Source organism: Rhodnius prolixus, unplaced genomic scaffold (assembly GCF_049639745.1).
Source record: "Rhodnius prolixus isolate KJV_2025 unplaced genomic scaffold, Rpr scaffold_13, whole genome shotgun sequence".
Classification (NCBI taxonomy): domain Eukaryota; kingdom Metazoa; phylum Arthropoda; class Insecta; order Hemiptera; family Reduviidae; genus Rhodnius; species Rhodnius prolixus.
This window is the reverse complement of record NW_027411583.1, coordinates 6,977,660-8,131,092: the sequence shown is the minus strand read 5'-3', so window position 1 is coordinate 8,131,092 and position 1,153,433 is coordinate 6,977,660. Positions and strand designations below refer to the sequence as shown.

At 35.4% G+C, this 1,153,433-nt stretch overlaps 10 protein-coding genes, 4 long non-coding RNA genes and 3 pseudogenes across 32 annotated transcripts; 9 read left to right on the top strand and 8 right to left on the bottom strand.

Annotated features, from left to right (window-relative positions):
• Positions 1 to 3,926: 3,926 nt before the first annotated feature.
• LOC141448060 (sodium- and chloride-dependent GABA transporter 1-like) lies at positions 3,927 to 49,733 on the top strand. The gene is made up of 12 exons (XM_074116104.1): positions 3,927 to 4,059; positions 35,903 to 36,082; positions 36,174 to 36,308; positions 36,385 to 36,513; positions 39,648 to 39,750; positions 41,224 to 41,356; positions 41,910 to 42,148; positions 42,254 to 42,470; positions 42,568 to 42,720; positions 42,811 to 43,014; positions 44,831 to 44,998; positions 49,456 to 49,733. The coding sequence occupies exons 2-12, from the start codon at positions 35,914 to 35,916 to the stop codon at positions 49,588 to 49,590; spliced, it is 1,785 nt and encodes a 594-aa protein (XP_073972205.1). The 5' UTR covers positions 3,927 to 4,059; positions 35,903 to 35,913; the 3' UTR covers positions 49,591 to 49,733.
• A 17,335-nt stretch (positions 49,734 to 67,068) lies between these two features.
• On the bottom strand, positions 67,069 to 67,197 carry LOC141448287 (U4 spliceosomal RNA; annotated as a pseudogene).
• A 7,775-nt stretch (positions 67,198 to 74,972) lies between these two features.
• LOC141447793 (uncharacterized) lies at positions 74,973 to 79,092 on the top strand. Its single transcript, XR_012454580.1, has 2 exons — positions 74,973 to 75,322; positions 78,756 to 79,092. It is a non-coding gene; the product is annotated as an uncharacterized lncRNA (long non-coding RNA).
• A 9,084-nt stretch (positions 79,093 to 88,176) lies between these two features.
• On the bottom strand, positions 88,177 to 414,353 carry LOC141448055 (uncharacterized). 3 transcript variants are annotated; one of them, XR_012454815.1, is made up of 11 exons: positions 414,170 to 414,353; positions 413,838 to 414,016; positions 412,763 to 413,754; positions 412,601 to 412,683; positions 227,591 to 227,668; positions 139,181 to 139,277; positions 127,639 to 127,725; positions 101,463 to 101,627; positions 100,091 to 100,303; positions 90,783 to 90,881; positions 88,425 to 88,464 (listed from the first exon to the last, which is right to left on the bottom strand). XR_012454815.1 is itself a non-coding variant. In XM_074116095.1 (10 exons), the coding sequence occupies exons 1-10, from the start codon at positions 414,216 to 414,218 to the stop codon at positions 88,305 to 88,307; spliced, it is 1,974 nt and encodes a 657-aa protein (XP_073972196.1). In that variant the 5' UTR covers positions 414,219 to 414,345; the 3' UTR covers positions 88,177 to 88,304. The 3 variants fall into 3 exon arrangements, 2 of the variants coding, with proteins under 2 accessions (XP_073972196.1, XP_073972195.1); XM_074116095.1 differs by lacking the exon at positions 100,091 to 100,303 and having other exon boundaries at positions 88,177 to 88,464; positions 413,838 to 414,001; positions 414,170 to 414,345; XM_074116094.1 differs by lacking the exon at positions 100,091 to 100,303 and having other exon boundaries at positions 88,178 to 88,464.
• LOC141448056 (uncharacterized) lies at positions 159,360 to 410,532 on the top strand. Of its 6 annotated transcripts, none has more exons than XM_074116097.1 (9): positions 159,360 to 159,497; positions 252,020 to 252,099; positions 366,006 to 366,387; positions 379,157 to 379,379; positions 392,112 to 392,245; positions 393,581 to 393,733; positions 402,008 to 402,188; positions 403,341 to 403,480; positions 404,217 to 410,532. In XM_074116097.1, exons 3-9 carry the CDS (start codon positions 366,036 to 366,038, stop codon positions 404,537 to 404,539), a joined length of 1,506 nt encoding a protein of 501 aa, XP_073972198.1. In that variant the 5' UTR covers positions 159,360 to 159,497; positions 252,020 to 252,099; positions 366,006 to 366,035; the 3' UTR covers positions 404,540 to 410,532. The 6 variants fall into 6 exon arrangements, with proteins under 6 accessions (XP_073972198.1, XP_073972202.1, XP_073972197.1 ...); XM_074116101.1 differs by lacking the exons at positions 159,360 to 159,497; positions 252,020 to 252,099 and adding exons at positions 314,741 to 314,869; positions 316,616 to 316,673; XM_074116099.1 differs by lacking the exons at positions 159,360 to 159,497; positions 252,020 to 252,099 and adding exons at positions 350,885 to 351,159; positions 358,150 to 358,397.
• A 193-nt stretch (positions 414,354 to 414,546) lies between the features above and the next one.
• LOC141448057 (uncharacterized) lies at positions 414,547 to 453,153 on the top strand. Its single transcript, XM_074116102.1, has 13 exons — positions 414,547 to 414,705; positions 414,929 to 415,051; positions 416,176 to 416,307; positions 417,472 to 417,609; positions 418,225 to 418,472; positions 418,878 to 423,744; positions 425,507 to 425,636; positions 425,739 to 426,011; positions 435,822 to 435,962; positions 438,380 to 438,542; positions 440,089 to 440,175; positions 445,333 to 445,525; positions 452,478 to 453,153. The coding sequence occupies exons 1-6, from the start codon at positions 414,686 to 414,688 to the stop codon at positions 419,147 to 419,149; spliced, it is 933 nt and encodes a 310-aa protein (XP_073972203.1). The 5' UTR covers positions 414,547 to 414,685; the 3' UTR covers positions 419,150 to 423,744; positions 425,507 to 425,636; positions 425,739 to 426,011; positions 435,822 to 435,962; positions 438,380 to 438,542; positions 440,089 to 440,175; positions 445,333 to 445,525; positions 452,478 to 453,153.
• LOC141448058 (uncharacterized) lies at positions 422,256 to 429,066 on the bottom strand. The gene is made up of 3 exons (XM_074116103.1): positions 428,699 to 429,066; positions 424,481 to 424,600; positions 422,256 to 423,173 (listed from the first exon to the last, which is right to left on the bottom strand). The coding sequence occupies exons 1-3, from the start codon at positions 428,775 to 428,777 to the stop codon at positions 422,794 to 422,796; spliced, it is 579 nt and encodes a 192-aa protein (XP_073972204.1). The 5' UTR covers positions 428,778 to 429,066; the 3' UTR covers positions 422,256 to 422,793.
• A 3,738-nt stretch (positions 453,154 to 456,891) lies between the features above and the next one.
• Positions 456,892 to 463,267, top strand: LOC141448059 (uncharacterized). Of its 2 annotated transcripts, none has more exons than XR_012454817.1 (4): positions 456,892 to 457,182; positions 457,615 to 457,740; positions 458,786 to 458,920; positions 461,567 to 463,267. It is a non-coding gene; the product is annotated as an uncharacterized lncRNA (long non-coding RNA). The 2 variants fall into 2 exon arrangements; XR_012454816.1 differs by having other exon boundaries at positions 456,892 to 457,316.
• Positions 463,268 to 474,433: 11,166 nt separating this feature from the next.
• LOC141448054 (uncharacterized) lies at positions 474,434 to 480,231 on the top strand. Of its 3 annotated transcripts, XR_012454814.1 has the most exons (7): positions 474,434 to 474,709; positions 474,863 to 474,989; positions 476,123 to 476,341; positions 477,285 to 477,420; positions 478,241 to 478,420; positions 479,294 to 479,426; positions 479,983 to 480,231. It is a non-coding gene; the product is annotated as an uncharacterized lncRNA (long non-coding RNA). The 3 variants fall into 3 exon arrangements; XR_012454813.1 differs by lacking the exon at positions 477,285 to 477,420 and having other exon boundaries at positions 474,456 to 474,709; XR_012454812.1 differs by lacking the exons at positions 474,434 to 474,709; positions 474,863 to 474,989; positions 476,123 to 476,341; positions 477,285 to 477,420 and having other exon boundaries at positions 477,830 to 478,420.
• A 21,393-nt stretch (positions 480,232 to 501,624) lies between these two features.
• On the bottom strand, positions 501,625 to 986,774 carry LOC141448053 (uncharacterized). Of its 5 annotated transcripts, none has more exons than XR_012454811.1 (7): positions 986,118 to 986,774; positions 662,111 to 662,473; positions 613,403 to 613,520; positions 596,403 to 596,575; positions 587,885 to 588,112; positions 519,830 to 519,955; positions 501,625 to 505,034 (listed from the first exon to the last, which is right to left on the bottom strand). XR_012454811.1 is itself a non-coding variant. In XM_074116093.1 (6 exons), the coding sequence occupies exons 1-5, from the start codon at positions 986,236 to 986,238 to the stop codon at positions 519,873 to 519,875; spliced, it is 858 nt and encodes a 285-aa protein (XP_073972194.1). In that variant the 5' UTR covers positions 986,239 to 986,742; the 3' UTR covers positions 501,625 to 505,034; positions 519,830 to 519,872. The 5 variants fall into 5 exon arrangements, 1 of the variants encoding a protein (XP_073972194.1); XR_012454808.1 differs by lacking the exon at positions 587,885 to 588,112 and adding an exon at positions 508,233 to 508,454 and having other exon boundaries at positions 986,118 to 986,751; XR_012454809.1 differs by lacking the exon at positions 587,885 to 588,112 and adding an exon at positions 508,344 to 508,454 and having other exon boundaries at positions 986,118 to 986,751.
• An 86,734-nt stretch (positions 986,775 to 1,073,508) lies between these two features.
• LOC141448051 (uncharacterized) lies at positions 1,073,509 to 1,074,105 on the bottom strand (annotated as a pseudogene).
• Positions 1,073,906 to 1,076,510, top strand: LOC141448048 (uncharacterized). The gene is made up of 2 exons (XM_074116090.1): positions 1,073,906 to 1,074,045; positions 1,074,284 to 1,076,510. Exon 2 carries the CDS (start codon positions 1,074,918 to 1,074,920, stop codon positions 1,076,508 to 1,076,510), a length of 1,593 nt encoding a protein of 530 aa, XP_073972191.1. The 5' UTR covers positions 1,073,906 to 1,074,045; positions 1,074,284 to 1,074,917.
• A 3,303-nt stretch (positions 1,076,511 to 1,079,813) lies between these two features.
• Positions 1,079,814 to 1,080,410, bottom strand: LOC141447868 (uncharacterized; annotated as a pseudogene).
• Positions 1,080,411 to 1,101,876: 21,466 nt separating this feature from the next.
• Positions 1,101,877 to 1,106,517, bottom strand: LOC141448050 (G-protein coupled receptor 143-like). The gene is made up of 6 exons (XM_074116092.1): positions 1,106,210 to 1,106,517; positions 1,106,021 to 1,106,132; positions 1,105,121 to 1,105,209; positions 1,104,314 to 1,104,492; positions 1,103,892 to 1,104,225; positions 1,101,877 to 1,103,526 (listed from the first exon to the last, which is right to left on the bottom strand). Exons 1-6 carry the CDS (start codon positions 1,106,357 to 1,106,359, stop codon positions 1,103,392 to 1,103,394), a joined length of 999 nt encoding a protein of 332 aa, XP_073972193.1. The 5' UTR covers positions 1,106,360 to 1,106,517; the 3' UTR covers positions 1,101,877 to 1,103,391.
• On the top strand, positions 1,106,011 to 1,131,749 carry LOC141448047 (kelch-like protein 22). Of its 5 annotated transcripts, none has more exons than XM_074116086.1 (11): positions 1,106,011 to 1,106,149; positions 1,106,839 to 1,106,912; positions 1,116,003 to 1,116,169; positions 1,117,228 to 1,117,473; positions 1,118,786 to 1,119,042; positions 1,122,538 to 1,122,829; positions 1,124,511 to 1,124,854; positions 1,124,945 to 1,125,085; positions 1,125,425 to 1,125,560; positions 1,125,674 to 1,125,836; positions 1,126,740 to 1,131,749. In XM_074116086.1, exons 3-11 carry the CDS (start codon positions 1,116,005 to 1,116,007, stop codon positions 1,126,877 to 1,126,879), a joined length of 1,884 nt encoding a protein of 627 aa, XP_073972187.1. In that variant the 5' UTR covers positions 1,106,011 to 1,106,149; positions 1,106,839 to 1,106,912; positions 1,116,003 to 1,116,004; the 3' UTR covers positions 1,126,880 to 1,131,749. The 5 variants fall into 5 exon arrangements, with proteins under 5 accessions (XP_073972187.1, XP_073972188.1, XP_073972189.1 ...); XM_074116087.1 differs by lacking the exon at positions 1,106,011 to 1,106,149 and adding an exon at positions 1,106,520 to 1,106,626; XM_074116088.1 differs by lacking the exon at positions 1,106,011 to 1,106,149 and adding an exon at positions 1,106,571 to 1,106,638.
• On the bottom strand, positions 1,119,518 to 1,121,233 carry LOC141448049 (uncharacterized). The gene has a single exon (XM_074116091.1). It carries the CDS (start codon positions 1,121,064 to 1,121,066, stop codon positions 1,119,861 to 1,119,863), a length of 1,206 nt encoding a protein of 401 aa, XP_073972192.1. The 5' UTR covers positions 1,121,067 to 1,121,233; the 3' UTR covers positions 1,119,518 to 1,119,860.
• An 867-nt stretch (positions 1,131,750 to 1,132,616) lies between the features above and the next one.
• LOC141448052 (uncharacterized) lies at positions 1,132,617 to 1,136,536 on the top strand. The gene is made up of 3 exons (XR_012454807.1): positions 1,132,617 to 1,133,208; positions 1,134,098 to 1,134,230; positions 1,134,820 to 1,136,536. It is a non-coding gene; the product is annotated as an uncharacterized lncRNA (long non-coding RNA).
• Positions 1,136,537 to 1,153,433: the final 16,897 nt, after the last annotated feature.

The following is a 1,153,433-nucleotide window of genomic DNA, read 5'->3' as shown; positions in this document are numbered from 1 at the left end:
AAAATCTCCTTATCAAAAACTTACAGTTTAAAAAGTTAAGAATGACAGTGTTAACCGCTGGATACTTTCTCTCCAAATGCTCACAGCGCACCATCTACATTTCTACATCATCAACAACAGATTTAATTGGAAATTACAAAATAATTAAAAGGAATCAGCTGTTGCAGCTTCGAACAAAACAAAATATTTTTCAGGAAATACGCCCACATCTGGTGGACGCCAATTCATTAAAAATTAGACAGGAAATAAAACCGTACATTACAGTGTTTTATACATTGAAAAAAAACAAAAAAAAAACAACAAATATTAATCACCAAAGGGGAAAGGATTGCTGCAATATATGGTGGTAATTAATGTTAATTGCAATAAAACGGTATTTTTATTATATTTCAGCTACCTAGAATTACCCATAAAAATCTTTTGTTCATAAAAAGAGTTTCAATCAACGAAGCAATTAACCAAGCTGAAGTATGGGAACAAGCAGATATTGTCCTAATGTTTCAACTTCCGGGCAAGCGGAATTCAATATATTAATTACTAGAATTGTGGTAAAGAAAGTTGTGAGTGTTGTTCAATTAAGTAGAGTAAAGTAATGCCTATTTTTTCAGGCAGACTTTACATCCAATTACCAAATTAGGTGTCGTGGACGGAGGAGACTAGCAAACATACTTTACTATAAATTTCTTATATTAACCATTAAATAAAATCCAAGGGCTAGACTAGTACCGCAATACATCTTAGCTTTGCGGGTCTAGCCTATAACCGCCTAACATAGTTTACTATAAATTTCTTATATTAACCATTAAATAAAATCCAAGGGCTAGACTAGTACCGCAATACATCTTAGCTTTGCGGGTCTAGCCTAATAACCGCCTAACATACTTTTACTATAAATATCTCATATTAATTAATAAATAAAATCCAAGGGGTTAGACTAGTACCGCAATACATCTTAGCTTTGCGGGTCCAGCCTAATAATCGCCTATCATACTTTACTATAAATTTCTCATATTAACCATTAAATAAAATCCAAGGCTTAGACTACTACCGCAATACATCTTAGCTTTGCGGGTCTAGCCTATAACCGTTATAGAGGCGCCTGCTTCTTATATTGTTTAAGCACGCTAATCATAATATTCTAAAGGAATCGATAAAAAATATTTCGAAATTTTTGACGTGGTTGATTAAAAAAAAATTTTAGCCACTCCTGCTTATCGTTTCAACAACTTTGCGATCGACATTTCGATCTAAAAATCGCAATTCTTCCTTTTTGCAAGTTAAAATAAAAAAATAAATAAAAGTTGGTGGTAAACACACCACGAACTTTTATAGAAAGGGGATTAATATAAATGTATAGAGAGAGACTAATAATATCTCCTTAACAAAAACTTACAGTTTAAAAAGTTAAGTATAAGGGTTGATTAAACGCCAAAAGGTACACAAATCAGCAAGTACCCAACATTTCATTAATACTTCATTGATATTATTTAAGTAATTTTACCGCATTAATTTTCATTAATATTTTTTAAGAATTTATTAGATGTCACATACCCTTATGCTGGCCATTTTCATCTACAAAATATTTGTTCAAGTAGCACACCATTTAACTTAGATTGACTGTAATATCTATTTATCTATAATAATCAAACTATTAATTACAGGTGAAAAAGAAAACGTTATAAAAATAAAAAAATATGAGGCTTAAAAATTCAAAAAAATTTTTAAAAAATGCTTACACCAACATACATCAATGATTTTGTTTATTTATTTTTATTTTTAAATAAAAATCGTCGGTTTAAGTTCATTCTTCGATTAAAGTAATTGTTATTTTATGTAGTAGTCAATCTGGCTTTATCGTAAATAATATAGTTGTCTTCAATTACATTCTCCATCTAGGTGTTCTTCCCACAATGTTGTGTATATGTAATATAAAGTAAATAAGATATGCATATTTTTAGGACAGCTAATTATTCCAGTATTTTACTATAAGTAAAATTAGGGGAACTAAATTAAATTACAATTGAGAAATGAATAAATAATTTTGAATAATCTACTTGTTATTAACTGTGTGTAATTGTGCTCACGAATATTTCGGTAAGACGAATTCAAGACTGAAATATTGTTTTAAATCCTCCGTGATTCAAATTTAAACAGTAGCCGACTCTAAATTTGTCTTTTTCTAATTTAACATGCATGTATATGTGACAACTTCAGAATAAAGGGCACATTAAAGAGAAATCAGAAGAATAATTTGGAATAGAGTTAAAATAAAGTACCTATTTATACGAAGATATAATATACATTTTATCACAATTATAACTATTATGAATGAACTGGCCAGCATAAGGGTATGTGACATCTAATAAATTCTTAAAAAATATTAATGAAAATTAATGCGGTAAAATTACTTAAATAATATCAATGAAGTATTAATGAAATGTTGGGTACTTGCTGATTTGTGTACCTTTTGGCGTTTAATCAACCCTTATACTTAACTTTTTAAACTGTAAGTTTTTGTTAAGGAGATTTTTGTACCTTTTGGATAGATTTTCCTTTTTGTCTATTAGCAAAGTTACGCCTGCTTTACAGATTTTTTTAAAATTTGGAATAAGCTATTCTATCATTATAACCTGATAAGGTGTTAAATCGGAACCGTAATTACCACTAGAGAGATCTTTTTAAAGAATGGTTATAGTTGCGGTCCCCAAACCATCCTCAATAACCATTTTTTGGAGAAAGCGTTTTGAATAAAATAGGAAGGTATTTGTACGTAAATAGCAAAATTAAACTGCGATTTCAGTACTTCCTTTTAAGAGGAGCAAGAAAAATAAACTGCGATTACAGTACTTCTCCCTAAAAGGCAAAGATTTTTAATCGAACGACAATTCATTGATGTAAATCGGTTCACTCATTGATAATTTTAACGATTGCAGTGCTTCCTCTTAGTAGGTGTAAGAGCATGATGGCACTTCACAGCCACGTAGAGGAGCTTTAATCACTTCTTCGTGCTAAATTTTATCAAAATCGGACTAAGTTTTGTAGAAATATTGGTAATAATAGTTTTAGAAAGGGCCTTATTTGGGTGGGGCGAACTCCCCTCCTTATGAGGCATAGCGTCGAGACTTTTAAAGTACAAATCTGTACAAAATTTCGATTCGAATGACACTTCATTCATGAAAATCGGTTCACGTGTCGATAATTTGAAACGATTGCTATACTTCCCCTTAACAAGTGTAAGAGCAGATCGTCGCTTTATTGTTAGGTAGGGGAGCCCTAACCCTATCATCCTACCAAATTTTATCAAAATCGGGCCAAGATTTACAGAGTAATTAGTAATAATAATTTTGGAGGGGGCCTTACGTAAAGGGGGCTAACTCCTCTCCCATTCGATGCACAGGGCCGAGACCCCCAAAAGGCACATCTACATAAAATTCCCAATCGAATGACACCTCATTCATGAAAATCGGTTCACGCGTTTAGGCGCTACGTTGTTTACAAAAAAGGTAACAACAAGAACAACAAGAACAACAAGAACAACAAGAAGAAGAAGAACAAGAACAAGAACATTTTTTGAAAAAGCGGTTTTTGCTCATTTTCGGCAACTTTTTTCTCGAAACCTATTAGATCTGGGTGGTTGCAAAAAAATTACAGTTATGAAGGAGGGTTTGGAGTAAGATTTAAAGAAAATTTGGGAATTTTATCTTTTATAGAAAAAGAGAAAAAAATTGTCAAAGTTGGGTGTTTTTCAACGTTACGCTTTTTCGTGCAGTTTTTGATGGTCAACCCTTATACAACTGTCCTACCGGACAGTTTTAATGTGGGCGAATAAGAATTCACTTAGCCAGTAACCTAAACATAACATCTCACACAGGAGGTATTGCATACCTCTAAACTCATCCCCACCACTTAGATCACGTAGCCTTTTAGTTGGAGTGTACGCGACAGAGTTAGTTCAGTTCGCCGGCAACTTGGAGTTACCGCAGTGCATTCCAAACAAGGATGATAGCTAGGACTTCGTAGCAGAAGCAATTATTACAGCCATTTCTTATTTCCAAACAAGTAATTATATTTTTTATCTATAAAAGTTTTATTTAGAATAATTTTAATGTTTAGAATATATGGAGGAATCTTATTAAATAATATTATTAATTGAAAAAATGGATTATTATCAAATTGTATCCTATTTTATTATCGTGCTGAGCTTTTCATATTCTCTCACCAAATAAAAGGAAGTTTAACTATCAAACTTGTAGATTTTCGAGTTCGTTTTTAGCGGAAATACGTAATACTGAATTCCCGTGAATATGAAAAGAATGTTGCTTTATCTTATTATTTGAATAAGAGGAAGTATTGTAATCGTTTCGAAATTGTCAATATCAAGTTTCTTTTTTTATATGATTTAAGGCGCGTCAACATCTATGGTTATTGGCGCCCGGAGTTTTTTTCAGTGCACTGCCGGCCTCCGGACAGTGTTCTCTCGTTACAGACAACACTGTTACATCACCGGACAGTTAGCTGTAAGAAGCTCCTAGGAAGAGAAAATCTAAGGGTCAGCTGCTGGATTCGAACCAGGGACCTCCGCGTGGGTATGACCTTCCAGTATGCTAACCTCATAGCTAATCCCTATCTATGGTTATTGGCGCCCGGAGTTTTTTTCCAGTGCACTGCCGGCCTCCGGACAGTGTTCTCTCGTTACAGACAACACTGTTACATCACCGGACAGTGAGCTGTAAGAAGCTCCTAGGAAGAGAAAAATCTAAGGGTCAGCTGCTGGATTCGAACCAGGGACCTCCGCGTGGGAGTCCAGTATGCTAACAGCATAGCTAATCCCTTCCTTTAATATCAAGTTTCCATCAATAAAGTACCCGTTTTAAGGTCCGCTAAGTCCTCTTCTCCTCCTCCCCCTCTCAAAAAAAGTGGTTATTATAAAATGTTCAGTGTGTGTGTGAGCAAAGTGTCTCAAAAGCAAAAAAATAAAAACCGGAAACTCAAAATTCATAATATGTTTGGGGTTTTATAATGGATTACCCCCCCCAGCTACCGCTACCGGAAGTCGAACTTTCCTAAGAGGGATCTATCATGATTTAACCTAGAGCAAACACACAAAAACAAATACTAAATTTATAAATTTTAGAAAAAATTAGGAAAACACAGCTGTAAAACCCTCTTAGGATTTTCTCTGTCTCAAATGTTGAAAGGCTGAGATAACAGCCGAAAAGTCAAGATCCGGAAAGAAGTGGTTAATCAATATTTTCATATTAAATTCGTACTTAATCTAATCCATATTAAAAATATTAAATTAAATTTACCAAGTTAATGGCGAAAAACTGTATAATCATTCAATATAATCACAACTTCTTCATCAAAAAGGATTTTTACTCCATACTCTCCGCCATCTTCTTGGAAAATACCCTTAATTTTTCTCGTACATTCTGTTAGTAAATGCTACTTCCGCTTAAGCGGGATTTTCCCACCCGTTAACTTACTCTCCAGTCTCCAGAGAGCTGGCAGAAATTGAAATTATGAGCTTATTGCAAATATTTTGTTTTTTTTTTCCTGAGCTAGACAGTTTTACTTACATAAAATAGCATGTATAAAACACCAAACACAACTCATTCAACAAATCACAATTTCTCCACTCAATGGAAAAACAGTTTTTCCAGTACAAAAAAAAGGGAAATTAACTATATCTATAGCAAATATATCTGATGCTAGCAAAGAATATTTATTATGAAATCTGTAAGATTAAAATTTAATTATTTAATTTAGTAAAAACATACATTATATAGCTAATGATTGCAATTCTAAAATTTTAAAATGAGCCACTTCAAAACAATTTAATCTGGCTCAAAGAAGAAAAAAATTTGCCCCTCCATTTCGCTATCATACGATAATTTACTGGGGGTTTTTTTCCCCCAACTTGATAAGGAAAAAAATTATGTATTAAAAAAAATAAATAAATAAAAATAGATACGATTGAAAACCACATTCGCAAATATATGAGTAAAGTTCAAATGTTTTTGTACACCTTTGTGGGTTTTGAAACTGGGAACAGCAAAAATGATTCAATCAAATTAATTAAATCAATTTTTTCTGCTACCATGTAGGGAAGTTCTCATTACTCAATTAAAATCAGCTGTGTAATGCCCAACTTCCTACACTAGTGGGGGGAAATTCCCATTAGTGTCACTTTCCGCACTAGTGTGTGGAAAAACTTTATTGTACTTCCTTGATATAAGAAGTTTTGTTATTAAATATTTTCTGTAAAACTTTAATAAGCTTATTTAACGTAACTAAATAATTAAAAAACGAATATTAAACAATAAAATAAAAATGGAAAGGAATATAGAAATAAAAATAATACTTTAATAAATAATTAGATATTTTTAATTATAACAGTTAAAAAGGTTATAGTGTTACCTTATAGAAATTTAAAATGGATTCTAGTGATGCCTGTTTAGAAAACACTCCTCCATCAATAAAAGAAACAGCAGAAAATGTAATAAGTAATGTAAATACGTAAGTAATGTAAATAATTGTAATATAACAATAAATGTTTATAATAAATAAATTACTTTTTGTAGACTGTAAAAATGAAATTTTTAATTTTATTAGTTAATAAATGGTTGCAGAAAAAATATAATATTTAACTCGAGTGTAAACTATTTTCCTCACACTCGGCAATTTGCACTTGCACTCGCCTCGCTTCGCTCGCTCGTGCGTGCAAACCCTGCCTCGCGTGAGAAAAAGTACTACTTTCCACACTTGTTAAATAAATAACTATTCTTGAAGCTTGATAAATTTTATTATCTATAATTTTCATTTGTAACAACTTAAGGAAAAATTAGTACAAAGGGCATGAAAAAAATTAAGTTAGTTAAGCTTTTCTCAAATAAATACAATTTTTTTTTTAAAATGAAATTTTGTTTTTGGGTGGGACAATTTTCCGTTTTTTCCGGACGTGACAGGCGTAAGCTAACCTTTTTACAAAAATTCCTGTTTAAAAACGTTTTCTTTAAAGGGTGAACCAGTAAGCAATGTCCATAGGCCTACTGTGTGTAGTACATCTAAAAAGGAGTTCAATGACGTATTGGCCAACTTCATATTTTCTACTGTTCTTGAGTGACGTCACTTTAATTTTTTTCCCCCTAAAATCATTACTATTTTTTCCCAATAAAAATGTTATTACTCAGAAAGTTTTAGTCCGAATTCGATTCTGGATGACACGATTAGAAAAACAGATAAATTTTCTAAAAATTGATACCATTTCGAAGCATAAGTTATTCTCCAAACAGCCTCAATCTTCCCCCTGGGAAAATAAAAGTAATCGAAATTTTTGAAGAAAACTCATTCAGCCCTTACGTGATCATTATCAGACCTAGGTGCTGGCCACTTTTTATAAAAGTTTCCTTGTCTAATGGGGCTTTCAAACGGTCATATCATTTTTCTGGATTCCTTTTACCTTCGTACAAGAAATTACGTTTGTTTTACAAGAAAACGTGTTCACGAGCACTCAACAGTGTTAATCAAGTTGTTTAATTCATTGTAAACTCTTTTAGTTGGCTAAGTAGTCAATTTTTAAAGTAGGCTGTCTTAAAATAAGAAAGTCAAAGGTTACAAATTGCCTTTTAAACATTTACTTCTGATCTCAGTGAAGTATTTGAAAAAATGTTAGGAAATATTTTATCTAGGTCTGATAATGATCACATAAGGGCCTAATAAGTTTTCTTAAAAATTTCGATTACTTTTATTTTTCCAGGCTGTTTGGAGAATAACTTATGTTTCGAAATGGTATCAATTTTTAGGAAATTTATCTGTCTTTCTAACCTTGTCATCAGAATCGAATTCGGACTAAAACTTTCTGAGTAATAACATTTTTATTGCAAAAAAGTAATGATTTTAGAAAAAAAAAAAATTAAAGTGACCTCACTCAAGAATAGTGGACAATATGAAGTTGGCCAGTACGTCTTTGAAGTCCACTTTAGATGTACTACACACAGTAGGCCTGAGGATATTACTTACTCGTACTGGTTCGCCCTGTATATGTATGACGTTGGTAAAAAAATATAAATACTAAATTTGGAATTTGGAGGAATAGATTAAGCTAGAACTTCCGAGAATTTTATAAGAGAATCTCCGAGTCAGTGTTTACAATTATTTTTTTTTTAAATTGGTATGCGTAAAAAAAAAAAAAACGGAACTGATTGGCAACTTTTCTGAAAACCGGATATGCTACATGAAGAAGAAGACAAAATTAGGCAAATAGTTTAAATTCGTTTAGATACCACCCTCAAAAAGATCGGAAAATGAAATAATTTTGTACAAAAAAAATCAGTCGCCAATCAGCAGTACCAATGTACCGAGTAAATTTTTGGTACTTCTTTTTTTGAGACTTCATTAAAAATAACGTCAAGAATTGTTCTTTAAATTGGGTACTCACTAAAAGCACTAAGGTTTTAGAAATTCCTTTGAAACTTATTGCAAAAAAAAAAAGTGTTTTTTAGAAGGATTTTGAGTGAATTAATATTATGACGTTTGTCACGTTTAGTTGTAGTGAATTTCTACAAATAATGTGGATTCTGTGATTCTAAAAAACAATTAATGAATTAGATTTTTATTTCTGTTAAATCAACTTCTAATAAACTTTAAATAAATGAAGATAAGTCTACTGAAACTTTCTCTATCCTCAATTAACGTAATTAAAAATTCTCTTTGGAACTTACAATTTGCCCTAAACAAAAGATAGTTTTCGACTTGTTTACATCAACACTGCAGATAAGATGACTCATAACGGAAACTTGACGTCACAGCGTACCATATTTTTTTTTTTTTTAGGCAAAAAAAGCTTCCAAAATAAACTGATAGATAAGCCTAACAAATCGTATATGTCTACTTTCAATATAAATCTTTTTGGCAACTGCTTAGAAAATTACGCAAATCGCAAAAAAATAAAAAGAGTCGCATTTCCGGTCTACCGGTCTTGCTTGCAATTAATCGATTAACTAACAGGTGTTGGAACCGTACAATATATGTCTAAAATGGTCTGTTTAAGGAGTGTTTTAACACTAAACTGTTGTAACTCGCTCAAAATTTACATCGATTAATGTTTAGAGTGATTATAATAGATGTATCTCAAGTTCGCCTGTTTATTTGTATCCTTAAGCGGTTTCGGAGTTTCAGCCATCATCATAGATAGATTAATCAGTTTGCTGTCCTTTAATTACCTTACGTAGTAAAGTGAGAGAAAATCAAAAGTATTTTTGGAGGAGAAAATCAATTTTTTTTTGAAAACGGAAACCCCAACAAGAACTTGATAAACGTGGCGAATCCAGAATGGTTAGAATAAACGATCGCCTTCTTATTAATGGGGCAATCAAATGCTTGAATAATGCGCTTTTATGGCCAATATTCTGTTTAAATTGCCTTGGTTATTCTTTTTTTCAAAGCAATTATTATCCAATTTTACTTAATTTTCTTAGGTTTTATCAGCAAAGTATTTACGTGAGTATTACAAAGCTAAGATGGTGTATTTAAGTAACTTTAAAGCATTCAGAGTAATAATATTTATTGAGTAGAAGTAAATGACTAAGGTATCGATAAGACCAAATGTAACACCTTATTACAGGCTTAACCATCAAGTACATCTGAAGACTAACTCAAAGCTCAGGAATTCAATCTTATCTCACTAAGCCGGGGACGGACAGCCAAATAGTGATACGTCTTATCAGAAATGTAGAAATGTTAATTTTATTGATCTATCCAATTCAAAAGTTAAGTTGTTAAACTTTAAAGAATTAAATTTAAACGAATAAATATTTATTTAAGGTGCACCAACATCTGTGGTCACTCCTCATTGGTTCAGTGCACCGTTGGACAGTGTTCTCTCGTTACAGAAGGCACTCTCCATCACAGTACAGTGAGCTGTAAGAACCCGGGGAACTGGAATCTAGTATAAGCTAAACCGCTGTGCCCTAATTTATATTAGGGTTTGGTCTTGAATACTCAATGTTGCGGCCATATTTGCTGAACTTGGCCAGGATTTATGTCTCTTTATTAAGCATCTCGAAAAATTTAAATACATCCGCCAGCAAAATATGAATTTAGAATCAAATTTAGGACTAATTAATAAGAACTATTTTAGAAAAATATTTTGGGTACACCCAAGGCTTAATAGACTATTATATTCATGAGTAGGGAAGTGATTTACTAATTGGTTAGCGTATTGGATTCCCATGGCTGACTGTAGAATTAATCCGCCAAGGCAGCGGGGCTATTAACCAGGCCACTGCAGGCTCAAAAAACACATGCATCGCATGGGCCTGGCAGATGACAGACTTTGTAGGTTCTGTCAGGAAGAAGAGGAAACGGCACTGCACGTGTTGTATCAGTTTGAGGGGCTTGTCTGGGCTAAGGTTGTTACTTCTCGGGAAGGAAAAAAAACCAAGGCCTGAGAGCTTTACACTAGAAGTTGCTCTCCGGAAGTAAGAGTCTGATTAAAAGGACAGGTGTGGAGGGTGAGCTTTAGAGTGAGGGAAGCCACAATGGATCCAAAGAGGTCTCAGTGGCGTAGGCCTTAAGGGCCGCCTTAATTTAATCTAATCTATTCTATTGGATTCCGTTGATCACTACTCACCATCCGGTGATGGTAAGTGTTGTCTGTAACGAGAGAACAAAGACCCAGAGGCTGGCAGTGCACTGAATAAAGGTTCTGATACAACACTGATACAACACGTGCAGTGCCCGTTTCCTCTTCTTCCTGACAGAACCTACAAAGGCTATCATCTGCCAGGCCCATGCGATGCATATATTTTCTGAGTCTGCAGTGGCCCAGTTAATAAGCCTACAATTATCCTTATAGCCCCGCTGCCTTGAATAAAGCTCAAATGACCTCAAAAAAAAAAAAAATAATAATAATAATGAATGCAAAATGTCGTAACGAAATTGCAGATCGGTAGGATAACAGACCGCCGGAAGTGGCAGTCTCTCCGAACGAACAAGTTGAGAGCCTATTGCTTTGGTTTCTAAGAAACATTTCTCAGGAAATACTGAATTTAAGTGATGTTCTGAGGCAGTTTTGACGTCATACTTCTTCAGTATCATTCTCCAACATATCAGAGTCAATTACACTTCTTTGTTCAAATTCTAAATCTCAAACAAATTTTAATGACTTAAATTGTAGTAAAAAAAGGAAAAAGTCTCTCGACTGTCATTACATCCGATTTTGTTATTACGCAAAGAATGTTTATCCGTGGCTAAAACGGAAACTGTTTTCCCATAAAACAAAATACGAGGGTCGTTTGAAAAGTCCGTGCAAAAATAAAAACTACTTAATTTTTTGGGGTAAACCTTTTTTATTTTTCAACATAGTCTCCTTTTAGGTTTATACACTTCGTCCAACGCTACTCTAGTTTGTTGATCCCTTCCGAATAATAGGATTTGTCCAAGTCTGAAAAATAGCCATTCGTTTCTGCAATCACCTCCTCGTTTGAATAAAATCTTTTTCGCCAGCCATTTCTTCATATTGGGGAACAAATAGTAGTCCGAGGGAGCCAAGTCTGGAGAATAGGGGGGATGTGAAACGAGTTGGAACCCTATTTCCATTAATTTTGCGACCACAACTGCTGAGGTGTGAGCTGGTGCGTTGTCGTGATGGAAAAGGACTTTTTTGTGGGCCAATCGTGGGCGTTTTTCTTGCAGCTCGGTTTTCAAACGGTCCAATAACGATGAATAATATGCACCTGTAATAGTTTTACCCTTTTCCAGATAGTCGATGAGGATTATTCCTTGCGAATCCCAAAAGACAGTCGCCATAATCTTTCCGGCCGAAGGAACGGTCTTCGCCTTTTTTGGCGCAGATTCCCCCTTGGTAACCCATTGTTTAGATTGTTCTTTGGTCTCAGGAGTGTAGTGATGTATCCATGTTTCATCCACAGTGACGAAACGACGCTTAAAGTCCTGCGGATTCTTCTGGAACAGCTGCAAACCGTCCTTGCAACACTTCACACGATTTCGTTTTTGGTCAAGCGTGAGCAATCGCGGCACCCATCTTGCGGATAGCTTTGTCATGTCCAAATGTTGATGCAAAATATTATGTACCCGTTCATTCGAGATGCCCACAGCACTAGCAATCCCACGCACCTTCCACTCTTCTGTCATCCATCACCATATCATGGATTTTATCAATGATTTCTGCAGTAGTAACCTCAACAGGGCGTTCAGAACGTTCAACGGTCACTTGTGCCCATATGGCCACTCCGAAAATTTTGAAACCACTTATAAACTAATTCTAATCGAAGGTGCAGAGTCACCATAATGTTTATCAAGCTTCTCTTTAGTCTCCTGAGGCGTTTTGCCTTTCATAAAGTAGTGTTTAATCAACACACGAAATTCTTTTTCGTCCATTTTTTGAAAATCACTCGACTTTCTCGATTCAAACGAATGCCAAACACAAAGAAATGGACCGATCTGGCTGAAACTTGGTGTGTGTTCTTCCAAGAGATGCTACTAACTAAACATAACCTCGATACGCGCAAGTAGTGCTATCTCTCTGACTTTGCGCGGACTTTTCAAACGACCCTCGTATTTATCATTTCTTATTTAAATAAAAAATAAAAATAAATGGCCCTAACGGCCGCAGCGGTCGATGCGCTTCCCCCCCCCCCCCAATATACAAATTATAAAAAATAAATAAAAACTACCAACTGAAGGTCTTTTTAAATATCCATACTTCCATCGATCTGTATCTCGTTAACCTCAATTATAATAAAGTAAAAAGTTCACGATAATTCTAAGTGTAGCCCCAAAATAAATTAATGCAGCAAAGCATCATTGTTCTAAATCAAAAAGTTTCTTTATTTCTTGAATAGATTTCAAGATATTTTAAATAAGTATCTTAAGTTAAGAGAATATGTAGATTTTCGTATTTGTGAATTTTTAACAGCAGTAACCATTTTAAGGTACCCTGAATCTGAAACTAAATTTGATTTTTAACAGATTTGTCTCAATTCTTTTTTCTGTATCATAAATTTCTGTTACTAGTTGTTAGACTCTGCGTAAAGTATATTTTTTTATTAGCGTAACGACATTGAAATTGATCGATTCAATTGTAAACGTTAAATTCAGGCTATTAATAATTTCGCTCTTTAATTGAAGATCACGTGCTACAGAAATGTGTTTCTATTGTATTGTTTATAATTAAGAAATCTTTTTGGTTTCTAGCCTTAGTAATGACGAAAAATACTATTACTTTAATATGAAAATAGTTTTTCTTTCTACTAATTTGTTTAGTGCCAAATATTTTGCTGGTTATTTTCCATTTTCTTTTTTTTTAATTTCATATTTAACGTCAGCAAAATAATTATTGATTATTTGTACATTATTCAGCACTTTTATTCTTTTTTAATAAGTGTGTATATAAATTATAAAAAAACTGTGTCAAATAATTTTCTTACGTATTTTCTTAAACAAAAAGAAGTGGAATATCCCAAGTGGTAATAACTTTTTTTTTTTTTTGAAGTGACTGTACACTTTTCTAAGGATTCCAATATCTAAGGATGTTCCCTGAATTCCCCGAAGGATTCACAGATTAACATACGAGGGTCGTTTGAAAAGTCCGCGCAAAGTCAGAGAGATAGCACTACTGGCGCGTATCGAGGTTATGTTTAGTTAGTAGCATCTCTTGGAAGAACACACACCAAGTTTCAGCCAGATCGGTCTATTTCTTTGTGTTTGGCATTCGTTTGAATCGAGGAAGTCGAGTGATTTTCAAAAAATGAACGAAAAAGAATTTCGTGTGTTGATTAAACACTACTTTATGAAAGGCAAAACGCCTCAGGAGACTAAAGAGAAGCTTGATAAACATTATGGTGACTCTGCACCTTCGATTAGAACAATTTATAAGTGGTTTCAAAATTTTCGGAGTGGCCATATGGGGCACAAGTGACCGCTGTACGTTCTGGACGCCCTGTTGAGGTTACTACTCCAGAAATCATTGATAAAATCCATGATATGGTGATGGATGACAGAAGAGTGGAAGGTGCGTGGGATTGCTAGTGCTGTGGGCATCTCGAATGAACGGGGTACATAATATTTTGCATCAACATTTGGACATGACAAAGCTATCCGCAAGATGGGTGCCGCGATTGCTCACGCTTGACCAAAAACGAAATCGTGTAAGGACGGTTTGCAGCTGTTCCAGAAGAATCCGCAGGACTTTAAGCGTCGTTTCGTCACTGTGGATGAAACATGAATACATCACTACACTCCTGAGACCAAAGAACAATCTAAACAATGGGTTACCAAGGGGGAATCTGCGCCAAAAAAAGCGAAGACCGTTCCTTCGGCCGGAAAGATTATGGCGACTGTCTTTTTGGATTCGCAAGGAATAATCCTCATCGACTATCTGGAAAAGGGTAAAACTATTACAGGTGCATATTATTCATCGTTATTAGACCGTTTGAAAACCGAGATGCAAGAAAAACGCCCACGATTGGCCCACAAAAAAGTCCTTTTCCATCACGACAACGCACCAGCTCACACCTCAGCAGTTGTGGTCGCAAAATTACATGGAAATAGGGTTCCTACTCGTTTCACATCCCCCCTATTCTCCAGACTTGGCTCCCTCGGACTACTATTTGTTCCCCAATATGAAGAAATGGCTGGCGGGAAAAAGATTTTATTCAAACGAGGAGGTGATTGCAGAAACGAATGGCTATTTTTCAGACTTGGACAAATCCTATTATTCTGAAGGGATCAACAAACTAGAGCAACGTTGGACGAAGTGTATAAGCCTAAAAGGAGACTATGTTGAAAAATAAAAAAGGTTTACCCCAAAAAATTAAGTAGTTTTTATTTTTGCACGGACTTTTCAAACGACCCTCGTATGTTCCAATTTACCTCTCCTTTAGCCGTGCTGTCCTTAATGCCCTTAATGTTTCATACAGCCATCATCACACTCTTTTATTTTATTTTTTAATTTTTATTTAGTACAATAAACGCATTTTGCGTTATAAGCAACAAGGGTAACAATAAGCAACATTCACACATATCAGAGTGGAGAAGTTACCCAGTGGTAACACTCCAATAACATTCTACTGACTCTCTTCATCAGAGAGGAGATCGCCGAGGCCACACTGTCTTTTAAGACTGTTCTAGAAGTGTTGTATGGAAATGTTCTGGAAGATAGATGTTGGTACAAGTGGGATTGTGATGTGTTTGAATGCTAAGATGGAATTTTCTGTATCGTGTTTTCAGCAACTTCTGTTGCACGAAAGAAATGTTCAAGTCTGTGTGCCATGGTTTGATTGGTGTCGTAGAAAGGAAGCGTTTAACTATAGAGCGAAGTATTTTAGACAGCAAGGACTCTGGATCCTTTGCAAGATTTGAGCGTTTGGTTGAATCCCACAGTTCGATTGGCCATTAGCCCAGACTGGCTTTAATATACTTAAATAAACTAGTCTTTTGTTGTCCAGAGTGAGTTTTGTTCTGTTGTCGAATAGTCTTTTCAGTTGTCAGAAACGTCTGTTGAGTTCTGTTCTTCTTAAGTCTGAGTATGAGGGTTCCATGTAAGTCTTCTGTCTTAAGGTAAAGCCAAGGTAGCGGACTACGTTGACTACTGGTAAAGTAGTCAAATCATCACACTCTAAAAAAAAAAATTGCATTCACACGCATGTTGCTATGGTAACCCAGTAATCCTTTCATCTCTGACACTTCCTGACCCAACCCCCCACTAGACGTCTGAGATGACGTTGGTAGACCAATTTTTCTTATTTTTGAGGGGGGGGGGGACTTAAGTCAATAAATATTACTTTTGGAGTCACCGCTACTCCTGCTTCCTATTTACATATTGTAGGCCTATACTTCCGTTAGTTGTAAGTAAAATAAATAAATAAGTAATAAAATAAATGGTTGGTGATTCCATTAATCCAAAAAAAAAAGAGATAGATTATTACCAATTTCAGACATAATACTTTATCATTTGTAATTATGCCAAACTTTCAACCTAAGAACTAGGCCACCTTCATCGTAACCTTCGTCGTATAAACAATCATAATCTGTTTTATATTATGGGTGTTTGCCTTAAAAAGTTTTTTTTTGGTCTTCGGTCTTGATTGTTCAGACACTCTGTATTAATTATTGTATAATTATAATTGTTAATAAGTATAACCTCTGAAGATGATCTTAATCCCATTGGTTGAAACTTTGGCATTAAAACAAATATAATAAAGTTATGCCAATAATTGGCAATAATATCTCTTCCATTATAAGTAAATTTATAAACATTTGTTCTTATTTTTGATCAAAAAAAGAAATTTATGGCAGCCAATTAAAGTAACATTATGTTAGGTGTTAGAGTAATATAAGTAGACCATATAAATTAAATGCGCAAATATGGAAAAGCTAGAAATAGGTTTTATTAGCAAATAATTGATTTTCTACAGGTAATCAAAAAAAAAGAAAAGAATATTAAATGTGTGGAAAAAAACCATTCAATTCATTGAAATTGCGCGTTATTGTTTTAGAAATCTAAAAAAAAAAACCTCCGGAAATGAGTTCATTCACGCCATTGTGACCAATTTTGGAATTTTATCTTCATTTAAACAGTGTTAAGACTATAAATTCTTTTAAAATGGCGAGTTATAGGCAAGTTCCTCCACTTAATATTTTTAAAGAGAAGTACAAATTAACTCAAATGACAGGTTGACATATGAGAAAAGACCCCCTTTAAGGATAGTGTTAGGTTTTTAGGCGCCACGGGTAGCCGAGCGGTTATAGGCTAGACCCGCAAAGCTGAGATGTATTGCGGTACTAGTCTAGCCCTTGGATTTTATTTAATGGTAAATATGAGAAATTTATAGTAAAGTATGTTAGGCGGTTATAGGCTAGACCCGCAAAGCTAAGATGTATTGCGGTACTAGTCTAGCCCTTGGATTTTATTTAATGGTAAATATGAGAAATTTATAGTAAAGTATGTTAGGCGGTTATAGGCTAGACCCGCAAAGCTGAGATGTATTGCGGTACTAGTCTAGCCCTTGGATTTTATTTAATGGTAAATATGAGAAATTTATAGTAAAGTATGTTAGGCGGTTATAGGCTAGACCCGCAAAGCTAAGATGTATTGCGGTACTAGTCTAGCCCTTGGATTTTATTTAATGGTAAATATGAGAAATTTATAGTAAAGTATGTTAGGAGGTTATAGGCTAGACCCGCAAAGCTAAGATGTATTGCGGTACTAGTCTAGCCCTTGGATTTTATTTAATGGTAAATATGAGAAATTTATAGTAAAGTATGTTAGGCGGTTATAGGCTAGACCCGCAAAGCTAAGATGTATTGCGGTACTAGTCTAGCCCTTGGATTTTATTTAATGGTAAATATGAGAAATTTATAGTAAAGTATGTTAGGCGGTTATAGGCTAGACCCGCAAAGCTAAGATGTATTGCGGTACTAGTCTAGCCCTTGGATTTTATTTAATGAATGTAAGGAATTTATAGTTAAGTATGTTTGCTGGTCGCCTCCGTCCACGACACCTAATTTGGTAGTTGGATTGGTAAAGTTTTGGATTGTAAAGGCAGTAGAGATTTAGTTTCCACCAAATGAATACGTATTGCTATTTAAGACACTACTAGGCGGTCACTGTTGGTACTTGCGGTCAAACAGGCATAACCATTACCCCCACAAAAAAACGACAAAGAAAACAATCTTACCTAATAATCAAATAGCAATTCACCGTTTTGTAAGATGGCCGAATTTAATTTAGTACGCAGTGGATTTATGTGTAACATTAGACAATATGTAATATTTAGGAATTATGTTAACTTTTTTCTTTTTTTTTTCTCTCTTTTACATTATTTAACATAATTTTACAACTAATTTAGTATTTGTTAATTTGTGAATGACGTAGTTATTTCTTTTTTTGTAAGGTCATTAACATCTACTGTCTAATCACGAAAATTGTATTTAAGCGCGCAATTTTCTTGGTAGTTTTCTTTGGTTTTGTTTTTTGTTTATTACTATGTTCCTGTTTTAGTCCTGTATCGTGTAGGCGAGAAGCGAGCGAGAAGCTTAAGGGATTTTCAGGAGAAGTGGGAAGCATTTTATAGTACCTCACCGGGGCTACGTATTTTGTCCTCCTAGAATACCTGTCTGCCTTAAATTACCCAGCTGTGATCATTTTCATACTCCTGTATAGACACTCCTATGATGTCTGGGAGCACTAAGAAAACTGTGCGTTTTGTTTACCCATCAAAGAACTAGAGGAACAACCCATGGTGAAGATGCTGAGTGGGTTAATTTCCATCTCAGGCAATACTTTTAATGGGCCACTAATTTGTGAAGTTGGAAATTCAAAACGAAACTTCCCAAAATGTAGGTCCAATAATTTAGCCAATAGTAGATAACTTTAAATTCCGATTTTGGCTTAAGAAAAACCGCCATCAATTATTAGAAAAATTAATTAATGCTGCACGAGAATCGAGACAAATCTCGGTCACGGTGTAAGTAGTTGTCTCCTTTTACACACATTTTTTTTTCTTTATACCAATACCAATATATAAATAAAAATAATTATTAGAAAATAATAACATTTTTTGAAAAGATTATTAATAGCAAACCATTTTTTTATTCATTATGATTGACTCAGATATTGGGTTCATTTTTAATATTTGAAAAAAAATATAAAAAACCGAGATATCTCGACGAGACCAAGACCGAGATTTGAGCGACCGAGATCGAGACAAGGCACTTGTCATACGAGACCGAGGCGAGATCTGCATAAAGTCTCGCCTCGTCTCGGTCTCGTGCAGCACTAAAATTAATGTTGGAATGTGCAATAATGTTTTCTAAAAGGTTTCAAAGTTAAGGACACTTCTTGCTGAGAAGAATTGGTATTCTTCCCTCTTCTAAAGAGCCAATTCGATCCTATTCCAATATCTTATTAAGAAAGGATAATGGTGTTACTAAAAATTCCATATGTAAAGAAAATTCTACAATCGGCAGGACTGTTTTACAGAAGGAAATTTTCCGTTTTTCTTTGAATCATTTTCACAGCGAAATTCTATTTAGGACATTTTGAAGACGAATGTAGAAAGTGAGTTCGTATCAAAGGGTCATTTTATTGCAATTAGAAAGTAACTATCATGAAAATGAAATTAAGAAATTAAACTTAATGAAACCAAGTCTCAAAACATCACCTTCACTCTTCGTCGCATTACTCTTCCTCCAGTCATCTATAACCTGACACCTCTACCAGTAGTGAACGTTGCCGGCTACCTTGGGCTTTACTTAGACCGAAGACTTTCATGGAACCCCACACTAGACTTAAAAGAACAGAACTAAACAGACGCTATCGACTACTTAAAAGACTCTTAGACGATAGATCAAAACTCTCTCGGACAACAAAAGACTAATTTATACTTCTATTTTGAAACCCATCAAAATGGGATAGTGCTGTGGGGTTCAACCAAACGCTCCAATCTCCAAAGGATTCAATCTGTACAATCTAAAATACTTCGAACTATTTGTAAACGCTCCAACCTGGACTATACACACTGACCTTAACATTCCTTTTGTCTCACAAGTCGCTGAAAACACGATACAGAAAACTCCCCACTTCAGCCTGCAATCTCATATGTAAATCCTCTAGCTAAAAATCTTTCTTCTAGAACTGTTCCTGATAACCCGGGGACAAGACGCCTTAAAAGATAGTGGCCTCGTGATCTCCTCTCAAGTGAAGAGAGCGATTAATAGCCTAATGTTTTGGAGTGTTACCACTGGGTAACTTCTACCACTCGTTACTTATCATTAGTTACTCGGTTATCACTGTTACTTATAGCGCTAACGCGCTGATTGTAGCACAAATCGCAAAAAAAAAAAAAAAAAAAATTAAAGTGAAAACATCGTGAATTATAGAAAGAGAAAGGAAACAGCTATTTTATTAATTAATTTTCTATTAATTACGCTGAAAAATTAATTTTCTTTTATTATTTTTTTTTTTGCACAAAGGAAAATCAAGATTAAACTTTGTGGTTACTTGCACTACATTATAATATAAATAATGCAACATTACATTATACTATAATGGTAAAAATGCATCACTACAGTATATTGTAATAATGCAACGCTATATTATTATGTAGATAAAGTTCATTACTCCATTGTTAAAAAATCAGCTCTTCATTGAACAATAGGGTTTTTATTTTTTTTAAGATTATCGAAGAGGGGAACAACGGGGCCATCAACTTGAACACATCAACGCCAGTGACTTCGTTGCTGGTATGAAGTCAAACTGGGTTTTCCCCCTCCACTCACATTAACCATTGTCTTCTTGTTCTTGTTCTTTTTTGTCTGTTCTCTCTGTTCTTGTGTTCGTGTTAGCCAGCAACTTTCATAACAAGAACAATGTAAACCGGTTATCCTGACAGTCTTTCCTGTGCATTATTTATTAACCTCATTAGAAAAATTGCAAAGAGGAAATTATAATTATGGATATTTGCAAAAAAGTTTCTTGCGATTATTTAAATAACGCTACTGCCTCCTAAATCAAGCAATTTGTGTACGATACTTTACGAATGTTTCGCTTTTGGCATCTTTTAAGTGTTCTTAGTTTTGAAACTTTTAATACACGTAAGTGAGCACTTAAGAAGATATGAGATCTGATAAATGAATACTTTCACTAAACCATCAGGTGATGAACTCAGAAAATAGGAAGTGGAAAAAAAAATCGATTCTTTTAATGAGTCTTAAAACAACAGGAAATACTGGACTAGTTCGCTGAGTATAACAGATAAAGAACTAATTACCTTAGCCAGGTTTTTAAAAGATATCTTTGAGTAAAATAATTAATTCACATTATGCGCATGCGTAAGAGAGGTTTTTGAGCTGAGAGAAATAAATACCACTCCTAGGCCTATTTATAAATACGAGTCAGGAGAAATTTTAAATATAGCCAGACAAAATATTGAACAGTATAGAAGAAGAATTGAGGCATTACACAGGATTTACTTAAGTAAGAGGTGTGGCTATTAAATAACGCGAGGCATTTTATTTTAAATTTATACATATTTAGTTATTATCACCTTCAATATACACCCCTCTCCTATCCCTAATAAAACGCTCCATGCGGATTTACCATTGTTCTGAAACAGTGCTGGAAGTCTTTTTCTGTCAGCTCCTGCATGACGCGTGCCGCTTTTTCTTTCACAGCTTCACAACGGACTGAAATCTCGTGTTCCTTTTAATGCAGATTTGACTTTGGGGAACAGATAAAAGTCATATGGGGCGGCCAGGTCAGGCGAATAAGGCGGATGGCCTAAAAAACTGGGATGTTGTACTTGGCTAGAAACGTCTTGACCAGACAATGCAGTGTGAGCCGGCGCGTTGTCTTGATGGAGAACCCTCTGACTTGTTCTTCCACAAATCGGGTCGTTTTTTTCCTTACTCTTTCACGGAGTTAAGCAAGCACCTCACGGTAGCAATGTTGATTAATTATAATCGATATTTTCATCCATTTTGGACGTGGAAGGGCGACCCGGGCGGTTATTATCTCGGCCATCTTGGAAACCGCTTGAACCACTCAAAAACTCTCGCACGTGATACAATATTCATCGCCATAAAGTTCTTTTAATAAAAGATAAGTTTCAGTAGCAGTTTTGACCAAGTTTCATGTAAAATTTCACGACAATTCGTTGCTCTACTACATGTGTAGTATCAAATGTTTTCGGCAAAACGAAACTAACACCTCTTACACAAACGACGGCGTCCGGTCAGACAGATTTCTCTACAAACACTTGAGAGACACTGCAATCGAAAGAGAAGGCTTTACGCTGCTGCACAGCTCGGTCGGTCGTTAGGATTTGGCGCATGCAAGTTTTTCTGTAGCAGCATCAGTCTCGTTATTTAATAGCCACATCTCGTATTGTGACCAGAAACACTGGTGAGTTTTAGTATATAATAAAACGGTACGCGACAGGTGTTCGCATACATCTAAAAATATAACAGCAATAATGATGTCAGACGCTGGCCCTTAGTTTGTTTTACTCTTTCTAGGAGCTACTTACAGTTCACTGTCCGGTGATGAAACAGTGTTGTAACTAGAGTATAGTGACCGGAAGCGCCGGTTGAGTGCGCTGTAACAAGCATCCGCAAAACCCCAATGACCTCAGATGTTGGCATTTTATGTGGGGTCATTAAAATCCGCTAAAAAACAAAAGCGTACATTCTATTGGAGAGATGTAACAGAGTTACAGGGTATACCAAGATCTTTGGTGGAGGAATGAATCGCCTGACAAGAACTGCACAATCTACCTGTTCTTTGAACCGGACAAAAGATCAAGCTGAAGGAAGTTTACTAGTCCTAGTGTTACAGGAAAAAATTGGCTTTTGGAAAAGCGATTTTCGACTATCTGCACTTGTACTGTGACTAGAGGGATGAAACGTCATTACATCTTCTTGGAGAATGTACACATTATGCTTGTAAACACGATTCCTAAGATTGGCGCCTGAAATTCGGAGCTCAAAACTGGGAAATCAAAACGCTCGGCTCTCCTAGTTAATTTTTAAAAAATTTTCTTTGATAGAGGTTAGCGGATGACAAATTCCTAACTTAAAAAGTGCAAAATTTTTTTGCGGAACGTTTACGGCGTCTTCCATTTTTTTTTTTTATAGACTTGTAGCTGCATTTACGTTTGCAGTTATTTTACTTCTATTAAATACTTTTTTAGGTTTTAATTAATAACAACTAAGAACGTGTTATAAAAAATTTGACATGTTTGGAATATTTTTCTTAAACAATAATACGTGTTTGTGGAATCAAATTTGTAATTTGTCAAAGAAATGTCAAATATGTTCTAATATCTTTTTCGATACCTCAAAATAATTACAAACTGTAAATAATACTACTGACCCTCCTTTATAATGCACTCTATTTTTAATACAGTGTTTTATACTACAGATATAGATGGCGTTGTTAAGTTCATTGACTCCACTAAAAATTCTTTCTTTTGTTTTTTATAGTTATTAATAGTTATTAGTATAAAAACTAGTATATAGTTAATATTGTATAGAGTAGAGTTCGCAACTGGTTGCCATGGCACTTTGATGTGAGCACTTCCCTTAGTGGAAAGTGTGCAGTTATTTTTTTAATGGGAAAAAATATTTGCATTTCAAAGGAACGGAAATAACCAGACTTTGGCATGATTTTGATTTACGAGTTGAAAAACAGGAATTTGGTTTATTTATTTTATTTTTTTAATTTAAGACGTACCAACAACTGAGTACATTGGTGCTTAGAGCTTTTTTGAGTACACTGCCGGCCACCAGTCAGATTTCTCACATTACAGGCAAGAAGCTTCTAAGGAGAGAAAATCTAAAGGCCAACAGCTTGGATACGAACCCACGATCTCCGCGTGGGAATCGAATACTTTAACCAACACCTTGCTAATCCCTCCCCCTTTTAAAATATTATTTTCAGGGAATTATTTGCTATCTACATTTTTTTTTTGTTTATTCCCAAAATTAGGATAGCCTCAAAATTTCTGAGAAATTAAATCTAATTTCCCATTGTAAGAAGAGCATTTTCATCAGGGCCGGATTTTCCTATAGGCTAAAACTAGGCTTCAGCCTAGGGCCTTAAGATCAAGAGGGGCCTACATTCAAATTGTTAACAAAATTAAAATTACACTATTCTAAAAACAGTACCAATAAAACAACATGTTTCATTTAACATATTGATATATATCACAGTAGTGATGTATTTTATTATCTCTCATGTAATTTACAAACTTAAAAATGGGAGACAGGTGATGGAGTTTGACGTTTGAGTGTGAAGACTATGTATGTCTTCTTACATCATACACCTACCCCACCAGCCGACACCATGTGCGGTACCTTGGAATGTACCTAGACAAGAGACTTTACCTGGAACCCCCCATTCGAGACTTAAACGTACCGAACTAAATAAACGATACAAACTTCTAGCCAGACTACTTGACAAGCGCTCAAAACTCTCACTACAGAACAAAAACGACGACTCTATACAGCTCTTCTCACCACCAATATGGGACTTACGGACTCGGAACTTTACGGAACAGCTAAAAAATCGCAACATCAATAGACTGTGCAAACACTCCAATCCAAAATACTCCGCCGCATAATAGACGCTCCATTCTACTATGTTAGCAACCACACAATACATACAGATCTCCAAATTCTATTCGATCTCCGAACTTGCCAAAATTCGATATAAACATTTTCATCAAAAACTCTCCATTTCATCCCCAACCCTTTAGCTGCAAACTTGTCTTCAACTACACTACTCTCCAATCATCGCGAAGACGGCTGAGGCGCTGTTGGCCCATCACTGGATGACCGTCATTCACGTCTGCCACGCTATTCATGTACACTTATCGCATTTACTTATTGTACCCTTTAGATACAGGTGTAAATTTCAATAAAAGGATAAATAAATAAAAAAAATGGGAGGTGAAAGGGCCTCCTAAGTGGGAATAGACTAGGGCCTCTTTTTATCTAAATCCGGCCCTGATTTTAGTATTATAAATATTTATCTTTGAAATTTAAATACAATTTTTTGTTGAGATTGACAAGATTGTGTTGTTCGTCTGTAAATGTATATGTGTACATTATTACAAGGTCCAAATATAATTCTATTTCCGTCCCAAACAGAGTATTGGGATATCGGCCAGTTCGCAACGTTTGAATTAGTGTGAAGGACTGTTGTACACATTTATAGCACGAGAATTCTTTTCCCCTACTCTCAAATAATGTATTTTCTTCCAAATTGTCAATTTATTATTTATCTTTCAATAATTTATTTAGTTGAACAGATAAAATCGATTTGTTAGTTTGCCCGAGGTAAAGAAAGAAATATGTATTTTTTGTTTGTTCATGGCTAAATTAAGACAACTGTTTGGCGCCATCTGAAGTCAAAAAAAGACAAAAGACAAACAAAAAAGACAATAATATTGACACAATTACACGTTCACTAGTTACCCAGCGGTAACATCTGGCTACTAGGTAATCTCCAGGAGTAACTACTCTCTCTTCAGAAGAGGAGAGAATATCGTGAGGTGACTGGCCTCGTTTTAATCGCCTAGGAGGATGATCTGGAGGGTGATGAGATGATAAATGGCGGACAAGAGGATTGGATTGTGTTCTGATGAAAGTTTTTCTGGCGAGTTCCAGCAACCAGGACTTACAAACGGGAATTTCTGTGCGGATTTTGAAACGTAAAATGAAGCGTTTTAACGATAGTGCGGAAAATTTTCGGCTGATGAGGTTGAATTCTTTGAAGATTGGAGCGTTCAATTAATTTTTATCACAATACTGATAATAATGGAATATTTTGGGGAATGTTTCTCAGTAATTACATCCGTTGGATAACTTCCTCTTCACTGATAAAAATAGCTGAACAATTTTTTTTTTTATTCTAATATTGAATTTTTACTGTACGATAAGTAATGTGTTATTATTAACTTGCAACGATATTTCTGCGACAAGAAAGACTCGTCTTTCTCTTTCTTATACCCTGAAGTGGATGACATCATACAGAATAGTCCTTCTTAGACCTAATCTCTAAGATGTCAGACCTTCACGAACGCTGAGATAACATGGCCGTTTGATTTTTCTTTATTCCGGTCTAATAAACTCGAACAAGCAATTTGCCACAAATTTTCCGGAACAATGGTTTAGAAAATGAAAAAAAAAAAACCAAAATAAATATATACGAGAATATAACTTTCACTTTTTAGATGTCCTAATTGTTCATCCGGTTGTATTAATTATCAAGTTTACACTTTTCTGTACAGATTTTGTTGGATATCTAGGACAGAAGAACTGAAATGCAGTTCATCTACATACATGATGATTGGCTTCCAATAACAGGATCATTAGAGTCATTTTGCTACTCACTAGCGTCCCTATTTGGCCGAAGATCAGAAGTAACACTCACCAACAAAATACTGAAAGAATGATATCTGCTAAGAAGTGTTATGAACTCGGAATTATGTGGACTAGTCGAGGGTTCCTGTTAGACAAGCGTCTGCTAATCATTTAAGACCCACAAATTCTTTGCCTAAAAACAAACACTTCACCATTAGATTGAATGAAGAGAGAATGATGCTACTGAACGATTCATAATGACCTTTAAAAATATCAAAGATCTTACATTAATTCGCTGCCAAAAATTTTACACTTTATTTTCTGGTCATCTCATCCCGCTTTTGAACATGAACACTATTCTCACTGCATCCAAACTTTAGCTCCAGCATCTTTCACACCCACACTTATTTAAACACTTTGTTTTTATGCTTACTAATCGTCAAAGCGAGCACAAAGTGCAGCTTTAAGATTGCAATACAGTTAGCTTATATTCACTCCTTCTACAAATTAAAGTAATACCTATTCTTGTCTGGTGGCCCATCTACCAAAATTAAGTATCGCATGAACCGAAAGCGATTAGCCAAACTCAATTAAATTTCTCATTAAACCATTATTTATAAAAATCCAACGCCTAGACCAGGGATTCGAATCCTGAACCACAATACTCATTCGTTTTTGCGAGCCATCTCTAATGTGCTATTTCAGTATATAGTACGCTGCTAAAAACTGAATATTTATAGAAGTCTTGAGTTAACTCTTTGCGGCTAGGTGGGTTAAAAACTGTCCCACCTTTTGCTGCATGGTGGGATATATTTTAACCCACCTCGAAAAGTTGAAGTTATTCATACATACAGCTTAATATGTTATTTAAAGATTTTCATTCAGTTGGCAGTGCTATGCATCAATGGTAAATGCGTAAATAAGTGAAATAATTTTTATATTTATTATAAACTTGACCGATAGTAAAAAAAATGGTGGCACCGCATACTGTTCTATTATTTGGATGCAGCTGTTTGTTAATTCATATATTGTTTATAAAAAATTGGATCAAGACATGGAACTTAAACATTTCAAGGAACAGTGCGCTGAAGGACAGTGGCTGTGCTGTCTGCAAAGTTCCGCTTTGTTTTGGTCAAAAAGTTGTGTTTGAATGACCATCATATAAAGCATTAGTTGCATAGTGGTATTATACAATACCAGTGGCCCACACTAAAAAAGGACTATTGAAATGGTATTAATTTTTTCTTTTCTTTTTTTCGTATTTCGAGAGTGATGATTATTTGAGAGGGATGATTACATATGGAAAATAATGGAAATGAATGTTTATTTCCATTTCTTTATAATAAAAGAAATTCTGTGCAACTAGGGCTTTTATTTTCTTTAAAGTCGTGTGCCTCAAAGAGTTAAAATATTAGTTAGAGAAAAAATATCAGTCTATCGGAAATGAAATTGTATTTTAGGGCTTTTTCATTTTTCAGTTTGTTTTTCTATGCAAGTTTAAACAGGTCGTTACCCTTACTTCTTATTACAGAAACCAATAATATTCAAAGTCGTGAGTTTCAATTAAGTAAATAAATTGTAATTAGTGATATTAATTGGTTAGAAAAATTCGTGTGTTGTGACAAGTGGTTTTTCACAGTTAAGTGTTACTTTAATTTATTTTATCTGTACTTCAACTTCAAACTAAGTGCATAAAAAAAAGATGTATTTCCGGTGAGAAGTTTTTAAAAATAACTGCACGATTGCTATACTTCTTTTTATTAGGAGTTAGTAAAAGTAACGTTACTCATTCATTTCTATGTTTCACAACAATACGAGATAGTTAGATAGCATGTTACATTCTAATAAATTCATTCTGTTGTGCTAATAGCAGAGTGGGGGGGCAGAACTTTATCTTAGACAGCGAACACGATTCCAGTTCAACCAGGTGTTGTTGGTTGATTGGGGGGGGGGGGCGCCATGTCCCACCAGAACTGGCTGATGTAATAAGGCTGGTCAGTTGCAGTGCTTAATACCTGCTCTAAGTGTAAGCCAATACCAAGGTTTCTCGCAACAGACAAATCTAAAATAGGTGAAGGTATCTTTTATCTTGACCTACAGCCACGGTCATTACCACTGCATTATAACTGCATGATGCGATAAAGAAGTATATGATTAAAGAGAAAAATAAAATGGTTAAAAAGAAGCGAAATGATATTTACACCGAATTCAGTCTTGCGAGCCGTTTTAGTTTTGCCATAGAGCATTGCCCGGTCTTCACCCCCACCCCCCACCCACCCACATGATGAAATATTCCAAATCTGACAAAACTTAAGCATCCTCTCACCTGTATCGAGGTCATTACCTATGTTATATTTATTACGTCAGAAATCTACTCAAAATATACATACGTATATCTTTTTAATGTTTTAGATAATCAAGCGATATAAAAAAAATTTAGAGAATCAGACAAATATTTTTCCGAAAATTCTAACTTACAAATTTTCTTTTAAAAAAAGAAAATTGAAAAAGGATGACCAGAGTAACAGGTGGTGATAAATTGAAACTAAAGCCTAACTTAAAATACTCCAGGAAAATCTTTTACAAACTGGGCCCCTTTCTTCCAGAAAATCCCTCCCCCCTGATGAGGCTGGTTTTTTCAGGGAGAGGAATTATCTAGGGATACCTAGGAAAGCCTAGGTGGTCACCAGGTAGTAATTGCCTATTTTTTTTTCAGGCGAGGCTTAACGTCCCAACTACCGAATTAGGTGTCGTGGACGGTGGCGACTAGCAAACATACTTTTACTGTAAATTTCTCATATTAACTATTAAATAAAATCCAAGGGGTTAGACTAGTACCGCAATACTTCTTAGCTTTGCGGGTCTAGCCTATAACCGACTAGCAAACATATTTTACTATAAATTTCTCATATTAACCATTAAATAAAATCCAAGAGCTAGACTAGTACCGCAATACATCTTAGCTTTGCGGGTCTAGCCTATCACCGCCTAACATACTTTACTATAAATTTCTCATATTATCCATTAAATATATTCCACAAGGGCTAGACTAGTACAGCAATACATCTTAGCTTTGCGGGTCTAGCCTATCACCGCCTAACATACTTTACTATAAATTTCTCATATTAACCATTAAATAAAATCCAAGGGCTAGACTAGTACCGCAATACATCTTAGCTTTGCGAGTCTAGCCTATCACCGCCTAACACACTTTACTATAAATTTCTCATATTAACCATTAAATAAAATCCAAGAGCTACATTAGTCCCGCAATACATCATAGCTTTGCGGGTCTAGCCTATCACCGCCTAACATACTTTACTATAAATTTCTCATATTAACCATTGTATAAAATCCAAGGGTTAGACTGGGGAATCGAACCCGCTATACCAACAATACATATTAGCTTCGCAGGTCTCGCCTCTAACCTTAGAGGCGCCCTTTAGTCAGCAGGTATTGGAAGGGTTATGGCTTATCTAGCTTCTGTCCACTTTCTTTTCAATTTGGAGGAATCTACTTCAGAATATCTTGACGGAAATGGATATATTAGCTTACTGGATTCCCACAAGAAGATCTCGGTTTCGAAACTACCTCCTAGACTATAGATTCTTGAACTCACTGTGCACTAAGAAAAAAAAGAAGCTCCTATCGATCAGATGTGGTCACGTCTTAAATAAAAAAAAAGGGAGGGAAGACAAAATCTTGGAGGCCGTTGGATGGGAACAATTGACGTCATTGCAGTTTTTTTTTCTCGCACTGTGGCGATGAAGAAGGCCATTTTTTGTGAACTTGAGGTTAAATCATACCAACTAATCGATGGTTATTAAAAAAAAAAAAGTTACGAAATGAACAAAATGATTAATATCACCATAAGCTCTGCTTCTAACATTTTAGACCCAACAGCTAAACAATATTGAGTTGTTCCAGGTCGAGTAATCGATTTTCTACACAAATACGAATCTGCTTCGATTAAAGAGAAAAAGAAGTAGCTGTAAAAGAGAGCGGGTGAGAAATCATAGTGAAAGTGAGAGAGAACTAAGTTTTCTTTGTAACTGAGGGAACCTCAAAAAGTGTACTTTTGAGGGAACCTCAATTTTGACACGTCCTAGAAACTTTCGCCAAAGAGGTTATAGATAATAATTTAGTAATTATTTGAAGATGTTCATTTCGGTGCCAATCAATAATATTCACGCTTTAGAAGGGCCAGTTATTTACGAAAGTAAGAGTTAGGTAAACGGCAATCGGAATTTCTTACACTAGAAATCAAAAAGACGCCGCGAAATTATTTCCTAATAAAATAAAATTCAAATTATTTCTTATTAGCATAAATAATTTGGTATCTCTTTGTTAACTTCAGCCATTATTTCAAATTGTCTACAATTTATTCATCATCGTAGCTTTAAAAGTATAAGTTTATAGTAAAAAAAAAAAAATTGACTTTTACTTGATCTTTGTTTTTTTTGCTTTTAACAAGGAGCTTTCATTGTACTCGTTGAAATCCAACTAGCTCGACAAAATTAGATAATGTTTCCCATTGTGAGAGTGTCGCACGTGTGTTGACGTAATTCTCTAGAAAGTTACAGCATGAGAACCGTTAATCTCTCGCTCATTCTTGATAAAATTTATAAAAAAAAAAAAAAAGAAGTAAAAATAGAAAGAAACAGAAATATCAAGCAAACAGAAAGGAAGTAGTTTAAAGGTTTACCTTGACAACATAAAGCAAAGGTAGGTTAGTTTTTTTTTAATTTTATATCCTTTCTCTTAAGGTCAGAACTATGGGCCAACTTCTTATTTAAAAAAAAAAAAAAAAAAAATGGCTGTGTTCTGTCTCACCACTTACTTTCACTAAAATTTAGAAGATTCGAGCTTAAACGAAACATTTTAGACACAAAGCTAAAAATGATGCTTTAGAAATAAGCCTAGTCTACTCATCCGCTAGAACTGTCCAAAAACCCAATCCCCCCTCCCAAATTACCCTTAATAGAATTTTAATGGAAATATGGTTTAGTTTTATTACAATAAACATAAATATTTTAGCCTATTTTTCGAGAAAAGCTAAAAAAAAAATGACAAGTGAAGTAATTCCTATTTTTTTTTCAGGCAGGCTTTACGTACATCTACCAAATTAGGTGTCGTGGCTCTACAAACTCGTACTTTACTATAAATTTCTCATATTAACTATTAAATAAAATCCAAGGGATATACTAGTACCGCAATACATCTTAGCTTTGCGGGTCTAGCTTATAACAGCCTAACATACTTTACTATAAATTTCTCATATTAACCATTAAATAAAATCCAAGGGTTAGACTAGTACCAGCAATACATCTTAGCTTTGCGGGTCTAGCCTATAACAGCCTAACATACTTTACTATAAATTTCTCATATTAACCATTAATTAAAATCCGTTAGACTAGTACCGCAATACATCTTAGCTTTGCGGGTCTAGCCTATAACAGCCTAACATACTTTACTATAAATTTCTCATATTAACCATTAAATAAAATCCGTTAGACTAGTACCGCAATACATCTTAGCTTTGCGGGTCTAGCCTATAACAGCCTAAACTATAACTTTACTATAAATTCCTCATATTAACCATTAAATAAAATCCAAGACCTAGACCCCGGGAATCGAACCCCACTAAACCAACAATACATCTTAGTTTTGCAGGTCTTGCCTATAACCGCTCGGCTATCGTGGTGCTTTTTTTTTTCTTTTTTTTTTTATAAACGCACCTCAGGAGACCATTATTTGTAAGGACGATGATATTGCCTCTACATAACGTGACAAATCTATTCCGTAAAGTGTTGCTTCCGTTTGTAGAATTATTTGCCAGGTTTGTACCCAATAAAATGGTTACCCAAACAAAATCTTAAAGTTAATGCTTCCTCCAAATTTCACCGCTTATTACACCTACACAATTTTAAGTGTAAAGTGAGGTCATTATCTAAAAATCACTTTTTTTTCAGACTGAGTAGTCCTCAAAATGGATCTCTCCATTTCTTAATGGGAAAATAACTGCATTATAAGATAGTATTTAATTGGTTCAAACCAGTTTTCTTTTTTGGTTTATCACATGTATATTTTGGTTTATGAGTGATTATATAAATACTTGTTATGTATTGCAGAATCTCTCGCCACTCCCTGTTGTTTTTTTATGTGCAAAAAAAAATCATCTTTAATCTTAAGGAGTTAATTTTTTTAAACATAAAAAAAAAGCCAATGTCAAGAGTAAAAATATGCGATGTTTCATAAAAACTGCGAATGAATAATATACTTATTACATTGTTTTGTTGACAAGGAAATGAGAATTAATGTGTAAATGAAAACATAAGAAAAATGAATATTATATAATGTATATAAGAAGAGAAAATTACCACAGCACACTTCCCTCTTAAATATATACACATGACAAATCGTAATAATAAAAATTCGTCAACAAGAATTTGGCGAATTGAGCCAAAGAAAGAGAGAAGAAAATAAAATTATAAGAAGTGCAATAAATAATTAAGGCACCATCAATCTTTTACATACTGTAAATAAAATTATGTTAAGTAAATAGCTAACATTATATAACTACATTGTAAATAGGATAGGATTTGCCTTGACAATGAACAACAAATGTTTTAGTTGAACGGCAGAAATAGGGCCTATTTTTGTGCCCTTAACCAAGAATTCTAAGCAGCTAGGTTTGTTTTTTTTACTGAATCTTTGATGGCACATTGAAGAAACGAAGAGAATGAAGGTAGAAGAAAAAGAAACTTAGATGTTACGGCCCATCTAAGATGGAAGAATGGCTAAAGAGGTCCTAGACTGGGAAGCTGATGGAAGGAGAACAAAAAAGGCTAGACCCAAGGAAAACTAGATAGATGGCGACCGAGAAAGCCTCTATGGTTACAAGAGAAGAAAATTTCCTGGATAGATCCAGGTTGGAAGGCTGAAATTAACAATTTTCAAGCGCCTAAAAGATGATAAAATTCCCACAAAAAATTATTTTAGTCATATATAATAATTCTTACCATCAATAAAAACTTAACAAAGTAAGAGCAAGTAAAAATTCCTAATTATTGTGGCTGGTCAGGTAGAAAAGAAAGTACCGACAACAGGTCAGGTAGGGGTTATACTTCGAAAGATTAGTGGGAGAGCAACGTTAAGGAAAATGCAAGACGATCAGGGAAATGATGCCAGCAAGTTCAGTAGGCTATCTGGTGGCTAGGATTGTCGGTTTAGCCTAAAGGCTACAAAACAATACGAACAATAGCAGTAAAGTGTAATTTGGCAACTATTTCAACTCTAGCTCCCAATCTTGACTCCTGAAATCCACTAAAAATAATTCTACTAAAAAAGTGTAATTTATTAAGTACAATTTGAGAAAATGGTTACAGTGTTCACCCTAAAATCATTTCCCCCCCTTATTCAGTGTTAAAGGAAAAAAATAATAGAGCCAGACAGAAGTCACGGTTTTTGAGCTTCCTAAACTCGAAACTATTGGAAGCCCCAAAGGTTCCCGTAAAGAAACCATACATAAAGGACTTAACTCTCATTATACGCATTGTATACTTGATATCATTGTCACTAACACTTCGTTACGTCAAACAAATGTTATTTTATATGAGAAGCCATAGGAAACATTATGGATTTATGTGAGAATCCTAGGATTTTAGATTTTATAAGATTTAGAAATCGATAGATCGAGCGAGTGATTAGAGCATTCTCGTGGTACTAACTCAAAAACTCTTTTAAACGTCAATTATTTCAATCGTATCTAATTCTAAGTAACATTATATAAACTGTACAGCTGTATTGTAAATCCGTTCACTGCTTAGAAATAAAACGTTAGAGGGAAGAGTGCCACCAAATCCCTCCCCCCTAGCACTGCCTAAAATAAATTTTTCAACTTAATTATTAGAATAGAGGCAGTCATTTTTGTTTTCTAGGGCTTACGTAAGAGAAGCTCTAGACATGAAGATGAATAATAAGAAGATTTTTAAAGAAATAGGAAAAACTCAATATTTATGGGCAAATTTCCTTGTACCTTAATTATAATTAATTAAAGGAAAACTATACTAAGAAAAAGAAATATCGTGACTCCCACTGATTACATTTAATTTTATTTATTCCAGTTTACAGGCATCATCAGGGAATTCATATGTTACCTTACGAGGAAAGAAGTTAAATTTTAAAATGATAGGATTGGTGAAATTAAAACTATATTGTGTAGACTCTACTGTGTTACAATAGCTTCTGTCTGGCGAGTTTGACAGTTCTATTCAGATTCTGGCGTTGATTTCCTCATATGGTAGCCAATAGACTTGGGAAATTTTATGTTTTCCTTGTTGCACGTCACAGTTTAACTGTATTATGTTTATCTGCCCCTGTAAAGTCTAGGTTCGTGGCCCCGGTAACTCCCATATTCGGATACGAGGTGTGGGCTATTAAATAACGAGACTGATGCTGGCTGCTACAGAAGAACTATGCATGCGCCAAATCTGTAACGACCGACAGCTGTGCAGCAGCGTTAAAGCCTTGTCTTTCGATTGCAGCGTCTCACGTGTTTGTAGAGAAATCTGTCTGACAGGAACCGTCCGTTTGTGTAAGAGGTGTTAGTTTCGTTTTGCCGAAAACATGATACTACACATGTTGTACAGCAACGAATTGCCGTGAAATTTCACATCAAAACTTGATAAAACCGCTACTGTAACTTATCTTTTATTAAAACAAGTTCATGGCGATGAATTTTAATCACGTGCGCAAGTTTTTGAGTGGTTTTAAGCGTTTCCAAGATGGCCGAGAAGACGTCGGAGATGATGACCGCCCGGGTCGCCCTTCCACGTCCAAAACGGATAAAAATATCGATTATAATTAATCAACATTACTACCGGTGAGGTGCTAGCTCAACTCCGAGAAAGAGTAAGGAATAAACAACCCGATTTGTGGAAGTACAAGTCATGGGTTCTCCAACATCAAGACAACGCGCCAGCTCACACTCCATTGTCTGGTCAAGACGTTTCTAGCCAAGTACAACATCCTAGTTTTAGGCCATCCGCCTTATTCGCCTGACCCCATCCAGACTTTTATCTGTTCCCCAAAGTCAAATCTGTATTAAAAGGAACACGGATTTCGGTCCGTTGATGGCTGTGAAAGAAAAAGCGGCACGCGTCATGCAGGAGCTCACCAGAAAAAGACTTCCAGCACTGTTTCGAACAATGGTAAATTCGCATGGAGCGTTGTAGGGATAGGGGAGGGGTATTGTATTGAAGGTGATAATAACTAAATATGTATAAATTTAAAATAAAATGTTTTATAACAATAGTCTCGTTATTTAATAGCTCGTACTCTGACGAGGTAGTCGTAACATCAGCTTTGAATAGCCTTGCAATGATTTTTAGATAGCCTAACTAGGCTAACCGAAATTTTAAACCTCGATTCAAACCCCCCCCCGTACACCTCGGCTCCCTCTTCTTCCTTAGTGTTGCAGCCCCGTCCAGTGTGCTTTACTGATATCCGGAAGTAATTCCGTCAAAAATAAGACCAAAATTCGTCTCCAGCTTCTCACCCAGTTTTTGGACCACACCTGCCGCTTTGCTACAGCGGACGGAAGTTTTTTTTCCCCCCTTCAACAGCCTGATAAATACAGCTGTGGCTACAGATGTAGCTATGAAGTGGTGGTAGTTTAAGAAGAGGCTACAAGGCCGTAGCGGTATTCACAGCACCAGTCCATGTTCTTTGCAAACAAGTCCTTGAACTCCACCTGAGTGCTGCAGATATATCTAAGCTGAAGAAGACGGTCTCTTAAAACGTCTGAGCGTTCTTGTATATATATATATATATATATTTTTTTTTTTTTAAATAAATAAAAGAATAAAGAAACAAATGAATTATTAAAGGGTTTTTAGTTCATGCGAATATCAAAATTTACTGTAACGTCATTTAATTTCTAATATCTCTTAGATGAAGTAATCTTTTTGACAAAATTATAATTTCCTTTATTTTATTTTTGTCTCTCTAGCATAACACAAAATGGACAAGTGCGGCTATTGGGAGGAGGAAGTTGAAGTAGCCCAACTAGACAGGAAAGAACGTGGAGGATGGTCAAATAAATTAGATTTCCTATTTTCCTGTATAAGTTTATCAGTTGGTCTAGGAAACGTTTGGAGATTTCCTTATCTCTGCTACAAAAATGGAGGAGGTAGAATTTTCCTTTTTAGTTACTTAAATATAAAAATGCTTGTTTAACAAAAATATAAATAATCTTTAATGTTTCATTTTATGCATTTCAGGAGCATTTCTTGTTACTTATGGAATCGCCATGATCTTCTGTGGTATACCAATGTTTTTCCAAGAGGTTGCCATTGGCCAGTATTTAGGATCCGGTGGAAGTACACTTGTTGGCCAATTATGTCCAATTTTACAAGGTCTGTTATTATTATTCTTTTTATTCTTAATAAATTTTCTAATAATATTTGTATTAATAAATTTCAAATCTTGCAGGTGTTGGTTACGCCACTATGACAATAGTATTTCTACTTGATCTCTACTATTGTATTATTATTGCTTGGACATTGTTCTATTTGATCAGCACTTTTGCTTGGATACCAGAATTGCCCTGGAGTAATTGTGGTAAGTTGTATTGTTTTAGTAAACAATTATTATTTGGGGGGGGGGGGGGAAATATCGAAACTAAATGCATAAAATAATATGAGAAAAGAGCCTGGATGGTGGCGCTCCTAGCGGCAAGAAATGCAGTTAGGTACTTGGTTTCTAAGTTCTAAATATGGCTTTAATAGCTTGTAATTGTTTTTCTTTCTTTTTTCTTCTCTATTTCCCTTTTTCATTCATTGATAAAAAAAAAATAGTCTATGAAGAGAAACAATTCCCCACTCTAATCCAAAGCCCTTTTGGTCTCATTTACTCCAAAGAAAAACAACAAAAACAAATTAATTCAAAAAAATGAACCTAATTTCTTTCTACAGACACCCTAAATCAGTGATGGCGAACCTTTTTGAGACGTGGGTCAAATTTTGTTCATTTTTGTTCTTAGTACTTGCTCTTGGGGTCACTAATGGCCCATTTGCACACAAGAGTTAAGTTTAAAAATTTTAAAAATGAATATTTTCAAAACTAAAAATCTTTAAAATTCAGTTGGCTTAACTGGGTAAAACGGGACCGAAACAAGTGCTATGGAAGTCACTTTTTTACAAACATAACTGAACAAAACCTTACAGAAAGTGTGTTTTATCTGAAGAAAAATCTAAATATGGTTATTTGCTTTGGGTTGTCGATTTTTTTAACAAACAAAATATGAATAAAATTATACATTTTATTTGATATTTTATTAACAATATTACTTTATTTCAAATACTACCAAAGCATTTGTCCGTCATTTGCGTTTTAAAACTGTAATGATCAAACTAAAAGGTTATACGAGGGTCGTTTGAAAAGTCCGTGCAAAGTCAGAGAGATACCACTACTGGCGCGTATCGAGGTTATGTTTAGTTAGTAGCATCTCTAGGAAGAACACACACCAAGTTTCAGCCAGATCGGTCTATTTCTTTGTGAGTTGGCATTCGTTTGAATCGAGGAAGTCGAGTGATTTTCAAAAAAAATGGACGAAAAAGAATTTCGTGTGTTGATTAAACACTACTTTATGAAAGGCAAAACGCCTCAGGAGACTAAAGAGAAGCTTGATAAACATTATGGTGACTCTGCACCTTCGATTAGAACAGTTTATAAGTGGTTTCAAAATTTTCGGAGTGGCCATATGGGGCACAAGTGACGCTGAACGTTCTGGACGCCCTGTTGAGGTTACTACTCCAGAAATCATTGATAAAATCCATGATATGGTGATGGATGACAGAAGAGTGGAAGGTGCGTGAGATTGCTAGTGCTGTGGGCATCTCGAATGAACGGGTACATAATATTTTGCATCAACATTTGGACATGACAAAGCTATCCGCTAGATGGGTGCCGCGATTGCTCACGCTTGACCAAAAACGAAATCTTGTGAAGTGTTGCAAGGACGGTTTGCAGCTGTTCCAGAAGAATCCGCAGGACTTTAAGCGTCGTTTCGTCACTGTGGATGAAACATGGATACATCACTACACTCCTGAGACCAAAGAACAATCTAAACAATGGGTTACCAAGGGGGAATCTGCGCCAAAAAAGGCGAAGACCGTTCCTTCGGCCGGAAAGATTATGGCGACTGTCTTTTGGGATTCGCAAGGAATAATCCTCATCGACTATCTGGAAAAGGGTAAAACTATTACAGGTGCATATTATTCATCGTTATTGGACCGTTTGAAAACCGAGCTACAAGAAAAACGCCCACGATTGGCCCACAAAAAAGTCCTTTTCCATCACGACAACGCACCAGCTCACACCTCAGCAGTTGTGGTCGCAAAATTAATGGAAATAGAGTTCCAACTCGTTTCACATCCCCCCTATTCTCCAGACTTGGCTCCCTCGGACTACTATTTGTTCCCCAATATGAAGAAATGGCTGGCGGGAAAAAGATTTTATTCAAACGAGGAGATGATTGCAAAAACGAATGGCTATTTTTCAGACTTGGACAAATCCTATTATTCGGAAGGGATCAACAAACTAGAGCAGCGTTGGACGAAGTGTATAGGCCTAAAAGGAGAATATGTTGAAAAATAAAAAAGGTTTACCCCAAAAAATTAAGTAGTTTTTATTTTTGCACGGACTTTTCAAACGACCCTCGTAGATAGCATTTAAATTGCTTTTTTGTCAATGCGTGATTAAAAAAAAAAAAAATACAGATAGAATATAAATTATCCACCACAATTAGAAAATCTAAATCAATCCGCGTAAACAAACAAATGGTTGCCTAGCAATTGTGGGTCAGTGGAAAAGCTTGCGCGGGTCAGTGTCTAACCCGCGGGTCATAGGTTCGCCATCCATCACTGCCCTAAATGATTTCTCAAGAAGAAAAAAATGATTGGTTATTGTCCTCTTTCAAGTCCCAATCAACAAAATAATGGTATCTGGAAGCTGGAGAAAAAAATATATGTGTCCAGAGATACTCAAACAGCAGATTTAGGAACGAAAACTAGGGAAAGCCTAATATGGCTAAAACTTGTCTTCCTACTCATTTTCCTTGAGATGCCTAGGCATCCCAGGCCTCAGAACTACATCTTTGGCCAAAGAAACTGTTTCCAGTTAACTTCTATCGCCGATTTTTTGTTGGAAAAAACAAAAAAACGCCAGAGAATCTATAAATACCTACAGAACTGTCTCGAACTATTCGAGCAGATGAAAAGCCTTTTTTTTTTCTTTTTTTTTTTTGAAGCAGTATTCTTCCGAAATACAAACAATAGATATCAGAAAGGATTCTGCAATTGATCTTCCAGTTCAAAATGGATATCTGCTCAAAACTTCCATCCATTCTGGAGTCATTTTTACCATAATAAATCAAAAAATCATTCTAGAAAAGTGCCTAAACAGTAGCGCCCCTAGCGCAATGTAGTAGTACTACTTATTGGTATTTCTTCACCCACATAAATCCAGCTATTTATAAACGTTTATTATTTATTTTTTTAATTTCATTCAAAATTAATTGCTAAATAAATATCTTATTAATAAAAATTTAAATGGTTTCAAAATATTATATATTTTTGAATATATTAGACAGAACCCTGTCATTGATTGTCACAATTCTCTAGAAATTATTAATTATTTGTCTTACAATTTTAGCACTTATTTAAATTAATTTCTATAATTTTTCTACAATACAGATAACTGGTGGAATTCTAAAAGTTGTTTTGTTACTGGAATGAATGCCACTTTAATCCATAATTATACAAATCAAACTAGGACACCTGTTGAAGAATTTTGGCAGTAAGAAATCGTTTGTATTTTATCTACTACTATAAATAACAGTAGTACATATTTACTTCAACAGAAATTTACAAAATTAACTCAAACCAGTATTCCGTTCATTTAGGATCTACTTATTTGGTATTAATCTATGTTCATGTGAATATATTATTGATGTAATAGTTATTATTAGTTATTTTTCTTTCGAACCTAGGGCAGAACAGAGAAATTTAGTTTGAATTATACGACTTTCTATTACATTAATTCTCGAATTTCTGACTTGGAGAACCCAATTTGTCCAGAAAATTATTCAATGGAAAACTTTTGATCTATTTATGAAGATTAAAAAGTCTCAGAAAAGTGAAAAATGCGTTCAGTAAAATTGTAATTCCTGTTTTTAAAAGTGTATGAATACCCAGGGAATTTAAGCAAAATGTTTAATCCCAGAAAATAATACAGAACTGTAAATTATACTAAAATACTATTTTAGAGGTAAGAACACCTATCCAATCACCCAAGAGTCCTCTTGGTTCTGAATGGTCCTGGACGAATTTCAGGATTAAAAAGAAAAAAAAAAAAAAAAAAAGTTGCAAAATGAGGATAAAAATCCTCCAATTTTGCTAGCAACAAAGACTATCTAAGTTCTATCTAAATCTAAATACAAAGCTCTATCTAAATACAAAGTTACAGCTTCTGGCGATAATTAATTTTTGAAATATTTTGTTCAAACACACTCACACACAGACAATTTTTTTTTGGACTCAGAACACTATCTCCAATCGGATATTTAAAATGATCGCTATTCGCAAGGCGCTACAAGAGCCAAGCGGTTTCAGGCCAGACCCGCAAAGCTAAGATGTATTGCGGTACTAGTCTAGCCCCTTGGATTTTATTTAATGGTTAATATGAGAAATTTATAGTAAAGTATGTTAGGCGGTTATAGGCTAGACCCGCAACGCTAAGATGTATTGAGGTACTAGTCTAACCCTTGTATTTTATTTAATGGTTAATATGAGAAATTTATAGTAAAGTATGTTAGGCGGTTATAGGCTAGACCCGCAAAGCTAAGATGTATTGCGGTACTAGTATAGGTCTTGGATCTTATTTAATGGTTAATATGAGAAATTTATAGTAAAGTATGTTAGGCGGTTATAGGCTAGACCCGCAAGGCTAAGATGTATTGCGGTACTAGTCTAGGTCTTGGATTTTATTTAATGGTTAATATGAGAAATTTATAGTAAAGTATGTTTGCTAGTCGCCTCCGTCCACGACACCTAATTTGGTAGTTGGATATAAAATTAGGCATTACTTTACTTTTTACTTTCCTTACTAACTGAAAATGATAATTCTGATCTTTTGGAAATTCTTATAGTCTAATAGCTCAAATTTGATATAAATTAAGATATTGTGTTTCTTATTTTATTTTTTCGGCATTTAATGTAATACGTATTTGTTTTTAACCCGTTTAAAAAAAGACTATTTTGTTTTTAACAGGGAACGAGTTCTTGGCCAAAGTGGAGGAATTGCCGATATTGGAGGTATGAGATGGGAACTACTGGCTTGTCTAGTCATGGGATGGTGCATGGTGTACCTGGTAATCTGCAGGGGCATTCATCAAAGTGGAAAGGTAAAAAATTACCCGCAATCAATTCATGCTTGTCGAGTGATGATGGGAAATTATTTAAATTAAATATTTATTCAGTGATTTTAATTAGGAGTGAATATGAAAGACCCTGCCCAAATTTCTGTATCCCTACTAGATCGGTTAGAAAGGGATGTTGGATACCCTTTCCTGTGTGGTACATCCTTTTTGAAGCCAGTGCGTTTTGCCTTTAATTCTCCTTAAGATCTCTGTATTGAGCGGTTTCCTAGTAGCCATAGCCAACAGGCCAATATTCTAAGAAAGTTTCTGGTCAAAACGGTAGCTTTAAGAAACTCAAGCCTTTGGTTAATCTCACTCTGCTTCTTTGTTACTTAGTACAGGCTAATGTTACGAGGAAAAATTGTTCGTGAGGAAAACGTACAGTGGTCTCTAGATCCTGGCGCGTTGCCTCAAGTAGACGAGACTTAGCTACAATTTTAAGAGATATTTTCTCATAGAATCAGTCTCTTTATTCAATATTTCCTCCCCACCTCTTAAGGTGGTTAATCTTAAACGATTATCCTATTTTTTTCCCCAGGTAATCTGGTTTACTGCAATCTTCCCGTATATAGTACTGTTGATCCTGTTAGTTAGAGGTTTAACACTTCCTGGAGCCGGCGAAGGACTGCTTTACTATGTGACACCCCGTTGGGAGGAATTACTCTCTCCTGTTCCATGGATTGACGGCGCAACACAGATATTCTTCGCATATTCCATTGGTACAGGCGCCCTACCAGCATTAGGATCTTATAATAATTTCAACCATAATTGTTACAGGTATGTGATTTCTAGTTTCCTTTAAAATTGGGACTTTCATTTAAAAAAAAAAAAAAAATCTCTAAATATTCTTAATGTAAAAGATTTTTCCAATTTTTGTTACAGAGATGCTGTGATAACATGTATTATAAATACTATAACAAGTCTATTGGCCGGTTGTGTAACATTTGCCATTTTGGGCAACATAGCACTAGAACAGGGAACTTCAGTGGCCAATGTTGTCAGTTCTGGTCCAGGTTTAGTGTTCTTAACCTATCCAGAAGCAGTATTGAAATTACCAGGTGCTACAGCTTGGGCTGTAATTTTCTTCCTTATGTTGATTGTAAGTTTTCTCAAATTTTTGTCATTTTTCTCACCGAAATGAAAAACTAAAATTATTATTCACTTATTTGTCTAACTTTAGTGTCTAAAATTTACAGACACTCGGCGTGGACAGTGAATTCTGTTTGGTGGAATCATTTGTAACAGGAATGGTTGATAATTGGCCAAAATTATTAAGACCTCATAGGGGTAAATTTACATTTCTCATCTGTCTGCTGTTATGCTTACTCGGAATACCCATGGTTACAAAAGTTAGTAAGCACTAGTTTATTTTAATTTGGGTAACGTTAATAAAAATCAGATTTTTAATCTTCGTCTTTATCTTATTATTATTATTTTAGGGCGGCATCTTTATTTTTCAACTAATGGATTACTATTCAGCTTCTGGAATGTGCCTATTGTGGGTCTGCATATTCCAGACTATAGCCATTTCTTGGGTATTCGGTGGAGAGAAAGTGATCGATTGTATTGACGTTATGATGGGCATAAGGCCAAATAGATTTTGGTATTTCTGTTGGGTCTATCTGTCGCCAGCAGTTATGATTGTAAGTTTTATTTTATTTGCTAAATCTGTGTGGTTATAGACATAATAATACTAATAAGTGTATGACGTCAAGTATTTGAACATAACGTAGCTCTAATTGCCAAATTTATTTTGGATTGAAGGTTGGACAGAATAATAACTAAAAATAAAGCATAATATTTATTTAGGCTTAACTTGCCAAACGATGGTTTATTTATAATTTCCTCTTTATTAAAAGGAAATATACCCGTGTTGTTTTATGATGATGTAATCAGTCAATAATTACTCAATTTCTAAAATGAAAACTTTTTAAAATCCCGTTATTTTTTAATTTTTAATTTCTCTTGTTAAGAAAAGTAAAGTTTTCAAAATACTCTTTATAAGTCACCTGAGTCCCGTAAAGTTTTGTTTAAAGATGACTTGATTAAATGCGAATAAAATTTCTCAAAACCTAGAAAACGTAGAACGCAAATAATTTCATATTTTGATATGTATCTGGAGAGAACATGAACAGAACAAGGTGACGCTTCCTGGGATTAAACACGACAAGAGTGTTATGCCCTAGTTGTGTAAACAAAGAATCAAAGAGATTTTGGGCTTGGACAGAAATTAGATTACCCTGATTACAGGCCTATTCAGAGGGCAGGGTAGATAGATTAGATTTAAACGGGCGGGACGGGACCTATACCCCAAGGCTAAATTTAGTAGGTGAAACCTCCCCTTCTAAGAAGGTTGAAGGCTTTCCCTACCAGTTCCTTCTTTGGTCTCAAAGTCCCAAAGATGTCGTAGCGCAGTCTCTCGATTGCAACGCAATCGAACAACAGGTGAGAGGCCGTTTCTTCCTCTTCCTGGCACAATCTGCACAACGGTTCCGAGCTAATAAGCCCTAATTTGTGCAGATGCTTCCTGAACCTACCATGCCCCGTGTGAATAGGCCTGTGATCAGAGTAATCTGATTCCTGCCCAAGCCCAAAGTCTCTTTGGTTCTTTGTTTACACACCAAGGGCGTGTCACTCTTGCCGTGTTCGACTCCCGGAAGCATCACCCAGTTCTTTTCATGTTCTCTCCAGATCCAATCTCTGAGGGCCTCACGAACTGCACCCTTGGTGATCCCCAGGACAGGCTCCGGGCCAATGAAAGGAGTGTTGGCTCCATTCCTGGCCAGTAGATCGGCTGTCTCATTCCTCTTAATCCCCACATGACCCGGCACCCATTCTAACCGAACTTTATTGTGCCGAGCCAGTAGTTCTAGGGCCTATCTGCATTCCCAGACCAGGGAAGAGGTAGTTCTGAAGGAGACAATGGCCTTCAGCGCGGCCTGGCTGTCCGAAAAGATGCGAACCTCCCTATCCCTAAGATTCATTCGCAGATTTTCCTCAGCACAGGTTTTAATAGCAAAGAGGGCAGGGTAGGTTCAGGAAGCACGGAAGCGTTGTGCAGATTGAGGTCAGGAAGAGGAGGAAACGGCCTCTCACTTGCTGTTCGATTACGCTCTAGTCGAGCGGTTGCGCTACTATCTTCTTTGGCTCTTTCAGACCAAATGAGATAGTAGCGCAAAAGTACTAGAAGGGAAAGTCCTCAACCTCTTTAGAAGGGGAGGTTTCGTCCACTAGATCCAAAAAGGGGAAGGCACAATAAGCCTCTTGTGGCTGCGGTGCCAAGGGGTATGGATCCCGTCCCGTTTTCTATTCTATTTTACGATAATATAATTAAAGAAATGCATGAAACATGAAAAATAATCAATCATTAATTAAATCAATTAAAAACAAACATCGATTGCAAATTTCTTTGAAGTTTAAATGAAGATTTATCTATTTTCATCATAATTTCTGTTTTAGGGCATCTTCATATTTTATGTATTGGAATTTATACCAGTTACATACGGTTCGTATGAATACCCTACATGGGCACAAATAATTGGCATTTGCATCAGTCTTGCGTCCATGTTATGGATACCCGGATATGCTGTTTACTATTTTATCGTAAGCCCGGGATCATTTAAACAGGTTTGTAACATTAGTTTAATTTAAGTGGTTTTGAAAAAAATGTTTTAGCTGATGTTCAAAAATCTGAATATTATCATGCAATAGAATGGTCAGGCTATGTGATAAGAATTCTTTGTTATTATCAGTACTGCAATCAGCCAAAAATGTTGCCCCAGAATACTGGAAAAGACTTCTAAACCGTTTTGTCATAATCAATGCTGTATTTACACGGTCAATTTAGCCATATCCCAAAAACATCAACATTTTGAAGGTTAGAGAGTGCCTACAATCATTCTAGACAAACAATAACAGGTTTGTCTAGAAGGAGAATGAAATGATTATGAAGGATTGGTGAACGAAGCAGATAATTCATGACATCTTTAGTTGACTGTAAAGGAAAACAATTGCAACGTGCGACAATCTGGTCAAAAATGAAAGAGGCCTTGTGTTGATACTTATATATATATATCTCCTTAACAAAAACTTACAGTTTAAAATGTTAAGTATAAGGGTTGATTAAACGCCAAAAGGTACACAAATCAGCGAGTACCCAACATTTCATTAATTTTCATTAATACTTCATTAATATTTAAGTAATTCTACTGCATTAATTTTCATTAATAAGTTATTTTTTAGAATTTATTAGATATCACAGACCCTTATGCTGGCCATTTTCGTCTACAAAATATATGTTCAAGTAGCACTGTAGATTGACTGTAATATCTAGTTATTTATAATAATCAAACTATTAATTACAGGTTAAAAAGAAAAACGTTATAAAAAATAAAATAAAAATATGAGGCTAAAAAATTCAAAACCTTGTTTAAAAAAATGCTTACACCAACAAACATCAATGATTTTGTTTATTTTATTTATTTATTTTTATTTCTTAAATAAAAATCGTCGGTTTAAGTTCATTCTTCGATTAAAGTAATTGTTATTGTATGAAGTAGTCAAACGTTTATAATAATAGGTAATAATTATCTGGCTTTATCGCAAATAATATAGTTTTCTTCAATTACATTCTCCATCTAGGTGTTCTTCCCACAATGTTGTATATATGTAATATAAAGTAAATAAGATATGCATATATTTAGGACAGCTAATTATTCCAGTATTTTACTATAAGTAAAATTAGGGGGACTAAATTAAATTACAATAGAGAAATGAATAATTATTGTTTAATAATCTACTTGTTATTAACTGTGTGTTAATTGTGCTCACGAATATTTCGGTAAGACGAATTCAAGACAGTAGCCTACTCTAACTTTATCTTTACTTTAACATGCATGTACGTATATATGATTTATCATAATTATAACAAAAAAATAATATAAATGAAGTGGCCAGCATAAGGGTCTGTGATATCTAATAAATTCTAAAAAATAACTTATTAATGAAAATTAATGCAGTAGAATTACTTAAATATTAATGAAGTATTAATGAAAATTAATGAAATGTTGGGTACTCGCTGATTTGTGTACCTTTTGGCGTTTAATCAACCCTTATACTTAACATTTTAAACTGTAAGTTTTTGTTAAGGAGATTTTTGTACCTTTTGGATAGATTTTCCTTTTTGTCTATTTTACAAAGTTACATATCTGCTTTACAGATTTTTTTAAAATTTGGAATAAGCAATTCTATCATTATAACCTGATAAGGTGTTAACTACCACTGGAGAGATCTTTTTAAAAAATGATTGTAGTTGCGGCTCCCAAACCATCCTCAATAACAATTTTTTTGAGAAAGCGTTTTGAATAACATAGGAAGGTATTTGTAAGTAAATAGCAAAATTAAACTACGATTTCAGTACTTCCTTTTAAGAGGAGTAAGAAAAATAAACTAGGATTGCAGTACTTCTCCCTAAAAGGCAAAGAGGCAAAGATTTTTTAATCGAACAATTCATTGATTTAAATCGGTTCACTCATTGATAATTTAAACGATTGCAGTACTTCCTCTTAGTAGGAGCAAGAGAATCAGCAACGTAGAGGAGCTTTAACCACTTATTCGAGCTGAATTTTATCAAAATCGGACTAAGCGTTATAGAAATATTGGTAATAATAGTTTTAGAAAGGGCCTTATTTGGGTGGGGCAAACTCCCCTCCTTATGAGGCACGGTGCCGAGACTTTTAAAGTGCAAATCTGTATAAAATTTCGATTCGAATGACACTTCATTCATAAAAATCGGTTCACGTGTCGATAATTTGAAACGATTGCTATACTTCCCCTTAACAAGTGTAAGAGCTGATCGCCGCTTTAATGTTACTTAGGGGAGCCCTAACCCTATCATCCTACCAAATTTTATCAAAATCGGGCCAAGATTTACAGAGTAATTAGTAATAATAATTTTGGAGGGGGCCTTACATAAAGGGGGCTAACTCCTCTCCCATTCGATGTACAGCGTCGGGACCCCCAAAAGGCACATCTACATAAAATATTGAATCGAATGACACCTCATTCATGAAAATCGGTTCACGCGTTTAGGCGCTACGTTGTTTACAAAAAAGGTAACAAGAACAAGAATAAGAATAAGAACAAGAACAAGAACAAGAACAAGAACAAGAACATTTTTTGAAAAAGCCGTTTTTGCTCATTTTCGGCAACTTTTTTCTCGAAATCTATTAGATCTGGGTGGTTGCAAAAAAATTACAGTTATAAAGGAGGGTTTGGAGTAAGATTTAAAGAAAATTTGGGAATTTTATCTTTTATAGAAAAAGAGAAAAAAATTGTCAAAGTTGGGTGTTTTTCAACGTTACGCTTTTTCGTGCAGTTTTTGATGGTCAACCCTTATACAACTGTCCTACCGGACAGTTTTAATAAAAAAAAATTAAATGAATTGAACGTCTAAGTGAAAGCATCAGTTGAAAAGGAGATGCAAAGTGATGAGTCGAAATTGCTAACAGTCACTTTTAAGTAAGAGTCATTAGGGCTTCACATATTGAGGAGTTACGTAAGACTACGAGGTGTGACTATTAAATAACGAGACTGATGCTGCTACAGAAGAACTATGCATGCGCCAAATCCTAACGACCGACAGCTGTGCAGCGTAAAGCCTTCTCTTTCGATTGCAGCGTCTCACGTGTTTGTAGAGAAATCTGTCTGACCAGAACCGTCGTTTGTGTAAAGAGGTGTTAGTTTCGTTTTGCCGAAAACATGATACTACACATGTAGTAGAGCAACGAATTGTCATGAAATTCACATGAAACTGGGTAAAATCGCTACTGAAACTTATCTTTTATTAAAAGAAGTTTATGGCGATAAATGTTTATCACGTGCCCAAGTTTCTGAGTGGTTCAAACGTTTCCAAGATGGCCGAGAAGACGTCGGAGATGATGACCACCCGGGTCGCCCATTTCCACGTCCAAAACGGATGAAAATATCGATTATAATTAATCAAGACGTTTCTAGCCAAGTACAACATCCCAGTTTTATAGGCCATCCGCCTTATTCGCCTGAACTGGCCCCATGTGACTTTTATCTGGTTCCCCAAAGTCAAATCTGCATTAAAAGGATCACGATTTCAGTCCGTTGATGGATGTGAAAGAAAAAGCGGCACGCGTCATGCAGGCGCTCACAGAAAAAGACTTCCAGCACTGTTTCGAACCTATGGTAAATTCACATGGAGCGTTGTAGGGATAGGGGAGGGGTATTGTATTGAAGATGATAATAACTAAATACAGTCGAACCTCGCTTAACGAGCATAATTCGTTCCAGAACCTTACTCGTTACGCGAAATACTCGTTAAGCGAAACAATTTTTTTATATAAATTAAAATAAAAGGGGATAATTGCTAGATCAGCCACACTTACACCATTTTCTCGTTTCTCAATGATTTTACGTTTCAATTCTAACGTTATTTTAATTCTTTTCGAAACCATTTTGTTAGAGGGATAACAAAATAAACACAATAATATTTAAACACAAATGTCACTATATGGACTTCCCCTATACACCACTCATTCGGTGAAGTTCGGTTTCGACTGTATCAATGCATTAGATACGTGGAGAATATGAAACGCATATGCGTTAACAGGAATGACTAATCGAAGAATGCGCAGTTTTCGATGAGTCAGCGAAATGTCATTAGAAAACTATCGTTATGCGAAACTTCGCTCGCTATAAGAATCAATTTGTTTTACTCGTTATGCGAATTACTCGTTAAGAGAGGTGCTCGTTATGCGAGGTTCCACTGTATGTATAAATTTAAAATAAAATGTTTTATAACAATAGTCTCGTTATTTAATAGCCACACCTCGTATAGTTGGGCGTAGTTGATAATGAAAGTGACTTAATCTTCCAATATGGGTAAGAAGGTATAGAATATAGAGTTCTAGGCGGAGGTACGTAAATTTCCAAATTGCCCGTAGATAGACGCGGATAGTACTATTGGTCTACGTGTATACCAAAAAGGAAAAACAATAAATGTATTTTTTGTTTGTATCTATAGTTAAAATTTAATTAATTACTTTTCTTTCCAGCGTCTGAAAGATGGGCTACAACCAAGAGTAAAAGTACGATCGAGAGAAGCTGCTGATGTACCAAAACTTCTTCCAATGTCAGAAAGTAGTGCTGTGTTGCTTAGTAAAACTAATTCATTTGTTGTAAGTCAATGAGGTTTTTTATATGAAACGAAAAGGGTAATAATTACCAAATCAGTATTCAATTAATGCCATTGCCATTGAAATAGTGGAGAGAGGGGGGGAGAGAGAGTGAGAGAGAGAATTATCAAATAAAAAGAGAAAATTAAAATCCGAAAATAATTTATTAATAAAGAATCCGAAAATTTATTAATTTAATGAATGCCTTTTATATTAAAGTTTTTTTTGTAGAAATTGTAAAATATGATTTTTTGAGAATATAATTATTTTATATTATTTTATTTAGTAAAAAACAATTTTAAATTTATGATAAAAATGTAGGCATTGAAAATGTAATTTTTTATTTTTGGTAAATAGTGGCCCCTTTGTTCGATAGTCAAAGAATTTATTGCCTATTTTTATTAGAAAGAGTAGCTGTGATCGATTCTCAATAAGAATTTATTTGGAAAATTTTTGTTTGAGTTCTTACAAAACTTAAATGTCTTAGTAAAGTACAAATAATCTTTTAAGAAAAACTAAAAATCAAGAAAAGATGCAATTTATAATTCTGCAAATTTTTCTGGAATTTAAAGAGTCCATAAATTAATTTTATTGAAGTTTATAAAACTGTAGAGGCATAATTGTAAAACAAGTAAATCGGATGAGATAAGTGAGATTGCCCTTTTAAATGCATCAATACATAGTGAACTACAACGCTGGTGTTGTAATCGTGCGCGGCCAGAGCACCCCAGTTTCACCGAAAGAAACAACTGATGTCTGCCCATAAATGAAAATGCATCTAAAGATGTTGATGGACGAAAAAAAAACTGAATTCAATATGGCAAACATAATCTAATCTTAGTTTATATTTTATGTGTTTTGCTATTAATTATTATTTTGAGATAATTATCATTCATAAACATAACGATAATAAAAAGAGATGAGTCTGTTTCCCGCAAGGATTTGGTTTGCTAGACTTTTAGGTTACAGTGGTGTTCTACTGCAATATTGGATTTAAATAATGAAGTATCTTAAATCACTCGTAACAGAGAAATAATAACAATCACCCTGATCACAGAAACGGAAGCTATAGTTGAAGCTTGAAGAAAGAAAACGTAACAAAAATAAGACCGAACTTACAAAAAAAACAAAAAGAAAAACCGTCAAAAAGAAAATACAATTCAGTATCACTAAGAAAACTTCTGCGTCAAAATATTTAGTATATTTCTAAAGTTTGCTTGTCTTTGAAGAATATTTTGTTTTAGTAAACCCTTGATAAGGGCAAGTTTTAGAAAAAGAAAAGAGAAAAATTAAAGGAAAACTCTATTATGAGGTCCAGCCCTTTAATTCGCCCTTATTCAAATTTAAATCTCCATTTTTTAAAAAAATTAAAAATTAAATTAATTTATAAAAAAAACCTCTACTTATAAAATTTTCTTTTTAATATTTTATTATTATCTCCTTAACAAAAACTTACAGTTTTAAAAGTTAAGTATAAGGGTTGATTAAACGCCAAAAGGTACACAAATCAGCAGTTCCCAACATTTCATTAATACTTCATTGATATAATTTAAGTAATTTTACTGCATTAACTTTTCCTTCACATTTTTTAGAATTTATTAGATGTCACAGACCCTTATGCTGGCCATTTTCGTCTACAAAATATTTACTCAAGTAGCACACCATTTAACTTAGATTGACTGTAATATCTATTTATCTATAATAATCAAACTATTAATCACAGGTGAAAAAGAAAACGTTATAAAAAATATAAAAAAAATAAGAGGCTAAAAAATTCATAAACTTTTTTTACATCAATAATTTTATGCATTTATTTTTATTTTTAAATAAAAATCATTGGTTTAAGTTCATTCTTCGATTAAAGTAATTGTTATTTTATGTTGTAGTCAAACGTTTGTAATAATAAGTAATAAATAATCTGGCTTTATCGCAAATAATATAGTTTTCTTCAATTACATTCTCAATCTAGGTGTTCTTCCCACAATGTTATATATATGTAATATAAAATAAAGAAAATAAAGATATGCATATTTTTAGGACAGCTAATTATTCCAGTATTTTACCATAAGTAAAATTAGGGGGACTAAATTAAATTACAATTGAGAAATGAGTAAATATTGTTGAATAATCTACTTGTTATTAAATGTATGTTATTTGTGCTCACGAATATTTCGGTAAGACGAATTTAAGACTGAAATATTGTTTTGAATCCTCCGTGATTGAAATTTAAAAAGTGGCCGACTCTAACTTTGTTTTTTTCTACTTTAACATGCATGTATATGTGACTACTCAGAATAATTCATCACTCATTTTATCATAATTATAATAAAAAAATATTATGAATGAACTGGCCAGCATAAGGGTCTGTGACATCTAATAAATTCTAAAAAATGTGAAGGAAAAGTTAATGCAGTAAAATTACTTAAATTATATCAATGAAGTATTAATGAAATGTTGGGAACTGCTGATTTGTGTACCTTTTGGCGTTTAATCAACCCTTATACTTAACTTTTAAAACTGTAAGTTTTTGTTAAGGAGATTTTTGTACCTTTTGGATAGATTTTCCTTTTTGTCTATTTGCAAAGTTACGTCTGCTTTACAGATTTTTTAAAATTTGGAATAAGGTATTCTATCATTATAACCTGATAAGGTGTTAAATCGGAACCGTAACTACCACTGGAGAGATCTTTTTAAAGAATGATTATAGTTACGGTCCCCAAACCATCCTCAATAACCATTTTTTTGAGAAAGCGTTTTGAATAAAATAGGAAGGTATTTGTACGTAAATAGCAAAATTAAACTGCGATTTCAGTACTTCCTTTTAAGAGGAGCAAGAAAAATAAACTGCGATTACAGTACTTCTCCCTAAAAGGCAAAGATTTTGAATCGAACGACAATTCATTGATGTAAATCGGTTCACTCATTGATAATTTTAACGATTGCAGTACTTCCTCTTAGTAGGTGTAAGAGCATGATGGCACTTCACAGCCACATAGAGGAGCTTTAATCACTTCTTCGTGCTAAATTTTATCAAAATCGGACTAAGCTTTGTAGAAATATTGGTAATAATAGTTTCAGAAAGGGCCTTATTTGGGTGGGGCGAACTCCCCTCCTTATGAGGCATAGCGTCGAGACTTTTAAAGTACAAATCTGTACAAAATTTCGATTCGAATGACACTTCATTCATGAAAATCGGTTCACGTGTCGATAATTTGAAACGATTGCTATACTTCCCCTTAACAAGTGTAAGAGCAGATCGTCGCTTTATTGTTAGGTAGGGGAGCCCTAACCCTATCATCCTACCAAATTTTATCAAAATCGGGCCAAGATTTACAGAGTAATTAGTAATAATAATTTTGGAGGGGGCCTTACATAAAGGGGGCTAACTCCTCTCCCATTCAATGTACAGGGCCGAGACCCCCAAAAGGCACATCTACATAAAATTCCGAATCGAATGACACCTCATTCATGAAAATCGGTTCACGCGTTTAGGCGCTACGTTGTTTACAAAAAAGGTAACAACAACAAGAAGAAGAAGAAGAACAACAAGAACAAGAACAACAACAATTTTTGAAAAAGCCGTTTTTGCTCATTTTCAGCAACTTTTTTCTCAAAACCTATTAGATCTGGGTTGTTGCAAAAAATTACAGTCATAAAGGAGGATTTGCCCTTTATTTTAAAGAAAATTTGGGAATTTTATCTTTTATAGAAAAAGAGAAAAAAATTGTCAAAGTTGGGTGTTTTTCAACGTTACGCTTTTTCGTGCAGTTTTTGATGGTCAACCCTTATACAACTGTCCTACCGGACAGTTTTAATTAAAAGATTCTTTTGCATATTATAAAAATTTGGTACTTTGAAAAAGAGCAATATTAATCATTAAGGAACGGATTTTTATGTATTTAAAAATGCCAAATATTTAATTAAAATATGCATTTATTTTCGTCAATTATGTGGAAAATATGTGATTTTCTTAAAATATTTTCTGGAGTATTTAAGTAAAATGGACATTTTTTTTTATGAAAATGGAATTTTTTTGGGGGGGGGCAAGTTATAATTATTTATACAAGAAAAGAACATTTTTACAATTATAAATAAGTTTGTGGAAAGGGATATCTGCTCTAACAAAAGCCCGACACAGATCTGTACTCAGAGTAGACTTATTTGATGATGGAGATGTAAGGAAGGCTTGATAGGACGTCCTCTCTTTCTTTCTGTTTTTATTCTCTATGTGCGATCCGGTGGCAATATGTTGGGTGACTTGGGAACGTTGAGAGCAAGAAACGCGCTAGTCACAAGCTGTGCAGTACACAAAATGTTCTCAATCACTTCGAAAAAGTTCTGCTGAAAACTCGCGAAGATATTTAGCAACCAGTTGTTTGTTTGGAGGCCGATGTTCGTGGCATTTCACCCAAAAAAAGAAATACACTAAGTGACCGAACGAAATGAATTGGACACTTCAACGAACGAGCTGAAAGAAACAGACAACGTCAGACAACTTCAAAGAACTAACAAGTGCCCCGTCACTGTTTAGCAGCAGTCTGTGTAAATTACAATAACCATTGTACGCGCTGTGATTCACAGCACTACAGTCTGTGGTTCACAGTTCCTGTCAACCACCTCCCAATTATGAAAATATGCCCAAAAAAGAAAAATATGAAAAAATATGTACATATTTTGATTAAATATGTAGAAATATTTATTTATTTTAATCAAATATTTATAAATATGCGATAACATCCAAATATGTGGAAATATGTGAAATAAAAGTAGACTCAAACGGCTTAAAAAGTGTCAGTATGAATACTTCTAGTTGAAAAACGTCTGTAAATTGTCTAGAAAAAAATATGTAAATACATACGAATCCGTTCCCTACTTATGACCTTACAGTCAAAAATTTGAAGAGAATTTTCATTGAATTAAATAAAATTTAAAAGAATATGTAAGAACATTCCAACTAGTTTAATTTAAAATCAGACCAAAATAAGATCAGAAGGGCCACTAAAAAATAAACCTTTGTTTTATTGAAAACAGCTGTATAATATTTTAGCCCCAAACAGTAACCAAAATTTTATAAAATACTTGAAGATTTTTAAAACAGAAGAATAAAGAAATTTTTAAGTAAAAATATTTTTTAAAGCATGAAGATTTGTTTATTATTTAAAAATTTTTCTTTCATAATTTAATAATAACGTTACAAGTTTTTTATGTTTACAGTTCCTATCTCGTAAATTGAAACACCGAGGCAGTTCGTTTTTGTTTTTTTTTGTAAACAATGTGTCCCGGTTATGGTTGTAATAAAATGAAAAACGGACTTGTAAGTTCTCATGTAAATATACTTAAAACGATATTGAAGTTCATGAAAATTAACTAAGAAATCGTTAGCGCTGGGTTTTTTTTTTGTAAGCGTTTTTTCGTTACAAACAAAATATTGTCAATTAAGGAAAAAAAAAATTTCAGAAAAAATGCTAAGGGAAACATTTTTTTATTCTTACAAAATGAAAATAGCAGTTGGCCATCTATCCCCACTGGGTTGGGTGAGTTGGAGGCTCCAGGGAAGTATAAAAATCTAGATTTGAACTCGGGATCTCCGTGTGGATTCCATTACTTTAATCTTGTGCTAGTCCCTTAAACATTCTAGGTTTGGATCCAAGGAAAAACAATTGGCTATACATGCCTATAGGGCAGAGGTCGGCAACCTACGGCTCGCGAGCCACATGCGGCTCTTTGGATGTGAAGCTGCGGCTCTTTAGTTCCATACGCAAATATTATTTATTTTATATATATATATATATATAAAAAAACATTTAAAAATCGTTCTGAATCGATTAACGAGGATTAGGCACCGATTCTATCTCTCAGCCACTTGTACTCGCTTATCACCGCACCCCTCCCCTGTGTGACGCGTCGTTACTGTAGTCAGTCCGTCGGAAGCTCTCGATTGGCGCCGTCGTCGGATGTTTCTATGTACGTTTTAATTCGCTTTCGACGCAAGACAATTTGGCGTCTTCACCAGTGTTTTGGCTGTGACGTATAGTTTGTTGTTTCAAGTAAAAGAGTTAGAAGCGACTTATCTTCTCAAAGTTATGTAAGTACATACACATACGAGTATATAGGACTGGCGCCATTTTCATTCAAACACAGGTTTAGTTATTATTTATTTGTTTATTTACTTTGCAATATGTGAAAATAAATATATAAAACGTTTAAATGGTATTGAATATCATAAAATAATAATTTGTGAGTACAAATGGTCTACAGAGTTGTTTACATTATCATCCTTGCGGCTCTTGGTAAGAATTATTAAAATTATTTTAGGAGAAACGGCTCTCTTCCTAAAATAGGTTGCCGACCCCTGCTATAGGGAAAACCCATTAACCACAAGAAAACCCATACCATAAACATCAGGCTGTTTTCGCCCTAACCAGAAAGTGGTTTTTATCAGTGGAAAATGAATGTAAATCCATTCTGAACTGTACCAATCTTAGATTTTTCCCTTCTGGCTGCAGAATAACTACTAATGTTGCTTAGATTTATAGTTGGGGGGTCACTCAAACGAAAGGAGCTTTTAAGAGATGTGTGGACGTCCTAGCAACACGTCCTTAATTTAAAATTACATCATAAGGAATATTCTACATGAATGCGATCAGAAAATACCCATTGTAAAGAGCCATTATTACATGAAAAATAAAAAATCGAATGGCAATCCAGAATAGGGACCTTAACCGTTGTTCAATTTTTAACAAAAAAAAAAAAAATATATATATATATATATATACAGGGTGTCCCAAGGTATATGGATAACGACTTTTTCTCGGAAACTAAGATAGCTAGAAAAAAAACTAAAAAATACGTGTTCCCAAAAACACGCCCATCAAATTGCCTATCGAGATATCTCTTTACATGCCTGATGTTATTATATCGACGCGGGGGGAAATTCAGTGACCACCTTGTTCACCGGATTTGACACCTATGGACTATTTCCTTTGGAGATACCTGAAAAACAAGGTGATTCATAACTTTTTTCTTTCTTTTCTTATTTCTGCTCATCTAAAAGCATTTCTAAATCTAGGTGTACCAGGGATTGCATCTGTAGATGAACTAAAGCAGAGAATAATAGATGCCTGTAACTCGGTTAAAGCCGAATCTATTTCTTTGGCAGTAAGGGACAATTGGCAGGAAAGAGCATGCCTATGCATCTCTAATGGTGGAGGCCAGTTCGAACATGATCTGTAATATTAATGAGGGGTAAAATTTATAATAAAATAGTACTTTTCTTCTTATTCAATCAATAAACCGTTATAATATTATCATTTTGAAATTTCTTATAAGAATCATGTTTTCATTCATAACTTCTAAAATATCGCTCACAGAAAAAAACCGTTCAAGTAAATTTTTCTTTAAAAAAATAGAGGAATCTATTTCTGAAATAAAAACCGCACCTCCCCATTTGAAAAAATGAAGTTGGTGCCTGTATCTCGCTTCTGGAAGCACCGAAAAAAATTTACAAAGTAAATTTGGATTCCTAACAAAAAACTAAGGGAACACGTATTTTTTAGTTTTTTTCTAACTATCTTAGTTTCCGAGAAAAAATCGTTATCCATATAGCTTGGGACACCCTGTATATACTAGGGTTTTTCCTCGCTTACTTAAAGTAACTATAAAAATTTCAAATTGCTAATTTTCCGTATTTGTGTCACGCTGATCACAGACAAATCCCAGTATTTAGCTTTTAAAGTGCTGCCTTGGAAAGTTCAAATATGTTGTAAATCAGGATTTAGGTAAAACTCCAAAAAAAAAAAAAAAAAAAATGCTTAGGGTAGTCAGTGGCGAATCCAGCTATCCCAAAGTAGTTTTTCTTTTAAGTAAAAATTGTTGTTTAATTAATATTTATTTTTTATTAGAATCTTAAGTTCCTACTTTATTTTCTTGTGTTATTTTTTTTTTGTAAATGATATGTATATAATCTAAAAAGATTTTATTAATAGAAAAAAAAGCGATTAAATTGGATTACTTTTAATAGCATTAGATTAAAAGAAAATTCTAAAAGAATGTTTGGAAAACTTATATAAAATTTTAATTAAAACTGTCCGGTAGGACATCGTCAAAAACTGCACGTAGTTGATCGTCAAAAACTGCACGAAAAAGTGTAACGTTGAAAAACACCCAACTTTGACAATTTTTTTCTATTTTTCTATAAAAGATAAAATTCCCAAATTTTCTTTAAATTATAGGACAAAACCTCCTTTATAACTGAAATTTTTTTGCAACAACATAGATGTAATAGATTTCGAGAAAAAAGTTGCCGAAAATGAGCAAAAACGGCTGTTTCAAAAATTGTTGTTGTTCTTCTTCTTCTTCTTGTTGTTGTTACCTTTTTTGTAAACCGCGTACCGCCTAAACGCGTGAACCGATTTTCATGAATTAATAATTTAGACTTCATAGTAAATGTTAGTATCTATAAAAAGAAAAGAAGTTAACATTTTATGTGTGAAGCGATAAGATATAAAAAAGTCTTCAAATCAGATTTCAGGAATTTAAATTTTATTATTTTTTAATTTTGGGGTTTCACTCATTTAAAAATGTTTAAATTTCCTTAAGAATTTTTTTTTAAATTGGTATTTTAATAATATTTAGGTAAACATAGTTTGTAAATAAATTATTATGAATAAATAAGACGTCATGAAATTATTAATAAAATAATTATATACATAATCATTTATATTTTAACAAATATTTAATTGTGATTGTTTTTTTCCCTTTGCCAATCGTTGTACTTTGTTAATGATTGAATTAACAAAGAATGAATCAAAATTTTGTGGCAATTGTGTACTTCCAAAAAATTAATAAATGAATTTGTTAATAATAATAATAATAAAACAAAAAGTAATGTTAACTTTTATTTTTTGGTCTTTCATAATTGGTAAAATGTTAATGTTATTGTTAAAGATTTGTTATTATTATTTGGATTATGTATAATAATAATAATAATAATAATAATAATAAAATATATATTGTTATTTTGATAATTATTAACGCTTCTTGTTCCTTACATTTAGATTCTTTCAAGTTAATACGGCTTCGTTAAATAACTGTGGGGAGGGATTGGTGTACCGGATTAGCACAGTGTTAAAGGGGAGCTTCTTCACTGTCTACTGGCGATAGGCAACGTTGCCCAAAAAAGTGAGAACTCTGAGTCTGGAGGCTGGGCGTGAATCAAAAAAGGCACAGATGGTGCAGTGCCTTAAATTAAATTAATAATAATAATAAACTAGAAGGGAGGAAAGGAAATAAGCTGCTTTTACATGAATCGTCCAGTTTCCGTCCTGATTTATGGGTGTTCTAGAATCTAGACACTAAGACTGTGGAGGAACAGCGACTTTCCGTCTTTGAATCTCATTTCGCGCAAGAAATTTGTTGAAAATGAAAAAAAACATTAGTACTGAAGTAATGTATAATACATTTCAACCTTCTTACCAAGTGAGGAACGAGAAAGGTTAAGTGAGTAGGATAGGAACGCTGGGAAAAAAAGGAGAGGAAAAACCTGCAGCTAACTAAAATTTTGAAATTAGTAGAAAATAAGTTAAGAAGGTTAATGGTCGGTTGGCTATATAGAAGTCTATAGGGAAAACCCACTAACCACAAGAAAAATTCAGAAAAAATACTAAGGGAAACATTTTTTTATTCTACAAAATGAAAATAGCAGTTGGCCATCTATATCCCCTCTGGGTTGGGTGAGTTGGAGGCTCCAGGGAAGTGTATAAATCTAGATTTGAACTCGGGATCTCCGTGTGGATTCCATTACTTTAATCTTGAGCTAGTGCCTTAAACATTCCTTGAAAAACGGTTGGATATAGATGCCTACAGGGAAAACCCATTAACCACAAGAAAACCCATACCACAAACATCAGATCGTTTTCGCACTAACTCAGGAAGTGGTTTTTTATCAGTGGAAAATGAATGAAAATCCATTCTGAACTGTTCCAATCTTAGATTTTCCCTTCTGACTACCGGATAACTACCGCATTTCAAAGATCGAGTTGGTTTTTATGGGATACCTGATAATTACTTTAGACTTCTCACATTAAGTTTTGTCATAATGGATAAAAGGAGTCTATTTTTGGGAACGGGAAAGCTCTTGGCCAAGTTTGTCAGCGAAAGGACAATCCTCTTTCAGTCTGAATGAGGTCTATGCTTCTCTTAGCTGAATTTTGGACGAGAGCGAGGAGCTCTATTTTTGGGAACGGGAAAGCTCTTGGCCAAGTTTGTCAGCGAAAGGACAATCCTCTTTCAGTCTGAAAGAGGTCTATGCTTCTCTTAGCTGAATTTTGGACGAGAGCGAGGAGCTCTACTTTAGAAGGGATTTATGGGCCCCAGTAGGGATTTCGGGAAGTGCATGTTTTTGATTCAGGACCAATGAGAAGGAGTAATGCTCTGCCAATTTATCCGATCTGTCTAAACTCCTAGTTATCTGAAATCGCCATTCTACCACATCCACTATCATAGATCACCAATATGCAAGTGAAAACCCAAGATTTCACTTCTTATAACAACGTATCTGAACACTTGGCAAACCGCTTTCAACTGGGATCTATCTGTCCACCTACCATACTACACAGAAGATTTTGGCACTTTCTTAAATAATCTATGTTCACTCTAAAGTTCCTTTTAAGGCACTGAGATAAAGATAAAAAGAAAAAAAGTCACTATTAATGTTGGTGGAGTAAATTAGAGTAGAATTAGAAAGAGGTAAAGGTTGCTAAAATATTCAAGTCATGAGTTCCATTGACTACCATGTATACAGACTGGCACACACTTATGCCTTTTAAGAGTTAAAAGGGCGTCCTGAAAGTTTAAGGGAAATAATTAAGGTCTTATTTTCAGTTGGAGAGTTCCAAATTAGCGATTACCTTGGTCCGAATCTTTCTTTTAACTTTTATACACAGAATCTTGGAACTATCTTGATTCAGTCTAATGTAATTAAAGAAAGTAGAAATGGAACTATTATTGAAAATTATTCAACTATTGTTTAAATAAATAGTCATATTGAGAGGGGTAGAGAAAGAGAGTGAGTGAGGTGGAGGGAGAGAGAAAGAGTGATAGAGGGGGAAAATAAAAGCCAATCAAAATTTTGGGTGCAAATTTTGATTTCAAGGAAATTTGTAATTTAATACTGATTGGCTAAAATCTAAACTAAAATGCTTTGTTGAGCACAAACTTCACAGAAAGGGATAAAGGGAGACTCATTCTTAAAAAACCATTTTTGGTCCACTCAGTTACACAAGACATTTCCAGGTGTTATCTTAATGTCCACCATCTGGCATAACCCCCAATACTTTTTCTCACCTGGTATAGGGTCTGTCAGTTTGTATAAGAGAGATAAATCTAAGAATAACTTTAAAATATCCATCAGTAAAGCAGGAATTGCAATTGACAGATTTTTAATTGAGATTCTCTTGGAGAAGCGATTGGATGAACTTTTCAAATAGAATTCAATTTAAAAGAAAAACATTCTTGCTACTAGCAACAGTTTGTTTCCAAGATTTCAATTAACATTAATGAAACTGAACGGTTTCGTCTTCTAGGGCTTCGAAACTAGATTCAGAAGGACTTTATCAGGCACCAAAAAAAAAAAAAAAAAAAAAAATGGGCAAGAAATAGATAATACGAGGTCTGTAAATTAAGTAATGAGACTGATTTTTAAAAAAAATTACAATTCTATATTGTCACCTTCAAAATAACTTCCTTCTGAAGCCACACAACGCTGGAGACGTTTCTTCCACTCCTCATAGCAGTGCTCGAACTACGATACTGGAATAGCCTTCAGCTGGTTTGAATGTTTTCGACTGTCCCAAAATGAGTTCCCTTGAGGTGATTTTTTTCAACTTCGGGAAGAGAAAAAAAGTCACAAGGACTCAAGTCAGGGGAATAAGGAGGCCCCTAGGAGCCACAGGAATGTTTTTACTGGCCAAAAACTTTGATTTATTGAAATTGCTGCGTGACAAGGAGCATTATCGTGCTGCAACACCCACTTGTTCTTGATGTTTGGTCTCACACGAATGATCCTTTTTCGAAGTTTTTCAAGAACCTCTCGGTTAAAGTGTTGATTGACCGTTTGACCTTGAGGTAGAAACTCTTTGTGGACGATTCCTTCGTGGATATCGAAAAAACAAATCAGCATGCATTTGATCTTCCACTTCGCCATCCTTGCTTTTTTGGGCCTTGTCACACAGCAATTTCAATAAACTGAGTTTTTGGCCAGTAAAAACATTCCTGTGGCTCCTCACAGCCTCCTTATTCGCCTGACTTGAGTCCTTGTGGCTTTTTTTCTCTTCCCGAAGTTGAAAAATCACCTCAAGGGAACTCATTTTGGGACAGTCGACTGCAACCGACCAGCTGAAGGCTATTCCAGTATCGGAGTTCAAGCACTGCTATGAGGAGTGGAAGAAACGTCTCCAGCGCTGTGTGGCTTCAGAAGGAAGTTATTTTGAAGGTGACAATATAGAATTGTAATTCTTTTTTTAATAAAAAAATTTAAAAAAATCAGTCTCATTACTTAATTTACAGACCTCGTATCATCAGAGTGGACTAAAACTCATGAAAATTCAGCCAGATTTTTTCAGAACATCTTTCAAAACTAACTAGACTTCCACCGAGGGTACTATAGTTGTTAACCCTTTTAGTACCGGCGAAAAGAACGTGCCTAAGCGAACAATACCGGGCCGAATCGGCGAATTTGCAGAAGTTTGCGAAAATGCTCGTAAAAACGAAAGTAGAAGTGATATTTACAAAATATAAAAAGCAGCATATTCGGAAATGAAGGGAGAATAAAACGATACGAATTGTGTTTCATTATTTGTTGAAAATCATAAGAATAACATGAACATAAGACTTAACAAAAATCGTACAAAAGTGATTTCTCTTTTTCAAATGGTAATTGCACATAAAAAAAAGTCATCATTTGGTCATAGCTCTGTATACATCTTTTAGTATAATGTATAGACATTATTATTGTCAATAATTCGCACTAATTCTGCGTCACCCATGTTCGTAACAGGGTATAATTTTTTCAAAAAGGTATCAACAAAACTGACAAAATTTTCTACTGCTAATTGTGTCTCTATGAAAACTTTGACGGTTTTTGAATGCTGACTGCACGTTAGAAGGATCAAGAAAGACTGAAAAAGATTTTAGGCTTGCCGAGTCGATGCACGCATGCCACTTGAATACTCCGATAACTATCATAAACATCATAAAGATTGCGATTACGGTCCAGAGAAACTATCCCGTGTCGACGAATATCCGAGGGATATCCCGGGTCCCGTTTCTATCTTATCACTCTAACATATACAGACCCGCGGCACTAATCAGCATAAAATATTGTAGAGAGAGCGGAAACGGGCGAGGACGGCCGTACGCCGAAACGGGGGACCCGCTAGTATAGCCCGAGTCAGTGTGACCTGCGAGCCGGAAGTTCGTCACGGTCGTCCTGGTGTCAACCTGGTTGAGAGAGAGACTATTCTTAGTATGTGTGTAAAGAGTTTTCGTTTATTTGTAATAAAGTTTTGTTTCGTTTACGTTGGTTTCCTTCCGTACCTTCCCCCTCCCTACAATATAACAAAAAGTTAAATCTAATAACCATTTTTTCACTTGTGTTGCATCGAATATGAACCATTTTAACATTTTATAAAGTTATTTTGAAACACCGACCTCTTGTGATGAGTACAATAAGGCCTCAACGGAGGCGCAACGATATATCGTCGTTGGTATTTTTGGCAAGTGCACCGAACGACGATATATCGTCGTTCGGTACTAAAAGGGTTAAATCAGTTCTGGTTAGTGTCGATTGACCAAAATCATTTTCCTCAACTGATAAAAAAAAGAAAAGAAAAGGAAATTGAACTTAGGCTTTTGTTCGATCTACACTAATCGATAGCAATACTATTTACAGTAAGAGAAACACACAACATGCTTATTTAATCAATAGACAATGCTTATATTTGTTAGTGTGCTGGCGTAAAAAAAATAGAATAAATAGGTGTAGGTATGTCTGTGTACAGGAATGTATTTTGTATTTAGCTGGAGTCTGTGTATTTTGTTAATTTTGCCTAGGCCTAAGCCATTTTGTGGAGAGGGGGCTGAAGGGAAGGTGGGATACGAATCCGAAGTTTTATTGGCCCATTAAAACGACCTGCAACAGCGGTACTATATTGTGTCAGTAGCTGTTACTGTCTCCAGGGTACTGTACGGAATGGTACTGGCCACACAGTATCAAAGCTAACTCTTTTAGCACCATTACTAAAACGGAAAATACTTGCGAGTTTATTTCCAAACAGTGGGGGGGGGGGGGTTCTGCAATTTTACCCAGGGACGAGCAGTTTGTTTGTATGTACCTGGTTGTTTTTCTCTTTTATATCTCAACAAGTAAAAGTGGAAAAACAATGAAAATTAATTAATTTTTTAAAATTATTATTAGCCACCACCCTCTCTCCCTAATGAAATATGGGTCAGCTTAATGGGGCTTTCAGACATGGAGAGCTTTTACTCTTTTTTTAAATGTTGAACTTTCTACTTTAATGATACCCTAACAAATAGATTAAAAACAGGTGTACTTTTGATGGGAACATTTTTTAAACAGAAAGTACTGAAGCGCACCTCTGGATCGACAAGAGCGAAAACCACAGCTGGAGAAAAAGGAAGTAGAAGAGAAAAAGATCTCGATGAGGAGGAGCCTTCAATATTTCTGTTATTAAGTGCCTTAAGACTGAAATGGTATGGCCACTTTTGTAGGCTACCAGAAGACAATGTTGGTAACAAGAGTATTTCTAGATCATGGCCAAATGTGATCCTAAAGCCACTTTTGTGCCCTGGAACAAGATTCAGTTATAACCCCAGTTCATTGACTCAGGACTCAGGACTCGTCTCTCAGGTCTATAGCGCCGGGTAAAGAAGAAGAAAACTGATTCTTCCGGATGATGGGATTTTTTTTGAAAACAATAATGACGTCACATCTGCTGGTTGGGCACGATCATAATATTAAGTTGCAGCTTTCTGTGATATTTCGTCACTTTTTTTTTTCAGGGACTCAGGGACTTAAGCGCTTCTGGTAAAATGACGAGTCTAGCTCATCATTGGTATTTCATGCCATACAGCACAATGACGAGCTACACTCGTCATGCCACCAAAGTTACTATTGAATATGATAATTAAGTTGTGAAAGCAACACTTTGTTTATCGTTAGAATCTCTTGGTACAAGTCACGGCCAAATTGTTTTTAGTCTGAAGATTTCATTCCTATAAACATCGGTCAATATATATTGCTAAAGGAAATTCGTGTTGTATAATAAATACCGTAATGGGTAAGAGTACTACAGACTATGAAGATCAAGGTGATAGGAGCGATTATGAAGAACCAGAAGAAATGAGTATACATTTATCTGATACTGATAATGAAAGCAATGAAAGCGAAAACGTGCTAGGAACGATAACTAATTTTTACACTCCCAAAAGTAGTACTGACGAGTCTTTGATGAGATATAATGGTCGATTGAGTTTTGTGTAGTGTATTGCAGCATCCTAGAGAGCAAGATTTGGAATAAAATATTCTAAACTGTGTGAATCAATTAATTAATTTGATTATTTCATGAAAAGTTTTTCATTATTATGTCGTACCGGAAGGGGTTAATAACGGAAAATACAAAATTAACGAATTTTTATTGATACGTTTAAAAGAAACTTGAAAATATTTGTTTCCGGTGAATAATTTATTTTTTATTTTTACTAATATTTTGATTTTTTAAAAATAAATCAGCTGATCTATAATTTTTAACATTTTCTTCCGATTAGGGGAAAGCGGAAGTACAAAAAAAAAAGATTAAGACTAAAAAATGATTCTGCCTAAACTTCCTCTCTAGTGCTGTCATTTCCAGATAATTTACAATGTAAACTCCAGCGAGAGAAAGAAGATCGCCTGGAGAGAAACTTAATACGTAATCCGCTTAAAAGGGTCATCTAAATGACAAATTAGTTTTAACAGAAGAAGCTTCCCTGCGCTTGCGTACATTTACAGGGGTACAGCACACATGGGCAGGCTGGGTTGGAAAAGTTAATCAGAGAGGGGAAACAAATTTAGTTTTTATTTTCTCTTATTTAGGTAAGAAAAAGCACGTGCGTTCACATCAACTTTTCGTAATGAAATTTTCATTAGAAATTTCCGTAAGGTCCTCTGAGTCTGGAAAAACGGCAACACTTCAAAGTGCTCCAAAAATAAGTCATCCCAGCAAAGAAAAAAACCATTCAAATGAAAACCTATGATGAAAATTTAGAAGACATTTTCAAAGACCAAAAAAATAATCTCAGGAAAATGAAAAATCCATTGAGTAATATTGTATATAGTACATTCAGCAGTTTTGAAATTGCCTATGAACTAAGGATTTAATCAAGAAATATATCCACATAAAGCACGCAGAATCGTACATCATACTTGGAAATGGTACTTTAAAGGGAAAGAATAACCACCCACCTTTTCTCTCCCAAGAGCCATTTTCGACCTAATGGACAAGATCCGTCATCAGGGCTGTGGAACATATTTTACTGGTACAGATACAATGTCAATTCTGTTTACTGTAAATTATGTTCTAAAGCTTTAAAAATGACCTGGGGTCTCTTAAGCTCGAAAGCTTGGCCAAAAAAATGTACTCAAAAATTATGCCTCGAAATTGGTAATAATTTTCTATTCATTAATTCATTATCATCCCAATCATAAAGGCCATCTTATATTAAACAATTCTTCGAGATCAAATCATTGATCCATTCCTGTAATACTAGATCACGTTCCTCTGATCTCTAAATTCCCTCACACCGTACCTCATCCTTTGACAAATCCTTCCTAATACGCGCTACCTCTTTCTAGAACTCCTTACCTTCATCTGTCCGCCATGCTTCTACCATTTCCATCTTTAAATCCCTTCTGTTCAATTATCTCGTTTCTATCCAGCTTCCTCCGAAATTATAATTGTATTCTTTTGTTTTATTAATTTTAATTTTCTATTTTTGTAAATACTTATTTTTATTTATAAATATTTAAAAGTTAGGCCAAACCAATAGGGCCTCCAAGAAGTGTATATGTATTTATTCTTAGGGACAATAGTCCCAGGATAATCAATTTATTTACTTCTTCTTCATTATGGAAAACAGTGGAAAATTTGTAAACTTTTCTTTTCTTTTTTTCCAGCAACTCCTAGTGGTGGATTGTCAATTATTATAAAGCTTGATAGCTAATTTTTAAAATGCAATCTTAGGGATGCTCAATTTCAGAGTTTAAGTATACATTTTCCAATGTTATAGCATTTCCATCTAGTTTTCTCAGAGTAATGGTAATTTTGCTTCCATTAATAAGGTCAAAAGTTGGGTATTTTAAAAGCTACATCTGAACGTAGCCATTGAATTCCATCAATTAAAGCTCTTTCTCACAGTTTTGAGCTAGCTTTTTTAAAAATAATTTTTGGTTATTATTCTGGAATTATTTTATGAAGTTTCAATTTGTTTTTCACTATAAATTTCAACTAGCAATAATCGCATCTCAGAAGGCCTTCATTGGTTACGATATTGCCCCTGCGCAAGGTGTCAGGAGAGCCCTCCCATATGCAGTTCATGTAATGAACCATTGACTGTACAACATGTACTTGTGGAGTGTTCAGAATATGATCAATGTAGACAACGTCACAGTATTCCGGACTCAGTAGAAGAAGCCTTGGCAAATGACCCGAATAGAATAGATAATACTCGGATAATAAAGTTTTTAAAAGAAATTAAATTATTTAATAATATGCAGGGTGATCCATTTAAAACGCACCAATCGCTAATAACTTTTTAGGAAAGCGGAATTTCTAAAAAACACACGAAGTAAACTGTATGTTTTTTTTCGGTCTAGTTTTCAAATTTTCCACCCCTGATGCTGTACCTTCATTTTTGGCGGAGTTACGACCAAAAACCCGTTTGGGGTTTCATAAGGACCACTGGTTTTGACAATAATTATGTAAACTACATAGAAAAGTGTGAAAAGTGACGTTAACTCCGGTTTCAATATCCCTAATATTAGTCGAGATATTTAAGATCAAAGTTACAATTTTTTCTATTCGCGAACGGTTTTCAATATTAATTTTCCACCAGAAATACACGTTTTGGGAGGTCCTCTGACTGCGAAAAATGTTATTTGTGGCGCAAAGAACAAAAACAATAATAATTGAAGATTTTAAAGAATGTAGAGAATGTATTATAATTGAGAGAATCAGGATAAATTTGTTTTATCATCAAATAAAAGTAACCATCACATCATTTTAATGTACCCTGTACGCAAGACTTCTTGACCTATGATTACGGTAAGAATATCTTGAAGTCTTGCATACGTGTTGCATTAAAATGGTGTGTTGATTGCTTTTATTTGATGATAAAACAAATTTATCCTGACTCACCCATAACCATTACATTCTCTACGTTCTTTAAAATCTTCAATTATTATTGTTTTTGTTCTTTGCGCCACAAATAACATTTTTTGCAGTCAGAGGACCTCCCAAAACGAGAATTTCTGGTGGAAAATTAATACCGAAAACCGTTCGCGAATAGAAAAAATTGTAACTTTGATCTTAAATATCTCAACAAATATTAGGGATATCAAAACGGGATTAACGTAATTTTTTACAGTTTTTTATGTAGTTTTCATAATCATTGTCAAAACCAGTGGTCCTCATGAAACCCCAATCGGGTTTTTGGCCATAACTCCGCCAAAAATGAAGGTACAGCATCAGGGGTGGAAAATTTGAAATCTAAACAAAAAAGAACATAAATAGTTTACTTTGTGTGTTTTTTAGAAATTCCGCTTTCCTAAAAAGTTATTAGCGATTGGTGCGTTTTAAATGGATCACCCTGTATAAGAAAAGAAGTTAATATATAGAAATCATGTAAATATTTTTTTTAAAAATATATATAGGTATGGATGTACTTTATAGTGTGAATGAATCTTATCTTTAAGTATATAGCTTTAAGAATGGGGTTCCGTAAGTGTGGTTGTGTTAGTAAAAGATTGTGTATGAAGATGGCAAATGCACTGCCACAGAACAGCAAAGGGCATAATAACCACTAGCTTCATTGCCCCCCACCCAAAAAAACCTATAAATTTAATACTATTTCTGTCATAATAATCATAGTAAGTTGTTCTGATATATCGATGTAGAAATTTTTTAAGAGAACAAACACATTTCCGGAAAACCTAAGAACGTTAAGCCCAGGCACAAACAACAGGAATACCAAAAATGATTTTGTGTTTCAACTCGATCAATTAAAGCTGGTAAAACTTTTCATTAAAAAAATATCAAAAATATAATATTAAATACAGACTGACCGACTCTGCTCTACTTGGACTTGAAGTTCCGAAGAAGGACATTAGTAGTGGTCATATTAACGATTAATATAATTCCAATTATAATCATAATATAAAGAAAATATCATGCAAAACATAATTTTATGCTGAATAGCTTTTCCCATTAATAGTAAACTGTGTGTGAAAATTCGATACTAATGGGAAAATTATACATAATAAAACGAAAATATAAATTTAGGTAAATGGAATTATATTATTAAGTGAAATTTTTAAAGATGTTGATAACAAATTCTTAAATTTCGAACTAAGTTACGTAGTTTTTATTCTGAAAACCGGATACTCATAGAAATATGGACCACTACTAAAATCCTCGATTTTACCTTTATAGCAATAGGTTTGGGATATCATCTCTTGACTTGTCCTGCATACCTCCGTAAATCCTCCAAGCACTTGACACTTGACACTTGACACAATTTAAAAATGATAATTTGACGTCAATAAAAAAAACAGTTACGCTTTCTTTATTTATACGAAATTTGGAATACCCGCAATATTTTTGGGTTTATGCGCACAATTTAAAAAAATTGATTTTTTTTTAATGAGGAAATAAACGACCGTTCAAAACACTCCTCGAGATCATTAACACTTCACCGCACTTCCTGAAAAATTGTTACGATAATTAATAATTAATATAAAAAAAAACAGAAATAAGATTAGACAAATAGTCTTACTTAGTAAAGTCTTCATGCTTACAAAGTTTTTGTCTGTAATGCGAAGAGTTAAAGACTATATAAACTGTAGCAATAAAAAATTTAAATAGCCAAAACATGATTATAGTATTATTTATTAGAAAGTGGAGTTGGAGCCAGAGGCATAAAGAGCTAAAAAAAAATCCATGGTGATACATAAAAATTCAGCTCCTTATACAATATGAAAATTGATTAAAACAACCAATTAAATTTGAGAATACTATCAGACCTCTAATCAATCGAATAAGCAACACCTAACTAATAGCGACATCGATAGGATTTTGGAGTTCGTGATCAAGTACGCGACATCTTCATTTAGTAGAGGATTTGTTCCCCCACTTTCCCCATCATCATAAAGTTATAAGTGCGTATTAGTTTAGAAACTCGATAATTGACAAATCAATTGAACCATAAGAGTTAATTGATTAGCAGGGCTAATTTAATCATTTCATTTGACGACCCTCAATGAAATGGAAACAAATATCTTTTGTGTCTCTGGATTCAGACTTTTATTTAAAATATTACCACACGATGGTATTGTTATTTGTCTGTGGGTTGTTCTAATCAAAACCCTTTTAGGCATAAATAAACGTTACCATAAAACAACTCATCAACCCCCGGGGAGTAAATCTAGCAGCAATAAGCAAACAAATCGAAGAATTATCTTAAGGAGAGAAACAGCAGTAAGTCGTTCACGCAAAAGATGCCCCCCTACAAAGTCCTTTATCTCCGTACATCCCAAACAGATGAAGGCATGTTCCCGTAAAAACAAACATAACCAATGAATCTGCAAGAATGGATTAGAGACCTACAACCTCTCAGCATTCAAGTACACTATCCAGTAAGGGGGGATCCAACTATAAGCACTGAGAGATAACCATCGAAAGTTAAAATAGATTTTTTTTTGAATCACCATATTCGGAACACTAATCCGCATTTTAGATTATCGGCAACCCATTGAGCTCATCCAGAATGCTGTCCAAACAGGTTCCCAGAAGTAGCAGTTTCAGGACGAACAAAAAATAAAGGGAGAGATGCTCCTAAATTTGGCCTAATTATTTTTTTCCCTAAAAAATTACCCTCCAGGAACTAGCGACAAGACTAGAATATATATCATTGATAAAATAAACTTTCTAAAGAGATTCAGAATGTTTACTAGCCGATTGCAAAATCCGTTTAGAAGCTGAGTTCTACATCCACTCATACAAAAATTGCAACCAAGATTAGACCCCGGGCTGGAAAATCAGTTTCTTCATTCATCTAATAATGCTGTCACAACTGATCCGCTCGCACAAAGTAGCTTCAAACATTCCGAGACCATATCGTACTCCAGATAATCCAAAGATAACACAAAAGTTCCCCTAGTTATGAAAATTAAGGCTGACTGCAGAATTAATCCGTCAAGGCCACGTGGGGTTATATAAGGATAATTGTAGGCCTATTAACCAGGCCACTGCAGGCTCAGAAAACACATGCATCGCATGGGCGCCTGGCAGATGGCTAGCCTCAGTAGGTTCTGTCAGGAAAAGGAGGGAACGGGCACTGCACGTGTTGCGTCAGTGTGAGGGGCTTGTCTAGGCTAAGGATGTTGAAAAACCAACACCTGAGAAGCTTTACCCAAGAGCCGCTCTCCAGCATTAAGAGTCTGATCAAAAGGACAGGTCTGGAGGGTGAGCTTTAAAGTGAGGGGAGCCACAATAGATCCAAAGGTGTCGCAAAGGTGGCGTAGGCCCTGAGGCCGCCCTAGTCTAATCTAATCTAGTCAAGTTATGAATTTATGGTTACCCGAAGAAGTTGAGTGAAATAAACGCTGGAGTTTAGCTGGTCTTAGTACAAATATCCCATATGCCAGTCAAGTGCAGGCTAGGATATTAATAATAGACATAATATGTCAACCTTGTAATAAAATGCCAGCAGCTAAATGCACAGCTATGCTCAAGTATTTACCTAAGCACAAACAGCACCGTAGGTAAATTAACCACTTGGATCGATACAACCGCCTAAAATAAACAGCAAACTACAAACGTTATATTAACATTTATTTTACCAAAACAGGATTAGCACATATTGTTACTTTATATGTTGCTAATTTAAAATGTGGTGCAACATTATAATTATGTAGAGATCGTTTCTTAAATCGTTGCAAATATAAAAAAAGAAAAGAAAAGTAAGACCACATCTGTTTTGAACCCACACATTTAGTCTTCCTTTTACTGATATTTCCAAAGTTTCAGCTCCTAAATTTCCAATGCCGAAGTTTGAGTCATTATTAATTTAGAAGGGATCATCCCAACTCCTCTCTCTCTCCCCCCCTTCTAAATAACTAATTTAAGTAATCTCTAATTAAATAAATCCTTATTAAGGCATTCTTTGTTAGTACTTTAGCAAAATATTAAGTCTGAACTTTTTGCGATACTTCATTTTCTTGAATTACGTTACATACACAGACCAACTTGTAAAAAAAAATCACTTCTTCATGATCACAGGGGGACCCTCAAAGCAAATATTTCAAGTGAAAATTTAAAATTGAAAACTACATGAAAACAATCATTTTTCTTACTCTGTAAAGTAAGGTGAAATCAGAAAACTTTTTACAATAGACCAGCAAAATTTAATAGTTTCGTTATGCAATCATTTATATAAGCTTCATTATAAGTTTCTTTTCATTTAGTTCTTGAAATAGTTTTTTTTTGGTCCTAAAAATAAGAACCTTTTTCTCAAGAAAAGGAGATAAAAATAATGATTCAGGAATATATAAAACATTACTAAATAATAAGATAAGATTACACAATACAATGGCTACGTAATTTCTAACTGTGAGATTAATTTGTCTTATTTAACACTTTGTCCAAAAGATTCGCTAATTATTATTTTAAAAAAAAAAACGATAATTTTTATTAATGCTTACCAGAATTTTTAATGAATCTTAACAAATAAAAAGTTTAATACTTATTGGAAGTAGTAAGCGAAGTTGCCGATAGGAAGCGTGGACTACTTAATTTGCAATCTATAAAAGTAAGTGTTGGTGACGTGATGGAGCAATTTGAGACACTTGTTCACGTCATCTAAGGCTTAAAAAGGATCTTCACGGCTGTTCTCCTTTTTTTGTTTTAATGCCATGGTTACCAAGAGGTCACAAGAATTTCTGTAAACCCAGCAGTGGTCTTGTCATCTAATTTTTTGATAAAATTGGTGGTGGTTAGGTCTTTCAGTGCTGGGAATTATCTTTAATATTACATGTTCTAGCACGCATGTTTATTGCAGCCCTGTCCGAGGGGGCGGGTTTCGAAGTTTCCATGATCCATGATCAGTGATAGATTAATCAGTTTCGACTTCACTTAATGTTTCTGTCTCACATTATACTTACTGTTGATTGATGTGACTAGTCAGTAAGTGTAATATGAGACAGAAACGTAATGAGCCGTATGAGTGGCTCATGACGGATAAAAACAAAGATAATTTACTGATCTAGAATTAGGACGCCACGGTAGCCGAACGATTAGAGGCGAGAACTGCGAAGCTAATATGTACTGTGGTACTTGGTTCGATTCCCGGTCTTAGGCCTTGGGATTTTATTTAATGGTTTAATATGAGAACTTTATAGTAAAGTATGTTTGCTAGTCGCCTCCGTCCACGACACCTAATTGGCAGTTGGACGTTAAGCCCCGCCTGAAAAAATAGGCGATTACTTTAGTTTTTTACTTTTTTTTTTATAATACCATTCCTGCAACTGTTTTACAATCCCACAAAGAGAAGAGAGAGAGAGAGATGACAAATGGGAATTTACAAAGTCAATAAAATTTCTACTGTATGGAAATGATCCATTGAGCCCTTTAAACGAGTACATTAATAATTTAATCACATTATCACCTAAGTAGACGCAAGCATGAACTAAATACAGTACTCTGTTGCTAGGATACTGTACTGGGAAAAGCGCAGAGAGAGAGACAGGTCAAAGTAGAGTTTAATAATGGCGACTTTCACTTGAATTCATTCTCTAACAATAACGGCAAATATTATCGCGATTATGATTTGATGAAATCATTACTAGAAATACATTAATTAAGATCCTCTGAATATGAAAAAAATATCTGGAAGGGGAAATTTCAAACGACTATGTACGAACATAAAATTGTATCGAAACTTACAATATACATTATAATAAAAATTAGTTCACTACAAGAACATACATGTTCAAAATTTGGTTGGAAGCGCTATATAATAATCATCGCTTTTATACATGGAAGTAAACTTGTTTTTAAATATTTCTGAACGTTCAGAAATATTTAAAACATGAGTTTTCACCATGTGAAGTAAGAGTAATGGAACATATTAATTTGAATACTGAAAACAAAGATCCTCAAGAATTCTTTAGATTATGTTTTTAGATTTAAATATTTTCGGGAAGAATTACGCATACAAAACTACGTGTTTTTATGTGTGTGCTTAGGGTGTGTACCCTTGGATATCTTAAGCTGGGATGGGATGCGATTGCAGAGTTGCAAGATCTCTGAAGAAGTAGCAAGTCCAACTCATGATATTGTTGCAAAAACAATGTGCAATCGAGATGAAAGATTTTATAAATCACTATTCCCTGAAATAGTATTTCATCCCTTTTTTTGGCTCTACAGAGGAAAGTAAAGTGTAGATTAAGCCTTAACTCAGGATCACGTTATTGCAAAGAAATACCTAAACAAAATAGTTGCAACAAGATCTTCCTTGGGAATCCTTCAAGGCTCTTCTAGCTATAGTTAAATTAGTAGTTAGCAATCTATCGATAGAAAATTCTGGTGACCACGGGAATAAGTTATTAAAATTTAATATTTGAACAGAAAGGGTTTTCACTTATTTGCGGATGTGATAATATACATTCTGTATACTGTTCTATTCCAACATATGCTATTTATACTTTATCAATAAATGCACTTTAATTAAACGAGTATAATTTGAACTGAATGTAATTAATAATTTTCAACTTAACAGTTAAATTTGTAGCTACTAATTCACATATAACTCCATTTTAAGGATTTAATTACGGTTACTTTACCTAGAAAATTATTAAAAATGATAACCCTAAAAATCCCAGAAATAAAACTTACTCTAATATTTTAAATTAAGCTCAGACCATTCAAAAATCTGACAGCTAAGACATAAAATGTAGTTTACCATTCAGCTCTGCGTTTTTAAATTTAAAAAAAAGTTGCAAATTGCCATGTTTACAAATTCAAATATAAAGAGCTTATTTTTCAAACTATTTCAACCAATAGTAAGCGGCTTATGGAAGTTAAAAACACTGTTCCTACACAATCGAATAAACTGCCAAACATGGACTTAACAATGGTGGTGCTCCCAACATTGCTAGCAAATGTTGAGAGTTATGTAAAGTTTTTCTACACTTATTTGTATGTTTGTGAAAATAGTTAATGCAATGTAGTGTTACGTGTTCTTTGTTTTTACTTAATTCTTTCATATAAGTTAAAATTTAAAGGTTATTTAAGTTAATAAGTTAAGTTTTAAGAGAAACTTATGTGCTTTTCAATCATTAATCTGGGCCAAGAGTGGAATAACAAAATTGTGACGGGCTTCGTTACCTTGGATTACGGCCAGCCATGATTAATTAAAGGTAAAAATACATCTGTTTCAAGGAATTGAAAAAGTTGGTAATCAATATTGAGCCCATTAATACAGTGAAAAATCAGCTAAAAATTTATGGGATAATCTAAACCGTATTAGCAGAAAGATAATTTGAAGTGCTGCTATTTGAAACACAGACTTGCTGTTAGGTTATCTTTAATTTTTGATACTCATAATGTTAAGTAACTTGTACTTGTTAGTGTTTAAATTAAGGAACACTATTGATTAAGTACTTTAAAAGACATCATATCCAAAAAGAAAGCACAGCCTTGCTATTGTCCTACAGTCTGCTTTGTTTAACATGCATAAAACCTGCATAATTACATCTTTTTTCAATTTAGAGGCTCTCCTTATTTCTTATTTTGCTTATTTGTTTTTTGAAAAAGAACATCTCGAACTACCTGAGTTAATTTACATGTCAAATTATCGTTAAAAAAAAAAAAAAATCAGCGAGGTTTAGGCAATGCTACAAATTTTTGCAAATAACTACAATTTTGGGGGGAGGAATATTCTAGCAAAAAAAATCCTGATTAATTCTATTGATTTTTCTGAACATTTGAGGGAAAATAAAAAGGATAACAAGGAAAACTCTTTGGAAAAGACAAGGGAAGTTCCTCAATAACATATTTAAGAAAAAAAATTGATGTCAATTAGATCAGATAGATTGATACTTTTCCCGTTTCATTTAACTCAAATTTCGTTTTTATGGTTACCTTTAATCTCATTTCAGCTTTCCATTACCTTTAAGATACATTTGTGTAAGTGTAGAATTGTTTTCCCCCTCAAATAACATTCAAGTGAATATTTTCCCATTGATCTAACATAGTACCCATAAAATTTCCCTACTGTAAACAATGTTTACATTTTTCAAAATTAATTGCCAGCTTCGTAAAATTAACAATTTTTATTTGAAGATTTATTTGAAATAAACGATCTTTCGAGCATCCGATCGAGTGAGAAGGTGCGACATAATGGACTCTGTAGTCAGGAAAGGAGTAAACGAAGGTTTAAGGAGAGCCATAGAAAGTCTATACAAAACAACAAGAAACTACGTTCGCACCTCTAACGTCAGGTCGAAAGGAATCCGTCAAGGCTGCAGCCTTAGCCCATTGTTGTTCATAGTTGCCTTAGACGAAGCTCTGCGGCAGTGTCAGCAAAAAATGCGCAGCTTCAATGTTGGATGCTGTAGAATGACTCCTGTGCGTTTGAGCCTCCTCGCGTTTGTAGACGATATCGTCGTGTTTGCAAATAATGATGATAGACTTGGAATACAATATGAATTTATTGCAGGAAGAATTAGGGAAAATTCACATGACGATTAACGTCCATAAATCTAAAACTATGGAGATTAGCCATTGCAGAGATGGACCGCTGAATGTCAACATCAGGAATGTTATGTTGGAGCAAGTCGCAGATTTTAATTATTTGGGAGTTAATATTAATGAACAAGGCCGAATCCACGGAGAAATTAACGGAAGAGTGGCTACGGCAGGTAGAATGTTTAATGCCCTTAAGAAAGGATTTATTAATAAAAGGGAAGTAACGAAGGGCACAAAAATAACGATTTTTTAAAATACCTATCTCCCAATATTAACCTACGGCAGCGAATCGTGGGCTCTAACATCCAAACACAGCAGTCAGGTACAGGCAGCCGAAATGCGTTTCCTCCGAAAAATAGAGGGAAAGACGAGGAGAGATAGAATAAGAAATTCTACAGTAAGTTCTAATCTGGACGCCAGGCCGGTGGAAGAGCCTGCTGAGAGAGAGCACAGGCTAAGATGGTTTTGGACACATGATGAGGATGGACACAAGCCGTATAGCAAGACTTTGCTATGAGGTTAAGATGCAGGGTCAAAGAGGCAGGGGCAGACCGCGCACAACATGGGAAGGGAAAGTGAGGGAGGACTTCGGAAGGAAAAACTTGGATTGGAGAAGAAGGAGAAATTTGACTGAGGATAGTGATAGCTGGAAGTTTTAGTAAAGGCACCTCGACACTGAAAGGTAGACGAGGATTGACTAAGAAGAAGAAGATTTATTTGAAATAAACGATCTTTGATTGTTAGGTAACTAATTGTAAAGATAATGTAAAACGAACAGTATTAGTATAAATTCAAAGACATATGTCAATTTTATGAATCTGGCAATCTTATTTTAAACGTATTTTGGAAATAGAACAATAAAATGAAAAATATCGATAACAGTTTATATTAACAAAGATCATATCAAATTATTCCAAACTTAATGAATGGAACCTAATGAAAGCAAACTAAATTAGAAATATTTTAAAGAATCAATTGTGGAAAGTGTTGTATAAATGTGCTATTAAATTAAATGATCTGTTAAACGTGTTGGTTTCAAAAAAATTCTTTTGTAATAAAATCTTAAAATAAAGAAAAATCCAAAAACGTTCTACCTTTTTTTAAAAGTTGAAGATACGAGCATTTCCATGAGCTTCCAGCAAATTTGAAAAATCAAATGAACTTGTTTTATTGCTAAGCATTCAACTGTGATTTCAATGCCTGCAATTAAAAAAGATGTTATTCAGAAGCTGATAAATTATTAAGTGGTTTACATCATTGAAAATGTTTAATTACTTTCTCGTAGTCATTTTTGTTTTAATTATTTTTATATAAAAATAGCTACAATAATATGAAATTGAGATCGGTATTTGAAAAATAATTATTTAAAGAAAATACTATTTACCTTTTTCGCATTTGAAGATTGAGTTTCCTTAAGATATTTAAAAAAAATGAATCAAATCAATTATTGAACAGCAAAACAGCCAGATAAGGGATTCATTATCAACCTGAAATTATGAAAGTAATATTTATTCAGTCCCTTTATTTGTGCTGCTGAAGTAATTAAGCCTGAATTGTTAAAAGTTTCTGTTTAAAAAAAAATGTTTGCTTACATAAAAATTATAAATATTATCATAAAAAGCAGTTTCAAAATTATAAAATTGTCAATCAATTAACCAGCCATTAAATTCTCTAAAACGTAAATTTAAAACAAAACTATTTAAAATAAAAAAAAGGAAGTTTAAAAATGGACATTACGCCATCTTTGAATTTCAGATGCCCCAATTAAGTATTTAAATTTTCTTCAAGCTCAGTTTCCAAAATTTGTGAAAAAAATATAATGAATCTTACTCATTAAATGATTAGAATTGACAAGAAAAAGTTTTATTATTTTGCTAAAATAATTAATTTATTAATGAAATAGTAAATCTTAAGTTCACAGGAATCCATTACTCACAATATGGGACCACTTTTCTTTGATGTACGTAATAAAGTGAATAATTGTTGGAATTCTTATTACAGCTTTGTGTCTATTCAATTCTAATAAGTTTTCAGAGTAAATCAAGTATCAATATCTTTAATTAAATCTAAACTAGAATTAAATAAAATTTGCTTACTTTACAGGGTGGATGTATCAGCTCAGCAGGAGGTCCAAGGAAATAGGAAGACAAGGCAGTGGATCTAAGATGCAAGATCTTAATTCTGTGTATATATTAAAAAGTAAAATTTAAATTTTGTAAATAATTGTATTAAATTATTAATTTCTATTTATATTATTAATCATTCTAATTGTAACTAATTTCTGTTTAAATTGTCACAAATTATTTATTACAAAAAAAAAAAAGTTCCCAGAAGTAATTAAAAATTAATTTCAATGACTTATTAATTATTTTTTATAATTCATTTTTGTGAAAATTCACATTTTTATGAGAAAAATAAAATTTGATAATTTATTAAAATATGTCACTGCTTTTTTTTTTTTTTAAATCTAGATTTTGATCATATTACGTCACACTTTTCTTTCTTACGCCATATTTTTTTCCCCTTCAATTTAGAGATCTTTTTTTTTTTAAAAAGTTATCATTTAATGATGTATTAAAAAGTAAGGTCATAATTATAGTGAAGAAAATTAAGAATAAAATGTTAAATTATTGGGAATTGTTGGTAAATTCTATTATGTTTCATTTTCCTTATTCTTTTTAAGTTCACCTGCAGCTAAACTACGTTTAAGTTCTGTATAAGTTTGTATATTTCAATTATTTTTCATTCTTAATTCTTATAGTATAGTAAAAGGTTAACTCCTTCTGTAATATGCAACTTTGTATAAATACAGAAATAAATAATAATGGTAAAGAAAGAAGCAGTATATAATAATCATGATGGACCAACTCCAGCATCTTGGTCCATATCAAGTGGTAAGTTTATATTTTAATTATACTGATTAAATGAAAATTGTTCAAAGAATTTTCACTTGCGAAAATCTTTCAATAATATAAAGATATGAAGATACTGTAAAACAATGCTTGTGATTGAAAATTTTCATTAGCAAATAAAGAAAAAAATTAAAATTTTGTATGATGTGCTTTTCTGATTTAAACTTTAATTGAGTTTGAAAAAAGATATTTAGAGTTTTCATTTGTTACAGAAATATGAGAAAATTAATCATTTTATTTAGAAAAAAAAAAAGAAAACAGAAGAGAAGGTCATTGAGTTTTCTTCTTTGGATGAAGTGAAACCAGTAATTTCCTTTTTTTCAGGTAAAATACTCTTGAGCATTACTATTGTAATAAATATTTAAAGTTTTAAAGAAATTTAGTTGGATCCACCATTGCTGGATTTTTACATTAGTTAAGAAAAATAACTTCGCAATGATAATGTCGCATATTATTTCTCAAGTAATGGTAATAAAGGGAGGATTCTATAAAACTATGGCAGATCAGTTACCTAGACAACCATGGTTTATAATGGAACTGTCACTGAATAAATGGTTTGTTACGACAATAAGCAGGCTGAGAGAGCGAACCACACGGCGTGTGCGGATCGTATCTTCACATGATCAAAAAAAGGTCCTCCTCTCCTCTCTGCGTAGATTGCAATGACGAGGAGGATTTCAAACATATAATAATGATATGTCCACGTTATGTGGTAGAAAGGAAACGAATGTTTGACGACATATACAGGTATTTTGATGCACCATTTCGCTACGAAGACATAATGTTCTCCACCAACATCTATGTGCTTAAATCTGTAGCAGAGCTAGCTAAGAAATATGAATGTATTTAAAAGTTATAGCCGATTAGAATGAATGGAAGAAAATGATTAGAGAAGGATTACGGTGATTTTAATTTTGGTTAAGCTATAAGGATGGCAGGAATATAGAGGTACTGAGCCATCCATTAGTTGTAAGTTTGTATGTAAATAGTTGTATACAGGGTGTTCAGCATAAGACTACGGTAACTTCGGGAGGCGATTCTGGGCATCATTTGCAACAAAAAATTTCATATAAACTATGGCTCGATTCGGTTCCGTTTTATAGATATTTTTAATTTTATGTTTAACTCGTTAAACGAAAATCCTTTCTTTTGAAATTGGTACCTAACACTCATTTAACATCATATTCATTTTTCTTCTTTTTATTTTATTTTATTATTTATAATGTAAATTTTATATTTTTGAATATAGTTCTTAATTAAATTAATTATTAAATTACACGTTTGCAAAAAATCGTACTGGATTTGATGATTCTGATCAGTTATATTCTTATGGTAGGTGAATTCCTTTCATAATGCCGACGCTGTTTTGAGGCCTACTTTTTTTGCAATTAATAACAGATTTCTGCGTCAATTTTAAACATAACCTTAATTATTGTATACCGTTCGAAAGGTGATCGTATGTAGATGTTTTTCCTGAATAGTGCACGGTTTTTTTCATATAAAAAGTTTTTGGGAAAATTAAAGTCAAAGTTTTTGGAAAAATTTAGAAACTTGCTATTTCTTATGTTCGGGCTACAAAGTAAAATACTTAATATTATTATTTTGGAATACAAATTAGCTTATTTAAAAGGAAATTTAACCTTCTTTCTAATGAGCTTATTAAAATAGCTGTAGCTTTAATAGTTTGAGAAATATAGACATCTTGTTGCTAAAAAGTAGTAACACCTTGAAAAAACATAAAATTAAAAATATCTATAAAACGGAGCCGAATCGAGCCATAGTTTATATGGAATTTTTTGTTGCAAATGATGCCCAGAATCGCCTCCCGAAGTTACCGTAGTCTTATGCTGAACACCCTGTATAGTAGAGGGATGAATGTGTGAAGCGAATGTATTTATAAGTAAGAATGGAGAGTGAGTGATATTCTAGTGATAAGCATCTAGACGATGCTGGCTGTATGGCGAAAGCCAACGCCAAAAAAAGGGGGGGAAAAATGACAAGAGATTCTACTCGTCGTACAAGAAAAAAAAAAAAATAAAGATTGTAAACTATACTAAGACATTATGGTTAAAAAAAAGAAAGAAGAAATTGTTTGATCTACATTAATTATTTAATATTTTCTTAAAAATATTAAATAAAGAAATAACCATAAAATTACAAGTAAGTAGATTTTTGAATTAATTTTAAGACATCACAAAAGATGAGCTTTAAATTTAAGTAGATTTTGCAATATTTTTTAATCTTATTAAAACTAACAAAGTTATTTATTTCTAATAATTTTGTACATAATATGATCTAACGTGCATTTAAGACAATAAAAATTACACATTATAGGCAAAATTTGTCTTGAAGAAATGACGTTAAAGATAATGTAAAAAAATTTAAATCTTGACGTCTTAAACAGTTTTTTTAAACAGTAATAGTAAAGAAACAAAAAGCATTTAAGATTCACTTAATATTTTATACAGATTTGTCAGTTGTCATGAATTCATTCAAAACCATTTGAACGAAGCATCAAATTATTTATTCTTTTTAAAAAAATGTTAATAATTCAAAGACAGGTGTACTGAGGACAGAGCTTAATTAATGCAAACATCTATAAGTGATTAAATTCATTGTTCAATTGTTAAATTAGTACAGATTCTAACGAATAGCTGCAGCTGCAAAGCCAAGTTTACTGGCCTCTTAAAGTGTCCATTGTATTCATTTATTGTTAAAAATGCATTGTTCAATGGATAAATGGCCACTCATTTTCTTGTTCATTCGATCAAGATTACAGCCTCCTACAGGAAAAAACAGATATTATATCCAACTATTTACACTACGCTTGGATTTAAGACATCAAAATATGGCCATTACATATTTCACTGGATCTCGTTCCTCTTTATATTCCCTCACACCGTACTTAATTCTTTGACAAATCTTTCTTAATACGCGCTACCTCTTTGTGGAACTCCTTACCATCATCTGTCCGCCATGCTTCTACCCTATCAATCTTTAAATCCCTTCTGTTCAATCATCTCCTTTCAACCCAGCTTCCTCAGAAATTATGAATGCATTTATATCCTTAATATATATTATTATTTTTGTAAATACTTGCCTATTTTTTGTTTATAAATATCTGAAACAGGCCAAACCAATAGGGCCTCCAAATTGTACAAGTATTTATTCTTAGGGGACAATAGTCCCAGAATAATAAATTTATTATTTTCTTTCCTACTTATTTGAAGTGCTTCAATGAACAAAAAATTATGTAGTTATTCTTCTTGTTTTAGTGCAAACATTTTTGCAACAATGTACTTAGCTAATTTGACTTAAATTAGCTTCAAAGATGTAAATGGTGCTACATTACTTTACTAAATAGCTCTACAGCTCTGGTAGAGCCTTGGTCTCCCGGACAACCTCGAACCACCTCTCTCTGTCCAGCGCCTTCCTCTTCCAATCAGTCACACCCAGCTTTCGCAAATCAGCCTCCACATCCTGCATCCAACGCCTTCTTGGCCGCCCTCTACCTCTAGTACCCTCAATTTTGCAGAAAAGCAGTTTTTTTTTGGCATCCGATTGTCCCCAGCATTCGCACCACATGGCCCAACCATTCAATTCTTCTCGCCTTTATGAATTGCACTGTCACTTTCCTGATACATCTCATCTCAGCTCATTGTTCCTTCTTATTTTCCACTCTCCCATCACCAATTTTGGCACGTATATCTTTCTTAAAATCTTCCTTTCAAATATTCTTAACTGATTCACAGTCGCCACAAAAAGGGTCCAATGGAGATACATTGAGTTGGAAAAAGATCTATAGTGGCTTCTTTATGACTCAGTTTTAAGTCGTTTAAGCTAAATTTGATTCTGAATTTGAGAGATTTTAAACTCAATAAGCTTTGTGGGTACCAAATGGATAGCTGACCTCAACTTTGCAACCCAATTTGAGTAGGATGAATGTTTGGTGACTTAGTAGTATTATCAGTTGGAAAACAGTTTTGATCCATGAAGAAATGTCGATCCTTATTGCCCTTATTGCTAATAAAAAATATTTTACTGAAGGAATCATAGACATTCTAAACTGGTAGTGTATATATTGGTGAAACATTGTATAATTGTGGTAATTTGGATTAGTAAAGCTTGCTTAAGAGCAAAAAAATTTTCAAAATTCTACACCATAAATTGAGTAATTCGATATGAATTAGATTAGATTTTTAATTGTATCAATAAGAATTCATGAGGAGAAGATCTGACGATTAATAACTAGAGAGAAATCTCTAAGATGACTGAAGATTAACTGCAAAAGAAAAATGAAGGCAAATGAAGTGTAAGCGGTGAATGTTATGGACCGCAAGACCTAGTGGAAGATCTAGGAAACAGATTGGAAGAAGTTTAGCCCAGGAGAAAGGAGTTTTATTAGGGTTAAAGGTCAAAAGATCTAAAAGTAGGGAACTTCTTAACTAGGGAACTGGTCAAGGTTATTAATTTAGAATTATAACAAAAAAATTAAGAACAAGTTTTTGTTTTGTTACCCAAGATGAAGAAACTGTAGACTTCAGAGGCCTGTTTTACTTGATGAATATCATTTAAAAGTCATTTTATGAAGAACTTAAAAGGTAAAATTCTCTGCAAATATAAATTTTTGGTTTTAGTAATACTAACTTGATTAATGTGGTAATTGATATATTTTTAATTACTTAATTCTGTAAGTTCTCTCGATTTGATTAAACTGTGAGATTAAGTTTTGTATGATGTAAGTGTGCTAATAGTTAGTTCTCCTTAATTATGCATAAAGGTGACGTACTCGTATACTTGACAATCATCAATCAATGTTTGAATTATTGATTTAATCTTAGCATTACAAGAATCCTATACTAATCATGCGAAATAATTTTGAACGCAGCTTTAAAATAAGGAATATTGTACACATAAAAACGATAGTGCACATATATTATAGTGATGTTCAAGTGTAGTTCTACTTTATAAAGAAAAAGGACCTGCAATAATAAGAATCTAGTAGGTAGCAAAAAAAGGGGGCTTTAACCCAAACTTGGGTAAAGAAAATACCAAGAAACTACAATATACTTCTTTGCCTTCAAAAAAAAAAAAAAGTAGGTACTAAGTATGTACATCTGGAGATACTTTGTTGTTTTAGTACGTTCTACACATTGTAACAAACATTTCTGTTGTAAATAGGCTTATATTTTTTGGGGGGAGGACGTGAGATTGTAGTGTTGGTTGCAACATGATGCTGTATTGGTAATGTACTCGTACCTCTACGTGTAGACACCGAACGTGTTCTATTTCAGCCATATCTAAACACAGTCTATTTCAAGAAATCATAGGAGAAACAATTCTTCTAAATGGCAGATTTTTGTATGATTTTTGCACATTTTACTGTTACCGTTAACACTATTTCTAACTATAACACACCGTTATAAGTTTTACCTTTAAGGAAATTAGAAATGATTGCCAAATTCAGTATTTTTTTTTCTAACTAGGCTACTTACATCATCTTCCATCTTGATGATGATCTCATAGTCCCCAAAAATAGAAAGCTTGGCTAAAACATGTAAAAAAAATAAGCCCGAAATAGGCAATAATTCCTCGTTCCTCTTGGAAGAACTGATGAATCTTGAATGAGTACCAAAAAAAAGATGTAGTGTAGAAATCTAAAATGATTTTTTTAGGTTTTATAATTTCTTCTTTTGTGGTCACTTTGACTTTTTAAAAAGAAAAATCATTGTTATTTATTTTCTTCTTAGTATTTGATTATTAACTTTTGCAAGATTAAATCAGAGTACAAAGAAAAAAAAAGCAAAGCTATAGCGTTGGTAGTATGGTGTAACGTAATGAACAAAAAGTTGAAATCTGTAATGTAGAACTTAATTATTAAGAATTCACCGATTGAATACTATCTTTAATTATTGCTGGTGAGAGATCGATTATCATAATAATGAATTTTATTTTGCTATAAAAACTAAATGCCCCTGTTAATAGGGTTCGATTTACAAGAAGAAGATTAGATAAGAAAGCAGGACGGGATCTATGCCCCCAAGACACCGCAGCAGCAAGAGATTTATTGTGCCTTCCCTGTTTTTGGATCTAGTAGACGAAACCTCCCCCTACTAAAAAAAGGTCGAAGACTTTCCCTACTAGTTCTTTTTGCACTCCTTTTGTCTCAAATAGCCAAAGGTTTGATAGTACAACCGCTCAATTGCTAAATACCCAGTACCCTGAACAAAGGATTCGATTTACAAAGTACGTAGTCAATTAACACTTCCCAATAAACTGTAAAGAAAGAGATAATTCATTCATTGTAAATGATCTTACCTTAAATGATACAGCAAAAGAAAAGAATTAAATACATTTTTCATTATTATTTATTGATTTGTAAGATACCATAAGTGGTGTAGAAACTATCTTCAAAATGTTTACAATGATCGGAAAACTCCTCATTTTCCTCAAAAGATATTTTGAACAGAAGTTTTAGGTATTTGTACCCATAAATGTTTGTATATTAATAAAACTTAATGTGTATATTTCAAGAAAATTAATTAAAAGCAGGTGGCTATTCCATTTTTAAAAGGGAATAGCGTATGTGCCCTTCAACCTTTAAAGAGTTAGTCATATCTATTTATAGTTTTTCTAGGATAGCTCCCCTATATGCTTTCCATTTTAGAATATACAATTTTTCTAGTGTTCAGATTTTCTATGAATAATGAATTTATATTGGATGTTGTAGAGGAAGATTTATGGTGAGATAGATGTCTGTATGTACCATTGATGAAAGAGAATAAAAATTATTACATCTGAGAAGGAAATTTCATGATCCGGATTTCCAATGTTGGAGCGAAGATATGCAATAGCCGATTATTGCAACACCCAATATCAATGAAACAAGTATCACACTAGTGATACTTGTTTCATTGATATTGGGTGTTGCCTTTCTTACGTCGTTTTTAAGGTATTTAAAAACCCTTGGGTAGTATAGAATTGTAAATCCAAATTTAGTTGCTCCAGTATTAGTTACTTTAAGGCGCCACGGTAGCCGAGTGGTTAAGAGGCGAGACCTTCAAAGCTAAGATGTATTGTGGTACTGGGTTCGATTCCCTGGTCTAGGCCTTGGATTTTATTTAAAGGTTTATAAAAAAAATTTTACAGTAAAGTATGTTTGCTAGTCGCCTCCGTCCACGACACCTAATTGGTAGTTGGACGTAAAGCCCGCCTGAAAAAAATACTTTACTTTTACTATAAGTTACCTTACTTTTGAACATCTGTCAAGTAATAAAGGTTTCTTTACTTTTTGTCGTCAAAGTCTTGTTTGCGGATTAGCGTATTAGTCAATTTATCCATGTAGAGCCCTAGTTACATGACAATCTCGGCGCAAGGAATAGCAGTTTGTTTTAGATAAACTGAAGGGTAAATGGTTAGTCTAAGAGCAAGTGTTATTTTCTTGGCATTTATGAATATTTTACCTTTATTTTCCATTTTCCAAACCAGCAGTCCAGAAAATTTGTTTTACTGCGCTGGTGTAAGTTGATTGTGCTTGGTCAGATAGAGGAGAATGGCAAAATGATGTCTTGAGTAAGTGTACGTTGTTAGGATAAATTAGGGAAGTAGGTAGGAAAGATGGAAAGTGAAGAGTATAGGCCCAAGAATACTGCCTTGGGAAACACCAGCCTGTTCTCGGAGAATAAGGAAGTGTAGGAAGGAAATCCTTTTATTAACCCAGAAGTATAGCTCCTTTCACTTATATGTAATTTACTTCATTCTATTTGGTAGTTTGTTTCTTAAAGAGCCCTAATATGGGTCCTTATTTTCATAAACCCACTAAATAAGTGGAGAAAAACCCTAGCTAAAAGCCCTCCCTTAGCTATAATCTGCCTAATAAACCCATTATAAAATTTCTTTAAACTTTTATTTTACCCAAAAATCCCTTCAAGAATACCGTAGCCTGTTTCTACCATTAGAGCCAATAAATGGGTACCAATAACTACCCGGGTTTCGAAACACCCGTTTTCCCAACTTCTTCATACCTTCAGTTTTGTTGGATACTAAAAACTCTATTTTCAACTATTTTGGCTTAACTGGTAGTAGTCTTTATCTACAATAGTTCAAATCATAGTTTATACTAAAAAAAATGATATTCACCAAGCCTAACTTAACTAATAACAGCTATACTTACAGAAAAATTTAAGCCTTTATTTCTGTGGGCTTAAAACCTTGATTACTTTCATTGTTTTAAACTAAAATTCTGTAAGCGTTATCTTGTTAATTGAGCTTTGAGAAAATAATGAAAGGTAGAAGAGATAATAACTGAGAAATCTCCGATGAATATTTCCATATAAACAGCATCACTTGACGTATAAAAGGGTGACATTCCCAGATGTTCGAGTTCTCCTTGATTCCTAGTTTGAATCTTCTTTTTACTCCATTCTTCTCCAATTGTTGCGACTTCTCCGTTGCGAAATTTCGCTTACCACTTGGTTATTCTTTTGTCAAGAATAGTAGTTGCCATTAAGTTTTGTTAATCTGTTGTCTTTGTTTCAGATTCTTACTTTTTCTTTTTAAAGTATTTATATCAATGAATGGGAAAAAGTTTATGGGCTTAAAAAAGACACACACATTAAATAATATTGTTTATTGAGGAAACATAAATGAAAGTATCATTTAAATGGATGGCAATAATAATTTAAATGAAAATAAGAAGCTAATAAAATACTAGGTTTTCTTAATGGGACACCAGATGACACTAGTAATAACGCCTGAGTATAACAAGAAGTATGAAAGCTGTAACGAGCAATTTAAAGGTGAGTGATTCATGATTATGGTAGGAAGTTAGTGGTCCATTTTTGAATATGTTGTACCATGAATATGATTCACCAATTCTGGAAGTCATGTATAAAGTCCATCTGTAAATAGAAATAACAGGAGGAGAAGCAGTTAATAAATCTTTCAACAGAAATAAAGGGATCAATACAGGAGTATAAACCAAATTCCTGGTCTAAAATTACGGGAACATTATTTCCAGGATTATTTGATGGGCAATATCTTTGCAATAAGAGATTTTTACTCAAGTGCTTGTTGGAAAATGTTTACTTTTCTAGGTATTTTCCAGGTAAAAAAAGAAAAAAAAAACACAGGACGGCTTTTTTCCATTTTCACATCTCCTAGAGTGACAACATAAAATTCTTTTTTATTTAAATTTTTATAAATTCACCATTAATGAGATCGACGTCTCTGAAGCAACTAACTTACACCACGATGATGGTAAAAAGGAAGGATATTTAAAAAAAATCATCATATTTACTGAACTGGGAAATCGCCTTATTAATTATTCATTCTGTTGTCTACTCAAATGTATTTATTTTATTTATTTATTTATTTATTTTTGTGGACATCTTTAATGAAGGCGTTTTGGTGCAGACATCAAGCCATAAATAGATCTGTTTCAAGATAAGCTTATAACAAGAATTGTTGAATGTGACAGATAAAATATCGAACAATTTGATTACATGATTGTAGCTGTCACATTGTTGTAGGCTTGGGGGCAGTAAATGATGGTGATTTGAATTGATTGATTGAAAAGTTTGATTTAATGATGGAGAGTTTATGAAAAAATCTATCAGTGGGTTTGTTTTTTCTTTTATTTTTAACACAGTACAGTAAATTCCTTTTTATTCAGTTAAGCTTTCCGTTTTAATGGGTACATTCACTAAGCTTGAATTCTCTCTTGGAAATGTGGAAGCAAGGAAATCATTGATGGGTTGTACTTGTAACATACATATATCTATGTAACACATAACATATATTTGCAAACAATGTTTACAAAACAGGACGCTTACATTTATTTAGTTGCTTTTTTTTTTACACGGTTAAGCTTCCTTTTAGATAAAGTTTAAACTTTAAAGTTTTTTACGTAATTTAATGTAAAAACAGCCAACAGCAAGATGTGGATTCAAAAAAAAAAAAAAACACTACAGTTTCAGTCTATTGACTCCATGATTGTAGGATGTACAAGGTGATAAAGTCATCAGGAGTCTGAGGAATCAAGAAAATTTGTAGCATCGTGGGGAGTTATAAAGTCAGGACACTGGAGTTAGTGGGGGGGGGGGGGATTGCTTGTGAACATTGTGATAATATCAAAATCATTAGCCAGTTTCATAAATATTTAGAAATAGAAATAGAAAAGAAATTTATTATTCTGGGACAATTGTCCCTAAGAATAAATACAGGTACAAATAGAGGCCTTAACAGTTTGGCCTGTGATTAAAAGAAAATAAATAAATAAATAAGTATTTATTAAGGAAATAAATTAAAACAATTAGAATTTCGGAGGAAGCTGAATAGAAAGGAGATAACTGAATAGACGGGATTTAAAGATAGATAGGGTAGGAGCATGGCGGACAGATGAAGGCAAGGAGTTCCAGAGAGAGGTAGCACGTATTAGGAAGGTTTTTGTCAAAGGATAAAGTACGGTGTGAGGGAATATAGAGATCAGAGGATCAGAGATCTAGTATTTACGGGAATGGATGGAGGATTTAAACTTAAAGAGTTGAAAAATATAGGAAGGCCTTTGAGACTGGATGACTTGAAAAAGGAAAGAAGCCAAAAAATATTGGCGGCGATAGACAGGAAAAAGCCACTTCAACTCATCGTAGCAGTGCGAAATGCGAGAGTCTCTGGGCAATGCTGAAAATAAATCTTATGAAGCAGTTCATGAGGCGCTTGAGCTTAGCTTCAATATCACCAGAAAGACCGCCATACACTAAACAACCATAGTCGAAATGGGGGAATATAAGAGAGGAAACTAAGAGTTGCTAGTATGTATTTACATCCAAATACGTCCATGTATGGATGGAAAATTAATGCCAGTTTCAGTCATTATATATTTTTATTATGCCGAACTTTCGACCTAGGAACTAGGTCCATCTTCAGGGCTGTGGAACTTATTTACTGTGTAGTAACAATAATTATATTACACTTTAAATATGTTCCACAGCTCTGAAGATGGACTTAGTTCCTATAGGTCGAAAGTTCGGCATAACAAAAATATATCATGACTGAAACTGGCAGTTATTTTTTACATCCTATTGAAAGTATGAAACAGTCACCAAAAAATAATGAACAGTAATTACATCCATGTAGTTTAGCATTGAAAATCTTTTATCAGACTTCTTTGCAAAAGTTGAAATCTTTTTACCCTTTGATAAGAAATCTAAGACAATACCTGGAAGCATCTGATTTTGGCTCTGCTCTTCTAAACAACACCGACCAAAATAGATCACAGTTTGGTTTTTGATCCAAATTACACACACCTTCTTCGGCTCTGTGAAAATTAGGAGAAATTAAAAGTGATTACAAAATAAATCTATTTTAAACATACAATAGAATTTAAGAAATAAGATGCTGTATACTGTCAGTGTTTCTACATAGATGTTAGTTTTAGAAATAGAAGGTGGCTGTAAACCACTTGTGGGTTTACTTTTGGCATTTTGGGCAAAACAAACTTGCAATAGGAAAGCCAATTGGTTATTTAAAGTACAACAATTATCAGTGGTTGAAGAAGATTTGGGGAAGATAACATTTAGTTCTGTGATTGGAGGAATGATTTTTATTTTTATTTCTATTTTGTTAAACCTTCTAATCTAGCTATATTGTGATTTAACTGCAACTGTAAATTGAAATTGATCCCAGGTATAGGAAATGTATTATTTAAGTAAGAATCTAAGAAAAACCACTTTGTAATTCGCTTCGTTAAAGAAAGTTTTTTGTCCTGGTAAGATTATCAAAGCGCTTTTGATTGCTTTTGGACAATGAACTAGCCACTCCTTAAGGTTCCAGTCCATCTCTGGAGAATCCTGAATCCTTTATGCAATTATTTATGTTTCACATCCTATTTGGTGAAGCACCTCCAACAGGCTTATCAGATTGCAAGATGTTTTTTTAACACATCCTGTACACGCAACTATTTAAAGAATTGACGTCAACTGGCATACCATTTTCTTTGCATTTTAAGAGCTTTCGTTTAAAGTTATCAAAGTATAAAGTCTTTCATTTCAATTGTTCCCTAAGTGTTGGCAGATTTATTATATTATAAATGAATAGTTTGCAGAATATTTTGTAACTTTGGTTACTGCGTATTCTTCAAATTAAATTATTTCCTAATATATTTACATTTTTGTATTCTTTTAATTGCTAAAAATCATATTATATTTGGTGTATTTGAATTTGTTTATAATTGTAATTGGGTACTACCCGTTTGTATAAATAAATAAGGGTACAAGAAGCAAAAACTTCGAATTGAAATGTGCACTAGAGAAGAGATGCAATGAAAATTTTATTTAAAAAAATAGACAAATGGAGAGATTTAGGATTGAACAAGATCAATGTGTGAAGACAATCCGGAGTTTCAAACCCAATTTATAGGGCTTGAAAAAGCAAAAGCGTGGAGACAAGAAAAGAAAAGTGATTTGAACCGACAGTCGCATCTCTGACTATGCGTGGAATTGCAAAGAATCAAGAAAACTAATCAAAAGTGGTATTCCAAGATTTACTAGTAAGGTGATATTGTTATCCTGTTTGTGAAACAATCTTGGATGGAATTTCGTAAAACCAATCCTTTAAGACATAGTTTCTTGGTATCAAAAAAGGACAGGCTGAAGTGGCTCGGCCATGTTGAACGGATGCCCCATCATCGGGTTCCTAAAAAAGTACTATATGGACAACCGGGGGGGCGCAAGACGTAGAGGTCGTCCCAGGATAAGATGGTTAGATGACGTAGAAAGAGATCTGCGAAAGGTGGGTGTTAGAAGATGGCGCCTAAAAGCCGAGGATAGGGAAGAATGGTACTCTCTCTTGAATGCGGTCCAGGTCCTAATTATAGGACTGTAGCACCACGGGAAGAAGAAGTAGAATCCTTTAAGTAATGCATTGAATAAGTTATCTGTTACTAAAGCTCCCAGGAGGGGAAATGCTAAGTACCATAACTGCGTTTCTAGACAACAATTAACTTTTTTTCAATGATATATTAGGAATTTAATGTCAATTACATTTAAACTTAACTGGAGGCAAGCCGAACAAACAAATCAAATATCTATTTTATGGTAACCAAATTTTGGCTTTTTAAGTTGCCTGTAAATGATAGACAATTAATGTTGTAATTAAAAGTGTTTTCAGCATCAGGACTTTCAGTTATTGTTTTTAGTTCAAATGTTGTTTGATTACAATAATCACCCTTTCAGTTTGTGCATTAAATGTCATTGAATATTAAAATATTGTATTAATTTACTTGCAAATTTCATTTAATCTTTATTGTATTACAATAATTTATGGTATTGCCCATCAGCTGCATTATAGAAATGTAAACTCTTTTTGCAATTTGTCATTGAAAATGCATTCTCTTTGTATTCGTGTTAAAGTTCATTTAAATTTCAACTTCTTGAATTTTTATTAGGCTTACATTTATTTATATTTAAGAATCAGTACAGAAATGGAAATGCAGTCCCTTTTTCTTTTGAAATAAGTCTTTGGAAAATACAGTATTGTATGCATGTCGTCTTAAGCTGTGTATTATTTGATTTTATAATCTGTTGGTTATTTTTTTGAACTTGTCATAAAATGAAGTATTTAGAAAGAAACTATTTAGGAAAACCCAAAAGATTTTTCCATTGAAAATATCATTAACGAAGTGATGGTAAATGGAAAATTATGAAAAATATAAAATATGCTATTTTTCATAATTTATTTAATAGATTATTTTCTAAATGTTATTAATATTGCTTAAAGAGTCAAATTAAGGTATTTTGAAATTTAAATCTTCAAAATAAATGGTTTTTTCGATATTATAATGGTTTTAAATGAGTAAGGTTAGAATTGCTATTTTATTGTCATAGTGGTAGCCCAAACAGGTAGGTCTGTATTCCTTTCACTATATTAGTTATTAAATAGTAAAAAATCAAATAGTTTTATTGTTTTTTAAGTAATAAATTTCATTTTAGTAAACCTTATAATGTAAAAAAGACTATTTAAGCAAAAATAATTAAGTTCTACTGTATTTAAAATATAAAAATGTTTTGAATATTAATAGGTTAATGCCATGAACTTATATAGTTGGCAACTGTGCAGTTCCTATTGGGCATCTAAGTTGTGCAATCTAGCGGAACAAAACTTATGATTTAAATTTCTTAAAATTATTCTTTCAATTCAATATTTAAATTTATAATAGAAGTTATTGTTGAATTGATCTAATAAATCATTTGATTAATACGTGATTGCAGATTACGAATAAGTGGTAGCCATTATTGGTGAAAGAAAAGGTACTTAGTTTTTCAAGTGTCCTCCATTAACATTTCTAATAGTTATTTTATAGATATAAAGAGAGATTATGTTTTATTTTAATGTGATATTTTCAATTTTTCTTGTAAAATAAGTTGTTGAGATTCTTTTACTACTTTTAGTTTTTGAATCATTAACATTCACTTTTAGATTTTGATTCTTTCAACTTATTTCATTCCCAAAATTTATGTCGAGAAATTGAATTCCATTTTTAAAGTTTAAATTAAACATTATCTTGACTAAGTATGATAATGTTAAATTAATGTTAATAATTTTAATAAAAAAAATGTTAAAGTTAATGAAATTATTCAATATAAGTTTTGTTTTTTAACTTTTCAGTTTTGAAATTGAAAATCTTGTGAATGAGAAGGAGAAAAATCACAAAATGAATTCAAAAGAAATTTAAAGTCAGAATATATAAAGAAAGAAAGAAAAGAATTATGCTTTGTTAAAGTCAAACAAACAATTTTAGTGAATAAGGTAAAGCTTGACATTAAATTGATTAACTTTACTTTTTGAATTGAATTAAATGAACACTTGTAATCATTTTTCTTTTAATGAATTACCTTTTAATGAATTTACTTAACTGTTCTTTTTGCTTATTTTGTTTTATCCAGGTTTTACTGATTGTTTTATGGAGAACTTAAAATTTAAAATGAGTTACTGCAACTTTGTGGAGAAGTATCAACAGCTGTATAAGGATGTTCTTCATTTAAGAACTTTTTTGGAATTTCATTAAAAACCAAGTCCCTTGTCTTTCTGCAACAACTTTAGCAACAATAGTGCAACAAGTAAGTCAATTATTTTCACCTAATAAATTCCATATTATTGAATGAAATGTTACTACGATTAATTCTAGTAAATTATGATATTCTTAGCTAAAAAATATATAATAATCTTACGTTAATTATGACTAAAAGTTATGAAGTAAATAGATTTTAGTTCCTTAAGTGAAATTTTCATTTACAAAATAGCTTTTCTTAAAATGATAAAGATTTGAGCAGTAATCTTTGACATGGTTTTACATTCTATTAGAATAAAGTTAAATTATTTGCTTTAATATTTTGATTTAGGGTTATACGAGGGTCGTTTGAAAAGTCCGTGCAAAAATAAAAACTACTTAATTTTTTGGGGTAAACCTTTTTTATTTTTCAACATAGTCTCCTTTTAGGCTTATACACTTCGTCCAACGCTGCTCTAGTTTGTTGATCCCTTCCGAATAATAGGATTTGTCCAAGTCTGAAAAATAGCCATTCGTTTGTGCAAATCACCTCCTCGTTTGAATAAAATCTTTTTCCCGCCAGCCATTTCTTCATATTGGGGAACAAATAGTAGTCCGAGGGAGCCAAGTCTGGAGAATAGGGGGGGGGGGATGTGAAACGAGTTGGAACCCTATTTCCATTAATTTTGCGACCAAAACTGCTGAGGTGTGAGCTGGTGCGTTGACGTGATGGAAAAGGACTTTTTTTGTGGGGCCAATCGTGGGCGTTTTTTCTTGCAGCTCGGTTTTCAAACGGTCCAATAACGATGAATAATATGCACCTGTAATAGTTTTACCCTTTTCCAGATAGTCGATGAGGATTATTCCTTGCGAATCCCAAAAGACAGTCGCCCATAATCTTTCCGGCCGAAGGAACGGTCTTCGCCTTTTTTGGCGCAGATTCCCCCCTTGGTAACCCATTGTTTAGATTGTTCTTTGGTCTCAGGAGTGTAGTGATGTATCCATGTTTCATCCACAGTGACGAAACGACGCTTAAAGTCCTGCGGATTCTTCTGGAACAGCTGCAAACCGTCCGTGCAACACTTTACACGATTTCGTTTTTGCTCAAGCGTGAGCAATCGCGGCACCCATCTTGCGGATTAGCTTTGTCATGTTCAAATGTTCATGGGAAATATTATGTACCCGTTCATTCGAGATGCCCACAGCACTAGCAATCTCACGCACCTTCACTCTTCTGTCATCCATCACCATATCATGGATTTTATCAATGATTTCTGGAGTAGTAACCTCAACAGGGCGTCCACAGAACGTTCAGCGTCACTTGTGCCCATATGGCCACTCGGAAAATTTTGAAACCACTTATAAACTGTTCTAATCGAAGGTGCGGAGTCACCATAATGTTTATCAAGCTTCTCTTTAGTCTCCTGAGGCGTTTTGCCTTTCATAAAGTAGTGTTTAATCAACACACGAAATTCTTTTTCGTCCATTTTTTGAAAATCACTTGATTTCCTCGATTCAAACGAATGCCAAACACAAAGAAATAGACCGATCTGGCTGAAACTTAGTGTGTGTTCAAGAGATGCTACTAACTAAACATAACCTCGATACGCGCCAGTGGTGCTATCTTTCTGACTTTGCACGGACTTTTCAAACGAGACTCGTATATTTCTCCCTTTTCTTTTTTTAGGATCAGTTTTTCTTTTAGCTTTTCCAGAAGCACTTACCAGTGTAATCATGAAAATTAAATTTATGTTTTTTTTTGTCCTCTCTAGAAGTGGTAACCAACCTTTCTATTGGTTGGTTACCAATTTTTCTTTGACCACTTCATCCATAAGAAGAATTCTATTTAGTTCTTAAGGTGTTTTTTTTATTTTATTCAGGAAGTATCAACAACAAAAACTTATTCTTAAGATTTTATTAACTTCTTTCAAATCTGAGAAATAATTATAAAACAACATCGTTGTTGAACGTTTATTATTTGTTTCTTGAAAAATTGAACACCATAATCACAGTTTTTCAAAATACTGCATTTTCACTTTACCAAATGGGCACTTCCGTAAAAGAATTATAATCAATTTTCTCAATCACTTTATAATCCTTTGCCCCAAATTGGTTTCTTCATATAAGATATAAATATTACTTCCTTTTTAGCATCAAACAGTTACCAATATCTCTTTACCAGAATATCTCAACTATAAGTAGTTACACATTGCTTATTAAACACTGCATTTTCTTTGCTCTATTCGGGGGTTCTTGCTTACAAAGGAATTTTTAACCACATTTCCACACATCACAAACAATTTTGTTACCTTAGAGGGACTTCTCTTTCGGTGGTGGTCTTAAAATGCAAAGCTATGAGGTACTCAGTTGGAGTAAAGAAAATGCACTGGTGACCCGGTTGTTTTACACGGTTCTGTTTCTTCATGTTCTTGTTGACCCGGTTAACAAGCAAAATAGCTACTATTAAAGTAGTATTATACTACTACTAGTAGTAGTAGTTGTACTAAAAGTAGTAGTATACTAGTAAAGTTGTAATTTATGCCAACTTAGTACAGCATCAAGTCTGGAACAAGAACAGATTTCCAGAATAAAGAATTGCACTTTTTTTTTTGTATTTTGTTCAACGCTTCTTTGGGAATCGCTGTTTTTTTTAAGCATGCTTTCTTTCATTCCGATCGATCACTGTTTTCTCTGCCAACCAATTCTTCTTTTATTTTACTAGAAAGGCGCCACGATAGCCGAGCGTTCATAGGCTAGACCCGCAAAGCTAAGATGTATTGCGGTTCTAGTCTAGGCTCTTGGATTCTATTTAATGTGTTAATATGAGAAATTTATAATAAAGTAAGTTAGGCGGTTATAGGCTAGACCCGCAAAGCTAAGATGTATTGCGGTACTAGTCTAGCCCTTGGATTTTATTTAATGGTTAATATGAAAAATTTACAGTAAAGTATGTTAGGCGGTTATAGGCTAGACCCGCAAAGCTAAGATGTATTGCGGTACTAGTCTAGCCCTTGTATTTTATTTAATGGTTAATATGAGAAATTTACAGTAAAGTATGTTAGGCGGTTATAGGCTAGACCCGCAAAGCTAAGATGTATTGCGGTACTAGTCTAGCCCTTGGATTTTATTTAATGGTTAATATGAGAAATTTATAATAAAGTAAGTTAGGCGGTTATAGGCTAGACCCGCAAAGCTAAGATGTATTGCGGTACTAGTCTAGCCCTTGGATTTTATTTAATGGTTAATATGAGAAATTTACAGTAAAGTATGTTAGGCGGTTATAGGCTAGACCCGCAAAGCTAAGATGTATTGCGGTACTAGTCTAGCCCTTGGATTTTATTTAATGGTTAATATGAGAAATTTATAATAAAGTAAGTTAGGCGGTTATAGGCTAGACCCGCAAAGCTAAGATGTATTGCGGTACTAGTCTAGCCCTTGGATTTTATTTAATGGTTAATATGAGAAATTTACAGTAAAGTATGTTAGGCGGTTATAGGCTAGACCCGCAAAGCTAAGATGTATTGCGGTACTAGTCTAGCCCTTGGATTTTATTTAATGGTTAATATGAGAAATTTTCAGTAAAGTATGTTAGGCGGTTATAGGCTAGACCCGCAAAGCTAAGATGTATTGCGGTACTAGTCTAGCCCTTGGATTTTATTTAATAGTTAATATGAGAAATTTATAAGTAAAGTATGTTTGCTAGTCGCCTCCGTCCACGACACCTAATTTGGTAGTTGGATGTAAAGCCTGCCTGAAAAAGTAGGCAATTACTTTAGTCTATTATCTTATACGTCCATTGCTTATCCTTCATTCGCATTAAATATCCTAGCCAATACCGCTTGTCTAACTACATTTTTTCCAATATGCTGAACGGCGATCAGTCCCTCCGGTTGCGTTCTTAATTTCTTCAGTATTAGTGTTCATCATCTTGATCTCATTCTGTTTTTATAAAGATCGGATGACTGGAAATATGAATAATGTGATTTTTTTGTTTCTCCAGAGTCTTTGAGATAATGATTTTAAACAACATTAAGAGTTATTATGCACACTCATAAGTATCCCTAATACTTATTTCACTTATTGAAAGTACGGTCAAGTCCGAAGTACTGGACAATATTGCTGACTTTAGCCACACAAGTTTTTTTCTTTTAGAAGCCAGACTAGTTTCGAACTTTCCTCCATCGATTAATTAGTTTGGGGTAGAGAATTGAACTTTAACTGTGTTTCTGCCTTAACTACATTCGCTGATTAAATGTCTATAAGACTTACTACCAAAAAAAAAAGAAAAAAAAGATACGAACTCGAACCCGTCAGCATTTGTCGATCGTGTGCAACCGTGAACGTAGTTGTAGTCAAATTCTTTACAACTAAACGATAAATCAACTTTTGATGATGTATGAAACGCTAGTCAGGGATGCAATAAAACATGCTTGTTACTACGGAAAATCCATCAATAATTATAGGTTTGTAACGTTTTTTCTGTCAGGAAAACTCGTTTCAGTTAGGGGTTTTTTAGTAGACAAAGCTATAATGGTATAGTTTTACTGTAATGTGTCTTATTGATATCTAAAATACAAAGCAAAATTTAGACTCTCAATTTTTTGTAAGTTAACATTTTGAGCAATGACAAAACGTGCGAAACTTCTTTACAGATTACTTGGACGACGCTCCAAATTGCCCTTAGAACTCTAACGTTTAACATACAACACTATTCTCAAACCTATACTTACTGACTTACGGACTAGAGCTTTGGGGTTCAGCCAAACCTCCTTCGACAGATAGCTGACGCTCCTTTCTACGGTGGACTAACCTCACTCTTCAACAACGACCTCAACATTCCCTTCATAGACCAACTCGCCAAGTCTAAATATCAAAAATTCCATACTATCTCTCAACTAGCTCTAATCCTCTTGTACTGTCTCTTGCTTCTTCTGACATCACTAATACTCCTCGCCGACTGAATCGCCAGTGGCCCCGCGACTTCCTTGTAGTCTGAAGGCCTAAACACCATTACTCTCCTCTCTCCTCCTCCTACCACCTCCTCACAATCTCCTCCTCACATTCTCCTCCTCACACTCTCCTTCTCATATTCTCCTCCTCACATTCTCCTCTCTCCTATAGAGAGTGCTACCACTGGGTAGCTTCTCTCCTCCTGCTCTCCTCCCGCACCAGTTCATCATACTCTCCATATTTACTGATTGTATACTGTATACAGATTGTAAATTAAAAAATAAATTATTTAACAGAAAAAACATTTTTGGTGTTTCTTAGGTGAGTGTCCAATCTCGAATTTTTGGATAGGTGAAGTGTGTTTCTTTTAAAATTGAAATTAAGATTTCCATCTTAAGAAATATGCCTATAACCTCCCAAAATAACCATTACATGGAAATAAACATTACAATGACGTATTAATGATGCAATTAAATTTGAAAAATAACTGTTTCAAAAATAATTTTTTTTCAAGTACTTTTTATACTTACATATTTCAGAGAGTTTTAAGATATTTTAGTTTGTCAGTTTCTCTTGTTTTCCTTTTTACCGTATTTGACACTTTGCTTTCCGTTCTGTCTTTATCACACTTCCTCTTGTTGGTATGTTTTTTCTTCTCCACCCTTCACTTAAACTTTTCTCTAAAACTCCTTATTTTCACTTTTTAATTTAGTAGCAAGAAGGTACCGGAACTCTTCTTGAACCTTCCATACAAAGTTTTCCGGTGTTAAATTTTTTCTACTGCAGGTGTTTTTCTATCTTATTTTGTATAAAATTGTTTATATATAATATTATGGCGTGAAAAAAAAACAAATATGGCCTGTACTTGTCTATCTGATATCTTGATGCAATTTTCTTGGACTTATACTTTGTATTAAAAATATTGTTGACTTAAAACTGAAAAAAAGTAAAAACTGTTCCATCCACAAAGTGACCTTTTTGGCGTACCGATATTTTTTTAAAACTTGGCCTTTTCCTTATACTACATTGAATCCCTATTAGTGCAGCCCTACATTGCAATGAAGTAATAGTCTGCAAAGGGCCAAAAACTCTCCCTATTGCTATTCTTTTAAATGCTTCAAACTTAGAGATGGATTGTAAGTACTGAGGGCACACCCATAAGACAAAGAACAATGCTCACTATTCATTGTTCTTTGTCCTCTACCACCTCTACAGGGATACCGGTGCACTAGACAGTAATCCATCCATCCCTTCCAGGTGAAGCTGGAGATTTTGTAGTGTACCTTTATAATAGTGAACTCAGAGGCGGGATAATTTACGGAATATTCAGTCTCGTGTGTGTTTTGGAAGCACTTAGGAGCGTTTGTTTACTTTACCAGACCCAACAATTTTAGGAAGAGAAAGCTTTTTCTTTCCTGGTCCCTCCCAGATCTGGTGCTAGCAAAAGCGCCTCTTCAAAATAGGTTGCAGCTGCACCAAGAGTGATCACAGTTACATATATGATACGCAAAGGTAGCGGATCCAACACCTGGACTCGTTGGCGGATTTGAGCCCTAACAAAATTAACCAACCCCATCCTAGACAATATAATGAATATAATACTATCTTTAAAGCAATTCGAAGCTTTAAATATTAATTTGATGTAAATCCAATTCAGCAAAATGGTACTTTCTTTGGTACCTATTTTTGACTAAAGCTTTCTTGCCACGAGCCACCATTTCAAACAGGAAGGAAATCGTAATTTACAGCCTCCTATATTCTATAAACAAACACTTGTCAGCCAAGGCAAAATAATAAATCTTTTATATGGCAGTGGATTTGCCTTAATAGCTACTCCTTCAAATTATAATCTAAGAATGTTAATACGTAATTCTAAGAAGAAAATTACTAAATTATAATTACCTAGAATGAAACCCTATTATCCTGTATCTTGACTTAGCGTACAACAATGGTACATACAGAATCTGGAATTGTAAATGTTTAACGACTTCACAAGGCTTTGTCATGTTTACTTCTACAGCTTCTAGGTCTTCTTCTTCTTCTTCTACTGCATTGTCTTCATTGTTACTGAAAATGACGGCATAGAATTTAAATTAGGCATATTCATGGTAACTATAATAAGAAATGTAGAGCTTACAAAATGACGACATATGTGTTCACTTAAGTTATTGTGTAAACATAACCTGGTTCTCAGTAAAGAGGAAATTGATTAACCACTTGTTCCAGGATCTTGGTAGCTCTTGCGGGTATCCAAGCCTAACTATACATACCACCATAACATCAACACTTCTGTAAACTCACGGAAACATGTATAGTTGATGTTACTATTTAATTTTTAGCAAACTGTAAGCCTAGTCTTAGAGAATATGTAGCACGGATTGGAGACTTCAGAGGCAGCACGTACTGTTGGAATAGGAAGGATGATTAGGTTATTCCACTTCTTCGTCTTCCCACTCTTCTAGACATCCTAGGCTAGGGGTCTCCCAACTTCGGCCCGCGGGCCATATGCGGCCCCTTGAGGCCACTTATCCGGCCCCCGCCACACTTCCGGAAGGGTACCTCTTTCATTGGTGGTATGTGGCGGCGACGGTCACGTACAGTACTAATTCCGGTGACACAGGACGCACGCGTCACGGTTCCGGTAGCAGTGTGAAATAACAGCAGAAGTAGGTAGAAAGGCAAAACACTATATAACTAAACCGGATATTGACCAGCTCATTAGCCAAAAGCAGGTCCCATAGTTCCCACAGAAATACTGGGCAGTTTTTTGATTTAAATTTACTTGTTCTTCATTTTAAATATTGTATTTGTTCCCGTTTTGTTATTTTACTTTAAAATGAGATATGTGCTGAGAGCGTAGAGATTAGTTCATAGTTTCTTTTATAGTCCGGCCCTCCAACGGTCTGAGGGGCAGTGAATTGGCCCCCTGTGTAAAAAATTTGGGGACCCCTGGACTAGGCAATTACAAGGTGTTAAAGCGGCTCCTCATTTTTTTGTCATAACATGCCTGTTTCTTTGGAATCCCTGACCGGTTTTGGGCGTTTCTCCCTTATCGATATTATCAAGCAATGTAGATCTAACTACATTTACAACCTGATTTTTGTGTTTTCCTAAACATTCTGGATGCTTATCTTGGATTGTATGTATCTGAATGCGCTAATGAAGACCGTTTAATTCTCTGTAAGAGTTTTTTTTTTTTTTAACAGAACTCCATTTCCGTTTCGTATACTTAATGGAAACCTATTCTTTCCTGTTGTCCATCTTAGTTTTCTTTCAGTGAAAAAAGAATTGATGAGACGCTTACGTGCTTTTTTTTTACAACCAAGAGGTGAAATGTATGGCTGTAATCATGTGGTAAAGGTGGGAAATCCGTCTATGCCGGCCAATAGGAATGTTTTATTCGCAAATAATTTACCAACATCGCAGGAAGAGAAATCTGGTTTTAAATAATTGCACGACTTCCTTCCATATAACATTCTTGTCTTTGGGTCAAACTTTCCTAGAATATTTGAATGTTTACTCAAAATTTATTAAAATTTTTTTAACTTATTGTTTGCCATCTTGGGAGTAATGTTCTAGAAAGAGAGGGGAGTCGGTATTAGGGATAATTATTCCAGGGTGTTCTTCGCAGCTCCTGGATACTCCTTCTCGCAATGCCCTTCTTTGAGTTGAAGAGTTTTTAGGATTCCTGAGAGGAACTATCAATTCATCTACAGGCTCTGAATGGAACTTGCAATGTTCGGGGAACCAGTAGATTGGGATTACCACCTCCATGATGCCACTCAGGGCTTCCTCCCCTTAATGGGCTCTTTTTCATATCTTGCTTTCAACTCCATCCAACAGGCTCTTCAAGGAATCCTAGCAGGAGTGGGGGGAGCCAGTAGATTCGGGATAATAACTTACTGTAGCCTAAACTTCCCTTCCCAATCCACGCTAGGGAATTAGGCTGAATTAAAGTTAGCCTAAGGGATTGCTAAAATCAAACAGTTGATCATATCTACGTACTCCCATACTTAGCAGTCTGTCCTATTCTAGCGCCTTAGCGCGTAGAAGAAGTTTTTGGTGAAAGATTTCTTTCATTCGACTACTTTATCGCTCTCATGAATGACCCAAATTGGACTAGGCTAATTGGTGCTTGGAAGTACAGGAGGATGCTCAATAATGAGTGTAACTATTGATATAATACTACGAGGGTCGTTTGAAAAGTCCGTGCAGTCAGAAAGATAGCACTACTGGCGCGTATCGAGGTTATGTTTAGTTAGTAGCATCTCTTGGAAGAACACACACCAAGTTTCAGCCAGATCGGTCTATTTCTTTGTGTTTGGCATTCGTTTGAATCGAGGAAGTCGAGTGATTTTCAAAAAATGGACGAAAAAGAATTTCGTGTGTTGATTAAACACTACTTTATGAAAGGCAAAACGCCTCAGGAGACTAAAGAGAAGCTTGATAAACATTATGGTGACTCTGCACTTTCGATTAGAACAGTTTATAAGTGGTTTCAAAATTTTCGGAGTGGCCATATGGGCACAAGTGACGCTGAACGTTCTGGACGCCCTGTTGAGGTTACTACTCCAGAAATCATTGATAAAATCCATGATATGGTGATGGATGACAGAAGAGTGAAGGTGCGTGAGATTGCTAGTGCTGTGGGCATCTCGAATGAACGGGTACATAATATTTCCCATGAACATTTGGACATGACAAAGCTATCCGCAAGATGGGTGCCGCGATTGCTCACGCTTGACCAAAAACGAAATCGTGTGAAGTGTTGCAAGGACGGTTTGCAGCTGTTCCAGAAGAATCCGCAGGACTTTAAGCGTCGTTTCGTCTCTGTGGATGAAACATGGATACATCACTACACTCCTGAGACCAAAGAACAATCTAAACAATGGGTTACCAAGGGGGAATCTGCGCCAAAAAAGGCGAAGACCGTTCCTTCGGCCGGAAAGATTATGGCGACTGTCTTTTGGGATTCGCAAGGAATAATCCTCATCGACTATCTGGAAAAGGGTAAAACTATTACAGGTGCATATTATTCATCGTTTATTGGACCGTTTGAAAACCGAGCTGCAAGAAAAACGCCCACGATTGGCCCACAAAAAAGTCCTTTTCCATCACGACAACGCACCAGCTCACACCTCAGCAGTTGTGGTCGCAAAATTAATGGAAATAGGGTTCCAACTCGTTTCACATCCCCCCTATTCTCCAGACTTGGCTCCCTCGGACTACTATTTGTTCCCCAATATGAAGAAATGGCTGGCGGGAAAAAGATTTTATTCAAACGAGGAGGTGATTGCAGAAACGAATGGCTATTTTTCAGACTTGGACAAATCCTATTATTCGGAAGAGATCAACAAACTAGAGCAGCGTTGGACGAAGTGTATAAGCCTAAAAGGAGACTATGTTGAAAAATAAAAAAGGTTTACCCCTGAAAATTAAGTAGTTTTTATTTTTGCACGGACTTTTCAAACGACCCTCGTACAACATATAGACCACTTTTTTAAGTACTAATTAGTACTTAAGAAGGATCAATTCCAGTAATGCCACAAAAGGCAAAATTTTGAGCGATTTTATTGATACTTCCTGTTTTAAAGAACATAAAAAATACGCATATTTTGTTTGTTTGTTTTGTAGATCCAAATAAATAAATTAATAAAGAATCACCATGATTACGCTTGGCCCAATCATGATATTTTAAATACAGATATTCATGCAGAGCATAAATAAAATATAGACGTTTGTTGTATATGGCATGTTTTGTTCTCTTTTTGTTCTAGAGTAATAAATCCAGTCAGAGATAGTAGAAGAACCATGAATTATTACCGGAAACACCGTGTATTATTTATTGTGAATTATTCTTTTACATATTTTTGATATTGATGGAATTATTGGGGTTAACTTCCTGCCATTAGTAAGGGGAAGTGTGGAAATTTATTCGAATAAAATTGGAAATTGTGGATACAGGAAACAGTGTTGGCAAGAACATTAAAATGGAAGATAGAAATATATAAAATAAAAAATAACACGACTACAAACATTAAGTAGAATTAATTTATTAATAAATATTATATAAATTATACAAAATTAAATATTTTTTTGATTATTTTTGTTCTCTTTGTTTTAGTGTTAAGTGACTTCGCCATATTTACCTGGATGATCTCATCGAATGGATTAAATTTTTTGGCCAACTTAGAACAGCCATGCTTTAACTGGAATTTGAAACCACCTATGGTTGATGGTTTCATTTTAGAGATAAAAAAAAAACCCGTAGGGAGGAAGTGGACTAGCCACTTCTTCAGGGATCTTGGCGTCCCTGCGGGTATCCTAGCCTAAACAACACGAACAACACGAACACGTTTTCACCTTTGAAATCACACAATCAAAAACACATAGGTTTGCGGCTGGTAGGGGTTTTTTTTGTTTTAGTCTTAATTGAGGCACATCATCAGCTTTGTTGGCAAACGTATGTTAAATTTGTTTTTTTTAAAAAAAAAAAAAAAAAAAAGCCAGGGGAAGCTTTGTGGGCTTATTGTCTTTTTGATCTTCTACTAAGTGGAGGCCCAGAGAAGAAGCTAAACTGTCTGTTGCCCGTAGATCGCCTTTGCTCTGAGAAGGCTTTGAGCATCACTTACTTCCTTTTTTGGCGGGCCTCAAATTCTTCCTTTGGCGGGGTGTTCAGAGAATTAAAAGTTACTAAAACTTCCAAATTTTTGTTTGTTGTTTGAGAATTTCATCCAGAGCTTCTAGGATATGCCCGCGGGAGTTGAAGGGGATTTACTGGAGATTATCTATAGTTCATTGAATACCTATTGAATTAAATAAATAAAACTTTAAGATTGTTCACAATTGGCGCTTTAACTGCTAAGATTATTAGCGCCAATTCATTTATTACGAGAAAGTTAATCCCAACTTTTTTTTTTTCTTTTCCAGATTGTGCGGGAGTGTTCAACTTCCGGGAGTGCTTTGTGACCGGTAGTGTTTTATTTTATTAACAAATAAAATGTGAATTTTTTTAAACTAGTGCGTATGAAAAGTATTTCGGATTTTCCAAATTTTCCTGTAATCAAAAAAAACAAAGCCGTAGTATTATTTGCACACGTTTTTTTTTTCAAATTTTTAAACTGTGTCCAAGTGTCAAGTGCAGCGGATGTCGCTGGCGAGTGCAGCTCATCGATGGATACGTAATGCAAGAGATGATTATGTAATCCCAACCTACAGCTCAATCAGGTAGGATTGGGGAACTTTGGCTGTCCATATTTATGACTTCTTCGCTTCGTTCTTTGCTTCGTACATCGTTTCGTTCTTTGCTTTGTACATCGTTTCGTTCTTTGCTTCGTACATCGTTTCGTTCTTCGCATCGTTCTTCGATTTGTTCTTCGTTTCGTATTTCGCACTACAATCCTCACTTTCATCGTCGGACTTCTCCTCTAAATAAATATTCCAACGATAATTATAATTCCACGTTATTATGCATGCATAATTTATTTAATTATAATAAATGGAATTATGATTATTTCCTAACATTTATATGGACGCCAGAGTATCCTTCTTCGGAACTTCCAGTCCAAGTAGACCAGAGACGGTTAGTCTTTATTTATTTTTATACTTTATTTTATCGTTAACCATTTTTCGCGAGTGGTAAAAAGTGAAAAATGATAATTATTACCAGTTTTTTAAAAGTGTCATCAAGCCCATCTATGCTGCAGACATCGTAGGATGGTAAAAGGTAAAACGTTAGCTTTACAATATGGTTTTAACGATGATTTTAACAGTTTATTAAATGGATTTTTCTCTTTTTTCAGGAAGTGCGGGAGTGTTAAAATTTTCGCGATTATTTTGAAACGGAAATACATTATTTTTTTGGTAGTATTACTAAAAAAAAATTATTTTTCAACTTGTGCGCCAAAATAAGTAACGCGTTTATTTTAAAATTCTTTAAAAACGAGTCATTTTTTTTGATTGAAAATATATATTTTTTTAAATTGTGTCCAATGTCAAATGTGGAGGAAGTTGCAGTAAAAACTGCAGGCGATTTTACAGGTAAACTGCAACAGAGTTTGTTTGTTTGTTTTTTTTCACTTCCTCTTACTAACGGAAGTATTGAAATAAAAATCATCCTTTCTGTGTTTTCACCAGAAACGAGAGTCCTAATATCTTTAGTTTAGGCGTTTGTCTGTCTGTATGTGAAAAAAAAAAATAACCCAAAAAAGTAAAAAGCGGACAATCATTTGGGGTGGGGGAAGGAAGTAGTTGCTTAAGGCTTCCTCTGTAAGGTTACATTTCAGCGTAATGTACGATTAATAACTGCTTAATGTTGGTAAACATGACCCAAACTTTTTACAAGGAAAATTTATGAATTAAAAAACAAGAGAAAGTCGAATAAAGTTAGTGTTGATCATTTTTCGTGAAAAATTTGTTTACTTAATTGGAAACCGGAAGGACTACGAAAAAGAGGTAGTGGTTCCCCCCCCCACCAACTATGTGTGATGTCATGTTCGAATATTTTAAGCATGCGTAGCAAACAGAACATCTTTCCAGAGCATTGCTAAAAGGTTTTCTGCTTGGGAAATTCCTAACTTATAAATTGTTTATAACAATGGGGGAGGGAGGAAAATATCTGAGAGAAAGTTTTATCCTTTTTCATTTCCTCTATAAAAGAAAAGCGTAATGTGTACGTTTCTTTTTGTTACTCCTGTGACATTAACCTTTTTATTTTGTATCATTCTATTGTTTTTTTAATTATAAAAAGTTAATTTCCCTCCACTTCATAATGAATATATATTTTTTCCCCTACGCGAGCACCTTGCTAACATATCTTGTTTATGTACACGTGGCACCTCTACTTAAAATTTAATCTACTTTCAACAAAAACGACATACTGCTTAGAGAGTTACTTAGGGACACTTTGCATCATACAAGTCGCTCTCATCTTGAAGACAAATTGGCCCAACTCCTAGCGGCCTCCCCCCAAAAATGCTCTTAACCAGTTAAACGTGGAATTTAGTTTTAAAAAGCCTCCCACCCACAGTGTACGGAATTAAAATCACTACAATGACGTGTATACAAGTCTCGAACGCAGAGGGCAAAACAACCAAAAGTTTACAATAGTCACTGCAAGCGACTTTTTTCTGCAATCTCTCTGGGGCTTGAGAAGATTACCAGAGCATTCTGTGCTCTTTCGAAATCTTACACCGTCTTCACGTATGCATTGCTCTAGTTAACTAGGGTCGCAAGAGTTTTTTTACAAGAGAAGAAAAGAGCTTTTTGAATTCTCTGTGCAAAATGAAATCATGCTCGTACTGAGGTCTGAACGGTAAAAACGGGCATTGTACAAGGGTTGAGAGCTCCTATTTGTATGCGTAATTCCCCAATCTCTAATGGGAAGACCAAACATGTACCAATCACTTATCATTTGGCTGGCTCCCACCACCCCCCTCCGTATAAAATACTTGGCAGTTCTATTGGTAAGATAAAGGGAAACATCCCACCAAATAATATTCTTATTGTATTTTATTAAAATTTCTAGTTTTTATAGTTAATGGCAATTTTATATTTTCCACAACGAGTATACACGACGAACGCACCGTAACAGAAATTTGGTTTGACGTATTAAAGGAACATTTCTGGTTTAACTTACGAGATTTTATTAGTAACCAATAAAAATATGTTTCTTTAATTCTGTTGTACAAGACACAGTCGTCCACATCAGATGATATTTTTCTGTCTTAACGTAAGCTACCATATTTTGGTGCATTTAAATCTCAACAATTTCCACCCAAGAATTGAGAAATCCTTTTCTTGGTGCCTAGTCTATTTTCTGAGCCATTCCTTAGCCAGTTGAATTTATTACTACTGCAAGCACCCGTAAAATACAATTTAGATAATAAATAATTACAAATTATTTTTTATCTTCAAAATAATTAATATAGTTAATATTTGACAACATATATGCAATATAAACAATTACTTTCAGTTCAATTGAAACATATCACAGTTTGTTATTAAATTAACAGTTAATTACTTAACTGTTAATTACTTAGAAGGGCTTAATTTCACCATCTCACTCTAGAGGGACTCAAGGATAGGGTTTCCTACGAATTTTGTCCTTATTTATTTGTAATTCGAAAATCAGATGTCTCATTTAAATACTTGTCTTCATTTTATGTGATTAAATTTCGGCGCTAAAAATAAAACGATGAAATTCGGTTTAGTAAAGAGCTATTTCCGTTCAGCTGATTTTATTTTTGTTTAAATTTTGAATTTGAACTTATTTGATCATTTTAAAAGGGAAGCTTATCTAACTTTTCCACCGGAATAGTCTTAAGAAGCATTTATCTGCGCAAATTTTTGTAAATAAAAGTGATAGATTCCGTTCCAAGCCGGTCAGAACATTCAAATCCATTTAAATTTTTACGAAACCTGGTTCCGAAAATGGAAAATCAAAATTAATGAGCAAAAATCAGTACACATTAAGTTTACCTTACGAAAATCTGCGAGTCCACCAGTTCAACTGAACGGTGTAACGATTCCTCCAGCTAACGTAGTACATTGACAAGAGACTCACATGGAACCCACATATACTCGACTGAAACGACACAAGACGTGAACAGACGCTACAAGCTACTTACTAGACTATTTGACCGCAGATCCAAATTCGACTTTGACAAGCTGACAATTTACAAGACACTGTTAAGACCGATATGGACATACAGAGCAGAAGTGTAGGGCTCAACCAAACCCTCGTAACTTCAAACGCCTGCAGACACTACAGCCTCAAATCCTACAGGAAAATCCTGAATGCTCCAATACTACATTTCTAATCTTACCATACACTCTGACCTTCACATCCTTTTTGTCTCTGATCTAATAAAGTCTCGCTACCGCAACTTTCACAGCCTCCTAGCTCTCTCCATCCTAATCCTCTTGTACAACAACTCTCCTCTCCTAACCTTCCAGACAATCCTCCTCGTCGCTTGAAGCGGAAGTGGCCTACAGATCCAGTTCTCTAATTAAATCATTGTGAAACAGTTTCACCTGTGGGTGATTGCTCTAACCGTGAAATTACAAGTGAACTGAACCAGTGTGATCAAATTTACTTGTTGTTGTAAATATGGCCATTATGCACATGAGATTAAACAAAAATCGATTGAATCGATTGAAAAATAAATATATCGACTCAGTAAAGTGCATCTTTTCAGTTCAAACTTTTATTACCAGGTTCGTTAGTGGGCTTCCATTCGTACTTCATTGAAAATATCATATTTCAAGTTTTGGTGATCTTTCATGTTGATGATGCTGCTCACACTCATTTACGTACGCACACCCATACACTCACATTTAAAAAAATAAAAACTGTGGCCGTGTGTTGTACGTGAATACGTTTACGTAACAGGTTATATTTTTTATATAAAATATTTTTATTTATGTATTGAGGTTGAAATCAAATTTGCCATTATTTATCGACGTTGATGAAATTAAACTCATTGAGTCGCGATTTAGAGCCCAACAGCGGTGCGATACAGTCCGTGGTCGATATAGAAGCGATTTCATCATCCACTTGCATAATTTCAACCGCCCCAGCTGCAGATGTACTGACACCGTCGTTGATTCGCTCATTCTTTTACGTTCCCGGCACAGCTTGACTCGGTCATATGGTGTTTTATTGTTACCATTCGATTTTTCTTGAGAAGCCCTTTCCAACCGTATACGATCTCTATATTTGGTTTTGGCTTTTCGACGCGTATAGGCCGACATTATATATTTTTGATAATATTTTTTTATTCTAACACCTTATTATATTCACTGTCGCTATTATACACTAATGTTTTATATACAATCGATAGATTGTGACGACAGCTGGCGATTAAAACTTAAACGAACATCGTAGCTTCTCCGAGTCAAAAGTTATACTTAATTGCAAATCTCGATACGCAGCAAAATTATCTCAAAATGGCTCCCCCTTCACCGCGCGCGATGCGTCACAGTCCTCGCTTATCGTATTGAATTCTTTGATCCTTTAGCTATCCAGTGGTCTAATTTAATTTTGGATGTAGAAGATAGATTCGAAACTATTGTATTCCTCGATTTTGTTATCATAAGGTTTTTTGGATTGCCTCCATATGATAGCAAATTTAAAGATGTATTCACGTCAAAAAACCAACACATTTTTGGACACAAATAAACGAACATTTACGACGAAAAATTGAATCTAAAAATGCTTTGACAAAAAAAAAAAAAGCAAATAAATAAAAGAAATGATTTTTGGGTTTCTCTCACTAGGAAAAGCAAATATTTTCGAACATACCAAATTTACGAAATCAAGGTTAACCGGAAATAATCATTTTTAGATCCCCTAAGTCTAGAAAAATGTGTGTGTGTGTGTGCCTGTATTCACAAAATATTACCGGAAGAATAAACTTTACATTTCGATTTGGGCCTGCCAGGATATACGTCAGTCAATTTACGGTCAAAATTGCTTTACCGGAAGTACAATCATTATTCAGTGGATTTTTCATTTTTTTTAAAATGCCTCCTTGATTTGTCTCGTAAATTCGTATATGTATACATTACACAAATGTAGAACAGTTACGAGATTTATTTCAACAATTTTCCCATCAAAATTCTATTTAGGGTAATTTTTTGAAAATAGATTGAAGCCCCACACTAAAGTGCTATTTGCTGGTAAAGTGCAGATATATAATTTGTTTATAAGGTTAATTATTAAATGGGATTTCTCAGTTTGGAGTTTAAAAACAGAAAAATAAAGTAGTTTATAATTCCAATTTTGCTACTTTATGAGCGTAAAAGTATACATTTAAATGAATAACAACTTAGTGGGTGGTTCGATTGAGCAATAATGATACAATTTCGGGAAGACAAGTTTATGCAAGTTGGTTAAATGATAATATACGAGTATACGTACATACGGGAGCCCACTTTATTGTGGTTATATGGTGGCGGATGGTTGGTCAGCCTGGTTATTAAGTAAAAGCTCGGTCAGAGAGTGGCTAGCAGCTAGAGCTTTCTCACAAGCTTGTCAAACAACCACACACCATGTACACCATTATGGGGGTAATAACGCAAGCATGCTAATGGTAACTTATATATTACAGCATTTCCGATATGTATTTTATAATGCATATCCCTTCCGGTGAGTGCAATTTGTTCGGAAATAGCTGACGTTACTAATTGCTGACTTCTGACAATATCTCTTGATCATTAGTTTTATATCTTGACATATAACAAGCCATAATGCTAATGATATTATGGTAATTTTCTTAATTTTTGGTCATGGGGGGGAGACTTGATTCTAAAGTTCCATTTTCGTGTAATGTATGATGTACCAACTAATTGACAGCTGGGCCCTGGTGGCCTACAGAACCAGAGAATTCCAAGTCATATCATAGCCGTGGTTCCACCAATTCCGGACATTCAATTGAATGAATGGGTGAACTAACCACCTATCTTCCCCGTAGGGGGAAGGTGGATTAGCCACTTCTTCAGGGTACTTGGCGTCCTGGCGGGTAACCCAGCCTAACAGCATGAATATGAGCAACATATACTGGGGTTACACCCCAATACATTTACACTGTACACATTGGGCCATAGTCATCTGTACATGGTGGGGGCTTATTAGCTCGGAACCGTTGTGCAGATTTGTGTCAGAGCGAGGAGAAACGGTCCTCTCATTGGCTGTTCGATTGCACTATGAAACCTTTGGATCTTTGAAACCAAAAGGAGATAGAAGCGCAAAAAGAACTAGTAGGGAAAGTCCTCAAAATCTTTAGTAGGGGAGGTTTCATCTATTAAACCAAAAAGGGGCTGGCACAATAAGCCTCTTTTGGCTGCGGTGCCATGGGGCATAGGTCCCACCCCGATAATCTAATCTAATCTCACCTATCTTATTTTCGGCCTGCTATTTCCGTCCTGGTTTTGGCGAATAGCACACTTCTAGGGAATGGCAATTACTTCCATTATGAACAAGATCAACATACACTGGTTACACCCCAATATACAATATATTTACACAGTACACATAGGGCCATAGTCATCTGTACAAGGTGGGAGCTTATTAGCTCGGTACTGTTGTGCAGATTGTGTCAGGACGAGGAGGAAACGGCCTCTCACTGGCTGTTCGATTGCGTTACAATCGAGTGGTTGCGCTATGAAATCTTTGGCCTCTTTGAGACCAAAGGAGATAGTAGCGCAAAAAAAAAAAACTAGTAGGGAAAGTCCTCGACCTTCTCAGTAGGGGGAGGTTTCGTCTACTAGATCCAAAAAAGGGGCTGGCACAATAAGCCTCTTTTGGCTGCGGTGCCATGGGGCATCGAACCCTTCCCGATAATCTAATCTAATCTCTAATCTAGCCACCTAGCTTATTTTTGGCCAGCCATTTCCGTCCTGATTTAGCAAGTAGCACATTTCTAGGGAATGGCAATTACTTCCATTATGAACAAGATCAACATACACTGGTTACACCCCAATATACAATATATTTACACAGTACACATAGGGCCATAGTCATCTGTACAAGGTGGGAGCTTATTAGCTCGGTACTGTTGTGCAGATTGTGTCAGGACGAGGAGGAAACGGCCTCTCACTGGCTGTTCGATTGCGTTACAATCGAGTGGTTGCGCTATGAAATCTTTGGCCTCTTTGAGACCAAAGGAGATAGTAGCGCAAAAAAAAAAAAACTAGTAGGGAAAGTCCTCGACCTTCTCAGTAGGGGGAGGTTTCGTCTACTAGATCCAAAAAAGGGGCTGGCACAATAAGCCTCTTTTGGCTGCGGTGCCATGGGGCATCGAACCCTTCCCGATAATCTAATCTAATCTCTAATCTAGCCACCTAGCTTATTTTTGGCCAGCCATTTCCGTCCTGGTTTAGCAAGTAACACATTTCTAGGGAATGGCAATCAGTTACTTCCATCCTTACAAAGTGGGCCTGCTCCTCTCTATCCTAGTTTCATCATCTTGACTAAATTCAAAAAAAAAAATCCCTAGGAAAAATAGTTTTAGAGCAGTTCTAGTGAGTGATAAGGGATTTCTCTGTTCTCTATAGTAACATTTCGGTAACATAAAAACTTAATGCTTCTTTTTTTGAAATTCGGTGTTTGAAAAAAATACGAAAGTAAAAATCTCGAGAATTAATATTAGTAAGAGGAACTCTTGTCAGTGTTGCCAACCGGACTTTTTTTTATGTATGTACTGACTGTTGCTAGCAACTTTATATTAACTGATGTTTTATTGTTGCAGGGCGTTCTCCAGCAGCCAACATAGGTGAGTCAAGAACTTCGTTCGGCAGTTCTGGAATCTTTATCAATAAATATTATTTATTTATTATTAATGATGTAATAAATATGATGTCATTATTAGTTAAATTTATTTTCATGTTTTTCGTATTGTGTGTGTTTTTTTAAAAAAATTATGCATCATGCTTATGATCCTATCGTTTATATATTAATATTTTTTCCACCCACGGCACATTAAATTCTACATTATGGCAAGCAATAATTTCTTTCGGTTCATTACAAATAGATTTTACAAACTTCAAAGACATGATGAAAATGTGTGGTTAGGTTTGCAGTGTTGGTTAATCTCGGTGATTTTATCCGTGTAGTACGCAGGTTTTATTGTATCCCTGGCCGGAATCAGACATAAATCCATCATCAGTGGTATAGATTAATCAGTTTAGTGGCTCACACCACTCTTGCTGCCAATAGGAATCTCTAAACACCAAGCTGATGATGGATTGAAGTCTGTCCAGGGATACAATTAACATGTGTGCTATGGCGGATCGATTGAGGATATTTAAGAACATTGAATAATTTTTGATTTTGATTTATTTTGTTATTTTTCGTTGACGTGGCATTCTGTTGTAAACTACATTGTGTCGTTTCACAATTATTAGTAAATTCAAAAGTTCCAAAAGAAAGGTTGCTGTGAATAGTTGCTGTTAAGGGCTAAAGCTTCAGGTAGGGCTCAGAACAGTAGAAACTGTCCATCAGGAGTATATAAGGGCAACAGATCACCGCGCGGGACACTCAATCGCATCCAGATATTGTATTCACTCCCTAAGGATTCATTCTTACACTCTCTTCAAGACCTTACTCTACTCTGTCCATTCAGTTTAGGCAATTCTTTTAGAAATAGTTTCTATTTAGAGTATATAAGGACGTCAGACCATCGTTCGGGGTAATGAATCGCATCCAGGCATTGCATTCACTCCCTGAGGATTCATTTGTACACTCTCTCCTCGACCTTACTCTACTCGTCATTCAGTTTAGGCAATTCTTTTAGAAATAGTTTATATTTAGAGTATATAAGGACGCCAGACCACCGCACGGGACACTCAATCGCATCCAGGCATTGCATTCACTCCCTGAGGATTCATTCTTACACTCTCTGCACGACCTTACTCTACTCTGACATTCAGTTTAGACAATTATTTTAGAAATAGTTTCTATTTAGAGTATATAAGGACACCAGACCACCGCTCGGGGCACTCGATCGCATCCAGACATTGCATTCACTCCCTGAGGATTCATTCTTACACTCTCTTCACGACGGCTCTCTAATCGTCATTCAATTTTACTGCCATTGTAATTTAGGCTCGTTCCTGTTATAGTTAATACTAGCCATTCAACTCTTAGCCAGTAATATTATCTTTTGTTCTATTCAGCCCTTCAGCCTCCCTAATCTAATCACAATATTCCGCTCATGCCAATAAATAATTAGCTTCCTAATAATTAGCTCCTTTTCTTGGCTTTACACATCGACATCCACCTCATCTACAGCTAACAACACACTTGCTTTGTCATTTTTGTACAGGACTATTGCAAAAACTGATCCATTAAACACCTATTCATGCGGTAAACTTATCCTGTAGCTCCCCCAGTTGTTGAAACCCCAATTTTTGTGTTATATTCTAATTAGTAATTGTGAATACGAATTAAAAAATAAACATAGATTTAAGAAAATGAAAGGAAATTCATTGCGGTTAAATAAAAATAGTTATCGTTCGGAAAAATACAGAGGAAAATACAATTGGAAATAGAAATAAGAATTTTCTTTTTTTTTTGGCAAAAAAAAAAGTAACGAGTTAAGTTCAACTTATCGCCTAAGTTTGGAATCGAAAACTTTATTACATTAGGACTGGCCAACTTCCTTCTTTTCCCTCAGAGCCACTTGGTTTTTAAGGTCCTAAGGGTAGAACTTAGTACTGAAAGAAAAATGTTTTTCTTTGAATAGGGTGAAGTTTTCCTAGCTGGCTAGTTGTTAAGTAGGGGTATTGTGTGGAAATACTGAAGTAAAGTGGTCTCTATGGTGATGATAAGAAAATGGCGTAAAAATTTTTTGGTTATTCTTTTATTTTAACTTCCGGAAGAGAAGGTTATTTAGTAATCCGGCCAATTTTTACCGGAAATCTCTGCTTTGACGAGCTAAAGGATGCGAATGTGAGGATTTGAGGAACTAACCATAGTTAGTAAAAACCATTTACTGCAAATAGGGAGGGAATATTGTGGATGGTTTGATTGGATAATAATGGATTGTTTAAAAGCGTACAAAGGATTTTGGATTGTTAAGCGACGTCGTATGCGACTGAGGTTAAAAAGGTTTAGTTGAACCACATAGTTGGATGCCGTAATTTATTTATTTAATTTTTTTTGAAACTTGGTATTTTTACAAAATAATTGGAAAAACAAAGTAATTGACTCCAATACGAGGTGTGGCTATTAAATAACGAGACCTTTGCTATAATATATTTTATTTTAAATTTATACATATTTAGTTAATACCACCTTCAATATTATACCCCTCCCCTATCCCTACAACGCTCCATGCGAATTTACCATTGTTCGAAACAGTGCTGGAAGTCTTTTTCTGTGAGCTCTTGCATGACGCGTGCTGCTTTTTCTATCAAAGCTTCAACGCAATGCAATCGTGTTCCTTTTAATGCAGATTTGACTTTGGGGAACAGATAAAAGTCACATGGGGCCCAGGTCAGGCGAATAAGGCGGATGGCCCCTAAAACTGGGATGTTGTACTTGGCTAGAAACGTCTTGACAGACAAAGGCAGTGTGAGCTGCCGCGTTATCTTGATGGAGAACCCCGTGACTTGTTCTGCGGCAGCTCCTGTCATCTATCGCCCATTTTTTGGTTTAAAAAAAAAACAAAAAAAAAACAGGAAGCGTGACGTCATAGCTCGTACAGAAAACCCTTTAAAATCAATTTACTCTTTAAACAGTTACAAAACCAAAAAGTATGATTAGCACAGCATCAGTTCGCAAGTGTTCTTCATTACAGGGTATATCTGGGGGAAACCATAAAATTTATAAAATCAGCCATATTTCTTTAGTTTTTGAGTAGTGAGGAAACAATTTAAATAAGCTTGATTTGTAAATTTAGAATTGTAGCTAGCCCAGCCTCCCAATCCGGTTAGAAAAAGTTTTGTAGAATTTCTTACTTATGTAGCTTTGAATAAACATATTTATAATCCCCCCCTTTCTCTGTGATTCCTGAACCGTTCCCCAGAGAGTTGGTTCGTACTAGGGGAATGCTCTACTTTTCTGAGAAGTTAGTCTCCCCTAGGGGGGCCGATCTGGCTGCGCGCTCTCTTTCTAGCGAGTCTACGAGTTTGTGTGTCTGGTAGGGCGGCGTTTTCTCGGTAATGCGAACACTTAAGGAGGTTTTCTTGTTTAATTTGCATTCTGCCAGGATTACGAGCAAACAATGGTAATTGAAGCAGAGCGTCTGTATTCTAGATTAGGACAACCAGTCTCTCTCTTTCTCTCAGTCTCCTAAACTCTTTCCAACATCCCACACATTCAGTCTCTTCTTACATCTCCTCCCTTAACTACTTACTCTCTTAAGTCCTGTTCAATCTGCCCTTTTATTTTTCTAGTCCATTTACTCTGCTTACTTCTCTACTTTTCCTGTCTAGAATTACAATTACTCCTTACCAAGCAACTTGCTGTTGAGTTTTCCATTAATAGTTTTACTCTTTGAATTTTCTTTTTCTTCGGTGCAAGGAACATGTGTGACGTAATTGTAAATTAATCTTTTTCTTTTTTAGTTCTTCTTCTTGTCAGCAGTTAATTTTGGTAGAATTATTTCTTCAAAGGAGAGAAAGATTATTGTCAGTTTGTCTTAATTTTATATTTATTCATGTTTTGCCTATCGTCAGTTTAATACAAGAAGATATACGCATATATACAGGGTGACCATGGTTACATGCTCCACCCAACTTTTTTTTTAAACGGCGGGAAATTTCGAAAAAATAAAAAACACGTATTTAATCATTTCTAGTCTAGTTTATTTTCAGTGATTGACCCATTTTTTTAAACCCTTGTATCTCGAGATACAGCATCCAACTTTTGTTTTTCAAATGGAACGTTATATTTTTTGTTGCATATTTTTGTAGTATTTGAGCTCCTAAAAACAACAAAAAAATTTTTTTTGAAATCGGTTAGGTTTTTCAAAAGTTATGGTAATTTAAAATATGAAAAACAAATTTCAGTTTACTGTCAAAATTACGTTTTGGGAGTCCAATTATCAGTTAGATATCGGAATCGCATGCTTTACTATTAACATTTTTTGTCTAATAAATAAAAAGTACCCACACGCGAGTAATGTCTAATATCTACACAAATCTGCATTAATCAAACAAGAAAGTGGGAAAGAATTGTGGCAAATTTTTAGTTTCTTGACTACAATTGTTTGTACAACTTACTTTAATGACATAATGGAGGTTTTTTTTTACATCAAAATTAATTAATAATAATTCAAAAATAAAATGGTTATTTTCTTTTTGTTCCTTTCTCCAAAAATTGACTTAAGAGGGAATTAATAATTTGATATCAGTGAAAAGTCGGTTACGTAAACATCCCAGTTTTCTCCATTTACATCCCTCTTTTCGGGGTAGGGTTTTATTAAAAACCAAAAAAACTTCCAAATGGTCTTGAAGCTCAATAAATGCACAACTTTTTCTGTGAGATTGGGTGACTCCTTGATTCATTAATCATTGAAAAAATGACAGTTGAAAATCATCAAAAAAAATCATCGTGAATGAATTTTGTAAACATTAAAGTAAAAATTTCATTGTTTATAAAAAACGTTTTGAGGCTATGGGTTAAGCTGATTTATAGGAAATTTAATGCTCTTTCGTTTAGAATAAGCAGATTTGTTGTAGGATAAAGGATAGAAAAGTTACGACCGTTTTTATGGGTGGAAAAACGCGAATATCAACGGAAAAGTTAAAAAATGCAAATATCTTGGACACTATTGAGTATCGGGCCAAAGTGAAGGAGAATATTTTTTGTTGCATTTGAGCAGCTGAATCACCTGCCGAAGTTTCGACCTCTCTCCACCGTGTTCAGCCTATATACATACAGTATAAATGCCCCTAGAACCCTAGTCAGCAAGTGTAGTGCGAGATGGAAACATAAGTGAAGTCGAAATCTGTAAACCAAACTAAATAATCTACCTCTGGTGATGGATGAAAATCCAAAACCGGTCACCGGATACAATAATTATGCGCGGCTACCATGGATAAAATCAGCGAAATTCTATTATTCGTTATAATAGTTTATTAGATTTTAGTCACGTATTTTGCAACCTTCAATAAACGCGATAAGCTACACTGTGTAGCCTGGATAAGAACCCATTTTAGCTAGAAATTAAGCCTTCCTTGCGGCTAAGGGAGCCCATATAATGGCATAACCTACATACACAGTATTCTTGTCTTTATCTGTCTGTATAAATATGACGTGAATTAGTAAAAGTTTTCCTGATAGCAAACGCGGGCGGATAACTTCATTATTCGGAAGTTCATATCCGCAAAAGTTGGATTCGTAGTTACCAATTTGTGTTACAGCCATACACAAAGGGATTAGACAAAGGGATTTATCCCAGTTTAGAATTATAATTGATATCTTCTGCAAATCCAATTGTTCGGTTAGTACTCTCATGGACAATACATAAGGCAATTTATGGTTGTTTAGAAATCCCTGGATTCTGGATAGAACTAGGGGGGCTAAGCTGGATATGGATCAGTTATTTAGGTGATCAATTGCAGTAATTATTACAACTATTTTTAGGGTTGGCTATAGAAAACAGCGCTATTTGAAAATAAATCCAGACAGCTGTTTGTATAAAAAGATTTGAATAAAAGGTTACCACACATTGAACAAGAAAAGTATTATTCAATTTTAGTTTTCTTTTTTCACAAGTCAAAGTTTCTAGGCGTGAACTTCCGCTGTAACCCTCCAAGGGCTACTCCTTCATCATAGTTTCTTGTTCCTTTCTATAAACAGTTTTGGTTGTACCTGAAGTTGACACGTTAATATTTTAATAAATTTTGCTTTACGTACGTATGAATGTAAGCACGAATTGATGTGATGTTTTTTAAAGTTAACATTAACAATATTATTTTTAATGAATCGCAAAAAAAAAGACCCGATTCGAATTTGTAGAATCCTCAGAAATCCATAAATTCCCCCGTAACATCCAGAAAAAATGGTTAATTTAAAATTAATAGGCGTACAAATAGGTGATGTAAATATTTTTAAGCTTAAAAAAAATATGTAGGGCCGAATTTTCGGTTAACAGTTTTACTCGGGCTGCTCATTTCTTCTGAAATAGTTCTTTAGGGAAATGGCTATGGTTTTCCTTCTCTAAGAAATTCCCCCTCTCGAAATAAAAGTGATAGGTACTTCTTTTCCTGCTGCGGGGGATAAAGCAAACTGGAACATACCAATATTGTGTCCCCTTCAATGCTAGATGATACCACTTTAAACTAAGATCTTAGGATCTAGGGAAGGATCAAGCAGTATATACGAGATGTGGCTATTAAATAACGAGACTGTTGCTGCTACAGAAGAACTATGCCTGCACCTGACAGCTATGCAGCGTAAAGCCTTCTCTTTCGATTGCAGCGTCTCTAACGTGTTTGTAGAGAAATCTGTCTGACCGGAACTGTCGTTTCTGTAAGAGGTGTTAATTTCGTTTTGCCGAAAACATGTTACTACACATGTAGTAGAGCAACGAATTGTCGTGAAATTTCACATGAAACTGGGTAAACCGCTACTGAAACTCACGTGCGCAAGTTTTTGAGTGATTCAAGCGTTTCTAAGATGGCCGAGAAGACGTCGGAGATGATGACCCGCCCGGGTCGCCCTTCCACGTCTATAAAGGATGAAAATATCGATTATAATTAATCAACGTTACTACCGTGAGATGCTTGCTCAACTTCGTGAAAGAGTAAGGAAAAAAACGACCCGATTTGTGGAAGAACAAGTCACGGGGTTCTCCATCAAGACAACGTGCCGGCTCACACTGCATTGTATGGTCAAGACGTTTCTAGCCAAGTACAACATCCCAGTTTTAGGCCATCCGCCTTATTCGCCTGACCTGGCCCCATGTGACTTATATCAGTTCCCCAAAGTCAAATCTGCATTAAAAAGGAACACGATTTCAGTCTGTTGAAGCTGTGAAAGAAAAAGCGGCACGCGTCATGCAGGAGCTCACAGAAAAAGACTTCCAGCACTGTTTCGAACAATAGTAAATTCACATGGAGCGTTGTAGGGTTAGGGGAGTGGTGTATATTGAAGGTGATAATAACTAAATATGTATAAATTTAATATAAATTGTTTTATAGCAATAGTCTCGTTATTTAGTAGCCACACCTCGTGTACATCTTTCTCCCAACACCTGGTAAATGCCCAGGTTCACTAGAGAGGAGCAAGGGAGCCGGCAGTCAGAGATAAACTTGCCCCTAGTGTCAGTACAACTCCCCGTTTCTAAAAAACACTTACGTGATTACTTTAACACACGGAAGTCTCAGAGAAGATCTATTAAAGCTATTTGGAAGGAAATCTAGAGTGTCTAATTCTTTAAAGTCAGTAAAATAAGGGGCGGATTCCCTAGGGAAGGAAGCGTGTCAAAAAGGGAATTCCAAATTCGGCATAAATTAAAGGTGTGCTACTTTTCTTCCTTCCGTGTGCTCTTAAAAAAGAAAAACTTCTGTACTTTTCCTGCAGATAAGATCATTGCAAATATGTCTCTTATTTTCTTTTCAAAAATTTACTAATTCAACCTTTCACTAGCATATATCCATTTTTAAAATCCATTGAATTGGAAAAACAGATTTTGCGGAAAATTGTTTGTGTGAGTCTGAAAGAACGTTTGAAGGAAATATATTCTAGTACAGGAATTTGGAAATTGTAGCAACAGGAAATATCGTGTGAATGTTCAAAACCAGATTTTCTTTTCTTTTCCTTTTAAGATCAAGGAAACTAAACTCATTTCATTTCCTCTGAAAATTCAATCTTTAATATCGCGAACTATACTTTTGGCTTTTCTTTTACCAGGAAGTAAGCTTTAGTGGTGGGTGGCGGGCGGGCGGTCGGAGGGAGAAAAGGAAAAACACCAGGTGCAAACTTGTATTTGATACGTCACGATAAATGTAATAACAGGAAGTGAAAATAACTGATAGAAATCAGTGTGACACTGATAGATAACTATAGTTGACAGTTTACCATCATTCCAGTAATCTCTTTAGGTGGAGATTTTCTTCGCATTGCTTTTTCCTGTCACTTTTCATTATAGTGGCTTTTCCTGTTTTTATTTTTATTTAAAAAAAAAAGAAAAAAGGAAATCGAGAAAGAGAGAGATGGGAATATTTCTCTTGTTCTATTTATTTGGTTCTTTTTATGGAATTGTTGATGATTGAATTGTCAGCTTCTTTTTTCACTTGCTGATAGCCTTTCGAAGTATCTGTGTCTACCTGGGCTGTGAGCAGTTTCATTCCAGATATCATCTACTAACTCTTCTTCAATTCTTTTAAGGGTTAAAACCTCTCGCTGATTAGTAATCAAAAATTAGTCAAAATTAAAAGACAATGAACTCACAATCAGAACGAACAATACCAAAATTTGTATTAGCTATTACTACTACTATTATCTACTGTGACCTATTTGGCCATACGGTATCGAAGTATGGGGGATCGACTAAACCGTTCCAACTCCCTACGCCTCCAGACTTTACTGTCCAAAAATCCTTTGAAAACTTTTTATCGCTCCGTTCTATGTATCTAACCTCAACCTTCCATAATGACCTCAAAATCTCTTTCATTAACCCTTTTAGTACCGGCGAAAAGAACGTGCCTAAGCGAACAATACCGGGCCGAATCGGCGAATTTGCAGAAGTTTGCGAAAATGCTCGTAAAAACGAAAGTAGAAGTGATATTTACAAAATATAAAAAGCAGCATATTCGGAAATGAAGGGAGAATAAAACGATACGAATTGTGTTTCATTATTTGTTGAAAATCATAAGAATAACATGAACATAAGACTTAACAAAAATCGTACAAAAGTGATTTCTCTTTTTCAAATGGTAATTGCACATAAAAAAAAGTCATCATTTGGTCATAGCTCTATATACATCTTTTAGTATAATGTATAGACATTATTATTGTCAATAATTCGCACTAATTCTGCGTCATCCATGTTCGTAACAGGGTATAATTTTTTCAAAAAGGTATCAACCTTTTGCGATTACGGTCCAGAGAAACTATCCCGTGTCGACGAATATCCGAGGGATATCCCGGGTTCCGTTTCTATCTTATCACTCTAACATATACAGACCCGCGGCACTAATCAGCATAAAATATTGTAGAGAGAGCGGAAACGGGCGAGGACGGCCGTACGCCGAAACGGGGGACCCGCTAGTATAGCCCGAGTCAGTGTGACCTGCGAGCCGGAAGTTCGTCACGGTCGTCCTGGTGTCAACCTGGTTGAGAGAGAGACTATTCTTAGTTGCTATTAATACGTATGTGTGTAAAGAGTTTTCGTTTATTTGTAATAAAGTTTTGTTTTGTTTCGTTTACGTTGGTTTCCTTCCGTACCTTCCCCCTCCCTACAATATAACAAAAAGTTAAATCTAATAACCATTTTTTCACTTGTGTTGCATCGAATATGAACCATTTTAACATTTTATAAAGTTATTTTGAAACACAGACCTCTTGTGATGAGTACAATAAGGCCCCAACGGAGGCGCAACGATATATCGTCGTTGGTATTTTTGGCAAGTGCACCGAACGACGATATATCGTCGTTCGGTACTAAATGGGTTAAAGATCTTGTTTCTTAAAATTGCATTCCACTCTACAGCAGCTCATCCTATACCCTCTCATAGAAAAACCTATCTTCTTCCACATTAAAAGAAGATGGCCTCGTGATCTACTCTTATCGTGAGAGCAGTAGGTATAGCAAGAGCACGTTAATGAAGTGACACCACTGGGTGCCTTCTACACTCGTATATTTTATCATGTACCACATTTACTTGTTGCAACAATCTTGTTGCAGTTGCAACAATCTTGTTGCAGTTGTAAATTCCAATAAAAGATTTAAAACAAAAAAAAAAGCTATTAAAGACCGGAAACTAATTATATTTAGAAATCATGTAGCGAGGGAATCGGTCAAAAAAAATAAAACAACTCCATCTTTCCGCCAACTTTTCGGCGGAAATATATTGTTTTAACGCGATCGCAAGACTTACCTTGCTATGTAGGAGGAAGTGATTAACATAAGTAAACTGTAAGAAGCCCCCCTCCTATGCTTTCGGTCCCCCCAAAAAAAACAATTCGCCATACAAAATATTCAGATCAGTGATATCACTTCTTTTCTTTTTTTTATCCCAAAATATAAAATATGCTTAAACCAAATAAATATAAATATGTAAATAATGCTTTTCAACATTTTGATGATGTAGCTTAACATTAAATTCCACAAATTTTACAATACCCTGAAGAAGGGTATTTACCGAAAGGTTGGTATGAAGAATGAAATTTGTGAAGTTATTGACCGCGCCTCAATATTCCACAAAAATAATCGATTAAAAACGATCGAAAACCAAAAACTATCGTATGTAAATAATATTTACTTTAATAAAAAAAAAAAAACGAGCGAAATAGAAAGTATGAATGTTAGCCTGCAGCAAAGCGAGCTCTATGCAGGCGCGGGTATGCTCACTATCTGGAAATCGATATATGGGCCATCAGCCTGCTTCCGTGTCTCGAGGTTTTCCTTCCTTTTACGCCGTCTTATACTTTTTAAAAATTCATTTATCTCACACTTAGTCTATTTCCTTTAATATTTGTTTTTCAAAGTTTACAATACTTTGTATATAAATATTCAAATTTAAATATTTTAATTAATTATAAGTACATCGATAAGTAAAATTGATTAGAAGTCCTTTCCATTGAAAAAAAAAAATGGTCGATTTTGGGTGTTTTCTTTTGGTTTCATAAACGCTTTTTTGTGCAAATTTTTGTCGATCAACTCTTAAACATCTGCTCTAATGGACAGTTTTAATAAATTTAATGATGAAACAAGTCTGTCGCCCTTCAGCCCATCAGCTAGAAGGGAAAAGAGTCATAGGTGCAGAAGAATTCCTAGGGAAATTCTGTAAGAAGTAGGAAACTGTTAAGGGATTTTGAAGTAAGCAGACTGGGCAATAAGTTAAACGCATCTTAGATACCACAAGGGTTAATTAGAGAATCCTGTTTCCAGTTTGTAAAATTGTTGGCTTATAATTCTGAACTCTATAAAATAGATCTTCTGCTGTACCTTATTGTGAAAACGTCCTTAAGCTATGGACGAAAACCTTTGCTTTAAGGCAGTTTTAAGGAGCTTACTTCGCTCTCTCTCCTCGCCTGATCAAAGAATGGGTAAACAACCCTCATATAAAGCCCGCTTCCCACAGCATACAATAACTTTGGGCGCACTGTATCCCTAGGAGCTATCCTAGTAATAAGGCCCCCCCCCCATTAAACCGTTTAAATCTTGTCATTGGCCATTAATTAAGTCAGAACCGGCAGGAAACTGGACACAGAATTCCAGCAGATCCGCATCTCTCTCGAAAGAAAGATAATGTTCTATCTAAGTTGCTGGCGATTCTTCAGTTAATTCTGTGATGGGTTCAGATGAGAGAGAGAGAGAGAGATGTTGGTTGTGGATGTTGACGGATAAATAACACTTTTAGTATCGGTATAAGACTTTATATATTTATATGACTGACTGCCAAGGACTCTATACTTTACACTACAAGAACAGAACAGACTGACTGACGTGGCTAAACGATGTGTACAATTGAAGTGTAATACTTTGAGCAGAATCTTCGAATCTCCGAATTGAATATATATCTCACTGAATTGAATATAATAATTGAATATGAATATGATGATGATTCCTCTTTGACTTTCCTCTTGTTCTTATATACCTTCGCCGAGCCTCCCTTCTCTGTGTCCAAGGGGGCTGTCCCTTTCTCTCTGGCTAGAGTGGGTGAGTGGTGGGCTTAATGGGTTCAGATGAGAGAGAGAGAGAGAGAGATGTTGGTTGTGGATGTTGACGGATAAATAACACTTTTAGTATCGGTATAAGACTTTATATATTTATATGACTGACTGCCAAGGACTCTATACTTTACACTACAAGAACAGAACAGACTGACTGACGTGGCTAAACGATGTGTACAATTGAAGTGTAATACTTTGAGCAGAATCTTCGAATCTCCGAATTGAATATATATCTCACTGAATTGAATATAATAATTGAATATGAATATGATGATGATTCCTCTTTGACTTTCCTCTTGTTCTTATATACCTTCGCCGAGCCTCTCTTCTCTGTGTCCAAGGGGGCTGTCCCTTTCTCTCTGGCTAGAGTGGGTGAGTGGTGGGGTTTCAATACCCCTACGCTAGAGTGGATGAGTTGTGGGGGGTTCACTACCCCTACAATTCATTACCAAGAGGTGTCATCCTTCGCAAAAATTTGTAGCTCCATAAAGAAATAAGGCTAGAATTAGCTAGGCTCTGAAATTATAAAAAACTAGTTGCTTCAAACCAAGGATAGATTTTTTTTCGGCCTTTTCAAAGATCTACATATTTCTGCAGCCATTCCTCGGAGAAAGTTTATGATGTGTTGAGTCGTGTGTGCAACTTGTAATTATTATTATTATATTAATATCATTATTATATTTTTTTTAAACTCGCATACAAACCAAAAACAAGCCAAAAACTCACCTTATACGTGGAACCAAAGCGCCTAATCCATCTTCTATGCCCTCAATTGATACCACCAATTTTAGTAAAGCTTCTTTAATTTTTGTCCTGAAAAGTTCAAAGTTTCCTAAATTATATTTTCTTACAAAAAAATTGTGTAAACAAATAAATGACTTTGATATTCAAATATTTGGATTCCCTTGATTTCCTGTCTAGTCTTTGGATTGATTCGGATATTTATCGTGTTTATTTATTTATTTATTTTTTTTTTTGCGCATCAACAGCTGAGGTCATTAGCGCCCGGAGCTTTTTCCAGTGCACTGCCGGCCTCCAGACAGTGTTCTCTCGTTACAGACAACACTGTCCATCACCGGACAGTGAGCTGTAAGAAGCTCCTAGGAAGAGAAAATCTAAGGGTCAGCTGCTGGATTCGAACCCGGGACCTCCGCGTGGGAATCGTGTTTATTATTAGATAAACGTTTTGGGGAAGTTCGATTATTGTAAGTTATACAATTATGGGAAGAATACTTACACGATTCTCTCTTATCTCAGTTTGTGCAATTAAAATTTTGAAACTTACTTACTTTCGAAACTTAATTTGTATTAAAAAGTGGTTATATTCAATATTATTAAAAAGTATTGCTAAAAACTAACAAAATCTATACAGCGAAACATGTTTAAACCTGTTCCATTTCCCCTCTATTCAGTCTAAGACCTTTTCAGATCTTTTTTTGGTATTGAAACGATGTAATCAAATACAATGAAACCTTTCTTAAAGGGAAAAACTGTGGTAGATGGTAGATAGCCTTAGCTATACGAGACGGGAGGCTGAGAGGAACAAAGAAATATTGGGGTACCTCATATCAGCTGGCTCGGGGCGAATGGGGTGTGGTTTGTAGTCCGGTGATAGTTTGGGTACTTTAGATAAATAAAAAACCCTAATTATCGGTACTAATTTACAATAATCATTAAACCCTTAGTTAATATCAATCACCCATTTAGCAGAAATAGTTCCATAGTTCTTATTGAAGGTTTGGTTAAACGTTTACATCCGGTAAACGTCACAAGACGTTGGAAAGACCCAGTCTTTGCCTCTGATTCTCTTCAACCACCAAGAACTCGTATTCTAAAGTTAAACTACTCGTGTTTTTATTGATCAACCTGTACACGTCTCCAGAACTAATTGTCGTACTAAATACATGAATTTAAGGAGGTAGCCTAAATTTGCCTATTTTCGGCAGGTCACTTGTTTTTTGTTTTGGAATAAAAAAAAAAAGTTATTATTAATTCATAACTCAAATTGTTCCCATAATCGGTAGTCGGCTGCTAGTTTTATTTCTGCCTGGTTCCTGATTCCTTAATATCCTTTTCTTAATAATTAAATTCCTTTACTTTGATAAACTTTAATCTTTTTTTTTATATATTCTCCTTTGATCAGTTAACTCGTCAAAGATGTGTATTCTTAGCTGTTTGAGCGTGGGCGTTGAAGATAGCCTAGATTAAACTATTGTAACATTTTTTTTCTCATTCAGGCTTTTTTCTTCTTCTTTAAAATAACCAATTTATTTATTTTAAATTTATAAAAAGATTTAGTGTGGAAGTTGATGAGAATAAAATATGCATTTTCCATTTTTATTACAACCGCTTTACTTTTAGTAGGCCATCAATTTTAAAATAAATTAAACGCCAAAGAGAGCAATTTAAATCTAATATAACCTATTGACCTTCTTAGCCTTTCACCCTATTGCTCCTGATTCAGGGGGTTCGGGCGTGAAATAACCAAGATTTTTTGCATGGAAAAAGGGAAAAAATTATCTAATCCAATCGTTGGGTAATAAAAAGAAAAAATGAATGAAAATCAAACAGGAAACTGTATGATAATACACGCTGAATACAAAAGTACAAAAAAAACAAAAAGCGTGCTTCTCCAAGCGAAGCATGCAAGAAGATTTTATTAAGGAAACATGAAGTTATGTTCAATAGTTTTCAAGATATAATCAAACAATCTTCGGCTAGCTTAACTTAACCACCTAATAAAAAAAAGAAAAGAAAAAGAGATTTAGATAGACGTTGAAGTGTCACAACGCACTTTTGGAGTGTTCGCCAAATAAGGCACTCCAATACAAACAAGATAATTTTCTCTCGCAGTGTACAGTTAGAAACACCAGTATCTCTTCTTCTTTTTTATCGTCATAATAATCTCCTACTTAGAGGAACGGCCCTAGAAGAAGAAGAAGTACATTGCTACCATTTAGTGAGAGTGGCATCATGCCAAGCAACAGGTCCCCCCCTCTACCAAATGTTCATCTTCTAATTTAAGGGCACTTCTTGTTTTACACAGGAACTACGTAGTCAACTTCTAGTGAAGAGCTTTTTTTTTGTCACTCTCTAGGGACTTAGCATTGTCAGTAATAATAACGCTGATAAGTCCACCAATAATGTTAATTAAATCACAGTTAATTAATCTCGTAAACTACAGTAAAAATAAACCAGAATTACGAAACAGCTGCAACTACTTCCGTTATTACATCGCACGTCTTTTCTTTGTATATTTTATTTTATCCCTCCCCCCCCCCCAATGACGACCTTACTGGCAGAAACTGTGACCAACCCTTGGAGCTTCAAATTTCCTAGCTTTTTGCCGTTAGCTGTCCACTACTTCCTTCCCTTTTTTCTTCAAAAGAATTCAAAGTTACCTTATCAATACTACTAATCGCTGTGTCTTACCTGGTGGTCAGAAATGATGAATAATGTAGGAGTGCTCTAGATGAGAGCCGTCAAGGTGTTGCTGTAAGGTTTTAAGGCGAGACTAACTTGACATCAATATAATAATCTTAGAGCAATAAATATTTCACCACTTAAGATAAGATTCTAATAGGGCGACCCTTAAGGCCTACGCCACTGCGACCCCTTTGGATCTATTGTGGCTCCCCTCACTCTAGAGCTCGTCCTCCAGACCTGTCCGTTTAATCAGACCCTTAATTCTCTTGGGTAAAGCTCACAGGCCTTGGTTTTTCCTCCTCGAGAATTAACATCCTTAGCCACACGAGCCCCTCACACTAACACAACACGAGCAGTGCCCGTTTCCTCCTCTTCCTGACAGAACCTACAGAGGCTATCATCTGCCAGGCCCATGCGATGCACGTGTGTTTTCTAAGCCTGCAGTGGCCTGGTTAATAGGTCTACAATTCTCCTTATAGCCCCACGCAGGCCTTGACGGATTAATTCTACAGTCAGTCTTGGCGAATAGCCCGTTATGAACTCCTTCGTCTTTGTCTGCCCTGCGGCAAGCCACCACTCCTGAGACCTAGTCTGCACCCGTCAGTTTAATGGCCGCAGTCTTAAGACATTTGGAGACCCCAAAATAGGGCTCCGGGCCAACCAAGTGTCCCGCAGAGCCTTTCCTGGCCAATAAATCTGCCGCTTCGTTACCCTTGTGTCCTTTCACCACTTACAAGAAGAAGAAGAAGTAGACGAATAAAAAGAAGGGGTAGAAGAAGAAGGAGAAGAAGACGAAGAAGAAGAAGATGAAGAAAAAGATGAATAAGCAATCGGCAAGAAATACTGTTTCTTTTCATTATCTAAATGATTTTAATTGCTAAAATAATAGCAATAATTACAGAGAAATTTATGGTGCAATTGTCATACTGGATATAAAACCTAAAATGCCCTTGGAAGGTTTGCCAAAGTCAAAGTAGTTGAACGACTTTGATAAGTAAAGCGTTATCGATGTAGTTGAAGCAGGTATCACCTTCCGGAAAGTTAGGGTCCCTAATACCAGCTCTTAGAGAGTTGTTAAGTACTAAACCAAAATTCTGAGCTTCTAGAAAACTGACCTACGATAAGTTGTTGTAGCTCCGTCCAAACGAGTGAGAGAGAGAGAGTTATGATCGTTCAGCTAACTTTTCTTTTTTAGATAGATAAACCAATTTGGGTGCAAAGATTTTTTTTTTTGGGGGGGGGGGGGGTTCGTACCGATAAAGGCACATGTTCGTGAATCGTCCAATAGAGGGTTTATGCATTTAATGGGAAATTCCTGTTTTTGGGCTGTGACGAAATGATAGAAAAGATTCTAAGACTGAACGGCTTGATTTTGGGGGGGGGGTTTATGGCTTGAGATAATTGGCGCTGAGGGTTTTGATTTGCTGTGATTTTTAGAGAAAGATGGGTAGCTAAGTTTGTTTTTCACACCAGATTTTTGAAAAAAAAATTAATTCCTGATTTAGGTAAATTAATTGAAGTTTTTCCAATTAAATATAATTTTCCTTTTAAATTAGACTGATCTATACTTCTATTTTGAAACCCATCTGTGGGCGTATGGAATAGAGCTGTGGGGTTCAACTAAACGCTCCAATCTACAAAGGATTCAATCTCTTCAATCTAAAATACTTTGAACTACACGCTCCATTTTATGTCTCCCAACCTGGGGACTATACACACTGACCTTAACATTCCTTTTGTCACCCAAGTCGCTGAAAACACGATACAGAAAACTCTCCACTTCAGCCTGCAATCTCATATGTAAATCCCTCTAGCTCAAAATCTTTCTTCTAGAACTCTTCCTGATAACCCGGACAAGACGTGTTAAAAGACAGTGTGGCCTCGAGATCTCCTCTCAAGTGAAGAGAGTGGACTAACCACTCTAATGTTTTGGAGTGTTATCACTGGGGGTAACTTCTCCACTCGTGTACCTTATCATTTGTTACTCGGTTATCACTGTTACTTATAGTGCTAACGCTCTGATTGTAGAACAAATAAACGCAAAAAAAACCTTTTAAATTATTTAATTAATGGAAATACTATTTTGAGTTTAACATATTTGCATCTGAAAATATTGAATTAGAAAAAGTTTCCATTAATTAAAAGAGGAAAAAGGAAACCTGTGGAAAATAAATTAATTTGAATATGCAAAGTGCAAGAATGCAGATGCAGAAACTAATTGCATATACTCCTTCCTTTTTCTATTCTTTAATGGGGGTACTTCAGGAAACTTATTTAAACAAAATTTTATTTATTTAAATGAATATATTTAATAAATAAATGCCTGAGCGAGATAGGCGCTTGTATGTAAGTTGAAATTAGTGCAAGCTTCATTAGTTAAGTCCTACTAGAAAAGTGCTACAAAACTTTAAAGCTATTTGATGTTAACCCAAAGTTTATTGCTGCTTGAACAATTAGTATAGTGGGGTGTCTGTCTGGGTGTCTCATGTGCTTAAAGCGTCTGTTTATGTTGAAGGGTGAGCTTTTTCTCTTTTACAAAAAAAAACGGTAGAGGGAATTTTAATTATAAATTCATTACTAACGTACGATATTTTTTGTTTTTTGTTTTTGGAAATGATTTAAACTAGGATTATGTTTTACTTCCTCTTGTTAAACTAGGTGATCGTGTTTAATTGTTACCGGAAGTGTTTCTTTCAGGTGGCCGTTCATATGCTACAAAAAATTGCTGGAAGTTCAAATTTTTTTTCCCCCCTTTTTGACAATATCAGCCAACAGGAAGAGACAACAGGGTTTTTTTAATAGTTTTTTATACTTAATATTCTGGGATAATGGGAGCGGATTAGTGGACTAAAGTGGCATGGAATTCAGTATAGCAGGGATTAAGCTAGGAATGTATACGAACGGTGTGGATTGGTATGGACTGGAGACGTAGTAAAGGAGCCTTTACTATGTTGTTCTTAGGATTCTGGATCGGAGAATTCGGATCCGGATGAGATTGGATCGTTTAGCTGCACGTGAAGTTAGAGTCCATTTGGTTAGTAAGGCATTGGTACAGTTGTCTTTCATTAGTTTTGGCTTAGGTCGTGTTAACATTTAGTGTCCGAAGCTACAGGCTTTCCGATTTAGTCGGGTGTGAGAATTACAAGTGAGCCGTTTGTCCACACAAATAGTCTGAGAAATTAGTATTAATAATAATTATTAATAATTTCTTTTAATTCTGTATAAAAAGAATAGTTTGCACAAGTAAAAGAATTTAAAAAAAAAGATGCAACCCCTCGATCTAATAAATCTTTTAATTTCTAAAAAAAAAAAAAGGGAGAAGCTTTGGTAATTAATTTCGTAGACTCACGCCATCTATTTCCGTCTGCGGGTAAACTTTTTAGACACGCCAATCTGCCAATGTCTAGTCTACAGTTGGAAAGAGTTTAATTTTAAGTATTTGTTGTCTTTAATGGACTACTTAGTGAAATGGGTGAATTAAACGTGAACAGGTGTTAATTTCTGTTCTTTTTAAAGATTTAAAGCAATAAACTGCTTACTAAGACTGCAATTCATAGGAAGCACGTGTTCCCAAAAAAAAATTAAAATAAAAATAAAATGCTCTATATCGGCTTTGGAAGCACCGAGCTTCAATATACGGGAATGAAGAAATCCACAGGGAACTTGGAATTACCCACAATAAAAGACTTTTTATGATACCTAATTCCTGGAGAACCGTTGAATTACCCAGAGGGGCTTGGGGTAACACGACCTATTTCGGTGAGAAAAACAGACAAAACGATAGCTAAAACATAAAAACTATCCACAGTACGTACTTCCGAACTAAACTAACAGCCAATGATAATTTTTTATATTCATACTTTGTGTTTGTATTATCTTGAATTTCATACAGCGGTAAAAATAATATTTATTTACAAAACTTTACATATGTACACAAAAATGAAGGAATACAAGAAGTTGAGGTTTAAAGCTTGGCGCCTGAATACACTCATCAGATAATATTAGTACAGATTTAGAGGAAACATTGTTACAAATTAAGGGGAAAAAATCCCCCCAAAAAAACTTTAGCATGATACGCTACACCGGTAACAAACGGTCTGGAAAGATTTTGGAAAGACGGGGCGGGACCCTATCCCCACGGCACTGCAGCCACACGAGGCTTATTGTGCCTTTAAATCTTAACGGTCTGGAAAAATTAGAAATGGTTTAAAAAAAACTTAGGGTTTACTGCAAATTAACATGATTTATGTTGAAAAGTTGTTGTTGTAGCATGGACTTTTTTTTTGGACATTTTTAGTTAAGTCGAAGCGTTCAATTGAACTTAGTTTACTGTTAAAGCCGCTTGTGATACTGTTGATGCAGCCATTCTATTTCAATCTTCATTATTGAGAATATCACTTTTAAGAATTGGGCGCTAGGATAGTACTTTCAAAACGGAAAATTCTCGGCCAAAACTAATTTCAGTACTAACTTCCTGTAAAATATTTAATTGTAAAAAAATGACTCACGAAAATGCCGAGCTGGATATAGTATATCAGTACAGCGGAAATGGTACTGAACAGATCAACTTTAAGAATAGGGTAGATTCCCTTTAATGCACCATTTTGCCTGAAAGGGAACCGGTATAATGGGAAAAGGGACTTAAATGTGTTGCTCGAATCAAACTCGTCCTCCGGACGAACTTCTATATTTAATGCAGGGATGAGCAACCTTTTTTTTTTTTTTACAACGGGCCAGATACAAATTTTGAAAATTATATAAATTATTATTCTGTAGTTAAAGATTTACGTTCGAGATCCTCCAGCTGAGGTAGTGCGATACTTAGGACTGTACATTGACAAGAGACTAACCTGGAACCCACATACTCGACTGAAACGACAAGACGTGAACAGACACGCTACAAGCTACTTACTAGACTACTTGACCGTAGATCTAAACTCGACTTGAATCACTGATAATTTACAAGACACTGTTAAGACCCATATGGGACATACGGAGCAAAAGTGTGGGGCTCAATCAAACCCTCGTAACTCTAAACGCCTGCAGACACTACAGTCTAAAATCCTACAGGAAAATCCTGAATGCTCCAGACTACATTTCTAACCTTAAAGTTAAAAATTACTATAACTTTTGTATTTATTTAACTATAATTTTTTTTATAGAACTCTTAATGGGTCGCACAAGAAAGTGCGGGATGCTGCGGGTTGCTCATCCCTTATTTAAATGGATAGTTCATTTTCTTCAAAATTGATCCTAGGCTATCCTGTAAACTTCATATTGGTTGGGATAGGCTTATTTGTGTGGTAACATTTCCAGTAATAATGTACGGTTTTACAAGGCGTAATGTTGGTGAGAATTTAATACGGATGCAATAATCCGAGTTTGAAGTATTGACGTATATGATCTTGAGAATTATCAAGCGATTGTTTTACTTCACCAGTTTATTGATTTCTATTTTGTGAAATTTTCTGCGTTTCCGGTAAATCCGAAGACAACAAAATGGTGTAAAATATTTTACTACGCATTCTTTTTTTTGGTCTTTCTTTCTTTTTCTTCAGCCATTGAGAGTAATTGCTTTCTTCCAAGTGACACGATCCTCAGCCTATTCCTCCCTCAGATTAGATTAGATTAGACTAGGGCGGCCACAAGGCCTACGGCCACTGCGACCCCTTTGCGATCTATTATGGCTCCCCTCACTCTAATAAAGCTCACCGTCCAGACCTGTCCTTTTAATCGGGGCTCTTAATTCTGGTAAAGCTCCTCAGGCCTTGGTTTTTTTTCCTCCCCGAGGAGTAAACATCCTTAGCCCGGACAAGCCCCTCACACTGACACAACACGTGCAGTGCCCGTTTCCTCTTTCTCCTGACAGAACCTACAGAGGTTATCATCAGCCAGGCCCATGCGATGCATGTGTTTTCTGAGCCTGCAGTGGTCTGGTTAATAGTCGTACAATTATCTTTATAGCCCCAAGACTTTGGCGGATTAATTCTGCATTCAGCTTCCTCAGACTATATTGTGCCATCAGCTCCTTTACCTGGTCCCTCCATCTACTTCTGGGTCTTCCTCTCTTCTTTCGGCCATCCACCACCTTAGGCACTCTACGGACCCATCCTTCTTTTTATTTAATTAAATTTACGACTAAGCATGGATGGCTTAGATCAATTACTTTATATATCAAAAATAAAGTACTAAAAATAATAAAAAAAATCAATAAATTTATTTAATACCTATAATATATAAATATATATATATATATTCTCTCTCTCTCTCTATATATATATATATATAGAGAGAGAGAGAGAGAGAGAGAGTTAGAGATAGAGAGAGATAGAAAGAGAGGAGAGAGAAGGACGGTATTCAATTACGTTATACAATAAAAATGTAATATCTCTACGCGGCGCGGGATGGATGGAACTAAAGTGGAACGGAAGAGGAAGTGCCCATATAGAGAACCATGTTGCACGCACGGTGACAATATTTATGGTTAGGTCCTCACTATGGCGGCGCTACACTCTCTCTCTGGGAAAATATTATACATGGACGTAGAAGATAGGGGGCAACAATTTTCCCTTGTTGTTTGTTATGGGGACGTTTCTAGGATTCGCTGGAACTACACAATAAGTTCTGCTAACATTCTCGAAATGGTATTACATATACAATATATATTGTATTCTGTATGATTCAAAACAAATGAGTTTAATTACAGTATTTACCATGTGGAAATATGATGGGAAAAGTTCATTAATTTAATCCTTTGCGCCCAATGATTATGCAATAAATTTGGTAATTTTTCCTCAATTTTGTCTGTAATTCAGGTAGTTTTATTTTCTCCGGCTCTAAAGCCGCTTTTCCCCAGAGGTCTCGTACGTAACAGGATAAGCTAACGTTCCATGATTGTTCAAGCTAATGAAAATTCTGGTAGTTGTTTTCCCTAGAAAAAAACTAATTAAAAATTATTTGACATTAATTTGAAAATGGACATCGTTTTTCTTTTTTCATTTTTTTTTGTTTTGAACGCATACGAGTTATTGATTTATTTGCGACCTCATTTTAGTTTTCCTATTTTATGAAAAACATTTATCATTACGTACATTCTGCACCTTTTATGTGAACCATTTTTAGTTCCGTAAAAGTCGATTAAAGATAATTTTGGCAGAGGGTTTTTGAATTGCATCTCGCTATCGTGTCATTTCAGCTATGTGTTCGATTCTATCATTCATATAAGGAGGATAAAGTGTACATTTAATGAAAAGTCGGCGTTTTTAATGTGGAAATTCCTCGAACCCTGTGTAGGTTGTTTTTTTTTCGAAATTGATGCTCATGATTTGGCATGGACTTGATTTCTTGATTATTCAGATTAGATTTTAAAAGCGGGACGGCACTGCAGCCACAAGAGGCTTATTGTACCTTTCCCTTTAAGTCTAGTAGATGAAACCTCCCCTTCTAAAAAGGTTGAGCACTTTCCCCTATCAGTTCCTTCTGCGTACAATCTTCTTTGGCCTCAAAGTTCCAAAGATATCGTAGCGCAGCAAGTGAGAGGCCGTTTCCTCCTCTTCCTGGCACAATCTGCACAACAGATTCCGAGCTGATAAGCCCTTCCTTGTGCAGATGTTTTCTGAACTTGCCATGCTCTGTGAATAGGCCTGCGGTCAGAGTAATCTGATTTCTGCCCAAGCTCAGAGTCTCTTTGGTTCTTTGTTTACACATTCAAGGGCATGACACTCTTGCCGTGTTTGACCCCAGGAAGCATCACCCAGTTACTTTTCATGTTCTCTCCAGATCCAATCTCTGAGAGCCTCACGAAGTGGACCCTTAGTGATCCCCAGGACTCGTTCCGGGCCAATGAAAGGAGTGCTGGTTCCATTCCTGGCCAGTTAATCAGCTAATTGATTCCCCTTAATCCCCTACATGACCTGGCACCCATTCCAGTCGAACTTTATTGTGCCAGGTCAGTTGTTCTAGGGTCTTTTTACATTCCAAAACCAGGGAAGAGGGTCGTTCTGAAGGAAGTAAGGGGCCTTCATTACCGCTTGACTGTCCGAAAAAAAATACAAATCTCCCTATTTCTAAGATACATTTACAGAGTTTCCTTAGCGTAAGTTTAAATAGCAAAGACCTCGGCCTGAAAGACGGTGGTACATCTCCCAAGAGCACTCTCTCACAATGAGTGTCTCAGGTTTAACCCTCCATACACTCCAGCTCCGATCCCACAGGCCATCTTGGAGTCATCCGTGAACCACATGATTTCCTTCCGGCACTGTTCCGTCCAGTTTACGCTCCATTCAGTCCTCGACCTGAGAATCACCTGTAATGGAGCCTCGAAACTGTATCTAGGACAGATACTGTCCCCAAACCATGCCTAAAACCGGCAAAGGGTCTCCATTGATCATTTCTCATTAGTCTATACCAGCCCTTGCCTCCGCCTTCTTGATTACTTAGTGATAGACAGAGCTATAACTTTTAATTCAAACATTGTTCGAGGAATTTTTGGAGGAGGATAAATTGTAGGGCATGAATGGGGGGTGGTTTGTTGCGCTCTGAATTGCCATTTTAGTGTTATACGTACACCTTCTCATCACCTATAATGTTAAGTAGAATTAAAAATGTATTATACACTTCCTTCCAAATTTCATTTAACCGGAAGTACCAATAGATTTTTATAGTTTTTCGCGATTTTCTTTTCTAAATAGTTGCATTTTATATATTGTATTATTTTCGTATGCTTCAAAAATCAAGCGTTTAAAGAATCTGGCTAAGTTAAGACTTTAAAGAATTATTTTAAGGGCAAAGTCGTGTGGGGTGTTCAGAGAAGAATTTATTTATAAAATATAAAATTACTTACTGAACTTTGTCACAGCTGTCCTCTTGGAATGAGCACCGTGTTAACATATCAATACCAAATTCTGTTGGTTTTTCTTTCTGACAGTCGGCACCGACTCCTGTAAAAATATTAAATATTTATTAAATAAAATTTAAAATAGTTTTTTAAGGGGGAGCCATTAAAATAGGTGCCATAAACTTCTACATGAAATCCCGAATCGTTCAAAAACAACAGGGGAACAACAACAATTTCTGAAAATGATGTTGCAAAAAAAAAAAAACACTTTTAACCAGGATATGTCATTTATTTTAAAGAAAATTTGGGTTTTTCATTAGTTAAAAGAAATAGAGAGAAAAAAATGTCAAAATTGGGTGTTTTACTACAGTACGCGTTTTCGTGCAGTTTTTGAGGATCAACTATTTATACAACTATCCTACCGGACAGTTTACATATACAGGGTGATCCATATTCTTACCCTAATCATAGATCAAGAAGTCTTGCATATGAGCTACATTTAAATCAAGTATGGTTCTTCTATTTGATGATAAAACACTTATTTATCCTGATTCTCCCACAACCATTACATTACACTCCATTTTTTAAAATCTTCAATTATTATTATTTCTTTTACTTGGCGTCACAAATAAGTTTTTTTTTGCAATCAAAGGACCTCCCAAAACGTGTATTTCTGGTGGAAAATTAATATTGAATACCGATCAGGAATAAGATAATATTGTTACTTTCATCTTTAAATATCTCAACTAATATTAGGGATATCGAAACGAGGGTCAACGTCATTTTTCACAATTTTTTTTATGAGTTTTCATAATCATTGTCAAAAACAGTGGATCTTATGAGATCTTGATCAGTTTTTTAGCCATAACTCCGTCCAAAATTCGGCATATAGTTTATTTAATGGTTTTTTTTTTCGGTTTTCCGCTTTTCTAAAGGGGATCACCCTGCAATCATTCAGAATTCTGATTGATAAAGATTCTTAAAATGCGGAAAATTTGGCCAGTTTTCTTTTGATTCCCTGCGTAACCCGTGCTCTAACATGTCAAAGTTTGTAAAAGCGTATATTACGCTTGTGAACAGTAAACTTACAGGGAAGTTTTTCCCCAGCTCTTTCCCAGGTGGTAAGGCAGTACTATTACCCGTTATGGTACACTCGAGGAAAGCCTAACCATCCTCTCTCTCCCAGGAGGCCCCTAGATCGAGTTTTCCTGGAAGAAAACAAAAAAAAAAAAAGAAGGGAAACATACAGTATTGGTGGTCCCCTATATTGCACGATCTGGAATAAATATACATCTTGATCTTTCCAAGTTTTTCCATTGGTGGAAGAGAGACAAATAACAATGATGATTGGTTGCTGGCTTTACATAAGAACAGCGGTCTCTCCAGGGAAGAATTGCTGACGAATAGCAATATTCCTGGAGGGTATTTTCTAAGATATTGGTATCCTATAAATTTGGATTCTGCGGTTCAAGTAATTGAACATTTTTATTTAAAAAAAAAAAGAAAAAAAAAGGTAGTAAAATGAAGTTAAAATAATCGCAAAAACTCAGAGTTTAAAAAACATGTAGACAAAGCTGTGGTGGGGCTGAGTTGTGATCTCCAGATGTTAGTGGACCAACGTCAGCAGGTTTCGGGAGGTTAGTGGAGGTGTACAGGTTATAAATGGGATGCGGGTACCACATATGGTGGATAAAAGGTCACGTAGAGGTTAGCTCTAATCTGTGACCTAAAGCCTTACACCAGTGTGAGTATGTGAGCGTATTCCACTCAGACGCCGCCTCATTCTTTTCCTGCCGCCCCCGCCCTCACCACTATAGATGACAATGGCGTTTCTTCTCCTCTTCAAAGTATCCCGATCACTATACAGCCAGTAAAATTTCCTCTGCCTCTTTCCGGCCAATATAACTTGGAACTTCTCAGGGGTAATATTAACTAGGGAGGCCAATATTCCAGGCACTGGAACAACCACACATTCTCTTGTGTACGCCCTATAAACAGGAGCGTACCAAGTCCAAGCCCTTGGAACTGTATTGTTCGAAATAGTTCTTCTACCCTTTTATCATGGCAGTCAATCCCTCTTCCAGCAATATATCCTGGCCAATTCTCTTGCATATAGGTGAACGTGACGGATTTTTATTGTCCCGTTTTTTTTTTTTAATTTCACAGCATCTTTGTCATATATCCAGAGATTTCGCCCTCATCTAACCATTTACTCCTCTCGCTTCTACAGAAAAGAACTTAATACCAACAATTTTGCATTTTATTTCATTTTTATCACAACAACTATTTCTATAAACATAATGTCACCTTCTCATAGATTACGGTATTAAATTTTTTCACCGGAAGAGTTCCTTTATACGTCCCCTGAGTTCGAAAAGTGGACTAATATCATCATGTCTGACGGTACAGTGGGCTATGTGCTCTTCTAAAAGTATACCCCACAATTTCAAAGAGAGTGAATGATCCGTTATCTTTAGAAAGCGGCTATATGCTAGATCCGCAATGCTAAGATGTACGAGGGTCGTTTGAAAAGTCCGTGCAAAAATAAAAACTACTTAATTTTTCGGGGTAAACCTTTTTTATTTTTCAACATAGTCTCCTTTTAGGCTCATACACTTCGTCCAACGCTGCTCTAGTTTGTTGATCCCTACCGAATAATAGGATTTGTCCAAGTCTGAGAAATAGCCATTCGTTTCTGCAATCACCTCCTCGTTTGAATAAAATCTTTTTCCCGCCAACCATTTCTTCATATTGGGGAACAAATAGTAGTCCGAGGGAGCCAAGTCTGGAGAATAGGGGGGGGATGTGAAACGAGTTGGAACCCTATTTCCATTAATTTTGCGACCACAACTGCTGAGGTGTGAGGTGTGAGCGTTGTCGTGATGGAAAAGGACTTTTTTGTGGGCCAATCGTGGGCGTTTTTCTTGCAGCTCGGTTTTCAAACGGTCCAATAACGATGAATAATATGCACCTGTAATAGTTTTACCCTTTTCCAGATAGTCGATGAGGATTATTCCTTGCGAATCCCAAAAGACAGTCGCCATAATCTTTCCGGCCAAAGGAACGGTCTTCGCCTTTTTTTTGGCGCAGATTCCCCCTTGGTAACCCATTGTTTAGATTGTTCTTTGGTCTTAGGAGTGTAGTGATGTATCCATGTTTCATCCACAGTGGCGAAACGACGCTTACAGTCCTGCGGATTCTTCTGGAACAGCTGCAAACCGTCCTTGCAACACTTCACACGATTTCGTTTTTGGTCAAGCGTGAGCAATCGCGGCACCCATCTTGCGGATAGCTTTGTCATGTCCAAATGCTGATGCAAAATATTATGTATCCGTTCATTCGAGATGCCCACAGCACTAGCAATCTCACGCACCTTCACTCTTCTGTCATCCATCACCATATCATGGATTTTATCAATGATTTCTGGAGTAGTAACCTCAACAGGGCGTCCAGAACGTTCAGCGTCACTCGTGCCCATATGGCCACTCCGAAAATTTTGAAACCACTTATAAACTGTTCTAATCGAAGGTGCAGAGTCACCATAATGTTTATCAAGCTTCTCTTTTAGTCTCCTGAGGCGTTTTGCCTTTCATAAAGTAGTGTTTAATCAACACACGAAATTCTTTTTCGTCCATTTTTTGAAAATCACTCGACTTCCTCGATTCAAACGAATGCCAAACACAAAGAAATAGACCGATCTGGCTGAAACTTGGTGTGTGTTCTTCCAAGAGATGCTACTAACTAAACATAACCTCGATACGCGCCAGTAGTGCTATCTCTCTGACTTTGCACGGACTTTTCAAACGACCCCCGTATTGAGGTACTAGTATAGGTCTTGGAGTTAATTTAATGGTTAATATGAGAAATTTATAGTAAAGTATGTTAGGCGGTTCCATCTACTATACAATATCTCTTTCTTCACTATTTGTCATTATTTTGGTTTTATTGTAGTTCGGCTGCAAACCAACAGTGACGCATCTATTAATTAACTCCTTGATCTTCTCATTGAGTTCCTCTCTATCATTAGAAATAAGGACCACATCATCAGCAAACGCCGATCTGTTTAGATATCTTCCATTTATCCGCACTCCGTATGCATTCCATTCCAAACTCCAGAAAACGCTTTCTAATATCAATATGAAAAGGAGAGGCGACAGAGGATCCCCTTGTCTAACGCCTTTTTTTATTGGGAATTCAGGTCCTTGCTGTTCGACTGAAATATACGCAGACATCTCATCATACATTTTCCTGATTATTGTTATATATTTGGATTCCATTCCTATTTGATTAAGAGCTTCGAAAATACAGTGATGAAATACATTATCGAACGCCTTTCTGAAGTCAATAAAACAGAAATACATTGGAATGCTGTACTCCCTCGATTTTTCTATCAATTGATTAATTGTATGCAAATGATCCACAGTTGAGAAATTTTTCCTGAAACCCGCCTGTTCCATCGAGATTGTATTCACTATCTTGGCAGAGAGGCTCTTCAGTGAACACCTTGGCCACTGAAGAACATAGAGATATTGGCCGGTAGTTATCTTGGTTCTTTTTATCCCCTTTTTTATGCAAAAAAAATAATTTTCGCCATTCTCCATCGTTCTGGTAATTCTTTCTTTTCAAGTGACATGTTAAACAGACTGCACATCTCCCGATAGAGAGGTTCTCCTTCCGCATTTAATAATTTGTTTGTAAAACCATCCGGACCTGGACTCTTGTTTAACTTTAAGGTTTTGATTGCTTCCTCAACTTCCGCCAACATTATTTCCGGGACATCATCTTTATTTCTTGTTCGAAGGTTATAGGCAAGACCCGCAAAGCTAAGATGTATTGCGGTACTAGTCTAGCACTTGGAGTTTATTTAAAGGTTAATTTGAGAAATTTATAGTAAAGTATGTTAGGAGGTTATAGGCAAGACCCGCAAAGCTAAGATGTATTGCGGTACTAGTCTAGCCCTTGGAGTTTATTTAAAGGTTAATTTGAGAAATTTATAGTAAAGTATGTTAGGAGGTTATAGGCTAGACCCGCAAAGCTAAGATGTATTGCGGTACTAGTCTAGCCCTTGGAGTTTATTTAAAGGTTAATTTGAGAAATTTATAGTAAAGTATGTTAGGAGGTTATAGGCTAGACCCGCAAAGCTAAGATGTATTGCGGTACTAGTCTAGCCCTTGGATTTTATTTGGCAACTAAAAAACCTAGCGGTTACTGACAAAATTCATTATAAGATAGCAGTTTTAATGGTTAATATGAGAAATTTATAGTAAAGTATGTTAGGCGGTTATAGGCAAGACCCGCAAAGCTAAGATGTATTGCGGTACTAGTCTAGCTCTTGGATTTTTTTTTTTTTACAAAATACATTTTAATTTATAAAAAACTTATTAAAATAAAAAAACTTATTACGGCATGGATATCCGTCTGCCGGGGTTTGGTTTTTAATATAAATCAAATTATATAAATACAAATAAAATTATACCTTTTTAATAATTATAAACAATTTAGTGTTGTTGTGAATAAACAGACCTTCAAATGTTAACTACATTTGGTAGTTGGATGTAAAGCTAGCCTGAAAAAATAGGCATTACTTTACTTTACTTTTTATAAATTAAATGAGTTTCTATATATTCCGCAAAGTGGTTTTTATGTAATAAGCACAATACAATAATTTGAACTAATTTCGGAAACGTTCGGTCTTAAATTAGAAGAAAAAAAACAAAAAAAAACGTGTTATTATCAGTATTAGAGGCTGGACATTGCGCCTTCCGGAAAAAGTAGTAGGGCAATTAGTCCAAATGAATTTCCTATTGGTCGTTAAAATGTTTGCAAGTTGTTATTATACTAAAGGTGAACTTTTGCTGTTTGCTTCACGATATGTTAGCCAGTATGTATGTTACAAGGGTTGGTTAAAGACATTGATTACACTAGGTTAACCCTACCCAACTTATGTTTACCCTTTTTGCTTTGTGGGGAGTGTGCGGGTAGGTTAAGTGAAGAGGAGAACTAATGCTGAAACGGATTAACTTCAAAGTCATTACATTATGTGCCGCTCATTACAATTGATGCTGCCTTAACTGAAAGCTGGTTATTGTTCTCTCACAAATAATGAAAAAAACGATTTTTATTTTGGTTAATTTTAAAAGGGATCAATTTAAAGTTCTCTTATAACTAAGAAAATTAATCTGAGGTGAAAACTCGCATGGCTTTTCCACATCTTTTTTTTTTTACATTGAAATTGTACTTTCCAGAAAAGCTCAAGCACCCCTCTCCTCGGAATATCCAATTATTTGGACTCTTACTCAGTAAACAAGGAAATTCACATGATTACCAACATTCGCTTAAAAAAAAAAATCATTCCTGTTGGAAAGATCTCGTTTTTTTTTTGTTTTTTTTTTTGAAAATCTGTCTCATTTTCTCTTATACGCAAGAGAAATGAGAAAAGTGTGTGGAAAATTTATGCAACCATAACTCATGCTTTGTCTTGACGACAGCAGAAAGTCATCCATTTTGTGACAAATGTTCAGAACAGGAAATGGGGTTTGCGTCCATTATTCATGTTGAAGTAGGCATTGTTGCTCTTTTGTGCGTCTGTATCCATATGTTGTCTTTGTTTTTTTACTTTTTTTTTTTTTTTTATCTTTTTTGTTGTTGTTACTGTTCTACGAATCTCAGGTTTGCTTCGAATGGTTCCTTGGTACAAATTATAATCCACCATCTTATAATTAATTTTCTCTTTCCTCATATTTCTGTTCATCTGGAGGGAGGAACTGTGAAAGAGGATTGTCGGAGAAAGTTTTCATGGTTGTAACTTCAACGTTTGATAGAGAGTGATATCAGCTTAAATTATCCTTCGTCCTTTAATAATAACTTCTTCAAAGTGGTCCATGGCATGTCCTCTTCCACAATCCCCCGACTTCGCCGGGGTCTCGCAATTATCCTTGTACCCACACTTTACTCGTTCAGCTGATCTCTACCCTTCATCCACAAGAAGAGAGAGAAGACAGAAATTATTTCGTACTGGGACAAAATCCTTTAAGTACACGAAAAACTACTTTAAATACCAGAAAATTTAACTTGATAAGCTCACTGTGCTGAACTTATAAAACCTTTACAAATATTATGAACTTAAAAATTCAAATAATGATTTGATTATTAAAATTTATTTAACTATTTAAAATCTGTATAATACATACAATAAGTAAATTAGGAAGTACATAAGATGTGAGTAGATGCGTGAAAAGAAGGAGGTGAGAAACTACCCAGCGGTAGCGCTCTCTACAGGATATGAATGACAATGATGATTATGGTCTTCAGATCTCAAGAAGGTCTCGGAGCCATATTGGCGATTCAGTCGGTGAGGAGATTGTTAGGGATGTCAGAGGAAGCGAGAGACAGTACAAGAGGATTAGAGCTAGTCGAGAGAGTAGTATGGAACTTTTGGTATTTAGTACGAATGAGATGTTGAGGTCGTTGCGAAGAGTGAGGTTAGTCACCGTAGAAAGGAGCGTCAGCTATCTGTCGGCAGGAGTTTTGATTGAAATGTCTGTACAGTCCGTATGTTTGTAGGTTTGGGCTGAACCCCACAGCTCTAGTCCTTATGTTCCCATAGGTTTGAGAATACTATGGTATATTAAGCGTTTGAGTTCTACGTGCAATTCGGAGCGTCGTCCAACTAGGCTGTAAAACAGTTTCGCACGTTTTGTCATTGCTTGTCTTTTAAGTCTAGTGTGGGTGCTACGTGAGACTTTTGTCTATAAAGAGTCCAAGGTAGCGCACCAGATCTGTAGAAGGTAGAGGATTGCTGCTTTAGAAGACAGATGGACAGAAGCCCCGCCGGAGAGTGTAAACTCGGCATGATGGCATTTAAAATAAAATTAAATAATAAGTAAAATAACTGAACTTAGTGTCATCTAATTACAATACACAGACCTGGGGCCTCCATCACCATTTTTTGCCATTCCGATCTATCGCGAACTTTCCATTTGTTCAAATTAAACATTTGACTTAATCGCAATTACATTCCTTACCTTTTATGAAGTAGTACAAAAAAGTATTCCCTGTCCCTTGTACGATGTATAGAAGAGCTGTTCACGTATAAGAAGCATGTAAGAAGCGAGCGATAAGAATTGGAGTTTTTATATTTTATAAGTAAGATTGAGTTATGAAAACGTTACGATATCAAAGTAGTGCATGCTTGTAAGCTCAAACAGTAGCTTCGGTAGAAATAGAAATGTGTGCCAAAAAAATAAAAGAAAGGCAGAAAATAGAAAATAGAGAAGAACTAGCCAAGGTGATGTCATTGTTTTTCCTGTTCTTGTCTTGCTCTCAGCGCTTTCTAAATATCACTACAACTAGTAACATTGTAATCTAGTGGGCTGTGACTTTTCTGTAATGACGTTGAATCAATAAACTAGTCGATATATAGTTAGTGTCGGTGGTCAGCTGGTAATACAGTTTTGTAGGTCTTTTATTTATTTATTTATTTTTTTTGGTACATAAAATTGAAGAAGGGAATTTTTTTTTATTGGCAGATAAATAATAGTAAATGACGAGGTAATAAAAACGTCTACTCTGTATTCTCGAGTATATTACTTCCATGTTTTCGTAATAAAACATATCCTTTTTTATTATTATTGGTTGGTCTTCTTTCTATTTCCTCTTTTTAAGTTCACGTAATATGTCAGTTTGCACTCTTTTACTACGTTTTGTTCGATTTTTCAACATTGAGTTTTGTTTAGAGGGTGTTTTTGATTTTATCCGCTGTAGCGCTGCATGTTTTTATTATAGGCTTGACCGGTTTTGGATTTTCATCCATCATTAGGGGTAGGTTTATTAATTTTAGTGTAAAGATTTTTGACTTTATTTATGTTTCTGATAAAGTCAAATATATTACCCAGCAATGCGCACCTAACCACATTTTTTTTATTATTATTAATTATTTATATTGGATTTCCGTTAATAGTTTCTTTGAATTCTTCGTGAATCCCATTAAAAGTTAAATGCAACCCAATGATTGGTAGCAATCCAAAGCTTGAGGAGAAAAACTGCTGCTTTAGATTGCTACAGAAAGTCGTACGGCATAGTTGGGCGCAAGCTTAAAATACGAGGGTCGTTTGAAAAGTCCGTGCAAAGTCAGAGAGATAGCACTACTGGCGCGTATCGAGGTTATGTTTAGTTAGTAGCATCTCTTGGAAGAACACACACCAAGTTTCAGCCAGATCGGTCTATTTCTTTGTGTTTGGCATTCGTTTGAATCGAGGAAGTCGAGTGATTTTCAAAAAATGGACGAAAAAGAATTTCGTGTGTTGATTAAACACTACTTTATGAAAGGCAAAACGCCTCAGGAGACTAAAAGAGAAGCTTGATAAACATTATGGTGACTCTGCACCTTCGATTAGTACAGTTTATAAGTGGTTTCAAAATTTTCGGAGTGGCCATATGGGCACAAGTGACGCTGAACGTTCTGGACGCCCTGTTGAGGTTACTACTCCAGAAATCATTGATAAAATCCATGATATGGTGATGGATGATAGAAGAGTGAAGGTGCGTGAGATTGCTAGTGCTGTGGGCATCTCGAATGAACGGGTACATAATATTTTGCATCAACATTTGGACATGACAAAGCTATCCGCAAGATGGGTGCCGCGATTGCTCACGCTTGACCAAAAACGAAATCGTGTGAAGTGTTGCAAGGACGGTTTGCAGCTGTTCCAGAAGAATCCGCAGGACTTTAAGCGTCGTTTCGTCACTGTGGATGAAACATGGATACATCACTACACTCCTGAGACCAAAGAACAATCTAAACAATGGGTTACCAAGGGGGAATCTGCGCCAAAAAAAAGGCGAAGACCGTTCCTTCGGCCGGAAAGATTATGGCGACTGTCTTTTGGGATTCGCAAGGAATAATCCTCATCGACTATCTCGAAAAGGGTAAAACTATTACAGGTGCATATTATTCATCGTTATTGGACCGTTTGAAAACCGAGCTGCAAGAAAAACGCCCACGATTGGCCCACAAAAAAGTCCTTTTCCATCACGACAACGCACCAGCTCACACCTCAGCAGTTGTGGTCGCAAAATTAATGGAAATAGGGTTCCAACTCGTTTCACATCCCCCCTATTCTCCAGACTTGGCTCCTTCGGACTACTATTTGTTCACCAATATGAAGAAATAGCTGGCGGGAAAAAGATTTTATTCAAACGAGGAGGTGATTGCAGAAACGAATGGCTATTTTTCAGACTTGGACAAATCCTATTATTCGGAAGGGATCAACAAACTAGAGCAGCGTTGGACGAAGTGTATAAGCCTAAAAGGAGACTATGTTGAAAAATAAAAAAGGTTTACCCCCCAAAAATTAAGTAGTTTTTATTTTTGCACGGACTTTTCAAACGACCCTCGTAGTGAAGTAAAGGCAGCGCGCTTTGACTATTCTTCGGTAAACGGTAAAATGCTTAGAATGACCCGCGTCCATCGAAACATCACTTTTGACAAAGTTTTATGCATTTGAACCCGAAATTATTGCTTGAATTTCAGTTATTTCAAAAATTATGAAGTATTTTTTATGTTGTTCATTCTTTTTTGGTGACTGATTCATAGTTTCAATAGGATGAAAAAATTATTGCCAGTTTTCAGTCGAGATACATTTACTGTCTTCTGTCCATGAACAGACAAGACAGAAGACACACCAACTCTGTAATGTAAAAATATTACTTTGTAAACTAGCCCTGAAGATGACCTAGTCCCTAGGTCGAAAGCTCGGCAGAATAAATGTATCTCGACTGAAATGGCAATTATTTTTTTATCATATTTTTTACGAGTATGTTTATTTTTTTAAAAAAATCTTTTTACATTAATTTTACTTTAATTTTAATTATTTTGTTTTTTTATGTTACAGGTAGGTGTACACCTTTCTGGAAATTAAATAGTTATAGATTTAGTGCGTAATCATAAATTTAATATATAATAAATATCTAAATAATAAATAATTAAAACCAGCCCTTACGCCATTTTTTTTTTCTTTTTGTTAATTTCACTGTGCCGTTCGTGCCCTTTTTTAAGTTCTAATCAAAGTAATTACTTAACGCATTTTTTTATTTTTTTATTGTTGCGTGAGCTTAAGAAATAAGTTTAGTGTACTTCACTGGGGCATTGGAACATGGGTTGGGGGGGGGGGGGAGAATCCAGAAGGAGCAGGCCATCTGCATGCAGCCGGCTGTAAACAAGGTGAGCTTATTAAAATTCATTCTAAAGGTGTTAATTATGTTTAATTGAACTTTTTAAGTCAAAAAAAAAGTTTAATTAAATCTTTATGATTTGAATTTTAATGAAAAATTAATGGTTTTATATTTTTATAATATAATATGTACTATATTTTAGGTACCCGCAAAGCTAAGATGTATTGCGGTACTAGTATAGCCCTTGGATTTTATTTAATGGTTAATATGAGAAATTTATAGTAAAGCATGTTTGGCGGTTATAGGCTAGACCTGCAAAGCTAAGATGTATTGCGGTACTAGTCTAGCCCTTGGATCTTATTTAATGGTTAATATGAGAAATTTACAGTAAAGTATGTTAGGCGGTTATAGGCTAGACCCGCAAAGCTAAGATGTATTGCGGTACTAGTCTAGCCCTTGGATCTTATTTAATGGTTAATATGAGAAATTTACAATAAAGTAATTAGGTAATTGGACGTAAAGTCCGCCTAAAAAAATAGGCAATTACTTTACTTTTACTTACTGAGAATAATTACCGATTTCATCAGCCTTAAAGCAGGTAAAAATTTGTTTTCCTCCTTATGTTGCTTATTTGTCGTTTTCTGATTTCTATATCTGTTTGTTTGTTTTTGTTTTAGTGTCAACTTAATTAGAGATGGCAGTGGCATACTATTTACATACGGTAATTGTTGAAATACAGGTCTATTATTATTACGAACCATTTCCTTTAGCATAATTTTAATTGCTTCCTTTTGCAGTTTGAATAATATCAAGTTGTGACTCCCCCATGTCTTGATTCCAATACCCATTTCCCGAGACAGTTTTTTCTGTCTGGTATATTATTATGATTATTATTGTTGTTGTTTTTTCTTCGTCACGCATCAATGGAATGAAAATATTGTGGGTACTGGATTGAGGGTGGGGACAGATTCACTGCAATGGTTCACGCATTTTGATTAAACTATCGGTGCTTTAAAAGATTTTATTTCCTTTTGCCGCAGTCTTTCAGCTGCAGATCGAAAGCTTTACTTAGTAAATAAGAAAAAAAAAATGACTAGAACTGGCAATAATTTTTATATAATATATCTTTGAAGAAATATTCTGCAATATTAGAACATCAACAAGAATGCTTCAAATAACTGAAGAGCTAAATAATGGTGAAAAACAATGGTTTCATTTCTCAATGGTAAGAAGCTGCAAAAGGAGGCCATCCATCTGAGTCAATCTGCGCATCCTTCACCAATAAATTTACTTTAGAAAATAAGTCGCTGAATATCTCTTGCACGGTCGTTAAAATTCATCTTTAGAAGTAGAAAAAAAAAAGTGGATAACCCTTAACAGCTTAACTCTTAATTAAAGCATATGGTGTGAAGCATCAACATGGATAATGGAAGAGGAATTTTCAACGATCAAAGCATCCCAAAAAGACCATCTGAAAAGGAGTATTCGAGGAAGACTCTAGAAAAAGGATATAATCATGAACGAAGAACTAAGGTAGAAGAACTCGGATGTGGTGGGCTCAAAAATAGCTACAAACGGAAATAGGGTTACCATGCAATCATCATGTTGGATAAGTCGCCATAAAAGCGAATCTTTCTCATGACACAATCATTTCTTTGGCCCATCAAACAGGAATGTTTAAGGCTGAAATCAAGCAAGCTTCTTTCTGCCAAGACGGAAGCCATTGTCCAAAAAAACTTAGAGAACGTTTATGTGGTTTGCAAACCACAATTTTTACTTTACTTTCTTTCATTTTGTTAGGCCTTTTTTTTAAAAAAAGGAAGGCTCTAAAACCAATGATGTTTTTATCGTACTTTATTGTGAATCGGATAAAAGGAAGGAAATAATATATCATATTTAAATTTGATGTATACATGAATAAATTTACGTACAATTTAAGTATAGGGTGTGAGTTTATTTCAAAGTGTTTACATAGTAAGAAGTTACGGAGATAGGTACATTATACATATGTATATATATAAAATAAATTATTATACTATTTATTTATATATATTTCAGAGTTAATAACAGTAATGACTGGGACCTGTCCAAAACTAAATAGCCAACTTTAATTAGTTCACTCATTTACATAAATTCAATAACTCAGAGCCACCTTCCCTCCTCCGGTCCATCACATCTGCTAACCAACCACTTCAAACTCCGTTAACAGTTTTTCTCAAAGAAAATTTTAAATACTCAAGCTTTCAATGGTGGAGTGCTATGTTCTTAATTATTTTCATTGTCTTCATTGTATTTTCTCTCAGTCTTGTTCATTATTATTATTATTTCAACTTCTTGAGGGCCATTTTCTTTTTTTCAACTCACACGACTTCCACTTTTCACGGGTTACACGTAATTATTACTTAGAATTTGTCAAGTAAAGAGTTACTGAATTTTCATTTAACACTGAAGGGTTTTTAGTAACTCATTTTAATTCTCCTTTACACTGAACTATCATCGGAAATATCATCAATAAAGTCAATCAAGCGTTCGTTAACTGACGTCAAACAAATTTTGTTGATTTTTTTCATCGTAGCATGTATTTTTTTTTTTTTTTTTATCCCAGATCATCAGTTTGGTGAATAGAATTTGATTTCACTTCCGCTACCGTCTTGCACAACACTAACTGATTATATTTCCAAAAACATTCAATTAAATAAATCTTTCTCCAACCAATCAATCAATCATTAACAGATTTAGTTGTAAAGCCAATTATTTAGAAGAAGTGACATTAAAAAGTGATATCGATTAAAGATCCCATTGCTATAAAATCGAATTAATTAATCAAACAGACCGCACTATACTGGGTGAAACAGTAAGTATTGTCCATAAGCCTACTGTGTGTACGTAGTACATCTAAAGTGGAGTTTAGATGTATTGGCCAACTTCATATTTTCCACCGTTCTTGAGTGACGTCACTTTAAATTTTTTCCCTAAAATCATTACTTTTTTTGCAATAAAAATGTTATTATTCAGAAAGTTTTAGTCCGAATTCGATTCTGGATGACCCGGTTAGAAAGACAGATAAATTTTCTAAAAATTGACACAATGTCGAAGCATAAGTTATTCTCCAAGCAGCCTCAATCTTCCTCCTGGATACTGGAAAAATAAAAGTAATCGAAATTTTTGAAGAAAACTCATTAGGCTCTTATGTGATCATTATCAGACCTAGGTGCTGGCCACTTTTTATATAAGTTTCCTTGTCTAAAGAGGGCTTTCAAACGGTATATATCATTTTCCAGGATCCTTTTTATCTTCGTAAGAGAAATTACGTTTGTTTTTGCAAGAAAACGTGTTCACTAGCGCTCAACAATGTTGTTTAATTCATTGAAAACTCTTTTAGATAAACCAATAGTCAATTTTAAAGTAGATTGTCTTAAAATAAGGTTAATAAGTCCAAGGTTTCAAAATGCATTTTAAAAATTTACTTCTGATCTCTCTGAAATATTTGAGAAAATTTTAGGAAATATTTTAAACAATTTTATTTATTTTAATGCAAAAAATGTAATGATTTTAGAAAAAAAAATTAAGTGACGTCACTCAAGAACAGTGGAAAATATGAAGTTGGCCAATACGTCATTGAACTCCACTTTACATGTACTACACACAGTAGGCCTAGGGACATTAGTTCTAGGACTAGTTCCACCCTATATATTTGAATATACAAAAAATTTGGTCATCAACGGTGGCAGAGTTAATCCTTGTTTACCATCAATCCCCAATAATCCACAACCTCAATCTCCTTCACTAAGAAGGTTTATCTTACGAGTAAGATTAACCTAGCAGTTTGAAAGAAACTAGTCATAGCTCAGAGCTGGGCTAGCAACAGGTTCGTTCCCCCTCCTTATCACGTTACACCACAACCTGTAGGACTTCCGTTAAATGGACTGAAATAATTTGAAATATTTGCTACCATTTCCGGGGTGATTACGGTGAATTGTAACAAAAGGTGTAGAAGATTCCCTCTTAAACTGCTTTTGTAGGATTTAGATGACCATTGTGTAAGCTTACATGATGAGAGGTGATTTGTTCTCCTGAGATCAGAAGTTTTTTTCTATTTAAGGGAAATCGCATTTTGAAAATAGGGACTAGGAAACAATTTTTATTAATTCATTAGCGGTTATTTATCCCTTTTTTTTTTACTTCAATTTTATTAAGTAATAGGGATATCGATAGCGAGTTATTTTTTTTACAGGTCATTTCCGTTTTGTGTCTTCTGTGTTCAAAAAATGGTTTTTAGAAAAAGTTTCCGTCTTATAACTTGAAAAATTAAAGGAAGTACAAAAACTTATATTATGTTTGGGTACTCTTATTTGACTTGGCAGGAAGTTAGCGATCAAAATTCCTCAGCTGGAAATACCACTTTACCAAAAGAATTAAATAAAAGTTGATCGTCAAAAACTGCACGAAAAAGCTGTAACGTTGAAAAACACCCAACTTTGACAATTTTTTCCTCTTTTTCTATAAAAGATAAAATTCCCAAATTTTCTTTACATTATAGGGCAAACCCTCCTTTATAACTGTAATTTTTTTGGCAACAACCCAGATCTACTTGATTTCGAGAGAAAAAGTTGCCAAAAAAAGAGCAAAAACGGCATTTTCAGAAAATGTTCTTGTTCTTCTTGTTCTTGTTGTTACCTTTTTTGTAAACAACGTATCGCCTAAACGCGCGAACCGAGTTTCATGAATGAAGTGTCATTCGATTCGGAATTTTATGTAGATTTTCCTTTTGGATTTTTGAAAAAATAGCATTTCCGGATAGTAGAAATTCTCTAAATTTTTCTTTTCTTTTCTTCTATTTTCTTCAAATCAAAACGAGCTGAACTGGTTTAAACCGTGATTAAAAACCCTAAATACTCTCATGACCAGATCTTATCCAGCTTCAGCTACGACACTTTTTACGTGAAATTTGATTCCCTGGAAATGTTTTCATAGGTGAGATATTTGAGCTTTTCTACAAAATAGTTTAAATGAAAAGCGATATTTTTTTTCTTAAAAGGGTCGGTTTTCATAGCCTGGTCAAGCCAATATTTGGGTTTCATTAAAAAAAAACATTTTGCATATTAAGACGGAATTATAAAATAATGTTTCACAAACCTAACAATTATTTACAAAATCAGTAAATACTAAATCAATATAATAGTTCCCAAATAAAATCAATAATCAATGATAATTTATTTGATAATAACGTTCTGATCAATAAAAAACAAAATGAAGGGAGACAATACTTCTTAAATAATCAAGTAAACCTCTGACTAGTCTTGCCTTCAAAATACGTGTCGTGAATAAAAAATGGCAAACTATTAATTTTTTATAAATAAAATAAGATGGAGGTTTTAAAAAATTCAGTTAGCTCGAAAAATTAAAAATAAACTTAGTGACGTCTTTATTTTTTCTTTTTTTAAATTTGTTATAAGTGATTATTTGAATCTGAGCTCATGGACGCGCCATGGAACTTAGCTGGTCCATGTTCCGGACAATATTCTCTCGTTACTATAGACAACACTGTTCTTCGCTGAGCTGTAAGAACTGCTCTTAGGGCTAGAAAATCTGAGAGCCCTGTAAGCTGGGTCTTATTTGGGATAATGAATTTTTCTATAATTAATTTTCGCATTGCTGGTGACTTTTCCAAAGGGGGCCGTATCATGACTAGTGCTGCACGAGACCGAGACGAGGCGAGACTTTATGCAGTCTCGATCTCGGCCTCTGTCTCGGTCTCGTCGAGATATCTCGGTCTCGGTCTAGGTTTTTTGAATTTTTGTTTAAGTATTAAAAGAGGTTTGCTATTAATAATCTTTTCAAAAAATGTTATTATTTTCTAATAATTATTTTAATTTATATATTGGTAATGAAAATGTGTGTAAAAGAAAACTACTTACACTTCAATGCATCATATATTACTATTACTGTTATATATCTTTATATAATTTCAAAAAGATGTTAAAAACGCGCCAAATGAAAGACCCAAATGACATATCTGCCTGCTATAACAAGTCGATTCGTGAAATAAAAAATACACCTCCCAACAAACTTCCCGCTCTATTAGTTATGGCTGTTGGTGAAGATAAAGAATCTGAAGATTCACCTTTTGACGACGATGACTGCATCAACATTTTTGCACCATTTGCTCAAAAATCAGCAAATATCACCGAAGCATGGAAGGCAGAAATAATTAATTACACCAAATTAGACCAAGCACCAGTAGACGTTGACATTTTAGAATGGTGGAAAACACTTGAGAATTCCTTCAAAAATTTGTCTAGAATGACAAAAGATATTTTTAGTATCTGTGCAACTTCAGTGCCATCGGAAAGATTATTTTCGCAAGCTGCGATGATAATGACCAATAGAAGATCTTCTCTAACTTCTGACTCAGTAAAAGCTCTTTCATGTATCAATGCTTGGGCAAAGTGTATCTTAAAAACGAAAATTTGTGGCAATATTTTTTAGGTGCATATATAGTCTTTTTTTCAAATTCATTAATTCTAAAATTCTAAAATATAATTCAAATAATATCTAAGTTGAAAGTATTAGATTATTAATAGTGAAATTTATGAAATTGAATGAATGAATGATATGAATATTGAAATTTAGTGAATTTATGTAAAAATTATGTAATTCGAAGGGGGCCGCCACGGTAGCCGAGCGGTGCGAGACCTTCGAAGCTAATGTGTATTGTGGTACTGGGTTCGATTCCCGGTCTTAGGCCTTGGATTTTATTTAATGGTTAATATGAGAAATTTACAGTAAAGTATGTTTGCTAGTCGCCTCCGTCCACGACACCTAATTGGTAGTTGGACGTAAAGCCCAGCCTGAAAAAATAGGCGATTCCTTTACTTTGCTTACTTTACTTATGTAATTCGAAGTCAAATAGATGTAGTAATATTGAACATACATAATAAAATCGTATCTTTTAATAATTAATTCAATACCCGTAATGATTATTTATTAATAAAGAACACAATTTTATAATTTTGTAGCTAAAAATTAATATTTGAAAAACCGAGACGAGACCGAGATTTCTCGACGAGATATATATCATGTCTCGATCTCGGTCTCGGTCTCGGTTGCTCAAGTCTCGTCTCGGTCTCGGTACCGAGATTTGTCTCGTTTCTCGTGCAGCACTAATCATGACGTATCACTTCACTGGAGTGAGCTGAAATAACTTAAATAAAAATGCAAATGTGCAACGATGAAAACTTATTACTATTTTTTTTTCGTTTATTTGTGCTACAATCAGCGCGTTAGCGCTATAAGTAACAGTGATAACCGAGTAACAAATGATAAGGTAACGAACGAGTGGAGAAGTTACCCCCCAGTGATAACACTCCCAAATATTAGATGGTTAGTCCAATCTCTTCACTTGAGAGGAGATCTCGAGGCCACACTGTTTTTTAAGGCGTCTTGTCCCCGGCTGATCAGGAAGAGTTCTAGAAGAAAGATTTTTAGCTAGAGCATTTGTAAGAGATTGCTGGTTGAAGTGGAGTTTTCTGTATCTTGTTTTCAGCGACTTGTGTGACAAAAGGAATGTTGAGGTCAGTGTGTGTGTATAGTCGAGGTTGGAGACACAAAAAGGAGCATGTACAATAGTTCGAAGTATTTTAGATTGTAGAGATTGAATCCTTTGGAGATTGGAGCGTTTGGTTGAACCCCACATCTCTATTCCATACGCCCAGATGGGTTTCAAAATAGTCTTTTGTTGTCCAGAGAGAGTTTTGATCTATCGTCTAAGAGTCTATTAAGTAGTTCTGTTCTTTTAAGTCTAGTGTGGGGGTAAACTTAAATTAAAATTAGAATTTAAAATTGCTTCCAATGAATCAATCAGATGTTTGTAACTTACAGTAGGACTTAAATTGATATTGAAAAACTTATTAAAGATTTAGCTGAGGGTTGGCGGGGCTTTTGCTTTGTTCGGGAAGTAACAACAGCATTTGGAAATTTCGCGGTTTTGTTCTCATTTCGACTACTTTTTTTTTGGGGGAGCAAGCTCGGAGTATTTCAAAACATCGATTACTTGGGGGGGGGAATTAGTCAATTTTGATTTTCAATACTTCCTCATTCCTTACCAACAGGAAATGAAGTATGAACTTTGCATAATATGAACCTACATGCAACCCTTAATTAAAGGGAAGTTTAGATTTATCAACTTGAATCTATACAATGAAGCTATATCTTTGCGTGCGGCTAATCTATTAAATCATGAAAGTCCTTCAAAAAATTAGCCATTAATATTTATTTTTTTGGGGGGGGGGGTTTAATAGCCCTTGAATAACGGTGTCTTGCTTGTTCTTTTTTTGGTTATGGTTATGGCCCTTTTTTTTTTATCTTTGTGGTACTCTTCCGGTTTAAAGGAATCTTGAACGTTAAATTCTTGTCGCTTTTTTTTTTTTTCTAAAACTTAATGTAACGATTTGTTGAGCTTTGTAGTTTAAACTCAAAAACAACGATTGCAATACTTCCTTTAACATCGTACCCAGATCAGATTTCTTCCTACTTCCGGTAAAACTCCTTCCTTTGAACTACAACACCAGACAATAGCCTTAAACTTAGTGGACTCTAGAGAAAGCTGCTGCTGCTGGACCGCATTGGTTGGCCTGGTCTACTGTTCTTATCTTTATGTCTGGAATACGTTTAGAAGTAGAAGTAGAAGAGAGAGAGAGAGAGAGAGAGAGAGAGAGAGAAAGAAAATCAACGGCAACTGTTGCAACTGGTAGGCCTGTTGGTAGCGGGAAATAGGTGCGCACACCAAGCCCTACCCATACCTGGATCGTTCGGACCCAGAGACCCGGCGGAGACGCGTTAAGGATTAGTTGGCAGGTAGTGAAGCGGCATTTTCACTATGTGTATGTGTGTGTGTGTGTGTACGGAGGAAGAGAAGTGTACTTTGGATGGACTAGGGGAGGGTTCCCGGGTTGGAGGCGGCCAGCAACGCAAACTGGTGGAGGTGGCTGGCATTGGGGGGTGGTTAGAGGCGGTAAAAGTTGGCGCTACCAAGTGGTGGGGGCCGTATTGAACGATCTTGCTCTCAGTTTTGTCTGTACCATCGTATCGGTCATTTATAAGTTCAAATTTTCGTTGTTCTCTTTATTTATTTTTGAAAGAACATAAATATGTGAGTAAAATATAATATCCAAAATACTTTTCATTTTTTCTTTTAATTAAAGCAAAAAATATTTTAAAAAAAAATCGTTTTCCCAAAAAAAACAACAAAAAAAATAAAGAAAATTTGTGGAACAACTTTTTGGAAAGAAAATAGAATTATCCCATTCCATATATTATAATTTTCTTTTTTTTTCTTGGGAGGAGCATGCTTCTTTTGATATTTAAGCTTACTACATAAGCATGAACTTATTTATCAATGTTAATCGTGATTCTCCTATTTGATAAAAAAAAAATTTTAAAAATGAAAAATTGAAATACATTTCCTACTTAAGCGCTGAAAATTTCCTAGATCTAGTTTTCTATTTGTCAATGAGGGTGTTTTAATTACCCCTCTCCCTCCAACTGTGACCGTCTTTTCAAATTACATTTCATTGACTTTAAAAAAGAAAACACTCAATATTTAAGGATTATATATTGAGCTATTAATTTTCACTAAATTTAAATTTCCAGCTAACAAATACGAGGGTCGTTTGAAAAGTCCGTGCAAAAATAAAAACGACTTAATTTTTTGAGGGTAAACCTTTTTTATTTTTCAACATAGTCTCCTTTTAGGCTTATACACTTCGTCCAACGCTGCTCTAGTTTGTTGATCCCTTCCGAATAATAGGATTTGTCCAAGTCTGAAAAATAGCCATTCGTTTCTGCAATCACCTCCTCGTTTGAATAAAATCTTTTTCCCGCCAGCCATTTCTTCATATTGGGGAACAAATAGTAGTCCGAGGGAGCCAAGTCTGGAGAATAGGGGGGGGATGTGAAACGAGTTGGAACCCTATTTCCATTAATTTTGCGACCACAACTGCTGAGGTGTAAGCTGGTGTGTTGTCGTGATGGAAAAGGACTTTTTTTGTGGGGCCAATCGTGGGCGTTTTTTCTTGCAGCTCGGTTTTCAAACGGTCCAATAACGATGAATAATATGCACCTGTAATAGTTTTACCCTTTTCCAGATAGTCGATGAGGATTATTCCTTGCGAATCCCAAAAGACAGTCGCCATAATCTTTCCGGCCGAAGGAACGGTCTTCGCCTTTTTTTTTGGCGCAGATTCCCCCCTTGGTAATTCATTGTTTAGATTGTTCTTTGGTCTCAGGAGTGTAGTGATGTATCCATGTTTCATCCACAGTGACGAAACGAAGCTTAAAGTCCTGCGGATTCTTCTGGAACAGCTGCAAACCGTCCTTGCAACACTTCACACGATTTCGTTTTTGGTCAAGCGTGAGCAATCGCGGCACCCATCTTGCGGATAGCTTTGTCATGTCCAAATGTTGATGCAAAATATTATGTACCCGTTCATTCGAGATGCCTACAGCACTAGCAATCCCACGCACTTTCACACTTCTGTCATCCATCACCATATCATGGATTTTATCAATGATTTCTGGAGTAGTAACCTCAACAGGGCGTCCAGAACGTTCAGCGTCACTTGTGCCCGTATGGCCACTCCGAAAATTTTGAAACCACTTATAAACTGTTCTAATCGAAGGTGCAGAGTCACCATAATGTTTATCAAGCTTCTTTTTAGTCTCCTGAGGCGTTTTGCCTTTCATAAAGTAGTGTTTAATCAACACACGAAATTCTTTTTCGTCCATTTTTTTGAAAATCACTCGACTTCCTCGATTCAAACGAATGCCAAACACAAAGAAATAGACCGATCTGGCTGAAACTTGGTGTGTGTTCTTCCAAGAGGTGCTACTAACTAAACATAACCTCGATACGCGCCAGTGGTGCTATCTCTCTGACTTTGCACGGACTTTTCAAACGACCCTCGTATTTTTGAGTTCTTTTCGGACAGAAGGTGGGAAAATCGTAATTAAAAACATAAGACATGGCGCACCTGAAGATTTTTTTTTTTTTACCCAAGTAAAATTGCCGCCCAATTTTAGGGGGGGGTTTCTCTCCCCCCCAAATTGTGGTTTAATTTTAATGCTAGCAGGATTTAAATTTATTGATACTAACCGGAAAATGGTACGGCCAAAATATAAAAGCGATCTACTAACGGAAGTTTAAATTATATTCTAATTTTACTGGTTAAATTGAAGAGAAGATTTTCTTTAAAATTTTCAATGAAAAAATTTGTTTTTGGGTACAAAATTGAGCCAGTAGTGACTGGGGGGGAGACTTCCACAAAAAAATTGTGATAGCCCCCCCCCATTTTCATGATTTAAAAATAGCCTACCTAATTTTTTCTTTGGTCTACTTGATGTAGCTAAATTTAACTTCTCTAAGATAGATTTAATTTTTAAGGTGCTGCGACAAGCTAGAGGGTAGGGGGGAAATACATTAGCATTCAATAAATAGATCGTACCAACCATGTAGACATTAAATAAATATTAATTTCATTTAAAAAACATATTTTGAAAAGTGCACATATGGAGCGCCTTCAAAACCTATGAGGACTCTTTCTCATTACAATTTGACCATGGAAATCTGCTTGAAGGTAGCTTCCGGTGTGCCGTGATGTAAGTTCTTCCCGTCTGGGCTGTTGGGGTTCCGATTATCAACTATACAGTTACAGGGGAGTCTGATTAAATTCCCAGCTAATCACTGAACTATAGAAATCCAATATGTACAGAATGGATTTTCTGAAAAGCTATTTTTGACGAATTTTCTAAAATATTTTGGGATTTTGTATGATCACTGGAGATCCTTTGGGATAAAAAAAAGAAAAGTGGACATTTATCCAAAAAAAATATATCGATAAATTGGAAATAACATTATATTTAGATTGGGTCCAGCAGACAATACTGCAGCTTTGTATCAAAATCTCTAGACCGGAAATTCATTACGGAAGTGATTTTTTTACTTTTCTAGATTTTTTTTTTTTTTTTTTTTGGTTTTGGGTATTACGTTAAAATGTTTCTCAAATCAACCACTCGAGAATTTTAAAAAGATATTTTTTTTTTCTTTTAATATCTCAAAAACGAAACCTCACAGGAGAGCAGAAACTTTGTATATCGCTTTAGTTTCTCGAGCGGGACTTGACTGTAACTTAGGCGTTCAAAATTTATCAACCAAAGATAAAAAGCTAGAACTTCGAGAATCCTAGTAAGTCTTGTGAATAGACACACCAGATTTCTTGTTGGCTTTTTAAGGTTTTTAAACCAATAAAATAACCTCAAGGCCTACGCCACTGCGACCCCTTTGGATAGACCCGTCCTTTTGATCAGACTCTCAATTTCTGGAAACGCTCACAGGCCTTGGCTTTTCCTCATAAATTGAGCTCCAGGTTATTTTCCCCAGAACAGCGGTAGAGTCCCACTTGCTTTTCGTTCACTTCCGACATTTTTGTTCCAACTTCCTGCTTGACGGATATTTCCTACGCTTTCTTCTGCAATATAACATCTTACGATATTCTATGGCAATTTTTGAGTAATCAGCCATTTTTCTTTGAATTATTGTTATTAAATTTACAATTGCCGCAGGGGAGTATACTTGGCCCCGTTCTCTATACAGTACATATACGTACATGTACGAGTACCTGTACAATCCTCTACACTACTCTGTACATATGCAGACGACACAGCCATATTAGCTACAAGTATACATCCTTCATCAGCTTCATACAAGTTACAGACACATTTACACGAAATAGAATCCTGGGCAAAGAAGTGGCGGATTAAAATGAACCCACAGAAATGCCAGCATGCCACGTTTACTCTCCGGCGGGGCTCCTGTCCACCTGTCCTCGTCCTTGTACAGATCTGGTGCGCTACCTTGGGCACTACATAGACAAACGGCTCACTTGGAACTCATAACACTAGACTTAAAAAAACAAGCAAAGACGAAACGTGCTAAACTGCTACTACTTGGGCGATGCTCCAAATTGCCCGTAGAACTTAAACGTTTAATATACAATACAAACTAGAACTGTGGGGTTCAGCCCAAACCTACAAACATACGGTCTCTACAAAACATTCCAATCAAAACTCCTCCGACAGATAGTTGACGATCCTTTCTACGGTGACTAACCTCACTCTTCACAACGACCTCAACATCCCATTCGTACAAGACTAAATATCAAAAGTTCCATACTGTTCTCTCTTCTTGCACAAATCCTCTCATAATGTCAGTCGCCTTCTGTGACATTCCTAACAATCCTCCTCACCGACGATAATAATTATATTTATACTCTTGCATTATTAGTTAATAAATTATGATAATATAATAATTTGGTTATTGTTATAACTACATTATTAGCTTTTTGTAATACATTGTTATGCATACAATTTTATCTACCTTGAATCCATATTATTAGCATGCATTAAACTGCTAATTACACTGATTAGTACTTCGGTATTATAATATTAAACAACATTTTGAAGCCGAAAATGAAGCTGGTAATTTTTTTTTGGCTTCATTACGTGGAAACTCACTTGCTTTATTGTATCCGTCCACCGTCATAATAGAATTGGGTGGGCATTTTAGCTTCCGCTTTTCGTTTTCATTTATAATAAATCGAATTATTTAATATATTTTTAAAAAATAATTAAAATTTAAACGTAAAAAACATGAATTCTTTTGAAGTTTCTGTTGTTTCAAAATTTTACTCAATAATAATGATCAATAAATGAGCATAATCTTTCAACTTTTCCATGCACATTTTCTTTTACTATTCGGTCAAAGGGAAAAAATCCTATAATTTTTCCCGAAAAAAAAAATTATACAGTTTTTGGGGCCTTCAGCGTCTGTACGTTTGGTTGTGAGATCCTTTGTGACTTTGAATTTGGGTTTTTGAAGTCTACAGATATCTTGTACATTTTGGTTGAGAGGTCCTTTTAGATTAGATTAGATTAGACTAGGGCGGCCTCAGGGCCTACGCCACTGCGACCCCTTTGGGTCTATTGTGGCTCCCCTAACTTTAAAGCTCACCCTCCAGACCTGTCCTTTTAATTAGACTCTTAATGCTGGAGAGCGACTCTTGGGTAAAGCTCACAGGCCTTGGTTTTTCCTCCCCGAGAAGTAACATCCTTAGCCACACGAGCCCCTCACACTGACACAACACATGTAGTGCCGTTTCCTCCTCTTCCTTACAGAACCTACAGAGGCTATCATCTGCCAGGCCCATGCGATGCATGTGTTTTCTGAGTCTGCAGTGGCCAGTTAATAGGCCTACAATCATCCTGATAGCCCCACGGCCTTGACGGATTAATTCTGCAGTCAGCCTCGGCGAATAGCCTTTAATAAACTCCTTCGCCTGTCTCTGCCCAGTGGTGGCAAGCCACCACTCCTGAGACCTACTCTGCACCCATAGATTAATGGTCGCAGTCTTAACACACTTCGGAACCCCCAAACAGGGCTCCGGGCCAACGAAGTATCTCGCAGAGCCTTCCCGGGCCAATAAATCTGCCGCTTCGTTACCCTTATGTCCTGAATGACCAGGTACCCAGACCAGAAGAGAGATCCTTTTGAAGGCTGTCAATTTGGTTTTTGAGTTCTACCAGAGTCTGTTCAATTTGGTTAAGAGATCCTTTTGGAGGCTGTCAATTTGGTTTTGATGTCTTTAAAGTTTGTACAGTTGGTTGTGAGATCCTTTGATGAGGCTTTGAATTTTGCTTTTTGAGGTCTTGAGAGTCTTGTAAATTTAGTTGAGAGGTCCTACTGAGGCTGTCAATTTGGTTTTGAGGTCTTCTGATCCTGTAAATTTGTTTGTTTTTTTGAAAATAGGTACGAACGTGCTTAGCGTGGTTAAAAAAACAAATAAATATACAATAAAAACGAAATTGCAAAATCTTCAAGTTTCGCCTAGTTGTCTCTCTTCTTCTTCTTCTTCTTCTTGTTCGGCACTACAGTCCAAGGAAGGACCTTGGCCGCCTCAATAATGTTGTGCCATTCATCCCTCTTCTAGATGTCTCTAAAGAACGAAAATCAGCCAACCGGATGTGACACTTCTTTCTGGTGTACTTCACATTGATGTACATCTATTACTTTTATCTAAAACATTTTCTCAGCATTGTTTTCCATTTTAGTCAGCTGATTTTTCATGGCTCTAACTAGCCATTTTGGAACAATGTACGGATTTATGAATCTCATTAAACTTTGTATATAATATTTATTAGGATTAAGCGAATAAACCGACTTGCTGACTCAACAAGTGTACGAGGGTCGTTTGAAAAGTCCGTGCAAAGTCAGAGAGATAGCACTACTGGCGCGTATCGAGGTTATGTTTAGTTAGTAGCATCTCTTGGAAGAACACACACCGAGTTTCAGCCAGATCGGTCTATTTCTTTGTGTTTGGCATTCGTTTGAATCGAGGAAGTCGAGTGATTTTCAAAAAATGGACGAAAAAGAATTTCGTGTGTTGATTAAACACTACTTTATGAAAGGCAAAACGCCTCAGGAGACTAAAGAGAAGCTTGATAAACATTATGGTGACTCTGCACCTTCGATTAGAACAGTTTATAAGTGGTTTCAAAATTTTCGGAGTGGCCATATGGGCACAAGTGACGCTGAACGTTCTGGACGCCCTGTTGAGGTTACTACTCCAGAAATCATTGATAAAATCCATGATATGGTGGTGGATGACAGAAGAGTGAAGGTGCGTGAGATTGCTAGTGCTGTGGGCATCTCGAATGAACGGGTACATAATATTTTGCATCAACATTTGGACATGACAAAGCTATCCGCAAGATGGGTGCCGCGATTGCTCACGCTTGACCAAAAACGAAATCGTGTGAAGTGTTACAAGGACGGTTTGCAGCTGTTCCAGAAGAATCCGCAGGACTTTAAGCGTCGTTTCGACACTGTGGATGAAACATGGATACATCACTACACTCCTGAGACCAAAGAACAATCTAAACAATGGGTTACCAAGGGAGAATCTGCGCCAAAAAAGGCGAAGACCGTTCCTTCGGCCGGAAAGATTATGGCGACTGTCTTTTGGGATTCGCAAGGAATAATCCTCATCGACTATCTGGAAAAGGGTAAAACTATTACAGGTGCATATTATTCATCGTTATTGGACCGTTAGAAAACCGAGCTGCAAGAAAAATGCCCACGATTGGCCCACAAAAAAGTCCTTTTCCATCACGACAACGCACCAGCTCACACCTCAGCAGTTGTGGTCGCAAAATTAATGGAAATAGGGTTCCAACTCGTTTCACATCCCCCCTATTCTCCAGACTTGGCTCCCTCGGACTACTATTTGTTCCCCAATATGAAGAAATGGCTGGCGGGAAAAAGATTTTATTTAAACGAGGAGGTGATTGCAGAAACGAATGGCTGTTTTTCAGACTTGGACAAATCCTATTGTTCGGAAGGGATCAACAAACTAGAGCAGCGTTGGACGAAGTGTATAAGCCTAAAAGGAGACTATGTTGAAAAATAAAAAAGGTTTACCCCCAAAAAATTAAGTAGTTTTTATTTTTGCACGGACTTTTGCTCACGCTTGACCAAAAACGCTGAGTTACATACTGGGTGAAGACAAAATCTCCGCACTAAACTGATTTAATCATCTCTGATTATGGAGGAAAATTCAAATCGTAGATTTTTATCTAGCATTGTGGAACTTATATCAACTTCACAAAGTATGGAACATATGTTTTACAAAATTGTCACCAATTTCCATGCGTCATATAGTCAATGCTGTTTCCTTTTTATGTATCTATAACGTCATTCTCCACACGCTGAATTCTGCTACTGAACTTTCCGTCCAAACTAGCTACTCTGCCACACAATATTCTGGATGTCTGATGGATGTTCCGGTTTCGTTAAGATCGCAAATTCTTTCCCTTAACGCAGTAAGGGAAAACTTAATTCGCTTTTTTTAACCTTTCCCATTCAGGTTTCTTTTTTTTTTTGGTAGACATTATCATTTAAAAAGGACGACATTCGGTTTAATGATGAAAAAATATACAACGAAATTATAAAGAATGGGAAAAAAAAAGAGTGCATTAAACTGTAAACAGAGAGAGAGATAGATAGACGAAAAGAAAGAAATGAATGTCTGTGGACGCTAAAAACAGGAAGGACAAGTTCCCCCTTTTTCGGCAGGATAGTTGTTAGGTGGGAGGAGATGAGAAGCAAAACCATTCTGAGGTTGCTTGTCAGGTTTGTGTGCACGCGCGCCTGTGTGTGTGAGAGAGAGAGAGTGAAGAGAGAGGAGAGGAAGTTTTGTGGTTAGGCAGATAATGGAGACAGAAGCTCCATTTGTGGGTTATGTGTGTCCCCAGGATAGTATATATTCTTTAAGAATAACACACGAGACCGACAGACACAGATACCCAGTCACACCCAGTATCCTTGTCACACAAACATTACCACCCTTCTCATCACCCTCACCCCTCACCAAGCAATCACTTCCACATTTACTACAATGTTTTGGCGAACTTGTTACCAAAACTTAAATTGTTTATTATAAAGTAACCAGACGGATACTTCGTCACTCTATTTTACGTCACAATGGTTTATTGGAACATTTTGTATAAAAGATTCCATTTTAAAATGTAATTTGTATTTTGTCAGATGGTTAAATTTTCTTTGGCTGTTTTCCTTATCTTGTGTTTTTTTTTCTTTTCCTTCCCAGTTTAGTGAGAGATGGAAAACTTTTCCCTCAAATAAAATGGACGAAACAGAGTTTCCTTTTATTTTCATAAAAGGATAAAAGTAGAATTGTTTAAGGAAAATCCAATTACATTATATTTTGGAGAAATGCTCCAAAATAATAGACTCTCCAAAACGGGAAATCTACTAAGATCGACGCACATTTCGTCATATGACTTTCCTGTTTCTAATTTCAAAGATTTTCCTTTAACTACAATATTTTAGAGCATTATTAATTCTTAGTAACAATAAACAGTCAATAAAATAAATGTTAAATTTTCCATAAGGGGAACTGAGTGTAAATTAGCAACTGAAATCCATGAATTTTTTGGTAGCAACTCTTAACTGGTCCTTTGAGTTGTGGCCAATTCTTTGAGTTGAGTGGTGATAGATAACTAAAAGCCCTTCAGTACTCTGCAGCGGATACTCTACAGCCCTTCTAAGGGCAGTTCTTAGTAAGTTCTACTTCTGACGTAAACCTTCCCAAATAATACTAATAATTCTACCAGTTTATACTCTGGATTCTAGATTTTAGATTTTAGATTCTAGTATTTGGAATTATAGCCCACCATTCGAGTCTAAATGTCCCAAAATGCGAACCATTACCTCATGAACTATTAAAGAAGCAGCTTGGAAATACGTAAGAGATTAAGATTAGAAAAGGGACGAGACCTACGCCCGCAGCTTAAAGAGGCTTATTGTGCCTTCCCCTTCTTGGATCTAGTGGACGAAACCTCCTCCTACTAAAAAGGTTGAGGTCTTTTCCTTCTAGAACTTTTGCGCTACTATCACCTTTGGTCTCAAAGAGCCAAAGAGGTCGTTTCCTCCTTCTTCCTGACCTCAATCTGCACAATAGTTCCAAGCTAATAAGCCCCCACCTTGTACAGTAGCTACCAGAACCTACCATGCTCATGTTGAATAGGCCTGCGATGTGAGTAATCTGATTCCTACCCAATCACAGAGTATCTTTGGCTCTTTGTTTATACAGCCAAGGCAAGCTATAGGTCTTGCTGTGTTTGACCCCAGGACACATCACCCAGTTCTTTTCATGCTCTCTCTCTCTCTCTCCAGATCCAGTCTCTAACTAACTGCATCCTTGGTGATCCCCAGGACAGGTTCCGGGCCAATGATAGGAGTGTTAGCTCCGTTACTGGCCAGTTGATCAGCTAATTCATTCCCCTTGATTCCCCACATGACCTGGCAACCATTCCAGCCGAACTTTATTGTGCCTAGCCAGTTGTCCTAGGGGGTTTTTACATTCCAAAACCAGGGAAGTGGTAGTTCTGAAGGATGTAAAGGCTTTCAGTGCAGCTTGGGGCTGTCCGCTACCAGATGCGAATCTCCCTATTTCTAAGATCCATTCACTAGTTTTCCTCAGCACAGGTTTTCATTTCAAAGCCCTGGGCCTGGAAGACAGTGGGAGTATCTCCCAAGAGAACTCTCAATGAGTAACTCAGGTTTAACCCCCCCATTCACTCCAGCCCCAGTCCCACAGGCTATCTTGGAGCCATCCGTAAACCACATGGCTCCGTTCCGACGTTGATCTGGTCCAATTCACCTTCCATTCCGTGGAAATGCATTGCATTGTTTTTATAAAAGGAATTTCGTTCATCCTTGCAGCTTAATAAGATAAGACAAGCACGATTAAAGTATTTTTAAAGTTTAAAATTGCTTCAAGTTAATTAAAATCTTTCGACTAATTTAATGAAAAACTTAATAAGACAGACTTTGAGATGGGGAGCTTGCTAATGAAAAAAAAAAACACAGACTGTTGCTAAACTTTGAACCTTAGCTATTTATTTTCCGTCGGAAGAAACTATTTACAAAAAAAACACCGTTTCCGCTTGAATGAAATTCAATGAATTTACATTTTAAAATGTTTTTCTTTGCAATTAGTTCAGTAGAATTACAAAAATGTTAACATTTTCTTTGATTTTCTAATTCTCCAGAAAGAGGGAAACAGAAGGTGGGAGAGAGAGAGAGAGAGTGGGAGAATGTGCGTATGTTTGTGTACGTATTCACCATAAGAAGGAAACAAAAATCACAATAAATTCCAATAGGATGTACAGGTTAGGTGCTAAAAGAGGATGGCCACATTAAGGATATCGTCAAAATCAGTGAAACGGAAGTGACACTTCATTTTAATAAACAGTTTTCTCAGTTTTTATACTATTTTCTCAAAGATGGCTTCTACTATTTTTTTTTTTTCTGTACGTAAATACGATATTATAGAAAATCAGTTTTCCGGGAAATTCGATTAAGGTTATATCTAAGAGATAAGTGGGTGGTTAGTTAGGCTTTACTCTAACGTGCCATTACAGTTAATTGTACCATCTCATTGAGCACCTTGATGAAAATCGCCACACCGGAAGTCTGCAATTTTACTGAATAGAATTTCCCATACTTTCAAAGATTTCTTAAGCAAACGGCTCCTAAGATTTTATTTAAACTTTTTTACAGTAATTATTAATACATAAAAAAAAAAAAAACTACTGGGAATATTCGGGATTAAGGGTACTTTTTTTTTTGTGTTAAGGATGTTGGGCTAAATAGATTTCATCTAAAGGGCTAAGATTTTTGAGGCCTTAGGATTGAGCACATTTTGAGGTCAATGTGTAGATTCAGTCGCTGTGTAGATTGTTAGCTATGAGAGTTTCGGGGCGCCCACGGTAGCCGAGGTGTTATTGGCTAGACCCGCAAAGCTAAGATGTATTGCGGTACTAGTCTAGCCCTTGGATTTTATTTAATGGTTAATATGAGAAATTTACAGTAAAGTATGTTAGTCGGTTATAGGCTAGACCCGCAAAGCTAAGATGTATTGCGGTACTAGTCTAGCCCTTGGATTTTATTTAATGGTTAATATGAGAAATTTACAGTAAAGTATGTTAGTCGGTTATAGGCTAGACCCGCAAAGCTAAGATGTATTGCGGTACTAGTCTAGCCCTTGGATTTTATTTAATGGTTAATATGAGAAATTTTCAGTAAAGTATGTTAGTCGGTTATAGGCTAGACCCGCAAAGCTAAGATGTATTGCGGTACTAGTATAGCCCTTGTATTTTATTTAATGGATATGAGATATTTATAGTAAAGTATTTTAGGCGGTTATAGGCTAGACCCGCAAAGCTAAGATGTATTGCGGTACTAGTCTAGCCCTTGTATTTTATTTAATGGTTAATATGAGAAATTTATAGTAAAGTATGTTTGTTAGTCGCCTCCGTCCACGACACCTAATTTGGTAGTTGGACGTTTAGCCCTGCCTGAAAAAATAGGCGATTACCTTACTCTACTTTACTACTATGAGAGTTTCATAAGTTCATCTTATTTGATAAGAATTAAGCATGACTCAAAAGTTTAGAATTTTTTAAGTAAAAGAATGTACTGGACTTATTTCTCAATTTTAGGCAGTAGTTTAATAATTTCATTAGGTTAATAATACATAATTATTATAATTTAAGCCTTTTTTTAAAAAAATACTGTTATTAAAAAAGAAAATAAAGGCTTTTTATGCGAAGCAATAAATATGTAAAGTAACAATGTTAAAATTAAAAGAATTACCATAAAGAAATATTATTATATTCATTAAAATTGAATGCAATTAACCTCCTAAACTTCTGAATATCGATCTTAGTAGGTAATGTTTGGCAAACTTCTAGAGTCCTGACTGAAAAAACTTCTATTTTTTTGTTACATAAATTATTAAATAGTTTCAGCCAGTAGTTTTGGATCGAATTTCAGCACTCTCTTATAGCCTGCTATTGATGGTAATATTGGGGAGTCTCTTCTTAATATACGACATATTATTATTAGGCTTAGGCGCCACGGTAGCCGAGCGGTTAGAGGCGAGACCCGCAAAGCTAAGATGTATTGCGGTACTAGTCTAGCTCTTGGATTTTATTTAATGGTTAATATGAGATATTTATAGTAAAGTATGTTAGGCGGATATAGGCTAGACCCGCAAAGCTAATATGAATTGTGGTACTAGTCTAGCACTTGGGTTTTATTTAATAGTTAATATGAGAAATTTATAGTAAAGTATGTTTGCTAGTCGCCTCCGTCCACGACACCTAATTGGTAGTTGGACGTTAAGCCCCGCCTGAAAAAATAGGCGATTACTTTACTTTACTTACTTATTATTAGGCTATTTATTTAGATTGTCTTTTATTTAATTTTTCATTTATTCCCTGTCTTTTTTCCATCCCTTAAGTGTTATTTCATTTAGAGGATTCAATTTTGTTGTTGTCTTTATTTCTTGAAGATAGAAAATGTTTTGAAAGCTTTGGTTATTATTTAAGTGAATTGAGACATCTAATTCAGCCAATAGGATATTGAAGAGTTAACAGGGATGCGATGGATATCATAAATTAATCGCTGGGTACAGGTGACGTGATATTGTTGTCACGATTTAACCAATTAACTGTTTATGACGCGAAGATATTCGTCATGAAAAAAAGTGTAAAAAGTTTGTGTTATGACGAGTGTATATTCGTCATGCGTTTTCCAGTAGTGACCATCATCGAGCGGTTAATTTTGCAATTTTAGTTAAAACTAACAATATATTCGTAAACTGCAAGAAGTTTGGAATATTTTGAGGCCATCTAGGATATTTATAGGATGAATAAGTCTTCGTAAATGTATCCCTTGTCTTTTATTAGTCAACACTGAATCAAATAACGAATTCAAATATCGGGTTGGCCAATAAGTTCGTTCGGTTTTTTATTTTGGTACAGATTCATTCCGATTTTCTTTTTTTGTTTTCGGCGCAAGCGCAGAACTCGATTGTTCATTTGAAAGATTATGTTAAGCTTAACCTTTCTGTGGATTTCGGTTTAACAAACATTACTATTGGGCTTGCTGCGTAGCTGTAAAGATGGAAGAAAATAAAGTGCATTTTCGTCATATTTTGCTCTATTATTTTAAAAAGGGCAAACGAGCCGCAGAGGCTCATACGTAAAAAGATATGTTGTGTTCTTAAGGTGATGATGCCCTAACAGAACGCGTGTGCCAAAAGTGGTTTGTCAATTTCTGTTCTGGAGATTCTGACATTAATGATGCGCCCCGCTCCGGTCACCCGACCGAAATTAATTCAGGTTATGACAAGGGCGTAATCGATAAAGATCCATGCGAATCGGTGAGAGAGATAGCAATAGCACTTAACATATCATATACGATCTCCAAAAATCATTTGCGCCGGCTGGGATACGTTTCTCGGCTCAATTTTCGGGTACTGCATGAATTAACCGAGGCCAACTTAGCCACTCGCATATCCATTTGCGATTCGTTGCGGAAACGTCAAAAGAAATACCCATTTTTAAAGCGGATGGTAACGGGAGATGAAAAAATGGATCGTCTACGATAATGTAGTGCGTAAAAGATCATGGAAGCACTGCAGTGAGCCGCCGCAAACAAACTCGAAGGCGGAATTGCATCCGAAGAATATGCTCTCCGTATGGTGGGATTATAAAGGTGTCATCTATTACGAGCTGTTACCGTCAGGCGAAACCATTGATTCAATCGCATACTGCTTGCAGTTAACCAAATCGGACCATGCAATCCGCACAAAACGTCCAGAATTGGCAAATCGCAAAGGTGTCGTCTCCCACCATGACAACGCCAGACCGCATACGTCATTGACCACTCGGAATAAACTGCTGGGATGTTTTGCCTCATCCTCCGTATTCACCGGACCTGGCACCTTCTAATTATCATTTATTCTGATAGTTGCAGAACTCCATGAACAGAAAAACTTTCGATAAGGAAAAGACTGTCAAAAAACATTTTGATTGGTTTTTCGACGATAAGCCACAGACGTTCAACGAACGTGGTATAATGAAGTTGGTGGAAAGATGGCTAGAGCTCATCAATAAGAATGGTCCAATATATAATTGATTAAAATTTATTCTGTGTATCTAAAAATAGTTTTTTATTCCACCCTCAAAAACCGAACGAACTTATTTGCCAACCCTAAATATTGTGTTAGGCTAGACTATGGCAGTAAGTGGTGCGCCTGGCCATAAAAAAACGGGATGAGGATCCTTTTGTTCCCCATTTTTACCTGTATTCAAGAGGCGGAGCTTTTTTTGGGGGGCTCATGTGCGGGGTTCAAGATTTAGCGATCATCCAAATTGCTGAGTCGCGGGGATACTAATCTGCCAAGGATATTTCCCTGCATAATTGTTTGTACTTTTATCATCTGGTCCAGGGATTCATTTGCGCAAAATACCAGGTCTGTAATGTTGTGCGACCCTACTCGGGATAATTGCAGCAACCCAATTTCATTTCAAACATACTCAGGGGTTTGACGAATATATTCGTCATCGCTTATTTTTGTACGATGCACGTAGGGGACAGATTTTCCGAACAAGGTCGAAATAGTTAACTGGTTAATTATTTCATTTATTAAAACATATGTTAATATCAAGTTAAATGTTATGTACTAAAAAAATATTGTACAAACTTAAATGTTTATAATTATTAAAAACTAGTCTACTTTTCCGTTAAAATTAAATTAGGTACTCTAATTGTACTTTTAATTTGATTACAAAACTGGGAAACTACATTTATCATGCCGAAGGTTTCCCGGAACTGGAAGAAATAGTCTAGCATCTTTACTAAGGGTTCTTTGGCGGCGTCCCCATGGGCACCCTAATGGAGGAGAAAAAAAAAGAAGCAAACCCTTCATTGGCATTACCTCGTACAAGGGACATTAAGGTCTTGAAGTTAACGAGAACTGGCTGTTGGGATTAGCCGACTCAGACTCTACAAAATTTTTAGCTCATCAACCTCAGGCGTGTACAACTCTTTTTACCTTTTACAAACTCGATCTACATTCTACTTTCAAATACTTCTACTCTCCAAAAATCTAATAGAACTTTCAGATGGTGGTGGGCGGAAATTAGCAACAATAACCTATGTTTATTTCACCTTCATTTCCGTTTACCGTTGTACGTAGTACAAAAAAAAAAAAAGACCATCAAGACCCTATTTTTAAGTTAGATTTCCAAATTAGGGATGTCTTCTTCTGCTTCATCGAGTTCTTCTGCTCGTAAGTCGATTGTTTAGTTAAATCAGGGTGGCCAAAGTAAGAAAACAAAGAAAGTGAATTCATTTATATATAAAAGGTAACTATCTGTAGATAACCTGGTTTAGGATCCGTCCTTTACTTCAAAGAATCACTTCAAAGGCCCCATGTCGTCAGAACATAATCAAAACGTACCCCCTCCTCACGCTATTCTCTACATTCCTTCTTCTAATAAAAAAACCGGAAAAGGGGGAAAAAAATTCCATCTTTTTCACTTACAGTTCCTCATCTTTGGTCTAATCTTCCATCACTGAAATATGGGTGCTCAACACAATATCTGAAAGAAAATAAATCTGATCTTTATGTAACAGTTGGTGTTCTATGTTAGATCAGTCTTTCTCAAATTGGGAGCGATAACGCCCCCTTGTGGGTGCTGGAGGCCTGCAGGGGTGGGGCAGGTAAAGAGCCTAGAGAAAATTTGTGGCTGGAGGTGTTGAAGCGGTTCATGGGGAAAAGCGATGGCTGATTTGTATTTTTTCTAATGTTTTTAAACTAAAATCAAAACCAGCCTACTGCACTACATCGGATTATTTCGTTGTTTTTTTTCGTTTTTACGTTAATTTTGGGCTACAACAGCCAATCCCCGCAGTTGGTACCCCTGGATTATGGTCAACGATTTTTTGATAGCATTCCCATCGTCGTATTTGTGTTGAACGTGGATTTAGTGCTGTGGTAACGCTGCTCAACTAGAAAGAGAAATCGTTTTGCATGTTACCGAACGCAGGTGACTTACGGTTGTTTTTTTTGTTTTTTTAGCAAATTCGAGCCTGATATTAACAAACTTGTTGAATATCATCATATTCATCCTTCACATTACATTAGTTTTAAAATTTAAATTGAAATATGGAATCCCCATATACGAGGGTCGTTTGAAAAGTCCGTGCAAAGTCAGAGAGATAGCACCACTGGCGCGTATCGAGGTTATGTTTAGTTAGTAGCATCTCTTGGAAGAGCACACACCAAGTTACAGCCAGATCGGTCTATTTCTTTGTGTTTGTCATTCGTTTGAATCGAGGAAGTCGAGTGATTTTCAAAAAAATGGACGAAAAAGAATTTCGTGTGTTGATTAAACACTACTTTATGAAAGGCAAAACGCCTCAGGAGACTAAAGAGAAGCTTGATAAACATTATGGTGACTCTGCACCTTCGATTAGTACAGTTTATAAGTGGTTTCAAAATTTTCTGAGTGGCCATATGGGGCACAAGTGACGCTGAACGTTCTGGACGCCCTGTTGAGGTTACTACTCCAGAAATCGTTGATAAAATCCATGATATGGTGGTGGATGACAGAAGAGTGAAGGTGCGTGAGATTGCTAGTGCTGTGCGCATCTCGAATGAACATTTGGACATGACAAAGCTATCCGCAAGATTGGTGCCGCGATTGCTCACGCTTGACCAAAAACGAAATCGTGTGAAGTGTTACAAGGACGGTTTGCAGCTGTTCCAGAAGAACCCGCAGGACTTTAAGCGTCGTTTCGTCACTGTGGATGAAACATGGATACATCACTACACTCCTGAGACCAAAGAACAATCTAAACAATGGGTTACCAAGGGGGAATCTGCGCCAAAAAAAGGCGAAGACCGTTCCTTCGGCCGGAAAGATTATGGCGACTGTCTTTTGGGATTCGCAAGGAATAATCCTCATCGACTATCTGGTAAAGGGTAAAACTATTACAGGTGCATATTATTCATCTTTATTGGACCGTTTGAAAACCGAGCTGCAAGAAAAATGCCCACGATTGGCCCACAAAAAAAGTCCTTTTCCATCACGACAACGCACCAGCTCACACCTCAGCAGTTGTGGCCGCAAAATTAATGGAAATAGGGTTCCAAATCGTTTCACATCCCCCCTATTCTCCAGACTTGGCTCCCTCGGACTACTATTTGTTCCCCAATATGAAGAAATGGCTGGCGGGAAAAAGATTTTATTCAAACGAGGAGATGATTGCAGAAACGAATGGCTATTTTTCAGACTTGGACAAATCCTATTATTCGGAAGGGATCAACAAACTAGAGCAGCGTTGGATGAAGTGTATAAGCCTAAAAGGAGACTATGTTGAAAAATAAAAAAGGTTTACCCCCAAAAAATTAAGTAGTTTTTATTTTTGCACGGACTTTTCAAACGACCCTCGTAAGTTTGTTTCGACTTGCTGTTCCTCCAATTTAGCACCAAAATGGTTTTCAATACTTCATGGGATATAAGCGGATAGCGGTTTTTCCAACAGCACAAGCAATTAGGGACGTGTTTTCGCCAGGTAGAAATATCGCTGCTAAAAAGATCAGGGCCAAGAATTCTTTTCCCTGTGGCTCCCTCACTTTGTTTTTATTTTAATATTAAATTAAATAAAAATTAACCTAATATTTGTTTAAAACTCGAAATAGAACTTAATTAATATGCTGTGTTAAAATATTTTATGCAGGGACGGAAAATAAAATCATTTGAATTATTTGTTTATTTAATTCGTTTTTAATTTTAAAAGCTCAATTTCAATTTTTTTTCCCAAAGGTTTTTTGGAAATGTAAATATTAATTCCAGTAAAAATTATTAGGTTGGACGCTTAATAAAAAATAAATGATTTGGTTTAGATTAAAAGTCCGTATTTTTTCAATTTTTTTCTTTTTTTTTTTAATAAAATAATTACTCTTATTTAATTGGTTAAATAATTAGTAATTAAATTTTATGAGAACAGTATTGATCACCTCAATCAATTAACCTATTTTTTGGGAATCTTAAATGGATTAAGGCTAAAATACATTCCAGTTAATTCGAATTCCCTTCTCTATTTTCTTTAATTATTTGCTTATTAATATTAGTGGTATAATAATCCTCTCGCCGGAAATGGCACGTTATTTAGAAACGCCCTTGATTTAAAATTGTTAGTAAGGAGATTGGGGTACATGCGCATATCGGGTCCACATTTTTTTTGGGATAACGTCTTTAAATTTGAATCATATGGTGGCAATCCAAAAAAAAAAAAACGAATGATAACAAAATCGGGGGATAAAGTTTGGCATTATAGCTTCGAATCTGTCGTCTACATCCAAAATTAAATTAGACCACTGGATAGCTGAAAGGATCAAAGAATTCATTACGATAAGCGAGGACTGTGACGCATCGCGCTCGGTGGAGGGGGAAGCGCCGCCATTTCGAGATTGATATTTGCAAATGGTATAACTTTTGACTCGGAGAGGCTACGAAGTTCGTTTAAGTTTTAATCGTCAGCTGTCGTCACAATCTATCGATTGCATATAAAACATTAGTGTAAAATAGTGACAGTGAATATAATAAGGTGTTAGAATAAAAAAAAATATTCTCAAAAATATATAATGTCGGCTTGTACGCGTCGAAAAGCCAAAACCAAATGCAGAGATCGTATACGGTTGGAAAGGGCTTCTCAAGAACAATCGAATGGTATTAATAAAACACCATATGATCGAGTCAAGCTGTGCCGGGAACGTAAAAGAATGAATGCGGCCGAGCGGATCAACCGAGCGGTGTCCAGTACATCTACAGCTGTGGCGGTTGAAATTATGCAAGTGGATGATGAAATCGCTTCTACATCGACAACGGACTTCATAGGCATAGATTGTGTTCGATCGTCGATTAATGAAGACCCATTGGGCAGCAACTAGTGCACGTTTCACTACGACGTTTGGTCAACAATCCATTCGGACATAATTGTGATGTGTGTGATTGTCTTTGGTTTCTGCGCTCATTGAAGCTAACAAAAGAAAAACACTTACCGCTGCTTAATAATATTATTATATTATAAAAAATATAACGTATTCACGTACTACACACGGCCTTGGCAATGACAGAGCCACAGTTTTTTTTTTTGGAATCCAGTTTAGGCTAAGCCCTTCTCTTTGTCAAGGCTATCCGAAACATTTTTGAAGACGTGCTTCAGGCTTGAGTAGAGAGATCTTTTGCCATCAGATCACAGTGTTGTTTCTTTGCGTACAATGACAAACTCAATGGGCGCACCTGAAGAAGTTTGAATCCTAGAATGCGTTTAGTTTAGACGGAAAACTTTCAGAATCTTTGACTTCTTGGATACCGTTGTTTGATTGGAATGGGAGTGCTTTAGGGACTTGTTCAGTGCTCCAGTAAAGGGACGCCCTAAAAAAAAAAAAATGTTACGGAATTTACAAGGGCCAGTTCAACCTCCTTACGTACCCCCCCCCCCCTTAATCACTGGTGAAAATCAAATTCAAATTCGAGTTTTTTTATTTTTATTATATACAAAACAATGAAAACCATTCTTGGGTTGAAAAGAAAATAGGAAAAGTTTTTCCGAGAATAATATTGTATAATTTACACTTTATTTTTCTTCTTTTTTTCCCAACCTCCGGCTAGAACATAATTGAAAAAGAGAATTGCTATTTCTAAAAAAAAAAGAAGGAAAATGCAGTTCTACTAGACGGGATCTAAACAAAGAACATATTTACCCACACTTTGGACCAGCTAAAACTCGTGGGAGATGATAACGGTAATTTCGAGGGTAAAGGGATAAGATTTTAATATTAAGTACCCGGGAGCTTTGCTTTGTTTTACACTTAAGTTTTGTTAATTTCAGTTAGGGGAAGGTCAAGTAAGAGTGTAGGAGGGCGCAAAACAGATTTTTCTTCAACTTTGCTTGAACCCTTTTCATCGGCTGTGAACCCATTCCTAACCCATTTTTTTTCTTCTACTATTACTATTTTCACCTTAACGAATCGTTTTATACTATCGACTAATGACACACAAGTAACGTTCACCTAGGGTCCACCATAATAGGATCTCGTAGTTGTTCCGATGTAGAGGAAACGACCTGTCCTAGATCTTTCAACTCACACTCCCGTTTATCACCAAGGCAAGAAGAGCCCTAAGGCTCAGTTCCGGACTAACTCGTTAGTATTAGACCCTTCAAGTTTTTAGATCAATAATACCTTTCCACGTCCTACCTTTCCTCAATCCTTGAAGGTACGGTCTATGCCCTTTTCCTCTAATCACTCTCTCTCGTGTTACTTATATTTTCCTTGTCACTTTTCTTCTTCAATAAAAAGAAAATCCTTTTATTGAGACGTTGTTACATACTGCTGGAATTCGTAAAATTAAATTATTTGGAAACGTTACTACTGGAATATTGGTTTCATACTCGGCCCTCTCAACTTTATTATTGTCTCTCTCATCAACTTAGCCACTAAAATTTGACAAGCTATTCTGAGATAGGATTATAAGTAATCATCCACACCTTTTTTAGAGCCAAAAATGATATTCTGTTTCTCTTAATGCTCCTTAGAAGAAAGTATTTTATTCAGTTGATTATAGCTTTTGAAATTTTTACAAAGAGTTTTCGTTCTAAGGTCTTGTAAGTTCGAAAACTGAAAACTGTGAGTTCGACTTTACTGTGAAACTTTTTAACTGAAAACGTTTTTCTTTTTAAATTCGACTAAGAAACATTTCCGGTGACTGGAATGGATAGGCTTTCAGCTTTAAGTAGCTTAAAAATTCCTCTAAGAGAAACTCTAAGAAAAAAAAGTAGCTATACCAAACATATTTTATGCGATTTTTCTTTTAGCGTGATGCTATTGTCACTCTACATCACGTGATATAGTAAAGAAAAATCAAGATATAATGCAAAAGTATAGAGTAAAGCTGATAACTATGTTTTCTCATTCTCCTTCTCTCTTCCTCTCTGCCCTTAAAATAAGGGACTTTGTAAAGTGGATTTTGGGTTATAAAGTTACGAAGATGACACCCTTTCCAACGTCCTTAAATAAGGGATGGAGAATAGTTTTATACTTCCATTCCTAGATGTTTGTTGGATTTAAAGATTTTAAAGAAGACTGGCTTGTGTCTATTGCTTGGCTTTATTTTGGTGCAATTAGGATTTTTACTTGACAAAATTTTATTGGTTTACCAGTAACAGTAGAACGGGAAGTAGGCTCTCTCTCTTTTTGTCGCAAGTTTCTAGCTAGTTCTCTTACAGAGTTAGATAAGTAGTCTGAGAGGGCAGCTAGCTAAGTTCAGGCCAATGTAGTTGTCTCTTAGGCGTTTCAAAATAGGGTGGTACCTAAATATGGCTTTTAATGTTTACTGGGTCATAGGGCTTTTTTGGTGAGGTATGATAGGCTCAATCAAATTCCACAATTTGGTAGGCCAAACCCAAAGTAAGGGTTCCTCAACTTCGACTTCTGCCTCCAGAAGACCAAGAAGTGATGGTGTGCAAAAATGAATGGTGAGAGACACCCGATTGACCTCCAATTGTTTCCTCTACAGTTCTTCTAGTGCCATGGGACGGCAAAATAGTCATTTTGTGGGGGGAGGGGCCTCGTTGTCAGATCAACAGACTCACCCCAAGTTCTTATCTATTTTTTGGATCACCAAGGGACCAATTTTTCTCAATTATTTTACCAGTTGCAATAAAAAAAAAAAAGAAGCTCTACTGTGGCTGTGTCTTGGACACGGCCGTGTGTTGTACGTGAATACGTTTACGTAACAGGTTATATTTTTTATATAAAATATTTTTATTTATGTATTTAGGATGAAATCAAGGAAACAAATAATTACTGTGTTACAATATAACTTTATTAATTGTAGGTCTGTGATAGGAAAAGTACGACACAAATGGCATACAATATACATCGAGATTTCTGGTAAACGTTAAATCAATATAGGTATTACCTAACGTTGTTGGAGAAGTTTCAATATTAGACAAATTGAACTCACAGTCCTCGCTTATCGTAATGAATTCTATCCAGTGGTCTAATTTAATTTTGGATGTAGACGATAGATTCGAAACTATAATGCCAAACTGTATCCCCCGATTTTGTTATCTTTAGATTTTTTGGATTGCCACCATATGATTCAAATTTAAAGACGTATTCTCGTCAAAAAATCATCTCTTCAATTTAATCTCTAAGCTAAAAATTAATTTTAGTAAATGCAATCTAATCCTTGGACTATTCCTGGACATAGAAAGCTCATAATCGATTCAAACTGTTTAGAAGTTAAGACACGTGTCCGAACTTCTCCCTAGACTACTAAATGACCGCTTTAAATTATCACTTGCTAATAAGAGTCTTCTTCTTGTTGGGATCACTATAGATGTAACAAGACTGAAACTGCACTTCGAACTTCTAAAGTTCTAATCTAAAAAAAAAGAAACGTATTAAAATTAATCCAATCAAAAATTCTTCACCAAATTACTAACTCTCCGATCCATGGGTCCAATCTTACTCTCCACAAAGAATCTTGACATTCCTTTCAACACCATACTGGCCAAAAGTTAACAATCTAAGTTAGGCTTTTTAACCATCCTAACAACACCTTTGGGTCCAAGTCTTTGGCTCAAATTCCCCATCTGGATACCGCAAACGATGCGTGAATCTCTGTATTCCTTGCGAGCTGCTAAATAATTAATGACAATCATCACTGGAACATAACAACTCCAATTTAATCAAACAACTAATTTCTCACCAACGGTTTTGTAAAATCCAGTTTCAGTTTTACAAATTTAAGCCTAAAATTTACTAAATTCTTTCTTCGTAACTAAAAAAATATTATTTCCTCATTTTAACTGTATTTCTAAATTGAATGCATCCGTTTTCTGCTCAAAACTCTTTTTACTCCTCAGCTTATTTCATGACCCTTACACTTATTGGCTGCATCAATAATTCTATAAAACAAGGCTTTTAAGGCTTTCCTTCCTTCCTCACTCTCTCTCTCTCTCGACCTCCTAAACCATTCTCTTCTTCATATGAACAGTTTATAGTCTTCCTCCTCCCCAAAAAAAGGTCCCGCTTTCGAACCATTTGCATCTAATCCATCTAAAGTAAAGTAATTGCCTATTTTTTCAGGCAGACTTTACATCCAATTACCAAATTAGGTGTCGTGGACGGAGGCGACTAGCAAACATACTTTACTATAAATTTCTCATATTAACCATTAAATAAAATACAAGGGCTAGACCAGGAATCGAATCACTAACCAACAATACATCTTAGCTTTGCGGGTCTAGCCTATAACCGCCTAACACACTTTATTGTAAATTTCTCATAATAACCATTAAATAAAATCCAAGGGCTAGACTAGTACCGCAATACATCTTAGCTTTGCGGGTCTAGCCTATAACCGCCTAACACACTTTATTGTAAATTTCTCATAATAACCATTAAATAAAATCCAAGGCCTAGACCGGGAATCGAATCCACTAACCAACAATACATCTTAGCTTTGCGGGTCTAGCCTCTAACCGCTCGGCTATCGTGGCGCCTCCAATCCATCTAATTCAATGGAAATCCCTCTTTATAATTAATATGATTCCTTATACTTCAAAAATACTTCAAACTATTCTTAGTTTTAGGCCAAATTATAGAGAAACATTTATTTAAAAAAAGTTATTTCCCCATCTTGAAAATTAAAAAAAAATAATTCCAGACCATCTTTGGAGCGAGCTTTGGTTTCAAGATTTGAGCATCAATATTGAACTACGAAGTTGAAGCTTAAGGATATTTCTAAGCGTTTCATCCTTCTAGGAACCAAATCTTCTACACACAAAGGGACAATGCTCCCTTCTTATATATCCAACCGCACCATTTCTTTTCTGTCTGACGTAACCAAAATCCGCCGTAATAAATAATCTTCCCCAACATATCAGATCATGCTTTTTGGTCTGGTCGCCTCTCTCTTTCCTGACAATTCCTGACGGTCCTTTTCATCCTCAAGATTTGGTGACTGCAACCCACTGTCACTAGCTTCCCTTCTCTCTTTGATTGTTATTTTTACATTAAATCAGCTGTATCGATTGTGTGTGCAACTTCCTCCCCGCAGTAATTATTTTAAAAAAATCTTTGAATTGAAAATTACCACTGTTGCTGAATAAGGGAAAATTCCAATTTTTATAAAAATATTTGTGCCATGTCTTTGAGGATTGCTAGGAGAGACGTGTTTTATTTTACTTTTAAATAAAGAATGAAATTCCAGACACTTTGTTTAAAAATGTATATTTGCCCAGTGATGTTATTTTAGATTCATGACACGTGACCTATACGTCATGAATATGTGTGACGTGTGCATACGTTAACCTTTTGCACTCGTAAATAAATCAGCTCCTTCAACCACCAATCAGCCATGACATCAGCCCCTTTCTTAATTAGGTAATTATGTTTCACAAAGATTTACCTCAATTAACTTCCCCAAAATCTGAAATTCTGCGTTAATTAATGGGAAACATAATCTTAAATTTCCATTCTTGAGGCACTTTTCCCCTTTAATTGTTTCATTCTTCTTCTTCTTCTTCAAAAAAAAACTTACATTGTTCTAGACGATTCTAACAAGTGTATTATCTCAAGCAGGTGGGGGTAATCTTCCCGTGGACCTTTAGAAAGTTAGATCCTTTTTTTTCCCTTATCACAGAACTCTTTCCCTCTCCCCAATCTCCACCTCTTTGTTGAAATAAGATGGGGTCCAGTGAGAAGGCAGAAAAGACAAGGAATTAGATTTAACACCCCTCCCCCCCCAAAAAAAAACGCTTTGGTCGAAGATCAAAAGAGCAACCCACCTGTAGCAGGAAATAGGACTGACATTCTGAAGACATTTCTCTCTCTCTCTTTTCCCCTCTACTCCTCCTCACCCTAGCACACTCTCACTATATCTAAAAAAAAAAAAAATCTTTCGAGGTACCCGAGCATCTTTAAGGAATTCAATAAAGAAACCCCTAGAGGGAAATTTATTCGTCCATCGGTGGTTTTAAATATTCATACCTTTTAATAATTTACCACAACTAGGGCCAAATACAAATATATAAATATATTTAATTCATTTGATTATTTAACGGGAAAAGTTTGCCATAAATAATGTAACATAACTGAGCAATGAACCATAAATAATTTATTTTCGAGGCGCCACGGGTAGCCGAGCGGTTATATAGGCAAGACCCACCCGCAAAGCTAAGATGTATTGCGGTATTAGTCTAGCCCTTGGATTTTATTTAATGGTTAATATAAGAAATTTATGGTAAAGTACGTTTGCTAGTCGCCTCGGTAGCCGAGCGGTTATAGGCTAGACCCGCAAAGCTAAGATGTATTGCGGTACTAGTCTAGCCCTTGGATTTTATTTAATGGTTAATATGAGAAATTTATAGTAAAGTATGTTAGGCGTTTATAGGCTAGACCCGCAAAGCTAAGATGTATTGCGGTACTAGTCTATCCCTTGGATTTTATTTAATGGTTAATATGAGAAATTTATAGTAAAGTATGTTAGGCGGATATAGGCTAGACCCGCAAAGCTAAGATGTATTGCGGTACTAGTCTAGCCCTTGGATTTTATTTAATGGTTAATATGAGAAAATAGTTAAGTATGTTAGGCGGATATAGGCTAGACCCGCAAAGCTAAGATGTATTGCGGTACTAGTCTAGCCCTTGGATTTTATTTAATGGTTAATATGAGAAATTTATAAAGTGTGTTTGTTAGTCGCCTTTGTTCACGACACCTTATTTGGTAGTTTTGGATATAAAGCATGCCTGAAAAAGATAGGCAAAAAAAAACAAAAAAAAAAAAAAAATTCCGGACTAACTACCACATAAACACTCACACATAAGAAAGGCTTACTTAGAAAGGCCTATCCCACATAACGAGGCCATTAGCGTAATCCTAATTAATAACTGGATAATTAGGCTTTGCAATTAAATTGCTTTTTTTTTCTTTTTTCTTTTTTAAAGAAGCTGTGGCCATATGTTAGTTTGGGGAGGTTATTTGGTTGTCGAATATTTAAACATAACCTTGTATCTTATATTTTGTGATTTCCGCTCCAAACTTTTACATCATTGAGAGAGGGTTACACTAATTCTTTTTTAGTTCGTAATGTAGAGGATTATCATTTTTATAGTTTTGATCATTTTATAATCGTATAAATGTAAATATTACCGATTTATATTTTATCTTAAAGATACAGGGTGTCCCAAGCTATATGGATAACGACTTTTTCTCGGAAACTAAGATTGCTAGAAAAAAAAAACTAAAAAATATGAGTTCCCTTAGTTTTTTGTTAGAAATCCCAATTTAATTTGTAAAATTTTTCCAGAAGCGAGATACAGGCACCAACTTCATTTTTTCAAATGGGGAGGTGTGGTTTTTATTTAAGAAATAGATTCTCTACTTTAGTTCATCTACAGATGCAATTCCTGATACACCTAGATTCAGAAATGCTTTTAGATAAGCAGAAATAAGAAAAGAAAGAAAAAAGTTATGAATAATCACCTTGTTTTTCTAGGATACAGGGGTAAAGGTGTTTGTGGGGTATCCCCAAAGGAAATAGTCCATAGGTGTCAAGTCCGGTGAGAGAGGTGGCCACTGAATTCCGCCGTGTCGATATAAAGCCATCAGGCAAGTAAAGAGATATCTCAATAGGCAATTTGATGGGCATGTTATATCGACATGCGATTCAGTGGCCACCTCTCTCACCGGACTTGACACCTATGGACTATTTCCTCTGGGGACACCTGAAAAACAAGGTGATTATTCATAACTTTTTTCTTTCTTTTCTTATTTCTGCTCATCTAAAAGCATTTCTAAATCTAGGTGTACCAGGGATTGCATCTGTAGATGAACTAAAGCAGAGAATAATATGTAGATGCCTGTAACTCGGTTAAATTCGAATCTATTTCTTTGGCAGTAAGGGACAATTGGCAGGAAAGAGCATGTCTATGCATCTCTAATGGTGGAGGCCATTTTGAGCATGATCTGTAATATTAATGAGGAGTAAAATTTATAATAAAATAACACTTTTCGTCTTATTCAATCAAAAAGCAGTTATAATATTATCATTTTGTCATTTCTTGTAAGAATCATGTTTTCATTCATAACTTCTAAAATATCGCTCACAGAAAAAAACCGTTCGAGTAAATTTTTCTTAAAAAAATAAATAGAGGAATCTATTTCTGAAATAAAAACCGCACCTCCCCATTTGAAAAAATGAAGTTGGTGCCTGTATCTCGCTTCTGGAAGCACCGAAAAAAATTTACAAATTAAATTTGGATTCCTAACAAAAAACTAAGGGAACACGTATTTTTTAGTTTTTTTCTAGCTATCTTAGTTTCCGAGAAAAAGTCGTTATCCATATAGCTTGGGACACCCTGTATATTAATTCATAGAATATTAATATTAATCATAGTATATTAATCCAGAGAAATCAACTAGGAATATTTGATAATTTAGTGATTAATCCAGCTGTTAAATTATTTCAAGCCAGTTTATACAATAATCCTTTTCAAGATGGTTCTAGTTCAATGATTCAAAGATGCTGTAGAATTCTGGCCACAATGTCTCTGCTAAAATCACTTCCTCCCCATAATCCTTTCCTGCATTTATTATAAAGCTGAAGATATTATAATGTTTCTCTACTATAAGATACGGAACCTACTGTGATTGGTTCTCAAAACTAAAGGGTTGAAACAACTAAATTTTCTTTTTCATTAATTTTGTTTTTGTTTTTCGATTTTGTGGCTATAAAACTGGTACGACTAAATAAGTGCTGAAGGAAAACTTAGCTTAAGGAAATCATTGTTTAGATCTCGAATAATAATTCGAAGGAAATTCAAGTTAACGGGCATTTCAGTGCCCATCACTGACGTAGACTAATATACACAGTCGAATCCAAAATAAAAACGATGTAATTTGAATGTATTGTAGAAATATTTATATAATATTGTATTCTCGACTACATTGTGGGCATATTATCAAAAATCGGACTTATGTAATAAAAAATAAAATAAAACTTTATCACCATTTCTCTGCTCTATGTGTAATAAAGATTGTAAACAAAGATTAACTACCAAATTTACAAGCCAATGGTAATAAATGCATGAGTAAACGTACAAAATGGGTAGAAAGCCCCATAACTTGCTCACAAAATGCAATAAACTTTTACCTTCATTATTTTTATTATTATTATTATTATTAGGTACCCGTAATAACAGTGACCGTAAAAATGGGCTAATAAAAAATTTAAAAAGAAAAAAAAATTTTTTTGTTCATTACATTTACATACAATTTTTGTTTAATAAGACAAAAAAAACAAAATCAGATTGGACCAGTAAAGTAGGGAAATACAGTTCAGGAAGTGCTTCCTCAATTTGGACCGGTATCCTCTTTCCTTAGATTAGATAAGATTGTAATAGGGCGTCCCTTAAGGCCTACTCCACTGCGACCCCTTCGGATCTATTGTGGCTCGCCCTCCAGACCTGTCCTTTTAATCAGACTCTTAATTCTGGAGAGTGACTCCTGGTGTAAAGCTCCTCAGGCCTTGGTTTTCACCTCCCTGAGAAGTAACATCCTTAGCCCCAGACAAACCCCGTCACACTGACACAACACGTGCAGTGCCCGTTTCCTCCACCTCCTCCTGCTGACAGAACCTACAAAGGCTAGCCATCTGCCAGGCCCATGCGATGCATGTGTTTTCTGAGCCTGCAGTGGGCCTGGTTAATAGACCTACAATTATCCTTATAGCCCCACACGGTCTTGACGGATCCTTTTTTCCCTTGCTTTGTAAAAATTCTTTTTCTTTCGAAGATTTCTTGGATTCTGAGCTGTGATTTAGCTTTATCCCTAAAGTATCAGAGGTGCATTCTATAATATGAATAAAAGTAAAATTCGAAATTTGAATAGAATTGATTAAGCCGTAATACTTTACTTGTGCTTTTTTAGCTATTTGTTTCGTACAAAATTTTTTGGATCGCGCCCGATATTTTAATATATAAAAAATAAATTTATTTGAGTGAGATAGGAATTTAAATTTAATAAATAAATAGAAATAATTGGCCAGGAAATACGAGCGGATGTAATTCATATAAAATAAAAAAAAAATATTCTAAGCCCAACAGATAGTAGTCAGTCCCCTACTACAAGCCGAGGTAAAAAAATGAAAGGTATATATGAGGCTGTGTTGGGAAATTTGCGGAGGCGGTGGTTGGTGGGGCAAAGCCTATGCCATATTTAGTCCAATTAGAAAAGCTTTGGGAAATCTAGTATGTTTTAACAAAATGGAAGATCGCTTTTTCATTTATCTTTTATTTTTAAAAAATAATTTTCCAATTTTTGTTTTTCGTCCAGTGAGGGGCGTACATGTGGTGGTGCTACAAATTTGAGGTTTAAACTTGGACGGAGGATGTTTGTTGATTAGTTCAGTACAAATAACTGCAAATAACTGCCGTAGAATTTCCGTTTTATGTAGAATTATATACAATATATTCAGAGCGTGTATATGTGTTTTTAGTGTAATTTTTTCTCGACGTTGCTCAAGCTTTCGATCGCGTCTGGCACCGGGGATTGCTTGCCAAACTCAAGAGCATCCTACCAACTACATATTTTCTCATCCTTCAATCTTACCTTACTGGACGCTTATTTAGTATCGTCTGTGGAAATTCCTACTCTCCTTGTTACCCAGTTCGAGCAGGTGTTCCCCAGGGAAGTGTCCTTGGGCCTGTACTCTACACCATATACACTGCTGATATTCCTACCAATCCTCGTACCTTCCTTTTTACTTATGCCGATGATACGGCCATCCTCTCTCCTCATAAAGACCCGGTCCTTGCCTACCGCTTCCTCCAATCCCATATAGAATCTCTTGAGCCTTGGCTAAAGAAATGGAGAATTAAAATTAATGAAAATAAATGTAATTACATTACATTCTCCCTAAGGCGAACTATCCTTCCACCCGTTTACCTAAACCTCACTCCTCTTCCCACAACAGATTGTGTTAAGTACCTAGGACTCTTCATGGACAAACGCCTAACCTGGAATCCACATACTAGACACAAACGAAAAGAACCGAACAGACGATACAAACTTCTCTCTAGACTTCTCGACAAGCGATCTAAACTCTCTCTAACAGAATAAACGACTTATCTACACTATGATACTGAAACCTGCCTGGACTTACGGAATGGAACTTTGGGGCTCAGCCAAAGCTTCCAATATCTACAGAATCTAATCCTTCCAGTCAAAAACTCTCCGTCGAATCGCTAATGCTTCTTACTTTGTTTCCAATCATACCTTGCACCGAGATTTCCTTGTTCCCCTATGTTTCAGAAGCTGTAAGATCCCGTTACTTTAAATTCCACACATCAATCACCTCACATCCCAATCCTCTAGTAGCTCAACTTACCACTCTACCAGGATATCCTCCCAGGCGGTTGAAGCGCAGGTGGCCACGCGATCTTCTAAATGAAGTAAGAGCCAATGTTCCAATAGTTGGAACTGTACCACTTTGGGAGTTTCACCAATGGGTGAATTCTCCCCTCATGTATTCATGTATCTATTCCAGTATCATCTTGTATCAGCTTCACTTGACGCAGAATTATTCTGCAGTTGTGAAAATAAATAAATTAAAAAAAAAAAAAAAAGTGTAATTTTATATATCTGTTTCGAGCGAATTTATCTGATACTAAATTACCTGAACAGATTTTATATCTACTTAATTTTATAGGGGGGGGCACACACAAAAAACTAAAATAAATAAAATAAAATAAAAATAAGTGCATTAAGTTTTTGATCACGTAACAGACCAATTTATGTTTATCAAGCCAATGAAAATTGCATGTTATAACAGGTCTTTACTCCGTAATTCAGGTTACATCCGTTTTGTCTCTGCTTCACGTAGTTGTACGCTCTGAAGTCGGAGTAATTTTTGTTACAGGCAATTTAAGATATATCTGAAAGAACAATTCATTATACTGATAAGTTGTATTATCATATCGGTACTGTGTGCCTTCAAAATCTAAAACAGAATTTTCTTCCTCTGTTTATTTTTTACATTTACGATATCTTGGAATAGAATTTTCACCGGAAGTGACCTAACTCAAAAGAGGAAATCGCCGTATCTTAAATCTTGCTGACCCCGCCCCCCTTTCCGCTTTAACTTCATGACAAAATCGGTCAATTAAAAAAAAAATGCGTCTCTACTTTTTTCGCTTCAGTTTTGTTTTTATCGGATTTTGTTGTAAGCTGCTTCGATTAATGTCATTGAACTTCGTGTAACAAAAATTATAATAATAGTTCGTCCCGTGCATGACGTTAAACTGCGTCCTGAGGAGGATCAACCTCGTCAACTGTAGTGAAAGAAATCTGCCAAGACTGTTGATCTGAACAATTTCTTCAGTAACCATGGTAGTTCCTGCCTAAAAAAGGGGTTTTGGAAAGAGGCAATGTCCGTGGGAAAAAAAGACTCATGAGTGGATGAGAGCTCTTCGATTGTTATCATGCCTCGTAGGGAAGGGATTAGCTATGCGGTTAGCGTACTGGACTCCCATGCGGAGGTTCGAATCCAGCTGCTGACCCTTAGATTTTCTCTCTTCCTAGGAGCTTCTTACAGTTCACTGTCCGGTGATTGACAGTGTCGTCTGTAACGAGAGAACACTATCCGGAGGCCGGCAGTGCACTGAAAAAAGCTCCGGGCACCAATAACCTTAGATGTTGACGCGCCTTAAAAAAAATAGAAAAAAGATGCCTCTTAGAAATGAAGTTCAAGTCAAGTACGGCTGCTTGGAATTTGGCATTTCTGGAGCTGGTGATGAAAGTTACAGCATCCTGTACACTGATGAACCGGAAGAAGCTTAGGACCTAGATGTTTTCCAAACTAATCTGCTTGAAGGTCCACATCTAGGCAACATGGTGTGATCAAAAAAAAAAAATTTACAATCTCCAACTTAAGATTAGATACTCCGACTAATACCACGCAAAGAACTTGGCTCAAAGCGGTATATCAAGAATCTGGCGAATTCTCTTTCACCATCCGGTGAGACCTAAAAATACTCTTGCCTACAAAGGAACTGTATTAGAACTTAGTCGATGGCTTGCAACCCCAGCGCATCACAGACCCACTTCATCCGGCAAGGAAAATAATCATCTACGCCTATATTTGAAGAAAAGTACAAACAGGAAGGGAACCATTGAGAAGAATTTTGTGCAGCGAGGATTTCTATCAGCGGAGATCGATACATAAATTCGATAAATGAAAATTTAAATACTATAAATCCATACAATCGATAAACGTTATATTACAATAAAATGAAACTATATAGTATATATACAGGGTGACCAAAGTTATATGCTCCACCCACTTTTTTTTTAACGGCGGGAAATTTCGAAAAAATAAAAAACACGTATTTAATCATTTTTAGTCTAGTTTATTTTTAGTGATTGACCCATTTTTTTAAACCCTTGTATCTCGAGATGCAGCATCCAACTTTTGTTTTTCAAATGGAACGTTATATTTTTTGTTGCATATTTTTGTAGTATTTGAGCTCCTAAAAACAACAAAAAAATGTTTTTTGAAATCGGTTAGGTTTTTCAAAAGTTATGGTAATTTAAAATATGAAAACCAAATTTCAGTTTACTGTCAAAATTACGTTATTTTTTTTAAAGAATCTGTTCAAACTGGGCACAACCAACGGATAGGCAAGCCAAAACTCTGGACTCCCACGCTTTGATTGTAGCAGCACTTATCGTGGCGAAGTCAAGATCTAGGCAGGCTAGAAGTATTCGACGTTCAGGTTGTTTTTTCTACAAACGTTTAGGTGGAGTTATAGGAAATCAACTAATCGGCCCATACTTCTGCAGAGAGAACTTAACTGGTGAAAGGTATCCAACTTTTTTTTCAGAGACATTTTGCCAGTTCTGCTTGAAGATGTTCATCTACAACGTCGGCTAGATATGTATTTTCAACAAGATGGTTGCCCGGCACATAATGCGAGAGTGGTTCGAGGTTACCTGGACAGAAATTTCCATTAAAAGTGCATAAAGGACTCATTGTCCCATCCAATGGCCACCTCGATCTCCGGACTTAACCCAAATGGACTATTTTTTGTGGGGATACCTAAAAGAATAAAGTGTAAAGTATCCTTAATCCCGTGGCTTCAGTCGATGATCTGAAACGTCGAATACTTCTAGCCTGCCTAGATATTGACTTCTCTACCATAAGTGCTGCTACAAACAGAGCGTGGGAGTCTAGAGTTTTGGCTTGCCTATCCGTTGGTTGTGCCCAGTTTGAACAGATTCTTTTAAAAAAAATTACGTAATTTTGACAGTAAACTGAAATTTGTTTTTCATATTTTAAATTACCATAACTTTTGAATAACCTAACCGATTTCAAAAAAAATTTTTTTGTTGTTTTTAGGAGCTCAAATACTACAAAAATATGCAACAAAAAATATAACGTTGCATTTGAAAAACAAAAGTAGGATGCTGTATCTCGAGATACAGGGGTTTAAAAAAATGGGCCAATCACGTTAAAAAAAAAGTGGGTGGAGCATATAACTTTGGTCACCCTGAATATAAGTTTAAATACACCAATATTAATGAAGATTACTACGCAGCATCCTATTCTGCATTACAATACTTATGGAACGTAATTAATACTCGTATAATTAATATAAACTTAATTAATTGGTTCTCTGGAGAATTCCATCCATCTCCAGAGCTACCACCTTACTCGAACTCTTCTCCATTCTTCTCTACCTAGTGCTTTCGACCTCCAGGATAATTTTATGGCCCCCCCCTCTTAAAAAAAGAGACTATTCCAGGAACGCATCATCCCAGAATTCTTTCAGCACAATTTCTCCTACACAAAGAAGAGGAAAGAATTAAGAAAGATCTGCGTTTTTCCTTTAATAAATTTGTAACATTACATTGTTCATGTACTACTAAACATGTCAGCCATTGTAAAAAATAAAAAAAACCGGAAGTACGTAATAAAAAGCAACACTAAATATCTTTCTTTTCATTTTCTTTCGTTTCTTTTTCCGCCAGCTTTTAGTATCTAAAATGAGCCAGGTTTCAGAGTGGAGTATTTTTTACTTTAAACAAAGACAAATATCTTTCTCTTTTACATATAATTTTATTTGTGTTTTTTGTATTATTATTATTTATTAACTATTTATTTCAACTTTTTAATTGAAAAAAAAAAAAATCTAGTGCGACCACTCACACGTACTTTCTCTTACTAAAATCTCAGAGTTTAAACTCATAAATTTTCTCGTAACTCCGCATGTTTGAGTTACATTTAATTCTTATCCCTTTAGAAGGAATTTAGTTCCAATACCAGAAAAAAAAACACCCTTAATCGCATTTCCGTTAAAAAAATTTGTAGGTCTATGTTTGTGAAAGCACAATACAGGATGTACACGGAGGAGAGGTCAAAACTTCGGGTGGAGATGATTCAGCTGCTCAAATGCAACAAAAAATATTCTATTCACTTTGGCCCGATTCTCAATAGTGTCCAAGATATTTTGCATTTTTAATTTTTTCCATCGATATTCGCGTTTTTCCACCCATAAAAACGGCCGTAACTTTTCTATCCTTTATCCTACCACAAATCTGCTTATACCAAACGAAAGAGCATTAAATTTCCTATAAATATGCTAAATCAACAGCCTCAAAACGAATTGAAAAAATATAGTAGAAAATTTTAACAAAAATCATCGAGAATGAATTTTTTTAGATATTAAAGTAAAAATTTTAATTTTTTATAAAAAAACGTATTGAGGCTCTGGGTTAAGTAGATTTATAGGAAATTTAAAGCTCTTTCGTTTGGAATAAGCAGATTTGTTGTAGAATAAAGGATAGAAAAGTTACGGCCGTTTTTATGGGTGGAAAAACGCGAATATCGACCTGAAAAGTTAAAAATGCGAAATATCTTGGACACTATTGAGAATCAGGCCATAGTGAATAGAATTTTTTTTGTTGCATTTCAGCTGCTGAATCATCTCTCCCCCGAAGTTTCGACCTCTCTCCTCTGGGTACACCCTGTACACAGTTTAAAGAAGCCATTTGTGTGTACGTATATCTTAAAATAAGGGAAATCCTATTTGATAAAGCGTTATTACCAGTCAACGAATTTTCATCAAATTTGGAATATCTACGTCACATTGAATTCTTAATCGCGTTATATACGTAGTAAGCAAGTAAACTTAACGGTAATAGCACTTTAGAGCGAAAACTAACCACTTCTCTCTTCCAGAAATGTTCTTGTAAAAGTATGCATAAATGACACAGTAAGTTGGAACAAAATCGTTGGAACGTTTTTTAGGAAATGAAAAATCTATTCCAAGAAGTGATACTTCCGTATGATCGATTTCGACCAAAACCCTATAGTGTCCACCGGAAGCGAAATATCTCACTTGATCTTTCCGCAATACTTCGTTTTTAGGTTATGGTGCATAAAATGGGAACTTGTTTTTTTGAGATTCAGGAAGCCTGAAAACCGGATATTTCCGGTGAAAATATAAAATACAAAATTTGTATTGATCACAATACTGCCCTTAATCGAGTAAGAGAAAGAAAATTTAATTAATGAGTTTCCCTTTTTGAAAATGAAGAATTTCATAATATGCTAGCTTTTCACTGTATTTATTTTATAAACTAAAAGCCTAGGCTTTAGTAATATGAGAAAAGATCTCCTTTTGAAATGTTCCCCTCTCCTAATAGGAGTCACTTTTCCTATCCTTTTTATCCTGTTTAATTCATGCAGACACAGACACACACACACACACACTGACAAACTAAGAAGGGTGTAGATCATAAATTATGTGGCCAACATTTTATTAGTGCTGAAAGATTTGTATCTGTGTGTGTGTGTGTGTGTGTGTGTTATAGGATGGTAAAAGTTCACAGTTCACAGTATTTGTTTTCATTAAATAGGCAATAGACCCCCACGTGTATGTACAGGTACAGGAGGCGCAGTTAGTGGAGCTCAGCTATAAGAGGACATAGAAAATTAAATCCATGTTTATATGGCCAACATCTATGTGCATGTATATATGTATATATGCTATGTATAATGGGGATTCATGAACTCTCCAGAGATTAGTTAAACTGTTCTCTGCTGAACAGTTTCCATCTCTCTCTTCATCTCTCAATGGAATTTCCGGTAAAACTACGTCTGTACATAAGCACACACACACACACACACACACACACACACACACCACATTTTGTAAATAAAGAGATTCAGCCTGTACGATTTCCGGTTGAATAGAAGCGGTGCATTAAATTTGTTTAGCACCCAGAGATAGAGATAGATAGGGAGATAATCCTGTGGGCCACAGATTCCCTTTTTCTCTTCCAATCCATTAAATGTCAACACATTCTGAATAATCATTCCATTTAGAATCCTCTCTATCTCTCTCTCTGTCGTGAGTTCACAAAATCATCTCTTAAATACTCTGCAAAATTTTGCTAATACTAGAATAAAATGAGATGAATGACATTTGAAGAAGATACCTAGTGTATCTTCCTATAATTACTTCCTGCCGTTGGAATTAGTGAAGATGATCATGAAGCCATAGACGTTCAGTCGTCTTGCGGGTAAATTTAGGCTTGAAAGCTGTTTGTACAAGAGGATTGGTGATGTGAGTTGTAGAATCACTTCACATTTAAATCTTCTTGGTAATTAAGTTTGAACTTCTTCAATCATTATTTAACAATTCTAAGTGCAAGAAATCATTTTTAGGCCATTGTGTACTGTAATGGTATTTGAGGAGATGTTGGTTGTAGACGTTGATGGATAAATAACACTTTAGTATCGGTATAAGATTTTATATATTTATATGACTGACTGCCAAGGACTGTCTACTTTACACTACAAGAACAGAACAGACTGACTGACGAGGCTAAAACGATGTGTACAACTCAAGTGTAAGACTTTGAACAGGATTCTTCTTTGACTTTTCCCTCGTTTTTATATACATTCCCGAGCCTCCCCTCTCTGTGTGCCAAGGGGGCTCTGTGTACCAAAAGGGCTGTCTCTCTCTCTCTGGCTAGAGTGGATGAGTGGTGGGGGTTCACTACCCCTACATGTACTCGCCACCTGTAAGTTACCTATTTTTCCGTTCATTTCCACGTCAATAAGACTAAGGTTAGACTAACCCACCCTCAAGTACATATCGGGGAACTTTGATATTTGAGAAAATTAGTTAAGCCTTTTAATGGAACTTGGTTTGATTAAGGATGATGATAGACCAACAGGTATTGGCGGAGGCTCTGCTATTCTCATAGTCATTAGAAAGGTCATAGGGCCTAACTTATGTTTAGCTGCAATTAACCTACAATTTCCCATTAATAATTGCTGCAATTTTCCGCCCTTCCTCTTCCCTAAATACTTGTATGATATTTTATTTGTTCCCATTATTAACTTAAAATGTCTGTAATCGTTCTGTTTGAAACTTTATAATGTCACTAAAAATCGATTTAATTAGAGAAATTATTTAGGTTAGAGAGTTTTAATTTACACCGGAAATTGACGCATCAAAGAACGAAACAATTGATTTTCACAGATCTATATCTGCGTAAGTCTGACTGCATGAATCTAAAAATCGATAAATTACAGAAATTTCCAATTTTGTTATTAATCCAACTGCTGTCTATCACAGGGGACTCCAGGTTCAATTGATAGTGTAATATTACTGAATCGATTTTTCCAAGTTTTTGTGAGAGTTTTTCACCGATTTTCTGGCTTCTTTGTTGATCTATTTTTTTTTTTTTTGTACGTTTTATCTTCGTTTTTGCTCTATATGTCGAACGTTTCGGCACGAATTTTGTAACCTCATCCATAGGCCTGGATGTGGTATAGATGTCTGCTCTCTGAGTGTGAGAGAGATCATAATTATTATAGCATCTTTATTACCTAATTTAAGGCTCGTTAACATCTAAAGATCATTGCCGCCAAAGACCTTTCTTTTTTTAGTGCACTGCAAACCACTGGGCAGGGTTTCTCTCGTAACAGACAACTAGATAAATAAAGTAAAACTAATTAAATTATAGAGCTGTAAGGAATGTGTATTGTGGTACTGGCTTCGATTTCCGGTCTTAGGCCTTGGATTTTATTTAATGGTTAACAAAAGAAATTTACAGTAAAGTATGTTCGCTAGTCGCCATGGTAGCCGAGCGGTTTAGAGGCTAGACCCGCAAAGCTAAGATGTATTGCGGTACTAGTCTAGCCCTTGGATTTTATTTAATGGTTAATATGAGAAATTTATAGTAAAGTTTGTTAGGCGGTTATAGGCTAGACCTGCAAAGCTAAGATGTATCGCGGTACTAGTCTAGCCCTTGGATTTTATTTAATAGTTAATATGAGAAATTTATAGTAAAGTATGCTAGCTAGTCGCCTCCGTCCGCGACCCCTAATTTGGTAGCTGGATGTAAAGACGGCCTGAAAAAAATAGGCAATCACTTTACTACTTTTTATAGAGCTGTAAAGAGCTCCTAGTTAGAGAAAAATCTAAAGCCCAGCAGTTGGATTTGAACCCGAATCTCCGCAAGGGAACATACTGTACTATTAACAATTCCTTTATAGCAAATAAAAAGTCTATACGTGGGATTCGTACTGAGGATCTTTTACTTCGCCCTTAGATTTTCTACAAATCCATGCTCGTAACTAAAGCCACCAACATCCGCTCCTATATTCTTAGTATACAATGAGTAATTAAAACAACGTGATACAGAAAACTGATAAGATTATTGTTACCAGCTGTTTAGGAAGTATCAACTCAAAACATCTTGCTATTTCTAGTGATTTCATTATCACTTGCAGTAAGAGAAAAAAGAAAATGGAGTGAGTGAATAGTAAATGAAAATTTCCATAACATGGTTGTTGTTGTTGTTGTTTAGTTTTGGGGTGAACCGGAAGAAAATCTACCCGGAAGTTTGCACAACATGTCCTAAGATAGAGAAGGCTGGGTGCATTGTTGTTTTAGCCTCTTTGCGGGCCTATCGCACGGCTAGATAGGTCCCTTGGAATAGCTTGGGCCAATATGTTGAATAATATATTCCCCAAGTAATCCGATTTGTAACGTTAACTTGGGCTACCGGCCGCCAAATAACATGCAAAGTTATTTAGTTATAATCAGGTCTGAACTTTCAACCTATACCTACACCACCACTGCCTCCGTAATAATAATAATAATATTATGTTTTTCCCGTAATCTTTTGCCCAAGTGTTTGTGTGTGTGTGTTGTGCTTATGTCTTTTTCGAGTATAAAATTTTCACTTGAATACCAAAATTGTGAATAACCGCTCGGCTACCGTCGTGCCTAATTTTATTTGCACTTTTATTTGAGATCATTATTATTGTTAGCGTGCTTATAATGGATGAAAAAATCTACAGGAAGTAGTCTTTAGTATTGTTATTACAATTTCTCTTCCATCTAAGAAAATTTCTTCTAATCTTTAGCTCTCTTTTAATTTTAGATGAGTTGGATCTGTAACTCCAAGGTTTATATCTAAGTCAATAGCCCTTATAATAAGTTCTACATAGTTGGAAAAAACCTTAAACGATAGTTAATTAGAAATCATGGTATTCCTGCGGGTGATATCTCAGCTTAAAGACACAAACAACAATTACACTAGGCTAATCTCAGCTTAGAGGTTGTCGGATCCACCCTCGGAGATCCCAGATTCTGCCCCATCACACTTCCATCAAACAAAATAGAATTTAAAATATAAACTGAGAATCAACACCCTTATGAACCCACAGAAATGCCACAGCATGCCACGTTTACTCTCCGGCGGGGCTTCTGTCCACCTGTCCTCCACTTCAACAGCAATCCTCTTCCTTGTACACAGATCTGGTGCTAGCTATCTTGGGCTCTACATAGACAAAAACGACTCACGAGGAACCCACAACACTAGACTTAAAAGACAAGCAATGACGAAACGTGCGAAACTGTTTTACAGACTACTTGGACGACTACTCTAAATTACCCATTGAACTCAAACGTTTAATATACAGCACTATCCTCAAACCTATGGTGGACTTACGGACTAGAGCTGTGGGGTTCAGCCAAACCTACAAACAAACGGATTGTATAGGAGATTCCAATCAAAACTCCTCCGACAGATAGCTGACACTCCTTTCTACGGTGACTAATCTCATTCTTCACCACGACCTCAACAATCCCTTCATAGACCAACAAGCCAAGACTAAATACCAAAAATTCCATACTGCTCTTTCGACTAGCTCTAATCCTATTGTACTGTCTCTCGCTTCCTCTGACATCCCTAATACTCCTCGCCGAATGAATCGCCAGTGGCTCCGCGACTTCCTTACAGTCTGAAGAACTAAATCTCTCCTCTCTCCCACTCATATTCTCCTCTTCACATTCTCCTCTCTCCTATAGAGAGTGCTACCGCTGGGTAGTTTCTCTCCTCCTGCTCTTCCCGCTCCTTCCTGCACCTCCTATTTACTTATTGTATACAATGTATACAGATTGTAAATTACAAAATAAATTTTAAAAAAAAGGACGTAGCAAAACCTTCCCCAAAAAGTAATAAAATAATAATAATAATAATAATAAATGCTAGGGAAGGGATTAGCTATGAGGTTAGCATACTGGACTCCCACGCGGAGGTCCCGGGTTCGAATCCAGCAGCTGACCCTTAGATTTTCTCTTCCTAGGAGCTTCTTACAGCTCACTGTCCGGTGATGGACAGTGTTGTCTGTAACGAGAGAACACTGTCCGGAGGCCGGCAGTGCACTGGAAAAAGCTCCGGGCGCTAATGACCTCAGCTGTTGATGCGCCAAAAAAAAAAAAAAAAAAAAAAAAAAAAAAAAAAAAATAATAAATGCTATTAGGCCATCATAATAAAAAATCTATTGACAATCTATGAGAGTGCTGGTAATCTAATATCGCATAAAGTGGGAAATTGTGGAAGTAAGGAGGGGGAGAAAAAAATGAAGTCACAATTTGTCTATGACGTCATGCACTCATATGAATTTAGGTGAAGTAATATCCGGTGATGTGAGCGTTGTGAGTTTTCTAATTTCCTCAATTTATTTTTTCTTTTTCCTTTTCCTGTTTTCTTGTTAATGTTAAAGATTTCATCACCATCTTATGTATGTTAAGGTTTTTCCATTTTCCAATTAAGGGAAATTATTGCTTAAATAAATATTTTCTTAATTACAAGAACTTTTCCCGTTTTTTTTTTTGCTTTTATAGATTTTTTTGGTTCTTCCTTCAGTTATTTAAATTTCCGGAATAGTTTCCTCTTCAGGTACATGGAACTATAACCTCTTTGAGGATAATTTGGACCGTTCTTTTTTTTTTCTTCCATTCGTCAAGATCTTCAACTTTCTTTGTGCTTAAGAAAAAACTGTTTATTCATCCCTATCCAAGTAGCGGTAATGGGAACCTTACAAGAGAAAAACAAACAAACAAAGACACGAAGAAAGGGATACGTTCTATTTTTTCCTGTTTGGGTGCGTTGCTGTTACATAGTTTGTGATGTAGAGACGTAAACTACCTTGTGATGCTGAGCACAAGAAACCTGAAGAACTTAACGAATGGTAGAAAACAACAAAAAGGCTAGACCTAGACTCGCAAAGCTTAAGATGTATTACTGGTTTAGTGGGTTTGATTCTACAGTCTAGGCCTTGGATTTTATTTAACTAGTTAAGCGTGTTTGACGTGTATACACGGTCAAACCAAATCTCTGTTACGGTGCGTTCGACTTGTATACTCGTAAAAAATATAAAATTGCCATTAACTATAAAAACTCGAAATTTTAATAAAATACAATAAGAATATTATTTGGTGGGATGTTTCCTTTATCTTACCAATAGAACTGCCAAGTATTTTATACGGAGGGAGTTGGTGGGAGCCAGCCAAATGATAAGTGATTGGTACATGTTCGGTCTCCGTATTAGAGATTGGGAAATTAGGCACACAAATAGAAGCTCTCAACCCTTGTGCAATGCCCGTTTTTACCTTAGATAGAGGTTCAGACGTCAGTACGAGCATGATTTCATTTTGCACAGAATTCAAAAAGCTCTTTTCTTCCTTGTAAAAGCTCTTGCGTCCTTAGTTAACTAGGAGCAATGCATACGTGAAGCGCTGCAAGAATGTTTGAATGAGCACAGAATGCACTGGTAATCTCAAGCCCCAGAGATATTGCAGAAAAAGTGCTTGCAGTGACTATTACGACGTTGTAAATTTTTGGTTGTTTTGCCCCCTGCGTTCGACGTTTATACACGTCATTGTCGTGATTTTAATTGTAACTGTGGAGGGATTTTTTTAAAACTAAATTCCACGCTTAACTGGTTAATGGTTAATATGAGAAACGTAACGATATTTCAATACAGAACGGATATATCCGGAAGCGCCCTGAATCGACTACAGTACTTCCTCTCACTAGTAGGAATAGCCGGAAGTAACAAAAAAAGGAAAAACAAAAAGGAAGCATTTCCCCTAAGCACATTTATTCTCTTTAAAAGTTTTCTGAAGGAAACAAGAGAAAACGTGGAAATAATAAATACAATGTTTAGGCTAAAATAGAATAAATGGGTACGGAATACATCTCAGGGTAAACATGTCAGGCAGGTAGCAGTTTCTCGCTATATATGGCCACACTGCCCCCTAGACTGGGTAGTTTACAGGAGGACCCCCTCCCTTTATAACTTGATTAGATAAGGCTGAGAGAATTAGGGCGAAGGGTTCCCCATATCCTCTCTTGTCTTCTGTTACAGACAGTCCAGGGTAGGGCAGTGTGTGGAAAGTTTATAACTATAGTTTCAAGATTTATGTTGGCCAGTTATTTATTAGACTGAAGAGTAGTGGATGGTGGTTTGTAGTTTTAGGCCCAAGTCAACTGAGTTGGTTGCTGGGTTTAGATTTGGCCAGGGTTAGATGTTTTGGGTGCTTCAAAACTTGATGTGCTTTTGTGGACTGTAAGCATGAGCTTCTAAACTCTGTCATATGAACTTTATTTCAACTTAGAACCAAAATCAAGTGACTACATTTTAACACAACAATAGCAATAATCAGAATGAATAATTATTTCATAAACCATGTACCATAAACCATAAACCAAACTGAGAAACCTCCGACCCTTGTATCTGTGTGGGGGTGTTTATGAAAGTTCTAAATTTTTAGACTCTCCAACATCACGAACAAGATCCTAGCTTTTTCAGACTAGTCGTTATTTCAGATCATCACCTGTAGATTACGTCTTTACATCACATACAAAGTAACAACAACGCAGTCATACGGGATAAAATAGAACTTATTCTTTTCTATCCTGGGACTACAAGGAAAAATTGCTCTATACTATGGGAATCTCTTTGGAGTTGTTTCCTGGAGATTTTACCCTATGAAATTGCATTCAAATTTGATTGGCTGCTCAGTAGGTCTGAGGAGGGCCCCCAGACCAGCAGAGGCTAGTTGGATGTATTTGTATGTCGTATGTAGACCCTAAGTAACCAGCCCCTACTAGCTCAAAAACAGATTTCAGATCATCACCTGTAGATTACGTCTTTACATCACATACAAAGTAACAACAACGCAGTCATACGGGATAAAATAGAACTTATTCTTTTCTATCCTGGGACTACAAGGAAAAATTGCTCTATACTATGGGAATCTCTTTGGAGTTGTTTCCTGGAGATTTTACCCTATGAAATTGCATTCAAATTTGATTGGCTGCTCAGTAGGTCTGAGGAGGGCCCCCAGACCAGCAGAGGCTAGTTGGATGTATTTGTATGTCGTATGTAGACCCTAAGTAACCAGCCCCTACTAGCTCAAAAGCGCCATACATAGCAGAAATAACACACAATTGACTGATCTTCATCACACCGTTAATGTAAAGACTCATCGACCGCTTAAAAAGCTCGCGGCATTGGCCCCCACCCAACTTAGATAGAAGACTCTAGGATGATCCTAGTCACCACTAGGTTGCAGAGTGGTTATAGACTAGACCCGCAAAGCTAAGATGTATTGCGGTACTAGTCTAGCCCTTGGATTCTCTTTAATGGTTAAAATGAGAAATTTATAGTAAAGTATGTTTGCTAGTCGGTTATAGGCTAGACCCGCAAAGCTAAGATGTATTGCGGTACTAGTCTAGCCCTTGGATTCTATTTAATGGTTAATATGAGAAATTTATTGTAAAATATGTTTATTAGTCGGCTCCGTCAACGACACCTAATTTGGTAGTTGAATGTAAATTCTGCCTGAAAAAGTATGCATTATCTACGTGATTTTCTATCTTTTAGGATGATCCTAATCTGAGGTCGTCCTAGTCCTACGGAAATAGAGGGCAGTGGATTAGCTACTTTCCACAGGGTTCTAGGCATTCCAATAGGTACACAAACAACACGAACAGCAATCAGCCCCATCAATATACTCGTACATAGAAAAGATGTGTAGAATGTAGAGATATTTGTTGCATGCAAGAAAGTGGGTCTTATGGAAAACAACAGGAAAAATATAGCTAAGCTAAATTCAAAAAGTCCATGGGCTGAGTATAATAATGGATAACACCGGAAAGGCCTGTATCAAGAGCCTTGACTGGAAGGGGAGGAGCCTGATAATAGGGGAAAGTAGGGGACTCTTCGTTCCCCTGGGATTTTTCTAAAGATTCTGAGTGGTTTATAATCCTTTTGAAAACTTTAAAGGGCGATATATCCATCCTAGAACTCTCCAATCTTCTTAATTTAGAGTGAAATCTTTACAAATATCTAGGGGGAGGGGCGTTTCTTTGTTTTGGTTTCCTGGTGTTTGAACAAAAAAAAAAAAAAAGAATGGGAGCGGAAACTTGGAATTACGTTTCATTACTACCACAGGACGCTCCGCGTGACTCCGCGATCGAAATCTCTCTACCGGAAGTAAGATGGTAATAAGACTTCTTATTTTGCAAGCTGTAACTTTAGATGTTCAGAGAAACCGATCAAATTTTTATTTATTAAGAGATCTTCAAGTTACTGATTTTTAATCAGAAAATTGAAGGATACGAATGCTGCGGCTGTATCTCACTGAAGAATATGAAAGAAGTATCAAAGGGCTGGGTAAATTGATCAGAAAAGTTTTCTTCTCACTCGCTCGCTTGCGCTCTCTATCTGTCCATAAATTGTCGGCAATTTTGTGGCAGGTTTGTTGGATTATGCAAATTATCGATAATACGAGGGGGTACCCAAAAATAACCGGAATTGCGTTGCCGCGCATGGAGCTTATGTAGTACGCATTTCTGCCGCTAGACGTGTATAGCGCAATTCCTTGCCAGTTCAGTCCTGCCTGTGTTGTCTGCCTGGCTTGTTCTGTTCAGCTGCAGTGATTGTTTTTACCAGCGCTGTTTTGTTCTTTTTTCGTTTTTTATGATGGCAAGTTTAAGTGAACAACGTGCAGCTCTGAAATTTTGTTTTCTACTCGGCAAAAATGCTGCTGAAAGTGTTTTAATGTTGAAAACAGCTTACAAAGATGACGCCATGGGAAAAACTCAAGTATACGAGTGGTTTACTCGGTTTAAAAATGGCGACATGTCGATTGATGACAAACCTCGTTCTGGACGTCCATCAACTGCTCGAATCGACGAAAATGTTGAAAAAATTCGAGAGCTGGTGTTCACAGACCGTCGACAGACAATTGATCAACTGTCAGAGAGTAGTGGGTTATCTTGGAGCTCGGTTCAGCGAATTTTAACGGAAGATTTGGGGATGAAAAGGGTTGCTGCCAAGTTTGTTCCTCGAGTTCTGACTGACAATCAAAAAGAACATCGAGTTGAAACATGTCGTGCTTTGAAACAACAGCTTGAAACTGATCCAGACTTTCTGTCAAAGGTCATTACTGGTGATGAGTCATGGTGCTATGGTTATGACCCAGAAACAAAGCAACAGTCGAGCCAATGGAAGACGTCATCTTCACCCCGACCAAAAAAATGTCGTCAAGTCAAGTCAAACATCAAAACAATGCTGATTTGCTTTTTTGATGCCAAAGTCGTAGTCCATTCAGAGTTTGTCCCCCCCAGGTCAGACCGTCAATCAAACCTTGTATTTGGAAGTTTTGAAAAAATTGCGCAATAGTGTTCGCCAAAAAAAGACCCGATTTGTGGCAAACAGAAGACTGGTTCTTCCACCACGACAATGCACCTGCACACACAGCCATCTTTGTTACACAGTTTTTGGCTAAAAATGGCATGGTTCCGCTGCCCCACGCACCTTACTCGCCTGACCTGGCTCCGTGCGACTTTTTCTCATTTCCACGCATGAAAAAGGGCATGAAAGGTCACCGATTTGACAACATTGAAGAGGTCAAGAAAAAAAACGAAGAAGGAGCTGTCAGCCATTTCTAAAGATGACTACAAAAAATGTTTCGAACAGTGGAAGCACTGGTAGGACAAATGTATTAGTTGCAATGGAGAGTATTTTGAAGGGGATAAGGTTGTTCTGTAAAAAATTTGTAAATAAATAGCTTTTAAAAAATAATTCCGGTTTTTTTGGGTACCCCCTCGTATATTCTTTAGGCGAAATTAACTGATCGTTTTTAGCATCCCTTTCATCAAGTTGGAAACTTTAAACGAACCAGACAAGGGGATATCGATAATAATAATTGAAGTTTTAATCTTAAACAAAAAAAAATGGGACGCGTTGTTGTTGCTGTTGTTGTTATAAATGTTACAATGCAAAAACGGAACAAAAACTAATCTTTTTGTTGTTTTTTTTGAGGTATTGAAATAGTGATTGAGTTCATTTGCTCACGTGAAAACTAACCACAACTGGAAAAACAAAAAATTTTACTATATTTTCCCGCCAAGGCTCTCCAGGCAAGACCAAGGTTTGGCGGGATATCTAGGTGTTGTAAGCTAACATTACTCTGGAAGTTGAAGCGAGTTTATTTCAAGATTTCTCATCCCTATCCCTTTGGGGAAAGTGGGCTAGCCACTTTTACAATGTTCTTGGCGTCCCTCAGGGTATCCCTGTCAAAAAAAACAAAACATAACCACACAACTCGTGTAAACTTCAGCTCATCACCATGCTGCACACATACTCATCCTTTACACATTCCATACCTTACACACTTGCACAATATAAAGGATATCCTGGGAATTCCAAACTATATATAACCATAAAAAAAAAAAAAACCAGGATCAAGTAAGGTTACTAATATTCCCATTTGTCCTGTTTAATTGCTTATGATAATTTTAATCTCTTCGATGCATAACTTGCTCTGCATCAAGATGTGTATTTATACACGCACCATGTATATGATAGTGTTAAACACAATCAAAGTATGTTAGTGTTAATGAAATGTAGGTGATTAGTAGGTTTGTCTGTGTTTGTTCATACGCAAGTGTCGGACAGCGTATTTGCAAGGATGTTAAATTCTCGTAAGTGCTACGCCAACAATAACAAAGACCGACTACAAACACTTCTGCTATCCTGGTATTTTGTTGAATATAAGTTCTAGTAGTTGTTGTTTTAGCTGTTCTATTCAGAAGGCTATAGGAGCTGTGGCTAGCTGACATAACCTCCATTGTTATCTATTGTTAATTGCCAGTTGTGAACATCCTGTTTAGCGACCATTTGTTTGTCCATTTTCTATAATATAAAGCAACAAATATATTTGCTTGATTTATGCCTGTCTCTCTTTCTCTCTAGCTGAGTAAACTTTATCTTTATGTATTTGTATTTCTCTTCGTAATCTACGAGCCTTTATTTTTTTATTAGAATTTTGTTTTAATTCTCTACCGGATACCATGTGTATTTCTCATCCTTCCGTTACAAACCTATGTACTATTTACATCATCTTGAGGAGTAAAAAAAAAAAAGATCATTGCGACAATTCAAATTATTTTACTTTAGATGCTCCTCGTAAATATCTGTTTTAAGATGATCTGAATAAAATAAAAATGGTGGCTGATCGTAACTGGAGTTACATAACTGAAGCTACTTTTTGAAGCAGGCTTTCATCCAACTACCAATTAGGTGTCGTGGACGGAGGCGACTAGCAAACATTCTTTACTGTAAATTTCTCATATAAACCATTAAATAAAATTCAAGAGCTAGACTAGTACCGCAATACATCTTAGCTTTGCGGGTCTAGCCTATAACCGCCAAACATACTTTACTATAAATTTCTCATATTAACCATTAAATAAAACCCAAGGGCTAGACTAGTACCGCAATACATCTAAGCTTGGCGGGTCTAGCATATAACCACCAAACATACTTTACTATAAATTTCTCATATTAACCATTAAATAAAACCCAAGGGCTAGACTAGTACCGCAATACATCTAAGCTTTGCGGGTCTAGCATATAACCACCAAACATACTTTACTATAAATTTCTCATATTAACCATTAAATAAAACCCAAGGGCTAGACTAGTACCGCAATACATCTTAGCTTTGCGGGTCTAGCCCATAGTAGCGCTCTGTAGCAGTCGGCTACAGTGGTGCCTAAATATTTCAATAAACTGAATTATTAAAATAAATAAATAAAATCTTGAAAAGTTGTGAGTGTTTTCACAGAAGACTTTTCCATATTTATTAGCGTGGAAATTCTTTTAATGATATACATGGAAAAGTGGGTTTTACAAATTAAACTGAAAGTATGTATGTGTGTGTGTCTTTGCTTAAATTCCCCTAAAAGACGGAAACTGGTGAACTGTTTCAGAGTTTATATTTCTTTGATAAATTTTCCAGCCTGGTTAGCCTAATCAACCGGCACTGCTTGGAAACTGTATCGATTTTTCTTTTTTTCTTTTTTTTTCTTTCGTTTTTTTGATGAGGTGGGGTTTAAAGGAAACCGTTTAAGATCTTTGATTAGTCTCATTGAAGTAGGAAATCGTAGGTCTGCAATAATCAGCTTAACTTATCCTGCATGTTTTCCTGTATTTTATTTATTAATTTTGTTTGTCAATGCTTAGTTCTTAATTTAATCCATTAAAATAGCTCTTAAATATTTAACCAGTTAAGCGTGTTTGACGTGTATACTCGTTGTGAAAAATATAAAATTGCCATTAACTATAAAAACTTGAAATTTTAATAAAATACAATAAGAATATTATTTGGTGGGATGTTTCCCTTTATCTTACCAATAGAACTGCCAAGTATTTTATACGGAGGGGGGTGGTGGGAGCCAGCCAAATGATAAGTAGTTGGTACATGTTTGGTCTCCGCATTAGAGATTGGGGAATTACGGACACAAATAGAAGCTCTCAACCTTTGTGCAATGCCCGTTTTTGCCTCAGATAGAGGTACAGACCTCAGTACGAGCATGATTCCATTTTGCACAGAATTCAAAGCTCTTTTCTTCCTTGTAAAAGCTCTTGCGTCCCTAGTTAACTAGAGCAATGCATACGTGAAGCGGTGCAAGACGGTTTGAATGAGCACAGAATGCTCTGGTAATCTCAAGCCCCGAGAGAGATTGCAGAAAAAGTTGCTTGCAGTGACTATTATGACGTTGTAAACTTTTGGTTGTTTTGCCCCCTGCGTTCGTCGTGTATTCAAGTCATTGTCGTGATTTTAATTCCGCACACTGTGGGTTTTTTTTTTAAACTTAAATTCCCCCCTTAACTGGTTGAACTGATCCTTTTGATAGTTTCTTTTGAAAAGGATAGCCAAATCTGAGTACAAAATTACAACTCGTTTTTTGGTCAAAGCAGCTACGATGGGATACCCAGAACATTTCACACATTCATAGTAGAATGCATTTTTCTCTCAATGTCTGATAGAAATCGATTAATTGTTCATTAACTTGCACATAGAATCGATTACACACTTTTACATTATGTACACAACTCCAAAATTGTTCAAGTTTGTTTTTACGATATAAACTTATAGAAATTTGTGATCCAGCAAATTTAAGAAAGAAACATTTGTCCCTTTTCCTTAATGCGCTCTCCGCGAGCAGTAAGATGGTATGGGAAGAATGAATCGTCGTCCTACTGGAACTCTAATTTCCAAAAAGCTTTTATAATCTGACCATCCTGATAGAATTTAAGTATCAATTTAATATTCCACTAAACTGCGTCAACATTCTCAATAAAATGGGATTAAGTTCAACCAAGTATTTCCAGTAGGAATCAAATTGCCTTTATTAAAACCCAAGCTTGCCTTTGGTCCCATTTTCACCAAATTAAATCCATTAATTCTATCCTAGTATTGGGGAGGTTTTATTCCTTTATCATTTTCATTGTTTAATTTTATTGCTCGTTTTATTTTAAATTTAATATACATTACGTAAGTTGGGGACTGGAATTTTATTGCTGGAATGAATTAGCTATGTTTAAATGTAAAAAAATCTGGGACTTTTGTTTTGGAAAAATTAGGGTAAATAAAAAAAAGGGGTAAAAAAGTATGGATGGGGCTTATTTAGGAGTCCTATATTTTGAAATTGGAATGGATTCATCCTGGTAGCTAGCTTGATGTTTGGACCTTGATGTCCTAGCCAAAACTTTTAAAGTGAACTTACCAAGGATTAGTTGAATTTCTGGATGACGTTAACTACACGAATCCAGGGATCTTATAGACATGTATTAGGCATTATGGAATATATCAGATTTAAGTCCAACTACCAAATTAGGTGTCGTGGACAGAGGCGACCAGCAAACATACTTTACTATAACTTTCTCATATTAACCATTAAATAAAATCCAAGAGCTAGACTAGTACCGCAATACATCTTAGCTTTGTGGGTCTAGCCTATAACCGCCTAACATACTTTACTATAAAGTTCTCATATTAACCATTAAATAAAATCCAAGGGCTAGACTAGTCCCGCAATACATCTTAGCTTTGCGGGTCTAGCCTATAACCGCTCGGCTATCGTGGCGTCTAATTATTTGATAATTTCACAAGAGAGAAAAAAAAAGAAAAATATAAAATGCAAATTTTATGCTTAAAGTTAATATTAAATTAAAGAATATTAAAAGTTTAATCTTAAATAAAATGACTATATGGCTAGAACTGAATTACCGAAAACATAGATTAATATTCGTAGCATAAACTTTTTGGCAAAATAGCCTTTAAATTTTAATTTCGAAAACATTTACGAAAATTTAATATCACTTACATGTTTTGTTATGTAGCTTATTTGGGAGTTTTATCTCCTTGAGCAATATGGCGGGAGTAATTTCTTTTCTTTTTTCTTTTTTATAACTCTCGCTCAGATGTAACATTTGCTAAGCCTGGTAAGACCTAGACTCCAGCGAGGTAGGACCTAGACTCCAGCGAGTAAAACTGCTCCCTTACTCACTCTTGTCGTATAAATAACTACTTTACTATCTAGAGACTGTAGAAAGAAAATTTAATTCACTAAAATTCATATCTAAACTGGGAAAAACAAAAAAAAGAATATTTTGGTTTTTCGGTCATTCCCGGGTTATAAGGCCCGGAAGTGACAGTGCCTTAATGATCTCACGCAGGTCACGATGGGATTAATGTTCACTGGTTTTTGTTCTACTTTATAGAAATTTTGGTTGGTTTAGATTTTGAGATTTTCTTAAAAACGGGCATTAACAGTTTTCTTTTAACTGATCTTCTGTACACAGAAATCTGTATTTCCAATACGTCTTAAGGCACCTCTCGGAGATGGATTAAGATAGCTTTGGCACTCTTTTCAGTATTATTGTTCGGTTTTTCTAATTCCAACTTATTCGCTCTAATACCTCCATACCGACTTCTAGTCTCCAGTCCCAGAACTCGTATCAAAGATATCTTACATCTGTAGGAGGTGACGCAACACTCCGAACCAAATATGTTCAATTATTTTAAGGTTAAAGAGACTTCATTGGTTAGAATCTTGAGGATGTTAGTTTCAGGAAGTCCGCGAGAGTGTTTTTCTCATCTAGTTCTTCCATTTCCATTCCTAGCGGTCTTGACTCGTATCCTGGAGAGTCTTAAGATAATTTTGTCAAGTTTCTAATTCCAGGTTTTTGTTTTGTATCTTTATTTTATTCCTTTTTTTCTTTTTTTTTTTGTTCTCTTTTTCAAGTTGGTAAAACTGACTAAACAAATATTCCAGCTGTAAAACTAGCAGTAAACATTGAACATGGCGGAAATACAAGAGGAAAAGTGAGAGGGGGTACCATATACAGAGTTAGTAGTCAGTGGTTCCATTTCAGCCAAAGATGGCTGACAGTTTACATTTCATGAATAAATTAAGACCAGTACTGTTATGCGGTCTGGATGTAAAATAGGCAGCATCAAATGTTGTACAGACGGAGGCGGCGGACGAAATGACTGGAGTAGGGTTGGAAGGAAGGGATTACCTCGCCCTTATAAACAAACCTGGTCAACCCTCCCCTATCCAGCCAAAAAGGTAACCCTCTTGTTGAATGTTCTTATAAAGCTTGCTCTTTCACTATTGCACATATTCGTCACAATGTTGTTACAACTGCGAATTTCGTACCAACTTTCCTGGTAATCACATTTGTCATTTCTTTCAACAGGTGTACCCAAAAATATTAATTACGAAGGCAAATTCACGTGTCTTTCTCAATTCTTGAAGTTCTCTTCTAAACTATGGTAAAGACGCGTTTATTTCGAAATAAATGAAATAGATTGATGGTTAAAGAAAGAACTATTTTAGAAGTGAAAAATAATTTGGGGGCCAATGAGGGATGGAGGCTACGGACGTGGAAATCGTTGGACATGCACTTGTGAAAAAACTTCTGGTTTTTTTCCTGGAGCCCCTAAATGTCGTAGAATGTTCGTGGCTGATTCAGAAAATAACCTTTTCATCCTAAGTATCTTGGTAGGTTTTAGGCTGGTAGATACGTAGGTAACTACTTAGGGTAGCATACCCTAACTTCTTCTTAGATCCATCTCACTAGGCAATGTTCCTCTAGGGCAGCGTTTCCCAACCTTTTTTTTAGTTTGCGTACCGCTTGGTAGTTAGTACATCATGCTAAATTGTACCACTTCGTACAAATGATTGTATTTCGTGAAATTTTCTATTCCGAGTGTGTTATTTTATTGTTACTATTATCTTTAATTGTATAGAGAGATACAATGTATCTGTTAAAAAGGAGTTCAAGTTCATGTTCACTTTATAAACTTTGTAAAGTGTAAGATCTTAGTTTTAAATTTTTTTTTTCAAATAATTAAAAATTGCGTACATATTTTTCTCTCTTCAAAAGTATTAATTAATTTACACATTTCTTCTTAGGTTTATTATATTTGTGCCCAAATCTTCTAAATTAATTTCTTTTTAGCATTCAACTACCTGTGAGTACCAATTAAATTTAATGTTGCTTGGATAGAGCTTAATCATTACAATCAGTCTCTTTAATCAGATTATTACATCATTTAGGTTCTGTCACATTATAATTCTATTAAATTTTCTTTATCTTTTATCGACAATGATGTAGCTTTTCCTAAATTTTCTTTATAGAAGGGGTTTTGAAATCCAGTTATCATTTGTGTTTTCGGGTTTTGGGGAAATACTCCATGAAAGACAATTTTAATCCTGCTAAATGTGCTATTATATTTTCTCGTATATCTTGAGACAGACTAACCTTATTACTTATCAACAACTTTACTGTATAATATTATTAATTAAAATAATTTTTATGAATTATAGGAAAAAACGTTTCTTTGATATATTTGTGCTTAAATGTTTTTAAAATATTTTTTATGTCCGCCATTATTGATTATTTTTTGCGTACCACCAACCAGCAACTCGCGTACCACAGGTTGGAAAACACTGCTCTAGAGAGAATCTCGTTGTTTCTTCTCTGGTAACTGGCCACTGGTTACGAAGAAAACTAGCCTTATTTCCACAGGGGTTAGGTTATTTATTGCAAACCCTCTACTAAAGATGAGAAGATAAAACACCCTATATCCTGTTTGATAGCGAAATGAGACCATTGCAGTTCGATCCCAGATTGGAAATGCGATAATTTCACCTACCTCTAAAGAGGCTCGACGAAATAAGCCATTTAGGAACCTATATTGGAACATCCTCTACTCTAATCATTCAACTGTTGCCAACAGTAATTATTATAACGTTAATTAAAGACAGCGCTAATCAAGTTAATAATATGCAGCTACTTTGAATGTTTAATTACTAAATTACTGCCTAGTCAGCCAATCGTATGCTATAGATCGTATAATGCCGTCAAAAATCGACCCTGTTACATCATCCTTCCTGAAAAAAAAGGAAATTATTACGTAGTAAAGGAGAATAAATAATAAAGCTCATTATTTCTTGTGAAATGTTGTTTTTGCCACGGGGGGGGAGAGGTAAGTGTACCCGCAAACTTTCCAGTCAATATAATATTTCTAGTTATCACTGAGATGTAGAATCCTTGGTAATCCCTTAACTTTATTGGGATTATAAGTTGCATCCTTAACTTTCTCTTACGATACTAAGAGGAAGTATTGTAATTGGGTAGATTTTTTTCTTATTTTGACCTTTCACCGAAAATAGTATACATTCAGAGGTCCCCCGTAGAATCTAATAATCCTTAAGGAGTCACTCCTAAAAAATCTTTAAACAAAAAAAGTGCACTCGTCAAGTATCCGGTTGAGTTTTCTTCAAAAATTTTAGCAATAATAATTTTCTTTATATACATTTTTCGTTTTTTCTTTTTCCCGTATCCGAGGGAAAACTATAGTGCGCAAGCTAGTGTTAGTCTATCGATCTATTTGCTCCTTTATCGATAATAAAGGAGGTGGACAAGAAAATCCTTTCTGATCGATCATTAGCGTGATACGAAGACATTCTTTTTTTCACACCTACTAAAGGATTGATTGATAACATGTTTCTTCCTGTCTCTTTTTGCTTCCTGTTTCTGGTATTTATATGTCATTAATGATACCGACAGAGTAGGGGTCTTCTTTTTCTTTTTAGGGCTTGGACGAAATCTGTCTTCAAGTTCTGAGCGCGCTCAGAAAATCTGAGCTCTGTTTAAAGGTGAAGTCGAAAGTGTTCACTCACTTAAAGATTCCTCCTCTGTTGGTAGGGAGTGGACTTAGCAACTTCTTCAGGGATAATGGCGTCCCAGTAAATATAGCATGCTAAAAAACATAAACACTTCCAGTGAAACTGGAAATTAGAAAAACGTCCACAGCGTTGAGCTTCACAAAGGCTCGTCTCAGCAGTGAGCTTTAGGATTGCGTTTTTGCTGTGGAGCCGATGATTTAATATGGGTTAATAGAAGGATGATTTTATTGAAGCTTATAGGTCGCGATGATCGCTCGTTTTGCAAAAACTGCTGCTCTGTTTTTTTTTTTTTTTTTTTTTTAATTTAAGACGCGCCAACATCTAAGATTATTGGCACCCATAGCTTTTTCCAGTACAATGAAAATGTTTAACACCGGACAGTGTGCTTCAAAAAGCTCTTAGAATGTGAAAATCTATGAACCCGGGATCCCAAAGTGGAAATCCTGTTCGCTAGCCGCTGAACTAATCCCTTCCTGCTTCCTCTATTAAGTAATGCCTATTTTTTCAGGCAGACTTTACATCCATCTACCAAATTAGGTGTCGTGGACGGAGGCGACTAGCAAACATACTTTACTATAAATTTCTCATATTAACCATTAAATAAAACCCAAGACCTAGACTAGTACCGCAATACATCTTAGCTTTGCGGGTCTAGCCTATAACCGACTAGCAAACTTTACTGTAAATTTCTCATATTAACCATTAAATAAGATCCAAGAGCTAGACTAGTACCGCAATACATCTTAGCTTTGCGGGTCTAGCCTATCACCGCCTAACATACTTTACTATAAACTCATATTAACCATTAAATAGAATCCAAGATCTAGACTGGGAGTCGAACCCACTAACCAGCAATACATCTTAGCTTTGCGGGTCTAGCCTATCATCGCCCAGCTATCGTGGCGCCTTACTTCTATATAAGATTTTTTTTTCTTTTTTCTCGATATAAAGATTATTCCTTTTCAAATACATAAATTATTATTTATTCAGCCTCTTTTCCTATTTTTCCAAGGAGATAAATTTATGGTTGAAAAAGAAAATATTCACATATGTATAAAGATGAATCTAAGATAGTGTGTGCTGAAATGTATATCGCTTGGGAATATTTACATCAGTGGTAGTAATAAGGTAAAGGTGGAAATTTTGTTAAGAGACCCTAGGTTGGTGGGAAGGTACAGCATACTGGAAGGGCAAGGGAAAAGTTTTTAGGTAAGTGCAATGCACACCTTTTGGGAAAAGTAGTGGAGCGCAAAAACCGGATGTTGTACGGAGAAGTGAAGTACTATACCAGATGGTCTTCTGTACTTACCGTAAGCAACACGGAATATGAAGTGGGCGCGCCACTTGAACTACACCGCCTCTCTCTCTCTCTCTCTCTATACACATCAACTCGGAGGCGGCAGACCCAGGTGTTACTCTACTCAACACTCCATATAGCATATACATGTTTCTTACACTCATTTCAACGGGTCTTAACCTTTGCTTGCTTTCCTGCTCACTACCTCTCTCTCTTCTCCTCTCACCCCACCCAATCTTCACCTTTCCTTCTGACATGTTGCTGTATATGGACATACTCGTAATATACTTCTGCCATAACGCTGTCCGTGCCAATTTGATTCTCCCCACGTTCTACGACGTTATCCCTTTTTCTCTTTTATTCTACTTTTCTGAGTTTCTTTCGCATTACAATTACTTACAGTGATTTCTATTAAACCAAAACAATCTTGCATTTATTTCATATTTCTTTTGTGAATCGAACACAGTAAACAGTGTTGGCAAATTAAAACTGTTTCCGGTAGGACAGTTGTATAAGGGTTGATCGTCAAAAACTGCACGAAAAAGCGTAACGTTGAAAAACACCCAACTTTGACAATTTTTTTCTCTTTTTCTATAAAAGATAAAATTCCCAAATTTTCTTTATAATATAGGGCAAACCCTCCTTTATAACTGTAATTTTTTTGCAACAACCCAGATTAAGTAGATTAATAGTATAACTAAAGTGAAACGTAAGGCAATCGCCATTTTTTTTTTTTTTTTTTCTTCCAGGGCAGGGCTTAACGCCCAGCTATCTATTAGTTGTCCAGGTAAAGTAAGCTAATAAAAGCACCTTTGGGGGGATTTTCAGAAAATCAAACATCTGCCCTGGAAGTTTTTCCAACTTTTAATTAACTGTAAAATTATATTTATTTTTTTTGCTCTAAAATAAAATAAAGAAAATATCTTTTTATTCTTTCTCTAATTAAATTTTACATCGTACATTTGTTAAAAATTCTGTGAAATCTGCAAACCAATTAAAATGATAGGCAATTAAAAAGAAAAGGGGTTGTTTTTCATTAAAGGGAACAATTTTAATTCTACTGAAATATTGATCTTGAATTTACTACACTGTAAATAATATATATATGTGTGTGTGTATATCCGGTGAGAACCGTTCCCACACCCTCTGCTTCATTTTCCAAGCCTCAATTCCATGGCAACCTACTTCTTCTTGTGAGAGAATCGTAAGAGATTGTTGCCAAAGAAATGAACTTTCCCTTTCTTTCTTTCTCTGTGATGATCCTCCTCATATCCCATAAATCCTACTTTCTTCAAATGGCATCCCTCTGGAATCCCTTATCCCTTACCCATGAAAACATCCAATTCATAAAAACTCCCCCTTTTTCTCAGACTTCCTAGATATTTAACAATCTGCGTCACTGCTACAGTACACAATGAACAGTTCTTCCTGTCTGTCCTTCAAGGAATTAAAACTGTTTCCGGTAGGACAGTTGTATAAGGGTTGTTCGTCAAAAAGTGCACGAAAAAGCTGTAACGTTGAAAAACAACCAACTTTGACAATAAATTTCCTTTAAAATATAGGGCAAATCCTCCTTTATAACTGTAAATTTTTTTTTTTTTTTTTGCAACAACCCAGATGAAATGGATTTCGAGAAATACGTTGCTGAAAATGGGCAAAACATTTTCAGAAAATGTTCTTGGTCTTGTTCTTCTTGTTACCTTTTTTTTGTAAACAACGTAGCGCCTAAACGTGTGTACCGCTTTTCATGATTGGGATTTATATAAATTGTACAATTTAAATAATATGTGGCTCTTTTTTTTAAAATTATTCCTTTAATTTGGTACACCTGGACTGAGTCACACTCTTCGGAAAGTTACAAGTGCTTGACTTTTAACGTTTCAACAGTACAATAACTCATTGCTGAGTCTTGGCCTCCTCAACCAATTTCCGCTAGTCATTCCTGTTCTGTGCTGTCGCTCTCCAGTCGGCGATATTCAATATCGTCCTCGCATCACCGTCCCATCCATTGCAGCTTCCCTACTCTCCTCGCACCATGGAGGTGCTCTTTTTTTAGCGTCTACTGAAGAAAACAGTATTTCATCAATATCCAGTATTAAAATCCTCTTGGCTAGGATTCTAGTCTTCTCCAGCAATGGACACCAGTTTCAAGTCCTTATGGCCATTCCTCTTAGAAGAGCCTTTGCAAATTCAGCAGACCCAGCACTGTCCAGTTAAGTCACTTTTCTTTTTCCATTGCTGATCACAGTATCCCATATTTTCATAAGTTTGACTTTTTTGTGTTTGTGTACGACCTTATATTTACTCTGCTCTCTTAATAGTGCAATGTAGTTTTTTCCCCCTAAGTTGCGCAGCCAGGGGTATAATTTTTGTTGGAGAGAAAGCAGAAATAGACTGGGCAATATAAAAAGTGATTGGAAGACGATCGATTTATTTGTAGACTATATCTGCCATTCCAGGCTCTTTAATCGTAATTTCCGGATAAACTGATTCAAATAAAAAAGTTTTACATTTAAAAGTTTACAATCACTGTACGATGAATCGATAAATTTTGAGAAAATTTCAAATACCAAAAAATCGATTCAATATTTTGGCGTTTTGTAATTCAACCAAATTCATGAAAATCGGTTCAAGCGTTTAGGCGCTACGTTGATTACAAAAAAAAAGGTAAGAAGAAGAAGAACAAGGACATTTTCTGAAAATGTCGTTTTTTTCCAGTTTTTACTAACTTTTTTTTTTCCTCGAAATCTATTAGATTTGGGTTGTTGAAAAAAAATTACAGTTATAAAGGAGGATTTGCCCTATATTATAAAGAAAATTTGGGAATTTTATCTTTTAAAGAAAAAGAGAAAAAAATTGTCAAAGTTGGGTGTTTTTCAACGTTACGCTTTTTCGTGCAGTTTTTGACGATCAACCTACCATATATCGTAGACGATTTGTAAAAAATAAAAATAAAAAAAGTTTATCGGTCATAGGAAAGCTCAAAACGGACACGGTGAAAACGTATAATCCAAAATCTGCACAATTACAATGTACGAGTATTTTCTCTTTTAAGTTTAAGAGAAGCTAATTAAGAAATTTCCACTTTTTCTGTGATATTAACAAAAAAAAAAAAGGAATAAATATTTATTCAGTTTGAATTAGATGAAAGAGATAGGGAAAAAGGGGTAGATGAAGGACAGGTTTGGTTAGGGGATTTGGGAATATAAAGCACGTCCCGGAATGAAAGCTTTTGATAACTGGGTATCAGTGTGAATGCTATGTTCAAGGGGCTTTGGATTTGATAGTGTAAGGGTCACGTGATAGGTGTTTGTATCACGCCATTGGTACGTCACCGATAAATACAGAGATTAGCAGCTAGACCGGGATAATGAGTTCGGGTTGAACCCTCTGGGCCAATCCACTGGCCCCACAACCTCTTGTTCTACTTTGCTCTCTTTCTATCAGAACATGACTTTGACTGTTTCCGTGTTCTATCTGGCGTTCTTAAAAAAGGAAAAAAGATTTTAAAAAAAAAACTCTTCTTGATAATTGAAAGATAACTCCCAGCTTAAAGAGGGTTAGTTTTGCATTTATCAGTATTATCGGTTTTGTTTTTTTTTGGAATATTTCCTTCCTTTTTCTGCTGCAAATAAATCTAGGGACAACTCAAATAATTTTGTGTTATCAAGGAGATAGTAAGCCTTTTTCTTAGTAGCAAGAACTTTACAGTGTACAAGATATTTAGTTATTCGTTAGCGTGATGCCAAACACATTTCTGTAATTCTGCAGTCTTCCATTAACAACGGTTTGATCTTCTAATACACGGATCGTCCACGATCTCCATAGAGATGTGTAAATGTGCAAAGTTTTTGTATTTTCCAAAAAAAAAAGGAAACCTGGTCAAGTGGTTTCCACCATCCCCCCGTACAAAGCACGCAAGCTTTCAGCAGCTTTTCCTGCTGCGGCAAAAAGCAAAAAAAAAAAAAAAAAAAAATCAGTTGGCTTTGAAATAATTCTGGTTGTTAAGGGAGTCTAGGACCCAGGATACTCTTTCCTTTCTGTGTGGGTCACACAATGAACCATATTATCTAGAGGCAACCAACTACTTTCCTCCTTGACTTTGTGCGCAAATTATACGGCTTGCATTGTGCAGAAGGAATCACGAAAGGTAGGCTAAAGTTTTACAAACTCGTTCCTTTGTAACTGAACAATTCACAATGGCTGGGTCATGTTACATACTGTAAAGTTCTGCAACATTAAGCCGAATTCTGCAGTCTCTGTCAGGAACGGGTTGATCTTCTAATCTACAAATAAATCGATCGTCTTCCAATCACTTTTTATATTGCTCAGTCTATTTCCGTTTCTTCTCCAACAAAAATTGTACCCCGTCTTTCCAACTGGCTGCGCAACTCTGGGAGGGAAAGAACAACATTGCATGTGATATTCGATCCGATTCTTCGTCATTCATAAAATGTATCTTGTATTCATGGTTATATGTTTTATTGTATATTAAATAATTATATTTTTTAAACTCGTGTCTCAATATAACACACACTCGCAAGAAACCAATCACTTTTAAGTCTCCCCACAAAAAATAAATTATTTCGTGCTGGGGGGAGGGGGAACACTGAACTTTATAAAAATTTAGACTCGAAAAGCTGCCGAATTGCATAATTTCCCTTCTATTTGGGATAAAGTATAAATTTCAGCCATCTTAATAAGGATTAGAACAATAATGAAGAAAACATGAAGGGATGAGATATGATGGGTGCGGAGGAGAGACACTTATCCCTGCAATATGCCCAGAGGAATGGCATTGACATTTTCCCCTTTTTATTTGCATATTTTTCTATCTTGTTTTTGCTGCTCCATTCTTCATTTTACCTTTTTCCTTTATTTTCCATATATTTTTTTGTTATATTACATTTCTTGCTCACTTCTAACCTCACTGGCATACCCAATATTTTTCTACAATGTCAACTCTGTCATCTGTTGGTTTATTTACAGAGAACATTTTTAGATTTATATTCTATGATGTGGTTAGCATTGTTGTTACTTTTTTTTTCTAGTATATTATGTGTCCGATTTTGAACTTACTCTATAGTCTAGGAAATAATGCTTTCCAGAATCAAATAAATGATGAATTTGTTAGGCTTTAATAAATGCTTAAGATAGGCTTATTGTCTGGAATATGGTCTCTCAGCAGTTTGATGTTCTAAAAGGCAAGATACGAGGTGTGGCTATTGCTATAAAACATTTTATTTTAAATTTACACATATTTAGTTATTATCACCTTCAATATACACCACTCCCCTAAAACGCTCCATGCGAATTTACCATTGTTCGAAACAGTGCTGGAAGTCTTTTTCTGGTGAGCTCCTGCATGACGCGTGCCACTTTTTCTTTCACAGCCATCAACGGACTGAAATCATGTTCCTTTTAATGCAGATTTGACTTTGGGGATAACAGATAAAAGTCACATGGGGCCCAGGTCAGGTGAATAAGGCGGATGGCCTAAAACTGGGATGTTGTACGGTTAGAAACGTCGTCTTGACAGTGCAGTGTGAGCCGGCGAGTTGTCTTGATCGAGAACCCCGTGACTTGTTCTTTCACAAATCGACTCGTTTTTCCTTACTCTTTCACGGAATTGAGCAAGCACCTCACGGTAGCAATGTAGATTAATTATAATGGATATTTTTATCCGTTTTGGACGTGGAAGGGTCATCATCTCCGACGTCTTCTCGGCCATCTTGGAAACGCTTGAACCACTCAAAAACTTGCGCACGTGATTAACATTCATCGCCATAAACTTCTTTTAATAAAAGATAAGTTTCAGTAGCGGTTTTATCAAGTTTTGATGTAAAACTTCACGACAATTCGTTGCTCTACTACTTGTGTAGTATCATGTTTTCGGCAAAACGAAACTAACACCTCTTACACTAACGACGGTTCCGGTCAGACAGATTTCTCTAGAAACATGTGAGACGCTGCAATCGAAAGAGAAGGCTGCACAGCTGTCGGTCGTTAGGATTTGGCGCTTGCATAGTTCTTCTGTAACAGCATAAGTCTCGTAATTTAATAGCCACACCTCGTAAATCGTCTAGTTTCGTTTTATTGGATATACTGATGAACTGAGCAAAGAATTATCGAACTGTGTGCGATATAAGAGATTTATGTGCGGTGCATGAAAATGGCGAAACGTCCTGTACTTGCTGGGCCACATCAACTCTTAAAAATCATAAAAGTTCTTCAGAATAATCTTCAGTGCCCTTAAGGTCGTAAACAAACACACAAAAGTCAAAGTGATGAAAATTGTGGGATACTGTGATCAGCAATGGATTGTGGGTGTAGCAGATTGAGATGGACATCTTAGCAGTAAAAAGAAGAAGAAAAGTGTCATAGCTGGACAATGCTGGATCTGCTGAAGATGCAAATGCTCTTCTAAGACGTGAAACTGGTGTCCATTGCTGGAGAAGGCTTGAATCCTAGCCAAGAAGATTTTAATGCTGGATATTGATGAATTATGGTTTTCTTCAGTAGATTCTAAAAACGAGCACCTCCATGGTGCGAGGAGAGTAGGGAGGCAGAAGCTGCAATGGATGGGACGGTGATGCGAGGACGATATTGAATATCGCCGACTGGAGAGCGGCAGCACAGGACAGGAATGACTAATGGAAATTGGTTGAGGAGACCAAAACTCAGCAAAGATTTATTATGCTGTTGAAACGTTAAAAGTCAAGCACTTGTAACTTTCCGAAGAGTGTGGCTCAGTCCTGGTGTACCAAACTAAAGGAATAATTTTTAAAAAAGAGCCACATATTATTTAAATTGTACAATTTATATAAATCCCAATCATGAAAAGCGGTTCACACGTTTAGGCGCTACGTTGTTTACAAAAAAAAGGTAACAGGAAGAACAAGAACATTTTCTGAAAATGTTTTGCCCATTTTCAGCCACGTATTTCTCGAAATCCATTACATCTACGATGTTGCAAAAAAAAAAAAAAAAAAATTACAGTTATAAAAGAGGATTTGCCCTATATTTCGTGCACTTTTTGACACTCAACCCTTATACAACTGTCCTACCGGAAACAGTTTTAATATATTAATTTTTAGAAGTTGAATTTTGTCAAGGAGGCGGAAAATAAAGGCTAGTTCACTTCTAGTTCGTTCTTTCAAAAAATTCGCCATAACTTCGTCAAGTTTAAGCCTTGAATCTGTCTCAGTTCTGGGAAATTTCCAGCTTAGCTCGGCACAGAGATCGTGGCATCGATTTTTCGTCCATCACAGGCGGCATTCGAAATCCTTACAAAGCAGCATAAAAGTTATACTGAACATTGCTGCCTTTATTTGGATAAATCCGAGCAATAAGGATTGCCAACATTCTTTAAAAAATAAATAAAATATTACCCAGGTTCAATTTTTTCCCCTCCTTTCATATATCACCAAGTTTTTGCTTCGCTAACATAAAATCTAGTTTCCCAGTTGTACATTTTCTGTTATAGAAATCCCAATACATGTACAGAATGCTTTGTTGTAAATATATAGGTGGAAATTCTCTAAGGTAGCGTACTTTCAGGATGGAAATAGTTGTCTAGAAAATAGGACGAGTTTTCTTTGAACATATGACTGTATATTGGTAGTTTTTACAATGTTTGGATCATTTCTGTTGCAAAGTAAGTATGACAACCATATTGTTGTTATAAGTTTGTCTGTATGATAAAGGGAGTACTATAAAAAAAGCTTCTTATAAAAGTTACCAGCTGCTTTTTGCTGTGCTTTATCTAAGAACTTGAAATTTCTAAAAATATTTTCATCCATTTATTTTAAATAAAAACTTCTTCAATCAACTTTGCTTTATCTTTCCAAAAATTAGATGAAATCTTAACGTTTTATTTGTAAGAATTTAAGATTAGTTTATTGAAAGAGCTTCATTTCTAAAGTTTCGTACGATATTTGCCCTCTGCTTAATGTGGCCTTCGGATTTTACCGACGGAACTTCCTCCTTATCATTTCTTGGACAGAATGATATGTATCTCGCCTCTCATGTCCGGTCATAACTTCTTATTTCTTAGATCAGGTAATACATTATTTATTCACTTCATGCACAAAACATACTATACATATGCGAAACACGTAAAAGTATCAGCTTAAGCTTTAAAAATAGACTCAAGTTTATGACAAGCGTTCGTTCTTCACTCTTCTGGTGGCCTTAGTCAATTACCCAAGTCATAGTTTCGAATCTCCTCCCAACCAAGTTGGGCTTTTCTGTGTCTACACTTTAATATGGGGGTGAGCAACATGCTAAGTCTAAGTAGTGACTTGATGGTTCGCAATACATGTGTTATATCGGCGAGAAGTCGGTTACCAATGTGAGGAACTTGTTCTACGCTGTTTCCACCCACCAAGCTCCAGGATGGACAGGCTCTGTTGATCTTTTTCCAGTAAGTTCCTGGTCGAGACTGGGGTTCAATATTTGGCCAGTTTCGCGATAGCACTCCATTCAACTTCCACAGGACCATATTCGTTCGAGATTAGAGTTTAATGATAAAGAGTTGGTTGTATATCTTATGATAATTATGGCTCCATAACAAATCCTGGAATAAGTGATGACTAGAGCCTAGATATTGTTCTTGTGCAGAGAGGTTGGTTAGCCTGCCTTGATTTTAACTAATTGGCAGATCTATTTAACCACTTGGTATTTTTCTTGGGTACATTTCTTGGCGTTGTTTTATCTCTCTATTTTTGAAACCATACTGTAGTGAGCTCAATGTTTAAATTGTTAAAGTCTCTGGCACAGAGAATTTAGGACTTTTTTGTATTCTTTTACTACCTTAAGTAACGCTAAATACTAATATTAATATTACTAATCTTTAAACTACAAATTTTCTACCCCGTAGGGGGGAAGTGGACTAGCCACTTCTTCAGGGATCTTGGCGTCCCTGCGGGTACCCCCAGTCTAACAACATGAACAACATTTACACACCCGAAATACAGCCATCTGAAGTGGTCTGTGCTACTACAAAAGATTTAGCGACTACTAATACTATACTATACTATACTATACTATACTACAATACTATCTTTTACAGTCCACAATTCATAGACATCTTGATTTCTGTTGATTTCGTAGAAGATCCGGTGGATATAGATCTAGTAGATTTAGCTTTTATTGGATTCGCACGCTGCTAACGATTTACCCACAGATTGTTCAGTTGATACAAGTGAAAATCTAAATTTATCTTAACAATTGTATTGACTTTTTCCTTTCTCTTATTTATTTTTCAACTCCCCCCTCCCTACACACACCTTCGTATCATATAACTGCCACTGATGAGGGCAAACATCCATGGCTAAAACTTTTGTCAGAGAGACCAGTTAAAAAAAACCTACACCCAACAAAGTAGGCTTTAAAACATTGAACAAAGATAATTATCAATAATTGAGAGAGTTGTCTCAACGAGATGGTACCGAGCGAACCTAATTCTCTTTAGAGAAGAGCCATTCAACGTCGTGCTAGTGATGGTCTTTTAAAGAGTTGAATGAACCCATTAATTCAATTCACAAAATATAATTTAGCACACCTAATTCAATAATCTGTTTAATATTTAAGGTGTTGATGGTACTTTTTTGTTTAATTGAAATGCGCATGCGTGATCAAAATAATCACTAACTTCTCAGCAATAGTTCATAATGATACTTCTCTGTTCAATTCAAATTTTTTTTTTAATGAATATCAAAATTTTAATCATTCATTAATCACAATTCATTCATAAATGAACGGACTTTAAAAAGAATCTCTGTCTTTCAGATAGTACTGTCTATTTTTAGATAGAATAATCTGAATGACTCACCTCTGGTGAAAACCGGCTATTAGTACAATTAAGAAAATCGTTTCCTGCAGCTGATCCATTGAGAGCTCCTTATTACGCAAGATTACGTCTTTAAAAAAAGAAATATACGAGTATAATAAAAAAACAAAGAAAACGATAACATTAAATGCTTTAAACTCGATAGATTTAGCAAAAAACGTTATTCACAAAAAATGTTACTCACCTAAAAACTTTCCACCAAATAAATCTGCACACCATTGTGTGCGATCTATTCACCATTGTGTCTGAACGTGAAATGAACAGAATGAAATGCGCAGTATCGATTGTTTACGTCACAAAATGGAGTGGATGCACATTGTTTGGTGCTTTTTTTTTTTAATCACAATTTCCTTCATTTTCTATTTAAGAATCTAAATTTTCAATTATATTTTATTATCCGGAGAAAAAAAAAGAATATATTTCGTAATTAACCATTACGTAATACTCATCAGCTGTTTGAATAAAATTTACGTAACCTAGATCTTTAAGAGAGGTTATAATGTTCTGATTTCCATATAAAATTTCAATTTTTTATCGTAAGCATATCGATAATTATCGAAAAATTCAATATGACATAAGTTAATAACAACGGATTGCGGCGGAATATTAAAATTATAGGAATATAATGTAGTTACGAAATGAAATCATCTAGTTTTTTAACTAGAATATTAACTAGAACTAGAATATTTTCTATTTTTTTGTTTTTTAAATTAAAATAAATTTAAAAGTTAAATTAATTCAAAATTCTACTAAAAACTAGTTAATGTAAAGTTCGATATTAGGGAAGGTCGATAAAAAAAAAGAAGAGTAATCGATAACAATTAGAGTGTAAAAGGAATGGCTAATCTCCGGCTATGATGTTTAAAGTAATTTTTTTTTTTTTAATCGATAAAAATTATTTGAAAAATCATTCTTAATTTAAAACGAAGAAAAATGTAAGATTTGTGCTTTTTTTGGGGATGAATGGGATAAATGTAATTTTCTATTTATTTTTTTAGGGAAGCTAAGTTAATATTCAGTTAGGAATTGGACAAATAGAGCCAAATTTGTGTCTGATTAAATAAATGTATTTTTTTAGATGTTCTTTCAATTTTTTAATGAAAATAATGTTACCGGAAACATCAATGGACGTTTCCTGTAATTTAAAGTACATTGATATACATTCTCTTTACACCCGTCACAAAAAATAAGAAATCAATAGACTGTATCTAACTAAATGGAGAAGATCGGCAAGGCTCTGATATAGATTTGGTCGTGCGAAAAATTTTTGGTAATTAGAGAAGCCCCCCTCCCTCCAAAGAACATCGTTGGAAGTTTGCTTGAGATGAGTTGTAGACAGAACCAAAATGCAAAACCTAAGCGAGTGGGGATTTTGAAGTAAGGCAGAAGACCCAGGACCGAGCTAGAAGGATGGTTTTGAAAAAAGCTATGTGTGGTTTTTTTTTACTGTCTTTTGAAAGAGGACGCCGAAGATCCTAGCATGCTTGAGAGCAACTACGTCATGCAGAAAGAAAAACCCTCGAAGAAACAATAAATGCATTAATTACAAATGCATTACTTAAAGTTATTTGAAAGACATAAAATTACTTACCGACTGATAAGTGCTTCAATTGGTGCAAATCTTCAGAAGCTCGTTTCGGTTGGTTCACGTACTTCCAACTGTCTTCACCTGGAGCAGGCAATAAATACATAATTAATTTACATCAATATTAATTATATTGAATGATAATTTGCTGCAATTCGGTCTTATAGCCCGTAATTAACTTTTAAGGCTTTTAAGATAACTAATGAAGAAATTTCTTTGGCTCTTGGAATCTACTTTAGGGTTCTAGTAATAGTTACTCTATAAAAGAGTTTTAAAAAAAGTTTTAAGAAAGGTTTAAAGGGTTAAAGCTAGGTAGGGCTCAGAACAGAAGAAGATGTCCAAGTACCAGAGTATATAAGTACGCCAGACCATCGTTCAGGGTAATGAATCGCATCCAGGCATTGCATTCACTCCCTGAGGATTCATTCTTACACTCTCTTCACGACCTTACTCTACTCGTCATTCAGTCTAGGCAATTCTTTTAGAAATAGTTTATATTTAGAGTATATAAGGACACCAGACCACCGCTCGGGACACTCAATTGCATCCAGGCATTGCATTCACTCCCTGAGGATTCATTCCTACACTCTCTTCACGACCTTACTCTACTCTGTCAGTCAGTTTAGGCCAATTCTTTTAGAAATAGTTTATACTTAGAGTATATAAGGACACCAGACCACCGCTCGGGACACTCAATTGCATCCAGGTATTGCATTCACTCCCTGAGGATTCATTCTTACACTCTCTTCACGATCTTACTCTACTCTGTCGTTCAGTTTAGGCCAATTCTTTTAGAAATAGTTTATATTTAGAGTATATCGTATAAGGACACCAGACCACCGCTCGGGACACTCAATTGCATCCAGGCATTGCATTCACTCCCTGAGGATTCATTCTTACACTCTCTTCACGATCTTACTCTACTCTGTCATTCAGTCTAGCCAATTCTTTTAGAATTCTTAGAGCTTAGGCATCATGCTTCACTCCGATACCCACAACATGGCTCTAAGAAGAGAGGATGGCCGGCTGCCCGTTATAATGGTGGATCTCCCTCAAAATGTATCCACAGTTATTGCAGAATTGGCCCCAAAATAAGGAGTTGGTAGAGCACTTTGGTGTGTATAGACTGATAACCAACGCAGGCTCTCTAAATCCCAAGGGATGGGGAACCGGCCGAACAGGGGGTGATAACAACCCCGCTTTCCGTACTCCACCACTTTGTCTAGTAGGACATATCCCAGCTCTATCACCAGGAGACTGCGATGACCACACACCCAGGCTCTCTCTGGAGAACCTCCAGGAAGGGCATAGCTCCTGCAGAGGAAGTTGTTGAAACTGTAGCGAGCCCACTGACTATGACGGTGCATATAGTACATACACTCTATTAACCACACCACTGAGGGAAGCTATAGTAGAGCTTTACAGCCACATTCTCTGGGCATCTGACTAAAACAGGAAATGAAAAAATAATAACGTTGCATGAACTTGACTTTCTCTTAATCAGAAAAGTAATTAGAACAAAATAATTGAATTCCTTTTTCTTTTCTTTTTTGAAGTTATTTAATAATAACTTTAATTATAAAAGCTGTACTTGAATTCGTTGGAAAAAAAAGAAAATGGAAAAAAGAAAAGAGAGATCGTTTCCTAATTTATTATTAACGCAAAGAGGAAAAACTGAGCATCATCTTCAAAGTGGTAAATTAATTAAAAAATAAACGTTAATTTAGAAATCAGTTTTCGCTCGCCTTTTTAACTTATAACATCCGGTGGTATTATTTACACTTCCGTAAACCTCAGATAGTCCAATGAAAAACTTGAAAGCAATTCTATTCTATTTCAATTTTCATTAATATTCTTGAAAAGAAAATTCATAAAACATTTTTTTTAACTAGAGAAATCAAAATAATAATAACAAATCAGGTATTAAATGGAACACGATCTTCTCTTAGTAAACCTCATCCTGAGCAAGAACCAGGACTTTGCATAATGACGGATTTCCTCTCAGATCGATTTAGAAGCTCTAGAACGTGATTGGCTCCTTTAGATTCTGTGGAGAGCTGGAGAAGACTCACTTTACTCTTCAACAGAGGATTTGGAAGATGGTGTAGTTACTGGGTGTTACCGGGTGTAGTATCATTCTTCTACTTATGTTCACAGATTCTAAGAGTCTTTATATATCTTGATGGTTGCTGTAAAGAAATCATCTGGCGTCTGTGTGAATAAGGGGCTGCTTATTCAATTTTTGATCCTTGTACAGTAACAGCTCCTTCATTCGCGCTTCCTTCATTCGCGTTTTCACTATTCGCGGATTAAAAAATTGCGACCCAATTCCTATATTCGCGGATATTCGCGGAAGTAAATTATGATAAAAGGATTCCAATAGGTATCCAACCCAATATCCTTTGTAAATGCCGTCAAAATGGACTAATAAAAAAAAGTAAAACAGATCTTATTACAACTTTGCCTAAAGTATGTTGTTAAATGATATCGCCGAGGACTTTGGCATATGCCGCCTTCGCCGCGATCGGTGTTTTTGAGAATGTAAACGCACAGAATGAAAGCAACCTTATTACTCAATGAATAAAGTATATTTTTAAATGTTGCTGTTCCGTTCTATGGTAAAAGCCGCTTTGCGTGTTCTATTGTTTCGTCTTTCACATTCGTTACAAAAATTGTGATCGAGTAACACGTCTCTACCGCTATTTTTCTAATTTATGTCAACTAAAAAAAAAAATGAGAAACGAGTTTCGACACGAAAAAAAATCTGTTACCGCTTAAAGTGAAAATAGAAATGCTTGATAGTTTACGCCTTGGAGAGTCATTTGCATTCATATCACGCTCATTCAATGTCAACGAAATCAACTGTACGATCGATAAAAAAATCCGAAGATAAAATAAGATCGTCTGTAGCTTCAACTTCACTGTCAGCGAAAATTGTTCGTGATCCAGCAATAGGAAAAATGGAAGTGGCGTTGTCATTATGGATCGAAGACCGCATCCAAAAAAGGGTGCCCCTGAGTGGTCCAATGGTCCGGGAGAAGGCAAAGTATCTTTACGCTCATTTTAAAGAACCTGATGGTAGTTGTAGTGGCAAGTTCAAACTTTGACTGCAAACAAAAGCTTTTAAAAACTGCCAAGCAAGAGGAAATTACAAAATTCTTCAAACCATTGCCTCAGCCTTAAGATAATTAATCAAAATGTTCAAAAACTTCAATTAAATTGATTTTTTTATATATTAGTTTTTTTTTATTTTGTCAGCTAGGAACGTATCCCCTATAATCCCATATAAATTACTATTCCGTATTCACGGTTTCTGTATTCGCAGCATATTTATGGAACATATACCCCGCGAATAAAGAGCTTTTACTGTACTGTACTCTTTCTTCAAAGGCTACGTTTGCAGGTTATTTCGTACTCCTGCAATCGTCGTCTATTGCCCATTACACCGGAAATGTTAGTTTTGGGGCCTCTTATTATCTTCCAGAGAAATACCTCCCATTATTCAGCCTCCCATTTCTTTTTTTGTAGAAAATCTATGGAGAAACCTTCATCTACTTTTGGATTAATTTCTGTTGACAATGAACCAATTGTTAGCAACCAACTTTGGCCAAAAACCAACAATAATTCACCTTTTGCTCGTTGCATATTTCATGGGATACATGCGGGGGAACAGCATCAATTTAAAAATAAATTTATTTATTTTATCCACAATTTGTTGATCTTTAGATTTTTTTTATTTTATTTTGTATTTTTCTTTTTGAGACACGTCAAATTCTGAGATCATTGAGGTCTCCAGAGCTTCAGTGCATTACCGGGACTCTGGATTGTATTCTCTCGTTACAGACAACACTCTCCATCATCGGACAGTGTGCTGTAAGAAGCTACGGGCGCCAATGACCCTAGTTTTTGATGAACCCAAGATCTCGGCGTGGGAATCCCACTGGAACGTGGGTGGGAAGAGGAAGGGAGGATTTCAGGATTGTGTTGACTGGATAGAATTTAGCAATTAAAATTTAAATTATTAAGTAATTTTGAATCTTTTAAACTACTTTTGCTTAATACTAAATTTAAATATAATTCAATTTTTGCCTGTTTAATCGTTAATTATGCTGAAAATTCTATTATTCTTATTTAACATTAATAGCAGGCTAGAGCGTTATTGATTTAATATCTATTGATTTAATAGGTCACCACTATATAATCAAATATTCAATAGTTGTGAACAAACGCTTTTACTTTAGAACAGAGTGCGAAATTATTTCCACCAATCGTTTTTCCCGTAAAGAAGAAGTGGACTAGCCACTTCTTCAGGGATTTTTGGCGTCCCTGCGGGTTTATCCTTAGCCTAAGAATACAAACAATACAAAATACTGACACTTTCAACATACACACTATGCAGAAAGGGTCGGTGGAATTACTTTATGCGTGATTAACTTCAGGATTTAGGATAGGAAGCCTGCAAGGGCAGGCTTTAGTTTACGATCATGCACAACTAACACTAAATTAATGTTTACTTCAATATATAATTTTAATCATATCCTTGTTTTAAATAAGTCATTAGGGCGCCACGGTAGCCGAGCGGTTTTAGGCCAGACCCGCAAAGCTAAGATGTATTGTTGGTTTAGTAGGTTCGATACCCGGTCTAGGTCTTGGATTTTATTTAATGGTTAAAATGAGAATTTATAGTAAAGTATGTTAGGCGTTCATAGGCTAGACCCGCAAAGCTAAGATATATTGCGGTACTAGTCTAGTTCTTGGATTTTATTTAATGGTTAATATGAGAAATTTATAGTAAAGTATGTTTGCTTGTCGCCTCCGTCCACGACACCTAATTTGGTAGTTGGACGTAAAGCCTGCCTGAAAAAATAGGCAATTACTTTACTTTTTACTTTACTTTTACTCTAAAATTTTACAAATGATTTTAAAAAATCTTTTTACGTACAGTTTCTGAACAGAATTCATTCTTTTGGGTTGCAGTTTTGCCGTTTCTCAAGACATCTTGAAACGAAGGAAAAATACCCGAAGCTGACCAATGTTCACAAAATGAACTGTCAAGAAAATGATATTTTGATTATTTTTTTACTGGTTCTGCAGATCATAACTTAAGTGAAATATACTTAAGGTCTTCGGTAATGAATTGAATTCAAATTTACATCCATTTATAATCTATAAAGGATCTCATCTGACCTTTTTTTTTGCAGAAAAGGAAATGGACAATGAGAGAGAGAGAGAGAAGGGAAGTGACAGAGTGAGAGAAAAGGAAAGAAACACTCAAAATTATAAAGAATAAACTTGGGACCGAGGAATTAAAAAACTAAAAATAAATAAATAAAAAATGAAAACAGAATTTTCCTCGCACACATCCACGTATTGTTTTCTGGGAAAATTATTTTCTTTTTAGAAAAAAAAAATCTGATCTAACAATTTTCCACCCAATTATGTTGTGCCTTAAAATCCTAATAATTAACTACAGCCAAATTCACTTCTTTTAAATTGTAATTACAATAATTAATTACAGAGCGGAAGAAGGGATAAGCGGAAGAAGAAGAGGAAAAAAGGGCTATTACAATATCAATGAGCTAGACTGGGTCTTCCTTGAGGAATAAACGAAAGGATAACGCCAAATAGGATATAATGAACGACAGAGACTCAAGGCTATTAGCAATATGGGGGCCGATGAAGTTTCATTGAAAGTAATTGTAATTTAACAGATCATCTCTCAATGGTTTCTTAAAGCAGCGATTATTGAGGCCATGAACCATTAATAAGCTGGTTATAACCATCCTGGAAGGTAGCGAATTGTTTAAAAGATAACCTATTCAATCAATTTTTGTTTTCTCTCTCTCTCTCTCTCTTGTACAAGTTTCCGCTCAATAAATATGGAAGCAGCGACATTATGATTTGAAAACTGATTGGTTTATTTATTTGGAACGATTCTCTTCAATCAATATCATCGCCTGACGATAATCGTTCCAAAAACAGAAGACATACCTCTGAGTTTGTTTAACTTTTTCTTTTTCGCTATATTGACAGAATTATCAAATTTTCCGCTAGCAAATTTAAAGAAAATTATTTCATAAAGAAAAAACTAAAAAAACATCAGTCACATTAGGTATTTGTGCACAGTGTTTCTTACAACCCACAGTTTTTCTTGACACCCAAATTGAAATTTTTCCGATTCACGACAAGGAGACGCCCCCCACAGAGAAGCAACTGAATGGTAGAAGACTTTGTAAAATTTCCATGGCCTCCAGTGAATTCTCCCGCATCTACCCCCCCATTACTTTTACTAGTGAGCCACTGACGTGACACCAATACTAAAAACTTGGACTTATTACCACTACTACCATGTAACGTTTCTACTCATTTTTTATTCCTCTTGCCAGATCTTCTTTCTTGTTTTGTTTTCAAGTCACGCCATTTTCAACTACTTAATTTAATTTCTTTAAATTTCACCATTATTTGATTTTGAATTTTTTTTCATTTCGATTGATTAGATGGAAATGAATTTTTTGGCGCTTTATGTGCAATATTTTTATGGGTAATTTAATTGGACCCAAAAATTTAAGCTAGCATAGTTCTGAAGTGACTTAATCTAAGTATCCAACTGTTGGTATGGTACTCTCCGTGTGGGACCGGCTGAGAATAGTCCCACGGTATCCCCTGCCTGTCGTAAGAGGCGACTAATAGGGGACGTGTACGCGCAATACCTGGAATGGTGTAGTAAGCCCAAGCTGACACCAGGAGGGTGTAGAGAAACCTGTAAGCCATGAGCTGTGCATGGCTGGGAGAGTGACCATTATAGGCCTTCAAAATAGGAGACAGAGTCCCTTTTAAATGGTACCACGGGATCTCGTGTGCCACAACTCGCTGGAGTTCTGTCTCCAGGCTCACCAGAGTTGAGGAAAGGTTTCGTGGTGGTTGTGGTAAAGCAGGGACGATGATAGAGTCCCTGTGGGAGGAGGATGGTCGTTTAGCATTCGGGAATAGTTGCGCCACCTTCTCATTCATCGCGAGAACATGTTACTATGGTACTACGGTTGTATATCATTATATCGTTACCGGATACAAAAAAAAAAGAAAAAAAAAAGCGTTCATGTTTTTCCGGAAACAAAAAAAAACGCAAAGGGTGCAGATCAGCTGTTTGGGGTTTTCTTCTTCCTATGAAAAACGTAAAACTTACTGCAGTGGTTGTAGTTTTCCTATCTCTTACGTATTTCCAATCTTGCGGATTTCCAATTTTATGTTTTCATCGGAAGTATACGTCACTGAGATTTACTTAGTCGGAAAATATGTTGTTGTTTTTTTTTACAAAAAAACTAGTTATAACGAATTCATTTAAAGTTGTTTTCACTAATAATAGATCTGTAAGTTTTCTTTAAAACAATTCTCACGGGAAATTCGATCAAGGAGGCACCTCTGGAAGAAGGGCTGATTAGGGCTCTCTTTTAAAGCGTTTTTACTGTTAATTGTACGATATTAACACCTGTATAGTATGTAACACTTAACTTTTTAAACTGTTAAGTTTTTGTTAAGGAAATTAGCAGTTATAATTTTGGAGGAAGGGCCTTACATAAATGGGGCTAACTCCTCTCTTATTCGATTCACAGCTTTGAGAACCCCCTCCAAAAGATAAAAAGCACATCTACATTAAATTCCGAATCGAATGACACCTCATTCATGGAAATCAGTTCACGCGGTTAGGCGGTACGTTGTTTACAAAAAAAAGGTTACAACGACAGACCGTATTGGCTCATTTTCTGCAACTGTTTTCTCAAAATCTATCAGAAAATCTATCTGGGTTGTTGCACAAAAAAAAAAAAATACAGTTATAAAGGAGGATTTGCCCTATATTATAAAGAAAATTTGGGAATTTAATCTTTTATAGAAAAAGAGAAAAAAAATTGTCAAAGTTAGGTGTTTTTCAACGTTACGCTTTTTTGTGCAGTTTTTTGACGATCAACCCTTATACAACTGTCCTACCGGAAACTAAAATTTCTAAATTTGGGGAGAAATGTCTGCCCGGAAATGCCACTTTCCCATATAGATTTTCTCTTAAACTACTCCTATGATTTTATTGAAACCTTATACGTACCTCGTACAGCGATTACAAATATATAAACTGCGTTTAGTTTTGCCCATTACTATATTTATTTAAATACATTCACAAATACGAGTAAATAATAATAATAAAAAAGGCAAAGTTAGATTGGTTCATAAAAAAAAAAAGGCAAAAGAAGTGTCTTTGTGGAATTAGATTAAGCCCGGCGTAAGGTGATGAAGATTAAGGAAAGCAGTAGTAATGGAAAGAATATTAAGGACATGAAAACTGGCAAAAGATAATAAAGCCGGTGAGGAAGATTAACTGTTGGAAATGTAATAAAGAAGGGGCAGAGAGGAAACGGAATGTCGGCACAGTCAGTGTGGAATTCATAGACGAACAGAAACTGGGCGATGAGATGAACCTTCCCGTTTCTACGTAGAAGAAGTCACACTGACTTTTATTAGTTCATTTCCACACTGAGCTTTTCCTGCACTACTACCACGGACTTCTCTAACTTAACTGGGGAAATGGTTAAATCTAATTTCACTATTTATAAGCCATTATTTTATTTGTAAAGTTTATGCAATTATTTATTTTTTGGGTGTAAATTTACACAATAGGATTTAAAAGAAATAACAAGAACTTAGTCGACTTCCGGCGGCTTGGCATATAATCAGTTTAACCACCATTAATTAAATTCGACTTTAAAAACCATTAGCACAATCAGTCTTAATTAAATACGGATGTAATTAGGGCATGGTGGTAAGGATTTCCATTAATTAGAACTAAAACAATCATTCATGTTAACAAGATTTGTGAGGAAATGGGTCTGGAAGCTGCGCAAAGGAATGCATAATGATCTAACGGAAGTTCGGAGATGCTGGGAAAGATTGTCTTCGCTAATGGTATTTTTTTATTTTTTTTTTTTAAATGAGGATCTTCAAACTGGGGATACATCTTATTTTTGAATGCCCAAAAAAAATTCGTCCTAAATTTGGATTAGAGATCTATTCGTATCCAGTTTGGCGGAAAAAGTAATAAATAGTGAAAATATTGGGCGGAAATTAAGTTATTTGGCGAAAGCTGACTTGTAGGCTTAATCCGTCAAGGCCGTGTGGTTATTAGGATAGTTGTAGGCCTATTAATCAGGCCACTGCAGGCTCAGGAAGCACGTGCAATGCATGGGTCTAGCGGTTGATAGCCTTAGTAGATTCTGTCAGGAGCAGGAGCAGGAGGAAACGGGCACTACACGTGTTGAGTCAGTGCGAAGGGCTTGTCTGGCTAAGGATGTTACTTCCCGGGGAGGAAAAACCAAGGCCTGAGGAGCTTTACACCAGGAGCCGCTCTCCAGAATTAAGAGACTGATTAAAACGGACGGGTCTGGTGGGAGCCACAATAGATCCGTTGGTTTGCGGTGGCGTAGGCCTTTAAGACCGCCCTACTAGAATCTATCTATCTACACAATGGGCCTGGCAGATGATAGCCTTTGTAGGTTCTGTCAGGAAGAAGAGAAAACGTGTTGCACGTGTTGTGTCAGTGTGAGGGGCTTGTTCGGGCTAAGGATGTTACTTCTCAGGGCCTGTGAGCTTTATCCAAGAGTCGCTCTCCAGAATTAAGAGACTGATTAAAACGGACGGGTCTGGTGGGAGCCACAATAGATCCGTTGGTTTGCGGTGGCGTAGGCCTTTAAGACCGCCCTACTAGAATCTATCTATCTACACAATGGGCCTGGCAGATGATAGCCTTTGTAGGTTCTGTCAGGAAGAAGAGAAAACGTGTTGCACGTGTTGTGTCAGTGTGAGGGGCTTGTCCGGGCTAAGGATGTTACTTCTCAGGGCCTGTGAGCTTTATCCAAGAGTCGCTCTCCAGAATTAAGAGACTGATTAAAACGGACGGGTCTGGTGGGAGCCACAATAGATCCATATGGGTCGCGATGGCGTAGGCCTTTAAGGCCACCCTACTACAATCTACCTATCTAAATTCTTTGGCCAAAAATTATCTTTCGAAACCCGTAACCGTTTTTTTTTTTAAAAAAAACGCATTTTCTGCAAGACCACAGGTAAAGAAAAACTAAATGCTTTATTATTTGAATTTATTGCCGAGATTAGCTCAATAGTTAGTGCGTACATCTTACAAACCTGGGTTTCAAGTCTCAGCCTGCTCGAAAGTTTTTCCTATCCTAGGAGCCTCTTAGAGGTAACTGTCCGATGATGGATAGTGTTGTCTGTATTAAGACAATTTCCGGAAGCCATCATTTTATTGCCGTACTATTTATTTTATTGATATTTACAACTGCAACAATTGTTGTAACAAGTAAATGTGGGTACATGGTTACACAATATCTGGAATATTTATTTATTTATTAAATATTGTATTTACAATAATAATATTAAAGTAAATAATTAAAATGGAAAATTGAAACAAAGGAAATGATGTTGAAAATTATTAAGACGCAATAACTTGCGGACACAAGATTATTGCACAGTAAATTGTTTTGGTCATTATTTTTTTTTTAACCGGAAAATACATTTTCCTGAGAGAAATAATTGGCTGTTTGTAAGGGAAAATCATGTTTTCTTTTCTTTTCTTTTAGTCCTTGGGCAAAACACTAATCTTTAGAATCTTGAATGAGCTTTTTAATTTTTCCATTTTCTTCCTCTACCTCTCTCTCACCTTTATGGAAAACTTGATTTTTACTTAGAGCATTAGCTCACTAAGTTGGGAGAGTCCTTGCGTGTTGCATATCCAAGACTGTTGCAGATTGTATTCAAATTGCACCTATGTATATACTGCATATATTTATTAATAATTGATCTGTGGAAATAAAAGATAATAATAAATCTTTCAAATCACAATAAATATTCTTTTAACGGTTTACAATTTTAAACTTTTTTAAAAATTTGTCTGTTTGTACGTGTCTCCCTCTCTTCTCCCTCTCCCACTCCCTCCTCTGGCTGTAAGGTCCTCGAAGGGCCTTGGCCTCCTGTATCAACCTTTCACCAAAAGTAATTCTCATCCATGTCCTTACACCCAGACTTCTGTCTTCCTCTACATCATACAGCCACCTAATCCTCGGTCTTCCTCTTTTTCTCGCGCCCCCCCCCTCCTGGGTGTTCATTCATTATTTCCCCGGGAAATCTGGAATCTTCCATCCTCATTAAATGCCCTAGCCATCTCAATCTTCCCCTCCTTTGATCCATCCTACTAAATCTTGCTCCTGGTACAGCTCTCTTATTTCTCCTGTTCTTCCTAATTCTGTACCTTACCCCCCCTCTTTCACTGGGCCAAAAATTTTCCTTAGAATCCCGGGCATTAAGCAGTACGTGGCTCCCTAAAAACACTTATTATTAAAAAAAAAAAAAAAAAAATTGAGATATTTAGTTCAAATTTTTTTTTATTCCGCTTTGGAGTCATCAGAGGATGGCACCATCAGCATTTCGATCAAAATCGATCGAAAGGAAATACCATTTTTTCATTGAATTGAAGGGAAGAAGGGAAGATGAATTTTTTACAGGGCTAGGAACAATAGTTGGGAGCTTGTGCCCTGTAGACATACGCAGAAACCTTAAAGTACCATCTTGTAGGGTTTTCTATAAGATTTCTGCTGGACCTTTTTTTGACTTCTATGGAGTTTCTAATTTTTTTTTTTTTACATAAATCTCATTTCCTTCCTTTGAATATTGAACACATGCTATGTATTGGTCTACGTCAGAGTGGAAACAAAAAGCTATTCGGAAGATTGCTAAGTTTTTCCGTCTAAAGCATTGAACTCTATTTTGGTTTTAACCCGAAAAGCGAACATGCTTAGTTGGAATTTCAACTGGTTTTAGTCACAGGAAAGACTTGCAACGTAGTCCAAGTATTGTCTTCAAAGTATCTCGATGGTTGTTCACTGCAGCAAAAGACTAGTTTTTTTTTTCTCTTTGCTTACGATGTAACCTATATTTTTCTCACATTATGAAAATATATTATAAATTGTCAAACCTATATAATATAGAAGGCTCACTTTTCCTACTTTTCGTGGATACGATCATTTACTTTTAATAGTTAAAATTTAAACTTCAAAATTAGAATTTGTATTAACTTTTAGTGAGCATAAAAATATTCAATTACCAGTTTAGTTCAATTCAGCTTCCTGTAACTCAATCAAGCCGCTTAGCCACGTCCTGAAGAAGGCAATCAATTTCCCGAAACGTTGGCAAAAAGACGAAGTGTTTTTGTTTTTTTGTTCTGGACCGATTCCTCGCTAATTGAATCCTTAATATTAATAATCAAAATTAGGTTTGTAATAAACGTTTTTAATACTTAAATAAAACGTGATCACATAATCAGATACCTGATAACGGAACATCCCTTTTGGAAAGCCGATGGACCAGTTATGTAAACCTTGTATTCCCAAATCTTGATTAAATCGTAGTTATCAGTTTAACTAATGAATAGTAACTAATGAATAGTACGCCTATTAGGACTAGACAGTAAACAATTTATCCTGGTCCTTCTATAGTTTGGGATTCTGGATCAAAATCCATTTAATTAATCCGCTTATTAATGGATTGTTTTACAATAATAATGTAACAGGACCATAATTGTGGGATATAAGAGGAGAAACCTGCTTTATTAGACATTTCTAGTGGAGTGTAGTTATTGTTATTACAATAATAGTTCAATAGTTGTAATTATTATTTTAATTTTAATTCTAGATAACTTTTTGGGGGGAATATTGAGGGTGGGGCCAATAAATTCACAAACAAACTTTCTTCATACCAACGTTTCGGTAAATATGTTACCTTCTTCAAGGTATTATAAAATTTGTGGAGTTTAATGTTAAGCTACATCATCAGCAATAGAAGGTAATATAGAAGATGGTAATATATTTACCAACATAGTAAAGAGCATTAAGCTGGGAAGACTAAGCTGGTTGGGGCACCTCCACAGAATGGACCAAGGTAGAGCACCTCGCATTGCCTATGAAGGGCATCCCGAAGGCAGAAGGCCTAGAGGGAGGCCAAGACTAAGATGGTTGAACAAGGTGGAGGAGGACCTCTCCAAGTTAAATGCGGGAGGATGGAGAAGGAAAGCGAGTGATAGAACGGCTTGGAGTGAATTGTTGAAGGAGGCCAAGGCCCTACAAGGGCTGTAGAGCCATGGAGTAAGCGAGTAAATATATTTACCGAAACGTTGGTGTGAAGAAGGAAAAATTTGATTGTGAATTTATTGACCGCACCTCAATAATTCCCCAAAATCAACAAATTGACAGTAATCGAAAATCAAAACTAACATTCATAGATAACGTTATCATTTTTGAGAATAGAGTAAGGTTCTGAATCAAGTGGGCGTATCCGGTGGTGCACCTTAATTTTTTACTGTACAAGCTCACTCTGAGGGGAGAATCTGTGCAGAGGTAATTCTCCCCAGTTGTCGAGGTAATTGCTCTGTTCACATGATGAGGTAGTCGGTGTTTTTTAATAGCCTAGGAATGAGAGGTGGTAGGACCAAGGAATCTAGAATGGGAAATGCAAAGATTGGTGGAATGTTTTCTTTTATCAAGGGATCAGAGGGATACTAAATTTTTATGAAAAGGGAAAATTTCAAGATCTTTGTTGATGGAACCAATAGCTCTACATTTTGGACACGTAGGATTTTAGAAATGAAGGGATTATAATCTCTGAAGGTTTGGAAATGTTTGGTTGAACCTAAAAAAGTACAATCCCATGTGTCCAGGTTGGTTTTGAAATATAGTATAGTTTAGGTATAAGTCGTTTGTTGTTCGTTGAGAGACTGGATCTGGGGACAAGTAGTCTTTTCAATTGTCTGTAATGTAAAGTGAACTTTCTTTTTTTTAGTCGTTCCAATTCAGCCTTTTTTCGACAATCAACTGCCCTAAGGTAGCGGATTATATTATTAGTGTGCGAAGTCGGGGATTAAATTGTAGTAAATCCTAGATAGTTTAGGATTTAGTTTCATTGAGCTGAATTTTCCTCATTTATTTTTTTATAAACAATACTTCTAAAGATCTAAAATGGGATTGAAGTTTTCGTCGTGCCATTATTGAATCGCTGCTGCAAATGCGAGAAGGATAGTTTCTGATTGGTTTGGGGCGTACGCTGTTGAGCCTTCAGCTATAAGGCACCTTTAAATTAAATACCAAATTTTAATTTTCCAAATAATCGATTTTTTTTTCAATGATTTTTCGGTTTTTGAATAATGCTGAATACACACCCCCATATGCAGATCGATTTCTAAAACCTTATTTTTCTCAGCATTCCTTCTAAACCGGGTAAACATTTACTCCTCAATACTTAACACTTACTTAGTCTTGTAATGAAAATTAAAGAAGAGAACAAATAATAAAAGTAATTTTACTTCTATCATTAAAATTTTAGGATAAAATTAAGGAAAACACGTAAATGGTTGGCAGTAAGACTGACAAACAAATATTATATTGTTCTAAAGAAGCTTGTTACCACTAATCAGTAAGAAACTAAGTTGAATCCAAACTCTCTCTGGGTAAACTTGTACTGTAGGCTGCAACACACACACACACACAGTTTTAAGCTGTATCAAGCTCAAGCTTAACAATGGGCAAAGTAGTAAGCTGCCTTTTTAGACTTGTTTTCCAGGCATAGTTGAACTTTATTCTTGTTAAAAGGGTAGTGGAAATCTTACCAGATTTTTGGGCATCCCTCCTCCATACAAAGAAAACATGCTCACAATTGAAATGCTTTCCTTATTTTCCGTCTTTTCTACTGATGAAATTTAAATGAAGATGAAAATTAACTTTATTCTAAATGTAGTCATTTACAAAATTCTTCAATTTAAATTCAGAGAAAGAAATATGGCGTTAAATTTTTCTTCACATTAAACCAAAAGTCTAAATTTCGAGTAACAAAAACCAAAAAAATCTTTAATTTCATAAATTAGTCGAAAAAATAACTCGCAGTTGATTTAAATTAAATTAAAACTAATAAATAATTAGTAAAATAGGCTAACTTAACCAGTTAAGCGTGTTTGACTTGTATACAGGGTCAAACCAAATCTCTATTCCAGTGCGTTCGACGTTTATACTCGTTGTGAAAAAATATAAAATTGCCACTAACTATAAAAACTCGTGATTTTAATAAAATACAATAAGCAATATTATTTGGTGGGGTGTTTCCCTTTATCTTACCAATAGAACTGCCAAGTATTTTATACGGAGAGGGATGGTGGGAGTCAGCCAAATGATAAGTGGTTGGAGACATGTTTGTTCTCCACATTAGAGATTGGGGAATAACGCACACAAATAGAAGCTCTCAACCGTTGGTGGAATGCCCGTTTTTACCTTAGAGATTCAGACCTCCAGTACGAGCATGATTTCATTTTCCCCAGAATTCAAAGCTCTTTTCTTCCTTGTAAAAGCTCTTGGCGTCCCTAGTTAACTAGGAGCAATGCATACGTGAGAAGCGGTGCAAGACGGTTTGAATGAGCACAGAATGCTCTGGTAATCTCAAGGCCCCAGAGAGATTGCAGAAAAAGTCGCTTGCAGTGACTATTATGACGTTGTAAACTTTTGGTTGTTTTGCCCCCTGCGTTCGACGTGTATACCACGTCATTGTCTGATTTTAGTTCCGCACACTGTAGGTTTGTTTTTTTTTAAAAAAAAAATAAATTCCACCCTTAACTGGTTCAGTTAGAACAAATCTTTGTGTGGTTCAGATTGTGTTGTAAGTTTGGAGCCCGAAGACATTGGTTGAGAAAGTTACTTTAGACTCTCTTTTATCTATTTGATATTTGGGAAAGCTATGTGATACATAATAAATGCGCATGAACTCTCTCTCTCTCTCTCTCTCTCTCTCTCTCTCTCTCTCTCTCTCTCTTACATGATACAGTCAGTCTACAATATAATACTGGCTTTTATTACGTACTTAATTTATTATAGTGGTAAGCTATGCGCCTATATCATCTAGTTTGAATTACAATATTAAAAGGGGCAGAGCGTAAATGAAATCATTGAGATATTCAATCAGTTCAAGGATTTAAGAAGTTTTCTTCCCAGATTTCAGTTAATGAGAAGCAGAATCTTTGAAACTCTCTCGCAGTAGTAGTGAGAAATAAAAGTCAAAAGACAAGAGATCTGTCAGGAATAAAATAAACATCCACCTTAAGACAACGGATTTAATGATTGACGTGAACTTATTTTTCTCAACAACTTATTGATCAAGACTTCAGGTTATTGACTTACTGAACTCAAGTTCATCGTACACACGCTCAATCGTTTGAGCTCAATGTACAATGTACAGGCGCCTAAGTTCTGTGCACTTAAGATAAAGATTTTTTTTTCTTCTTCTTTTAGGTCATAGGGTTTTTGGCTTGTAATCCAGCATCCATCATCTCTCATCTCTCTGAAAGCCGACCAAATGATATTACAAAATTTATCAGGTTATCATGGAAATCACCTCTTGGTTGTTTTCCAGTGTCTTTATCTTTCTTGTTGAACTTATGTTGTTCATGTAATGGACAGGTAAGTATGATACAGACGTTTAGATCAATAGTTTGTATTTTAATAATTGTACTAAGCAGCTCCCCATGTAAATTTTTATTAAATTTTCAGGTGTACAGAGGGATTTTTAATTAATAAATGTTCCAGTTAACAACCCATTCACAATTATTGTACCTGCAAAATAGGTTTTTATGAAAATTAAAAAAAGAATAAATAAATGCCTGCGGTAGAATACTATTGTTGCGAACAAAATGACGAGGCTATTTTTAAAAATGTTTTGACGTAATAGTTGACATTCTATTATTCATTGGGTCATATTATGGAAGCGGTAAACATACTTTGATTATGTGATTGGACGACTTTGTCAGGAAAAATAAAGTCAGGTATGTAAACGTACACGTACACGAATCATCTCTTACCCATAATTCACAAATTGTCTTCAAAACTTTGAAAGGTTTGAACCATATATTCAAGTCTTTCATTCCAATTCGCTCTTGAAGAACTGCCCTTAAACGAATTTTAAGGGAAATGTTTCTACCTAAATCTGTAGATTTATGTGCCCGTAATCACTATAAATACGAGGTCGTTTGAAAAGTCCGTGCAAAAATAAAAACTACTTAATTTTTGGGGGTAAACCTTTTTTATTTTTCAACATAGTCTCCTTTTAGGCTTATACACTTCGTCCAACGCTGCTCTAGTTTGTTGATCCCTTCCGAATAATAGGATTTGTCCAAGTCTGAAAAATAGCCATTCGTTTCTGCAATCACCTCCTCGTTTGAATAAAATCTTTTTCCCGCCAGCCATTTCTTCATATTGGGGAACAAATAGTAGTCCGAGGGAGCCAAGTCTGGAGAATAGGGGGGATGTGAAACGAGTTGGAACCCTATTTCCATTAATTTTGCGACCACAACTGCTGAGGTGTGAGCTGGTGCGTTGTCGTGATGGAAAAGGACTTTTTTGTGGGCCAATCGTGGGCGTTTTTTCTTGCAGCTCGGTTTTCAAACGGTCCAATAACGATGAATAATATGCACCTGTAATAGTTTTACCCTTTTCCAGATAGTCGATGAGGATTATTCCTTGCGAATCCCAAAAGACAGACGCCATAATCTTTCCGGCCGAAGGAACGGTCTTCGCCTTTTTTGGCGCAGATTCCCCCTTTGTAACCCATTGTTTAGATTGTTCTTTGGTCTCAGGAGTGTAGTGATGTATCCATGTTTCATCCACAGTGACGAAACGACGCTTAAAGTCCTGCGGATTCTTCTGGAACAGCTGCAAACCGTCCTTGCAACACTTCACACGATTTCGTTTTTGGTCAAGCGTGAGCAATCGCGGCACCCATCTTGTGGATAGCTGTGTCATGTCCAAATGTTGATACAAAATATTATGTACCCGTTCATTCGAGATGCCCACAGCACTAGCAATCTCACGCACCTTCACTCTTCTGTCATCCATCACCATATCATGGATTTTATCAATGATTTCTGGAGTAGTAACCTCAACAGGGCGTCCAGAACGTTCAGCGTCACTTGTGCCCATATGGCCACTCCGAAAATTTTGAAACCACTTATAAACTGTTCTAATGGAAGGTGCAGAGTCACCATAATGTTTATCAAGCTTCTCTTTAGTCTCCTTTCATAAAGTAGTGTTTAATCAACACACGAAATTCTTTTTCGTCCATTTTTTGAAAATCACTCGACTTCCTCGATTCAAACGAATGCCAAACACAAAGAAATAGACCGATCTGGCTGAAACTTGGTGTGTGTTCTTCCAAGAGATGCTACTAACTATACATAACCTCGATACGCGCCAGTAGTGCTATCTCTCTGACTTTGCACGGACTTTTCAAATGACCCTCGTAGGTTTCAAGGGAAATCTTTAGCGAGAAAAATCGATAAAGTTTGCAAAAAAAATCTGTTGGTTAAAGAGTGGTACTTTTTTGTTCAACTTTAACTACTAAATTTTATTCTTCTCTATAACTCAGATTTAAAACATTTTCAAAAACAAATCTATTACAGAAAATGGGTGGAAATTTACTCATCCCCAAGAAAAGTTAAAGGAAAATTCTACTTCTCTATACAGTCCTTTAAAATTCATTTAAAAGCATTTTCGGAAAGCCGAGGGGATTTTATTGCACAATAAGCTGACTGAGATTTTATCATAACTACTCTGCTCACCATTTGGCACTTATTGGCATTCAAATAGATCCCATTTGTTCCTGCGACAAGGCATTAATAGCCGAAGCCAATCATATCATCTTGGCCTGCAGGAAGAACAAGAACGGAAGGGATCAGCTATGGAAGACAATATTAAAGACGAACTGCCCACTTCCGGCCAACTTAAACCCTGTACTGATTTTTTTTTTTTTTGGCATTGGCTTTCGCCATATAGCCAGCATCATCTAGGTGCTTACTAACCTCATTCGAACACATTCTCTCAATAAATTACAATCACCCTAATCACTGAAACTACGAGAAGCTATGTACAACTACACAGCACGACCATTTCTACATCTATACATAACATATTTACACTATACATTATACAGATGGGTAGGCCATTATCACTAGAATATCTCTCACACTCCATTCTTACTTATAAATACATTCGCTTCGCACATTCATCCTTCTACTATATACCACTATTTGCATATACTACAGCTAATGGTTGGATCAGTGCTCTATATTCCTGTCATCCTTATAGCTTAACCGAAATTAAAATCACGTAATCCTTCTCTAATCATTTTCTTCCATTCGTTCTAATCAGCTATAACTTTTAAATACATTCATATTTCTCAACTAGCTCTGCTACAGATTTAAGCACATAGATACTGGCTTACCCACACATTTACTAAGGCTTATATGTCTACATAAGGACAAATAAGATTGAAATACGAAGTCTGTCTAAAAAGTATCCGACCTTTATTTTTCCCTCGCAAAATAAAGACGATAGCACGACGCCATGTACTCAGTAAAAGAAGACACCTTCATACGCATGTGTGAATTTTGTGACCGCCTTCCAGCGCGTCAGTCGCCTGTGGGCTGTTTCAAAAATAGCCGCACATCAGCGGAGAGTGACCAGCGTTCTGGCAGGTTCCAGACTGCTCGGAGTGCAGCCGTTGTTGAGACTGTGCGAAATTTGGTGATGGCAGATCGTCGCTTGACCGTGCGGGAGATTACCCAAGAGGTTGGAGTTAGTGCAACTTCAAAACGAAGGTCCTTTCGTTCCGGCGACAACAACTCGGACACTCTCCGCTGATGTGAGTGAGGCTATTCTGAAGCGGTTGAACCACTCCTTAATTTGTGTTTCACCCATCGCTTTGTCTCCAAACACTTGCTGAATCTTACGAATTGTTTCGCTTTGAGAATCACCAAGCTTTTGACAAAATTTTGATGCAGTGCCTTTGCTCAACTCGTTCACAGTCATCTTGAGAGAATCGGATCCGGAAGTTGGAGAATCGGTAATGCGACGAACACGTTGGGTAGCACCTCACTCAGCGACCCACAGGCAGCGACTGACGCGCCGGAAGGCGGTGACAAAATTCACACATGGGCATGAAGGTGTCTTCCTTTACTGAGTACAGTGGCGCCGCGCTATCGTCTTTATTTTGCGAGGGAAAAATAAAGGTCAGATACTTTTTAGACAGACCTCGTATAACTTACACGCAACCCTACGGACAGTGACATTAAAACTATACATACTAACAGACAAACCAACCGCTACTTAAAGACAGACACTGAATGATGGCAAGTTTGTGATCCATAAGGCCAAGAAGTAAAGAGGAAGAAACAATTATTCTTACTAATACTGAATAGGATGTCAAGGTACTACTAATAAATTTTGGGGGTCAGGCAACTGAAAACGGATATACCTGGTGAAACCGACAATCTGCACGTTTTGCAGTACCTTCTCTTACTTAGCAGGAAGAGGAAGTTAAGAGAAGAAAGTAGGGTTGGTCGATGATCTCTTGTAGGCACCAGAGCCTGTAAAGATTTTTTGCTTGTCCTAAAAAGGCAACTACGTAATCTAGTGTGAACATCCGCAGTTATTTTTATTTTTTTTTGTTTCTTACAGTCATACTTCCATTTCGTGTGTATTAACCGTAAGAAATATATACGAGATAGTGAAGTGGCAAAATAACGATCAAATACGCCCCACCACACAACACAATGGCGCCATGATATACATGATCTTCTTGCAATTTAATTGAAAGAGTAACCTTAGCTCCGCCCGCTTGTAATTCTACCATGCTGGCGGTTTTCTGAATGAATAGCCAGATATGGAAGAGGTGGATTTTGTGTGGAACTTTCACTTGATGCTACTGGTATCCTTCCTTTCCTCCAACTCAACAGGGATCACCGAGGCTTTTGGTGTCGGTTTGTAAACTGGGGAAGAGTGGTGTTCTGAGTGTGGAAAATGCGGTATTTGCTACAGCGGGGAGGGGATAATGTTGCCTCCAATAGCCTTTCAGGAAAAGGGAGCATATTCTATCTTTAACAAGGATCAACACCCCACCTTCTCTCGTTCATCAATGTTATTTTATCCTCTCGCACCTGGCCTGACCATATCAATGATAAGAGCAGATACGGGGTAAGGAGGGACAAGTATTCGGCCTGTATCATAGCCTAGATAAAGGAGTTTACCAGAAGAAGCACACTGATCCCTTGTATTAGATGATGGTGCGAATGACAGATCAAAGGGGAAAACCGCTAAGCTTCATTAGAGTTTACCCGCCCCAGCATTCCTCTTGGCCTTCATCTTTTGCAAAAAACTTCGTCTCCTATCTCTCTTTTTATACAGTAAAAAAAAAAAAAATCATATTTCTGCCACAATAATAAGGGAAGAAAGAAGCACGATGAAAAAAGAAAGAATGAAAATTGATGCACCTTGGGTTTTCATTCAAACAGAATTTTCCAACAGCCCTCCTTCCCCCCCCCACCAACCACAAGAATACACGAACATAAAGCTAATGATGACAGAGAATACAAAATTTAAAATTGAAATAAAGAGCTCTCCCTGTCTCTCTTTAGAGAGAATTATTGCTTTCATCAAGCTTTCTTTAACATTATTTTCCACCATGACATCACTTAACAAATATATTACAATTTACGTCAGATATAGATTGATTTTCATTTATCCATAAACCTGTTACAATAATTATATTATACTGGGGACAGGGAAGGGATTAGCTGAGTGGTTTAGGGTATACTGGGGATTCCAACGGGGAGATCTCGGGTTCCAGTCCAGCTGATGGCCCCTTAGATTTCCTCTTCCTAGGAGCTTCTTTACAGTTCACTGTCCGGTAATGGACAGTAACGAGAGAATCCCGTCTGGAGGCCGGTGTGCACTGAAAAAAAGCTCCGGGTTTCAGAGACCTTAGATAGTGACGCGCCTTAATTAGAAAACAAATAACAATATGAAAACTGAATATTCAATTCTATATTGAACATTCGAAAGTAATTATAGATTCAGGAGGGAAGGGATTAGCTGAGTGGTTTAGGGTATACTGAGGATTCCAACGGGGAGATACCGGGTTTCAGTCCAGCTGATAGACCCTTAGATTTGCTCAACAAACTCCATTACATCTGTAGAAGTCATCAGGATTATCTTACTCAACGCCTGCTCTGGCTTGGAACTGCAGACCACATTTCGCAAACTTCAACTTCGTCGTACAAGAATTAGAATCCCTTTAAGCAAAAACCGTCTACTGAATCTCTTATCCTCAAGATCTTAATCCACTCTGCCGCGGAATAGCTATGTTATTCCATACATATTGGTATATTACATTTATAACAATCGTGTTCTCCCAACCAATTTTATTTATTTAGGAGGGGTTAAATAAGACTTTCTAAACTTCCTTTTTAGATATTTTAAGTATTAGGTATTTGAGTATTAACATCTAATCAAACTTCCAAGAAGATAGGAAATAAATACACCAGAAGTGCAATTTTAAAGAAAGGCTTTTTCTGTAATTTACTACGAATTTGCCATTTATAGCTGTTCTAATGGCGTACTTAAGCTTAAATGTCAGTTTGGCTTTTAATTATTTCTCAATCATTAGTTTGGTTCAGAGGGAATGTGTCGCACTCTATCAACATTATTATTAAATTGATCTTTTTATTATGCAATTCTAAGTTACAAGAAAATTCAATTATATTCATAAATTATGGTAAGAAAAAGTCATGAGAGTGTCCATACGAGATTCTTTTCATGAGAAAGTGAAGTGAAACTGTCGGATATTGGCGAAAACTACTCGAAAACAATCTTAAATTAATAACAAATTTCTTGAAAATTGAAAATATTTTTTTTAAAAAATAATTTGATTTTTTTTTCTTAATATCTACCTAAGATTAATATTCTTTCGAAAATAATCAAGAAAAGTTAATAAAATATGAGAAAATAATGAAAAATATAGAGAAATAAGAGATAGGTATTGTAGCACCATTGTTAATACGTTTTGGCCCAACCCATAACTGGTTTTCATTGGAAGGGGCGTGACTACACTAGAGGTGGGCATGTCCCGCCCACCGCATGCAACCGTACTACGCTGTGATTGGCCACTACTTTAAACATTGTAATTTCATAGAAATAATTAATTTAAAAATTTTTTTCCAACATTTCTCCCATAGGTATTTGATAAACTATCGATTTAAGCAAGAAAAAAAAAATCTCCTTTAAAATACGATAAATAATATTTCTTTTGGAATAATACTTCATGTTTTACCTGATTATTGATAACAGAAACAAAAAAGTTCAGAATTTGTGTTGTTTAATCGTGAAATAGTTAAATGAGAAATAGGCAAGTAAGACGCCATTAAATAGGCGTTAAGCTTACTTTACAGTCCAGACGGTGGAGAACTCTAGTGGCAATTTCTGTAAACATAAATGCAGTTACTACAGCTTGGCTATTTCTTGATTTTCTACTCAGTATTTTTTAGGTTTAAAAATTGAATTTGCTCGGAAGGTTTTTTTTTTTTTGTTCAGTTCATGAAATAGTTTCTTAATCATCTTGGTAACTCACAAGACTTTAATAGGTCAACCTTACACTCACATTTAACCATGTTGACGACTCACAACACTTATATAGGTCAACCTTACATTCACAATTAACCATGTTAGTAACTCATAAGACTTCTATAGGTCAACCTTACTCTCACATTTAACAATGTTGGTGACTCTCTAGACTTATATAGGTCAACCTTACACTCACAATTAACCATGTTAGTAACTCATAAGACTTATATAGGTCAACTTTACTCTCACATTTAACCATGTTAGTGACTCATAAGACTTATATAGGTCAACCTTACATTCACATTGAACCATGTTGTCGACTCACTAGACTTAACATATACATATACGATTATCTTACACTCACATTTAACGATGTTGGTGACTCTCTAGACTTATGTAGGACAATCTTGCTCTTATGTTTAACCATGTTACCGACTCACTAGATTTATATAGGGCAACCTTACATTCACATTGAACCATGTTGTCGACCCACTAGACTTAACATATACATATACGATTATCTTACACTCACATTTAACGATGTTGGTGACTCTCTGGACTTATGTAGGACAATCTTGCTCTCATGTTTGACCATGTTGACGACTCACTACTTTTATATAGGACCACCTTACACTCACATTTAATCATGTTAGTAACTCACAAAACTTATATAGTTCTATGTTACACTTATCTTTAACCATGTTGACGACTCACTAGAGTTATATAGATCTATCCTAGACTCAAATTTAACAACGTTGACGACTCATTAGACCCTTACATCACTTCTCTGAAATTTGTATGTTAGGTTTCGGTTCATAACATCTTGCCTTTTGTAGCTGATTTTATTCAAGCTGACTTCCAAAACTTCAATCTAATTTAGATTTTATTTTCTATGTTGCAGATTCTGGATTGTTTTTCTAAATAAATAAAAAAAGTTTCAACACCGCCTCCTGGATAAACAAGGGATATTTTAAAGATCAAGTAAGTTCGAACACTTTGAATTATTGTTTCATTTTTGCTTCTTTTGTATCTATTTTTTTAAGATGTTTTTCACACTCGCCAAAAAGTATTTTCTAAGCGTATTTTCTTAGATCAACTTAGAACAAATAGTTAAATTTTCTTTATAAAATGCAATGTTATATTTGAGAGCTTAATTCTAAATATTTCGAAGCATTTCCTTCTTGATTAATCCATCAGTCACTAATCTTTCTTAAGGTTTGTATTTCTAAAGTACACCGTACGCAAGTATCGTACTTTTTCGAATTTTAAATTACTAATTATTTAGAGTAATTAAGATACGTCATTGATAAGTTATTTACAGGCTCCTTGTACTCAGTTCTGTTTGAGTGTTAACTTAAGTGCAACACGTTTAAATTTAGCTCAAAACAAGTATCCATCTTAGGTTCTTAGAATCTTAGATTCTCCAAATTCATAGTAAAATCTTTGCGACCATTTTATCTAATCAACCAACTTGATTTTGTGGACTTACTTTGCGTGCTTGTTTGTCCTTCTACTGCTTTACTTACTAACAATTCTTTAACCAAAGGTCTTAAAAAAAAGAAAGATAAAAGTAAAGTAATGCCTACTTTTTCAGGCGGGCTTTACATCCAACTACCAAATTAGGTATCGTAGACGGAGGCGACTAGCAAACATGCTTTACTATAAATTTCTCATATTAACCATTAAATAAAATCCATGGGCTAGACTAGTACCGCAATACATCTTAGCTTTGCGGGTCTAGTCTATAACCGCCAAACATACTTTACTATAAATTTCTCATATTAACTTTTAAATAAAATCCAAGGGCTATACTAGTACCGCAATACATCTTAGCTTTGCGGGTCTAGCCTATAACCGCCTAACATACTTTACTATAAATTTCTCATATTAACCATTAAATAAAATCCAAGGGCTAGACTAGTACCGCAATACATCTTAGCTTTGCGGGTCTAGCCTATAACCGCTCGGCTATAGTGGCACCTAGGTCTTTATGTTTTTTAATATTATTGGGTTTTTGAAAGAATTATTTTATTTAATGATAACCATTATTAAAATTGCCTAAAATTAGATTTCATTGTGATAAATATTTCCGCATCTAAGAACAATGTATTGTTTATTATTATGACAAGTAGATGGAAACTTGTTGGCAACAAGAACAACGTCGTAACATATTATGCGTATATGTATAGAAGAAAATGGAAACCTCGTTAGTTACCATGTTGTCTGCGCATGCCCTTTATTTTCATAAGATGTTCATAACTAAACTATAACTAAGAGATAACAAGCCTGACTGTCATTTCACACAAACTTTATGGAAACTTTGAAATGTTATAATCATTAAAAGTGAAATAATTTACAGTATATTTATATTTCTGCTTCAGTTTATTGGTTTTTCTTTTTACTGTCTTTTGTTTTTATTAATAATAAGAAAAGGAACTGTAATTGTGCCGCTTATTTTGTTTTGTTTTTCTATTTTGTACGAAAAAGTGAGTTTGAGTTTCACCGTAACTCATAAATGAAAAATTGCAGTGAAAAAAACATGTATTTTTGAGGAAAATTTAAACCTGTTTGATTACAGTATCTTGTTGCGGGGGGGAGAGGAAATATTTGACAGCGTTTCCCATAGTAATTAATATCTAAATTGTATAAAGTAATTGCATGTTCTTTTTCTAAGGGCTAGGAAAGGTGGAAGAGGTAATAACATGGAATTGTAACCTATTATACAAATTGAAAATAATAAAATTATTATATAACAATATATTTATATATAACAGGGAACCTTACTATATAAAGAAAACCATACAGATATTGAGACTCACTCAAACAGCTATTTCCGGCCAATCTATCAAACTTCCGCCCTTTCAAACTCTCCTCTAAATATACTTCTCCAATTTCTTAAATTAGTCTTTTCTTTACCCAATCATTTAGTTTACCATTTTACCAGCTAGTTTTTCAATTTTCTCTCTTAGTTTGCTCGCTTTTACATTTAGTGAACTTTTTCTTCACCATTTTCACATTAAAGTTATTTTAGTTTTCTTTTTTCTTTTTTAAACTTCGTACTTTTAGGTCATTGGGGTTTTCTTTTTGCTGATTCATTTTTTTTTTATTAACACATTCCAATTTTCCTCTCTTTTACCCTCTATCCAGAGATAAAGTTGCGATTGTTTTCACAAGAAGTTACCCTATTTTTGAGGTAACCTGAGTCCAAAAGGAAGGATGTGATGTATTAACTGATGAGTGTGTTTGGTACAGGTTTGAGTATCCCCAATGAAACCTGACAATGACTTTCGTGTACCTACTGCACACAGATGCTAAACTAAAAAACGTTTATTATTTTTAATTATTGTCCCGGAAGATGTGCGTGTTGGTTATTTGTGCGTGTTTGTAGACCGTTTCTTTATTTCCTTTTCTGTGATTTTAATTATGAAAGAGTCTTTCTCTATTAAAAGGGTCAGCAATGGATTTGAACTTCAAATCTCTGTCCGGAAAACTAATTATTATTGCTTACTTACGATCACCGTACTTCCGCTGTAAGGTGTAAAGAGGAAATTGAAAGTGGTTAAAGTGTTCGTTACCTTTTTTTTTTAAATTAAATATTTGGCACATAAGAAACCATGTAAATTGTACAAAAGATAGAACGAAGGGTGGTGCACAATCGAGAAATCAAGTCTAAGTTAGGTTGTAGGCAAGACTATTATGCCTTGGCTGTGTAAGCAAAGAGCCAAAGATACCCTGTGTTTGGGTAGGAATCAGATTACTCTGATCACAGGCCTATTCACAGGGCATGATAGGTTCAGGAAGCATCTGTAAAAGGTAGGGCTTATTAGCTCGGAACCGTTGTGTGCAGACTGTGTCAGGAAAAGGAGGAGACGGCCTTTCATTTGATGTTCGATTTTGTTGCATTCGAGCGGTTGCGCTATGAAACGTTGAGACCAAAGGAGGTAGTAGCGCAAAAAGAACTAGTAGCGAAAGTTCTCAACCTTTTTAGTAGGGGGAGGTTTCTCGTCTACTAGATCCATAAAAGGGGGCTGGCACAATAAGCCTCTTGTGGCTGCAGTGCCGTAGGTCCCGTCCCGTTTTCTAATCTTAATCTTAATCTTAGGTTGTAGACACACAACAGTCAATGAAGATGATTTGAAGGGTGTGGTGACTAAAGATTTGTTACACTCCTGCTGGAAGTTCTGGAAGTTAAGATTTCAAGTGCGTGCGATGTGTTGGGAAAAAAACTCACTACTTTCAGCCCATTATGCATTAAAGAGTACACTCCCTAGGAGATCTTGAAAGTTCCTTTTCCTGTGTAAAAGATTCTACTAAGATGTTCTTCACATGGAGTTGTACTTCTTTGGGAAAACTCCATTTGACATTCACCCTCTCAGAATCCTCTTTTACACCTTTTCAATGTTTCTACACTAAGAGGAAACTAAGTAGATACTTGGTTTTTCACTATTTGATGAATGTTTGGCTACTTTCTTCCACTTCTTTTGGGATAAATCTTGTTTTAACGTACAAAGTAGATAATTGAAAAGAAAATGGACCTACTCGGCTAAGGTGGTCATTAGTAAAACTTGTTGCAACAAGCAAGAAGAGTAGGGGTAACCGAAGATAGGCGAAGTAGTTGAGAGACAAGCTCCAATCCTTGCCAGAGCCCTGTGTTCTAGCTAAATGCGGTTACTTGCGGTGCATTAATAATTGCAGTAATAAAAATGCATACTAAATGTGACATTGAAATTGAAACCTTTTAAAATATTGAAGTTTTTCCCACCATTTTTGCTGTTATTTTCAAGACTAAAATAATAATAACAAAACTGCACTAACTCCTCAACTAATTTTTAAATTGTAATTCTAATTCTGGGAAAATCGTACGATATTTTCTTGAACAAACTTTTAAAGCTATATTTAAGTAGTCTCTATCTACCGTCTCCGTCCATGTGTAGGCCTATTAACCAGGCCACTGCTAGCTCAGGAAGCACATGCATCGCGCATGGGCCTGGTGGATGATAGCCTTTGCAGGTTCTCTCAGGAAGAGGAGGAGGAAACGGCACTGCACGTGTTGTGGTCAGTGTGAGGGGCTCGTATTGCTAAGGATTGCTTACTTCTCGGGGTGGTGAACACCAAGGCCTGTGAGCTATACCCAAGAGTAGCTCTGCAGCATTAAGAATCTGATTAAAAGGACAGGTCTGGAGGGTGAGCTTTAGAGTGGAGGGGAGCCACAATAGATCGCAAAGGGGTCGCAGTGGCGAAGGCCTTGAGGCCGCCCTAGTTTAATCTATCTATCTATCCATCTACCGTCACTTTTCTACAATTTCCATTACACGTCTTCTATTCTCAATCTACTGAATACTTTAAATGTAAAGAAGTAAACTTGGATAACTGTGACCGGAAAGCACCTGGCGGAAGTACGAGGGTCGTTTGAAAAGTCCGTGCAAAAATAAAAACTACTTAATTTTTTGGGGTAAACCTTTTTTATTTTTCAACATAGTCTCCTTTTAAGCTTATACACTTCGTCCAACTCTGCTCTAGTTTGTTGATCCCTTCCGAATATTAGGATTTGTCCGTCTGAAAAATAGCCATTCGTTTCTGCAATCACCTCCTCGTTTGAATAAAATCTTTTTCCCGCCAGCCATTTCTTCATATTGGGGAACAAATAGTAGTCCGAGGGAGCCAAGTCTGGAGAATAGGGGGGATGTGAAACGAGTTGGAACCCTATTTCCATTAATTTTGCGACCACAACTGCTGAGGTGTGAGCTGGTGCGTTGTCGTGATGGAAAAGGACTTTTTTGTGGGCCAATCGTGGGCGTTTTTCTTGCAGCTCGGTTTTCAAACGGTCCAATAACGATGAATAATATGCACCTGTAATAGTTTTACCCTTTTCCAGATAGTCGATGAGGATTATTCCTTGCGAATCCCAAAAGACAGTCGCCATAATCTTTCCGGCCGAAGGAACGGTCTTCGCCTTTTTTGGCGCAGATTCCCCCCTTGGTAACCCATTGTTTAGATTGTTCTTTGGTCTCAGGAGTGTAGTGATGTGTCCATGTTTCACCCACAGTGACGAAACGACGCTTAAAGTCCTGTGGATTCTTCTGGAACAGCTGCAAACCGTCCTTGCAACACTTCACACGATTTCGTTTTTGGTCAAGCGTGAGCAATCGCGGCACCCATCTTGTGGATAGCTTTGTCATGTCCAAATGTTGATGCAAAATATTATGTACCCGTTCATTCGAGATGCCCACAGCACTAGCAATCTCACGCACCTTCACTCTTCTGTCATCCATCACCATATCATGGATTTTATCAATGATTTCTGGAGTAGTAACCTCAACAGGGCGTCCAGAACGTTCAGCGTCACTTGTGCCCATATGGCCACTCCGAAAATTTTGAAACCACTTATAAACTGTTCTAATGGAAGGTGCAGAGTCACCATAATGTTTATCAAGCTTCTCTTTAGTCTCCTGAGGCGTTTTGCCTTTCATAAAGTAGTGTTTAATCAACACACGAAATTCTTTTTCGTCCATTTTTTGAAAATCACTCGACTTCCTCGATTCAAACGAATGCCAAACACAAAGAAATAGACCGATCTGGCTGAAACTTGGTGTGTGTTCTTCCAAGAGATGCTACTAACTAAACATAACCTCGATACGCGCCAGTGGTGCTATCTCTCTGACTTTGCACGGACTTTTCAAACGACCCTCGTACACATGCGTACATGTTGTTGCACCTGATTTTTGTGATAAAATTTGTGTAAATGTTGCCCCCACAACTAAGTATCTTTTATAAAAAGCATAAAAAAGTAAATAATTGACAATTTAGAATAAATATGTGCTCAGTTTATTTCACAATTGTTCATTATTTGCATATCTTAATTAAATCTAAAATGAAGTAGAACCTTCTCTCTCTCACTCTCTCTCTCTCTCACTCTCTCCCCCCCTCTGGGCTATTTCATTTTTCTATTAAAATGAACAATCAACGCATTTAAATTCAACGCAGGCAATCAACATATATGAACTCTTTTTATTTTTATTGTATTTCAAATTGAAAAACCTTTTTTTTATCGACTACTACTAGAGAGAGGTTAATCGATTGTGCGTTTCGATTTTCGAGTTTGTACCGGAAATATGTGTGTTAAGGGTGGTAGCCTGAGTTATAAAAAATTAGATGGTATCCATAATGTTGAAATCAGTAATATTGTTTAGTAAAAATCCCAAGTTTTAGATTTTAAATTTAATTACGGTGAAAGAAAATCACGTGCGGAGTTTTCCCCCATCATTATCTGATAATTTTCACAATATTATATATAAAAAAAGAAAGAATCTTTTTAAAACGTATTTTCTGGTTTAATTTAATCTCTAAAATTTCAGAGTGGTAGATTATTTATTTTGTAACATTTTTAGACAATAAATCATACTACCATTTAGTTGGGAAATGCCATTTTTTTGGGGGCTCGCTAACTTTGTACCCATAATCTCACCTTTCATCCAATAAATTATACTTTAATCCGACACTTTACAAATTAAAACTAAAAAAAAATTATTATTTATTTATTTTTTAGCTTTTCTAAAGCGGAAAACCATATTTTCTTATTTATAAAGGTTATACACTATGAAAATTTTATTTAGGAAGAATTTGATTTATATAATACTCGTATTTTAAATAATCGTAATTTCACTGTGATTTGCTTCATTTTTCCATTATTAAGTGCAAAGATAAATACCAAAATGTAATTTCTAGATAATAGATAGATATCTAATAGATAGATTAAACTAGGGCTCCCCCCCCCCACTTTAAAGCTCACCCTCCAGACCTGTCCTTTTAACCAGACTCTTGATGCTGGAGAGCGGCTCCTGGTGTAAAGCTCACAGGCTTTGGTTTTTCCTCCCCCCTAGAAGTAACATCCTTCTCTTTATAGGATAGTTCAATCTAGTGCTGGAGCGTAAAAACTGGCGCCCCCCTCCCCGAGGTAATTTCTTGTGGCCGCCCACGATGTACTGAAATAAAATTGAAAATAGAAAAAGTTTTTCTGAAGGAAATAACGCTTATTGGGGGAGGGGGAAGATCGAGAAAATATTGTACCCACAATTCCCCAGTTTCCGGTTAACTACTGAAGACGGAGTATACACGTAGCCCAGGGCCCTTTCCTGCAGGGCCTGTGGGCTTGTAAATAAACGCGGTGACTGTAGTTCCGGCGACGTTTAGAAGCGATATGTCTATGCCACTTTCAACGGAATTCCAGAATCATTTAGTTTTCAAAGACGAAGTAGGAATTTCCCTCAAAATATATTCTTTGTACAAATTTTCTATTATTTTTTTTGGAATACGTTCTTGTTGTGTGAGCAACTATTTCCCGTCCATGAAATTAGACAAAACGGCCTACAGATCAAGATTGACTGGATAAACTGATCTATCTACCTTAATGAAGAAGATTTTCGGTTCTCAGTCTCTGAGAATCCAGATATTCGGAAATATGTTGTGGACCCGCGTGAATCTTGCCTGTTGCACCAAAGTGGCCCGTGATGTAATTGAGTTTAACGCCCCCTTTGCTCCAATAATTGATTCAAAATTTTCTTGATCTTATCGCCACAATGTTTTAGCGAACAAAGATCTATTTTTATACGGCTATCTACAGGATATCTACAGTCCTCTGGGGTGTTCATACTTCCGGACAATTTTTAATGAAACATCGTCCTACCTGCCTCCTAAATCTCCAGGATATTCCATGGATATCTTCCTTTACCAATCTCTCAGCCAGATAGAAAGATGCAGGACTAAATCCCCCAACTGTGGTACAAGTTCTCATAATCTCTCTCTTCGGAAAATTGTCGAAGAGGCTCCCCCCCACGAGATGGAAATCTAATTTTAGATTTTACATTTCCATCTAATAAAATTTTCATTAGCCTAAGAAAAATTTCATACTTGAGTTTAAAAAGAAAATTTTTTAACAATAAATCATTTAGAAATGTTGTCTTCCTGCTACTTGAAACAGGAATGGTATAATTTTTTCTTTTTCCTCCAGAATCCTTAAAAAAAAGAAAATGGAGGTTAAACTTTAGTAACTCTTATTAAAATTTCTATGAAATGCAAATATGTTCCAGAGTATCCTACAGGAGTTTTTTAAAAAAAGAAAGGAACCTCAAGAATTTTTTTTTTCCAGACTTAATTTAATATTTTACTCTGATTTTCTTTATTTCTCCCTCTATCAAGGAGAAAGTTATTTTCCCTGGTACATTTAAGGGATTTTTTTTTAAAATAATTTTTCCCCCTTGTTCAGCATTTATAATTCATCATTCTGAACATGAAAATGGAAAATTTAATTAAAGATTTTTACAAGTAAATATTATTTTTGACATTTTTTCATTAAGTACAAAAAAATTTATGCGATACACTCGTATGATATTTTGTAGTAACATTTATTTTGGAATAATTTTTAAAAACCCTTTTTTCTTTTTAAGTGTTTCGAAATCAGGGATTACTTGCCTTCAAGTAAAATCTCGAGTGTTGCTCATCTTCATAGCACAAGGCTCATTCCTATCATGTCTCTTGAGATACTTCCATGTTAAGATAAGATTCTAATAGGGCGGCCCTTAAGGCCAACTCCACTGCGACCCCTTTGGATCTGTTGTGTGGCTCTCCCCAATTTTAGAGCTCGCCCTCCAAACCTGTCCTTTTAATCAGACTCTTAATTCTGGAGAGCCACTCCTGGTGTAAAGCTCACAGGCCTTGGTTTTTCCTCCCCGAGAAGTAACATCCTTAGCCCAGACAAGCCCCTCACACTGACACAACACGTGCAGTGTACTTGCATGTTACAGCTATCTCAAGATTTCCATAGTTCAAAATTTCTTGATCTTCTTCCGCTTTAATATTTTTAAAGAGCTTTCTCCGTTCAATTTCCTTCACTTCCTTTGCATTTATTGGCGAATTTGTGGTACGCAAATAGTTCTGCTAAAATGTTTGTGTTCCCAAATTTTAACAATTCAAACCAGCTTGGGCGCCTTCATCGTTCTGTTCATCCCTTTTTCTTGGTATTTAACCCATCATAATGCTCAGTACGAGATTGTGATTGCTATATTTCTGATCAGATGTCTTAGATTTTTCAGTCTTCGTGCTTTTTTTTTTTTTTTTTATTTTAAAGTGGGGTATTCAACATAAGCCAGAACTAATCATGCTTACAATGCTTGTTCAAGTGTAATGCTTTTAATTTTCAATGTTCCGAACCACATAACCAAATAGTATAGGTACATTCTTTTTGGTGACTGATTCATAGTTTCAATAGGATGAAAAAATAATTGCCATTTCAGTCGTGATACATTTATTCTGCCGAGCTTTCGACCTAGGGACTAGGTCATCTTCAGGGCTGTGGAACATATTTACAGATTGTTAACAATAATTCTATTAAAACGAAGCTAAAACACCAGACTGAAAAGGACAAACAATCAAATCTTATATACGAACTTGAATGTAAAGATTGTCACAAAATATATATAGGCGAAACATCACATTATTTAAAAAGAAGACTGTACCAACACTCTTACGACACAAAACTAAAAAAGAACACCACAGCACTTTCCTTACACAGCACAGAAAATCATCACACTTTCGATTTCCCAAACACAAAGATACTTAAATCAGAAACCAACACACAGAAAAGGAAAGTGTTATAAATGATATACATATCTAAGACAGAAAACAGTTTCAATTTCAAAACAGACACGAACAATTTAAACAACATATACGCAAACTTACTACAAAATACTTGACAATTGGCAACACTGACTTCCACACAACCTAACACAGGCCGATCACACTCAGTCCATGAACAGAAGGCACACCAACCCTGTAATGTAAAAATATTACTTTGTAAACTAGGTAAATAATTTTTGTAAATTTCGTTACATTATACATATTCATTTTAATAGAATCATTGTTAACCATCTGTAAATATGTTCCACAGCCCTGAAGAAGACCTAGTCCCTAGGTCGAAAGCTCGGCAAAATAAATTTTACTCGACTGAAATGGCAATTATTTTTTCATCCTATTGGTACCTATATATATATTGCGATTTTCCATTGCCGGGAAAACGTCTAGTTTTAAGACCAGAGCATTCCAAGTTATCTCTACGTCTATTTTCCACTGGGCTATTAGCTGAACTTGGTGGTGAGGGAGGCTATTGACTTTTCCATACCCTATAACCTCACAAGATCATGTTTTTTTTTCTTCTTCTGGGAATGGAAGTAGGGCATAGATCTCTGGTTTAGGGTAGTTGATTTGAACCGTTATTAGGCTGAAAGTGTGGATTATTCAGGATGAGGTCACCAGTTCTCGTGAAATCTGGACGTTCTATTTGTCTGGTTCTCTGATATGTCAGTCAGTGTTCATTGGAGTGTAGGCCTCTGTAATTTATTTAATGTATTGATTGGAGGAAGTGAAGTAGCCACTTCCTCAAAGATCTTGGCGGGTTTATTCCATCCTGACAACACAAACAACACTCAGTACTGGCACTCTCTCTCCTCAAAATAACCCATACACGCATACAGGCCTTTGTGCCACTACTTTGTGGGTTTATTGAACTACCCACAGGCAAACTCTAGCTCAACATTTCCTACCTATACTCTCCAACATACACTCTACAGAAGTTTGAATTCTGATTGAAGAAACATTCTGACACTTAAGTGACAGATTTTTTTTGAATCTGCAATGGATGTTGCTTTATAAAACCATTCCCGGTACAAATCTAATCGAATCTAACAGCAAGTGTTTAGTAATCCAAACGGGTTTACACCTAACTTCCTTGCATCTCCTCTTACTCACTCCCTCCACCTATCTCTCTCTTCTTCCTATCTCTTTTTTCTTTTTTTTTTTTGTACGCTTGGGTGGGTATTGACCAGTGGTTTGTACCATTCAGTTAGGGAATGATTTAGTCTACAGATTTAGTTTACAGATCACGTGCTGACATGGAAGAAAAGTAGTCCGAATACCCTGGGCCTGTCCAGAATAGATTGGTATTGCTAACCAGATAGGAACAGTTTTACTGGTGGAGGTAAAAGTTAAACAACATGGAAGAAGATTCTACAAAAATGGTGGCTCCTCCCACTTTTGCTAAAAATTTTACAAAACAAAATGGTTTTACGAATAATATAAAAAGGAAATCAAAACAAATGTAAGTTTTCTGGAAATAACGTTTTCCTTTTTCTTTTCTTTTTTCTGGCGTTCTTATTGAAAATTTTTCATAAAAATCTGAGTTTTTACTTAACATAGTTCTTTTAACTACCACTAGATAGTGTATAGTGAGGATCAAGTGGAATGAAACATCCTATCAACTGGCCAGTAACGGAGCTAACACTCCTTTCATTAATCTGGAACCTGTCCTGGGGATCAGTAAGGGTACGGTTTGTCCGGCTCTCAGAGATTGGATCTGAAGGGAGCACGAGAAGAACTGGGTGATGTGTCCTGGGGTTTAAACACAGCAAAACTATTGCTTGTCTCGCTGGTATAAACAAAGAACCAAAGAGACTCTGTGCTTGGGTAGAAATCAGATTACTCTAATTACAGACCTATTCACAGGAAGCATCTGCAAAAGGTGGGGGCTTATCAGCTTAGAACCGTTGTGGCAGGATTGTGCCAGGAAGAGGAGGAAACAGCCTCTTATCTACTGTTCCATTGTGTTGTAATCGCTATGAAACCTTTGGCTCTTTGACACCAAAGAAGATAGTAGCGCAAAAAGAACGAGTAGGAAAAGTACTTAACCTCTTTAGGAGGTTTCCTCTACTAGATCCAAAAAAAGGGGAAGGCACAATAAGCCTCTTTAGGCTGCAGTGCCGTGAGGTTCCATCCCTTTTCTAATCTATTCCACGTATTTCTATCAAGCATTCTACATTATCCAACTCCAGTTCATGCTTCTTCTTTAAATCGGCCTCTTTCTTGGAAAATTCAACCTTCCAACCTCTTCTAGGGTGTCTAGATCTCTTTCCTTTCTTTTGCTTTGTATTTTAACTTCACAAAAAATAGCCTTGTTCCTCGCCACAGTGCAAAAAAAGGTGCGGTGATGTCAACTGTTCCTTTCCTAAGGCTTGCAAGAATTTTTTCTTTAAATTTAAGGCTGGGTCCTTTGACGCTCGGAGCTTTATCAGTTCAATACCGGGCAGGTGCCCGGAAGTAGGTACTTTTTTTTTTGTGCAAAGAGACACTCTAAGGGGGCAGCCATTCCCATTACGCTATGATTCATTACCAGACACAACTGAAAACTTTAAATAAAAAGGGAAACCAGTAGAAGACATGTATCGGATGTACATTTACGCAATGGACATGAACTCTAAATTACGAAACTTGTAAGTGGTTTGCTCGGACAAAGAAATGGAATTGGTTAAAGTAGAGGAAATAAGGATTGTAATCCTAATTCCCCTTACTCCTACATCCTGAAAACCCTATATTATCCCTTGAATGGATTACGTATAGATGAAATTCAATCTTCTTTTTTTTAACAATAGACCACCCACAATCTATTCTTCAACTATTTTCAATAGCAATACATTTCTAATAGAGTTCTGAGGTTGCCTCTCTATCTCTCTCGCTCTCTCTCGCACATACCCAATCTCACTCACTCCCACCTTTGATCCCAGATAAAATAAAATCTCTTTTGCCGCTTAGAGTTTCCAAGATTTATCAAGATAGGAAAATATTCTTTGGAAAGCGTAAAAAAACTAGGACAGTGGAAATTATTTTACCTGTGGTCGTGCTCAGAAAAGTTTACCAAATGGTTAGGAAAGTGGAAAATTCATTTTCACGAGATAAACTCAAAATTTACTCGGATATCAACAAGCGTACACACATATTAGATTAGATTAGACGGGCGGCTCCACCAAAAAGGGGAACGAACGCAGGCAATCCAAATGCCCATTATTCCCCGCCCACCACTCATCTCACGAGAGATACCGGGGCTTTGGAAACAAATCCGGTTAAAAAGTTGCCAGATGCTAATATAATAAACTAATAAAGTAGTAACAGGACACTAGGGAGCATGGCGACTCAATCGCTACAGTGCACTGGAATAAACCTAGAAAGTTCTGGTAAAGATTACTAGATGCTACAATCTCCGGGTAGGGAGACATTTAACCTCCCAAAGAACAAGGAATCTAGTTTTAGAATAAACTGGACACACCTCTGCAAGTGTCGCACAGACTCATTGGACCCCACCACAGCCAGCGAAGATTGGCAACTGGATAAGGCCGCATTTGAAAAGATGATACTCTAAATTCGCATGTCCACTCAGCCAACCTGAACCTAGCTGGCCGGATCCGGGACCTGCTAAAACCAACCATAGCCGTTTTTGACAGGCAAAGGATTTCTTTAGCCTGACGACGGCAGCCAGCTCCGGGATCTCTACCGTTTCCGATGTTCCTCTACAAAATCCACTGCTCCACCTCTGTTCTACAACAGGTCGATAGGATACAGGGCTGAGGAGACATTGTTATCATCGCAGCTTCTTCCTTTGCTGTTTCATCAGCAAGTTCGTTACCCGGAATCCTGGAATGACCAGGGGGCCAAGCAGAAGGAAACAGTATTCAAAGCTCCTAACAAATTAAGAGCAACGTGGCCAAGAATTGACCGAAATTTCAACTCAAAATCATTAATTGTACTGAGCCAGTTGTTCCAGGGCGTTTTTTTTTTACATGCCCAAACCAGGTAGTTCTGAAGGAAGTAAGAGGCTTTCAGTGCAGCTTGGCTGTACCGAAAAGATGCAAATCTTCCTATTTCTAAGATCCTTTCACTGGTTTTGCTCAGCTCAGGTTTTTCATTGCAAAGTCTAGAAATACGTAAGCCCATCAACTAAGCAGTTCTCTGTAAAGGAGAAGTAAGACGTGCGGCGCCTCCTTTTGTAATCCTCGGCACTGCTAGAGAAGTAGAAAAGGAAGTGAATAAAAAAGATCACAAAAGCACTGCTTTTTTGTTGCCAGTTTAAGCACAAATGGAATACTATTTAGTGTACTTAATAAATAAGTAAATACTAAAAAGCAAAGAATGAAAGTAAGTATAGAAAGCTCGACGTAAAGAAAGACACACAATGTTACTATTTCTTTTATACTCTCAGCTTGATGTACTATGAATGAGATTAAGTCCCTCTTTTCAAGCGCCTTTGCAACGGAAGTCATAAAGCAGTGTAGTGTCACGTGACCGGACTACCGTTTGCTGATACGACTATCTTAGCTTTAAATCGCACCCACAGAAACACACACAGACACACGAATATAACATTGAACTTACAATTTTCTTTTGCTACTTACAATTGCTAAGTATAGTGTGGCGTTTTGCTGTTAGCTAGGAGCTTTTATACTAACACTGAGATCTGTTAACTTTTCCCCTAATCGCAATCTTATCTTCCCCCTTCTCACTCATTCTCATTCAATCTTTTACTCCCTCCTTTAAGCATTACTTTTGGGAATATAGGGGGAAAAAAAACTGTTTTTCCTTCTATGCTACTTTTTCCATTTCTGTATGGACCATATGTGTGTGGGTGTGTAAAAAGAAAAGTGGGGACATTCGTATATAAGTATAAATACGTATCCTTCCTCCCACCAATCCATTTTCCACAGCAGCTTTCCATTTCCCCAATTTTCTGGTAGGAAAATTGTTTTCTTTTATAGCCAATGCTTTTTTTTTTTTTTTAGTGCCGTTAACATTGAAACAAATATAAATTGAGCTAAAGAATTTTAAAAAGAAATTATTTTCAGATATATTTTCCCAAGTAGAAGAAAAATCTAGGGTTTCATATTTTCATCCCGGATGTTTAACTTCCTCTAAGGTAATATCAGACTTCAATGAAGGCGCTATATCTTTAGATTTCACTTCTTAGTCAATGGAAAAATCCATTTTCAAATAATGGTTTTCAGAACTACGAGTATTAGCTCTTTCAGTGTGGTAACGATTGAGGAAAACCTTTAAGCCTTTTTCTGGAAAAGATAAAGAACTAATAGAAAACTAAAAAAAAAAAAACTGACCCAGTAAATTCAGCACTTACTGGGCTGGATGCTGTGAATTATACAAGAAATGAAATCAAAGAACTTGAAGCCTATAGATTCTGCCGAGAACATTTAACAAATCAATCAGCATTCCTGATCGGATTTTAAAGTTAGAAATTTAGTTACAGATAGATTCTTTTCAAATACATTAGTGGCTATCATGTACAGCCAACCATCCCTTCCAGATATACCCAAGGATAATCGAATTCCCCTTTTTATAAAGGTAATTTCTGTGGCCAATAATTTTTTTTTTTTTTTAACACAAATTAGTTCGCTTAAAATAAGTGAGTTACACTGTGATACTGAAACCTGCCTGGACTTACTGGAATGGAAATTTAGGGCTCAGCCAAAACTTCCAAATATCTCCAAGAATTCAATCCTTCCAGTCCAAAAACACTCCCACAGAATCGTTAATGCTCCTTACTATGTCTCTAACTCTATCTTGCACCGAGATTTCCCTTGTTCCCTTATATTTTAGAAGCTATAAGATCCTGTTATATTGAATTCCACACATCAATCACCTCACATCCTAATCCACTGGTGTCCAAACTTACTGCACATTGTCTGGAAATACTCGAAAGACGGTCTTAAGCGCATCTAAATGAAGTAAGTGTCCAGTGCACAATAGTGAACTGTTCCTCTTTAGGAGCTTCAAAAATGGGTGAATTCTCCCCTCATGCTACGTATTCGTGTACTTATCTTTTATCATGTTGTATCAGCTTCACTTATTGCAGAAATATACTGCAGTTGTGAAAATAAATAAAGTAAAAATAAAAATAAAATAAGCGAGTACTTTTTAGAATTACAATGCAACTATTGTAAAATTTAATTGCATTAATTGAACCATTCTACCTTTGAGAAGTAGTTTTGTAATCAACTTAAATACAGTCTCCACCAATCGTCTCACTCTTCTTAGAATCGATTTTAGAGTTAATGTCAAGCCATTGTTACCCTCCACCCTCACACCCCACAAATTGAAAACCATGTAAATAGGAAACAAGCGGAAGGAATTGAAAAAGATTTAATTGAGATGAAAGTATTTGGTTCAATTGATTTGAAAAGTTTTAGTTAAAGGGCAGGGTAAATGGAGGGGGTAGGGTGAATTTTCATTGTCGGTTGTATGGACTGAGAGCTTTTCACAATTACGAAAATTCATTATCAAGTGAAACACTTTAAGCAATGGTTTTGGTTGTATGGATAGTGGGAAATTCCACACAATGTGGGCCTTCCAGTAGGTATTCAAATCGTGGGTCCATTTGGATTGAGATCGTTTTTATTTGGTTTTCTCTCTCTTTCTCTTCCGCTCTCTCTGTTTTCGCGCTTATATTTCCCGCGTTTCTGTGGTTTTTTTTTTTTCTTTTTTTTAGAGATGCACAATTTGTACAAAGATGGAATAAGTAAATAAGAGTTTTGTGAATAGGAGAGAATATAGTAACTACCACTCGCTACAGAACAATGGTCTTTCCGGAAGGAAGTCTCGAAACTGCTGGCGGCTCAGTCAGCATAGAAGGAATAACAGGGATGGTAGGAGAGACTTTGGTGGACTCTACTGTGGTTATTAGTGAAAGTAAAAAGGGCAGACCGGAAAGTGATATTTCGTCTTAGCGAGTTTTACGTAATGGTTGTTGAACTCATTAAGAGAAGAGAAGAGTATGGCCACGTAGATACGAGCATCAGCGATCTCTAGGAGCAACTTAGTTTAGCATGTCTGAACATGTCGTCGAAGTGGCTGAACCCCATAAGTACACATTGGTTTTGTTAGTTTTGGAACGTCTTCCTAGAAGTCGGTGAAGAAGTTTCTTTAGGTTCAGTAATCGCTTGTACTTCTTTCAACTCTTTTGGGTGCATTCTTAGTGAATCGTCAATGCTATCTGAATAGGGGGTATAAAATATCAAAATGAGGTTAGGATCGCAATGCTGGGTTGATATCATTGATTTTATACGTCGTAGCATGCACGTTAATTGTATCCGTGACCGTTTTCTCAGATCTTCATCTATCGTCAGAGGTAGATTTATCTGTTTGGTACGAAGATTTCGACTTCACTTATGTTTCCAGCTGAAATCAACAATATTATCCATCAATGGGGCGCCAAGGTAGCCGAGTGGTGATAGGCTAGACCCGCAAAGCTAAGATGTATTGCGGTACTAGTCTAGCCCTTGGATTTTATTTAATGCTTAATATGAGAAATTTATAGTAAAGTATGTTAGGCGGTTATAGGCTATACCCGCAAAGCTAAGATGTATTGCGGTACTAGTCTAACCCCTTGAATTTTATTTAATGGTTAATATGAGAAATCTATAGTAAAGTATGTTAGGCGGTTATAGGCTAGACCCGCAAAGCTAAGATGTATTGCGGTACTAGTCTAACCCTTGGATTTTACTTAATGGTTAATATGAGATGTAGTAAAGTATGTTAGGCGGTTATAGGCTAGACCCGCAAAGCTAAGATGTATTGCGGTACTAGTCTAACCCCTTGGATTTTATTTAATGTTTAATATGAGAAATCTATAGTAAAGTATGTTAGGCTAGACCCGCAAAGCTAAGATGTATTGCGGTACTAGTCTAGCCCTTGGATTTTTATTTAATAGCTAATAAAAGAAATTTACAGTAAAGTATGTTTGCTAGTCGCCTCCGACCACGACCCCTAATTTGGTAGTTGGACGTTAAGCTCCGCTCGAAAAAATAGGCGATTACTTTACTTTACTTTACTTTTTATCCAACAATGCCAAGCTAACCATTTTTATCAACTTTTTTTTTCAGCTTGTCTGGCTAAACTAAATTAACAATCTTTTCAATAAAAAAGAAATATATAAAGTTAGGAAGCTTCAAACCCTTTTTTTCTGACTCAAAATTTTGGAAACATATTTTTTCTGGCGTTAAAAATAAAAAAAAAAAAACAAATTCTATAAACAAGATTTGCGATTTCTTGCAGAATTACGATAATATTTTAGAATTGTTGTAGATTTACTGCAAAAAAAAATTTTTTTCAACTTAAGGGCAAACTTTTCAGTTTAACCAAATTAATTCATTTATTATTTTTCAATAAATTTTGACAAAATCTTTGTGTGAAGAGTTTCTATTTACGATATTTTAATGTTACCTCTTAATTGTTATGATCGCTAATAAGTCAATTAATAAATTGACATTCTAATTATGATTGGCATATGTACTTAAGTGATATCCTAATAATAGAGAACCCATCTGTCTGAATGTGTTCGCTCATCATCTGCGATCACCAGCATAGTGCATAAATTATGTTGCATTAACTTAAGTGTATGCTGACGGCATTATGTATGTACATATACTCGTATGTTAGATAAAGTGCCCTTACTTGGGGGGGGGCTAATTTATCAAAGTTTATGTTGTTTAACAAAAACAAAGTAATATTCCCTAAGTCCAAGTTAAAGTGGGTTTTTAGTAAATGGGCTTTGGGTACCGTATTTTTTTGTAAGTTTATTTTTTGTTTGAAAATTGATTTGACCAAACCCAGTAGTTTTGCCCTTAATTTAATTATTAGCAACTTAAAATGGTGACCTTTAATCAAATCACGGCTAGCTGCTTATTTCCGCATTCTTCTCTCCTTAGCTGGGACAAATCGATCTGTTGAAAATGGGAATCGATTTAATTTAATTCTGTCCAGTTTCAGTCTTGAATTTAACTACTCAGAATAAGGGTCCTGTGACATCTAAGAATAAATTCTTAAAAAAGTATTCATGAAAAGTTAAATATACAGTATTTCTTAATCAATTCTTTCTGCAAAATTTAATCAAAATCGGACGAAGATTATTTATTAATAATAGTTTAAAAAGGGCCTTACTTAAGGGTGCGGGCAAACTCCCATTCTAATCTTGATCAAGATCCACAATAGCTACATCCACAAAGAATAATATCGTATCGAATGACAATTCATTCGTGTAAATCGGGTCACGCGTCAATAATTTGAACGATTGCAGTACATCCGTTAGCAGGTGTAAGAGCAGAATTACACTTTAATGTCACGTAGAGAAGACCCTAACTTCCTGCCAAAAACTTTATCAAAAATCAGGCTAAGATTTACAGAGTAATTAGTTTTAATAGTTTTAGAAGGAACCTTACATACGGTGGGCTAACGTCTCTCCTTAACTGTGGTGTTCAGTGTCGAGATCGACTAGAGCCATAGCTTTTATTTAAATCTTAACCATCTATATTACAACTAAAACATTGCAACATATACTAATTAAAGAGCTAACTTTTCTCTACAATTCGGTAAAGAATTCAATGAATTCTGAACAATACGAAGAGAGATATAAAGCTTTGAAATTTGAAAATATTTGCAAACCTCCAAAACTTTAACCTTCTATATCTCATAAACTATTACCACTAAAACATCGCTATTTATATCAGTTATAGAGCTAACTTTTCTCTACAATTTGGTGAAGAATTCATTGAATTCCAAGCAATACGAAGAGAGATATAAAGCATTGAAATTTGAAAATATTTGCAAACCTCCAAAACTTTAACCTTCTATATCTCATAAACTATTACCACTAAAACATCGCTATTTATATCAGTTTTAGAGCTAACTTTTCTCTACAATTTGGTGAAGAATTCATTGAATTCCAAGCAATACGAAAAGAGATATAAAGCTTTGAAATTTGAACGAATTTGAAAACCTCCAAAATTTAACCTCCTATATCTCATCAATTATAGCGACTAGAACATTGCAATTTATACTGCCATATGGAGCAGTCATAAAGCAGGATTTGTCCTTGTATTATAAAGAAAATTTGGGAATTTTATCTTTTATAGAAAAAGTGGGGAAAAAAAAAATTGTCAAATTTGGGAGTTTTTCAACGTTACACTTTTTTGACGATCAACCCCTTATACAACTGTCCTACCGGAAACAGTTTTAATTTGATTGATATTCTATTAATAATTGGTGGTGGCTAAAATGGAAATAAAATTTTTTTAAAAAAAACTTTTTTGTTTTAACCAAATTTTACCAACACCTACAGATTTTCCCCAAAGGAACTGTTAAAGTTGAAGACGTGAGCGTTGTACGAGTATACTAACTAAACGTGGCTTCTTATTAGGCAACATTGAATCCAACAATAACTTCCTAACTCCTAACTCAATTATCAGTGAAATGCTTAAAGTTTTACCTCAAAACGATATACTTCATCTAAATTTAATTTTAAACACGACAGCTAACGATTTATGTGAAGTTAAAATTTCATCAAGAGTGTTTAATTTAGTTTACATCAACTTTCACTTACATTGATTGCGCCATTAACTTTTATTACCTCATCGACGACGCATTGTTCTAAAACTTTTCGCTTTTCTTTCCAAATATTTGCCTAAAATAAACATGTGTATTTTTTTCTTTCTTTTCTTTTTAGGAAAATCTGAATCATAATATTCGTACTACTTATAACCAGAACTCTCCTAAAATCTCGTCTAATTAGGTCTAAATCTTTCACTAAGATCTAAATCTTTCACGGATTTAGTTAGTGTGTTTAGAAAGTTAAAAAAAAAGAATTTCATTGGAGCAGATTAAGGATAATAAATTGACAAAACTTTATTTTTGGTGACTCGGCATAATTCATGAGAGTATGTTTCTAATTTATTGAGCACCCCCATTTTCAGTTTGAGCCCAGGTTTATTGAACTATGTTGTTTGGTGGATTTATGGGATGTAGGTCACGTAGTATCTTCAACGCTATATTATCGATCTCCATACCCTTTTGATGAGGGACAAACATTCAACACGAAACTTTTCTTGTTAGATAGCATCCGACGGAAAAAGACAGAAGAAGAACCATGCATTATATTTAATAGACATTTTGAATCATCTTCCCTATATGCCCCAAAAAATTAAGTTTGGTACCAAATTATGTCAATTTTTTTTTTTTTTTTTTTTTTTTTTTTTTTTGTACAGCCAGCATCGTCTAGGTGCTTATCACTAGAATATCACTCACTCTCCATTCTTACCTACAAATACATTCGCTTCACACATTCATCATTCTACTATATACAACTATTTACATAAACTACTGCTAATGGATGGAGCAGCACTCTGTGCTCCTGCCATCCTTATAGCTTAACCAAAATTAAAATCACGTAATCCTTCTCTAAGCATTTTCTTCCATTCATTCTAATTCGGCTATAGCTTTTAAATACATTCATATTTCATTGCTAGCTCTGCTATCGACTTAAGCACATAAATGTTGGTGGAGAATATAATGTCTTCGTAGCGAAATGGTGCATCTAAATACCTGTATATATCGTCAAACATTCGTTTCCTTTCTACCACATAACGTGGACATATCATTATTACATGTTTGAAATCCTCCTCCTCATTGCAATCTACGCAAAGAGGAGAGGACCTTTTGTTGATCCTGTGTAGATACGATCCGCACACCGCGTGGTTCGCTCTCAGCCTGCTTATTGTCGTAACAACCCATTTATTAGTGACAGTTCCCTTAAACCATGGTTGTCTAGGTAACTGATCTGCCATAGTTTTATAGAATCTCCCTTTATTACCATTACTGTAATCTGTCTGCCATTTTTGTAGTGCTGCTTTTGCAATTATACCCTTGATATCGGTGTGTGGTAATTTATAATTAGCCATTTCCCCACTATTGGTGGCTTCCTTTGCAAGTGTATCAACAATTTCATTCTCTTTTATACCACAATGACCCCTTACCCACAAAAAATTAATGCAGACTCCCTTCTCTTTAAAAATGGCAATAGTTTCTACAATCTCTGCGATAATGTGATTCATTCCTGTAGACTGGTTGTGTATATGTGATAATTTACACAACGCACTCTGGCTGTCACTAATAATGGTATATTTTTTCTCCGACAACGAATAAATATATTTTAAAGCCGTTAAAATAGCAATTAGCTCCGCTGTATAGATGGACGCCTCATCTTCTAATTTAATTATCGTAAAATAGTTCCGAACCGGATCATACACAGCACTTCCGACTTTATTATTGATTTTGGACCCATCTGTAAATAAACGATATGAGCCCGGATAATAGGAAGAAATGTAATCTTCGAAGGCCGCGGTTCTCATCTTTTCCGGTACCTTTATCAAGTAACACTTAATTCGCTCAATAAATGTTCGTATTTTAAGTTGTACACATCTAACTTATTATTAGAATATACCTTATCTCTAAAGGTAGAGATTCTAATAAAACTTTCTGTGTAAATGGGGCCTTTCTTTTTTGTCCAATATTTGTGAGTGAGGACTTCGGTATTTAATTGGCTTATTTTATTATAAATTATCCGGTTCGTGGCTAATTTTTTTAAGACATATCGATCGGACAGTACTTCTATTCTATAAGCGAGCGGTAATTCGCCAGCCTCTGCGTACATTACGTCCACAGGTGTGCTGTTCAAGAATCCGAGACACAATCTGATACATTTATTTTGTAGTACGTGAAGGGGTCGCATAACATACTTGCAGGCCTGACCATACAGAAAACACCCGTAATCCATTACCGCTCTTATTGTGGCCCTGTAGAACATTAGGGACACCTCCGGGTCCGCCCCCCCCCACTTCCTATGGGAAAAGGCTCGTAATGTGAAATTATGTCAATAAAAAGTTTACTACTTAAAATTTTCGTAAAAAATTACTAGAATAAAATACACTTTTAGGTATTTTAGTTTTAGAATTCATTTTTTTTTTTAATTAATGTTTTTTGTCAACACTGTTTGGAAAAGGTTATACTAGTGGTTATCCAAAATTTAATCAATGATTTTTTTTTTTCAATCAACTGCGCCATTTTGGAATGATGTGTACTAAATTCATTAAATTTAATTAAAATAAAAATTAATTAGTTTTTTTTTTTATAACTACACACACTACAAAAACTTTAATATTACTTTCCATTGTCTTAAACAATATTTTCATAACTGTTCTAAATGATACGGCACACTAACACAAGCACACATAGATATTCACTTAATTAAGTAAAGCTAGAAATTTCATTAAAATTCTATGTAGTAGAAAAAAAAAAAAAATTAATTAGCATTTGTATACATTTTTTATTTTTTTTATGCTGAAAATCTGGTTAGGTTGGCAGTAGTGGAAAATATATTTGATTTTATCCGTCCGTAGCACGCATGCTTTTATTGAATCTGGTGACCGGATTCAGACTTTCATTGTGTGTAGAATTCGGCTTCACTTACATTACCATCTTGCCTTAAATAATTATAACCCTTCTGAACAGGAAGTACATCATAGGTCCCGTACCTTCACAGCACTTCAGAGGAAGTGCCTACACGTGCTCTTTTACCAGATGTTAATCCCTTAATCGAATTTCCTTAGAAAATTGATTTAATCAATGCCGAGTGTTCATTGATTGATTTTTTAGAAAAAAAAAAAAAATTGTCAACATTATTTACGAGTATATTGAAAACAAAACAATTTTTTTTATGATTTTAGGCTATTTTAGGCTTTGCTAGTAAGTATAGAGCGGTTATGGATGAAGACCCGAAACCGGTCAGTGATGCACAATAAACATGCGTCCCTAAGTCGCATAAAAATCAAAGATCTTTTATTTTTCTATTTCTTCATGGGGATCAAATATCCAAATAATGAGCGCCACGAGTAGCCGAGCGGCTATAGGCTAGACCCGCAACGCTAAGATGTATTGCGGTACTAGTCTAGCCCTTGTGGATTTTATTTAATGGTTAATATGAGAAATTTATAGTAAAGTATGTTTGGCGGTTATAGGCTAGACCCGCAAAGCTAAGATGTATTGCGGTACTAGTCTAGCCCTTGTGGATTTTATTTAATGGTTAATATGAGAAATTTATAGTAAAGTACGTTAGGCGGTTATAGGCTAGACCCGCAACGCTAAGATGTATTGCGGTACTAGTCTAACCCTTGTGGATTTTATTTAATGGTTAATATGAGAAATTTATAGTAAAGTACGTTAGGCGGTTATAGGCTAGACCCGCAAAGCTAAGATGTATTGCGGTACTAGTCTAGCCCTTGTAGATTTTATTTAATGGTTAATATGAGAAATTTACAGTAAAGTATGCTAGCTAGTCGCCTCCGTCCACGACACCTAATTTGGTTGTTGGACATAAAGCCAAATTCCAAATAATTCCAATAAATTTGAAACTTTTTTGGTTACTACAGGTGTAAAATTTGTAAATAATTAACACACATGTATATTTCACACTTTTTGTTTATTTATTCATAAAAATTTTAAGCTTCAAAAAATACTTTTTTTCCTTTTATTGAAAAAAAAAGTGCTCCCAACCTCCCCTTCTAGAATTTACATTTTAAACATTGTTAGTTACCTTGAATATTTTTCAATATGTAAATTTAGAGAATAGGTACATGAAAAACTCATGCAACACTTCTTTTTTTTTTGGTTTTCTGAAAACTAAACGGAAAACACATTCTCTTAAATTTCCCAGCGTTCTAATAGCAAATTTTGCTTGATAAAAATCCGAATTTTAAAACTTATCGTACTTAATTAATTTACAAAAATCATTAACTTTGTGAAAATCGTACATTTGAAGGAGAATTGACCCTTTAAATAGAAACCTATTCCCTTTTCTCAACAGAATCCTGGTGTAACTGAATTTTCATCAAATTTGGAAATTTTTGCAACAAATTTAACTCTTCTTCAACAATATTTTGTAAATTAGACGCAGAACTGTTCATTTTTTATGGAAATCAACATCTCATGGAATCGATCTTTTTTTGGGAACGTTGTTTCTCGTATAAGTTATTGATCGATATGAGTACAATAAGTATATAAAGGGTAGGGATTAGCTATGCGGGAATCCCACGCGGAGGTCCCAGGTTCGAATCCAGCTGCTGACCCTTAGATTTTCTCTTCCTAGGAGCTTCTTACAGCTTATTGTCCAGTGATGGACAGTGTTGTCTGTAAAAAGAGAACACTGTCCGGAGGCCGGCAGTGCACTGAAAAAAGCTCCGGGCGCCAATAACCTTAGATGTTGACGCGCCTTAAATCATAAAAAAAATAAAATAAAAGAAAGAAAGAAAGAAAGAAAGAAAATCCATTGCGTAAATTTATACTTCCGTTTCTGAAATTTCCTTTATAACTATGGATTCTAGCAACTCAGACCATTTTCCAAACAACCACTCTGAGAATATAATGGTACTTTCCGCTGAAAACACGGAATTGAAGATTTGACATGATCGCTGTGGAAAAAATTGAAAAATATTCGGATAAGTTTATTGCGAATGGGAAGTATTAAGAGTATTTATGATCACGGAAAAGCAGGTGTGCTTTTCCTTACATATTATCCATTTCTCCTTCATCTTCTACTTAAGGGAAAGTACTTTTCCTTACTGACCCTACTTTCCTAAGCAACAGACACGCATATTCACTATAACGCCCGCGCACATTTACGGCTCCTTTTTTGCTACTATACGTTCATACTGGCGGGTAATGGAAAGGGTCTTCTATTACGTAAGTGAGCGTCATTGTGAGAATAGTTATCGCTGGTTTTTTTAGAAACTACTTGCTTAATGATATGGCTACTATTATTTTATGCATTTTTGTTCCTCTTTCCCACTTACGCCTATTCCTTGCACAGGCCCTTCACTTTTCTTTTGCATTTACATTTCCCATTTATGTCCAAATTCTTCTGTGTTCATTTCCGCATTCTACCATTTACTCCACAGTATCGTAGTTGAAGCACACATACTCGTATGTACCAATCTTGCAAGTTCTTCAACAATCCCAGATCACCACATTCTTGGGCTACAATCATCTGGAGAATGTGATACGATGCTTATCTTCTATTGCCTCAACACCATAGCTCTCATAGCACTCACTAAGATCATTTTAAACAGGCTGCAATCATGCTCTTAAAAGCTCTACCAGCCACCGATGATTCATTGTACCAACTTCTTATAAAGTCTAGGAGTTATCATTACCTCTCTCTCTCTCTCTCTCTCTCTCTAAAGGAGATCCAGGATTCTCGTGTTGATGCCAGTGGATGGCTTTGCCGTTTACCGTATTTATACCGTTTCCGCTACTTGATAGTCTGTACAGAAACTTTTGAACAGGCATGTGCAACCTTTACAGGACTATGGGCTGGATTGGAAAGTAAAAAGATACGGGAGTACTTCAGGATACATAATATAGCTCTAGCAAAAAAAAATTGTAAAACGACAAATCAATGTATACTTACTAATCGTACTACTATTGGAGAGTCGTTTCCTGTGGGCGTGGCAAGGGGTGGAGCTTTCTATTAATATAAATAAAATGTTATTTAATAAAAGCCATAAGAACCAAATTTTTTTAACTTGTTTGTATAATTGGACTATATGCCTATTTCCTATAAAATACCTATTACCCTTTTAAAATTATTTTTCCCGGACATTATCTTAGGGGTTAGCGGCGCCAGATTCAATGATGTTTGGAGAAGTAGTCGCCGGCCGTATAGAATCACTAGAAGGGCCGGATTTGGCCCTTGGGGCCGTAGATTGCACATGCCTGCTTTAGTCGTCCAAAATTAAGATAGCGTGCAGCTTATATAAGAAATCTATCTGCTCTAAATATAAAAAATACACTTGACACTAAGGTCACGAAAAGAATTTCCTATTAGAAGTCTCGAAGGCGTTAAAAGCCTATTTCCATGTTTAACCCAATTTCTCTCTACATTTTCTGTAAGGCAAAGAATAAGGCCTACTTTCACATCTTCAAAGCTCTCCAAATACTCTTGTGGTAACTTTTCGTCGTAATCTCCATATTATATGAGCAAATCTTTACTTCTTTCTTTGCGTTACTATACGAGCTATCCCATGGTGAACAAAGTTGTCTTCCTTGACTTCCCTGGTTGTGTATCCGTTCCGTTCTTCAGAGGAATGCTTATTTAACGTCTTCAGTTTCTTGGGACCCCCAACTGAATTATAGCTTTTTAATCAATCTTGTTTAATAATGCGACCGAACTTTTATTTGTTGTTTTGGTCTCTTTTCGTACTCGTATATTTAGGGATCAAGAAACCAATTTCAAGAGATTCCTGTTACATAATCAAGCACCGGAACTTTTTACAATTAATCCGGAAACTGAACCGTAAAGTGAGATGGTTTATTAAATTCACTGAAGAGCGCTCTCAGCGCCAAGATGAGCCATAAATTAATAATAGGAAATAACAGGACGGATTAATGCTCTTTCTCGCCCACGAACTGGTTTTAGCAGAAATTAAATCGAATTGTATTATATGGGATGGTGTGGTGTCGTGGGAGCTGGGAGGGGGCCTCTTATATTTTCCTCGATACAGTTTGCTCTCTCTCTCTCGCTCTCGGCCGCAGTCCTACCAATTGTTATACCCAGTTTACCAAACTCTGTGTTGTTGCCCCACCTGCTTCCAGGGCTGGTAACTGGACTGGGGAAAGAACCATCCAATTTCCCACTCCTTTTTCGTTTCCGTTTTATCCAATATAATTGTATAACCACTTCAACCGGATCTCCCTATTTCTGATTTTTTTTTGTACCACATTATTTTATTTCATTTTTTTCTTCAATAGGCATCAGATTTTTTGTTTGAAACAAACAAATGAAAGAATAAAACAAAATGCTGGAATTGTGATTAGGTTGGCAGCGCTGAATAATATCTTAGATTTTATCCGTTGTAGCTAGTGTGTTGTATCCGATTTCAAACTTCCGATTTTCACGAAAAGTATTCCGGGGGGATTTTCATAAAACCTCGTTTACTCATTATACACTTCAGTTATCTGTAACTTTCATCTGAAACATTTTTGGAGGTGAATTCATTTTTAAGGCACTCTGATCAGGGAGATTGGTTTAGCATCCCTGGAAACTGTTATTTTAGTGTAATGAGTGACTTTATTACCTAAGTAATATTGTGGTACTGTGTTCCATTTCCGGTCTAAGCTCTGTATTATAATATTTAATGTTTAATATGAGAAATTTATGGTAAAGTATGTTTGATAGTCGCCTCCGTCCACGACACCTGATTTGGTAGTTGGACGTTAAGCCCCCTGTAAAAGTAGGCATTGCCTAAGTAATGTTAATCAGAAATATCATTCCTAATCACTGCCGAGTGGTCCAACCTAAATTATTCCTATTTTTAGATAGAAATTAATATTGTAGTAATGGAAACATATGGCGAAATTCTCACAGATTTAATACCAATAAGATGGAATAAAATTATTTGTAATTTTTTTGACAGGAAGAAAAACCACTGCTACCAATATACACGCAAAAAAAATTTATACAGAAATATAAAAGATGGAAAAATGTGGAAGAAAAAAAAAACACAAACAATTGGCAATCATCTGTGCAACGTGTCAATGTGATTTTGTCACGCCACTACTACTTGACGACTAAGTTCTGCAAGACATGTAAATTGTAACTTTAGCCACCTAGTCCTAAGTTAGGCTAGTCTTATTATAGTATTATTCAGAATAGTGATAGTAGGAGGTATACTGGAAATTTATAGGCGATTGTGGAAGGATTCCTGCGGGTACAAATCCAACTAACGGGTTCGTAGACTTTTCTCTTCCTAGGAGCTTCTTACAGCTCACTCACTCTAACGAGAGAACAATGTGCTGGGCTGGCAGTGCAAGGGAAAAAGTCCCGGGTGCCAATAAATTCGGATGTTGATGCGCTTTAATTTTTTTTTATTATTATTTATTTATCCTTTTATTGTAATTTACACCTATACCCACAGGGTACAATAGGTAAATGCGATGAGTGTATAAACAATTAACGTGTCAAACGTGAATGACGGCTATCCAGTGATGGCCGCCATTAGTCACCCAGTTGGTCACGGGGCCAACGGCGCCTCAGCCGTCTTCGAGGATTGGAGGGTAGCGTAGTTGTAGACAGGTTTGCAGCTAAAGGGTTGTGATGAAGTGAGAGTTTTTGATGAAAATTTTTATATCGAATTTTGGCAAGTTCAGAGATGAGTGGAATTTGGAGATATGTATGGATTGTGTGGTTACTAACATAGAATGGGAGCGTCTACTATGCGGCGGAGTATTTTGGATTGGAGTGTTTGCAGTCTATTGATGTTTGATTTTTTAGCTGTTCCGTAATGTTCGAGTCCGTAAGTCCATATTGGTGTGAGAAGAGCTGTATAGAGTCGTCGTTTGTTCAGCAGTGAGAGTTTTGAGCGTTTGTCGAATAGTCTGGCTAGAAGTTTGTATCGTTTGTTTAGTTCGGTACGTTTAAGTCTCGTATGGGGGTTCCAGGTAAGTCTCTTGTCTAGGTACATTCCAAGGTACCGCACATGGTCGGCTGGTGGGATAGGTGTATGATGTAAGAAGCTTTAAATTTAAAAACAAAAATTAATAATAATAAATGTTAACTCTTTTAACTTTTAACTTTTTTAACTTTCTTTTAACTTTTAACTAGACTTAAAAGACTAGCAATGACAAAACGTGTGAAACTACTTTACAGACTTCTTGGAAGACGCTCCAAATTACCCATTGAACTCAAACACTCAATATGAAAACACTATCCTCAAACCAATGTGGACTTACAAGGACTAGAGCTGTGGAGTTCAGCCAAACCAACAAACATACGGACTGTACAGGACATTTCAGTCAAAACTCCTGCCGACAGATAGCTGACGCTCCTTTCTACGGTGACTAACCTCACTCTTTACAACGACCTCAACATTCCATTCGTACAAGAACTTGCCTAGACTATTCACCAAAAATTCCATACTACTCTCTCGACTAGCTCTAATCCTCTTGTACTGTCTTTCGCTTCCTCTGACATTCCTAATACTCCTCGCCTTCTGAATCGCCAGTGGCCCCGCGACTTTCTTGTAGGCTGAAGGCCTAAACGCCATTATTCTTCTATCTCTTCTCTCTCCTCCTTGTATTCTTCTCCACCTCACATTCTCCTCTCTCCTGTAGAGAGTGCTACCGCTGGGTAGTTTCTCTCCTCCCGCACCAGTTCATCACACTCTCCATATTTACTGATTGTATACAATGTATGCAGATTGTAAATTACAAAATAAAATAAAAAATAAAATAAAAAAAAAATCTTTCATATTCTTGTTCAAAAATTAAAACACTAATACAACGCTCTACTTGCCGCATACAACTTCACGGAAGTGTAAAAAAAAAAATCGAACAACAATCGACTTCAAACCTTACAGCCTAAAATCCTGAGAACAATAGTTAACGCTCCATTCTAGGTCTCCAATCACACAATACATTCTGATCCAAATATTCCTCTCGTTACTGAAATAGCCCAATCTCGCTGCACAAAACTCCACTCAAATCTAGACAGTCTGAGCGCACATGTCAATCACAACATTTCCTTTAAATCCACATCGCAGGCTAAAGCGACGGTGGCCTGTGCGACCATCTTAACACTTAACGCTCGATCTCCCAGGATGGTTGCTATAAGTAAGCTTGACAACCTGGGCGAACTAATGGCTTCCATCACTGGGATGATCGTCGTTCATTTCACTCACGCCTCTTGGTGCACATGCTTGTGCGCGTGTATGTAGGGTAAAGTCGGGTGAGATGGCCAAGCGGGAGAGATGGCCAACGGCCGAAATTTAACCGAAATGTCGCCCGACGGCGCTGCGTGACCTCTCAAGTGATGAACGTTCATGTCTGACTACAGTGAGCTTATTTTGGTCTGCGTCAAAGCGTTATTAATTAACTCAGAGAATAAAAATATTATCGTCTCAACAAAAAATTTTATGATAGTTGCATATTGCGTGCTGCAGCGAATGCATTTGTCGAAATTTTAGTGTTGTTTTTCTACATATTAGGAAAGTACAGTATACATTAATGAATCCTAACTTCTAAAACTGTCAAAAAGTATGTGTTGAGTTATGTTTATCATGTTGGCCATCTCTCTCTAGCATTCGGGACAGATGGCCATACCAACAGTAGGGAGAGATGGCCAATTATTTTTAATCAAATAACTGTAGCCTGCCTAGATCTTGACTTCGCCACCATAAGTGCTGCTGCAAACAAAGCGTGGGAGTCCAGAGTTTTGGCTTGCCTATCCGTTGATTGTGCCCAGTTTGAACAGATTCTTTAAAAAAAAATCGTAATTTTGACAATAAACTGAAATTTGTTTTTCATATTTTAAATTACTATAACTTTTGAAAAACCTAACCGATTTCAAAAAAATTTTTTTTGTTTTTTTTAGGAGCTCAAGTACTATAAAAATATGCAACAAAAAATATAACGTTCCATTTGAGAAACCAAAGTTGGATGCTGTATCTCGAGATACAGGGGTTTGAAAAAATAGGTCAATCACTGAAAATAAACTAGACTAAAAATGATTAAATACGTGTTTTTTATTTTTTCGAAATTTCCCGCCGTTAAAAAAAAAAGTGGGTGGAGCATATAACTCTGGTCACCCTGTATTTACACTATTTCCTTACCCTCCTCTCTTTTGCTTCTTATACATAGATTACAGTAAATAAACAAATGGAACAAAAAAAAAAATGCTTAAATTAGAAAATTAAGATAAGCATTTTCTTTGATAAAAATAATTTGTTCCATAACCTCATTAACCCTTTCATCGCCAGGTTTTTTTCACATTAATTTACAATTGTTCAAAAAAAAAATACGAAACATAGCGAACGTTTTGTTGTTCCTCTACATTGTTGTTGTTCCTCACCTTCCTCTCTGTAGTTACACAAAATGTTAACAGATAAAAAAAAAAAAGGGCGGTCCACACGCCATTTTCTAATTTGTCCAGCTGAGACCCCCCCTCCTTCTGCCTTTAATCAACCAATGTTAATCAGTTGGATACATTATTTTCAGCTCTACACCATCACCCCTTTACCCTAGATCCGCCATGATACTGTCATGTAATAATTACATTAATGTAGCTTTACGATCTTTTATTATTATCGGAACTTTTTAGTAATCTAGACAATTATTTTGATATACATCCAGCTGAATAAAAATGTGTAGGTTATGAGAATTAGCTGAAAGGAAGTTGGTTTTAGCTTAATTTTATTAAATAATTTTATTGTTAGTTTGCTAATAGAATCGCACACTCAGGGGTAAGTATTATACTGCTATAGAAGTGTTCGTCCAACATGCTGAAGCAATGCTCAGCATAATTCTTAATTAAAGTACCATGTCTGAGAAACTGTAAGCGTTCCTTCGAGTGACGCAGGTCTCACCACTGATGATATATCATGATGGCCTTTTGAGCAGATCAAATGCAGGATGTTAACCAACTGGAAAGAAAAGGAAGTACCTCGAAGATTGGAAACAGAATGATCCATCCTAGAAATAATCTGAGATTCAGCACGCTCTAGCTAGATGGAGGAGAATTGATCATCAGGATGACCAAGAGGAATTTGGATAGGAATTGGCCATCTTTTAACGGTGTACATGGAATTCTTGTCAAGAAATAACAGTTTCAACGGCCGCCAACAGTTACTCTCCACAATAGTTTCTACCCACCCACGATGTTCACGTGGGTGACCCTGTTATGGAAATGGCTTAGCCCTCAACCTTCTGCAGATCCACGAAAGAACCATCACAGCCAGGCCACGGACATCTCCAGCACTCTTGGATGCTCCACCATTTCACTCCAGCTGCGTCTGGATTAGCCGACACCTCTGGAGCGCTGAAATCCATTTCAGTGCAGCGCACATATCCAAGATTTGTCTAAAATGGGTACATGAGTTCAGCACACAAATACCTCCTGCTTTTAAAAAAAAACTCTTCTTCTAACTCCATCATGCTGTATCTATTCCATATTTTATTTAAATTTTGTACGATATACATTACATGTATTCTATAATGATCATATAATTTCTTGTAATTGGGCGCCACGATAACGCGAACGGTTATAGGCTAGACCCCCCCAAGCTAAGATGTATTGCGGTACTAGTCTAGGCCTTGGATTTTATTTAATGGTTAATATGAGAAATTTGCAGTAAAGTATGTTAGGCGGTTATTAGGCTAGACCCGCAAAGCTAAGATGTATTGCGGTACTAGTCTAGCCCTTGGATTTTATTTAATGGTTAATATGAGAAATTTGCAGTCAAGTATGTTAGGCGGTTATTAGGCTAGACCCGCAAAGCTAAAATGTATTGCGGTACTAGTCTAGCCCTTGGATTTTATTTAATGGTTAATATGAGAAATTTATAGTAAAGTATGTTTGCTAGTCGGATATAGGCTAGACCCGCAAAGCTAAGATGTATTGCTGTACTAGTCTAGCTCTTGGATTTTATTTAATGGTTAATATGAGAAATTTGTAGTAAAGTATGTTTGCTAGTCGGATATAGGCTAGACCCGCAAAGCTAAGATGTATTGCTGTACTAGTCTAGCCCTTGGATTTTATTTAATGGTTAATATGAGAAATTTATAGTAAAGTATGTTTGCTAGTCGCCTCCGTCCAAGACACCTAATTTGGCAGTTTTTTTTTTTTTTTTGGCATTGGCTTCCGCCATACAGCCAGCATCGTCTAGGTGCTTATCACTAGAATATCACTCACTCTCCATTCTTACCTACAAATACATTCGCTTCACACATTCATCCCTCTATTATATCCAACTATTTACATAAACTACTGCTAATGGATGGCAGGAGCACAGAGTGCTTAACCAAAATTAAAATCACGTAATCCTTCTCTAAGCATTTTCTTCCATTCATTCTAATTCGGCTATAGCTTTTAAATACATTCATATTTCATTGCTAGCTCTGCTATTCGACTTAAGCACATAAATGTTGGTGGAGAATATAATGTCTTCGTAGCGAAATGGTGCATCTAAATACCTGTATATATCGTCAAACATTCGTTTCCTTTCTACCACATAACGTGGACATATCATTATTACATGTTTGAAATCCTCCTCCTCATTGCAATCTACGCAAAGAGGAGAGGACCTTTTGTTGATCCTGTGTAGATACGATCCACACACCGCGTGGTTCGCTCTCAGCCTGCTTATTGTCGTAACAACCCATTTATTAGTGACAGTTCCCTTAAACCATGGTTGTCTAGGTAACTGATCTGCCATAGTTTTATAGAATCTACCTTTATCACCATTATTGTAATCTGTCTGCCTAATTTGGCAGTTGGTAAAGGAATAATTTCTTGTAATCTCTATTGAGCCATTATTTTAGTATACGTCATCATTTTTACCACTTTTATTTCCGGTCAACACGTTAAAATAGAAAATTTGCACGATTACTATACTTCCTCTTTCTATGAAGAAGAGAAAAACATTATAAAAGGCTGTGTTTAAGCGCCTAGAAAATAATCAGCTATAAATTGAATTATTTGAAAAGTAATCCTGAATAGTTCGAAATGACCAACCAAGTTGTTCTTTCTAAAATAATACGGTTCAAGTATCCAAACCCGATGCGTTCAACTACCTTAATAACCTAATTAATTTCCTGAATTAAAGGTAAACACCAAATTAAATATTTCCACTGAAATATAATTTAAACAATTCATGAATGAGAATTTAGCTATACAAATGGTATTATTAGATGGAAATTTATATTGATTTTGTTTAATCAAAACAGCAGGTGTTCCTTTAATTGTAATCCAAAGGTAAATTTAGCCCCATTTGTGTACGCAAGCTCGCTGGTTTCCCAACCAGCCAACCCCACTTGGTCTGCACAAAATACTTGAGACAGTTTAATCCTTAAGTTAAACGCTCCTGCGTCCATAGTTACAATAGAACAATTATAATAACTTGTCACTATAACTTGTTAAATTTTAGATTATAACAGTTAAACTAATGTTGCATTGCAGAATAGCATAATTAATAAGAATAAGATCAATAGCTTAACTTAATATCCTCCACAACGAATATAAATAATACCCCCATCCGAACCACAAAATACTTCATCATGCACCATGAGACTTCCATCAGAAATAGTTTAGAAGTTAGCAGTAGAATTACTAGTTACTGCATACATCCTGAATTGACAACAGACTTGCGGCGACTTCCGCTGAGTTAGAAACAATTGTAGTACCAACAACTACAGCTGATCAATTTGCATACCAAAACTTCACTAATTACTTGATTAAAACAATTATGGAAATGAATAAATATTCATTCGATGGTGTACAGCTGATTCTAGTTTCTTGTAAGTTTCCATTTTATTTAGTTAAGATTTTCAAATTTAATAGTTTCTAGGATAGTTCTAGTCCCAGCTGGTTAACGATAATGTTGTTTGCCATGTTCGTAAAGTAGTTTCTATAGAATAAATAGCAACATACGAGAGGTTTAGTATATTTTATGATTCTGACTAAAACATTTGTGAAATGGTTTCGTGTAGTGGTTTTGAGTGAAAAAGAATTCCCAACTAGAGTCCTCCCGCAGGTATCTATTGCAAAACTTTTAATAGTAAAACATTAAGAACGGAAATAAGCTAAGTGGTTAGCGAATACTGGATTTCCACACAGAGATCTTGGATTCGAATTCAGCTGCTGGCACTTAGATGCCAACGTGCTTCTTACAGCTCCACCATCCGGTTATGTACGTGTTGTCTCGTACAGTGTTGTCTGTAACAGCAGAACATTCGGCAGTACAACTTGAAAAAGCTTTGGGCTTATAGTAAAGAACGTTACTTTACATGTAATTTAATGAAATGTCCTAAACAACAATTGAAAAGCTATAAGACTTAACGGAAGTAACTCAGCTTAGAACGGCTGTAATTAGCTAGGCTGTTGCCAAAGTTTCAATTTGACCTTGGATTAGACTTACCACTTTGGTTTCTCAGAAATTTCTCAGAGAATTTTTTCGATTTCCGGGGTGGGGGGAAAGGGGATTCTTTAATACTATCTTAGCTTATTTTCACAACACAAGTTTCGAGGAAAACATTTTTCTGGATGGATAGATGGGAAAGCTAATTTAAGATCGTCAAGACATCAGATCTGACTGACCCCTTCTATCAAAATTTTATTCTTTTTGAATGAAAAATCAAGAACTACGAGGTGTGGCTATAAAATAACGAGACTGATGCTGCTACAGAAGAACTATGCATGCGCCAAATCCTAACGACCGCGACAGCTGTGCAGCGTAAAGCCTTCTCTTTCGATTGCAGCGTCTCACGTGTCTGACCGGAACCGTCGTTTGGGTAAGAAGTGTTAGTTTCGTTTTGCCGATAACATCGATACTGCACAAAGTAGTAGGCAGAGCAACGAATTGTCGTGAAATTTCACATGAAACTTGGTAAAACCGCTACTGAAACTCACGTGCGCAAGTTTTTGAGTGATTCAAGCGTTTCTAAGATGGCCGAGAAGACGTCGGAGATGATGACCCGCCCGGGTCGCCCTTCCACGTCTATAAAGGATGAAAATATCGATTATAATTAATCAACATTACTACCGTGAGGTGCTTGCTCAACTTCGTGAAAGAGTAAGGAAAAAACGACCCGATTTGTGGAAGAACAAGTCACGGGGTTCTCCATCAAGGCAACGCGCCGACTCACACTGCATTGTCTGGTCAAGACGTTTCTAGCCAAGTACAACATCCCAGTTTTTTAGGCCACCCGCCTTATTCGCCTGACCTGGCCCCATGTGACTTTTATCTGTTCCCCAAAGTCAAATCTGCATTAAAAGGATCACGATTTTAGTCCGTTGATGCTGTGAAAGAAAAAGCGGAACGTGTCATGTAGGAGCTCACAGAAAAATACTTCCAGCACGGTTTCGAACAATGGTAAATTCGCATGGAGCGTTGTAGGGATAGGGGAGGGGTGTATATTGAAGGTGATAATAACTAAATATGTTTAAATTTAAAATAAAATGAAAAGCTATTTTTCAAGAAAAATGTTTACCCATTTTATGGCAGTAATAAATTAAAAAGAAAGAAAACAGTTTGTTAATTAAATTAAACTTTTTAGACATTCATTAACAAAACTTAATTATTGTTGATTGACATTCAACTTCGTTGTAATAATACTTCATTTATTGTTGCTTGCAATTTAATTAATCAATTAAATTAATTATCTAATTAATTGATTTGTTGAGAGCTTTTCAAGATTAGATATATCAATAGTTCAACAAACAGTTTTGCGTGACCTTTTAACTTTCTAAATATTTCACCTGGTTTTCATTGTGAGAACTAAAAATAGAACTGGTAAAAGATTTTTAGTATAGAAGAACTACTGCGGTTTAGCTGCTCTTTCTTTGACTTCTTAGGATGTATCCGAGCCTCGCATTGATTTGACCTACAGCCTTTGTGACGGACACTGTTAGGAAGAAAAGGAAATGCCATCTCTGGTTGGCCGGATGTTCGTAGGTTGTAGCAAAAAAATCTTTTGTACTCAAGAGATCAGTGAAGATCCATGACTTGGTCTTAGTAAGTAGGAGATGTTTTTGCTACTAGTCCTTTTTAAGCGGTTAGCGCAATAAACCTCTTTTAGGAGGAGTTCCTTTGGGTTCGGGACCCGCCTTATTACCAAATAATGATAGTACTCAACTTAGGCCACTATTCAACCAATTACTTATTTAGGCTGCTTGATTAGCTAAGTTTATCTAGAAACTACTTGATTTCCAGTAGAATCTGGAAAGCTGTGATTAACAGTTTAATTTAGACATTAAATCTGATGGTGAATTCTTCATTTTTTTAAACAAGATGATTTTCTTTATTTGGCTTTCCATTTTGGAGGGGGCAGAAAATATCTTTTGTCCTTCTAAGCTTTTCTTCCGGTTCTTGTGTCATTATACAGAATCCGGAAAAAAGGTAGTGCGTTCTTGAGCTGTACTCCTTTACACTCCGCTTGGGGCCGGGTAAGAATAGTTCCAAGGTATACCCTGACTGTCGTAAGAGGCGACTAATAGGGGACGTGTACGGAATACCATATCTTCACCTGAAATGGTGTAGTAAGTCCAAGCTGACACCAGGAGGGTGCGGAGAAACCGTTGGCCAGTGACCATTCTAGGCCTTTAAGTAGGAGACATAGTCTTTCTACGAAATGGTGCCACGGGATCTCGTGAGTCACAACCCGCTGGAGTTCTGCCTCCAGGCTCACCAGAGTTGAGGAAAGGTTTCGTGGTGGTCGAGGTATTGCAACGATGATGGGTAGAGTCCCTCTGAACTATTTTGTGGGGGTAAGGATGGTTGCTTAGTCTTCGGAAAGAGTTACGCCACCTTCTCATTCACCACGAGAACATGTACTCCTTTACATTTTCTGGACCTAAAATCAATTATATCGTGAAAACTGTAGTGAATTTTATTGGTCTGAACCCACATTTATAATAAGGTTAAAAGGCTTTTCTTTGCAGCCTTCGCTTAGAGAAATATTGGACAGAAATTTTATATACGCAAGAACCATAGAGATATGCTGCATACTAGTAAGTCATCCTCTTTATAACTGGGAGTTGTTACTGAACTGTGGCCCATGAGCCACTATTTCATCTGTCATTTAGATCCTGCTGGATTTTTATAAATTCAACGCCTCCGTAATAAGGATAATCAGTATTATCCTCCGTACTCTCTTTAATCATCTAATACTATTTAACAACTGGGTTGCGAAGAGAAATGTGCGCGGGTTCACACCAGATTTGTTGTTCCTAACCAATGACTTAAACTTAGGCATCATTTACAGAAGTAATTTCTGTAGCGGAATAGATTACGAATACTATATACTATGGAATACTAAAGTAGCAAAGTAGTTTAGTATAAATCGAACACCTACAGAGGGCGGTTATTAAGTAACTAGATAGAAAAGCAGTGGTATGGATACTTGGTATTGTGTATGTATAAAACAAGCTTGCAAAGCAACAGCTTGCTGTATCAGCAGCAATGCTGTTGCCATTCTCTAAGTAACAGTGTGAAGGTTTTGGCAACCAGCTAGCGCGCAATAACCTGCTCGCCTTGTAACAGCATATACAACCTTTGATTTCCCTTGAGCCACGCCAACAGGTATTTCCTCCATTTTAAACCCTTTCCAACAAAGCCAGGAGTTCCGTCTGCTGAAACTTTATACTAAAAGACTGTAGGAATACGTACAAAACTTTCTTCTATGTACAAGCTTACCAACATAATTCTATAAATTCCAAGTTATAAAATTACACATAAAGTAAAACCACCGCATTTATATGCATTACATTCTGCGGATAATATAATTTTGGAAGATAGAAAACAGTAAATGTTACTGAGTAGAAATTATGTAAATATGTAACTTAGTGTACTTAAGGGTTAAAAGTTATGTATTCTGAAATTATTACAACTGAATTACTTTACGCACTGTGTACTTTATTCCTGGACTAATATTTTGCAAGTCCTGGAAACTTTTGTTCAATTCCAATTTTATGTAGGCGTCCGGTTTTAAATTCAGACATTAAGGGTTTAGGACTATGGATTTTAAGACTACATTTAGTAGTAACTAATCAGACTAATTTAGTAGCATTGTGTTTCATTAGTTTCATTGGTTTTCCCAAAAGATGAATTCCAACAATAAGTACAAATTGGATGACATTTTATTAATTATAAATAATTAGGAATTACGTATTCAGTTTGTCTGTAGGTGGCCGTGGGTTTTCAATTTCGTAGGAAGTATAGCAACAGCCCACACAATATTTGCTTCAGATACACCCAACACTAAAATGGGAAGTTGTTTCGAATTAATCATAGAACGTGTTCATTGACAGGATATACGTAAGATTCGGCAGTAAGGCCAAGATCCTTAAAAGCTACCAAGATCTCAATGTATTTCTCACTTTAAAACTCCTTCCACTAGTAACCAATTTTCCCGTAGAAGGAAGTGGGGTAGCCACTTCTTTAGAACCATGCGGGTATCCCAGTCTAGAATTAGAATTAGAAAAGGGATGGGAACTATGCCCTACGGCACCGCAGCCACAAGACTCTTATTGCGCCCATCCCTTTGGATCTAGTAGACGAAACCTCCCCTTCTACGAGGGTCGTTTGAAAAGTCCGTGCAAAAAAAAAAACTACTTAATTTTTTGGGGTAAACCTTTTTTATTTTTCAACATAGTTTCCTTTTAGGCTTATACACTTCGTCCAACGCTGCTCTAGTTTGTTGATCCCTTCCGAATAATAGGATTTGTCCAAGTCTGAAAAATAGCCATTCGTTTCTGCAATCACCTCCTCGTTTGAATAAAATCTTTTTCCCGCCAGCCATTTCTTCATATTGGGGAACAAATAATAGTCCGAGGGAGCCAAGTCTGGAGAATAGGGGGGATGTGAAACGAGTTGGAACCCTGTTTCCATTAATTTTGCGACCACAACTGCTGAGGTGTGAGCTGGTGCGTTGTCGTGATGGAAAAGGACTTTTTTGTGAGCCAATCGTGGGCGTTTTTCTTGTAGCTCGGTTTTCAAACGGTCCAATAACGATGAATAATATGCACCTGTAATAGTTTTACTCTTTTCCAGATAGTCGATGAGGATTATTCCTTGCGAACCCCAAAAGACAGTCGCCATAATCTTTCCGGCCGAAGGAACGGTCTTCGCCTTTTTTGGCGCAGATTCCCCCTTGGTAACCCATTGTGTAGATTGTTCTTTGGTCTCAGGAGTGTAGTGATGTATCCATGTTTCATCCACAGAGACGAAACGACGCTTAAAGTCCTGCGGATTCTTCTGGAACAGCTGCAAACCGTCCTTGCAACACTTCACACGATTTCGTTTTTGGTCAAGCGTGAGCAATCGCGGCACCCATCTTGCGGATAGCTTTGTCATTTCCAAATGTTGATGCAAAATATTATGTACCCGTTCATTCGAGATGCCCACAGCACTAGCAATCTCATGCACCTTCAATCTTCTGCCATCCATCACCATATCATGGATTTTATCAATGATTTCTGGAGTAGTAACCTCAACAGGGCGTTCAGAACGTTCAGCGTCACTTGTGCCCATATGGCCACTCCGAAAATTTTGAAACCACTTATAAACTGTTCTAATCGAAGGTGCAGAGTCACCATAATGTTTATCAAGCTTCTCTTTAGTCTCCTGAGGCGTTTTGCCTTTCATAAAGTAGTGTTTAATCAATACACGAAATTCTTTTTCGTCCATTTTTTGAAAATCACTCGACTTCCTCGATTCAAACGAATGCCAAACACAAAGAAATAGACCGATCTGGCTGAAACTTGGTGTGTGTTCTTCCAAGAGATGCTACTAACTAAACATAACCACAGTAGTGCTATCTCTCTGACTTTGCACGGACTTTTCAAACGACCCTCGTAAAGAGGTTGAAGACTTTCCTTACTAGTTCTCTACTATCTCACCAAGGTTTCTAGCCAAGTACAACATCCCTGGCCATCCGCCTTATTCGCCTGACCTGGCGGCCCCATGTGACTTTTCTCTGTTCCCCCAAAGTCAAATCTGCATTAAAAGGAACACGATTTCAGTCCGTTGATGGCTGTGAAAGAGAAAGTGGCACGCCTCATGCAAGAGCTCACAGAAAAAGACTTCCAGCACTGTTTCGAACAATGGTAAATTCGCATGGAGCGTTGTAGGGATAGGGGAGGGGTGTGTATTGAAGGTGATAATAACTAAATATGTTTAAATTTAAAATTAAATGTTTTACAGCAATAGTCTCGTTATTTAATAGCCACACCTCGTAATTAAGAGCACTCAGGATAAAATGGTGCTAAACCTTATCCCAGATAAGTGACCTGGTATCCTAGAACACTAATACTGAAGCACCTTTAAACTTTACGTCTCCAGCTTCTGAATTAGGACGCTCTAAATTGTTCCCCCCAATATAAGATGAAAAGCTGAATCATGTTCACTACCCAAAAAAAAAACATTTAATCACCAATGTGTACATTTGATATTTTCATTAAAATAAAGAAAACTCGTAAAAGTTTTCCATTTATTAAATTTAATAAATGGAAAACTACCAGTAGTTCGTTGGAGGAGGGAGTAGATAACTTGGTTTACAGATACAGCTGGTCACAGTTGTGTTCGACCAATGAATGTGTACACAGTTGGAATGGTGCCCAAAGGACCATAAAACCATGAAATTCCATTAGGAAATTGAAAACAGAATTGTTTGTCCTTGGGATCAAAATACTCCATTGTTTTGTATATATATATTATATATTTGATTATAACTAAAATATTTTGTATATTTTTTTTTTTTTGAAACTGTCAATACACTAAGGTGCAGGAGAAAAGGGAACAGCCTTTTTTATTGGTTTAATCACTTCTATGGGGCACTACTTATATTTTGAGCCTTGGCAACACTGAGTGTTGTCAGGTGCTATCTGACGTTTCCACTTGAAAGTTTGACATTTTTGACCATAACCTTCTTCAGAACGTTTTGTTATTTGAGCGAGATTTGTGTTGTTTACAGTCACTTGAAAATTGTGTCTCAGCGAAAAAATGGGAATTAACTCATGAACATTTTCGTGCAATGATTTACGTGGATTATCAAGACAGGAGTGCAACTATCAACTTACTTCCACTTTTGGCGATAAAGCCCCCCCCCCATCCTTTACCACTGTGAAACGCTGATATAACGAATTCAATCGTGGTCGGCGACGAAAGTCGTGAAGGTCGTCCAAAATCAGTTGTTGTGTCAGAAAACATTGATGCTGTGCAAAAACTAATAATGCAAGATCGTCATGTGACATACTGTGAGAGATTGAGGCAACCTTAGGCATTAGTTCCACCAGCATATATAAAATATTGCATGATTATTTAGTTCTCGTTGGATCCCACATAATCTGACAAAATCTCAAGAAGATGCTCGTGTCGTTTGGTGCAAACAAATGCTTAAGAAATACAATGGCGGTGTATCAAAAGACGCGTATAAGATTGTAACAGGTGACGAATCATGGATATGTGCGTATGAGCCGGAAACTAAACAGCAGTCGACTGTATGGGTGTTTCAAATCCAACAAAAGTTGGTCGCGCTCGAAGCACTTCGAAACAAATGGTCGCCTGTTTTTTTCGAAAAAAACTGGTCATGTGGCAACAGTGCCTTTAGAGGAACGTAGAACGGTCAATTCTGAATGGTACACAACCATTTGTTTGCCGGAAGTCTTCGATGAAATAAGGAAAACAAACAAGCGCCGTCGGATCATTCTTCATCAAGACAATGCCAGCTGTCACACATCTCGCCTAACAACCGACTATTTGAGCACTCAAAAAATCTAATTAATGGGTCATCCGCCGTACAGTCCTGATTTGGCACCAAACGACTTCTTTTTGTTTCCGAACGTCAAGAATAAATTACTTGGACAACCATTGATGCATTCAAAAACCATGTTTTGGAGGTGTCTCAAGCGGAATGGAAAAAATGTTTTGACAAGTGGTTCGAACGCATGCAGAAGTGTATAGATCATAAAGGAGAATATTTTGAAAAACAATAAAGTCATTTTCAATGACAAATTACTGTTTTTTTTAATTATTAGGCTCAAAATATAAATAGTGCAGATGTGATGAGGTCCAAAATCTTCCAAATAATCAAACATTGATTTTGGGGTAAAACAAAAAATAAACGTTTTCTCTAGTGATTAACTTGAAACCACATACATTGTCCTTTATTTTTTTCCTTATAAATGGTTAAAAATAAATATACATACAAACCGCCCATCTAAAACCGCCACAAAACTTTACTTCCGGTTTACTGGAGTGAAAAGCCCGGGCTGAATGAATAATCAGCCGCGCCCGCTCTCCCTTCCGCTTTTAGTAGAGTTCCTTCTTTTTATTATTCATTGAATGGGAATTAGTGGGGTAACGCTCGGCGGGGATGCAAAATTCCTGTGACAGCGTAGGAGGTTTTCCTCAGAAAGTGCTACTTCTTCATTCTGGAATTGATTTTTTCCTTCTACCTTAAAAGTCAACTAACCTGTGGGAATTCTAAAATATTTGTCCTCCTTGTTTTTTTTTTTCGGCTCCAACTTTATACCTTTTTTTCCATTTGTGGGAAAACCATTTTCTTCAGACTACATTACTGAGTATTAATATTCAAATTAAACAATATTTTTCAATTTTACCTTCTTCTTCAATTAGTAAGAAGTAGATGCAATGCGATCGTGTCGAATTATTAAAATTGAGTTTTCAGTTGGATGAAAATTTAAGAAAAAGCAGCGACCCCCACGGAGAAAAATTTCCCTAACCTAATCAGAAAGGTAGTTCTAACACATATTTTTCGTTCTCGTTTAAATGAACCTTTGACTAGAAAATTATAGAAAACGCGAACAAATTTTTTTGTAAATTCGCACTTCCAGTGTTTGACTGAAATTCTGTTTCAGAATTTCAACTGGATATTTCGAAACCAAAATGTTATACTGATGTTAGAATCGTACAACACCTAAAATGGCACGTTTGGATGACAAGCCTCTTTCTTCAGCCTTCTCTGAGAACCCCGCATTGATGAATTTGCCCCCCCCCCCAAAAAATGTATTATAAGAATTTATTTAGTCTTAAATATATTTAGTACACAGAAATCTATTTTTAATTTCTACATTATGGCCAATATTTCTGACTTTTGACGATCCCTTCAATGATGAGAAAATAATTTTGCTTTTTCTTTACTTGTCCCACGATAAGAATGGACTTTGCATTCTTCTCGAAGCCTTGCTAGTTTCTCCAATTCGTAACTCGAATCACCGATTTCTCATATTAACCATTAAATAAAATCCAAGACCTAGACTAGTACAGCAATACATCTTAGTTTTGCGGGTCTAGCCCCTAACTGCCTAACATACCTTACTGTAAATTCTCTCATATTAACCATTAAATAAAATCCAAAAGCTATACTAGTACCGCAATACATCTTAGCTTTGCGGGTCTAGCCCCTAACTGCCTAACATACTTTACTATAAATTTTTCATATTAACTTATTAACCATTAAATAAAATACAATGGCTAGACTAGTACCGCAATACATCTTAGCTTTGCGGGTCTAGCCTATAACCGCCTAACATACTTTACTATAAATTTCTCATATTAACCATTAAATAAAATACAATGGCTAGACTATTACCGCAATACATCTTAGCTTTGCGGGTCTTGCCTCTAACCGCTCGGCTATCATGGCATCTGAGAGTTTATAGTATCAAAAGGAGACAAAACTAAAAACAAAACAAATATTTATAAACAACTCAATGTTTTTGAAAATGAATAATACATACCACAAGATCTCTCTACATTCATGTATTAGAAAAGAAAACTCGAGATATGAAGATGAATTTTTCAGGAAAAATGAAGCAATGAAGGACATGATCCTAAAAAAAAAAAGAATACAGAGAGAGAGATATTGGATTAGTCGGAGTGTATATTGAAGTTGCAAGGCGGTTGAATCAAGAAGAGAAAAAGCAACACTGAATACATTGCGAACAAGCACAAAGCTCGGTTATTTCATTTTTTTTATCCAACAGAATTTCTTTCTGTTATTTCTTTTTTTAGTTGTATTTCTTCTTCTCATAAAGATGAATACTTTGGTGGCCGTGGCCTGGTCGGATTGAAAGATAAAGAGAGTCCAAGCATAACCCTCCAGTTGAGGTTAGATTTCCGGCGTGTAGTGGCAATGGACCTTTCCCCATTGCTTCCCTCACCAACCGAGAGATAAAACAATTTTATTCAATATCCGCGACGAAAAATGTGACTGAGTTACGGTGATCTACTTTTATTTACTAAGAAGTATTTAGAGTTTTTTTATTTAATTTATTTATATTACCTAGTAATTATTTATTGGCAATTACCTAGTCTGTGTATACATCTCAGTAAAAGTGTACATGCAGAACATAAAATAAAAGTTGTGTCCGCCAAGCTAGCTTAGCCTCACAATCGAAAGGAAGTGATGAGAGATAAACCAGCCAGCGCTGTGGCGTTTCTCTAGTTCTGAAAGAAGAGGTTGGGAAACACAAATTATCAGCATCAGAGAGGGTGTGAATTGATGGTAGAGTCTCAGAGTTATTGGTTTTTCTTTTTTTTTTTAGAAGGGCCAAAATTGGCTCGCTTAACCTTATATACAAAGACATGTTGAGCAAAGTATTACAAGAAAGTGGCCATGTGCCCTATTCTAAACTGTGACATTTTTAGAAGCAGCAGACCAACGGGGGAGTTAAAATGTCACGTGAGATGGTCTGCACGACACTCTTAAAGTATGGAACACGATAAATAGCAACAAATAATCAAGAAAAAGAAAAATGCCAGAATGAAGAATGTAACCTTATTTTTTTTAAGTGAAAAACAATTCTGGATTTTTTTTCAAGAATTCTTACTTCATTTATAACACATTTTTTATTTTTTTACCGACAACACTCCCGAAACATCGGACAATGAGCTTGTAAGAAGCTCCTATAAAGACTATCAGCTTTATCCGAACCACGGATCCCTTGTTGGCAGGAATCCTTGTACTGAACCAATCCCTTTCGCCCTAAGCGCTAATCTAATAAAATCATGTTCTATTTCCGGTGAAAAACCAACTTTGAAACATTTTTTACTAGTAAGAAAATCTATTAGAACTGTAAGAGACTTTTTCTCCAAGACAAAACCTTAGTTGAGAATATAGATCTCTTTTCAATTAGCCTTGGCAAACTCAAATAATTTAATTATCCCTTTTTAACTTAACTTCAAATAGGTCCCAGATGATGCTGAGGGTATTATTCTAGTTATCTTCCATGAATTTCAATTAACCTGGAACATGGAACAAAAGTGGGTGTTCCAGGCAAGGCTGGAGTCTTTATGTAAATTAATTAAATTCATTTTTAATTCATCTAAAGGCACGCATGGAGACTAAGACTGAGTAATTTCTGATGTTCAAAACAGGGACGTAGCAGGAGAAATACCAACAGCTGGGAATGGTGTAAAAAAAAAAAACACTCACACAAACACAAAGAAGGAAATCCAAGAAACTTGCGGAAAATGAAATAGAAAAACAGCCTGAAAAGTGAAAATGTTACAAAGCTTACAGGCAGCAAAAATTCGAGAGCATCAATTGGAATCCCAGGTGAATTTCGTAAAAAATGGATGGTATTAGATGAAAGATTCTGGAGGATTCTTCTCTCTCTCTCTCTTTGTTTGTCTTTACCGGGCTTCAATCCTGGCCAAGTTCTACACTCCTTTCATCTCTTGTCTGTCTGTCTTTATCTGCGTTGCTCCTATCACGCCTTTCCTTTCTCTTGTAATATTAACTCACTAGAAAAAGCATTTATCTTTAACCTCTTTCTGTTTTCTCTTCTTAGAGAAAAGGATTGCAATTGGGTGGTTTTTTTGACCTTTGATTCTTCACCTATTTGAGCACTCATGAATTGTGGGCATTTTTATTGATTCGTCTCTGTGTGTGTGTATTCTCAAAAAAGGCTTGAGATCAAATTAGGTGATATCAATTGAGGGCCTCCAAAATATAAGGTTTTTAATTATGTTCAGTAGTTTTTATAGGCTAGTAGAATTGTTGGTTGAATTTTCGAGCCTTTAATGGGAATATAAGGAAGAATAAAAGAGTTAAGAATCTTGTTACGATTATTTTATTGGTCCATTGTTTGCATATTTGTTTAAAGTGGGTCAAAGAATTCTCAATAAATCTTGCATTTTATCGAAACCTTTATTTAACGGCTAACTGGGAGAGATGAATTTAAACACGCTCTTCTCATTTCAGTAAATAATAAGTAAAGCAATTGCCTATTTTTTCAGGCATGCTTTACATCCAACTACCGAATTAGGTGTCGTGGACGGAGGCGACTAGCGAACATACTTTACTATAAATTTCTCATATTAAATATTAAATAAAATCAAAGGGGTAGACTAGTACCGCAATACATCTTAGCTTTGCGGGTCTAGCCTGTAACCGCTCGGCTACCGTGGCGCCTTAAATAATATTTATGGTACAAATATATGCTAGCCAAAAGTCCGATTAGGAAAACCAGAAATTGGCCGGAAGTGAAACTTGCCTAAAAAAGGCTTTTTCGAAATTACTTTTCTAGACGAGCTGTCGACAGGGTGTGGCGCGAGGGACTACTGTTTAAGCTGAGGGAGATTCTTCCTCATACTTACTACCTCATCCTCAAATCTTACCTAAAAGATCGATATTTCAGAGTCAACTGTGGAGCAGCAGACTCTGATATCCGTCTAGCTCGAGCTGGTGTTCCTCAGGGCAGTGTCCTAGGTCCTATTCTTTACTCCTTGTATACAGCAGACATACCTCAACATCCAAATACTATCCTCTCCACCTTTGCTGACGATACTGCTATCTTATCTCCACATTCCGATCCTCTTATCGCTACACGAACTCTACAAACACACATCAACCACTTACAGGACTGGCTTTTCAAATGGAGAATCAAAACCAACGTTACGAAGTCTAAGTTTATAGTATTTACTCTCAGACGGAAAATCCTACCTCCTGTCATCTTGAACCAAACTCCTATACCAGCTGTGGACAAAGTACGTTACCTTGGACTGCACCTAGACAAACGGTTGACATAGAATCCCCATACTAGACTGAAAAGACAAGAAACTAACCAACGCTACAAACTTCTCGCCAGACTACTTGACAAACGTTCGAAACTTAACCTACATAACAAAAGACTCTTATATCTAATGTTACTGCGACCCATTTGGTCATACGGCATCGAAGTATGGGGATCGACTAAGCGTTCCAACTCACTACGCCTCCAGACATTACAGTCAAAAATACTTCGAAAACTTCTTAACGCTCCGTTCTATGTATCTAACCTCACTATCCATAATGACCTCAAAATTCCTTTCATTACAGATCTTGCTAACACTCGTTTCTTCAAATTTCATTCCTCTACAGCAGCTCATCCTAACCCTCTCATAGATCACCTATCTTCCTCCACATTACCAGGTAATCCTCTAAGGAGATTGAAGAGAAGATGGCCTCGTGATCTTCTCTTATCTTAAGCACGTTACTGGAGTGGCACCACTGGGTGCCTTCTCCAATCATGATTTCCCGTTATTTCTTTTCCCTTTCACCATATTTGCTTGTTGCAACAACTGTTGCAGTGGTAAATTGCAATAAAAGATTAAAAAAAAAACAACAATTTTTCTTAAAATTTATAAAGATTAATGTAGGCTTTCTTTTTTGTAGAGCAAACTTACTCTGCTGAGCTATTACTATAAATTGTAACAATTTATTTCTAAGTAAGGCAACAAAAAATATCTCAACAGTTATATGATTATGTTTACTACAAAATGCCGCGTACAGCATCGCAAATAAGCTTCATGTTGAACAATAGTTTGTATTGTATGTTGCAAGCTTTTATAACATAAATGTGTGATGTATTTTAACGATGTACAACAATGCGTTTTCCATAAATGTAAGCAAATAACTTGTCTAGATCCTTTATTATCTGTTATGTACTTTATGAATTGATTATTCATAATTACAAAGTTTAGGGTTTAAGCGTTCAAGTTTAGTAAAATTGGATAAAACTTCATTATGATGCAACTTTATTATTATTATTATTATTATTACTATTATGTACTGTTACGTAACAGCAGCAAAGACCCTTTCAAAGTTACTTTCAGCTCGTTCTAAAACCTTATTCAGTGTTTTAAAATTCATCATTGAAGTTAAGTTGAACCCATAAAAGCTCCATAAGATTAAAATCTGATTTAGACACCGAAATTCTTGGTCTTATAAGAAATAGTCTTTAACATGCCTCCTCTGACGTTATCTGATCGCCACGAGTGGGCAATCCTCCACTGCGCCAATTCACGGTTAGACACTATAAGCTTTTAGGCTGCACTATCTTGGGGAACTCCCATCCATCCCATCCATCATGACTCCCCCCTCCTCCAAGAGAATAATAAAATTCGATTCGTTATTCCAGTAAATATTTTTTTTGTGAAGTTAATTTTAATTAAGAAATGATGATGAGCTAGAAAATTAAGCAATGAAGGCAAGAACTGTTCAACATGACGTATTGTTGATTTATAATCCCGTTATTCCAGTAAATATTTTTTTTTTGTGAAGTTAATTTTAATTAAGAAATGATGATAAGCTAGAAAATTAAGCAATGAAGGCAAGAACTGTTCAACATGACGTATTGTTGATTTATAATCCCGTTATTCCAGTAAATATTTTTTTTTTTGTGAAGTTAATTTTAATTAAGAAATGATGATAAGCTAGAAAATTAAGCAATGAAGGCAAGAACTGTTCAACATGACGTATTGTTGATTTATAATCCCGTTATTCCAGTAAATATTTTTTTTTGTGAAGTTAATTTTAATTAAGAAATGATGATAAGCTAGAAAATTAAGCAATGAAGGCAAGAACTGTTCAACATGACGTATTGTTGATTTATAATCCCGTTATTCCAGTAAATATTTTTTTTTTGTGAAGTTAATTTTAATTAAGAAATGATGATAAGCTAGAAAATTAAGCAATGAAGGCAAGAACTGTTCAACATGACGTATTGTTGATTTATAATCCCGTTATTCCAGTAAATATTTTTTTTGTGAAGTTAATTTTAATTAAGAAATGATGATAAGCTAGAAAATTAAGCAATGAAGGCAAGAACTGTTCAACATGACGTATTGTTGATTTATAATCCCGTTATTCCAGTAAATATTTTTTTTTGTGAAGTTAATTTTAATTAAGAAATGATGATGAGCTAGAAAATTAGGCAATGAAGGCAAGAACTGTTCAACATGACGTATTGTTGATTTATAATGCCGTCATTCTTGATCAGGTGATGATGTCATGCTGAGAAGTCTACCACCGTGTTTATATACTGGGACTGTTTATTTAGAAAGGTGAGAGAATCGGGGGGGGGGGATGTGTTTGAATATCCTGAGGGACAAAGTGATGAGTCGTAAGGTCTGCCGTGACTAATAGAGAGTAATTGTTGTCCTCACGATCCAGTAATCAATATCGGACACCATCCTAGTAACTGGAGGTCTCACCTTCCAAACAGCCTTTCTATTGATTTTGTATCTAGAACTCTTTGTGCAAATCACTCTCATGATTTCCTCTAAATCCTCGCCGCAATTTGGGTAAATAAAAAATACGTTCAAACTGATTTTATGTAGAAAAAATAAATTTATTAAAAAAAACCTCGTAGAAACTAATCTCCCCCCCCCCCCGTAGGGGAGAGGTGGCTAGGCCAAGATCTTCAGGGATCTTGGCGTCCCTGCGGGTACCCCAGTCTAACAACACGAACAATACTTCCTCTTGCACGCCAAACACATAAAAACAAATATTTAAATAAATAATCAATATAAAACCTCATTTCCGGCTTGTTGTAGTGCTGAGCTGGAAAGTAAAAAAACTAGTTTTTAATTTCCCATAAAACCATTTTTTTTTTAGAGAGAAAATTTAAATTAAAACAAATTTTATAACAGAATAATATAATTTTTAAAAAAGTAAAACATTTGAACTACGTATTCCCGCATTTATTTAGTTCGTGAGAGTAAAAAGTAATGTCTTTTTGTTCAGGCAACTACCAAATTAGGTATCGTGGACGGAGGCGACTAGCAAACTGTACTTTCTGTAAATTTCTCATATAAACCATTAAATAAAATCCAAGGGGTTAGACTAGTACCGCAATACATCTTAGCTTTGCGGGTCTAGCCTATCACCGCCTAACATACTTTACTGTAAATTTCTCATATTAACCATTAAATAAAATCCAAGGGCTAGACTAGTACCGCAATACATCTTAGCTGTGCGGGTATAGCCTATAACCGCCTACCATACTTTACTATAAATTTCTCACATTAACCATTAAATAAAATCCAAGGGCTAGACTAGTACCGCAATACATCTTAGCTGTGCGGGTATAGCCTATAACCGCCTACCATACTTTACTATAAATTTCTCATATTAACCATTAAATAAAATCCAAGGGCTAGACTAGTCCCGCAATACATCTTAGCTTTGCGGGTCTAGCCTATAACCGACTAGCAAACATACTTTACTATAAATTTCTCATGTTAACCATTAAATAAAATCCAAGGGCTAGACTAGTACCGCAATACATCTTAGCTTTGCGGGTCTAGCCTATAACCGCTCGGCTATCGTGGCGCCTTGTTCCTGAGAGTATTAGGCAGTTATTGAAATAAATTGAGATGAGTTTTCCTTCTTTTTCAGGGGATAAAAAAAACAACAGTAAAATGAATTTCATTCAACCTGTTCAATCGAATATATAGATACATTCTTATGTCCCGTACATTATACAGGGTGAACCAGTAAGTAAGAATAATGTCCATATGCCTACTGTGCGTAGTACATCTTTGACTTCCTTATTTTAAGAAAGCCTACTTTAAAAATTGACTACTGGTCCATCTAAAAGAGTTTTCAATGAATTAAACAACTTGATAAGCTAACACTGTTGTGTGCTCGTGAACACGTTTTCTTGCAAAACAAACGTAATTTCTCATACGAAGATAAAAGGAATCCTGGAAAATGATATACCGATTGAAAGCCCATTAGACAAGGAAACTTTTATAAAAAGTGCCAGCACCTAGGTCTGATAATGATCACATAAGGGCCTAATGAGTTTTCTTCAAAAATTTCGATTACTTTTATTTTTCCAGTATTCGGGAGGAAGATTGGGAGAAAGACTTATGCTTCGAAATGGTATCAATTTTTAGAAAATTTGTCTGTCTTTCTAACCGTGTCACCAGAATCGAATTCGGACTAAAACTTTCTAAGTAATAACATTTTTATTGCAAAAAAGTAATGTTTAAAAAAAAGTGTAAAGTGACGTCACTCAAAAACAGTGGAAAATATGAAGTTGGCCAATACGTCATTGAACCCCACTTTAGATGTATTACACACAGTAGGCCTATAGACATTACTTACAGGTTCACCCTGTATATTTATGTCTATACAGGGTGTATACGGAGGAGTGGTCGAAACTTCGGGAGGTGATTCTGCAGCTCAAATGCACCAAAAAATATTCTCTTCACTTTGGCCCGATTCTCAATATTGTCCAAGATATTTGCATTTTTAACTTTTCCGACCATACTCGCGTTTTTCACCATAAAATATTTGATTACATGTTTTTCCGCCCGATTACAAACATATTACACGTATATAATTTATTATATTATCAAAGAACATGCGAACAAATTATTAAACACGACAATTACAAATAAAATTACTACTAGATCAATATCAAATTATTAACCCACATAGAAGTATAATTATTGAATTAACAAAATAAGGGGAATGAAAATTGCGTGCATTTCCAATAAAGGGGTAAGGAAAATTGAGCTTTACTTTTCTTTTTCAGAGGGGGAAAGGAAAGGCCAAATTTTCTAAATTAACTTCTTTTCACCGGAAGAATTTATTTTTTTATATCTGCTGATGAAAATGATTGTTTTTTTAGAAACTAGCCATTAAGTGTTGTGTGTTTCCAAATCTGGAAAAAGGGAAAATTCTTACCAAATTAAAATTAGCCATTTACTTTTGCTAATTTAAAGCACGTCAACGATCATTGGCATCCGGGTACTTGTTGTTGTTTTTTTTTCCAGTGCACTGACTGTCTCCAGACACTCTCCATTACCTGGAACAATGGAGAAGTTTCTAGAAAGTGCATTCTCCCAAGTCTCCTGGGAACATTCCAGCTACAAACTTCCAGCTGACCAGAATTTTAGTACCATCATTTCAGAACTGATTTTATCCCAGTAGATACAAAATCCCTATTTTTTTAGGGGGGGGGGGAAGAGTATTCTGTGAAGTGCTGATAACTATATAAAACGTTCATTCAAATAAAGACGTGCTCTAATCTAAATAAAAACTCGTCCACTCTTCTCTGAAGATGGCCAGTTTTCTGGACGGACCATGGTGATATTATTAAAAAAAGCTAATCTCCTATTTCTCTGGCTATGAATCTGCCAAATTTATGAACGGATGTAAAACTTCTGCTAATCTAACCGGGTTGAACCGGTTTCTAGATTGTACAATTCCCAATGGATACCTAATTCATTTTGTGGTACCCATTTCCGTTCTCTATATTTTAATCTCTTGGTACTGCAATTCCATAAAAGTTGCTCTTTCTTCTTTCAATATTCTCCCCCTCTACCTCTCTTAAGCATCACGCTTTCAAAATAGACCTTTGTGTGATAATTTTTCCCATTATTACTCGTATAAGTCTATTCGTGTTTGTAAAGACTCGAAGTTTTTCAATCGATCGTCACAAGCAGTCTCTTGAGCAGTCGATATCTCTGGTTGAGTTCAAGTCTTTTGAGTCTAGTTTGGAAATTCTACGTGAGAATTATTAAAATTTAAAAAATGAAAATTTCACAGAAATTTATTTGTATTTATTTATTTATTTATTTGAGACTTTAATGTCAAGCAAAAATAACAATAGATAGGTTCAAAAAATAAAGTAAATTTTAGATATTTGTTTTACCAACATTTACAAATTAATCTAAATATGGTGGCTTAACAAAACTCTGTATTTGACAAGTCTTCTGCTAAAATTATTACTTTATAATACAGAACGTTTAATTAATTGAATGTCCAAATATTCAGTTATTAATATTGATTTTGATCATATTCAAAACACAATAAGTTCTGATAAATTTTATATTTTCCTGGCATTACTCTAAACCTCTTTTTCCGGTCACACTTTATTGGCTACAACTACTTGTGACATTTTGTCGTGTTCTAAAGAGTCTTGTAATAAATAACTTAGTTTGAATTATGTACATTATTTATTTAAATTGCACTTCACCAAACGGATGGTCCCTGCCGTTTAGATTATTCATGCTGAAAGCACTATTTCATGTTGCTATTGATAACTATCTGTTCCGGGATTCATATGTTCATGTTTAGAGGACCAGGCACTATTCTACTCCCAAACTTACCAATGATATAGTGTTTGGAGAGCTCCCCATTAATCTCAAATGTCCAGCGATAAACTCCCCCGTAACTTCCATTGTTTTGAACTTCCAATTTTATCTAACTATACATACTAAACCCGCTAAGATGAATTTCCTGGGTTTCCCAGTCTTGGTAGCGCGCCAACGAACACGACACCTAATTTTAATAGCTGGCCTGGGAAAGCGGATGTTACTTCATAATTGGCTTCTAACGTGGTGTATGCGAAAATATTTACTTTAATTTCAATTTTTTTTTCCAGAATTTAAAAAAAAAAAACGATTAAGGGCACTTTTAAGCCAAAAAGGGGGTTAGGTTTCCTTCTTTCTAGATCAGCGGTTCCCAATCTTTTTTCATTAGTGTACCCCTTTACCTGATTGTTTCCTTAGTGTGTACCCCTAACAAATATAGATATACGTATAAAATAAATAATCGTATTCTTGATTTTACGTATTGTAACTTTAAATTAACAGCTAAACAATCTGAATATAATGTGTCTTGTAAAGAACATATACGAGGGTCGTTTGAAAAGTCCGTGCAAAGTCAGAGAGATAGCACCACTGGCGCGTATCGAGTTTATGTTTAGTTAGTAGCATCTCTTGGAAGAACACACACCAAGTTTCAGCCAGATCGGTCTATTTCTTTGTGTTTGGCATTCGTTTGAATCGAGGAAGTCGAGTGATTTTCAAAAAATGGACGAAAAAGTATTTCGTGTGTTGATTAAACACTACTTTATGAAAGGCAAAACGCCTCTGGAGACTAAAGGGAAGCTTGATAAACATTATGGTGACTCTGCACCTTCGATTAGAACAGTTTATAAGTGGTTTCAAAATTTTCGGAGTGGCCATATGGGCACAAGTGACGCTGAACGTTCTGGACGCCCTGTTGAGATTACTACTCCAGAAATCATTGATAAAATCCATGATATGGTGATGGATGACAGAAGAGTGAAGGTGCGTGAGATTGCTAGTGCTGTGGGCATCTCGAATGAACGGGTACATAATATTTTGCATCAACATTTGGACATGACAAAGCTATCCGCAAGATGGGTGCCGCGATTGCTCACGCTTGAAGTGTATAAGCCTAAAAGGAGACTATGTTGAAAAATAAAAAAGGTTTACCCCCAAAAATTAAGTAGTTTTTATTTTTGCACGGACTTTTCAAACGACCCTCGTACATATGATATGTTCCTATTAAGAAAATCATTTATGAATAGGTAAACATTTCAAACCAATAACTATTGCAGGGGTCGTAAATTGAAAGAGCAAAGCGTTAATAAAGGAGAAGTAAATTATATGCGAGCCATGTGTAATATTAGTCAAAACTAAAGCTACATTTTCTCGCAATTTTACATTTTCAGAAAATCATTTAATAATTTTTGATATACAAATATATTTACTTTTAAAAAAAATACTGCAGTATCGAATGAGTTCTTAATTCTTGTCAATTTATATGTTATTCAGTTTTATTATAACAATTTTGTAGTTAAGTTGTAGGAATCATTTATTATATAATAAACCCCAGGTTGTGAACCGCTGGTCGAGAGGGTCATCTTAGGAAAATTTATGACCCTTTCATTGTGTGATAATAACGAAGAAAATTCTGAGTTCAAAAAAATGGATTGACGTAGAAATTAAGATGGATTTTTCTTCTACATTTTTCCGCATTTCTCTTTAAAAATATTTTGGCTTTTTTTTTTTTACCCTAAGTTCAGTAATTGCTCATGCTAAAGGAAATAACTCTTTTCACGGAGGATTCACACATTTAGGGCGGTTCTTATGTGGGCGAAAGTAAGCTGGCCTTCTAAAAGTGTGAGATTTCAAAAAATTGTTAGGTGTTTCAAACAATAGGGAATGTTATCCCAAAAAAAGTGTAGGCTCTCCCGCTAATCTAAGTGCTTCCCAAGGACATACTGACTGGATAGTTACCAGTTAGTTGTAAAGATATGCATCCTTCCTGAAAGGAATTTTATCCCGAATTACTCTCCTGGCTTCCCGTTCTTACCCAAGGGGGACCCTAGGATATTAATTATGTATTAGGATGTGGTCTCACACTATTAACCTTACAACTTCCTAATTTGAGCCACTATCTTTACAAAAATCTAGGTTTAAATTTCCCATAGCACCATAAGAAATAAATGTTCACTCCCCCTGCCAAAAATGAATGCACGATTGGCTAGCACCAATCTACCACAGTTTCTATGTATGCGCAATTTTCAATCGTCCATGATAAGATAAAAATAATAATAATAATAAAATAAACAGAAAAGAGTGGATTTTTATGGGAAATTGAAGCTGTCTAAATACCTATTAAACAGCTGACATGTTCTTGATCTTGCAATAGATAAAAATTTAATTATTTTCGTCAATATCACGTGCAAATAGGAGTTTACTTCTAGCAAAGAAGCAAGAACTTCATTCTATTATCAATAACAGTAAATCGCCAGAATAGTTTTGATGATAAAATAAAAATTGGTGATAAAAGTTTTCTAAGTTTTAATATGAAATCTAACTGTTTATGACGCGAAGATGTTCGTCATGAAAAAAGTGTAAAATTTTGTGTTATGACGAGTGTTTATTCGTCACGAGTTTTCAGTAGTGACCATCGGCAGTTAATTTTGCAATTTTAACAATATATTCATAAACTGCAAGAAGTTTGGAATATTTTGAGGCCATCTCGAAATAAAAAGAACTAATAGATAGATATAGTATGAATTTGTCTTCTTAAATGTATCCTTGTCTTTTAATAGTCATCACTGAATCAAATAACGAATTCATATACGATGTTGTGTTAGGCTAGACTATGCATTAAGTGGCGCGCCTGGTCCTAAAAAACGGGATGAGGATCCTTTTGTTCCCCATTTTTACCTGTATTCAAGAGGCGGAGCTTTTTTTTTTTTTTTTTGGCTCATCTCCGGGGGTTCAAGATTTAGCGATCATCCAAATTGCTGAGTCGCGGGGATACTAACCTGCCAAGATATTTCCCTACATAATTGCTGGTATTTGATCATCTGGTCAGGGATTCATCTAGCATAAATACCAGTCTGTAATGCTGCCACCTACTCGGGATAATTGCAGCAGTGTGCATTCTTTGTAATTTGGTATTTATGCAAGGACAGAGTATTGAGTGAGCTGTTTAGTCGCACCAGGTTTTTCCGAGTTTTGTGATTCTTTGTCGGATTTCCTCCGCAACACTTTATCGTTTGAACGCGTATTTCGAGATAATAAGGTAATTTAGAAAATACTTTTGTCCGATCGAAGAAAGTAAATCAGTGTGTAGCAAGCTGTTACCCAGATCAACTACAATAGTATATTCGAGAGCAACGAAATTTATTTTTGATGTATTTGGTTCCTATTTATGTTAATATAAATAAATGAATAAATGTACATGAAATAAATAACGGGGAAAAAATATAAAAGTAATTTCATTGCAACCCAATTACATATCAAACATACTCTGGGTTTGATGAATAAATTCGTCATCGCTTATTTTTGTACGACGCACATAGTGGGACACATTTCTGAACAAGGTCGAAACAGTTAACTGTGTTTTAGGCGCCACGGTAGCCGAGCCGTTAGTGGCGAGACCAGTAAAGCTAATATGTATTGTGGTACAGGGTTCGATTCCCCTGTCTTTGGCCTTAGATTTTATTTAATGGTTAATATGAGAAATTTATAGTAAAGTATGTTAGGCGGATATAGGCTAGACCCGCAAAGCTAATATGTATTGTGGTACTAGTCTAACCCCTTGGATTTTATTTAATGGTTAATATGAGAAATTTATAGTAAAGTATGTTAGGCGGTTATAGGCTAGACCCGCAAAGCTAAGATGTATTGCGGTACTAGTCTAGTCCTTGGATTTTATTTAATGGTTAATATGAGAAATTTTCAGTAAAGTATGTTAGGCGGATATAGGCTAGACCCGCAAAGCTAATATGTATTGTGGTACTAGTCTAACCCCTTGGATTTTATTTAATGGTTAATATGAGAAATTTATAGTAAAGTATGTTAGGCGGTTATAGGCTAGACCCGCAAAGCTAAGATGTATTGCGGTACTAGTCTAGTCCTTGGATTTTATTTAATGGTTAATATGAGAAATTTTCAGTAAAGTATGTTTGCTAGACGCCTCCGTCCACGACATCTAATTCGGTAGTTGGACGTAAAGCCCGGCTGAAAAAATAGGCAATTACTTTACTTTTTTTTTACAGTCAACTGTGTTAATGTGATGACGTGGGAGTAATAATAATAAAAATTATGTTCTTCCGTTATTAAGTTAATTGAAATGTGTTTTTAGTTACTTTGGTAACTTTATGAGTTTCCAAATTATCGTTGCTCATATTTTTTTCTAACTTAATGGAAATTTTGTTGATGATTTTTAGGATTTTAATAATAATCAATAAGATGGTTAAATCAGCACTGAGCTATTGGATCTCATTAAAGCAACACTCTGGCTAGTCTAGGTTATTGTGGTTATTGTCCAGATTGCCATGAAAATACGGAATCATCGTATTAGATATGAGGTAAAAAAAAAATGGAACTCTTTTATCATTTATGGGCCAATAAGACCCGAAATAGACTCATTGGAGATTCCAATGCTTTGACTAGATGGTAAGGGAAACCCAATTCCTACCCTTACAAGGGATTTACGATTTACATTCTCTAGATAGAATATTTAATTAAATTTCTACCACAAAGATTGTGAGTGTGGGTGTGTTAGAGAGAGAGAGAGAGAATCGACTCTAATCACAATCGATATTAATCAAAACCAAATTTTCAGGAAACTAATATTATTTAGGGTACATTAAATCATTTCTATTTTCTACTGAAATTGTAAATTATTGGGTTTCCAACTTTGGTTTTAGTTGGTTTCAATGTAATGAAACATTTTAATCAAGTTTAGATTTTATTTATTATTGTTCTGAGGTAATTACTTAATGCTTCGAATCAATAACTTGTGGAATCTGTTGGTGAAATGACGCTAAGATCACTTAATTCTCTACCCACCCAAGCTCATCCGTTCCTGAAATCCACTCCTTCTGTTTTCTTTCTGCTTGAGAGAATCGTTCCATTTCCAGCATCCAAAAGCTATGAGATGAAGTTGCAGTGTATGTAGTATCCTTTTCCAAGAAGGATAGAGAGTCGGCAGTTAGTATAACCAAAACAAGTCCCTCTCACTGATCCCCAGACGCCCCCCCCCAAAAAAATCGGTTTCACCAAATTAAGGAAACAGACTATCCAAGGCAGATCTAAGAAAGGACGGGAGCCACTTTCAGCTGTTCTTTTCACCATTTCCGCTAAACCATCCTCATTTTCATATATTCTGAAGATAACCCATAAAAAATTAAGAAACTGGGCTACCAAGTAGGGCATAACCAACCCTGGTAACGTTCCAGCGGCTTTCTAGAGAAGTCTCTGGAAGAGTGGGGGAGCCGGTAGTTTCGGATAACCGACTAAGCAGGATTTCTTGGGAAGTCGAATACCTGCGTTAATCAGGAATGTTCCAGTAGTTTTGTTCTCGATAAAGTTAACCTTTTCCCTCTGGTTTTCTTGGATTGGACTAAGCGAGTGTTTTCTAAATTCGACGCTCATATAAACTAACCTCGGCAGAATTTAAGTATATTAATTTCATTAGACGGCTCACATGGGCGCCACTAGGAGAGTTTATTTAAACCCAGCTGGAGAAGTGGCTAAACTACTTCTCCAGCAAGGTTAAAACAAACTTCCGGAAGTGGTTAACAGCGAAATAAAACTATAAAAGATACTCTTTGATTTCTTAACACGTAAACAATACGAAAAATCTTCTTCTTCTTCTTTCCTGGCTGTACAACCCAGTGATGTGGGTCTTGGCCTCCTCAATATGTTTCCGCCAGTCGTCTCTATCTCTAGCGGCCGCCATCCAGTTACGCAGATCCGAGGATATTCTTCGCGTCCTGGGCAACTCCATCATTCCAACGCAGTCTAGGTCTACCTACCCTCCGTCTTCTATCCGGGGTCCCGCGCAGCTGTTTGGAGGGAATCTCTCATCGGCACTCAGCCTCGCGCCACATGGCCTGCGCCCATCTCAGCCGGTTTAATTTAATCCAGGCTACTACTGGGGGGTCCTTTCATTAGATCATATAACTCTCTATTCACCAGGTCGTGCCTTCACGTACTGGGCCGTAGATACGAAATTACGCGAATTCCTTTTTTAAGTGATTTTATTATCTTCCATGGACATCACTAGAATTCCGGGATGATCTCTTGCTGGGCACCATTAAGGAAGGAGACTTTTTCTGCATTAGAGCAAGGATTTTGATTAAAACAGGCTGATATTAGAATGTTTTAGACTTACTTCCCTTGAAGTTATAATCCAACTAATTCGGACCGCTTTGGCACAAGTTCTGATCTGGATTTCTGTCTTTGACTCGCCTTTAGTTGTTGTTGATGGTTTTTCTATTCATGATAGCTGTATGGAACCAGTAGGACCTTGGGAATTTAGAGCTTTATAGTTCCCTAAGGATAAAGAGAAAGCTGTATGACAAAAATTAAGATTTTCTTTCTCTAATTCTTATCAGCTTTTTTAGTCTTTCTTCCCTTCACATTAGTTTTACTTGAGAAACTTTAAAGATATAATATTTCCTTTTTTTAAGGAAAAAAAAATTGTTGCGTTCAGAGTTTATTTTCATGAAAATTATTATTGATATGAAAAAGAAAGTAGTTTAAATTTTTTTTGTTATATTTTTGTACTTTTTTAACACCTGCCCATATAAATTTGTCTTCACACTTCTTCGTTAAGAAGGCCATCCCTCCACCTTTCCTCCATTCTACTACATCTACTTCTTCTCCGTTATTTGCCGTCCCGTTTTTATATGGATATTCACAAGTTTGCAAGTACCCTTATTCCCTTCACCCATATTCCGCTAGCCGAATTACCCTTCAACTACAACAAAAGACTGCTGCTTCTTCTTCTTCTTCTTCTTTAATGGGAGTTTCTTGTTTACCTACATCTTCATCTATAGTAACACTTTGAAACTCTGTTCGAGCGTGGCCGCTCTCTAGTTTTCTTCCAGTTTGGGAAGCTCTTCTTTACTTTACTTCCTACGCGCCCAAGATAATGGGTAAATTTTACTTGTTTTTTTTTTTTTTCTTTTATTATTATGTATTATTGGAATGGTGAGAAAGTTTATCTAAACTGGTGTAGGCCTATACAACTAACTTTTCATTTAAAACAAAAAAATGCAAAGAAAGAAAAACAAAAAGCACCCCGTCTACCACCAAATATGTCCGATGAAAAATCAAAATTCCCAAAAAATTTTCATGATTAAAATATTTCCCTTAAAAAAAAAATATGACAGCTATATAAAGAAAAAAAAAAGTTATAAATTAAGAAACAGTTTGATGAGAAAAGCTTGGGGGCGGTTGGAAAACTCTTGATGGAAAATTCTGTAACCAACAGCAGCTGGTAAAGAGACAGGAAGTACGAGATGACTGAAGGCAAAGACAAGACTGAATTATTTTATGTCAAAGTATTTTCCCTTTTAACATGAGGATTTTCTTTTGAAGTTTTGAATTATGCCATTGGTTTGGGTTGAGCGGGGGAAAAAAAAATAACATAGTTTTTCCTTTCATTTTTCCATATATTTCAAATAAATATATATAACATATACAAATCATACAAAGCCAATACTGTGTGTCAATAAATAGGCTAGAGTATTAGAAGATGAAACTGAATAAAATAAAGTTTGAAGCATTTTTGTAGGACAAAAATTTACTTTCAACTAGAAGTTTTGGTTAGATATTTCATGCTCATAAATATTATACAAGTTTTAGAACCGTACAATATACTAAACTCCCATTTTAGCCGTATATTGGGTAGTGTATATGTGTTTTTTCCCATTTTTTAGTTTGGATCGAGGTCCAAAGAAGTTGGGCACTTTTCAATCAAGTATGTGGGATTAGTCTAAAGAACAAGGTACAGGATTGTTGCTGAAGACAGGTGAACAGGAGTTGCCGCCAGAGAGTAAACCTAGAAAGTTGAATATTTTGTGGAGAAAAATTTTGATACTGCCCATTATTTCAACATGGTTCTATATGTAAGTGTGATTTTAGTATTTTATGTGAGGTAGATGTGTTTTAGGGTCTTTATTTGTAGTTAACATAGACTGGTTCTGCCTTATTTATGTTTAATTAAAAAAGGGTTTTAGATTAGGCTGAAATACATGCGAGATTATTATTTTACAATCTGAGTAATATTACACATAGACCTAAGCGCTGAAGGCCTTCAACGGAGTAAGTCTTTAGGGAGAAGGGTACCTTCCTTCCGGTTTTCTACTATCTCGTTGTCCCCCTTTCTTACTTCCGTATCCCCAATGTATCCCGTATCTATTCCCTACATATTTATAACTTCCGCTTGTTTTCAACATCTCATCTAGTTGTTCCCCTTCTTATCCACTTTCTCTTCCCATCATCAGGTCCCTTATCCCTACTTCTTAACGTACGTATGCATCCACTGAAATTGCCTGGAGGAAACAACTGTAATTGACAATAACTTCCTGCTGTTTAAAAACGTAACAATTATTTTACTTAATAATAAAAATATAAAGGCAATTTTATTTTCATGATTGTGGCTAGAGTATTTGCCCAAAGAGCTTCATTAGTATAATTACAGTTCAATTTGGGGTTCCTGTAGGAATAAAAAAGAAGAAAAAAAGCTGCAGGTGGTGAGTTAAAAGATAGAAAAAGCTCACTATTCTCTCGCACGCAACTTTGTAATCACGAGCTATAAAATATTGGTATCCCTTGTATGAAACCTTCTTACTCTTGCTACCCACCCTAAGTAAGGTTATACTATTGCTCAGGCTTGTTAAAATACCAAGGGAGGTTTTTTTTTCTTGCAACTTGTTAACAGTTGGAAACTTTAACGTTCTGCAATCTTTGAAATCTCTACAATTGAAAAGAATGTATTCAGTGCGGGCAGTAGTGGCTGCTTTGCAGAATCCCTGTTTAATGAATCCCTAGGTAGTGGATAAATTAGAAAGCGAAAGTTATTATAAATATTCCCTCGGGTGGTTATTTATTATTATACTTTTCTTTCATTAAGCAATATTATTAGCAAGATGATAACTGGAAAAACATAGTGTAACAAGGTTAGAATCTTGCGTGATTTTTATTGAAATGTTATATAATTTTCTTTTTTAACTAAAGATTCAAGATTGGCGAGGAATCGGTCAATTAAAAAAAAAACAACTCGTCTTTTTGCCAACGTTTCGACGAATATATTGCCTTCTTCTTCAGGGCCTGGATATTACAATTATAAAAATACAAACAATTTAGAGAATCAGTAACATAGAAAATCAGTAAAAAAACAGTAATATAAAAATAAAATTAAATATAAAAATTAAATACAATAAATTCTTTATAATTATTGAAAACTTACGTGGGCTATGCGGGTTGGTCTCCAGTTTTGGTTCTTAGTTTTCTGTAACTCAACCAACCCCCATAGCCCACGTAAGTTTTCAATAATTATAAATAGTTATTTATTTAACAAGTGTGGAAAGTAGTACTTTTCCTCACGCGAGGCAGGGTTTGCACGCACGAGCGAGCGAAGCGAGGCTAGTGCAAGTGTAAATTGCCGAGTGTGAGGAAAATACTTGACACTCGAGTTAAATATTATATTTTTTCTGCAACCATTAGATTTATTAACTAAAAAAATTAAAAATTTCATTTTTACAGTCTACAAAAAGTAATTTATTTATTATAAACATTTATTGTTATATTACAATTATTTACATTACTTACGTATTTACATTACTTATTACATTTTCTGCTGTTTCTTTTAGTGATGGAGGAGTGTTTTCTAAACAGGCATCACTAGAATCCATTTTAAATTTCTATAAGGTAACACTATAACCTTTTTAACTGTTATAATTAAAAATATCTAATTATTTATTAAAATATTATTTTTATTTCTATATTCCTTTCAATTTTTATTTTATTTTTTAATATTCGTTTTTTAATTATTTAGTTACGTTAATTAAGCTTATTAAAGTTTTACAGAAAATATTTAATAACAAAACTTCTTATATCAAGGAAGCACAATAAAGTTTTTCCACTCACTAGTGAGGAAAGTGACACTAATGGGAATTTTTCCCCACTAGTGAGGGAAATTGGGCATTACACAGCTGATTTTAATTGAGTAATGAGAACATTCCTACACGGTTGCAGAAAAAAAAATTTATTTTATAAAATGTATTTTATTTTTATTTTTTATGTTACTGATGTTCTATGTTACTGATTCTCTAAATTGTTTGTTTTTTCGTATTTGTAATATCCAGGCCCTGAAGAAGAAAACAATATATTTGTCGAAACGTTGGCGAAAAATACGAGTTGTTGTTTTTAATTATGACCGATTCCTCGCCAATTTTTGAATCCAGGCGAGGCTTAACGTCCAACTACCAATTAGGTGTCGTGGACTAGCAAACATACTTTACTGTAAATTTCTTTTATTAACCATTAAATAAAATCCAAGGCTTAAGACCGGGAATCGAACCTAGTACAACAATACATATCAGCTTTGCAGGTCTCAAATTTTGAATCCTAAGTTCAATAATTTACGGTCACAAAACCCAGATATTCATATTTCTTTTTTTAATAAAGAGGAATATATAGACTGAATTGTTGTAAGACAAACATCTCCCAGTTAATCTACAGGACTCATACGAAATGCTCAAGAAGTAGGGCCTGAATGTTGCCTAAGAGGCGCTTCCTTTTGTACGAATATAGCCTGTTAACGTGAAAGCTTCCAGGTGGGAGTTAAGCTGCCTTAGGTTTTTCTTTCCCAGGGGCCACTTTCCTCAGGAGTGGACGGTGTTGTCCTCAGATGTTGAAGAATCAAAAGACATTACACAGTCCAACTAAAAATTAATTCACTATTCCTCTTTGAATATTCATTGTTAGCCCTTTAAAGTCAGTTTTTCATTCTATATTCCTTTGCAAAGACCGTCCCCGCCCCCCTCCAAACAACAAAGACAGTTAATAAGACGGAAAAAAAGCCTATTCGTTACAACGATTTCCAGCAGAATGTGCTGACATCTACACTACACTTTGCCCACAGTTTTCTCACGGCAAACAACCTTGAGGTTCAAGTTCACTTATGGGCAATAACAGCCCTTAACAGCCTCACTTCTGGTTGCTTTTCTTTGCTCCAGAGAGAGCAACGTTGAGAGAGCAAAAAAAAATTGAACTTCTCTCAACGGTTATCCACATAAAGTTTATTTGAGCAAAAGTTATTCTTCCAAAATGCTTTTTAGGGAAAACCCACAACTTTGATGCTTAGAATTAACTCTATTTCCATTCAATGTGAACTAAACTCTGCTAAAATATGGATTATTTTTCTTATAAGGATTCTTTTATAACATTTATTACTGTAATCTTGAATTCAATAAATAGAACAGCTTTAACTTTGAATGAAATTACGTTAAGAATTTTCTGCCCTCGTTGGGGTCCTCCTTTGGTCTAGTCTCACTGATCTGTGCCCGTTCGTTCGTTAAATTCGCTTCACGCTTGTTTGTCGTCTCTTTCTACGCACTTAGGCTTACAAAAAAAAAAACCTATTTTACGGCTGGCCCATAGTCCCGTAAATTCATAAACATTCTTTTATCAAAGAGACTGTGGGCAGAAATCAGATTACTCTGATTACAGGCCTATTCACTCAGGGCACGGCAGGTTCAGCACCTGTACAAGATGGAGGCTTATTACCTCGAAACTGCTGTGCAGATGGTGTCAGAAAGAGGAGAAAACGACCTCTCACCTGTTGTTCGATTGCGTTGCAATAGAGCGGTTGCGCTACGATATCTTTGGAACACTGAGGCCAGGGAAGATTGTAGCGCAAAAAGAACTAGTAGGGAAAGTCCTCAATCTTTTTAGAAGGGGAAGGTGTCATCTATTAGACATAAAGTGGAAGGCACAATAAGCCTATTGTGGCCGCTTGGGTCCCGTCCCGCTTCTAATCTTAATCTTTATCGTAGAAAGGAAGTGATTAATTTTTTTCTCGGAAAGATCTTACTTTTGTACTACTTATTTCTGAGCATTTAAGCAGGTTACAATTAGTATAACATCTTTTTTAGTACATAATGATAATAACAAGAAACACTAGCGATAAAATGGACAAAACCGTAATAGAATACTAGTAAATATTCTAGTGATTCAGATTGGGGAACATAGAAGGGAATACATTACAAAATCAAGACAGGTAAAATAATATTGATATAGCATTAAAATGTCGTCAACTGTATACAGTTAGCCTAATTAAATGTAAATTTAAGCAATTGTCATGTAGAACATTATAGATTCAGCAACGTATAGATTTATTGGCTGCGCAGTATATGTTGACAGCATGGATATGACATATGGTGGCGAAATTGGTCATTGGTCATAGATTGAATTTTAATTGACTTGTTTCGCTGCTAAGTATAGTTTTTTTTTTTTTCATATCGTAAAATGCTTATCCATGAACAATAGAAAAATAGAAGACAATTCTGAAAAATTCTGTAAAATATACCATTTCTTTACTACTTTACTATAAATTTCTTATATTAGTAGAGGGAAAATGGCGGTTCTGGCGCACCTAAATTGTGCCAGATCCAAACACCTCCAAATCTGACCGGGTAATCATCGAGTTCAACGAAGCTGTAAGCCATACCCATCAGCACCATTCTACCCCCACCTATCATCGAATCTGACGAAGCAGAAACCCGCACCATCACAAAAAAAAAAAGAGGAATCGTTTTAAAAGATCTAAAGATTTAAATCGGTATAGATACACTCAGATCTCAGAACTGTCAAATAATAATTTTGTTCAGAATAATGTTTGAAATAAATAGGTTTATGGCAGAGAAGTTTAAAATAAACAACAGACTAAAGGGTTTTTTTAAGCGTATGCTTATTTTTTTTCGAAAAATGAGTTTAAAAAAGCACTCACACAAAACAAATAAGGTGAATGGACCGGTAATTTAGAGCTTAAGAAAAAATTCGAGTTTCGTTTAGAATATCTTCCGTTATTTTGGCTCCAGGTGTTGGTTGGTACAATTGTGCCGCTCCTTTAAATTGTATTATGTATTCAGTAAATTCGACTTTTATGTCAACCAAAAATTATTACTTTTTTAAAGTATTTTAATGACCCGGTGATTGACATACCCCAATTTCACAGCAAACACATAACCCAAAAAAACTTCAACTCTCTATATCTTCTCAACTAATGGATCTGTACACAAGAAAACTATAGCAAACTACTCAGTAAAACAGAGTGTGTAAGAGCACAAAATTTCATACGAATAATCTGTTGTTTACTGTGGGAATTATAAGGGCCCAATTCACAGAAAAACCATGACCCAAAAAAATTTCAACTCTCTATATCTTCTCAACTAATGGATCTGTACACAAGAAAACTATAGCATACTACTCAGTAAAACAGAGTGTGTAAGAGCACAAAATTTCATACGAATAATCTATTGTTTACTGTGGGAATTATAAGGGCCCAATTCACAGCAAAACCATGATCCAAAAAAATTTCAACTCTCTATATCTTCTCAACTAATGGATCTGTACACAAGAAAACTATAGCATACTACTCAGTAAAACAGAATGTGTAAGAGCACAAAATTTCATACGAATAATCTGTTGTTTACTGTGGGAATTATAAGGGCCCAATTCACAGCAAAACCATGACCCAAAAAAATTTCAACTCTCTATATCTTCTCAACTAATGGATCTGTACACAAGAAAACTATAGCATACTACTCAGTAAAACAGTGTGTAAGAGCACAAAATTTCATACGAATAATCTATTGTTTAAAGTGGGAATTATAAGGGCCCAATTCACAGCAAAACCATGACCCAAAAAAATTTCAACTCTCTATATCTTCTCAACTAATGGATCTGTACACAAGAAAACTATAGCATACTACTCAGTAAAACAGAATGTGTAAGAGCACAAAATTTCATACGAATAATCTGTTGTTTACTGTGGGAATTATAAGGGCCCAATTCTCATCAAAACCATGACCCAAAAAAATTTCAACTCTCTACATCTTCTCAACTAATGGATCTGTACACAAGAAAACTATAGCATACTACTCAGTAAAACAGAGTGTGTAAGAGCACAAAATTTCATACGAATTATCTGTTGTTTACTGTGGGAATTATAAGGGCCCAATTCACAGCAAAACCATGACCCAAAAAAATTCAACTCTCTATATCTTCTCAACTAATGGATCTGTACACAAGAAAACTATAGCATACTACTCAGTAAAACAGAGTGTATAAGAGCACAAAATTTCATACGAATAATCTGTTGTTTACTGTGGGAATTATAAGGGCCCAATTCACAGCAAAACCATGACCCAAAAAAATTTCAACTCTCTATATCTTCTCAACTAATGGATCTGTACACAAGAAAACTATAGCATACTACTCAGTAAAACAGAATGTGTAAGAGCACAAAATTTCATACGAATAATCTGTTGTTTACTGTGGTAATTATAAGGGCCCAATTCACAGCAAAACCATGACCCAAAAAAATTTCAACTCTCTATATCTTCTCAACTAATGGATCTGTACACAAGAAAACTATAGCATACTACTCAGTAAAACAGAATGTGTAAGAGCACAAAATTTCATACGAATAATCTGTTGTTTACTATGGGAATTATAAGGGCCCAATTCACAGCAAAACCATGACCCAAAAAAATTTCAACTCTCTACATCTTCTCAACTAATGGATCTGTACACAAGAAAACTATAGCATACTACTCAGTAAAACAGAGTGTGTAAGAGCACAAAATTTCATACGAATAATCTGTTGTTTACTGTGGGAATTATAAGGGCCCAATTCACAGCAAAACCATGACCCAAAAAAATTTCAACTCTCTATATCTTCTCACCTAATGGATCTGTACACAAGAAAACTATAGCATACTACTCAGTAAAACAGAGTGTATAAAAGCACAAAATTTCATACGAATAATCTATTGTTTACTTTGGGAATTATAAGGGCCCAATTCGCAGCAAAACCATGACCCAAAAAAAATTCAACTCTCTATATCTTCTCAACTAATGGATCTGTACACAAGAAAACTATAGCATACTACTCAGTAAAACAGAATGTGTAAGCGCACAAAATTTCATACGAATAATCTGTTGTTTACTGTGGGAATTATAAGGGCCCAATTCACAGCAAAACCATGACCCAAAAAAAATTCAACTCTCTATATCTTCTCAACTAATGGATCTGTACACAAGAAAACTATAGCATACTACTCAGTAAAACAGAGTGTATAAAAGCACAAAATTTCATACGAATAATCTGTTGTTTACTGTGGGAATTATAAGGGCCCAATTCACAGCAAAACCATGACCCAAAAAAATTTCAACTCTCTATATCTTCTCAACTAATGGATCTGTACACAAGAAAACTATAGATACTACTCAGTAAAACAGAGTGTGTAAGAGCACAAAATTTCATACGAATAATCTATTGTTTACTGTGGGAATTATAAGAGCCCAATTCACAGCAAAACCATGACCCAAAAAAATTTCAACTCTCTACATCTTCTCAACTAATGGATCTGTACCCAAGAAAACTATAGCATACTACTCAGTAAAACAGAGTGTGTAAGAGCACAAAATTTCATACGAAAAATCTGTTGTTTACTGTGGGAATTATAAGGGCCCAATTCACAGCAAAACCATGACCCAAAAAAATTTCAACTCTCTATATCTTCTCAACTAATGGATCTGTACACAAGAAAACTATAGCATACTACTCAGTAAAACAGAGTGTATAAGAGCACAAAATTTCATACGAATAATCTGTTGTTTACTGTGGGAATTATAAGGGACCAATTCACAGCAAAACCATGACCCAAAAAAATTTCAACTCTCTACATCTTCTCAACTAATGGATCTGTACACAAGAAAACTATAGCATACTACTCAGTAAAACAGAGTGTGTAAAAGCACAAAATTTCATACGAATAATCTGTTGTTTACTGTGGGAATTATAAGGGCCCAATTCACAGCAAAACCATGACCCAAAAAAATTTCAACTCTCTATATCTTCTCAACTAATGGATCTGTACACAAGAAAACTATAGCATACTACTCAGTAAAACAGAGTGTATAAGAGCACAAAATTTCATACGAATAATCTATTGTTTACTGTGGGAATTATAAGGGCCCAATTCACAGCAAAACCATGACCCAAAAAAATTTCAACTCTCTATATCTTCTCAACTAATGGATCTGTACACAAGAAAACTATAGCATACTACTCAGTAAAACAGAGTGTGTAAGAGCACAAAATTTCATACGAATAATCTATTGTTTACTGTGGGAATTATAAGGGCCCAATTCACAGCAAAACCATGACCCAAAAAAATTTCAACTCTCTATATCTTCTCAACTAATGGATCTATACACAAGAAAACTATAGCATACTACTCAGTAAAACAGAGTGTGTAAGAGCACAAAATTTCATACGAATAATCTATTGTTTACTGTGGGAATTATAAGGGCCCAATTCACAGCAAAACCATGACCCAAAAAAATTTCAACTCTCTACATCATCTCAACTAATAGATCGGTATCCAAGAAAACTATAGCATACTACTCAGTAAAACAGAGTGTGTAAGAGCACAAAATTTCATACGAATAATCTGTTGTTTACTGTGGGAATTATAAGGGCCCAATTCACAGCAAAACCATGACCCAAAAAAAATTCAACTCTCTATATCTTCTCAACTAATGGATCTGTACACAAGAAAACTATAGCATACTACTCAGTAAAACAGAGTGTATAAGAGCACAAAATTTCATACGAATAATCTGTTGTTTACTGTGGGAATTATAAGGGCCCAATTCACAGCAAAACCATGACCCAAAAAAATTTCAACTCTCTACATCATCTCAACTAATAGATCTGTACCCAAGAAAACTATAGCATACTACTCAGTAAAACAGAGTGTGTAAGAGCACAAAATTTCATACGAATAATCTGTTGTTTACTGTGGGAATTATAAGGGCCCAATTCACAGCAAAACCATGACCCAAAAAAAATTCAACTCTCTATATCTTCTCAACTAATGGATCTGTACACAAGAAAACTATAGCATACTACTCAGTAAAACAGAGTGTGTAAGAGCACAAAATTTCATACGAATAATCTGTTGTTTACTGTGGGAATTATAAGGGCCCAATTCACAGCCAAACCATGACCCAAAAAAAATTCAACTCTCTATATCTTCTCAACTAATGGATCTGTACACAAGAAAACTATAGCATACTACTCAGTAAAACAGAGTGTATAAGAGCACAGAATTTCATACGAATAATCTGTTGTTTACTGTGGGAATTATAAGGGCCCAATTCACAGCAAAACCATGACCCAAAAAAAATTCAACTCTCTATATCTTCTCAACTAATGGATCTGTACACAAGAAAACTATAGCATACTACTCAGTAAAACAGAGTGTATAAAAGCACAAAATTTCATACGAATAATCTGTTGTTTACTGTGGGAATTATAAGGGCCCAATTCACAGCAAAACCATGACCCAAAAAAATTTCAACTCTCTATATCTTCTCAACTAATGGATCTGTACACAAGAAAACTATAGCATACTACTCAGTAAAACAGAGTGTGTAAGAGCACAAAATTTCATACGAATAATCTATTGTTTACTGTGGGAATTATAAGAGCCCAATTCACAGCAAAACCATGACCCAAAAAAATTTCAACTCTCTACATCTTCTCAACTAATGGATCTGTACCCAAGAAAACTATAGCATACTACTCAGTAAAACAGAGTGTGTAAGAGCACAAAATTTCATACGAAAAATCTGTTGTTTACTGTGGGAATTATAAGGGCCCAATTCACAGCAAAACCATGACCCAAAAAAATTTCAACTCTCTATATCTTCTCAACTAATGGATCTGTACACAAGAAAACTATAGCATACTACTCAGTAAAACAGAGTGTATAAGAGCACAAAATTTCATACGAATAATCTGTTGTTTACTGTGGGAATTATAAGGGACCAATTCACAGCAAAACCATGACCCAAAAAAATTTCAACTCTCTACATCTTCTCAACTAATGGATCTGTACACAAGAAAACTATAGCATACTACTCAGTAAAACAGAGTGTGTAAAAGCACAAAATTTCATACGAATAATCTGTTGTTTACTGTGGGAATTATAAGGGCCCAATTCACAGCAAAACCATGACCCAAAAAAATTTCAACTCTCTATATCTTCTCAACTAATGGATCTGTACACAAGAAAACTATAGCATACTACTCAGTAAAACAGAGTGTATAAGAGCACAAAATTTCATACGAATAATCTATTGTTTACTGTGGGAATTATAAGGGCCCAATTCACAGCAAAACCATGACCCAAAAAAAATTCAACTCTCTATATCTTCTCAACTAATGGATCTGTACACAAGAAAACTATAGCATACTACTCAGTAAAACAGAATCTGTAAGAGCACAAAATTTCATACGAATAATCTGTTGTTTACTGTGGGAATTATAAGGGCCTAATTCACAGCAAAACCATGACCCAAAAAAATTTCAACTCTCTATATCTTCTCAACTAATGGATCTGTACACAAGAAAACTATAGCATACTACTCAGTAAAACAGAGTGTGTAAGAGCACAAAATTTCATACGAATAATCTATTGTTTACTGTGGGAATTATAAGGGCCCAATTCACAGCAAAACCATGACCCAAAAAAATTTCAACTCTCTATATCTTCTCAACTAATGGATCTATACACAAGAAAACTATAGCATACTACTCAGTAAAACAGAGTGTGTAAGAGCACAAAATTTCATACGAATAATCTATTGTTTACTGTGGGAATTATAAGGGCCCAATTCACAGCAAAACCATGACCCAAAAAAATTTCAACTCTCTACATCATCTCAACTAATAGATCTGTACCCAAGAAAACTATAGCATACTACTCAGTAAAACAGAGTGTGTAAGAGCACAAAATTTCATACGAATAATCTGTTGTTTACTGTGGGAATTATAAGGGCCCAATTCACAGCAAAACCATGACCCAAAAAAAATTCAACTCTCTATATCTTCTCAACTAATGGATCTGTACACAAGAAAACTATAGCATACTACTCAGTAAAACAGAGTGTGTAAGAGCACAAAATTTCATACGAATAATCTATTGTTTACTGTGGGAATTATAAGAGCCCAATTCACAGCAAAACCATGACCCAAAAAAATTTCAACTCTCTATATCTTCTCAACTAATGGATCTGTACACAAGAAAACTATAGCATACTACTCAGTAAAACAGAATGTGTAAGAGCACAAAATTTCATACGAATAATCTGTTGTTTACTGTGGGAATTATAAGGGCCCAATTCACAGCAAAACCATGACCCAAAAAAATTTCAACTCTCTATATCTTCTCAACTAATGGATCTGTACACAAGAATACTATAGCATACTACTCAGTAAAACAGAGTGTGTAAGAGCACAAAATTTCATACGAATAATCTGTTGTTTACTGTGGGAATTATAAGGGCCCAATTCACAGCAAAACCATGACCAAAAAAAATTTCAACTCTCTATATCTTCTCAACTAATGGATCTATACACAAGAAAACTATAGCATACTACTCAGTAAAACAGAGTGTGTAAGAGCACAAAATTTCATACGAATAATCTATTGTTTACTGTGGGAATTATAAGGGCCCAATTCACAGCAAAACCATGACCCAAAAAAATTTCAACTCTCTACATCTTCTCAACTAATGGATCTGTACCCAAGAAAACTATAGCATACTACTCAGTAAAACAGAGTGTGTAAGAGCACAAAATTTCATACGAATAATCTGTTGTTTACTGTGGGAATTATAAGGGCCCAATTCACAGCAAAACCATGACCCAAAAAAATTTCAACTCTCTATATCTTCTCAACTAATGGATCTGTACACAAGAAAACTATAGCATACTACTCAGTAAAACAGAGTGTATAAGAGCACAAAATTTCATACGAATAATCTGTTGTTTACTGTGGGAATTATAAGGGCCCAATTCACTGCAAAACCATGACCCAAAAAAATTTCAACTCTCTACATCATCTCAACTAATAGATCTGTACCCAAGAAAACTATAGCATACTACTCAGTAAAACAGAGTGTGTAAGAGCACAAAATTTCATACGAATAATCTGTTGTTTACTGTGGGAATTATAAGGGCCCAATTCACAGCAAAACCATGACCCAAAAAAAATTCAACTCTCTATATCTTCTCAACTAATGGATCTGTACACAAGAAAACTATAGCATACTACTCAGTAAAACAGAGTGTGTAAGAGCACAAAATTTCATACGAATAATCTATTGTTTACTGTGGGAATTATAAGAGCCCAATTCACAGCAAAACCATGACCCAAAAAAATTTCAACTCTCTATATCTTCTCAACTAATGGATCTGTACACAAGAAAACTATAGCATACTACTCAGTAAAACAGAATGTGTAAGAGCACAAAATTTCATACGAATAATCTGTTGTTTACTGTGGGAATTATAAGGGCCCAATTCACAGCAAAACCATGACCCAAAAAAATTTCAACTCTCTATATCTTCTCAACTAATGGATCTGTACACAAGAATACTATAGCATACTACTCAGTAAAACAGAGTGTGTAAGAGCACAAAATTTCATACGAATAATCTGTTGTTTACTGTGGGAATTATAAGGGCCCAATTCACAGCAAAACCATGACCAAAAAAAATTTCAACTCTCTATATCTTCTCAACTAATGGATCTATACACAAGAAAACTATAGCATACTACTCAGTAAAACAGAGTGTGTAAGAGCACAAAATTTCATACGAATAATCTATTGTTTACTGTGGGAATTATAAGGGCCCAATTCACAGCAAAACCATGACCCAAAAAAATTTCAACTCTCTACATCTTCTCAACTAATGGATCTGTACCCAAGAAAACTATAGCATACTACTCAGTAAAACAGAGTGTGTAAGAGCACAAAATTTCATACGAATAATCTGTTGTTTACTGTGGGAATTATAAGGGCCCAATTCACAGCAAAACCATGACCCAAAAAAATTTCAACTCTCTATATCTTCTCAACTAATGGATCTGTACACAAGAAAACTATAGCATACTACTCAGTAAAACAGAGTGTATAAGAGCACAAAATTTCATACGAATAATCTGTTGTTTACTGTGGGAATTATAAGGGCCCAATTCACTGCAAAACCATGACCCAAAAAAATTTCAACTCTCTATATCTTCTCAACTAATGGATCTGTACACAAGAAAACTATAGCATACTACTCAGTAAAACAGAGTGTGTACGAGCACAAAATTTCATACGAATAATCTATTGTTTACTGTGGGAATTATAAGGGCCCAATTCACAGCAAAACCATGACCCAAAAAAATTTCAACTCTATATATCTTCTCAACTAATGGATCTGTACACAAGAAAACTATAGCATACTACTCAGTAAAACAGAATGTGTAAGAGCACAAAATTTCATACGAATAATCTGTTGTTTACTGTGGGAATTATAAGGGCCCAATTCGCAGCAAAACCATGACCCATAAAAATTTCAACTCTCTACATCTTCTCAACTAATGGATCTGTACACAAGAAAACTATAGCATACTACTCAGTAAAACAGAGTGTGTAAGAGCACAAAATTTCATACGAATAATCTGTTGTTTACTGTGGGAATTATAAGGGCCCAATTCACAGCAAAACCATGACCCAAAAAAATTTCAACTCTCTATATCTTCTCAACTAATGGATCTGTACACAAGAAAACTATAGCATACTACTCAGTAAAACAGAGTGTGTAAGAGCACAAAATTTCATATGAATAATCTATTGTTTACTGTGGGAATTATTAGGGCCCAATTCACAGCAAAACCATGACTCAAAAAAATTTCAACTCTCTACATCTTCTCAACTAATGGATCTGTACACAAGAAAACTATAGCATACTACTCAGTAAAACAGAGTGTGTAAGAGCACAAAATTTCATACGAATAATCTGTTGTTTACTGTGGGAATTATAAGGGCCCAATTCACAGCAAAACCATGACCCAAAAAAATTTCAACTCTCTATATCTTCTCAACTAATGGATCTGTACACAAGAAAACTATAGCATACTACTCAGTAAAACAGAGTGTGTAAGAGCACAAAATTTCATATGAATAATCTGTTGTTTACTGTGGGAATTATAAGGGCCCAATTCACAGCAAAACCATGACCCAAAAAAATTTCAACTCTCTACATCTTCTCAACTAATGGATCTGTACACAAGAAAACTATAGCATACTACTCAGTAGAACAGAGTGTGTAAGAGCACAAAATTTCATACGAATAATCTATTGTTTACTGTGGGAATTATAAGGGCCCAATTCACAGCAAAACCATGACTCAAAAAAATTTCAACTCTCTATATCTTCTCAACTAATGGATCTGTACATAAGAAAACTATAGCATACTACTCAGTAAAACAGAGTGTGTAAGAGCACAAAATTTCATACGAATAATCTGTTGTTTACTGTGGGAATTATAAGGGCCCAATTCACAGCAAAACCATGACCCAAAAAAATTTCAACTCTCTATATCTTCTCAACTAATGGATCTGTACACAAGAAAACTATAGCATACTACTCAGTAAAACAGAGTGTGTAGGAGCACAAATTTTCATACGAATAATCTATTGTTTACTGTGGGAATTATAAGGGCCTAATTCACAGCAAAACCATGACCCAAAAAAATTTCAACTCTCTATATCTTCTCAACTAATGGATCTGTACACAAGAATACTATAGCATACTACTCAGTAAAACAGGGTGTGTAAGAGCACAAAATTTCATACGAATAATCTGTTGTTTACTGTGGGAATTATAAGGGCCCAATTCACAGCAAAACCATGACCCAAAAAAATTTCAACTCTCTATATCTTCTAAACTAATGGATCTGTACACAAGAAAACTATAGTATACTGCTCAGTAAAACAGAGTGTGTAAGAGCACAAAATTTCATACGAATAACCTTTATTCTGTTGTTTATTTTAAACTTCTCTGCCATAAACCTATTTATTTCAAACATTATTCTGAACAAAATTATTATTTAACAGTTCTGAGATCTGAGTATATCTATACCGATTTAAATCTTTTAAATCTTTAGACATTTTAAAACGATTCCTCTTTTTTTTGTGATGGTGCGGATTTCAGCCTCGTCAAATTCGATGATAGGTGGGGGTAGAATGGTGCTCTGATGGGTATGGCTTACAGCTTCGTTGAACTCGATGATTACCCGGTCAGATTTGAGGTGTTTGGATCTGGCACAATTTAGGTGCGCCAGAACCGCCATTTTCCCTCTACTCATATTAAACATTAAATAAAATCCAAGGTTAAACTAGTACCGTAATACATCTTAGCTTTGTGGGTTTTGCCTAGAACCGCCTAACATACTTTACTATAAATTTCTCATATTAAACATTAAATGGTCTAGACCGGGAATCGAATCCACTAACCAACAATACATCTTAGCTGTGCGGGTCTTGTATATCCGCCTATTATCGTGGCGCCTAGTAAGAATTATCCCTATAACTGTTGAACAATCATAAAAATGAAAGTTTAGCAAGTACTCGTAAATGCTATATTATACTAATTAATATGTATTATAATTGCAAAACCTCAGATCATGTTGAATTGCATTACTAAATTATTAATGTAATTAATAGTGCCTCCTAGTAGTAGTAGGGTGGCCTTAAAGACCTACGTCACCGCGACCCAATGGATCTATTGTGACTCCCACTACTCTAGAGCTCGCCCTCCAGACCTGTCCATTTAACTCTTAATTCTGGAAAGCGGCTGCTGGGAAAAGCTCTCAGGTCTTGGTTTTTTCCCTCCCAGTGGAGTGATATTTCTATCCAGACAAGCCCTTTGCACTGACACTACACTTGCAGTGCCTTTAGTGCCTCCTTAAGGCTAGGATCTGTAAAAACTATTCATGCTCTTGTTCTGACCAATATCATCTTAGGGTTAAATGTGTCCCCTGAAAATCCCGAGTTTTTTCTGAAAAATTTTTAGCTAACATTATGTTTCTTCATCACATCTACAGTGAACATATCATGTCCGTTACGTTGTGGTGGTTAGCTTTTTTACCAAATCACTGTCTCATAAAATATTTTTAAAAAAAGCCTAATTGATTCGGTATCGATACCGACCGTTACAAGCAACTATCTATCCAGGTCAAACGCCCTCCGGAACTTGATTAGCAAGTGAATTCTCTAGAACAGCAATGGAATTTTGGTCACTGAATCAGAGATCTCTCGCCACCTTTGCATAAGTGCCAGAACTAAGCCCTTCAATCTACAAGGACAAGAAGAACCATTACTAGCAAAAACCCAAGGGTGTTTGATGAGATAATATATGATTAAAGATGAAAACACGTAATGATATGATGGAATTAAGTTTAATGACAATATAGGCTAGCGATAAATCTCATTAAACCAAGCTAAACCAATATAAAATTAAAGATATTATAGGAGTTATACGAAACAGGGATTTTGTCAAGTTGGAATTATGGGATGGAATAATTGAGCTTAGTTGCAGGATAATATTTTTTTCTTTGATTGAGGATTGCAATGCAATGGCTGCTTTAACCTTTTCATCACATAATTAATCCTTGCATTGAGCAGAGGCCTTTTCTGCGAAAATATATATACATTTATTATGTATTACACATCATGATTATTACATAAATATCTTGAATTAATAACATAACCCGATTAAATATATTTGTGGGATTTACTTTACCAACAAGTCCGTGAATATCAGGGCTTTAGACATGTTCAATGTGATTTCAATGATGGGTTAGCAATTTTGATTTGTTTTTTTTTGGTATTAATCTACTGCAAAAAATAAAAAAAATGTCTTCAAGAGTGACGTGATAAAGATGTGGATGATTGATTCTCCTTTTGCGTTATTTATTTAGCGACTCTTATCGCCGGAGATATCCCGCATGACTTGAAATCCGGAAAGGTTAAACAAGAAAGGTGGCCAATTCAAGAATTGGGATTTCCATAGTAGTGAGATGAAATCTCTTCACAAATGTTATCTTTAGGTCGCTATAGTTTTTTTTGCCTATTTTTTCATGCGGGCTTTACGTCCAACTTCCAAATTAGGTGTCGTGGACGGAGGCGACTAGCAAACATACTTTACTATAAATTTCTCATATTAACCATTAAATAAAATGCAAGGGCTAGACTAGTACCGCAATACATCTAAGCATTGCGGGTCTTGCCAATACCGCTCGGCTATTGTGGCGTCTTTGTTATAGTTTTATTGGAGCCACAATAACTGGCCTAGAATTTTTTTTTAGATATTAAAGATTTTAGCCGATGTTTACTTCGAATATGCTTGGCTCAATCCCATATTTCGAGTCCGTAAGTCCAGAACGGTTTCAGGGATTTCTGTGAATTAATCAGTGAATTAATGTCTATTTTATTCGTCTGTCCAGATTTTTAAAATTAAACTAAATAATTCATGCATACATTTGGGGTACCAATAATTAAATATTCAGCGCTGGAATCCAGTGAAATTATTAATATTAAATCAGGGCCAGAAATTATCGCTAATTAAAGCTCTTAATGAACGGTAAATTTTTTTTCTAGCGATTTTGTTTTTATTTGTAAAGAGCTTTTTATTAATAATTATAATAATAAAGAATTATAAGAAGCTTTATTTAGAAGTAGTATAGAATATTTAATATGCCTCACGATCAATACAAAAGTAAAGAAAAAAGAATATGTTTTTATAGAGTACTTATTGACATACAGCTGATTTGCAGTTGGGTAAATATCATCTGGTCGTTTAAAAACTTCTGCGAATATGGCTGCAGCGATTTTCTTCAAACTTAGTGCACTAATTGCACTCAAGTTCTACTTCCGTTTGGAAAAAGAAAAAAACTGCTCTGGAAAACCCGACTAAGGGGGGGCACACCTAGGAGAGTAATCAGGTTATCCTGTTTCATTTTTTTATTTTGTATTTATTTTTTAAATTACTCTGGAGCTACTCTATGGGTTAGAGTTCATTCTAAACTATGGGTTAGGAAATTTAAAAAGCTGAATTCGTCGTAATGCTAATTCTTCTTTAAAATATACAATGAATGGTTGAAGAAACGTTTTTGTTGATGGTCGATAGGCTCAATGGGAACTCTCTAATATCTATAAGTGTCACTTTACCTTTTATTCAAATCAATAACTATTCAAACCTTCTGCACTAATTATTCATTAACTTTGTCACTTGAGGGGTGGGGGCTAGATAAAGCACTAATGGAAGTCACCCTCAAGGTGATACACTTAGCGGATATTTAGATAAATTACTATTGTTTTTGTTCACTTTGTCTCAGATCCATTGTGGACTTAATGGATTCTTAGGTTATGTAAAGTAAAGTGAAGCTTACGTGTACTAGGCGGGCTTTACGTCCAACTACCGAATAAGGGGTCGTGGACGGAGGCGACTAGCAAACATACTTTACTATAAATTATAAACCATTAACAATAAAATATTATGCTATATACAATAAACCATTAAATAAAATCCAAGACCTAGACTAGTACCGCAATACATCTTAGCTTTGCGGGTCTAGCCTATAACCGCCTAACATACTTTAGTATAAATTTCTCATATTAACGATTAAATAAAATCTAAGAGCTAGACTAGTACCGCAATACATCTTAGCTTTGCGGGTCTAGCCCCTAACTGCCTAACATACTTTACTATAAATTTCTCATATTAAACATTAAATAAAATCCAAGGTGTTAGACTAGTACCGCAATACATCTGAGCTTTGCGGGTCTAGCCTGTAACCGCCAAACATACTTTACTATAAATTTCTCATATTAACTATTAAATAAAATCCAATACCTAAGACCGGGAATCGAAACTACTAACCAACAATACATCTTTGTTTTGCGGGTCTTGCCTATAACCGGCTAGCAAACATACTTTACTACAAATTTCTCATATTAAACCAGTGGTTTCCAACCTTTTTGTACCTGCGCCCCCTTTAAAAAAAAAAATTGTTGCGCCCCCTTAATTTTTCTAACAATCTAATTTCATAAATACTCAACTGATATTATAATTTATTTAATGGGCTACAAAATAATATACAATATTATGTAAAAATATACATAAAAAATAATTATTTAGGAAATAATAATTTTAAATGTAATAAAAACAAATCTTACAAAAATACAAAAAAAAAAGAATATATAATTAATACAACATTATAAAAATTTAATGCGACGGTTGACCTTGTTTTTCAGCACAAATTTTCTCAAACCGTGGTATCATTGAAGAAATCGCGGTTCTCAGTTCCTTTTCAATCACTAAGCGAGATCGATACTTTGTTTTTAAGACAGCTACTGTAGAAATTTGTATCCAATTAAAGTAGTCCACAAAACTCGTTATCTTGGGCTTATGATTGATAGTAAGTTTACATGGGTCTCACATATAAGAGATATCCGAGAACGCAGCCAAAAAGGCATTAATTTGATGAGAGTTATAGCAGGAATCAAATGGGGAGCCGATAGGGAAATGCTGCTAAAAGTGTATCGAACTATTGTCCGATCAAAGATTGATTATTGTAGTTTTATATATTCCTCCGCGAGGAAATCTACCTTGAGACAGCTCGATACCGTACATAATCAAGGAATTAGGATATCCTTAGGCGCCTTTAAAAGTAGCCCTGTATTAAGCTTATATGTTGAAGCTGGTGAATTCCCGCTGTCTTACAGACGCAGCCAGCTAGCTTTAGGGTATCTGGTAAAATTGCACAGCAAACCCCTCAACCCATGTCATAGAATTGTAAATCATTTACCTCTAGAACGGAAGTATGAAAAGGCAGCAACAACAACCAAACCTTTTGGTATACGAATGAAAATCCTACTAAATGAGTATTCATTCGATATCCCTCCCTTGTTTAGACACCAGCCACAAGCTACTGCACCCTGGTTAACTCCACCAATATTCGTTAACCAATCACTCTTGAGATATCCAAGAAGCACGACCTCCGAACTAGAATATAAGCAATACTTTCAAGAAATATTAAGTAGAGGGCAATTTGTCCAGGTTTTGTATACTGACGGATCTAAAAATGAAACAGGCTGTGGGGCTGCAGTCGTTGTTCAAAATAGAAGATATAAGTTTGGGTTACCGTCGAGAAGCTGCATACATGTTGCAGAACTTTACGCTATTTACATGGCACTAAGTATCATAGGGGGAATCCGGGGTAATGTTATTGATTCACTAGAGCGTGAAATTAGTCGCTGCAATGTGGTTATACGAATCACATATTATAATCGTAGAATTATGATTGTAGAGTATAAAAGTGGGCTAGCCACCTCTTCAGGAATCTTAGTGTTCCTGCGGGTATCCCAGCCAAAGAACACGAAACAACACCTATTAAACTGGCAACCACCCTAAAAACACCTTTACCCAATAAATTTAGAACCTGCAGAGATGATTGATGATTATGATAAGTTAGAATTAATAACACTTTCAGTCTGTTGACGTTATATACTGATAACTATATGATATAGTGGTGTATATGCTAAATTATAATAATTATATTATATTTTTAAAAAAATTTCTTTTTAATAGAAATTATTTTGGTTAAGTTTGGAGTTTTACCGGAAACTCTTCTCCTCCTCCATTACTAATAACGCAACCTAATTGCTTAACAAAAAAAAAAAAATTATATAAGCATGCAAAAAGATAATAGGAGAAGGAAAAATATAAGCAAGTATAACAACCAAACGTAAGCTTAACAAGCCTCAACTTACAAGCTTCTCAACAATGGCGGAATAGATTTAGTTCTTTCAGAGCAGGAAATTGCAAATAATTTATGCAGTACTATTTAAGAAAATTACAACCGTATATTATGCTGTGAACAGCGGCAGGGGCTAAAAGTAAGCGTAGAACGGCTTTTCCATATTAGTAGCCAGTTTTTTATTTATAGCATAATTTTCCATGGCATTATGCTTTCATGCACAAGAAAATTTAAGAAAATTTAAAAAAAAAAATGTTTGTTATAAACCCTTATGCAGAAAATTAGTTTTAAAAAAAACAACAAAATCTGACCTAATTTGTTCTATTTTTTGAGATTCTAATGTGCATATTTTTTTTTTAAACTCAGTACTTTAAAACATATTTATTTTTTACTTACGTAATCCTGATCTTAGAATGGCTAATTATATGGAAATGGGAAATGGTCGGTTTAACTGACCCGCACGCTCTCTCAGAAGAGATCTAAAGTGGGTATCCCTAGCAACAGTATTGGGACAAAACGGATACATCTATTAGCAGTACGCGCCACGGTAGCCGAGTGGTTAGATAGGCTAGACCCGCAAAGCTAATATGCATTGTGGTACTGGGTTCGATTCCCCGGTCTTAGGCCTTGAATTTTATTTAAATGTTTATAAAAGAAATTTACAGTAAAGTATGCTAGCTAGTCGCCTCCTTCCACCGACACCTAATTTTGGTAGGTGGACGTAAAGCCCGCCCGGAAAAAAAAAAGCAATCACTTTACTATTAGTAGTATGAAGTTTAGCGCAATCCGTAGGAGCCATTTCTGGAAAATCACAGAAAACTTTGTGGGGCGGGGGGGGGGGGGAACATTCAGTTCAGTATTACTTCCGGTTGTGGCATTTTTCTTCAAGCTCTACTTTATATTAATAAAACATCTAAACTTCCGCATATTAATTAGCTTCACTGGCTTCCTCCCGCCAAGAATGTGTCCGCTGATATCTCGCGGATCCTTTGTGATAAAAAGTGTGTTATTAAAACCTCTGATATTTATTTTTATTTTTTAAATTTTTTTCCCCATAAAAACATCAATTGCTAAAGGATATAAAATTAATTTGATTTTTTATTAATAAATCTATCCTCGGTTCGTAATAATATTTCCGTTGTACGAATTCCATGTAAAAATTAAAGAAACTGCGTTGACTGCAACTTTTAATGAGTTTGCGACCGGCTCTCTCTCAGGGACGGTATCGTTTTACGGGCGCCAGATAGCCGGAGCTATCAGAGACGACATCTCTAACCAGCCCCAAACAGAAAAATACCCTCTGGCGGGATAGCTCAATCCAAAAGAGATGAGGGAGGGTCCTGTAGACAATCACCCGGGGCGACAGGAAGCAAAATAAAATTCTCTCTGGTGCTAGAATTGTACAAACAAAAGAATACCTTTATTTAAGGATAGATTGTTACAAAGAAAGATTGAGAGATTTATAACAGAACAATTGTAGGTGCGTTCTAAACTAAAGCAAGGTAGAACGAAAAGTATAGTTAGAATAAAAAGAGTAATTATGCTAAATACAAAATAATAATAAGAAAAACTCACAGTGATAATAACGATATTCAAGGCACTGGTCAGGCCGAGCGTACGGGACGGAAGTGAATCTGTTTTAAAAATGTTTTCAGCGGTAAACAGTACGTCTAACGGTCACTCCAAATTAGTAATAATGCGGCAGCTCCTGCCATCTATCGCCCATTTTTAGGTTACAAGTCTTTTTTTTTTTTTTATTTATTTAGTTAAAATGTTATTTTACGTCACTTCCGGGGAAAATGTATGGTTACGCTTTTCTCTCAAAAATTGGAAATTCTGTGGTGTAGTAATTTCAAGAACTATTCGTTTAAAAAGCATTGAAAATCTTTGTACCAGAAGAAAAACATTTTATTAGATCGGTTTTCAAGTTTTCCACTTATTCCTGGGATTACTACAGCTGATTATTTGGAATTTTATACTTTAACTACTCATATAGAAGGATTTAGGTTTGAAACTTCTTGCCAGGAACTTAGTATAGATGAGTTTTACAAGTAGGATGTATTTTGCATAACTTTCTGAAGTGTTAGTTCAGTGAATTGTATAGTTTCACCAACTGAGTAACTGAGTTAATAACTAAGTTTGCTTCGCTAGATATGCATTATTACTGTGAGTTGTTCGCCGTTAATTGGTCTCAATTGGTTAATTGGCATGTTGACCATAAATTCAATTTCTGCAAAATTAAAACCATTCCATTAACCAGAACTAAAGTTAAAACCGTACGAATCATCTGACTCGCAATCTTTGTCCCATACTATACTACCTTCAATGTTTTTTTCCCCCCCTTAAATATCTGTAACTACCCAAAATATCAACCAGTCACGCAGTTCGCCGCAGAATTCAAATTAATGTTACAAACTAATTAAATAATAAACAATGATTTACGTACTAATTAGTGGTTGGTGAATTACCAATCTAGTCAAACTTAGTGTAATCAATAATGTAAACTATACAATGCAATCATGGGGTTATATTCCCTCTCCAGGGGGAGGCCTAAGCTAGATGTTATTTAGTCGTCAGTAGGCAGATAACTGCATAAATTAACAATTCATTGTAGCGTAATTTACACCGCCTGTAATTTATGGTAATTTATTTGGTCTGCCGGGTGGAGTAAATATTGCTTCTTTTTTTTTTATAATTAAATGTGAAACTAACCTAGCTTACTTTTTAGAACTTTTTTGGGGTCGCTAAAGTACGTAACAAGTGCTTCAGCGCATGGTCTAATTGTGACAGAGTGTGTAAAGAATATGTATTAAAGATGAAGGCGCCACGGGTATTCGAGTGGTTATAGGCAAGACCCGCAAAGCTAAGATGTATTGCGGTACTAATATAGCTCTTAGATTTTATTTAATGGTTAATATGAGAACTGTATAGTAATATATGTTAGGCGGTTATAGGCAAGACCCGCAAAGCTAAGATGTGTTGCGGTACTAATATAGCTCTTAGATTTTATTTAATAGTTAATATGAGAAATCTATAGTAAAGTTGGATGTAAAAGCCTGCCCTGAAAAAATAGGCTTTACTATACTTAAATTTTTTGCGTCAAAGACGAATAATGTGCGAAAACTTCTGCCGTAAAACTCCATGACCAAAATCAGCCGGCTAGACTATTTAATAAATTAAATAAAAAGAAATTTTAAAGTTGCCAAAATATAACTGGGCATAATGAAGCAGACATTATTTTAAAAAAAAAAAAAAAAAAAAATGGCTTCATGAGTAGAAACAAAAGGGAGGATGTTGGTCAAGGGGTTGATTCTTTTTCCCTTTGGCCAACCTAGCCGTTATCTCTCCCAAAGAAAGAAGAGTTATATCGTAAATATTTCTTTACACTGTTCTTTAGAGCAGGATATGGATGGAGAAGTATTTAGTAGGCAGGCCTCTTAATCCCTGGAGAGATTGCCTTAATGAGCACCGAGTCCAAGGATAAAAATAGGCTTCTCTCTCCAGTCTATGCCTTTGGGCTTTCTCTCTTCTCTCAGAGTAGAGAACATACATCTCTCAATTAGAGTCCTGAGACCAACTCTTCTGCCCTTTTTCATCCACCTTCTCCTCTTGCAGTACCTTCTCTTTTTACTTCTTCAAATTAATGTAAATACCTTTTCCTTAGCAAACATAACTGGGCAAGCTTTCCCACCTATTTATCCTGCTTAATGTTCTAGGCTAAAGTATATATGTACATTCTCGAAAAAAGTATATATTTACAACTCCTTAGTTATTAAAAACTGTTAATATTACTAACCTAAGGGAGAAGTAACTCTTCTTTAAACCTAATTATAGAATATTAATTATTAACAGTTTTTTTTTAAATTTAAACTTTACTTACGTAAGATACCCCATGAGATTACTAAGAATATTTTTTATTCTTCTAAAATCTTCGAAATATGGAACATAACTCTTAATTATTGTATTAGCATCAGAAACTGTACGAAATGGATCTGGACCTTTCTCATTGTCAGAAACGTTACAAAACGAGTGGTAGGACGGGCTGGCCAAATCGGGACAGAGCGAGAAAACTGAAGATAGAATCGCAGAGAGTCATCTTGTAAGCTTTTTGGGTAGAAATAATGTCTGTTAAAAAAATAAAAAATGGCGATTACTTTACTTCTGATACTTTACTTCAAAGGTGCCTCCTCTGGCTCGAAAGCTATATTAGCCAGAAGGTGATCAACTGCTCTCTGTATCTGAGCAGGCACCTTTGAAGGTACAGTACATGCTTCACAAGTTGAGTAAAGTGCATTATTTGATAAATTAAGGAATAAGTTTGATCCTTTACATGAAAGATATTGATCACTTAAAAATGTGGCAGGAGGTTTCCTATTTTTTTGGTAATTAATCGCAACTCTCCCAAAATTACCAAATAATTATTAAACCTTCTTGTTTGTAACAGATGTAAAATTAATTTTTAGCCATTTTGTGTATGCTTGAAAACATCTAAAGCTCTTAACATTTGAATTTTCCTAGAAAAATCACTCGGGAAAGGACTTATTTCCCGATATTAAGAAAAATACTAGCTTTACTGCCTTGGCAATATTTTTAGTAAAAAGGGGATGAAAAAATACATAAAAATGACCTATCACGTGCTCTTCTTTCTCTTTGATAACAAGTTAAAAAATTGAAATATGATTAATAAATACCAGATTTTGAAATGGCCTAGCACCTTTAATTTTGAAGATATCGAATTGCGGTTTCCGGTTTCTTTCATAACTTTTTATACTCTTTAAAACTGTGTATATGAAAATAGGGGTCAACTGTGAACCATCACTTTTGGTCGCGCGTCAGCCGCGTATGCGGGCAAGAATCTAAAATCAAGTCACATATTCTAAAACTAGAGGTGACGGGCAACAGATTTTTCCTCTACCATTTTTCGCTCAGCTCAACCGTTTAAGAATGAAATGCATTTGAGCCGTCTTAAATTGAACACCCTGTATATATAAAAAAAGAAAAAAAGAATAACAAATATTGCCTAAAAGTGTTTACCTTTTGAAAAGAATAACAAATATTGCCTAAAAGTGTTTACCTTTTGAAAAGAATAACAAATATTGCCTAAAAGTGTTTACCTTTTGCGTTAGGCTATCAGTTATTTCAACTTAAACGAGCTCTATAAGTCGTTTTTATTTTTAAGATGCTTTTTAACTTGAGTGGCCTTAATATTATTTTTTTGCCACAATTCAAGACTTGGTTCCTAACAATGACTAGGCTTTTAGGCATTTTCTCTTCATTTTCTTTATTTGATTTTACTTTGAAGGTAAAAATAAATAATAAAGGAAACCAGATAAGAATTATTTTTAGGAGCAATTTTATGGGATGAATTTAAGGGATAGGAGTTGTAAATATATATTTTTTTCGGGAATATAAATATTATACTTTTGCCTAGAACATGAAGCAAGATAAATAGGTGGGAAACTTGCACAGTTATGTTTGTTAAGGGAAGAGGTATTTACAAGAAGAGATGACTCTGCAAGAGAAGAAGGCTTCATTATACGTGAAGAAGGAGCTTAAAGAAGACAAGAACATCTTTTTCTGTTTAATCAATCTAGAGTGAGTAAAAGGAAAGATCTAAACGAAGTGATTATGAGAATGTAAACTCCACGGATGCTGCGACAAAAGAGTTTTTTTCTCTTTATCTTTGGGTGTTCCCCTTAATTAGTACAAACACCAGGTAGGTACGATATGCACAGGTAACATGAAGGTGGAACAAAAGCTAACAGTTTGTTTAGTTAGCCTCTCCCACCCTCCTCGTCTTTCAAGTTAATTTCCTTTGATTCCCTTGGTGTCTGTGTGTGCAGACTAATTAGCACTCGGTCAGGTGTTTCTGCCTAAACTTTAATTATTTTCACAATTGAAGTTTGCCACTGGAACAGAAAAGAAATGTCCGTATTCTTAATGAATACATGATTTATTACATGAATTGTTTCCTAGGGGGAGAAAAACATGAAAAGCTAATGTATGTATTCATTACATAATTTAGGGAACGCTTAGGATGGGACATGGATAAAAGATGCTGGGAAATAGGAAAGAAAAGTTTGCAGCCAGAGGAGAAAGTTAGAATACGGTATGTTAATTCTTTTGTGACTTTAGGTAATGGCTATGTCGGGCAGCAGAATGGGTTAAGATAGGACAGTCTAGATTGGAGATGAGTTTCAGTAGACATGGTTTTTTGCTGAAGGAATGCACCGGGATCAATGGGAGCTATCTCATGGAGGGAGTCGATTTTAGTAGATCGAGGAGAGTCTGTCGCAAATCTGTGAAATCTGTACTGTATTGTCCTGGAGTTTCTTGATGTTACAATACTACAGGGCAGGCTCCAGGTCGGGCAGAGTGGGTTAGCATGACACTCCTAGAGTAGAGAATAGGGTTTTTTTTTGCTAAAGAAGTGCACCCGGGGATAGCTCAATGGAAGCTACAACATGGAGGGATTCGATTCTAGTTGGATCGAGCAGAATTTTGTTCACAAGTCTGAGAAATTGAAAATAGTGTATATAGTCCTGGGAGTTTCTTGATGTGACTGCTACAGATATATCTATTCGGGAAAAATCAACTCATTGGGCCGTAAAATTTAGGTGTATTTGGTGAATTAAGTGATCAATATTTTAATTAAACAAAAAATACCATAATCTTATTGGTAATTATCTTTTACTAGTTTTAATGATTACCAAACATTAAGTGATAATAAACATGGAAGAGATTCTCAATCTTACATCCGCCCAAGCGCTTACTTAATGGCTCTATCATAAACTCTCAGTAATAAACTTGGGGTTATAGGGTAGTAAACAGGGAGAAAATTACATTTTTATGGATATTTCTCTTGGGGACTAATTAAGAAAATTTAATGTTACTAAAGGCGAAAGATTACTTGAGATTAATCTGTGATAAATATGGTGGTGGGATTTTTATTTATTTAAAAATTATAATAATAATTCTGCAGTGACCACTCACAAGACTTACAACTCTTTAAGATTCTCATGGGTATATTCTCTCACCCCTCCCCAAATCTGAGCCTCAAAACATAAGTACTTCTGGAGTAAAACTGGATACCTCAAAGAAATGTTAATTTAGAATTAGGATAAGTAAGTTTATGTCAGTGGCTGCTGTTTGTTTAACAGGAATTAACAAAAGCGATAGGCCTTTATCTTTATTAGTGGGGGAAGGAAGGAATATCCTCGAGAAATCGAACAAGTAATTCACATTTCTGGTCAAACTTGGAATATATTACAAACATTAATTTTTCATTAACATTAGGCAGATCGTGGTACAACGCTATGACTTTTAGAGAAGGTTGAGTCGAGGGGAAAAAATTTACTTGGAAGAGAGAGAGGCCGTCTATACGATTACCAATTTAATTTACATACATTAACAAAAACTGGCCACTGCAGGCTCAGAAAACACATGCATCGCATGGGCCTGGCAGATGATAGCCTTAGTAGGTTCTGTCAGGAAGAGGAGGAGGAAACTGCACTGCACGTGTTGAGTCAGTGTGAGGGGCTTGTATGGCTAAGGATGTTAGTTCTCGGGGAGGAAAAACCAAGGCCAGTGAGCTTTACCCAAGAGTCGCTCCCCAGGAATTGAGAGTCTGATCAAAAGTACAAGACTGGAGGGAGAGCTTTAAAGTGAGGGGAGCCACAATAGATCCAAAGGGGTCGCAGTGGCGTAGGCCTTGAGGCCGCCCTAATTTAATCTATTCTATTCTACATTAACATAATCAATTTCGAAAAAAACCCGGATAACTGCAAGAAATCTTCTCGGAAGTAGCACTTCTGCTATCAGCATTTATTTCAAAAATCTGAACTTTATCTACTCATTAATGCTTATATATAAGTGATAAGAACATACATTATACGGTAGAGGCTCTTTAGAGGCAATCTTTAATCGACCATCACAAACTTCCGCAAAGTGTAACCGATGGGCTAGCCACATTTTCAGTGGACCCCCTCAGCGGTTAGTCTCTCATTACATAGAACACTCCAAACATTCACACAATTCGCCCAAAGAGCCTGCAGAGATAGTTGATGTGTGCAACTATTTGGGTTTAGCGTACCCACAGGTAAACTCGAGCTCATCATCACACACACACACACACACACACACACACACACACACACACACACACTAACTCACTTACACTTATACATTAAGGGTTTACAGCCATCTACACTTATGCAAAAATATTGATTTATTAATGAGCCATAATAGATCCTTTTTTTAGACTTTAGTATTACTTCCGGTGGAAGGTTTTTTGACAAAACGTTTTGGCATGATAGCTTGGCTACATCCGGAATAACAGATTTGAACTTTTTTTCCACGTTTTTGAGTTTCACTGAACATAGAGACACGTTCACAAACCAATAATGTTTTTCCGGTTTCAGAAGACATGAAAAACACGAGAGTTCAAACGATAAATCAAAAAAATTTGTACGGCTCCAAATACTTCCGTAATTACTTAACGAAAAAGGCAAGACAAAGTGTTTAAAGCTATTTTAAAAGCGTGTCAGTAATATTTTTTAGTTGAACGTTTTTAGCGATTAAATTGTTATATGCCACAGTTAAACCTGCCTTCTTGGTTTAGGGGGCGGCAAGTTGGCGTGACGTAAATTGCAGTTCAATATTATGTGCAATCTGGAGGTGATGACGTCCTTTCCGGAGTGGATTCTTTAACGTAAATTACATCGTAAGAACACATACAGCCTCCTCTTAATTGATCAAATTTGTTATTTTTTTGGCGCAATTTCTGTTTATCAAAGGGTGTAATGTTAATTTTACAATTAAATAATTTTTTATTTTAATTAAATTCGTAAGTTAAATTAGAAAACTGAATTTTTTCCAATAAATCCAGTGTAATAATGGGGGCCCGTTATTAAACGATTGCAGAAAAAAATACGAGGTTCGTTTGAAAAGTCCGTGCAAAAATAAAAACTACTTAATTTTTTGGGGTAAACCTTTTTTATTTTTCAACATAGTCTCCTTTTAGGCTTATACACTTCGTCCAACGCTGCTCTAGTTTGTTGATCCCTTCCGAATAATAGGATTTGTCCAAGTCTGAAAAATAGCCATTCGTTTCTGCAATCACCTCCTCGTTTGAATAAAATCTTTTTCCCGCCAGCCATTTCTTCATATTGGGGAACAAATAGTAGTCCGAGAGAGCCAAGTCTAGAGAATAGGGGGGATGTGAAACGAGTTGGAACCCTATTTCCATTAATTTTGCGACCACAACTGCTGAGGTGTGAGCTGGTGCGTTGTCGTGATGGAAAAGGACTTTTTTTGTGGGCCAATCGTGGGCGTTTTTCTTGCAGCTCGGTTTTCAAACGGTCCAATAACGATCAATAATATGCACCTGTAATAGTTTTACCCTTTTCCAGATAGTCGATGAGGATTATTCCTTGCGAATCCCAAAAAGACAGTCGCCATAATCATTCCGGCCGAAGGAACGGTCTTCGCCTTTTTTGGCGCAGATTCCCCCTTGGTAACCCATTGTTTAGATTGTTCTTTGGTCTCAAGAGTGTAGTGATGTATCCATGTTTCATCCACAGTGTCCTGCGGATTCTTCTGGAACAGCTGCAAACCGTCCTTGCAACACTTCACACGATTTCTTTTTGGTCAAGCGTGAGCAATCGCGGCACCCATCTTGCGGATAGCTTTGTCATGTCCAAAAGTTGATGCAAAATATTATGTACCCGTTCATTCGAGATGCCCACAGCACTAGCAATCTCACGCACCTTCACTCTTCTGTCATCCATCACCATATCATGGATTTTATCAATGATTTCTGGAGTAGTAACCTCAACAGGGCGTCCAGAACGTTCAGCGTCACTTGTGCCCATATGGCCACTCCGAAAATTTTGAAACCACTTATAAACTGTTCTAATCGAAGGTGCAGAGTCACCATAATGTTTATCAAGCTTCTCTTTAGTCTCCTGAGGCGTTTTGCCTTTCATAAAGTAGTGTTTAATCAACACACGAAATTCTTTTTCGTCCATTTTTTGAAAATCATTCGACTTCCTCGATTCAAACGAATGCCAAACACAAAGAAATAGACCGATCTGGCTGAAACTTGGTGGGTGTTCTTCCAAGAGATGCTACTAACTAAACATAACCTCGAAACGCGCCAGTGGTGCTATCTCTCTGACATTGCACGGACTTTTCAAACGACCCTCGTAACATTATACGCAGAATCTTTAAATAAATCTCAGTAACTAGAGAAGCTTTGAATAAATATTCTAGATATTTATTGAAATTTATTATTATGTATTCAAAGAAACATATGTGTAAGCAAATATTTATTGTTTTAAAAAGAAAGAAAGAAGAAATTGGTTGGAAAAATTTTAAAGGGAAATTGGTGTGGAAATTGTATCAAGGTGTTTGGGAATATGGTGTGTATTAGGGAAAGGTTTCAGTGGTATCCGTTTTCATGTTTTCCACCTTCTAACAGACGCTAACCAGGGCAATAAATATTAGGAAAAGTAAGAAAAGCGTGGTGCTGGCAGGGTGTGAATTTCCCTCTCTAGTTTCCATTCAAAGAGCTTAAAAGAAAACCGCTTTTTCCTTTGTTTGCTTAAAAGTAACGAAAATGTAACCATACAAATTACTGAAGGGATATCTTTTTATTTTATTTCTGTTCCCTCCTTTATTAATCAATTCGTAACTGCGTTCAATTACACTGACGCAACAAGCAAATATGATGAATGAACAAGTACAGCATAAAAATAAGACACAATAATAATAACTCGAAGGGATTGAATGAACAAAGACCAATCGTATAGGTCAATAAAATGCAAAATATCGGATAGATTGAATACGAAGGATGCCCAGTTTTTGGTCTTTCGACCAGATGTTCGCGAGGTCATCGGTGCCTCAGGAGGATTTGAAGGAGATGTTAGTGCAGGACAAGTTGCGAGATTAAGGGATTAAAGGATTAAGCGGGACTTGGCAAAGTTGAAAACAAATGGGATTCGCTGGTCAATATGGATGGGGGATGGTTTTGCTCGCTATAAAGCATTAATGATTCGTATGCTTTTCTTGACTGGAGGGTTTGGATCCTGTTTAGGTTTTTGAACGCTTTGCTGCTTCGAACAGTTCCAAGACAAGCAACTAAGGCTAAGTACAGTCATTTCTTGTTCTGTAAGAGGCAGTTTTGATCGCTCTTATCTTTTATTTTAAAAAACAGAACAAACAAATTACAAGAAAGAATCAAATTCATCGCGAGTTTTTTGATGCGAATTCTTCTTTCCTCGTCCCCCCTGTGGTCAAATCATCCAATTAAAAAATTATTAAAAGGATATTTAAAAAAAAATTGTAAATTATTTAGTTCTTTACTATTTTTTGCGAGGTTCTATTAAAATCTTCATGGTACAGGAAGTGGACTAGCCATTTTCTTCAGAGAACTTGGCGCTCCCAAGTGGCTCTACCTCTGGCTAGCAACACAAACTCCAATAATTACTCTCCAACGACATGCACTTTAAGAACCAGGCTAAGTGGTGTACAATAATTGTTTGGGTTTAGCAATCTCAAAGGCTAACTCCAGCCTATCATCACACACACACAGACACCCACACAAACTAATTAACCCATTTTACACTTTACAGCCATGCTGAGCGCTTTATGTGTTCGATTCCATTTCTGAGGCCAGCTTCACTTCCTTTAACAAATAACTTGTTATGACTAATTTCCGGTAGCATAGCTCTATTTACAGTACTTTGAACTTTGACTCTTAGGGAAAACTTAGCCGTTATGGATCCTGGAGGAATAGTGGACGTGACAGGAAGCCAGGGAATTCGACCATCACCTGTTAATTCTATCCAATCTTCAGAAACACAAATTTAAAAACGCACAATCGAAAAATATTTTCTAATAATTTAGAAAATCTAATCATTATTGTAAATAAATTATTTACTCCAACGAGTACATCTTACATAGGCGTACAACTACATTCATTGATTTGACATACTTCTGACATATTATGGCCCATAAAACTTGTGATTTCCTTTATTATGCCGAGCTTTCGACCTGTTGTACTGTTTTACATTATTAGAGGGTTGCTGTGTCTTCTGCCTTGTCTGTTCATGGACTTCAGCCATGTCCATGTAAAACAGTATATTATAAATTAGCCCTGAAGATGATCCTAGTCCCTAGGTCGAAAGCTCGGCCTAATAAAGTTTATCATGACTGAAACTAGCAGTTATTTTTCATCCTATTGAAACTTTGAATCAGCCACCAAAAATAATGAACAGTAACTGTGATTTCCTGTCATATTAATAATTCGAATAAAAAATTTGCCGGAAACCGAGACATTGACCACCTTTTTTCTCGTGTCCCACTCCTCAGATGCGAACATTCGTATTCAGTGCAATATCTAGTAAAATAGTCTAGTCTTAGAGAACTGTCAAAGTTGTGAATGCCGAAAATCGCCTGGACGGAACAAGAAGCTAGAAAGGGCTCAGATCTCAGTAGTCCAGTACTTTTGGACTTATGTCATCATTTTTTGTGTATTCCTTCGTTGATCGTTTTAAGACTAGGTTTTTTCAATAATTGAAATGCTTATTTTGTTACTGAGTAAAGTAATGAACACAGTTTGTATTTCCGGTTTTAAAATAAAGTAGAATTGATTGTAAAAAAATTTTATAATGGTAAATTTGTTCGAAATTTATAACCATTCATTAAGGGAATTATAAAATCAACAATAGACAGGAGTAAGGGGATCAGTTCAGTGGTTAGCGAATACTGGGATCCAACGGGAAGATCCACGGATTAGAATCCAGCAGCTGACCTAATTTCCTCTCCATAGGGAACTCCATACAGCACTCTATCCAGTGATGGACAATGTTGTCTGTAACGAGAGGCCGGAAGTGCACAGAAAAAAAAAAAAAAAAAAGCTCCAGGTGCTAATGACTTCCTAAAAGGAAGAAGGGTCTATCTGCATAAGAAAGAAAGAATAAAGTTTTTTAAGCTGCAGAACCCTAGTTGGTACTAACTGGCCATTAGAAGGGCCAACTTTAATACGTAGCTAGGGACTTTTTTTTTAAGACCTTTGTCAGGACAACTTGAATGGGTGATGTAATTTGAAAGTCACTTCAACTGGATGTGACTTTCAGCTTGGGCTGACTTAACAAGCATCGCTGTACAATCTAAACTTCACTTTACTTGAAAAAAAGAGAAGCACAAATCTTTTTTTCAACAAACCATTCTTTGAACACGAAATCCTGGGCATTCAGTAAAATTTTAGATGCTATAAAACCAAATTGGTATTTTAGTTTATTTATTTATTTTTAAATAAAAAAACGGATCAATATCCAATTTACAGAAACAACAATATTAATAACATAAATAATACAAATAGTTCTCAGTCTATAATTTAGGTTTAATTTATAATTAGGCTTTAGCATTTTATTTTACCTTTTAGAGGTTATTGTACAGATTTATACAATACAAATAGTTCAAAGAAATAGTTGACTTCTGGCTTTATTTAGAAAAATTTTTTATATCAGTGTAAGTAAAAATGATTGGCTGTCCGCATCATACGAAAGATAAGGGAGTAAAAAACGTAATTATGTTTGCAGTATGGTATTAAATGGAGGAGAATGTCGTATAGTTCGGGATGAGATATTAAAAGAAATTAGAGAAAGAAGGTAAGGATAGTCTATTTAAGAATGGAGAAGAATTGCTGAGGAAAGAAAGAGATCATAATAAATTCTTCTGGAGGCAAGTGGAGGAATATTGAGGAGTGAGCTGTAGATCTGAATAGATAATGTTTTCTTCAGGGATTTTCCAACGGCAAGCCACCAACCACCGCGAGAACTTGTCCTGGAACAGCCTCAATAGAAGCCATATCTACCTTAGATTAGATTAGACTAGGGCGTCCTTAAGGCCTACGCCACTGCGACCCCTTTGGATCTATTGTGGCTCCCCCTCAATTTAGAGCTCACCCTCCAGACCTGTCCTTTTAATCGAGACTCTTAAAGCTGGAGAGCGACTCCTGGTGTAAAGCTCCTCAGGCCTTGGTTTTTCCTCCCCCTGAGAAGTAACATCCTTAGCCCAGACAAGCCCTTCACACTGACACAACACGTGCAGTGCCCGTTTCCTCCTCCTCCTCCTGCTGACAGAACCTACAGAGGCTAGCCATCTGCTAGGCCCATGCGATGCATGTGTTTTCTGAGCCTGCAGTGGGCCTGGTTAATAGACCTACAATCATCCTTATAGCCGCACAGCCTTGACGGATTAATTCTGCAGTCAGCCTCGGCGAATAGCCTTTAATAAACTCCTTCGCCTGTCTCTGCCCAGAAGTGACTTCTGAGACCTACTCTGCACCCCTAAGTTAATGGTCGCAGTCTTAACACACTTCGGAACCTCAAAACAGGGCTCCGAGCCAACGAAGTGTCCCGCAGAGCCTTCCTGGGCCAATAAATCTGCCGCTTCGTTTCCCTTATGTCCTGAATGACCAGATACCCAAACCAGAAAGACCTTATTTTGGTCACTAATTTCCTTCAGGGCACCCAGATAGTCCCAAACCAACCTTGAGTTGACCTGATAGGAACTAATTGCCCGCAATGCAGCCTGACTATCCGAGAAAAAATTACGATCTTGGACATATCTACCTTGCAAAACGGACTCCACATTACTGAACCATATTTATACGTATAGTGTTTATTAAATTAAGAATCGATTTCTTCCATTGATTTCTCCTAATCGAAATGATGTTTCACAATCTTTTCAGGGAAGTCTAGGCGAAATAAAATTAAAAAAAAAAAAATGAAAAAATTTACCCGAAAGCAGCACAATGTTACTCTCGTTACAGCCAACACTGTCCATTACCGGAACTATAAGAAGCTCCTAGAAAGAGGAAATGAGGGCCAACAGCTGGATTCGAATCCAGAACGCTATCCCAGCTACAGCTAAAACCCCTATTTATTTATTTATTTTACCACTTTTTCGGCAAACAGAGGCCATTAAAGGCGGCTAAATATTACTGGTGAAATCTCAAAAAACAGAGCAAATAAACTTTTTTTTGGTATATAATTGATATTTCTAACCACCCCCCTCCTACGCCCCCAAGTTCACGCAAAAGACTGGCTGACTAGCATGACGGAGAGTGCGATTGTGCGCGCAAGGCCAACACCAGACACTTTACATCTAGGGAGGAAGTTATGTATATTGGTTGCTTCAGTAGTTGTTCGTAAACTGAGCGTGATTATGAACCGTTAGCGGGCTAAACCAGTGCTACCAAAACCTGTTCGCAAGTTTACTTTTTTATCTCTTAATTTGTTTGTTCACAAAATAATAATAATAATAAAAGAAAATAATCAAGGAAAAAACTTTTTCCGTGATAACTCTTTTTCCAAAATATTAATTTCCGATTAGTTCGTCATTTTCGCCATTTTTTAATTTTGTTTTCTATTTTTGGGGAATACAAACAAGGTAAATAGAATTTCACTTTTATGTAACTTGTTTTATTTTGAATAATTTCTTGATGAAGCTGAAAAAGAAAAAGCTGCGTTTAAGCTTTTACCATTTAAGCTTCACTTTCTTTGTTAACGTTATAAATGTTCAGTACGGTCTACTTTCTGTCATGAGTTAGGTCAAAACTTAAAGACTTGCCGAGAACTGATTCTATGGTATGGCGCCGTGGACTGAAAACCATGGAAAAGTAGCATTCTTCCTGTGCGTCCCCTCTGGCATGACGGGAAACCATGAATGAGAAGCTGTTCAACAGTTGAGAAGTAGTTAATGTCCACTGAACCCACAGTTTTGGTTTAAAGTTTAACACGGGCTTTAAAGCAATGTTGTGAGGAGCTTTGGGGAGAAAAAGTTTGTTTTGCACTGGTGACATGCTTTGGAGGAATCCTTGAACTTTCACTTGGCTACTCCCGATGTTAATAGGATGGCTTAAAAAAATATAATGCAGGAATCCTAGGACTGAACTTATTATTCTCTTCAGTATATATCCTTTCATCTTCAGAACCAAGGATAAGTCCAAAAAAGTCAAATTGTCAAATTCGATGATGGTAACCAAAACAAATATGGACTTTGAATTTATGGAGCTTTTTCGTTTTCGAATTACGCTGACCACAAACTGACAGACAGACGGGCAAACAGGAAGACCCTTTCTATGCGCACAAACAAACCAATTTGGGAACCTAACCACATTTTCAATTAATCTTTATTCTCACGTGGAAATAATGAAAATGATTTTCAATAATTTTTTTTTTTTTACTTTATTTATTTTCACAACTGCAGTATAATTCTGCAACAAGTGATGCTGATACTATATGATAATACAATAAATACATGAATACATGAAGGGAGAATTCACCCATTGGTGAAACTTCCAAAGTGGTACAGTTCACTATTGTACATTGGCATTCGCTTCATTTAGAAGATCGCGTGGCCACCTGTACTTCAATCGCCTGGGAGGATTTCCTGGTAGTTAGGATACTAGTGGATTAGGATGTGAGGTGATTGATGTGTGGAATTTAATGTAACGGGATCTTATAGCTTCTGAAACATAGGGGAACAAGGAAATCTCGGCGCAATGTACAGTTAGAGACATAGTAAGAAGCATTTGCGATTCGACAGAATGTTTTTGACTGGAATGATTGAATTTTGTAGATATTGGAAGCTTTGGCTGGAGCCCCCAAAGTTCCATTCAGTATGTCCAGGTCAGGTTTTAGTATCATTGTGTTGATAAGTCGTTTATTCTGTAATGAGAGTTTAGATCGCTTATCGAGAAGTCTGTTTAGTTCTTTCCGTTTAACTCTGGTATGTGGATTCTCAGGTTAGGCGTTTTTCCATGAAGAGTCCTAGGTACTTACCACAATCTGTTGTGGGAAGAGAAGTGAGGTTTAGGTAAATGGGTCTTAGGGATCGCCTTAGGGAGAATGTGATGTAATTAGATTTGTTTTCATTAATTTTAATTCTCCATTTCTTTAGCCAAGGCTCCAGAGAGTCTATATGGGATTGAAGCGAGCGAAAGGCAAGGACTGAATGAGGAGAGAGGATGGCCGTATCTTCGGCATAAGTAAAAAGGATGGTATGAAGATTGGTAGGAATTTCCAGCAGTGTACATGGTGTAGAGTACAGGCCCAAGGACACCTCCCTGGGGAACACCAGCACGAACTGGGAAACAAGGAGAGTAGTAATTTCCACAGACGACACAATTAAATTTTTTATGATAATTATTGCAAAAACCATATAAACAAATTTCGTAAATTTACATCCGCAATAGTTGATAAAATTTATCTTAATTTTATAAACGTTTGATAGACTTATCGTGTGATAAATATTTCTTTCGGCAACAAAATTTAAACAAATTTATCGGAAACTTGTTCTACATAACTTAGAGATATAATATTTATCATAAAGATAACATCCGCAAATTTAAATTATAATAATGAATACAGCTTCACTAGAAAACGTTTCTTTTAAATGTTACACGCTAGCTTAGTACAATATTCTCCCTCGTTATTCCTGCAAATTGAGTCGATTAAAACATATTAATCAGATTTATATAAAGCCACTGTTTCGAGAAATATAAGACCATTAAAGATATAATATTTAGAAGTAGATTAGAAAAGTGGATGATGGAGCCAGATTTCGAGTTGGGTTCGAATCCAAGATTGATAGATTAAATCGCAAATGAGTTTCTATAGAGCTGATTAATTTGAGCTTGAGTGATTTGGGATACATGGAAGGGATGATTTTTAGTCCTGCCTTAGTTGCGGATTATCTGTTCAACAAAGGAATTAAATGCAAAGTGACAATAATGCGGTGGATGAACAATGCTTTGAATAAGGATTGTTGATAACAAGATTTGAATAAACCAGAGTAAAGATATTCGGAACGATTGTAGTAGAGAGATACTTCTGAAAAAAGGGCAAGCAGGTTTCGAGTTAAGGTTTGGACAGCTTGAAGGTTTAGTTAGGTTACGGTCTAGAGTTAGAGGAATTTCGTTTTAGGCGGAATAACGAGCCATTTTGGAGATTCGCTATTCTAAACTGAAAATCTTGGCACGTAGGTTGAAGTAGGTTATGTATGAACCCATGGGGACAAAAAAACGCATCTCGTATTTACCCAGTATTCGTCTCCTCTTTACACATAACATGCTTTACAAACGTCGCCTATGGCCTGCGGACGATCCTGACACGCTTTCACCAGCCATTAGTAATCCACACAGTTCAGGGGTGAGTTTATAGCCTAACCCACACACCTTTGCCCTATTGTGTTTTTTTTTTATAATCCCAGATAAGCGTAGTAAAAAGTACAATAGGAAATTTGAAAGATGTAATAATCATATAACGCATAGACTGCTAGATAGTCTGTGATGGCATAGAAGTAGGAGCTAGCATAGAGTGTCACTTCTGGAGCTCCAGTGTTATAGCAAGGGGACACTTCACTCACTCAAATTAACCTTTATTAGTGGCAATAGTTGGCCATTATGATATCACAACAATACAGCGTATTATTCCCCCATGGGTGGCCCAAGTATAGTATATATATATACAGGGTGTCCCAAGCTATATGGATAACGACTTTTTCTCGGAAACTAAGATAGCTAGAGAAAAACTAAAAAATACGTGTTCCCTTAGTTTTTTTGTTAGAAATCCAAATTTAATTTGTAAATTTTGTTCGGTGCTTCCAGAAGCGAGATACAGGCACCAACTTCATCTTTTCAAATGGGGAGGTGGGGTTTTTATTTCAGAAATAGATTTACTTGAAGAAATAAATTTATTTCAAGAAAAATTTACTTGAACGGTTTTTTTCTGTGAGCGATATTTTACAAGTTATGAATGAAAACATGATTCTTATAAGAAATGTCAAAATGATAATATTATAACGGTTTATTGATTGAATAAGAAGAAAAGTACTATTTTATTATAAATTTTACTCCTCATTAATATTACAGATTATGTTCGAACTGGCCTCTACCATTAGAGATGCATAGGCATGCTCTTTCCTGCCAATTGTCCCTTACTGCCAAAGAAATAGATTCGGGTTTTAACCGAGTTACAGGCATCTATTGTTCCCTGCTTTTGTTCATCTACAGATGCAATTCCGGCTTGATTCTGATACACCTAGATTTAGAGATGCTTTTAGGTAAGCAGAAATAAGAAAAGAAAGAGAAAAAGTTATGAATAATCACCTTGTTCTTCAGGGATCCCCAAAGGAAATACGTCCATAGTTAAAATAGTTAAATTGTTAAAGAAATAGTCAAATCTAACAAAAAAAAAAAACTAAGGGAACACGTATTTTTTAGTTTTTTTCTAGCTATCTTAGTTTCCGAGAAAAAATCGTTATCCATATAGCTTGGGACACCCTGTATTTTTACTTTCCTTCGGTTCCCCGGAAGAGGTCGTATTGCAACGGTGCCGGGTGCAGTTTTTTTGGGTTTTCATTGATAGTACTAACCTGAAGCAGTAACATCAAGTAGTTCCGGTCAACTCGAAACCAATTCCACAGACTTACGATGATAAACTAAATCCGTGTATTCTGCTTAAATTTGCGCCACCCCTCGTAAAAACTACAATTCTAAAATATTATACACACACTAAACAAACCATTAAACAATTACCAAGAGTTTTCATTATTTTTACAAAATCTTTTACGATTCATAAACATTTTCGGTAACACACATCCATACCATGTAACCTTCCTTAATCATTCAGCAAGTGTAATGCGACATGGAAACAAGTGAAGTTGAAATCTCTACTCTAAATTCAATAATCTACCTCTGATTATGGTTGAAAGTGCGGTACTGTGGGATGCAACAAGCACGCGTGTTACAATAGATAAAATTAGCGACATTATCTAGCAACAACTAGTTCAGCTAGATATACGCGCTCTATTTCTACTGAAAACTTACTCCTTTTACTTTGTAAAATTCTTAAAAAGTGGTTTTAGACAAGAAATAATTGAAAAAAAGCAAAGAAGTAGAATGTTAGAGACTGAAAATTAGCTTCCATTTATATAACCTTAGGTGCTGCACTTCCGCTGGTCAGCGGTTCAGAGAAAGGAAGTGAAGACGTGTGAAAACCGCTCATTAGTCTTCAACTCCCTAGCTAGACGGAAGGCGTTTCCCTCCTTTATCCCTAGAGCTCATTGCTCTATCCTAAACGTCCCAAAACAATTAAATAAGGATTAAATGTCCCAGTACATTGTTAGTTTTGTCTGGAAGATAAGATTCTAGTAGGGCGGCCTTAGTAAGACCTATGCCACTGCGACCCCTTTGGATCTATTGTGGCTCCCCAGCTTTAGAGCTCGCCCTCCAGACGCGTCCGTTTAATTGAGACTCTTAATTCTAGATGAATCTTGGATAGTTCCATTCCATTGGCTTCGATAGGTAGCTCATTATTGTTAATAACATCTGTTTAAATTAAGCAATTTTTTTTTGTGTGTGGGTGTTTTTCTTGGTCTTGTTTCAGGGACTCCAAGTTGTAAAATGGCTTGTGACTATAAGCCAAAGTCACCACAATCTAAAAAAAAACAGATCTTGGGCTAGATTTCGTTGAACCCAAATAGCTGCACGCCAACTATCTCTCTACAAGCTCTATGTTGCTCCCTAGGTAAAGCTCTCAGGCCTTGTTCCACCACCCCCCCCCCCCCCCACACACACAGAAGAGTAACATCCTTATCCAGACAAGCCCCTCGCCCTGACAACAACACGTGCAGTGTCGTTAGTGCCTCCTTAAGGCTAGGATCTGTTAAACTATTCAGGCTCTTTTTTCGTGACCTATTTCATCTTAGGATTAAATGGGCCAGGAAGATGCTTGAGCATTCCTGTTTGAGAAGGAATATAAGATTGGGGCTTTAAATGACGTTAGATGTCGATCGGCTAAAGAAAAAAAAAAAATCGATAGTAGGATAGTCTTCCTAAACTTCCTGAATAATAACTTCTGACCAGTTTTTGTGCTCCTGGGTTGGCCTACATTTGGTCGTGTTCACTTAGAACTTATTACTTAGCGCTTCTGTGCTACCATTTAAACTATAAGTGAGGGGGCGACCTCCAATTCTTTGCCATTCTACCTTAACCATACATTGTGAACTACGCCTTCAATCACATGGAGTGGATTGACTAACGTAAGAAGTAGGGAATACACTTGACCAATCTTGCTGGTAAGGAAGTCAAGTACCCTTTTTAGCCCACTCTATTCCAGCCAATACAAGGCTCTTCAAACCGCTACATCTTCAACCTCCCTTTGCAAACATCTACTTCAATGAAATTGTCGGTTCTTTGGTATAAAAAAAGTTAAAAATGGTTTTGATATTTTTGGTATCAATCTTATTTATAAAAAATAATAATTTTAGTCATTTACTGCCAACAAATTAAATTCCTTCGGGAAACAAGTTTAATATTATGATTAAAAAAAAAAAAAGACCCTATTTTAAAAGATTTACTCTTTAAATAATCTTGTTTCTTCAAAAAATTCAATTAAAGTCAGTCGATTAAAGTAAAAAGAAATAATATTAATATTGAATACAGAATTAATACGGAGAGGGAAAAATGATTTTCCTTTCGGTCGATGTCGTGAAGTCTAATTTATTTCTTTTTTATTTAAAGAAAAAAAAAAATTCATTAAAAATTGATTCATAAAAAAGCAAAACTTACATAAAAACTTTGGGTTTATTTGAATTATTCATTAGAATAAAAATTTTCTTACCATCACCTTCAAAAAATGTATAGATATTTCATTAAAGAGTTCAATTCTTTTTACGTTTTACAATTAAAACTTTAAAAGCCCAAAAAAGAAATTTAAATAAAATAAAAAACCAACAAGATCTGAAACAATTTTTGTTTTAAATTGAAATTGTTGCTAAATTCACTTTACAGTTTTATGTTTACTTTCGTTAAAACTTCTTTTTAAATCCGCTTTTCTGAATTAAAAACCTTTAGAAATAGTTAGCAAAATATAATTTAAAATTGTACCATAATTTGGGGGCAAAAAAAAATAGTTTACTTTTTGTTAAATCTAGCGAGATCTATCCGTACAGTGTGACAACTAATCTGTTAGAACCTAATAATAACATTTCTGGCAATGATATGATAATGAAAAGTCAATTGTACACGAATATGAAAAATTTGATAAAGATGTACAAATTTATAGCCCCACAAAATACTGTAGAAATACTGTGTCGGTAAAGCAAGGAAATTTGTAGTTTGCTATTTTAACGTGGTAAAACTCTCTTGTATTTCAAGTGCTGGTTGTGTTAAGGCATCTGCAGGTAGTGGAACACATGTTTATGCTACGTCATATAAGTGTTTCCCCTATTTGGAATTTGGAGGGAAAGAGAAGAAGTCCTGTTGAAATGGCAAAGCTAGTCTATCCTTGTGTTTATTATAACCTTCTACACTTATTTGATAAAGATTTCTTCTACTTTAATTTTAACCATTATTATTTTGTCTTGTGTCCTCAGGTAATTGATAGTTTTCATCCATAGTAACTAAACCTAGTGCGAGTTTTGTTTCTGAAGTTGTGACAAAGGCTTTTCATTACAACTTAAGAGGTTCATGCTTCAAAGTGGGTTCATTCCCTTTACACCAAGACGAACACGTTTTTTTTAGTTGGAGAATCTGTAAGCTCTGGCATTGTGCTTCCTCTATATTCAAATTCTAAAGTTTCAAGAAATATTTAAGCACGTTAAGTACGCTGAGTAAAAGTCACGTGAGTATTCATTGTAGATTTTTTTCGAGTAAATACAAAAATTTGAGTAAAGAGATGTTGTACAAATTTTAAGAAGAATTAGCCATAAATATGGAGGAGATAATAAGATAATAATGATGAATATTAGGGTGAATGATGAGTAAAAGTGAGCTAGAAAAGTAGGGATGAGTTAATTCTCTTATAAGCACAAAGTATATAATTCTGCAAACTTGGACTCAGACTGAAAATGGAGTCAGAGGATGGAGGAATAGTTAGTTACTTGAGCTTATCTTTATGTTTGGCTGGAATAGAGAAAGATACCTAACAGTAATGAACGGCTCTCTTACCTTGATTATATTATCTAAAGGTAATGTTGCTTTGGAGATAGATAACAAGGTGAGCATAGTCGAACAGGTAGGGAGAGGCTAGAGCTTAAGAAGAGAGGATGGGTAAAATGAGACAAAAAAGGTGGCTCCCCTTACGCTAGCAAGATCCCAAGGGAAAGACTTGCAATTTTATCTCTCTTCCTTCAGTTACTCCCCCACCAATTTCGTTTCTCATTTTTTACATCCTTCTTTTTTGTTTTCTTGCCAAAGCTCATCTTCTAAATTAAACTTACCTCCGGGAATATAATACAGTTGATAAACTTTTGCCTCATTATTTGGTAGATATTTTTAAGCTAAATTCTGTCTGAATACTAAGTAATTTTAATATTGCTTAGTATGAAGCATTTATCAAATTTATTTTTTCTTTTTCTTTTTTTTTAATTTTTGTTGTTACTGTTGATTTTCACTTAACGTTTTATAGTCTTCTGAATTCGAAAAAAATGTTTTAATCGTACGGTCTTTTTGTATGTGAACAGAATATTCAAAAAACGAAAAGTGGTAATAAGCCCTAACTTGCCACTTACAGTTAGTTAGTCAATTTACCTTGGTAGCCTTCCCAAAAACGGAAATTGTACTAGCCCTATTTTTGTTGAAGTCAGGATGTTTCCGATTTTGTTTTGTTTGTTTGTTTTTTTTTCTACTCCTGATGCCACTTTTCTGAGAATTTAGCCACTTGTGCCTCTTTTTTTTGGCAGCTCTTTGCTACCATATTATATTTGATAAATCCCCATTTGTAAAACTCATTAAATCCAATATAACAACAAAAAGATTTCATGAATTCATTCTTCAAAAATCTTAGCGTCTCAGCTTAACAGCTGGGATAACTCCCAGTCTAACAGCATTCACACTTAGCACATCAATCGCTCGTAAAACAACATAGAGCTTGTAGAGATAGTTGGCGTGCAGCTTTTTAAGTTTAACGAAATCTAGCCCAAGATCGGATCTTTTAGATTGTGGTGATTTTGGCTTATAGCCACAAGCCATTTTACAACTAGGAGCCCCTGAAACAAGACCAAGAAAAACACCCACAAACAAAAAAAAATGCTTAATTTAAACAGACGTTATTAACAATAATGAGAAATGCTGCTTATCTAAGTCAATGGAATCGGACTATCCAAGATAGTTCTATAGAACTATCCAAGGACGGGGTCTGAAGTGCTGCGAGCTCTAGAGTAGTGGGAGCCACAATAGATCCATGGGGTCGCGGTGGCGTAGGGGCTTTAAGGCCGCCCTGCTAGAATCTAACTATCTATCCAAGATTCACAGTAGCCAAACTATTCGATTCTACTTCCATTTCACTATTGTCGGCCTATCCTATGACTCGTATTTAATCCACCATAAAGACCTCTACATCCTCTTCGTTATTAACCTAGAGCTCATTATCGCTTCCTTAATATCAGCAATAGATCAGCGATGCTTTACAATCCCACTGCACAAGTCCTTTTCCCGCGAAAAGTCTTAATTTTTTTTTTTTTTTTTTTTTCACGAACACCTCTAAAGATTTCTATTATTATAACCGTTAATTTAATGTAAAACTTATCAACATTCTTCAAAACATCCTGTAATTTGTAACGCTAAAAATCTTTAAGAAATATTAATCAAAAACTTTTATTGGCAAGAAGTTTTTACAAATTATAAGCGAGATAACATTCATCTTGGTTCCAAATAGCTAATTCATTAATTTGATCCCACTGTTTAAACTTAACTGAGAGCTCATCGTTTATTAAATTACTAACAGAGTTTTGCTTCTGTGTATAATTAACCTAGAGTTATAATTAGCCTGCGCAGGGATTAATATTAATCAATAAAGCTTTCCTAAGGGTCGATTTTAGTACTCAATTGTTATGCTGTTTGAGATTAATTTAAAATTTTAAAAAATTGAATATACGGAAAATTCAATTGAAGTATAATCACTTTAAATCAATCCTAATTCCGATTTATTACTTATCTGTAAACAGGTAATGTGCATTAATATGGTTTATTACAAATAATTGAGGTAAACAAACTGTAGTTAGAATATAAATTATTGTATAACTCAAAAGTTCAACATAATCAAGTTACCTTTAAAATTAATTATTGTAATAATGTTTTAGGTAGAAATGTATGTAACGTTGTTTAACATGTTCAATTTATGTGAAATGTTTCATTTCCCACAGCTTTTCTTGACGCACTCGCTGGAAAATATATTACTAAATGTTCAATTTACTGAACAAGAATAAATTCCATTTCTTGTATATCAATTTTGTAAGCATGCCTTAGTTGAACAAAATTTCAAAATAAGTAGCCCAAAAAGGTTTTGTGTTTTGGGTTTTCCTTTCTCTTATCCACTAGAAGTATTGCGATCTTATCAAATTTTTACATTGAGTTTTTCACTGGAGATATTCCATTCTGAAGTCCTCAAGGTTTTTGAGGCTATTTAGAGGAGTGGTCAACCCAATCTGTCGACTCTGCACTCATTCTGGGTGTTCCCCAAAGAGCTGGTGGGGGTGATTACCCGATGTTGTGGCTGGATATGTGAGAAATTACGCGTCAGGGAAGTGGTTCCCCCCAATCTACAGTGCCCCGATCTTTAGGATTTTGCTTAATCACGTCATCAGGATTTTAAGGGTGTAAACTGGCCGCCTTAAAACACTTGGAACACTCAAATTTGAAGCCATGATTTTGAAAATCTGGTGAGGGTAATCGTTTTAGAGTTCAACTTTTCTAGAATATCTGGGTGAGTTCTTTCATCACAAGAGTATGCTGCAGAGTCTTCTCTGCACAAGTGGGGGCACGATAGATCTAAAAAGGTCACAGTGCGGAAAACCTCCGGAAAAAAAAAAAAGCGACCAGAACCAATCAAACGAAAGTACTACCTTACTGAATGGATTTTTCTAAGAATGGATTGAAATATCAGTAACAATTTGTCTTAAACATTACAAACTAACTGCACATCTGCAGATTTTAAACTTTTATCTGACAATAATTGTAATTCTGCATTTCTAATGCAAATTGAAAATATTTTTGCGAATAACGTAATATTCCCCTTTTTTCTGTGTAAGCCGTTGCCCTAGAAGATCTTGGAAATACTATAATCATACTCCTCCTTTTGGTCTACGTTCGATCCAGTCAATTGCTTATTTAATACCTGAGGTACCTTAAAGTTGTTTTAAACTGGATTTTCGGATAACGGTAGTCATAAAGATAACACTTCTGGGTCAAAATCATTTAAGAAATGAATTTTTGTCGAGGAATCGTGACAAATAGTATAGAAGATTTAGATAGTGTTACAGGCTTTCTTTACATTATATGTATATCTCGGAATTAGGCTTGTAATTCTTAAATAAGGCCGACTGAAATTCACAAGTTAGATGAAGTAATAGAGTTCTCACATTGTGTATTTAGTCCCTTACATTTGATTGAACAGTTATCACATTACTACACAGAAGCAAAATATTGTTATCTAGTACCAAGTGATAAGAAAACTAATTAACTATAAAAATAATAACAGTAGAATGCGCTAATGACTTTAGATGTCGATGTAATAAAAAAAAAAAGTCGCAGTAAAAATAAATCTGCTCTGATTTTAGGTCATCGATCTAGTACAAAAGAAGGTCAAAAGGGTAAACCTCTGACATCACGGATCAAAAATAATTTGAAATTAAATTTGCTATTTGTGTTCACTAGTATTTAGGTGTAACCGGTTGGCAACACTGAGTAAGGATAGCAGAAGGTTAAGTGTGGCGTGACCATGAGCGGGTCGTCTTTAGTTTTTTCTCTGGAGCTTATCTTAATCGTTTCTTGTAAATTTACCCTATTTACGCTCTCAACCTGTATTCTGATTGTCCACACAAGGTATAATGAATTGTGAATCATATTTGTGAAAATATGGACCTAGTCCAATCTCTTCATGTGTTAGCCAAGAATCGCCCGTCAGATAAGATCATGAATCTCAAAATTGGGATCTGGCACGTTCTGGGTGTCCAGCTACCCTTAGTAACTAATTCCGCCGTTGAGGACAAGAGGAAAATTGGTGTTATAGTAAAAGACTTATACTTAACTTCAAACGACACTACGTAAAGAGAGCATGTTAAGGCTAATATTCTAAAAAATAATGCAAATAAAAAGTAAGTACAAAACAATAATAAGAACAAATAAGTTCCCAATCATACATAAAAGCATAAGTGCATGTTCTAAGCACCTTCTAGCTTCCTTATTAATTACTATAAATTACAACTTTTGAACTAACGGTGTTATTGTATTTCCAGTGACGATATCTTACGGATAAGTGTAATTACACTTGATAGTTTCAAAAGCACGATTAGTGTTGGGTTAAAAGATTTCTTGAGTTTCTCCATTATCGTATTTTCTAATTAAATTTGAAAAGGTGTTCATTATTTTTAATTAATTATACTTTTATTAATTTTTTGATTTTAATCATTTTTATGTAAAAACTGAAGTCAGGTACCTTAGGTTACATTTACTGATTTATTTTCTTTTATTTCCTAATTATGTTAGAACGTAGGTATTTTAGGTATTAATAGTTAATGCTTAATTTGACCTTTTCTTTACCTATAGATATGTGAGGTCTTTCATTTGGCGTTAATTCTAAAATCTTTTTTAGATTGTTTGTATATATTGCAAATTTTCGCTTATTTGTTTGGTTCATTAGGATTGAATTGTAGCTTAGTCAATTATCTTGAATTATTCTGCTTCATTCTTTGTAGACTCATGGTTCATTATTCATAATTAACATTTCTGTGCTATAAAGTTGAATGCAATTCTCTGGCAGGTATTAGTTTCAAGCTTGGTGCAGATATTTAGTTTCTATGCTTATTGTTTCAGTTAGTATTGCTGTTGGCGATTTTTAATAATTGTTTAGTAGTGCTGTGGCACTGAATAGATAGAGTTGTTTGGCTTTGTGACCCTTATCGTTTCTTGTTCTGATTGTCAACAAAGGTAGAATAAATTGAACCACACTTTGTGCATATTTATGGATCCAGTCCCAATACTTGCTGTATAAGGGGAAAATTGGAATTTGGCATGTTTTCTGAGGCCCAATTACTACACATAATGGTATATAATTCCAATAGTGAGAACGAGAGCAAAATTGGGTTAAACAATATTTGAGAGAAACGCTAGTATTCGTTAGATAAGCATCTCTTCTTTTTTGTCTATTTCGCATTTTCATCCACAAATTTTTGCAACTCATTTTATTTGAGAGAAAATAAAAAAATAGGTAAATGTTAAGAAAATAATATTTAAGAATCTCAAATTTTCGTGAATTCCAAAGTTTACGAGAGTAAAAGAAATCGTATCGAGTATGTCAATCGGTTGACAAGTACCGATGATTTTTTATTTTTTCCCCATCAACCATTGGGTAAAGAGGAACATCCAAGCGGCTGAATAACAAACAGCAGGATCGTCTGTGTGTGGTGGGCTGTGACACTTGGGAAATGAGGGATTTAAGGAGGAGGAGGTGAGAGCAAGAAGGAAAACAAAATGGATGAGAGAGTATCCGTTAGAGAACACATGTCATGTTTGTTGTCTTAACATTTACTCTGTGAACTCTCAGCGAAAATAACTTGTGACACTATCCGGTTATTAACGCCATTAATTTAACAATCTCTTAGTATTACTGAAAATTTCCCACTTTTCCCCATTTTTCCGGAAAAATTATTCAAATAAAATATATATCGAAGACATTTTGAAAAAGTTGAATGGTATTGTCGCTAGCGGAATTTTCTTGAGTCTCAAAATTTTAGTAATTCATTACACTCTTTTTTAAAACACAGCAAGCAGAACCGTAAATTATATTGGTTAATTTAGTGGGAATAATGTTCCCACCCCTCTCCAAGAGTCCTGTATGAAGTTGCTATTGTTCTGAGGTAAATTTTATATTTTGCTTTGTTATTTCTGGCTTTGTGTTTTCATTTAATTATTTCTTTTGGGATTTTTTATACTTATTGAGGTAAACTCCAGTATTGTCTTGCTCTGTTGTCTGCTCAATTGAAGGAAATTAGCTTCTGAGAAATTATTTATTGTTTGTTTCTACAAAAACAATATATTTTAGGCCGTACTAGAGGCAAGAAGTAGTCGATTGTTAACCCCGTACGGTGAGAGATGAACTAGCCAACCTCTTCAGGGATCTTGGCATCCCTGCGGGTATCCCAGTCTTAACAACACAAGCATCCATAAATATACTAGGGCTGACAGAAAATTATTCAGGTTTTAGCGAACCTACATGATTTATACCCCCTACATTTACACATTTATTCTTTACAAGACGTCCCATGTACTTCAGCGCTAACACTAAAAATTCTATGGAGCCTTAAAAAGTAGACTTCATAGTCCTCAGTAGATTTATAGCAACTCTCTTCACAAACTACAATCTACCTGGTCTTAGTTTAAAAATTGTTTGTGAAGATCTTTGAAGAACTGAACTCCATTTGAAATATTTAAAGCATTTATAAGAGCTGGCCCCAATATTTAATTTGTAAAAATAATGGGCTATTTATATACATATGCTATAGTTCTGCATCATTTACCTTTGCTTAACTAGCCTGGAACTGTAGATTAAAGCACCTCAATTATTAATGTTATTTAGTTTATTTTGTTTGACAGAGAAGAATTGAGAATCTTTTGGTATAACTTTTTACTCTCCAAGTATCTTTTAATTTTTTTCATTTTATAATTGTATGTTATCTATTTTTTTCTCTTCCTCTCGTCTTTTCGTTCTCATTAATGTATTAATAACATTCTTGTAAATATCTTTGTAATTCATTTAACTGAATGTATTTATATACTCGTAAGCAGCTACTCTAGCAGTCGGTATTGGTCATGCTGTATACCTTTTCACTTTTGTGTTATTGTATTTATTTAAATAAAGGTTATCACAATAATAATAATAATAATATAGTCCTGAAGCATGTGAAACATCGCTTCAAAGAGTTTTTTAACTCAAAACATACGCTGTTGCCCCACATAGGGGGAAAATGCAGAATTCTAATTATTTTAAATCAGTTTTCCCGTTTTACGTTCAAAGATATTGGAGGCTTTTCACAAAAGAATGTCTCTTTTTTTTTTTGAGGAATTTAGTTATTTGAGGACTTAATTTTTGAGGAATTTCTCTTATCAAGAGATTCGTCTTGATTTTTCATAGCATTTATATGTATATATTTTACCCTTCCATTCGCTCCACACTCTTAGATAGCTTGGGTTCCAACTATACATTTAAGATAACAGTTTTCTTATTGTTTTTCAGGTTACCAGAGTAGCATATGGAGCGGACGTTATGAAGATGTGCAGTTGGGCAGGCCTACTCCTGTTGGCTGCTGTAGGAGCAGTCGGCGGCCAATCCGGTAGCCCGCAACAATGTCCATTACACCAAGAGATTGCACCCTGTCAGTGTATGATCAAAAAAAATGGTCTAGATATTTTATGCGAATCAACAGATTTATTCCATATAAATCGTGCTGCTACAGTATTAAAAGGCAAAGATGGCGCTGTAGTCTATTATCTAAAGTTGCGGCACAACAATTTACCAAAATTACAAAGTTTCATTTTTCTCGGCATAGATATCAGACATTTAACAATACATAATAGTAGTCTAGCCGTCGTTGAAGAATCGTCGCTCAGTTCTATGGGTAAGTGTTCCTTATCTAGTATTTGTAATTTTGTTTCTATTTTATCTATTTATCTCTTGTAAAAGGAACGAGAAACTTACATTCGGGCATATTTTCAATGTTGGTTGTGTCCCACCTGAGACCCGGACTTTAACTTAATAGCAAAATATCCCTCAACCAAACAGTTGCACTTAACTGAATTGATTTTCTACTATTTTTGCCTAAGGTTTTCTTTTTACCAGCGCATTCGTATTGAATTCAAGTAGATCTACAAATTTATTTGAAACATTTTTCCTTGGAAACTTTATTAAAGGCACTACTAGGAAAGAGGTAGGCATTCCTCTTAAGTTCCCATTTCAATGTACTACAGTCTCATTTGATTTTATACTTATAGGTTTAAATAGATTGCTGGAATGTCCCAAGTTGGATGGAAATTCCTCTACTTTAATGAGTTACTTTTTGGGAGTGCATTTTCCTTAAAGAAATCCTGCGATTATAGGATTAAATAGATTGCTGGAATGTCCCAAGTTGGATGGAAGTTCCTCTACTTTAATGAGTTAATTTTTGGGAGTGCGTTTTCCTTAAAGAATTCCTGCGATTATAGGATTAAATAGATTGCTGGAATGTCCCAAGTTGGATGGAAATTCCTCTACTTTAATGAGTTACTTTTTGGGAGTGTATTTTCCTTAAAGAAATCCTGCGATTATAGGATTAAATAGATTGCTGGAATGTCCCAAGTTGGATGGAAATTCCTCTACTTTAATGAGTTACTTTTTGGGAGTGCATTTTCCTTAAAGAATTCCTGCGATTATAGGATTAAATAGATTGCTGGAATGTCCCAAGTTGGATGGAAATTCCTCTACTTTAATGAGTTACTTTTTGGGAGTGCATTTTCCTTAAAGAAATCCTGCGATTATAGGATTAAATAGATTGCTGGAATGTCCCAAGTTGGATGGAAGTTCCTCTACTTTAATGAGTTAATTTTTGGGAGTGCGTTTTCCTTAAAGAAGTCCTGCGATTATAGGATTAAATAGATTGCAGGTATGTCCCAAGTTGGATGGAAAGTCCTCTACTTTATTGAGTTAATTTTTGGGAGTGCATTTTCCTTGAAAGTAGTCCAGCGATTTTGTTTCACCTTTTTTTATTTGGATAATAGTTCTGGGAGACTGGCAAGAGTAGGCATCCTTCTTAAAGTAATATATAGTTTTATAAATCTTTCTTTCTGACGGGCACGGTGAGTCTTTCAAATGACCGTGAGATCGAAATGACTGAGCCGTGGAACATCTGATCGGCTACTTCCTACAGGAGATTAATTTAACTAAGTAATGCTTAGTTAAGGGCTCTTGATTCTTGTTGATGAATGCACTTCTCCCACTGCAGGTAGTTGCAGGTAAAAAGATGCTTAGATCATTCATAATTCTCTCGAATCCTTCATTCATTCTTTTTATTTGAAAATTACTGGGATATTTTTTTTTTTTTAACAAATTTTTGTTTAAATTAAAAATGTACTTTATATAATTTAACAATGAAGGCATTCAGCAATCTCTAGTAAAGGACCACCTGTGATAATTTGAATGGCTGAGAAGAGTGGCAGTCATAAATTATTAAATGACGTCTGTAGGAAGCATTGGTTAATTAATCAAAAGCAATGGTAAACAATTCTCCTTTTGGGTGGGTCCTGTAGGGATGTATTAATGCCGTGCTTACATTCCTACACTCTGCTAACCAGAGCTTCGCATCAAAGCTATAAAACAAACAGAATGGTTGGTACGCCAAATTACTAGAGCTTACAAGCTCAAGTTCTATCACAAGCATTCCTTAAGTGCTTTACAAATCGTGCAGCAAGTTTACCTTAGTTGCTTGCTCTTTAATTAAGTCCTTTTCATTATTTTCTATTATTATTTTATTTAATAAATATAAAACTATTTTTGGTTATTATTCAAGTTTTTTATCTTTTCTCGTACTTTCTTTTATCAGAAAAGAGTATGAAAGTGGGAATTGAGATCGTGTTAAAGTTTCAGTATCAAGTTTTCAGCGTTCTCTTTGTCTGACTCTACTGAATGGTTATTTCATTTTTTTAATTTAGATATTCTGGAAAAGAACTTGTTTTAATTTTGTATCCTCGGACATTCAGAGCGAATATTTTTCGAATAAAAAGTAATTCTTAGTATTTTTTGGGTAATAGAAATAGGGAAATTTTCCTCTTAAGGCCATTTTGGTGTTATGTACAATCCTATCACTACTTCCTCATTCCTAGGGATTCTAGGGGAAGGAGTATGCTGATCAGGCAATATGGGAAGGACCTTCTTTGGTTACAATGATTCACAACCTTGTTGTTCCTGTATCCAACTTTCGTTTTAGAACTGGAGTGATTTTTGTTTAAAATAGTTTCAGAAAAGCTGGAGATCCCCTACACTGGACTATCGTCAGGAGGAAAAGGCTCTTGGTCTGTCTCTTAACTCGTACGATTCTGCTTCAGTTAACTAGGTATTAGATCCACCAGCTAGTTTAGGTGTTGGAGTGGGGGGGGGACACGATTCTTTGGCCTACCCATTTATTTTGAACCAATCACCAATTTGTGCAGCATATGCTGATATAAATGAATCTACAAGCCACTTTGTAGATGATTGTCATCGCACTTATGGTACTTCCAGATTCCTTATGTATCTTCTAGGGTGAGGGTCTTTCTTTTACGTGATTGTCACGTCTGGTAAGTTAAACGAACTTTCCAACTTTATACGAAGTTCTGAGTGGACTCAATCGTCCCCTCTCTCTTATTCTGCTGCTTCTAATACCATTAGTGTTCCGGTATCGTACGACCATCCAGCTTATTGGTTAGTTGATGTTCTGGTAATGAAGATTATGGTAGGAAACGGGGCTAAAGTCTTCTTCTTCTGCAGTCTTTCTTTTGCGTGGACGTTGAAATTAGATTAAATGAAAAATGGCTCCTTTGTTTTGCTCAAGACTCTGCAGTTAGGTTACGTATGCAAAGCTTTATTTTTTTTATTTTAATCATAAGAATTTTTTTAAGGCATTTTTGGGCAAGTTTTGAGAGTATCAAACCATATGTTACATATTATCGGGAAATTTAACTTAAGCCATTGCTGGTGTAGTGATGCGATTAGACTTCCCTCTTTAAGTTTCATTTAATTGAGGGTAAGGCACTTCCATTTGTTTAATACGAGGTGTGGCTATTAAATAACGAGACAATTGCTGTAAAACATTCTATTTTAAATTTATACATATTTACGTAGTTATTATCACCTTCAATATACACCCCTCCAATATCCCTACAACGCTCCATGCGAATTTACCATTGTTCGTAACAGTGCTGGAAGTCTTTTTCTGGTGAGCTCCTGCATGACGCGTGCCGCTTTTTTTTTCACAGCTTCAACGAACTGAAATCGTGGTTCTTTTAAGGCAGATTTGACTTTGGGGAATAGATAAAAGTCACATGGGGCGGCCAGGTCAGGCGAATAAGGCGGATGGCCTCGGATGTTGTACTTGGCCAGAAACATCTTGACCAGACAATGCAGTGTGAGCCGGTGCGTTGTCCTTGATGGAGGAGAACCCCGTGACTTGTTCTTTTACAAATCGGGTCGTTTTTTTTCCTTACTCTTTCACAGAGTTGAGCAAGCACCTCACCAGTAGTAATGTTGATTAATTATAATCGATATTTTCATCCGTTTTGGACGTGAAAGGGCAACCTGGGGGCGGTCATAATCTGCGACGTCTTCTCGGCCATCTTGGAAACGCTTAAACCACTCAAACATTCGCGCACGTGATTAACATTCATCGCCATAAACTTCTTTTAATAAAAGATCAAGTTTCAGTAGAGGTTTTACCCAGTTTTGATGTGAAATTTCACGACAATTCGTTGCTGTACTACATTGTATAGTATCAGATGTTTTTCCGGCAAAACGAAACTAACACCTCTTACACAAATGACGGTTCCGGTCAGACACGTGAGACGCTGCTATCGAAAGAGAAGGCTTTACGCTGCACAGCTGTTCCGGTCGTTAGGATTTGGCGCATGCATAGTTCTTCTGTTAGCAGCATCAGTCTCGTTATTTAATAGCCACACCTCGTAGATAACCGGGAGATTGGGATATGGGGCGGCAAAAGTGGAATTGTTGTGAAAGCTTTAAAAATGGACGAATATGAAAGTGAACTTTTTTTTTAGGGTTTTAGGTTATAAAAAAAAAAAAAAAGTTATTAAAGCTTTGCAGTAAATATTGAGGTAGCAATTTCAGAGGAGGTCCAAACGAGTTGAGCAAAAACTTCTGTAATTCTGCTTTATAGTTTCGCTCTGTAATAAATTAGCTACAGTTTTCTAACTGGCCGTGTTGTTGTTGTTTTTTATTACTATTACTGTAATAATAAATAAAATAAAAGAAAAAATATAAAGTTTAAAAAACTAAACTAATTTACAAGGGGCGCTCCTATCCGACCATTTGCTGGCCCTCCTCCACCACTCACAGTTACCTCAATATTTTAAAAAAGTTTACTCCTAATTTCCGCCCACCCCTCCGGCTCCATACCCCAGACCATTAGCTTTGTTCTTGTTCATTAAATCTACAGTCGTATATACTGAACACCACCGGTACACAGATCTCTTTGGGGCACCTATCTCTTGATGCCTCATTTAATGTCCCCTGGACTCCATCCACCCGAAGCTCATTTAGTTGAATTAAATTTTACCAGTTTCTACCTTGGGTTGATTAAAGCGTAAAACAGAGGCTCTCAATTAACTTTTCTCACTTCAGCCATATAATTATCGCAATTTTCCCTTTAAACAATACAAAAAACAATGGAAGAATGAATAATTCAAAGTTGATCTTTTATTAGATCTAAATTCAAGTAAATTTTAACCAACTTATGATCACTAAAAATAGCGATAGAGTAATTATGCGTGATGCAAAGGAGGGAAAGTTTATTTTAGGAGGATCTAGGTTTGATTTGCTTTATCTCTTCTCCTGCGTTTAGATCGTTCCTTTATATTGGTGGTTCCCAACCAGTGGTCCGCAAGAACTAAGATATGGTCAGCGAAACACTTAACATTTTTAAAATAATAATATATTTATTTGACGGGCGACGAAGGCGCAGTGAGTGAGACGTAGACCGCCAGTCCAGGAGTCGACAAAAAAAAAATCAGATGATGATATGCGTGTCGCTTTGAGCAATCTCATCAATCCCAGGATTGCCCTATCTTGTTAAGAAAATGCAAGCTCAAATAGCAGCACAATAATATAACTGAAAACATAATCACAATGTTAATTGAAGTTTATTTTTAAAATCTAAAAGTAGTTTACTGTGATATTGAACCTTGTGGTCCCTGCTAACAAAAAAAAATATTAAAATAGCCCCTGGTCATAAAAAGGTTGGGAACCACTGCTTCTTGATCATGCGAAGAGTTTGGTTATACACCACAAAAGTTGAAGTAGATTTCTTCTCCCGAAGAGATTTTAAATCCCATAGTTTTCTAGGGAACAGATTATTTTGTTTTTATTATTATCATCCCCTTTATCTACACTAGTCTTCTGACCAACGGGATGGGCAAAAATTATGAGGAAATGCCTGGATTATAATATATATACGAGGTGTGGCTATTAAATAACGAGAGTGATGCTGCTACAGAAGAACTATGCATGCACCAAATCCTAACGACCGCGACAGCTGTGCAGCGTAAAGCCTTCTCTTTCGATTGCAGCAGCGTCTCACGTGTTTGTAGAGAAATCTGTCTGACCGGAACCGTTCTTTGTGTAAAGAGGTGTTAGTTTCGTTTTGCCGAAAACATGTGATACTACACATGTAGTAGAGCAACGAAATTTCACATCAAAAACTTGGTAAAACCACTACTGAAACTTATCTTTTATTAAAAGAAGTTTATGGCGATGAATGTTTATATCACGTGCGCAAGTTTTTGAGTGGTTCAAGTAGTTTCCAAGATGGCCGAGAAGACGTCGGAGATGATAACCGCCCAGGTCGCCCTTCCACGTCCAAAACGGATGAAAATATCGATTATAATTAATCAACATTACTACCGTGAGGTGCTTGCTCAACTCCGTGAAAGTTTTAAGGAAAAAACGAGCCGATTTGTGGAAGACAAGTCATGGGTTCACCATCAAGACAACGCGCCGGCTCACACTGCATTGTCGTAGATATATAAATAGAGAGGGAGTGCAAGAGAAGAAATCATAATATGATTCCATTTTCTTGCAATCCTCCACATGTGATCCGGCTTCTCTATTCTTACACCTGCCCTCCGGGAGGTCATTTTATTTATTCACTACCCCCAGAACACGAGTAAATACTCGCCCATAATGCTCTTAACCAACTCGCAAGGAAGAAAAACAGAAATGACGCTGCATATACGTATATATATACATAAATGTGGGTCTACAAGTTATTTAACTTCTTCTACACACAATGGTAGGTGGCCAAAGTGCCACTAGAAGAAGAAGAAGAAGCTGGCAAGTGGTGAGTGGGGGTGGAGAAATAGCTGTTGGATTAAGAGTATCATTTCCAAGTCTCCTTCCATTTTACTGGGAACCAGCAGTGGCCCTCCAGGGTAAACAACCAACTAGTTCATCCTCCAAAAAAAGAAAAAAGAAATATTATATACCTTTATTCCTGTTTGGGAAAACTAGAAGGTGAAAAAAAATGTAAAAACAACTTTTAAGTTTTTCATACAACTGGAAAATTTATGTCTTTTCTTTTTTTAAATATCTAATTTGATTCATTTATTACTAAGAAATATAATTCATAAATTTTTTCCCCCCAAATTTAGAATTTTATTTGCTAATTCCTTGGGTGATGAGGCCGTACATTATGCTGAAATAGCACTTTAGAGGGGAAGGATAAATTTCCTCATTTGGAGCGGGGGGCCGTAATTTTTGTACCTTACTCTATTAAGATGATTATTTTTCATTAATTAATAATTTTTGAAGACTTCTTTAAAGGAAACTGGCGAGGTCTGTGTTAACACATCATTGGAGAGAGATGTAGTAAATAAACAAGCTTATTTAGGACCATTTGTGTTTAGGTCTTCCGGTTCCCTGTTGCATTTCTCTTGGTTACGTAGACAATGTCAAATAATAAGCGCATCATTAATTTGTCTGGATATCTTGTTCATGAGTAACTGGTGTGTTAGATTTTAAATCACTAATAATGATTTTTTTAAAACTTATTATTATTAAAGATAAATACCAAAATCTAATTTCTCTTTATAGGATAGTTCACTCTAGTGCTGGGGCGTAAAAACTGGCGGCCCCCCCGAGTAATTTCTTGTGGCCCCACGATGTATTGAAATAAAATACAAAATATAAAAAAAAAAAAATGAAGGAAATAGCGCTAAACGGGGAAGATCGAGGCAATATCGTACACACAATTCCCCAGTTTTTGATAAACTACTGAAGACGGAGTATACTGGCCCAGGGTCTTTTCTGCGGGGCCTGTGGGCTTGTAAATAAACGCGGTGACTTAGTTCCGGCAACTGCTAGAACCCGGATCTACCACTCTCACTGAAATTCCAGTATGATTCGGTTTTAAAAGATGAAGTAGGAATTCCCCTAAATATATTCTTATTTAGCTGAGAAATATCCAAATTTGTTTGCTATACAAAATTTTGCTGGTTATATCTGGAGTACGTCCTTGTGTGAGCAACTATTTCCCGTCTATGAAATTAGACAAAACGGCATACAGATCAAGATTGACTGGATAAACTGATCTATCTACCTTAATGAAGAAGATTTTCGGTTCTCAGTCTCTGAGAATCCAGATATTCGGAAATATGTTGTGGACCCGCGTGAATCTTGCCTGTTGCACCAAAGTGGCCAATGGTTTAATTGAGTTTCAAACCCCCAGCTCCAGTAATTGATTCAAAATTTTCTTGATCCTATCGCCACAATGTTTTAGCGAACAAAGATCTATCTTATACGGCTATCTACAGGATGTCATGTCTCCTAGGCTGTACATACTTCCGGACAATTTTTAATGAATCAATCCTACAGGACAGTTTTAGTAGTGTGTCTTGTCTAGTCTAAGCGTTTCTTGTCTTGTCATACTACTGTACATCTGAACCTATTTTGGTAAGTAGCCAAAAAGTTACCTACCTCCTCTTAACAGCTGGTAGAGAACGTGCAAATTTATCCATTTAGTAAATTATCATGAAAAGAGATTACTACTATATTAATGCATAAAAATGAAAATTTCTCTATTAAGAGAAGGCTTTACGTTCGTCAAGTTATTTAAAAAAAAAATTAAGTATAAAATAACCCAGACCGAGAGAGGTAACCAACCCTAAGTGTGCGTAGTTCTGTCTGGTCTGTGAGTAGAACGGGGAAAATTACGAACGATGGTAAGAGTTTGCAGCAGCGTGGGGAATAAAAAAAGATGGAAAGAGAAAATTTGATAAACTTAAAGGAAGGTTGGTTATGATGATGGAGGGGAGAGAGATAGGGTTGGTAACAGCTTGGTTACCTTGTGAACTTGTTACGCTGAACTTAAAATTAAGGATTTCCTACAACAACAACAACTACAGTAACCATGAACAACAAAAACACCGCTCCGTTAAAGAGCAGTTTGTTGGTTATCCCTTGCTTTCCCTTTTTTAAATTCATTCACACTTACAAGCACTCGTTTACAGCACAAACACTTCAACCTTATCCGTGATGTTGGTTTTTCTTTTTTTCGCTTCTTTCTTCTGTTAACCTTCAATTTCAACAGCGATTGTTTTTGTTAGAAACCAATGCTGTTCTAAAGTATTCCTTTTCGTCTTGGAAGTTACTCTTCATTTCAGTTCAGTCTGCTTCTAGAAATTGAAATATTTTCTGGTGAATTTTCAGTTCAATTATAATTATCGCTATACACCATTTGTGAGGAAACATTACCGGCCCTGAAAATAATAATAAATTAGCGATCGCATCTCATTTTGAAGAAGGTGATGGATGATGCGGCGAACTTGGTGTTCATGGCGTCCAAAGAGAAAGCACACATTTTTTTTAGTCCAAACCTAATTCTTCCGTGCTTTGAATATCCTGGTCTGAGTAACGTAGGTGTTAGTGGATGATCTTGGAGAAGTTATCTAGGCCAAAACTCGCCGCCACCAACATTGGGGGGCAAGAGCTTACGCCCTTGAGTTTCTATTGAGTTAGATTGGATAAATGACTCAACAAAATGGCATCCAAAACATTTTACGGTTGTGTAGAGCAACATTTAGACTTGCATTTCCACCGACATGTCGCGGTCTAGCAGTAAAAGACTTTTCAGAGGCAGTTAGGTTGTTGTTTCAAGAAAGAAATCAGTAGATCATCTGCGTTGAGATCACAAATATCTTTTGTGACAAATCCCGTTCATCACAGTGGCAATTGAAGGTTCCCACTTGATTAGAACAATTTAGAGTTGATCGATCAATTTTGTTACTCGAGCTCATAGCGACTTTACAACTGGTGTTTGGTATTAGTAACTTCTTTGGACTTGATCGTTCTCCTGCAATTTTCCAAAAAAAAAGACTATACTGAGCCCAAAATTAGTCACAACCTTATACACCTTTTTAACTCCTAACAGTAGATGCTGGTAGAATTTCTGCCTTGTAGAAATACCGCATTTAAATCCAATACACGTGTATGGGATTTAGTAGGCTCAACGCTTAAGATATCCTCCTCATTTTTTGAACAACTTAGAGGAGTATACTTGGAGGAACAACTTTACCGTAATGACCTAACTCTTCTATTGTTTTAGAAATCATGTTCGAGATCAATAGTTAACTGTGAACATTTTTAAGCATAATATAAGTTTGTCCTTTTTCTGGGTGGTGTTTTTTCCTTTTTTTGCTCCCAGTTTATTGAGGAGTGAAGAGATAGTAGGAGGAAGAATAGTGCGATTCATGGCGATAAAGGGGAACTTGCTTCCACGGAAGATTATGTACGATTTTTTGTACGAACAGTACGAGACGCTACCGCGATTATTCTGATCTTAACGCTTCTGTCCCTTCTCAAAGTTTTTTTAGTCCTTACGAGCGTAGAATTTTATAATCAGTATGAACTAAATTCCCTCTCCAAAAAAAAATAGACAAGATCTAAATTCTCCCCAAACTTAAGTATTGAATAAAACAAAACAAAATGCGGTTGAATCCTGTTAACAAGTTGTGTACCGTTCAAAGGGATTGGAATGCCCAATAGATGTGGTAAATTGCACAAGGAGTCAAGTAGGGCTGTTACCGCACCGCAGCAATGTTCCAGATTGGCCCTTCGGTTAATTAGTTGAATATACGGGTATGCACAAGCTTATATAACCACAGCTCTTTTACATCTGCCAAATGAATGCATAATTTCCTTATTTGACTCTAGAGCTCTTACAATTTCGACGACCTACTTTTAATAATTAATACAACAGTGTAGAAAATGAAGGATTATTATATCCTAGGATGACCCTCAGATGAGAACTCAATCGAAAGCAACTTCCTATGATTCTGTATTTGTTTTGTAAGTATTTTGTACGGTTGTTTAAGAATGTATACTGACCATTTAGTTAGCTATTTACGTTGCCCTTTAACGAATTCCAGCCCTTTATTTTTATACACTTTTAAACTGCATTGTAACTATATTCATAAAGTTTTATTGTTGCCTCATGATCGCCTTCCTAGAATACTAGCAGAAGAAATTATTAATAAAAAAATTATTCTGGCATAAAGAGCTTCAAACTTCAAGCTGTCCAAATTCTGCCAAACAAGTATGTAGTAGCGAGACGGTAAATAAGCTATTGGAAAGTGTTGGCTCGGAATGTGAAAATAGCCTGCGGCATAAGTATGAATAAATCCCAGATTCACAGTTTGTATAAGGAGCTGAAGGTAAATCTGGGTGTGAGAAGCATTATCTGGGAAACCACAATTATACTGTTCACAAGAAGCAGGTTATTTTCAAATTAAGGGGCCAATTATTCCTAAATTATAACCTCAGCAGATCTGGTACCTTCTTTCTTTGAAAATTTAGTCCATTTTCTTGGTAGGTATGTGTCCCGTACTCCAGGAATTTAGAATCAGATGGCTAGGGAGAAAATTATTTATGTTATGAAAGGGTGACAAATTATTTGACTAGGATAATTTGTATGAATACACCAGGAGAGCCGGGAGTTACAGATTATATGTAATTTCACATTTCAATTTTTTTCGTTTTATACTTTTAAGTTCTTCTTTTAGATTGTGAGAGTCAACTTGTCGGACGGACTACGTGTCCATATACAAGTGTTATTTGTGTATATATAAGGTAAGTAGGGGGAAGACGCAAGTACCGTCAGATTTTGCATATCTACAACTGGATGAGAGCAATTCCTACGTTAGAGCGTTTAGTCATCAACCGTGCTTGTGAATATTTCTATTTATATCTAGTTTAATCGTCGTTAAACTGAAAATTCAACTCTTTGAATTCGGCGAGTACACATTTTATAATATTTCGTTGTCCATTTCTTAAGGTTTGGTGACGGATGGACTAGATTAAACATAATAATTCCGTGATATTTGTGTTGTGTGCATCTTGGTGAGTACGTGTTAGCTTGAAACAACATGGCTGAAGCCGTAGTACACAAATAAATCTATGTGGCATCTTCCGCCAGTGCTTGGGGTAAGATGCCACCTATTGAACTGTTTCAATTTCATATTTATTCTCATTCATTATTACATTTTGAGAATATGAATGACAACCAAGAAGTCAACGCACCTCTGGCAATAGCTTTAAGAAGCAGCAGCGGTTCCAACATGGCAATTGTTGACAATTATCCAAAATTATTGTACCTACTGTTTCAAAGATAAACACATTATTATTACGGATCATTTTCTTAAATCCACTTATTTTGGTCTCTGGCGATCTCAAAATAGATATTTCCAGTGTAAATGTAAGATCTTGTAATACTTTTCTTAAGACAGAGAAAAAAAGATAATCATCAAATTAATTGATAAGTATAAGTTTGTAAATAGCAAGCTCCTGATTGGCTATTAGATCTGTATGCCACATCCCAAATACCATAAATTAACAAGCTATCCAATTAACTGTTACAGAATTAACAATCACTCCCAAACAGTGAACAACTCCAATATTACAAAGAGCAATTAAACTGCGGCAATGAACTTACTCTGCCATCTAAATAACATTGAATCAACTAACCAACTGTTGTACTTGGTTTTTCATGTTCCCAGTTTCTATCTAAATCACAGTTTCTACTCTCGCTCGAGATAAGCCCCAGATCTGGTAGCATTCTTTTCCCAGATTAGAAACGTGACTCGTAACAATTAGCCCATGAGACTACCTCTAACCCATGGCTCTAACCTTAGCCACGGGAATGCAAAAGCGGGCGTGGAGAAATTAGCTATTTCTTGTCCTCCTTTCCCAAAAACAGATATTTTCAATTTTGGATCTAATCTATGTTTCCGAGATCCTCTGGAAATTATTTTTAATCTTCTATTCCTCTCAAGGTATTGTCTTGGACAAAATCAGAGAACCGAAAGTGCCTCTTTACAAGGAATTAAAACATTTCTGTGGAATTCCGAAATTTAAGAAAATGGTTTAAGCGGAGGTGCGACTTATCTCAGTAAATTTTATTATTTTCAACTATTTTTTCTTAAAAAATAATTTCAAGAAAATTAATATTTTCCAAAATTGAGCAAATAATAGTCACATGATCCGTTTCATTCAGGGCATCAAATTAATCAATATTTTCTTGGAGATTATTGATTTAATCATAAATTGATAACTTAAAAAAAATCTTTTAAAACTAATATAAATTTCTTATTTTCTAGGGCAAGGTTTGACACAATTGGATTTATCATTGAATTCTCTAAGCTCTGTACCATCTCAGGCTTTCAGAAGTCTACATCATGTACTCATCCTGAACATGAATCATAACAAGATAAGCGCACTACATTCAAAGGCTTTCGAAGGACTTGATACTTTGGAAATATTGACATTATATGAAAATAAAATTAGCAATATCGAATCAGACGCTTTTAAAGGATTGGATAAGTGAGTAAAAATTCTTTATTTTATTTGTATTGTTTTCTTATTTTCATATAATAAGCAGCATTACTGCGTTATTACTCAACAAGTGAAGGAACAAAGAGAATCTTAAGTCAAAAGAATCATTAAGAAGGCAGCGATGGCATTCCCTAGAACAGTTGCACTTAACCTTTTGTCGTTCCACACGTACCCTTTTGATTGTTAGGAAAAGGGCTACAGAATAATTAATGCTTAAACACTTAAAGCAGGTGCGCATAAACTAAAGTTAGTTCGAAATGTTTTGTTTTTTTTCGTGCAAAGAAATTCTCATCTTCAGATTCAAGGTAGGACGAAATTTAACGTCGAAGTAGCACCTAGAAATGCCCTAGAAACGTTGTAGACCCAAATCAATAAACATTTTTAAATTTCGTATAAGCCGTTTGCAAGAAACTTTTTTTTAAAAAAGTGAGAAAAAATTCTGTCAATAAACTGGTTTTTCGGGTTAGGAATAGTCCACTAGTGTCGGACATTTTTTTTTTTTACATATGTAATTACATTGTAATTTGTGTTAATTGAAGCTGAGCTTATATTTACTCTGGTGGGACCCATACACATTCTTGTCTCTACTGCTAACCACATGCTGTGAGCAAGTTTGCTAGCTTTTAGGAATATATTTACAAATCTGGAAAAGTTTTAAGTGGTTTTCAATTATTTCAACATTTACCTAACTTTTCATAAATAGACTACCAAAGTTCTACTTTGTAAACTAAAGCAAATAATAATTATTGAATGTTGTTATGCTAATCAGTAAAACTTGATTTTATAACAAAAATACAGTACCGTGAATTCGCAAAACTTTCTCATACTGAAAATCAGAATAAATTTACCATAATTATGTTAATTTTTCACCAAAAATATACATATTGTATTTAGAAGATATTCGAGTGTAAGCGCGTGGTGATTCGCCCAGAGATTTGGACTGAAGACAAAGATAGTATTATTAACTTACCAGACTCCTAACTCTTGTCAACCAATTACCTGGTTTTACTGATTAAGTTTTGATTTTGTGATTTTGATCTTGAAGTTACAATCGGGTCTCCAGGTGTTGGGACTAAATTGAATTATAAAGATGAATTTATAGGTTTCGTGACCGTAATTTGTTAACTTAGGATTCAAGATTGGCGAGGAATCGGTCAAATAAAAAAACAAACTCGTCTTTTTTAGCCAACGTTTCAACAAATATATTGTCCTCTTCAGGGCGTGGCTATGCGGGTTGGTTGAGTTAGAGTTTCTGTATTTAGAGTGCTGAACACTGAACGCCTTCCATTGTAATCTTTATGAGACACATCATAGTCTTTCTTGAGATGGAATTCCATTGCTTGGTAAAGCTCTGTTCCCTGTTGATGCTGTCGTAGACAAACGTAGAAGTCAACAAAAAAAAAAAAGAAAAGCGTTCTTTCGTTACAGATAACACTGTCCATCACCGTAAAAAGCTCTTCATGGAAGAAAATCGTGAGAGCCAAGCAGCTGGATTCGAACCCGGAATCTCCGAGAGGTTATCCAATATACGCTGACCACTGAGCCAATATCTATCCTTACTCTGATATTTTCCTTCAAATAAAATCCACTTGAGTTAATAGGTGTTCTCAGAACATAGAGACTATATTATTCTAATCAACTTTAAATAGTTTGTCTTTCCGTTTGCCATCATTATTGATATTTGCACGTTAGAGATAGCTAAAAGTTAGCGTTTAATTACAATTAATATGAAGTGAAATTTTAACTGTAAATTAATAATACTTGATCAAAGAAAGAGAGAGAGTACGACCGACAGATGTGTAAATATTGATCAGTTCATCACTGATGATGCTGTACGACAGAAAGATGAAATTAAACCTCAAGCCTATTCTATCTCTTAACATCCCGGAAATGACTCTTCTTGACCAATCCAACTTGTCACCAATACCGCCTCTTTATGTCCCGCTTCCTTCCAGTTCTCATTATTAAGTTATCAGCGCTTCTCTCGCTAACTAATTCAAATAGCTTTCATTAATTAAATATAATTAAGTCCTCTGTCGCCCAGTTGAGCTAAATTCCGAAGCATTTTTAACTCCCCTCTCTAGAAAAGAACTAATTTCTTTAGATCCTCTTAGTCAGTGCTTTCTTTATCTGATTTTACTTAAGAAAGTACTTTTCACTTTGCCCTTCTTTATTAATTCTCTCCTTCTTCCTCGTGTTAAATTCAATTTCTTTTTCTTCAAATTCTTTTTAATGAAATTACATTTCTTTTATATTTTTATTTTTTTTGTACTGTTAAAGATAATAGAATTATGTGTCGTAACTTTATCTAGTTCTTTTTCTTAATTCTTTAAAAAAATCTTATTGTGAAAAGATCGCACGATCTTCTTTTACACCAATTCTTAAGGAATTTTCTATCGAAACGTTTAGTTTCTCTCAATTAGATTAGATTGAACAGTTTTTGGTGATTTGATTATTTAATTCAAATTCACAAAAGATTATTGCCAATTTCAGTCATAGTTTTAAAAAAAAAAAATAATCCCAAGCTTACAACTTAGGATATCTTCTAAGCTTATGCTTATTAACTACTTTTTTTAACAGTTTTAATAACCAAGGTTGGGTTCTGTCTTCTGTCTTGACTGTTTCGGTACTGTACGAGGGTCGTTTGAAAAGTCCGTGCAAAAATAAAAACTACTTAATTTTTTGGGGTAAACCTTTTTTATTTTTCAACATAGTCTCCTTTTAGGCTTATACACTTCGTCCAACGCTGCTCTAGTTTGTTGATCCCTTCCGAATAATAGGATTTGTCCAAGTCTGAAAAATAGCCATTGGTTTCTGCAATCACCTCCTCGTTTGAATAAAATCTTTTTCCCGCCAGCCATTTCTTCATATTGGGGAACAAATAGTATTCCGAGGGAGCCAAGTCTGGTGAATAGGGGGGATGTGAAACGAGTTGGAACCCTATTTCCATTAATTTTGCGACCACAACTGCTGAGGTGTGAGCTGGTGCGTTGTCGTGATGGAAAAGGACTTTTTTGTGGGCCAATCGTGGGCGTTTTTCTTGCAGCTCGGTTTTCAAACGGTCCAATAACGATGAATAATATGCACCTGTATTGGTTTTACCCTTTTCCAGATAGTCGATGAGGATTATTCCTTGCGAATCCCAAAAGACAGTCGCCATAATCTTTCCGGCCGAAGGAACGGTCTTCGCCTTTTTTGGCGCAGATTCCCCCTTGGTAACCCATTGTTTAGATTGTTCTTTGGTCTCAGGAGTGTAGTGATGTATCCATGTTTCATCCACAGTGTCCTGCGGATTCTTCTGGAACAGCTGCAAACCGTCCTTGCAACACTTCACACGATTTCGTTTTCGGTCAAGCGTGAGCAATCGCGGCACCCATCTTGCGGATAGCTTTGTCATGTCCAAATGTTGATGCAAAATATTATGTACCCGTTCATTCGAGATGCCCACAGCACTAGCAATCTCACGCACCTTCACTCTTCTGTCATCCATCTCCATATCATGGATTTTATCAATGATTTCTGGAGTAGTAACCTCAACAGGGCGTCCAGAACGTTCAGCGTCACTTGTGCCCATATGGCCACTCCGAAAATTTTGAAACCACTTATAAACTGTTCTAATCGAAGGTGCAGAGTCACCATAATGTTTATCAAGCTTCTCTTTAGTCTCCTGAGGCGTTTTGCCTTTCATAAAGTAGTGTTTAATCAACACACGAAATTCTTTTTCGTCCATTTTTTGAAAATCACTCGACTTCCTCGATTCAAACGAATGCCAAACACAAAGAAATAGACCGATCTGGCTGAAACTTGGTGTGTATTCTTCCAAGAGATGCTACTAACTAAACATAACCTCGATACGCGCCAGTAGTGCTATCTCTCTGACTTTGCACGGACTTTTCAAACGACCCTCGTAAGTACTAAAAGTTATCCGTTTTTAGCTTAGACTGCTTTCTAAAAAGGGATAGCGGAATAAGAGGGGTCTGGCGGCCCCCACCGGTTTTGAAACAATCGACCCAAAAACTTTGGAGGAGACCGAAAAAAAATTTTTTGAAATTTTTTCCGACCCTCTCCAACCCCACAAAAACCCGTAAACGAGAAAAATGTGTTTTTTTGATATTTTAATTTTTTTTCGAGCGTTCTAATCCTTTTAAAGCGGTTCCAACGCAACTAAAAATTTATTTTGGATGTGTAGATGTTCCCTGAATTTTTTCGGTTTTTACTGTACAGTTAAATGAAGTGAAACATAGCTTTGAATCCAAAAAAATCGTTGAAAATCGTGATTTTTTAAAAACAAGTCTTCGGCATTTTGGGCTGACTCGATGGAAAATGACGGCCTAACTATGGTTGAAAGATACACTCTTACTCTACAAAATGGCGCAATTGAAACTCAATTTGGTTGCTTGTTGTCTGCGATAACTCAATTTGAGTAAAACGCGAATTTAAAAGGTATGCGATTTTGGCCTATAAAATAAGTCACAATTTAATTAAACAAAAAAAGCACCAAAAATAATGTTCGTATAAAGGTATTCTAAATCGCTGATCAAGAATTTGATGTCAAAACCATGTTTCGACAATTGACAGCTGTTAAAAATGCTGTCCACAAAAAACGAAGAATTCATTTTTTTTTCAATTTTTTTTAAATGCACGGATAATTGTTTTTATTTTCAATTCATTGAGGTACATAATTATAATCTTGAATTTGATGATAAAAGTATATGTTGATAAAACGTCATATCACATTTTTTTAGTTTGATTTTGTCGATGTTAATTTTTTGAAATTTTTTTTCGCTAAAACAGAGATGCCACCAAAAAAACGAAAACTTCCAAATGATGAATGAATGATGAACCTGTAAAAAGGATCTTCAAATCTTTTTCTGCCATTTCGGGAAAGTCTGATACATCGTCTGATGTCAATGGTTTGAAGATCCTGATGCTGACAAGTTTGAGAGTTCTGATAATTGTCGTTCCACACGATCACGATCTTGCGGAAAAGTTTCGTGATGACTGTGGCTTGTTGATGGTAAATTCGGATCCGCACTGACTAGACGAGTTGAACGACGACATTTTCCGCACAGAACGTTTCCTACATCCACTTCTTTGTCCAGTTCAACCGAAAACAAGTTGGCTTCTTCTTCTGAAGTAATGACTTTTTTTTGCTCGGTGCCGTATCGCAACAGTAGGTCGCATTTTATGCACCTTTCATCATTTGGAAGTTTTCAAATCCAATTCCTCGGATTCGAATCTACCATCAACAAGCCACAAGTAGATTATTCAACAACAATTATTGATTTCTCAATTGTAATTTAATTTAGTCCCTTCGTTTTTTGTGGACAGCATTTTTAACAGCTGTCAAATGTCGAAACATGGTTTTGACATCAAATTCTTGATCAGCGATTTAGAATACCTTTATACGAACATTATTTTTGGTGCTTTTTTTGTTTAATTAAATTGTGACTTATTTTATAGGCCAAAATCGCATACCTTTTAAATTCGCGTTTTACTCAAATTGAGTTATCGCAGACAACAAGCAACCAAATTGAGTTTCAATTGCGCCATTTTGTAGAGTAAGAGTGTATCTTTCAACCATAGTTAGGCCGTCATTTTCCATCGAGTCAGCCCAAAATGCCGAAGACTTGTTTTTAAAAAATCACGATTTTCAACGATTTTTTTGGATTCAAAGCTATGTTTCACTTCATTTAACTGTACAGTAAAAACCGAAAAAATTCAGGGAACATATACACATCCAAAATAAATTTTTAGTTGCGTTGGAACCGCTTTAAAAGGATTAGAACGCTCGAAAAAAATTAAAATATCAAAAAACACATTTTTCTCGTTTACGGGTTTTTGTGGGGTTGGAGAGGGTCGGAAAAAATTTCAAAAAAATTTTTTTCGGTCTCCTCCAAAGTTTTTGGGTCGATTGTTTCAAAACCGGTGGGGGCCGCCAGACCCCTCTTATTCCGCTACTCCCTTTAATCTTTTCTAAAATTCTAGTTTAAATTTACTAAAAATAATAATCTAGGACAGCACAAAATGCGTACAACTATGTTGCGTGAAGCTAAGAAAAAAACCTATAATACTCCTGTGCCATTTTAAATTACTTAAAGCAGAATCACGCGATGAGAAATGCATAAAATTAGGCTTTTCTTTATAAAGTTGAAATATACTTTAATATAATAGTTTTGAGGAGGATAGAGTAGTAGTTACTTATAGTATTAGATTAATTAATTGTATTTTATTAATTATTCGTATGTAGAATACTTCTTCAAAGAGGTGTCGTGAGATCTATGATACACTTCTCGCTGGAGGAAGGTGTAATAATTAAAAAAATGTATTTTTTTTTTTAAACAAATTAACTTTTAATTCAAAATAACAAAATATAAAACATGATTTAAAGTTCCAACTCTGATTACTATCATTTTGTTTAAAAAATAATTTTTATCATTACTATTAGAGGGGATCTATTCAGGATTAAACGCTGCATACTTTCTTGTATGAAAGTTTGGCTCTTGTTCAGTCCGAGAAATAACCTTTCCCTTAACACTACAGCATTTATCTCCCTTAGAATCAATACGCTTTCGCATTACTTAAATTTGATCTCATTTCGTACAGTATAGTTCCCCTTCTACAGTAACTAACTTCAACTCATTTCGGAGAACATAGCTCTCTTTACAGTACTCCTGACTTGTTTGTCTTTGAAACACCTTCTTGCCCTTATATATTATTACATAGGACAGTTAAACTTATTCTCCCTAACGGGAATTTGACCACCACCTAACGGATCCATTATTCTGCCTAACCTTCAGAAATACCAATTCATTTGACATATTCATTTAAGAATAATTTAAATAAATTATTAAGTTTGATGTGTGCACATTGACAAATTGCAATAAGAAACATTAATGTAAATGCACAAATTATTTTTACTGTTCGGGTATTTTAAAGGAGTACCTTGCTTAAAAAATTGACTTCAGCTGTGACTGTTTCTCTTTGGTCTATATTTTTATCCAGTGATTTTTTGTGGACATAGAATTTTGACTTAATGTAATTGTATCATAAGTTCAGTCGAGACTGCGTTCAAGACTACAAGAACAATGGCTGTTCAGGTGTTTATTTAGTGCGGATTTCGGCCGGCAATTTTTATGGGGCTATACTTCAAGAACTCTTGAAGTCCCTTGAGGAGGTGCCAGAAAACTGAGTAGTACAATGCCTGTGTAAACCATAGCTTTTCATGGGGCTTTTGAGGGATCCATCAGCTTGAGCTCATTCTTGCTGGAGAGGATGAAAGTATCTGATTAGGATATTGTAGCATAACATTAGAAAGAATTATAACAGTTTTTACTCTCCATAACTGTTGTCCATAGATTCATCACCAAACATCGTTTATTTATAATTTTATATTATAAATTTTAAAATAAACAATTGGGTCGCTGGTAGGGCTTTAAAGAAATATGTAGGTCGCGCGGTAATAACGTTGGGGAAATGCTGCCAAATGTAACTGGAAATTTTATCCCATCACAGTGAATATCAATGATATTGGCCGGATGTGAATTTGATGGAAGAGTATTAGAATTTCAGTTATCTATTCCGGAGAGAGACAAATATAGCACATACTGACCATTCCCTCCACCACTCTGTGCTGCTAGTAATACATGTGTAGATAACACCGTCATAATTCCAGCAGAACTATCCAGTCACCAGAGAGGGCCACCAGTGCCTGGATACTGGGAGACCAAGTAGGGTTTCAGTTATTGGTAGTATTATCTGCATAACAACCCATTGAATAGTACCCAACCAGCAGCGTGGGTGTTGTGTGCCGTACTGCTACTAGATGTATATGTAATGTTAACTTACTGTTACATACTCTACCTTGCAACTGCTCGTAGTTTATACTATCTAATGGGTCTGCCTTTGCATAAAATTTATGTCACAGATATTATATATTTTATATGTAGATAAATATGGTGTGAACACTTTTTTGGTTAAGCAATAAGGATGGCAGGAGCACAGAGTGCTGCTCCATCCATTAGCAGTAGTTTATGTAAATAGCAGTATATAGTGGAATGATGAATGTGTGAAGCGAATGTATTTGTAGGTAAGAATGGAGAGTAAGTGATATTCTAGTGATAAGCACCTAGACGATGCTGGCTGTATGGCGGAAGCCAAACCTTTTTCTCCAATATATAACTGTTATAAATAATTTTACATATTTTTTAAAGTTTAAGATTTTTACGTTCTCTTTTTTAAAGATTTTCAATTTGATGATTCAAAATATCTCTTTGAGATTGTCTGAGACGAAAACGTTTTGCTTATTCGGTATGTGGGTCGCTTGTTTCCTCTATAACACTAAATGCAGTACGCCTACTGTAATCCAACCTTTACCTGCTTGTGGTGCCCCCCTGAACAGTAGAGGCTGTATGAGACACTTACCCATTATCGTCGGGATTGAGATAATCCTCAATCTCACAACTCACCATCTTGCTGAGAGAGATGGGCAAAGCGTTTTTTTTTTTCAGAATGTCTCAGTAGATGTTTTGGTGTAGGTAGGTCGCTAGGGAGCCAGGTACACCAGACTTCTTATCCAGATCTGCAGATACTAGAGTTGGTATAGCGTATCCTTTGCTTAGGGGAAAGTCCAAATCCTTTAATCAAGGGCAAATTTTTCAAGAAATCTAGGAGGGCTAGACATACAAGGATGGTTATAAGGTCTGGGTACCACCGAACTCCCCTTTTATATTCCCTGAAGTGTTTGGTATTTTTTTTATCTGGGTCAGAAACCCTTAGGATATCTGAAAATTTTTTGGTGGAGAGTCTGAATTAGAGGGAAAAATGACCCTATCTAGAATTCTATTAAGACAGTTTTCTCCGGAATAATTAAGCAAAGAACGGGATAGGCCTTTCTCTTTTTTCCTTATTTGAACTTCTGCAGCGTACGTGGTGAGTTATTTTACCACTAGGGAATTTGCAGGGTCTTTCCTGGCTGTTTGAATGATTAACCAACGACATACTTAGTGGACTTCCTAAGATAAATATTTTTGAAATTTAACAGATTTTATGGACTGAAATTGTAATAGAAGAAATTTCTTTCTTGTTATCAATATTTCGGAATTATAAGTTGGGAATTTATTAAGTTTATCTCTGACAAATACCTCTTAGAATTTATATGAATAGTATCTTTTGTAAATGATATTCAATAACCCTATCGAGAATATTGACGACCATCCCAAAGAGGAATATCAACAAGTGCTTTGGGTGAGATAAGGAGGAGGAGGCTGCGGCAGTTTGTGTAGGGGCAGAAAGGTTTGAAGGATTGCTGCTGATCCACGGAGCGGAGAACTTCTTGGAAGGGTCACTTTGTTTTACTTCCAGTTGTACTAAACCAACAAGAACCGCTGCAAGTAAAGCGAGTTTGTGGTAAAGTTCTGTCTGCAAGTAACTATAGATTTAATGTAATACAATTTTGTTAAATCGAGAATCTACTATGGCTCGTCTTTATATATATATTTCGATTCTACTTTCATTCTATTTTCGCTAAGCTAAAATATTATTTCATCTAATAATCAGGCATTTCCTCCACTTTCTTCCATAAATAGATTAAGAGAAAGTATTGCAATTGTGACATTATTGCGGATATTAAATTTCCAGATAACTTCTTCAACGACCCTCGCTTCAATACTTCCGCCAGGAAATTCCGAATTGTTTTATTCCTTACTGCTTTACCGGGCCAAATATCCTCTGGATACTTCTTTTCCCACACGCTGAAAAGTCTTTTACAATATCAAAATGGGAAGGGATTAACTCAGTGGTTAAAACATTTACTGGGAATTCCTAAGCTAAGTTCTAGGTTCGAATCTAGTTCTGTAGCCTAATCCTCTTCCTTCAGAAGCTTCTTTACAGCTCATAGTGATGGACAGTGTTGTCTCTCGTTAAAGAGTTCTTTGCAAGAACCAGTAATTCTAACTTCCAGCTGGTGTTGAAGCGTTTATATTGTCACTTGCTTCATTCCTGTAACTCTTGTACCATACTAGTTCTTTTCAAGTTTTTAACTTCATTCGCTTTATTTCCTAGCTTTATTTCCTAGCTTTATTTCCTAGCTTTATTTCCTAGCTTTATTTCCTAGCTTTATTTCCTAGCTTTATTTCCTAGCTTTATTTCCTAGCTTTATTTCCTAGCTTTATTTCCTAGCTTTATTTCCTAGCTTTATTGATTGTTCTGGTGAACTTTCTTCGGAAAACTCCTGGCAAAAGTTCACCAGCGAAAGGTAGTAGTTAACTCATCCCACTAAAGATGTGCTTCCTAGGTGACAGAATTGCATTTAGCGTCTTCTCTAATTTCATGTTACAAAGAAGACAATGGATACCCCTGTTTCAGTCCTCCATTTGAAATTAGAAATCTTATAGTGGGGAAACTTAAAACTGCAAGCAACTTGTTGAATTCGTGAAGGCCTTGCAAGTCAATCGTTTTATTTTTTTGGGAAACCTAACTGAAGCATCCAACATCGAAGTTCTATCCGGACTATTGCAGGCTTACTTTTGATCTTAAACGGCTTATTATATGCATGTCACTTACCACTAAAAATTCCAAGTTTTAAAATAATTTATAAATTAAGAGTTTTTAAGAACTAGGTATGGAGAAAGTTAAGTGAGATTGGTCCCTCAGATTTTTTTTTACTTCTGTCGCTGTCGATAAATTTATCGATCAGTTTTATCAATTAATTTTATAAATCGATTATTACCTGAAATTGAAAAACAAAAGTAGTCAGTAAATTAAAGAAGACATTAGGAAAATTGATTTTTAGAAAGCAGAGAGAGCGGTGTTAATGTCTAGACAACTCGCCACAACGCCTCCGCAGTGCATTAGAGAACTTGACAAGTTGAGTGGGCGGAAGTGGCCTCATCGGCAGCTAGTCAGTGGACTAGGTAGGGGGGGGATGGTCAGGCAGACAATATTTAAGTTTATCGTAGCATTTCTTCGCAGTAAAGGGCATGTCAAAATAACCGACCAGAGCACGCGCAAATCTGACTTTTGCCAGATCAGTTATTGATATCGGAGAATCAAGCTATTATTGAGTATCATGGTATATTTCCTTCCGCTTGTAGGTTACCGAGTAATATTGTGATTGGTCCAGTTTCAAAATTTAGTTGTATACTGGGTATCAAAATTATTTAGTCGGAAGTATAAAAGCTTTCTTAATTTTGAAGGGAGACGTTTTTTCTGGCGGCACTCCTAGTTCTACCTGGGGCTTGCCTGGAGAACCTGAATAGTAACGTAATTGATGGATGGGTACATGCCTTACACAGAATCGTCTCTTTGATTTGGTGAGGCCTTACACTATATAGTCTCCCCGAGATGGTGACATTCTTCTCTTGTAAAACGACCGTGTGTTTGCACGGGGGAAGGGGCTGGTTTCCAGGGTGGAAACGGTCCTTGAATATAGCTGAGTACACAGTTGTGCTTTGAAGAGGAAAATAGTTTCCTTGATTTGGGGGAGCTTTCTTCAGGAGATCTATTTCTGGGCATTAGAGGAGAAAGATGAGTCGGGAACTAGGTCTAGTCCATTTGGACTCACTTTTGGATTGGCTCACAATCATCTGAAGATGGTGCCTTCTCTTCAGATGATTACGGAATAATGCACAGCCCCTAATATGTGCATTGCATACAAGTTTACATGAGGCATAACATGTTATGCAGAAACATAAATGCTATGCAGGGCATTTGAGGAGAAAGATGAGTCTGAAACTAGGTCTTGTCCTGCAAGAGCATTCTCCAATCTCAAGTTGCTCAATTCTCTGGAATTGGACGGTACCACTGAAGTGATGTCACCCACCTTTCATACCACCTATGGGTATGGAACACCTATAATGAACCTGTCTTCCGCGCTCGTATACGACGCCTAATTAATAGCTGAAAATTAAGCCTCGCCTGAAAAAAAAAAAAAAAAACTAAGCGATTACTGTAGTTTTGATATAAGAAATTTATTCCGATGAGGGTTTCGAACATACCCGCAATGCAGTTGATCTTTCAAGATACACGCCCAGAAACTCCACTGGTAAGTAAATTGGTAGTCCAAAATGTGTACAGCAAGAGAACGTTTTGCTGAAATTAGTGAAAATTGTAAATTGTGTTCGTAAATTAATTACAGAATAATGCACAGCCCCTAATATGTGCATTGCATACAAGTTTACATGAGGCATAACATTTATGCATAAATGTTATGCAGAAACATGAAGCTGTAATACGCCGAGCGTAATAATAATATTGCACTCAGATTTAGTAATGATGTAATGCAAATAATAATGTCAATTACTTGTTGAAAACAATGTTCCACAGCTATTATAGTATACTTCGTGTTCCATATAATATAATGGAAGGGGGTTTTAATTAATTATGAGACATTCAATTTTTTTGGGGGGATTTTTTATTGAATTTTGGGGCAACCAATTATCAAGAAAAGTACAAGCTATAAAATAAGGAAATTTTATACTTAATGTTGTGCCATATAAATTAGCTTTTAAAAATTTACTTGTAATCTCTAATGAGTAAAAGATGTTTTCTTTCCAGCAATCCATTTCTATAAGATAACCTGCGAACACTTTCTTTTGAGGGAGTTTAGTAGAGACATTAATCTACTTCCTTTTCTTCTTTAAACAAAACTATCCAAGTTACTTTTAAAGTTTTACGCAACTTATCACATAAATTATTAAGTGGTATTTATTTATTTTTCAGGAAACTGAAGCGACTTAATCTAGGCGGAAATGAATTAACTTCTATTCCAAAAGCTTTAGCCATTTTGGATACATTGAAAAAATTAGAAATGCAAGAAAATTCAATATCAGAAATTGCTGAAGGAGATTTTGCTGGTAAATTTATTTCTAGATTATGTGTTATACAGGGTGAACCAGTAAGTATTGTCAATAGGCCTACTGCGTGTAGTACATCTAAAGTGGAGTTCAATGACTTATTGGCCAACTTCATATTTTCCTCTGTTCTTGAGTGACGTCACTTTTAAGTTTTTTTCTAAAATCATTACTTTTTTCCAATAAAAATGTTATTACTCAGAAAGTTTTAGTCCGAATTTGATTCTGATGACATGGTTAGAAAGACAGATAAATGTCCTAAATGTTAGAAAATATTTTAAACAAGTGCTATTTTTATAACCGAAGGCTAATTTGCTTAGTTTCAAAATCTAACATTTTGTCAAATATTTCAGTTTAGATTTGTTCTTTTTTTTTTTTTTTTTTATGTGCAATAAGTAACCTTAGACTACCTTATTTTAAGTCAATCTACTTTAAAAATTGACTACAGCTCCATCCACAAGAGTTTAATGAATTAAACAACACAATACAATATCACTGCTGTATGCTCGTGAACACGTTTTCTTACAAAACAAACGTAATTTCTCATACGAAGATAAAAGGAATCCTGGAAAATGATATACCGATTGAAAGCCCATTAGACAAGGAAACTTTTGTAAAAAGTGCCAGCACCTAGGTCTGAAAATGATCACATAAGAGCCTAATGAGTTTTCTTAAAAATTTCGATTACTTTTATTTTTCCAGTATCCAGGAGGAAGATTGAGGCTCTTTGGAGAATAACTTATGCTTCGAAACGGTATCAATTTTTAGGAAATTTATCTGTCTTTCTAACCATGTCATCAGAATCGAATTCGGACTAAAACTTTCTGAGTAATAACATTTTTATTGGAAAAAAGTTATGATTTTAGAAAAAAACTTTAAAGTGACGTCACTCAAGAACAGAGGAAAATATGAAGTTGGCCAATACGTCATTGAACTCCACTTTAGATGTACTACCTACACGCAGTAGGCCTATTGACAATACTTACTGGTTCACCCTGTATATATATATATATATATATATATATTTTATCGCATTCTTGTAAAATACGCTGAGATGATTTAGGCTTTAATATTTATATCTTCCAAATCTCTGTATCTACCAGTTGATAACTTTTAAAATGCCTCTAAAGTCTCCTATGATAGCCAAAATTTATTATTACAGTATTTTTATTTTCTTTTTTACAAATTTTTTAAAAAAAATTTAGCTAATTATGTATTCAAAGTATTTTTTTCCTTCCTCACAATTACTATTTTAATGATAAATAATTTTAAATTTATTACATAATTTTTTTTCAAATTTTATTAAATTCTTACTAATAGAAAATCTCATGGAAATAGGTCTTGTCCATTTGGACTCACTTGGATTGGCTCACAATCATCTGAAGATGGTGCCTGCAAGAGCATTCTCCAATCTCAAGTTGCTCAATTCTCTGGAATTGGACGGTAATGGCATTTCCTACATTGATCCAGATGCTTTTGTTGGATTGGAAGGTATTTTTATGTTATTAAAGTTGTTTTTACAATTTTTTTTTTTTAAATTTCTTTATTTACTCTTATCTTCATTGTTGTTTGATTTTATTAAATTTAGTGCGAAATGATTTTTTTTAAATTATTATTATTAATATAAGGGGCTATTTAATCGTTCATACTTGTCTATTTTACGTTAGCTTCGTGTAGACAAACAGCTGACCAAATGTCTTCAGCGAGCATGTCTGTAATGTTGTTGGAATTCGATTTGCGTGCTATTTATGTTGGAATATTTGTGTTCAGTCACTCTCATCCGTCATTATCACATTTGTTCTTTTTGTTGACTAGGAAAGATTACCTGTCTAGATTTATTAGATCTTCTTTATTGTTGTAAAAAATTGAGCAAGTAATGAAGGAATAAAAATATATATTATATTTTTTTAATATCAATATCGAAATTTGTTATATAATATTTTAGAAGACAAGTCAACAACAGAGTAAAAGCACACAAAAAGAATTTGACTTGTTGACGGTCTATATAAACAAAAAAAACAGCAATAATGTTCAGGGTAAATATATAAATAAAACCTGTATTTATAGAACAAGAAAGGAAAATCAATTTATACAAGTTTTATCTGACCTAAAAGCTATTAAAAGAGATTATCAATAGTTGATTGACAGTATACATTGTCGTACGTAGGAGCGCAGAGCACTTTAAATGTCATAATAAAATAATCTACTCTGTACTGCTTTTATTATTATTTGTAGTATTTCAGGGCATCAGCTGGACATTATTGGAATTGGATGAGGCAGTGTCATTGCAACCTTTCATACCTTACTAAACTTAATTTTTGTTCCCGCAAAATTTTTTACATTATTCTTTGTGATATCAAGGAAAACCAATTACTGGGCCTCTCCCAAGATATCACTCTTAAGATCTGGCTGTATAAACGATTTTACTGTAGTCTTAGATTCCAGGCCATTGGTTGATATCACGACTTAAACGACCACAAACTTTAACAAGCAATTGCCTAGGGACTAGGTCATCTTCAGGGCTAGTTTACAAAGTAATATTTTACATTACAGGGTTGGTGTGTCTTCTGTCTTGCCTGTTCAATCCTGTAATGTAAAATATTACTTTTGTAAACTAGTCCTGAAGATGGACCTAGTCCCTAGGTCGAAAGCTCGGCAGAATAAATGTATCACGACTGAAAACTGGCAGTTTATTTTTTCATTCTATTGAAACTACGAATCAGTCACCAAAAATAGTCAATAGCAATTTTATCAAGCTAGATATCTCCTTCATTTTCAAAACCCAGTTCCTGACATTGTCTTAATCTTTTTCTTCTCATATTTTCGCCAATCGGTACAGCTGTATCAACTTTTTTAAGGTTATCTTATTTTCTGTAGTTTAATATTACAATGTCGTGACGTTATTCAAAATTGTTCTGAGTAATAACTAATAATAACTTCACAGTAAATCCTCAACCGAAAAATTTCTGGAAATTTATAATAAGGGATGCATTCCTTCAGGACAGACAAATACCGGCCAAATAATTATCATTACGAATTTACCAATTTATCGTGATAACAGTTCACCAATTCAAACATCACTTCGGTCAACATTTGCTTAAACAATCACGCGTTACGTCTACCTCTTGATTGACAATCATTAATCATTCATAACTAAATTAATTCGTTAAATGCATGTTAAAATATCGTTTAGTGCCGTCATCTTTACAGATGTTATTTATTTATTTATTTCATATTCATCATCATTCTACAGTTTTCATATCATCTCTTTCCTTCATGTTCACACCACATTATTAATAACAGATATTTTGCTTTCTGCGTAATCAACTCGCCTCTTCAAGATCATTTATAAGTAATGAAAAGGGCAAAAGGTTTTAACGTTACCCTTGTTTTAAAGTATAGCGATACTGTTATTATATTCAATAACTTTTTTCTTTTTTAAAAAAACGATTAATTCTCAATTTTGAAAAAAAATTATTAATTAATAACAGTAACGGATGTTAATTTCATTTAATGTAAGAGGTCTCCTGAAAAGTAAACCAGAGTAGAAGATATTTTTTCTGAAATTCAACATAATTAGGTCTTATTTCTTCAGTATCATCTCAGACTCCACATTTTCTTTTTGTTTAAAAGTCTTGGTCTTTAATTGGAAAAGCACTATTGAGTTTTTCTTTTTTTTGGTTATACCTTCGTAAACAAATCATTAGCATAGTTTTAATAGGCTGGTTTTCAAGATTAACTTAAAAAGATAAATAAGTAAACAAAATTGGGTTTTCCTTACCAATTAGTTCGTATGTATAGCAATATTTACTTCTTTCTTCTTCTTAGAAGGGCCTTCAACTTCTTTTTTTTTAATACACCGATTGGAGAAGTATTTTAATGAGCATAACTCTAGCTTTTCCTTATCTCAGTAGTTTTAACGAGAAAGAAAATATTTCTTGTTTAATTTTCTTTTCGGAGAATTATTTAGAAAATTGTGGTATAGTTACGGACATTCACTTTATTTAAAAAAAAAAAAAAATCTGTTAAAAACACTTTCAACTTTTTCCAATTAAATTTTAGGATTTTCTTCAAATTCTCATACTTTTGTTTTTACAGTTTGCAAAAGAAAGGGATAAGATAGATGAACGGACCTGCCAGTTAAAAACCACCAGAGACTGCTTTAGTCCAACGCCAATTTACGTTCACTGAATTTAAATAACTATTCAGTTTATCAGGCTGAAAGAAGCGTTAAAAAGGAATTTTGCCCACCGAAATAAGGATCAACTTTTGGGGGAAAATTGAGGGTGTGTGAATCATACATATAACCGCAGGTTGTTTACTTTGCTTCGAAATTACCGTCTAACAGGAAACATTCACGTAATGCATATTTAAAAGGGAGCTAAAGCCTTCAGAAAACCCATTACATGAAAACATGTATTTTAAGCCTAAAACTAGATAAGCCCATTGGATTTATCTGAATTTATCTACAATTTCGTGTTGCTTTAAATACAATTTTTTTTTACCTTACCATAAAAAGCACAAGGCTACTGTATGATATTCTGAAAAATAGTAAAATAATAATTTTTTATTGGATTGATTAAGGAAAGTGTGCCTTACTTCCGGAACATGGGATTCATTCTGGGCTTGAGTGTGAGAGATAAAAATTCGGACGTTCTACAGCTTGACAAGGAGGATGGTAATGATAGTGGAAAATGTTGTCTGGAGCACTAACAATCTCCTCTGAGTTTCAGGAGAGAAGTATCTAGAACTGTGTAACAGATACAGGAGGCTGTAGGCAGGGTGTACTATCCAGATAGTGCCAATAATACTTTCAGACAGGTTGCTCTGGGTTACCAGAGAAGGCGCAACAAACATCGCCTAGCTCATTTACCCGTAAATGGGAATCAAGCGCTGTCTGATTCCAAGTCTATTTCCTTGAAGTTGGAGGTGACTTCAAAAAGCTCCCCCCCCCCTGTCGACCGTGTACTTATCTTTGGTGGTAAAAACTGTTCTACCACTTAATTAATTAAGCCCACTATTTGATCTTGTTTTTGTTAAAATCCCATTTTCTTTCATACTTGGATTGCTTTGCAACGCTTTAAATGTTGCAACCTTTCAAATTGCTGAAACACAAATTGTACTCTCTCGGTTGGCAGATTTTCCAAGAACATTTTTAAGTTACAGTGCTAGGAATTAAACATAATTTGAAGTTTGAAAACTGTAATCCTGCAAAAGATTGGACGAAAAATAAAACATAAATGGAATTTAAAAAAATCTCTATACATATTAAGTGAATCAATTTCATTCATTAAAGATGAATGGAAAATCTGAAACTAATCAGATTGAACGAAATCAAGGATACTATAATGAAATGGACTGGCATGGCGATTCAACAGCGTTTTAATTTTTTTTTTTATAATCCATATTTATTCTAAAGAATATACGCAAAATGCCCTACCATTCATACAACTTTTTCTTCAATTGAATATTTATTTTAATTTTTCTTCGATTTTAATCTGGGATTTCAAGACGTACTAAAGAAGACAATGATCACAAAATGAAGATACTACGGAATAGATTCAAAAAAAAATATACATTTTATTTGTTTGCTACTGTACATTAGCAACAAGCAAATTCGATTACAGAATAACATAAGGGTAGAAGATACTTAGTGGTATTACGAGGCTTGTACATCAAGGCGGTGGATTAGTTCCAGATGGTCACAAGGCCATTGGCTCTTCACTCGTTTCGTTCGGGTATTGGGTAAGGTTAGACTTGAAAACTGATGTGCTTGGAGGATTGTGATGATAGGATAAAAGATTTGTGGAATTTTATCAGCTCGGACGCGAATGGAATGGATAGATCATTGTGTAGGTTTCTAAAGCAGACACAATAAGGAGCATTGATGATCTTTCGTATGATTTCGGAATGTAAGGATTGGATTCGGTTAAGATTAGAATACCTAGCGGCTTTAGGAATGTTCCTCTATTTGTATGTACAGGATATAGTAAGTTATGTACAAAGCGTTTATTTTTTATATTGATGACACGCTTCTGTTGACGTTCATTTTTTTTAGTCTGGTTTGAGGATTCCAAGTAGACATTTGTCTGTGTGTATCCCGAAGTAGCGGATTTAGTCAGAAGTAGTAAGCAACATATCCAACATCAGGACATGTTAACAATCAAATGTAAAAGTGGTTTGAATACAATTTTGTTCGTTTATCTTGTATTTTACAATCCAAAATTGTACCAATTTTTCATTAAGGACAGATGTTTTTGAAGGTATCAAGTGGCGAGATTGGGATAAGGATTGAGTAGGGAGGATTGGAAAAGAGAAAAGAGAGAGCAAGGTCGAAATCTGTGTACTAGAATGAAAAAAAAAGAAAAGAAAAGAGATCAGCGGTTTAAATTGTGCCTAAAGTAGGCCGAAAATCTTGCTTAGGCAATGCCTGCCTCCACCAGATACAGTGAAAAAGAAGTTCTTTGAAAAACTTGGCAAAATAAGCCACTTAGAAAAGATTTAAGGATGAGGAACGAGTAGGATTCCCTTGATTTCACAGGGAAATTTTTTTTTTTAACTTGGATTAGGTACTTTTACAACAACCAGCAAGAGAAAGTAAAAGACTTTTCACTCGCATCTACAAATGGAAATTCGTTAAAACTTAAACGTGAATAAACTTAAAATAAACCATGGATAAAGTTTGAGTGAAATTTATAATAATAATAAAGGTTTTAACGAGCTTCATTCACATTCCAAATGCGTTCACTAATTGTAACACTTAACTGTTCCACGTTTCTAATAAACTTAACTGCTATAATTTATATCAAGTACGCTTACTGCTTAAATTTAAAACGATTAATTGTAAATTTTCCTCAAGTTAGAATATCCGTTTCAGTTTATTGGTAAACTAATTTATTTAATTATATTGTTAAGGAAATTTAGCTTTTACGCCAATTCAAGAGGAACAAAAGAATCAGTAAGCGCAGAAGCCCGTAACAGAAACAAAGATAGCTTAGACGGATTAGAAGTTATAATTAAAAAAATGGCTCAATAAAGGTACATATTTAGAAAAAAAAAAAAGAAAGAAAGAAAATGTACGGGTACTGACGAGGAGAGTAGAGTTAGCTGAGAAAGGGCGTGTGGATTGTGGGTGAGAAATGTTAGCTAATTGTGCTGAGGCAGAGCTTTCTATTCCAGAGCTGGACACTTTCTATCCCCCAGAACATCCATTAAGGCAGCAGTTAGGAAATGTTATTTCTCCAGGGCTGCCACTAGTCAGCTCTATATATATCTCTCTATCGCGTCAACCTTTCGCACCCATACCAATAATTCCCACCTTTTTTTTTGCTACCCTACCATTTATGGGTGAGTTTGCTAACTCCATGTGGGTGTGCAAGTCTCTGAGCATGCGTACGCACACTTCTGCAGGAAGCTATGTTGGTATGGCCCCTTATACTGGAGGCGAAAACCCCCTTACAATAACAGTTTGCTACATATACATATATAAAAAACCATTCTCCAATATTGTCCACCTATTTCACTTACCCCTATCTCACAGAAATACTGTACAGCCTCCAATTTTAATATTCAGTTTAAGCATCCACATACATCTTTATCTTACTAAAAACTGCATCTAAGGCTTTATTTAAAACTTAGAATTATTACCAAATATAAATTAACTTCAGTTGTTGCTCTATGTAAATGTGTATGTATTTCTTCAAACTCATTGGTCCAGAAAAGTTACACGAATGCAGCTAAGATCATTAAGAAAATGTAGGACAAAAAGAAAAATTAAATAAATAAAAACGACATATTCTTTTTACTAACGGGGGGGGGTGATGACAGTTGCCTCCTCGTTGGTGCCCCCTGGATAACGCTAAACAACTGTTCCCGACGCCAAACAAAGAACCCAGTACAACGATAATACACGTCGGTATGATTGGGCTAACGCACTATTTGGCCCCTACAAACAGCCTTTCTCAAGGCTTTGACAAGTTCTTTATAAGAACGCTTTTTTGGAATGCAGGAGGTTTGACCAATGATAAGATTGCGGAATTAAAACATATAACTATTAAGGAGAACGCCGATGTGTTTGGGAGTGGTCGAGGCTGGTGCTGCCACGGATAACCCCGAATTCTATCGGCTCCCTGGTTTCCAGATTTACATACTTAAAAGAGCCAGGCAAGTAGCTTCCGGAATTATGGTCCTCGTAAGATCGTCTTTGGTTTGTAAATTTGAAGTGTTAAAAGAGATGATGTCTGAAGATAAGATGGAAGCAGTAAAAGTCGACATATGGAAGGATAAATGCCAAAGAACTTTCTTTATTTGTTATAATCCTCCCAACAATAAACCAAATCTTAATTGGTTAGAAGCAAATTGGAATGAGTGGAGCCTTTTATACGGAGATCTCAACGCCCACTCGCGCCAATGGGATTATACGAATACTACTGCTATAGGACGAATTATAGAAGACTTTATAGATGAAAACCCAGAACAGTACGTCGAAAACGACGAACAGAACCCAACCTTTCTCTCCCCCAGAGGTCAGACTTCACACCCAGATATTGTTCTGCCCCATCCCAACATTACTAAATGGGTGGAACACAAATTATTATTCCCACCCGGAGGGACAGGCCACAAGATCCTGTTAGTAAATATTAAAGCCGAATCCAAACGTGTTGTTTCCACAGAAATGCGCAGGACACGTTGGAACACAAAAAAGGCTAACTGGAGTATGTACTCATATCTCACAAATAAAATCGTTTCGGAGAATCTGGTGGGTGAAAGGGTTAAAATATCATGCAATGCAATCACCTCGGCAATTCTGAAATGTGCACTGGCTGCTGTACCACGTGGCCAGGTTTTTACTAACATTAATTTTATTACATAGATTCCCCATATGCACGTACCACATGAATGTAACTTTACTTCCTGATCTCGTGAGTGACACAGATAAAAAAAAAATAATAAGTAAAAAAGAAAGAGAAATCATAAACCCCTACAAACATGAGATCATAAACTTGGAAACTCATACACTACACGCTTACTTGGAAAGAAGTTGAACTTCTTTGGATATGTGATATATTCATGTATACCTATGTATGAAATTATTCAAACAAAATCGATTGTAAAGAAATGCTCTGTTTTTTTTGGCAGGAAGGGGGTTTTTATATTTATCTTAGATCAAGCTATTGTACGAACATACGGTTGTAAGAATTCGCAATGCCAAAATTCTCCACAGTTGTTTTTAATCTTTAAAAATATTTTTATTTTTAATACCAGCTTTAATGTTGACAGAAAATGGGATATATCTTAAGTCATACTGTATGAACTAAATAAGTATTGTTACAATTTTCAATTCAAATTATCCTCTTGGTAACGGCCTAGAAATCTACAGGAAGTAAAAAAATCCGGTTTGAACTGTCTCACTTCCTGTGATCTAATATTCTTCTAACTCAGGATTTTTTATTAAGAAATTTTATGGCCCAATTGAAATTCTATCGGCGCTTTAGAGCAAAGCTTAACTGTCCTTTCCATAAGTACTGTCATAAATACAGCTTCTTTAGAAAAAAAATATGCAATTTTCAATTATAAAGCTACAGTAATTCAATTAGTGCCAAGTTTAATGAAAATCATTGAAGCCATTTTCCAGATGTCCTCAAAAATTGTAAATAGAAAATCTGCCACAATTGTTGTATTGCTTTTTCTTGCGAGAGTAAAAGCCCTTTTTAAAAGATCTAAAAACCATCAAAGTTTATTTTTAATCATTTTTCTCTTTTCCAGAAAATTTACAATATCTAAGATTGGGCGATAATAATTTACATATGATTCCAAGTGATGCACTGAGAAAATTACATCGATTAAGACATTTGGATTTACGATCGAATAACATCTCGATAATACCTGATGATGCTTTTGCTGGTTATGGAGATTCAATTACATTTCTTAATCTACAGAAAAATGAGTAAGTCATTACTATTGTTTTTATAATAATACATATCGCACATTAATCTTGAGAGATACAAATATCTTTTGTTATATTTTAATTTTTTGGTGAATTTTTACAACCTTGATGGTCAAAATTCCGAGTCATCAATTATCCATCTCGGTTTGTCACATCTTGTCTTCTGCATTAACAGTCTCAGGTACATACTAAAGAATTCTTTTCGTCCTTTTCTCGTCTCCCATATACGCACGACCAAGTAGTGTCTTGGTTTTTCTATGTATATAGAATATATCCATTTCTGGACCTGCAGTTTTCCTTCTTTTAATGAGGGCCAATGAAGAAACTACAGCATCTTCTCTATTAGTCTATCAGCAATATTTATCTTGCGGTAAGCTCCTGTATTTTCCGAAGAGTGGTAAAACTTTTTTATGGACGGTTTTCCAACAATTCAGGTATATCAGTAATCTTATGCCTTTATTTATTCGTTAAATTTTTCTATAACTCCTCTGTCGTGGATATTCTAGAGCCAGATTGATGGAATGTGAGACTTGTCATTAAACTTTTTTATTTATTACTTCGGGAGGTTGCAAGTAGGGGCACCAATTGTTCATTAATTCTGTCTTGAAGTTGTAAACTTCTATCATTCTAAACCACCACCATTTAGCGCTTCATCCAATGTACACGTCCCTGTCAGAAGCGATTTGGTAAGCTGGCATATAACTACTATTCCATTTATGTATATCAACAGATCAACACCCCTATATTTTTCTTTCCAACATATTATAATATATTAGATAAACTGGATCGCAAATGATGGATATTCTAAGTTGTGCGAACTGACCCCAGCAATCAATGTCTCTATATGTACATCTTTAAGTTCTTAAGAGAACTTAAAACTACCTATTAAGATAAGTAGTCTGTAATTACCCTTACTTTAAAGTTTCCTGTAACATTAAGGTTGTGACTAGTCTTCTTTTAATTGAAGAATTCTCAGTCACTTACCTTTTTCATTTCTATTAACGATAGTAAAACATATTATTTAAAATATCTGATCAAAAAATTTACAACAAGCATAATAATCATTGTCTTTTATTTAGCTTTGCTATTTTTACCAAAGTGGATGGAACTCATAGATGTGTAATAATAGTATCATTGTTTTTTGTTTTATAGCATTAAGACGTTACCCACGCTTGGTTTCGACAACCTCAACTCTCTAGAGACATTAAACCTGCAGAATAACAAACTGGTCCACATCCCAGAGGAAATCATGGAGCCCATAGTAGACACTCTGAGAGTGGTAGACATCATGGGTTAGAAAGCATAATTAATATTAAAGTCCCGCAGGAGACCCCCGCTCTACATTTATCAGTTTTAGTAGCTAGCCTTATTTATAAACATAGCTTATCTATTTATTATATTTACATACTTCTTATCAAAAACTTACAGTTTAAAAATTTAAGTATAAGGGTTGATTAAACACCAAAAGTTACACAAATCAGCAAGTACCCTGCATTTCATGCATATTTAGTTCGTAATTGAAGACATTTAGATATTTTCGAAAAAGCTTGTGTTTTATTCAAATTTTATAACAATAATTTCAAGTTACTTTCCTGTATTCAATTTTCATTATTAATGTTTAAAATTTATAGTTATTGAAATATTAATATTACTTAAATATTATTAATTTATTAAAATGTATATTTCATTTTCAAGATAAGCTATGTAATGATAGTTACCGGGAAGTGAATATTCGCAAGTCTTGCCCTCAAGGTTTTCTTCAATTTGGAATTTTTACAAAATATTGTGTGACTAACACAGATAATATACAATATATAAAACTCTTGAAGAAAGGATGCGAAATGGATTCTTCCTTAAAATCTATTTCCATGAAAATAATAAACTAAATTTTTATAGATAAAATTTTAAAGTTCTTTGTTCGATGTTAATACAACCAAACCTTAAACCGTTATAGTGACGTACAAAATATCATGTTCAACAAGTGCCTCTTTTGGTTTTTTTTTTTTTAATGAAGATTTTCTGTTTCAGATAATCCATTGATCTGTGATTGTGAATTGCGTTGGTATAAGGAATGGATGAAAAATTTGAAAGATAAAGATGATGAAATGATGCAAAAGAAACGAACCGTTTGTACAATGATACAACAGCACCGTGAATATCATGTGCAAGATATGCCATTGGATATTATGAATTGTGTAGGTAAAAATATGGAACGTACATCGGCTAACGGTGCTGGTACTGGTGCAACAATTTTAATCAAAACGTCCGTAATAAACATTCTCTGGTTTCAGTTGATAATAATTTTAGTAAACGGTTTTACAACAGCTGTATTTCTAGTACAGCCGGATTAACCAATATATAAGAATGTGGTTCCCATAAAGCTTCACTGAAATAATGGAAAGAGAAAAAGAATCTTGAGACAAAGAAACCATACTTAAATTTCAGAGAACGTACTATCAAAAGCAAACAAACATGACAAATAAAAGACTGACAATTACTGACATTATAAAAGTAAAAAAGGAAGTTACACTAGTTGCAAAAAAAAAAAGAAAATCAAGTACAGCCTATGGGAGAATTACGCAAAAATCCACAATTTTTTGATGATTCGATTAAAATTTTGTGATATATTTTTCAAAATATAAATATATATAAATAAAATTAAGTACCTATGAATGTATATTTACCCAGAAATAGAATAAATGAAATGAGAGATCAAATTTAAAAAAAAAAATCTTTCATTTATAAAGAAAGAAAAGAATAAAATCACAAATAGTGTGTTTTTTGACTGTACATGTATTTTTTAAAAGATTCCTCTTGTTATTTAGAAAAATCTTAATAGATAGCCATCGTTTACATGTCCAACAAAATTGAAATAATTATTTAAAAACCATAACAAAAAACAAGTTATAAAAATTGTAAAGTTATGAATGAATTTTAATTTTTTATTGATTACTGATTATTAAAGTAATTTAATATGAGAAAAAAATCTGATGTAAACTTTCTCTTTAGACTTTCTCTTACTGCGACTCTAAAAATATTTTATAATTAACTATTTTTCTCAAAATAGAAGTTTTTAATAGATTTAGTTGTTTTAGAATTATACAGCTGTCACTTTAAGAGTTTACGTCTAGATAAATCAATTTGGTTTAAAACCATTTTTTCTGTTTGTTTTTGTTTAATTTTTAGCAAACTAATTTTCTTCAGATTCGTAATTTTGGTGACTTATATCCTCCTTTTTAATACTTCATTAATCATGAATTCTTCAGCCTCACCTCATTCCAAGAGTGAGCACTCTTTGCTGCAAGTACTGGCCTTAAAATGTAGTTCGAATGCAGCTCCTAGTGTCCTGAGATTTTTTTCTCTTCCTAGAAGTTTTTGTAAACTCTCTGTAACGAGAGAACACTATCTTAGAGAATCTGGTCATTTACCATTTACTGGCAAAGCTTAGGATGTTACTAATGAACTTAACAGTGACCGCCTTGAAATTAAAAAGAAAAAGAAAAAAAGGTTTTAGTAACGTGGAGATTTCGGAAAACCGACTCTTGCCAATTTCTAAATATATTGGTAACAGATTTTGATTTTTAATATTAAAAGCATTAATAACGTATTCAACACTAAACTAGCCTCTTAACTGGTGAGCTTACCCGTCACCCTAACAAATCGATAAAATTAATTTTTCTAGAAAAATGTACTATTCGATTGTAAGTAAAAAATTTTATCGCCGATTTTTGGTGGTACCTAAAAAAAATACCAAATTTGGATTAATAATTTTTTCAGTGTTGAACTACGTTGACCACTTCAAACATAATGAACATTTAAGAGTGAGAGAAAGTCATAATACTTTTAAGAGAAAGTAAAGGAAAATAATGAATTTCAACAAAAAGCAAATACATATCCTTAAATGCCTATCAAAAAGAAAAAAAATACATATCTACTATTTGTATTGTAAGTGTGCTTTCGAAACATATCGTTGCATTTTTTTTTTTTTTTTTTGTATACACAACATATCAAAAGGTCTATTTTTGGCTTTTCCTTCTTTATGTAATTGTAGTATGTAGATGTTCACAATCACAACAACAAGAAATAAAATTATTGCATCTTAGAGCTGTAGAAGATCTTTAGTTTAATCCGTAAGATGTTTCAGGCCAATTAGCAGCAGTAGGGTTGGTATTGATTCAGAGATGAGAGGGTCAGTGTTAAATAAAAGCGCTTGTAATCCGGAGTAAAACTGTTACAGTTGGATGTTGTGGTAAAACGCAAAGATGGGAAAGGGGATTGTCTTAGCGTCGGGATGATGACAAGTTTCAATTGAGAGTTCAGATTCGTTGCAATTTTAGTTCCTAAATCCCGTAGAAACTTCAGTGTGGAAGTATTTTAATAGAAATTTATAATGCGGTTTTTAAAGAGGTAGGAAACATTTTTGGAGTGTTTTAATTTTGAGTAAGCATTTCATGTAAGATCTTATGTCTGGGCTGATTAATTGTAAAATCGTTACGTAGGTAGCGTTATTACTACCTACAGTAAGAAAAATATATAAAAGAATAAGAAAAAATATATTAAAAAGGAATAAGTAATTAAAATTTTTCACTCCATATTTGAAATTTACACCTATCCAGTTCAAAATTCATAGTAAAACATCATCCACAGTGTTCTGTTGAAACTGTTAACGCAGAAAGAAGTAATTTAGGGGAAGTCTTAGTACATGCGAGTTGAAAAACAAAACAGAAAAAATAAATTTATTATTTTCTTTGAACTGATGCAGTTGTTTGACGATCTCAATCATACTATTAAAATGTTAACTGAATTCATGAACAATCATGGCACTTGGTTTTTCTAATTCTCTTGTAGGATTTTATTTATATACGTGACGTTGTGGACTCTAGAAAAGTTGAACCTAGAGCGTGATAATGCCTGCATATTCTGTGAAGAACTGAAGGAGAAACTAATGTACCCTTTTTAAAGGTTCATGGTAACGATGTTATCCAAGAAAGATTTGGTTTGAAACGTAGGTGTAAATCAGGTGTTGGAGGAGAATATACCTACCTAAAACCTTTACAGTTTTTCAGGAATCTTTAATTTTGAAGAAGTGCTTTAGTGGTAGAGATTGGTCTCTACCTAAATAATTTCATCATAACAACAACCTGTGTAAGATTTATTGGGTGATTAATATGGCACTACAAGAATTGAGATTCACTCTGTTAAGTCTAGGACACATCCTCTGGAACGTCAAAAAAAGTCTGCGTTGCAAGATCATGTACTTAATCCCGTAACTATTTTTTACTAAATTTTATCCGTAGAGACTTCTTCAATGTTTTATATATATTTATAAACAATTCACATACAACTAAGCCACGTTCAGGTTTTAGAAAACGCGGGTGTAAACTGTTAAAATTCCCCTTCCAAAAAAATACTAAGATCTACTACAGTTCTTAAATCATGCACAAAAAATAAAAATAAATAAATAATAATAGTAACTAATCATTCTAGTAATTCACCAAATTTTAATTTCATCGATAGTTTACCTTAAAAATGTAAAATATAAAAAAATTTCTATTGAAAGAAGAAAAATTCTAAAATTAAGAAACAAAAATCTACATAACTTTAACAAAAATGTAAACTCTTTGTAAATAATTTAAAAAAAAAAAATTAATTACTGATATGAAAATATTAATTCATTTCTCTTAAGTCTATTTAAAATAAATTGCACTTATCATGCATTTATTTAGAAAAAGTTATTTTTATTTTAGAGCCGTAAAATTAGAAAATGTCTAGAAAAAAAAGAAGTTAAAAGAATATTTTTAAATAAAAAAAAACATGCATGATCTGATTTATGTATAAACTGAAAGTAGTTAGTTTATTTTCCTTTGGATTCTTAAATTCTGTTTTAGATTTATAAAGTTTTTTTAAATGTGGTTTTCTTTTTTAAATTATTTATTTTATTTGATTCTTCTTAAAAAATAAATAAAACAAAAAGCAAAACTCCAAGCCCTTTAAAAAGCGTTAGTCTAGTATATTTAGCCAATTTTTGTGTTCTTTCAACAAATTGTATTACTTTATTGAAACGCTTTTTTGAGAAACTAAACTGATCAGTTTAAACTGATGAAACTAAACGCAGTTTCATAAAAAATTAAAATACAAAATATAAAATGTAAATTTACTCCTTTTTTTTGTAATGAATTGAAAAATATATACATTGCATTAATTGTTGGTTAAATTAAAAAGAAAATAAATAATATTAATAAGATAAAATTAAAACTTAGTCTTTAAGGCAGCCTAATTTTATTAGGCGAACCAAAACCATTCAAAATACATATCCTTTGTTGTCATACATAATATATTATTTTTTTGTATAATAATTAGAAAATAACCAATTTCATTCATAGCCAATGAATTTATGTTATTTATTTATTAATTGTCATAACAGTTACGTCCTCGCTTGGCCATTTTTTTTTTTTACAATTTCAAACAATTCTCATTGATCTGTACATCCATAATTTATGGTCTATCGATTACTCAGTTCTTTTAAAAGCTCATCTGCTGTTTAATGACTTTAATATTAGCTTTTACACTTATTTAAACGTTCTTATCTTAAGTCCATGCTGTAATTCCGCTGTTATTTGTTGTTTTGTTCTGAATTATTAGTATTATTATTATTATTATTCTAAACAGAAGAGTGGTCAAGGAAGACCTTGGAAAAAACAAAATCGGCTAAGGCACAAGAGATTTCTGAAAACGTTTAGACAGATCGAATTAACCAGGAACAATGGACTAATCAGCAAGTAGTAGGTGAGTATTTTATTTAGTCCTCAGATTTTGAGGTTTGGATTTTATAAAATTTAATGTGCCTGAATATCAAATAAGGCAACAAGTCAGAGAGAGAGAAATACTTTATTTATATAATTGTGCAATTTTGTTTGTTTGTTTGCTTATAGGAGAGTAAGACCCTAAGTTCAGTTGCATTTTTGCGAATTAACTCGCAACAATAAGCAAAAGTGTTCCACCATTCATTTCAGAATATGAGTAACAACAATCATTGTTTAATATTAGGTAAAGACAGCAATAGACTGTAGTGTTTTCCTTTCAAATCGGTGGACCTTCAATTTTGTACTAACTCGAAATCTATTTGAAATCTAGGATGCTCAGCAATACCTCTGGTGATAGTTTCTCATTGAGATGAATTAAAATGTGCACTTTGATGAGTGCTGCTTTAGGTTTTTACACTGAATCCTGAGATCGTTCCCATTTTACACTTAGCATGTTATTTTATTAATTGGTAACTCCTTCAACTCTTCAACTGTAAAGCTACAATTATCCATCACAGTCGGTGGCCACACTGATGGACTCTAGCATCTGTCCAAATTCAGCCAACCGCTGATGTTTTTCGGCTTCAAGACACCAAGAGAATAGTCAAGACATCCATGGAGGTGAATAACAGAAAGATTAGAAGAGGTAGCATGTAGTTGCTTGGAAGAGTTACAAGAGAGTCCTCTTCAATGTGCTAATGTACATTTCAGAAATGATTACTCAACGTTTATTAATCCCAGCCTAACAGTAAACGTAATTTTTTTGTTTAGATTATTGAAAGAAAGTGACATAGAATGAACATTTATACGACACCTATTTGGTAGTTGGACGATAAGCCCGCCTGAAAAAATTGGCAAATACCTTACATTATAATTATAGCTGAGGCCATTGAAAAAAGTTCTTTTTTCTAAGGGTTTTTTGAATCCCGTTGGAGGAAGTGGACTACCCATTTCTTCAGGGGACTTGGCACCCCTGCAGGTATCCCAGCCTAACAACACTTACACTGACTATAACATTTACTCAACATACAGATCTACTTTGGGGAGCGGTTTTAAGTCGCAGCTTCTGTGTTAGTTGATATTTACAAGGGTTTGGTTTTAAGAACTAACTACTAACTCTTGCTCGATTAACTCATTGTACAGATCAGCTATCTGAATACCAACAAGCGTTTGTCAGGGTAACGCAATGATCCTTTAGGTTGTAGTGCTTTAAGGCACTGTTAGATAAATGTAATCTTGGGCTTCAAAATACTGCTGTACAAGCCTTAGCCATTTCAATATTTGATTGGATCTTTCTCAGGAAGGTTTTATTTTATGTCAGCTCGATTTCTTAGCTTCTTCCATAAGTTTATACTAGTTGATAGTGAAATTGTTTCTCTTTTTTCTTTTTTAATTAAAAGTCCTGATTTCTGCATCATATTGCCTAAAACCAACATGGGACAAATATACTTCTAAAACTAAAATAAATTATCAAATCCTATAATCTTCTCATCTTCATTCTGGAATACGGGAGCCCCGGTATTCTTTGTATGACTTTCCATCCCAGCAATCAAGAAACAGATATACACTGCAGAATATCTTCATTTCAATACTAACGTATCATCACAATATTAAATATTGACAATTTTTTTTTTTTTTAAAGAAGAAATTAGAGGATCAATGGCTATGAATATATTGGGAAAACATAGAAAAGTATGGCAACAAACATTTAATTGTAAATTTTGTCAAATTTAAAAGAAAAAACAAATCTTTAAATTAAAGTTTAAAAAAGTAGATGTGATATCCATGTGCACATGGTTTTTAAAAAATAAAAACATATCAAATTTCATACATATCTCTTTAAAAATTTAAAAAAAAAAAAAATTATAAATATCCAAAAAATAATAAAATATATAAATATTATATATATATTTTAGGTGGTCTTTTCTGTGTATATTATTACTACTTATATTGTACTCTACATGTGATTTATAGTTGTATGTATTAAAAAATTGAATGTGTACAATTTAAAAAAGAAGAGTATTTACAGTGTCTTTTGCATACCGTGTACTGATTGTAATGGTTAAAAGAAGTTGTAAAAAAAAATAATAACAAAATTAACAGTTGAAAATAATGTTCTCAGATAATTATACATATCATTCAATGAGATAATTCAAAATGAATTGTTTTTAAAAATATATATTTCCTTAAGTACTTTTTTTTTAATGTTATGTTTCGACTATGAAATTATGTTTCAACAAAGAACAAAAACTGTGTTGTACTGTGAAATTAATTAATAAAAATTATGTAAAAAAAAAAGTACCGTAAACAGTTTATTAAATTATTAGTATTGTTGTATTTTAGTAGGACCAATTAAGCAGAGATTTCCTATTTAATAGTGCATCACCATCTCATTTGATAAGAGTTCTTGTAACACAAACTAGCGTTAGCAAGGTAATCAGGCAGGATATAAAAGACCTCCTGTCAAAGGGAATGAACTCACGCCCTGTAGGCCACCTTGAAAATTTTCTTCCTTTAAAAAGGTATAAAAGTCAACTTGGTAGTCTGGCTTTATTATCAGAGTCAAGATCCGCGCCCAAGTTAGCGGCAGTATCTCTAGATAGCTGGTCATTTGTCTTGACTAGCAGAAGACTTAGAAGCGAACTAGTGTGATGTGTGTTGGCTATCCCCAATAACTACCTCTCCAGCACAAAAAATCGTGGGTGAAGGGTACCCTTTGGAACAGCCGACAGGAAACCACCACTAGACTAGAATGTTTGGGTCGTACAAGGGGATAATGCTTAATAATTTATTGCATTATTAAACCAGCGATTGTCGAGCAAGTGTATTAGATTTACTATCGAAGGTGCATAGTCGCACTTCACATTATCTGAGTGAAGGGACTTCATAAAGTGCAATGATCTTCAAGTGAAGCGAGGTGACTTAATCTTTTTGAGTGTGATTTCATCTGAAACTGTTTAAAATAAGGTCAATGGATCTATGTAAATGAAAGGGAAAGAGGGTGAGAAATATTAAAACATCACTTGAAGGCGATGAGTTTCTTGGCTTGAAATTTGTGATACGTTCACTCAAAAATCATTCGGATTACAAAACAAATATCGGAACATATAAAATAGAGGTCAACAATTTAAAGTTCATTTGAAACTAAAGTTTTTATAAATAAGAATTCTTTTAATAAAAATTCTCTAATTCCAGTAAGAAAGCCGATGACGGAATTTCTAGAAGTACTCTTACTACTACCGTATGTTTCAAGAGAACAATAATTAAGAGAGTTGGCTGACCAGATTTCCAGCCAAATCTAGAAGAGGATTTAAGCATATTGAAAAAGATTTATTTACTCTCAGATTCTGCCAAATAAAGTTGAAGGTGAACTTAGAAAATAGTCCTTGAAACACGAGCTTAATGAATTCACGAACGATAAAACAAGAATAGAATTACTATTAGTCTATTAGTAGGTCTATGTAATATTAAAAAGCTTGAACCACCCAAAATTTAAGATCTAGACGAGTTTTAGGCTTAACTGCTGGTGGAGTGTTTCTCTAAAAATAAAACTAATAATAATAAGCGATAATTTCACAAACTTTGAATAAAAACATAGAATCCACTTACCTTCTGCCCACACTGTATAAATTTCGTCTTTTGTAGAACACTTAAGATCATTGGAAGAAGAGCAATTGAAGTTCTCTGGGTAACTGTAAGACAAAAGCAGTGATTTGTCAGGATTGTTTTCGTGAAGTTCTTCAATTCATTAGGCTACTCAAATTTTCTCACCTTATATTGCTGAGTTTTAAATAGTTTCCAATTGAATAGCCTCGAGTGGAATTCATCTTTTTATGTTGTTTAGAAATTAACTTATGTTCTATTGCAAAACTTTGTGAAACATATAATGAAGTAGGGCTCTCAGTTTCATCAGTGATATCCATAAATTTGTCTAAAGATAGTGGAATATCGGCTAAGATGATATCTATATCTAGACCCACTGGTCCAGTGTCATTCCAAATAAATTTCAATGTTTGAGCGATAATTAAATTTTCACAAATCTCACTCTTTTCATTATAATATGTAGTTAAATTCTCTCTACAGGGAACTGTTTTTCTTTCCTTTATTTCATATATTAAATATTTTAGAGTAATTACATCAAATAATTTTACAAAAGTACTACCACTATCCTTGCACACAATTTTCATTGATATTCCTGTATTGTTGGAATTCTCTTCTAAATCAGTAAGCAATGAAAATTTCCCTTTGAAGTATTCATAAATGAACTGCAACTGTGTGGCTTGTTTATTACATTGTTCTATTGATAAACTTAATAAGCAATGCGATTTTCGATCAATTACTTTCAAAGGAGTAACACTAGAACAATATCCAATTCCCATAATGTTTGTTGGCTGAACATATTCATTGAAATATCCTTTTTCATTAAAAATTTTCAAAATAAATTCTCGCGATAGATAGTTTTGTTGATTCTTTCCATTTTGTTGGAAATCATTATTCAATTCTTTAAAAAATTTATAAATCTTTCTACGATTTTTCATTAGTTCAAACAGTTCATGCTTGCTAAGTATAACATTGTCCTCTTTGAAAAAACGTCCTAAATAAGGGCTATTTTGATGTTCAAAACACAAAGCAACACTAGAGTGTTTTAAATATATAGGTAATTTATTATAACAATATAGTTGATCATAATTAAAAGGATTAAAAACATTTTGTGCTTCATCAGTGGTACAATTAAATGATCTAATGTCAAAACTTGTGCAATCCTAAAAAAAAAACATACAGTAATGGTGAAAAATTATAACTGGAAAGAGGTATTAACTCATCACCTTGAATAAAATTTACAAACCTTATCATTGCAACAATTAACATCACAATAATTTTCTGTGATGTCACAAATTGATAGCGATCCACTGTTTAAGTCACTAGACACATCCTGATTAGACTCTTGAACTTTTTCCTTTGTTTCAGTCCAGTTAAAATTTGTCAAAATCAGATCACTCTCAGCGCACACTGTGAAAATTAAGGCTATAAACAAATAAAAAATGAAAATAAGCGTTTGGATTTTCTTTCATAAATAAATGCTTTATTATCTTTTTAAAAGAGATGTTAAATCATAAATACATAATAATTTAAACCTTTTTAAATAAATTATATTAGTTAATTGGTACAATGACTTACACAATCCATTAAATAGTAATAATTCCAATAAAAGCATAGCACAATACATTAATTCTGCATACAATAATAACTGGTTTGTTGTTAACTACTGGGTTTACTCATAAAATAATCAATAGATGCTCGTAAAGGGTGAAACACCTGCTTTTCAAGTAAGATTCAAACAGAAAGCGGGCTGACAGTTTCTAAACAAATAAATTAAAATCGATTATATTCGACTGACGTTTTACTATCGATATCGTGCCCCTCGACCGATTTTTTATTAGCATAAATGTAAAAACTTATTTATTTTAAAATTATATTTAATATAAAAACCATTATTTACAATTCTAAAGTTTGAATAAAACTTTCACTAAATGTTTTGACAAAACTATTCTTTTTTTTTTGTTAGGTTATTCAAGCTTGTCAGGAATAGGCTATCTGTGAGTTACAGTTGCTTATAGATGGAGGTGTTTTGTGGTTATTAACAACGTTGAATGAGCCATTTTAGGTTCTGTTAATTTTAAATAATTTAATATAATGGTGGTTGAAGATAAAACGTAAGTGTTGTTTCATTTGTAAGTTCAAATCAACTTATCAGTTTCATTTATTTTTCGGCTTACTAAAGTTTAAAATTATGAAGTCTCCGGCATTTGTAATAATGGTCGGCGTAAGGACGCGATACTATAATCTTTGTTAAAACTTAAACAAATACTACACTTAAAAAAGTTGTAACTGCAATTTTAAGTTTTGTGAATGGATTGTATTTAATTTTATTTTCAGGCGTAAGGCAAGATCGTCTGATAGTGAAGCTTCCGATAAAGAAAATAAAAAGGACAGAGGCAGGGACAAGAAAAAAAAGAATGGTGATGATTCTTCGTCTAGTAGTGGAAGTAGTAGCAGTCGGTATGTATTACATCTTAATATTAATTATAATTTAGAATTTCAGAGTTTTTGATTCTCTTATTATATTATGGTACACCGGCGGATACATAAAAAAATGTGATACTGAGGTTATTAATTGCTTGTGTATTCAATTTATAAAAGATAGCTTGGTAAATCTGTCCAACCTTTTATTGAATGAGGGCCGCATATATTATTTTTCAAGCCACATGAAGGAAAACTTCTCATTTTACTCATATCGTGGGGTCATATTAAAAATGAAATAAAAATAAAAAATTCAGAAAATCAGATAAATTTGATTTTAACAAGAACGCTTCTTTTGTCTAAGTTGTCGCTTCAATTTCAACATTTGTTGATGCATGCTAGCCTCAGTAAATTTAATAGAAGATAAGTAAATTATTTCTATTTGTTAAATTTCTAATTTGAGAAAGTGCTTTTATACTTTGAGAACGGTCTGTAGCAAAGAAATTGCTAAAAACCGGTTTAGAATCCGTTTTTTCAATGGTTTACCCAAGAAGATTAAGGTCTTCACTGATTATCATCTAAATTTCCTGCTTATTAATCTATTTTCTTCACGTGATAAGGCCTTTCCCCACTACGTCTCTTGCTAAGTCTATTCTTTTATCTCAGGCCATGATCTTCTGCTATTCTATTATCCAAGTTTTCGTTTGGGCTATTTATTCTTCTTACAAGACTGTACCTAACAGTCTTGTAGAACTTTACCCTATTCCGTCTATACTAAGCTATTCAACCCTTGATCTTTTCTGGTTGTGTTATTTCAGATTCTCTTCTGAGCCTTCTTAGTTTATCACGGTGCACCTCTCCATTGTCAGCAACTGGCCTCTTAGGTAGTGTTTTAAGATTGATAATGAATCTTTAAAAATGGAGAGAGCAACACAGAACTTTTATTATCAATCAGATTACTATATCTTTTCCCCCAAAGTTCTAAGCATCTTTCACCTGTCCTTTCCCTTTCTCCTTCTATCAATTATAGATGCTAGTAAATCTTTGCAACTCATGCCTTGCTCTAATCATGCTTTAGAGCGTATTCAATAAATTGATTATTTTACTTCATTTTGATTTTTTCCAGATTAAAGGATTATTTTTATACCTTGTATTGTTAACAGTTCGTCAAGTAGTTCTTCAAGTTACTCAAGTGGATCCTGGAGCTCAAGTTCAAGTTCTAGATCAAGTTCTTCTTCTAGCTCTTCTGGTAGTTCAACTTCTACTTCTGACCAACCCAAGACTAAACCGAGAAAGTGAGTAGATATTTTGTTTAATTGTTTTCTAATGTTGTAGAACTTTCTATTTCTCTTGATGCTGTCAGTAGGAAGATTGAGTTTAAGTCAGGCCAGTAGTGTATATACTGGCTTCCTCTTGAAGGACATACACGTTCAAACTATCTCCCTAATATGCGATTAAACAGATCTTTAGTTTCAGTCTTTAGTATGCTCCAAAATTTCCTGATTGGTATAAATAGTACCTATGATTTGTAAAAACATATTTTTAGTAGTTTATTCTTTCCCCTCCCTCCAATGGAAATTAAGGCTTCTGCCTTGAAATGAATTTGTAAGGGTAAGCTACAAAACTGCTTTATATCTCTACTTATGTTAAGTGCGCTATTTTGTCATTGTTGTGTTCATCATAAAACTCTCGTTCCTCTGATCTCTCAGAGTGTCTCAGAATGTCATATCTTCATATTTCTAATTTTCTATTTCCTATTATAATTTCATACCTCCGAATAAGTTTTTTTAATTCAAACGCAGAAGAAAAGTTTTATATGGAACTGTTAAATCTACTGGGAAACCACCCTTTATTGCTTATTTTCAGGACTTAGTATGACTTACATAGATAGGAACAGACAATTTTCATTGCTTCCAGCATTGCGCAGAGTTTGCTCTTAGTAAAATAATATACAAATTCGCACATTGATGCCAATATAAATGCGAGCATTATGACTTCTGCCAACACTAACCTCAGGACCAGCTATTTGACTGGGTCCAATATTTGGATTATAATTAATTCGTCGAGTTCTCGCCATATGGTTGGATTGGAGTCTTGTGAAGAATATTTGGAAGACACCATTTCTACTGAGAACCAGTTTTCCAGGTTGCTGCTTAAAGTGATGCCTAGGTTATTATTTGGGAACTCCTCTAGGACCCGACATATGTTACTATTATTCGTACACCTTCTGCATTAGCTTCTACTGGAAGAAAATTCGGGGGAAATACTCACATGACTTTCTCTAACTCCAATTTTAAATGTAGTTATAGTAGTTGAAACAACTTCTATACAAATTAGATAGGAGGAGGAGGAGGTACATTGCCACCAATAAAATATAAATAGGATAGCTACTGTACATTTTGCATTCCAGCAATTAGCAATGCCCAAATAACACTCTTTAAGCATGTATAACTGTGCAGGGTTGAAAACAAAGACAAAAGTCGTAGTCGTTCTCGCAGCCGCAGCCCCATAAAGAAGGAGAAGAAAGAGAAGGAAAAAGTTACAGAGAAGAAAGAAAAGCGACCGGAGAAGCCTAAAGCGAAAACTACTCGTTCTAAGTAAGTTTATCGTTCTAAATATTTTGTATTATTACTATAGAAAGAAAATTGCTTTCTGAAGGGTTTTATTTTTACTGTATGTTGTGTTCTGCATTTTAGGTTAATTTAGGATTAAGTTATATAAATTTGCCTTAATCAGACCTGTACAACTATTAACAAATCCATATTTTTTTTCATACTTTCTTAGATTGAAATTAATGCAGATACAAATTTATGTATATGTCGAATAAATCAAGCTGCAAATTCAAATTTGATTTATAACTTTGATATGATTTATTAACGACACACCCTTCTAATTTTTAATTTTTATTAAAACCCACATAATAACAGATTTTTTAAAAATATAGTAATGTATTTTTCTTTCTGGCACAATTGATATTTATTCCGTAGCTTAAAAGTTATTCTTTAAACAAAAAGTTCTTCATTGATGTAGATTTCAGAAATTGAATACAAGTTTGATTCATTGAAATAGTTTTTTATGTTGAGATTAATTTTTATTTGGATTATCTTGAATTTGAATATATTTAATTTTTTTAAAAAAGTAACCAACATAAATTGTGTATGTAACGAAACGACGACCATAATTATTGTTATTTGTTACTTGTTATTTTGCAGATCAACATCACCTAAGCGTAAACGCAAAGAACGATCACCGACTCCAAAACCTGTTAGAATACATGTTGGACGATTGACAAGAAATGTCACAAAAGATCATATCTATGAAATTTTTTCTGTTTTTGGGACAATAAAAATGGTTGATTATCCTCCTGATCGATTACATCCACCAGCCGGACGTGGTTTTGCTTATGTAGAATTCCAGACTCCAGAAATGGCTGAAAATGCTATGAAACATATGGATGGTGGTATGTATTTATTATTATTCTTTAAGAATAGTATTTTATCGTTGAATTATCTGCGGTTTTTAAACTTAAACTTTTTACTAATTTTTTTTTTTTTTTAATGAAACAAAATAATACTTATTTTGCGATATTTAAATATTGATCTTGCCGAAATATCGAACAATGGCTTGCTCAGTTTCTCCCAACTATTCGCATTTGCAAAATTATCCGATAGGAATGAAAAGATATACAAAATTGTAAATACGTTTGTTTCCAATTTAGTTAGATTCGTGGGGTCGGCCAGTCAGCCTTCAGCACCACGATCCCCAGGAGTCTGTTGTTATCGACTTAGTACAAAATGAAAAATTGTACAATGAAAAAACTATTGATAAATTCTCAAAATGATTTAATTTATTTTTCTATTAACAGGTCAGATTGACGGGCAAGAAGTTACATGTGCTCCAGTACTTTTACCCAAAGTATCAAGCGGCGGTAGAAATCGTCGATCACCTCCACCATCAATGCCTGTACGACGAAGATGGGGCCGTTCTCCGCCGCCTCCTCGTTTTAGGCGTAGATCACCTTTAGGTGGACCGCCGCCTCCACGACGTAGATCACCACCACCGCCTAGACGGGCCAGACATTCGCCGCCAAGGAGACGAGCCAGGTATACAAGATCTTCATCCAGCAGTTCAAGATAGGAACTTCTCTCAGTATGGTCAAAAAACAACAAAATTAACTATTCTTTTTATTCAATTTCGAAGCACCCTTTTATATTTTTCTGTCTTCTCTTTAAAAATACTCTCCAAAACAAAACTCCGTTGATGAGTAAGTTTTTATATTATTTTGAAATTGGAAAGAAATTAATTAGACAGATAAATGTCTAAACAAAAAGTAAAAATCCTACAATAGTTTAGATTTGATGGTAATTTTCCTTTCTTTGCTATTTTTATATTCATCTTTAATTTCCTTCGCAAATGGAATGAGTATTTTATTCTTGTTTGAATCAGTGTTAAAAGTAATGTCTTGAAGATATCAAAGACATTGAAAGAATTATCACAAACCGATCAGACTTATTCAATTTTATAATCAATGATTCTTTCGGTTAGTATTTTTTTTTTACATTTTTTTTTTTTAAATAAATATTAAGTATTTTTTTAATTACAAAAAAACAACTAATATTTTTTTTTAGAAAACGCAAAATTTATTAAATTGGTTTAGGAATTTAATAAAATTATCTTTACGTTTGTAATATTTTAAAAAATAAATATAATATTAACTTCTGATTTCGTTTATTTTATTTTTTTTAATTCCTGTGTAATACTGTGTATCCGGCACCCGTAGGGGGAAGTGGACTAGCCACTTCTTCAGGGATCTTGGCGTCCCTGCGGGTATCCCAGTCTAACAACATGAACAACACCTATTACTAACTTTTCAAAACATTCACACAATTCATTTAGGGCATGCAGAGGTAGTTATTTGTGAAATTACTTTCCATCTTACTCGCACTGAAGTCTGAGAGGTTTGGCAGATTCCACGATTTAAGCTCCAATCAATTCATCCAAAGAAGGTACATAGATGTTATATATATTTTCTAGATTTCATTTGTAATCATGTTTGCTGAACAACTTAATACGTGTAACTATTTACTGATTAACGAATTAACAGTAAGTAGCGGCGTGTTGAACTTGATTCATATCACGTCTGTATTGTGTTGCACATACAACAGATAAACGGGGTGGTGTACGATTTAGAAGTATCTACAGCTTCCTACATAGTTATTAATCTCATTCAAAAGTAATAAACAAAAATATTTATTGGCGAACGTCGAAATTATAGGAGGAAACTTATTTTTCCAAATGCAGAAATAAAACTAGAACAAGCTTTTACTCAGACCATGTTCATGTGAAACATCTTAAGGTTGGTTGTGAATACTGTTCTGAACTTATGATTTAAGGAAGTAGCCGTAATGAAAGGTAAGCTTTGTAAATACAGTTCAAGAACGCAAAATCTTGAGCAGGTAACATAGTCTAGTTTTCGATATTAACCAGTCTGCTGACACATTTCGAGAGATTGGAAGTCGAAACGTAGAATACATCCGATTTTGTAAATGATAAAAATGTAATTCAAGTTTTCCAAGTCAGCGATTTTAGATTTCCGTCTTTCTTTAGAGAATGTGGTTCGTTCAAGAGATCTTGAATAATTCAAGTTACTAGAGCTACGAAACACTGATACTATTGAGTGAAAAAAGTCCGCACGTACAGTAAACCTTGTGAAATGGATACAGCCTTTAAAAATTCACGTAAGTATTTGAATAAGTAAGGAACTGGTCAGTTTTTTAAATTCCAAATTTAAGTAAACTGCACTCCCACTAATATGTGACTTCGAATTTCTTCTTTCGAGGAGTTTCCCTATCCAGGGTTCCTTGTGCCAAGCATCCACACTTTTCTTTCCTGAGCGCAGCAGAGAGCCTTTTTTTGGGAGGCGCGTATCGCTCATACGAAGGACACGTCCAAACCACAACAGCCATCTTTCGTCCACCCTATCCAGTATGGTTATGCCTCGGATCCATACAGTATTAGGCTTTCTACTAGGAAAGTGTAGATTTGGTGCTTAGTGGGAATGCTCAAAGCGCTGTTCTAATTTATAGTAGATTTTATTCTGGCACAACAGTATCGAAAGGCAAATGAAGTTACTATAAATATGTAAGCAAGATTGCGTCACCATGTTTTTTTGGTAACCATATTTTTTTAAATTTTGCTTTAATAAAGTAAGTGGTTTTCTCTTATTTCGTTTTAACCTCCAATTTACGAAAATTTGTGAGTTGGACGTAAAAAGAAAAGCTGAGTTGGATAAATATGAGAGTACTCTAATGTTCTCTTGTAATAATTATTTAGTTATATTCTTTATCTTATGTACCATTAATAATGTAACAGATAGTGCGCAATTTATGTAAAGTCCATTATTATAGACCGTCGGTGTTTCGTCCTCGCGTGCAATCTTACATATCTGCCCTTAAGTCTTATTATTGAGGTACTTCGGATTTGGCTTTAAACTTCGGGTCATCCGAAATTCTGTGGAAGAATAAATCTATGGAATAGCAATCGATGCGTGCGACGTGAACTTAATGTGGCTTTTAATCCTCTAAGAACCTGTCGGCTGTCCCCAAAACACACCGATCTGTACAATTTGAAGATATTCAGAACACAAAATGATCAATCTAAACATGGGTATACCCTTGCCTTGCCTCAATTTTGATTGATATCTAGGACTGAGCAACCTGTAAAACATGCCTAGTGTTTAGTATACCTACTAAATCTCTTTGTCGATTGCATTCTGTACAATTTTTTTTTTTGACTTGTAACAATTCACTGATACGATACGATGCAACGAATTATCAGTATGTAGCGTCTTGTCGAACTAACTCATACCACCATTGTATTGCATATTCAACAGATAAACGGGTGCGTACGATTCGGAAATATAATATAATATGAACATGAAGATAAGTAATTTTGTGACTCCATGTGCTCCACAAAGCCTTCTATAAACATGTTAACCTGGAGATAATGCTCAAACACCTATAATCTGACGAAACTTAAATCTCACTCTCAGAAACTGCTACGTGACGGCTAAGAGGATTAAGCTCGTCATCTTCCTCGCTGTTTTCTGCCCCGGTATGTCAGGATACGCTGAAAAGTATCACATTGCTCCTCTGAGCAAGGCCAATAGTCTTCTCATAAATTTACTTATCTGCTTGGAGTATTAAATAATTTGTATAAATGAAGGCACGGATAAACTTTAAAATAGACTTCTTATTCCTTGTTTTAATTGTAAAAAAAAAAAACAACAAAAGGTTGCTTTTTTTGCCACAAATTTTTTGGTAATATACAATAATCGCACACCATAAAAATATTTACATTAATTGTGCGCAAGGAGTCCCTTTAAAAAATTAAATGACCATTTTTACAAAATAAATATTCATCCGAAAAAAATATGCATAAATAGTGTTAATATATACACAAGACAGATCAATCAATATTAAAAATGGTACAGATAAAATCAGTTCTGTTAGAGATTCTTTTATTTTTTTTTAATCTCGCTCACTCTTTGATTATTCTCAAAACTCCGCTTATGATGCGAATGTCTTAACTCTCCCCTCCTCGAAAAAATATTTATAAAAGAAAAACGATATTATCACAGCACTTAGTTAATACTTAGATACGAACATAAACTCACAGCCGCTTTTTTTTATTTTTTTTTTTTTGATATACTTTTTTCTTTTTTTTGGCACGATATTTAAATTAATACGTATTGTGGACTAATATCCACAATTGTTGGCGTTCTATGCAAGGGTCTCAAAAGGCGGCGGAGGCGGAGGTGGTGGTGGAGGCAGAGTAGCTGATGGTGGCGACTGGTGTACAGGTATGATGTAGATTGGTGTTTGTGCAGTTTTCTCGCAACATGTTGTCACCTCTGCGTACGGGGGTGGCGCGAACAGATGATAGGGAGGCGGTGGAGTTTCCGGAGCTCTACTTTCCGTCGAGTAGCCAGTGAGGTAGGGTGCTGCCAGACCGTGCCTTCGGTATAGATGTTTACTGGCACAACACCATTCACTAAACGTGACTACTAGGAAGAAAGCTATCAGTCCACCGAAGGCTCCTAGATACCAAACTACTGATAGAGGATCTGGATCTGTTACACCATTAGCGCTAGATGGAGCATCTGTAAATGAAAAGAAGTCAATTATGGTAAGATGTTTACAATTTCATCACTAAAAAACCTGGGCAATTGCTATTGTCTTTCACAAAAAAAATAAAATAGTTTCCACTTAATAAATATTTGCCAACAGTAAAGAAGTCTACAAAAAATAAAAAACAAAAATCAATAAATACTGATAATGGGAAAACAAAGTAATGTCAGGGTAACAACGTAACTAAATCAAATGTAAAAGGCCTTTGCCATTGTATATAAAGAAGATAATCTATGTTAAATTAACAAAACACTTGATCCCTTTATTGTCTAATAGTTTCATTAACAATAATTGATTTCTAGCAATCATCCTATAAAATTAAGAACAAGGGCAAGGAAATATCTTAGGTAAAGATTCTAGAATGACAGATCTTTATAGGATTGCATCTGTGCGGACCATATTATTCCAAGGACTTGATCTGTACAAGGATATGACTATAAACTAAAGCGTACAATATTCATCTGAAAGTACTAAAGAAATATTTACACTAAGAGAAAACTTTACGGGAAAGCTGGAAATCGAATTCTCACTTGGAAGATAGAGGTACGTGTTGTGAGTTACATGCATATGCCTATTTAAACAAAGAAAATAAATTTTCTTTGGACTTTTTTTTTTTATTAATCAGTGTCTTGGTTACTTTTCCTTCTGAAAGAGTATGATGGTTCGTAGTGGCTAAAAAAAGAGTTTTCAGCAGGTAAGTTTCTGTCACTACTCTAACTTCGCATAGCATCTGAAAGTATCGCATGCCCAATTATGAGGCCTAGCTGTTTTAGGTATCTTCAAATGAATAATGCATCATTTACGCTGTCTACAATTCGGAAAGATTGGTTATTTAACTTGGTAAATTCCCTAAGCAAGATTCTCGCTTGGTTTCTCGAATTTCTTGGACTTGCGCGAGGGGATACTCAATGCTTATTCCATAAATGAGTTCTTGCTGCGTAATTTCACTTGATCAAGGACCAAAGGGAAAGGTAACGTTAAGATTGTGATCTTTCAAATGGTAAGGCTAAGTTTGACCTGCCAAATCTCCAATGCTTCCTTTTAAACTTATGTTTTCAAGCGGAAAAAACCTACACCAAGACAGTAAGCATACAAAGAATTAAAAAACTTAGTGGCTGCCATTGAGAAAATAACGGAAAACTGAGAACATTGTTAAATGCAAAATGAACTGAATCTTAAATTGAAATTGGAATTCAGAAAGTACAAGGGTGCTCCGCCAGCTCATTTAAAAATTAAACAATGTAAATTTAAATAACTTAGAAAAGTTGATTCAACTTACCAGTAGTTGGTGCAGAACGTATAGATGTTTCTGAAGAACTTTGTTCCGTTGCAAAATTCTCTTCTAAAAATATGTACCATCTGTCCATTTTACTGGCTATCCTGTCTAGAAGTTCTTCTTCTGTAAAATAACGAAGTAAGTTAAAATATACATATATGCATAATCTCTTACTGCTAATATTACTTCAATCGGGTTGATGCATTTTCAACTATATAAACGGCTGGATTCACCATGATACAAAGTTGTGCGTGGAAGACCATGCAACAATTGGTGTTTCGCATACCTAAAAGCAAATTTCTACCTTTCCATCAAACATACCACTTCATTACATTCTTCAAAGATCACTCTATCCTGTGAATAAAGACTCGTTCTAGGTAGTCATAACAGTGATGCAGTGGAACTGTCTTTACAGCTACCTTAATGTAAATACTGATAAAATACTTTTTCAGGTACCCCAGTATAAGAACACTGCTAATCTGACACCCAAACACATACAAAAGGCCTGCGGAGAATAGTTATGCGTGAAACTATAATGTAAAAAGCTTCTCCACCGTTATCCTATCCTGACCGATACCCTGAACGTAAGTTCACGCCCCAAATAATCCGTCATGAAGCGACTGGGTATTTCCCATTATGTTTCCTTAAGTGGAAGTGTCTCCTTAAACTACATTATTATTAAGGACAGTGTAATGTGTTTCATATCTTCTGAGGTTGAAGGAATCAAACAGAAGTACCACTTATTAGACTTTTCTTCACTTATCTGTTTTTCTCGAAAATAACTACGTACACATAGTTCTATAACTTTGCAAATTCTTTTTTATGTCAGTTTTAGATTATTTTAGAAGATCAGTTCAAGTGTCATTTTTGGACGAGGTTAAAATGCGGCTAACAAACTATAATTTCGTTAAAAATCCATACTTTTTTACTTTGAAATTCAGAGATTGTATAAAATGTACAATTTAAAAATGCTTGGGAATTATAAAAGATACGTCTTGTGAGTGCTTACACCATATTTATTTTTTCCAGAAGAATGTGACGTATGTATGTTGGAGCCAACATTCTGAGGGATGTAAGAATTGGAATGAATGCTTGTCAGATAGATAAGCAAATGGACGTTCTATACCACTACATGTAGTTGAGGCAATGAATAGTTGAGGTTTGATAAAAATGTATTTTTTTTTTTTTTTTTTTTTTTTTTGGCATCAGTTTTCACTATTAGCCAGAGTCTTCTGTAATAAAGTTCTTAATCTTTATCTAGGGAGGCTTCAATTACGTTTATGAAGTGAACCAATTCCTCATAGGCTTTCCTGTTTTTTAGAATTTCAGGGTAAGTTATATCACCCGGCAATAGATTTTTTAAATTTTTAAAAAACAGATCTCTTTGGTTTGTATATTTGGAGCACGCCATAACAATGTGCTCCATGTCTTCCAGGCTGTCACAGATTGTACAAAGAGGGGATGCCTCTTTACCTATCCTATGGAGATATTTTTTACATACGCAATGATCGCTGCGCAGTCTATTAATAATGGTGTAAGTATTATAAATCGTAATTATTACAAGAATTAAAAAAAAAAAATCGTGTAAATTTTAACCTCAGATGTAACGTAGTTTTTTTAATGCAAAAAATGCGATCTCAAAAGTAAATTATAGTTCGGCATAACAAAAGAAATCATCTCTCTTTTACTTGTGCGCACAAAACTATGATAAATATTCAATAGAAAATTTGGAAGTAAAATAAAAGAAAACAAAGAACTAGGAGTGGTTTTTAACCTTAAAACAATAACACCAAGCCACTGAAATATAATTATGCCTAAATCTAAACAACATCCATTAGCCTTGGATATTCCTTGCTAATAAACGTAAAATAGATAATACGTTTAATGAGTGATAAAAAAAAAAAACCCAAGAACACTAATTATAGTGTTTTTTTTTAATAGCCTCGATACTTTATTTCTTCCAATTTAATAGCACGTAATGTAAAAAGAGAGAGAGGTAAAAAATAATCTGGTTGTCGTGGAAACTAACACGTAGCCCCTAGTGAACTAGACTGGTGTCCGGTTCATTGCTGAGGCCAGCGAACTTGACCTAATTTCTTTGCTTTATATTTAAGAGAATACAATTTTACATTGCTTTTATTTTTATTTATTTAAAAACTTGGTTTGAAAACTCCTACAACTTTCACTAATTGGAATTCTCAAGGTTTTGATAAATTTTATTCTAAATGGAAATTTGTATTGATTGTTAGTGGCGTTTACTGAATTTTGATTCTAAATGAGTAATCGAAACTTTTATCTTCCAAATATTTTTAAATATTAAAATTTTAACGCCTTATTTTGTTGTGTCACCTAAAACTTACAATTAAAATAGAAAACAGATTAAAATAGAAAATTGCTAAAAGCGTGTTGATCTTGTCGAACTACTTTATGAAAAATCTGTTTCAAATTCTGGATATTGAAACTAGCATCCATTTTGACCAAGTCAATTTTTTCAATCATTGGTTGATTTTAGATTTTTTTTGTTACTTAAAATAAATATTTTCTTCATAATTTCCAATAAAGGACAATACTACAAAATAAAGCAGTAATCTTTCCACTTTGTATCAATTCACATAACTACCAGAAGATAAAACAAGCATGGATTATAGGAATATTCTTTAAAATAAATATGTATCTTCAGATTCACCACTCATTTAGTTTGCACGAAAGGCAACCGATTTCAAAAGTGCTGTTTTCTTCAAGGCAGTTGTGCCTATAAGAAAGATTGTTGCCCTACTTGAATGCAAAACAAGACCATGAAAAGCTTATTTTCTTGCGCATTTAAATCTTAGTTCATCAGATGGAGCCTGACCAATTGACGTCAACTCTAGAGTATTAAGCAACGATAACCGTTTCCATTTTTTTACAAACTTCTGATTCTAGAAATCTCTAATTAAATGCTAGTTCAAAGATCTGGAGGATAAAGTTGATTTTTTCCATTAAAGAACGCATATTTTTTTTCTGTCTCTGACCAGTTTCTACCAATATACACCTAGCTAGCTCACAGACTGTATCGCGGACGCAACATTTTCACCTAGAGTGTACTTACAAATTGTAAACGATGTGAAAAGAATTCGAACAAATTTTCTTCTACTAAAGAAAGTTGTGCCACATCTTCAGGGAGGTTAGGCATCCCTACGATCAACAATTACAATAACAAAACGTACAGAATACAATTATGACCAGCAGAGATAGTTAATGTGTTACGTGTTACTACACTACTTGGGTTTAGCGGACGAACTCCAGCTTATCATCACAAACAATCATTCACTGCACTTATAAATAACTTTCCTAAAGACGTGCATACTATACACTCATGACATTCGTATGCCATTTCCACGTCAGTTTACGTTTATAGTTAATCCATACGTGCAATGTATGACTTGTTTGCATGAGAAAAACACTGCTATTTAATTGGCTTTAAGTAAGAAACAGACTCCAAAGTAATAATACTTAAGAGAAAATCGTGTCATTCTATCTTAAAGAACAGCGTTAAGAAAAAGTTCCGTAAAGTCTATAAAGGAAGAGAAAATAATCTGCTATGAAACGTACACAGAAATTCATTTCTCATAATCGTGGGTGACTAGGAATTTTTTTAGGATTTTCTACGAACATGGAACTTAAGCTACATATGGCAATTAGTGGGAAGCCCAAGTATCACGTTCCCTGAAGTCATACCAAAATGCAATTTTCACGGAAAAATTTCTTGCAAAACTAAAAAAACGCCTTATTTTTTAGTCTTGAAAAGTTTCAAGTAAATCTTCTTTATTGTTAGTTCGCAAAAATTAAGAATTACTATTCAGAAAATTTGCACCGATTATCACGGATTTTCTTGAGAATCTGAGTTTTAGCAGCAAAAATCCTCTACATAGATATGTAAATATTGTACTGCTGAAATGAGGTACAAGACTTCGAAATTACTTTTTTGAACCCTAATGCTTATCTACCTTTCACCCAATAATGCCTAAAAATTTAGGTGGTTGAAGGAATTTGATTGCTAAGTTAAAAGATATAAAGTTAAAACTTCCAAAGGTTTTTCGGATTTGAAAACCGTACAGGCTTTTGTATAAAAAAAAAATTTCTGCCTCAGTGAAACTCAAAATGTATGCTGTTTGGCTGAGCGAACAAACTACTGAATCTGCACACAAAAGGATTTAAAAAAGAAAGAAACGTTCAACTCACCTGTCGTTTTTACATTAGATGACGAGACCAAGGTGGCAAGACCGGCAAACGCAGTCACCGTTAGTACAATGCACACCATTTTATTTGTTTACACTTTTTGTTATTTAAGTTATTTTAGATGATAACAAGTTTTTTCTTTTGTATATGCAAGCACTACAGTTTCCGCTAAAATCATAAAACCTTCACTAAACTGTACCGAACATAATCGATCACACGAAAATCGAACTCATTAATAAAATTTAAAACACTTGTGATTTTAACAGCAACTTTATTTTAGCTGTATGGTTAAATATAGATATTAACAACACATCAGTTAACTCTGCGTATCGTTATACAATAAACCTGAGGAAGAAGTGTTGGTGTATATTTATGTAGCTGTACTGCCAAGTGGGGATACAGTCGCTCTCTCCAACTTTGATCAATCGAGTGGGGGCAATTTATCCACTGTAGTGTGCTTGTAGGTTGTATATTATAGCTTTTTTCGTTCTTAGCAAGATTTTATTTTTAAAAATTAATTTTAAAACCTATTGTTTGAACTCATGTTCTGGCTTTGTCAAAGGGGCAGCTGCTACTCTGAAGCCCTGGACAAATAAAAAATAAAACAAAAATATTTAAATAGAAACGAAGAATTTACGAACAAAATAATCAGAGCAACAACTGAATTCTGTTACTAAAAGTAGTGAACTGAGCTGGAGTGCTGGAAAATGTGAATAAATGCATAATTGATATTATTATCGTACACAGTACAGGCATATTTAAACTGCATGCCAAAAACATTGCACCACCCGGAGTGAGTAAAGTTACTTGCTTGAGAGTTTTACAGTTGAGGAAAGCCTTCCATTCTACCTGCGGGCCTTGGAGCTTTGAAAATGAATGGTAAGTCACCTAAGGCTAGTATGCGTCACCCCTCTAGCCTGGTCAGGGTAAAAGACACGCCCATAACTGATCGCGAATCTTGATTGACCTGTAATAGGCTGAAAGAAACGATAGATCAGAACTCATTTCCTCGGCCTATACCGTAATAGTTGGGCCTCAGACGCTATGAAGTCTATGACAGTAGGCGGGAAATGTCTCTTTTATAGCGAAGTTTGCGATAAGCACTCTGACATCTTTAAGATCAGAGTTTACACCTAAACCCAATGTCACCCTAGTGACATGCTGATATGACAAGGATCTGGCAATTAATTTGTGAAAAAACATCATTAGATGTTTTTATAGTATCTAAGATGTTATATCTTAATGATAACATATACATCAAGGACGACGAACCCAGGGGCGGCTTAACCTATAGTGCAGGGTGTGCAATGCACACGGGCGCCGCCGTCTCAGGGGGCGCCGCGGCGCTCCCTGAGACAGCTAAGAGCATCGTCTTGGACCATCATGGTACAACAATGATATGACAGAAGCGGATGCTCTATAAATATTTAACTTTATAGAGCTCGTGAACTAAAATAAGGTAAGCGCGGTGGCGGCAGTTATCAAACGCGAGCGCCCTATGGGCGGCTTCTTTTTCGAACATTTTGTTTCAACTCAAAGTTAATAGTTATAGCCGCGGGGGGGGGGTCAGGCCTAGGGGCGCCAGGGTTTCATTGCACACGGGCGCTACACGAGCTAGAGCCGCCCCTGGACGAACCTCCTGAATCTTATAACTTTTGGATTTTTTTATTTTTTTTAATTGCTTAGTAGAATTAAGTGAACTAAAATAAGGTTTCACACAATTTATTTTATTCTTGTAATTAATTTTATTTTTCTTTTTACTTTAAAAAGCAGCATTTTAATAAGAGACCTTAAGTAAAGTAACTATAGACGAGCAAACTGAAAAATAGCTCTCTAAAAGTCAAGTCCAACGCGTGGGTAATTTTTGTTAAATATTTATAGAGCATCCTTGATGAGTTCATTTTATGTAGTTAAAAATAGTGAGCCATATTTTTAAATCTGATGGTTCAGTTAACTTTGAAGGTTTTGTTTGATCAAAATGAACTAAAACATATTTAAAACAGTTTATTTGCTTTTATTTTGTTTATGCTAACGTTAATAATAATTCACCAACAATGTAGCTCTCATTTACAGGTGGCTATATGCGGGTGCCTTTTAGGTTTAGTGCTAAATGTTTTTGTCGTTCCGAAGGTATATTCACCTATAATATCCACTAAGAAGTATGATTGCATTTTTTGCTAGATTATAGTGTGAATGATTAGTCTATGATTTGAGGAAAGAAGGAATATTCAGTAACTCAATTTCCCATTGTTGTAAATAGAATGTTTATAGTATTATATTATTATAGATAATTTTGTTAGTAGTTTTACTCTAAGACATTGAGTTTGATTAACTACTCCACCATATGAATATAAGGACTCCAACATATGAAAATCATATTGAATGTAGAAATATGCGATTAGTTAAGGGTTGAATTAATGTTTGTATATATTTACTGGCATGTCTGCATTTTTTAATGTACAAACGTTATTGACTGAATGGCGAAGAGTCTATGCATAAAAAAAAAAAGATACCTTATAGATCTTATCGACCCTAGGAACCTCTTATAACACTCTATCCACTTAAGGAGACAAAGGACAACTTGCACCTCGCCCATTCATTTCAACCCTGATAAAATTTTCAATCTCTTATGATCTCTTAAGCCTCATTTTGCTTAAATATTTTTTTTCTTCAAAAACACCTTCTTAGATGGTTTTATACATTATCCCTTTTATAAAAAACAAAAAACAAAACAAGCCATCAATGCACTCAGGGGCGGCTCTAGCTCGTGTAGCGCCCGTGTGCAATGAAACCCTGGCGCCCCCTAGGCCTGACCCCCCCCCCCCCTTGCGGCTATAACTATTAACTTTGCCGTCGTAACAAGAAAGTTAATTTTAAGTTGAACAAAATGGTCGAAAAAGGATCCGCTTGCGTTTGACACCGCCGCACTACCGGCGCCGCGCTGTCTGGCCGCTTCTTAACTTTAAATACGTGAAATAAGGTTTATTTGGAGTTGAAACAAAATGTACGAAAAAGAAGCCGCCCAAAGGGCGCTCGCGTTTGATAACTGCCGCCACCGCGCTGGCAGGCCGCTTCTGTCATATCATTGTTGTACCATGATGGTCCAAGACGATGCTCTTAGCTGTCTCAGGGAGCGCCGCGGCGCCCCTTGAGACGGCGGCGCCCGTGTGCATTGCACACCCTGCTCTATAGGTTAAGCCGCCCCTGAATGCACTGACCTGTTTCACTCTATGTGTAATTTGGTAAGATTTTTTTAAAATCTTATTCTGAATTCTTCTTTCTGAATCTATTCTAAATTCAGAATTTTAGGCTTTCTTCTTACATCATCATGGTCATTAAATAATTGTCGCTATTTTTATTATTTTCAATTTATTACTTTATACTAATTAACTTTGTTATTCGAGTATCTTTATATTTAATATAATTATGGAAATAGTTCTGCCGTTTTATGTGTGAAAAAGCTTCTTCTTTTTTTTGAACTTGGGGGGGGGGGTCACAAAGCGAAATCGCTATCGTTTCTCTTACCCAGCTACAGTGAGAAAAAAATGAAGAATATCAGCTCATAATTATAGTGCCTCGCTTATTCCAGCTTAAATATTTAATGTAATTTTATAAAAATTATGTGTTTTAAAGTCATATATTTTAAAAAATCATTTAAAACTTATCAGTGATAAATAAGTGATAACCAGGCAGTTATATTATCACTACATTTTTTTTTTCACACAAAATATGAATTTAATGATATTATGTATTTAGTATCTTGATTTATTGAAGTGAATATTAATTATAGTTTAAAGCCAGAATGACTGGAGTACTCTCATTTCAGTTTTATTACATTGTGATGTAAGAATTATTTTTAGCCATAAATTTGATCAATTTGTACAATTTATAGATATTCTATTTGTAGCAGTTAGCACATATATTATTGTTAATGCTAACTAATCTCATAAGAGAAGAGTTTATGTTTGTATTATTTAATTTATTTTGGCCGTGTTTTCTTTGTTTATTTGTTTTTGAAACGTTATCAGTCCGTTATCACACTACTGTTTAAATATACTTCTGTATTTCCTCATCGATGATTAGTCAATTAGTTTGTATCATGGAGTGGTATTTAATTATAAAACAAACAAACAAACAAATCAATAGTGGGTGTAAAGAGATGGAAATGGGCGTAGCCAGATGTCAACGAGGTAAAGGCAAACCTTAAAAAATAATAATAATAATAATAATGATAACAATTGGAAAAAGCTCCGGGCGCTAATGACCTCAGCTGTTGATGCGCCAAAAAAAAAAAAAAAAAAAAAAAAAAAAAAAAAAAAAAAAAAAAAAAAAAAAAATTGTTGCGTTACCCACATACGATTTTCTCTCATTTAATTGCCCTCATCGTTGTAAGAAATAAAGTTCTCCAGCATTTTCAGAGTACTCGAAATTTCGGCAACTCAATTGATTACCGGAAAAATTGCTGAAAACTGAGAAAAAAAAAACATTGCCATATATTTTAGAAACTTTGCATTTCCATAAATGTCATTTTCTGCAAAATTTCATAATTTTAAGCAACTCCTCGTAATACATTTTTGGTAAAATAGTTACACCTTCTTTCTAGGGAAAATGTTAAATAAAAACGTATTAGAACCATTGTCCATGCTGAACCGGGAATAGGATAGGCCTGCTCCTATCCTAAGAGCCGACCAAAGGACTGCGCAGGGATGGTAGGGATTACAGCTGTGCAGCTTTAGCAAACCCACGAAACCTAAGCTCACTACCTTGCCACATTGTACTCACTTGAAACAAATACACAGAACAAGTAAGTTGCTGTGGCATATCACCTATTTTACGGTGTTACATTATACATAACCACCTAGACACCATTGTATAAAAATCTTTTTTATTGTTCCTATGGACTCCGGTTAATATAATCCATGAGAATTTTCGGTCATCAGTTGTGAGTCAACCCTCTTTTTTTCCCCGATAGAACTAGATATATTTTTGTAGGTCCGGCCAATACATTTTATACATTTATTATGAGGTAACTTTACAGAACTCCCTACTGCCTTTCAGTAGAAATACAGGAATGCATTTTCTAGAATATTCAATGATAAAATTGTAGGTCACTAGAGGTCAATGGCTTGCATCGGGAGAGCTACCACATACAAGGTATGTGTTTGAGTTACAAACGTGCTTTAATTGTAAACAAACTGTTTCCTAAACAGATCTATGGTGAAAGTTGCTTTAGAATATTCTAGAAGATGGTTTTAAAATTTTAAACCAGTTTAGTTTACAAGTTAAATCAGCCTATTTCTCTCGACTAATTTTCTTTAAATTTAATATTTTATTTATCTATTTTCTATTCGTATATAATACGGGCAATCTTGCCATTCGTTAAACTTAAATAATACTTTAGACGGAAGTTTAAATACTAGCCAGTAAGTAGGCAGTGAACGCTGTCTGAAAGCCGGCAGTGCTCTGAAGAAAGCTAACTTCAAATGTTACGCGCCTTAAATACACAAAACAAACAAACTAGCCTCTACCCAAGAACAGTGTTAAAAGCATTTTCCGTGAAAATGTTTCAAACCAAAGTAAAGAGTTTAATAGGTTAGTCCAGGTTCAAAGGAAACTTTTTACAAGTGCCCAGAAATAATACTTGTTGAAATTGTGAAAAGGAAATTGTTAATTGCTGAGAGGAACTTGTTAAGAGGAAAGTGCTACTCCTAGTTAGTTCCCCAGGGAACTCAGTTATATTATTTCCTGGAAAATTATTTTAAAATTATGTTATTCGCTCGCTTGTCTTTAGTGTTTGTATGAAAGTGTGAAGGAGATCATTGGAAACAAGGAACGCCTTGCAGCATCTGGGCATGATTATTCTCAACTGACCGACTCACTCCTCTCTTTCTTAGAGAATCTGTGGGACTGTAAGATGGTAGGTCTCACCTGACACCACTGGAAGCTTAGTTTAGTATAATTAGTCGTAGTATAATTCAACAAAAAAAATACTAAATTGATTTTTGAAGTTCTAGGTAAATTAATCTTTAGTTTTTTCGTTTTTTAAACAATCCTTCAACTAAAACTAAAAAAAAAAGGAAATATATTTAAAAAAAAAAACAAAAATTCTTTCAAAACTATAAAAATAGTATATTACTTGAAGAAATACTTAATTTGAATGTTTCAACGTAGTATTATATATAGATAAATTTATTACAATTTGATAAAAACCTGACATGTTGGGTTTTTACGTGACGAGAAACAGGATAAATGTGAGCAAAATTTAAAACCATAACTTTGTTATCTACCTTAACCTGACAATAGTGGCTTATTGACCCAATTTTTATTTTTATTGTAGGTCATATTTTCATTTAAAAAAAATTTACTTGACCCCTACCAATAATGAATACCTTAAATTTACGCGCTAAAACTATGCTCACTTATTTATTTATTTTTTAAGTAATTATAATATAATGTAAATAGAACCTTATTTTTAAATTGTTTCTGTAGCTTTTACCGAAAAGAATAAATTGACTGACTTATATCAGAAAGAAATCACAAGGTGAATTTTGTATGGTTTCGAAGGGCAATTTGAGAATGGCAACAGAATAAAGGTTGCTAGGTCAGGGGAAAATTAGTTACGAACTTCCAACACAAATTAAAGGTGACCACTCCCCAAACAAATCTAAAAGTGACCATGTATTTAAAGCGGAAGTTGAATTCATTCGCTGTTAGAAATATTTCTGACGATCAACCCTTATACAACTATCCTGCCGGAGAGTTATAATTTATTCAAGCATCTGTTGTTTACCTTTCAGCAAACTGTTCTAGGCAATTAAAAAAAAAAGGGCCATGTTTAGAAATAGTTGCAGAGAAATCGATTCTCACTCAAAACCTAGCGGATGAATGAGTAATGAGGTTTTAAGAGTTGCTATAAGGTTACCGTCAATCATTTAAAAAGAGCACGCTGAAGAAGTAATTGAAAGTGTACGATACTGATACACTGACGGTTCCTTATCTTAAGAAACTCACCAATCTAGAGCTGTAGCTTGGCTGCAAGACCTGGCCAGAGATCTGTAACTTTTTTTCTTATATGGTTATACAGACTAATATCATTGGAATAATTGGACGTTCTGGTCTGTTGCAGGAGTGGCAGATTTTGTTACAGAGAAAGTAAAGTTTGGAGAAGAATGGAATTAGTGAAGCCCAATGGGATACTAAAGGATGACTTTAAGCTAAACATCTTATAAAGCTAAACATGCTGAGGAATAAGGAAGAGTGACAAGAAGTAAGTTCTTTCTCTGAATGGGTTGCAATTAAAGAGTTTTTACTGGTGGACCGAAAGGCAATTTGTAAAGTAGAAATGAAAGTTTAATATTAAATAAGAATTGTGATTTGGAAGTTGGAATATGATATGATCAGTAGCGTGTATCTCGGTTTTTGAGGGAAACTGTCAGAAGGGCTGCTTTATCAGGGGGCATAAAGTAAAACTATTCTGTCTTATCTTCTTCACATTGGCTGTGCGTTTAACTCTGGTCCAGTCGAGAAACCCACATATTTGTGGGAAAATTGTTTTATCTTAAAAAGAATGCCATTTTCCACGAGAGAAAATTCTTTATTAGTTATTAAGACGTGAGTAGATTATACCAGGCTTCTAGTTTACAAAAAAAATAAATCAAATTCTTGCTAAAACTTGTGAGAGAGCGTGCTAGTTAACATGACCAGTCACGTTCAAATTTAGAAATTCTTGTTTAGAAACAAATAGTTACATAAATAGTAAATTATTTCAGTAAATGTGGTTTAAAAATAGTATTCTTCAGAATATTTGTTTAAAAAAAAACAAAAATTGGTTTTATTGGCTCAATTAATTGTAAAAACAGAATTACTAAATGAATTATCAGTCTGAATAAAATTTAAAATAATTTGTTCAAGTACCACTTTACTTTCGTTAAAGTGGTTTTCTAAAATCTTCATCCATATTTTGTGAAAAGAGTAATTTAGAAGAAACTAAAGGATATATTATTGTAAAACAATTTAAATAATTTTAAAAACTGTAAAAAAGTATGCCTCAAGATAAAAATGTTTTCATTGCTTGCAATTTTCTAAAAGTGGCTTTTATTATTATTATTATTTTTATTATAATTTTTAATCTTCCAAGTATTATTATAATATCATTCAAATCGATTCTCGCAAAGCTACATAGGTACAAAAAAGGCTAATTGATCAGGCTTTGCCATAAAGTAGCAGACAGCTGTTTTTTTTTTATTGTTACTATTGGATCACCAGCTGTACCTCAATGCCCTGTCGCCAGAGATGTTCATCCCACCATCCTTTAGGTGGTCCAGTACCTATAGTATATAATTCTTACAAAGTCCAGGACCTTTTTCATCATTTTTCGACCTGAACCTGGCAACGATCTGTCATGCCGAAGATAACCAGAAGAAATCGTGAGTCATGTTTTCGTCTGACCTAATTTTAGGTTTATTTCTCTTTCTCTGGACGTTGTCAGCTGAGAATAGCGTTTGTAGATCCTGTAGAGGATGTGTTTATAGCCTGTTGTGCCATCTTCCAAGAATGATATGGAAGCTAGTGTTAGTTAATAGATATTAGAGGAGAATCTGTCCTTTCACACAGAGTTGGAGATTTATGGCAGAGCTATTTTTACTTCAGATCTCTCCGCCGACAGACACAAACAATCCCTTATAGAGTAACTTAGTCAAGGCACTTTAAAATGTGAGTTTCTGATGAATGTTATCGAAAAAGTTTGGCAATGCGAGAAAGTAAAAAAAAAAGTCACTTAATTTACTTACTACGTTTAGTAAAAATTTTAAATTCAAAAGAAATTGTCCATAGTTGCGTGAAGAGAAAGTGTGTACACTTAATTTTTATTTGCTCATATTATTCAATTTGTTATCTATTCTAGAATATTTTCTATTTTGTATTTCTACTTTTTGAATATTGTATTTCTAACCTTTTTAGAAACTAATATTTGACCTAGAAATATGACTAACGGGAAGACTAGACTAGATTTAGAATTATGTAATTTTTCAGGGTAATAGTTGGGGGGGAGGTCCTACATTACGAAAACGTGTTGGGTAACTCATCAGGAGTTACCGGAGGGGGGGAGACTGATAAATGGCAATTCAGAAACATTGTCGTTGACATTTATTGTTTATTTACCCAATTATAATCATATATTGGTAAATCTGAGTGAACAATCACAAGAATACATTTCTTCAGATTAAACTTGAAACAATGCGAAGTCATGGATCCTGTGGACCCAATTATTTTCATGATTGTATAGCTCATGTGGGCGGATAGAGCAAGAAAGGCAGTACATTATACCCTTTATACCCTGCTAGAATAGCGTTAATACTATTTTTCAAGAATGAAAATATAAATTTTGTTAAGAACGTGACAAAGTTTAGAATAGAGCTTTTCAGTCTCAATTTTATACCGTGCAGGTATTACGATAATGAGTGCAGTAACTTAAAAGAATTGAACAGAGTTAAACACTTTCTTTCCAGTTCTTAGTATGAAGTACCTAGCTGTCCTCATCTGCTCCTTGTTGATATCTTAAATGGAAAAGATTAACCTGAATTAACAAAATAATTACATAATTGTTTTTTGGCATGTAATAACTACAAAATTTAATTTTTATTAAATAAGATTCAAGATACTTATGCTCCATATTTATGTTTCCAGCAGAACCATCAATTATGATCATAACATGCGTCAAGAATCTATCTTGCTACAAAAAATTTCTTCCTTGCCCTACTGGTTATCCACTGATTCATCAGCTCTCATCTCCACTATCATATCCGACGTCTAAAGTGACGCTGGCCGCTCTGTTTCCTCGGAAATGTAGGTTAGTAAAATATTGATTTGAAATATTTACTCTAACGCCTCTTTTATCACCTATTTTTACTTGTGCAGGACTATTGTGGTTCTGCAGTTGTAAATTTTAAATAATTAAGTAATAATAATAAGATGCAATTCATAGACTAATAGATCTTTTTGCTTCAAACTAACATATATAATACGAGCATAATGGACAGGAATGGCAGACGGCTTTGTCCATGCTTTAAAGTCTTTGTTGAAACCTAGTGTTTTGTCTTATTTAAGTACTTTTTGATTGGTTTTATAATTTATCAAAATAATCTTATCTTCATCTATATTTATGACGCTTAATCTATATAGATGTTATGGTAAACTGGGGCTATGAACGGCAATGTGGTCTTTAAAGAAAAAAAGAGTTCAGACAATTACTTGTCACAGAAATGGATTTTTTCTGCCGTTCTACAGGACTCTCCAAACTTGACTGTGTTTAAAATTTGGATATTCGAAGTGTAATAATGCCCGAAAAGAGAATTGTAAACATAAAAACCTAGAAGCTGGTGTGGGCATGTTTGAAAAAATTGGCAGCGAGAGATTCCTATATTATAGGACGTAGATGAAGAGTTAGATATCCGAAATAGATTGGAAGGATAGGATAGATTCAGAAATGAGAGAAGAGGTTTATTGTAGAGGATTTCTTGGATAAGAGTAAGTGGATAATGGGAATCGGAAGTTGTCTTAGTTATTGAATACCCTATTTTTTCTTCTTTGTTTTAAACCTCTATTCTAAATTAGAACGCTATAATTATAATTACCTTAATTTTATGTTCTATTAATAAAAAAAATATAATTTTATGTCGCTATTAACATATTTACGTCAGTGTAAATATGACGTTACTTTAACTTGATAAAATTTGTTTCATTGCTGTAATAAATTACTAATAATGACTTATATCTGAGATTTTACGAGCTAATTTATTAAGAAATAAAATTATTGGCCCCTGGAGAAGTAAAAATGAACATTAAACCCAAAAAACACATCAAAATTCTGAGGAACAAAGCTTGCATGAGGTACTCTTACAATTTGTTACGATGTTTACTTTTCTAATTCTTTCTCTGATTTTATATTTTGGATTCTTAACTGTTGGGTGTAAGTCTTTAATAAAAAAGTTTGGATCATTTGTTGAAGTTAGAAATTGACTTTTATTTTTAAAGAGATTAGATAATATTGTCTCTATTTATTTTAATCTTACTGTTTTGAATTTGTTTTTTAAATTTAAACTTTAGTTGCGAAAACTTTTAAAAATATACAAACTATTCCCACGGCTTCGAATTGTTTTCTTTTAGACTTGTCAGAAGTGTTTTATAACTTACAAAATCACGATCAAGCACTCACAGAAAGTACGTTTTAAACTTTTAATTATAATTTTTTAAAAAGTTGGGAGGGTGCCTTGAAATTTATGTAGAAAAAACTTTTAACCAGAATTACTTTACTGAATAGGTTCATTAAAAACGTTTTCAAAAAAATTTTTTTTCCAATCCTAAGACTTTATATAATAGTTATTTGTCTTTTTCAGTGGCTCTAGTATAATACGAAGGGAACCCGATGGAGGAGGCTTAGAAGTATGACCAAAATTCTGAGTTTAAAGACGCTAATCTCTACCGTTAGTAGCAATTATGGATTATTTATTTTTTTGAGATTTTTACAAAAATGCATACGATTTTCTGTAAACGTTGAATTAATTGCACTTTTGTTATAGAGTAACGCTACTTGTCTTGTCATTTCAGATGTTATGAGTAACTGTGTTTAAGTAAAAAATCATAGTTAGAAAGAGTTTGAAATTTTAGAGCAATAGTAAAAGTTTTCTACGATAGATTTATTTATTTTTATTTTCATAAAGAACGACGAAGAATTGTAGGAAGCCCTGATCTTGTTGAATGAATTTTGATGGTTTTACACTTCAAGGTTACTCTCATTTCAGTTGTAGTCAACTTTTTTAGATTCTTTGTTGAAGGTAAACTGGTTAAAAGTCATTGTTCCCGTAGACAGCTATTACTTGGTGCTGTTGACACTAAAACTTAATCAAGACTACGGTCGTATGTACTCGTATCTTCTTGCAAAATTCCTACATTTCTTTCTATTAGGCTAGAGTAAGTGTGTGTTCTCGTAGGCCCAGGCAATTCAAAAATTAAATTTTCGGAAACTTCGAACTTAGTGAGAAACTGTGCATACAAACGTTGCCCGATTACACCTTTCCTTTTGCCAGTAAATCAGCAAAACACACTAAATTTAGATTTACGAAAAACCTCCTGTTAGTAATTTCCAAGCGAACCATGCATAACTGATTCAAGTCCTTAAAACATAGAGCAGGCTGTTGATAGTGAATGAGGAACGAAAAAATTTCTTCATTAAGTTGACCCGTTTGGGAGCTCATGGTGGTATTGTCAAAACGAGTACAGTATTCTGAATTTTCTTCATTAGGTTTTCACCTGTCTGAAGAGATATCCAATCAATTTGCTGATAAAACTGTGTACAGGTTTTGTGTAATTACTACAGTACTGGCAGTCCAGTATGTAATGGTGTTTGAGGAGATGTTGGTTGTAGATGTTGATGGATAAATAACACTTTTAGTATCGGTATAAGACTTTGTATATTTATATGACTGACTGCCAAGGACTGTATACTTTACACTACAAGAACAGAACAGACTGACTGACGTGGCTAAACAATGTGTACAACTCAAGTGTAAGACTTTGAACAGAATATCAGAATCTCCGAATCACAGAATCTCCTTTATTCTCTTCGTTCCTTGAAATTGGATCATAACCGAATTAGAGTAGTTTCAAGAGGTTGGACTTACGGTCTGGCTGCGCTCCAAGAATTAAACTTGGGAAACAACGAAGTGCACGCTGTAGTTGAAGGCTCATGGGATGGCTGCAAGCATCTATTTCATTTAGACATGTCTAACAACAGACTCAAGGAGATCCAGACTGGTACTTTTAAAGGATTAAGTTTACTACAGGTTCTCAGATTGGATGGAAATATGATTTCAGCAATTTCAGAAGGTGTATTCAACAGCACTCCCTCATTGAGAGATTCTGTGATTCGGAGATTCTGATATTCTGTTCAAAGTCTTACACTTGAGTTGTACACATCGTTTAGCCACGTCAGTCAGTCTGTTCTGTTCTTGTAGTGTAAAGTATACAGTCCTTGGCAGTCAGTCATATAAATATACAAAGTCTTATACCGATACTAAAAGTGTTATTTATCCATCAACATCTACAACCAACATCTCCTCAAACACCATTACATTGGTGGCAGCGGTGGGATAACGTCATTTTAACATACCGACTAGCAACGGAAAGTCTAATTGCCAGATTTAAAAAAGAAAAAACGCCCGTGGTATTGTTGCAGCAAATAACGAGCTTGCAACAAAATCCATCAGAAACTCTGGAAGCTTTTGCTGACAGAATAAAGCACATTTCCACATCGCTCTTATTTAAAGCTCAACAAAATCCCTTACAAACGCTACAAAATCTAGTAGAAAAATTAACAACAGACGCCTTCATAAAATCACTTCCAAGTGCCATGAAGGCCCAAGTCCAAATTAAACTCCCCAAAAACCTTGATGAGGCTCAAACTTATGCAACAGCCCTCAGGGACATACAAAGTGCAGAACCTCAAGGTTCGATATTTGCCATCAAAAAGGCAGATTCGCCAATACAGTCTTCTGACAAACCGCCTTCGCCATGCAAACATTGTTCCGGCGTCCATTGGAACTCGGAATGCACACAAAAATTTCAAGTTGTGAAAAATAAAAGAAGGCGAGTTTCTATTTCTAAACCACCTTCGCCTTGTAAATTTTGTCAAGGCAACCACTGGAACCGCGACTGCAACAACAAAAATAATAATTTTAATAATAATAAACAAGCGCGTACTAATTTTGGCAAAAAGCCACAATTTAAGCCAGACCATCGTACCTTCAGGCAAAGTAGGCCCTATTTCAAACAACAAATGCCCAACAATAATAATAATAGTAATAATAACAGCAATAATAATAATAACAAATTTAATACTGGCAATACGTCGAATAGATGGGTTCCGCCAACATGCCAGATATGTGAAAAACGAGGCCATACTGCAAAGGCATGCTGGTTCAATTATTCAAAAAACGATTAGGCGCTCAGCCGTTTTCACGAACGGCTACCACGGTCTTGATCCCGGCACTCAACGATTCAAATAATTTATTAATCAACATCCAAATTAAAATCAAAAAAGTTAAAGCTCTGATCGACACAGAGAAGGGAGGCTCGGCGAATGTATATAAGAACGAGAGGAAAGTCAAAAAGGAAATTCTGTGATTCGGAGATTCTGATATTCTGTTCAAAGTCTTACACTTGAGTTGTACACATCGTTTAGCCACGTCAGTCAGTCTGTTCTGTTCTTGTAGTGTAAAGTATACAGTCCTTGGCAGTCAGTCATATAAATATACAAAGTCTTATACCGATACTAAAAGTGTTATTTATCCATCAACATCTACAACCAACATCTCCTCAAACACCATTACAAGTAGTTCTTTTCTTAGGTGAACAATGGTGGAAGTATTTTTTTGGTGTATTATCATAATCCTGTAATTCTCTATTACAAATTTACAAAATTAGTGAAATTACTTCTTTTTGATGAAGTCGGCATGGACAACGAAAATGATATGAAAACATTTTCTCACCATGTTTTGGGCATTTTATGTAGGTTTAATGTTATTTTACCGGCGTGAAAGTATTTTCTTTAATTAATAACTTTAATTAAAAACAATAAATTACATACATATCGATTACATTTGCATTTAATTACAAAACTAAAAGTAAAAATTTTAATAGAATTCATTAGCAGAAATGTTCAAACACTGTAACGACAGACTGATAAAAAAATTTAGGTCGACGTTGACCTGAATGTAAGTTATTATTTTATTCTCCCATAGGGGTTTTGCCCACTTACCAGTTGGCTAATTTTGCTGTACTGATTAGAATAGCTGAGAAAATTTTGTGTACACGCAGATAGCCCAGCCATAACCAGTTGGCAGTGTAGTGAGTCCGTAGAATCCGTTTTCAGTCTCTAGAGATTGAAAGCTAGCTCACTTTCTCTTTTACATTATTGTTATCTGTAACATCTGTAATTACTGTATTTCTATTTGCAGAAGTGTGCTACAATAGCTTGTTTAGGTCTGTAGTAGATTTTGCTTCAAAATCACTTCCTTCAGACTTAAAGTTCCTTGTCTTCAGGGTCTTGTTAGGTGGCCACTTACTTCTTCAGGGACTCATTGTTTTTTTTATATTTTTCCATCCATCACAAAATTCATATCTAGCTCATCCACACACCAACTCGTTTACATTTCATCTTCTCAGATTTCCGAACATAAACATTGACACTTTAGGTTGCTATAGTAGATCTTTTAGAAAGATTGAAATGGCATTTATCAAGCTACTCTCACGACAATCGCAGGGGATGGATAGTAGTCTCTAAGAAAGTCTCTAGTAGAGCATTTCTAGAAAAGAGTAGATTAGCCACTTCTTCTTAGCATCCCTGCGGGAACTAGCTAACTATTAACGCTAAAAAAAAATAAAAAGAAGATTTTAATGGCATTACCAACAATTACCTACTTCAGTTAGAGGCCTGTAGAGATAGTTAATGGGTTCAAGTACTTAGATGTACTTATCTGAAGAGAGTCATTTCTAGTCCAAGGTGCAACCTGATAGATAGCAATGGCGTGAATGCGTGGAGCCTCCAATGCAGCAGGCGTGTAATTGTAATTAGAGTGAAATTTAAACTAATTGATACTATTCCAATACATCCACTTACAACTAAAAATTTAGAAATGTAAACGTTGTTTTGAAATTAAGCAAGTTTTTCAACTGATTAAAAAAAAAGCTGTTTAAAGATTTTAATAAAATAAATAAAATAAAAAGGCATGAAATGGCTACGAAAATAACAAAAAACATGTAATTCGTTAATAATATGTAAATAACAACAAAATGCAGGTAGCACTAATTGTGGGAGGACAAAGTAGTGCCTATCATATAATAAAATAGTGCACGTAATCACGTTCGTATAGATTAATGGTTTTGCAGTCTCAGACCTTTGGCAAGGACATATAAGTGTCAAACGGCCTCGAAAGTTGATAATTTTACTTTTCTCTGTTTAATTTCTCAATAAATTGGAGGGCATTAAATAGTGACTCATACTTATTTAAATAGTTTTAATCATTGTCTTAATTGTGTTTTTATTTGATTGCAAAAAAAACAAAACACTTCTTTATGTCCAACAATTCTTTACTGATGAGTAATACATTCTAAGCTCAAAATACATTCAAATGACAGCAAATGTTATGAGCATATTTTCAAAATAATCAGATTTAATTGAAGTTGAATTTTCATTGAGAATACTGGTTTTAAGGACTCTGTAAAGTAAAAGTAACTACTTTAGGCTCAGAAATTTTCTTGATTAAAAAAAAAATTGATACATTTAGTCATGTTTGTTTCTATTATTAAAAAACGAAAATTGTAAATAAATTTAACTTGGTAGCTGTGAATTTGACTAGCTATAAAATCTAGTGCAGCATTCGAATTTCTCTTATAGCAATTTACAAAATAAAATTCTAGAAACTTCAAAAATTCTTTGGGGAATAAAAAATCGTTAAAAGTTGTATAATAATTTATTTTGTACAATAGCTCATTTGCTTTACTGAGTTTCTTTAAATTTGACATTTTACTTATACTATATGTACTTTATATTAATATTAATTGATGTAAATATCATTTTTCAGACTGCTTTAGTCCAACAACCGATCAAGTGTCATGGACGGAGGCGTGTAGCTGTAATTTTCTCATTTGAGCTCGTTAAATAAAGTGGAAGATCAAGACCAAGAATCGAACCTAATACCAGAATACATCAGGCGGCTTAGCACAATCACACTTCAGAGGACCAAGCGCTGCTAAATTTGTACTCTACAGTTTCAGGTTGTCATGATTGTTCTATCTAACTATATTTTAGAATTAACGTTTATTAACAAAACATTTTTAATAGTTCAATTATAATAATAATAATAATAGTCCAATAGAAATTGGCCCATCTTCTCCATTAGTCTCCTTTATAACTTCTTTATTCCTCAGGAGAGTGTTAGGTGCTTCAATTGCTTGCTTCCCTCTTTGCTCAATTTTTAAATTTCGCGAACTCTTAGATTATGCTGGTAGTTAAGGATAAAGGTCTGCTGTTTTCAAAATCTTCCCATCTAATGCCTTTCTGGATATATTCTACAAAGGGAGTATTCCTCTTCAGCACCATTATGGGGACCGGCAGTTACAAATAACACCACCATCCATTTCTAATGTCTTCAGATTTCATAGGTTGCCTCCCCTCCTAAAAAAAAAAAAAAAAAAAAAAAAAAAAAAAAAAAAAAAAAAAAAAAAAAAAAAAAAAAAAAAAAAAATAAGGGAACCAGGCTGTACGAAAGTTAGATCAGTTCGTGAAGCTTCTTGTCTTGTTGGCGTTGTCGTGGGGTACAAGGCTTGCCCATTGTTCCACATAATAATTCGTTCGACATTTCTCCAGCCAAATTGGTGAAATCCAATCTAAGCAGGGATTGGTCTTATCCAACTCATTATTGCATTTTTATAAAAGTTGCTAGTTACAATAGTTTTAAAAGTGTTTGGAGAGTTAAAAATTTATTGAAAATGCTATAATTACAATTTATGACGTGTCTCCTCTTCCCATTATCTTTTATACAAACTGATTAGATATGCACAAAAAGGGGATTCCCTCCATAGGTGTTGTACAGTGTCATTAAAATTTAATTCTCCTTGAACAAGGTCTTCTGTTAATTGTTATGTCAAATCTTAAAATATGATGTTCAAGGTCAACTTTGGAGTCATCTTGGCGTATTATTCGCGATAAGATTACGGCTATTGTGAATGACGAAATTCTTGTTTGCATGAGTTTCTCTACAATTATCTGAGATTCTCATTTATACCTTTTTTCGAATTCTAGTATTAAAACAAATTTAATTGTTAACTAACATAATGCAGGTTGCAAAACTTCACATTACGCTGAAATGATAAATGCCTTGAAATGAAATTTAGAAAAATAGTAGGGTGCATTTTCGAAAAAGTCCCAGAAAAATGAAAATTCATTTCAGTATAGTGGTACTTTTGGTTGGAATTCTCTTAAAATTATGATTTAAGAATCTATTGCATTTCACTCTGGAAAAGACTAGCTAACTTTCCCTAACGGTTTCGAGTACTTGGTTCTTGACCCTAACGCTGCAGCCCCAATTCCCTTGGTCACTTGAGGTCACTATCATCGTCGCAGATGTCATAAGTCTTTAAAATGATTATAGAAAAAAAAAAAAATTAAGTTCAGCTACTTCTACAGGATCTATGGGGTACAGTATAAATATTGTTCGTGTCTAATGTTGGGATAATTTGTTTTTATAAAACTGCTGAAGACCTCCGTGCGCTTGTTAAGAATAAATTAAAAAAAAAATTGACGTCATTTCATCGGCAATAATGGTTGAATTCGGTAAGGTTTCAAAGTCGCCCATATTTAACTGCGATAAATGCTGTAGCGTTCTTTCTATTGAATGAATATTCGGTTTTCTAGTTGTCCTGCTCATTTTAATTAAGACAAGCCTTGTGAAAATACTTCTTCATTTTTTTAAAAAAGAAAACTGATAAAAAAAGTATATCAATAACTTTTCATTTAAAAATCAATTTATTAATAGATAGGATGATTATATAATTCTACTCATCTTTAAAAATTCATTCGACTATGAAGACTTTTAATCTTAAGATTCAAACAAGTGTCAACAAATATTTAATCTTAAAACAAACATGTTTCATAACGCAATAAATTTATTTCACGTAAAAATAAACTTTATAATAGCATTAACAGATTCTATAACTTAAGAAACTGGAATGTTCTAGTTTCATTGACTCTTAATAAAGCTTAACATTACTTAATAAACCAACCTTCAGTCTTATATTATTTTATTTGGGACATTTTAAAAGAAAAATTTTGTACTGTTACGCCACATTGCAAAAACTAGCTGAAGATCTTTCATCATGTGAGACAATGATAATACGAATTACCAGATTAAATTCCTCTCTTCGAGATTCTAGATTCAAGGTAAACTATTTCTTTGTGGTCATACTCTATATTCTCGTTTTGTTCGTGGACTGAATAGGGCAGGAGTTTTTCCTTTTTTTCTTTATACATTTTGGATGACGCTTCTTTGTCAGATCTATCTATAGCTTGCAAGAGATCTGTACGTGCCGGGAATTTAAAGAAAGGGTAACTCAATTATTGATTAAAAAGAATTAATTATTTCATTTAAATGATTAAGTTAATTTTATTAACAATTTGTTACTTAATGTGTATTGTTTGATTTTAATATTTAAGTATTAACAATCATTGATTACCTAATTATATTATTACATAATTTGAATTTTCTTGAGGGTGATTTCGTGAAGTTTCTTAGAATTGATTAATATTTGTTTAAATAAAATAATTAAGACATATTTGAAGATGTATTTAATTAAAAAATGTTTGGGAGTTTTAGAAGGAGCCTTTACAATAACATTCATTTGACTATTCAACTCGTCAAAAATGTCATCTTATTTTTTATTTTTTTAAATAAATCTTGAAGTCTTTCTTGTTGACATGTTGATGAGTACAATTTAGGTAGTGTACTCAAGGACCAGTTATATTTCACAATAATGTGAGGTAATCTACACTACTTATAACATGACGCTTATAACTCTTCTCTGAGTGCTGCATTTTCAATTAGTCTTTGCCAATTTACTTGATCTTATACTGCAACCGTGATCTAGTTCTAGAGTGTGAGTTACCAACTTTTTTTCTCGCACAATCACCCATAAGATGATCCCTATCTGCCTGTAGGACCGATCTAGGAAGGGGAAAAAAAAATCTCTTAATTTTTCATTTAATTGGCTTCCCAAAATTCTCAATGCTTTAATGGTCTCTCAAAATTCACAATGCGTTTAAAATCCGAGAATTACTTTTCTTTTTTTTATTCTTCTTTAGGATCCTCGTTCGTAAGGAAAATTTTAAGAACCAATTTGACTAAAGTCATGTTTAGTATGACAATGTTTGTCTGAAATTTCCTGAGCTTCTAAAATAGATTCTACAATTAAAAATATCATCTGCTTCACTTAATTATTCTTTAGCCACTTTCAACAGCAATTGTACTAGAAGAATAGACAACCAAGCTATTTTATACTAACTTTTTACCTTAATTATAAGTTATAACAGTACGGTGTTTATATTTTTTAAAACCTGACTTCTTCAGTCTTCCAACTCCCAGTAGACTATTTTTACAACGCTAACTCTTCACTCACTAAACATCTGTTGATTTTATAGTTAAACAAACCAGACTCGACCTTTTTAATTTTAGTGTGCGCTAAGTCTATTTTTAGACCTGGGATAATTTCGAGCCTTGTTTATATTCAAAGTCTCGTTCTATCAAACTTTCTCTCTCATTAGACATCACTGAATTGTGGCAAAACAAGACACTGGGTTCTTGTAGCATCAACGGCAGCAAGTGTTAATGAACAAAATTATCGCAAATTTAGAATGAAGCTGAATTTTCGTAATTACAGTTCTACCGGATTTACATCAATTGCTCTTTCCTGTTTATCAAAAAAAACAAATATTTTTATGGAATAGACCACACAATTGTTTAGCCACCCCTTCATGGATCTTGGTCTCTGTGCTGGCATCCCAGCCGAACAATACAAACTACTAAGCTTGAAACTCGTACTATTCACCTAGGGTCTACAGTTGATATATTTTTTTTGGGTGGATTAGCAAATCCACAGGCAATTCTGCTCGTAAAGTTGAGAATATATGTTTTGCAGTCCTGGATGTACGTATTGGCAACAGATGCTTTTTTTTTTAAGGTAAATTGTACGGTATCTAGTTGGTGACATTTTTTAATCTAAAAATAGATAATTTAATTTCCTTTAAAGATAAACAAACTGATAATGAGGCCTCCTTTTTAATCTAATCTTATTATAAGATTTGATTTACTTTTAGCGAGTTACAGTTTAAAGAAACTGCAATGGGTTCTTTTAATTTCATTAACTTAGCACAATTCCCATATCTGAACCAAACCCAGTGCTATAGTGCTTTAGAAGACAATGATTTGGTTTAATATTAAGGGACCATACGTTACATTTGGAGCTACTGTCCAAGACGTTAACCAAATTAACTTGAGCTTGAATTTACTATTTTTTTTTTTTTTTTTTGCGCATCAACAGCTGAGGTTATTAGCGCCCGGAGCTTTTTCCAGTGCACTGCCGGCCTCCGGACAGTGTTCTCTCGTTACAGACAACACTGTCCATCACCGGACAGTGAGCTGTAAGAAGCTCCTAGGAAGGAATTTACTATTGGTTCGTTAATGGTTATTTGAAATTTCTCTTGTCTATCCATTTGAATCTTTATTATTTTGTTTTTATTTGTTATTTCGGCTTACTTTTTAAGAAGAACTATCTTATTTTATAGTTTGATGCACACTAAGATGACCATTAGAATAGAGAAGTTTAATGACAATTCTGTCTAATTCTGATCCATTAATTTTTGGACCTTTCTGTATACTTAATCTAGCCAGAAGCAAATTTGAAAGTTGGAAAGTTCTTTTGGGACATTCCCAGTGTAATATCAACGTTAAGAGAGAAAGAAAGTTGTCATAAATAAGAATTTCTGACCTTTAACGGAACTAGCAGGAAGTAAATCACATTCTCTTTTAGAAATGATTAAGAAAATTCATCCAAGATGTATGTGTGTTTACAAAAAATAAAAAAAAATATTTATAAATTTAAACGCAACAAAAAATTTATAAAAATATTTTAAATAGCGAGCTATTTTAGGCAACTTTTGCTTGTATAACGCCTAATTAAGTTCTTAGCAACAAGGTGAAAATTACGTCATCAAACTGTGATGGATGTCCACATATTAGTTATAATTATTTGACCTATTTTTGTTATTTATTTATCATTCATTTTTAATCTTCTTGAGTTATTGTCTCTGAAGATTGATAAGTGAAGAAGTGATTTTTAATATTGTTTTCTCATTCTCTCGGTGCTTTTCTGTAAATTTGACCAATTTTCTTCAAATTTGGAAAAGCTGGAAGTTACTGAACCAATAATTATTTTGTATTATAAAATGGATATCAACTGCAACTGATCTTAAAACAGATTTCTATAATAATAATAATATATTATGGCCTCGAAAGTTTAGAAATAAATAATGTTAGGAATAATCTGGTGCTGAAAACATCGTCATTCTTGGATGGCTAATTCTTAAGTTATAACATACGACTTAGGTGGTGGGATAAGATCAAGAATCGAGGGTAGAATTATGTAGTGGAGTATGTGTAGTTTGTGTTCAATAATACCATCCGTTAGTTCTAAATACACAAAGTGGGACTAATAAAAGCAATATAATCAATAAAATAAGGTAAACTACAATTGTAAGGGTAAACCCTGAGCTGTGATTTAAGGTACGGTTGAGTTAGACGTGGTGTCGTATGTAAAGGAAAAGTCAGTTGAATTGGTTGGGACATCAGCGTCAGATGCAGCAACAGAAGCAGTACTCCAAAAAATACCCTTTTGAGGAAATCTTCCCGATTAAGATTATTAGGTAGTATTGAAGTAGACACTGAGCTGCATGGGAATGAAAAGGTAAAGATGTCACGCCCACGAAAGTGGAGAATCGTTGAAGAGGTCCCAATTCCTCAAGAGGGAATGGTAGCAAGTATAACTCCCCTTAAAAGTGCTTGTGGCTCTTCCAGACACTTCTTAATTTTTTTTTTTTAATCTGGAGTAGAACCTTAAGAAGCCATCTTTAGCAAACAAAAACAACAAATTATAATGATGTCCTACAAACATACTAACTACTGACGTACATAACAATGCAATGTTCAGTCTAGGTTGTTGTTTTGTTCGAAATATTCATTGATAAATAAAGGAATATTTCAAGGCACTTGTCATTAATTTAAAGTCAATAAATAGTAGATTTCTTCTCATTAATAATAATTCCAAAAATGTTTTATATGATTCTTGAATTAAGAAGGTGTTCTCATCAGCAATGTGGCAATATGGCAGACAAGGCTGCCGAGTGTCCAAATAAGTTCCCAACTATTCATTAGTCCTTTATTTTTTTTTTTTTATGAAATCACTTTGTATATTTCAATCACATTTTTCTTGGCCAAGGTGACTTATCATCTTTTCTCTTCATCTTCCTAACCGTGTATTTTTTTATGTTATTATTTCATTTATTTACAATTGGGCACATGTGAGCAGTACTTCTATCTTTTTTTGGTCTCACTTTTTGATCAAGCAGGTTTGTATGGGAAGGTTATTTTTTTTAAAAAAACGCAACAAAAGACAAAAATGCCAAATATGTTTTTAATGTCACCATTTACATAAAGGTCTGTTAGATTAGAATTGAATTGAGAATTTGACCTGCCTATTAACAATATATTCAGTTGAAGGTCTTATCCATTGTTTGATGCTCTGTCTGTTATAATATTTCGTTTTATTATATAATTTGAATATTTCTTTGATTTTTTTACTTTCTTTTACTTCAAAACTGATTGCAATTCAATGATAAATAAACATTAGTCTAGAATTTTTTTTAAAAATAAATATCTGGAAGGGCTACAAGCCCTTCTAAAGGTACAATTACTTTCTAAAACCTTCGCGGGTAGTTGTGTCCCTACAAGTTGCTCCTACAAAAACGTACAACACCTCATCAACTACTTTACTCTTTAAAGAGTGTCTTTTCTATGTTCTCCCTCCCATACTTCTCAGTACCTCTTCATTTCTTCCCAACCATCTTAATTGGGGGCTTCTTTTTTTTTTTTTTACGAATGTCTTTCAATATTCCTTCCAGGTACCCAATCTCAAATTTGCTTCTTCTTACAAGGATTAACACCTTCCAACCCTTCGCTACAGTATCCTTCAAGGGAGAAGCTCAAGAAGGAAAAGAAAGACGGCAGAGCTAAGCTCTGAAGTGATCTTCCAGGACTCAAGCAGTACAAGTTCTTCTCTGGACATCTATAACTAGAAGAGATCTGAATTTTCCTACGTAGATTACATATTAAGAGGTAAAACAAATGGAATACAAATTTTAGTGTCTGTCCATATTCTTTTATTTATATACAGATTTGATATCGTAAACAAAAAAAAACTGTATTTATAATGAGATTGTAAAAAACGTGAAAACGTGTTTTTTTTACTATAACAACATATCCTAAATAGACACGTCATTGTTATTTATAAAAAAAAATGTTACTACGTGCTTTCATTTCAAAAATTTAATATAAACAAAATTATTCTTTGTTTTAACTATATGTTTTATAAGTTTTTTTTATTCATTGGGAACAATTTTTTTATGAAGAGAAAAATTTAGAATCTAACAAATTATTATATTTAATATCAGATGAAAAATATTCTTCAAGCGAATCAAAAATTCTAGAATTTTTCAATAAGCGCATTGTACAATTATCTATCTAATTAAATGTCCATAAGCAGGTTACGGGACTAGCAATTTCTTGGAGTCCATACAGGTATTCCAGCCTAACAAAGAAAAACAATATTTATAGTGATAACTGTGACATATATTTTTTAATGTATATTAGGAGATTAAGGGTTCTAATTCTATTCTACTATTTTGTCCCAACTAACAACTAACTAACATAATTAAAAATATATATATAAATAAATTTTACAAATTTATCAAATAAATTAAAGGGGTTTTAATACATTATTGAGATCATCAAAGTACACACTGTAATTTATAGCGGGCAGAAGTAGCAACTATTTGACTTAAACGATCCCACTTGTAAACTCCATCTGATCATCACAATGTCTTATCATTCAAATCTATGTAACTAACACTTTACAGACACCCATGTCCGACAACTGAAAAGACTTCTAGACAACAGAACTCACACCGGATTAACAAAAGACTTATTTATGTCGGTGAATTAAAGCCCGACTGGGCTAATGGCGAATCGAACTTTGGGGTTTCAACCAAACGCTCAAACCTCCAAAGGATCCAGTTCTTGTAGTTTAAAATTTTTCACTCCTTTCTACATTACCAAACCAAACCATTCACACAGACTTAAAACATTTTTTTCGTCACACAAGTTGCTACAGAAAATTCCATCTTAACATATAACTTCATCACAATCCACTGCACCTTTCTTCCTGAACACTTGTAAGACGTCTTAAAAGATAGTACAGCCTCACGAGCGCCTCTCTTAAGACAAGAGACAGTAGATAGTGAAATGTTATTGGAGTGTTACCACCTGGGGTGACTTCTCTCTTAAGTGCATTGTGAACATTGAATATTATTATCATTTACGCTTATATCGTAATAAATGCGTTGATTGTAACAAGATAAACGATTGAAGAGAACAATAATAACAAAATATGAAATTCCTGAACAACGATCCATTAGAAAGAAACACATCAAAACAGAAATAACTTTTATTAGTCTCAAACTTCAAAATTTCACTTAAAAAACAAGAAAAATTTCATGACAAGATAAGTAAAAAATGATTAATTACTAAAAAGTTAGTTTTTACTATGTACATTATACATTTTTATCTAGTTTAAGAACTTGTCGACATGATGGATCGATGTCTGGGGCTGTTCATTGGGTAGATGATGATGTGATATATTGATTTGTAGTCTGGAGTGTACAATTTTTAGAAATAACAAATAATCGTCCAGCAAAGTAAACATGGAATGAAAATAAATAAAATTTCCGTATTTTTCCACTAAAGGTAACTTTCTAAAAGTGAGTAACTGTTTGATAGATAATATAGTACTTCTAATACAGTTCTGTACTAAAGAGTTTAGTAGCTGTAGAACGGAACGATATTTTTTTTTTCACAAATGAAGAACCTTTTGTATCTCTAAATCTTCTTTAAGGGTTGTCACCCATTTATAATGTTTGAACTTTTAATCATTATCAATGTCAGTAACATTTTCTTAAAAATAAAAGCTTTGGAGGATAATCTACTAGGTTTCACACAATTTGGTCTTACTGTCCCAATAATTTTGTCAGAATTTTTCATCTACATTAACTTCAAAGCTAAGTATACTTTATCGCATTGGAAATATTTCGCTCAAAAACAATTTTTTCAGAAAACCTTAAAACTTAAGAATTCTTAAGGAAAACCCAGTTTAGAAATCTAGACAAAAATTATTATCGTTTGTTTTTCAACCAGGTAAAGTGTGTACACGGGCTAATCTTAAACACATCTCTACCTAAAAAAAAATTAAACTTAATTTTATTGGATCACCTTATTTCTGGCTTGAAACCAATTTGAACACTGTTCAAGGATCTTTTAGTTGGTATTTAAATAAATTATAAAGATATTTATTTTATTTACGCACTTTATTGTTTACGCAAGATTCTTTTTTGTAAATAATTTTGAAGTCGTTTACTTCTTCTTTTTTTTCTTTTTTTTTTTAGTTATACTGTTTTTGTTGGTTATGGGGGCATATTTGCTCCTAGAAGGAATCCCATTAGGGATTGTTATTTCTTCAAGGATATTTGTTTGCCTGTGGATATCCCAGCCTAACAACACGATAATACTTCCAGCTCAAACAATCACTCAACACACGTAAGAAAGACCAGCTAGGATAATTTTTGTTTTATCTGTTTAAAGTTTAGGTCCATAGGCTTATTTTACTCATTCACATATACTCATAGGTACACTATATGTACTTTTACATTTGCGGCTTATTGTTGTGCCCTCTCTCGTTAGTCTAATAAGCAAAAATCTTCTCGTTTTACAATGACCATAAGTTGAACTCCTCTGGATTCTAGGTGCCAAAGATATCATACTGAATCTAGAAATTGTAACATAAACAGGATATGTGATGCGGTTTTCACCCTCCCCTGAAGTAATCTCAGAAGTTCATCCTACCCAAGATATGGTCGGCAACTTCATTTCCTCTGGAACCAGCAATCTCCAGTTCCCATTTAAATATGAATTCCTGCACTTCAATACAAGAAATAAGGAAATTGTAAGTCTCAAGAATTTTTCTCAGCTTTTACTAATAATTAGACAACTAAAACTTTTTTTCTAATCATTGAGAGAACTAAGATATAATAAAACTAATTGCCTGTTATAATCTTATGTTAATAAAGTTTATTTATATATCAATTCATCAATATTAATTACCTTGTAATAAATTTTATAACTTTCATTGTATAAAAATAACTGGTGTAAACCATTATCGTTGATAAAAATTATGGGTATTCATTAAATTATAAAAGTATCAATTGATAAAAAAATTTTTATAGATACAGGTGGAAGATTATTGCTTGGTAATTTCATATTATAAAGTTAAAGCCGTTAACTAGAGTAGCGTAATGTTACTTTCCAAAATATTGAGTTCAAAGACAAATTAAAACTGTAGCGATAGATAAAGTCTGAATTTGTTTTGGAGCGTTTTCCACGGTAATTCCTGAATCGTTGTAGATTGTAGTGGAGAGAAAGGAAATTTGCCCGTAGGGAGAAGCCACTTCTTCAGGTACTTGGCGTCCCTGTTGGTATCCCAATCTAACAACATTTTAAACACCAACAATCCAAACAGTCACACAATAAACCCAGGGCCTGAAGATGTAGTTAATGTGTGCAACTATTTTGGGTTTAGCGTATCCACAAGCAAACTCGAGCTCCTCATCAATCACAAACACAGCCACTAACACCTAACGCTAACATTTTACAGATTTTCATTTATGTTGTTACAGTAAGGAACCTAATTTTTAGTTAGCTGTGAATTTATTTCATAGTAATCTATCAGTCTAGACACTTTACGACCAGGGCAGACAAAACAAAAAGTGTTATTATATGTCCATTCCATACAAGCCCTTCCATAAGCATTACGCTATTGACCCACAATAATACCCTAACATAAACAATTCACACAGGCCCCTCCTCGCAAGAATAGACAAATTTCGTGCACAATATGATTGCACCTACACTGGACAGACTTCGAATAATTTGGGGAAAGAATAAATTTACACGAGAGATTTGCAAAGATAATAGTTCTGCCATATTATTTCATCCAAAACGTAACCGTTTGTTTGACCTTAGGATTTGGAAAAAATATCAAAAACCAAAGAAGTATAATAGACATGATACATGTATTTTGAGATTATTGTTTTAATTAATTATGAATAAATAAAAATTACAGACAAAAAACTACACACCAAAATACCTAACAGGTCAAAACTCAATCAAAAAGGCAGTGAACCAGACCGCCATTGAAGTAACCTGATTGTAACCCTCCACTTATGTATTACTGACTCCAGGAGCAGTGTGACTAGGTTTTTTTTCCAAAGTATCCTTACTGTTAATTTTACTGGCTTGCTTTTTTCAAAATATTAGTTTAGCTCTAATGTGGAATAAGAAATTGGTGAAGAAAATTTGCCAGTGAATTTTCCGTTTCTTAAGATTTTTGCGCAAACGCTATTCGTACGATTTTCTTTAAACATTGTATGGTGATGACGAACACATAAATGTACAGTTTTTGCTGGATACACTTTTCCAGAAATTCCATTCTATGAAGAGGTGTATAGCTTTCTTTTAATTTGGAAGGTTGAGAATAGTAGAAAGAGAAAGTCTTAAAAGTGTTCACACCACATATTTTTGTCTTTGCTTTCCGGTTTATTATTAATAAGTATTATTTACCTTCTTCTCTAAAGGTAAACAGAATAATTAGGTATTATTTTTAATGATTCTAAGTAATGGGCGTAACAATAGTAAAAAAAACATCTTTATTAAAGAATAATGCGCGTAACAATAGTAAAAAACCATCTTTATCAAAGAATAATGCGCGTAACAATAGTAAAGAACCGTCTTTATTAAGAAATAATGAGTATCACTTAATTAAGATTTTTTTGATCCGAAAAATATTACAATAAATTGCTCTTGGTTTGAATTTCCCACTTAAATGTGATAGTTTTTATGCCCTACAAATAAACTATTAAAATTATGTTCAAGAAATTCCTTGGTTTGCAATATCTTGAAGCTGTAAGAATAACCCCGAGGAGTTAAAGCTGCAAAGAATTGAATTGTGTGTCAATTTGGTTGGAGCTGTCCACAGAATATTCAAGGAGAAGAAGCCAGGTAATGATTACCCCAACCTCTTAAAGTGAAACTTTAACACTCTGTTTCATCAACTATGTAAAGAGTAGAAGTCTCAAAAGTTAGAATACTTGCAGAACTTTCTTCTTCAATGTTACATAATGTTGGTATTCTGAAAATTTGCCGGGATTCCACCAGAGTAGATCATTTAATGACTCATTCTGCTTAGTTAGAAAGAACAGTGCCGTCACGCTTGACGAAATAGTATATTTTTCATTAAGGTAAACTTGATATTAGAGTTGTTTGTTTGAATGTGTGAGAGGACAAGATCTTGTTTCAGGCACAAGGCCATTGGGCCCGGATTGTATTTTACCACGTAGTTATCTGTGATAATTGCTGTGCTGTGCTTGGTGAATCATCTGTCGACAGTGAAATCTCTTGTATTTCATTGTAACTATTATAATTTTTGTTCCACGAAATGTTTTTTTATTTTTAATGCGATCATTTGTTTTACGGTTATTATGATTTGCTTTTTTTCTGTGGTTTTTCCTCTTTTTCTTGTTTGGTTACATTATCTCAGGATGTATCTTGTTTGTTACAACAATCTAATTTTGGTTTCAAATTGTTTGATTAAACTTTTACGGAAAAAGTTTCAAATCACCGGAATTAAATTTTAAGTTAGAGTAATATGAGAGTCTTATATAATATCATTCCACCTAAATGTTTCTTTTATATATTATATATACATTTTTCTTGTATATATTTCATTATTTTATTTTTTCTAACGTTTCCTTCATTATTATTATAATTATTTTTATCATGCATTCAATTTTTTTGTTATTATGCTTTTACCCTTTAGCAAAACATGTCAACTATGATAAGGAAATGTCATTTTTCTTTTTCTTTTTTTATTATTGACCTAAATGTTGTTGTTGAATGTGAACAATTTTAAATATATTGTTTATATTGACATATCGAATGCATAACATAACATCTTAACAAAAATTCTGAATAACCTTCACGGTTTGAATTGATTGATTTTTTCATTGTATCTAACTTAAATGTTTCCTTATATATTTATTTTTAGATAATCAGAGACTAAGTACGATAATGAGTAAGTTTCTTCCTTCATACTGACGTATCGCAATTGAGTAACTGAAGGCATAAATCCAGGCAGAATCTAAGGAGAAAAAAAAGGCATTTTAAAGCATCTAAAAAAAAAGTGAGCATTTTATACCAATTTTTTTAAAAAAACAAATTTTATTTACATATCTTTAAAACTAAAACAAAAACAAGCAATCCTTAGAATATGTAAAAAAAGTTGCAAACCCTTAAATTTCACTCTGTTCTTCGGAGCAACAGTTTTTTACAATAAAGAGAAAGTCATAGAGGAAAAGTGCTAGTAATCGCCCCAATATTAATTACATAAACAAACATTTCTCATAACACGCAATTGTCGGCAATTAAACTGCCATAAAAAAGTAATAAAGATTAAAATGGATTAGTAATTTAAAGAAGTAAAAGTTCTTAATGTTAAGGAAAAAGAAAACTTAAAATTAAAGGAAAATTCTACTCCCAAAAGAAACCAGAAATCTCTCGGTATACATTTTTCTGAAAAATAATTTCTAATTAGAATAGAGTTCCATGTATAATAAATAGAAGTCCATTTTTACTCATGTTCTTTAGAATTCCATAATTATGTCCTTCAATCAGTAATAACATTTATTCTAAGTAAATTTATTTACGGAAAAACAAGATTAAAACTGATAATAACCGTGAATAGGTAATTTCCTTCCTTCTTAAGCATTGCATGAATTATAATTTACATTTTTTAACACAAACAGGAAATGGGTGAACTTTTCGTGTTGAAATCTGTTATTTTTTTTTTTAATTCACTTTAATTAATATTGTATTAGGAAAATTTTTATTATAATGGCCTGTTAATTGAGAAGAAATGTGGTAGTTATGAATATTGTAATGAGTTCGGGCTGAAGAGGCAACGAAACTGCCTTCTCGAATTACTGGGATGATTCTGGTAAATCTGTCGAATCAGTAATTAAAGCTGTATCTTGGTATCTGTTTCAATTCTGTTGGCTAGGTGGCGTTATAAGTTTATGGTTAATAGGAAATTGCTAGAGACTGTTGAAATCATCCATCAGAGATTCATGAACTAGGGAAATCAGATACAGAATGCTGATCTTGCTGCTCTTTTCTTTGATCACCTCCCGATCGAGTACTTCATTCTCATCCATCAATAATTTCGGTGTTATCTTTAATCCAACAGCAATGTGGAAGAGCCATTTTGCTCCAAACGTCAACTATTCTATTCTTATACTTAGAACATTAAATCATCAACCAGCAACTTCTCTGCTCTCAAAAAAGACAACTATTTGCCTCTATTCTATTTCGATTATGGATGTCTCGGTTATAAGCCCTCTGTAGGATATCTGGATAATAAAGTAGAGGCGCTAATTGAACTCATTTTCATACCTCAACTTCAGGATCATTTAAGACATACCCAACCTAACAACTTGGCGTTGCCAATATTTTCTTCGTGACTTTCTGTTGCACAGAGGCAAATAGCAAAGGTCATCGTACATTCTTCAGTTCTTCCAGTTCAACTCCTCGGTCAATTACCACCCTATTTGGTTAGGACCAAAGTCTCGCTTGTACTACTAATGTCGTGGGTGAGTCCTAAGTCAATTTCCAGAATAGGTTTTTTTTTCTTTTTAAGTTATTGTTTAAAAGAATGCCTTTGCAAATTCTGTCCGCGTTTCTCTCACACAATAAATGAACACTATAAATATAGCAAAGTTCAAAGCGATCACTCCCGGGTCCTTGAAACAGAAACAATAGAACACAATATTAATAATTCAAACTTAACGCTCCTACAATCATTATTTGTTTTGAATAAATAATCTTCGCCAGTTGGTTTAAGTGAAAAATAAAACAAAATTCTCAATAAATTTAAACTGAGAATCTTATCGTTGATTGTTTTAAATTTTATGCACATTTCTGTTGTTTAAAGAAGCAAATTTTTTAAGTATATTTGATTTTTAAAAGACGCAATTTGTGGCCTTGAAAAATCATGAAAACACTCAAAAATAATCAGAAATGTAAAAATCACTTATCACTGATTCACTGCAATTGTTAAATTTTATTTAATCCTTTTTTTCAAAACATGGAATTTTTACTGACTATACAGCTGTTTAGGTGATGAGGTGACATGGGAAATTATATTACTAGTTTATTGTTTTTCTCTTTACCCTCTTATTTGAAAGAATTGTAACCGACCATGAATTCTCGTAGTCCAATTTTCATAGTGCCAAAGTGAATTTTCTTCGTGGTCGGAATTTTCGCAACTAATTTAGTTAAAAATTTTAATAAAAAAAATCTAGAAATGCAGCATTCGTAAAACTTGCCATTCCAGTAAATATGTATAAGTAATATGCATATATTACTATAAAAAGGAAGCGGTACAATCACTCAGAAGTATTTCTAATTGAATTTTACTGGAGAGAGGATTTTAACAAAAGTAGGCCTATTGGGCGGCAATGTTGTACCAAGCTTAGGCAAATTCGTTTTAGTATTTGAAAAAAAAAGAAGTCATAAAGTAAAAAATATATTAAGTAGTGTTGTAGCGCTAAAAGTATTTTAACCATAATGAATCCTGAAGCGCTATGAAGCATTTACAGATTCATTAGAAAGAATAAAATAAAAATATAGGATGCAGAGAGAGACTCTATAGTTTCTACCTTAGTTCTTATTTACTCACACAAACACTATCATCACTACAAAACTATGTAAACCACTCGCACAATAAATAACGAAGTCACATGCCGAAGCAGATACCATTGTGTTGTTCTAGGAAGGTATAAGCCAGTACGCAGCGCTCAAGATATCCTTATCTCATGGAAGCCATGAAGAAGAAGGTAGCAGATGAGTGGCAGCCATGATGAAGAAAGAAGTGAAAGAGGCTGCGCTATTCTTCAAATTGTATATTGGGAAAAGATAGAGCTGGTTCTTTTCCTCCAATGTATTGGGAAATTAAGGCATTAGGAGCCAACTGTAACTGTGCATACCAATATGTTGGTTTTTCCAGCCCTCATAAAAAGTAATGGTCACTGTGCATACAAGTAAGTAAAGTTGTACTTCAAGCATTTCGAGGCCAAATTTTATGTAGAGCTTTCTTAATTTAAGTTCTTGCAATTTTTCATTCTCTAAACTAGACTGTAGCACACATCCACACTGGGCTTTTATTTTTTATCGAGGGGCTTCGAAACGTTTAATTTCTTACTGTCAGTAAGATTTAAATTGAAAGGGATTCTTAAGAGGATCTGCCTTTACATTCTCTTATTTAAAATGTGATAATTTAATTGCGTAAACTATGTATGACGGAAACCAAAATAGTATCAGTCAACTGCACTCTGTTGATAGTAAGTTTTATTAATTCCCACATTACTGGGACTAGGCGCACCTGTGATTGAAGAATGGACCCATGATAATCAGCTAAATGAGGTTATGACGCGCTCATAGTTACACGTGTTGCTTACACTGATAACAGCTGAATCCACTTCAGATATGAAGACCAGAGTAAACCGGGCGTACTGATCGTGATAAAGGATTATTACATTGCATGTGTTTCTTTTGAAATATTGCTCAATTTTCTCTAGAAATGTTGATTCCCGATTATGTAGCTTGAAGGTAATGAAAACTGTTCAAGTGGAAATCAATGATGACCTAATTGGTAAGGGACTTAAGTGTTTCATGGGAGAATTAATCGTGTTAGGAAGGGATGAAATAATACGTCATCAAAAGCTCTAGTGAAGCCCTCTATGTGCGCGGGTCTGTGAATGTATTTTTCTCCTCCCTAAGGTAGACACAAGTATGGGGAATATAATTCAGTATGCTGCACATTAGCGTGAAGCACATTGACGTTATATTTTCGTCAAGTAATCTGTTGTGAACACCCACACAGTTTATCTCTACAATTAGCAAAATGAAATTAAAACGCCCACATTGCTGTAACTATACTGTCATTGCGGTTACGCAATTGACTTCCCTGTCTAATCTTCACCGGGTTACATAGGTTATACCAATATCCGTTCTATCAGGTAGACCTTGCAACCGTAACCTTTCCCTTAGGTGAATATCCATTGTCTCCACCACTATATTTTTAATAACTACTATAAGTTCCAGTAGGAAAAGAAGACAATGGCGCTGCGAAGGCAATTTAGTCAATCAGGTCAATGCTAAGTTAAACTTCTAGCAATAACAGTTAACAAATCGATAGTTACCAGCGAGCAACCATCATTAAGAACAAATCACCGAAAGTAACAAACAATAGTAATAATTACGAATCTATAATTCTTGTGCAGCAGAATTTATATACAAGTTCTGTTTTATAAGAAAATTTGTTAACTCTAAAATAATAATAGCAGTTGTTTAGATAGTTTATGTTATTTATAAATTACTTTAAATTTATTTCATTGTAACTGGGTGATTGCCCGTATTGTAAATAAGTAAATAAACATGTAAAAATGTAACAATCCAATTCTTAGAATCAATTTCGTATAATTGGAAATATTTTCCTTGGAAATTTCTTGTCAGGTGTGATTAAGGTGAGGAAAGCTTTCTTTGAAAGGGATATTTAAATACTATGAGAGCCTTAATCCTATTGCAACATTTTTAACGCCTTAACTAGAGGTAAGTAAAACTCCAAACTTGAGGAATATTCGTTAAACGAAAATTCCATTTCACGTTATAAACTTTGTTGACTTTAACGATTTTTTCGCTCAAAATAGTTTAAAAAAACAAAACAAATGTAGTACGACGTTAATTACTGTAAAGTTATTTGAGTATTCGTATTTCATCGCACACCAACACCTGATAAATTACATAAATTTACACATTTTAAGTACAAAAATGGCTTTCTAATTAATTGTGTTTATCAGTCTCTTAAAGACAGTTCTGATAATTTTTAATTATTTTGGATCATTATAGCTCATTAACCCTAATCTTCCTGTATTGATTATTATAGTAATAATTTAATGGATAACTAAATGAGCCTGTTTTAGTTTTTCATAAAATTGAACTAAAAAATAATCCAACCAAAATTAGATGTCAAAGATATTCAAAAATTCGGGCATTTCAAATTCTGCGTCAATGTTCCACAAGACTAGACAGTTCTTCAGGGATTTTGGCGACGCTAGGTGTACTCAAAGCTTCAGAAATTAATGAATTTTGAATTCTAGCAAACTTTAGTTCATCACCACATTCACCAATCGTCGCCTCGAAAAAAAAAAGCTTTCATTTGTAGAAAACTTCCATTTTTATTCTCAATTATGTCAAAATATATTTTTTAAGAGTTTGTGTATCATACAAAATAATACTTTATGACTAATCGCCTTCGACATTTCAATCTTTAAATTACGTCATTTCATTTTAATTAAAATTTTCGCTCGTTTAAATGAGAGAGAGAAAAATGGCATATGAGATAAAGATTAGTGGAAAAATCTGGTTAACACCAGATGATACTTGAAAAAAGTGTTTTCAAAATTATATGTTAAACAAAATATGTTATTAATATACTGTTAAAGAAATATTTTTTCAAATAGATCTAGGTCAAGTGAGAGGACGCAGAGGAACTATTACACCTTTGAAATATCCAGGAAGTATCTCCAAATGATTTTAGAATTTGATTAAATTATGCCCAGAGTTTTCTCTGAGGATTAAACTTTTTTTAAATAAATTGAACATTCACTGATTTGTAATTGGTCAGGTCCAGATGACGAATCTGAGAGTTATGTCCAGCATTCATTACATTGGTCATTATTACCTAGGTTTATGAATCTTACTTGAATAGTGTCATCGCAGAAGCAGTTACGTGGGTTTGCTACATCTTCTCACAGACTCTTCAAGAGTACCATCGCGTTCTAGACCCAAACTTCTTTAGGCGTTCGCTGAGTCGGCAATGCCCCATGAGGAAAATCTTGGCTGGAGTATTATTTTTAGTCCCATAAAACGATAATTCCCCCGCAAGGGGTGTCTGTTGCATGCAGACACCTGGGGAGTAGCGTCCCCACGGGTAACCACAGCACAGTACACCATGCACACTCACCAGATCAGTAAACTCACACTTACATACCTTACACAATACACGCAATTCAAAGAGCACAAATAGTACACAACCTAGGGCTTCCTTCCTTCCCTAGGAAGCGATCCTTCTAAGAGAGCTTTAAAGGCAGGCGTAGAGCCCTAGAGGAGGCCAAGATCACCACTACTCTAAGGGACTGTGAGCCAATCCCTCACATTCCCAAAAATTATGTTTCTAAAAGTAGCCGAAGTACTTCTAGCGAAAACGTAAGGTAGATGAGGCAATCGACTAAGAATCTTATGGTCCTATCACGTAAATGTTGTAAGTGGTTTCCTTAGTTACTGTGCGAAATAGTTTTCGTTAAAAAAAAAAAAAAAAGTAAAAAGAAGGTCAATTCATAAAGACTTCCACAACTATGGTTTCGAAACGGCATTATCTGGTATGAGTTCCAGCAATTTTTCTTTATTCACATTCTTTTTTTTTATCTAGCGATGATTAATAAATAAATAAATCAAATTTCTTTTGTGTTTAGATAAATAATGTCAAAATGCTTAATTTCTGAAGTGAAATTAAATTTGCTCAAATCGTGAAATATTAGTAAGTAAATTAGGAATTTAACATTTTCTTTTAAGATCGTATTAAAGTAAATCGTCTCTTACCTTTTCAATAAACAATCAGCTTTTTTGAAATATAATTATTGATTATCACATTACGAAATTATATTAAAATTCAATAAATTACTTTTTTAATAAACTCGAATGATAAACATTCTCCATATAATTACGTTTTAGTATAAGTATAAATATACATAAAACATTTGAAATTGTACATAAAAAAAACTATATTTAGATATCCAACAGATATTTGTAAACTCATCTGTGGTTTTTGAATGAAATGAATTGTTTTCATGTTTATCTTAAATCAATATTGATTTTTCTCAATGACTGCAAAAACAAGTTGTTCATTAACGAAATTGACAAACATACATGTCTGAAATTTTTGTATGTAAAACATACAAGTTCTACTGAACCTTGAAATTGTTAAAATTATTTACAACGTTTAAACTTCTATCAAATTTATTTTATATTAAATTTATTTGACATGCACTTGTAAAAATAAAATAAAAATTACAAAAGATATTCTGCTGCATTTAAGAAATCTTGGGATTCATTTTGTAAAAAAAACTTCCCTAATTCCCCCGAGAAGGAAATATACAGCCCCAACACCTGCTGAACCACACGGGGAAACAGCAAAATGGGATGGACATCCTTCTCAAAGCCGTTACAACCCTCCTACCCAAGAGAGAGTATATCCTATACCATCACCCGATAATTTCAAAGACTTTTACTGATCAAATGCCCTCCTCAAGCCCGCGTTTCCACTGGGAAAGGCTACTTTCGCCTAGGAAGTGTTCCTACATAGGTAAATTTTACGGTATTGTTGAGAATTAAATATAATGCTAAAATTCTGAGTTCGTTGTGGCAGACTTATTTTGAAATACTTTTCATTAAAATTTATTTTAAGGCAGTATTTTGAGTAGTCAGGCTTCCCTCAAAAAGTCCGTTTAGTGAATAATAACATTGATTTTTGTCCCGGGTTCGAATCCAGCTGCTGACCCTTAGATTTTCTCTTCCTTGGAGCTTCTTACAGCTCACTGTCCGGTGATGGACAGTGTTGTCTGTAACGAGAGAACACTGTCCGGAGGCCGACAGTGCACTGAAAAAAAACTCCGGCCGCCAATAACCTTAGATGTTGACGCGCCTTCTCGTGGTTCGTCTCTCTCTTTTTGCTGCAGAATCTCCTGTTTTTCAGTGGGGTGTTTACGTCCAAAACTACCGATCAAGTTACTTAGACGGCAGGAGATTCGCTATTAAATGTTTATTTATAATTCTTTTATAATTACATTAAATAAAAACGAAGGTCAAAGACCGAGAGCCGAACCCACCAACTTACATAGCAGGCCGCGCCCCTCTAAATGCTCCGCTACTGTGGCGCCTTTTTACTTCTCAAAATACTTACATGTTTGATTCGAATTTTGAAAACGTACGATTACTTCATTAGCCTGTTACATAATCGGTTAGTAGGCGTGTGTTAGTTGGCATACGCACAGGCATAATTTACAAGTACGTGCTTCCTTATTTTTAATATCAGTTATGCGCAACGAACAGCCATCCACCTGTGCAAAATAATAATTAAAAGATAGACAATGATGACAGATTGTACTGTTGACGCAGGTTCTATTTATTTTCTTTTTTTAGACACTTTTAAACTAACTTACCATCTTCAGTGTTTAATTATTGGTGACCTTCATTATTGTTTGTACTCACTTCGTTTGTTATTTAATATTTTCGCTGCATCAGCGTTCATTTATTATGAGGAAAAATCAAATAATATAAATTCAGATAAATTGTTAGAACAATGCAATATGGCATTTTAACTGCTGTTTATCAGTTTGTTGAACCCTTTTTATAGCCACTTACTAGCATTAAAATCAATAATTGCAATTATGATAGATTTTAAAAATTAGGTTTTCCAAAAAATGATCTTAATTCGAAAAATAAAAACAGTTGTGAACACCCACGCTAGTTTTTGTAACAAGAAAGGTATTAACTCATTCATTTTCTTCAAAATCCAAATTTTGGGAAAATTTTCACTTCTTACAAACTTTTTTTTTAAAAAACTGTACATTTCACTGAAATGGTGCATTACAGGGATGCTTACGTCTTCTCTCCTACAGAAGTGCTCTATAAAAAATTTCCTAGAAGAATAATTCAAATAAAAGTGGCAATTTTTTTCTCTACCGAAAAAATTTATAAAATTGTCAACATTATTGATCCCACTAGAAGACTCATAATCCGTCCTCTTAAATTGGAACAATATTTTTACCAATAACCCACTAATTTATAAATATTTTATTACCCTTAAAATCAATTTCACATAATAATAAATGCATTAGGGCATATACATTAGAATGCCTAGTTGCTGTGGTACACAGATAGGTGAGCTATTAATGACGGTATGGCACGTTACTCTCAACTAACTGACATCTTGACTAACTGCCTGACTTCAGACTCATTCAGAGTTTCATGTAGATCGCTTTTCGGACTAGACTATGATGACTACAATACCATGGAAACAATATTTGAATCCCTCAAATTCATTAACCTTTAAACAAACAGATATTCTTTGACAGATAAAAGGAGATATGATATCAGTGATTGGCGCCTTTTATAAAATAAATACAAGTTATAGATATATTCGTGAGTAACTAGGCGCCACGATAGCCGACCGGTTTGAAGCGAGGCCCGCAAAGCTAAGATGTATTGTGGTTCGATTCCAGGTCTAGGCCTTTGATTTTATCTAATAGTTAATAAAAGAGATTTATAGTGAAGTACGTTTGCTAATCGCCTCCGTCTGCGACGTCTAATTTAGTAGCCGTATTACTTTATTAAATATATGTAATTAAATTCTAATTAGAGAGAATGGACTGTACCATTTTTGAGAAAAATGAAAAATTCTTTAGAGGTATCCAAATAAAATATAAAGTAGGAGCTCCCTGCGATAGCTATGTGTGCGAAACTGGAGGATACTCTAGCTTCAGCTGACCGATAATGGTTGCTAGATGAACTGAACCCACTTACGATTATTCTAGCGCCAAGATAAAAAGAAGAAGTCGAAGCAGGAAGAACGTAATATGCTTCCTCTAAAGTGCTATTTTACTGAATTACCATCAATGTAATAGTAGAACTTGAATTTTTTTAGTGAGACATCTGATTTTCCACAAAAGCCCTTTGTTGTAGGGAAATTTAGTCAACGAACATTTCAGTTTTGAAAAACTATTGAACTATAACAATTAGAAGTGAATTCAACAATCTTCACAATGTTTTCTTTAATCCATTTGTTGAGGTTAAAACTTGTAAATTGTCCCTACAAAAACTGCTCGTCTATAATTGACAATTCTCTGATTAAATACGTGAGTCGAAAACGTGTTAGATTTTCGTAGATTATTTAAATTTTACTACAAAATTATCATCCAGGAACATTCTCAAAAATGGAACAAATGTTGTCTCAAATTCTACAATCATTGTACCATATATTTATTTCCTTATCTGTTAGATTCCGTTTCCTTTATAATTTGCGAACTATCTGACGTATTAGACGTGACCGTATAAAAATAAAACATAATCTAATATTTAGAAATGTAAATAAGTTTATTTCAGTTTCCTGGTTGTTCATTGTAGACTGCTTTGAATAGTATGGTCTTCATATTTCTAAATTATCTGTATACATTTATTCTTGTCATCATATACGAGGGTCGTTTGAAAAGTCCGTGCAAAGTCAGAGAGAAAGCACTACTGGCGCGTATCGAGGTTATGTTTAGTTAGTAGCATCTCTTGGAAGAACACACACCAAGTTTCAGCCAGATCGGTCTATTTCTTTGTGTTTGGCATTCGTTTGAATCAAGGAAGTCGAGTGATTTTCAAAAAATGGACGAAAAAGAATTTCGTCTGTTGATTAAACACTACTTTATGAAAGGCAAAACGCCTCAGGAGACTAAAGAGAAGCTTGATAAACATTATGGTGACTCTGCACCTTCGATTAGAACAGTTTATAAGTGGTTTCAAAATTTTCGGAGTGGCCATATGGGCACAAGTGACGCTGAACGTTCTGGACGCCCTGTTGAGGTTACTACTCCAGAAATCATTGATAAAATCCATGATATGGTGATGGATGACAGAAGAGTGAAGGTGCGTGAGATTGCTAGTGCTGTGGGCATCTCGAATGAACGGGTACATAATATTTTGCATCAACATTTGGACATGACAAAGCTATCCGCAAGATGGGTGCCGCGATTGCTCACGCTTGACCAAAAACGAAATCGTGTGAAGTGTTGCAAGGACGGTTTGCAGCTGTTCCAGAAGAATCCGCAGGACTTTAAGCGTCGTTTCGTCACTGTGGATGAAACATGGATACATCACTACACTCCTGAGACCAAAGAACAATCTAAACAATGGGTTACCAAGGGGGGAATCTGCGCCAAAAAAGGCGAAGACCGTTCCTTCGGCCGGAAAGATTATGGCGACTGTCTTTTGGGATTCGCAAGGAATAATCCTCATCGACTATCTGGAAAAGGGTAAAACTATTACAGGTGCATATTATTCATCGTTATTGGACCGTTTGAAAACCGAGCTGCAAGAAAAACGCCCACGATTGGCCCACAAAAAAGTCCTTTTCCATCACGACAACGCACCAGCTCACACCTCAGCAGTTGTGGTCGCAAAATTAATGGAAATAGGGTTCCAACTCGTTTCACATCCCCCCTATTCTCCAGACTTGGCTCCCTCGGACTACTATTTGTTTCCCAATACGAAGAAATGGCTGGCGGGAAAAAGATTTTATTCAAACGAGGAGGTGATTGCAGAAACGAATGGCTATTTTTGAGACTTGGACAAATCCTATTATTCGGAAGGGATCAACAAACTAGAGCAGCGTTGGACGAAGTGTATAAGCCTAAAAGGAGACTATGTTGAAAAATAAAAAAGGTTTACCCCAAAAAATTAAGTAGTTTTTATTTTTGCACGGACTTTTCAAACGACCCTCGTACATATATTCAGAATTTTGAGATAATCTAAAAGAATTTACAATGAGTTTTATATATTGTTAGATGCAAATCGTGGTTTATTACTGCATTATATCATCTTATCATTTAACTGATGAAATTTTATGATACCATGAGTTAATGAAAATTTTTGTGTTTTTTATATGAATAAAATTAATTAAAATGCTTTCAGTGATTTTCTATATTATAAGTCAAAACCCTTTTTAAAGAAAACCGTAGTTCTGAGACTTTAGAATAAGTCGATCCTTCCCTGAAAACTACCATAAAAAAAGAAAAAAAAAAGTAATTTTTTGGGGGGTTTTAAAGTATGCGTACCCTACAATTCCAAATTAGTTGAAAATCTGCGAAATGGAATTTCAACTTTTTAATTAAAGCTCATCAACCTTTTTCTTTCATATTTTTCTTTGCTTCAGTAAAAACGCACTTCTGTTTGATGATCTTTAACAAAATAATCCTTTTGATATCATTGGTTTCTGTTCTCACCATTAATAATTAAATTAAAAACATCTAATAATCTTACGAGTCTTTTGTTGCGTTTTTTTTTAACTTGAAATGTGAATTAAAATCCTTTGGTAAAAAATGTATACTTTAATTGGCGGCGCCCCCGTTAATTTACTCTTTACATTGTCTATTAATAGCCCATGTTAATTAGGTTGATAATAATGCATCAGATGTAATTGTAGTTATTTCATTGCTGCAAATTGGTTTTAATTAAAACTGTTATAAGAATTAAGGTAGGAAAAATACCAAAATTAGTTTCATCATGTTTATTTTCATAATAACATTTATTTTATCAGCTCTTCTAAAAAGTATTTTGTTTTCTTTTTTTTTTCTCTTTATTTACTTTATTTTATTTATTTATTTTAATTTTTTATTTACACATTGTCTGCTCTAAGCAGTATTGCGTGAATCTTGTCCACGAATAGAAGCACTGCAAACCATTAAAGCAGGCTCTTGAAGATTAAAGGGGTGACAGACTTAAATTTGGCCAACCGATCCATCTCGATATACCCAGTTGATACGACAGACTTGATGAACATCTATTAAAGCAATAAAGTCCTTCCATTCTTCTAGTACATTCCAGAACCAAACGGAAACCTCAGAATGCACCCCATGGAACTGTTTATTTAAAGATAAGTGAAAGTTTAATATTTGTATGGTAACATTTGTATGAAGTTAATATTTGTATGGTTTTATACGAGGGTCGTTTGAAAAGTCCGTGCAAAAATAAAAACTACTTAATTTTTTGGGGTAAACCTTTTTTATTTTTCAACATAGTCTCCTTTTAGGTTTATACACTTCGTCCAACGCTGCTCTAGTTTGTTGATCCCTTCCGAATAATAGGATTTGTCCAAGTCTGAAAAATAGCCATTCGTTTCTGCAATCACCTCCTCGTTTGAATAAAATCTTTTTCCCGCCAGCCATTTCTTCATATTGGGGAACAAATAGTAGTCCGAGGGAGCCAAGTCTGGAGAATAGGGGGGGATGTGAAACGAGTTGGAACCCTATTTCCATTAATTTTGCGACCACAACTGCTGAGGTGTGAGCTGGTGCGTTGTCGTGATGGAAAAGGACTTTTTTGTGGGCCAATCGTGGGCGTTTTTCTTGCAGCTCGGTTTTCAAACGGTCCAATAACGATGAATAATATGCACCTGTAATAGTTTTACCCTTTTCCAGATAGTCGATGAGGATTATTCCTTGCGAATCCCAAAAGACAGTCGCCATAATCTTTCCGGCCGAAGGAACGGTCTTCGCCTTTTTTGGCGCAGATTCCCCCTTGGTAACCCATTATTTAGATTGTTCTTTGGTCTCAGGAGTGTAGTGATGTATCCATGTTTCATCCACAGTGACGAAACGACGCTTAAAGTCCTGCGGATTCTTCTGGAACAGCTGTAAACCGTCCTTGCAACACTTCACACGATTTCGTTTTTGGTCAAGCGTGAGCAATCGCGGCACCCATCTTGCGGATAGCTTTGTCATGTCCAAATGTTGATGCAAAATATTATGTACCCGTTCATTCGAGATGCCCACAGCACTAGCAATCTCACGCACCTTCACTCTTCTGTCATCCATCACCATATCATGGATTTTATCAATGATTTCTGGAGTAGTAACCTCAACAGGGCGTCCAGAATGTTCAGCGGTCACTTGTGCCCATATGGCCACTCCGAAAATTTTGAAACCACTTATAAACTGTTCTAATCGAAGGTGCAGAGTCACCATAATGTTTATCAAGCTTCTCTTTAGTCTCCTGAGGCGTTTTGCCTTTCATAAAGTAGTGTTTAATCAACACACGAAATTCTTTTTCGTCCATTTTTTGAAAATCACTCGACTTCCTCGATTCAAACGAATGCCAAACACAAAGAAATAGACCGATCTGGCTGAAACTTGGTGTGTGTTCTTCCAAGAGATGCTACTAACTAATAAACATAACCTCGATACGCGCCAGTAGTGCTATCTGTCTGACTTTGCACGGACTTTTCAAACGACCCTCGTATGTCTAATCAGAACTAATTGATAAAAGTGATAAACGAAAAAATTAAGTCCTGTTTTTACTTGTAATAAAAAGCTATTCAGCTTTATTTTCCTCTTAAAAAAATCGACAAACACAATATAATTTAGTAGAGCTTTTAGTGAAACATTTAAATAAAAATGTTGATACGCTAAAAATGTAATTGTTTTACATCCTGGACAATGAAGGAATATTCCAAAGTCAGTGGCGTTTATATTAGGGTTAACTAATAAGACCAATAGAGTCATTATTGCCCATTCTCTTTTACACTCTTTTTCTATAACCATCTTTATCCTACTGGCTAGCAGTTTGTTCTTTGATATTTAAATGATTTGGAACATATTTCCTGAATAAATAAATAAATAAATAAAAACAATTGTATTTATTTGATTTCGCTATTAATTTAATCTCTAAAATACATTGCAAAAACATCCGTTGCTTCTTGTACGTCGATATTGGTAGTGATGAACTTCACTTCTGCTTCGTTATTCACAAAGAATTTATTGATTTATCAGGTATGCAGAGCAATTACACATAATATTTGAAAAGAGTTGTGAGGAGAAAGCTATTGGCTGCCTTCAGAGGTGTAGTTATCATTTGTCTTCGGAGTATCGGCAGCCCCTTATCTATCCAAAGTCGCAATGAGTTCAAATTGCTACCCCAACAGAAGGCAATTCTATTTAAGCCACTTTACAGCCCGAAAAAAAAGAGAGAATACTGCCCAAGTTGTACCGCCGTTTTCCTATTCTAACCATAGGATCCTGAACCTAATCTCATTCTCTAATCTAAACAATCCGTCATGAGGTGAATCAGAATTTCCTTCTCAATCTCACAACATGTATCTAGCATTTTATACGATGTCTTCTCAGAGCAGTGCCCAGAAAGAGATAACGAGACCTGGAGTCTGAGAGATGTCCACGAAAGACACAGAATCATTTTACAACCGGGCCCTTTCTTTTAAGCATTATGGCAGGCCTAAGAAAAGCTACCACAACAAAGGAGTCTAACTCGTGAGTCTTGTACAGATCTAAGTCCACCAAAGGAGTTGAAGGAACAAAATAATATCCTTCCGAAGGCAGGACGCTGCTAGCCTTCTCTGCTTAGATTATTCTTATTAGAAGCATCAAAGATAGTAAGGAAAGTAAATCTCATCTTTGGGAGGGAGCAAACGTCCAATTTTTTGTATTGTAATAATAATAATATGTTTATTGTTCAAAGATTCAATTTTTTGAATTGACACCTCCATACTTCCTATAGAAAGCGCTTCTAATATTATATCGTATGTTGAAGGCGCTTACAATCTTTAACAGATACTGGGAGTTACAATAGCTTTTTTAAATAGTTTTGACTTCAAAGCCATTTCTAAACAAATTTAATCCACAATTAGTGTATGACTATGTACTTACCCTTAAGAAATGAAATAGTTATTTGTAAATTAAATAAGTCTTCAAGAATTTATTTATCTCACTCCTGAAGGTTAAATAGGTCTTGGCTTTTTCCACAATATTTATTTCTAAATTGTGATGTCACATTTATTGTTGAACAGAATGCCATCTGTTCTAGAAGTTCATGAACAGTAATTGTAGTAGAAGGATATTTTAAACGTTAATGTAACAGTTACATCATCGGAATGGAAAGATACGGATAGTCTAATGTTAAAAAGAAATTGTCAATACAACCTGCCTTTACTTTATTTTTTTTAACCAAAATATCAGTGTTCATAACTTTTAGCATCAACATGTCAGCTTCTCAGCAATGTTGGCTTACATACCCTCGTTTATTAGTGAGTTTATTTCTATTTATTCATTATTTGAAATTTTTAAAATAATTATGTGATTATGTGAAATATAAAACAGGTATGGCTGGTATTTTCAGTTCAGTAAGCAATTTTGATTAGTGAAGTTGAAGATGAAAGTTGTCTTTTTGTCCCGTATAGCGTTGGTGATTTAGGAATTGATGGTAATGCTGTTGGGGCAATATTTTGCAGGGTTGTGGATGTATTGACATTTATTGAATTTAAAATCTAACAGTCTTGTAACAGGAGGATAATGCTGCTTTTTGAGGTACGAATTTTTATTAATGGCTCATAATTCACAAAAATTATCACGCTAAATAAGACAGATATGTGCCCGTAAATGCACGTATGTAATTCGTGAAAAATACATTATTAATTTGTTAAATTAAAACAAAGGAAAGTAAATTCGTTGAACGGAATTTTTGAAAAGAATTTGATTGCATATCTTTCGTCAAAATTGAGGAAAGATATATTTTTATTAAATCGTCCCATCTCTCACTCAAAATAAGAAAACGAAAGTGTTATAAGTGTAACTTTTTCCTTTTTCTTTCAAATGAAATGAAAGTGATCGTCTTCTTATCCGAAGTTCATTCAGATACTAACTAGCGTTTGATCATTGTTGAGAAGATTGATTTATGACCGCGATAAATGAAATCAATTAGTTATACAGTACAATTATCCTACTATCTAGTTGTGAATTCTGAATTAAAACTAAGCCAACAGTATTCTAAAAATAGTTTTACCACACTAGTTAACCAAATATTTAGCCTTACTTAACGTTTAGAACGTAAAAAGTAATTTTATTTCCCCGCTTTGCTTTGGTTAATTTAAAATTTGGTTGTTCAAATTTATTTAAAATTTTCTTACTTTATTTTAAGTTGCCTTATCATTTTTAATGTTTCCTTAACACTCTGGTGTAGACAGATATTTGTACAAATTCATTTCAGTCGTAACTGTCTTCTTAATGCCTCTTACTAGGAAAGGGAACATATCAAGTTTTAATTTCGAGTTTTCATATATTCGTTCTAAGATTTCCTGGGTCCGAAAACATGATTTAAGAAAATGATCTGCGTGTATATGTTTAAATATACAAAACATATAATAAATTAAACTCCGTATGGTGCTGAAAAACTTTTATATTATTTCGTTACTTAACAACCGAAGTCCCTTAACCGGATTTTTCGTAATGGATTTTCACTCTTTCCTCAAACTTACCATTATGCGAGACACTACTGTAATGTACGGTCCTGTGTCTTATAAAACAAAGGAGTGATAATGTGTGGCTACAATTATGAGTTTCAAGAAATTTCCACAGTTGGAAAAACTCCTTAATGAAAACTCCTACATTAGGAGTTCTCCCACTTTTCTTCAGGATATTTTTTATTCTTATTTATTTCTAAGGATTTCTGGAGGTGTTTCGCAGAATGACGTGTACAGAGAACAGAAGGAATGAGGAGTGAATAAGAACTGTGAAGAAGAAAAGAAGAACTAAGTGACAAGGAATAGTAAATAAGAAATTGATTTAGTTCTACCATTTGACAAGAATGCAAGAAAGTAAAATGCCTAGAAAATGTCACGAAATAGGAGCCCTAGGTAAAAGGAAATAGAGCAGACCTCTTGGTAAGAGACAAAATTGATACTGTACAGTAATTTGACAGAGGAAACCTGAGTTTTGATTAAATATTTAAGTTAGAACATTGACACTTGTATTATGTATATCGTAGATCATAATTTACTGTATTCCTGCCAACTTTAAAATATTTTTCTATCGGTTACCAATCTTATTTACGTTGTGCTGTAGTTTATATTATTTTCCTAATTCGTTATAATTTACTGCAAATAATTTGCTAAAACATGAGGTCTCCTAAAGCTCTATGATTATCATAATATATATTCATAAATGTTATACTTACGGTATTGACCTAATATTTTTTTCTATTAGAAATTTTTATTGAATATACGTAAACATATTCAATAACAGTTATTGGGGACATTACCATTTTATATCTAATTAGATGACATTCACTTCCTAATCCAAATTAGGGATGGAATAAGTTACTAATTTGCGACTTTAAGAATAAAATAATTGCGTACTAATCTACATTTAAAATAAAATTGGGTTAATTAGGGCAATAAAAACAATTCTCTTCTTACAATATTAGGCAGTTTGGTTTCAGGTAAATGTTCAGAAATCCTTGAATTGATTATTAAGAATTGATAATAGTAATAATTCTAACAAGTGTAGTAAGATTGTTGTTATAGAGAAAAGGTGGGTCATACGTACTTTGAGGAAGGTCAGTAATTCATTATATTTATAACTGACTTTATGGCCATAAAGGACCATGAAAGTTATGGCTACAAACATTTATTTCATAAAAAATATCTTAGATTCATTTATGGTCACTATAAGATGGAGAGGCATATTCTAACTTGTCGCTAATTCTGGCACATTTCGCAGATGGTAAACGCATTCTAGCGGTTTCTTAATCCTTGCAAACAATTCGGCCAAACGGTAATTAACGTTCAGTATCAACGTTCAATCATTTATGGTTCACACTTTCAGATAAATTTGAGGTCATTAGAAGAGATATAAATTATTTACTGGAGAAAAGTTATCATCTGAATTCTGACAAACTCTTATCTACCTTATTACGAGCATAATTTTAGTGGGTACCAGTAATAATGTCATTGGAAAAAAGGTAACAATTTTAGCTAGAAAAAAGTTAATTATAGGGCCCAGTAAAAAAGTAAATAAAAAATGACTGAATAAAAATCTTTTCTGTTAGAAAATCTGACGTCACTTTATTAAAAAATCATTGTTAGTTATCTTTTAATAAGCAGTCGTCTCTGTGAAAGTTAAAATTTGGCCTTTTTTAAGTAAAATGTATTCAAAGAAGCCGGGAGTGAATTTATAGCTGCTTTCTGTGCGGGGCCACCCTAAAACTTATATTTTAATTTGGGTATTTTTCCTTATCATTATATTTTCAAAACAATTTTTTAATATTTTAGAGGTACTTTTATGGTCACTTATAAACTTTTTTGTTTTTCGTAACGAATAATGTAAATAATCTAAAAAGCATTGAAAGGTGAAGACAATGCAGGTTATAACCTTCCGTTGTTAGTTAGTTCGCCGTAACTTTACGGGTACGAGGATGTTGCCGTTCCATTACAATATTTTTTCTACTGATTCCGTTCAGTTTTATTCTTTTGATCATTGATCATCTGTAACTAGTTTACTAATCGTTTATGAAAATTTATCTGAAAAGAATGGGAACATATTTTATTGTTTCTCGAATTTCAAGTTCTGGCAAGTTTCAATTAATAATCAAAATTATTGAAGAAGCTTATGTTTCTTCTTCAGTCAAAGTTTCGTAAATTTTGATTTCTACAGTTTCTGTAAAATTCAGCATACTGTACACTGCAATCACGAGTTTTGTAAACTTGGAAAACAGTTAACTGTAAATGGTTAAATCCATTTTTATGGATTCATGAATATAAAGAACTAATGTTCATCCACAGGGAGCTTTCTAACAAATTTTTTGAACCAAAGATGTCCATTAATCATTCAAAGATATCAAATTTTGATATCAGTGTACTTCTAAGGCCTAAAGATTATCAAAGAGAACTAAGTGTTTGAGTCAGCTACTTCTAAGAGTTGAAGTCATCCAGAATTTATATTAAAGGAATTCCAAAATCCAAGTAAGTCTTTTCTCTGTTTTTTTAATATATATTTTAGTTTAATCTTTTTACAGTTATTGTTTAAACTGTTTTAATTAGTATCACCTTTATTACTTCTTTAGTATTTTCTTTGTGAAAGTAATTTCTTGCCAACTCATTTAATAACTCATTAACTTTCCCTCTCACTCTCTCTCGCACATACTTAAACATATAGCTTTGATAAATTTCGTATGAAAAAAAATTCCAAAAAGTTTTATTACGTAGAAGGAGGGCTTACAAAATATTAAAGTGGCATCTAATCAAAAGTAATAGTTTTTGAAACTGATGATCAGTACTTTTAAAAATTCTTTTCCAATCCAAAAAAAAAAGAAATACCTATAGCTCAATGTTTAAACAAATGTTTCTAAATAATATCTCTTATATTTAAGACTTTTTTTGCTCTCATTCTTTAATTATTAATTAAATTTGAAAATATTTAAAAGTTATTTTATTCGTTTGTATTTTGGCTTTGAGGGTTTAATTTATATTTAATTTTGTTCTGGCCACATACTTTGTATCTAACCTGTAACCTTTACTGTACAGTATAGAATCTCTAAGTTTGATTTTAAAGCGAACTCAGTTTAAGATGTTTTACTGAAGCCAATCTTATTGGCTTTAACTTCCAAGTGATAAGTTTAAAGATAGTATTTTAATTGCATTGTTTATTGATGCTTAATATTATTCCGAAATGTGTGCCGTAAATTATATTGGACTGTTGTAGAGGAAAGCCTCATATTTATTAGTTTCAGTATCAAAATTGCATTAAAAAAAGTTTCAAAATAGAGACCTATTTATTTTTTAATATGCACTTTTTATTCTCTTCATTTACCGTTGTACTTTTCTGTCCATTACCAGCTCGCAGTTTCCATGATAGCTCTTCTTTACATCCAGCAGCATGTCCTCACATTAGTTCACAACCATTTCTACATCGCGGACAATTAACAAAGAAAGAAATGTACTTACTGTATCTTCTGGAGCTCTTCTTCAGGTAGGCTTATTGTATTATACATAAAGGAAGCTATCCACTCCATCTGTGGAGCTTCCGGTAGATTTATTAATGATATTTAAATCATTTCAACAGAAAATAAAACTTTTTTCTTATAAATTATATCGTTTTCTTACAATCTGAATGATTTTTTTTTTTTTTTTTTTAAACAAGGCTTTTATTTGATTGAACAATTCAATACGTAAACTTGTGTTTCTCAAATAAAACTAATGTTCGGTCGAACCAAGTGATCTTAATTTGATTTAATGAAGAATATAAATTCTTACATTTAAAAGAGTATAAAGATAATATCTCCCATTTTGTTGGGCCTTGCATGTAATTGCTATAATTGATTCATTAAAGTTAAACAATTTCGTACTAGTCTAAACTTTTTTCAAGTAAATGAATGCTAAATGATTAATTCTGGTTAAAACACAATTTGAGTAATGATAAAAAAGCAAATTCTGGGCAAAAAGTTATATTGATTGAAAAATAGGTTTAGTTCAACTTATTTTTATAAACAGATTGTTCATTGATATGTTTGAATGTTAATTTTCAGATAAAAACAGCCGTTACTAGAAGAGTACGCCTGCTAAACTTCATCACATTGAACCAACCGTGCAAAGACGTTGGAAAACATCTATCCAGTGAAAGTTTACAAAATATTTTTGTTTTTAATCAACTATTTAAAATATAGAGTATAAAGTATACTAATCATTAAGAAACTTTATGCTCAACTTATGATATTGTTAAAAAGAAAATGTAGAATTGGTAGCAAAATAAAAAAAAGTGAATTTTTAAAAAGTAATATTTATTTATTTACCTAAATCAATACATATTCATTAAATAAGTATATTACAATACAAAATATTACAAAATTAAAAAAAAAGAACTGAGATGAGATGGTATTTAACAACTCCAAAATTGTTCACATGCCAAGGGTTCGTGTAGAACACGTCAAAAACTGAAAAAAAAAAACATCTGTGAGGTAAAAGTAAGAAAAACAGTAAAAAACAATCAATAAAAATTAGTTTTAAAAAAGCCAATCAGGCAGCAAAACCTTCTAGACGTCAAAAACCAAAAATTAAAATTAGTTCTAGAAAAATCCATCAGAGAACGCCAAATACCAGATAAGTTAAAGAATAAAAAATTAGTTCTAAAAAAAGCCGACAGAGGGCGCCACTAAACAGGTAAGTTTGATAGTTTGTTTACATATGTAAACAACTTTGACAGTTTATAGTTCTAAAAATGTCCACCAGATAGCACAGCTGTCGCCTCTAGTATATATAGGTGAACATAAACAAATTTTCTTCAGTACGACTTGAGTGATGCAGGGGGGTATATCGCTCTCGCTCGTCACTCCAAAAAGCATCGATATCTTGTCAATAAACCTCTCTCACATAAGAATCATGATGGTAGTGTAATGGTTATGAAGATGTTGTCGCTTCGACGGTCGGAAGGCGACTATTCTCCCCACCCTGCCCCACCCCCGCGACGAACTTTCTTATATACCCTCTGGAGAGCATGTTACCATAGCAACGCGTCCCATCACCGTGACAACCACCAAACATTCAACAAACTGCCGCTAGATCGCTCCCATGCCCTGTATTACCATGATTAAGACTCTCATGACTTCCACACATTTAACCATGCTAACCACTCTCACGACATCCACACATTTAACCATGCTAACGACTCTCATGAATTCCAAACTTTTAACCATGCTGACGACTCTCATGACAAATATACGACCTTGCGCTCATATCTAACCATGCTTACGACTCTCATGACTTTCAAACATTTAACCATGCCAACCACTCTCATGACATATATACGACCTTGCGCTCATATCTAACCATGCTTACGACTCTCATGACTTTCAAACATTTAACCATGCCAACCACTCTCATGATTTCCTCAGATTTAACCAACTGGCAACTCACATGACTTATATATTCCTAACTCGCACACACATTTAACCATGTTGGCGACTCTCGTGACATATATACGAACTTGCACTCACATCTAAACATGCTAGTGACTCTCATGACTTATATATTCCTAACTCCCACGCACACTTAACCATGCTGGCGACTCTCATGACATATATTCATAACTCGCACACATTTTACCATGCTGGTGACTCTCATGACATATATTCATAACTCCCACGCACACTTAACCATGCTGGCGACTCTCATGACATATATTCATAACTCGCACACATTTTACCATGCTTGTGACTCTCATGACATATATTCATAACTCGCACACATATTTTACCATGCTGGCGACTCTCATGACATATATTCATAACTCGCACACATTTTACCATGCTGGTGACTCATGACTTATTTATTATTACCTTGCAATTTAACCATGCTGGCGACTTTCATGACATATATTCATAACTCGCAAACATTTTACCATGCTTGTGACTCTCATGACATATATTCATAACTCGCACACATATTTTACCATGCTGGCGACTCTCATGACATATATTCATAACTCGCAAACATTTTACCATGCTTGTGACTCTCATGACATATATTCATAACTCGCACACATATTTTACCATGCTGGCGACTCTCATGACATATATTCATAACTCGCACACATTTTACCATGCTGGTGACTCATGACTTATTTATTATTACCTTGCAATTTAACCATGCTGGTGATTCTCGAGACCTAGATAGGTTTACCTTAAACACACATTCTGACTTTGCTGGTGACTGTCGAGACCTATATAGGGCTGCCTTACACACACTTAACCATGGAGGCTGGGAACTGAATTACAAAATATATAAATATATATTCATCTGAATATATATTATGTTTGTTTTTTGCATTGCGTTTATAATATATCTAATTCGCAAAGGTAGACAATAAGTTATTAATTGATGTTGAGATTGGTGTATGGTACATAAATTAATAAAAAAGTGGACCAATACATAAATAGGTTACATGTGAGACGATGAAAAATAATTTAAATAGTAAATATAACGTACATTTAAATATCTTACCAGCATGATTAAATGTAAGTCAAAGGTAATTCTATTTAGGTCTAGAGAGTCATTATCATGGTTAATTGTGATTGTAAGGCAATCCTATGTCTTGTGAGTCGCCATCATGGTAAAAGATGAGTGTTAGTTAGTCTCTATAAAGAGTCACCAGCATAGTTAAGTATGTGAGTGTAAGATAGTTCTATGTAGTTCTTGAGAATTACTAACATGGTTAAATGTGAGTGCAACGCGGTCCTCTATAAGTCATGAGAGTCACCTGCATGGTTAAATGTGTGTGCAGGGTGGTCCTATAGAAGTCAAGAGAGTCGCCAGCATGGTTAAATGTGTGTGTAAGGTAGTCGTACGTAGTTCTAGAGAGTCACCAACATGGTTAAATGTGAGTGCAAGGTGGTCCTATGAGAGTCACCTACATGGTGAGTGCAAAGTAGTCCTGTAGAGATGTCTAGAGAGTCGCCAGCATGGTTAAATGTGTGGTGTAAGGTAGTCGTATGTAGTTCTAGAGAGTCACCAACATGGTTAAATGTGAGTGCAAGGCGGTCCTATATAAGTCATGAGAGTCACCTACATGGTTAGTTGTGAGTGCAAAGTAGTCCTGCAGAGATGTCTAGAGAGTCGCCAGCATGGTTATTAGTTGTGAGTGCAAAGTACTTCTGTAGAGATGTCTAGAGAGTCGCCAGCATGGTTATTAGTTGTGAGTGCAAAGTACTCCTGTAGAGATGTCTAGAGAGTCGCAAGCATGGTTAAATGTGTGGTGTAAGGTAGTCGTATGTAGGTCTAGTGAGTCACCAACATGGGTAAATGTGTGTAAGGTGTCCTATATAAGTCATGACAGTCGCAAGCATGGTTAAATGTGTGGTGTAAGGTAGTCGTATGAAAGTGTCGAGTGTTGCCAAAATTAAATAATAGATAAATTTACCTGAAAAACAGGTCCATAAGATAACGAATTAGTAGTTTCCTTAATTGAATATAATGCAGTAAGGGGTGCGAATTACTTCAATTTATGTGAGACGCCATAAATGGTCACCATGGTAACTTCGAATCAGCGAAGAGAACTGGGATCTAGAAAATATTGAGCTCTATTATAAAAACCACACGGATAAATAAATAGATTTCTACTTGATTATTGTATTTAATTCAATTTTAAGGCAATTTAGACACTGAAGTGGAATGTCATTGATAACCGCCTGCTTTTTTTAAAAAAACAGTCTAAAATAATGTGTGGCAGACAAAATTTTAAAATAACGTAATATTAAACATTAATAAAAATATTAATTTTTATTTAATAACTTAATTATGAAACATAACTGTCTTTAAGCTTACTAATCGACTTAATACTGCCGTTAAAATAGAACTAATAAAATGGAACAAGAGAAGTTAGTTACTGATTTACGATAGGTTGTACTTGAAGATTTAAAGAAATAAAATGTAATTGGAGAATTGAATTATACTGAGAAAGTAAATACTAGTGGCGCTTGCTGGAACAACAAAAAGATTGTAATTCAATAAATCAGCCTAGATAGCATGGGAATGGACTTTTGCACGTTGATTAGAAAGTTTATCAATAGCAACAATTAATTATAAATTTAATTCAACAATATACAATTTTAATAAGATCCAATGTCAATTTTTTGGCATTTAAAAACCTAAATATTATATAGAATAAACCCTTATCTTTACTGTAAAATACTTCCAAGAAAAAAACAGCAAAGTGTTATATTTACCTAAGATATTATTCCTCTAATCATTCCCTAATAAACTAAACTAAAAAAACTTATGCATTATTGCTATGATTATCTACCTCAAGAATAATTTCAAAAATGAGAATATTAAGAATAATAAATATAGTACATTCAAAAAACAATAGCAAAGCACTTTAATTATGCTTTTATATCCAATAAACTAAAGTAGCCGAAGTATTTTAACTACTTATGCCAAAATTATCTATCTTATTATGATAAAAGCATTAATCACAGCACTATTTTCCAATCATTAATTCCAATCGTCATAAAGCACTACTTAAATGATATTATTCAGAGCTCTCTCTATTGTCTAATCACTAATTCGAAAAATAGTAATGTCTTCTAATTATCTATGCAACTGTGTTATAAAGATGATGTAGAAAATACAAATAAAAAGCAAAAACAAAAAAAATAAAGTTTGCACTAACCGTGTTCCACATAGTCTGGTTCAGACAAAACTGGCTGAATTACCCTTCAGATTTCATCATTTTTCTTCTTCTTTTTTAATGACAGCCGTTAGCTATTTGGTTAAAAACTCCTGCACAAATTCTAAATCCAGGAGCACGCTGAGCCACCGCATTTCATATGTACAATAATAAACATGTATGAACTACAATCTATCAATAAATTTTGTTTTTTAAACAAGTGTTGTGGAAATGATTGGAAAATAGTGCTGTGATTAATGCTTTTATCATAATAAGATAGATAATTTTTTAAAATACTAACACTCTAATAATTTGTAACTTAACCATTTCAAAAATATACTTCAAGTAAAAAACAGCTAAGAGTTGTATTTACCAATATTATTAAACTTATCATTCCCTACAAACTAAACTAAAAAAACTTAAGCTTATTGCTATGATTATCTATCTCAAGTATAATTTCAAAAATGAGAATATTAAGAATAATAAACACTTTCAAAAAACAACAGCAAAGCACTTTAATTACTTATGCTTTTATTTCCAATAAACTAAAGTAGCCGAAGTATTTTAACTACTTATACCAAAATTATCTATCTTATTATGATAAAAGTATTAATCACAGCACTATTTTCCAATCATTATTTAAGAAATATATACAATTTTAATTAAATAAGAAATTTTTTAAGTTTAGTAAGAGTTGCACATACTTTATTTATTTTAGTTCTACTTTCCCCATATTAATAATGCCCACTATTATTTATGTATTTGTCTAAAAAAAAGTTAATTTCATTTTTAAAGAAATTGGAAAAGAAATAAAAACATTTGTAGTTTGCACTTACCCAAAGATGACTAAGTAAAACTGGCAGTATAATACGTTAAGTTCGGTAATTTTTTAAATTAAAAATTATCACTGTATCAAGTACAGTAAAGAAAAAAAACTCTAGCTGCGATGCTCCAACGTTATCGAAGCTTCCTTCTCGAAGTTCACTTGCTTACTGACAGAGGGAGGTTATACACCTTAATACATGCAGACTTAGAGGAAGGTTACATGTTATGTACATGTGTTATCCAAAATGTTAATTAATCGTAAAACATTTTGTAAAAATAATAAAAATAAACATTAATGAAACCTAGTAATTTTTTAAGGGTTTTGTAAATTTGTAATGTTTTAGAATTGTGAAATTAGAAATATATTTTATAATTGAGGGGGGCATATAAGCATAGAACACTCACAAAAAACACATAATATCCAGTACTGACCTATCCACACTTTTAACATACCTATTAATTTTTATGAATATTTTAATTTGTGTAATAACGACTATACATATAAAGAGCAAATTCAGGAACGTAATTGACTTACAAATCTAGATTAGAAGGTATTTCCTAGCAATCTTGTAGGAGTTATATCAATGAACTTCCTCATTTGATTAAATAATATTAATATGTATTACGTGGGTTAATCAAAGAACTCTTATCCTGTATCCAATGATATTACATATACTCGTAGTTTACCTATTGAGAAATGAAGTTCCTTTGGAAGTATTAAGAATAGCTTATTTCGCACTCTTCCACTCTATAGAATGAGCTATAGACTAGTAAAAAATAAAATAGTAACTAAAGAAAATCAGTACCAATACGACATTAGAAGCAAACAAAATATTCACTTAAATGCATCAAGGTTGAAGAAAACAAAATTGCTTCCGAATGTTGCTTTAGTAAGAATTTTTTAAAATAATCCGTTTGGCAGATGAAATTTAAACAAATTTAGAGATGATTTTTAAAAAATTGTAATATCCAACTGATTTTATAGCGCAAAATAATTTGAGACAAACTGGTACACTGACGACTTCGAACTGAAGTGAGTAGTGTGGTCGATGGTTAAAGTTCAGTGTGTGAATTAAATCGAAGACATTTAAAAATTTGTTTAAATTATTTTATTGTAAGTAATCGAAATATTTTTAACGTGCCTTTTGTATATTTTGTATGTTCAGGCAATAAATAAAATAATAACGAAGAACCATTTTGTATTAAATGGCAAAACATTAGCTGTGTGTGGATTTTGTTGTTAGATAGTAGCTTTAACTATACGTACATCAGAAAATTTGGTATTGTAGGGATGGTAACCCGCTGATTTTTGCATGTATTATGGTTTCTTATAGAGTTCTATTTAGTCAGAAAGATGAATTTGAAACGAGTACAGGTTTCACATTAATCATTTGTCCAAGTGCTTACCTAGAAAACGTCTACAAAATGGGTTGGGAGTATTGAGTAGATAAAGAAAAAGATGTTACAGTTAACATTAAACATTAATGTTTTGGGATTTTTGGGTGTTGTTTTTAATTCTTGGCTTTGTTAGCCAGCACTCGAGTAATCAGAGATGAATTTGGATGGAACTTTACTTAGTTAAACGAAGAGTTAAGGCAATTGGAAAAAAAAAAACTTGTAAAGAATAAAAGATATAAGGAAATGGGGTTTCAGCTTAAGATAATATGCATGAGATGGAATTTATTTCAAGTTTAAATGAATTGAAAAACATCTGTAAAGGCGCAACAAAAGGCATACATCTATAAATATATTTCTAACAAGAAGAATGAAAAGAATCACACAAATGAGACGGAAGCCTTGCTTCTTTCCAGTACTATTTCAGTTGATCAGTGGAGATCTATTGTTCAGTGAAGTATTCATGTTTCTTGTTAATTTGTAAATCATTACCTTTTTTTTTTTATACATCTGGTAACTCTTTAAAAAATATTAACGAATTGTATTGTATTAACGCATTTTATTAAGAGACAGTTGTGAGAGATCCGCATCAGATTTAAAGTTTAGCAATACGAATAATAAACTTAATAACTTTTCTTATTTATAATTTAGTGGGGTTCTTATTATATTATTCATATAAATTTGAATTTAACATGAAGAGTTTAATCTGATTACGAGAAGGTTGTAGAAACTGTAATTGAGCGAAACCATATCAAAACTTCGTTCTGTAATCTAGTGATGATATTTAGAATTAAATTGGGAACTTTATATCTTTCCAAAATTAGAAACTTTGATCAGAATATGTCAGTCCTAGGTAAATATAGTTAACCAAATGGCAAGTCTTTGATAAGCACATCCCAGAGATGTATGGCTTCCGTCCCAAACATTTAGAGATAGTTATTTATTTGCCTTTCAGTCTTCTTATGACTGAAAATATATTATGCACTTTGTTAACTAGTGTTTGGAGGGGAGTAGAGCTTACAGTATTTAAAATAATTAAATTTTCAACATTATTAATTATTGCACGCTGAAGACTACACCAAAGGATATCATCTTGGGTCTGTATCACTCTTAGAGAGATGAATTAATTAAATAAAACATATTTAAAAACCAACTAATAATATTTACATTATTAATAATTGAATCAGTAAATAATTAAGAAAGATTTAATTTTTTACAAAAACGCCAAAATTTGTAGTTGAAAGTAGGGTTGTAAATGAGCTCTCTTTGGCCAGTCTAAAGAATAACTTTTAAGACGTCTGAGCACTACAGCATGAACATCTACAGCCCTAGAAGCATTACATCGAACAATACTTAAATTTACAATTTATTTAAATAAAATGAAAACATACATGTAATTTATGCAAGAAGAACTTAACTTAATTCTCTCCGCTGAGTGACATAAAATGTACATGTTAAACTTTTGAAAAAAAAATAAATAAATTAGAGGCAGTTAAAGGAGGGGTTGTTTAGGGTTATTTAGGAAGGACAGGCGTGATGTTTTGAACAGGAAAGCTCCTTGGTTGAAGAATGTTCTACTAATTTCCAGAATGAAATGAAGAGCCATCATTACCAGTTCCAGAGGTCATCTCCTGTCCGCTAGACAGTATATTATGGTGCTTGCTCTATGAAAAGAGATGTCCTGATATATCTTGAAATTACTTGAGAAAGACCGTATTAGCTTGGTCTGAGGTTCATTAGTTCAGTACTAAGAATAATGTGAAAAGAGACCGCCTTGGCGCCTCAGAACTCCCTGAATTCCTCACTGAGGATGCTTCCTCTACTTACCTCACGAACTAGTCTACTACCTTTCTTCCTTAACCACATCATTGCCATCGTATTGTTATATACAGAGAGTTCACAAGGGACCTGTGTTCGTGCACAGGCTAAGTCCCCCCAGAGTAACGTCTGTTATGATTAAGGCTGAAGTTACTTGTGCGCTCAAACGAACTTTGATAATAAGCATTGTATGCTTATGGTGTAAGAGCAGCAAGGGCCAAAGACACTCAGTTTAAACGACTCTTTCACTCACTCACACACATACATACTCTCTCTCTTCATCTCTAGTGTGTTTAAGTTTGTACGCTGTTTTATATGGTGAGCAGTTTCTGTGAAGATAGACACACAGCAGTAGTAGCGTAACATCGACTGTGTCTTTAGTGTGGAGAAGGTTAGTAGGAAAGTTAAGTGAGCTCTTATCTGAGGCTATCTACACCATCTCGTCCCTCTCTCCCCCTAGCACGAGCCCTAACACACTCTCTGCATTACTTTAATAATAAATTTGAGAACGCGTTCTATGTAATAATGTAGCCTGCAATAAATAGTCTCTACGTGGTTTTTTGTTTTAACTTGCTCAGACTGTCAGAGAAAGTATTACAACAGCTTTTAGCTATTTTTACCCCACAAATTCCAAGTTCCCAGAAAATTTCATAACATAAATTACAATAAAAAAAAAAGAAGAAGTTATGCGAATAGTGTTCGCACCAGATTATTTCCAGATAAAAAGTTCAAAATTTTTGTTTTAGAAGACTAGTTTGTATAATAATCCATCTTGAAGAGAATTCCTTCAAAGTGTTTAAACGACATTTGGCTGAATAAAATACTATGAGCTTTAAAATACTTCATAGTTAAATCAGCTAGCTGAATTTAAACGAGTATTTCTTCAAGTTCTTAAAAAAAATTGGATATTAATTTACGGATAAACAGCACAGCAATTGCAGGTAAATTATAAAGGCTTGTTAGATACTTGTTGGTGTCTTTCTGAAGATTCTTTTCACTCTGGACTGCAAGAGGTCTTTACTTATTTCCCTCAAGTGATGGCCTATTGGACACGAACAATAAGTTTTGGTTCTTAGTAAAAATAATTATACTATCGATTACCTGGTTGTGCTTAAAGTTCAACCAAACAGATTTCTGATGAACTAGAATTAAATTTAACATTGTTCTATTAAGAATCTCTTAAAAATGTTTACGATTTTTTATCATTTAAAATGCGTCAACATTTGAGGTCCTTGGCGCCCAGAGTTTTTTCATGGCACAGTCGGCCTTAAGACAGTGTTCTCTTGTTACAGACCAAATTGTCCATCAACGGATAGTGAGCAGTAACTCTTAGCAAGAAAAAAAAAACCTATGGGCCAGCGGCTGGATTCGAACACGGAAGCTCCGCTTTGGAATCAAGTATAAGCTATCCACATAGCTTTTCTCTCTCTCTCTAAAAAAAATGATACATCAGATGTTAGTTAATGTTTATCATCATTTGACCATGAAATATTTACATAAATCTATGGGACAGATTTTACAGCAACATTCAACACCTAACCATAATCCTATAGAAGAGGCTTACAACCCAACAAACTAAAGCTACCAAAACCAGCTTTACAATATCATTTTACCAAATAATTACAAAAGCCAGATAACAGAATTATCTGATCTATGTTTAGATGGAAACTCTAGGGATAGAGTGAGAGAGAGCTCGAGTTCAGAGGCTGGGCGTGGGTGGAAAAACAGAGCGAGGAGTGCGCGTCACTAATGGGTGTATAAAGGTTTCAATTTAATGTATAAACTAAGTGGAGGAAGAACGGTTAGTTGGGGGGGTGAACATAACTCAGTTGTGAAGTACATTAATTGATACCCAAATATCCATTAAGAGAATGTAAATTTAATAAACCAGTTTACAGGTTGTTTATAGGCTATTTAAAAATTTGTAATAAAAAATTCCTTTTGTCTTTATTAGAAGGTATTTTCTTTTTTTATTGTTGTTATTTTACGTTACCTTAGTGTAACTTGCAGATAGCTCTAGTCAATAAAAGAGATCTGATGTCGAAACATCTGTTCATTTACTTTATTTTGCAAGAACCGAGCTCTGCGATAGGGTTTTTAAATGAACAAGAGACTTGAATTATTCAGCAGGGGTTGGTGTCTGCTTATGAACTTTGGGCTTTATTACATGCTTTAACTCACTGATTTAGCCTTGGATCAGTTAGGAACAGTTTCACGAACTTCTCAAATAATGCAAATGTTTTTAAATCGTCAACTATCGACTTCGTCGAAAACACAATCTTTTCCTCAGTTTGTTACATATTATCAATGAGATAGTGGTCTCTAAGGAACATCATTTTTTTTGCTACACACCCACACAATTCGATTTAGAAAGTGTAAAAGAAATAAGTATGAATCTGTACCTGGAATCCAAATTCCGTTTGTTGTGAAGCACCTGTCATTATTTTTATAGGTTTGACTGTAATGGTTTCACTGATTCACTGCATTTAAACCAATCTAAATTCATCTTAGCATCATTTTTCTAAGTAATATTTTCTTTTCTTAGTAAGACTAAATCATGTCTAAAATTACCATTAGGATCAGTACGAACTTCGAGTGGGTGATCGAATACATTTTTTCTAAAAACAAGTTATTTTTATTCAATGTTCAATTGTGTTAATTTTGTCCATTATATAGTGATATAATGGACCAAACTAACACAACTGAATTCTATTAGTAAATGTACAAATGTTTCGTTTTACTAAAAATGGATAATAGATTACTATGAAGAAACACCAACCTTTGATACTGCAAGTTATTAATGAAGATAAAAATGGATTTAATTCTTATTTTAGAGTAATATAACAGATCATTGCCTGTTGACACATTTATAATTTGGTCAATAACATTATTATTAAATTCACACACAGTCCGTAAAGTTCTTTTCATTATAAAGAATGCTTCTCTACCGTTTTATCGTTTTTAACCACGTTTGATAAAAGGTTTTAATCGGTATGATAAAGTTTAAATATAATACTGTGAATAATGAGTTAGCGCAACAAGGAAAATTCAACATGCAAGAAATGAAATGAACTTGCTTAACTTGCAAGACCTCCCGAAGAACCTTATTCAATTCATCAACGTAATGATTACCATCGAGCAAGATATTTTTAAAAACTAGTTGCTCCTTACTTTCAATGTATTTTGGTAAAACTTGATTTCGGTTTTGCATTAACATCAGTAACCTATAGTTCTGCCATCAAATTAACAAGTTTCTTTTTTACCTTGCTTAACACTTAATTTAAATTGTCAAATAGCTAAAGTATTGTTATCTATATAATCTTGAAGAGGATTCCCGATAGGTAACACCAATTTTTACAGTTTATCGACAGTACATCTGTCACTAGTTAATCTTCACTATCCACGATCTTGATCAGCTGTTTGGAAGTTAATACAGGCATGTAATTTCTCCCTTATCTTCAAATTTTCCTTTCTTATCTAAATGGCCTGCCTAATGAGGCACATGTGAGATATATTTATTTTTTTGCCTTGTACTTAAAAACGATTTTGGTAAAAAAATATGCACCCCTCCAATGGTAGTGCGCTATTTCGAATTTGAAAAACGCTAATACAATTCAAAGAATCAGAAATAAGAGTAATTCTCTCTAGTAATCCTTCTAACATGCACTCTTCTTGATTCTCGAGATTTGTATAGGTTTAGTAAATATAATATTTTTTTATACAGCTAAGCTCGAGTTAGATAAATTTTAGGATTAGTTTATTGTGAAAACTGGAAGAAAGTGTATTTTACTTGAGCAGGAAGAAGCGAAGAATGACTCCTAGACTACATTTCTTTTAGCAGGAATTGCGTAGTCATCAATATCTTGATATTGCTAAGAATGTGTGTAGAAGTTTGTGAGCGAAGAAGACTTACGCTCTAGAACGTTTTTTTTTTCTTTTACAATTTCACGTCCAACACTATAGCCGCTTCTCCTACGTATAAATATATTTCAATTTGTCTTCTGTGACATCCAAAAACACTGAGAGGCGTTGTATCTTCACAATGCCCGGACAGACTCTGCATTGAGTATTTTCTATCTTTCTTTCTCCTTTCATCCTTAAATCCCACACCATTTGTTACAAAAAAAAATCGCTGTATGTGTTTGAGCATCACATCCACTCACGTACGAGAACTCAAACTAAACAGAATAGATATCCGGCCGAATGGAAGGGAAAAGAGTAACATAATACTAACTCAATTTATAGATGATGATGTTGGTGCAGGGGGAGCGGATCGGAAATGATATCTATTCAATCATGATTGATCCAACGGTGATCTGATCACTGGAAAGGAAGAAGAAAAATCAATTGTCCTTTTCTTTTTATTTCTTTCTTCGTCTTCTTTTTCTTCTTTAAATAAAATGAGTACATGAACGTCATTCTTTCTTTTAAACTGGAAAATCTTTTTCTAAATAATAAATAAACCTTCAAGATCACTACTGACGTAATCGAAATATAAGATGAAGAGAGATTACCTTAGTTTACGCAATGAACAGTAAGTACATCTTGCTGACATCACGCCATTAGAAGCTGAAGCATTTTAAAACTTTTTAAATACCTGCTCTGCTCCGAAGTAGTAATCCTAAAGCGTCAAATGTCATTTATGCGATTACAGAACAAGCAAACTCTAAAAGAAGACTAACAATCACAATCTGAGATAAGCCAAGATTAGGTTGCGCAGTTGGCACTTGGAAATGGTTATCTCTGTCTTCCATCTCCCCGCTACATTAAGGAGAGACACTTGGAAGATTTTTTTGTAGACTAAAGGCACGGAAATCGGAAAGAAAATTGCACTATCCAATCCGGGACTTCAAGACAGGAATGTTGAGAATGTCACACTCCTTGTTAAATAAAACTATATATATGCTAAGTAAATGTAATATTTGATGTATTGTGAATAAATTTAATATAACGTATGTTACTAATGAATTGTAAACAAAGCTACTAAATATAATTGTTTAAAGTAAAACTGATTTTCATTTTCTATCAGTAAACCCGATATCAGAATGTTCTCTTAAATGAGGGAATTGCGACAATGTGCTAAAAATTAACCGACAATAGAAAAATAAATCGAAAGCAATATACATGAAATTATAATTTCAAATATGTTTATTCAAAACTTTTATTTTATAAAAACTTTAAGGAAAATTCTTGCGTTAAAGATAAAAAGAAAATTGGAATACTTCCTTTCTATGTTTATAGAGGGTCTTTAACATGTTAGATCGAAGAGAGGACCTGAAAATCCTGTTCTATTTTTTGATTAACATAGGCCCTTCTATTGGGAAAATGGACATTATTTGATCTGTATTTCAGTGTTTATACTTGTTTTTCCTTTCTCATAGAAATCATTTCCATTGATAAAAAAGAGAGCAAAGATAGCGTTAGGCCATTAAAGCGAGATAGAGAGGTCGAAAGTATCAGGACCATTTTCTCTGCCTACACACTTATAAGAAAGAGCTCATTTCTTTTTATTGGCAACTTCTGCTCTACTGGGCCAAATAGTTACCAATCTCTTTAATGGTCGAATTATAAGGACGAAGGGCTAATGGTTCTATTGTTTTTGTCTTGGCTACTTTTATTAACTTATTTATTTTATGTTTAGTCAATTATTAAAAGGACAATGTGATATTACTTCAAATTTATTATTTCAGCCTTAACATGACAAGATTTCTCCTTTACGATTGCCCAACGTTTAGGCAAGAATTGTGAGTCATGCTGATTGCAATTAAAGATCATTGTGCAATGCTTAAAAGAATTAATTTTCAATGAGATTTTATAAGAAACCTTCACGAATTAGGCGTTCCCACTTTGACCTTTATTCTCTGAAGGTCCAAGTATTTAAAAAAACAACTATATTTGGCTGCTGATACACGTTAAAATATCCAAGCATCCTTCTCCAGTCATGAACTTACCTGAGAGTGTTCAATAACGCGTAGAACTTCTAGAATTAACCAAAACAGATCTTACTTTGTACACATCCTTTGTTTTTTCAAAGATTTTCGGCATTGCGAATCTATACTCAAAAAGAAAGAATGTAATTTACACGACGCGCCATTGTTATGACGCTATTTAACTATGTTAAGTAAGTACAAGGAAGGACGTACTTAATCTATGGGACGAGGAAGCCACTGGGTGTACTTACATCGTTAATGAAAGTGTCGTTAGTAAAGATACTTTAATGTCTGCTCCCATTAGCAGTAATTCACTAGATGTGGCGTGGAACAGCATTGTACTTCTAGCTAGCACATCCACAGGCATGCCAACAATATGTATTTAAGAATTTAAATAAAACCATGCCGCAGCTTTTTGGGACTATTTGAAGATCTGTTCTTCGAGAGTATTCACAGCTACATTTAAGTTGCCCGTAATGAACACATTTTATTCTGTAAAATAAATTTTCAAGAGAAGAAATGAGAAGTTGGGGAGTAAATTTAGTACTACTTTTAGGGTCTAATACTATTTTAATGTAGTTCATGCTCTCTTTCTCTAAGAGAATTAGAAGCTGAAAAAAAAGAGACTATTTGGTTAATTACCTCATTTCTTAAAAGCGACAGAAATAAGCTTGGAGCAAAAAATCATGAGCCAAGTCAATTATCTTTAGATTTAATTCAGACGTAAATTTATGACCAACTTGCAGAAATACTCCCTAAATAGTTTTATTAGCTTTCTGTTCCACAAAAATGTTCATTAGACGTTATTCTGCAATATACCCTGCAAAGCAATTGACTGAAATCTGAAACCGTCTATTTTCGGACATATTTCGAACATTATATGTTTTATTTGTCGATACACGAATATTTTATTAAGTACTTTGGGAAGGCTAAGCATATATACCGGAATTCTAACATGGAAATCCCGAGTTCGATTCCAGCAGCTGGCCCCTACACTGTCACTTATTGTTTTTTTTTTTTTTTTTTTTTTTTTCAAGCTCTTTGTTCTTTAAATGAGTCTGGAGACCGGCAGTGCTCTGAAAAAAAAAAAAAAAAACTCCGAGCGCCAATGCTGTCAGCTGTTGGTGCTCCTTACTAAGCGGCTAGCCAAGCTAAAATGTTTTGTGATACTAGAATCGATTCCTCCCTGGTCCAGGATTAGCGATTTTATCAGGGTCAGCTCTAGCTCGGGTAGCGCCCGTGTGCAATGAAACCCTGGCGCCCCATAGGCCTGACCCCCCCCCCCCCCCCCGCGGCTATAACTATTAACTTTGAGTTGAAACAAAATGTTCGAAAAAGAAGCCGCCCATTGGGCGCTCGCATTTGATAACTGCCGCCACCGCGCTGGCTGGCCGCTTCTGTCATATCATTGTTGTACCATGATGGTCCAAGACGATGCTTCTTAGCCGTCTCAGGGGGCGCCCGTGTGCATTGCACACCCTGCACAATAGGTTAAGCCGCCCCTGGATTTTATTACTACTACAATAAAAAGAAATTTGTAGTAAATGGTAGTTAGCTATACACGCCCCTAATAAACGAACACTCGTATATATTTGGACGTAAAAATACGCCTAAAATAATAGCCATTACTTCACCTAATAAAGCGCGTGATTCGTTAATTCGGATAATTTTCTGAGAGGATGCTAGAGGAATGAATACATAATCAGTTGCTGGCCCAATAGAGGAGGTTGCAACTGCTCAGATTTCCCCGTTAATACCACAACCGTTGACAACACCATCAAGAAGGTCCGCTCTCAACAATTCTTACCAATCTTGGCGAAGGCACCCACCTCAACCAAGCTCGAATGGGATGTTTTCTACAGTAGAGTCTTGCGTTGTGCAGCAAATAATGTTTACAGTAGTAAGAGCCATGGATTGTTACCAATAATGATGACTGGCTCACTGTTTAACAAAGAAAAAAAATATTTTTTAATAAAACTTCTTATTTAAAATTATTTTTATTTTATAACTATACACATTTACACAGCAATACACATTTCTTACAGATTTTTTTTCTTTTTCTTTAATCTTTGACATAGAAATTGCAAAAAATTAAAACATGTATTTAAATATTTGATTCTATATCTTATTGGTAAATATTAAAGTCCAGGCCGCTTAATAAATAATTTTTAACGATGAAAATTTGTTTAAAAAATATAATGCGAAAGATTTTTTAAAAAAAATTTATTACAATCATTAGAATAGCAGAAACATTAGAGAAATCTTTATTTAATTTTTTTAACCCATTTATTTTTTTTATTATTACAACATTAAAACAAAAAATTAGGCCAACTTATGGTTATAATTAGGCAACGGACTCGTATGTATTTACATATTTTTTTCTAGGCAATTTACAGACGTTTTTCAACTAGAAGTATTCATACTGACACTCTTTAAGCCGTTTGAGTCTACTTTTATTTCTCATATTTCCACATATTTGGATGTTATCGCATATATATATACATATTTGATTAAAATAAATATTTCTACATATTTAATCAAAATATGTACATATTTTTTCATATTTTTCATTTTGGGCATATTTTCATAATAGACTGTAGGGCTGTGAATCACAGTGGGTACAATGGTTATTGTAATTTACACAGAATGCTGCTAAACAGTGACGGGCACTTGTTAAGTTCTTTGAAGTTGTCTGACGTTGTCTGTTTCTTTCAGCTCGTTCGTTGAAGTGTCCAATTCATTTCGTTCGGTCACTTAGTGTATTCTTTTTTGGGTGAAATGCCACGAACATCGGCCTCAAACAAACAACTGGTTGCTAAATATCTTCGCAAGTTTCCAGCAGAACTTTTTCGAAGTGATGGAGACCATTTTGTGTACTGCACAGCTTGTGACAAGCGTGTTTCTTGCTCTCAACGTTCCCAAGTCACCCAACATATTGCCACCGGATCGCACATAGAGAATAAAAACAGAAAGAAAGAGAGGACGTCCTATCAAGCCTTCCTTACATCTCCATCATCAAGTAAGTCTACTCTTCGAGTACAGATCTGTGTCGGGCTTTGGTTAGAGCAGATATCCCTTTCCACAAACTTAAAAATCCTCATTTCAAAGGATTCTTAGAGACCTATATTGGGAAAAAAATGCCTGACGAGAGCGCTCTGAGGAAAAACTACCTGGAAGATATCTATAAAGATACACTAACCAAAATTCGAGAACATATCAAAGATGGACCGATTTGGGCGTCAATTGATGAAACCACTGACGTTGAGGGCAGGTATATTGCCAATGCAGTTATTGGAAAACTTGACAGTGATGCTGATGTGGATTCAAAGCCATTCCTTTTGAACTGTGAGGTTCTCGAAAAATGCAATCATTCCACCATTTCACGATTTTCATAAAAAAAAATGTCCATTTTACTTAAATATTCCAGAAAATATTTCAAGAAAATCACATATTTTCCACATAATTGACGAAAATAAATGCATATTTTAATTAAATATTTGGCATTTTTAAATACATAAAAATCCGTTCCTTAGTTATAATTAATAAACGAAGAAGAAAAAAAAAATACAATGACATTTTCAACAAAAGAAAAATGTTTACAATTAAATAACAATAATTAAAATTTTATTGTAATTTTTAGAAACATTAAATTTATAAAATATGGATGAATAAGTCTTTTTACACTACAAAATATGTAGTTGAATAACCAACGAAATTTGATACAAAAATGTTCATTATTTATGCTTTTTATTTATTAATTTTTGTTTTCTTAACTTCAGCAGAATATATGGGGTTAGATATGCATAGACATGAAATATGTTATAAATTACTTTTTGCAAAGAAAATTTTTATTCTCTTGAAACTGAAAACTTGAAAAGAGTGCATAAGATTCTATTTGTAAAAAGGTCAAATTTTAATTATGAATTTAGAATTTGTTTTTTTCTTGGATATGCATAAAAGATTACGATTATCACTGCAAACTTGACATGGATAAATCACAATATAAAAGTTATCATTATCGTTTAGTATTGTTCGTTTTTTGGTTAACTGATTAATTGATCCGAAAAAAAGTAAGAATGCTGCCATAACTTTTTCTTTTTTTGGGCCAAGCTTTCGACCTTAATTCTGTAAATGTAAAATGATCCATAGCTCTGAAATTGATCTAGTCCCAAGATCGAAAGCTTGGCAAAAAAAATAAAAAATTTTGACAAACTGGATATCATCTTAAATAGATAAAAAAAAGGGCCATATTTTAAGACTCAAATCCATTTTGAAAAATCATTAATGATGATATCTTTTTTTTTTTTTTTTTACCGGGTAGTTTACAACCTATACGGTCATATCCCCAATACCCAATAGCCAGCGCTCTCTATCTTCCCAGTCTCCCTCTCTCAATCCCCTCGCTGCCTTCGCCTGTTCCACAACCTCCATCCACCGCTTCCTAGGTCGGCCCCGTTTCCTCCTTTCCTGTGGAGTGAAGCTGTGGATTCTCCTGGGCCAGCGATCTTCATCCATCCGCATTAGGTGGCCATACCATTTCAGTCTTTTGGTCTCTATTGTATAGAGAATGGTCTTTTCGACTTTGGCTTTCTCCCTAATTTCGGAGTTGGGAACTCGCTGGAGCCTGGATACACCACAACTTCTCCTCCAAAAGTCCATTTCCAGGGCTAACAGGCTACCTTCAGCTCTTCTGGACAACGTCCAGTTTTCTGCTGCGTATGTGGCTACCACTTTCCACAAATGAGTGGTAAATTTTCCTTTTTGTTTTTATTCCTATTTTCTTGCTCCAGAGGGTCGCGTTTAATGCATTCATAATTTTCTTGCCATTATTTACTTTGTGTTCAATGTCTGTCTCACTTGTTCCTGTAGATGACAGCCAGTACCCAAGATATTTAAATTCCTTACTTGGATATTCCTTACCGGAACGGGAGGAGCATTGAACACCATGTATTCAGTTTCCTTTTTGCTAACGCTTAGTCCCCATCTGGAATACTCGGCTATTAACTTCCTAAACATGATGATATCTAATTATTAATTATTTCGCTGTACCTTTCATAGTAGATCATATTGAAGATGTAACCCAGGCGATCTGAAACATCCAACCCAGTGAGGGTGGGGGTGGGGGGTCCTCAAAATCCTTTGTGGCTAAAGCCAAAAATAATCAATTATCTTCACAAAGAATGTGTGCAAAATAAGTCGAAAGATGGGTGGTCTAGGAAAACCAATGCCAAGAGAATAGTGTCTAACCAACACCAATTTGGTAGATGATTCCATCGCTCGGAAAAATAAGGAAACAGCTCCTATTTTCCAGTTGAAAGGCTAGCATAGGCTGGGAGTTCCGACTGTTCAGAGAAGATAAGCTTAACTCCTTCATTTTTTCCCCTCAAAAAAGTAATCTCTAGACTTCTAAAAATAATCAAACAAACATGACTGTGTAAAGGGTGCTTAAAGTAGTGAATGGTAAAATGGAGGGACTTTCATTAGGTCGTAGTGATTTAAGCTAACTGGCCTAATCACAAATATTTATTGCATATTCAAGATCTTTCTTTAATTTCATACTGTTCAAAATTTAGACCTTTAAACGTAAGAATTCATTAGAGTTATGTGAAGAAATATAAATTAACCATCAAATTTGTTAAAACATCACAATGAACTAGTAAAGAAGAGAATACAAATTGGCTGTTATAAAATTTATAACCAATTTATATTTTTTTAAAATATTTTAATCAAAATTCATTTATTTTTTTGTTTAACCATATAGCTTTGAGCATTTCTTTGGTTTTATTATTCTTATTATTTTTTGGACCAAAATTAATAAATAAGTAAAAAATATTTTAGATTCTTTGAATAACTATACACATGTTAATATTTTCTCTTCTTTTATTAATTATTTACAAAAGTGGATTAATTAAAATAAATCCACTCACATATAATACAATTTTTTGTTTATTTACCAAAATTCTATTACATATTTATTTTTACTTCTGGGTATAGTTTTTTTTTTTAAATATTTATTATATAATCTTTTTTTTTTAGTTATATTTAACTATGCCGATCAAAAAAAATATACAAAATATGTATAAGCCTCTGAATTTTTTTATTTATTTTAATTTTTTTTATATAAATTATTATTAAGAAAATAGCCACATAAAAGAAATCGAATAAAATCGAACTTTCTTTTAATCTTATGAGAATTTTAAATGCCCCTTCCTTTTATAAATACAATCAAATTTTATTTCGATAATCATATTATGTACTTTTTGTTGTTTAGTCCTTTTTTTCTGGTATTTTTTATTTAAACAAATAGTAAAAAAAAACTATATCTTACAGTAAACGTAATCTTTACTTTATCTATTTTTTTTTGTTTTTGGAGAAAATTCGTAAAAATGGGATTTTTTGTTTTAGAATATACACATTAATAGCATATTATTTAATAAACATAAAAGACAAATAATTAAAGGAAAGATCAAGACACTGCATTGTGTTTTTTTATTGATTACACCATCAAGCAGCCCCAAACTGTAGTCTAGGGAATATTATGAATTGCCTAGTAAAGGGAATCGCATATTATTCATTTTCAGATAATGCGCTATTAGAAATGTAAATTACTCTGAGTAGGCAATCAGTGAGTTTACGGAGTAAAATAAGCTTTCTTGGTACCATCAAATTGAAAATAATTATTAACATACATTGCCATTTTTTTTTTTTTTTTTTTTTTTAAAGAGAATCAGTCGTTCAATGATGTATATAATGCATAGTCTTACCTGGAATGTTCTGTCTTGAAGAAATGATAATATGCGTAATATAGTCCAAGTTTGTGAAGTAGTCTAGAGTGCATAAGATGGACACTACAGCACCAAGAAATATAGCTCCGTGAGTGGTCCATCATTGTCTTGGGTCAGTACCAGTCGTACTGTATGAATTTGTTTCCTAGATGTGTCGCTATTAAGTTGCAAATTGTTTCTGTATCACTAATTGGCCCAGTCTATTTTACCTGTTTCTTATAGAGAAGAAATTTGGGAACGTTCTTTGTGTAACCGTTTCGTTTTTTTTTTTTGTTTTTTTTCCAGTGACTGGAGTCGCTTGGAATCAATACTGTTCTGTATATGGTGATTCAGTAATTGTCAAAATTCCATCTAATTTAACGAGCTAGTTAGTCAATTCAAGAGGCTACGATCAATTTACTAGGCAATTTGTGATCAATTTTTTAATTACCTATTTAAATTTTTTGGAATCATTATTGGCAACTTTGATCACCGTTCTTATGATTACAATTATCATTAAGTAAATTACACATAGCTAAAGAAGAAGACTAGAAAAAGCAAAAAAATAAATTAACAAGTAGAACATTATAATTAATTAAAAAACACCTAAAAAACCTTTATATAAACTCTGAAAAACAGATAAAATTAATTTATTCTTTGGTATTTATTATTATTTTTCCCCCCATAATTTTCTTATATTTATTATTTACGATATAAATATAATTAATAATATTATACACTAATAACAACGGTCCCTATAGAAATGTATTTTTTTTTTTTTTATTATGTAAATGTTTTTAAATTACTCACGAGAATCATTCACAACAAAGAATTCCAAGGATTGTATTCTTTGTTCTCCAATAAAATGCGTTTCTTTTGATTTCTTGTTTGTGTTGGTAGAAAGTAGATTAGTTCGGTGAATTAAAGGCGGCTTAATGTGTAGTTAAGCTAATAGCATATTCTTGTGTAAAGTATCTTACATGTTTTGTGAAATAACTAACAGAAATTGACCTCATTTCTTTGTTTTAACCCTTACATCGCGAGGTAACCAGAAGCACAGTAATGATTCGTACTATAAATACATCCTATTATTTACAGCACAGATTCCATTCCACTTTAAATTATCTTCAAACAAATTAAACTCTTAAGAACATGTGAAGCGTGATGGGTTTCTCTTATTCACCTTGCAAAGTAAGGGGAATCGTGAAATGTCGCACTTCATTTTAAATGTAATTATGGGAGGCAAAATCGGATCAGTACCACATCGTGGTGCCCATCGGATAACTCCTAGGAGCCGGCCTAAGAACTTAGAAATGAGCCAGAATTGAGGTTATTGTATTGGAATAGTTCCTTTCAGACTATTTTGGAAGTAAAATGCATGAGGAGTAAGTTAGGTCCAGGGAATGGTCCGTAAATATCTGTTACCACTTCTTTTCCTTAAGTACTTGGGGTAAGATGCTTCATCATAGAAGTACTACAGAGTCTGTTCCAAGTGAGAGCACGATAGATTTCATAAAGGTTACACAGTGCAAAATATCCCATCAAAAAAAAAATACGAAAAATTCCTTTACCTGTAAAAGTGGCTTAAAGCAATCTAATTCTGCAGTAAATATTAGTTTGGATTAGGTGAATGTTGCTTTAACAAAATGAGACGAAAATAAATTAAGTGCTTGAAAGCGAAATGATTCAGTTAACACGGGGTGGTTGAGCTTTACGATGACAAACATTATGCAAATGTTACCTGATATGAAAGTTTGGTTTGCACTTATGATTTATAGAGTCGTTGGTTAAGTCTAAACCATGAATAAATACGGTCACTTTTCGTTTTTTAGAGTGCGTTTACAACAGAGTAAATCCAGAATGTTGTATGTTTAATTGAGTTATAGTTTTTAAGAAATAAATATAATTTAATTATACCTCTGATTTTATCCGCCTAAGCACGCATATTTATTGTAACTCTGACCCAATCGACTTCACTACATGTTACCGTCTTGCACTACATTTGCTGACTGAATGAGGAAGGTTACAAAGCCTGTTTATGTTAATCAAATTATTAATGAATCGTAAAATATTTTTAAAAAACTATAAAATAAAATAAATGAAACTATTAACTTAATTAAAGCTTCTGTATATTTTATGCATTTGTAAATATTTTAGAATTGTATTTAATGCAGAGGGGGGGGCGAACTTAAGCACAAAACACGGTATCATATTTCATCCATTTGAACTTGGAATTTTCCTCTACCGATGGTTTAGTCAGAAATGGCCCACGGTTGCAATAAACATATGAGCTAAGTCGGATAAATCAACGATACTTATCCAGAACTGCTGGACCTTTAATTGTTCGTGGTGCTTTGCAACCAAATTAAGACATTGCTTATGAAGCATAGCAAGAAAACTGAAAGCAAACAAGTTTTTGTATTTGGCTAATGAAAGTGCTAATAATTTGTTTCCTTACTGAACGAGTAAGTTTTGGTATAAATTAAAGTAACTGATAGCAATCTTGGAATCATCAATTTCAGAAGAAAAACTGGCGTACGAATAAAAGCTGTAATCCTAACTTTGAAAACGGTTAAGGTAGGTGCCGAGATAAACTTCAAGTGTCCAGATCAAACATGATACTACCTTACTTCGTGGAAATTACGCACGATACTTGCAAACTACTTTTTGGGATAACATCATATTTTTTTTTGGTATTACAGCAATCAGGTATCTCCAAGAAAGCTAAGAACTTTTCTTGCATTGGTAAAAAGATTCAAGGAACTACTGGGGGAAAAAAAAGGTAGTGCTCGAAAATAATAACATCTGCCGACTCTGTGGATGTTACCAAGATCATATGAATACGTTTTAAAACGCTGTTGAGAAATTTTAAAGTTACGAGATGAGATGTCTTTGATTTAGACAAGTTGATACACTCGTAATTGAAAAAAAACAAAGTAACTTATCAATTCTTAGCTATGTATGTACCAGTAAAACATTTTTGTACCTGTCTAAAGATGCACATTCATGTTTGAACATGTAACACAATAAAATAAAGCCGCCTTAAGTAAATTCGTAAGAATGGTATTCTTTTTCCTTTTAAATGTTAAGAGGACTCCTTTTCTTCCTCAGACAGATCTAATTTCAGTGTATTTAGTTGCTGTGCAAACATCCATTTTTTTTTTCTGTACAAAAAGAAAATGTATTATCTTTACATTTGTTGTTGTTGTTGTTGTTGAATACGTGATTTTTTGTTTTTGAAAAATTAAATAATTATTAAAAAACACTAAATATATATATGTTAGTAGTTACAAACAATATTAGTTTCTTATATTTATCATATTATTAAAAAATCTAATTAAACAAACAGTAAAGAATGACCAATAAATTTAGTCATTAAATAGTTCTTTTTTTTAAACAATTAATTATTTTTTTTTTAATGACCCTGTTAAAATGTATTAATACATACTTTTAAAGAAAAACGACAAAGCTCCATTAAAATAATTTCTTCCTTTTTTTACCATAAAAATCAAATATATAATTAATAAATACTTATTTTTGAAAATTGCTATGGCTATATGTTCAGGAGCGTTGCCCTTTTTTTGGTAGTGGTGATAGAACATTTAATAGAATTTTTGTTATTGTTTTGCTTTAAATCTGTTCCTTCACTTTTGACGGCAACATTGTGTGCTGGTATAGACTCCGTCCTGTGAACATAAAATAATCAATTTAAATTTTCTTATTTTTTAAATTCAGTAATTGGTCTAGCACAATTAGATCTTAGCGTTAAATAGAACCAAAACAAATTTGAGTTATTTCTTCATTCTGATAAAACACGAGCTTAAGTCTTCTGGAAGATGTAGGGATAGCCTGTTAGAGGTTAAGGGTCAGTAGAGAAGAGACTGGAGAGAGAGGGTATAAAGCTCATAATTCTCTTCTCCTTCCCTCAGCGTAGTTAAGCGATTTATTGATGGTAATGGGTGGGTGAAGATATGGAATAAAAGTAAAGTAATGCCTATTTTTTTCAGGTGGGCTTTACATCCAACTAGGTGTCGTGGACGGAGACGGCTAGCAAACATACTTCACTATAAATTTCTCATAATAATCATTAAATAAAACCCAAGGCCTAGGACCGGGAATAAGAACCCAGTACCACAATACATATTAGCTTTGCAGGTTTCGCCTATAACCAGATAAGGAATAAGTTACTTCATAATTTAGTTTTGGAATAAGGGATTATTTAATTTTTTTTTAGAAGCTTATCTAAGATTTTGTGACTTGAAATCCAAAATGGGCAGTAGTGCGTCAGGAAAAAGAGGATCTGAAAAGTGTCTTGGAGAATAAATACAGTACGAGGCGAGGGTGTTTTGAAAAGGTTCAAGTTTGTTGAATCCTGGTTTGGTTAAGTGTTTTGTGTAGGCTCCAGATGAGTATAGTCCAGTGTTACAAGCCTAAATAACGCACATGGGATTTGCTGTTGTATAAATTTTTAAGATCTTCAGGATCTCCAAAGAGCAAAGAATTTTCCCCCTTGATTTTGATTGATAAGATTATTATAATACAAGTCAGTAATATTTCGGTCAATGCCTGTGTACAGGTTACATGGTTGTTACCTCTGCATCATGGCCACTAAGTCTACAGTCTAAGAGTGGAACGAATGGTAAAGGTATCGCCTCGTAAGGGAGAGTCAGACATTAGCCTGGATACACTTACGAAGCACAACTCCAGCCACAATCTCGAATTACCCATCGTCATTCACCCAAAGTCATTACTTCATACATCAAAATATTAATATCACCTTTATCATTACTTTTGTAAAGCGGTTTATGTAAATTTATTTTAAAATACAGTTTTATTGTTATTACCCTATTGTGTTTTCATATTAACCACCTCATCACATTCATCGTGTGTACATTATACTGTACATAAATTAAGAGTGCCGAATGTTAATCTGCTGATAATCCAATCAGAAATTTTGGCTATCATCAAATAACTAATATCTGCAATAAAATTTTGAACACAACCTCAATCAAATGAGAATTTTAACCTAAGTGACTGTATATGGAATAAAAGCCACGTTGAGCATTATATTCCATAATTAAATATAACTATATAAGCTTCATTGACAAATAAATGGAAATTATTATTATTATTATAAGACCAGTAATTGTACAACAAAGGAAAATTAAACTATGATGATGAAAGTACTTTGTTAATGGTTTTATTTTTTTCCATGCTTTTACTACAGCAGTAACAGAATATCAGACAAAGCACAGAGGACAAAATGGCAGTAAATGGAATGGACAGAGCAAACGAGATCGACTGGGAGAGAGAGAGAGAGCGCGCTAATAAAACTCATGAATCGATTTCATTATACCTCCTTCTCTCTTTTGTACACCTTTATTTCTCAGTATTTATATTCCACAATTAATACGAGTACTGCTGCCAATGACATCTACAGCAATATTATCATTTACTGGATAAATCTTTTACCCAGATTTATATTAAATAATATTTATATGGATACCTAAATCAAAACAGGCTGGAGAAGGAAGCATTCAGATGTTGTTTCCCCCACATTCGTCGTCAAGCATAGAACCGCCTCCTCCATAAAAGAAGTTTATGGTGATGAATGTTTATCACGCGCGCAAGATTTTGAGTGGTTCAAGCGTTTCCAAGATGGCCGAGAAGATGTCGGAGATGATGACCGCCCGGATCGCCCTTCCACATCCAAAAAGGATGAAAATATCGATTATAATTAATCAACATTACTACCGGTGAGGTGCTTGCTCAACTCCGTGAAAGAGTAAGGAAAAAAACGACCCGATTTGTGGAAGAACAAGTCACGCGGGTTCTCCATCAAGACAACGCGCCGGCTCACACTGCATTGTCTGTCAAGACGTTTCTAGCTAAGTACAACATCCCAGTTTTAGGCCATCCGCCTTATTTTCGCCTGACCTGGCCCCATGTGACTTTTATCTGGTTACCCAAAGTCATTACATGATTTCAGTCCGTTGTGAAGCTGTGAAAGAAAAAGCGGCACGCGTCATGCAGGAGCTCACAGAAAAAGACTTCCCAGCACTGTTTCGAACAATGGTAAATTCGCAAGGAGCGTTGTAGGGATAGGGGAGAGGTTTATATTGAAGGTGATAAAACTAAATATGTAAAAATTTAAAATAAAATGTTTTATAGCAATAGTCTAGTTATTTAATAGCCACATCACTGTAGTAATTGACAGTTGGAACAGTTATTTTCTGCAACTATTTGATTTAGAAATTAGGGAAACTCCTGGACAGAGTGAACTGGAAATGGTGCATTAAAGGAGGAATGTGAACCTATCCAACTAGCCACATAGGATGGGGGAATATTTGGGTGGGCATGTGAGAGAGACTGGAGGCTAAATAGCCAACAGTGGGACTAGCAGAAGGAGTACAGCCACCTGGGGGTGATTATTGGTTAAAGTGGTGGTGGCGAGTAGAGGGGAGAATCGAGAGCCGGTTGGCCGATGATTCATGTGGCAATGGTATTAGCCGCACATACCGCTAAATGGGTAGAGCAAGGTAATTAACGACAGGTATTAACTTGTGATATACTTTCAGGAAGGAATAAAGTTTCCGAGCCAATAATGCTCTAGTAATATCACATATGATACCGCAAATGTAATACCACAGATAACAAAATAGCTTCTTTTTTTTTTTTTATGACCTAGTAATAAAATTATTAAAGTTCACAGAACTTTTTCTCACTGAATGAAAATAAACTGGTCCAGCAACACTTTCTCTTAAGTCTCGAATAAATCATTAAAGTAAAAAGTTCTAGATCTTCTGGTACGTAGATAACGTATACACCAAGTTTGCAGTAATGCTCAGAAGTGTATAATCCTTTGAATTAAAAAGAGATACAACCTGAATAAGGAATTTTTCTTCAAATTCTATTTTTACCCCCACACATTTAGCCTCCCAGTAAACAAGAGATAGGATTTAAAGGGGAAGAGATTAGCTCCGTGGATAGTTTACACTGGATTTCCATGAGAAGATTCCGGAATCCCCTTAGATTTTCTCTTCATAGCTTCTTATGGTTCACTTTTTGGTAATTAACCGGAACACTGTCCGAAGGCCGTCAGTGCACTGAAAAAAAGAAACAAAACTTGAGCGCCAATGATCTAAATTAAATTAAAAATAAATAAATAAATAAAGAGTTATTGACCCAAAATGAATAAAAAATATCACAAAAAAAGAACCGAAAATTTAAGAATCTGCCCAATTAAAACGCTTTTTTTTAAAGGAGATTCAGAGAAAGTAAAGATGAAGGTGTCGCTCACAATAAAATAGGGAATAACAGGGAACACTATAGTTGTGGTCTTAGGTTTCTATAGGGTAGGATTGGCACAGAAAACTTCTCCACAGAATGCCACCGTAGTGTGGCGTCTATCACCTGTGGAGAATGTAATAGGTGGTGAGGTAACCTGCCTCTTTGACATCTTCTTGTCCGAATCCACATTACAATCACTAGTTCGTGGTACGGGACTTAAGATTCTGGAAGATCATAGGAACTTATCTTCATGATTGATGCGAAATCCCTAAGGAACCTTGTAAAAAAACAAAAAAAAAAAGCTGTCTCCCTTAGACTTATTAAGGGTGTCATCACAGTATGCCTCTTTTCATAAGGTTGGGCAGGGTTGGGAGGAAAACTGGCCTCAGCCAAAGTTCTAATCTAAGAACAAAGATAAAAGAAAAACCAGGAGGACCAAAAAAAAAAAAAAAAAGAGGGTACACTACTTTGGACCAATCCCCTACATCAAAAGGTTCCAAGAAATGAAATTGTTACATCATCAAACATTTACACAATAAAATGGCCGCGCACAGAAGCAAAACTAGATTGAAGATGGAAAACGGGTGAAGGCACACTCAGGTAATGTTAATATGAAGAACAACTCCCTGCCTGCCCGCACCCATCCAACTCCGCGTAACATCGTATAACATTGTATTATGCACAAGTGAGTAAAGTCTGTATTATGCAGTAAGTAATGTTAGGGAATGGAGACTACGTGCATATTCACGGTCACACAGACAAGACTACTGGTTGTTGTTGTAACAACGACGACTGTTTTAAAGCCCCTTGGACTCTATGAATAATTTATTTACACAGTGGTTGTAGTAATATCTGGGCAATAAGTCACACCAATAAATATGGTTATATCTTGTTTTAGCTGGCCCCCGAGTCCACCGTCAGCCGCACACAACTCAAAATATTCATGGCGTTTAATAATAGAATACTGCGAACTTTGCAGCTATAAACTTGAAACAAAAAAAAAGAACTTACAAAGCACTTCTCCATAAAACATTCGTTTTATTATTTTTATTTTGTCCTTTTCCGCAATAATTCATAAAAATAATGTTTAATTAAAGTGCGGAAATAAAAGCAAAGATTTAGTTTTGCCTCGAGATTTATTCGTGTTCATAAAAAATAAATAAAAATATCTGGGGGTAAAACACACAAAAATATTGCAATTATTACAATTTTACACAAAAAATTAATTTTACTATACTTCACTTATTCGAAACCTCATTCACCCGTCCAAGTTAACCGGTTTTTACGCAAGAAGCGTCAGTTCTTTCTCGATTCCAGGCCGTACTCTTGGATTCAGACAATTCCACTCCATTATTTCCAGGAGACTTTGGAGGCAAACAACCCTTCTTCTTCTTCGGGGTCTTCTTCCAGTAACTCTTCTATTCGGATATCCTCCATTCTACGAGGGTCGTTTGAAAAGTCCGTGCAAAAATAAAAACTACTTAATTTTTTGGGGTAAACCTTTTTTATTTTTCAACATAGTCTCCTTTTAGGCTCATACACTTCGTCCAACGCTGCTCTACTTTGTTGATCCCTTCCGAATAATAGGATTTGTCCAAGTCTGAAAAATAGCCATTCGTTTCTGCAAATCACCTCCTCGTTTGAATAAAATCTTTTTCCCGCCAGCCATTTCTTCATATTGGGGAACAAATAGTAGTCCGAGGGAGCCAAGTCTGGAGAATAGGGGGGATGTGAAACGAGTTGGAACCCTATTTCCATTAATTTTGCGACCACAACTGCTCAGGTGTGAGCTGGTGCGTTGTCGTGATGGAAAAGGACTTTTTTGTGGGCCAATCGTGGGCGTTTTTCTTGCAGCTCGGTTTTCAAACGGTCCAATAACGATGAATAATAAATATGCACCTGTAATAGTTTTACCCTTTTCCAGATAGTCGATGAGGATTATTCCTTGCGAATCCCAAAAGACAGTCGCCATAATCTTTCCGGCCGAAGGAACGGTCTTCGCCTTTTTTGGCGCAGATTCCCCCTTGGTAACCCATTGTTTAGATTGTTCTTTGGTCTCAGGAGTGTAGTGATGTATCCATGTTTCATCCACAGTGACGAAACGACGCTTAAAGTCCTGCGGATTCTTCTGGAACAGCTGCAAACCGTCCTTGCAACACTTCACACGATTTCGTTTTTGGTCAAGCGTGAGCAATCGCGGCACCCATCTTGCGGATAGCTTTGTCATGTCCAAATGTTGATGCAAAATATTATGTACCCGTTTCGAGATGCCCACAGCACTAGCAATCTCACGCACCTTCACTCTTCTGTCATCCATCACCATATCATGGATTTTATCAATGATTTCTGGAGTAGTAACCTCAACAGGGCGTCCAGAACGTTCAGCGTCACTTGTGCCCATATGGCCACTCCGAAAATTTTGAAACCACTTATAAACTGTTCTAATCGAAGATGCAGAGTCACCATAACGTTTTGCCTTTCATAAAGTAGTGTTTAATCAACACACGAAATTCTTTTTCGTCCATTTTTTGAAAATCACTCGACTTCCTCGATTCAAACGAATGCCAAACACAAAGAAATAGACCGATCTGGCTGAAACTTGGTGTGTGTTCTTCCAAGAGATGCTACTAACTAAACATAACCTCGATACGCGCCAGTAGTGCTATCTCTCTGACTTTGCACGGACTTTTCAAACGACCCTCGTATTTACTTTCCTGTACCACTTTAATTGCTCTCTGAGGGGTTTGATTTTGAGTTTTGATTGGCTGTGTTACTGATCTAGTCTCTCTTGGCTTTTACCTCTACTTCCCTCAACTTCTGTACAACCTGGAGGCCATTCTGATTGAATTGCTTTGAGACCTAGGATTCGCTTCCATATGTAAGAATAGGGAAGAAAGCCAAACGATAGAATACCACTTTCGTTTCTTTGGTAACTTATCATTTTAGCCTAAAAAGTCCTTCGTAGCTGGTCCCAAGCCCCGTTTGAGAAAGGAGTAACCAAAAAAATTATAAACTGAATAGTACATACCAAGAGACCGTCTTAGGAATTAAGGAATCAACTATTATGTTACCTGAAGCCACCACGGAGGTGTGAAGGGTGCATCTCTCCATTGCATTTGGAGATTTTAATCGAAATCCTTCAACATCTCCGAACATTAACCGCTTCTCCCGTTATCCAGCCACCTCAAACGATGTCTACCTCAATGAAGCCGTTTCCTAGGAATGCCATCATAAAGCATCACTCTAAACAAGCGATCCAGACACATTGCACATTAATATTTAGCAACTAAAGTAAATGCGACAATTTTTCCATTCATCACTTTTAATGAATGTAACTGAAGAGAGTGGAATTCAGATTAATTGTTGGCGAGATGGAAACTGCGGCGAGTCAATTCATTTCATCAGAAAGTAATCAGATAATTGCTATGAAAGGCCACAACCACCAAGAACTTCATGACTTCTAGGGTGTTGAGAGGTGAGTTTGTCTGATAGGTGGCACTTAATAAACTTCTTGGCGATGATTGATTGTTTATAACCGATTACTAGATACATCTTCCTGGAGAACGTTTTCAATTTTTCTTATTTTCAAGACAGGAAAATTAATTAGTTTTTCCCCTCTTTCTATCCTGTAGAAAATTATGTAAAAATGGCTGAAAAGAGACACGGGGAGCTGGAAGACTTAAAGGTCTTATTGGGCGTTACCAGCTCAAGGAGGGGGCAATTACCATTTAACAAACAGCTTATTGGGTAAAAAAGCTGACTGAATTCAGAATAAATACTTGAAAATAGAATATGTCGTAATACCTTGTGAGTTGATGAAAGAAAAGTCAGTCTTACCGAGTCTTCAGCTGGGTCTTTGTAGTGACTTAGAAGGATGAAGCTTATATGGTAAGATCAGGATACAGTAATAGCTTTAAGTAATGTTCAACCAAGAAATTAGGACAGCTTTTATGTCTCTAGGAACCCTAAGTATAATGGGTATACGTATGTGTTCAAGATCAGTTAGTGTTCGTGTTGTTAGACTGGTATAACCGCAAGGACACCAAAATCCCTGAAGAAATTGCAAGTCCACTTCCCCCCCCCCTTCGGGTCCAGGAAGAGTTAAGTGCAGTGGGAATCCACATTTTTCAACTCCTATTATCTTAACCAACAAGTGAATGATGTGTACCATTTACTATCACTTTCTCAGAAAAATCAGCATTTCTCAAAATTGATTTTAAAAATATCAATACCAGTACTTCAAAAAGACCACTAAAAAGTAATGACAAAAACCATGCTTCCTGTAACATGAGGAAGATAAGATAGAAAAGTAACACCCTAGTAGATGTCTGTTCCCGAGGATGCAGGGTTTCTGGGGTAGGGAATGAGGGTCCAACTCAATTGACCCCGAACTTCTCTAAATTACTATATTTCTAGTATACTGGGCTCTCACGAGTTATTTACTGATTGCTCCAAAATATGCATGCATGAAAACAGGACTAAGTATTATGGGGGGGCGCTTCCTGACAAAAGGGATAGGGGCTTCAAGGCCTTATGAAGCCATTAAAAACCATTTGGTATTGTTTAGGCTAACACCACGAAGAATGGGGTCTCTGGAAGGGCCGGCAATAACCCTTTCAGCCTCTCCCTCTGCCCACTACATTCACCTAGCCGCCCCCCAACAGACTATGGGGGAGTCAGGCTGACCAGACTGTACAACCCCTAGAGCTGTTTAGTTCGCCAGACTACCACTCTAGCCCTCGGACAAGTCTTTCACAATATCTGTAGACGTGACAAATTACGTTAATAACTGTTATTAATTCTCTCACTTCCAGTAGCAGCCACTCTAGGCAGTTGTTAGTAACTACCCGCTTCTGTTCTATTAATTTTGCTCCTCGACAATTTTACACTCTGGCTACAAATATAAAGCTCCCTAAAATTAAATCACAATAAATGTAACCTCTTCCGAGGATAATTTACTGCTCGTAAAGAATGTTTTTCTCCCCAAAATATTCTGGTTAATTAACTTAAATTAATAAAAATATAATCTAGATTACTGTTGAGAGAGAATTACTCATTCTGAAAATGCATTAATGTCGATGTGAACAAGTATTACCAAACCGAAAAGTCGATTAATTGAAGTAAAAAAATTTATATTCTGTTTAGATACCAAAACTGGCTTGAAATTTGGATCTAAATCAACCTAGTACTGTAAATTTATCGAATAATTTTATTGCTTTTACATTCGATTACCATTTGATACTGAAAATGTGGTTAAGAGATCAGCGGTGATAGGTAATATCTTGGATTTTATCTACCGTAACACGTACATAAGTTACATTACAGCTCTTCATCAGAAATAGATTCATCAGTTTGGTTGTAGAGATTTTAGACTTCACTAATGTTTACATCCTGCACTATACTTGATGACTGAATGAGGTAGGTTACACTTCGCGCCTGTTTGAGGGAGGTTACATGGTTATCCCAAATGTTAATGAATCGTTAACGTTTTGTAAAAAAATTATTACATAAAACTAATGAAACCTGTAATTGTTAAAGGGTTCTTTTCGTTTAATGTATGTGTAATATTTTAGAAATGTAAAATTGGAATTGTATTTTTTAAGGGGAAGGGGGCCAATTTAAACAGAATACACGGGGAGTTACACTCTTATTTCATTTGCACCAGGAAATAATTATTTTTAAATAAAATATTAATGCCTATAATTTTAACGGATATGTAAATAAGTAAAAACTTAAAAAGCAAAAACTAACTAAAATGAAATTAATACGTAAATTGAAAATAAGGTGCGATGCATTTTCAGGAGAATGCGCCACTGCAGCTAATAAAATAATTTAGAAAGCAAATCGACTTGGTAAAGGTAGAAGAGTGTTTTGCAAGTGGGTTAATTATTAAATCTATAATTTTGTAATTGAAACTGACAGTTGGGGGGAGAAAGCGATTGTAAATTGTTGTGGACGTGAAAATGAAAATGTTATTTAGTAGGGGGCGGTAAACAGGCCGCCCTTTACGCCAATAGTTTGGCGGCGCCAAAATCGAAAACTGTAGAAAATTAAAGCTGTAAATCATATTAGGGAATGGAGAAGCAAACAACAACATAACGACGTTGTGGCGCAACTTTGTTGTGTAGGTGGATACTACTTACTGAGGAGTTAGTAGAGTTCGTAGGAGAGCAACAAGCTCTGCGCTAGTGATGCTAAGAAAACTAATATCACCCCTCTCGTACTAATTCTATCTCTCACTTACTCCCCCATCCCCTTGGCTTATTATATATACATGTTTCAACATGTATAACTATAAATTCATATAGTTAAATCAACAAGTGAAAAAGCGAAAATAACCAATTATTTTATTCAAAATTACTAACTACATAAACACAGACAAAGCCATGAAAAGTTAAGAGTGTGGAATTGAGCCGCGATGTACAAGAGGATAGAAGCTCTCCTTTAATCCGAACACCCACTGCAAAATGTCAGGGATAGCAATCAAGAGAGAAGGGGTAAAAAGATCTGTTCAAGTTCGATAGGATTCATCAAAGTCGCCACATTATTTTAAAGTATACATTAAAATCGGTAAAGTGGATGGATTCGTTTTAAAAGAAACCAAACTCAAACAATATAAAGAGTTAAAGGGCAACCGTTTTAAGAAATCATCTAAAGAGAATACGTACTTATGAATTGCCGAAGAATTGGTATAAATTCGCTAATATTTTTTGGCAAAAACCCCACTTCTTCAAATTATAATGCAACGAGATTTATCTGCATCAGTATATAAAGTAATTGCCTATTTTTTTAGGCGGATTTTCGTCCAACTACCAAATTAGGTGTCGTGGGCGGAGGTGATTAGCAAACATACTTTACTATAAATTTCTCATATTAACCATTAAATAAAATCCAAGGGCTAGACTAGTACCGCAATACATCTTAGCTTTGCGGGTCTAGCCTAACCGCCTAACATACTTTACTATAAGTTTCTCATATTAACCATTAAATAAAATCCAAGGGCTAGACTAGTACCGCAATACATCTTAGCTTTGCGGGTCTAGCCTATAACCGCCAAACATATTTTACTATAAATTTCTCATATTAACCATTAAATAAAATCCAAGGGCTAGACTAGTACCGCAATACATCTTAGCTTTGCGGGTCTAGCCTATAACCGCCAAACATATTTTACTATAAATTTTTCATATTAACCATTAAATAAAACCCAAGGGCTAGACTAGTACCGCAATACATCTTAGCTTTGCGGGTCTAGCCTATCACCGCCTAACATACTTTACTATTAATTTCTCATATTAACCATTAAATAAAATCCAAGGGCTAGACTAGTACCGCAATACATCTTAGCTTTACGGGTCTAGCCTATAACCGCCAAACTTATTTTACTATAAATTTCTCATATTAACCAATTAATAAAATCCAAGGGCTAGACTAGTACCGCAATACATCTTAGCTTTGCGGGTCTAGCCTATAACTGTCTAACATTCTTCATAAATTTCTCATATTAACCATTAAATAAAATCCAAGGGCTAGACTAGTACCGCAATACATCTTAGCTTTACGGGTCTAGCCTATAACCGCCAAACATATTTTACTATAAATTTATCATATTAACCATTAAATAAAATCCAAGGGCTAGACTAGTACCGCAATACATCTTAGCTTTGCGGGTCTAGCCTATAACCCCCTAACATACTTTACTATAAATTTCTCATATTAATCATTAAATAAAATCCAAGGCCTAGACTAGTAACACAATACATATTAGCTTTACAGGTCTCGCCTCTAACCGCTCGGCTACCGTGGCGCCTTATTTATCTGCAATCAATATGAACTTTTTTTACTGATCAAGCACAAAAAAAAATATTTTGGATAGGTTAGAGTGACTGGATGCACTTTACGTATTTCTCACTAGAGGCGTAAAGTATTGTGTTCTTTCCAATATTATTTAATTTAATTATCTCTGACATATAATTAACTACAATTCTCTCATCATTTAAATCTTTGACTATTTCAGAATACTTATGGTAAGACTGTCAAAACAGAATTGTTTAACCAGAAAATTTATGTTTTTTCATGTTTAAAGGTTAAGATTAACCACAGTTACAATAAGTCTGGGAAAATAGGAGCTTTTTATAACTTGTTCTTTTCCTTTTTTTGTTGTTTTTCGGAAAACGAAAAGTAAATGAGAAAAAGAGCTGCTCCCAACTTATACTTAAGAGTTGGCTATAACCCCATAATACTCGCGGAGGCTTTGGGAAGACAGGAGAGAGAGAGAGAGAGAGAGAACCACCGCCCACTCTCAATGAGCACCACCACGGTTAGAGGTGTGTGGGGTATAGACACTAAGAGTAACGCTACTGTAATATGGCTGGCAATACTAACAAGAAGGTAAGAGCCATGTGGGATCTTGGTAAATTAACATTTATGGGTTCCCTTTTTGGGAGCCTTTTTGCACACTACACACCTAAACTTTACTGGCTAACAATAAGGATTCACACACATTTATACGTACGGACAGACAATGAAATATTGTATTTCTTGTGTAATATAAGAAATAAACGGTTTTTTCTTATAATAAAAATATAATCCCATTTGGGAAGAGAGAGGAGTTAGATCAGGCCATATATATTTCACTTTATTTTTTTCGGATATCAAATAAGTTTAGCCAGGAATATATGAGGAACTTTATTCCATTCTTTTCATGGCGATCGTGACAAATATTTCTTGAACATTTTTTCAAGTATTTCAGAAAGATCAGAAGTAAATGTTTTTAAGTGCAATTTGTAAACCTTAGACTTCCTTATTTTAAAACAATCTACTTTAAAAATTGACAACTGGTCCAACTAAAAAGAGTTTTCAATGAATTAAACACAACTTGAAACACTAACACTGTTGTGTGCTCGTGAACACCGTTTTCTTGCACAAACAAACGTAATTTCTCATACGAAGATAAAAAGGAATCCTGGAAAATGATATACCGTTTGAAAGCCCATTAAACAAGAAACTTTTATTAAAAAAAGTACCAGCACCTAGATCTGATCAATGATCACATAAGTGCCTTAATAAGTTTTCTTCAAAAATTTTCGATTACTTTTATTTTTCCCAGGTATTCGGGAGTAAGATTGAGGCTGTTTGGAGAAATGAAGTGCTTCCGAAATGGTGTCAATTTTTAGCAAAATTTTTCTGTCTTTCTAACCGTGTTATCAGAATCGAATTCGGACTAAAATTTTCTGAGTAATAAACATTTTTTAAAGCAAAAAAAGTAATGATTTTAGAAACAATAAATGTAAAGTGACGTCACTCAAGAAGAGTGGAAAATATGAAGTTGGCCAATACGTCATTGAACTCCACTTTAGATGTACTACACACATTAGTACTATTAGTTACTGATTCACCCTGTATACATGAGGTCAATTACGATAATCCATTTTTGTTTTTAAAGCAGATACATCTAAAAAGTAAACTCTGGGCATACTGCATACTTCCGAGTAGTCTGAGGCAGGAAATCCACGAAAAGAGAGAATCAAACTGTGATTCCCCAAAGTGGCTCAAACCCAGAAATGGATTTTCATCTGTTTTTGGTTTTGTCTTAACGGTACACTTAGATGAATCGAGAGGGGGGGGCTTTGTGTAGCGCAGAATCTCCTCCCCCTTCCCACACAGATGAATAATTTTCGAGTTTTGTACAATTTAGCCTAAAATATTTGATACAGAATAAAATCACAGTTTACGATTTCTTTTAAGAAATTAAAATACCCAACAAAAAAAGGAAAATCTAAAGTAAATTATTTATTCCACAGCAAGAATAAAAAATAAAGTTTACTAAGTTACCAAAAAACAAAAATAAGACGAACTCAAAAGATGAATCTCAAAAGGGACAATAATCAAAATGTCTGCATATATATATTTTTTGACAAAATACCAACCAAAAACAAGGGCTGATAATACGTCACTATTCCGCCACCATGTTTATTATAAGATTTATTTATAGAAAAGATCAGGTTGGGTGGGCGGGGTCCAGACGCCCTTTAAAGCCATAAATTAGCTCTTTATGGCAATAGATATTCTATACGATGGCAAATCTAAGAAGAAACACTAGTCAGGGTGGGAGAGAGAGAGAGAGAGAGAGAGAATATACTATAGCACTATAGGGCAATAATGGCTGAAAGATGGGTCCATGTTCTTCATATAAATCACTTTATCGCTCTTTATTTGGAAAAGGATTTATGATTTACAATGAAGGGGCCGCTTTTACAATTTATATAAATTCATTTTGTAAAAAAACCTATAACTTTTATGAAAGCCCTTAGTTAGAAAGGTAAAATGTATATTAAAAAAAATAAATGCTGGCGTGACTCTGCTAATATTGTTTATAACTCAGCATCCGAATGGTCAATTTTGGTTATTAATTTGATGGCCACAAACTATTTTTGCATATAGGCACGCTAAATAGTTTTTGGCATAAACTGTTTCTAAATAACTCGTTATAATTATTTTCGAAAGTCAGTTGTGGGGGCTCTTATTAAAAGTGTTTCCGATAGGACAGTTGTATAAGGGGTTGATCGTCAAAAACTGCACGAAAAAGCTGTAACGTTGAAAAACACCCAACTTTAGCTATTTTGTTTTCCTCTTTTTCTACAGAAGATAAAATTCCCAAATTTTCTTTAAAATATAAGACAAATCCTCCTTTATAACTGTAATTGTTTTTTTTGTCAACAATATAGATTAAATAGATTTCGAGAAATAAGTGTCTGAAAATGGCATTTTCATGTTACCTTTTTTGTTAACTGAGTAGCGCCTAAACGCGCGAATCGATTTTCGTTAATGAGATGTCAATCGATTCGGAATTTTATGTAGGATGTGTCTTTTGGGGGTCTCAACGCTGTACATGGAATGGGAGAAGAGTTAGCCCCTTGTATCTAATAAGGCGACCTCCAAAATTATTATTACTAAGCCTTACATAAATGGGGCTAACGCCTCTCCCTCTTAAAGTACTACGTTGAGGAGTTATTTAAGTTTTAATGCGCATCTTTATCATTACTACGATGGCTTCCGCTTTGAAACACATACATACACACATACATACATACATACATACACACACACACACAAATAACATAAATACAACGAGATGACTCATTTTGCTTACTGCCCTTAGTGTTATTGTAAAAACAGAAATTCTCTTCACCTGCCACATGGATAACTAGGAAAGAACTTGGCCAGTGTAAAGCTCACAGCCTCACGGCGAGCCAAGCGAATAGTAGCGTCGTAGTGAATGCTGGCTCAATCCAATTACTTCCGCCTCCGCTCCCATCTGTGGACAGAAAATGGTAAAGAAATTATTAATCTTGAGCTTTATGTAGAGCTTTTAATTGCACCAAATAGTTTAAGGGGGGGTAAATATTATACTTAGGCACGTATACACAGATCACTTGCTAAGTTCAGTAGCATTGTGGAGTCCAGAGAAGCCATATACTTGAAAGTAAGGAACACTGTAAAATGTAGAAGAACGTGATTCTTTTTTCCAGCCTGACTTTTGACAAAAGGATTCTGTACAGTAAGGGAAGCGATTATCTCTGTGGTTAGCGTATACGAGGTGTAGCTATTAAATAACGAGACTGATGCTGCTACAGAAGAACTATGCATGCGCTAAATCCTAACGATCTAACAGCTGTGCAGCGTAAAGCCTTCTCTTTCGGTTGCAGCGTCTCACGTGTTTGTAGAGAAATCTGACTGGCCGGAACCGTCGTTTGTGTAAGAGGTGTTAGTTTCGTTTTGCCGAAAACATGTGATACTACACATGTAGTAGAGCAATGAATTGACGTGAAATTTCACATCAAAACTTGATAAAACCGCTACTGAAACTTATCTTTTATTAAAAGAAGTTTATGGCGATGAATGTTAATCACGTGCGCAAGTTTTTGAGTGGTTCAAGCGTTTCCAAGATGGCCGAGAAGTTGTCGGAGATGATGACCACCCGCAGGTCGCCCTTCCACGTCCAAAACAGATGAAAATATCGATTATAATTAATCAACAATTACTACCGGTGAGTTGCTTGCTCAACTCCGTGAAAGAGTAAGGAAAAAAACGACCCGATTTGCGGAAGTACAAGTCATGAGTTCTCCATCAAGACAACGCGCCAGCTCACACTGCATTGTCTGACAAGACGTTTCTAGCCAAGTACATCCCAGTTTTTTTAGGACATTCGCCTTATTTGCCTGACCTGGCCCCCCCCCATGTGACTTTTATCTGGTTCTCCAAAGTCATTACACGATTTCAGTCCGTTGATGGCTGTGAAAGAAAAAGCGGCACGCGTCATGCAGGAGCTCACAGAAAAAGACTGTTTCCAGCACTGTTTCGAACAATGGTAAATTCGCATGGAGCGAATTGTATGGATAGGGGAGAGGTGTATATTGAAGGTGATAATAACTAATTATTTATAAATTTAAAATAAAATATTTTACAGCAATTGTCTCGTTATTTAATAGCCACACCTCGCATTCTGGATTCCCACACGGAGATCCCGGGTTCGAATCCAGCTGCTGGCCCATACGAACTCTCTCTTCCTAGGAGCTTCTTACAAGTTCTCAGTTTGGAAATATAGTCAATGTTGCCAGTAACGAGAGAACACAGGAACAGGGGACCGGCAGTACAAATCCTTGATCCAATCCTAGCTTTAATTAACCATATTTGCTATATCAGGATTCCAATTAAATTAATGGCTATAAGATCCACCTTAGAAATACACCAATTAAAATTCACCTAAAATCTAAGATACATAAGTTTTAAATTGTAGATTAAAGATGGACTTCTTGCGAAGCAAGCAAATAATAATAGTAAAAAGAAAAAGTGAGGCAAAAATAAGCTTTAGATAATCCACGGCTATAAAAACTATAAAACATTAAAAATAATTAAGTAATAAATAGAAAATAATTAAATTTAAATTATTATACTTTGTTCTGTTAGAGAGAGAGCGAACAAAGATACAAGATTGAAACGAAACGTGGCATACAATAAAGCAAAATGTTTAACAAAAGATATTCTTGTAGTTATTTAAATTAAATAAAAAAAACGCTGTAACAATTGCTATATCATTTTAAGTAAAGCAATATTTGACTTTAACAACGTCAAATGTTTTTCTTTGTTTGATTTTTTAAAAGTTTTATTCTTTACTTTATATTTGGTGGCTGTAACAAGGATTCTGTAACAATTCAAATGGATGTAATGTAAATGAATAATTTTTCATTTTCCCTCCCCTGCAGAAAAATAAATAGATAAAAAGAAAAAAGAATGCCAATGTGGCACATTGTAAAATTTTAATTTCCATTCTGGCAGTGATGAAAGAATACCAAGACTTTTTTAGGATCTTAACGACTATCTCTACCTAGGGAATCTCCACTTTAGGAATCATGGACAGTGCTAAGGGAGAGAGAGCCTTTACATGCTCGCCACATCTGGATAAATCCTTGAAGGGGATTCAGGATCTCCTGTAGGAGCAGTGTGAGTCCAGATTGAATTTGAGCTCGATCTTAGTTGCGTTCTTCCCATCTCCTAACTCCTTGCTATTCTCTTGTCCTACTAGCAGCTTAATGAAAGTCTCCCCCCTCAAGAATGATGGTATTTCTTTATCCTCATTCTTTACCACTTCTTGGGCTAGGTTCAATTTACGGTCAAGAAACACGCTTAAGATACTTTCAACCTTCGTCTGTCTACCATCATCATTGATAACTTGGAAAAAGTTACTTCGACTCGCAAAGATAAAACCATCGAGCTTAGCTGTACTAAAAAAAAAAAAAGGTGACCTGCATTTCATAGACCCAATTCTCAATCTATCCCAAATCATGCAGAAAGCTCTGCTGTATATTGTAAACCAGAAGCTCTTTCATCGATTTTTCTTGACAGCTTAAAGCTACAAATGAAAATTTTTCTAAAAATATATATAAAAAAACAAAACGATAATGAAATTGGTTTTACAAACATGAGAAGTCCTTTTTTAAATATTCATTCACTTTATGTACAAAATTAATTAACAAAAAAAAAAAACCTAATTAAATACAAAATTAATTTAAATTTCATCAAATATTCTCTATACAAACAATTGGCAAAAAAAGTGTAATTCATTGAAAACAAAAACGGTGACCTCATTAATTAAAACGAATCAGAAATGAGATGGAAGAGAATAATGAACACAAATTACCATTCTGTTTCCCCTGCATCTATCTTACGTGTCAATAGTTCAAATTCCTCTTTGGTACCACCACTTTGGAGGCAAAGAATTCGATAAAAAAACTTCCGTTTTCTTTCACCTCCACTTCCGGCGGAAAAATTTTCTTTTACGCACAACTTATAAATGAGTTATGAATCGAAATTAAGTTTCAAGTCCCCCCCACCCACAAAAAAAAAAAAAACGAGGCCCAGCCGAGAGAGCTGTAAAAAAAACAGGGAGTAAGAGGGAGGGTACTTTTCGATCGGAACATCAATGCTTTCGACCTCGGAACTTTGCTGAATAGAAAACGGATGCGCTAAGCTCTTGCCCTCTTTGAGGGGTTTACAACAACCAGGCCTTGATGAAATCGCAATAATTCCACTTCCGATTTCCAGTAATAGAAAAGAAAATGATATCAAAATTAGAGGGAGGTGGAATACCCAAACGGTTTATCGAGTTACAACTAGCTTTTTGTATTTTTTTTTAATCTTTAAACTTTGAGCAAAAAATATTTTACTCGAAAACTGTAGAAGGAAATACTCGGTAAAGTGTGCAGCAGTATTGTATTTTGCTCACGGAGTTTCAGAAGTTCATTAAGATTATCAGGGGGGAGGCCCTGCTCTTTTAAATTAATATTTAATATAATCACAAAAAAAAAACAAAAACTCAATATTTTAACCACTCTCGTCAAATAATTAATTTTCTTAAAATTTTCTCAACATAAAATAATGGGGTTGGGGGCTATTTATTTTTTTGGTCAGGTCATGGAGAGGTTATATAATTACGTGACAAAATATTTATATAAGGGCAGCATGAGCGATGCACGTTACTCACCAGGGTCGAGCGACAAGTGCAATCATTAATGACCGACCACGCGAGGCTACAGGAGAGGAAATGAACACAGGTTTGCCTGTGCTCTAGCAATATCATTTATATTTATTTATTATTATTTGTTATTTTTAAGGAGGGGGGAAAAAATTCTATTTCTAATATATTATACAAAAATTATCAGCTTTAATAAAATACAAGCTTTTTTCTTACAGGTAAGAGGTAGAAATCAGATTAACGAGGAGAAAGAGCCAACAAAAATTCATTCCTGTCTTGAGAGAAGAAAGGGAGGCGAACTCCGAAGACTACAGTTAGAAACACAGGAAGTTATAGACCTTCATTTGAAACACCTTAAAAAAAAAAAAAAATTCTCTCACCCAAAAATTATGTTTATTGTTTAATGTAGTACTTCCGGAAGAAGAACTTTGATCAGACCTGGGCGGAACCCAACTACAGATCAAGTTTAAGCTTCATACGATCTTAAAGAAAAAACTTTTGATACGGTTGAAATGTCTATTCCTGCGAAAACTAAAGACCAGTGACGCGGCGAACCTATGACCCGCGCCAGCTTTTTCACAGTTGCTAGGCAACCATTTGTTTGTGTTTACGCGGGTTGATTTAGATTTTCTAATTGTGTGGATAAATTTATATTCTAACTGTATTCTTTTTGTCAATCACGCATTGACACAAAAGCAATTTAAATGCTATCTTATAACCTTTAGTTTGATCATTACAGTTCTAAAACGCAAATGACGACAGATGCTTTTGTAGTATTTGAAATAAAGCAAAAAGTGTTTACAAAATATCATAATAAAATTGTATAATTTTACTCATATTTTGTTTGTTAAAAAAAATCGACAACCCAAAGCAAATAACCATATTTAGATTTTTCTTCAGATAAAACACACTTTTGTTCAGGTTTTGTTCAGCTTATGTTTGTAAAAAGAGACTTCCATAGCCACTTGTTTCGGTCCCGTTTTACCCAGTTAAGCCAACTGAATATTAAAGATGTTTAGTTTTAAAAATACGAGGGTCGTTTGAAAAGTCCGTGCAAAGTCAGAGAGATAGCACTACTGGCGCGTATCGAGGTTATGTTTAGTTAGTAGCATCTCTTGGAAGAACACACACCAAGTTTCAGCCAGATCGGTCTATTTCTTTGTGTTTGGCATTCGTTTGAATCGAGGAAGTCGAGTGATTTTCAAAATATGGACGAAAAAGAATTTCGTGTGTTGATTAAACACTACTTTATGAAAGGCAAAACGCCTCAGGAGACTAAAGAGAAGCTTGATAAACATTATGGTGACTCTGCACCTTCGATTAGAACAGTTTATAAGTGGTTTCAAAATTTTCGGAGTGGCCATATGGGCACAAGTGACGCTGAACGTTCTGGACGGCCCTGTTGAGGTTACTACTCCAGAAATCATTGATAAAATCCATGATATGGTGATGGATGACAGAAGAGTGAAGGTGCGTGAGATTGCTAGTGCTGTGGGCATCTCGAATGAATGGGTACATAATATTTTGCATCAACATTTGGACATGACAAAGCTATCCGCAAGATGGGTGCCGCGATTGCTCACGCTTGACCAAAAACGAAATCGTGTGAAGTGTTGCAAGGACGGTTTGCAGCTGTTCCAGAAGAATCCGCAGGACTTTAAGCGTCGTTTCGTCACTGTGCATGAAACATGGATACATCACTACACTCCTGAGGCCAAAGAACAATCTAAACAATGGGTTACCAAGGGGGGAATCTGCTCCAAAAAAGGCGAAGACCGTTCCTTCGGCCGGAAAGATTATGGCGACTGTCTTTTGGGATTCGCAAGGAATAATCCTCATCGACTATCTGGAAAAGGGTAAAACTATTACAGGTGCATATTATTCATCGTTATTGGACCGTTTGAAAACCGAGCTGCAAGAAAAACGCCCACGACTGACCCACAAAAAAGTTCTTTTCCATCACGACAACGCACCAGCTCACACCTCAGCAGTTGTGGTCGCCATATTAATGGAAATAGGGTTCCAACTCGTTTCACATCCCCCCCTATTCTCCAGACTTGGCTCCCTCGGACTACTATTTGTTCCCCAATATGAAGAAATGGCTGGCGGGAAAAAGATTTTATTCAAACGAGGAGGTGATTGCAGAAACGAATGGCTATTTTTGAGACTTGGACAAATCCTATTATTCGGAAGGGATCAACAAACTAGAGCAGCGTTGGACGAAGTGTATAAGCCTAAAAGGAGACTATGTTGAAAAATAAAAAAGGTTTACCCCAAAAAATTAAGTAGTTTTTATTTTTGCACGGACTTTTCAAACGACCCTCGTATTCAGTTTAAACTTAACTCTTGTGCAAATGGGCATTAGTGACCCAAGAGGTAGTACTTAAAACAAAATGAACAAAATTTGACCCACGTCTCAAAAAGGTTCGCCATCCCTGCTATAGACATTCAAAATTTTATTACTAACGCAACACTTTTCTCAGAAATAAGAGAAAATAAATAATTTACGAGAGAAAAGTTAGAAAATGTGAGATAAAAGATTCGAGAAATTAGAAAACTCGATTCAAATACGAGTGAGATTTAAGTTATTAATTTAAAAAATTCTAATGAATTTAAATAAATTAAATTCCACAAACATTTACGTGAATTAAATCCCCGTCCATTAAAATTTATAAATACCTCCCCCCCACAAACTGTAGAAACAAAATTCTAATCTGATGGAAAAGTGAAATTGGTTGAGACCTATATTCACAACACAGAAATGGAAAAGCCAAAATATAACTTACCAGCCCCCGAAACCAACGGAAACATTTATAACTTTTCCTTGATATAATTTGGTCACATTTCAGCCAAAATTAATCAAATTTCCATGAATGATATGACGTCATCAAATGGTCTGAACTAAAATTAAAGTTTCGTTTTTAGCTAAACTTTGTTTCATGAGTTTTAAAATAATTTTATGTGATTTGACATAGATCTTTTTTTGGGTATAAATAATATTAAATTGTAAGCAGTTCCTTTCTAGATTATTAATTTGTAAGCAGTTCCTTTCTAAATTATTAAATTGTAAGCAGTTCCTTTCTAAATTTTCAAATTGTAAGCAGTTCCTTTCTAAATTATTAAATTGTAAGCAGTTCCTTTCTAAATTATTAAATTGTAAGCAGTTCCTTTCTAAATTATTAAATTGTAAGCAGTTCCTTTCTAAATTATTAAATTGTAAGCAGTTCCTTTCAAAATTATTAAATATTTGGCCGGAAATTACGCGTAAAACTGTTCAAATGTGCCCCCCTCTCTCCTATTCTATGGTTCAAAGTTATTTTTAGTCCAGTTCCAAATTGGTTCGTATCTGGGTTTCGAATCCTATGGGTAAAGACGGAGTTTTGTGTTGGTTCTTTCTTTAAAAATATCTTGGTAGTTTTTTTGGTGATTCCTTTCTAAATTATTAAATTGTAAGCAGTTCCTTTCTAAATTATTAAATTGTAAGCAGTTCCTTTCTAAATTATTAAATTGTAAGCAGTTCCTTTCTAAATTATTAAATTGTAAGCAGTTCCTTTCTAAATTATTAAATTGTAAGCAGTTCCTTTCTAAATTATTAATTGTAAGCAGTTCCTTTCTAAATAAATTTTAGAAACGAAACTTTTCTATATTTCCCTTTTTAACAGCTGATAACATATTTTACTCCCTACAGCCCTGAAGAAGATGCCCTAGTCCCTAGGTGGAAAGTTGGGCATAATAAATTAATAAAAGAAGATTGAAACTGGCGACAATCTTTAGATGACCAAAACGGATGAACAGTTCATAATCTCAAGTCATCCGGTACCTATTTCCTGTGAAATAATCTGAGTAACTCAAATTCAAGAATAAAAATTGATAATAAATGGGGGGGGGGCTCTAAAAAAAAAAAAATGGTCCAACAAGAAAAAATATCACCAAAAAAACTACCAAGATATTTTTAAAGAAAGAACCAACACAAAACTCCGTCTTTACCCATAGGATTCGAAACCCAGATACGAACCAATTTGGAACTGGACTAAAAATAACTTTGAACCATAGAATAGGAGAGAGGGGGGCACATTTGAACAGTTTTACGCGTAATTTCCGGCCAAATATTTAAAACATTTATGATTGGCAATTTTCTCCATTATATGTTGTGGTAGACCTGTTGTATCACTTGGCAGAGAATCCCTTCGTTTTCATTGTTTGGTAAAGTCCAGAATTGAGGATCGTTATATTTTGTAAGGTGGTAGTAAAATTTTTGGTTGCAGCTTTGGAAGTGTATTATTGTGCAAGATTGTAGTGGACAAGGTGTAGGGTATTGTTAGTCCCCATATTAACATTTGGAATTCGTATTTGTAAACACAATAGACAAAAGTCTATTTGCTTTCAATAAATGTTGGATGTTTTATTTTCTTTAATGGAAGGAGAGGGGGCACTTTTCAACATCACAGTCGACCTGTAAGTTTGTGACTTTTTTTTTGTGTGTTTAATCGCAGAGAAGGGGAAAGTGGTCCGAACCTACTACATTAAGAAGCGCAACAAACCGAATATCTTGTTCAAACTTACTAAACACATCACAACATCCCCGAACTGAGTCATTCTTGACTTTTGAACTAGATTTCAGTGGTTTAAAAGAGAAAGTAATGTAGTAGTGAGAGAAATAACTGATAGAAGGTAGATTCAGAGCAAAAGTAATATCACTAGTGGGGAAGCTATTAACATTTGACACAACATTTTTAAATTAAAAATGTATAGATATGTACGTAAAGTACCAACACTGTTTATTGGATATAAATCTGTTCCAGAATACTTGAAAGTTGTAGAAAAACAAAATAAAAAGGTTCAATAATACTGTTTCTGTGCGCACTCTGTAAATTCTGTTCAAATGTGCCCTTTTCTCCACTACCATAGAATCGTGGCATTCATGTTTAGCAGCATCCCTGGACCCTGAGGTTTCGGAGCGTACAGTCATCATCACAGGTACGATTAATCTGTTTGGTTGGAAGAGGTTACTTCCTCAGTTTCCATCTTACCAGGGATGCTGCTAAACTTGCATTCTACGACAAATACGAGACTCGAACAATGTTATCCAGCATTGCCGACCTTATCTCGTTTCCAAAATGGAATTTCTCACACTGGAGAAAAGTATAATTATTTAGACCAAAAGTAGTCTCTCTTCTCTAGCATATTTTGTAAGAAAATACTCGGTAATGAAAAATATTTCGATGGTTTAAAAATGTTTTTTATCCAAAAAAAGAAGGACACATTTAATAAAACTGAAAAACAAACTAGAAGTGTCCTACAAGTAAATAAGGACACAAAAAACAAAGGGATGATGGTGAAGTCATGAAAGAATTTTACTACCACCAAAAGAAAAAAAACTTAAACTAAAAAAGTGGCTAAAGTTTTGAAGTAAGTTCAATAAACTACCACCAGTAGCAGTATGTGTTCGGAACGCTAAGTAACTTTTTACGCTTATTTTTAGAAGCAAAATTTTATACTCTCATACTTTTTTTTTGTACCTGCTTCCATAGAATGGGGTTGAACGTCTGTATTTTTTTTTTCTCCCAGACGAAAAGCAGGTAAAGTATAGTAAGCACTAAGTGTGCAAAAGGTAGCAGGTGAATCGCAAGCTTTCACAGACTAACTTGATGGGTAAATGTTTTTGGTAGGTATAGCTTTCATCTTAAAAGTAATGCTCTTTCAAAAACTTTCAAGCTTAAAATGAAAGAAATGGTATTACGACAAGAAAGGAAGGAAGAAAATCTCGATTATTTAAAAGCCAGTTAAGCGCGTTTGACGTGTGTGTATACACGGACAAACCAAATCTCTATTACGGTGTGCGTTCGACGTGTATACTCGTTGTGAAAAATATAAAATTGCCATTAACTATAAAAACGCAAAATTTTAATAAAATACAATAAGAATATTATTTAGTGGGGATGTTTACTTTACTGCCAAGTATTTAATACGGAGGAGGTGGTGGGAGCCAGCCAAAATAAGTGGTTGGTCTCCGCAATAGAGATTTGGGAATTACGCACACAAATAGAAGCTCTTCAACCCTTGTGCGATACCTTAGATAGTGGTTCAGAGCATGATCTCATTTTACCCAGAATTCAAAGCTCTTTTCTACTGCCTTGTAAAAGCTCTTGCGTCCCCTAGTTAACTAGGAGCAATGCATACAACACGTGAAGCGGTGCAAGTTTTTTTGAATGAGCACAGAGAATGCTCCTGCTATAATCTCAAGCCCCCCCAGAGAGATTGCAGAAAAAGTCGCTTGCAGTGACTATTAAGACTATTGTAAACTTTTGGTTGTTTTTGCCCCGGCTGCGTTCGACGTGTATACTACGTCATTGTCATGATTTTAATTCCGTACACTGTGCGGGGTTTTTAAAAAAAACTAAATTCCATGCTTAATTGGTTAGGTCGATTCTAGGGGTTTGATTTTATGGAGGTTTAGAGAGTTAATGGGAGGGCGCATAAAACCTTGCTGGAAGTGTGACTTTAAAAGAATTTCTACCTTGGGGGGGAGGGGACATCTGACCTACTGCTGCGATCCATATTTTTACACAACATATTGCAGCTAGAACCGTGTTTAAAGCTATGAGCTGCTCCAGGCATAGCATCGTACACATCAACGACTAATGCCAGGGAGCTGGAAGGCAGAGATACCATTGGAACTTCTAAGAATTCAGCTTCGGCCAGCGATCTTCAAAGTTCCTAAAGATTGGGGACAAAGAGGCTTTAGGAGCGTCAGGTGTCTGGGCAAAATATTGAGTGACAATATCTCACACGCTATTCCGACATTCCAAAGACTTTCTTGACTTTCCAAAGAATTTCTTTTACCCCTTATGAATGACAAGAAGAAGGCAACACAACAGAATCACGGACAATGAGTAAAAGAATATCAAGTTGAAGATGCAAGAAATATGGCCCAGTCAGGGAGGTCATGAAAGAGAAAGAGACGCAGTCAGATAATAAAACACGAGAGCGGAAATGGTGAAAAGTGCAGAGTCTGCAGCCAATGTTATGCCGTAAGAAAAAAAGAGAAGCTTTTCCTCAAGCGTAACTAATAGTTTTTGAAATATTTTCTCAAAAGAGTTTTCCTTTTTATTACAGGGGTTTTTCGTAATTAAAAAAAATTTTCATTATTTTATTACAAATAAAATTAAAAAAAGAAAGATGGAAAATGTTAAAAGCTTTTTTCCAGAACAATATTGTTGCTCATTTTCCTTTCTTAATGCGTTTTTCTCACCCGAGTTACTTCAAAGAAAGTTTCTTCATTTTACATTTTTAATTTAATTGCTTTTTTAAAAAAAATCTGTGATCAAGATTTAAAGGCTAAGCTGGGGTTTTAAATTTTTCTTGATTGTTGGTGGCAAGACCAGTAACCATAGTAACATTATAATTACCACTGTAAAAAATAATTACACCTTCCAAGAAGATTTTAAAAGCAGGCAGAACGTTTCGACATCTAAAAGTAGACCAAAGTGAGAGAAGATGGCTCTATACAACGAACAGACCAAAGCTCCAATTTTGTGCAAGTTTCACAAAATATGTATCTCCGTTGAATACCTAATTTCCAAAATGTGATTTGATCGCGATACTTGGAAAAAGGAAGCTGCGGCATAAATGAAGAATACTTAACACAGATCATGCTCGGATGGCATCTCCTCGTTACAGCCGAGGGACCACCCACTGGAGCATATCTTCCCTCTTCAACCCTCTTTGACCATCGAGACTTCCCTCTTTGACGGAGGGAAGAGATTTACTGACATTTTGGCATCATCCTTTCTATTGGGTGGACCACATAATGAAGGGCTAATCGCTTGAAACCTAAATGACTAAAAACCTAAAAAACAAAAACAACTTCCAATATAGCTTCATTCAAAATAATAAGTACATTCAAGCTAATGACTTCACGCCATAAATACATTAAAACTGTCCGGTAGGACAGTTGTATAAGGGTTGATCGACAAAAAGTGCACGAAAAAGCGTAACGTTGAAAAACATCCAACTTTGACAATTTTTTTCTCTCTTTCTACAAAAGATAAAATTCCCAAATTTTCTTTAAAATAAAGGGCAAACCCTCCTTTATAGATATAATTTTTTTGCAACAACTTCATACTAGTAAAAACATTCACGCCAATAAATACATTCAAGCTAACGACATCACGCCATGAATACGTTCATACTAATAATATACATTCACGCCAATAAATACATTCAAGCTAACGACATCACGCCATGAATACGTTCATACTAATAATATACATTCACGCCAATAAATACATTCAAGATAACGAAATCACGCCATAAATACATTCATACTAATAAAACACATTCACGCCAATAAAATCATTGGTCATTAATACCTTTTGCATTTTCCAATGGTTAACTTGGCGTGAATGTAATCCATAATTCCATCTACTATCCTCAGAATTCTTTTATGTTTATGGATTAACTTAACTAGGGACACCCACACACAATGAATGAATTGGTCATCGGAAACTTTTTCCAAGCTAATGACATCACGCCATCCAATACATTCATAGTAATAAATACATTCAAGCTAACGAAATCACGCCATAAATAAATTAGAAAAAAAAATTATTCCCTTATTCTATCTTCTAATTTAATACTCCCACACATTTACAGAGAGATAACCTTCCCCTGATAATCCTGTCATTTGTATTATTTAAAGCTTATAATATCAGGAAATGTAATCCATAATTCCATTTACTACCCTCAGAAGTCTTTTATCTTTATGGATTAACTTAACTAGGGCACCCACACATTAACATAGTCCTGCATACAACATTATAATCCTTGTTTGCCATTTCCTGTTCAGAATCCTGTACATACCAAAAGGCCTTAAGGGGATGATGCAAAAGGATGACTAGAGGTGGTGCACGCTAACCTACTTGAATAAAATTCACTCGATACCCAATGACATTCGCTCTTCTAATATTCAAGACGAGTTATCCATTAAATAAGGGTAACAGACCCCCCCACCCCCGGTCTTGGAGGTGTTCTTCTCTTTGCTTCCTGCGCGAGCGAGGCATTTCAAGGTACCTTCTTCTTGGGGTTAAGACGAAGTTATAATCTTAAGCATTTTTTTTTCCAACTACCTCCACAGACCTGAAAAAAACTCACTTTGACTTCTTTTATCGGCAACTTTTTTCCAAGTTAACCCTTGGAAAAATGCAAAAGGTATTACTGACGTCACTTAGTTACTATGGGTTTTTTCCCACAGCCTCTGGGTTCCTCCTCGCCTAATCTCTTATCTAGATTCGTTGAAAGCTTAAAAGTTTTCTCTCTCATTCTTCCTTCTTTTTCTTTTTTGAACTAAGTAATTGAGTTCAGCAAAGCTACGGTTTGGAATTTTATATTTAAATTGAAGCACTTCTTCTTTACAATTTTAGCGGCATTTCAATTTCTTTCACTATTTTTTAATATTTTTCATCAATGAATTCATAATTTAAAAGACTTTCAGCTTTTTTCAGTTATTTTTTTTCTTCCTTTTTCAACTATTAGCATCGGAAGTTCTTTGCATTTTAGCATTCTCACCGGAAATATCTCTCTGATGTACAAAAAGAAAAAGTAGTAGCTACCAATATTTCTGACAAAGACGTAAAATTTAATTCTGTAAACTACAATAAGAAAAGAAGTCCGCCTGGTGTTTTTCCAAACCAGATTTCCCAAAGGCTTCTATTGAAGCTAATTTTTCTTTATCTACATTCAACTAGTAAAAAAAGAGTTGAAATTTTTATTAGTAAAAACTCACAGAACCAACTTGAGAAACACACCATTGAAAAGTACTGCTTCAAAAGAAGACCTCTTACCGAGCTTAAAATCTATAGATTTTTTCCTGTTTAAACATGCCTGTTTGTGGCAGTACTCACTCATAACTGGGGAGAATGACTGGTATTCAGTATATATAAATCACAAAACTTTCGTGATTATCCTAAAACCAAGTATACCTAAACAAGTTATATTTGTGCTGTAAACGGAAAAGTTAAGCTCTGTCTGATGCTTGGAAAAACCTTCGAATTTTCAATAGTTACTGAAGAAAAGATAAAGTTGATGAAGAATAAGTTTAAATAAATGTTCTAGTTCATTTTAATGGTTAAAACTTAATGACCTAACAAGTTCATTCATTAACAAAACGATAAAAGGGACTTTGCACAGTGACATCATCATGATGAGAATTGAACTTTATTAGTTGCAAATATGTAATCATTGTTAATTTACATAATTAATCGAGTATTGGAAAGGGATTCGACCAAAGCTCTCGACTATATTAAAGCTCCAACAAATCCAATACAGCCTACTCCCGAATGGGAGTTGGTAATGTTAGTGTGTGGGGTTTGTTCTAGGGAAAGGCTATAATCATGAGTAAGGCGACGAGCTTGGATTTCGACCTAAAGGGGTTCGCCAAATCTGTATTTCAGCAGGGCTCTATCGTGAAATTTAATATGGAATGTATGTATGTAGCTGAACGATGTAAATGTTGTCAGAATGGGACAACTAGCAATATCGCTAGCAGTAGAGAATTAATAAATAGCAAACAGGGGAAAAAACCACTTGGCTGGTTAACTTGGCAAAAACATGCGAATCAACAAAGAGAGTGAACAAGACTTACGACTTAAGTACAGAAGGAAACCTAATGGGGAAAAGCATTATAATTGTGCTTTTCAAGTCTTTCATTTAAAAGTACTTCATTAGTTAAGTACAACATGCAGATCTAATATCTCACTATTTTGTAGAAAAATAATATTGTACACTTACTTATTTTTTGTTTATGTTTTGGACTTCAGTATGTAGTCCAGGAATAGAAATGTAGGAATTGATTGAAAACTAGATCTTTCTCAGTTTGCTCAAGGTTTCAGCATGAAAAGATGTTCGAGGTTTCCTCAATGGCTGATGATATGTTACTGAGCAGTTCCAAGATGTACACAGTACTTGAGGAGGTTATACTCAGCTATGATTACAATCATATGTGGCCACTGCTTTCTTAAAGCAATTTCTCGAACTGTCCTGTAATTGTTTGAAGCTAAGTTTTATTACTAATAGTTCCGATTTTTTTAAATTTTATTTGTTCATAATAACAGGATTATTTGGTGGAGGGGTAATAGGCATGGTTCAATATTATCGCGTGGAATGCCTAATAATGTCCACGCCAAAACTATGCATGTCAAAACGATTGGCCAAAAAAAAAAAAAAAACAAATATAAAGCTTTAGTAATGTGCCAATGATTTATTGCGTTATGGAATACTTTGCGTCAGCTAGTTTATTCGACAATAAAAATATAACAATAACTGCTAAACACATGTAAATGAGCGGTACATAAATGCAACTCTAGGGAATCTGATTAGCCAATAATGACGCTGGAATGTGGTAAAAACCCACCACAAGTCTAGAGTACTTTCAAGTGCAGAATGAATGCTAGGGTCTCTTAACTCAACGACACGTCAAAGTTCTGTCCACTCAGTTAAAGCCTGCAAGTTTTACAATAAGGATCAACCAGCAAGTGTGTAAAAGTATGTTCAGGCGGGCTTTACATCCATCTACCAAATTAGGTGTCGTGGACGGAGGCGACCAGCTAACATACTTTACTATAAATTTCTCATATTAACCATTAAATAAAATCCAAGGCCTAGACTAGTACCGCAATACATCTTAGCTTTGCGGGTCTAGCCTATAATCGCCTAACATACTTTACTATAAATTTCTCATATTAACCATTAAATAAAATCCAAGGGCTAGACTAGTACCGCAATACATCTTAGCTTTGCGGGTCTAGCCTATAACCACTCGGCTATTAACAAGTCTGAACCTGTTGAAGTAGCTACCTTTCTTAAGTGTGATAATGTGAAAGTGTGTAATAAATGAATAAATGAATGCATGAATGATGAGCTAGAGTATTCTAGTTGATTAGTTAATTCCAAATAAAGGTAACACTTTATCTACATCAGCAGCCTCAACTTGAACAGTGTAAATTGTAGGAAGGGTCAGAGTAATTACGCTGTTAGGCTAGAATACCCTCAGTGACACGTCAAGATTAAAAAAAAAAGTATTTCCAATCAAGAACAAAATTAATCGACTGATCTAATGAAAATTAAAAAGATAAATGAAGTAATAACCCCACAAATATAGTCTAGCTACTGCCTCAAAATATAACGTGAATAGATCGGGGGAAAAAGACTTTAGGAAAAATGAGCAGAAACGTATGACACATTGACAGAAATAATAAATCGGCGTGTAATGAACAACAACAACTGGCAAAGCCCGCCGGGACAACCAACCAACCAAAACAACGCAGACTGGACGGAGGGCGTGGCGTGGCACACAGGCCACAGAAAAATATGGTCATGACTTGTGTCGAGGAGTGTTGGGATGCGGAAGGGTCAGCCAATTAAAATGGAATCCAAATATTTCTGGTAATAGATCAATGTCAGCCAAGACTGGCGTCACCATTCGTACTAATCCATTACCCTAAAGAGAAATAATGCCCTTTTTTTTCCCGCTGCTTTTCTTCCTTTTCATTTTCTCGCCCCTTTTTGTGCGCGCCATTCTATATAACTCTCTTGGTGCCACTGGTTTATCTATTATCAACAAAAAAAAAGAGCAATCTACATTTCTAGAAGTTATTCATTAATAAAATTAATATTATTTTATCATTAAAGTTATCAAGTTATTGAGCTAAACAAGAAAGTACTTACATAGCTACAGGGAACCAACTGGAAGTAACGCTTTCGGGCCCCTTGCTGTAGGGGGGCCCGGGCCCCTTTAAACATTTATTTATTTACTATTTATATTATAAAAAAATCATATATTTAATTAACTTTTTTTGTTTATAAATATCGTTTAGAAGTATTAAAATATCAAATATATTCATTTATTTAAAATTAATTATAACTACAAAACAACATTATTAAATAATCATCCACGTAACCTCATCTATTGGTCTCTCGTCTGAAATATTCAGCATTGTTTGCTATTGAGAATAAAGAAGCAAGTCAATTAAACACGAAGACTCTAATTGACAAATTTGCGGCTGCAAAATCTAGACGACAAAATCATTTAAATTACTTTTTAAACTTTGTTTATATTCAAATATGTATTTTACTTTGTATAAACGGTTGAAATAAAAGAAAGGGCCCCGTAGTTAGAATTTGCTTTTGGACCTAAAAAATCTAGTTACGCCGCTGGCAGCCCTAAACTAGGATAAACTGTAATGGTTTTTGAGGAGATATTGGTTGTAGATGTTGATGGATAAATAACACTTTTAGTATCGGTATAAGATTTTGTATATTTATATGACTGACTGCCAAGGACTGTATACTTTACACTACAAGAACAGAACAGACTGACTGACGTGGCTAAACGATGTGTACAACTCAAGTGTAAGACTTTGAACAGAATATCAGAATCTCCGAATCACAGAATCTCCTTTTTGACTTTCCTCTCGTTCTTATATAAATTCACCGAGCCTCCCTTCTCTGTGTGCCGAGGGGGCTGTCTCTCTCTCTCTGGCTAGAGTGGGTGAGTGGTGGGGTTTCACTACCCCTACGCTAGAGTGGATGAGTGGTGGGGTTTCACTACCCTTACATAAACCAAGCTTTCCTACAAGAACATTGTTACCCAAATAAGGCGCCACGGTAGCCGAGCGGTTAGAGGCGAGACCTGTAAAGCAAATATCTATTGTGGTACTGGATTTGATTCCCCTGGTCTAACCCTTGGATTTTATTTAATGGTTAATATGAGAAATTTAATGTAAAGTATGTTTGCTAGTCACCTCCGTCCACGACACCTAATTTGGTAGTTGGACGATAAGTCTGCCTGAAAAAATAGGCGATTACTTAAACTTTACTTTTTACTAACATATCACGGCCCTTCTGAATCCTATTTGGAAGTACAGACTTGGGAGGGTTCAGTCAAGGATTATTAACTTAGTCGATTGCCTCATCTACCTTATGGTATCGAGGTTGCTTCTAATCTTAGAGGCGGGGCGGCCATTTTTATGCTTCTACCAGAAGGATCGCTTCCTACTAGGGAAGGTGGATATTAGGACCCTAGGACCCTATTTTGTGCCCTTCGAGTTGTGTGTACTGTGTTAAAGTGTGTATGTTCTGGAGAATGTGTGCATAACGTGCTGTGGTTACCCGTGGGGTCACTACTTCCCAAGTGCTTGCATACAACAGGACACTCCTTGCGGGAAATGTTTATTCAAGTAACTGATTTAATAAAATGGAACACATAAACACCTTTTTTTAAAAAAAGAACGAAACAACTCTGAACTCTCAAAAAGGAATGGTACTTCTATAACCTTCAACAACTCTATCAGTATCCTAGCAACCTGAGAAAAACAAATACCCCTTAAACAGCTGTGTTACTACTTAAAACAAAAGAACGTCTTCAACTGGTAGAACTTGATTACTGCCTAATTCAAACGAATTTCTCACTTTAACATCCTTTCTTCCCCCACTTCAACATATATTAAACATATTTACCGCTATAAATATTTCGTTTACTTTTAAAAACTCTACATTTAATACACCTTCAAAGAAAACGCTATTAGTTTTTCTTCTCTTAAATGGTGAAGAGTTATCCATCTTGGCAGATTTTAAATTTTTGAAAGTTTTAGTCAAAATTAATCAACTAGAAAGAAAGCATTTTCCAGTTAAGGAAGATTGTTTTCCTCCTGTTGGCTCTTACGAATTCCCTTTAATCTTCGTACAGTCAATACAATCACTTGGGAATCTGCATTGGGAACATTTTCTTCGATAAAATAACATAATTGCTGGACAGTTGTGAGGTAGAAGTTAGATTTAAGGTCTCCTACTAAAGAGTTCATTTTGTTATCACAAGTAAAAAAAGGATGCTGTGGAGATTGGTAAAGAGAAAGGAGGAAGTCCGCATAGCGACGCTTTCCAGGGTTTGAGGAGGCCAGCGAAGATTCTGTCTGGGCAATTATAACCGGAATTGAGACAGGCTGTGTGTGGCCCTGAATAAAGAGATCAATTTCGTGACAGGTTTCCTCTCGAGAGCATTGATTCATCGAGAGAATCTGAAGACTGGGAACGCGCGATGCCATTTTACAAGGACAAGATTGGAAAGTTACCAGGATGAGGAAACTCCTATCAGATACCATCCCTAGGTTACAGGGACTCTAGGAAAACTATTTAACTTTGACTTATCCAAAGAACTTTTAAATACCATAAAGACGTAAAGATCTATTACTGTCCTACCAAAACACGTTATGTGACGTAGATAAACAATGGCGTTAACTGTTAACTGTTATTTACTTTCAACGCCCATCCTTTTACACTTATTTACAACTTGTTTTATGCATTTAAGGCGAGGGACAAAATTAGGCTGTAGGGACCATTAATTACAATCTCTAAGAATTACTTAGGGACACGACATCATCAGTAACCCTTCCAAAAAACACACTCCAGACCTAGGTCCTACCCTGAACGTTGAAGATTAATTCATTACTCGTTGAAAGGGAACTAATTTCATTAATTTACATTTCGGCGCACTGCTAAGAGTATTAAAGTGCAGGTAGTAAATCAATCTGTAGTAAGTGTGTACTCCAGCATCCCTAACAAAAACAACAAGAGTGGTGGTTACAGCAAAATCTATTTAAAGTACAAGAGATGCTGCTGGAAGCTGTAAATGAGAAGGGGAAAGAAAAGGGAGAATGAATTTTCAGCCTGTATTTTGTTCAGGCTGAACAGTTAAGTGCAGCTTTGGAAAATATGAGGATATCCGGCTTAATTTTTTTGGGGGTCATCAATTTTCACAGGTGTTTTACCCCTTTTCCAAATATCTCCTCTTGTTACCTGAGATGTTAGAAGTTAGGCTAAGAAATCTGTGGATTATGTCCCCAAAAACCTACATTGCTCTTTTTTACGACTAAGCCTTTGTCCATCTTTGTCTCATTTTTTGTCGACTTTCATAGGCTGATAAGACCAGGGGTATCCCTGTCGTAGTGGATGGATTATGTCCCCAAGTAAGAAGAAAGAAGTCTTTCGTCAATTAAAAAAAAAAAATATATATATATAACTTATAAATAACTTAAATGAGTAGGTATAAAGTATAAAAATCACAAATTAATAAATCAAATAATAATAAGAAAAACCAAGAAACTATTATTTTAATTTATCAACTGGAATTTTTACTGATCTTTAGCCATAATAAAGAGGTCCACATGGTACTCTGACCGCCAGGAGAGTCTGTTTGCTCAGACAGAATAAACTTTTAGCAGATCAAGATAATGTCCCCAAAGGATCGACCATATATTTCTTAGCAGGGATTGATCTTAGTGTTTAGTGGCGCCCCTATATCTGGGAATCTAGATTTTAAATTTCAAATCCCCAATCACGACTTGATGTTTTTTAAGTAACTTCCTCATTCGTACGAGATAATGAGGAAATATTGAGCCACCATGGGCCATAACGCCAATAAGTTAGTAAGAAAAGTTTTAGTTAGGCAGTTAAAGTAGTTATACTCGTATACCTACAGTAAAGTTAGGCAGCCTAAAATATGTCGAATAAGTTGGAATACGTAAAACTTTTCTCGGCATTTTGAAATGAACAAATTGGAAACCTTTTTAAAAATGATTTTAATAAAATTATAATTTAAAACATTTCATTCAAAATGGGCTGTACGATAAAACAAATAGAAATGACTGGACTAAATTTACAAAGAATCAATTTACGATTGTAATATTTGTGGTTGGCTTAAATTGATTCTAATCAGAGAATAAAACGGGAGAAATCAATGGGAATAATTTATTTCGGGAGAAAGTTTACATTTGAATTCCATTGGCCAATAAATCATGCAAGAGTGAATAAATAATAAACGAGTATATGGGAGGCGGCAAACCACAATCCCGTATTTATTTTATTGTATGTTTTTTAAGGAAGTAAATATTATATAAGCACATATTTCACATATGATATTATCCAATTTTCCAAAACAATCAGGAAAAATGAAATAACATGAACAGGAAATGCTTCCATATGAAAGGAAAATTTAAAATGATCACTTCTTCGTCTTTTTCCTTCATTTTCCGTTGCTTTCTTCCTGTTCTTTTACTGAAACTATATATTGGTTTGGGAAAATTGAATACAAATTTTCTCTCTCCCACGCTGGGCGGGCACCTCTCCTAAAGAATATATTATTTCCCTACCCCCTCACCGCGAAGGAAAATGAACTAATTTATATTCAACATAGTATTAGATGAATTTGAAAAGAATCAATTTACAATTGTAATAAAAACAGTAATATTTGTGGTTTGGCTGAGAAATAGATTCTAATCAGAAAATAAAATAAAGGGAAAAAAAAGACAAATGGTTTTTCATTATTTTCCGAATTTTCTCCCCCCCCCCAACAAAAAAATGAAAAACTGTATACTACTCACACGACTTTCTTTTAATGGTATCCTGTACTAATGGGGAAGGGAGGACTTGGTGGTGTAGCGGAGATTCCTAGAATGGGTGAGGTATTTCAGGCTATGTGTAAGGCTACAGGTTGCCTAAGGCTGGAAACATAGTTTCAGTGGTGGAAAGGCGAGCAAAGCGGCGATGATAATTGCTTCAAATCAGAGAGAGCAACGAGCAGCGAGCAAAAAAAGAGTCGCATGCACATAGTGACCGAGTTTAGTCGTGTTTCTCCTTTCGACGAAACAAGATGGAGGAATTATTTCTATATGAAAATTCTCCCTGGACAATTTTGGTATTTACAGCAGCTTAGAAGCAGGAGGCTGCAGTGTTCCTTGATATAAACAGGACTAGACATGAACTTGGTGAATTCCATCACTTTGTACCAAACAACTTCGGGGGAGCATCCTAGCAAGTTTCACACGTATTTTTGAATATCTATTTCAACATTTGATCACATACTAGCCAGTGTTGAAGGCATAGAATAGGACTAATTTCAATGTTAACCCCATTAATCCTGTCCCATTTCTTATCCAACACAAATCGTGTTGATGTAGAAGATCCTTTAAGTCTCTCAAGAGGTTTCTTTACAAAAAACTACACCAATAAATGCAGCAATATCCCATTTTAACCTTGAAAATTGAGCGCGATGAGAGCGAAGAAATCAAACAAGTCACAATACGTTGCTCTACTCTCTCTCTTGGTAGCGTCGCTCTATCTTCGCTTTGCTCCCCACGGTTAACTTGTGTTTGTTTTCGCCGCTTTACTCTTCGCTATCATCGCCACTTTGCTCGCCCCGCTCCACTATGTTTCCAGCCTAAGGAAGCATCCTCAGATAAGTGGATTTCACTCTATACAGACAATAAAGGCCAATCAATGATCGTCTCCATGGAGGCGCTTAAGGGGCTGCTGTTAAAGTTGGATCGGAAGCTAAGAGAAACGACCCTAAGTGAAAAACAAGGGTCACTTCATGCTTCAATCTTAATTTTCAAGTTACATAATCAGAATAATAAAAATTACCAGTACTTCAATTCGGTTTGAATGACAAGGAGAGCAGGCGAGGGCCAGAATCCTAAATCTTGTTAATTTTAAATTGCAGTAAGTAGTTGCAAAGCGCTGATTTCTTAGTGGGAGATCTCCAGTTCAATTTCCGTACATTCCCACTTTTTATTCGATATATAGTTAGGAAAAATGTTAACAGACAAGTTAATGCTTTTGCCACAGTCCACTGACACCTAATTGGGTAGTTGCGACGTCAAGCTCAGCCTGCAAAAAATAGGCAATTACTTTTTTAGCAGAATGAATTTAAATTCTAAGATAGAATAATTTTTAAATCTATAATTTGTATGAATAGGCCTCATACTCCAAAAAATGAGGCATTTGCTCCCACACAATATCTTTTAATATTGGGTAGCCTAGCAAAACAAAAACAACTTTACAAAAGGAGCCTGCCCTAACTAGCTTTTCCATTTTCCAACACTTTCCCTCGGCCTTTCCCGTCTCCTTACTGCAGCTTCACCTCCATTTGTGGAAGGCTCTAAGGCCAGCAGCAGCTGCAGCATATCCTCTCTCTCATTTACCCACCATATCCCACCATTTACCCACAATTACTCCTTCTTCTTTTGAATCCACCCAACCATCCTTACACGCCTTCTTCTACATTTGAATAAAGGTGGTGCCAAAGCCGGCCGCTTGTTCTTCTGATCTTGAAACACAATGGATTCTCTTTCTAATTCCATTTTTTTTCTATTTTTGTTTTGCCTTACTTCAAAAAAATTTCTTTATTCCTATTGGCCGCTGTTTCCATTTCTGCGAAAATATCGTTTGAAAAGTCTTGCTTATATAAAAGATCTGGCTGGTTATATCACTTTTCTTTTTTTTTGGCTTAGGCAATCACTTCTACCTTCTTATTTCGAACCTTCTGCTACTGAAGAAGAAGTGCTTCTTAATGAAGACTTCGATGTTAATTTCGAGAGAATATTATTCATTTACAACTACTTCCTGCACATAATGTGCTTCTTGCCACCCGTCAAATACGAAATTCAACTATATTATGGCAAACATTTTTACTAGTAATTACGAGGGTCATTCAATAAGTAACGAGACAAATTACTACTGCTCAAAAACAGCTAAATTGATCCGTATGAAACTTTCAGGACATAAAGTTGGCAACCTTGCGATGACATCTGATCAGCAGTTCAATTATATTTTGTAAACATAACCTCAAATTTACTTAGTTAACGATGGCGAGTCCGCTCGAGAACTGCACCGTGGAAGAACAACGTGCCGTGATCAGATTTTTAGTCGCGGAAGGTGAGAAAGGTAGTAAAATCCACAAAACAATGTTAAAAGTGTACGGAGACAATTGTTTGAATCGTTCGAACGTTTACAAATGGGTAGAACAGTTTCAAAGTGGCCGTACAAAAGTTTCTGACGAGCAACGCAGTGGACGACCGATCGAAGTTGGGACTTCCTCTCTCGAATCTCGGATTGACGCGTTAATTCGGGACAATAGGCGTAGTATCACCGTTGAACTGATAAGTGAAAAAGTAAGCGCGAGTGTTGGAACTGTCCATAACATTATTCACAACAAGCTGCTGTACAAGAAAACCTGTGCGAGATGGATGCCCAGACAACTACACGGACGCTCACAAAGAAACCCAGCTTCAAATCAGTCAACAGTTGAAAAATCGATATTCGACTGAAGGAGAAGGTTTTTTTTTTTCAAAAGAATTGTAACGTGTGATGAAACATGGACCCACCACTATGAGCCAGAGTCAAAACGACAGAGCCTTGAGTGGAAGCATACGACTTCTCCCATTCGGAAAAAAATTTCAGGACCCAGCCATCTGCCGGTAAAGTCATGCTTACAGTATTCTGGGATTTTCAGGGGCCAATTTATTGTGATTTTCTTGAAGGCCAAAGAACAATCAACAGCCAGTACTACAGTGACATGCTGGAAAACAAGATATGACCTGCGATTGGAACTAAACGCCGTGGGCTCTTGACTGAAGGCGTGATTTTGCTTCATGACAACGCCCGTCCACATACGGCACAGCTGACGAAAGAGAAACTTCAGAAACTAGGATGGGAGATCCTTCCACATCCCCCCTACAGCCCCGACCTCGCCCCATCAGACTTCCATCCCCCCTTAAAGATGGTCTACGAAGGATACATTTTCGATCCAATGAAGAGGTAAAAAATCAGGTGCAACATTTGTTAGCAGAACTTTAAAAACACATAACTTTTGTACAAAGTAAAACTAAGTGTATTACCAAGTCCTGAAGTATTGGTAACTAAAACTTAAGTACAAAACTACCCAAGTTATAATGATTAAAATGGAGGAAATATAGTAAAACAATAAAAATATGAGAAGGGTGTACTGGATTCCCAAGGTTCGAATCCAACTGCCATGGACAATGTTAACGATAGACAACACTGTTCCCGGAGGCCGGCAGTGAACTGAGAACTCTTAAGCATTGATGACTTCCGACTTGACGCGCTTTAAATAATATTGACAATAAAAAATCCAGGTTTTTTTTTTTTTTTTTACTAATTAAACTTTCCATGTACAAAGATTTTAAAACAAAGATTGAGAAAAATACCAAAAATTAGAAAATCGATAAATATTAAAATTTTCACCAGAATATTAAGGAAAAGAGCCAAATTCAAGGAATTATTTTCATGGAAAATCTTATATATATATATATATATATATCCGGTTACACTATTTAAGGGCACTTCTCCTAATTTCCAATTCAAGAAGTAGATACTTATTCATCTTTTAAGCTCATTAATTATAATTAAGCTCTCTAATAAGTGGAAGTACTTCGGAGCTTATTGACAGTTACTTAAATTGGGTATTAAAAGAAAATACTCGTTTAGTTGGGTCTTGAGATCGACGAATAAAAAGACATCATTAAATTAATAAGCTTTTTCCAAATTTAGATCCTGTTTAGCTCTTTAATAGCTTTTCCCCTTTAAAAGTTGATTTTTCAATAAAATTCTAAATAAAAAAAAATAAATAAATATGAATGAATGAATTCTAAAGCATATTAATGTAAACACAATAATGCAATAAAATTATTTAATGATAACTTTCATTATATTTCCATTTTGGGCAATCAATTTGTATTAATTAAAACTGTCCGGGGTAGTGTAAAGGGTGAGCATCAAAAAAACTGAACTAAAAAGAAAAAGTAATGCTGGAAAACACCAAACTTGGGATTTTTTTTTTTCTCTTTTCCTTAAAATAAATTTTCTTTAAAGTAAAGGGTTTATCCTGGTTTTTAAGTATAATTTTTTTTTTGCAACAACCCAAATCAAATAGATTTCAAGAAATAGGATTCATGATAACATTGTTCGAAGCTCTATAAGTATTGTGAACTACGTAAGGTCATGAGTAGGGAACGGATTCGTATGTATTTACATATTTTTTTCTAGGAAATTTACAGACGTTTTTCAACTAGAAGTATTCATACTGACACTTTTTAAGCCGTTTGAGTCTACTTTTATTTCACATATTTCCACATATTTGGATGTTATCGCATATTTCTACATATTTGATTAAAATAAATAAATATTCCTACATATTTAATCAAAATATGTACATATTTTTCATTTTGGGCATATTTTCATAATTGGGAGGTGGTTGATAGGAACTGTGAACCACAGACTGTAGGGCTGTGAATGGTTATTGTAATTTACACAGAATGCTGCTAAACAGTGACGGGCACTTGTTAGTTCTTTGAAGTTGTCAGACGTTGTCTGTTCTTTCAGCTCGTTCGTTGAAGTGTCCAATTCATTTCGTTCGGTCACTTAGTGTATTCTTTTTTGGGTGAAATGCCACGAACATCGGCCTCAAACAAACAACTGGTTGCTAAATATCTTCGCGAGTTTCCAGCAGAACTTTTTCGAAGTGATGGAGACATTTTGTACTGTACAGCATGTGACAAGCGCGTTTCTTGTGCTCTCAACGTTCCCAAGTCACCCAACATATTGCCACCGGATCGCACATAGAGAATAAAAACAGAAAGAAAGAGAGGACGTCCTATCAAGCCTTCCTTACATCTCCATCATCAAGTAAGTCTACTCTGAGTACAGATCTGTGTCGGGCTTTGGTTAGAGCAGATATCCCTTTCCACAAACTTAAAAATCCTCATTTCAAAGGATTCTTAGAGACCTGTATTGGGAAAAAAATGCCTGAAGAGAGCACTCTGCGGAAAAACTACCTGGAAGATACACTAACCAAAATTCGAGAACATATCAAAGATGGACCGATTTGGGTGTCAATTGATGAAACCACTTTTGCTCATGCCTTGCATCGAGTAGCAGAAACTGTCCGATCTTTGTTCAGTGACGTAGATTCCTTAATCTCCTCGGTTAAAAAAGTGTTCTTAAAAGCACCAAGTCGCATTAAAATGCTAAAAGATCTCTATCCAGACTTGTGCCTTCCACCAGAACCAATATTGACAAGATGGGGTACTTGGCTGGAAGCAGCTCAGTATTACTATGAAAACTACAATAAAATCAAGAATGTCCTTTCACATCTCGAAGACGAAGCAGTAGCGATAAATACAGCCAAGTCTTTATTCAAGAAACCTAATTTAAGGAACGACCTGGCATTCATTTCTGGCAATTGCGTATTTCTTGCACAAGCCATTACCCAACTTGAGTCCCAAAATGTTCGACTGACAGAAAACGTGTCCAACGTTAAAAAAGTCATCGAAAAGGCATTTTTTTCCCAATATAGGTCTCTAAGAATCCTTTGAAATGAAGATTTTTTAAGTTTGTGGAAAGGGATATCTGCTCTAACCAAAGCCCGACACAGATCTGTACTCAGAGTAGACTTACTTGATGATGGAGATGTAAGGAAGGCTTGATAGGACGTCCTCTCTTTCTTTCTGTTTTTATTCTCTATGTGCGATCCGGTGGCAATATGTTGGGTGACTTGGGAACGTTGAGAGCAAGAAACGCGCTTGTCACAAGCTGTGCAGTACAAAATGTCTCCATCACTTCGAAAAAGTTCTGCTGGAAACTCGCGAAGATATTTAGCAACCAGTTGTTTGTTTGAGGCCGATGTTCGTGGCATTTCACCCAAAAAAGAATACACTAAGTGACCGAACGAAATGAATTGGACACTTCAACGAACGAGCTGAAAGAACAGACAACGTCTGACAACTTCAAAGAACTAACAAGTGCCCGTCACTGTTTAGCAGCATTCTGTGTAAATTACAATAACCATTCACAGCCCTACAGTCTGTGGTTCACAGTTCCTGTCAACCACCTCCCAATTATGAAAATATGCCCAAAATGAAAAATATGAAAAAATATGTACATATTTTGATTAAATATGTAGAAATATTTATTTATTTTAATCAAATATGTAGAAATATGCGATAATATCCAAATATGTGGAAATATGTGAAATAAAAGTAGACTCAAACGGCTTAAAGAGTGTCAGTATGAATACTTCTAGTTGAAAAACGTCTGTAAATTGCCTAGAAAAAAATATGTAAATACATACGAATCCGTTCCCTAGTGATGACTAATAAAAGACAAGGATACATTTACGAATAATTAATTCATACTACTCGTATGTCTATACTATTAGTTCTTTTTATTTCGAGATGGCCTCAAAATATTCCAAACTTTTTGCAGTTTAGGAATATATTGTTAGTTTTAACTAAAATTGCAAAATTAACTGCCGATAGTCACTACTTGAAAACGCGTGACGAATAAACACTTGTCATAACACAAACTTTTTACATTTTTTTTCAAGACGAATATCTTCGTCATAAACAGTTAACTGGTAAATAAAAAGTAATTTTACAACAGGAGTGATCTTACAAGTTACGGGGAACTTTAATCCATGAACAGTTCTTAACAGCATTACTTGACTACAATAATTGATACGATGAATTGGCGACATAATATTTCCTATTTTCCTTTGATGAAAATTCTAAACAATGGAAAATGAACTAATAATAAGAAAATAAAGAAAGAAACGGTGATGTGTTTCAATATTTTCTACTAATTGCAAACAATTCTAAAGCAATAAAAACCCCATAGAAGTAAACTTCCAAATGAAGTAGTAGAGTAGCAAGATTACTTTCTCTGTAAATGAAGTCGAAGAAGAAGTAGAAGAACTAAGACTACTGGTAAATGTAATGTTACCAAGTTACAATAACAAAACTGAAGCAATTACAGCAGTCGGAATGGAGGGAGCAGAAAATAGTTAAGGAGGGAAGGCTGGAGGAGGAGGAAAAAGGAGAGAAAACGAACTACAAACGATACCCAGGGAGTTGCGATATCGTTTGTTTTTGTCAAGAGTAGCATTGGGGAGAAAGAGGATAGAGTGATGCTGTACAGTAGCGAAACGGCGCGGTGGTAGTGCGAACTAAATGAAGCGATGTTCTGCTCATTACACATAATTAGCGCAATGGTAAAACGGGCGTTTCGCCACACACCACCCGCCCGCCCGTCCGCCTCTGCACACAGACAGACAGACACACATTTACGCTTTCACACAAACACACTACTCTCTGTCTGCTCACTTCACAGCAATATCACAAACTGCAGTTCTGCGAAGCGTGACTAATTTTTAATTTAAATGTTAATTGTGACTCCCCAGCTCACTCTAGCACTTCCAACTTGTATTGTATCCCTGGCTGTGTTCCTGTGTATTAAGGGGAGAGAGAGACTACGTACAAGTACTGTAACAGCAATGAGTGTGCTATCCCAACTATTGACCCGGAATCCTGTACTAAATAATTCAGAGGAGGGGAACGTTTTAACGGTAATAGAGAGAGAGATGTCGACAGAGAGAGAGAGAGAGAGATTAAATTAGCCAATAGTCCACAAAAAAGAAGTATTTAAATGGTATGTGTCTATTTTAGGTGTGTTCACCTAACACGTCCTGACTATGAAAGACTCTTTAGACTGGAAAGATTATCTTGAAAACGCAGTACAACTTACTGTAAACCATTACTAAGTTCAAAAGCCATACTAGTTACAGACACACTTACATAAAATAGAATCCTGGAAAAAGAAGTGGCGAATTAAAATGAACCCACAGAAATGCCACATTTACTCTCCGGCGGGGCTCCTGTCCACCTGTCCTCTTCAACAGCAATCCTCTTCCTTGTACACAGATCTGGTGCACTACCTTGGGCTCTACATAGACAAAAGACTCACTTGGAACCCCACACACTAGACTTAAAAGACAAGCCATGACGAAACGTGCGAAACTTCTTTACAGACTACTTGGACGGTGCTCTAAATTGCCCATTGAACTTAAAACGTTTAATATACAGTACCATCCTCGAACCTATGGTGGACTTACAGGACTAGAGCTGTGGGGTTCAGCCAAACCTACAAATATACGGACTGTAACAGAGACATTTCAGTCAAAACTACTGCCGACAGATAGCTGACGCTCCTTTCTACGGTGACTAACCTCACTCTTCAACAATGACCTCAACATTCCCTTCATAGACCAACACGCCAAGACGAATAACCAAAAATTCCATACTGCTCTCTCTACTTGCTCAAATCCTCTTGTACAGTCTCTCGCCTCCTCTGACATCCCTAATACTCCTCGCCAACTGAATCCGCCAGTGGCCCCGCGACTTCCTTACAGTCTGAAGAACTAAACGCCATTATTCTCCTCTCTCTCCTCTCTCCTCCTCATATTCTCCTCTTCACATTACCCTATCTCCTATAGAGAGTGCTACCGCTGGGTAGCTTCTCTCCTCCTGCTCTTCCCGCACCAGTTCATCTCATTCACCTCCTATTTACTTATTGTATATATTTATACAGATTGTAAATTACAAAATGAATAAAAATTTTTTTAAAAAGTTCAAAAGAAGGCTTGTTTGCAAGAAAATTGAGGAAGGAAAAACCTAGCCAGAAAACCTAACTTCTAGATTCTACCATTTTCATCAAAATAATAAATTTTAGTAATTCCCAAAATCATTTGTTAATATGTAATTAAGTATTTATAAGAGAAGTGATTATAGCATGCATTGGATTTTTAACACTGGAAATAAATACATAACTTCTTTCGAATTCAGCTAGATTTTCTTTTTTCTTTTTTTTTGAAGTTTACAGCTAAAAATTGTCCCGGTGATGTACAGTGTTGTCAGCAATGGAAGAATCACTCTCCAGGAGCTGGTAGAGAATACTGAAAAAGATGCTCTAGATCTCTAGGAGCCAATTACCTCAGAGAAAAGATGACGCTCTTTGGAAACCCCCATCCACAAAACAAAAATTCAAAGTCATACAAAAGATAGAAGAGCCGAGATTACCCTGAAAATAAAATTACAAGAATTGAAGATGGATAAAACTTGAAATGATAATTTTATCGATCAAATTGTCGAAAGTGAACTAAGATTAAAGTTTTCTTTTTAGAAAGATTTTCTTTTCAAAGTGTTATTAACTGGAGTTGAAAAAGTAAAAAAAAAAAAAATAATAATTCCGAGAAATTTAAAGAGTTTAAAGTGAGGGATCAATTAATTGGAGAGATAAGCCCGGCTTAAGATGATCAGAATGGAAATAAAACATTTTAAAAAGTATCTCTTGAAATATAATTGGAAGACCTTTAATCCGCTCCCCATTCCTGTTTGATATTTTTATCAGTAAACAATTATTTTTAGTAGGGATTCTGGGGGTTAGCTTTGATGTCATGTTTCCTTTAATTTGGGATCACTGAATTTTATTGAACCTGAAGTAATGTCCGCTGCTCTATATTTTCTTCTATCACTAATTCGAACTTGTCAAAAATGACAAGTTAAAACCTTTTCTTACATCAACCTTTTAAACGCTATAAATTAAGCGTTTTAGAGTTTCGAGTTTTGATAGAAAAGCTTAAAAACAAAATAATACTCAGAAAGCTTCAATATTGTCACTTATAATATTGTTAAAGATTGTTATTATTATTATTTATTTTATTCGTTTTGTGTATCACTTACAAAGAGTCGAGCAAATGAATACACAAGAAAACTAATTCTACCAAAAACAGAATAAGTAAAAAAAAAAGGAAACTTTTATTAAATAAATACCTACTAATAAAAAATATAAAAAAGTTAATAAAATGTAAGATTACGTGAAATTGGGATTAAATAAAGCAAATTACAATTAAATCAATGAAGTCAATAAAGTTCGGCTCTTCTTCTCGCGAGATTCTTTTAAATAAATACTCGTAAAAACATAATTCATGATCAATTCATCATTTGAACCTAACAGAGAGTATACAGGGTGTTCAGCATAAGACTACGGTAACTACGGGAGGCGATTCTGGGCATCATTTACAACAAAAAATTCCGTATAAACTATGGCTCGATTCGGCTCCGTTTTATAGATATTTTTAATTTTATGTTTTTTCAAAGTATTACTACTTTTTAGCAAAAAGTTGTCTATATTTCTCAAACTATTAAAGCTACAGCTATTTTTAATAAGCTCATTAGAAAGAACGTTAAATTTCCTTTTAAATAAGCTAATTTGTATTCCAAAATAATAATATTAAGTATTTTACTTTGTGGCCCAAACATAAGAAATTCACGTTATTTGGCATATTTCTCTTTAATTAACTAAAGAATAACACACAAATCTAAACTCGTTAAACGAAAATCCTTTCTTTTGAAATTGGTACCTAACACTCATTTAACATCTTATTCATTTTTCTTCTTTTTATTTTATTTTATTATTTATAATGTAAATTTTATATTTTTGAATATAGTTCTTAAATTAATTAATTATTAAATTACACGTTTGCAAAAAATCATACTGGATTTGATGATTCTGATCAGTTATATTCTTATGGTAGGTGAATTCCTTTCATAATGCCGACGACGTTTTGAGGCCTACTTTTTTGCAATTAATCACAGATTTCTGCGTCAATTTTTAACATAACCCCAATGCATTGTATACCATTCGAAAGGTGATCGTATGTAGATGTTTTTCCTGAATAGTGCACTTTTTTTACATATATAATATTTTTGAGAAAAATGAAGTCAAAGTTTTTGGAAAAAATTAGAAACTTACCATTTCTTAAGTTTGGGCCACAAAGTAAAATACTTAATATTATTATTTTGGAATACAAATTAGCTTATTTAAAAGGAAATTTAACCTTCTTTCTAATGAGCTAATTAAAATTGCTGTAGCTTTAATAGTTTGAGTAATATAGGCAACGTTTGATAAAAAGTAGTAACACCTTGAAAAAACATAAAATTAAAAATATCTATAAAACGGAGCCGAATCGAGCCATAGTTTATATGAAATTTTTTGTTGCAAATGATGCCTAGAATCGCCTCCTGAAGTTACCGTAGTCTTATGCTGTACACCCTGTATACAAAAAGAACATCTTTCTAAATCTTTCTGTCTAATTGAGTGATACGCTGGACAAATAAAACAATATATGTGGCAAATCTTCACACACTTTCAGAACACAAAATTTACAGAAAATTTTAGGATTGGTTTATATACTTATTGATACTGATGTTTAAAGAAATACAGTATTGTCCTGGAGTTCTTAATTGTGCAAATAGTCTTGTTACTGCTAACCGTACTTTATGTAGAAGGTATTTTTGAGTTTGCAAACTATGGTCATATAGATCATAATAGTAGAGACTAAAATTGGAGCTATTAAGAGATTCAATATCTACATTCTTTAAATATAGTTCATATTTGGACAGTACTATAGGGATTATTTCCCTAGCTTCAATATTGTCACTTATAATATTGTTAAAGCTTGTTATCGTTACAATTCTTTAAATTCCCCCCCCCCCCCAGCATGGAAAAACGCTAAAATTTTCTTTATATTTTCCCTTTTCCCTTTTATTCAAATCATTGCTCGGATTTTCTGGCCCTTAATTTTCCAACTAAATCCATCAAGACTAATGAAACAGAAATAAGAAACTACCTTGCCAAACAACAAAAAAAACAACTTACCAAGTAGTATTGGACATGATTTGAAAGAGTGGTACACTTTAAAGATGGATAAAGGAGACAAGAAAAAAAAGATCAAACAGAACTGGTTCTGTGAAAAGAAAAAAGAAGAAGAAAAACATAGTGAAGAGAGAAAAACAGTGCTGGTTGGCATGCTACAGGAAAAACAAAAAACACACACACAGAGAGAAAAGGAAACAAGACTGCTCAAGGTGGAATAAAGGAATGATTGATGAAAGAAACAGAAGTGGATGAAGGAGAACGAAACACACAGAGCTATTTTGTACAACAAGGGAGGAGGGTTACGCGAGTGTCTGCCTGAATACAAAAAGGGTGTCAAAAGAATGCATCTTTGAGACCGGAAACTTAGTTGTGTTTTCCTTTTCTTTTTTTGGGGCAACTTCCACAAGCTTTGATGTTTTCCCCCCATATACAAATGTACATGGTATAGAATCAAAATACAGGACGTGTATAATACATAAAACAAGAAAAAAAACCCATGTACATAAGACAATTGTAAGTTTTTTAAAATTAAGTATTTTTACAATCCAAATATAAGAAAAATTTGGGAAAAATAGTTACGACTTACGAATTTTTACAAGAGTTTAACCATAGCATGTTTTAACCGTCTTGCCTAACCAGTCATCAGAAGGTGTAGGGTAACGGTAACATGAGTAAAGTCGAATTCTCTTCACCAAATTGATTAATATACATCTGATAATGAAAGTAGGTCCGAAATAAGTATGTAATATCAAAAAACGTGCTCTTGCTACAACAGGATAAAAGCCTAGAATTTATCCAGTACTGCGGGACGCTAACCATTTTTACAAATCTTAGAAATCACTGAGAACTTTCTTAAAAAAAACCTCGATTAACCGGGATTCGGATTAACTGGGATCATGTTGAGTCATCATAAGAACACCTCAGATCGGCGCCCGAAACAAAAGTTAATTTTCGGTGGCGACAGGAAAACTTTTACAGCCTTCCGATGTAACATAATTGTAGGCATGGCAGCAACTCTTTTATACCTGTTTTCTTGAAGGGTCATTTTGTATGTAAAAAAGAAAAAAAAAGAATTGCCGTCTAAGATAGGAGTTGATCTCTGGGCTGAAACGGCTTTATAATTTACATATTTTCACATAGGCATCTTACTGATGAGTCTACCTATGCACCCGTGTAATATATATATATATACTTATATACATATGTACATTAGGGTGTTTCAAAAAATGATGACTTTTAAATTTTAAAGAGCGCCGGGCGGAAACTCAATGTTCATTTAAAAACAAAAAGTTTCGTCCATATTAGAGCGAAATCGATTAATATTTAGAGGTCGCTACCATCGATCCAAAAAATTTTGGTTTTGCTTTTTTTTTTTTTATAAAAAATCCTTACTAAATGTTTTGTATCTTTTCAAATAAAGAGGAGATTGGGCCTCTCCGGTGAGATGGTACTGGCGAACTGGAAATTTCCATGCCAAATGTCCGCAAAATTCTTAGGGTTGACAATGGACAAAGTACTTAATTGGAAAAAACACATCGAAACCGTGGAAATAAAAATAGAAAAGTACTTCAACACACTACGAGCCTTTTCCCATAGGAAGTGGGGGGCGGACCCGGAGGTGTCCCTAATGTTCTACAGGGCCACAATAAGAGCGGTACTGGATTACGGGTGTTTTCTGTATGGTCAGGCCTGCAAGTATGTTAATGCGACCCCTTCACGTACTACAAAATAAATGTATCAGATTGTGTCTCGGATTCTTGTTCAGCACACCTGTGGACGTAATGTACGCAAAGGCTGGCGAATTACCGCTCGCTTATAGAATAGAAGTACTGTCCGATCGATATGTCTTAAAAAAATTTGCCACGAACCGGATAATTTATAATAAAATAAGCCAATTAAATACCGAAGTCCTCACTCACAAATATTGGACAAAAAAGAAAGGCCCCATTTACACAGAAAGTTTTATTAGAATCTCTACCTTTAGAGATAAGGTATATTCTAATAATAAGTTAGATGTGTACAACTTAAAATACGAACATTTATTGAGCGAATTAAGGGTTACTTGATAAAGGTACCGGAAAAGATGAGAACCGCGGCCTTCGAAGATTACATTTCTTCCCATTATCCGGGCTCATATCGTTTATTTACAGATGGGTCCAAAATCAATAATAAAGTCGGAAGTGCTGTGTATGATCCGGTTCGGAACTATTTTACGATAATTAAATTAGAAGATGAGGCGTCCATCTATACAGCGGAGCTGATTGCTATTTTAACGGCTTTAAAATATATTTATTCGTTGTCGGAGAAAAAATATACCATTATTAGTGACAGCCAGAGTGCGTTGTGTAAATTATCACATATACATAACCAGGCTGCAGGAATGAATCACATTATCGCAGAGATTGTAGAAACTATTGCCATTTTTAAAGAGAAGGGAGTCTGCATTAATTTTTTGTGGGTAAGGGGTCATTGTGGTATAAAAGAGAATGATCTATTAGCAAAACATTTAATTGTACCTACAAAGTTTATTTAAATATAATTTGCTATAAAGACAATGGAATCATTTTGATGGCCTTTTTATTTTCAAAGATATAAATAATTAAAGAAGTTGTATTTTTGAAAAAAAAATATTAAGAAAAATATATATTTTTGAAAAATTTCGATTAATTAATATTAAAATCACTTCATTATTTATGTGTTTCTTACAGAATTTAAAAAACAAATAATTTGGGTTACTGAAACGTCTAAATTAGGGAATATTTTGCATTTATTGTGAAATTTGAAATTGATTGATTGATAGAAAATTAACTTTAAATTATGACAATAAATCGAGGTTCTACTGTATTTGAATTACTTGGGATAAGTACGACAGAACACTAACTTAAATACATAAATAAATAAATATATATATCTGTTTCCCCTACTTCTTTTTACAAAAAACTTAAAACAAAGATAGCCATATAAGATTGTGGAGACTTGAATGGGTATGGGTTAGAGGAGAACCCTAAGTTTTTATGTTGTGTAACCCGGCCGAAATGGTTTCCTTTTTTTTTTTTTTGTTACCCATAAAAATGCGGGGGTGGAAAACCCAGCTGGCCTATTCTTTCTTTACCCAGTAGTGATATAGGGGCCCATTTTCTAAAAGAATCCCTAGCGACCGACCTTTATACTAAGGTTAAATACAAAACCTTATGTCCAGGTATATAAAAGAAAAGAAAAACTTTTTTTTTTTCTTTTTATAGAATTTTCCTAATTAAAAAGTTATGTGAGTTTTCCCAAAGGGAATGGGAATTTTTAGGACTTGAAGACTTTTATCCCCACAGCCTCAAGTTTAAAAAAAATGTAAGATTTATGGTTTGTTTAAATATGTTCTGGTGCTTCTGGGTAATACCCGGAGAGACTAATATAATACACACTACAATATACACATTAACACAATCGACTTTTTGATGGAACGCTTTTTACGAATCGTTCAGGATTGCTTTCAAAGACTCATTTCACTACTAACAAAGCTGTATTTATGTTGAATAACTTAGTATTTTTTTGTAATTTACCCAAATAATCGATAAGAAAACACCATCGAATTCCATTCCGAATTCGCACAAAGTGTAAGATAAGATGTTTGCTCTTCGTTTTAAATTCAATTATAAAATAAGAGCCTGACAAGACCTGTCAAGAATATTGATTGCAAGGACTTGCTTCACCCAAATTCAAGATAAGAGCACTCAAATTTATAAGAACATATTTATAATACTATACTAATTAAACAGAATTGTATGCTTGGATACATATAGATATAAAATTAATTTTACCCTGTAAAAGATTTGATGGATATTGGTCTTGATTTCTCGTCTGTAATAACAACTGGACAAGTTACATGTTATGGATCCATGTAGAGGTTACACTCCGTGGTGGTTACAATCAGGTAATAGTAATGGCTTTACTGATCCCGCTGCCTTCTTGATTCCGAGTTTTTATTGTGTGATTATACGCGAGGTTCTATGTGAAAGTGTTAATGAAACACCAAATCCAAAAATAAAATAAATTAGAAAAAAATATACAAAAAATAATAATAATAATATTAAGTTAGTTTTATAATCTGGAATATGCATTATTATTATTTTGTTTGTCCATAATCCCGTGATTTGATGCAAAACGTCACTTGAAAGTTTATAAGATGGATGGTAACTCTATTTTTATTGTGACGTTTCATTTCTGCATCGTGACGTTTCATGTCTCTCATGGTGTTGTGTGCCTATTATGTAAAAAGTGATAATACATAGTAAACAAAATACTGTATTAGCAAGTGCACATGTCACACTCACGTTTAACACAAATAAAATCCTAGGATTATGGAAGGAGATGATAGAAAAGTGTGGGAACACAGGAGTCCAGAACTGAGTAGGTCAAGCGCATCTATGGGAACATGGATGGCCATGATAGAACACACAGAGGCACTTCTCAGAACGTGCTCACCTCTGTTCGCCGTCTTTCAAAACCAGACTGCTCAGACCTCAGCAAGTAAATCTGCATCCCCAGAGAATCTGCACAACGCTATATTAGCCAAATCTACTCACGAGTAAACAACGAACGGAACTAACTGTTTGACCAATACTATTGTACCATCAGCCTTGCAAGTCTTGCTGCTAAATCCCAAGGCATGAAGGCTCAATTCGTCCACAGTTCCAGGGAAAACAATACAGGGAATCCGGGACCCATGAGGACGCTTATTTATTCATCCGGCTTCCATTTGTGACGTGACAAGTAGTACTTTTGAGTAGAATGGACACTATTGTCTTAAATAACCACCTCTTCAGGACAAAAGCTCTTAAGAACATATAGGTACCCTTTTGAACATCCGCTAGGTGTTCGCTGCTAGACTAAAGTCGAAGGAATTCTCTAATGCTATATCGTTTGAATCGAGAAAGTCGAGTGATTTTCAAAAATTGGACGAAAAAGAATTTCGTGTGTTGATTAAACACTACTTTATGAAAGGCAAAACGCCTCAGGAGACTAAAGAGAAGCTTGATAAACATTATGGTGACTCTGCACCTTCGATTAGAACAGTTTATAAGTGGTTTCAAAATTTTCGGAGCGGCCATATGGGGCACAAGTGACGCTGAACGTTCTGGACGCCCTGTTGAGGTTACTACTCCAGAAATCACATTGATAAAATCCATGATATGGTGATGGATTACAGAAGAGTGAAGGTGCGTGAGATTGCTAGTGCTGTGGGCATCTCGAATGAACGGGTACATAATATTTTAAATCAACATTTGGACATGACAAAGCTATCCGCAAGATGGGTGCCGCGATTGCTCACGCATGACCAAAAACGAAATCGTGTGAAGTGTTGCAAGGATGGTTTGCAGCTGTTCCAGAAGAATCCGCAGGACTTTAAGCGTCGTTTCGTCACTGTGGATGAAACATGGATACATCACTACACTCCTGAGGCCAAAGAACAATCTAAACAATTGGTTACCAAGGGGGAATCTGCGCCAAAAATGGCGAAGACCGTTCCTTCGGCCGGAAAGATTATGGCGACTGTCTTTTAGGATTCGCAAGGAATAATCCTCATCGACTATCTGGAAAAGGGTAAAACTATTACAGGTGCATATTATTCATCGTTATTGGACCGTTTGAAAACCGAGCTGCAAGAAAAACGCCCACGATTGGCCCACAAAAAAAGTCCTTTTCCATCACGACAACGCACCAGCTCACACCTCAGCAGTTGTGGTCGCAAAATTAATGGAAATAGGGTTCCAACTATTCTCCAGACTTGGCTCCTTCGGACTACTATTTGTTCCCCAATATGAAGAAATGGTTGGCGGGAAAAAGATTTTATTCAAACGAGGAGGTGATTGCAGAAACGAATGGCTATTTTTCAGACTTGGACAAATCCTATTATTCGGAAGGGATCAACAAACTAGAGCAGCGTTGGACGAAGTGTATAAGCCTAAAAGGAGACTATGTTGAAAAATATAAAAGGTTTACCCCAAAAAATTAAGTAGTTTTTATTTTTGCACGGACTTTTCAAACGACTCTCGTACGTCCAATGATTTTTTTTTTTTAAGGAGTAAAGTAATTATTGCATATTTTTTTAGGCAGGCTTTACGTCCAACTAACAAATTAGGTGACGTGGACGGAGGCGCTCTAGCAAACATACTTTACTGTAAATTTCTTTTATTAACCTTTAAATAAAATCCAAGGCATAAGACCGGGAATCGAATCCAGTACTACAATGCATATTAGCTTTGCAGGCCTCGCCTCTTAACCGCTCGGCTACCGTGGCGCCTTTTTTTTTTAAGAAACCCTCCTATTCCACCGTTGGATCTAACTTGAGTTCCAGGGCTAGAGACAAAGAGATATGGAAAGAATTGGGAGAGGCCTTTGCCCAGAATTGGGCCTAATTCCGAAAGGCAGAAATTTGATTATTTTGTTCTTTGGTTTTATATTTTTGTTCCCTATTTATTTTTATTTTTTATTATTTTATTCTATGTAATCAGAATTCAATTAAATTTTAGTAGGGATATATAAGGAATTAAAAAAAAAAAAATAGTAAAGAAAGGAAATGGTATTTTTTAAAATGAATATTTGTAATTTTTTGGGGATAAAGGCTTTATTTATTTATTTATTATTTATCCTATTCCACCCTAGAATCTCTTAAACTATAAACTAGTCGCCACTATATCTTCGTACTTACTACTCCAAAATTTCCGAGAGGTTTGGTGTAGTAATCTCCCTAAAAGGGAAGAGTGTGAAACCTATTTTCGGCCCAGATTTAAGAAAAGTTTTGCGTAAGAATTGTTCAACTGCATTACGGGAAAAGAATGATTCCATTCATAATTTTGTCTTGTCAAAATTGAAACAAGATAGTGTGGATAAATTTACAATTAAATGTAGCAAACATGAACAAACCTTAATAAACAATAAAAAAAACATCATCCATGATCGTGTCCATTAATTTCTAATAGGTGGAGGGGGGAAAAGCAAAGAGGAAATACTGGAAAAACAACAACCATATCAGCGAGACATAAAAAGAAAAAATACCTTTAATACAAATGGTAACACTGTCCAAGTGGAAAACCGTGCAGGCAAATCGACATGGAAACAAATGAACTGACAAATAACGCACCTGTACCTTCCGATTCGACCCAGTGAACTACTTTTTACTCGACCACTTCCCGCTGGAACTGTGGTAACGCCCCCCCCCCCGGGTCCTGCCCGCGCAATTTTCCAGAGCATTTTCTACATCTTCTTCGATTAAATAAAACAGATTGTGTACCATTCTACCAATGATACAGCTTCTCCCTGCTTCAAATTCTATATCTATTTCTATCTTCTTCTTTCTCCAGTCCAATATATGGTAATGTAACCCACTCTTATTGGACGAATCATGTCAATTTTTTTTTTCAATTGAAATTTTTAAGGGAAATAAGAATATTTTTCTCTCTGTTCGCGTAAACACACAAAACATACCAAAAAAAAATCCTTAAATTTTCGTTATATAACACAATTTAAACCCTCCCTAATTGAGTAAACAAGTGTGACAGGATCAGAAAGGGATTTTAAAAATTTTCTACATCTAATTATAATTATCCTGTGACGAAGGATAAAAGTCCAAAAATAACCTGTGAAAAATAATGGGAACACTCGCATACTTAAGATAAGATAAAAATCACTATGAATCCAATTCACTAAATACTAAACTTATTAGGGCCCGGGTGTCGTGTGGTCTAGTGGTCAAGAACGTGGCTTCATATGTGGGAGGTCGTGAGTTCGAACCTCGCTTATGACTTGTTTTTATTTGTCAGAAAAAAAATTGTTTTATAGTTAAGTATGGAGCTTTTCCGCCCCCGTCCACGACACCTTATTAAGTCCAAGAGAAGAAGTCCAAGAAAAGCGGCAGACCGGAAGTGCCACTACTCTCAATACATTTTTAGTTCTTAACCATCTTTAACTTATATGTTTAGTACAAGTTCCATGTTTCAAGGAAAGTCACTAATGTGAACTGTGCGATGTGTGTGTGTGTGTGAGAGAGAGAGAGAGAGGAGTCACTAAAGCGATTACCGTAGCGATTAGGCGATGATGTCTCTAACCGAACAAATATTATTATAAAGTGCCTATCACCCATTTAGGACAACAGTTTCAATACAGTTTAACGTTTAGCCTGTAACAACATAAACACAGGCAACAATTACAGGCGCGCGACCAACGTGGTAGGCAAACAATCTACACACCGGCCGGACCGTGGCTTCCAGTTCAGCTCATTAACAAAGTGATACACAAACTCCTTACCATATCAGTGGGATACAATCTTAATGAGCCGCCATAGACGACCAAATCTATCCCCTCCGTGGACAACAATAAGACCAGCAACTTGTCGTCTATTCAGCCTGACCATATTTCAATCATGACAGCAACAGCGACAAACTTTACCTCCTTTATATTCTATTTAGCACAACACAATTAATTTTATGCTTAAACTTAGAATTATATTGGCAATAAATCTAGTTTTTATTGCAGACTAAGATAAGAGCTAAGAAATGATCAATTCAATCTTTAGGTATTCCTTGATCAATAAAATACATCTAACGAAATCACTCACGTATTTCGGCTTAATCTATTCCGAGATCATAGTACACAGGTTGCGAAAACCTAGGAGATGTTCCCTTTGATAGGATCTTCCTATAAAATTTCAATTAAACAGAGAGAGATCTAGTTACAGATCACTAAAAAATAAAACAAGACCAGAAAACAAAACTTTAATTTTACAAAACTATGGCTGTGCCTCTGCTCACTTACGGAAGTGAATCTTGGGTTACCAGAGTTAAAGATAAAAGTAACTTACAAAGTGCAGAGATGCGATTCCTCAGAAGAGTTAAGGGTTGTACAAAAAGAGAGATAGGATACGGAATGTTGACATAAGAGAGGAATTGAATAAATAGTATTAACGGATTTGTAGAGGAAAGAAGAAGGAGATGGAGGGAGCATCTTAATCGAACTACAAGAGTACCGGGAATGGTCAATAAGTACAGACCTTAGTATAGGACGACCGTTGAAAAGATGGAGATGAAAACAAAAAAATTGTGAAGACGGAACAGACATGATGCCTAATCCCTGAGGTGTAAAAGATGATCTAGATACAATTCAACGACATACAGAATACACCTTTTCAGACAGCTTTCAGCAGTTCCTCTCATTGCAGATCAGTGGCAATCGTATGGACAGTCTGTAAGAAAAAAAGAAAGAGGATTGTGTGGAGTAAGTAAGCTGTAGATGGCTTAAACCTAAACAATTTTGCGTATATCGTACCTTGATCAGTGGTATGTGGGTATTACGAGTTGTTGTCAGGATAGGAGATCCAAATATAGGACTTGGAAATCTCTGAAGAACTGGAATAGCTCTTCTTGAGAGGATTCAGAAAGACTTTAGACTGCTTCCAGCGTATTTTGGGGGCAGGTTAATGACAATAGGGAGTTGTTGTACGATGCCACCAGTTGAAGGAACTGAAATAGTTCGGGCATCTTCTGAGGTTGGTAGACCGCCAAGTACACAGCAGTAAACTAGTTCAAAGTGGAGCGACCGCCAAATGGGCCTCCCAAGCATTGGGCGGAAGGAAGTACAGCGTGCACAAGGACTTAAGGATCATCAACACTAGCCAACAGAGAAAGATAGTAAAGAGGACAAAGGGCCTTCTGCTACAAGCGCCTGAAGTACCAGAACAAGAAGAAGGAGAATCACTATTTGATACTCCTTGTAATATTTCTTCCTCCAAAAAAGCAATTCAGTAAATTCTTGCACAATAAATGAGGTAAAAGCTGACAGCTTTTATTCTTAACACCACTATGATGATCTGCATTTTATATTAGAAGTGCTTAAGCTTAAATAAATGACGTATTAGATAAACGTGACGTAACATTCCTTCAACCCCCCCCCCCCGCCAACTAAAATCAATTTTCCAGAAAAAGTTAAGACCCATAAAAAGGGTGTGAGAGGTGTTAGATCACTTTAAAGAACCATCTCCGCATGAGTTACGTCACATATGTGAGAAAGATGTTCTGTCATCTATTCAGCAACACATTTTTAACAATGTCTCACACCTAATTTACAACATCAAATGACAACACAAAAGCACTTCTATTGCGCGTAGGTCTTATCTTTAAATTACAAAATGGCGGAAGAAACATTCCATGGACGAGTTCAAAGTGGCGGTACTCCCTTTTGTAGACCTGCTGCTCTTTACGCAGCAAGAGACTGGGAAAACTTAACGCAAGTCATTTATTCGCACCGAACACGTGTTATTTACTTGTTTGCCTTCTCTCTCACTCTCTCACCCCCATCCCCCCTCCAGTCTGACTAAAAATGGCTGCATCGCTCATGCGTAGAGAAGCTCACTCGCGGATAATCACGATATAATGCTTGTCAGATGTATATATATATATGAGTACACCCCCAGAAGATGATATAAGAGAGTTGAGTAATGACGACGACCGGGTGTGGATTGTGTTGCCGACGCTATATTAAATGACTTCTACGCGCTTCTTGACGCTATCACGTTCTCAAGAGAGATAAGATATGAACACACAACCTCCACCACCCAAAAAATACAAAAACACCACTTTATTATTAATAAAGCTCCTTTATATAAAAGGTTAACTTCAACTTTTACTTTTCTCTTGCAAATAGTACAATATATTTTCTTTTGAAAGTAAAATTCGCATTTTTTTCTTTTTTTCACCGTTTTCTTTATCATTTATTTTTCTCTTCTTTACCAAACCATTGCACAACTTCCCCTACTAACTGTAGACGTGGATTTTAAAGAAGGTAACAACCGCGTACAGAGTTACGGATTAGCCTAAAAGCATCTAAGCTGAAAAACACTGAACTTCAACAATTTTATGTCTCCTTCTTGTTGACTTATTATTATTTTTTTAAAAAGAAATTCCCAAAATTTTCTTTAAAATAAAGCAGCATATCCTCTCTCAGTCTTTATCAACAATTTTCCTCAACAACGTAAATCAAACTTAGGTTTCTTGAAAAACCTTACGAAAAAATGGGGACGGAGGGAAGAAAGAAGAGATCGAGTAAATCGATTTTCATAAATAACGAGTGTCAATCGATTCAAAAATTTCATGTAACTAGATGAGCTAACATATACTCTGAGGGGTATATATCTACGCTTGTTACATTCTATGAAGTTTAAAACGGATATTTCCGATTCAAAAACTAAAAATCGAATATCAGCACGATTACAAAATACCAAATATTTTACTGAGGAGTAAGTAAAAATTGAAGATTAAAAGTCAAAAAATGAAAAAGAAATCATAAACATACCTTGCATAAAATAATTTTAAAGTCCCTAGCCTTCCTTGAAAGCATACTTTAAAGACCTTTTATAACCAGGATGAAGTAAAGAATAGTAAAGTAATGCCTACTTTTTCAGGCAGGCTTTCAACCAACTACCAAATTAGGTGGCGTGGATGGAACAAACGTACTTTATTGTAAATTTCTCATATTAACCATTAAATAAAATCCAAGGGCTAGACTAGTACCGCAATACATCTTAGCTTTGCGGGTCTTGCCTATCACCGCCAAACATACTTTACTATAAATTTCTCATATTAACCATTAAATAAAATCCAAGGGCTAGACTAGTACCGCAATACATCTTAGCTTTGCGGGTCTAGCCTATCACCGCCAAACATACTTTACTGTAAATTTCTCATATTAACCATTAAATAAAATCCAAGGGCTAGACTAGTACCGCAATACATCTTAGCTTTGCGGGTCTTGCCTATCACCGCCAAACATACTTTACTATAAATTTCTCATATTAATCATTAAATAAAATCCAAGGGCTAGACTAGTACCGCAATACATCTTAGCTTTGCGGGTCTAGCCTATCACCGCCAAACATACTTTACTGTAAATTTCTCATATTAACCATTAAATAAAATCCAAGGGCTAGACTAGTACCGCAATACATCTTAGCTTTGCGGGTCTAGCCTATCACCGCCAAACATACTTTACTGTAAATTTCTCATATTAACCATTAAATAAAATCCAAGGGCTAGACTAGTACCGCAATACATCTTAGCTTTGCGGGTCTTGCCTATCACCGCCAAACATACTTTACTGTAAATTTCTCATATTAACCATTAAATAAAATCCAAGGGCTAGACTAGTACCGCAATACATCTTAGCTTTGCGGGTCTAGCCTATCACCGCCAAACATACTTTACTATAAATTTCTCATATTAACCATTAAATAAAATCCAAGGGCTAGACTAGTACCGCAATACATCTTAGCTTTGCGGGTCTTGCCTATCACCGCCAAACATACTTTACTGTAAATTTCTCATATTAACCATTAAATAAAATCCAAGGGCTAGACTAGTACCGCAATACATCTTAGCTTTGCGGGTCTAGCCTATCACCGCCAAACATACTTTACTGTAAATTTCTCATATTAACCATTAAATAAAATCCAAGGGCTAGACTAGTACCGCAATACATCTTAGCTTTGCGGGTCTTGCCTATCACCGCCAAACATACTTTACTGTAAATTTCTCATATTAACCATTAAATAAAATCCAAGGGCTAGACTAGTACCGCAATACATCTTAGCTTTGCGGGTCTAGCCTATCACCGCCAAACATACTTTACTGTAAATTTCTCATATTAACCATTAAATAAAATCCAAGGGCTAGACTAGTACCGCAATACATCTTAGCTTTGCGGGTCTTGCCTATCACCGCCAAACATACTTTACTGTAAATTTCTCATATTAACCATTAAATAAAATCCAAGGGCTAGACTAGTACCGCAATACATCTTAGCTTTGCGGGTCTAGCCTATCACCGCCAAACATACTTTACTGTAAATTTCTCATATTAACCATTAAATAAAATCCAAGGGCTAGACTAGTACCGCAATACATCTTAGCTTTGCGGGTCTAGCCTATCACCGCCAAACATACTTTACTGTAAATTTCTCATATTAACCATTAAATAAAATCCAAGGGCTAGACTAGTACCGCAATACATCTTAGCTTTGCGGGTCTAGCCTATCACCGCCAAACATACTTTACTGTAAATTTCTCATATTAACCATTAAATAAAATCCAAGGGCTAGACTAGTACCGCAATACATCTTAGCTTTGCGGGTCTAGCCTATCACCGCCAAACATACTTTAATGTAAATTTCTCATATTAACCATTAAATAAAATCCAAGGGCTAGACTAGTACCGCAATACATCTTAGCTTTGCGGGTCTTGCCTATCACCGCCAAACATACTTTACTGTAAATTTCTCATATTAACCATTAAATAAAATCCAAGGGCTAGACTAGTACCGCAATACATCTTAGCTTTGCGGGTCTTGCCTATCACCGCCAAACATACTTTACTGTAAATTTCTCATATTAACCATTAAATAAAATCCAAGGGCTAGACTAGTACCGCAATACATCTTAGCTTTGCGGGTCTAGCCTATCACCGCCAAACATACTTTACTGTAAATTTCTCATATTAACCATTAAATAAAATCCAAGGGCTAGACTAGTACCGCAATACATCTTAGCTTTGCGGGTCTTGCCTATCACCGCCAAACATACTTTACTGTAAATTTCTCATATTAACCATTAAATAAAATCCAAGGGCTAGACTAGTACCGCAATACATCTTAGCTTTGCGGGTCTAGCCTATCACCGCCAAACATACTTTACTGTAAATTTCTCATATTAACCATTAAATAAAATCCAAGGGCTAGACTAGTACCGCAATACATCTTAGCTTTGCGGGTCTTGCCTATCACCGCCAAACATACTTTACTATAAATTTCTCATATTAATCATTAAATAAAATCCAAGGGCTAGACTAGTACCGCAATACATCTTAGCTTTGCGGGTCTAGCCTATCACCGCCAAACATACTTTACTGTAAATTTCTCATATTAACCATTAAATAAAATCCAAGGGCTAGACTAGTACCGCAATACATCTTAGCTTTGCGGGTCTTGCCTATCACCGCCAAACATACTTTACTGTAAATTTCTCATATTAACCATTAAATAAAATCCAAGGGCTAGACTAGTACCGCAATACATCTTAGCTTTGCGGGTCTAGCCTATCACCGCCAAACATACTTTACTATAAATTTCTCATATTAACCATTAAATAAAATCCAAGGGCTAGACTAGTACCGCAATACATCTTAGCTTTGCGGGTCTTGCCTATCACCGCCAAACATACTTTACTATAAATTTCTCATATTAACCATTAAATAAAATCCAAGGGCTAGACTAGTACCGCAATACATCTTAGCTTTGCGGGTCTAGCCTATCACCGCCAAACATACTTTACTGTAAATTTCTCATATTAACCATTAAATAAAATCCAAGGGCTAGACTAGTACCGCAATACATCTTAGCTTTGCGGGTCTTGCCTATCACCGCCAAACATACTTTACTATAAATTTCTCATATTAATCATTAAATAAAATCCAAGGGCTAGACTAGTACCGCAATACATCTTAGCTTTGCGGGTCTTGCCTATCACCGCCAAACATACTTTACTGTAAATTTCTCATATTAATCATTAAATAAAATCCAAGGGCTAGACTAGTACCGCAATACATCTTAGCTTTGCGGGTCTTGCCTATCACCGCCAAACATACTTTACTATAAATTTCTCATATTAATCATTAAATAAAATCCAAGGGCTAGACTAATACCGCAATACATCTTAGCTTTGCGGGTCTAGCCTGTAACCGCTCGGCTACCGTGGCGTAAAGAATAGTTTGGATGCCGATGAAGAGAAGAAGAGAAAGAGAGTAATGGAAGTCAAAATGGAGACGTGATGATGCTAGAAGAGAGGCTAAAATCATTCTAGAAAAAATTAACAAATATTTTTACATAAAATAATTTAATTGATAAAAGCTCAGTTTTTTTTAAAAAAAAGCTCATTTAAACTTAAGGTCACATAATGAAAGATATTAAAATAAGGGAAAACAAAATTTTAGATTTAAAATAGCAATTATTACCTTACGCAATCTTAATAAGCCTACCAGAAAATCACCAAATAGATGGAGATGAACTGTGGTGGGGGACATCAAATGCAAAATACGACTCCCACAATAGCCCGAGGGCATTTAAACGCCGACAAATATCAAGGGAATGCCAGGCACAGTATTGTTTTACTTTAGCCCACAGGCTGAAGATTATTGACACAAAAAAACGGAAGTACAAAAAATAAATTGTAACCGCAAGCAAAATATTTATACATAACCTGTGTACTTTTTTTTTTTTTTTTTTTTTTTTTTTTTTACAGTCAAAACAAAAGTAAATTTTAACATAAATTCAAAAACCATGTCACAGGAAATTGATTTACTAAGTTTAATATAACTTTATACTTTGATAACAAAAATAAACTTCATTGCGCACTTAACTCTTCTGCTTCATCGTTACTTTGAACAAAAATAATATTAGCTTTCAAATGATCTGACTAGGAAATAAGTTCACCTAAGTCGGATAAGATCGTTACCTACGGTTCGGAAGCATGGGTATTAACCAAAGCGGACGAACAAAGGTTGTGCAGCTGGGAAAGAAAAGTATTAAGAAGGATTTTCGGACCTGTAAGGATGCAGGATGGCTATAGAATCGAGAAGTCGTTGAACTGTTCGGTGAGCCTGATATAGTATCCACTATAAAGTCTGGTAGACTACGATGGCTGGGACATTTGCACCGAATGGAGGAGACGAGAGGTCCCAGGAAAGCTCTATATGGACACCCTGGTGGAAAAAGGCCGAGGGGTAGGCCTCGACTAGGATGGTTGACCGACGTGCAGAAAAATTTGGAAGCCCTTGGTCGGCAGAGATGGAGAACGTCGGCAAGAAATAGAGAGAGGTGGAGAGCTGTAGTGGCTGAGGCTCGGGGCCTTCATGGACCGTTATAGCCCTTGAGTAAGTAAGTGAGTCGGATAAGAGACTCAATGTTTTCAAACTGGAGTCTGAAAAGAAGAATGAAGACCACCTATAGGTGTGCTTACGATACTTCTGGATCCGCTAATGGAGATCTACTTGCAAAAGATCTAAGCAAAGAGACCACCAATCTGATAGTCTAGTACAGCGTTTCCCAACCTGTGGGTACGCGAGTTGTTGGTTGGTGGTACACGAAAAATAATCAATAATGGCGGACATAAAAAAATAATAAATCATAAAAATATCATAGAAACGCTTTTTCCTATAATCCATAAAAATTATTTTAATTTATAATATACAGTAAGGTTGTTAATATGTACAGTAATAGGGTTAGCCTGTCTCAAGATATTCGAGAAAATATAATAGCACATTTAACAGGATTAAAATTGTCTTTCATGGAGCATTTTCCAAATGATAACTGTGGATTTCAAACCCCTTCTATAAAGAAAATTTATGAAAAGCTACATCATTATCAATAAAAGATAAAGAAAACTTAGTAGAATTATCATGTGACAGAACTTAAATTATAACTATGTAAAAATCTGCTAAAAGAGACTGATTGTAATGAATAAGCTCTATCTAAGCAACATTAACTTTAATTGATACTACTTACTGGTAGTTGAGTGCTTAAGAGATTATTTTATAAGCTTTGGGCACAAATATAATAAACTTAAAGAAGAACTTTGTAAATTAATTAATAACTTTGAAGAGAAAAATATGTACGAAATTTTTAATTATTTAAAAAAAGTTTTAAAACTAAGATCTTACACTTTACAAAGTTTATAATGTGAACATGAACTCGAACTCCTTTTGTAACAGATAAATTGTATCTCTATACGAATAAAGATAATAATAATCTCCTTAACAAAAACTTACAGTTTAAAAAGTTAAGTATAAGGGTTGATTAAACGCCAAAAGGTACACAAATCAGCAAGTACCCAACATTCCATTCAAGCTTAGTTGATATAATTTAAGTAATTTTGCTGCATTAACTTTTCCTTCACATTTTTTAGAATTTATTAGATGTCACAGACCCTTATGCTGGCCAGTTCGTTCATAATATTATTTGGTTATAATTATGATAAAATGTATATTATATCTTCGTTTTTAAATAGGTACTTTATTTTAACTCTATTCCAAATTATTCTTCTGATTTATCTTTAATATGCCCTTTATTCTGAAGTTGTAACATCTTATACATGCAAGTTAAAGTAGAAGAAGACAAAGTTAGAGTCGGCTACTGTTTAAATTTGAATCACGGAGGATTTAAAACAATATTTCAGACTTGAATTCGTCTTACCGAAATATTCGTGAGCACAAATAACACACAGTTAATAACAAGTAGATTATTCAACAACAATTATTCATTTCTCAATTGTAATTTAATTTTACTTACAGTAAAATACTGGAATAATTAGCTGTCCTAAAAGTATGCAATACTTATTTATTTTATATTACATAACATATATATAAAACATTGTGAGAAGAACAGCTACATTGAGTGTGATTGAAGAAAACTATATTATTTGCGATAAAGCCAGATAATTATTACCTATTATTATAAACGTTTGACTACTACATAAAGTAACAATTACTTTAATCGAAGAATAAACTTAAACAGACGATTTTTATTAAAAATAAAATATTCGAAATCATTGATGTATGTTGGTGTAAGCATTTTTTTAAAAAGTTTTTAAATTTTGCAGCTTCGTAATTTTTTTTATTTTTTATAACGTTTTCTTTTTAACCTGTAATTAATAGTTTGATTATTATAGATTAATAGATATTACAGTCAATCTACAGTGCTACTTGAACAAATTTTTTGTAGATGAAAATGGCCAGCATAAGGGTCTGTGACATCTAATAAATTCTAAAAAATGTGAAGGAAAAGTTAATGCAGCAAAATTACTTAAATTATATCAACTAAGCTTGAATGAAATGTTGGGTACTTGCTGATTTGTGTACCTTTTGGCGTTTAATCAACCCTTATACTTAACTTTTTAAACTGTAAGTTTTTGTTAAGGAGATTTTTGTACCTTTTGGATAGATTTTCATTTTTGTCTATTTTGCTAAGTTACATATCTGCTTTACTGTTTTTTTTTAAATTTGGAATAAGCAATTCTATCATTATAACCTGATAAGGTGTTAAGTAGGAACCGTAACTACCACTGGAGAGATCTTTTTAAAGAATGATTATAGTTGCGGTCCCCAAACCATCCTCAATAACAATTTTTTTGAGAAAGCCTTTTTATATAAAATAGGAAGGTATTTGTACGTAAAAAGCAAATTTAAACTGCGATTTCAGACCTTCCTTTTAAGAGGAGTAAGAAAAATAAACGGGCGATTACAGTACTTCTCCCTAAAAGGCAAAGAGGCAAAGATTTTGAATCGAACGACAATTCATTAATGTAAATAGGTTCACCCATTGATAATTTTAACGATTTCAGTACTTCCTCTTAGTAGGTGTAAGAGCATGATGGCACTTCACAGCCATGTAGAGGAGCTTTAATCACTTCTTCGTGCTAAATTTTATCAAAATCGGACAAAGCGTTATAGAAATATTGGTAATAATAGTTTTAGAAACGGCCTTACTTGGGTAGGGCAAACTCCCCTCCATATGAGGCGTAGCGACGAGACTTTTAAAGTGCAAATCTGTACAAAATTTCGATTCGAATGACACTTCATTCATGAAAATCAGTTCACTTGTCGATAATTTGAAACGATTGCTATACTTCCCCTTACTAGTGTAAGAGCAGATCGCCGCTTTAATGTTACGTAGGGGAGCCCTAACTCTATCATCCTACCAAATTTTATCAAAATCGGGCTAAGATTTACAGAGTAATTATAATTAGTAATAATAATTTTGAAGGGGGCCTTACATAAAGGGGGCTAACTCCTCTCTAATTCGGTGTACAGCGTCGAGACCCTCAAAAGGCACATCTACATAAAATTCCGAATCGAATGTCACCTCATTCATGAAAATCGGTTCTCGCGTTTAGGCGCTACGTAGTTTACAAAAAAGGTAACAACAACAACAAGAAGAAGAAGAAGAAGAACAACAACAATTTCTGAAAATGCCGTTTTTGCTCATTTTCGGCAACTTTTTCCTCGAAATCTATTAGGTCTGGGGGGTTGCAAAAAAATTACAGTTATAAAGGAGGGTTTGCCCTATATTTTAAAGAAAATTTGGGAATTTTATCTTTTATAGAAAAAGAGAAAAAAATTGTCAAAGTTGGGTGTTTTTTAACGTTACGCTTTTTCGTGCACTTTTTGACGATCAATCCTTATACAACTGTCCTACCGGACAGTTTTAATAAAATAACACACTCGGAATAACAAATTTCACGAAATACAATCATTTTTACGAAGTGTTACAATTTAGTATGATGTACTAACCAAGTGATACGCGAGCCAAAAAGGTTGGGAAACGCTAGTTTAGAAGGCAAAATGAGGCCTTCAACATCTTTCAATTGATGGCGTTGTAAAGTACGCTAAGGTCTTCGCAATGAATTGTTTTTTATTGATCTACTTCCCACGACCATCTTAATCTTCGGACCCCCCCCGCGTTGAAATATTTTTACTAAAAAAAAGTAAAGTATTCGCCTATTTTTTTCATGCGGGGCTTAACGTCCAACTACCAATTAGGTGTCGTGGACGGAGGCGACTAGCAAACATACTTTACTGTAAATTACTTTTATTAACCATTAAATAAAATCCAAGGCTTAAGACCAGGAATCGAACCCAGTACCACAATGCATATTAGCTTCGCAGGTCTAATATTTTTACTAAGTCTCCTGATAGATTTAAATTCTTTCTTAAATCACGCAAGACATCATCAAAAGCGGGAGAATCTTTCTAAAAGAATCTTCTCCTAACCAAGCCGAACTCCCGAGAAGTAGAACGCAATTGAACATTTTGAGACATCACTAGAACTATCCCAATTTGAGCTCCTTCAGAGTCTAGAAAGATTTTTCGGTAAACGGTGTGTGTGTGTGTGTGTGTGTGTGTGTGTGTGAGAGAGAGAGAGAGAGAGAGAGAGAGTAAATGGTCTAAGAAACGTTTCCGGCTTGTGCATAAAGAATTAACAAGAAGGAAACTATCTGAACAACATTTTCAAATCATGCTCCTTTTTTTCTTCCTTTCTTGTTCCCCGAAACAAAACTCTTCCTCCGTTCTGACCCTAACACCCTGCTCCCCCAAAGTTGTTAAACACTTTTATCCTAATTTGAATACGTTCTTATGTACTTGAGGGTTGTTAAGAGTCTAACAACAACCCTCTTTTCATTTAAAGAACTGTGTTTTGTAGTGTTATCGAAACCGCACGCACTTAACTCCCTTCTCTCCTAGCTATGCGTTTAGAGGATGGTTTCAAAACGCCATACTTCATTCAACTGTCATCGACTTCCCGTCCTCTTCCTCTTTAGTCGTCCCCTAGGTTTTCTTTTTTCACGAAAAACTTTTACTCAACCAGGAAAATATTCAACAATAATAATGCAAATTGCTTATAATAAATCACGTGGTATTATTTCCATGTAAACATCATTAATCCTGGGATAAGGGGGAACACAATTTGCAAGAGAAAATGTAGAATTTAGGAAACAAGTTAATAAATAAATAAATGCAAAAGTTTTTAATTGAATCAATTAGAAAATAAATTATCTGAAATAATAAAAGAATAAAAATTACAAGAGAAATTCCTAAAGGAAGATGAAGGCGAGTAAAGAGAACTATGTAAGGATGTCTATAGAAAGAAATGCGAGTACGTAGTGCAAAGTGTCGCTCCGTTGCTTGGAGCACCAGGGTAACTCTTCTTTTCAGGTTGTCCAACCTTAAGATGTCTACCGGCCAAGATTGTTGGAGGTTTTTTTTTGGAAGAATTCTGGGTGATTTCAAAAAGCCTACAGTAGAGATCACACAACCAATTGGAGATTATAAAAGTTTGTACTACTTTTACGGGACTCCCGAGGGAGACCTCCAAAACGGGAAAATTTCCTAGGACAACACTTAATTGCAAAGTCTGCATGATCGTCGGCCATGCAATACTTCTTACAAAAAATATTGACGAGAAAATAAACAAAAATTTCCAGCTACTAAGCAAGTGTGCTAAACAATGAGTAAAGTATTTTGGGCATCAGCTAGCTGACTGTGAACACCGCACATGGATGGCCAAAATCCACTAAAAACAAAAATTACATCCACTGACAAGAATACTATTAGCCGAATTGAGCCCTTAAAATAGGAAAATGGTAAATTGCAAGTTGGAAGAACAATAGAAGGAAGTCCCCCCCCCAACCACAGCCATCCCATCGAGTTCTCTTCCGCTATCCGCAGTACATTCCCGCTGATTTGCATACTAAATCCCTTGCCAAAGCCCAGTCGCAACATTAACTCCTTGCAGAGAGTCCTCCATTCTCCCACTTCCTACGCCGGCCAATTTGTGTTCGCCACTATTGTACTACTAAGTTTTTTTCCAATCAATGTTTGAACATCTTCTATTAACTCTCCACTATCCCTATCTACTTGGGACTTGCCAACTACCCCTTTTTTTTTTTTTGGTGCGGCTATAACAAGACAAGTTGTGGAAGTTACTGGGAGAAAGAGTTTCATAAATACAGACCATAACTTTTAGGATAAGAAAGAAAACGCTGCAGTCTTATCAGTTTTCCTAAACTGATAAGAGAGTTACACCAATACATGGTTCCAGATTTTCCAAGCTACAAAGTTGATGTTACAATAATTCTTTTTAATATTATAATTAAAATCTCCCAAAATAATTACAGGATCTCCGTAATCCCTCTTGTGAGCAGAATGAGGAATTAGTAAAGACGAATTTAGCAGTGGTTCTAGGATGAACCTGTCTCGGAGAGTAGGGTACATAAGGGTAAACTACATACAGACAGACGTACGTACATACCATACACACCTACACCGCAGTTTCTCCATGTATAATGAACAAGTGGTAACAACATATTACGATCGACACTGGACTGAAAATGTTTATTGTAGGCTCCCAGCATCCCAGGCTGCTAGATTACACTCCTGCTGGAAGTAAACATTGTCCAGTTATACTCCCACCACCAATTTCGCCTTGCACCCAGGTGGGCCAGGAAGTAAAACCTTGTGGCCGTTCCCCAGCCTGACATTTCGGCAGAGAGTCACGTGAACTGCCCCAGTCGTTACTAAGTTGGGGTCCTACTCTCCATGGAGAGCAAGCTTACATTGCTATTGGTCAGGTCAACTTAGAACCAAGAGCGTGCTGGGACTGGTTATAGTCCCTCTCCTCCACCCCACCCCCTTACACACACACACAGTATACTGAGAAACCCAGAGTACAAAATGAAACGTGCTCGCTTATACAACTAGCACATCAAACAACCATGCGGCTTCATTTTTAAATAAAATACTTTACCACTCCGCAACTTCTAAACTGGACTTAAATAAAGAAAAAACGTGTAAAAGGAAAATCCAACTTATAAGTAATTTATTAGAGGTTTCCTTCTCATGGGGGAAAAGTAGAAAAATAAATTAATAACAGAGAAATCCGGTGTGCAAACCCATAGGAATTACTCTTCCTACAATTTTAAAGCTTCATTTTTTAAACAAAATAAATATTACTAACATTATAGAGGCCGACGCCACGATAGCCGAGCGGTTATAGGCAAGGCCCGCAAAGCTGAGATGTATTGCTGGTTAGTGGGTTCGATTCCCAGAGTCCTAGAGTTTAGACCTTGGCTTTTATTTAATATTTAAAATGAGAACTTTATAGAAAAGTATGTTTGTTTGTGTTAGTCACCTAATTTGGGAAAATGGAGGTAAAGTTCTCCATGAAAAAACTGTAAAAACACTTACGTAACTTAATTCCAGTTAGTAAAATCGTACATTACACTGAAATGTTCTCCTAAGGAATAAAAAATAAAACTATCTGAATTGTGCGTTTCAATCTTTTGATTCGGTCAAAGGAAATTGAAAACAAATATTGGAAAAGCAATGCTTGTTTCGGAATTGTGAAAGTACCGTTTTAGACTGTTCCGGATACTGGCATGATACACGCATAATTGTGCCTCACAAATGTAAGTTCTTTTCTACTTCTTTGGTAAATGATTTATTAAGAGAGATTATGACCAATTTTAATCATAATTTTTAAGACAATCGTTGAGGGAAAGAAGACAGTATGTAAAGCAGTAACTAAGTATGGCCAATATCTTCATAAGAGCAAAATTGCGTGCGCATTAGAAACGCATTCTGGTTAGGATTGCCCTTTTGGGATATGGTCGGACATGGCTAACTTTTAGTAACAACAAAAACCCTACACGGATAGAAACAAACGTTGTGGAACAATTGGGATAGTGTGGGGTGATAGAAGATAGAAGTGAGAGCGTGAATAGGAGGTATGTTGGTGGAGCCCAAGGTTTAACAAGGATCTAGCGAAAACAGTATAAGTGAAGAACGAAGAGGGTGGTTTTTTTTGGGGGGGGGGGGGTGACGTGCTATGGTTAAACAGGAAATAACTGGTCGGGCTGGAAGCCCTAGAGGGAGAACAGGAAGGGAGAGATGAGAACCATAGCAGCAGCCCTCGGCTTGACCTCCTATCATCCATCATCTGACCGTCCAAACTGGGCCATCCATTACAGCCGAAGACCTAATATTTGGCGCCCAGGCTGATGGTACCATGGGGGGCGAGTGTCAACACTGTCAGCTGACCCAGAATAACAATAACTAGTAAGAGCTGGATAAGCACGTATTACACGAGAGCACCGCCCAAATGTTAACATCCTACCACACACTACAGTTTACACGACGATTCTGCAACAAGCACTCAGTGTAATAGTAGTAAATTCGCCTTCAGACATAGATTAATGTAAATTTTACACTCAACGTAAACTCACCGATGAATGAATGGGGGAAGAAGCATTTGAACTTAAAATTCGCTGAATTAAGCTCAGAGCTTAAACTTGCGAATTTTATTTGAAACTATATAATTAATAAAAAAATATTTGCATTAATAACATCAATATTCACCTTCAATATTCGAATAACGACACAGTTAAATAATCCTCTCTAATCCTTCTAATGCGCTTTAAACCATTAACCAATATGGTTTACATCCAGTTCTTCCGCGACTCCTCAAACCATCTCAGATAAGCCATCCTCTAAAGACAGTCCGGTCTATATTCGATTACCAATGGTCGAAAGGTACTTGGACCTATCCTTTCGAGATAAAAATTCTATAAACCTAAATCTCTGGAACCAACCTTGCTCTACTGTGCATAGTCCTACTTTAAGTGCATTGTCTGAATTCATTTTCTCAACACTGTCACAGTGCTCCTGAAAAATGGTAAAATAAAAGTTAGGTAAAAATAAAAAAATTTGTGCACAACATTAGGCTAACTATAAGTTAAATCCTACCATATTGCCTTATAACCTAATAATTAGTATAAAAATATCTAGAAGAGAAGGGAGCAACGATAGCCTAGCGGTTACAGGCAAGACCCGCAAAGCTAAGATGTATTGCGGTAGTAGTCTAGCCCTTGGATTTTATTTAATGGTTAATATGAGAAATTTATAGTAAAGTATGTTTGCTAGTCGCCTCCGTCCACGGCACCTAATTTGGTAGTTGGATGTAAAGCATGCCTGAAAAAAATAGGCTTTTCTTTACTTTTATTAAGAATAAAATTAAAAATAAATATTTTCTTCTCACCTCTGATGCATAATCACGCTAAGAAAATTGTTTTCTACATCGTTACGCTGGATAGATCGTTTTTCACTGATTAAATGATTAATGCACAAGGAAACTTTACTTATGAAATTAATCAATATTAAGAAAATCAGATTAATTAATCTATTATTAGCAAGAGAAAGGTAAGAGAGCTTCAAGAGAAAATAAATCAAAGAGATTGGTTAACTCCAAAGAATTGCCCGCAACCACAGTCAACACTGTAACCACAGTGTGGTGATCGATTGTGTAAGTGTACCATAGTGTGGTGATCGATTGTTTAAGTGTTGAATCTGGAATACCCGTAAGGATTCTAAGTTTCACGCAAAATGGCCTTGGAAACTCCACTTTGCCCTCTATATTTTAGAAAATAAGTTTTTTGTTCGCTTTTCTTGGGATACAGTAGCTTACGTCTAACTGAAGATCTTCTTCAGCTCTTAATTAGTAACAACACCCAGACAAACTTACTGACCGCCAAACTAGGTCACTGACCAACCACAATTCGACCTCGAACTTCTTACACTGCTTTACTCACAGCTGGAGCACATGAAGATGAGGGATTACTTGTGTGCCAGACACAGGCTGCCCTAACAGCACACAGTACAAGTGCCTTGCTCCATCTATTTTCAACCCTTAACTTTACAGCATCGGAAGAATGGATAAAGCTAGGCGTTAACCCCTCGTAAGGGACTTACTTCAACAATTAAGGCCCCCTCCAACATTACCCTTACTCCTTCGTACACACAAGCATTAATAGTAACTGATTAGTATGCAAAAACTGTTCGCACTATTCAATCACTCCCTGACTTATTCAAAATTTCAGCGCTTAAATCCAATATTCTCCTCCGTACTGCACAACCGATCGATACTCGATAATGGAGATCTAATTTCATTATTACTCTTACCTAGTTACTTCTCCATGCTTAAGGGCGCATAACAGGAGAGAAAGACAGAGAAGCCTATTAAGAATTACTAATTAATGTAGCTTGCTTACTTGTTTACCTCTTCTTTAGATTAAAAAAGCCACGTTTAGCCCTGATGGGGTCCCCTCTGAGTATGATCTTTACTCCACAACAAGAATAAGTCAACCCCATACTAACAGTCACCGTTTTTGTTCAGTTTTCCTATATATCATCGATTCTCATCCTTTTTTTTTCAGTATTGCAGGACACAATTCACTTCGATAGTTTTCTGGCTGAAACTAAGAAGCAAAAATTTGAAATACTCTGTACGATAGTAATGAGTAATCAGGAAAATAAAGACAGTAGCAAGTTACATTCTTACATTTATTTGAATTTACTGCATTAGTTTAATTTATTACTGTTATTATGTTTAAATATTCAATAAAAAACAAATTTATACTCACTATAAATAATAATAATGTTAAATTTAATGTGAAACTATAATCTAGTTGTTTCTCATAAATATCTCAAATTTTTTGGCGTAGGTCGAAAAAATTCTAACTTAAGAGCAACCATACCTTTTGTTTTGGTCGCAGAATATTCCTTTTTTCGACCCAAATTACTTCGTTCATTTTTTTTTAAATTTTTAATTCACAGTAATCTGGAAAATGTGGTTTTTAATTCGTTTTTCGGCAATGCTAAGGAAAAATGATGAAATTTCTTATTCATCAGTCACCATAAAACAATTCTAATCGCTAAAAGCAATATTTTTTTAAAATTATTCAAATTGTATCCAAGATCCTGAAACATACAGTGGTAATTTTTTTGCTTTCACCTCTTACGAAAACAACTTACACAATTTTAGAACTTATTTTATTTAATATTCCAAGGCATGTCCAAACATATCAGAGGTTATTGGACGTCCGATGCTTTTTTTCTGAACAACACTGTCCATCACTGGACAGTGAGCTGTAAGAAGCTCCAGGGGAAGAGAAAAATCTAAGGACCAGCAGCTGGATTCGAACCCAAGATCTCCTCTTGTTGGAATCCAGTATGCTAAGCACATAGCTAATCCTTTCCATATTTATTATCAGGGGCGGCTTATCCTATAGTGCAGGGTGTGCAATGCACACGGGCGCCGCCGTCTCAGGGGGCGCCGCGGCGCTCCCTGAGACAGCTAAGAGCATCGTCGTGGACCATCATGGTACAACAATGATATGACAGAAGCGGCCAGCCAGCGCGGTGGCGGCAGTTATCAAACGCGAGCGCCCTATGGGCGGCTTCTTTTTCGAACATTTTGTTTCAACTCAAAGTTAATAGTTATAGCCGCGGGGGGGGGCAGGCCAAGGGAGCGCCAGGGTTTCATTGCACACGGGCGCTACACGAGCTAGAGTCGCCCCTGTTTATTATATTTAATATTTAGATTATTATTACCATTTACATCATGGAACACAAAGAGGCGTATTGACAGATCATCCATATTAAGATACAACAGATTTTTGAGAACCACTGACTTGCATTATGTTTATGCTTTTTACATCCACAAAAACAGTTTAACTGAAACTAAGAACTTCAAATTATTAAAAAAATTTAATGCAAAATCTATTCATTATTTAAATATTTTATTAACTTAAACAATGCCTTGATAATAATAAAGGGAACAAGTTCCCCCTATTCTCTGGAACATTGCAGCAGTTTAGATATACGATTCTAGCAGGGCCGGTCTTAAAGGCCTACAGGCCTCCGCGGCGACCCCTTAGATCTCGTATTGTGGGCCCTTACATTGCAGGTTAACTCAAACACAAGAGAGTTCTGTATTTAGTTTTAGTACAATCCATTGTTTTATACTAGATTTGTTTTCGAATTCCATTACGAGGATAAACTAATTGATTGTGTTTCATCGTTGGTAGTCGGCCCAACGTCTCGCCTCCTCACACCTACCCACAGCTTGAAATGTATTTACTAATAAAAGAGACAAAACCACACAAAGTGGTCACAACCTACAGCTGTGGCTCAATCAAATTATTAGCCCCCATTTTGTTCTATTCTCCCGTACAAACTTGGCACCCAAGTAATTAATAAAATAAACTAAAGCAGCTGTAAATGGTACAGATCTTACAACAACCCTGTTATACAATATTAAGTGTTATTTAAAATGCAGACGAGGTATACTCGATTGTTAGAAAGTTTAGAGCTATTTTGATTGAGGTTCACAATGTTTTACGTAATTATAAATCGAGCACAATAACCACTAACTTACATGCTATCCATTCAATTAGGCGCCACGGTAGCCGAGCGGGTTAGAGGCGAGACCTGCGACGCTAATATGTATTGTGGTACTGGGTTCGATTCCCGGTCTTAGGCCTTGGATTTTATTTAATGGTTAATAAAAGAAATTTACAGTAAAGTATGTTTGCTAGTCGCCTCCGTCCACGACATCTAATTGGTAGTTGGACGTTAAGCCCCGCCTGAAAAAAAAGGCAATTACTTTACTTTACTTTATGCTATCCATTCAATTATTGTTCAATCATTCGACTTTAGGTGCTTCTTAGTACGTTAAGTGGAAGTATTGAGATTGTGTCAAAGTTTTTTAGATTATATCGGCAGTGCCAATCCTGAGATAACAAGGGCCTGTTAAGAAATGAATTCAAAGGATGCTCCTTCTTTTTATTAGTGTAGATGCCAGTTTTTGTGGCTACTTTCTCCGAGGATGACTCGAGAGAAGTTACGAATTTCGGGATTAAAATTATAATTTAAATAAAGCGGGATAGAGTGAGGGACGAATTGGATTCGTGAATTGGTTTAGGTTTTTTAAGCTTTGGCTGCTTCGTTAGTAAGTTAAGTAATTGCCTATTTTTTCAGACAGACTTAACATCCAACTACCAAATTACGTGTCACGGACGGAGGCGACTAGCAAACATACTTTACTATAAATTTCTCTTATTGAACCATTAAATAAAATCCAAGGGGTAGACTAGTACCGCAATACAACTTAGCTTTGAGGGTCTAGCCTATAAACGCCTAACAAACTTTACTATAAATTTTTCGTATTAACCATTAAATAAAATCCAAGTCCTAGACTAGTAACGCAATACACCTTAGCTTTCCGGGTCTAGCCTATAACCGTTCGGCTAACGTGGCGCCCTGCTTCGTTAAGTATTCAAGGCGGTTTAAGTTCAAACGGGGAAAGGCGTGTTAAGGTCAAGGTAACAGTAAGTTCTGATCATTTTGTAAAGTAGTCAACTTGAACATGAGAGTCTCTTTTGAGGAGGAAATGGCAGAAAAGTCGCCCGGAATTTGCAGTAAGGGTCCATTCTTCGGCATAAGTCGTTTTTTTTTTTAGTCTGCTTAACCAAATAGTGGTAACTTAAATATCTGTACAGTTCATTGTTTAGCACGGATGCTGGCCAAGCCATGAAGATCCGTGATTTAGTCCACTTCCTCCTCCAAAAGCCGCGGCTCCATTGGCTAGTAAAGTAGCTGCTGATCATTGAATAATAACGCAGGTTAATAGTTATCAAAATTGTATAGTTTAATTTATCAAGTTTACAACTTGTTTCCGTTCTCTTTAACCAAAGCACAAAGCTCGTAAATATGTTTAAAAAAAAATAAAAAATAAGTTTTAGTTGTTCGCTTTAATGTACAAATAATTTCAAGTAGTTTTACTTTACTTAAAAAAAGGCTCAGTAAAATAGGAAATAATAACATGCGCCTAACATATTAGTGCTGGCAATTTATTCAAAGGCTTAGCCTAGGCTAAGGAAGTTAAGGGTTAATTGGTTAATGGAGCGTTTGTTCTATATTCGGGCTGCACTAACTTCTCTGCGCCGCCATTGGCTAATTCTCTAAGCACACACAGAGGAGAACCCAGGCTCAGAGCTGTGATGGGCTATCTCCTCATTTTTGTGTAACTGAAAACATGGCCGCTACATTAGATGGCCGTCTGTAATGTCTGCTCGATGTTTGCAATAAAATACAAAATTTAAACAAAAATGAGGGAAACCCAGTGAAAACACACTGGGTGTTATTAAACTTATTCTCAACTACTAATTATTATAGTATTTAAATAATTACAACTTCCTTCTTTTTTCTTTTAATCGTCTATTTTTTCAGGCACGCTTTACATCCAACTACTAAATTAGGTGTTGTGGACGGAGGCGACTAGCTAACATACTTTACTATAAATTTCTCATATTAACCATTAAATAAAATCCAAGGGCTAGACTAGTACCGCAATACATCTTAGCTTTGCGGGTCTAGCCTATAACCGCCTAACACACTACTATAAATTTCTCATATTAACCATTAAATAAAATCCAAGGGCTAGACTAGTACCGCAATACATCTTAGCTTTGCGGGTCTAGCCTATAACCGCCTAACACACTACTATAAATTTCTCATATTAACCATTAAATAAAATCCAAGGGCTAGACTAGTACCGCAATACATCTTAGCTTTGCGGGTCTAGCCTATAACCGCCTAACACACTACTATAAATTTCTCATATTAACCATTAAATAAAATCCAAGGGCTAGACTAGTACCGCAATACATCTTAGCTTTGCGGGTCTAGCCTATAACCGCCTAACACACTACTATAAATTTCTCATATTAACCATTAAATAAAATCCAAGGGCTAGACTAGTACCGCAATACATCTTAGCTTTGCGGGTCTAGCCTATAACCGCCTAACACACTACTATAAATTTCTCATATTAACCATTAAATAAAATCCAAGGGCTAGACTAGTACCGCAATACATCTTAGCTTTGCGGGTCTAGCCTATAACCGCCTAACACACTACTATAAATTTCTCATATTAACCATTAAATAAAATCCAAGGGCTAGACTAGTACCGCAATACATCTTAGCTTTGCGGGTCTAGCCTATAACCGCCTAACACACTACTATAAATTTCTCATATTAACCATTAAATAAAATCCAAGGGCTAGACTAGTACCGCAATACATCTTAGCTTTGCGGGTCTAGCCTATAACCGCCTAACACACTACTATAAATTTCTCATATTAACCATTAAATAAAATCCAAGGGCTAGACTAGTACCGCAATACATCTTAGCTTTGCGGGTCTAGCCTATAACCGCCTAACACACTACTATAAATTTCTCATATTAACCATTAAATAAAATCCAAGGGCTAGACTAGTACCGCAATACATCTTAGCTTTGCGGGTCTAGCCTATAACCGCCTAACACACTACTATAAATTTCTCATATTAACCATTAAATAAAATCCAAGGGCTAGACTAGTACCGCAATACATCTTAGCTTTGCGGGTCTAGCCTATAACCGCCTAACACACTACTATAAATTTCTCATATTAACCATTAAATAAAATCCAAGGGCTAGACTAGTACCGCAATACATCTTAGCTTTGCGGGTCTAGCCTATAACCGCTCGGCTACCGTGGCGCCCTAATTACGACTTAATAATTGAATTTTCTCACAAGTATGGGATTTGAATAAATGGAAGAAAGATCCTTCAATAATAATTTAAATCAAGATTTCGAGTTAAAGAGACTAGATCTCAATTCTTCGGGAAATTTAAGATCAAAGTCATTATTAAGACATGGGCAATTCCTGCATGACAGTATGCCGCGTGTGAGAGGATGGTCTTTGGTCCTATCGGGTAAATGGGTACTGGTTGCAGAAAACTCTCCAGAAATCGTAGTCAATGTTTTGTTGCTGAAGGATGATCCCTTTTAAGACGTAGAATACTTGGAAAAAATTTAATAAATGTAAGAAAATTCCCAATTCAGGAATTTGGCATGTTCATGCAGGAAGAGCGGGGGGGGGGGAGACACCATGATCTCAGAAAATGCTGCATCAAAATTTCTCTCCCCCCCCCCCACAAGGTCCTAAAAAAAAACTCTATCCGAGTTCCGAGTAAAAAAGTAAATAAATCGATCATTTTAAACGATGACAAGTTTAAATTCACAGCAAGAGATGGACAAACACAATCTATTATACACCTGTTTTGCAACCAGAACAAACATTGCTATTGCATAAATAAACTGAACCGAGATGATATGAATGCGTTAATGTAGAACGGAGCAACGCAGCGCAGCCACTTGACATTATGCCAGTCAGTCATTACTCAATCTCCCACAGCTGGGTTTATTCACAGCTGAAATGAATGTGCTTGATTGGCACTGCTTACTAAATATTAATAATATTTCATTACTGTACACTGAACACAAATACATTATTAAATCATACAGGCACATGTCACACAATAGTCCATTTACATTAACTTGGGAAGTTACTGTTGGTACACATATTGAGATATATCAATCAAAAAAGATACCACACTAGTGGCGAAGAAGTGACCTAATTTATAATCCCCATCCACTCTAAAACTAAAATTAATATGGTTTCACAAATTAGAACACGTACATGATGGTTTCTATTTTTAGTTAATTTAATTAAGGAGAGAGCGGATTACAAGAATTCCTCGAGGCCATTCATGCCTAGGTAAGAGCATAGGTTAACAAAAAAGAAAACTGATGCGACAAAATTCTGATCTCAAGATTGATAAGATAAAAAAAAGAAGAGATATGAGTTAACTAACCAATATTACATTTGCCAGGATCATCTGGAAGGAGCCCTTGATTTAGCTAAGGTGGAAGATGTAAATCACCAGGTTAGTTCCAGGAGGTAGCTCATTTTGGGACTGACGACTGGGATAAGGTAATAAGGTACAATGCTGCAGACGCTGAGGTATCCAGAATTAAGGATAAGGATCTTCTCTGATAAGACAGTTCTAGACAGGACTAGACTAAACCCAGCTAGGGACTTGCTCCCTTGTTTTTTTTCTCACAACTAGGTGAAAAAAGCTGAAGAAAACTCTCTAGAACATCTGGGGTCTCCAAGGATATTCTGAGATTGACGCCAATGAAAGACTGTTCAAAATTAAACGATGAGGACTTTTCTTTTCTTGCAAAATTAATGTAAAAAAAAAAAAATTATTGTAGGGAACAAAATATATCCTTTCTTTCTCCATCACGGGAGATTTTGATGATCTACACAAAAAAATTAAAGACACTAAGTAGTTGGAGAAAGTTAACGTTCTCCTTATTCACTTTTTGTCCTGAACTTGAAGAAATTCGAAGAGATACAGATTCGGTGTAAAATAAAAAAAGTTTAAACCAGCGGAACAGGAAATCACGAACAAAGAGAAGAACAAGGAAGCAGAGAGGAGAGAGATAGAAGTCACAAGACTTCCTGACGAAATATTAGATCTAAAAAAAAAAAGATGGCCGATCCCCTGTTACATCCAGGCAAAGTGTATATAAAACTGTTTACAAAGTTGTGAGAATATTTATAAGATTTCAGTTCTTCTTACCAGCCACTTTTCTTCTTTTCTTTCTGTTTGGCGTTGCCGGGGGAAGGAACTAGTCACATTGTACGATTTAAAGACGAAGGGCCAGTTGCCAAACAACATCTTGGAACAGTGGGAGTACAATCTGGAGAACTGTCCTAGAGTATAACTCCCCACTTTTACCCTTGGCAGTAGAAGGAACAAGGAAGAAGTAAGAGGAAAGCTTCTAGGAAGAGTTAGGGACTCTCTTCTTCTAGTTCTTAGTCTACAAATTTTGATACAAGTTTTTCCACGGAAAAAGTTTTTTTCCCCCATATAACGCGCGCGCACACACACACACACACACACAACCCAATGACACAATGTCTCATCCTCTTGTAGTGAACTCCCCTCCTACTGAAGGACCTTAAAGTCCTTTCGTTGAAAAACAATAAACGAATCTCTCATCGCTACCTACCACTTCGTACTTTCTTGGCTAAGTTTCATCGAGAAGGGAGATAGATATTGCTGCTGTTGAATGAGTGAAATAGAAAGATATACCGCTGAGAGATAGAATGGGGGGAGATGCTGCAGAACCTAAAGCCAGAAGATGATTGAAAAGAAGAATCTAAGGTGTACACCCTCCCATGACTGCAATTCTAGAAGATTTTCAATTTTTTCCCCCCACAGAATTTTACTGAAAGGGTTGTTTTACCGAGAAAATTCCGTCGAAGAATTTGAAGAGAACGAAAAGACGTCGAAATCGGCCAAGATAGTTTTACAACATTCATGGGTCCCCCAAAGCCGTGTTAATAATAATTCTCATTATTAGCCAATATTTACATCTACACTCATAAACAACGTTTTTTTTTGTTTTAATTTATTTTGTGATTTACAATCTGTATACATTGGATACAATCAGTAAATATGAAGAGTATGATGAACTGGTGCGGGAGGAGAGCAGGAGGAGAGAAGCGGTAGCACTCTCTATAGGAGAGAGGAGAATGTGTGGAGGAAAGAGGAGAGATAGGAGAATAATGATTTAGGCCTTCAGACTACAAGGAAGTCGCGGGGCCTCTGGCGATTCAGTCGGCGAGGAGTATTAGGGATGTCAGAGGAATAGAGAGACAGTACAAGTAATAAACAACGTAAAATCTAAAAATTGCGTACATAAGTCAATAACTAAATATATACTAAACTGCATTTTATATTTTAACTATAAAGACATACCTCTTGGTCTTTCTTGACCATCAGATTGGAGTCCTGTCACGATAACTCAATAAATATTGCAACGAAAACAAATGTAAAGGAGCAAAATACAAATAAATAATACAAAACTGAAATTAAAGAAAACCAAAACAAGTTCCGACTCAAATATTCAGAGAAAAAATAGAAGTCTTTGTGTTAAAGGAATCTAAGTCCTAAGTTGATAAGTATGTTTACAATATTTTATTAAGCATCTCCAATCTTTCCCGTTAATGTACTCAAGTATCTCACTGGCGGATAGAAAATATTTATTAAAGCAGTCCTTTCTTATTTCGCATAATGCTGGACAGATAGCTAAAAAGTGAAATAAGACCTCGTTTTCAATGTAGCCACACATCTCACGCTTGGTACTTAAAATGTGTAGCCACACATCAGTCTTAAAATGTTTATAGTTTAAGATTCAATAAATCTCCTCTACATTTCAAGATCCAACCAATACTATCTAATGTCAATGATGTATCATATAGGAAATTTCAAGACTACCATGATCAATTGGTAGGAGAAGAATCGATCTAAGAAATTGCTCTAAGGATTGCATGAGCCTTGCGGGCTACTACTGTTCATTTCCTGTACTTGACAAAATAGTAACAGTAGAGTTGAGGGACCTTAAGTAAGACAGAACTTTGAGGCTCACTTCTTGGGGGAGGATTGTCCACAATTCCAAGAGCACTTGACCTTCGATTAATTTTTGAGGAAACCATCGGCAGTTTCTCAGTCCTATGTGAAGGAGTCATGGAAGAAGGGAGTGGAAAAGACACCCAGATCAGGTTGTGCTGCATCATGATGGGCTTTATAATGTCTTCAGGAGATGCGTCGCATCCAAGGGGAACTTTTCTTCAAAGCCCTCTTTGTTTTCCACTACCTGCAAAAAAAAAAAAACCGGTACACTAATGAAATCACGGCGGCCATTGTTACTAATATTATCGTTGTAAAGTCGCCAGCCTCCGGAGGAGCGGACGATCTAACTGTGCGCTCCATGGAAGGAGCTCCCCCCCACATCACTGGGCAGAACTATTGCACACTCTGCCTCTTCCATCAACGGCCTCCAAGACTGCACCCCTTCCCCTCTTATACAGATTAAACAAGCCTCAGCGCACTCTATCCACTAATAGATTACTTACACACTCAAGGTTTACCAAGCTGGAAAATTAATACGAGGGTCGTTTGAAAAGTTCGTGCAAAGTCAGAGGGCTAGCACTACTGACGCGTATCGAGGTTATGTTTAGTTAGTAGCATCTCTTGGAAGAACACACACCAAGTTTCAGCCAGATCGGTCTATTTCTTTGTGTTTGGCATTCGTTTGAATCGAGGAAGTCGAGTGATTTTCAAAAAATGGACGAAAAAGAATTTCGTGTGTTGATTAAACACTACTTTATGAAAGGCAAAACGCCTCAGGAGACTAAAGAGAAGCTTGATAAACATTATGGTGACTCTGCACCTTCGATTAGAACAGTTTATAAGTGGTTTCAAAATTTTCGGAGCGGCCATATGGGGCACAAGTGACGCTGAACGTTCTGGACGCCCTGTTGAGGTTACTACTCCAGAAATCACATTGATAAAATCCATGATATGGTGATGGATGACAGAAGAGTGAAGGTGCGTGAGATTGCTAGTGCTGTGGACATCTCGAATGAACGGGTACATAATATTTTGCATCAACATTTGGACATGACAAAGCTATCCGCAAGATGGGTGCCGCGATTGCTCACGCTTGACCAAAAAACGAAATCGTGTGAAGTGTTGCAAGGACGGTTTGCAGCTGTTCCAGAAGAATCCGCAGGACTTTAAGCGTCGTTTCGTCACTGTGGATGAAACATGGATACATCACTACACTCCTGAGACCAAAGAACAATCTAAACAATGGGTTACCAAGGGGGAAATCTGCGCCAAAAAAGGCGAAGACCGTTCCTTCGGCCGGAAAGATTATGGCGACTGTCTTTTGGGATTCGCAAGGAATAATCCTTATCGACTATCTGGAAAAGGGTAAAACTATTACAGGTGCATATTATTCATGGTTATTGGACCGTTTGAAAACCGAGCTGCAAGAAAAACGCCCACGATTGGCCCCACAAAAAAGTTCTTTTCCACCACGACAACGCACCAGCTCACACCTCAGCAGTTGTGGTCGCAAAATTAATGGAAATAGGGTTCCAACTCGTTTCACATTCCCCCTATTCTCCAGACTTGGCTCCCTCGGGCTACTATTTGTTCCCCAATATGAAGAAATGGCTGGCGGGAAAAAGATTTTATTCAAACGAGGAGGTGATTGCAGAGACGAATGGCTATTTTTCAGACTTGGACAAATCCTATTATCCGGAAGGGATCAACAAACTAGAGCAGCGTTGGACGAAGTGTATAAGCCTAAAAGGAGACTATGTTGAAAAATAAAAAAGGTTTACCCCAAAAAATTAAGTAGTTTTTATTTTTGCACGGACTTTTCAAACGACCCTCGTAGTTTATTAGATTTTCCGACAAGCCCTATTGATTGGGCTTAAAGGTTTTTGCTGCCCTTTTTTTCCCCTTACGGTTTGTTTTTTGAACAATTTTAATTACCACAATTGGAAAACAAATAAAAAAATCTTGGTACAAAAATGATTTTCAGTTGCTTTTTGCCTACACAAGGAATATCGATAACGAGTCTCGACAAATTTTCCAGCACAAGTTGATTTGAGAATGGAGGCGACAAGCCGGGCGCCGAGATTAGACAACGAACAGAGGAGAATCAAGTTTTGCAGCAACCTCCAGGAACTTCTTACCTCTTTGCTGAAGAGGCTGAGGATCTGCACAAAAAATAAATTTGGAAATATCACTTCCTTTTCTTTTATCCACCAATAGATTAACAGGTGGTACAGGCATTAGAGGCCCAAAATAAGTTGAGAATGTTAATTACCAAGCCTCAGAAATAAAACAATGTGAAAAAAGAGAATCAAATAATAAAAGGAATAACCAATTCCGTCCTATCTTCCTGGGACTAAAGGGGGGGTTGGTCTTCTTCCACAGCTAGGAGTTAGGGTGTCTCTTGTAATTGGACAAAACTAGGACACTTTGAATCCTAAGTCACCGAAGGGTGTCTTCTATGCAAGGAGTTACATAGAAGAACAGCAAAAAAAGAAAAAAGAATGTTAGCAATATGAATATATAGGTTTCGTGACCGTAAATTATTCAATTAAGGATTCAAAATTGGCGAGGAATCGGTCCAAATAAAAACAACAACTCGGTCTTTTCGCCAACGTTTCTACAAATATATTGTCTTCTTCAGGGCCTGGCTATGCGGGTTGGTTGAGTTACAGAAACTAGTTTCTGGCAAAAAGACCGAGTTGTTCGTTTTTATTTGGACCGATTCCTCGCCAATTTTGAATCCTTAATGTTAGCAATGCTTTAACCCAAATCTTACAACTTCACTCATTTTTCTGGAAATGTAAAAAAATTTGAAGCTGCAAATTCAGGAGAATGCAATGAGTTTGAAAGAAAAACAAAAATGAAAAAATCCGTTTTTATTGAGCAAAGAGGGTGATAATCCCAACTTTCTGTTGGTCCCGGTCCCACAGGAGAAACCCTAGACAAAATAAAAAAAGTTACGACCGTTCTGCGTTTTTTCCCCATTTTTTTTTTTTTTTTTTTGGAGTATAATGAAAACCACATGGAAAAAAAACCCAATTTTTAGACCCTAGGGAACTTAAAAAAACTGGATACTTCCTAGAGAAAACTACAAATCGACAATTTGTCACGATAACACAGTACTTCCGGTGACGTAGTATTTGTAAGAGGAAGTTTATAGGGCCAAGCTAACCTAATCCTGAAGGGTTAAAGTTTTAAATGAAATAATTTAATGACCCTAGGGATTGTTGGCCTAGTTTAAAATGAAATGAGATTTGCTCTGATTATGGCATGCAATATGGTACTCGGAATCCCTGTATACTAGTAGTGAAATTAATGGCTAAGAGATAATACCACATTATCCGGATATCCTTTTGTATAGTATAATATCATTTCGAATGTGTGCTTAAATAGAAATGCCGCGAGACTATTGGCCATAATTATATAGGGAAGAACAAACATGCATTATCTTTGCTATCTGTTTGTAGTAGGTTTCACTATGCACGTCTGAGAAGGTACGTATGTACCGGAGAAGCGTTAATGCAGAATCTTGTCTCCTTCACTCGATGCAATTGTGTGATTCAAGCGAGAAGTACCCAATTCAAATGCTTTTTCTCGCCCCACCCCCCTGCTGGCTATGTGGTATTGTTGCCTAGGATGGGAGCAGAAATGAGCTGGCGACATTACAGTGACTTTGGAGGGTGTGTACATAATATATAAGACTAAGCGCTGTTGAAAGACGATAAGGTCTCCGCCGCCATAGATAAGAGAGGCCGTCGTTGTCCGTCGTCCCAACTAGTAAGAGACGATTTAACTAGAGGAACTGAGGCTAGAAGAGTGTATGGCGTAGCGTAGGATAACGAAGCCGGGGGGAGGTAGCGAGGGAAGCGCAACGTTAATGTGCCCCACAAGTACAATATTCCAGACAACATTAACTCAACCCGTCCAGTAACCCCGGGTGTCTCGCTGGCTCGCTCCCTGTCCCCTGCCGCAGAAGGCACTCATTAGCTGAATATATATATATATATACCATCCAGTAAGCCGCTCCTGAACAAAGCAAGTCCTGGGGAACTAAAGAGGGGGATTGGTCTTCTTCCACAGCTAGGAGTTAGGGGTGTCTCCTGTACTAGGACCAAAAATAGGACACTTTAAACCTTTAAATCACCCTTCTTACACAGAAGAAAAGCAAAAAAAAGAATGTTAGCAATGCTTTAACCCAAATCTTACGCAACAAAAAGAGGATGCGCTTCTTCTAAGAGAAGAAAAACGGGCCGAGGAAAAGCATTTTATATTTTCACTAATGCCCTGGATAAAAAGAAAAGTATACTTAGTTCAACTATCGCTTCCTTTTTCTTGTACATTCTTTGTACATAAAGTTTACAAAACATTCAAATGGAAAGAAAACAAAGTAATTTATCATTTTTGGACGGAGGCGGCGCGCATCAATCCGTGAAGGACTTCAAAGATCTTGTAACCGAGAGAACTTTTTAATTTATAACAAATGCGATCATTTAGACGCAAGCTTCCTGTATGCTGCATGGTTATAAACTTGGCAGTTTATGCAGTTTTCTATCAAAAATTCAAAACAATATCTGGTGCCCTTTAAAAGTTCCCATAGCAACCGGTCTTGAAGGATCCTAATTTTGAAATAGAAATAGAAAAGAAATTTATTATTCTGGGACAATTGTCCCCTAAGAATAAATACAGGAGGCCTTAACAGTTTGGCCTGTGATTAAACAGAAAATAAATAAATAAATAAGTATTTACAAAAAGTGAAAATAAAAATAACAGCAGAAATTAAGGAAATAAATTAAAACAATTAGAATTTCTGAGGAAGCTGGATAGAAAGGAGATAACTGAATAGACGGGATTTAAAGATAGATAGAGTAGGAGCATGGCGGACAGATGAAGGCAAGGAGTTCCAGAGAGAGGTAGCAGGTATAAGGAAGGATTTGTCAAAGGATGAGGTACGGTGAGAGGGAATATAGAGATCGGATGAGCGAGATCTAGTGTTACGGGAATGGATCGAGGATTTAAACTTAAGGAGATGAAAAATATAAGACGGCCTTTGAGACTGGATGATTTGAAAAAGGAATGAAGCCCAAAAAATACTGGCGGCGATAGACAGGAAAAAGCCACTTCAACTCATCGTAGCAGTGCGAAATGCGAGAGTCTCTGGGCAATGCTGAAAATAAATCTTATGAAGCAGTTCATGAGAGGCGCTTGAGCTTGGCTTCAATATCACCAGAAAGACCGCGCCATACACTAAACATCCATAGTCGAAATGGGGGGAATATAAGAGAGGAAACTAGTAGTTGCCGGGTCTTAATTGGGGAAAAAGATGTCAGGGAACTATTAAACTGCTTAAGGATATGGATGGAACGACGAGAGATTTGGGAAACATGGTTTTTCCAGGATAGGTTTTGATCAAAAGTGATACCAAGGTTTTTCACAGAGGAACAATTTTAGTTATTTAAGGCCTATATTATATGCTGCATATCCTGGAGTAATTACTGAATAGACGGGAATTGCTGCTACATTGTTACCATTCTGAACGTCCACAAATCTTGTGATGAAGACGTTTTATTGATTCAAATTCTTGGACAGAAAGTTTTTATCAGCCATACCGTCTTTTTCCGAAAAGAAGACACTGTCTTACTCCCTTTTTAGGTCCAAAATACGTGCGAGGGCTTATTTTCGAGGGAGGGCTTCAAGTACAATAAGTAGATTTTAATATTTATTTATATACAGAAATTTAAATTTATCCAATTACAGTCAGTCATGTGATCTTCTTCTGGAACATCCTCATAAATTATCAAATTTTGAATTCCGTTATGATTTTCCTCCAAATCCATTGCCTGTAGAATCATTGGTCCGAATCTCTCATGTCTTGCAATATAGCTATCGTTAAATGAATCCTTCTTTCATCCTGTTCGTAGTGCATTGGAAACACAACTGTCACGTTATTTTGTCCCATGAATTTTTTTACCCAATTCACAACTTCTCTTGTAAGCCTGCCTGGCTTTACAAAATCACCTCGTTGATTTCTCACCATTCTGTTTTCAATGTATTCATTGATTTCCATCCGCAAATGATCCTTGAATGGCTTGTTTATTGCAATGTCAAGTGTCTGGAGGTAGTCAGTCATTCCTGCCGGGAATATTACGAGTAGCTAAGAGATAACTACTAAATTCAACAGTTTACAACAGCATTAAAGTCGCGAAAATCACGCCAGGGCTTATTTTCAGGGGATGTCTTATTTTCGGAAAAAGACGGTAGTAGCAGCTACCTTTAACTTGGTCCAAAGTATGTGAGTTAAGATTGTTTATAAATTACTAGTAGTAGAGAGTTCACTCAAAATGCTGTGGATATCAACGCACTAAGATCGAAAACCAAAAACGAAAGTGCGAACTGTTATAACCCTGGACAAAAAGAGGAAGTCTTCCTCTTCTTCTTCTTCTTCGTCGAGCAGTTTCTTCTAGCTCCTTATTTTGGCTAACCACTCTCTCGCAGCCTTCTAATCCTATCTATTACCTCGCAACGACTGAGTTCTCTAAAAAAATATTTTCTATTTATTTATTTATTTCTATTATTTATTCCCTTTTACTTTCAAGGCCATCTTTCTCATCCTGTATCTGATTTATTTTTATTTCTTCCATCTTACCCAAACTAGTGGGAGACGATAAATATTAAAAGCAGAAGGAGGGGGGAAAAGCAGAAGGCAAAGGTTTTTCCTACTCATTTAGTCGTAAGGGTCGGTTTGGTACTTTGCGTGGACTATTTGCTTAGTAAAGGGTCATTAATGGCCCTTCTGAAATATTTATAAACCTTTTAATATGCATTAGTTAAGAATAAAGAGAAAAGGGACAAAAATAAAAATGGCCGCCCAATTGTAGAAAAGTGCGCGGGAGTTCTTTTAGACGGGGGTTGCTGGGGGGTGGTCCAAAGGAGTTTACCCAGAGGAAAACCAGTTGAATTTTTCCTAATTGAATTTTAATATACTCCGGGACTGTAGCGAAAACCAGCTCTTGATTATATAACTAGCTGCGAGTTCTTTTTCCATTTTCCGTTTATTTAAACACTTTTCTGAGTTTATTAATTAGAGAAGTTACCCAATAGAATCTACAAATAAATTATTTCTTTATTGTTCTATTGTTTTGCAGACAAATTACAATTTTATATTATTAAAAACATTGATAGAATGATTAATAATAGATGGGTTTTATTAATAAGTTCAATTAAATTTAAATTTTGGTTATACCTACCAATTAAAATCTAATTCTGCCCCAATTCTCAACCAACTTAATTATTCAGAATACCCATGTTGTTCTAAGTTGAGGAAATTTTATTGTAGCGAAAAACTAATCAGCGCCCTGGCTCAGAATCAGCTGTCTCATGATTTATAAGAGTTTTTACAAAACCAGTACTACGTACGTGTGCACAATGTTGCGAAATATTAAACCAGTTTACCAATTGAATTGAGACGCAACACCAATAATTGGCGACTGTTATAGTTAAATTTAAATTAACTCCTAAATGTTACTATTTTTCTCCCAAACTCATAATTTTGAAACCTATTAAATTGGGTCAAAATAAATTTAAGTTTGATTTGAAAAGCGCACAGCGTATTTGTTTCATCACGATGATATAAAACGGAAGGACACAGGAATATCAAGTATCTTGAGGTATTACTGGATCGTGGCCTGGACCTTCCCCCCCCCCCACCACATAAAGGATAGAGTCAATAAAGGGCAAGGGAGCCATTCGAGTGCTATTCCCGCTGTTCTGCAGGGACTCTAAAACTGTCCCTAAAGAGAATAAACTCCTCTTGTACAAGGTAGTGGTTAAGCCCATGTTACTTTATGTCTTTGTCCCTCCTTTGAATTTGGACATATCGATCCAATCATCGCCTCGCTGCAGATCCTGCAAAATAAATTCCTCAGGCTTTTGACAACTTCCGCCCGCTACAGACCGTATTATAGACCTACACTCTTAACACCAACATGGACTATATGTAGAACACTACATGAAGTACCTTGCTATACTGGTTTTCTTCAGTAAGTGTGAATCAAGTCACAGCCACCTATGCAGACTAATAGGGGACTATAGTTTGGACACGGTGCACAGGCACACAGGAGAGTTAAGGACTCACTGAAGTCAGACTTTCCTATCAGCTGAGGTTCTTTTTTCGAGTTTTTTGCCTCATTATTCAATTTTATGATGTATATTTTTTACAATTTTTGTAATTATTATGATGACGGTTATAGTATTCGTACTAGCACTCCATTGTACATACGTATGTATTTATTTTTATGTAATATATATTCTTCCATTAAAAAAAAAAGTAACAGGTAAATAAAATATGGTGGAAATAAATCTTTGCCAGAGAAGTCTTCGTCTTAGATCGATATATCGCTCAGAAAACAAATAATTAAACAAACTTATGGATAGAATAACACAATAAAGTAACTTATTTAAAGAAAGTACGATGAAACGGTGCCCTGTTTAAAAAAATTGAAAACATAACAACAAAAATTAAGCCTCACAAAAATTACCTGGATAATAAACTGCCGATTTCCTGACAGTATAATTAGCTTCTGGTATCCTAAGCACACAGTCGAACGTTGTGGGCGACATCAGATCTTTGTCGTCTAAAGTCATTGTGGCTATGATGTCGTAGACTCCATTTCTGGTTAGGGTATCAACGTGGACATGGCCTTTATCTAGCCTGCAAATATATCAAGAGAAAAATACAGGAATTAGTTATCAAAATATTAAGTTGAAGATCTTTAAATAGTTTCAAATAAGTTTCAAGATGTTCAGTGGAAGTCCAAAAAAAAAACTATGTGCTAAAAACTTGTTGCATATTTTCGGGAGTTTTAAGCGCTGAAATGTTAGCCTTTTTGTATTCACTAGCATTTCAAGAAGTGGAGAGAACAGCATAAGTGCAATAAGTCTCGGAAAATCGGTCAAGGAAAACCCTTTTGACTGTCGTCACGAAGTATAGAATCACGCTGAACGAGAAATTACAAAAATTGATGGCGACTTTTTACAACATTTCAGCATGAAATGAAATTTAACCCTCAAACCATAAGATGAATTTTCTTGACACGAACACTAAGTTAGGGTCGGATCCGACCCGATACTATATTTTCTTGCTTACAGTGAAAAACTCAAATATAACTCAAAATAACACATTTATTTCTATATAAAATGTATAATTTTTTTTAATAAATTGTATAATTTTATGGCACAATTAACTTAGAATAGACTAATACATGAAGAACTGAACTTGAAAAAGGAACCTTGTCTCAATAAAAATAAAACAGTTTATAAAGAGCTTGAATGAAAATTAAAGTAAAGTAGTGGTGTGGTAACAAAATTATCACATTGTTAAGGAAAAAATCATTTGATTGTTCGCCATTATCAGTGGGAACAAGTAGAATAGAATAGAATAGAAAAGAAATTTATTATTCTGGGACAATTGTCCCCTAAGAATAAACACAGGTACAAATAGAGGCCTTAATAGTTTGGCATGTGATTAAACAGAAATTAAATAAATAAATATTTACAAAAGTGAAAATATAATAAGTGAAAATGAAAGTAAAAATAAAATAATAAAACAGCAGAAATTAAGGAAATGAATTAAAACAATTAGAATTTCGGAGGAAGCTGAATAGAAAGGAGATAACTGAATAGACGGGATTTAAAGATGGATAGGGTAGGAGCATGGCGGACAGATGAAGGCAAGGAGTTCCAGAGAGAGGTAGCACGTATGAGGAAGGACTTGTCAAAGGATGAGGTACGGTGAGAGGGAATATAAAGATCAGATGAGCGAGATCTAGTGTTACGGGAATGGATGGAGGATTTAAACTTAAGGAGTTGAAAAATATAGGAAGGCCTTTGAGACTGGATGACTTGAAAAAGGAAAGAAGCCAAAAAATATTGGCGGCGATAGACAGGAAAAAGCCACTTCAACTCATCGTAGCAGTGCGAAATGCGAGAGTCTCTGGAAATGCTGAAAATAAATCTTATGAAGCAGTTCATGAGGCGCTTAAGCTTAGCTTCAATATCACCAGATAGACCGCCATACACTAAACAACCATAGTCGAAATGGGGGAATATAAGAGAGGAAACTAGGAGTTGCCGGGTCTTAATTGGAAAAAGATGACGGGAACTATTAAACTGCTTAAGGATATGGATGGAACGGCGAGAGATTTGGGAAACATGGTTTTTCCAGGATAGGTTTTGATCGAAAGTGATACCAAGGAAAGTAGGACATATTTTCCAATCGTAAGGAGTAATTCTTTTGGAAAACGCTCGTTTTTCAGTCTTTTTTCTTCTAGAGGAAGCGTCAAGGCAAACGCAAGATTCTTGAGAAACGTCGAACGTGCATCTCCAGAGTAACTTTCTTCATTTTTGTTCCACTTGTGCAGGACAAAACGTATAACGTTAATACCAAGGTCGGGTCGGATCCGACCCAGAATCTGACTTACTAAAAGAAATACAAACCTAGAGAGCGGAGAGACCCTTACCGAATCGGCGGAAACAGTGTGGCCTCTTCCTAAGGACTCACAGAAAGGGTATACCAAGTCTAATAGCTAAGAGTTAATTGTGGGGGGGGGGAACAATGGATGCGGATCCGACCCGCATCTTGTGGTTTGAGGGTTAAAAAAAACATTATTTAATGATCTTCGATGATTCTTAACCATAAGGGGCCCACACACAAAGTGTCGTGTAATATGATGGTGGAAGGTATTTTGGAGTAAATGGTTGATTATTGATGACGCTGAATTCAGAAAACCAAGAGGAAATGGAGGACGTAAAGAAATACGATAGATGGGAGCCCAGAGAAAAGTAAAGGAAAAATTGATGTAAAGAAAAGCTGAAGTGGTATGGACACCTTAGGAGGATGCCCCCCGGAAGTTGGCCTGAAGAGCCTGAGGAAGTGAAACCCTTCGAGGAACCGAGGAAGAGACCGGTAAAGAGTATGAGGAAGGAAGTTACAATTACATTAAAATTCTATTATTACCTATAAATCTATTTTTATAACAATTAATGAAGTATGTACCTTTATGATGTCATTAAAAATGGGGGTTCATCGTAATCAGAGAACCAGAAAACATGTTTTTCTAAAAAAGGAAAACCCAAATTTACAAAGTTCAAAATCACTGTAACAATTCTGAAAGACTACATCAACGAATATATCCAGAAGTACAAAAAAAAAAGAAAAACTGGATTAATTATAAAAGAGAAAATCCTCCACAAAAAGAAAAAAGTTTCTCCTGTAATGAAAAAAAAAAAAATAATACTGGCAGAGCATTGATTATTATAACTAATACAAAGTTAGAATGTTTAATAAAAATTGTGGCGTTTGTAAGTTATGAGTTTATTTAATCATGAAGAGTTTTAATTAAAAACTTCTGCACAGCAATAAACAAAGAAATCAATTGAAACTCCGGAAGCAACTATATCTTGTATCCTGTTTAATTTTATATCAGACAGAGAGGGAGTTTGCTACAGTTTCTTGTTTGCCAACTTCCGCTGAGAAAATGCAGGGAGATATAGATCTACCAGTATCAGTGCAATATTTACAGGAAACAAGTCAATTAACTTTTAATTGTGAAATTTTGAATAGTGACGTCATTGATCTGTTTGAATAAAGGGGAAAGGGAAATTCTCTCGCAATTTCTCTCCTCAACGCCATCAATTACGTAATTAATAAAAACACCTTATTTCAGTTCATAAAATGAATTTTGAAATTTTAATCAATGAACCCATTTACTGTCTGACCTGGATTTACGGTGGGGTAAATGACGAAATACATTGCCCGAAAGTTCGAGTTTACTATTACTAGGTAACATGTACACGAACGATGAATTTCAGCCGCATTCACACCTTGATTGGCACTAAGAAAACGGAATCACACAGCGCGTATTTTCACAGTCGGCGGAGACATTTTCTTTGTACTCACAAACAAAACTTAAAAATGATAGAATGTTTCCCGTAATAGCGATTAATTTCTTTTTGACTCAAAGCGTCACGTGACCGCAGCACTGCAGCGACCAAATTTCAAAATAATACTTACTTTAAAAAAAAAAAAATAAAACGCACCTCCGTACAAATAAATGGAGTACCCCTAATGTCTGAACAAACCTTTCTATATAGTTCCAAGGATATTTAGGATGGGATAAGGAGATGGTATGAAGGGAATACAGGAAGAGGGTTTAATTTAAAGGATATGTTCAAATATTTTTGTGTCTACAAGAAATGGAAGGTTTAATAAGCAGCTGGCTATTTCGCGGCCTGAGGTTAGTCAGGAAGAAAATCTCTATAATGGAGAGGAGATTTCAGCAGATGGTTTTAGGGGTAAAGAATTTACTAAATCTATGAAAGAGATTTTAAAGAAGAAGATTCGATTCTAGAAGAGCGACCAGAGTTAGTTTGCAGCAAGTCGTAAGAAATTTGTTCTATATTGTCTGGGGAGTTTTTCTTGTTATTACTAAAATATAGGTCAGGCTCCAAGGCGGATGATGACCCACTTAGTAGAGGAGGAGTTGATTCTAGTAAAGACATCATCAGACAGAGAGTAAAGTAGGGCAAAGTAGTCTTGTCTAGACAGTTTACCAGAACTCATTTTGGAGTCGGTGTGTTTGTTATACTGGAGGAAAGAAGGCAGGTATTTGATGCGGTTAATCCAATAGGATAGTCTATTGAGGAGAGGTAGTCGAGCGGTTAGAAGCGAGACCTGTATAGCTAATATGTAATGTATTGTGGTACTGGGTTCGATTCCCGGTCTTTAGGCCTTAGATTTTATTTTAATATTTAATATGAGGAATTTACAGTAAAGTATGTTTGCTAGTCGCTTACAGGCAGGGCCGGATTTACCTATAGGCTAACTAGGCTTCAGCCTAAGGCCTCAAGAACAAGGGGGGCCTACATTCAAATTGTTAGTAAAATTAAAATTACGCTATTCTAAAAACAGTGAACACTAAAACACTAAACCGGAAATAAGAAGAAATTCTACGCATATGACTACGAGTAATTAACAAACATAAAAATGTATTGGTTAAGATCAATGCGTTCGGCTCATTCGGTCTGTTCGTTTGTATGAGGGCCTCATAACTGGAATAGCCTAGGGCCTCTTTTCATCTAAATCCGGTCCTGCTTATAGGCTAGACCCGCAACGCTGAGATGTATTGCGGTACTAGTCTAGCCCTTGGATTTCATTTAATGGTTAATATGAGAAATTTACAGTAAAGTATGTTTGCTAGTCGCCTCCATCCACAATACCTAATTTGGTAGTTGGACGTAAAGCCCGCCTGAAAAAATAGGCAATTACTTCACTTTTTTACTGTTAGTCTATTGAGGAAGGATCCATTTTTTAGTAGAGGCTAGCTTTAGGGATCTCTTTTTCCTGTTTAGTTCTGCAATCTGGTTTACCTCAAATCAATTTTTAGCTTCCGCTCAAACTCGAAACTCAACAGTACTATATCGTCCGCGTTTTGAACGATTACCAAGTAACCGCCGGGCAGAGTAATCCGAGTGTATTGATTGTACCAAATGGACCACAAAATTGCGGATTTATTTTAGTAAATGCAATAAAATGTCTACACTTTATTCTAGTACTTCATGAATCTATCAGGCGATGAAGTAAGGGTGAAATCTAGAACCCGTAAAGCGCAGCCATAGTATATAAAAATACCTTTTTCTCCTTTTTCCCTTTACAAAATAAGCATTTAGAAGGAGGACGCGGTAGATCGTGAACTTAATCAAGTACTAGAGAGAGGAGTTGCAGGGCAATAAGTGGGTCTTGCACACCTGATGAATGCGCGCCTTCTTCCACACAGCCCTAGTCGTTTCAAGCTCGTGGAAAAACATTTTCTCTCTTTGTTCTTGGTTCTCTTTCCTTGCTCAGGACTTCCAAGTTTTCTTCCATTCATGGCCACTAAACCCCGCCACCAACACCATTGAACAAGAAACCTTACAAGAGAGTTCTTTGCACACAGAGACAAACAAAAGGAGTTTATATTCGGTGTTAAATTCTTGGAAAAGACTTTATGCCAGGATGGTGAACGGTAGCGGTGTGCAAGAGGAGGAGTGGAGGTAGGGAGAGAAGAACTACCGAGAGAAACAGGGAATTCTATAATTTTTCTTCTCTCAGTAAAGACCAACGCATCTCCAAACAATTCGTTCTTCTTAAACTCTTCTTGCGGCCCTTCCTAACACCAAGAACCGCGCGTGGTGGTAAACACTCTCCCACATAGGACTTCCTTCCGTCCCGATTTTCACCACAACACCCACACAATGACACAGACACAGGGGAGGCTTAATTCAGAAACTACTAACTCACCAGCTGTTTCCTTTCACACTAACACTCTATTTACAACAGCCACAACTGAGAGCTCACCACCTAACCCATGTTTACTCAGCTGTACCTCCTGGTAAAACAGTAAAAACCCAAGCAGGGAGGATGTAAGAAAGAAGAGGCAACCACCGACTGAGAGACAAACAGCCCAAAGCGGTAGGGTCTTAACCATTTCTTTTGACCTACTTATTTCGGAAGTCTCTTTTTTGTACAAAAAGGAAAACAACAAGCTTTTTAATATTTTCACTGTTTTACCCATTCTCTCTCTCTCTCTCACTAACGATAAAGATCTGAGAAAAAAGGGACTTTAGGGAATAGACCGAGTGCTTAGAAAATAATAATCTGGGAGTGTACACTCACAAGACTGTCTCAGTCACGGCAATTCTCAAGCCTCCATCTCAGCATTCTCCAAACTCAGAACACGAGTATGTGACCTACACTCAATTCTCATCAACATTACAGTCTGTAAAACCGTGCACTACACCGAGATGTAACCTTACTGGAAGCCAACTGGAAATCACTTTCAAGAATTACTCAAAACATAAAAATGTAATAAATAAATAAAAAAGAAAATGACACATTGAATAAAAAAAAAAAAAAGGTTATAGATCACAGGTTATAGTTTTGAAAATTCATTGAACTAAACATTTCTACACGGATGTATGGACTTCTCAGTGGCAGAGACGATGTTTGTGAGCGAAGTGTTTATCTGTCTAGCTAATGTGGTGGGTTATATTTTCTTATGGTTATAATCTGATGACTGTAATAAAGCAACTGCCTTCTTAATCGAGTTTTATGTAATTTTTACAGTTAATTGTGTTTATCCTGTAGTTAATTTTATATAAGGATCTTGCGATTTTCTAATCATTTCTAATATATTTTTAGCATTTTCTTTGCCTAATATTTCCCAGCGTTGTTGGTACTGAAATCATGGTTGACGGAGAATTTTTTCTGTTATTCACTGCTCTAAATGCTGTGAAATCTGTCCAGGGTACGCGGTTAAAATTTAGCATAATATTGGGCTTATTCTGTCTCTTTTTGTGTGGTGGTCTTGCTTTGACTATCTTTTCTTACTGTCTTCCTTTTACGGGTACTTACTGGCCCCACAGTAATGTGTAGTACAATCTCTTTTTGTGTGGTGTACTTGGCTTAGACTATCGTTTCTTACTGTCTTCCTTTTACGGGTACTTACTGGTCCCACAGTAATATGTAGTACAATCTCTTTTTGTGTGGTGTACTTGGCTTTGACTATCTTTTCTTACTGTCTTCCTTTTACGGGTACTTACTGGCCCCACAGTAATGTGTAGTACAATCTCTTTTTGTGTGGTGTACTTGGCTTTGACTATCGTTTCTTACTGTCTTCCTTTTACGGGTACTTACTGGTCCCACAGTAATATGTAGTACAATCTCTTTTTGTGTGGTGTACTTGGCTTTGACTATCTTTTCTTACTGTCTTCCTTTTACGGGTACTTACTGGCCCCACAGTAATGTGTAGTACAATCTCTTTTTGTGTGGTGTACTTGGCTTTGACTATCGTTTCTTACTGTCTTCCTATTACGGGCACTTACTGGTCCCACTAATGAGCACACACATCCCGTTCTAAAAACGTTGGGCTGGCAAATGAGAGACGGACGTGTTTTTAAGAACACCTCCCGAACAAACAGAGTCCATAGTTCAGGAACTATCATCAATGATGCTATTACGTAACTAGATGTTCCGTAAAGTTTTCAAGAAATGAAAAGCGATTTTTTCGCAGAAGGTTCAAGAAAAGGTTTTTAAAAAAGAAAGAAAGAAAAGAGCAGCAAGAAATTATGTAGGTGACGTCACTTAATGCAGCAAAATGGAACCAAGTGAAAGAGCGGTGTGGGGGGGGGGGGAGAGAGAGAAGAAATAAAGAAGTCAGATAACAGTTAAGTTATTGACGGAACCCAGTCGTGTCGTAAAAGGGTGCAGCAGCAGAACCCAGTCCCCCCCCCTAGCCACATAGCTTCTCCAGGAGGGAGCCCTAACTTCCCACCGCTCAACATGCCAGTACCTCATACATATTCTACTGGCGAAACCATTTTAAAACGATCTACCTCCACAGCAAATATATATGTATTTTTTATCTCTTTTCGATAAATGTAATTTTTTTCTTTTTCCATTTTTACCATTCCCCTCCTCCCTAGCCAGAGAGCCACCTGCTCGCTCTATAAATATAGGCCGACGGCAGTCTCTTATACCTGAGATGAAATAAATCCATCGTCAGATTATCCGTTTGCAGATTTCATTCTATTTCTCTGTGGGAAGAAGAGGAGTTTTTATTACCATTCTAGATTCTTTTATAGTTCCATTTTTAATGTAGTAAACCCCTTTTTACAAAAAAAAAGAGCCGTTTTACGGTACAAATGGTACAAAATATGGTAGCTTGATTTTTTTTTTTACAAGAATCTAGTTGGGAACAACATAAACTGTTTTTTTTTGTCAGGATAATTTTAGGGGTTACAAAATTATACTTAAGCCTAGGTTGTTTCCATTCAATGATCCTATTCTACAGTTTTTGAGTTTCTGAAAAGAGCGTTACTAAGTTCAATAACTGGGAGAGACAGATCTCTGGGTTGGTCCAGATGTAGCAATGAATTAGAAACGATCAACCAAGAAGACAGTTTTAATGATGATACTCAGCTATCTTTTTGTTATTCAGAGTTTACTTTCAGTATTTTCTAAACAAATTCATTTGCTGACACGCTCAATTTGCGCCCTAAACGCAAATAAAATTGTACCTACCTTCCCTATATTTTTTAAATTACAAACACAATAAATATTACAATATAAGAATATATAATAAAATATGACTGGCTAAGTGTTTTAAAAAGTCAAATGAAATAAAATATAATACAGAGATGAAAATGAATGTATTATTCGCGTGTTTTGGTTTTTTAAAAAGAGTTTGATAAAATAAAATATACAACAAGAATATATAAAACAAACAAAGGGGATGAAAAAAAAATATTGATGAATAATAAATTAGGTTTAGATTAAATGGGAAAATAATACTGATAAGCTAGTTTTCTATTTAGCTTTTCATGAATATTGGGTAACAGTGGAAGTAAAATAGGATCAAAATAAATTTACAATTTAGTATTGTGTGGTTGCTAACATACAGATCTCCAAATTCCACTAATCTCCGAACTTGCCAAAATTCGATATAAAAATTTTCATCAAAAAACTCTCATTTCACCCTCTAACCCTTTAGCTGCAAACTTGTCTTCAACTACGGCTACCCTCCAATCCTCGAAGACGGCTGAAGCGCCGATGGCCCCGTGACCAACTTGGGTGACTAATGGCGGCCGTCACTGGATGACCATCATTCACGTCTGCCACGTTATCTATACATACATTTATCTCATTTACTTATTGTACCCTGTACTCTGTACTCTGTACTCTGTACCCTGTACTCTGTACCCTGTACTCTGTACTCTGTACCCTGTACTCTGTACCCTGTACTCTGTACCCTGTACCTTCTACTCTGTACTCTGTACCCTGTACTCTGTACCCTGTACCCTGTACTCTGTACCCTGTACCTTCTACTCTGTACTCTGTACCCTGTACCCTCTACTCTGTACCCTGTACCCTCTACTCTGTACCCTGTACCCTCTACTCTGTACCCTGTACCCTGTACAGGTGTAAATCTCAATAAAAGGATAAATAAAAATTAACAAGATTTAGTATCTTAATAGAAATGCATCTACCTATACCGGAACTATCGTCACTACTGAAAGGCAATGGTGTCAATTAATTCCGCTTCTGAACTGAACAGAACCAGTTCTGTTTCTTCTTTATCTTCCTCTTTCGTTTGACAGGAAATGAATCATGACTTGCTATACGCAGGCTGCTCAGTAATGAGATATATGTAACTGTAAAAAGTTACAATACTAACGCAATTTAAATTTACAATCAGCGCGTTAGCGCTATAAGTAACAGTGATAACCGAGTAACAATAAATAACAGAAGTATACGAGTGGAGAAGTTACCTCCAGTGGTAACACTCCAAAACATTAGACTATTAGTCTACTCTCTTCACTTGAGAGGAGATCACGAGGCCACTGTCTCTTAAGGCGTCCTGTCCGGTTTATCAGGAAGAGTTCTAGAAGAAAGATTTTTGTGCTAGAGGATTTATATGAGATTGCAGGCTGAAGTAGAGTTTTCTGTAAACAGTGTTTCAGCGACTTGTGTGACAAAAAGGTCAGTGTGTATAGTGACCCCCAGGTTGGGAGACATAAAATGGTGCGTGTACAATAGTTCCAAGTATTTTAGATTGAAGAGATTGAATCCTATCGAAGATTTGTGCGTTATCCTGAAAATCTAAACCAGGAACCAAAACCTGGGGTTCTTTTTCAATTAAATTATTCACCCCCTCCCCATTGATGCAGGCGCAGGGAGGAAAAAAGCAGTGCACAAGTGTGAAGGGAACTGTTGACGTAACTACAACCCAAAAAAAAACTTCCCATAATTATTACATGACTCTGAAGTCACATCAACAGGACTCACTCTTCCCCTAACCAATAATATTGAAGAAAAAAAAAAAACCCTTCGTCAGAAGAAATCACAATTAAATAGGGGACTTCAGAAAAATTTCACAACAATTAGAAGCACGAAAATTGCTGGAGTAAAACAGGAAATTACTGGAATTTTGGGGAGCAACATTTCCTGCAAGACATATACACGTAACAGGAGCATAATAATTTTTTTTTCTGCTGCTTTCCCCCCCCCTCTTTATGCAAGACTACTACCCCTCCTTATTATGACTATAATTTAGCCCAGACTAAATTACAATCACCATGGAGATGGTCGCGACCAATTCATTTACTCCAGCCAGATGAAGGAACTTGTATTAACCTGTCCAATCCAGAAACAGCCTTACATAATTTATTCTTTTCCCTTAATTTCTCTGTTTTGCAGAAGAGAGAAGGAGTCAACTGAAAGTCCTGAAGGAATGGGAGTATGGGTACGAGTCTTTTTATGCTAAAAAAAAATTGTTTAAACCTTTTATCAACATTTTGCAATCTTTTATCCGTATCAATGCTTCGTATTTCGTACAACCTAATCACCAGTTATTGAATTTCCATCCAAGTCAGGATAGAAGACACACCACCAACCTCTGATACTAAAAATATAAAAATGGTTATTAAGCGTAAAGCCCCAGAAGAAGAAGAAGAAGAAGACCACTAGTCCCTTAGGTGGAAGGGTTGGCAAAAAATGAATAAATAATTATGACTGCAATTGGCTGATATTTTTAGATCAACGAATCAAGTCACCAAAAAAAAATGAACAATAATGCTACAAACAAATTCAAAGATTTGGTTAGCAGGAAAAATTTGCGAAGAGGAAATGAGAAGTGGGCGCCACCACAGAACAAATTGGGGAGCCAAACAGTATCCCTGAGTACTGTGAGGCTTACCGGCCAATATCTTTACTTAATCTAAGTTATAAACTGTATCAGGCTCAGCCGCCAATCAAACTGTTAGAACGAACAAGAGGAAGTACAAAAAAAAAATAATAATAATAATAAAAATAAATAAAAGACAATTAATAAAGAGTTCATGCTGGCAAATTACGTAATATTGTTTTTAATACTTAATAATTTATTATAGCATTAACAAAATAAAAAAAAATTTTTTAGTATTTAATAACGTGTGAAACACAATCGCGTGACTCTATATATATATATATATATATATATATATATATATATATATATATACGCTCTGCGTGACACTATTCATATTGCCCCCACCCACACTGGTAAATGGTAAAACGTAAAACTCTTTAGTAAAACAAAATTTATAATAAATTACTGTAAATAGGAAATAAATATTTTGAGAAATAAATCTTTATGGTCTGAAAAACGAATTTCAGGTGGGGCTTAACGTCCAACTACCAAATTAGGTGTAGTGGACGGAGGCGACTAGCAAACATACTTTGCTATAAATTTCTCATATTAACCATTAAATAAAATCCAAGGCCTAGATCGGTTATCGAACCCACTAAACCAACAATACATCTCAGCTTTGCGGGTTTAGTCTATATTCGCCTAACATACTTTACTGTTTTCTCATATTAACCATTAAATAAATCACAAGGGCTAGACTAGTACCGCAATACATCTTAGCTTTGCGGGTCTATAACCGCTCGGCTACCGTGGCGCCCTGAAAACGAATTTTAAGTAATATCAACATTCACAGCCTCCTAGCTCTCCCATCCTAATCCTCTTGTCCAACAACTCTCCTCTCCTCACCTTCCCGACAATCCTCCTCGTCGCTTGAAACGGAAGTGGCCTAGAGATCTATTGTGAGTAAATCATTGTGAAAGATTTTCACCAGTGGGTGATTGCTCTAACCATGACATTGAACTGAACCAGTATGATCAAATTTAATCGATACAGCATTTGTTGCAGTTGTAAATGTGCAAATAAAGTGAAATAAAAGTAATATCAATGGCGGAATAGTTTTTCACAGGATAAAATTTTGTATCCTTGGAAATTCTTGGTTCGAATTTTGATTTTCAAAATAAGTTTCGACACTTTCGTCTACTTAAAAAAGATTTTGCCGGAAAATAAAACAGGAAACATTTATTTACGTATTTTAAAAACATCGTCAGGGACTTGTGGGGTGCGCAGCAGCTTTGTAAAATTCTGTGTTCGTTACACGCTGACGATACTGGGCCATTCTTTCACGCAACTCGTTCAGAATCACATTTTACCTAAATTAAAAACCTCACCACCGCACTCCAGATATGCTTGTCAATTGTGTGTACTCTTTGCACAATTTTGAAAGAAACCGAAGATATTTTGCACTTTGTCGGAATATGCCCGATACCTAGCCCCCCCTTACAGGCGGCAATATTTAGGAAAAAAAGAAGAAGTGCTCTCAGTTGATGAAATTTGCAAATAACTTGATGGCAAGGACTGGTCTTTGTTCTGTAAATATCTAAAAGATGCCCTACATTATAGAAGATTGTTGCTGGAAGAGTTTCTTTAATTAACTTCCGTGTTCATCACCTAAAGGTACAAATCTGTGGCTCCGTGCAAGAAGTGCCAATGTCAAAAAAAGGATTACGAGTGTACGTCCTCTTTGGATTACTTGGTGGGGGGGGGGAATATTGATGCTAAATTTTGACATTGGCACTAGTAAATTTTAGTAACTCACGTTACTACTTTGAAATTGACTTCGGCACGGCACTCCTTGCAAGAAAAATTTGGATGGTTAATATATCAAAACAGATTTTTTACTCATTTTTACCAAAATCTGACATTGGCACTTCTTGCATCAAGCCACAGAAATTTGTTTTTTCCCCCTTTGTTAATTTTTTATTAATTACGAAAGTAAAAAGTTGTTTGTAATTCATACATATATTATCAACTCGGCCGAAGGATTCTAGTCAAGCTGATAAGTGCTACTGATTTATGTTTATCTACTTTGAATAATGTATACTTTATCTTAAATAAATGCACTATAATTATTATTATTATTGTTATTATTCATGCAACTCGTGGAGATTCCGTAACAGCTTCCTTTCATTTACCAGACACACACTGACAACCATACAGAATCTTGGGGGCCCCAAAAAAAGTGGCGAATAAAAATTTAACCTCAAAGGAAATGCGAATAATATTACATTTTCACTCTTCGGCGGGCATCTTCGTCTTTCCGTTAAGACTATATTCAGTTTAATTCCTCTTCCTAAACTTGGTTCGCTATTCTGGAGGGGATGTACATCGACTAGACAAACGAATTGGTCGACTACGACTTGGCCTTAGATAAAGCAGTTGATCGAAACTATAACAGGGGCGTAAACTATTTGTATAAACAGTACGTATAATCGACGTGGACTCACACATACATACTTGGAACTGTAAGAGCTTATTAACAACCAAACTCTAAAATTCAAAGAAAATCACGGAACTTAAGGAGTTCTGTACTTTGAGGAACGAAAAGTGGGTGTTCTAAGAACAGTGTGGTGGAGTGACCAAGACTTACGATATCCATCGGACCCTGAAAGACCCGCACAGCTCTCTGGCCTACTGAATATCATTGCTTAGCTGCATAATGCTGGAGAACCCATAGAATAATTAAGTCCAGGTTTTTGCCTCGTTGAGGGGGACGAAGAGAGAGAAGAAAGACAAAAAATCGGGTTCCGCCCTTCTTTGTTTCCGGCAGGGAAGCCCTACAACACCAACGATTGGCGTTATAACTTGGCTCAAGTCCAGCCAGGTGGTGGTTCTCGCCGGGTTTGTAAAGAGGAAAATCTCCACACTCCACTTCTTGCGCTATTGTTTGTGGAGAGACCTTCAATACCTTGAACACTAAATTACCGCGAGAATAATATCTTTTCGATTGCTGGGAAACTGAACCATCAGCCCATTTTCCCCACTTATTTAGGAACTGATGATAATTTCCTCTCCCTCCCTTTAAACTTATTTTCCATTTTCTTTTTCGTTCAAACGAACATTTTGGGCCAAAAAAATAAGTTTTGAAAATAGTTTTACGTCGACAGAAAAATGTAACGTCAGATGATTCAGATATCCATCCATTCAGCTAATCAGAATTCACATTATGACGTTACATTTCGTTCAGGATATCTTAAAAAGAATGTGGAGCAAATTTCTATTTTAAGTAGTCACCAGAAATGACCCGTTTTGTGGTCAGAACAACTCTAAAAAAAGAAAGGAAAAATCGTGAAAAGCGGAAATTTGATGTTACGTCCAAAGTCCATGTCAATCTACAACAGGAAGTGATTATTATTTTTTTATAGCCACTCTTAGTGAAAAGAGCAGACACTAAATATAAAATAAAACCATTAAATACCTTTTTACAGGAATTAGTTTTGCACATGAAAATTTGAAGGAAGGATCTCTGGAAGAGAGGTGATTGCTCGTTCCCCTTTAAGGAGCCATTTGATGGTCCTGACTCTCGCAAATATCACTGAGGGAGAAAAATAAAATCCCAAATTTCCAGGAATGAAACAAATGAACAAAAAAGAAGCCTCACAGAGGGAATTCCTGCGAGCAGACTCCGACATCACTGATACCTCAGAACTCACAGATTGTCCTCGGAAAAGAAAGAGAACCATTCTTAGTCTTTGTATTGTCAATATTTTTTTTTTCAAATTGACACTGAAGCGATCGTTGTGATTGAGAAGGTTTTTTTTTGGTTACATTCTAAAATAAAAAACAAAATGAAGAATGACATCTGCCGATGACGTTATATTTATTCTTGGAAAAAATATTGATGACACAAGAATAGGGCTCAAAACAATCCACCCTAGCAGCTACCCCCCACTGCCACTTACTGTGGCCAGCTGGTCATTCCTCAATGGACCCTCCGTTTTCAACGAACACAACAAACAACATTCTGCTGCAGTAACAGTATAAAATCTCTTTTATGAAAATTTTGGCCGAAGATAAAATACGTATAAAGTAGGTCAGTGTACCGTGAAGGAAGATATCACCCCTCTCGCGCTTGTTCGAGAGGTGATGTTTGGGGCAAAGCTCCGAGAAAGGAAACGTTACGGATTGAAGTAAAAAAAAAAAAAAGTTAGAATAGAATAGAATATGTAACCTGATATTGAGGGGATTTTCACCTGGATGAACAATGAATGGGGATGTTTTGGATGATTGTAATCATTCCTGCAAAATGGAGCGGGATGCTTTGGATGATTAGATTAGATAGTGCCTTCCTCTTTGGATCTTGTAGACGAAACCTCCTCTACTAAGAAGGTTGAGGACATTCCCTTTCTTTCCTCTGGCTCTACGGTCCTCGAAGGACCTTGGCCTCCTCTAACACCTTTCCCCAAATTGTCCTTTAACTCGCCTATGTCGTGCCTTAAGTCCAATCCGATTTTCCTTTCCTTGAGGTTTCGTAACGATTAGCTTTTTCTAGGGTGGGGTTGTCGGCCCCACGCCCAACCCCCGCTATTTTGGAGGACCTAAGATTTTTTTATTCAGGGTTTACTCCCCAAGCCGAAGCAATCATCCTAGGGACGGTAGCCCTAAGGTGTGTAGTGTATATGCCTTGTCTGAAAAGTGTCTGTGAATGTCTAGTGGTGTAATGAGTTCTGTTCTGATGAGTGGGCATGGTGTACTGAGCTGCGGCACCCGTGTGGACGCTACTCCCCAAGTAACTATATGCCATAGTTACCCCTTGCGGAAAGGCTGATTGCATCCTAACTGGATGGGCGATGGGGCCGCCAACTCCCTACGCCTGTTGAGGATATTCCCTACTAGTTCTTTTTGCGCTAGTATCTCCTTTGTTCTTAAAGTTTTAAAGTTTTTTTTCGATTGCAACACAATCGAACCACAAGTGAGAGCCCCACACTCTGTACAACGGTTCCGAGCTGATAAGCCCCCACCTTATACAGATGACTATGCCCTATGTGTACTATGTAAATATATATTGGGGTGTAACACAGTATATGTTGCTCATGTTCATGCTGTTACGCTGGGATACCTGCAGGGACGCCAAGTACCCTGGAGAAGTTAGGCTAATCCACTACTTTTGCCCCTACGGGGGGGGGGCTTTGGGTGATTGTAATCATTCCTACAAAACGCAGCATCAGTGGTAGTCCCAAGAATTCTTTAGTGAAGAGCTTATTTAAGCCGAAATAGGTTTGTTAGCTTCGTTATTAATTTCAAGTCATTGCATAAAAATCCAAGACTGGAGTTTTTACTGAATGTTCATTCAGTACTTCTATTTTCTAAGCCTAGTTAAGGTTAGTCAAATCTAAAGGATAGTTCGTATAGATACGAGAAATCGTCAAGTATCTAGAGGTCCAGGGATAGACCGTAGATCCAGTTAAACTGAGGAGGTAGTAGTTTTCCCTTTTTAAAAGTTGTGAAACTTCATTCCCTTAAAAAATCTTTTTATTTTCCATTTGCGGCACACAGCATAGTTCACACAGGACCTCTAAAGTGAGGAGGAGTTGCAAAAGCTAAATCTTATGCGCATTGAAGAGCAATGCAGTTTTTGCGCCCTTGGATGGAGAATGCACTTCCGGTGGAGTATATTATACAGATAGGTGCAAGGATACTACCTTTTTAGGTCTCCAGAGTAACGACTGATTATATTTGGACCAAAAAAGACCAATTCCATTCATTAAAGGTTAATAATTTACAGAAATAACAATAGATGTCGTTAAAGGTTAGCTTACCTATCACTTGTTGATATAGTCATATTTGGTTTTGGGTAAACACCTTCGGCTGTACACCTGATGGTAACCTGATCTTCCCTGGGTTTAATTTGGATCAATTGCATCGTCCTCTCAGGTACTGCAAAACAAACAATAACTATGAATTATTATTGATCTTAAAGAAAATAATTAATATTCATTGACCCCCCCACCACCTCTCTTCAATACTCTCAAAAATGTATTGATCTATTTAATGGTAAAATCCATCATCATTTTGAGACACCACGTAATAATAAGTGGATGAAAGTACTTGTTTAAAAAAAAAAAACGTAAATAATTGAGATGGTAAATTTTGATTTCCCTCTGGAATAAAATCACAAGATTTACTTCAAAAAATAAATCGCAGCATCCATTTATAATCTCTCACTCTCTCTCTTAATCCCCCGCTCCATATCAAACCCTCACCGAACACAACCCTTGCCTTTTCAATACATTGACACAACAGCTAGCAGATTATCACATTTTCTTGAGTTTGTTACTGAATATAAGATCTCCCATTAACTTTTACACTTCTTAAAAAGCGCCCTTTTAACATGGATTAAAAGATAAATTTATTGAAGAAAATTCTCTGGAAATTGGAAAACTGCGCAAAGGTGTCGCTTTTTTTATTGGGGGTAATTTGTGAAAATTCATTAACATTTTGAAATCAAGTATTTTCAATTAATGATGGTGAATAAACAAATTTGTTTAGAAGATTTTACTTAGGCGGGGAAAGAAAATTTTTGAATTCAAGTAGAGCATCGGAAAAGTCATATTTCTGATGTTTTCAGCGTAAACTGTCAGAAAAAGGGGATGAATTTAGAAAAGTCAGAATGAAAAGAAAGTTGTTATTTTCACTTTTCACGCGCCAAACTGGTTTTTCCCTACAGTTTGCCCTACTTTAAATCAGCTTTGTTAAATATAACTTTACCCAGTAAAGGGAGGGTGGAGAACCACCTTCTCCCACGGAGTGTCTAACTTCCCGCACCACTTTTCCGCCTTTCCCAGCTAGCTACGGCTGTCTCTGTCAGTGGTGGTGGGGTGGTTTTTCCTCCCTAACACATTCTGCACACACAACAGCCTTACTGGAAAACGCCATCACCCGTTTTCACTTTTAAAGTTTTTCCTCACACTTGCTTTGTGGCAGCCAGTTTTCTGAGGGGAGACGGTGGAAAACTCGTGGTGAAAGTGTGGCACATAGGAAACTAACTTTAGGAACCAGGTAATAACTTGGAGGGTTGGCTAGTAGTAAAAAGACATGTGGGAAAAGATCGGTATTTTTTTTGGGGGGAATTTTCATAAAAAATGATTGGGATGTAGAGAGGGCAGCTATTCCAATTTGTAACTACGCTTCCAAAAATGAGTGTTCTTCGGTGAAGAACAACGAACTGCGAACAAAATAATAAATAAACCTAAACTGGAAAAATTCCCTTCAAAGTGAAAAAAAGAAGAAGGTCGCTTTTCTCGGCATTCAGCTACCATTGTTGCTAGAATGAATCTCAAGGCAGCACTCAAGATATCCTAATCTGAAGAAGTCATGGAGAAGGATGTAGAGTGCTCAAGATATCCTAATCTCAAGAAGAATGTAGAGCAAGTGGCTGTAAAAACGGCTAATTTGAAATGCATGAACCTTGGTCAATAAAAGGGGCTGGTAGTTTTCCACCAATACATTGGCAATTTGAGGCATCAGGAGCCAATACAGTAGCTGGTACATGCCAGTAAGTTTTTTTTTTTTTTTATATATATATATATCTTCCAGCCCTCAAAAACAAATACACGAACCTAAGAACATAAGTACAATAAATAAATAAGTTGACGGGCAACAGGACAGATAGAGGAGTTAGTTCCACTCTGGGTAGATAGCAAAGAAGAAGATCAAGAAGAAATGGAGAAGGAAAACTCTTAACAATAAAGAAAAAAGGTTTCATTCATTTTTTGGGGAAGAATTATTTTTTTCCTGCCGACTTACCCTAGTCTTAAAGACAATCCTTCCATCGTGGAAGTAGGAAACAAATACCATTCTACAAGAAAGAGTAGAAAGATAGGTAAAGAAGATAAAAGAAGGCCAGAGAAAGAGATGGGGAATACTCTGCGAAAAAGGGTGGTAAAGAAGGTATAATAATAACCATTTAGGGTTTTACCGTTTACTCTCTCTGGCAGGAGTAGGGGGGGCCCTCCTAGAAAGCCAGAGGATTGCTCTCTAGTTCATCCGCGACCTCTTTCACCAAACTCCTCTCCAGAGTATCTTCGGCGCGCTTTATACTTCCCTCTTCTTTTACCCTCAAATTTTTCTCTCTCTTCATTTCTTTGTCATTTTATCAGTATAACCGCCTACTTCTCTCTCAGTTGTTATTCAAATTTCCTGGACAATTCACTTTTTTCCTAGCTTTTCACACACACACACACACACACACAAAAAAAAGGGGGCTAAATCCAATGATTCTTAGTTTTTTTGGAAGATCTTGAATTTTATTCCACATAAGCAAATAGCAGTGTAGCTCTGTTTGAATGGAGTTGCCCAAAACATAACAACGCGTTCCCTTAGCAAATAAAATAATATGAGAAACAAAAAAATGTTCAACAAAAATAATTGTAGCAGTTTTATGGAACAACAGTGCATCCTGACGATGCCATGAAGAACAAACAAACCACACAGTTTCCCAGAAACTCTAGACAAAAGAATAAAACAGGAAGGCAATTTAAACCGTCAAGATATCGTTAAGAGAACAGGAAATATGTAGGGCTGGATTTTGGTGACGTAAGTTTTGGCTGCGATTTTCCATTTTTGATTTATGGTGGAGAACCTCCAAAAATTTCAATTTCCGGTGGAAAAAAATTCAAAACCCAAAATATGCACGGACACACATGTTTACTAATGAAGTTTTACAAGAGAACATTTATACCTTATGCACTAAACAATTTTCGAGACCTGTGAAGCTAGTATGTATTGTTTGGTTTAGTACTCGTAGGTTCGATTCCCGGGGTCTTAGCCCTTGGATTTTATTTTAATGGTTATATGAGAAATTTATAGTAAAGTATGTTTGCTAGTCGGTTATAGGCTAGACCCGCAAAGCTAAGATGTATTGCGGTAATAGTCTAGGTCTTGGATTTCATTCAATGGTTAATATGAGAAATTTATAGTAAAGTATGTTAGACTGTTATAGGCTATACCCGCACAGCTAAGATGTATTGCGGTACTAGTCTAGCCCTTGGATTTTATTTAATGGTTAATATGAGAAATTTACAGTAAAGTATGTTTGCTAGTCGCTCCCGTCCACAACACCTAATTGGTAGTTGGACGTTAAGCCCCGCCTGAAAAAAAAGGCAATTACTTAGTAGACAATATTCAAAGGTTGAGATTTTTTTATTTTATTTTACGCCCCTTTTAAGAATATTTGTATCCCTACAACCGTGTACTACAACCCTGATCGATACTATAAGACCTTACTTTATTATTTATATTTTGAAGACATTTTTTTTTTCGTTTATTGTGCTACAATCAGCGCATCAGCGCTATAAGTAACAATGATACAATAGAGTAGTAAATGATTAGGTAACGAGTGGAGAAGTTACCCAATGGTAACACTCCAAAACATTAGAGTGGTTAGTCACTCTCTTCACTTGAGAGGAGGCCACTGTCTTTTAAGACGTCTTGTCCGTGTTATCAGGAAGAGTTCTAGAAGAAAGAATTTTAGCTAGAGGATTTATATGCAGTTTAATAGTTCCCGTCACCTTTTTCCCAATTAAGACCCGGCAACTCCTAGTTTCCTCTCTTATATTCCCCCATTTCGACTATGGTTGTTTAGTGTATGGCGGTCTTTCTGGTGATATTGAAGCTAAGCTCAAGCGCCTCCATGAACTGCTTCATAAGATTTATTTTCAGCATTTCCAGAGACTCTCGCATTTCGCACTGCTACGATGAGTTAAAGTGGCTTTTTCCTGTCTATCGCCTCCAATTTCTTTTGGCTTCATTCCTTTTTCAAGTCATCCAGTCTTAAAGGCCTTCCTATATTTTTCATCTCCTTAAGTTTAAATCCTCGATCCATTCCCGTTACACTAGATCTCGCTCATCTGATCTCTATATTCCCTCTCACCGTACCTCATCCTTTGACAAGTCCTTCCTAATACGTGCTACCTCTCTCTGGAACTCCTTACCTTCATCTGTCCGCCATGCTCCTACCCTATCTATCTTTAAATCCCTTCTATTCAGTTATCTCCTTTCTATTCAGCTTCCTCCGAAATTCTAATTGTTTTAATTTATTTCCTTAATTTCTGCTGTTATTTTTATTTTCACTTTTGTAAATACTTATTTATTTATTTATTTTCTGTTTAATCACAGGCCAAACTATTAAGACCTCTAATTGTACCTGTTTTTCTATTCTTAGGGGGACAATTGTCCCAGAATAATAAATTTCTTTTCTATTCTATTCTATACGAAATTGCAGGCTGAAGTGGAGTTTTCCGTATCGTGTTTTCAGTAACTTGGGTGACAAAAGGAATGTTAAGGTCATTGAGTATAGTCCCCAGGTTGGGAGATATAAAATGGAGCGTTTACAATAAGTTCGAAGTATTTTAGATTGAAGAGTTTGAATCCTTTGGAGATTGGAGCGTTTGGTTGAACCCCACAGCTCTATTCCATACGCCCACAGATGGGTTTCAAAATAGAAGTATAAATCAGTCTTTTGTTGTCCAGAGAGAGTTTTGATCTATCGTCTAAGAGTCTTTTAAGTAGTCGATAGCGTCTGTTTAGTTCTGTTCTTTTAAGTCTAGTGTGGGGATTTTGAAGACAAAGGTGCAAACTTAAAAAAAATCCTTCTTGCCAAACTATTAGCATAAAAAAAAGAAGTAAAAATCGGACAGGAAGTAAATACCAAGTGGAGGGGATGGACTTAATCAAGAAAAAGGAAGGAAACCTTCGAACAAACCTGAATACACAAATATGGTGGTTATAAAAATAAAGAAGGTTATAATTTAATAAAATTTACGACCGACCAACAAGTGATATATGTATGATGTAATAATATACCTCCACCATCCACCTGCTCCACCGCCTTCTTTTGAGGGTTCGTTATTTCAGTTTGGTCGTTAGTAGAAGGAGTTGTCGGGAGAGGGCGAGGCCGGCAACAGCAGAAGGTTGTCCCTCATTGAGACCCACACGCTCTGCGACCTACAGCTTGATGAAGGGTGTTTTGGGATGGTAATTACCGGGTTCTAACTGTGACGTACTGCAGAATGACGCCCTACTAATTCCCCCCTCCTCCTCCTCCTCTGCCTCACCCATCCTAATTCTGTTACCGTTTCTCCGATACTATTTACGAATATTGTTACTAGGCTAACGTCTTTTTCATGAACTTGTCCTAAAGTAATTTAATATTTTTTTTTAATAATTACTACTTCCTCTTCCGCTTACTAGGTAAAGGCGGAAGGAAGAGTTCAGATATTGGTGATCATGCAGATTTTTCAAACCAACAACTAAAAGTCAAGGCCCACCCACCCTCTAAGGAAGGTAAAAAAATGGTATTCACAAATTAGCCTTGCGTGTATCACACCTATCTGTCATGCTAGGCCCTTCCCCGCCAGTGTGTAAAAAGGGCTATCGGACAATACCATCCAAAAAGTCAACCCGGAAGTGCCATATAATACTGTATCGATTTTTTAGTTTCAATCTTTGGGAAATTTCCTCCAAAAATGGGTCTTTATCTTTGTAAGTTTTTTCTTTTTTTGACGTGTAAGTAAACGCACAATAGTGAGCCGAGCGGTTATAGGCTAGACCTGCAAAGCTAAGATGTATTGCGGTACTAGTCTAGGGCCTTTGGATTTATTTAATGGTTAATATGAGAAATTTACAGTAAAGTATGTTTGCTAGTCGCCTCCGTCTACGACACCTAATTTGGTAGTTGGACGTTAAGCCCCGCCTGAAAAAATAGGCAATTACTTTACTTTAAAGGCACAATATCGCCATTTTCTTTATAGTTGAAGTCTGCGAAAATAAATATGGCGGAGCTCTTCCCAATGCCTTTTCCATCAAAGATATACGTATATTTATATATTTCTTCAAATTTGAAATACTCCCATTGTTCGACACGATGCCAAACCCATCGCATCTCCATTTTCTTTCCTATCTTTGCTCCCAGATACATATACGCCCGCCCGCACACAAGTGTTATTGCCATGGCAAAACTTCAAGAAACTGCGGTACGAATTGTTGCCACATCCACCTTATTCACCTGATTTGGCACCATCAGACTTTCATCTCTTCCCCAAGCTGAAAATTTTCCTCGGCGGACGGAGATTTCCTACAACGGAAGAACTGACAGCCGAATTGGAGAGGTGTATTTTGCAGGCCTGGAGGGATCTCATTTTCGAGATGGGGTCAAGGCATTGGAACATCGCTGGACCAAATGCATTAGTCTACAGGGAGACTATGTTGAAAAATAAAAGCAGTTCCTCCGAGGTAAGACACTTCTTTCTAGTACATTCCGAGAACTTTTCCAAACCCCCCTCGTAGATCTAAAACTTTAATTTGTAATAACTTTCCTGGAATATATTCCGGTAAAATTCAAAAAAATTGAAGGCAATTTTAAGTTGAAGTGACAATTTACTGAAGGAACTTATTTATTAAAATTAATTTAAACAAATTTTGGCGGTATACACTCTCTTTTTTTCTTCTTTATATTTCCTTTTTATCGTGATTTATTTGTACATAAATCTTCTATATTATAGGTATTATAAGCATAAATGGTTGCTAACAATGGAAAATATTACATCTAAGCATGCGATCTTCAAACGTTTCAAGATAACTATGGATTAAAATTTTATTCAATTTTATTTGGTAATGGTTTTTCCCTTTTGTGTTCCGCTCTATATTTTATAACCTATTTGTAATAATTTTTCTTTAATAGGTGATTTGTAATCGTGCGGATGTTCGAATTTGAATTTCCACCGGAAGTAACCGTTATGAGGATTGGTGTTTCCGAAAAATGTGGTTCGAATTTGATATTTATCTTACCTAATAACGGAGGAAGATTGTGTCAATGTTGGTAAATATAAATTACAAAGATAAATAAGTAGTACGGGAAAGTATAAACCAAAAGTAGATCTGGTTACAATCAAGAATTCATTCAGATTCAAGGGGATGAAATATGTGTATTATATAAAGAAGTAATTCTACTTCAAATTTTTTTTCTGTGGGGCTCAACCAAAACGTTCCAATTCATGCAGCATCTCCAGTCTCTAAAATCGCACAAGCATCCTTCTGGTGTGTAGCAAATTTAACCCTCCACACTGAATATCATTCCCTTACATCAAAAGAGACCTGGTCCCTTTCCAGAAAATACTAGTTCCAGGACAACGGCTGAAGCGCTTCGGTGGTCTTGGTCTTGGGACACTAGTCAAATTATAGAAGGCCTCATCCCTGCATGGCTACCTCCTTCTCATTTTGTGCCTAAAAGTGATGCAGTTTCATCAAATTAACCCCGAGGTAATTTCTTGTGGCCCCCCCACGATGTACTGAAATAAAATTGAAAATAGAAAAAGTTTTTATGAAGGAAATAGCGCATAGGGGGGGAGATCGAGGCAATATCGTGCGCACAATTTCCCGTTTCCGTTAACTACTGAAGACGGAGTATACCACATGGCCCAGGGCCCTTTCCTGCAGGGCCTGTGGGCTGGTATAAACGCGCTGACTTAGTCTTTTGTGGCTGCGGTGCCGTGGGGCGTAGGTCCCGTCCCATCTAATATTCTATTCTATTCTAGTTCCAGAGACGTATGGAAGCCATTATGTTTGCCACTCTCCAGAGTGGAACTCCAGAAGGATTTGGTTTTAAAAGAGGAAGTAGGAATTCCCAAAATGTATCCTTATTTATGTTAGGAATATCCAAAACTGTTCACTGCACAAATTTTGTGTCATTTTTTTGGAGTACGTTTTTGTTGTTTGAGCGACTATTTCCGCCCATGAAATTATAATAAAACGGCATACAGATCAAGATTGACTGGTTAAACATGTATCTTTTTCCTGTCTATCACCGCCAATATTTTTTGGCTTCTTTCCTTTTTCAAGTCATCCAGTCTCAAAGGCCTTCCTATATTTTTCAACTCTTCAAGTTCCAAATCCTCCATCCATTCCCGTAATACTAGATCTCGCTCATCTGATCTCTATATTCCCTCACTCCGCACCTCATCCTTTGACAAGTCCTTCCTTATACGTGCTACCTCTCTCTGGAACTCCTTATCAGTTATATCCTTTTTATTCAGCTTCCTCCGAAATTCTAATTGTTTTAATTTATTTCCTTAATTTCTGCTGTTATTTTTATTTTCACTTTTTGTAAATATTTATTTATTTTCTGTTTAATCATAGGCCAAACTGTTAAGGCCTTTATTTGTTCCTGTATTTATTCTTAGGGGACAATTGTCCCAGAATAATAAATTTATTTTCTATTCTATCTGCCTTGATGAAGATTGTCTGTTCTCAGTTTCTGAATCCAGATGGATTGGAAAACTAGGGAAACTTTTTGTAAATACGAGTATGTTGTGGCCGGCGTGAATCTTGCCTATCGTACCGAGTGGCCCATGGTTTAATTGCGTTTGAGACCCCCTACTTTAAATCAAAAATTAATTAAAAGAAATAAGAAACTAAAAAGAGATATCTAACTAGAAAATTGGATTTTCAGACAGGACAAACTGGTTAAAAAACTTGATAAACTGTCCTGAATCTATGGCGTAACCTACCGGAAAGGACGACACCTGTTGAAGGTTAGTATTATTTGTATCTCTCTCTGTTCTTTGTGGTGTTTGCATATATGAAGCCACATTAAATGCCCTTACTCCCACACTATAAACTCTTCCTTCCGCCCTAAAACACCCCCTTCATTAATCGAAACAATGTACCACCTTACCACAGTCTATGTCGTCACTTATGTTTTCAATTCTCTGGTATTGTCCCACCTATGGGCAGAGGCTTTGACCTGAAAGGTGGAGCTTTTCCTTAATTTCAGTTAAATGATAAATATTATTAAATTCAATTAGTTTTATTGCCCGTAATGGAGTGTCTGAACATTTTATTGAAATTCTTTCACAGCGAAACAGAAGGAGAAGTTTAAATTTCCTTCATTCCTTTTAATAATAAAAAGTAAAATTTTATATAAGTGAAAGCTGGAAACAAAAATACGAAATGGAAAAACATGTAGATTTAATTTTTCCCATATTCTCGATATGTATAATACAGCGACTCCTTACTTTATCGATTCGAGATTATGTTTTACGGAAAACAGTGAAAAGAGATGGTGAGAAATTGGCATATATATTGAGAATGGATACATACTAAGAATATATTCGATATTGAGAAGAACAAGATGATGAAGTGGGTTCCAATGCTGGATGCTGAGATACAGAAACAGGAAGTATCAGTCTCTGAATTTAAATTAAAAAATATAGAATGAAATACAAGTATAAGAAGGCTGAAATAAGAAATCTTGTAGTCAGAACATGCACGCTGTCTGGGAGCAAAGATAGGAAAGAAAATGCGATGGGTTTGACATCGTGTCGAACAATGGGAGTAATTCAAATTTAAAGAAAAATATATATAACATATATCTTTGATGGAAAAGGCATTAGGAAAAGCTCCGCCATATTTATTTTCGCAGACTTCAACTATAAAGGAAATGGCGCTATTGTGCCTTTAAAGTAAAGTAATTGCCTATTTTTTCAGGCGGGGCTTAACGTCCAACTACCAAATTAGGTGTCGTAGACGGAGGCGACTAGCAAACATACTTTACTATAAATTTCTCATATTAACCATTAAATAAAATCCAAAGGTCCTAGACTAGTACCGCAATACATCTTAGCTTTGCGGGTCTAGCCTATAACCGCCTAACATACTTTACTATAAATTTCTCATATTAACCATTAAATAAAATCCATGGGCTAGACTAGTACCGCAATACAACTTAGCTTTGCGGGTCTAGCCTATAACCGCCTAACATACTTTACTATAAATTTCTCATATTAACCATTAAATAAAATCCAAGGGCTACACTATTACCGCAATACATCTTAGCTTTGTGGGTCTAGCCTATCACCGCCTAACATACTTTACTATAAATTTCTCGTATTAACCATTAAATAAAATCCATGGGCTAGACTAGTACCGCAATACATCTTAGCTTTGCGGGTCTAGCATATAACCGCCTAACATACTTAACTATAAATTTCTCATATTAACCATTGAATAAAACCCAAGGGCTAGACTAGTACCGCAATACAACTTAGCTTTGCGGGTCTAGCCTATAACCGCTCGGCTACCGTGGCGCCCCTATTGTGCCTTTACATACACGCCAAAAAAAAAAATCAGTTGCCTTTTTCAAAATTTGTTGATTAAGAAAAATCAGGTTGTGGAGACTCCACAAGACTTTCTCTAACTACTACATCCACAGTTCTAACTCGTAAATATTCACCCAAACTCCGCACACTAGAGAAGATGTTTAATTTTTGCAAATATTATTAATCCAGTTTGTAACGCCGTAGCTTACACCGGAAGAAGCCTGTCTTAACTCCTCTTCTTGAATAGTAATAAAAGTTTAAAGTTATAAATCTTAAAGAGAAAAGTAATGTATAAACGAAATTTTCACTTACTTTCGGTTACCAATCAAAACTTACGAATTTAGACCTAAATATGATTTTTATTAATATTATTCAGTGGGCAAGACAACGAACAGAAATGGCACTTTACTTTCCACTCCTGTGGTGTGGCACCTAAACCAGACCTAGGAATTTGGATTTTTTTTTGTCTAGATATATCCTGAATGGAGGCGCTACGATATTCAACAGGATGTAAACGTGTTATCATTGTCAAGAAAACAGTAGAAGCTTTTCCAATATTTTCCCTCATTAAATGGTAGATGGAAAAAAAGCGATAAGAAGTTTGAAGATGATTAGGCTGGCTCCTTGGGGATCATCAAATTATTCTTGGGAAGTTTTAACTAGTTTAAACAAGAATAAATCTAAGAATAACAATAAACCATTATAATTTATAATATAATAATATTTTTTAATGGTCCCATTAATCCAGAAATAATTGAATAAACTTGGGCTCATTCTTTGATGGTTCCTTTATTTCAAAATGAATATAAAGAGAACAAAAGTTGACGGTCATTGAATTTTTTTTCCCCCTTTTAAATACCCATCATTATAACTTTTAAAATGCTTTGACCTAAAAGTTAAATGTAGCGACCCTAAAAAATTGCCTTAAAATAAACTGCTTAACTTTTCATGAAATAAGGTACTTAAACATGGACAAATTAACCAAGCGATTAACTTACTAACTTAATTTATACCTAATTAATAAATTAGCTTAATGGGGATGAAAGGGGAAAATCAGTAATTCCATTTATCCGTTAATTCAGGTAATTAAAAAATTATAATAAACTTTAATTAAAATAATTTTAGAGAATTTGGTTTGATAATAATGTAGGGAATTTTTTACACACCCATTGATGCGGATAATTGAATTGAAATAAAAAAAGTTTGGGTTAAATGGGGATGACACCCATATATCGATGTCCAGATTCCTGAAGAATCTGGCCTTACAAGCTGGGGAGAAGTGCTCCGAGAAGAAGGCTGAAAGATACCGGGTATGAAGGTCTTCCAGCCATAGATGGATAATTGAGGTAATTTTTACAGCTTCACTTTGGGTTTAAAAGGATAGCCATCCTCAGAACATCTGGGGGAAGAAGCAAAGAGAAGGGAGTGGAGTTGTAAGCCTAAATGGCTATTCCCAAAATTCTTTTATAATAATTATTAATTTTCAGGAGTAAAAATAAATCAAAAATTAGGAGTTCGAGAGAATGTCTGAGGGTAGAGGTCGTGTGAGGAGGTTCACATCATATAATTTTGAGACAGTTTTAAGTAAAAAATCTGCATATAATGGACCTTAACACTGGGGTATTCCCAGATAACTCAGCTTTGGCTAACACATGCAAAGAAATGTAAGGGCAGAATAAGAAATAGAATGCCTTCTTCCTATGTAGAAAGATGTTGGAGTAGTAGAGATAGGATAAAGATCTTTCTCCGGCAAGCAATACGATGCCAGCGGAGACTTTACTGTAGGCAAAAAGAGGTCGGCCACAAAGTATAGGGATCTTGAGCGTTGGCGGAGCGAGATGGTAGGTAGAAAAAAAAGAAAAAAAAAAAGCCAGACGCGTATATTCTCTACCGAGTTGTTTGGAAAGAGTTGGGCCTGGAAGTACGATGTTGCGCGCTTTTTCTGGGTGTCAAGGACTCCCATTGCAGGGGAACAGACTGGAGAGAGAAGGATGACATCATATGAGCAGGAGCTTTAAAGGATGAGAGGATGAAGAGGTAGAGAGAGATATGGGACCAGGATGGTGGCAGACTTTATCTCTTGCCGTTAGATGATAGAGAGCTGTACCGGCCTATAAATTACTAAAAGCCGGTGACTTCGGGCCCCGCGCGCCGACGGCTGCCTTCACCCCCCATTCACGTGCAAACATTCCACTTGCACAGACAAACATACATACATACATACATACACACACACACACACACACACTTCCTCTTGGTTGGTTTAAACACTTCTCTCGTACCATTTCTCATCTCCAAGCCCCGACGGGTACATCCTGATACCAGTGTGTGGGTATTTTCTCTCACAATTGACAGAGAGAAAAAACAAGCTCACTGTGACACTCTCACGTACTCACGCACTCATACCAACTTCACGTTTTAAATTTTCCAAATTAGTTCGTAAGTACTGATCGTCCTTGGTTCTACCAGAAACGAAAAGAAACACTAGTGTTAGTTCTTTTCCTACACCTCCATGAATCCGGTATATATTTTTTTTTTTTTTACAATTAGTGGTAAATATTTTATCATATATATATTCGAGGTGTGGCTAATAAACAACGAGACTGATGCTGCTACAGAAAAACTATGCATGCGCCAAATCATACTGCTGTGCAGCGTAAAGCCTTCTCTTTCGATTGCAGCGTCTCACGAGTTTTTAGAGAAATCTGTCCGACCGGAACCTTCGTTTGTGTAAAGAGGTGTTAGTTTCGTTTTGCCGAAAACATGATACTACACATGTAGTAGAGCAACGAATTGTGAAATTTCACATCAAAACTTGGTAAGACCGCCACTTAAACTTATCTTTTATTAAAAAAAAGTTTATGGCGATGAATGTTAATTACGTGCACAAGTTTTTTGAGTGGTTCAAGCGTATCCAAGATGGCCGAGAAGACGTCGGAGATGATGACCGCCCGGGTCGCCCTTCCACGTCCAAAACCGATGAAAATATCGATTATAATTAATCAACATAACTGCCGTCAGGTGCTTGCTCAACTCCGTGAACAAGTCATGGGTTCTCCATCAAGACAACGCGCCGGCTCACACTGCATTGTGTCTATCAAGACCGTTTCTAGCCAAATACAACATCCCAGTTTTTAAGCCATCCGCCTTATTCGCCTGACCTCTGGCCCAATGAGACTTTTATCTGTTCCCCAAAGTCAAATCTGCATTAAAAGGAACACGAGATTTCAGTCCGTTGATGGCTGTGAAAGGAAAAGCGGCACGCCTCATGCAGGAGCTCACAGAAAAAGACTTCCCAGCACTGTTTCGAACAATAGTAAATTCGCATGGAGCGTTGTAGGGGTGTATATTGAAGGTGATAATAACTAAATATGTATAAATTTAAAATAAAATGTTTTATAGCAATAGTCTCGTTGTTTAATAGACACACCTCGTATTGTTATCATAAAAAAAGCACATCAGCTAAAGAGAGAGAAAAACTAAAGGTCAGAAGCTGGATTCGAACCTGGGATCTCTTGGAATGCAGTAATATCTGAGACCCTAATAATCACGCCCAATTTTTTTTTAATTTAAAAAACATCAATTGCAGTTTCTGAAGAAGTACTACATCACAGGTGCCCCCGAAACGTGAAACATTTCAAGATTTTTGTATTGATTTTTGCCAAAGCCAATCAATAAAGTTTTTTGCATTGAAAGTATTGGCTTTACTCTAACCCCACCAAAAAAAAATCATAAGCGGATCATTTTTTCTAATAACACTTTAAAAGTTTAAGCTACTGTGAAAATCTGTTTAATAAGGAGAAGAAAATTGCGAAATTTAATAAGAAAAAAAGAAAAGAAAATTTATGAAAATCGTCTTACATTACAACAAAAACCATGAAAGAAGAAACAGAGTAGGAAAAAGTTTATAATTGACATAAATTCTGTTTGAATGGAAAAGAGTGAAATATTTTTTTAAATAGGAACTGTGTTTAGGTACTTCCGGATATTTAGTTTGGCGTAAGCAGCTTTGCGAGAAGCCTGAGACAGAGACAGAAGAAATATAAATTTGAGATATTTCCGATCTGTACAAAGAGAGGTCGTGCGTTGGTTTTATTTATAGGTGGTTCCGATTTTCAATAAACTAGGTGTACATAGTATTTACAGAAGATTTCTAAAAAAATAAATTATTTTAAACAAGTGACCTGGACTAAGTTAGAAGCTAGCTATAAAATAAAAATCACAACTCTCAAGTGAGAAAAAGTAATGTCCGCCTTTCCCCATTCATTCCCTTATAATCGCCCCATTATTACATAGTAGCAGTAAAAATCTATAACCACCCCACAACAACATTTTGATAAAAGGTAGATTAGATTAGATTAGACTAGACTAAGGCGGCCTCAAGGCCTACGCCACTGCGACCCCTTTGGATCTATTGTGGCTCCCCTCACTTTAAAGCTCCAGACCTGTCCTTTTAATCAGACTCTTAATGCTGGAGAGCGACTCTTGGGTATAGCTCACAGGCCTTGGTTTTTCCTCCCCGAGAAGTAACATCCTTAGCCACACGAGCCCCTCACACTGACACAACACGTGCAGTGTCCATTTCCTTCTTCTCCTCCTGCAAAGGCTATCCTCTGCCAGGCCCATGCGATGCATGTGTTTTCTGAGCCTGCAGTGGCCCAGTTAATAGGCCTACAATTATCCTTACAGCCCCACACGGTTTTGACGGATTAATTCCGCAGTCAGCCTCAGGACTATAGCCTTTAATAAACTCCTTCGCCTGTCTCAGCCCAGTGGTGGCAAGCCACCACTCCTGAGACCTACACTGCACCCATAAGTTAATGGTCGCCGTCTTAACACACTTCGGAACCCCAAAACAGGGCTCCGGGTCAACGAAGTGTCCCGCAGAGCCGTCCCGGGCCAATAAATCTGCCGCTTCGTTTTCCTTACGTCCTGAATGATGACCAGGTACCCAAACCAGAAAGACCTTATTTTGGTCACTAATTTCGTTCAGGGCACCCAGAGAGTCCCAAACCAGTTTTGAGTTAACCTGGTAGGAACTAATAGCTCGTAGAGCGGCCTGACTATCCGAGAAAATTATGACCTTAGAATTAATAATCCCTCGCCCTTTTTTATCTCGGCAGCACAGAACCTAATTGCAGCTAGCTCTGCCTGAAAGACTGTAGCTAGTTTCCCTAGGCTAACCAAAAAGCTACATTTCCGGTTTCGCCCCGTACACTCCCGCTCCCACACCCTCCTCCGTCTTGCGAGCCATCCGTGTACCACATCAAATCTCCCACAACTGGGGGGTGGTCCACGTCTCCAAGCCTCCCGGTCCCCAATACAGACTTTGAAAGGCTTGTCGAAGTTATATTTGGGAGTCATACCAGTCCGAAGGCAGGCCCAGAGCTGGGTCGGCCTCCAGCTCCTCGTATAACCAGGTAACTATCAGTTCAATGAAACTACCCGCTTAAACTAAAAAAAAGGACGTATCAATAAAATTTGTAGGATGATAATAATAATAATAATAATAATAACGTTTAGACGATATGAAAACCAGAAAGCGGTAATTATATGCCAATTAAAAGCCGACCACTTTAAAGCTTTTTACCATTTATCACAAAGTAATTATAAAACGTTAAGTGAGTGCTCGGCGGTATAAAATTGAATTAAACCGCCTCCAGCCAGCCAGCCAGAGCGGGGGAGGTCCTGTGTGGCCCAAACCAAATAATGAAGTTGTGCCGGGGGCCGGCGGCAGTGCCTGGCCCTAATAAAAGCCCATTTTAATTAAATGATTTAATGCGTTTTATAATCCACCGCCAACTATTTAGGGCCCATTAATCATTTAAATAGGTAACGAGGTAGTATATCCGGTCTGAGACTGGGCAGTGAGGTAGGTAACGAGGTAGTATATCCGGTCTGAGACTGGGCAGCGGAATAACAACCAATTTCTACCTTCGTACAAGGGGAGGATACGATTGAATGTATCTGCAAGGTTACAAAAAAATTTCTACAGATTTAAATAAAAAACTACACTTCTTCAGTAGCCCTTGACGAGGAGTTTATTCTAGTCAGGTTAGCAAACATACACGTTCAATAATAAAAAAAAAAAATCCCCGGGATTACTCTGAAGGACCCAAGGACTACAATCCAACAGAGGACCAATATGAGTATGTTATCCAATAGCCTAGGGCAGGAATTTTTTTTTTTTTTTAGTACTAGCTCTTGGGTCACTAATGCCCATTTGCACAAGAGTTAAGTTTAAAAATTTTAAACTGAATATTTTCAACACTAAACATCTTTAAAATTCAGTTGGCTTAACTGGGTAAAACGGGACGAAACAAGTGCTATGGAAGTCTCTTTCTACAAACATAACTCAACAAAACCTTTACAAAAGTGTGTTTTATCTGAAGAAAAATCTAAATATGGTTATTTGCTTTGGGTTGTCGATTTGTTTTAACAAACAAAATATGAATAAAATTATACATTTTATTTGATATTTTGTTAACAGTATTACTTTATTTCAAATACTACAAAAGCATTTATAGTCATTTGAGTTTTTAAAACTAAAGGTTATATCCACACAATTAGAAAATCTAAATCAATCCGCGTAAACAAACAAATGGTTGCCTGGCAATTGTGGGTCAGTAAAAAAGCTTGCGCGGGTCAGAGTCTGACCCGCGGGTCATAGATTCGCCATCACCCAAAATCACACACTACTACAATTCTTACTTTGGCCTACAGGTGGCAAAAGAAAGAGAGAGATCATCTGGTGAAGAATTTCGAGAGGAAGGCAAGGGGGAACTTCCAGGTATACGTGGATAACCAAGGAGAACACATCTCTTTCTAGAACTTCTCTGGGATAGCTTTGGTTCTCTTTACATCTGAGGAAGCCATCCTTAGAGGAGACACACCTGATGGGCTGGAGAGCCCTGGATTGTTAGCCAGTCGTTAGAGGAGAATGTACCACCCTACCTAAGAATCCTCTCGAGGGAGCTTGAGAGAGGACTCGGCGGAAGCGGATCAAGGAGGCCAAGACCCATTGATGGGCTGCAGAGCCGAACAAGAAGGTGAAGAATTAAGGAAGGGGTTAGTTGTAGTGTTTTTTCATCATTGGAATGCTGCAGGGTCTCACCCTGTAGTAGATCCTACTTAAAAGATCGTAGTTCACAACCCCTCCTGAAGGATAAGTTGACGGGTACGCTTCCCTCTTATGTGGAAATGTAATGTTCCATAATCATAGTGATTAAATTTGTAAATATTACCCAATTTTTTTTTTGTTAAAAAAATTTGTTTACCAGGAGTATTTCTTTACTAAGATGTCTACAGTTTTCAGTTTCATGGAAAATAGTTTTCCAATGGATTTTCTTAAATCAGTATAACGTAAGAGCGAAGTAAGAAGTGAATGAGTATAGAAAACTTTAGAATTTAAACAAAATAAGAATTAGAACCTGGAGAAAATTACCTAGAATGAGACTCGAGATTTCCCCTCTTTATTTACCAATAAAAACGACGTCTTCCTTAAACCGGTATAACCCAGAATGGAAGAACGCGTGGATAGAGGTTAGGAGTACTGCCACAGTGGGGTTATAAAAAGATAGGGGTAGGCTTCCTGCTTGTAAGAAGAGGTTTAGGATGTGTAGATGCTTAGCAGAGGAGGTACTTAGATGCAAGATGGTATTAGAATTTAAATGAACTACATATTAGAGTGTGACTGAACATGTAACTCTAAATGGCCGGATGATAAAAGCTGATGCCCCCCCCAAAAAAAAAAATTGCTGGAGGTTTCCAATAACGACGTAAGGTAACCAAACTATACACTAGTTATGGCCAAACAGTATTGGTAACCAATAACACGTTGCGGATTAAAATTGAAGGTGGTAATGAGGCAGTTTGCGGTTGAGACAGTGGTTACCATAGTGGTCTGCCAAATATAACGCACAGCTGTGGCCATGCTCTCTAGGCAAACTGTCATGTTCAAGATAGAATCATGGTAGAGAGCACACCATATGTTCAATGGTTAAGGTGGTTATAGTTCACAGTTTCCGTGTTTAATCTAAATTAATTTGATCTATTGAAGAATTTTCCGATATTTAATATCCATTTACTTCCCTCTGATTCATCTTAAAGAGGTATGCAATGAAGTGGTTAGCGTATAGTGGATTTTGGACGCGAAGATCCCTGGTTCAAATACAGATGCTGGCCCCCTTACGCTTTTCCTTCCTATGAGATTACTGTCCGAAGACCTGGCAGTGCAACTAATGACCGAAGATGTTGGCGCGTCTTAAATGCAAAATATATATATGATTCTTTGTGAAATGCATTATTAGAACAGGACAAATCATATTAACTGAAGTTTTACTTAATACGCATTAACTTTTTATACATTAAAAGCGGAATTGAGTCTTCTCAGATATACGAACAGAATAAAGCTACTTTATTTCTTTCAAACGGAAGTAATTTTTTCAGGAAAATCGCCCTGCAGAGGGATTGTAATAATTGACAATCATGATGGAGGAGCTTTGCGTTGTTCACACACCTTTGGGAAATAGTACTTGCCAACAATGATGTTGGGGGCCCGAGGACTGTGATCATATTATGTGGAATGGAATGGTGCTTCCGTAAAAATTGGGACGAACTGTTATGTGGAAATTGTTCAAATCGACTCAGGGGAGTGATCCAAGCTTTTGGTTTCGACTGATTTGGGGAGGGTGACTGTAGGGCGAGTGAAGGTTACATGTGATTATTATTTGGTATACGAGTGCCTTTTCAAACCCCCGACAATGGCCAAAAGTGTGTAGTATGGCCATCCCAATCAGTAGACTACTACAGTATACATAACTAAACAATCATACACTCCCTTAGGAACATGGTGAGGTCCCTGGGGGAAATATGGGGTGATGTGGATGCATAGGGGGGGGGTAGATCATAAAACAAAATTATGAATCAACCATCGCCTACCTAACAGTTCATTGTTCTAGAGCGGGGGGACGGAGAGGCAGCAACAAACAACTTTCAAAAACAACCTGCACATTATACTCTGTGGTTCAGTAAAGCATTGAATCAGTTCACGGCAAAGAATCCAGGAATATGTTACGTTTCCGGTTGCTTTTATTCACAAACTACCGTTTGAGAGATTAAACGCCAAAACGCTCGAAGCAACGTTCAAGTGAGAAAAGACGTTAATTTAAATTACATTTTCACAGAAGTAGTTTACAAAGTTTAGTTGCATATGAAACGACGTTAAACAATGGTAACTAACAACAGACTCTGGTAGAGAAGTTCATTATCATCACACCATGCTAACAGAACTACAGGCGAGCAATAAGGAAGCAAACAAGCACGAAGTTGCAACGGAATGAGCATTCAATGGTTTATTCCAGCAGAAGGCAAAACCTCGTGCTAGCTGCCTCCAAGAACAACCATGGGGAATTGTACCAGAACCCTACACCTAAATTCCCCTAAGTCTTAAGCTAAGTCAAGCAAGCTTATTTAGGGTACAACTCCAATTACTTCATTAATGAGATGATTTACGAGAGAATATATTTTTACAAAAATAAATTTACGCAACACGATCTAAAGTTATAGAATAAAATTAATGATTTAAATGAAGAAGCCGATGGATTCTGTGAGGTTTTCAGATTTGTAATGAAGAGGAGAGAATGAAGAGAAGCGTGAACGCTGCTGATAATTGGAGATGTCTCTTTTTTTTGGAAACGCCAAGGAAAACTGGCCAATCTCAGAAATAGAGCTCTACATGCAATCCTGCTCTTAAAATGACTACCATTGCAGCAAGTCTTGGTTGCCATGTAGCTCCTACCAGGAGAAGATAGAAGAGAGTAACGTTCTTAAATGATCAGGCAAAATTCCAACCAAAATCGACTCCTCAAGGTGCCAAAGATTCTCAATAGTTCTGTAGATGGTAGAACCAACTGACTTCCTATTGTACAATCAGCGGGCAAGAGACAAAGAAATGCGAACGCAGAAATATGAATTACTTCTCCTTAAAAAAAAAAAAGAGTGAGAGAGAGGAAAACCGTGCCCCCTCCCCCCAAAAGTTCGACAATAAATAATGTTCAGGGAGGTGGCAATAGGACCTTCGCTTACAATATATAGTTTGGGAGGCCACCGGCAGTAACCTTTAATAGCATCTGGAATTGTTCCAAATGGATACCTTTTAGTTAGAAATTGAGAGAGCCAACGGGGGACCATTGTGTGTCTTCTTCACAGACGCAGCAGCCTCTGGATCACACTTAGCAGAGAAGTTCACAGAGTCTGGCTGAATTAAGAAAAACTACGTTAAGATGTGTGGTTTTTTTTTTCTTTTGAAGGTGTGATTCCCATTTTGGTGGTGGATCAGCAGAAATGTCAAAATTTTTTATTTAAAGATCGCACCTATTTATATCCGGGTTTGAAGCGCGTCTTATATCTTTGATTAGGGAGGATGTGTTAGCAGTGCTGAGTAAATTTTAATTTAGTACAAATGGACACTCCTTTTTATGTTTTCTATAAATTTTGCAGGAAGTTTCTAACTAAAATATGGCCATCTACAGCAGCTATGTGGTTACCGCCACATAGTTCCGCGTTTTTCACTATTTGGTAATTAAAATTGGTGGTGGAAATCTTTGGTAAAATCTTGTCAATGGATTTTGGTGAAGCGGAATTTCCAATATTTTTAAAAGAAAAACGTCGTTAAGTGAATAATAATTGAATATATTGAATAAAATAAGCAATTTCTACTATTTATCCAATATACAGGGTGATCCATTTAAAACGCACAAATCGCTAATAACTTTTTGTATACAGGGTGATCCATTTAAAACGCACAAATCGCTAATAACTTTTTATATACAGGGTAATCCATTTAAAACGCACCAATCGCTAATAACTTTTTTGGGAAAGCGGAATTTCGAAAAAACCCACGAAGTAAACTATATGTTTTTTTTTCGGTCTAGTTTTCAAATTTTCCACCCCCCGATGCTGTATCTTCATTTTTGGCGGAGTTACGGCTAAAAACCGGTTTGGGCTTTCATAAGGACCACTGGTTTTGACAATGATTATGAAAACTACATAAAAAACTGTGAAAAATGACGTTAATCCCGTTTTGATATCCCTAATATTTGTTGAGATATTTAAGATCAAAGTTACAGTTTTATCTTATTCATGATCGGTTTTCAATATTAATTTTCCACCAGAAATACACGTTTTGGGAGGCCCTCTGACTGTGAAAAATGTTATTTGTGACGCAAAGAGCAAAAATAATAATAATTTAAGGTTTTAAAACATGTAGTGTAATGTAATGGTTGTGGGTGAATCTGGATAAATTTGTTTTATTATCAAATAAAAGCAATCATCACACCATTTCAATGTACCCTGTACGCAAGACTTCTTGACCTATGATTACGGTAAGAATGTCTTGCCAGGGTATTGGTGTAGTGGTCTTGAGCGAGGCTTTGTAAGTGGGAGATCCCCAGTTCGAATCCCGCGTATGACTAGACTATATTTAAAAAAGTATTATGATTATTTAAGTAATAAGAATGACTGCATTCGCGGGATTCGATCTAGGGATCTCCCACTTACAAATTATTATTTTTGTTATTTGCGATCAGAGGACCTCCCAAAACGTGTATTTCTGGTGGAAAAATTAATATTGAAAACCGTTCTCGAATAGATAAAATTGTAACTTCGATCTTAAATATCTTGACTAATATTAGGGAAATCGAAACGGGATTAACGTCATTTTTCACAGTTTTTTTATGTAGTTTTCATAATCATTGTCAAAACCAGTGGTCCTTATGAAAGCCCAAACCGGTTTTTAGCCGTAACTCCGCCAAAAATGAAGATACAGCATCAGGGGGGTGGAAAATTTGAAAACTAGACCGAAAAAAAAACATATAGTTTACTTCGTGGGTTTTTTCGAAATTCCGCTTTCCTAAAAAGTTATTAGCGATTGGTGCGTTTTAAATGGATCACCCTGTATATCTATTTAAATATATTTTCCTTTCAATTTTCAATAAATTAAAACTGTACAATAGGACAGTCGTATAAGGAGGTTGATCGTAAAAATATATTTTAATAAAATGTATTGGAGGGGGGAAGCTACTAAATTTTCCTATATTTAGATAAATTAAAGAAGCAAAAGAAGATGAAAATAAATAAAGAAATATATAACTTTTCCGATCTAAATGGCGGTGAAAGCCGTTTTTCCCCCTTAATAAAAAATAAAATCGACAATTTCCCTTATATTCATGGATATTTTTTGCCTTTTCCTTTAAAACTTGTTTTACTTTGTAGAAAAAAAAAGTCATCAAATTATGACGACCAGAATTTTCTTTTCGAAACATTTTCCAACTTTCTGGCTGATGAAAATATTCATTTTCTGACAAAGACAGATCTGACTTTAAAAGAAACTGCTACTCACAAACACACACATGCAAAAAGGAAATGATTTAACTTTTTTTGCTTTCAAAAGTAGAAGATTTTGAAAAAGCACTTATCTTTTCTTTTTCTTATCTAAAAAAAAAAACGCCAGAAAATAAAAAAGGAAATAAGCTAAAGAAAAATAATATCAGGTTGTGAAAATTCCCATGATTTTCTCTTAATATAGTTATCAAAGTCTTTTTCTAGCTTCAATGTATAACGATTATACATTGTATTATACAGGGTGTTCATTTTAAGGTGGCTCAAATGCATTTCATGCTTAAACGGTTAATCTTAGGCAACTTGTGAAGCATGTACTGTGCCTCCAAAGGTGCCTCCTAAGACAGAGAGCAGTTGATAACCTCCAGGCTAACCTGGCTTGCGAGCCAGAGATGGCACCTTTGAGAAGGCACGATACATATGCTGCCCAAGCTGCGTAAAGTGCATTATTTGATAAATTAAGGAATAAGTTTGATCCTTTACATAAAAAGATATTGATCACTTAAATATGTGGCAGGAGGTTTCCAATTTTTTTTTTGTAATTAAACGCAACTCTCCCAAAAATTACCAAATAATTATTAAACCTTCTTGTTTGTAACAGATGTAAAATTAATTTTTAGCCATTTTGTGTATGCTTGAGAACATCTAAAGGTCTTCTTAACATTTGATTTTTCTTAGAAAAATCACTCGGGAAAACAACTTATTTCCCGATATTAAGAAAAATACTAGCTTTACTGCCTTGGTAATATTTTTAGTAGAAAGGGAATGAAAAAATACATAAAAATGACCTATGAAAAATACCAGATTAATAAATACCAGATTTTGAAATGGGCTAGCACCTTTAATTTTAAAGATACCGAATTGTGGTTTCCGTTTTCTTTCATAACTTTGTATACTCTTTAAAAGTGTGTATATGAAAATGGGTGTCAACTGCAAACCCTCACTTTTGGTCGCGCGTCAGCCGCGTATGCGGGCAGGAATCTAAAATCAATTTTTCCTCTACCATTTTTTGCTCAGATCAATCGTTTAAGCATGAAATGCATTTGAGCCGTCTTAAAATGAACACCCTGTATTTATTGCTTCCGGAAAAGCGTTTTCTTAAATTTCTTCAGAAATTTAAACAGAATATCGCTAAATTAACTAGTGGTAACACTGTGGCTAATTCGGTGAAACGGCCCCTTTCAGAGGATTATTTAAACCACCACTGCCTTAGAAATCAGCTATTTCCGTTCTTGCATTAGTCTTAAATATAAGATTATATCCAAAACCATCATTTCTTACACTCTAAATTTTCCTTTTCGTGAAAAATCGGTCAACCAAAGATACCATTAATAAAATAAAGACGGAATTTTTTTTTTCCAATTTTCCAGAAAATGGCTCCTACGAAACAAATGAACTGGCAAATCTGAAATGAGATTCACGCATTACTAGATAGTAAAAGTCGCCACAATAGAAAACCCTATGGCTATGAAATAAGAATCAGGGTTTGCAGGTATCTTTACTTGCCGTGCTGTTCATCCAAAACTGGCAAGTAACAAAAGAGATGGGTTGTTTATGGGATTGTTTTTGGGAGTGACTCGAGAACTAAGGAGAGATTCAGTGAAAAACTTCTAGGGAAGAGGCACTCAAAGGGGGAACACTTCTTTTTGTTCTCTCTCTTGTCCTCCCAAGGCGTAAGAAGTAAATTCTAACTGTAGTGGAAATACACAATGATGGTTCTTGAAGAACTTGGCAAGCTAGGAGGGTAAAACTCCCGAGAGGTCAACATGGTATGAGAATGTGGAGCCGAAGACTCGTAGAAGTGAAAGAAGGAATAATGAATGGTAGAAGAAGAATTGTTAGGGGAAAGAATTTAATTGTTAAAAGGCTATTTATCTCGGCCCAGAACTCGCACTACACATTCAGGGTAACGTAGTGCTAAAGAGGGAAGCGGAAAGACAAGACTACTTCACAGTTTCCTGTTTCGCATTAAAGGAAATGGACCTTTTTCTCACCAATGGCACAGACAATTGGCAGGTGTGAAGCCAATTAAAGTGAGAACAGCTATTGTAATTAGAAGAAATATTGCTAAAACGTGAGGCTGTCTTCTTCTTAGCTAGAAGGTTATTAAGTACTACTTAACATCTTTGCGCTTTTAAACTTGAAGAAAACTATGCGCAAAAGAATTTAAGCTTAATTGCAGTTAACTTTTCACTTTCTAAAAGCTAATTAAAGATTCTTTAAAGACTTGTAATTATTCAAAAATCACGAGCCAGTTTTGGTTAATATTTTCTTTTGTAAGACCGCGTAAAACTTATGCGCATGCGTGGAGCTCAAGCCCCAGAGAGAGATTGCAGAAAAAGTCGCTTGCAGTGACTATTACGACGTTGTAAACTTTTGGATTCTTTTGCCCTGCCTGCGTTCGACGTGTATACCACGTCATTGTCGTGATTTTAATTCCGCACACTGTGTTTTTTTTTTTTTTTAAAAAAAAAAACTAAATTCCACGCTTAACTGGTTAAAGAACCGTGGGATCTTAGAAAAAATCATTGGTACCCATTTTTTTCTACAATATCGCACAATAAACTGCAATAATATTCATTTCCGGTTATGTAAGCTAAAATCTTGGAAAGAAGCGAAATACTACGAAAATTTAGAGTATGCACTTCCTGGGAACCACATTCACACATACAGCGCTATAAAAATGTTGCATCTTTTCTATTCGTAGAAATTTCAAAACACGATTTCCCAAGGCGATCTTTATTCTAAAAATGATCGACAATATTGCAATTATCTCTTCTTACCAGTACCGAGGCGGAGAGAAGTTAAAAGCAAAAAAAAAAAAAAAAAAATGCATTGGGCAAACTGCAAAGTACTTTAAACAACGATCAAGTCTAATCACTAAATGATAATGCACAAAATTGCAACTTTATTTAGACAAAATGCTACTACACACCAGTCTGGGTCAAATCAATTTATTTGATTGGGCTTATTTTTCCCCCACCTCTGTTCCTATGTCTCTTTTTTTTTTCAATTTTGAACTGTTTGAACAAATCAACGAGAAAAACTATGTGTGCTCTTTAGGGACGTTTAGCGATAGAGAATGTTGAATGGCTTTCGTTAAATTTCTTTGTTCTTTCTATTTTATTTTATTTATTTTTTTTTTTATAGAGTAGTTGGGAACAAGTCTACAGTTAACGAACAAATTGTTAACGAACTACCTTGTGCCCGCACATAGATGTCGCTAGCTAACTTTGTTTAGTCTTGATTGGAGACTGTAAAGAGTTAGACTTTCCAGAGTTTTTCTATTTTTATTTTTAATTAAAAAAGTTTTTCATTTTTTTGTTTTTTGTTTTAAACCAATTTTCCAACAAAATATGACGATTGAAAACAAAAAAAAAAACAAAAAAGTTTGTACAGTCAATATTTATGGGAACAAAAATTCAAAGCAATTTAAGAGTTTAGTAAAAAATATTTGAACAGAAAAAAAATAAAAAAGGGATGTAGCGATAAAATTCCCAATCTTGGGAAGATGATTTAAGAAAAGCCCCAGTTTTTGTTGATTTCGTGATGTTTCTATTACGAACTCAGTCCTGAGAGGGTTTGACAACTTTTTAGAAATAGAATAGAATAGAAAAGAAATTTATTATTCTGGGACAATTGTCCTCTAAGAATAAATACAGGAACAAATAGAGGCCTTAACAGTTTGGCCTGTGATTAAACAGAAAATAAATAAATAAATAAGTATTTACAAAAAGTGAAAATAAAAATAACAGCAGAAATTAAGGAAATAAATTAAAACAATTAAAATTTCGGAGGAAGCTGAATAGAAAGGAGATAAACTGAATAGACGGGATTTAAAGATAGATAGGGTAGGAGCATGGCGGACAGATGATGGTAAGGAGTTCCAGAGAGAGGTAGCACGTATTAGGAAGGACTTGTCAAAGGATGAGGTACGGTGAGAGGGAATATAGAGATCAGATGAGCGAGATCTAGTGTTACGGGAATGGATGGAGGATTTAAACTTAAGGAGTTGAAAAATATAGGAAGGCCTTTGAGACTGGATGACTTGAAAAAGGAAAGAAGCCAAAAAATATTGGCGGCGATAGACAGGAAAAAGCCACTTCAACTCATCGTAGCAGTGCGAAATGCGAGAGTCTCTGGAAATGCTGAAAATAAATCTTATGAAGCAGTTCATGAGGCGCTTGAGCTTAGCTTCAATATCACCGGAAAGACCGCCATACACTAAACAACCATAGTCGAAATGGGGGAATATAAGAGAGGAAACTAGGAGTTGCCGGGTCTTAATTGGGAAAAAGGTGTCAGGGAACTATTAAACTGCTTAAGGATATGGATGGAACGACGAGAGATTTGGGAAACATGGTTTTTCCAGGATAGTGTAAACCACTGGGGCAGTGGGTTTTTAAAAAAAAAAGAAGATCCCTTGGAACTGATGTATAATTCCATAGTCGAAAGCATTATACTGTACAGTAGTGAAACATGGACTCCAGGAAGTCAAAAGAGAGAGAGGGAAATTGTTGACAACCGAGATGGATTTTTTGGAGAAGGTCTGCTCGAAAAATCCCGTTCAGAAAGAGTTAGAAATTCGGTGATCATGGAAGTAGAGAAGGGGACATCCTCCAAAGAATTACGGAGGAAAATGGTTGGTGTGGCTTGGACATGTTTCAAGGGATGGAAGAGCAAAGGATTCCTAGACGGATCATGGAATGGGACCCAGATAGAGTGAAGAAGGAGAAGAGGCAAGCCGGGGAAGCTGTCATGGCTGAAGATGGCTAAGGAGAATATGGCTGGATATGGTGTTTCAATTGAAGATGCAAAAGATAGAGAGATTTGGAGGAGAAAAATAAAAAATTAAATGAGTTTCGGCGATGGAATCCTCAATGAGGGGAAAACCCTTAGAAAAAAAAAAAAATCCCTTGGGATTCCAAAAAAAAAAAAAAAAAACATTTTTTAAGGGATCTGTGAAGGCACGTTCTGAGAAAAAGTAGGATCTAAAAACCCTGTAGATTTAAGGTGATAAATATAATTTTAATTCTTTTGATCCGATGGTCGTTTAGAGAAACGAAACTTTTCTAAATGGCAACTTTGAGATACGAACTTATTTCGTATCCCTCAAAATAATATTATCGTGTGTAAACCTCTAAATTACATGTTAAGACTTAACACGAAAGTATTCAGTACAATTAGGCTAATTTATTATTTTTATTGAAATGTAATACCAAAGTAGCAAATAAACTTAAGTTAACCTAATGATTACTGTTGTTTAAAGCACTATCTCAATACTTAAAAATTAAATTAGTATTCAAAGTTTTACCTCATTTTTTAAAATTGCTATTATAATTTTTTTCCGGAGCTTTTCCCCCCATTTGCAGGGCCTCCGGAACCGAGTTTTCTCGCGACACACAACACTGGCCATGATCACCGAACAGTCAGCTGTAAGAAGGAAGCTCCAAGGAAAGTGAAAATCTAAGAGCCCAGAATCTAGATTCGAACCTGGGTTCTCCGCGTTGAATTACACCTAATTAGTTCGATTACAATTAATTATAGATTGCAAATTAATTGATTGATTAATTAATCTAGTTATTAATTTGAAAGTTTTGTTTCGTGACGTAAATATTTCACACTAATAAGGAATCACTTTCCTTCATTGCCACAAAAATAATTATTATATTACGAAGTCGAATACAAAAACATTGAACCCAAAAAATACGTTAATATTTCCCAACTATTTAAAATTTTAAAAAAATCCGAAATTATTAATACAAATGTAGGAGGAGCTTACTTACGAGGGTCGTTTGAAAAGTCCGTGCAAAGTCAGAGAGATAGCACCACTGGCGCGTATCGAGGTTGTTTAGTTAGTAGCATCTCTTGGAAGAACGCACACCAAGTTTCAGCCAGATCAGTCTATTTCTTTGTGTTTGGCATTCGTTTGAATCGAGGAAGTCGAGTGATTTTCAAAAAATGGACGAAAAAGAATTTCGTGTGTTGATTAAACACTACTTTATGAAAGGCAAAACGCCTCAGGAGACTAAAGAGAAGCTTGATAAACATTATTGTGACTATGCACCTTCGATTAGAACAGTTTATAAGTGGTTTCAAAATTTTCGGAGTGGCCATATGGGCACAAGTGACGCTGAACGTTCTGGACGCCCTGTTGTTGAGGTGACTACTCCAGAAATCATTGATAAAATCCATGATATTGTGATGGATGACAGAAGAATGAAGGTGCGTGAGATTGCTAGTGCTGTGGGCATCTCGAATGAACGGGCACATAATATTTTGCATCAACATTTGGACCATGACAAAGCTATCCGCAAGATGGGTGCCGCGATTGCTCACGCTTGACCAAAAACGAAATCGTGTGAAGTGTTGCAAGGACGGTTTGCAGCTGTTCCAGAAGAATCCGCAGGACTTTAAGCGTCGTTTCGTCACTGTGGATGAAACATGGATACATCACTACACTCCTGAGACCAAAGAACAATCTAAACAATGGGTTACCAAGGGGGAATCAGCGCCAAAAAAGGCGAAAACCGTTCCTTCGGCCGGAAAGATTATGGCGACTGTCTTTTGGGATTCGCAAGGAACTATCGACTATCTGGAAAAGGGTAAAACTATTACAGGTGCATATTATTCATCGTTATTGGACCGTTTGAAAACCGAGCTGCAAGAAAAACGCCCACGATTGGCCCACAAAAAAGTCCTTTTCCATCACGACAACGCACCAGCTCACACCTCAGCAGTTGTGGTCGCAAAATTAATGGAAATAGTGTTCCAACTCGTTTCACATCCCCCCTATTCTCCAGACTTGGCTCCCTCGGACTACTATTTGTTCCCCAATATGAAGAAATGGCTGGCGGGAAAAAGATTTTATTCAAACGAGGAGGTGATTGCAGAAACGAATGGCTATTTTTCAGACTTGGACAAATCCAATTATTCGGAAGGGATCAACAAACTAGAGCAGCGTTGGACGAAGTGTATAAGCCTAAAAGGAGACTATGTTGAAAAATAAAAAAGGTTTACCCCAAAAAATTAAGTAGTTTTTATTTTTGCACGGACTTTTCAAACGACCCTCGTACAATTTATGGCTTCTAAACTGTATAACCACCCCAACTCGAATCTATCCCATAAAAGTTTCAAGTCTGGGTGAAATAAAAAAAAAAAAAAATTGGGATGAGGAAAACAGTATCGATTCAACAAGTTTCTTTTTTGCACTCGTTCACAAAGGCCGGAAGTCTGACAGTATTGCCATACTCTCCCTCCGTCAAGTTACCAAGTATAAGAGATATTTCTATATCCGCTAACAAACGTCACTTTTTAGGTGACCTAATTCTAAAAAATATGGCTCCAGATTATTTTCCGTAAAAAATAAATAAATAAATAATAAAAAATAAATTCTGAACTTTATATTTTTAATATAAATGCTAAATTTCCTATTAATATTCGTAAAAAAAGAAAAGGAAGTAAAAGAATAAACAGGTATAAGAAAAGGAAATAGAAACAGAATATAATTCTAAATTCATATCTTCTCGCAAAGACGCAAGAAGTAGAATAAAAAGGTAGGAAAATGAAGAGAGAAAACAAAGAATGACCTCCTTGGTGTGACCATACTCTAATGAGATTCGCTCTCTTAAGTTTACACTTCCCTTTCTTATTTTACTGGTTTTTTTTCTTAAAGGGCGTATGTTTAAGTAATGAATAGAAATGTTTGATTTAGGGATAATATAGGTCAAAGTTAAAATACGTTTTACTGGAAAATGTAATCAACGAAGGGGGTCTAAATAAATTTTTTGAATACATTTGTGAAAATTGTACTCGGTATAGTGGTTTTAAAGAAGGATAATTATTTTCTTAGAAAAGGAAAATACAATTTTTGGAATCAAAGGAACTTAAAAAAAAGAGGCGGATTTCCTGTTATAACTACAACCCTTTACTGCATGAATTTGTAGATTGGTTTCAAAATATTTGTTCAACTAATTTTTTCCTACCTAGAAACTTCTGTTGCCACAAATATTTAAAATAAAACACTACTGATCATCTTAATTTAAGAAATTGTATTTGATTTTTTACGGAAAGAAAGTTATTATGCAAAATATTTGGCGCAGAATGTCTGGAAGAAGCGAGTACTAATTAGGAGCATGGGAATTTACGCTGAGAGAACTAGCCAGGAGAAGTGATAACAATAAAGATTGAGCATGCTACGGTGTCCGGGGGGGGGAGCAGGTGATAAGAATGGAAGAGGGCACCTATCATCACCGGAAGGGTCGAAAGGGAAATGAACTAATTAGGAAATGCAGAGGCTATGAGGTGCGCGGCCAAAAACTGTGTTGTTTCAGAGGGTATTCATAGAGATGCAGATTATTTTTTTGCTGTTAGGGAATCAGTAATTGGAAGGGAGCAGCGCGGAACCAGAGGAGATGCTGGAGAAAGGGGAAACCTAAGGCTCACTTTAGTGGGCTGTAGATCAGTGGGCTTCAACTTTAGACCACTCAAGGGTAAGCCGAACTTTTTGGCTTACTTTTGTGAAAGACTGCCAAGTTTGACGTCGAAAAGTTTAACAAAAATGTTGTGATAAAGGAAGAGCAGTAGGGTTTCTGATTCCTCCAGGAGGAATCGGCTTCATGGAAAAGTAGAAGAATTGAACGGTAATACTTGTTTCAGTTCGCATTTTAATAAACAAACCACTTAGACAACAAGATTCAATCAAGATAAAGTAAAGCTTCGTGGTAAAGTTAAACCGTTATGGAGGTAAAGTTTAGCTTCATTGTTTCAGCCCTTCTCCCCTCTGACCACCCTTCAAGGGCATAGTCCAATTTATCCTAGGAAAGTTTATCCTTCCAGTTCTAAGTTCAAGATACTGGGCAAACAAATCCTGTAGCCTTTCTAAGGTCTCTAGGGGAGGTAAAAAGAGAAACTGTCAACAATCTATCATCGTGTTACCAAGTGTAACAGTTTTGGGTGTATAGTTTATATCTGGATGTAAGAAGTTGGACAAGAAGAAGTTGAGGGAACCAGCATGATTGGTCCATATATTTTACTCTGTTTCAAAATAGGAGGAATTACAATGCCTTTAGGCACAAGTCCTCTTCTCCTGGAAATGAATACACTAAAACTTCCTAAACATAAATAGCTCTTACTAAAATTAATTGGCCAATTTGCTTACCATCATAACTAATCATCCTAAACCTCCACTGGAGACTCTTCTCATCCTTGAGGATGAACATAAAAGGAACACTAGCTAATCTCCCAGAGGACAAACTGCCAGAAAATTGTCTTTAATCATAAAATTTAGGCATTATCTTTAGGAAGATACTCGTAATGTTTCTTGGTAGTCGCTTACTGTAGGGTAGGGTACAGTAGTTGGCTAATTTATCCCAAACGACCAAAGAGTGGGAAATGGACAACCCCTCTTCTTACAAAGGTTCTCTTGTAAGAAATCCACACCGCTCGAATATTCCGCAGTCCTAAACTAAGGATAAACCAAGCTTTCCTACAAGAACAATGGCGCCCAAATAAGGCGCCACGGTAGCCGAACGGTTAGAGGCGAGACCTGTAAAGCTAATATGTGTATTGTGATACTGGGTTCGATTCCCCGGTCTTAGGCCTTGGATTTTATTTAATGGTTAATAAAAGAAATAGTAAAGTATGTTTGCTATTCGCCTCCGTCTACGTTACCTAATTAGTAGTTGAACGTAAAGCCCGCCTGAAAAAATAGGCAATTAACTTCCCCCTTAAATGCACCACAAAACATATTTTTAGGATAAAGGGCAACCAGTATATACAAATCTATCTCCATCCACAGGAGACCTTGGAAGGAACTCCTGGTTTTTGCTAAGAATGATTGCGGGCATTAGTTCTTTCTTTGTCAGTATTTTACTGGATATTTTACTAATTAGGGAATAGATATTAGATGACTAATCACTACTTAGTGTGAGCGATGCTCTTACCAGAATAAAGGAGAAAATACTACTCTTTTGGAAATGCCTTCTAAATTTTACCTAAATTTCGTATTTAAATTTAAATCATCTTGAACCAAACTCCTATACCAACTGTGGACAAAGTACACTACCTTGGACTGCACCTAGACAAACGGTTGACATGGAATCCCCATACTAGACTGAAAAAACAAGAAACTAACCAGCGCTACAAACTTCTCGCCAGACTACTTGACAAACGATCGAAACTTAACCTAGATAACAAAAGACTCTTATATGTTAATGTTACTGCGACCCATTTGGTCATACGGCATCGAAGTATGGAGATCGACTAAGCGTTCCAACTCACTACGCCTCCAGGCATTACAGTCAAAAATACTTCGAAAAACTTCTTAACGCTCCGTTCTATGTATCTAACCTCACACTATCCATAATGACCTCAAAATTCCTTTCATTACAGATCTTGCTAACACTCGTTTCTTCAAATTTCACTCCTCTACAGCAGCTCATCCTAACTCTCTCATAGAACACCTATCTTCCTCCACATTACCAGGTAATCCTCTAAGGAGATTGAAGAGAAGATGGCCTCGTGATCTACTCTTATCGTGAGAGCAAAGCACGTTACTGGAGTGGCACCACCGGGTGCCTTCTCCAATCATGATTTCCTGTTATTTCTTTTCTCTTTCACCATATTTGCTTGTTGCAACAACCGTTGCAGTGGTAAATTACTTTTTAAAAGATTTAAAAAAATTAAAAATTTAATTTAAATAATAATTTAATTTGAACATTTTAAAATATATTAAAATATGCACCTGTAAATGAATACCTAGAGAATTTTGGCAAGAAAGGGTCGAGCGAGTTCAATTGAATTAAGAAATTAAGCAGAGAGCAAAAGTCTTTCAACTTTTCCGTATAGAAATGGGACCACTCCTTTTGGCGAAATGATGTAAGAAAATGTTCCATTCTTTGGGGGAATTAAAGGCAGGAAGCTGAAGGAATTGGACCAAAAAGAAGACAATCGCCAACTGGAGGATACTATCTGCTGGTTACTGCTACAACTTCTGTTCCCCCTTCCACTATTCTCCTTTCTTAAGAGATGTGTTTTCAATGTCTTAAGAAATGGGTAGGCGAGAGAGGAAAAAAGGAGTAATAGAAAGAGGAAATGAAATGGAGGAGTTATATGTGCCCACAAAACATTTGAGTAATTCCCAACAAATGACCTGCCACTTCCAACGAATAGGCTCCATTTGTCAAATTGGGAATTCAAAACATGTCGCTTAGTTCTCTTCCCCCACTTTTTTTTTTTTTTTTATTTCTAGTTCTGTTCTTTTTCCTTTTATTGGCGGAAGTAAAAGCAGTAAAAACAAGCAGCTCACTTTCCGTGTGTAGGGTATAACCCCACACATGAAGTATAGGTTACTCTCCTTGCAATGGGGAATCTCCCAGCAGTCTGTAAGGGATGTAGTAAGTCGAAGTAAATTAAAAAGGAAAGTAGACTTTTTAGTACCGCCTGTACTTACTTTTCTTCCATTTTTTTTATTTAAGGGATAAAAAAAGCAATTTGTCTTCCTTAAATGCGACGAACTACAAGGAAAAGAGGTTTTAAAAAAAGATGCGCCATGTTTCCCTATTCCGGATATAAATAAAACAAAAAATTCATCAATAAAAGATTTATTTAAATTGGATGAATTAACGGAGGCACATATTGAGAGAGAGGAAATTAAAAATACAATAAAAAAAGTCATTTCCGTTAAGCTAATAACGTTAACCTCAGAAACAATGAACGGCTTAACGTTAAAATTATATATTTTTTATCTCCTTAACAAAAACTTACAGTTTAAAAAGTTAAGTATAAGGGTTGATTAAACGCCAAAAGGTACACAAATCAGCGAGTACCCAACATTTCATTCAAGCTTAGTTGATATAATTTAAGTAATTTTGCTGCATTAACTTTTCCTTCACATTTTTTAGAATTTATTAGATGTCACAGACCCTTATGCTGGCCAGTTCGTTCATAATATTATTTGGTTATAATTATGATAAAATGTATATTATATCTTCGTTTTTAAATAGGTACTTTATTTTAACTCTATTCCAAATTATTCTTCTGATTTATCTTTAATATGCCCTTTATTCTGAAGTTGTCACATCTTATACATGCATGTTAAAGTAGAAAAAGACTAAGTTAGAGTCGGCTGCTGTTTAAATTTGAATCACGGAGGATTTAAAACAATATTTCAGACTTGAATTCGTCTTACCGAAATATTCGTGAGCACAAATAACACACAGTTAATAACAAGTAGATTATTCAACAACAATTATTCATTTCTCAATTGTAATTTAATTTTACTTACAGTAAAATACTGGAATAATTAGCTGTCCTAAAAGTATGCAATACTTATTTATTTTATATTACATAACATATATATAACATTGTGAGAAGAACAGCTACATTGAGAGTGTGATTGAAGAAAACTATATTATTTGCGATAAAGCCAGATAATTATTACCTATTATTATAAACGTTTGACTACTACATAAGATAACAATTACTTTAATCGAAGAATGAACTTAAACAGACGATTTTTATTAAAAATAAAATAATCGAAATCATTGATGTATGTTGGTGTAAGCATTTTTTTAAAAAAGTTTTTAAATTTTGTAGCCTCGTAATTTTTTTTATTTTTTATAACGTTTTCTTTTTAACCTGTAATTAATAGTTTGATTATTATAGATTAATAGATATTACAGTCAATCTACAGTGCTACTTGAACAAATTTTTTGTAGATGAAAATGGCCAGCATAAGGGTCTGTGACATCTAATAAATTCTAAAAAATGTGAAGGAAAAGTTAATGCAGCAAAATTACTTAAATTATATCAACTAAGCTTGAATGAAATGTTGGGTACTAGCTGATTTGTGTACCTTTTGGCGTTTAATCAACCCTTATACTTAACTTTTTAAACTGTAAGTTTTTGTTAAGGAGATTTTTGTACCTTTTGGATAGATTTTCATTTTTGTCTATTTTGCTAAGTTACATATCTGCTTTACTGTTTTTTTTAAATTTGGAATAAGCAATTCTATCATTATAACCTGATAAGGTGTTAAGTAGGAACCGTAACTACCACTGGAGAGATCTTTTTAAAGAATGATTATAGTTGCGGTCCCCAAACCATCCTCAATAACAATTTTTTTGAGAAAGCCTTTTTATATAAAATAGGAAGGTATTTGTACGTAAAAAGCAAATTTAAACTGCGATTTCAGACCTTCCTTTTAAGAGAAGTAAGAAAAATAAACGGGCGATTACAGTACTTCTCCCTAAAAGGCAAAGAGGCAAAGATTTTGAATCGAACGACAATTCATTAATGTAAATAGGTTCACCCATTGATAATTTTAACGATTTCAGTACTTCCTCTTAGTAGGTGTAAGAGCATGATGGCACTTCACAGCCATGTAGAGGAGCTTTAATCACTTCTTCGTGCTAAATTTTATCAAAATCGGACAAAGCGTTATAGAAATATTGGTAATAATAGTTTTAGAAACGGCCTTACTTGGGTGGGGCAAACTCCCCTCCATATGAGGCATAGCGACGAGACTTTTAAAGTGCAAATCTGTACAAAATTTCGATTCGAATGACACTTCATTCATGAAAATCAGTTCACTTGACGATAATTTGAAACGATTGCTATACTTCCCCTTAACTAGTGTAAGAGCAGATCGCCGCTTTAATGTTACGTAGGGGAGCCCTAACTCTATCATCCTACCAAATTTTATCAAAATCGGGCTAAGATTTACAGAGTAATTAGTAATAATAATTTTGAAGGGGGCCTTACATAAAGGGGGCTAACTCCTCTCTAATTCGGTGTACAGCGTCGAGACCCCCAAAAGGCACATCTACATAAAATTCCGAATCGAATGTCACCTCATTCATGAAAATCGGTTCTCGCGTTTAGGCGCTACGTAGTTTATAAAAAAGGTAACAACAACAACAAGAAGAAGAAGAAGAACAACAACAATTTCTGAAAATGCCGTTTTTGCTCATTTTCGGCAACTTTTTTCTCGAAATCTATTAGGTCTGAGGGGTTGCAAAAAAATTACAGTTATAAAGGAGGGTTTGCCCTATATTTTAAAGAAAATTTGGGAATTTTATCTTTTATAGAAAAAGAGAAAAAAATTGTCAAAGTTGGGTGTTTTTTAACGTTACGCTTTTTCGTGCACTTTTTGACGATCAATCCTTATACAACTGTCCTGCCGGACAGTTTTAATTTCAATTGAAATCGAAGCCAGTGCCACTTTGTTCTATTTAGTAGACGACAAGATGGTTAATTTTGTTTTATTTTGTACACTTTATTAAATACGTAGTTACAATTATAATATAAAGGAATGTTTACTAAAAACTCCCACATATACATAATTTATGCAGTGAATACCACAATATTCTAAGGGAAGTTTAGTAAAAAGATATTATCGCATATCCGGTAATAAATAAAAATGAGATTATAACAGCTCGCGTGTTGTTTGAATATTTGTTTTGTATTCTACCAATAGAGCTCTAGCATTTATAAGTACACAAAGAGAGAGAGAGAAAACTACGGAACAAATGAGAGAAATAATGGTTTAATGTTTTTAGAGTAACGCGGAGAGAGTCTACTGTATGAAGTCACTATATTTAAGTAATAACCTTCTAGAATAAAATACCATCTGAACTTCCAACGTTTAAATGATTGCTAACAATAAATCGTTAAGTGTTTACATCAATTAAAAGAAAAAAAAATCATCACAGATCTATATGGGAAAATTAAATATATTTGTTTTGTGCTTACTTGGTTTAGGATGTTGACCTGGATAACCCAGTATTTCTGGTAATTGCTAAACCGAGTGGACCCCGTTAGATGGCTAATATGATTTCAAGATGTATCATATGAGAGAGGAGAGTGATTCACCGGCGGAGGTTACACTCAGATGTGGTTACAATTAAGAGATAACAGCTGTTGCAGCTGCCTTCTTGATAGATTCCGATAAATTACTATTCGTGTTATATTAAAAGAAATTACAGTAAAGTAATTGCCTATTTTATCTTAGGCACCCGTTTATGGCCAACTATCCCTAACTTGGTGCCGTGGACAGAGGCGACTAGCAATCACACTTTTACTTCAACAATACTCGCTTTAACCATTAAATTAAAAGCCAAATTATACGTGGTTTTTGCCTGTGAATAATTTATTCAAAGGAAATCTAATTCATGAGTTTAGATTCACACGATTAGGCTCTTTGTTTTACAAAAAAGAAAAAGATAACCAGAACAATTTTTCCACTTTTGGAAAATGTTTTTCTCAAAATCTATGAAAATCCCACGTTGGTTCAACAATATTACACCTTAAAAACGAGGATGGGCCCAACATTTTTAAGAAAATTTTGTATATTTATCTTTAAGAGATAAAAAATTGTCAAAGTTGGGTGATTTTCAACTTTACCCTTTTCTCGTGCAGTTTTTGACGATTAACCCTTTTACAACTGTCCTACCCAGTAGTAAAATCATGAAAGCCTCTTTGGCTCTACCGTGCCTTGGGGAACAGGACTTAATAAAATCAAAGCAATCAGCCAGCGTCCGACTCTTCGTGACCAAGTGTTTGCCTAGAAGTGCAAAAAGTACCTTTAGAATCAAATCTTAAACAACCTACTGATCCGGGGAAACATGGATTTCAATATTTGCAAAAGATAATGGAGGCAGAGTTGTTAGGAGATGGTTAAGTGTTAAGTGCAATTTTCATCCGGTTAAGGATATGGAAAGCTGACAACAAGCTTTTTAGAAGAAATAGATCTGGGACTATTTCGATATCTGGACTACGAGTATCTAGATGGGTGGCAGGTGGCTACAGTTAAAAGGATCTGGAAGATGTCTTGGATTGGGATGGAGAAGATCCATAGAACTGAATATCCCTAAGTTAGGGTACACCCCCAACATTAGTTCTTTAAAAATCTACGAAAAACCAGAGTTCATGGATGGGCTCATTCCTGGGGTTTTATAGGCCACGAAAAACCCATCACTCCCCCCGAAAAATCATCACTAAGTACAAAAGTTTACGATGGGAACCAGTACTTAGCGAGAAGAGCCTTTTAATAACTCTCGTTTCATTACTGCATGAACCTCTTTTAAGCCCGCAGGAGATAAGAAAAGCTGTGTGATCCATTTCATTAATAAACAATAATTAAGTCTAACGTTGTAAACTGGTCCATTTAACACTCTATCTCTCCTCTGTATGAGGCCATCCCTTTCACTATTAGGGGCAGAGTTTAATACGCATGCTTAGCAAAGTTGGGATGTAGAAGAGTTAGAGAACATGGCAGCCTCCAACTAGTTCATTAAAAGTTAATGCCGCCGACGCAAACCCAATCTCAGAAAGTAAAAAGCGGCTAATGGACCACCGGGAAACTTAGTTTATATCCAAGTTCACGACCTTTTTTTTAGGTTTTGTTTTATTCTCTTCTCCATTTACCCTCATTAATCCTAATTTATAAATTATTTATATAAATATATACGGAAAATATCTTAGGAAGGATAATAATAAAAATATAAAAGGGGAAGAATCAGCCCAGTGGATTCCAACGCAGAGATCCCAGGTTCGAATCCAGCTGCTGGCCCTTATCTTTTTTTTTTCTTCTTCTGTTATGGACAGTTCGGAGGCCGGCAGTGCGCTTAAAAAAAGCTTCAGACGCCATGAATTTGTAGATTGGTTTCAAAATATTTGTTCAACTAATTTTTTCCTACCTAGAAACTTCTGTTGCCACAAATATTTAAAATAAAACACTACTGATCATCTTAATTTAAGAAGTTGTATTTGATTTTTTACGGAAAGAAAGTTATTATGCAAAATATTTGGCGCAGAATGTCTGGAAGAAGCGAGTCTAATTAGAAGCATGGGAATTTACGCTGAGAGAACTAGCCAGTAGAAGTGATAACAATAAAGATTGAGCATGCTACGGCAGGCGGGGGGGAGCAGGTGATAAGAATGGAAGAGGGCACCTATCATCACCGGAAGAGTCGAAAGGGAAATGAACGCAGAGATCCCAGGTTCGAATCCAGCTGCTGGCCCTTATCTTTTTTTTTTTTCTTCTGTTATGGACAGTTCGGAGGCCGGCAGTGCGCTTAAAAAAAGCTCCAGACGCCAATGACCCCGCGGATATTGATGTGCCTTTATTTAATAGAAACAATCTGGACCTACGGAGCTGATCTGTGGAGCTCTGCGAAACCTTCCATCATCCAAAGAATCCAATCCTTTCAATCTAAAGCCCTTCAGCATATCGTCAAACGCTCCTTGTTATGTATCCAATTTATCCCTCCACACAGACCTTAATATCCCCTTTTGTCAATGACCTAATCCATTCTCGGCTTCCTTAATTTCCATAATAGCCTAACCATACATCCTAATCCCCACAGCACAAGCCTTATCCATACAACCCATCCCGTCAGTCCTGCACGGCGCCTGAAACGACGTTGGCCACGTGACCTTTTACCTATTTCCTAAACTTCCTTCCAACCTCTAGAGAGTTCCAGCATTGGCTGGCCCCTCTCAACATGCCTTCCCGATTGTGGCGCTGGAACCTCGGATTCAGCCTACCATCTGTGCACAACTAAATGATGGATCACATTTACTGGATGTATATGTATACAGGTTGTAAATAAATGAATATATACAATAAAAAATAAATAAATAAATAAATTAATAGAAATAATAAATAAATAAATAAATTAATAGAAATAATAAAACTTGTAATTTCCAATTTCAGTTACTAAATTTATCTTTTCCGATGAATGAAAGGTGAATTTTACATTTATGGAACCTCTACCGGAAGTTCTCGGCTTAGTGACGGCACTGGGTTTTTCCAAAAAGATATAAAATGCATCGATTTTTTCAAGGGTCATTCCATGTCAAATCAACACAAAAAAAGTCCATTTTTGACCTCACCATCTCGGATTTTCTTGAAATTTGGCACATGTGTACTATTGATATAGACTTGGAAAAATATGAAATTTTACTGTGATAAGTCAACTGGTTTATGAGTTACAGGGCTGTAAAGTTGCCAAAAATGGGCTGAAAAACAGGGAACCTTGTGTTTTTGAATGACTGTAGAAGCTTTCCTAATTGAGCTACAGACTTGGGATTAGTGTCATTTTATAGCACATATAATGCCCTTTCCTGTGATGTGCGACACCATATAGGTTAGGATAAATAAAGTTTGTTAAATTTAAAATTTAAATTTTAAATTTTTTAAAAAGTACATATTTTAAAATTTTAAAATTAATTCTATAAATAGCTAGTAGTGTGTTATGAATCACTGGGCAAAATATTAATTTGGGACGACAATGGCTTCATTGTTAAAAAAATTTAAGACTAAAGCTCCTTTTCATGGAAAATATATTTTAATAAAATTAAAGTAATAAATAAATTGAAAATAGTAATAATGAATCAATGAATCATAATTAATAATTATTAAGATTTAAAATATTGATTTTGAAATCATTTTTAGAATTAATAATTATGATTACAGTAATTATTCATATTAATTATAATATATTATTTTAATGAAATTATGCAGTTAATCAAATTATACAAAAATAATTCAATTCAATATCTTTGTTCAAGAACAGTCTTCTTTGGCTGAGATAACAGCCTCTTTAAGTTGGTTTAAGTCGGCAAAGGGCCTTGTGATGGCGTAGGGGGTTCGGTAAAGAGACTGCTAGCTCGTGCCAGTTTGCAACGACCCTATGGAAATCAAATCCAAACTTCACTACAACTTTTTGAGTGGGCAGTAGAAAACATCACCAACATAGACTTTGCATATTCAACCCAGGAAGACTATGTTGAATCTGAGTGTTTTTTAAAAAATCGGTTTGCTCAAGCATTGGCTATTAAAGGGGAACACAGCAATACCATGCTTTCATTCCCAGAAGTAAATCCAAAATATTGGTTACCAACTTTTCTATGAACTCAGAAGCTTGCGAAATGGAAGTTTCAAAATTCCCTGATAATCTAAAATTAGCCGACATACCAGGTTGTATATCAGTGTAGTCTATAAAGAAACTGGTGGCTTGGCTTGGATATGTTTTAGAGAAAAATGAAGAACTTGATGAAGTAAAAGTAACTTTTCCTCATCCAGCTGGACCCTCTAAATCATCTCGCATCCAATAAATGCCGATATTCTTTGGGTCTCAGTAGTGGATGTTTTGATAAAAATTGATCCTGTGACTCTGACTGGAAGAACTTACATATGTCCTACTAGAAAGTGATGCATGACAAACAAATGACGCCTTTTCAAGCTTAAAATGTTAAAGAGATCCTATTACTTAACAGTATGTTTTACTTTGGACTTATTAGTGGAATTATTATTAGCATTATTGTATTAACATGAATTCAGAGTTGAATTAATCGGATTGGAGCTTTAGTCTTAAATTTTTTTAACAATGAAGCCATTGTCGTCCCAAATTAATATTTTGCCCAGTGATTCATAACACACTACTAGCTATTCATGGAATTAATTTTAACATTTTAAAATATGTACTTTTTAAAAAATTTAAAATTTAAACTTAACAAACTTTATTTATCCTAACCCATATGGTGTCGCATATCACAGGAAAGGGCATTATAAATGCTATAAAATGACACCAATCCCAAGTCTGTAGCTCAATTAGGAAAGCTTCTACAGAAATTCAAAAACACGGGGTTCCCTGTTTTTCAGCCCATTTTTGGCAACTTTACAGACCTGTAACTCATAAACCAGTTGACATATCACAGTAAAATTTCATATTTTTGCAAGTCTATACCAATAGTACACATGTGCCAAATTTCAAGAAAATCCGAGATGGTGAGGTTCAGACCCCGTGTTGATTTGACATGGAATTACCCTCAAGTATAGAAATATTTAATCGCTAAGTTAATGTTGGCACCCCTGGTAGGACTTCCTGTGGTTTTTTCGTTCTTCCGAGATATTTTTCTTAACCTCAATTGTTTTATAGGCTCATCACCGGATATCCGGTGAAAAAAAAAAAAATTTGGGAGAAAATAAGCATGATCACCGCCATACTTTTTTACCCTAGTAAGAGAAAATAAAAATAAGTCAGATGAAATATCACCACAGTTTTAACAACACCAATAAGTCGCACTAAGTTTAACTGGACTTTGTTGGAAGAACACCAGAAGAAGAGATGTTGCTTCCATTTAAGTCCTCCACTACTTTAATCTAAGTTAAGCTTCTTCTTTTCCCTGTACCCTCCTCACCACTATTCCCTCCTAATTCCTCTTTTTTTCCCCAGGACATAACCCCTTTCCAGGGTGTGTGTACAGGATCAACCTTTCCAGCAGTTTTCCTTGTCTATTCTCTTTCGTTCCACTTACTCTTTTTCCACATTTCCTTATAGTTTGAAAACCCCTGTGTCTCTCTCTCTCTCTTGTCTACTAATTCACTGATCTTAGTTTCATCTCGGACAGTAGAAGCAGCAAAAAGTTGTTGTATATAAAATAATGCAGAAGAAAATTTTTAATTTCAAAATTAAGTTTCTCTTAACAGACAAATTGGGCAAGTTTTTCCTTGTTAAAGAAGAGTAAAAAGTAAAAGAATTAGAAGGAACTTATTTAAATAAGACAAAAGTAAGTTCTTCTATAAAAGAAATGAAAAACTGAAAAAGAAAATGTGACTTCAGTAGCTTTCTAACATCAAAAGGACAGAAGAAGAAGGGATGGATGTTCATAATTAGAAACCAGGGTTTTTTGTAAAGGGTAGAAAAGGAAATTAGGGAAGAATATTCCAAGAAAAAGGGTACATTCCCCAATAGCTAATGGTAACTATGCGTTTTTTTTTTTTTTTTGAGGAGGAAGTCAACAACGCCGTCCAATCGGATGATAACAGTGAGGTATCATCATGCGAGAAGAAGACCTAGTGACTTCAGGTCGAGACGATTCATCAAACTGGTCCTCACTTTAAACGCCAGCAAAGGCACCGCAGATCGGTCTTCAACAAACACTATTTCCTGATGAACTGAAGGTCTAAACAGCAACAGTTCGCCAGGAACGTGGGGCATCCCCGCCCCAAACCTTTAAAAACCCAGGCTTAACCATACACACAATAACATCGTTAATACAGGGTGGGGCAAAAGGTACGAACCGGTTTTAAAGGGATGTAAAACAAAAACAATTCAACTTACAGAAATTATGTTTATATTGTTTAATTCAGTACAGAATCTAGTTTTTTTCAATTAAGTTTCGAAAGATGATATCACGTAGGTGGCGGCCGTCAGCCGCGATGCACTCTTGAAGGGGAATTCTGAAGTTTACAACCGCTCTTCTGCCCAATTTCGGTGGGTATTGCCGTAACTTCCTCTCTGATTCTGTCCTTAAGTTCTTCCTGGGTATGTGGACGATGTTTAAAAACTTTTTCCTTTATGTACCCCCAAAGAAACAAAAATCACAAATGCTCAAATCTGGTGAGCGCGCAGGCCACTCCACGTCTCCCCTCAAAGAGAAGAGGCGCTGGGGGAACACTTGCCTCAATCTCGCCATTGAAAGCCTAGCAGTGTGGGATGTAACCCCGTCCTGTTGGAACCAGATGTCTCCCAGATTAGTTGCTTGTAGCCCCGTCCTGTTGGAACCAGATGTCTCCCAGATTAGTTGCTTGTAGCCCCGTCCTGTTGGAACCAGATGTCTCCCAGATTAGTTGCTTGTAGCCCCGTCCTGTTGGAACCAGATGTCTCCCAGATTAGTTGCTTGTAGCCCCGTCCTGTTGGAACCAGATGTCTCCCAGATTAGTTGCTTAACTCAATTCTTCCGGGCTCAGGTTCAAAAAAACTCTTCTAACATTGAGTGGAGTGGCCTGCGCGCTCACCAGATTTGGGCATTTGTGATTTGTTTCTTTGGGGGTATATAAAGGAAAAAGTTTTTAAAACTCGTCTACATACCCAGGAAGGACTTAAGGACAGAATCAGAGAGGAAGTTACGTCAATACCCATCGAAATGTGCAGAAGAGCGGCTGAAAACTTCAGAATTCGCCTTTAAGAGTGCTTCGCGGCTGACGGCCGCCACCTACGTGATATCATCTTTCGAAACTTAATGTAAAAAACTAGATTCTGTACTGAATTAAACAATATAAACATAATTTCTGTAAGTTGGATTGTTTTTGTTTTACATCCCTTTAAAACCGGTTCATACCTTTTGCCCCACCCTGTACAAGCAAAGTTATGGGCCTCTGCAGATTACGTCACAATGAAAAACGCAACACAGTTTGTTACAAACAATTTGATTAATAATAAAAATTTTCCTCCATTCTTTATTCTCTCTGATTGAAGCTGAGACTATTTTATACGAAATATAAAATAATGACGTTGCTAGTTTGAACGGAAGTTATTCTAAAAAAAAAGAAGGAAGCTATTCGTTTGTAATAAAAGTATATAGCCCGGGAAATAAATCAATAAAATACACACTACAAATAATTGGTTTTTCCAAGTTGAAAAAGAAATGTGTGCCACACACACACACACTATCTACCTGGGAAACTCCTATATATTCGCGTAGTGAAAACTATGTCGCCTAGAACAAAGTTATTCTCAACTGAAGTTGTGCTTTAATAATGCATTTCTTTTATAACAGCTTTTTTTATTTTTTCTTTTTATTTCACTTTATTGTGTAAAAAGTAAAATTCATTTAGAGAAAAAAGGGAAAATTTTAATTAAACTAACGAACGAAGTGGTATAATGGAATTGGTTTTGTGATCTGCAACCATTTAAAATTATTGTGCTTTTTAGAGAGGCTGGACTTAGTTTGTACTAAGTCCCTATAAATTTCTACTTCGCCATTTTGAACCGAAGTTGTGAGTTAAAACGCATTGACAAGATTTCATTTCCAAAAAAATTTTCTTTTGATATTTTCACAAAATAATTTGAAAACATAATGGGGAAAAAAAATCTCATTTAAATATTAGCCGATATTTAAGTAAATAAATCTTAAAACATGGCACTTATACGAGCAATTTTATTGCAATATTTAAACTAAATCATTTTAAAAACCATTTAACTATCTCCTTAACAAAAACTTACAGTTTAAAATGTTAAGTATAAGGGTTGATTAAACGCCAAAAGGTACACAAATCAGCGAGTACCCAACATTTCATTAATACTTCATTAATATTTAAGTAATTCTACTGCATTAATTTTCATTAATAAGTTATTTTTTAGAATTTATTAGATATCACAGACCCTTATGCTGGCCATTTTCGTCTACAAAATATATGTTCAAGTAGCACTGTAGATTGACTGTAATATCTAGTTATTTATAATAATAAAACTATTAATTACAGGTTAAAAAGAAAAACGTTATAAAAAATAAAATAAAAATATGAGGCTAAAAAATTCAAAACCTTTTTTTATAAAAAACTTACATCAATGATTTTGTTTATTTTATTTATTTATTTTTATTTCTTAAATAAAAATCGTCGGTTTAAGTTCATTCTTCGATTAAAGTAATTGTTATTGTATGTAGTAGTCAAACGTTTATAATAATAGGTAATAATTAATCTGGCTTTATCGCAAATAATATAGTTTTCTTCAATTACATTCTCCATCTAGGTGTTCTTCCCACAATGTTGTATATATGTAATATAAAGTAAATAAGATATGCATATATTTAGGACAGCTAATTATTCCAGTATTTTACTATAAGTAAAATTAGGGGGACTAAATTAAATTACAATAGAGAAATGAATAATTATTGTTTAATTAGCTGAGTTATTAACTGTGTGTTAATCGTGCTCACGAATATTTCGGTAAGACGAATTCAAGACAGTAGCCTTTACTTTAACATGCATGTACGTATATGTGATTTATCATAATTATAACAAAAAAATAATATAAATGAAGTGGCCAGCATAAGGGTCTGTGATAACTAATAAATTCTAAAAAATAACTTATTAATGAAAATTAATGCAGTAGAATTACTTAAATATTAATGAAGTATTAATGAAATGTTGGGTACTCGCTGATTTGTGTACCTTTTGGCGTTTAATCAACCCTTATACTTAACATTTTAAACTGTAAGTTTTTGTTAAGGAGATTTTTGTACCTTTTGGATAGACTTTCCTTTTTGTCTATTTTACAAAGTTACATATCTGCTTTACAGATTTTTTTAAAATTTGGAATAAGCTATTCTATCATTATAACCTGATAAGGTGTTAACTACCACTGGAGAGATCTTTTTAAAGAATGATTGTAGTTGCGTTCCCCCAAACCATCCTCAGTAACAATTTTTTTGAGAAAGTGTTTTGAATAACATAGGAAGGTATTTGTACGTAAATAGCAAAATTAAACTGCGATTTCAGTTCTTCCTTTTAAGAGGAGTAAGAAAAATAAACTAGGATTGCCCCTAAAAGGCAAAGAGGCAAAGATTTTTTAATCGAACAATTCATTGATTTAAATCGGTTCACTCATTGATAATTTAAACGATTGCAGTACTTCCTCTTAGTAGGAGCAAGAGAATCAGCAACGTAGAGGAGCTTTAACCACTTATTCGAGCTGAATTTTATCAAAATCGGACTAAGCGTTATAGAAATATTGGTAATAATAGTTTTAGAAAGGGCCTTATTTGGGTGGGGCAAACTCCCCTCCTGAGGCACGGTGCCGAGACTTTTAAAGTGCAAATCTGTATAAAATTTCGATTCGAATGACACTTCATTCATAAAAATCGGTTCACGTGTCGATAATTTGAAACGATTGCTATACTTCCCCTTAACAAGTGTAAGAGCTGATCGCCGCTTTAATGTTGCGTAGGGGAGCCCTAGCCCTATCATCCTACCAAATTTTATCAAAATCGGGCCAAGATTTACAGAGTAATTAGTAATAATAATTTTGGAGGGGGCCTTACATAAAGGGGGCTAACTCCTCTCCCATTCGATGTACAGCGTCGGGACCCCCAAAAGGCACATCTACATAAAATATTGAATCGAATGACACCTCATTCATGAAAATCGGTTCACGCGTTTAGGCGCTACGTTGTTTACAAAAAAGGTAACAACAACAACAACAACAACAACAACAACAACAACAAGAACAAGAACAAGAACATTTTTTGAAAAAGCCGTTTTTGCTCATTTTCGGCAACTTTTTTCTCGAAACCTATTAGATCTGGGTTGTTGCAAAAAAATTACAGTTATAAAGGAGGGTTTGGAGTAAGATTTAAAGAAAATTTGGGAATTTTATCTTTTATAGAAAAAGAGAAAAAAATTGTCAAAGTTGGGTGTTTTTCAACGTTACGCTTTTTCGTGCAGTTTTTGATGGTCAACCCTTATACAACTGTCCTACCGGACAGTTTTAATAAATCATTTTATTTATCCTAAAACTTTCTCAGACGAGTTTTCTCTCTGTCTCTGACGATGGAAGAAAAAACACATCAGTTGCCATTTAAGAAAGAAACTTCTAAATTTCGAGTAAACTCTGTGCGCGGGTAAGAAGAACTCCCTACAGCTTCCATCCATCCAAAAGGATCCAGAGCGAAGATTAACCAAGGCTTAACTTGATCGCCAAGTTTGATAGGAGACCACACGTCAATATTTCCCCTAGAACATTCTTAATTCACGGTAGAGAAAAACACTGCCCTGGAGGTGATGATCTAGACTAAAATCAAGCTGACGAAAGATAGAAAAAAAAAACAAGATTAAATTTGGCGGATAAAGAAGATGGAAAAAACTTGTAATCAAGAACTGCGCTCTTGTGTCTAGGGTTAAAGGTTATCACCAGTTTATCTTGATGAGGAAAACCGGAAAGAAGTTTTGGTCGCTGGTTTATACCTTGCTGCGAGAGTGACAAACGAGAAAAACTAGGACGATAAATTAAGATAGCAGTTTTTTGCTATATGTACTAAAAAAAAATATGCGTAAGCCACATCTCGATTAACCATTCTCTACAGAAAATGATCGATAACGCTTTGAGTAATAATCGATTACGCCCACAATAAAATAGAATACAATATATTAATAAAAAAAAAAAATCATAAAAATTTACTCACCAAAGATGACCATTTTTTTAGAATCTGCCGCTTCATCATCAAATGTAGAAACAACACATCGATATTCACCAGACAGTTCTATAGTTGGATTAATAATCTGCAGCGCTCGATGCACTTTTGATTCATCGTCCGATGCACGATAATCAAGATTTAATTTCCCTTTTAATACACCTAAATCTTGTGGTCGTTTATTTGGTATCCATTGATAGACTGGATTTGGATGATCATTGAAAAACCATTTAACCACTAGACCATTCGCCTCGGGTTCTAATATATAATCACAGTCTAATACAACGGAACTTTGGGTACCATTTTGTACCACAGTTGGTACTTGTAGTTTGCGTATTTTTAGGCCTTCACCACCTGGAAAAAAGAGAAAAGAACCAAAATTATATATTAGAAAATACCAGTAGAGGATAGAATCAAATAACATTAGTATCAAGTTGTCACAATGTGCAGATAAGCCTGCGCAAAAGAGGACCAGTTAGAATTTGTAAACTAAATAGGATTCTTTACAAGTAATGCGATAAATAACAGCTTCTTTTTAATGGTGAGATTGGTTAAGGTGTAATAGCATTAAAATGTAATCTATTTGACTATTATTTTTAACCCTTATGACGTCAAGAAATTAAGTTTTGCCCACCAATAATAACAATGATAATGGTGATAAGGATAATAATAAGTTGTTCCTTATTTTTGGTGACTGATTCATAGTTTCAATAGGATGAAAAAATAATTGCCATTTCAATCGTGATACATTTATTTTGCCGAGCTTTCGTACCTAGGGACTAGGTCATCTTCAGAGCTGTGGAACATATTTACAGTGTGTTAACAGATGATTCTATTAAAATGAATATGTATAATGTAACGAAATTTACAAAAAATTATTTACCTAGTTTACAAAGTAATATTTTTACATTACAGGGTTGGTCTTCTGTCTTGTCTGTTCATGGACTGAGTGTGATCGGTCTGTGTGTGATATGTGTTAGGTTGTGTGGAAGTCAGTGTTGCCAACTGTCAAGTATTTTGTAGTAAGTTGGCGTATATGTTGTTTAAATTGTTCATTATAAATTGTCTGTTTTGAAACATAAACTTGTTTTCTGTCTTAGATATGTAAATCATTTCTAGCACTTTCCTTTTGTGTGTGTTGGTTTCTGATTCACACTCAGACCCATGAACAGACAAGACAGAAGACACACCGACCCTCTAATGATGTAAAACAGTATATTGTAAATTAGGTAAATAATTTTTTGTAAATTTCGTTACATTATACATATTCAATTTAATAGAATTATTGTTAACACACTGTAAACATGTTCCACAGCTCTGAAGATGACCTAGTCTCTAAGTCGAAAGCTCGGCAGAATAAATGTATCACGACTGAAATGGCAATCATTTTTTCATCCTATTGATAATCATAATAATAATAATAAATGAAGAGCCATGTAGTTTTGGAAGAAATAAGTACAGCCTCAAGTAAGTGCAGTGGGGGACTGAGCCCTAAGATGACACTCTGGATTTACAAGAGTGTAGTAAGACCCATGGTGTCACATGGGGCGGTGGCTTGGTGGGCAAAAACCTTGCAGGTGGGTGGAGTCCGGGCGCTCAGTGGTATTCAAAGGCTAGCTTGCCTGAGTGTCACCGGTGCCATGAGGACCTCCCCTACTGCGGCCTTGGAGGTTTTGTTAAATCTGCCCCCATTGCACATATACATTCAAGGCGTTGCAAGGGCCGTTGTCGTTAGGCTTATGGAAGGACAAGCTCCTATTACCGTCAGGCATGGAGGAGCATATCAAGAGTTATATGAGGAGCTGGAGGCCGATTCTATTTTGGGCCTGCCTTCGGATTCTATGACACCCAAATATAACTTCGACAAGCCGTTCAAAGTCTGTATTGGAGACCGGGAGGCTTGGAGACGTGGACCCCCAGTGGTGGGAGATTCAATGTGGTACACTGATGGCTCCAAGATGGAGGAGGGAGTGGGAGCGGGAGTGTACGGGGTGAAGCCGAAATGTAGCTTTTCGGTTAGCCTAGGGAAGCTAGCTACAGTTTTTCAGGCTGAGCTGGCTGCAATTAGGTTCTGTGCTACCGAGATTGAAGGGCGAGGAATTATTAATTCTAAAGTCGTAATTTTCTCGGATAGTCAGGCTGCTCTACGGGCAATTAGTTCCTATCAGGTTAACTCAAAACTGGTTTGGGACTGTCTGGGTGCCCTGAAGGAAATTAGTGACCAAAATAAGGTCTTTCTGGTCTGGGTACCTGGTCATTCAGGACATAAGGGTAACGAAGCGGCAGATTTATTGGCCCGGGAAGGCTCTGCGAGATACTTCGTTGGCCCGGAGCCCTGTTTTGGGGTTCCGAAGTGTATTAAGACTGCGACCATTAACTTATGGGTGCAGAGTAGGTCTCAGGAGTGGTGGTCTGCCACCACTGGACAGAGACAGGCGAAGGAGTTTATTAAAGGCTATTCGTCGAGGCTGACTGCAGAATTAATCCGCCAAGGCCGTGGGGCTATCAGGATGATTGTAGGTCTATTAACTGGCCACTGCAGACTCAGAAAACATATGCATCGCATGGGCCTGGCAGATGATAGCCTTTGTAGGTTCTGTCAGGAAGAGGAGGAAACAGCACTGCACGTGTTGTGCCAGTGTGAGGGGCTTGTTTGGCTAAGGATGTTACTTCTCGGGGAGGAAAAACCAAGGCCTGTGAGCTTTACCCAAGAGTCGCTCTCCAGCATTAAGAGTCTAATTAAAAGGACAGGTCTGGAGGGTGAGCTTTAAAGTTAGGGGAGCCACAATAGACCCAAAGGGGTCGCAGTGGCGTAGGCCCTGAGACCACCCAAATTTAATCTAATCTAAGTGCAGTGGGGAGAGGTTGTAAGCGGTGGAGACAGGAGCCGTATCGAGCAAGGTGGAGTAGGGCAGTATTTGGCTCCGAGAGAGAGCGCCTGGTGACCAGCTGGAAAGAGAGATGAGAGTCATTGTGGACAATCGGCCGAACCACCACTAACGCCATCTTTGGAGATTGAACGACCGAACCTCTGGCTGAAGCCACTACAAAAGGTGAACCATCGGCGGAAGTAGGTTGCCATGCCGCACCTTCGAGTACTCTGGTGTTGTGTGGTCCCTCTCCCCGTCTAACTACCAGAAACTGGCAGGACTCTTAACAGATTGAACCAAAATAACTAATAAGCAACCCTTTGGTGCACTAGAAGTTTTTTTTCTGTTATTTTATTTTGTACGTATTTCCCTTTTTAGTTTATTTTACATGTAAAAACAGTCCGAACTGAGTTAGGTGAAGGACTTCGTTCATTTTTGTGGCTTGTTTTCTATTTTCTTTTTGTGTTATTTGGTAGAATATAAGTTTGTACATATATCTGTGTCATACGTTATTTTCCTCCGTTATCCTTGTTATTGTTCCTTGCAAGTGTGCGGACTCACCACCCGGAAGTTCCCTTGTCCTATTCAGGCCCCACCCACAGCCGAACCGCGTACTACTAGCCGACACTATCGCTGGTAGTGGCACACCCTTATTGGCTAGTTCTTTGCAAGCTCTGATCTAAAGTAGCTTCCTTTTATCAGATTTCGCAATCATACAGACACGACAGAGCACGCTGATATTTTTAAGGAAATGGTAAATATGACCACTAAAATAACAGAACTATTTATTACGTAGCGAATTGGAACTCCCCCATGAAAATTAATTTTTTTTAAAAAAAGGCGGAACTTATCTTCTTCGGAGATATCGGATCAGATTAGATCCAATTTATGTTTACACTCGAAAATAGTAGTAACTTAATTTTATCACAATATTACCCAGGTGGTAATAATCGTACAATTCCGGAAAATGGTACACATTACAGGAAAATGCTTTTAAAACATCACACAGCTGGAATGGCATTTCAGGAAATTCATACTTCCAATCATGACGACATAAATCATCAAATTTGGAATTCCAGTGAATTTGTTGGTAAGTTTCCCCATGAATATTAAATGAGCTTAACAGGAGCTTACAATTAAAAAGTATTTATAACTAAAACATTTAGCGGAAACCATAAACTCCTCAGAATTACCCAGAATTGCCTTGAAATGAAATATTTCCGGGTAAATGTTTAATTTTTTTTTTAAATCTTTTATTGGAATTTATCAGTTGCGGCTGTAGCAACAATCAAATACGGTACCTGATAGCAGAAAAATAAAAGAAAATCACGAGTGGAGAAGGCACCCAGTGGTGTCACTCCAGTACCGTGCTTTGCTCTCACGATAAGAGAAGATCACGAGGCCATCTTCTCTTCAATCTCCTTAGAGGATTACCTGGTAATGTGGAGGGGGGGGATGATAGGTGTTCTATGAGAGGGTTAAAGATGAAATGCTGTAGAGGAATGAGATTTGAAGAAACGCGAGTTAGCAAGATCTGTAATGAAAGGGATTTTGAGGTCATTACAGATAGTGAGGTGAGATACATAGAACGGAGCGTTAAGAAGTTTTCGAAGTATTTTTGGACTGTAATGTCTGGAGGCTAGTGAGTTGGAACGCTTAAGGTCGATCCCCATACTTCGATTACCGTGTGACCAAATAGGTCGTAGTAACAGTAGATATAGAGTCTTTTGATATGTAGGTTACAAATGTTTTTTAAATAATAGATTTAAATTTTATCAAAGTAAAGAAAATTAGTAAAGAAAATTGTCGGAGCCATTTTTTGAGAAAATGGAAAATTAAAAAAGAAAAAGAAATATTAATGGGGCACTTTATCACGTTGATCGATTTTGATCAAAAACATTACAGGGCCACCCCGCACTAAGTACCAACATAAAATCTCAAATTCAAACTTCTCTCAAACAAAGCTGACCAATTTTTCAACTTCAAATAACTTGATAACATGTGTAAAATTAGAAAAAAATAACCCTACGAGGGAAAATAGGCACAAAATGTAAATTTTTTTTTTTTTAAAAAAAAGTACGAATGTTAATTTATTCTATCAAGCAACAAGGGCAAGTAGAAAAAAGGAAAAATGGTTGAGGAAATTGAGGGAAAATTCTCGTGAAAACTCGAGCAGAATAAAGAAAATGGGAAGAAAAACATTTCCCTGATTTAACAACAGACGGTTTAAAAAAATAAAAAAAAGTAACGTTACGATTTTTTTTTTTTTAAAACCCCAAAGAGGGAAGCCGACGAAGCACACGGAACCCCAGTGCAAACTGTCCCAAAGCATCATTCACCCCTCAAACTAAGTTAGGTATGTGGCGGCCACATATTCTACGTCCTCCATTACAGTGGTTTGTTGTTGTTTTTAATTTTTTTTGGTGGTACATTTGATGGTTGGGTTGGTAGGCTGTAGTTATTATGATGCTGTGGACTTACTCCTCTCTCGCTCCTGTTCCTCATCCTCCTCACCACTCATCACATCTGTGACCGTCATCTCACATCATCTTTCATCACTATCATCCAGGGGTTTTTCCTTTTTTTTTTTTTTTCTGCAGGGCAATGAAAGGGAACAGAAGCAAAGGGTTTACACTAGGTCCCCCTTTTGGGTTGGAGCTATACTACAGGGTGTTTGGGAGCTGAGTTTCTCTGTAGGGGGCGTTTCCCTCTCCCCCCCCAGCCACTGAATTATGACAACAGTTGTTTTTGTCAATTATCTTACCTAATTTACATATTTGTTTCCTCACTTGTTTTTCGGGACTGACCAAAAAAAGGACCTCCGCTGTTTGTTTTTGAAAGGAAGGGGGGGAAAAACAGGAAATATTCACTAAATTGCGAGAAAAAAAGATAAGCAAAGTCCAGGAATTTACGTTTAAAGTTAAAGCTCAGCAAACAGTTAATTTGTTTTTTGTCTACTTGTGGGTTAAGTGGAACCATTTTTAAATAATAGTAAACAGAAGAATTCGAAACTTAGACCAGTCAGTGTCAACCTGTCCTTATATTTATTCCTTTTCAAGTAATTTCTCAAAAACGTGTACAGAATCTGAGGTGTGAGGGCTCTTGTTTTTATTTATGGCCCTAGAAAAAAAGACAACCCTTAGATTAGATTAGATTGCTTTAGACGGGCGGTTCCACCCAAAAGCGGAAGGAACGCAGGCAATCCAAATGTCCATTGTTCCCCGCCCACCCTTCATCTCATGAGATAACGGGGTTTTAAAACAACAAATCCGGCTAAAGGTTGCCAGATGCCAATACAATAAACTAATAAAGTAGCAACAGGACACTAGGGAGCATGACGACTCAATCGCTACAGTGCACTGGAATAAACCTAGAAAGTTCTGGTTGAAAGATTACCAGATGCCACAATCTCGGTCAGGGAGACATTTGACCTTCCGAAGACGAGAAATCTAGTTTTCAGAATAAACAGGGACACACCTCAACAAAGTGCCGGACAGTCTCACATTGCGGACTCACCACATCCGGCGCAGATTGGCGACTGGTTAAGACCACATTTGAAAAGATAATATACGCTAAATTCGCATTTCCACTCAACCAACACATGAACCAACTGGCGGATCAGGGACCAGCTAAAACCAACTATAGCCGGTTTTTTGACAGGCTAAGAATTTCTTTAGCCTGACGACGGCAATCAGCTCGATCTCTACCGTTTCCGATGTTCCTTCAAAATTCACTGCTCCATCTCTGTTCTATAACAGGTCGATAGGATACAGGCGATAATGGGCTGAGGAGTCACTTGTTATCATCGCAGCTCCTTCCTTTGCTGTTTCATCAGCAAGTTCTATATCCGGAATCCCGGAGTGACCAGAGGGGACCAAGCAACCAAAAAAGGTTAAGGCAACCCTTATAATTTGTCCAAACTAATTTTCACACCAATGGAATAAAAAGAAAATTCAGCTACTACTACAACATTCCACCACCACTAAGAAATTTAGGGCCATCATCTTACTAGGCTGCTATGTTGGGAGCTGATGGTATAAAAGAGTGTATGCCCAGAAGTCATATCTGGCGTCAGGGATTTTGGATGAATCGAAAGAAGACTGGGCGGGGGAAGTGCATTGATGCCAGAGGCTCATTGGTGGGTTGTAGAGCCAGTGATGATGATGATGATGAGGGAGCCAATGACCTTAAATTATGTTGTCGCGCCTTAAAATTTACAAAAAATTATGGTACCCGAATTACATACTTGTGTGTTTGTAAAAACGAATAACTGAATAAAATTAAAATTTCAGTTAGGTTGAGTAGCCACAAAAGGACGCTACAATAGTTTCCGGTAGAATACGCTAAACCGGAAGACCGCTCAGTAAATAATTACACTAAAAGTCATCCTAACAGATTTTCTCCAATACAGCTGCTACAGGGGGTATATTAACTTTAAACACATTTTAGAATACCCATTTAAGGTATTTCTGGAATAGGAGAGGGACTTCAGCTTTTCCTGTAATGGTGCTGTTATGTACGGTCATGATTCTTGTGCACTATTCAGGGAGAGAAGCTACCCCCAATAACAGGTTATTTGGGACTCCATAAGTTGGCAACAGGTGGGGGGGGGGGGGTTATCTGCCTTGTTAAAACTACTATCCATTTCAGGTGTTTAGAGTGGCCGCGGTCTATTATGCCTCGTAGAAATGTCGTGCAAACTATCTGTTATTCATAAAATTCACTGGAATATTTGATTAAGCAATCAAATATGTAGGATTTGTTACTTCCGCTTATTAAAAATGTGATCATTTTGATAATCTATTTGTTTTGAAGAAGGCTTGCTAATGAAGTTTAGCTAGAAATATGAACATAATACTGCGTGGTTTCCTTTAAACAGAGATTAGGACCTTCCATGGAATTGGCCATCCGGTGTGGGATACGCAGTTCCACAGATTTTCTTGTGACGTCAATGCTCTTAGTATTCCTGGAAGATTTTTTTAAAAGTTCCCTCCCCCCCTACCGTTAAGTTTTAGAAGCTTTAATCTTTTTGCTTTGATGATTTCTGAGAAGGGTCATTGTGGCTGCACGGTGCTTTGTTCCTGGTTATGTAGTCCACTGAATTAATTCTTTCGCTTTTTTTGTTCCAAGTTTGTTACACCATATCACTTTTAAGATATTTTTTTACTTTCTCTTAATCTTTTAAGCAGAAAATGTATTTTAGTTTTCGTTTAAGTTTTAAATTTTTAATGTTTTACCAGGAATATCCGTTTTTAAGTTTGAAAAATGTAGTTTTTTAATTTAAAAATTGGTGTTTACGTTCAACGTAACTCAAACGAAAAATCACAAGATCAAATTTATTTAAACTTAGGGGGGCACAAACAAAGGAAGTCACAATACGTTTTTTTTGTGGCAGATTTGGTCAACCGGAAGTAGGACTTTGGAGAGAATAATTGGTAACAGGATGTCTGTGAGAGTGGTCGGATTCCTTTTTTTTCTTTTACTTCCCAGTAACTCCAACAGGTAATTTCAGGGAGATTTTTAAATAAATTGGTCACACATCTTTTCCTTTCTTTGCATCGTCAATCATTTAATCCATTCTGGACTATTTTCATGTACTTCCTTTACTACAATTAATTATCGATGAACACTATACATCCTGCTATGAATTGTGCTGCTATAAAACCATATTGTAACGTGTTTTCTTTCGACATCTTTTCTAAATAATACCCACATCCGTTCTTAAATTAAAAGAAATAAATCAATTTCCGTCTTTACATTTTTTACCAAACATTAATATATACAAAACTTTTTAACCAAGAACTCGCCCAATTAATTTTAGTCCTGTTTTGATCTAGTTTCCCTGTTTAATGTCAATTTCCGTTTGTCTGTCTGGCTTCCTTTTTTCAATCTACATTTTCCTTTTGCCAAAAATATATTTAATGTACGAGGGTCGTTTGAAAAGTCCGTGCAAAGTCAAGAGAGATAGCACCACTGGCGCGTATCGAGGTTATGTTTAGTTAGTAGCATCTCTTGGAAGAACACACACCAAGTTTCAGCCAGATCGGTCTATTTCTTTGTGTTTGGCATTCGTTTGAATCGAGGAAGTCGAGTGATTTTCAAAAAATGGACGAAAAAGAATTTCGTGTGTTGATTAAACACTACTTTATGAAAGGCAAAACGCCTCAGGAGACTAAAGAGAAGCTTGATAAACATTATGGTGACTATGCACCTTCGATTAGAACAGTTTATAAGTGGTTTCAAAATTTTCGGAGTGGCCATATGGGCACAAGTGACCGCTGAACGTTCTGGACGCCCTGTTGAGGTTACTACTCCAGAAATCATTGATAAAATCCATGATATGGTGATGGATGATAGAAGAGTGAAGGTGCGTGGGATTGCTAGTGCTGTGGTCATCTCGAATAAACGGGTACATAATATTTTGCATCAACATTTGGACATGACAAAGCTATCCGCAAGATGGGTGCCGCGATTGCTCACGCTTGACCAAAAACGAAATCGTGTGAAGTGTTGCAAGGACGGTTTGCAGCTGTTCCAGAAGAATCCGCAGGACTTTAAGCGTCGTTTCGTCACTGTGGATGAAACATGGATACATCACTATACTCCTGAGACCAAAGAACAATCTAAACAATGGGTTACCAAGGGGAAATCTGCGCCAAAAAAGGCGAAGACCGTTCCTTCGGCCGGAAAGATTATGGCGACTGTCTTTTGGGATTCGCAAGGAATAATCCTCATCGACTATCTGGAAAAGGGTAAAACTATTACAGATGCATATTATTCATCGTTATTGGACCGTTTGAAAACCGAGCTGCAAGAAAAACGCCCACGATTGGCCCACAAAAAAGTCCTTTTCCATCACGACAACGCACCAGCTCACACCTCAGCAGTTGTGGTCGCAAAACTAATGGAAATAGGGTTCCAACTCGTTTCACATCCCCCTATTCTCCAGACTTGGCTCCCTCGGACTACTATTTGTTCCCCAATATGAAGAAATGACTGGCGGGAAAAAGATTTTATTCAAACGAGGAGGTGATTGCAGAAACGAATGACTATTTTTCAGACTTGGACAAATCCTATTATTCGGAAGGGATCAACAAACTAGTGCAGCGTTGGACGAAGTGTATAAGCCTAAAAGGAGACTATGTTGAAAAATAAAAAAGGTTTACCCCAAAAAATTAAGTAGTTTTTATTTTTGCACGGACTTTTCGAACGACCCTCGTACTTCTCGTACAAAATTTTTGTTCTTTTTCTTATTAACTTCCGTTTAAATGCGTACGTGCAGGACAAGAATCCACACCCCATGGCACTCTGATGTCATTAAAGTACTCCCTCCCATGACGTAACAGTGCCGAATAATGCTGCCTAAATTTATGAGAAATTGTTTATTAAACAAAATGTCACCCCGAGGTTAATGATGTGCTATTGAATATTCTATGAAAGGGTACAATTAAGGTGGCATAGGGTTATATAATTGGTACACAAAATTGCTGAAAAACACTAAAATTCTGGGGCCCCCATCAAATTGCAATTTCCATGTTTTTTTTTTTAAATTGATATATATTTCTTCAAAATAAAATTGCAGCTTTATCGCCTTGTATTTGACTCCTGTGGTAGTGATTACACACTAATATTGGTGTCCGGAACTGTGGTGATTTACGTAATAGCGGGAGAAAAATCGTTCACCGATACAACTTCTTTGGGGTGGGGCTACTAGATCATTAATGTTATTAACTCAATTCCAAATCCATCCCATAATTACCCTGTTGTGCAATGTGTACGGGTGTTGTTCAGATATTCTGGCAGTGTCAGGTTTACAGGTTCGTGTATAATTCTAAATTCGTTTTGCAACACTTTTCTCGCCCATCTTATGATACCACTACTAAAACGCGACAGTATCGGTCTCTTGGCTAGCACTGGCTCGTTTCATCTCACTAGCTTACCAAGTACAATTTGTGAGTGTGTCCCCGGATGTCTCGGGAACGGTCTCCAAAAAAAATTATAAAAGAAAATACAAGACTTTCCCTTCCGCAACATACAAATTTTCCAATTTTAAAATAAAAAAAAAAAACCAAAAGAAAATTTCCAAGCAATATTGTTTCAAAATATTTCATGCACACATGCATAAACAAGAACATAGATAATTTTACGTCACTGGTTCAGTAATAAAACATCGTTTCTTAATGATTTTATGTAAATATTTTCAGCAAGAATCATTTCCTGCTGAAAGATTAACAATGAAATTTAGGAATGGTTTGCACCAGAAAATGTTTTAATTGCTATGAAGAGGGGCATGTAGTGGCTTGAATGTCCGAAACCCAGACGTGAGAAGGGAAGCTGTTTTGAGTGCGGCAAAATGGGACACCTTCAAAGGGATTGCGAACTTCAGAAGCAGAGCACATCTTTAGTTTCACTGGTAGCTGAGAAATCCGCTCTACTTCCATACATACACAGCAGACATTCTCATAGAAGGCGCTACTACTACTAGTGGAGAAGTAGAAGCCTTGCCCGGTTCAGCAATATCTTTGATAATGGAAGATCGTGTGAGTGAAAGCGATATACTACATGAGGTAACACTTAATGATGGTTCTGAGTTAATGTTAATTGATTACGGTGAAGTGGAGAAAAAACCTTTTCCGATTGTAAACCCTGAACTTACTGTAAATGAGGTAAAATCTGTCATAAGATTGTTAGTGAATATATAAATACCGAGAAACGTAGTGAACCCGCTGTTGATTTCGAAGTAGAGATTAAAGGGATGCTTGGAGCAAAATCTGCCAATTCTACAGGACAGTGATAAGGAAATTAGTGAAAGTAGTAAACATTTAGTGGATAAAGAACATAAAAAAATTGAATTATATAATGGGTTGGTATATAGAAAGAAAAAGGGATAAATTTTATTTGGAGTTCCCGAAAAAATGAAGAACCAAATTATCAGGAAGTATCAAGATCACGTTGGTCATTTAGGTATTTAATAATGGTGCTGAGTTAGTTTTAAGGTAATATAAAACTCGGTAACTTATTAGTAAAATTAGGGTCCACAAATATACAGCTGACTAAACACAATTTCCTTTTAACTCTTTGCGGCTAGGTGGGTTAAAAACTGTCCCACCTTTTGCTGCATGGTGGGATATATTTTAACCCACCTCGAAAAGTTGGAAGTTATTCATACATACAGCTTAATATGTTATTTAAAGATTTTCATTCAGTTGGCAGTGCTATGCACCAATGGTAAATGCGAAAATAAGTGAAATAATTTTTATGTTTATTATAAACTTGACCGATAGTAAAAAAAATGGTGGCACCGCATACTGTTCTATTATTTGGATGCAGCTGTTGTTAATTCATATATTGTTCATAAAAAATTGGGTCAAAACATGGAACTTTAAACATTTCAAGGAACAGTGCGCTGAAGGACAGTGCTGTACTATCTGCAAAGTTCCGCTTTGTTTTGGTCAAAAAGTTGTGTTTGAATGAACATCATATAAAGCATTAGTTGCATAGTGGTATTATACAATACCAGTGTCCCGCACTACTAAAGGACTATTGAAATGTTATTAATTTTTTCTTATTTCGAGAGTGATGGCTATTTGAGAGGGATGATTACATATGGAAAATAATGGAAATGAATGTTTATTTCCATTTTTTTTTAATAAAAGAAATTCTGTGCAACTAGGGCTTTTATTTTCTTTAAAATCGTGTGTCTTAAAGAGTTAAAATAAATAAATAAAATCAAATTACCAATTTAATATTGTCGCAACAAATATCTACCACATCCTAATTTCTCAAATTCAACATATCGTTCTGTACTTCCTTTATAAATTGCCACGTAAATCTAGAATGTAAAATTTATTGGAATGATTATGAGAGTTTAACACATTTCAATGAAAACTAGATTCCTCAAAATTTCCAAAATTTATTTAAATTCTTTACTCGTTCCTTTATATTCTCCGATAAATTGAATGAATTTAACTTTATCATGCAATTTAGTTGTTCCTAATTACAATAAAAATGTCACTTATCTCTTTAAAGGTGTATAATCCAGGCCTCTTAAGTTATTTTTACTCTCTCTCTGCATTGAAACTTCGCACCAAGTTTCAAACTAAACAATTTCACATAAACACCATAATATTCTATTGCACAATACTTTGCAGCACCACATGTGCAACAGTAAAATAAAGATGGCGGAGAACGATGGCGTGGGTACACAAAACTTGATTAAACCAACTCTACCCCTTCTCCAGTCTTTCATCATCCCCTCCTCTCTGACGTACGTCCTGTACTTCCACCAATCAATCTTCTCGCGTACAATATAACAAATAATACCAGGAAGTCATGCGAGTGTTTACGTCAGATTTCCCCCCACCCCTTTACACACACACACACACTTCACCCATAAATTGTTACTAATGAAACCCGAACCAAAGTTTCACCATCATCGGTTATCACCATAAAATAGAAGGCAATAAAAACTATTGGATAACTTTTATTACAGCTATAAAAAAAAAGACGCTGATTTTGCCATTAAATTTTAATTTAGCCATTCAATTTTGAAAAATTTGAAACCTATTAAATTTAGAATGTAATTTTTTTTTAACCTAAAAAATTGTTTTAAACAAATGTTTTGTGAATAACCTAAGTGAATGACGTGCGCCAAAGATCCGTGGTCTAAGTTTAAAGGTTAACTAAATTGCGGGCTAAAAAGTTATTAATGTTTCTCAAATTTTGAAATTCCGGCGGACAGAAGGTCCACTTGTCTTCTACAACAGCAATTCTCTTCCTTGTACAGATCTGGGTGCGCTACCTTAGGCTCTACATAGACAAAAGACTCACGTGAAACCCTCACACTAGACTTAAAAGACAAGCAATGACAAAACTTGCGAAACTACTTTACAGACTTCTTGGAAGACGCTCCAAATTATCCATTGACCACAAACGATTAATATACAGTACTATACCCAAACCTATGGTGGACTTACAGGACTAGAGCTGTGGGGTTCAGCCAAACCTACAAAACATACGGACTGTACAAGACATTTCAGTCAAAACTACTCGGTCGGATAGCAGACGCTCCTTTCTACGGTGACTAACCTAACTCTTCACGACGACCTCAACATCCCATTCGTACAACAAGACGAAATAACAAAAATTCCATACTACTCTCTCTACTAACTCTAATCCTCTAGTACTGTCTCTCGCCTCCTCTGACATCCCTAACAATACTCCTCGCCGACTGAATCGCCAGTGGCCCCCTACGATTAAGCTAGCAGTCTGAAGACCTAAACATCATTCATATCCTGCAGAGAGTGCTACCGCTGGGTAGCTTCTCTCCTACTGCCTTTTACGCGTCCATTTGCCGTATATATCCTTATTTTAAAATATTTATTTTGCAAATAATATTATTAAGGCACGTTACGTTATGTTAATTTTAGGATATAAAACTGAATAAAAGTTTTGATCGAACTGTTGAAAGGATGCCCAACCTCTGAGTCTCGAATAGTCTTTAATTCCCACTTCCTCACTTTTACTTTTATTTCCTGTAAGTGTCGGCCATCTGTACTACACTACTTTTTCTATCATAGCACGTTTATTTTCCAATTATCCGGACCAATTTCGATTTGGCCAACAATCGACCGTAATTATCATCGTTTACGGTTTATTCATTAGTTTAGAATTTGACAGCTAATGTTGACTTGGCCAAGTTGGAATGAGTTTAGACGGCAAACTCTGGATCTGGAGTTTCAACTCACTCTCTGTTTTTTTTTTTTTTTCAGCGGACGTTGCAGATATTGTGTACCACCTAGCAGCGCGAAGTGAGAAGAACACGGTGAGTTGTGTAAATCAGTAGGTAAATAATAAAATAAATACGTACATTCTTCAAAATAAGAACTCTTTAAAGTGCAGGACGTATTTTTGATGTTTAGAGTAAACCTTCACGAATGAACCGCACAAGATCTGGGCGAATTATTGTCATCAATGTCAAGGCTAACCAGAGAACAACTGTGACCATACTTGTCACTCAACAAGCATGGCAACAAGCTAGACATGTTGTACCGATTTTACCCCGGGTTAACATTCAGCAAGTACGACGAAGAAAACACGAGGTTGTAGGAGAGAGAGGTTGAAGTATATGCTGTGCACGGGTGGGTTTTGGAGAATAATTTACTTGAATGAAGCAGTACTGGCTCTGGTTAGGATACGGGGGCAGGACAGGAATTGGGAATGAAGTAACAACCCCCAGTCTGCCCTCGATCGTCTTCCTCAATCCAGAAACCCTTCCACATTTGCTTGCAACCCATGAAGTCCTCTCCCCCCCCCGCGCAGAACTCTAGAAAGACATCTCTTGAGAAGAGGTTAGGCTACTACGTAGGGGGTATAAGGGGGAAGCATGTAAACGGAATAGTATTCTAGGTTCTCGTGAAGATCTCCCGGGGCGGGCCCCACCTAACAACAACAGCTAACTGCTTCTGCCCTTTCTAAGTGTGGAACCAGGAGAAGCGGAAATGGTTGGAAGGTCGTCTCAACAAGTCCTGTGCAAAGTGGCAGTCTAGAGCCATTAACATTTCAAATAGTAGCCGTTCCAAGCTCTCCCAGTTCTGTGGCGCTCCTTCTGGACCTTCCGAGCTTCCTAGTTTCTGGCAAATCTACCCATTTATGTAGGCATTCAATAGAGTTCAGTGGCGGCCATCTTTAATAAAATATCATTTATTTTTTTCTATAGTCAATATCAGCTATAATCACCAACACGTCTTTCTAATATTCTCCAAGTTCTGCTTCTACATTTTTTTGAAAATGTCAAAAACCAGGCGCTCCTGATTGGAGAGAGTTTTACCTTTAATTAATGATCACAAAACTTTGTTTTAAACATAAGAAACATTGGAAAAAAAAAGAAAAAGATAATATACCGTCCTATTTAACCAGAAAACATTTATTTATTAGAAAGCATCAATTATAACTTCTCTTTCAAACTAATAACTACCTCCATTCTTCCAATGGTAGTATAATTAAGAAAGTCAAAAGTATCAATTAAACTATAGAGCCTACTCAATATTTAATCAGTTCCCAAACTGATGAAGCAAATAAGAAATCGATTCTACCATAAATTTTGAATATCCGATGTATTGATCCGAGGCAATTAATTTTTTGTATTAATTATTACCTTTACAATGTTGTTGGGTTGGTAACATTGGATTCATTAATCATAAAAGTATCTGTTTTAAAATAAGTAGATTTGTCAAAATGCACATCAGATTCTCTGCAATGTGTAATGCGTAAGATTTTGTTTGCTTTTTTCTTTTTATAGTGTTGCAGAATTTTGTATCCCTGAATGCTAACTCCCTAGTCCAAGGTAGACTTCAAGGGCAGTGAAAGGAATTCACCGTAAAGGGCATTAAAGGAATATGTAATTGTATTGTACAAAGGCCTGGAGACGGGGCAGTATGGTGCACCGTGTAGATCCTTGTCAGGAACTATGAAAAGTGACAGGACACGGAGAATCTGTTAGTTCTGTGTTACTATCGGTAAGTCAGAGAAGTTATTATGGGCCTACATTTTCAGGCAGGTTTTACATCAAACTACCCAATTAGGTGTCCTGGATGGAGGTGATTAGCAAACATACTTTACTATAAACTCATATTAAATAGAATCCAAGGGCTAGACTAGTACCGCAATACATCTTAGCTTTGCGGGTAAAGCCTATAACCGCCTAACATATTTTACTATAAATTTCTCATATTAACCATTAAATAAAATCCAAGGGCTAGACTAGTACCGCAATACATCTTAGCTTTGCGGGTAAAGCCTATAACCGCCTAACATACTTTACTATAAATTTCTCATATTAACCATTAAATAAAATCCAAGACCTAGACTAGTACCGCAATACATCTTAGCTTTGCGGGTAAAGCCTATAACCGCCTAACATATTTTACTATAAATTTCTCATATTAACCATTAAATAAAATCCAAGACCTAGACTAGTACCGCAATACATCTTAGCTTTGCGGGTAAAGCCTAAAACCGCCTAACATATTTTACTATAAATTTCTCATATTAACCATTAAATAAAATCCAAGGGCTATACTAGTACCGCAATACATCTTAGCCTTGCGGGTCTAGCCTATTACCGCCTAACAACTTTACTATAAATTTCTCATATTAACCATTAAATAATATCCAAGGCCTAGACTAGTACCGCAGTACATCTTAGCCTTGAGGGCCTTGCCTATAACCGTCTAACATATTTTACTATAAATTTCTCATATTAACCATTAAATAAAATCCAAGGGCTATACTAGTACCGCAATACATCTTAGCCTTGCGGGTCTAGCCTATTACCGCCTAACAACTTTACTATAAATTTCTCATATTAACCATTAAATAATATCCAAGGCCTAGACTAGTACCGCAATACATCTTAGCCTTGAGGGCCTTGCCTATAACCGCCTAACATACTTTACTATAAATTTCTCATATTAACCATTAAATAAAATCCAAGGGTTATACTAGTGCCGCAATACATCTTAGCTTTATGGGTCTAGCCCAGGGGTCGGCAACCCGCGGCTCGCGAGCCGCATGCGGCTCTTTTATCCAAATTTTGTGGCTCTTCAGCCTGTCCAAAATATATTGTATATTTCAATTTTATTGAAACAAATGAAAATTTCATTTATTAAAGTAAAGATATTTTTTCAAAAAGAATTTTAACTGAGATAGGTTTGAAATTGAATAGAATTATATTAAAATACAGTACGTAATTATAAAAGACTGCCGCCATTTTCATTCAAATACAGATTTAGTTATTATTTATTCGTTTATTTACTTTGCAATATGTGAAAATAAATATATAAAATTGTCAAAGTTGGGTGTTTTTGAACGTTACAGCTTTTTCATGCAGTTTTTGACGATCAACCCTTTTACCACTGTCCTAACGGGCAGTTTTAAAACATCTAAATGTTATTGAATATCATAAAATAATATTTTGTGAATACAAATGATCTACAGACTTTTTTACTCTATCATCCTTACGGCTCTTGGTAAAATTTATTAAAATTATTTAAGAAGAAATGGCTCTCTACTTGAAATAGGTTGCCGACCCCTGGTCTAGCCTATAACCGCTCGGCTGCCGTGGCGCCTTTCACACCTTCTACTAATTCTTTACTCACAGTAGCCATATTTAATGCGACCGCTACAGCTTATTTGGGATATTATTAGTAGACTAAGACTACATTTCCACAACAGATATCCTAATTAAAAAAAGTATTAAAGTAATTAAAAATTAATCTTTAATCTGACATAAATCACTAAATCAATCCACTATGTGCTGCTTTAATGTTCTTTATACGGAATAATTAAATTAACAAAGGCCAACAAATAAATTGGTTTTTCACACAGTCTGTGGAACAGCATCAGAGCAGTCATCATCATCATCATCATTTATAACTCCATAACTAATAAATGATCAAAAGATATGGGGTGACCTGTGATATTCGCGTTAATGAAAACAATAAATGTGCATTAATATTAAATATTCAATAATTAATCAACAGCAAATTAATAGATTTATAATTTTATATCATTTTCTCGTTTGATATCTTTTGTTGAGCCATTTGTTGAGGAGGATCAAATAGGTTTGAAGTCTGGTTTGAGCTCTTTAATTACAATTATAACCAGAAAATATTTCCCCTTTGAGATAATTATTTACCTATTCATATATACATGGTTATTATGTACAATATGGTTTATTTGATAATTATTTGTCCGCCTAAGGGCTTATCAGTGAGTGGTTAATTATTATCTACAGGCCCCGTTCCGCCATCTTGTTTTTTCCCCCTCCCATTTTGGTAGGTACATATCAACAAGTTTTTCAGTACTGAGTATTTAATTTTTCCGAACTTTTTTTTGGGACAAACAATGCCCAATTATTACTATACAATTTAACTTACAAATGGACTATTAGCTCTATACCTATTTTAAAGTAAATTTGGAAATTTTTAGCATCAGAAAGAAACTATCATATTATCAAAGCCCCCCATTATTAAGAATACGCCTTTTTCGTACAGTTTTTAACGATTAACCTTTTTTACAACTGTTCCTATAGTAACATTTTTAACAATTTTTTTTTTTTTTTTTAAATCTTAGAGGGAAAAAAGATTCATTAATTTGAAACAATTTTTGGGAAGAGTATAAAATAAAGTACTTAAAACTTTACTTTAATAAAAAAAAAAAAATTCTGGCTAACTTTGAACATCGATCGAGAGCAAAGATTATATAAGTTGTACTTATGTAACCGGCTCTCTTTTGACTTCAAACCATTTTCTTTGCCCTTCCAAGTTCTTGTATATTAAAGTGACTTCTCAATATCACCATGACAACCCAATAAACCATAAACATCAATATTCTGTCAGCTGGAAATCTACTTATTTATTTATTTATTTAATAATAATTTTGTTATTGATCTTTGGACGGTGTTCACGCGAATCCACCGCTACGATTTGGTAGAATAAAAAATACATGCTTACCAATTTTCTTTCTTTCACGTTCAAAAACAAAAATAAATAAATAAATAAATAAATAATAAAAATATCATAATGGCTGTTTATGAATAAATGAAATGTGTGCCTTCTTTTTATCATGAAAAATAAATTTTCCGAACTAAATTCCCTTCCCCCCCCCCAAAAAAAACAAATTAATGAATAAATTATTAATTTTTCTTTTAATTCCAGATTTCTGAACATTAATCAGTGATTGGCAGGTTAAGGGTGTGGGACACTCTTCAAGATGTTTTATGCCTACTTCTTGTAAGGTTAAGATTTAAGAAATCGTTTCAAATTTAAAAAATTTGGGGGTACCCTGAATTTAGTTATCTAGTGATTAATGGTGAAAAATGATAATTTTCTTTGTATACGCACGAATACGGAAATACTTCCGTTACTTGCCATACATGATAAGTATAAGTCCTAAAGATAACTAACCTAAGATCGAAAGCTTGGCAAAAAAAAAAAAAAGAAAAAAGGGAATTAAGATTGAAATTGGTATTTAAATAATCCTTCTTCCCATTAGTCCTAGAATGGGGATATTGGTGCGTAACACGCTACATCATAGCTTTGCGGGTCTTGCCTCATAAGCTGTCGGCAAGGTCAGTTGCCAAGTATTAAGATAACCCAAACTTTCTAGTCGTAGAAAGCTGAAATTTCATTGCCACTATGGATTCTCAAAATTTTGAACGAAATAAGCTAATCCAAAATGCAATTTTAATTGAGTGCAGATAAACGTCGGGTTACGACGGTCTCGAGTTACGACGTTTCGTGGTTACTACTCCCATTTACAGCATTTACAGCACAGAACAGTATGTACTATGAAAAGCCCGCGAACTTACTGTACGTGTTTTGGTGTGCAGTACAATGAAAAGCCCGCGAAGTACTGTACTTTTTTTATGTGTACAATACTGTACAGTAATATGAAATTTTTATTACAGTTCACTATTTTTCTTTATTACTGTTTCATTTCATTATTAAACGTACTGTACACTATTTTATATGTGTTTTTTGATAATTATGTAGGCTTGTGTGGGCTTACAGTACTGTACTGTATATGGTACAGTTTACGTATGTTCCGACTTATGTCGAAAAAACGGTTTACGACGCCGCGTAGGAACGGATCAATGTTGTAAGTCGAGGGACTACCTGTAATTCCAATGCACTACGGTTGATCATGAAAGGCCTATTTACTTCCGACTGAATAATTTTTACAAAAAAAAAAGAAGGAAGATTTTGGGATAGAAGCCTCATCCAAAATGGAAGTTGGAAGAAATCCTTGAAAAAAAAAAAAAAAAAAAATCGTTTTTGGGAGTTTCACCCAGTTTTTCCCTGATAACCCAAACATACATACACACACACTATAATAAAATAAAGGACAGAAAAATCTGATGGATACAATATATTAGGGATCACTTGTTCGGCCATTTTATCCCTAGCCCAAGACTTTAACTCTTGGTTAAGGTCTTTGCAGGAAGAAAAAACAAAAGAAAAGAACTATAGAAGGAAAATCCCGACTGAAATGGTAACATTGGTTCTCTGAGGGAGAGGAAATCCTTTTTCCTCGGCTCTTCGCTAGAAAGTTATAGCTGGAAAATACAAGAGGCGAGAGAAGTACACAGCTCTTCTTTACCACATTGCCCTGTTACGCCCTCTGCCTCCTCAGCAAACCCTTAAACAATTCCCTTTTCTTTTTTTTTTTTACTTCCAGGGTGAGTTAGAAAGGGAAAAAAAACCCCAACCGGGTCATACAATACCCTTATCTAACTCTGGAAACTACAGAATGAGGTTTGTTTACAAGATGTCTTCCTTTAATTTCTAGCCCTTTTGGCCCTTTTGTATTTTCTGTCCTTTTATATCGTGTATTCTTCTCTTTTATTCTCTATTTTTTTCCTAACTCGGTCCCTTTCTAAATCTCCGTTTTACTATTTATTTATTTTTCTCCCTTTTGTTGGCTTTACGCCACCATGAGTTTGGTCTGTAATTTACTAAAAAACCCTTTAGTATTTTTAGAATCCCTTTTATTTTTTATTTTCCTGTTCCTCTTTCTTCTTTTATGATGTATATGTGTGATACTGTCAGGATGCTGCCGGATTTAAAGATGTAGAGATGTGATTTTATTGTAAAAGCAGAGCGCTAGGAACGCCTCATTAAAAGTGCCTGAACATCAAATAGCTGTAGCTGAACTTAAGTATCGTATTTCCGAAAAAAGAAACATTACATCCTGCATTACTTTATTACGTCATCGTATAATTACGCATTGTTGACTAATTTCCGTGAATCAGAAATAATAAATAATTAAATAAGTAGAGCACCAAGATTAATAAGTATGGTGAAGATAATTGAACTTAACTTTTACATTTTCTGCTACTTACTATCCTTGTTGATCTTAAAACGTTAACCCAAACAAACCAGGACTTCAAAAACACAAAGAAGTCAAAGAAAAAGTTAAGCGAGAAACTTTTATAATTGGACTTATAAGTACGATAAAGAATTCTATTGATATTATACAGATTATGTCGATACAACACATTTTAGAGAGAGAGAGAGAGAGTGAGAGAGAAGTTTAAGCTGTGGAACTTAAAATGGATAATCCAGCAGGTGTTTCTAATAAAAAAAAATTACAGATCTACACCTGAAGACGCGGACCAAGAACCCCCGGACAGAAAACCTGGCAAAAATAAGGCTAAAATTGGCAATAATTATTCTTCCTTTAAAAATTAATCAGCTGACTGATAAATTAACCTATTCAAGAATAAAACTCTGGAAAACCTCCAGTGAAGAAAACCAATTTGAATTTGAGGAAAATCTCAGAAAAAAAGAAGAAAAATTTATTAAAAAAATTTTGGTCGCTAAGTAACAATCGGCGAGGCACCCTGGAGGGACCAATTTCAAATATTGCCGCAGGTTTTCTTTTTTGAGATTTTTCGGAAGGCTATATACTCAAAATATTTTGTAAAATATACTTTTTCCAGTTCAAAAGAACTCCCAAGTGATTTTTTTTTTGCAGTAATTTAAAAAGTATGCAATTCTAATATCGGAGTGTAATACCATGGTGAGAGAAAAGTTAAAATTATTGATTGCAGCGAATAAACTAAGCTTCTTGGAGGTAATCTGGGACCTAAACTTAGCAACCATCCTGGAATGTAGCGAGAAGTGAAGTAAGGGTACATAAGTGGGTCACACGGAGTTGGTAATTTCCTTCCGATGGTTTATTGTAGCATATTGACAGTGTAATGGCCAAATGAATGGCTTCTGGAAAGAAAAGAGCATGAAAGTATGCTTTCTAGAAGGAAAGCAAAGTGGTATATGAAGGAGGTGTGTGGGTGTAAGTAACTCAGGCAAGTTATGTCTCCGTTATGAACAACCCAGGATTGAGAAAGGGGGATATAACATGAAAGGAGCAACGAGAAAAGAGTTTAAAAAAAGGTTAAAGGGGGGGGTGACCATGAAGAATTGAAAGATAAATCTGCAAAAAGAATGTTTAAGAAGGAAGAGGAGGGAAAAAAACCCTAAAGGAGTCGCAGGTATTAGAGATTAGCTAAGGTAATAAAGCAAGAAGGTTCTTTAGGTGAGGCGCGTGTGTCCGCACAGCCGCAACTCCAGGGGGTTCTTCTTGGGTTCCCATAACAAGTTAATCGGCAGGAGTAGGGGAAACAAAAAAACTAGGACGAGACGGGAAGCTCAACTGAAATGTTCTGCTTGGAAAATAGGGCCCTACTTTTCACGGCGGGTTTCCCCTCCAGTAGTAGACGGCGTTCTTGGGTTAAATAAGAAGGATAGATTTAATACGGACAGTTAGTATGATATAGGCTCCTGTATGGGCGTTTCCCCTACCTACCATGGGGCTCTATCTAGAACATTCTATCCTTTTCCTCGTAACATCGTTCGCTCTTCTTCTTTCTCACTAATCTGCAATGAATCTTAGTCCAGCTATAACTCATGGAGCAGACCCTCCAGCCGGGGCGGAGGGAGGTCTTTTACTGCTATTGCCACAGGACTCTCTACGGGCGAGAAACATTGGACAAGGTCTAAGAGATATTCTTTCTCTCTCTCCAACGATCTCCCTCCACTTTAGGATCCAGACTCTACCTCCTCCTAGTTCCGCTCAACCGCCCCCCTAGTCGACGACGACTAACCATGTCTCCCTAATATCCTCTCTCCATTAACTGTTACATTACCTCCTAAGTACACACAGACTCACTTAAAACTACATCCTCTCATGCTGTATCCCTCATTAAAAAAAACAAAAAAAAAAAAACGGGATGTCTTCCAGACACATACATTGTGTCCTACACGTTTTATCTATTGTAATTAGCACATAAAAAGGAGATAATCTTCCAACCCCACCCTGGAGTTTACTGCCTAGTTATATCCTTAGTTATATCATCTCCTTTTTTAATGCCATACTTATCCTAGATTCTCTAACAAAAATAAAGGAAGGAATTTTGTCTCATAATGACCATGCATAAACTTAAGAATGTCGACATAAATGAAAAATAACCTTACAAAAAGAACTTATAATAAAAAAAAAATGTCACGGTAATCCCTTTAATGATTCTTTTTTATTTATCATTTAATGAAATTTACACCTGTACCTGCAGGGCGGTACAATAAGTAAATGCGATAAATGTATAAATAATGTGTCAGACGTAAATGACGGTCATCCAGTGATGGCCGCCATTAGTCACCCAGTTGGTCACGGGGCCAACGGCACCTCAGCCGTCTTCGAGGATTGGAGTGTAGCGTAGTTGAAAGACAAGTTTGCAGCTAAAGGGCTGTGATGAAGTGAGAGTTTTAGATGAAAATTTTTATATCGAATTTTGGCATGTTCGGAGATGAGTGGAATTTGGAGATCTGTATAGATTGTGTGGTTGCATAGAATGGAGCGTCTACTACGCGGCGGAGTATTTTGGATTGGAGTGTTTGCAGTCCAAATTGATGTTGCGATTTTTTAGCTGTTCCGTAAAGTTCGAGTCCGTAAGTCCCATATTGGTGGTGAGAAGAGCTGCATAGAGTCTTCGTTTGTTCTGTAGTGAGAGTTTTGAGCGTTTGTCGAGTAGTCTGGCTAGAAGTTTGTATCGTTTGTTAAGTTTGGTACGTTTAAGTCTCGAATGGGGGGTTCCAGGTAAGTCTCTTGTCTAGGTACATTCCAAGGTACCGCACATGGTCTCGGCTGGTGGGATAGGTGTATGATGTAAGAAGACAGGTGGTGGAGTTTGTCGTTTCAGTGCGAAGACTATGTACGAGGGTCGTTTGAAAAGTCCGTGCAAAGTCAGAGAGATAGCACTACTAGCGCGTATCGAGGTTATGTTTAGTTAGTAGCATCTCTTGGAAGAACACACACCAAGTTTCAGCCAGATCGGTCTATTTCTTTGTGTTTGGCATTCGTTTGAATCGAGGAAGTCGAGTGATTTTCAAAAAATGGACGAAAAACAATTTCGTGTGTTGATTAAACACTACTTTATGAAAGGCAAAACGCCTCAGGAGACTAAAGAGAAGCTTGATAAACATTATGGTGACTCTGCACCTTCGATTAGAACAGTTTATAAGTGGTTTCAAAATTTTCGGAATGGCCATATGGGCACAAGTGACGCTGAACGTTCTGGACGCCCTGTTGAGGTTACTACTCCAGAAATCATTGATAAAATCCATGATATGGTGATGGATGACAGAAGAGTGAAGGTGCATGAGATCGCTAGTGCTGTGGGCATCTCGAATGAACGGGTACATAATATTTTGCATCAACATTTGGACATGACAAAGCTATCCGCAAGATGGGTGCCGCGATTGCTCACGCTTGACCAAAAACGAAATCGTGTGAAGTGTTGCAAGGACGGTTTGCAGCTGTTCCAGAAGAATCCGCAGGACTTTAAGCGTCGTTTCGTCACTGTTGACGAAACATGGATACATCACTACACTCCTGAGACCAAAGAACAATCTAAACAATGGGTTACCAAGGGGGAATCTGCGCCAAAAAAGGATTCATCGTTATTGGACCGTTTGAAAACCGAGCTGCAAGAAAAACGCCCACGATTGGCCCCACAAAAAAGTCCTTTTCCATCACGACAACGCACCAGCTCACACCTCAGCAGTTGTGGTCGCAAAATTAATGGAAATAGGGTTCCAACTCGTTTCACATCCCCCCCTATTCTCCAGACTCGGCTCCCTCGGACTACTATTTGTTCCCCAATATGAAGAAATGGCTGGCGGGAAAAAGATTTTATTCAAACGAGGAGGTGATTGCAGAAACGAATGGCTATTTTTCAGACTTGGACAAATCCTATTATTCGGAAGGGATCAACAAACTAGAGCAGCGTTGGACAAAGTGTATAAGCCTAAAAGGAGACTATGTTGAAAAATAAAAAAGGTTTACCCCAAAAAATTAAGTAGTTTTTATTTTTGCACGGACTTTTCAAACGACCCTCGTATTTAGACTTAGTTGGTTTAATTTTTATACGCCAGTTTTCTAACCAAGGTTCTATTGAGTGAAGGTGGGACTGTAGTGAGCGTACTGCGAGGATAGGGTCAGAGTGTGTGGAGAGAATGGCAGTGTCGTCAGCTTTAATGTGAACAAATATTTGTCGCAAATTAAATTTTTGTTTTTTTAGCTCATTTTATTACTCAGGGCAGATTAATTTGGCATTAGCTCACTGACCCGGAAATGGGCAGTGTTGTCTGTAAAAAAAAAAAAAGAAGGTAATTTTCAAGGGACATCGACTTTAATATGACATGTTTCCGATAAAAACTCCTGAACTCTTAAAACGATCGCACTATTTCCTTTTTCAAATAGGAAGTGACTATTAAAAAGAAATCTACGCGATATTTTAAAAATCTGCTGATACTTTGTATTCTACCATTAAAATATGGAAATGTCGGAACGTTTTTTGACGAGTAACCCAATGTTTATCAAAAGTGAACACTGTTTGGACCAAAAAATCCTCCAGTGAGAGGAGGCGAGTCTTTGAAAGAAGAAATTACGATGGAGGGATAACAAAGATGGATACAGAAATAGAGAGAGAGAGAAAAAAACATCACTATTCCAACTGGATAAAGGCACCTGGTTTGTTCCTTCTGCATCCTGATTTTCCACGAGTACTACTCATGTGCAGAACAACAACAGTGACGGTGAAAAGCTGGTGGAAAATGTTCCTAAACATGTACCTCACACTCACCGGCTTACATGTGTCACTCCCAACATACGATGCACGACATGTATGACTCCCTTCAAATACGAAACAACATCACGCGTGGAAATGCCAGGTGTAGCATGACACAGATTTCTCTCTCTCTCTCTCTGTCTAACAGCTTCCTTTATTTACACACAATAATTGATTACCTAATTATATACAACATTTACTCCAGGTCAAACGTAATTTAAAGGGTACAGAAACAATAATTTCCTAAATTCGATAGAAACCTTGCAATATACTTAGAGGTAACCGGAAGGCTTAAACTTTTTTCTTCAAACTTCCTGATTTATTTGGCTTCAAAATACAGAAGCGGTTTTTTTTTTAAATCTGCAATAGAAGAATAGTTTCTGGTTCTGATTACTATAAAAAGGAGATTTCGTGGCGGTAATTTTATTCACAAAAACCGCACAACCAATCAAATGCATTTTTTAAAATGATTTCCACTAATCAGAAGCTAATTATGGCACCAAGTTGTGTTTTTTTTCTTGATAGACTAGCGTGGCACTAACACGATAATAAGGCAAAATTATCAGTACATGAACGATTATCGAGGATAATGAACTTTAACAATGTTACTATTTCCCATTTTCCCGGAATTCAAGATGGTATTATCCAAAATTTTCCCGGTTTACTTTGCTTGGATAGAATAAAAAAAAGAGTCAAAAATCACTTGATAAGATAACGAACCCAGGTTATGGGCCAAAAATTAAAACAGCGAAGTTGTTTTAACGCCCTTAAGATATTCTGAAAGATAAACACTCCACTTTGATAATTAGTTGTAAAACTTTAAACTTTTAGAGCTTTGCAAACAATACCAACAAAAAAACGAGGGGAATAACGCTGGTTGTTTTGTTAGTTTGGGACAACGTGTTCTTCTTCTTCTTCTTCGTCTGCTGCTTCTCAGTAAGTGCGAAACCAATTTAGTTAGTGCTAAGGATAGTGGAATTCTAAGAAGGAGTTCTAAAACCCTTTTAAAGGGAAGGTTAAAATCTGAGGATAGGTTTAAAGGAAATAAGGTTAAGGTTGAAGTTAGGTAGGTTGTTAAACAGTTTGCGGCCTGGTGATAAGCAAGGACGATGATAAGGATGAGTGGTACATTCTGGAACTGGAAATTGTGTGGGAGTTTATTTGGTAGCTATGTTTTGCTTGAACAAGGTGGAAGAGTTGAGTCTGTCTAGATGGGTTTGTATTAAAAGAAGGGAAGACACAAGATACTTGGTCGGGGGCTCTACAACTTTCTAAACGAAATTTAGAGTAAAAGGTGGAAGTTGGTGGCAATGCGGAGGCGGCAAAACAGTAAGACTTCCCACCCCACCCCTCTATCTCCGTATCTATCTCTTTACAAACCATCTTTGTCTCAATGTTTTTCTTGTTCAGGTTTTTGTCAATCCAGTGTTTGTGCGTCATTTGGGTGGCTGTGGATAAAGCTAAGGCTTTAATTAGGACACGGCGGAAGGGTGGCACTGAAGGCTGAGCGGAAGAGAGGGTTGCTTTAGATGGGTCTGGAACTTGCTCCAGTACAGCAAGCAGCAGAACTGGGAGGAACCACCTTACTTTGTTTTCCAGACTTCGACAGAACTAAAAAAAAAAACAACAACAAGAACAAGAAGAAGAAGATGAAGAAGAAGAAAATAAGTTAAAGATGGGCGAGGAATGTCCTTGTAACATCCAGATTAGCAGATTTCCTTCATGATCCTTATTTCTCTTCTACAACCCCTCCATTCTGTCGCTGTAAGTTGTAAACTGCACCTACCATCCCACCTATCATTCCAGACTACTGGACACACAATAAGGTCAAACTCACTCTCGGCTAGTGAGAATTGGGAAGCACGAGGTAGGCTAGGGATAATAACTAGGAAATCATGTGTCCTATTTCCTCGCTCACATACTAGCTTACCAAACTATTCTTTCAGCTCTAGTCGGGAAGCCAGTAGTCCAGTTCAAATGTTCCCGTCTCACCATTCCTATCTTCAGCAAAGAAGGAATATAAGGAGGAGGAGAATAAAAAGGAGGGCTTAGGTTGAACTGGGGCCAGTTTAGCGACAAGGGAATGAAGGCTTATATTACAACAAGTACTAGGGACTAAAGCATTTTCGGCTGTTGACAAAAAAAAGGAAAAAGGTGGAGTTTTTCACGAACAAACCCAGACACACACACTGCGAACGCGAAGAAATGACTCTCTAGGCTAGAAAGCCTAATCAAGTTGGGCTTTGTCTTGAAGCCTGTTAGAGGCGATAAGGCACGTTGGACCAAGCGCTATTTCTGTGCGCTACTTTCCATCTAAACTTGTCGGTATACCGGAGAGGCAATCTATCCTACGAATACACACATACACACACACACACAAATACTATAAAGCTTATAGCTCGTTCTTTCAAAAGTAAAGCTTTTCTTAAAAGAAAGAAATCCATAACTTTTTGCACGAACAAAACCTTTTTTTTTATTTATTTTTTTACTTACTCTTCATAAGCGGAAGTTTTGTGCAACAGTCAGATATTTTAATTTTGAATTTTTACTGGAAATACAGATTTTTTTTTTAGACACCAGGAGAGCGCGTACGGAAGATTTCTCGCATAATGGTCTGCAGCGTGATTATAGTCTTGTCCGTCTACATTTTATAGTTTAGTGCAGGGGTCACCAAACTATAATCTAACTATATGTTTTTGATCATGGACCCCCCTAGATAATTTTTCGAAATCTCCATCGACCCCCATAAAAGTAATTTTCAGTTAATTAAAATAAAACTATCTATTAGAAATTTTGTGATATTAAACATTTATTATTATTATCATTATTTTAAATCTCATTGACAATTTTTTTTTGATATTCAGAATGTTTAGGTCACTACTTGACAAACGCTCAAAACTCTCACTACAGAACAAACGACGACTCTATACAGCTCTTCTCACCACCAATATGGGACTTACGGACTCGGAACTTAACGGAACAGCTAAAAAATCCAATATCAATAGACTGTGCAAACACTCCAATCCAAAATACTTCGCCGCATACTAGACGCCCCATTCTATGTTAGCAACCACACTATACATACAGATCTCCAAATTCCACTCATCTCCGAACTTGCCAAAATCCGTTATAAAAATTTTCATCTAAAACTCTCATTTCATCCCCAACTCTTTAGCTGCAAACTTGTCTTTCAACTACACTACCCTCCAATCCTCGAAGACGACTGAGGCGCAGTGACCAACTGGGTGACTAATGGCGGCCATCACTGGATGACCGTCATTTACGTCTGCCACGCTATTTATTTATACACTTATCGCATTTAATTATTGTACCCTGTAGGTACAGGTGTAAATTTCAATAAAAGGATAAATAATAATAAAAAAAACATTTATTAAAGTAATTTTACATTGTGTAATAAAAGATTTATGAAAAATATCTTAATGTTGAAATTTTAAATACCTTAATATTTATAAAAATAATATGTAATTATAAATAAGATCCCCTGGCTCAGATCGACCCTATTTAGGGATAAATAGACCCATGGGGGGTCTATACAGACCACTTTGGCGACCTCTGCTTTAGTATAACTCAAAAATCAGAAAGATTTCAAATTCAATATTAGAATTTAGCAGCGATTTACCCAAAAATGTCTTTTTAAAACTAAATTTGACCAAATTACGTAAAAATTGATGAACAAGGTTACGCAACAAAAAAAATCACGACTCTTTTTTAGGATTTACGCATTCACAACACAGGTAAAAAAAATACAGGAACATGGATACTGGGGCCTCCGCCGGCTCATAGCTGCACCCATGGCAGAGGACAGGAAGAAAGAGTAAACAAACTCTGTGTTAACAGGAGGACAAACCAATCCTAAGTACCTGGTTTAAAACACGTTCGCTGATACAGAACCAATAAATTGGGAAAGAGTGTTGAGAAATTTATATTTTATAATAAATAAATAGCGGTGAAATATTATATATACAGGAAATGAACGAACTTTTACTCTGCATGGCAATAAAAAAATAATGATATTAATAATAAACAGATGTCCGGCGTGAAAAACTCGTACCACAGTGTAATAAATTGTAATTGAAACTATTTCGGATGAAAAAAAAATACGTTCCTAAATGCCTCAAAATTCATTCGGTCAATTTGCACTTCCAGTAACTGAGTTTGTCCTCCCCCTCCCACTAAAAGTAATTTTTTTGGCCCAACAATAGACCAATTCAAAAAATTATCCTGGAAAAGCCACTTTTCCAACTCCGGAGGACCTCAAGTCGAACACTTCCGGTGGAAAACTAAGAACTGGTGGGGAGGAAAAGAAATTCACTTTAGCTCGACTGACTTTTCAACCAAAATCTCGAAATTATCAGGAGGCCATTGCGTAACCTAGTGAAAATTTAAGAAAATTAAACTATTTAAAAAAACAAACTATTTTTAGTTTTCATCCTATATTTTCCAACTCTTCAAGTTTAAATCCTCCATCCATTCTCGTAACACTAGATCTCGCTCATCCGATCTCCATATTTCCAATTAAGACCCGGCAACTTCTAGTTTCCTCTCCCCATGTCGACTATGGTTGTTTAGTGTATGGCGGTCTTTCTGGTGATATTGAAGCTAAGCTCAAGTGCCTCATGAACTGCTTCATAAGATTTATTTTCAGCATTTCCAGAGACTCTCGCATTTCGCACTGCTACGATGAGTTGAAGTGGCTTTTTCCTGTCTATAGCCGCCAATTTCTTTTGGCTTCTTTCCTTTTTCAAGTCATCCAGTCTCAAAGGCCTTCCTATATTTTTCAAATCCTTAAGTTTAAATCCTCCATCCATTCCCTAACACTAGATCTCGCTCATCCGATCTCTGTATTCCCTCACACCGTACCTCATCCTTTGACAAGTCCTTCCTGATACGTGCTACCTCTCTCTGGAACTCCTTGCCAACATCTGCCCGCCATGTTCCTACCCTATCTATCTTTAAATCCCTTCTATTCAATTATCTCCTTTCTACCCAGCTTCCTCCGAAATTTTAATTGTTTTAATTTATTTCCTTAATTTCTGCTGTTATTTTTATTTTCACTTTTTGTAAATACTTATTTATTTATTTATTTTCTGTTTATTCACAGACCAAACTATTAAGACCTCTAATTGAACCTGTTTTTCTGTTCTTAGGGGACAATTGTCCCAGAATAATAAATTTATTTTCTATTCTATTTTTCCAGAATCAAGAGATTACAAGAAAGATCGGTGATCTCTGTATTGGTTCTTTCGTTAAAGACAGCACAGCCCATCACCGTGAGCTATGAATGATGAAAAAAAAAAAAACAATCTAAGGGCCGGCAGCTGGATTCGAACCCAGGATCTTCGCCGTGTGATATTCCACTAACCATTGAGCTGATGTACCTATTTTTGGCGAAAACTATACCATTACAGTACCAAATCAAATGAGAGATTACTTACGCTGGGTGGATAAAGATTTAGTTAAAAAATAAATATAAATCTAAGGCAATTTGTCGTCTATGGAGCCTCGAACAAATAGGAACAAATTAAATTGTCAGAACCTAAATGTGGTCCAACATTTTGATATTTAATAATATATGTTCCCCCCTCCTGCAAATATATAAGTGAGTTTTTTATTATATCAATAAGCCTATTGTATCGTGTTGAATACAAGATTATTGATATATATATATATATATATTTTTCTTGCTGTAGGCCTGGAAGAAGGCACTTAAAGATGACACATTGTATATTGGCAACACTGAATAAAAAGTATATATATATCTGGAGAACGAAGGGAAGGTTATAGTTACTGTTGTGTATGAGCGAGTTAGGATGTGAGGCATATTGAATAGGGACTACCACGTTGTCCTCCTGTGTGCCCGGTGTTTAAGGGAGCAAGGGCTTTCCCATACACAGTTGGGAGATCGGGGTGAGGGAAACCTGCCCTCTGAGCGTCCTTTCCCGGCCAGCTGCCCTGTCCGCTACGTGTACCATGAAGGGGGGGCGGGTGGTCTGAGGGACAGATTTTGAATGAAATTATACGCACGTGATGTGAATGCCTAACAATCGTATATGTAGTATACGGCTCTATGAGTGAATACGAGGTGGGGTTTGGGGTGTATATATATATATATATAGTGGAGAAGGAGAAACCAGTCGCTAGCTAGTCCCTAGTCCCTAGGGATGGGACCCTACGTTGGCAAAGCTGACATTAAAATAAAACCCACTAGTGGACCTCTAGTCAGCCTGCAGCATTTCCGTTGTCCAGCCAAGCCTCTGTCGTTACCATGCATACCATCCTTACGACCTCCACACAGTTTTGAACCCATACTCCTGGAAGTCGGGAGAGAGCTCACACATACAACAAACGAATCCTGTCGGCCGCAAAGCGCAACTTGGAATATTTTTTTTTTTTTTTTTAGGTTGTTGCCATTTTTTGTTGTTGTATTTTATTCGATATTCGAAACTCGAGCGTATGTTTTGTAGCCCTAGCCCTTTTCCTAACCCTAGCCCAAGTTTCAGAACCTCGCTTGGGTAAACTCACTCAGCCGGCTTCTCGCTTTTTTTTCCCCAGCCGCCAACATCGTTGGCCAAAACCAACGAGAACCTCCTACCCTACTCTCAAGAGGGAGAGTTATACAGCAGAATTCAGAAAAGCAACAATTTACAATTGAGTTGACCTCATGGTCTCTGCGCATTGGCTAATAACTATTTCATACAAACGTTTTTAGCTTTTGCCTGCCACTTTAACATACAGAATTTGGCGCTACCGGTAGCTGAGCGAGGTTCTAGGGAAGTATTGTTGGTGTAGTGGGTTCGATTCCCAGGTTTTAGGCCTTGGATTTTATTTAATATGAGAATTAATTTCAGGCTCAGTATTTCGAATCAGGTTAATGGACACATTACTTTTGAGCTGGAAGAAGTATTGGGGAATGACGTTTATCTGCCATTCCTGCAAGCTATTGAAAGAGTTATGAGAGTGATTAAACGGACGGAAGACGGAGCTATAGAGAAGTAGGAGCCACAATAGATCCAAAGGCCTTGAGGCCGCCCTACATAGAATCTTCCCAAGCATTATTTTTTATCTTATTTTTTTCCGGCGCATCGACATCTACGGTCATTAGCGCCCACTATCAAGGTTCTTCTTATTTCCATATACTACACGAGCTGGGATGACACGTGCAGACCCATAGCTTCCAATCACTACACCTTGCTTAACAAGGTAGGGTGGAGCCTGGGTCTGAGAGATTGTCTCCACACATCCCCTCTTATTTCAACGACGTTGTCGACGAGGGGGAGTGTGGAATATGATTGCGTCATCCCGTAAATCAACCTCAATTATTATTATTATTATTATTATTAATTTGGTGCATCAACCAATGAGATCATGAGCACCATATTATTATTAATTTTTAAGTATTCAGGATGAAATTTTTAAACCAAGTACCCTCTCAATTGTTTCCAGTGGATTTCCAGGGAACGGTTGGTTATACTCTCCTCAGTTTCAAGCCAATCCCCTGGCGCGAATTGATTTATTTGGAGGGGGGGGATTCGTGCTTACAGGAAGTTGACACACATTGACGGCTCCTAGAAAAAGGGGTATGAACGTGATTTTTAAAGGGGGGCTAAACTTAAGATCTGACAACTCGGTAAGCTTAGACTATCCGCTTACAGACTTCCGCGCAAAGCTAGAAGAGGCAATATGGTAGAGGGATTCCAGAGGCAACCGAGGCGAAACTATTTCCGGTTGACGTCTTTTGTAATGATAATATAGTTTCAGCTTCCTGTAAGTTTTCATTGGCTAAATATCTTGTGAATTTTTCAATATTTTAAAAAAAACCACTTCCGATTTAAATTTCAGGTGAAAATACGATTTATAAAATTCGCATTACTTCCCGAACAGGAGGAAGTTAAAAATATATTTTGTAATAAATGATATTTCAATATTAATAATATCATCGCATTTTAAATTCCAATATCATGTTTCACATTTCCAATAACCGCATATATAAAAAATGTATTTAAATTATTAATTTAAATCAATAAAGTGACATGTATCCAAGACCATATGTTATATAAATTTTATGATACGTTAACCACTTTCTATTTATATTTCCGTGTTCGGCAACAGGATGTTGGTCAATAAAGTATTAGAATTTATATTGGGTATGTTGTGTACAAATACTTGGATAATACGATTGTCTGACTTGTTATCTTATCATTTATGCTACTTATCTGTTGATTCAAGTATCATATTCGCTTTACCCATTACCTAGTTTTATTGTTCACTATTTCTGCCATCATCAGCACTATCATGGGCCCTAAACTTCAGATTAGTCGGCTCTATTGTTTTATCCAATCAATTGTATGGAATTTTTTTTACCCCTTAGTACATGATTGGTTCTTAGTTCTCTCATTAAAGTAAGTTAACTGTCAATTTAATTTTGAGGGTCGTTTGAAAAGTCCGTGCAAAGTCAGAGAGATAGCACCATTGGCGCGTATCGAGGTTATGTTTAGTTAGTAGCATCTCTTGGTAGAACACACACCAACTTTCAGCCAGATCGGTCTATTTCTTTGTGTTTGGCATTCGTTTGAATCGAGGAAGTCGAGTGATTTTCAAAAAATGGACGAAAAAGAATTTCGTGTGTTGATTAAACACTACTTTATGAAAGGCAAAACGCCTCAGGAGACTAAAGAGAAACTTGATAAACATTATGGTGACTCTGCACCTTCTATTAGAACAGTTTATAAGTGGTTTCAAAATTTTCGCATTGGCCACATGGGCACAAGTGACGCTGAACGTTCTGGACGCCCTGTTGAGGTTACTACTCCAGAAATCATCGATAAAATCCATGATATGGTGATGGATGACAGAAGAGTGAAGGTGCGTGAGATTGCTAGTGCTATGGGCATCTCGAATGAACGGGTACATAATATTTTGCATCAACATTTGGACATGACAAAGCTATCCGCAAGATGGGTGCCGCGACCAAAAACGAAATCGTGTGAAGTGTTGCAAGGACGGTTTGCAGCTGTTCCAGAAGAATAAACAGGACTTTAAGCGTCGTTTCGTAACTGTGGATGAAACATGGATACATCACTACACTCCTGACTCCTGAGACCAAAGAACAATCTAAACAATGGGTTACCAAGGGGGAATCTGCGCCAAAAAAAAAAGGCGAAGACCGTTCCTTCGGCCGGAAAGATTATGGCGACTGTCTTTTGGGATTCGCAAGGAATAATCCTCGGTTTGAAAACCGAGCTGCAAGAAAAACGCCTACGATTGGCCCACAAAAAAGTCCTTTTCCATCACGACAACGCACCAGCTCACACCTCAGCAGTTGTGGTCGCAAAATTAATGGAAATAGGGTTCCAACTCGTTTCACATCCCCCTATTCTCCAGACTTGGCTCCCTCGGACTACTATTTGTTCCCCAATATGAAGAAATGGCTGGCGGGAAAAAGATTTTATTCAGAAACGAATGGCTATTTTTCAGACTTGGACCAATCCTATTATTCGGAAGGGATCAACAAACTAGAGCAGCGTTGGACGAAGTGTATAAGCCTAAAAGGAGACTATGTTGAAAAATAAAAAAGGTTGACCCCAAAAAATTAAGTAGTTTTTATTTTTGCACGGACTTTTCAAACGACCCTCGTAGATAGTGTCAGTTAAGAATAGAAAATTAAATAACTACTAGGTGCTCTGGCTATATAAATGACAATGATTTTATGTACATTGCCTTACGTGGAACCCTTATACACGAGTCAAGCGGCAGAAACTTTACTTACGTTATCAAATAACTTCTCGAGAAACGCTCCAAATTGTCTCTTACCAACGAATAGAAACTCTACACAGTTCTACTAGCCCCAATCTGGACATAAGGACTTGGAACTGTACGGGTACTGGCAAAGCGCACCAATCTCAACCGCATCCAATCCTTTCAACCGCAAATCTTACGCACAATCCTTAACACTCCTTTTCTACGTAAGCAATCACACTATCCACACTGACCTAAAAATTCCCTTCTTTTTTCCTTGACCTAGCCAAATCCCTCGTTACACCAAAATTCATTCCAGACTTTTCCAACACTTCAATCCGCTCATACCACAACCTGTCTCAGTTCTACTCTTCCCTCAAAGACTGAAGCAAGAAAAAGTCATGTGAATATTCATTTAAGAGCACCAAATACGAAATTACTTCCGGCGAAAGGAGCTACACCATTTCCTCATACAAAGTTAAGAACAAATTAAAAGTTACAACCAAAAAAATTATAACATTGCAACTACTTATAGTTCAAGTATCATTCTGTTAACACATGTTCAAGTAGTTAATCGTAAAAACGGACATAAAAATTAATGAAATAGAAATAAAAAACGTTTGCGGTTATTATTTTTATTTTAAGGAATAGTTCTTAGCGATAAAGGAAAATAGATTACTTTTCTAGAAATGTTCTCGAGTTTAATAAAATAAATACAATAGTTCTCTTATCGTGCAGCCAACTTTAAGATACTTTCAACTTAGTTCTTAGTGATAAAACTTAATAGTTTACGACCACAGCCCTTTTATGGCCCTAGAAAATTAATATCTATTCTACTTCTATTATTAATATCGTGTTTTTTGATGATCGCAAAAAGATATTTAATATTATAGAAACTAGTAGGTTGGTGTAAAACACTTTTACGTACGACTTCTTTTACAACGATCTAAGTTCTAACTTAGTAAATCTTTTTTGTTTTTGAGCCTTAAATTTTGAAAACTTATTCCAAATAAAAGATTAGAGAAAAGTCTAGTTTTTCTATTACCAGAAAGTGTCCTAGAATGAATTTTCGTAGACCAAAAAAAAAAGACGGAAGTGAGATAAAAAAAAAAAAATCAAAGAAGCCGTTTTTGGACGAAAACACAATCTAAATCATGGAAAATTTATTTAATGAAATAAGATAATTTCAGTAGAGGAATTTTCTTTTAACTCTGAATATTAGAAATACATGCGGAACCAGTGTTCCGCAATCTAAATGGTTTTGTGGAGCTATCCTCAGAATATGTCTTGAAGTATGGCGGATATCTTGTAATAGAAATATGTTATTAAAACCACTATTGTGAAAATTTAACCTTAAAAACATCAATTTTTCCAAAAAGGGCATAATAATAATGGATTTTTCTTCAAGGAGAATTTTCCATTAATAAATCTAATCCTAGTTTTTATAGAGTTCAAAAAGAAAATACCAGTAATTAAGAAAATAGGTTACAAAAATTCAATGAATGGCAGTATTTCCGGGCAAATCGGCTGGACAGGCTTATTTCCATGGTGTAATTATTAGTGGTGTGTTCTACCAAAGCACTAAGGGGGCTTAACATTCCAAGTTTGTGGAAAATAGAGCGAACGAAAGTGTGAATTTACTTGGTTTGTTTGTTTGCTCAGTTTTCGCGGTTATTCGGTAATTTCAAAGATGATAGGGCTATCGATTATGCAAAAGATAAAGAATCGAACTAGAAAAACAAGTTTTTATTGACCGAATTATTCGATTTTTAATGACTATATTTTTGGACAGGAAATTGTCCCACAGATAATAAGTTGAATAATGGAAGCATCACGTTTAATCACTAATCATCCCACCAAGTTGGCCATATTATCGGCACCATACACAAACAGAGAATTGCCGTAGTAGAGGGAAATTGGCGGTTCTGGCGCACCTAAATTGTGCCAGATCCAAACACCTCCAAATCTGACCGGGTAATCATCGAGTTCAACGAAGCTTACCCCCACCTATCATCGAATTTGACGAAGCTGAAATCCGCATCATCACAAAAAAAAGAGGAATCGTTTTAAAAGATCTAAAGATTTAAATCGGTATACATATACTCAGATCTCAGAACTGTTAAATAATAATTTTGTTCAGAATAATGTTTGAAATAAATAGGTTTATGGCAGAGAAGTTTAAAATAAACAATAGACTAAAGGGTTTTTTTTAAGCGTATGCTTATTTTTTTCGAAAAATGAGTTTAAAAAAGCACTCATACAAAACAAATAGGGTGAAGGGACCGGTAATTTAGAGCTTAAGAAAAAATTCGAGTTTCGTTTAGAATATCTTCCGTTATTTTGGCTCCAGGTGTTGGTTGGTAGAATTGTGCCGCTCCATTAGATTGTATTATGTATTATTAATATTCAAATAGCAGCAAATTCGATTTTTATGTCAACCAAAAATTATTACTTTTTTTAAAGTATGTATTTCGGTGATTGACATACCGAATTTTCGGTGGTACCAGTGTTTGACATGGGGTGGGACCAGTGATTGACAACAAGTATATTCCTGAAACGACCTAAAAAATTCAAAATACCTAAATCACTGTTCCACCTAGATTTTTAACAAAAAAATCAGTCTTATTCATAATTAATAACAATCGGTTTTTAAATTTGCCTACCTAAATAATGTAATATTTTTCAACATTAAGCTTTTTCATGCAGTTATTGACGATCAACCCTTATACAACTATCCTACCGGAGAGTTTTAATTTCGTTCAAACCTTCTAGGGCATCTGCGTCATTCAATTATCGAGAAACTTCATTATACAAAACGTTCAAACTAGTATTGGTTACTTTGGCTCAAGAAACAGTTCGCTTATCCTTCTTGCAATGATAGGATGACGGTTCCGGAATGCTTTCTACCAAGATTTACCTGGTAGGTTATTATTGAAAGGGTTCGGTATAACTAGTTTTTTAATAAGTTGCCACACACTCATCAGTAGAAGGCTTTTAGTGATGGGAAACCCAGCTCAGGCAACGGACGTGATCCACAAAACTAAAAAAAATCCTCTTTCGCAGAGGAGAATACTGTACAGGGCTCCATTCGTCTGCTGAGTGTAGATTTACCTTTCACTTTGTACAGTAGGGTAACTCGAGCGACTGGGTGCTTTTTAGCAGATTTACTAATTGATGTTCCTTGACCTACAACTACCTCCCGCAGTTAACAACACATTGTTGGCATGAAATTTTGTTCACTTATATACTACACTTTACTGAGTTATAAGTTATATGCTGTAGTTTCCTTGGGTACAGATCCATAAGTTGAGAAGATATTGAGAGTTGAAATTTTTTCGGGTCATGGTTTATATAACCTACCCTTATAACTCACACAGCAAAACCATGACCCAAAAAAATTTCCCTGGCACGCGTATGAATGGGCTGCGTAAATGTAAATAGATTTAGGATTGTAAATGAGTGAGAGGAATATAGAGTACTCCACTCAATGTATATATAGGAATATAACTATTAGGATGAATGTATTTATTAGGATGAATGTATTTATTAGGATGATTGTATTTATTAGGATGATTGTATTTATTAGGATGAATGTAATTAATAAGATGAGTATATGAGTGTACATATAAATTTTGTGTAAATAGGTTTTTTAAAATTTATGTTAGATCTCTATGGGGTGCGAGGAATATCGAGTACTCCACCCCAACATTAGTTAGTTAGGTTAGAAGAAAATAGGAGTTAGGCCATCCGTTAGGTTTGTTTCGATCAGATTGACTAGGTGTAGGTTAGGCTGTGCAGTAAAGTGTCTATTCTACAGTATAGTTTAGGTGCAAAGGACCCTTGATGTTGCGCACCTTACAAAACCCCAAAACAAACAAACAAAAAAAATTCAACTCTCAATATCTTCTCAACTAATAAATCTGTACTCAAGAAAACTATAGCATACTATTCAGTAAAACAGAGTGTGTAAGAGCACAAAATATCATACGAATAATCTGTTGTTCACTGTGGGAGTTATAAGGGCCCTATTTCACAACAAAACCATGACCCAAAGAAATTTCAACTCAATATCTTATCAACAAATGGATCTGTACTCAAGAAAACTATAGCATACTATTCAGTAAAACAGAGTGTGTAAGAGCACAAAATATCATAAGAATAATCTCTTGTTTACTGTGGGAATTATAAGGGCCCTATTTCACAGCAAAACCATGACCCAAAAAAATTTCAACTCTCAATATTTTCTCAACTAATAAATCTGTACTCAAGAAAACTATAGCATACTATTCAGTAAAACAGAGTGTGTAGGAGCACAAAATTTCATATGAATAATCTGTTGTTTACTGTGGGAGTTATAAGGGCCCTATTTCACAACAAAACCATGACCCAAAGAAATTTCAACTCAATATCTTCTCAACTAATGGATCTGTACTCAAGAAAACTATAGCATACTATTCAGTAAAACAGAGTGTGTAAGAGCACAAAATATCATAAGAATAATCTCTTGTTTACTGTGGGAATTATAAGGGCCCTATTTCACAGCAAAACCATGACCCAAAAAAATTTCAACTCTCAATATTTTCTCAACTAATGGATCTGTACTCATGAAAATTATAGCATACTACTCAGTAAAACAGAGTGTGTAAGAGCACAAAATTTCATATGAATAATCTGTTGTTTACTGTGGGCCCCATTTCACAGCAAAACCATGACCAGGTCAGATTTGGAGGGGTTTGGATCTGGCAGAATTTAGTTGCGCCAGAACCGCCATTTTCCCTCTACTATTGCCAAAAAAATCGAGTCCAATAAAAAGGTTACAAACATGGAAAATTAAAGAGTAAAGGGACACGATATTGGACGGACAGTTTGGAAAAGGCTTGGAGAACAGAATAAATCTGCAATGGGTCCGGAAATAGAATGGGAGGGAGTAACTATTACATCTTCCGGGTATCCTGGACCGGTAGTGGTCCGCCGTGTATTGGGTCTATAACCTGCCTATTTTATAACCTCCCATTTCCACTTCCCTTCCTACTATATCCTATCACCTAAAACCTCGTCTCTGGTTTTCCTTTTCAACTATTTGCCCACTTTGTCATGGAAGATGTGAAGATGTGTAAGTGCGTAATCGGGCCATTTTTTTTTTCTTTTTTCTAATTTATGGTTTCCTAAATCCCCCCCAAAAAAGGGTTTTAGGAAATCGTCTATATAATGAGTACGAACACTACGACTAAAAACGATAAAACAAAGTAAGCTTGATCTTTGCATTTAATTATACTTAACAGGATGGGGTTTATTTAACCCGAAACTTAGTATAAGCTCTATCAAGAAGTGGAGGAAACGGTTCACCATATCCTGTTTGATGGCGCTCGCATCGCGAGGTTACGGTTGGTCTCAGGAATGTATTTCTTAACCAGGGCTATTGGAGAAGGACTGTACAATAAACATTTTTGGATGCGGGACATCGTACTAAATCTATCCTACAGGATAACTGATCGAAAAAACTTCAGGAAAAAAGGTAACGTTGGAAAACGCCCAATTGTTTAAAATGTTTTATCTCTTTTTCTATAAAAGATGAAATTCCCAAAGTTAATTTAAAATATAGGGCATACCCCACATTTATTAGTGTGTGTTTTTTTTGAAACATCACAGATAACTACTTCCTGGTATTAATTCGCTCCCCAAAGCACTCCCTAGAGATATTCTGAAGATTATTCCAAACTAAAGGCTAAAAGGTTTTTATGGGTATGTTCCTGCACCAACAATAGCAAATATCCATCCTCTGGGCTTAAAAAAAGGAAGCCTCAAAAAAAAAGAGCGCGGAAACTAGAGGGTCAAGATTGAAGAGTCTGTAGGAGATAACTTCGTTATCACCAACTTATAACCACAAAGTTTAATGTATACCACAAAGTAAATGTCTGAACCAACCGATTTTTGAGGAGAGGATCACTAAAAAAGAGATAAAGGGATGATGGTACACTTTAAAATACCATCCCAATGCGAGGTAAAACCACTGGCCACAAGCCTTGGCTTTAGGCCAATTAAATGTGTAATTGAAATTCCGACTTTTGTTAGCTCCCTTGGGATAGGAGAAAGATGCGGTTTTCACTCCAGGAATTTTCTTCTTTCCTTTTTTTTCCACAAATAAATTTCATTGTGAGTTCCCTAAGTACTAGATGATTGCTTCTAAAAAGGGAAAATCCTTACAGAAAACAAATTCATTTCCTGGTACAAAATGACAAACATTTCATAATCCCCGTTTCGATTTCACTGAATTGTGGATAATTGTTTTGAAGATCTAATTACCGCCTCCCCCTTCCCAAAAAAGGAAGAATACCCCTCTCACTCTAGTAAACCTGGATTAAATATTTCTTGTAAATGAATCTCTTAAATTAATTAACTAAGCCAGTAAAGCTGTTGAAGATTAACTGCAACAGGCGGATATAACCAAACTTTGGAATTCAGCCAAGTATAAAGTACGTAAGATCTCCTGTTATCTAATTAGATATATTTATATATTTCACTTCCGTGCAGATTGTTAAAAATCTTTTCTACTTTCTAGGTAGAGAAAGTATTAACGATTGTATCAAATTCGAAATCAGAGGTATTTAGTTAGAGTTACTGAAGATGCAAGATAAAAAAAAAAGTACAAATTACCGAAAGCCCAAACTTAATATTTCATTTGGGTACCACTGACACGACCTTATGTCTTAGAAAATCTCCTCTCATCCAGAAGCATATAGATGAGATTTTCAAATTAACCATGAATGAACTAACAGATGGTTCCTCCCCTTCTTACAATGTTCAGGATATTCCCGAGTAGTCTTATTTTCATCGTAGGAGCCGTAAAAAGCCAAAGATCTTAATATAACAACCACAATCAGAATATTGGTAAGTGTCAACTTTAGGATCTCCACAGTTTTAGATCGGCCATAAACGATTTAGAATAGAATAGAATAGAAAAGAAATTTATTATTCTGGGACAATTGTCCCCTAAGAATAAATACAGGAACAAATAGAGGCCTTAACAGTTTGGCCTGTGATTAAACAGAAAATAAATAAATAAATAAATAAGTATTTACAAAAGGTGAAAATAAAAATAACAGCAGAAATTAAGGAAATAAATTAAAACAATTAGAATTTCGGAGGAAGCTGAATAGAAAGGAGATAACTGAATAGACGGGATTTAAAGATGGATAGGGTAGGAGTATGGCGGACAGATGATGGTGTAAGGGTAGTGAAACCCCACCACTCATCCACTCTAGCGTAGGGGTAGTGAAACCCCACCACTCATCCACTCTAGCCAGAGAGAAAGAGACAGCCCCCTCGGACGCAGAGAAGGGAGGCTCGGCGAATGTATATAAGAACGAGAGGAAAGTCAAAAAGAAGATTCTGAGATTCGGTGATCCGAAGATTCTGTAATTCTGTTCAAAGTCTTACACTTCAGTTGTACACATCGTTTAGCCACGTCAGTCAGTCTGTTCTGTTCTTGTAGTGTAAAGTATAGAGTCCTTGGCAGTCAGTCATATAAATACATAAAGTCTTATACCGATACTAAAGTGTTATTTATCCATCAACATCCACAACCAACATCTCTCTCCTCAACCATTACAATGGCAAGGAGTTCCAGAGAGAGGTAGCACATATTAGGAAGGACTGTGTTTTACTGTGTTTTTTCATCTTGAAATCTCACCTTGCAGAAATTATCGAGCACCCTCTGTAGCCATTGCTTTCTCCTGATGAAACCTGGGAACTCCAACAACATCTAAGTATGTGCTTAAATCTATAGCAGAGCTAGCTGAGAAATGTGAGTGTATTTAAAAGTTATAGCCGATTAGAATGAATGCAAGAAAATGATTAGAGAAGGATTACGTGATTTTAATTTCGGTTAAGCTATAAGGACGGCAGAAATATAGAGTACTGATCCATCCATTAGCTGTAAGTTTGTATGTAAATAGCGGTATATAGTAGAGGGATGAAGGTGTGAAGAGAATGTATTTATAAGTAAGAATGGAGAGTGAGTGATATTCTAGTGATAAGCACCTAGACGATGCTGGCTGTATGGCGAAAGCCAATGCCAAAAAAAAGCCTGAGTAAGACAATGGACAAGTTCTGGACCTCAGAATGGAGTAGATGCCCCATTTCTGGTTATCTGCAATTCGTTACCCCTAATGTCATCATGGTCTGCTTGTTCCCACTAAGGAACTATCTTGTTTGCACCGGGGGTAGCTCCTGTCTCAGTGCTTAGATTCAGAAACCACAGAAAAAAATATTATAATGATGCGAGTTATGCCTAGCATTTTTTTTTTTTTTTTTTTTTTTTTTTTTTTTTTTTTTGGCATTAGCTGTTAAGCCATAGCCACTTATTATTCCTACACGACCAAAAGTTGCCACCCCTGGCCGGTATTGGTCCCCCCTCGCACTCAATCGTACCAATTATGCAGACTAAGGATTCTAATTCTATATCTACACTATTACTATACAGCCACTGCAATAAATACTTTCATTCAAATAAATACAGTCATACCGGTAATAAATAATATATGTACATGCAAATTATATAATACACTCATACAAAGCCGTATATGCTTTATAACACTCACACACACATACATACGCACACATAAGAATACTTTATAAGGGTGGAGTACTCGATATTCCTCCAACCCATTAGACTTAAACCTACAAGGAAACTTTGACTAGATATAAACGGACATCAACAATAAATTAATCATTCTTATATTTATAAACACCTAAAAAAGTTATTAGTTCTTGTAGAACTACTAAATTATCTGAAAATATAATACTTTCATAATTGAAAGGACACTCTAAATATTTTAATATTTTATTGAAAAAGATATTTCTATCCCGTGAATACTTATAACATGTCATGGTAATGTGCCTAAAATCTTCATTCTGTTGACATTGTTCACATAGAGGGGAAGGACACAGCCCCAATCTATTCATGTAGGCCTTACAGACTGCATGATTGGCTCTTAGACGACTTACCATCGTGACCACCTTTTTATCCACACTTAAACCCTTAAACCACACTGTTTTCTTAAGAAATGGGCGCATAGATTTATAAAAATTGCCTTTAATACCGCTACTATACTTCTCTTGCCATTTTTGTACTACCAACTTCCCTAAAATTCTTTTTAAATCTTCTATTGGCAAGGAAATGTAGTCTATTCTCTCACCGTTAACTGTTGCATCTTTTGCAATTGAGTCCACAATTTCATTGTTCTTCAAACCACAGTGTCCCTTTACCCAACCAAAATTTACTATAATCCCATTTTCCTGTAACAAACTCACCGCGTCTAAAATGTCATTAATTATAAAATTATTTTCAAAATAGTTTCTCACGTTAGTTATTTTTATAAGGGCACTTTGGCTATCACTGATTATAGCAAAGCAGTGTTTCTCCTTCAAGCTTATAATATGTTTAAGGGCTAAAAGAATCGCAGTCAATTCAGCAGTATAGACCGATGCATATCCATGCAGGTTGGCCATTTGAAACAAATTTTTCTGTGGATCATAAAAGGCACATCCCACTTTCCCATTCAGTTTAGACCCATCTGTGAAAATGGCATAAACACCGGGCCATAAATTTTCAAGAGTTTCTTGAAATACTATTTCTTTAATGTTAGATGGATATTTGGCGAAGTCCCCTATTAACTTTAAATCAATATCTAACACTGCCAGTTTATAGCTCATTATGGAGGGCGGCTCTCTTTCATTTAATTTAACTAAATGTTTTAGTTGGGAAATTTCTATAAAACTATCACAGAAGACAGGTGAAATCTTATTTCTCCAATAATTATTGGTTAGGACTTTAGAATTCAACTGACAAATTTTATTATAAATTTTATAATCAAAAACTGAAGTTTTTAACAAATATCTATGAGATAATAACTGGAATCTGTATTCTAAAGGAAGTTCACTCGCTTCTGCATACATAATATCTATTGGAGTGCTGCGCAGAAAACCTAAGCATACTCTTAAACATTTATTTTGGATTATTTGTAATGGCCTAAAAATTGTTTTCTTCGCCATGCCATAGAATGTAGATCCAAAATCCATTACCGATCTTATAGTGGCTCTATAGTAGAGTAACGAGATCTCAGGGTCAGCCCCCCATTTATGGTGAGAGACTGCTCTTAAAATGTTAAAATATTTTTCTGTTTTCTTTTCAACCAATTTAATATGTTCTTTCCAACTTAATGTCTTATCAAGGATGACGCCAAGAAATTTAGCGGAATTTTTGCATGGGTAAGCACGTCCTGCCAATGTCATTGAATCCGAAACAGGCAACCTTCTTTTCTTTGTAAAGGGGCAAATGACCGACTTTTGTTCTGAGATTTCTATACCATTTTCGAATATCCATGATTCAAGTTTCACTAAGGCAGTTTCCAACAAATCTTTACATTCTTGAAAGGAGGGTTTTATAACATAGATACAAACATCATCTGCATATTGCAGTATTTTAATTTCATTAGAAAAAAGGGTTTCTAAATCCGCACTATAAAGGGAATAAAGAATTGGGGAGAGAATTCCGCCTTGCGGGAGACCTAGATTTGTAGATCTGGGGCCTACTAATGAATTGTTTATTCTTAAATATATATTTCTATTAGAAATTAACTTAATAATATTGAAAATAAATTTTCCTGGCAATCCCGTTATTTTCATTTTTTCTGTTAAGATTGGCAATTGAACAGAATCATATGCTGAGGTAAAATCCAAAAAAAGGGCTAAAAGTATCTTATTTGAAGTATAGGCTTGTAAAATGTCTGTTATTAACTGAATTTGACAATCATTTACTGACTTCCGCTCTCTAAACCCATACTGTGTTTTAGGGAGTTTATCGTTAATTTCCAACCACCATACAATTCTATTTTTTACCAATCTTTCTAATGTTTTTAATAAACATGAAGCTAAAGAGATTGGCCTGTAAGATGAACAATTCTCTTTTGGTTTGTTAGATTTTAAAATCGGGCAAACAACATAATTTTTCCATTGTGAAGGGAATTCCCCCTTCATCCACATTTCATTATAAATACTTAATAAAGTTAATTTACAGGGAAGAGGAAGATTATAAATAAGACTATATTGAATCTGGTCAATACCAGGCGCACTATTATTTTGTGATTTCATAACTGACGAAAGTTCATTAAGTTCAAATGGCTCCAGCAAAAAATGTTTATTATCCGAATTATTAATATTAAAATCAATTTTATTTTCAACATAATCAGGAGCTAGTTTATACAGAAAATCATAAATCCAATCCCCCTTTTCTAAAATATTATTATAAACTATTTGGTTTCCTAATGATTTTATTTTATTCCATATAGTTTTTATAGGAACATTTTTATTTAGATTTTTGCAAAATTGCTGCCACGATTGCTTTTTACTTTCTCTAATAACTTTTTTTGTTAAGGCAGTTTGTCTTTTATACATTAGAAAATTATTCATATTTGGGTGTTGTTTGTATCTCTTAAGTGCCTCTTTTCTCTTTGTAATGCTAGTGGCGCATTCTTTCGTCCACCAACATTTAACATGTTGATATCTTACTTCTTTTTTTAGAGGTATTGCTTTTTGAGACGCGTCATTTATTTCATTGATAAATTCTTCATAAGTTAAAGAATTCACATGGTCTACATTAAAACTATTTCTATAAACATTCCAATCCGCTTTTTTTGTATCCCACTTACAATACGGACGTCTTTTCATATTTTCAATTAAATATAAATTTGATTCTATAATTATAGGATAGTGATCTGAGCCCATATCATCTTCCAGAATGGTCCATTTAAATTTAGAAGCTAAGTTTGGGGAACAGAAAGTAAGGTCAACAGCTGACTTATTTTTATGTCTGATATTTCCAATAATAGTGGGGGACCCATCATTCAAGTACACGAGATTGTTATCTTGTATTGCATCTAGTAACTGGCGACCTTTAGAATCTGTATAGCTAGAGCCAAATGCTTGATTGTGTACATTAAAGTCCCCTGCGAATATTATTTGACCGTTAATACTGTTTATCAACTTATCCCAATCTCTGTAACTTATATTATTCGTAGGTGAATTATACAAAGAAATAATTGAACATTTAAAACCATTATGCAAATTCACCTCAATTCCCACTAACATCAAATCTTTTATTTTATGTAACTTTTTAATTTCGCTGTAAGGAATTTCAGTTTTTATTAAAATTGCTGTACCTGACTTTCCGTCTTTTCGGTCCATTCTTACGACATTATATCCCTTAAATTTAACATCAATGTTTGGTTTGAACCATGTTTCACTTAATATAGCGATATCTATTTCTTCATTCATTAAACAAACTTCTAAATTTTGTTTGTTAGCGATAGCGGATCTAGCATTCCATTGTAAAATTTTTAGTGGTCGTAATTTCATAGGTTTTTTTTTTTTTTTTTTTTTTTTTTTTTTTTTTTTTTTTTTTCCTAATTAAGTAAACTATAAGAAATAAATAAATAAATAAAATAAATAATTATATATACACTGTACAATAGACAAAAATAAAGAACATAGTTACCCACTATGTACCTTCTTCCGAATTCATTCACAGACAAATCTATATACATATATAATAAAATGAAAATTATACACTCATTCACACTATTCCTATACTTAAATGTACATTTAATTAAATAAACTATCCCTATATACACTGTACAAACGTTTAAAAAATAATTACACTCTATATACATTCTCATACATTCGCGCACAGTCAAACCTAGATACATACCTAATAAAACGAAATTTATACATTCGTTCATACAACTCATTCATATATGTACAGTTACCTATATATATTTTTATAAAATAATTATAGCTACACATTTAAATTATTTACAAAATTCTTATATCTGTCCAGATACAAGCTTTGTATTGAGCCTGTATCTATATAGCCTCATTTAAATTAATCACTCTTTCTTTTATCATATTTTTCAAACCTTCATCAGTAATTTTATTCAATTCATTTGGGTTAACACTCTTTATGATAGAGTACACCGCTTCAAAAACTATGTCTAAATTATCGTTATTTTGAAAAGTTTCCTTCAATTTATTTACTTCATTTGGGCGATAAGGATTTTGAGGAACAAGGCCGCCAGGGACATTTTTCTTCACCTCTTCTTCAATTAATAAATTTTGTAATTCTTGTTTGTCAAAGTTAGGTGGCAGTAACCTATGTCTTTTTGTTGCCCTTCTATATGAAACAGTCGTAGCAAAAGGTCTATTATACCCGCCCGTATTTTTGTTAAAAATAGGAAACTCTTTCAAATTATCTATATTTGGGGCATCTTTCCCTGCAATAGCAGAAAATGAATTCCCATTATCAAAAAAATTTTTAGCTTCTAAATAAGAAATATTACTTTCCGCCATTATTTGTTTTATAAGTTTTTCTTTTTTATAACGTGGACATAGTTTTTGATCAGAGGCCATGTGATTGGTACCACCACAATTTATGCATTTTATCTCTGTATTTTTACACTCTTTAAGGTCATGTTTATTTCCACATATTTCACACCTCACAGAACCCTTACACTGATCCTGGAAGTGACCAAATCTCAAACACTTTTTGCATTGAATTACATTCTGTATATAGCAGTGTACTTCACATCTAACATAGTGTATATATACATTCTGAGGCAACTGTTGGCCTCTAACAGTAACCAAAACAGACTGAGTGGGTATTAATTTAACCTCGTTTGTATCTTTGTCCACTATTTTCCGTTTTAATCTTCGTAAATCAGTTATTTCAAAATTTACCCCAGGTGGACCCCTTATAACATCCTTAATTTCATCTTCAGTTAGCTCAGTATCTACGCCCCTTATCACTCCTCTCCTTTGTAATAAATATCTAGGAATATAAGCATCTAGATTTTTTTCTTTTAATAGTACACTTTCCATTAGTTTATTCGCAGATACGCCATTATTAAATTCAATTCTCAGCCTGTTAATACCCAGTTTTTTAATTGAAATGATATTATCTGCTATTTCTGGGTGATTAATGTGTAACAATTTTCCGATAGACATAGGGTGAATCCTAGCAATACCTTTCTTATCTTTGTCTCTACTTTCAATTAAAATATAAAATGGACCCAGATCACTTGTTCTATATTCCATACAGATATTCTGTCTGGAATTATTTTTATTTAAAACACCACTACTCCCTGGACTTATTGTGATTATATTTTTATTAACTTCTGGTTCATTACTTACGAGTACATCACAGCTCATTTCTTCTATATCTGGTGGAATACCTACTTGTCCTCTACTATTGTCAGTCATTTTGCTAACTCACTAAATTATATACACCAAAGGAAATCTATTTACACTTTGCACAAGTTAAAAAGCAATAAATTGAAATAAAACAAAAAACAAAAAACAGAAACTTTTCCTTTTTAATAAAGAAGAGAATAAAAAAGAAATAAAATTAAATATTCACTTTAAAAAAAAAAAATTTAAAAAAGAAAGAAAAAAGAATTTCTAAAAGTAAATGGAGAATAAGCCTGTTTGTTACTTGCGAGTGAGATCGAACTTTGATCCGCACACTACTAAAGCTCAACACAGACTGGCCTAGCATTTTAATCACCTAAGTATCGTTAACATTATAATCCAAATTCAAACCTCTATTGTAACCGTGCCATTTCATAATGGGAACCTCTTCAATTTTTCTTGCACACCGACTTAACCAAAAATAATATTGAAGGCAACATTAACGTCATAATTTGAAGTCCATTTTAACAGTTTCGAATTTAGGAATTGAACTTCGGCTCCCCCAAAAGTATATCGCAAGTACCCAAAGTGAAGAGGAACATAACTACTAATCAGTTAGTTCAACAACATGATAGTTGAATATGTAGAAAATGGAGCAGTAACGCACAAGTTCGGCCATAGACCCTCCAGACAGGGCGAACCGCTTTCGGCGTCTCTATGATATCTCATTTACTTAAGTTAACATCTCCCAGAGATAATGTTTGTGTTCATTAGTTAAATAAACCAACATGATATATTCCTGTTCAGTCTGCGCTGTAATAATGGTTAACTGTTACAACTCCTAGATGTTTTCTTTGAATACCACAATCTCCAAGTCAAATTAGCTTAGAATGATTTTTATTTTATTACAAATATTTCCTATTTTATAGTCGCTTATTTTACTGATAAAGAAAATATTACAGTAGCAAACAATTTTCAATATAGGCCTTAAACGTTCAAATATTACATTATACAATAATGAATGGCTTAAAAATGGAAAATACAGGTTAACGAATCTAAATCCCAAAATGCTACTTTTTTTTGCGTTTTTTTGGCATTGACTTCCGCCATACAGCCAGCATCGTCTAGGTGCTTATCACTAGAATATCACTCACTCTCCATTCTTACTTATAAATACATTCGCTTCACACATTCATCCCCTCTACTATATACAACTATTTACAGCTAATGGATGGATCAGTACTCTATATTCCTGCCATCCATATAGCTTAACCGAAATTAAAATCACGTAATCCTTCTCTAATCATTTTCTTCCATTCATTCTAATCGGCTATAACTTTTAAATACATTCATATTTCTTAGCTAGCTCTGCTACAGATTTAAGCACATAGATGTTGCTGGAGAATATTATGTCTTCGTAGCGAAAGGGTGCATCTAAATACCTGTATAAGTCGTCAAACATTCGTTTCCTTTCTACTACATAACGTGGACATATCATTGTTATATGTTATGTTTGAAATCCTCCTCCTCATCGCAATCTACGCAGAGAGGAGAGGACCTAAAATATTACTTTCGTCGTTCAATTTACTACAATTTAACCCCTATTCCTTCAACTAACGTCGTCCGCTACCTTGGAATATTCATTGACAAAAGACTAATTTGAAATCCTCACACACGACTAAAAATAACTGAACTGAATAGTCGATACAGACCATTGAAAAGACTACTTGACCCCAGGATCCAGTCTCTTAACGAACAACTATGCCATACTATTTTAAAACCTACAAAACTTCTGGGTTCAACCCAAACGTTTCCAAAATCTCCAGATAATTTTAATCCAAAAAAGCCTCCATAAAATAGCTAAGGCTCACCTTCTTTGTTTCCACAATCTAACCATCTAACAAAGAGCTTAGGATTCTGGATCCTGGATCCTGTTTATCCCACCAATCTCATACTAATCATCCAGCATCATCCCTGATAAGCCTTTCTAGCTAAAAATAAAAAATAAAGCCAGTGCCTTCGCGACTTCCTCATCGAATAACTACAGCAATTAGCTCAGAAAACAATAAACTTAGAACCTAAGTACAGTTAAGGCGAGAAAACACTTCGACAAAGTGCCATTATATTAAATTAAACACATACATGTTACATACCATTACAAGAATTGTCATGCGCAGTGTACGTTCAAATATTTCTTACCTGAAACAAAGAAATATATAAAATTAATTAACATTAATTAGCTAAAAACAATTAAAACAATAATTAGAAAAAATTAAATAAAATATCGACAATCTTAATAAAAATGTGACGATGATTTCATCCGCTTGTTTCCGGTTTTAGAACAAATTTTTCGCGCTCTATGAAATGTAGCTATTCTGACCAAACTTCAGCAATGAAATTAGGCAATTTTTTTGTTCATACGAAAATGTCACATAACTTTAAACTTAGACAAAATGATTGCATTTTTTTTTTATTAATTCAAAGTTCAAATTATAAATATATTTATTGCTAATCATGCTTTATTAATCGTTACACTCGTTACTGATAAAATGTAACAATGATTTCATGAAACTTCTTCGGAGAAGTCTCCAGTAATAGTGTAATTAATAAACAGGATATTGCCCCCCAAAAATATCAAATTACAACTCGAAAACTCGAAACAAATCGAAGCAATGTCAATTCCGGTTAGGTTCCAACATCCGTAATAGAGCAACAGCAAACAACACGACGTCTATCTCTACCACTTCCTGTCTTTGAATTCTAAATTTTTCCATCAAATATTGATCTTTATAGATGGAAAAACGCCAAGACAATTTCTTTTCATCCTTAGGCTTTCTTATAAAAATATTTAAATATTTAAGTAGAGCGCCCAAGGTAATGTAAAATGCAGGACGACCTAGTAAGATAAATAAATATTGATGGTAAAGGTAAAAAAAAAAGGAAATAATGTCTCTGGATATGACCATTGTGTAATGTAAGTAAAGAGAAAGAAGATTGCCAGCCTATATATAGTTAATACTAAAAATAGCAAAGTGGAAAGGAATCCATTGTTAAAATGGAAGAGGAAGAAGGAGAGGGTGGGAGAAAGAGCAAGAAGGAAGAGGAAGTGCAGAAAGAGTTCTTCCAAGTGGAAGAATATCCTCTATATATATATATATATATATTCTTTTAACAGGGATCCTACTGCCCATTGCTTGCTTCGTCCTTCCAAACACAAACACACACTCACATGCGTGCTATATAGCACTTTTAGTTTATATAGCATTGTGCAAAAGAAGGGGTGTTGTCCTTGCACAATGCTTTCTGGTGAACTTAGCAACGAGATTTTCTCCAAGTTTTCTTTTCTCTTCTATCTTTCTGTCCCCCTCTTTTTCCATTCTTTAGCATATACTCTCTGCACAGTCTGAATAGATTTTGTATGGAGTGCTTTTTCAGATTCTCAAATATTTTTTTTTTAAGGGTTACATGTGTATTTACTGGGTTCAAATAGATTTTTTTTTTTTTTTTTTTTAAATTTGAAACTAGAAAATATGGCGTAAAGTGGATTCAAAGATGGAGAATGATAGTTTATGTCTACCATTAAAGTTTGAAACTAAACTAAGTGGGGGAAAATAAAGATTACTGGACAAACGCTCGAAACTAAGTAGTATTCAACAATTTGGAATCAATTTGGACTTACAGATACTAGTATTCTGCAAACTGGAACCAATTTGGACTTACAGATACTAGTATTCTGCAAACTGGAACCAATTTGGACTTACGGATACTAGTATTCTGCAATCTGGGACCAATTTGGACTTACAGATACTAGTATTCTGCTATCTAGAACCAATTTGGCCTAACAGATTCAAGTTATGTTATGAGGTGTAATGAATCCAAGCGTTCCAGCATCCACTGCCTTTCAATCCTTTCAATAAAAATTACTCCCTTGTACAAATAATGCTCCTTTATATGGATCTAATATGGGAAAAAAAAAAATCCATCCTTACCATTCAGATCCAATTCATCAATGAGCTAATATGGACCTCAATCTCACAAATTCCACACTCCCCACTCGTACATCAATCACAACCCTATAATCCACTAACTTTCCAGATCATTCAAATTCAGGCAATCCCCCGCTCCCGATGGCTGAGCTCTGGACCGTGGCCTAACTAGCGGATCTCTGATAAACTGTGAACAACAATGAACACCCACTGAGTGATTTCTTCCTACATCGACATTTATCTCGAGACTATTTGTTTGTTGCTGGTTTCGGAAGCAGCTGTAGTAAATTTCAATAAATGTATAAATTAGGGGCAAAAAATGAAATTGTTGAGGAAAAGGGAGTTTTGGCTGGGGAAAAAAAAGAGGCTGAAATTGCCTAATAATAATAGAATTTTACTCTGAACAAGATTAAAGAAAATTTTTAACCAAAAATAATGTTTAAAACAAGAAAATGTAAACTTTTCTAAATGAAGTTTTCCACAAAAAATCTTAATGGAAAAAAGAAAAAAAAACTGTTTCACAAGTACAAATAACCAAAGTAGGATGCAAAAAAAATTATCTCTAACGGCAGAAGGATATTTTTATTTTTATTATTTTATTTGAAGTCTTCATACAATATACAATATAAACTAAAACAAATTATCTTAATAACTAAAAAAAATCAGAAGACACAACTGCTTGCAAGCGTCGCCGGAGTGGGGACCACTGATACTTTCAAATAATTACAAATTAAATTTAATCTTTAAATCCCTTAAAGCAAACGAACCAACTTTTTTTTTTTTTTTTTTTTTAATCATTTATTTAGTTACAATCAACGCATTTTGCGTTATAAGCAACAATGATAACTATAAATAACAGAATAAAAGAGTGGAGAAGTTACCCAGCGGTAACACTCCAAAAAACAATTTACTTTCTACTGACTCTCTTCATCAGAGAGGAGATCGCGAGGCCACTGTCTTTTAAGACGTCTGGAAGTGTTGTCTGGAAATGTTCTTGAAGATAGACGTTGTACCAGTGGATTGTGATGTGTTTGAATGTTAAGATGGAATTTTCTGTATCGTGTTTTTGCAACTTGTGTGACGAAAGGAATGTTCAAGTCTGTGTGAATGGTTTGATTGGTGACGTAGAAAGGAGCGTTTACTATAGAGCGAAGAATTTTAGATTGCAAGGACTGGATCCTTTGCAGATTTGAGCGTTTGGTTGAACCCCACAGTTCGATGCCGTAAGCCCAGACTGGCTTTAGTATACTTACATATATTAGTCTTTTGTTGTCCAGAGTGAGTTTTGATCTGTTGTCGAGTAGTCTTTTCAGTTGTCGGAAGCGTCTGTTAAGTTCTGTTCTCTTAAGTCGAGTATGAGGGTTCCATGTGAGTCTTCTGTCAAGGTAAAGCCCAAGGTAGCGGACTACGTTGACAGCAGGTAAAGGAATAAGATTGTAAAAGACAGGAGGAAGAGTGATGCGTCGAAGAGTGAAGGTGATATTTTGAGATTTAGTTTCGTTCAGTTTGACAGCCCATTTTTTGAACCAATTTTCTAAGGAGGTGAGGTGAGTCTGAAGGTTTCTATGAGCTATTATTGGGTCTTTGTCAGTAGATAAGATGGCAGTATCGTCAGCATAGGTGAGAAGAGTAGTTTGAGGATGAGTAGGTATGTCTGAGGAGTAGATTGTGTACAGAATGGGGCCTAGTATGCTGCCTTGCGGAACTCCAGCGTCAGCATGGCTGAATGGAGAAAGAATAGTTCCTACCTTCACTCTAAAATGTCTGTCAGTCAAGTAAGATTTCAAAATGAGGAAATAGGTGGCTGGAAGGATGGTCTTGAGCTTCCAGAGAAGTCCAGTGTGCCACACCCGATCGAAAGCCTGCTTCACATCAAGGAACACCCCAGAACAACACTCCTTCTTCTCAAGGGAGGTGGAGATTACATCTACAACTCGATGGCACTGCTGTATGGTGGAGTGCTGTCGCCTGAATCCAAATTGGTGATCCGGGAGAATGTCATTAGATTCAATTATTGGAAGAATACGTTTTAGCAGGAGTTTTTCAAGAATTTTTCCTAGCCCTGACAGTAAGCTAATGGGACGATGTGACGTCGGGAGTTGTGAAGGTTTATTTGGCTTAGGTATCGGAAGTATAATGGAAAATTTCCATAGTAGCGGAAAGTAGGTGGTGCGGAGAGTGGCGTTGTAGATTGAGGTGAGTAAAACTAGAGCTTTTTTAGGAAGTTTTCGAAGGATGGTTGGAGTAACGAGATCAAAACCGGGTGCTTTTTTTAAAGGAAGGTATCTAATAATATGTTTAACCTCTGAAGGGGTGAATGGCTTTGGAGGAAGCGAGAGAGGAAGAGGAGTATCAAGATCTTTTAAGAGCGATTCTTGGAACTGAGGATTGACTAATTCAGAGTGAGGAGTAAAGACAGAAGTTAGATAAGATGCAAATAGGGAAGCTTTATCTTCGTCAGAGGAGGCCCACGAGCCGTCATCACGACGAAGTGGAGATGCTACTGACTTGTATGAAAGGATCCTTTTTGTGGCTGTCCATAGAGACTTGTCTTCAGTCGATAGAGATGAAGTGTATTCTTCAAAGCGTTCTTCTTTTAGTTGTCTAAGTTGGTTTCTAAGTAGGTGAGTCAGTCTGTTGAATTCTCGTTTGTCAGATGGATAGCGGGTGCGTTGCCATTTCGCTCTCGCACGCCTTTTATCCGTGATGAGTGTCCGAATGTATAATGGTATGTTAGTCATGTGAGTTCGTTGTGCTACAGAATGAGTCGAGGATTCCCAGACAGAAGTCTGTATAGAAGTGGTTAAATGTTCTACTGCATTGTCCAACTCTTCAGCCGTTTTAAGAGAAATCCGTAAGTTCAACTTGTCTTCCAGTTTTGATTGGAATTGCTCCCAATTTACTTGTCCACATATAAGAGAAGGTTTAGGTATGGTAGGAAATGGCCTTATGTCAAGTGTAAGAAGAACAGGACTGTGGTCTGAGGAGAGTTCAGTAAGTGTAGAGATGTCAAAGTGATGAGATATGTGAGAAATTACGAAGAAATCGAGAATATCAGGAAGTTTAGATAAAGATGTCGGCCAATATGTAGGTTGATTAGGTGAGATGCTGCTGTAGTTTTTGGATAATAGGACATTAAGAAGTACTTGACCTCTTGGATTCGTAGTGCGACATCCCCACTGCTGGTGCTTTGCATTGTAATCTCCCCCGGAGAGGAACCTTGGACCGATGGTGCCAAAATAGGAAACAAATTGCTCTCGGGATATTGATTTGTTTGGTGGGCAGTATACAGCTGCAATACTGAACTTGTATGGAAGAGCAGTTAAGGAAATTACAGAGGACTGGAGGTAGTCAGTTGCTGTTGAAGGAAGGCTATAGTGTGAAAGGCTGTTGCGAATTAGGATCGCCGCACCTCCGTGGGCTGTGTCGTCCGGATGGTCAGTCCTGTACGTTTTGTAGTCAGTGATGTAAAAGTGAGATCTACTAGTGAAGTGAGTTTCTGTGAGTAAAGCTATGTCAATACGTTTGTCGTGTAGTAGAGTGTCTAGTTCGTCTCTGTGGGAGTTCAAGCCATTGGCGTTCCAGAGAAGAATAGTTAATGAATGTTGAGAAAGGATATTTAAGGTTTGAGGCATGGTAGAAGTTGAGTTATAAGAGTGTTTAGTAAGCTAACTAGAGGAGTAAGAAGTGATTCAAATCTTTGGAAAAATGAGTTTAGCACTGTTGTTATGTTGTCAGGCTGTGAGTTTGGAAGTTGAGAAGGAAGTGAATTTTGATGAGTATGAAGTGAATGTTGATGTGAAGGATGTGACCTCACGACCTCCGAGTAGGGTAGTCCTCGAGTAGTAGGTTGGTAAGAACGGCGCTGCTGAGGTAGTTGTTGTTGTAGGGGTGGCCCTTGCACTGTAGTCTGCTGGAGTGTAGGAAAATCCCTTTGTGTTGGTATTTTCGAGATCGGAGCAGGTGCCCTTGAGGGAGTCCTTTGGCCACGAGCAATCTGCCTTTCTCGCTGGATTCGTTGGAGTTCTTTGTGTACCTCACAACCACGAAAGCTAGCGGAGTGCGGCCCAAAGCAGAGAGCGCATGTTGGAGCAGTATCTGGTGGCTTGTTGCATTGATCCCAGAGGTGAGGTCCTGCACACTTAACGCATCTGGGCGCCACATGGCAGTAAGCCCGCGTGTGCCCGTACTGCTGGCACCTTTTGCATTGTACTATCTCCTTCGTTTTGTGCGGTTCTTCTACTTTAACCACGGTGTTGAGCAGCCTGGTGACATTAAATATATTTTTGTTGTTGGAGTCTGGCTCCAAGTCAACAAAGAATAAAGGTAATGGATTTTTATTTAAGGGGTGACGAACGTTGGTGATGTTCCTAACCTTAAATCCTATGTATTGTAGTTCTTGTTGAATTTCCTGTGGGGGAACAGAATGGTGAATATGTCGCAGGACTACTCTGAATGCTTTGTCTTTCTTTAATTGGTAGGTGTGATATTCTATGTTATTTTGGTTCAGATAGTGAACAACTGCCCTGTAAGCTTCAGATGTATTTGTCGATACCAAAATGTTTTCAAGCCTCGATTTGCAAGAGTAATTGTCAGAACCTATTAGGTTTCTGAGGTCGTTGTTCAGACCAATATAATTATTGATTTTATAGATATATAAGGGCGGTGGCTTGTGGTCACTCATAGATGAGTCACCAACCTGAGGCAAAACACTGAACTTATTATGGGTAGCGAAATCGGAGACAAATTCTACTTCCTGTGGTTGGGGCTGGCCTTTTTGTTGATGTTGTAGGGGGCTTTGTTGTTGCTGAACCTGTTGGTGCTGATGCTGTAACTGAAGATGTTGTTCTTGTTGTGGTGGTACTAATTGTTGCTGCGAAGTTGAAGCCTGAGAGGGGTGTGAGCTTCGCAGACGAGTTTGAGCTGTTGAAGCTACTAGAGAGCTCTTCTTACCCTGCTTTTTTGATTTACCTTTCCCAGGAGATAAATTCGCCATTTGTGACGATCTTTTAGTTTTATTAAGAGAGGAAGCGGTGGATTCGTCTCCTGAGGTAGAAAACCCTGTCATATCAGTATCACTTAGACCCATAGTCTAAGCTCTACTGTAATCACTTTCTTTCCCTCTTCTGCAAGAGTAGGTGTTTAACAAAAAAATTTTTTTTTTTTTAAATTCAAAATAACTTACCTAACCTAAGAAAAAAGTAAATTAATTAAAGCTAAACTATTTACAAAATTGTCAAATTTTCATCTCACTTCAATGTCAAACAAAAGATCCAATAACAGTAAATAAAACAAAAACAATTTAACATTAATTAGTCACTTAAAACACTTCAAAATAATTAATAGTTTAAAGAGCAAAAATTAAACACACTGACGCGAACAATAGCGAACCAGCTGATAGTCCGAACCAACTTAAATAATAATAATTATACATAATAATAATATTGATGCTGACTAATATGATAATATTAATAATACCTGTATCTTAGAGATAATATTAGAAACATCTTAATTTTTACCTAAAGTAGTACTCGTATGACATAAATAAGTTACTAATTCCTTTGTAATTAACAAATCAATCTATTAATACAGGACATCCAAAATAAATCCAAACTCTCAAACATGATCGAATTCTGCCTGAACAACATAACTAAGCACTATATTTTATTGAACTAATAATTGTATTACGCATTTAACGACTTCGCTCGAAGTTCATAGGCCTCTTTACAATAATTTATCAAGCTGATCCAGTCAGCTCCATTAAGAAGATCTACCATTTCTTCAACTAATACATTGTTTTCCCTGAACCATTTACTTTTAATATCGCTATAACGCGGACATGCAACCAAGAAGTGATGTAGCGACTCTACTTCATTTAGATGACAAAGGGAGCATACATTATTTGTATTTAATTTAAAAGCCGTCTGGTTGAACCTTAGAGTGCCACTCCTAATCTTCATAATAAGCCTTACACTTTCTAAGGGGAGGCTACTATTTAAATAAATAGCTCTTAGTACCCAAATCAAATTGCAGCGCTCCATAATGATCATAAAACTCTAAATTATTTAGATCCAAAACAATTTTTTCCTTAAACTTATATTTTAAATTTTTGCGTATTTCCACAAATACAGTTCCCCACTCATGTGTATTCTCTATAGATAGCATCTTACCCATATTTAAGTTATTAATTTCATTAAACCACGATAGGTTATTTTCAATAATATTTATTGCCAGTTTTTTAGTAAGCCGGTCATCTGGTAACTGAAGAACTTTACAGATATAATTATGATGCAATCTGAGGGTATAGAAGAATAAGGGCATTAACTGAGTTTCCAGATATAGGAAGGCCGAAGGCGTGTAAATTGGCAACCCAAACAATTTTTTAATGAAAAATTTCAAAAATTTCTCAATCTCCTCATACTTAGCCCCACCCCATATCTGTGCACCATAACATACGATTGCCCTACTGACAGTTTCAAACACCTGCACTTTAGATCTAAATTGAATATCCTTATTATCCATAAAGTCATACCATAACACATTTAAACCAAGCTTAGCACTATCTACCTTTTCCATGAGATGTTTCTTGAAAGACAACCGTGGGCGTCAATGTTAGCCCAAGATATTTATAATCATTAACAATTTCAATTAATTCATTTTTAAAGTACCATTTCTCATTTCTCCCTCTTTTGCCCCCTTTACAGAAAACCATTATCTTGGACTTCCTTATATGAAGATGCAAATTCCACAATTCCAAGTATCGCTCCAAACACTGAATCATTCTTTGCAGAGAATTCGGTTCACTAGCCAGAAGTACAATATCATCCGGCAGAAGGATATATCTCCAAAGAAATGTATGACTTCTGAACTCTGTGGACCAAGAATGATTGCAGGAAATATAACTAGGCCATCAAAACACCCAAGAAGAACTCAATTAGTTCAACCAACACACCACAATTTTACCACCAACATACTGAAGAATAAGAAAAAAGTATCTTCAAACCGTAACCACCAAGATGGTGGATTTCATACTGAAGTGACTCACCTCTTTTCAGTGTACTTACTGGATGATTTCAAAAAAATTGATTGGTAACTTCCAATTCATATTGGACACTGGTTCGAAATTAAAGTATTACATTTTTTGAGACCATTATTTGAAGAAATTAATCTAGAAAAATTACTTTCAAGATAACAGTACAAAATGAAAGAAACTATAACCATCTTTTCTGCAGCTGGAAAAGTAACATTCATATTAGTTTGATAACAATATTACAGAAGCACTTAGGACTCCAAGTAAGAGGCTAAACCATAGAAACAAGAAAATGAAATAAACACACATTAAAACAAAGAGATAGAAAAGAATGAGTAAGAGAATACATATAACAATCTTCTGGGAATCCGAGAAAATCTGTTCATCTATTTTCAAAGGATAATTTTTAATTGGTGAGGGAAGTAGTGGGGACTCGGTTAGAATCTTAACTTTGATCTCTTTTTACGAGGGTCGTTTGAAAAGTCCGTGCAAAGTCAGAGAGATAGGCACCACTGGCGCGTATCGAGATTATGTTTAGTTAGTAGCATCTCTTGGAAGAACACACACCAAGTTTCAGCCAGATCGGTCTATTTCTTTGTGTGTTGGCATTCGTTTGAATCGAGGAAGTCGAGTGATTTTCAAAAAATGGACGAAAAAGAATTTCGTGTGTTGATTAAACACTACTTTATGAAAGGCAAAACGCCTCAGGAGACTAAAGAGAAGCTTGATAAACCATTATGGTGACTCTGCACCTTCGATTAGAACAGTTTATAAGTGGTTTCAAAATTTTCGGAGTGGCCATATGGGCACAAGTGACGCTGAACGTTCTGGACGCCCTGTTGAGGTCACCAACTACTCCAGAAATCATTGATAAAATCCATGATATGGTGATGGATGACAGAAGAGTGAAGGTGCGTAACATTCATTTTTTTTTGTTTTTTAAATGTTTTTCCATTCGTTCTAAAACACACACACACATACACACTTTCAAAGAGGGCGTGTCACTATAACAAGAAGTAGTGCAATCTAAGCCGCTGTTTAACATAGGAGGAAAATCAGAGAAAGAAGTTACAAGGAAATTGCTAAAGAGATGTTTGAAAAGAGAGAGTGATGAACGGAAGTTTACCCAGGAAAATGAGGCCAAAGTGATTTTGGGATGTGGTGAGGAAGACGGATAAGATATTGTTCTTCATTTTGGGGATGAAGAACACTCTGTGAGAGCTGAAGGTGTGAGGGAATCCTTTAGCTCCTTGGGGCAAAGCAGCACCCGGAGGATGGGCCAGCTAATTGTCTTTAAGGCTTTCGTCCTTCTTTTCTATTGGCTTTGTGTTTATTATTCTTTCCTTTTTTTGTTTTTCTTTTCTTTAGCGTAAAGGAGCTTAAAAAAGGAAAAGAAATTCTTTTGAAAACAATGTAGCATCTTCAATGACAGCTGAAGAAATTCAGTCGGGCTTCTTTTTCTTCTTCTTCTTCTTCTCTACTTCGCCTGTTCTTTTTTTTCCTTACCACAAAAAAGCCTTAAAGCCTTGTCAAGTCCAAGAGATTTTTCAGCTCGCAAAGTATAAGCAGACCAGGAGAAGGAAATAATCTGGTTTGGGCACTGACACGTCATTCTATTTCTTGAGTCTCAAGTAACTTCGATTTTTTTTTTTCTTTTACAGCCATTTTTACGAGGAAATCTCAAAAAGGGAGGGAGGATGTAGCTTGTAAAGTGGTATTTCCTGTAGAGGGGATTTTGTTTGCTAACTAACAGTCGCGACACCCTGATGATGTTCAATGGAAATTTTAAGTTTAAGTTTAAGCTTACTTTTTCTAAGATATTTTCTAAAATCCCCATTTATTATTATTATTATTACAATTTTGAGACTCAGTGGACCACAAAAACGGCTACTTCCGGCTGAAAGCTTAAAATAAAAAATGATTATCAGTAAGTGTTTCGATCTAAAAAGGAGCGTCAAAAGTCTGCTTCCAAGCGAGCAGACTATTACCAAAGCTTTGGACTTACTTCTTTGCCTCATTCAGTCTAACAACAATCTAAGTCAGAATTAATTTATTTGTGAAATGAGAGATGGGGGGGGAGGGACTTAAGTCCTTGTTAAAATGATGGGGCAGATAAGTTTTGTGAGCCAAAGTCAACCAAAGTCCATCACTCATCATCAACAGTTTGTGGCCTATAATTTAAATTAATTCAGGACAGGAATTCAACACCCACGCCCACCATCTTAAACGTCACATCTTAAACGGGAAACCTTATCACCTCTTTAATCTGCTTCTTAACCTCAAGCGGAAGAAAGATTAATTTTTTTTTAAATTGTCTTTTCAGTTTAACCATCACCGTCGTATACGATATTAAAAAAAAAAGAAGAAAGATATGTAAACCCATACAGAATGTATCATCGGATGTTGTTCCATAGGTCTTCCAGGGTGTTGGGGCGATCCTTGTAAACTTGAGACTTGAGATAACCCCCACAGAAAGTAATCAGGAAGGGGCTAAATCATTGGACCATACTTTTTTTTTTTGTCAAGAAAACGGTCGTGCTGTTCAACCAATCCAATACAGACCGTTATGTGATAATAATCCAACAATTCTTCTTATCTGCTCTCCAAGAAGAAGAAGATCTGGATAACGTGTGGTTTCAGCCAGATGTGTTCACAAAGCCCACACCTCCAGGATTTTCATCTCTGATGAAAGACTGATCTCCCTACGCGTTCGCGCCAGATTTAGCCCCTCCTGATTACTTCCTGTGGGAGGGGTTATCTCAAGTTTCAAGTTTACAAGGATCGGAAACCCTGGAAGATCTACGGGAACAACACCCGAGCCGAAATTGTGACCATATCCCGGCCGATAAGGTGGAAAGAATGATTCAGAACTTCCAAAATCTACTGAATCAGTGTAAATGACAATGGAGGTGGTGACATTTAACAGGCATTGTGCTTAAAACTGGGTAAATTCAAATTTCCAATGTTGTTGTGAGGTAGGCGGAAATTAAAAATATTCATTACTAAACCCGGAAGTTTCCACGTCCTACCCTATACTATTCTCAAAGGTTTCTAACTCACAAACTAACTTCAAAACTCCGAACGTTTAAGTTATATTTAATTCTTAACTAACTTTTAAGTAAGTCTAACTTTCAACAGTATTTAAGTTTATAAGTTTTTTTTTTTTTAATCTAATACATTTCTAATTTAGTCTAAAATTCTTTTCTGAGAGAAATATCTTCAGATTAATTTCCCTAAAAAGAGAAAAAAAGAAGGGATCATCCTGAAAAGTTGTATGTATATCTTATTCTAAAGATGAGTTGGAGTGAGAGCGAAATAGAAATGGAAGACCGAAGAAGTACACAAAGAAAAGGGGTTAAGATAAAGTTCCGGAGATATTCCAATCTCTGGTGGAATTCAACGGCTTCTTTTAAGATTCAGTCAAGCTGAATGCGATAGCAACTGACTTCTCAACTCATCTTTACTTCTCTCCAATCTTCTTCTACAACAGCTTGCGCTCCCCACACTCTCTCACAGATCTGTTCCCAATCCTTTAAATATGGCCTATCTTTAGACACTTTCTATTTTTATTTTGCTCCCTAAAGTGGTTTTTTTTATTTTATTTTTAATTTCTCTGCTAATCGGGTAAAGTAGTAAGGGAGAATGCTCCCGCGTTTTTTGTAGTGACGCTTGTGACTTCTTATTACGAATGTACATCAGTTGAGGAATGTATTTATATTTATTTCTTAAAACTAGTGGAAGACCTCAATATCTACAGCAAACATGATATTCCTTTCCTTGGTGATCGAACATTCCAGACTGCGTCTCAATAATTACAAGTCACAAGCTTCTGATCCCCCAAGGATCTGCCAATGTTCAATCTTCAAGATATCATCCCCAACTAAACTATCATCAACATCTCTGGCACTCTCTTCATCTTGAAAAAAGAAAAGAAAAGAAAAAGTAATCAAAGCCTGGAAAATCTAGTTCAAACTTAACGCAACGTCATATCCAATCTTCTGCAGACGGGGCCATTTTTTTAAAGTAATTACTCTTAGGAGATTACAAGAGTCTTATACAGCTAACAATTAAAGGTTTGGGGAAAATGTACCTAAATACGAAGTAAGAGATTTAACCTGGGGGACTTCTACACAACAAATAAGAAGCTGAACAAAGTGCTGGACAAAAAAGGTGAGGACAAAGGAGGAACAAAGTGTTGTTTAAAACATATGAAATATGAATGAAGACGCCACGATAGCCGAGCGGTTATAGGCAAGACCCGCACAGCTAAGATGTATTGCGGTACTAGTCTAGCCCTTGGATTTTATTTAATGGTTAATATGAGAAATTTATAGTAAAGTATGTTAGGCGGTTATAGGCAAGACCCGCACAGCTAAGATGTATTGCGGTACTAGTCTAGCCCTTGGATTTTATTTAATGGTTAATATGAGAAATTTATAGTAAAGTATGTTAGGCGGTTATAGGCTAGACCCGCACAGCTAAGATGTATTGCGGTACTAGTCTAGCCCTTGGATTTTATTTAATGGTTAATATGAGAAATTTATAGTAAAGTATGTTAGGCGGTTATAGGCAAGACCCGCACAGCTAAGATGTATTGCGGTACTAGTCTAGCCCTTGGATTTTATTTAATGGTTAATATGAGAAATTTATAGTAAAGTATGTTAGGCGGTTATAGGCTAGACCCGCACAGCTAAGATGTATTGCAGTACTAGTCTAGCCCTTGGATTTTATTTAATGGTTAATATGAGAAATTTATAAAAAAGTATGTTAGGCGGTTATAGGCAAGACCCACACAGCTAAGATGTATTGCGGTACTAGTCTAGCCCTTGGATTTTATTTAATGGTTAATATGAGAAATTTATAGTAAAGTATGTTAGGCGGTTATAGGCTAGACCCGCACAGCTAAGATGTATTGCGGTACTAGTCTAGCCCTTGGATTTTATTTAATGGTTAATATGAGAAATTTATAAAAAAGTATGTTAGGCGGTTATAGGCAAGACCCGCACAGCTAAGATGTATTGCGGTACTAGTCTAGCCCTTGGATTTTATTTAATGGTTAATATGAGAAATTTATAGTAAAGTATGTTAGGCGGTTGTAGGCTAGACCCACACAGCTAAGATGTATTGCTGGTATAGTGGGTTCGATTCCCCGGTCTAGCCCTTGGATTTTATTTAATGGTTAATAAGCGAAATTTGTAGTAAAGTATGTTTTGTGCTAGTCGGCACATCCAGTCAGCTGATATTGCCAAAAAGCTTTCATTCATTTTTAATTAACTAATGTATACAATAATTGACAATAACAATTCTGATTTCCGATACATCATGTTGTTAAAACCCAGTGTGGGTTTTTAACTACGAGCATCTCTTTCAAGAGTACAGCTTTGTTATTGGATATCTTAAGTTTTCCGAGTTGAACTCGGCAACAACTCTTCGAAACTCTTGTTCGGTACATGTTAATCAAGGTAATAAATTATTGGAAAACGAATCTTAAAAAAAAATAATATACACCTTTCCTATCATAATAATAATTAAAAGGGAACAGTTTAATGTTTCAGGGAAGCTGTACATGGACCAAAATTTCAAACTCATCTCACGTGTTGTATTTACGTAACGCCCAATCCCAGGGTTCCTGCCTCCCTTCTTCATACTGTTCCAATATGTTGGAACTCGTGCAAAACACAATTCCCTCCGCTCCGTATCCACTTTCCTGCTGTACTAACTTTATCTAAAGCCTATTTCCGTCTTTTCTTTAGCGTGCTGTGTGTAATTCTGTTAGAGTTACAGGTGCGTTTATGTTTCCTGGCTGAAGGAAGGCCGTCCGCTTGCACAGCAGCATAACGAAAACATCCTTGGAATATTAAATGTCAATCTGGAGCACACACTGAAGCCGCAGAAGAAAGAATGAAATGAGAGAGACAGAGAGAGAGTGAGAGAGAGAGAGAGAGAAACAAGGTTTGTAGGTTTGTCTGTGAGCGGCACCATCACCAGATAAAGGCGAATCTCACTGCTCAGATGTCTTTTATATAAACTCCCATTTTGGCAATAATATATTCTCTCTTACAGACTCCTGAATACTACCAGACATTCCCGTAGCAAACCAAATGGAGGAATTACCAGACAGAGCAAAAGAGTTGTAGTGGTGGTGTGTGCTTCCATATTATTATTGTTCATAGTTCACATCGATCGTGAAGCCACAGAGAAGATGAAGATATGTCCTTGGATGGGAAAGAATGGAAGTGAGAAATTACGCCAAGAATCTTGTACGTGTATGACGGTAACCTCAAGGAATCTAACAAGAACCTGCAAGTACCAAAACCACAAATTCACGCTAAAACACATTCTTTCAATTTCATTAACTCGATATTACATACAAGAGATAATAGACACAATAGATAATAGATAATAATTGTACGATTTCTTTATTCGTTTGTCTGTCTGCAAAGTCCACAATAACTAACTTAAAATTCAAAAAATATGCTCTAAAAATTTCTTTATTTTTTTACACGTCCTAACAAAAAAAGTACAGTGGTGACGTCAAATTTTTAATAGTTTGTTTTTTTTACCGGAAATATAGGTCTAGAAGTTGCCGGAATAGAAAAAAAAGGAAGTAGTGGTTTTTTAGGTAATGGCCTGTTTATGTTTTCAAAATGGCGGCCAAAATCTCTCTCAACCGGAAGTAGCACTTGACTGCATTTATTTAGAACAATTTTTAGAAAGAAAAATCCTAGTTTTCCTTTCCAGTATTTCGTGTTTAAAGTAGGTACAATTTTGTCTTGATTAACGTCATGAAGTTAATGATTACCCAGAGTTATCTAGAAATAAAGTTTAAACTTTGGGATGGGTAGTGGGGGGGGGGGGAGAAGAGAAGAAGTAAATCTCATACAGTAAAAACAAAGCCTGTGAAAGGAATGAAAATAAGTGAACAAAGAAGAGAGACTGCGAAGGACTTGTAAGGAGAGTAGGAGAAGAATGGCTAGAAGGGGGCAACTGAAGGAATGTTTGCAAGGAGAGGAGTCCCGGTTTCCAGGCAGCTCTTGGTGTCCATTACTGGCTCTAATTGAGCCTAAACCTGAAACGTGTCTGGAATTTTTTTTTTTTTTTTACTTTTCGCTCTTCCACATTTACTTCCTGCTCCGTCCAAACAACATTCGAATGTTGGCTTCCCGGGTATGGGCTCTTTGTTTAGGAAAGGCTTGATCGCGTCCTCTCTCTTCTAAACCTAGACCTCTTTTACTATCTTTCTTTAGCGGCAGATTTCCTCCAAGTACCTGACTACCTCTAGTCTTATTGAACTGCTGCACTAATACTAACACATAGACCCAAAACTAACCCAAGCTGATAGTTGTCAGCATAAGAGTTTTTTATCAATTTTTTTTTTTTACAAAGATGATGTTTCGATTCTGTGGACCATAATTTACTTTTGTGTAACTTATTTGGTGAACAGATGAGTTCTGATTGAGATCAGGAAAGAAGCGTACAGCTGGTCTCAAACTCGTTCCATTATACGATAATTAACGTTGTCGTGGAAACATCGCTGGACGTATATCAATTTCTGCATTATACTCATACTGTATTATTTGTACTTTATAATGGTAAACTTGGTTTCCTGGGGATAACATAGTAAATCTCCTGATATATTTAACCAATTTAACTAGGTGAGACAAGAGCCTAGGAGCCTAGGAGCTCGATTAGCTCATGAATATACATGGACACATTAAACGTTCAAACCCCACCATCCTGTCTCACAGTGCACAGGGCTATTCCCTAGGACAGCTCTAAACACCTACCAACCAGCCAACTTCCTCACTGGCCGGCTCCAATTCCTAGGCTAAGTGACCCGCTCTACTCGGCATCATTGTCTCCACTTGATTTAAATGTTTGGCCAATATCCCATCATCGTTTTCGCAATTTACATTTCAGTAGAATGGTGAACTTTAATTTACGACATATTAACCTACTGGTAATCCATTTAATGAGATTTTATTTTGAATGAAAAGTGTCTTTTTCTCCATTTAACCTTCTCCATTTAACTAAAACAAATAATGAATCAACTAATTTTCCATTAATATGAGACGAATTTTAGCAATTTAACTTGTAGATCAAAACTGGGACCGAAAGATTAAATGAAGCACAAGGTTCGCTACAACATCTTGGCTGAGGAATGGAGTACGGTCGACTTGAAGGACAATAACCTGCTACAATGTTGTTTCCGCTTGACTGACAAGCGATTTAATAATGAGGGATTGTATTAAAAGAACATCATTACAATGTTTGTTACCGGAAGATACCTAATTCTTCAGTCCAGTTAAGCGATCCATATCTGCGAAGTATACAGCAGGAACACATTTTGGTAGGCGAGTAGAACTACGGCTCTCCGTTTCCATGGTCATTTAATTTTCGTAAATTCTGATACTGTCAGGAAGTGGAAACTGTCTGACATGTTCCAACGTTTGGTTAACAGATTCACTGTTTGATGCCATCTCTCACAGTGGCAAAGAATAATAATAATAATAATAATAAAAAATTGTTATAGATTCATTTATATTAAACCCCAGAAATACACTACCAAGATAGTCCTGGACAGAATCCGCCCTATTTAAAAAAACAATCGGCATTAGCCAAAAGCGAAATAGGCTTGGTACCACTGGCTGGATAAAATATAGCTTCTACTCCAAGCAAAGTTGGATAGCTGTTGTGACAGAAGATCTTGTTGTCTTATATCCATGGAAATCAGAAAGTTGTGCCTCTAAAATATTTATGAAGTAAGACGCCACGATAGCCGAGCGGTTATAGGCTAGACCCGCAAAGCCGAGATGTATTGCGGTACTAGTCTAGGCCTTGGATTTTATTGAATGGTTAATATGAGAAATTTATAGTAAAGTATGTTAGGCGGTGATAGGCTAGACCCGCAAAGCTAAGATGTATTGTGGTACTAGTCTAGCACTTGGGTTTTATTTAATGGTTAATATGAGAAAATTATAGTAAAGTATGTTAGGCGGTTATAGGCAAAACCGCAAAGCTAAGATGTATTGCGGACTAGTCTAGGCCCTTGGATTTAATTTAATGGTTAATATGAGAAATTTATAGTAAAGTATGTTAGGCGGTTATAGGCTAGACCCGCAAAGCTAAGATGTATTGCGGTACTAGTCTAGGCTTTGAATTTTATTTAACTTAATGGTTAATATGAGAAATTTATAGTAAAGTATGTAAGTTTGCTAGTCGCCTCCGTCCACGACACCTAATTGGTAGTTGGATGTTAAGTCCTGCCTGAAAAAAAAATAGGCGATCACCCACAGTGCTTGTTAAGGAAATAAAGTATTTAGAATTAGCAAGTCTTGGTTGTACTATTAGAAGAGTGGGGCAAAGGGAGAAGCTGCGCGCTTCCTATATCTAATCCATTATGTTCTTGTGTTGTACTCTGTTTAGTATGTACATGTCTTTGTGATTAAGTTTGATTCTTAAAATGTGTTTAATTATTATTATAATATAACTGTTATTATTGTGTTGTTGTTTGCTGAATATACTTTCTTATTTCCACCTTTAACCCTAACAGTTCTCTACCAACTACTATGTCATTTCAAAGGAATAAAACATCTTCCGGAGTAGCATAAAGTTGCATTATTTTATTTGCTCTTAAGCCCACTTAAGACTTCCCCTACTACACCTCATACAAAAGAGATAAGCAGCCAAACAGATTACAGCAATAAGAACCGTACTAAAAAAACAAGACGACAAGTATATGGCAAGCAATGATTCCAGTACCTATTTTTCAATATAACGGCTGACTATATCATCCTAAATAGAATGTAATGGTGCGGTACAAATACGTGCAAAGGATCCTTTATGTTTGCTATTTTTAACAGGTAGAATAGCAATAGATTATCTAAGAAGATGAGTTACAGAGACGCATTTTAACCATTTAAAGTCTGAAATTACCACATAACGATCTCCATAGTTGGGTCTGTACTTAAGTGTGTAGGTAGTAAATGTAGATAGAATGTTCCCTAACTCACACACACAAATGCCACGTAATACCTTAGGTTACACTCGCATTTTCTTGCTTACAAAAATACCAACAAACACAAGCAAACTTTCCTTGTTAACATGGTTATGGTTCAGTGTTCAGAAAAAGTGTCTTAAATGGAAAAGGTTAGAAGGCGGAAGCTGTACTACTTGACAACAGCAACCTTTTCCGTTGCGTTGAATTGAATGGCGTTATCGTTCTGTAAAAATACTTTAGCTACACGTTGTACACAGACTGCCGTTTTCCTCACGATTATTATGTAAGATGCTCGCGTTTTAATGCTTTTACTTTATCACGAGGAAAATTTACGCTACGTCATTTTTAGATTTTTTTTATTTTTATTTTGTCCAGGATATATAATTCAAATTCGAGAGTAAAATAATCAAGGGACTCTCACATTTTCAACCACATTACTTTGAGGAATCAATTTCTCAAAATACAATCAAAAATTATCATTTCAGTAGATCTTAGAAAAAAGTGAAGTAAATTGTGACGAGGAGAGGACGTTAAACCTTTCATCAACATCATCATCATAGTCCCTATTTTTTTTTTTTTTTTTTTTTTGGCGCTGTGAAGTGCATAATCTGGACCAAACGTCCACCTACTTACTTCTCCCTCAATGGATCCCGTTTCGGGGGTCCTAATAAAATAATTAAAGCTATTCTGATTCCATGGTCAACTTTGCCACCACACAGGGAAGAGACAGGCGAAGGAGTTCATAACGGGCTAATCGCCGAGGCTGATCGCAGAATTAATCCGCCAAGGCCCGCGTGGGGCTATAAGGATAATTGTAGGCCTATTAACTGCAGGCCACTGCAGGCTCAGAAAACACATGGGCATGGGGGCCTGGCAGATGATAGCCTTTGTAGGTTCTGTCAGGAAGAGGAGGAGGAAACGGGCACTGCTCGTGTTGTGTCAGTGTGAGGGGCTTGTCTGGCTAAGGATGTTACTTCTCGGGGGAGGAAAAAAACCAAGGTCTGTGAGCTTTAACCCAGGAGTCGCTCTCCAGCATTAAGAGTCTGATTAAACGGACGGGTCTGAAGGGCGAGCTCTAGGAGTAGGGGATCCAAAGGGGTCGCTGTGGCATAGACCTTAAGGGCCGCCCTATTAGAATCTAATCTTATACATGGTCAACTTAGTTAAGGCAACATAACAATAATAAGTAACAATAAAGTATTGAGTGTACTTAATTAACGCTGCTTAATTTTTGCAGTAGTATTTTCTATTCTTCCAACTTTCTCGTCAACGGTGTGACTTCAGTTATAAAATTACAACTTAAAGTAGTCATCAATAATTCACTTTAAAACAGTGAAACTACTTTCAAATAATAAGAAAAAGTAAAGTTAAGTAGTTAAATTGTTACAGACAATTTCACTTTAAAATAAATTGGTTAAGTTAACTTCAAAATATCCTCTTTTAAACTGAAATCGTTCAATTAAACGAGATGAAATTATTATTTAAAATAACAATTAGACTAATTTCAGGCTGTTATATGGAATGGAGTAGCCGGATGTTAGTTGGCATTTGGAATTTTGTTTGTTTATAGTGTGTGTTTAATATATATATATATATATCTGTCAGTAAAGAGAGTTTACTAACACATAGTCACACAAAAGCAAAATTCTGCTGGAAAAGCAGCACAAAACTCTCAACCATTACACACTTCACAGACTAACCTCTTCACTAATAGCTTACATCCTTCCTTTAACCATCTTGAAACCTTCCTCTTCACCCACAATATACCATCTCTACCACCTGGCAAAATCTCCTTTGCCAAACCAGTGCCTTTTATAAACTACTTGTAAAATTTATTTAAATGCACGGAAGAAATTATATTTCTTATTTTAGCATTTGTATTTTTTATAACAGTTTTAATTTTTATATTAATTGCAATGAAAGACTAATAAAGTTAAGTTTAAATTTAAATTTTTTATTTAAGTGCAATTTTGGAATCGTAACCCAGTTAATCTCCAGATAATGGAGCCTAAAAGAACATCTTAAATAGAAGAAGCGAGTGCTTCCAGTCTTCTAGAACATTCCAACAACAATCTAGAAGTGAAAATCCATGAAGATACGTGATTTTCATTGGGAACCTCCAAATAAAATTAAGGATTCCTCTGGTGAAGGGAGGTACCGTTTATTTAAAAAGGACAAATCACTTTTATAATAAATAATATCAACATATAGGGTGAAGGGACCAGTAATTGACTGCTTAAGAAAAAATTCGAGTTTAAGATAGAATAACTTCCGTTATTTTGGCTCCAGGTGTAGGTTATAAAATTGTACCGCTCCAGTAGGATGTATTTTATTTTATTAATATTTTAAAAGCAGTAAATTCGATCTTTATGTCAACCAAAAATGATTTTTTTTGGAAGTATGTCAATGAACCAGTAATTGACATACCGAATTTTCGGTGGAACCAGTGTTTGACATGGGGTGGGACCAGTAATTGACATACAAATACATTCATGAAACGACATAAGGTATGCATTCAAAATCACTTTTAAATCTAAATAAATCACCTAAATCACTTTTTCAATTGGATTTATAACAAAAATCGGTCTTATTCATAATTAATTACAATCAGTTTTTAAATAGGCAAACCTAAATAATCTAATATTTTTTCAACCTTACCCTTTTTTATGCAGCTTTTGACGATCAACCCTTACACAACTGTACTACCGGTAACATCACAAACATCACAAAGTCACCAACTCTCCACGTATGTTTGATTTCGCACCTGGTACTTCTCTTGAGGGAGCTTCATTTTTCCTCTGGCCGTTTTCTTTGATGGAATTCTATGGTTTAGCCATTTCTTCTTTGTCATGTGGCTAGGACCCAAAACTGAGGGAGAATGAGAGATTTTCCAACTCCGTTACGTGGGCGTCGTTTTTATTAGTCACGTAGGCCTCGGAAGCTGTTCGGCGATCACGACTATTCCAGTTTGTTGTTCATACATTGTTGTTCTCTACAGAATAATCATTCTGCATGCCCTCTTGAAATAAGGCTTACATTTGCTAATTCATTAATTTAAACATATTTTGTTGAAAGTTTTACTATTTATTTTATGTTGCCGATATTTTTTATCAATGATTTTATTTTACAATTTATTGAATTTTTAATTATAATAAAATTTACCAACCTATCTTATCATTTTCCCAGGAAGTCAATCACTGGTCTCAAACAAAAAAGCTGTAGGACTAGTAATTGACATACATGTCAATTACCGGGCAGATTGCCGTTTCAAGGACCAGTGATTGACAGCCCCATTTTAATCCTCAATGCTTCTTATAATTAAAAAAAAAAACTACATAAATGAAATCTACAAGTAATACTAATTATAACAGAACATTGATAACCACACAAATATATGAACAAATAAACGAAAAATAAGAAAAAAGAAAAATTATTTTCTTATCAATCCTCCTTAGCAACGGCTTGTTTTTTCCTTGATTTTGAACTTTTAACACAAATAACCTTCCACTGATACCAAGGAACCTTCCAATAATTAATATCTTTCTGGAACTGCTGCCCAAAGGCTTCTCAATAACGAAATTGAAAGAATCACCACTAAAAACGGCTCATATCCCTTATAATACCAGTTTATTTCTGGTATGTCAATTACTGGTGCCCAGTCAATTACTGGTCCCTTCACCCTACAATTTTTTTTTTTTTTTAATTCCTGGTTTAAATCAAACAATTTTTCTGGAAAAGCAAATATTCTGGATGGTTTTCTTGAAAAAATGTATAATTGAAAACCATAATTCAAAGAAAATTAATTATATAGCCTGTCTGGAGGAAGAGTGAAGGGAAGCTACCCCTCTAAAGTTTTATTTCATTGAATTGTACAGTATTACCATTTGTGTAATATTAGAGAGAATTAAATATGTAACTAATTTCAAGTTTGAAGAAATACATTTTGATCGATTCTTGTTTTTCGATAGTTTTTTTTTGCATTCCCTTTTCTCAGATAAGAACAGATCGTTTTGGGTTTCAAGTTTTTACGTGAAAATTGATGTTAAGGAGGATTTTTGGGATGCAAAAGTAAAAGTGATAAGTAAAGTAATGCCTATTTTTTTCAGGCAGACTTTAAATCCAACTACCAAATTAGGTGTCGTGGACGGAGGCGACTAACAAACATACTTTACTATAAATTTCTCATATTAATCATAAAATAAAATCCAAGGGCTAGACTAGTACCGCAATACATCTTAGCTTTGCGGGTCTAGCCTATAACCACCTAACATACTGTAAATTTCTTTTATTAACCATTAAATAAAATCCAAGGCCTAAGACCGGGAATCGAACCCAGTACCACGATGCATATTAGCTTTGCAGGTCTCGAGGAGGGTTTCTGGGATGTTACATAGCCCTTAAAAATAGTTTTGTTTTTTTGGGGAATATATAAATAAGAATAGCTGGAGAATGAAGTTAGATAAAGGAACTATGGTAAACCAGAGTATGGAGTAATTCAGCCATCAAAACATTTTATAGCAATAATTCCAGCAAAAGAAATCACGATATTTCTGCAAACCAGATTTTCCTTTTCCTAAAAATAATCGAATAATAACCGGGATTAAAGGGATTGAAAGGACTATAAAGGGAAAAGGGATGATCCAGTTGGTCGTCTCTATTTACTTTTAAACCTCAACTTTCCCTTCAAGCGGGAAAACCACGGGAAAATTTTCTCTGGGTGCATTTTCCTCACCCCCCCCCAGAGAGAAGCCCCAGATGAATTTCCTGTGAATGACACATTTTTCCATATGTATGAGAACATCCCACAAAACTTTTAACCAAGTTTTCTTTTATTTTTTTTTTTATAGAAGAACGAGGCTATCGGAACTTCCAGCCTGCGGAAGTTATCTTTTGATCTTTTGCCGCTGAGATTTGAGGAGTAAATAATGATTTTCTTAACCCTATTTCTTCATTCTGAAGGGTTGATGGTTACTTCTTCTCTCTTAAAGGTATCTTTCCACCAATAATGGAAAACTCATTAGAAAAACTGCCCTTTTTTTTAAATAAATGAAAAGAGAAGAAAATACAATAAATAATAAAGCTAAAAGAGGGGTGAACAAAAGCGTCAAATATTTGTTGGCGCAGGAAGATGAGATTGTAAGTTTCTTACCCTTGGTAAGCGGAAGAAGCGTGAGCTTTGAGTGGAACAAAGAGCCAGGATAAGTGGTGACGGGAGCTGAAAGAAGTGGAGTTAAATGGAATTACTAAAAAAAAAAGAATAAAAGCAAAGTAATCGCCTATTTTTTCAGGCGGGGCTTAACGTCCAACTACCAAATTAGGTGTCGTGGACGGAGGCGACTAACTGACATTACTTTACTATTTTCTCATATTAACCATTAAATAAAACCCAAGGGCTAGACTAGTACCGCAATACATCTTAGCTTTGCGGGTCTTGTCTATAACCGCTCGGCTACCAAAGGCGCCCATGTATTAAAATGGAATCACTAAACAAACCCATCACTCCGATTTACTACAGCGGATTATATTTACCCGCCAAGAGAATGATTCGGATTATACGACATTAGTAGGAAATATGTAAACTACGTCAATAAATAAATACTACGTTCTTTCATTTCCGACAAATGAGTTTTGTTTAGTTCGAAAAATGAACCTCAATAAACTGGTTTCCGCTGAAGAATAAAATTCCAAGATTTGCACAATGGTAATCACTTATTCAAGAATTTGGAAGAGAGAATTAAAATGATCTCTAATAATCCATAATTAATGAAAACAAAAATCTGTCTTCCAACATTGTAATATATTTTCAATAATTATTTGAAGTTGCGAACACTCGGCCAAACGGATTTAATGCAGGGACACCTGTTTAGGTATTATTTATTCATAGGTCAGTATATAGTATGTCTCAATTACTCATACAGAGACATTAGTTTATGCTAATAAGTAGCACTAGTGAACTACTCGTACTTACCCTAATATTCTCTATATGTAATAGCTAAAACTAATAGCTTCCGTAGCTGCTGTATAATATATTAACTACGCACGAAGCTATTATGCAGTAATTTATTGTTTTAAAATGTTAATTATTTTATAATTAAAACTAGCTGATTATCCGCGTGTTTTAAGTGGGGGGGAATGCATTTTTATAATAACTAGCTATTCGCGTGTAATTGAAGTGATTAGAGATATAATATTTGATTCCTGTTTATAATAATTTAAAACTGGAATGGTATTAAAGTAGTATGAAACAGTCTAATAGCTGTAATAATCTGGAAGGGCTTAATAACCTTTGAATTCTACACAGACCTCTTGTAGATCAAGTGCACTGTGGGTTCTTTGTAACATTTCTGGTTTTTCAATCTATCTTCAGGATGACCAGACAGAATAAAAAAAAACCTCCTGTAGATCCATACCACTCCCTTGGATTTTATTTAATGGTTAATATGAGAAATTTATAGTAAAGTATGTTAGGCGGTTAAATGCTAGACCCGCAAAGCTAAGATGTATTGCGGTACTAGTCTAGCCCTTGGATTTTATTTAATGGTTAATACGAGATATTTATAGTAAAGTATGTTAGGCGGTTATAGGCTAGACCCACAATGCTAAGATGTATTGCGGTACTAGTCTAGCCCTTGGATTTTATTTAATAGTTAATATGAGAAATTTATAGTAAAGTATGTTAGGCGGTTAAATGCTAGACCCGCAAAGCTAAGATGTATTGCGGTACTAGTCTAGCCCTTGGATCTTATTTAATGGTTAATACGAGATATTTATAGTAAAGTATGTTAGGCGGTTATAGGCTAGACCCACAATGCTAAGATGTATTGCGGTACTAGTCTAGCCCTTGGATTTTATTTAATAGTTAATATGAGAAATTTATAGTAAAGTATGTTAGGCGGATAGGCTAGACCCGCAAAGATAAGAGGTATTGCGGTACTAGTCTAGCCCTAGGATTTTATTTAATAGTTAATATAAGAAATTTATAGTAAAGTATGTTAGGCGGATAGGCTAGACCCGCAAAGATAAGAGGTATTGCGGTACTAGTCTAGCCCTAGGATTTTATTTAATAGTTAATATAAGAAATTTATAGTAAAGTATGTTAGGCGGATAGGCTAGACCCGCAAAGCTAAGATGTATTGCGGTACTAGTCTAGCCCTAGGATTTTATTTAATAGTTAATATGAGAAATTTATAGTAAAGTATGTTTGCTAGTCGCCTCCGTCCACGACACCTAATTCGGTAGTTGGACGTAAAGCCTGCCTAAAATAATTAGACATTACATTGCCTATTAAAAAAATAAGGTCAGGGTTGAATAGTACGTAGAAAAATAGAGAGAGTTCATGTTATTTCCCGTGTAAACACAATTTGAAAATTTGACGCAAATTTTCATAAAATTTTCAGGTATACGTTAAAATGGAAATTTAGATTTAAAAAAAAATTTGGCAATTTTGATGACACAACCTTTAATTACTGGATTATTGATGCATAAGTTTTATATTATATCATGGGGGGAAAAAACCCCTGGAAATGACAGGGAAATTGTGGTTTCCTACTTGTAAATGTATTGTACGTAGCACTAATTTTCATTGCTTTTCATGTCAAAAGTGAATATGACGACAGGGAAATTAAATTCTATGGAAGTTTTGATATTCATCTGTGCCACCCATACTTGTTCTAATTGAAATTCGCAATTTGAAAAATATTAGAATGAGAACTGGCATACACAAAATTTTGAAATTAAAAATGGCTTTGAACATTAATTGCATTCAGAAAATAAAAAAGTAAAGTAATTGCCTATTATTTCAGGCAGGCTTTACGTCCAACTACCAAATTAGGTGTCGTGGTCGGAGGCGACTAGCAAACATACTTTAATATAAATTTCTCATATTAACTATTAAATAAAAACCAAAGACCTAGACTAGTACCGCAATACATCTTAGCTTTGCGGGTCTAGCCTATAACCGCTCCGCTACCGTGGCACCACAGATAATTAATGGCGTAATGTTAAAAGGGAAAATGATTAATAAGAAAACTCGAGACGATTTTCTGTGGTAACTGTTCTCCAGGTTCTATATTGCACTTTTTCTTTTTCAAACAATGAATTTTTAAAAAATCAGGGAATTCTTATTATCTTGATCTATTTAAAACTAGACATTACATTACGATGTGACACTTTAAATGTAACCTTTCTTCTCAGTACTGACGTAAAACGAATTATTCTTGAAAGATCCTCACATCCTGCTTCACACACACATACACACACAAGATCCAGTGAGTAAAAACACACATTTTTCCGGACTTGAAGACCCTAAATATGGATATTGCCTAATTCATGTCATAAGGGATTGTTCTGTGACTACTACAGACGCCCAGAACTAAACACTATTGCTAAGAGTTCTAATCTAAATTGTAACCAAACTATCTACGACTAAAATTCTTCCCCTTTATCCTAACCTTAGCACTTAACTTTTTTCTTAAATAGATTCTTAGAAGGTTCTTTTTATTGCCGCTATTCATTCCTTTGTATTCCTTTGAACATTAACAATAATAAAATATTCAGGAAAAGAGCTTTTATTCACATTATTTATTCATAGATTTTTCTTATTCATTCAAAAGTAACAAGACCAGTGTTGCTGCAGTGAAATGGACCACTGCCTCTTACTCAAGGTTGTAGTTCTAAAACTTTTTATGGAAAATATCGCTTAACACAGTTTTCCTAGCTTTTTTCTCCACCCTCCCTTGAGAAAATAAACTGGTTAAAGTTTTTCTTTTTCTCCTATCTTAACTTACTAAGAAATTTGGTTGACCTGCACAGTAGCGATTTATGAGTCGTTTAAATGATGCCTGGAGTATTTTTTTTTGTAAATGCTTTTTTATTCTCACAAATAACGTCATAAATATTCAGCTATTTCCTTCCCCCACCCAAAAGAAAAAAACAACAATTTGGATTCGCTCATGTACTTTGAAAAAAAAATCGACGCTTAGAATATTCTGTGCATTTCTTAATTTAGTGTAAAGAGTATTTCTAGGGCACGTTCTCGATTTTTAACTTGCTTTCGACAAAGTAGGGAACATTGAGTCATTGCTGAAATTTTGTAACTGTGCAGTAGGTCAGCTGTATAAAGCTGGAAACAGAGTGGAGCGGCGAGCAAAGCGGCGATTATAGTTGCTTCAGAGCAGCGAGCAAAGAGTCGCTGTGCACATAGTGACCGAGTTTAGTCGCGTTTCTCCATTCGACGAAACAAGATGGAGGAATTATTTCTATACGAGAATTCTACCTTCAAAAGTTTGGTATTTAGAGCAGCTTATTAGTAGCAGGAGGCTGCAGTGTTCCTTGATATAAACAGGACTAGACATGAACTTGGTGAATTCCATCACTTTGTACCAAACAACTTCGGGGGAGCATCCTAGCAAGTTTCACACGTATTTTTGAATATCTATTTCAACATTTGATCACATACTAGCCAGTGTTGAAGGCATAGAATAGGACTAATTTCAATGTTAACCCCATTAATCCTGTCCCATTTCTTATCCAACACAAATCGTGTTGACGTAGAAAATCCTTTAAGTCTCTCAAGAGGTTTCTTTACAAAAAAACTACACCAATAAATGCAGCAATATCCCATTTTAACCTTGAAAATTGAGCGCGATAAGAGCGAAGAAATCAAACATGTCACAACACATAGCTCTACTCCTCTCTCTTGGTAGCGTTGCTCTATCTTCGCTTTGCTCCCCCACTATGCGCGGTCCCATACGGTTAACTTGTGTTTGTTTTCGCCGCTTTACTCTTCGCTATCATCGCCACTTTGCTCGCCGCTCCACTATGTTTCTAGCCTAAGGGTTGATAGTCTAAAAATAACTGCACGAAAAAGTTGTAATATCGTTGATTTAATCCATCGTATGTTTATTATATTTTTGAAAGGTTTCAGATTTTCATCCATCACCAGATAGATAATTCTGTTTGGTGAGAGATTTCTACTTCTCTTATTCGGCTCACTGGTCAGCAATAGTATGAAGATTAACGAGAGGAAAAGACTAAATGATAAATTATTTGGTTGGTGTACAATTTCGGAGGTTAAGAAACGACGGAAATAAAGATTACGTGGACTAATGTGATTGACGAAGCTGCAGATGAGGGAGAAGTAAAGAAGAAAAAGAAATTGATTAAATTTGAAGTCGTCACATGGTTAGCTTGTGTATTAATTGAGCTTCAAGCTTAAACAAAAGTCAATAGAAGCTGAAACAAAGCTGTGAAGTTCATCTTTGGAGGTAAGTTAGTGAAGTTATGTAATAAAATGAAATGGCAGCGTACTGCTATAGTGCTTAGTTACGGTGGCGGGCGGGGGGGGAGAAAAAGCTGGCCCTCTATATATTGGACAGTTGAGTAATACGTAGTGAAGAAAAATCACGTAGGCCTAAAGGAGTTTTCCCGTTTTTCTTAGGTGGTAAAAGCTATGGGAGGAAGGGAGAAAAACTGTAGCAACCTATCTACAGTAAGTTGTAAGATCGAGGAAACTTACTCCTTAGGAGGGGGGGCGGCGGGTGGATGTTGTTGGAAAAGGGTCACGTGTGGCTCGCTACAGGAAGAGATGTCCAGGACACCTTGGGAACCAGGGCAAAGGATACGGGGGAAGAGAAGTTTCTCATTTGTCATCGCAGATAACCCGGGTGTCACTGAGTGCTTTCTATATCGTCCTGGATTCTCTTTTCCATTTTGTTTCTTCTGTCTCTCTCTCTCTCTCTTTCTATCGCTCTCGGAAATATCCAGGCTTAGATAGTGCCAACAACTATTAGCAGAGGCAACTATCATAAAACTATATCTATCTTGTCATTCTCCCTCTTTCTCAGGCTTCTGCTCTTCGCTATCTCTCCATCTTCTGTCACCGACTTTCTTTCTATTAATGATCATTATATTTGGACCATCATCGCTTAGCAAGACCAAAGTAGCTTAAGAACATTAAGATACCTCTCACTTCCGTCAGTGAGTACAACTTTTTATTTTCTCATATTCCTTGGGAGTGGGAAGTATTGCGATCAAATGTTCGACAATTTTCATGGGCAAAACGCGCAAAGAAGATATCTTTAACTTATTACCATCTTGGGAGCCACAGGTCGAATTAGAGGTCGTAATTTTACATTCGATACAGCATTTACTCAAAGGATTTTTCACATTATAGATATTTTTTTTTTTTTTTTTTTTAAATCGAGAAAATGGTCCAAATAATTTTTCTTTAAAATTCTGGAAATCTTGTCAGAAAATCTGGATCTGTTATAACGGAAAAAAGTCAAACTAACTTCATAATACTCGTTCATTCTTTTTGGTGACTGATTCATAGTTTCAAGTCAGTCCATGAACAGACAAGACAGAAGACACATCAACTCTGTAATGTAAAAATATTACTTTCTAAACTAGCCCTGAAGATGACCTAGTCCCTAGGTCGAAAGCTCGGCAAAATAAAGATTATAATGACTGAAACTGGCAGTTATTTTTTCAATCCAATTCATAATCAACTCCTCAACGTTTTCACTCTTCACCTTTCCAACTGATGATGAGCAAAATAATCACGAAATCAAAAGAATAATTTCCACCTCCAACGATTATTTTTCCTTTTTTCTAATTCAGGTTCCCCCCCCAAACTTGTTTATCTTTACAAAACAAATTTTCGCCTTTAACATTTTTCGTCAGGAGAGGGGGTGGGTGAGGGAGAAGAGAAAAAAGCAAAAGTGTTTGGGAAGCATCTAAAAAAAACCAGAGATCCCCTTGTGCTACCTATAATTTCTTACTTACAAAGTGAAACTTCCTTTGATATTGACGTCAAAAAAAAGTGGGGGTGGGAAAAAGTTTTTCCTCCCTTTCTCCAACCTCCGAAAAAAAAAGGAGAAAATGGTCTGGTAATACTGTTAAGAAAAGAGGTTGGTTATAAAAGATCAAAACAAATTGACGGAAAGAAAGTTGAACCCGAAACGTGCTACGACCCCCCCCCCAAATTACACCACCCAGGAGAAATAAAGTTACACTTTCTGCACCTATCAATCGCTACTCCCCTCCAAACACATTACGTAACAGGAAATTATCATCTGTTCAAAAAAAAAAAAAAACAGATCCGTCTTCCTGTCCCCAAATTTTTCAATCCAAATTTCGAACTTTACTAACATATACTGAAATGGAGATTAACAGGAAATTCTAATCATCACATCATCAAAGAACTGCCTTAAATGGATTTTCCTTTAAAGAGAAAAGAAAAAGGGATCAAGATCAATATTATATGAGGGCACCAAAGGAAGTGATACGGAGAATGGGTAATCTAAGTGTGACCAAGATGTTGGTGAATAGTAAGCTAACCTAAGACTAATAGATCCACAAAAAAAAAAAAAAAAACGCAAACTACATGCGAATAGATTATAGTTGCATAAGTCTAATGACTACAAATGAGTGGAAGCTTCCTCCAAACGGAAGTATAGTCCCGCTCGGAGCCAGTGGCATTTTTGGCTTCTTTGGCGAGGGGAGGGGTTATGGGTCTCGTGGTCATTCTATAAGTGGGTTAGGATTTATAAATATAAAAATGATTGAAGATTTCATTTTTTATTTATCTTTGGCGAGGGGAGGGGTTATGGGTCTCGTGGTCATTCTATAAGTGGGTTAGGATTTATAAATATAAAAATGATTGAAGATTTTGATTGAAGGATGGTGTAGAAGGAGATTTCAATGTTATTGTTGAGAAAGATTTAAACTTTCAACTGGAATGTATGGCTACAATAGGAACTGGAGTATTGGACCCCAGACTAACGTACGTAGTGATTGAAAGTCTGTCATTTACATAAGGCATTTGTTTTGCCTTGCGAGTTATCAACATGGTTAATTGTGAGTGTAAGGTTGACCTATATAAGTCTTGTGAGTCACGAATATGGTTAATTGTGAGTGTAAGGTTGACCTATATAAATCTTGTGAGTTACCGACATGGTTAAATATGAGTGTAAGGTAGACCTATATAAGACTTGTGAGTTACCAAGATGATTAAATGTGAGTTTAAGGTTGATCTATATAAGTCCTGTGAGTTACCAAGAAGATTAAGGAACTATTTCATGAACTGAAAAAGAAAAAAAAACCTTCCGAGCAAATTCAATTTATAAACCTAAAAAATACTGAGGAGAAAATCAAGAAATAGCCCAGCTGTAGTAGCTGCATTTCTGTTTACTGAAATTGCCACTAGAGTTCTCCACCGTCTGGACTGTAATGTAAGCTTACAGCCTATTTAATGGCGTGTTACTTGCCTATTTCTTATTTATCTATTTCACGATTAAACAACTCAAATTCTGAACTTTTTTGTTTCTGTTATTGATAATTGTGTAAAACATGAAGTATTATTCCAAAAAGAAATATTATTTATCGTATTTTAAAGGAGATTTTTTTTTCTTGCTTTAATCGAAAGTTTATCAAATACCTATGGGAGAAATGTTGGAAAAAAAATTTTAAATTAATTATTTCTATGAAATTATAATGTTTAAAGTAGTGGCCAATCACAGCGTAGTACGGTTGCAGGCGGTGGGCGGGTCATGCCCACCTCTAGTGTAGTCACGCCCCTTCCAATGAAAACCAGTTATGGGCTGGGCCAAAACGTATTAACAATTGTGCTACAATACCTACCTCTTATTTTTCTATATCTTTCATTATTTTCTCATATTTTATTAACTTTCTTTTATATTTTTACAAAGAATATTAATCTTAAGTAGATACTGAGAAAAAATGCTAACAAATTATTATTTTTGTTAAATATTCTCAATTTTCAAGAAATTTGTTATTAATTTAAGATCGTTTTCGAATAGTTTTCACCAATATTCGACAGTTTCACTTCACTTTCTCAAGAAAAGAATCTCGTATGGACACTCACATGACTTTTTCTTACCACAATTTATGAATGTAAGTGAATTTTCTTGTAACTTAGAATTGCATAAAAAAAAGATCAATTTAATAATAATGTTGATAGAGTGCGACACATTCCCTCTGAACCAAACTATTAATTAAGAAACAATTACAAGCCAAACTGACATTTAAGCTTAAATACGCCATTAGATCAACTATAAATGGCAAATTCGTAGTAAATTACAGAAAAAGTCTTTCTTTGAAATTGCACTTCTGGTGTATTGATTTTCTTTCTTCTTGGAAGTTTGGTTAGAAGTTTAATAATCAAATACTTAATACTTGAAATATCTGAAAAGGAAGTTTAGAAAGTCTTATTTAACCCCTCCTAAATAAATAAAATTGCTTGGGAGAACACGATTGTTATAAATGTAATATTACTACATGTATATAGTATGTAAACAAAGTTTAAAAGAACAAATCGATTCTAGAAACTAAATAATCGCTTGCTTACTGTAATTTTAATCCACAATATGATCGGCTGATTCTCTTCAGACTTTTGAACATCTGTTAACTTTGAAATAGTTTTAATATTTTATAGTTGTTATGACCGTACAATTCACGGGAATGGCACTAAGACGGAAGTCCCTCACACTCACTCTAAAGAGTCTTTTTATGGATTTCCCTTGGGAAATGTTCCAACTAAATATTATCTAGACATATGCAATTAGTAGGCCAATGTTCTGGGAAAGTGAAAGTCTGGGAAAGTTGTGCCTGAGGAAAATCCCAAAGAACGGAAATGTCGATTCAGTAAAGAGGCCTTTCCGGTTGGTTTGAATCTGAACTAAATTTTAAATTAGATGATGCATTTATCGTTTTGGGGTATTTTGATCACACGTACACATATACATACAAGGAAAGGATTTGATGATCAGATTTGGCGATTCCCTTAAGGTAGCACAGCAAAACAGTGGTCCACAGATCGAACGCCTGCGCAATGCCAAGGATAACCTAACAATAATGCATTCCAATATCTTATCCATAAAAAGGAAGAAGCCTTACAAGGCGATAATATCGAGGTTGATGGCAGCTAAATTCCACCAGAAAACTGAACCAATAAAACATTTAAAGAACCAATAACCTCCTTGACTTTCACCGCAGCAGCTTCTAACTCACATCAATAACTAATACACAGTTGATCTAGAGGTAGTGACCTAGGTAAGCTGCGTAACGCTCTCCCTATTTTGACGTCATATCACAGCTTCCTCGATCAGTTAGAATACAGTTTCTCTGCCAAATCTCTTCTTCTCTTCAGCCACTTCCCCAACAGAGAGCGTAGAGCTTCCCCCACTTCCACTCATATCCCCCCTACATTACTACGTACCTCCACCACTAACTGCTATATTATTCAATTATTCACAGCTAATGGAAGACTGTTGTACGTTGGACACCTTGCTCACATCGTGTTTGTGAACTTTAATACCATAACCTACATAAAGGAACCCATCCAAGTCTTAAAAACGGCTTTTTCGTCCATCTATCTATCTTACCTTTTCCTTCCGCTCTTTTATTACTCGACAATCACGATATCTCAAATCTTATTTAAGCTTATTATCGATTAAAAAATTAAAATTAATTAGCATTTAAATTTTTTAAACGTTTTTTACTTGCCTGATCTATTACTGATCATGTGGAAGAATTTTTAAAAGTAGGGGAGGATTGCTCACTAAATTAAGGGATGATACAAGCAGCCTCTAGGCTGTGTTGCTTTGGGAAACAGGACCCTTCTCTTGTCTTACTACTGAGTAAGATCCTGAACCTAGTAAGCTAGTTTACCTAGCGGGTAGTAGAATCAGCCTCTAGGCTGTGTTGCCTTGGGAAACAGGACCCTTCTCTTGTCTTACTACTGAGTAAGATCCTGAACCTAGTAAGCTAGTTTACCTAGCGGGTAGTAGAATCAGCCTCTAGGCTGTGTTGCCTTGGGAGACAGGACCCTTCTCTTGCCTTTCTACTGAGTAAGATCCTGAACCTAGTAAGCTAGTTTACCTAGCGGGTAGTAGAATCAGCCTCTAGGCTGTGTTGCCTTGGGAGACAGGACCCTTCTCTTGTCTTACTACTGAGTAAGATCCTGAACCTAGTAAGCTAGTTTACCTAGCGGGTAGTAGAATCAGCCTCTAGGCTGTGTTGCCTTGGGAGACAGGACCCTTCTCTTGTCTTACTACTGAGTAAGATCCTGAACCTAGTAAGCTAGTTTACCTAGCGGGTAGTAGAATCAGCCTCTAGGCTGTGTTGCCTTGGGAGACAGGACCCTTCTCTTGCCTTTCTACTGAGTAAGATCCTGAACCTAGTAAGCTAGTTTACCTAGCGGGTAGTAGAATCAGCCTCTAGGCTGTGTTGCCTTGGGAAACAGGATCCTTCTCTTGTCTTACTACTGAGTAAGATCCTGAACCTAGTAAGCTAGTTTACCTAGCGGGTAGTAGAATCAGCCTCTAGGCTGTGTTGCCTTGGGAGACAGGACCCTTCTCTTGCCTTTCTACTGAGTAAGATCCTGAACCTAGTGAGTTGGGGAGCATTACCTACTAGATTACCTAGCGGGTAGTAGAATTAGTCTCTAGGCTGCGATGTTTTGGGAAACAGGACCCCCTGCCTTCTATCTCAATAATAATTGAAGAATCCCCCTAGTTACACGCTACCTAGATGAAAATAGCCAAGTTAATGATTAGAGCGAAAAATCACAATAAAAAGGAATCGGAGCCATAAAATCACTAACACGCTGGAATAAAGGAGAATTTACCGGTTGAATACTAATAACCTTTGATTGGCTAACTTTGAATAAAAGATTGAATAATGAATACGTATTCATTAATGATTGTGCCTAAATAGGAGCTAGTAAATGGCATGGAATAAAAAATCTAAAAAAAAAGATTCAAATGATTGCTGCGGGTGGGGTTAGAGAAAGAGAAGGAGAAATGTGTGTGTGTGAGAGAGAGAGAGACGATAGTTTGGGAGTTTAGGTCGCAAATCGCCATTCGTCTAAAACAGATAAAAGTTAAATCGTTGTTTAATAGCTTTCAAACCACCGCCTCCGCCGCCTGCCGCCGCCATTTACTCGGCCACCGCCCCCCCAAACCATTTCTATAACTGAAACGCTAACTGTGCTGAATGGCAGGCACCCACACAGTAACCACAGTAAGGACGATACTTCCAGAACACTTTACAATAAACCGTGGCTATTTCCGTTTTATTCCAACTTACTTTCCGTTTCATTTTACTAAACACTCTTGTTTTATTTAACGCACGCGTAAACACGTACAAACGGGCGCCTAAACCACTCATGCATTATATGTAATAACTAAATAATATCTATTCCTTTATTTATTTATTTTGTAATACAGAAAAAAGGAAAAAGAAAGAAAAGTATATTAAATTCCCATTTCCTTTTATGAATAAATTAGTTCAACATTCTAATTTTTCCAATAACTCTATTAAAAAACCCCTGATTATTACAAAGAAAATTATTGTTAAATGACAAAATTTGAAAAATTTCAAATTAAATCCTGTGCACAAAAAAATTTGTTGAATAATTTATTAAAAATAACCCAGTCCTACCAACCGTTAGCTGTAAAAAACTTGACAAAACAAAAAAGAAAAACTTAACTCTAAATAAACATAAATAACAATAACACAATAACGACAGAAAAAAAAAAAAAAAAAATCGAAATCTTATTATTTATTCAATTATGACGCAAGAAATGATGACCTCACTTTTTTTTTTGCAAAATTATTTATTTTCTGTTATGTTTACGATGATTACTTATTCAAGAAATATTGTATACATCATTAATATTAAAATCAGCTGATATTAGAGAATGTTCCTCCATTAATAAATTAAATGTATACGATAACTTTGGCGGTATTAATTGAATTATTAAATAAATAAAAAAAGTCAATTTTTGTCTGTTTGTGAGTTACCGATTGTTGGTAATACCTACACTTGTAAGACGAACTTATAAAGTGTAAAATATGAAAGTAGTAATAACCATTACGTGAAATATTACGTCAGAAATAGCATGATCATCAAATCATAATTGATCAAAAAGAATAAACAAATTTTATTCCGAATAAAATCGAATACAAAACAATTTTGAATGAAGAGGGGTGAGAACCGTCAATCAGGTTCGGCATCACAAAAGAATCTATACGTTTATTTTTATTCAAATCGATTTGGCAAGGAAAATACGGTATAATTGATTGGGAGTTATCATTCGTAATATTGTAATCAAATGACCATAATTTCCCCGCCAACCCCTTATTCCGTCAAATTCTCTTTTCACTGATTTCACTATTAGCCCACAACATCAAAAGATTTTTTTTCATTTTTTGTTTGTTTATTTTGTAAAATTAATTTAATATGGGCAAAAACACAGAAGTGATTTGTATTTCTATCAATTTATTAGCATTTTCCGGAAAAAAGGGAAACAATAGTCTTAATTTGAACGTTACTCATCGGGACTAGGGAAAAAAAACCATGGAAATTTAAAACAGCTACCATTAGAACGTCCTGTGTTTTAGAAGCAGGAATATTGGATTGGAATTACTGGAATGCGACGATTGAACCCACCAATAATACAACTCCGTAATCCCAGGACAGGTTGTACAAACTGCTTTTGTTTTAAACCAAGTTAGTTTACAGGAACCTCTCGCTCACATATCTTGGTAGTAGTTTCAAAGTATGTTTTATCCTTTTAAGTCCTACTCAGATTAGTGGACTTGATATAATCCTAGTTAACTTTCTTTGTCCACATATTGTGGATAGAATGAAGTAGATGAGAGTTCTTCTAACTTACAGTAAAAGAGGAGATTAAGTTTGTTGTTTTTTTTTGGTTTTCATTCCCAGTAATTTTCAACTTAAGGGAATCACACTAGACAAAACCATGGTTTAAGGGAACTGTCACACTAATAAATGGGTTGTTTCGACAGTAAGCAGGCTGAGAGCGAACCACGCGCTGTGTGTGGATCATATCTTCATAGAATCAATTGCGAAGATTGCGATGAGGAGGAAGATTTCAAACATATAATAATATGTCCACGTTATTTGGTAGAAAGGAAACGAATGTTTCGACGACATTTACAGGTATTTAGACGGACCATTTCGCTATGAAGACATGATATTCTCCACCAACATCTATGTGCTTAAATCTGTAGCAGAGCTAGCTAAGAAATATGAGTGTTTTTAAAAGTTATAGCCGATTAGAATGAATGGAAGAAAATGATTAGAGAAGGATTACGGTGATTTTAATTTTGGTTAAGCTATAAGGATGGCAGGAATATAGAGTACTGATCTATCCATTAGTTGTAAGTTTGTAAGTAAATAGTTGTATATAGTAGAGGGATGAATGTGTGAAGCGAATGTATTTATAAGTAAGAATGGAGAGTGAGTGATATTCTAGTGATAAGCACCTAGACCAAGGATGAGCAACACGCGGCCCGCCAAGCATTTCTAAAATTGAATTTATTTTATCGACTTTCTCCCATCAATATATTGTTATAAAATTAATTATAATAAAATGGTAGTACATACTAAACCGAAATATTTTTTTATGGCGAGTTACTTGTCGACGACGTTTTTAAACATGCAATACGAACGCGCCGCGTCTGCGCGATTTTTTTTGCGACGAGATACACACTTGTCGGTGACTTGTTCAAACATACAATACTGACGTTTCGTAAATTATTAGTAAGAGTTAATCTATGTGCGGCCCGCAAAAAAAAATTTAAATTTAAATTGGCCCATTGATTAAAAAGGTTGCTCACCCCTGACCTAGACGATGCTGGCTGTATATATACTCGTAGACGATGCCAAAAAAAAAAAGATCCTGTAAGGCTAAATCCTCTAGCGATAACCTGGATCAGTGAAAACCCTAAATACGAAATACTACAAGGCCAAAAGATACTATACTTCCGATTCACGGTAAGCGGGAGTAAAACCAAAAAAATAATAATAAAAGTTTAATAAATCCCATTGTTAATGAATTTCCCAGTTTTTCCAGACTGTCCTCACTAAGTGAAAACTAATTTAGCCCCAAAAAGAAATTATTAGTTTATATTAGAATATTGCCAGAGGAAAAACTTTTTTTCTTTTTATGGAAATTAATTTTCACGCTTGTTTGATTATTAAGAAAATTTTAGCCAGCAAAATTTCCCGCCTTTAACTTCTTCATTATATTAGTTACAGAAAAAGAAAAAAGTGAAAAAGTTCGTACTTTACTTTTTATTCAATTTTATTACACTGTTTATTCAGGAGTTTAATAAAACATTATTACACTCTGATTAGATTTTGATTAAATGTTTAAAACTTTCTAAGTAATGTAATAAAGCGTTTTTAAGAACAATTTTCTCAGCTACCTGAAAAACAGGTAGCTGAGAAAATTTTAAATCAAATATTTTACTACGTAATGTAAGTGTAAAAATTCAGTTTCTTTTAAAATATAATATTTATCTAGCTAGGGATGGGAATTTTCCAGAAATGACGAGGGAATAATATTGTTATACTTCTTAATTCTGTATTCAGGGAGACCTCTACAGGAGTTTAAGGCACTAATTTTGGGAGCATCACAGACAGAGTGGGTAAAATAAGTACGAGGGTCGTTTGAAAAGTCCGTGCAAAAATAAAAACTACTTAATTTTTTGGCGTAAACCTTTTTTATTTTTCAACAGTCTCCTTTTAGGCTTATACACTTCGTCCAACGCTGCTCTAGTTTGTAGATCCCTTCCGAATAATAGGATTTGTCCAAGTCTGAAAAATAGCCATTCGTTTCTGCAATCACCTCCTCGTTTGAATAAAATCTTTTTCCCGCCAGCCATTTCTTCATGTTGGGGAACAAATAGTAGTCCGAGGGAGCCAAGTCTGGAGAATAGGGGGGGATGTGAAACGAGTTGGAACCCTATTTCCCATTAATTTTGCGACCACAACTGCTGAGTTGTGAGCTGGTGCGTTGTCGTGATGGAAAAGGACTTTTTTGTGGGCCAATCGTGGGCGTTTTTCTTGCAGCTCGGTTTTCAAACGGTCCAATAACGATGAATAATATGCACCTGTAATAGTTTTACCCTTTTCCAGATAGTCGATGAGGATTATTCCTTGCGAATCCCAAAAGAGAGTCGCCATAATCGGAACGGTCTTCGCCTTTTTTTGGCGCAGATTTCCCCTAGGTAACCCATTGTTTAGATTGTTCTTTGGTCTCAGGAGTGTAGTGATGTATCCATGTTTCATCCACAGTGTCCTGCGGATTCTTCTGGAACAGCTGCAAACCGTCCTTGCAACACTTCACACGATTTCGTTTTCGGTCAAGCGTGAGCAATCGCGGCACCCATCTTGCGGATAGCTTTGTCATGTCCAAATGTTGATGCAAAATATTATGTACCCGTTCATTCGAGATGCCCACAGCACTTGCAATCTCACGCACCTTCACTATTCTGTAATCCATCACCATATCATGGATTTTATCAATGATTTCTGGAGTAGTAACCTCAACAGGGCGTCCAGAACGTTCAGCGTCACTTGTGCCCATATGGCCACTCCGAAAATTTTGAAACCACTTATAAACTGTTCTAATCGAAGGTGCAGAGTCACCATAATGTTTATCAAGCTTCTCTTTAGTCTCCTGAGGCGTTTTGCCTTTCATAAAGTAGTGTTTAATCAACACACGAAATTCTTTTTCGTCCATTTTTTGAAAATCACTCGACTTCCTCGATTCAAACGAATGCCAAACACAAAGAAATAGACCGATCTGGCTGAAACTTGGTGTGTGTTCTTCCAAGAGATGCTACTAACTAAACATAACCTCGATACGCGCCAGTGGTGCTATCTCTCTGACTTTGCACGGACTTTTCAAACGACCCTCGTATTTTTTTTATTATGTTATAAATTTAAATATTTGTAATAATGTTATCCTTATCGCGTTATCCTTGCATTCAGAAGCACACAGAGAGCTGAGGAAAGAAGTATTCTAAATATTAAAAGGAAAGATAAAGTAAGGAATACAGAGATTCTGAGCAGGGCTACAGCTTTCTACAAGTGGTGGTGCAAAATGGCCAAAAAAAAAAAAAAAAAAAAACTCAATTTGAGATGGGCAGAAACACGTATCTCGACACCTGGACAAGTAGTGTTGCTGAATGGTGTCCATTGGATATGAAAGTAGGAATAGAGGTAGACAGTTCTTAAGAACTGGAAAGACGAGATCCAGAAATAACGCTGGATCTAACTGAAGTTCCAGGGCTAAAGATAAACAGATATGGAGAGAATTGGGAGAGAGGCCTTTGCCCAAGAATGGGCATAATTCCGAAAAGCAGAAATTTGGTTATTTTTGTGTTATTTTAGTCTTTGGTTTTATATTTTGTTGTAAAAGAAAGATAGTATGGTACTTTTTAATGTTATTTTTTTGTATTTTTTTTTGGGGGGGGGATAAAGGCTTTATTTATTATTATCAATTTGATCTAATAAATAATGTAATAACAAATAAATAAGCCATAAAAAGAGAAAAATCGCAAGAAAAAAATTATACAATTTACTAGATAATTCAATTACAAACTCCAAACTCCAAAATTCCAGATGTAATTTTACTTCTAGCTAACATTACACAATGTTTTTATTTATTAGACGCCACGAAAACCGAACAGTTATAGGCAAAGCCCATAAGAGGTTTTAACCAGTTAAACGTAGAATTTAGTTTTACCCCCCCCCCCCAAAGTGTGCGAAATTAAAATCAGACAATGACGTGTATACACGTCGATCGCAGGACAACAAAACAACCAAAAGTTGTACGCCATAATAGTCACTGCAAGTGACTTTTTCTGCAATTTCTGAGGGGCTTGAGATTACCAGAGCATTCTGTGCTCATTCAAAAATCTTGCACCGCTTCACGTATGCATAAGCTCTAGTTAACTAGAGACGCAAGAGCTTTTACTAGGAAGAAAAGAGCTTTGAATTCTCTGTGCAAAATAAAATCTTGCTCGTACTGGAGGTCTGAACGGTAAAAACAGAGCTTCTATTTGTATGCCTAATTCCCCAATCTCTAATGCGGAGACCAAACATGTACCAACCACTTATCATTTGGCTGACTCCCTCCACCACCCTCCGTATAAAATACTTGGTAAGATGAAGGAAACATCTCACCAAATAATACTCTTATTGTATTTTATTAAAATTTAGAGTTTTTATAGTAACGGCAATTTTATATTTTTCACAAAGAGTATACACGTCGAACGCACCGAAATAGAGATTTGGTTTGACCTGTATACACGTATACACGTATAACTGGTTAAGTAAATTTATGAATTAGAACTTTGGGAATAGTATAAAGAGAAAGTCGAATAAATGGTCACATCAAAAAGGTCAAGATTTGAACTTCAGTCTCCTCTAAAACCTCAGAGCTGTAAACACCAAACAATAAAGTACTTAGGGTTTGATGTAGCGTGTGGGTCTAAAAAAAACCTTCATCATTATTTTGGATTAGAAAAACTTATCCTCAAAGGACAGATCGAAACTTTCAAATTACCTTCAAGTGAAGGTCTCTAAATGGCGTCGGAGGCTAAGAAGGACATAAAAACTGTACAAGAATTTGAAGTGAGGAAACAACAAAATTTGGCATTCCATTTACCGCGTGGAATTTTTACTACAAATTACATTTACACTGAATTGCCACGAATATTTCTTTAATTAAAATTAGTGCTGTGCCTTAACGGAAGTAAGTGGAACTAAAGAATGATATAATTAGTTGGAGAAAAAGAGGGGAGATTTCCTCTCTTTTATTTCCTCTTTCTCCGGGAAAGAAGAAGCATTGCGATCCTTATTATTAATTTTTTTTTTCCAAGTTTATTTATTTTTACAACTGCAGTTCTGCAACGAGTGCAGCTGATCCAATGCATTCTCTTTCTCTACTGAGATAAAGAGAGAGAGAGAGAGAGAGAGAGAGAGAGAGAGAGAGAAAAGAGAATCCAAGTTTCAGGGTTGAGAAAATCATAAGTTTTTCCAAATTTTCACTTTTCCGATATCATGTTCTACGTGTATTTAATAGCTTGTATGATCATTACTCAACTAGCAAATGCTTTCTAGGCACTAGAACTGCGCTAGTGATTGCAGGCACCATCCCTGGGAAAGATGATAGAGAGAGAGAGACTTCTAGAAAGTAGACGGTAATTGCCTAGAAAACTGAATACAGCAAATTTCTAGTTGGGCAGAAGAGAAGATGATGTGTGCCAGGAGGAGGTCATTGGTAATTCCCTGAAGGTAATCAGCTCACGTATTCTCCAGGATGATTTCCACTTCTACTACTAGTACGTCCAGCTGGGGCGACCGCCCTGAACTATCTTACGCCCTAGTTTGGCGTCTATGACTATGTCTCTAGAGGAGAGAGAGAGTGCATTGCAGCTTTAACCATATCAAAAGTTGAGAGGGAATAAAATGTAAGTAATAAGTCCTTAAATCATCTTATTTAAAAAGGAATCAACTCTAAAAAGTTCCTTTTTTTACATAATCTTTTGAACAGCTTTTTAGTCATTCAATAAATTACAAAGAAAAGGGGGAAAATTCCGTTCAGAAAAGTGTACTTGGGCTTATGCTTTTTCACGTTTAAAGTTCAGTCGAATTGTAAAGTTTAAGCTCCAAAATGTAACTTGCACTTCCTAAAATCACTGTTTCGTAATCAAAAAAACTTAAATATTTCCGGCGTGTAACGTAAATTTGACACGATAGTAATATTTTCCCATATTTACCTTGAACGATACTTTAGACGTAAAGCCCACCTTGAAAAATAGGCATTACTTTATTTTTCACTTACTTTTCTTACCTAGTGAGAGATAAAAGAAGAAAAAAAGAGAAAAACTGGCAATATTTTGGGAGAAGCAGGAAATATATACCACTTTCCGCCACGCGCTTTTCCGGCTGTCCTTTTTCATAAAGCTGACAGACAATACCGAAGGAACTAGGCTTGGGCTTACTTTTCTTTTCTTTTTTTTTTACAAATACCTATATACAGGAACAAACACGTATACATTATTTATTTGGAGAAAGAGTACAAGCTTGCCACTACACCACCCATCTTCGAATGTATTGCCGCTTCTTCGAGGCATCTACACCTACCAACCCACTTCCTACTCTAGTACTTCCAGCGTTCGATACCGTTCCACCGGAAGTACGACCGTATCAACATTTCATCACGTGAATTATTGGAAAGCGTGAGGTGAGATAGATGGTACGTGGTAAGAATAGAGTATCATTCCTAGACGGTTTTATGGGTATAATATTGTTCATTGAGACTTCCGATAAAAGCTAGATGAACTTGAATTTTTTTTAGAGCCCAACTCCAAACCGAACAGTTCCATATTAACTGAATAGTAATCATTAAGAATGTTCTTCAGACATGGAATTTTTTGCTAAGTGATTATTTCGTCAGTTAATAATGAGGTAAGAACCTGCAATACAGATATTATGTGTACCAGGGTCGTTTGAAAAGTCCGTGCAAAGTCAGAGAGATAGCACTACTGGCGCGTATCGAGGTTATGTTTAGTTAGTAGCATCTCTTGGAAGAACACACACCAAGTTTCAGCCAGATCGGTCTATTTCTTTGTGTTTGGCATTCGTTTGAATCGAGGAAGTCGAGTGATTTTCAAAAAATGGACGAAAAAGAATTTCGTGTGTTGATTAAACACTACTTTATGAAAGGCAAAACGCCTCAGGAGACTAAAGAGAAGCTTGATAAACATTATGGTGACTCTGCACCTTCGATTGGAACAGTTTATAAGTGGTTTCAAAATTTTCGGAGTGGCCATATGGGCACAAGTGACGCTGAATGTTCTGGACGCCCTGTTGAGGTTACTACTCCAGAAATCATTGATAAAATCCATGATATGGTGATGGATGACTAGAAGAGTGAAGGTGCGTGAGATTGCTAGTGCTGTGGGCATCTCGAATGAACGGGTACATAATATTTTGCATCAACATTTGGATATGACAAAGCTATCCGCAAGATGGGTGCCGCGATTGCTCACGCTTGAACAAAAACGAAATCGTGTGAAGTGTTGCAAGGACGGTTTGCAGCTGTTCCAGAAGAATCCGCAGGACTTTAAGCGTCGTTTCGTCACTGTGGATGAAACATGGATACATCACTACACACCTGAGACCAAAGAACAATCTAAAGAATGGGTTACCAAGGGGGAATCTGCGCCAAAAAAGGCGAAGACCGTTCCTTCGGCCGGAAAGATTATGGCGACTGTCTTTTGGGATTCGCAAGGAATAATCCTCATCGAATATCTGGAAAAGGGTAAAACTATTACAGGTGGATATTATTCATCGTTATTGGACCGTTTGAAAACCGAGCTGCAAGAAAAACGCCCACGATTGGCCCACAAAAAAGTCCTTTTCCATCACGACAACGCAACAACTCACACCTCAGCAGTTGTGGTCGCAAAATTAATGGAAATAGGGTTCCAACTCGTTTCACATCCCCCCTGTTCTCCAGACTTGGCTCCCTCGGTCTACTATTTGTTCCCCAATATGAAGAAATGGCTGGCGGGAAAAAGATTTTATTCAAACGAGGAGGTGATTGCAGAAACGAATGGTTATTTTTCAGACTTGGACAAATCCTATTATTCGGAAGGAATCAACAAACTAGAGCAGCGTTGGACGAAGTGTATAAGCCTAAAAGGAGACTATGTTGAAAAATAAAAAAGGTTTACCCCAAAAAATTGAGTAGTTTTTATTTTTGCACGGACTTTTCAAACGACCCTCGTAATGTAGTTGGTAATACCATTGTAGGAGCCAGGACTACGTAATTCTACAGCTGGGATAACTTTTATGCTTCTAAGATTCAAGATCTCTGATAAAAAAAAAAAGAAGGATAAAATGAACTTCAACTTCTTCAGGAACCCTAAATTTACTTTTCAAAAATTGTTGTCTAAAAACACAAAAACTTCGGGATTAGCGGACTCACAGGCAAACACAACCGGAACATACCATCAACGCCAGCGGACATGATTACAGTATCCTTACTAGAGTTAAAAAAAAACAACAAAAAACAGACCATTTAATACAAAAGAGAACGTTAGTTTTTGAATAATCTTTTACACTTACGAATTACAGCCTCCACCAAATTATAGTTTGCCTTATTGAAGGTGCTTACCTGTAACACACAAAAAAGTAAGGTGATTTAGTTATTAAGGAAATTTTTGGTATCAAAATTAGCTAAATTTCCAAGATTTCCCACAAAAAAAACTATAAAAACGTTAAATGTAATAAATTCTATAATTAATAAAGTAAAGTAATCGCCTATTTTTTTCAGGCGGGGCTTAACGTCCAACTACCAATTAGATGTCGTGGATAGGGGCGATAGGGACGTTTTAACTATAAACAATTTTTTTTTGCTAACAAATAAAAAGTAGCCCATAAGCGGGATTCGAACTGGGGATCTCTCACTCATATAGCCACGCTCTTGACCACTAAATAAATAATATTTTTCTGCAACCATGTAGGGAAGTTCTCATTACTCAATTAAAATCAGCTGTGTAATGCCCAACTTCCTACACTAGTGGGGGGAAATTCCCATTAGTGTCACTTTCCGCACAAGTGAGTGGAAAAACTTTATTGTGCTTCCTTGGTATAAGAAGTTTTGTTATTAACATAAATATTTTCTGTAAAACTTTAATAAGCTTATTTAACGTAACTAAATAATTAAAAAACGAATATTAAAAAATAAAATAAAAATGGAAAGGAATATAGAAATAAAAATAATACTTTAATAAATAATTAGATATTTTTAATTATAACAGTTAAAAAGGTTATAGTGTTACCTTATAGAAATTTAAAATGGATTTTAGTGATTCCTGTTTAGAAAACACTCCTCCATCAATAAATGAAACAGCAGAAAATGTAATAAGTAATGTAAATAATTGTAATATAACAATAAATGTTTATAATAAATAAATTACTTTTTGTAGACTGTAAAAATGAAATTTTTAATTTTATTAGTTAATGAATCTAATGGTTGCAGAAAAAATATAATATTTAACTCGAGTGTAAAGTATTTTCCTCACACTCGGCAATTTGCACTTGCACTCGCATCGCTTCGCTCGCTCGAGCGTGCAAACCCTGCCTCGCGTGAGGAAAAGTACTACTTTCCACACTTGTTAAATAAATAATATTTAATAATTATAGGTGACTCCAAATAGAAAAAAAAATAAGTTTTTTTTTTTTTTAGCATAGACGTCAGCAATTTCCTAGGAGATAAAAAGAAGACACAGACTCCCTAGAAATATTTTTTTTAAAGAAACTGCAGTAAAACCTGTTTTTCTGCGCATGATAGGGACCGCATAAAAATAGTTTTCAATCAGAAAACATGTCAAAACTTGTCGAAATAGTGAGAGAAAGTGCTTTCCCAAATAAAATAAATAATTAAATCACCATGGTAACAGTTTAAAAAAAAATTAAATTTCTCATTTTAAACATGGGAGAAATTTTCAAAATGTACACAATTCAAAGCTACTCGTCTTAGTCCAAAATTACGCGCATATTTTTGAGATGAACTGATTTCGTCACTTGAAGGTATTAGAGTTGATACTTTTTTTTTTGTTACCATTTAGTGGGTGATAAGTTTCTGGGACGGTGGTAGTTTGATCAGCTGCTTGTGAACTTCACGATATCCAGATACAGGATAATCGAAGCTTCTTTTTGGGATTCTAATCTGCTGCAAAAGCTCTGGGATCCCTGTATATACAGCTTTATCCGCTCTCATAGAAACCGGGTTCTTCTAGTCCGGTCTTCATGTTCTGTCAAGTTATTGATAAGTACCACTATCATTTACGGGTTTCGTTCTTAATCAAAAGTGTCTAAACCTGCTCTGCAGATGTTTTATGCTAGAGCGACGATTTCTGTTGATGACGTGGACGAGTTTTTGGTTAGATTCCTATGGGTGATGACGTATTCAGGCTTTCCAGCACGAATTTAAAATGTTTGTTGTTTTATTTCAGCAATTACTGCATGTAGCGTGGTTTATACATTGAGCATACCTAATGAAATTGTTTAATGCAATCAATATTCAGAATCTTGGTACTTTCATTCACAGATCACATAAAAAAACGGACCTCACAAAAACAGGATTGGCTGAAATTTGCGCTGATTGAATTGCTGAACTATCTGAATTTAGGTCTGCCCTTGTCCTTTATCTACCATCTTTTATACGCCTTGATTCTGTTGCATTTTTTTTGTGTATTCTTCTTCTGTAGAACGTAGAACCCGTCTATTTAATTTATTTATGGACAAATAAGAAAATGGAACCAAAAAGGTATTTGTCAGCGAATATTTAACTGTCAATGGTTAAGCTTACGTTGTACCTAAATAGCTAATTGTATGGCCACTAAGCTTAGCAGAATTCTTAACAAATATGTCAATCTACGTCTGATATTCGCCCATCCATCCAGGACCATCTAGAGACAAGTTTAATGAGAAATCTATTTGCTTGACAGAACTGACAGATAATCTAACAAGGGTTCCTTGAACTACATATTTAGCCAAAATATCCTTAGATTAGTAATAATTTTCTCGTTAAATCGTTGCTCGATAAATGATCGATATTTAACGATTCGATTGTGGAGATAGACAGCTTTTTTTGCAATATTAATTTCCAAGTAACTGCAAAAGTAATTATATTTATTGCAGGTGAACCTTTGATTTATATTTTTGTATTATTGATCTAGAAAGAAACGCCAATCTAATTCAAGAAAACGGCTAAGTATAAGGAAATTACGAATGAAATTTCTCTCTCTATCAGAAATACAATATCAAGAGTATTGCTGCGACGTCATATGCGATTGACATGTCACTGATGAAACGTCATGTATGACTGGTTACATTACTCTTGTTATATGCATCACAGGAGAAGCTGCGAAGGTTTTGATTGGATCCCCGCCAACTCTCTCTCCGTTAGTTAGAAATTGCACTCTTTTTTCTCTCTTTCGCAAATTTAAGTGGTACAAAGGGCCAACTATGATGGTAACGACCCAGGCTCTACGAGGAAACACAAGGGGAGCAAGATGACGTCAGTTAGAGATATCTATCCTCTGGTACCAGATATGTACTCAGAGAATAAACCAAGCACATCAACAACACCTAGTAACTACCAATGATGTCAGCTGGCAGATTAAGATAACTAATTTCCGGTAACCCTAACCCTCTCCTCAAATCCCAAGAAGTATCGATTCGTATCATTACTTCAATTTTGATTTTTTTTTGTTTTTTGTTTTTAGTAAATATTTATTTACTTATATTAAAACCTTTATTTTAACCGTATAATAGTGTGACTACAGTTATTTTTGAGAAAATTAATCACCATAAATAACTGTTATTCCGTGGGCGGAAACTTTTTTTCATTGGGAAAAGAAATGAATTTATTGACTGTTGACATAACATTGGAAAGACAGTTCAAGGAAAACTCGCCTTTTTTAAAAGGTCCAGAATTTTCTATCTGTCATTATCTTCTCAAGTCTCGGAATGACCAGAGGCCTCATTTGGCACTTTAGAGATTGTGGTAAAACTATGACGGGATTCTAAAAAGATAGAATCCACTTTCAGGGTATTGGAGTAGCATGTACATGTATATACATATATCATCTGTGTACATAAACTGTTCAAAGACTTATAATAATAAAGGATTCACAATCCTAGTTGGAATTTTTAATTATCTAAAGTAATAAATTAGGTGCAGAATGTTGTTGAAGCTGAGTAAACATCTGTTTATCTCTTGAAGACTTAAGAATAGAAGCAGGACCATGGGTTATGGATGGATAAAGGGTTAAACCCACGGTGAAATGTTTGAGTTTATGTATTAGATGGATGCTGCAAACTAGAAGAAGCCTGGATCTCTCTCTGGGAAGAGTTAAACAAACTCTCCTGTATAATCTCTCCACTATCCCACCAGCAGTCTGGGTATGTGTCCATCTTGTTCTCTCCAGGACCAGGGAGAAGGAGAGCACTTCAACTGCTTTTAGTATGTATCTCCAATGTTTGGCCAGGCCATTTTCATTGCTTCACCCAAATCCCACAGTAAAACTCTGTTCCCAATTTTGGGACATGTAGAAGAAGAAGAAGAAGAAAAGTGGTCCGTCCATACGATCCTGGTCTGTTGAATGGACCACACTGTTAATACAACCTTATTGTATGTGCGAACACCAACAATACATCAGCTGCCTGGGATCACTGGCGACTGGTAAACACTGTTAATCTTGTTAAATCCATCGGGGTCTTGTAGGATCTTCAACTCTGTATATTGAATTGGGAGAAAACTTTTATTCGAAAATACAATAACCATTATTTGCTTTTACACATTTCAAGGGATCCTAACATTTTAACTATCCCAATATATGAAGGGTTCAACGGCAAAAAAAAACCCTCAAAAACCTGGCAAAAATACAATTCTTATTTGGATTGTAAGAGAAAAGCATGGCCGCCCTTTTTATAAAGTATGGAGTTAGAGATGAAAACTGGGATGAACAGAAGAAAATCCTTAAGGCCTCCACACTATCGTGGTAAGGATTAAATTCTGGATACGGATGAAAATGTCCTTATATTCTCTCACAAAAATTAAAAAATTAGCCCTACAGTGTGAATTACTTGGCTCTTCAACTTGAAACCCTTGTACTGCAGCTCCAGAAAACCGGATGGGCTTGTTTATTTAAGAGAGAAAACAGACACAGCTGCCGGGTGATTGATGGTTCTTGAACAAACTGGTTGAATACACTGAAGCTGCTCTCTTACTCTCTCTGTAGTCACAAGGTTACCCTATTACACTAACAGAAAGCTTTTCTACTCCCTCCATTGAAATATAATCTTAGACTGGGTTCGCCCTTTAATTAGTAACTACACAAATAATGCGAACATTATCCAACGCTGGGCGCTCCAGCTACTACCGTCCCGGCAAAGTCCTCTTGTACTTCATATTAGTTTTGGTTCATTAACCAGTGAGGAATTATACGCTAGCCCGGGGGATAAAGTATCCCGACACAGTTACAAAGCATTTCCCTTTCTCCTTCGTCTGGCTCCGTGTTAGATGAACCCAAACATAGAGCCTTAAACCAGCTGCCAAAAGTACTCTGCCGTCCCCAGCTTTTATACCAAACAAGTAGAGAACTCCTCTTGCTTTAAGCTTTACGATCACTAGATTGTATTTAATTCACAAGCTTCTAAAAACCACAGAACAGGGACACACTCTTTGTTTAATATTAATGGAAAATAAGGGATTAAACGAATTTTATTAACTTCGAGATTTACACAAAGCGGATTATTTCTCCCCCACAATGTTATTCTGGAGGCAAGATTAGATATTACCCAGATGATACGAGGTGTGTCTATTAAATAACGAGACTGATGCTGCAACAGAAGAACTATGCATGCGCCAAATCCGTAACGACCGACAGCTGTGCAGCAGCGTAAAGCCTTCTCTTTCGATTGTGCAGCGTCTCACGTGTTTGTAGAGAAATCTGTCTGACTGGAACCGTCCGTTTGTGTAAGAGGTGTTAGTTTACGTTTTGCCGAAAACATGATACTACACATGTAGTAGAGCAACGAATTGTCGTCACATCAAAACTTGGTAAAACCGCTACTGAAACTTATCTTTTATTAAAAGCAGTTTATGGTGATGAATATTTATCACGTGCGCGAGTTTTTGTGTGGTTCAAGCGTTTCCAAGATGACCGAGAAGACGTCGGAGATAATGACCGCCCGGGTCGCCCTTTCACGTCCAAAACGGATGAAAATATCGATTATAATTAATCAACATTACTACCGGTGAGATGCTTGCTCAACTTCGTGAAAGAGTAAAGAAAAAAAAACGACCCGATTTGTGGAAGAACAAGTCATGGGATTCTCCATCTAGACAACGCTGGAGCTCACAGAAAAAGACTTCCCAGTACTGTTTCGAACAATGGTAAATTCGTATGGAGCGTTTCAGGGATAGTGGAGGGGTGTATATTGAAGGTGATAATAACTAAATATGTTTAAATTTAAAATAAAATGTTTTACAGCAATAGTCTCGTTATTTAATAGCCACACCTCGTATGCCTATACTATAATCTATGAATAGAGAACATTTTATCAATATTATAAATACAATATAATCCTCCGGCAGACGGTTTTTCCATGCCGTATGGTACTTTTTCTTATATTTTTGTAATTTTATACGTGCTTAATAAAGTATTATTATTATTTTTTTTTTTGCGCATCAACAGCTGAGGTTATTAGCGCCCGGAGCTTTTTCCAGTGCACTGCCGGCCTCCGGACAGTGTTCTCTCGTTACAGACAACACTGTCCATCACCGGACAGTGAGCTGTAAGAAGCTCCTAGGAAGAGAAAATCTAAGGGTCAGCTGCTGGATTCGAACCCGGGACCTCCGCGTGGGAGTCCAGTATGCTAACCTCATAGCTAATCCCTTCCCTTTATTATTATTATTATTATTATTATTATTAATACAATATAATCCAAGAACTACGCTGATAATGATTTACTAGAGAGAAGAGAGTCAACTGACGAAATTCTATTAGTACTTTTATTTGAGATATCGGAAATAGTAATCGTTAATGATTTTTCTCGTTTTTACTGTATCAATATTCGATTGAACAGTCTGTACCTATCAGCTGCTTTAGAAATAACTTTTCCGTTTGGTTACAGCGAGTAATTTCTGCCTATTTTCACTGTTAGCATTTCTATAAACTAATTTTGCTAACTTAGTTAAGCTGAACTTGATGGTAAAAGAACATTTCAAACCGACGACAAACCGTGGATAAAAGGGGTTACTTTCCTCACAAATTAAGTCCCAACAACAACAACAACAACAACGACGAATAAAAGAAACCACTCCTGATAAAACCGGCATGGACCATTTACTCGGGTATAGCTTCCTCCTTAATAAAGCGAAAAGTATACATTAATTTGTTAAGTCAACATTTATCGGAAGTGGATAACAGAAGAGAGAATGAGGTGGTTTGGTGGAGAGGTGGGTGGGCACTTCTCTTGTAGAAGAGAAGTAGTTTCCTGTTTCCATGCTTCGTCTGACGTCACTTCCCTTCTTCATTGGTTACGATGTTATTACTGGTAGCAATTATTAAGTTAGAAGGAAAGAGGCTGTGGGGGAAAAATCAATATTATCATTGACAGTAACTTATTGGTGATTAGTTACCGCAATAAATATAACTAAGCGCCATGAAAGGATAGAAAATTATTAAAATCAATTAAGAAATCTTTTTAAGTGAAGTCAGAAAATTTTTAAGATGAAAATTTCAATCGATTTTCTTTAAATTTAGAATTTCAATAACGTAGATAATTGTTACAAATATAGGTAATGGTGTTCGATCAGTGGATGAAGTTAAAGATCATCGCAGCTGTTTTCATGAAAATTCCCCTCTTTCCCCCCCCAAAAAATAAACTAAATCGATTCGGAAAACTGGATGGACATATGTGTATATAAAAGCCTATTTTCTAAGGCAAGCTTTACATCTAACTACCAAATTAGGTGTCCGTGGATAAAGGCGACTAGCAAACATACTTTACTATAAATTTCTCACATTAACCAATAAATAAAATACAAGGTCTAGACCAGGAATCGAACCTACTAACCAGCAATACATCTCAGTTATGCGGGTCTAGCCTATAACCGCACGGCTATCCTGGCGTCTGATATATGTATTCAGTTTATAATAAATTGACATTGTAATGTACGTACATTCTCTATGGAGTAATGAATTAATTTTTTCAATTTTTAATATAACAATATATTTTTTTATTATGCTTTTAATTTGGGTTATTGGTGTAGCGGTTACGCAAATTGATAATGTAAGTGGGAGATCACCGGTTCGAATCCCGCGTATAGCTACTTTTTATTTGTTAGAATAAAAAAAAAGAAGATGTTTATAGTAAAGTATATGATTCCGCTACCATTGGTAGTTGGACTTTGAGCCCAGTCTGTAAAAAAATTAGGCACTACTTTAATTTAAAAAGTAAGTGCTAAAAAAAGCATATAGTTAATGATTATCAAGGAAAAGGCGCCACGATAGCCGAGCGGTTATAGGCTAGACCCGCAAAGCTAAGATGTATTGCGGTACTAGTCTAGCCCTTGGATTTTATTTAATGGTTAATATGAGAAATTTATAGTAAAGTATGTTTGCTAGTCGCCTACGTCCACGGCACTTAATTTGGTAATTGGATGTAAAGCCCGCCTGAAAAAAATAGGCATTGCTTTACTTTTATTAAAGAAAAACGTTAATAGAGTTTTATGTCGATCATTGGGAAAGAAAAAAAGGAAAACTCGCGATATTATATGGAAAGTTAAGTGTGGTGAAGTAGGAACGTTAAGTGGTGCCATTATAGGAACTGTAATGTGTGTGTACAAGACATACAATACCCTCGGCCGCCATTCTCCTGGCAGAGCTCTAGATTTGAGGGCAGCACTAATGGATATGTTCCAGAGTAATATAACCTATGGGTGCGAAGTGGTGTATTCAGTACTTACGAGAGAGATAGACCAACCTTCTAAAAACAAATATTTACTGTAATATATCTATAATACACTGGTGAAGTTTGTAGAGCTAAGAAGAAATTGGAGAGTTAGTTGTTAAAGTTATTGTAATTCAAGTACATCATGATGAAGTAAAGAACTAGTTTGTTGAGTAGAGAAGGGAACAAATATAGACGTGAGTTTTCTTGATGCGGGCAAGAAAAGTAACCAACCCGCCTTACTCCTCCACAAAACGCCCCAGTGTTTTTTTTTTTTTTTTTTTTTTGCGCAAGCCAGGAAAAAAAAGAAGCATATAGTCTAAGGAGTCTAGAAAGCAAGGCTAGAATTCAAAAGGAGCAAACAGTACAGAGATCCTGGGTTTCATTATCCTGTCCAGGAGTCGGTGCTACTGTTTCCAGAGCACGTAGTCTATTAGACTTCCTCCTAGTTCTAACTCTCTCTCTTCCTCCCAGTACTTGCCAAGGCTACCCAATTCTACCAACATCTCTCCCAAGTAGAAGTCCCTAGTTTCCTTCTCGTTCTCACCATATCCATACACACACACACACACACACACACACATGGTCTGCTTAACAACATGGCAAGATCCAAAAAAGTAAAATCTACTGTGAACAGTAACATGCCTTTCTCGAGTAGTACAATATTCGAGTAGTTTGACTTACAGGAACGTTTTAAAACCCACTCAAAAGCCAAAAGAACAAATTAGCCCAGAGAAAACAAAAAATTATTCAAATATGATAGAAATACCAAATTGCTGCAAAAGAAATTTAGAAGGAATTTTCAAAAGAAAAGAAACATCTCAGGAAAGTGAAAAATCTTTTCAGAAATTACTTCCGGCAATTTTTTTTTTTTTTTTTATTATCCTTTTAATGAAATTTACACCTGTACCTACAGGTACAATAGGTAAATGCGATGAATGTATGTGAATAGCGTGGCAGACGTGAATGACGGTCATCCATTGATGGCCGCCGTTAGTCACCCAGTTGATCACGGGGCCAACGGCGCCTCAGCCGTCTTCGAGGATTGGAGGGTAGCGTAGTTGTAGACAGGTTTGCAGCTAAAGGGTTGGGATGCAGTGAGAGTTTTTGGAGAAAATTTTTGTATCGAATTTTGGCAAGTTCGGAGATAAGTGGAATTTGGAGATCTGTATGTATAGTGTGGTTGCTTACGTAGAATGGAGCGTCTAGTATGCGGCGGAGAATTTTGGATTGGAGTGTTTGAAGTCTATTGAGGTTGGATTTTTTGGCTGTACCGTAAAGTTCGAGTCCGTAAGTCCATATTGGTGTGAGGAGGGCTGTATAGAGTCGTCGTTTGTTCTGTAGTGAGAGTTTTGAGCGTTTGTCGAGTAGCCTGGCTAGAAGTTTGTATCGTTTGTTTAGTTCGGTACGTTTAAGTCTCGTATGGGGGTTCCAGGTAAGTCTCTTGTCTAGGTACATTCCAAGGTACCGCACATGGTCGGCTGGTGGGATAGGTGTGTGATGTAAGAAGACAGGTGGCGGAGTTTGACGTTTGAGTGTGAAGACTATGTATTTAGATTTAGTTGGGTTAATTTTTATACGCCAGTTTTCTAACCAAGGTTCTATTGAGTGAAGGTGGGACTGTAGTGAGCGTACTGTGAGGATAGGGTCAGAGTGTGTGGAGAGAATGGCAGTGTCGTCAGCGAAGGTGTAAATAGAGGTATTAAGGTTAGAAGGTAAGTCGGCAGTGTAGATTGTGTAAAGAAGAGGAGCTAAGACACTTCCCTGTGGCACACCAGCAAGGACGGGATAGATAGAAGAGTGAGTAGTGCCTTGAAGAACTTGAAAGAATCTGTCAGAGAGGTAAGAGCTGAGTATGAGGTAATAAGTGCTAGGAAGGATGCGTTTTAGTTTCCACAGTAGACCTTCGTGCCAGACTCGGTCAAAGGCTTGCGAAACATCGAGGAATACTCCAGCGCAGTACTGTTTTCGCTCGAGTGAAGAAGCGATGGTGTCTACAACACGATGGGCCTGCTGGATCGTCGAGTGGCAGCTTCTGAAACCAAACTGATGGTCCGGTATAATTTCGAGAGATTCTGTAATTTCCGGCAATTTAAGCTCAAAATTTCCATTAATTTGGATTTTTATCAAATCATTTAACCTCCCCCCCATAAAACAAGCTGAATAGTAAAATGTACTGAAATAGTACATTAGAGATAAAGATTAGCCATCGCTATTACCAAGAGCCCCTTCCTAGAAAATAGTTACAACTACGAATTGTTATGAAAATGCAAAATTGAAAGAAAATTGTTGAATCCATTTTTGAGAAAATTAAAAAGAAAAAAGTGAAAACTCATTCAGTAAAAAAAGATACTTCCTTACAGGGATTTCGATCGCTAAGTTGAAGTCAGGAAAAAAGAAAAACCATTTTCTTAGATCACTTTTTTTTTTTTTTGGAGAGGAGGGCCTCCGAGAACCATTAAACCCACACTTCCGGTGAAAAAACTTAAAATAGTAAATAATAATATTTATTGGCAAAAAAAAAAAAAAAAAAACTATCAGTAAGTTTTCCGAGTAAATGAATCGAATTTATGAAAAGACCAATTTTCAGGACAAGATATTTTTCCACAGTAAATAATATAAAGAAGAGGGGTTAAACGGAATGTAAACAATGTTCATCTCATAGGAAAACTAATAAAAGAAAATTGTTTTCCGAAGAGCCAAATTCTATATTATTTAATAAATACTTTACACACGCACATATTTATACTTACATACATAAGTATATTGTTCCATTATAACAAGAATCCAATCATATTACATTATATATATATGTACATATAAATGTATAATGGCTGAATTCCCAAGCTTAACTACGGAATTAGCTATAATTTGCGAGTTATTCGCAAATAAGCAAATAATTACAGTCGAGCCAATGTTTCATTCCAATTAAAGACAATTTAAAATTTTCTTTAAACTGGGACAGGAATGGAGGTTAAAGTACTCTCCAAACAGTTCAAATGGGACTAATGGCAGCAATAAAATGGATGGGTTTAAACCCGTTTGGATTCACCACTATCCCTAGATAACTCTCGCTTAGCACAGACTTTCAATTCCTTCCTTAAATCTGTTCCCATTAAACAACAATTCTGGAACTTCTATGGAGCTGCAAGTTGTCCAGGCTTTCATGTGGGCTGAATCAGTCACTTTTTTAGAACCACTCCAATCACAATCACAAGCTTTGCTCTTATGTTAAATTGATATCAGAATGGCGAATTCATTTTATCCATTATCAGTCATTGAAAGCCCTTACCTCCTTCAGAAGTAAGATGTAGAGATTTCGACTTTCCCTCACTCAGTTAGCAAGTCCCAGTTTTAAAAAAAACTGCGTCAGTAAACAAGGCCAAGCGGTTATAGGCAAAACCGCAAAGCTAAGATGTATTGCGGACTAGTCTAGGCCCTTGGATTTAATTTAATGGTTAATATGAGAAATTTATAGTAAAGTATGTTAGGTGGTTATAGGCTAGACCCGCAAAGCTAAGATGTATTGTTGGTTAGTAGTTTCGATTCCCGGTCTAGCCCTTGCATTTAATTTAATGGTTAATATGAGATGTTTATAGTAAAGTAAGTTAGGCGGTAAGAGACTAGACCCGCAAAGCTAAGATGTATTGCGGTACTAGACTAGCCCTTGGATTTTATTTAATGGTTAATATGAGAAATTTACAGTAAAGTATGTTTGCTAGTCACTTCAGTCCACGACATCTAATTTGGTAGTTGTGTGTAAAGCCTGCCTGTAAAAATAGGCTTTAATAAAGCTTCCAATGTTAAAACCAGATCTTTTTTCCAGCATATAATTGGAAAACATTTTTATTTTTTCATACACATTTTCAGCTGGGATTTAATTCCTAAAACCTCCAGTCCACAGGATGTTATGTACATTGTAACGCACAAAACTAGATAATCGAAAACTGTTGCTGATCCCTTATGTACTTCACATACATACACAGCATGCATAGACATGCTTAGTTATGCATTAAAGTTGAATATTAATACAGGATATCTGTAGTATTTGTTTATATATGTATATTTATATTTGTGTGTGAGAGATGTTTATATGTTGTGTGGGCCGTGTTTGTATTCAGATACACAGTATCCACTGTGTTTGTTATGTTTTGTGTGTTTCAAACGTTTGTACGAAAATAATGTAAATGAATTTTGTAACAAACCAGAATGGTATATTGCTACCTAGCCATTTTGGATTGTACTGAGTGTGGGGACACACAATTATATAATATGCACGCACACAGGCCGTGATTTGGTATATTAATATGGCTGTCAGTATTCTCTATAAACCTTTGAATATTGAATGTGAATCAAATCAATATTAAATCAAAGTGATGAAAGACGTTGAAGACCCACTTTGATGGGAATTGGGACTCCTCAGAGAATCCAGCATACATTTGCTGACTACTACTAAACACCTGAGGACATTGGCCCCGCAGGAGCTTATTTCAGAGCATTGTCTCGGCTTCTAGACAGCGTTCTCTCGATACTAAAGAACACTGCCCGTTAGCGTTAAGGGAAGCTGTAAGAAGCTTCTAGGAAGGGAAAAATCTAAGACGTAAACTGTAAAAAAAAAAAAAAAAAATGCATTTAGACAATGATCTCAAGCTGCAACTTTTTTTCAGCAAAGTGCAGTAAAACACTTTGAAAAGTGCAATTTCTCAAACCGCAATACCTTCTTACAAACTTAATATTTTTAAATATGGAAAAGCCTAAGAATCAAGAGAGTTTCAGCGGAATAGAGTTGTAGTATATACAGGGTGTTCATTTTAAGACGGCTCAAATGCATTTCATGCTTAAACGGGTTAATCTGAGCAAAAAATGATAGAGGAAAAATTTGTTGCCCGTCACCTCTAGTTTCAGAATATGTGACTTGATTTTAGATTCCTACCCGCATTCGCGGCTGACGCGCGACCAAAAGTAAGGGTTGGCAGTTGACCCCCTATTTTCATATACACAGTTTTAAAGAGTATAAAAAGTTATGAAAGAAACCGGAAACCGCAATTCGATATCTTCAAAAGTTAAAGATGCTAGGCCATTTCAAAATCTGGTATTTATTAATCAAATTTCAATTTTTTAACTTGTTATCAAAGAGAAAGAAGAGCACCGCGATAGGTCATTTTTATGTATTTTTTCTTCCCCTTTCTACTAAAAATATTGCCAAGGCAGTTAAGCTGGTATTTTTCTTAATATCGGGAAATAAGTCGTTTTCCGAGTGATTTTTCTAAGAAAAATCAAATGTTAAGAGCTTTAGATGTTCACAAGCATACACAAAATGGCTAAAAATTAATTTTACATCTGTTACAAACAAGAAGGTTTAATAATTATTTGGTAATTTTTGGGAGAGTTGCGTTTAATTACCAAAAAAAATTGGAAACCTCCTGCCACATATTTAAGTGATCAATATCTTTTTATGTAAAGGATCCAACTTATTCCTTAATTTATCAAATAATGCACTTTACTCAACTTGTGAAGCATATACTGCGCCTTCAAAGGTGCCTGCTCAGATACAGAGAGCAGTTGATATCCTCTAACCTGGCTTGTGAGGTGTATATATATATATATATATATAAATGTTATTTCAGCTTTTTGATGGTGTTCAATAAAAGGAAAAAAAGGAAAGATTTTAGCACAGCCTATTCTGGGCAGTAGAACAAATATTTTATTGCTTCCTTGCGCCCTAGATCGCGCAGGATCGGCTACGGCTTCCGGTTAGTTGTAAAGCAACTAGCCTACCCGCCGACCCGTTTTAAGGGAAACCCGATTTATCGGAAATACATAAAGCCCGTACGTATCCTGCTTATGGTAGTGCTTACAGAGAAGACCTCCAAAAATAGACCTCAAACTGCCAAAAGGAAGTAAAAAGAGGATAGAATTTCAGTGGTAAAATGAGTTTGGCCTTCCAAAGCTAAATAAATAAATAAAAATGAAATAAATAAAGAAAATAAAGTTAGCTTGGAAGTGTGAAAAGTAAATATGTCTACAGTAAAGGTTTACATAGTTTCCACAAAAGCTTTCCACACAAAATAACACAGGACTTCCGCTGGCTTTTCCTACTCCATAAGGGGGTGGGGGTAATATTTTCTATTTGTATTATTGGACAAGAGCAGAGGAAAGGAAATCTGAAGTAATGTAAACATATGTGTGGAAACGGAAAAAGACAAAAATACGAATCACTCTCCATCTCTCTTGCAAACTCCCCTCAATGCAAGGGAAGTTTCCCTGCTTACAAAGGTTCTGCTTGTAACTGAAGGATTTCTGTGTCTGGGTGTGGGGGTGGAGGTGAAACAAAAAACAAAACAAAGACTTATATATTTTTCCATGGAAGGAAACAAACAGGAAAAAAAGGCTGGAAAATTCTGTTTTAGCTATAGATCTACCATGGAAATCAATCCTGCTCTCACCTTCCCTGGCTATCACATTTTCCCACTTCCCCATAAGTTTTTTTTAGCTTTTCCTGCTTTCAGGAACATCAAGGAGCACGGGGGTACCCTGTATACCTTAAGACAGTTACCCGCCGACCTATATGCGACAAGATACATTGCCGTTGCAAAAGTACGCACTTTGTACACGGCGCATTGTGAGTTACTGTGTGGGGCATGGAGACTGTAGTTCTTTGTGTTCAATGCAACATCGCAACGAATCATTGTTGCATCATAATATATTCTGTTTGCTATAGCTTAGGATGGCTTATTTAAAGATGTTTTTCTTTTTCTTTTTCCTGAACATAAAGAAAAAGGATTTTATAACTTTTACTTGTGACATCATGTACAAAGAAAAATCTATGGTGAACACGATTTTCTTTCAATTCGCAATTTCTAACTTAAACATTTTCTTGCAACTCCAATTTCTCAAAAATGTATTTAATTTTCGGTACTAATATTACACATACGAGGTTTGTTCAAAAAATAAGGTGAATTTTCAAATTTCGCGGGCTACGTACATTCGAATTTCGATTGTTTTTTTTTTATGTTGGTACACTTGTCTCGAACATATTTTAAAAGTTGTAGCTATATAGCATGTTTAGTTTGTATGTTAGAGGCATAAATAAGACAAGTGTTTTGCGAGTTCGGCGATTTTCTTCTGTCGAAAAAAATGGATCAACGAATTTGCATCAAATTTTGTGTAAAAAATGGAATTAAGTGTTAAAAAACACTTGAAATGTTGAGAGTGGCGTACGGTGAGAGTACTCTGTGTCAAAAAAATGTTTACAAGTGGTACAAGCTTTTCACAGAAGGTCGAGAAGATGTGAATGACGACGCTCGCCCTGGACGCCCCAGCACATCAACAACCGATGAAAATGTTGAGAAGAATCGTCGAATCACAATTAGAGAAGTTGCTGAGGTTGTCGGCATATCGGTTGGCACATGTCCTGCAATTTTTTTCGGAAATTTTGGGCATGAAGCGTGTAGTAGCGAAGTTCGTTCCAAAATTGCTGAATTTTGATCAAAAAAACCGTCGCATGAGCATCGCGCAGGAATTGTTGAATGACATTATCATGTCTCAGTCACCGTATTCACCAGATTTGGCGCCCTGCGACTTTTTCCTGTTCCCATGATTGAAGAGACCCATGAAAGGACGGCGATTTGCGACGATTGAGGAGATAAAAACCGAATCGCTGAGAGGGCTCAAGGACATACCAAAAAGTGCATATCAGAACTGTTCCGAGGATTGGAAAAAACGCTGGCACATATGTATTGTATCTGAGGGGGACTACTTTGAAGGAGACAAAATTAAAATCGATGAATAAATAAATATTTTTTAAGAAAAATGAAAATTCACCTTATTTTTTGAACACACCTCGTATATCGCTGCTAGTAAAGCTAAAATTACAATTACATGAAACCCTCATCCTTAATTAGTTAATTGAATTCGAACAATTTTTTTTTTTTGGAGAAAGAAAAGTACTTTCAAGCCCAAGGAAAATAATTAAAGCCGGAAAACCGGCAAAAAAGGAAAAACCAGAAATGCTGAAGAACCAAAATTTGCTTTAATGATGAAAAACATACCTAATGGTAAAAGATAAATTACTTTTGGCACTATTGGGTGTAAGTTTCATAAACTGAAGACTTTCCCATACGGTGAAAAGATAATGAAATTATTGATCGTATTATTATTTTACGATGAAGAAAAATACAGGGAAAAATTAACGGAAACGGCTCACAGTGCAACTAAAATATAATTGTAACGAAGTTGTCCTGAGCCGGAGAAGAAAGGTCTAGATCAGTGGTTCCCAAAGTGGTCCCTACGGACCCCCAGGGGTCCTCGGTATTATTCAGGTGGTCCGTGGAAAATTAAAATTGATTTAGGGGTCCCTGAACAACGTCAGGGGGTCCGCGCAAGGTTCAATATAAAATAATAAAACTGTGATCCATTTTTATTATTATGGAAATTAGAGACTAACAAGGTGGCCAATTAAATTTAATCAAAACTAAAAGCGTTATATTTGTGTTCGTTTTGAAAAACGTTTTCCGTAAAAACAAAACTTGGGAAGTGGAGAACGTTCTCAGTTTCCAAATCTTTCGAAATTGCAAAGTAGAGATGAAGATTTGCTTGCTCACTGTCGAACTCTTAACGGCTCTTCACGCGGACCTGAACCAAAGATTACTCGTGGGGATTTGCGGTAGCTACTCACAAACATTGAGCCGGATATAAATACACTCATAACATCTCATCACGTTCATCCAAATTATTAATTTTTTTAAATTTTACTTTAAACAAAATTTATAATTTCAATAAATACTTTATCAACAAAATGCTTTTTTAAATTTATAATTTTTAGACTATGCATTTATGTAGCTTTTTCACTTGGGGGTCCGTGGGCAAGTTTCTACTATAAAAAGGGGTCCATGGGCAAGTTTTGACTATAAAAAGGGTTCCATGGGTCAAAAAAGTTTGGGAACCACTGGTCTAGATTGTTCTGAGAGTGGAGTGACCCTAAGTCTATAATGGTCCACCACTGTGTAAAAGCTAAGGGAGCGACCCTCAGTGGGAGTGGGGGTAAGACAGTCGCAGGTGGGAGTGAGACAGTCGGAGTTGGAGTGAGGCAGTAACTGTTGGAGTCAGTGACAGTTGGAGAGTGTCAGTGAGTCGGAGTTTTGCAGAGTTAGCCAGAGTCAGCCAGTGAGTGGAGTTAGACAGTTGAGTTAGCCAGTTAGTGAGTAGAGTTTCGTTAGTGCAGTTGAGTCTAGTGCAATTCAATGCAGTGCGGACCAGTAGTCAGTCGTGGAACAGTTTTGTGGTGTTACGTAGTAAGTAAGTAACAGGTGACTGTTGTAAATGGTAGATGTAATGAATAGCGATAGTTGCTAGTAAATGTTAATGTGTTAATAAATCAGGTTACTACTTATAAGTTTAGCGAGTTTTATTATTTATCGAACCCTCACTTATTAAATTAACTAGTGGCAGTCACTAGTTGTAGTAAAGTAATTAAGGGAAAACTTTACAATATAAATATTTTTTTTTATCTGCTTCCGGAAATCCCTTTGAACGGAACGCTAGGACAAGGGCCTATGTATTTAAAATAGAATCAGCAACTGGTGATTTCAATAACGTGCTTGCAAACCTAGATTGTGAAGCCTAAATAGTACCAAATACCAACTAATAATTCTGTGAATATTGGAAGGAGTGTTTTTTTTGTATCGTTTGTTTTTAAGCTTGGGATACGCCGTAGCAACGCTAAGATAATTCCTGAAGAAGTGGCTGGTTCACCTTACAATTACAAAACAAGCAACACACAAATAACAATTTATAAAATTTATACACAAGGCTCCACAGCCCTGTATATTTCCGGTCAAATCTTAGCAATACTTCCTTTTTACGAAAGATAAGTAATAAGTGAAAAAAAAAAATAAATAATTTTCTATGGCAAGACCCTTTTGCTACGAAGTTTTCTCTTGTTTAAGCACCCACACGGATATACTTCTTCTTAAACCACAATGACCCTTTAAGGGCTTAACAAAGCAACACTCACAGCAGCTAACTTTATTCGGATTCCTAATTAACACTTGGTAGTGATGGTAAAGCCTTTTATAATGAACAATAGAGGAGGCTGTACAGCTAACCATTTCACCCTCCACCCTAGGGCTGCCCTTCTCACTATTATGTACTATTCAATCAGAAAACATACTACCATAATTATCTACTTAAAATCTGGTAGTAGTTTCCCTTAACTTCGATATTGTACAATCCTATTAAATGGCAGTGCGATAGTGTGAAACAATCCACGCCAAGTTCTCTCATTACAATTATTACAATACTAATTATTACCTCCTTCAATCTGTTACAATTTAAAAATACTACTGAAGCAGGTAGTTTATAAGCAGGTAAATGGTAACTACTCTACTTACTATCTAACTATGCCACCGTCAAATGCTTAAGCACGGTTTTAAGTTATAACTATTCTCCCCCCTCCCAAAAAAAAAACACGAGAAAATACTTTAGGAGAGCTTAGGGAGTACCGTAAGCAGGGTTTGAGAGCTTATATGGAGATGGAATGATGTAGATTTGACAGGTTGACAGATTCCATAAAGTAGAGTTACTTGTAATCCAATAGGAAATTACCAAAAAATTTACTGCATAAAGGCTAGATTTGACTAGAATAGGGTTTAATGACGAGCATTGAACCAGCGTCATAACTAATCTGAAATAATTAATAATTACGTACAATTATAAAACTAGGAAATCAAATGGATGAAAAAATAACTGCCATTTTCAGTCATCGAAAACTTTATTATGCCAAGCTTTCGACCTAGAGATCTAGAGTCATCTTCAGGGCTGTGGAACATATTTACAGTGTGTTAACAATGATTCTATTACAATGAATATGTATAATGTAACATAATTTAAAAAATATTTACCTACCTAATTTACAATATACTATTTTACACCCCAAACACAAAGATACTTAAATCAGAAACCAACACACCAAAAAAGGAAAGTGCTAGAAATGATATACATATCTAAGACAGAAAACAGTCTAAATTTCAAAACTGACACGGAACAATTTTAACAACATACTTGACAATTGGCAACACTGACTTTCCTCACAACCAAACATATATCACACATAGAACCGATCACACTCAGTCCATGAACAGACAAGACAGAAGACACACCAACCCTCTAATGATGTAAAACAGTATATTGTAAATTAGGTAAATAATTTTTTGTAAATTTCGTTACATTATACACATTCATTGTAATATAATTATTGTTAACATACTGTAAAATATGTTCCACATCCCTGAAGATGACCTGGTCTCTAGGTCGAAAGCTCGGCATAATAAAAATATATGACTGAAACTGGTATTTATACTTTCATCCAATTGAAACTATGATTCAGTCACCAAAAAGTAATGAACAGTAACTAGGGAATTAAATAATAAAATTTAAAATTAAGAGTATATTAAAGCTAAGCGGTAATTCCAATAATAATTTGTAATTTTCCCAATTAATAATGCCCAAATAGGAAGAATATATCACTACACCGGTAAGCTTTTCCGCGTTTTCGCTAATTTTTCTAGACAATTGTGAAAATGGGAAAATATTTGAAGATAACGGCAAACAAGAATTATGGGACTTTTCATTTTTTGGTTTGAAATTTTTCTCAGAGAATTATTGTGAGATTGTAGAGCAACTTATGAGGTCACCATTCTTTTAACAGTAAAAATGTTTATTGACGTCAGCAATCAGAAAATTAAATTAAATTAATGCGGTTAAATAGAAAGTTCTGTGTAATAATATCGAATATTAATATAAATAATATTACACGATAAATGTCAAATTTATTAATTTACAATATAACGGGCATTAAATGCCATTCAGATAGCGTTGAAATTAGTTTCTATTAATAGTAATCCATTGCATTCCAGAGCTAAAACTAGGAGGGGGAACTGGTAGTTGTGAAAACAGCTTGTAGTTTCAAATTATTGGAGTAATTAAACCCATTCTAACAACTAACCAAATAATCTTATGGAGTAATTCTAAAAATTAATTATCCATTAAAATGGATAATTTCAATTAAATTTTTATATTAATTTAAAAGCTTTTAAATTAATTAACTTATTAAATGTTAACTAAAAAGAGTAATAAAAATTCAAAAAGAGAAAATTTTAGTGATAATTTAATTAAAGGGATCCTCCAAACTGTATTTTATTTTGTTTTCAAATTAATTTAAATCGATGTGGCAATAGGTTTGCAACACTATCGAGCTACAATATTAACTACCTTATAAATGGTATCGATTTTGATGTCAAAGAGATGGTGATACTTATTTAATTATTAATTAATCTTGCGTTAGAAGTTCTTTTATTCTGGTTTAACAATCTAGTTACATAATTGTTGAATTATTAAAAAATAATAATTAATAATATGGTTACCATATGAATAATGGCCTGAATTTTATAGGCCATTCATCTCTCAATTGTACAGCTAGATATTGGCCTATAATTGAGTAAAATTTTAATAGTTTTGGAAACATTACGCAGTGAGATATTTAAACCCAAAGTTTTAGTAAGATTCTACAAACTTCAACACCCCATAACATAACTCCTTAACTATTGCATTTCGAACGATAAAATTTTTCTCAATTGTAGAGCTAGATATTGTCTATAATTGAGTAAAATTTTAATAGATTTGGAACATTACGGAGAGAGATATTTGCAGGTAAACTTAAAGTTTTAGTACGATGTAACATTCTACAAACTTCAATACCCTATATCTCCTTAACTATTGCATTTCGATGTAACATTCTACAAACTTCAACACCCTATATCTCCTTAACTATTGCATTTCGATGTAACATTCTACAAACTTCAACACCCCATATCTCCTTAACTATTGCATTTCGAACGATAAAATTTCTCTCAATTGTAGAGCTAGATATTGTCTATAATTGAGTAAAATTTTAATAGATTTGGAGCATTAAGGAGAGAGATATTTGCAGGTAAACTTAAAGTTTTAGTACGATGTAACATTCTACAAACTTCAACACCCTATATCTCCTAAACTACTGCATTTCGAACGATAAAATTCCTCTCTATAATTGAATAAGTAATGTGTTTAATACTGTAATATATTATATATAAATATTCATATAGTATTAAAAAGAATATCTTTAATGAAACTCAATTTTTAAAAAGTTGTAAAAAACTTTGTAAAATTTAAGCAATTTGAATTACCTACGGGGCTGGCCACAACTGCAGCTGATTCAGATACTGCATTGTCTATTGTCTACATATTGTTTATAAATTGGCTATTATTCTTAATAATATGATTCACTAATTATTAATACAGTTCGGAGAGCGTCTATATTTAGGATTTACTGGAATACTTTAATAAAGGGCTTTGGCCTGTACTAAATCAATAATGAGTATTGTATTCACTGGACTAATTTAAAAGCATTTAAGTTTTAAAAATTTAATCGGAATTTAAATTTTCTGAATTATTATTTATAAAATTAGTATTGTTTAATGTGTACGTCTTTGGAGAGCTTAGTCAGTAATTTAAATCAATATTATTTTATTTATAAAAAAAATTATAAAATATAGTTAGGTGCCACGATAGCCGAGCGGTTATAGTAGGCTAGACCCGCAAAGCTAAGATGTATGGCTGGTTAGTGGGTTCGATTCCCAGTGTTTAGTTCTTGGATTTTATTTAATGGTTAATATGAGAAATTTTTAGTAGAGTATGTTAGGCGGTTATAGGCTAAACCCGCAGTGCTAAGACGTATTGCGGTACTGGTCTAGCCCTTGCATTTTATTTAATGGTTAATATGAGAAATTTATAGTAAAGTATGTTAGGCGGTTATAGGCAAGGCCCTCAAAGTTAAGATGTATTGCGGTAGTAGTCTAGCCCTTGGATTTTATTTAATGTTTAATATGAGAAATTTATAGTAAAGTATGTTTGCTAGTCGCCTTCGTCCAAGACACCTATTTTGGTACCTGGATGTAAAGTATGCCTGAAAAAATAGGCATTACTACTACTTACTAATATAGTATACAAAAATATTTTTTAAATTTGTTTTAAATTTAATGTTAATCATTTTCTAATTTAGTTGAAATTGTTGATGGTTTGGAACAAAATAATGGAACACTGGTTACAATTCCCTAGCCGTCTGTTGCATAGAAACGAAAAATTCATTGTTCCTTAGCTAGCTTTCTGAATGGAAGGCAGATCAATGTAGCAGCTATAGAGGAAGGTATTCTAGGATCACATTTATGGGAAATGATATCAGCAGGTATTTCCTTATAATATAATGGGTAAGGTGTACAGCTTACGAGTTAGGAAAACGGAATACTGCCGTCCATCATGTTCAGAAGGTTAGAGAAAGCTTTGACAGTTTCCTCTTTAAAGTTGCTCAGATGCTTTCGGACCTAGATGAGACTTGGATCTTAGGCTCGGTCACCTGATGCTGCTTTTATTCGAGGTAGCGATATAAACCTAGAAGGGCTTCAAATAAAGTACAGGTTTTCTTCCTACTGAAGATTCCTAATAAAGGAATTGTTTATTCTAGCATTTATACTCGAACAATATAAAAGCTCAAGCACCACGCAACTTCCAGAAGTTGGAAACGAGGACTATAAGCCTATTGTGTGTGACAGAGTATGTGAGAGAGAAATATAAAAATAACAATAATAAAAAATAAAGGGAAGCAGTCGTAAGAATGGCGGAAGTAGAGTCTACTTTAGGGAAGCATCAGTAGTACTTTCCTGCTCATTGTACAGAGAGGAGTAGTTCCCCACCAATCTCCCATCACCAGATCACACAAACAAGAAAAACACACGCATAGACCCAGAGAGAGAGAGACCCACATTATGTGGCTAGCAGCATGGGTTTCACAGTATTGTTATTAGAATCCAGTTAGTCCGACGTTTGCTGGGTTTCCCAATTCTTTTTACCCGGGTATCCTGGCTCCGAAGAAATGAACCCCTTTCTCTGTTTACATTATTCATGGGACTGTGTTATTGTTATAACACTCTTTAGCAATTCAGCTGGTTTCAGAATGAAGCGGGAAGTAAGAGAACAGGGACGTTCCAAGTAGAAGAGAGTCCTGAGCATACGAAGACACCAGAGTGAGTTCCAGCCGAAGAATTTTTATCACTCTCTCTCTCTCTCCTTCCGTTCGTACTATCGCCATTGTCCCTTTTTCCTTATAACTATCCTTAACCTTTTCCTTTTGCCTATATCGATCTGTAATTTTTTTCTCCTTACTTTGCTTTTATGCCGAATACGAACTGGACAATGAATGGGGAACTCAGATTTTATGTGTTTATTTTTAATACTGCCATTCTTGATATCCTGAAGGAAATTAAGGAGCCATACATTTCTATGGCTGAGCATAGGACACTAAACTGGACTTGGTAGAGATAGGCGCTTATTTTAAGTTTTTTTAAAATTAAGAGTTCAACTCAGCATATTATTTGTTATTCTTGCTTATTTAACATGAATATGTGAACAAAAAAATATTTGGGATCTATCTTGTAAAAAAGAGAAGGAGGAGAGCTACGGAGATAAGAAGATGTGAAGAAAGAGAGCAGCAAGTTTTAAAGAGTTCACCTCTTTCAAAGAGAAACTGAAGAAGAAGAAGAAAAAAAATTTATCTCTTCTAGGAGCTCTGGATCAGGATAAAAGGCAAAAATATAAAGAGTTCTAGAAAAAAAAGATCCATCAGGAAAACTAGATTGAAATTTGTCTTTGCCCAAGAAAGTAGATGAAGACATAAAAAAGGATTGGCTTTAAAGAGAGCTGTATATATCTAGCGGCAAGCTATACATTTTTTTAAAAAAGAATCTAAATTGAGATACACACAATTCTTGATCTTATAACTAACCATATTTTTACTAGTAACTAATTTTTTATATACAGTAAAGTAAAGTAATCGCCTATTTTTTTCAGGTGGGGCTTAACGTCCAACTACCAATTACCTCATGGAACCTCGTGTAAAATTCTTTTATTAACCATTAAATAAAATCCAAGGCCTAAGACCGGGAATCGAACCCATACATATACATATTAGCTTCGCAGGTCTCACCTAATTTATATATATTTATATTTCTGTAGAATTTGAGGTCTTTAGAATATGAAAGCACTATTTTCAGCGCACAAGTCTGAGTTTTAACGTGAATAGAATCTTTGGGGGGGGGGGGGAAATAGAAAATAGTAAAGTTTGTAGAAGAAGTGGGGAAACTCGGTGATGCGGCTAAACTGAGAATTAACATCTTGTTGAGCCGATGTAGGCCCATACTTATACAGTGCAGGAAATGTCTAAGCACCTCAGACTCAAGAATTCGGCATAACTCGAAGAAGAAGAAGAGGAAACACATTCCTAGTTTGACCAGAAGTTTCTTTTCAGATCCATAAAAAGAGGATTTTTAAGATTTTAAAAAGGTCTGTTAAGTAAATTCATTGAAAAATTTGGAAGTTGTGGTTTATCATCAAACAACAACAAGGTACTTTGTAACTTGAGTCGCAGTCTGTCTGTGTAGGGCAGTCGGTCATGTGAGTTGGGCTAGTGAGTGCGTGCTTAAATCATATCATATCAGGAGTATACTCCACTATCATTTTTGAATTATTGTTTAAACCAACTGTAACTTTGTAAATTGGATATCCATTTAACTGTAACGTATATTGAACTAATTAAACTATATATCAATTTATTTCTTAAACATTTTCTGATCAATCAAAATAATTTACTAAACAGGTCTAATAATAAAAATTATTACTATTATAAAAAAAGTCTATTAAAGGTCTAATTAGGTATAAAGGTTTGTGGCAACCACCCTTTTAATAGAACCAGAGGCGGACCGAGGCGGGACTGGCAGCAATATATCCAAAAAGTTATGGCCGTCTGGGGATTGCGGGACAGTGATTGCCAAGATAGAATGGTTTGGAGAGATAAGATCCGTGCAGGCAACCTTCGGGAGACGCCTGAGTAAAGTAAAAGTGAAAAGTCTAATTAAACGGAGTAAACAGGATCAGCGCCCAAAATAAAGTCTTCAGGGGGTCCTACCACCAAGAAGTCTAAATCTATTTTCTACCGCAATACTCAGTGACAAACTTTCTTGCGGTCACTTCTGAGAATGCTGGGAGGGGGGGAATGCTTCCTCAAAACTGTTTTGGTGTTGTTTCTCTCTCTGCATGTCAGTAAATGTTTCCGAAATTAAGAGTGTAAAGAAATGGTTTAATGTTGAACCATTGTGCAGGTCGAGTGAGTGTGAATAAAAGACATTTTGATTTTAATATTTATTTCCTTACGGATTTTCACCATTTGGTTTATTTGGTATTTTCCAAAAGAAGAAATAAACTTGGCAGCGTAGTGGTGCACGTACCTGGAAAACAATAAATACCTGACGAGCTTCTGTTTGTGGTTTGAAAATAATATAAAGGAAAAGGGAACACGTGTGCTTTGTAGGGCCGGGCGAGGAAATGGAAGTAGTTGGATTACGTTAAAATATAAATAAGTGCTCTCCTGGAGTGGGAGTAGGAGAAACTGGATAAAAGGAGAACGGAACCTGGAGCCTTGAAAGCAGGTAGAGGCCTCTCTCGGGCAAGGCTGATGAGAGGAAACTGGTGAGGAAGAGAAGATAGTGGTTGGTTGAAATATGAAGAGTGAGAGAGAGAGGACCACGGCCTCCCAGAAAGGGCCCCAGACTTCCTTGCCCTAGACCAACCCGCCGACCACTCCACCCTATAGTACAAAACTAGCAGGAAGCGAGAGAGTTAGGGACTGACAAAACCTCTTGGGAACTTGTGGCACTAGTATACAATCAACTGGGTTCCCAAACCAAAGCACATTGCCTCGCAGTACACCGCACGCCCTTGGAACTCTGTAATCTAGTATTCAGCTACGGTCTAGCCTTCTACATTAGCTGTTACAGATTTAACAAAGCTCCACAGCCTCTCTCTCTTACATATATAAAACATCCGCTCACAAGTCTCTGGCTATATATCCTATATTATTTATTTAGTAATCGCTTAAAGTGATAGATGACTGCTTAGATTACCAGACCCTTTTCACGCCGACCTCTGAGAAAATCCCTTATTACAATTCTCTCCTCTCCCTTAAGTAACAATATTTCTAATTACACCACTTAATATTGTAATAATTCTTTCTTATAACCTCTCAAAACAATAACCTTCCCTTTCAAAAATCCACTTCCCATATTTCACTTTATTTATTTATTTCTTTACTTTCACTATCTCTTTGAAAGTGTAAGCATTGCAATCGTGCTGTTGTCCAATTTTGGGTTTTCTCCCCGGGAAATATTCGTTCTTAAGGGCATGAGGATTCATTCTGGCTGGAAGAATACGTATCCCACCAGAGCCCAAAATTTTTAAAGCAAATTGGCACCCGAATATAATCTTTTTTGGGAAAATTATCTTCAATTTTCAGTTTCTCTCGAGATTTTCTTAAAATATGGTCGCAAATTTTTTGTTACAATAAAAATAACGATTTCTGAATAAAATTGCCAGACAGGAAATGCGGATTTCCCGGAAAGTTTTATTAGAGATTACCTTGAAATAAACCTTTCTGCTGATTTCTTTTAAACTTTTGACTGCCTTGGTTAAAGGAAAGGTAAGCTAGGGTCCATAAAGTGCCAATGCAATGAATTTTACAGTGTTACCACCTAACACCATTCGCACTAGTCAATTTTCCGATAAATCTCAACCAATCAGGTGCTTATTACAGCAATAAGAACGCTTCGTCCAGTATTTATACAAATCAGCTGATAATATTAGATTATAATATATAAACAGCTGCAACTAATACTAGTAACTAAAAATTAAATATTTTAAAAAGAAATAAATACTGCGTTGAAAATTTGGTGGTTAGTTCCACATTTTTAATTAAGTTAGATCTATAATTCTAATAATGAATTTGATGAATTCAACGTTAACATTATTAAAATATAATTTTACAGTAACCAGGATTAGAGTTAAAACTGTGGTAGTAATGTTAAGCGAACAGAGAAATTAGAGAAAGGAGAGTATGCAGACGTAAGCTTATGACGCTTATATCAGAGGGGGTAGGAGCTAGAACTTAGTCGAGCTTAACGTCGCCCTATGAGAGAGCGTATTGGTGTGTTTTGAGTGTGATTGTGTATGTGTATGAGTATGTAAGAGGAAGAGAGAGAGAAATAGCGCATAAACTATGAGGTCATAGTTTGATTTGTAACCCGAAACGGAAGCTAGAGGTGTACGTTACCAAACCCATGACGTTCTACACCAGTTTCCACCACGCTAACTCCGCCCTCCTAGCTTGACGACATAGGTCTACATTTCTGTCACACTGTTATTGTTGTTATACGCCGTACAGGAATAATTGAGTGTCCGTACACAGCTAGTGAGTGTAGTTAGGCGGCTGTTGGGGTAGGGGGAGAGTAGATTTGCACAAGTTAAGCGAGAGTGATGGCGACAGTTTCGCAAACGTCGCTCGAACTGTAACTAGGAACGGGGTGTGCTTTGGTTTCTAGAGTAAGCCCTCTCTGGAACTTGGGGGTTTTAGAAGCTTGGGTAACTTGGGTCTAATCGCGCGCTCATATAACTAACTAGCTACGTCACATGTTCTACGTACATACGTCATAATAATAATGTGTTTTGGTGCGTAAAATGTTGACCTAGTTACAGATTCTAGAGGAAATCCTTTACTGGGAGAAACATAAATTCATCACTCATCATATATGTTATAAATTCATCATATATAAATTTTAGAAAATTAAATTCTTGTTAATGCTATTTGGTGATAGAAAAGGACAGTAGATCTCGTCCAGATCTTTCTTAAAAATTCTTTTGTTTTAAAGAAAAATTGTCTCTCTCTGAGACGCCACGGTAGCCGAGCGGTTATAGGCTAGACCCGCAAAGCTAAGATGTATTGCGGTATTAATCTAACCCCTTGGATTTTATTTAATGGTTAATATGAGAAATTTATAGTAAAGTATATTAGGCGGTTATAGGCTAGACCCGCAAAGCTAAGATGTATTGCGGTATTAGTCTAGCCCTTGGATTTTATTTAATGGTTAATATGAGAAATTTATAGTAAAGTATGTTTGCTAGTCGCCTCCGTCCACGACACCTAATTTGCTAGTACTGCCTGAAAAAATAGGCAATTACTTTACTTTTAAAATCTCTCTCTCTAAGTAAGGAAAAGTAATGCGATCATTAAATTAGGGTTACAACCAGAAATATCCGGACACTCAATGTCTCAAGGGTTTAAAACAAGTTCTTTTACAAATTCAAAGCACATCTGTACCGACATTGCATTCCACCAGTAAGTGATCGACGCTGTCCAGTTTGTTGTAATAGCCCTTATTCCTGGAGACTGCTGTACACACATACAATAAATTGAGCCGATACATCTCTAAGACAGCTCATAAAGTACAATTCTGTATTTCTGGAGAAGTGAACAGTTAGCCTATCTTAGCCTTGGAAAGAAAAAAAAAATTAGGCTACAAGGGTAAGGAGGAAGTTCAGGGTATTTTCTACAAGACTTGGAATTCCAGAGTGAACTCAGAAGTTTGAAACCATTAGCAAGATAGAGGAGTCCAAGAATCTTACTGGTACTAGTTTTTTGCCGACCAGGGATGAGAGATCAGAAACGGTTACAACAACAGGAACTATGATTATAGAGGGCATCCGTGATGGTATGTCCATTCTGCCTGTAGAAGAAGGGTGCTCAGAAAAAAGGGCACATTACATCACGGCTTTTAGTTTCAATTTCCTAATCCGACCTTTAAACCACTACTCTTCTTCCACACGGCCCTTTCAGATTCACAGATCAGAGGTTGAACCGTTCAGTTGGGTGACCCTATTCGCCCGTTACAGACCCTCCTAAACTCAGTTATACTCGCCCACCATGAGGTCACTTTGATAGCCGATCACTTCTCTCTAAAGGTTTGGGGAGGGTCTCTCCCCCACTCAGTACACAAACTCCTCACCACCGTCTTCAGCGTCAGAGGAAGCTCTGCTACCAAAAACTCCTATCACAAACTAAAAGGACCCGCAGGCTATTGGGAAATTTCTCCAAGAAATCGTAGCCGTCCGGATACTACCTTCCTTACTTAGATTAGGTCTCATCTCTCCCTACAGGGCGTTTCCTTCTTACCGCTAAAATCTATTGACGGCCCCCTCTTTTGCCCAAAACTGGTTGCTTGTTTGTTTCTACTTCCGGCTTGAAATGAAATTGTTTGATAGAAACTATAGTCTGAAATAGTTTTACTGTTCCGGATAAGTCCCTCAAGATACAGGAAGTGTTCCATCTCTCTTAGTTACTCGATGAGCTGAGAGAAAAGCGATTTTCATTAGATTTCCCACAATTAATTAGAAAATAAAATCACACTACTTCCTGTGCAATTCAATTTTCTTGAAACTATTGGAAATTCGGTCATAAAAACACGTCCGGAGGAGGGGATAGTTTCATCTGAAAGTCGAGTGATTTGCTCACGAGATTTTCTTTCCATTTATTTAAAAGTCACCTTTTTGTGACACCAACATCAGAATCTATGCAGATGCCCAAAATCAATTAATGGACCAGAAATTAATAATACACTACTATGCTTCAAAAGTTTATCATTAAATTCACATTTAATACGAAGAAATTTATAAAATTAAAAACACAGATGTTACCCAGAGAAGCAAATGAAAAAATGATCTACACCAGAGGAGCGTTCTCCGGTCGAAAGAAGAAGGCATAGGAAATTTAATTTGTAATTTGTAGAGGGGATAGAATGAATAAAAATTCACTTTTCTCTCTCTTTCATTTTCTAACTCTCTCTCTTTTGCTACAGAATGAATAAAGAAGAAAATAATTTAAGATTGATTCAAGGAACGGAGAAACGACTTTACTCTTGCCCATCCTGTACCCAAGGAGCAAGAAGTCTGGAGGGAAATGTGGGGCTAGCAGAAGTCGTGAGAGAGGGAGAGAAGGAAGATTGTGAGGACATGATGGAAAATGATGGAATAAAGAGTAGCCTTGGCAAGTCGAAGTAAGGAGGCAAGCAACAAAGAAGTGGGAGTTACCGAAGAAATCTGCGGGGCAAGCAACAGCCCTCTGGCCTCTCACTCTCCCCAGACACTTCTGGAGTGTATTAAGATGAAGACAAATGAGTTCTGACGGCCAAGAAGGGCGGGCAGACAAGGAAGAACCGTTTGCACAATGAACAAGTACAGAAATGACAAATTAATTGCATTGTATCTTGGTGTATATACATATATACGTATATATACCATGATAATGGTTTGGCAGTGAAGCCAAAATGCTTCATTTCTACCTCCGCTACAACACTTCTCCAATACAACCATTGTTCAACCAACTGAAGCACCTCACATACACACACATACAAAACTAAACCCTAACTAGGTCATCAAACACCCTCATGCCAGAATGGTTTCCTATCAAACATATGCCAGAAAACCCAGTCTGACATTCCTCTCATCCCACAGACCTTTTCCCGGGTTATCTTTTTACTCAGTCCCAGGATACTCGCGGCAGCATCATTGGAGGAAAAGTAGATTTTTTTAAAAAAAAGTAAATCTTTTATAAAAGTTAAAAAAATGCGGTAATGTTAGTCGAAAAAACGTCTATCTACAATGACATACTGATAGATCCGAGGGCTACTTACAAGACTTAGGAGATTGGAATAGAGAAGCAGACAGAATCTGCAGGATCTGTAGTATATTTCTGGCGAAAATATAAGTATAACAACTAAAGTGTTCCCTTTTATCTAAGAAAGGTTATCCAAGATTCAGGAGTTGGTATCACTAATGAGATAGATAGTTAAACCGCTGATTAAGAAAATGTCCTCGTGGGTTAAATATGAACTATCCCCAAGGCAGTACTCATCAGAACTGTTGCATGATACCACGCTTAATCGGGAAAACCAGGTTTTGGCCTGGCATTCTATACCTGTAGGCTGATTAGCCGAATTTGATTACAGGTACTAATCATTAGCCATGCTAAAGCATAATCATCAATATTATTACGTAATTAGATTTAGGCTTCGTGACGCAAACATCTGATGTAAAGTCTAAGTAAGAAGTTTAGTGAAAATAGTGTTACTAAGCGTTGAAACATTGTACTCCAATTAAATTGCAGAATTTAATTAAATTTAACCCCTTTATCTGAACAAATCTATGGATGCTTATGAGATTAAATTTAAGAACACAGATTGCCAAGACGATAATCTATGATTAGACCATAGTCTTTAAATATAAAGGTAGAAACAAAGTAGAGCTAAATATATTTAGAGATTACCAATCCGGAGGCTGAATAACGGACTAAAACATGTGGATGCTATTATATGTCTGCGTCATGATGATTAAGCTAGATCTAATTTGTAGATTCGGATTGATTGATCTAGATTTCTGTTTGTAGATTTTTCGTCTTTATTTTACTCTCTATTTTATAGCTAGCAACATTTGGGTCATCGATCAAATTTAGTCATTAAATCGAAAAATAAAAATGACAGATATGTCAAATTTACGATAATTCAGTTCAGGATACTACCACAGTTTCGAAAGTTTCTCGCAAAACGGAAGTATAGACTTTTGACGGAAACTCTAAGAAACTTTTTTTTCCACCAATCTTGGAATGTTTTACACAACAACAATTTAATTGGTTACTAGATGGGGGGGGGGGGTTAACTATAGCCTTTCTATGCTTCTTAGCTGCTCCCAGTGAAGTTTTCTCATCTTTCAACATCGGAAATGCTTCCCAGATCATCCGGTACGGCTTTAAACATGTATTTTTTTTTTTTTATGGGATTAAGGAAGGATACATTCAATTTTGCAAATTTTACTCACTCCTAATATCTAGTAAAAGAAATATCAACAATTGTTAATAACAATCAGCAAGTGTAGTGTGAGGCAACTTGAGTAGTCTTAATTCTCTACATGAAATACGAGGGTCGTTTGAAAAGTCCGTGCAAAAATAAAAACTACTTAATTTTTTGGGGTAAACCTTTTTTATTTTTCAACATAGTCTCCTTTTAGGCTTATACACTTCGTCCAACGCTGCTCTAGTTTGTTGATCCCTTTCGAATAATAGGATTTGTCCAAGTCTGAAAAATAGCCATTCGTTTCTGCAATCACCTCCTCGTTTGAATAAAATCTTTTTCCCGCCAGCCATTTCTTCATATTGGGGAACAAATAGTAGTCCAAGGGAGCCAAGTCTGGAGAATAGGGGGGATGTGAAACGAGTTGGAACCCTATTTCCATTAATTTTGCGACCACAACTGCTGAGGTGTGAGCTGGTGCGTTGTCGTGATGGAAAAGGACTTTTTTGTGGGCCAATCGTGGGCGTTTTTCTTGCAGCTCGGTTTTCAAACGGTCCAATAACGATGAATAATATGCACTTGTAATAGTTTTACCCTTTTCCAGATAGTCGATGAGGATTATTCCTTGCGAATCCCAAAAGACAGTCGCCATAATCTTTCCGGCCGAAGGAACGGTCTTCGCCTTTTTTGGCGCAGATTCCCCCTCAGGAGTGTAGTGATGTATCCATGTTTCATCCACAGTGACGAAACGACGCTTAAAGTCCTGCGGATTCTCCTGGAACAGCTGCAAACCGTCCTTGCAACACTTCACACGATTTCGTTTTTGGTCAAGCGTGAGCAATCGCGGCACCCATCTTGCGGATAGCTTTGTCATGTCCAAATGTTGATGCAAAATTTTATGTACCCGTTCATTCGAGATGCCCACAGCACTAGCAATCTCACGCACCTTCACTCTTCTGTCATCCATCACCATATCATGGATTTTATGAATGATTTCTGGAGTAGTAACCTCAACAGGGCGTCCAGAACGTTCAGTGTCCCTTGTGCCCATATGGCCACTCCGAAAATTTTGAAACCACTTATAAACTGTTCTAATCGAAGGTGCAGAGTCACCATAATGTTTATCAAGCTTCTCTTTAGTCTCCTGAGGCGTTTTGCCTTTCATAAAGTAGTGTTTAATCAACACACGAAATTCTTTTTCGTCCATTTTTTGAAAATCACTCGACTTCCTCGATTGAAACGAATGCCAAACACAAAGAAATAGACCGATCTGGCTGAAACTTGGTGTGTGTTCTTCCAAGAGGTGCTACTAACTAAACATAACCTCGATACGCGCCAGTGGTGCTATCTCTCTGACTTTGCACGGACTTTTCAAACGACCCTCGTAGATTAATGTATCTCTAATGATGGGTGAAATTCTGAAAACCGGATTTAAAAACACGCGCTCTACCATGGATAAAATCAAAGATTCCCCTAAATAAAATTCTCATTGAAGCAATAATTGGCCAACTAGGTGCCTCCTATAGATATAAAAAAATTACTATATTTAATACAGAAGTCTAATAACATAATCAATGCTTAACACATCAGACAGAATGTTTAATGTAATATCCGGCGTTGTTAAGGTAGTATTTTAAACATCGTGTTTAAACCTGTAAAATAGCGTGTCATACCATTGTTAAAGTGGAAAATAAAAAATAAAATTAAATAAACAAGAAACGTAAGAAAATAGCCTTGAACTAGTTTACCCCATTTTCCAACCAATAGAAAACAATGCAATTTAATAATAATTTTTTTTTTAAAGCAGTAAATTATATCAACAAAATGAAATAATGCTATTTAATGACCCACATTGTATAAAGCACAATCACGGGTCAAACAGACAGACTTACGAGTATGTACGTCGAATCGATCTAAATTATAACAACTGCTGAACAATAGTTGTAGTAGATTGCCATCAATTATAGGACGAAATTGATCTAATACTAATATTCTGCTTAATTGATTTACTATTCACGATGGAAACGTCTACTTCTTGTTTTGAACTTTGAGAAGTATTTTCCTCGACTGAAGTTTTAATCAAAGTACGAATAGTTTTTTCTTAAAATCACGAGTCATGTAACATAGTTGTGTAAAAGCTAATATGTATTGTGGTCCTGGGTTCGATTCCCGGTCTTAGGCCTTGGATTTTATTTAATGTTTAATTCGAGAACTTTATACTAAAGTATGTTTGCAAGTCGTATCCGTCTACGGACACCTAATTTGGACGTTAAGCCCGCCTGAAAAAAATAGGCAATTACTTTACTTCAAAAGTCATTTAGTTATGCGATAATCCTAGTAATTAAAAACAGGGAGTTATGGCAGTTCTGCTCTTCTTATTGCTGGAGAGAAAATGTATGCGATAAAGATAATGAAAATGCTCTGAATGTGGGGGGAAATGAGAAAAGTTGGTGCATTTCAAGTTAGTTTTTCTAATGGGAAAGCTGAATAAAAAGAAAACATGTCTCATCCGGTAAGAATCTCCTTCTAGCCAGTTTCGAGAATGAGGATAGGTTAGCCTAAATAGGCGCCTCTTTCCGTTATATCAATCCAAATTTGATATTAAGTGACATTCTTCAGATAAATGACTGTCTACAGCAATTTCAATATACGAGTTTTTGGCCAGTAAAAACGATTCCTGTGGCTCCTCAGGCCTCCTTATTCGCCTGTTTTGAGTCCTTGTGACTTTTTTTTTACTCTTCCCGAAGTTGAAAAATCACCACAAGGGAACTCATTTTGGGACTGTCGAAAACATTCAAACGGCTGTAACCGACCAGTTGAAGGTTATTCCAGTATCGGAGTTTGAGCACTGCTATGAGGAGTGGAAGAAACGTGTCCAGCGTTGTGTGGCTTTCAGAAGGAAGTTATTTTGAAGGTGACAATATAGAATTGTAATTCTTTTTTGAATACAAAAAATTAAAAAAAAAAAAAATCAGTCTCATAACTTAATTTACAGATCTCGTATATTCCAGGAATGGACCTGCTTTACAACATAAATCAATGTTGATCTCGGTAGATAGTTCTCGACAATCTAGAGTGTGGAGTGGAGATCCAGTCAGTGCTGTTAATTAGATGGTTTTCGATCTGATAATCGTGAATCTGAGTGTTGATCGCAACCATTACAGGTTGAACTGCATTATAGTTTAAGGGTCGGTCACGTGTAAACAATGGGGCTCAAACACCTTCCGTAAAATCAAATTAGAATTTAAAGGAAACTTTGTACTCAAAAGAGCTTCAAAATAAATTCTCAAAATGTTTGATCCCAATAATTTCCTTTTATAAAAGGTCAGGGAAAGTATAATAATAAGTGAGTACGCTCAATTTCCGTAAATGACTAGAAGGGAAGAAAGCGAGTATAATCGACAATTTGGTGCCCCAGTGATGATGGAAACATCGACCCCCTATCGATTCTATTATTATTATTTTTTAATCGAACTAATATTTATAGTTATTTGTTATTTATTTTAATTCCACTCTCTCCATCCTTAAGAATGTAATAAATAAGAATATCTTATCCCTTAATTGCTCTTCGGTAACTTTTGATTTTTCAAAAATAAAAGATACTGAAAGTTTTCCTTTTTTCTCTTTAAAGGGGAAATATATCTTTTCCACTTGTTCTATGTGGACAGAAATAAAAGTAAACTAACAAGGTATAATATAATATATATATAGTGAACACTCTGAAAAACAAATGTAACGAAATTTGCAATACAAGATATATGGGCGCTAAATAAGGAATACCTAGGGAGACAGGGAAAGTGAAAGAGAGAAGGAAGTGGCAAGAAGTGGGAGCATCTCTCTTCCTTGGGGAAAGCGGTGGGGGGGCCTGGCTTTGGTGAAGGGTAAGCTCTCCCGTGGGGAAAAAGGAATAGCCGACTCGCTAGAGCGTGGCAAATAAATGGTTCTCAATAAATTCCCTTTTATTTGGGTCGTGTACACACAACAAGGAGGGCCGACAGACACTCCCTGGGATAGACGGCAATGGATGAGGGCGTGGATCTTGTAGAAGGAAACGCGCGGGCGGCAGCGGCGGCGGCATCCCCACAAGTTTCAAATTAAGAACGTGTGGGGGGGGGTGCAGCACATCCGTAAAACCCTGTCTTCTCCAGCCACTTGGCCTTCCTGTACATCCCCCAAGGACGCCTCCCTCCATCCTTAAACTCCCCTTTCCGCTTCTCGCTGGACGTCACCCAAAAGCATTGGTGGCTTTACCCTACCTTTCCCCCCCTACGTTCTTTCGGCTCTTCCTCCTGTACTTCCATGTACCTATTCTCTCAGCTAAGCAAACAAGTTATTAAATTTGAACCTTAAGCCCTAATTGCTGTACAGTATTCACTGCAGGGCATACACTCATTTCTTTGGGCCGTCCCTTTAGAATGACAACTAGGTTATTTTTTTCCCTCCATTTGTCCCTTTTCTGTCTTTTTTAATAAACCTTGTTCCCTGCTTCTTCCCTTTCCTAGGACCCTTTTCTACAAAAGGAATGTGTGAACAATGGCAAGTTATTCTACAACCTCAACAGACCAATTATCTACTACAATTAAATTATTGTGAACTTATTTATTCATCCTTAAATAACTCAAAGATGAGGACCAGCACTTTTAGGTGACGTCATTGACTTTATCCGTCGTAGTGAGCATTTAATGTAACCCTGATCGATTTCAGTCTTCCATCCATCACCAGAAATAGATGAATCAGCATAGTGTAGACAATGAGACCTCACTTAATGTTACTATCTACGCAGTACATTTGCTGAATTACACTGAACTGTACCAGCAAATTGGAGTTTAAGAAAGAAACGGAACTGAAGTCGAATTCTCTACACCAAACTGATTAATTTTACTACTGATGATGGACAGAAGTCTGAAACCAGCCAGGGATGCAATAAACATGAGCTCTGCGGACCTAACTACAATTGTATAAATTAATATACTTATCTCTACACGAACTGCTTTAGATAAAACCAAAGATAAAAAATCAATATGATTTTTTAAAAAAACAAAAATCTAAGTAAACCGGAAGTACGCGTCTTGAGGTTCGTTGAGTCCCACAAAAAGTTTTTTTTAAAGAATAGAATTTAAACCTGTTTTTTTGTGAGCAGGGACAGCTTATTCCAAAATTGATAAATTACAAAATGTTCGATGCCAGGTATGACCAAATAGGTCGCTGTAACAGTAGATATAAGAGTCTTTTGTTATGTAGGTCAAGTTTCGAACGTTTGCGAAGTAGTCTGGCGAGAAGTTTTGTAGCGTTGGTTAGTTTCTTGTCTTTTCAGTCTAGTATGGGGGATTCCATGTCAACCGTTTGTCTAGGTACAGTCCAAGGTAGCGTACTTTGTCCACAGTTGGTATAGGAGTTTGGTTCAAGATGATAGAAGGTAGGATTTTCCGTCTTGAAGGTAAATACTATAAATTTTGATTTCGTAACGTTGGTTTTGATTCTCCATTTGAAAAGCCAGTCCTGTAAGTGGTTGATGTGTGTTTGTAGAGTTCGTGTAGCGATAAGAGGATCGTAATGAGGAGATAAGATTGTAGTATCATCAGCAAAGGTGGAGAGTATAGTATCTGGATGTTGAGGTATGTCTGCTGTATATAAGGAGTAAAGAAGAGGACCTAGGACACTGCCCTGAGGAACGCCAGCTCGCGCTAGACGGATATCAGAGTCCGTGAAATTAAAAAATAAAAACTAAACAATAAATTAGTGAAAATAGATCATGTTTTTTCCGGAAAATCATTTAGTCGTGTCGAAATGGTTAGCGTCAATTTAAATAACATTTAGTGGACTTAACTCTTGTTAAAAGTTTAACCAGATTTTACTGAAAAAGTAAATTAATGCAAAATACGACACATTCGAAGAGAGCAAGAAGATGAAAAAACAAGAAAATCTTCGCTAGATTATCGATTACGAAATCGATTACTTTACGCTCAAAGTATAATTGAAGGGTTGTCGAACTCTCAAGACGTGTTTTGTACGCCGGAAATTTGATGTAATTAATAATTAATTAGATTTGTATGCGACAATTATGAGGACAGTATGAGTTAAGAGACAAGACCGGATGAATCAGGTAAGTTAACCTTCTTTAAAAGGTTTTGACAATACATCGACTCAATCACTCCCTAGTCAATCTTGGGAGTCCCCACCCAATCTTATTATCACTGTTTCTTCATTGTTCAAAAAGACATTATTAAAAATACGTTAATGGAATTTAAATGGATGTTAATAATTTATGTAAGCCTTTTACATGAAACACTTTCCTGCATTAAAAGTGTGTTTCCGTTTTAACGAAGGGAAAATGTAATTACGTTTTCCATATCCAATCACTGTGTGTTTTTGTATTCATACATCAACAAATATAGCCAACACTATGTATTAAAAACCACTTCAAAGAAATTTACATGAATTATGTGCATGATTTAAAAAAAGATTACAAATTCTAGAAATGAATGATTTATTTATTTTAAATTCACAGATTGAAACAGAGATGCTGATGTACTTTTGAAAACTTATAGAATAAATAATTAATGGTGGCTAAATAATAAAATTTGTTATTAAAGTAATTTATAAAGGAAGTTTTATTTTTCCCTATTATTCAGTAACTTCCGGAAAACTCAAAAGTAAGAGAGCAATTTAAGTGATGTGTCCCGCAAAGATAGGATCACTTCCGTTTTATGAGTGATAAAAGATGTGAAGAAAATAGTTCTTCCCATGAAAATATTTTCAGCACGCCGAAGAAAGAACAGCGATCGCAAAAAAGACAGGAATTAGCCACTATTTCAGGGAGTCAAGGCGTAAGAATATTATGGGTTTAAAAAAAGTATTTTGTCTTTGGGACGGAGGAAAGTGAGTTGGTTTCTTTTATAACGTTTAATTATATGTTAGGTCTCAAAATAAATATGAAGGAGGCAAAAATTGTGTTTAAAGTTACTGCTAGTTTTATTTTTTTATTTAATCAAAAGTGCCCACAAATTGATTTCAAGCACTCAGAATTCCTTAAAATTTTCATTGTCTAAGCATTTATTTATTTTTTTAAGTTTTCCAAATTTGGTTCTCCACTAGTCGAGATTGAATATTTGAGCGTATTGACTACTCTTGGACCTAGACCATTCGTAAAAGGGACGTGTCACTCACAATTACGAGGGTCGTTTGAAAAGTCCGTGCAAAGTCAGAGAGATAGCACTACTGGCGCGTATCGAGGTTATGTTTAGTTAGTAGCATCTCTTGGAAGAACACACACCAAGTTTCAGCCAGATCGGTCTATTTCTTTGTGTTTGGCATTCGTTTGAATCGAGGAAGTCGAGTGATTTTCAAAAAATGGACGAAAAAGAATTTCGTGTGTTGATTAAACACTACTTTATGAAAGGCAAAACGCCTCAGGAGACTAAAGAGAAGCTTGATAAACATTATGGTGACTCTGCACCTTCGATTAGAACAGTTTATAAATGGTTTCAAAATTTTCTGAGTGGCCATATGGGCACAAGTGACACTGAACGTTCTGGACGCCCTGTTGAGGTTACTACTCCAGAAATCATTGATAAAATCCATGATATGGTGATGGATGACAGAAGAGTGAAGGTGCGTAAGATTGCTAGTGCTGTGGGCATCTCGAATGAACGGGTACATAATATTTTGCATCAACATTTGGACATGCCAAAGCTATCCGCAAGATGGGTGCCGCGATTGCTCACGCTTGACCAAAAACGAAATCGTGTGAAGTGTTGCAAGGACGGTTTGCAGCTGTTCCAGAAGAATCCGTAGGACTTTATGCGTCGTTTCGTCACTGTGGATGAAACATGGATACATCACTACACTCCTGAGACCAAAGAACAATCTAAACAATGGGTTACCAAGGGGGAATCTGCGCCAAAAAAAGGCGAAGATCGTTCCTTCGGCCGGAAAGATTATGGCGACTGTCTTTTGGGATTCGCAAGGAATAATCCTCATCGACTATCTGGAAAAGAGTAAAACTATTACAGGTGCATATTATTCATCGTTATTGGACCGTTTGAAAACCGAGCTGCAAGAAAAACCCCCACGATTGGCCCACAAAAAAGTCCTTTTCCATCACGACAACGCACCAGCTCACACCTCAGCAGTTGTGGTCGCAAAATTAATGGAAATAGGGTTCCAACTCGTTTCACATCCCCCCTATTCTCCAGACTTGGCTCCCTCGGACTACTATTTGTTACCCAATATGAAGACATAGCTGGCGGGAAAAAGATTTTATTCAAACGAGGAGGTGATTGCAGAAACGAATGGCTATTTTTCAGACTTGGACAAATCCTATTATTCGGAAGGGATCAACAAACTAGAGCAGCGTTGGACGAAGTGTATAAGCCTAAAAGGAGACTATGTTGAAAAATAAAAAAGGTTTACCCCAAAAAATTAAGTAGTTTTTATTTTTGCACGGACTTTTCAAACGACCCTCGTATATTGTGGCCTCTGATACGCGTACGATATACAGGGTGAACCAGTAACTAATGTCCATTGGCCTACTGTGTGTAGTACATCTAAAAAGGAGTTCAATGACGTATTGGCCAACTTCATATTTTCCACTCTTCTTGAGTGACGTCACTTTAAATTTTTTTTTCTAAAATCATTACTTTTTTCCAATAAAAATGTTATTACTCAGAAAGTTTTAGTCCGAATTCGATTCTGATAACACGGTTTGAAAGACAGATAAATTTTCTAAAAATTGATACCATTTCGAAGCATAAGTTATTCTCCAAAGAGCCTCAATCTTCCTCTTGGATACTGGAAAAATAAAAGTAATCGAAATTTTTTGAGAAAACTCATGACCCATTAATTGACATACCGAATTTTCGATGGTACCAGTGTTTGACATGGGGTGGGACCAGTAATTGACATACAAATATATTCATGAAACGACATAAGGTATGCATTCAAAATCACTTTTAAAACTAAATAAATCACTTAAATTACCTAAATCACCTTTTCAATTGGATTTATAACAAAAATTAGTCTTATTCATAATTAATTACAATGTTTTTAAATAGGCAAACCTAAATAATCTAATATTTTTTCAACGTTACCCTTTTTTATGCAGTTTTTGACGATCAACCCTTAGACAACTGTCCTACCGGACAGTTTTAATTAAGCCCAAACCAAGACAGGTAATTTGAAGAACAGCCCTTACTTTCAATAGTACCAAGGAGATATTAGCTAACATACTTGTAGCCTGTGGACAATACTTACTGGTATATCGATACCCGCACCCTGTATATCGTCAGTTTCTCGAATGCTTATCGATAAAATTGCAAAAATACATTTAATATTTATGACTATATACAATAATATTAGAGGTTTAAATAGATAATAAGTTATTTTATGAGCAGTTTTAATAAAAAGTATAACCTAAAAACTAAAATATATATTCAAAACGTCGTAACTAAATTCTCCTTAGAATCGATGAAAACACAATATTATTTCACCTTAATTTAACAACACTGTCAAAAGTGACAGTGAAATCGATAACACCTAATGTGAGTCGTGGGTAAAGCTCGCTAAAATATCGATACTAATAAAAGCATAGAGACACCTTGTATAGAGGTTAAATTATTTTTATGATAGTTAATGATTAATAATTAGATTTGGTAGACAAAGTAGCCCCCCCCCCCACAGAAAACTGCCCAAGAAATGGCAGTATTTTTCGCCTCTGCCTGCTCTGTTCTGTTTTCCAGCTAAATTTGGAGCGAACGAACTTCTTGCGGTGTATTTTCGTCTGATGATGACCATAGAAGTCTAAGTTTTCAAATTTCTCTTCTAGTAAGAATAATTAGGAACAAATGGTGCCGTATTTGAGGCGCCACGGTAGCCGAGCTGTTAAGAGGCGAGACCTGCAAAGCTAATAAGCATTGTGGTACTGGGTTCGATTCCCGGTCTTGGCCTTGGATTTTATTTAATGGTTAATAAAAGAAATTTATAGTAAAGTATGTTTGCTAGTCGCCTCCGTCCACGACACCTAATTTGGTAGTTGGACGTTAAGCCCCGCCTGAAAAAATAGGCGATTACTTTACTTTTTTTTTTTTAGTGCCACATTTGGGTTTTCTTATTAGGATTTGAAGACATGGAGATAAACTGAAGAGGTTGAGTCCCTTTTTTGGGGGCATTCCAGAGGAGTCCAATAAAAACTTTTAAACTCCAACTTCGATATGTTCATACAGAAAAGATTTAGATTCTTAGATGGATAATGAATATTAGAACAGGATTGCTCTTACTGGATATATCTCCCAAATACTAAGACTCTCTTTTTGGGGCATTCCAGAGGATTCCAATAGAACAAATAGTGCCGTATTTGGACTTTCTTATAAAGGGTTTTTGAAGACATTAAGATAAACTGAAGAGGCTGGGTCCCTTTTTGGGGCATTCCAGAGGATTCCAATAGAAACTCTGAAACTCCAACTTCGATATGATCATCCAGAAAAGATTTAGATTATTAGCTGGATAATGAATGCCTATTAGAGAAGCAGTACTCCTCCTAGATATCTCCCAGATACTAAGCATACTCGATTTTGGAAGACATTCTCGACCGTTACTTATCAATAAGGAAGGCAAACTAAGTATTTAGGTCAGAGAACCCTAACCATTCAGGTTTTTTTAATTTTTTTAATTTTTGGTTATTTAATAACTTAAACACGATCGTAATTTTTTTTTAAATTAAATAAAATTAATAATTTTTTTTTTAATTAAAACTACTTCAGCCCTTTTTTTATAAAAAATAATTTTCCATTTCAATGTTCACGGAAAAAAACCGGTTGCCAAGGAGAACATAACAACCAACAGACACAAACAGAACATTTTCAGAACGTAATTGTGGTAATGTCATCACGCTTGTAACTGACAATCAAAAGTAATAAACAGACAAAGCAAAGCGACAGAAAAAAAGAAGACAAATTGAGATAAAAAAAGAAAAAAAGAAAGAATAGAGAACGACCACTAAATTAGTGTTTCGTCACAAAAGGACGAGATATAGGTCAGCCTAATATTGTGTACTGTTGCCTGATTTAAGGGCAATTGTCCTTTTATAATGGTATTTTATTTGGCATAACAGTTCTATAGCATTACGTAATGAAAGTATAAATTATACATATACAGAGAGAGACGTTGTCTAAAATCAGTTACGTACTAATACACTCACAACATTCTCAAAGATTCTCGGAGATTCTTTACAGGAAGTTGCGAGTCTGCATTAACTTTTTGTGGGTAAGAGGTCATTGTGGTATAAAAGAGAATGAAATTGTTGATACACTTGCAAAGGAAGCCACCAATAGTGGGGAAATGGCTAATTATAAATTACCACACACCGATATCAAGGGTATAATTGCAAAAGCAGCACTACAAAAATGGCAGACAGATTACAATAATGGTGATAAAGGTAGATTCTATAAAACTATGGCAGATCAGTTACCTAGACAACCATGGTTTAAGGGAACTGGCACTAATAAATGGGTTGTTACGACATTAAGCAGGCTGAGAGCGAACCACGCGGTGTGCGGATCGTATCTACACAGGATCAACAAAAGGTCCTCTCCTCTTTGCGTAGATTGCAATGAGGAGGAAGATTTCAAACATGTAATAATGATATGTCCACGTTATGTGGTAGAAAGGAAACGAATGTTTGACGATATATACAGGTATTTAGATGCACCATTTCGCAACGAAGACATTATATTCTCCACCAACAGTTATGTGCTTAAGTCGATAGCAGAGCTAGCAATGAAATATGAATGTATTTAGAAGCTATAGCCGAATTAGAATGAATGGAACAAAATGCTTAGAGAAGGATTACGTGATTTTAATTTTGGTTAAGCGAGAAGGATGGCAGGAGCACAGAGTACTGCTCCATCCATTAGCAGTAGTTTATGTAAATAGCGGTATATAGTAGAATGATGAATGTGTGAAGCGAATGTATTTGTAGGTAAGAACGGAGAGTAAGTGATATTCTAGTGATAAGCACCTAGACGATGCTGGCTGTATGGCGGAAGCCAATGCCAAAAAAAGAAAACAAAAAAAAAAAAAAAGTTGCGATGAAAGTAGATCAAACTAGTGAGACACACATCTCAGACACCAATTTCTTCACCAAAATCTCTCATCGTTCCATCCATATCCTTAAGCAGTTTAATAGTTCCCTGACACCTTTTTCCCAATTAAGACCCGGCAACTACTAGTTTCCTCTCTTATATTCCCCCCATTTCGACTAAGGTTGTTTAGTGTACGGCCGGTCTTTCTGGTGATATTGAAGCTAAGCTCAAGCGCCTCTATGAACTGCTTCATAAGATTTATTTTCAGCATTGCCCAGAGACTCTCGCGTGAGTTGAAGTGGCTTTTCCCCTGTATATCGCCGCCAATATTTTTTGGCTTCTTTCCTTTTTCAAGTCATCCAGTCTCAAAGGCCTTCCTATATTTTTCAATTCCTTAAGTTTAAATCCTCGATACATTCCCGTAATACCAGATATCGCTCATCTGATCTCTATATTCCCTCTCACCGTAACTCATCCTTTGACAAATCCTTCCTAATACGTGCTACCTCTCTCTGGAACTCCTTAGTCCGTCATGCTCCTACCCTATCTATCTTTAAATCCCTTCTATTCAGTTATCTCCTTTCTATTCAGCTTCCTCCGAAATTCTAATTGTTTTAATTTATTTCCTTAATTTCTGCTGTAAATACTTATTTATTTATTTATTTATTTTCTTTTAATCACAGGCCAAACTATTAAGGCCTCTATTTGTACCTGTATTTATTCTTAGGGGACAATTGTCCCAGAATAATTTTCTTTTCTATTTCTATATCTATTTCAATTTATGGGCACCTGTTCACTAAAATTGCACGCCTAAATCGGCCAAGATTAAAGTGCCTAATAAATAAGCCTTCCAGAACGTGTTAAGTAGTGGGAGAAAATTTGGAATTTAGAATTTCTGATAACTATAATTAGGAAAAAATTTGTGTGAAAATTAACCTATGATTTTTAGCCTTGAAAAAAAAAACTCCTTCTAATGAACATGTGTTTAAGTAATAAATACTTAAATCAGAACTAAACAATAAAGAAATCACAAGAACAATAATTTATTTAAAAGGCTAAAGAACAAAAATGAAGGAAAACTCCTGGGGGGGGGGATGGGGAGAAAGAAAGAAGTGAAAACAGCAATCAACTTTTTCAATGAAAATTTAACGGTACTGAACATGGGTCCCCCATAGAGAGAGAAAAAGAGAGGAGAAAATCTCTAAGAAATGAGCAAATGAGAAAATTAGGGTATCCTTCTAAGTTATTAAAGAGCATTTTACTTGAGAAGAGGCTAATAATAATAAAAAAAAAGAGAAAGTAAATATCCAGGAGAAATAAGGCTGACTGTAAGTTGTGAATGATTTAAGGCAATTTGTTTTAGGGCAATAAAAGTGTCAGCAAAGTCAGTCCTAGATTTTTAAGTCAAACAAAATATGGTGTATAGTTTTTATAGAAGGACTTAAGAGAGGTATGGCTTTGATTTTCGGCTATGAGTTTCTCCTCTCATAAGTGCTATCAGGATAGTAGCCACAACAGCCTCTAGCTCTTGGAGAATAAGTGACAGGAGAACCAGCAAATCAGATGGTTCTTTAATTTTAGATAAGATTTATTTTTGCAAACAGGTAACAAACACACGCTGAGGTTGGTGTACAGAATATACTCGTATATATATAAGGGGATTCTCAAGAAGAGAAAGAGTACATACGAACAGAATCCCAAGATTGAAATTAATGTTATATGAGGAAAAAGAAGTGGTTTTTCGAAGGGCTGTGGCGATATAACGGTTCAGCTGGAAGCTTGGAAGTAATCTGGGATGTTCGTGGGTGTTGTTCAGTAGTTGGTTGGCGGGGGGGGGGGGTGGAAGTGAAGCTAGTATTTCAATTTCTACGTGAGCCACAGGAAAAGAGATAGTTAAACTAGCTAGGTAGCTAGCTTATATACTGCAGGAAATATAGATATAGCTTGGCCAAAAAGTAACTTCCTGCAGTTGGTCCAACTGATTTCCCAAACCTCTCATGCTGTTTGCTTTATCACTCTATCTCACAGTCTCTAGGTTATCCAGCTTTTATTTTTGCCATCTCCAACCCAATGTACACCATCTTTCTATTTAAGTCATCCAGAGAAAAAAGATATTCCCCCCTCTTAAGTTTTAAATTTAAAGTGAGGGCAATAAATTAAAAGGGTTAAGATAAATGAAACATGTTTTGAGAAGTGATACGTAAATCTGAGAACAGTACGAGGTGTGGCTATTAAATAACGAGACTATTGTTATAAAAGAATCTCGGAGATTCTTTACAGGAAGTTGCAATGAAAGTAGATCAAACTATTGAGACACACATCTCAGACACAGACTTCTTCCCCAAAAACTCTCGTCGTTCCATCCATAATCCTTAAGCAGTTTAATAGTTCCCTGACACCTTTTTCCCAATTAAGACCCGGCAACTACCTAGCTTCCTCTCTTATATTCCCCCCATTTATATTAAACATATATTAATATATATTAAATTTATATTAAACAATTTATATTAAACATATACGTACATACTTAGTTACTATCACCTTCAATATACACCACTCCCCTATCCCTACAACGCACCATGCGAATTTACCATTGTTCGAGACAGTGCTGGAAGTCTTTTTCTGTGAGCTCCTGCATGACGCGTACCGCTTTTTCTTTAACAGCTTCACAACGGACTGAAATCGTGTTCCTTTTAATGTAGATTTGACTTTAGGGAACAGATAAAAGTCACATGGGGTGGCCAGGACAGGCGAATAAGGCGTATGGCCTAAAACTGGGATGTTGTACTTGGCTAGAAATGCAATGTGAGCCGCGCGCGTTGTCTTGATGGAGAACCCCGGGACTTGTTCTTCCACAAATCGGGTCATTTTTTTCCTTACTCTTACACGGAGTTAAGCAAGCACCTCACGCTAGTAATTGCTGTTTAATTATAATCAATATTTTCATCCGTTTTGGACGTGGAAGGGGGCAACCCAGGCGGTCATCATCTCCGACGTCTTGGAAACGCTTGAACAACTCAAAAAACTTGCGCACGTGATTAACATTTATCGCCATAAACTTCTTTTAATAAAAGATAAGTTTCAGTAGCGGTATTACCTAGTTTCACGTGAAATTTCACGACAATTCGTTGCTCTACTCCATGTGTAGTATCATGTTTCGGCAAAACAAAACCAACTCCTCTTACACAAAGGACGGTTCCGGTCAGACAGATTTCTCTACAAAGAAGTGAAACGCTGCAATCGAAAGAGAAGGCTTTACGCTGCTGCACAGCTGTCGGTCGTTAGGATTTGGCGTATGCATGGTTCTTCTGTAGCAGCAGCAGTCTCGTTATTTAATAGCCACACCTCGTAAAGTATAGCTTCAAGTAATATTAAGTTAAGTTAACTTAAGCATAAACTCAGAATAGACGATTACAAAGCTATGAATTTATACTAGCTTTTAGTGACCGTTAAAGTATTATATCTAGGATTCAAATTAATGAGAAATCGTTACAAATAAAAAACAAGAACTTGCCAAAGGTTTCTGCCAACGTTTCGACAAATATATTGCCTTCTTTTCTGTAAGGCAACCAACCCGCATAGCCTCGCCCTGAAGAAGGCAATATTATTTGTTGAAACGTTGGCAAAAAAAAGTTTTTTTTTATTTGGACCGATTCCTGGCTAATTTGAATCCTCCGTACTATAAACTATGTTTGTTTGCCGTAACTTCTTAATATCAAAAACTTGCATTATGAGTACAAAAATACTTCTCACACAAAAATATTACGTCTTTCTTGGTATTTCAATTGAATTTCTAAGATATTTTAAATACGAAATGTAAACTCAAATTTGAAAACTATTTTCTACAGAAGTAAATAAAATCAGAACAAAAGAAATGAAAATAAAATATGATGAGCCGGAAATAGTAGAAGAAGATAAAAAGGAAACGTGCCACAAAGCACGGAGGAACCATTCTTGAACTCACTGGTGGTAGAACTGACGAAGGATAAAAGGTTCTTAGCTGGTAAAAGTAAAAAGGAGAAGAAATCTTCTCTGGAGCTACCATCAAACCCTACCGGACCTCAAGGGCTGATATATGACTTGTGATCCCACCTTCTTGTAAGACACAGGCCCCTTTTTCCCATCCTAGCCGCCCTCCAAAAGGGAGATAGAGTGAGAGAGAGAACACTCACCCTAGTTAGATTATAGAAGACCTCGACATCTCCTGATGGATCGACATGTACCTGCAATCCACATACTCGATACCTCTTCACTCTTGTTGCTAACAAATAGACGTCCATCGTCCACACAGGTCCACCACTTTCTTAGCCATCCCCCCTATAGGGCTAAAACTGTTACCCAGCCAGCTACCAATACCATTCAACTAAAGTCATCTACCCTTCTTTACTTCGGGGTCTTGCATGCCCTCTCTTCCTCGTACTCACTCTCTCTCTTTCTCTCTCTTTGCAGCGAGCGTACCTCCGAAAACTTACTTTATTGCTTTCTAGACTTGAACGCCTGGTCAATATACATCAATCACAAGACTGTATAGCTGCCTCAGCATCCACATCTAACTTCTTACTCTTGTCTTACATCACTCTGCTGGCTTTCTACCAATGTCTATATAAAGTCAAGAGGTAAGATGCCATTACTTATATTCTTCTCCCCCTCCCCCTCATAATCTCATAAAAAAACTCTCAATGTAAAGCCTAATGAATTCAGCATAGCTCTCCTAGTTGTAATCCCGTTGCTAACAGCGAAAAAAGGTAGTTGTATAGTAATCGCAAAATTTTTCAGACTCGGCTTGAACGTCCAACTATCGATTAGGAAAAAAACGTAATATACAAGAATAAAAGATAATAAATACAATAATTAAATTGCATTAAAATAAACAAAATACAATATAATTCCCAAAAAATGCAGTGTTCGCAATGTTCAGCCAGGATTACATTGGACACATCAGAGATTCTTTATCTTTCCGTTCATGATCTATGAAAACCATCATCAGTAGATTAAGGAAGTATTAGAAGATAAAACTGGTTTGCCCACCTGGGAGTGTTATCACTTATTTGGTTGATTCCCAGCTTTATCTAGAACTTTCTGGAGAGCCGAGACCAAAATTCAACCCTACTAAAACAATCTTCTAAAATATTTGGAACGGACAATGGATGGGCGAGGTAAAAATGGCTACAGGAAACATGAACTTTGCTCCTAAAAGACCTGGGATACTGCAATGTGTTTCTTCTGGGAGAAAATCGGCCTACTTATGCTCAAATTCTTTCTCACGAATTTGGTGGAAATCGATGCAAAGTAGAACTCTATTCCAGGTCGAACCAACAACAAATCTGAACAAATAAAAAACAACTCTGAATTATTATTGATTTCTTAATTTAGTTCTACTATATAACAAAGCGTACGTGTATTGCGTTCATAGCATAACCCAAATATAAACAATGTGACGGCGCGGTTGTGTGATGTGTTGGGCTTTTATTTCAATTGCAATATATTGTTATTTAGATATTTATTATTTTGTCTATTAAATTTTAATTTAGCTAGCTTAGTCCAGACACTGGCGTGTCACAGTTAAATAAAGGAAATACTGTATCTGTAAAAAAAAGTAAAAAAAGTAAAGTAATCGCCTATTTTTTCAGGCGGGGCTGAACGTCCAACTACCGAATTAGGTGACGTGGACGGAGGTGACTAGCAAACATACTTTACTATAAATTTCTCATATTAATCATTAAATAAAATCCAAGGGCTAGACTAGTACCGCAATACATCTTAGCTTGGCGGGTCTAGCCTATAACCGCCTAACATACTTTACTATAAATTTCTCATATTAACTATTAAATAAAATCCAAGGGCTAGACTAGTACCGCAATACATCTTAGCTTTGCGGGTCTAGTCTATAACCGCCTAACATACTTTACTATAAATTTCTCATATTAACTATTAAATAAAATACAAGGGCTAGACTAGTACCGCAACACATCTTAGCTTTGCGGGTCTAGCCTATAACCGCTCGGCTACCGTGGCGCCTACCGTATCACTATTTAGAGTTAAACCTGAGACCCGTCAAATATCCCTTAAACCCATTTATCTTTATCCTGAAAAAAGAATGTATTAGTTTAAAAGGTAATCCAAAGTTATTCAAATCTGGGATTTCCGCATCACTCTTTATTGTTAGCTGACACAGGGTTGTAGGCAGCGACGAAAGATCTTAAATTCGTGATCCCGTTAATAACCCAAATCAGAAACTCCGAGACACGATTGCACTGCTTTCTCTGTACTAAGAGTAAGATTACTGAGTAAGTAGTAAAACTAATCAAGTTGGATTAGCTTCTAGGAAAATAATCCTCGTTTTATGAGACCGAAAGAAACTAAATTTCCTTCTAAAGGGCGATTTAAATATTAAAATGCCCTATTTATTCATAAAAGGGAGGCAAAAAAGAAAGCTCGCTAAGTTATCTTTAAAGATAATATCAGAATATAAGAAGAAGAAAAGAAGTTGGTAAGAAAAATGAAAGGAAATTAGCCCTGAAAGAAAAAGTAAAAAGAAGTGGGAAAGGGTGAGGGGGGAAGAAAAGTCAAGAAAAACTGGCACCAGACTAGCGAAGGGTGAGTTCCTGCTAGCTAGCTCCCCAAAGCCAAGGGAGGCGCAACTTAGGGTTTATGGTGAAGGGTTCAAGCTTTTAGGTATCATTAGCACAATCTGGTGCGCAACTGTTGTCGCACTTGCTTTGCCTGGCCCCGCTTCCTCACCATTGTCGCGCCCCAGCTTGTTTTGTTTCACACACCGTTCATTGCTTTTCCCCCCCACCAAGTATAAGCAATGTTTTTCAACTAAATTTTAATTAAAAGTCTGAAATAGCCGAGGGTTGAGGTAATAGAAGCTGTTTAAGGGGGTGTAAAGGGCGAGGGGGTAGTAAATTCGATGCACTAAACTCTTCCGGTTTCTTTGAGCTTCTAGCGATAGACTCTAATGGTAACATCCGGTTTTGCAAATGGAATTTTTGGTTGGATAGTAAGTAAAGGGGAAAAAAAACAAAAAAGCAATGAACAGGACGGAGGCACGCTGTTTCCGTTACCATATGCTTGAAAGATTTTAGGGCGGAAGAGAAATTAACCAGTTAAGCGTGTTTGACGTGTTTACACGGTCAAACAAAATCTCTGTTACGGTGCGTTCGACGTTTACACTCGTGAAAAATATAAAACTGCAATTAACTATAAAAACTCGAAATTTTAATAAAATACAATAAGAGTATTATTTGGTGGGATGTTTCCTTTATCTTACCAATAGAACTGCCAAGTATTTTATACAGAGCCAAATGATAAGTGGTTGGTACATGTTTGGCCTCCGCATTAGAGATTGGGGAATTACGCACACAAATAGAAGCTCTCAACCCTTGTGCAATGCCCGTTATGCCCGTTTTTATCTTAGTTAGAGGTTCAGAACTCAGTACTTTTATGTAAATAGGTGATTTTAAAATTTTGGCTAGATCTAGATGGGTTGCGAGGAATATCGAGTACTCTACCCCAACATCAGTTAGTTAGATTAGAGGGACAGACGAGTTAGGGCAACCAATAGGTTAGTTTCGACAAGATTAGATGTTTAAAGTAAATCAAGTATTTATAGTAAAGTGTCTATTTCACGGTATTGTTCAGGTGCAAAGGGCCTTCGATGTTGTGCACCTTTCAAAACTAAAAAAAAGGAAAAAGAACTCAGTACGAGCATAATTTGCATTTTGCCCAGAATTCAAAGCTCTTTTCTTCCTTGTAAAAAAAGCTCTTGCGTCTCTAGCTAACTAGAGCAATGCATATACGTGAAACGGTGCAAGATTTTGAATGAGCATAGAATGCTCTGGTAATATCAAGCCCCAGATAGATTGCAGAAAAAGTCGCTTGCAATGACTATTATGACTATTATAAACTTTTGGTTGCTTTTACCCTGCGTTCGACATGTATATTACGTCATTGTCGTGATTTTAATTCCGCACACTGTGGGTGTCTTTTTTTTTTTAACTAAATTCCACTGGTTAAAGGGTTCTCTAAGAAAGCTGAGTGAGTGAATGACTCGGTTTCAGGTTGAGATATATTCTGCTCGACATTAAAATGCACCAATAAAATATTAGATTACTGCTCAAAACTTAGGTCTCCTATTTGGTGCCCCCAAAAAAGAATGACTGAGTCAATGGGACTCGTGGGACCAGAAAACGAATATTTCCGATTAGAACTCAAAATACAAAAGAAAAAACCAACCTTTTGAAAAACCCAAAATATGTATTTCCGGTGAAATGAGAGGAGGTGAAATTAACGTGATGAATAAAAAAAAAAAAAAAAATCTGCTCTTAATTTAACTTCAGCGTATGAAAGGAATTTGACAAGTCTATTCCTGCTCCACTACCAGATTCTGCCATCATCAGGGTGGCTGGCGTGTTAAACCTAGTGTGCAACTCTCTTTCTCATCATAAACAAGTGGCGGGTGTGAGCGACAAAGAGCGAAGTAATGGCAGTTCCAAATGCGCGAGCGGGTACTGCAAATGAGAGGGTAGGGGGGAGAAATTAATTTCCGGTTCTATTTAACAGCTGTAGGGAGTGGAGTTAATTACGCAATATAATTAGGGCGTTATATTCCCCGCCAGTATCAACACTGTTTCTATTCTCTACTTATTCCCTACTGGAGGACATTAAACACTATTCCAGCGTAGCAATTATGATTATTACTTTTTACATTATCACACCCCCCTCAGTAAGTGGAAGTACCGCAATCGTATCTAATTTTCCAAATGTTTTCACTGGAAAATACTCTTATTTGAAGTTCCGTCAAAAGTGATACTGCTTTTTAGTACTTTAAAAAAAGTTAAGGCACTTTGTGGACACCCAATCTACTAGCTCCCTTCTCTTACTGAGAAGTTCTTCAGAGAGTACGGCGAGAAATCTCCCTCAGCATCCAAAAGTGAGGAAAACTCAATCGACCGCTACCCTATTCCGGGAATTTTCCTAAACATCCTGAGTGGAATTTTAATCAAATTAGTTCGGCCAACTTAATGATTACATCAGAACAACTCCTTTCATGGGCCCGGAACCAGCCCTGGGGATTACTAAGGGTGCAGAGTTCGTGCGGCTCTCAGAGATTGGATCTGGAGAGAACATGAAAAGAACTGGGTGACGCTTCCTGGGATTAAACACAGTAAGAGTAGGATGCCTTGGTTGTCTAAACAAAGAACCAAAGAGACTCTTTGCTTGGGCAGAAATCAGATTACTCTGACCGCAGACATGGTAGGTTCAGAAAGCACCTGAACAAGTTAGGGCTTATTAGCTAGGAACCGTTGTACAGATTTAGTCAGAAAGAGGAGGGAAACAGCCTCTCACTTGCTGTTTGATTGAGTTGCAGCAATCGAGCGGTTGCGCTATAAAACTTTTGGACTAAAGGAGATAGTAGCACAAAAAAAGAACTAGTAGAGAAAGTCCTCAACCTTCTTAGTAGGGGGAGGTTTCATCTATTAAATCCAAAAAGGGGGCTGGCACAATAAGCCTCTTTAGGCTGCGGTGCCGTGGGGCATAGGTCCCGCCCCTTTTCTAATCTTAATATCAGAGCACCTAATTTAGCGAATCAGAAGTTTAAATTAGTGTTTGTATTATTATTATTATTTTAATTTTGTCGTGTCAACATCTGAGGTCTTTTACAGCGCTGCCGGCCTCCGGACAGAGTACTCTCGTTATAGGAAACACTGTCCATCACCGAAGAAGGAAGTACTTAAAAAAAAAAAAAAAAATTCAGGAGCTGGAATCGAACCCGGGAACCATGAATTTCCACTGCAGAGGCTTAATTTGGAAAAGCTCCCATTTGAAAACTAAGAAACAAGAAATATGGTATTCTGAAAATGTTTAATTTTACACTTTTTCCCGAGATTATAATGTCCTTTTTTTAAAAAGAGTAGAAATTGGTCTAATCCTAAGTCAGGATTTAAAAAAAAAAACAACAGACAGAGATGGCTCTAAAGAGGAAGAACCCAACAGTATATATACGATTATAATATTTTAAAGATTCGGCCAAAAGGCATTAAACCCAACTAACTAAGAAGCTTGTGTACATTTGAGTGAACACACAATCCAGTTGCTCTTGGCAACTGTATTCAATTAAAACGGATGTACACAGGCAGCGTTTCCTGTTCCAATGTACTTGTAAATGAAGCACGTACTTCCGTTGTGCGCCTTGGCGTACTCTCCTGCTTACTGATAATGTCACTACGTGTTCCCTGAGGAGAACTGCTGGTCTAGTTACCAGCCTGGAACTAAGTGCAACTACATTCAGCCTAATTACTGTTCCCAGGCTATCCCAGATCTCTCTCTCTCTCTCTCTCACCCTCTCCTCTCTTCCTCTCTCTCTGTCTGTTCCACAAACACAAACGCTCGTGATCACAAACCACAGCTGGAATATGTAGCGATTTTTATTTTAAATTTTCCTTTTATTTTCCACAAAATGCCTCTATTTAGAGGCAAAATTTTAGATAAGGGAAATTCCCATGAAAATCCTGCTATTTATTTAAGGAACGTGAATATCACACTAGAAAATTTTCCATCTATCAGCATATCTTGGGCATAACCAAGATGGAGATTTTACAAAAACTAACATTACAGAACTACAGACTAACAAACTTTAGATGCGTAATTTGTACGTGACTTTTCTTAATTTTCATTACAATTATACTCTTCAAATTTCAAAAATTTTACAAAATATTTAAATTTGAATTTAATGAGAGACTATTAAAATCCACTTGACATAAAAAAGTCGTGAGGAAACCCCTCGAAGTGTTAGTTAAATACAACTGTAGATGTGAATAAGTGTATGTAATGATAGAGTTCGCTTTTCCTGCGGGTTTGTTAATCCCAAAATATTAAACGGTGTGTTGCAATTCGCCAAAGTTAAGCGTTGTAGTTAGGCTGGGATACCCGCAGTTAATTTAACCATAACATTTACTTCAAATGAAGTAAGATAAGTAAGTGTTCTTGTCAGATTTATCTTCATTGGTACACCACTAAATAAAATTCTGAAAGGGTCAAAAAAAAAAAAAAGAAGTTTTTGAAGATACTGGAGGGTGAAGGATATAAATAAAGGTTTAGGGTATACCTCCGTCTAGGCCGCGTGGGGCTATCAGGATAATTGTAGGCCTATTAACCAGGTCACTGCACGCTCAGAAAACACATGCATCGCATGGACCTAGCAGATGGATAGTCTTTGTAGGTTCTGTCAGGCAGAGGAGGAAACGGCACTGCACGTGTTGTGTGGGGCTCGTTTGGCTAAGGATGTTACATCTCGGGGGAGGAAAAACCAAGGCCTGCGAGCTTTACACCAGGAGATGCCAGGTCTGGAGGGCGTGCTCTAGAGAAGGGGAGTCACAATAGATCCAAAGGGGTCGCAGTGGCGTAGGCCTTAAGGGCCGCTCTATTAGAATCTTATCTTATCCCTTCGTTTTGGTAAAAATATCCGGAACAGTTTTGTCGTTTAAATATAAGGCACTTAACTACATTAATTTAAATTTTTCATTTGGAATACTGGATGGAAGTTATTTTTTAAGGGAATCAAAATGAGTAAACTTGAGTTAATCTGAGTGGTTACTCAGCTGTGGGATCAGACGACAAAGCTAAGCAATATGCCAAGCTGATAATAAAAGCTTGCTTTTTTATTCCAAAAGCGCAGGTAAGTTTTGCTCACATATGAGTACAAGTTTTTATAGAGTACGTAAAAAACTTTATTGAATTTTGAGAAATGCAATTAGTTAGCCGAATCATTAGAAATAGATCAAGAGACAACAATGTTTAATTAAAATGCATAAGTTCATACCATATTAAATGCAGTACTGCAATCTTCACGTTTCTTACCTGAAACAGAGAGAGAGAGATAAAAATTAATTTAAAGAAATAAAATTGCAAAAAAAAAAAAATTAAGCACAATTCTTGGAGCTTTAAAATGGCCCTTTTTGGGGATGTACTTACTATATAATTACGTAAGTAAATCAAACATTGAAAAAAGAATTTGAAGCACCGAATCTTCTTTGAAGCATTTGATGCCTATCACTTTTTCACTTAGAAATAGATAACTTGCTACGAAGGAAGGTAAGAGAAAAGAAGAGCCAGAGATAGGCAGTGAACCGTTGTCATAATAAAAATTTAACCACAAAAATGATTAACAGCAACGTCTTATACAGACACACCAAGAAAAAGCTTCCAAGTAAAAACTGAGATGGAAAACAGAGGGAGCGTAGGAAAAAGGGCGTCGCGAGCTCTGGGAAAAATGGTTTATAATAAGAAAACGCGTGAAGGAAAGCAAAGAAGAAAATGTAATTAGAGTTAATGAGAAATGGAGAAAACTCGCTTTGAATAATATTTTGTTGAAGGGGGGTACCGCGCGCACCCTTTTTTTTTTACTCTCGCTTGACATTTTCAAGCACAACTTTTTGCTACTTGTTCTACACGCGTCACTTCCTTTTTGTTTTAAAGTGACATAACAAACCATTTAGTTTTTTTTTTTTAATAAAGCTCACAGGATTATAGCAGCTTAAAACGTTACAGTTAAATCTCAATGTAAACAGGTTTCTTAAGGTGTAACTAGAGGTTTACCTTCTGTTTTAAGTAAATAAACATGTATTAAAATCATTTCTGTTAAAATGAAACAAATAAAGATAGGCCTATCAAACCAACTACGAGCTTGGAAGGGGGGGTATTTCAGGACCTTAACTTTGCTGAATCTCGTAGAATACTGCCTGAGGAAAAATATAGCCTATACAATCATTTGAGATGTTTCTTACCAAAACTTATGAAAAATAATTAAGATTGGAATGAGGTCACCAAAGCCGAGCGGTTAGATGCGAGGCCCGCAAAGGCTGATACTGGGTTCAATTCCCATTGTAATCATTAGATTTAATTCAATGAGAAAATATGAGAAACTCTTGAGAAAATTACACGGCTTTCATAAGTAAGCTTGAGCTTTCTAAGCTTAGATAATTCCTCCTATAAGCTAACATGTATTGTGTGGGTTCGACTCCCGGTCTTAGGCCTTGGATTTTATTTAATGGTTAATATGAGAAATTTGCAGTAAAGTATGTTAGGTGGTTATAGGCTAGACCCGCAAAGCTAAGATGTATTGCGGTATTAGTCTAGCCCTTGGATTTTATTTAATGGTTACTATGAGAAATTTATAGTAAAGTATGTTAGGCGGTTATAGGCTAGACCCGCAAAGCTAAGATGTATTGCGGTACTAGTCTAGCCCTTGGATTTCATTTAATGGTTAATATGAGAAATTTATAGTAAAGTATGTTAGGCGGTTATAGGCTAGACCCACAATGCTAAGATGTATTGCGGTACTAGTCTAGCCCTTGGATTTTATTTAATGGTTAATATGAGAAATTTATAGTAAAGTATGTTTGCTAGTCGCCTCCGTCCACGACACCTAATTGGTAGTTAGACGTAAAGCCCGTCTGAAAAATAATTCATCCTATATTAATTAAAAGAAAAAAGAAAAGTTAATAATAAGAAATCACGTCCACACAAACTTACAATTTAGAGAGAGAGAGAGAGACTGACAGACAAAAAAAAAGATGAATAGAACAATATGCATTATAGAAAGAGGGTATCATCACAAGTGGTCGGAAGCCAGAGGTGGTGGTTCATTGTAAAAGGGGCGCTAAGAACTAATGCTGCCCTCCTCCTCTGCCACATTCAACAGGTAAATGAGTGGATGGTAAAAACCTCAGTAAGTACTCCATCAAGGAACAATGGAACGGAACACGAGAGGAAAAATTGCCCTAATGAAAATGGGTAACATTGAATGATTAATTTATAAAGGAAGTTACCCAGTTTCTGTATTAAAAGGAACATGTTCTTGATTAGCTAATGATTAATTATCGCTTTCTTTCTTCCGACAAGTTTATTAATTACTAACGAGAATTATCTTTATCAGATTAATCTGATAAATAATTTTCATTCCAAAACCTTATTTGTACAAATAAAACTTCATGCAGAGTGTAACAAGCAAATGAGTAAATATTTCAAGATGAATTACCACCTCCGTAATTTGTAAAGGAAGAAAAGATTATTGGCAATGTCAATCATAGATATTTGTCCAGCTTTCGGGATTAGGTCGTCTTCAGGGCTGTGCTTTACAGTAAGTAATCTTTTCCTGTAAAATATGTCCCCTCACAACTCGAATCCCTAGTTCAAATAGCTTGGCAAATAATCTTCTTTTCCATTATAAATGACTGAATACATTTTTTCAGCCAACCCTTCCGGATATTCCCAAAAATGAATAACATATGCTCTGAAGAATGAGTATAGTATTTTTGGCACTTCTAAAGTTTTTCCCAAATAACTGGGTTAAAATGATATCTGACTGGTTGCGCTGGGAATACATCTATAAAACGTGCCAGCCTTGGTCAAAAACGAGATCTTTTTTATGGCTTTACTTGAGCAAAAAATATTCCAGGATTGTTGGGTTTACTGAATTCTCCCAGAGGTGAAGGACTGAAGAAGGAGAAAATTGATCTCTACGTCATCATCGCTCTAAGTCACCTAGGGAGTAACTGGAATGGCGTTAAGGAGAACTGATGGAGTGGGATATTCTTCAGGGAATTATTGAAATTAGAACGAGTGGGCATTTTGAAGACAGCAGTACAGCAAATGGAGCATCATTGGGAGTTCATTTTTTAACCAGTTAAGCGCGTTTGACGTGTATACACGGTTGAAACCAAATCTCTGTTAACGGTGCGTTCGACGTGTATACTCGTTGTGAAAAATATAAAATTGCCATTAACTATAAAAACTCGAAATTTTATTAAGAATATTATTTGGTGGGATGTTTCCTTTATCTTACCAATAGAACTGGCAAGTATTTTATACGGAGAGAGGTGGAGGGAGTAAGCCAAATGATAACTGGTTGGTACATGTTCGGTCTCCGTATTAGAGATTGGGGAATTAGGCACACAAATAGAAGCTCTCAACCCTTGTTCAATGCCGTTTTTTACCGTAGATAGAGGTTCAGACCTCAGTACGAGCATGATTTCATTTTGCACAGAATTCATAAACTCTTTTCTTCCTTGTAAAAAAGCTCTTGCGTCTCTAGTTAAAACTAAAGCAATGCATATGTGAAGCGGTGCAAAATTTTGAATTAACATAGAATGCTCTGATAATCTCAAGCCCCAGAGAGATTGCAGAAAAAGTCGCTTGCAGTGACTATTACGACTATTGTAAACTTTTGGTCGTTTTGTTGCCCTGCGTTCGACCTGTATACCACGTCATTGTCGTGATTTTAATTCCGCATACTGTGGGGGAGGGGGTTAAAAAGTAAATTCCACGCTCAACTGGTTAAAGAGAAAGAGAATGTATTAGAGCCAGGAGCTAATATTAATGAGCACTTATTTATCTTCGCTAAAACTAAAATAAACACTAGAAATCGAGCTTAACGATAACTAGGATCAATACTTAAGGATTATGAATTAGAGCTACAGTTAAAAACGATAACCCAGATTATTAGAAAACAAATTAACGTTATATGTTTTATCACAATAGATGGATGTTAAATGGCACGATCTGGCCTGGGCGTAGATTGTCATATTACTTATCCAGCACAAACGATTGTGAAAGACTAAGGAAGAGCCTGTGTAACGAAGGGTGTATGAGTCAGTTTTTCAACAACTGAGTTCGAAACTATGGATCCCCGATCTGTAATAACTAAGAAAGGGACAAAATATAGTCTCTATAACCCAGAAAAGATAATTTGTTTGAAGGGCGACCCCCATTTTATGGCTTACTTATCTCCTTATCACGCCCTTTTTGGTCACATGTCTCACTGTCTCTCTGATGAAAAGCTCCCCTCTGTCTGATTTTTAACTAACAAGCTTTCCTACTCACAGAGACTCACCACTATTCAAGTGGGGGGGGGCAAAGAAATGTCACAATCCCCACCCATTTTTCACCCTATTAATTTAAAACAGGATTTATGTTAGGTGGGGTGTTTGATGTGACATGGGGCAAATGTTGCCATAAAGTTTCTTAAGAGTTCTTTACTTTAGGGATAGACCTCATAAGGCTACGTTTCCGGTTAGTAGTTAAAGGGCTATGAGAGAACCACTTCCAGGAAGTGAAGCTCTAATTGAGACAATCACTATTTCAAAGTACGTAGTGTATCACAGCATCACATCAAGATTTATTTCCTTGATCTTGTAACTAAAATATCTCGACAAATATTAGATGTCAAAACAAGGTTAACGTCATTTTTCCCAATTTTTTTTATGTAGATTTCATAATCATTGTTGAAACCAGTGGTCCTTATGAAACCCCAATCAGGTTTGTGGCCGTAACTGCGCCAAAAATGAAGATACAGCATCGGGGGGTGGAAAATTTGAAAACTAGACCTAAAAAAAACATATAGTTTACTTCTTGGGTTTTTCCGGATTTCTGCGTTTCTAAAAAGTTATTAGCGACTGATGCGTTTTATTTTTGGCGGAGTTACGGCCAAAAACCTGATTGGGGTTTTTATAAGGACCACTGGTTTTGACAATGATTATGAAATCTACATAAAACACTGTGAAAAATGACGTTAACCCCGTTTCGATATCCTTAATATTTGTTGAGATATTTAAGATCGAAGTTACTATTTTATCTATTCGTGAACGGTTTTCAATATTAATTTTCCACCAGAAATACACGTTTTGGGAGGTCCTCTGATTGCAAAAAAAGGTTATTGGTGACGCAAAGTGGAAAAATAATAATAATTGAAGATTTTCTAGTGGTCAAGAGCGTGGCCTTGTAAGTGGGGGATCCCCAGTTCGAATCCCGCGTTTGCAGTCATTCTTATTACTTAAAAAGTTATAATACTTTTTTTAATAAAGTGTAGCCCATACGCGGGATTTGAACTGGGGATCTCCCACTTAAAAAGCCACGCTCTTGACCACTAGACCAACACCCGCCCATTCTTGGCAAGATATTCTTACCGCAATCATAGGTCTAGAAGTCTTGCATACAGGGTTCATTAAAATGATGTGATGATTGCTTTTATTTGATCATAAAACAAATTTATTCTGACTCACCCACAACCATTACATTACACTACATGTTTTAAAATCTTAAACTATTATTATTATTTTTTCACTTTGCGTCACAAATAACATTTTTTGCACTCCTAAAACGTGTATTTCTGGTGGAAAATTAATATTGAAAACCGATCGCGAATAGATAAAATTGTAAATTTGGTCTTAAATATCTCGACTAATATTAGGGATATCGAAACGGGATTAACGTCATTTTTCACAGTGTTTTATGTAGATTTCATAATCATTGTCAAAACCAGTGGTCCTTATGAAACGCCAATCGGGTTTTTGGCCGTAACTCCACCAAAAATGAAGATACAGTATCGCGGGTGGAAAATTTGAAAACTAGACCAAAAAAAAACATATAGTTTACTTCGTGGGTTTTTTTTCGAGATTCCGCTTTCCTAAAAAGTTATTAGCGATTGGTGCGTTTTAAATGGATCACCCTGTATATAATTATGTGAGTGCAATAAAAAAAATAGCTCGCTTGCCCCTGTCTTGACGTAACAATATATTAAAAAACAGTCCATTTGGAAAGTTACAATAACCTGATAGGGTTGTGAGGAAGGTTACTAATAATCAAGAAAGCTAAATAGGCAACTAGATCGTAGAGCTACTAACACAGTTCCTCTAGCACAGTTTTCTGTTTCCGTTTCCCCCCCCCTTTTTTTTGACCATTGATCTGTTAGAAGCTCCTTATAAAGAGAAAATCTAAGAGGCGAACAGCTGTATGAAAGCTAACCACTTAGCTTATCCCTTCCCTATACATATTTACTCATTATCTAATAAGAAAAAATATTAAGATCGTGTACAATTTTTCCAAATTGTGTTTTTTTGGGGGGGTAAACCGGAAATACCCATTATTATAAGTCCAAAAAATTATTATTAGCTAACAAAATTGAATTATACTTTCTATAAAGATTTTCGAATCCAAATTAATAAAGTGTGGTGCCGAAAATAGCTTTATTATAAAAATATTAATTTAATTTTAATTATGTATTATAATTAATTAATCCTATCTCACTTTATTATAATTATTTTAATATTATTAATTAATTAATTTGTTTAATTATTTTATTACAATTATCTTTTTACTTTTTTTTTTTTATTTTGTTAATAGAACAAACATTTAAGAGAAGGACAAAAATATATTAACAAAAATTCATTAGCGAGTCAAGTGTTATTGCTTTATATTTACTTTAATTAATTTAATCAACTCCAAATTTTACATTAAAGTAATTATAATTATTTTTCACTTTTTTCGCTCTAAAAGTAAGCAAAGTATGGTTTAAGTCAAATAGCGGATATCCTGTTGGAAGGACCCTTGAGTTGAAACTTATCACAAGAATGTATCCATTTCATTTATTTATTTATTCATATATTTTGAAAAATACTTCCCTAGTATTATCTGTAAACTTACTAAGTAGATTAAGTACGTACATAAGTACGTGCAAGATACATAACTTTTTTCCTTTTAAGGAAATTTTCTAAGTCAATACAAAGTTCTTATTTTTTTTAAAATCGCCACCAATGTTACCAACATTAAAAAAAAAAAATTAATTTGCCAACAATGATGCTAACTACGAGTATATTTTTCAAATACGTGAGACACTATTTGGCAGAAAAATATGTTAAAGTAGTAAAAGTTTCATAAGTAATAAAACAGAATTAGTACAGGAAATGCGGAAAATACCAAAAAAATGAAAATAAAAATTTTAATTAAAAAAAAAATATTTCCAAAGAAAAATCGTAATTTTTTGGGGAGAGGGGGTAGAAAACCTGTTATTTTTTAGCCACCATAAAAATGAAAAAAGAAAGTTCTTATTCAAGAAGAAAAAGAAAAGTCACAATTTGCTCCAAGCATATTAATCAAACTATCAGAGAAAATAAGGTATAATAAAAGAAGTAAGCCTTGATTATAGACCATAATAAAAAGTCTTCAACCGCAATATAAAAAAAAAAGGTTAAATGCTTTGTTTACGGGGGGGGGGGTAAGGCGGAAGTTGTTACTATAATCCTGTTTATACAATGGGAATTGGGCGGAAGTCTATAAAAAAGAAAAGAAAGAAAGAGAGCTGATTATTTGAAAGACAAAAAGGGAGATAAGCTTTCAGAAATTACACCTTAAATATTTTACTTTTTTTTAGCCAACTAATGCACAGCCATCTCTGGAGAGTGTATTTCCGTTATGGGTCATTCCATGTCAAATCAACACAAAAAAAAGACCATTTTTGACCTCACCATCTCGGATTTTCTTGAAATTTGGCACATGTGTACTATTGCTATAGACTTGGAAAAATATGAAATTTTACTGTGATATGTCAACTGGTTTATGAGTTACAGGGCTGTAAAGTTGCCAAAAATGGGCTGAAAAACAGGGAACCCCGTGTTTTTGAATTATTGTAGAAGCTTTCCTAAATTGAGCTACAGACTTGAGATTGGTGTCATTTTATAGCATTTTATAATGCCCTTTCCTGTGATATGCGACACCATGTGGGTTAGGATAAATAAAGTTTGTTAAATTTAAATTTTAAATTTTTTAAAAAGTACATAATTTAAAATTTTAAAATTAATTCCATGAATAGCTAGTAGTGTTATGAATCACTGGGCAAAATATTAATTTGGGACGACAATGGCTTCATTGTTAAAAAAATTTAAGACTAAAGCTCCTTTTCATGGAAAATATATTTTAATAAAATTAAAGTAATAAATAAATTGAAAATAGTAATAATGAATCAATGAATCATAATTAATAATTATTAAGATTTAAAATATTGATTTTGAAATCATTTTTAGAATTAATAATTATGATTACAGTAATTAATCATATTAATTATAATATTTTATAAAATAATTCAATTCAATATCTTTGTTCAAGAACAGTCTTCTTTGGCTGAGATAACAGCCTCTTTAAGTTGGTTTAAGTCGGCAAAGGGCCTTGTGATGGCGTGAGACTGGCAGCTCGTGCCAGTTTGCAACGATCCTATGAAAATCAAATCCAAACTTCACTACAACTTTTTGAGTAGAAAACATCACCAACATAGACTTTGCATATTCAACCCAGGAAGACTGTTGAATCTGAGTGTTTTTTAAAAAATCGGTTTGCTCAAGCATTGGCTATTAAAGGAACACAGCAATACCATGCTTTCATTCCCTGAAGTAAATGAGATTTGACGTGGAATGACCCTTATACGTACTTTTGATCTAATCTTTGGGGAAAAAAACTAATCAAGTTTTATATACTCAAAATACAAAAGCGTTGTATCTGCGTGTGGTGTACTTAATTTACTTGATAACTGTACTATTGATTGTTTACCATTAAAGATGGTGTCCAAAATTTAAGTTGAAGTCGTACAAGAAGAAGTTAAGATCAGTGGTTAAAACTATGTGCCCCATTAACGTGGGCCCAGGTTACCCGCAATGAAAACACCCTCCATTACACAGCGAGATCCCTTCATCTACAGGATCACTCTTCTTCCTTTTTTTTTTATCCAACCAACACACTGGGCAAGGAGGCCAGATGCCTGGTGGGTTGGTGGGTAGGTTTGGGTTAGAAACCAACCTACGGATGGTGAAGGTGAACTACAGGGGACGGAAGTCCTCCTATATAATAAGAGGAACGGCTTGTTGGCGTGGTATTTATGATGCCAGTTTGGTTTTTCACAGAGATAAAGTTCAGGGAAAGAGAGTTTGGAAGTGTGCGCGTGGAGGCGGGGTGGAGGTGGCAGACTGAAGGCGGCCACACTACAGCTCTCTACGTGAGCTACACACAAATCTTTATTACGATAATATCCAGTAACCACTAACGGCGCCCCGCAGACCAAAAGGGTGCTGTGAAAATCTCCACCCTCCGCATAAAACCTCACAGACAACCACAGCCTGTCCTGGAAGGTTACACACTGTTCATACTCTTGAAAGGTTTGTTCTCCACTATTTCCTTCCGTCACATTAATGCCACCATACACCACAACACAACACAGAATAACTGAATGTGCTGCAAACTTCATTTTTTTTTGGTGCGCCCCCACTCATATCAATAAAACAAAAAAAAAAACAAAAAACAGTAAAGGGCACCGTGAGAACAGTTTCCGAAAAGAAAAAACGCACGATTCGATTCTTCCAAGGGTATTCGATGTGCTTTGTCGATCACAATCGATTAATCGAAAATACCTTTCCTTTAAACATTATATCTCGGTTTTCGAACGACTTGACTTTCGAACGAATCGGTATTCGACCAAGAAATTCGAAGAAAATATTGTCCTAAAATCCGAACAAACATTTGGAACTCGAACACCACCGAGATGAGCCGAGTTGTTTCTATATACAGGGTGATCCATTTAAAACGCACCAAAATTTGAAAACAAGACCCAAAAAAACATATAGTTTACTTCATGGGTTTTTCGAAATTTCGCTTTCCTAAAAAGTTATTAGCGATTGGTGCGTTTTAAATGGATCACCCTGTATACACTTTTAGATCTTATTTCTTGTTTTTACATAACATATAAAAATTAGGCCAGTAAAACGTCATATTTCTGGGGCTTAGAAACGAAATAAACTACATAGTTTACATTATTTCTTATGGGATAAATTGTTTCGGTTCTCGACCAAATTGGTTCTCTACCGCACTTCCAGAACGAATTGTGGTTGAGAACCGAGGTACCACTGTGTGTTAACCGATGGTTAACTTCCGAGATTCTAAAAATTCCGGGTTTAAAGAGAGCCCTTCAACCGGAAGTACCCCTTTAATAAATAGTGCAATGTTTTTTCATATAAAATGTTTTTTAGAAAAATGTAGTCAAAGTTTTTGGAAAAAATTAGAAACTTGCTATTTCTTATGTTTGGGCCACAAAGTAAAATACTTAATATTATTATTTTGGAATACAAATTAGCTTATTTAAAAGGAAATGTAACCTTCTTTCTAAAGCGCTTATTAAAATAGCTGTAGCTTTAATAGTTTGAGAAATATAGACAACTTTTTGCTAAAAAGTAGTAATACCTTGAAAAAACATAAAATTAAAAATATCAATGAAACGGAGCCGAATCGGGCCATAGTTTATATAGAATTTTTTGTTGCAAATGATGCCCAGAATCGCCTCCCGAAGTTACCGTAGTCTTATGCTGTACACGCTGTATATATACATACTTTTTAACCACGAAGTTTATTTTAACAAACGTACCAACCCACCCAGAAATTTGATGGCAATCAATATAATACTACCCAGATTGGGGACAAAAAAAAACCTGAAGTAGCATTTGGACATCCCTCTAATGTGCCATTTCTGGGAAATTTACACCTAAAAACTTTATTTCCATATTTAGATAACCTCAAAACACTTCTCCAAAGCCTTTGATACCGTTGACCATCATATCCTGCTATCTAAACTACAATCCCTCTCTTTTTCCAATAGCACCCTCCGTTGGTTCCAATCCTTCCTGTCTAATCGTTCCCAATTCGTTGTCACTCCCGATAGTAATCCTTCTTCACTTCTTCCTTTGTCACGCGGTGTACCTCAAGGTTCTTCCCTATCTCCCACCCTCTTCTCAATTTACATCAATGACCTTCCTCTTTCCATCTCTCATTCCCAGTATCACCTCTATGCTGATGATTTTCAGATTTACATATCCTTTTCCCCGTCGGATTTGTTTGAAGCTGTATTTAAACTTCAAGAAGACCTCAATAACATCTCAGCATGGGCCACGAACAATAAGCTTACCCTGAATGTAGAAAAGACCAAAGCTATTGTTATTGGCTCCAACCCACTCCTTAAATCATTGGCTCCTCTTCCTAATCTTTTCCTTTACAATACCCCAATAAAATATTGTCCCTCTGTGAAAAACCTTGGTATCACTTTCGATCAAAACCTATCCTGGAAAAACCATGTTTCCCAAATCTCTCGCCGTTCCATCCATATCCTTAAGCAGTTTAATAGTTCCCGTCACCTTTTTCCAATTAAGACCCGGCAACTCCTAGTTTCCTCTCTTATATTCCCCCATTTCGACTATGGTTGTTTAGTGTATGGCGGTCTATCTGGTGATATTGAAGCTAAGCTTAAGCGCCTCATGAACTGCTTCATAAGATTTATTTTCAGCATTTCCAGAGACTCTCGCATTTCGCACTGCTACGATGAGTTGAAGTGGCTTTTTCCTGTCTATCGCCGCCAATATTTTTTGGCTTCTTTCCTTTTTCAAGTCATCCAGTCTCAAAGGCCTTCCTATATTTTTCAACTCCTTAAGTTTAAATCCTCCATCCATTCCCGTAACACTAGATCTCGCTCATCTGATCTTTATATTCCCTCTCACCGTACCTCATCCTTTGACAAAAACCTTCCTAATACGTGCTACCTCTCTCTGGAACTCCTTGCCTTCATCTGTCCGCCATGCTCCTACCCTATCTATCTTTAAATCCCGTCCATTCAGTTATCTCCTTTCTATTCAGCTTCCTCCGAAATTCTAATTGTTTTAATTCATTTCCTTAATTTCTGCTGTTTTATTATTTTATTTTTACTTTCATTTTCACTTTTGTAAATATTTATTTATTTATTTAATTTCTCTATAATCACAGGCCAAACTATTAAGGCCCCTATTTGTACCTGTATTTATTCTTAGGGGACAATTGTCCCAGAATAATAAATTTCTTTTCTATTTCTATTTCTATTTCTATATTTCCGGTAAAAAAGTACGTTTCAACAAAATAGACCGTATCGTAATATTCTTTCTTTTTGTAACCCGGATGAAAAGAAGAGTAGATAGGGCAAAATATGGAGAATAATTTACCCTTATTATAAATTTAAAATAATTCTTGGTATGCAAGAAGGAGAGAGCAAAAAGAGAGCTAACTCTTTAAAGTCAAATTAAATAAATAATAGTAACGGATGAGAATGAATGCATTGTTTGCGTGCTGCTTCAATACATGAGGCACTGGTCTGATGTATTATATATATATATATATATATATATATATATATATATGTGTATAAATAATAATAAGGGACAAAAAATAATTGATGAATTATGAAGTTTGTATTAAATGTGGAAACACTATCGATAATCTAATTTTCTTTTGTTTAATATTATTTAGTGCTCTTAAGAAATGATTGGCCTCCTTAGGATATTATTCTGTAATTTGATAGACTGGAAGTTCTGCGGGGTGGGGGGTAATCTAATAAACGTCACGGCCAACTTAATCTGGTTAACAAACGTGGCTATTTTCTTAATAGATATTATGGTAATAAGTTAAGGGTTTTTTTTTTTTCAAGTGATTTAAGGAAACTAATTATACAAAACTAGTTTTCTTAACTAGACCAGGTCCGGAAAATGAGAAAAAACTAGTATAAACGACATTCTTTAACTAAAAAAAATCTCTAGGTTCTGCCCAAAAACTAATTTTTTTTCTAGACTTAAGATAAAAATAAAGTTTTACTAGCAACCATTTTCGTCGGAAATCTCAGAAAATTATGAACTAAAATTTGGTACTTCTGGATGTGGAATTTTCTCTGTACTCGGAAAAATTAAAAAAATACAAAAAATAACAATCTATAAAAGCACTTTCGGATTAATAAACTTCCTTCGGCAAAATTCTAAGCATGATTTGAGAATATTTTAAATTATTCCTTTTTCATGAATATAAACCTACTATGCCTATATTTTATTTATTTATTTATTTTCACGTGGGCTTTATATCCAACTGCCAAATTAGGTGCCGTGGATGGAGGCGACTAGCAAACATACTTTGCTATAAATTTCTCATATTAACTATTAAATAAAATCCAAGACCTAGACTAGTACCGCAATACATCTTAGCTTTGCGGGTCTAGCCTATAACCGCCTAACATACTTTACTATAAATTTCTCATATTAAACATTAAATAATATCCAAGGGCTAGACTAGTACCGCAATACATCTTAGCTTCGCGGGTCTAGCCTATAACGGCCTAACATACTTTACTATAAATTTCTCATATTAAACATTAAATAATATCCAAGGGCTAGACTAGTACCGCAATACATCTTAGCTTCGCGGGTCTAGCCTATAACCGCCTAACATACTTTACTATAAATTTCTCATATTAACTATTAAATAAAATCCAAGGGCTAGACTAGTACCGCAATACATCTTAGCTTTGCGGGTCTAGCCTATAACCGCCTAACATACTTTACTGTAAATTTCTCATATTAACCATTAAATAAAATCCAAGGGCTAGACTAGTACCGCAATACATCTTAGCTTTGCGGGTCTAGCCTATAACCGCCTAACATACTTTACTATAAATTTCTCATATTAACCATTAAATAAAATCCTAGGGCTAGACTAGTACCGCAATACATCTTAGCTTTGCGGGTCTAGCCTATAACCGCCTAACATACTTTACTATAAATTTCTCATATTAAACATTAAATAATATCCAAGGGCTAGACTAGTACCGCAATACATCTTAGCTTTGCGGGTCTAGCCTATAACCGCCTAACACACATTACTATAAATTTCTCATATTAACCATTAAATAAAATCAAAAGCCTAGACCAGGAGTTGAACCCACTAACCAGCAATACATCTAGACCAGCATTGCGGGTCTAGCCTATCTTTCGCCCAGCTATCGTCATCACCTAAGTAAAACTACTTTTCAGATCTATTCGATTTTATGACAGTTAAGACACTTTTAGTCCTTCCTTTTACGATATTCCTTCAGGATTTTCTAGCTGTTTAGGCAAAGAGTGTATTCAGATACTGAATTTTTTTATTTATTTTACAAAAAAAAATGTATGCAACGATATTGAACATTGTTGAAGAATATTGTTCACCGAACTACAGTATTTTTTCTTCTTTGATTATTAGAAGAAATATAAAAAAACATGGCGAATGAGAAACAATATGGCCAAAAGGAGGGGAACAACCAGTGTGACACTTAATCTATTATTTGTAAGCGTTGCACTACGAACGGAATGCCGGAAATATCACTCTTCTTTTAAAAACGGAAAAAGAAATGAAGAAAAAATATTATGTACACACATACACGTTCGCACAAAAACAGAGTGTGTGAGAGAGTGTAGGAGGAAGCAATAGTTGAATGGCATGTTGCACGATGACTAGGTGCCAGGGACATGGAAAACTTGAAATTGAAAAAGAAAATGACTCTCTTTCAGTTGAGAAGAAGAAGGGGAAGAAGAAACGTAGACAATAACAATGGGCAGGCAGCAGAGTCCTGAGTGAGTGCAGAGTGTGTGAGAAAATTGAGCGAAAAGTCGAGATAGGGTTCATCGGTGGAGGGGTGGGCGAGCGTCTGAGAATTGAGTGGGGGGAAAATGCAGTAGCTTTTCACGTTTTCCTCTTTTTTCCTATCTACTTTTCCAGCCTTCAACCGATATAAAATATAAAGATCACACTTCTATTTTTATTTTTTATATTGCAATTTAATTCTTTTTCAAATTTGGAGGATGCAATTTTCACCTTAAACTTTACTGCTTTGGGTGCATTTTTAAGCTTTGAATTTAGATTATTCACTGTACTGAGGCGCCATGATAGCTGAGCGATTAACGTCTCAGCCTGCAAGCCAAACACGTATTGCGGAACGATTCTATATCCAAATCGATATCTTGGGTTTTATTATTCACATTAAAATGATCAGGTGTTCTTATGTAGTGATTAAGAGTAGCGTTTTCCATTCAAATAGTTTTAACTTCTATTTAAACTTCATTTCTCTTTGCTGCATCTTCTCTTATACCAAGTTGCGGAAAATACCATCAAGCTGTTCGGTTCTATCAGAAGTTACTTTTCCTTCCAACCTCCAAAGAAAATTCAACAATCCAATCCGCTGAAATGTTCAGCCACAAAAATTCGTTCCATTTTCCAAAAATTCCATATCACCAAAGAAGGAGCCGCTGAACATATCCCCGACTGAGAAGTTGCACCACAGCTAGCTTTTTTTCCTTACTTGCCGTTCAAAAGGTTAAGGGATAAAAAAAAAAAAAAAAGAAGAAGAACTTTACAGGTACTTCTGCGACAGAAGAAGACTCCAGGATAAGGCTGGTGGTGTACAGAATACGAACTTAAGAGAAGCATGGAGTCTGTATGTGGTCTACTTTTTCTTTTTTTCTGCCTCCAGTATCAGCATAACATCTAGTTGCAGCCATGACATTCGCACATACACATCTCTTCTCTAGGAATGTGCGACGTGCTTAGAATGTAATCTTCCCTTATTTTTTGCGTTCATGTAATACAACCAGGATATCAACACGGAAAGGGCTGCACCCTTTATACATTTTTTGATAGAGTGCCGGAAGAATACGAAAATTACTAACACAATCCAACCAAACCCTTACCCTTTCTCGCCCATCATACTTTCTCCTCATTGAAGATTTATATACTTATCTCACTTTATATACGAGTATATATTTGTAATAAATAACATTGAAAAAAATATATATATATTTTCACGTAAATAAATATATATATATATATAACTACTGACTGTTGAATCATTATCCATCATATATATTCCATTTTTACCTGCATTTTCTAGAATGCAGTTCCAACTTCACCCACAGTTTGTAAGTAAACTGCTTCTTACGCTCTTTCCGTTCGTGAGAGGAAATACTGCAATTGCGCAGAATTTCTGTGTTGAGAATTAATATGCGTTTTGAAGAAGGAGACCGAGATATTATATTATTATAAAAATAATATTGTAAATAAAAGAAAAAAAGAGAAATAGTTTTAGAATTACAATTCCATTCAATGTCGGTAGAAAAAGTTTTTTCCTCTTGTGGTGCTGGTGGTGGTTAAACTGTTTTTCGGGAAGGGTGGGTTGGTGGTGGTGACTTCCTCTAGAAAAGATGAATGAGTTGTTTCGGGAGCAGCCCGAATTGGTAGGGCGCTGTAGGTTTTCAGGAGAAATAAATTGTGATTAATGACCTGTGGTAGGATAAGTGGTGGTGGTGTTGGAGGGGGGGTAGCTGACTTGAGCTGGACAGGAGGAGAGGTGGGTTCCGACTCAAAGGCAGAGGACGAGCCCTTTTTTCCTCCGCCCTACACCGGAATGGTTGGGGGCGGTTAACAAAATTTGTATGGTTTGAGAGGAAGACTGTGGTGGATGCTATTCAAGCCGCAGTGTGGAAGAGAGAGAGCCGACTAAAGCGATATCATCACTTTTGTGCGGAGTGAAAAAGAAGCCCTTTTTATTAATACTTATCCCTCCTCTTGAACCCTTCACCAATTCCTACACCACAATAAACTTGAAAATCTTTAAGCCCATTCTTGAATTGAAGTTGGGACTCAGAATCAGTGGAAACTTTAAACAATATATCATTTAATATATCGCTCAAAACAATTTACTAGTGATACTTTTATTTTGTTTTAATTAGTTTATTTATTTTGCAACTGTATCCAATAGAAACAAGCAGAAGAGATGAGAGATAAGGGATGGCGCAAATTCACATGCACGTATATATATGAGTACATAAATACACGCGCACATGCATGGAGTGGAGTGAACGACGACCATCCAGTAATGGAAACCGTTAGTTCGCCAGATTGGCAAGCTTACATAGCAACCATCCTAGGAGATCGGCTTTATATGTTAAGATGGTCGCACAGGCCACCGTCGCTTTAGTCTACTACGTTGTGGATTTGAAGGAAATGTTCTGATTGACATGTTGTGGGATCAGACTGTCTAGATTTGAGTGGAGTTTTGTGTAACGAGATTGGGGCTATTTCAGTAACGAGAGGAATATTTAGATCAGAGTGTATTGTGTGATTGGAGACACAGAAGGGAACGTTAACTATTGTTCTCAGAATTTTTAGACTGTAAGGATTGTTGTTCGCTTTTATTTTTGGCACTTCCGTAGAGTTGTATTCCGTACATCCATATTGGGGCAAGCAGGGCGGTATATAGTTTTTCTTTTGTTCGTCAGGGTCAGTTTAGAACGTTTGTCGAGTTCGTCTTTTTAACATTTTATATCTAAGATTGAGGGTCAATTCGTTTCGAGTCTCGTGTTAGGGGGTTCCAAGTTAGTCGTTTGTCAAGATGTACAAATGATACTTAAGAACTGAAATGGTAACTTCCGGGTGGTTGCAAAAGTTCGAGCGATTCTCTTTTAATTGGTAAGAAAAAACGTACAAGGCAATTTTTCGACGGAAATATCTAATTTAGGGGCCCAAAATCATAAAAATTGTGAATTTTTATGATTAAACCATATCTTTTTCTCAAAAAACAGAAGCAGAAAGCTGAACTAATAAATTTTATTTGATTGGTCCTACTGGGGAATTAGTTTTTACTGATCAAAATTCCTTAACCAAATTTCCCATTTTTCTCAACGAATTTTTCATTTTTTTTAAATAGATTTTTTCAGGAAATGGTTCTCTAAAAATTTTCCTTTAAAAGAATTTATTACTGAGTTCAGTGGTGACCAGTAGCCGAGCGGTTAGTTACTCGCAAAGCTAAGTCTTATTATGGTGTACGGGGGGGGGGTTTTCTTTAGTTTTTGGCCTCTTGTACTTAGCAAATCAGCCATTTAAATGTTGGGTGTTCGAACAAATATCTTTGAATGTTAATATATCCAAAATAAAATCAATGATTATCTTCTTATAAATGTTTATTTTGTTGTCTTCTTTATATCCATTCTTTAAGTTATTTTGAGTTTTGGTTTTTGATTTCTTAGTTGTCTACTCTATAAACCCAATACATGACGAGCTCTTTAGTATTTTGATTAATTACAGCGTTATCCTGTTGTCTTTTTATGAATTCAAAGAGTTCTGCGTAAATGTTGCCATCATCAGATGCAAGTATAGTGTTTAGATTGGCCGGTAAGGAGCATTCAGTCGCTAGAACAGCTCTCCACCAATCGTTCTCTTCGTTCGGTGTACCGGGTTCGAATTACAGCCCCTCTTTTTTTTTATAGCTCCAATCTGGGGGGGACTTACAGACTCGAAACAGTAGGACTGAAAATCCTAGGCATCATCTTTCTACGCGCACCTTTCTACGATTAGCAATAGTCTGATTGCTAACTTCAACCCATTTATAGACAACCAGTCCCAAACTACTCTTCCCTAGAACTACTCTCCGGCCGGGTGAAGCGTTGATGGCCTCCTGTTCGCCTGATTAAAAAAAAAGAACGATCCTTCGATTTCTCTTTATCGATATCCAGTGTTAGTTGACTGATGATGGTCATCGATGTATGTCCCTCATTCAGTTCTTTCAATTTATTTAGTTCATGTATTATACACAATCATATTCACATGTTACCAATAAGCAGTTGAAAAATTAAAGAATAGGAGTTGAAAAAAAACAATAAAAAAAGAGGTTTCATATAATCGAGACCAATTTGTAAAAAATCCCTTTTCCAAGCTCAAGGCCTATTAAAAAAGGATATTTCCGTTTCAAAAGCGAACAATCTGTCAGATTTTATTATTTTCTACTAACGAACAGGAAAAAAACACGCAAAGTAAAGGATATAACATTCAAATAAAAACAGAATAACATAAAGGTTGACCCTTTTGAATCCAAAAGGTCCAAAAGGAAGGGGGATGAAAATAAAAAAAGAAGAAGAATTCGTCACACGAAGAGGAAAGGAAAAGAAGGAACTGGAGTTGTAGTAACCCCTTGTAAACTTTGGCTCTTGTTTAAACAAGCAACAAAATTGATCATTATAAAATATAGTTGTTTGTAAGCAAGCCTGAAGCTTATTCCAGGGAGAGGGGGATTTGTTACAGTCACTTCTCTTCTTTTAAAGGCAATTACCATATTTCCATCTGTATGATAACCTGAGTTAGGTCGAGTGTAAAACAGAAAATAATATGTTTTAGAGGTTAGTAAGAGCAAAAAAGGCTCCTTGATCCTCCAGCGCTTTCATGATGTTTTTTGTTGTTGTTATTGGTGGTCCAGTTATTTTTTATTTTTGCTGCTCTCATTTAAAACCAAATTCTGAGGAAACCATTGTGGTATTTTGTACTGGAGAGAGAGATTTCTCTGTGTGTGTATGTATGTGTGGGGAAGTGGCTACAAAAAACAAATCTATGGCGTCCTGCAACGTCTATTGTGGCTAGCAATCATTGTTTGGTATAGAATACAGTCTGTCCAAGTACACCATATCCAATTAGTGGAACGCAGAATCCTAACCAAATCAACTAGCTCAACTACAACTAGCTCAAATGAAATTGTTTTGATTTGAGTTTTCAAAATGGGATATTACGTAGACAAACTCCAGCGGAAGTCTAATCCTGAAGAAGTGGCTACTTCGTATTCCCTCTAAGGCTTTTATTTTTATTTTTTTGTAAATAGAGAAATCTGACTTTAAAACCATTTACTAGGAACATAAATTTGTTTGCCACACTTTTGACAGTTATATCTGATGGGTGGGGTGTTGGTGTAATGGTTATGAAGCGTGGATATGTAAGTGGAGAGATCCCAAGTTTGAATCCTGCCGCTTTTTATTTGTTAGCAAAAACTTATTAATAGTAAAGTACGAGAATGTGCTTCGACCTCCGACCACGACACTTAATCGGTAGTTAGATGTTAAGTCCCATTACTTTAATTTTACAATTGACAAAACAATATGGCGTCAACATTCTCTTACTCTTGTGCTGCCGATATTAATGGGCGAGGAATTATTAATTCTAAGGTCGTAATTTTCTCGGATAGCCAGGCTGCTCTACGAGCTATTAGTTCCTACCAGGTTAACTCATGACTGGAGGAAATTATTGACTAAAATAAGGTGTCTTTCTGGTTTGAATACCCGGTAATTCAGGACATAAAGGAAACGAAGCGGCAGATTTATTGGCCCCGAGAAGGCTCTGCGGGACACTTCGTTGGCCCGCAGACCTGTTTTTGGGGTTTCGAAGTGTGTTAAGTTTGCGGCCATTAACTTATGGGTGCAGAGTAGGTCTCAGGAGTGGTGGCTTGCCACCACTGGACAGAGACAGGCGAAGGAGTTTATTAAAGGCTATTCGCCGTGGTTGACTGCAGAATTAATCCGTCAAAGCCGTGAGGCTATAAGGATGATTGTAGGCCTATTAACTGGGCCAGTGCAGGCTTAGAAAACACATGCATCGCTTGGGCCTGGCAGATGATGATAGCTTCTGAAGAGGAGGAAACGGCACTGCACGTGTTGTGTCAGTGTGAGGGACTCATGTGGCTAAGGATGTTACTTCTCGGGGAGGAAAAACCAAGGCCTGTGAGCTTTACCCAAGAGTTGCTTTCCAGCATTTAGAGTCTGATTAAAAGGACAGGTCTGGAGGGTGAGCTTTAGAGTGAGGGGAGCCACAATAGATCCAAAGGGGTCGCAGTGGCGTAGGCCTTGAGGCCGCCATAGTTTAATCTATCTATCTACTCTTAAGGTTGTGATAAGGTTAAAATATATATATTTATACTAAAAATTTGATTAGGTACTCTGTGTACAGGATAACATTCCTGAATCAGCAAGAGTAGTGCGAGACCGGAACACAAATAAAGTGAAATCTATACGTGGAAGCCGACTGTAACTTAGCAACATCTCCACCGGAAGTACCCCATTACAAAAACAATGTATCACTTTCCTTTCCTCTCCCCTAAAAAAAAAATGGCTAATCGATAGTAAATCGATCTTTTAATTTCTAATTTTTGGGCTACTGATGAATTGAATATTTGATTTGAACTTGTTACGAGTGGAGGGGAGAGGATAGAAATTTTCATGCAAGTAATAAAAGAAGCGTTAAGGGCAAAAGGGTGATTAATTATTTAATAGTTAGGCGCCCTATCATAAATCTTAGCTTGTGTAATTAAGGGCTATTCAGACAATTTTGTTTTGAAGGGCACGAATTCCAATTTACTTTGTTCAAGTTCTATTTATGCATATTTTTCACCCATTAAATATCCTAAATAAGTAGGTATATTTCTAGTTTTTATTTATTGTTTTAAATTTTAATAAAAACTGTTATAAATTTCATGTTTTTCCCTTCCGTTTTCCGGCCGCCATTTTTATTTATTTTTTTTAATACATTTTATTGAATAAATAAAACAAAATAAATTTCAAAAATGGTGACAATGAAGGAAAGAAAGAAACTACACATGGAAAAGCTTTGAAACAAAACTAAAAAAGAAAAGAAAAAAACATGAGTGTCTAGGAAAAGTATTAAGACACGAAGGAAAAGCCCTAAAAAAAAAAAAAAAAAAATAGCAGAGAGCCGGGAAATAGGAGTAGGTGAGAGGAAATTATTATATGCGAAGACATACAAACACATACTCCTATATATTATCTAGTTAAACTACAGACTTTGTATATACTTTTTTTTCTTTTTTTTAACATGCACATATATACCTTATATATGTTGAAGTAAGTTATTTTCATTTTTATATACTTTTCTTTTTTTTTTAGTTTACATTAGTTTTTATTACGTAAGAAAGAAGGATAACAAATTTAACCATCATAAAACTTGCTATTAACCGGTTTATTTAAAGCTCAACAGTGGGTGTGTTCATGGTTTAGTGAAAATAAACGGAAAACAATTTAAGGAGGAATGAAAATTGACGTAGCAATATAATGTTGGAAAACAGTAAATTTCATTTCCTTTTTTTAATTTTCATTATTTTTAGAAGATATTTTGTCCGTGATGGATTACCTTGATGCGGTAAAAATTATTGTAATTATTATACAGAGTGTTCATTTTAAGACGGCTCAAATGCGTTTCATGCTTAAACGGGTTAATCTGAGCAAAAAATGATAGAGGAAAAATTTGTTGCCCGTCACCTCTAGTTTCAGAATATGTGACTTGATTTTAGGATTCCTGCCCGCATACGCGGCAGACCCGCGACCAAAAGTGAGGGTTCGCAGTTGACCCCCATTTTCATATACACAGTTTTAAAGAGTATACAAAGTTATGAAAGAAACCGGAAACCGCCATTCGATATCTTCAAAATTAAAGGTGCTAGGCCATTTCAAAATCTGGTATTTATTAATCATATTTCAATTTTTTAACTTGTTATCAAAGAGAAAGAAGAGCACGCGATAGGTCATTTTTATGCATGTTTTCATCCCCTTTCTACTGAAAATGCACTTTACGCAACTTATGCAGCATGTACTGTGCCTTCAAAGGTGCCTCCTCAGATACAGAGAACAGTTGATAACCTCCTGGCTAACCTGGCTTGCGAGCCAAAGGAGGCACCTTTGAAGGGACAGTACATGCTTCACAAGTTGCGTAAAGTGCATTATTTGATAAATTAAGGAATAAGTTTGATCCTTTACATAAAAAGATATTGATCACTTAAACATGTGGCAGGAGGTTTCCAATTTTTTTTTGGTAATTAAACGCAACTCTCCCAAAATTACCAAATAATTATTAAACCTTCTTGTTTGTTACAGATGTAAAATTATTTTTTAGCCATTTTGTGTTTACTTGAGAACATCTAAAGCTCTTAACATTTGATTTTTCTTAGAAAAATCACTCGGAAAACGAATTATTTCCCGATATTAAGAAAAATACTAGCTTTACTGCTTTGGCAATGCTTTTAAAACTGTGTATATGAAAATGGGGGTCAACTGCGAACCATCACTTTTGGTCGCGGGTCAGCCGCGTATGCGGGCAGGAATCTAAAATCAAGTCACATATTCTGAAACTAGAGGGGACGGGCAACAAATTTTTCCTATACCATTTTTTTGCTCAGATTAACCATTTAAGCAAGAAACGCATTTGAGCCGTCTTAAAATGAACACCCTGTATAATATGAGATTATTGGAGCCTTGAGCTTTTTTGTTTTTGAGAGCGCTGCCGGCCACCGGACAATCTTCTTTCGTTACAGATAATACTGGCCCATCAGCGGAGAGCCTGGATTCGATTCCAGCTGGCTAGCTCTTATATATATATATATATATATATTTTTTTTTTTTTTTTTAGGAACTACTCCACTAGTGTCTGCCCCGGAAGAACACTGTTCCGGAAAAAACAAAAAAGCTACGAGCACCAATGAATTCAGATGTTGAAGCGTCTTGAATTTAAAAAAAATACAATAAATAAATAATATCAATAAATTCTAGTTAAAGTTTAATCCCATTTCCAACCCGTAACCGTACTTCTCGGGACGGCCCCATAGTAAAGACGTCATTGCGGGAAACTTAAGCATGTTCCCGCTTCTCACCAACTTCCTCTAATAGTAATTTTGTTGTCATGTAGTTGGTAACAAATGAATATCCTTCTAGCCGTAGAAGTATTGTTAATTTGGTAAGTGGGCTTGGGACGAGGCGGTGGGACGAGGAGAGGGGGTGAGGAATAGTCATAGTGTAACAATATACATTTTAGGGGCAGCAAGTACTTTTCCTCAGTGTGGAGGCGAGGAATTCCTAACCTCCTTGAGAATCTACAAACCACTCTCTCACGGCCATTTCTATTTCTTAGTCTGCATGTCTATTTCATATACAACTTCACCCCGGAACACTACTTCTACTCGGAGGGGATGGGGTGGTGGTGGTGGTAATTTAATTCCGGTTCTCATAAAGTTAGTAAACTTCTGGAGAAGGGATAGGTTGAGGAACTTAGCCCTTACTTGACTGCACTGTACAAGATGTGTGGGTGTCTGTGTATACCACTTCCTATTACTTCGTTATCCCAAGTTTGCCCTTCATCATTCCTTTCCCCTCCCCCCTCAAGTTCCTTGTGCTACCCCGTGACTGAGGTTTTCCAGGGTGTGGATTTTGAGACTGAAGAAGTAATGAACAATGAAAAGACATCTTTCTTAAGATAATGTAGTAGTTTATTACCACTCAGCGTGTGTGGGTGTGTGCGTCAGTTTGTCGGTCTGTCTTGAACAAAACTTAAACTAATCCCAGCTTCCATCAGAACCAAACTAATTATTCCGTGAACATAATCATAATTAATTAAAACAAAAATCTGTTTAAACTTGTTAAAAAGCCTAATTATCTTAACTAGGCCCTTTAAGTGGTATAATAGCATTATAAAATCATTTGTGAACGGCCCTTTTGTTATTATGAAGATTATTAATTTTCTTAAAGTTTAATTAGTAGTTAAGAAAATAGCCTTAAAGACAAAAAAAACGCTTAATTAAACAATAATTAATTTTGGGGGAGGGTCTTATACCACAAGACAACATGGGAGTTATTTTGAGGCGGTTGCCCTAAACAACTTTAGAACTGGGCCATTGAAGAGCTCCTCAACTATTCGATAAGAAATCCTGAATCTTATTCAATTCTCACATTCAATCTTCAACGTGATTTACTCCTAAATCTGCCAGTCTTACAGTATCACAACCAAATGAGTTAAAGACAAATTGGATAAAGTTGTAGCCCCAAATATATAATAACAATTATTCCCACATAGTCAGTTCAAAACCACCAGTAAAAGCCACCTCTCTTTGCAATCCATCCTAAGACACGCCCTGAAAAACTCTACCTACCCAGAAGAAGAGTAAGATTACATAATGCGGATACAGACAGACACACATACACACAATGGTTAGAAAACAATATTGCTCCCCTAGGTACCATTTTGTTAAGGAATGGTAACACTGTTAAAGCCCCCTAAACAAAACAGTAAACAGTAAAATAGAACTGGCCGTAAAGATGGATCCATGGAAAAACCCGAGAAGTAAACAGAGAAATTTGTTCGCTGGTGTGGTGGGGGGGGGGGTGGAAAAGTCAAAAACCAGCCCCCCCACCCGTTCCTCAAACTTACTGGAAGCTGTAGAAAATAAAGCTACTGTCTAAAAAGCAGGATTTCCAGAAGGAAAATGCGAGTTAATAAAATGCAACTTCATATTAACTTAATTTGTACGTACATTAAACTCCCAGCAAATAAAGTTAAGACTAGAGAAAGAGCACTGGGGAGAAGTTCATAATCATGCTCCCTACGTCATAATTTAGTGACGCAGCAAGTGGTGTTTTGTATTATTTTGAATATTATACTGTTTTAAATAATTTTATAATAAAATGAATAATGATATTCATCACTAGAGAGATAAAAGGATGTTCTTTTTTTAATTAAACCATAAAATTAAATGCCCTTCCATATTACTTTATTGCCTAATATAATATACTAATTTCCCAGGGAAGGCTGGAGGACTTAGGATTCGTGAAGTCTGTATAGATTTGGACCTAGCGTGGGTACTGGTACTTCCCTGCGAGATTCTGACATTGGAGTTAGCACCAATTTTGGCACAATCTCGCGCTGAAATTTTTGTGTCATTCTAACTTGTGCAATGGCTTCATAAATGACCAAAAGAATGATTAGGATTCTCAGCGGACAGTTAGATCAACGGGCGACAATAAGTACCAGTTCAAGTTAATGATGGATTGTAACTAAGAACTGGAATCCATAACAAAGCTGATTCGCTTTCCAGAACCAAAAAAATAAATAAATAAATAAAAATAAAAGGGGGCGTGCTACTCTACAAAGTGGTAGACCAATGGTTAAATCAAATGATCTTTAGATGCTCCTCTATTAGGCTCTGAAATCATTAATGGTTTATTCGTGCAGTCTGGCTAGGAAGCCATAAAGAAACTTGGCTTAATAAAGAGAATTGTTGCCATAGTAACAGGGCCTCCTTAGAAAGTACTTTACAGTATTTGGCTATTTAGTTAGTAGCTCCTCAAGTTTAATACGGAACAACTAAACATCAAACCAGTCTTGCCCAAAATTATAACCAATTGAATGCTTTGGCTGCGAGTCACTTGATCGAGAATCTTATCTTTATATTAAACGTGTATTAAAGAAATATTCTGAATATTAAAGTAAACCGGAAATATCACTTTTGAACTAGAAAAAATAACGGATATGATGAAGAAAATTTAATAAAAATCCTGAACTAGAAAAAGTCTGTAAGTATCGTATTATATAAATGTAGTATAGTATGTTGATCATTATCGCTACAAAAACGTAATCTCGCTGGAAGTTGAAAATGCTCCTTTAATGGAGCTTAGCGACCACAAATTTCGAAACCGGAAGTTAACATTCATTCTTCATTGACGATTTACTCCACCTCCAAGATTTTCTCGAAAATGGCGAGGTCCTATTTCATCCAAATACTTTTAAATGCGGCAAAAACATGTTAATGAAAAATAAATATTATATTCACAATTATTTTTCATTTCGGATACGTTAGAAAAACTAGGAATAACCAGGAAAAATATTAAAATAAGTTCACAAACAGAGTAAAAATGGGATCATTAAAGAGAATAAATGGTTAATTGATTAAAGCTGGAATCCAAAATTATTTGAAGTCCCAAAAAACTGTTTGAAAGTTGTGATAAAAAAAGGTTCAGAATAGGAAAATTGAGCGATCATTGTTTGGGGTTTATTTTTTGTAAGTTGAGGGGATTATCCTTTTAGTTGATGAAAGCTTTATTTAAAATTCTTTCCCTTTTGTGCCTGCGTGGTAACTCTCTAGATAATAATAACTCTTGTTACGTATTCCCCCTAGGCGGGAGGTCCATTCCCTCAGGGCGAAAGCTTGTGAATAAATGTGTCTATACCCTTGCTATCTCCCATAATATAACATCTACTCCTTCCCACTGACGCCACCAAGGTTCTTGTACAAGGGCGAGAGTGATGTGCCGACATAATTGGATATCATGTAGCAAAGAGCCCTATAGCCCTTCTACACACCAGAGCAACTTCATACAGAGGGTTAATTGTTGAATCTTTCTCCAGCACTCCAGGGCTACCGCGTAATCTCGCTCCCGCCGTACTCCTTCTCTACGCCAATTTACTCTCATCTTCTTGCTCACCGAGAGTAAAAGGTAGTGTCCCCCCGCCTCCAAACTTCCTTGTACTGATGACAGCCAGGAATACGTTCAAGTGAGAGAGTGGAGGGGTGGTTGACCCGGGAGAGTGGTGGGGAGGTAGTTTTCGTGGTTCGGGCATAATATGGACTACAAAGGGGCATGAGGAAGAGAAATTGCCTTCATCCTGCCTCATCCTTCCTTCCATGTTTTCGAGCCCACTCCTTGCTGTTGTTAGAGTATTCATCGTTACACGCTTTGATCTTAACGCTCCAGGCTGCACACACCACCGCCCATCTTCATGCAGGGTGCTGACAAGCTAAGGTAACAACAGGGAAACTGGGAGCCGGAAGCGAGTGGGGGGGGATTGTAAATTCTTATTAAGAATCTCATTACTCTAATATAGGGGACCAGGACGGCAAGGAGAGCTTTCTGCTGTGGTGGCACACCAGGCCCTGGGGTCGATCCTCTTTTCTGCAGCCAAAGTTTCTGCACCCGTAGAGAACACAGAAACCTTTTAGAATACAGAAGAGGACGCGTTACCAATTAGATTAGACCGCTTCTGCTCACCCACTCCTTACTAATTCTTAGCACTAAAACTACGGAACTCCACCTTCACCACCTTGGAAAGAACATCAATGGATATTTTGTCTTTTTCTTGCTAAACAAAAGGATGAAACAAAAAGAATCTGGGGTGAGATTCTACCTGAAACAATTCAGGTTTAAGATGACTTCAGTGGGCAAGTTGATTGAAGCACCAAAAAGAAACCACCTTTTACAAGGTGTCTTAAATAAAAATGATAACTTGAAAATCTGGACCTCACGCTGGACCACATCTTTGATTCTATCCGTTGCAGCATGTTTATCGTATTTCTGATCCATTTCGGTCTCGATTTCATCAGTTTCATGTAAAGATTTTGACTTCTCTTACATCTCTCATTAGTCAGCAAGTCTTAAAATGCTAAGATTTCATCCTAAATTGAGTTGGAAAAGTGTGATTTCAGGAGAAAACTCAAAATGCTTCTTTAGTTTCCGTAAAATTTACAAATTAAGGAAAGAGAAAGTGTTCACATTAATTCCCCCTCCCCTGATGGGAACCATTGTCGGTTTATAAATATCCTAACTTTCAGGATCCTAAATCTAGGTCAAGTGAATCAATTTGGTGTTGTCCATAACAGTCAATGGAAACTGCGATTTCTTTGGGTGGCGGAAAAAAATGGTGTCTCTCGGTTGTAGAGGAGATTCCTTCATGCTCTACCTTGTTGAGAAGACAAGGGAAAATCATTGTTCAAGGATGTCACAGGAAAAAAGAGTTGCTCCTTTTTGACCGTCTCCTTTAATTTCACTCCCAACTGTCTCTCAAGGACGTTAACTAATTCAAAATTAAATCAGACAAGTCTTAACTAGATTGGCTAAGAGAATGAAGGAGCAGGAGCAAAAGTGTTACTACAAAGAAAAAAAAACAAAGATTCTCTCCTTGGTAAAGGACAAAGAAGTGGGAAAGTAAAAGGGCTTTAGGATTAGTGAGAAGAAGAAAAGTAAAAGTGGAAAACCTTAATGCCCTTCTACTCATTTCTCTTTTTTTTGGCAGGAAATTTCTCTCACTTTTCGGAAAAACCAAAGGGCTCTTTCCCCTCATCATTCTCTCTCTCTCTCTCTCTCTTTGGCCACGTTCTACCCAATCCATAGGTCATGTTTCCCGGGTGCTGCCTGTAGCAATCAACTTTGGATAGTTTAAAAAAGAAAAAAAGCAAGGAAAAGCTAGTAGGGGAAGTACAATCTAGGGAAATCGTAGAAGGCTACATCCTATTCCGCTTAGTTTAAAAGCATTTCACTTCTTCTTAATCTATCTTGCTTAATTTTAATTCTCTTCCGTTTTTATCGATAAATTTAAATCGATTAAATAATTATAAGAAAATTAATATAAGGGTAGTTTAAGCAATACATTCTTGTACTGTATATCTCTGCGTAGACTGCAATGAGGAGGAGGATTTCAAACATACATAATAATAATAATATGTCCACGTTATGTATACAGGAATTTAAATGCACCATTTCGCTATGGACATAATATTCTCCACCAACATCTATGTGCTTAAGTCTATAGCAGAAGTCTAAGAAATATAATGTATTTAAAAGTTATAGCCTCTTGGATAATATGGCAGGATTTCAGTGCTCTCGTGCATCTTTAGTTTTTTAAAGAAATAGTAGGAGCCATTTTAAATCGATTTGGTAAAGTAATTCCGGTAGACAGATTGCGATCAAAAACTACGTGCAAATTCAATTATCAAATTCGAAAATGTGGTCCAAGTCAGCAGGGCTAAAAATTATCTTTAATTTTATTCGTTGTAGAACGACGCATGTTTCCATGTATCCCGGACCCGGTTTCAGACATTAATCCATCACCAGAGATGGATTTCTCATCTTCACTTACGTGTACGCTTCGTTTCATATTTCACACAGCGAGTGTAGCTGAATCAGCAAAAATGTTACGCGAGACGGAAATATAAAGGAAATGAAAACCTGCGAAGCTAATATGCCTTGTGGAACTGGGTTCGATTCCCGGTCTTAGGCCTTGGATGTGAGAAATTTATAGTAAAGTATGTTAGGTGGTTATAGGCAAGACCCGCAAAGCTAAGATGTATTGCGGTACTAGTCTAGCCCTTGGATTTTATTTAATGGTTAATATGAGGAATTTATAGTAAAGTATGTTTGCTAGTCACTTCAGTCCACGACACCTAATTTGGTAGTTGAATGTAAAGCAGGCCTGAAAAAATAGGCGATTACTTTTTAAAGGAAATGAAAACAAAAATCCGTGCTACGGCTTATAAATATCAAATTTGAACTTTTTAATAAACAACTTTTATCCCTTGGGAAGCAAATCAGGAGAGGATCAGGGAGAAGTCACACTTCCTTCAACAGTTTTAAATCTTAAATTGCGAATATACTTGAATAAAGTTTAAAGTGAACTAACAATATTTTATATACAGGGTGTCCCAAGGTATATGGATAACGACTTTTTCTCGGAAACTAAGATAGCTAGAAAAAAACTAAAAAATACGTGTTCCCAAAAACACGCCCATCAAATTGCCTATCGAGATATCTCTTTACATGCCTGATGGTATTATATCGACGCGGGGGGGCAACTCAGTGGCCGCCTCGTTCACCGGATTTGACACTATGGGACTATTTCTTTTGGGGATACCTGAAAAACAAGGTGATTATTCATAACTTTTTCTCTTTCTTTTCTTATTTCTGCTTATCTAAAAGCATTTCTAAATCTAGGTATCAGAATCAAGCCGGGATTGCATCTGTAGATGAACTAAAGCAGAGAATAATAGATACCTGTAACTCGGTTAAAGCCGAATCTATTTCTTTGGCAGTAAGGGACAATTGGCAGGAAAGAGCATGTCTATGGTGGAGGCCATTTCGAGCATGATCTGTAATATTAATGACGGTAAAGTTTATGATAAAATAGTACTTTTCTTCTTATTCAATCAAAAAACCGTTATAATAATATCATTTTGAAATTTCTTATAAGAATCATGGTTTCATTCATAACTTGTAAAATAACGCTCACAGTAAGAAAACCGTTCAAGTAAATTTTTCTTAAAAAAAAAAATAAATAGAGGAATCTATTTCTTAAATAAAAACCACACCTCCCCATTTGAAAAGATGAAGTTGGTGGCTGTAACTAGCTTCTGGAAGCACCGAAAAAAATTTACAAATTAAATTTGGATTTCTAACAAAAAAACTAAGGGAACACGTATTTTTTAGTTTTTCTCTAGCTATCTTAGTTTCCGAGAAAAAGTCGTTATCCATATAGCTTGGGACACCCTGTATATTACATATATACAAGTGTACGAGGGTCGTTTGAAAAGTCCGTGCAAAGTCCGGAAAGATTATGGCGACTGTCTTTTGGGATTCGTAAGGAATAATCCTCATCGACTATCTGGAAAAGGGTAAAACTATTACAGGTGCATATTATTCATCGTTATTGGACCGTTTGAAAACCGAGCTGCAAGAAAAACGCCCACGATTGGCCCACAAAAAAAGTCCTTTTCCATCACGACAACGCACCAGCTCACACCTCAGCAGTTGTGGTCGCAAAATTAATGGAAATAGGGTTCCAACTCGTTTCACATCCCCCCCTATTCTCCAGACTTGGCCCCCTCGGACTACTATTTGTTCCCCAATATGAAGAAATGGCTGGCGGGAAAAAGATATTATTCAAACGAGGAGGTGATTACAGAAACGAATGGCTATTTTTCAGACTTGGACAAATCCTATTATTCGGAAGGGATCAACAAACTAGAGCAGCGTTGGACGAAGGGTATAAGCCTAAAAAGAGACTATGTTGAAAAATAAAAAAGGTTTACCCCAAAAAATTAAGTAGTTTTTATTTTTGCACGGACTTTTCAAACGACCCTCGTATATATACAAATTGTAAATATTAAAAAAAAGTGAATTAAATAAAATCCCAGTTAGATAAGTCATGGGAGTGTTCCCATCAGAATTCTTGGTTTTCCCTTTTTAATTACTATTCCTAATTAAAACTTTCCCTTCATTCGCACTTTTGTTTTTTTTATCTTCTATGTTTATTTCATCCTTTTGTTGCAAGGTTAAAGGGGAGAAAGCAAAACTTTCAACAAAGAAGAACATCCTGTTCCCCAGGGACTCTGCCAAATGTTCAAAAAAAAAAAAAAAAAAATCTATTCAAATTTTTAAGGAATAATTAGCAAGAGTAGTGCTAATGAGTATAGCCGGCTGAAGAAAAAGAAGGAGAGCCAAATAAGCTCGAGTTGGAGAGAGAGGGAATGTGTTGAAAGAGAGTGAGTGATTCTCTTTGAAGGGAAAAAGCAATAAGAAAAGTGTATTCTCTGCATTTGATGTGAATACTTTCTCAGAGAGAGAGAGAGAGAGAGAAAGAGAGAGAGAGAGGGAGTGAGTGGGGCTTAAAACCGAGAACTAAGATTGTAGGAGAGAATTAGTTTTTTGTATATACATATATATATATATATATATATATATATATATATATATGGAAACCCTTCTTTGAAGTGTGAAGTAGGCCTTGTAAAGCTGGTAAAGCAGAGCTTTGATTATAAGACAATGAGTGGCCTGGAAAGTATGTACTTCTTCAAAGGAGGCCAGGGGATGGTTAATTATTAAGACAGGAAGTTGTGAAGAAGGTGCCAGTCCGAAATGTAGGTAGCAAGGGGGAAATATCAAGGCAGCAGAGTAGCTTTAGCTGTTTCTTTGCTTTTAGCTTTTTCTTTTTTTGAAGGCAGCTGAATGGAGTAACAGTGAAAAACAAAGACAAAAACTGAAGAACTTCGAAGGTGGTTTTTTTACCTCAAAAAGGAAAAGAAGTTTTTGATGTTTAGTAGTACAGAGCAAAAAAAAACGGTGGTAGTGTTGTTATGTCGGGGACAAGTGGCATAACGCTCTTCCCGTAAGTACACAACATGCTTGTACTTCGCACTCCCCTCAGTTCTGTTCAGCCAGAGTGGTGCTGCTCTCTCTCCCTTACTGCCACTTCACAAAGTCTTTGCCCACTTACTTTGATCCTTTTGTTAACATCATCCAATCTTCTTTGTAGAACAAGAACTTTCAGCCAACTTATATCTTTGATAACTTCCATACAATACACCAATATACATATACGAAGGCACAACCTCACGACAACATACATGCTAAATACACCATCTTATAATACGCACCCTACACTTCACACCACAAAAAACTTTTACCCCTCAACCAAAAAAGCCCTTCCAGCTACATTTTCTTTTTTTTTTTTTTGTATAGAAGAAAACAAAAGTGCTAATACAGCTTATGTCCTGGGAAATCTTCAAAGGATTCTACTTCCTTCCTCTTCTTCTTATTTTCTTTTCACACCTTGAAAATATCACCGTGTCAATCCGACCGCTACAAGACTCATTTCCTGTATGAGAAGTAGTTGGACAAAAATATTTACAAAAACAAGACCAAATCTTTTACTCCTCCTCGTATTATACTACCAGGATCTAGCTCACAAAATTTGGGTAACCTACCCTAGAAACTTCCATAATTCCATGTTATGAATATCTAAAGAGGTACACATCAGGAAAGTGGTTGCAACCAAGGAGTGGTTTTCCCTGTAATTGTCAGCTTAGTTCTCTTCCCTGAAGAGCCTTTTCTGAATACTCAGAACATGCAGGGAATGTTAGAAGGTTTTTATATCCCTAACTGTTGACTGTCTATCTGCAGTTTTCCAGAAGGACCAAGAATAGTTACCAACTTTTGGAGGGAATATATAGTACTATCGGGACTTCTCTTGGAAATTATTTCTACAAGAAAATTTAGAAATACAATTGTAATGCTTCGCTCTCCTAGACTTTAGGGGTTTCAATTTAAAAAGAAAAAACCTGGTCGACACTTGAACACTTTATTAGATAACCATATAAACCCTTAACTAAAGAATAATGAAAATAACTACTTCTACAGATAATCTTATAAACCCTTAACTCAATAATCATGAAAATAACTACTAAAATAAAAGTCCTCCCAAGCTCCTTGCCGCTGATCACCCTTCCTACCGGGACCAGAGAAAGGTAACCCCAAAGACCATAGACTGATTTGGCTTACCCGCCGCCAACAACTGCAGCTCGACCATTCCTCGCCAAAATCTTGTAGTCTCCGTCAGGATTCTTCACAAACCGCACCAGCCACTCTTTTCGGTCACACACTTTCTAGCGTTCTGCTCTCTTTTCTCTCATACCACATCTCACACAGCTCCACATAGACACACACCTACACACACACACACACACACCACTCTCCAGGCCCCCACTATTCTGCCGGCAGCGCGAACAATGCTCCTAGCAATTTCATGACTATGCACTCTAAGTCTACGTATAGTGTTACACTCCCCATGTATAACAATTTAATTTAAACAAAAAAAATATAACTACAATTCACAAAACCATAATTCCGTCCCCTACACAATGAAAGAAATGAGTGAGTTAGCTCCCAGGAAATATAGTTATCCATAACTTCCTGCGTCCCTTCTTCTCCTACAACTTTCTTAGGGAACCTGTGTGATGTTGCAGCGTGAGTTAATAGATCTATTTGGTACAATAAAGATCTAGAGCCGAATACTACTTTGAACATAAAAACATTCTGAACTAGATTAGATTAGATTTGACTAGGGCGGCCTCAAGGCCTACGCCACTGCGACCCCCTTTGGATCTATTGTGGCTCCCCGACCACTCTAAAACTCGCCCTCCTGACCCGTCCTTTTGTTCAGACTCTCAATTCCTGGAGAGCGACTCCTAGTGTAAAGCCCACAGGCCTTGGTTTTTCCCTCCCCCGAGAAGTAATATCCTTAGCCTCAAAAACTTCTCACACTGACACAATACGTGCACTGCCGTTTCCATTTTTTATTTTTTTTATTTTTGGGTGACTGATACATTGGTCGAAAGGGAAGGAAGAATTTTGTCAATTTTAGTCATTATTTTTTCCAAACTATCTGGGCTTATTTTTGTTAACAATTATAATATTTTTTCCCCCGTTGTTTATTAATACCTAAGCAGACAAGACAGAAGAAACACCAACCATAGCGTAAGCCCTGGAGATGACCCTAGTCCCTAGGTCGAAAGGGAAGGAAGAATTTTGTCAATTTTAGTCATTATTTTTTCCAAACTATCAGGGCTTATTTTTGTTAACAATTATAATATTTTTTCCCCCGATGTTTATTAATACCTAAGCAGACAAGACAGAAGAAACACCAACAATAGCGTAAGCCCTGGAGATGACCTTAGAACTTAGGTCGAAAGCTTGGCATAAAACTGAAAAATAATTACTAAAATTGGCAATAATCTTTCTTTCCTTCAAAGGGCTTTAAAAAAAAAAAACCCACCGAATTTCCAAACTTTCCCTAAATTAGAATAAATTTCATTATTATAAGGAAAAGTTCCAATATACTCGTAGTTTAAAATCCTGGGGTGTCCATTTTGAAAAAGTTTAGTTATTTAAAAAGGAATCCTGGAACATTCTTTTAAGAATTAAGGTATAAAAAAAAACAGTAAGAAACAAAAGAAGGGCTGTTGGGTTTAATTCCTCTAAGTTCAGTAATTTTGCAGTTATTCCCTCGGGAGAGGAGGAGGTGCGAGTATTCTAACAAATGGACAATCAGAAGGGGAGTCCCGCACGAAATGCCTGGCACTGCCTTGTCCCTCTCTTTCTCCCAGACCGTCGCCCTCCTTCTTGCTTCATCATTCCCTACACTGGAGACCCACAAATTTCGCACCAGGGAGTTCTTTAACTTGAACTGGTAGGGGGCGGGTGGAATGGCGTCAGCACAGTTAGAGCCATTATACAGCTCCCTTTTACACTAGGGAAGAGTGGAAGCAAAAAACCAATCAAAATACCAACTCCTTAAGGACTTTCCCTGGCATTTATGCTTGTCTTTAGAAAGTGAAAGTCAACTTCTTATACACAATTCATTAACTCTCTCATCTCTATCCTTATTAACCTATTTTACTCCAGTTTTACGCAAGGAGAGGCGCTGGAAGATGCTCAATATAATGAAGCTTCCTTAAATTCATAATTGGCAACATTGCGTCAAAAAAGCAGACCTAGTTTTTTATTTTACGTTACGCTTTTTTTTTTAGTGCTTATAACAATGACGCTCTACTTTTCGTCCAACTACCAATTAGATATCGCAATAGGAATATATACTATATAGCAGGGGTGGCCAACATTTCTGTATATAAGATCTACTTTTTATCTTAAAAGTGTGTCGCGATCAACTTGTTGTCCATAGGCGTACTCTAAGGGGTTGAGAAGGAGTGGGAGATGCATAATACGTTTGTACACAGTGTTTCAGTATAAGGTGCATACCAGCGAGGTATGGGTAGATAAGTAAAATAGATTATTTTTCAAATCACTTATTAAGTTTTCGAGATATAGGCTCTTGAAGAAAATAAATTTCCAGACCCAACTTGTGATCGCAGCATCCCGTACTTGCGGTACCTAAAAAATTCGATTTTCCGACACTTTTTCAAGATAGATTTTTACTAACTTAAAGTGCAATTTAATTTTTTTATCAACTGCAATGTATAAGTTGTTGTACTATTTGTTCGTAAATATGAATAAGTTGTTATAAAAATGCTCACTATGGCTGATAATTTGATTTCAATATTTCACTTTCGCGTTTTTTTGGGGGGGGGGGCTAGGAAAATTTATCATGAAAGAATAATATGAGTTACTTTTTGCTAATCTATCAATAGCTCGCTGAGTGCACCTCGTACCGAAATATAGATATACGGCTTATCTACCTACGTAAAAAGCAACAACAATAATTATTTAAAGGGCCAAAAAAAACTCACATCCAGGGGAATTAAAAGAACATGAATAATTATTAACAATGTTTATTAATTCAAAGTAGCTACAGTAAAAGACAGATTTAGAATTTACTTTGTTGCCTTAACATTAATGGGAAGACTGAGTTGCATGTCCTCTAACCAAGGAATTAAAACTGTCCGGTAGGACAGTTGTATAAGGGTTGATCATCAAAAACTGCACGAAAAAGCGTAACGTTAAAAAACACCCAACTTTGACAATTTTTTTCTCTTTTTCTATAAAAGATGAAATTTTTTGCAACAACCTAGATCTAATAGATTTCGAGAAAAAAGTTGCCGAAAATGAGCAAAAACGGCTTTTTCAGAAAATGTTCTTGTTCTTCTTGTTGTTGTTGTTGTTACCTTTTTTTGTAAACAACGGAGCGCCTAAACGCGTGAACCGATTTTCATGAATGAAGTGTCATTCGATTCGGAATTTTATGTAGATGTGCCTTTTGGGGGTCTCGACGCGGTACATCGAATGGGAGAGGAGTTAGCCCGCTTTATGTAAGGCCCCCTCCAAAATTATTATTACTAATTTACTCTGTAAATCATGGCCCGATTTTGATAAACTTTGGTAAGATGATATCATAATTAGGTTTATGTCCTGACAAAGATAATAATAATGAATCTTCAGTATTCCACCCCAGACATTGCGAGCGATCGACGATCGACCAAAACTGGTCTAGCGATCAACTTGTTGGCCACCCTTGCTATATAGGAATACGAGTATATATAAATAAAATATAGGAATGTATATAACAGGAATATAGTAATACATAAACCCTTCACCAAACTCTGAATTTAATAAAATGGTAAATAAATAAATAACCCAAATAAATTTATATTAAATTAAGAGAAACGTAAAATTTATAAATAATTTTAATAGGAATATTTTAATTTATGATAATATTAAATCGACGGTAGAGGTGATGGTGGTCATGCTGGATCTCATTACCATAAATCGATAGGCGGCGTTATATTATCGAATGATAAATGACGAAAGTGTGTTTAGAAAGCTTTTTCAGAATACCTGAGCTGAAATTCAATGTTCCATATTTTAAAAAGCAATGATGTAATTCATATATATCTATCTCTCTCTACAGTCCTTTTTTATTTAGACTCTATTTCTTTTTTTTACTTGAAGAAGCGACAACATCTAAGATCATCTAAGCGCCCAGAGTTATTTTACAGTGCACACTGTCAGTTTCCAACACAATGTTCACTCATTACAGACGGCTTGTAAGAAGCTTCTAGAAAGAGAAAAATCTAAGCGCTGACTTAAGATGAAAAAGTTTGAAAATTAATCATTTTAGAACGGAAATGGATTCTAAATGAATGGGGGGATCCCGCTGGTTTCCGGATCCAGCTGCTTTTTAGCCCTTAGATTTTCTCTTCTCAGAAGCTACTAACTGACAACAACTGTCCGTCCGGTGATTGGATAGTGTTGTCCGTAACGAGTGAACTCACGATCTGGAGGCCTGGGCGTGCAATAAAAAAAAAAGGAAAAACTCCAGGCGCCAGTGACCTCAGGATGTTGTGGTGGGGGGTGGGAGAGGAAAAATAATCACTGTGAACGTTTTCCAGAAAATGTTACATTTGAATCTATTCTACTTCACAAAATTTCATCAAACGTGTAAATCAAAGAAATTCCTCACCCCCCTGTGATCATCTATTCTTATAAGGAGTAAAAAATGAAACAAGAAAATTACTAATCGATTGTTCTAATACCAAAAAAAAAAAAAAAAATCGATGAAAATGAGCGATTATTTAAGGAGCACATAAGAAGCTAATATGTAAGCGGCAGAGATGATGTTAAAGTGTTGTTATGACCTAGTTTAGTAAGGAGAAGAAGCACCAATCCGAGAATTACCTCTCTTCCACTCCACACATAACAATTGAGTTGACCCAAAGAGGTATTTTGGTCCCAGACAAGTCCAATGATAGTGCTAACATTTCTTTGGGAAAGTAAAAAAAATGGATCAAGGCATTGATTTCTCATTATATAAGTTTTCCGCTGGCAAGAAAAAAGGGAGCGTTCGTATTCTACACCTGGTTTTTACAGAAACCATTTCCGGTAACGATGTTTTCTTTTGAATTATTACTGGTAAGGATATACGAGTATAGGGCTACCCCATTACTGTAATATCGCATTTACTTTTCTCTGTGAGAAAAACTTCTTCTTCCGGTGAGTGTTCCATAAAAAAAAAACTAAATTGTACGGAAGTAGTACTTAAGTTTCAAATGAAAATTGATTGCCTTTTCAGTATGCCCTATGCAAACCCCCTTGGTAGTATAATTTTTGGCTGAGGCGGACGAATTACTGAATTATTGTAAGTATGAAATCAGATAATCAAATAATAAGAAAAAACAGACGAGTTATATTCATCTTTTCGCGGCGCCCCTCCTTTTAAATTTTCGCGCCATGCTTTTCCCGCGTTCTGGTTTCCACCAAACTTCTGTAGCCTCGCATCTTGTAACCTTCATAGTGTTTTCACTTCTCTTCTTTTCAGGCTACAGTGCATCTCGTCATCGGCAAGAAGAAGGAGCAACAACCGCCTTCCTGTATCCTTTACATCACACTTCACTTCAGCATCAGTTTTTCTCCATCTACATCTGCAGGGTTATCTCGGTGTCCAACCTTGTCGAGGTGGTGGGGCTTACGCACTAAGGGCACTAGAGATTAACCCTCTCTAAAACTCTCGCGTTTTCCGCTTCTGGGTGTAGGCGTCTTCGCGCGCCTACATTCACGGAAAGGAATTAAATGAATAAAGTAAAAAGTGCAAGTGTAAAAATAATAAAAAGTAATGAATATGACGTGTAAAAGTAAAATAAGGTGTGCTGCTATTCTTCAGTAGAGGAAGAGTTTCTTGTGCTTCTTTTTTCTGTTTATTTTCACAAGTTTCCGTTTCCTGCGCACATACGATACTATAATATTCGTTATGAAGTATGCGAAAGAGGTCTCTCTCTCTCTCTCTCTCTCTCTCTCTCTCTCTCTCTCTCTCTCTAGAGAAGAGACGGTTGTTTTTTCTCTCTCTTTCATTTTATATTTTGAAAACAGCTGTTGACGGGTTGAGAGGTTACGTGAAGAGAGAAGAAGGTTATATTATATGAAGAGGTTGCGGTGGAAGGTTAAGATTAATAATTCACAAAAATATTCTTCCCTAGAGAGAGGCGTTAAGACTTCACCACCACGTGTGTAACATATATGTACCTGCTGCGCCTTACCAAACCGCGCATATTCACACAAATACGACAGACAGGTGCGACGTTGGTGTTAGCTGACAAGTAGATGTTTTTTTGGTAGTTAGAAAGAAATAGCAGACATCTGCTTGCTGTCTCTCTCTCTCTAGTCTAACCTTAAAGGATTATGCCCTGACAAAAACACCTTTTCCACTTGCATAATGTATATCCTTAAGGACTGACATACAAACACATATATCCGGCATATCTTCTTTTAAAACTGCATATACAAACAGAATTTCTTCATTTCTTGCTGTCAGTATTATACTAGCGACTCCTCTACTTTCTTCTTATTTAAAGATCAACCTTGCTAACCTAGGCAGAAGGATGTATCTCTTCTCCTTCGTATCTCCAGCGTTTCTCTCTTTTCATTTCCGTGACTACGTCCAAGATAGTGTAGCCGCCCGTTGAAGTAGCAGTTATTTTTACGGTCGAGGATACAACTATTTTTAATTTGGGAGCCTGTTGGACAGTTGTTTGGGGCTGGAGAATTAAGATGATAAGTTGAGGACTGGCCAGAAAGGCTGGGTCTATTAACTGGAGCAATACTTCTTAGTTTCGTCTGTTTAATTAGACCTAGGGACAAACTATAAAGGCGTGGATAGTTTTTTTTTTTCCGAAGAGTCCAAGTCTTTGCACAGGAACAGTATGTGCAGCGCCTATTACTCTTATTTCAGAAAGAACAGGAAGAAACTTTGCCAGGTCTACAAAATTTCCTGTAAGAAGGCCCTGGATATGTGTGTAGTTTTATCAGTAGCCAAAACTTTATTTCAGAAAGAACAGGAAGAATCTTTGCCAGGTCTACAAAATTTCCTGTAAGAAGGCCCTGGATATGTGTGTAGTTTTATCAGTAGCCAAAACTCAGAGATCTTTCTCGGAATCTTTATGGTCAGGATACAGGTGTAATGATGGCAGGCGCATGTATTAGGTTCCCAAAGCTTTTTCTGTGGCATTGAACATCAAATACAAGCAGGCACCAGAGCAAGGAATTTTAGTAATTCGCAAGAATGGTAAGCAGGAACTTCAAAACCATAATCATGAAGCTTAATAAGAACCTCTGCTTACAAATGGGCCATTTGGAGGATCACGAGCCACTGCAGCTTGTAGTACCACATAAATCGTAAGGCATGTCAACGGATATCTTTTGCAGCATATGTAAGGGAGGAAATAAAAAGGTACTGTATGGCTTTAAGTTGGGCTTTGACGTCTGAGATTTTCTTCCTTCAAAGAAAGAAATGCATTCAAGTTTTACCCACCAGACTTCTAAGGACTAATCAAAACCATCTGGAGGAGTTACTCCGTCTAACCAGCCCCTAACCAGCAATGAGAGACTCTAACGGTCTCACATCTCAGTAATGAGCATTAGCCAAAATAATTTATTCATCTTCAAAAGTCTTAAAACATAAAAATAAAAAAAAAATAACATAAATCATAGTCCGGTCAATTATACACTAAAAAATCTTACAGACTGCAAAGCTTTTTAGTCCAATCATTGGGTTGTAGAATAAAAAAAAAAAACACCCTAAAAATTTAAGATATTCTGACAGTACGACTTTAGACTTTATCAGATTTAAATACATTTAAAGTAAAGTAAACAGTCTGGGTTATTTAAACGGAGTAGGAGAAACTCCAAGACTGTAAAGTATTTGCAAAGCCCGGGGTCTAAGTATCTCATTTAAATTCTTCTACAGTTGTAAATTCCTCTTAAATATATTTTGGTATATTTAATCAAAATATATATTCATTTTCTCTTTTATATATGTATATATATAATTTCTGTAGATATTTATACAGAAATGTTGACTTGATCTGTTTAAATCTTCCTCGGTGAATAATAAATGTACACGACGTCATAGATCTCATAATTTTTTTTTTATGATTATAATAATTATCATTGGCTCTTTTGAGAGCGACCAAAAGCCACTTCTATATTCAAGGATTCTTTTTTTTCTTACATGCGCACGAACTTCCTTTTACTACTATTCTTGAGGCCCTAACTCGAAAATTTCTCTAATTCCGAATTTAATTGAAATGACCCTTTAGGGGGGATATAATACCCCCAACCGACTTTAGATACCCTAAAAAAATATTTAAGTAAAAACACTAAACTTCGTAAGCGAAGATATTTTAGAAACATCTGGCTCTTAAGCTGTGATTTCCGGTTTAGAATCTATTTTTTTTTCTTTTTAACTAAGAAATTTACCAACAAACTTATTATTTATTATTAAAATGTAAGAGTAAAAAAGGGCAATCGGCATATTGAACCCCATTTTGTGGAGCAGCATATTCTAAATAGTATAAAAAGAGAATATAAGCTTGGTGCAAAAGTATACTATTCTTATATTCTGCTGAGATGGATTATACTGGAGAAGGACAGTATGAATATCAAGGTGAAAGAGTAAGGCTGGAAACATAGTGGGGCGGCGTGCAAAGCGGCTATGATAGTTGCTTCAACTTAAAGAGGCCGACATTGCAGCGAGCAAAGAGTCGCATGCACATAGTGACCGAGTTTAGTCGTGTTTCTCCTTTCGACGAAACAAGATGGAGGAATTATTTCTATATGAAAATTCTCCCTGGAAAATTTTGGTATTTACAGCAGCTTAGAAGCAGGAGGCTGCAGTGTTCCTTGATATAAACAGGACTAGGACATGAACTTGGTGAATTCCATCACTTGTACCAAACAACTTCGGGAGCATCCTAGCAAATTTCACGCGTATTTTTGAATATCTATTTCAACATTTGATCACATACTAGCCAGTGTTGAAGGCATGGAATAGGACGAATTTCAATGTTAACCCCATTAATCCTGTCCCATTTCTTATCCAATACAAATAGGTTTTGATGTAGAGGATCCTTTTGGTCTCACAGAAGGTTTCTTTAAAAAAAAACTGCACCAATAAGTGCAGCAATATCCATTTTAACCTAGAAAACTGAGCACGATGAGCGAAGAAATCAAACATGTCACAACGTGTTGCTCTACTCTCTCTCTTGGTAGCGTTGCTCTATCTTCGCTTTGCTGCCCCACTATGCGCGGTCCCATAAGTTAACTTGTGTTGAAGAGAGAACATGAAAAGTACTGGGTGATGCTTCCTGGAGTCAAACACAGAAAGTGAGTTTTGCCCTTGCTGTTCAAACAAAGAACTAAAGTGACTCTAGGTTTGGGTAGGAATCAGATCACTCTGATTACAGGCCTATTCACAGGGGCACGGCAGGTTCAGGAAGCACCTGCACAAGATAGGGCTTATTAGCTCGGAACCGTTGTGCAGATTGTGCCAGGAAGAGGAGGAAACGGCCTCTCACCTGTTGTTCGATTGCTTTGCAATCGAGAGACTGCGCTTCGAAATCTTTGGTACCTTAAGACCAGAGGAGATTGTAGCGCAGAAGGAACTGGTAGGGAAAGCCCTCAACCTTCTTAGAAGGGGAGGTTTCACCTTCTAGACTTAAGGGAAGGCACAATAAGCCTCTTGGTGGCTGCAGTGCCGTGGGGCATGGGTCCCGTCCCGCCGTGTAAAATCTAAAAAAAAATCTAACTTGTGTTTGTTTTCGCCGCATTACTCTTCGCTATCATCGCCGCTTAGCTCGCCGCTCCACTGTGTTTCCAGCCTAAGAAACGAAGAAATAAGAAAGAAAATGAAAAGTTTCAAAAAAAAAAATTGCTGTAGAAGGTAGAAGAAAAGAAACTTAAATGGTACGGCCATATAAAAAGACGGGAAGATGGAAGAATGGCTAAGGAGATCCTAGATTGGGAAGCTGAACGGAGAAAAAGGAGAAACGGCAGACCCATGGAAAAGTGGATAGATGGCGCCCGAGAAAGCCTCCACGTTATGGACTAAGAGTGGAAGGATATCCTGAATAGATCCAGGTGGCAGTAGAAATTCCACGGATTATTCCTTTTTTTCTATGATTTATTGTTCACAGGCAAACTCTGGCATTTACCAATCTTTTTTTTTTTTTAAGAAAAGTCACTTTACTGTTACGCAATCACACGGCTAAGGATGTTTGTTACTCCTCGGGGAGGAAAAAAAAACAAGACCTATGAGCTTTACACCAGGAGCCGCTCTCCAGAATTAAGAGTCTGATAAAACGGACAGGTGTGAAGTGCTGCGAGCTGTAAAGTGGTGGGAGCCACAATAGATCCATGTGGTGGCAGTGGCGTAAGCCTTTAAGGCCACCCTACTGGAATCTATCTATCTACACAAACACCCACACACACACACAAATAGAGAAAGAGAGAGAGTGAGAGAGAGAGGATAAGAAAGATAAACAAAAGAACGTAGTATAAAAAATGAAAAGAACAAAAAGGAAATCGAAACTTAAGACCGAATCATAAAAAATTTAAATAACTCCAGAACATCGAAATTATAGGTTACCAATCATAGAACAAAAACTTCTTCCTTTTTTTCGCCTTTTTTTAAATAATTTAGATATTAATAGACATAATGGTGTCAGAATAAAGAAGACGAGAATAATTTTTTAAATATTATTTTGCGATCAATAATTTAATAACTGGGTCAATTTGTGAATGAAAGTTTGGCTTCCATTAAGCAAAATGTTCATTATCATTGATTTTCATCCATTGCAAGTTTATTGTATCCTCTGATCGATTTTAAACTTTCATCGATTATCACAGAGATAAATAAGTTTGGTACTACAAAGAATGCAACGTCCTTATGTGAATCAGCAAGAGTAGAGCAAGACAAAAACATAAGTAAAATCGAATTCTCTGCACTAAACTGATTCATCTACCCCGGATAAAATGGAGGAAAGCCTGAATCTGATCAGGGATTCAATAAACATGCCAGGGATAAAATCAAAGATTATTATCCAACACTGCAGTCCCCTTTTTAAAGTACCATTTTGGGCACAATAAATCGAGTCAATAATTTTAGGGATGATTAACAAAACTCGTTGAATGATACATCCCCTCGGAAATTAAAAGAAGAATCGCGGCGGCTAACAGGCCGTTATTTTGGATTGCTGAAGTACACGAAAAGTAGGCTCTCCTTTCTAGGCGATCCAAATGTACAAAACCCTTATCCGCCCGGTACTTATATATGCTTCCCAGACTTGGACCTTGAGAGTAAGACAGATGAGAACGGATCTGCTCATTTTCGAGAGGAATATCCTGCGGAGAATTTTTGGCCCAGTAAAAGAGGAAGAAGTCTGGTGAGTAAGAAAGAATAGAGAGCTGTACGAGTTGTATGCCGAAGCGGATATTGTTAAAGTTGTTAAGACAGACAGGTTGAGCTGGGCAGACCACCTAGCAAGGATGGAGGAATATCTGAGATCCCAAAGGAAAGTGTTAGAAGATACTGTTCACCGAACAAGAATGGCTGGAAGGCCGAGGCTGAGGTGGGTAGATTTTTGGGAATTTCCAACTGGAAAGCAGCCGCACAAGAAAGAAAAGGATGGAGGTTGCTCATTAGGGAGGCCAGGACTCGCCGCCAGTTGTAGCGCCTTAAGGAAGTAAGTAAATTAACAAAAATTTCAAGAGATAAAACATTCCAAGCCCAATTAGAATTACAGAACGGGGGGTTTTCCCCCCTTAGAATGGACCAAGATGATCTTAGAAAGGCTTTACCAGAACCAAAAGGTGTGCCTTGCTCTCCCGAGGAAGTCTCCAGAAAGAGAGACAGGAGCAGGCATAATTTCCCAAGAGTCCCATGCGCAACCACCTCCCGGGCAAAGCCCCTCCACAGATATACCAAAATTGGTCACAAATAACCAGATAGGGGGGTAATATCCTAAGGAGGTTATACCCAACTCGGGTAATCTCATTAAATGAGACGATCTGGGTACCCATTTTAGTGACCTCGTGCCTACATTCTTTTTTGAACTCCAACTCCTGGAACTTCCATCATTTATTCACAATTCATGGTTCTTCCAAGTCATGTCTGGCAAAATAAAAATTAATAACAAGAAGAAAGCACAACTAATAAATTATAAATAAAGGAAATAGGATTCATAATTTTCCCAAAAGAGAAAACAAATAAATAAAAACAAAAACAAAAGTTTGTGTTACCATGTCACTGGTGGTGTATATACAGCGGAAAAACTAGAAGCGGGTGGAAAACATGGGAGAAGGGTGACGGAGCAAGAAGTGGAAATGAAGGAAAACTTTTCTAGTCAAGTGATATCGCCTCTAAGTTTTTAATAATTGATAAGAAAGAACTAGTGGAAAAGCTCGGCCACACAAAACACAGGGGAGGGGAGAGTTTTCTTCACACCCCGTCCACCCCTCTCACCACCAAAAAGAAGAAGGAAATAATACTTGACAAGGAAAACTGGCAAAAGGTTTTTTTCTTAAAGAAATTATTAACACCCTATACCCTATATACGAGTAGTATAAGGGCTTTGTGACCTTTAGCCCATTTTTATACTTCTGCGCCACTAACTTGGAAAACTATATTCTCGTTTCTCTTACTTCCGCACACAAGTAGGAAACTTTTCCTATACCACATATAGTATACGATATATTGTGACGTCTAATTCACTTTTGTGCGTGTATCAACTGTGAGCGGAAGTCTCCATCGTATAATTTTCACAACAAAACTACAAGTTAGCTTAATCATTAATTTCCGGTTCTAATATTTACGTATATATAAAAAATACTATAAAATAAAATTTGGTGACTACTTCCTCTTATCGATTTATTTCAATATAAAACACTATGAAAAGGTACATTTTATGGGCATAATTTAAAAAATTGTATTGATCGAATTTTTTTTTTTTCGACACATGTATCGATACATCAACTGCTTCGTCTATTAGCGCCCTTGATGTCCTAGTTCTTTTCTCGAAGTTTTCTGCTCACGTTGGGATGACAAGAGAGATTCTGATTTACAAGGTGGAGCTTCAGGGCGTCAGTTAGAAGCTGCATTTCCTCTAATAACATCGGACTCTCAGTCGACGAAGAGAGTTTGTAAATCACGGTATGGGATCCCCTTTTATATCAGGGTGATCCATTTAAAACGCACCAATCGCTAATAACTTTTTAGAAAAGTGGAATTTCGAAAAAACCCACGAAGTAAACTTTTTTTTTTTTGTCTAGTTTTCAAATTTTCCACCCCCGATGCTGTATCTTTATTTTTGGCGGAGTTACGGCCAAAAACCTGATTGGGTTTTTATAAGGACCACTATTTTTGACAATGATTATGAAAACTAAATAAAAAAAACTGTGAAAAATGACGTTAACTCCGGTTTCAATTTCCCTAATATTAGTCGAGATATTTAAGATCAAAGTTACAATTTTGAATATTAATTTTCCACCATAAATACACGTTTTGGGAGGTCCTCTGACTGCGAAAAATGTTATTTGTGGCGCAAAGTGAAAAAATAATAATAATTGAAGATTTTAAAGAATGTAGAGAATGTATTATAATTGGGAGAATCAGGATAAATTTGTTTGATCATCAAATAAAAGTAACCATCACATCATTTTAATGTACCCTGTACGCAAGACTTCTTGACCTATGATTGCGGTAAGAATATCTTGCCCAATCTTTGCGTCAAAAATAACATTTTTTGCAGTCAGAGGATCACCCAAAACTTGTATTTCTGGTGGGAAATTAATATTGAAAACCGATCACGAATAGATAAAATTGTAACTTTGGTCATAAATATCTCGACAAATATTAGGGATATCGAAACGGGGTCAACGGCATTTTTCAAATTTTTTTTATTTAGTTTTCATAATCATTGTCAAAATCAGTGGTCCTTATAAAAACCTTAATTAGGTTTTTGCCCGTAACTCCGCCAAAAATGAAGGTATGCTCCCGATGCTTCGGGAGTGGAAAATTTGAAAACTAGACAAAAAAAACATATAGTTTACTTCGTGGGTTTTTCCGAAATTCCGCTTTCCTAAAAAGTTATTAGTGATTGGTGCGTTTTAAATGGATCACCCTGTATATGTATAAAACAGAAAGAGTTATTCAAATTTTGTTGGATTAAATTTACTCAAATATTTTTTATATTTTATTTACTTTATTAGCCATATTTACAACTACAACGGATTTTGCATCAAGTAAATTTGATCATAGTGGTTAAGTTCAAATTAAAGTCACGTAAACCCAGTGTGGATTAGACTCACATCAGTAGATCTCTACGCCATTTCCGCTTTAAGCGACAAGGAGGATTGTCTGGAAGGTTAGGAGAGGAGAGTTGTTGTACGAGAGGCAGTAGGCTGTGAAATTTGTGGTAGCGACGAGACTTTATTAGGTCTGTGACAAAAGGGATGTGAAGCTCAGTGCGTCTCCAAGACTCAATATTAAAGTGGAAGACTCAAATATTAAATTTAAACCGATCTAGCGGAATAATTTTCAGATTATTATTGCTGCCCAATGTTTGTACTTCTTTTTTATTTGATTTGATTTAGGAATCTTCATTTTTTTCAAAGTTTACTCAAACAAAGCAAGAAAGAAATAGAATTCTTAGTGCTTAGTTAATGGTGAAGATGATTAGTACCCAAGATAATTGGTTGAGGCGTTTGGATCAAGTAGATTTGGGGATAACATTAGGGATGAGAGATGTTAAATATATAAAACGACCTCTCCCATCAAACAACCTATGATCCTGAGACAAGCACAGCCATTATTAACAGCAACCCGGGGAAATGTTGCTTTGAAATGGAAAGGGGGGATAAACTAATTCTCATTTTCATTTTCTCTCAGTAGGGAGGGGGAAATAAGTTCCTGACTGACGTAACGGAAGCGGGAAGGGGGAACCGTCGCACATTAGAATACTGACATGCTCTAAGTGCTAAGCGCTAAGAGTGAGAAAATGAGGAAAACTGTTAACTGCGGCGACGTACGTCATCTCTTCCTTCCTTCACTGTGGACTTCCAACAGTCTCCCTACCAAAGATCCCTCTAGAATCCCACCTCTCAGACTGGAGGGTTTTTGCTGGGATTAATGAATACTGTAGGGGGAAACTTGGCATGACACTTGGATGTGGCAGTATGTGCGTGTGTTTGTTGTTTGAATGGGATCAGCTGGCGCTGCTCCTGCAGGACTGGATGGACTGGTAATGGAGGGGTAAGTGTGCAGAATCACCTTCCCCCCCCTTTGCGGTTTATATTTGCATTCATTAGAAACTCCAAGGCTTTCCTGATGTGAAGGGGAAGTCTAATCCTGGCCCACCCCTGGTCTACATGCCACTATATTTATAACTGGGCAAGAGATAGAAAGAGTCTGCAACCTTTCTCCTGTTATCCGGCAATTATCTTACAAGAATATCCACCCTTTAATCAATCTTCTTCCTGCGGGTTACAGACAGGAAATGCACCAAACTAAAGCACACAGTTTAAACACTGGCTGTCCCATTTTTAAGCTGAAATTGGTTGACCAATATTTTTCTAAATTTCTGGTAGGACAGTTGTATAAGGGTTGATCGTCAAAAAAAGTGCACGAAAAAGCTGTAACGTTGAAAAACACCCCAACTTTAACAATTTTTTCCCCCTCTTTTTCTATAAAAGATAAAATTCCCTAATTTTCTTAATAATATAGGGTAGATCCTCCTTTATATTTATAACTAATTTTTTTTTGCAACAACCCAGATCTAATAGATTTCGAGAAAAAAGTTGCTGAAAATGAGCAAAAACGGCTTTTTCAAAAATTGTTCTTGTTCTTCTTCTTGTAATCTTATTTTGTGAACAACGTAGCGCCTAAACGCACAAACCGATTTTCATGAATGAGGTGTCATTCGATTTGGAAGTTTATGTAGATGTGCCTTTTGGGGGTCTCAGAGAGGAGTTAGCCCCAAGTATGTGAGGCCACCTCGAAAATTAAAAATTACTACTAACTATGTAAATCTAAGCCCAATTTTGATCAAATTTGGCAGGATGAAAAAGATAGGACTCCCCCTTACGTAACATTAAAGAGACATTCTGATCTTACACCTGTTAAGTAGAAATATAACAATCGTTTCAAATTATCGACGCGTAAATCGATTTTCATGAAATGATCTATCATTTATGAAATTTAAAATGAAATTAAAAATAACAGATTGACAGATCTGTCGGAAATTCCCTCAGCTTCAAAATGCATGCATTGGTTTTGCAAAAAACTGTATTGTTTTTCCATTTATTAGGCTTAACAATGCAAAAAAAAAAAAACGTTTTTTGACCTGAAAAATTAAAAAAAAAAAAAATCCGCAACGTAAACCGATTTGGTTTTGCAGTGGATTTTGGTTAGTTTTGACCCAAATAATAAGGAGAAAGGAAAATTTTTCATGTTGGTGAACTTTTCAATTAAAATCGTTCTAGGCGAACCGTGATATAAACGGAATACTTCCGACGAAAACAAAAAAAAATAATCTAAAATTTGACACGATAGCAAAACTTCCTTTTACCGAGTATAAATAAAAAAGAAAATATTATATATTGTATTATACAGGGTGTTCAGCATAAGACTACGGTAACTTCGGGAGGCGATTCTGGGCATCATTTGCAACAAAAAATTCCATATAAACTATGGCTCGATTCGGCTCCGTTTTATAGATATTTTTAATTTTATGTTTTTTCAAGGTGTTACTACTTTTTAGCAAAAAGATGTCTATATTTCTTAAACTATTAAAGCTACAGCTATTTTTAATAAGCTCATTAGAAAGAAGGTTAAATTTCCTTTTAAATAAGCTAATTTGTATTGCAAAATAATAATATTAAGTATTTTACTTTGGGGCCCAAACATAAGAAATAGCAAGTTTCTAATTTTTTCCAAAAACTTTGACTTCATTTTTCTCAAAAACATTTTATATGAAAAAACATTGCACTATTCAGGAAAAACATCTACATACAATCACCTTTCGAACGGTATACAATAATTAGGGTTATGTTAAAAATTGACGCAGAAATCTGTTATTAATTGCAAAAAAGTAGGCCTCAAAACAGCGTCGGCATTAAGAAAGGAATTCACCTACCATAAGAATATAGCTGATCAGAATCATCAAATCCAGTACGATTTTTCGCAGACGTATAATTTAATAATTAATTTATTTAAGGACTATATTCAAAAATATAAAATTTACGTTATAAATAATAAAATAAAATAAAAAGAAGAAAAATGAATAAGATGTTAAATGAGTGTTAGGTACCAATTTCAAAAGAAAGGATTTTCGTTTAACTAGTTTAGATTTGTGTGTTATTCTTTAGTTAATTAAAGAAATATGCCAAATAATGTGAATTTCTTATGTTTGGGCCACAAAGTAAAATACTTAATATTATTATTTTGCAATACAAATTAGCTTATTTAAAAGGAAATTTAACCTTCTTTCTAATGAGCTTAATAAAAATAGCTGTAGCTTTAATAGTTTAAGAAATATAGACATCTTTTTGCTAAAAAGTAGTAACACCTTGAAAAAACATAAAATTAAAAATATCTATAAAACGGAGCCGAATCGAGCCATAGTTTATATGGAATTTTTTGTTGCAAATGATGCCTAGAATCGCCTCCCGAAGTTACCGTAGTCTTATGCTCAACACCCTGTATAATGGAGGCTTACAAAATATTTAGAAAATTAATTTTAATATCAACTGGAGTGTAACAGAAGGAGGAAAATCTGGGAAATTTTAATTTTTTTTTTTAAATAGAACAATGAAAAATAAATCGCTTTATCTATGCAAAAAAAAAAAAATTATACAAAAGGGTGAATTTTAATTCAAACATTTACCCTTTTTATCTTACGTTTTTATTATCTATAGTTTCACGGTCTAATTATAACGTTTAATTAATAATATCCCATTAAAATATAAAAAGGTTTTTTCTACTACGAAGGGCGTAAAGAGTCTTTTTTTGCCCTTCATTAGTTGGCGGAAGGGTTGGGAGACTTCGATTTGGTTTTCTGATGGACGAGCTATCACATCTGAACACCCATTCATGAGATGATTCAGACTATGGTGCAAAGTACCCTTTTTTAGTCATTAGAGAAAAAGTTTTGCCACAGCATGATCATCATGCATGACCATAACATGCACTCCGTGACAGAATACCACAAAAATTAATGAGCTAGTGTTTAAAACATTTTCTTCTACTACCAGAAGACCATTACAGTGGTGGACCACAGATCTCTAGCATTATTACGGATTACGGATGGATTTCATGTTCATTGTTTTTTGTTGTTTTTTTTAAATTTTTTTGTAGGGTCTAAAGCTCTACTACGCATAATAGGTGGCTTCAAGGCGCCACGGTAGCCGAGTGGTTAGAGGCGAGACATATAAAGCTAATATGCATTGTGGTGCTGGGTTTGATTCCCGTTCTAGCCTTTGTATTTTATTTAATGGTTAATATGAGAAATTTATAGTAAAGTATGTTAGGCGGTTATATGCTAGACCCGCAAAGCTAAGATGTATTGCGGTACTAGTCTATCCCTTGGATTTTATTTAATGGTTAATAAAAGAAATTTACAGTAAAGTATGTTAGGCGGTTATATGCTAGACCCGCAAAGCTAAGATGTATTGCGGTACTAGTCTATTCCTTGGATTTTATTTAATGGTTAATATGAGAAATTTATAGTAAAGTATGTTAGGCGGTTATATGCTAGACCCGCAAAGCTAAGATGTATTGCGGTACTAGTCTATCCCTTGGATTTTATTTAATGGTTAATATGAGAAATTTATAGTAAAGTATGTTAGGCGGTTATATGCTAGACCTGCAAAGCTAAGATGTATTGCGGTACTAGTCTATCCCTTGGATTTTATTTAATGGTTAATATGAGAAATTTATAGTAAAGTATGTTAGGCGGTTATATGCTAGACCCGCAAAGCTAAGATGTATTGCGGTACTAGTCTATAGTCCTTGGATTTTATTTAATGGTTAATATGAGAAATTTATCGTAAAGTTTGTTAGGCGGTTGTAGGCTAGACCCGTAAACCTAAGATGCATTGCGGTACTAGTCTAGCCCTTTGATTTTATTTAATAGTTAATATGAGGAATTTATAGTAAACTATGTTTGCTAGTCGCCTCCGTCCACGACGCCTAATTTGGTAGTTGGACGCAAAACCCGCCTGAAAAAATAGGCCGTTACTTTACTTTTTACTTTAGGTGGCTAGAAAGGAAAATTGGAATGAAGTGTCGCTCTAGTATTTTTGAACCGTGTGAATTTGTGGTAAGTAGGAGATCACCAGTTCGAATCCCTCATTTGACTACTTTTTATCTGTTCGAAAAAATAATAATAGTAAGTCCCCGTCCACAATCACCTAATTGGACGTTAAGCCTTCCTAAAGAAATGAAACTTGATTAAGCATGCCCAACAATACGGCCTAAAGTACTTCCCTAAATTTAATTAAAAAAAAATCGGCCTATTGTTCAAGCATTCCATTAAAAAAAGAGTAATAATTATCATAATGAACAGGATAATCCCAGTAAATAAGGATTCTTATGATTATTATCCCTCCCCCCCAAAAAAATCTGCTTTTTATCCAAGTGAGATAAAAAATTCCAACTAATTCCTATTCTAAAACACAGAAAGTAGGTAACTCAACCTCTTTTTATATATGTATATTCTTCTCCTTATTTCCAGGACCAAACTCCTTTCTCCAAAGTCAACATAATAAAGAAAAGTAACTAGGAGACACGACCAACAACAAAGAACGGGCTCTGTATTGGCCGGATAGATGGACAGTTAGGGCGGGGGGTGGAGATGAGTTTGGGCGGGCAAAGTTTTTGAAGAAAAGTTTTTTTGACTGGAATATAAGTACTGAAGAAAAAGGGGGGAAAACCCAAGGAAGGACCAAGTGAAGCAGCCTTATTCCTTATACAAATATTTGACTGGTTTTGCCAACTGGAATAGGGAAAATGAAAGAGAGAGGGAGAGAGGAGACTACAAACATTGCATTCTAATCAAGAACTCCATCATCTCTATCCGGACTACCCTGAGTACTTCGTACAATTCTGATTAATACCCTTGGTTCTAAGTTTTGATGACTTGGTCTCAAGTATGAACGCATTAGTTGTTTAGTCATGGATAGTACAAGATTAAGAAGAAGAAGAAGAAGAAGGCAAAATAGAGGAACAAGGAAATGATGAAAGAAAGAGGATACTGAGTGGAAATTAGGGTTGTTCACGGGGGGGGTTGGGGAAGGAAGAAGGAAGTTCTGATCTCGTCCACACCAAGGCACTAAGAAAGGAATACCACAGCTTCTCAAATAAGAGAACCAGAAAATGGAACATTCCACACAGCTCTGGAAGAGGCAATATTCCCCAAATTGGTTTGGGCATCCAACTTTCTATTCTCAAACCGGGCCGACCGGAAACACTCATAGATATCTCTATAACACTTCCCAGTTAAATACAGGCGGGGTATCTTCATTGCTTTCTAAGATTAATTACAGAGAGCCTAAGAGAAATCAAGAGCCAATCAATTTTGATCTCAATACCATTCCAGTGTATAATTTGGTTTCACCCTTCCGACATTTATACAGTGTTTATAAATTTAATTTAAATAAATGAACAGAAATTATATTTAATCATTTCCACTATTGTGAAATTAGGTTTCAATATCGGTCGAGAAATTCATTAAATATTTCTTTATAAGGAAAAGCTTTTCTGTTCTATTTTCCTGCAAAGTTTTCCATTTTTTTTTTTTAAAGAATCTTCAAAACTAAGGAAAAAATGAATAATAAATAATTAAAAACAAAAAATTACTGAAATGAAGCTTAACGCAATTTTTTTAATAAAACTATTTAAATAAATAACAATTTAACAAAAGTGGTCCTATACTGAATTAACTAGGCGCCACGACAGCCGAGCGGTTATAGGCAAAACCCGCAAAGCTAAGATGTATTGTTGGTTTGGTGGGTTCGATTCCCGGGATCTAGGTCTTGGATTTTATTTAATGATTAATATGAGTAATTTATAGTAAAGTATGTTAGGCGGTTATAGGCTAGACCCGCAAAGCTTAGATGTATTGCGGTACTAGCCTAGCCCTTGGATTTTATTTAATGGTTAATATGAGAAATTTAAAGTAAAGTATGTTAGGCTGTTGTAGGCTAGACCCGCAATGCTAAGATGTATTGCGGTACTAGTCTATCCCTTGGATTTTATTTAATGGTTAATATGAGAAATTTATAGTAAAGTATGTTTGCTATTCGCGCCCGTCCACGACACCTAATTTGGTAGTTGGATGTAAAGCCCGCCCTGAAAAAAATGAGGCAATTCCTTTTCTTTACTTTTTACTGAATTAACAAACATTAAGGTACCAAAAAATTTGGAGGCTACTTAAAATTCAGCTTTAAAAAGAAAAATACTTCACTACTTACGAGAAAAAGTTGGTGTTAACTCGTTAAGTAAAACCAAAATCGTAGACTCGAATTCTTGTACCAGCAGGCAGTAACAGGAAAATAAGGAGCTGAAGTAGTGAGGAAATAAAGGGACATTTGGCATTTGGGGTACCAAAAGACCTGTTTGTTGATCAGTGTATTATACTCTTCATATTCTGTCCCATATATTATCAAACAGTAATATACATACACGATTTGTATACACGAAGGGAAAGAAAGGGCAGAGTGTGTGTTTGTGAGAGAAAGAGAAATGACTGAGGGTTAAATGTTAACGCCCTTTGTGACATCACCATAGTGTGCTAATAAATAGTTGCTGACTATAAACGGAATACCAGAGACAGTTAGCTAGCTATTAAACCAACTTACAACGACGGACACATTGTTTTCGGACACAATAAAGGTCTTTCTGAATAACAAGATTATGATCACTTAATTTAAATTATATATTAACACTTTTAGAAATTAACAAAATTATTTCAAACTATTGAAATTTAGTGAAAATTTAGGAGGCATTTAGAAAAACTCAGTAATGAGGTACTTCCGATACTTAAGCAAAGTTCAACAGAAACCACCTTCATACCCCAAATTCCTCAGATCCAATACTACTACCACTTTCAATTTAAACGTCTACAGTTTCCCGTTTAGTTTTGCTACGCCAGACACAAACTCGGAGATGTCACCGAAAAGATCTGAGAGAAAGAGAGAGAAGAATTGGTAGTCTTTGTCTTAAGCAAGCTCTGGGTAAGAGTGGTGGTGGTGGGTGGATTCAACTGGAATCAAAGATCCATCCCATCAGGCATGAGTACAGTGTTCCTAAGCTCTTCTAGGAATATATCCTGTCCTAAATTCTTTTTGTAGAAATTTTCCTCAGAAATGGGCTTCTCTGGCTAAGGATGTTACTTCTCAGGGAGGGAAAAAACCAAGGCGGGAAGAGCTTTACCCAAGAGTGGCTCTCCAGAATTAAGAGTCTGATTAAAAGGACGGGTCTGAAGGGCGAGCTCTAGAGTAGTGGGAGGAGCCACAATAGATCCAAAGAGGTCGCAGAGGCCCTTTTTTAAGGGCCGCCCTATTAAGAATCTTATCTTATCTTCCTCAGAAATTTTTAAAGACTACAACGGAGGAAAGAGGTTTGCTGGCTCCAGAGAGTGGAGATCCCCAATTCTGTTCCTCGAACTTACGAACAGAATTCCTAGATGAGATTGTTTCATAACTTGGTGGTACTACAGGATCTCATACAGCACTTAATGGGGGTGGACAATCGATTTAATTCTCCCCCAAAAAAAAGAGCAAAAATCATTTACAAATTTAAAAAAAAATCCCATTTCAGCATCGCCCGTAGAAGTTCACATATATTTAAAAAATAAAATAAAGTTAATAAAAAACGAATAATAAAATTTATAAAGTATCACTCACAGAAAGTTCCACCAATAGAAACAGAGAAACAGCTTCCTTACCTGAAACAGAGAAAAAGGTAATCTATAATTGTTAAATAGGATCAGAAACTAGGCTGTAAATATTTATTAAATAAATATTCTTATAACAATAATGAATCGTTCAATAATTTAATTTATTTACTGCAAAAATGTGCAACGAATTTACGAAATAATTTACAACAGTAATTTACAAAACGAGATCTTGAAATCGCCAGCTGCAGTTTTGATGTTAAAAGATAGAAATATCTAATAAATAAGCTCAGATAAAAATAACATCAAAGAAAAATTATAGTTCTGCCAGAAATAATGAATCTTTGAGTGGATAATACATTCCAGCTATTTGAAATGGACAATATCTTCTTTGTTACAAAGAATTTCATAAAAGAACAAAATTACTTTGTTCCTTGTGAATAATTTATTAAATTCAAAGTGGGTTTTTTTTATTTGTATTTTTTATTGAATTTCTAGCAACCTAGGGCTGGGTTTTAAATATGGGTTTGTCAAAATGAAACTGCTCTTTCGAAAGAAAGCAACGAAGTTCCCATTAAATTTTCCAGAAAACGTGGGTTAGGCAGTGCTGGAAATTATTACTGATTTTATTCATCAAGTAAAAAAGTAAAGTAATTGCCTATTTTTTCAGGCGGGCTTTACATCCAACTACCAAATTAGGTGTCCGTGGACGGAGGCAACTAAGCAAACATACTTTACTGTAAATTCCTTTTACTAACCATTAAATAAAAATCCAAGGCCTAAAAAGACCGGGAATCGAACCCAAGTACCACCACAATGCATATTAGCTTTGCAAGTCTCGCCTCTTAACCGTGGCTCCTGATTTTATTACATCATAGCAGGTATATTTAATAGCGTATTCCTGATAGCGGTTTTTTACTTTCAACCATCACCAGAAATTTGTTTAATCAGTTTAGTGTGTAGAATTTGACTTCAAACTATGGTTCCGTCGTAAAATAAAAATAATCATTACGAAAAATAATAAGGGAAGGAAATGAGTCAGTTGGTAACACTGTGCATTCAGGTCCTTCCTGGATTCAAGTCCAGGTCTTAGATTTACTTTTTCTCTAATTTGGGAGGCTCAACAGCCTAACCTAGTATTCTACGAGGGTCGTTTGAAATGTCCGTGCAAAGTCAGAGAGATAGCACTACTGGCGCGTATCGAGGTTATGTTTAGTTAGTAGCATCTCTTGGAAGAACACACACCAAGTTTCAGCCAGATCGGTCTATTTCTTTGTGTTTGGCATTCGTTTGAATCGAGGAAGTGAAGTGATTTTCAAAAAAATGGACGAAAAACAATTTCGTGTGTTGATTAAACACTACTTTATGAAAGGCAAAACGCCTCAGGAGACTAAAGAGAAGCTTGATAAACATTATGGTGACTCTGCACCTTCGATTAGAACAGTTTATAAGTGGTTTCAAAATTTTCGGAGTGGCCATATGGGCACAAGTGACGCTGAACGTTCTGGACGCCCTGTTGAGGTTACTACTACAGAAATCATGGATAAAATCCATGATATGGTGATGGATGACAGAAGAGTGAAGGTGCGTGAGATTGCTAGTGCTGTGGGCATCTCGAATGAACGGGTACATAATATTTTGCATCAACATTTGGACATGACGAAGCTATCCGCAAGTTGGGTGCCGCGATTGCTCACGCTTGACCTAAAACGAAATCGTGTGAAGTGTTGCAAGGACGGTTTGCAGCTGTTCCAGAAGAATCCGCAGGACTTTAAGCGTCGTTTCGTCATTGTGGATGAAACATGGATACATCACTACACTCCTGAGGGGGAATCTGCGCCAAAAAAGGCGAAGACCGTTCCTTCGGCCGGAAAGATTATGGCGACTATCTTTTGGGATTCGCAAGGAATAATCCTCATCGACTATCTGGAAAAGGGTAAAACTATTACAGGTGCATATTATTCATCGTTATTGGACCGTTTGAAAACCGAGCTGTAAGAAAAACGCCCACGATTGGCCCACAAAAAAGTCCTTTTCCATCACGACAACGCACCAGCTCACACCTCAGCAGTTGTGGTCGCAAAATTAATGGAAATAGGGTTCCAACTCGTTTCACATCCCCCCCTATTCTCCAGACTTGGCTCCCTCGGACTACTATTTGTTCCCCAATATGAAGAAATGGCTGGCGGGAAAAAGATTTTATTCAAACGAGGAGGTGATTGCAGAAACGAATGGCTATTTTTCAGACTTGGACAAATCCTATTATTCGGAAGGGATCAACAAACTAGAGCAGCGTTGGACGAAGTGTATAAGCCTAAAAGGAGACTATGTTGAAAAATAAAAAAGGTTTACCCCAAAAAATTAAGTAGTTTTTATTTTTGCACGGACTTTTCAAACGACCCTCGTATTTGATAATGTTGTCAGTAGCAACTGATACCGTCCGACGAAGGCTCCTGGCGCTAATGCCCTTAGACGATAACGGGCTTTAAATAAAATAATGATAATAGTAACAACAAGAGAAGGGATAAGCTCAATGAGCACTGGATACAGTAAAGTCTAAAAGAGAAATCAAAAAATACTTCGTAGAACAATAAAATAAAGAAATGCCATTAAAGTGGGTCCTAGCCTATAAAGTCCTATCAATTATCAACTTTCAAAAAAACCTTCAGTGATTTTTGTTACATTTCAGTTCCAGCTACCCACCACCCTGCAGCGCCACTAACGTCAATATATTGTTCTTATTGTCACGATGTCACCCACTAAATTTTGCTCCCTGAATACCATGAAACATTAGCTTATCGCGTGATGTTGATTGCCAATCGATTAGCAAACAACGATATAATCATTGCCAACATGATTTGAAATTAAAAAGGCTTTTCCTTAGAATCCCCAGCGATTTACCCTCCCACAATACGAGGATAGATTATGTCAGCCAATAAAAAAATTGTTTTTTTTTTATTTTTAGTGATTTCTTTTCTTATGGAACTGTTGCAAGATCATGTCAAATTTTCACAAAAACACGCAGAGAGAGAGAGAGAGAGAGGGAGTGAGAGAGGGAGGGAGGTTACTCTCCATTATTTCCGATTTATGGGAGCTTGATATTTCCGGTGAAAACTTTGTAAATCCAAAATTTACCCGTTCGCAGAGATACACTTTTTCTTAATGTTAAGAGAAAATAAAGAAATACAGAATGAACTAAGATACGAAACGTGAGAGAAATCCTGTATGTAAATGCACCAAGATATTACGAGGACAATAATATTAAATGCGGTGACGTTCAGCTGAAAGATCAAAGAGAGCGAAAAAATTGCAAGTACGATTAGAAATATCGAGAGGAATCTGGCGCAACAGCAACAATAAGCGCAGGCGCAAAACAGGCTGATTTAACTTTTGCTCTTATGGCAATACTTTCCTTAAGAGTAGTAAAAGAAAAAGGGAAAATTAAAGTACATAGGAAAATATAGAAACTTAGATAGTAATATAGAGTGTAAATTTAGGGTGTGATTAATATGAAAATGGAAACATTATAGGAACATAAAAGAGGCTGTTCTCACCAGTCACAGTACATATATATTAAGTAAAATGAAGTATATACTAAAATGTAATATGTATATAATGAATAGAAGGGGTGCAGGAGTGGAAGGGCTACAAACAAGTGAGGTGACAGTTATTGCGTGAGATAGGGAGTTTGGCAACTAATAGGAGGGAGCAAAGGTTAAAGGGAGGTGACAGCCTCATGCCCTAAAGCCCTTAAAGTGGACTCTACGAGCACGAGAGGACCCGTCAGTTACAAAATTTGACACTAATAAGGGCATAGCGTGGAACCTCGTTAACTTATATATATATATATATATATATATATATATGTGTATATATGTGCATTGCAGCCACCTCACCCGCACTAAAAGTACCCTAACAAACAAGGCGGACCACACTGTTAAAATAAAAAAAAAAAAGAGAGAGAGATAAAGAGGAATATATATGTATATAACAGGATACAATAAAGTGAAGTACCATACTATCATACAGTACTGTATAGCACCATCACCAGAGTCATGCAAGTTTGTGCATGCACTTAATTGTCAATGGTACAATATTAGGCGTGACACACGCGTCACAATAGTCACAACAATCCAAAACAGGAAAAAAAAATGTAAACATATTCTCACGACCAAAAAAACGTAAATTATTAACAAGGTAGGGACCGTTCTTCGAGTTATAGCTTTCTTATTCCACCCTGAATAATCTAATCGCCTTCCGCACCCCATTGAAATTAACCATATCCGGGCTGTAACCTCTTTCAATATCCGAGCCTTGTCACATAAGTCTGGCACGTATTGAATGACAAGGTAGGTTAGTAAAGGTGTCTATACGGTGTCATTCAGTGGTCTTAAAAGGAATAATGTCCAAACTACAAAAACAAAGGGATAAGAAAAGTTAGTTATATTCCAGGGTGTAAAAGAAGGGAGTATTTTGGATCCCTTATGGTTGAGATTATAAAAGGAGTAAGAGAGAACTACTACATCCGGATGGTTGGGGGGCAAATGCAGATGGCACCCCGACTACAGCTTTGCAGAATCTCATGTTTAATGTGCTTTTTCTTGCTGAGAAGCTAACTGAGAATAAACTTTCAATCGAACGATGAAAACACGAAAAACTAATATATTTATCAACAAGAAATACCTAGGTGGCCGTCTAAATGAAGAAGTAAGAAGGGCATGAATGGGAAATGGCAGAAAATTTTGTCAATACGACCAGGAAAAGTGAATCCCTACCCATTTTAATAAGCTCGAGCTAAACTTGGGATGCTAAAAATGAAGCTAGAAAGCGAAACAAAGCGATGGAGAGGCGAAAGTACAGGGCAAGTAAAGATCAAGGTGTTGAGCCCTCCAATGAAAAGATACATACCACACGTTACACGATCGGTGAAGGCCTTTATATGATAGTAAAGGTGAAGAGAGAAAGAACCGCGGCCTCCTTCGATGACCATGTAAGACATGAACCTTAAGTTTGCAGAGTAGTGGGGATGAAATGTGTTCAAGTAGTTCAAGAGCTTACAATTTTCAGCTAACTTTGGACGGACAAACTACTTTTTCAAATTCAGGGTAAACCTCGAAACGGAATTTGAAACAGATAGAAGAACAAGCAAGCGATAAACTCCAACCAAATTATCTCGCAAGGTAGACTCAACCATATTGTCAATCAACCAAAATGGTCACTTATTTTCAAACGAAACTGGAATGAATTAAAAATATTGGCATTTTTCATTTATAAATTTTGAATTACAAGCTGAAAGAAATATCTTACTCAAAAATTAAAATTATAAAGTTAATCAACTTAAGTAGAACAAGTATTAACTTATTTAACAAATTATAATAACTTTACTTAATTTTTTATTGTTATAAAGTTTTACTCTTTTGTTTTTAAATTAATTTCAACCATTACCATGTAATTTCCATAATTAACCAAGTATCACGTAAATGGAAGTTGCTATTAAACAAGACACACTTGCCGTTAGAGCAAAAAAAATTTGAAGCGCTCCTGTCGGTGATTATAAGAAACTCAAGCGAAAGTTACTAAAATTTACAATTTAAACCATTTTTGAACTCATTACTGACTGAGAAAGTATAATCATTCACAAAAAAAAAAGGAGATTAGATTAAATAATGCCTTCCGAATCTTAATAAATTAATCAAAGTAATTTTGTAAAGTTAAGAATTCATTCACTTAATAATTCACCTCCTCAACATAGCCAAACGACTTCACTAAATAATTTAGCACGAATATTGATTTGAAAATATTTAAATGATTAATGATTGACTTCTTCCAAAATTTTGATGGAAATTTATTATTCAATTCATTTTTAATTAGATCTTACCTTGTTTAAAGTAAATAATAAAAGTTTATCTGGGTCAAAAAGGCCGAGACACACTTTAACTTCTTACACTATTTTAACAATAATTCACAACACTATTTGCACTAAACTTTATTGTCACGAAATACGGATAACTTAAATACAATTCACGTAACAAGATTTCATTTAAAAACTGATTAATATTAATAAAAAAACAAGTTAATACACTGTGTTAATTAGGTAGTAAAAGATGTCCGCCGATAACTTGTGGTTGAGCTGGTGACTAAAGCTCACAGTGTGACCAACTTAACTTTAATAATGGAATTACTATTATTATATAAAAGTATACAACTAATGGAAACACAACTAACCTAACCTCACAACCACATTCTCGCCAAAACACAGCTGTTCTTAGAACTGGTTTCTTATTTAAACTACTGGTTTGTGGGTAATATTTTTACAATTCCTGGGCGTATGTTGTAATAATTAACAAGGCTTCTATTTTTCTTTGGTATTTTACAGTCTCATAAATTATCAAAGGAGATTTTAAACATTGAATAAATTGTAATAAATTTAAAAAATTATTGCATGAACACTCTCATGACTTTCATTTACTGCCATTTATGTATGTACAGTGACTCCCATTAATATTGGGACAGTACATACAGAAGTTAAAAATTGACGAAAATTAAAAGTGGCACCCATTTATTCAAATTTTTATAAATTCATTTCATTTTATAATTACTATTAATTAAATAAAAACTATTTAAATAAGTACATAAAAATGTTTTGGTAGATTAAAAAAAATATATATAATAATAAGTGCAAATTTTACCTCTCATAAGCATTGGGACACTATTATAATTTATAGTTTGTCCAAGGTTTTGCCCGAATATTTATACAATTTGTAAATATATACCTAAGCATACGTATATTCAATATGAAATTAATAATTAAATTAGTTTATATAAATCAAGCCACGTATAACATGTCGCGCAAAAATACAAATACAACGATTGAACAAAGAAAAATTGTAATTTCTTTGCACAAAGACAATAAAAAGTGTTAGAGAGACAGAAAAACTGATCGGACCTAAAACATCTACTGCGTGGAACATCATTCAGCGTTACCAAAAAGAAAAAAGAATTGTTTCAACCCCACAAAAAGGCCGTCCTCAACTGCTCTCTGAGAGAGAGCAGCGTTATATATTAAAAGAATTAGAAAAGATCACCGACTTAGTGCTCCAAAACTTCAATGTGAAATTTTTGACATGTTCAGAGAGCAAAAAAGGAGCAGAAACAGTTCGGAGAGTGCTAAGAAAACTCGACTATCATGGTAGAGTAGCCTGGAAGAATCCTTTTGTCAGTAAGATAAATCGTGTTAAGAGAGTGAAATTTGCCGAAAAATATTTCAATGTAAATAGTGACTTTGGAATGATATACTCTAGCGATGAATCAAAATTTAATATTTTTCAGTCAGATGGAAGGGATATGGTCTAGAGGAAAGCGAATGCTGAACTCGAAAAGAAGAATTTACAGCCAACTTTAAAGGGTTTTAAAGCTGCACCACCGGGTGGAGGTGGGTCAGTTATGGTTTGGGGCTAGATGTCCGCATCAGGATTTGGAGAATTAATGTTTGTTGATGGAGTGATGGACAAAATGGTTTATAGTAATATATTAAAAAATAATTTGAAAAAAAATGCCCAAAAATTGGATATTTTAGGGTCTTCTAAATTCTACCAAGATAACGACCCCAAACCTACGGCTTGGGTGATACGCCAGTGACTGTTATATAATTGCCCAAAAGTATTCCAAACCTCTCCGCTGTCTCCAGGTCTTAATCCCATTGAACATTTATGGCAATATTTAGCTAGTGCTTTAAGTAAACGAGTAATATCTAACAAAAATGAATTAAAACGATGTTTCCTGGAAGAATGGGAAAAAAACACCACCTGAATTAACCAAAAACTTGTTTCACCTATGCCTGATCGTTAGAGGGCTATTGTAAGTCAAAAAGCAATTATTAAATTATTACCAACCAAATATTAAATAGTAGGAGATTTTAAATATTGAACATTTAAACTCTAGCACTTCTGGTGTCCCAATATTTTTGAGAGCTTTATTTTACACTTTTTCAAAAAGTGCTACCCAACAGTTTGGAATTTCATCGATTTATACTTATATATAATTTCCACAGATGTTGCTAATGTAATTTAAAAAAAAAAAAAATTCCAAACTTTTGTCTGTTGTTTTCATTTTCCTTTTAAATCATTTTGTAATAGGTGTCCCAATATTAATGGGAGTCACTGTAACATTTTTGCTAAAAATTTCAGTATTGTACATGCTCACTTTAAAGGAACCATTTTCGTAATAAATAGATTAAAACGGAATAATATATTTTGTAGTTTAGGCCTTCCGGTCAGCCAATTTGACCTCAAATTTGGAATTTAAGTTGAAAAATGTTTGAAGGAAATCGTTGAAGTCGTTTTTTTGTTTTGTTTTTTTTGAGAAAATAAATTCATTAAAATGGAGTTTCCGATAGATTGATTTGTGTCTAAAAGCTTATTGATGGTTTCGATGATGGTCACTAAGGCGAGAATCAAATTTAAACTTGTTTTTGATGGACATTTTTAATCAAAGCTGCCAATTCCTGCGTGTTCAATTGCCACAGAAGTCAAGTATCCTACTTATCATCGTCTCTTTTAGAACGGCTTTACACTCACTCTATTTTTCTTGGAAGATACATCCTTGGCTATTGGCCGGGATAAAAAGGGAGATCTTCTTGGCATATCATTTACTACATCTTCTTCCAAGTTTGTATACAATTACTCCTATTCCCAGCCTGAATTCCCTATTCCTTTATTCTAATCTACCGTTTTTTTGTTTTTTTTTACAAAAAATAATCCTCTTCCCAAAATCCATTTCTTGATCTCTCATCTACGAGAGACTCTTCTATGTTGTAATTCTGATCTTGGCGGGATAAGAAATTAGAAATTCTATTTAATTTCACTTAGAGATTTTATTTTATTGGAAGTCTGGATGTAACAGTTTCAATATTTTCCTGTTTCGTCTTGTTTGGCTTCTTCTAATTTATGTTTTGTTTTGATTTTCTCACACACACACAGAACAATTTTTTGTAAAATTCACTTTTCCGAACCTCAGACGATCTCAAAGCGGATATTTTCAGAGAAACACTCCAAAATTGATAATCAGCAAGATTGCATAGAGACAGAGATAGTGTGGTAACACTGATCAGTAATCCGCTGGTTACTTTTAATAAACAAAAGAACCAATAAAAACAGAAGCCTAACAAAAGGAAAATATTAATATGACAGAATATGCAAATATATTGGCCTGCGTATATGGAAGGTTTTTTTTTTTTTTTTAACTGCCAAAAAGCTGCTAAAAAAGTGGGAGGTCTAAAAGGAAGAGGAAGTAGCAACAAAAATACGTTCAGTCACGATCATATTTAGCCACTAGTCACGCCAAAACATGTTTAAAAAAAAACGCCCATAATGGGTGATGAGTAAACCGCGAGAAAGCTTGTGAACTGAACGTTTCAATATGGTTGGACGCTTTTACTGAATAACCGGGGCGTCAATTATCTGTCAGAGAGAGCAGATGAGAGCAGGCCCTGAGTATTTACTCGTCGAACTCTCGCAGACCTTCTCTAATTTCTCTCCGTAGCCTGAACTCTATTCGTCTATTTCATCCCAATTCATGCAGCAGGGTACTCGACCACTCTCTCTCTCCTTGCGCCTCTCTGGTCCAGAAAGAGAGGCAGTGCTTCGCCTATAGTTTAGTACAAATGGCATATAAGGCATATTAGTGTTAGTAATTCATTGGACAGATGACCAACGAAGCGTTCATAGGAGGGGGAAAAAAACGAACTGCTGAATATGATGCCAAAAACCATATAATATCTTCCGCTTCTCTCTCTCTCACTCTTTGCCATCGCTCTTGCTTTCATTTTCCTTTACACACATCCCCACCATCCCTCTCATAAACGCCCCATCCAAACGTTTTTAATATCTCCCTTAAACTTTTATTAAACGTCCTATTTAATGAAATTTGTTTCAATGAAACAAAATAAACTATAAATTTTACAATATTTTTAGATAAATTTTGAATAGATTTTAAGTTTTCATTGAAAATACCAATTTCTAAGTCTGTAGAAGGTGTGAGCTGATGAAAAAAAATAAGAAGCTCGTTTTGGAATAGATCTTCAGATAACCTGGATTCCGGTAAGTCGAAGGGAAATTTCAGGTCGGTGTGTTGTCCCAGCATAAATAATGAAAACCTTGCGTAAATACTCTCATGACTTCCTGTTAAGGTTCGAACTCATTAATAGTCCTTCAAACTCGGAATATTAGACTTTACGGTTTGTAAAATCGTATAATACACTGAAATTTACCCTTACAAAGACCCAACAAGAAAATTTCCAGATAAGACTAGATGCCATTTTTTTTTTATCGAGAAAATGAACCATCTATTGATTAAAGAGGTATTTCCGTTTTAAGGAATTTTCTTTAAACTTGCTCCCTTTTAACATTATACAAGTTAAACATAACCTTTTACCGGAAGCAATCATAGAAAAACTTTCATTATAAAATATTTACAAATAATTAAACCGTATCTTACCAGAAATTGGAACTTTAGAGGCAATCTATCTACTCACGTATTTGATCGAATTTTCCGAAAAATTATAAAAATTCTTTCCAATATATGTTTTAGATTTAATATAGCTAAGAAGGGGTTGCCAAACCATTTTTGATCAAGGACCCCCCCCCCATATAATTTTCGAAATCTCCATCGACCCCCCCCCCCCCATAAATGTAATTTTCAGTTAATTAAAATAAAGCCATCTATTAGGTACTGTGTTTACACATTTATTTTATGATTTTAAACGTTAAAGAGATCGTATTACTTAACAGTAAGTTTTACTTTGGACTTATTAGTGGAATTATTATTAGCATTATTGTATTAACATGAATTCAGAGTTGAATTAATCGGATTGGAGCTTTAGTCTTGAATTTTTTTAACAATGAAGCCATTATCGTCCCAAATTAATATTTTGCCCAGTGATTCATAACACTACTAGCTATTCATGGAATTCATTTTAAAATTTTAAAATATGTACTTTTTAAAAAATTTAAAATTTAAATTTAGATTTAACAAACTTTATTTATCCTAACCCATATGGTGTCGCATGTCACAGGAAAGGGCATTATATATGCTATAAAATGACACCAATCCCAAGTCTGTAGCTCAATTAGGAAAGCTTCTACAGTAATTCAAAAACACGGGGCTCCCTGTTTTTCACCCCATTTTTAGCAACTTTACATCCCTGTAACTCATAAACCAGTTGACATATCACAGTAAAATTTCATATTTTTCCAAGTCTATACCAATAGTACTCATGTGCCAAATTTCAAAAAAATCCGAAATGGTGAGGTTCAGACCCCGTGTTGATTTGACATGGAATGACCCATTTATTAAAATAATTTTACATTGTGTAACAAATAGTTTTATGAAAAATATCTTAATGTTGAAATTTAAATTACCATAATATTTATTAAATATGTAAAGTACATAACTACAGTATTGCTTCTTAATTAAATGAGATGGGTGTGCCCTGGGTGTTTCTTTGCAAGGTTCCACTATATTGGGTTCGAAATTGTTCTTCCTTCGACCCCCAATCGACCCCCTGGCTCAGATCGACCCCCTACTTTTCTTAAAAAGACCCCTGGGGGTCTATATAGACCACTTTGGCGACGTCTGAGCTAAGATGTATTGAGGTACAGGATTCAATTCCTGGTCTAGGCCTTGTTTTTCTCTTTTTATCTAATAGTTAATATGAAAACTTTAAAATAAAGTACATTTGCTAGTCGCTTCCATCCGCGAGACTTAATTTGGTAGTTGGACGTAAGGCCCTGATAAAAAAAAAAAACGGCTTTACTTAACAGTATTTAAGCAAGGTTAAGTTTTAATGCTGAAATTCCCATTTGAAGTATTTTTGGTTTGGCTTTAATTTAAGGCGCGCCAATATTTGAGGTCATTGGCGCTCGGAGCCTTTTTTTCAGTGCATTTCCGGCCTCCAGACGGCTGCTGTGAAACTGGAAGAATCTAAGAGCCAACAGCTGAATCTCCGCGTGGGAATCCAGTATACGCTTACTCACCAAATCCCTTCAGTACCAATTAGGAGGTAAATATTTTTCAACCAAAGTACCAATTTATTTAGTTTTAGTTTTTCATGATGCGTTTTTGTGACAGAAAATTAGTTATGGGAAAAGAAGGAAAGTACTGAAAGAGAAACTTTCTGGGGTTTTCCCACATCAGCTGAGAAAAGTTTTGTTGATGTATTAGTATTATGTAGTGTAGTGCTTTGTATGTGTGCATAAAGAGAGAAGATTGTATGAGAATTTAATGATTTTAGTTGGCTTGTTGTTGTTGTTGTTGTTTTAGTAAAGGTTTTTCCGAATCCGCAAGCTTGCGGCTAAAAAGGGATGGACGACCGGCCGGAACAACTGTTCAAAACAGACTGGAGGTGAACATACTAGAGGACGTAAAGGGATTTTAAAGGGAAAGAAAGGTGGTTCACAGACTCCCAGCGAACTGTATCTAGTGTTGTTTCTAATGGCAACGGAACTTCTCTCTCTTTCCTCGTACAGATTCAATGCAATAAATTTAAATTCATTCTTTCCTCTCTCTGGTCACTTCTAAATAAATAATCTAAATTTAATCCCAATAGAGATTTTGAATTTTTAACGCAAATGTTACTCGTTTAAAATAAGACTCGAGACGAAAGAGTCGTTTTTACTGAATCGGTTTGTCTCTGTGTGAGTATCTGTCATAATTCAAAAACGGGAAATGGCCAAACTGTCCAATTAAACATTCCCTTTTTTGACGTGAATACGTCTTTAAATTTGCTATCATATGGAGGCAATCCAAAAAACCTAATGATAACCAAATCGGGGGATACAGTTTGGCATTATAGTTTCGAATCTATCGTCTACATCCAAAATTAAATTAGACCACTGGATAGCCAAAGGATCAAAGAATTCATTACGATAAGCGAGGACTGTGATGCATCGCGCGCGGTGGAGGAGGAAGCGCCGCCATTTTGAGATCATTTTGCTGCGTATCGAGATTTGCAATTAGTATAACTTTTGACTCGGAGAAGCTACGATGTTCGTTTAAGTTTTAATCGTCAGCTGTCGCCACAATCTGTCGATTGTGTATAAAACATTAGTGCAAAATAGTGACTGTGAATATAATAAGGTATTAGAATAAAAAAATATTATCAAAAATATATAATATCCGTCTATATGCGTCGAAAAGCCAAAACCAAATTCAGAGATCGTATACGATTTGAAAGGGTTTCTCAAGAACAATCGAATGGTAATAATAAAACACCATATGACCGAGTCAAGCTGTGCCGGGAACGTAAAAGAATGGATGCGGCCGAGGCGGTTCAACGACGGTGTCAGTACAACTGCAACTGGGGGCGGTTGAAATTATGCAAGTGGATGATGGAAATCGCTTCTACATCGACAACGGAGTGTATAGGCATAGATTGTGTTCGATCGTCGATTATGAAGACACATTATTTCATCCTAAATACCTAAATAAAAATATTTTATATTAAAAATATAACCCGTTACGTAAACATATTCACGTACAACACACGGCCGTGTCCATGACACAGTCGCACGTTTTTTTTTGGTAACCTGAATAGACTCGTTAATAATATTTTGGACCCCACTGCACGCTTTCGGCTAAGGGGAGGAACGCTCTGCCAACATGCATGTAATATTTACAGTGCATTATCATTAGCATCCCCGTACAGTGCTCGGCAGCAAATTCCCTAAGTCTGGGTCAAACGTGATATTATGTCAAAAAGAATAAGTAATGCATTCTTAATAAATAATAATATTGCAAAATAAGATATATATTTTTTAATTTAAGGCGTGAGCTTTTTTCCAGTGCTCTGCCAGCCTCCAGACACCGTTCTCTCGTGAGCTGTAAGAAGCGGAGAGAATCTAAGAGCCAGCAGCTGTATCTCCGAGTTAGAATCCAGTAAAGGATAACCATTGAGCTATACCCTTCCAGGATTATTTAAATTTTATTATTATTATTATTAAAATTCTTTACATCATGAAAACATAATTTATTTATGCAAGCATTCTTAGGCGGGGAATGGGGGGGGGAGCGCTGTTGGAATAAATAAGGAGTTTGAAAAAGATGGAATTACGCAATATACAAAAAAAATTGAGTAGATGGGGGCCAGTATCTAAGGAGATAATTATCTCCCAAGGGAGGTAAACTTTAGAAAAGTGTAGGAATATTTTAGAAGGAGTTGATGGAATGTATTGAAGAGAATCTTTTAGATTGGGAAGGAAACGGGGTGGTGGGTGGGGGTGGAATGGAAGAAGGAAGGAGCTAGATGTTTACAGGAAAGTTGTGAAGGCGGATACGAAGAGGAGGAGGGTGTGCTAGCTTCTCAGGAGTTTGACTGAATGGCGATTTAAAGAAGAGGGAATGGGGTGGATTGATTGGATGATGGTTAAGAACTGGGAATTGAAAACAGGAAGGAAAAGTTGTAAAAGTGCGTCTTATTATTATTATAAATATTCCATTTTCCGTTTTTCATGAGGTACTTTTGCTTAAGAGTGAAGTTTATTAAATAAAGTTTTTGAAAATTCTGAGAATTTATTTACTTATTTGTTTCATTAAACCATTTTGAAAAATTGTAAATAATAAATTTGAGCTTTTTAATGGCGTACTTTCAGGCTATAAATCTTAAATTATTTGTTCCTGTCTTAAAATATTTAAAATTTTATAAAATTTCTGGAAATTTTCCAGTGTAAAAGTCTGGGTAGTCCGGATGTTAAGCCAAAGTTTAGGTTTCCTAAAGAAAAGCGCTCTAAACTTCTGGTCTTTTACGAATATCGTGATTTTTCTCTATGACGCACACATTTATCGTCACTCCAACACTAGATCACTCGATAAGTGACAATGATAAATTTGTCAATGATAAATCCAGAGTGTTGCCCGTTTCATATATAGAGTGTTGCTCTTCCATATTTCCAAGTCTTCTTCGAAGATACATTAAACAAAAAAAATAAGATAAATAAAGATATCTGGAGGGTATTACTTCTCCAGCCGACTTGGCGGAGCTAAAAACCAAGCAAGATACACAAGACTCTCTAGACTCCCCTGGGGACCTCCAAAGTGTGTATTTAGCTTCCCCCTATATATCCCCAGGTAATGATTCTTCCCACTTTTAGCGTGTAGATCTTTGAACATAACTATTTCGATAACAACTTGGTTAGAATAATTGCCGCTTAGATCATGTTTATCGTTAATCACTTTTCCTAGTCTTAATCCAAGGTGTATAATACGATTCATGCCGAAAGATGGACGACTCAAGAGACTTGAGAAAAACCTCCAAAACCCTGAGCGCCCAGTGGGCTTGAAAGGGACATTTAACTTCCATGGACTGCCTGACGTAATTTAGGGATTAATAGAGAAGATCAGGCGCCACGGTAGCCGAGATGGTTAAGAGGCGAGACCTGCAAGGCTGATATGCGTTGTGGTACTGGGTTCGATTCCCGGTCTTAGCCTTGGATTTTATTTAATGGTTAAATGAGAAACAGTAAAGTACGTTTGCTAGTCGCCTCCGTCCACGACACCTAGTAAATGGTAGTTGGACGTTAGGCCACGCCTGAAAAAATAGGCGATTACTTTACTTTACTTTACTTTTAGAGAAGATCTATCCTCTCTTGAGAAGGGAAGGGTTGTTTGGGCTGCTGCAGCAAAAAAAAAAGGGTTACCCTAATCTTTTGGTTCTCGAGAAACTGTAGGTGATAACCAGGGTCAAAGGAAGGGAGTATTTTTGGGGGGGTCGCGGAAAAATATTGTTAACTGTGATAAACTAATACACTTATTAAAACTGTCCCTTGTTTAAGGGTTGATCGTCAAAAACTGTACGAAAAAGCTGTAACGTTGAAAAACACTCAACTTTGATAATTTTTTTCTCTTTTTCTATAAAAGATAAAATTCCCAAATTTTCTGTATAATATAGGGCAAATCCTCCTTTATAACTGTAATTTTTTCGTAATAATGTAAATTAACATTTTAGTAACAAGTATATAGAATAAAAACAAGTTTTTTTGGTCCAGTAACACGCAAACGTTCACCAACCAGTACGTTTCTTACAAAATAAAAATATATTTTAGTTGAATTTGTACTCTAAAATGGATAAGTGGCTAAATAATGCTAAGAAATTTGAATCCAAAAAAGAAGAAACCAAAGCAACTTCGAGTATATCGGAAAATAAGTCGAAAATACAAGAAAAGACTCAGATTCGTCCAGAAAAAAAGAAGAACATACAATGAATCATTTCTGCAGTGCGGGTTTTACTTTTAATAATTACCACGATAAACAGCAACCGCTACGTTTTCAAAGAAAGTATTTTTGACCCTCTGCTATGCGCATGCCATGTTGTAATATTCCAGAATCGTTTATAATACATTCCTCGCATCTAAATCTAGTTTGAACCGATGGTGATTTTCCGGTTTTGAGTTATGTTGCCAGGGAAGATACTCACAGAGTATAATTTATTTGTTCACTTCACTCAGAGGATATCCTGGAATCAGATTCAGGAAGTGAGTCCCAGACGTCTGATTCAAAAAACCTTCAGCTTCTGTTCAACCACACGTGACAATATTAACATAACGATGAGGATAAGAGAAGTTCAACTTTAAGCTCCAAAATTCTGTACTTAATTAAATAAGTTTAAAGCTTCCAACTTTTTAAAACTTTAATAAGAACTTGTCAGTCAGTTTAAGTTGGAAAATTCAGCAAAAGGAAAAAACCTTATAGTACCAATGATATAGTATTTCCCTCCTCCTTTCGGAATCAATTAAAGCAAACATCCGTTCCCTCAATAAACATCATTTACTAAGATGACGTCATCTGTCTGTCATCTTACTTGCATTATAAGTTCAGGGAAATGATGGTTAATTAAGAATGGGGGAGCTTAAAATGAGAATATGGTTGAATTAAAAAGAGCTTTTCAATAAAAGTTCACTTACAGAAACGATCAAAGCTGTCAGAGGGGCTTATTAAGGTCCTGCCCACCAATCACTTTTCTTTGTTGGTTTCGGGGGTAACCTCCAATTCGGAGCTTTTTCTTTAATTGAATGACATGTACTTTAACTTAAATTCAATCAGATTATAATTAAATGTCGGCTGTGAATTTAAAAAAAAAAAAAAAAATGAAATTGAACCGAACTTATACATACAAAATAACTCAGTATACAGGATGAATGCGGAGGAGTGGTCGAAACTTCGGCAGGTGATTCAGCAGCTCAAATTCAACAAAAAATATTCTATTCACTTTGGCCTGATTCTCAAAAGTGTCAAAGATATTTTGCATTTTTAACTTTTCCCGTCGATATTCCCATTTTCCACCCATAAAAACAGCCGTAACTTTGCTATCCTTTATCCTACAACAAATCTGCTTATGCCAAACGAAAGAGCATTAAATTTCCTATAAATATGCTCAATACAGAGCCTCAAAACGTTTCTTATAACAATGCAATTTAAAAAATTCGTTCTCGATGATTTTTCTTAAAATTTTCAACTGCATTTTTTTCAATGATTAATGAATCAAGGAGTCACTGAATTTCAGAAAAAGTTGCACATTTATTGAGCTTCATGAACATATGGATTTTTTTGGTTTTTAATAAAACCCTACGCCGAACAGAGAGGGGTGTAAATGCAGAAAACTGGAATTTTGCGTAACCGACTTTTCCACTACTAATTTACTCTAATGTCAATTGACTAATGAAAATGAAAATTAACTAAAACAAGCCCTTCTGAAAGTCACTTGCCTTCCGGTGCTTCTAAATGGTAGATTCTTTCCTTCAGTGGTTGTAGTTCACTATTTGGGAACCCTATTTGTGGGACTCTACTTACTAAACTCTTTATGACTGTGACTAACAAACTACTCCTTTACAAAGTAGTCATTAGGCCGATGTTGCTCTACGCCTGCTCCGACTTGGAGCCTGGACTTGTAGTAGGCAACATCAAGAAAGTTCAGATAACCCAAAACAAATTTCTAGACACGGAGACTGCATCCATTATCCCCCGGTACACTCCTATATCCAAAATCGTCTGCTCAAACTCCTTTCCATCCTAGACTGCCATCCTAATCCACTCTGCCGCGAGATAGCCTCCTACTACAGATCCTTCTACAACATACAGACAAAGAAGACTAAAACATATCCTACTCTAACTCTCTACACTAGCTGCAGGTTTTCCAATCCTCCTCACCTAAATTTTCTCTTACTTCACTTAGTTAAGAAGGTTGAAATGTATTATATACATTTATACTTCTATATTTATTCTATGTATATATTTATTATAATAAATATTTATTCTATTCTATTCTAAACTCAAGATCCAGGAACTAAACTGTTCTCACAATCACTGGAAAACTAAAATGGTTACTTTTTCTTTTTGTTCCTTCTCCAAAAATTAATTAGTTTTGAATTTGAAGTGAATAGAATATTTTTTGTAGCATTCGAGCTGTTGAATCAACTCCCAAAGTTTCGACCACTCCTCCGCAAACACCCTGTTTATGAGTGAAAAGAATTTCTCATAATCAAGCTGACGCGGACGTTTGAACTTGGTGTTCTTTTTCGCATACCTTTGGCACTTCCGTTACGAAAGTTTTGGCTGATATCCGTTCAATGGAATTACGATTTTAATGACGTTTACTATCTCTCAGCAGGAGTATAGCGGAAATTGTGTCCGATTTTCATTCCTATCTCCGTCAGAAAATGGATTAAATTTAAAAGAAAATTCTGTATAATAAACAACTTCAAAAAAAATGTTAGTTTTTTTTATACGAACATATTGAGGGGGGGAATTTCTTAAAGAACTCCAAGACAATAAAGATAAATTCAGTTTTCAGACAATAAAATTATATTGTGTAAAGTATTCTTTTTTTCTCTTTTTCTTAATCAAAACCGTTTCGTGTAAGAAAAGAAAATGACCGGGGGCATTTCTTGTTAGCTTCAGTTGGCAGGCCTGGTTTAGCTTCCGATCTTCTAGCTTTTCACTTACTTTTATTATCATTTTCGCTTTTTAACAAGATACCCCAAGGCGTTTATTTTTAATGATTTTCTCAGTTTTTTTTTTATTAAAATTTCAAGTATGCACAAAAATTGAAAGAAGAGAATTTGAATAATTATTTAAGAATATGTAATTGGATATTTAAATTCGAGTTTTCTTTTTTCAATTTGTGTAGAATATTTATAACAGCCTGGAGCGTAAGTAAAGAAGTGATCAGAACTAGTACCCAGTTTGAGAGACATGAATGGCGGTGATTACGAAGTCGAAGGCTCCCTCCCCTTCAGTCATCTTCAAGGGTATGCTAGTTTGAAATGTGAACAAGTTTACAGCAGTCCACAGACAATCCGTCCGAGATGTACTGGCGATAGTGAATGAGATGAAGGTATAGAGTTGAGGGAGATGAAAGTAATTAGTAGAAGAATAGCGCCTAGTTGTAGTGCACCACACTTCTGCACCGTAAGATCATAAAAGTTCCAGTTCAAGTTTAGAGTAAGATGGGAACTTTTGTCCAGTGATTGTGAGAAAAGTTTAGTTCCAGGATCATGAGTTTAGAATAGAATAGAATAAATATTTATTATAATAAATATATACATAGAATAAATATAGAAGTATAAATGTATATAATACATTTCAACCTTCTTAACTAAGTAAAGTAAGAGAAAAGTTAGGTGAGGAGGATTGGAAAACCTGCAGCTAGTAAAGAGAGTTAGAGTAGGATATGTTTTAGTCTTCTGTGTCTGTATGTTGTAGAAGGATCTGTAATAGGAGGGTCGTTTGAAAAGTCCGTGCAAAGTCAGAGAGATAGCACTACTGGCGCGTATCGAGGTTATGTTTAGTTAGTAGCATCTCTTGGAAGAACACACACCAAGTTTCAGCCAGATCGGTCTATTTCTTTGTGTTTGGCATTCGTTTGAATGGAGGAAGTCGAGTGATTTTTCAAAAAATGGACGAAAAAGAATTTCGTGTGTTGATTAAACACTACTTTATGAAAGGCAAAACGCCTGAGGAGACTAAAGATAGGCTTGATAAACATTATGGTGACTCTGCACCTTCGATTAGAACAGTTTATAAGTGGTTTCAAAATTTTCGGAGTGGCCATATGGGCACAAGTGACCGCTGAACGTTCTGGACGCCCTGTTGAGGTTACTACTCCAGAAATCATTGATAAAATCCATGATATGGTGATGGATGACAGAAGAGTGAAGATGCGTGAGATTGCTAGTGCTGTGGGCATCTCGAATAAACAGGTACATAATATTTTGCATCAACATTTGGACATGACAAAGCTATCCGCAAGATGGGTGCCGCGATTGCTCAAGCTTGACCAAAAACGAAATCTTGTGAAGTGTTGCAAAAGGACGGTTTGCAGCTGTTCCAGAAGAATCCGCAGGACTTTAAGCGTCGTTTCGTCACTGTGGATGAAACATGGATACATCACTACACTCCTGAGACCAACTGCATTTTTTTCAATGATTAATGAATCAAGGAGTCACTGAATTTCAGAAAAAGTTGCACATTTATTGAGCTTCGTGAACATATGGATTTTTTTGGTTTTTAATAAAACCCTACGCCGAACAGAGGGGGGTGTAAATGCAGAAAACTGGAATTTTGCGTAACCGACTTTTCCGAGACCAAAGAACAATCTAAGCAATGGGTTACCAAGGGGGAATCTGCGCCAAAAAAGGCGAAGACCGTTCCTTCGGCCGGAAAGATTATGGCGACTGTCTTTTGGGATTCGCAAGGAATAATCCTCATCGACTATCTGGAAAAGGGTAAAACTATTACAGGTGCATATTATTCATCGTTATTGGACCGTTTGAAAACCGAGCTGCAAGAAAAACGCCCACGATTGGCCCACAAAAAAGTCCTTTTCCATCACGACAACGCACCAGCTCACACCTCAGCAGTTGTGGTCGCAAAATTAATGGAAATAGGGTTCCAACTCGTTTCACATCCCCCCCTATTCTCCAGACTTGGCTCCCTCGGACTACTATTTGTTCCCCAATATGAAGAAATGGCTGGCGGGAAAAAGATTTTATTTAAACGAGGAGGTGATTGCAGAAACGAATGGCTATTTTTCAGACTTGGACAAATCCTATTATTCGGAAGGGATCAACAAACTAGAGCAGCGTTGGACGAAGTGTATAAGCCTAAAAGGAGACTATGTTGAAAAATAAAAAAGGTTTACCCCAAAAAATTAAGTAGTTTTTATTTTTGCGCGGACTTTTCAAACGACCCTCGTAGGAGGCTATCTCGCGGCAGAGTGGATTAGGATGGCAGTGCTAGGATGGAAAGGAGTTTGAGCAGACGATTTTGGATATAGGAGTGTACCGGGGGATAATGGATGCAGTCTCCGTGGAGTGAGTCAATTCTAGTGCGTCTAGTGGAGAGTCTGTTGCGAGTCTCTAGAAATTTGTTTTGGGTTATCTGAACTTTCTTGATGTTGCCTACTACAAGTCCAGGCTCCAGGTAGGAGCAGGCGTAGAGCAACATCGGCCTAATGACTACTTTGTAAAGGAGTAGTTTGTTAGTCACAGTCATAAAGAGTTTAGTAAGTAGAGTCCCACAAACAGGGTTCCAAAATAGTGAACTACAACAACTGAAGGAAAGAATCTACCATTTAGAAGCACCGGAAGGCAAGTGACTTTCAGAAGGGCTTGTTTTAGTTAATTTTCATTTTCCTGGCTGTTCAGATTTCTGTTCATCATCAGCTCTAAATCCTCCCTTTATCCAGGGGCAATTACCACCTGAGCAGACAGATGTTCGTTACCCTATAGGTGCACCCATTCTTTCATATTTCCTGAACCATCCAATAATCATCCATTCCAAATAAATTTTAGGTATAGGGAGAGACATGCAACGTCTGCCATCCGGAAATGGGATTCTGGTGAATAGTTCTAATTAATTGGGTGGCTAAGAAACGCGAGGCCTCTTAGCCCTTTGTGGCTCCCTTCAGTAAGGAGTGCCGGCTGAAACTGTACTTGTCAATGAAGACCTAACTTCTCTAACTTGTATAATAAATAACCTGTTATTGTTGACTGCATAACTTAATATATTGTTCGGCTCTCATACGTTAACTATCAGACTATCCCACATAGACCTAAAAAAACAAACCTTTTTGTTGTTGTCCTAGCCAAACCCTTGTTACACCGAATTTCCAAAACACTTCAAACCCACTCGTACACAACCGGTACCAATCTACTCTTCGCTTGAATCCTTCACCTATCGCCACACGATCTCCTGACCCACATGATAGAAAAGGCCATCCTTCTGTGGTATCCTGACCCTCCTGTCACATGATGGATGTCCCTCATTCACTTCTTTCAATGCATTTTGTTTATATATTCTTCGTAATCAATTGTTGCAGTTGTAAATCAAAGAAAGGGAGTTAAAAAGAAGGTCATATTTACATTTTTAAGAGAAGACGTCCCTATTTATCGTGATCTTCAATACTTATTGTTGATTGTTGGTGAGGGTACAATCGATAAATTTTAGCTGACAGAAAATAAATGTAGAAAATTCGTAATTTATTTATAATTGTGTTAAATTCGTGTAAAAAAACGTGTTCCGAAAAACCAAATATTTTATTATTTTATTTATTAACTCGCAACGCAGCCCTTCTGCGCAAAACGCCAACACCAAGGGCTTAAAACCAGTGGTGAATGGGTGATAAATTTGACTCCCTCAACCCTTCCTTTTAAACTTCCACCACCCCCACCAATAACAGCATTCATCAGTTCGCTTTCTAGATAAAGTGATTATAAATCAGTGGTGTTCGAGTGTGAATTGTACCAATGGATTTTGACAATATTGTCACCAGTATTGTTTTGTGTGCACACAACTGGAATATGAATCCATTTCACGTATTCACAATCACACAACAAACAGACAAACAATTCAGCCACAACACGCCATGGATTAATCGGATTCTCATAATTTTTTCTTTTTTTTCTTTTTATGGAAACCCCAAATTATTTTACTTCAGGTTTTTATAAATTTTAATAAATATTTAAATAAGATTTTGAAAGATTCAGGTCAACCAGGAAGGAAATTGCTTAATTACTTGATTTTCATTGGTGGTTGAAAGTAACCGGTATGACATCAATTTACGACAATTTTTCCAACTTGAAACTAATAAAAGAACTTTTCATGAAAATAATTTTTATTATTATTATTTATTTATTTATTTTGTAATTTACAATCTGTATAAATATATACAATAAGTAAATAGGAGGTGAATGAGATGAACTGGTGCGGGAGGAGAGCAGGAGGAGAGAAGCTACCCAGCGGGGTAGCACTATCTATAGGAGAGAGGGGAATGTGAAGAGGAGAATATGAGTAGGAGAGAGGAGAGATTTAGTTCTTCAGACTGTAAGGAAGTCGCGGGGCCACTGCCGATTCAGTCGGCAAGAAGTATTAGGGATGTCAGAGGAGGCGAGAGACTATACAATAGGATTTGAGCAAGTAGAGAGAGCAGTATGGAATTTTTGGTGTTTAGTCTTGGCGAGTTGGTCTATAAAGGGAATGTTGAGGTCGTGGCGAAGAGTGAGGTTAGTCACCGTAGAAAGGAGCGTCAGCTATCTGTCGGCAGGAGTTTTGACTGAAATGTCCGTACGTTTGTAGGTTTGGCTGAACCCCACAGCTGTAAGTGCTGTAAGTCCACATAGGTTTGAGAATAGTATTGTATAGTAATCGTTTAAGTTCTATGGGCAATTTGGAGCGTCGTCCAAGTAGTCTGTAAAGCAGTTTAGCACGTTTCGTCATTGCTTGTCTTTTAAGTCTAGTGTGTGGGGAAAATAATTTAAAAAAGCAAAAAAAAAAACAGCTTTACATAAAAATGGGCAGTTTTCATGAAAACTAAGATGGAAGGAAAAACTTTACGAGTTTTGGACGTAGGCACTACAGAAAGCGTTTTTTCCTAAATGAAATATTTTACTAAATACCACGTATTGTTCATAGGCTATGGTCATGACTAGTTTTTCCGCTTTTTGAGAGTGCGCCATCTGCTCCACCTTGAACTGTATTGTGGTTCAAAATAGGTCCAAAGAGTTCTCATAAAATTAATGCTGTTCAGGGCATCATCTCGGCAATGGAGAGTAATTTCGATATGAAGATTTTGGACTTCCACAGTTTTCCACTCCTCATTTAGCCTTATTCTCACCGCTTTTCACTTTTCTTTACTTGTTTTTTTTTAAAAAAAAAACTTTTATTTCATCGCCATCAATTTGACTAAGTTTTAGATTCAACTTTAAGCTCAAAACCTTGCTATTACTCTTGCTACTTATTATCTTCTCACTTAACAGTCTCATAAGTCCTTCTTTTTTCTAAGGCGCTATCCAGCAAGTATAATTAACGTGCTTATCTTTGGACATCGTAGTACCTCTTTACACCGCCGATTTGGTGTGAACGCCAATGTCTCAGCCCTGAAGGAAATTGTTTTCTTCGCTAATAAATTCATTTATACTTTGTCAATATCATTACCAGCTTCCGGGTCGCTTTCGTTAAGTTTAGCTCAACATTTACAACAAAAAGAAACCCAATATATTCCTCTAGATCGTTAGAAATATGGAACATAATTACTTATTGTTTATAAGAACAATATGCAGTTAAATATATCCAAATTAAAAGAACTTGCTGCTATATAAATTTCTTGTTATATACAGGGAGGAGTAGGTGTTGGTCTAGTGGTCATGAGCGTGGTTTTGTAAGTGGAAGATCCCCAGTTCGAATCCTGCGAGTGCAGTCATTCACAATACTTAATACATCATAACACTTTTTTAAATAAAATCTAGTCATACGTGGGATTCGAACTTGGGACCTCCCACTTACGCTCTTGCCACGTTCTTGATCACTACAACCAACATCCTGGCAAGATATTCTTACCCTAATCATAGGTCAAAAAGTCTTGCGTACAGGGTACATTAAAATGATGTGATGGTTACTTTTATTTGATGATAAAACAAATTTATCCTGAGTCTCCCATCACCATTACATTACTCTACATTCTTTAAAATTCAATTCTATTATTATTATTTTTGTTCTTTGCGTCAAAAATAACATTTTTTGCAGTCAGAGGACCTCCCAAAACGTGTATTTCTAGTGGTAGAATTAATAACGAAAACCGTTCACGAATAAGATAAAATTGTAACTTTGATCTTAAATATCTCAACTAATATTAGGGATATCGAAGCGAAATTAACGGCATTTTTTACAGTTTTTTATGTAGCTTACATAATCATTGCCAAAACCAGTGGTCCTTATGAAACCCCAATCGGGTTTTTGGCCTTAACCCCGCCAAAAAGTAAAGATACAGCATTGGGGGTGGAAAATTTGAAAACTAGACCGAAAAAAACATATAGTTTACTTCGTGGGTTTTTTCGAAATTCCGCTTTCCCAAAAAAGTTATTAGCGATTGGTGCGTTTTAAATGGATCACCCTGTATAACAGTATAATATTATACATCAAGAGATTACCGATAAAGTTGAAGCTGGCGAGAGGAAGAGTATATATATATATATATATGGCTGGAACTGGAGAACCTTGCTGGAACTTTAATAAATTTAACAACTTATCGATTGCCAGCCAGTTGGTAAATGATCAAAGCAAAGTATCGCGCAATATAGCTGGAGCGTTTCCTTTATTTACTGGCTAAGGGTTTTCTTATATTTATTTTGGATATTAGCCAACATAACCAGCGAAGTTCGTATACTTTTATGAAGTTATATATGAAGTCTATTTGCTATATAATAAAGGCTTAATAAAGTTTATGTTCTAATACTTATTTTGATGAGAAGTAAACTTTTTATCATCATTAGACCAAGAGCTAACTAATTATGTTTACGTCTTTAAAATTGCAATTTTTACTAAAAACGGAAGTGACTTCAGAATTAGTAGGAAGAAAGGCAAAGCACTATAACTAAACCGGACATTGACCATCTCATTAGCCAAAAGTAGGCCCATAAATCCCAGCAGAAATACTGGGCAGTTTGGTGATTTAAATTTACTTGTTCTTTATTTGAAATATTTTATTTGTTCCCGTTTTGTTTTTTGTTTTTTTACGGTCTGAGGGACAGTGAACTGGCCCCCTGGGTAAAAAGTTTGGGGTCCCCTAAACTAAGTCATCAACCATCCGCACCAATAGAAGTGCCCTTAATCTAATTTTGTCGAGAAATTGTTTCAGATAAAAATTCTAAAATTACTTACGCGCAACCGGAAGTTAAGCCCCGCCAGAACTGGCCCCCTGGGTAAAAAGTTTGGGGTCCCCTAAACTAAGTCATCAACCATCCGCACCTATAGAAGTGCCCTTAATCTAATTTTGTCGAGAAATTGTTTCAGATAAAAATTCTAAAATTACTTACGCGCAACCGGAAGTTAAGCCCCGCCAGAAAAAATTAGGCGATAACTTTACTTATGCGCAACAACTATACTAAGTTCAAAACGTTTTATCCCAAATCACAGCTACCCAGACTTTCCCTGGAAATCAATTTTCTGACGAAATTATTTCAAACTAGAAATTTTTACTTCCGGTTATGCAAATTCCTTAATCCATAATCACCACATTATTCACCCCCAAAACTGGCCAAAAATTAATTTTCATTATTCTAAAGTTTAGAGAAAACCATTTTTCGTAAAAAGACTAAATTCCCATATTGTCCCCACTAGCGGATTATTCTTAGCCTTTAAAGATGATATTCCAGTTTCGTCTCGATCAAAAAGTGAATTTAGTGAGGAAAATGGTTTTTCTTTTTTCTTTTTTTTTTGTAGAGGGGGGTTGCGGCCGTTTGAACACCAGAAATTGTTAGCATGAATGATGTGGTGGAAATTGTAATTTCTGGATAACAGAATTCTGGAACAATTAACAAGTCAAATTGAAATTCTAAACTGCGAGCTCCTCCTCCCTCTCCCCTCATTAGAGAAGGACAGAGACAGCGGCAGTCCCCCCACAGTTCCCAATTAAAACTAGTATTCTTTAATGACACTGAGTTTGAGTAATACAATTATCAAATTTTAAGTCACAATAATGAAATGTACGTGTTTAGAAATTTAAATTATATTAAAATATAAGCAAGTCCACATTTATTCAACAAAACTTAGAGATCACGTATTATGTGAATTAGCAAGTACACGTATGCTTTAATTTACTTAGCTATTATGTCAATTGTCATTAACTGTTTAAACTGGATTATCAATAATCACTTTTAACGTGATAACTTAGAAAAGAGTGGAACTCCTAAGCGTGAAACAACCACAATGACTTTACAATACTGCAATTTGCAAAGTCCTCAATCTAAGTCAAGGTAAATCTTAATATGCAGCGGAAATAGGATAGAAATACCTGCAGCTAGAGGCAGATGTTTGCTTCTTTTAGTGTCTTAGGTGGCTATTTCGCATTGGATCGCATAGGATTGCACCCGAGGTGAAATGCAGGATCATGGCCGGAAACCGGGCCTATTTCGACAATATTAAGCTATTCCGTTTTTCTCTATTGTTACGTAAAACAAAAATTAATTTATATAAAACATTGAGGCCAATTGTGACATATTCCGCGTGAAACTTGGACCCTTTGTGTGGCGACGGTGAATCAGTTAAGAATATTTGAAAGGAAGATTTTAAGAAAGATATACATTGCTGCATTGGTGATGGTAGAGTGGAAAATAAGAAGGAACAAAGAGCTTTATGAGATGTATCAGGAAAATGACGTTGTGCAATTCATAAAGGCGAGAAGAATTGAATGGTTGGGCCATGTGGTGCGAATGCTGGGGACAATCGGATGCCAAAAACAAAACTGCTTTTCTGCAAAATTGAGGGTACTAGAGGTAGAGGGCGGCCAAGAAGGCGGTTGGATGCAGGATTTGGAGGCTGACTTGCGGAAGCTGGATACGACTGATTGGAAGAGGAAGGCGCTGGACAGAGAGAGAGAGAGGTTCGAGGTTGTCTAGGAGACCAAGGCTCGATCAGAGCTGTAGAGCTATTTAGTAAAGTAAGTAAAAGTAAAGATGGCTAGTTCACAGCCAAAAAGACAATAGTTCCAGCAGACCGTTTTGGATAAAGTACTGGACGGGGATTATGGAGTAAGTATTTTAAGTTTGCTGATATTCCACAGTTTTTCAAGCTTAAGTACAAACAGCTTAAACTCAAGAGCAATCTTCGTTTCGGACCCGATTCCAATTTAGTTTTAGCCTCGACTTCTTCCTCTCGCGTTCATCTTTCCTGCAGTTTCCTACTTCTACAGATTCTGTTAATCTTTTTTCAGTAAATTTTCTCTTTTCAGTAACTTCCTTTGCAACCACACATTTTCCGTAGGCTTATTTCCCCTTCTTTTCATTCGTTTGTGAATTTTATTCTTTTCAAATTCGTCCCTTTTCTTTATAGTATCTCTTAGAAAACAGCTGAATTCAAACCTAAGATCACCGCGTTGGTATTCAGTATAAGCTAACCACTCTGTTAAATAAAATCTAGCAATATTTTCGTACATATTCGTACACGTTAAAAAAAAAAAATTCATTACGTCATTTCCGTTAAGAGAAAGGAGTTACAATTTTTTTTTTTTTCTAATGAAACGCGTGGAATGAGTTTTATTTTAAATTCATAAAAGAATAGTTCATTTAAATGAAATATTAATAAACAAAAGTACGTAGAACTAATAAAGAATAATAGTTTTTGAGCTTAAAACATCCAGTGACAAATTTGACTTAATTGGATATACGAGAGTCGTTTGAAAAGTCCGTGCAAAAATAAAAACTACTTAATTTTTTGGGGTAAACCTTTTTTATTTTTCAACATAGTCTCCTTTTAGGCTTATACACTTCGTCCAACGCTGCTCTAGTTTGTTGATCCCTTCCGAATAATAGGATTTGTCCAAGTCTGAAAAATAGCCATTCGTTTCTGCAATCACCTCCTCGTTTGAATAAAATCTTTTTCCCGCCAGCCATTTCTTCATATTGGGGAACAAATAGTAGTCCGAGGGAGCCAAGTCTGGAGAATAGGGGGGGATGTGAAACGAGTTGGAACCCTATTTCCATTAATTTTGCGACCACAACTGCTGAGGTGTGAGCTGGTGCGTTGTCCTGATGGAAAAGGACTTTTTTGTGGGCCAATCGTGGGCGTTTTTCTTGCAGCTCGGTTTTCAAACGGTCCAATAACGATGAATAATATGCACCTGGAATAGTTTTACCCTTTTCCAGATAGTCGATGAGGATTATTCCTTGCGAATCCCGAAAGACAGTCGCCATAATCTTTCCGGCCGAAGGAACGGTCTTCGCCTTTTTTGGCGCAGATTCCCCCTTGGTAACCCATTGTTTAGATTGTTCTTTGGTCTCAGGAGTGTAGTGATGTATCCATGTTTCATCCACAATGACGAAACGACGCTTAAAGTCATGCGGATTCTTCTGGAACAGCTGCAAACCGTCCTTGCAACACTTCACACGATTTCGTTTTTGGTCAAGCGTGAGAAAATCACTCGACTTCCTCGATTCAAACGAATGCCAAACACAAAGAAATAGACCGATCTGGCTGAAACTTGGTGTGTGTTCTTCCAAGAGATGCTACTAACTAAACATAACCTCGATACGCGCCAGTGGTGCTATCTCTCTGACTTTGCACGCACTTTTCAAACGACCCTCGTAGTTTGAAATCGGTTCTGCAGTAATAGGTTACACACTAATTGATTAGTTAGTGGTACAAACTCAAATTTTAAATTCAAACAAAGTTTAACCAATTACCGTCTTTTTATCTAGTAAATTATTTGAATCATGTTTTAAATGTCCATATTATTTTCTCAGTGAAATTTGAAGTTAACAGTTTCCAAATAATTTAACACAGTTTGGTGTAGAGAATTCGAATTTATCCACTTATAATGGAGATTTCTACTTCACTAACGTAAATGAAGTCGAAATCTCTTCACCACACTCCTTAATCTACCTCTGAAGATGAATGCAAGTCCAAGACCGGTCAGGGATACATGTCGAGAGATTTATTATCAATCACTGCGGACTTAACCACATTTTCAAAATTAATTTTAATTTCCAAGAATAAAAAAAGTATTTTTTACTCTTCTTTTTTTTATATATATGACGTAAAAAATAAAATAAGGTAGAAAAAAAGTTGCCTGGCCGACTAATTTAGTCAACGTTTCATATTACATAATTAGCAAGCATCAGGTTTTTTCTTTTTAATGAAGCCAGTATGTGATGTAAAGGAGAAGACGAAGAAGAAGAAGAACAACTGGATTTACAAAACCCATCCAAACCCACAACATACTTCGCCATCAAATTAAAATTGACCAATACATCTTCTCCCACTTTGCTCATCCCACAGGCACTCCTCCTTTTGGTGGTTTTTCCTCCCCCCGACTCTAGGCTAGAATATCATCCTGCAAGCCATTTTGTACAAACCATTTCCGACCTCCACCAAAAAAAAAAAACATTAATTTATTTAATGAATGTAAAACGTAATGAGAGCGTTGAAAGATGTGGATGGTTTTTAACCAAAAGGAAGAAGGGTTTTGGTGGGGAAACGGAAATAAATAGGAAACTCTGTGCAGGATTGTTGTATACAAATTGTAGATGGGAATTGTTGAAGTGAGAAGGTTATAATAAAAGGTTATTGCACTTCTTAAAGGTGCTAGGTTATAAATGGGATCGGTGGTAGGGGGAGAGACTTGTTAGATAATTGTAAAAGCTCCGGTAAGCCTTTTTTTTTTTGGCAAGATTAATGGTAAAGATGGAAACGAGAGAAAAAAAAAAACATCGATGACGGTTGTTTTTGGATCTTTTCTGGAACACCTGTACGCTCCCTATCCCTGACACCTGGTTTCGTGGTTGGGCTTAAATCCCATCTGGAAAATATGCAGTGCGATAACATCCCAGAACAAGGACTAACACTAGCCTTTTCCTGCTTCTAATTATTTCAGTAAAACTAAAGAAAGGAGCGAAATTTAATCCCTATCTAATCAAGAGTATTCCTATGGGCAGTCTAAGGAGAAAGAAGACCTGGCTCTACCGTTTGGGCTTGAGCTAATCTTCAATCCCACACTTCCCAATTTTGGAAGTGAGTGGCTGGAAAAGGGAATATCTGAATCATTGGATTCAGCTTCCCTCTCTTCCTAGCACTTCCCTCTGGAGGCTGGACAGTTAGGATTAGAGCCTGGATAGTTATTGGAGGAGTATTCATTCCTCCTGTAAGTCATAAATGGGTGAGTTATTTTGAGGAAAGCGACTGGTTATCCCTGACTGTGGGCCTCTCGTAGGAAACTTCTCTATGAAGTTCCGTCAAGTTGGAGGAGTTATTCTCTTTCCAGGAGCATTGGGGAATGAGTATTTACTCTATTATGGAGGGACAGGGTACGATTCCCTCAATGTGCTATTTTTGAACTTAGAAAATGTTTATTACAAGTTAAATATGTTTCATAATTTTGGAATTCGTGAAAAATGTTCAAGCTGAAACCTGAGGAAATGTAAGAAAAATTCGTGTGCATTCCAAAGTTTTAGTGAAAAACATGTAAAAAGAGAGAATTTTTATAAGTTTGTGCTTTCAAAAGCTTCTTTTTAAGTAAGCGACCTGTCATGCTTACAACTGCCATCAATAGTACCACCAACATTGTCGGTCTGTAAATGTGTTACAAAACACTTATTCTTCTCTGGGTTCTTGGTAAACAGAGAGGGAAAGAGAGATAGGGAAGAATAGAAGCACATGTTTTTTTTTTTTCTAACCCACCGAGTGTGTACCTGACAATCCAGAAAAACCTTCATCCATCACACAACCCTAAAAAAGGGAGTATAGTCTAGGCGGGGCCACTCAACCACTCAATAGAGGCGCGACCACCAGCCCAAAAAGCTGGCCGAATCAAGGAACAACAGAGCAGAGTGTGCTAACCATTCTTTCATTCACACACACACACACACTGACGCTCGCACCCATGGACATGTTACTACTTGCACAGATGCGTGCGCATACACAAAAACCGGTCAATCCTTTCACATTTCCCTCTTGACAACCAAAAACCCTTTGCTACATTTTCTCCTTCTATTAACCACATTCCGCCTTCCTTGAAATGCATTCCTTGAACCTCTTCTGATCGAATTCATAAAAGAAAAAGGAGAAACTCCGTCCAGTACACAGGATACGCCCTAGATTGTCTTTACTTTTAAAAAGATGTGCTGAAGTGTTAAGAAGCACTTTAGGCAAACACTAACAATGTTGGAGCATTCCATTTGATTTGGCTTACTGTTATTGGTGCTGAAAGTATATTTGATCATCCAGATTTCATCTGTTATGGCGGACAAGAAGATTGGAATGAGAGTCGTAAGTTCTGTTGACAGTCTGTGTGGTTGGTTAGATTTGAAACGTAAAATGGAGCGTTAACGATTGTGCGGAGAATTGAGAAATAGATAAGAATAAATATTAGAGAAATATGAGTATATAATAAAATAGAAGAAAGAATAATAACAAGGCATAATTTTTTGCATTTATTCGCCAACCTTTCGACCTAGAAAAACTGGGTCCATCTTCAGGGCTCATGCTTATTAACAATTATAATATTTTTTACATCATTAACATCAAAGGTTTGTGGAATCTTCAGTCTCCAGTCTAAGTTTAAGAACTGAACTTAGTACCTAAACGGTCAGGACAAAAGACATCAGTACAATAATCTGTGTTATGCTATTGTGTCAAAGATAAAAAAGTATATTTTGATATATTCACATAATAAGTTAAACTCCACATCCAAATATTTGGAAAATTTAAACCAGCAGAAAGGAGTATGTGATGTTAGACGGAAATTAGAGCGAGAAGTGGGGGAAGGCCTGTCACAGACAGACAGATTTCCTGTCTTGTACATACAAGAGCTATCGCGGGCTCTTCTTACAGTACCACACGCATCTGTCAAATTCAAACAGTTACATGGCTCCTTGTAGGTTGGTTATACACACATAGTACCACCCGCCTCCTAAGCCTATCTGAAGATATATTATACAGGTAGGAAGATATCTTGATACAAGGGTAATCATATATGTATATATATATATATCATGTAATATTACAAGGTATATAAATGTAATTATGTATCTTGAGTTTATATTACAAGGACCTACATTCGGTTTATATCAATTATAAGCAATTTAATAACGAATTGTGGGCATATTTGAAATTATATTAATTTAGATTAAGCCTTGGCAAACAAACTGTTCTAGATCTACTACCAAAGTCTATCTTAGACTAGGGGTATATTTTGCAAGTCATTTCTTATATAACCGTTCTCCCTAAAGAGTATTGGATTAAACGAGTGTAAGCTGTTCGATTGAAGAGGCATTGGCGCCCAGGGCTTTTTTTCAGCGCACAAGCCGGACTCTGGACAGTGTTCTACTCTTGTCACGGACGTTACGGCCTATCATCGGGCAGTGCAACCGTAAGAAGCATCTAGAAAAAGAAAATGTAAGGGCCGGAAATGGTTTTCAAATCTGGGAATTCTGCGTGGGTATCCAGTAACCGAGTGGTAATTCCTTTCCTATGCAGTAGTATAATACAAGTGAAATCCATGGCGATTTAAAGGATCTATTGTGGCTTCCGGTTACGTGTTCACAGTTTGTACTTAGTTTATAGCCTTATTTGCATTAATTTAGTAAAATAGAATACAAATATTTATTCCTTCCAAAACTTCAAGCTCTTGGGAATACAAAATTAAATTCAACGAATTACTGAATATCATAAATTTTTTCTAAATTTACGATAGCAGATTTTCGTAATTATTTAATTTATTCAAACGTATGTATTTTTAATGCAAATTTAGGAGGAATGATCAACTATGTATTCGATTCTGATCGATCAAAAAATGATTCTAGGCTAACCGAAAACCTACATTTCGGAAGAGATCGATTTATTTAGCCAATTATTTTATTGGCCCATGAGTTGATTATCGATTTTTTAATAGATATCGAACACAAAAAAAAAGAAGCTACTTTTTAATCTAATTTAATTATTGTATAATTAACTTCTTTTCAATTTCCTATTATAAAAACCGAATGGAAAAACTGTTTTATTCCCCTGCGGTGTTAAGGGCACATCACTGTCAGAAAATTCTGACAGTTTAGACTGACATTTGGTCATATAGCGTGAGTCAAACTATAAAATAAATTCTATTAAAAAAAAAAAACATTCGTTCGCTTAATTTCTAATAATATATGCTGTGAGGGGTTAGCGAACTGGATTTCCACACGGAGATACAAGAATTTGAAAACCAGTTTTCGGCCCCTAGATTTTGGCTCTTCCTAGATGCTACTTTCAGCTCACTGTTCAGTGATGGACAGTGTTGTCTGTACCGAGAGAACAGTACGTCAATAGTTTGACCGGAAGACATACCAATATTTGATGTTAACAATGTAAAACAAATTCTATTTGGGTAATAAGCATAAGCCCAGAAGATAATCTGATCCTAGGTGTAGGAAGTTTGGCCAAAGAAATTAATAAATCTATGATAGAAATATTGGCAATAATCTTACTTCCGTTTGAATTAAAAAAGGTACACGGACGGCTCCTGAACAGAGGAAGGGGTGGGAGCGGAAAAGTACGAGGTGAAGCCGAAATGTAGATTTTCGGTTAGCCTAGGAAAACTGACTACAGTTTTTCAGGCTGAGCTAGCTGTAATTAGGTTCTGTGCTGCTGAGATTGTTGAGCGAGGAATAACTAATTCTAAGGTCGTGATTTTCTCGGACAGCCAGGCGGCTCTGCGAGCTATCGGTTCCTACCAGATCAATTCAAGGCTGGTTTGGGACTGTCTGGGTGCCCTGAAGGAAATTAGTGACCAAAATATGGTATCTTTCTTTTGTGGGTATCTGGTCATTCAGGATATAAAGGAAACGAAGTGGCAGATTTTATTGGCTCCGAGAAGGCTCTGCGGGTCACTTCGTTGGTCCGGAGCCTCTATTTTGAGATCTCCATGTGTCTTAAGTCTGCGGCCATTAAACTATGGGTACAGACTAGGTCTCAAGGAGTGGTGGCTTGCCCACCACAGGGCAGTGACAAGCGAAGGAGTTCATAACGGCGGGCTATTCGCCAAGGCTGACCGCAGAATTAATCCGTTCAAGGCAGTGGGGTTGTATAAGGATAATTGTAGGCTTGTTAACTGGGCCACTGCAGGCTCAGAAAACACATGCATCGCATGGGCCTGGCAGAGATGATAGCCTTTATAGGTTTTGTCAGGAGGAAGAGGAAACGGTACTGCACGTGTTGTGTCAGTGTGAGGGGTTTGTCTGGGCTAAGGATGTTACTTCTAGGGGGAGGAAAAAAACCAAGTCCTGTGAGCTTTACACCAGGAGTCGCTCTCCAGAATTAAGAGTCTGATCAAAAGGAGGTCTGGAAGGCGAGCTCTAAAGTTAAGGAATATACTTCCGATAAGGTTTTTTTTTTTTATCAAATATTTTTCTCAAGATAATTTTATAAAAAATGTAACCTTTTATTTTTGTATTTTTGATGTAAGAATATATAAAGAAATTTACAAACAGTAATTTGCATCTAGAAATATTAAAGGAATAAGCAAAGGAAGTCATTTAAATGCATATTCTGGATGTAGTTATCATCAAGAATAACGGAAGTACTCTCGGAGAATGTTGGGTAGTAGATAGCACTGGGAATACATGTGTCCCCAATCTTCTCTTTTCTGCAAGTAATCATCTTCTCTCTCCTTGCAAAAAAAAATACGCACACAAAGCCAGTCGATCACTGCATACAACATATGTGTGTATGTGTGTGTAAGCAATTCTAGCACAACCACATCCTGCAGCACAAGATGATGACAAACCCCTTTAAGAGTGGTCCATTTCTCTCTAGCATGTGCTCTCCAGTTCAACCGATGATCTCATTACAGCGGCTACACGAAGTACAAGCACTAGCTAACCCTGGGAAAAGCAGAACGAAAAAGGAAAAGCTTCCTTCACAGTGGAGGGAATCTTATCATACTTCTAGGTTAACCTTATACTCCTACTATATATATATATGAGGGGATGTTTTCCTTGAAGAGTTAAAATTGTTGGTAGGTGGGTAGGTTGTTGTTGTTGTTGTTGCGTGTGTGTATGTTGGGGGGTGGCGCGAAAGGAAGAGACGGAAGCGGATCTAATAACCGCCCAGGATACGAAGCAACACACACACAAGAACCGGAAATGGCCACTCAGGGACAAATGAAACCAATTTTTGATCTCTAACCAATTTCCTTATATAGAACTTCCTTCGATTCGCCCATTCCAACTCGTGTCTTTCTCACTGGTTTTGTATGTTCGTTCGTCAATGGAGGCAGGCGGAAATGGTTGTGGGTTGGTAAATGAAAAGCGGAAGAAAATAAAACATGATGTAGGAGATGAAAGAAGAGTAATCTTGTAAAAAAAAAAAAAAAAAAAGAGGGGAGGAAAAAAATCGAACGATATCGAAATTGTCAAATTTGCAGATAGTAAGTCGATAATGTCTTTAAATAAAGACGTTTAATTTTTAATTTTTTTACTTTTGCATACTTGTTAGTAGAAATAGAAAAGAAATTTATTATTCTGGGACAATTGTCCCCTAAGAATAAACACAGGTACAAATAGAGGCCTTAACACTTTGGCCTGTGTTTAAACAGAAAATAAATAAATAAATATTTACAAAAAGTGAAAATAAAAATAACAGCAGAAATTAAGGAAATAAATTAAAACAATTAGAATTTCGGAGGAAGCTGAATAGAAAGGAGATAAATGAATAGAAGGGATTTAAAGATAGATAGGGTAGGAGCATGGCGGACAGATGATGGTAAGGAGTTCTAGAAAGAGGTAGCACTTATAAGGAAGGATTTGTCAAAGGATGAGTTACGGTGTGAGGGAATATAGAGATCGGATGAGCGAGATCTAGTGTTACGGGAATGGATGGAGGATTTGGAACTTGAAGAGTTGAAAAATATAGGAAGGCCTTTGAGACTGGATGACTTGAAAGAAGGAAAGAAGCCAAAAAATATTGGCGGTGATAGACAGGAAAAAGCCACTTCAACTCATCGTAGTAGTGTGAAATGCGAGAGTCTCTAGAAATGCTGAAAATAAATCTTATGAAGCAGTTCATGAGGCGCTTGAGCTTAGCTTCAATATCACCAGAAAGACCGCCATACACTAAGCAACCATAGTCAAAATGGGGGAATATAAGAGAGGAAACAAGGAGTTGCCGAGGAAAAAGGTGACGGGAACTATTAAACTGCTTAAGGATATGGATGGAACGACGAGAGATTTGGGAAACATGTTTTTTTTCCAAGATAGGTTTTGATCGAAAGTGATACCAAGGGTTTCCACAGAGGAACAATATTTTATTGGGATATTGTAAAGGAAAAGATTAGGAAGAGGAGCCCAAAGTAATGAACCTTTACCGGAAATAAACATTTCGTGGTAGCTAGAAGTATTTAATGGTCACTGAATGCACGCAGTTTAAACTAAATTTTATTTAGAATTATATAGGATAATATCGCGTTAACTTTTAGCCGTCATAGCGCCTATAATATCCCTGAACGGTGTCGGACTTATATCCATCATCATAGAGGTAGATTTATTTGGTGCACAGATTTCGATTTCATATTTATAACAAATTCAAAAAAATTAACTATAGATTCTAATTTAATTTTCTAACTAACTCGACAGAAAATAGAATATTTCACAGATTTTTCAAAAAAGAAGTCTAAATAAATGTACTATAGAATCTTTGTGCATACTTTCCAAAAATTAAGCAATATACATCAAGCTAAAGCTCTAGAATTCTACCAAGCTCACTAAAGTTACAAACTCTCAGATATATAATATATGAAATAAATTTCTTGCTAAATAATATTACGAGTAGCTGAAGTTAATTAGTGCTCAGCAGAATGTATATTCACTTTGCTTATACATAGATACATACACATGAATCCCTATGTATATTTCATTACATATAACCTACAATATTTATTCATATATGTACATATTATATACGATGAAAGTCTGTCTACTAACTCCTGAAGTCGTCGGTGTCAAGGAATTTCATAAATTTATTCAGATTACAATAAATTTAATTTTGATAATGTATTCATGAACCTTTAGAGTGAGAGAGAGTGAGAGAGACTAACAAGGAGAGATGACGTCAAATTTTATAGAGAACAGATGTTGGCCCAGATTGTGAAATTGGATTCAATTCACCGTATCACCTGTTTAGTTTCCTCTATCGGAAAATAATTCATTTTTATTTTTTTTTTTAAATCAGGTATAAAAACTTTTTAACAATACTTTGTATTATTGCAATGATTAGATTAGACTTGAACAGAAAAGAAATTTGGCGTCGCATTGCGTAACTCCTCTCCCCATCTTGCCCCCCAAAACAAATTCCACCGCAACTTAATCACGAAAAATTTTGAGAAATTACATCAACTTTGATATAAGGTGCTAAATAGAAGAAAGCTTTTTAGTCAAAATCTGGAGCTATTAGTTCCCTACTAGGTGAACAAGTCAAGGCTGGTTTGGAACTGACTGGGTGCCCTGAAGGAAATGAGTGACCAAAATATGGTGTCTTTCTGGTGTGAGTACCTGGTCATTCAGGACATAAGGGAAACGAAGCGGCAGATTTATTGGTTCCGGGAAGGTTCTGCGGGACACTTCGTTGGCCTGGAGCCCTGTTTTTTTTGGGGGGGGGGGTTCCGAAGTGTTTTTAAGTCTGCGGCCATTAAACTATGGGTGGAGAGAGTAGGTCTCAAGAGTGGTGGCTTGCCCAGCGCCACTGGTACAGTGTACAGGCGAAGTAGGTGTTCATTAGAGGCTATTCGCCGAGGCTGACTGTAGAATTAATCCGTCAAGAATAATCGTAGGCCTATTAACCAGGCCACTGCAGGCTCAGAAAAAAACTATACATTGCATGGGCCTGGCAGATGATAGCCTTTGTAGGTTCTGCAAGGAAGATGAAGAGGAAACGGGCACTGCACGTGTTGTGTCAGTGGTGTGGGGCTTGTCTAGGGCTAAGGATGTTACTTCTCGTGGGAAGAAAAAAAACCAAGGCCTGTGAGCTTTACACCAGAAGTTGCTCTCCGGAATTAAGAGTCTGATCAAAAAGGACAGGTCTGGAGGGCGAGCCACAATAGATCCAAAGGGGTCGCAGTGGCGTAGGCCTTTAAGGCCGCCCTAATTGAATCTAATCTAATCGATACAAAATCTGATCCAATCGAAAGCACCATTTCATTTAGATCGATCTTATTTTTAATGTTTATACACTAGTAGCATAAAATGTGTAATTGTACATGTATAGTGTATAATTTGTAGTAACTTTTTTTTTACCAAAATCTATAAAAATTTTGCAAGATTTTCCCTGAAAACTTGATCAAAAGAACAGGATACCAGGATTATCTCGATTCCAGGTATCATCTTTTTTGAAGGAAATTTTTGGGTATTAACGGAAAAGCTGGGTAATTAGGGGTTATTTTTTTGGGAGGGGGGTATATGACGTTACTGATAAAGGAAAATTCTTTTTATTTCCCACACTGATTAACTTGTTTTTCTGAGAAAATAAGAGAAAATTTGAAGAAAAAAAAAACATAAAATAAATATGTAGAGTGAATTTTTCACTGCGAACAGTTATTAATTTATTTATTCATTTTCTCATTCAATAGATGACAAATGAATCCATCAAATGAATAACCAAATGAACAGTGAATTTCTGAATAGATACTGTACCTAATGACTTTGGAATGGAGAGAGAGAGAAAATGAGAGAAAGGGAAAACAAATAGATTAAAGAATTAGGAGAATATGAATGAGAGGAGCCTCATTAAAAAGTAAAAAGATTGCAAATAATGATTAAAAAGGATGAAATGATCAGAAAGAAAAATTCACAAATTATCTCTGTAAAAGTCTAAAGGTTTTTCTTTTTTCCCGGAATCATTAAATATTTTGGTGGTAAAAGTTGATTTCTAGCGAAAGAAAATCGTTATAGATAGGGGATGGGTTTTTGTTAATCTGCCGCCGTTTGTTAAGCTTCGCTTCAATTGGTTAAATTGGGAAAGTTTTCTTCTTACTGGAGCCAATAAAGCTCTGGCTTTTATGGAGAGTGTTGTTCAGCCGGTATTCCTTTATGGAATCGAAATTCGGGCGGAAGCTCTCTCTTTCTCTCTCTTTAAAAAGGAAATGAACCGGATGTGGTGTGGTCTGTGTGTAACGAGTTTGAGTACTGCCTCAGAACCGGAAGTTTTGGAGTACTTATTACCAATCGTTATTCGTCACATAGTCAAAACAGTCAACAGAAACACATTCTCAAAATGGCTGTCACCAAAATGAGGATGAGAAACAAAGGTGGACGTAAAAGGTCCACGTAAAAGGCGTACGTGCGGGTTTTAGACTGTTTGAAGAGCTCACATGCACGAAAGAAGAAGACTTATAACGTCATCCAGTCTTTAAGTGGGGCATGTGGGTAACCTCTTGGCTTGGAAAAGTAGAAGCTGACTGAGGCTTTTTTCAGCACGAAATTGAGAAGTAGACGTAGAGAAGTAGAAGTAAATTATTAAGCAAAGAAGGCGCCACGATAGCCGAGCGGTTACAGGCAAGACCTAAAAAGATAAGATGTATTGCGGTACTAGTCTAGGCCTTGTATTTTATTTAATAGTTAATATGAGAAATTTACAGTAAAGTATGTTAGTCGGTTATGGGCTAGACCCGCAAAGCTAAGATGTGTTACGATACTTACTAGTATGAAAGTTAAGATGTATTGCTGTACTAGTCTAGCTTGGATTTTATTTAATAATATGAGAAATATGGATTTTTAGTTAATATGAGAAATTTATAGTAAAGTATGTTAGTCGGTTATGGGCTAGACCCGCAAAGCTAAGATGTGTTACGATACTTACTAGTATGAAAGTTAAGATGTATTGCTGTACTAGTCTAGCTTGGATTTTATTTAATAATATGAGAAATATGGATTTTTAGTTAATATGAGAAATTTACAGTAAAGTATGTTAGTCGGTTATGGGCTAGACCCGCAAAGCTAAGATGTGTTACGATACTTACTAGTATGAAAGTTAAGATGTATTGCTGTACTAGTCTAGCTTGGATTTTATTTAATAATATGAGAAATATGGATTTTTAGTTAATATGAGAAATTTATAGTAAAGTATGTTTGCTAGTCGCCTCCGTCCACTAACCTAATTTGGTAGTTGGATGTAAAGCCCCGCCTGCAATATAGTTTCCCAGTCGAAAGCTTTAAAGTAGAGCTAGGAGTCATTGAAAAGTTCTCAGGCTTCAAAAGGAATTTTTTCTCGTCCAAATTAGGAAAAATATTTTCTATCAAAAATCATCATTTTCTTTAAAAAGAAAGAAAAGCGAAGAAGTCTAACCGTAATTTAAGTTTTATCTACTCGTATAAACTGACTGTCTGTCGCGTTACCGAGCACCGGAGAAAATTTTAGATAAGTTCTCTGGGGACAAATGCAAAGTGAGTAAGAAAGTATCTGGGATCCCATATTAAGTACAAAAGTTGAACATCGTTCTAATATCAAAGAGAAAAAGCTCCATTTCTCCCTCTGTCCCATTAAAAGCTATTGGCTGCAGGACAAAAAATGGTTGTTGAATATATAATTTCATCGTCACCTTGAGAATAATTTACCTGCAAAACCCTGTATGTTAAATGTTATTATACACATAAACAGTGTGGGTGTGTGTGTTTTTGATGATGATGATGATGACAGTTACTTTGTATACAAAGAGAAATGTTGATGGATAAAGGAAGAACAGGAGAGCTAACAGGCCCGCAGCGCTCCTGTTTGTCTATCTATCTAGAGAACCAGTAGGAACAGGCGACCGAGTGTTATGCCCTATTTGGATGGAAACACAAGTAGATCTCTTCAACTTAGTGAAAGGGTGGCAGGCAATGTTGTTAATACCATCAACTTACCAGCAGGATTCTATAAGTACAGGAAGGTAGTTTTGTCACGTGAGTGTACGTATTTCACCTTATAAAATAAACACTGACAAACACGGTTTGTGGGGGGGAAGTATATGTATAAGATTCGTTTATGTGTTGGGGGGGTAAGTCCGGGGAATGGGGGTGGGGGTTTTAGAGAATAAGTTAGTAACATCCTTCCGGAATGGAAGCATACCCCATACATATACACTGGCTCCCTCCTGACGCAGCACACAGACACAAACAGCCTCCCCCCCAAAACAGACACACAGACTTCACTTTTACACAACCCCCCCCCCCCCCCCACAAACACAGAGACATACACACTAAAAGCAAGCAGCAACAGTAATAGAAAGGGTAGCTCCCTGGGAATCAGAGCAGACGTTAATGGTGCTAGAATTTCCCTTTGAAATCAGAATGCCTGCGGCTATAACAGGAGTTGTGAGAATGACAGACTGTAAAGATACAAAAATCAAGCCCCCACCCCCACCCAAAAAAAAAAGAAAAAAGCAAGTATGAAAAAGAGGAAAATACAAAAAGAAAAAAACAAAAATGAAAATCCATTTTCAGCTTTTTAAAATCTTAAATGGAAAAAAATAAAGATTACTTTCCATTACTGTTTCCTGTTTAAACAAAATTCTAGTATGTACACTCACATGATCTCCTATCAAGTTGCTTGACTTACAAAGCGATTTTAATTTAACCCAAAAAATATCCGGTTGAATTTAGTATTATCTCAAAAAAAAATTAAACTGAGGCTGTATCATGGACATGGCCGTGTGTTGTATGTGAACACGTTTACGTAGCGGGTTATATTTTTTATATAAAATATTTGTATTTATGTATTTAGGATGAAATCAAGGAAACAAATAATTACTGTGTTACAATATAACTTTATTAATTGTAGGTCTGTGATACGAAAAGTGCGACACAAATGGCATACAAGATACATTGAGATTTCTGGTAAACGTTAAATCAATATAGGTTTTACCTAACGTTTTGGAGAAGATTCAATATAAGACAAATTGAACTCGCTGAGAGCATGAAGTCGGGCAATGAGCGGTCTTGTGAGACATTAACATTAATCTCCAACTATCATAATTGGTGTAGTAAGATCAAGCTCGTAATCGGGTATAATTTTAGAGATGTTTTTGGAATATTTTAACAACGATCGTAACATAAAGAGTTTAACTTCTGCTAACGCTGTGCCCGGATGGATATACTACACATACCCGAGTACGAATTTGAAGATGCCATTGGCCTTTTTCGTTTACTAGACAGACATCACCAGCTTTGGCGTCTTTCATTTCCAAATAAATTTCCGAAATGTCAATGTTAGCTCTATTACAATCAGTTAAGCTATTGATGTGGCGATATATGGCGACTCCACCGGCTTTGCGACTTTAACCATTCGATTCTTCTTGAGAAGCCGTTTCCAACTGTATACGATCTCTGTATTTGGTTTTGGCTTTTCGACGCGTACAGGCCGACATTATATATTTTTGATAATATTTTTTTATTCTAACATCTTATTATATTAACTGTCACTATTTTACACTAATGTTTTATACACAATCGATAGATTGAGACGACAGCTGACGATTAAAACTTAAACGAACATCGTAGCTTCTCCGAGTCAAAAGTTATACTAATTGCAAATCTCGATACGCAGCAAAATTATCTCAAAATGGCGAAGCTTCCCCCTCCACCGCGCGCGATGCGTCACAGTCCTCGCTTATCGTAATGAATTCTTTGATCCTTTAGCTATCCAGTGGTCTAATTTAATTTTGGATGTAGACGATAGATTCGAAACTATACTGCCAAAATATATCCCCCGATTTTGTTATCATTAGGTTTTTTGGATTGCCACCATATGATTCAAATTTAAAGACGTATTCACGTCAAAAAAAAAAAAAACAAATTTAGTAGATAATATAAATACATAATAAAAATGCTTTTTTATATAAATAAAAAAGGAAAACGTAAGCAGTAATAGAAAACCGTGAAATAACAACTTATAAAATGACAAGGAATGAATTTTAATACACATCCAACATGATACTCAACTTATATATACTACAATATAATATATATATTCGATATATATATATATATATCTTTTGACGTTTAATCTAAAATTAAATAAAAACTCATTTCGTGAACCTGTCTCGAATTCTACATGCAATTCTACCAACCTAGCTCTGTCTGAAACGAATTATTGAACTGTCTGTAACATTAGAGTATCGTGCTAGACTTCCTAGTTCCGTGCCCTTCCGGAGAATGTGGTCTAGCCGAATGAAGGAGGAGGGGACGGGGGAATAAAGGATTAATGGGTTGACAAAAAAAAAAATAGTCTGGGATGAACATTCTCTCTCTTGACTTTCTATAGTCTGCCTTTGTTTTCTCAAGGACCATATTTTTTTTGGGCTGCTAAGAATATCTAACAAACTAGATCTCTTTACAAGACTTTACTCAAAGCCTATCCTGCCTGGACTTACGGGCTCAGAGCTTGTGGAAATGTGTTATAGAAATTTGAAGAAACGAGTGTTAGCAAGAACCAGTAATGAAAGGGGATTTTGAGGTCATTATGGATAGTGAGGTTAGATACATAGAACGTTAAGAAGTTAAGAAGTTTTCGAAGTATTTTTGACTGTAATGCCTGGAGGCGTAGTGAGTTGGAACGCTTAGTCGATCCCCATACCGTATGACCAAATAGGTCGCAGTAACAGTAGATATAAGAGTCTTTTGTTATGTAGGTGAAGTTTCGAACGTTTGTCAAGTAGTCTGGCAAGAAGTTTGTAGCGTCGGGTTAGTTTCTTGTCTTTTCAGTCTAGTATGGGGGATTCCATGTCAACCGTTTGCTTCTAGGTGCAGTCCAAGGTAGCGTAATTTGTCCACAGTTGGTATAGGAGTTTGGTTCAAGATGGCAGGAGGTAGGATTTTCGTCTGAGAGTAAATACTATAAACTTTGACTTCGTAACGTTAGTTTTGATTCTCCATTTGAAAAGTCAGTCCTGTAAGTCTCCTTAACTTTTCTAAAACTATTGTTCTAAAACATATTTTCCTAGAATAATTAAAGTAAAAAAAGTCATGATTATTTAATAAAGTAAAGTAAATTAAAGTAATCGCTTATTTTTTCAGGTGGGGCTTAACTTCCAACTACCAATTAGGGTGTCGTGGGCGGAAGCGACTAGCAAACATACTTTACTGTAAATTTCTTTTATTAACCATTAAATAAAATCCAAGACCTAAGACCGGGAATCGAACCCAGTACCATAATGCATATTAGCTTTGCTGGTCTCGATTATTTAATAAGTATGCGTATAAAGTGTATTTTCATTAAACTTATTACACTTAACCCCCCCTTAATTGTATCCAAGACATAAAACTGTACATTTCACCAAAATTGGAACTTTAGAGCGGATCTACTCTAGTACTTTTAAAATTTTAAAATAGAAATCTTCAAAGCAAAATTTCCAGAACCAAAAAACGGCATCAACTATTTTTCCAAAACTCTCTCCAGTCAGTACCGGAAATTAGGAATCAAGTTCCAGCTGCTAGCAAATTTTCTTTTTTAGCATTTTTGTTTTGAAGATTTTATTTTCACACAATAACCAAAAGAAATATGAACACAGACGCACAGAAAAAATGAAAATCACCGTAATTCCAGCCCAAAAAAACAAATCAATCTCTTCAAAAAAAGAAGAGGACATAAACGTTTGAGATAAACAACCTTAACTGAGACTATAACACAGAGGCTTTTTCACAGTTCCAGGTAGGAAAATCGTTTTTCCAGTAATGCTTTGTCAGCAACCTTTTTTTTTTTAACTGTAGTAGCCTTAGTTGTTTTAGCTTTTCCTACAATAGGAAAGCTAGTTTCAAACAAATGTTTGTTTTTTCATTCAATAGTAAAGCCGGACAGAAGTGGAAACCCCCCTCCAGAGCCGGAAAACAGATCCTGTACTTTTATTTTATGTAGTATTCTAATGATTCTTTTGGTACAACTGATTTACCTATTTTATGTTTATTTTAAAAGTAATTTTATCCCGATTAAGTTTACAATCCCCCAAATTACATATAATTCTTTTTTACACCTAGTAATGATTCTTTTTTTGATGGGAAACCCGTGTTTTATTAGTCCTTAAAAATGGGGGGGGGGAATCTTTTGTGATAAATTATATCTTTCCTAATCATTACACGAGAAATACAACCGAAAATTACCAAAAAAATGACACTTTAGGGGGTAATCTATTCCCCCTCCGCCTAGAATTACCGCTAATTGAATTTTCCGGACTAAGGTTACAAAATATACAGGGTGATCCATTTAAAACGCACCAATCGCTAATAACTTTTTTGGGAAAGCGGAATTTCGAAAAACCCACGAAGTAAACTGTATATTTTTTTTTGGTCTAGTGTACAAATTTTCCACCCCCGATGCTGTATCTTCATTTTTGGCGGAGTTACGGCTAAAAACCCCGTTTGGAATTTCATAAGGACCACTGGTTTTGACAATGATTATGAAAACTACGTAAAACACTGTGAAAAATGACGTTAACCTCGTTTCGATATCCCTAATATTAGTCGAGATATTTTAGATCAAAGTTACAATTTTATCTATTCGTAAACGGTTTTCGGGATTAATTTTCTACCCGAAATACACGTTTTGGGAGGTCCTCTGACTGCAAAAAAAAAAATGTTATTTGTGACGCAAAAAGCAAAAATAATAATAATTGAAGATTTTAATACATGTAGTGTTAGTGTAATGGTTGTGGGTGAATCAGGATAAATTTGTTTTATCATCAAATAAAAGCAATCATCACATCATTTTAATTAATGTATCCACTATGCAAGACTTCTTGACTAATATTAGGGATATCGAAACGAGGTTAACGTCATTTTTCACAGTGTTTTACGTAGTTTTCATAATCATTGTCAAAACCAGTGGCCTTTACAAAACTCTAATCGGGTTTTTAGCCGTAACTCCGCCAAAAATTGAGATACAGAATCGGGGGGTGAAAAATTTGAAAACTAGACCGAAAAAAACATATAGTTTACTTCGTGTGTTTTTTCGAAATTCCGCTTTCCTAAAAAGTTATTAGAGATTAGTTTTAAATGGATCACCCTGTATATTATATCATAATTTCGGCCTTGATTAAATCAGAATTAAAATTAAAATTTGTTTGAATTTAAATGGAATTTAATGGATAAAATTTTTGCTCATCTCTGTTGATAAATTGGAAAAAGAGAAAGTTCAAACTAGACTTCGATTCTTTACGTAATTATTATAATTAAGTAGTTAACCGTAGTGGAAATTGCGTCAGCTTTAATGGAAAACCAAACAGCTGGCTTGGGAGAAAAGAGGGACTAAATGGAAAATTTGTTGCCTTTCTCATTAAAAAAAGAAAAGATATTCGAGGAGAAATACAGTAATTATCTAGATAAACATTAATTGTGAAAGAGAAAGAGAAATGAGTAGTGGGAGAAGTAACCTAATAACAAACCTAATTTGTAATTGAATAATCTAATTGCTTTTTAAAATTTTAAATGACATCATTTTCTTTTGTATTGTCAAGGTTTCTATCTTGTTCAATTAACATGCAGCAGTAGACAGATGACTTGGTCGTAATTTTAAAAAACTTACTAATTGAATAGAGAACAAATTTTTATCTTTTATATAATAAAGAAATATTGATGAATAGATAAATAGAAATAGAAAAGAAATTTATTATTCTGGGACAATTGTACCCTAAGAATAAATACAGGAACAAATAGAGGCCTTAATAGTTTGGCCTGAGATTAAAAGAAAATAAATAAATAAATAAGTATTTACAAAAAAGTGAAAATAAAAATAACAGCAGAAATTAAGGAAATAAATTAAAACAATTAGAATATCGGAGGAAGCTGAATAGAAAGGAGATAACTGAATAGAAGGGATTTAAAGATAGATAGGGTAGGAGCATGGCGGACAGATGATGGCAAGGAGTTCCAGAGAGAGGTAGCACGTATGAGGAAGGACTTGTCAAAGGATTAGGTACGGTGAGAGGGAATATAGAGATCAGATGAGCGAGATCTAGTGTTACGGAAATATATCGAGGATTTAAACTTAAGGAGTTGAAAAATACGTTTTACTATCAAGATAATATCAGAATTGGATAACAGAAATGGATTTTTTTTTCTTAATTTTTCAAAGTTATATCCCATAAAACTTTTTCTTTTAATTGCCTAACGTTTGTGTCATATTGAATTTTCACAACTTTCAAAAGTGTCTACCCGTCGATCCTTGTAAAGTAGTGCTTCCCAAGACCTATGGTCCGCAAGAACTAAAATACGAGGTCGTTTGAAAAGTCCGTGCAAAGTCAGAGTCATAGCACCACTGGCGCGTATCGAGGTTATGTTTAGTTAGTAGCATCTCTTGGAAGAGAACATACACCAAGTTTCAACCAGATCGGTCTATTTCTTTGTGTTTGGCATTCGTTTGAATCGAGGAAGTCGAGTGATTTTCAAAAAATGGACGAAAAAGAATTTCGTGTGATGATTAAACACTACTTTATGAAAGGCAAAACGCTTCAGGAGACTAAAGAGAAGCTTGATAAACATTATGATGACTCTGGACCTTCGATTAGAACAGTTTATATGTGGTTTCAAAATTTTCGGAGTGGCCATATGGGCACAAGTGACGCTGAACGTTCTGGACGCCCTGTTGAGGTTACTAATCCAGAAATCATTGATAAAATCCATGATATGGTGATAGATTACAGAAGAGTGAAGGTGCGTGAGATTGCTAGTGCTGTGGGCATCTCGAATGAACGGGTACATAATATTTTGCATCAACATTTGGACATGACAAAGCTATCCGCAAGATGGGTGCCGCGATTGCTCACACTTTGACCAAAAACGAAATCGTGTGAAGTGTTGCAAGGACGGTTTGCAGCTGTTCCAGAAGAATCCGCAGGACTTTAAGCGTCGTTTCGTCACTGTGGATGAAACATGGATACATCACTACACTCCTGAGACCAAAGAACAATCTAAACAATGTGTTACCAAGGGGGAATCTGCGCCAAAAAAGGCGAAGACCGTTCCTTCGGCTGGAAAGATTATGGCGACTGTCTTTTGGGATTCGCAAGGAATAATCCTCATCGACTATCTGGAAAAGGGTAAAACTATTACAGGTGCATATTATTCATCGTTATTGGACCGTTTGAAAACCGAGCTGCAAGAAAAACGCCCACGATTGGCCCACAAAAAAGTCCTTTTCCATCACGACAACGCACCAGCTCACACCTCAGCAGTTGTGGTCGCAAAATTAATGGAAATAGGGTTCCAACTCGTTTCACATCCCCCCTATTCTCCAGACTTGGCTCCCTCGGACTAATATTTGTTCCCCAATATGAAGAAATGGCTGGCGGGAAAAAGATTTTATTCTAACGAGGAGGTGATTGCAGAAACGAATGGCTATTTTTCAGACTTGGACAAATCCTATTTTTCGGAAGTGATCAACAAACTAGAGTAGCGTTGGACGAAGTGTATAAGCCTAAAAGGAGACTATGTTGTGAAATAAAAAAGGTTTACCCCAAAAAATTAAGTAGTTTTTATTTTTGCACGGACTTTTCAAACGACCCTCTATGGTCCGCGAAACACTTAGAATTTTTAAAATAATAATATATTTATTTGATATGCGGACGCGTGTGCGGCGACCGGCGCGGAGAGCGGGACGTCGAGCGCCTAAAAAAACAAGTCCAGCAGTCGACTAAAAAAGCAAATGATGATGTGCGTGTAGCTTTGAGCAATCTCAACAATCCCAGGATTACCTCATCTTGTTAAGAAAATTCAAGCTCAAATAGCACATTAATATAAATTGAAAACATAATCACAATGTTAATTGAAGTTTATTTTTAAAATCTAAAAGTAGTTTACTGTAATATTGAACCTTATGGTCCCTGCCAACAACAAAAAATATTAAAAAGGTTGGGAACCACTGTTGTAAAGTAACCAATAACTAAATTTTCAAGAAAAGTAGTTTCCGGTATAAGTTATAGGTTTATGTGTTTGTAATCACTATTTAAAGTTTAAATAAAATCGCAGGAGCTCGGTTTGCGAGAAAATGTTGAAATGTGGGAAATTCCATTCGGGGAAAATGGCACTTCCGGTATGCTGATTTACATCAAATTTGGAAATTCAGTCTCATATTTGATACTTATTTATTTTATACAGCACATTAAACAGTAAATTTTTAATCAACTTCTCTAAAATAAATAATTTGCGCAATATTAATTTGGACTTCCACGCTCGGTTTCGAATCCTACATGCTTTTTTCCCCTTTTCTTGCAGTTCACTGATCATAGTAACGAGAGAACACTGACCAGAAGGCTGCTATAAAGCCACCGTGCGCCAGAGAACTCAGATGTTTAATTAAAAATAATCATCGAAGAGAATTCAGCATTCTAAATTACTTTTGGACGCTCGTCTACCGCGTATGCGGGCAGGAATCTAAAAATCAAGTCACATATTCTGAAACTAGAGGTGACGGGCAACAAATTCTTCCTCTACTATTTTTTGCTCAGATTAACCGTTTAAGCAAGAAACATCATTATGTGCGTGGTAACAGCGTAGAAAACTGGTGGGTTTAAACCCCTTAAATCATGGGTGATGTAATGATGGAGGAATCAGGGAGAGAAGAAGCCACAAATCTTTGCTCATTCCCCCCTATAGAGAGAGAAGAGGGATACTCTAATCTTGATTTAAAACAAACAAAACAGGAAATACCCAAAAGAATTGTATGCTTGACGTTAAGTGTTAAGCAATGTGTTTACAGTTTGTCCAGTTGCACAAAACTGAGAATATCTTCAGCTATCCAATAGCATGGTGAAGTTCTTGCAAGTACAATTCCCCAAATTATTCAGGATAGGAAGACAAATCCAACCTCTGATGTTAACAACGTTATCAACAAATTTCTACGGTAAATCAAATATAAACGGTAATTTTGCTATTCTTCATAGAGTGCAGATCCTTCCTAGATAATGTTGTGTGGAGATGTTTGGTTTATGAGGAGTGGGGGAACCGGTCTGGTTAGCGTTCAACGTCGCCATTGACGTCAGTACAGCCATGACCGAGCAAGAGGTCCCTTCGTCTATTGCGCAGCGGATTATCATAAAGTTTTTAATCAATGAAGGCGTTAAACTGTCGGAAATTTTAACTCGTTTGAGGGCACAGTTTGGGGACAGTACACTGTCTCAAAATCGCGTGGGCGATCACGTTCACTTAGCTCTCGAACGGCACGAATATTGTCATCTGTAAGGCTTGTCCTGGGGTGTCGATCATGACTTTCGTTTTCAACCCGTCCTCGTCCGCCCTTAAATTCTCTCGCCCACGCAAACACACGATTCTGAGACAGTGTACTGTCCCCCAAACTAAAATAATAAGATAAAATTTCCGACGGTTTAACGCATTCATTGATTAAAAACTTTATGATAATCCGCTGCGCAACAGACAAAGAGACCTCTTGCTCAGTCATGGCTGTACTGACGTCAATGGCGAACTTGAACGCTAACCAGACCGGTTCCCCCACTACTCATAAACCAAACATCTACTCCATACAACATTATCTAGGTACGAGGGTCGTTTGAAAAGTCCGTGCAAAAATGAAAACTACTCAATTTTTTGGGGTAAACCTTTTTTATTTTTCAACATAAGTCTCCTTTTAGGCTTATACACTTCGTCCAACGCTACTTTAGTTTGTTGATCCCTTCCGAATAATAGGATTTGTCCGTCTGAAAAATAGCCTTTCGTTTCTGCAATCACCTCCTCGTTTGAATAAAATCTTTTTCCCGCCAGCCATTTCTTCATATTGGGGAACAAATAGTCCGAGGGAGCCAAGTCTGGAGAATAGGGGGGAAGTGAAACGAGTTGGAACCCTATTTCCATTAATTTTGCGATCACAACTGCTGAGGTGTGAGCTGGTGCGTTGTCGTGATGGAAAAGTACTTTTTTGTGGGCCAATCGTGGGCGTTTTTCTTGCAGCTCGGTTTTCAAACGGTCCAATAACGATGAATAATATGCACCTGTAATAGTTTTACCCTTTTCCAGATAGTCGATGAGGATTATTCCTTGCGAATCCCAAAAGACAGTCGCCATAATCTTTCCGGCCGAAGGAACGGTCTTCGCCTTTTTTGGCGCAGATTCCCCCTTGGTAACACATTGTTTTGATTGTTCTTTGGTCTCAGGAGTGCAGTGTTTCATGTTCATCCACAGTGACGAAACGACGCTTAAAGTCCTGCGGATTCTTCTAGAACAGCTGCAAACCGTCCTTGCAACACTTCACACGATTTCGTTTTTGGTCAAGCGTGAGCAATCGCGGCACCCATCTTGCTGATAGCTTTGTCATGTCCAAATTTTGATGCAAAATATTATGTACCCGTTCATTCGAGATGCCCACAGCACTAGCAATCTCACGCACCTTCACTCTTCTGTCATCCATCACCATATCATGGATTTTATCAATGATTTCTGGAGTAGTAACCTCAACAGGGCGTCCAGAACGTTCTCAGCGGTCACTTGTGCCCCATATGGCCACTCCGAAAATTTTGAAACCACTTATAAACTGTTCTAATCGAAGGTGCAGAGTCAACATAATGTTTATCAAGCTTCTCTTTAGTCTCCTGAGGCGTTTTGCCTTTCATAAAGTAGTGTTTAATCAACACACGAAATTCTTTTTCGTCCATTTTTTGAAAATCACTCGACTTACTCAATTCAAACGAATGCCAAACACAAAGAAATAGACCGATCTGGCTGAAACTTGGTGTGTGTTCTTCCAAGAGATGCTACTAACTAGACATAACCTCGATAACCTCGCCAGTGGTGCTATCTCTCTGACTTTGCACGGACTTTTCAAACGACCCTCGTAGGACCTGCCTCTCTAAGAAGAATAGCAAAATTACCGTTTATATTTGATTTACCCTCGTATAATTGTTAATAAAAGCCAGATAGAGATAGAACGAGCTCCTAGATCGGAAAATTTGGCAAAAAAATAAAAAATTATTTCTTAAATTGGCAATAATTTAAATTTATTTTTGAATGACCCAAAAATGATGGACAATACTCAATAAATAATGAATCCAGTTGTGACGAAAGTGGCATTTCCGGTTTTTGGAACCAATTTTGATGTTTCCTGTCAAGATCAATTCCAACATAAATAGATCAGTTGATTGGCTAATTATTATTAATTATAATAAATCAAACGACGTAGCTTGATGAGTGGAGAGAACTTTAAGAATGATGGTTTAATATCTTGAGATTTCAGAGATCGTCTGTACACTTTAAATCTCTAAGCAGAGAACTTTTACTGAGTGATTGTCATCAACTTTTTGGGGGGAGAGAGAGAGAGAGAGAGAGAGAGAGAGTGAGAGAGAGAGAGAGAGAGATGAATTGTGTGAGAGATTGTGGTGAGGGAAGAGGAAGTTTTCGAAAAGGAATAAAAAAGAAAAGTTTGCCATGGAAAGGAAAAAGCAGAGATCTTTTCATCATCAGATCGAGACTCGAAAGGAGGTGGAAACTAACTCCTTAGTCTTCATTGAATATTTTCAAAAACAAAAAACAAAATTAAGAAAAAAACTTTTAATTCATTTAAAATGAATTAATAAAAAAGTTGAACTTACACTCGGTTAATTATCGAATAATAAAAGAAGGAGAACTTTAAAGCTTTTTTTTTCAGATTTTAAAAGTCTTTTTATTTTAAAAGCTCTCCATTACTGTTAATAAAAGTATTTTATGAATATTCTTTTTCTTTTAGAATTAATTTTAACCAATAAAATATTTTTAAGACCCAAAAAGCTACGTATTAAAGTTTTTTTTTTTTGCTTTTTTTAATCATTTATTATTATTATTTATTATTAGTTACAATCAACGCATTTTGCGTTATAAGCAACAATGATAACTAAGGAACGGATTTTTATGTATTTAAAAATGCCAAATATTTAACTAAAATATGCATTTATTTTCGTCAATTATGTGGAAAATATGTGATTTTCTTAAAATATTTTCTGGAATATTTAAGTAAAATGGACATTTTTTTTTATGAAAATGGAATTTTTTTTGGGGGGGGGCAAGTTATAATTATTTATACAAGAAAAGAACATTTTTACAATTTATAATAATTTATTAGGAACAAAATAATTTGTTTTTACAAGTTATAATGATTTATACAACAAAGAAAATTTTTACTATTTATAAAAAGATGTGTTAAATTTTCAATTTTGAAAACTTCACTCTTCGAAATTGTTTGCAACCACATGAAATTTCAAATGTTGGAACGTAAAGTGACGACGATCTGGGCGTAAGATGGACTTGTAACGATTAAAAGATCGTTCAACATCTACAGATGTTATAGGTGCCTTGCTAAAAGAAGTTATCTCGTTGGTTGTAAAGGGTACACGATGTTCTGAGGTGACTTCTGTTCCACTGATAATATCAGAAATCTCAGATGGTCTCCCACCCTTTTTTCTTGCTCAGTACTTCTACCAGTTTTGATCTGATCAGATCTCCCTTACTCCCAGGTATTCCTTTCAACCTTTTCGATGACTTTTTTTTAACGTTGGACACGTTTTCTGTCAGTCGAACATTTTGGGACTCAAGTTGGGTAATGGCTTGTGCAAGAAATACGCAATTGTCAGAAATGAATGCAAGGTCATTCCTTAAATTAGGTTTCTCGAATAAAGACTTGGCTGTATTTATCGCTACTGCTTCGTCTTCGAGATGTGAAAGGACATTCTTGATTTTATTGTAGTTTTCATAGTAATACTGAGCTGCTTCCAGCCAAGTACCCCATCTTGTCAATATTGGTTCTGGTGGAAGGCACAAGTCTGCATAGAGATCTTTTAGCATTTTAATGCGACTTGGTGCTTTTAAGAACACTTTTTTAACCACTGTGATTCACAGTCTGTGGTTCACAGTTCCTGTCAACCACCTCCCAATTATGAAAATATGCCCAAAATGAAAAATATGTACATATTTTGATTAAATATGTAGAAATATTTATTTATTTTAATCAAATATGTATAAATATGCGATAACATCCAAATATGTGGAAATATGTGAAATAAAAGTAAGCTCAAACGGCTTAAAAAGTGGCAGTATGAATACTTCTAGTTGAAAAACGTCTGTAAATTGCATAGAAAAAAATATGTAAATACATACGAATCCGTTCCCTAATGATAACAATAAATAACATTCACACATATCAGAGTGGAGAAGTTACCTAGCGGTAACACTCCAAAAAACATTCTAAATTCTACATACTCCCTTCATCAGAGAGGAGATCGCGAGGCCACCTGTCTTTTAAGACGTCTGGAAATGTTCTTGAAGATAGATGTTTTGTACAAGTGGATTATGATGAGATTGAAATGTTAAGATGGAATTTTCTGTATCGTGTTTTCAGCCACTTGTGTTGCACGAAAGGAATGTTGCAAGTCTGTGTGCCATGGTTTGATTGGTGACGTAGAAAGGAGCGTTTGAGATTGTTCTATTCAAACAAGATCAACTCCAACATACATAAATAGATCAGTTGATTGGCTAATTATTATTAATTATAATAAATCAAACGACGTAGCTTGATGAGTGGAGAGAATTTTAGACTGCCAAGGTTTTTGAGCGTTTGGTTGAACCCCCACAGTTCGATTGGCCATAAGCCCAGACTGGTTTTAATATATAAGTCTTTTGTTGTCCTTAGTGAGTTTTGATCTGTTGTCGAGTAGTCTTTTCTCAGCGTCTGTTGAGTTCTGTTCTTCTTAAGTCTGACTATGAGGATTCCATGTAAGTCTTCTGTCTTAAGATAAAGCCCAAGGTAGCGGACTACGTTGACTACTGGTAAAGGAATAAGATTGTAAAAGACAGGAGGAAGAGTGATGCGTCGAAGAGTGAAAGTAATGTTTTGAGATTTTGTTTCGTTCAGTTTGATAGCCCCATTTTTCTAAGGAGGTGAGACGAGACTGAAGGTTTCTGTGAGCTATTAATGGATCTTTGTTAGTAGATAAGATGGCAGTATCGTCAGCATAGGTGAGAAGAGTAGTTTGAGGATGAGTAGATATGTCTGAAGAGTATATTGTGTACAGAATGGGGCCTAGCATGCTGCCTTGCGGAACTCCAGCGTCAGCATGGCTGAATAGAAAAAGAATAGTTCCTACCTTCACACTAAAATGTCTGTCAGTCAAGTATGATTTCAAAATGAGAAAATAAGTGGCTGGAAGAATGGTCTTGAGCTTCCAGAGAAGTCCAGTGTGCCACCATAACTTAAAAAAGGATATCTTACTTAATTCAAAATTAAAATTTGATTAACTACCAGAAAACTGTGAGGTGAAAGTTTCCCTTTAGGAGCATTTTACTGAAATGATTTTCCATTATACTGAGATTTTCTTGGTGTTCAATGGGGTTGAGGGGGGCTCGAAAACGTAATATTTGATGAAAATTTAAAATTTGATAAACCTAAACGATTCCAAAATTTTCCATTAATGGAGAAAGAATAACAAAACTAAATTGGAATCTGATCTATTGTTCAGAATAAATATATGATGTCAAATTCATTTTCTGAGAAAATGTGTATTTCCAAAGAAACAAACTGGATATATATAGAGGAAAAACTGTTAGTGCCAAAGAAAACTGAAAGAAATTTGTATCAAAATTTAACAAGTGTCGGCCGGAAAAAGGGGGAAAAAAGCAAGGAAGTAAATGACCTAAATATATGTATGTGTAGGTGTCTGTAGTGGATTTAATAACAAACCCTGTTTCCGGAAAACTGTTCTGCCAAGTTCTGACTTCCAACGGCAGGAGGCGATCCTGTCACTGTTTCACAACAGGTACGCTGGCCACCCTACCCTTCACCACCACCAATGCTTTCTATTTCTAAGTTCATTCTAAGAAGAAAGCTAGCCAGCCCCAGAAATGTGGAAATAAGACAGGCTTGCCAACACAATGGCGTGCGCGTGCGGAAAGATGGAGGGAGAGCGAGTAGCACCAGGTGGGCTATACAGCATAACGTTCAACTGGGAAAACGAATACTAAAAGGAAAAACATTTGAAGGTTTTCCTCAGCCTGAGAGAGAGAGAGAGCGACATCTCCCCCCTTACCCTATTTTCCATCCAACTACAATATAGCAAGGATATTAGAAATCATGACAGTTGGTTTTTCATTCCATACCAGAAAAGTTTTCCCCGTATTTTCCGAGTGTATGATATATATGTGTATAAATGTGTCAATATAAGGATGCAGTAAATAAAATTTGAAATAGTACTACACCCTGAATACATTCATTATTATTTTTATTATTTTTCAAATTATGCAAATCTTTTACCTTTAAAATAGTCACGCCAATAATAAATTCTTTCGCACCACAAACTTCAATTTAAGGGAATGAGTTTTCAGTTCTTACCTGCAACAAAGAAGAAGAAAAAAGAGATAAGAAAATTAATTCAAATTCAAATTTTCAGAATGCCTATATTTGTATCAATAACGGTCGCAAATAATTCAAACATGATAATTCATGTTGAAACATGTTTCAGCAAGATTCTGTGCTCAAGGGTTGTTATAGATAACAACTTCCATCACCGAATACTGTTTCCTGTACGTTCCTTTTAACGATTTCCGTTAAACTTGGTACATTCCCCCCCAAAAAAAAATTCATTAAAATTAAATCACCCCGGAATTAGACAACGATTGTAGTCATCACTTCCTTTTTTTCTATTTAAAAAAAAAAAGGATTGTAGTATAATCCAATAATTTTTTTTAAATATTAATATGGATTAAATAAATTAATAAAATTTCGAGTTTAATTAAAAATAATAAGACCGGAAGTAGGAACGTGCTTCTGTGAAGAGAACCTGCATTTTCCGTTTAAGAAAAAGTGAAAAGAGAAAGTGTTTATAACGACAAAAATATAATTTAATAATAATTGTATTATTTTCCATCCATTGTTATTTATGAAAATTACGTGAGGCCATACTTGCGAGCAAAAATAACTTCAAATGGTTATGATTTCAATTTTCCAAAGGTAAGAGTGGGTGGGAAAAAGGGAAAACAAGGTAGATCCTTTTTAACAGTAATAAAGTTATGGTAAGATAACTGGGAAGCCTGGAATCTTCTTCCTCCTCAACCTCGGCTCCAGCTATATATATATACACACTTAAGGACCAGCGAGGTCTTTTTTTTTTTGCTATCTTACTAAGGAGTATAGAGGACAAGGAAGAAGAAGGTCCTGAGGGAGCACTCTAGTTTCCATACTGTGGTACAGCCGGCAGATGATGAGGACTCTGTCCTAAGATAGACCCTACCACACACAGGACCTTCCTTCTTCTAAGTACTCTTCTTGAACCATATTCTTTCCTGCCCCCAACCCATCATCGCTCTTCAACTTTTTTTTTTTTTTTGGCAAGGATATTCTCCGGACGGAAGTAAACAGAAAACAAACAACAACAGTGAACAAAATTCTACCATAACTTTGTACAAAATTATGTAAATGTTAACTTACAATCTGCATACAAATTATTTAAAGGAAGAAAAAAATTGTTCTATGCATTTTTCTTTTTAATAATTTATCCAAAACTTTACTTTTTTTTGATGTTTTTTTTAGTTTTTCTAAATTTTTCCGCTTTTCTTTGGTGTATAAAAAAAAAAAAAAAAACAATATGGCGTGTACACTCACACGAAGTTATCTTATAACAATGCCCAGGATTAACCCTTTTATTGGCCCCCGTTAACCGGGGGCATCCAAGAGAAATTTCCAATTTGAACTCTTATTATGACAGTGTTCTCTCGTTACAGACAACACTATCCATCACCGGACAGTGAGCTGTAAGAAGCTCCTAGAAGGAGAAAATTCTATGGGTCAGCAGCTGGATTCGAACCCGGGACCTCCGCGTGGGAGTCCAATATGCTAACCGCATAGCTAATCCCTTCCCTGCTTAAGCTTATTAAAAATTATAATTTTTTTTTTTTTTGGATTGTTAAAATTAAAGGTTAGTAAGTAACTTTGTCCTTCCGGCTACGTAACTCTAAACAAGTCAGAACGGAAGACACACTAACGATTTTTGCGACTCTACGTCTTTTATAGGGTAAAGTCGGGTGAGATGGCCAATCGGGAGAGATGGCCAACGGCCGAAATTTAACCGAAATGACGCCCGACGGCGCTGCATGACCTCTCAAGTGATGAACATTCATGTCTGACTTCAGTGATTATTATTTTGGTCTGCGTCAAAGCGTTATTAATTAACTCAGAGAATAAAAACATTATCGCCTCAACAAAAAATTTTATGATAGTTGCATATTGCGTGCTGCAGCGAATGCATTTGTCGAAATTTTAGTGTTGTTTTTTACATATTAGGAAAGTACAGTATACATTAATGAATTCTAATTTCTAAAACGGTCAAAAAGTATGCGTTGAGTTATGTATATCTTGTTGGCCATCTCTCTCTCTAGCATTCGGGACAGATGGCCATTCCAACAGTAGGGATAGATGACCTACTATAAAGGGCCCAAATTCTCATTGTTCCTTTAAAAATCCATTGCTACCGGAAGTACCACAATTTTCCAAAAAACGTCATCTAAATTTTCTTGAAAATTTCGTTTATGTATCAATTTTTTTTTGAATAGTTTTTCACAGTAAATTCGTTTTTGGCCATTTTGAGTTGTGGTTAAATGTTTCTTGTAAGTAAAACGAAAGACGAGTATTGTAAAGGCATATACTCGTATACTATCTCCAAAATTTGTTAACATTCTATAGGCTGGAGTTTCCAGAGAAGTGTTAAAAATTGAAAAGAATGAAGAAGGGATATCGGGATCGCCCCGATTTTTTTTTTAGGTTGTGAATTTATTGTCAATAGATATTGGATAAACATAAGCTGAAACCATATACCTACCATACTACTACTGGCAGTCACTTATAACCATATTTATGGGTATTTTTGTGGTTTATCTTATGTGCCTTTGGATAGGTGTCGAATGGTTTGGGAGAAGTGGTTTGTAAACACAGGACGGCCTTTTTTTTTTTTTATCCAACACAAAATATGGTATGTGTGGATTGTGGAATAACCATGCTAAGCTTCGTGTGATATGTTTACTCAGTCTGGTTACGATCGAAGCAGTGAGCTTACGAAAGTTACGCTGAAAGAGAGAGTGGAGAGTGGAGAGCAAGAGTTGGGCTTCATTGAACTCCTACCAATCCCCAGACTTCCGCCGTGAACTCCCATTTCTGTACCCACCGCAAGTTGCAGAGAAGGCTTCTCTCTTTCTCTCTGTCCATAGCCTTCCAGTTTCACAGCCCATATTTCTCTTTCCATGCCTTTGATATGTGGCAACGCCATATAGTACATAAATATTTAGTTTATCTGATATAAGCAAAGAAGTGGCATACGTACACACACAATGGCAACCACACATCACTAGTTTTTGGCATCAGTTAGTGGGGTAAGTGCGCGCGTAGGGGAGCTGGGGCAAACACAGCATCAAGAATGAGATCAGTTTGTTTTTTTTTTGTTTTTTTTACTAACACTCTTAGAAAGAGTACATGGTTTTCACCGTTATCGTCACAATGTGCATGAGTCCGCGCATACGTACGTGTGTAGAAATGTACATACCGCCTTCCATATTTGTTTTGTGTCTTTTTTTTTGTGGGATGATGATGGTGGTGAGGGTGGTGGTGGGGGGAAAGGAAGAGATCATGTTGTGCCTGGATTATACATTTATATAGGATGTACCATGTTCTGTTATCTCGTGACACGTCGCAACTGTCAATAACACTTCATTCATATTGTCATCCGCCTGTGACACGCTTTATCAAACATATTTATCTCTTCTTTTTTTTTTTGGTGTTGGTGAGTGGGGGGGGGGGAGATTCTTTTTCAAAAACATTTCATCTCGTGTTACGCCGTAAACCAAGAGCTAGAACTGAATTGTCTGAGAAAAAAAAGAACAACAAATATTTGTATAATTCTCTCGCTACTATTAAGTAAGAGACCGTAATGCTTTCAAACCGGAAGAATAAAGTTTTGAGTCCGCTGTGTCCCGGAAATAAAAAAGAAATGGTTCCGGTCAGGAATACAGCTTAAGCTGTCATTGGATAAATTCAAATTTTATATTACTGTTCATTATTTTTGGTGACTGAATCATAGTTTCAATAGGATGAAAAATTAATGCCAGTTTCAGTCATTATAAACTTAATTATGCCGGAGCTTTCGACCTAGGGACTAGGTCATCTTCAGGGCTGTAAAAAATGGACAACTTATTAAACGATACTGACACAATAATCACTACAAAAAACATTAATAAGTCAAAAAGACAAATTTTTTCGAAGCTAAAAGACCAGACTGAAAAAGACAAACAATTAAATCTGATATACGAAATTGAATGCAAAGACTGTCACAAAAAATATATAGGCGAAACATCACAATATTTAAAAAAAAGACTGTACCAACACTCTTACGACAGAAAACTAAAAAAGAACACCACAGCACTTTCCTTACACAGCACACAGAAAATCATCACACATTCGATTTCCCAAACACAAAGATACTTAAATCAGAAACCAACACACAAAAAAATGGAAAGTGCTAGAAATGATATACAAATCTAAGTCAGAAAAACAGTCTAAATTTCAAAACTGACGCCAACAATTTAAACAACATACTACGCCAACTTACTACAAAAATACTTGACAATTGGCAACACTGACTTTCCTCACAACCAAACACATATCACACACAGACCGATCACACTCAGAGACAAAGCAGAAGACACACCCAACCCTCTATGTTGTAAAACAGTATATTGTAAATTAGGTAAATATTTTTGTAAATTTTCGTTACATTATACATATTCATTGTAATATAATAAATTGGTAATATAATTATTAACACACTGTAAATGTGTTCCACAGCCCTGAAGATGACCCTAGTCCCTAGGTCGAAAGCTCGGCAGAATAAAGTTTATAATGACTGTAACTGGTATAAATTTTTTCATCCTATTCAAATTTAATATTTAGATCGAGTGTTTACAGAGTTTTACCACATTACAGTCACATTGCTAAATAAATTTTTCCATTTTCGTTTAGAATTCCTCTCCCCCCAAACAGCTCCTACGATTTTCTTTACTGATTACAAACACGACAGAAAACTAAAAGAAAAACACCACAGCACTTTTCTTACACAGCACACAGAAAATTCGATTAGGTGTACTTGTTTTGCTAGAAGCTGGGGACATTTTCTTTTCAAAATGGTAAGTAATAAATATGACTGAAACGTTCGGAAAATTTATTTAAAGCTTGAGAATAAGTAGTAAGAGAAAATGACGTATTAAGGAAAATTCGTGATCAAGTTTTTCACCGGAAATGAGAGTTTTTGACTTTCTTCTTCTTCTTCTACCTCTTCCCGTGGTGCTACAGTCCTTCAAGAGAGAGTGCCAATCTACCCTGTCCTCGGCTTTTAGGCGCCATCTTCTAACACCCACCTTTCGCAGATCTCTTTCTACGTCATCCAACCATCTTATCCTGGGACAACCTTTACGTCTTGCGCTACCCCGGGTGTCCATATAATACTTTTTTTAGGAACTTAGTTTTTGACTTTAGAAAATAAAAATTAAGCAAACCATAGCAGGAAAATGAGTGGTCAAGCTAGACTTTTCTTTTTATCACTCAGTGTTATTTTGAGAAAACCATAGTTTAATGTCTTAAATTAATTTTCAAAAAAAAAAGAAGAAAATTCAGAAAAGTGGGTTTCCCGCTCTTGAAATGTCTAAAACCTTCTAAGGAAAGAAATTACGACAAAAAGATAAAAAAAAAGTAATCAATATCTACACCTGTTTGGAGAAGTTCCAGTAATTTCCTGTTTTATCGCCTTGCAAATATGTCTGTCTGTGTGTCTGTATATGTCAGTAAAAAAAAAAAGAAAAAAAAATAGGTTACAATCTTTGAATAGGATATCCCTATTGAAAGGGAATTTGACATACTGTGGGGGTTGGGGATAGGAGATTTACCAGAAGTAAACCAAACATTCCTTCTTCCAGCATCATTGGATGTCTATTCCAACTTTAGATCCATAGAATACTACCACTGGCACACTGCCATATCCTCCCCGCTAACCCCCCCCCCCAAAAAAAAACCAGGATTTGTGAGCAGTAGATCGGCAAGGAGCTATTGTAAAGAACTATTGGCAGGGATTTAGTAGGATTTCTATTTGAATATAGAAGGGACTGTTGCACTATCTGGTGACATCTAACTCAACCACTGTTATTCTGTTTTTTTTTTACCATGTATATATTGTACATATATATATATATATATATATATATATATACATAAATGTATTTGGTTTATTTATTTATATATTTTGAAAATAAACAATTTTTTGTTTTAAATATCTCTAAGATCTCTAAAAGGGAAGCATTTTAAACGAGGAGGACTGGAAGGATAGAGAGCGGTGGCAATTGGGTATCGGGGATATGACCGCATATGTTGTAAAGTACCCGGGGGAAAAAAGATTGAGCACCAGAAGTTCAAATTTTAAGTTTCACGAGGGATTCTTCGACCGGAAATGCTACTTAATTATTTTTAATTTTTATTACTTAAAACTCATTACAACACCAGGAGATAATTTTTCGGGTTGAATTCATGGGAAAACTCTAAATGGAAAAACCAGCAGGAACTTCCTATTTTCTTGTACGAAAAGTTTAGGAAAGACATAAGTTAAAAAAAAAAGAAAATTACTAAAACCCAAAGTTTGCCCCCCGTTAAAAAAAAAATCTAAACAAAGGAAAACCTGGTTAAGTGAAGATGGTTAGCTAACAAGGCTAGACGATATAATATTACCTGCAGGGCATGTAAACCCTTGATTAACTAGTTAAACATACCAACCGCACACTCTGTCCGTTAAGAGCGGTTTGAGGGGGGGGGAGGCTGTGCAAAGCGGAGTTGGGAGTGCCAGCAAGCCAGCCAGCCAGCTAGCTAGCACACTATAACCTCAAGTTCGACAGTGAGAAATTCAGTTAACGTGTCCATGTTAACTAGGGGCCTCTAGGATTTGGGGTGAGGGGTGTTAGTTAGAGGTAATAGTTTAAATGAGGGGGGGAAGCAATTCTCGAGTTAACGTTTAAACACCTTCCGGGATGTAGCTAGACCTCAGGATGGTATACAACTTGACCTGGTAGGCTGAAGACCAAAAACTTATTGAATTTGAAGGTTACATGTTTTGAATAATTTAGGATTAATCGTGTGTATTATAAATTAAATTATCATCACATTTCATCAATAATAAGGCGCCATGGTAGTCGAGCGGTTATAGGCTAGACCCGCAAAGCTAAGATGTATTGTGGTACTAGTCTAGCCCTTGGATTTTATTTAATGGTTAATATGAGAAATTTATGAAGAATGTTAGACAGTTATAGGCTAGACCCGCAAAGCTAAGATGTATTGCGGTACTAGTCTAGCCCTTGGATTTTATTTAATGTTTAATTTGAGAATTTTACAGTAAAGTATGTTAGGCGGTTATAGGCTAGACCCGCAAAGCTAAGATGTATTGCGGTACTAGTCTAGACCTTGTACTCGTATTTTATTTAATGGTTAATATGAGAAATTTATAGTTAAGTAAGTTTTTTAGTCGCCTCCGTCCACGACATCTAATTTGGTAGTTAGACGTAAAGCCCGTCTGAAATAATAGGCAATTACTTTACTTTACTTTTTACTTCATCAATAATTTGGAATTTTTCTCGATGCAAAAAAAAAGAGAAGAATTTTTGAAAAACTTAACAAAAATGTATCCAGTAATTTGGTACATCTTGTTTTCTTCAACTTTGACAATTTAATTGCACATTTTATCCTTATTAGGGTGGTAAGATGGTACCACAAACAGTGATGGCACTTTAGAGGGAAGCCTAACGTAACATAGAAGTTGTACTTCTTAAATGAATTTCCCTTGAAAAATGTCGTAAACAAAAGTTACGGATCTTCAATATTTGCAATCAGCACAGGAAGTTTAAATAAAATCTTTTTTTTGAGAAAATAAATTAAAAAAAGAAAAACTGGAAAATTATACTTCCGGTTTTCCTATTTTAGACCAAATTTCTGCAGACATCTAAGTTATAATTTTAAATTTGTACTTTTAGGCTTTACCCTTGACAGAAGACTTACATGGAACTCTCATACTCGACTTCAAGAGAACAGAACTCAACAGGACGCTTCCGACAACTAAAAAGACTACACGACAACAGAAAAAAACTCACTCTGGACAACAAAAGACTTGTATATGTTATGTAAGTATATTAAAGCCAGTCTGGGCTAATGGCCAATCGAACTGTGGAGGTTCAACCAAACGCACAAATCTCTCCAAAGGATCCAGTCCTTGGCAGTCTAAAATTCTTCACTCTACAGTTAAATGCTTGCAATCATCCATGGCCAATCAAACCATGGCACACAGACTTGAACATTTATTTCGTCACACAAGTTGCTAGAACCCTGTTACAGAAATCTCAATCTCATCACAATCCACTTTTACAACATCTATTTTCCAGAACATTTCCAGACAACACTTCTTAGACGTCTTAAAAGACAGTGAGTGGCCACGCGATCTCCTCTCTGATGAAGAGAGTCAGTAGAATTTAGAATGTTTTTTTGGAGTGTTACCGCTGGGTAACTTTTCCACTCTGTTATGTGCGATATGTTGCTTATTGTTACCCTTGTTGCTTATAACGCAAAATGCGTTGATTGCAACTAAATAAATGATTTAATAAATAAATAAATAAATTTGAACTTAAAGCGATTTTTATTTATTTTTTTTTTAGTGTAAATTGGATGATACAAACAAATACACGATAAATTAAAGACTAAATTTGAAAAACCACTTTTACAGACTACATGGAGATCAAAAGGATATTCCCTAAACTCAAAATCCCAAATATGCTCCAATAATGTAACCTTCTCTTATTGTAACACAGAATGTGGGGGGGGGGGGAAATGAAAGAAAAATGAAAAGTGATTCATTTAGTTCCATAAAGAAAAATTAATAAAAGAAGGAAATGTGTGAATATATGACGACAGAGATTTTCCATTCTGTTTTGACAAGTTCTCATACAATTTCCATAATTATCCTCGGCGCTCCCATAAAAAGAAGGGACAAAAAAACAAAACAAAAATGGTAAAGAAGCCCTGAACAAACAGCCGAAGTGGAGAAGTGAATTTTACTGTAAAATGTCACAGTCCGTTTTCATTTATAACCAGCACGCTAATGGATACCCGTCGACATACAACCTACAGGAACACAATATGTCCTACTCATAGCTAGAGCCCTTTTTTGCTAATACATTTCCATTTTTTCTGTTGTTGTTTTTTTTTCTTTTTTCATTTAACTTTCCACGAGTTCGCAAGGGATAACCAGCCCATATGTCTCTCCCACCTAACTTCAACATAAACCCACTCCTAAACAAGGAAGGGGTTGCTGGAAAAAAGAGGGAACTAAACTTCAGCTTGATTGATCCAAAGTTGTTTTAAGATCCAGCCAGCTGATATACTCTGACAAAAATTCGGAGCCTCATATATTCTGAGACCAAACTATTCCCTACGTTACTCGGCAATTCACATATTATATTAAATCCAAACGCACCCAGAAAATACGCCTATAATTCACGCATATCCGAGGCTACATTTCCAAACTCCTAGAAATGGAGTACATTAACAGCTGCCCACTGCTGCCCCTAAATAACTGGAGTTCTCTCTGTGCTCGTTCGCATAGCATTGTCATTTGGGCACCAGCAAACCCCCCCCCCCCCCCATTGGTGAATTTTCCAAATTCCTAGCCGCACAAGTGTGTCCTTGCTGTTTTCTCTCCACTAATTGCTGGAACCTTTTTTCGCAGTTACTCTCAGTGGTCCATTTTAATTGTTTGTCCCTGTGGAGCACGCCCAAACACATCTATTCTCATTTACAGCAGTTACTATTTCCATTATCAGGATAGGAGGGCATAATTTTTTCACATAAATTTCTCTGTAAGTTTATTTTTTTCTGCTTCTAACATCTTTTCTTACATTCAGGCAAAAAACCCACATCTTTAATTTCTTTAGCTTCATTTTTTTTTGTTTTCTTTTAATTTAAAGCGCATCAAGTTCATTTAAGCGCATCCGGAGCCTTTAATTGGACAGTTGCCCTTTACTCAGTGTTCTTGCGCTACAGTAAACTCAGTCCAACGACTAAAAAAGGGCCTATATTTGAAGCCAGGACCTTCGGCTTATTAGCAAGCACTACCATCTTAGCTCATCTTTGGCAGAACCAATACCTGCTTAAAGAATTAGTGCGGAATGACCCAGTTAGAGGTATTCACCAAAAAGTATTAAATGGTAAAGGAGTGAATAAGAGTTTTCCTTGGAAGTTTACCTTCTAAATCGTGAATGAATTCATAAGACCAGAGGAGAGAATTTAGTGGAAGGAATTATCCAGGATGTGCAGACATTATAAACGATAAGAAGCTAAGGTTTCTAATAACTACAGACTAAGAGACGTTGATTTTTGTTCTACGGATGAAATCAGACAAGAAGCTGGAAGTGTGAATACTGAGGGAAGGCTTTTAAAGCTAGCTAAGGACAATTCTTCAGTGTAAATGCTTAGGATATTCAGGAATCAACAGATCTTCGACAGTACTAAATAGTTCCGGAGTTTCATTAAAACCTGGCAAAAAGTGGAGTGAATTATCTCAAAGAAGTTTTGAAACACCATTATTAAGGGATGGGAAGTAGATGAATTTCGATTGATTTCAGCAGAATTTGATTTGGAATCCGATTGGTTCGATAAAGATAGGTTAAAACTACCAGTTCGGTATTATAAATTGGAAGCAGCCGAGAGGTTTAGGTTTTTGTAATGCTTTGGGTAGGATAAGTGTAATTTTGGGGCCAAGTTCTTGCGCCTCAAAACGCTATAAATAAACTCAAAATATGACTCAGGAAGATAAAGAAAATCTGATATTCCATGATTGTTGATTGACCCGAAAAGGACCCGAAAAGAACTAAGAATTGTAACCAGGAAATGGGTTTGTATAAATTTAAAGGAAAATAACACAGCTTTGGTAGTCTTAAAAAGAGGCACAAGTGCCGAGCCCTTAAAACCATTTAAGGGATATACTTTTAAACGGCCATGATGTGCAGCAAAGAAGAAGGGATTATAATGGCCAAGAAAGTAACCTATGGAAGGAAAGATGGCCGCCATACAGGTAGACATTGCCTCTGGAGAATCTCTCAATGGCAGCGAAAGCAATAGGAAGTAAGAAAATGGCATCATAAAATCATAATGGTGAAAGAGCAGATAAGCACTAGTACTTAGAATTGTAATACAAGTTGGCAAGCTTGAGCTACTTACAAAAAAAAAAAAATATAAAAAATAAAAATAAAAGAGAATTGGTTGTATAAAATTTCCCTACAAGAAAAGTTGAATATTTTCCAGAAAGACTCGTAAAAAGAAAGGGGAAAATCTGATAACAAGACTATCACGACTCTCTCTTCAATTCTGAAGAATTTTCACAAACTTCGACTTTTTTTTTACTAAATGGCTTCGACCCATTCGCTGTGAACAACGAGTACACTCGTGGCATCTTAAGTAAGCTCTCTAGTATGTAGAATTTTGAACTTAAAAACAAAGTCATACAAATAGTATTGCGTAAAACTTAAAAAAATATTATACTTTGTTGTTTTTACTACGATTTAACACTAATGATTTATGGACAAGATATACATAAACTGTATTACAGTACAATTACAGTTTTTTGTAAAAAAAAAACAAACAAAAAATGAAGAAGAAAAATCTTCAGCTGGAGGAAAAAGTTAGAGAAGGGAATTCTTTTAGTATCTGTAGGGAATGGAAGGATCTTAAGTGGTTATTTGGCGGCAAAAGAGGGTTAGAATGTCAATCCTGGAGTGGATAAGAGTTTCAGTTGTCGATTTTTTACTAAAGGAGTGCACCGGGATCAATGCAAGCTATCTCATGGATGGAGTCAGCTCTAGTATAAGTTGAGGGGAGCCAGTCGCAAGTCTAAGAAATGTGGTACTTTGTTGTTCTGAAGTTTCTTGATGTTACTACCACAGGCTGCTGGAGGAGCAGGTGTTGAGTAACCTGATGTCCACTTTTGAAGAGGAGGAGTCTATTCTGTACAGTCAAGTGAGAGTAAAGGAAATAGTAGTCTTGTTAGTCCAGTTTATCGGAGTTCACTTTGTCCTCAACGTGGAGTAGAGAAGGTCAGATTGTTGTCCAAAGTTAAGCCGAGGTATCTTGAGGTGGGTAGACCATGGTGATCAGAATATTGTTATGACTAATTTGTCTGTAGAAGAAGGGCCTAAAGGTTTATAAAGAGTATGACACGTTAGTCTTCTCATGGTTTATTTTGATTTCCCTTTTAGTGACGTATTTAGTCAGTTTGTGCATTGTTAAAATCTGTTAGTGGTAGTGTCGATTTTCCATGATGTCTTATACAGAGCTATTTCATCAACAGGAAGATTGATACGAGAAGGTTTAGGGAGAAGATTTATGTATGTAATGAATAGGATGTGAATTAGGATAGAACCTTGAGGAACGCCTGCTTCGATTGGATAGGAGTATGAAGAGGCAGAGTTTAGGTGAGCGATTGAGATCAGTGAGTAGAAAGAAGCTGTATTCAATTAGACGAAAGAGAAGTCCAGCATCCCAAACGGTGGCGAACAGAAATCATGTAAAGCATAAACATCCACTGTGGCTTTTAAAATGTATAAGTATTTACGTATAAATGCAGGTGTCCCGTAAATTGTTGAATGGGTAAGTGAGTAAGAACTCGAGTTTGCCTATGGGTTCGGTAAACCCAAATAGTCGCACACATTAACTATCTCTGCAAGCCTCCTTCTGGGGTGTTTAAAATGAATGATCTCAGGGTTTTCAGCGTAAATTCTATCTGTTTAGTGGGCTACCCGCAGGGATGCCAAGTTCCCTGAAGAAGTGGCTAGTCCACTTGCCCCTACGGGCAACTTTTTAAAAAATTGGTAACTACATAATAGGGATCCTGCAAAAAAAAAGCATCTGGAATTCCATTGCTACCACGAGAGTATTATAATCAGCCAAAAAAACACACACACACTAACACGATTTCCAGCGAAGTTTTGGTCACATAAATAGTAAATTACGAGGGTCGTTTGAAAAGTCCGTGCAAAAATAAAAACTACTTAATTTTTTGGGGTAAACCTTTTTTATTTTTCAACATAGTCTCCTTTTAGGCTTATACACTTCGTCCAACGCTGCTCTAGTTTGTTGATCCCTTCCGAATAATACGATTTGTCCAAGTCTGAAAAATAGCCATTCGCTTCTGCAATCACCTCCTCGTTTGAATAAAATCTTTTTCCCGCCAGCCATTTCTTCATATTGGGGGAACAAATAGTAGTCCGAGGGAGCCAAGTCTGGAGAATAGGGGGGATGTGAAACGAGTTGGAACCCTATTTCCATTAATTTTGCGACCACAACTGCTGAGGTGTGAGCTGGTGCGTTGTCGTGATGGAAAAGGACTTTTTTGTGGGCCAATCGTGGGCGTTTTTCTTGCAGCTCGGTTTTCAAACGGTCCAATAACGATGAATAATATGCACCTGTAATAGTTTTACGCTTTTCCAGATAGTCGATGAGGATTATTCCTTGCGAATCCCAAAAGACAGTCGCCATAATCTTTCCGGCCGAAGGAACGGTCTTCGCCTTTTTTGGCGCAGATTCCCCCTTGGTAACCCATTGTTTACATTGTTCTTTGGTCTCAGGAGTGTAGTGATGTATCCATGTTTCACCCACAGTGACGAAACGACGCTTAAAGTCCTGCGGATTCTTCTGGAACAGCTGCAAACCGTCCTTGCAACACTTCACACGATTTCGTTTTTGGACAAGCGTGAACAATCGTGGCACCCATCTTGCGGAAAGCTTTGTCATGTCCAAATGTTGATGCAAAATATTATGTACCCGTTCATTCGAGATGCCCACAGCACTAGCAATCTCACGCACCTTCACTCTTCTGTCATCCATCACTATATCATGGATTTTATCAATGATAACCTCAACAGGGCGTCCAGAACGTTCAGCGTCACTTGTGCCCCATTTGGCCACTCCGAAAATTTTGAAACCACTTATAAACTGTTCTAATCGAAGGTGCAGAGTCACCATAATGTTTATCAAGCTTCTCTTTAGTCTCCTGAGGCGTTTTGCCTTTCATAAAGTAGTGTTTAATCAACAGACGAAATTCTTTTTCGTCCATTTTTTCAAAATCACTCGACTTCCTCGATTCAAACGAATGCCAAACACAAAGAAATAGACCGATCTGGCTGAAACTTGGTGTGTGTTCTTCCAAGAGATGCTACTAACTAAACATAACCTCGATACGCGCCAGTGGTGCTATCTCTCTGACTTTGCACGGACTTTTCAAACGACCCTCGTATTAGCTTCGCAGGTCTCGCATCTAACCGCTCGGATACCGTGGCGCCCTGGTCACATAAATAACTCCTTTACAAAATCATAATGAAAGGGAAGTAACAACTAAATTTCTCTTTGATTAACATCCAATAGTAATCAATTATTTAAACATGGTCAAATTCACCCCCCCCCCCCCCACTATCAATCTAACTATTCTAGAATGCAGTCTGATTACTAGCTACTGCATACTAAACTGCATCAAGTTTATTTACTAGTTCCCAGAATGCGAACTGCATTATAATGACCCTTTTACCATATCCCTTGAACGATCATATTTTGCCCTATGCATGTATTACGATATGAACTTTATAGGTAACTATAGTACAAGATTAATTAACTGTTAGGTTAACTTTAAATTATGTTTTTGTTTGACTAGTGGCTGGTATAATATTGGTATCCTTTTTTTAGTAATGTATTAAATTTTCCGGAATTAATTTAATTTAGAATGATTTTTACGATATTCCTATCACCGGAAATGACAGCAACATAGCAAGACGTTAGGAAGTTAAAACAGTATTTAAGAAGGTTTCTTTTAGGAAAAATTTTCAATCACTTGTGACAAAATAAAATTGCACTTTCTTCACTAAATTTAATGCAATAATTGGCTCTTGGTTCAACGATTGCTGATAAAATTTATTACCGGAGTCAGGTTATTTTGATGTAATGGTGGATGTGCATTATTTTTGTGGGAAGTTTTATTCAAAAGAATTTGTTTTTCTTGAAAATAAATATTTGTTTTTCATCCTTTAATTACTTTCTCCTGTTTTTCCTTTTAAAAACTGGATTATCTCTAAGCTTGAAGGCAATTTCACTTGTCTTCTAGAAGAGAAAAGATACGTCCAATAGAATTAAAGCGGATATCTACCCTTTCTCAAGCGGCATCAAGCAGAGAAGGAAGAAAGGTCTCTCCGTGGGAGCCAGAGTAACTAAAGTAGGAGTGATGCTAATATTAGAGGACAAGTAGAGTTAATGGGACAATAAGATCAAGTAATGGATCATTAGCAAGGCGGAACGCCGTCTCCCGAGTTAATCTCACTTACCCACTCCACTGCCGCCAGCTGGGGGATATCCATCCCCACTAACTAAACTTACAATCAACCGTCTAAACTCACTCGATCCTATCTTCACGCGTATGTGGGCGTCTCATGCACGCATTTCCCATTTTAAGGAAAACTTGAGTGTTTCCATGTTGAGGAAACTTCATTACTCCTGCCATCTATATTATAGAATCTTCAACCGGAGAACGTGAAAATCAGTAGTATCAACTTAGAATGTTGTTTTAAAGTGCAGAGGATATCCTGTACAGGAAATGGGTGAAACAGGAAAAACTAAATTGACCGCTCAATGATGAATAGTTTCCCAAATTTCCATGGTCACCTTTATGGCCACCAAGATTTCCAGACAAGTGTAATAACAATAACTAAAGAATTAAACCAACAACTTTTGGTCGTACATGGGAAAAATTTAAATACCTTAATACTTTTTAGGCCATAGCGCACAAGATTACTGGTATATTTCACAATGTCACTTGTTCAGGGTTCTCGACGATACCTGCGGGTATTCCAGCTTAACAACAACACTATCCCGTATGCTCAGTACTAATGTGGTTGGGACCCGTAGTGCTGGATAATATCGCTGGTTTCCAAATCCAAATGTGATTTCCCAAGATTTCGAAAGATATGTTTTTTTTTTCAGGAAGAGCAAGAACAATAAGGGAAAGCGAATGCCTTAAGTATTGTAAACCAACTTTGGCAATAAAGACTTTTGTTTTCACTCATTAAAAGAAAAAGAAACGATTATTTTTACTATGCAACTTCCTTTAATAACAATCGACAGGCATTATCGATTATATTATTTTAATTAAACTCAACTATGTAACTTGATTTTTTTTGTTAATATACGTATTTTTTTTTCCATCATAATCTCAGTCATAACATTGTACCATCAGTGAGTGAGTCATAAAAAAACGGAAGCGTATAAGCTCCCAGGAAATTGAGTAATTTTATACTGAATTTATTTTTCACATGACGTCTCTTTTTTTGGGGGGGTAAAAGCTTTAACAGCGGGGGGTGTGGTGACTCCATGTGGGTATCACATTTCAAACGGACACAGAACACCCTAGTGTTACGCTAAGCGAGGGTTCATTTTACGTCACTGAAATACTGTTATCAAGGTTAAAAATAATTACTTTCATTTACGGGAGAATTGGATCTACTGGCTTATATTCCCATAAAGTTAACTATTTAAAAAAAATCCTCTTTTTGAGCTCGTCACACTTTTAATTACACTAGATATTTGACTTTTGACTTGGTTAGTATTTTATAACTTATAAAGTCCTCCATTAGGCCATACTACAAAATATAAGCAATCGTAATTAAGTCCCGTTTGTTGGGACCCAAAAATAAGCATCCTTCAGTATATGAAACTGCTTTAGGTATGATAAATTATTTAGGAAGTCGTTTTAATATAATTTATGCGCGTAAGATATCATTTCTTCCAAACTAATCATTATTCTATTCAGATTAAAATTATACTATTGTTGTTATATTGATTAAAGATGGAGGTAGAGAATTCCAGAATATAGGGGATTGAATTAGGAATGATACATTGCTTTTTCCCTATGGTACTACTGGTTCTGGAGAAACCTTTACAATACAAGACCTTAAAGAAGTTCATTTACTAAGAACAGATGTTGTTCGACTTATAGTTCGACGTAATGGCGCCCGGAGCTTTTTTCAGTGCACTGCCGGCCTCCGAACAGTGTTCTCTCGTTACAGACAACACTGTCCATCACCAAATCTAAGGGTCAGCAGCTGGATTTGAACCCGGGACCTCCGCGTGGGAGTCCAGTAAGCTAACCGCATAGCTAATCCCTTCCATTGAATTAGGAATGAATTTTTGCGATAAACTTGAACTGAATGGAGAAAATGTAGAATTGAGAGAAATTTGTAAAAGCAAAAAAAAAAAAAATTGGAAGTAATGCCTATTTTTTCAGGCAGTCTTTGCATTCCAACTACCAAATTAGGTGTCGCAGACAGAGGCGACTAGCAAACATACTTTACTATAAATTCCTCATATTAAACATTAAATAAAATCCAAGGGCTATACTAGTACCGCAATACATCTTAGCTTTGCGGGTCTAGTCTATAACCGCCTAACATACTTTACTATAAATTTCTCATATTAACTATTAAATCCAAGGGCTATACTAGTACTGCACTACATCTTAGCTTTGTGGGTCTAGCCTATAACTGCTCGTCTATCCGTGACCCTTTAAAAACCTTTTAAAACCACATTTTCCGGATTCTGGCAACACCAAGAGACCTAAGCGATCCGTAAAAAAACTGCCTTCCAACGTCGATAACTACCCAACTACTGTTATGATAATATAAATACCTATTCTACCCTACATGTATCTTTTAAAATGCTTTCTCTTTTTTATCATGTATGTAGTAAATATATATTCTAGAAAATATTTTCCATTACCACTTCTCTCTTTTTTTTTACTGCAAACTCCTGCTAATTACTGCTAATGTCCTAGAGATATTTATTATCATGGGTTTTTCCGCCTCTAATGCACATGATATGTTGTTTACACCCAAAGATAATAAAAAAAAACTAACCAGATAAATGCTATGTATTTTAGAAGAGGCGTATGTACATATATAGCGTGGAATTATGAAAATTATGTAACACGCTCTTGTTTTCTATTCTGTTTGTATATAACACGCAGATAAATATTATTACAAATGATGCGATACCAATCATCAGATAGATTGCACGAGAATATGCACAATACAACTTCCTGTAGAAATGTACACAAGTTCCTGTTTAGCTTAGATAATATATTTATATTGTCCATTTATTTATAAAATAGTTTAAATAAATTATCAGTTATCAAAATTGATGAAAGATTAGAGTTGAATACAACTATAATTATTAATTCAGAAAAATATTTATTGGGAAAAAACCTCTTGAGTAAATACTTGCATGACATTATCTTACTAGTCCGCAAAGATAATATATATTGTGGTATAGTGGGTTAGATTCCCGAACTAGGTCTTGGATTTTATTTAATGGTTAATACGAGAAATTTATAGTAAAGAATGTTCGCTAGTCGCCTGCGTCCAGGATACCTAATTTGGTAGTTGCCTGCCTGAAAAATAGGCTATTACTCTCATGCTTTGACCAAATTAAAGGTCAAATCTGGTCCATCAAAATACTGGAAGCACTCCAGATATTTCTTAGCCTATGATACCACACAGTTCGTACTATTTCTCCAGCCAGTAGCCAAAGAAAATCTAGACCAACGCATCGTTAGCGATTTTTAGTAAATACTGCTGGTAGAAAGATATAGACCAAAGTGTAGGAGAATAAAGCCTCCAGTTTCCGGATAAAGATGAATGTGAGAAGGAGCAAAGAAATGCAGAAGAAACAGCTTCCTTAATAAAAATACTAAATTCATCAAGATGATCAAGACTGTGGTCAAATATTTACAGCATAGATCGGAACACAGCCCCCCTGCTCACCAAAAAAATGGCCGGAAACGATTTTTTTTTTTCTTTTTAAAGAAAAATTATTGATGTAAAATTATCTATTGATAAAATATCAATTCAACAGCAAATCGAAATATAAAGCTTGAGCTTGTTGCGATTTTTCCATTTTCATTTGTTCACTCACACATAGGGTCATAGACCATTTTCTAAAAACCCGCTTTTTCGTATTCAGGATGCCCCAAAAAGGATATTACCTAGGAAAATCTTAAAAAAATAAAATTGAAATGATCGTAATGATTTCCGCACCCGATATAAGAAAAATTAAAAGTGAAAATTTTAATGCTTATTAGATTTAGAATATTTTTTAGAAAAATTGATTTTCTCACTCCGCAAACAAGAAAAGAAAATTATATAATGCATATATATAAGACTCATAATAAAATTTAAAAAAATAAATTGCGTCTATTAGTGGGGAAAGTGCATGAAAATGAAAGTTGAAACTCTAATGTGGTTCAAGCTGGAGGCGGAGAGAGAGAGATAGATAAATGTTGAACGGTCTTCCGGTTTGGTATGACGGTTTAAGGAACAAAAAAAAAATGTGCAGGTTAGAAATGATGTTTAATTTAGGCAGAAGATAATTTCCGCAGGGAATTTCATCTAGAATAAGAGAGAGATGAATGTAGGTGGACGTAAAGGTGGAAGAAGTTGATGGAGATTGGGTGCGTAGTAGGTCCTGAGAGAAAGAGAATTAAAGATAGAGTGAAATGAATGGATAGAATAAAAAAAAGTGATCCTTGGAGGTAATCTAAAGGAATTAGAAGGTGTGTCTTTTTAAGACCCAGTTTAGTTGGGAGTCAGTAGTCTGAAACGGAAGGGGACGCGGTAGCGCAACCAGACTAGACACTTGTACTCTTCTTCTTCTTCTTCTTCTTCTTCTTCTTTCAAGCGACCACTTTAAATAAAAAAAAAAAAACTAAGTTCGGGGGCGTAGCAAGAAATGAAAAGCTTTAGAAAAGTCGTAATATCTTTTCCACGCGCTTTAAGCACGTCGCCCTCATCCTGAGATATCGCCAGGAGATGCTTCCACAGGGTTTCTCTTTTCTCATCATATCATCACATTCTGCGGGACTTATCTCGTAGGGCAACCACCAACAAGCAGCAATAGTATTGCCCTATTCACACTGTACACATCTCAACAAGCACTGACTATACTCAGCTCCCTCTAAACCATAACCTCCCTTCTCCCCACTATCAACTTCCGCGTTTTTCTCCGCGGCCCCCTTCCAGACCAAAAAAAAAGAAACCTTACAAACGCTATTAAAGCAGTTTTCCGCTCATATCTTGCATCCACGCCTTCTAGGTATTTTTCTTTTTCCTTGTAGACCACCCTCGGCACATCAGCACGACATAAGTACTTAAAGAAAGGGAGTTGTGAAACTTTGATACCTCCTTATTCCCTTCTGTACGTGCTGGCTTCTGTTCCTGCGTGAAAACTTAGGAGCTGTTTTCTGATTTAGCACAGATAGAAATTTGCTTAAAATTCTAGTTGCACTTCTTATTTCCGTTCAAAGTGGATAAAACTTTTATCTTGACAAACTTGCGTTTAGGGCCCCCCCAAAAAAAATAAATAAATGGAAATTCCTCTAAAGTTACTGCAACACGAGTGAAGGCGGCAGCCTGGAATAACCATTTCCTGCAAGCTAACCCCCCCAGATATTCTGAGGATGGAACTTTAAAATTAACCGAATCAGAGAGGATTCTAAACAAGACTCATTCAACTACATTGACTGCCCAGGGAAGCCCCAAGAAGAAAGGTGAGCCGGCAAAAATGTTCCTTCGCCTTCACACGTATGTACTCCAAGAAAATGGTTTCCTCCAAATTAAGAGAATTTGCAAGAATTCTACCAAGAGTAGAACATCTAATCATTGCCGAGACTTTCAAGGAACGTTCCAGGAATTATAGGAACCAAGGTGTAGAGGCATTAGGAATCAATACCTTCACATCCTTCAAATCACTTCTCAGTAGATAATCTGAGTTTGGTTTCTTCTCCCCCACTCCCCCACAGCAACCGCAAAAAGAAGTAGAGTAATATTGAGCATTGCTTCAATTCCGACTGTGGGATAAGTCCTCATACTCTCTCCAACAGCCGGTTCAGTTAGCTGCTTGGCATAGCAAGGAGATGGAGATAAGATAGCTAGCTTGGATTCCTCGCCAGCACAAGAGGTAAAAGGACGAAACTAGTTCCCTACTCAAGCAGTACAAATGAACAAATGATAGCTAAAAAGAATAGTTAAGCCTAGAAAAGCGCCTAAGTTAAGGGATACGCTTCGCTCTAAAGGCCTACTTTACAGAATTGCACTACCACCAGCACAGTATTGATGAGAATTATGAAATAAGTAGCTGAAAAGCGAGTTTTTCACCATATTCTCGCTGTTATTTCAATTTTTCCGACTGCGAAAAATAGGTGTCGAGAGATTAAGTTGCTTTAATAAGCCTACAACATATGGCTCATTTACCAAGCCCACAACAGCTGCATCCCGCTCAAGAAGACGTAAAACAACAAGAAAAGAAAGTCGAACACCCTTATTCCCTTAAGGGCTGCAAAAGAAGGAATTTTTTCCCCCTTTTTTTTTTATTAGGGTCATAAAAATTATATAATTCACCTTAATAGGAAATAAAAAGGGGCTTCTATAATAATAAAAAAAACGGAAGTGACCTTTGCAACAGGCTTATATAAAACAAACAGGAAAGAGGCGTATGTGTTTGTAATGATGGTCGCTATATAATGTTATGTGGGCCTTTGTGTAAGTTAAAAAAAAAAAAAAATAACAGTAAAGTACCTGGCGGGTCAGAACAGGAATAGTCCCTAAGAGTAATTAAATCTCAGCGCCCTTCTGTATTGTTGCGGGAAGATTGGCGCGCGTAAGTACGAACTTTTTAATTGAATCAAGGTAAGTTGGCAATACTGCTTTTTTGTTTTCGTACGCGTGTCTCGGTGTGAATTTTTATTATCATGGTTTGCCGCAAAATTGAGAGGGCTGTGGTTTTTTTTTTCTATGAGTGTGTGAGTGAGAGAGAATGAGACAGGTTAGTGCATTTGTTTGAAAGAGAAACAAAGATGGAGATACTACTAGTAAAAAAAAATCGTACGCGAACTCACACTTCTTTCTGTTAATTACTTTCTTACAATTAATTCTCTCAACTTATTTACAATTTCTTTGAAACTTAGTATTTTTACTAAAAAAATCTGACATTAATAGTAGATATACGAGGGTCGTTTGAAAAGTCCGTGCAAAAATAAAAACTACTTAATTTTTGGGGGTAAACCTTTTTTATTTTTCAACATAGTCTCCTTTTAGGCTTATACACTTCGTCCAACGCTGCTCTAGTTTGTTGATCCCTTCCGAATAATAGGATTTGTCCAACTCTGAAAAATAGCCATTCGTTTCTGCAATCACCTCCTCGTTTGAATAAAATCTTTTTCCCGCCAGCCATTTCTTCATATTGGGGAACAAATAGTCCGAGGGAGCCAAGTCTGGAGAATAGGGGGGAAGTGAAACGAGTTGGAAACCTATTTCCATTAATTTTGCGACCACAACTGCTGAGGTGTGAGCTGGTGCGTTGTCGTGATGGAAAAGGACTTTTTTGTGGGCCAATCGTGGGCGTTTTTCTTGCAGCTCGGTTTTCAAACGGTCCAATAACGATGAATAATATGCACCTGTAATAGTTTTACCCTTTTCCAGATAGTCGATGAGGATTATTCCTTGTGAATCCCAAAAGACAGTCACCATAATCTTTCCGGCCGAAGGAACGGTCTTCGTCTTTTTTGGCGCAGATTCCCCCTTGGTAACCCATTGTTTAGACTGTTCTTTAGTCTCAGCAGTGTAGTGATGTATCCATGTTTCATCCACAGTGACGAAACGACGCTTAAAGTCCTGCGGATTCTTCTGGAACAGCTACAAACCGTCCTTGCAACACTTCACACGATTTCGTTTTTGGTCAAAGTGTGAGCAATCGCGGCACCCATCTTGCGGATAGCTTTGTCATGTCCAAATGTTGATGCAAAATATTATGTACCCGTTCATTCGAGATGCCCACAGCACTAGCAATCTCACGCACCTTCACTCTTCTGTCATCCATCACCATATCATGGATTTTATCAATGATTTCTGGAGTAGTTACCTCAACAGGGCGTCCAGAATGTTCAGCGGTCACTTGTGCCCATATGGCCACTCAGAAAATTTTGAAACCACTTATAAACTGTTCTAATCGAAGGTGCAGAGTCACCATAATGTTTATCAAGCTTCTCTTTAGTCTCCTCAGGCGTTTTGCCTTTCATAAAGTAGTGTTTAATCAACACACGAAATTCTTTTTCGTCCATTTTTTTTGAAAATCACTCGACTTCCTCGATTCAAACGAATGCCAAACACAAAGAAATAGACCGATCTGGCTGAAACTTGGTGTGTGTTCTTCCAAGAGATGCTACTAACTAAACATAACCTCGATACGCGCCAGTGGTGCTATCTCTCTGACTTTGCACGGACTTTTCAAACGACCCTCGTACTGCTCATGACAGTGATGACCCAGCTCCCCGGGGGCATCTCATTAAAAAAAAAAACGTTTCTGTTAGAAACAACATCAAAGATTGGCCTAATATAACTTAATCGCGTTACGTGATTATTATATCGTGGTAGTCTGTAAATATGTGATTAGTAAAAGAATTTCTTCCCACAAACTCCTCGAAAATCATAACGATTTCAATGATTTTTCTTAACAAAAAAGTGAAGTAAAGTAATCGCCCATTTTTGTCAGGCGGGGGGCTTAACCTCCAACTACCTGTTAGGAACCATAGCCAGGAGCGGAAGCTCATATTTTACTGTAAACAATTTTTTTTTTTTAACAAATAAAAAGTAGTCGAGCTGGGGGATCTCTCACTCACAAAACCACGCTCTTGACCACTACACCAAGTTTAAAGTTAATTAAGAGAGAATTAAAAAAAAAAAATGGAAAAACCTTCATGGCATCTTCTAGCATTATTTAGAAGCCCTTGCTCCAGTCTCCTATTTTACACAAAACTGAATAGCATACTCCCAAGTATTGGGAGCTCGATATAACGGAAATGGATCCCAGCGTACACTAACTAGCCGATCTCTTCCCCTAAAGGAACCTTAACTTTAAAGAAAACTTTCCCACTTGGAGTATAACTCATAAAGAAAGGAAAAACTACTTGAATGTTATAATTTCCACGACTCTGCAATAGTACTTAGAACGTTTTCTTTTAGAGAAAAAAAAAACCAATCTCAAGAATACAAGCACAACTTAAAAAAAAAAAAAAATGGAATCAAGATGAAATGATTCAATCTTGATGAAATGATTGGAGGGGGGAGTTAAGAAAAATTAATGACCTCGATCATCATTATTTTGCCTCCCCCTTCCCTTGAACCCCCCCTAAGTAACGGTTACTGCGACTTCTTCATTGGATATATCGTCCCCAGTTCACCATCCAAGTTATTCGCATCCATACTTGCCCTATATCTGAAACAATAAGCGATAATATGGCCCCTCCCATTTCACTGCAACTTCCAACCATGATTGGATTCAATGGTTGCTTCTCTACGACAGCCAAGATTTCTCTCTCTCTCTCTCACTCTCTCTCTCTTGGAAATTAAAGAAAGAAGAGAAAAGAAATACGTAGGACTAAAACCAAGAGAAAGATACACAAATATGAACTCATAATGGTGGAAAATACCCATCATCCTCTTCTAAAGGAATTAATTCGGCCGAAGATTTCTTTTTCTTCTTAACCTTTCCTCCACTAACGCCTACCAAAAACTCTCTCCCATTCGAGTAGCACACCCAACCATCCCATTCCCCTAACTTCCAGCATTTTAAGACCACCTATTTTCAACCAACAGAGCAATACACTTCTGGAATCTTTAGAATCAGCGAGTTCATTTTCATTTTTCCTCAACTCCGCGCCGCCCACTCACCCCCCCAGAAAAAAACCAGCTTACTCTCCTTTATAATAAGTCTTAAAAAGTTTTAGAATAGTCTGTGTAACTCCTACTACCCACTTGACCCTTACCCCGCTACAATATTATCGTTTGCGATATAGTATTTCTCTTATTTCTAGTACCAAAGGATCTTGAAAAGGGGATGAATAAAAAAGATGGAGAAAAATTTGTTAAAAAGGAAAAAAAAAAATTAACAGAGCTTAGAAAAATGGAATAAGAAAGTTTTAACAATAATTAATTAAAAATTCTGGTGTGAAAAACCATCCCCCATTTTCTCCAAACTTGGAATTCTTACTGCTAAATAGGAAGTAAAAGTAAGTAAAGTAATTGCCTATTTTTTAAAGCAGGCTTTACAGCTAACTACCGAATTAGATGTAGTGGACGGAGGCAACTAGCAAACATACTTTACTATAAATTTCTCTTATTAACCATTAAATAAAATCCAAAAGCTAGACTAGTACCGCAATACATCTTAGCTTTGCGGGTCTAGCCTATAACCGCCTAACATACTTTACTATAAATTTCTCATATTAACCATTAAACAAAATCCAAAAGCTAGACTAGTACCGCAATACATCTTAGCTTTGCGGGTCTAGTCTATAACCGCCTAACATACTTTACTATAAATTTCTCATATTAACCATTAAATAAAATCCAAAAGCTAGACTAGTACCGCAATACATCTTAGCTTTGCGGGTCTAGCCTATAACCCTCTAACATACTTTACTGTAAATTTCTCTTATTAACCATTAAATAAAATCCAAGGGCTAGACTAGTACCGCACTACATCTTAGCTGTGCGGGTGTAGCATACGTATAACCGCTCGGGTATCGTGGCGTCCTACTGATAAATAGTGAACTTTAATTTAAATCTAAAATTACTTCTTTTTCTTAAGAGGGAAACTAGAAATATTAGAGCTTTTTCTGAAAATGGATCTTCATAAAATAAATTTAAAATAAAACTGGATTCTGGAAGGGTCACTGGAGCAGTAAGAAGCTCCTAGCATGAGGTAATAAAAATCAGTTTAAAGTATTAAAAATAGTACTGTATTGAAAAAAAATGTCTTTTCGTAAAAAGTCTATGTTTCATGAAAATGTTGTCGTCAGAGTTTGCCTCAAATTTTTTTTTTTTGCTTTTAAATAGTTTCAAACAATAATTAGGTAACTTAAAAAAGAACCCCTTCCTTTAGAGAGTGCGGTAGGGTTGCAAAAGGGTTAGCCAATATCCTATAACTAAGAGCTATGGAGGTAGTTTCCTCTTAAGGCCTTATTGTCTTCCCTGTACCAACTTTACTAATTAATCAAACAACCTCAACTTGGAACAACGGGGGAAATTCCTATTTTTTTTGTTCATACTTGATTTCCCCCTCATCTATTTTTAAAAGTTTAAAAGGAAAAACAAGAGTTACTCAATTTTCTGGTACCAAGATTTCATTTAATTTTCAATTGAACTCAATCAAGTGAATCAAAAAAAATAAAGAATAAAATAAAATCTGCTGATTTGGCCCAAGACTTCCTGTTATTCTCAAAATCTTAAAATACGTAAAAAGCTTAAGTGGCACTTCCGGCCAATTAATGTTCTTCAAATTTAGAAATACAGTCCCACAAATTGCTTCATATTAATATTATATAGGTGGTAATACAGTACATTAAACAGTACAGGCACTTTATAATTTACGATAATTTCATTTCTAACAAGGCAATTGTGAGATCACCTAAAAATGTTCCTTTTTAAGAATAAACTGCGTCAAACTATTCAGTACATTGATGCCCGGAGATTTTTACAGTGCACTGCTAGCCTCCAGACAATGTTCTCTCGTTATGGACAACACTGTCTAGGAATAAGCTCCTAGGAAAGCGAGACCTGCGAAGCTAATATGTACTGTGGTACTGGGTTCGATTCCCTCGGTCTCAGGCCTTGTATTTTATTTAAAGGTTAATAAAAGAAATTTACAATAAAGTATGTTTGCTAGTCCACGCCTCCGTCCACGACGCCTAATTTAGTAGTTGGATGTAAAGCCTGCCTTAAAAAATAGGCATTACATTACATTACTTTTAGCTCCTAGGAAAATAAAATCTAAGAGCCGGTAGCTGGATTCTAAATAGGGATTCTCCGCGTCAGAATCTAGTACGCTAATCCCTTCCCGATAGTTCTTAATAAAAAAAACATTATTAATTCCTGGAGTGAATTTTAAAGGGGGACAGGAATATCGAGTACTTTCCCCTAGTGTGAATGAACAGTATGTTGTGTTTAATAGCGTGAGTATATTTATTGGCATGAAAGTATTTATTAGCGTGATTGTATTTATTGGCGTGAATGTATTTATTGGCGTGAATGTATTTATTGGTATGAATGATTTTACCAGTATAAGTATTTATTGCGAGATTGTTGGTACGAAAGTTAGATTTAGGCTTTTAATCCTAAGTAAAAGTATTTCAACCCCCACTTAGGTTTAAATTCGTTCAGGATTAGGTCACTTTTACAGTGTGCAGTGAACATTTGTTAAAAATGATAAAAATGAAATTTCGACATTCAAAATCAATAAAAAAGACATTTTTGAGCAAAATAAGGCAAAAACAAGGTGTTTCTCGCATTTCAAAGCTTACTTAACAAATAAATCATCGTTTTTTTTTGTGGAAGGGAATGGGATTTTTTAAAAATGGGAAAAATTCCTGCAAAATACAATATTTATACACTGGAAAAAGGGAAATTTTCCAAATCAAATTCATTTAATGAAACTTTTTGGATTAAAAGAGCCCAAATAATTTTTTATCGCATTGCAGGGCTTAGTAATCCGAAAAGTTTCATTAAAGTTTTTTAACCTGAAAAATTTAAAAAAAAAAAATCCGCAACGTAAACCGATTTGGTTTTGCAGTGGATTTTGGTTAGTTTTGACCCAAATAATAAGGAGAAAGGAAAATTTTTCATGTTGGTTGACTTTTCAATTAAAATCGTTCTAGGCGAACCGTGATATACATGTTTAGTTGAAGCCAAACCCAAAGTACAATATCTTAATTGATTGATTCTTGACAAAATGTGAGTTTATGGAATAAGGGATGGAACAATTGGCGAAACCGCATCCCTCATCGACCAGATCGATGATTTAAGAGGGGAGTGCGGTCTGCATCCGATAGCCTAGACTGCACCTTGCCTTGCAATGCAAGATATGTGTGCGTGGCAGCCCGATAGGCCAATAGGTACCATCCCAGTTCTAATGGCCTTTATGTGAGAAAAGAGAAACCAAGAGAAATTAAGAGAAAAAACAAACTTCCAGGAGAATAACAGTATAAATGTAATTATTTCCCACTAAATACTAGAAATGTTCTAGGAACACTTTACTGGTGAAGTGGAAAAGTGAACACAGGAAGAAGAAGAAGAAGAGAAGTGTACATCCTGTTGGTGGTTTGTGGTCAGCTAAAGAACCGCCATAGTTTTACACACTCTTAGTTTTATATAAAAGAGATTACAAGTCAGACAGAGACAGAGAGAGAGAGAGAGAGAGTTTGGTTGGAAGTTTTGTACATGGAATGGGGTGGGAAAACCTGATCCCACACAGCAGGAGTTAGGTGGCACTCCAAATGGGAAATGTCTGTCCAAGTTACGCGGGGGTGGGGTGTTGAGAAATTGTTTAGGGTGAAAAACTAAATGGCTAGATCGGAGTAGTTAAAGTTGGATATCTCCCTTTTTTTCCACACTCTCTCCAGCTTGCCCCTATTCTTCCTGTAAAGGGAAAAAGTTACACTGGAAACAACTGGGATGGAAAAAAAAAAAGAATGGAAAGGAAGTAGACTTGTATGATTACACCCATTATCATGAACTTTGTCCAGCAAAACTGCCAACTTAACCTTCACTTAAAAAAAGAACAAAAAAAATTCTGCTAACTTATCGTAAAGTTTGTAAAATTTTTACACGTCATCTCATTTCCTGCAGCAAGGAAACCCTTAAAACTCTTACTTGGTGTTACTTCCTCTTACTGTCGTAAGTGGAAGCGTTTTCAATTTGTCCAGGTTTTATTTTTTAAATCGAGTTTTAAGCGGAAATGCCACTGAGGACACAAAAGTGGTCGCGGAGAGTAGTATGATTTCGTGGCTCCGAGGATGAATTTTTGAGCAGGAAGTGATGACGCCCCCTGCGTCATCATGACGTCACAAGACATACCCCTCATCCTAATTTTGTGGTCCAAATGGATGTGGGGGATGGGGTGTGACGTCAACACTACGTCACGATGACGCAAAATGATAGAGGTATTTTCCTTGTAGCGCACCTCCTACGTTACAAGGAACGCAAGTCCTACGTCACAAGACATAACCCTCATGTGGTCCAAATGGATGTGAGGGATAGGGGCATCGCGTACGTCAAATGTTTGTCCTGTCCTGATGCATGCGCACCTCCTTCGTCACAAGGAACGCAAGGCCTACGTCACAAGACATAACCCTCATGTCGTTCAAATGGGTGAGGGGAATAGGGGCATCTCGTACGTCACATGTTTGTCCTGTCCCATGACCATGCATGCGCATCTCCTACGTTACAAGGAACGCAAGTCCTACGTCACAAGGCATACCCCTCATGCCGTCCAAATGGGTGAGGAGGATAGGGGCATCGCGTACATCACATGTTTGTCCTGTCCCATCACCATGCATGCGCATCTCCTACGTCACAAGGAATGCAAGTCCTACGTCACAAGACATAACCCTCATGTGGTCCAAATGGATGAGAGGGATAGGGGCATCGCGTACGTCACATGTTTGTCCTGTCCCATGACCATGCATGCGCATCTCCTACGTCACAAGGAACGCAAGTCCTACGTCACAAGGCATACCCCTATACCCCTCATCCATTTGGACCACAAAATTAGGATGAGGGGTATGTCTTGTGACGTCATTATGACGCAGGGGGGGCGTCATCACTTCCTACTCAAAAACTTCGTCCTGGAACGCCCAAAACTATACTACTGCGGAGTTGTGTTACCTCAAGTTAGTGAAAGTTTACGTGTCATCAAATGTCTGTGAGTGTCCAATTGGGAGGCAGGGCTCAGTATCACCCCTGTTCTCGACGTTTAGACGCCAGAATGGGGAGCTTAAATGTTTTTTTTATAAGCTATAATAAGCGTTGATATTAGAACAGGTGGACGCATAATAATTTTAATTTTAAACTAATCTTGTCAATGTGTGGTGAAATAGGTTTTTGTTGAATAGAAACGTTGTTTTGAAACATGAAACGGCCTAAGAGAGAGACAGTGCGTATGAGTGAAAGTGGGTGAGAGCGAGAGAGGGATATATATATATATATAACAAACACAGCAAATCATTCCACCTATATACCCATCCAACCAAAAACAAAATTAATCTTATTTAATCGCTTACAATTGAATTGATGACCCGCAAAACAATCGATTATTCCGCTTTAGTTCTACGATTGAAATAGAAACTTTAATAAACATGTTAACCCAACTATTCCAAGTCTGATCAAGCATGATGAAGTTAGCCGTGTGGGAGTCATGGGCTTTACATATCACGTTGAAGGCTTGTTTATCACAAGAATGATCATATATATACCTACAGAGAGAGAGAGAGAATCATGTCTTATATAGTCACTTTCTAGACAGTTGGGAAGATTCTGGATTATACTGGGATAATAGAGTTTCGTTTAACCAAACCACACCACCATCCCCCCCTAAATGGAAAATCTTGTCAAAGGTAGGTGGGCGCTCAAAAAAGAGAAAAAAAAGAAAAGCGAATCCTTCACTTTAACCATCCTCCTCACCGAGCTTCCGGACTTACTCTGGGGTAATGAACTTTGCGATCGGGAAATATACAATTATGTACCCTTTGACTCTTCAGAGAACTACAGAGGTCACAAACCATTTCATTCATTAACTAATTAGTTTGGCCAGATATATATTCTCTCTCTTTCTTTCTTTCTCTGTATGTATACATATATTTATACAGAAAGAACAAGATTAATGGCAGGCTTTGGTCAAATGATATCGTACAGGAAATGACACAGTATACACAAACAAATACAAAACTTTTGAAAAGGTATACATTTGTATTCTATGTTACCAGGTAAAAGGTATTAACTTCCTGTATAAACCTTGTACCTCTCCATAACAAGGGACCAACAATATCTCCTCACCAATAAAGCTTACCTATATATTTCAACTAATTAGAGCTGCAGAGCTATGGGCCAAAAACTAATTGCTTTTTACCATTATCGCTCAATTTACTAACTATCCTGCTGAATTGGTAGAAATAGAATAAAGAACGTCTTTTTTGGTAGACAATTTAGCCTAGCATAGTCTGGTCAAATTTTATATTAAAGGCTATATTGAGCAAACAAGTATAGACTAGGCATAGGCCTAGAGAATTCAAATTTAAACAAAATTCATTCTTCTGCTCAAACATTTCTGTATTATTTTTTTTATTTAATCCTTTCTAGCATGCACATTTTGTTATATCCCAGATTGGTTTCGAAATTTCCTACATCATCAGAGATCGAGTTTAGTGTACAAAGAATTCGAATTCAATTATGTTTCCATCTCATACTACTGATCAGAGATCCATACTCGTAGAATAAAATCTGGAACAACATCCACTTTACTTGGACCAGACAATTTTCGCTTTTTCTCACAAATCACCCATGGATGAGGACTACCAAAATGAGTGCAAAGATGATCACGTAGAAGAACTGGGTAAAAAAAGGAGTGAATTAACAATAATAGTATGTGATAAACGCTGTCAATAGAGAAAAATGTTTAACGATCATTGATGCGCATGTTGCGCCAATAGAAGTATCATTCTCTCGTCCCAGGAACGTATAATGTACATCACCGGACTTACTCTAAGTGCAGGCAAGACTCGAACCCGGGAATTCTGCTTGAGAAGAATAAGATTCTAATAGGGCGGCCTTTAAGGGCTACGCCACTGCGACCCCTTTTTGGATCTATTGTGGCTCCCCTCACTCTAGAGCTCGCCCTCCAGAACCGTCCGTTTAATCAGACTCTTAATTCTGGAGAGCGACTCTTGGGTAAAGCTTACAGGCCTTGGTTTTTCCTTCCCGAGAAGTAACATCCTTAACCAAGCAAGCCCCTCACACTGACACAACACGTGCAGTGCCGTTTACTCCTCTTCCTGACAGAACCTACAAAGGCTATCATCTGCCAGGCCTATGCGATGCATGTGTTTTCTAAGCCTGCAGTGGCCGGTTAATAGGCCTACAATTATCCTTATAGCCCCACGCGGGCCTTGACGGATTAAATCTGCAGTTAGCTTTGGCGAATAGCCCTTGATGAACTCCTTCGCCTGTCTCTGCCCTGTAGTGGCAAGACACCACTCCTGAGACTTAGTCTGCACCCATAGTTTAATGGCCGCAGTCTTAAGACACTTGGAGACCCCAAAATAGGGCTCCGGGCCAACGAAGTGTCCCGCAGAGCCTTCCCGGGCCAATAAATCTGCCACTTCGTTAATTCTGCTCGAGAGTCTCAAGCGTTTAAATTAATTTCGTGATTAAAAATAACTGAATAGTTATGAAAATTGTAATTACTTCTTAAGATTGTCATTAATTAATAACAAAAAACGTAATTTAATTTAATAAATGATTACCTATATACTTATTTATTCATGTCCTAAGTGAACTTAAAAAAAAAATTATTTGATTGAAACTACTGAGGCTTTAATAATAATTCTATATTTAGAATTTTTGTGAAAAGGTCAAGGGTAAAGTAAGCGATTTTTACAGTAGATAGCGCTCGTAGCTTTAATCGAGGGCCTAACAGGGTTAATACACTTCAAGATTTTCAGCATCACTGTAAAAAAAAAAAAAAAAGGACGGCAGAAGTGCATCTGGGAGCCAGATCTAAAAGGCAGTGAAAATCACAAAACGGCTGACCTCGACTCATCAGGTGAGGTGAGGAAAAGTGGAAAAAAATCTTTGGGAAATTTAGATTTTGTAAATTCTTATTTCTTAATTTTTATATAAATGATCCGAGGGGGCCCACATTTTTTAGTACATTTCCCAAACTTTTATTCAGGGAAGTAGCTTTTCTGGAGAAAGATGGCAACAAGGAGAGTTTTTCTGGATACACCCTCTCAATTTCTAGAACTTTCTTGGAAAGCTTGATTCTCTTTGGATCAGGATAAAGCGTGGCGAGATTGAAGAGCCAGAACTCCTGGTTAATTACCAGGTGTTTGGAAAGGAATATATCCCCTCTTGAGCGAGCTCTGTTCAGAATATTTAGGACAGTGATGGCGAACCTATGACACGCTTGTCAGTGCTCACGCATCTTCAAAGATAAAAAATTCAAATTATTGAAAATTATAATTCAAATATTGTAAATCATTGGTTTCATAATTTTGGTTTTCGTATTTTTTAAATGGCATTAAACAAATAATTAACTTTAAAAAATTATAAATTATTTCTATTTGTTTTTAGTCTTTACTTTTGTGATGTGTGGACACGCCACGAAAACTATGTTTCAATTTTTCAAAATTTTGCCACACCGAGCTCAAAAGGTTCGCCTTCACTGATTTAGAAGGACGGCTCCCGCTACTTCTTTTCGAAGATTCCTGGAGTACCTAGATGGATTATTGTATGACCGGGAATGCCGCAGGATTCCACCTCCACTACTGGGACACCATGACAAAAAAAAAAGAAAAGTGGTACGAATTAGCATAGCAGATTTTTGAAAACGCTGACTGTACAATTAAGCAAGAAATAAAATCTGAGAAGTAGGTTGCTGTTATACGTACATGTCAGAAGTTCGTTCATTAAAATGAAGAGGTCTAGATATGTGCCAGGGAAGGTGTATGAGTTGGAAACAGTAATTTGGAAAAGCGGAAAGGAAATTGTAGAACAAGAAGAAGTGGGGGCACTGGTCTAGATGGGGACAGTGGGTTTGGCTAAAGTTTCAGAGTGTGGAGAATTGGCCGGCTGAAAATATATAGCATCCACACAAGCCTTTTTCTTAATAGCCTTGTCCCCTTTTCACTTTCTACGAAGTGTGACAGGCAAAGTAGTAAAAGGAAAAAGTGGCAGCAGGGAATTTGGCCGGGATTTATCCAGAGTGAGAGAGAGAGTTTCCGGGTCAAGAAGAGTCTCTAGAAAGATGAGAACCCACCATTCTCTGGGTTTGGTTCCAGCTTCCGGAGGCAGACAGTTTCTCTCTCCACCCCGCAGGCATTAGCCATTAGCAATCCCCTCCTATAGTGGGACATAAGGCTCACAAACATTTTATGTCATGTTACGTTGATTTTTTTCTTTTACTTCCTCCCTACTTTTATCTAACCGAAAGTAATCCGATATCTTGTCAGGATTTATAGAAGTGAGTTTTCTGCTTTTAATATTCCAAAATCTAACTACAAGAAAAAGAAAAGAAGAAGAAATACTCATACGATTTCCTCTAAGTAGTTCTCCAGGCGCAAACTCAAAATGAAGTTTTACAGTTTCGAACCCTTTTTTATAATAAGACAATCCTGAGTTTTCAACGGAAATATCTTAGGTGCCACGATAGCCGGGCGGTTATAGGCTAGACCCGCACAGCTATGATGTATTTCGGTACTAGTCTAGGCCTTGGATTTTATTTAATGGTTAATATGAGAAATTTACAGTAAAGTGTAGTTAGCTAATCGCCACGATAGCCGAGCGGTTATTAGGCTAGACCCGCAAAGCTAAGATGTATTGCGGTACTAGTCTAGCCCTTGGATTTTATTTAATGGTTAATATGAGAAATTTATAGTAAAGTATGTTCGGAGGTTATAGGCTAGACCCGCAAAGCTAAGATGTATTGCGGTACTAGTCTGGCCCTTGGAATTTATTTAAAGGTTAATATGAGAAATTTATAAAGTACAGATTTTTAAAGTACTTCTTGCTATTCTATCCTGTGCTAATCAGGAAATATGGTACAACCACCTCAGCCCGATACTCTTCGATCAATACTATGGCTTAGTCTAATCACCAGGTAGTCTCCTATGGTGATTTCTCGGGGGGAAAACCAACTTGTTCCCTGGAGCTTTGATTCCATATTAGTGTGACATCTAATCACCTCATTTCCTCCGACGCCAACATGCCCGAAGGCACCAAGAATTTGTCTTTGGACATTCAGGTTGCCTTACATGGAAAGGGCGAAAAGTAGAATGGTACGATAGGAAAATATATTATCTTATAGATTTTCTTTTTTTTTCTTTTCTTTTTTTATCACAAATATAGAAATTGACACCATATTCTCCATGTGTGTTTCTCATATCATGACATCTCTCTCTCTCTCACTCCCCCTCACTCACCCTACAGCCCTAAAATGTTCGATAATATTATGGTTGGATAAGCCTTCAGACACCCCACTTTATAGCTACTAAAGTGTTTATAAGGATTCTTCAGGGTTAGAAAAGGGAGAAAGAGCTGTGGTTCGTCGTGCGCGCCGCTGGAGAGGGTGTACAGGAAGCAAGGAAGAACCTATTTATATTCTAATGTAGCTCTGTACGCTCGACAGTAAAGGAAAAGGGAAGTGTACGGCGGATCAAAGGGTTGTGATATATAATGTTGTAATACTGACGGCAGCTAGCAGAAGGTACCGTGCCCTTTCCCAAAGGCTAGACTAGGCAAAACTACATGCATTCATGCTTTCACACATACTAACACAATCTCCTTCTTCCATAGAGCTATCAAATACAACATACACAGAGTTAACCACCGTCAAAACTATTCGCACGCCAAACCCACGCCATGATATGTTTTTAAAAAAAAAGGAGAGAAAAGTAAAAGCGGCCCTTTTGCTTATTTATTTGTAATTTTCAGTTATGATCCCCCCCTCTCCAAAATGTAAGAATAAAAGAAAAACATTTTTATTTTTATATCTTGAATTTACAGCTGATGGATTTTCCTTCAACTGACAGGTGTTACTTAAGGTAAACTACGACATACAAGTCCATCCCTCAAGACTTGCTAGCAATTTAGCCGGTAACTGTCAGCCGGATCTTGACCGAGTGACCGTATGAAACTGGACCAACCTAATTGCTTGCAGTTTTATTCCATGGGAAATGCTTCCTACGATTTTTCTTTAAAACATTCCCTTTACGTACATGTCCCTAATTGAAAATTTAATTATAAAAAAAAGTGGGAGAAATATACTTGATCACAAAACCATCTCTGCAGTACTGTATCGGGCAAAATCAAAATGCAAACCTCAGCATTGCTAACAAAATACTAAGTGGAAGCTATAAGCTTAAGCAACAACGGCTAGAAGTCAACTTTCCATCAAGATTCCTGAGTTGCAGAGTTTAAATGGAACAAGCAAGAGAGTATTAAAGCGATTGGTAGAGACAATGAAGTCAGAGTGGAAGGAAGTAGTCTGCCAAAGTATATTGTAACTGGAACAAGTGGGGTTTAGTGTGTCGTCTTGCTTCTAGAGTGTGCTGAAGATGGGAGGAGATCTCTCTCTCTCTCCTGTGTGTGTGTTACAGTTTGACAATAGAGCTGGGGTTGCTTCAATTGGACCCTAACGACTTTACAACAATGCAATAGATTTAGTAAATGGTCGCGATCACAACTGACTACTTCCTTGTATGTTGAATACTAGTGATTACTTACAACTACTAACAAATTTTACATCAAATTTACCATGTCAACAATCAACCCTAGTATGCATTAAAATCGAAACTATTGACTGAATATTATAACTATTCTGTAAGTTAGTTGTATTGCATTCAGGTCCGATTTTTAATTCGTCTATAACTACGCAAAAGCATGTACAGTGGTCAAAAAAAGTATTCATACACTAAGTTTTTTTACTTTATCTACTGAACTTTTGTTTCTAGGATGACTATTTCTTCAGCACTGAAATCGAAGATAGTAACAGTGAATTTAATGCTCTCATTTTCTTATATAAACATAAAGAATTGGTTAAAAAGCAGAAAATTAATTTATTGTACGCAAAATAAGTATTCATACACTCAGTCTGAATGTTATAATTAACGCAAAATACCTAAATACCTAATATTTTGTAAGCAATCCCTTTGCATTTGTTATTGCCTGAAGCCTCCTTGGCCTAGATTCCTGATGGTCTGTGGCGTAACAAGGGTCCCTAAAGTTGACGCGAGGCTTTCCGAGAGTTGGCGTGCTCATCGAAAGCGCATACTTCTTTCAACAGGATAACGATCCCAAACATACAGCCCCAAAAATACTAAGAAATAAATGGCTGCTTTATAATGCCTGGAAACAACTTCTCACCCGTTCCACAGTCTCCGTATATAAACCCTATTGAAAATTTATGGTCTTATTTGGAGAGGAAAATTCGAAAATTGAAATGTTCTTCCAGAAAAGAGCTCAGAACCAATTTAAAGAAATCATGGGCAGAAATCACGTCTCAAGAGACACTAAACCTGGTGGAATCTTTGCCAAGGAGGCTTCAGGCAATAATAAATGCAGAGGGATTGCTTACAAAATATTAGGTCTTTAGTTTTGCGTTAATTACAACATTCAGACTGAGTGTATGAATACTTATTTTGCTTACAATAAATTATTTTTCTGCTTTTTAATCAACTCTTTATGTTTATAAAAGAAATTGAGAGCATTAAATTCATTGTTACTATCTTCGATTTCAGTGCTGAAGAAATAGTCATCCTAGAAACAAAAGTTCAGTAGATAAAGTAAAAAAACTTAGTGTATAGACTTTTTTTGACCACTGTACATGTATAAGTAATTCATAGGAATTAAGTTTTTTCGCTATCATTTTGTTAGTATGTGCAGAGATGTATGTTAAAAAACGGAAATAATCAGCGAATTAGTTTAAATGATGTGATCGGTAAAAATAAGTGAGTGGATATAAAAAGAAATGGCCTTGAGATGACATAAACTTAGTTCTTGTGCCTCTCCTCCACCCCAAAAAGAAGAAGATTTTACGTAGAAATTATTCATATTTAGTTAAGCCTAAAAACAACCTCAAGGTTTTTTAATTACAGTTCAATGACTCGCCATTGCAGCTACAGAGCACAGGCAAACACAGCGCCAACAATGTAAATTTGTGGGTATCCCAAAGAGTCCAGAATAACACCCGCAGGCAATTTGTGAAATGCAGACTTTGATGTGGGCAACGGACGATTTTGTAATCTTAAAAAAAGAGGGGAGGTAGTATGGAAATTGAATGTGAGAGTTAATTGTTGAATAACCAATAGAATATTCAGGAATTACTAGCAAAATATGTCGCCACAAATTCTGTACAAGATGAGCTACCATCATAAATTGAGGAGTTAATATTAAGAAAAAAAAAAAGACAAGACAGTAAAAAGGATCAGATAACGAACAGTATCCCTAATTCCAAGATGGAAGCACAATATGGGGAATGGAAACATTAAATATGGCGGATAAAAAATATTTAAAGGAAATTTACCTCTTACAACTAAAACTGTAAGAGTTTTGGTAAGAAAAAGGCGCGTGAATTTTCCCAGCTTCAGCTTCTTAGAGAAAATTTCTCTCTCATTTTCATTTACATACACTGTTTTTAATGATCCAATTACAGAATTTATAATTAAATTAATAAAGTAGACAGTAACTTTTTGCAAAAAGACTTAAGTACCAAACCAACATAGGATATATATTTTATGTGTTTGGTGGGGGGTTGAAGAGGGAAGGGAATAATTAAAGTAATCCTTTACAAAAGGCTCACATCCTCAAAAGATCTCTTAGATTTAGAACTGAGCAATGTTAGCATTTGGCTTTAGTATATCCAAAGTGTGTAGTAAAACAACGTGCTTTTGCATATATTATATAAGTCTAGGGGGTGTTGGCTATGGGTGAGAGGGTAGTAGAACAACACGGGCTTGCCATCCCAGTCATAGCTCAAACAAAGATTTGCATATCCGGTTAGACAAACAACCAACAAGATATCAAGAATGTGAAAACAATCCACAGACTCACTTACTTTAATACTATACTAGCTAGGATGGTGTACATATAATACCCATATCCTCATCGTATACTACTATATACCCATTGGCTGATTTGAAGATATATCATCTGCGCGCGTAAACACAGCTTCTGAATCCATGCAATAAAATTTTCTGTATCCATGTTTGTACGGTAGAAATAACAAATATCTACCTAACTTAAAATAAACATTTTAGTGAATTTATTTTCAAAAATGTTACATAATTCAGCGCGGTAGATTGTTTGATTAGTAGAATTCTGTTGTTGTTAAACTATAAAATAATCCGTTTTTCTGATTTATTTAAGTAAATTTTGGTCTATCTGCACTTCAATGACAATAATTTTTGAAACTACTGACAGACTCCTTAACTCAAAGATGAAGTTACCCAGCGGAATGGAACTGGAAGACACTGAACACCTCAAAATAGTGAATAGATTTGCTGAACTAATCAGAAAGGATAAAGCGATTTCTTAAGACCCAAAAACCCTTGAAAGACGCCTCTAAAGATAAAAAAAAACATCCTAAATTTTACAAGTTAATGCTTGTAGGACAGAAATCTACATCAAATCTTGGGGATAATTTTATTAATAAAAAATTTAGTTTTAGAGTAAAAAAGGAATATTAAATAACCTCTAATTAGTAAAAAATACTTTTAGTATAACTAATTCTTCTTGGAGGACAGTTAAACAAAGAATACAAGTAGGTGACATTTTTTTATAAGATCATATTAAGGATTCAGACTAGCGAGAAATCGGTCCAAATAAATTACACAACTCGGTCTTTTTTTGCCAACGTTTCGACAAATATATATTGCCTCCTTCAGGGGTTGGTTGAGTTACAGGAAGCTACAAGTTTTTGTACAGAGTTGTTCGTTTTTATTTGAACCAATTCTTCGCTAATTTTGAATCCTTAATTTAATATTTTTTACGGTCACTAAAAGATACGAGGGTCGTTTGAAAAGTCCGTGCAAAGTCAGAGAGATAGCACCACTGGCGCGTATCGAGGTTATGTTTAGTTAGTAGAATATCTTGGAAGAACACACACCAAGTTTCAGCCAGATCGGTCTATTTCTTTGTGTTTGGCATTCGTTTGAATCGAGGAAGTCGAGTGATTTTCAAAAAATGGAGGAAAAAGAATTTCGTGTGTTGATTAAACACTACTTTATGAAAGGCAAAACGCCTCAGGAGACTAAAGAAAAGCTTGATAAACATTATGGTGACTCTGCACCTTCGATTAGAACAGTTTATAAGTGGTTTCAAAATTTTCGGAGTGGCCATATGGGCACAAGTGACGCTGAACGTTCTGGACGCCCTGTTGAGGTTACTACTCCAGAAATCATTGATAAAATCCATGATATGGTGATGGATGACAGAAGAGTGAAGGTGCGTGAGATTGCTAGTGCTGTGGGCATCTCGAATGAACGGGTACATAATATTTTGCAACAACATTTGGACATGACAAAGCTATCCGCAAGATGGGTGTCGCGATTGCTCACGCTTGACCAAAAACGAAATCGTGTGAAGTGTTGCAAGGACGGTTTGCAGCTGTTCCAGAAGAATCCGCAGGACTTTAAGCGTCGTTTCGTCACTGTGGATGAAACATGGATACATCACTACACTCCTGAGACCAAAGAACAATCTAAACAATGGGTTACCAAGGGGGAATCTTCGCCAAAAAAGGCGAAGACCGTTCCTTTGGCCGGAAAGATTATGGCGACTATCTTTTGGGATTCGCAAGGAATAATCCTCATCGACTATCTGGAAAAGGGTAAAACTATTACAGGTGCATATTATTCATCGTTATTGGACCGTTTGAAAACCGAGCTGCAAGAAAAACGCCCACGATTGGCCCACAAAAAAGTCCTTTTCCATCACGACAACGCACCAGCTCACACCTCAGCAGTTGTGGTCGCAAAATTAATGAAAATAGGGTTCCAACTCGTTTCACATCCTCCCTATTCTCCAGACTTGGCTCCCTCGGACTACTATTTGTTCCCCAATATGAAGAAATGGCTGGCGGGAAAAAGATTTTATTCAAACGAGGAGGTGATTGCAGAAACGAATGGCTATTTTTCAGACTTGGACAAATCCTATTATTCGGAAGGGATCAACAAACTAGAGCAGCGTTGGACGAAGTGTATAAGCCTAAAAGGAGACTATGTTGAAAAATAAAAAAGGTTTACCCCAAAAAATTAAGTAGTTTTTAGTTTTGCACGGACTTTTCAAACGACCCTCGTAAATATAAAGTTGATAAGATCCTGGGTGCAGAAGCATCAGGAGTGTTCCCTTTATTCCGTAAAATAGGCATTAATATATATTTTTTTTTAATTGTAAAAAGAATGTTATCGATAAATAATAAAAAACAGTTTGTTTAGTAGCTTTATTAACTATTGGAGCTTTGAAATCCAAATCTAGTTCTCCAAGTTGAGCATGATTCGGCCAGTTGTTGCAGGCAATAACATGTTAAAAACGCTTTTTTCAAAAACAATTTTTTGTTGCTAATTGCGGGTTTTAATATCCAGCTACCAATTAGGTGTCGTAAGTTCCAATTACTAAAATTATTTATTTATTTATTATTTTATTTTTGGATTTTTCATTAAAACCCCCCCTCCATATAGCCTCTTTGTATTATATAGCAAAAATAATCTGGCACGCTCTAACACAAAAAATGACAAATTTTAATCAACTTGTTCTCTAAAAATCGTGGCACTTCCGCCAGGTGGAAGGTAGAGGCCTACAGCGGAACTAGGATAACATTTCAAAACCGTTCCTACCGTCTCCCTATCGCCGCCTTAAAATCTTCACAAATAAAAAAAGACAAAAAAATTAATTGAGAATTGATTTTATTTCCCATCCCACAAGAAGTAAGGGAGTAACGAGCCATGCGGTGAAGTGAAGTTGGGACCATGGTTTTTGCCGGGTAATATAGCACAACAGAGCTTGTATCAGGAGTTATAATGGGAGAGGAGGATATCAACTTTCCTCAAACCCCTCCCCCCCTCCCACTCCACGCAATGAACACCCTCCAAAGAGAATCTTCCACAACCATATCCTCCCCGAGCCCGATTCCTTTTATAGGGCATTGTCACGAATTTAATACACGTTCTCCCATAAATCCTATAAATTTTAATTACAAATCCTCCCTCCTTTCTCTTAACCAAAAAGTTCCCCTCCTGCTCCTCCTCCCGACCAGACCAACAAGGGCGCCTTGTACTAATAGAAGAGTTGTGAACGGACCTATAGATCATTTAGTGGAGAACTGGATGAGAAGGGCCAATGAACCTTTCCGAAAGATCTCTGGGTAAGCTTTACTAGTTAGCGGGACCCCATTACTAAAACCTTTGTGCCCTGTCTTTTACACTCCCTTCCACCTCCTCTACAGGTTAAAATAATTAATACAGAGCCTATATAACACCTCAAACTCCCTTAAAATAACCAGACCGTGGAGTGGGGGGTGGGGGGTTTTGAATCCTTTAAATAATCCTTAATATATCAAAGAAATTATTAACTAAATATTACGTGTTAACTTTGACGTCAGCCGGGTTGTTGGCTAAGTATTTTAGAGACACCGCCTTAAATTGTGTGCGTTATACTTCAAAAAACATCGTGGAAGATTAGCTGGTAGGATATAAAACGATCTCTGAGATTAATCCCAAACCTGATTTATCCCAAAAATTAATCCTCCAAAGAAAACTTATCAACACGCAGCTTCCCAGTAACTTTTCCAAATTTCCTTCACATCCAATACGCTTTCCTCATTTCCTTTTTACGTTCAATTTTCTCTTTATTTCTTTTTCTTAGTAATTTCCTATTTTATTCAACCATCTGATCAATCTTCGAGATTACTTCTTGACTTCTATCTCATATCTCTTTTATCATTCTATCCTATCCACAACTACTCTAATGTACCATTAGTACAGGCAGCTTTATTTTACCACACCTGTTACGCTCATCTTTTATTCCAACTTGTTATTATCGATTTTCTTTATTCTCCTCCCTGTATTCGTTCATAATCAAAAGAGAAATTATTTTCGTTTCGATAGCTTTACTGAATCGATATGACTTTCATTTATTTGAATCAATTTTCAATATTTTTCAAAGATTTTCATTGAAAAATCAAAATGATTTATTAAATCCCAGATTTTTACAATTTTTGAAACTTTCTCTTACAGCACTAGGTAAACAGGAAGTATACATGATCGTGTAAAATTTAATATTTTTTGAATTTCCACCGGAAATGTTCGTTCAATGGTCTCCTGAGGTCCAAAGAAAAAAACAGTTTTTACAAATTGGACTGTATGTAAGTCGGCCCGTCTATCGGTAGAATTTGAGGTAGGAATAATTCAGATACAAAAGGGCAGAAAGTTCAAATTTGAAGAAAAAAACAGTCAACTAGAAGTACCATTTGACAGAATCATTTTTTGGGTTTTTTTAAAAATATTTAACGAATAAAATTTTGGGCCAACAAGTTACTCAATACGTAAAATTCATGAAAAATTCATTTTTTCTCTTTACTGTCAGAAAACAGCTGACACTTTTCCCATTTACTTAAATTTCAAACAGTTCAGATTTGTATTCAAATCTACAATGAAGTCTGAATATTGCATTTGACATCAAAACTCATCAAAACTATTAACTATTGTAATGATAGAACTAGAGATTGCACTATTATTCTGTTCCAAATAAACAGATTTATGATAATTCAATTAATAGTTAACAACTGAAATAGTTGTGAGTGACATGTTGTTAGCATAAATACGTACATAATATTGGTACAACGACAACGAATTAGACATACAATCATCTTCAGGGTAGCTATTAATGTATAATGTATTTACATTATTAAAATAAATATTTACTTTAATGTTAAACAACTTCCACTTTAATTCAAAACTGTTTAAGTAGTAAAAGCTCGCATGGTTTGGTGTCAAATTTATGGGCGGAAGTAAGTGTTTTGAGGTTTCCTCAAGCAGGTTATTAGAGCACTTTTTTTTTTAAATGAAAAAAAATATCTTTCAAACAGAAATCACAGAGTTCTGAAGCCTAAAATTCCATTTCGATACTTTAATCGTATCCGATTTGTCAGAAATCGATTAACCGGATATGCATTCAAAACAGCACAGAATGGATTTCAACAGCTTTTATTAGAAGTGGAAAGCCTCAAACTACCCTGAGAGTTTAGAAAGGTAACCAGGAAATCCTATAATCTAGAATTCGTCTTGGGAGGACCTAAATTTTTGAATTTTCCGTGGAGGCAATGCTGGGGAGCGGGGACAGTTGGGTCCAGAGAGTGGTTATCCCTAAACCTAAGAAGCGGCAAATTTGGCGGATGTCATCCTCTCAGAAAAAAAATATCGGCCAGAAAATAGCAAGAAGTAGTCTTCAGTGAAAAAGAATTAGGAGAAAAATTGATATTTGAAGAACAAGAAGAGTTTTCCCACATTGCAGCAATACTTTCCGGAAGTACCCGCATTGCTACTCATTTCAACAACTTGGAGAGGTAATCGCTAAACCAATCGTGTACGCTTATCGAAGTTAACCTTATTAACCATCTCGCTCGTTATTTATCCGGCATCAAATTTGGATCTTAAGTAATATAGAATGTATCTAGGACTTAATTAAATTCTTGACTAAAAGGGAATATTTCCAAACTTAGGCAACTTAAGAAGAATACTAAGTTAAGCCTACCAATTTTCAGTTTTCAATTGTCAGAAAATGCCTAATCAGTTTATGATTGGGTTTCTAAACCGAGCGTTATGATTCTGTATTAAAATTATAGAGCTGTTTACGCGCATTATTCAGCTGGCTGTAGTTTCCCTTCTTTTTCAAAAGCATTATTCTATAATAAAGCATATCCTATACTTTTTTTATTATGCTTTGTCCGATAAGGATAAACTGGGTAAATTTTATCGTTGTACATCGTGGGGGGATTTAATGTTACTTAATCGTATCAGACACTCGGGCTACCCTAATAGGGAATTGTTGCTTCCATTTCGTTTCCCCTCTTTTAACAGGCTATAAGTGATGTTACATGTTACATACAGGAGATTACTTTTTAGGGACTACCCCCATCAAATTGAAATATCCTTCTTTCTTTGTACATATATCAAACTAAGTAATCCCTGAAAGTAAATAATCCTGAGTTTACGATTATAGACAATCCTAATTTAGTAGCCGATGTTTAAATCTAACAATATGTCGTAATATCATAGCGAAAACTCTGGTGAGATTGTTTTTAGTTTAGAGTAGAGATTTCAACTTCAGTTACGTTTCCGTCACGAATTACACTTGTTGATTGTGTGTGGAAGATTATACGCTGATTGATTTGTTAGGTTACACCCAGTTAGACAATATTTGGTCAAACACAAAACCAATCGCCATGTTACTAAGCCTATTATTACTAGATAATTTAATTTTATAAATTTAGATTTAAAGATTATGGAAAAATTTATCAGGTGAAATGATACAGTAATTACAAATAAATAAGGAATAAAAGTTAGATGTCTTTTTTACATCCTGAACATTTATTAACGGAACAAATGAATTTATAATAATATTAATAATGTTCAAAATAAATTTATTACAGCCAATTAAACTTAATTACCATATTCTGTTAAATTGTTCAAAACAGATTTCTAATTTGGCTACCAAAACTTTAAACAAAGCGTACAAAAATTAAATATTATACAACAATTTTAACTACTAAAATTTAATTACGTAATGGGAATGTCAACAACGTTTACGATCAAGGGGAAAAACAGTTTCCCACCCTTTCAGTTTAAGGCAAAACCACTGTATAATTAATTTTCACAGAAGTGAAATCTAGGAAAAGTGAAATAATTTTCAATTATAATTTATGTGTACGAGGAGGGAAATTTTAAACGACTGAAAACTGGTGATACGTGATATTTGAAGTTCAGGGGAGAAAATGATTAGTTGTTGATTAGATGAATATAGGGTCACATTACTTATTTCCGTTCGTACAGAAAATCTTACTTCTTTTTTTTAACATGATTTACTCACAGCAAAAAAAAACTAGAGAAGAAACAAGGTATATTTATCAATTTTGAAATATTGAGGGTGGTGCATCGTTTTTGAACTGTAACAACAAAAAAAAAAATTGCAGAAAGTTGAAATTCAATATTTTTGCTAATTGGGAGGGGCCCCACCACGAGGTTTTACTTAAAAACGCATTTTTTCTAAAACAAAAAACAAAACCACTTTATTGTACCGTTTTCTCAGTTTTTAAAAAAGAATTTCCCAAAAACTGTTTCAACTATTTTCTTTAAACGCTGATCTGCCAATTGAATATGGAGGGGGGTATGAATAACTTTTATGTTAAGAGCAATTTTCCAGAGAAACTCGATTAAGGGGACCATTTTTAGAGAGAGAATAATTAGACATTACAAGAAAGTACAATTTTTTTGTACATTGTACTGATCTAATAATTCAACAATAAAATCAGCATAATAATAAAAAGTAAAACAAGTAAAGTATAGTTATGCCTACTTTTTAAGGCGTGCTTTACATCCAACTACCAAATTAGATGTCATGGACGGAGGCGACTAGCAAACATACTTTACTATAAATTTCTCATATTAAGCAATAAATAAAATCCAAGGCGTAGACACTGGGAATCGAACCCACTAACCAACAATACATCTTTGCTTTGCGGGACTTGCCTATAACCACCTAACATACTTTACTATAAATTTCTCATATTAACCAATAAATAAAATCCAAGGCCTAGACACTGGGAATCGAACCCCCTAACCAACAATACATCTTAGCTTTGCGGGTCTAGCCTATAACCACCAAACATACTTTACTATAAATTTCTCATATTAACCAATAAATAAAATCCAAGGCCTAGACACTGGGAATCGAACCCACTAACCAACAATACATCTTAGCTTTGCGGGTCTAGCCTATAACCACCAAACATACTTTACTATAAATTTCTCATATTAACCAATAAATAAAATCCAAGGCCTAGACACTGGGAATCGAACCCCCTAACCAACAATACATCTTAGCTTTGCGGGTCTTGCCTATAACCACCTAACATACTTTACTATAAATTTCTCATATTAACCAATAAATAAAATCCAAGGCCTAGACACTGGGAATCGAACCCACTAACCAACAATACATCTTAGCTTTGCGGGTCTTGCCTATAACCACCTAACATACTTTACTATAAATTTCTCATATTAACCAATAAATAAAATCCAAGGCCTAGACACTGGGAATCGAACCCACTAACCAACAATACATCTTTGCTTTGCGGGTCTTGCCTATAACCACCTAACATACTTTACCATAAATTTCTCATATTAACCAATAAATAAAATCCAAGGCCTAGACACTGGGGATCGAACCCACTAACCAACAATACATCTTAGCTTTGAGGGTCTAGCCTATAACCGTTCTAATAATTTGGCAAAATTTTAATTCCAAATTTTGTAGAAAACATTGGCCTCACTAAACTCCTTCAGAAGAGCTCTTCAAATTAAAGTAATTCGATAATTAATTTTGTAAGGAATCACCCTCCAAAACACACTGAGTTGCAAACAAAATACACGATTAATTAATATTTTATGTATTGAGTATTTTTAAAGACATTAAATATATGGAATAAAATCTAATACTTTACACAATTTACTATAATTTCGAACGAGTTCAGCCGAATGATTTGAGAAATATACCTCATATAAAAATAAATTAGAAATAATCAATCAATCAGTGTCAGAATATAGGCGGTTGTCAAAGAACTGATGGTTGGTGACAAGAGAAGCTGGGGGGGGGGGCTATGGTGGCTGGAAAAGCGCTAACTTGGAAAATGGGAACTTTTTTTCTCCCTTTCCAATCTTCACTCGAGAGATAGCTTTTCTTTCTCTCTCTCTCATCTTTATAGCCAGCAGAGAAGAGAGGAGCAACGGTGAGAAAATTACTTCGAGGTGATGAGCAAGTGGTAACGTCAGTCAATAAGTACCTTCACATTTATCGTACAATTACCTATCGATAAGACTTCATCGAGAGAAAATATTTTTTTGGAAATAATGTTTAAAGAGAAATTGAGATTTCCATTCAATTTCTTCAGTATGAGAAAATATTATCAGCTGTGAGATATGAAAATAGGAGGAATTTATCTTTGAGAAAAGGTGGGGGAAAATTGCTCAATTTATTGAATCTTTAAAGAAAACTTAGTGTGAAACTACACACGATTTTCACTTCTTATATCAACACCCTAAAGTTCAAACTTAGTACATAGCTGAATTTCTTTTTTCTTTCGTTACAGACAACACTGCCCTTCACCGGGGACAGGGAGCTGTAAGAAGCTACTAGAAAGATAGTAACTAAGGGCCATCAGCTGGAATGGAACCCGAGATCTCCCCGTTGGAATTATTGGAATCTTCCCTCCTGAATCTATAATCTAGAATTGAATATACAATTTTCATATTGTTATTTGTTTTCTAATTAAGGCGCGTCAAGACCAAAGCTCACTGATACCCTGAGCTTTTTTTTTCGTGCACTCCGGCCTCCAGACGGGATTCTCTCGTTACTGTCCATTACCGGATATTGAGCTGTAAAGAAGCTCCTAGGTAGAGAAAATCTAAGGGGCCATCAGCTGGACTGGAACCCAAGATCTCCCCGTTGGAATCCCCAGTATACCCTAAACCACTCAGCTAATCCTCTTCCCTCTCTCCAGTTATTATATTTAATATATTAATATTTATTAATAATTTAACACCAGTAAAATACATAAATTAGTTAAAATTAACTAACTTCACTTGTAACTTGCTATACCACATTTTATTAAAGTTACAAAATTCTATGCAACTATTGATATTAAAGCAGATGTAGGCCAACATGTGTTATACAATGTATGGGACATGTTTTATAAATAAATTCTCCCCCCTCCACCACTATTAGAGTTACTATGATAAAGAGGAACCAATAAAATCCACGAACACATAAATACCAATTTAATTTTCCGAAAAACTTTTCCGTACTCACGACGTCACCTAAAAACGTGTATTTTGGGTGAAAATTCTATATTAAATATCTGTACGATTCCAATACTTTTTCTTAGAAAGTGTAAGCGAAAGAAAAGAAGGGAAAAAAAGTAATAAAAAAAGGTTTTCATTAAATTGGAAGAAATAAAAGAAAAAAAGGAAAATTTTGTAATTTTCTATAATTGATTAAAACTTGTCCAATTTTCTTTAATGAATAAAAATTTATTATATAAATAGTTTTCAGTCGAAAGTATAAAATGAACTGAGAAAAGAAATAAGGGGTGGAGGTAAATGAGAAGAAAGAAGAAGGTCGGAAAGAAAAATGACGACATAATGAAGGTGTTGATAATGAATCAGCTGGAATGATTGTGTTTGGAAAAGTAAAAAGGAAATTGTTTTTTCCCAGAATGTAGGGGGTGTGGGTTAGAGAAAAACTTGAGGATATAGTTGATTCCTTTGCCCATGGTCCCAAGGTTATCTTGCCGTCAGACATAACTTATTCCCTAGTCGCAGATGTGACACCATTTGTACTAATAGCTCCGACCATTCTACCGTCCCTGTCTATCCCTTCTTCAGCGCATCCTTATTTATTCTTTACTTTTTTATCTCTTTTTTCTATTTTATTGAATTTATTTTATTTTCTACATTTTATAGATTAAAACTTTTTCTTATATGAAGCTAATGATTGATTTTTGTTTTTTTTTAAATTATAAATTGCAGGATTTATTATTTTTCAAAACGATAACTGATTTCATTGAATTCTTCATTTTAAATCTTACTAAAGTTAAGATAGTTGAGCCCAGCGAGATGTGGGTCCACATAAAAGATGCTGAACGTTTAGTAGTGAAAGATGCTCCGAGAAATCTTTGGCTGTTCAAGAGAGAGAGATAAAGGATAAGAACAAAAAAATGAAACCTTGATGGATCTGTAGAAACAGCAGGAGTTTGTGGGCTGGATGAGATGTAGGAGAAAGGTTGAGATGGTTTAGAGCAAATTTTAAAAAACGAAGGAATCTACAGAGTCTAGGAAATTTGCTGGAGGCGTAAGGGAGAATATAAGTCAGAGGAAATGGTGACGGCCTTCTTGAACATGATCATCATCAAGAAGGAAAGATGGAAGAAGTTTTAGCCCTTCAAGGACCTAGTCTCATTAAAGAAGAAGAAGAAGAAGATTAAAAGGTGAAGCTAATCAAGGTCGAAGGTCAAGCAGAATTAGCTACAAGGTTCCCCCAATTTTTAATTAGAGAACGCCAGCAATCCGGAAAGTGATTTGAGCAAACCTCTCTCTCACTCTCTCTCTCTCTCTCTCTCTGACTCCACAGTCATTCTTTGATGAAGGCAAATTTGAGGCCACATGAAGAGATCCTAGACTCGTGAAAATTTCACAAAAAAAAACAAACTCGGACAAGACGATCTGTCTCCTCCTAATAATGGAATGTCCGAGCACGACACCATAAAAGTCCACTTTTTTTGTGGCCACCAATTCTAATCAGAATATCCAAAACCAAGTCCAACACTATCCTTGAGAATACTTTAAAGAACTAGATAGCCAAGTAAGGGCACCCCTAACTACGGGTTTTTGCGGGTATCTCTCCCCAAATTTTAGACTAACGATATCAAGCCTGTAACATTAACGATTGTAACGCAGTCAAATACGAGTTATACATCAACAGGTTTCAAAATTAGTGTACAGTAAGTTTAAAGACAATCTTAGGAATCCTTTAAAGTTCCCCCCCCCCCATTCGGAAAGAAAATTTAGAATCACTGAAATAACTCCTCGAAACAGACATCATTTTCCCAACACCTGCGGTTTTCCTTTTTCAAACTTTTTTGCAGACTTACAGAGAGGCAGACATTTCGACAAACATTCAGCATGAATGTTCAAAAAAAAAAAAAACTCACTTTTTCTCACCCAGGAATTTTCAGAATATGTACGAGGGTCGTTTGAAAAGTCCGTGCAAAGTCAGAGAGATAGCACTACTGGCGCGTATCGAGGTTATGTTTAGTTAGTAGCATCTCTTGGAAGAACACACACTAAGTTTCAGCCAGATCGGTCTATTTCTTTGTGTTTGGCGAAGACCGTTCCTTCGGCCGGAAAGATTATGGCGACTGTCTTTTGGGATTCGCAAGGAATAATCCTCATCGACTATCTGGAAAAGGGTAAAACTATTACAGGTGCATATTATTCATCGTTATTGGACCGTTTGAAAAGCGAGCTGCAAGAAAAACGCCCACGATTGGCCCACAAAAAAGTCCTTTTCCATCACGACAACGCACCAGCTCACACCTCAGCAGTTGTGGTCGCAAAATTAATGGAAATAGGGTTCCAACTCGTTTCACATCCCCCCTATTCTCCAGACTTGGCTCCCTCGGACTACTATTTGTTCCCCAATATGAAGAAATGGCTGGCGGGAAAAAGATTTTATTCAAACGAGGAGGTGATTGCAGAAACGAATGGCTATTTTTCAGACTTGGACAAATCCTATTATTCGGAAGGGATCAACAAACTAGAGCAGCGTTGGACGAAGTGTATAAGCCTAAAAGGAGACTATGTTGAAAAATAAAAAAGGTTTACCCCAAAAAATTAAGTAGTTTTTATTTTTGCACGTACTTTTCAAACGACCCTCGTACTTTATTTATTCTATTTAATGGTTGCAAAAAATTTTTTTTAAAGAAAAACTTAAGGAATTTTTACTTTAATTTGGGGGTTGAAAAAAGGTGGAAAATTGTGAAAGCTGGATGTTTTTCTATATTACGCTTTATCGTTCAATTTTTTGACGATCAACCCTTATACAACTGTTCTAAAGGGCAGTTTTATAACTGAAAGGTAATCATTTATATATACCTATAAATAATCAATTTAAATAAAATACAAAATTGACTATTTAAGTTAAATTTAAATAAATATAGATACTTTAAAAATAACAGAAATAAAATAAACCAAATCGAATAAAAACAAGCTTCTGAAATAAACTGAATAATTGAACAGAAGTAATGGATTTTTCCCCCAAATAATTTATGTTCTGTAATTCTGGTTTTCCTGTTTTTCCCTTTGATAACAATTACAACATGGATTATAAAGTTACTGGAGGGAAAATGAACTTAGTAGTAAAATGTACTGTACTACATTCTTCTTCAACAGAAAATGGTTTTCCCCCCTTCCCACGAAGGATTTTCATTAAAGGGACATTCATGAGGTTTTTATGGTTTTATTACCCAGATAATGATTAGCGTGAATTAAATATGCTGCTCTGCAATTAAGGAAGTGTTGGTTGGAACGTAATAGAAAGTATAATGGTTTCGGCTTCCTGTAACTTTTTGTTTGTGCATTGTTCACAACCACTCACAGATAATTTTTTTGAAAAACCCTTTCCTCCCTCCTCTGGATTCATGGGGTCTCAAAACGGATATTTCGGGATACAAAACCCCAAATTTGATAAGCTTGAAATAACATTCATATCCTGGTAGTGACGAATAGTTCAAAATTATTCAACTATTATAATGTGGTTTATTAATAAGTAACGATAAGATATGTTGTAAGTTATGTTATAAGGATATTTAAAAGGAAAAGAAAATTGGACAAATTTAGTGAAAATAGAAAATTTACTATTTCTGGGTAAGTTATTTGGTTAAAGACGATTTGGACCTTATTGTGTATTGTAAAGTTGCTCAACACGTACTGCATTACACCAATGGATTGCGGGTCTAGTATATTCATTTCCCATTACTTAAGACTTATCACTGAGGAAGTTACGTATTGTATAATTGTTTTTCATTGCATTTTTTCCTTATTGCTTATTTGAGTTATCTTCGTAACGGAAAAAGAGCTAATATAACAGATTTTTTGGTGAGCCGCAATTTTCCACATTATGTACTAATTTCAGAATATTAAAGATCTAATTGTAGGATGATGATTTTTGGTGGCAAAATCCTAGAATTTTCCGCTTTTCTGAGCCTAATATTTCTTTGTCTTAAAAACGGTTCTCGTATAACTTTTTATTTAAAAAAAAAATGTCTGAGAAAAATTTATTTAAAATCAATCCTAAGACGTATTGAATGAGGTTGAAAAAATGCCATTTCCGTCTAGAATAATGTTGGTAAGAATGAAAATTTGGTGATAAAATCGAAATTTTGATAAAAAATGAAGAATTTAAAAACTCTAGAATTGAATTCAGAGTATATATCATGCGTGTAACCACCTGATTGCTTTCATTTTTTTTTGCAGTTTAGACAACTATATCCATAAAATACATGCGTGATTATTACATATTTAACACGTACGTATATTAAAGTGAGCAAAAGCGGAAGTGATTAATCATATTTCAAATAATAATTAATCTAAAATCCGGAAATGTTACAGCTGAATTCTCCTTGAAAATGAATTTTCTGAGTAATTATCATTATTTTTTTTTTCGGAATTTTCTTTAAAACAAGAAAATTATTTTAAAATTTGAATAAAATTATTTCTATGGGATTGAAAAAATAACTGCCATTTCAGTCGAGTAAAATTTATTTTGCCGAGCTTTCGACCTAGGGACTAGGTCATCTTCAGGGCTAGTTTAGAAAGTAATACAGTCGCGACTCTCGATAATACGAATTTTTCGATAATTCAAACTCTACAGCTGCTAACTTCGGTAAATCGAAAAAATCCAGTGTATTTAGATACGCTCGATAATTCGAAATCCTTTTCCCTTAACAACAGGGGGAGAGAAGGCTCTATAATTCGAACGAGGCCGCTTCCCCTCTTTATAATTCGAATTTTCCCTAGTAATGTTTACTTCTCATTTTCCGCTTATTGTCCCTTTCCTGCGTAATGTTTCCCTCCTTTCAGCCCTGTTTAACTTTCCAATTCTCTTTCTTAGTTTGTCACGATTGGAAGTACGTCTCCTTTACTGGGTCCGACAAAAAAGAAAAATTATCGCGGCCGTGAAAAGTGGTTCGAAACAAGAAGATATCGCCCAAACTATCAATATTCTACCATCAACGCTTTCTACAATATCTAAGTCACTTGACTAAGTCAAGCCACATTGTAACAAAAAACTGTTCTTCATTTTTTTAATTAGGTACATATGTATATTATTATTTATTGAAATGTTAATACATATGTAATTTTTTTGTTCTTTTTTGTCGTTTTCATTATTTTTACTTTTTTACTTGAGGCTATATATGTCTAAAACTTAGGTAAGCTCATACGTATTTTCAATATACGTATGTACATACATATTGTATACATAATAAAAACTCTTAATAATTCGAATTTTTTTCCCCCTTCTTGATAATTCAAACTTCTTGATAATTCGAAATCTCGATAATTCGAATTTTTCTTGTAGTCCCTTGGATTTCGATTTATCGAGAGTCGACTGTACTTTTACATTTCAGGGTTGGTGTGTCGTCTGTCTTGTCTGTTCATGGACTCGTCCATGGAAAGCTTGGCAGAATAAATGTATCACGACTGAAATGACAATTATTTTTTCATCCTATTGAAACTATGAATCAGTCACCAAAAAGAATGAACAACTATTTCTATGATTAAAGAGTAGCAAATAATAAATTACTTATTTGATTCGCTTTGAATCACAAATATTTCTTATCCTATATATTAACGTGGCTACTTGTTTCTTCTTCAAAATTTGGAACATTTCGGTTGTTCGGTTGACAGTAAAGAATTGGCAAATAAAAAGGTATATTTCAAGACAATTTCTTTGTCAAAAATTTATAAAATAATCTGTCATAAATTTCACTTATTTATTACGTATTTCAATTGTGTTGATACAAATTTTTTTTTTTTTTTTTCACTTTATTTGTATATTTACAACTGCAACAATTGTTGCATCAGGTAAATTTGATCTTACTGGTTCAGTTCTCTTGTAATGTCCTGGTTAGAGCAATCACCCACTGGTGAAACTCTTTCACAATGATTAATCACAACAGATCTCTAGGCCATTTTCGCTTCAAGCGACGAGGAGGATTGTCGGGAAGGTGAGGAGAGGAGAGTTGTTGGACAAGAGGATTAGGATGGAGAGCTAGGAGGCTGTGAAATTTGCGGTAGCGAGACTTTATTAGGTCAGTGACGAAAGGGATGAGAAGGTCAGTGTGTATTGTAAGGTTAGAGATGTAGAATGGAGCATTCAGGATTTTCCTGTAGGATTTCAGACTGTAGTGTCTGCAGGCGTTTGGAGTTAGAAGGTTTGGTTGAGCCCCACACTTCTGCTCCGTATGTCCATATGGGTCTTAACAGTGTCTTGTAAATTGTCAGTTTGTGATTCAAGTCGAGTTTGGATCTGCGGTGAAGTAGTCTAGTAAGTAGCTTGTAGCGTCTGTTCACGTCTTGTCGTTTCAGTCGAGTATGTGGGTTCCAGGTGAGTCTCTTGTCAATGTACAGTCCTAGGTATCGTACTACGTCAGCTGGAGGAATCGTTACACCGTTCAGTTGAACTGGAGGACTTGCAGATTTTCGTAAAGTAAACGTAATGTGCACAGATTTTTGTTCATTAATTTTCATTTTCCATTTTCGGAACCAGGTTACGAGAAGATTTAAATGGATTTGAATGTTCTGACTTGCTTATACCGGATCGGAGTGGGATGTAAGAACAGCAGTATCGTCAGCGAATGTTGAAACTATTGTATTTTGGGAAAGAGGTAAGTCAGCAGTATATATTAGAAAAAGGAAAGGGCCTAGAATGCTTCCTTGAGGGACTCCAGCTTTTATGGGTATAAAGGATGAGAGGGCCTGCCCTTAGACGAACGCGGCAGTACCGATCGGTTAAGTAAGATTTTAAGATCAGATAGTAGGTGAAAGGAAGATGATTTTTAAGTTTGTGCAGTAAGCCCGAGTGCCAGACCCGATCAAAGGCCTGAGCCACATCGAGAAAGACACCCGAACAGTACTGTTTACGCTCCAAGTTGATACAAATAAAAAAAATAAAAAAAAAAAATTAACTTAAAAAATTGAGGAAATGCCCCTATATTTTAAGGAAAATTTGGAAATTTTATTTTTTTTGCAGGAAAAAAAGACAAAAAATAAATTGTCAAAAGTTGGGTGTTTTTCTTTTGACATTACTCTTTTTTCGTGCCGTTTTTTTGACGTTCAACTAAGTGCCCTATTGGGACGTTTTAATTTTTAATTAAACAGTTATCAAATTGAAACTAATAAAATGTTTATAATATTATCTTAGATGCGTAAAAATCTTAGAATAAATATTAAACAATAAAAAATATCATGCAATTTTCAAAGTTCAATTAAAAAAAAGGAAATATTAATTTGTTGAATTCTCTGACCTGGTAAAGAGGCAGCTAACAATACAAATGCAAGTGTAATCAATGGTAAAAGACTGGAAGAAATTGTGGTTGCTGTTGAGGACGACATGTGGTTGTAAAACAAGTTTGAAACAATTTTCATGAATTTAGAAAAAAAATTTTTTGTTTTGTTGGCTATTTCTTGAATTTTATTTTGAATTTCAAAAAAACAAAAAAAATAAAGTCTCAAAAAATGAAAAATTAAAATCCTTGGTACACACTGTATTTTCACACGAACATAGTCAATGCTAGCGGCAGTTTTATGTTTTTTCCTGTAGTATGAATATTTATGTATTCATAATGTTGGAAAATATTAAATAGAATTCATTTTTTTATTTATTTTCCAAAAAATAAATTAATAAATAAAAATGTAAACCATGAAACCCTTAAAAAAAACAAAAAAGAAAAAAAAAAAAAAAAAACCTTTCCCGCCTAAGACTAGATTCCAGTCTCCCCGAAACACGATCAACACGCTACTGGTGGCGATAACAAACTGCCGATAGACTGTGTGAGACGGATAGAAGTACCCCCACAGTTCAGTTGGTTTTGTATATACTACAAGCAGAGACTCGAGCGCCGACTACATGTAACGCCTGCAACTAAGTTATACTGTGGGAGGGGGAATATCAAGCTACCACCCCTACTAAACCCCCTTCCAACCCCACCCCTCGGTCAGCAAATACACCCCCCTTCTCCTCTAGATCAAATCAAGCGGGGCTTTACCTACCCCTACCCCCCAAACACTCCCCCTTTGGCTCCCCATGATTTCTATTTATTTTTTTTTTTGTCTTTTTTTTTGACCAACTCCCCAGACCAGTCACAACAAAATGGAAATAATGTGAAACAGTATTTTGTTTTCTGAATTCTCTTTACTTCCTTTTTATTCTTTAATTTTCATTTCCGCCTGTAATTTCGCATGAATGGAAACAAAAACAGGTTATTCTCACCCACGTTAGTTTTAATTAAAAAAAAAAAAAAGACGAGGGGATGCATTATTATATAAATAAAAACGATATATAGAGTGATATTTGTAAAAAAATAAAGACAAATGTTTACTCAATTATCAATTACATCAATTTATTGAAATTTTTATTTCTTTTATAACCAAAACATTTGAATTTCATTTTATTAAATTTCAAAAAAAAACAACAAAAAAAATTCCAGCATCCCATCCTCGTCAGAAATACCCACAGACGTGTGTGTTATTGAAATATTCGTATTAATTTTATTTAATTTCACTTCATATACGAGGGTATATCGGAGCCTCAAAATGGACGTCGAAAAATTAATTAGTGCTGTCATTACTCATTATTTTTGGTTATTATTTTATTATTTACTTTTAAACAATATTTTGTTTTTTATATCGTGCTTACATTTATTTTCATGTGTATTTATTTGTTTGTTTTTTTTCAATAAAATCATTACTTGCCTAAGAGTAATCACTAGTTTTTCTTCCATGGCAATTTTTCCGTTTTCTTAATTTTGACCTCATTTTTTCTAAAATATAGTCGAATGTGGGTGGACCCATCCGGAGTTCCTTATATAAATGGTGAAATTCACCCAAAGTACTTCGTTTTTTATCTATGCATTAGTTGCATAGTGGTATTATACAATACCAGTGTCCCGCACTAAAAAAGGACCATTGAAATGGTATTAATTTTTTCTTTTCTTTTTTCCGTATTTCGAGAGTAATGATTATTTGAGAGGGATGATTACAGATGGAAAATAATGGAAATGAATGTTTATTTTCATTTTTTTTTATAATAAAAGAAATTCTGTGCAACTAGGGCTTTTATTTTCTTTAAAATCGTGTGCCTCAAAGAGTTAAGACAGAGGATTGTAATTAGGGTAAATTTCCATTCATCTGGGTAACCATCCAGTCTTTTAAAAGGGAACTTTTACCAGGAAGAGTGGAAAGTAAACACTTAGGAATAATCAATGGTGCATACCACATTACTTCGGAAACACTACCCAGATGTACTGAGTTAGTTTCTCAGGAATATTCAAAGAACTAGGCTCTTCCTGGGATTGAAGCCGGTACTCGGCCACCCAGGTTAGGCAGGAGAAAGTGGAACATTTCAAATAAGTAAGTTTGAAGATTTAGGGAATGCATAGATCCAACCACCTATGGTTACCATCCTGGCTCCTTAAGGGAATCCCATATTTGCAGATTGGGATTACCAATTCCCTGGCCACAGACAATTTTCCCCCAATGTACCCGAAAAGATTATAAACCCGACTTAAAAATCTCATCACTATCCAGGTTATCACTGCGGAAGAAACCCCATGAATAGAGGAGAGAGTCTTAAGTTCGTATAAATTAGAGTAAGGCCCAAAACGTAAGAATGTTAAATTGGTAAGTTGTTACCCTGGAATGTTCTAAGGAGGGGCCAAAATCTCTTTGAAAAAGTGGTAAAAATACACTTCCCATTTCAGGCCGTAATTTTGTTCTAAATAAAATGAATTAATCCAACATGTACGTAGAACACACAAAAAAAAAGATCAATTAAAGAAAAAAATGTAATAATCTAAAAAATCTATTTCAGTGATCTGATACTCCCGGTGGAACAATCACATCAATATCTTAACCCCCCTATTATCTAACTAATATACACAAATTTTAACGCTGCAAGTTTCCGTTTTTGACTCAGACAGATGCACAAATTTACCAATTTGTACCATTTTCCTGTACACTGTTCGTGTATAGAGGGTCTAATTCTCGTAATTTCCGGTGGAAATACCAATTCCATTGGTTTACTCTTACACAAAGCCATTCATTCATAACCTCCCACACCACGATTATTCACAAATACACAATCTTATATAGTTAACGCATTGACATAAAGTTAATTTTGATTTAATATTCTTCGTTCTAAATTTTGGATTATCCATAGAATGTATGTTGGAATCCCACAAGGGGAAACACCCCCAAAGGGCGGAAATACCGCATCTTAATGATGATCAAATTTTAATCAATCTAATTTGATTGATTAGCAGCTACCTTGTCCTTACCCTATTATAATCCTATAGGCATCCTAACCTAATTCCAGTTAACACAATGCAACACAATATTCCTAATTAACGATCTGATAAGCTACAGTTAATCAATTTTGGATTAATTTTTAATAGTGCTTCCGTTACCGTGGTAATCATGGTTTCCCTATTATATAAAATTGAATTCTCTCAATATTATGAGCGTATTCAAAGAAATACAGAATTTGTAGATTGCCATTAACTATACAGGGTGAACCAATAAGTATTGTCAATAGGCTTACTGCGTGTAGTACATCTAAAGTGGAGTTCAATGACGTATTGGCCAACTTCATATTTCTCTCTGTTCTTGAATGACGTCACTTTAAAGTTTTTTTTCTAAAATCATTACTTTTTTTCCAATAAAAATGTTATTACTCATAAAGTTTTATTCTGAATTCGATTCTGATGACATGGTTAGAAAGAGAGATAAATTTCCTAAAAATTGACACCATTTTGAAGCATAAATTATTCTCCAAACTGCCTTAATCTACCTCCGAATGCTGGAAAAATAAAAGTAATCGAAATTTTTAAGAAAACTCATTATGTGATCATTATCAGACCTAGGTGCTGGCACTTTTTACAAAAGTTTCCTTATCTAATGGCCTTTCAAACCGTATATCATTTTCCAGGATTCCTTTTATCTTCCTATGAGAAATTGCGTTTGTTTTGCAAGAAAACGTGTTCACGAGCATACAGCAGTGATATTGTATTGTGTTGTTTAATTCATTAAACTCTTGTAGATGGACCAGTAGTCAATTTTTAAAGTAGATTGACTTAAAATAAGGTAGTCTAAGGTTACTTATTGCACATAAAAAAAAAAAGAACAAATCTAAAATGAAATATTTGACACAATGTTAGATTTTGAAACTAAGCAAATTAGCCTCCGATTATAAAAATAGCACTTGTTTAAAATATTTTCTAACATTTTGTCAAATATTTCATTTTAGATTTTTTTTTTTTTTAAATGTGCAATAAGTAACCTTAGACTACCTTATTTTAAGACAATCTACTTCCGGTGGAAGATTAAGGCAGTTTGGAGAATAATTTATGCTTCAAAATGGTGTCAATTTTTAGGAAATTTATCTATCTTTCTAACCATATCATCAGAATCGAATTCAGAATAAAACTTTCTGAGTAATAACATTTTTATTGGAAAAAGTAATGATTTTAGTAAAAAAAATTTAAAGTGACGTCACTCAAGAACAGAGGAAAATATGAAGTTGGCCAATACGTCATTGAACTCCACTTTAGATGTACTGCACGCAGTAGGCGTATTGACAATACTTACTGGTTCACCCTGAATACAGTAAAATATTCGTGTTTTAGTTTTAACCAGATTTTTTATTATTGAAGATACAAAATCTTTTTCAGTTACCCACCTGATAATGAGTCGCCTGCAGTTCTATGAATCTTCGCCTCACTAAGCACATGAAACTATTTACAAGCAAAAATTTTTCACATTTTTTTAAAACCGAATTTTGAACATTCGTATTACTTATTTTGACGCACTAGTTAAAAAATTAGTAATTTTCATGTAGAAAAAGAATTTCCGGATAAAAACACTCGCGATATTATTATAACTCCCGCACTTCCTGTAAAAAAAAGAGAAAAAAAAAGTCCGTTTAATAAACTGCTAAGCTGACAGAAAAAAAAAAAAAAATATTGTAAAGCTATTAATTACCTATTTATCCTGGGGATTCGCAGTCTGGAGTATCCTGATGACTTGATGACTTTTTTAAAACAGAGAAAGTGGTTAACAATAAAATAAAGTATAAACATAGATTGACTAACCGTCTCTGCACTACCTGGACTGGAAGTTCCGAAGAAGGATACTGTGGCGTCCATATAAATGTTAGGAAATAATCATAATTCCATTTATTATAATTAAATAAATTATGCATGCATAATAACGTGGAATTATAATTATCGTAGGAAAATATTAGAAGAGAAGTCCGACGATGAAAGTGATGATTGTAGTGCGAAGAACGAAGCGAAGAACAATGCGAAGAACGAAGCGAAGAACAAAGCGAATACAAAGCAAAGAACGAAACGAAGAACAAAACGAAGAACGAAGCGAATACAAAGCAAAGAATTAAACGAAGAACAAAACGAAGAACAATGCGAAGAACGAAACGATGTACAAAGCAAAGAACGAAAGGAAGTACGAAGCAAAGAACGAAGCGAAGAAGTCATAAATATGGACAGCCAAAGTTCCCCAATCCTACCTGATTGAGCTGTAGGTTGGGATTACGTAATCATCTCTTGCATTACGTATCCATCGATGAGCTGCACTCGCCGGCGACATCCGCTGCACTTGACACTTGGACACAGTTTAAAAATTTGAAAAAAAAAACGTGTGCAAATAATACTACGGCTTTGTTTTTTTGATTACAGGAAAATTTGGAAAACCCGAAATACTTTTCATACGCACTAGTTTAAAAAAATTCACATTTTATTTGTTAATAAAATAAAACACTACCGGTCACAAAGCACTCCCGGAAGTTGAACACTCCCGCACAATCTGGAAAAGAAAAAAAAGTTCGGATTAAATTATTTGAATTAAATGATGATTAATCTTAGAGCCAATCGTGACCAAGAATAAATTATAACTACGTTAAACAAATTATAATTGTTAATAAGCCCTGAAGATGACCTAGTACCTAAAAACAGAAAGGTTAGCCAAGAAATTAATGAAAAAATAACCGAAATTAGGAATAATCTTTCTTCCCTACATACACGCAACTTAAAATTATCATCCTGCTAATCCTTAAGACAGATATAATCAGCGACATTATCCATTATAGCAGGCAATCCTACCAACCTATTTTAAATATAAAATTAATTAAGAACAGGAAATTCCAAAGAACCTATTATTGTATAGAAACTAGATAAGCAAATTTCCGTTTTACTTTAGTGACGTCTACTAGATCTGATATTCAATAATTAAAGCAGGTAATATTTTGGTGGGAATTGTGAAGATCAAGTTGGTAGCAATGTGGAAGAGATGCTTATTAAAAGGGACATGCGTTATGCGCTTTAAAGCTGGAGGAATGAAGCAGAGCAGATATGGAAATTACTCGGGAACAGACTGGGAAATTTCCCCCTCTCTCTCACGCTATCCCAGTTTGGGCTTCCCGAAAGACTCTGAAAGACTCTGTGCTCATGTTGAAGAAGCGTTCTTCCAGATCTAAAGGTTTTTTTTTTTTTTTAGCATCCTTTTCACCAAAAGAAAAATCACCTTTCAACTGTTCAAATCTGTTAAAGAAAATTTTACTACAGACTTTAATATCCCATAATGAATATTTTATCTTTTTTTTTTTTTACCAATAATCGGCTTACTTTAAAAATACTTTACGTATTAAATAGGCCAATTAAAATTATGCTATTAAATTAAACTGACCCCGACGAACAATAGAAAACTACGTATATACCGCCCTACTTGCCCCAATATGGACGTACGGAGCACTACTCTACGGAAGTGCCAAAAATAAAATCGAACATCAACCGACTTTAAACCTTACAGTCTAAAAATCCTGAGAACAATAGTTAACGCTCCCTTCTACATCTCCAATCACACAATACACTTTGATCCAAATATTTCCTCTCGTTTCTCTGATTGCACATCTCGATGGCACATAGAACTCCATTCAAATCTATAGACAGTCAACATTACAACCCTCTGATCCACAACATGTTTACCACAACTCTTCCTTCCAAATCCACATGTGGGGTTATCAATACCGGAGCAGGGAGTGGCAAACTTTCAGTCTTCGGGGCAAGACTTCTCCGTTCATTTCAAGAGCCATTGTATTCTGGAGGATAAGGTCTGTGTCGGAATTGACTCCGCGACATAAGTGTGAATGGTCATATGTGAATGCTGTGTAAATAATGCGAATGATTTGGAGGGGGGATCTGTACAGGTACAGATAAACCGTAAATTTATGCGCCTAACAAAGGAGACAAATCAAAATTAATTTTACCAACTATTCCTGCATACTGCACTTCTTGCATACGCAGATGATACCACCGTACTGTCTGTTAAAAACTGTTGTAATTAGATTTTTGTATTGATTAAAACTAAAAACGTTATCTGAAGAAGTGCAAAAAAAAAAAGAAACCATAAATGTGAACCAGCAGCCACCTTCTACGCCGAGAAGAACGAACCTTTAAGGGGCTAGAAGACAAGAAGTGTAAAGGAGTGATAAAGCCAAAATAGGGAAGAGATAGTAAGACCAAGGATAATTTCCCCACGGAGGAGTTTAGTTGGTTGGTATGGCGAGTGGCTGAGTGGAGGGGGGATACGAGCTCACAAGAAGAGCGTCCGCGGGGGCGGCGAGAGGATGTCCTCTTACCACACTTTAGGCCACCAATGATAGCTGGCAAGTCTGCTGGAAGTAAGTGGAGGGATGTGTTGGTGATGTTCAGAGTATGAGGTGGAAAACTGACAAGAAAAGAAGGTTAACAGCAGACAAAGTTAAACATTGTGTGAGGCTGGCTTATAACCATCCTGAGAGGTTATAATATTCTATATATATCTATATATAGCTTTATCTACCTACAGCATCCATTACGTACATTCTGGGACACACATGTTCTTCTACTTCTACCAACATATGGACACAATAATATCGTATATTACAAAAAAAGAAAGAAGGCCTATACTCGCATGACAATTATCTCAGCAGAGAAGATTTTCTTAAAACTATGAGTTTTTACTGTTAGTTGGCTTTCATGCATCTTTAGATTGACTACAATGAAACGATCGTGGTGGAAAGTGAGATAATTTAGAAAGGTCTTCCTTAAAATTAAAGTATTCATGAAAAGAATCTGTTGCATTCGCGTCTATCTCAATAAATCGGTTCACGAAAGAAGACTAAGAAGAAATGAAGAAAATAAATTTATCATCCTGGGACTATTGTCGATTTAAGGAGTGAATTAGAGCCAATAACAATTGCTTTGGTCTTTTCTACATTCAGAGTAAGCTTGTTTGTTCGTGGCCCTGTGCTGAGATATTATTAAGGTCTTCTTGAAGTTTAAACACAGCTTCAAACAGATCCGAAGGGGTGTAAAGGATAGGTAAATCTGGAAATCATCAGCGTAGAGCTGGTTACTGGGAATGGGAAATGTGAAAGAGAGGAAGGTCATTGATGTAAATGGAGAAGAGGGTGGGAGATAGAGAAGAAACTTGAGGTACACCACGAGGAGTAAAAGGAAGGATTACTATCGGGAGTTACGACGAATTGGGAACGATTAGACAGGAAGGATTGAAACCAGCGGAGGGTGCTATTAGTAGAAAGAAAGAGGGATTGCAGTTTAGATAGCAGGATATGGGTGGTCAACGGTATCAATGAACCAATAGATCCTATCTGAACCTAATAGGTTAGTCAGTCAGGATAACAAACCACTGCTTAGTCCAGACCGTAGAGATTGGAGTTGTCCAAAGATATCGCTGATACTCCCAATTATTCAGACACATTCCTCTACCAACTAAGCTGATGACTCAACGATTCCCTCTCCGTAATAATCTGGATGTTGTTACAAGAGCTTTTTTAAAAGATCGTCTAAATCAGGGGTCGGCAACGTGCGGCCCTTTTAATATTTTCCTGCGGCCTAAGTTTGGTAATTTTCTCTAGTACAATTATTGTCTCAGCGTTCAAATCTTATATTAGTTATCCGCGCTCTTTCTTTGTATGATAACTCGACTTTTAGTTCGCCATTTTTACACCGACACAAAGCGTGTTGTCTGCGGTCGAAACTACGGATTTTCGCTTCTTCTCTAGTTATTTATTTTATGGGGATATATAAATGTGAATACAATCGCATTATTTTTATTTCGTCTGGCTTTTAATAGAAAAAATGCCGTTTTTTTGTTGGTTTGTTAATAAATTTCATTTTAATTAATAATCTGTATTATAAATGGATAAAAACAATTAATACATAAGAACCCGAAATAAATATAAAAAGAAATATATATATATATATACTGCGGCCCTCGGTAATAAACCAATACCCTTATGTGGCCCTTTACAGGAAAAGGTTGCCGACCCCTGTCTAAATCATGGTCCATAGATGTGAAATTAGGAAAATTAATGAAATCAAAAGCCACTTCATCACCATAACTTCAAGTAGAAGTTCAATTGCTTCCATCCGGTAAGCAGACCAAGTACGATACCTGAGATTTACGAGGGTCGTTTGAAAAGTCCGTGCAAAGTCAGAGAGATAGCACCACTGGCGCGTATCGAGGTTATGTTTAGTTAGTAGCATCTCTTGGAAGAACACACACCAAGTTTCAGCCAGAATGGTCTATTTCTTTGTGTTTGGCATTCGTTTGAATCGAGGAAGTCGAGTGATTTTCAAAAAATGGACGAAAAAGAATTACGTGTGTTGATTAAACACTACTTTATGAAAGGCAAAACGCCTCAGGAGACTAAAGAGAAGCTTGATAAACATTATGGTGACTCTGCACCTTCGATTAGAACAGTTTATAAGTGGTTTCAAAATTTTCGGAGTGGCCATATGGGCACAAGTGACGCTGAACGTTCTGGACGCCCTGTTCAGGTTACTACTCCAGAAATCATTGATAAAATCCATGATATGGTGATGGATGACAGAAGAGTGAAGATGCGTGAGATTGCTAGTGCTGTGGGAATCTCGAATAAACGGGTACATAATATTTTGCATCAACATTTGGAAATGACAAAGCTATCCGCAAGATGAGTGCCGCGATTGCTCACGCTTGACCAAAAACGAAATCGTGTGAAGTGTTGCAAGGACGGTTTGCAGCTGTTCCAGAAGAATCCGCAGGACTTACAGCGTCGTTTCGTCACTGTGGATGAAACATGGATACATCACTACACTCCTGAGAACAACTGCATTTTTTTCAATGATTAATGAATCAAGGAGTCACTGAATTTCAGAAAAAGTTGCACATTTATTGAGCTTCATGAACATATGGATTTTTTTGGTTTTTAATAAAACCCTACGCCGAACAGAGGGGGGTGTAAATGCAGAAAACTGGAATTTTGCGTAACCGACTTTTCCGAGACCAAAGAACAATCTAAGCAATGGGTTACCAAGGGGGAATCTGCGCCAAAAAAGGCGAAGACCGTTCCTTCGGCCGGAAAGATTATGGCGACTGTCTTTTGGGATTCGCAAGGAATAATCCTCATCGACTATCTGGAAAAGGGTAAAACTATTACAGGTGCATATTATTCATCGTTATTGGACCGTTTGAAAACCGAGCTGCAAGAAAAACGCCCACGATTGGCCCACAAAAAAGTCCTTTTCCATCACGACAACGCACCAGCTCACACCTCAGCAGTTGTGGTCGCAAAATTAATGGAAATAGGGTTCCAACTCGTTTCACATCCCCCCTATTCTCCAGACTTGGCTCCCTCGGACTACTATTTGTTCCCCAATATGAAGAAATGGCTGGCGGGAAAAAGATTTTATTTAAACGAGGAGGTGATTGCAGAAACGAATGGCTATTTTTCAGACTTGGACAAATCCTATTATTCGGAAGGGATCAACAAACTAGAGCAGCGTTGGACGAAGTGTATAAGCCTAAAAGGAGACTATGTTGAAAAATAAAAAAGGTTTACCCCAAAAAATTAAGTAGTTTTTATTTTTGCACGGACGTTTCAAAGGACCCTCGTACGTACACTTAAGAACTGTTAACTCACGTGCAATCCAGACATAAAAAAGACAAAAGAAGAAGCTACAAACTACTTCATAGGTTAGAAAATGTGGTTAGATCTTCAGTGATAAATATGGAGTTCAAGCTAAGATTTCAAAAATTCCAAAATTCTCCAGTCAAAACATTGATGCTCTCTCCATATTTCATGTTAACCCCACCATTACTATCTCAATATCCCCGCTTTTTTTCTTCTTTTTAATTTCCAAAATTCGACACGATAGCGATAATCACTCTTGTTCTAGAATTAACTGGAAATAACCGAAGTAAAAACTATCACTATTCAAGTATCCGGGCAATGAAATTATTCACTGTTTTAAAACTTTTAGTTTTAGCAAAGAGTTAGTGTAACAAGGTGTGGAAGATGTTGAAGGAAGAATATGGAGTCTGCCAGCAGCTGGAGTAACAGCTCCAACAGAGAAAACTTTGAAAGTCGACTAAATGTTAATTAACTAATGAGAAAAGAAAGAAGAAACGAGAACATTAGAACTAATTTACAGTTCCGTTAAGTTAACAACTCGATTACCAATACACGTACGAAATTCTGCTAATTATCACCTATTAATTTATCAGCTGAGCACTACCACCAAGAAGTGAACTTCCGGATAGAGGTCAAATTCCACACGATTGCAGTACTTCCTTTAATTACCAGGAAGTGAAAAACCTTTATTATCCCCACCGACTATCTATTGCCTCAAATTAGTAATTAAATTTTCTTTAGAACAATTGATTTCCTTTAAATAATCCCCCAATTTCGAATTTAAATAATTTCTGCCTAAAGTTCATATTCTTAGAATCTACCTAATTTTTTTTCCACTTTATTTGTATATTTACAACTGCAACAATTGTTGCATCAAGTAAATTTGATCTTACTGGTTCTGTTCACTTGTAATGTCCTGGTTAGAGCAATCACCCACTGGTGAAACACTTTCACAGTGATTTAATCACAACAGATCTCTAGGCCACTTCCGCTTCAAACGACGAGGAGGATTGTCGGGAAGGTGAGGAGAGGAGAGTTGTTGGACAAGAGGATTAGGATGGGAGAGCTAACAGGCTGTGAAAGTTGCGGTAGCGAGACTTTATTAGGTCAGTGACGAAAGGGATGTGAAGGTCTAGTGTGTATTGTAAGGTTAGAAATGTAGTATTGGAGCATTCAGGATTTTCCTGTAGGGTTTTTAGATTGTAGTGTCTGCAGGCGTTTGGAGTTAAGAGGGTTTGGTTGAGCCCCATACTTCCGCTCCGTATGTCCCTTTTTTTTTAATCCAAAATATTATGCAGCGTTATTATGTAAGAACCGTAAAATATTCTGAAACGCCTCTTTAAGAAGGAGAGCTGAATTTCAAGGCTTAAAGTTAGGTAGGGCTGAGAACAGTAGAAGCTGTCCAAGCTTCAGGGTATATAAGGACGCCAGACCACCGCTCGGGTGGTTCACAACCTTACTCTACTCGTCATTCAATTCAGTCAATTCTTTTAGAAATAGTTTATATTTAGAGTATATAAGGAAGCCAGACCACCGCTCGGGGCACTCAATCGCATCCAGACATTGCATTCACTCCCTGGGGATTCATTCTTGCACTCTCTTCTCGACCATATGGGTCTTAACAGTGTCTTGTAAATTGTCAGTTTGTGATTCAAGTCGAGTTTAGATCTGCGGTCAAGTAGTATAGTAAGTAGCTTGTAGCGTGTCTCTTCACGTATTGTCGTTTCAGTCGAGTATGTGGGGTTCCACGTGAGTCTCCAGTCAATGTACAGTCCTAAGAATGGTACTACGTCAGCTGGAGGAATCGTTACACCGTTCAGTTGAACTGGTGGACTCGCAGATTTTCGTAAAGTAAAAGTAATGTGCACTGATTTTTGTTCATTAATTTTTATTTTCCATTTTCTGAACCAGGTTTCGAGAAGATTTAAATGGATTAGAATGTTCTGATTGGCTTGCAACGGATCGGAGTGCGATGAAAGAATAGCGGTATCGTCAGAGAATGTTGAAATTATTATATTTTGGGATCTAGTTAACTAATTTAAAAATTATTTAAAATTTGTTCAAAAAAAATTTAAATTTATTACAGTTATTTCAACTACGTATATAAAATTTTACCCATTAATAAATAATTCAATGTTATTTCAATTTCACCCTTTAGGCAGTGTTTTCTATAGAATATTTATAAGTTGGGCGAAAAGGGCCGAAGATAAAACAAACACACGTGCCCTGCCGCCAAAATCTCATAAATAATGAAACCCTAAAGGGCCTAATTATAAATTCTCCAACAAAGTCTTGTAGAAAACGTCTTTTCTTAACTTGAACCAAATTCTGTTCTATAATTGAATTAATGATTGTATTCCACCCACCCAGCCCTGCCACAAAGTGAAAGAACATCGCACACGAGAGATGTGGTTTCTGTGCCTAAACTATACCAGAACTGCACACATTCACATTGTGAACAGAAATCTCGCGTGAATAAATCACACGACTTTTCCTTACCGTATTTTAACTTAATTAATTATTTTTTCTTTCTTTTTTTTTTTTTGAATCTATATAAAACGGATGTTTGATTTCAACATTACGCGTGTGCACAAACTTAGGGAACAGATGAAGTAAACTAGAAGCTTCCATTTCCCATGAACCTCTATTAAATTCAATATTTCCTGTGAAAGTACAAAACCAAAAATACATGAAAAATCCAAAAAGACAACTTGTAAAACCCGTTCGGTACGTCTCATACTTCCGGATCGCTGATAGTCTTACAACGCAGAAGTTTGGTTGGTCATTTTTTTTAATCCAAAATATTATGCAGCGTTATTGTGTAAGAACCGTAAAATATTCTGAAACACCTCTTTAAGAAGGAGAGCTTAATTTCAAGGCTTAAAGTTAGGTAGGGCTAAGAACAGTAGAAGCTGTCCAAGCTTCTGGGTATTATATAAGGACACCAGACCACCGCTCGGAGCACTCAGTCACATCCAGCCATTGCATTCACTCCCTGAGGATTCATTTTTACACTCTCTTCACGACCTTACTCTGCTCGTCATTCAGTCTAGCCAATTCTTTTAGAAATAGTTTATATTTAGAGAATATATGGACGCCAGACCACCGCTCGGGACACTCAATCGCATCCAGGCATTACATTCACTCCCTGAGGATTCATTGTTACACTCTCTTCACGACCTTACTCTACTCGTCATTCAGTTTTACTGCCATTGTAATTTAAGCTCTTTCCTAAGTTAGAGTTAATGATTGTCATTCTACTCTTAGTCAGTAATATTATCTTTTATTCCATTTAGACCTTCAGCCTCCCTAATCAAATCACTAATATTCCGCTCATGTCTATAAATTATCAGCTACTTAAACCTCCTTTTCGTGGCTCATCGACATCTTCTACAGCTAACAACACAGTCCGGTAGCTGGATTAAAACCCATTTATTGGCTAATCCAGAAGTTATATTTTGTCTTATAAATATCGTTATTATTTCGATTAAAAGTATTTCTAACTTTTCAAGGAGATTAATTAATACAATTGTAAAGACAGTTAATGAACTTTGAAATATTTTTTTTTTGTTTTTTAAATAAAAGGAAATTAGGAGTCGACTTTCCAGATGTTTTAGTTTGGTCCAGTAGTTTTATCGGGATGACACCACCCGGTGTATTCATTTACATACTACAACATTGGCCTACAATCGATACGCTCTGGTGAGAACTTATGCCCTGTTTGCACGAAAATGCGAACTTTAAAAAAAAAAAAAAAAAAAACCTACCCACTAGCAGACTAGCTTATGCGTCACAACTTCCGGTACTTCCGCCTAGGGTCGCAAATTGTATGCAAATTATTTTATCGACATAAGTTGGTGGGGAGGTGGAAATACTGACAGACAAGCCGACTAACTATACTTAAAGCACTCAATATAAACCTTATCCTGTTTTTAAGTATGGATTTATCCCAAAATTCGAGATAGAAAACTTTTATTTTTCTTACTCGTACTATTTTTAAGAAAATTTGTCGAGTTAGAACTTCCGGAATAGTAGTAAGAGGAAGTCATGTGAGTGATCGCTTTGAATGTTTAGATAAAAAATATAGATAAAGAAAATAAAGAAAAAGGAAATGCCAAAAATCTATTGCAATGTACCCAGATTACTATTTTGAAAAATTTAACCATTATTTCATGAAAATGATAAGAAAATACTGGAAATTTTAGGCATTTTTTTTAGAAATAAACCCAATGAGTTGGGTCCCCCGCCCAAGGACCGGGAGGGACCCAACAAAATACGTGCAAAACAATACATCGCTTCCCGTGGGATAGATTAATGGGGGATTCTTGCTTGTATTCAACAGTACTCGGAGATTCCAGTACAAAATCTACAAGTCTATCATTATCTCCAAGAAGGGGCTGATACTCTGCTTTCAAAGACACAGATTGAAATTAATTAAATCTGTGGTCTGTAAAGGAAACAAGTGCTCCCCCGCCCACACTCTACAAAGAGGTTTCTATTGGGGTTTCTAACACGAGTATTTGCAAGCGTTTATTGATTGGTGGAGCAAGGTGGAGAAATCACTAGCTGTTTCCGTTCTAAATTGAGTATATACGAGTATATACATATATACGAGCACAATACGTATCAAAAGAACAGCGTTGCTTTAAATGTTTTACCAAATTTAAATCCAAATTAATTTGCTACAATAACTCGAATTTTCTCTAATAAATAATTAGTTTTTTAAATATTTTCTTCACAGACAGATCATTTTCTGAAAACCATCATTTTCCTGACTCCTAAATCGTAATGCTTTCCTTCCCCTAAGAAAGAGGGACCCCCCTTAAATTTGGCACGATCACAACACTCCTTTTTTTACTAAGTAGTAAGAGAAGAAGAATATAAGTAATATTAGAAGTGCATTCCATGCGTAATGCATAAATGCATAACAAAACTCATATCTCAAAAAAAAAAAAAAAAATAGCATATAATACAAGTTAGATCTGACTTTATATTAAATTAGATCCTGAGGGTTACAGAAAAAAAAAAAAATCCACTTTTTTCCCTTTTACATTAAAGAGCGAGTCACACCCACCAAAGACTAGTTTCCCCCATGAATATAAAGAGAGAACACCAAAATAAGAAAATGAAGAAGTGGAGCACCGAGGAGGAATGATGATTTCAAATATCAACTTGCCATTCCAAGTCCTAACTTGGTAGGGAAAACTTTTTCCCTTTATATGCATCACTTGGGTTTCCAGAAGGAGTATTAAGTTTTCCATCTGATAACCATACTCTAGTTCTTTTTTCTTGGTAATTTTTTCCCTTCATGTTATTCCGAAGATTTAAAATATGAAAACATTATTTAAAAGATGTATTTCCTGTTTTCCGCATGCCTCGTTTCGTAAGAGGAAGTACTGTAAAAGGTGACTGACTTTTTAACAGGAAATGAACATTTATGAACCTGATGTAAATATCGCTGCGTTCAAATTTAACATTTGGATTAGATACCACCATTAAACCATCATGTATAGGGTGCGTTCCAATAGGCGCTCACGACCGCGGTTTTGCCCGTTACACTTGCTTGCGAATGTTACAATCGAAAACTCGAAGTGGAATGGACTATGGGGGCGTTTTAATCGTTCATGTAAACATTACAAATGGCGACCTTGAAAATAAGTCAGAAGCTTGAAGAGGTTATTATTTTAATTTTAACCCCGTTTATAAGCAGTTATAAAAAACTTTATTAATTATTGGTAAAGTTGACTTATATTAAAAATATATATATAATTCAATTTTTTATATTACATTTTAGTGGAGTATTTATAAAATTTTTTTTTTTTAATTTATCCTTTTATTGTAATTTACAGCTGTCCCTACAGGGCGGTACAATAGGTAAATGCGATAAGTGTATATGAATAGCGTGGCAGACGTGAATGACGGTCATCCAGTGATGGCCGCCATTAGTCACCCAGTTGGTCACGGGGCCAACGGCGTCTCAGCCGTCTTCGAGGATTGGAGGGTAAGTTTGTAGCTAAAGGGTTGGGGGATGAAGTGAGAGTTTTTGGTGAAAATTTTTATATCGGATTTTGGCAAATTCGGAGATGAGTGGAATTTGGAGATCTGTGTGTATTGTGTGGTTGCTAACATAGAATGGAGCGTCTACTATGCGGCGAAGAATTTTGGATTGTAGGGTTTGCAGTCCGTAAAGCTGTTCCGTAAAGTTCGAGTCCGTAAGTCCATATTGGTGTGAGAAGGGCTGTATAGAGTCGTCGCTTGTTCTGTAGTGAGAGTTTTGAGCGTTTGTCGAGTAGTCTGGCTAAAAGTTTGTATCGTTTGTTTAGTTCGGTACGTTTAAGTCTCGTATGGGGGTTCCAGGTAAGTCTCTTGTTCATTCCAAGGTACCGCACATGGTCTCGGCTGGTGGGATAGGTGTGTGATGTAAGAAGACAGGTGGTGGAGTTTGACGTTTGAGTGTGAAGACTATGTATTTAGACTTAGTTGGGTTAATTTTTATACGCCAGTTTTCTAACCAAGGTTCTATTGAGTGAAGGTGGGACTGTAGTGAGCGTACTGCAAGGATAGGGTCAGAGTGCGTGGAGAGAATGGCAGTGTCGTCAGCGAAGGTGTAAATAGAGGTATTAAGGTTAGAAGGTAAGTCCGCAGTGTAGATTGTGTAAAGAAGAGGAGCTAAGACACTTCCCTGTGGCACACCAGCAAGGACAGGATAGATGGAAGAGTGAGTAGTGAGTTGGAGAACTTGAAAGAATCTGTCAGAGAGGTAAGAGCTGAGTAAGGGGTAATAAGTGCTAGGAAGGATGCGTTTGAATTTCCACAGTAGACCTTCGTGCCAAACTCGGTCAAAGGCTTGCGAAACATCGAGGAATACTCCAGCGCAGTATTGTTTTCGCTCGAGTGAAGAAGCGATGGTGTCTACAACACGAAGGGAAATTTACGAAAGTTTAAATAAAATTAAAATGTATTTTGTGGCAACAGTAGGATATTTATTAATGCAACGTAATAATGCTTTAGAAAGTTCTTCATCTAGTTCCGATGAAAAGTGGAATGCAATTTTACAAAATCGCAATAGTGAAAAGCGAAAACTTAGGCCACGTATCTAAGCTATCAAAGTGTAATTGATCGTTATTCAGTGATTTAGTATGTTAAGGGATAAGTAATTTTTCATTTTATTATTATTTTTTAGACTTTCGAGAAACACATTCAATTATTTACATGAGATAATACTTTCATTTACATGAGATAATTTTTTCGGTCGCCATCTTTGCTTTTAAAAATTGCGCAAAAATTTCTGAACGCCCACTTCGACCCAGCTCTTCGCCCAGGTGGGGAGGTGTGAGTTTCACGTGAGCAAAAATAATGACGTCATTAGTGACGTTATCGCCACGAACGCGGTCGTCATGTGGAAGGTACATTTTGATCGTTGTGAGCGCTTAGTGGAACGCACCCATAGTAAAAGTTTCTCTAAACTAATATGCATATTGGTAGGCCTGTAACTTTTTTATGAAATATTTTTCATCATATAAAGAGCATTTACGACGGGAAAAGCATTGGGATAAGCTGTTCCCTAAAGTACCATTTCAGTGCAGTGTACAGCCTCCACCATCTATATAATATTAATAAAAAATTAAGTATGAAAGCGAAACACAAAATTTAAAAAATGAGTCAGTCAATAAGGAAGTGCCAATTTAATAAAGTTAACGTCTGTAGGGCCGTTTGGAGTACATTGTACGGTTAGAGCGGAAGCCGAGATGGACCGATGTTTAATTTCTCAGCAAAGCTAAGTTATCCTGGCTACAAGCATATAATTCTGCGACTTTTATGGAAAACGTTATGCCTGGAAATGCCCATCAGGATACTTCTGAGTGAAAGGGATCCCTTTTAAAGAGACAAAGAAACTTGTAAAGTAAAAAAAGGTTAAGATAATCGCCTATATTTCGAAATGAAATGAAAATATAATTTTATTCAGGGTCATAGGTCACCAAAGAATAAAAAACCGAATTACGGAAAAAATTGACCTGATCTGGCAATCACTAATAAATCATAAGTAAGTTATTATAAAAAAAACAATAGGACAAATTTTGTTGATTAAAAAAATTCTAATATATTATGTACACTGCATTACAGTTGGCATGTGGCTAAATAAGTGGCTTATTTGTGTTAATTTCAATACAGTGATCTATATAATACTCTCAAATTAACAAACAGCAGAATAACAATGACTCAAGTCAAGATAGAAGTGCTTAGACAACTAAAAACTGAAAAAATAAAATCCATGAGAGACGAATAGTAGTTTTTGTTCATCAACTACCACTCACTGAACTCTATAATCCTCTCAGATTAACAAACAGTAGAATAACAATGACTCAAAACACAATTAGAGTGCTTAGACAACAAAAAAACTAAAAAAATAAAATCCATGAGAGACGAATAGTGGTTTTTGTTCATCAACTACCACTCACTGAACTCTAAAATCCTCTCAAATTAACAAACAGCAGAATAACAATGACTCAAAACACAATTAAAGTGCTTAGACAACAAAAAAACTGAAAAAATAAAATCCATGAGAGACGAATAGTAGTTTTTGTTCATCAACTACCACTCACTGAACTCTAAAATCCTCTCAAATTAACAAACAGCAGAATAACAATGACTCAAAACACAATTAGAGTGCTTAGACAACAAAAAAACTGAAAAAATAAAATCCATGAGAGACGAATAGTGGTTTTTGTTCATCAACTACCACTCACTGAACTCTAAAATCCTCTCAAATTAACAAACAGCAGAATAACAATGACTCAAAACACAATTAGAGTGCTTAGACAACAAAAAAACTGAAAAAATAAAATCCATGAGAGACGAATAGTAGTTTTTGTCCATAAACTACCACGTACCGAACTCTAAAATCCACTCAAATTTACAAACAGCAGAATAACAATGACTCAAAACACAATTAAAGTGCTTAGACAACAAAAAAACTGAAAAAATAAAATCCATGAGAGACGAATAGTAGTTTTTGTCCATAAACTACCACGCACCGAACTCCAAAATCCACTCAAATTTACAAACAGCAGAATAACAATGACTCAAAACACAATTAAAGTGCTTAGACAACAAAAAAAACTGAAAAAATAAAATCCATGAGAGACGAATAGTAGTTTTTGTCCGTAAACTACCACGCACCGAACTCCAAAATCCACTCAAATTTACAAACAGCAGAATAACAATGACTCAAAACACAATTAAAGTGCTTAGACAACAAAAAAACTGAAAAAATAAAATCCATGAGAGACGAATAGTAGTTTTTGTCCATAAACTACCACGCACCGAACTCCAAAATCCACTCAAATTTACAAACAGCAGAATAACAATGACTCAAAACACAATTAAAGTGCTTAGACAACAAAAAAAACTGAAAAAATAAAATCCATGAGAGACGAATAGTAGTTTTTGTCCATAAACTACCACGTACCGAACTCTAAAATCCACTCAAATTAACTAATAGAAGAATGAGAATCACTCAAAACACAATTAGAGTGCACAGACAATGAATAGCTGCAAAAAGAAAACAAAAGAACAATAGCAATTTTTGGTCCACCAATTGCTCTGCAGTGATAACTTTGAGATCCTCATTCATTTCTTTTGGGGATTCATTCATTAATACAATAGGAAGAAAGAATAATGCTAATTTCAGACATGATATTTTATTTATTGTGCCGAGCTTTCGACCTAGGCGGACCTAGGTCATCTTCAGGGCTTATTGTCTATATCAAGGGGTGTCAAAACAGATTAAACATCTGAATGTACAGTAATATTTTAACATGTTAATGTGCTTTCAAAAAAAAAAGAAGATGTATTTGCAACGCATTTTAAGTTTGAGTTGTGACAAGTCGTGGTGACATGTTGACAGTTTGTCAAAAAGTTATGTAAAATGAAGTATCATTTATTGATTGACAAAATAAATAAATAGACTGAATTGAAATCTGCAACTATAAATGTACCATTGCAAGTTTTAACTCACCTGAACAGCCTTTGGGTATTTAATAATTTATTAAAGGCAATCGACTTTAATAGTCTCACAAATAACTAAAAGATTTGAAAGCTTTAATAAAAGCATAAGACTATTCAAAAATATGGCCAAAACAATTGGATAAAACTCAGGAGAAATATCTGAGGTCATCTCAGAGAACACCGAAGCTTCTCAGGTAAAAATTATTAACCAAAACGAGATCTTCATATTAACCCTTATGAATAACAGACAGAATCAATAGAGAAGAGCCTTCAGAGCTTAATAACACCTGGGTATCGTACCTAAAGATCGATATCACTAAAGAAGAATCGTATACACCTGTTCAGACTTATGCCGCTGACTGTTGGAATAAAATGATAAGTTCAATCTAAAGAAATTACAAAAAAAAAACGCAATATTAAAAGTTGCAGGTTGAAACGGAAGTTCAGGTAGATAGAGCCAAATATGAAGTGCAAGAAATTTACAATCATTTGTTTGCAAATGCTAACATTATGCAAAAAAGTAGCAACAGTTCTATTGTACTGCAATAGTATTTTTGTACCAATAGTTTAAATGCATATGTTAAAGATGTAAAGCTTGTAAAGACACTAAGTAGTACAAAGTAGTACGCTATGGTATTTGCCTTTAAATAAGCCTGGAAAAAAAGACGTTTTGTCGAAGTTTGTTGTAGATGAACATTTTGTTCACCTTAAACTAAAAACAGAAATAACAAATACTAGAGATCAGAGTTGTGCAAAGTCACAATCCTTTTGCTAAGCTATAAAGTTTCCTTAATTCAATGAAGGCCTACTTAAAAAGTTCTATATTTTCGAATGCCGTATTCCTTATTTTAAATTTCAGTAAATACACATCAACCTCTTATAGAACTGGCACTTCAAATGGCTAATCAAAACTAACGTTACTAAATCAAAATTTATAGTATTTACCTTCAAGACGGAAAATCCTACCTTCTATCATCTTGAACCAAACTCCTATACCAACTGTGGACAAAGTACGCTACCTTGGACTGCACCTAGACAAACGGTTGACATTGATTCCCCAAGACTAGACTGAAAAGACAAGAAACTAACCAACGCTTCAAAACTTCTCGCTAGACTACTTGACAAACGTTCGAAACTTAGCCTACATAACAAAAGACTCTCCTATATATCTACTGTTATTGCGACGTATTTGGTCATACGGCATCGAAGTATGGGGATTGACTGAGCGTTCCAACTCTCTACTCATCCATACTTCACAATCAAAAATACTTCGAAAACTTCTTAACTTCTTAACGTTCTATTTATCTAACCTCACACTATCCATAATGACCTCAAAATCCCTTTCATTACAGATCTTTGCTAACACTCGTTTTCTCAAATTTCATTCCTCTACAGCAGCTCATCCTAACCCTCTCATAGAACACCTATCTTCTTCCACATCACCAGGTTAAGGAGATTGCAGAGAAGATGGCCTTGTGATCTTCTCTTATCGTGAGAGCAAAGCACGTTACTGGAGTGCCTTCTCCGCTCATGATTTTCTTTTATTTTTTGTGATCAGGTACCATATTTGCTTGTTGCAACAACTTGTTGCATTGGTAAATTCCAATAAAATATTTTATAAAACAAAATTTGAATAAGAAAACAGTAAGCATGAAGTTAATTATACGTTTTAAAGTTTTATTATCAATAATTCTATAATTTTCTCATAGTTATCTGCAATCAATAACTGTTCAATAACGTTTGCAACGATTAATGATTTTTTCGAGGGCTTAAAAAAGAAAAATCATGATTTAAATTAAACTAAGTTCCTTTTAAAATTGAATTCTGCAAAAAAGTTACCATTAAAATGTAAAACATTTTTGCCACAAATCTCCCCAATAATAATTTTCAATAGTTCAATTTAAATATGATTTTTGGAACTTCTTATAGAGGGCATCAGCGTACAGAAACGCAATGTTGTCTAAATTTTAATATCAAACTATAAGAAATAATTTATGGTGGGGGGACTGAATATTACTCCCATTGGTGGATATTTTAATGGTGCAACAATGTGGCTGTAAAATGTGGTCTTAGATGAGTTATTATAGCTGCTTTTACCATTTACTTATAGTTTTAAGTTCCATTTTTTGTGTGTTTTAATCGTAATTGTGCTTTTATGGGTTATTCATAAAATAATATTCAAGTTATTCGTTTACAAAAAGTAAGTACAGTTGAAATTATAACAAGAAATATGGTACGTAAATACTTAATTTAATTAAGTAGTAATGGTTGAAGATGGCTTACCACTTTCTTGCTTCTTGCTTGATCAAAATCTTGTCGTCATCCAGTTCTTCAACAAAATTGTCCATCATTTTCGACACTTCACTCACTATCCGGTCCTTACTCACAAGATCACCTAAAAATTAAAGTTATATTTTAAATTTGGGAATTCAGTTTTAGATTAAACAGCTACAATCAATTGGGGGTAAAATTAAAAGTATTTGTTACAGCTTACAAAAAAGGAAAAAGGGAAGAATAGGAGATTACAATACACAGGAGGAACTACAAGAAGTGAACTACAAAGGAGGAACTACAAGAAGTGAAATCACCCAAAAATTAAAGTTATATTTTAAATTTGGGAATTCAGTTTTAGATTAAACAGCTACAATCAATTGGGGATAAAATTAAAAGTATTGTTACAGCTTATAATAAAGGAAAAAGGGAAGAATAGGAGATTACAATACACAGGAGGAACTACAAGAAGTGAACTACAAAGGAGGAACTGCAAGAAGTGAAATCACCCAAAAATTAAAGTTATATTTTAAATTTGGGAATTCAGTTTTAGATTAAACAGCTACAATCAATTGGGGATAAAATTAAAAGTATTGTTACAGCTTACAATAAAGGAAAAAGGGAAGAATAGGAGATTACAATACACAGGAGGAACTACAAGAAGTGAACTACAAAGGAGGAACTACAAGAAGTGAATTACAAAGGAGGAACTACAAGAAGTGAACTACAAAGGAGGAACTACAAGAAGTGAACTACAAAGGAGGAAATTTTTAAAATATTGGAAAGAAAAGCGAAGCAATTTGAAATTGGCCAAACCTATGCAGCCACGTAACCAGGTGAGTTTTAATAAGAAAACTATTAACCTAAGAAAATAGCGAATGTGATTTCAGGTAAGGAAACATTTTTAAATAAATAGTTTGTCTTATTTTGTAAGTTAAATGGTAACTAAATTGATCTTAAAAATTGAAATTTACTTGCATTTAGAATGAAAAGAAATTTTATTGTGGGTTTGGGTTTCAAAAATTCATTAAAAAAAACAAAAATCTTTTAAACTAAATGATTGAGTTCATTTTTAAGATCATTAAAACTTTAATGAAGTCCAAATCTATTTTGAAATTATGTTAAGGAATTAATGTCTACGTAAAGAGAGAAACAAATTTTTAAGAACCCCAATTTAAAATTTAAATAAATGATAAAGTTAAACCATAACTTTGAAAATGTAACAATAATATTTAAAAAAAAGAAGAAGAAAAATCAGTTTGTGATTTAACAGATCAAAGATTAATGCCATTTTTAATTACCAAAGGGAAGCCATATTGAATTTTCTAAGAGACCAATTACCTGTAGTAATTTGCAAAATCCTTTTTCTCACTAAGTAATCCATGCTATAGAAATTGATTCTTATGAAAATTCAATTTTATAATACATTTTAATTAAGATTAATTTCATGAAATTACTCTTTAAATAAATGGAAAAAATATGGAAGAAAAAAAAAAAATCAAGTTCCTCCAGCATCCCAAATTTTCAATGACTTTTTTTACAATGAAATTTCATTGTAAAGTTGAAAAATTTTATACCATTTTTAAGCTTACATCCTAATTAATAAATTACAATAGAAATTATCAATGATTAATTAAAACTTTCATTTAAAAAACTTAATTAAATTACTCACTTTATAGAAGATACGTTCTCAGATCCAGGGAATCCCAGGGGCTTATGGGTAACTAGATGTTTTAAAAAAGTATATTACTTTAACTATTTTTTTAAATTTGAGTTTAAAAAAATAGTTACTTTTAAATAGAATTAAATTAAAGCTATTATTTTATAAATCAATTCATTCATAAATAATTTTTTATAAAAAATTAAACTTAATTTTTAATTTTTTTAATTTCTATTGAAATTTAAGATGTACTTTATGAATGAATATTATTTATTAATGATATTTTTTAATACTTTAATAATGATATTGAAAAAAAAAATAATAATTAGCTATTAATCATCTCTGTATATTATTTCAGACTTAATTCTCAACATGGCCGAAGAGATTTGCTCGGATGGTTGTGACCTTGAAAGCCCCAAAGTTATTTTCCTTTAAAGTTCGATTTAAAAGATCCCCAGTCTTATCGGGTTAACAATTTAAAGTGTTAAAATATTAATGATAAAACAGTTTTTAGGATGGATTCAATCGTAATTGTTCAGCGTTAGAAAAAGTTTAAGTTGGTGGAATGAAGCTGTTGATTGATCTTAACGCTGGACCACAAAAAGTGGTATGTACTAATTTTATTATACCGTTTTATTAAACATTATTTTGTACAAGAACTCTTAGATTGCATATAAGTTATTTTTTTGGTAGAATATTAATCATTTCTACTTAAATTCATTTGAAATGAATTTTTTTGCTTCTCTAGTTCTTAAATTCTTATAGTTTAGTAATTAGAAGTTTTCTTTACACATTTTTAATTACCATTTAAGTTGCTGTTTAAAAGGCGAAAAATGAATTTACGTTTTATTTAACCTTTAAGAACACTTCATTTGCTACATCTTAAATGCTAGCAAATTGAGCATTTAAGTTTTGTGCTGGCATTTCTTTATTTGTCAGTGCCATTTTTTTTGTATGGTACACTGAAATGGAACGAATTATTAGTAGCATAATGCTGAAAAATTAAATATGTTTTAGCATAGATTGCCAAACATTTTTGTTCGCCTAACGATGCTTGTTACTTGTTAGCCAAATAAGTTTCTGCAAATTGAAGGAAAAGTAACTTTCTTAAGTTTAAATTTCCGTTCTTCTTTTATTTAATACTTTCTTACCATTGAATATAACAAATTGTGCTGAATTTCTATTTGAAATTTTCCTCGTGAATATCATCAAACTTCTTCGAAGTCCCCCTAAGAACAAGATCCGAGTTTTTACTTATTAGTGATTCTGAATGTCTGGAAATGAATTAAATGAACGATTTCAGGGCATAATTGTTGAGCTGTAACTTTTAATTGATGGATTTTTACTGGAAAGATTCATTTGGGTGTGGATGCTAGTCCATAAACTTCCTCCATTTTCTAACACGATCTACCATTTATATAATAGTGGATTAGAATTAATTGATAAATTCCATGTTTGTGGAAAATCTCTGGAACAGTAGTGGGAATCTCTGGAAATAATTACATATTGTTCACTCAGATAAAGGCTTTTGTTTGAAATGATTTTTTTTTTAATGAACTTTTTGTTTATAAGGAGAAGTTCTGGGACGTTAAACTTCCCTCTTCCCTTTATTACTTAGGGAACCTACAGGAAGATAAGTTTATACGAGTACATTCAAAGTTTTAAGTACTGTGAAATAGAATTTTTAAGATAAATCAGTTAATCATCCTTATTACATGTGAACTTTCTGTTTTAGGCTGTTTCCACTTTGGTTCCTTAACATAGGTTTTTCAGGACTTCAAGTGAGGACTTAGTTGTTCTTAAGTCTAGGCATAGGACTCATTTTTCCTAGTTTTAGAATATCTGAAGGAATCTGAAAAGGTTTTGAATAGAATTAAGCTGGATCTCTCGCCTGTAGTTGCATTTTTTTTTCTTTCCTGTTCTTTTTAAAGGAATCTTTGAGGATTGTACAGCGTTTGTACCTGATTTTAATTTTTCTATATCCCTACAAATGAACTTCAATCTATCAGTTGTACAACACCATAAGAAATATTAATTAATAAATTCATTTTCTACAGCTGTTACTTCTAAGAAAGGGTTTTGAGGATAACTGCTCTCTAAAGTCAACTCTTCCCTCTCTCTCATGGCCCTCTTTGCATTTTCTGAAGGGAGCTCATCTTGGAGATTCTCTACAGAATATATTCCCTTTCTTACACCTGCAGTAATTAATCAGGCTTCCCAGGAAGGAAGCTCTTTCCTCCCACGCATTCCAGATATTCTAAGGATGGCTCTTCAGTCCAAAAAAAAGAGGACCAAGCTCTCAACAGGAGTTCTTGGTAGGTAGGTATTCCATATTCCATGGTAGACCAGGTATAATCTCTTATTGACCTTTGCATTCCTCCCAGTTATGCCTTTTCTCAGATATTCCAAAATTGGCTCCCAATTAAAAGTTAAGCTAGAATTTTGCAGAGGGTAAACACCTCTCTGGCCCCCAGATATCCGCTCAGGTAACTCCAAGGAAGAAAGAGAGATAAATGACGACGATTCACTCCAAAGGTGGGTGTCAATCTAAATATATCCTTTTTTTTTTTCCATTGCCGTAAGCTTTTTGGGGAAATTGCCCTCCCAAAGTCTGCGTAACTAGGAAAAAGCTGCTCACTCCGAGTGAGAGCGTCCGGAAAAACATGCAACCCTTTGTTTAGAAGAAGACTCCATTGGCCCACTTCTCTGCAAGTTAAAAACGGGTGGTGAGATTGAGCATTCCCCCAAATAACCCAGCTATAGAAGTCCATACTCTATCTGTTGACATGCTCTCAGGCGCAGTTGTTCCAGGAGAAGAGATTTTTTAGATTCTCCCTTCTTATATTTACCAGGCTTTTATAGATAAGATGTTCCAGTAGACAATAATGTTTTCAAAATTAATTCGAGTCTTAATTTCATGAACCCAGGAACTAATTTTTATTTCCAGGAACTAAAAATAATTATGACGCCATCAGCTCAGGTACCCCCTTGAACATCGCTTGATTTACGTAGATATACGAAGATAACTTCCTCTAAGTTCAGGAAATTGATTGCTTGTATTTGAATTCTTGAGATATTTGAACTTTTCATAAGGTTTAACTCCTTTCTTGAAAAAATTTATTTTTATCATCTTTTGTACAGATTTAAAAAAAAAATTTGTTGGTGCCTTACACATAGGCCCAACCATTGCATTCTTTATCAGTGAGAGACAGCTGATGCAAGGTGACCCATTTCTATTTTGGGTTTACAACTGTTGTATAGGATACTGCTGGTATACCATAAAAAAATATGTACATATACGTATAACTTAAGTTTAGAGTGTCGACCAGTTCTTTTCAATTCAGCTTTCTATCTTTAGTTTTTCTTTTAATTGACTTCAATTATTTATTCTTATTTGTTAATTTGTGATTACTTTACCACTAGGAGTTTTTACCATCCTTTATTTTATGCTACAATCGGCACTATAAGTAACAATGTTAACAGTAAACAGAAGAAGTAAACGAGTGCAGAAGTTGTTATCGCTCCAAAAACTCTGAACTATTAGTCACCCTCTTTACTAGAGAGTTCACGAGGTCACTGTCAAACTTGAGTTTGAGTCCCGCGGTAGAATAGTGTTAGCTCGAGTTGTACATTAGTTATTGTCCCACCAATATCTGTCTATGAAAGGTGATCGTGATGTTAATATATTATTTTGTGTAATGTAAGAATTACATGACTTTTTCTTCTTTGTTTTCATCAATCATGGAGTAATTTTTTTTTTATTTCCGTTTTTATATTTTATGTAAAATAAAGGAAGTTCAATAACTAATCATATCCTGTTTCTATAATATCTTCTCACTTTTTGCTAAAAACAGAAGAATAAGTTGAAAACATTTTTTATTAAAACTTTTTATTCATTTCCTCACATCGAAGGTTCGTTAAAAATCAGCCGGAAGTGGAAGTACTTATAGTTTAAACTTGAAACTTTGTTTACGCATTTCTAGGAGCATCATTTGAATTATAGAGAGGAAGTTGGTATTATAGGATTTAGGCAGATTGGTAAAATTTCATTTCCTTCTAAAATAAATTAACCGGAATCAGAGTTTCCAGTGAAAAAGTGGAGGGAACCAGAACGTCTACTTCCTCTTGTTACAGTAGCTCTTAGTTGGGGGAACAAATTTTCTTCAAACTTAGCATTTCCACCATACACGCAAAACACGTTGAGGAAAAGTTGTCCTTTTTTTTTTCTTCATTTACGTGTGTTTGAGGTAATCTTACAGAGTGGTAGCAGGAAATTTGTCTTTTTTACAGTTCCTGTTGTACAATTTTAGTCCGCTGTGATTGGCGATTGGGTGTCCTGAGTGAGTCCGCAAAATCAGACCCAATGACGAAGAGATCTGATCAAGTTGTTATCGTTGGTAATCGATTAATAAAGTTACAGGGATAAAACTAGTCATAAAAGTTGTTAGCAATGATGTGTAAAGATTACAACGCATGCCTCTTATATCGATTTATGTAATGAAAGTTTTTGCAAAACTTAGAATCTGCCAATAAAAATCGACAGAAACCATAATGATTATTTGGTGCAATTAATGGATAATAATGATGCCATAATGTGGCATAATTCCAGGCCAACGATATATCCTTCATATTTTGTATGGACTTAATTCATTTAATCGTTATGAAAATCGTGATGACAAAATGGTCACCCATTACGACTTAAGTAACACTTCAATGGTTGTCAATCCCCCATGAAAATCGCGATGACAAAATGGTCACCCATTACGACTTAAGTGACACTTCAATGGTCGTCAATCCCCCATCTATTGATTATTGATTGTTGGCTATTATTAACTTAGTATTTTAGTTTTTGGATGATGTAATCAGATGAAATTGATGATGTATTCAGATGGGAGGTACAAGGTGTTTGAGAGAAGTGCTTAAATTTACGAGGGGAATTGGTTCAAAGAATGTGAAATTTCCATTAATTTCAGTTATTATTTTAAATAATCTTTTGAATGGGCCAAACTTTGATGCCCTATAAATAGAAAGATATTGCAGTAGCAATAACAGAAGTAGTAGCATGTTAAAGAATAACAGGACTTAGTGTCATGCTAAGTTTTGTCCCTTTTTCTTTAGTCTTTGACTTATTTCCCCCCTCACCCCCTGGAATCTGTAGGAGAATCTCCTGCTGGAATCGCCAGGACTTCTTTTTGCTGTGGCGGCCTCATGTAATCACCATGAATATTATATACATGTTTAGACAGTACATTACCCTGTAATGACACTTTAGACACCAACTTTTTCACCTTCCTCCCCCACCTAGAAATGCCTTAAAATTTATTTTCGCTGGGAAAATGATTCAAGTAAAAGTTATACGAATGTATTATAAATGAAAATCGGTGCAATCATATTCGTGGAAAACATTTTCTTTTTTTTAATCTTTTATTGAAATTTGCGACTGCAACGATTGTTGCAACAAGCAAACGTGATATAATATAGTGTCTTGATTGAAGATGGGAGAAGGCAACCAGTGGCGACACTCCATTAACGTGAATAGATGCACTATACTGCTCTTATGAGGAGAGTAGATCGTTAGAATGTAGGATTAGGATGAGCTGCTGTAAAGGAATGAAAATTTTAAGAAACGAGTTTTAGTAAGATCGTTAATGAAAGGGATTCATTATGGGTTGGTGAGGTTAGAATTGTAGAATGGAGCGTTCAGAAGTTTTCGTAGTATTTTTGATTGTAAAGTCTGGATGCGTAGAGAATTGGAACGTTTAGTCGATCCCCACACTTCGATACCGTATGACCAAATAGGTCGCAGTAACAACAGGTATAAGAGTCTTTTGTTTTGTAAGTTGAGTTTAGATCGTTTGTCAAGTAGTGTGGCGAGAAGTTTTGTAGCTTTTATTAGTTTCTTGGTCTTTTCAGTCTAGTATGGGGATGATTCCATGTCAACCGTTTGCTTCTAGGTGCAGTCCAAGGTAGCGTACTTTGTCCACAGTTGGTGAAGGAGTTTGGTTCAAGATGATGGGAGGTAGGATTTTCCGTCTAACAATAAATACTATAAATTTTGATTTCGTAACGTTAGTTTTGATTCGCCATTTGATAAGTCGATCCTGTAAGTGGTTGATGTGTGTTTGTAGAGCTCGTGTAACGATAACAGGATCGGAATGTGGAGATAAGATTGTAGTATCGTCAGCAAAGGTGGAGAGTATAGTATCTGGGTGTTGAGGTACGTTTGCTGTATAAAAGGAATAAAGAAGAGGACCTAGGACATTGCCCTGAGGAACCCCAGCTCGAGCTGGCTGGATATCAGAGTCTGCTGCTCTGAAAATCTGCTGTGAAAATGTAAAACAGAATTTCTACGCCTTAAGGGATACATTTGGTGAAGGGTTTTTCTTGCTTAGTTTTTCACGATAGTAACAGATAGTTTGAGTTTTCTTTTCAGGGAAAACATCCACCTACAAAATTTTCCTCGTAAACAAAAAACAAAAAAATTTCCTGCAAACGCTAAATCTGAGGCTAAAATAGTTATTGGAAATCACTTATTTCAATTAATCTATTGGATGGACCAATTTGATGTTCTATAAATCGAAGAATTGAAAGACATTAGCGTTATGTTAAGTCTGTAGAAATTTAATATTAATCGCTTCAGGGACACTTTTTCAACAAATATTTTGGTTTATTGTTGATTACTGATCACTTTTTATTGGCGATTTGTTCATTAATCAAAAGGAGAGGAATGATTATTGCTAATTTCACTTCCCACACTTTCGTTTTATTGCTTTTTTGTGATGATAGATTCATTAATCCAACGAGAACGAACAATGAATATTGCCAATCTCAGTCCATTTTTTTTTATTTTTTTTTTTATTTGTATTGTAATGGGTTCAGATGACTTGAAGATGAGTTGATATTCGGAATATGAATTACGAGTTTACGAAAATAAATAAATATATATATTTTAACAATAATTTAGACGTTTGTAAAGATATACTACAATAATTTAAAATGATTTAAATTGTAACTAGAATGCACAACTATAATGACGTTAAATAGATATATGTTTAAATACTTAGATAGGGACGCGCTCGCGGTGTAACTCGTTGGTAGAATCTTGATGTTGCGCTGGTAAAATACTGAAGAATAATCATCGACTGATCCCCCACTTCCTGTAGAGAGACCATATATAGCCATCACCACACATTGACAAGTCTTGTAATTACGGGTCACACTCAAACATCTCTTGCCGTGTGTTGACCCTAGTCTTGAATAGGTGTTGGAAGTTATCAAAGGGCTGTAGCCAGGTATTCGGTCTTTTGAGTGTTTGTAGCCAGGTGGTCACTGTATACTGACCGTATAATGGCCCTTTTGAAAGCGGTGTGTCTTTGGCGGGCGGTCCCTTTTTGCCCGTGCACTGACCGCGGCACTAGCGTCTGACTGGCACCACTAGTTATAATTTTCATAATTAAAAATTATATATTTTTCTTCTGTTATCACATCACAGTATTAACGTCAAGCGTTCAAATTCTGAGAGATACGTCATCTTCAGAGAGTTTGAGGAATCATGAGTTCCGGTCAGTTTCGAAATACAAAAATCTTTACGCCAACGTTTCGGACATAAATATTTTAGTTCACCTTCAATTACAAAACAAAAACCAGAGAGAGATCTGGGTCTTTATAATTTTAGCTTTACTGAACATTAACAATTATCTTTTAATTTTAAATTGTTAACAATGAAGGTATTAGCTTTGTGGTTAGCTTAGCAGGTTTGAATTCAGCTGCTTTTTCTTGTCCTAAGAGCTTCTTACAGGTCTTTAACGAGAGAACACTACCCGAGGGCTGGTAATCCCTTGAAAGAAGCTTCGGAAATAACAATTATTATTATTATTTGCGATATTTTAGGTATTAGTATTATTAAATTTGGCACGTTTGCGATACTTATATACGTAATAATTAATAATAAGTAATACTTATATAAGTTAACCAATCTCAGGCCATCTTATATTTTCTAACTCTTCAAGTTCAAATCCTCGATTCATTCTCGTTATAACAGATCTCATCCCCACTGACATCTATATTCCCTCACACCGTAATTCATTGTAGGGGTAGTGAACCCCCCCACAACTCATCCACTCTAGCGTAGGGGTAGTGAAACCCCACCACTCACCCACTCTAGCCAGAGAGAGAGGGACAGCCCCCTTGGCACACAGAGAAGGGAGGCTCGGCGAAGGTATATAAGAACAAGAGGAAAGTCAAAGATCATATTATTATATATTCAAATACAGATTCAATTAGAGATTCAACAGTGATATATTCATTATTATATTCAGATTCATATTCAGATTCAATTCATTCATATAATATTCAGCTCGAGATCTGTGATTCGAAGATTCTGTAATTCTGTTCAAAGTCTTACACTTCAGTTGTACACATCGTTTAGCCACGTCAGTCAGTCTGTTCTGTTCTTGTAGTGTAAAGTATAGAGTCCTTGGCAGTCAGTCACATACAAATATAATATCTTATACCGATACTAAAAGTGTTATTTATCCATCAACGTCTACAACCGTCATCTCTCTCTCTCACATCTGAACCCATTACATCATCCTTTGACAAATTCTTCCTCATTCGCGCTACCTCTCTCTGGAACTCCTTCTGTCCATCATGCTCCCTACCCTTTCCATCTTTAAATCCCTTCTTTTTAAATATCTCATTTAGGCAACCAATAGGACCTCCAATTGTATACATGCCTTTACTCTTCTAAGGGGGATAATTAGGCCCAGGATAATAAATTTATTTTCCCTCTTTCTTTCTTCTTTTCCTTAGCTACGTTTCTCTAATCATTCCATCAAATTGTCCTAATCATAAAAATGGAATTATGAATGTACCATTTATGGGTTATTTTTGGCAAAACCTCGTGGAGGCTGACATTTTCCCAAGGATATTGCAGTTGTATATTATTTATAGTAGTACAATGTAAGTAACATGTTTTCAATGACTGTAATGAGCATAGCGCTGTCTATCGGCTGGACAGTCGAATGTTCTGCATGTATTAGTGAAGAGGAGCGCGATTACGGTGTGAGCGATTGGTTCTGCCGGGACCTTGCTTGTTACCACCCCCACAGCTGTGTTGTTGATTAATGAAAATTGGCCAAATGAACGTTCGCATTATTTATCTGCCAGAGGAAGTCCAGTGTCGGACAGAATGTTTGGTCGACGGCACTATTTCCGTTCGTGTTGTGTGTGTGTGGTGAAATGGTTTATTTTCTGAACCAATCATAACCACATCATTCTACCACCATCCACTAGTTTTGTTCTTTCACACGGTCTGTAATATTACTTCCAGTAAATCATAGTATTAGTGAAAATATTGTAATCGTGGCACAATTTGCGAAATGGTAAATTGGCCAATAAAAATGCAGCTTTTTAAGTTGTGATATGTTGCCCTTTACTTAACGTTCTTGTAAGCCCGGTCCACCATCAATTTGGCAATTTAGATCAATCGTATCTTTGAGATTACTCAGATGACCTAACTTTTACCTACAATTTGGAAGGAACAGTTTTAACACCCTTCAAATTTTCTAAATGAATTATCCCAGAATAATTATTTGAAAACGAAGTTGAGAGAAGTTTTCAGTAGAACTTGAACCTCTTCAAGTTCAGAAGTTCCTTAAGCCCCAGAAACCGATTTCATAGGTTGGATGAAGTCCATATTCATTCATAAGTACTTTACGGTACGAGATCACGACTCTGTCGCAAGCTAAGTCCTCATAGTAAGTACTTGAAGAGACTTCATCTACGGAGAAAGACAGGTACCTCAAGTTCTTCAAGCAAAAGACCAGTAGGTAGTTGCAAATTCCACGTATACAGATCCTAGAGATTCTGACAACTTTTTTAGAGAAGAAAGAGACGGTTCTAGATTGTTTTAGATTCTTTTTTTTTATTTTATTTTAATCAGGAAATAATGATTCAATGTAACCTTTAAGGTAAAGCATCTGCCCAAAATAGGGCTTATCAGCTCGGATCCGTTGTGCAGATTGTGCCGGGAAGAGGAGAAAACGGCCTCTCACTTGCTGTTCGATTGTGTTGCAATCGAGCGACTGCGCTACGATATCTTCGGAACTTTGAGGGCCAAAGGAGATTGTAGCGCAGAAGGAACTAGTAGGGAAAGACCTCGACCTTTTTTAGAAGGGGAGGTTGCAACTATTAGATCCAAGAAGGTGAAGGCACAATAAGCCATTTGTGGCTGCGGTGCCGTGGGGCGTGGGTCCCGTCCCGCCTCTAAAATCCAAATCTAAATCTAACCTTCAAGATCTGTTACGTTTTTCCTCAGTTCTGGTGCTAGCCTACAATCCTCTAGTTCAAGATTACCAAGAAATCTTGGAACATATCATCTTTTTTCTTCATCTTTCAAGAACAGATCCTGGATCAATCCCATTTTGATAACTCTTTAGCTGATTCTAAACTTTACAAACAGTTGGACAAATGATTCCAGGTACAAACAAGCAAAGATAAGAACAAGTACTCTCTCCAGGTCAAACTAAACAGGATGTTCCCTAATGAAAGGTAAAGAATACCTTATGTCCAGATAGGGTGAATTAATAGTCCCTTTGGTAGTGAGAGGGGTTTTGGAGGATATCAGTGAAATCTAGTTCTCTACCTGCTCCGAAGAAATCATATTGAAATGCCATCAGTTTTCCAGTCATCAACAGATTTAATCAATCCACAGCCTGCTATTGACATTTCTCTTAGGAGGCTACTCCCTCCATTGAGATAGGCATTTACTAATCACTTCCGTATCAATTGTTCCTTTTCGCTGACTGCTAGGTTCTCCACTGAGGAATACTGTTTAACTGAATGATGATGAACTTCTATTGAATTGTCTGCCTGTCGTTTTAGACGGCCAAGAAATGGACCATAAAAGAGATCCTTGTTGCTTAATATTCCAGCAGTCTCTTCTGTAGTGAGCACTTCCTTTTAAAATTTGGGCGTTATTCTTCTTTTTGCTGGAATTAAGATTGAATAAGTGACGTGTAATGGTTCAGGATACTTTTTTATGATATTAATTATTCTGGCTACTTCATCTTCTTCCCAGGGAATATCGTCAAGGAAATCCTAGACTGCCTTTAATGGGGTCGTAAGAATTCGTATTATTTTTTAAAAATCTTATGACTTTCGCATTACTAAATTATGCTTAATGTTTTCTTCAAACTTCGGTATTTTTACATTTTTCTAAACCTTTCCCTGATTAGATAAATACTTTATAATATTTCGAAATTTTGAAGTAGAGCTTCCGTTCTCAAATTATCTTGTAATGGTTCCAGGGTTGGCATCTATTTTTCAAGCACGTAAGGATTTGCCCCATCTTCCTTGGTGTTGCCATCAGTAAGCACGCTTCCCAACAAAGTTTTTCCTCTATATTCCAAAATTGGCCTCAAATTAAATGGTTGGCGATGTAATAAGAAAAAGAAAACACCCCCCCCCTCTTAGACCCTGATGTTCGGTCAATTAGAAAAACAACCGCGCTACCCGTCAGACCTCTACCTGAGATTCTTTGGGGGAGATAGAACCATACTCCAAAGAGATATCTATCTTTTCACTGTGATGACATCATTCAAAGAAGATTTAGAAAACTGGGCAGTGGTGTGATAAAGTAGGTCTAATCTCCTCAGACTTCCTTCTCAGATTTCGGATACCTTTACTTGGATGTGGTATTGTAGCCTTGGGCTGCCCTATAGATCTTGAAAAGTCACAATGCGTTGTACTCCTTTCGCCCCAAAGCGAAGTTCAAATTGGCTTTTTTTACCTATTCAACAACTTCCGTCATTTAACTTATTTATATCGTTTAACTTAACGGAAGTATCGGAAATGTCTCACATATTAACAGTTAATGTTTGGCGCTGATTTTCCTTCGTTACATTTTCAACAAATATTAACAACAAACAGCCTTAATGTATTAGCAAACATTTAATTTATTAGATACATATTTGTTTGAGTTGATTGGCTGATAATTCACCCCCCAAAAAAAATATTGACGAAGAACTAGAAGCAACGTTTTTGTTGTACAAGTAATTAGTGAAATGGTAGAGCTGACACGGAACAAATAAAACTAAAGTTCGGCTAATGGAAGATGAATTTAATGTCAGATAGACAGAACACTGTCTTAGACTAGAATAAAGTTCATTTTCTTGTTTAATTAAAATCACAAATTAAATATTGATCTATTGCTTTACAGCTATTAAAATATGACTGCGGTAACCATAGAGACATACGAGGGTCGTTTGAAAAGTCCGTGCAAAAATAAAAACTACTTAATTTTTTGGGGTAAACCTTTTTTATTTTTCAACATAGTCTCCTTTTAGGCTTATACATTTCGTCCAACGCTGCTCTAGTTTGTTGATCCCTTCCGAATAATAGGATTTGTCCAAGTCTGAAAAATAGCCATTCGTTTCTGCAATCACCTCCTCGTTTGAATAAAATCTTTTTCCCGCCAGCCATTTCTTCAAATTGGGGAACAAATAGTAGTCCGAGGGAGCCAAGTCTGGAGAAAAGGGGGGAATTGAAACGAGTTGGAACCCTATTTCCATTAATTTTGCAACCACAACTGCTGAGGTGTGAGCTGGTGCGTTGTCGTGATGGAAAAGGACTTTTTTGTCGGCCAATCGTGGGCGTTTTTCTTGCAGCTCAATTTTCAAACGGTCCAATAACGATGAATAATATGCACCTGTAATAGTTTTACCCTTTTCCAGATAGTCGATGAGGATTATTCCTTGCGAATCCAAAATGACAGTCGCCATAATCTTTCCGGCCGAAGGAACGGTCTTCGCCTTTTTTGGCGCAGATTCCCCCTTGGTAACCCATTGTTTAGATTGGTCTCAGGAGTGTAGTGATGTATCCATGTTTCATCCACAGTGACGAAACGACGCTTAAAGTCCTGCGGATTCTTCTGGAACAGCTGCAAACCGTCCTTGCAACACTTCACAAGATTTTGTTTTTGGAGCAATCGCGGCACCCATCTTGCGGATAGCTTTGTCATGTCCAAATGTTGATGCAAAATATTATGTACCCGTTCATTCGAGATGCCCACAGCACTAGCAATCTCACGCACCTTCACTCTTCTGTCATCCATCACCATATCATGGATTTTATCAATGATTTCTGGAGTAGTAACCTCAACAGGGCGTCCAGAATGTTCAGCGGTCACTTGTGCCCATATGGCCACTCCGAAAATTTTGAAACCACTTATAAACTGTTCTAATCGAAGGTACCATAATGTTTATCAAGCTTCTCTTTAGTCTCCTGAGGCGTTTTGCCTTTCATAAAGTAGTGTTTAATCAACACACGAAATTCTTTTTCGTCCATTTTTTGAAAATCACTCGGCTTCCTCGATTCAAACGAATGCCAAACACAAAGAAATAGACCGATCTGGCTGAAACTTGGCGTGTGTTCTTCCAAGAGATGCTACTAACTAAACATAACCTCGATACGCGCCAGTGGTGCTATCTCTCTGACTTTGCACGGACTTTTCAAACGACCCTCGTATTCATGTATGTACGAGTGCCACGATACCCGAGCTGTTATAGACAAGACCCGCAAAGCTAAGATGTATTGCGGTATAGTCTAGCCCTTGGATTTTATTTAATGGTTAATATGAGGAATTTATAGTAAAGTATGTTAGGCGGTTATAGGCTAGGCCCGCACAGCTAAGATCTATTGCGGTACTAGTCTAGCCCTTGGATTTTATTTATTGAGTTAATATGAGAAATTTATAGTAAAGTATGTTAGGCGGTTATAGGCAAGACCCGCAAAGCTAAGATGTATTGCGGTACACGTCTAGCCCTTGGATTTTATTTAACAGTTAATATGAGAAATTTATAATAAAGTATGTTTCTAGTCGCCTCCGTCCACGACACCTAATTTGGTAGTTGGATGTAAAGCCCGCCTTAAAAAAATAGGCATTATTTTTAACTTTTGTAATCGTGGACTCTTACGAAGCATTACCATTGCTGTAGACTCAAACGTTTTCTTTTGTTTTCTTATGCTTATAGGCGGTTTTATTATTTTTAATCATAAGCCCTGACGGATATGAGCCGTTCTCTGCACAAAACGATTAACTCGTATTTATAATAAATTTCCCCAAATAATTTAAGATTAACACCATTGAAAGACCATTCTCGGATGGAGATTCTCTGAAGATGGCGTTCTTAATGCATCCTCCAAACACTGCCCACAAACATTCTAGTTCATCAGCAACACGTTCACAAAGTTTAGAAGTGATTATCCTACATTCTATTAGAAAAACTCCAATTTAAGATAGCAACAACATATCCCGTAAGATGTTAATGGATTTAGCTTTTTAAAAATATCCAACATTTATAAGAAAGACCTTACGGGTTATATGAAACTATTGATCTAACAATTTCTTTATGTGTTTAGTAGTTTCATTTTGACCTTTTGTGTTAGTGTGTGTTTGTTTTACTTTTGTATATAGTGTGTGAACATTTATTGTGCCCAAGTTGGTGCAAAATTTATAAGTAGATCGTGGTATATATATTGCAACATACCAGTGCTATATACATATATATACACCACACTTAGACACCTTATGACCTTAATGCTTATACCATATGGTCTACTCACGCTTGGTACACCAACTTAACGTTTATTGTTACATTGTCAAGTTATTTTCTAACTTTTCTGCGCTGGTTTTTATTAACTCTGATACATTACAGCTGCTATAGCAAACTAAATGTTCAGCTGTATTTTTTATATATTTTTAATAAAAAAATTATCATTATTTCTCTTGGTAAATAAATAACTTAAGTTACTCACAGCACTGAATTATAGTTTCTGTATTATTTAGTAATAAAAGGTCTATCCTTTTTCTGATGAGCTTTAACTTACTTAATTAGATGTAATGGATGGAGGCTACTTGAAAACATACTTTACAATAAAGTCCCACATTAAAACCAATTAAGTCCAAGACCAAGACCCGGAAACCGAACTCTGTGATTGGCAGTGTTGTTTATAACTAGAGAAAACAGTACTAAGTAAAAAAAGTACTAGTAAAGTAATCGCCTATTTTTTCAGGCGGGGCTTAACGTCCAACTACCAATTAGATGTCGTGGACAGAGGCAACTAGCAAACATATTTTACTGTAAATTTCTTTTATTAACCATTAAATAAAATCCAAGGCCTAAGACCGGGAATCGAACCCAGTAGCACAATACATATTAGCTTCGCAGGTCTCGTTTCTAACCGCTCGGCTACCGTGGCGCCTCAGAGAAAACCGTACTAAAGTAGGCAGTATACTGAAAAAAAGCTCTGGGCTCCAATAAATAATTTTTCAAACTCCAGGCGACCTTAAAACGGATAAACCTAGCGAAAACTCGATAATTCCAAGATTTGACTTCTTTCCTTTTATTTCCTTATAAAATTATAAGAAGGTGAAAATTCATCCCCATTTTCCTAATTAACCAGACTTACTTTTTAAACGTGGGTTTCAAAAAGAGAATATATTTTTTTATATACAGGGTGTATACAAAGGAGTGATCGAAACTTCGGGAGGTGATTCAGCAGCTCAAATGCAACAAAAAATATTCTATTCACTTTGGCCCGATTCTCAATAGTGTTCAAGATATTTGCATTTTTAACTTTTCCCGTCGATATTCGCGTTTTCCGCCATAAAAACGGCTGTAACTTTTCTACCCTTTATTCTACAACAAATCTGCTTAATCCAAACGAAAGAGCATTAAATTTCCTATAAATTTACTCAATACAGAACCTCAAAACGTTTCTTATTGCTACTTTATTTTTTACTTCCGTTTTATTAAATAATGATTGTGAAAAACTAAAATGGTTACTTTTCTTTTTGTTCCTTCTCCAAAAATTGACATTTGAGTAAATTAGTAATGAAAAGTCAGTTCGCAAAATCCCAGTTTTCTGCATTTACACCCCTCTGTTCGGGGTAGGGTTTTATTAAAAACCAAAAAAAATCCATATGGTCTTGAAGCTCAAAAAATGCGCAACTTTTTCTGTGAGATTGGGTGACTCCTTGATTCATTAATCATTGAAAAAATGCAGTTGAAAATTTTAACAAAAATCATCGAGAACGAGTTCTTTTAGACATCAAAGTAAAAATTTCATTGTTATAAGAAACGTTTTGATGCTCTAGATTAAGCAGATTTATAGGAAATTTAATGTTCTTTCGTTTCGGAATAAGCCGATTTGTGGTAGGATAAAGGATAGAAAAGTTACGACCCGTTTTTATGGTGAAAAAAAACGGGAATATCGACGGGAAAAGTTAAAAATGCAAAATATCTTGGACACTATTGAGAATCGGGCCAAAGTTAAGAGAATATTTTTTATTGCATTTGAGCTGCTGAATCACCTGCCGATGTTGCGACCTCTCCTCCCGTATACACCCTGTATATTCTAGTTTTGTCAACTTTTGTTTTTACAAATTGCAAACAAACTAAAATTATTAAACTGAAAAGAAAGTCTAGGGAGTTTGCCCCAGTTTTATATTTGTAAATAACACTAAAAGAACTTCTACACGCTTAATTTTATTTTATTTAATTAGGAAAATAAAGGAAATTAAATTTTTCCATTTTCCCGTCTGAAACACTGTTTTGATTAATTTATAATATATATATATATATATTTCTGTACTTCAAAGAGAGATAAAAATGTTTACTTTTAATCATACATTCTATCTGATTATTATGTTAACAACGTGTATTCATATTAAAAACGTAATAACTGTTACGTCTACATATACACACAATGTATACATATATATTTCATTATTTTTTACGTGTAATTAACAAGAGAAAATTGAAAAAAATAAAAAATAAATTGAAATTACATCCTTTAATTAAGAAAATTAAGAATAAAAAAAATCCCCTTCATGACGTCATTAATGACTGTTAATAAGATTCAAAGAACATTGAACAATGACGTATATGTTCTGTCGTATACATACAAAGAACTTTTTCTTTTTTTTCCTGTTACTCTGCAATTATTTTTATTACCTTCTTCATATTATTATTTTTTTTTTAATTTAATTTAATTTTTTCCATTCAATTATTTAATTTAATTAATTAATTAATTTATTCTTTTTTCTCTTTTTATTTGTCTCATTTATATTCTTATTTATTTTATTTTTTCCGTTGGGAAAACAATTTTTATTAATAATAGAATAATAATTTATTCTTTTCCAGCTGTCAGTTTTCTTTTTATTGCAGTTTTCGTAGTTAATACAAATTTTTCACAAACTATGAATTTTTGGATCATTCAAACTCTGAAGGTAGATAAAAATCTGAAACTAAACAAAATGGCCAACTGTATAATTTTTTTTATTCATTTTGATGGCATCAATGTCATCCTAGTTTTGATTACAAGGCTCTTCGCTTCTCTCCTAAATTCCATGGCGTTCTTCCCACAAAGCATTCCTCCATATCTTACAACTACATCTTCCTAGGTCACCTGCGTTTTTTTTCACTTTACTGTTCGAACAGCTACCTTAGACCATCTATCCTCTCTTATCCGCTACAACCTTCCTGGTAACAATGGTGGGAAGTGTCATTTATGTGAACAAGTTTTTTCTTTATTTCATTATTCGGGGAGACATACTACTCCAGCCTTGGACTGGGACGCATGTACGCCTCAAAAAATCTATTTGTAAGCTAACAATCTACTGTTCATCCTCTTGTTAATGGCCTGCATCCCTGGAGTGGCTTCCAGAAGAAAGAAAAGAAATATAGTTTCCTTGGTTTAATAAAGGCTGACTTGCCTTGGGCTTCCAGAAGGAAGAAAAAGAAACATGCTTTCCTTGGTTTAATAAAGGCTGACTTGCCTTGGGTCTCCTTGTGAAACAGGAGCAAGAATATTTCCACAGTGTGTACACTCTAGTTGATGTTAGAGTAGGGTTTCTCTTTTTTTCCTAAACTGTTTTATTGTCCCTAGAGACAATAAAGGGGTTCTTGACCGTGGTGAAGACGATCTCCGAAGAGAAGTTACCCGGATATCAAACTAAGTCCTCCTAGGCTATAGAGTGACATTTGGGCTTTTCCCATTTCCCGGGGGAAAAAACCCTCCAAGAAAAAGAAATTATTTATTGACTTTGTTCCAATTGTGCAGATTCAATTCTGGAAATTTCCAGCCAAGCAATTCTCTTCAAATTACAAGGAAAAAAAAAAGGTTTGCTGCAAAATTTATGCTTATGTTCCTATAATAACGTAGGAAGCAGGCAATTTTGTGAAAGTACATATAATTAGTGTATTTTGAAAATAAAAATCTCCGAAATTGGCTGATCGCTTTTCCTTCTCTTAGTTGTAGGAAAATTTTGCCTCCTATCAGTCCTCGAAAGTTTCCCATTAATTCAGTTAGCTAGAGGTAGTGTGACGGAGGTTAGGAGTTACAGTATGTGATGTTGAGAGAGAATAAGATAGTGTTCTCTGCTGTAGAGGTTGCGAATGTTGATAAGCATGGTTTGTACAATGTAAAGTGCGCGCGATCTTTGGAGACAGACAAACATCCTCCAGGACTCGCAAGTCTATTGTTTTAGCAAGGGCACATCTTAGGATGTAGCAACCAGAGAGAGAGAGAGAGAGGGAGAGAGAGAATGAGAGAGAGCGACATACCAGATTTATCTTAGTACCATTCATGGCCTAGTTACTCAGATTATACTATAGCAGGCAACGTTGGCAACAGCCAAAAACCATCTCCTTCCACTTATTAACATGCATAGGAACAACGGTGGCAATGTCTTTAAGAAGAAGAAGTAGGAGAATGAGGAGGAGTTGGAGGCGGTTGGTTCGTTAGTTTGGCGACATTTTCCGTTGTCATTCGGCGACAGAGAGAGCGGCAAGAGGCAATTGTTTTGATAGTGATGAAGCTTGTTGTGGAAGTGAAATTTATACAATTAGCCGAGGCTTACGCTTATTGGCCAAAATAAATACGAGGTTTTCCAGTATATTTTCAGGATGTAAGGAATCATTTGATCATGTCGCAGGATAAACAAGTTCCCTGCGATAACAAGTCCAGTAATCAGACAACGAAAGTTGTATTTAATTTATTGTACTTAAACATTTCAAATATTTACTTACTATTAGAAGTAATTATTTATTTGTATTTTGTTTTAACTCCTTGATTCAAATCAACACAAACTTTGTCTTTTTCTATTTTAACGTGCGTGTGTAAGTAACTATTCAGAATAAAGGGCAAATCAGAAGAATATTTTGGATTAGATTTAAAATAAAGTGCCTTTTTATTACTATTTATAAGGCTGTAATACAAATTTTATTATTGTTTTAACGAAAAAAAAATGTTTTAAATGTAAATGATCTAAATACTGATCTAAATATTCCTCTCGTTACTGAAATAGCCAAATCTCGGTACACAAAACTCCACTCAAATCTATAGACAGTCTGATCCCACAACATGTCAATCAGAACATTTCCTTCAAATCCACAACGTAGTAGACTAAAGCGGCAGTGGCGAAGAGACGATCTTAACACATAACGCCGACCTCCTAGGATGGTTGCTGCGTAAGCTTGCCAGTCTGGCGAACTAACGGCTTCCATCACTGGATGGTCGTAGTTCACTCCACTCCATACATGCATGTGCGAGTGTATGTATGTACACATATGTACCTATACAGGGTGAACCAGTAAGTATTGTCCATAGGCCTACTGTGTCTAGTACATCTAAAGTGGAGTTCAATGACGTATTGGCCAACTTCATATTTTCCTCTGTTCTTGAGTGACGTCACTTTAAAGTTTTTTTCTAAAATCATTACTTTTTTCCAATAAAAATGTTATTACTCAGAAAGTTTTCGTCCGAATTCGATTCTGATGTCACGGTTAAAAAGACAGATAAATTTTCTAAAAATTGATACCATTTCGAAGCATAAGTTATTCTCCAAACAGCCTCAATCTTCCTCCGGATGCTGGAAAAATAAAAGCAATCGAAATTTTTAAGAAAACTCATTAGGCTCTTACGTGATCATTATCAGATCTAGGTACTGGCACTTTTTACAAAAGTTTCCTTGTTTAATGGGCTTTCAAACGGTATATCATTTTCCAGGATTCCTTTTATCTTCGTATGAGAAATTACGTTTGTTTTACAAGAAAACGTGTTCACGAGCACTCAAGAGTGTTAGTTATCAAGCTGATTAATTCATTGAAAACTCTTTTAGATGGACCAATAGTCAATTTTAAAGTAGGCTGTCTTTAAATAAGGAAGTCAAAGGTTACAAATAGCACTTGAAAAAAAAATAATCTAAACTCTGAAATATTTGAGAAAATGTTAGGAAATATTTTAAACAAGTACTATTTTTATAAACAAAAATACATATAGTTTGTATTTACTCCAAATTACAATTTCACACACAATACACTGTTGAAAAAGAAAAAATGTAAATAAGCCTTAACCTCCCTTTGAACCCTCTAACAGATAATCGTTGTATCTGAATTAGGTATTAACCAGTACAACTAGGGCCTTACAAATAAACTTCACTTATCTGTTACCTTGGTTTCAAAATTTTCTATCGTACCATAACACTGTTGAGTGCTCGTGAACACGTTTTCTGGTAATACAAACGTAATTTATCATACGAAGATAAAAGGAATCATGGAAAATAATACATCGTTTGAAAGCCCATTAAACAAGCAAACTTTTACAAAAAGTGCCAGCACCTAGGTCTGATAATGGTCACATAAGAGCCTAATGAGTTTTCTTCAAAAATTTCGATTACTATTATTTTTCCAGCATTCGGAGGAAGATTGAGGCTGTTTGGAGAATAACTTATGCTTCGAAATGGTGTCAATTTTTAGAAAAATTTATCTACAAAAGTGAAAATATAATAAGTGAAAATGAAAGTAAAAATAAAATAATAAAACAGCAGAAATTAAGGAAATAAATTAAAACAATTAAAATTTCGGAGGAAGCTGAATAGAAAGGAGATAACTGAATAGACGGGATTTAAAGATAGATAGAGTAGGAGCCACGGTGGACAGATGATGGCAAGGAGTTCCAGAGAGAGGTAGCACGTATGAGGAAGGACTTGTCAAAGGATTAGGTACGGTGAGAGGGAATATAGAGATCAGATGAGCGAGATCTGGTATTAACGGGAATGGATGGAGGTTTTAAACTTAAGGAGTTGAAAAATATAGGAAGGCCTTTGAGACTGGATGACTTGAAAAAGGAAGGAAGCCAAAAAATATTGGCGGCGATAGACAGGAAAAAGCCACTTTAACTCATCGTAGCAGTGCGAAATGCGAGAGTCTCTGGAAATGCTGAAAATAAATCTTATGAAGCAGTTCATGGAGGCGCTTGAGCTTAGCTTCAATATCACCAGAAAGACTGCCAAACACTAAACAACCATAGACGAAATACAGTTGCAAAATAAATAAACTAAACAAACAAAGTTGTAAATGGCCAGCATAAGGGTCTGTGACATCTAATAAATTCTAAAAACCATTGATGCAGTAAAATAACATAAGTGATATCAAAGAAGTATGAATGAAATGTTGGGTACTTGCTGATTTGTGTACCTTTTGGCGTTCAATCAACCCTTACACTTAACTTCTTAAACTATAAGTTTCTGTTAAAGAATAGTTTTGGTTTTGGACATCATTTCTTTATGCCCACTTCTTTGGGCAGATAATGTCCGCGTTGTCCGTTCTACGACTAGATTGACAAAGTCACTGTATTACTCTTACATTTTCTATTCTCTGCGAGGTTTTACCGAGCTGGGTCCAAAGCTAGGTACTTGAAACAAGAAATACTTGGCAGAACAGCCCCCAAAGGAGAGACTAAATTTTTCTTAAAATAGATTTCACTAGCTCTGTTTTTCCAAGATATTTAAATATTTTAATGAAAACCAATTTTCATATATTTTATCCTTTTTCCTTATATATTCACCTATAGATTTTCTTTCAATATATAGTGGCATTTTCAAGCATTTTCTTTGTAAATGTTTTCTGACATAAAGCTTAGTTAAACCTGTTGGGAAAATTCCAGAACGTTTTCAGTAATCCGATATAGTGCGGTTTTCCAAAGGTTAGCCTTTTATGGACGGAGAGGTTCTTTATGTATTCAACTGTTATCTGTTTTCAAATAAATAGGTACTATCTCGGCGGGCATCTCTGGAACTCATGGAATTTCCCATGAGTTCGTTTTATGTGGGGGACGTTTTATCTAAGACAAAATTTTACATACGTATACTCTAAATAATTTGTAGGGGTTATAAGCTACTGAAATAAATAATGCTTTTTAGGAATTTAAGTTTTTAGTAAACTTTAAACCTTTGGATCAAATAAAATTAGGGCACATAAAAGGTAACTGAATGTGCTTTGACGTGTAGTGAAGAAATATCTTGAAATCTGATGTTCAAAAAAGATTTATAATTTATAAGAAAAGATTGTGGTTAGTGTTCACTAGATTTAGCTAAATTTAAGATTATATTTTTATGCTGTTATAATAATCTTTATTATGACTATTAATCGTTCCATGTTCTTGATTTTTTTTCCAGTGTTCCGGAGCAAAAAAATGCCCACAATGTCGATTGAAGCCGTGTGATTTCCCAAATTTGATATCTTGCCCCGATAATTGCAGTTAAGAGCCAAATTCTGCATGAATCATTGTTCCAGTTCAGCTAGTTGCTGTCGTTCTGGAATCAGCTGAATATTAAGGTTAATATGAAGTTTGTTTTTAATTAAGACTGTTCTATTTATTTTTTCATCTGAAGACTTTTTTTGGGAGGGGGGCTTGATTGGATGAGATGAGTTCGAATACTAAGCCACCCCCAGTCAGTTTCAATTTTATTGTAAGAAGAAGAATTTATGGTCGTGCCACAAAAATCTTGGTCTCAAGTTTTCGGACAGAAAATATGTTTTTTAAATACAGGGTGTATACGGAGGAGTGGTCGAAACTTCTGGAGGTGATTCAGCAGCTCAAATGCAACAAAAAATATTCTCTTCACTTTGGCCCGATTCTCAATAGTGTCCAAGATATTTGCATTTTTAACTTTTCCATCGATATTCCCGTTTTCCACCATAAAAACGGTCCGTAACTTTTCTATCCTTTATCGTTTGTAGAAACAGATCTGCCTTATTCCAAACGAAAGAGCATTAAATTTCCTATAAATATGCTTGGTACTGAGCCTCAATCGATTCTTATAACAATGAAATTTTTACTTGAATGTCTAAAAACTTCGTTCTCGATGATTTTTGTTAAAATTTTCAACTGCATTTTTTCAATGGTTAATGAATCAAGGAATCAAATAATTTCAGAAAAAGTTGCGCATTTATTGAGGCTTCAAGACCATATGGACTGTTTTGGTTTTTAATAAAACCCTATCCCGAACAGAGGGGTGTAAATGCAGAAAACTGGGATTTTGCGTAACCGACTTTTCACTACTAATTTACTCAAATGTCAATTTTTGGAGAAGGAACAAAAAGAAAAGTAACCATTTTAGTTTTTAACTATTATTATTTAATAAAACGGAAGTAAAAAATAAAGTAGCAATAAAATGCAGTAGTTGACTTAAGTTTGTGCAACTTATTTGAATGACATAATGGAGGTTTTTTTGATCAAAGTTAATTAATTATAATTCGAAAATGAAATGGTTATATTCTTTTTGTTCCTTCTCCAAAAATTGGTTAGTTTTGAATTATTATTAATTAACTTTGACGAAAAAAAACCTCCATTATGTCGTTAAAATATGTTGCACAAACAATTGCAGTCTAGAAACTAAAAATTTGCCACAATTCTTTCCCACTAAATTTAAGGCGCTTAACATTCAAGTACATTGGTACCTGGAGCTTTTTTCGGTGAATTGCCGGCCTCCGGAAATGTTCTTTCGTTACAGACAATACTGTCCATAACCGGAACTATAAAAAGCTGCAAGAAAAATAATATCTTAGGGGCCAGTGTGTAGTGTATTACTACACTTTATTAAAAAAAAGTATTATGACTTTTTAAGTAATAAGAATGACTGCATTCGCTGGATTCGAACTGGGAATCTCCCACTTACAAAGCCACACTCTTGACCACTAGACCAACATCCGCTTCTCTTTGGCAAGATATTCTTACCGTAATCATACATCAAGAAGTCTTGCATACTGGGTGCATTAAAATGATGTGATGATTGCTTTTATTTGATGATAAAACACAAATTTATCCAGATTCACCCATAACCATTACATTACACTACATTTTTTAAAATCTTCAGTTATTTCCTCTCTCTCTCTTTCTCAACTGCATACAAGTAGGAATATTCCAGCCAGAGTGTGATTTCCTTTGGGAAATATACTCCCAAATACTACAAATATTTTAATATAACCTTCTTATATTGGGACTGTATTTCCTCGCTCTTGTAGGAACGTATGTTCTGTATAGTAAGTTTTCTACCTCATAATTTACTTTTCTGCCAACTTATACGTAAACATGGACAAGAATATGTTTGTGGAGAGGGGCGGTGGAGGAGTAGGAGGGGAACATAACGGTATTCAGTCAGCGCTTTGCAAAAAAGGCTTTAGGTACTATCTCCAACTATTAATCTCTGTTAGCCGTCCTTATATCATCCATTCCGTGGAATTGAAAGAAGTCTCGAACAGGGTGATCATTCCACGAAATAGATATCTGCTTGTACCAGGGATGTTTAAATAAATTTCCCTTTAAAAGAAAAACTATTTATGATCACTATAAAAATTTTCTTCTACTAATTCGCATTGTAAAACTGCACTTTAATTTAGTTGAATTAATGATTTTTTTTTTATTTGTTTTTAATTTAAGGCGCGTTAACATCCAAGTACATTGGTACCCGGTGCTTTTTTCAGTACACTGCCGGCCTCCGGACAGTGTTCTCTCGTTACAGACTACACTGTCCATCACCGGACAGTGAGCTGTAAGAAGCTCCTAGGAAGAGAAAATCTAAGGGTCAGCAGCTGGATTCGAACCCGGGACCTCCGCGTGGGAGTCCCGATCTTCAGTTATTATTATTATTTTTTTACTTTGCGTCACAAATAACATTTTTCGCAGTCAGAGGACCTCCCAAAACGCGCATTTCTGGAGGAAAATTAATATCGTAAACCGTTCACGAATAGATAAAATTGTAACTTTGATGTTAAATATCTCGACAAATATTAGGGATATCAAAACGGGGTTAACATCATTTTTTACAGTTTTTTATGTAGTTTTCATAATCATTGCCAAAAATAGTGGTCCTTATGAAACCCCATCAGGGTTTTTGGCCATAACTCCGCCAAAAATGAAGATACAGCATCGGGGGTAGAAAATTTGAAAATTAGACCCAAAAAAGACATATAGTTTACTTCGTGAGTTTTTTTCGAAATTTCGCTTTCCTAAAAAGTTATTAGCGATTGGTGCGTTTTAAATGGATCACCCTATACATACATTATTGATACAGGAAGCAAGTCCCATTTTCCACTGCCGCCTAAATGGCTTTATATGTACATCCCCCTAATTTTGCCTCTCCCAATGCAAGATCCAGGATTTTTCCCCACTAGTTTTCTTTGCGATGTGGTAACTCCACTGGCCTCAGAGAGTAAAATCTTCGGTATCGTAATTTCACGATAGCTACAGGATATCAAACAGGATTTGGCGAATCCATTTCCTTCTTCTTCTCTAAATTCAGAAGTTCCAAGTTAAATAAGTTTGAAAATTAATGAAATACACAATGGATGAAATATACAATGGAATATTTCAAATTTAATTTTTTGAATTTACACAGTTCACCATGAAAGTTGAAACACACGCCATCTCCCCATGAATAAATGATGCATTTCAGTTTTTTTTAAAAAGCTCATTTTCTCAAAAAAAAATAAAAAAAATAATCAATTTTTGACTGGGTGCATTTCATGTTGAGTAAAAAATTAAACTTTGTGCGTATACATTACTTGTTTCATATTACGTATACATAGCGGGTGCATATTTGATTAGGTTGCAATTTCATTATGACGCATGGGGCAATAATCAAGTTATTGTTTTTTTTACCCCTTTTTTTGGTAGTGAGTTGAATAACAGTCTGCCATTTTTATGTGTGTGTGTGGGGGGGGTGGGGGTGGAATAAACGTTAACCAGGCGCGTCCACATTCCACGTCCTTCAACTATTGTATCACGTGCCCATTTTTGCATTCACGTGACTCTGTTCTGCTTTAGTTTTTTTTTTTTTTTTTTTTTTTCTGCTTCTTAATTACGGGAGATTGAAGTATTGCTATATAAATATGCTTGAATTAAAAGCCAAAAAAGAACCATACGAGCGTTGAATTGTGATACAATCACAAAGGGGGAAGTACAAGGTATAAGATCTATGTTGCACGATATGATTTGTGAATTATTGTGACATCGGCTCCCCCCTTCCCTATATATTAGACGCTGGTTAATCACGAGTAAAATAGTTTCTTTAACAAAGGAAAACTTAATCTGTTCGTGAAAACTTCTCACGATATTGTGGCTGTTTGTTGATTGTTCTACCAGATTTATTAACTATTCTTCAGACTAAAGGTTGGGGTCTATTGTTTGTTTGGGTAGACTTTGTCTTTCTTATGGGAAAAACGCGATTTCCTGTTCCTTTTTTAAATCTTAAGTCTGAGCACTTCCGCTTGTAAAAAACTAGGGCAAAACCAAGTATTTGTACTGCTGAGATTATCAAGAGTAGGATTCCAGAGTTAAGTGATTATTTTTCCAAGATCCAGGTATCTATGTATTGTGATTTTCTATAGATAAAATTTCAAATTTTCATCCATCATTAGAGGTAGAATAATCACAATTTAGTTGTAAAGATTTTGACTCCATCTTACGTTACCATTTTGCTGACACTGAGTTCTATTTTTTCTTTCAACTCTATTTTTCTCACGTAGCACTCATGGTGATCTTGGAAACATTGTCCTGGGAAATTCAAATTCCCAGGGCTCACACAATGAATGGGGAGTAGGAGTGGCTACCCTCTAAAGTGGCCCTTTTGAGTTATATACCTCCCTTCATTTATATGCTATTAAAGATTAAATTTTGTTGCGGAAATTGCAAATTTGAGGAGAATTCTTTGACCGGAAGTACTTTTCTTTTTATTTTTGGAGATTTCCTTTGAAATTGGTGAACCGATTTCCTAATTTTTTTCCATGGAAATTCCATTAATTCCAATTAAAATTGTGGTTAGGTTTGGCAATGCTGGAGAATGTCTTTGATTTTATCTGTCGTAGCACACATGTTTATTGTATTCCATTTCCGGTTTCAGACTTTCATCCACCATCAGAGGTAGAATAATCAGTTTGCTGTAGAGATTTCGACTCCACTTACGTTACCGTTCTCACTCAGCGGTTGCTTTCTCAAGTATACAATAAACATGCTTGGCTACGACGGAAATAAAATAAAAGATCTTACCCAGCACTTCCAACCTAACCACATTTTCAACAATTCCACTTAACTTTATGGTTTTACCAACTTAATTGGAAGAAAATGTATGAATCTTGAAAATAATAGCAAAAACTAAAATTTTAGTTTTGTTTCTAGTAATAAATGGCCCTGAACTAGTTGCCTTCCATATTTGAATACAGGAGTATAAGATAAGTTATAATAACTAGGAACATAATAACTAAGTTATGAATAAGTTTAGTTTGAGAGCAAAAGATTAGAAATAAAGTTATGCCTGAGTATCATCATTTCTTCGGCTGTAAACTACTTTTAGGGATAAGAAAAAAAGGAACGAAGAAAAGAGAAAAAATATCCTGTTTTTCATTTCCTCACTCTCTCTTTCTCAACTGCATACAAGTAGGAATATTCCAGCCAGAGTGTGATTTCCTTTGGGAAATATACTCCCAAATACTACAAATATTTTAATATAACCTTCTTATATTGGGACTGTATTTCCTCCTCGCTCTTGTATGAACGTATGTTCTGTATAGTAAGTTTTCTACCTCATAATTTACTTTTCTGCCAACTTATACGTAAACATGGACAAGAATATGTTTGTAGAGAGGGGTGGTGGAGGAGGAGGAGGGAAACATAACGGGATTCAGTCAGCGCTTTGCAAAAAAGGCTTTAGGTACTATCTCCAACTATTAATCTCTGTTAGCCGTCCTTATATCATCCATCCCGTGGAATTGAAAGAAGTCTCGAACAGGGTGATCATTCCACGAAATAGATATCTGCTTGTACCAGGGATGTTTAAATAAATTTCCCTTTAAAAGAAAAACTATTTATGATCACTATAAAAATTTTCTTCTACTAATTCGCATTGTAAAACTGCACTTTAATTTAGTTGAATTAATGATTTTTTTTTTATTTGTTTTTAATTTAAGGCGCGTTAACATCCAAGTACATTGGTACCCGGTGCTTTTTTCAGTACACTGCCGGTCTCCGGAAAAGTTCTCTCATTGCAGACAATACTGTCCATAACCGGAACTTTAAGCAACTGCAAGAAAAAGAATATCTAAGGGGCTAGCAGCTGGATTCGAATCCGGGATCTCCGCATTGCAATCCGTTATACCCTAATCATTCTAGCTTTTATACTTTTATAAAATACTTTTTCAGACTTACAGGACGTCAGAACAAATATTTCAAGTGAAAAAAGTCAATTATTGAAATTTGACAAGATCGTAAATTCATTCTTTGAGGTGATTTGCGGCATAATTTGCTATTACTTTTTTTTTTTTTAGTTGCCATTAAATTTAATCGAAAGAGCTAGACCTGGGGAATCGAACCCACTATACCAACAATACATCTTAGCTTTGCGGGTCTAGCCTATAACTGCTCAACTTACTTTACTATAAATTTCTCATATTAATCATTAAATAAAATCCAAGGCCTAGACTAGTACCGCAATACATCTTAGCTTTGCGGGTCTAGCCTATAACTGCTCAACTTACTTTACTATAAATTTCTCATATTAATCATTAAATAAAATCCAAGGGCTATACTAGTACCGCAATACATCTTAGCTTTGCGGGTCTAGCCTACAACTGCTCAACTTACTTTACTATAAATTTCTCATATTAATCATTAAATAAAATCCAAGGGCTAGACTAGTACCGCAATACATCTTAGCTTTGCGGGTCTAGCCTATAACTGCTCAACTTACTTTACTATAAATTTCTCATATTAATCATTAAATAAAATCCAAGGGCTATACTAGTACCGCAATACATCTTAGCTTTGCGGGTCTAGCCTACAACTGCTCAACTTACTTTACCATAAATTTCTCATATTAATCATTAAATAAAATCCAAGGGCTATACTAGTACCGCAATACATCTTAGCTTTGCGGGTCTTGCCTATAACCGCTCGGCTATTGTGGCACACTATGTGTGAGTCCATCATTTAACTTTTAAATAACTGATCCTAAATAGTTGTAATAATAAGCTGGTTCCAAATTTGCTATTATTTTTAATCTTGACAAAGAATTTATTCCCGTGTAAATTGAAAAAACATGATTTAAAGAAATAGGAGAGCTAGGATTTTCCTTTATCTAGGATTTTGTTTAAAGAACTTGTTCATTCATTTTATTTTTCTTCCCTGGCACTCTGTGTGAACTATTGTAAAGTAATAGGATTAAAAGGTGCCTTCAAAGAGCCTTTTTCAATAGCACTTCTAATTAATCTTCTAAGGTTTTAATTAAATCTTTCTATTTAAAAGGAAAAACGCCAACTGTATCCTGTAGACTGGATAAAACTAATTAGCAAAAAAATTTAGTTTAATGTAGTTACTCCAGGTACTTGAATAGTTCATGAAGATTCTAGGAATTGTAGGGGAAGGGAGAAGGAAGACGGTGAATTAAATAGCGAAATAGGTCATGGACGTTTCATTCAAATTGCAGGTCGTCTGAAGAGTGAGAGATAGAAAGAGTAATTATGATTCATTCTAATTCCTCTCTTCCTGCGATTCCCAGAGAATCTAATTTGATTGCATACAAAACAGATGGGGGCACCCATAATGTAGTCCTATGCTCGCGCATTTTCCTAAAATTCTGGAAAAACCTAGTACCTAGACTCGTTGTAGTCTTCAACGTTTTCTCCATGAAAATTCGATAAAGGGCTCTCCCTTTGAAAGGAAGTGGGTAGACTTTGCTCTTGTTTTTCTTTACTATTTATTTTACTGCCTTTCCCTTTAAATAAATAAAGAACATTTTTTGAAAATTTCGTTTTTGCACATTTTTGGCATCGTTTTTCTTGAAAACTAATTAATCTATTTTATTACGAAAAAATTACAGTTATAAACGAGAATTTGCCCTATATATTAAAGAAAATTTGGGAATTTTATCTTTTATAGAAAAAGAGAAAAAAATTATCAAAGTTGAGTGTTTTTCAACGTTATGCTTTTTCGTGCAGTTTTTGAAGATCAACCTTTATACAACTGTCCTACTGGACAGTTTTCGCAATAGTACAGGAAGAAATGGGTTCGTACATACATATATTTAAGGACTCCAAACCACCTCTTTTCCAGAAGTACCCCTAAATCGATTTTGCTGGGTTCAAATTGTTTCAAATAAAGCGTTTGCGATCTATGTATGTTACTTAAAAATTAGTAGGAGAGTTTTAGAGGAAGTCAAAGGAATCGTTTTTGCGGGAAAAGGCACTTCCGGTTAGGCAATTTTTCCCAATTTTAAGAAATTAATTCTTATACAACTGTCCTAACGGACTGTTTTAATAATCAAATGTTGGGCTGAATTTCAGAAGTTAGTGGTGATGGTTCTCCTCCAGATAATTTTTTTCAATTAATATTTTTTTATAAAATACTAAACTAATTCTAAGCTAAGCTTTTACAATTTTTTTTATTTCAGGTAAGTCAAGTTTGGAATAATGTTTATCAAAATACGAAATCAATTTTGGGCCATTTCTAGGTAATATTTAAATTGTCAGATTTGCATTTTCATTGCATTTATTATATGTATTAATATAATTACTAATATAATTAATATTAGGTGTATTAATATAATACACCATACTGTTCTGAAACCTTATTGGTTACTTGAAATAGATTACGATTTAGTTAGTTTTTTGTTTTTAACAGGAAGTAATAGGGTTTTTGATGGCAATGAGATGATCTCAAAATGAGTAGATCCGGTTTGGGACTTCCCCATCATTGTTCTCTTTGACTGTTTCGATAGATTTTATTGTCGCCAGTGGTTAATTGGATAATGTAATTGGTTCGCTTTATTTGTGGCTCTTTTAAGAGAAATTTCTCTTGAGGATTAGAAAAAAAAAACTTTATCTTTGGAGGCAGAAGTTTCTTGTTCAGTAGTTGATCTCTGCTTTTTCTTTTTCTTCAATCCTGTCACCGTCTCCCCCAAACTTAACGTCAATTAAAGAAGACATTCATGCGTCCAAATCGCCGGTGATATTCGATGTGCCAGATTATAACAAATAATTTTTTTTTTCTCTCTTTAATCCATCTTAGAATGCCTGTTTATCTCGTATCCCTGACAGCTTCTGGCCATTATCCATTCTCAGTCAACAAGTGTAGTGTAAGAAACATTGTGAAGTCAAAATCTCTAGACGAAACAGATGTATCTATCTCTGGTGATGGACAAATGACCGAAACCCAATCAGCGATACAAAAAAAAAAAAAAATTAAAGAATTGAATGCGTTCCCAACAATAATTCAATTATTTTTATTCAAATTTATCAATACAGTTATTTATTAAAACAATTTGAACTCATGTTCTGTTAAAAAATGTATTTTACCATTTTCTCGCAAGATTTGATTTTGAAAAACTTGACACAACCATAATTAAAATTGTTTTTTCTTGCTGAAACATTAGTAGAGGAAAGTAAATACATAATATAAAAGCAGCTATATACTCTTTTAAATGGAATGGAAAGTAATAATACATTCAGTAAACTGTTTTAAACTTCAAACAACATCTGGTAGTACATGGTACATGCGTCTACGATGTTTTGAAACAGTAAAGGAGAACATAATAATAATAATCATTATGATGATGATGATGATGATGGTGATAATAATAATAAAAGAGAGCACTAAGTATGTTTACTGAAGATATTATGTAGGCTTAATTAAAAGCCAGCATCTTCAGATTGGTTTGCTGTGTGAGAAACTCGTTGTTTTGATTAAACAAGAGAATGGTTAATCTCCGGTAAGACTTGTGATCTTGGAAATCTGGTTAAAAGGTTATACTTCTGTAAAATCCATTAGTGAGAAAACATAATCTTATATTACACTTCTGAAATGTAAAGATAAGATACTTAATGTATAGCATCTCAAAACAATTCTCTGAAATATATTTGAAACAAAATGGCGCAGATGAACCTGGGGGTACTCATAAAGAGTTCATGATTCTTAGGTCTTCTTCAGTAACTTAGCGTTTCTTTAAATACGTTGCTGGCTCTATGATAACATCCAAGTTTCTTTATATTTCTAAGGGCGCCACGGTAGCTGAGCGATTATAGGCATGGCCCACAAAGCTAAGATGTATTGCGGTACTAGTCTAGGCCTTGGATTTTATTTAATGGTTAATATGAGAAATTTATAGTAAAGTATGTTTGTTAGTCGCCTCTGTCCACTACCCCTAATTTGGTAGTTGGATGTAAAAATTAGGCATTACTTTACTTTTATTTTTACTTTATTTACATCCAAATCAGGTGTCGGTGGACGGAGGCGACTAGCAAACATACTTTACTATAAATTTCTCATATTAACCATTAAATAAAATCCAAGGCCTAGACTAGTACCGCAATACATCTTAGCTTTGCGGGTCTAGCCTATCACCGCCAAACATACTTTACTATAAATTTCTCATATTAACCATTAAATAAAATCCAAGGGCTAGACTAGTACCGCAATACATCTTAGCTTTGTGGGCCATGCCTATAACCGCTATCGAGGCGCCTTTTTGAGGGTAATTAAACATAATTTTGTAATTTTAATTTTTTTAAATTTTCGGCGTGTCACAAAGACATTTTCTGTGCACTGCTGGCCTTTGCACAGTGTTCTCTCGTTCCAAACAATACTGAGTGTGTTATAAAGAGCGTTTAGAAGTAATTTCTTATTGTAACATTTAATAGTAAGAGTAATTCTTGTGAATATTCTCACCGTATTATGTATAATATTATGTAACTGAAAATAAGTTAAGTTACATTTTAGCCCTACACATATAAATGCTAACCTAAAGACGTAATGTAAATTATGAACGACCTTTTAATAGGCCATAATTTACTAAATGTAATTAAGTTTATTTAGATTTGTTACACGCTGCATATTCAGTTTATATATATAAATACTAGCTGCATAAAGTTCATTTCTCTAACGTTCCCTTCAGGAACAAATCTCTCTCTCCCTTGTAGAGATAATAACATTTGTATTTTATGTAATTGCATATGCACCCAACGACTAACATGAACATGTTTAAAGCAGATTGTTATGCAGTTTAGTTTTGATACTTGATATGAAACGGATCATCCGGTTTGTTTACATATTTAGCGAACTAAAATTACATATTTATAGAATCTGAAGTAATATCTATGTAAATGTAATTGCTATGTAAATTACATTTCACCTAACTAATAGTTTGTAGTAATTACTTTAGCTTCCACTACTATTACAATTACTAACTACTAGTACTAGTATTACGGTGAAAAGGTGGGGTGAGGAGGGGAATGCAAATACTTTGTATTGAACTAAATCACAAGTAATAGTGTCACACTCACACTACTTTCTGTATTTTAGTGAATCTGGAAAATTTTGATTGATATCAAATTTATTAAAGTGATTCACATTTTAAGGCACCTCTTATTGGTTAACTTCTGTTCATTGATTCCCTTTGACTAGTGTCTTTTTTGGAGCTTATTCCTCAAGATGATGTTCTGGATTATATTCTATCACAAACTGGGTCTGTTGATGTATAAGAGCTTCAAAAAAGAGTCCTGCCCGTCATTGCAGAGCTCCAGAACATATCCAACCACTGCCATTAGGAATTGGTTTGAATTGCATCTCTCTAATTGGGGGGGGGGCTAAAAAGAAGAAAAAAAACCTACAACGAAAACTCAGCGTGATAGAAGACGACGCTCAGGAATGTAGAAGAAACATGAGAAAGGAGAACGCAATAAATCTTTCGCGTTCTCTCTTTTTTTCTTTCTTTTTGAATCTCTCTCTCTCTCTCTCTCTCTCTCTCTCTCTCTCTCTCTCTCTCTCTCTGCAACCAAGCCTCTCACTAAGTTGAGAGAGGTAGCTACAATAATAGAAGGGTTTGTCCAGTTCCCTAGAACGTTCTCCAGGGCCCTATTTAGCCTACTAGGGTCGCCCTTTCAAAGCCACAACAAATGCCCCTTTACGGCAGGGGGAGATATTTCTCTAGTGCTAGGATCTCTTCTTCATTTGCAGCCCTACAGAATTAAGCAGTAAATACTTTGACTAGGTTATACTATCTTAAATTGTGAGATAATTTATATGAACCCGCTGCAGTTTTTCTAGTGTGGTAATGCCTTCTTGAAGTGAACTAGTTAAACGTGGTTCAATTTTATGAGCTACCATATAATTACGTAATGGGTGAAAGGCCAAGAACATTAACAACCTCTTAGGAGAACCTAATCTTAAGAGGAATCAGATTTTTGGTGTTAGTATACTCGCAGACATACTTCGGCTTATCACAGCATCTGCGCACCATACATCCAAACGGATTTTCTCTATCAGTCAAGCTGCTCGGAAGTCCCAAAATTTCTTGTGTTGTGATAAGTGGAGTTATACTCTATCATGGATATCCTTCAATTTAAACGGGATATTTCCAGAAAAGTTTAAGACAGCAATTAGAAGCTTCTCTCTTCTTTTTATTGGACTCGAACTGGTCTCTATGATATACACGCCTGTCTAGCTTCTAAGAATAGACACCTTCATACGGAGATAGTTGGTAAAGAATTTCAGAAATTTGACCCTATTTGACCTCCAGTTCTGTAATGAAAAAACAATTTCAATTTTCATTACATGAATGTATTTAGGTCGTTAGTTGGAAAATGTGAAAGTAGAAAAATGCAAAAACACACGTGGGCGCTTGCGACACGAACACACGTGCATGGAAAGAGTGAATAAAGGGCTGCATTTCTCCCTTCATTACAAATCACCATCATTACCTTTAGCTAAATAGAGGGGGGGTGGACGGAAGGGAATGTGCAAGTGTATTTACTGGATATATCCGGCTGGACCAGGGTTTCGGCTACCACCCTGTAAATTCCAACAAAATTGGATAAAATACCCCCGCCCATGTATTCTCTCTTTGTTAGTTAGTTACGAATTAAAGGGATAACAAATTTTTGTTTGTTGGGTATTTGTTTCTTTCCATGGCAACCCTACGTTAAACAAGAGAACTAAATTACGTTTGGTGGTGGCAATTTGTGATGTCAACGCTAGAATGCAAGAGGTGAATATTAAATAACTACGAAACAGTACGAAGGACAAAACAACATAAAAAAAAAAAAGCTACTGGAGTTTTCAAATGATTACATCATTTGAGATTTGGGTGGGATCTGAAGGCGCAATTATTATTTACAAGTAATAGTTTTCCTCTAAACCGCCAAAATTGTTAATAGTCTTACATTGCCACCTATATAGTTTACTAATAAGAATTAATTTCTTAAAAAAATGTCTAAAATTGGGAAAAATCGCCTAACCGGAAGTGCCATTTCCCTCAAAAACGTTTCCTTCGACTTCCTCTAAAACTCTCCTACTAATTTTTAAGTAAAATACATAGATCAAAAACTTTTATTTGAAACAATTTAACCCAGAAAAATCGATTTAGGGGTACTTCTGGAAAAGAGGTGGGTTGGAGTCCTTAAATATATGTATGTACGAACCCATTTCTTCCTGTACTATTGCGGAGGGGTAGGGGGTAAAATCTTATTAAAACTGTTTCTGGTAGGACAGTTGTATAAGGGTTGATCTCACGAAAACTGCACGTAAAAGCTGTAACGTTGAAAAACACCCCAACTTTGATAATTTTTTTCTCTTTTTCTATAAAAGATAAAATTCCCAAATTTTCTTTATAATGTAGGGCAAATCCTTCTTTATAACTGTAATTGTTTTTGCAAAAACCCAGATCAAATAGATTTTTCTCAAACTAACGCTTAGACCTGTTTGTAACTTGCGCTCAATTTAATAATTTTTTCCTTTACAATCTGTCAATTTAAAAGTTTAAGTTTATTCACATTCTTTTCTTTTTCAACAGGTAGTTGTGTGTGAAATTGTATGAATTTTTGTTTATAAAAATAATACTTGTTTAAAATATTTCCCAACATTTTCTCAAATATTTCAGAGAGATCAGATTTTTTTTTTTTAAGTGCAATTTGTAACCTTTGACTTCCTTATTTTAAGACAATCTACTTTAAAAAAATTGACTACTGGTCCATCTGAAAGAGTTTTCAATGAATTAAACAACTTGATAACTAACACTGTTGAGTGCTCATGAACACGTTTTCTTGTAAAACAAACGTAATTTCTCATACGAAGATAAAAAGGAATCCTGGAAAATGATATACCGTTTGAAAGCCCATTAGACAAGGAAACTTTTATAAAAAGTGCCAGCACCTAGGTATGATAATGATCACATAAGGGCCTAATGAGATTTATTAAAAATTTCGATTCCTTTTATTTTTCCAGCATCCGGTGGAAGATTGAGGCTGTTTGGAGAATGACTTATGCTTCAAAATGGTGTCAATTTTTAGAAAATTTATCTGTCTTTCTAACCGTGTCATCAGAATCGAATTCGGACTAAAACTTTCTGAGTAATAACATTTTTATTGGAAAAAAGTAATGTTATTAGAAAAAAAATTTAAAGTGACGTCACTCAAGAACAGTGGAAAATATGAAGATGACCAATACGTCATTGAACTCCACTTTAGATGTACTACACACAGTAGGCCTATGGACATAACTTACTGGTTCACCCTGATACGTAAGTAAATTAATTAATAAAAACTGAATAAGAAACAATAACTTTAATAAATAATAATATAAAATAAATAATCATCCACTCGAATATTAACTAATAAATTTTTAATTCACTTTGTCTTAATTTCGTGGCAATCTTACAGTAATTGATAACTGAATTCCAGCCATAATAATCCCCATTTAAATATTTTATTACATCATTCTTTGAAAATGCTGTTTAGAACAGTTTTCATGGAGGGATTTATGGAGCACCAGAAGCCCTGTAAACGTATCCACAGACAGACTTACGTACATTTGGTGGGGGGGGGGAACAATTTGTTCTCTTTACTCTTTCTAATATTAGTGTCAGGTTGTTAAGGAATCGTTCTGTCACATGTAATGTGAATCCTATGGCCCTTAGAAAGAGAGAGAGTCCTGAGGACCTTTATAGGGTCAAAATTACTGGACGGAAAGCTCTAGATTTTTTTCCCCCAAAAAAAGATAAAAGGGTTTGTTTTTTAGGTACTAGACTTTCAAAGGGTTTTTTTGGTCCACTATAATAAAGCTCTTCTAAGCAATATGACCCTTTCCCATTGTTCTACATAATTCCAATAAATGGAAGTTCTTCTGAATAAGCTTGTACCAGAATCATCACCAAGGCGCACCACCTTTTTTACAGCAGTTATAGATTTGTCCACTAAACTTGCAGTTAACTAGTTGATGAAATTCAAGGAGGTTTAGCAGCATACTTGCGACTGGCAACGGAAGTGCTTTGTTCCAAGACTATCCAGTCTGTGTATACACAGGAAATCATTCGCCTTCTGCATTTATTATTGAGAGATCCTATTACAATATTCTTTTCCAATGGAAATTTAATATTAACACGTATCTTTCAGTATATCTTGATTACAGTATGTATGTGCACGACTTCTTGCAGTGACGCGTGATTTTCTCAGACGAAGATAATTTCAGTTATCTTAGCTGGGAAAAAGATTGAGCTGGTTTCTTCCTCTTATTTGTAATCTTTATCATTGGAAATCTAAAGTTTAAAATATGAACAGCATTTATTTTTGTAGAAGTTTTATTTTTTCTTAAAAGAATGTTTCAAATAAACATTTTGGATCTAAATATGTAGAATTAGCGCACTGTATTTAAAGAAAATTATCGTACCCGTTTTCGAGAAAATGCTAAAAAGTAAACTGGAAAAAATCGATTCAGTAAAGTGGAACTTTCAATTGATCGATTTTTGTCCAGAAACATGGTGGCCTTTTGTTGAAACTTGAGCTAAATATGAAATTAAAAGTTTCATTTTTGAGTAACATTCGACATGAACACACAATACACTGGAGAGAAAGATACCAATTTATTATAAAACCATCGTTTATCGAACTTAAGGTACCTCAATACAGCGGATATTTGGGGGGGGGGGGTGGTGAAAGCGTTTATTCTTTGAACTGAGCACAGTAACTGGATGATTTATTTAGGCCTAACCATTTATTATTATTATTATTATTCAAATCTACAAGAAAAATAAAATCAATGAATATGATAAGTATAAGAAGTAATAAGTATCATAATAAGTATCATCAGCTGGAGGAGAGAGACTGGAACAGCTGGCTAGACTCTCGCTGGAATTAGTTACATTATTGTTGGAGATGATCACTAAGTTATAACAGCTTTTCTGACGTGGTCAGATGATCCTGGAATCGTTGTGGAAGCAAGATTTTTGAACCAGAAGAAGGAGAGTCGAAAAGATTCTGATTCTTCAGGATATCTTCAGGTCTTTGTGGTGGCTACTATTAGAGAGAACTTAAAATACAGAATCAGTTATCTGACGAAAGTATTTCTTTTCAATTGATAGGACTGAGTCTTTTGCGAAAGTTTGGTGGTTGAACCATATATTTCAAGTCAGTTAAGTCCAGATAGGTTTAAGTACGCGGTTATCATCTTGCCAGGAATGGACCTAACAGTCCTTTCATCGGTCCGGAGCTTGTCCTGGGAATCACCAGGGGTTCGGTTCGTGCGGCTCTCAGAGATTGGATCTGGAGGGAGCACGAAAAAAAACTGAGTGGATGTGTCCTGGGGTTAAACACAGCAAGACTATTGCTTTACCTTGGCTGTGTAAACAAAGAACCAAAGAGGCCCTGTGCTTGGGTAGAAATCAGATTACTCTGATTACAGGCCTATTCACACGGGGCACGGTAGGTTCAGGAAGCATCTGCCACAAGATGGGGGCTTATTAGCTCGAAACTACTGTGCAAATTGTGTCTGGAAGAGGAGGAAACGGCCTCTCACCTGTTGTTCGATTTTGTTGCAATCGAACGTTTGCGCTATGAAACCTTTGGAACGCTGAGGCTGAAGGGGGCTGGCACAATAAGTCTTTTGTGGCTGCGGTGCCGTGGGGCGTGGGTCCCGTCCCATCTATTATCTTATTTTAAGTACGCGGTTCCAGCGATAGCTGCGATTGTCCCACCTGCAATAGTTGGTTACTTCGATTAAGTAGTCTTTCTTTGTCCAGCGTGCAGGTTCCACGTTACTTTTTTTTTTAAAGAAATTACATAAAATTGTGATTAGTTATTTATTTTTGTCTTTGCTTGCGCTTGCATTTTCTTATTCTTTTCAACTTGTTTATTGTCATTTTCTTTAAAGATTAATCTCTTTCCTTCTATATTAATTATGACCAAACTCAAGCCGTTTCAAGCATTCTCTTTGTTCCTCTTATATTCTATTTATGTAATTAAAAATTAAATATTATTATAATTATTATTACTAAAAGTATTTTAGTTAGAATTTTAATTTATGATAATTAAATGTTCATTAAAAATTCCAAGTCAGAAGGAAATTTATTTTAATATTAAATGAAAATAATAATTGCATTAAGGGAACGTGTTATAAGAGGTGTTGCTCCTCTGAATTTACCTTTTAGAGAAGGCTCTAGCTTAAATAAATAAATAATTTTCTGGAATGTACACCCAGTTGAACTTTGAGAAAAAATAAAATAAAATGTAAAGATTTGGCTGTAAAGGGAGAGCTAGGGCTAGGGGATAAAAGAAGGGCCAAAACATACTCGTGCTACAAGAAACCTCAGGGTGCAGTTCTCAGTGTAAGTTTATCTGTGAGTAGGACCGACTCAGCCGGTAGTAACCTAGACGAGCCACCCTAAAAAGCTGCCCTACAGTTCTTAAAAACAAAAGGGGGGGCGCCTAAAAGGAATACAGCACCCTTGTAAAAGTGGCTAGCCGGAGTAGTAACTGGCTACATATACCTTCACACATACGTGTACATATATTTCCCAACAAAAAGACCGGGAGGCCCGAGCACGCGAGTGGGTTTTTCCTTTTTGCCTTAAGATTAACTTTGTATTATTGTTTCATCCTTAAGGTGGTGGTGGAAGAATGAGGAGGGGCGGGGCCGACAAGGAAAGAAAATGTGTATTACTTTTCCTTAGTTTTTCTTTTCTCTTCACTTTTATTTTCCAAACTGTATAAATATTATTTCTGAAAATATCACTGCCAATTTTCCCAACTTCCTCTTATTGGTCGTGAGTTTTCCACGCTTTTACTCCTCCTTCTTCTTCTTTTTTTCTTTTTGGTTTTTATTATTTATATTTTTCTATTTCTTTTACTCTCTCCATTCTCTCCAACACTTAAGATCTTATCTTTATTTTCTTGAAAGAAGTAATAGTATTGTTTTTTCACGTAAAAACTATTGCTAGTTTTCTAGTTTATTTTTTATTTTTTTTTGGTTGGGAAATCCAACTTTTATTTTTTTCTTTTTTCTTTTATGAATATTTAGATTGTTTGGAATCAAGTTTTTTTAAAATTTTTAAAGTCGTAACAAGAAAATAGAGCTGCACGAGACCGAGACGAGGCGAGACTTTATGCAAATCTCGCTTTATGCAGGTCTCGTATGACAAGTGTCTCGTCTCGATCTTGGTCGCTCAAATCTTGTCTCGGTCTCGTCGAGATATCTCGGTTTTTTGATTTTTTTTTAAGTATTAAAAATAAAAAAAATGAACCCAATATCTGAGCCAATCAAAATGAATATAAAAATGGTTTGTTATTAATAATCTTTTCAAAAAATGTTATTATTTTCTAATAATTATTTTAATTTATTTATTGATATCGGTATAAAGAGAAAAAAATGTGTGTAAAAGAAGACTACTTACACTTCAATGCATCATATGTTACTATTACTGTTATATATCTTTATATAATTTCAAAAAGATGTTAAAAACGCCCCGCGTATACTACACTTTATTCAAAAAAGTATTATGGTTTTTTTTAAGTAATGAGAATGACTGCATTCGCGGGATTCGAACTGTGGATCTCCCACTTACAAAGCCACGCTCTTGACCACAGACCACACCCGCCCATTCCTGGCAAGATATTCTTACTGTAATGTTAGGTCAAGAAGTCTTGCATACGGGATACATTAAAATGATGTGATGGTTGCTTTTATTTGATGATAAAACAAATTTATTCTGATTCACCCACTACCATTACATCACACTACATGTTTTAAAACCTTAAATTATTATTATTTTTTTTCACTTTGCTCACAAATAACATTTTTGCAGTCAGAGGACCTCCCAAAACGTGTATTTCTGGTGGAAAATTAATATTGAAAACCGTTCACGAATAGATAAAATTGTAACTTTGATCTTAAATATCTCGACAAATATTAGGGATATCAAAACGGGATTAACGTAATTTTTTACAGTTTTTTATGTAGTTTTCATAATCATTGTCAAAACCAGTGGTCCTAATAAAACCCCAATTAGGTTTTTGCCCGTAACTCTACCAAAAATAAAGATCCAGCATCGGGAGTGAAAAATATGAAAACTAGACCCCAAAAAAAACATATAGTTTACTTCGTGGGTTTTTTTTTTCGAAATTCCGCTTTCCTTAAAAGTTATTAGCGATTGGTGCGTTTTAAATAGATCACCCTGTATAATAAAATCGTATCTTTTAATAATTAATTCAATACCTGTAACGATTATTTATTAATAAAGAACACAATTTTATAATTTTGTAGCTAAAAATAAATATTTGAAAAACCGAGACCGAGATTTCTCGTGCAGCATTACAAGAAAAATTCAAAATTGTGCTCAAGAAATGTGTGTATATATGTTTATATTATATTTATTTGCATTATATTTATTTGCATTCTTTGAGGGATAACATTTTCCGCTATCCCTCAAATTCCGCATACCGTTTTTCCGGTATTTCCGGTGTAAACTCGTTATGGAAAATTGCAAAGAGATAATACAGTTTTTCTTACAAAGAGAAAGTGGACTAAATGCGGTCAAACATTTTAATGGAATATTTTTTTATTTTGAATTCCGTTTGTTGGCTAGCAGGGGGGGGGCACTTTTATTAAAGATATGGGAATATAGTCTAGGACACGACGGAAATATATGTTGCGGGGAATTGAGGTTACTGTGATAAATATTCAAGCAACATATGTATGTATGCATAGCAAAACATGTTTGTATGTAAGTAGTTGCTCGGCTACACCTATCGTGCACGTTTTCACATACACACTCACAAAATATGTACACTCTAAAGCTTCCTGGTTGTGTACCACATTTACTTACATTTTATATACGAAGACTTCCGGTCTTGTTCCTTTCTTCCCTGTTAACACTGCTTAACTTACTATATACCACCACACTTCCTTTCCGGTTTAAATTTATTATATTTTAACACCACCTTGCATAATAAATAATTTCCTATATACTATATAATATACATATACATAATGTTTTGTACGAAGGAAGACGACACGCTAGCCTGGGCCAATAAAACACCTAGCTACCTATTAACGACGTCAGCGGTTTAACCTGCCATTATGATGGTAAAATATGTGCTTAAAAAAAAAAAAAAAAAAAAAAATTGCGAACTACACACCCGTTATAGTTGCAGAATAACCATTAAATTGTAATCGATCAGTTACACTGTGTTGTTAAGCGTAGGTGTAGAATTATCAGCTTCCTTGTGCTGATTTTTCAGCTATGATGAAGTGCTGACTCTATTTTCACAGTATCAGCCATGTGAGGGAGCCACATGATTTTTGAAAGGGGAACTTCCTGAATTGAAGACTTCTTGTCCAGTGTCCTCTTATAGAAGATCCAATCTGGCTCTGCTCTGGAATTAACTGAGATTCGCCTTGCTCAGAGTAAAAGTAGTTTTCTCGCTAATGCCCTAAGCTGTTGACTCGCTTTAATTAAAACAAACGAAATAAACAGAGATCTTCACAAAAATAAATCTATAACCGCAACAACTGCACAAGCATACATTTCGGCGAGCGCAATGCGTGAATTTTTTGGGGGGCTATCAGTGTCAACAGAGAATTATTCGTGGAGGATGAAATATTCGCAGGAAGTAGTGGCTACGAAATAAATATTAATTGTAGCCAGTGGAAGTCGATAAGAGTTACCAGAATTTCTAACTTCTGTAAATCATTTTATGAGTAGTTATGAATGAAAAAATTATAAATAAGTAAGTAATCGCCTATTTTATCAGACGGGGCTTTACATCCAACTACCAAATCAGGTGTCGTGGACGAAGGCGACTAGCAAAAACACTATACAGCAAAATTTCTCATATTAACCATTAAATAAAAACCAACGCCTAGACTAGTACCGCAATACATCTTTGCTTTGCGGGTCAAGCCTATAACCGCCTAACATACTTTACTATAAATTCCTCATATTAACCATTAAATAAAATTCAAGGCCTAGACTAGTACCGCAATACATCTTAGCTTTGCTACTACCACCAAGATCTGCACCAGCGACGGCTCCAGGCGGGCTCTCGCCCAGACCCTTCTGCGCTCATCGCCGCGGCCCATAACCGCCTATAAACCGCTCGGCTACCGTGGAGTTTTTTTTAGAACTATATGAACACCATTGTAGTATCATTTTTTGGGACAGAATTTCTATTTTTTGTTTTTGCCCCGCTTTCGAAGATCACCTTCATGGTTGGCCGTCAATCCCAAGTTCCAAAAGCTTGAAAGCTTCCAACTATCTTTCTTAATTTTTAATACAAATACCCTTGATTTATGGGGGGGGGGGAACAAATTACTTCCGTTATCCAGTTTTATAGCAAAAGGAAGTAATAAAATATGAATTTATTGAAGAGATTTATTGTCACAGAAAACATTTTAGGAAGGATTTATAATTTCTACCAGAAATTATGTGCGTCCATTTCCTTTCCAAGGAGGAAATGAAAGTTTCCACCATTATTCAATAACATTACTTTTTAACTTTCCTGAAAAGTTACTAACATGTTTCCCCCCCCCCCACACACACACACACATTTTTCAAAATAATCGGGGAAAATATTTTACTCCTTAGGGTTACCCTTTTTTCACGAATCTTAAATGAAAATTCAATAAAAAAAATAAAATAATCTACGTAATGAAATAACTTTTCAAGTACTGATGCAAAATGAAAAGTGGCGGCGGAAAAATCCTCTTTTCCAGAAAAAGATTTTTATTAAATTTTTAGATTACTACTGAAAATGGTTTTCCATTTTATTAATGAGGTTGAAAAAAAAAAGAAGATATTAATTAGCCATCTTGATTTATTAAGAAAATTAACTTCGAGATCTAATAAGGAATTTCCCTTCTTTGATACCTGAAGTTATTTTCCTCTGTTTATTGCTCGCTAAACAGATTGTTTTCACTGGAATGGAAAAAAATACCATTCCACTTAAGATGGCTTTTCCTTTCTCGTGGAAATTAAGGAGAGTATTTATTTTGATTGGCCGGCCAAGTTTATCACAATGTTTAGCTTGACAGGAAATGGAAAATACTATAAATAAGATGATTTCTATATTACTTAGTAGTAAACAGGAAGTGTTGTGAATTTTCAGTTTCGAAAATTGAAGTTTTCACCGGGAAAACATTCCCCTGAACGCGAATTAAAAATAAAGTAGGCCGTGGTTTTTTAAATCTGATTTCCACAGCAGTTTTTTTTTGTATTTTCTATTTACCTAATAGTTTGATTGGCTACATTCTGCGTTCCCAGAGAATGGGTTCAAATTTTTGAATAATCGATATTAAAATTAAAGAATCAACGTGGATGAACCAATCGACGGTAGCTAATGAATAACTGGATATTAAAATTTTTGTATTAGTGCCCAAAAAATAAAATTTATTAATTTTTATATTCAGGGAAGGGATTAGCTGAGTGGTTAGCGCACATTGGGTTCCAACGAGAAAATCCTGGGTTCGAATCTAGCTGCTGGCCCTTAAATTTTCTCTTCCTAGGAGCTCCTTACATCTCATACATAGCCCGATGACAGGAGTTTATTTTATTTAATAGAGGTAGTAGGAGCATTGCAATTTGAAAATAAATTCCAAAATGGTCGCGATGGAAGAAGGGGTTTCAAGGTGAATGATTATAAATATGTGAATCCTATTGAGTGCGAAAACCCAATTGTCACTCGGCATCATGGCCAACCATTTCAAAAACAATGGTTTGTGTTCTGTCCATTCATTAATCAGGTCTAAATGTGACCAGGTTCTCCTGGCTGGTCCAGGAAAATTCGCCCCCACTATCGGGTGGCTTCTAATCCCAGCGGGGAGAGTGAACAAGTCCGCGGGGGGGGGGGAGCTGTGATGACCACTCAGATAGGGAAACCAGAACGAGTTGTTTGGGCGTCCAGGTCCTGTTTCAGGCTTCCTGCCTCCCACACCAGGCCACCAACAAAGCTGTACAATGCCACCCCTGGACAAACTCCGCTCACTACTCCAATGACCCCTCCATCAATTCATTATGACTGATTGATTCCTGCCATGGCTGCAGGCAAAGCGAGAGAGACCCCCTTTTTTTTTTGCTTTTGCATTTTCTCCCCAAAGCACTCCAAGCTTTTTTTTCATACGTCACTCTACAAAACGCTTTGATATAGTTATTCCTTCTTTTAAATGGACCCACTTCTGAAATCATCCAATCATAGTTTCTGTAATCAGATTATATTCCCTAATAGGAGGGGGACCTCTTTCTATGTCCATTCTATTCTATCTTGGGCTTCTTAATCATTTTTCTAATTTGCATGCAATATGGTAGTTGTTTGAGTATTATTAGTTCTTTTTGAAATTACCAAGCACCCATTAAGGAGCAATTTGGCCTGATTTGACTCCTCCTGCTCAGAAAAAATAATTTCAGTATTTCGGTGACTGAGAATCGTTTAGGGCTTCAAATTGTTTATGCCATTTAATATTTGAACAAACTCGTATTTTCCTAGCGAGTATTTGAAATGGATCAGGTAGAGATTTAAGAAATCATTATAATTATAATAATAGTGTTTTATTAAAGAAAAACGTAAAAAACTGAGAACATTTCTTGCTACAGATCGAATCATCCGTCAGCAGAGTTGCAAAAAAGATGTAGTATTTAAAATTAATCATAATTAAATTCTCTAACTCTAACTAATATAGATCTATAGGAGAGTGCATCTTTTAAATATTTACATAATGCTTGCCAATCTAAACCATTCAAATAACTACAAAGTTCACTTTCATTGAGTGTACAAAAAATCATTATATTAAATAAATGAAATGGAACCTGGCTGTAATAGCAAATGACCGTGGACCTCCTCCAGCATTGTATTAGTTTATATAATAGAAATGGCTCGCAGAAATGTAGTACCAGTAGCCCTCATTTACTCGGTGTTCTAGAAATACAGCAATATTTAATATTAATAGAAAATTTATTCAATTAATTCTCAATTTGGAAAATTGGACCCAATCACAGGGGGTGGGGTGAAGAATTTTCTTTGAATGTGAAAATAGAACGGACCAGAGTAAAGTGAAGACATTAATTGATTGAACCCTAAATTTCAATACAAAAGCGTCTACAGAAATAATAAAACATATTCAATATAGGAATTGTGATTTGGCTTTTTGTATGGACAATAATGTCCCAAGGGAAATTGATTAACAATTTTCTAGTATTTAAAGGGGGAAAGCAAATTTTCTGCAAACAATAGACTGGCAGAGAAGGAGGCACCTAGGTGGTTGGTGGTAATAAAGGGTTGTGTATTAATTAAGATTTCCTAACTCCGTATCCACGCGAATTGATCTTCTAGGGGGACTATAGATGAACGCGCTTTGCTGACACCCTGGAACGCTCCTTCGTCCAACCCAAATAAATCACTATATTTATGTAAATGTTACAGAACCACTATCACCGAAAAAAAAAAAGATATCACCAAAGGAAACAAGTTTTGAATAATGTAAATCGGCCGAATCCTGGGGATGATTCCTTTGAACTGGACGAAAAGTTGTTGAGTATCTCAGGAAACCTCAGACCAAAAAGCAGGAGAGAAAAAAGAGAAGAGGCTAGTCAGAATTTACCCTTTGGAACCTGGCCGCAAGCTCCTCCCTCTGCTGTGGTTTTTCTTCTCCTTCACCATTCCCTCCGTTGGGATGTTTTTTTTTGCCCCGATTCACTGAGGGGTCCTGCCTAGCTTGGGAAAGAGAGAGAAAAAGGAGAATAACCCGCCATTCCCGAACAAGGGGAGTTCCTAAGCCGGCTATGAATTACGATCCAAAACGGGTCCCACCGTAGCCACATTTAAATAAATAACACACTCCTTTCCATTCTTCCCTCCCCCAATCCCCCTACAGCTAGAGCAAAATGCTCCCCTTAATTATTCTAATAATGGGGAACATTAAAAACGGATTTACCCGGTTTTATTTTTAACCCTAATTAGTCCCCAGTTGGCCTTGCTTGAACACAAATGTTATTGCAATCCCAATTATAATTTTTTTGTTTTCTATCTCCCTCTCACTTTAGTAGACATCTGGGTGCATTGGTCTACGGCAGGAGTAATTTTGGTTCCTCTTTGCTCCAAGAGTGGGAGAAGTGTGCAATGTGATATGGATTAAAAAATTAGCAGTCTAATTTTATTTTAATTTTTCAATTGCATTTCTCAAAATATTAATCAATCTTTGATTGATTAGTTTGTTATTGAAGATTTCATCGATAATTTTTTTTTTTTTTAATTCAGATTAAATTCGGATTTTCATCCATCAGAGATGGTGTAGATATTTGATTAGCACATTGACTGGAAATGGTCAAATTTCTCCTTCATTTCCAGGCTATGGTGATGTCATGAATTGGATACAAATTTTGATTTTTGGAATCTGGGATGGTGAGAGCTTTTTATGGTCGTAGGCAACCATAATTCGGGAATCTCTTCTATGGCAACTATCATATTTTTTTTGGGCACAATAAGTCGTAATTAAGGGCCAACAACCCATGTAGGGCTGATTGGGACTAGCCACTTCTTCAGCGATCTTGGCGTTGCTGAGGGTATCCCAGCATTAATAAGACTACATTCAAATACAAAGGTACACTCTTATAAAGGGAGGACCTTCAGAGTCTACATTGTTTGTGGATATCCACAAACAGCTACACAGCTTCCCACAGGCAAACTCCTGCTCATCAGTCTCTCTCACTTTTAGTTTTATTTTTTATCTTTTTGTTTTACTCTGTATACATTGTAAATATTAATTTGGCAGCAACTCAGAAGAGAAATTTTAGTTTATTAAATTTATGTATATACTTTTTGTTGTCCTTAAGGGACTAATGTCCCAGGACATTAATAAACGTATTTCTTTCTTTCTTTCTTTCTTTCTAAGATCTCTCTCTGCCCTCTCTCTCACTCTCTCGCTCTTCTCTCTCTATCATACCCACACACACACACACATAATTTTGCAATTGTTGCAAAATTTTAAAAAACTTACGTTCTGTGAACAAACTTTGATTTTTAAAAGCTTTAAGCTCGCTGAGCAATTGAGGTACATAACATGTTTCTCTACAAGGTGTCCCTGTTTTGGGGTGGACAATTTGTTTCCATGCATGAGGAGGGTAAAATAAGAGATTGTATGTCATAATCTTGTCTTGGAAGCCATGGCAAATGGCTAGTTTGACGATTTGAGACCTGTAGCAGTTCAAAGTGTGCAAAAAACGACTGGTGAAAAAAGTATCAAAAAGTGGTCTCTACCCAATTTATGTGAGGTTTAAAACGATAAACCTCATTAGGCAGTATTGGCCTAAGATTACCGGAACCTACTCTTATGTTCTGATAGTAAAAGGCTGGTCTTGTAAATCAATTAGCTCTAATGTCATCAGCTAGAAAATTCCCCGTCCCTGCTCCGGTAAACAGGAAAACCAACTTCCGGCAAGACTTCTTTTATTGCGTGTGGGGAAGGGCTGAAAACCCTTTTACCGGAAATATGTAGAACTATACTCGGTACCCCTATTTTCCAGGGCTTGCGATAAATTCTTTCGGGGTAACTGTATTTGAAAAAAAGAAAATCTAAAACGAATCTCAGTCTAGTTAAAAACTTCCGTTTCCGCAAACTGACCAAATAAATTTTAAAACACTAACTTTTTACTAAATTTATAACTTTTTTATTGCAAATTTTGAACCTTTTTTTTGCGTAATTTCGTAGCAAATTGTACTGAGCGGAGGAAATGAATGGGTCATCAAGGTACATTAGTTATATCCGGTAGAAATATATTTAAAAAAAACTGATAATTAAAATTTATCAATGTTTCGACGAAATTAAGTGTAACGAAAAATAAATTTACTTTATTGTAACATTTAACAAGAAATGAGGTTAATAAAATAAATAGTAAATACCAGAGAAATACATGGGGAGAAATAAAATGGTATTTGGAGGTGAGAGGGAATGGTAATGGTAAGGTAATATGAAAATTTAACGTTAGCTTACCACCTTTTAACGTCGCAAAAAGCGATAGTTCGATGGCGGTGTAAAGATCGGTAGGGTGTGTTTTTGTTTTTGAAGGGCATGAACTTGGTAGGGATCTAATGGGAGACAGACAAAGGGCGGCTGGGAAAGAGAGTGGGAGAGAGAGATCCTATTTTTGGGTTCTGCTGAAGTACTTCCTCCAGGGTTCAGGCTGATTAACAAATGGAAATGCTAATGTAATCCCATCTCCTCTGGGCGATTCCCAGCGCTTCGCACTACACTCACACACACACACACACACACACACACACACACACACACACAGACACGCTCAGCTCACATACCCATTACGTCACATTCGCGCTACATCTTGCCTTCTCTCTCTTGGATATTGCTGTCTCTATTTTGCCTCGGCATTCACCATTCCTTTCCCACACAGAACCCTCTCACTTCAACTTTAGATGCCACTTGAACTCAATTTACATCTAAATCAAGCACTCCCGAAGTGAGAGGGTGCACGTGGAAGGAGAAGTGGAGAAGGCGTCCTTAACTAGTGGGTGTATGCTCTAAAGTCGTTCCTGTTTCCTTGCTAATTTTTCCTGAAAAGAAAAACCTGAGGAAAACATTATTTAATTCCCTCCACCACAATGGTATTCTTGACGGTAATATTTTGGTTATGTTGTTAGCTGTAGTTGTTAGTTGTTGTTAAAGGTTGATGTCGATGACTAAAGCCACGAAAAGGACATTTCAGTAACTGATAATTTATAGGCACGAGCAGAATATTGGGATTTGATTAGGGAGGCTGAAGGGCTGAATAGAATTAAAGATAATATTACTGACTAGGAGTGTAATGGCTAACATCAACTCTAACTTAGGAACGAGTTTAAATTACAATGGCAGTAAAACTGAATGACGAGTAGAGTAAGGTCGTGAAGAGAGTGTAAGAATGAATCCTCAGGGAGTGAATACAATGCCTGGATGCGATTGAGTGTCCCGAGCGGTGGTGTCCTTATATACTCTAAATATAAACTGTTTCTAAAAGAATTGGCCCGAATGAATCCTCAGGGAGTGAATGCAATGCCTGGATGCGATTGAGTGTCCCGAGCGGTGGTGTCCTTATATACTCTAAATATAAACTATTTCTAAAAGAATTGGCCAGACTGAATGACGAGTAGAGTAAGGTCGTGAAGAGAGAGTAAGAATGAATCCTCAGGGAGTGAATGCAATGCCTGGATGTGATTGAGTGTCCCGAGCGGTGGTCTGGCGTCCTTATATACTCTAAACATGAACTATTTCTAGTAGAATTGGCTGAACTGAATGACGAGCAGAGTAACGTCTTGATGAGAGTGTAAGATGTAAGAATGAATCCTCAGGGAGTGAATGCAATACTTGGATGCGATTGAGTGTCCCAAGCGGTGGTGTCCTTATATACTCTAAATACAAACTATTTCTAGTAGAATTGGCTGAACTGAATGACGAGCAGAGTAAGGTCGAGAAGAGAGTGTAAGAATGAATCCCCAGGGAGTGAATGCAATGTCTGGATGCGATTCAGTACCCCGACCGATGGTCTGACGTCCTTATATACCCTGAAGCTTGGACAGCTTCTATAGTTCTGAGCCCTACCTAGGTTTAACCCTTTAAACCTTTCCCTGCCACTTTTTTACCGATCTTAGAATTAACTAAGATCTGTATGACAATACAGTTAGAAGGAATGTTTTGCAGGTTTTTGATGTGTGCACTTTTCCAAGCGTTTCCCTGAATGAATTATACTATTTTGATGATGGTGGGCTGTGATAGAGAAAATTTTCTGCTTTTCATTGTAAGAATGTACAATTTTCTATTTAGTACCTGTTTTGTTTTCCTTTTTCTTTCTTTTCTTTTTTCATGGGCCACTGCGAAATGGTTGTGCGAGCGATTCTGGTCGATTTTCTTTTGCCCAAACTAGGTCATAGCGCTTGCCCCAATTGGGTCTGAATAATTAATTGTATAGAGGTATCAATAAGGGTTAGTTTTCTATAAATTGTAGATTTTGACGTGGAAAGTATCGATCTATTTGCTGCAATCGAATTGTTACTTTAAGAACTATTGTGGATCCTGATTCATTCCAAAAGGGTTTGAGTGATTGCTGGGATAACCATTCGGTGCGCTTTTAAGGTGCAGAATCCCAGTAAAGATTACACTGAATTAAAAAAAAGAAGAAGGACAATTTTAGCCCTTTCGGCTCTACGATCCTTGTCTTCTTGCCGCCCCTCTTAAAGGCAATAATGTCTACTCATCTCGACGATCCTTCTGTCCTCCATACACCACCTCAAAACATTCACAGCCTTTCTCCTTCAGGAGATAATGTCTTAGTCCTACTTCTACTACTCTCTTTCCGGTTAAAATAAACATGCTCCACTTCTGCGTATGTATATGAAGAGCACTGTAAAAAATTGTGAGCTTGAATGATGACTTTGGAAATCTTACAGAATTTCACCGAAGACAGTCAGACCGAACTCAAGAGAAAATGTGTACATTTAAAAGAAAAACTCCAAGGAGAGAAAAAGCTGCCAAAAGAGAATAATGTGTGTTTGAAACAAGTGGTCGTAGTTGGTGAGGAAAAAGTGAGTGAAAAATCTACTATTACAAAGTGACGACAACTAAAAATACTGACGTCACTGTTTTGTGCTTCCTTCCGTTTAAGTGAAATATATGTAGATCAAAACTTCTTTTCTGTTTTTTCCATTTTCTTTTAGTTTCACCACATTCTTTTTTGAGTATTTCACACGATTTGTTTGTGTGTGTGTGTGTGTTTTCCCACTTGTTTTCCCCTAGTTCCCCCATTCCGTTTTCCCCATCTTTACCCACAAATATACTCTCTTTTCGTTTCTTAGATTGATTTTCCACTCAATCTGTCATTTGCATTTGTTCTTGGTTCTTTCTAAGAAAGGCTGTTTTTAGATAAGTTGTTCTGTTTAACCGTTTGTGTTTTCCTTGTTTTTCTAAATGATGAGTTTTTCATTGCTTTTGAATGCATTCTATCTTATGCACTAGATAAACATTTTATTTATTTAAAATGATTAATTAATTTCATTAAAATCCGTATAGCTCAAAATCCCCAGTTCCCCCAAAATCCTCCATTGTACACCTCCCCCTCTAATTGCCCCCAATTTGGATAATGAATCTGGTTGATATGGACTTATCATGGATCTCTTTTTAAAAACAACCATTTCTTGAGAGATACACTTCCGGGTGTCGCAGAAATGTTCAAATCACTCAGTCAATCATGCATTGCGTTATATTGGCTTCACCACTAAATCCTTGAAGCTTTCCTATTCCTCCAAATTCAAATTATTCCCTCTTCTCCTTCTGATCTATAAATCCATCCTCATTCTAGCCACTTTTCTTTGAAGCTTCTTACTGGTGAGCATACGTCACACCTCTTTACTCTCTGTTCTTAAAACTGGACAATTCCATTCTCTTTTCCAAATCTAGTTTGCCATGTCTCGTAATTCTTCTTGAGTTTTCTGTTTTACATATATTTTTGTGCGTGCTTAATCTTCAAATACCATTTTCTTTACATTTCTTCTTGTGTATTGCGTAATCATTTAATTCCTAACCAATCAAGATTAAGTAAATTTGTTTTTTTACTTAGAAATATAGTAGGTATGTGGAAGAATCTCCCTCAGCTTAAACAGTAGTCCCTCGTGCCTCGCCTTCGTCGAACGCCTGAGCGACGTCAAGGAAAACACTCGGGCAATACCGCTTTCGCTCGTCTCATCCTCAAATCCTACCTAAAAGACCGATATTTGAGAGTCAACTGTGGAGCAGCAGACTCTGATATCCATCTAGCTCGAGCTGGTGTTTCTCAGGGCAGTGTCCTAGCTCCTCTTCTTTACTCCTTATATACAGCAGAAATACCATTCTTTCTACCTTTGCTGACGATACTGCAATCTTATCTCCTCATTCCGATCCTCTTATCGCTACACGAACTCTACAAACACACATCAACCACTTATAGGACTGGTTTTTCAAATGGAGAATCAAAACCAACGTTACGAAGTCAAAGTTTATAGTATTTACTCTCAGACGGAAAATCCTACCACCTATCATCTTGAACCAAACTCCTATACCAACTGTGGACAAAGTACGCTACCTTGGACTGTACCTAGACGAACGGTTGACTTGGAATCCTCATACTAGACTGAAAAGACAAGAAACTAACCAACGCTACAAAACTTCTCGCAAGACTACTTGATAAACGTTCGAAACTTAACCTACATAACAAAAGACTCTTATATCTACTGTTACTGCGACCTATTTGGTCATACGGCATCGAAGTATGGGGGATCAACTGAGCGTTCCAACTCTCTACGCCTCCAGGCATTACAGTCAAAAATACTTCGAAAACTTCTTAACTTCTTAACGTTCTATGTATCTAACCTCACTATCCATAATGACCTCAAAATCCCCTTTCATTAAAGATCTTGCTAAAACTCGTTTTCTCAAATTTCATTCCTCTACAGCAGCTCATAGCTAACCCTCTCATAGAACACCTATCTTCCTCCACATTACCACCAGTTAATCCTATAAGGAGATTGAAGAGAAGATGGCCTCGTGATCTTCTCTTATCGTGAGAGCAAAGCATGTTACTGGAGTGGTACCACCAGGTGCCTTCTCCAATCATGATTTCCTGTTATTCTTTTCTCTTTCACCATCTTTGCTTGTTGCAACAACCTGTTGCAGTGGTAAATTCCAATAAAAGATTTTAAAAAATTAAAAAAAACAGAAATATTTTTATGAATCCTGGAGCACACAGAGTAAAGATAGCTTTCATCCATTTATGGTTTTAACATCCATAAAATTTGGGATGAAGTTACAAATTGTTCGTTATAATCATCTTGGAATCAGCCAACGTTGTTTCTGACACAAAATGCTGTTTAATATTGTTCTTTTTAGCTGGATATCTTTTAGCTAAAGAACCCCCACCACATTTGAAGAAAACAATGCTTATTTTTTATTCATAGACTCACGATGTTAAATGCCGCCGGAAGTAAAAAATTGTAGGAGAAATAGTTTTTATATTTTATTTGGTTAGAGCAGGGATCCCCAAACGTTTTTACTCAGGGGGCCAGTTCGCTATCCCACAGAACGTTGGAGGGCTGGACTATAAAAAAAAAACTATGAACTAATATATCAAGCAACTAGCCCTGAAAATGGATGGCGCTGTAGCGTCGTGCCTATACTCTGCCGTCAATGACAAAGATGATTAATAAGCTGTGTGTTAATTAATGTTGTAGTCTTGACTGCAGTATTGTTAATTACAAAGTTTATTACTATATCATCATTATGTCTTGATGAGTAAGAGGGCCGCGGCGATGAGCGCAGTAGGGTCTGGGCGAGAGCCCGCCTGGAGCCGTCGCTGGTGCAGATCTTGGTGGTAGTAGCAAATTCTCCTAGGGCTTAGGATCGACTGACTCTTGTGCAACAGCTCTGTGCACAAGAGTCAGTCGATCCTAAGCCCTAGGAGAATTTGCTACTACCACCAAGATCTGCACCAGCGACGGCTCCAGGCGGGCTCTCGCCCAGACCCTACTGCGCTCATCGCCGCGGCCCTCTTACTCATCAAGACATAATGATGATATAGTAATAAACTTTGTAATTAACAATACTGCAGTCAAGACTACAACATTAATTAACACACAGCTTATTAATCATCTTATCTCATTTTAAAGTAAAAAAAACAAAACGGGAACAAATAGAATATTTCAAATAAAGAACAAGTAAATTTAAAATCAACAAACTGCCCAGTATTTCTGTGGGAACTATGGGCTGGTCAATATCCGGTTTAGTTATAGTGCTTTGCCTTTCTTCCTACTTCTGCTATTATTTCACACTGCTTCCGGAGAGATGACGCGTGCGTCCCCCGTCGCCGGAAGTAGTACTGTACGTGAGCGACTCCGCCACATACCACCAATGAAAGAGGTACCCTTCAGGAAGTGTGGCGGGGGCCGGATAAGTGGCCTCAAGGGGCCGCATGTGGCCCGCGGGCCGTAGTTGGGGGACCTCTGGGTTACAGCCTCCCAATATCTTAATTCTAGCTAAAATTCAATTGAGAGACATAAAACGTGTCCATAATACTTCCTCTTTAAGACAGTAAATCATTTGTTTCTATTTACACAGGATGTAACAGTTACATTCAATTAAACTTGGAATTTCCTTCTTACATTCCCGCAACGTTATCGTAAAATTCTTCGTTCTTTATCTGTTTATTAACTTTTGGTATATTTTGTAAGTTAGGTACAACTGTGTTTCACTTGAGGGGTTAAACACATTTACATAGTAGCTATTATACCTTGACTGTTGAATACTTGTATTATCCAAATTAGTTAAATACTCTCGGTACAACTTTAAAATTTCTGGGATTTTCTTTTTTTAAATTAAAGGCATCTTCAATGTATACTATACCAGATCGGTTAATTGGTTGCAGGAGATCTTTTAACTGCGCCGTTTAATTATAGCAAATTATTATTCCAACTTAGGACAAGTGGAAAATACTCGATAAAGTTAACCCATGATAGATTAATAAGCAAAATAGATCCTCAGTTGGATTGTGGGTTATGTGGGTTACAAAAGAAAGAGGACCTGGTGCATATTCTTGTTGAATGCCCATTTTACAAACCTATTAGAGAGTATTATTACCATTCTGATAACGTAGGGGAACATATTGAAAAATTGTTGAACCCAGACACTGTTGATTCAGCTCAGGTTTTGTATAAATATGTGACATCCATTTTGAAATTAAGGCATTTTCTTTCAATATAAATATGAATGGTTGTATAAAAACTTATATGTAACTTTGGCCTGCATAGGATAATTCATTTATTAATTCTGTAATTATTAATTCTGTATTTGTAATTTTTGATTTTTGGTCTGTTTATAATTGTCTGCGATTAATCTGTATCTTAACACCACCATGCTCCTTTGTATGGGGACTACCCCAATAACAAATAAAAATTGAATTGAATTGAATTGAACTTTTGGTATATTCGTACGTAAAACTTTTACAATAACAACTGCCACACTTCCTGTATACAAAATATGAATGAATTGTGTTAAGTTCTTATTTAGGCAATAATCGTAAACAACATGAAAATGTTAAGCCGTGAAAATTGGCTGGTTTTCCTTTGCATGCAAAGTGGTTTCATATACTTACTTGCATTTCTTCTTTTATTTAATTTTCTTGTTTTCCGCTCGAGTATATGAGTGTTCGTGCGCATGCGTACAGTGGGTGATAGTATAATAAAATTTGATCAAATTACGTACTGAATACGTGTGCTCAAAACTAAATTAGCAGTAATATAGTAATTTTCTTCTTCCTTTGTTTTTGTAAATTCTATTTTACTAGGCATTAAAAATTAATTGTAAAATCTATTAGGAACTAGGGAAATTTAGAATAGAATAGAATAGAATAGAAAAGAAATTTATTATTCTGGGACAATTGTCCCCTAAGAATAAATACAGGTACAAATAGAGGCCTTAATAGTTTGGCCTGTGATTATACAGAAATTAAATAAATAAATAAATATTTACAAAAGTGAAAATGAAAGTAAAAATAAAATAATAAAACAGCAGAAATTAAGGAAATGAATTAAAACAATTAGAATTTCGGAGGAAGCTGAATAGAAAGGAGATAACTGAATAGACGGGATTTAAAGATGGATAGGGTAGGAGCATGGCGGACAGATGAAGGCAAGGAGTTCCATAGAGAGGTAGCACGTATGAGGAAGGACTTGTCAAAGGATGAGGTACGGTGAGAGGGAATATAAAGATCAGATGAGCGAGATCTAGTGTTACGGGAATGGATGGAGGATTTAAACTTAAGGAGTTGAAAAATATAGGAAGGCCTTTGAGACTGGATGACTTGAAAAAGGAAAGAAGCCAAAAAATATTGGCGGCGATAGACAGGAAAAAGCCACTTCAACTCATCGTAGCAGTGCGAAATGCGAGAGTCTCTGGAAATGCTGAAAATAAATCTTATGAAGCAGTTCATGAGGCGCTTAAGCTTAGCTTCAATATCACCAGATAGACCGCCATACACTAAACAACCATAGTCGAAATGGGGGAATATAAGAGAGGAAACTAGGAGTTGCCGGGTCTTAATTGGAAAAAGGTGACGGGAACTATTAAACTGCTTAAGGATATGGATGGAACGGCGAGAGATTTGGGAAACATGGTTTTTCCAGGATAGGTTTTGATCGAAAGTGATACCAAGGTTTTTCACATTTAAATGGAAAATTAGATGAAAACACTTCTATGAAAAATTGTCTTGAAAATCATATATTTTGGGGGGGTGCTAAAGAAAAGAGCCCACAAAAATTCATTTAGCGAAGTGTTATTTCCGTTCAATCGATTTTAATTACATATTTACTTCCAGTTCGTATAAATAACACGAGCAATGAGGCTGTTCATTGCATTTAAATGACATTAGAGATATGTCTAAGAATCTTATTACTGGGAAATTGTTTTAAGTAAATCCGGAGAGGGGGGAAAAAACCTAGAAAATGAATATCGAGTAAAATGTATTTCCGATCGTTGTAAGGAAAATGTTCAACATTCGCAAAAAAATATACAAACGAAATTACTAATTTCCAGCTTTCTGGGACTTTAATTTATGAGATATTTGCAAACAAACCAAAAATAAATGATAAAAATTACTTCCTATTTCCAAGGCGCCAGGGTAGCCGAGCGGTTAGAGGCGAGACCTGTAAAGCTAATATGCATTGTAGTACTGGGTTCGATTCCCGGTCTTTAGGCCTTGGATTTTATTTAATGGTTAATATGAGAAATTTATAGTAAAGTATGTTAGGCGGTTATAGGCTAGACCCGCAAAGCTAAGATGTATTGCGGTACTAGTCTAGCCCCTTGGATTTTATTTAATTGTTAATATGAGAAATTTACAGTAAAGTATGTTAGGCGGTTATAGACTAGACCCGCAAAGCTCAGATGTATTGCGGTACTAGTCTAGGCTTTGAATTTTATTTAACTTAATGGTTAATAAGAGAAATTTATAGTAAAGTGTGTTTGCTAGTCGCCTCCGTCCACGACAGATAATTGGTAGTTGGATGTAAAGCCCGTCTGAAAAAGTAGGCAATTACTTACTTACTTCCGATTTTAGTTTTCCGAAATTAGTTTGCATTAAGTAAAATTGAAATGTTTAATACACTTAGCGAGAAATTAATAATTGTTAATTTCTTAAATTAACCCCGCCTTAAATTAATAATTGTTTTCAATAAAAACTTCAATGAAGGTTTATGATTAATTAATTGTAAAGGAGGAAAATTGTGAAAGCGCAGTATGATTACTTAATGAACTAATTAGGATACTGGCCAAACATAAAAGCGGGACCCCTTAACAAAAGAAACAGTTGCCAGTCCCCCTTGTATTTATGCAACCCGCTGACGTAGTAAACTGTAAAGCAACGTTTAAAGGCGACGACGACACCAAGAGTCTTCGGAGAACACAGAAGAAAACTATGGGGTCGGATCCCAAGTATACAGTGAGAGGCGGCAGCAAAGGCTTTTCTTGTTTTGTAAGGAAGTCTACTAGGCTTCTCTTTTCCTTCAACCCAGGAAGTCGCCACTGCATAATGTAAGAGCGGCATCAAAACAAGGTCCCTAGAACGCTCCTTTTTACCCTACCATGTTTCACTGGGACCCCTTTATTTACATTCAACAACAAGTTGGGTTCAACTCCCGGACACAAGGCTTCTTCTTCTGCTGCCGCCTCTAATAGACTTAGTTTTGGATACGCTCCAAACTTAACTTTATGTAAAGTATACTCAGTAAATAAACTAATTTCAGTATCTAGCCAAATAGTAAGAAATATCCTGTGCATTGCATAATAAAATGCATTGTAAGGTTTTTTTTTTGGGGGGGGGGTTCTGTATTCATTGCACGGATGCGTTAAATGATATGCACTAAGTTTTAAATGATATGCACCCTCCTTCAAAAAAGAAAAGGTTTAACTTTAACCCCATTTCAGAATCTTGCCCTGTAATTCTCCTAACAAATTACAGATGAAATTACAGGATGTTGAACACTTACAGATAAATAAATTTTGATTATTAACCTATTATTTGATAATTTGTCTTTACTTCCTTATTGTTTATTTATTTAAAACCTGTACAGAGCACCGTAAATAGTAAAGTGATGCCTATTTTTCAGGCAGACTTTACATCCATTAACCAAATTAGGTGTCGTGGACGGAGGAGACTAGCAAACATACTTTACCATAAATTTCTCATATTAATCATTATATAAAATCAAGGGCTAGACTAGTACCGCAATACCTCTTAGCTCTGCGGGCCTTGCCTATAACCGCCAAACATACTTTACTTTAAATTTCTCATATTAACCATTAAATAAAATCCAAGGACTAGACTAGTACTGCAATACATCTTAGCTTTGCGGCTCTAGTCTATATCCACCTAAAATACTTTACTATAAACTCATAGCAACTATTAAATAAAATCCACACGGACTTTAGGCATCTTCCAAAAACCTCTCTTCAACGAAGATCTAATTATTTTTTCCTTTTAATTTAAGGCGCTTCAACATCTGAGGTTTATATCACAGTGCACTGTCGGTGCCTGAACAGTGTATTCTCGTTGCCGACAACATTATCCATTAGTGGAGCAGTAAGAAAGTTTCTAGGAAAAGAAAAATGTATGGACCAGCGCAACTGTGGATTTGAGTCCCCGGGGGGTTCTCCGCATTTGTAAACACTCAGTTTACGCTATCCATTCAGCTTATCCCCTCCCTAAATAGAAGTTTATTGGGAAAAAGAAAATGCATTACAAAGTGCATTACTCTAAACTGGAAAAATGTTGAAGAAGAATAAATTAATTTTGGAGCTGCATTATCCAATTTTTCTTCATCCCACTATTTACAACTTTGCATTTTCCATCATTTCCTTGACAACTCCTTCAATTTTGAAGAGAGGGCGGAAAATTCTTATTTTTCCCGCTCAGTAGAAAGTAACTAATATTATTTCTCAGAATTACGAAGGGAAGTGTGGACCTAGGATGGATAACTTGGGGCTCCACCAAGCCCCAAGGTAGAGAGACATGTGCGCCGTCCTAGTCCTAGAAAAGAACATAGCTCTAGGGGCGCTAATGACCGTAGTCGTCGATGCGCCCTCCCCCCCCCAAAAAAAAATTATTTCAGAATTATATTTTTAAATGTATTTTAGAAAAAAATAAATATAAACCCTTTATTTACTAAATATTTATGAAAAAGAAAAGTTCCCCCCCCCCCAAAAAAAAACTGTATTTACCTCTCGGACTAAGCAATAAATCTTTTATTTTCATTCTATTTTATTTATTTCTCCAGCGGTGTATTTTATCTGTTGAAGAGGGTATCTCTCGTAAAACGTTTGAATTCGGCGACCATTTTAACCCCAGAGAAACCTTTTTCTTCTCCCCGGGACCTTTTAAACCACTTCCCCAGAACTGTCTACCTTTCCCTCGATGGTCCTGACTTAAAGACCAATAAATCGTTTTTTTCTTTACTCCAGAAGAGAGAACGCTTGCACTCCGTCAACTTACCACATCCAGCCTCATTTCATTTACGATCTTGAATTTCTTCTTTCCTGTTTTCCGTTTGCTCTTCCGCTGGGTCTTGCACACGCTTCTCCAAGTGTTCGTATTCTGTTTTCTGCTACAAATTACTAGCGCCATATTTTTTTTAAAAAACTTATTATGGATATTTATTTACTTTTTAAGAGAGATGCTAATTTTTCTTTTCTATTCTATTTAAGTAAATAATTATGATCAAGTTAGGATTTTTTGATTCCATCTTTTCACCAGCTTTTGAAGTCCCTAAGTCTAAAGATAATTGTGTATATTTTTAATTATTATCTCAAAAAATCGATCAATTGAAGGAAGCTTAAACATTATAATATCGATTTGTACCTAGAGTTCGATAATTTTCCAACAATTTTCTTTAAGCTTCTTCTTTAAGAGTGTGGGATGATCTGATTCCCTTCTTTAAGGGAATCAAGTACCTTTGTACCACATTTCAATATAATGAACGGATATGATCGATTTTTCTAGCCAGAATAATTAGACAACACTTTAAATTGATTTTTTAAAGAGCCTGCAATTTATTTAAACTAAATTTTTATCGATCTGTCTTAGTTGAATTGACTAATTATTTCAAGAAAAATCGTTAACATTTATTTATTATTTCATTATTTATATAGACTTATTTTGTGAATACAGATGAATACATTCATCTCAGTTTAAGGGAGTGGATTTATTCGTTTTTATCGAGTAAAGATTTGGGGGCGGGTTTTGGTCTAGTGGTTATGAAGTGTGGCTTTGTAAGTGGGAGATCCCCAGTTCGAATCCCGCGGATAGCTTCTTTTTATTTGTTAAAAAAAAAAAATTGTTAATAGCAGAGTATGCGCTTCCGCTTCCGTTCATGACACCTAAGAAGATGAACGTAAACTTCCGCCTAAAAAAAAAAAAAATGATTTCCAACAGGAAGAAAATTCCTTAAATCAGATGTGAGTAATAATTTGTAGTAAGGAAAAGTCAGACGAGTGTTTCAGATCAACTTCCTGTGAAGCTGGAACGGGACGATTGCCAAGTTTTTCCCACATACTCACATAAACGGCTACTAGTTCCGCGCCCCCCCTTAGTTGGGCGTTCCAGGGGAAAAGTTTTAGTGGTTTGGCCGGGCACCAAACTAGTCCTCTAGCCCTTAATGTGTGTGACCCTGGTGGAAGCTCTTCCTGCGGAGAGGAGCAAGAAGGGGAACCGTTTGACCGTACTGTACCCGACCGACCACAGACACATATTCTGGTCTCTCTGATTCCCTAGTCGATCGGTGGCGAAGTTACCCATCCCTAGGAATTGGTAACCAACTCTGGACATAGATGTGTGGGTGTGTGAGACACACTACCGCACGTTATTGCTATAATACTTCCACATAATTTTATGGTCAAATTATTTGAACAGCCATTAACCAAGAGTTCTATAGCTCATTGCTTGTATTGTTCTGTAATTTAACCATTATCTTGTATTTGGCACAGCCCAAACAAATTGGTGCAGAAAACTCACTATTACTTGTTAGGGGTTAAAAAGAAAATAATAGCTAGGTCAGTCAGTCTGGTGGAAGAGAGAGAGGCAGTGATTATTTATACAGACAAAAACCAAAATATATAAATAAATAATATTTTTTTTTTTGTTGAGAGGGGGGTCAGTCATTTGTAATGCACCTCTTAATGAAGTGAATTTGATTTTGTGTAATAAAAAAAAAAATTAGGCTTAGTAATAGTTGGGAAAAGAAAGGATTAGAAGACCAAAAGTGAGCGGAAACAAAAGAAGAGAGAAAATCCAGGAGTACAGAAGGCAGTGGGAGCAGATGAGGAAAAAAAAAGTTGCGAACCGAACAGAGTTGGTTCTGACGCTGGCGAAGTAAGTTGAGCCTTTGGATAGCTGGTGAAGAAAAGTAAACGAAAACTCGCTTGCAGGAGGATTTATCGTGTACCGAGAGAACGAAAACTCTAAAGGCGTACAGGCAAGAGTAGAGAACCAGGCGTCTGCCCAATTCAAGTTGAATTTAAAAGGAGCGGTGAGTGAACCCCAGCGCTGGTGGTAGCAAAGGTAATGGAGATTGGACAATTTGACAAAGTTTGAATCTGTTATTATTCCGAACTGAAGTTTTTTTTTTTATTATTATTATTATTTAAATTTATTTATTTTTCTTATTAAATGTACAATGTGTTGAAAATATTCTTTGGTCAGCTGGGCCCATTAATTTAATTCCAAGCTTTGTTTGTATAACTAATATAATATTCATGTTCAAGAATTGCTAGCCAAGCATTATATTTTTTTGTTATAGATCATAAAATAGCCTATTCTGATATTGAAGTGAGTACGACCTGCTGTAGCTGGTGCATTACACGATGACTGATTGCTCCGTAAATCTAAATTAAATTAAATTCCTGCTTCCTTATAGTTACTGTTCTCTCTTTTACTCCAGCCAACCTACTATTCCGGGTATTGGGGGTTTTCGCTGCTGTACCCCCAAGAACCTACTCTTACCAGCCCATAAACATCCTCTCTCCCTACACCATTTGTTTAATCATTTATTATTTTATTTTCTTTTATTTATCTTCATTTATCCCCTTGAAACCGGTACTTATTTCACTCGAAACAACAGCGTGGCGCTCAAGGCAACTATAAACCGCCCTTCCCCACCCCTTCTTCACTGAGCTAGTGGCACTGCTTTGCCTTCCCCATCGGGGAGCGTAACAGTTTGGCGCCCAACGTGGGGCCCGAAGGGTGGTCTTTAGAGAGAAGTATATCTTTTTTATTGTAAATCTAGTCTGTAGTATCCATATACAGTCTTTATTTTGTTTATCCTAAATAGGAGAGTTGAGGACTAACTCTTAGTGTTCCCTATTGATCCTTGTTTCTCTTTACCTTCTCGTTTCCTTGTTCCCTTGCCTTTCTCTTTGGTTATCCTGTGTACCATGGATGTAGGTAGGTTAAACAAAGACGAACTTCAGTACGAAGCTAGGGTCAGGCGCCTATCGGATGGGGGATCAGTAGAGGAGCTGAGGAAGAAACTGAGACCTATTCTCAAATTAGAAAGAGAAGGAAAGGCGGTATTTCCCACCGAATTTACGTCTACTCTTAGCGAGTTGGGGGTTTGTCGTGAGAAGGTACAGACACTGAAGGCAAGGATAGCTGCCTTAGGCGACCTACCAGCCCCAGGGGATATTAAAAGAATAGATACCGGCCTCCAGCATGTGACCAGTAGGATTAATCGGATAAGACCTATGGACACTGATAAAGAGTCATGGAAGGAAAGAGACGAATTAGCTGACGAATGTGCATACCTTTGGGCCTGTTTAGAGGAGTGTCGTTGCGAACAGGAAGGTGCTCAAGGGCTAATTGGGTATCCGGTGTCGGAAGGGCTTTTAGTCCAGCCTTTCGCCCAAGAACGTGTTATATTGGCGGCCATAAACTTGCAAGTATCCCAGTTTACAGGAAGTCGCGAGGGGATTATAGGGCGACAATTAGAAGGGACTATAGCGGAGCTGCTGTCCAAATTGACACTCGCTCCTGTGGGGGACCAGCAGCATGAGAATACACGATTAGAGTATTTGAAAGAGGCTGTTAATTGTTTGCAAACATTCAATGAGCGTTCCCAAATTCAGCTTCCTTCGTGTGACACGCATCAGACGGAATCTCCAGCGGCAACCGGGGTTTCCAAAAGGAAACAAATTCCAATGAAGGAATGGGGAGTAAAATTCTCAGGGGATGGTCAAGGGCTAAGTGTCCATGCTTTCCTTGAAGCTATAGAGGAAATGAAGGTAGCCCGAAATACTAATGATGACGACCTCTTTGCATCGGCTTATGACTTATTTACTGGCAGAGCACTGATCTGGTATAAGGCAATTAGGCGCGAGGCAACGACTTGGGACCAGGTAGTTCAGGAAATGAAGGCTGAATTCGAGCCTCAAGATTACACTGAACGTTTATGGGAGGAGATACGGGCCAGGACACAGGGAGATGATGAACCAATGGGAATATTTATCGCGATCATGCGGAACTATTTTCACCGTCTTCCTACCAGGCCTAGTGAGACAGAGATGCTCCGGGTCGTTATGCGTAACCTCCACCCATACTATTTAGATCGCCTCTCCTTGCACGAGGTGTCGCGGTTTGACGATCTTGTTGAGAAAGGGCGACGAATAGAAGCGACGCGTTGGCGGATTCAGACTCACCGTCCACCTCCCTCAAGAAGATCCGTTTTAGAACCTGATTTGGCTTATTCGCCTATTTCTCGAAGAGTTGCGCCAGCATTGAACCTTGCGGAAGCACCAACAGGATCAATGTGCAGTAGAGATAGTTCGTCAGATAAATGCCCCATGAAAGGGGGATCTGAGAGACCGAAAATCAGGGGTACTTGTTGGAATTGCGACCAACCAGGTCATTCGCACCGATGGTGTAAACAGACGAAAAACCCCTTTTGTGAACGCTGTGGTACAAAAGAAGTAACCACGGAGGAATGTACGTGTCCACAAAAGAAGGGAAACTCCAGTGGGGGACGAGCTTAGGACGCAGCTCGTATTCGCCCCATCAGTCCAGTCGAGACAATCCCGAATGGCAGGCATGGCTGGCAACGATAAGAGGAAGCGACATTCGGCCATCCCTGCCCTTGTGCCAGTGCAGTAACGCTGACAGGCGTCCATATATTAAGATCACTATTCTGGGAATAGAATCTGTGGGGCTTCTTGATTCTGGGGCAACAAGATCGTTGTTGGATGCCAATTTATGGGCACGCTTTGCTAAACTGAACATGCAACTGGATGTCACTAAATCTATTACTGTTTCTTTAGCGGATGGGTACAAATTACCTGCGTTGGGATGTGTATCATTACCAGTAGAGTTGTGCGATAAAGTTAGGATGGTCGATTTCCTAGTAGTACCAAACCTGAAATACCCACTAATTCTCGGTATAGATTTTTGGACGAACATGAGTTTAGTACCCGACATAGGGAATCGGACGTGGACCTTCAATGATTCAGTCATGGCGGTAGAGGCGGTCCCAGCTTTAATTGATCAGTCCTCCTTAGAGGAGTGGCAGAAGCCAATCTTAGAGGAACTGATTTCTAAATGGAAGGGGACCCGACCTCAGAAACTAGGGTGCACCAGCAGAGTCAAGCACATGATCGAGACAGACCACCGTCCGATCAAACAGCGCTACTACCCGGTTTCGCCACATGTTCAGGAATCATTGAACAAAGAGCTGGATGACATGCTTGAGCAAGGTATAGTAGTCCCATCCAAAAGCCCATGGTCATCACCTGTCGTACTGGTAAAGAAATCAGACGGAACTTATCGGTTTTGTGTGGATTACCGGCAGGTAAATGCGGTTACGAAGAGAGATGCCTATCCTCTTCCTTTCGTTTCTCAGATTCTTGACCGGTTACGAGATGGACATTATCTCTCTTCCGTAGACATAAAGTCGGCATATTGGCAGATCCAAATGGAGGAAAGTAGTCAAGAAAAGACGGCCTTTACGGTACCTGGTCGTGGGCTCTTTGAATTCACGAGGATGCCATTTGGGCTTCATAACGCCCCAGCCACGTGGCAAAGGCTTATTGATCATGTTCTGGGGGCTGACCTAGAACCACATGTTTTCGTATACCTCGACGACATTGTGGTGGTGACGAACGAATTCGGAAAACATGTAGAGGTATTAGAAGAGGTATTTCGGCGACTGGCTGAATCAAAATTAACTATAAATTGGGACAAATGTCGCTTTTGTAGGTCGCAATTGAGGTACCTGGGCTACGTTGTGAATAAGGATGGGTTACAAGTAGACCCTGAGAAGGTCTCATCCATTATGACTTTTCCAGCCCCAAAGTCTATCAGGCAGGTTAGACGTTTTATAGGCCTAGCGTCGTGGTATCGTCGATTTGTCCCAGACTTTTCAACCATAATATCACCGTTAACCACCTTGCTAAAGAAAGGGAAAAGGTGGCAATGGAATGAAGAACAGGAAACAGCATTCATTGCCATAAAAGATAAACTTATTTCTTCACCGATCTTGACCTGTCCAGATTTTAGCCTACCCTTTATCCTTCAAACAGACGCGTCCTCTTCGGGCGTAGGGGCTATTTTGTGCCAAGAGTATCCGGAGGGCGAAAAGGCGATAGCCTACGCTAGCAGAGGACTGACCGCCTCTGAGAAAAAGTTCTCGACTACCGAGCAAGAGTGCCTGGCCGTTCTCTGGGCAATAGAGAAATTCAGACCCTACTTAGAGGGGATGGAATTTACGGTAGTCACTGATCACATGGCGCTTAAGTGGCTTAATAATCTAAAAGATCCACAAGGCAGGCTAGCCAGGTGGGCTGTGAAATTACAGCAATACACCTTCCAAATCAGTCACCGACCGGGGAAGTTAAACGCGGCCGCGGATGCACTTTCAAGGGTTGAGGAGGATGCCGAGGTGACGGCAATAGATTGCACTGGCCATACAGACTCCTGGTACCGAGATTTGTGCACTAAAGTCAGTACGCGACCTGATGAGTACCCACTATGGAAAGTAGAAGGGTCGAAACTGTACAAGAGAATAGTGGATCGAAGGAAAATCTTGGGGGAGGATCGTCCTTGGAAGTTAGTGGTGCCAAAAAGCGAAAGGAAGAAGCTGTTATTCGACTTCCATGATAGTTCTATGTCAGGTCATTTAGGTTCCTACAAGACTCTTCAGCGACTGAAGGAAGGTTATTATTGGCCAGGAATGGCTGCAGATACAGCGAGGTACGTTGCTAGGTGTCCGACCTGTCTCGCAATGAAACCCTCTCAACAGGGACCAGCAGGGTTGATGGGAGGGCAGAGAGTTGCGGAAAGCCCCTGGCAGGTAATTACTGCCGATCTAATGGGCCCACTTCCCTTGTCCACTAAATTAAACAGATGGCTGCTAGTGGTATGCGACTATTTTTCAAAGTATTCCATATTACTTCCGTTGCGGACCGCCACATCCAATAAGATAGCAAACTTGTTGGAAGAAAAAGTTTTCCTGAAGTTTGGTGTTCCCCAGATAATCATCTGTGACAATGGCGTACAGTTCAAAGGTCGCCAGTTACAGGAAAAGATGCAAGAATATGGGACAAAGACGTGGTTCACCAGTCTTTATCACCCTCAGGCGAATCCCACGGAGAGAGTTAATAGGGTAATAAAAACCATGATGTCGTCTTATATACGGGAGAACCATCGCCATTGGGATAAGGAGCTATCAAAACTGGAATTCGCGATAAAGACAGCAGTACACGACGCCACCGGGTACACTCCCGCATACCTAAACTACGGCCGAGAACTGCCCAGGACCGCGTTTGAGTATGAGAGGGACCCACCGGATGAGACCAGCGGTGAAATAGGTCTGAATCGCGAACGACATATGGAAAAGCTGAAGGCGATGCCAATCCTTTACAAGGAAGTCCAGGACCGTCTCGATCGCGCTTATGAAAAGGGGCAACGCGCTTATAATTTAAGGAGAAGGCCTGTGGAATATCTAGAGGGGCAGGTAGTATGGTGTAGAACCCATCCACAATCCGATGCTTCATCTTACTTTTCGGGGAAGCTGGCACCGAAGTTTGTCAAACGGAAGGTGAGGAAAAAGATTTCCTCTGTAGCGTACGAACTTGAAGACCCCTCAACAGGAGTATTTGCGGGGGTATGGAGCGTAAAGGACCTTAAAGAACAACCAGTGCAAGAAGAGTCCTAGTCCCATTAATTCCTTCCTTCGTTAACTTTTCTCTCCCAGGTTGTCGCTACATTCAAAGTTAATAAAAGTTATTAATCAGACTATTTCTCGTTGTGCTATTATTTTCTTTCCTAGGAAGGAAGGGAGAATGTTAGGGGTTAAAAAGAAAATAATAGCTAGGTCAGTCAGTCTGGTGGAAGAGAGAGAGGCAGTGATTATTTATACAGACAAAAACCAAAATATATAAATAAATAATATTTTTTTTTTTGTTGAGAGGGGGGTCAGTCATTTGTAATGCACCTCTTAATGAAGTGAATTTGATTTTGTGTAATAAAAAAAAAAATTAGGCTTAGTAATAGTTGGGAAAAGAAAGGATTAGAAGACCAAAAGTGAGCGGAAACAAAAGAAGAGAGAAAATCCAGGAGTACAGAAGGCAGTGGGAGCAGATGAGGAAAAAAAAAGTTGCGAACCGAACAGAGTTGGTTCTGACGCTGGCGAAGTAAGTTGAGCCTTTGGATAGCTGGTGAAGAAAAGTAAACGAAAACTCGCTTACAGGAGGATTTATCGTGTACCGAGAGAACGAAAACTCTAAAGGCGTACAGGCAAGAGTAGAGAACCAGGCGTCTGCCCAATTCAAGTTGAATTTAAAAGGAGCGGTGAGTGAACCCCAGCGCTGGTGGTAGCAAAGGTAATGGAGATTGGACAATTTGACAAAGTTTGAATCTGTTATTATTCCGAACTGAAGTTTTTTTTTTTATTATTATTATTATTTAAATTTATTTATTTTTCTTATTAAATGTATACAATGTGTTGAAAATATTCTTTGGTCAGCTGGGCCCATTAATTTAATTCCAAGCTTTGTTTGTATAACTAATATAATATTCATGTTCAAGAATTGCTAGCCAAGCATTATATTTTTTTGTTATAGATCATAAAATAGCCTATTCTGATATTGAAGTGAGTACGACCTGCTGTAGCTGGTGCATTACACGATGACTGATTGCTCCGTAAATCTAAATTAAATTAAATTCCTGCTTCCTTATAGTTACTGTTCTCTCTTTTACTCCAGCCAACCTACTATTCCGGGTATTGGGGGTTTTCGCTGCTGTACCCCCAAGAACCTACTCTTACCAGCCCATAAACATCCTCTCTCCCTACACCATTTGTTTAATCATTTATTATTTTATTTTCTTTTATTTATCTTCATTTATCCCCTTGAAACCGGTACTTATTTCACTCGAAACAACAGCGTGGCGCTCAAGGCAACTATAAACCGCCCTTCCCCACCCCTTCTTCACTGAGCTAGTGGCACTGCTTTGCCTTCCCCATCGGGGAGCGTAACATACTCAATGATTTTAAATAAAACTTATCAATCTTTGTAAAAAAAAAAGAAAAAGGCAAATATCAAATAGTGTTTCATCCCAAAATTTCAGTTGAGATCACGCCATTAAATCTGAAAAACACCATTAGGGTCTTAGATAAACTGAAATATCGATAATAATGGGTTTTTACCATTTAAAAAAAGGCGAAAAAGTTTTTTAAATTTTAAATTGTTTTGGCGTGTAAATATTATTTAAAAATTTGGCAATATGACAATTTCCATTGAAATTAAATTTTTTTAAAAAATAGTAAAGTAATGCCTATTTTTTCAGGCTAGCTTTATATCCAACTACCAAATTAGGTGTCTGTGGACGGAGGCGACTAGCAAACATACGAGGGTCGCTTGAAAAGTCCGTGCAAAAATAAAAACTACTTAATTTTTTGGGGTAAACTTTTTTTATTTTTCAACATAGTCTCCTTTTAGGCTTATACACTTCGTCCAACGCTGCTCTAGTTTGTTGATCCCTTCCGAATAATAGGATTTGTCCAAGTCTGAAAAATAGCCATTCGTTTCTGCAATCACCTCCTCGTTTGAATAAAATCTTTTTCCCGCCAGCCATTTCTTCATATTGGGCAACAAATAGTAGTCCGAGGGAGCCAAGTCTGGAGAAATGGGGGGAAGTGAAACGAGTTGGAACCCTATTTCCATTAATTTTGCGACCACAACTGCTGAGGTGTGAGCTGGTGCGTTGTCGTGATGGAAAAGGACTTTTTTGTGGGCCAATCGTGGGCGTTTTTCTTGCAGCTCGGTTTTCAAACGGTCCAATAACGATGAATAATATGCACCTGTAATAGTTTTACCCTTTTCCAGATAGTCGATGAGGATTATTCCTTGCGAATCCCAAAAGACCGTCGCCATAATCTTTCCGGCCGAAGGAACGGTCTTCGTCTTTTTTGGCGCAGATTCCCCCTTGGTAACCCATTGTTTAGATTGTTTTTTGGTCTCAGGAGTGTAGTGATGTATCCATGTTTCATCCACAGTGACGAAACGACGCTTAAAGTCCTGCGGATTCTTTTTGAACAGCTGCAAACCGTCCTTGCAACACTTCACACGATTTCGTTTTTGGTCAAGCATGAGCAATCGCGGCACCCATCTTGAGGATAGCTTTGTCATGTCCAAATGTTGATGCAAAATATTATGTACCCGTTCATTCGAGATGCCCACAGCACTAGCAATCTCACGCACCTTCACTCTTCTGTCATCCATCACCATATCATGGATTTTATCAATGATTTCTGGAGTAGTAACCTGAACAGGGCGTCCAGATCGTTCAGCGTCACTTGTGCCCATATGGCCACTCCGAAAATTTTGAAACCACTTATAAACTGTTCTAATCGAAGGTGCAGAGTCACCATAATGTTTATCAAGCTTCTCTTTAGTCTCCTGAGGCGTTTTGCCTTTCATAAAGTAGTGTTTAATCAACACACGAAATTCTTTTTCGTCCATTTTTTGAAAATCACTCGACTTCCTCGATTCAAACGAATGCCAAACACAAAGAAATAGACCGATCTGGCTGAAACTTGGTGTGTGTTCTTCCAAGAGATGCTACTAACTAAACATAACCTCGATACGCGCCAGTAGTGCTATCTCTCTGACTTTGCACGGACTTTTCAAACGACCCTCGTACTTTGCTACAAATTTCTCATCTGTTAACCATTAAATAAAACACAAGGGCTAGACTAGTACCGCAATACATCTTAGCTTTGCGGGTCTAGCCTATAACCGCTCGGCTAACATGGCGCCCGAATCCAACCCAATATACCACAATATATCTCAGCTTTGCGGGCCTTGCCTATACCCGCTCAGCACTCGTGGCACCTGAAATATAAATTAACCGATTCATTTCTTAGCACTTCAAAAAACAAAAACAAAAAAAATATAATCATCGGCATGTATAAGGAAGCAAATTCCTGACATTGTATAAGGATTTAGATAAATCTAATGTACGAAAATAAGAAGGATACATCAACCAAAAGCTAGAAAGAAAACAGCAAAAAGAAAATCAACTCTGTATATATACGTAAAAATTCAGCAGAGTAAGCTGGAATTGAAGAATATGAAACAAATGGTCAGTGAAGAAAAGACTGGAGAAATTTATACTCTGAAGTAAGCAAAGTCTCCCCCGTTTCGGGCCTTTCCTTCCCTCTCGGAGACCTGCTGGAGCTATATTTCCAGTTATCCTAACATATGTTCAAAGAAATTTTATTATCATAAATAATGTACATTTGTATGTTTTGCATAATATACTGTCTGGAAAACTTGACTGGAGAATATTTTTGTATACATTATAATAATATGGTATGTAACTCACTGAAAACAGTGTGTATACACGTTGCTGACAAATAAATCTAATAAACTTCCTTTACCACAGCCAACTAAATCGAAGTAGTTTTACACCTGCCTTTATTTTAGTCCCAACGCATTGGAAAAGGCATAAAAACTCTCGCTTTTAAGAACCAGTAAATGTAATAAATATTTACAAAAAATTACTATCTACAACGGTGAGGTGAAAATTTTTCGGCTTTCTATCGAGACCGCGCTATCAATGCAGTTTTCGAATTAATGGGACCCTAAAAGTTCGATATTCTTGTCATACACGGCTTTCCATAGATTGTTATCAATCTAATGGCTAAAATACCCCACAAATGAACTAGGTTAGTCTAATTTTGGTCTTATCATGCTTAATGTCCGTTGTAAGGATTCTCTGAACCCACAAAAGGTTTTTGTTTTTCGCAAAAGGTCTGCGTGTGTTTGTGAATGTTTGCAATCACACTAGCTCAAAAAGACCCAAAAACCTTCTTATTCTTCTAAAGCTCGACATTCCTTAAAAAGAGATTCCAAAACTTTGATGGAAAAAAACCTCCATTATGTCGTTAAAATATGTTGCACAAACAATTGTAGTCAAGAAACTAAAAATTTGTCACAATTCTTTCCCACTTCCTTGTCTGAATAGTTCGAACGATTTTTGTAGCAATTTTAACTAGGCACCTGCCTATTGTACTTTTTCACTTCTGTGTTTTATTGCTACTTTATTTTTTACTTCCGTTTTATAAAATAATAATTGTTCTAAACTAAAATGGTTACTAAAATGGTAAAAATTGATATTTCAGTAAATTAGTAATGAAAAGTCAGTTCGCAAAATCCCAGTTTTCTGAATTTACACCCCTCTGTTCGGGGTAGGGTTTTATTAAAAACCAAAAACATCCATATGATCTTGAAGCTCAATAAATGCGCAACTTTTTCTGAAATTATGTGATTCCTTGATTCATTAACCATTGAGAAAATGCAGTTGAAAATTTTAACAAAAATCATTAAGAACAAATTTTTTAAACATTAAAGTAAAAATTTCATTGTTTATAAGAAATGTTTTGAGACTGTGGGTTAAGCAGATTTATAGGAAATTTAATGCTCTTTCGTTTGGAATAAGCAGATTTGTTGTAGGATAAAGGGTAGAAAAGTTACGGCCGTTTTTATGGGTGGAAAAACGCGAATATCGACCTGAAAAGTTAAAAATGCGAAATATCTTGGACACTATTGAGAATCGGGCCAAAGTGAGTAGAATATTTTTTGTTCCATTTGAGCTGCTGAATCACCTGCCGAAGTTTCGACCTCTCCACCGTGTACACCCTTTACAATAAATATGTGCGCTACGACGGAAACGATATTATCCAGATTTTTAATCACATTTCCTGGAATTTTTATTAAGGGCTCTCCTGGGTGAATGGGCGTTTCCTTAAAATAACATTTCAGTGTTATTTATGGTTTATAGTTGAGTGTTATTACTCAACCAGAAGTAGAACTTAACTGCACAGGGTTCCCGTTTTTTTTTTTTTTCAAATTTTCCCGCAACTGGCACTCATGCAAGATTAGCATCATATAATGGCAGAAAAGAGGGGCACATGTAGTAGGCTTAATTTTTATGAGCGTGACTTTGTAAAAGGGAGATCCTTAGTTTGAATCGCGCGAGTAGCTAGTAAATAGTAAAGTATGTGCTTCGCTCCCAGTTTAGGACACCTAATTCGGTAGTTAGACGATAGGCTCCGCTTAAAAAAAAAAAAAAAAATAGGCAATTACTTTACTTTTATTGGTGGCAGAAAAGAAAAGCAAGTCGCTTAGGAGCACTTCTGGCAGGAAATTCTTCAGTCGAAGGCCAAGTTCCTGAAGTGCCACCCAAGAAGAATTGTAATCGTTTCCGTTAATAGGAAAAACCAAAAATGCAGGAAATGGAAAGCATTTTCACAGGAAATGAATTATAAACCAATTTAAGCTGCAGCCTTTTTTAAAACCCACTCAGAAGATACCCAAGCATTTTAACAAAAAAAACCCTCCTAATCTTCATTCTCATACATCGTACGACATGTTTACGCCCAAATATTCGTACCATTTTTTAATATTTCCTACTGTTCAGATATATGAAACACAGAATGTTGGGGGAAAAAACAATTTTAACCAATAAACTTTAGAGCGAAAAGCCTAAACTAGGTTTGGAAGAGGGGGAGAGTGGAGAACTGAGTATGTCCCGGATACGCACGGACATACTAATAGACTTAGGTATGCGGTATGTTCCTCTCTTAAGCAACTTGTATATTGGATTGTGTTATGTGGGTTCATCTAATTTTGGACAAGCAAAAGCCGCCGTAGCATCTCTGCTCTTTCATACACCAAAACGCGTTCCACATAGCGCAGTATTCTCCTCGCTGAAGATCGCCTCAAGTTTTGTCAGGACACCCTACTTTTTTCTTCTTCTTCTTCTTCTTCTTCTTCGGTTGGTTGAATGTAGTAACAGAGGAGAGAAGTGGTACTCTGGGTATAAGATTGTAAGGCCTAGGGTGGACTTATTGAACGAGGAGAATGAGGAGCTCATATGACGTGAAATTTGTGGAGCTAGAGCTAGAAGTAGCGGAAGGTTGAATCTCTCTAATACAGATATCCGACCAAAATTGCATACCGGACCCTGTCTGGTGTGTACGAGACACGTGTTGCTGCTAGCTCTATTACCTCAGGATGAACCTACATTGTTACCAACAACAACTAAGATTTCCCTTTTATAAATTTCCGCCTCTTCGCTAAGTTGTAAACACTGGGGTAAATGTACCAGCTTCACTCTCGCAATCTCTAATGATTATTAGATTATTACACAATTTATTGAGATTAAGGCAAGAGCAAAATGAAAAGTCAAGGGAAATTAGTTTTCCTGTGAGAGAAAATGCACGTCTAACCAATTAAAGTGGACCTCTTAATTCTTGCCGTTCGCTATATCTCATATAGAACCTTCTAAACTCACCCATGACAAAGAACACATCTATCTGGTCTAAATGCGTTCTTCCTTTACGCGTTACCTCATCCTTAAATCGTACCTCTCCGACCGTTACTTCCAAGTAATGGTCGAAGCTTCTTTAAGACTTTTTTGACGAGTAGAAGTGGATGTCCTGAAGGGGAACATTCTAGATTGTATATTATTCAAAATGAAACCTGCTATTTATTATTTAATTATTTTCATTTATTTTCTAAAATTAAATTAATTTTAATAACTTTTATATTTTCTTGAATATAATTCAATTTTTAATAGAAATAAAATGTTTAATTTAACAAATTGCTTGCTTAGTTAGGAAGTAGAGACTTCCGGAAGGCAAAGATAGTTAAGCTTTTCTTTAACGCGTCATTTCCGTGCATAGTATGATAAGATCTCTTGTCTAATGTTAGAACGGAGATTCCGAAGCATCAGACATCTCCTCGCGGTAGATAGTTTTTCCTGACTACTCTAAAAAAAACATGTGATTTTCCTAGAAAACTTGCATTATCGCCAGGTAGTGTAAGAGGTTTTACCCCCCCCCCCCATACGGGAGAGGAGGGATGTTTAGGCCTCAGGAAGTGATTATCCCAATCTGCTGCAAAGATTAGTACTCCCTTTTTTCGTGGAATGTCCTTGAAGGGCCTGGGTCAGGATGGTAGGGCGTGTAACCCTTTTTAGAGCAATCCCTGTTTTGAGATCCCACCTTTAGGTTTATCAGGGAAGGGCTTAGCGGAGAAGGGTGTAAGGTACCCAGGGAGTTAACTGCCGGCTTGTTTCTCTTTCTAGAACTCTTTCTAGTTCCCTTGATCTGGAGGAAGTAGAGGTGTTAATGAGGAATGAACCCTACGTAGAATTTACTGGCTTTAATTTGAGGTGTGTAGAGGAAAGCTACAATAGTTGGACCATGTTGAAACAAATGTTTACCAGAAGGGCTTCCTAGGCAAGCCAGGTGAGAAGCTGCAGAAGATCTTCGTGAATTTGGAGGAAAAGACGGTGGCCAGACCAATGCCTCGAATCGTACCTCCAAGAACGTAATGACCATAAGTAGTAACAATAACTTCTCAACTTCTCCTAAAGATGGTCACATTTTGTTTGGTTCTTCTTCCTAGAGAAAATAAAAAAGCATCATTCGTGGGGATTCGAAATTATAGCGAAAAATCCAAGTTTCGAAAAACCTTGAGAGTATTCACATTAGATTATTTTTTATGTTTGTAGTTATTTGTTGTTTCTTTATTTGTTTCCTTTTATATAAACGTTTTTACCAAAAAACGTTGCAGGAAACGGGTTATACAAGTAATAATTCAGTAACAGACAGTTTATAATTCAAAGAGCAAAGTGGAATAGAAAGAGGCGTAGGCTGATGAGTGTTACGAGCGGAAAATAGATTGATGAATCCGATTCCGCCCATCATCATCCTCTTCCGCCCTTCTATTCCACCGGATGTAACCACTGCCCTTGTGAACCACTTACCAACAGTTCCCCTCTCTCCGCGCATCCTAACCCTAACAACGGTAACCTCTCTCTCTCACTCTCCTTGCACTCCTTCACCACATCCGTACATAACCCAGTCGCAAAACTCTAGCCTTAGTTTTCCCTACCAACTTCCATTTGCCCAAAACTCTCTGGGACTTCCTCTTACTCAATTGAATACATAGGTCATCTAATTTCCCTAAACGCTTTTTCTTTTTCCCCAAAGTTATCTTTAAAGTTTTCCCCCTTGGTTTTCCTCCTTCATAACAATCTTGCTTGCCATGTATTGAATTGTTAATCTTCTTTTTCTTCTGTACATTTTCCCTAACTTTATCTATTTAAAAATATATATATATATATCCTCCCCTCCCTAGGGAATATTTTGTTCCCATTTCACTGCACCAGGATACCGTCTTCCTATCTTACAAATCCCATGAACCTCCTGAGCTGGAATGGTGGTGGCTCTCATCCCAGCATCCGACTCCTCGCTACAGAAATTTATTAAAAGTTCACTTCATTTATTCGATTTTTTTTTTTAAATTGATATTTTCGGGAGGGGGATTGCAAATATTTCTGATTTTATTTTGAACTTCATCTTTACGTTCGTATTTTAGATATCTGCGTTTTTTTGCATGTTACATCCTCTGGTTTTCCTAGCAAATGTATTTGCAATCAGACACAATCCAATACCCTTCCTTTACAGTTGGTAGAACTGCGGAATTCTTTGTGGAGGTTTTCTTCTCAGCCTTTTTTGTACTGTTATATGTCCAAATTGAGGTTAACATCGGCCAAAAGTCAGTGTGCTCTAACCTCTAACAACGCAATGTTCTCTACTCATTTAAACTTATGTCTGAAATATTTTTTTTTCAGGTTGATTTCGATTAAGGACTACATCTAGATGAGAGAGTAGATAGTCCTTCAGAGTACTGTTTCAGCATAATGTGCAGCCCTCCAACATTTAAATATTATAAAGGAAGGATAAATTTGTTACTGTTTCCAAATTTGAAGAAAATTTTACTACAGTAAGTACCAATTTTATTAATTGGATTTTTCACTTTTCTGAAAATTTTTGACTTTTACGATAGTCTTCTCGAACACATGTTCCCGACAGAATAGGAGGCGTGTGGCATTTAGATGCCTAGTTGCCATAGAAACGTAAGTAGAGAATCCAATGTGAGTGTTCACTTGAGATTTTATTTTTCAAATAAACTCGTAAATGGTTATTGTTAGAGCAAACAGCCAGTAGATGGCTGGACTCCCTTAATAGGTGTCAGGATCAGAGAATTACCAGAGGGTTTATTGGGTCAATTACCTTACGCGTCCCCCTACACAAAGCGCTTGTATCTTTGTCCGGCTTGCCAGGGAGGACAACTTAGCTGGATTAACTGGGAAATGAGACCATACAGTGAGTACTCCCCAGTGTGTGTGTGTTTGTGTGTTCTGTGGAAGAGCTTATTCCCTTCCGGTTCTACTAAATACAAAAGGGATTATCCACTCGTTTATAGTAGTTTCTTTCATTTACTCCAGACAAGTTCATACCCTTAGCACATGGTCTCAGGACAAGAAATTGGACCAGAACTGGAAATTATCCATCTCGAATTTTAGTATTCTTATAAAGAAACGCTAATCTTCTTAACTATTACCTATCTTCTTCAGTGAGACGAAAGCAATTGCCAAATCAAATTTGATTTGATCAAGCTATCTCAGAGCATGTCCGAAGACCTTTCACATTTGCACCAGTAAATAATTATTTTCATTGCTCTCTTGCAGTAAAAAAAACACTTGCAAATCTCTTCTATAAATATTTAATGAAATCTCTGTGTTGATATTTTCATCATAGTGTAGATTTCCCGACCTGTATGTCTATTAGTAAAAATTCCTATTTTGATGAAAATTGGGTCCCCCTTCATATTCTGAAAATAGCTGTTAATTCGTATAGAATTAGTGTAACGTTCGGACTAGTGATAAAAGATGATAGTTTAAAGGTAAGCTAGTTATGATCTGCTAAAAATCTGTAATGAGCTTTTAACACTATCTACTTTTACATTATTTATTCAGATACCCTGTAGGAATAAACTTTATTCTCTCTTCCCACCATTAAAAAGAGCATTATCTTCTTCTTGGTCCAGCTTCTAGAATAAAAGCTTAAAAGAAATAACTTCAAATAATTAATAATTTTCTAAAACTTGGTCTAGAGTTATATTTAATGTTTAAGTAGGTGCTACTTTACTTTATATTCTAATAAACAATTTTAATGGAGAAAATGCTTGAGATCCTAAGATATTACTAGCATAATCAGGGAAAAAGGTTTTCCTTATCTGCCAGAAAAGCTTTTCACTAAGTATTCCTTACCATATAACTGGGGTTACTAAACTATATCTCCAGGGCTTAACCCAACCTTGGTTTAAAACTCTGGTTTTATCACTCACACGATTCTCTCTTATTGTTCTCTCTCTTACTGCTTCTCTCCAACTTCTAATGTCTTTTCTTCAAACTCTCTGCATTTGAGTCATATTTCTCACTTATCATTAATTCTTGAGTTAACTCTTGTTGAATGCAACTCAGAAGAATCTAATTCAGAGTAATGCGTGCACTCCGCATAAGAAAATTTTTTTGATAGCTCTAGTCTCATACATTTTTCATTGGAGTAAATCACGAGGTCATTGACGAAGAATTTTTTCAATGGATTTCCCAGATGATTAGCTCTTTGTTTTGTGGGGATTTTTGGGCTTTACAACGAGGCTGATAGCAAATATAGGCTAACATTTTGCCGAAAATGTATTAATCTATTTCTTCTGTAGCTCATGGTGTACCTTGACGGAAAATTAATTATCTATAATGAGCTCTTTTTGCAAGTGTAGAATATGTTTTATAATTTTATTTTTAAAGCGCGTTTAAGCTTTCAGAACTCAGCACCGTTTCAGTAACTGCTAGCCCTAAGTTTCCTTCCAGTTCTAGAGCTAGTTTCTCCCTCTCCTATGAAGTTAATAGATAGTTTTTTCCCAAAAGTTAGCTTTTAACCATCCAGAACTAAGCAATAGGGCAATTAGATTTAACCCTTCTAACCTTTCAGTAAATTCGTTCGCTGTAACCTTACAAATTGTGTGGCTCTTCAGCATGCCCAAAATATATTGTATAGTTTAGTTTTATTGAAACGAATGAAAATTCCGTTTATTAAAGGTATTTTTTCAAAAATAATTTTAAAGTGATTGATAGGTTCGAAATTGAATAGAATTATACAATGTCAAAATAAAGTACTTGATTTATATTGTAAGACTGCCGCCTTTTCATTCGTTATTATTTATTTGTTTATTTACTTTGCAAGGTGTGAAAATAAATATATACCTAAAACATTTAAATGATTGAATATTATAAAATAATATTTTGTGATTACAAATGATCTTCAGAGGTTTTTACACTCTATCACCCTTGCGGCTCTTGGTAAGATTTATTAAAATTATTTAAGGAAAAATGGCTCTCTACTTAAAATAGGTTGCCGACCCCTGCCCTACACCTATCTTGGACCGTTATCACATTATCTCATATTTTTTCTCTCCCCAAGTCGTTATTATTTGCCTTGTTATTAAATTTTATTTTTTAAAATTGACCAGACTCTCAGTATCTAAACAGTCAGGACAAACGACATACCTAATTTTTACTGTTCACATTGTAGTACATAAAACAAATGATAATTACCTTAAGCAGGGCCGGATTTTCCTATAGGCTAACTAGGCTTCAGTCTAGGGCCTCGAGATCAAGAGAGGCCTACATTCAAATTGTTAGCAAAATTAAAATTACACTATTCTAAAAACAGTGAACTCTAAAACACTGCTTTAGTGATGTATCAACGTAGTGATGAATTTTATTATCTCTCATGTAATTTACAAACTTAAAAATGGGAGGTGAAAGGGCCTCATAAGTGGAATAGCCTAGGGCCTCTTTTCATCTAAATCCGGCCCTGGCCTTAAGTCAAAAGTTTGACAAAAATTGACTGAAATTGCCAATATTTCTTCCCCTTTTGGATAAATGAATCAGTCATCAAAAAAAAAGATGACTAGTCTGTCGACATAATTTGTACAATTATGAATTGATAATAATTGTTACTTGATGTAATTTTACTAAATAACATCAACACTAATTAATTATTGAATCCAGTCAATTAATTAACTGATATTACGCTAAGTACACTATTATAATATCAAGTGTTCAGAGAAATAACTAATAATTAAATAGGTTATTGCAGTATTTCGTATAATATTTGATTAGTAGAAATTAATCATTCATTATGTGAAAGCAGAATAATGTACCAGTCGGCACAGTGATGATGTGTTTGGCAATATTATCACGTCATCATAAAATAACTGAATATCAGCTGTGAATTCTGAATAGGTACACATCAAAATGAAATGTCAACCCACCATGCTTGCTGCATATATGTATATACATATATATGTTAATTGCATTGAATTGTATACTAGGTGTATCTTCTCTTTGCGCTTAATTAATAGTCTGTTTCATTTGACGAAGGTTAGGTTAGGTTTGAGAGTAACCATAAGCAAAAGTGGAGAAACCTCCTTCAAGCTTATGTGCACATTTGCACATGGCTGTCTTCACCGTCAATTGATAGTGTGGAATGTAAATTGTGTGATGAACTACTCTATGAACCCCTCATACGTCCTCTTTATTATAAACAACACCTCTGAAACAACCATTGTTAGTGAACAATATCAACAGACGGTTTTAACCCAGTCGGGCTCTTCATTACACTGTTATTGTTTAAATTTCTCTAGTGCAATACACAAATATGAGAGCAAATTAAATTTAAATATCTTGAAACTCTATAAAAAATTATTTTCTTAATGTATCTGATGTTTTTTTTTTTTTATGCAGGACACCCTTTTGCGAATTTATGGCAGTTTATGAAGGTCTTAAGAAAGTGTATCCAAGAGCCTTTACAGCAACAAAATGAAAGCTTCCTCACGATAAAGTGCAAGAATTACTTCGAGGATTTCGTAAGACACTAGATAGAGATGGATTATCCGTTCCGTTGTACTTATTACCTGTATAAACGCCAGCTGATCATAATTAGAGGTATTTATTGTTTTATTTTGGCCATGTTTACACATTTACCATTTAATGTTTTTATTATGGACTGAAAAAATATTGGCCTTACCAACAGTTGTTTTCTAATACTGTGTCCCTTGAAAGAAATAACTATAAATAGTTTTCTAAAGTACTTAAATTCTTTACGTTATTCAAAAAAAAAAGTCAGAGATGTTGAGGGAAATATTCTGTTATCTACGTAACATTCAGGAGTTTTCGTTGTTTTGTCTCGTGCATCTATGCTCATTATTGCCAGCTTTCATGCGGTTACGTTCACGTAACATTTGTTTCAAGTTGGATGAATAGAATAATGAGAGAATAAGTCATATCTCTTACATTTCTGAACTACATGTGTATGTAAAAATTGTGTGGACACTTTTTGTCTACCAAAATCTTAAGACCACATGCTTTGTCATGAAGAATTTATGTCTATAAGGAGTTTCTAAAATTTAAAAAAATATTATTATTGCTCTTGAATTAGGTTTTAGATAAAAGTTTTCATTAAAAGTGATGAAATATGTATAAATTCGAAGACTTAGGTAAACTTTGAGCTGGGAAATTTCATTCGTTCAACCGGATATTTTTGATAAACAATCGAGCGCAAGTTTCACATTAAATTTATCGTTATTATTTTTTATTGTGAGTTTAAATTTGATTTTTATTGAAATTTATATTTAATAACAGTAATAAAATAAAAATAATATAATAGATTCATGTAAATGTAACACTGTAACTTGCCTCTTATTGCCTCCCTCGCGTAACTCCAATACATAGAGAAGCTCTTTTCAATGTTCAAATCAGATTCTTTTTAAAGCGTTGTGTTCAGTGAGATTCGATAGATCTGCTCATGTAGAATAAATAATTGAGGAATTCATTAAAATATTTTCATATATTTAAGGATGTAGGAGCATCTCAATGAATTAGATTAGATAGATCGGGCTGTTTTTGTAGTAAACGCTTTTCTATTTTATTTTTTTTCGTTTACTAAAGTTTTGGTCTCACACAAAAACTTTTCAGTAAGAATTCCAAGTTTAAAGATAATATTTGTGTATTAATTCTTTAAAAGAAAAAAAAAAAAATCATCTGAAGAGTTTCAATGGTGTTTATTAATACCCATTGAACTAGTTTGATTCCAGTTTGAATTTACTTCCCCTCTCTGTTGTTTGAATAATTTTCCAAGTATTATATAAACAGGGATGACTTTGTCAAGATAGAGTTGAAAAGGTGGTGTGTATTTGGTATTTAAACGAAGTTGTACTGGATGTAGTTTGAAAACCAGGTCATCCCTATTTAGGCGGAAAGCTTCTTGTACGGTTCTAACAGGATCACCTTGGCAGGTGGGTCGATGGTCGCCACTCCACTCTATCGCTGTTTTCATCAGCAAGACAATTAGTTGGTACCTGGGATTGCCTTCATTGCCGGCGTTAGTCGTTGTGTATACAGATAAAGAGTAAAGTGAAGTGTGACAAGGAAGAGGCGTGCCCTTCTCAGAGAGTTCTCTCCTCCTCCTTCTCCCCTCCGCAGGTAGTACATCTTCGCAGAATCTGACGCCTGTATCTGTCCCCCCACTCTTCCTCCATTCAGGAGCGAGAGTTCCCACCTGAGAACAACGAGGCGACCTTTCTGCGTTAACCTCCTCTCTCAGGCCTTCATGCTTCTTCGCATCTAGGAAAAGATGTATACCTGTCGCCGTGAGCTATTGGAAAACTCGGCGCCAATTATTTATTATCTACGCATAATTTTGGGCATTTTAAATAGGTTTTCCACTCCAATATCATGAATATCTCTTTTTTAAAAATAATAATCAATTTAAGAATATTAAGATGCCTTCAAAATTAGTTTTTCTTCCAGTTATGGTAGGATTTTTTTTCCTTAGTAGTTTCCCCACAATTGAGGTTTTCCGCGCCAAATATTTTTTTTCTCCAATAAACTCTATCCTGTCATGTCTATATCGACTATAGATCTCCAAGCAAGTCTCGGGAGGGCCTCACCTCCTTCTACCATCCAGTTCCTAATCCAAAACCTGTTGGGGCAATCTTTCTTGGCAGCCATTCATTTAACATGGCCAAACCACTGGAGTCGTCTCTCACAGATAACTTCTAGCACCGACTTCTGGACATTCATTATCTCCCGGATCTTATTCTTCGTTACTTTTTCTCTTCGGGATTTTCTCGCAGATCTGCGCCAGAAGTCCATTTTGTTAGCTACCAGTTTTTTCTGATCTTGCGACCCAACTGACCATGTCTCGCAACCATGCAACAATATACTTTGCACTAGGGCATTATAAATTATTCTTTTGGTGCCGTTAAGAATATTGTTACTCCATAATACTGGATTTAGAATAGCAATAGCCTTCCGACCCTCAGCAACCCTTCTTAATACATCTTTTTTGGAGGATCCATTCAGTTCTAGAACTGACTCAAGGTATTTAAAATGGTTCACATTTGTTACATTTTTATTTCAAATTATTAGGCATCCTCCATCCGTGGTCATATATTCACTTTTTTGGAAATTCACCTTGAGTCCCCACTTCTCGTATTCTTCTACCAATCTGGTACCCATAAAGGTGGAGTCATGAGTATCCTGCGCGATGACTACCTGGTCATCGGCAAAGAGCAGATTATGAAGAAAATACCCATCCTTTATCTCCAATCCCATTTTATTACATTTCCTAGACCAGAGGCGAAGACTCACATCGATGTATATTTTCAAAAAGGATCGGAGACAAACTGCATCCTTGTAGAAGTCCCTTTGAAGTTGGGAATGCCCTTGATAACCGATTCCTCACTTTCATCTGGCACATGCTATTCCTGTACATCTGTTTAATGACCGAGATAAGAGACTGATCAACGCTGGCTATCTTTAAAGCTTCCCATAATTTTGAGCGCGGGACACTGTCATATGCCTTTTCAATGTCAATAAACGTGAGACTAATATCCTTTTGTTTTGCCTTACATTTTTCCAGAATTTATGGTAGGATAAAAGTAGAATTTAACGTGTAAGAAAAAAGGTTCTGTCCTTGCAATTAATTATCTCCCCTCCAACTTTAGGGACATTGATTCATCCCCTAACCATAGGCTCGCTAAAGAACCAACAGTCATTCTTAAGACTGCTTCATGATCCTCAGCTAAAAACCTCCATAGCCGCCGCGTCTTAGCCTAACAATTAAGGCGTTCGAACGCAATGAAAATGTGGTAACGCCAGCGATATTATCCGACATATTGCGCACGTTGTTTTGTGTACCTGACCGGTTTTGGACCTTCATTCAACATCAGGGGTTGATTAAGCAGTTTGATGAAGAGAATTTTACTTAAACTAAGATTCTGTCTCACAGCATATCAGCTGACTATTATGTAATGTAAAAGCGAAATTTACAGACAATTTTTGGCCCAACTTTTCGAAAGATTCATGAACAATAAGAAGAACAACCATTGGGTCGTACGAGGTACTTCTGATTGAGGTATTTTAGGGACACTTAGTAACATTCTAAAAATGCCATTTTAGAGGCAACCTAGACATCCTCTCTCACTTTTGAAATGCCCTTAATCAGAATTTTCCTGGAATTATGTTTCAGTCAAAATTTTGTAGATCCAAGTATGTACAATTTAAAGGAAATCGTTTAAAGGAATCCAAGTTTAAAGGAAATCGTTAGAAACGTTTTTTTTGAGAAAATCTTTGAAAACTAAGAAAACGCCTCAGAGAAAGCGCTACTTTCGATTAACCGATTTTGTCTTAACTTATTGTCACGCCCATTTCTGGCACTTAAGCGAAATGATAAATTTAAACTTCTTGCGTTTTTTCGTTTATAGTTCGAGTTACAGTGCGTTGACATAGATAGACACACTCAGACCAATTTGTAAAAATCGATAAACTTTTTCGGATTCAGAGGACTTCAAATAGAATATTTTCTATGAAAACTCAAAAATGGAAAACCACACGATCGCAATCCTCTATCTCTTATTGGTAGAGTAATAATATGTAAGTTAATAAAATAAGTTTTAATTTATTAAATAAGAGCTTAATAAAACATGTTCATCATCTTGAGAAAGAGATAGTTTTGAACTGAAGTAGCTTGCAGTCGGTAAGCCCTATTGCATCCTTGAGCAACAGTTCTCAGTGGAGAGCTCTTCCAAGACCTACGGCAATACACTTTACGGTCAGCTACTTTCAGCCAACATTGAACTCAATTTTGTTAAAACCTTTTTACCTTGTGTAAATAATGTTTTTCCGCGTCGTTTTAAAGTGGTTATGTTATTTAAACGATAACCTATAAAATTGTTGGCTATTTCTTCGTATTAATTTCAGCTCTAGTTCCAGTTGATTTACTATTTTCTACATTAACTTATAAATAACAATTCAGCACACAAAAATCATTCATGTTAACATCCTTAACGACCGATCTTAAGCCCATGCAGCTTGTGAAGTGCATCAAGGGTGCCCAATTTCAAGTTTTTGTTGTCCTTGTAAGTACAAACATTTTTGAAAATTATTGTAATCGGCACTAGCACAGAGCATTATTGTCAGGAGTACGTTTTATTCTAATACGATCCTGCAAAAAAGTTCTGGTGTAGTGTTCAACCAAGATGGGGAAACTGGTAGATCTTAGCCTAGATTCTTCGGCAAATGCCAGAGTGGGAGCAAAGGGTTCAAATATTTGGGGGGTTTGTTGTAGACAATAATAAATTAAATCAGCGCACCCCTACATAAAACAACATGAAAGCATCAGGCAACCTTCTGGCTTAGTAGAAGAATCGTTGTCATGGTTTTCAGCCAAGAGCAGGATTCCCATGTTCTTGTAGGCATAGGCATCCTCCAGTGCTTAGGGTATAGATAGATAGATAAACTTTTTTTTTTATTTACACCATAGATAGTATACAAAGAAATGATTTAACAAAAGTAATAGCTGACATAGCCATTGGCTGTCTATCAGGAGTGCTAATTTCAAATAAGGATGTATATTTTTTACATTGAACTGAAAACTATACAATAAAAATGTAAATAATTAAACAACGAAATTAAAATAATAAAAAAGTAAAGAATTTTTCCCTTTAAAATTATAATTTTTATTTTACATTATCATTAATCCAACCACCAATTAGTAATTGAAGTGGATAACCAAAAAAGAACGATAGGCCAGAGCGTCTCTTACAAAGCCATCCAACACCGCCCAATTTGCACCATTCAAATACCTCAACATTTCCTCTTCCGTTAAAAACTGTGCACCAAAGAAGCTCAATCTTATCTTTTTAAAAATTCTACAACGGCCCAAGAAGTGGAAAACATCCTCGGCTTCCCTAAGGTCACACATCGAGCAGTTGTAATTTCCTCCAACAATGTATGGTTTGAAATTTAAATTGAGGGCTTCCGCCCTCACTTTAATCAAACTACTGATTTGCGACCTCTCCAGTCCCAGATTCAAATAATCCACTTCCAGGGACAGCCTCTTATATTATATGTTGTGGTAAATACCATTGGAGGCTTGCTGTTTATAAGACAACTGGGCACTAATCCTTCCCTTATAACGTTCATTTTACTTAGGGTATATCTGGTAGGAGTTTTATTTTCTTTCCAAATGTCATTTGAGTGTGATTTTATGGTTTTGCAAACTTTATAATTTGTAATTAAAACGAGATTGGAAAACAATGTAAATTAAAAGCAGAAAAATTATTTGTAGCAACAAAATGTCGTGTATGCACACCAGATTTTGTTATTACGTAGTTATATTTTACCAAAGTTTCCACTAGATTAAAAAAAAAAAAATAATAATAATATTAAAACTTTTATTTAGCAAAGTGCCATTCTTTTTATCATAATATCCAGATAAATAGTTAGTTCTTCTCTGGTATAATTTTAGAAGCTGTGAACAAAACAGTCTCGCAGTGGCTAATGTAGTAAAAAAAACTTTACTGCTAGTCGACTGGCTGTTAAAGAGGAAACGCCCAACATTTCGCCGCCGTAGTAGGGCACCCCAATTCTTATCTACACTTCTTCTTTCCGGCCAAAAGGTATGTTCTCGTCTCTAACCCCTCGGCTTCCAGAGGGAGCCGGCGTTGCTCGCTATAAGGAGAGCCCACACTCAATGCCTCTATCTCGCTCTTCCTCTCTCATCTTGTCATTTTTTTTTTTTTTTTTTTTTTAAGCATGAAGATTTCCCTTCTTTACAGAAAAGTTTAGGCTAAAAGGGCTGTGTGGTAGGGTGGCTCGTTTGCCTTAATAGTATAGCCCATTGGAACCACGTGGCGCGCGGTAGCACTTTTCTTTTTTTCTGTACCTACCTCACCTATCTAACCAATTCACGTATACATTTTTAGTCAAGAATCATGGCCACTTGTACCAAATATGGTAAATACCGAAGACATTTGGAATAGTAAAAAAAAAAAAAGTAATTTTATTTTTCACAGCCATTTTCCTTTTTTTTTACGACTAATCTGCATTTTTTTTGTTTTTTACAAAAAGGAAAATATGCCACAGAATCTTTTCCTATTCTTTTTATTTTTTAGATTTTTTTATTTTTTGAAGTTTCTTTTCTAGTTAAATCTTTTCACTCGCTATTTTGCAACCATTTGAATAATTTTAACACTTTTTCTTTTACAAATGTTTCTGAATTTAAATTTCTATGACCAATAAAAAGAAAGTAATAATTTTTTTCTTGTTTTTAATTTAAGGCACGTCAATATCTGAGGTCTTAGGCGCTCGGAGCATTTTCCAGTGTACTGTTGGCCACCAGACAGTACATCTCTCTCGTTAACAGACCAGACTGTTCATTAGTGTAAGAAGCTCCTGTTAAGAGAAAAATCTAAGAGCCAGCAGCCGCCTGGATTGAACCAGAGATCTCCGCGAGAGAATTCGCTAACCAATAAGCTTAACTCTTTTTCCTTGTTTGTATCATTTTTTAATTAGTATTTACTTATTTACTTCCTAGTAAACCGGTTGCTAACTGTGATGATAACAACATCTGTAATTGAAAAATTACTACAACCACTTGTATTTTACGACCAAGGGAAATAATGTGGAAAATGGTATCAAGAGCAAAGTGGTGTGTTGGATTTAGGACGAGTTAAATAAGTGTCATTACACCAATGGTGATATAGGCTATGCAGTTGATTGGTTAGTGTAGCATCATGCAAAGATCCAGGGTTCGAATACAGCTGCCGGCCCTTAGATGTTTCTCTTCCTTCTTACAGAAGTTTCTTACAGCTCCCTGTCTGGTGATGCACAACATTCAGTGTTTGTTTTCTGTAATAAGGCAGTTAGCATTGAAAACAGTTACAGGCACCAATGACCTCTGTCATCTGTCATAATGACATCTGTTAGTTCATTGGTGCCTGTAACTGTTTTCAATGCTAACTGTCTTATTACAGAAAACAAACACTGAAAAAAATAAATAATAATAATAATAATAATTAATTAGAGGGAAGGGATTAGCTATGAGGTTAGCATACTGGACTCCCACGCGGAGGTCCCGGGTTCGAATCCAGCAGCTGACCCTTAGATTTTCTCTTCCTAGGAGCTTCTTACAGCTCACTGTCCGGTGATGGACAGTGTTGTCTGTAACGAGAGAACACTGTCCGGAGGCCGGCAGTGCACTGGAAAAAGCTCCGGGCGCTAATGACCTCAGCTGTTGATGCGCCAAAAAAAAAAAAAAAAAAAAAAAAAAATTAATTAACTCTAACATTAAATACACCTGTTTTAAAGTGCCTATGAAAAAAAAAGTCGTGTGAGTATAATAATTTTTCAATTTAGGAATTGTTTGGCAAGTATAGCCCCTTAACTTAACTGACAGAACAATTCCGTTTTGATCATTGAAGAGCTACCTATTGGCAGACTTTTGAACTAATAAACACTTGAAAATAGTTTTTCTTGACTCCAGTCAACTATTGTAACGTATATAATAATAATAAGAATACATTGGGAAAAATATATGTATTACAAGTAATGTTTTCAATACAATAAAGTATGAATTTATTATTTATTGAAGGCATATCAGTAAAACCATAACAAAGCTTTACAATAAAGACAAATAGGTTATTAATAATTTAACAGCTGTACAAATTAACAGCGTTATCGCCCTGCATAACTAGCAAAAGAAATAAGAGGCTTAAAGTTCTCAATTAAAAAACAAACTTAAAACTGGTTTCTCTTCAGAAAACTAGAATCCTACCAGAAGAGGTGAAATTGGATTAAAATTTGATCAGGCCATCACGAAATAAAACATCTTTGCTAGAGAAATATTGAACTCAAGCTATAATCGTGACTTTCTGTGTTAAAACCAGCAGGCGTTCTGATTAATCATTTTAATTGCCATTATTTTGTGGAAGTAGGAGATGGTTAGGCGAAAGAGATCTGTCTAGTTATTAACTATTGCTTATTATCTACACGATTTCTAAGCGTAAGTGCAGATTGAATATACTGCTTATCAAACATATATTTTATTTTTTTAAATTGGTATAGTGATGTTTTAGGCTATTAAAAAAAAACAAATTTCGATCGTTTATGTAAACATTGAAATTCACCTTCTATTGAGATGCACTTAACATGATACAATTTATGCAGTTAACAACGTACTTTGAATGTGCATATAAAATGCAAGTAAATGGGAATTAAAAACAATCACCTATTTTTTAGGGCGGGACTTAACGTCCAATTACTAATTAGGTGTTGTGGGCAGGGACCGAAGCACATTTACCTCACATTTTTTCTAACAAAATAATAAATAGCTTGACTCGGAATTCGAACTATGGATCCCCAACTTACAAATCCACTCTTGGGTAACCAATCTGTCGCTCCAAATGGGAATTAGTTTCTTATCTTTAAAGAAAAAACTTTCTTTAACAACGTAAAATGAACATAATAGTTTCTCCCAACACCATTTTTATTATATTAGATTCAATTTAACTAGTAGATGGCACCTTACTCCAAATCAAAAATGGTTTTAAAAAAAGTTAGTGATAAAAATAACACTGACAATAAAAGTAGCAAATTTTTGTATTAATTTAAGTAATTAACATTGCATATTGTTGCATTTTTCTGTATTATAATTATTTTCTGACAAAAGATAATTATTTTTTTGTTCTACAAACAAATATCAAGACAATACCATCTGTCTTATTAACAAAAAATCTTTCGTATCACAAAAATTGAAGAAAACAAGGAAGTTCAAGGCAGATTTAAAATAAAATACAATTCATTGTGAGATCATTGTTACATTTGGAGGCCTATATGTAGTATAGAAGCAATGTTTTTAGTTTCTTTCTAATGTATATTAAAAGTGCGTATTTTTTTTTAAATTGATGCACAATTCTAAAAATATTTCCTAATCATTTTTCCATAACCATTAAATCAATTATCTCAAAATAATATTTAATAATTAATCAGTCACTTAATAAGTAGTATTGTGTAATTTAAGGCACAGTCTTTGACTTTGTTTTGCTAAATCTAAGAACATAAAACTACGTTTCAAAAACCATTGAACCACCAAGCAAAAGTAAAGTTATAGGTTTGAAATTTTCACAGTTTACTTAAATTAATCTAAGTAGACATTGATAACTCTTATATTCTGAGAGGAAGTCTCGTTTTTTCTGAAGCAAAACGTTCGAAGTTTGACAAAAACCAAAAAAAAATAAGTTTCCGCAAGTTTTTAATTTGCAAGAAATCATATAATGGGTTACGCCAGTGTTGTGGGTACAGAATGCTGAAGGCATTGTTTTGGAACATCTGTGGTGTCTCATCTTTTAGTGATATTTAACTTAGTGCATCGATAAGATCTTAAGATTAGCTTTGATACTAGTTAGAGGCTCATGCCATCTTGTAACAGAACCTATGTTCGTTGCTATGCATGTTGCAATATTGCTTCTTTTTTTTTGCAACAAGATCAGGCAAAAATATTACATTGACTAGAACATTGTCCTGATTTAAGCTTAACAGAACAGAACATTAATGATTCTGCGCTTAAGACGTTCTCTTCAATCAGCAATCAACTTCGACATTTTCAGTTAGCCTGGGATTTTTTCAAGCATGTCGTGTTTAAATTGTTAATCTTGATGGCACAACCTATTATTAAAGTTCCACAGTAATTTTTGTCTTTCTAATCATTTATTATCTATTACTAACTTAATGTAAAAAAAGTGAACTATAAAAGTTTCAAGCCTGTAACTTCACACCTTTTGGAAAAAGCAGTTTATTTCAAATTTAGATCTAACATGGAGCTCTTCAAATCGAAATTAAATATATTTAACCATCAAGTTAGAGAGCTATTTATTGTTAATAATAAATACTGATTATATCACGCAGAAAAAATAAAAATAAATAAAATAAAAAACTATTTCGATTCATTACACAACTTAATTCCATTTTATGACACTTAAAAGGAAACTGATATTCTTTTATGGCAAGTACAATTTATCTTAAGTTCAAAATGATTGAACTCTTTATGGCAACAAAACAATACTCTTAAAATCCTCCATTATACAAAAAATAAGACCATCATGTGTTTATATTTGATGGTAACAACGGGGCAGTTTCATCAGTCAGTCTTACGGTGAACTGAAAGTCTATCTTAGTGTTTGCTCTTCTGTATACAATGGAATTTAAAAATGCTTGTAATGGATTTACGGCAGCCTGAAATGGAATAAGGTCAGATATTAGCTTTACAATTTTTCAAAAGACTTTGATCATGTGATTTGAAATTTGAAAAAGCAAGGAATAATACGTATAAAATGAATACGAATTAGAGCGCATAGTAAAATTCTATTTGCGTCGACGTATTCTACGTTTTTAACAAGAATGCTATAATTCCCCGTGCTTGTTTTATTCTATTTTTTTTTTCCAGTTTAAGAGATTTAATCGCATCAGTAATTTTTATAGTGCAAGAGAAATTAAAAAGGACGGAGAATTAGTGGATGCAAGTTGGCCGGCTTCAGAATTTCTTATCGATTAAACTCCACCAATATAAACAGTTAAATCAATTTTAAAATAATAATTACCATTAAATACCAAAGTCCAAGTAGAAATGATACAGAAAGATTTCCCCAGGTGCACCAAATGATAATTCCATTGACTAGATTCGGAGTCCAACATATGGCAAACATACCGACGATCAGGGCAAATTTCAACCTTATCGCTTGAACGACTGATCGTTCCTTGTTAGTAACCTGTCGCAGACATGATGATACTAAAGAATCAGCATTACGAGCTGACGCTACAAAGAAACAAGGTGCTAATAGCATAACGGCAGCAATCATTGAATACATCAGTACATAGTTTGGTAAGAGCCGTGTGAATGTTGGATCTGGCTTAACCGTACCAAAATTGTGACAACTGAAACAATCGAAACAAAACAAAACATTTAGTGAGAACAAAATGTCTTTTAAAGCATTAAAAAACAAAAAAACTCTTATGTACTGACTCTGCGTTTGGAAAGTATAACAGAGTTAGTCCGGTGGTTGTAAGGAAAGCTGGAATAGTCCAAGCCATTGCGTGATATAACTTTGGATAGCCCTGCCTCTGGCCAAAAGCCAACCAAGTATCAACAGCGTAAAGTAGCGTCCACAACCATGTAACCATATAGAAATATTCTATCCAGGCCTGTATAAATAGAAAAACTATGTGAACATGTTTAGGAAATGAAAAACTTTCAGTAAATGCTGAAGACGCCTGCCGAGCGACTTTAATCCTTTCTCCGCGTTTATAGTCAAATTTTCTACAGTTTAATTTTACAACTTATCTGATAGTTCTTAATTTGGTTACAGGAGGAAAACCGCACAGTATTAAAGTGGAACTAAGGACTCTGTACCACTCCAAAACACCGTAAAATTAATAATAGAGCAAATTTGTCAAATAGAAAACGAATATGGGGTAAGTACAGTAGGTTACTCAATCAATGAACAACATTGGACAAACTTTAAATTGACGGGATTTTACATGAAATCTTTATACACAGTAAGCGATAGCCGATCATTTATTTTTGAGGGGACTTTTGTTAATTATATTATAAAATAAAACTATTTTTCAAAATCATCATACCAAGAAAACGCTATTCAACATGGACAAAGAGAAAAATTAAAGGACAGCAATTTTAAACAAACTAGAAATTATCTCGTAGAGAAAAAAATCCATAGTCACCCGTTTATCACTGTATGATCTTTAATCAATATCAACATAACAATACCATAAATATACATATTTTTACTTAAAATAATTACCACATACTTACAGCTAAAATAGTACAGAATATAATAGCTTTTTCATCCCATGACATAGTCAAAGAATTATTTAGTTTTACTATTGACCTCATAGATACTCCTGAAAAAAAATCTTGATTTCAAAATAATGAAGAATTATTTTTAATTTTTTTGAAAGAATTGATCATAATAGTGTGTGTGTTAGGAGAGAACACTGAACGGAAAAATCTGCTTTAATTATAGTGATTCGTCTTAAATAATAGGAATTACTATTTTAATGGGGAGCCTAAATTCGCTGGATCCATGAATAAACCATGGGATTATCCTCCCGAAAACATCATTCCGTTTTACAAAAAAAAAAAATTTGGAAATGCAAAATCCTGCAGGTATTCCGTTGAGAGCCTCTCTCTAAAATTGGCAAAACGGGAATATCGATAAGAAAGTGATATCCTGTTTTCTTTCATCACAATTCCACTCTGGGCAGACTGCCCTTCGTAGCCAGAGAAGTTATCCAAGTCTCCCTATCTAATATCTTTTGTATACTTTCAACCGTAAACTCCCTCCCGTGAGTTCGATTCCCAATTCTCAGATTGTACTGCTCGGATTCCTACAATCCGTGGTACTGTGGCTCTTCATAGCCACCAACTTGTCCGCCCTTTTGTATCTCTGTAACCCTGTAAGTCCCAGATGAGTTTTACGTTACTCTTGTGGGTAAATAGTTTGTCTATATTAAGTTGGGGGTTTGGTGATTTCTGTTAAGAACATAACCTAGAGAGCGCAATGCTGGAGTCGGCGCTCTTGGATGGGAAGGATTCTACCATGTACGTGCTATGACTATTAAAAATTACTGACGGGAGTATTCAGAGTTAAGATAACAAAATCGTACACATTTATTCTTAATAATTTAACACATTTTTCTTAGGCAAACTTACCCAAAGAAGCAAGAAAGTCTGCTAGTGCTAACCAAACCACTATCTGCCGACCTCGTTGGGATGTAAGCGAAAACCATCTCCTAGAAAGTGATTTATCAGTTCTTGGCAACATCTTTTTAAAAAAAGAAGGTATTAATATAGTGGTATTGATATTAAATTCACTGTTTAAAAATCACTTGTAAATATTACCTGATATATAGCACCTAAACATCCTAGAACAGATGAAACTAAACACACTATATTGTAAGTAGTCGAATTAAATTCAGACATTAAAGAAACGGATGGATTACCCATTCGAGGTTTATGACAACAAAATGTTTGTATTGATGGATCAGCCATTCTTTCCCGTTTGTAAAAAACTAGAGCACTTCACTCGTGGTTATTGTCTGGTGCTATTTTTTTAAAAATTGCACTGTTACTTTTTTCCACCTTTGATTACATAAAAAAATGCACATTGCAAATTCTAGTTATATAACTGTTTACTTAGTAAGTTGGAAAACCTGCCCATCACAAACCTTCTACATTAGGTAGCAGCACTGTGCTGAATATACCTTACTTGGACCTCATGTACAAAATGGCTGCAGTGACCATTCTTATCTGCAGTGGGTCAGTTTAAAAGTATGATTATTACTATTTAGGATAGCGAAGTGATGGTATTGCCCTACTTTGTGTCTTTTCAGTTTTATGTAAATTTTTTATTGTGTAAATTCCAAATATTTCCGTTTCATAACAGAAAGTATTTCTTTCGAGTTAAACTACTTTGAGAATCTTTATTGTAGCTAAATGACAATTTTTTTTATAATTTGAACTGTTTCCAGAGGACCTATTTTGTGTGTGCGAAACTTTGCTACTTCTGGGTCAAATTTTTAAAGAAGCTTTGGAAATGTTAGAGGTTAGTTTCTTATTTATATATAAAAATTAACTACTCAAACCAATTGTGAATGCTATTAACGGTCGTATTTTATCCAGTGTTAATTAGATATCATTCATCTTTTCATTACGTTAAATTTTCGTAAACTTCTTTGTGTCTTAAAACAGATCTTAATTTTTGAGTTTACATCCTTAATTTGGTCATTAAGGAAATAAAAAAAATTCGTAGATTCTTCAGATATTTTGTCTGTTGACACTTTTCATATTTTCAGTAATTTCACTTTTCATTCTAGACCGTCGAATTTTCAGTAATTGTCCGTTATCAAGATATTTTTAAGTTTCGCCCGTTTCTTCTTCTCTGCTTGTTATGGTTACATTAGTTTTCGTTGCTGCAACTTGCTAGTTATATTTTCTAAAGATGTTTATTTGCCATCTATTGCATCTTCTGTTGGTGGTATGGGAAAAAATCAGAAGTTACTTCCAATAATGAAGGTATTGGAATGTAGGAATATTTTGTTGATTAGGAGCTATCCCTGAGGAACTCCAGCTTTGCTGACACTCCGGATTCTTCTGGTCGAAATTTGTGCACTTGCATAATTAAGTAAGGAATTCTGTACGAATTTGTTGTTAGGCTTAGGTCTCTATTAAATATTTTTATCTATTTTATACCTTGATTACTAAAAAACTTTGTTATTTTACACTTAGTCCCCTTTTTTCAGAAGCAAATGTTCATTTGTAGCACATTTTATAATAGAGAAATAAGTTTTTCTTAAATTACTTGATAGATTTGATAGGACTTCTATGTTTAAAAACGAAAATAAACGTGTATAATAAACAAATCTTTTATTTTCATTACTAAGTAGCGTTAATACATTAGAAAACATATCCAAAAATACGTCTAGGTAAATATTGTCATGCACTGGTTAATTTTTAAGAATTTTCTAACTACATTTCTTTTTTATTATATAATTTTTTGTGAGCTCTGTTCAATCTTATTTTTCTTACGTATTTAAATTTTAATTTAAAAAGTGTAATTGATTTGTGGTTATTTCATTTAGGAATTTAAAAAAGAAAAAGCAAACTTAAATACATAGTTATCTTAAGAGGCGCCTTAAAGTATCTAAACCCGGTTATACTAGTTTTCACCTACTAGCGTTTGAGTACACTGGTTTGACTTCTTTTTTTGATTGTACCTGTTTAGATTTGAGTAGAAGTCTACATGCTGGCGGTAAAAAAAAAGACTAAAATATGTTAAATAATGCTAGATCATACATTTCACATTATCTTCTTTTTTTTGAACCTAATTAGGTGGGAATGTAGACATGATTACTGTTAACTAACTGCATTTTTGATGTGTGAAAATGGAAGAGACCATCTTCACAATGACCTTTTACCCTATTTATGTAATTATTGTTCGCAGACAACATAATTTTGACCTAATTTATTTGTTCCTTTTTATGTTTCTCGTAAAGGCGTTACGAGATATTAATTGTGTAATTCTTACAGTATTATATAAAAATATTATCTTTTATTTGCCCTTACTACCGGTTGTACAGGTAAGAGTAAAAAAAAAGGTCATTACCGTTTCAGAATTTGGAAAGTAAGAATTTACCGGAAATGGGCGTATTTAAATTTTTTTAATTTTAAAAGGTAAATTTTTAAATCATGTTTGGATGCATTTCCTCAACCTACTTTGATATTTAAACCTAACATGTTGGGTTGGATCTAATCAAATCTTCGATCAAAATTTGACCTCAAAAGTACAGTTTTACTGAATTTAATGAGTTGTTTCTTTTTTTTATTTTTTTAAAATTAAAACTATGTTTTTATTAGGTACTTTATGACTTTTGTATTATTATTATCTTTCTGTCAGCTGTTGGATTTCTCGCCGATAACATTGCTTCGGTTTAGAAGCAAAACTCCCGCAGCACCCCAAAGTATCCTCAAAGATAGTTCGGCATGGGGCAAACATATATTATTGGGCAATATAGGGCTTCAGGTTAATTTGTAACTGAAGCTAGGCTGCATAAGATAAATCCTCCTCACATAAGTGGTTAAAAGTAGTTTACTGCCTTCAACTTCTTCAAGATTTTTCTTTAGTCTGAATTTGGAAATCTGCTCATCCTATCTCTTCTTTGTTCCTCGTTCTCCATCTCCTTATTTTCAACTTCCTTCAGCCAACTTCTATTTTGTCTTCTCATTTTTTTACCTTTCTTCAAGTTGGCCCTCATACAACTTTTTATCTATTCTGTTTCTTCTCATTTTCTAATGGCCAAGACAATCTAATACCTTTTCCTTTTAATTTCAGCAACAGTATTCAGTTGATCCATAGAATTTTATCCACCCTGTTTAATTTTTGATTTCTAGCTCCAATCTCCACTTTTAGGTTTAAATATTCTTACGGAAACTTTTCTTACTTCAACTCGTAACCTGCTTGGTTCAGTAACTAAGTTTCGCTTGCATCCATAAATTTGACTTCGATTGAGTTCAATCCAAGGGAAAAGACATCTCTGTCTTTTATTTTGCCCTTCACTTATCGCTACTGCAAGAAAATAGTGTCTAAATATTTAAAACATTTAACATTTACAAATTTCACATTATTTACTTGCTGCGAATGACAGATTGTATAAAAGAAAATACTCACACATATGATGGATTTTTACTTAGTTTTGGAATGGTTCATCTGTAAACCCATGAACTTAGCGCTTTCTTTAAGATCGATTAAAAATAGTATGATTAGTGTTTCTTTCAAAGTTTTGTATTATTTTTTTTCAAATTATTGTTGAATATTGTCTAATATTAACCACAAAACACTCGTATCTATCTGAAGCCTCTAATTCAGTTAAACAATTCTAACTGCCTCCTTAGATTCTCACCTTGGCACACGAACACACAAAAAAGCACATCTTCACTAGATCGATGAGCAGCCAAGATTTATCTTGCTGGAAATGGGCACCAGAAATCACAAGCAGTTTCTCTTCCTTTGCCGCCGAATTGAAACAATTGGTTCCAAAATTCCAATACTGAAACAGCTCTAAACTCAAAAAGTCCAGATCTCTTCTTACTTTTGCTTTATTACGTCATCAAGGAAACAAATGAATTGGGCTTCCTCTTGTCTGTAACCAAAGTTATAATAGTCTCTTTTGAAAACTCATAGGATGTCCTCGGGCATAATTCTGGCAGGTACATTTCAGTAATATCATTATATAAAATAGTAAAATTAACTTTATGTAAAAGAGGTTTGTTACGGATTATTTCTTTGAAATTCTCTTTATCTGCTTCTTAATTGAATATACAATTTTTTTTTTCTGTCGGAGTTCAAGGTGTTCCATATTAGAACATTAAAAAGAATTAAAATATTTTTTTTATTATTTCATTTCTTGATAAATACTCTTAATTATACTTTGCTTTAACTAAACATGGAAATAATAAAAACGGAAATTATATGCAATAGAATAAAAATGTGAAATATTGTTGGTTTTTGTGTCTGAATGCGTATTTAGACCAACCTTCACGGTCTGTATCATCTGAAAATCAACACTGTTCCGGATGTTATTAGCTCAGGGCTTGATAAAAAATAAAACAAAAGAAAATAAAGAAGACAATACCTGTAATTTTGCCACATATTTTTAAAATAAATAATTGCGTAAATTATTTTATTAAATTAGAAGTGGTATTTTGAAATTCTCTCATTCTTTGGGAAAATTTAATTTTTCTATTTACTATATTGATCATAATTTTCAGAAAATAGTTCTTAATTTAACCTTTAATGCTTTTTAATTCGTAAACCATTATTTTGGTTTTCTCTTACTTGGTTAACGATTATGACAAATCTTTGAATTTGATTTTTTACCAAAAATATTCTTTTTTTTTTTGTCTTGTGAGTCCAAAATATTGATCTTTAGGAAAATGTAGCTTAAATAAGCGAATCCATTCCACCTAATTTTAGGGGAACCAAGCCTGGAAGTAAATTTAATTATTATAACTGTATCAATTAGATTTTTTATTCTAATTTTTTTTTTTTTTTGTATTCGCATAAAAAATGGATTTTTCCAAAAATAGAACTTTTGGCCTAGTAGATTATACGTGACTTATTCATAAATAATTAAAAGCATTGTACATAGGACTAGCATCAGTTTCTCTTTTCTAAACACGTTTCTATTGTTACACTCTGATGAACATTCAGCGTCATGCTTGTTACATCTCTAACTAGATTGTTTCCATTTCATATCAACCATTAAAACAAACAGTTTTCTATGTATGCGTCGGTTCTTGTTTTATTAATACCTTTGTTGTATAATTTCACTTCAGATGGCTTTTTTGCAATTGTTAACCATTGAAGGCAGAAACAATTCGCTCTGGTATAATTTCCATTTTTACCTTTACTAATTAATGCATGAAATTTTAAACACGTTCTTCAGATAAAGTGGGTTGCTGTAACTAGTTCTAGTTTTTATGCTGATTCTTTAATTTTTTTTATTCTGTCGTGAAATTGTGAGAAATAAAGGATGCAATATTCTTTTTTAATAGACTATATTTTCATTAATTCTTCCTGATTTTATAGTTTATTTATTAATTACAACTGAAATAGTCTCAACAGCACATAACACGCAAGTTTTATTTTGATTCTGATCCATTTCGGATTTTTATTTGTTCTTCAGAGATTAACATATCAGTTTGGTAAAGAGAATTCGATTTCTTCTTACATTTCAGTCACTACACTTGCTGTCTCAGCTAATGTAGTTGCTGCTTAGAGTAGGTTATCGTTAAGGGTAATTCAAGTTGGCATTTGCATCTGAATTGAGAGCAATGGACAGTTTTACCAACAGCACCGCTAAAAAAAGTGTGTTCTTGACCATATTGTCAATCAGAGAAGGCCTGGATTGAGTACATGGCATGCTGGCCTTTAGTAGTCACCTGCCAAAACTCGCAGGGTCTGTAGTTGGAGGAATAGGAGTAGTCATAATAATACTCCTGCTGGATCCTTGTAAGTTTCCCTTAATATCCCGTATTCCATAAAATTTAATGAACACTCATCCTATACTAATCAGTATGATGATTCCTTTATAACCCTAACATTGTCTTGGGAATGAAGGGAGAAAATTTAAGAAAAGGGACATGGTGACTACTTACCGCCTGGTTTTTTTTTAATGGTTAATTGTATTAAGGTTTTACAAATTGTTAGCAGGGAAGGGATTAGCTATGAGGTTAGCATACTGGACTCCCACGCGGAGGTCCCGGGTTCGAATCCAGCAGCTGACCCTTAGATTTTCTCTTCCTAGGAGCTTCTTACAGCTCACTATCCGGTGATGGACAGTGTTATCTGTAACGAGAGAACACTGTCCGGAGGCCGGCAGTGCACTGGAAAAAGCTCCGGGCGCTAATGACCTCAGCTGTTGATGCGCAAAAAAAAAAAAAATTAGCTTACCTTAATCACAGGTAATCCAGAAAATTCAATTATTGTCATTGATTTAAATTATAACCAGATGATTCGGCCATAAGATTTTTGTTAAAAAAAAAAATGTAATTAATGGGGGTGTACACTTAGTGTCACTTAAACTCACTCTCACATTTTTCGAGAGCTCACAAGACAGGCTTTTAGAGTTATTTTGACAATCACATTTTTATTTTCCTCAAAATTATATCCATAGCTTTCTTAAATTTTTCATTATCTCAAAGAAAATCTCTGCAATTAATTTTTTTATCATTTTTAATAAATTAGCTTTTATCGTAATTCATAAATGTGAAATTAAAATAGTTACTTCATTATTGAACAACTCTAAACATGTGAACGGAAATTCATAATTATATTCCCAGACATTTCTCTGCCAATAATTTCTAATTGTTTTGCAATAATATACTACAGAATATTATAATTTTTTACAACATGTTTAATAAGTTTTTTTCTCAACGTCTTAATTGAATTTTGTACATGTCTAATACTGCTTTTAATCCGAGTTCAGATAAGATAAGTGGTTTCATACTTAATTAATTATTAGGTAATATAGTTTTTACTTAGGGCAGAGCTTCTTTCAGTTTACCTTTTGTGTTCACTTAGTGCAGTAGAGTTGTAATGAAAACTGCATTCTGTTTATCTGTGTGAATGTTTCACTTTAAGAGAAGAGTCATTAAGTTAAAAGATTAATTTATGTTTTGAATTTTATTACTTCTTTAATTATTTCGGCTTTATTTATCTTTATACTTATTTTCAAAAACTTAAAAATACCATGAACCATTCTTTTAAACTTAATTCAATGACCTTATTCAAAGTGTTTCTCACAGTTATTTGTGCTTATGCTTGTATATATTTGTATTAATTTATGCTGTACCCAACTGTATTTGAGACAGGACGTGAGTCCTATAAATCAAATAAATAAATACATAGTTTTTACTTCTTTTATACAGCATATTATAAGTAAAAATTTATAGTAAAAAGAAGTAAAGTAATGGGAATAATCGTGGTATAATTTAAAAATAGGGTGAGGTCCATGATGATTGATTTTCTCCGTTACAGCATCACAGGTTTTGGACTTACATCCATCACCAGGAGTGAATTAAACTCTTTGGGGTAGTTAATAGTTGTAAAATAGTTTAATGGATGAGTTTAACAAACGCCATTGTGTGCTGATTTTTTATTTTTTACTATTATTATTATTTTTTTGAAGACAAATATAAGCAATGTTTTCTTTCTATTCGAAAAATATTTTGGTTTGGCTTAACCTTGGAGCCTAAGAGGGAGGCTACGCCTGTCTGGAGCCACGTAGGTGGATTATAGCATAACCAAGTTCTATTCATAAATTGATACTCGTTTAAAATTAAAGGTAAAAAAGATTATTAACATCAGGAAAAAAGGGTCCTTCAGGGAAAAGATTAGTTCAGTGGTTAGTGTATTGGATTGCCACACATAATCATCGGATTCGAATTCAGATGCTGCTGGCCCTTAGATTTTTCTATTTCTAGGAGATTCTTAAAACCCGTCGTCTGGTTATGGGTAGCGTTGTCTGTGACTCGCCCAAGTGCTTTTAATCCAGTTTTTCCGGGATATTTATTTAAATTTTTAAACATTTTGTATTCTTATTATTATTTTTAACAAAATTTTTATTTTTAAACAAAGTATTTCATTAAAAGTATACCTTTTTTTTTTTTTAATATGGCAGTGCCATGTGGCTTAAAATCATGTGTTATTTATTTTTGTGGTTTTTAAATCTTGTGGAATTTATTTAATTTCATTCTGTGATTTTTTTTTTATTAAATTTTTGGCTTTTGTGGTGACAATAAGAGTCTGTGAATGTATGACTTTTATCCCAAAAATTAAACTACAAATTTTGAACAAAAAAAAAAAAAAATATGGCCAGAACTTATAAAAAATTAAATTAGAAAAATAAAAACATCAACAACAAGATGATGCAACGACCATTAAATTTGATTAAACATGATACGGACAGAACTGGTGGCCATCAATCATTTGTTTGGGAACCAATCAAAACTAATGCGATGGCTAATAAAACTTCTTGTGCCTTAGTTGAAGATGGTTCTGGTGAAGGTGTTAACGTGAAGCACTGCCAGCCGTGTACCTGTTCAATTAGATATTGTGATAGTTGTTATCATGAGATACCAGATGAATCTTTAGTGAAAACCTATGTGAGCGTGATGAATTCAAACAATTTAGGATTCAGGCACCTGGTAACTTGGAAAAATCTATTAAACGCTCTACCATTATCTTTATTGTTTTTCATTGCTATTAATATGTTGGTGCCTGTAGTGAAATTTTTAATGCCAACACATGAACCTGAATTGCCTTTCTATATTAGATGGTATGTAAGTCTAACTTCTGCCATAAAAGAATTGTATTTATCTGATTAGCAGATACGTATTTCAGGCAATTTTTCAGAAAATATATTGTACTTAAAAAAATTGGTTAACTTTTTATTTTAGTTGTATTAAAGTCGTAGTGTTAATTTTAATAATAATAATTTAATCTTATTTTTTAAAAATTCCCCTTTTTATAATTTTTTATTTATAACTATAATTATAAATATTTATAAACTATAGATATTTATAATTACGTAAAACAAAACAGAAAAAAGGCATTTCAAAAGAAAAGCGCCACCATTGACACCGATTGTGCACACTCATTGTACTACTGTACTGGAATAGAACAAAAAATTGATCTAGCGGAAAATCGACAATCGCCAAAGGAATCGCATAATCTTAGAAGAGACCGCCTTCTTCCTCTCTTATTTGTTATAGTCTCAAGACAAAAGTTAAAGAAAATACTATTGTAGATAGTATAGTGTTTGTTCCGTTTGTGCTCCGCGGGCGCTGTATAGTTGAAATGTAAAATTGTTATGTAAAGTCGCCAAAGGCAAACATTATTGTTCCATCACACTTGTTTTATTCTGAATTGAAAAAATTGAAAAGAATAAATCGTGTTTCTTAGCACTTCTGAACTAACGGAGGATTGCATAAGATATGAGAGTTATACATTGCTGTTAGTTCGATTAAATGTTCCAGAATTTGAGGAAAACATTAAGCACATTTTACACGTGTTCTTTTTATATAGAATTTATCATTTTATTTATATGATATCAATAAATTCATGTAACTAAAACAAAGCAATTTGCAACGTCTTGTTCCTTGTGACTGACTCTAGTTGGTTGCTACAAATTTTTTTTAGGTTTCAAGAAAAATAACGAGAAATGGAAACCCATTTCCTATGGAAACCCATTTCCTATGGAAACCTACGAAAACGTAGGTCTAAAACGATTGAGAACTATTGCTCTACTCTACAATGTATTCTCAGACAAAATTAAAGTAACATTATTATTCTGTCGATGTAGAAGTCTTAATTGTCGAAATGTGTTGAAATAGAATATGCTAAATATTTTTGTTATGTAGGAAGGTCTACTGGCAGTCTTGACAACGTGGATTTTGATTGGTTAAAATTGTTCTGTTTAATGTTCAAGTACAAAATTTAAAAAAAAAAATAGGATTGGATCGATTTTAATTTTTGGTTATACTGGTGTGAACACTCCATGAAATAATTATTGACATTAAAACGAGTAGGTGAGCTTAATTCTAATGTATAATACATTTTTTGTTTTGTTTACAGTAATGCGGGGTAAAGATTGGATACTTGTTGAGCGGGGTAGACCGCTAAATACGGTTACGTTTGAATCACCATCACATAATGCCACAATACTTTCAGGACTTAATGTACTTCGTTCAAAAGGACATCTCTTGGACATAACGTTAATTGCACAGGGTCAAACGTTTCATGTAAGTGTTTCACTAAATATTTTAAGTGTTCTTTATTTAAAGAAATTTTCGTTTTTCATGACTTCTTCTTCCTGAGGTGTATCGATTGGGGAAAAAGAATAGTCAGCGGACTACTAGCGCGAAATAGTGGTTGTTTTTCTAAGTTTGTTCCTTTGCTAGGAAGAAATTTTCTTAATAAAAAGGCACGTTAAAATTTGAAAATTAGTTATTAAAAAGATGGCTCCTATTTAAAAATATTTTAAGACAGACGCTTCGTCGTGCTCCACACTCACTTTGCTTTGCTGTTAGCAAAAGTAATTAAATCCCCTTTCTTATCTTTCTCGAAAACGCTCGGTTTAATATTTCTGTTTAGATTCGTGTCCAGATTACCTGCCCTTAATACCAAAATAAAATTGTATTATTCTATTTGCTTCTTCGTAACAGATGTAAAGAAGCAAATATCAAAAGTCCAATATCGGATAAAACGTCCACCTGGTTTTAGGAATGATTCTAAAGTTTAACTAAAAAATTGAAATATAGTTTATCGTATAAGGCACTGCTAAATCAAGGCTAAGGTCATTCCCAGTGGAATCGCCTGTGATTGGCGAAGCATCTCGGCTTTGTCTAGGCTGAGGTTCCCGTGTCGACTAAATCTCTTCCTCAAGCCATTTTAGGCACAAATAATATAATATCTATATAGAGGGGGTTTCACCAGTAGGTGAGTCCAGTTTTTAGAGGCGAGAGGTCAGTCTCATATCTTGACTGTTTGCGATGAAACAGCATTTTGGTATGTAACAGTTTTCCACCTAGAGACCAAATAAGGGACAAGTTCTTGTTTTTAAAAGGAGAAGTTTCTTAGAAACGGTTGAAATAATTAGCCTCTTTTGAGAGCATTCCTAAGGGAACCAGGAATCGTTCCAGTCTTTTATCTTGTCTCTTACTACTGAAGCAAGATGTGGTCGTTCCCACCTTTCAATTCTATGGTCCAGAAATTTGTTCTCTAACGGCCATCCTTCTGGTTTTATTGTTAACTATTTTTGTTACATTGTAAATTATTTTTCTTGATGTATGTTTTTTAGGCGCACAAAGTTGTATTGGCATCATGTAGCGATTACTTTAGAGCCATGTTTACGGATGCTATGTTGGAAGCTAGGCAATCAGAAATCTGTTTAAACGGGGTAACAGCTGCTGGAATGCGACTATTACTAGAATATGCGTATACATCCAGGCTAGCTTTAAATCTGGCGAATGTACAAGATGTCCTGTCGGCTGCGTCTCACATACAATTAGTGGCTGTAGTAGAAGCCTGCTCAAATTATTTACAGGTAAGTTTGTTGGCTTAATTAATTGGAAGAACCCAGTCTTAAAGCCTCAGTTTTCAGCCAATAACAAAAAAAAGAAAACCATGTGTTCCTAATCTATTCAAAATTTTAGCACCATTTTACTTTCATCCCATTCCAAGTAGAACGTTCTAGTAACGTTTTTCTCGAAATCTACTTGATCTGGGTTGTTTGACATAAAAAAAAAAAAAATCACTTATAAGCGAGGATTTTCCCTGCAGCTAAAAGAAAATTTGAAAATTTTATTTTTTTGTAGATTAAGAGAAAACATTTTTGTAAAAGTTAGGTGTTTTTTAACGTAAACTCTTTTTCGTGCAGTTTTTGACTATAAACCCTTATACAACTCTTATACCGGACAGTTTTTAATCGCTAATTGCCATTTAATTGTGAAACTCTGTTCAGTGGAAGCGAAAAGTATTGTACTTACAAGAAAAATTAGGTGTAAGCAGCAGCTATTTGCGATTTTTTCATACTTCGACATTTGTCAAGACTTGTTTTCAAAATTTTTTTTTCGGGTATACGTACTTATACTGCTTTTTAAGTACATTAATTTTGAATTTCAATTAAGGACTTACCTTCAAAGTAAACCTTACCAGTATTTATTTAATAATTTCTTAAATGATTTAAAAATAAGAATAAAATACAAACCTATCTTCAACTTCTTTTGTTACTATTAGTGTTTATAATAACAATAAATTAGGGAAGGGATTAGATCTCAGTGTTTAGTGCACTGGATTCCGGCTACGAATTTAGGTCTCTGCCTACAGATTTTCTCTTCCTCTTGCAGCAAACAGTCCGGTGATTAACAGTATTGTCCATAATGGGGTTCGTGGGCTGGAAGTGCTTTTGAGAAATGTGGACGCAAATAAAATAAAATTTAATACTTACAATAAGCTAAGTAATTATGTGAGTCGTCGTAAGATCTTATTAGACTGAGACCTTAGATTGTCTCTTTCTAGTAGCCACTACATTATACTGCCTGGTAATCTTCAGTGATGTTAATAACGATGAACTGTTGTCGAAGATTGGCCATATTTCCTCGACACCTCGAACACAGAAGAGCAGCTTACCTTAAAGTGATCCATATCTCCTTACGCTTTTGGTTATGTCGGGAAGTTCTTTCGAAATCATGTACCGACGAATGGACATTACCCTTCCACACTATTCAGGTTCTTTCCGTACAGAAGTGAAACTAAATCTTTTGCGGCATACTTTTTTCTGTTTACATCTTATTTCTAATAGTTTCATATATTCATATTTAAAATTTAAAACTAATTTTTATTTAAATCATTTACAGTCGCAGTTGGATTTGGATAATTGTGTGGACATTGCAACCATCTCTGAAACATATTCCTTGAAACAATTGAGGACAGTTGTTTATCGATATATGTGCAGTCATTTGGTTGAATTCTCTCGTAGTCCAGAATTTTCCCGCCTACATCCAGCTCAATTGGAACATTTGTTAGCCTGTGATTTTCCAGTAGATTGTCCAGAAGTTGAAGTACTAGATATAACATTGAGATGGTTACAAAACGCACCTCTTGATAATCACAGGTTCGATTTTTTTTAAAAATTAATTCATTTATTTACTTTAATCCTAGGATTGTTTAATACTGGTAGGATCAATGTGGTAACTTCTTATTGAAGAATTGAGGATTTCATTTTAGTACATCATGATTTACTGTTGGACATTAAAAAGAAATAAATCTCTCAATCAGTCTTCAAATTAGTTAATTATAAATTTAGTATTAAGTAACCTAAAATAAAGCAAGTCCCTGGAGGGCACAGTTATGCTCCTCAGCGTATGTGTAGCTCCAGTTTAAACCAAACTATTTTTAATTTGATTCACTGAGATCCAGGGAATTTTGTGAATCTTACTTGATCCCTAGGAGAACGATCACTATAACTCAGTACAACAAAAGTGTAGTCATCAAATCATGGTTGCCTAGAAAGTGTTGCAGAAATGGTGTTTGAAAAATACAACCAAGTGAAGTCGATTGTTCATTTTGGAAGTCCTCTGGCCGATCTCATTTCAGGGTGTACTGCAAAATTGTGGAAATAAGCGCATCGCATAAACCTCTGAATGTATTTTCAGATTTGATTCTCTTTATTATTATCTAACTGTAAAGGAAGTACAATAAATAATAAAAGTACTACAGAGGAAAGCCTTAACCACACCCTCTCCCAAATTGAAAAGAAATCCGTAGAAAAGAGAAAAAAATAAAGAAAATAGAGAAAAGCTAGAAAAATCTGCTTGTTATATTTGAAAGCATGTTTTTATTTTTGTTTGTTCATACACCATAGTTTTAAATATGTTTACTTTTTTGTATACATAATTTCAAAAAGTGATTAACACTAAATAAATAACCATTCTAAATACTGGATTCACCAATTTCAAGAAATTTATGAAAATATCTATTTTCAAACATATGTCTCGTGATTTCTAACAATATGGTACAAGTTTCCTGATTGCCCATGTTTAAAATTTTCTCATCTCGAACATCAGGAGTATCATAATAGCTTTCACGAAATGGTGTAACTTTTTCTCTGATTATCGGGATAAAAAAGGAAGATGGTATTAGCCCGTAAATAGCACGTTTTGAGAAATGTGCTAGAAATTGATTATAAGTGAAATCCAGGCTAGGAACTATATTAGATATTATAGACCAATAGATCTCAAGAAATTCATACCAATATTCACATCTCATTCTAGACGTTGTGTTTAAATAAAGAAAAAATGATAGTTCTGTAGCTGGATTTGTGTAGATTGCATTTTGTAAATCGAAAAATTTCACATCAATTGGATTACCATTTTCATTATATTTATATAGCATATTAAAGCCACAAAAATCACCATGACAAATTACAGCAAATGGTTCCTCTGGTTTTAACAATGACCTCACGAATTCTTTAATGTTTAAAAATTTCTGTTTGATCACATTTAAAACGTGATTATCATTCTCCTGGGCAATCAATAGATTCATACTTCGAATGCATGATAAAGAGAAAAATCGTTTCAATCGTTCATTTTCTGTGTAAAATTTGGATTCAGTTAAATTTCCAACAATAGTATAGAATTTCAGTAGGTCCTGTTTCTTTTTAATGTAGGAAAATGCGTGAAATTTTGCTAAATTTTTAATAGCCAGCACTAAATGTTCATAGTCAAAGAATAACTTATTTTTAGTTATTTTAAAATTTTGTTCTGATAAATCTTCTAAAATGATTATATCTTCTGTTGAATTTTTATCAACCTTTCCGTAAAACATTTTTGGAAATAATTTCAATCTGTCAACTTCTAAAAATGGTAGCACAGTTTTATACATGAAAACTTCAATCCCAAAGATTTTACTATCATTAATTATTAGATTTAGATTTATGTTTGCTAATTGTTGTTTGATTACTATTGGAATTACCATTGTTTTACCATTTTGTTGTAAGGTTATCTCAGCAAATTTTATCGCAGAAGCGAACTGTAAGCCTCGTTTTGTTTCTTCTTTTAGCTTTACTTTTAAACAAACTCCTTCACCAAATGCACCATTGTTTGCTAGGGTAAACACTGTTTGCTCCACTGATTCCATGACGCTAAACTATATGTACACTGGGAATCACTTTGTCATTATTATAATTATTTAGAAAGCAAAACTGTATTCATTAAACTGTTTTTTATTTTTATTTTTTTTAATTACCAAAAATAAATAGAAACACACGCAGAACTTTGTGACACTAAAAAATGCAAGTATTTTTATATGTATATATATATATATATATAAGTATTTGTAAACTTTAAAGTGTTATCATATAAGGAAAAGACCTGTAATGTAGTTTAGGACACTTAACCGTAACCTTCAAATAAATGATATTGTTATGTCTGAAAGCTTAAATTTAATATTATTTACGTTGCTGGTTTTTTTTTTTTTTTTTGTGCATTTAGCTCGTGAAAATTGTTATGTGGGTCAAGGTTTCTTGTTTTTCATTTATTGTTAATATTTATGTCCTTTTAACACGCATTACTCTATTTCCTCTTTCTTTTTTTCCAAGCTCATTCAATGCTATTCTACACAGAAACCAGGCGCGAACCATAATTTTATTATTACATTTTATTTACTATAATTCAAAAGCATGAAAAGTCTTCTTTAAACTTTTAAATCCAAAAAAGACGAAGCTTAAAAAGATGCACTTTTCGGTCGTGTGATTTTTGTTCTTTTTAATCCAAATTTTGGTGGCATCATAATTATTTTTCATTAAAGTAATAGTAATGAAGTGAGTAAATTTCAGCACAATTATTTTTCTTTTGTTTTTAGAGGGAAGACAATCTTAACTTCTGTCCCCATAGCTCTGTAATAAGACTTTTCTGGTAAAGTGTTTTCACGTAAACGTAAAAAATTTTTAAGAAAGTACTGATAAAAACAGTTTTTACTCAATACTCAGGAAATTTGACATAATCCCAGTAATTCCTCTTATTTTAATTCATAGGAAGTAAAACAACGACTGGGAAAAAAAATTCATAAAATTCTTTTTATTATTTATAAAATTACTTTATTTCATTTCTTTCAAAATGGAATTTCTACAAAGCGGTTTACAATTTCATTTGTTGTACGTGATAGGGGTGATAAGGTTACTCGAAAATTGCAATATAATCGTGAAATAAGGGTAAAATCATAATTCAGTTTCTCTCGATCTCTTCACTGGTCATTCCATCGTCAGCTCATTCCAGGTGATATGGAAATTAGTGTTTGCAGATTAGTCTCTTTCCCAGACTGCTCTCCGCAACCATCCCCGTACTGCATTGTACATTAATGCTAGATCGCATTCATTTTACAATCGAAATTTTTTCAAGTGTAAGCTAGAAATGTTCATGTACTTTTGAAACTATTTCTTCAATAATTACGGGTGATATATGTATCTGTTGTTCATTTATTTATTATTAATTTTGTCAGGATCGTTAAGGCAGAATCAACTTTGTTCCTTACTACATTTTCCAGATAATACTAGCAAATTAAGTCATATTACAATTTTTTTGCTTATTATTTTCTCTTATTTTGTTTTCAGTCGTAGCATATGGACATCTCGTCTGTTGAGAAAGATACATGTGGCTGAAGTAAGTTTATGGGAAGTAGATACCGTATTGGAATCATATGATCCACTTTTGGCAAGACTTATATACGGAGAAGTATTCTGCCAAAGTCTGGGTAGAAGGCCAGTAGTACTGGAGTCAAAGTCCAGTATCCAGTTCTCCCAACAACCTCAGCAACTACCTCCATCACAGAGGCCGCACTCGTACATTCCGCCGCCATCGCCGTCCTTGGTGAATAGTAGAGGCATGACAATGGCCATTGTAAAGGTGAGTTTTTATTTAAGAATGTTTTCTTCTTCTTTCCGTATCTCCTTTGTGACGTGATCTTAAATGTGCTTATTGCCCCTCAAATTTCTGAAGCCACTCACCGAGAGGGGCCATAGGAAAAAAAATTATTGGTTTACATAATCCGTTTTGCTTGTCTCATTCAACGGCATTACCACAAGTGTTAGTAATTTTTCTGGTTATTTTGAGTTGGTAAACGACCGCCTTGTTTCTAAGAAGTTGCACGTTTGCGGTAGTTTAATGAAAACAAGGCAAAAGTTAATATCTACACAAAATTACGAAAGAAAAATTATTTACGAATGGTATTATTGAATATTAATTTCACGAATACTCAAATCTATGAAGTACAGAAATTATTTAATGGTTACCAATCTGTTTTAAAAAATATAAATTATTATTTTACAAATTTTAATTTTTTTTTTTTAGTAAAGAAAATGTTTATAATTAAATGGTTAATAAATTAAGCATAAATTACAGCTGGTTGGTAGGAATAGCCTAACATCAGTAACAAACCTAACAATGATCTGTCAGCTGATTAATGGAAGAACTACATCATGGTGTGTTATGGTTGTAATGTGCATCAAACTGGTTGAAATAATTCAATTGTGCAGCAATTTGCAATTGTGCAACAGTGACTGTTGAGTTTATGAATGAAATTATCAAAACTGAAAAATCGATTCTATGAATAGGCTGGGTAATGGCTTATATGAGGTTAATATATCATTGTGGCGCCGAGTACAAATATCAATTTTGAGTAACCTGCTCTGGCAAAGCATTACATATACTCTTTAACAAGGTATTTATTTATTTAACCGTTTGTAACGCAACAGTAAAATAGATATGAATATAAGCAAAATTCAAGTGCCTTGGTCGAAACTGTCGAGACGAACTTTGCATAAAAACTATATTGAAATAATAAATATGTGAGCGAAAAAACTACTTTGTCAGTGTTACATCAAAAAATACATACGAAAGTGCATAAGGTTAGAGAGATTATTTATTATTGTTTCAGTTATTTTGTACTTGCTTACGTATCTTAATTTTTTAGTTTTGAAACTGTTAATTTAATTCTTTTATAGTCCAGCATTCTGTTGTGATACGTAAACTTTACAAAGCCTTTAGGCACATTACCGTCCAACATTATATGATATATGTAAAATCACGACTGTCTCCCAACTTTAAAATATACGAACTTATAAGTTACATTTATAAATAAGATAATTATTGTTTTACTACTGGTAAGTACGTATACTAGATCGAACGTAATAGTCAGGCGGCGTAATTTGTGTTTCAAGATAGTGGAAGTATATTTTATGTCCAAAACTCTGAAGGTCAATGAATATCCCGAAACGCATCCGCATTAAAGAAAAAAAGCATGCAGTGACGGATAAAATAATATCTCAAGAGGGTTTGTATCTGTTTGAATCAAAGATCTGTTTAAAGTTCGTAATTATATTGTGTGATTAGCATTAAAAATGATCACTGACAAATTTTGCTTAAAGAATAAAGGCGGAACTGAGAGTTGCCTGACAGTATTAAAATATTTATTTCAAATACTATATCCTTGAATAAAAGTTTGCCTTGAATGGAATTTAGTTATGTATGAATTAAAACTTTTAATTTATTTATTGATCTATTTATTCTTTTGTTTTTATGTTCATAGGTTGGTGGATTTGGATTAGGCGGCATTACTAATGAAATCACCTATATGCAACCAAGTACTGGTAAATGGCGTCATCTTACTTCTATACCACATGTTGAACAATGCAATTTTGGCACAGCCGTACTGCACAATGATCTGTACGTGGTGGGAGGTTGTTTCAATCAATCACTTCAAGAAAACATCCATCCTTTTGGTTTCCGTTACTCACCTATACGTGATTCTTGGGCAACAATGGCGCCTATGCAACGGGAGAGATGTAGGTTTTCATTGAACGTAGTCGGTGGTTTTCTGTTTGCTGTTGGAGGTGTTTCAGAAGGTGACGGGCCTGTGCCGGAATGTGAAAGGTTAGTAACTATTATCAATATTTCTAAGATATATATTTATAAAAAAGTGGCTTCCATTTATTTTTATTTAAATTTATTTTTATATTTTAGATACGACCCATCTACAGACAGTTGGGAAAAGATGTGCCCCTTACCGGGAGCCAGTACTCAGCACGCTGCAGCTACTCTAGATAGTTATTTGTACGTATCCGGCGGTTTAGACAGAGATATTGCTCTTTCCACTATGAAAAGGTAAATCTTTCTATTCCTTAAATAAAAATTGAGCTAAAAGTATAGTAAGTTCTGCTCTGATAAATGCTCTCTTTGGTGTAGTTATGAACTAGGATTGATAACTGGGAGATCCCCAGTTTGAATCCCGGTTTGGCTACTTTTTATCTGTTAGGAAAAAACCAAGTTAATTGTAAGTATGTGCTTTCGCCCTCGTCCACATTTAATTAGTAGTTTGACATTAAGCGCTGCCTGAAAATATAATTGCTTTCTTTACTATACTTTCATATGCGTCTCAGTACCGTCTAGCTTAATAGTAGTCTTTTTACATATAAAATCTTTTGAATGATTTCTTTGAGACAGATATGATGGTGACGAAGACAGGTGGGAACTTTTATCTCCACTGTTGACTCCTAGAGCTGATCATACCATGCTTAGTTACAAAGGTAGATTGTATGTTTGTGGCGGATGGCTTGATGATGAACTTACTGGAAATAGAGTGAGTATACTTCAAACAAAAGTTTTTTTTTTTTTAAATATATGTATAGAAATGAACTACAAACAGTTCGAAATTAATACCATTTTACTGTTATTTTAATAATGTTCAAATAGGTACTGGTAGATTCGATAGACTGTTACGATCCTTCATTAGACAGATGGACTAGAATTACAACCGTACCGACGCCCAGGTACCATGCAGGCATTGTCGCATTGGATAACAAGATCTATTTCATCGGTGGATATCATAGTGACGACATGTTTGACACAGCTACTGGTACCTTCTTTGTTTGCTTTAGATAGTTAATCGAAACTTGACTAAAATTAGAAATGATTAGACGGAAAGAGGGCTCAGCAATATAATGTCCTAACAAAATTGAAAAATACAAACAAAAAATTAGCATAAGATCTTAAAATTTGCCCGGAAATTTCTTTCTGTAAGATAAAATTGACTTGCATGGTTCCTAACATATTTCAATATTTTCTAACATTTTCTCAAATATTTCAGAGAGATCAGAAGTAAATGTTTGAAGTACGATTGGGTAATCTGCTTCCTTATTTTAAGACAGCCTACTTTTGACTGGTCCATCTAAAAGAGTTTTCAATGAATTAAACAACTTGATAAACTAACACTGTTGTGTGCTCGTGAACTTGTTTTGTTGCAAAAACAAACGTAATTTTCTCATATGAAGATAAAAGGAATCCAGGAAAATGATTCACCGTTTGAAAGCTCATTAGACAAGGAAACTTTTATAAAAAGTGTCAGCACCTAGGTCGGATAATGATCACGTACGGGCTAAATGATTTTTCTTAAAAATTTCGATTACTATTATTTTTCCAGCATTCGGAGGAAGATTGAGGCTGTTTGGAGAATAACTTATGCTTCAAAATGGAATCAATTTTTATAAAATTTATCTGTCTTTCTAACCGTGTCATCAGAATCAAATTCGGACTAAAACTTTCTGAGTAATAACATTTTTATTGGAAAAAAATTAATTTTTTCAGAAAAAAATTTAAAGTGGCGTCACTCAAGAACAGTGGAAAATATGAAGTTGGCCAATACGTCATTGAACTCCACTTTAGATGTACTACACACAGTAGGCCTATGGACATTACTTACTGGTTCACCCTGTATATGTATGAATCAAAATTATGTTATATTTATCTCAATATTTTGCAGGCATAGAATGTTACGATCTATCAAATGATAGCTGGTCCTCTGGTGAAAAATATCCGCAGGATATCTGGGAGCATACGTGTGTCACCTTGTATATTCCCACATGTCGTGACGATATGGAAGTACTGTCATCTACCACATAGCATCGCCATTAGTTTTGTAGTCCATAATTATTTATTTATTTATAATAATTTATTAAAAGATATATTAATATATAAAAGATATTGTTTTAATATAAAATGAGATTATTTTTATATTTAGAGATGTTTTATTGAAGAGAATTTTTTATATTATTTTAATTTAGATCAGCAAATTTTTTTTTCGCATTAAATTATGTAAATCTATGTCATTATAGAGCCATCAGTAAATATAATTACCAATAATTATTATTTTTACAACTGCATAACAAAAAAAAAAAAATCTATAAAAGGTAATTTGCAAAAATACCTGCGTCATATTCTAAAATGTCGGATAGAGTTCTTTCTACAGAACTTTAATTTAGGAAGACTGATGTTGGCTAATGAAAGTTTGATTTGTGTAATTGTGATGAAGGCAAGTTTATATTGTGGTGTGTTGAGGATAATTAGAGGCTAGGAAAAACTAATTAAATATAGAATACTTTGTTGTGCTCATAGATTCAATGAAATAAATAATTGTTGTAAAAAAAAAAAAATTAAAAAAGACCAGTTTGGGATAGTGGGCACAGGTTTTCTACTTTCTTCTTTTTTTTTGACAATAGCAAAAAGTCATAGGAAGCCCAACTTAATTGTTGATTGATACAGAAACTACAGCAATCATAATTAAAGCAGAATTAGCCAAACATAGATACAGTTATAAACTTTGTGTAAATGCTTTAAATAGTGATCCATTCTATAATAAATAAATTCAAGCCTATATTACACTCTCCTGTAAAAGCGAAAGAGCGAATAATAAAAGTTTCGTCCATAATTAAAAATAATAAAAATTGGTCTTAAAAAGAAGTAATTCATAAAATAATTTTTCCCAATTTCTACTTAACTGTTTCTTAAATTTGTCTTTTAAAGTTAACAAAATTCGAGGTCTGGCTATTAAATAAGGAGACTGCTTATGAAAAAGAGTTATTTTAAAAATTATTCTACAATCGAATGCTCCCCTTCAATGTACTCCCCTCCCCTCGTCACACACCGTTTCATTCGTTTTTTCCATTGGTCAAAGCAATGCTGGAAGTCTTCTTTTGTAAGAGCAACTTAGGAGCTCCGCCGATTTTCGCTTCACCACTTCCATCAACATGAACCGGGTTCCTTTTAAGGCAGATTTGATCTTCGGAAACAGGAAAAAGTCAAAAGGGTGCTAAATCAGGCGAGTACGGCGCGTGTTCGAGCATTGGAGTGCCTCTAGCGCGTAATGCGCAGGTGCGTTCCCCTAGTGCAAGATCCACGACTTGTTTTGCCACAACTCCGGCCGTTTCTTACGAATTCGCTCTCGCATTGTTGCCAAAACTTTAAAATAGTAAGTTTGGTTTACAGTTTGACCCTCTAGAACCCATTCAGTCATCACGATGCCGTTTGATGTCGAAAAAAACGGAGTTGAAACAGAGTCAGGTCGACCTGGACGTTGGTTATCTTCGGTGGCTCTCTCAGCCTTCAGAAAACCGTTTATACCATTCGAAAGCACGCGCACGAGATAGAGAATTTTCACCACAGGCCGCTTTCAACAACTTATAGCACTCAGTCGCGAGTTTTTTTTTAATTTAACGAGAAATTTCACATTGATCCGTTGCTCGTGTTTTTCATCACACATTGTTATCGGCACGAGAAACAAATTCTAAAACGTTCATTTCTAACTTCTATAGAAAAAATACTACTACAACGACAAAAACGTGTTTTCATACTGGAATAATAGACACTTCCAGCTATCCAACGCTGCATTCGTTTCCCGCCCTACCATTCTAGGACGCCTTTTCGTTATTTAATAGCCAGACCTCGTATAAATCGCACTTTGTCAGTAAAGATTACTGAATATTAACTTGTTATACGATGGACAACTAAAATTATTACGCCGTTATTATTCTTTGTGTGACCAATTTGTGTTTTTTTTAAATGAATTTTCTGTAAAGGTACTTTAAATGGAAATAATACTACTTATTAGTAATCGTTGTCGTCGTAAAAAAAAATACTTCATATTGGTTTTAAAAAAAAATAATAATACATTCTTTTATATCTCAAAATTACTTGTAAATCTCATTTTTCACAAAACTAAAAGCATATTTGTAGTGCATTCAGCGATATTTGTGATCTTTAATAGTTTTTTTAAATAAAAGTTTTGTTGTATGAGGTTCTGAGCTCAACAGCCTTTTAATAAATGTTTCATGTAATATATTTACAATTACGTTAATTATAAGATTAATTAAATTAAATTCTCAACTGTATGTGGTTTAAATAGCAAAACGTAATTCATGTCTCACTAAATGTGATAGTAGTTCAATTTATGAATTGAAAATACATATGTTTATTAAGAAGCGGTCATAAATTGTTATAAAAAGTAATATTTCTTTTACCAGCTTGATAAGTGTCTGAACGAAAGAATTCTAATTCAATTCACGTGTTTAAATTCGAATATTCATATTACAATAAAAAGTCCTTCAATTTCAGGGCAGATCTCTCCCAATTTTCAAAATTACATTCTTTATAACATAACTATCTTACACTAGACTACATTCATTTGTATTAGAACTATCAGAATTAAACGTAAGTGAGTAATTCCTTTGTTAGAACTAACTCAACCTCTTCCACTTCTACACACAACCTCCACTCTGTCAACTTTACCCACAAACCAAGACTATCTTTAAATTCAGGTTCAGATAATTTTGTTAAATTTCTATGTTCATTATTGGCTTCAAATATTGAATCTCTACCTTTTTTCTTAGTTGTAGATTTTACAATCTTCTACAAAATTTCACTTCACGGGAAATTATAATCTTCCCATTTGTTAGCCATATCCTATATATTTTTGACTCTTCTGAATACCCTAAAAATATTCCGCTATTTATTCTAGGTGCAGAATCTAAACAATATGAACGACATCCAAAACTCTTGAAATATTTAATGTTAGGTTTCTGACCAAGCTACATACGGAGTTAATCCACTTAGACTGTTTGTGGGACATCTATTGGTTACGTAATTTGCTGTATTTACAGCTTCAGCCCAAAAGTTATCTGGAAGGATAGACTGGATTAATAAACATCTAGCAACATTAGGAAGTGTTCTATTTTTCCTTACAGATATCCCATTCTGTTCCGGTGTGTACGGAACTGTGAGTCTTCTTCTAATACCGCGTTCTTTTAAAAACGCATCAAAGTCGTCGTTAACATATTCCTTTCCATTATCACTTTGGAGAAACTTTATTTTCTTATTCTTTTGATTTTTGATCAAATTTACCAATTCCTTAAAGACTTTCAATAAATCATTTTATTTCGAAGAAATTGAATTTCTGTCCATCTTGTATTTTCATCAGTAAAGGTGACGATGTACTTAGATTTTCCATGAGATTCCCCTTGTACGGATCCAAATAAATCTGAATGAATGATTTCTAAAACGTCCACTTCTTTATTTGAATGTTTAGGAAATGTTGAGTGAATCATTTTTTCTTGAAGACAAATGTCACATTCTGATGAGCTATTTGTATTCTTAAGATCAATGCTCCTGATTACACCTTTCTTGAAAGCTTCCTTTAGATCTATAAAATTAATATGCCTCAAACGACGATGCCATAACATCAGTTCATTATTCGAATCTTCAGGAACGGAGTTCCACATATATTCTTAATTTTCACCGTACAGTTTACAGCTGTTTACACCCAAATCTCCAAACCGTACCATGAGTTTATTTTAAACTTCTCATTCTTCTACATGAACTATATATTTTATTTTATCTCTAGGACTACTGGTAGTGTCTTAATCTCATCCCCATGTCTCAGTCCTACACAAGTAAAATTTCGGAGAGACCTTCCTTTACTCTTGGGCAGATAACTTTGCTACGGCGTGCGACAAAGCAGAAAATCTTATGACCTGAAGATTTGAATTCGTAAATACTAACTTTTCTCTTTGCTTATTGCACTTTGTCCCTAGACTAACCGTACATCGCTGATTTGAAGCCACCGTTTCATACAATAAATTAGTTTGAATTTTTACAATACATTCTATATTTATTACTATTAGATAAACCCTTTTGCATTAGATATTATATTTTTGCTTTAATTTTTTGTCACGTGTAATGTGCCTACAATATAATATAATTTCGTTTTCGTTTAATAATAATAAAATTAATAAACTAGGCTTTTCTTTAAATATCATTAAAGCAAAAGCTGCTAAAATAATCTTACTACTTTAGTCCTTCTTGAAAGAACGATGTAAGGAAATAAGTTTGTCAACTCTTGACCTAGGTACGTGCCTATGTTTTTAAATATACGTATATTTGTTATATATTTTGTCTTTATTACTGTTTTAAAAATGATTTCTTTTATTCTTTGATATTTGACTTAGTTATTATTTTTTATTTACCAATAAATGATTTATAATGTAAAGCTGTGATAACAGTGGGTGATTCGGTGTTTTTTAATACAAATTAATTAATAATAAATAGGATATAAAATTCATAGTTTAGATTATTAAAACTTTTTTAATAAATGTATTCCTTACCATTTTCTGTGTTTCTGTACAGTTGAAAAGTAATTAATTAAAAAATGAAATAAATTCATATATTTGTTGTTTACAAAAAAATTATTTTTTTAATTTTTATTAAATGTATCCTGAATATAACTTTGATCCTCATAAGTAGAAACAGAACTGGATAGAAAGAAAATAAATTAATTTGGCACTTTTAAGCTCTCTATGAAATTAAAATGTTTGTTTCTTAATAAGCTACATGTACTGCTCAGCAAAACTTCAAAGTTTTATGATTAATTTATTGTTTTAGGTTTAATTTGCTATGTTTATGTTAATAATATTTGTAAATAAATAAATACTGTTTTTTGCGACTTGATATTTATTTAATACAGGAAATATTTAGAGTGATATGAAATAAAAATCGTAAGTATAATCTCAGATGCCAGTCAAACTACTATTTAAGAGTATCTGAAGAAGGTTTTTTCGTCTATAAGAACTGTTTCCGGTTTTTCTGATGTCCATATGGAAGAAAGGTTTGGTGTGGGTGTCGGGTTCACGCAGTGATGGTGATAGTTGTATGATTCTGTTTGCCTTCGGGAAAAATTTGTTTAATCTTTTCTTTTCTCGACCAACTGCCACCAAGAATATTCAGAGGATCTTTTAAGTTTTGGTTTTACCACTGCAACTTCAAGCTAAAATCAACCTACCGTATCCTACTATTTAAAGGCAATAAATTTTAGGACATTTTTTAAAATTATTTTAAATCAAATGTTTTTTTAAAAACATGGTATTTCTTGCACAAAAACAAAAGTGACGAAGCACAGTTGAGATCATTACGTTGATTTTAACTCGCATCATCTCGAGAGTGTGATTCATCAGTTAGTTTGGTGTACAGAATTTGGCCATAAATTTCTGTCACACACTATACACTTTCTGACTGAATAACAAAGATGATGCATCTACCCAGTATGTGATTACTAGCTGTAATGTGGAGACACACTCCACAACTTGGGGCGAACTCTTTTAAGAGCGACCGGTTGTGAATTTATAGCTGCTCTCTGTGAGGGGCCACCCTAAAAGTTATATTTTGATTTGGGTATTTTTCCTTATCACTATATTTTCAAAACAATTTTAGAAGTATGTTTATGGTCACTTCTAAACTTATTTTTGTTTTTCGTAACGAATAATGTCTATAATCTAAAAAGCATTGAAAGGTTAAGACAGTGCAGATTATAACCTTATCGATATCAGTTAGTCTTAGTATGCCATAACTTTACGAGTACGAGCAAATAGGTGGACCACCGCAATATTTTTTCTACTGATTCCGTTCAGTTCTTTTGATCATTGATCATCTGTAACTAGTTTTCTAATCGTTTATTAAACTTTATCTGAAAAGAATGGGAACATATTTTAGTTTTTCTCAAATTTCAAGTTCTGGCAAGTTTCAATTAATCATCAAAATTATTGAAGAAGCTTATGTTTCTTCTTCAGTCAAAGTTTCGTAAATTATGGTTTCTACAGTTTCTGTAAAATTCAGCATGCCGTACACTGCAATCACGAGTTTGTGTAAACTTGGAAAACAGTTAACTGTAAGTGGTTAAATTCATTTTTATGGATTCATGAATATAAAGAACTAGAGTTAATCCGCAGGTAACTTTCTAACAAATTTTTTGAACCAAAGATGTTCATTAATCATTCAAAGATATCAAATTTTGATATCAGTGTACTTCTAAGGCCTAAAGATTATCAAAGGGAACTAAGTGTTCGAGTATGCTACTTCTAAGAGTTGAAGTCATCCAGAATTTATATTAAAGGAATTCCAAAATCCAAGTAAGTCTTTTCTCTGTTTTTTAATATATATTTTAGTTTAATCTATTTTCAGTTTAGTTTTAGTTTAAACTGATGTAATTAGTATCAGCTTCATTCCTTCTTTAATATTTTCTTTGTGAAAGTAATTTCTTGCCACCTCATTTAATAACTCATTAACTTTCTCTCTTTCTCTATTATGCTTAAACATATAGCTTTGATAAATATCGTATGAAAAAAAAACTCAAAATTACAGAAAAAAATTCCAAAAAGTTTTATTACGTAGAAAGGATGGCATACAAAATATTAAAGTGGTATCTAATCAAAAGTAATAGTTTTTGAAACTGATGATCAGTACTTTTAAAAATCCTTTTCAATTCGAAAAAAATAAATACCTTTAGCTCAATGTTTAAACAAATGTTATGTTGCTAGATAATTACTCTTATATTTAAGATTTTGTTCACTCTCAACCATTAATTATAAAAGCTATAATTATTTTTTCTAAGTTATTTTATTCGTTTATATTTTGGTTTTGAGTGTTTTATATTTAATTTTGTTCTGGCCACATACGAGTACTTTGTATCAAACCTGTAACCTAATAGAAACTAACTGAACGAACCTAAACTAAACGAACTCAGTTTAAGAAGTTTTGTTGAAGCCAATCCTATTGGCTTTAACTTCCAAGTGATAAGTTTAAAGATAGTATTTTAATTGCATTGATTATTGATGCTTAATATTATTCCGAAATGCGTGCCGTAAATTATATTGGACTGTTGTAGAGGAAAACCTAATATTTATTAGTTTCAGTATTAAAATTGCATTAAAAAAGGTTTCAAAATAGAGACCTATTTATTTTTTAATAAGCACTTTTTATTCTCTTCATTTACCGTTGTATTTTTCTGTCCTTTACCAGCTCGCAGTTTCCATGAGAGCTCTTCTTTACATCCAGCAGCATGTCCTCACATTCGTTCACAGACATTTCTACATCGCGGACAATTGAAACATAAAGAAATGTACGTACTGTATCCTCTGGAGCTCTTCTTCAGGTAGGCTTATTGTATTATACATAAAGGAAGCTATCCACTCCATCTGTGGAGCTTCCGATATTTAAATCATTTCAACAGAAAATAAAACTTTTTTAGATAAATTATATTGTTTTCTTACAATCTGAATGATTTGTTTTTTTAAGTAGGTTTTAATTTGATTGAACAATTCAATACGTAAACACACGTAAACTTGTGTTTCTCAAATAAAACTATAGTTCGGTCGGTCCAAGTGTTCTTACTTTAACGAAAAAAGTTTCAATTTGATTGAATAATTCAACATGTGTAAAAAGAGTATAGAGTGTCTTCCCTTTGTTGGGCCTTGCATATAATTGCTATAATTGTTTTCATTAAAATTAAACAATTTCGTACTAGTTTAAATTTATATATAGTATAAATTTGAAAAGAGGTGTTGTTTTTATTTAGACAGATTTCTCGTTAATTTGAATCCATAATGTACTAGTTTAAACTTTCTTTAAGTAAATTAAAAGCAAATTCTGGGCAAAAAGTTAAATTGATTGAAAAATAGGTTTAGTTCAACTTATTTTTATAAACAGATTGTTCATTGATATGTTTGAATGTTAATTTTCAGATAAAAACAGCCGTTACTAGAAGAGTACGCCTGCTAAACTTCATCACATTGAACCAACCGTGCAAAGACGTTGGAAAACATCTATCCAGTTAAAGTTTACAAAGAATTTTTGTTATTAATCAACTATTTAAGATATAGAGTATAAATTAAACTAATTATTAAGAAACCTTACGTTCAACTTATGATATTGTTGAAAAGAAAATGTAGAATTGGTAGCAAAAAAAAAAAAAAGTGCATTTTTAAAAAGTAATTTACCTAAATGAATACATATAATTAAATAAGTATATTACAATACTAAATATTACAAAATTAAAAAAAAAGAACTGAGACGAGATGGTCTTTAACAACTCCTAATTGTTCACATGCCAAAAACTAGAGAGAGTCACCAAAATGATTAAATGTGAGTGTAACGCGGCCCTATATAAGTCATGAGAGTCACCAGCATGGTTAAATGTGTGTGCAAGGTGGTCCTATAGAAGCCATGAGAGTCACCAGCATGGTTAAATGTGTTTAAATGTTTTAGAAATATATGTGTAAGGTAGTCCTATGTAGTTCTAGAGAGTCGCCAGCATGGTTAAATGTGAGTGTAAGGTAGTACAGTGTAGGTCTAGAGGGTCGCCAGCATGGTTAAATGTGACTGTAGGGTAGTCGTATGTAGTTCTAGAGAGTCACCAACATGGTTAAATGTGAGTGTAAGGTAGTACAATGTAGGTCTAGAGGGTCGCCAACATGGTTAAATGTGAGTGCAAGTCATGAGAGTCGCCAGCATGGTTAAATGTGTGGTTTAACTAACTTCTCAGGCAGGCAACTGGTCACGAAACTCGAACTACCTTGTCTTCTACTTAAGATTTTTTTTGTAATGGTTTACTACAGGAGTATCCAAAAATTTAAAAACTTTGAATTCATAACTATAGTTTAAGGATGTTTTAAAGCAAAAATTTATTTTAAGGAAAATTTTTACTTCCAAGAAATATTGATTCATTTATGTAAACAAGACTAAAAATTACTGCTTAACTCGAGAACTTATCTCACAAATAATTTTTTTTTTTCTGATTTAAATCCATTTATTTTGAAAAGAATGCTGAGAAAAATTTATTTATTAATTAGATAAGTTTTTCCAATCTGGTTGTTTGACTTTCTGGAAAAACTATAAAATTGAAGGTAATAACACCTCTTTCTTACTGTAATTCTCAATAATTTTTTTACTTTCTGATGATAAATTTTCGACTTGTTAGTCACAACCATCTAATTCTTTTTTCCCCAAAATTTAAGGAAACTTACAAGAGGCAGGCAATTTTACCCAATAAGTTGGACTCAAAAACTGACACATTAATGATTTATTAGTTTTTTTTAGTGTATTCCCCTTTTTTAAATGACCGACAGCAAATATAAATTAAGGCTTAGTTCAAGGCAACTAGTTCATTAATGAATTGAATAATCATAAAGTAAAATTATCTGGAGCTACGAGTATTACAATCTGTTACAATTTTGCCTGACTTCTTCTCTGTTCTTTATTGCCATTTATTGATCTACCTTTTTTTAAAAGTTATAATTCAAAGTAATCAGAGCAAATTCTCTTAAAAAGTTCACTGTACTTGGATGAAACTAAAAGTTGTTAGTATTGCTTTAAAATTTAAGCATGTTGTGACGACATTATTTCAGATTTAATTTAATGATGATATTGCTATAGGATAATAAAAGCTTACTGATAATCTTACCATTTGCTACGAATAATACCGATCCAATCATTATCTTAAACAACATCAGTTTATGAGACATTGTCTGATATTTTATAATTCACTAATTTTCACAAAACTTTTTGTAAAAACTGACTCGTTTCACTTTTACAACTTATTTCAATTGAAACAATTTTCTACAGTTCAACTGCAAGTTGAAGAAAAGTGAAAGTAATAGATAAGAAATGAGGATATCTCATAACTTTTTACAGGTCTATTTACCTTTTCTTCCGGGTTTGCATTGAGCGCATTTATTTTATTTATCAACATCAAGGGGGTCATTGCAGTAAAAGTAATTACTGACTTATTAATAATGTAATCATTTAATGAACCCTTCTTTTGATTTCTCAAATGCCAGACTGTCGCCTCATTTAACTTATAAAGTTTACAATCAATTCTAAAAATTATTCCCAAGGACTTTGACTTATTGTAGTGAAACTACGTTCTATTCATCTTTGTTGCATTTCTAGACTGTCCTAAACTTATCTAGATTTACTGGTGGATTATCTCACGTCGTTTTCCCTTATTTAAAATAAAAACAAAAATAAAGATTCACAACCGCTATAAAGTATAGCAAAGTATTTACCAAACTCTTAATTACTTAGGAATTTCATCAGCTCTAGCGTTCGTATTCTAAAAACCTAAAGATAATTTAGATGGGTATCTTAGTCCACGATCTGAGGGATCCATTCACGTCACAAAACTCCCCCAGCTTTTCTAGACCTCTTCCTACTTTATCATCAAATGGTAAGTAACTCGAAGTATACCTTAATGAGTTATTAAGAAAATGGGTCACAAGTTTCCGTCTACACTTATCTATTGTTCTTTAATATGATATAATAATCAATTATAATGCGTAAATGATCAGTAATTGCGAGCTAAAATTTCATTGTGAAAGAATATTGACGTAACTAGCTTTTCCACTCTGAAGATTGGGTAAAGCCTGATTTGAGTTATTTAAAAAATGGTTCACAGGTAAATGTTTCCGCCTACACTTAACTATTATTCTTTAATATGATGTAATAATCAATTATAATGCGTGAATGATCAGTAATTGCGAGCTAAAATTTCATTGTGAAAGAATATTGACGTAACTAGCTTTTCCACTCTGAAGATTGGGTAAAGCCTGATTTGAGTTATTTAAAAATTGGTTCACAGGTAAATGTTTCCGCCTACACTCAACTATTACTCTTTAATATGATGTAAAATTCAATTATAAAGCGCAAATGATCAGTAATTGCGAGCTAAAATTTCATTATAAAAGAATATTGACGTAACTAGCTTTTCCACTCTAAGGCTTACATATGAAACAATTTCAATGCAAGATTAAGATCTTACTGCTAACGTAGAATTATAGGCAATGAAGAATTTATACAAATATTAACTTAAAAGATAAAATTATTTCTTAGGTTCGTGGAAATTCGCCACGTATAAGAGAGTAGGTAATAGGTTAAGTAGTTATTACGGATTATTCTTAAAAACAGCTTCAATGATTTGGTTCAAACTTTGTGTACTTTTTATTTAAGCTGTATTACATTAATTTTACTGAAAACTGTTTTCTGAAATCTTATTTTGAGACCATTTTTAGAGTACACCTTCATCCCTAGGTCTAACTCGTAAACTAGCATTTAAATAAAATTTTAAGTTTTACCACTAATTTATTATTAAACTTTACCTATTATTTAATAAAAATTCCAAATTTGAAGAAAATCTATCTAGCAGATTTTCAAGAATTAGCCAAAGAAGGTTAGAAGTATAGGTGCTCATTTTTGCCTTAAAAAACAATTTCTAATGGAAAATCAATTTTTAACTACTCATTTCAACTTGATAATTTAATATTCTTTCATTTTTTAAAAGAAAAAAATTAGTATTATTAATTTTTAATTGGAACTACTTTTTGTATTCTCCGCAAAACCATGTGCTTAGGTGTGACGTCATAAAGTAGTCCCAAATTATTTATTAAAAAAAAGACTTTAAACCTATTAATAGTGTGGGAAAATCATTTTTTTATCTAAATTAACTTGTTATTAATCCATTTTAAAAAGAATTATGCTTAAATTTGATTTTATAAAAAATCCAAGTTCAAATATGGCGACTAACGGATTTTTGCAGTCAGTTGCCATTGGGCTCCCGACCAGTCAACATCTATGTAGTTCATGTAAGTAAGATTTTACTATTTTTTTAATTAAATTCAATCAAATTTTTATTAAAATTAATAGAAAATTAAATTAGTGATACAACTATATTAAATTTACGGGGTCTTAGATATTTTTTTATTAAAAAATTAAACAAAACATTAATTGAATTAGCACGTGGTCGACCAATGAATCTTGCATGCCTGAGCAAGCAATGATTCGTATTTCTTTAATTATTTTTCTATTTCACTTTATTAATTTTTACATTTTAACTGGAAATTAATTTGAATTATTATTTTAAATATTTTTTTTACTAAAAAATTAAACAAATTGAATTAGCACGTGGTCGACCAATGAATCTTGCATGCCTGGACAAGCAATGATTCGTTTTTCCTTAATTATTTTTCTATTTCCCTTTGTTAATTTTTACACTTTAACTTGAAATTAATTTTTATTATTTAAATTTTTTTTTTATAATCTGAGCAATTTCTAAAATTCATTTCAGATACTTAAGTACATTTAAATTAATATTTTTGAATTAATTTATTTTTATTTTTTGTAACTGCACTCTTGAAATAGCTTTTTACCTTGGAACACTTCTTAACCACTTCACTAAAACAATCAATAATCCAAATTATGAAGCAAGTCACCCCGAACAGGCGATTGTCTTTACCTACCTTGAACTGAATACGCAGAGGTTAAGTAAATTTTGGAAAAAACAAGTAAGTAATATTTATTATTATATTCAATAAGAACTGCAAATTAAAAATTTTAAATAGAAATTCAAATAGTTTAAAATAAAATGAATTAATGAAATCAATTAAGGATTCAAATGAAACATGCTACAAACTACAATTGATTGGATTTTGAAATAATTTTAAAGCGCACAATATGAAAGACAACCTTCACTTTAGAGTTAAGCAATAAATAAAAAGAAAGATGTAAATATCGTTGATTTAAAATACACTAAGTGAATATATAAGATTTTTATGAGAAATGGGTAAGTTAATTACTTCCTAAAGTTGATCTAAAACAATCTTCATTAAATTCATTCTTTAAAAACAATATCGAGATTTTCAGTTAGTACATTTCATTAATAAGGACAACTATTCCTAGAACTTATTGTTATTAAGAAATTCGGTAGATAGAGGTTTTTGGGGAGCAAAAACTGATCTCTACCTCCTCGAGGTGCTCCCTGGGCAACTACTCCCGGGAGTAGGCTAACAGAGACAGTACACTTTTCTAACTTATTAAATTAATTTTTTTTCCAAATTTAATTAAAAGTTGTAGAATATAAAAGTATCTGGTGCAGTATCGCGAACGTTTGGGATATCTATATCAAAACTATACAAATTATTTAATAGGTTATTTACTAGGATATTCTTTTATTAACAAATTCTCATCCATATATATATATAAAAATAGTTTTAAGAATTAACTTAATCATAAGTGGCTATAAAAAATGATACAAAGCACTAGTTTTAGTTACAGTATTAGTTATGGTTTAGTTTTAGAGTAGGTAATGAATTAAGTATTAGTTGTAGTTATATGTATAGTTTTAAGAATTAGTTATAAAAGTAGGTAGTTTTAAGAATTAATTATAAAAGTAGGTATAGTTTTAAGTATTAGTTATAAAAATAGGTATAGTTTTAAAAATTAGTTGTAGAAATACTAGGTATAGTTTTAAGATTTAGATATAGTAGTAGGTATAGTTTTAAGAATTAGTTATAAAAGTAGGTAGTTTTAAGAATTAATTATAAAAGTAGGTATAGTTTTAAGTAATAGTTATAAAAATAGGTATAGTTTTAAAAATTAGTTGTAGAAATACTAGGTATAGTTTTAAGATTTAGATATAGTAGTAGGTATAGTTTTAAGAATTAGATATAGAAGTAGGTATAGTTTTAAGAATTAGATGTAGAAGTAGGTATAGTTTTAAGAATTAGTTATAGAAGTAGGTATAGTTTTAAGAATTAGTTGTAGAAGTAGGTGTAGTTTTAAGTATTAGATATAGAAGTATGTATAGTTTTAAGAATTAGTTATAAAAGTAGGTAGTTTTAAGAATTAATTATAAAAGTAGGTATAGTTTTAAGTATTAGTTATAAAAATAGGTATAGTTTTAAAAATTAGTTGTAGAAATACTAGGTATAGTTTTAAGATTTAGATGTAGTAGTAGGTATAGTTTTAAGAATTAGTTATAAAAGTAGGTAGTTTTAAGAATTAATTATAAAAGTAGGTATAGTTTTAAGAATTAGTTATAGAAGTAGGTATAGTTTTAAGAATTAGTTGTAGAAGTAGGTGTAGTTTTAAGTATTAGATATAGAAGTATGTATAGTTTTAAGAATTAGTTATAAAAGTAGGTAGTTTTAAGAATTAATTATAAAAGTAGGTATAGTTTTAAGTATTAGTTATAAAAATAGGTATAGTTTTAAAAATTAGTTGTAGAAATACTAGGTATAGTTTTAAGATTTAGATATAGTAGTAGGTATAGTTTTAAGAATTAGTTATAAAAGTAGGTAGTTTTAAGAATTAATTATAAAAGTAGGTATAGTTTTAAGTATTAGTTATAAAAATAGGTATAGTTTTAAAAATTAGTTGTAGAAATACTAGGTATAGTTTTAAGATTTAGATATAGTAGTAGGTATAGTTTTAAGAATTAGTTATAAAAGTAGGTAGTTTTAAGAATTAATTATAAAAGTAGGTATAGTTTTAAGTATTAGTTATAAAAATAGGTATAGTTTTAAAAATTAGTTGTAGAAGTAGGTGTAGTTTTGAGTATTAGATATAGAAGTATGTATAGTTTTAAGAATTAGTTTTAAAAGTAGGTAGTTTTAAGAATTAATTATAAAAGTAGGTATAGTTTTAAGTATTAGTTATAAAAATAGGTATAGTTTTAAAAATTAGTTGTAGAAATACTAGGTATAGTTTTAAGATTTAGATATAGTAGTAGGTATAGTTTTAAGAATTAGATATAGAAGTAGGTATAGTTTTAAGAATTAGATATAGAAGTAGGTATGGTTTTAAGAATTAGTTATAAAAGTAGGTAGTTTTAAGAATTAATTGTAAAAGTAGGTATAGTTTTAAGTATTAGTTTTAAAAATAGGTATAGTTTTAAAAATTAGTTGTAGAAATACTAGGTATAGTTTTAAGATTTAGATATAGAAGTAGGTATAGTTTTAAGAATTAGATATAGAAGTAGGTATAGTTTTAAGGATTAGTTATAAAACTAGGTAGTTTTAAGAATTAGTTATAAGAATAAGTATAGTTTAAGAATTACTTGTAGAAATAGGTATAGTTTTAAATATTAGATTTAGAAGTAGGTATAGTTTTAAGGATTAGTTATAAAACTAGGTAGTTTTAAGAATTAGTTATAAGAATAAGTATAGTTTTAAGAGTTAGTTGTAGAAATAGGTATAGTTTTAAATATTAGATTTAGAAGTAGGTATAGTTTCAAGAATTAGTTATAGAAGTAGGTATAGTTTTAAATATTAGATATAGAAGTAGGTATAGTTTTAAGTATTAGTTATAGAAGTAGGTATAGTTTTAAGCGCATTTAAATGCCATCATATCAGTTTACATTCAATGTAAAAGCTCAGGTGTTATGAGATTCAATTTTAATAGATAATTGCATTAAAAGGAGTAGGATTAGGGCAGCTTTAATCAAAAAATGATGCAAGTGCCTCGATTTGATTTTTATTTGTTGCTCCAAATAATGCAAATAATAAAATGGTGACTTAAATATGGTTTCTGTCATTAGATTGACATTAACATATTCTTATAAATTAATATCTCAGAGAACTGATTTTGATGCTAATTTTTATAAATGCACTTTTAGTTTTTTATTCCTCTGAAACTTTCTGCACCTTTCACATCTTTGCATGTTAATAAAAAAATAATTGCTAGCTTAAATTTGAGACTTAATTTTTCTAGGGTTCACTAATACGTTATACGATATTTTAACAGTATGGTACCATACTACTAATATCTGGGCAACTAAATAATTTAAGAAATGTCTGTGGGGAATAAAACGGAGCGCGTACTGGTGATATTAGTATTGGGGGAACTCCTAGGCAACGATAAAATCGGATATCCGGGTATTTTGATAATCCGTGAATGTCAAAATAATTCGGTGTTAAATATCCTCCGTCCGAGTTACAATTTTATTTTAAAAAGCTTAAAAGATTATTCGGTGTGGAGCGTGTTCGGGAAGTAATACGGTGTGGCAAACGGAACTGAAACGGTTTGCGGTGTATTTCGATAATATGTGATCTCTAGAACAATTATATAAGCCATATGACCGAACAATTAGTTAGCTGTTTAAACATTTAGTATAAACTATTTAAGTATTTAGTTTATAAGTTGGCAAAGTTGTATGGGCAGTATGCCCCTGCTATATTAGAAGGAACCGTATCTTTAGAAACCCACTGGATGTCTTAAGTAATTAGAAAGGCAGTATGCTTCAGTCATATCAGAAGAAACCATATCTTAGGAATCTCAGCGGATGGCTGAAGTATCTAGTTTGTAAGTTAGGTTAAGCTTAGTTGTAAGTTGGGCAGTATGCCCCTACAATATGAGAAGAAACCATATCTTAGGAATCCCAGTGGATGGCTGAAGTATCTAGTTTGTAAGTTAGGTTAAGCTTAGTTGTAAGTTGGGCTGTATGCCCCTACAATATGAGAAGAAACCATATCTTAGGAATCTCAGCGGATGGCTGAAGTATCTAGTTTGTAAGTTAGGTTAAGCTTAGTTGTAAGTTGGGCAGTATGCCCCTGCAATATGAGAAGAAACCATATCTTAGGAATTTCATTGGATGGCTAAAGTATCTAGTTTGTAAGTTAGGTTAAGCTTAGTTGTAAGTTGGGCAGTACGCCCCTGTAATACGAGAAGAACCCATATCTTAGGAATCTCAGTGGATGGCTGAAGAATCTAGTTTGTAAGTTAGGTTAAGCTTAGTTGTAAGTTGGGCTGTATGCCCTTACAATATGAGAAGAAACCATATCTTAGGAATCTCAGCGGATGGCTGAAGTATCTAGTTTGTAAGTTAGGTTAAGCTTAGTTGTAAGTTGGGCAGTATGCCACTGCAATATGAGAAGGAATCATATCTTAGGAATCTCAGTGGATTGCTGAAGTATCTACTTAGTAAGTTAGGTTAAGATTAGTTGGAAGTTGGGCAGTATGCCCCTGCAATATGAGAAGAAACCATATCTTAGGAATCTCAGTGGATATCAGAAGAAACTAGTTTGTAAGTTAGATTAAGCTTAGTTTTAAGTTGGGCATTACGCCCTTGCAATATGAGAAGAAACCATATCTTAGGAATCTCAATGGATCGCTAAACTATTTAGTTTATAAGTTAAGATAAGCTTAGTTTTAAGTTGGGCATTAGGCCTCTGCAATACGAGAAGAAACCATATCTTAGGAATCTCAATGGATCGCTAAATTATTTAGTTTATAAGTTAGGTTAAGCTTAGTTTTTAGTTGGGCAGTAAGCTTTGGCAATATGAGAAGAAACCATATCTTAGGAATCTCAGTGGATGGCTGAAGAGTCTAGTTTGTAAGTTAGATTAAGCTTAGTTTTAAGTTGGGCATTACGCCCCTGCAATATGAGAAGAAACCATATCTTAGGAATCTCAGTGGATGGCTGAAGAATCTAGTTTGTAAGTTAGATTAAGCTTAGTTTTAAGTAGGGCATTACGCCCCTGCAATATTAGAAGAAACCATATCTTAGGAATCTCAATGGATCGCTAAATTATTTACTTTGTAAGTTAGGTTAAGCTTAGTAGTAAGTTGAGCTGTAATCCCCTGCAATATGGGAAGAAACCATATCTTAGGAATCTCAGTGGATGGCTGAAGAATCTAGTTTGTAAGTTAGATTAAGCTTAGTTTTAAGTTGGGCAGTATGCTTCTGCAATATAAGAAGAAACCAGATCTTAGGAATGTCAGTGGATGGCTGAAATATCTAGTTTGTAAGTTAGATTAAGCTTAGTTGTAAGTTGGGCATTACGCCTCTGCAATATGAGAAGAAACCATATCTTAGGAATCTCAGTGGATGACTGAACCATCTAGTTTGTGAGTTAGATTAAGCTTAGTTGTAAGTTACGCATTACGCCCCTGCAATATGAGAAGAAACCATATCTTAGGAATCACAGTGGATGGCTAAAGTATCTAGTTTGTAAGATAGGTTAAGCTTAGTAGTAATTTGAGCTGTAATCCCCTGCAATATGAGAAGAAACCATATCTTAGGAATGTCAGCGGATGGCTGAAATATCTAGTTTGTAAGTTAGGTTAAGCTTAGTTGTAAGTTGGGCATTACGCCCTTGCAATATGAGAAGAAACCATATCTTAGGAATCTCAATGGATCGCTAAACTATTTAGTATATAAGTTAGGATAAGCTTAGTTTTAAGTTGGGCATTAGGCCTCTGCAATACGAGAAGAAACCATATTATAGGAATCTCAATGGATCGCTAAATTATTTAGTTTATAAGTTAGGTTAAGCTTAGTTTTTAGTTGGGCAGTATGCTTTGGTAATATGAGAAGAAACCATATCTTAGGAATCTCAGTGGAAGGCTGAAGAATCTAGTTTGTAAGTTAGATTAAGCTTAGTTTTAAGTTGGGCATTACGCCCCTGCAATATGAGAAGAAACCTTATCTTAGGAATCTCAGTGGATGGCTGAAATATCTAGTTTGTAAGTTAGGTTAAGCTTAGTTGTAAGTTGGGCACTATGCACCTGCAATATGAGAAGAAACCATATCTTAGGAATGTCAGTGGATGGCTGAAATATCTAGTTTGTAACTTAGGTTAAGCTTAGTTGTAAGTTGGGCATTACGCCTCTGCAATATGAGAAGAAACCATATCTTAGGAATGTCAGTGGATGGCTGAAATATCTAGTTTGTAAGTTAGATTAAGCTTAGTTGTAAGTTGGGCATTACGCCTCGGCAATATGAGAAGAAACCATATCTTAGGAATCTCAGTGGATGACTGAACAATCTAGTTTGTAAGTTAGATTAAGCTTAGTTGTAAGTTGCGCATTACGCCCCTGCAATATGAGAAGAAACCATATCTTTGGAATCTCAGTGGATCGCTAAATTATTTAGTTTGTAAGATAGGTTAAGCTTAGTAGTAATTTGAGCTGTAATCCCCTGCAATATGAGAAGAAACCATATCTTAGGAATCTCAGTGGATGGCTGAAGAAACTAGTTTGTAAGTTAGATTAAGCTTAGTTTTAAGTTGGGCATTACGCCTCTGCCATATGAGAAGAAACCATATCTTAGGAATCTCAATGCATCGCTAAATTATTTAGTTTAAAAGTTAGGTTAAGCATAGTTTTAAGTTGGGCAGTATGCTTCTGCAATATGAGAAGAAACCATATCTTTGGAAATTCAGTGGATGGCTAAAAAAACTAGTTTGTAAGTTAGATTAAGCTTAGTTGTAAGTTGGGCATTACGTCCCTGCTATATGAGAAGAAACCGTATCTTAGGAATCTCAGTGGATGGCTAAAGAATCTAGTTTGTAAGTTAGGTTAAGCTTAGTAGTAAGTTGGGCATTACGCCTCTGCAATATGAGAAGAAACCATATCTTAGGAATGTCAGTGGATGGCTGAAATATCTAGTTTGTAAGTTAGATTAAGCTTAGTTGTAAGTTGGGCATTACGCCTCTGCAATATGAGAAGAAACCATATCTTAGGAATCTCAGTGGATGACTGAACAATCTAGTTTGTAAGTTAGATTAAGCTTAGTTGTAAGTTGCGCATTACGCCCCTGCAATATGAGAAGAAACCATATCTTAGGAATCTCAGTGGATGGCTAAAGTATCTAGTTTGTAAGATAGGTTAAGCTTAGTAGTAATTTGAGCTGTAATCCCCTGCAATATGAGAAGAAACCATATCTTAGGAATCTCAGTGGATGATTGAAGAAACTAGTTTGTAAGTTAGATTAAGCTTAGTTGTAAGTTGGGCATTACGTCCCTGCAATATGAGAAGAAACCATATCTTAGGAATGTCAGTGGATGGCTGAAATATCTAGTTTGTAACTTAGGTTAAGCTTAGTTGTAAGTTGGGCATTACGCCTCTGCAATATGTGAAGAAACCATATCTTAGGAATGTCAGTGGATGGCTGAAATATCTAGTTTGTAAGTTAGATTAAGCTTAGTTGTAAGTTGGGCATTACGCCTCTGCAATATGAGAAGAAACCATATCTTAGGAATCTCAGTGGATGACTGAACAATCTAGTTTGTAAGTTAGATTAAGCTTAGTTGTAAGTTGCGCATTACGCCCCTGCAATATGAGAAGAAACCATATCTTTGGAATCTCAGTGGATCGCTAAATTATTTAGTTTGTAAGATAGGTTAAGCTTAGTAGTAATTTGAGCTGTAATCCCCTGCAATATGAGAAGAAACCATATCTTAGGAATCTCAGTGGATGGCTGAAGAAACTAGTTTGTAAGTTAGATTAAGCTTAGTTTTAAGTTGGGCATTACGCCTCTGCCATATGAGAAGAAACCATATCTTAGGAATCTCAATGCATCGCTAAATTATTTAGTTTAAAAGTTAGGTTAAGCATAGTTTTAATTTGGGCAGTATGCTTCTGCAATATGAGAAGAAACCATATCTTTGGAAATTCAGTGGATGGCTAAAAAAACTAGTTTGTAAGTTAGATTAAGCTTAGTTGTAAGTTGGGCATTACGTCCCTGCTATATGAGAAGAAACCGTATCTTAGGAATCTCAGTGGATGGCTAAAGAATCTAGTTTGTAAGTTAGGTTAAGCTTAGTAGTAAGTTGGGCATTACGCCTCTGCAATATGAGAAGAAACCATATCTTAGGAATGTCAGTGGATGGCTGAAATATCTAGTTTGTAAGATAGATTAAGCTTAGTTGTAAGTTGGGCATTACGCCTCTGCAATATGAGAAGAAACCATATCTTAGGAATCTCAGTGGATGACTGAACAATCTAGTTTGTAAGTTAGATTAAGCTTAGTTGTAAATTGCGCATTACGCCCCTGCAATATGAGAAGAAACCATATCTTAGGAATCTCAGTGGATGGCTAAAGTATCTAGTTTGTAAGATAGGTTAAGCTTAGTAGTAATTTGAGCTGTAATCCCCTGCAATATGAGAAGAAACCATATCTTAGGAATCTCAGTGGATGATTGAAGAAACTAGTTTGTAAGTTAGATTAAGCTTAGTTGTAAGTTGGGCATTACGTCCCTGCAATATGAGAAGAAACCATATCTTTGGAATGTCAGTGGATGGCTGAAATATCTAGTTTGTAACTTAGGTTAAGCTTAGTAGTAAGTTGGGCATTACGCCTCTGCAATATGAGAAGAAACCATATCTTAGGAATGTCAGTGGATGGCTGAAATATCTAGTTTGTAAGTTAGATTAAGCTTAGTTGTAAGTTGGGCATTACGCCTCTGCAATATGAGAAGAAACCATATCTTAGGAATCTCAGTGGATGACTGAACAATCTAGTTTGTAAGTTAGATTAAGCTTAGTTGTAAGTTGCGCATTACGCCCCTGCAATATGAGAAGAAACCATATCTTTGGAATCTCAGTGGATCGCTAAATTATTTAGTTTGTAAGATAGGTTAAGCTTAGTAGTAATTTGAGCTGTAATCCGCTGCAATATGAGAAGAAACCATATCTTAGGAATCTCAGTGGATGGCTGAAGAAACTAGTTTGTAAGTTAGATTAAGCTTAGTTGTAAGTTGGGCATTACGTCCCTGCTATATGAGAAGAAACCGTATCTTAGGAATCTCAATGCATCGCTAAATTATTTAGTTTAAAAGTTAGGTTAAGCATAGTTTTAAGTTGGGCAGTATGCTTCTGCAATATGAGAAGAAACCATATCTTTGGAAATTCAGTGGATGGCTAAAAAAACTAGTTTGTAAGTTAGATTAAGCTTAGTTGTAAGTTGGGCATTACGTCCCTGCTATATGAGAAGAAACCGTATCTTAGGAATCTCAGTGGATGGCTAAAGAATCTTGTTTGTAAGTTAGGTTAAGCTTAGTAGTAAGTTGGGCATTACGCCTCTGCAATATGAGAAGAAACCATATCTTAGGAATGTCAGTGGATGGCTGAAATATCTAGTTTGTAAGTTAGATTAAGCTTAGTTGTAAGTTGGGCATTACGCCTCTGCAATATGAGAAGAAACCATATCTTAGGAATCTCAGTGGATGACTGAACAATCTAGTTTGTAAGTTAGATTAAGCTTAGTTGTAAGTTGCGCATTACACCCCTGCAATATGAGAAGAAACCATATCTTAGGAATCTCAGTGGATGGCTAAAGTATCTAGTTTGTAAGATAGGTTAAGCTTAGTAGTAATTTGAGCTGTAATCCCCTGCAATATGAGAAGAAACCATATCTTAGGAATCTCAGTGGATGGCTGAAGAAACTAGTTTGTAAGTTAGATTAAGCTTAGTTGTAAGTTGGGCATTACGTCCCTGCAATATGACAAGAAACCATATCTTAGGAATCTCAGTGGATGGCTAAAGTATCTAGTTTGTAAGTTAGGTTAAGCTTAGTGGTAAGTTGGGCTGTATGCCCCAGCAATTTGTGAAGAAACCATATCTTAGGAATTTCAGTGGATGGTTAAAATATCTAGTTTGTAACTTAGGTTAAGCTTAGTTTCAAGTTGGGCATTACGCCCTTACAATATGAGAAGTAACCATATCTTAGGAATCTCAGTGGATGGCTGAAGTATATAGTTTGTAACTTAGGTTAAGCTTAGTTGTAGGTTGGGCAGTATGCCTCTGCAATAAGGGAAGAAACCATATCTTAGGAATCTCAGTGGATGGCTAAAGTATCTAGTTTGTAAGTTAGGTTAAGCTTAGTAGTAAGTTGAGCTGTAATCTCCTGCAATATTAGAAGAAACCATATCTTAGGAATCTCAGTGGATGGATGAAGAATGTAGTTTGTAAGTTAGATTAAGCTTAGTTGTAAGTTGGGCATTACGCCTCGGCAATATGAGAAGAAACCATATCATAGGAATCTCAGTGGATCGCTAAATTATTTAGTTTATAAGTTAGGTTAAGCTTAATTTTAAGTTGGGCAGTATGCTTCTGCAATATGAGATGAAACCATATTTTAGGAATGGAATCACAGTGGATGGCTGAAATATCTAGTTTGTATGTTAGGTTAAGCTTAGTTGTAAGTTGGGCCTTACGCTATTGTAATATGAGAAGAAACCATATCTTAGGAATCTCAATGGATCGCAAAACTATTTAGTATATAAGTTAGGATAAGCTTAGTTTTAAGTTGGGCATTAGGCCTCTGCAATACGAGAAGAAACCATATTATAGGAATCTCAATGAATCGCTAAATTATTTAGTTTATAAGTTAGGTTAAGCTTAGTTTTTAGTTGGGCAGTATGCTTTGGCAATATGAGAAGAAACCATATCTTAGGAATCTCAGTGGATGGCTAAAGTATGTAGTTTGTAAGTTAGGTTAAGCTAAGTAGTAAGTTGAGCTGTAATCCCCTGCAATATGAGAAGAAACCATATCTTAGGAATCTCAGTGGATGGCTGAAGAATTTAGTTTGTAAGTTAGATTAAGCTTAGTTTTAAGTTGGGCATTACGCCCCTGCAATATGAGAAGAAACCATATCTTAGGAATCTCAATAGATCGCTAAATTATTTAGTTTGCAAGTTAGGTTAAGCTTAGTTTTACGTTGGGCAGTATGCATCTGCAATATGAGAAGTAACCATATCTTAGGAATCTCAGTGGATGGCTTAAGAATCTAGTTTGTAAGTTAGATTAAGCTTAGTTGTAAGTTGCGCATTACGCCCCTGCAATATGAGAAGAATCCATATCCTAGGAATCTCAGTGGATGACTGAAGAATCTAGTTTGTAAGTTAGATTAGGCTTAGTTGTAAGTTGCGCATTACGCCCCTGCAATATGAGAAGAAACCTTATCTTAAGAACCTCAAGGATGCTTAAAGGAATTAGTATATAAGTTAGCTTAGTTTAAGTATGTGCAGTATCCATCCTTTAGCTCAGAAGAATACCATATCTTTGGAATCGTAATAGTGGATCTGACATTAGTTCATAAGTAGTATTTTAAGGAAATTCTTTGGAACAGATCGTTTAATTAGTTTCATACCAACTATAATAGTAATTTCAGTATACCTCATCTAATAATAACACATTCTAAACTAACTTAAGTGAGCACTTCAATTTTGTTTTGCAGACTGTTGAAGTGCTCTTGAAGTATTGGTATATGTTTAAATTTCGCTTTTATTTTTTTTGTACACTTAGCATTTTTGGTGCAAATAAAGGACTTTGTTTCTTTCGGAACAGATAGAGTACATTTCCTGGCAATATATTTTTTTAATTAATCTGTGTTTTAATCCTAAAAGGAAGGTTGTATTTAGGTAAAAGTGTGACATTGATTAGAAAGAGGAAACGGTTGATCAGGTTGATTGCGTTCATTGGGAATCTTGTCGAGAAGGTTTCATTTCAAATTCGTCCAAGAATGGTGATCTTTTTTAGCTAGTATTGATAGCATTCTCAAAAGAGTCTGATTGTTTTTACATTAATAGCTTCGCAGTCAGTCGGAAATCTTTAGGAGTTTAATTACTAATAATTGATTCACTTACTTTTACAAATTTCTATCATAATCTTGGGTTCAATAATAATTATAATTCCACTTATTTTTCATTTTCATATTCAATTAATATGGTGTAACTAATAGCATGATAATAATGCATGAAAAACTTAAATCATTTCACTAATTGCATGTGCACTAATCACTTAAATGAATACTTGGAATTATAATTATTTAAAACATTTTAGTGGTAACTATTAATGTTTTTCTTCGGCTTTTTAAGGCCAACTGTGAATCAATTGTACAGACCTATAAAATATTGTAGTAGGTTTATTTCGCATACACATTCTGCACAACACTTCCTGTCAAAAAACACTAGCTCCGATTTTACACATTACACGATTCAGTTTTTTTAATTTGTTGTTTCTAGGTTGATTTGTTTAATTTTAGGCTGAGGTTTCTGTTGTTAATCGTCTTCTTTGTTGTATCTTGAAATTCGTTTTCTTTGTTTGTTTTGCAGACTTGGTTTTCTTCAAGTCTGAATCTTTTTGTAAGTCCAATTACCCACAAGTCCAAAAACCCTTTTTTTCCGAACGCCTTTCTGATTATCCTTCCCTGTTTCCCAAATTGCCCCATCTTATATATAACCTAGAAATCTAGGTTTACGTCATTCTAGTCACCGGTCTATGCAGACAGATCTCCCTGTATTTCCCTCAGTCACTAAATGATTTATTTACACTATTCCCCTATCCTCCAATTTTCCCCAAACACATTTTTCCGAACTCCATTGGAGTTCTATGTTACCCTATGCCTGCTTAAAAGACCATCTAGAATGCGGATGTGGGTAGAAAGGCGTTCTTTGGGGAGCGAAAACTGATCTCTACCTCCTCGAGGTGCTCCCCGGGCAACTACTCCCCGGAGTAGGCTAACAGAGATAGTACACTTTTCTAACTTATTAAATTAACCATTTTTCCAAATTTAATTAACATTTATAAATACAAAGATATATAAAGAATATAAAAGTGTTATCTGGTGCAGTATCGAAAACTTTTGAGATATCTAAATCAAAACTAGCTTTAAAAATAAACTTCTACTGCTCCAGTTCGAGCTTGAAATAAAACTAATAAGATCTCGTCAAGTTATTTCTTCTTCTCCAGCAAACGGGCTGAATTTTTTCAACTTTTTCTTGCACTGATGTCTTCTTTTGACTTAAATTCGCTGTTTACTTTTTATGAGCGAAACTTAAATTAACTAGCAAAAATTTAATGCCAGCTAAGTATACAATTTTTTGTACTAATCTTGGAATCAGGGTTCGTTATAAATCGATAATGGTATATTTACAAAACAAGTCAAAGTGATAAACAGAAAAATATATACATAGCGATACTTCATGGCAGAATAAACATACTGACCTGACAGAATTAAAGAAGGCCTCTCGTTAGTTTAAGTCTAGTTTATTTAGTGACGTTTCACAGAAATAACATTATAGTTTACCTAACAAATTAAACTATTCATGTTCCAAACAATTAGTTTTAAGTATAGTTAAGATAATAATTAAGATCAAGGGTAATGAAGAACGTCAATGATAATGAAGATGAGGTACCTAGCTTTGATGAGGAAACCAACAAATTTAAATGCTACTTATTTATAAGTTAGTTTTAAGAAACGCTAATTCCAAGCTGTGATGAGGAAACCTAACTTCGTTTAGTTAAGTTAGTTTTAAGATATTTTAAGTTTGTATATTTCATTAAAAGAAAAAAATGATATCTCACTCTTTTTCTCCCTAATCCTCTTTACATTAAGCACCAGTATGATGAATTGTACGACTAAGAAGAAAGCAGCTATGATATGGAAGCCAAAAATCATTTATACGAATTAAGTAAGTAAGAAGCTATAGAAGTAAGCCAAATCCTGACACTCAGTGAAGTGGAAGTCAAGCATCGTTTTAAATTAATTAATTTAGTAAATTTATAGCTATAACTGTGATGCAGTGATGTGAAAACAAAAAAAAATTGTTAACATAAGTTAGTTTTAGAAAAAAGCTTAAATTAGTTTGGGAACCTATTTTTGTTTAGTTGTTAGTTATAAGATAGTTTAAGCAAACGCTAATTCCGAGCTGTGATGAGGAAACTAAATATCATTTAAGTGCTAATTTAAAATCTAATTCTTTAAGAAGATGGGATGTGGAAAGAACTCATAATTTAATCGTT

Bases quoted from the DNA above. Each gene is read 5' to 3' on its own strand.
- LOC141448060 (XM_074116104.1), top strand. From the start codon at position 35,914: ATGGACAAGTGCGGCTATTGGGAGGAGGAAGTTGAAGTAGCCCAACTA. The intron at 39,751-41,223 runs GTAAGAAATCGT...TGTTTTTAACAG, and splicing joins CCTGTTGAAGAATTTTGGCA to GGAACGAGTTCTTGGCCAAA. The intron at 44,999-49,455 runs GTTTGTAACATT...TTTTCTTTCCAG, and splicing joins GCCCGGGATCATTTAAACAG to CGTCTGAAAGATGGGCTACA.
- LOC141448056 (XM_074116096.1), top strand. The intron at 392,246-393,580 runs GTAAATTTATTT...TCATGGAAATAG, and splicing joins TGCTGAAGGAGATTTTGCTG to GTCTTGTCCATTTGGACTCA. The intron at 403,481-404,216 runs GTTAGAAAGCAT...TTTCTGTTTCAG, and splicing joins GAGAGTGGTAGACATCATGG to ATAATCCATTGATCTGTGAT.
- LOC141448055 (XM_074116094.1), bottom strand. From the start codon at position 414,218: ATGTATTGTGCTATGCTTTTATTGGAATTATTACTATTTAATGGATTG. The intron at 413,755-413,837 runs GTTTGTAAATTT...TTTTTTTTTTAG, and splicing joins TTAATTGTTGCAATGATAAG to GATTGCACAAGTTTTGACAT. The intron at 127,726-139,180 runs GTAAGTAATTTT...TGAACTTTTCAG, and splicing joins GACAGCTGTGACAAAGTTCA to GACAAAAATTAAAGAAGCTT.
- LOC141448057 (XM_074116102.1), top strand. From the start codon at position 414,686: ATGGTGGTTGAAGATAAAAC. The intron at 415,052-416,175 runs GTATGTATTACA...TATTGTTAACAG, and splicing joins AGTGGAAGTAGTAGCAGTCG to TTCGTCAAGTAGTTCTTCAA. The intron at 416,308-417,471 runs GTGAGTAGATAT...ATAACTGTGCAG, and splicing joins CCCAAGACTAAACCGAGAAA to GGTTGAAAACAAAGACAAAA.
- LOC141448058 (XM_074116103.1), bottom strand. From the start codon at position 428,777: ATGGTGTGCATTGTACTAACGGTGACTGCGTTTGCCGGTCTTGCCACC. The intron at 424,601-428,698 runs GTGAGTTGAACG...GTTATTTTACAG, and splicing joins ATCTAATGTAAAAACGACAG to AAGAAGAACTTCTAGACAGG. The intron at 423,174-424,480 runs GTAAGTTGAATC...TTTCATTTACAG, and splicing joins ACGTTCTGCACCAACTACTG to ATGCTCCATCTAGCGCTAAT.
- LOC141448053 (XM_074116093.1), bottom strand. From the start codon at position 986,238: ATGAAAATTGTTTCAAACTTGTTTTACAACCACATGTCGTCCTCAACA. The intron at 662,474-986,117 runs GTCAGAGAATTC...TCTTTTTTCCAG, and splicing joins GTTAGCTGCCTCTTTACCAG to GTGGTGAAGGCCTAAAAATA. The intron at 519,956-596,402 runs GTAATTTTTGTG...TTCTGTCCACAG, and splicing joins ATCGGCAGTTTATTATCCAG to ATGGGAGCGGAGGCGGAAGT.
- LOC141448048 (XM_074116090.1), top strand. From the start codon at position 1,074,918: ATGGATGTAGGTAGGTTAAACAAAGACGAACTTCAGTACGAAGCTAGG.
- LOC141448050 (XM_074116092.1), bottom strand. From the start codon at position 1,106,359: ATGGCTGATCCATCAATACAAACATTTTGTTGTCATAAACCTCGAATG. The intron at 1,106,133-1,106,209 runs GTAATATTTACA...TTTTTTAAAAAG, and splicing joins GTTTAGGTGCTATATATCAG to ATGTTGCCAAGAACTGATAA. The intron at 1,103,527-1,103,891 runs GTAATTATTATT...ATTCCATTTCAG, and splicing joins TTGGACTTTGGTATTTAATG to GCTGCCGTAAATCCATTACA.
- LOC141448047 (XM_074116086.1), top strand. From the start codon at position 1,116,005: ATGCGGGGTAAAGATTGGATACTTGTTGAGCGGGGTAGACCGCTAAAT. The intron at 1,117,474-1,118,785 runs GTAAGTTTGTTG...AATCATTTACAG, and splicing joins CCTGCTCAAATTATTTACAG to TCGCAGTTGGATTTGGATAA. The intron at 1,124,855-1,124,944 runs GTTAGTAACTAT...TTTATATTTTAG, and splicing joins CCTGTGCCGGAATGTGAAAG to ATACGACCCATCTACAGACA.
- LOC141448049 (XM_074116091.1), bottom strand. From the start codon at position 1,121,066: ATGGAATCAGTGGAGCAAACAGTGTTTACCCTAGCAAACAATGGTGCA.